The 1,147,921-nt window shown below is 47.1% G+C and overlaps 15 protein-coding genes, 11 long non-coding RNA genes, 3 other non-coding genes and 1 pseudogene across 63 annotated transcripts in view; 18 read left to right on the forward strand and 12 right to left on the reverse strand.

The window, feature by feature from the left end:
- Window positions 1-6,668: 6,668 nt before the first annotated feature.
- Window positions 6,669-52,345, reverse strand: LOC140687455 (uncharacterized). Of its 3 annotated transcripts, XR_012061801.1 has the most exons (5): window positions 52,166-52,345; window positions 50,036-50,120; window positions 47,791-47,855; window positions 40,168-40,296; window positions 6,669-6,880 (listed from the first exon to the last, which is right to left on the reverse strand). It is a non-coding gene; the product is annotated as an uncharacterized lncRNA (long non-coding RNA). The 3 variants fall into 3 exon arrangements; XR_012061800.1 differs by lacking the exon at window positions 40,168-40,296 and having other exon boundaries at window positions 52,166-52,343; XR_012061802.1 differs by lacking the exon at window positions 6,669-6,880 and having other exon boundaries at window positions 39,969-40,296; window positions 52,166-52,343.
- On the forward strand, window positions 52,317-116,120 carry SLC9A8 (solute carrier family 9 member A8). Of its 5 annotated transcripts, XM_072944372.1 has the most exons (17): window positions 52,502-52,824; window positions 54,330-54,508; window positions 59,675-59,755; window positions 71,729-71,787; window positions 75,324-75,407; window positions 79,144-79,245; window positions 80,338-80,372; window positions 85,391-85,534; window positions 90,649-90,787; window positions 92,272-92,377; window positions 99,631-99,747; window positions 101,958-102,040; window positions 104,659-104,770; window positions 107,938-108,158; window positions 110,121-110,267; window positions 111,301-111,437; window positions 111,722-116,120. In XM_072944372.1, the coding sequence occupies exons 1-16, from the start codon at window positions 52,568-52,570 to the stop codon at window positions 111,406-111,408; spliced, it is 1,974 nt and encodes a 657-aa protein (XP_072800473.1). In that variant the 5' UTR covers window positions 52,502-52,567; the 3' UTR covers window positions 111,409-111,437; window positions 111,722-116,120. The 5 variants fall into 5 exon arrangements, with proteins under 5 accessions (XP_006206727.1, XP_072800473.1, XP_031543565.1 ...); XM_006206665.4 differs by lacking the exon at window positions 52,502-52,824 and adding an exon at window positions 52,317-52,441 and having other exon boundaries at window positions 111,301-116,120; XM_031687705.2 differs by having other exon boundaries at window positions 52,505-52,824; window positions 111,301-116,120.
- Window positions 116,121-119,948: 3,828 nt separating this feature from the next.
- Window positions 119,949-120,524, forward strand: LOC102536256 (interferon lambda-1-like). Its single transcript, XM_006206664.3, has one exon. It carries the CDS (start codon window positions 119,949-119,951, stop codon window positions 120,522-120,524), a length of 576 nt encoding a protein of 191 aa, XP_006206726.1.
- A 2,402-nt stretch (window positions 120,525-122,926) lies between these two features.
- Window positions 122,927-133,216, reverse strand: SPATA2 (spermatogenesis associated 2). The gene is made up of 3 exons (XM_015241261.3): window positions 133,062-133,216; window positions 127,239-127,686; window positions 122,927-126,309 (listed from the first exon to the last, which is right to left on the reverse strand). The coding sequence occupies exons 2-3, from the start codon at window positions 127,572-127,574 to the stop codon at window positions 125,083-125,085; spliced, it is 1,563 nt and encodes a 520-aa protein (XP_015096747.1). The 5' UTR covers window positions 127,575-127,686; window positions 133,062-133,216; the 3' UTR covers window positions 122,927-125,082.
- A 79-nt stretch (window positions 133,217-133,295) lies between these two features.
- RNF114 (ring finger protein 114) lies at window positions 133,296-153,428 on the forward strand. Of its 2 annotated transcripts, none has more exons than XM_072944377.1 (6): window positions 133,296-133,606; window positions 146,433-146,583; window positions 148,678-148,784; window positions 149,148-149,262; window positions 151,762-151,869; window positions 153,120-153,428. In XM_072944377.1, exons 1-6 carry the CDS (start codon window positions 133,524-133,526, stop codon window positions 153,183-153,185), a joined length of 630 nt encoding a protein of 209 aa, XP_072800478.1. In that variant the 5' UTR covers window positions 133,296-133,523; the 3' UTR covers window positions 153,186-153,428. The 2 variants fall into 2 exon arrangements, with proteins under 2 accessions (XP_072800478.1, XP_006206724.1); XM_006206662.4 differs by lacking the exon at window positions 133,296-133,606 and adding an exon at window positions 142,056-142,234.
- LOC116284372 (small nucleolar RNA SNORA70) lies at window positions 151,001-151,133 on the forward strand. Its single transcript, XR_004194134.1, has one exon. It is a non-coding gene; the product is annotated as a small nucleolar RNA SNORA70 (small nucleolar RNA).
- Window positions 153,429-168,740: 15,312 nt separating the features above from the next.
- Window positions 168,741-174,943, forward strand: SNAI1 (snail family transcriptional repressor 1). The gene is made up of 3 exons (XM_006206661.4): window positions 168,741-168,913; window positions 169,667-170,194; window positions 173,904-174,943. The coding sequence occupies exons 1-3, from the start codon at window positions 168,832-168,834 to the stop codon at window positions 174,086-174,088; spliced, it is 795 nt and encodes a 264-aa protein (XP_006206723.1). The 5' UTR covers window positions 168,741-168,831; the 3' UTR covers window positions 174,089-174,943.
- Window positions 174,944-198,102: 23,159 nt separating this feature from the next.
- Window positions 198,103-211,684, forward strand: LOC140687309 (uncharacterized). Its single transcript, XR_012061511.1, has 4 exons — window positions 198,103-198,335; window positions 205,446-205,586; window positions 205,688-205,805; window positions 211,549-211,684. It is a non-coding gene; the product is annotated as an uncharacterized lncRNA (long non-coding RNA).
- Window positions 211,685-239,243: 27,559 nt separating this feature from the next.
- Window positions 239,244-267,558, reverse strand: UBE2V1 (ubiquitin conjugating enzyme E2 V1). The gene is made up of 4 exons (XM_072944388.1): window positions 267,479-267,558; window positions 251,980-252,128; window positions 242,529-242,654; window positions 239,244-241,016 (listed from the first exon to the last, which is right to left on the reverse strand). Exons 1-4 carry the CDS (start codon window positions 267,498-267,500, stop codon window positions 240,870-240,872), a joined length of 444 nt encoding a protein of 147 aa, XP_072800489.1. The 5' UTR covers window positions 267,501-267,558; the 3' UTR covers window positions 239,244-240,869.
- On the forward strand, window positions 241,924-241,996 carry TRNAV-AAC (transfer RNA valine (anticodon AAC)). Its single transcript has one exon. It is a non-coding gene; the product is annotated as a tRNA-Val (tRNA).
- Window positions 267,559-276,946: 9,388 nt separating the features above from the next.
- Window positions 276,947-296,804, reverse strand: PEDS1 (plasmanylethanolamine desaturase 1). Its single transcript, XM_031687969.2, has 6 exons — window positions 296,576-296,804; window positions 289,356-289,475; window positions 281,151-281,242; window positions 280,355-280,499; window positions 279,293-279,505; window positions 276,947-277,245 (listed from the first exon to the last, which is right to left on the reverse strand). The coding sequence occupies exons 1-6, from the start codon at window positions 296,697-296,699 to the stop codon at window positions 277,124-277,126; spliced, it is 816 nt and encodes a 271-aa protein (XP_031543829.2). The 5' UTR covers window positions 296,700-296,804; the 3' UTR covers window positions 276,947-277,123.
- A 124-nt stretch (window positions 296,805-296,928) lies between these two features.
- On the forward strand, window positions 296,929-581,129 carry LOC140687457 (uncharacterized). 4 transcript variants are annotated; one of them, XR_012061806.1, is made up of 6 exons: window positions 296,929-297,189; window positions 300,995-301,074; window positions 511,853-512,035; window positions 521,445-521,510; window positions 525,018-525,272; window positions 580,587-581,129. It is a non-coding gene; the product is annotated as an uncharacterized lncRNA (long non-coding RNA). The 4 variants fall into 4 exon arrangements; XR_012061807.1 differs by lacking the exons at window positions 525,018-525,272; window positions 580,587-581,129 and adding an exon at window positions 524,256-524,363; XR_012061804.1 differs by lacking the exons at window positions 511,853-512,035; window positions 521,445-521,510; window positions 525,018-525,272; window positions 580,587-581,129 and adding an exon at window positions 306,164-306,295.
- On the forward strand, window positions 322,257-324,251 carry CEBPB (CCAAT enhancer binding protein beta). The gene has a single exon (XM_072944387.1). The coding sequence runs from the start codon at window positions 322,598-322,600 to the stop codon at window positions 323,636-323,638; it is 1,041 nt and encodes a 346-aa protein (XP_072800488.1). The 5' UTR covers window positions 322,257-322,597; the 3' UTR covers window positions 323,639-324,251.
- LOC140687310 (uncharacterized) lies at window positions 537,901-538,805 on the reverse strand. Its single transcript, XR_012061512.1, has 2 exons — window positions 538,728-538,805; window positions 537,901-538,576 (listed from the first exon to the last, which is right to left on the reverse strand). It is a non-coding gene; the product is annotated as an uncharacterized lncRNA (long non-coding RNA).
- On the reverse strand, window positions 547,756-553,559 carry LOC140687311 (uncharacterized). Its single transcript, XR_012061513.1, has 3 exons — window positions 553,315-553,559; window positions 552,777-552,880; window positions 547,756-548,087 (listed from the first exon to the last, which is right to left on the reverse strand). It is a non-coding gene; the product is annotated as an uncharacterized lncRNA (long non-coding RNA).
- Window positions 581,130-581,281: 152 nt separating the features above from the next.
- LOC140687458 (uncharacterized) lies at window positions 581,282-594,531 on the reverse strand. Its single transcript, XR_012061808.1, has 2 exons — window positions 594,455-594,531; window positions 581,282-581,534 (listed from the first exon to the last, which is right to left on the reverse strand). It is a non-coding gene; the product is annotated as an uncharacterized lncRNA (long non-coding RNA).
- On the forward strand, window positions 593,988-656,752 carry PTPN1 (protein tyrosine phosphatase non-receptor type 1). 3 transcript variants are annotated; one of them, XR_012061803.1, is made up of 11 exons: window positions 593,989-594,230; window positions 635,707-635,797; window positions 638,662-638,762; window positions 641,621-641,719; window positions 646,833-646,970; window positions 649,373-649,582; window positions 650,107-650,268; window positions 650,658-650,881; window positions 653,265-653,439; window positions 654,693-654,784; window positions 655,908-656,752. XR_012061803.1 is itself a non-coding variant. In XM_072944385.1 (10 exons), the coding sequence occupies exons 1-10, from the start codon at window positions 594,168-594,170 to the stop codon at window positions 654,714-654,716; spliced, it is 1,287 nt and encodes a 428-aa protein (XP_072800486.1). In that variant the 5' UTR covers window positions 593,989-594,167; the 3' UTR covers window positions 654,717-656,752. The 3 variants fall into 3 exon arrangements, 2 of the variants coding, with proteins under 2 accessions (XP_072800487.1, XP_072800486.1); XM_072944385.1 differs by having other exon boundaries at window positions 654,693-656,752; XM_072944386.1 differs by lacking the exon at window positions 635,707-635,797 and having other exon boundaries at window positions 593,988-594,230; window positions 654,693-656,752.
- Window positions 656,753-657,831: 1,079 nt separating this feature from the next.
- RIPOR3 (RIPOR family member 3) lies at window positions 657,832-725,354 on the reverse strand. 7 transcript variants are annotated; one of them, XM_072944379.1, is made up of 23 exons: window positions 724,974-725,352; window positions 715,051-715,146; window positions 687,838-687,956; window positions 679,796-679,942; window positions 677,382-677,460; window positions 674,697-674,720; window positions 674,334-674,387; window positions 673,555-673,704; window positions 673,314-673,377; window positions 672,923-672,966; window positions 672,615-672,740; window positions 672,383-672,528; window positions 670,795-670,924; window positions 668,687-669,256; window positions 665,756-665,886; window positions 664,700-664,823; window positions 664,032-664,167; window positions 663,245-663,406; window positions 662,389-662,550; window positions 661,704-661,906; window positions 660,581-660,664; window positions 659,363-659,453; window positions 657,832-658,912 (listed from the first exon to the last, which is right to left on the reverse strand). In XM_072944379.1, exons 3-23 carry the CDS (start codon window positions 687,945-687,947, stop codon window positions 658,809-658,811), a joined length of 2,841 nt encoding a protein of 946 aa, XP_072800480.1. In that variant the 5' UTR covers window positions 687,948-687,956; window positions 715,051-715,146; window positions 724,974-725,352; the 3' UTR covers window positions 657,832-658,808. The 7 variants fall into 7 exon arrangements, with proteins under 7 accessions (XP_072800480.1, XP_072800482.1, XP_072800479.1 ...); XM_072944381.1 differs by lacking the exon at window positions 715,051-715,146 and having other exon boundaries at window positions 679,796-679,927; XM_072944378.1 differs by lacking the exon at window positions 715,051-715,146.
- On the forward strand, window positions 686,455-700,952 carry LOC140687459 (uncharacterized). Its single transcript, XR_012061809.1, has 3 exons — window positions 686,455-686,642; window positions 691,399-691,453; window positions 699,853-700,952. It is a non-coding gene; the product is annotated as an uncharacterized lncRNA (long non-coding RNA).
- Window positions 725,355-751,451: 26,097 nt separating the features above from the next.
- On the forward strand, window positions 751,452-768,207 carry PARD6B (par-6 family cell polarity regulator beta). The gene is made up of 3 exons (XM_006206656.4): window positions 751,452-751,906; window positions 756,615-756,837; window positions 765,042-768,207. Exons 1-3 carry the CDS (start codon window positions 751,841-751,843, stop codon window positions 765,869-765,871), a joined length of 1,119 nt encoding a protein of 372 aa, XP_006206718.1. The 5' UTR covers window positions 751,452-751,840; the 3' UTR covers window positions 765,872-768,207.
- Window positions 768,208-783,674: 15,467 nt separating this feature from the next.
- Window positions 783,675-785,897, forward strand: LOC140687312 (uncharacterized). Its single transcript, XR_012061514.1, has 3 exons — window positions 783,675-783,712; window positions 785,069-785,145; window positions 785,517-785,897. It is a non-coding gene; the product is annotated as an uncharacterized lncRNA (long non-coding RNA).
- A 4,559-nt stretch (window positions 785,898-790,456) lies between these two features.
- Window positions 790,457-840,925, forward strand: BCAS4 (breast carcinoma amplified sequence 4). 3 transcript variants are annotated; one of them, XR_012061515.1, is made up of 6 exons: window positions 790,458-790,737; window positions 800,489-800,560; window positions 808,228-808,329; window positions 815,194-815,328; window positions 815,423-815,613; window positions 840,376-840,496. XR_012061515.1 is itself a non-coding variant. In XM_006206655.4 (5 exons), the coding sequence occupies exons 1-5, from the start codon at window positions 790,648-790,650 to the stop codon at window positions 840,496-840,498; spliced, it is 522 nt and encodes a 173-aa protein (XP_006206717.1). In that variant the 5' UTR covers window positions 790,457-790,647; the 3' UTR covers window positions 840,499-840,925. The 3 variants fall into 3 exon arrangements, 2 of the variants coding, with proteins under 2 accessions (XP_006206717.1, XP_015096745.1); XM_006206655.4 differs by lacking the exon at window positions 815,423-815,613 and having other exon boundaries at window positions 790,457-790,737; window positions 840,376-840,925; XM_015241259.3 differs by lacking the exons at window positions 815,194-815,328; window positions 815,423-815,613 and having other exon boundaries at window positions 790,457-790,737; window positions 840,376-840,925.
- On the forward strand, window positions 828,524-828,596 carry TRNAA-AGC (transfer RNA alanine (anticodon AGC)). Its single transcript has one exon. It is a non-coding gene; the product is annotated as a tRNA-Ala (tRNA).
- A 9,592-nt stretch (window positions 840,926-850,517) lies between the features above and the next one.
- Window positions 850,518-901,868, reverse strand: ADNP (activity dependent neuroprotector homeobox). Of its 10 annotated transcripts, XM_072944389.1 has the most exons (11): window positions 901,494-901,868; window positions 898,913-899,012; window positions 895,805-895,838; window positions 894,133-894,209; window positions 894,023-894,048; window positions 891,870-891,965; window positions 888,818-888,886; window positions 885,088-885,197; window positions 858,626-858,738; window positions 856,713-856,805; window positions 850,518-854,942 (listed from the first exon to the last, which is right to left on the reverse strand). In XM_072944389.1, exons 1-11 carry the CDS (start codon window positions 901,652-901,654, stop codon window positions 851,832-851,834), a joined length of 3,990 nt encoding a protein of 1,329 aa, XP_072800490.1. In that variant the 5' UTR covers window positions 901,655-901,868; the 3' UTR covers window positions 850,518-851,831. The 10 variants fall into 10 exon arrangements, with proteins under 10 accessions (XP_072800490.1, XP_072800494.1, XP_072800491.1 ...); XM_072944397.1 differs by lacking the exons at window positions 850,518-854,942; window positions 856,713-856,805 and adding an exon at window positions 883,957-884,067 and having other exon boundaries at window positions 858,634-858,738; window positions 885,083-885,197; window positions 901,494-901,865; XM_072944398.1 differs by lacking the exons at window positions 850,518-854,942; window positions 856,713-856,805; window positions 858,626-858,738 and adding exons at window positions 882,079-882,686; window positions 883,957-884,067 and having other exon boundaries at window positions 885,083-885,197; window positions 901,494-901,865.
- LOC140687460 (uncharacterized) lies at window positions 880,148-884,933 on the forward strand. 4 transcript variants are annotated; one of them, XR_012061813.1, is made up of 3 exons: window positions 880,148-880,243; window positions 880,569-880,643; window positions 884,712-884,933. It is a non-coding gene; the product is annotated as an uncharacterized lncRNA (long non-coding RNA). The 4 variants fall into 4 exon arrangements; XR_012061812.1 differs by lacking the exon at window positions 884,712-884,933 and adding an exon at window positions 880,839-881,697; XR_012061811.1 differs by lacking the exon at window positions 880,148-880,243 and having other exon boundaries at window positions 880,425-880,643.
- Window positions 901,869-901,915: 47 nt separating the features above from the next.
- On the forward strand, window positions 901,916-904,386 carry MOCS3 (molybdenum cofactor synthesis 3). The gene has a single exon (XM_072944399.1). It carries the CDS (start codon window positions 901,978-901,980, stop codon window positions 903,343-903,345), a length of 1,368 nt encoding a protein of 455 aa, XP_072800500.1. The 5' UTR covers window positions 901,916-901,977; the 3' UTR covers window positions 903,346-904,386.
- Window positions 904,387-910,985: 6,599 nt separating this feature from the next.
- On the reverse strand, window positions 910,986-911,871 carry LOC140687314 (kxDL motif-containing protein 1 pseudogene; annotated as a pseudogene). Its single transcript, XR_012061516.1, has one exon. The product of XR_012061516.1 is annotated as a kxDL motif-containing protein 1 pseudogene (transcript).
- Window positions 911,872-939,553: 27,682 nt separating this feature from the next.
- On the reverse strand, window positions 939,554-957,717 carry KCNG1 (potassium voltage-gated channel modifier subfamily G member 1). Its single transcript, XM_006206650.4, has 3 exons — window positions 957,466-957,717; window positions 945,232-946,031; window positions 939,554-941,106 (listed from the first exon to the last, which is right to left on the reverse strand). Exons 2-3 carry the CDS (start codon window positions 946,003-946,005, stop codon window positions 940,336-940,338), a joined length of 1,545 nt encoding a protein of 514 aa, XP_006206712.1. The 5' UTR covers window positions 946,006-946,031; window positions 957,466-957,717; the 3' UTR covers window positions 939,554-940,335.
- A 94,687-nt stretch (window positions 957,718-1,052,404) lies between these two features.
- Window positions 1,052,405-1,053,429, forward strand: LOC140687315 (uncharacterized). The gene is made up of 2 exons (XR_012061517.1): window positions 1,052,405-1,052,559; window positions 1,053,142-1,053,429. It is a non-coding gene; the product is annotated as an uncharacterized lncRNA (long non-coding RNA).
- Window positions 1,053,430-1,146,026: 92,597 nt separating this feature from the next.
- Window positions 1,146,027-1,147,921, reverse strand: part of LOC140687316 (uncharacterized) — a 3,915-nt gene continuing 2,020 nt past the window's right edge. The window contains exons 2-4 of one of the 2 annotated variants that reach the window (XR_012061519.1): window positions 1,147,224-1,147,282; window positions 1,146,971-1,147,115; window positions 1,146,027-1,146,436 (exon numbers count right to left, since the gene is read on the reverse strand). This is a non-coding gene — a long non-coding RNA (uncharacterized lncRNA). Of the gene's footprint in view, window positions 1,147,116-1,147,223; window positions 1,147,283-1,147,921 lie in introns of both variants that reach the window. The other variant, XR_012061518.1, reaches the window with a different exon arrangement.

Here is a 1,147,921-nt window from a genome sequence, read left to right on the forward strand (position 1 = left end):
GGACTTTGCAGGGATTCTGTGAGAACCAACAATAATCCTGCTTTGATTCCTAAAGTGATTCATACTTTTTACAGTGTTTCTTTGACTTCAGATGAGGGTTCTAGAGCCCGACTGTCCTGGTTCCTTGACAAATGTCTGTACCATTCTTAGCTGAGTGACCTTAGGCAAATTACCTTACTTCTCTGTCTCTCAGTAAAATGGTGGATATTATTAGTAACAACTGCATCAGGTTGCTGTGAGGATTCAAGTAGTACATGCACATGGGTTCTCAGCTGACCAGCCCCCCTGGGAAATCGGATGGGAGAGAAGAGGCTTAAGAACAAAAAAGAAAAGCAAATAATTTTGACTCAGACAGATATGAGTTCAAATCCTAGCTTGGTCTCAATTGGCTTTGTGACCTTGAGCAAGTCACTTAACCCTCTAGCTTTTATTTATTACCTGTGAAATGGGTCCAGTGTTGCCTACCCCACAGGAATGTGATGTAGAGTGAGATAGCAGAGGTGAGGCCCTAGACCAGAAATCTCAAACTAGCTGGAATAATCTGATTTGCAACTACTTTTGTTTGGACCACACAAGGGCACCTCCCCACCCCTGTCTTTAGAAAATATTTTCAAACATACAGAAAATTTGGAAGACTAGTACCAGGAGCACGTGTACACTCTCCTAGATTGCTATTTTTCCAGATTTATCTATATATTCATATGTATAGATTTTTTCTGAAATATTCAAAAGTTAGTTGCTGCCTTATTGGTACTTCATGCTTCAAATACTTCCACAGAAATCCTAAGAAAAAGAACATTCTCCTACATAACCACAATAATGTTATCACACCTAAGAAAATGAATAATCACACTATAGTGTCCTATAACATCCAGTCCATTCTCAAATTTCCCCTTTGGTTTAAGGTATGTCTTTTATACCTTTTTTTTTAAAAAACAGTATCTAATCAGGCTTCACACATTGCATTTGGAATTATACCTATAGTATTTGTTTATCTACAATAGTCCCGCTACCTTTCTTTTTCCATCACCCCTCCCCCAACATTATATCTAAAACACTTTTAAACCTATTGGGAAGTTGAAAGAATGGTACAGTGAACAACCGTACACCACCATGCAATGTTTTGTCCAACTGAATTGGTGTTAGGTCAATTGGATTTCCAAAAAAAAAAGACTCATCAATCCTACTTCATACTATCTACAAAATCAATCCAAGATGGATTGTAAATCTAAATATGAACAATAAAACAAAAAAGCTTTTAGACAAAAACAGAAGAGCATCTTCCTGCCCTTGGCATAAGCAAAGATTCATAAAATAGGACACAAACACCAACCAAAAAGGAAAATTTTGATAAGTTGTGCTACATTGAAATAAGAATTTCTCTTCATCCAAAGACACTAGTAAGGGAAAGAATAGGTTGCATAGGAGGAAAAGAAATAGAAATATGCGGCTGATAAAGAACTCACACCCAGAATATTGTTTAAAACACACGCACGTGCGCACACACACACACACACACACAGAAAGATTGATAAAGACTGACAAGCCACAAGGAAAAAAAAAAGACTTCAACAGGCATTTCATAGAAGAGATCCTACTAGCCAATAAGCACATGGAAAGATGCTTGCGTTTATTTGTCTTCTGAAGAATGCAAATCAAAACCACACCTCGATACCATCTGTGGGCTGCTGGCTCAGAAGAAGAGAGGGAGCGCCTAGGGTTGAGGAAGTCCACTTTGAATAGCAGAGCAGAAAAGTGTGGCTCTGCCAAGGAGGCAGAGAGGTAGGTACTTGGGTACTCTGGAAGCCGTGGAAAGGTGCCTCTGCCCTTGTGAACAAAGCCAAGATAGTCCCCAACTGGTCTTGGATGCATCTTTTGGAACCCCTCACTCCATCATTCCACATCTGTAAATGACACTCATGAGACTGACCTCCTCAGAGTGCTGTGAGGTGGAAGGATCTCAGGGACTTGTGTACCTCTAACCCAGCTGGGACAGGGGAAAAAGAGGGTCTGGCTCCTCTGGTTGACCCAAAATGGGCTCCAATTAGGAAGGGGATGGGAGAGATAGAACTGGCTCAAAATAACAAATGTCCTCCACAGTTGGATTCCTTCACCATCCACCTCTCCCCTAGCCTAGGTGGGCAAAGAATTCCCCCGTGAAAAGAAACAGGGAGGCCTTCCCACTTCTGGACTATATACTGATGACTGGTCTCGATTCATGTCCCACATGAAAGAGCAAGGCACTGATTGGTTTTTTGTTTTTGTTTTTGTTTTGTTTTGTTTTGTTTTTTTGATGGCAGGGGAAAAAGAAGATGTCAAATTCTGTCCTCCGTACTGCCTTTCATCTCCAAGTTAGGTTTCCAACTCACTCGAGCATTCATTCATTCATTCACTCATTCACTCTTCAGTCTCTCAGTCAAACAAGCTCACTGCATTCTGGTCTCTGTTCATATGTTATCTCCTTCAAGAGATTTTTCTCTAAAATATCTTCCTCCTCCTCACCCCAGAACTCTCTATTCCCTTACTCAGGTTTATTTTCCTTCATTGTGCTTTTCATCCTTGACATCATATTATACATGAATGTGTTTATTTGTTCCTTTTCTGTCTTCCATATCGGAACATAAGCTCCATGAGATCAAGGATTTTGTTTCATTCTCTGCTGTATCCTTTCATCTAGCACAGTGCCCGGCACCCAGAAGGTGCTCAGTAATTGTTGAAGGAATGCTGAACAGATAGCAGGTGTGCACTGAGCACAGCTGGGCATGGCAGATGCAGAGGTGACTTAAGTGGAAGGAAGAACAGCCCAGGGAAGGACGGACAGGAAAGTGAGTAACTATGATACAATGCAATCAGGGTGGGACTCATGTGATCAATAGTTTGGGGAGGTGTCCTGTGAGATTCTAGATGGCCCTTGAAAGGGAATTGAGACATGCTTGCTCCAGGGGCAGTGAGAGGAGGCCAGCCTTCCTGGAGTAGCTGGTCACTCCAAGTAAAAGGAAAAGGAGCAGAATGAGACCAGGGAGGCCCTAAACTTGTGGGTCAGTAGGGGCCCCAGAGTCAGAAAGATCTTGTGACCAACCAGTCCTGCCTCTTCCTTACCCTTGCTCTGTGACCTTGGGAAGTCATTATACCTCTCTGAGCCTCCATTTCCACATCTGTAAAATGGGGGTCATAGAATTCCTTCTTCCTGAGGTTGCCATGAGGATTTGAGATACTATCTGTAAAGTGTCTGGCATGTAGCAGGTGCTCAAACAGTGGGATCTGTCCTATTCTTACACTTTTCCCTGGGGGCCATAGGGAGCCCTTGAAGGTTTTAGAGGAGAGGAATGGTCTAAACAAAGGGCGGTTCCTGGAGAAATCCCAGAAGAGGACGAGTTGGGCCTTGTGTACTTGCCAACACTCAATTACCGGCTTGCCCAAATCAAACACACAAAGGATCCAGAGCCTAAAGTAAGTTAGAAATAACACCATGCCCTCTCCATCTCCTCAAACTCTACTGTTTCAGGCACCTGCCCTGAGGAAGCCATTGCACAATCCATAAACACTAATCTCCAGCAGTGTGATAACATTACAGAGCAATGACTATCTCAGTTCAAAGTCCCAGAGGCAGTGAGCAGATAAAGATCGCTGACATGTCCGTAACTGCTTTCCAGGCCCCACGAGCCTTGGCATTGAGTACTTCCAGTGCCAGGAACACCTGCTGACCGAGCATTGACTGTGAGGTTCACCCCAGTAACCTCCAGCCAGCAGTAATTAATCAGCCCTTTCAGGAGAAACTGAGGCTCAGAGCAGAAATCACAGACATCACTTCCTGCCAGTAGCTTTAAGAGCCCATGTGTCCCTCTTGTCTCACTACCACAGTGACCATCAATATTCCACAGAGCAGCTGCCCCGCTCGCTGAGTTCCAGAGTGAAGAGAAAAGTCCTCCAACTCCATCAGGCCAGTGATGAACGTTTTGCATAAGCAAGAAATAAAACTTTGTTTTAAGCCTCTGAGATACAGAGGCTGTTTGTTGTACTATAGCGTAGTCTGGCTTATCCTAACTGATCACAAATATACTCTTCTGCAACTTGCTTTCTAACATTATTTTTATAAGACACAGCCACAATGAAACATGTACCGAGTTTATTCATTTCTTGATGATGTCTGTTTAGGTTGTTTCTAATTTTTTTCTGTTACTGGTCCATAGAGCCTTAGCCACAATTCAAAATCTAAAACATCTAAAACCTAAACGTTTTCTCATAATTTATTTGGCAGCGAGACTTGACCTGACCTGACCTGAATTTCTTTAGTGGCAAAACTTGACCTCAATAGACAGAAGGCTATCTGTAATCTTTATTACTTGGCATGAATATTCATATGTTCCAGTGAGGAGATATTTAGATTTTTGCTTACAGGATGACCCATTCCTCTCAAGGGGTGTTCTATAAATATTCATATATTCATAAATATTCATATACCATACTACCTTTCAAAATTCTGATATTTTCTAAATTTCAAACATATCTGGTCCCAAGGGGTATGGATAAGGGATGGTGGTCCAGTATAAACACTGCCACAATGAACATCTATGGCAGAATGTCATTTACAAAGATTTCCCATCCCCATGCTCTTCTGGACATTCTTTAATTCCCCTTCCTTTGAATCTGGGTGGGATTGTGAATCACTTATAGCCAATAAAAAGAAGTGGAAATGACCATGCAAAACTTCTGAGGAAATGCAACTTCTGATTTGTTGATTGGAACACCCACCTTTGGAGCCATTAGCCACCACTCTGTGAGGAAGTCCACGCCACAGGAAGAGGCCACACACAGGTGCTCTGGTCAAGGCCGCAGCAGACGTCCTAGCTGACAATCAGCACCAATCCCCAGACAGATAAGCGAGCAAACCTTTAGACAGTCCAGCCCCTAGCTGTCCAGTCATCCTCGATCTCCCATCTGAAGCCTCAGACAAGCAGTCCCCACCGTGACCTTTCCAAACCATGAGCATGATAAAATGTTTACTGTTTACGTCACCAAGTCTGGGGTGGTTTGTTATGCAGCGATAGTAACTATAACAGTGCCCTCCTGTGTGTATCCTGCACATCAGGGCAAGAGCTTCTCCAGAGCACATACATACAAGAGTGCATTTGCTGAGTAGTAGGATATGCACAGCTGCTTAACTGACTATTTCCAAGTTGTTCTCCAAAGTGGGTGTGCCAATTTACACTCCCTGCAGCGGTGGCTGACAGTTCCCATGACTACCTGCCTCACTTACAGTTGCTATGATGAGATTTTTCCCAGGCTCTGTCCCTCTGCCACGAAGCTCCTCTGAAAAAAGAAAGTAAGATATGAGGAACTGGTACCAAAAGTTAGCAAAAGTCCTCCAACAGCAATGGCTCTATGGAGGACTATGGCTTTGCAGTCAAAAGGCTGATTTATATCCCTTTTCTAAATTCTGACACTGTCTTTTCCATCCCAGACAAGAAAGTATGTATGTATGTCAAGGTATGAAAGTATATATGTCAAGAAGTATGGATAAGGGATGGTGGTCCAATACAAACACTGCCACAATGAACATCTATGGTAGAATGTCTATATGACATTCTGGTATGACAGGGTATGACAGGGTTGCTCCTGAGGAGTAGTAACTGATAGAAGTGATTCTCTCATTCAACAGGTATTTATATCAAGTACCAAACTAGGTGCTGGGCATTTTTTAGAAATGCTGAGAGAAGAAGTCTAGGTACCAGGCATTTATTGAACTTTTTTAGCCATTAACATCCATTCATTTCTGCTACAGCTCCAATTTCCTTCTCTTCTTGCTTTCAGTCTGTGGGTTTCTCTGGGGTTGCTGACTCCATTTCTGCCTCTAGACTTGTTATGTGAACCAACCTTGGTCAGTCAGAAAAACACTGTATTCCTCTGGTAATAGTAATTGTTTCAAGGTTGGGTGGATGAGTCAGAACCAATGAGACAACTCCCAGACACTTAAATTTGTGCTTTTGAAGAAGCCAACTTTCTCTTTCATGCTAGACATAAATATGAAAGGTTCTGAGGCTGGAGCAATGGCAGCCATTTTATCAGCTTGTGGAGCCTGGGGACCAAGCCAGAATATGGAGAGAAGTTGGCATAAGCAACAAAGAGAAGTTGAATCCTGATGACATAATTTGAGCTCTGAACCTATCCAGTACTGGCCTTCCATTCTTTTTGCTCAGTTTTTCTGCTGAGGTTTTTCTGTTTTGTTTTGTTTTTAACTGAAGTATAACATACATACAGAAGCAGACACCTATCACAAGTGCACAGCTCACTGAATTTTTAAAACTGAATATACCCATTTAACAAGCACTCAGATCAAGAAAAAGAATATCACTGGCACTCATTTTATACAAATAGAATCACAGTGTATGTTCTGTTATGTCTGACTTCTTTTGTTCAGCATTATGTTTGTGAGATTCAATCATATTGATGAGTGAGGCTGCAAGTCATCCACTTTAATTGCTGAATAGCATTCCATTGTGTGAATATACCACAGTTGATTAGCCAGTTAACTATTATCAGGCATTTGGGCAGTTTCTAGTTGGAGGCTGCTATGAATAATGCTGCCATAAACTCTCTAGTATAGTGGCTCTCATACTAGTAAACTACTCTCTTGACATAATGTGTTAGTCAGGACTTTCAGTTCAAACTGGCTTAAACAAAAAGGAAATTTATTGCACTAAATGACTATAATGTCTTGAAGCAGGGTTACATGGCTTCAGGCATAGCTGGACCCAGGAGCTCATGTAATATCATCAGCATTCAATTTCTCTCTATATATTAATTCTGCTTTCCTTTGGGTTGGTTTCATCAGATTCACCTGCTCCCCCTGACCGCGTGGTTCCCACAGCTACGGAATCACCTGCCAAAAAAGAGTTTTATAATCAGTTTCATTGACCTGGTTTCAGTCACATGGCCAGCCCTAAACCAATTACTGTGACTAAGGAGATGAAGTGTACTGACTGATTGGCTAGACCTAGTTACATGCCTTCCCCTGCAGCCAGGAGGCAAGCTGAGCATCATATAATCACATGACTAATAGTGGGAAAGGGTGGCTCTCCAAGGGGAAACCAAGGTGCAATTACTCCAATGGAATAGACACTGGGTAGGCAAAAGCAACAGACACCTGTGGAGCACACCAAGCTTTTTTTTAATGCCAGAAACTTAAAATCAAGAGTACAAAATGGTCACCCTGATCACTCTTCCAGCCCTCCTGGTGATTTTGCAGGCACTTAAATCTTGTATCAAATCCTTTTTTTTTCAAATTGCAATATAGTTGACTTACAATGTTGTGTTAGTTTCTGGCATACAGTATAGTGATTCAGTTATACATATATATTCTTTTTCATTATAGGTTATTACAAGTTACTGAATATAGTTCCCTGTGCTATACAGTAGGATCTATTTGTTTATCTGTTCTGTGTATAGTAGTATTTATCTGCTAATCCCAAACTCCCAATTTATCCCCCCACCATCAAATCCTTTTTTGATTAAAATACCTGGAGTGGTTTCTATTTTCTGAACTAAGTCCTGACTGATAAAATTCTCTTAAGTAGAATAACCCTAGACACCTCTATTAGAGCACAAATCGCACTGTTTTATACATACATATGTACATGTGGGTATGCTCGCCTATAAGTACATAATAAAACAAGCACACTTACTCTGCGTCAGGCACTGTTCTAAGAACTTTATAAATAGAAACTTACTTAATCCTTACAATAATCCTTGAGGTTGGTACTAGCACCACCCTTATTCACAGATGAGGAAACTGAAGTCTAGAAGGATTAAGGAACCTGCTCAAGGTCACACAGCTGGTTTCTTATAAATTATGTGACAGTTATGGCTAGATTACACATTTCCTTGAGGGCAAGAAAATGCCTTTTTTTCATCTTTGCACCCTCTGTGCCTAAATCAGGGCCTGGTACATAGTAGATCTTTAGTAAATATTAGTTAAATGAATGAATGAATAAAACTGTTTATAAATTCAACTGAGTCTGTTGTGAGAAAACCAAAAAATACTCCCAAAAAACCAATCATTAAAAAAAATTTCAGAGTATTTCTTTTCTTGCTAGAGCATGGGTAAGCAAATTTCTTTTGTAAAGGGCTGGATAGCAAATATTTTTTATTTTGCAGGCCATACAGTCTCACTCAAAACCACTTAATTCTATGGTAGCACAAAAGCATCCACAGACAAAAAAAAAAAAAGCGTTCACAGACATGTGGCTGTGTACCAATAAAACTTTATTTTCAAGCAGTGGGCCAGATTTGAACTATGAGTTGTAGTTGAATACCCGGGGAGAATGAGTCTATTTTATTAAAGTGTTTGCTACAGATCATTGCACTTAGTAAAATCAATCTGTACGTTAATTTTTAATTTGTTTTGAAAAATTATTTTTTAATCCACCACCCTTCAGTTTACCTCACTTACTCCCTTCACTATATTAAGATTCCTGGAACATAATTTTCATTCATCGTGTCACTATTCTAATTTAAAAAACTTCGGTGGCACTCTATAGCTTATAGAAGAAAGTCTAATCTTCATTTGACCTTCAAGACCGTCTGTGACCTGTCCGTGACCTGTTCATGACCCTTTACATCTCTTACATCTCTTCAACATGTAAGCAGGGATGTAAACATTTCAAGTTCTATATGGAGGAGGCTGCTTAGTAACATTCCATGATTCTACACAGAAGAAGCTAACATTCCTTGAGTCTGTACAGATGAGGAAGAACTGTAGACACTGCAAAATGATAAGCAAAGAGGTTCTGCAAACTTTCTATAAAGAGGTGGGTGTTCTGCAAACAGTCCAAGGTTCAAGCCACAAAGGGGGGCTCTGCAAACATTCTGTGATCTGTATACATGAAGACATTCCTCAATTCTATATACAGGAAGGAAAAATTGTTCAAATGCCTTAAAATTCTATATGCAGGGAGTGCTCTGTAAACATTTATGATTTTATACCTAGGAAGAAACTTTGCAACTATTACATGATTCTGCAGATAGAAAAGAGCTATGTAAATCTTCCTTGATTTTCCAATGTGTTTTTCAAACAGTTGGTGATCCTGGAGAGGGGTCTGCAACTAATTAATGATTCCACTCGGAGGAGCGTGTTCATTTCCGATTCTACCTGGAACAAGGGTGCTCTGTAAAGATTCTATGACACCAAACATAGGAAATTCTGTGTGCAGTTAATGATGTTACAGATAAAAGGGTGTTCTGTAAATATTCCTTGATTTCACACAGAGTAGGAGGGTCATGCAAACGGCCAAGATTGTACACACAAGATTGGATTCTGCAAATATCTCATGATTTTATATGTAGGAGAGGGTTCAGGACACAATCCGGGGTTTTACCCAGATGAAGGAAGTCCAGCAAACACTCCTTGATTCTGCTGAGAAGACTAAGAATCTCTGCAAATGTCCCTCAATATTACATACAGGAGGAAGATTTGGAAGCAGTTCATGATTTAATACACAGGAGAGTGCTTGGTAAGTGCTTGGGAATTCTGTGGGATGTAGTGGGCTTGGCAAATCTGGTCTTATGAAGGAAAGCTGGGGGCTGGGCAGTTTTATCAATGGACAGCATAGGCCAGACCCCAGAGTCTTAATATTTCAAGTGCACATAAATATGTTTGAGACCAATACTGACTCCAGAATATAAAAAGGAAGCTGCAAAAATTGAAATTAATCAAAGCTTAATTAAAATGTCTACAAAATGTAGTGTTAGGTCCACTAGTCAGCCGCCTCTGAACTCACATGATTACATCTAATTGTATCTACTAGGCCGTGGGGATGCATTTTGTTATGCTTAATGGGATGTGGATGGGTCCTTAAAAAGTAACAATGCCAGAGGCCTAGGAAGATCCTAAAATGGCTCTACATGGAGAAGTTGCTGGTAAGTTCCCGTGGGAAGGTCAGAGGACTCTCATTTCCAAGCCACCTGCTGCCCCTGCCAGCCCAGCTCCTGAGCAGAACGCTGACATTCCAAAGCTGGGCTCTGCCGGGGTGAGAAAATATCCCAACTCCCAAGAGATGGACAGGGCTCCAAATATCACCCACTGATTGGAGGAAAGGCCGCCCATGTCAGCAACAGGGAAAGCCAATTAGCCAAGGACATTATGTTGTGGCAGGTGTCTGGAACAACCAGATATTGTCATGGGCTCAGGAAGGAAAAACAGCTGTGTCGGCTTCTCCTCCTCCCATCCTCTGAGCCAGTAGCACTACTTTGAGCAGAGTAATGGGGGCCAGAGGGAGGAGCTGTGGCTGCAGCTAAGCTCCAGGGTCACAGGCAGGCATGAGGAGTGTTGATTAAAGGCACTGAGAGAAAATCTGAGTCTAGGGTCTTAACATCCCAGAGCCTGGCCGTAATCAATCAACCATGTGACAGCAAAGGTCGTCTTGCCCTGAACTAGAATCTACAGGACAGGCAGAGGTTAAAGCTCTGTTTCTCCATTTTCTTAAGCCAAACCCCATTTCAGCAAACATGAAAGAAAGCATCTCAGTCTCTTTTGGCATCGTTTAGATTTCAAAAAATTTTTTTTTCTTCAAGCTCTAAAGTGATTAACGGGATATATAGAAAAGTATCTTTATGACCTTGGAGACAAAGGGATTTCCTAAACCAGGCACAAAAAGCACAGACTATAAAGGAAAAGATTAATCTATTGGACTACATCAAAATTGAATATTCCTCTATGACAAAGAGGAAAAGACAAGTGACAAACCGGGAGAAGATACAACCAATATAACAAAGGGATTATACCCAGAATTTATAAAGAACTCATAGATAAATAAGGGGGGGGGGGAGACAATCAATCATCCCAATGAAAAAGGACTAAAGGGTTTTAAAAAGCATTTCTGTGAGAAGAGGTAACCCAAAGGTCCCATAAACATATGAAAAGATGCTCAGTCTCAGATTAATCAGGGAAATGCAAACTATAATCAGCATCACATACTGTTTTACATCCAGAGATTGACAGAAATTTTACTTCTAGCTCTGTGCTCCAAAGAAATTCTGGCAAGTGAGCATAAGAAGATATATACAAGCATGTTCACTGCAGCATTGGGTGTCACAGTGAAAAATGACAAGCAACCTAAATTCCATTGTTAGAGGATCACGAATAAAATGTGGTCTTATTAGTCACATGATAGCATACTATGCAGCAGTTAAAATGAATGAAGTAAAGCTTCTCTATGTATCAATAATGTGAGAAAACAGCAAGCTATAAAGTGAGACATACAGAAAAATAACATTTGACTGAATTTATAACAGTGATATAACATATAAACAGTGATACTATAAATACTAAAAGAAAGTATGAAAGAGGGCTTTCCAACTATGATGCAAAGTCCAGAAGTCCTAAAAGAAAAGATTGATCAATCTGACTACGTTAAAACAACAGCAAAAAAAAAAAACACTTATGACAAAAAGAGAGAGGAAGAAAAAAACCCATCATACGCAAAGTCAAAACACAAATGACAAACCAGGGAAAAATTCTTGCAGTTCATCCCACAAAGAGCTACTCTCCTTTGCATAAGAAGAACTCTCAGAAACAGATATGAAAAACAGACAAAGCCTAGTAGAAAAAAAAAAAAAAGATGTCAATAGACAGTTCCCAGAAAAGGAAATTCAAATGGCTGTTAAACATATGAAAAGCTGTGTGGCCTCTCTCTTTCTAAAAAATTCAAATTAAAACTACAGGAACCACTATGTTCCATCTCACATTGGCAAGGTTCTAGAAGCTTGATAACACACTGAGTGATGAGAGTTTGAGGCAACAGGAACCTTCATAATTCCTGGTGGGGTATAAGTTGGCCCAACCTCTCAGAAGGGTAATTTGGCAAAATCTATCAAAATGATAAATGCATATGCATTTTTGATCCAGCAAGTTCATTTCTGGGAATGTGTCCTACAGATAATCCTGCATATGTGTGAGATGACATTTGTATAGAATTATTTGTTAAAAACATGGGTTGTAATAATAAAAAAAATCAAAAACAACCTCATTGCCCTTTAACAGGACACTGGCAAAATAAATTGTGATCTGTCCAGTGACAGAATACTATGCAGCAGTAAAAAAAGAAAAGAAAAGAAAAAAAAAAGAATGATGAAACTCTCTATATACTGATATGGAAAAGTCTCTAAAATACATGGTTATGTGAAAAAGTAAGTGTGACAGTATCTACCTTGTATAATAACAGTGGGAAAACAAGACTGCTTGTATTTGCATATGTATTCAAAAGAAAACTCTAAATGAACATATACGAAAATAAAACAGTAGTTACCTGCTACAGGGAGAGGGAACCCTATGAATCATTACCCATTTAGGGAATAAATGTTGAAACAATGAAAGTGCACACATACACACACACACAAATCAGTTCATGCTTCTTCCTAGCATAAAAGCCTCCAAGAGCTGCCCCCTGAAATCTCAACAAAATTCAACACCGCACTGAGGCCTATGGCCCTGGAGGATCAGGTACCAGCCTTCCTCTCTCACTCCCTCTGGTCACCCTATCCTCATCTTTCTTCAACTCGTTCTCTATATATGGTCATATAGTTGTGTGACTCAAAACACAAAAGGTATACAGAGGTATGAAAAAAATGGAACCATCACGCACTGCTGGTGGGAATGCAAACTAGTGCAGCCACCTTGGAAAAAAATCAAGTAGTTCCTCAAACAGTTAAACACAGTTACCACATAACCCAGAAGTTTCACTCTGAGGTATATACCCAAAAGAACTGAAAAATACGTGTCCACACAAAAACTTGTACATGAATGGTCATAGCAGCACTAGTCATGAGAGCCCCAAAGTAGAACCCCTAAATGCAATTACTAAAAGAAAGAAACCAATCTGAAAGGGCTGCATGCTGTATGACCCCAATTATATAACATTTCCAGAAAAGGCAAAACTATGGAGACAAGATAAGGATCAGCAGCTGCCAGGGATGGGACCAGGGGAGAAGATGAACAGGCAGAGCACAGAGGATTTTTAGAGCAGTGAAAACACTCTTTATGGTATTATAATGATGGATATATGTCATTACAAATTTCTGCAAAGCCACAGAATGTACAACAGAAGTGAATGCACAAGCCTAAGGTAAACTGTAGATTTTGGGTGATTATGCTGTGTCTATGTAGGTTTATCCTTGGTTAAAACAAAAAAAGTGTTCTATTCTGGTGAGTGGTGTTGACAATGGGCATGTTGTGGGGGTATGCGGTATATGGAAATCTCTGTATCTCTCCTTCAAGTTTGTTATAAACCTAAAACTTCTCTAAAAAATTTTAAAATAAAATAAAAATGAACACCCACATAAACATATTCCTAAAGGAAAAAGACATAATTTTAAAATATATACATATATTGTTTGAGTTACTGATGGAGGTGAACAGTGAAGGTCACCTGTAGCCAAACCAGATGGCAAGTCCTGAGCAACAAAGTGCCCCCAGGAAGGACTGAGCGAGCTGGGGAAAAGCAAATTCAGATGTGTCTTTCCTTTGCTCAAACTCCTCCATAGCTCCCCACTGCCCTCAGGAGAAAATCCAAATACTGTCTTACGTTTGCCAGGACCTGCATGAACCAGTCCCTGTCCACCTCTCCCATTCCCCCTCACTGTTTTCCACTCAGTTTCTCTCTCCCTCTCTCTCTTTCTCCCTCCCTCCCTCTCTCTCTCACACACACAAACATACTCTTTTCCCTGAAAACCTCCCCTCCTCTTCCCACTCTCTGAGGCTAATATACACCTCCATACCCTGCCAGGTTCAGCTCAGACCTCACCTCCACCAGGAAGGTTCCTTGAGAGCTTACAGCTCACACAAGAGCCCAGGGGAGGGACAGGCAAGGAGGAGGCCCCTGTGGCTGGAGTGGGGTGAGGGGAGCAGGCGGACCGAGATCAGAGGTAGTGTGGGTCGGGGGGCGATCACAGAAGGCCTTGTTGATCATAGTATGGCTTTTACTCTGAATAAGGTGGGAGACATGGGAACTTTTGAGCAGACTGACAGGGTCTGATTTAGGATTCCTCTGGCTTTTGGGGAGTGGCTGGCAAGGGCAGAAGCAAGAAAACTTAACATCCTCAGTCAGAATTAATCCCCACTTGGTCTATGCCTACAGAACACATGCATGGACTGCATTCAACAAGCACACGCCTTTACTTCTTCTGTTTCATGTTGTAGTTCACCATAAGCAACAGGGGCTGAAGCATCGTGGTTAAGACCCAGGGCTCTGGAGGCTGGCCTCTGGTTTGAAGCCCAGACCTTCCAAAACTAAACTTTTATTTAGTTTGTTGAAACCTCAGTTTTTTCATCTGTAAAATGGGATTGATAAATTGTACCAACCTCCATAGAGTTGTCATTAGGATTAAATAAATTAATCCACATAGAGGGTGCCTGGAGCTTGGTCAGGGCTCAATAAATATTAGCTATTATTATTACAAAGTGTCTGTCTGCACTACCGTACTAAGAACTCCAGGTTGATTTAACCTGGGTGCAGAGGCAGCCTTCAGGCAAAGCTTGCTGGAACATCAAGCCTTGGAGAGAGGTCTCCCCACTTCCTTCTCTCTCCCTCCTCCCACTTCTCTCTTCCTTCTTCTCCTTCTCCTCCTCTTCATCCCTTCCCCCCCTCCCTCCTCCCCCTTGGTTTGCTATGAGTCTTGCAACATTCCTGCAGTCACTGCATGTTAACACTTCCAAAGGACTCCAATGATCCGTGGACTTCCTGGATAGGTGAAGAGACTCAAGGAAACATCCAACCACAGGATAGTGGGGCTGGCAGGGCCTCAGAGCCCTTTCCTAACGCACATCAAGATAAATAAATGGGGGACCAGAAAGCTTAAGCCATTACATCAGGCACAGGATGCAAGGGTTCGGGTCAGAACCTGGGCAGCAATCCAGGTTTCCTCTGCCCAGGACTAAGACACTTTTGTTTCCTTTTACAAATGTTTAATTACACAAGGAAGGCAGTCTCCTCATTTTAAAAAAATGCAGGTAAATGTTGAAAATGTCTTTAATGATCACCCTGTGCCATCTGCCAGCATTCCTTATCCACGTGCCTGCTCTATTTTTCACCAAAGCACCCGTTTCCACTTGAAATACCACCCACTGGAATGAAAACTCCCAGAGGACAGGAGTTTGTCTGTTCTACTCACAGCTGTGGTTCCACTGTGAGGACAGTGCTGGGCACAGAGCAAGTGCTCAACAAACATCTGTTAAAAGAATACATGATCCTCTGCAACCTTGCTCCCTCCATGCCAAGGTCACTGCTACTAGCAGTTTGGCTTTTTCACCCATCTAGACGAGCACCATCCAATAGCATGTTCTGCAGTGATGGAGCTAGCCTATATCTGCACTGTCCAGTACACTAGCCACTAGCGACATGTGGCTATTAAGCACTTGAAGTATGGCTGATACCACTGAGGAACTGAATTTAAAATTTTTACTTAATTTTAATGAATTTACATTTAGATGTAAATAGCTTCATGTGCCTAGTGACAGCCATGACAGTGCTGTCCCAGACATTTTTCCTGGGCATTTACATATGTATGTTAGTCACAGACTGTTTTGCGTTTTTGTGTTTTACACTCATGTCTGTGTATCCTTCTGCTTCTTGCTTTTTGTCATTGAAACACTGTATTTTGGAAGTCTTTTCATATCAGGCCAGATAGATTTGCCCCTTTCTTTTTAACTGCTACACAGAAATCCACAGTGTGGATGTACCATAATTTGTTTAGCCATTCTCTATTGAGAGATATTTAGATGGCTTTCAATCTGCCACTATTAAAAACAGTGCTGCAATGAATATTACTGTTCATATCTCCTTGGGTACAACTATGACCTTTTCTCTGGTGAATATCAATAATAATAGTTATAATTATAGTAATAATCACTTGTATTGATTGAGTCTTTATTATGTTCCAGACATTGTACTAAGCCCTTTACATGTATTAAATGATTCAATTCTTATTAGTCTAATACAGGAAGTTTTATTATTATCTCCATAGTACAGAAACAGAAACTGAGGCACAGAGATGTGCAGTAATTTGCCTAAAGTCACAGAGCCAGTAATTGGCAGAGCCAGTCAGTCAGTGGCAGAGCCAGTCAGTGGCAGAGCCAGAATTTGAACTCAGAGAGTTGCCTCCAGAGTTACATGTTCAACATCAATTTTCTAAGCTTCTGCAAAACTACCTGGCAGAGAGTAAAGGGCCTATAAGCAGTGTACACACAGACATGGGTCCACCTGCAGGGCTGAACTGCCATCCTAGGGATCTCTTTTCAGGGCTGAGAGCCTGGATTCCTAGGACTAGGGTAAGACACATCTGTGGAAACTTTGGGGCTGGGCCAAGCTGCCATTTAGGTCTATCTGGGTAGCAAAAAACTCCTGATGACACATTCTGCAACTTTTCCCCACCCCTTATGGGTCCCAGGTCTTCCTCCCTGACTGGCATTGAGCTCAGAGTGGTATAAAGGTGACAGCAAGAGAGAGAGTGAGAGCGGCAGGCGGACTTACGCAACCTGGTGGAAAGTGATACAGCCGACTTGCTGATTGGAAACAAAACAGAAAAGGAGTCAGGCAGAGCTTCCTGGAATCCAGGTCTAGGAGCTGCCAAAAATGGGCCTCCTCTCTTAGGAACAATTGAATGTCACTGGGGTAACTGAACACTGCTGGCGAGAGAGGCCTCCTGCCCACAGTCTCACAGAGCGGCCTGTGTGAGCTAGGCCGGGCTCCAGAGGAAAAAAGGGCCTGGCGAGGTGCCCCGTGAGGCCATCTGAGGAGACAGCGCAGTCTCTCACACTGGACCAGCCTCTGCTGTATCTGGGCTGCTGAGCCATAGGCTGGGGGATCCCCAGAGTGAGCCTCAGGTGCAGCTGAGGAGGAGGGCTCCAGCCCAGCGGTCAGAAGCCAGGACACCTGGGTCCCAAGGTGGCTTTTCCTGCTGCATAACATGACATAGCCTCTCATTCTTCTCCTTAGTAGAAAGGGAATAAAAATGGGATAGAAGATTAAAATGGTATTAGTACAAAGGAGATAAAACATTGTAAGACTCAGATAAGACAGAGGTCCCACAGACCTTCTAGGTAAAAGCCATTTTAGTAAATATCTTGAGCTCTGAGGGCCACACAGTCCCTCCACAGCTAACTGCTCAACTGCTGTTGGAGGCCAAGCAGCCACAGGCAAGAAGAAAACAAATGGGTATGGCTGTGTGCCAATAACATTTTATTTTTGCACTCTGAAATTTGAATTTCATATAATTTTCATGTGACACAAAATATTGCTCAGCTCTTGATTTTTTTTAACTTTTTTTTATTGAGTTATAGTCATTTTACAATGTTGTGTCAAATTCCAGTGTAGAGCACAATTTTTCAGTGTAGAGCACAATTTTTCAGTTATACATGAACACACATACATTCACTGTCACATTTTTTTCACTGTGAGCTACCACAAGATCTTGTATATATTCAGCTCTTGATTTTTTTAAACCATTTGAAAATGTTTTTAAAAAGTCTTAGCTTGAGGGGTGTACAAAAACAGGTCCACCCAAAGGATCTGGCTTTGGTGTTTAATTTATATTCAACTATCAATCTGTCACTGGAGAAACAACATATGAATCATCCATCTAGGAAAACTAACAGGCAGTGGGCTTAGCACACAGTTCAACACAGTATCTAGCACATATTTAAGTGCTTCAGAACATTAGCAATCATCATATTGAGAAGAACACACAGAACTTGTATAAAGTAGATACAGATGACCCTGTAAGACATTAGGAGGTAAAATAATAATAGCTAATATTTATTAAAAAAAATTTTTTTTTTTAGAGCAGAGAAAGGTTTACTGCAAGGGCCATGCAAGGAGAATGGATGGCTCATGCTCAAAAAGATCTGAACTCCCCGATGGTTCTGGGGGAGGAGACTTTATAGGCAAAATTTGAGGGGAGGTCTGAAGAGTGTGTGACCTTCCTCTGATTGGTTGCTGGTGAGGTAACAGGGTGGTGTTCAGGGATCTCAATCATCACCCTTCTGTTCCAACCAGTTTGGGGTCCACGTGCTTGTGCTCAGCCTGAACTTAACCTGGGTGGGGGCCTTAGTTTCTGTAGAAGTACTCAGAGATGTGTATCAGATTGTTATGCATATCCCTTGAGGAAGAACCATGACCCTGCCCCACCTTACAGCTAACATTTATTAAGTCCTTGCTATAAGCCAGGGCTTGTCCAAAGCATTTTACTTGTATATATGTGTTCACTGACCACAATAATCCTATTCTTAGGCCCTTTTTACAGATGAGGAAAGAAGAGAGATTAAGTAAACAGCAGGGCTAGAACTCTCACCCAGAGAATCCAGTTCCGGAACCCACAATTACTAACACTCAGAGATATTTCTAGGTACTCTTTGTTGTAACTCATTTAGTCTTTCCTGGGAATGCTCTGTGGTGGGGACTATTATTATAAACATTTTACAGAAGAAGAAAGTGAAGCTCATAGTGGTCAAGTAAATTGACTAAGAGCCTATGTTAGTAAACAGCAGAGTTAGAATTTGAACTCAAGACAGTCTGATTCCAGAGCCTATGACCTTAACCATAATCCTGTAATATATATAAATATAGCTTTTCCTAGCCAATTTATTATATCATACTTGATCAAATCCCCATTTGTGGACATTTAGTTTCTCACCAGTTTTAACTCTCTGTGTTGTGAAGTACATCTTTAGTTCTTGAAATAAAACTTTGACCTGGGATTTGCAGAGCAAAGAGCACAAACGTGGAGCTTTTCCACACATATCATTTTGGCAGGTGGTTGTGCATGGGTGTGTTCTTGTTGCTGAGCAGTACAGGTGATGGTTAAAGGCCAGATTTTGAAGTTATATAGTTCAGGTTCAAATCCCAGATCACCTATTTACTACAGGGTTAATTTGGGGCAAGTCACTTTACCCGTGTGAGTCTGTTTCCTCATCTGTACAGCCCTGCCTTCATGGATTCTCGCCTTGCTTGTGGCTGATTATAATCCCTTCCTCATAGACACAATTAAAATTGTAAACACTGGATGAATGGGAGTTCCCACCTTTCCTTTTCCCAGGCAGGTCCTCAAAAGAGAAAGTCTGGAAAAGGAACCATGGCCAAAACCCTGGAATCTACAGTCATTGGGAACAGAGTGGAAGCAAGGCCATCAGAACACAGGCTCAATCCTAATCCTAGTCCAACATCTTTAGATCATAAGTAACAGAACCCACTCAAACTAGATCAAGTGAAAAGAAGGAGCTTACTGTGAGGAGTATCAGTGAGGAGCATTTTGTTTGTAAATGACAGAAGAAACCAACTAAAATTGGTTTAAGCAAAAAGGGAAGTTATTTGGCCCACTTCATTGAAAAGACCAGGATGAGTTCAAGCACAGCTGGTTCTAAGACTAAAATGATGCCCCAGGTACATTCCCTCCATCTCAGCAGTGAGCCTCTCCTCCTGGGAACAAGGTGGCACCAGTGGCTCCAGCCTTTTCAGCAACTGCAAGGTCAAGAGATTCTGTCTTCTTACTGCTGTTAATGGGTTAACAGAATGTCCCAGAATGGAGCCCCATTGGTTCTAACTGGTTCATATGTCCATTAATAAACCAATCACTTATCATCCTGAGGGGATAAACTGTTGTGATTGTGCCAGATTAGAGCCAGGTGAAGACGGAATCAGCTTTGCTGAGCACCATGAACAGAAAGTAAAAGAGAGGTAAAAAATCAAGGTGCTGTTTCTGAAGAAAAGGGAATCAAGATCTGAAAAACTAAGATAATAGGTATACACTACATCACCCAGCTACCCTCATGTGAGAACCACTGTTATCATATCAAACATAAGGGCAGTGGCTTCAGACATTTCTGAAACTAGCATCCAAAAAACCACCAGGAATTGTGGCAGTCATATTCTATGTCCCTTTATCACTCCGCCCATAGATTCCTTCACCTCTGCTTCTCTTTTCTCTCTCTCTCCTCTTCTTCCCTAAACCCATGACCAAACATGGTTGTCTCAAAGCACCTGAGTGCACAACCTCTTCTTTTCAGCAACAAAAATCACTAGGTCATAATCCTAATCAGCGAGGATCTGATTGGCTCATCTAAGCAAGTGCCCATCTTTATCCAGTCAACTCTGGCCGGAAGGCAGGGTCGAGTAGTTGTAAGTATGGCTTCCTGGGGTGTCCACACCTGTTTCAAAGAGAGGGGTCACCATGGACTGGGCAGGCACCACATAATGTGACCCTGATGCTCTGTAGCCAGATAAGGTGATCTAAAAAGGGACTGACACTGACTTGGCAGAAGATGTGCTGGAAGGCAGGAATGTTTCCTTAGGACAGAACCACTCCTTGCCTCTGGGGAATGGATGAAGCTGCTTGGATGGAAAAGTGGACCCAGCTGTCAAGGTAAAGCTCTGCAGGGACCCAGGGGAGCATCTAATCAGAGCAGGACCAAGAGAGCCAGATCCCACCAGGAAGCCATGAGAGTACCTGTAGGAAATAATAACCATGGTAATAGCATAAAATAGTGCTAACTATAATCCTTATTCAGTGTTACCACAAGGCATCACTCTAGACACTTTAAATGTATAACGTTTTTAATTCTTACAACGATACAATGAGGTAGGTACTTATTTTTTTCCTCATTTACAGAGTATTTGTTGAATGAATTAGCATGAACCAATCACTTAGCTCATTTATTCATTTAGTCATTCACTTACTTTCTGAACAAATATTTAATGAATGCTAACTGTATGCCAAATATGGGTGTGCTGGGTGTTGGGACCACAGTGGAGGGCAAAAATGATCCTGCCCTCATGAAGATTATGGTCAAATATTGGAGGATCTGAAGGACAAATAGCCATTAATTAGGCAAAGAGGGAAGGGAAAAGCATTCCAGGCACAGGGAACAGCATGTGCTAAGGCCTTGTAGGAGGAGGGACCAAGAGAGCCAGATCCCACCAGGGAGCCATGAGAACACCTGCAGGAGACAATAATCATGATAATAGCATAAAATAGTGCTAACTATAATCCTTATTCAGTGTGAGACAGGAGTGATGCAGGTAGACTAACGGTGAGCCAGGTAGACAGAAAACCAAGCAATTTACATCTGCTGACTCATTAAACCCTTACAACAATCCTGTGAGATAACTACTATTTTTAATGTCATTTTGCAGATGAGGAAACTGAGGCAAGGAGAAGATTAAGCAGTGGTGGAACTGATGTTAGACTTCTTCTGCCAGAATCCCAAGCAGTTTTAATCCTTAAGTAAAGGAAGGCAGGAGAAATGCATCCACTTGGGGAAGGTCTGGGGCCTTCCAGGAGAAATGCATCCACTTGGGGAAGGTCTGGGGCCTTCCAGGATTATTTTCACTTGCATCTGTAGCCACAGGCCTTGTGGTTTCCGTAACAGAGGGGAGAAGAGGGCACACAGCCTTTCCCAGCCTCACAGGAATCCTTTCAGGCAGTTATTGATGTTCAGCCACAGGAGATGCCACAGTCAGACAGACAGAGGAGACAGCTCTGGGAGAGGCAGGGGAGAAGACCAGCATGTGCCCTGGAGGAACTCACTTCCCTTTCCATTAGGAGTGAGTCTGTTAGAACAGAAGGAGCTTGAACTCTGGGGCTAGGCCAAGCTCATTTCAAATGGCAACTCTGTCACCCACTTGCTGTGAGACCTTAGGCAAGTTACATCTGAGCCGCCATTACCTTGTTCAAGCAGAATATAAGTATCCAGGAAAAGTAAGTCTCTCATCTCTCTCCCATGCCTATCCCACTACTCCCAGACTCCCTATCCCCAGAAGTATGCATCATTACTAGGTTCATATATCACCTTCCAGGTAAATTATAGGTAAGTAGATAGACAGATGTATATATATTTAGATGTACATATGTATACTCATACATGATAAATTTATATGCACATACTTATATGTATATGCATATGTTGTATCTGTTGGGATGCTTTGGGCTGCAAGTACAAAATAATAACCTACAAATGTATGATTTACTTATCAAGAAGTCTGGAGACAATAAACGCCTGTCTCATGTGTCCAACTGTTACTTATTGACGTCTAATACAAATCTCAAACATAACATGGTCAAAATTGAACTTTTGACTTCCAACCCTCCAAAATTTATTTCTCCCTTACTAAACACCTGGTTTCTCAAGCCAAGAAGCTCTATAAAATCACTCTCAACTTCTGCCTTTTACTCACTTTTTACATCCAATCTATCATCCACCACTATCTGACTTCCCTTAAACCTAGAGATAGCTCTACCATGAAGAGAATGAAGAAAAAGTTCAGGGCTCCTCAATTGCACAGCCCTTTCAATGTGTCCACAGGACCATGCGATTCTGTAAAATCTGCAAAGGTAAGGAATTTTAACTATAATCACCAAGACCGCCGTCTCTTCAATTCCCTGAAATTCCCTGCCCTGGCATCAGGTGGCATTAGGGAACTGTGGGCACTGAGGGGATCAACTAAAGAGAATATATTGGGGAATATATTCATCTGAGGTTCAGTGGATGTGATCATGGAGCTCACAATCTCTTCTGTGCATTGTGAAAGTACTGCCTGCTGTCCTGGCATAGGAGTGGCTTCCAGAACATTCCTAACACCCTCACTCTTGACTCACCCAGTATTGAGACACAAAGGTGCAGGGCCAGAGGTCACACTGCCAAGGAGGCTGAAGCAGAAAGAGAGAAAGAACCTGGATCTTTGAATATATCCATTGATTGTATCATTGCTCCCTTAAATGAACCAACTTTGAAACTGTTCTACATCGAGACATCTTGTAAGCAGATCATGTTTGTAGGCTGGGTGTTTTGTACTTGCAGCCCAAAACATCCCAACAGATACAACAATACATGCTTGTTATGTATGTCCCAAGTTCACCTGAAAGGAGATATGTAAAACTAGTAATGGTGAATGCCTCTAGGGAGGGGGCCAGGAGGTAATGGGAAGAGGATGAGAGGGAGACTTACCTTTTCTGGATATTTTCATTCTGCTTGAATTTTGTTTGTCTTGGGTCAGCTGTCACCATTACAAAAACTAGAAAATAAAACTTCAAAAGCCAGTGGAACAGTTGTGTTTTACATTTCTTTTAAGTGCATGAAATAAATACATTTAATCTGGCAACCCTGGTCCTTGCTGAAATAATCTCAGAGAGGCTGGGAGGACAGCAAAAAAAAAATTAAAATTGACAAATTTGGTTACTAAAGGGCTGGAAGGTGATGTGCGGGACTCAGCACTGTGGAGCTCAAGGGATGTTTCGAATTTCTTCCACCTGCTTTCCTGCCACTTGAATGGCTCAGCCAGCCCGGCCTGCTGTTTCAAAGGATTTCCAGGAAACTGGCACCCTCTTGATGTTCTTTCGAACGTCTTCTTCAAATGAATTAGCCTGCCTCCTCTTCTTCAAAGACTGGGCGGGGCTGAGGGACCTCAAGATGGTTTTGTCATCTGTTTTACAAGTCAGGAAGTGGGATTTTTTCAAGGTCACACAGTCAATTGGTGACAGGGTGGAAGCTGCCACAGATTCCCCTGCCTGCCCGTGTGCACTTGGTTTGGCCCCTTTATGCGCTTGGTCAGTCCAGGTTCCTCATCTCTTCCAAAGGGACTCGCTGGTTCTCAGTGTTAACACTGGGAGAGCCCCTATGAAAAAATGACTTTGACATCCAGTCCACGAGTCTGGGGAACGCTGCATTTTATAGCCCCCCTCATGGAGATTTATAGAGCATGTTAGCAGATTAAAGCCTCTGGAGAGTCCTGCAGTAAAGGAAATTACTTTATATAAAAATTTTTTTCCAAACAGAAGCTCTGGAATCTGCCTGGGTCCAATCCTCATTCTTTCACCTCCTAGCTAGGTGGGTGGGGCAAAGCACATAATGATTCTGACCTTCAGTTTTTTCATCTATAAAATGAGGATATTAATAGTATCCACCTCACAGAGTTGTCATGAGGATTGATAGCACACGCCTACAATTTCTTATCAGAAATCAGTGTTTCAAAATTTAGAAACGTCATAAAAGTAATGTGGTTTATAAGCCATACATTTAATAGCATCCCATAATCAAACACATTGATATGAGACACATAAATATTCACAATAAGGGTGTTCAGCAAGATTGTATGTAGATAACCTCAGATCCAGTCAGGGTATGTTCCCAGATGAGTTTTGGCACCAGACTTTTGGGAAACTGTTGGTTTTCACAGCTTTTTTTTTTTTTTAAATCTTTTTTTTTAACACCTTTACTGTGGTATGGTTCTGTACAGTAAACCACACATATTTCAGATGTACAATTTGATGAATTTTGATAGATGTGTACAGCAATGAAACCACCACCACAATCAAGATAGCTAACATTTCCATCACTCCCCAAGAGGTACAAATTTCAAATTCCCAATTTATCCCTTCCCCCCCACCTTTAACCTCTGGTAACCATAAGTTTATTCTCTACATCTGTGAGCCTCTTTCTGTTTTGTAGATAAGTTCATTTGTGTCCCTTTTTTTTTTTTAAGATTCCACATATAAGCAATATCATATGGTATTTTCCTTTCTCTTTTTTGACTTTCTTCACTTAGAATGATGATCTCTAGGTCAATCCACGTTGCTGCAAATGGCATTGTTTTATTTTTTATGGCTGAGTAGTATTCCATTGTATACATATACCACAGCTTCTTTATCCCATCATGTGTTGATGGACATTTGGGTTGTTTCCATGTCTTGGCTATTGTACATAGTGCTGCTGGGAACACTGGGGTGCATATATCTTTTTGAGTTAGGGTTTTCTCTGGAAATATGCCCAGGAATGGGGTTGCTGGATCATACAGCAAGTCTATTTTTAGTTTTTTGAGGAATCTCCATACTGTCCTCTTAGTGGCTGCACCGAACTATTTTCCCACCAACAGTGTAGGAGGGCTCCTTTTCCCTGACACTGTTTCCAGCATTTATCGTCTGAGGACTTTTTAATGATGGCCATTCTGATTGGTATGAGGTGATATCTCATTGTAGTTTTGATTTGTATTTCTCTAACAGTTAGTGATGTTGAGCATCTTTTCACGTGCTGGTTGGGCAGTTGTATTTTTTTTTAATTTCAGAATTGTGGATAAAAGAATGAGGACTTGTAATAAAAATAATAGCTAATATTTATTGCTCACTTATTTGAGCCAGGCAGTGTTTCAAGCACTTCACATGGGTTAACGTCATTGAATCCACTGAACAACCCCGTGTGGTTGATACTATCCTATCTCCCCACTAGGCAGATGAGCACACTAAGGCATGGAGAGGCTAAGTAACTCATTTGAGCATCAGAGCTGGGATTAAGTGAGGTAATGAATATGAATTGTTTCTCATAGTGCCTGGCACATGATCACCATTCCATAAATGTTAGCTGTTATTATCTTATTAATATCATCCTCATCAATGGTGCAAGAATTATGATGGATTTTTTTCCCTTTTTTGTGCATATGTGCAATTTCTAATTTTACTATAATTAAAATAGTCTATGTGTGGGGAAAAAAAATGCTTTTCTAAAAATGAAACTCAGTCTCTCTGGCTCTCCAGTTTTCTCCACACCCCACACTTAACCCAATTTTCCTGGACTGGGGAAGGCCTTTATGCTGTGGGAAGCTTTGTTTGTTCTAAGGCAATTTAAAAAGTCTCCTTGGCCGCCACTCTCTGTAGAGCACATGGCACATTAATACATTTAACCTGAAGCTTCTCAGCCTCAGCACTGTTGACATTTGGGACCAGGTAATTCTCTCTAGCGGAGGCTGCACTGTGCACGGCAGGATGCTAAGCAGCATCCCTGGGCCTCTACCCACTAGATGCCAGTAGCATCCTCCTTTCTCCCCAGTTAAGACAACCAAAAATGTCTCTACACATTGTCACATGTTCCCTGGGGGACAAAATCGCCTCTGGTTGGGAACCATTGTTAACTTACACTAGAAACCACTGAGGTTGGTAATATCATCATCATTTTACAGATGAGGAAGCCAGGGTTTATGGAAGTAGGATGAATTTCGCAGATGGTAAACGGCAAAATCAGGGATTAGAATTCATCTCCAAAACCAGTGATTCCCAAATTCTTCACCTGATAAAATTCTTGTTCACAGAGGCCCCAGCTCCATCCCCACAGCATTTGGACCTGTACGGAAGGGATCAGCAGTTCTGTATTTCCCACAGGATGGCTTTCCAGACATGAGCAATTTCCAGACATCAGCAAATTTCCATATTTCACAGCCCACATCCTCTGTCCTTAGAGCTTTTTCTTCATATGCACCCCCAGTGTTTTGAGATGACCTTGCTTATTGAGCATAATGTGCTTTTAACGAGATAATTCATACATATTCCTAGTGGGACTAACAAATAGAGTTAATAAAGTAATTGTCACCTATGAAAAAAACACAGAAGTCCTCAAATAGAAAATTAAGCCACCAGTGTTTATCTAAGAACTGCTATTCTAACTCTTCTTGCTGGATGTTGGGCCCTTTGGCTGGGTGATTTTTAAGACCCACAGCAAACACTGGAATGTAAGAACTCTGCCCATTTTAAAGAAGAAACTGAGGCATAAAGAAATTAAGTGACATGCCCCAAAACCACAAAGAAAGTGAGAAGAGTGTAACTACATGCTAAATCCATTACTGGCAAGTGGATGTTAGGGCATTAACATGATTTGCTTGGATCATGTAGGATTTGTGTGTATGCATGTGAGCACTAAGACACACATGTGTCTGCACACTCACTTGGATACAGAAACACTGGGGAGGGGGAGAGACCCAACCCTCCCTGTAAACAAATGGCAACCTGATCCCCACCCCACCAGCCATCAAAGTTCTGTGAGCAAGACAGAAGGCACAGGACGGCTGCTGGACAGACAACCACCACGTCTCCACATACTGCCCTCATCTTATGGATGGGAGAGGTCCACACAAGTTAATTGGCAGGACTGGACCTTGGGCCCACTGTCTGGGCCAGCAGACTGGCTGATTGTCTACTGGGGGCTGTTTCCTGGGGAACAGCTCTCAGCCACTGGCCTCACAGCCATACAGGAGCGCCCCCCTCTCAAGTCCTCCATCATCCCAGTTCCTGGGCTGTCTAGTCTACTCAGAACCCACCTGCTTAAAGAACAGGAAGTGACCCTCTGGTCCTAGGGGACTCTGTCCACAAAAAACCCCATGAGTCATTTTATGAGTCTTCAGGGGAAAAGGACTCCTAGACAGGGGCCCAATCCAGAAAGAAATAAAACCTTGGCCCAAGGCCCAGACTTTCAGGGAAACCAGCCGGCCTGCTGGGGGGTGGGGAGGGTGGAGGAGGTCACCTTGAATTGAGGTCTCTCTGGACGGAACTGTTTTCTTACTTAATCATTCATTTATCAACTATCTATAGTTATGACATTTATTCTTTCATTCAATAAACATTTTCAGGGAGGGGCAAGGTAATGCTCACTTTTAACTATACACTTTTGAATTGTTTGCATTCGTTATTACAAAGAGCATGTGCTGCATTTGTTTGTCAAGCTTTGTTTTAAATTAAGTTTTAATAACGAGTGATGCATAAGGACATGCTCCTAGTGACCACCATGATGCAAGGTAACTTACACTATGATGCATGGGTGGTATCTTTTCAAACTTTTTTGTGCATTTCCATACAGACCTATAGAAAATTATAGAATCGTTTTGTGTATATGTGCATGTATCATGAATTAGTCTGTAATTTTTTAAAAGGGGAATAAAAATTTAATCTACTGAGGTGCTATTATGTGCTGGGAATGGCCACAGTAAACAAGGTACAACTGCTCCTTGAGTCTCATGGGGGATACAACCGAATAAAGAGATCATTATAATAAACCTAATAACTGCAGTGAAAACAGAGAAAATGGAGCTGTGTGAGGGCCCAAAAAAGGTACCCATCCCAGCTCAGGGTGCATATGGGATCAGGGAGTATTACTCAGATGTATTTATGTTGTAAGTGAAAGAACGTCCACGAAACTTGTGAAATAAATAAAGTGGGAGAGGGTGACTCCCTGAGTTACAAGAAATCATGATGTAAAACTGCCTTCAGGCATGACTGGATCCAGAAGCTTAAATAATGTCCAAAAAAAATCTCTCTCTTTTCTTTCATCTCTCTCTTTTTCTCTTCCCATCCTTCACCTCTGCTTTCCTCTGTTTTGGATTTACTTTCAAACAGGCAAAGACAGCCAGCAGCAACTCCAAGCTTGCTTTATTCTTGTATCTGGCAACCCCGGGGGAAGGGAGATCCTCTTTCCCAACAATTCCAACGAAACTCCTGGGAATGAGTTTCACTGGCCTCGCAGGAATGACATGCCCATACAGGAGCCAATCACTGTGGCCAGGGGAATGGGACCTGCTCATTGACCAGGCTCACCCATGGAGCCAGGGGCCCATATCTGAGCCCCATGGATAAGAGTAGGGGAGGGAGTGGTCCCCCAAAGGAAACCTGAGATGCTGCTTGCTGATCCAGAGAAAATAAACATCGCATAGGCAAGATGAAAGAGCTCCACTGCAGAAAGCTTCCTGGAGAGATTGACCTCCAACCTGAAAATTCAAGGATGAACTGGACTATGCCAGGTGGCAGGCAGAAAAGGAGCAGATAGGGTGCTCCTGGTAGAAGGAACAGCACGTTCAAAGGTCTGGAGCGCATTGCTTGTTCCAGAAAATGAGAGTGATTTACTCTGACTGATGGTTACTGCAGGAGCAGGGAGAGGAAGTGATGAGGTCAGAGAGAAAGGCGGGATGCCTCGAGGGAACTGTGATTTTATCCACCCAATCCTCCCCCACCTCCCTACCCTCATCCCACTCGGGGATGTGACTCAGTCATGGGGTTTTTACACTCTACTTTTTCAAGCTTGGCACAGTTTCTCTATCTCAGGGAATGTGTCATTCATCAGCAGATAGTGTCACCCCACTGACCCACTGTGTGGGTTCCTAAATGTCAGCTGATCATCTTCCAGAGTTTCTGCAGGCAAAGGAAAAATAACTTAAAAATCAAGGGAGCATTAATACACATGATACAGCCCAGTGCAAAGCAAGGCGAGTTTTGCTCAACTGGAAAGAATCACATTGTAAGTAAGCAGGTCTATAGCCACCTTTCATAGAGTGTGTCCTGTCTAGTAGCTGAGTCTCCTCTCCTTCTCATAAGAACCCAATGAAGGAAGTATTTTTGCTATCCTTATTTCACAGATCAGAACTGACGCCCAGAATTTAAGAGATTTGCCCTAAATCTCATATGCATAATCTCTTTTTAATCCTCACAATGGTGCATCCCCATTTCAAATATGGAAGACTGAGGCCCAGAGAACTGAAACATGGTCAGAGTTACACATCAAAAAAGGTGGGGAAAGGGGGCTCATCAGTGCTGGTGGGAATATAAAATAGTGCAGCCACTTTGGAAAACAGTTTGGCAGTGCCTCAAAAGGTTAAACATGGCATTACCATATCGCCCTGCAATTCCACTCCCAGGAATATACCCGAGAATGGAAAACATATGTTCACACAAAAACATGTACACATAGGTTCACAGCAGCATTATTTACTATAGACAAAAGTGGAAACAACTCAAATGTTCAACAACTGATGATAAGTAAAACGTGGTATACCCTTAACAATGGAATCTTACTCAGCATATAAAAAGGAATGAACTAGTGGCACATGCTCTGACATGGATGAACTCTGAAAACATGCTAGGTGAAAACATGCTAACTGAAAACATGCTAAGTGAAAGACCCAAAGGAGTACATACCATATCATCTCATTTCTATAAAATGCCCAGAACAGGCAGACGTATGGAAAAAGAAATTAGCTTAGTGGTTACCTAGGGCTGGGGTTGGGTCAGGGGACTGGAGGGCAATGGGGAGTGACCAATAATTGGATTGAGATTTCTTTTTAGGGTGATGAAAACGCTCTAAAGTTGTGGAGATGGCTGCATGGCTCTGACTATATGAAAACTCATTGAATTGTACTCTTTAAATAGGTGAATTACATGGTATGTGAATTATATCTCAATAAAGATGTGAAGAAAAAAGTAAGACAAAAAAAAAAAGAAAAAGAAAGAAAGAAAAAAGCAAGGGGATGGGCCTGTGATCATGACCACGACCAATGTTTGAAATCTACTCCCACTGTGTGCTTAACTAGCCTGAGCCAACAAAAGGTGGGAAGGAGGCTGGGGGGACAGAATATATTAGCTCACAAAATGGAAAAGCCCACAGGCACTCCAGGTATGGCCGGATCCAGGAGCTCAAGCAATGTCAGTGGGGCTTTGTCACGCACAGATTTGTCTGAATTGCCTTTCTTTTCAAGCAGGTGACAAAGATGGCCTCAGTAGCTCTAGGCTGCTTTGCTCTTACCATCCCAGACACCCTGGGGAGTACTTTTTTCCAGCGTAGTTTTAATAAAGGTTTGAGGGAGGGTTTTCACTGGCCTGGCTGGGGTCACTTTTGAACTAGTCATTGTGTCCAGGATAATTTGTTGCTCTGATGGGCCAGAATAGGGTGACATGACCCACCCTAGAGCCAAGAGGTGTAGTCAGCTTCACCCAAACAACGTAGTCTGAAGTGGGGGTGGGTGGGTCCCCGAAGGAAAATTGGGATTCTGTGAGTTGCAGATGTCCAGAGTATTGGGGGACTGTCAGTCCACTGCCCAAGTTTGATTTCTGCTTCCTTCATATGCCAGTTCTGTGACTTCGGCAAAGTACTTACCCTTTCCATGCCTTAATGTCTTCATCTGCAAAATGGAGATAATAATAGTATATCCCTCATAGGGACTGTTCTGAGGCTTAAATGAGATGAATTCAGTAAATTCAGACTTGGGGGTGCCTAGCACACAACAAACATTCATTATATTATCTGATACTATGACACACATACTATACAGCTATCGCCAGTTACCCATGTCACTCTGGGGACAGCAAGAAAGCAGATAATAAAAATACCAATTGCTGGCCAAATAGGAGTTTGGGTGCAACTACGAAGAAAGGGAAGACGATGGCCTGGGGACTTCTGAGTGACCAGATCAGGGTCATGTACGGTACCTCTACTTCCCCCAGCAGAGCATCTGTCACTGTGTTGTAACTGCTCAACCCCAGCTGACTGTGAGCACCCTCTTTGACTCTTACTGGTTATGTGAAGTTCATGCAATTTTAGAAGAAGAATACAAACTATAAATATGAAATAGGTAAGAAAGTATTCATAGACAAAGAAATAAATAACTCATCTCAAATTATTGAACACGTGGAGAGTCAAGACACTTTCTTCTGAAATCTCTTAAGGCAGTTTATACAGAACTGCTTCCCAATTGTCCATGGCTGCTCCTTACTCACCCTGGAACACTGTAGAATTCCTAATATGTCCCAGTACTAGCAAGTCATGGTAAATCTGCCTTTGAGCCCAATAAAGATTTTCTATAAATGTTTGTTGAATGACTAATTGGTCATTAATTAATCTTCACAATGGACAACCCACACCCACACATTAAGAGCCAAAAGTATTTTTTTTTTCCTCCTCTCCTTCAAACAATGAAGAAGGTTTTGAGAAACCTCCTCTCCTTAAAGGCAAAGATCCTGTCTAACTGATTTTGAGGACTCTGAGATGAGACTGACCTGGGTTAATTCCTGGTTGTGGTCTCTGCCTTGGGTGAGTCACCTCCCTATTTCCAGCCTAAGTTTCTTCCTCCCTGCAAGGGCATAGCTGAGAGGAATCAATGAGAATCGCCCAGAGCATGTAAGTGGTTTCACACAGGGCCTAGAATATGTGTCTAATAAATGAACTTTAGTTCTTTTTCACTTTATTTATTTGACCAGGTAATACTTCCAGAAAACACAGAAGGGTAAAAAGTGAGTCCCCTTCCTCCTGGTTCCTTTCTCTACCCCAGATGCAACCACAATTACAGGTTGCAAGATAGTTTCAAATTTATAGAAATGTTACATGAATAATTTAGAGAATTCCAGTATGCCCTTTACCCAGGTTCACCAATTTTTTAATATTTTGCCATGTTTGTTTTATCATCTTCTCATCATGTGACTGTATTATTCCTTACTAATATTTATTTTTCAGAACCATTTGAGGATAGATTACATACATCATGCCCCATTTACCCCTTAATATTTCAGCATATCTTTCCTAAGAACAGGATATTATTTTATGTAACTATAAAAGTCAAAATCCTTACCCTGGTCCCCAAGGCCCTGAAGGATCTTGTTCCCTCCAATTTCTCTGACTTCAGCCCCTCAGTCTCCTCTCTGGCTGGAATGTTCTTTCCTCACATCCTCACAAGGTCCACTCCTTCTCCTCCAAGTCTTTGCTTAAATGTCACTTTCTCAGGGAGGCATTCCCTGAACACTCCGTTAAAAATTATATTCCCTTTTGGGGGGTAGGATATAGCTCAAGTGGTAGAGAGCATGCTTAGCATGCTCAAGGTGCTGGGTTCAATCCCCAGTGCCTCTTCTAAAAATAAATAAATAAACCTAATTACCTACCCCCCCAAATATTTACACTCCCCCCTTACGTCTTAAACTCTGTATCCCCACCTCTGCTTACTTCTTCTCCACAGAATTCATTATCATCTAATATATTGTATCTTTTATTTGTTTATTGCTTATCTCCCTCCACTAATTAGTCAGCTCCAGGACAGCAGGGACCACGTCTGTTTTCTATATGGAGGCCTCCCCAGTGCCTAGCACAGTGCTTGGTAGGTGATCAACTAATATTTATTGCATTAATAGATCTTTGTACCAACCACAAACTTTATCTAGAGCTACATACATAGTGGGTGCCCCAAAAGTGTCTGGACTAATGAACTAAAGAATGAGCAGCTCTAATACCACTTGTACGATCAATGAAATGAGGCTGCTGTTTCCGGTGACTTATTGAAGTTCCCCTGTCTAAACAAGTCTCTTCCACAGTCCAGGAGCTGATAGCATGGGCAGTCAGGCTGGCTGGCACCAGACTGGACCCGGATGTGGTAATCAGGCCACATCACAGAGAGAAGGGGAACTTCGTGGCCAGAGGCTATAGGGGTAGACGCCAAGCTGAGCATTTAGAGGGGAAGTTGACTGTACTTTGAGCCAAACAGAAAGTGTGGTGGCTGGGAAGGAAGGATGCCCCCTACCTGTGCCCCTTGGCCCCCCAGCCACTGCCGGCTTCTTATAACCACAAATATTTTTTGGAGGAAACTTTTTACTGAAGTGTAACATACATATATGAAAGTGCAAATACAAGTGACAACTCAATGAATTTTCACAAAGGCAACACAGTAGGGTAAATAGCCCCCAGACCAAAGAACAGATCACTCCCACTCCCCTAGAAGCACCCTTCCAGCCTCTACTGCCATCCTGAATGGTAACCATTACACTGATTTCCAACACCAATGATTATTTTTGCCTGTTTTTGAGCTTTATGTAATAGCTTCATACAGCATCAATTCTTTCACGTACGACTTCTTTGCACAACATTGTTTGCAGCAACAGCCTTTTGATCCTGCCTTCTCCTCCACAAGCTCAATGTGCCAAAGAGGACCTAATAATAACTCACTTTGCCGCTGGCTTCCATGTGCCAGCAATTTCTTGGTGCTTGAAACCCACCCAGTGGGCTGGAACTGTTATCACTCCCATTTCACAGATAAGGGGACTGAGGCAGAGCAGTTAAACTGTTTGCCCAGCCAGGAAGTAGAAGAGTCTGCATTTGAACCTAGGTCTGTCTGATCTCCAAGCTCATGTTCTTACCTATCTTACACGTTTCTTATCAATAAACGACCATTTATTGAGCACCCTCTGAACATTGTGCTTGAGCTTTATGTTTATCGATTTTCCCAGCCCCTGCATGAACCATATGTCTTTATCCCTTTTTGACAGATGATGAAAGCAGGATTCAGAGAAGTTAAATAACTTCTCCAAGGTCACACAGCCTATGAAAGCATGGAAATAAAGACCTATACCCTACCATATTGATTCCAAATTTCAATGCAGGGTGGTATCAGTATCCAGTATTTTTATGCATCTTTCAAATATACCTACTGGGTTTTTCAAAGAAGAGACAACAACAATAGCAGTTATCTTTTGTGGAGCTTCTCTGAGCCAGAGGCTTTGGGCAAAGATTATGAATTATGCCCCCAGTATCAGTTCCTGCCTCCTCTTTCCTAGTAAGAGAACACCTGATTTTTAGCTGGATACAGAGCTTCCCACAGCTTTACCATATATCCCAGGCTTCTTTGCAGTGAGGTGAAATCATGCGATGAAGTTATAGTCAATGGAAAGCTCTTCTCCTAGTAATCTCCCAGACCCACTTCTGAGTTCTGCCCTTCACACGGAGTGGGCAATGTTCTTCCCTTCACTGTTCCCTTCCAACTGGGTGAAATGACAGGCATGGTGTTGGGGAGCCATCTGGGACCACTGGACAAGGATGCCTCTCTAGGGATAGAGGAGCAACAAGGTGGAAGGAGCCTGGGCTCCCACTCCACGGAGCCGTGCCATCCTGGCCCTGGAGCACTCACATCCACTCAGTTCCAAGATTTTGTTTTAAAGAATTAAAAAAAAAACTGCTCTCTTCACTGAATTATACATTTTTAAGTGGTTAAAATGGTGAATTTTTTGTTATGTGTATTTTATCTCAATGACAAAAACAGTAACTTTTCCTTTGCTAAGCTGTGGTTATTCTGGGTCTGTAGTTCATACTCTAATATCTAGTTCCTTATACTCATAATCTTTACTTTTCAGATCAGCCTCAAGGGAGACAGAGTATGGTCTCTCCTTTATGGTTGAGGGGCTGAGGCTCAGAGACAAAGGGATTTACTCTGGATCAGCACCCGAGCCCACCCTCTGGGATACCAAGTTTTAAGTTCTTCCATTACACCAGGGATTGACAAACTGTGACATGTTGGCCCTAGCAGCTGCAAATGGTTTTTATATTTTTAAAGGGCTGAAGAAATGAGGAAGAAGAGGTAGAGAAGAGAAAGAGAAGAAGCAGGAGAGGGATAGGTAATCGAGGCCTGAAGTGGCCAGCAAAGTCTAAAGTATTTACTATTTGACCCTTTACAGAAAAAGCTTGCCAACCCCTGAATTACACCATTTTTTTAAACTCTCAGTTTCTCTGCCTTGGAAATGGGGTTTTAAATATTTACTTAACAAAAGCAGGAAGATATGTGTTAGAGTTACATATATCATAGACTGAGAAAAGAGGCTAGGACAGGAGGACACTAAAAGGTTTGCTTTGGTTAAACCAACTCTGTTTATTAAGAGGCCACTGTGTCCTGATGGAAAGATGCTGGGTTAAGACAGGAAGCTAGGTTGCCACTGTCTAACTGAATGACCTTGGGCAAGTCCTTTCCCCTATTTGGGTGCTGGCTGTCATCTACACGTGGGGAATCTGCACTACATCTGTCCTCCTGGCTCTACCTACTCGGTATCCAATTCCCCATCCTCTGATAACAGCACTCTGATTTCCCTGGGAGCCCCCTTCTATACTCCTCTTTCATATGAGGCATATGGGGCTAATTCCATCCTTGACTCCAAGGGAGGCCAAATGTCTTAAAGCAGCCAATCAACATCTCATCTCTCTGCCCACAGGGCTGGACATGTTCAGGGATGGGCGTGCGCCCCAAGTGGACCGAAGAGTCAGCCCTTGGGTTTTTGCTGGAGTTGTTGGGAAAGCATTATTTTCTTTCTGCTGTGCCAGTCCAGTATGAAGAGAGAATGAAGCTCAAAGGTGGCCACTACTGAGAGAGTTAGAGAGAGACTGAGTCCTGAAAAGTTATGACCTTGCTGAATTTAGCTGCACGTGAAGCCAGCATCTCCCTGGCCACGTTGTTCTCCATGAGTTAATATGGGTGTTTTTGTTTTATGTTGTTTTGGCTGAAGTCACTGTAGCAGATGATGCTGATCCTCTGCCCACATTCCCTTGGCAATCACCGTTTCAATACTCAGCGACCTTATGGCTTCCAATTCCCAGCCCCTGTGCTCTCCATCCGAGGGCTTTCTCCCCAACGTGCGTTAGCACAAACAGATGGAGAACGCTAGGGGGTTTACCCACCCACTAGGAGCAGCCCTTAACCAATGACTTATGGGAGCCTTCTTAGAAAATACTTGCCTCATACTCTTTCTAACATGCTTTTTGGCCGAAAAGCAGTGCATGCACTGACCTCTGGTGGGCCCCAACAGGAGAACCGCCCCCTGGATGGCGCTGGGACAGCTCATTGATCCACCCTGCCTGCTCCCTCTCTCCCACACATCGTCCTTTTCTTGAGTCCAGTCATTCTGAGGCTCCGGCCAGCTCCCCTGCCAGCCCTAGGAGACGGCCCCAGTTCCTCCCTAGGACTCTCTTTCATCTACATGGCCTGCCAGTGATAAGACATTCCACGTCATCTTCCTGTCCCTGACCTTTGAAAGAAAGGTAACCATTTAGGGCCTGTGACATTACTACTTGGGGATAAAAGCAGTGGGAACAGGGAGGTTCCTAAGAGATCATCACTCATTCATTCATTCATTCAACCAACATTTTGTTAATGTTTACATAAATGCTATCATACTAAGAGTTTACTTCCGCAAGTTTCTTTTTTCATTTGACGTTATATTTTAAGACCTATTCAGATCTAGTTTATTTATTTTCACTGCTCACTGGCATTCCTTTATGGGGATATGTCACAGTTTACTTACCCACCCACCCACTGACACCTACCCTGTCAATTCCACTTATAGCCTATTATGGGTGAAGCTACCACACCCATCCCTACAAGTGTGAGAGCTTCTTTAGGGTGGACACCTGGAAGTGGGGTTGCTGGTCACAGGGTGTGTACATGTCCAATGCCAAACAGTAGTGTATGGGAGTTCCTGTTTCCCACTTTATCACCAATAATAAAACCACCATCACATGGGGCACTATGTGCCAAGCACCTTGCTCAGCATTTAACATGAAATAGCTCATGTAATCCTCCCAAGAAACTTTGACTTAAAGAGAACTGTCATCCCCATTTGATAGACAGAGAAATGCAGGCATGGAGAAGTGAAGTAAGTAGGTCAAATTACACAGCTAGAAATGGCAGAGCATGGTATGAACCAGAGAGGCTGCTTCCAGAGCCTGAGCTGTTAACCACTCTTCCATAATCTGATGTTTTTTGATTTTCAAATTGTTGCCAGTCCACAACTGTGAAATGTCTTTAAGTGTCTTAACCTGCATTGCTTGCTTTGGAGGGACCTTGAGGATCTTTGTTGGCTAGTTAGGTGTCCTCTTTGAAAAAATGCCTCTTTATAGATTTGGCTGCCCCTGAATTTCTGATCTTCAAAGCATATCTTCCTCGAAGGCAGAACTCCAGGGAGAACCTGGCACAGAGTGGACGCTTGGTAAAAATGCACTGGACTAACTGGCAACATCTCTTACCCGCGCTTCCTCCTGGAAGCCTGACGCTAATTAGTAAAACTTCTGCTTGCTGTACACCAGAAATTGACACAACATTGTAAATGGACTATACTTCAATAAATACATACACACAAAAAATCTTTTTAATAAAATAAAATAAAACTTCTGCTTGGATTACTGGCCGATCAGCTGTGTGCTGGGCATGGGAGCAGCTCCCTGTCCCCAAACCCATTTCCCTGTCTGTGATCTGATTCTAGCCTACCCTCCTGACCTAATCTCCTTTGACTCCCCGCTCCCTTGTTCTCATGATCCCCACTGGCCATTCTCCTATCCCTTCAGTCATTCAACTTCACTCCCACCTCAGGGCCTTTGTGCATGCTATTTCTTCTGCCTGGAACACTCTTCCCATGGTGGCTCCATCTCATCCTTCTTGCCTCAGCTCAAATGCTACCTCCTCAGAAAGGCTTTCCTGACTACTCCGTGTAGGGGAAATAGAGGCACGAAGGAATTGAGCATAATTGCCAACAATTATACAGCTGGAGTACTGGCAAGATTTTTAAATTATATTATTCTATTATGTGCCTATATTTCCAATTTTTTCCTAAAATGGTGATATATTCCCTACATGAACTTTTTTGACTCAAATGTAAAATTAGTTAAGAGCCAATCCTGAGAAAAGACAAATGAGTTTCTAAGGTAATATTTCTTAATCCTCCTGGCTCAACACTTCAGCAGGGTCGAAATAGGATCCTAGCATTTTGCAACCTTCAGGATTTCCTTACTCCCCAAGCCCACCCCCATCCCCTTCCACCTGACCATTGTCTGCTTGGCTGTGAATCAAACCTGAAAGGAAAGCCTCAGATCCAAAAGCCCCTCTGCTAAACAACCTCCCCTCCCTTATGGATGTTTCTGCAAAATGGGATAATAAAGGCACTATTTCAAGGGTAGTTATGAAGAGTCGGCGTCATGGTGCTTAAAAATTATCTAGCAGAAGGAAGGCTACCACTGTGTGGAGACAGAATTGCACAATGAGCCTGGAATCAGACGAACCCTGGATTAAAGCCTGGCTTGCTGTGTGATCTTGATCTCTCTGAGCTTCAGTTTCCCTCTCTGTGAAATAAAGATTTAAAAATCCATACTAAGTTCATTAGAAGGCCTTTTGCAAGAAAAGAGCTAATAAAAAAAAGTCAAACTGGCTTAACCAGAATAGACTATCCTGCCTCCCCCAGGGCTTCCAGGTCAAGCCAACTGTAGGACAGAGGTAGTTCTAGCAACCTAGTGATATTATCAAGGACCCAGTTTTTTTCTGTCTCTGTTCGGCTGTCCACAGTGTTGCTTTCCTCCTAAGGCTGGTTCTCCATGTGACACAAGAGCTATCAGGGCTACAGGCATTCTCTTTCATGTCCAGTAGGAAAGCAAGGTCACTTATAGACCCTCTCCTGAAAGATTGAGGAAGAACTTTACAAGAAGCCTCTGGCAAACGTCTCCTCACTTCTCATTGGCCAGACATGGGTCACATGCCCATTTCCAAACCAATCTCTGGCAAGGGGATGCAATTCCCATGACTGGCTCACACTAATCGGGCTGGGCTGCAATAGATGTTAAGGAGTCAACTACACTGTCCACTACACCTGCCTTGAAGAGTTGCGGGGCTTGGGGGGATGAAATGAGATTGTGCTTGCAAAACTTAGCGCACAGTCAGTGCTCAACAAGTAGCAGTTTTATTACTATAATTATTATCATCATCATCATTCGGGGCCTTTGGCATCAGACAGACTTTGACTATACACCAGTTCCTCCACTTCTTAGCTGTGTAGCCTTATAAAAGCTGCTGAGCTTCAAATCTGCTCTGTAAAATGGAAATGTTACGTGTTCCCATCCCATGTCATTACTGTGTGGCAAATAGTTAATGCTCAATCTGTGCTGACAGTGCATTTTTTTGGCCTCCCTGACAGCAATTTGGGTGGTCTTTTCCCCTCCTCAGTAGATGTGGTCCAGGTGAGGGAGACTCTCCCTTCTGGCTCCAAGAGTGGATACATTATCCTCCTCACCTGAATTCCTGCATCCCTCAAACCAATGTGATTGGCTCAGGGAGAGCATGTGATCTAAACTGGACCAATGACAGGCAGCTCCAGATTTCTGCGGATGTTGCCAGAGGAAAGGGTACTCCTTTCTCTCTAGGATTGCTGAGCTGTGAGGACAGAAGTTGGGAGCTGCTAGAGACATCTTGGTCACCTCATGGGAAAAGCCTGCCTGAGAGTGAAGCCAACAAAAGGGAAAGCAGAGATGAAAGGTGAAGCAAGGCAGAGGCCTATTGATACTGATGAGCTCCTGGATATAGCCATACCTGAACCAGTTATAACACTGGACTTTCCCTATGTCAGCCAACAAATTCTCCTTTAAACTTGTTTGAGGTTCTGTTACTTGCAATAATTTCAAAGTCTAGCCCAGTCTGGCTAATGTGGGGAATCAGAAAAGCAGGTAGTCCTCTGAGGGCAGGACCATGCCTGCCTGAATCAGCTTAGTGTCCCGAGAATTTTGCCCAGGCCAATGCATAGAATAGGATTCCAGAAATATCTGGAATTAATAAGTGCAAAACAGTCTGTTAAGTATCTCTCCAGACTTTTTATCTAGGCTTATAATACACAAATACACACATGGAGAAATATTTTTTACAAAAGTGAAATCACACTGTATATTTTCATTTCAAGCCCCACTTCCTTAGAGAGGCCTTCCACGACCACCCCATCTCTGTAGCTCTGACTCCATTCTACCCTCCTGCATCATAGCAATTTTCATATTACCTAAATTAACCTATTTTGTTTCCTTCTGCTCTTTCTCTTCTTCTAGAGTTGCAGCTCTACGAGGGTAGTGGTTTTCCTCTGCTCACCACTGCTGTGTCCCCAGTGCCTTGAACAAGTATTCTATATCTACTGAAAAAATAACATTCTGTAGTTGGTATGTTTGTTTTCACCGAGTGCTGTGGTCACAAACATCTTTCCAAGGTAGTAAATATGAATCTGCCTTGATCTCTGAGACGAATGTATGGAATTCTGCCTATTGGATAGACCATGTTTGTTTCCCCAACCCTGTTGAATGACTGTGGGTGAAATAAATGGCCAAACGAACCAGCAGATGCATGAGTCAGGACCTTCTCCCCTGAGACACAGGGCCAAGCAGAGGGGAGGAGAACCCATCCAGCCTTTAAGAGGCTGATTCACAGAGAGAGAACTTAAGCAAACAAGAGTGACTTCGTGTTCTAGCAAGAGTTTCCCAGGCAAAAACAGTCCTCAAACACACAAAGGTGAGGACAGGCAAATAACTCGACTGCCTCCACAGTGGAGGGTGCCCTCCTCCCCCATTCCAGCCAAATGGAATTAAATTTTTTTTCTGGTTCCAAAAGTAGTATTGGCTTATTACTATTAAATTTTTTCCAGACAATGTTAGAAAGCAATAAAGAAGAAAGTGAAAACAGTTATAATTTTAGAGCACTTTATATATTATCTCAGTTTTTTTCAATGCATAGAAATCTGTTTAAACTCTAAAGTCTACTTGTGCTATTTTTTTATTCAACAGTAATAGCTAAGGTTTATTGAGTACTTACAATGCTTATGCTAGTTGCTCCTGTCTGTTAATTCATTTTATCCTAACAACAGTTCTGTGTGATAAGCACTATTATTAACTCTAGCTTACAGATGGGGAAATAGACTCAGACAGGTTAACTGATTTAGCCAATGTCACACTGCTATAGGCAGCCAAGGTGGGATTCAGACACAGGCAGTCTGGCTTCAAGGCCCATAACCTTAACCACTATACTACATTGCCAAGGCAGAGCACAGGCCCCTTCCTAAGTCAATATCCACAGATATGAGCCATCATTTTCAATGCCTGCATTTACTCTTCTATTAATGGATAATTAGAATTAATTACTTTTCCCCTACTAGGAAACAAAGAGGAATATCCCTTTTGGTCTTTAAATGAGCTAAGAAAACTGTGCTTAGATGTCATCACCACAAGAATTTCTAACCCAGGAGAAGCAATAAAGGGGCTCAGTACCACTTGGGAGCAGTCACCCCATTAGCACACATATATTATCTGGAGGGGGCGGTACTTTTATTTGAGAAACATCCATAAAGTACTTATGTACCCAGCATGGTTCTAAGACTTCATGAATATTAGCTCATTTAATCTAAAAATAAAATTCTGAAATGTATACTGGGGAAACTGAGGCACCAGGAGGGTAACTTGCCCAAGATGACATAGGTAGTAAGTGGAAGTGCTGGGGTTTGGACCCTGGAAATTTGGCTCCAGTGTCTGGTTTCTTAACTTCTATTCTAACGGGCTCTTCAGTCAACCCCTGGCCAAAGTAAGCCATTCAGCCCTGGGGTCCTCAAAGCAAGCCTGACTTCAGCGGGGACCACAGGCAGCAAGTGAGTATCTTCCTTTTTCTCTTTTAAACCACAACCAGCTAAGAGTTATTAGGTCCTAAGTTCATGCAGGCTCTCCTGTGTTCCATGCTCAGGGTCTCACAGGCTAAAGTCAAGATGCAGCCTGTCTGTGTCCTCATCTGGAGGCTCTGGGAAGAATCTACTTCCAGGCTCATTTAGGTCATTGGCAGAATTCAGTTCCTTGCCGCTGAAGGACTGACGTCCTGATTTCCTTGTTGGTAGTGGAGGCTATTCTCTCTGCAACTAGACACCTCCTGTATTCCTTGTCCCATGGTCCCTTCCACTTTTAATTTAAGGTGAATATCTTACCTGTCCCACAGATTTGTCTTGAATAAGAATCAAGGGGACACAGAAACCCCTTAGAAACAGGTGATGAACTGGGACTTTACTTTTGTTGCAGTGTTGGTTGGGGCCCCTGTGCTGGTGTAGGGTGTCCCTTTCTAGAGAGAGTTGGATCATGTCTGCTGGGCCAAGAAAGGGGAGACTTCCCCATATCAGCCCACTAACACTTAGCCCACCACCCTCCTTGGGGGAATACGAGGGGTGACTTGAAGAACACTTAGGAGAAAATAAAGGTTAGAGTTTGTTAGTGGAGAGTTAGTGGAGAAGGTTTTTTGTGGTACTGTGTGCATAGCACATACTAGGTGCTTAATCCATATTTAATGACTTATGCTGGCACTATTGTAGGTATTAGAGCTTCTGAGAGTCTAAAGGGGATGACAGATAATATCAAAGTAAATTTTTAAAAGAAAGAATATTATGCTAAGTGAAAGAAGCCAGACACAAAATGCCACACATATGCTTCCATTTATATGAAATGTTAAGAATGGTTAATCCATGGAGAAAGAAAGTAGATTAGTTTCTACTGCCAGGGGATGGGGGCAGGGGTACAAGGTTTCTTGCTGGGGTGATGGAAACATTTGGGAATGCATGACGATGATTGATCAACATAATAAATATGTTAAAATCCATTGAATTGTATGCTTTGAATGGTGAAATTTATGTTATGTGAATTACATCTCAATAATAATTTTAAAACATTTTAGAAGGAGAAAGAAACAGGATAATTTCACATGGTCATATATGCACTGAATACAAGAAAGTCAAATGTTGGAAGAGATAGTAACTGGTTGGGACAAGTAGGCAGAGTGGTTCCCGAAGGTCCCTCTGAGGAAGTGACATTTGTGATGGGACATGAATTATGGCTAGGAGGTGCTGTATAAATATCTAGAAGATGGTAGATGAAGGATCAGCATGTGCAAAGGTCCTGATGTGAGGATGAGCTCAACATATTCAATGAGCTGGAGCCCACTGAGCTGGAATGCAGTGGGAAAGGTACAAGAAAAGGTGAGAGACCCCTGCAGGGGCAGGCAGCAGACCAAACTGGGCATCGTGGATAACTAACAGGACTCTGGGTTTTGCTCACAGCAAAATGAGAAGCCATGGAATGGTTTTGAGCAAAAGAGTAACATGATCTGATGAATGCTTAAAAAGGACCGCTTGGACTGCCATGTGAAGTAAATAGCAGGTGAGTAAGAGAAGCAGCATAAATGTTAAGTAAAGCCCTTTCACACTGCACTGTGGCTAGGAACATTCAGTAACTGCCAGTCATCTTCCATAAACTAGAAATATGCCAGCTTGTCATATTTATTTAAAAACAGGAAGTCAAGGCCATGGTTATTTGATATTTCTGTCTGTGACACTGCCCTACCTTTCTATTCTATGATACACCAAGCTCTGTTAGTTCTTCCTTCCCCCCACCCGCCTTCACCTTTGTATCCTTTTCACTGTCCCCACTTTGAGACCTGGTGACAGATGGAAACACTATAGTTTCCAGACTGCCCCTGGGCAGACCTTTTTTCTTTCTCCCTTTGAAAAAGATCTCATATTTTTCCTCATTTCTTGCCATTAGCATTCGCAGACAAAAATTATTCAAATAGTAACAAATAAGAAAAAGGGAAAAAATTACCCATGATCCACAATACAGAGACCACAATCATTACTCAAACAGCATTTTACTATGTGTTATGCCTGTCCTGTCTTATTTTTTGGTTTTAGATTTAATATGTACCAAGGGTATACATGCACATGTACTGGAGAGTCTAATTTTCTAAAAACAGAAGTCCCCACTTCACTTCCTCCTCCCATTTCCCCCTCCTCAAAGGCACAATGACTGACTACTTTTAGCTGATTTGTTTATAAATTCCATGTCTCTAAATAACATGTTTCCATTGCCACTTCTAAATTCTTCATTTTTCAGAATAATCTGCTTTCCTACTCTAGGACATGAGACTTCTGCTCCCTTTCCTTCCCTACACTTGGCCCCAGCTCAAACACATATCCTTCTCACTCTCCTGTCCTCTCATGGTAGGTACATGGTAATTTGGTGAGATCAATATTTCCTATTTACATAATTGTGACTACACCAATGCCATTCACTGCTGAGCTCCGTGGTAAACTATGACATCCTTTGCTTTCCTGCACAGCATCTTTTTTTTTTCAGTTAATAATTATCTTGTTCCCTGCTTCCACCCCAAGCTGACATATTTTTCTCAATGTCTGTTATCAGTTCAATTCCAAACTCTTCGCCAGTGTTCCAAGTATCCTCTCAACACCTTCCAATGCATCAGAGGTTCTTAAATCTCTCTGAAACCTTCAGACTTATTGGAATCTGGACTGGTTACCCATTCTGGTGCACGGCTGTCATCCTGGGATCTCCCTTCACCGTCATCTGGGGGTTCTGTCTGCTTCTCCCCTGTGCTGGGTTTGTTTCCTGGGTCCTCTGTCTTCTTCCTTGTCTAGCCACCCTCCCCACCACCCTGGGGTGTAGCACAGCCTCCAGTAACTCCCTGAGAAAGGGTATGTGGGAAAAAGAACTTTTTCAACTTTTCATATCTGAAAAACGTTTTATTCTATTGGCTCCCTTGATGATTATTTGGCTGGGTATAGAATTTTAGGTTGGAAATCATTTTCCCTCAGAATTTCAAAGGCATTAATCTTCTGCCTTCTTGCTTCCACATTTTGGTGGAGAAGTCCAAAGTTATTCTGCTCTTGCTGCTTTAAATGTGACCTATTTCCCCTTCTTCCAAGTTTGTTCTTGGTATTTTGAAATTTCACAATGACGTTCCTTGCTATGGATCTATTTTTATCCAGTGTGCTGGGCACTCAGTAAACTCTTTCAATCTGGAGACACATGTCCTTCAGTTCTGGAGAATTTTTCTGAATTATTTTATTGATGATTTTTCCCCCCTGTTCCTCTTCTTTCTTGATAAAATGCCTGTTTTTCAAATGTGGGATTTTTCAGCCTGGTCCCCTAAACAACTGATTTTTTTCTCTCCTATTTTTCATCTTTGTCTTTTTGTCCTACTTTCTGAGACAAACCCTCACATTATCTTCCATTCCTTTTATTAACTTCTAAAAATCTCTGCTTTTAATTTCTAAGAGGCCATCTTTGTTTTCAAAATACTCCTATTTTTAGTAACATCTTTTTCTTGCTTCTGGGTAGCTCTCTGAAAAGTTCTTTTGGGTTTTTTCCTAAGTTTTTTTCTTCCTCCCATGTTACCTGTTTTTTTCTAATTACTTTTATCTATTTGTTTTGGTCTCAATTTTTCATTTAAAAGAATATCCTCCGATGTCTGCTATTTCTTGATTTTCTGCTCATATTTAAGACTAGGGAATAAAGAAGGTGATCAAGGTGTATGTTGGGAAGTGGGCTGTCAACACTGAGCTCAGCCACTTGTTGGGGACCCCCTGATGTTAAAACACCTTTAGGTGATTCCTCTGAGTCTGGTCAGATTTTCTGAAGAAGACTCTTCCAGTCTCCTACCAGGAATGGAATGGCCTAGGAAAGACCACGACACATGACTTTCCTGGCCCCTAGATGTGAGAGATGGGGCCAGCCCTGCAGATGTGGCAAAGGACAGGAATAGGGTGTCTCAGCATGTAGGCCCCAAAACAGCCCCCCCAAAAGATATCCACATTAAATTCTTGGAACCTGTGAATGTTACTTTATTTGTTAAAAAAGGTCTTTGCAGCTGTGATTAAGTTAAAGCTCTTGAGATGAGGAGATAATTCTGGATTACTCTTGTGGGTCCTAAGTGCTATCACAAGTGTCCTTATAAGAGAGAGGCAGAGGGAGATCAGAAACATGGAGTAGAAGCCTGTGTGAAGATGGAGCAGAAAGAGATGCAGCCACAAGCCAACAGACACCAAGGGCTGGAAGAGACAAGGGATGGATTCTCCCCTAGTGCTTCTGGAAGGAGTGTGGCCCTGCTGACACTTTGATCTCAGACTTCTGGCCTCCAGAACTGGGAGAGAATATACTTCTATTGTTTGAAGCCACACAGAGAAATAGATACAGGTATGTTGTCTGTCAATTATATCTCAATTAAATATATATATGTTATATCTTAAAATCTGTGGTGAGCATAAACAGTCTTAATTTCAGGACTCTGAAATCAATGTAATTGTTAACCTGTTGAGAGTTTCATTTATAAACTGTATTTTAAGGTATGTATTTTTTATTAAAATATAATTAGGAAGAAAGTTATTTTTGGCATTGCCTACTATACAGAATGTTAATATTTATTAAAGATATTCTTTCATTTCTATGCATTCAAAGACTTCAACAATCAAAAAACAAGTAAAAGTGTATATGGAATTTAAATAACATAAGTTATAAGGGTTACTATGTAAACATCAATATTCATACTCTCAAAACAAAAAAATTAACTTTTCCACTTCTGCCTGTACTTCTCAAAAATTATTCATGAATTAGACAATGAAGTAAATCTCTGTAAAAACGTAAAAGTAGAAAATTTTTGGTATATATTACGTGGTAAAATATAATAAAATTAGAAACGATTAACAAAAGTTACATTAACACTCAATAAGTAGGAAATTCTAAAATACTCCTGAAGTAAGTCTTGTCCCAAAGAAGAAACTAGAATGACAGCATTAAGGGTCAATATTCATGATACATCCTCAAAGCAGGTTTTAAAAGCAAAGTTATAGTCCTGAATGTTTATATCATCCAAGAATAAATACATAAATACACACACACACACACACACACAGAGAGTGTGTATCCTCGGGGGAATTTGTTCCACGATTCCCCATGGATACCAAAATCCATAGGTGCTCAAGTCCCTTATATAAAATGGTGTAGTATTTGTATATATCCAAGCACCTTCTCTGGTATACTTCAAATCATCTCTAGATTACTTTAATACCTAATACAATGTAAATGCTGCATAAATACTTGCCAGTGCACAAAAAACTCAAGTTTTGCTTTTTGGGACTTTCTGGTTAAATCCAAGGATGTAGCACACAAGGATATGAAGGGCTGACTTTGTGTGCATGTGTGTGTGTGTGTGTGTGTGTGCTCAAGTGGGTCACCACTGTGAGCAGCTGGAGCTTAACACCCCCCTCCCCGGGGGTTCTGGGAAACTATTTAAAAATGTGACCTCAGACTTGTCCCACCCAAGGGGCAAAAGAATGGGGGTATTTATCCCTCTCTAGCCAGTCATTGGTTGAGAGCTGTTCTGAGAGCATTAACTGGCTAGCACAGCTGGCTTATGTTGGGCTGGGAGGAAGCCCTAAGGCAGCAGTAGGAGCCTCCAAGACGTTAAGAGCAGGCACCAGCAGAGTCTGGTAAGGGTGAAGGAGAGCTAAGAAGAAATTCAGACTCCCAGGCCCCATGTCCAAGATCCAGTAGGTCTGTGATAGGACTGGATTCTGTATTTTTTCCACAAACTCTCAGGTATATCTGCTGCACCAGACTCCACCGAATTCTACAGTCAACTTTTTCACTTCTGCCTAGTAATTCTAGAGCTTATTACCTAAGCGGCCACGGCAAGATTAAAACATTAATGTCAACAGGCTTTAAAAAATTACACCCAACTCTCCCCTACATCTACATTAATATGAAACAATACTACTTAGAACAAAAAATACAGGGAAAGCCAACACAGAACTTACTTTTCTCATGGTGTGGTACGCAGAACAATGCCTCCCAAAGATGGTCACGTGCTTATCCCTGGACCCTGTGAATATATTATGTCATATGACAAGTGGGTATTAAGGTTGCCAATCAGTTGACCTGGAGATGGGAAGATCCTTCTGGATTATCTGGGTGGGCTCAATGTAATCACAAGGCTTCTTACAAAGGAAAGAAGAAGGCAGGAGGTCAGGGTCAGATGATTTAATGACCAAAGCACAGATTGGAGAGATGCCATTTGAAGATACAGGGTGCTACCACAAGGCAGGAACATAGGCAGCCTCTAGCAGCTGGAAAGGAAGGAAATACATTCTCCTGCAGAGCCTCCAGAAGGAATGCAGCCCTGCTGATACCTTGAGTTTAGCCCCATGACATTCCATAGAATTGTAAGATAATATATCTATTCGCCTTGTTTCAGAAAAGTTCTTTGCAATTAATCCCTTAATAAATATCTCCTATTGGTTTTGCTTCTCTGATTGAAACTTGACTGATAACCACTTGGTGGTAACTACTTTGATTCCCTTTTTTTAAAAATGTGAAATACCAAATTTGTATAAAAGTTTTCACTGGTACCTCTGTTTTGTTGGCAGCTTCAGCATTTTCTAAACTCAGGCAACAGAATGATGAACAAGACCTCAAGTTTCCAGATGTGTGACATTGAGCTAATTAGAGTATTTAATAGGGTTTTTATAAGGATTAAATAAATTACTGAGCGTAATGCACTTGAAACAATGCCTGGAACAGAGTAGGTGTTTAAGAAATGTTAGAAGAGATAAAGGACAGAAGACAGGAGAGAGAAAGTTCTCTGCTTTCATGGAACTAATGTCCTAGAAGGAGAAATAGATGATAAGCTCAGGAAGGAAGGAAAGGAGGGTGACAGGGAAGAATGGAAAAAATATGATAGCTATAAATGTCTCAGAAATGCTTATATTTAAGACTAGACCAGGAGTGGGGAGAGTAATAGCTCAATGGTAGAGCATGCGTATACTTAGCAAGCACTGGATCCTGGGTTCAATTCCCAGAACTTCCACTTAAAAAAAAAAAAAAGACTAGACCTGGAAGACTCCAAATTCAGCCTGACACCTGTTTTTCTGTGGTCCGCGAACTAAGAATGGTTTCCACATTTTTAAGTGGCTGATAAATAAATAAAAAGAGTATTTCACGACATGTGAACATAAGAAACTCAAATTTCAATACCCACAGTCTTACTGGAACACAGCCATGCCTATTTAAATCGTCTGTGGCTGCTTTCCCACAGCAACGGCAGAGTTGAGTTGTTGCCACTGATCAGAGTGCCCACAAGCCTAAAATATTTACTGTCTGGCTTTTTAACAGAAAAAGTTTGCCGACCCCTGAGTGGTCAGGGAGGGCCTCCCTGAGGAGGTGACATTTAAGTTGAGAACTGCCTGAGTGGCAAGAAAGAGGAAGATTGGGGGTAGGAGGGCAGAGAAAACAGAGAACCAAGGCTTTCTAATGTTTTAACAGCCCCCCAAAGAGGGGCTCTGTTAAAAATTCTGATGGGGTCCTGAGGCTCTGAGAGTGCTGTGGTGCCCCTAGGTCACAGAGCCCACAGGGCCTGGTTGGTGTAGGGAGCCAGGACTGCCTGGCACCAGAGCCTGCATGCCCTGTGCCAGCCCCTTCTCAGCCTGGCATAGCACAGGAACCCAGGAACTGCATGCTGAATGGCTTTATTTGCCTTCCTAGAGGGCAATGACCGGGGATTTTAGATTTGTTCCCAGGAATAGGTGAGAAGGGCCTGGAATTGGCCCACAGTCCCGAGAGCAGGTGTTCTACTGCCTCCTGGTTGGCAGCAGGTCCATGACAGCCATAAAGCCCAGATCTGGCCCTGCTAGCAGGATCTGTGGCAAGGGCAGTGGTGGAATGGCAAATAGAATGGGGCGGCCCTCAATGAACTCAAGGTCCTACTTTCATCCTGACTGGCTGTGGCCTGATGCAAGGAAGCTGACCTCCAGTCCATGGAGGCCCAAGTCCTGCCAGGTGTGGTTTTCTGGGGCTGGAAGAAGAGTGACAACTTTACTCAGCTCTCAGTTAATAAATGCAGCTCAGAGAGAACCCAGTTCTCAGTCTTTTATGGGCCAGTTCTTCCCTTCTAGGCTCCATGCTAAGGGAGGAAAGTAGGCTGTTAGTTCTGTTTCTGAGGCAGAGAAGTTAATTAAGGCAGTGAAGAGCAACAAGGGGTATACTGGTTAAAAACAAAGACTGTACCTGCCTCCCAGCCTCAGTATTTGCCAGCTGTGTGACTTCAGACAGCTTCTCTGTGCTTCAGTTTATGGCTGGTGATAGAATCTACCTGAAAGAAATGTCAGGAATCAAGGAAACAATAGCGCAGCACCACACCCATAGGAAGGACAATAAACTTGGTCTAATCCTACGCCCATTCTCTCAGTTAGCTCTGACAACAGCCTTAAGAGGTCTTGGTGTGGCAGAGAATTCCGACTTTGAGCCAGATGTCTTCTCCACCCAGTTCCTCAAGGGCCAAGACCTTGACGTCATCCTTGACTCCTCTCTTTCTTTTACTTGCCACAGTTTATCAGCAAAACCTGCCTTCAGTACCCAACCATTCCTGCCATGTCCATGGTATCACCTTAATCCAAACTGCCATTAGCTTCTGGCTAGATTTCTGCAAAGGCCTCCTAGTTGGTCTGAGAGCTTCCATCCTTGCCCCTGCTCCCCACGCCCCTCTTCATAGCACTCCTCTTTTCAAAACCCTTCTGTTTCCTAACACTTTTAGAGTTAACTAACTTCTTTTATTCAATGATCATTTATTCTTGAGTACCTACTATGTGCCAAGTACTGTTCTAGGCACTGGAGATAAAACAGAACAAAACAAAAACCTCTGCATTCAGAAATTTACCTTCTCATGGAGGGTGAAGAACAATAAATGGATATGTAAGTAAAACATATATTATGGAGTTACAGTGTGAAGGAAAAGCCGGGTTGGGCTAACAAGCTAACTCACAAATCTAAGTGTAACAAGTGTCGGATTACTGATCTGAGTTTTGCTGGGTTAACTCGTAAATCTAAGTTAATTAGTGTTGGTTTGCTGACTCCCTGTTCATTTTTTTTTTTTTTTGCTAGCCAGCTAGATTTTCAAAGAGACATATCTGGCCTTGAAATGTTGGTTTGCTGCCTCCCTGCCTCTACTTTTGTGATAATGATGCTGCTAAAGCTGTTCCATGCCTATTGGCCGAATACCCCAAGCTTGTAATTAACCCTATAAAACCTCATGTACACGTCTTGGAGGTGCTCAGAGCATCGGAGCAGAAGCCCCTCTGAGCCCGCCGGCATAACTCAACCCTCCAAGTGGTGCTTGTTTCTTGGCTGGCCTGTCATTTCCATAACAACAGTGTTAGGGAGAAAATAATACTGAGAGGGGGAGAGGGCTCAGATTTTAGACAGGGTGGTCAGGGAAGGCATAATGGACAAGGTGAAGGTACACAAAAAGTCGGAAAATGGGAAAGGTGGGAGCCAAGGGGCAACCTAGGAGCCAAATATTCTAGAATCAGGTCTCAGCAAGAACAGAGGTGGAAGTGTTCCCAGTGTGTCTCACGCACCCTGAAGAAGCCACTGTTACCACAGTGGAAAATGTGCAGAAGGAGGAGAAGGGATTGATCTCGAGGGTAGAAAGGGCAGGGTTGAGTCCTACAGGTTCTCTAAGCACTTTTACCCTCTGATTAAGATTGGAAGCCAGGGTAGGTTTTGAGCAGTGGAGTAACTGGAGTTTCAAAGGATCACTGGGGCCGCTGTGTGGAAAAGCTTCAAGAACAATAGCAGAGACGGAGAGAGTTTTGGCAGCCATCACAGCTGTCGAGATACGATGGTTTCAACCAGGAAGGGCAGTAGCAGAGGTGGGGTCAAATCCAAAGGCCTCACAATAGGGTACCAGCCCTCCTGATGGGGTCCTTCCTACCCCTCCAGCCTCACCTTGTTCCTTCCTGTATCCCCAACTCCACAGACCACTGCTAAGCACAGACAGACAACTGATTAGTATGCGCTGACACAACGAACAAATGACTGAATAAACCACTCGTAGATAATCGTCACCTATTTTAACATAGGCATATAGTCAGAACTCAGTAAATGTTTACAGATATAATACTGCACAATTCTTCAAAACCCAGGTGGCTAGTCTTATTTACAGCTGAGGAAAACCGAGACTGGGAAGTATACCCCTCAGGTCCGTCTGCACAGCCTAAGCTGGAAGCTTCCTTCCCAATTTTAGCATAATATGGTCCTGGACACTGGGCCGAATGAGTGCTCTCAGGGTGAGTCACTGTGACCTCACAGGAGTTTCCTCAAAACTATCTCTACCCTGTAGAAAGGAAGAGCCAGAACCTCGTAGAGCCAGAAGGTCAAGAGATGCAGGACAGACACGCATCCTGAAAGTTCCCGAGGGTCCTCCCACGCGTCTCCTCCCACCTTCGGGCCATAGAGACGAAGGGACAGAAGTGCCGCCCTCGCGCAGCCGAGATCCCGCCCCTCTCCCGCTCTTCAGCCGGCCCGCGCCTCCAGCGGAAGCCGGAAGCAAAAGCGGGCCCTGCTAGCCCCGCGGCTCCGAACTCGGTGGTCTCGCAGGCTCCGCAGGAAAGGGGAGAAGATGGCGGAAGAGGAGTGAGTGGGCTTTTCCCGGGCGGCGGAGGCGGCAGGGCTGGGGCCCATCGGGTGACTGCGAGCACCTCAGACCGCCCTCCGGCCCCAGAAGGCGGAGCTCCTTGTGCCGGTTGGCCAGGACCGACCATGCTGGCGCCTGCGAGGAGGGCGGGAGGGACGGGCCTAGGCCCTGCAGCCTCCTCGAGGTTGGACCCTCAGGCTAGGGATCGGCCGCCCAGCGTAGGTCTCGAAAGCCGTTTTGCGGAAACCGCAACCCCAGATTTCACTTTCCCAGTTTTCGGTCATCTGCTGATTACGGAGCGTTCCGCCGCCTCCTCCAGGAAGTCCCCCACCCTTACCCTGTACATAGCCAGTCATCTCCTCCATTGTAACGATCATTTTCGGTATCTGTTTCCTTCACTGAGTTTCGTTTACTTATTGACTGTTGGCCATCTACTCTATTTCAGGCCTTGGTCACACAGTAGTGAAAGAGACCGACCAGGAGCCGCTCAGGGAGCTTCCATTCTAGTGGGAAAAGAAAAGCATTAACAGGATGATTTCAGTGCTCAGAAGGAAACAGAATGGTGTTAGGGTGGGGGAGGCTTCTAGAAAAAAGTGATGTGCCATATGAAACCTTAATGACCAGAAGGACGGACAGGAGAGGAAACAGCAAGTGCAAAAAGGCCAGAAGCAGGAAAGAGCTTAGTGCCTTTTTGAGGTTGAGAAAGGCAGGATGGCTGTAGTGTAGAGAGCAAGGGGCTACCTGTACAAGATGAGATGAAAGGGAGCTGTGTCTCTGTCCTCCAGGTCCTTCTGGAATAGGACCACTCTTAGTCCATCTTTATACCTGCCAGGCAGTCTGTTGCGTGTTACGGATGCCCTATCTATGTTTGTAGAATAAATATGTAAAAATTAACAAGGAACTAAGCCCGTGGTTGAAATTTGACTCCTTCATTTGACAACTTTTCATATATGTCTTTTGACCTGGTCGTTGTTTCATTTAGTCAGCTTACTTAATGAGCATCTCCTCTGTCCTAGACACTAAACTGGGCCTCAGCAGTACAAAGCAAAAAAGGTGATATGACCCAGTGATTTTAAGTTTGGTCTCAAAGTTTTATTCTGCCGCTGGCTAACTGAGATATTGGCCGTTGTGGAATCTGTCCAAGGGTTAAAAAGTGAAAGTAGTAATGCCCACCCCAGGCTTGTTATGCCTATTAAATGAGAGACTGTATGTTACCTAGTCTGCAGAATGAAGGGGTACTCAAAAAACATTAACTGTTATCACTATTACAATGATTATTATGTCAATATGGCACCAATTTACTATCCCAACACAATGTGAGGAGATAGCTGTGAGGAACACAGCCATAGGGTGGAGTGGGAGTATTACTACACAAGAGATTACATTTGGGACTTTTGAAATCAGAGAAGGATTTTGTAAAGTAGGGTAGGGCTTTCCCACCGGATCAACAATTGGCCAAATTCATCTGGCTTCTTCATTCATTGTAACTTGCAGATACAATCCAAGTAAAAGAATGTAAACTGGAGAAATAAAGGTGCTAAGTAAATAGTGTTGGACCTTGGAATGTGATGAGACTCCAGTTTGCCTCTGTTTAAATCCCGCATTAAGCCACCAAAGAGCAGGCAGCATTTTGTTTCTGCACTGGCCCTGATTTCCCTTTGTTTCTGTCCTCTATGTGGCTGTGTTCAGAGCACCTGAGGTCACTGGTACCCTGGTGCTGGGGCAGGCAGGAATTTTCCTAATAATTTTCTTTGAGACTTGCCTGTTGGTTGCAAGACGTGTGAATCCCATGAAGCTCTGTGCCGGGTTCTCTTTCTGGTTGTGTGTTGATATTTCAGGGCCATTTTTCCTTTATCTAATTCTGCTGCTTTTTATGTCCTCCAACAGGTTCCCCAATACAACTCATGAAGGTTTCAATGTCACCCTTCACACCACTCTGGTTGTCACTACGAAACTGGTGCTCCCCACCCCAGCGAAGCCCATCCTCCCGGTGCAGACTGGGGAGCAGGCTCAGCAGGAGGAGCAGTCAAGCGGCATGACCATATTCTTCAGCCTCCTCGTCCTAGGTGAATGCATGTCCTAGGTGAATGCATGTGGAAACCACCCCCTTCTGCCATTGAGTGTCGTGTATGGTTAACCCCATGTCAACCACTGTTGACTTTGTGAAGTCTTCCTCCCGTTTGGTTTTCACTTCAAACGCTGAGGGGCAATGATCAGTTAGTTCCTGACATCCTAACAGGGTGATCCTTTCTCTTTATGAAATCAGTGAGCTTAGCAATTCTGAAGAGCCCTTTATGTAATATTTTAAATGTCCTTTGAAAGAAAGAGTTAAAGAATTTTTGACCTAGAAAAAACCTTGAACATCTAGTTTAGTGTATTTCGAACTGTGCTCATGAGTGTGCGTGTGCAGGTGGTGGTGGTTGCGGGTGGGTCGGGGCCGGGGCGGGTGTCAAACGGAAGCACAGCGAGCATCATGACTTTTGCCATATCTGTACCACCTGTGCTGTTATTTACTTATGTAATATTCTTCTTTAAATGGATTCACTCTCTCAAACTTAAAAACTCATTTTATTCAACCTCCTCCTTTCACAGGTGAAGAAATTTAGGCCAAGAGAAGTTAAGTGACTGACAAACCTGGTTTTGGGGAGACTAATATTCAGGTTGCCAGAGAGAAGTTTAGATAAAAGGCAATAATTTAGTTGCATCCCAAAGACTATGGACAACAGACAACTGTTTTAGACCAAAAAATCCAGTTGAAACTGCACTATCACTTTGGATCAGCTAAGGAAGAAATAGCTCAATTTAACCCTCCAGACTCTTGTTTAAAAAGTGAAGTTGGCATATTTACATTTCTGCTCCTCTTTGATGTTACTGAGTCATTTTTCTAATTAGATCTTTCAGAAGAGTGGAAGATACAACTGGATTGAAAGGTGCAGAGTATTTCTCTGATGTCTATTAGGACTTTTTTTAAGGAAAAGTGTAACTTCTTTTGCACTTAATATCTATTCTGTTAATTAAATAATTTTAATAAGATGATTTTATTTAAAATCCCAGGACTCATCCTTGACTCTCATAGACTTTTTACAACTTTTGAGTTGGATACTGAAAGAGATCACAAACCACAAGTGTACAATGTCTATTTAGATTTAGTATGCCCAAGTAACTTTTTACTCTGTAGGTGTAATTGAATTCTATTTCCAGGGGATTACTTCCACAATCAAGGATTCCTGTTTTGTGTTTTCTTTTTTTTCTTTTTTCCTTTTGTTATGGTAGTTGAATACAATGAAGAAAAGCAGTTCTTTTCTTGATCAAGAAATCTTTAGTACCTGAACCCTTAATCCTGAAGGAGTAGTGGTTGTCTGCTTACATTGTTGTCAGCATGATATGTTAGAGAATATAAAAGGCACGCCTGGAGAAAAACTTTTGTTTTGTAATCACTTTTTTCACAGAAGGGTGAAAAGGATAAAGTTAAGACATTCAAAGTAATTTTCAGGGTATGGAACTTCTACGATTAGCCTGTGCCAGAGACCACAAAACAGATTTTTTTATATTGTAGTTTTTAATCCAGGCAAAATCCTGCCCAGTGTTAATACCTCTTTGAGGCCAAAAAAGGCTGAGCTGAGTTTTGTAGTGCTGCATTTTTCTCTTGGATTGTCTTCTCTTCAAACAGATCGTAATCCTAGACTCTAGAGTCACAGTGATGTCGGGTGGGTTCCAATTTCACCTAATCAGACTCTTGACAGAAGAGTTGATTATCACCACTTTTTATGTGTCGGTCAGCATGCACTAGCAGAATGGAATGCTTTCTAAGTAAATTTGAAGGCATTTTTCGCTGTTGTATTATTATCAACAAATTATGTATATTGTGTATTTACTCTTGATTAGATGTCCAAATAATATAAATCTGACAAAGAAAAAAAGTGGTTGTTTAATAGGTAACTTTCTAACTCACTAAATACATAAACTTCAGTAAATTGAGGGAAGTAGTTCATAGATTATCTTAGACTTTAGAAACTCCTAACCTGAAATGGATATACCACTTTTGTTTACTCTTTTAGTCCAGTCAAATGGAATTGTAACTTTTGTGTGGTAGGAAAGCCAAAACTCTAGTTACTTTTGACTTTTAGAAGCTTGAAATTGGTTGACTTACACTTAACCCTTCCTGATCTTCGACTCCACAGAAACAATGGTGATCCTAGTTATTGACTTTAACCCTAGAGTTAACAGCATTATTTGACACATACTTTTTATGGGCCATTAAATGTATTGGAGTTGTTAAAATTGACATGTCTCTGTTTCAGTATATTTTCCATAATTGTATCTTCAGACATGGAAAATTGGAAACACATTAACTTGTGGTATCCATACCCTCCATACCACACGGAAGTTTTGTCCCTTCTTGCTCTGTTTTTTTCCAAGTGTACTTGAAAATATGAAATTGTATGTGTATATACGTATATCCATTCATAAGCACATACACAAGAACACGCACATATAGTTTGGAGTTTGTTTTAATGTAAGTGGAGTCCTATAACTTGCTTTTTCATTTCCCGGAATGTCTTGGAGATCTTTTCATGTTAGTGCTTTCTGTATCTACCTCATCCTTTTTTTTGAGAAAAAGGATCTGTATGTGGTAAAATAAACATAAAATTTACCATTTTAAAGTGTATAATTTAGTGGCATTAAGCACATTCACAATGTTGTGCAACCATCACCATTATTTAGTTCCAGAACATTTTTATCACCCTGAAAGGAAATCCAGCTCCCATTTAAAATTAGTCACTCCCCATTCTCCCTCCGCCCTAGTCTGGCAAACACAGTTCTGCTTTCTCTAGAATTTGCCTACTCAGAACATTTCATACAAAGGGAACCATACAACATGTGGCCTTTTATGTCTGGCTTCTTTCACTTACCACAATGTCTTCAAAATTCATCCATGTTGTAGCATGTGTCAGGATTCCCTTTCTTTTTATGGCTGAATAATCCACATTATGTTTATCCATTCATCAGTTGATGGGCATCGGTTGTTTCTACCTTTTGGCTATTGTGAACAGTGCTGCTGTGAACATTTTTGTACAGGTTTTTATGTCAGGGTATGTTTTTATTTCTCTTGGATACGCACTTAGGAGTGGAACTGCTAGGTTAAGTGGTTAATCTATGTGTAACTTAGGAACTGCCAAACTTCCAGAGTCTGCACCATTTTACTTTCCCACTAGCAGTGCACAAGGGTTCCAGTTTCTGTGCGTCCTTGCCAACAGTTGTTATTTTCTGTTTTGTTTTGTTCTTTAATTATGGCCATCCTAGGGGGTGTGAAGTTGCATCTCGCAGTTTTCCTTTCTATTTTTCTAATTAATGAGAATGAGCATCTTTTCATGTGCTCACTGGCCATTTGCATGTCTTCTTTTAAGAAATGTCTGTTTAGTCTTTTGCCCATTTAAAAATTGTGTTCTCTTTTTGTTGTTGAGTTGTAAGAGTTCTTTATGTATTCTGGACACTAGACCCTCATCAGACATATGATTTACAAATATTTTCTCCCATTCTGTGGGTTGTCTTTGCAGATCTTTTTATAGTCAAAGGCCATTCCCTCGCATTGATTATCCTTATATGTAGCTTTCTCTGTTGATAGTTTCCTCTTTTGCTCTTTTTTTGTGTGTGGTCAGTTGATTTTTTTCTTCCTCTCTGTTTTGCTCTTAAAGCTACAAATAGTTGATTGGTTTATGAGAACAAACTTTTTAGTTTTTTCATCCAACTTGGTGCAGGGAAAGACCAGAAACTGATTCAGCTCCCTAGATCTATTTTCAGTCTACTCATGTGCTCATATGCCTGCCTTTTTAGACGGTAGCATGCTCATCGGTCACATGTTGTGCTTATGCATTGAAACTTTTTTCTTGCTCTTAGTATTGAATGTAGGATTTTTCCAACTAGGCTAAATATTTATAATAAAATAACAGCACAGATTGATAGTTTAAAGCACAGAATGAAAGGAGGACAAAGTTTCTATATTTACAGCTGTTTCCTTTCTCTGGCCACCTGGTGCTTTTTGGTGGGACTAAAGATAATCTAATTTGTCCGTGTGGGCTCTGAGGGTGGCCACTTAACAGCCATGCAGATTGTTTAAACATTTCCTTTTACCAAAAAAAAAAAAAAAAAGAACGCATTTATTTTTAGTCCTATCGAGATAATACTTTGACTGATGAGATGGTAGACCACCTAGGTGCCTAATAAAAGAAAAAGACAAGCACACTAACATTTGGGCCTTGAAATTAAATTTAGGAATTACTTTTGTGGAAGTATGATTTTTTCAAGTCCAGAAATACTTACTTCTTTCACATCATTTTACATCCTTTTGTCTCCTTTCTTTTCTTTGACGTCAGCACCTCTGTGAGGAAAGTCAGACGTTATTCTTATTTTGGTGGTTGAGGAATGAGGGCCGCCAGGAGGGAGGTGGTGGGTGCTCAGGATTGGAATCAAACTCAACCCTGCAGTGCCTGCTAGTGACATGACTCTCTAAGCCTCAGTTTTCTCATCTTTAATCAAAGGAGACAGTGGTGATAACAGCTGATTGAGAGGGGGTGTTGAGGGTCAAATGAGATAGTGTTTGGAAAGTACTCAGTGCAGTGCCCGGCTTATGGGGAGCCCTCAACCAGTGGGAGCCCCAGTACCCAGCTGGGGGGCAGGCACACCATCTTTAGGTCTTGAATGTTCTTATCACCAAACCAAAGCATTAACGTTGTCCTTTTTGTAAACCACCCTCACTCCCTTCTGTGTTAAAAGAGAATAACATGGTGGCAAAATACTTCATGCCAACATATATTCTTGCAATTATATTTGCACCAAAGTGATTAATGTCATTTACTTCTTCCTCACCATTTAGAGTTTTCCAGTTGATGATTACTTCAAAAAAGTTAAGAATCATTGCTCAGAATCAGGGAAATTTGAATAATTTTAAATGGTTGTATAAGGTTTAACAGCTTACCAAAAGGGTAGATGTCTGTTGCTCTTTCAGTAGCCAGAAGACAAAATAGTTCAGGCTTGTCAAGAAGTATGGAGAAAATGAAATAAACCCCATGCATCCAGGTTAAGAAATAGGAAATTGAAAAATACAGCTGAGGTTACTATATCATTGCCTGTTGTCCATTTCCTTGGCAACCTCCCAGCAGTAACCGTTGCCTTGAACTTGGTTTTTGTCATTCAAAGTTGGCTGTTTTAACAATGTCTTTTTTTCCCCACAGCTATCTGCATCATATTGGTGCATTTACTGATCCGATACAGATTACATTTTTTGCCAGAGAGTGTTGCTGTTGTTTCTTTAGGTAAGTGCTCATTGGTGATCCTATAATAAAAAGCAGTAACAATACCATTTTTTGAGCGCCTCCAAAGGACCAGGAAGCACAAGAGATTGTGGTACATACCTGAGCTCATTTCGTCTTCACTGCAAGCTGCCGTGAGGGGGTTATGATCCCATTTTACAGATGAAATCATGGGAGCTCCGAGTGGGGTGATGACCTCCTAAAGTTCCCATGGAAGCCCTTCTATCCAGCCTGAAAGCCCTTTCTACTTCTAGAGCTACCTTCAGAGTACATCCAAGGCTTTCATCGGTTTGTTATATTGTAGTTACTTTTACGAGTTTCCACTTGCCTACTGCTGATACTTGATTTTCCCTTATCACTGCTTTATAAGGTAATTTTACATAGTAAGTCATATATGCTTTATAAGTTAATTTTTTTTTTTGCCCTGTAGATCTGGTTTAGTATATTTAGAAGTTCTTTCCCAATATAACAATGGTTTAGGTTGGCTTTGGAAATGACCATTCACATTGTTCATTCTAAGGTCTACTAAGCTGTGCTGACACTCAACTAAGGCAAGTAATTGACACTTAATTCGTAGAATCCCTGAATTTTACAGCCGGAAGAGACTCTCACTTTGCAGTTTAGGACAGAGAAATGGCTCACTTTAATGTCAGAGTCAACTATAAAGTCTTCAGAGAGCATTCCATTCTACTTCACTTACATTTCTCTTTTGTTTCCTGTGGCAAGTAACTATTAAGATAATTAGCCTCTATTTAGATTATGTGAATCAGTGTAATAACAGGTGAGCTCACATGCAAGTTCATTGAAGTGGTTAATGAAGGAAAAAGCAGGGACTTTACTTTTAAGTAAGTATTACAATGAAGACTGAAATGTGGGTAGGGGTGCTTAAGGCATGGTGAATAAGGTTTTATTACGGTCAGCTAAGCTTTCCTCAGCTTAGAATATTGTAGTTGCTAGTTTCCACTTGCATACTGATAAAATTGAATTTTTTTTATCACCACTGATGCTCTATAAGTTAATTTTCTCTGCCTTGGAGATCTGGTTTAGTATATTTAATAATTCTTCCACAATACAACAGTGGTTCAGGTTAGCTCTGCTTGTTCTCCTTCCCTCGTCAACACCTGTTAATTGGGTTCAACCCCTCCTGTATCTTCCCGGGACTTCACTGTACTGCTGAGTGCCAGGGTCCGGCCCATGAGCTTTCACACTGCCATCTCATTTAAGCCCCAGAACCCCTAGATGATGCCATAGTTTAAGGAAGAGGCACCACTGGATAGTACTGATCTTCAGTGAAGAGCTGGAAACCAGTTTTATTCAAAGAATTCCTGTTCTCCATTGAGTGGGCTTTTCAGCTGCACATCCTGGCAGATTCTAACGAACTTAGCTTAACAGGATAGCTTTAGGGCTCTAAGAATAGGAGGATCATTCATTAACATTTCTTTCCTGATATTAGGCATGTTGCAAATAACCTGTATAGCTGACACCTGCTATTCTGGGGCATTCAGTAAAGACTTAAAAAACCACTCCAAGGAAGTCATAGTTTTGTGGTCAGCTGACACAGTTTCTTAAGAATAAAAACTATAAGCACAGGGAACTATATTCAGTTTCCTGTGATGAGCTGTAATGGAAAAGAATCTGAAAAAAAAAAACATATATGTATATGTATGACTGAATTGCTTTGCTATACACCTGAAACTAACATTGTAAATTGACTACACTTCAATAAAAAATAAGAAAAATTTTTTAAAAGAATAAGAACTATAGTTGGTGTATATTTAGGTATTGCACACGTGGAAATTAAAATGATGATTCTCACATTTGGTTGGGAATATCAAGTTCCTCTCTGTCTCGAATGTTTTGAGTTACTGCAGGTCAATAATTACCAGTGCTTGTTAGGACCTACAGCAGGCATTGTTGGGCGCCTCCCCAAGAGCCGTTTTCCCTTTCCTCCTTGAAAACAGAATCCTAGTTTTGATCCAGTGTCTTGCCATAGTGCACTTAAGGAAGGTGGGCCCCTCCAAGTCAAGACTAGTCTTCACTATCATGATAATTGCACTCGCTTTTACCAGTGATGATTTGAGAGAAGTGGAGGCAGCAAGGCAGTGTGAAACCTAGTTCTGGCCAGTGAGACTAAGAGGAAATATGCTGGGGTGGTGAGTTTTGGGAAGTGTTTTCCCCTCTGATAGAAAGAGAAATTGCCCCTTCTCTTGATGCTGTTGTATGGGGATATGATGCTTGGAGCACTGATAGCCATCTTGGAGTCACTGTGGCTCAAAGACAAAAGCCAGGATGCTAAGGCTTGCCAAGGGCACAGATGGGAAACCCGGATTCTTGCTGCACCATTGCTTTGTTGGATTGATAGCCTGGAACTACCTATCTCAGAGCTGCCTGTTTTATGAGATAATAAACATCTATGTTTAAGCCACTTGTAGTCAGGTGTTCTTTTACTTGCAGCTAAAAATAACTGATATGGGACTTTTTCCAAAATCAATTCAAAATGATTAAAAGAAAACAAATTGCAGGGTGAGGGTGGAGTTGCACATCCATTGTCTCATGGAACCAAGAAAGCTATAAGGTGGTGCTAGCTTCAGACTCAGCTGGATCAAGTCTCTCGGACTCAGTTTTTCTCCATTTCTCAACCATGCTTCCCTTTTTTTGGCTTCACTCTCAGGCAGGCTCTCTCCACTTGGTAAGCCTTTACAACTTCAGGCTTACTATCCTTACAGTAGAAGTCACAATGGGAAAGGTGGCCTCCTCTTCTCCCTGGTTCCACTAGAAGTTATAGGATGAACTGACCAAATGCCCCACCCCATCCCAGAGCTGGACGTGGAGTGGAGCAGTGCTGGGGGTCAGCCAAAGCTCTCCGTCCACAAGGTTAATTTTTTCACTGATGTTGCACAAATAACTCTAGCCTGTACAGCCAGGTCTTGGGAGGAGTAATGGAAAGTAAGTCTTGCTTTTTAGTACTTACTTGCTAACTCAGGTGATTGGAATGCTAAGAGCACTTCTATGGGGAGTGCTGGGGTCCAGAAAGTTTTTATTATATTAGAGGACATTTGGTTAGAATTTAGAAATGCTGACAAAGCTATCAAAATAGTTCTGTATTTCATAAAGCTATGTAAATTGAAGGAAAACTTTTTTCTCCTACTGGAGCAAAGTGTAACAAAATACTGAGATAGCCACCGTTTCAAGAATTTCCAACTTTTGTGCCAAAAAAGAATCTAAATGGAGCTGCCAGAGAAAATGGGGTTTTCATTCTCTCAGGGATAAGCCTTCCTAGCCTGCTTCTTCCAGCCAGAAGTTCCTTATTAGCCTGCAGTCATTTAGGGATATTACTGGCCTTTTGTGTGCTAGTTAAGCATTCAGAGTTCCTAAGAAATTATTGGTATACAGAAGGACTGTCTACTCTCTAAAAGCACATTTCCCCCTTCTATTTTATTTTCAAATGAATTTCAATACTTTAGATTCTTCATAAAAACATAGTATCAACAAGAAGTTCTAAAGATATTCCCTTGGCTCTTGTTCAGAACTTTCAGATACTTTGTGTACTTAACGGAATTCTGTAGTTTGGGCCTTTTTTAAAAAAATAAAATAAAATTTTTTACACACTTAAACAGCTACACAGAAAAAGAAAAATCCTTTTCATTGACAACCAGCTTTTTGTCTTGCTTCATTTGTTTCCAAACCATGGGTAGACACACACGTGTTGATAGGATTCCTTGACTTGGTTTGAATTTATATCATTTTTTGTGTTCTTTCCTTTTTACTATTCTTTCCAGGTATTAGTAAAGTTCACATTTATTTTTATTGCCCACATAGCACTGATTCACTATTTATATATTTTGTGCTGAAATTTATAAGGAATGAAAATAAAATACTGCCCACTGTCCTCTACTGTAGATAGCAAAAACAGGACTAGTCACACATCAAGTATGTGAAGTCTGCACACTTTATTGTAGAGACAGGAAAGTCCAGAATGGGGTTACCAATGAAAGTTTGACTACCAAGTGCCAAGGTTTAGCTTGAATACAGCTGATAGTTAGAAAAACTGTGTTTTAACTTGTAACCAGATTTGATTGAATCATCGAGTACATAAGATACGCAAATGTGCTCCTTTGTCATAACCTTAACTGTGTTCGTGCTTTTAGTTGTGTTAACTCCTTGTTTTGACTAAAGGATTGTAATTTGTTGTTGTTGTTGTTTCTAAAGAATAGAGCTGTTTTTTTTTTTTCAAGGCGGGTTTTGAGTGGAAGATGATGAAAAAAATCACTCAGTTCCTGAGTTACTGACTAAAGGTAATTCTAGAAAAAAGATACGGTAATTATATTCTAATCGTGCTAAAGTTCTAAAAAATTGTTTGTTTGTTTTTAAGGAGAATTTAAGGGAGAATCCTAACTCTGTAACAGCTTTCATTACTTTCTAGACTGTTAGAGTCTAGTGCTGATGCAGTTTAAGATGTCACATGAGTAACTCTCCCTGGATCTTAGGTGCTTTGATTTTTATTAGAGAAGAAACAAGCGTTCGTTGTTGTCACTGAGTAGCTGTCTTAGAGGCAGAGGCCAAAATTGGTTGTCAAATTGACAAAATGATCACATTAGACTCTAAGGATTTTCCAGGCTGTTGCATTCCAAGAGTGCTAGCACAGACTTTTAGCCTCTGTGTTTCTAGAAACATCGATCAGAGGTGACAATTTATTATTGGAACATCTTGTTGCTCTTTTGCGGCCTTTAGCTAAATGTGTGCTCTGTGTGTGATAATGCATGCTTTTGCCTTGAGTCTTGCTTTGACTCTCCTAGTGTTATGGTCCTGTTCTCTTGGCTCAGCACTTTATCATCTCTAAGTTGTATTTCATACTTTAATCTTCTAGATAATGCCAGTATAATGAGGTAGACTAAATTTTAAAAGAAGGCTGTTAAAGAATTGCATTCTGAAACTTGCTTTATTTGGGCTGATTTGTGTAAATTTCTTCTTTCACCCCATAAATGTTCTCAGTGGATTAGAAAGGAATAACATTCCACTGAAAAAGTAAGCTACTTTAAAAGCAAAATATACAAGCAGCGTTTCCCCAGAAAACAGACAGACAGACACCTTTGAGGAACTGATTCACATCTTCCTAGCAGGTCTTCTTTCTTTTAGAATACTATTTTTGGAGTATCTATTTTAGTATAGGAAGCAGCATCGAGGACTGGATTTTCAGAACTACCTTATTATAGCGTAGAGCTTGAACTGTAGCTGGACCTTTCTTCTGGACCTCACTCAGAACCATCAGCCTCCCACAAACCAATAAATGGGTTGAGGTGGTTTTCTCAAGGGTGGCATATATTGCCTCCAAAACCTGGAGAAGACCTACCAAGCGCTGTGCTTCTTCATCAGGGTGGACGGTGCAGGCCTTGTCCTTCACTTGGAGGGAATGTCTTGGCGTGCTTCAGACTGCCTGACCCCTGCAAGCTTCCCAGGTGGGCAGGTCCCTGCAAATTTCTATCCTCTGAAGCACTTGTGTCTTACCAAGACTCAGACTTGCCACATCATGCTTTTCATACCAGATTAGTGTGACGTCAGCAGTGGACCAGTGTGTTGTCCTGTGGAATGGCCATGTGTCCTTGGGGCAATATTATGACAGAAAGCAGGAGTTAACATAAGGCACTTCCCTCATTCCATATAATCTGAAGTCACCTGGGAGCTCTATTCCAGCAGGGAGGGGGCCCACTTCTGCAGACCTGGGAACCTGAAGGTGAAAGGTGCTCACGTACATGACACCTCATCCTGAGTCTGAGTCCCACCTCTTCCTTATCAGGACCCTGATAGGGGAAGGCACAGGAGATCTGTCTTGAGTTAACTGAACTTTGTCTGAAGATCCACCACTCCTGCGGGTGAGACCTGTGCCTGAGCCTCAGCTCCAGGAGTGAGGGTCTGTTTCAGGGCCACCCAGAGGGCCCTCTGACTCGCACCCTTTGCTTTAAGTTGGTGATTGGGCCTTCTGTTTTCTCTTTTCAGAGCATGAATGGCACTCAGCAACAAGCGCAATTCCACTTATAATTATTTCTCCCATAACCTCTCTAACACCAGAGATGCTGCATGGGCCACTGCCTCCCCTACCAGTGTCCTGACCCAGCCCCCACGAGTGAAAGTCTTAGCAATGATACTGCTACCCTAGGTGAGGGATTATCAGTATTTTACCTCCAGAGCTGGGGTCCTCCTTGCCAGGCAGTTGCTCAGTGATCCAACTTCAGAACCCCATCCTTCGAGTTTGCTTCCTTATGACCACTCCACTCCTGGAACCAGTGGTCTTTGGTTAGCTCCCCAAAAGCAGAGTCTGAGACAGGGGTTTCGGGACATGTTATTTATTGAAGGGTGCCTTGAGGAATAAATCTATAAGGAAGGGAGTAAACCAGACTAGAGAAAGAGAAAGAGGCAAACGGTGGGTGTGATTTCAGGATAAGTCTAGCGTGGTCTCGGTAGGAGGTCGCTGGGGCAAGAACTCACAACAGTGTCTATCTCTCCTTAAAGCAAAGGGGCTGGACTTCTTTAGCCCCATCGGTTAGTCATTGGCTATGAGCTGGTGTTGGACGGGCATAACTTCCATGATGAGCGTCTTGGCAGCTAAGGGCAGTTGTCTGAAGAAGGGGATAGCTGTGAGCACTTAGCAGCCAATACGCACAGCAGCTCACACAGATGGGCCCAGTCAAGGGGACTGGGCGAGCCTCACAGTGTCTGCCACAGAAGGCAGCTGATAAGCTCTTTACAAAATTAAAAATACCTGTACCCTTGACCCAGCAACCCCTCTTTTGGGAGTTTTGCCGATGGATCCTCTCACACATGTGGAATGATGAATTTATTCAGACGGGAATGGCAGTGATAGCAAAAGCCTAGAAAATACCTGAGTGCCCATTCCTAGGGGAATACACTGCAGCTGTTAACAAAACAAAACAAAAAGTGTGGGGAAGCTCTTTTATGTATTGATATGGAATAGTTTCTAAGAGATAGTGGTAAGTTAAAAAAATATATATCAGAATAGTGTAAACACTGTACTACCATTTGTCTTTAAAATTATTATATATGTACATGCATATGTATATATATGATTTTATTTATTTTACTTTTTAATTTTTATTGAAGTGTAGTCAGTTATAATGTGTCAGTTTCTGGTATACAGCATAATGTCCCTGTCATGCATATATATACATATATTCATTTTCGAATTCTTTTTCACTAAAGGTTATTACAAAATACTGAATATATGTGATTTTAAATGTAGAGACACTCTCAGCAGAAATAGATGTACCTTATAACCAAGAAACTGATAACACTGGTAGCCTCTGGGAAGGAGAAAAGTAAACGAGGGGAGGGAGGCAAGTTTGCACTGCATACTCTCTGGTACCTTTTAAATTTTGTACCATAGGCGTCTGTTACATAATTAAGTAAAAATAAAGTAATTCATTTTAAAAACAATCTTGGACATGCTATTTACCAGTTCAGTGATGCTGGTCATTAGGCTAGGCCCTTATCTGTAAAATGCAGGTGATAATGCCTTCACTTTGTAGAACTGGAAATATTAAACAGAGTAATGCATGGAAGTCACTTAGTATAATGCCTACCTGCTAAGTAATTAATAGCTGTTAGCTGCTGCTATTAATATTATCATTATTTATATTATTATGGTTTATTATCTTGTAGGGTAATTGAGAGAATGAGCTTAATAAGATATATTGTATACATTAGCACAGTGCCTGACACCACACAGTCCATGTGTTTGTGTGTTTCTTTTTAACACAATGCAAATAAATGTGTGTGTGCATATATTTTTTCTTTTACGGAAACTAGGATCATGTTCTACATACTGTTTTTGTAACCTGATTGTTAATACTGAATACTTTTTAAGCATTTTCCTGCAACGTTAATTTTCAGAAAGACTCGTATTTTACAGTGATAATGGTAGACCAGCAGTACACTCTGGGAGAAAGAGGAATGTTAGCAGTCGGAAACAGCAGTGCAGAAGGACTGCAGCAGTGCAGGCTCCCTGGGTCTCAACATCAAGAGGTGGTGGAAGGCACCCGGGAGCCAGCAGTTCACTGTCGCTTGCTGGCCTTGAGCTGTCAGAAAAGCTGTGTAACCCCTCTGAGCCTTCCTACCTGCAGCATTCTCTCGAGCATTAAGAATAATTTAAAGTGACAAATCCTGGGAGAAGGGGCACAACAAATAATTATGAATTGCTCCCAGTGTTTTGAATTAATCCAGTAGTGTCCATAATGAGGTGTGTGCACAAAGATTCGTAGAGAGTAAAAGTAAATATTACAACTAAATGTTTCTATTTAATTTGAATCTCTTTCACAATCTCTATTTTTTGTTTTATTTAAAACACATTAATTAGTACCACTTTTTAATAATAATAATAATAATAATAATAATAATAATAATAATGAAAAGTTTGTAACTTGAAGGTGCATGCTCAAATTCTTTTCACTGATAGGAATATACAAAATTGTGCCTAGGGTATTATTTCCAGCCTGTGTGGTATAAATTAATTTCTCCTATATAGTGGATTAATTTGACCTAAACTTTGAACCTCGATCTCAAAAGGTCAAGGAGTAGTTTGCCAACTTCATGTTATACCATAGTTCAGTCCTTGGACATTTCAAAAGGATTACTCAAGTAATAATAATAATAGTAATAATAATATCACATTGTATTTTACAAAGCTTTCCAGTGCTTCACAAATAATAATACAGAAACAAGCTTAGACAGGAGAATAATCACTGATTCTCAAATGTGACTGCTTCATATGTAGTTGTAAAAGTGTTAATGGTGGTATTAAAGTTTGGTGTATATTTACAAGGGAAAAAGAAAGTTGAGGTTTTCGTAGCACAGAAAAACAGTACCTTTAAAAGTGAAATCTGAAATCATGAAAAAAAATTCAACTTCCCTAGTAATCAGGAATGATTACTGACTGCAGACTGACTGCAAATGCAGATCGAAACTTAAGTACAGTTTCTTGCCCATCATATTGGCAGAAGTGTTAGAGTCCGATGATTTTCCAGGGTTGCTAAGGATGCTTTGGTGCAGTGGTGTAAATCGCCACAGCCAGTTCGGAGGACAGTTTGGCGACATTTTCGGAGATAAAAAATATTCATTCGTTGTCTCTGCATCTGCCCTAGAGAAATACTTTTACGCAAAGAGGCACATACAAGCATGTTCATTGTGGCTGTTAACAGCAGTTGGAGACAGCCTTCTTTGGGGGAACAGTAAAAAAAATTCTGATTTAAAAAAATTTTAAATATAATTCACATACTGTAAACTTTATAATTTTAAAATGTACAATTCAGTGAGTTTTAGTATATTCACAGGGTTGTGCAACCACTGTCTAATTTTAGAGCATTTTTATCACCTCGTAAAGAAAGCCTCTACTCATTAGTAGTCACTCCCATTTTCCCCTTCCCCTTTCACCTGGCAACCACTAACCTTACATTCTGCCTCTAGATTTGTCTGTTCTGGACATTTTGGATAAATGGAACCCATACAATCTGGCTTTTGGAGGCAGGGGTAACTTTTTATTGAGATATAATTCACATAACCATACAAGTTACCCATTTTAAATGTACAGTTCAGTGATTTAGTGTATTCAAAGAGTTGTACAACCACCACAACAATCAATTTTAGAACATTTCATCACCACAAAAAAAAAAAAAAAACCCATACTGTTTAGCTGTCACCCCCGAAACTCTCCTCCCCAGACCTCTGCAACCATTTCTGTCTCTCTAGATTTGCCTGTTCTGAATATTTCATATAAATGGATCATAAAAGATGTCTTTTGTGTCTGGCTTCTTTCACTTAGCATGTTTCAAGATTTAACCACACTGCAGCATATATGAGTACTTCATTCCTTTTTATTGCCAGATAATATTCCATTGTGTGGATATATCACATTTGTTTTATCCATTCATCAATTGATGGACATTTGGGTTGTTTCCACCTTTGGGCTAATACTGCTGTTATGAATGTCCGTACAAGTTTCTGTGTGAACATGTTTTCTGTTCTCTTGGATGGAATTGCTGGGTTGTATGGTGACTCTGTTTCACTTTTTGAGGAATTGCCACACCTTTCCACAACCTTTGTGCCATTTCACATTTCCACCAGCAACATATGAGAGGGTTCCAGTTTCTCTATATCCTTGCCAATACTTATTTTCCATTTTTAAAAAATTATAGCCATATTGGTGGGTGTGAACTGGTATCTCGTGGTTTTGATTTGCATTTCCCTAATGACTAATGATGTTGAGCATCTTTTCTTGTGCTTATTGGCCATTTGTATATCTTCTTTGGAGAAATATCTATTTAATCTGCTGCATCTTTTTGCTTTGCTGTAGAGCTGTTAAAAAGGTATGAGGCAGATCTGTATGTAGTAACCCCTGATCTTAACTCTGAGCAAAATAGCAAATAGTAGAAAGATACATTATAGGACCATAAACTTTGTACAAATACACAGAGATATGTCATGTGTGTACATACACACACACCTTAGTACCGTATGGTTAATATAAATAGGTGAGAGGGTAGAGAAGGGTCTGGTAGAATATTCCCCAAATGTATCAAGGTTGTTGGTTACCTTGGGGCAGGAAAAGAGAAAACCAAGATGGGAGTGGGGGCAGGATCTCAACAAAAGGGACTTTTGTCATATTAATAATATGTTACAAAGTATTCATGAACTATTTGGTTCATAAAAATTTGTATGAAAACTCCTTAACATGTGTACACAATTTAAAAAGATGAGAAAAATGAAGCAAGTAGGAAACACCAACTGGCGAGGAGTTAGAATCAGTGCTTTCATGCCACGTGGCAAGTGAATGCACAATTACTGTTCTGAAAATATGATCATCGACTCCCTTTGTAGCTCAGATCTATTTTGTCTTGTTCTTTTTTCCTCTTTATCAAACTAGTTTTATTGTTGTTTTACTAATATATAACAGTGCAAATAATGGAGGTTCATAAAGTTAAAATTACTTACCTCCTTTCTTCACCTCAAACCCCTTTGTCCCCACAGCAGTTAGTGTTGGTGCAGCTTCTTTTCCGAATAAACTTATGTGTTCTGAAATTTTCTCCTCACTGCACCCAGTAAGGTGTGTTTATTTGGCTTTCTGTTGTTGATGGGGAAAAGCTCCTTCCCCCTACAGGGGAGAGGGAAGTCTTTGTCTTCCCACGTCTGTGACAGTGGTCTTCAGCCTTAGCAGAGATTGTGATTTAGCGGGTCTGGAGTTCTGCTCAGGTGTCTTTATTTTATAAAAAGCTCCCATGGTGATTCTGATGAGTCCACAGGGCTAAGAATCATTTATCTAGTGAGTAACGGAGCAATCATAAATTGGACCCATGATGCTTCTTTGAGAATTATTTTTGGTAGGTTCTTTATGAGAGAGTAATGAGCCTGTCAGCTTTGTGGAAACATGCCTGAACTCAGATGATCTGTTTTGTTCCAGGAATCTCACGGAATTTTTACTTTAGGTTATTTTCAGCACTGGGGCTTTATCATGACTAAATACATAGAGCTGCTGTCTGAGTCTGAGAAAGTGATCTTGGATTCCTTTTTGAAAGTGGTAGGAATAAGCAGTACAGGGCAACCTTAGCTTGGAAGCTTTCTGCCATTTCACATTGACAGTGAGTGGCTGTAGCAAAAATGACAGATAGTAAATCTTCCATGCCTGGAAAAGCATCCCTGGGTCTTTTTTTGTAAAGCTTTTTCTCCCTCCACCTGCCTCCTGGTAATAGTAGACTTCCTTAGAGTATGTTTGCCTGATACGCAAGTGAGAAACTCATGTGGCTCATAAAACTCTACACAGGTTTCCATTCTTATGTTTTCAGATATAAAACTTGCAGAAATCCATAAAAACCATTCAGAGATGCAATAAGAATCAGTACCTTTAGAATAATAAGCCTGAGTAATCTTTCTCAAATCTTAAAGTTTTGTTAAACTTTACATTTTCTATTCTAGGTATTCTCATGGGAGCAGTTATAAAAATTATAGAGTTTAAAAAACTGGCAAATTGGAAGGTAGGTTTATCTAACTGTTCATTTTTTAACATAATTACAGTTTTTATTGGTTCTTAATTTTAGTATCACTGGTGGTTATGGTAGGGTTTTTTAAATATTATTTGAAGTACATATTGTCTCATTAATTTTTTTAAGATTCTGTTAGGTTGAGGGTTTATATCCTTATAAGTGAGGGTGTTTTAAATTTTTTTTAATCTGAATTTTTTGAAAAAGCATGAATCACACTGTTTCAAGTTAACATAGAAGCATTCAATGCCATGTTTTGTATGTATTTGCATTTTTATAGTCTTACCTGCTGTATAGGGAAGAAATGCTCTAATTAGCATTAAACAGTAGCAATGTTTATTGCTCCTAATTCCATTATGACAGCTGAGGATAATAAAACATTATCTGTCCAGCACTGTAGACCTTACAGAATGCCTTATATGCTGTATGTAGCTTCTGTTATCCTCATGACGACCATGGAGGTAGTTACGATCCCTGTTTTTCCTGATGAAGAAAGTGACCTTGGAGAGGTTGGGACATACCCGGCATCACAGAGCTAGACAGTGGTTGAGCTGGGTCTTGTGTCTAGGCCCTCTACTCCTGTTTGTTCTATACTTTCTCCACCACACCATGCTGTCCTCAATTCGTGGATGTTCACACCCTTATGTTTACACAGTGGTTATTAGAGCCGGAGCATCATCTTGTGGTACAAGGACTAATTGAAACTCAAGTTTCAGCTTAAACTTTGAGCATCCACATTGAGTAGGGAGCTTAGCAAGTGTGTAACAAAACTGACTTTACAGAGGGAAGTAAGGTCCATTTCAAAATATTAAGAGAATCATGGTTGAAAATGGATCACATTTGAGCCCCTCCTACTTTGATGCGGCTCCTAGGTGTGAGATTTAATTTACATGTGGAACTGTGGAGTATAAAATTTGCAAAACAAGCCTCGTAGTCTGCCCTAAAACACAGTTTGAAACTGTTACAAATAATACTCAAGATATATGTATTAAATGAATTCTCGGAATATATATTGAGCTCGGAATATTTACAGGACTCCCCTCAGTGGGGGAAGGGGCCGGGCAGGCCCCACTGGAGCACATGTGTGTGACACCCCTGCTTTCCTGCAGCTGGGTGGATGTAACCACCCTCACAGTGTCTCATTCTAGGGTAGGGAGCGCAGACTGTAAACCCTTTCTCTAATGTCAGACTGGATTATAGCCCGGTGTATAAAGACCATCTGCTGACACATTTTGTTTGATTTAAAAATCAGTTGATCAAAGTTGTAATTGATTTTAAAACAAAAAATCATTATTTTATTTTAAAATACTATTAATCTGCATAAAATTCTAAGAATTTCACATAGAAGTTTGAACTTTCAGCTTCTCTTGAAGAACACCAGGCCCACATTCCAGCCAGCGGAGATCTGAGGCACTGAGCGCATGGGCTCCCCCGGGGGGTGTGCTGTGCAGCCCTGGGAAGCCTGTGAGTTGGTGATCTCTGCTCTGAGTAGGAGGAAAGGTTATCCTTCACTTTTAGTTTTATATGCTTCAATATGACTAAATTTATTTTTCAACGGATGTTAGTTTTCAAGTTATATAATAATAATATATTTAATAGTATAGAGGAGTGAACCAAAGCTGGGTGGTGAATGTAATTAAGTACATGAAGAACCATCCAGGCAGCCAGTGCTTGGCCTGAGGAAAGGGCAAGGCTTCTAGGCTAAGACATTTGGGGCAGGCTTTTCTGGAAGAACGGGTGTTTGTGGGAAGCCAAAGCATCAAGCAAGACACCTGCTTGAAAACCCAGGGCTACAGGAAGCAACAGGATATAAGAAAAACAGTGAAGGAGTTTGGTGGGGTTTTTTCATGTAATTCTGTTTCCAAACTGTCCTGCCGGGCCTGCCTTCTACCTGTGTCCTCATATGCTTAGTATATTTCTTGAATGTGTGTCTTTTTCTGTCTCTTATAAGGACCCTTTCATTGGGTTTAGGGCCCACCCTAATCCAGTACAATCTCAGCTGGATTCTAACCTTAATTCCATCTGCAAAGACCCTCTTTCCAAATCAGGTTGCATTCTGAGGTTCCAGGTGGACATAAACTGGAGATGGAGGACACTGTGAGCCCACTGCCGTTGGGTTCCCCTTTTACTCAGGGGAAGTTTGGTTTCTGGAACTCCAAAAGAGTCTCTGCAGTGGTCCTGCTGCACAGATCCTGCAAATAGATTGCTCCACAAAACGGGGAGATTGGCCCATTTCTTTTCACATGGCCCCAGTCTGAGTCATGAGCTTGTTACACGGGCAGTTATTTTAAGACTTAATAAGGCATTTTCAGAAGTCATCATTTGCTTCTATTTTGAGCCTTTTTGAATGTTATTTTAGTCTTTATGGTAACAGCCGTACATTTGTAAGAGTACATTGTCATTCCTTTGAATAGGGATTTTGACAGGATATCAGACTGTCAAGGTTGTGGCATGGAAATTTTCATATGAAAAGGGCCTGATTTTGCAGGATTAAGTAGACTGTGTATTACATGTAGTCATTTTGGGTTTGGGAACAAGTATGTATTTTCCCCCACTTCACCAGCATTTAGAGAGCTATGTTAATATAGAAGATGAAATTATTATTCATCCCCCCAAAGCTGGCTGTATTCTAAAAATACCTTTCACAGTGGTACTTAATATTTGAATCTGAAAGCATGGCAAGGGGCTTGCTTTAGAGCCACGTCCCAAGTTGCATGGACACCAAGTGAGGACTGTTTCATCACAGTCAGATTTAGGACAATAGCATGGTTGTCTATTACCGGCAGAGAAAAGGCAGAACTGTTTTAAACATATGTAGGGTTTACTCTTTCTCCAAGTGGATTGTTTCAGGTTTTCCTTTTTCCTGGAGGAGTCCAATTTGTGGACTGTTTTTGAAAGTGTTTTATTTGAATTGAAATGTTTTCTTTGTTAAAATTAATTTTCTTTCCTTACTAAAGAGTAAAAATCATACTGCTGTGTGTTTGGAAGCAGTTTATTCCGCTATTTCTTTTGCTGGTCACCTTTTAAAACCACTTGTCCTACATTTTTAAATGCAGGTTTTGTTTTGAGGTTTTTGTTTGTTTGTTTCTGTTCCTCCTGTTTGGTTGTATTATCAGGTAGTGATTTAAATATTTACATACTGGACCAGGTTCTAAGAGAGCAATTACTTTGGCTCTTCATTGATGGATTTCTTTCTTTTTTTTAATTGTCTTTTTTTTTTAATTGAAGTTTAGTTGATTTACAGTGTTGTGTTAGTTTCTGATGTACAGCATAGTGATTCAGTTATACATGTATATATTCTTTTCCGTTATAGGTTATTACAAGATATTGAATGTAGTTCCCTGTGGTATACAGTAGGACCTTGTTGTTTATCTAGTTTATATTTAGTAATTTATATCTGCTAATCCCAAACTCCTAATTTATCCCTCTCCTTCCCTTTTCTTCTTTGGTAACCATAAGTTTGTTGTCTAGATTTATTTCTTAATTACACAAAGTCCATGCCTCTGAAAATACCCATTTTATATTTACAGGAAGAAGAAATGTTTCGTCCAAATATGTTTTTCCTCCTCTTGCTTCCACCTATTATATTTGAGTCAGGATATTCATTACACAAGGTAAGACTCAGACACATTAGTGCTTTTGGTCTGGGTGGCTTCCCACATTTATAAGGCAAGTTCCTTAAAAGCTTGGGTGTTAATTAGTAGTGGTGGGTCTGTGTGAACACCCTGGGGTGTGCGGACTATTCTACCTGACTTGTGGTCAGTGGGCTGCTTTCATGATTTCAGGCAGTGTGGCTTATTAAACTAGTGTTTTCCATAGAGGGGTACTTTGCCTAGGAAGAGACAGCCAAAGTGATTTTAATGGTACACGGATTTACACTGACTCCTCTTGGACACAGACTAGCACATGTTAAGAGGACAGGTCCTGGGATGACAGGGACAGGTGCCCCAGGCCTGCTGATTCTCAGCTCACCATATCAGGCCATCCTTGGCCCATCCATCCTTCAGTGTCTCCCCTCTCAGTGCCCTGCCCTGGTCCTCAACTCCCAGCTGATAACCCCTTTAACCCCAAGTCTCCCATTTCTTCCCACCCTCTCCCTGGCTCAGCTTCTCCTCACCAGACTGGAACCCCATCTTCCCCCCTAGTCTTCCAGCTCCTTCTGGCCCATTCACCTACTCCCACAGTTGCTCCACCCATTCTTGGCTCCCCAACCCTGGAGAGTGGCATCACTGGCTTTGCTCTGGCATTTCTGCTCTCTGTCCCCCAGCTTGCACTCGGGCTCTTTCTGCCTGGGCAAGAGCTTCTCACTTTTAAGTCAGTTTGTGTATACCTGAGTCTTTTCCTTGTCTATGAGTTTTCTTTAAATATAACTGTATTTAAGTTTTAAAATGAAAACGTGATTCAACGTAAAATATTAGTAATACAACAGTTATTTTGTAAATGTGATTTTAAAAAACTATGAAGGTTAGAAGGACTAAGGTTTGGCCTATCCTTGGAGGGAGGAGAGGGCATGGACTTGAAGCCAGAGGGACCTAGGTCTAGTCATGCGCTGCCCCCTACAGGTTCCTTTTGAGCAGAGTAGAAATTAGAAACAAAAAACACAAAGATCTCTAAAACCCTACCTCCTAGGTTGCTTTGAGATTTACATTAGATGAAAGAATGGATGGAAAGCATTTGTCATGAGAGTTTTGGTAAAAACAAAAAACATACAAATCAAGTCTTTAATTTTCTACCTAGATATTAAAGCAAAGTTATTCTAAGATGTTCAGTCCAGATTTTTAAAGTTATTTTATTGTGCATCAATCAAAAGAAAAAGTGAGAAGAAAGCTTAATGTAAAAAAAATAAATCTCACACCTTATAAACCTGATCACTGACATCAGATAATTGTTAAAAAGAAAAGCAAGAAGGAATTGAAGGTCAGTGTCTTTTCACGCTTTCATTTTGGGAACAAATCTTATAAGAATTGTAAACAGATTATGAAAATACTTCAGCAAAACAGTACTGAGGAAAATGATTTAACTTTAAACCATGACACTTTGATTATTATATTAGAGCGTGTAAAGTTTTTATTTTCTAATTTTTTAGAGGGAGAGGAAATAAACTTATTCAAAATTTGAGGAAAATAGTAGTTTGTTAAAAGAAATTTTTTTTTGAAGTTGGCTTTCCAGCAGAAAATACGACAATTTATGTGAAAGTGACCAGAGTGAGCTGGAAATGGGAACTCAGAGACTTCTGCCCACTGCCTACCCTTCCCCAGAGAAGATAGGAAGTTGACTTTGAATGTTTTATTTTAATATTGCTGCATTTGCTGATGTAGATTTGGACTTAGAATAAAAATTTCAGTAAGATTATCACCAGTTGATATGCATTAGGTAGGCAGCTATTTTGTTCTGTAAATTATTAGTATCATATGAAGAATAGAACATTAATTCTGCCAGAGAGAAGCAGAGAAATTTGCTTTATGTAGCAAAGGAAGTTTTATAGAGGAGTTACTTGATTTGGATAAATTTTCAATATACAGATTAATATTAACCAACTATGTAAATTATACCAGAATTAGATCCCTATAAACAGATCCCGATTTTGTGAAATCTATTTTTATTATTTTATTGTGTCTTTTTTTTTTTTTGGTTGGGGGGAGGTAATTGGGGTTTTTCATTTAATTAATTTATTTACTTTTAATGGAGGTACTGGAGATTGGACCCAGAACCTCGTGCATGCTAAGTGTACACTCTACCACTGAGCTATACCCTTCCCGCCTTCTGTAATCTATTTTTAAATAACAAAAGAAAGCAGCTTTTTGCAAAGAAAAACTCATAGGTGAAAGCCTTTTGTTTAGGAGAAAACCAAATCATTGTGTTTGCCTTGGTTATTTCATAGTTCTTTGTGTACAAAAGATTGATAAGCCAAATAAAGGAATTGAATGTCAGATTATGGGCAGCTAAATCAAAATTGTAACAAATGAAGCAAAGAAACTTCCTGAAGGAGAGAGGCTTAGTGGGCTGTCAGTGTTGAGCCATGACAGTCTTTTGAAGTGAGCTTTAAAGTATCAGTTCCTGTTGTCTATAATTTGACAATTTCTGACTGAAAAGATGCTCTACATCCAGGCCCACAATCATGGATCATCAAGGTTCCCTGGTGTTGTTCCCAAGCAGAGTCCAAGGATTCTAATAAATAGCTTAATTTTCTTAATTTTATGGAAATTTAAAAGATGTCACCATGCTGCTTAGACTCGAATATTTTCTCTTAAGTGCTGTAAAGTGTAGATGGGAATATATTTTATCTGTTATGTTTGATGATGATACTAATGGAGTGGAATTAAATTGTTTAAAAGACATGGACAGCAAAAAGGAGTTTCTGGTGGTATAACCTGTTATCTTGACATTCTTTGTAGTAATGTACTTTTTCTTAATTAATGGAAAAAATTTAATTATATAAACTTTGGACTTTGATCAAACATGAAACACAATTAATCCCTTTAGTACCTATTCATTTGTCATCTTCCATCTGACAGGCATCCTGCCAGGGACTGTGTTGTACAAAAGCAGACGTGGACATTGCCCCTGTTGAGCCTGCAGCCTAGTGGGAAAGACAGATATCAAATAGTACATAAATAAGTGTCAGATTTCAGCCATGGCAAGTGCAACCAGTATAGAGTCATTGTGCATTGAGAGCACAGAATAGGATCTGACTTGGCTAAGGGATCATAGAAGGCTTCTCTCAGGAAGAATCAAAATGTCCTGAGATCTTAGGATGATTAAAGTTCACCAAGCAAAGGGGAAGGAAGAGTGGTCCAAGCCCAGTGAGCACGATGCATTTGAAGAACCAAAAGAAAGCTACCAGTGTGATGGGAACCCAGAGAACAAAGGGGAGGTTAGAGGCCTTCACAGGGGTTGAAGCATCCAGGCTTTGGTTGGGTTTTAGCTGCATTTTTAGTGGAAGTCGGGGTCAGAGTGAAGGCAGCAAACTAGATTTATCTTTTGCAAAGATCATTCTGGAAGCCCTTGGAGAGCAGAGGGCAAGGGCCAGGAGTGGTTGAGACTTGCTAGAAGCTATTGCAGTGGTCTAGGGGAGAGACGATGGCAGCTTTGGTGAGGGCAGTGGAGATGGCGAAGGAGAGAAGCAGGGACTGTGAGTGCTGTGGGGCAGGCGGAAGTCACAGGGCCTGGCTCTGCATTAGCTGTGGGGGTGAGGGGAGGCTCCGAGCTTTGCACTTGACCAGCCGAGATGGGGGATGGTGCCCTTTACAGAGAATCAAGCCTGTGAGGATGGCCGGGTGTGGGGTCCATGCCTTCACTGACTGGACCAGCTTTTCTAATCATTTCTCGCATTTCTGCTCTTTCAAACAGGGTAACTTCTTTCAAAATATCGGTTCCATCACCCTATTTGCTGTTTTTGGTACAGCAATTTCTGCTTTTGTAGTAGGTGGAGGAATTTATTTTCTGGGTCAGGTAAGAAAAACATCTTTGAAAAGCTGAAAACCTTGCTCGTGCAGAGAAGTAGGGGTAGGGACACCTCATGGGGCCTGGGTTTCACCATCAAGGTAAATGCTCCTCTGGAAAGAAATCCAAATAAGGCACAGTAAAGGCATGCTAAAGCTGTTTCTAAGTCTTCCAGAAGCTTGGTGTCTGGGATTGAGTGAATCTTTTTCATAATCCCAAAAGTATTTGATCTTATTTTCAAACCAATATTATTTTAACTTGGAATACCTAAAAAGAAAGCAGAATATATACCATCAAGATCTTCAGATTGTAACAGTATCAATTATGTTATCAGACTAAATCAAGGTTAAACACTATTTTCTTAATAAAAATTTTCATTTTAAAAATCAAAGATGATTCTGAACATGTTCACTCAATTCTAAACTGTCCTCCTGTAGAATTATTTCCCCTGGATTTTCCACTATTGCTAAAACAATTCCCAGTGTCAGCAATTAAGTGTTTTGTGCTTTTGAGTTCAAATTAATTTGAATTAATTTAAAGCAGACCTACCTAGGAAGGTAGTATTTGTAGCTCTGCGTTATGCACGTCTATGCATGCCACAGTTCTTTCCCAATATGGTCAGTCGCTGAAAGTTTGTCTGCCCCAGTTCCACAAACAAAATTTGAGATTCAGGCCTTGGGGTGGCTGGCAGATTTCTTTTACATGTGTCGGATGTGTTTGCTTCTTTCAGTAGCAATCAGTTAAAGCCCATTCCATCTAATTTTCACCTTCACTGCTGCCTCAACGGCACCAGAATAAATCTGTCATGCAACCTTCTTCAGTGCTCAGCTTCTAGCATCAAATGGGAATAAATTTTAGAAAAGAAAACTTGTTAATTTGACCTGAAAAATGTAACATTCTTTTTCATACTTTTGTTGTATGACGATCAAATGCATGCTTAAACTAAAACTTTGGAGTCTTCTTTATTTTTCAAGTGGTTTGGGGACTGAAGATTAATGTCCTTATTAGTTTGTAATAAAGCACTAATGGACATTTCAATCTTCTTGGCTGTTCTCCAGGGGTTTTTTTTGTGTCTGTGTGTTTGTGTGTTTTATTTTACAGGCTGATGTAATCTCTAAACTCAACATGACAGACAGGTAAATCTTTCATACTGTAACACCCATGTGGCTACTTTTCAAACTGGAGAAAGTTTTCTCTACATTGATTCCTGGGTGTGGTACTTCTCTATTCTGTCTCTCTTTTTGTTTTGCTGATGATTTCTGCTGTAGAATCTATTCTGAATAAATTTTTGTCTCTGAAGTGAATCAAAACTTTATTCAGGAATTCTGAAGATCTCCAGTCAGAGGGTTGCTGATTGATACGATTCGTATAGTTTCAGCTTTGGAGGGAATAACTCTGGTTAGTTACTGCCCCCTCCACACACACCCCACATGCTGCACCACTGTCCTCTTATCATTAAGAATCATCTTCCGGTCATTTCTAAGGCTTTTCAACAGCCATAAGGAAAAGTTGTTTTCTTGATAGAACAGAGATGGAGTGAGGTGTGAATCTTTACTCTGGGATTCCCACCAAGGGGGTGGGGTTGGGGTGGGAGGAGCAGGCAGGGCCAGGGCTCTCTTGTGGTTATCCTCCTCGGTCTGAAGCCACTCCATGGGGCAGTCCGAGCTGCTGTCTGGGAGCCCAGTCCAGGAATTTTCATAATCAGCTTAGCAAGAAGCAACCTAGACAGCTGTCTCTTGGAAGATACCACATCTAGTGCTAAAAAAGTGCACACACGGAGTGCAGCCTGGTTTCCCCTCCCTGAGAAGTCCAGTGGGTGTGCAGCCTTGATCTGTGCTTCTCTCCCAGGAGCGGTTGGTTCTGTCCTGTCTGTGGCAGGGCTGGGGAGCTAGAAAGTGGGGCCCAGTGCTCAGCCCTGGGTCCCTTCCATTGGGCCAACCAGAGCTTACAGCCATTAGTCGCAACTTGGAGATTAGAATCTTGGGGCCCTTTTCGTGAGAAATGTGCTTCTGATAACATCAAATCCAATCTCATTTTCTCCCCAGGGACATGAATTTCAAAGCTTTTGTCGTAAGATAGTCTTGATATATAAACAAGTAGCAAAAGTCACATTCCTGTTCCACAAGGATCAGATGTAAAGCAGAATTGATGCCCTGCATTTTGTAGGGCAACAGAAAAGAAATGCTCAACATCCAGTATGTGTAAAGGAAGTTGTCACAGCATTCAATCCTTCAACCTGTTTTGGGGCAACTGGTTAGAGATACAAAAAATGCTAGATAAACCCTTGTGCAATTGAATTGAACCAATGGTTAGGATGTTCAGGAGGAAAGTAGGAACGGAAATGGCCCTTAGACATGCAGAATAAGAGTCAAGTAGAGCTTCTTTCTGTGTGTGCAGACATTTCCTTTCTTCCTAGAAAATGGCTATCCCATAGCATGGGAAGGGAGGGGTTCTCGGGGGAAGTTAACCAGCAGTCACAAACCCACATGGCTTCAGGGCCAGGCAAAGCCCCTAACAGAAGTGAAGCTGGCCAGGTGTGTGTCTGGGGTGGTGACGGTGGTGAACCAGAGAACCCACCCTGTCTGAAGGGGTTAGCCACTTTTCAGCTCCACCAAGTAATTACCACATGAGAATATGAGGCCAGGATTACCAGGTACTTAATTTTTTTTTTCAAAACAGGCCAAGTTTCTAGATTTTAATAAGGAATTTTCCTGTTTTGAAATGTTGACAAATTAATCCAAATTTTTCAAAACACCATGCAGGTCAAACATGAGACTCATGGACCAAAGACCTTTGCACTATAGAAAATAGAAAAATAACTTTGTTCCACAGAAGATTTCACTTCATTGGTGTTTTGCTGGAGAGCTCGCTCACTCATGGACACACCCTGAATTAGCTTCCTGTCTCTGTTTTCTTTTTGTTTGGTCGAATTTGCTATCTTTTGAGATGATGAAATAAAGAAAACACATTTTAAGTTGAACTTCTAGCTTCTGGCCTTTTAGAAGGCTGGGTGGTAAGGCATGAAGTGGAGCAGCTGATGGCAAGATTAAATGACCTCTTAGATTCGGGCCTCTCCATGATTCAGGCAGTTCCTATTTCAGACTTCTTGTGTTCACTGTCAGAAATACTGTGCCCCAATTTAGATTCTCAACCAAAGCTAAATGTATTATATGATTTAGGCAAAGCATTTTGTCCAACTTTTTACTATGAAAATTTCAAACACACAGAAAAAGTGAAGCACTGTACAGTGGACACCCACATGACCACTTAGATTCTACAGTGACTGTTTCACTAGATTTGCTTTAACACAGATCTTTCCATCTGTCCATCCCTCTGTCCATTCATCAGGCCGTCTTCTAGTTCCTGCTCTTCAATTTCCAATTGACATGACAATTTCTGGCATGACAGCCTTGGGGGCCCACAGTGTCAGGACTCTCTCCTCTCACTGTTAGCTCAGCTCTTCCCTGGACAGTGTCATCCCTGGGTGCTCTCACCCCACATGGCAGCACGATGGCTCTGAGCTCACTGTCACCCTCACTTCAGCCATCTCTACTGAAAAGGCCAACTTAATTCCCAGCGACCTGGTGAAATGCCTGGCAATGGCCCTTTTTGACCAAGCTTCGGTCTCCCACCTACTCCTAGGGCCCCCACACAACTACATGCATGGAGAGTGAAGAAGACGCAGCTCCTAGGGCCCCCACACAACTACATGCATGGAAAATGGGAGTGCTGGGTGCTGTCCACTCTGCACTTACTGGGGAACAGAGGGAGTGGCCAGCTGAGCCGCACAAAATCAGCACTCAGTGCACAATTCATCACAGGCCCCCAGGTCCCCACCCTCGCTTGGGGGTACACTCTTTAGACATTCCTCTTCCTTCAAGGCCCCTGTTATGTTGCTGTGGGTGATGAGAGTGGGAATAAAAGAAGGGGCAGAGAAACAAGAATCCCTGTGTCTGGTTGCAGAGCGAGGGTCTCAAGGCCAGCTGCTAACAAGTCGGGGCCTCCCTGGCTGGCAGCTGTGGGTAGAGTTACCTTTCCTTCCCTCTCTCTCTCCTGCCTGCCTGCCTGTTTGCCTGCCTTCCACAGATATTTCTGGGCCATGCTCAGTACACATCTTGGGAATACACTCATGACTAAAACACAGCACCCACCCCTGGCACTCACAGCGAAGCGAGAGGCAGGTCAAGTCACAGCTCATCATACACATGACAGTCTCTGTGAGGACAGGGAAATTCTGAGACCTGAAGTCTGAACTGAGACGTCTTTTGGGGCCTGCTCCTCAGCTTGGAACCTGGAGGCTGTCCTTGAAGTAAGCAGGCTCTCCTCCGTGAATTCACAGTAATCAAACCCACAGGGAGCTGCTATGGAAACCAGAATGCCAGATTATTGATTTATGATGAGAACTGTAACTTGTAAGGCAGCCAGGCATCCCATCCCGCCAGCACTCCTCTCCCTGAGCCCGAGTCAAATGATTATGGGTGCCTGCTGGTGATGTTAGTGGACAGAGCACACTCCGGTCCAGGCCAAGGAGCTCCTCTTCATTTCCAGACTGCAAGCTTGGTGAGGGTGGACAGTCTCTGACTTATGTCTCTACCCAGGCTGTCCCCTTGGGGCTCTGTGTTTTGCCTTGTGTTATGGTAGGGGGCAGACCTAGCCGTTCTGCTGACCAGGCTGTCCCCTTGGGGCTCTGTGTTTTGCCTTGTGTTATGGTAGGGGGCAGACCTAGCCGTTCTGCTGAGCTGGAAGGAAAGCCGTGCCAGGCACAGCTGTTGAGGGAATTGAGGGCTTGCAAGAACTCTAAGGGGAAAAAGACACATGGGCTGAAAGAATAATCATCCAGGCTCCTGAGGCAGCCCACAAGGCCCCGTGAGGTGATCCGGCCCTGCCTCCCTCCCAGCGTCCCTCCCAGCCTCTGACGTGTCTGGCCTCTAACGTCTCCGGCCACTCACTGTCACCTGCTACTGCCACGTTCCCTGTTTTGCCTCTCAGGCATCCAAGCTTGCTCCACCTCAGAGGTAGCTTGCTCTTGTCAATTCCCCCAGGTTTTGGCTTGGCCTACTTGCTTCTTGCATGTAGGTCCTTGTTTAAGTAAGTGTCATCTCTTCACAGAGGCCTTTGCTGACCACCCAGTCTAAGCGCTCCCTACACCATCCCCCGACACCACCCTGCCATGTTACTCTCTCCCGTCACCCTGACTCCCGTTGGAACACTTGCCATTTTCTAAATTGGTCTTAGTCTCTGAGTTTTGCTGTATCCAGAGTAGAGGTTAAGAACACCGGCTCTGAGGCAGATGACCTGTGTTTAGATCCTGGCTCAGAATTTCTTTCTGACCTCGAATGAGTTCCTTAACCTCATATCCCTCAGTTTTCTCCTGTGTGATCAGAGAAATACTAGTACTATTTCCTGTGGTTGCTGTGTGGATTATTGAGTTGCTGTACATAAAGTGCTTAGAACAGTGCCTCGGACGTGGTAAATGCCACATAAATGTTTGCCGTTATTATTAGCCTCAGTGCCTGAAACATACTAGGCAATTAGTGGGTATATGTTAGAGGTAATTAGACCTTCATGGGCACTATTGGTGAGAGCCTCTGGCCTGGTGAGAGCCAGCATTGGTGTTGGTGTCTGCCACCCAAGCCACCCGTCCCCTGAAGCATGCTGGATTTGCTGCTGACTTTGGCACTTTTTAGATGTTGCAAATCTGAATGGAGGCTGGGATTGTTCACAGATGGCACTTTGGTGGCCTGGTGGCCGGGGGCAAAGCAGAGGTGAGACCTGGGAGCACTTGGGCCATTTGAGGGAGGGCCTCCAAGCCATCATGGTTCTAGCTGCTCTGCCCAAGAAGGCCAAGAGGTCTGTTACATATTTAAGCAAAAATCTTCCCACCGTCATTGGTCAAAATAAAGTCTTAATACTTCCAGTGGAAAGCCAGGCCATTCCTAACCACTCCTGGTAGAGTGGGCCTTTCACTGCTCCACCACAGTGTCAATTAGCAGATACTATAAGTGGAAAAGAAGGCACCATTTTCTGTAGTTACTTCAGCTACAGTGTGTACTGTTACGTTATTACTAAGTGCAGCCTTTGACGTCAATATCTTCCTGTGTGGACCAAGTGTTAAGTGTTACAGAATTACCCCTCCCTTTTCTCTTCTTGACAGTTTCGCGTTTGGCTCCCTAATTTCTGCTGTGGATCCAGTGGCTACTATTGCTATTTTCAATGCACTTCATGTGGACCCAGTGCTCAACATGCTGGTTTTTGGGGAGAGCATTCTCAATGACGCAGTCTCCATTGTCCTGACCAAGTAAGTGTGCTTTCTTCAAGTGACGGGACTGAAGGTCCTTGTATGAGAGGATGCAGCTGCGTGTACAATTTCTTGTCCTTTGGGTGTTGGGTTCACTGTTTCTGTTTCTGTCCTGACAAGCTTTGACATGTCCCAGGAATACTGTCAAGGCCCAGGGTGTTTAGAGGAGAGTCCACCTTTTAGGACCTACTTTTAACAGTGCTTCTGAGCCCAACTTCTCATCGGCATCACCAGGGGTGCTTATTAAATGTGATACTCCCAGGCCCCATCCTCAAGGCTTCTGATTCAGGAGGTCTGGGGTGAGTCCTAAAACCTAGGTTTTTAATAAGTTCTCCAGGGGATAATGGCACAGCCAGTTGAGGGATCAGTGTTTGGGCAGCATTGTTCCAGACAAAAGTGGCTGACAGAGGCCCTTCTCTCCCACTTGGGAGCTGATGCACGTCACCTTCCTTTTTGCAGCTGTAGGATAAGGTCGTGGTACTATCAGGTACCCTAAGATGCTGTTATGTGAAAGCTCCTTTGGAAACTACAGATTTTTCAAATGTTCGTTAGTATCATTGCCCTTATTGATAGGATCTGAGAAGTTAAATTTGAATCATAAAATGTCAAGAAGTCATTGGGAAAAGGAAATGAATCTAAGATCATTTCAAATGTGTTCATCTGCCGCAGGGCTGTTTCCTTGCACTCCACGTTTTGTGGTGATCATTAGTATGTATGGGCAAGAGACCCAAGCAGTTTTACCAAAAAACAGAGAAGGCACAGACAAAGCCATTGAAGAAAAGAGCCCTCGACAGTGTATCAGAGATGAGCTAAGAGAAATTTAGGGGCCAATCTGTGTTCTGTTAAAGAATAGAATGTCCGGGGTTGAGGGGTATAGCTTAGTGGTAGAGCTCTTGCTTAGCATACACGAGGTCCTGGTTCAATCCCCAGTACTTCCATTTAAAAAAAAAAAATAGAATTTCCATTTAATTTGGACTTGTCTCCTTTGTTGTGGGATTTCTTGCAAAGCATAACCACTCTGTGGTAGTCAGCATTTTCTTAAAAGCCTTGCTGTAGACTACATTCAGAATTCTTATGTTGGAACAAAAGAATGTTTTATAATGGAAAGAGCCCAGGCTTGGGAGTCAAGCTGAGCTAGGTTCACGTCCCAATGATGGCCCCTCATTGCTGCGGTATCCTGGGTCAGCTCCTTCACCTCTTTGAGCTACTGGTTTCTCATCAGTAAAGTGACGGTGATAATGTCTCAGCCTAGGATTGGATTTGAGGATTAAATAGTTAAATAGGGGTCTATATGAAAAAGCATCTGCCACCAGTTAAGCTGAGATCAACTTCTTTCCTCTTCTGCTCCTGTCCCTTAATTATTATTTCATATGTTTGTTCTGATTTTGTCCTACTTTTGCAGGAAGAACTTACCAAATGCTGTTTATTTGAAATAAGTACTCAGCAGACCTTGAACAAAACAAATATATATATAGTATGCGTATGTGTACCTATGTGTGTGTCTGTGGGTGGGTGTGTGAATGTGTGTGTGTGTGTGTGTGTGTGTATATCCTGAAGTAATACCTATATTCTTCATATGAAATTTAGAAAACTCAGAGAAAGGGAAGGAGGGATGGAGGAAGGATTTTTAATTTAGATAGATATATACTGTATTGTAAGTTTTCCATTGAACAGATTATTTTATTGAAAAAATAATCTTCCATAACATCATTTTACTACTTACAGAGTATTCCATGTGTAGATTTACTATGATCTATTTAATCAGTTCCCCATTGTTGGCTTTTTCACATTTCTCTTGGCAAAAATTTCTATAGCTTTATTTGGAAATTATCTATATCATGATGTAAGACCTTTAAAAATTTTTGACGGCAGTATTTTTTCTGAAGATTGACTTTGAAATCTTCTTAGCTTTCTGGTTTTTACTTTTATCTTGAGTCCTGGTTACATATACTGAACATTTGTGACAAAGAATTTTGCCTGAATTAGAGGTGACATCACAAATTATTTTTATACATTAGGAGCGAAACTCATCTGTTTTGTCTCTAATTTATTTTTTGCTTTAATCTGTCAGAAATAGGATCTTTTCTAAGCTTTTCCAGGTCTCTTTGCTGCAGAAAAACCAAAGGTTAGGAGATAATTTCTTTTTAAAATGAGAAATGATGGAGTCATTGTAAGTAGCCAGAGAATCTTCCTGGAAAAGTGCTTTTGAAGGCCAAGATCACCTATGATGACAGTTCCCCAAATTGGATCTGTGGACCACATGCATATGTGGTTTCCAGCCTCCACTTCCACTGCAGCTGGTACACAGGCTGGGGTAGGTGTGACTGACCTAAGCCACATCCAGCCTCACTGATTCCCCAGACATGCTAAAGGGTGGTCGTCCACTCAGCATTTGGTGTGTGTGCCAGACCTGCTCAGAGACCAGTTGAATTTGATGAACATTGTCCAAGATGGAAGAAAGATGCTCATAGAAAAGTGAACACAGTGCATGCCTTAGCTACCACTGTGAAGGATTTTGAGAAAGGCTTCTCAGATCAGTTATCTGGGAGCCAGGTAGGCATTTTTAGGTAGAAGAGGGAGATGGGGGGAGAGAGAGGGCATGGCTGGCCTGCCTTGTTTTTATAGGACGGGAGGGAGCTGTCATCAGCTTTCCTTGGTTACAAGGTAGAATCGCATCTTGTTTTTAAGGCTATACTTCATAAATGACCATTTTCTAAGTGATCCAATGACACATTTATTTTTGTAACTGAATATGTGAATGGATTACCCCTGTTTAAATGTTTTCACTTTTATAAGTGTCAGAAAACTAAGTATCTTCTGTTTCTTCATTAATTTTAATTAAATTACTTTTAGCTTTGAATTGTTACTAATGACAATTATTCTTGTAACAATTGCTGTAGAGGAAACCTTTTGTTCTCTCTAGCTGCATTGAAAGGTCATGAAATGGATCCTGAAGCAGCATTGTTTTTTATTCTTTAAGTTGTGAGGAACATGACCTGAAAAAATAAAATGTACAAAAATTACCAGGCCAGAAAGAGTCCAGATTCTACCTTCATTTATCTTGAGTTCAGAAACCATTGACCTGAGCCCTGGGTCCGCTGTTAATCACTGGTGTGACCTCACTCGGCTAGCCACTCTCTTTGGGCCTCAGCCTCCTTTGCATGAAAAGAAAGCAGTGTTCCTAACCAGTGTTCTGCTGTGGTAATGAAATGGGGTGGGGGCAGGACGCTACGCATGTGGTTCACAGACCTATTTGGGAGCTAGACGTGACCTTAGCCTTCAAGAGCACTTTCCCAGTAAGAACCCTGTTGGCTCCCAGCATTTCCCAAGATGGGATGTTCACTTGTGATCTGCTGGCAAAGAAAGAGAATGGGGAAGCTTGTGCATTTGGGTGAGTTTGGAAAATTTTTGTGTGAAAAAAAGTTAGTTTTCTTTTTTGCAGGACTTCTCAGAACCTTTATGATGTTATATTGTGCTGTGAATCACCATGGAAAGCTGAGGTTTTCTCACGAAGCCACTCTTATCCTGCTTTAAAATTATACCAATTCATGAAACGCTGATTAATGAAGCTGAATACTGCCATTAACAATTCCTTGTTTTGTTTACTGATTCAACAAAAATTTGTTAAGTGCCTTTTCTGTGCTGGGCTCTGAACATATGGCAGTGAACAAGATGGACACAGGCTTGGTCCTCGTGGAATGATTCATGAGTTTCGCATGCTATGGAGAAGTCAGGCACCAAGAGAGCCTGTAAATGGGCTGGCCTGTGTGGAAGCAGGTGTCCCTGAGGAACAAACCCAGAGTCAGCTAGAGCCCAGGAAGGTTGACGGATGCTCTACAGGGTGGTGACAGTGGCAGTGGGGCCCAGCATGAATGAGGAGATGGGCTCGAGAGCTATGGTGGAGAGGAGTCAGGTCCTGCTTAGAAGACTGAGCTTCTTCCTAAAAGCAGCAGGAAATCGTCGACAGGCTTTGAACAGGGGAGTAACCTGTTCAGATGTGCATTTTAAGGGGATTATTCAGGCCACTGAGTGGAGAATGGGTGCTCCTAGGAAGACCAGGATGTAAAGAGAGAGACCCATGAAGCAGAAGCCCTGGGATGAGGATAGTAGGGGAGAGAGGGAGAGAAGTGGGTGGATCTGAGAGAGGGTGGAATCTGCTGGGAGGATGTTTAATGAGAAGAACTCTATTAAAATGGTTTTACCTTTAGGGATAAAAGCAACAATTGAGTTTAATGGCTTAATGGCTTCTGGCATTTTACTTTGTTCTGTTAACTGTGAAAGGAAAGGTTTTTCAGTTCTTCCTCCTGATGCCTCCCAAATCCCCCCTACTCGGCCTTACCCACTGATATTTCTTCTTTAGGGTACTCCATTCTACTCAGACTTCATGCCACAGCCTTGACTTTAGGTTTTATATCACAGGATCCCCAGTCCCCCACCCTCACCCCACATTGAAAACTTTCCCCGTGATTCCCCAGGGCCTTCAGGATGAAATACCAACTCCTTGGCTTGGTTCGTCCAAAGCCTCGCACAGGTCCTGGCGCTGCCTGCTGCTCCCGTCTTACCTCCTGGCACGTCCTCCCCACCGGCCCCTCCCCCGACGCCGTGTTCCCGTTTTACCCACAATGATCTGCGTGACTGAATGCTCCTAGGCCGTGCTGCTCATGGTCCTGGGCTCCCTGCCTCCATGCACGCTGCTCCCTCTGCCTTGGGTGCTTTCCCTCATTTCTTCACCTGGTTAACTCTTCTTTATCCTAAGTCTAAACCCAGCCCATAGGGCATGAAGAACCTTCCTTGCCCACTACCCATCCGAGTGAGATGCTCACCCTGTTTCTACACAGGGTTTTCTCGAGACCGTCCTTGTTCCAGTCTTGTTTTTGTCCCTAGTTAGACTATAGAGCCCCCTAAGGGCAGGGACTTGTTCTCATCTCTGAAGCCCCAGAAACTAACAGGGTGCCTGGAACAAAGTAGGTGAACAAATAAATGTTTGACTAGTGGTTTGCATGTTGGAATGAATAAAAGAGAATAAGCATGAAGTAAGTTTTGAGTTCTACGTTAATTTCTAAAACTTTGTCTATCATATTTTAATTTCTTTCTGTTTTTCTTTTGCTTCCTAGCACAGCTGAAGGTTTAACAAGGAAAAATGTATCAGATGTCAGTGGGTGGCAGACATTTTTACAAGCCCTTGGCTACTTCCTCAAAATGTTCTTTGGCTCAGCAGCACTCGGCACTCTCACTGGCTTAATCTCTGCATTAATATCCTTTTAATATGATGAAAACGCGTGGCTGAGAAGATTATTCTTAATTACATCCATCTCACGTCATTTTCTCCAGTTCCTTAAGGGAGCCCATTTTAGTCTAAAGTCATATTTGAAGGAGGATTTTTATGCTTAGTTTTGGTTTCAGGAACACTTTAATTTAAGCTCGAAGATTTTAAAATTTAACATGTGAAATTTAGGATGTCACTTTTCAAAGCCTGAAAAACATGTGAACTATTGGATACCAGGTCTGATTTTGAGGGCTTCTCGGTTCCCAGAGTATGCTGACCACTTTCAGATGAGTTTCATTTTCCACTGTCTCACGTTTCACATTCAGAAAATTGGAAATTAATTTCCTTTGAAAATATCAAATCGAGAAAATCTCTACCCCACTGAAACTATTTATCTGGAAGGACCGGAAAAGAGACTTTCAAAGTGAGCTCCATCTAAGTTGTCTGCACTGATTTTGTTGCTTAACAACCCATAAGCTTTTCCAGCCAGAGGAGCAAAGAGTCTTGTTAAGGCCGTTGACACCTTTATTGATGTAGAAAATTCTTCATGTTTAAAATAGGAACAGGCATCAGATCATTTCTGTGTGATCCTAAGCCTGTGTGCGTCTTGGGGAGATGGCCACCTGGCCCTCCTCCATCAGCAGTTTGTCTCACAGATGGCCAGAAAAGCCTCTGTTGCCTGAGACAGGCATGTTTGTCTGCCATCCTGTTGTGAATTTTCCCCTCAACTCCTTTGTCCAGAAGTCTAAAGGCTCTACTGAGTTGGCTGACAACTTCTCATGTTGTACCAATAAACAGAATGGAAAAGAAAACTTTTACCAGATCAGTATTTTCCTCTATATTTATCTCTTTCTTTTAAATATGGGGCGGACAACGCATCTACTGTAATGAAGCCCAGTAAGTAGTGCTGTGAGCTCCAGTACAGGCATGTGAACAACATTTGAACATGTGGAAGACTCTCCTTTTCACAGGAGTGTAAGTTTATAAATGTCCAAAAATCAGAAAGAAGGTCCTTCATTGAACCCCAGGGTTCTGGAAGCCCCATTAGTGATCTCATCTAATGTCATCAGAGGAGTGGAAGAGGGACGTGGCCCTGGAAGGGACCTTGCAGTGTGGCCTGTCCTCAGTCTGTCTGCAGCTTTGCCCCTAGCCCCCACCCCCAGCTCTCAGCCATCCAAGTCAGCATTTCCAAATGAATTGACTTAGGGTGATTTTAATTTTCTCCTACCATTTGTCTCAGAAATTTATATCTCTCCGTCTTTTGTCAGATTCCCTTTCTTCAAATAAGAGTCTCCCTGCAAAGAAAAAAATCCATAATGACAAATTTTCAGTTTACCTTGGAATGTTCCCAAATCTTTGTATCCATTGTTTGTTTATCTTTCATTTAGATTTGGAAGGCAGCAGTTCTGTGACTTCTCTAGCTCACTGTCAACTGTCCTTTGATTATTTCTCCTTGACAATTGTCATTCACGTGCTAAAGCATATTGACTTGAGGAAAACGCCTTCCTTGGAGTTTGGCATGATGATCATTTTTGCTTATCTTCCTTATGGGCTCGCAGAAGGAATTTCACTCTCGGGTAAGTGACGGAGAGCATTGAAATGCTGGGGTTGACGGTGCGCTGTCCTGCCCGGTGAAAGAGATTATGTAATTTGGGTCACTCTCAATCACAAGAGACAGTTATAACTCAGAAGAGCTTAAGCAGTAAGGGGGGGTTTACTGGCTCTCTAGGGACACATCTGGACTTAGACCTGGCTGGATCCAGAAGCTCAGTGTTGTCTCCGTCACATTTGCTCTTTATGCACCACCCTGTAGCAGAGATCAAAGTATCTCTCCCAGTGTTGCCTCTTTCTCAAAACAAGCCGTCCAAAGAGCTTTCACTCAGAGGATGCAGTCAGACTGCCAAGGGCAGTCAATCCCTCTGCCTATCCCTGGGCCCTGGGCTCTGGCACCCACTGAGTTCTTTCACTATAGTTCTGCCTTTTCCAGAATATAAATGTCATAGAAAGGAAATCATGTAGTATGTAGTCTTTTGTGACTCATTTCTTTCAATTATAGTAATATTCTTGAGACACACCATGATTTTACTGTATATCACTAGTATAAACCAGTATAAACAGCAAATTGAGCCCATTTTTTCCATTCACCATTTGAAAGACATTTGGACTTTTCCAGATTTTCTCTAGGAATATTTGTGCGTATTTTCATTTATCTTGGGATGTTGCTGGGTAAGGTTGCCAGGTCACACGGTAGGTATATATTTTACTTTATCAGAAACTGCCAAGTGTTTCATGAAACTCCGGGACCATTTTGCATTACCACCAGAATGTATGAGGGAGTTCCAGCTGCTTCATATCCTCACCAACACTTATTTTAATTTTAAAAACTTCAGCCATTTTGATAGGTGTGTCGCAATTTGATTTTGATGTGCCTCGGTTCTCTTTATAAATTATTCTTGGGATTCCTTGAGTTTCTTGGGTTAATAGTTTGTGCAAGTTTATAGCTTTCATCAAATTTGATAAATTTTTCATGTCTTGAAATATTTTTTCTGTTCCTTTCTGCTCTCCTGTTGGGACTCCAATTACAATATCCTTTGCCTTTAAAAAGAAAAAATTCTTTTTTGTGATAGTCTCTTTTTCGGCCATGCTCAATCTCCTGTTGATCCCATCCAGTGTATTTTTCATTTCAGATACTGGATTTTTCATCTACAGAAGTTCTCTTTGAGTCATTTTTATATCTTCCATTTCTCTCCACATCGTGTCCATGATTATCTCTACATTCTTGAGCATATGGAGCATATTTATTAAAGCTGTTTTAATGTCCTTGTTTGCTGTTCCATCATCTCAGTCAATTCTGGGTCTGTTTCTGTCAATTAATTTTCTTCTGTTTATAACTCACATTTTCCTACTCTTAGCTTGCCTACTCATTTTTGATTGGATGCCAGTCATTGTGAACTTTATTGCGTTGTTGAATACTGGATTTTATTGTGTTCTTTCAGAGAGGACTTTCTTCTGGCACGTATCTAAGTTCCTTGGAATCAGGTTAATCCTTTTGAGGTCTGCTTTTAAACTTTGTCAGGGCAGGTCCAGAGTAGCCCTAGGAATGAAGGCCTTGCCCTTCTAAGGACTGTACCTCATGTCTCACAGATTATGAGATTATTCCACTCTGCCTGGTGGGAGCACAAACTATTCCCAGCTCTGTGTCCACTTAAGCAATTATTCAGCCTATTCCTTTTAAAATTCTTTCCCCAACCTCTTGGAATCTCGCCCCACTCGAGTGCAGAGTGATACTGGCCCAAGATTCTAGAAGACCCGGGTGTGGCTCCCCAGAGCTTGCCCTCTGGGCAGTGCCTCCTCTCAGGTATTCTGGCTGCTTTGGCCTCCGCCGTCTCTCATCTGGCTCCTCTTCCCAGCAAGACTGAAACTGCTGGACTCAGTTTGGGGTTCCCTTCCCTCAGCCTGGAAACTCCATCCACCCAGTAAGCTGGGCTGGGGCTGAGGCTGAGGTGGCCACCTTGTTGCCTTTCTGACAGAAATCAAGCCCTACGCTGCCTCCTGTTCAACATCAGAAAACAGTTTTGCCTCATCTCTTTTATCAGGTTTGCTAGTTGTTTATGGCAGGACGGCACTTTGCGTAGCAGTTATTTCTTCATGGGCAAAGGGGAAGTCCCGGCAGTTTCTGATGACTCCGTTGGACAGAATCCTCCTTCCCGCAGGTCACTGTCTGGAGTCACACATGGGTTCTCTGTGAGCAGGTCTTGCCAAGGAGGAAGCAGAGAGGACTCTGCCCATTTTCACTGGAGAACTTTGTAAACCTCAGGGTCTTGTTTGTTTTTAATCCCGAGCCAGTTCTCTTGGATCATTTCATCGCGGTATCTGCTGACCCGTTCCCTCTCTTACGTTTCCTGAGTTTGGGCACTCGCATAAACATTACCTATGAGTCATTTGGCTCTAGCCTAGCTATTTTTACCTCTGTTTTTCTAAATTGTTCTCCATCCCTTTGAGATGAACACTAAGTACCTGTTGGCAAAGACACATATTTCATGCATCCTCCATTTGAAATTTGTGATTAAAACAAGGGAGTATTTTTCTTGTCTTTTCCTCAGAGAGGCCATGTTTTCTGTTTGTAGGGGTTTTGTTTTCTTAGGGACCTCTGCTGTACACGCTAATGGGGCCAAAGAGAGCACATGCAAGCCAAGAACACACTCATCTACCTCTGCCCTGGGGCTGTTTGGCACACAGCGTTCTCAGAGGCAGGTAGGATAGCTTCGTACTGCAGGAGAACGAACAGGAAAGGTGACAGTGCTGGCCTCTCCTTCCTCTTTGTGCTCTGCTTTTCCTGACGGTCACAAAGGACTGAGTGAGTGGTTACCAGGACCACTGAGCAGGACACTTTCCCTAGGAATCACTTGCCAAAATTTATATGTTTAGATCACAGTGGTTAAGGACACCAGACAGACCTGGGTTTGCATCCGAGCTCCACCTCTCATTAACCCTGTCACCTCAGACAGCAGACTCAGCCACTCTGAGCATCCACTTCCTCGTGTGAAGTAGACATAAGAAAAGTACCCCTGAGGCTTGTGGTGAAGATGCAGGTGAGAGTCCTGGCAGAGGCATCAGTGTGCATCATGTCAGGGTGACCATGCATCCTGGTCAGCCCTGACATTCCCAGTTCTCCCCTTTTGTTCCAACACAATAAATTAATAACACCCCCTTTTATCCTCAGAAGTGTCCTGATTTCAACAGCAAATTGAATAATCGCCCTAATCATTACTCAGTAAGCATTAGCTATTCTCAGAGTCTTTGTTCTAGTTCCGTCAGCGCTAACTAGTACTGTCATTCATTCAAGCAAGTTTGAGGGCCACTTTGCCCTCTGGCTCTAAAAATTCAAAGATGAACAGATTCCACCCTTGCCAGTCCGGCCAACTCTGGGCTGAAGGAGGGGACTTGGGTAGAGCGACTCTCTGTCAGGGTGAGTCACAGAGAATGGAACTTTGGCGGTTGAAGGATGAATTTGTAAGACTGATCAGGACATAACACTTTATGTAAAATGTTGGGAAGATGTTGGCCAAAGATGGGATGTGTTATACAACACTCATGTGCACAGGTGTGTATCCAAGGAATTCCTTTGCAGCACTGCCTATGAGAGAAAAATTGGAAGTAACTAAATGGTCATCAGTAGTGGGAAAGATTGTGTACATTTGACTCCATATTTCGTATGAAATACTATGCAGCCACTTAATGAATTTGACCAATTTGTACTGCCATGGAAAGAGCTCCAAGATATATTGTTAAATTTTAAGAAAGAAAAACCATTCATTCATCCATTCAGTGAATATTTATTAAATGCCTACGCTATGCCAAGAACTCTCCTTGGTATCAGAGCTTATAGTAAACACGACAAGACCAGGTGTTTTTCTGCAAAAGAAAGATTAAAAAAAAAAGTAAGCAAACACATAAGATAATTTCAGGTAGTGAGAAATGAGGTTAAAAAAAGAAATCAGAAAAATGTGATAGAGTAGCCCTGGGGGCAGAAGCATCATGAGATAGTGGGTCAGGAAGGTGTCCTGGAAGGGGTGGCACTGGGGCTGACTTGTGTGGTGAGAAGGAGCCGGCCAGGGGAGGATCTGGGGACTGAGTGATCGGCAGCCGAGCAGCAGGTGCTCAGGGTCTCAGGTAGGCCTGAGGGCACTTGGTACACCCCAGGAAGAGCAGGGAGACGAGTGTGGCTGGGACCGAGGGGCACAGCCCCCGCCCCGCAGGGTTCTGTAGGCCTGGAAGGAGTTAGGATTGTGTTATACATACAAATGCGAGTGTTAGAGGAGTTTTCAAAAATCTCTGTGCCAGGAATATGTGCCATAATCTATAATACGGTCCTGTTACTACTTTTTAAAAGATAGTATGAACTTCGTAATGGCGTAGTAAAAGCGCTGGCAAGCTGCACGTCGAACGGTTAATGGTAGTTACCTTTGGGCAGACGGTGTGAATAGAGTCTCTTGTTTTACTCTTTACCCCTGAGTCTGGATGTTTTATAGCAAAATATGTTTATTATTGGGCAATTCACAGAAAAAAACTGACTGTGGTTTGACTCAGCCTTTCAGAAGTGCCTCCTGTTGTACCCACGGTAAATTGCAAGTGGTAGAAATTGTGCATGATACTTTCAGCTCCTGCCTTTTGGACTTGAATCCCTCTACTCTGTTCCTTAATTGCATTTGAAACAATGGATTTAACTGAGACTAGAAGTGGATTTCCTCCCTTCTCCCTCCCTCTCTTCTCCCTCTAAGAGGCTGACCAGTTCGCTGCACTGTCATCTGCTTCCTTAAATGATTTTGCCTTCTAAAAGAAGTAAATGTGTCAGGATTCTTTCTTACAGGGCATGTTTCAAATATCCAGACATTTTATCTCCAGGCATGAACCTTTCGGCACCATTTCCCCCTTCACTGTTTTTGCAGCCTGTGCCGGTGGCAGCTGCAGTGGATGAGGGTGGCCTGGGTGGTGGAGATGTCACCTTGGCTTAGGGAGGGCACGTAAGGGAGACACTTGGGCTGTCCCTGGGGCTTTTGCACCCACTGATGACCCTGATTCTTTCCTTCAGTCCCTGGAACTTAAGAGATGCCCTGACCCCAGACCAGACTGGCATAAAGGTGGTGGCTGGCTGTTCACTCTTTCATCTGCCAGAGGGCCCGTTTAATACAGTCCACATTCAGCCCCCAGATGGGGTTTGTTTATCTGTAGAGAAAATTCTTAAACATTCGAATTAGTTGTTGTCTTTAAAAGCTGGAAGATTTCCCATAAGAAACGTTTCTATCTCTCAAAAAACAGAAGGAAGAGTGGTCAGCACTAGGTCCTTATCCACAGGGCTGCCATCAGCCCTTTGTAGTTGGGCTGGTGCCTTCTTTGTCCGTGTGCCACTCATCCACTGATCATTTTTATCTTTATTTTTATTGTCTGGCCCCTGAGGAGTTCGGGTTTCCGACCCCTGGCTAAACCGGCCAGCCAAACTGCTTCTGTCCTGAGCCCGTCTCCTTGTTGAAGAGCGCTGAGGCACGACAGGCCAAGGGGGCAGGAAAGCTCCCTTGAAGCGCTGGCAGTGGGCTCTCCTGATGTTCAATCCCAAGGGAACTTCCACCTTACTCTGTCAGATCTGACTTCCTGGAGCCTTCTAGAGTGGTTGTTTAGTGCTGGGACTCGCGCGGGCTATGACGACCTCTTTGTGTGGGTGGAAGGCCGTTCCTGGAAGGCTTCCCTGGAGTTGACTTTTCCTTCAGGGTCAGAATTTCAAAGTCTCAGCTTTGCAGTGAAGCAGGCTGGTGAAACAAAGCCCTTTGAAAGCCCAGAAACCAGCCATCTAGCATTGGACTGCACAGAAGGGAGAGCCTTAAGATCAATCCCATATGAACAGAGTGTGTCTGTGCTGTGTCCTCTTCCCTCAGTCTCCATGGTTGGGGTCAAGGTCCAGACCCAGGTTCTGGTCTCTCCCTTCCGTTTCACCTCATGCCTGTGGCATTGGTGGTTTTGTTAGAGTCAGGAAGGAGAAGCTCTCCAAGTGGTCACTTGCAGAAACTGACTGAGGGGAGCAGGTGAATTGAGGGAACAGCCTGGGGTCTTGTGTGTTTATCTAGCAGAGCAGAGGCTCAGAACAACTCTTGACTTTCAGAGTCTTCTCCCTGCCCTAAAGTAGCAAGTAAAGGAGTCTCCTGCCCTCCTTTTCCTTCTCCGAGCTTGTCAGGTGTGGCTCGTGGGCAGTGTTGCTGGGATTTCCTTGTTTAGCCTCCTTTATAGGAAAAATGAAAGAACAAAAGAATTTGCTGTTTCCTATGAGTCCTAGGAGATAAAATGTTCCAGCTACTGCTGTCTCTCTGGCCAACAAATGCCTGTTGGGCACCACAAAGAATAGGGTTTTCCTGTATTTTGTAAGGTACTGTTTATACAGCAAGCTTAGCAGTTGAAACATCTCCAGTGCAGTTCTGTGATTTTCACTCTTTTATTGGAGTTAGCCAGTGATCTGTTTCTACAAAATGGCAGAAGTGAGTTAAAATTTTGCTTATAAAGTTTGAGTTGGAATTCATGTATCTTGGCAGCTTGTTTAGTGACTTTGTAAAAGTCTCAGCTTCCTTACATGAAATAAAGACGTCTTTGCTGCTGCCCAGCCAGGGAGACACTGAGAGGCAACCCATGTGACTCGCTTCAGCAGGGATTAGGGGCAGTGGACAGAAGCTGAGACTCAAATCCCATGTATGCAACAGAAGTTGTAGACTCTCTTACAGAGAGTTTTACAGAAAAGACACATCACCTTTTTTTAAACAACACATCTCTTTTCATATTTCATAGTGATTATGGGAAAATTCGAAATTAAAGTACAAAAAAGTAAATCAAAATCCATCTGTTCTCCATACCCAAGTTCTGAAGTTCCATTTCTGACCCAAGAGTGGTTCACCTGCCCTCCTTTTGTCCGTGGATGACAGTGATGGCTCACACCTGTCCTGCCCTGGTCCTGTGATGGGCACTTTACATGATTTACCTTCATTACCCTCCTAACAGTTCCATGAGCCAGTACTGTTAGTCCCATTGTACAGATGAGAAAGCTGAGGCTTGGAGAGGGGAGGAAACTTGGCCCAAGGTCACCGAGCCAGTAATGAAGCTGCCAGAGACAAGGGCCCTTAGCATTTCTCTGCAGCCTCAGGTATTATTTTCCTCTCCTTTTTCTTAAAACACCTAACAGTATAGGCCCCAGGGACTTGTGGGAAATGTGAGGCGTTATTTGTATGTCGCACGGCAGGGGCTTTTCTGCTCTGTTCACATCTGTGCGCTTTGCCCCTTTTTCCCTCTCCAGGCATCATGGCCATCCTGTTCTCAGGTATCGTGATGTCTCACTACACACACCATAACCTGTCCCCCGTCACCCAGATCCTCATGCAGCAAACCCTCCGGACCGTGGCCTTCTTGTGCGGTAAGTTCTGCCTCTGTGTAGCCCCACGTGGGTCCGCCCGGAGCTAGCTGTTCTTCCTCGCCTGGTGCTAGGAGTCCGTTGAGATTTTCCCTGGCAGAAGAGGCAACAGAATTCCTCAGAGCCGGATACCGCACTCCCTTATCTTTCGCTTGTTACTCTGGCTTTCACATTCCAGAAAGCAAACCAAATACCTAACAAATGGAATGTTGATACCTATAATTTTAAGACCAAAAATATTGAGAACTACTAATTATGAACATTTGGGACTCATGTATTTGTAATATATTACAGTGATATTTCCAAAAATGTGTTCCTTGGAACCGATATTTATGTGAGTTAGGTGAAAAAAGACTCCATAGTCAAAAAAGAGTTTGGGAAATCCTGGGGCAAATAAAGTTTAACAAGTTTCTGAACTGTAAGGCTTCAGCTAACGTGCATGGTGAGTTTCTAAGAGAAGGATGGAGTTACAGCATTTCCCAAGCTTGTCCGCAGACCCTTTGTTCACAAGAGCATCTTGAAGGACGTGTTAGAGGTGTCGTAGTTGGGCTGGGCCACACCGTGATGGCTTTTTCTTTTAAGCAGTTTCAGTTAAGCATCACACTCTGATGAACCCATGTACCTCCTCCTTGTTTATACCTGGGGGTAAAAGAACCGCTCTCACACTGTCCCTTTACACTGGTCTCCACGTGGCTGTGCCCTGCCTGTCATCATCAGCCCCCCCTGGCATTTTCGGTGGACTGTCTCACTTCGAAGCACTCATTCCACGCTGTCATGTGCTGGGAGTCAGGGGCAGGCTGACTCATTCCACAGACAAGGAGGCTCAGGTGCCAGAAGGGCAAATGACTCGCACACGGTCCCGTGGCTAAGAAGTGAGTCTGGAAGCCGGTCTGTCTCTTTCTGGTCCAGTGGGTACTGTTCCCACAGCACCCCTCTCAGAAAGCCGTGGCTGAAGACTCTGACTCTCACAGTAAAGAAATGTGAAGCAAAACAGCCATCAAATTCCATTTTGTACCCATGAGATTTCAAGTTTGAAGGTTCCCCACTTCTCATGTGAGTGTGTGGAGCACAGGTCCTGTTGGTGGGCATGGACACAGATGCTGTCTTTTCTGGAGAGTCGTTTGCCACATCAGTCTGAATTTAAAAGACACATGCTCTTTGACCTGGCTGTTACGCACAGGATATTTGCTGTAGCTTTTGCAACATCAGACATAGAAACGGTCTCAATATCCATCAAGGAGTCGTTAAATTAACCATGACGTAGTCATATACTAGTATGTATGCTGCCAGGGAAAAGCATAACGTAGATCTGAATGAGTTCTAAATGAGCTGATTTAGAAAGAAGACAAAAATGTTTGATAACAAAAACATTCAAGGGGAGAAAGGTGAGTAAGGTATACTGTCCAGCTTGTGGGCTTGGTCTAAAAGGATAGACATTTGAAGGAAAAAAACAGTGCTGAAATGTTTTAAAACAGCCCTGCTGTTTTATGATACTTAACTGTTTTAAAATAGAGTCTTTGTCTCCCTGGCCATAAGGCTGTTCTGGGGGACATCACAGTCTAAGCAGAGAGCCTAGTGCTAGCAGTTTATAAGGTGCTTTTTCTTAGGATACACAAGCGACTGCTTGTGCAGCCAGAGTGAATATCAGGCACTTTTTGCCTCGTGGAGTGGAGCCAAGAGGAGGAAATGTATCTCTTCCTGCAAATCCTGCAGGGTGTAAGCCGTCTTCTAAACTTTGTGGCAGCATTAAATATATGAAGTCAATCTTTTGGCTTTGACCGCTCTGGCAAGGAAGTTAACAAAGGGCCCTTTCACACTAGTCACGTGACATCTGCAGTCATTTGCTCTGAATTTTTGCCACTTAGGCCGCAGTTGGGATCCTTGCTAATCACAGTGTTCAGCAAATGGACAGATTCATATATTTATCACCGTCCCTGGGAGGAAGAGTATTTATTTGCACGGGTATTTGACAGCTGGTTCATTAAATTAGGAGATTCTGAACAGCAAGCACATGCTGCTTGTGTGATAGAAAAAAATGAGAGAATCGAAGTACAAGTCTGACCGAGGTACTAGCTGCAAGATCTTCCAGAAAATAAGCAAAGTGTTATTACTGGATTCTGATTTACTTCTGAATGCCTGCTTGTATAATGATTCCGTGCTACATTGGAAGAAAGCAGTTGACGCTGAGTAATTCATTCTTTGGTTTGTTTCAGAAACGTGTGTGTTTGCATTTCTTGGCCTGTCCATTTTTAGTTTCCCCCACAAGTTTGAAATTTCCTTTGTCATCTGGTGCATAGTAAGTATTTTCCTTGTTTTTTTTTTTTTATTTAATTACTTATTTGTAGATCAGTAACCACATATTCCAGATTCATTTTTGTAACTGTTAACTTGTCAAAGTCAACAGCTACATAGACAACCTTCTGTTTAAAGTTTCTTTTGTTAAAATCGTAAACATGCAGTTACGGAGAGGGATGGAATAGAGTGAATAAATATCCCCAGAAAAGAATTTTTGCTTGGTTTTTAATTTTAAATGGCCTTGAATTGTTGTAGTCTTTTTAAAAAATGACCAGATTTTTATGTTAGGTGGTAAAAGCAGATTTCAGAATCCAACGTGTAATTGAACATAACCATGTAAAAACAGTATGCATAGAAAAAAGAGGCTATGTAAAGAAGTACAGCTAAATGTTCACAGTGGTTGTAGAACTGGGGATGATTTCTTTTTCTTTTCTACTTTTTCTGGATAATTATAATGAATATACCTGATTCTTACTGTGGTTTTCTTCAGATGTGTCCATTTATTAAGTATGACCTTGGATACTTGTTCAAAGTAGAGATTATATGGCCCTTACCTCCTCTGGAGATTTATCCAGAGGAATCATCCCAGGTGATTCTTACCATTAAGAGGCTGGGAGGAAAGTGTTATAATTGGACAGGATGGTGGCAGTAGGAGACAAATTAAAATACACCTTTAAAAAAGGAAAATAGAAATTGAATCACTTGCAGTAAAATCAGGTCTTGTGAATGGATTGGGGAATGGAGTGGGAGAAAAAAAGAAATGTTTAGCATTTAAAAGAAAGGTCCAACTCTCTCAGGCATCTGTTCAAAGTGACGTGAATGATCTGTAACATTTGGGCATTTGGCCTGGTGTTCCCAGGCCCCTCCTGTGTTCTCCTCAGTGTGAATCCATCTCCGGCAGGTCCTCCTGCTGATTCATACTCCCACCCTTAATTTGATCTCTTTGTTGTCTTTTTAGATCCTCTGTTAATTTAAGGCACTCAAGAAGCCTACCTTGTTCTTGAGTTATCATAATTCATCTTGAGTTAACATTTATTACCAATTCCACTTAATAAAACACAGCTATTGAGAGACAGACTTTTTTTTTTTTTAATCACTGTCACCTATCATGAGCAGACCAGTGAGTCCTACCTTTCTGGCATATGGAGAAACTGTGACAGACAAGATAAGGAACCCCAAGGAAAATGATGCTTCTCCTTGCAGCCTGGTGCTTCTGCCTTGGTCGGCACAAGCTCATTGCTTTTGTCTGTTATCTGTTCTCCAAACTCAGGTTTCAAGACAAGAGAACAGCAGCGAAAGTCTTTTACAGAACGTGTAACAGCCTTTAGTGTGGTCACTGGGTAAAAGGGCCCACATTTGGTCAAACTAAAACGCAACTGTAGAAATGGAAGATTGGATTTCAGTGGGTGAAGCAGGGAGGTGACTGTCTCAGCCATGCGCTGGGATGAAAAGAAAAAGGGGAAGGTGCCGGGGCTGGTAACTCAGTTTCCCCTGAGCACTGGGTCAGGCTGGCTCTGCCAGTCCTGGAGGTGGCCTGTGCTATTCAGGTGGATGACTCAGGTGGATGACTCACTCAGTGGTCAAGGGCTTGGGCTTTGGGGGCTGAACCAGGTTTGTGACTTGGCTCCATCACTTCCTGCCTGGGTCAGCTAGGACCGGTTACTTAGTACTTAACCTCTCTCTGTCTCCGTTTCCTTGTCTCATAAACAGAGACAGTAACACACCTACTTCATAAAACTTTTGGAAGGATCTAAATTTAACGAGATAATGCATATGAAATGCTTAGAGCATTGTCTGGCACACAAATGTTAGATGATTGGGAGCAATTATTGTTAACTTGATCGTCCAAGGTACACAGTCCCATGCACACTCAGTTCATGCTGGTTAAAAAATTACCGTAGAGCCTCAGAATGTCCATGTCTTACTCTAGTCGAGTAAGTTATGATGAGAACCAGGATGAAGCATGGAAGTAAATTAATAAGTAGTTTCAAGAATCCACTTAGATAAGATTTAAACTTTACATAAAGCTGTATTTCGTTAAGACCAATATGCCTTTGGAGATGGCTGGGAACCAAAAGCAAGCAACTGGCTAGGCAGAGCCTACCTAAACATTCGTTTTGCTCAGGGAGCAACATTTACGGCCATAGGTAGGCCTGTCTCAGTCTTCCGCCCTTTCCCTGAGGAGTGGGGCCCCTGAGGGAGAGGCAGGAACACCTTGTCTGTCCCTCCAGAGCTAGCCCATTGGGAGTGATTAGTGCAGGCCTGTCCCATGGTGGAGCACCTTTGGAGGAGCCAGATTACCCTTAAATTAATCTCCGGACACTTCTGCAACGTCTCTTGGCATTACTAAAGCCGTCATTGATACCTTGTTAGTCCCCTCTCTCTGACGATGGAAACATGAATGTACAAAGCTTTATCGTTTCCCAGACATGTAGAAACTGGTGTCTCTGGCAACACACCCCTCCTGGGTCTCTGCCTAGCACTGTGTTGTTCGTGCCTTTGATGGCGAGGGGATGCTGCCTTTATGATGGGCGTTACCAGGTCTGTGTGAGCCTCCACACACTTCAGCTTGAAAAACCAGTGGTTTCCATATAAGACTTAGTTTGTTGCTGTTAACAGGTACTTGTACTGTTTGGCCGAGCAGTGAACATTTTCCCTCTTTCCTACCTTCTGAATTTCTTCCGTGATCATAAAATCACACCGAAGATGATGTTCATCATGTGGTTCAGTGGTAAGTCCAATCTTGAGTGAACTGTTGGGGGAAATACCTGTTGTAAAGGCACACGCCTTGCAGAGAGATCGTGTGACTATCTGCTGGAGCCCTTTGGAAACGAGTGTGCCTCAAACCCCCGATGATACAAGTGCCCATTTAAGGGCGTCTGCTGTAATCCAGGCTGTGGGCGAGGCCCTTGCCAGGCAGTAGCCCTCCCCACAGCACTGTGAGATGGGCGGTGCGTGTCTGCTCTGCAGATGGGGACGCTCAGGCCCACGGACAAAGGACGCACTTGGGAGCGAGTGGCCACGGGAGGCAGAGCCAGGACTTGCCCTTCTCCCCTCCCCTTTTCTTCCTGGACAGACTGCAGCCCTTTCTAGGCTGAAGTAACAAGGGGCTCAAAATTAAATGGTTAATGTTTAAACTTTTTTTGTACTGCAGATAGATTTGGATTTTTTTTTCATTCAGTCACTAAGTTAAGTTGCTGTTCAATCTCATATTCCTCCACTTTTTAAGGGATAGAGATGATTTCATAAATCTTTGGCTCCTAAAAAATTGGACCCATAGACATCTTTTTATACATACATATTTGAGGTATAGTTGGTTTACAGTGTTGCGGGACCCATAGACATCTTATTAAATTTATCCATAGACATCTCATAAATTTATTTTTCAGCAATACACCCAGTTCTTTGTGTTTTCTTATTTAAATATTATAATTAAAATATTTCCTCTGGGTTGAGATATAGAAACATGCTTTGTCAGCTGTTTTCTATCCAACAGCGTACCTGTACGTTTCTCACAGATCTCTCTCGTTTTTCAAAAAGCCTCATGTGTGTGAGAGAGAGAGGTTGGTATGTAAGTATGTATAATGAGAGAAAGTTTTTTGCCAGTGAGGAAAAAAAATTGTAAAGTAATCGATCCAAGGTCTTGAAAATCTCAAAAAAATCTAAGAAACGTATCAGACATTTTACAAAGTTATGTGAGCTCTTCGGGGGTCGGGAGCATGGTAAAAGACCTCTGTGGGGAAGAGGGGCTGTTTTTCAGTGAGAGCTCTTGATTCCAGGTGTTCTCTGCCAGGCTGTCCTAGGCCTCTCTCCACTGATTCCCTCCATCTCTTCCCTGGTTCCTCAGCCTGCCTCCACTGGCTCCTCCATCATCATTTCAATAGTTGAAGATTCTCTCCTTCCAGCAAAAACCCAGCTTCAACCAAAATCCCTACCCCACATCCCTTCCAGCTACTTCCCCATCTCCTCCCATCATGGCCAGACCTCTTGAGTGGGCTGTTCTTGTCCATTTTCCCCACTTCATCATCTGTTCACAGGGCTGGACTTGGCCTTGCCTGAGTCCCCAGCGACCTCCTGCAGCCATACCTGGTGGGCAGCGGTCAGCCCTCATCCCCCGCATCTCCTTGGCTCTGGGCTCCTTCCTCCCACCCACCTGCCTTCTGACTAGAAAGAGACCCTCTTCCTCTCTTTCCTCGGCCTCCTCTAGGCCATGCTCTGGTTTCCACCCTTCCTCTTTGGGGTCTTTTCAGGCTCCTGCCTGGCTCCCCCTCTTCCTTTACTGGCACCTCAAATGTTGGCTTCCTTAGGACTTAGCCCCAGACCCACTTCACCTCTCACAAGCTCAGAAGCTCACCTGTCCTGTGGCCTCAACTTCCATCTAGTTCCCACCCTCCCAAGGCTGTTTCCTCTAACCCAGACCTTTCCCCTGAGATCCAGACTCCTGGGTCTGAATCCTCCTTGGATGTCGTGGAGACATTGTGGGTTCATTGTCTAGGACTGAACTTACCTTCCTGCCCAACCTGCTTGCTTGCCAGCATCCCTCTTCCACAGAAGACAATCATGTGTATTATAGCAGGGGTGTGGCGAACTCTTACTAAGTGTTTGCTGAGTGCACACGCTGTTCTGTGCCAAGGCACTTCATCCTCGGGCCACCAGCAAGGCAGGCTGTTTCCACTTCCGCATGAGAGATTGAATTGAGTCACTCGCCCCAGCCTGGGAGGCCCCGGAGAAAATGGGGGCCAGGGGGCGAACCCAGTGGTCAGACCTTCTTCTGACCACTCCCCACCATGCGCAGACCACTGCACAGCACAGCCCCTAGGACCTGGGTATCCTCTGGATCCATGCCTCCCTGGTCACCCCACCTGCCACTTGCCCCTTGACCTGTTGCTATCACTCCCTGAGTCTCTCTTAATTCCACTCCCTTCCCCTGTCCCCGCTGTGCCCTCATGTGGGGTCTAGGCTGCTGCCCCAGTCACCCCCATCATGCTGTGATGTGTCTGCCTCCATGTCTGGGTCAGATCCTGTCACTTATGCTCTGCCCGCCCCCTGCTTCTTCGGGCCCTCCCCATCGCACAAATCCTTGTTTGGTGTCTCTCCTCCCTCCTGCTCTTGGAGCTCCTGTTCCCCTCTCTCTGGCACCAGACAAGTCGGGAAGATTTTCAGAGAGAACGTGCTGTTTCCCAGCTCAGTCCATGCCCCTCTGTCCAGCCAGCAGCCTCCCAGGGGACCAAAACGGGAAGTGTGGGAGAGGCCCTGATGCAGCTCCCTGTGCCGCTGGCCACCACCAGAGCAGCCCCCAGCCCGTCAGAGCTGCCAGGACCTACCCAGGGGCCGTATCTTCAGATACAACAGGAATTGGGCAAATCTCATTCTGTGCTGTTGCGGGTGAAGCTGTGTGGCCCTGGAAGGACACCTCCTTGTCTCAGTCTCGGCCCCGCATCTGTTCCTGTGGTGACTAACAGGACCGGCTCTGTGAGCCTCCCATGCAGAGCAGATGAGATTGTGCCCACAGAGCACATAGCCCAGGGCCAGGCACACACAGGGAGGGCTTGGTCTGCACCAGCTGTCGTGTTTCTAAAACGTGAGCCTTGGGCGTGAGAAATCCTCACATGCACGCACCTGGTGCTTCACAGCCTGGACAGGTCAGCCCATCAGGTCTGCTCAGCGCCCTGTGAAGTGGGAACGAGGTGAGCTTCTGCTGGGTGCCCCACTCTGTGCCTGCTTTCCTTGTATCCCCGAGCCTCACAGGATGAGTTTGCATTCTCCAGGGGGGTCTGTTAGAATGTCGACCGGCCATGATGCCGGCCATGCCCAGATCCCCGAGAACCGAGTCAGCGCCAGCGCTGCCTCCTCCCTCCTCCCTCCGTCTCCTCTGACTCCCTTCACTGTGCCCCCCAGGCCTGCGGGGGGCCATCCCCTACGCCCTGAGCCTGCACCTGGACCTGGAGCCCATGGAGAAGCGGCAGCTCATCGGCACCACCACAATCATCATCGTGCTCTTCACCATCCTGCTGCTGGGCGGCAGCACCATGCCCCTCATCCGCCTCATGGACATCGAGGACGCCAAGGCGCGCCGCAGGAGCAAGAAGGACGTCAACCTCAGCAAGACCGAGAAGATGGTCAGTGCCGGTGGGCCAGGTGGAGGCAGGGTGTGGGTCCCCGCTCACGGTCAGGAAATGGGGAAATGAGATACCACTTGGGGATGCTCAGCTCCTGTGCTCACGCACCCACACACACACCAGTTCCCCAAACTGAGCGGGAGGTTGGATTCAAGTTCTGAAGCATCGCTCTTTGGGGTGGGTTGTGTGCCAGCCTCGTGAAGCCACTGACGCCTTGGAGTGGGAACATGGATCTGTACCAGACCCTCCCAGGAAGGTTCCTCTCCTGCCAGTAACCATACCAGCCCATCAGGCCCAGGACTAGAAGAAGGTTTCCAAATCACGCCATTCCCCAGCATCTGCGGAAGTCCTCCTGCAGGGGCCTGAGGAGGCTCTGAGAGCGGGTGGAGAGTGCACTCCACGGAGGACAGATGAGAGCGTGGTGTAGGGCTGGAGGGGCCCGGGCCAGCCGCAGCAAGCCTGAGGCCCCTGCCCCCGCCCACCTCTGCCTCCTCCAAGCCCTGGATCAGCTGTGGTCCCTGCCCCACGTTCGCCCTCGGGCCCGCGTGTGCTGAGCCAGGCTCTCCGCCCTGGCCTCCCATCCTGCCTTCCCGCACTGCACACTTTCCGGAAGTGCATCTTTTTCTGGTTCCCTTAGTCGAGGCCATCAGTACCTTTAACCAGTCATGGAAGGCATAGAAATCCTCAACCAGAAAATGGGGAAAGGGGATGTGGCCCTCTCTCCACACTGGAACGTCCAGGTCTGGGCAGATTTTGGTCTCCAGTCTCTGCTGGGACCTCTCAGGCCCGGGTTGTGCCGCTGCCGGGGAGCCTTCAGATGACCTCAGACTGGGCTGCTCACAGAACTTTGCTCACTCTCAGTAGCCCTGCTCCTCCCACCCCCATCCACCAGCTTTGTTTTCAACAAAAGCTCAAGTCAAGGTTCTCAGACCTTTTAGTGGGTGTCAGAATCGGTGGAGCGCTGGGGCCTCACAGGTCTGGGTGGAGCTCGAAGAATCTGCATTTCTCACCAGAGCTGCTGCTGCTGATCCTGCAGCCCTCACGTGGCAAAGCCCTGCTCTGGGAGAACCAGGAGGTTTGCTTGGAGAGGGAACAGCTGCCTTTTAGGGAACATTTTCTGTGGTGCTTGCGTGCTTCCTTGGACTGGCTCAGGTCGCCCTGATAAATTCAGGAAGGTGGTCTCATTTTCCATTTTGCAGATGAGCACACTGAGGCACAGAGAGATCAAATCACAGAGCCGAGGTTACACAGACTTAACCACCACACTCTTGTAGCATCCTCCAGGTGGGGTTCGTAGACCAGTAGCCGTCTTTGGAAACTTGTTAGAAATGCAGATTCCTGGGCCCCATTGCAGACATGCTGAATAGGGAACTGTAGGTGGGCCTGATGGGCCCAGCATTTTATGTCACAAATTCCAGGTGATTCTGATTCAGACTAGACTTTGAGAACCACTGCTCCACAGCTGGGAAATGCCCTCCCCAGCCCTCACCCCTCCTATACCTACTCGGGTCGGGGGCACAAAACCCGCCCCTGCAGCAGGTGGGTAGTCCTTCCTCTCCAGATCCTGCCAGGATTGTTCTCTCCCCCCACATCCACTTGACCAGCCAATTCACCCAGAATGGCCCACCGCAGGCAGAAAAATAGCAAAAGCTGCCCTTGTTCAGTTCAGCCTAGAACAGTTCCCAGTCCTGGCTGCACACAAGAGCCACCTGGAGCGCTCACAGCTGCAGCTCCTGCCCAGAACTTCTGACTTACTCACAATTCTGATTTTCCTGCATATCCATCATGTTCTTACACACCTTCCTGCCTCCCTTTGGGCTCCCCGGAAGCCCCCTGCTGCTGCAGTTAGGGTTGGGGACACTCGTGGCTGAGGTGAAGGGCTGTGAGGTGGGCTGGGTGGCGTGGAGGCTTTCCGAAAGGTGTCAGCTGAGGATCCCTCGGCTGCCTTCCCTCCCCCCTCAGGGCAACACCATCGAGTCGGAGCACCTGTCCGAGCTCACGGAGGAGGAGTACGAAGCCCACTACATCAAGCGGCAGGACCTGAAAGGCTTCCTGTGGCTGGACGCCAAGTACCTGAACCCCTTCTTCACGCGGAGGCTGACCCAGGAGGTGGGACATGGGCCAGGGGTCCCTTGCCTTCCTCCCTCAGGACCTGCAGTGGCCTAGAGCCGGGTGGGCAGGGAAGGGCCACGTGCCATGTTGGGTGGGGGCCCAGCCAGGCCGCCTCTTCCCACTCAGCCTTCTCTCCTTCCCCAGCCCGAGGGTTGGATATGCTTGTGGAAGTCGGCATCTGCCGTTTTTCCTTTGCTGCCATATTTAGTGCTAGTTTAATAATAGACTTGTTCACGCAGTTTAGTTTTCCTGGATGATAGACTTGGGACATTGATCAGCTACCAAATCTGAGCTGAGGAATTTCAGTCATGCCAGGGCCCTCAGGCAGTGGCTCAATGCTCAGGGCTCAAGGCTCAGGCCGGGCACCACTGGCCTCTGGGTGACAGTGACACACTCTCACAGGAACCAGCTTGGGTCTGCTTTGCTGAAACCAGCATCCTGCCTCATGCAGGGTTGGGGTGGGGTTCTCACAGCCGCTGCCCTCCTCTTTGGTGCTGAGCCCCGTTTTCCCTCCTTCCCAGTCACGATCACTGTCAGCATGTGAGTTCGTACTACGTGCCCGGCGCTGTGCCACATGTGTTCTGTGATTGCTCCCTTTCATTCTCCCAACAACCCATGCAGTAGACGCAGCTGTCACCTCACTTGACGGCCAGGGAGACTGAGGCCTGGAGGGTGAAGTAACCCTCTGAGGTCACATAAAACGATACGTAGCAAAGCTGGGAGCAGAGCCCAAATGTGTCTGATTCTGCCATGTTTTTTAACATCGTGCCATCCTGCCTCCTGCTCCTTGTTTCTGAGTGACACTGCCCTTTACCACCCCCAACTACACACACACAAAAAGAAAAACCCCAACTTGTACTCGTTCACTTAGCACTTCGAAGTTGCGTGTGGCCTTGCACCCTGTCCCCCTTCTCCCCTGACAAGGTACAGAACGGCTCTCCCTCCCTCCCTGACCCAGACCCTGACCCTGACCCTGACCCTGACCGTGACCCTAACCGCTAACAAGGGCTTGGTGTGTCTCCTGCCCCAGGACCTCCACCATGGGCGCATCCAGATGAAAACCCTCACCAACAAGTGGTACGAGGAGGTACGCCAGGGCCCCTCAGGCTCCGAGGACGACGAGCAGGAGCTGCTGTGACCAAGCAGGACGCCGTGGCTTCTGGGCAGGTGGGGCCGCAGCACTGCCGTCCAGCCTCCCCATGGCTCCCAGGACAGACACTCAGCCAGGGCCCCTGAGGAGGGTGCATCTGGCAGCTCTTCAGGGGGAATGGAAGCAGGTGAAGACTGGCCGTCTTAACCCAGAATTTCCCAGGCCTTTGGAGCCATCTGCTGCTCCCGAAGTGTCCCTCCCCACTCCTCACTGAGCCGGACCTCTGCTCTCAGGGTGGCTTCCCCGCCTGCAGATTGGAGGGACCACCTTTGCAGGTAAATGTTTCCTTCTGCTTCTGCAGCTGAGGGGACAGTCGTCTGTCCAGCCAAGGTGCCTGCAAGGAGGAATCTTGCTCTGGGCCCGCCGTCCAGGGGCCCTGCGGAGCGCGGGTGTGCAATGTCTGCCATTCCGGCCACTGCCTTCATCACAGGAGCCCTTCCCTGCTGGATGGGGGGCGGTACCATCAGGGCGAGGAACCAGCCGCTGTTTCCCTGTGTTCATCAAGGTGCCCCTGGCCTCAGCAGCAGCAGTTCTCATCTAAGTGGCAGGCGTGGGAATCTTGAGAGCCTCACACTCCCCTTTACAATGTTGCTTACACTCTCTGAGAAAGAAAAACTGAGTGACCTTTTTCTTCTTTACCTCTGATTTGTACCTCACAGGCTGTCTCCCTGGGTGGCAGGCAGCCACTGCCCTTCTCTGGGAATATTGTGAATGTTTACACTGGTACCCAGCAGAGCAGAGGGCACAGGCCCCTCTCTAGAGCCCTGTTGGAAGCTGCATCCCTGGGTTTGGGGGGCTAAGCGAGCCTAGTCTGTGGGGTCAGAGCGCCCTCTAGAGGGAAAATCTGGAGGTACAGGATTTATGCTGGCCAGCTGCTGCTGTCTTGAATTCAGTTTAAATTCATGCACTTTTACAAAGGAGTGAGAGCCTAGCAGTCACCTCCCTGACCTTACTTGATGGCCCTTGCTTGCTCAGAGGCCCCTTTTCCCAGGCTTCGTGGGATCTGCCCACCACTTATCTGCTGCACCTTCACTGCTCATCAGCATTTTTTTCCCTCTCCCAGTTCTCCACCGTCTTGGGTCCTATTTGTCCCCTGTGCCAGGGTCTCAGCTCACCAAAGCACCTGAGCAGGTGCCAGAGCAGCAGTGCCCCCTGGTCCTCCCATGCCACTCGTCCCCGTGACTCCAGCGAGCCAGATGCTCTGAGTCTCACCTGCAATCCCCAAGCAGCCACTGCTACCCTAGGGCTTGCTCACAGAGTGCCTGCACACACTCTCCATACAAACACACACCCTGCCCCGGCCCCGTGGTCCTGGCCCCGGGCCATCTCAAGGTCACGTCCAGGTGAAATGAGAGTACCAGTTCCCGCATCCGCCTCTCACCAGCCCTGTAACAAGGCTCCTGCTCGCTTGCCTTTGCTCATCACTGGCAGTTCCCACATGCGCCTCAGCGTCCCAGCTGGAGCCTTGGGACTCAGCACCCTCTGGGGTGGTTTAATTCATGTTGTTCATGTCCTTGGTTCTCTGTTGGGGACACAAGGGGCCAGCTTGGGCTGGCAGCAAGCATTTCCATCTCTTCTGCCTCAGGCAGCGTGACTCTGGATGTCAGGAAGGACTGACCCCAGGACCCTCCAGGACCCATGTGCCCAGCGCAGGAGGCCAGGCCCCTGCCCTAACCCCTTCCCTTTCCCCAGAAGTGTAAGTGTAAAGCCAGTCAGGCAGGAGGCACAGTTTCTTTTTTATGCATGAAAAGTAAATTTGTGCTTGATAGTGGTAAAATATGATCATTTTTCTTTTTGTAATCTCCTATCTTAACCCTATAATTTGAGCCAACAGGATTATTTTACTTCACCTAATATCCCCACTGGAAGATGAATGCCGTCCATAATTCTGGTCTCCGTCATTTCCTGTTTCTTTTTAGTGGAAAAGTAAGAGAAGAGGTCAAAGAGAGGGGACCTTTGTCCAGACATGGGCAGGGAGGTGGGAGGCAGGGATCAGAGACCAGATTGTTCTCTCATTCCCCAACTCATAAGTAACTTACTTTCCCCCTGAAATTCAGAGTCTGATCGCTGAGGTATAAGTTGCACTAGTCAATTCAATAGCATGCCCAGAAAAAAAAAATTTGTCTATGAGTTCATAGATTAACGAAGACAGGATCTTCTCGGTTCAAATTGCCCTTTGTCACCAGGTCCCACCTGGCTTCCCACTCTTAGCTGAGACTTGAAAATGACACTAAGTAGAGAAGCATGTGGGGGACTTGGTGGAAGGTCCCGAAGGCTTGGCTGTGGAGGTGGTGTGGGGAGAACCAGCCCTGGCCTGGATCTCTTGTGAGCCTCTTCTGCCCCCTGCTGGCCAAGTGAGGGTTTAGCAGCCTGGGAGGGCATTTCCCCCTGGGGACTGGGTGGGGGAGTAACTCATGTTCCTCAGCAGTATGTCTGTTCACCTTTGTAACGGGCAAAAGCCCATCGAGAGATATTTTTCTGGTGGACTTTTTTCAGATGTCTTTGCCTGAGAATCAAACTACTGCTGTCTACCTTCAGCATTCCTAAATAATTCTATTGTTTGGGGCAATAAATGCCTAGAAGATAAAAAAATATATATCCAGCATAACTATAACTTCCCACATACTTATTTCCTTTTAGATCTAGGCCTTAGGACAGGAGAACCACAGCGTGTAGAGAAGGTTATACTTTAGAGGGAGGTGAAGGCTACGCCAGTGACTGCCTTTGGGAAAGCTGGCAGGTTAGCCAGTGAACTCTGAAGACATGCTGTCTTGGGGAGCTGGGGAGTCATGTAGCAGTAAGCCTCACACCCCAAGGCTCCCCTGGCAGCCCCTCCACAGTAGGCCCTAGGATTTTGAACTTCTTGGAATAAATCACATGCTTTCTGCCGCCCTGTGGTGGCAGGACTCCTGGAATCGATTGTACCCTGAGGCTTGGGGTGTGCGGGCTTACAGGGAAAGGAGCCAGCTTCTCCCAGGTCCCCAGAGATCAAGTTTGGGCTGAGCTTGAGCCAGGCCGGTGGAAGGTGGCTCAGGTCCATAGTCTGGTGCTCACTCAGCCCAGGGGCTGACTGAAGGCAGCCTGCCCTCCCCGAGGCCAGCCATCTCTGTTCACAGTAGGAATACTGGCTGGGCCCTGGCTGACGTGAGGCCAAGGACCAGGGCCTGGCCCAGAGTGTTAGCAGCCCCTGGACTCCAAATCAGCCTCGGGAGGCCCTGATTTGCCTGTAGATTCCTTTGTGAGCAATGAGAAGTAGAAAGATTGGTGAGTGGGGAGCCTTCTTAAAGCCCATGTCAGAGGTGCCATCAGCAAGACTTGGCCTCATGAGGCCTCAGGTCCACACATTTGGCAGAGTCCTCAGCGGGGTAGCCACAGCCAGGATCCCCCTTCTGCTCTGGTGGGGAGAGGGAGGGAGGGGCAGGATGGTGGCTGGCTTCCGCTCCTGGTGCAGGTGTGGCTTAGGGTAGGTCTGGTCTTAGAACTGATCTGGTTCTAGTGTGAGAAGGGATCTCTCAACAGCAATGATCTGCCATGGATTAGGACTTTAAATTAAAAAAAAAAAAAAGTAAAGATCCTCTGCCACTTCCCCATTCCCTCCAGAATGCAGGCGTGTGTTTCTGCTACTGCGTAGTGGATAGGAAACCAAATCTGAAACGTTATTGTTACAGCAGCCAGGATCATGAAGAGGTTGTTCTAACAGGAGCGCAGTCTCCAAAGCCCCAGGCAATATGTTTTCAATGAAAACACCACGGTCAAGGAGGCTTAGAATAAGCAGCCCCTTCCTTCCCTGTAGTCTCCTGCCACCTCTCAGGACGGAGTTAGATATCCAGGGACTTCCACTGTCTCTGGCCATGTTATGAAAGGAAGGCTTTTAATTTTCCCCGGCCCACCCCACTTTTTCACGCTTTCCCACCCCCAGCCGACACGATCTCTAATCCCAGAGGGAAAAACATCCGTGGCCTTCCCTACCCAGGAGCTGGTCTTCTCCCAGCTGCTCTGCGTGAGTGTCCTGACCTCAGGACGCGGAAGCTCAGTACCTGTGAGCGCAGCTGCGGGACCCTGGGGCCGAGTGACTGGACGGGGAGTGTGCAGTTTGGTGGTCAGAAGAGAAAGGTCACCTGTCAGCACTGTGGACCGCTGTCCAAGGAGCCTGTCAGCCACGCAGAAGAGCTGCATCGGCGTGTTCCTGGTGCTCAGCTCTCGGATCGCAGCCCTGCTCTGAGGAGCCGCCCCGGCACAGGCCAGGGAAGGCTCCTTGCTCTCCGGGCCGCTGCGAGGTTCATGGCTCCAAAGGCTTTAATGCTTTCTCCAATACAGCTCCTGCAAAGCTTGATTTGTTCACAAGGTTACTCAGAACCTTGTTCTTTTGAGTAATTTTCTTTATAAAAATGAAGGATTTTGCGAGCATTGCTTTCTGATTTAAGGACCATTGGGAAGGTCAGGCTTGTTCTCTTGTCCTTCCCAAGTAAGCGGTGAGAGGCGTTTGTTAGGTCCTAGTTCCTGAGAATTGATTTGCTGCTTTTCCTGGGGGGCTTCGGGTTGGGGGAAGAAGGTGGGGCAGAGGTGGAGGGACCTGTAGCTGCTGGGCCGGAGCCTCTGCCCTGTCCGACAGGTCCCTTTCAAGAATTCAAAAATGGTTGGAAAACAGTAATGTCACTGGATACTTATTTAGAAATAAAAATGAATGCTGCTGAATCAGAGCCAGTTTCTGTGTTTGTGTTCCGTGGCTTTGCAAACGCATGGGCCACAAACCCCTAGACTGAGCTGTGACCGCCTGCCCGACTCTTCTGGCCAGATGCCTGGCAAAACGCAGTGGCAGGAGGCAGGAGCATGGGCTTTGGGGCGCGATTCCTGCCTCTTTGTCCCTGTTGGGCTGTACCCCGTAGACCTGCGAGCCTTGTAGCTGCCCAGCCTTGAGACTGAAGAAAGAGCGCAGAGACAGCAACAGAGACCTCAGTGGCGGTGGTGGTGGTGGTGGTGGTGTTGGTGGGGTCTTACACAAAGGGCCCCAGAGCGACACCCCTCCGCATGGGGCAAACAACACAAAGCGGCAGTCTTCGCTGCTCCCAGGAGAAGGCTGCTACCTACGGGGGGGGGGGGGATTGACATCAGCTGGGCTCATCAGTTACCAGGGACTAATTAAACCCTATGATTAAGAGGATTGGATAGTCATGTGAGTGAAGCAGGGCCTGGTGGAGCGGTGGGGGGGAGGGTTCAGAGCAAAAGAATGGCCATCTTGAATAGCCTAAGCATACAGTCCCTTAGTGAGGAGGACCTGAGACCAAACAGGGGGTCTCAGCTCAGGCCCAGCCTCCAGCCAGACCACGGCTGCTTTTCCTCACAGGTGCGGGGGGCGCACCTTCCCCAGGGCTCGCTGGCCAGCCACTCTCCTGCCACTTGGGACTGCAGACCAGCCCCTGGTGGGCTTTTGCCTGACTGAAACCAGGCTCTGAACCCGCCCAGCCGCGGGAGCCTCTGATGGGAGGTGGTGGCACTATCTGTGCGAAGTCTTCAGCCTCTGTACCCTCTTGTGCTTCCAAAAGGCATCCGAAGCTGCTTACAGTAACAGGTATAAGCAAAAAATAGACATGATATAAAGCAAAACCAGGTGGGAGATCCCGTCCTGATCCCAGGCTACTTCTGGCAGGAGGGTCAGAACTGGACCACCTGCATCCCCCACCCCCACCCCAGCCAAAGGAGGAAGGGGCGGCATGGGGAGAAAGTCACACCCTGGACCCTTCCTATACCTGGCTGCAAACCGCACACCCCCCAAAACACACCTCCTGGCATCAGGAAGAGAACCAGGTTGGGGAGCAGGACTAGTGGGAGGCACACGTGGCCCTCAGCTCCCTTCCCCCTCTGACAGGACCTGGGTTCAGAAAAGGATGCCTCCACCATAGTGAAACCGAACCAGTGTGATGACAGGTGGCACTGCAGTGATAGGGCCTCTGGCTGATACAAAGCAGACTCTTCCCAGGCCGCATGGGAGGCTGGGAAATGGAGCAGAGTGTCAGCCTGGACAAAATGGAGCCCTGGTAGTAAAGCAGAGCAGAGCCCGAGTGGCACCTGCCGCTGGGGGAGCCGGGTATTTTCAGTCACATCTCAACCTACTCAGTTCCTAGAAAAAGCACTCTGGGTAGAGAGGAGCAAGCCAAGGAGGAAGTATTTTCCTTAGAAGCCAGAAAGCTGCAGGGGAGGGTCACACAAAGCTGAAGGTCCCATGGCCCCCACTCGGCCCCCAGGGGAGCAGAGGGACGATGAGGCCATTTCTGGTCACTCCTCTCCCCTTCTCCCCTGATAATGCCGAAGAACAGGCCTGTGACTCAGTTCCGGCAGGAGAATGAAGCAACGTCTTGGGGAATTTCCAGGACTGTTTCCTCACACTCAAAAAGTCATTCATAGAAGGGAAGCACCCTCTTCCCAATGTCTGGCCTTTGCCTCCCATTATGTGAGAATGCAGTGCTTAGACCCGCGGCGATTCGGAGACCAGGGAAGACCTCACCAATGGGCTGAGCAGAAAGACGGAAGGCCCCTGAGTTCTTAACGACACTGTCGGAACAATGAAGACTAGAATTGGAACATCTCCATTTTGCAGGCTCCAATGAAATAATGGATCCAAGCACTAAGTAACAAACAGCCTTAATAGCTGTTAATATCCCAAAGGGAAAGAACTGGGCATCGTGTGCCTCCTGATGAAAGAACACAACATCCATGAAGCATTCTTATCAAGAAAAAAAACCTAACCCACATCTGAGCAAGCCTCAAAAGTCAACTACCATGTGATACACCACATTAATAGATGAAGGACAAAAACTAAATGATCAGCTCAACTAATGCAGAAAAAGCACTTGACAAAATTCAACACACTTTCATGATAAAAACACTCAAACTAAGAATAGAAGGAAACTATCTCAACATAATACAGGACACATATGAAAATACATGTGCCACAGCTAACATCATACTCAATGGTGAAAGACTGAGAGCTTTTCCTCTTAGATCAGGAACAAGGCAAGGATGCCCACTGCTGCCCCTTCTGTTAAACATGGTACTGAAGTCCTACTAAACAATTAGGCAAGAAAAAAAAATACATAAATAAAAGGCATCCAAATTGGAAAGAAAGAAGTAAAATTTTATCTGTTTTCAGATGAAATGATCGTATATGCAGAAAACCCTAAAGATCACACACACACACACACACACACACACACACCTGTCAGAACTAATAAATGAGTTCAGCCAAGTTGCAGGATATAAAATCAACACACAAAAATCAGCTGCATTTCTATACATGAACAATGAACAACCTGAATAGGAAATTACAAAAACAATTCCACTTACAATAGCATCAAAAAGAATAAAATATTTAGGAGTAAACTTAACTAAGGAGGTGAAAGACTTGTACACTAAAAACTACAAAGCACTGCTGAAAGAGATTCCAGAAGGCACAAATTAATGGAAGGACATCCTGTGTTCATGAGTTGGAAGATTTAACATTGGTAAAATGTCCATACTACCCAAAGCAATCTACTGATTCAATGTAATCCCCATCAAAATCCCAACAGCATTTCTGCACAAAAGAAAAAAAAATCCTAAAATTTATATGGGATCTGAAGGGACCCTGAATAACCAAAACAATCTTGGAAAAAGAAGAATGTCAGAGGCCTCACACTTAGTGTGATTTTGAAACATGTTATATACAAAGCTACAGTAATCAAAATAGTGTGGTACTGGCATAAGGATAGACATATAGGCCAATGGAATAGAATAGAGAGACCAGAAATAAACTCTCATGTATATGGTCAAGTGATCAACAAAGATGCCAAGGCCACCCAGTGGGGAAAGGACAGTATCTACAAATGGTACTGAGAAAACTGGATATCCAAATGCAAAAGAATTAAGTTAGACCCTCACTCCACACCATATACAAAACTTACAATGGATTAAAGGTCCAAATGGAAGACCTAAAACTATAAACTCCTAGACAAAACAGAGAGAAAAGTCTTACGACACTGAACTTGTAATAATTTCTTGGATATAATAGCAAAAGCACAGGTAACAAAAAGTAGAAAAGCGGACCACAGCAAATTTTAAAACTTCATGTTCAAAGGATGCCCCTTCTCTGCCACTCAGGCAGCTCCCCACACCCCTCAGGTCCCTGCCCCACTGTGAGAGTTCATCAGCGAGCGTCCCATCCCGCCACCTGCCTCGGCCTCAATCAGGGGCTCCCCAGAGTCAGCGAGCGGAAGGCTGCCCCCCCGGGGTCCTCAACTGGAGATTCTTCAGGCACAGGGGACTTCTCGGAAAGAAAGTTCTCTCCTGTGGCTGGATTTCAGTTTCTTTTTCCTTCCTGGCACAGGTCCAGGCTCACCTGGATCAGCGACTGACCCCGCCCACTCAGCCTTTGCCGGCGAGGTGGAATTTCCATTTCCACTTGCCTTTTCACTTTACACACATCAGCTGGGATTGCCCGGTGAGCCCAGCTAAAAGCAGAGCCATGGAGCCAGAGAAGCAATTGGGATTTAGCCATGGCTGCACCTTGGGTCCTGGTATTGTTGACCGCGATGCTGGCCTTGGCCAGAGCAGGCCCTGTCCCCACTTCCAAGCCCACCATGACTGGGAAGGGCTGCCACATGGGCTGGTTCCAACCTCTGTCGCCACGGGAGCTGGAGGGCTTCAGGAAAGCCAAGGATGCCTTGGAAGAATCGCTCTTGCTGAAGAACTGGAGCTGCAGCTCGCGCCTCTTCCCCAGGACCAGGGACCTGACGCAGCTGCAGGTGTGGGAGCGCCCTGTGGCCTTGGAGGCTGAGCTAGACCTGACGCTGAGGGTCCTGGGGGCTGCGGCGGACTCGTCCCTGGGGGTCGTCCTGGACCAGCCGCTTCGCACGCTGCGCCACATCCACTCCAAGCTCCAGGCTTGTGTCCCAGCTCAGCCCACAGCAGGACCCAGGCCCTCGGGCCGCCTCCACCACTGGCTGCACCGGCTGCAGGAGGCCACAAAGAAGGAGTCCCAACGCTGCCTTGAGGCCTCAGTCACGTTCAACCTCTTCCGCCTCCTTGTAAGGGACCTGAGAAGTGTTGCCAGTGGAGACCTGCCCACCTGAGAACCTGGACCCTCACCCCGCCTGGGCCCGGACCTTATTTATGCACTAAGCCCCAGCCCTGCCTTAACTTATTTCCTCTCACCCCTTATTTATGGAACTGCAGCCCTGACTCATACCCATAAGAAAGTTTTATTTTTTGACTTTTGTACAAAATGTGTAAATAAACATTAAGGAATTGGGGAAAAAGAAGAACCAACTACCAATTTTCAGGAGGCTGAGAGAACAGAGGAACAGGTTAAACAACAGCAAGGACTGCAATCAGCAAAACAGACTCTGGCAAGCTCTAAAGGACGAACAGTCTGACGTCTTCAACAAACACAGTTCAAGGGGGAAAAAAGAGAAAAAGAAAAACGGGGCCCCTGTACTCTATAGACACAGCCTTTAGGGTAAAGGTGATTTAAAGATCTATCCACCAACTGCAATGTGGAGGCCTTATTTGGGCCCTGATGCAGACAGTTTTAAAACTATGGATTTATAAGACAGCTGGATGTGGGAACATTGACTGGATATTTGTTGCTATTAAGGAATTGCTATAAAAATGTAGATGTGATATCGTTTTGAAAGTCCTTGTCTTACAAGATAGACATACCGAAATATCCACAAATGAAACAGATGTCTGGAATTTGCTGCAGAGTAAGTTAGGAGTGGGGAGAGTGGATGGACAAGTAGAGAAAAAATCAGTTTGGCCAGAAGTTAACTGTGGAACTGCTGAAGCTGGGTTCTGTGTACACAAGGGGGTCATTATACTGTCTCGTTTCTTTTGTAAATAAAAAGTTTTCTAAACTGAGAAAATGGAAAAAATGTGGTTTAAGCAAGATGATAGTTTATTTCTCTCATATAAAACTGAAGGTAGGTGAGGCAGGCCTTTCCAGCCACTGCCCCACCCTCATCTTCATTTGGCCTCCTCAGGTCTCACATGGCTTATCCATTCCAGCCAGCACAGCCAGGGTAGGAAGGACAAGCTCCTTTCTTTGAAGGACATGTCTTAGAAGACACATACAGCACTTTTCTATCCCAAGGAGCAGACATAGCCAATATGACCATGCCTGGCTGCAGGAGAGGCTGGGAAAGGCAGTCCTTATTCTGCATGGCCATGTCTAATATTCAGGGTTGCTATTAGCAAGGGAGAAAGGGTGCGTGGAGATCGGAGTTCCACTGGCAGTGTCTGCCACAGCTCTCATCCCTCTGAGCTTGGTAATCACGTGTGTAGGGTACCACAGATCGGTGCTCAGAGCTGGCAGCAAGGCTAATGTTGTACAGCTGGTGGGCCTGACAATGTTTAAATATGCTTGTCATTTACATACACAAATTAAGCAACCTGCTCTAAGTCTCTGCTCCGCTTTGGATACACGAGTCAGCGTCTGGCTTTCTTTGCTCTTCCAGGCTGGGTGTTCATCTCTAGGAAGCTGCTGTCCCTGGCAGCCAGGATGGCCGTGCCATTTCCTATGCTGTCACTAAAACCAAACCCAGCACCTGGACCTTCGTCTGGCCCAAGGCCTGGATATTTGTTTAGCCAGTGCACGAGATGGAGAAAACTGTCCAGTCTCTTCCCTCTTCCCCCAACCCAGCAGAGTGGTCAGCACGGTGAGCACAGACACCTGCCAGTGCATCAAGACAGGATGTCCCGAACCACAGCTGCTCTTGTATCACCCTTAAAATTTTTGCCATATATTTTGCTTTTAAGTCAACTCTACTTATTTATTGAAATACGGTTGACTTACAATGTTATATTAATTTAAGGAACCCCCATTTTTAAGACAACCTTAAATTGATTTTTAAAGAAATCTCCTGTCATTGCTGTAGATGGAAGAGCAGTGTGGCCTCCCCTTGAAGAAGGTAACTGAAAACCTAGCTAAGATTTTACCAAAGGCTCTAAGCCTGACGCCTGCTTTCTCTTTGTTAGAGACAAGCTAGCATTAAACTAACCAGGATCCTCCTTGAGGAATTTAAATGAATTGAAAAAATTTTAAATGGAATTAATCTTTTTCACAAGGTCCTTCAATGTTATTTAATGCCTGTCAGTCACCACCAATAATCATGTCTCCTGGGGTTGGCAGTCCCACTCCTGGGAAACATGGCTGAACACCTCTGTACACCTCAGTTTCCCCATCTTACAGATGGAAATCTTAACAGGATTTACGTTATCTTACAGCAGGGTTGAAACCATTATATGAAATCATGAATGTAAAGTCTCAGCATATGAAGTGCCTGGCTCACAGTATAAGCACTCAAATGCTGGCTATTAATATTTGTCAGTTTCATGGAGAAAATGTGAGTCCTGTCACTAAGGAACTAAATTTGGCTTGAGCATAAAAATAAATAAATACATAAACAACCAAGAACCCAAGTAACCCAAACTTCAAAGCAGCAGGGGGGGGGACACAGAACCCCAAACACTTCACTTAACAATGGAAGACACTTTATTATTATTTTTTAAATCATCTCTCAACATTTCAATTCTTGGTAGAAATCAAATGCAAACATCTGCATTTTTAAATGAACATATATTTAAGTATCTCAATCACAGCAACCTCACACAATAAGATACAAACCAAGAAGGAACATGGTCATAGCATTTCCTTTTCCAGTCCACGAACACAGTACTTCCGTGATGATACACATACTGGACTTTCTCTCCTAGGACAAATTAGTTACTCCTGCTTTTGTCTGCTGTGTAAGTTACGTGGCATCACGGTTGGTTAAAAGAGTTAGTGTAGTGCTAGAGCGATCTGAAAGTGGAAAACTAGAAAACTCAGGACTGGGACAAGCATTGACACTTCTGAAATGTGAAAAGGAAGAACATCAAAGGTGAATGCCCCAGAATGGGCTGGTCTTAGTAACAAAGTTGGTTGAAATTCAGCTTTATCTATACATTGAATATCTATATGTGATCTACTAGATATATTTAAAAAAAAAGAGCCAAAGAAGATTTTGAAAACCTTAAAATCACTTAACTGAGTTGGAAGAACATCAGCAAATTCACAGTGGCCTCAGGATTCAGCCAGATTTAAATTTGCTCAAGAGCTGAATACCTCCTTCTACCAGAAAACCCATTGCATGTAAATTCCGGTAACATTCTGTACATCACAAACACTTATGGCTAAAATATATTATTAGTTCACAGGAAGCGATTTTATTTTCAAATTCTTGCCCCAACTCCGCTCTGCACCCCCAAAAGGAAAATCCGGGGCAGGTAATTCACAGGAGGAGTTTAAGGGGCCTTCAGGTTTGGAAGCGCTGAGGCTCGGCTGAGAATATCCAGAGACATGTGTCTGATGGGCACACAACGGCTACTGCCCACTTTTAGTGCAAAAAGGTTGCAAATGTTGCAGAGGAGTCCTGGAAACCGGCGAAGAGACGATGACTGAGATGGAGGGGTGGTGGGAATCCCAAATGATTTTCCTTCTGAAACGAGACTCAAGAAGTCTGGAGTGCAAGGTTCATGCTCAGCAAGTGGCAAAGACCAGGCTGCAGATCCACAGGGTGAGGTTCCTGAATGGTCAGTAGGTTGTCACAGTCTGCAGGTGCACGGAGCTCTCGGCCCAGACTAACCCCCTAAGTGCGCACTGGAGGTAGGTGTTTAGAGATTTATTGTAGGGAAGACAGTGGCTCTCCACCAACTCAGGGACATCTCTCGGTTCCTCCTCTGCCCCCACACCCTCTGCTCTACCCTCGGGCTGTGGTGAGTGGAGGATACGACGGGGAAGGGCATGAGCCCCTCCCTTGGAAGACTAAAGAACCCAGGGCATTTTATAAATAGCTACATCATTAATGTTTTAACCACTTTGAAACACACGGCAAGTCGAATATTTATTTAAAAATAAATCTCAAAAATATCTATTTACAGTACAGTAAGAGGGGCATGTGCAAACAACAGAAATGGGGGATGTCAGTCCCGCTGTAGAAGGTCCACGCTTCAAAGCGCTGGAGCAAAGTTCGCAAACTTCACGGCTGAACTGAGCTGTGGTGGCAACAGGATGACATTAAACAAATCCTGGACTCAGTTCACCTTTGACATCTAGAGAGCAGAGAAGTCAGGCAGGGGGTGCAAGCGGGGATCCTCGTGTTAGGGAAGGGGTGGCTGAGGGATGAGCCAGTGGACGAGGCCCAGTGTGGCAGGAGGGCTCATTTCACAAGCCAACAGGCCTCGAGCTCGCCGCTCCAGGTGGGCATTTGGAGGGGACCTGGAGGGCCCTTCCCAGTCCAAGTTGGCTTTGTCATGGGAGTGTATGGGCAAGAGTCCCAGAGACAGAAATCTTCCTTAAAATACAAAAACAATGAAACAGAACAAGCAGTGGAGAGATTAGCAAAAATGAATCTGAACGGAAGTGCCACCCTCTCCCTTGCCAGGCGACACAGCAGCTATCAGATGAAACATATGAAACATCTGAGTCGCTAAGGGGACTCCCATGTGGTGCAGTCGGCCCCGTGATCTCCCCACAACTACATGGTCAAGTGTAGGTCTCTGCTTCTGAGATCAATGCATTAACACGTCTTCCCCGTGAAACCAGAAAGCTTAGTGGTGTAGCCCTTGTAGCAGGGAGGTGCGAGGTCGAGTCTATCTGTACACGAGATGGGAGAACTGGGTGGACTTGTAGTTCAGCTGGTTGTTGGGCATGAACTTGTGCAGTTCACTCTTTTTGCAGCAGGGGTCATAATGGTAGGCGCTGAGGCAGGTGTCGCAGGAGACTTTCGAACACTGGGTGCAGGTGTTGGTGGCACCTGGACGGTTACAGAAGCCACAGCGGGAGGCGACTGTGCTGGAGGGCTTGGATTTCGAGTGGAGGTGCAGCGGCCGGTCGAGGCCCTGCGTCTGGCCTGCGTACTTCTCCCGCAGAGATGATCCATGGGCCAGGCTGTCATGGGCAGAGGCCTTGCTGGGGAAGGTGCTGGGCTTGGAGGCCGGGGAGCAGGCGAGCAGGCTGTCACAGCGCTGGCAGAGGGAGGAGCTGCAGGACAGACCGCAGTTTTGGCACTTGGAGAGGGCGGACTCTTTGGCGGGGGGCGAGCGCTTGTGGTAGAGGGGGTGGGCGTCGTTTCTGACCACCCAGACATCTGGCCGCAGGGCGTCCTGCCTCCGGTATGTGGCCCTCGGTTCCGAGTCTGTGTACAGATCCACATCATCCTGAGTGGAGAAGTACGTGCCACGCAGCAAGCCAAGGCCATTGTTGGGAGAGGGGGGTGGCAGGTCATCTGGGCTGCTGTGTGGGGAGCTGGACATGGTCAAGAGCGAGGGAGATGGGCGGATGATCTCGTCCTTGAGGTCATCCCCCAAGTCTGCTGCCACAGGCTCCTTCCGCAGGCTCAGTGAGGCCTTCAGGGGAGGCTTCCGGCTCTCCCAGTAGCTGTCGTAGGTGTCCACAGACCTAGAAGGCTTGGTCACTCGGGGCTTGTAGTAGTCCTTGGCTGCCCGTTCACTGGCCGACTTCTGGAGCACCACGCGGGCCATGGAGGCCGTCAGATGCTCCCGGCCCTCGGCCCGCCGCCGCAGGGCGTCCGAGCAGCCACGCACGTCCTCTGCACTGCTCCTGCGCTCGCTCACCACGTCCAGCTCAGAGTAGCCCTTGTCCTTGACTTGGGAGTGGATTTCCAGCATCTGCTCACACTCTACCTTGGCCAGAAAGAGTTCAAAGGAGACCATCTTCACCTGGAGGGTTTCCACCAGCTCTCTGAGCTTGTATGCAGCCCCTAGCTCAGGCACATAGCCCATGTAATTCAGGATGGCTCGAATGTCCTCTTCCTGCAATGTCGACTTGACATAATAAACAAAGGGACCTGTGTAGGTCTAGAAGGAAGGGGGGTACAAAAAGACAGGTGGGTTTTTCTCTCTGAGACACACAACGAAGCCTGCATCAGAGGGCAGTCCATCATGACTGAACTGGACCACAGGGAGCAGGAAGGGAAGGGGATGATCTCGACAGCATCTCCCTACGGAAGGCGGAGGGTAATGCTTATCAACGGCTCAGTGCACGCGGCAAGGGAAACGACACATTGCTCCTTCCTTCAGCGTAGGGAACAAAGCCACTGGCTTTCTATATGGGGGGCAGCAGCTCTGCTCCGTGAGGAACAGGGCACACATGGGTAAGCAAAGGGGATCAGATGAGAGGTGGAAGGCCCCATGAATGATGAGAATATTCTTTTCTGGCATTTCTACAAAGGTGTGAAGAATATGTTAGATGTAAAAGCCTGACTTGGTGGAAACACTCCTGAGTCTCCCCTGCCTCCAGAATGATTCAGAACCCTTTTTAATTCATCTTCCCCCCTCCTCTCTCTTTCTCCTCTTGCCTGGGCACCTGCACAGCCTCCTAATGGTCTCCACACCTGACTCTTGCCCCTCCCCAGACAATCCCCCACAACAGCCAGGAGGATTCTTTTCCAATGTCACCCTGATCCTGGCACTGCCTGACTCCCAGCCGCCTTGGAGTAAATTCCTGCCCTCTGCCCTGGGCTTCAATGTCCTTCAGAAGCGGCTATTCCCACCTTCCCAACCTCACAGTTTCAGGGTTGGGGACCCAGTTAAGAGATGACACAAGGCCAAGAGGCCAGGTGGGGAGCCACAGGGGTAATTCCGGTTTTTCTCTCAAAAGAAGCGGGGAATCCGGGAGGGTCTGCGGGCAAAGGACAGATATAATCAGGCTGGCACAAACCCTCTCAAGATGGACTGGAAGGGGCAAGAAGGGAGACCAATGTGGAGGGCCCATCCCTAAACCTTACCTTGATGCTTCTGAATTCCTTCTTCCACGGGTAGAGGAAGAGGTTGACGCCCACCGTTTCGAGCATGCTGAAGGCGCAGTGCAGAGCCCGCAGGCTGGAGGAGCTCAGCGAGCTCAGGGAGCGCTCCACTACCTCATAGAACTGGATCAGCCGGAATCGATAAAGGGGATCCACCTTGTGCAGGCTGAGCAGGGTCGAGGCTGCCACCCGCAGGGACTCATCACTGCCAGGCTGCTGCTTGCTGGGGGTGGTGTCCACTTTGCCCTCATGGAACTGCACGTACTTCCGAAATAAGTCATCCTTATATTTTGTATCCATTGAACTGGGCTTTCCCATCCAATCTGGTCCAGGGACGGGGGCTACCTTATCTCCTCCATGGCTCCTGGGCTAGAGGCAGGGACATCACTAAAAGCACTGACATGTCACCTGCCTGGCCCAGTGAAATACTCTGGAAGCGGAAGAACAAGAAACACATCATTCCTCGAAGTGGTCCTCATACCAGCTTTTGGCTGCTGAGGCCAAGCAGAAAACAACTGGCCTGATCGACACTGGGCACCACCAGCCCTGGTCCCTTTCTGCTCATTCAACATGTTAACTGACTACATACACCATGCAAAGTTGGAGTGGAAATAGGACAGATAAGGTCCTTGACTTTGTTGAGCTCACAAATGAAAAATATGATTAGAGGCACCTAACCTGGTTTTGTGGGGATGGGAGAGGTTTAAAAAAGACCCTGAGAAAGTGATGGTCAGACCCAAAGGATGAGGCATCGGCAGGGAGAAAGGCCCTGAGCTAACACTAGCAGCACTTACTATGTGCCGGGTACTTACATGTACTAACTCATTCTGTCTTCTTAAACAACTCCAGGAGACAGGTAGTACTGTATCCCCACTTTACAGATGTGAACACTGAGGCATAGAGATGTTAAGAAATTTGCCCAAAGTTACAGGACTATTAAGAAACAGAGCTGAGATCAGAGACCAGGCAGGCTGGCTACAAAGTCCATGCCCTTAACCACCACACCCTGCTTTCCTGAGACTGGAAGGAACTTGGCATGTGAACAGAAAGAAAGCTAGTGCGGCTGAAGCAGAGAGAGGAGAGGGTAACAGGAGATGAAGCCGCCGGCATAAGCAGGATCTTGACCCCAAAGTCTCAAAGAATTGTACATTTCACTCAAAGAACCACATGAAGCCCCTGAAGATTTCAAAGCAAGGGGGAGAGGGACATGATCATCTCTGCAATTTTAAAGAGACCACTCCAGCTGCTGACCCCTGGAGAGTGCTTTTATTCACCTTTGTTTTTCACAGGCTCCTGTTGGGAGAGGATAGAACATTCTGAGCTGGGACACACAGGATTTATAAACGCTTGCTGTCTCCTTGGCCACTTGCTAATAGAACATGTACAGATCTATCAATATTCTTGGTACCACAACTCTGGGAGCAAATCTGGATTCATCAAGGGCTATGCCAGGGCCAGGGGAGGCAACACAGCACGGGGGCTACAGATTCCGAAGCTGGACTGCATGGGTGTGAACCCTGGATCTGCTTCCATGGGTTACTTGAGCAAATTACTCAACCTGGGCCTCGGTTTTCTCATCTGAAAAAGGGGGTTAACGATAGTACTTATAGTCCATAGTTGGTGGAAGGATTACAAGCAGTCAGTATAGAAAGCTCTTCAGAGTGCCAGCTCCAAGTAAGCCCTTGATACACATGAGCAGACATTTCTGGTGTATGAAGACGCTATACTCCCCAAGATGCCAAGCATCCTCAAGGAGGTAAGATCAGAGTAAGGCAAATATCTCTGACTGGGGGTTGGATGCACACTTTCACACTCACCTGTCCTGCCTTTCCTGGCCACAAGCTCCATGCAGCAGTTGTGACCGAATGACTCAGTAAGGTAATCCAAGCACAGTGCCAGGGCATGGCAGGTGCTTCATAAATGTCCACTGTCTGAGAGAAGGAGGGTCCTGCTGGCTGTGGGAGATGGTGAGGGACCGAGAAAGCTGCAGCAGGATGGGATGGATCTGCTGTAGAGTCCTTTAGCAGATATTTGTTCAGCTCAGGAAGTCCTAAAGGCCTACGTGCTTGGCCACTATCCGGAAGTCAATAAAATCACCCAAGTCTCAAGGAGCCACTCCTCTGGCTTCTCTATAGTTTTTGGGAGACACTCGGGGGTCTTAACCAAGGGGTGAAGGAAGGGTAATACACGCAGGAGAATTAGGGACACAGAGAGGCCACCTTCTCCCACTGATTGCCCTGCCAAGAAAGCCCAAGGTTTCAGGAACAAATAGAACAAATAAACCTGAGGAACACACAAGACAAACAAATCCATTTAGGATCAAATTCTACTTTCTGACCAAGGTCAAAGGCTCTCTGTGGTCCTCAGGGCAGTCTTTCCCTTCCCTCTAAGGTCCACCCACATGGACCCTTCTGTCTGCTCCTCAAACGCACCAAGCTCATTGCTGTCTCAGGATCTTTGCACATGTTGTTCCTCCTGGTAATTCTGATTCTTCTCACGGCTGGCTCTCATCATTCAGGCCTCGGCTCAAATGTCATCCCTCTGAGGCCCTCCCTGACAAGCCTGGCTCAGTAAATCCCACCTGCCCCAGCCCTCATTATCCCATTATCCTGGGGTAATCACCATTTGAAATTATCAATTTTATTCATTTATTAGCTTCCTCTTTGTCTCCCCCCAGTACCCAGTAAAATCCCCAAAGGCAAGAACCATGTCTGTTTTGTTCACCATGATGCCTAATGCAGAGTCTGGCACATAGTAGGTGTTTCATAAAACAGGTGAAACAAATGATGCAAAGCATTGAACATTCATGATGCTTTAGTTTCTCTTTTGCTCTCCCCGGAATTCGGGGAGAACAGCTGGAGCGAGAAGGAACCAACCTGGTGTTAAGCAGATCAAGGTTAGTAAAAATTGGGCCTTATGACTTGAAACCTGTGTTCCTCCCACCATTCCCATGATTCCTGAGCTCAACAAGTATTTACGCAGCAGCTACCATGTGCCAGGCCCTAGACTGGGTGCAGTGGGGAAAATTATTGCCTAGTATCAAAGTATGTTCGTTCTCTTAAAAAATAAAACTGTATTGCAACCTGAGAGAAGACACAGCTGTCCTTGCTAACAAAAGCCCATATGCATTTACCATTTTTATTTATCTAAAAGAAGCTTCCATCCAGCCTCTGGCCCCAGGGGCTGCTTTTCAGTGCATCTGAGAACAATTTAAACAGAGGGACATCAAGCCTCCTAAACGCTGCTATGATTTTTCTCCAAGGAAGTCAGACTTAAGCCCAGAGAGACTGATTTTTTTTTTTTTTTAAAGTCAGCCACCCTCAAGCTCAGCGTCTGCTGCTCTGTAATCACACCATAGTCCACACCCTTGTGTGTGGCTAGCAAACAATAAACAAGAGAAAAGGATCCAAATAACCCAGCTGGTATTCAAAGTCCTAAAGTCAAGGATAGGAAACCCACCTAAGAAGAATCTTGAACCCACCTGGGTAGGTGAGGAAACAGGTGGAAAAAAAATGACCGTGAACAGATAATTAAGGAAAGGAGAGAAAAAAAAACTAATAACGACTGAGGTCCTCCTATGTGGTAAGCATCAAGCTTTCCACTTTCACCGCTTCGTCCAGTTTAATCACTGCAACAATTCTATGAGGAAACAAACCAACACTCAGCCACTAAACAACCTGCCCAACAGAGCCTGAAAGGATCAGAGCTGGAATTTGAACCTGGGTTGGCCGGCCCTGAAGCCTGTGCTTCTTCTCATTTATCTCGCTCACTTACTGTTACCGTTAGCACCATTCACTGAGGAATTAGTACATAAGGGCCCTCTTCTAAGTGCTCCACGAAAATCAATGAAATCCACACCACAATCCCAATGTTAATGAAGAAAAAACCTGAGGCTCAGAGTGGCCAAGCCATTCGCCCTAAGTTGCAAGGCTAGGAAGAAAAGGCTCTGAGATCTGAACCTGGTCCTGATGCCAAAACCCTGACTCAAGCTCTGAGCTGCACTGCTTTTAGGCAAATCTGTCCCGCTGCTGGACAGCTCTTGAAAGGGCTGGGCTAAGTTAGAATGCCCCATGGCAGGGCGAGCAGAGTTGAGTTCCAGAAATTCACGCAGTAGCAAAATTCACATCTTCTCACACTGAACAGGGCTGGAAGAGTCATAAATCTCTTTATGATGTAAGCTCAAGGGCCAAGAAGAGAGGCTGGCCAGAGACCGGCCAGTGGTAAAGCAGCTGACATCATCCCTCCTGAATTCATTTTCTGAGAATACAGGCTGCATTGTAGCCGGCCATAGCTGGTGTCTCTTCTGAGCATAGAGCTAGCAATTTATTCCTAGCACTCTGCAAGAACAACAAAAAACACTCTCTGCAAAAAACAGCATGGTTACAGGAGACTAAGACAGCACAGTGACAGAAGCCGTTAATTTCTCCAAGCAACCCAAGGATTGGAACGCCAAGACATGCCAGTCTGGCGGACAAAAAAAAAAAAAGGCACTCTGAACATCCTTCCAGAGTCAGGCGGGTGCCTAGAGCCAACAGGCCTGGTCAGCACTTCCTGCACCTACAATCTGGGCCCCCTTTGAAAAGCAAGTCAATGAAGAGAGAGATACTGCAGTCCGGGAAGTGATGGCTTTTTAATTATTATTATTATTTTTAACACCTCAAAAAAAAAGCTGTATCTGTTTAAAACCCCACGGAACAAAACTGAAATGATTCTGGGTAGCAAAGCATGAAGCTTGGCTTTACCTCAGCTGGCCCATTCAAGCAGAAACATTCCCCAAGCAGCATTTGAAGGCGCCCCCTCCCTGCACAGGCAGAAGCTATTTTGGGCCCAGCATTGCCCCAGTCCACAGGTTTACAGATTCCTGGTCTAGCTTCAGGCGGCTCAGAGTTCCCTCAGCCTCCAAACAGCAGCAAGGAGAGCGCAGTTCAACCCCTCCACCTCTGCATCCACTCCTTTGCAATCATTCCAAACCCAAGGCCCCTGAGACACATCCCAGGCAATCTGTGAAACGCCAGAGGGTCCCCACACCCCAACCTGATTACACAGAAATTGAGCGAGAGCTTCCAAACCTCTGAAAATATCCTTATTGGTGCTGAAATTGGGCTTCCCTTGCGGCAGCTGCCACTCTCAGAGGGGATCTAAAGGAAGCAAGTTCTCCTCCCTGCAGGGAACAGAAGCTGGCGGCTGCTACTCCCAGCTGGTAATTCCTAGAGCCCCTGAGGGCCACATCAGTTGTGAAAAACACCCGTCCCAAACTCGGGCCCTCCCTACGGGTCTGTAAATGAATTAACAGCAGCTTTCGTCTATTGGATACCTGTTGTATGCCAAAGACCGTGCTTCACATGCATTATCTCATCCTCACCATGGTTTCGAGCAGGTAGGTTCACTCCCCATCTAACTAATTAGGCAACTGAAGCTCAGATGAAGTGACTTGTCCAAGGTCACATAGTGAGTACAAACCCCGGTCTGCCGCCAGAGCCTAGGCTGGGGACCACTGCGCGGCATCTGCCTCACGGTGGAATCGGGTGTCCTGCTGTGTTAATTGCCGAAGAGAGGGTGTTCCTCCTGAGCTGCCCTGAGCTACCCATGGCCAGTCCCAAGAGTCTGCGAGGCAGCCTTTGGGAAACTGGGTATCCTGAGGACAAGCTAGGCCCCCGGGGCGCTGAAAAGGCGGGCCAGCCAGTCGCCCGCCCCGGCCGCTAGGCCACCCCTCTTTCGGGCCGGCCAAGCCTCGCCGAACCCGGCGCCCCCTCCACCCGGGGAAGCCCCGGAGGCCGTTTCCGCCCGCGGCCGCCCTGGACTCACCCCGGCAGTGCCACCGAGGACGCCTCGGCCAAGGGGAGCAAGAAGAAGCCGCGGCCGCCGCCGGAGCCGGGCCGGGCTGGGCTCCCGCCGCTCCGGCCGGCTGCAGGGGACCGAGACCAGTAACCCGGGGCCGCAGCGACCCGGAAACACTCGGCCAGGAAGTGACGTACCTCAGAGGCGGCTCCAACGGGAGGCCGGGCCGCGGCTGCGCGCTGGGTCGGGGAGAAACTGATGCCCGCCGGCGGCGGAGGAAGAAGCGGGAGGCAAAAGAGCGAGCAGAGAAGCTGCGGAATCCCTCTTCGGGGCCTAAAGAGCTGCTGTGGCCGCCAGAGCTAGGACCCGGAAATAGAACGGGCCGGAAGTGACGCACGCCGCCCGCCCCAGGATGGCGGCTAGCTAGGTTGTCATGGGAACCGATCCGGAGCTGGATGGTGAAAGCTCGGAGCTGCGAGAACAGATTGAATGCCCTCTCACCCCCGCCTCCCGGACTTGCCACTTGTCGAGAGGATCCGCGAGCTGAGCTCCAGACTGTTCCTGAGCAGGAGGTGATAGTTGGATCCCTCACCCCCATTTTACAGGTGGAAATATCGAGGCTTAAAAAGAGCGCCTGAGATGCCCAGTATCACGTGAGGCTGAATTCAGCCTTGAGAGGACTGTTGATGTTACAGACTGTCTTTAAGATTGGGGGCCCCAACTTTGCTTTTGCTACTTACTAGCTGCATGACTTTCAGCTAGTTACTTAACCTCTCTGAGCCTCAGCTTTTTCACCTGTAAAATGCAGTAATAATAGTACTGCCTCCTGGGGTTCATGTGAGAATTTAAATGAGTATGGAAACCACTTATTACAGTAGTTGACTTACAGTGATGATCTTATTTAACACTTTTGTTTTTCAAATCTGATTAAGTTAAAGGAAATGACTTCTCTGTGCCCTAAACATCCCTAAATGGAAGCTAACACTTTGCCTTCTTGCCTTATGACTTTTCACCCAACAGTGACAACGTAGACTACACTGGCGTCAATCCTGGTAGCTTGTCTCTTCACTTCACTGATTTGTCCTCCACCCACCAGTTTGACCGTGAACTTGGCTTTTGTGGTTGTCCACTCACTGAATCCCTAGTGCTTGAAAAGTGCCTAACACATACACAAGACTTTGTTGAACATATTTGCAATTGAACCATTCATTCTATCTCTCTAACTTACCCCAGGTATTTATTGAAGGCTCAGGGCCCACTCCGTGCCAAGTTCTCTTTCTCCAACATGGTTTTGGTTCTCTGCACTTACCATGCTCTTCTACTCTTCTAGCCTCTGTGCCTCTATACACTGTTCCCTCAGCATGAATGTTCTTCTCTTCACCTCTTCACTTCCTTGCTTTCTTGGCTTCCAGCCCCGGCTCAGTCCTCACATCCTTTCTGAAGCTTTCCGTGATTTCTCCATGCAAAGGTGGATTTTCGCCGCCTTCCTCTGTTTCCGTACAACACTATCTTTCATAATTTTGTCTCAGCTCTTACCACAGTGGACTATATATATATATGTTTAAACCTGACACAAGACCTGGAGCTCCGTATTTATCTGTGTTTGCCGTGAGCTCTGCACATGTCTGACCAGGAGGTGCTTAACAAATGTTGCTTGATTGCAGGATTTTTTTCTCTCAGTGTTGGTGTCCCTGGCTGAAGTCAGTGGGTCTTGTCTCAGGAGTCAATGACATAATACGGTGGGGGAGCATTTGGAGAACCAGAAACCTGCTATTCAAACAGCAGCGATTACTATATTTATCTGTTGCTGTCTGAGCACCACTTAAGGTCCTTGTGTACATCAGCCTTTATCAGTTCATGTTTAAGCTCCTCTCTTAATCACCTGTAAAGTGATGATGTTTACGGGAATTCCAGCTGAGAAAAACTGCCCCACCCAACCTCTCTGCCATTACAATAACTCAAAACTGTCCTTTGGAAACTGTTACAAGACTGCATGAGACTGCTAATAAGTCCCTTCCAGCTCTGTGGTTTTGTGACAGCCAAAAAGAAAACAGACTTTTAAGAAGGCTTTACCAGTAGGAAACCCTGGTCAGTGATTCTCGGTGACATTTCATAGCAGAAAAAAATCCAATCTCTGAAGAGAGTCATGTTTCTCATTTTTTAGACAGGGCCGAAGGTCTGAGATTTCTCTGCTTGCTGATGTGGAATCATGGGAGCGTCCTTTTCAGATTTTATTACATAATGATTAGCAGATTATATAACAGTCATGTGACAATGATTAGGCACCTCTACTTTCTAAGAGCCAACAACATGAACAATCTACCTACTTCTTTCTATTTTTTAGTGTTTTTTTTTAATCCCAAAAGTAACACATGAATTCAGATGACACAGACATGTATAGAACAAAATGAGAAAGAAAAGCAACCCTATGACCCAGCAATTTGATTTCTCGGACTCTACCAGAGAAAAAGCATAAGTGTGCAAAGAGACCTGTTGGGTCATTGTTTGTTTACAAAAACGAAACCCAGGAACATTCTAAATGTCCATCAATAGGGGAATGGTATAGCCAGACTAATGACTACCATGTATCACTTTAAAAGGATGATGTAAACCTACATAACTCTGCAAGACATACTTTGGAAGGGAAAAAGAGAGACATACCCTGAATGGAAGAAAAACATCAACCAATACTATATATTTTCTGAGGGTGCAGATATATATATATGCATATGTATGAAGTCAACTGAGGACAGTAAAAATGTAGATCATTTGTTTTTTTAATCATTCAAATACATATTATATGATTTTTACTGTTGTCTTTCTCCCCTAGAAGTCAGCTCTGCGAGGGTAAAACCAGTGTATCTCTTTTGCTCACAATTATGTCACTGCTACCTGCCATACTACACTTCCCCACATGCATTAGGGAGTTCAACAGTATTTGTTTCTGATTGAAATTTTCATTGAATGCCTACAGTGTGCCAAGTTTTGTATTAGATTTAAGGGGCATAGACAGAAACAAGCAAGACAGATACAGCCCCTGCCCTCAAGGAGCATACATTCTCCTTATCAGAAAGAGAATATTTAAAAAATGAGGAGTAGGATGAGCTAAAAACCAGTAATTCAAGATAGAAGTGGCAAATGTTACAAGAGGGATAGAGAGCTGAAAGAATGGAGAAGTGATATCAGAGAGGGCAAACTAGGGACAGCCTCAAGGAGGAGGTGGCATTTGCACTGGGCTTTGAGTGAGTTGGACATGTAAGGACGTTCAGTTTTCCTTCCAGCTGGAGAGACGAAAGCAATCAAAAGTAAAGACTGGAAATTGAAACTCAACTGCATACGCCTAATAAAGGATTTGTACCCAGAATTTACAGGGTGTCCAAAAAATTGATGCAGTTTTAAACATTAAGCTTTAGATAGCTTTAAAGTATTTAAAGCTCAAAATGGCACTAAGACTTTGGGATACCTTTATAAAAAAGAACTCCTACAACTAAACAAAAAAGACAGCGCAATAAAAAATGAACAAAAGACTTGAATAGATAACTTTCCAAAGGAAAACATACGAATGGCCAATAAGCAAATGAAAAAGTGCTAATTGTGATGACTTCATTCTATCATTAGCCAATGTCCCAAGGCACAAATATATACATGGAGTGCAGTTTATTGCTGCTGATGGTGGATTTAAACCCTATTTCAGTCATTTTTGGGGGTGGGGGTAATTAGGTTTATTTCTTTATTTTCTTATTTTTTTATTTTATCTTTTGTGTGTTGTTGTTAGAGGGTAGGTAATTAGGTTTATGTATTTATTTATTTTTTAATAGAGGTATTGGGGATTGAACCCAGGACTTTGTGCATGCTAAGCACGTGCTCTACCACTAAGCTATACCCTCCCACCTCAGTCTTAATAATATCCATTCAATTATAGTTCTTGTCAAATTTTACTAGATCAGCATTGTTTTTACTTCATTACATGGCTGACCCTTAATATAACATAAACAGTAAAATGCTGTGCAAAAGCAATGAGCTGATGGAGCAACTGATGAACTGCAGTTTCCTGGAACTAGCATATTTATGTGGTTGTCCCTGTATGTTTTCCCTGTTTATATCCAAATCATTCACTGCTGTACCACTAATATCTATGAGGATACCTGACATATAGACATTATTGGTTAATTTGAAAAACCATGTGGACCCAATGTTATGGCATCACTATTTACAATAGCCAAGACATGGAAACAACCTAAATGTCCATCAACAGATGAATAGATAAAGATGTGAGATAGATATAAACACACATACACACACACACACACACACACACACATATGCATAAAATGGAATGTTACTCAGTCATAAAAAAGAATGAAATAATGCCATTTGCAGCAACATGGGTGGACCTAGAGATTATCATATTAAGTGAAAAGAGAAAGACAAATATCATATGATATAATTTATATGTGGACTCTAAAAAAATACAAATTTTATTTACAAACTAGAAATAGACACACAGACATAGAAAACAAACTACAGTTACCAAAGGGGAAAGGAGGTGGGGAGGGATAAATTAAGAGTTTGGGATTAACAGATACACATTACTATATATGAAATAGGTAAATAACAAGGACCTACTGTATAGCACAGGGAACTATATCAATTTCTTATAATAAGCTATAATGGAAAAGAATCTGAATATATATATATATATATATATGTATGTATATGTATAACTATATCACTTTGCTATACACCTGAAACTAACATTGTAAATCACTTAAAAAATAAAGTTATTGGTTAAATGGATATTTACATGCCAGGTGTCACTCATGTTAAAACTCCTTGCAATCTGAGACTATGTCCTTTTTGTTTTTTACTTCCATGCTAAGTACAGTCAGCCATAAGGGGTAGGGGCAGTAAAGTCTAAGGAGGTGGGGAGAACAAGGGAGGCTGTGTTCACCTTCTTAGGCCAGGTGAGTCTATGAGATACTCTCATGCCTCCTAGTGGCAGAGGTGGGAATTCCTCCTGGCTCCTTGTGAACAGTTTGGCAATCTTTAAGAACTGGCTGAAATCGGGATGAAATTATCTGCCCATAGATTCATAAATGTAGTAATGTATAATGGTGTAAATTCTGCCTACTTTAGATTAGAACAGTAATAAATCCTACATGTGACCTGAGGCCGCGAGATAGGGCTCTGAGGGTTACTTGATTTGAGGGCTGGGGTCATGTCTAATTCATCTCAACTATTCTCCCACAGGGTCTGATGCACCATTGTTTACTTTTCACTTAAAGAGTAATGCATGAACTTGATAGAAAAGTTAAGGCAATACAGTAGGAAAAGAAGTAAGTCTTGCTCCAGGCCCAGACCCTAGGCCCCAAGCCCTCAGTTTTTCTTCCTGATAATAGCCATTGGTACTAGAGTCCCAGGAATCCCAGGGTGATCAGTCATCCTGCTGTGCCAGGGACTTTCCCGGCTTTAGCACTGACAGCCTCTCATCCGGGGAAACCCCTCAGCCTCAGGCAAACTGGGACAGTTGGTCACCCTAACTTCCAGAGACATCTATTCATCATATGCTAACATATACACATAGTTGAATTACTCAGTATCTTGTTATTTTAATTGAAAATATATTTCAAAGATCTTTCTATATCAGCTATGTATTCATTTAACAAATACGGAGTTACCTACCACACACCAGGTACTGTTTTAAAAGCTGAATATACAGAAGTTAACAAAATACACAAAAGTCCCTCTCCTTGTGGAATGAACATACCAGTAATTTTATCTGCTGTATTTATTTAATCACTTTGCTACTGTGATCAGTGCTGTCCTGGACATCTGTGTGGTGTACACATATCTGTCTCACACGTGAGTGTGAGTAGGCCTGTAGCAGCGCCGTCCACAGAACTGTCTGTGACAATGGAAATGTTCCATATCTGCTGTGTCCAAGATGTAGCCACTAGCTACATGGGCTACTGAGCACTAGAAATATGGGCAGTGAGACTGGGGAATTTTTAGGTTGTTTTTTAACTCAAATTTTCCAATTTAAATAGCCACTGTACTAGATGACACAGGTCTATGGGATAAAGTCCTAAAAATAGAAAAGATAAATCAAAGTTCATGTGTTCTTGTCACTTGGATAATTATAGGCAAATCACCAGGAGAGAGGTTGTATTAGTTATCTGTTGCTGTTACACAAACTTAGCAGCCTAAGCACATACATTGATTATCTCACAGTTTCTGTGGTTGAATAGTGTGGGCCTGGTGTGACTTGGTCACCTCACCCTGGAACAGATCTCCCTGTGATTTTTCCCTTTTTTTTTAATTTCTTTTTTTTAAATTTTTATTGATTTTCCTTATAATCATTATTTAGTTGAATACTTTTTTTCAGTTTAATAATTTTTTAAAAGCATCTATTACCTGCCTACCTCACTGCTTATTAGAGACCATGTCTTTCTCCTTCACACCACATCCCTGCAGCACCAGGGCCCAGCACACATTAGGACCACAGGGATGGAAGGAGTTTCCCTTGGCAGTAAAAATCAAGTTTGTGAAGCCTTTGAGTAGGATCCCTTCCCTACTCCAGGCTCACATCAGAACCCCAAGAAGATCTTAGATGATGTGGGCAATCTGAGAGAGACTGTCAAAAACTAAAGGAGAGGAAGAGGCTATTGTGGGAAACATTCTCCTCAAGAACATTAAGGGAAAATGGGAGGAGAAGGGGTCACTCATCTGACACATTATTAGGCTGATTGTTGTTGAAAAATAGCAAGTAGGAGTGAGGGGATGAGGGACGGCTGGCAAAAGGGTTGCAAGCTAAGAAAGGGAGAGTGGGGACATTTTCACTGAGAATGCCTGGGAGCAACAGGAAGGGATGGAGTACATTTAGTCTAGTCTCAGCAGTGATGGGGGAGGGTGGGTGTAGATAAGGCAGGCTAGTGGTTCTCAAAGCACAGCCCCCACTCCAGCAGCAGCAGCTTCACCTGGAAAAAATGTTAGACATGCAAATCCTCAGGCCACACCCTAGATTTACTGACCTGCTGAATCAGTGACTCTGGGGGTTGGCCCAGAAACTCATGTTTTAAGAAGCCCTCTAGGTAAATCTGATGCACATTAGTTTGAGAACCACTGCCACTTGGTACCAAATACACAGGTGCCAAAGCCAAACTGCATGAGTTTGATCCTGACTCTCATTTTCCATCTGTGTTAGAAGGTAATTTAATCTCTCTGTGGTTCGATTTGCATAGTTGTAAAATGTGAATAATAATAGAATCTAAGTCATGGTTGCTGTGAGAACGCATTCATGTAAAGTGCTTAGAATAATAAGCACTGAAACAATTCACTATTAATATATTATTTCAGGGTGGTGGGGGTTGTAAGCTCAGTGGTAGAGCATGTGCTTGGCATGCACGAGGTCCTAGGTTCAACCTCCAGTGCCTCTGTTAAGGGGGAAATGTATATATGTATTTACACACACACACACACATTATTTCATTATTTCAATCCTGTCCTCTTGTCTCTGTGACTCAGTGTATAATCTCTTGGAAAGTTCAAGACCCCAAACTGGAGGCACTCAGTGGATTTGAAGCCCAGGTCTTGGACTCCCCTGCCCTCACCACCTTCCCTGCCCTCAGCACAGAAATTGGCAGCCGCCAAGTCCAAGTCCAATTCCAAGGCCAACATAAAGGTTTATAAATACCCACAACATTTCTCTGCCCCTGCTAGGGCACCCCCATGCCTGGAGGGGAGACAGGGCACTTTTGGCTGGGAAGAGATCAGATGCTCTGGAGCCTGGCATAGGACCAGGAAAAAAAAATGGGCAAGTGTAAGCACTGGCCCTCTTGCACTGCTGCCTACACGCCAAGTTATCCATTGGTGAAAAGATGCCCACAAGGCTACCTAAAAATAATCCTCCTGCTGCCAGCAGGTCAAGCAAAATCCACCCAGAGGACTGGGAATGGGACAAACGAGGCATCCATTTGCATTCAATTAAGCTGGTTTAGCAAACAGGATTTATTTGTCCTGTGCAGACTCCTCACCGTGAGGCCTTTGTGGCCTTTCAGGATGGAGTTTAATTGCTCATTGGCTCTTCTGGCTAAGAAAACCTCACAGACTTGTTAGCTGAGCCTGCCTTTTATTTTTTTATTTTATTTTTTTTATTGTATATATGTTTTTTTATTGAAGTATAGTTAGTTTACAATATTGTCTCAACTAAGCCTGCCTTTTACAAAGATGTAACTTTTGTTAAATAGACAAGTACAGGAGCCAATCTGGTGCAGTGGAAAGTGGAGAAAGTTGGGATTCAAAACATCTGGGTGCTAGGCCTGCTCCTTTCTTTTAAGACTGAGGGCTAGTGTATCTCTTCAAGCCTCAGCATCTTCATCTTATACAGAGTTAGAGTTTGACCCCATTGCCAGGAGGCGTGTGAACACAATATTAAATAATCTGACTCACTAGGGAGATAGGCCTCCTATTACTTCTGTTTTCACTAGGAAGTCTCAGTGTGGTGACAGCCTGTCTTCAACACCTCTCTAACTATGGCTAACCTCCCTTTCCAGGGTCAACAGTACCCAACATGAATTAATAAGATGGTTTTGTTTCCACTGTATTTTTACAGTGCTCTGTAGAAATAAGTGACATTGATTTTCTATTTGTAACCCAGGAGGATATCAGATCTCCCTTTAAAATTTGTTTGCTTAAGTTTTAAAGAAAGAGCAACTCGAGTTGAGGAGAAATATTAAGTGATAGTGCATAAGTAACTATTAAGTAATTGTAATAACGATTTAAATTTGGGAAGAAGTGGCTGACGCACAAACCTCTTTCCAGTTGTACCAGTCCCTGGATCTGGCCTCCGCATTTTCCAGATTCCCTCCTTCCCTCCCTCCCTCCGCTTAAAGGGGCCAGGAGGCGTGGCCCACCCACTAACCCCGCCTCCAGCCTAACGCACATTCCATAAGCCACGCCCCGACCCCCCACCGCCCTCGCCCCGCCCCGGATGGCCGCGAGCCCCGCCCCCTCGAGCTCCCCCTTCTCGGCCGCCGTTGCGCTGCCCTCGGCGGCAGCAAGATGGCGGCGCAACTGAAGGACCGTGAGGGAGGTTCGCAGCTGGCGGGGCCTGCGGCGGAGGCCGACCCCCTGAGCCGCTTTACGTGTCCCGTGTGCTTAGAGGTGTACGAAAAGCCGGTGCAGGTGCCCTGCGGACACGTGTAAGTGACGAACCGGAGCCTGGTCGTGAGGAAAATGGAGTCGAGGAGCAAGGCCGCAGCAGGGAGGGTCTTGGGGTGGGAGCGAGAGGACCGGCCTAGAGGCGCCTCTCCGCCGGGCCCCCAGCTCCCAGGGCTCCTGAAGGCCCGTAGGAGTTGGCGAGATGCTCTTCTCTTCTTCCCTGCTCACTCCCCAGTATTCCGCTTTTCTGTTGAGTGCCTGCTGTGTTACAGGCGGCCCTGCAGGCTCCTTCCCACGCGTGATGGTAGAGTCGCATGTTGCTGTGGTTGAGGTAGGGTCTAAAGCTTGCCCTTGGAGAGCCACACTTTCCCCTGAATAGTCTATACATGGCCCCGGAAGTGTATTACGCATGGCGTCATGTGTCCAGCCCTGCCAGGTAATTCTAATGTGCACCAAAGTTGGAGAAACGCTGAACTAGACAAGAACAAAAGGGAAGTCTTGATGTAGATCTGACCAGTCTGCCCTTAACTGTGAGAAGGGTGGGGAGTGGGCAGCATTCCTACTTGTGTCCGAGGTTTTGTATTTGAAATTAAGCCTCCATGTTGCATATAGACTGATTTTGATGACTAAGGGATATGCGTGTGGAAATGTCCAGTACAGGCTCTGGGGTAGGTGCTTTGAGGTTGGCAGGATTTGAATTTAAGCCTTGTTCCAACAGATACAGAGACAGCCTAAGTTGAAGGAATTGTAGAAATTGTGGCCACCTGGCTGTTAATGCTGGAAGTTGGCCTCCCTCAATGCTTATCGTGGGCACCTTGGTATTAGTCTTAGGATCCCTCTATTGGTCAGTAGGCACAATAGGCCCCTGCTGGTCCTCAGGGGCGTTCTTATTGATGCAGCAATCCTGCAGGGGAGGAAGGTTGGCATCCAGTTTGCAGGTGAAGCCACCGAGGCTCACTTAGGGCAGGCTCACTATTATCTCACTCTTCCCAGATGGTCTGCAGGTGTGTGTTTGTCAGGCCAGAGAATGGTTGGCACCTGGCAATGGCACCCCAGCCGCGCTGACTGCTTTTTGCTTCTTCAAGCTTCATCAGTCTCTAGCTTCAGGCTGTTCCTGCTTGAAGTTCAGTTACGCTGGAACTCTTCCTGCCCCATCTGCACCTGCCTATCCACTACCCCACTACCTCCTTTATCACCATCCTCATGTAAATTACCTACCCACTTCTCTTGTGACCTCCTGCTTCCTTGCAGAGAGCAAAACTTAGGGATCATGAGGGCAGTGACCATATTTGATTTGCTCCTTTTTATGTCCGGAGTGCCCAATATAGTGTCTGAGCAACTATCTTCCAGTCTTAAATTCAACTGGCTGAAATATTTATATGCCCACTATGTGCCAGATTTGGGAGCATAGTAAGAAACAAGGTGATTCTGCCCTCAGAGTTCACAGTCCAGAGAATTGATGATAAATAAGTACTAATTAGTGTTCAAACTGTTGTAAAAACTCATTGTGCAGTAGGAAGGTATTATAGGGATCAAACCTGTGTGTGGGGGTGAAGGAGTGATCAGGTGATGCACTGATGAACTAAGAAATTAGTGGTGAAAACAAACTTTGTGAGCTGAAATGGAGTCTAAGTAGCTTTTTCATTGAGTCCTCTTTTCCTTGGATCAGCCTTCATTATTTTATTTACCCAATTTGGATTAATTCAGTGGATTTCATTTAGTTAACATTTATTAAAAGGATTGACCCAGCACAACTTTACCAATTGAAGAGCAGCAAATTTGGAGTTTTCCTTCAGCCATATGAACCTTTCCTAGGTCAGAGGTCAAGGGGCAGTACTGGGAGTCAAATGTTGGCTCTTTTCTATACTTGCCATACTAGCTCGATGTATTCATCAGTTTAGTGCTGATTGAAGACAGATGGCTACACCTCTGTGAGGGCAGCCAAGTCTCCCTTAACTCTAGCCAAGTGCTTTTTGCTCTGCCTAGTTGATTTTTGCTAACTTTTGTGCTTGGAAACAAACATCACTGCAGCTCTGGCTGTGCAGGGCATTGAGTTTTTATAAAACTTTATTTCAGGCCCTGAATTTTACATCCCTTTCCAACCTAATGGAATACAGCTGGAGAAGGGCAGGTGACTGGGTGCCCAAGAGACAGGACTTTCTAAGTAGCACTGTAGCAGAAGGGTGGAGCATCTGTAAGGCTGAACTACAAAAAGGCCCTTAAGTAGGAAAAAAGAAACTAAAAGCTAGTCCAAGATACAAGGCCATTTAAAAGCACAATCATTTGTTGGGTGTGACTCAGGCACAAAGTGGCTTGGGAACGTTGATATATGAGCTGTATCTCAATGTGTGCTTGAAGAGAGGCTTTGAGCCGCTTTTATCTGCTAGCTGGGCTTGATTTCATTATGCTCTCTGGGACCCTCTGTACTCTCTTGGGTTACTCTTGTCACCTGCCTTTGAGAAGAAGTACAAGTGATGGCCATACAGCCCTGTCTGCCTCCTTAACCTCATTGCTTATCCTCTCTCCGTGGTTACCACGTCATGACCAGAGGCCTTCCTTTTTACTTTTTGGATTCCCCTTTGCACTTGGTGTCATCTCTGTGGAACTCTTTTCATCCAGGTCTTTGTGGCTCTCCATAATTTTAGGTCTCAGTTCAGCTGTACCTCCTTAGAGAAGCTTTCTGTGATTCACCCCTGCAGCTCATCTCTTTGTCTTGTTTTATTTCCTTCATATACTTAATCACTATCTGAAATTAACATTTGTGTTTTCCTCTACTCCGGAATTTGAGCATCATGAGGACAGGGACTTTCATTCACCACTGTGCCTGTGCTCTCGGTGGTGAATCAGTAGACCCCTCTGTCACCTTCTCCCAGCCCGGTCTTGAATTTTGCCTAGCAGCTTTAACATCTAGCTAAATGTCAAAAAGGAAGAAAATTTTTAGAGACAGTAAAAAATTACCAAATATGCAGACTACCTTTAATTATATATCCTGAGTTCTTCCAGGCAGATTTTGTTATCCTAACTTAAATCTGTCAGGTTGAGTATGTAGCCAGGGTATGTTCATGCCTTATTATTCATTCTTTCTGTGTGCCTTATCTAAGCATCACCACCTGCCAGAAAGTTGGTCATCTTTGACTTCCCTTCTGTTCTTGTCCAAATTCAGTAAATTACCGAGTCTTATTGATTCTACCCCTGAATCATTTCCTGAATTCTTTATTGCCTCAGTCAGGCCTTCACAGTCTCTTGCCTTTAGCCATCTGTTTCGTTTCTGCTTCAAGTCTCATCTTTCCTCATCTAAAAACATTTTTAGGAGGGAGGGGAGAGCTCAGTGGTAGAGCACATGCTTAGCATGGGAGGTCATGGTTTGATCCCCAGTACCTCTGTTAAATTAGAAAAAATAATAAATAAACCTGATTACTCCCTCCCAAAAAACCTGTTTCTGTTAAATTAGAAAAAATAATAAATAAACCTGATTACTCCCCCCCAAAAAACCTGTTTTTTAAACCAACAATTCTATTAACCATGATAGCCCCAGAATTATTTTTTTAAAACTTGGATTTGGTCTTGTTGATACTTTGCTTTAAACACCTGGGTCCCTACTGCTTATGAGGAAAAGTGTTAAACACTCATAATGCATCTAAGGAAATAAAAGTCTATGTCTAAGGGCCTGGACTATTCTTCCCCTCCTTTATCACTGAACTGTCATTTAAGGCTATTCGTGGATGCTGTCTCTGAAGTCTTACCAGCCCTGTCCTCCTTGGGTCTCAACTGTTTGCTCTTGACTTTGTGTTCCCATAGTGCTTTGCATTCACCTCTGATGATCGCTTGTTTGTGATACATTTCCTATATGCTAAGAGTCTGCTATACATATTCCATCCTCCCAACAATCCTAGAGGTAGGTACTGTGATCTCCATTTCACAGAGGAGAAACCGAAGTTCAGAAAACTCCACCAAGATCCCTGAGTGGCAGGGACTAAGATTTGAAGACTGCACCATAACGCCTTCCGCCATGTGTCATGGTAGTTTGTCTTTATTTCTGTTGTTCGATACGTGTGTTCTTTGCAAGGAACTCCCCCACCCCCCCATTTTTCTGGCCTAGAAGGACTCAGTATTCATATCAAGAGTAGGAAACAAGTGTTTTTAATCCATTATTCATTGATGATGTTTTAAAAGTTTATCCATTTTTGTTGTCTTGTCTCCATGATGCATGACGCAGGTTCTCTGTGTGTCTTGTTCTAGCTTTTGCTCTGCATGCCTGCAGGAATGTCTGAAGCCGAAGAAGCCTGTCTGTGGGGTGTGTCGCAGCACTCTGGCACCTGGCGTCCGAGCCGTGGAGCTCGAGCGGCAGATTGAGAGCACAGAGACTTCTTGCCATGGCTGCCGTAAAAATGTATGTGGAAGTAAAACAGAAGTCAGTATCTTTCTATGAAAAGATGGGTAAAATGTAGAGCTGTTGCCACGCTGTTTCTGAAGTTAGAGCATGTCTAGGTGACTAACAGCACTGGTGCATGCTGGTTATCTGTGGCAGTGGCTGTGCTGTTTCATTTTGGTAACCTTACTGGTTGTGTGTGTTTAAGAATTGGTTTGGGGGGCTAGGGTATAGCTCAAGTGGTAGAGTGCATGCTTAGCATGCATGAGGTCCTGGGTTCAATCCCCAGTACCTCCTCTAAGAATAAATAAACCTAATTACTTCCCCCACCAAAAAAAAAAGAATTGGTTTAGTGTATTACATAGTTTAGCTTTGAAAGCCATAGAAAATCAATTATCCCAGTTTTATCCTATGAAAGACTCATTTTCCCAAAGCAGCATGCACAATTTAAATTAGACTATAGTGACAGAATGATACATAATTTTTTAAAATAAGAATGAAATTAGTGCCTTAAAAAAAGTTATCTGCTGCAGTGAGTTTGAGGGGAAGTTTTAAAATCCATATTATTATGGATAGAAAACTTGTTCAGCTTTTTAGCACTAGGTAAGGAGGAATTGTGATGCAAAGGTCACTATGAAGTCATTTGATTATAATAGCAATATCTAACATTGAAATGCTCCATGCTCTTTTGTGTGACCATATTATAGTCAAGAATATTTATTTTAACATTTATTATAACTGCAAGGGAGAAATTCTCTTGTCTTATTTTCAGAGATATACCCAGCATTGATTTTTAAGTCATTATGATGTTATTAATTCCAGACAGTACAAAAATATAAACTAATGTAGGCTTGTTCTCCACTGCAGAGATTCTCTCTTTAAAAATCATGCAGTTTAGAAGGCTGCAAAACATTTTTCTGCCCTTTGATGAACACAACTGTGGGGTTTTTACAAATACAGATGTAGAATTTTCACAAAATAGGATCATGATGTATATTCCTACAATTTTTTTCACTTAAAAAATTTTTTTTTCACTTACTGGACAGCCTTGCTTATAAGTTTCATACTTCACTGCTTTAGTATGGATGGCCATAGAATGGATATACCTTACCAGTCCTTCCTTTCAGGGTGATTTGGCACTAGGGGATCACAGTGGCTGCAGGTCTGAGTAGGGCTGTTTTCCATCCCTTTTAAGTAGGAGCTCTTTGGTTGGCAGCTTGAATGAAGTTCTTTAGCTGGGGATTTGACAGAAAGAACCATCATGGGAAGCTGGAGCTGAAATGCTGAGCCATTTTTTCCCTTGCAGTTTCTTTTGATTTGAAACTTAAAATATTGAAATGTCCTGTTAACCTTCACCTTTCTTTGTGTATGCATGGTGGGTTTTTTTAACTTCTGTGTGCTTTTGATTTTCTTCATTTTAAAGATGAGTGATTGTGGTATTATACCTCCAGGTGTATTATGCCTCCAAAAATGTTTATCTCCCCTTTACCTCCTTTTCCTTCATTCCTTACACTTTTCCTTTCTTTTTAGAACACCTGTGATGAAGCATTCTTCTCTAGGTTTTCTTTTGTCTTTCCATCTTGCAAAGACTAGATTTTATAAGAGAAGTAGGATTCAGATTTTGGAGTTTTTTGTTTTTGTTTTTTAAGCTTACTTATCACAGTCTAGTGATAGGATATTAATATTTAACTAGGATTACTAGCCTTTATCCCTTTTACTTTAATGATTATTTTTCTCTGTTGCATATAATGGACTGTGGTTCTTGGCTTGCTGTAAGGAGGCTAGTTTAAGTGCTAGTGTGGAAAACTTTAAACACTTCACTGGGTTTGAAGTATCTCTGAGCAGAGAGCACATCATGAATAAAGCAAACGTGTAGGAGAATGATTTTAGAGTGAAAGCGGATGTCTTGGTTTGGGCAAGTAAAATGTTAGCCTTTAGTGTTAACAGAAACTGCAACAGTCAGAGTTTCAGCCCCATCAGCATAGCCAGGAGTCTGGTGAGATTGTTTGCCAGGGTGGTATGAGCCTAGTTTTCATCTTGCCTTTGCTTTGGGGATATGTTCGACTGGATACAAGAACCTGACTAACGTGTGGGCTCTGATTCTTCCTCTCTAAGTTCCTCCTATCCAAGATCCGGGCGCACGTGGCTACCTGTTCTAAATACCAAAATTACATCATGGAAGGTGTGAAGGCCACCACCAAGGATGCGTCCCTTCAGCCAAGGTAAATGACTCTATCACTCTCTTAGGTGGAAGTCATCTTTTGCTACAAAGACGTTGGACACTTTGCATGTTCAAGAGTTTAGTTGTATGAGTTTTGAAAAGTGGAGGTGTAGTAGTTGTATATAGGCAGCTGGCTAAAGCGTATATAAGTTTTTGTTTTGGAGAGAGGACTTTGCTGTTCACATCAAATGTTAGCTGTGCTGTTATTTTCAGAACATTTCCCCTGATGCAGAAGTGATCATCAAAATCCCTGACATAACACATTTAGTGAACTTTGCTCCTTTCTGGAGAGTACAGTGGTTCAAATTGTGTAGAAAGGTACTCACAGAGAAGTTTCTTCTTTTTTCCTGTCTTTTATCTCCAGGAACGTCCCAAACCGTTATACTTTTCCTTGTCCTTACTGTCCTGAGAAGAATTTTGATCAAGAAGGACTTGTGGAACACTGCAAGTTATCCCATAGCACGGACACCAAATCTGTGGTAAGAGTAACTCTGAGTTTTTTTGTTTTGTTTTGTGGGGTTTTGTTTTGGTTTAGTTTTTGTGGGGGAAAAAAGTCAATATCTAATCTGGAATTTATGTTTAAATGTTAACAATTGTAATGTCCTTCATGACAATTTCCTCCTGTCCCCAAATTGTAGATCTGTGTGTTACCTTTAGTTGTCATGTCTCTTTAGTCCTCAGTTTGTCTTTCATGCCCTTGACATTTTTGAAGAGGACAGGCCAGTTGTTTTGTAGAATATCCTTCAATTTGAGTTTGTCTGTTTCTTCGTGATTAGATACAGGGATGCTCCGTCCTCCAGGTGCATGTTAGGGGGTCATGTGATGTCTGTTGTTGCCATTGTTGATGAAATTAACTTGAATCCCTTGGTGTCTGCCAAGTTTTTCCATAAAGCTGCCACTTTCCTTTTGAGTAGCTTCTTCGTAGTTGTGGAGAAAGAAAATTTAGATGAAATTATTGGGGAAGTGCTTATCAGTTTCTTTGACATTTAATTTAAATATCAAGGCTGACATGTAGTTTCTTTTTTAAAAAAGAAAGTTTAGATTTGGTCCACATTTTCAGCTGCATCTTTAAGATGTTTTAGTTATGGTTCTTAGTTACTAATTGAAAGAGCAAGTGAGCAGAGACACACAAACACCTACCACCTACCCTCTCCCCCAACCCATTTTCCATTTTAAACTTAGCCAGATAAGCTCAGCTCTTTTGGAAATTATGAAAACTAAAATGTATGTTAAGTCAAATGGTAGAGATACTCTAATTCATTTCCTACCACCGTCTCCCCTGCACTCACTTCTAGAAGTGAGTAAGTGAGGAAACTGGTGTGCCACCCATGCTGAGTGGTTACCCACGTTGTAGAGCTGGTTTGTGCAGAACCAGTACTGGAACCCAGTGTCCTGGCTCCTAAACCAGTTCTCTCCCCAGCATCAGAGTCGGCCTCTGTTGGGTGCTGACTGGCATATTGAGTAGTGCTCAACAGTGTGTATGGAAAATACAGAATCATGGCATCCAAAGACATTTCTTGTTTTCGAATGTATGATTCATTTATGTGCTCCTTTTTTGTCCCCCTTTTAATGCAAATGACAGCACAGTCTACACACTGTAAGCAGTGTTGTTGGCGTCTGTTCAACATCAGTACATGTAGATCTGACTCTGTTTTATTTATTTGTTTATTTATTTATTTGTGGGGGGAGGTAATTAGGGTTATTTATTTTTAGAGGAGGTACCGAGGATTGAACCCAGGACCTCATGCATGCTAAGCATGTGCTCTACCACTTCAGCTATACCCTCCCCCCGGATCTGACTCTTTTTGAACTTCAGTTGAACTTCATTTTTCCATTACTTGTCTGTACCATGAGTTAACTGGTCCTTTGTTGATAAATGTCAAGGTTAGTTCCAGACAAAGTCAGAAAATTTGATTAAGGACTGGATGTTAAGTGCTACTAAAAAATTCTTGTTCATCAATGGGTGGGATGATGGTATTGTATTTGTAAAGGGAAACCCCTGTTGTACTGTACTGAAATAGTTAAGGGTGAATTGTTGTGTCTTATTTTTAAATGCTTTATTTATTGCTGAAGTATGTCAGACTTAAATCTAGGGGTTGGGGTTAAAGGATGGTTCATCAGATTATTATCTACTTTCCTGTAGGTCTGAAGTTTTCTATAATGAATTTTAAGCGGCTGCCATAGACTTTATGTGTTTCTATAAAATAAAGTTTTAGACTATAGCCAGCTAAACCAACTGTGCTCTTTTTCTGCATGAGGGCCTAGTGTGCAGTGGCTGCAAACAGCATTCTCGGTAGTGTGTGCAGCCTGTTGCTTGTATGAGTTGCCCTAAGGGACCTTGGAGACGGCCATTTCCGGAGGACATTCATGTTTGGCCTCAGGCTGTCCACAGCCTAGGCTCCAGAAAGGTGTACGGGGTGCCTTTGGAAAGCCCAGGGCACCGTGGCCAGGGTCCACATTGGCCAAGTCATCATGTCTATCCACACCAAGCTACAGAACAGGAGCATGTGATTGAGGCCCTATGCAGGGGCCAAGTTCAATTTCCCTGGCCTCCTACTCTTCAAATCCTAAATCAGCCTCTTCTGTGAAGACTAAGACTTTTCAGCCTGAGCCCCCTCATCACAGCATTTACTTTGTTAAAACAACACATAAGGCTGTGTTTTACTTCCTTAGGACATTGCTCGTCTGTCATTTCCTTGATTTTCTTTATGCTTTTGGATTGTTTTGTGTGCTGGGTTGGAAAACCAGAATCTAGGCCCTACTGGGCTGACACGTTGTTTTGACCTCAGTAGGGGATCAGAAATGGGTGGTATCATAGCTTAAGCCTTTACCGCCCCCCCATCCACCCTGCCTGTCATGTGACTTGAGTAGAAGATTGACAGTGTTTTCTGGGATGTGAATGTGCTCTGATATGTTCCACAGAGGGCTAATGTCAGCTCAGACATCAGGTACCTAACACTATGCTTCTCTGTTGAAAGGTTTGTCCAATATGTGCCTCGATGCCATGGGGAGACCCCAACTACCGCAGCGCCAACTTCATAGAGCACATCCAGCGCCGGCACCAGTTTTCTTATGACACTTTTGTGGTGAGTCTCGAGTCTGGGCTCTGATTCCTGCCCTGGGGGCATAGTGCAGCCCTCTCCCTTCTCTGACCTGAGAACTGTGGTGAGTTTTGTCACTAACATGAAGGGCTCCCTGAGATGACAGCTGTGTGATATTTAACATGTTGATCGCCCACTGTGGATCGGGTGACCCTGAGGAAACAGCTGTCACCCAGATTTGGGTGACATGGCAGTCAGCATGTTAAGATGAACTAGCCGGTCATCTAGATTGAGACATAGTGAATGCTTGCTTTTATTTTATCTTCTCCAAAATTTTTGTCCACTTTCTTTCGGTATGTGTAGTTTCTACCTGATATAGAGCCTGGTTTGGGATCCTTAAGCTCAGGTGCTCACGGGGACCAGGCAGGTAACGGAAGTGATTCTCATAAGGAATTGCCAGCCGGATGGTGTATGACTCCGGTTATGCTGCCATCAGCTCCAGCTGATTGTTGTGTGGAAATACAGGCACAGTATTGCCAGTCTCCTCCCCCACCCCAACCCTAAGGAGCTGGAAAGGCAGAATTTCACATGGAGCAGCCCATTTTTTTTTTTTTAAGTATTTCAGGCAGACAAAATACATCAACTAGCCAATGTGATCATCAGATTTACATCCTTTGCCTAGAGCCGAGTGGTTTTGAGGGACACACTATTTTGGCATTATAGTGACAGAAAAATCTGGCTAGCTGTTTAAACCTTTTATTTACATATGTAGTTGTCAAATTAGGATTTTAGAGCAGTAGTCAGTCTTACTGGCGGTATTTCAGGACCCAAGAAGGAAAGCATGGCTCTTCCCTAAGTTGTCATAAAGAGTATTTGTTCTTGGCCCAATAGGGTGTCTGAAACTCAGACTTCAAAATAACTGTTGTTTTGTTAAAGATGAATACGATTCCCAAGTAAAGCCCAAGTAGATACCTCTGCATCACTGAGTCAGAAAGGCTGGTCTCCCTACAGGGCCTCCCAAGTCTGAGCACTTGGCCTGTGCCAGGCTCTGTTCAGGTGCTCTCTGGTCCTCACCACCCTGTCTGTGGGAGCCGCCATTATGTTCATCCTCAGGATGAGGCAGCAGAGGCACAGAAGGGTCAAGCAATTTGCCCAGAGTCACGCAACAAACTGCGGAGCTGGGAACTGGCCTCTGGCAGCCCTCTCCGGCACCCGTCACTCAGACATTCTGCTTCTGCTGAAAGTGAGCCTTTGCTGTTGCACACGGTTGCTGAGCGTCCGTGCTTTGCCTGCAGGATTACGACGTTGATGAGGAAGACATGATGAACCAGGTTCTGCAGCGCTCCATCATCGACCAGTGAGCAGTCCCTGCTGTCACTCACGCTCCAGAGTCTCCATTATGTGTTAAGCGTGAAACATGTGACTCATCCACCTAAAATGTACGACAGACCTGGAAGGCAGCCATGGCATTAGGACAGGGTCACTTCTGACAGGGGGACTGGGCCCCGGTCAGAGCCCTCCTTTCCTTTGGGCTCTTCCCCTGCTGTTCACTGTTTGTCACATGTCTGGTCTTTCATTGTTCCTTAGCCACTTCCTGGAGCTTCTTCCTCCTCTTTCAGAAGGGAACCTGGCTTCTCCTGTCCTTGTTTCACACTTGATCCTCCTGTCCAGTGTTCATCTCTCAGGTCCTCCGAGCCAGCCAGGGCTTCTCTGGGTCATGAATAGCACAAATGAGACATGCATCTCCTCCTTGTCCCTGAGGTGTGAGAGCTCTGGCAGTAATGCATTTGATCAGTGCTGGGATTCCTCCTGTGCTCTTGAAGTTTCTGTTAGTTGGTCCTTGGCAGCAGCTACCAGAGCTGGAGTTACCTCATGGGAGACACTTACAAGTCCTTTCGGGGTGAATATTCTGAGCTTAACATGATCTGATGCTGAAAGTTTTGATTAGTGAAATTTTCCTACCATTCCTACCACCCTTAGGATTAACTGGCTCAGTCTTAAATGCCTGCATGGTGCCTTTTTAGAATAAGGTATAACCATATATTTTTAGTGAAAATAAGTGTTTCTAGGATAGGAAAGTTAAACTCCATTTATCTATAAGTGGGAAGGCGAGTCAGCTAAGTGAGGTAGGAGGGCTATCACTTTTTGGTTCTGATTTTCAAGTTGATGAGGTATTTTCAAATGATGCAGTCATGTTTGCCTCTCTATTTGGGAACCTGCTTACATTCTTGTTTTTGAAGCATGAAAAGGAGTCCTCATATGAATAAGAAGGAAGACGTTTGCGGGCTCCAGTGGATACTAGTTCTTTCATCTTTTACTTGGTAACTTAGATTAAACTGAGTGTTGCTTTTCTGTCATGAATGGTTTCCTTATAAAACTGGTTTCAACATGTAATTTGGTGTGTGAAGACCTGCCTTCTAAAGCAGAGAGGTTATGGGAAATTCGGTATCACTGCCTGCTGTCTCTTCAACAAGACATGCTGTTCAAAAGGCACAGCACACTCCTGCAAGCAATTGGTAGTAGGAACTGTCTCCTAGAAACTTGCTTTGATAACAGATCAAGAAGCTTGAAGTTCAACATTTTTCACAAATGTTAATAAATACAAGGCTAAGGGCTGTCAGTCTAATCTGTAGGCGGAGAACCTCTGATTGACCAGAAGGCATCTGGGTTTAGATTTGTTTTTTCCTATCAAACGTCTTTTCTGAATATGGAAATTTTTTTCTGGTCAGTGGCCAAGGTTGCAAATGGCAGGGGGCTTTGAGCCTGTGCGCTGCTGCCGTGGGCCGCTCCTTACCTGCCCCTGAGAGCTGCAGTCACCTAGAAACCAGCAGAGACAGGGCCCTTTCAGGGCAGAGTAATTTTTTCTAATGTGCTGTTGCTTGGGAGGGCCCGAATGTTATGGTCAGCTTCTTCACTGTAATTTCTGGGAAAAGTTCACTCAGACCTCCCTGAATTGAGATCTTCTTGGTCTAAGTTTAGAGGGAAATTGGATAAAACCTTCATTTGAGGGAACCAACGATAGTGGTCTCACTGGTGGTACCAAGAAACTGATTTCCTTGTATTAAGTGCACTTCATGTATTTCTAATGAGATGACTTTCCAGAAAGTGACATTTGTTATGTTCTGGCTTTTAAAAAGTGAAATATAAATAAATTTCATAATTTATCCAACTGGTAAGCTGTAATGCCTAGTTTCATTAACCACCGCTTGCTGAATCCTGGACCTGGAGAGCCTCTAGAAGATTGTTACTCTTTCTAAGGAAGTTCTTATCTGTCATGAGTGAGTCCCATCTGGCTCTGATCTCAGCTCTGACACTTTATCAGCTATCCTCACCAGGCCTGTCCTTTCTGGAGATTGGTGCCCCCACCCCAGTTGGGAGCTCCACTGAGGCAAGAAGTGGCCGTGTTCCAGGAAACAAAGCTTCAGATGACTTAGCAGCAACCCCGAGACATCGTAGTAGAGGGTTCTACACATAAAGATCTGAGGTCTTGGGCATGTTTCAGTTCCAGACTCTGCTACTGGCTGTGAGACATCTGGAAAATACTCCCCTTTCTTATTTAAACAGGACCCTTTTGCATGTGGAGAAGGGACTATAGTTGGGAAAGGGGAAGCAGGGACCAGGGAGGTGGCCGCTGCAGGTTCTAGGCAGGAGACAGTGGCAGCTTGGGACCGTGCAGCGGTTTCGGGGCTACTGGAGTTGTCTGATTCGGTCATGTAATTTTTGAGGATGAGGTGTGAAAGCTAGAGAGGAGTCAAAAATGACACCAGTGTTTGGGGCCTGAATGGCTGGGGTGTGGGGGTGCCCTTCTGAATTGAAGGGAAGGCTCCAATAGGAGCAGTTGTGGGGGAATCAGGGATGTTGTAGGAATGGGTACCTTGGACTTGGGATAAGGCTTCAGGTTCTAGCATCATGCACAGATACAGAGGGTGCCAGCTCTCAAGCAGCTCACGTAGAACTAGGATGTGCCTGGGACACTCGAATAACTAAAGTTACCCGAGGATGTCAGTTATTCTGATGTCAAAGATGGATGTAGATCATAGGTCAAACTATCTTAAAATGTATGACTAGACAAAATATTTCTGTATTTTAAATATAAGTAATTAAAAATAACTATGCATTTGAGTATTTCATCTTCAGTGGTAAAAGCTGTCATACTCAGTTTGGCTAAAAATTTCCTTATTGGGAAGATGGACAGTTTCCTTATATTCAGGCATATATGGTGTTTCCTAAGCACCTGTGATGTGGCAGCATTGTGCTAGCCGCTGGGAATTCACACACTAATCGGATATAAATTACAAACTGATAAGTGCTTATAGTAAGGGCTTGTATCAGCATCTAGACTTTCTATCCTTTCTCCATCTGTGCCTTCTCCCTCCCTCTCCTGTGACTTGGGTGTCCCCTACTACTGGCTCTTCCCAAACAGCATCTGAGCATGATTAGATTTCTCCTACCGTCTAATCTGGCCTGTATCTCTCCTGCAAGTTCATAGCCAAACATCTTGAGCTGGTTATTCTCACTGCCTCCATTTCTTTTATTTCCCAACTTTACTTCTCAAACTACTCCAGCCTGCCGTTTGCACCTCACCCCTCAGCACCAGAACTGATCTTGTCACCAAAGACAAAACAAGGCATGTCACTAAGCCCGGCAGATATGCTAGTCCTCCTGCTCCATCTTCAGCATAGTTAGTTCTTTTGACCATGCCTCCTGTTGGAAGCAGGTGCTTCTGTTGGCTTTCCTCCTGCGACATCATTGTGGTTTCTCTTCCTGTTTCTCCACCGTATTCCTTTCCTATTTCCTTGGCAGCCACGTCCTCCTAGTTCCCTTCCCTTTGCTGTTGGAATTCTTCAAGGCCTTGCCCTAGGCTCCTTCAACTCACCCTACACCCTCTCCCTGTGCAGACTCACCCACTCACCACTCCTCCCTTGGCTTTCATTACCATCCGTGTGCTCATAGGCCCAGATCCACAGTTCGAGACCAGACAGCTCTCTGGAGCTCCAGGCTCAAAGAACTAACTTCCTCATAGGCCTGTCTATCTGCATGACTTAAGGGCATCTTAAGTGCTGCATGCCTCAGAACTGAACTCATCCTCTGCCCTCCTACCGCGCACACCTTTCCCCACAGGTGGTAACACCTGTGCAGTTGCTCAAGAACTAACCTGAGCATCTCTTTAACACCTCTGTCTACCTTAACACTCTGTGTTACCAAATTGTATTGATTTTACCTCCAGCATAACATACTATGTTTTCTCACCATCCTACTGTCACCTGCACCCCAAATTCCACCATCATGTCACCTGAGTTACTGCCATAACTTTCCTTCTGGCCTCTTTACAGTGCCTTCTGGCCGACACCCAATCCATCCTCCACCAAACAGCCAGACGGATCATATCCTTTAAAACCCTCCAAAGCCTTCAGTTACCCTTAGATAAGCCCCAACATTTTGTCATGTCCCTCCAGATCTGTGGGCCCTGCCCACTACCTATCTCTCCAGTCTCAATTCCTAACATTCGCTTCCACACTCTTTGTGCTTCAACCACACACGCCTTCCTTTCTACACCTCAAGTGATCACTCCCAGCCTTCTCTCAGAAATATTCGGTGTCCCTTCACCCATATTTGCCTCCCATTGCAGTTTGGATGTCTGGATCAGAATTTCACACATGATGTTCCTGTAGAAACTTCTAGTACTCCTCAGGTCACTCACTGAGCTCAAGTACACATACCCCTAACTAGATTATAAATTCCCTGAGGTTAGGATTCTTGTTTACTTTGGTAACTCTGCTCAGTACTGGGGTTGTCAGATAAAACACAGGACTCCAGTCACATGTGAATTTCAAACAAGCAACGAATAACTTTTTAGTATAAGTATGTGCCAAATACTGCACTGAATTGTAATTTGCCCAAGTAGACTCGATAATACATATTCCTAGAATTGAAATGGGACTAAAGGGAGCCCTTTTACAATGGTACCTTTCTGTGGTAACCCTTCCAGCCCAGAATTAGGGGCCTGATACTGTGGTAAGAAGAGCCTGAGAGAAGCTGGCCCCGCTGTCCATCACTGTGGGGAGGTGGGTCCCCGGGCCGGAAGCACAGGGCCTGGGACTTGCCTGACAGAGGATCAAGATCAGGTGGGCAGGTAAGATGGCTGCTGCCAGCTGGGGACCTGCCCAGGCCTTTGATGTGGTCCCTGGATGCTCTCTTGCCTTCATTCCTCTCATTATCCCCTGGCCTTCTGCGGTGTCTGCTGAATGTGCCTTACGGTGTCAGCTGGGTGCTATGAATACAGGAATAACCACGGTGACGATAATCATTCTCATCCCAGGCTCCTGACGCAGTGCCCACCCTCAGATAATTTTGACTTAATCCTGCCTCCTTTAGCTGAAAGGTGACCAAAGCCAGGCATTCAGGATACTCCAGAAAAGTCAGTCCCATTGAATCCTCTTAACCATCCCTGCAGGAGGGGTACTGACCGCGTTTCCATTACACAGTGGAGGCCAGAGAGGGTGAGTAATTAGCCCAAGCCGGAACACGAAGGACTTGGTGTTACAGCACAAAGGTGTGGGTAGACGCTTGGTCTGGGACACAGTGCACAGTCCCCAGCATCTATGTGACATTAGACAGCCTACTCTAATCTTTGTGCCTTGGTTTCCTCATCCGTGAAATGGGGCTAATAATTGTGTCTTCCTCACAGAGTTGTGGGAAATCTAGTGAAATAATCCACATCAAGCATTAGAACAGGGCCTGGCACAAAATAAGTGCTTAATGAATGTGAGCTACCAATGCCACCACTGTTTGTCCCCTCCATTCCGGAGCACCCAGTGCCCAGCCTCAGCAGAGAAGCTAGCAGCTGTGGATGTTTGATGACTAAATACTACTATTAAGTGAAGTATTTCCCGAATTTGCCCTGAAGACATGAATTACCTGGCAGGCAAAATGTATCATCAGGCCCTGCCCTTGGAGATTCTGATTGGCAGGTGTGGGTGGGGCCTGGGAATCTGTATCTTTTAAAAAGAGCCTCGGGTAAAATGCATCCTCAGGCTAGTGCAGGAAATCCTTATGTAAGATGGGATAGTGTTACAACAGATCTGTTGTAGCTGGGGTGAGGCAGCTACTCAGCTACTCGGTTGACTGTTAGAGTCAGGTGGACCAGCTCAGTTCTTACTGGTTGGAAGACTTTAGTGATAACCTTTTCTGATTATAAAAATCATCTAGACTACTTATTTGGTCTCAGATGATTGCCCCGCAAATTATTTTTACAAAGGGAAAAATTGGTAAATTTGTAGTAGACAAATCTACCAGACACCTTCTTTACCAAGTGATCAGAATTAGTATCACCGATAATGGGTCAAACCATGGGTGACTTGAAGGGATGCGCTGAGGACACAACACAACTTCTGAGATTCCCCGTAGAAAAATGTTTAACCTGAGTATAACTGTGAGGAAACATCAGGCAAGTCGTCCCAATTGAGGGACATTCTACGAAACAACCCGAACAACCTGAACTTCTCCAAAATGTCAGGGTCAGATTAAAGGAGACTCAGGAGGCATTCAACCTATCGCAGTGCTGCGTGATGAGCCTGGTTGGATCCTTGACGGGGTGGGAGTTGCCCTAAACGATGTTAATGGGCCAGTCACTGACATTTGAATATGGATTGTGGAACAAATAATAGTATTTTATCAATGTTAGATTTCCTGATTTTGACAATCACACCACAGTTACATAAGAGAATGTCCTTGTTCTTAGTAGAAATGCACAAAAAGTTTAAAAGGATGTGGTATCTCCAATTTACTCTCAAATGGTTCAGAAAAAAAATAGTATATGTTCATTTATAAATATTGATAATAAATATGATACGAAAAAGCACATATGTACAGTGTTAAAAATTATAATGCTTATTTGAAAAATAACCAAAGACAGGTAGAGCAGAAAAATATAAAAGAGAAAGTGGAAGATGGGAGGGTAATAGAGTGCATGCTTAGCATACATGAGGTCCTGGGTTCAATCCCCAGTACTGCCTTTAAAAAAAGAGAGCAAGAAAGTAGAAACCACTCCTCATCTGTCTCCACAGACAACCAGCAACCATTTCTGCCCAAAGTGGAATACTTCAATGTCTTTGGGTCACCATATTTTTGGTTGAAACTTAAAATGGGCGAATGCTTTACTTCTCGCCCATAACCTCCGTTTTTCACTCCGTGATCTGTCAACATCTTTCCTGTCACTGTGTTATTTTTAATGACTGCATGATACTCCTGGTGAGGATGGACCATACTTTATCAATGGTTATTTAGGTTGTTTCCGGTTTGACTCTGTTAACCTAAAACAATAATCCAGCCAGTTATTTTACCAGCAAAACGAGTTTATTCAGGAACAGCAAAGAATTGCAACTCGGGACTTGCAACTATGGCAAACCACATGCAAGTCTGGTAAAACAAAGGAGAGGGAACTCTTTTATAGAGGCGAACAGGCTGTCTGGGGAGACAGAGAGAAATACCCGAGGAGAGTCAGTGAGAGAGAGAGAAAGAGACAGAGTCAGAAAGAGACAGGAGAGAGACGAGGAGGAAGAGAGCAAGGTGGAGGGAGAGCCAGAGGAGGGTTGCTGCTCTCCAGGAAGACGGCGCGGGAACTGATTTGAGGCACAGAGGCTCCGACAGCCTGGCCACAGGAATCCCGGCAGAGAAGTGAGTAAGCGTCTGTTAAGGACACACCCTACAGATACAATTGTAGATGAGGTCAGTGTCCTTTGTGCAAGGATTTTCATGGGGCTATTGTTCCCAGGAAGCAAAAGATGAGAAGCAACCTCATTGCCCATCAACCAGGGGCTGGTATAGATTGTTGCTCTGAGTGCTGGTAGGAGCCAGTCTCGAGGTAGGGCTGCCAGATTTAGCAAGGAGGTCCAGGTAAATTTGAATTTCAGACAAAGAGTGAGTCTGTTCCATGCAGCCTTATACTGAAGCTTATTTGTTGTTTATCTGAAATTCTAGTTTAATTGGATATCTATATTTTATCTGGTGACACTATCTCCAAGACCAATGAGAACAGCAAGGTGAAGTCAAGATAGAGTGTGTATATGTGTGTGTGTGTGTGTACACGTGCGTGCAAGGAGGGCTTTCTGAGGTGGCCTGTCCAGGTTCTAGCTCCTGACCTGGGTAGTAGTTGTGGAAAGGAAGGATTTCCAGGGTCACACCACCTGGTGGTAGGGCTAGGCAGGACCCCAGCTTTGGGCTCTGCAGTAATTTGTGTTTTTTTCCCCTTCAAGTGTTAATGTATTATATAAAAAATTTTTTTAAAAAACCCACAATTTTCTAAACTCCATTTGAAGATTTATAATTTTTAAAAAGACTGGCAATCTCAAAAACTCTGAGGGGCCTGGGACTCTCTGGGTCCTGGAGCCTCTGCCATCCAGAACTTTCAGTTCATAATCATGGTGGTTAGTGGTCACTGCTGCCTGGAATGTCTTCTCACTTCCCCCTCTTCTGCCCATCCTTGTGACCTCAGCCCAGAGTCAGTCTGGGTCTCATGCCTCTGACTCACCAGGTCCCTTGGAGCTGGCAAATTGCCTGCTAACACTCGTCCTCCCTCACCTGTGAACTCCTCGGTTGTAGGGGCTTTTTGTGTCTGACTTGTTTATTATAATATCCTAACCCACTTGGCCAGGAACATTACATTGCTCGCTGTGACTTGGGCATGTTAGCATGTCACGTCTCTGAGCCTCAGTTTCCCTATCTGTAAAATGGGGCTAATAATCTTGCCTACCACTCAGGGCTTGCTTTGGGAGTCAGTGGGCCAATATGGCAGCAACAGGAAAGGGATATAACATTAGCATGTCTGAGGTGATGTTTGAACTGAGAACAGCTCTAGGAAGACCTGGGGAAGGGTGTTCTGGGCAGAGGGAACAGCAAAGGCAGAGGCCCTGCTCTGGAAAAGAACCTGTTGTGAAGAGGAAGCAGGAAGGCCAGCAAGGCTGGAGAAGGTGAACAAGGCGAAGAGTAGAGGAGGTGAGCCCCGGGTTATGTAGTGTCTTGTGGGCCAAGAGCAGGGTTTGGATTTTATTTTGAGTCTGAAACTAAGCCAACTTTCACTTAAGGAAATGGTTTGTTCTCACTTTCCCCTTCTTGGCCATATCTCCCACACTCAGTGGTCCAGGGATGCAGGTGGGGAGAGGGGAGGCCCTGGGGCTTTTCCTGGAAGCAGATTCAGTCTTCTGCCAGGAAGGTGGAGATAACAGGGCCCGTATCAGTCTGGTCCGAGGGGTGAGTCTGCCAAGGCAAATTAGTGGGAGATAGTCTGGAAGATAATGGATATGAGCCCCTGTGGCAAGTGCATGGAGATCCGCTGGGCAAGATGCATTCTGCACCTTAGCGAGATCCCAAGGACCTGTGTCAGGCCTGGACCATCAGTGGACCTCCAGGTGCGCATGTCAGCCCTGCAGTTGTGGAGAGGTCTAGCACCAGGACCCCACTCATCCCACGCACGTCCACCCACCACCCTCAAGACCTTGGCCAATTGCCTTTAACCAGGATAATCACCTCACCCTGGTTGTCTGGGATTGTCCCAGAACTCCCTCAGTCCTGGGCAAACCAGAATGCTTGATCACCCGACTTACTACTCCCATTCAATAGACAAAGAAACCATGTCTCAGCGGCTGTCAATATTTGCCTGGGTTTTGTGGTCGGGTTTTTTTTTCATGAAAAAGTATTTTATTTGAATTGGTGACACATGCATCTGAGATAAAACATTCATACCCTTCCAAAAAAAAAAGTTTTGGAGAAAAAGAAGTCTCCTTCCCACCTCTGTCTGCTTCTCTTCCCGGAAGTGACCAGATTCTTGGGGCTGACTTCACAGTTTGGGCCCCCGTGGCGGATATTATTTATTAACGTCTGCACACAAGGTGGCCTATGAGATACTCTGTTCACATGAATTTTTTTCACTTAAAGGTATATCAGTTCATTCATCCATTCAACTAATATATACTGAACACCTACTATAAACTAGGGTCTATAAACCTGGCTTAGGTCACAGCAGTGAACTAGACAGATATTTCCTGCCCAGGTAGAGCCCCCTTTTCTCAAATGGGTTGCAAATGTTCATCTGTAAAAGCTGTGTTAGCTCAAGGGCCAAACAAAAACAAACCCAGGTTGGCTTTGGCCTGGGGGCTATAGTTTGCCAACCTCCGGTCTGAAGGGCGAACAGCAAAATAAGTAAAATACACGCTCTGCCAGATATGTGTTGAATACTGGGGAGAGATGTCAAAGAAGGAGGGAAGATAAGGAATGTGAGAGGGTGGTGGTGGTGGGGGATGAAGTGGTGCCAGAGCAGGCTTCCCTGAGGTGAGGGGATGAGCCTGGTGGCCGCCTAGGGGGAAGATACTACACAGAAAGGGAACATCACGTACAGAGTGGCTGAGGCCAGAGCATGCCTGGTGTGGTCCATTGTGGCTAGGGCCTTGTGAGGGAGGTGAGCTCAGAGGGGCCCACAAGGGTCCCTGACCCTGCAGAACCTCCTGGCATCATGAATAGTTTGCTTTTTCCTATGAGAGAAATGGGGGCAGTGGAAGGTTTATATGCACACAGACGGGATTTGACATTTCAACAGCTGCAAAATCGTCTGTTGATTGGACAGTTATATATTTAATAAGTCCTCTATGATGGACAGCCTCTGCTACCCAATTAAAAATTAATGAGGTTAATACTTGCAAATGATTAAAAAAAATTCAAGACATAGGAAAGGCCATGTGGTAAGGAACCTCCCTCCAACTCCTGCCCCACTGCCACCCAGATTCTCTCCTCAGGGACAATCCCCCGTGAGCAGCTTCTAGTGTCTCCCTCCAAAGGTGGTTTCTGTGTCTCTCAGAAATACCTGTATATTTCTGCCTCTTGATATGCTAACGGTGTCACATTGTGTATGGTGTTCGGCACCTTGCTTTTTACCGCTTAATGTCGATATGTTCCACATCCATTACATATAGAGCTTTCTCCTTTTTGACAGGTGGCTAATCTGACTGCACTGTAATGAATTAACTGGTCCCCATGTGGCCTTGGCTCCAGTGTAGGAGTGTGAAGTACCACTTTGGGATGCTAGAGGGGCACCTCTTCACAGAGCCTGGCACACAGCAGGTGTTCAGCCAATGGGAACAAAAAGCCATCTTTTCTTGAGGCCCAACTCTGGGCCACACCCAATGGGCTTGGACCCAGAAACTTGAAAGCCATTCATATCCTGGGATGATGACTTTGATTCCTTCACAGAGGGCCTTCTGGGTCAGCCCAAGGCTGAAACACTGTGTTCAGGCAAGTGGGAGACACTTGAGGTTTTGTTTTTTAAATGAAGGATAAGGGTGGAGGTTGAGCCTTGATCCATTGAACCCTCTATAGACAATGTCTTCTTCCCAGTCGAGATTAACTCCCTGAGTCTGATTGATCCACTCACCAATTAATGATCTAATCTATAGGGGCCAGTTAGCCTAATATACAAGGAAGTTTTAGCAATTAGGAAGTTCATCAACTCAGTGACCAAAGGACAGACACACTGGAATAGTTCAGAACACAGAGAAGAAATGACTTTGGAGTACGTAAAAAAATGCTCCACCCAGCTCATGTAAATGCAAATTGTGACTAGATCTCACTTTCCCTTATCAGATGGGAAAAGATAAAAGTTTGACAATACCCTGCCTCCACCAGATTTTGAGAAGGGACCATCACCTCCCTGCTGGTGAAAGTATAATTTAGTTTAACCTTGTTAGAGGACATTTGGACAAATATATCAATATTTTAAATACATTAACATTTTAAATAACATACCTTTGACCTGGAGTGCAAGGATGTATGTTCAAGACATACACTGAAATTACCAACTTGTTTGTAGCAACAAAAAATCGTACTCTAACTTAAATGTCTATCATAAGTCCCCTTGCTAGATAAATTATGTGTTTATGGTATAATCCATACAATGAAAAGGTCTGCAGTCCCACAACAGATGAAGGGAGCTACATGTAACGATATGGAACAAGTTTCAAGACACGCAGTAGGGTTACTTGGGAGGAAAAAGCAAGTAGGCTAGCAGGTAGGCTCCCATTTGTGTTATGTAAAGAAGGGGTGTACATATTAACATACACATATGTATCTATCTCCTTGTCTCTATAAAGACCACCTCTGGACAGTCATACAAGACACTGGTAAAAATAGTTGCCTTTGGAGAGGGAAATGGAGATATGGGATAGAGGGAGGCTTTCGTTTTGTGGTTGATTGGGTTATAAATCATATTTTTAGTTATTGTTTTTACTTGGAGTGGGAGATGGACACCCGTGGAAAATGCAGACCTTTATTCAAATTTATCTTCCTCTCAGAGGCCTTTTCTGGCCACATTAGATACTCCTAAACCTCTTTCCACGGCCGCAGTACGAGTTTTCGTCCGCATTAAAGGCGTGTGTAGCTAGCCCCGCGCGACAGCCAGCAGAGGGCGCCGCAGGGCCGCGCCCCGGGGCGTGGGGCGTGGGGTGTAGGGCAGGGAGGGAGGGTCTGGCTGGGCAGGTCCGCTGCCTCTCAGCTGCAGAGCCCGTCCATTTCCGGGAGGACCTGACACCACAGCATCAAAAGTGTCGTCTCGCCTTCACCTGCAAGACGGCCTGGACTGCACCTCCGGGAGCTGGCTCAGGCCCAGGGGCCTCGCCCAAAGCCCCCTCCCAGCTCGCTGTCTCCGCCGCCTCCTGGAGGGAGGGACGTGAGGGCGAGCCAGGATGAGAAACCGCCAGGACAATTCAATCAGAAGGGAAGATACTGCCCAGATCTGAGAAGGGCCCCTCCCCCACCTTACACGTCCTCCAGGGCACAGGTGCCGGGCCAACCCAAGGGAAATGGAACGCCGGAGGCCCAGGCAATGGTGTTTGGACTCTACCATCCCAGCATCTCCAGGAGACAGGACAGCCACCCTTTATAGCTGAGGAAAATGAGGCCCAGAGAGGCTGGGTAACTCGCCCTGGGTGACCCAGGAGAAGGAAGAGCCAGTAATCAGTCACTCACCAAGTGCTTGACTGAGCCTCTGCTAAGTGTTTGGAAAAAAATTGAATTGGGTAATGGAATAAAAAGTGATGTTGTGGGTGGGTAGGGTCTACTTCAGCAACATCAGGAAGTTTCCCTTGAGGAGGTGACTTGTGTTACAATATGTCATTCTTACCAAAAGTGTTTAAATTGTCTACTTACAGTTTCAAGACTAATAATAAAGAAATAGAACATTACCAAGATCTCTAGAAGCCCCTCCTCCCCCAGCTAACTACTCTCCAGAATTTTGCATTAAACATTTCCTTGCTTTTCTTTATAGTTTTACCACCTCCATATAAATTCCCAGACAATAAATAGACAATAGTTTGCCTGCTTTTGAATCTTACGTAAATCTAACTGTATGCATTTGTTTGAGTTGGTTCTTTTTGCTTAACATTGTTTTTGAGATTGAACCCTGTTGTTGCATGGAGTTGTAGTTTGTTTTATTGCTTTATAGTATTCCATTATATGTTGGTATCACAGTTTATTAATTCATTCTTCTGTTGATAAACATTCAGGTTGTTTCCAGTTTGTTGTTGTTGTTTTGGTTTTCTTTTCTTCTTCTTTTTTTTTTCTGTTAGGAACAAAAGTGCAATGAATATTCTCATTTCTTCTGGGATTAGGTCTGGGCAGCAGTTCTCAACTTTGGCTGCTCACTAGAATCACCTGGGGACTTTTTAAAAATGCTAATACCATAGGGTCCCACCCAGACTAATCAAATCAGGACCTCTGTGGGGGTGGGGCCCAGGCTAAGGTGTTTCCTGAGGGAATCTAATCTGCGGCAGGGCTGAGAATCTCCGGGACGCAGTTGACCAGAATAGAATAGAATTGCCAGGAGGAGAGTCACCTGTTATTAGCTGATGCCGAACTTTTCCAAAGTGGTTTGTAGCTATGACATTCTCACCAGTATGGAACAAAAGTCCTGCTGCCCTCACATCCTCAAGACTTGATATTGACCAGCTTTTAACTTTTTATCTTTCTGATGAATGTGAAATGATATCTTACTGTAGTTTTGATTTGTGTTTCTCTCATTACTAATGAGGCTGAGCAGTTGGCAAAGTTAAAGACTGGAAAGGAGCCAACCAGGTGAAGACATGGAGGAAGAGAGATTTAGGGGGCAGGGAGGATGAATGGCAGGTGCCAAGGCCCTGTGGTGGGCAAGGGCTGGGATGTGGAGGAACAGAAAGAAGGGGGGAATCATTAGGCAGGGGGAGGGGGAAGAGTGGCTTAAGACAAGATCAGCAGAGGTCAGATCAGCAGGACAGGGAGCCATGGTGATAGGAACATGGGAGGTTTTGAGAAGAGGGACACAGCCTTAACTCCTCCCTCTGGATGCCTGTGGAAAATCATGATTTGAACTAAATGGATGTAGGAGGGAGTATATACTTTTTAATGATTGCATATGACCTGTCTCCCCCACATCACTCTCCACTCACCAGTTAGAACAGGGTAAGGATGATTGTTTTGTTCACAGTTGTTATCCCCAGCACCTAACGACCCAAACAGATGACTTTCCCTGCCCTCATTCTAGGTGGTGAGTGGAGGGACTTAAAACAGGTTTTCATAGTCCTTGCTTCACAGGTGGAAACAAATTGGGCCAAATCTGTGGATTTAGTTCTGTTCCCCACCCCCACCCCAAGCCTGGCATGGCCCTCAAAGAGAGCTTGGGTGGGGATGAGGGTACAGCTGTCCCTCCCCTGTACCCTCCCCACATTGGATCAGTCCATGCCTCCCATGGAGCCCAGCATTAGGACATTTAGACACAGGATTGATGACTCCAGACAAGCGAGGAGACCACCTCAGCCTCACCCTTCCCTACTCCTTTCTCTCACCTGCCCAGAGTAATCTTTCTCAACTGAGCTCTAAACAGGTTTCTCCTCAGCTGAAAATTCTTCCTTGGCTCCCCAGTGCCCTTGAGGCAAAGTCCAAACTCCTCCAGGCCCTGGAGGCCCAGCAAATCTGACCCCTCGGCCCTGCCCACCCCACCCCCATCCCTAGGAGCTGCTCTCAATGGCTCTGAAATAGTTACTGATTCTTACCTCAGGCCTTTCCCCTCGGTATTAATTCACTTCCTTTGGGAAGTTGCCCCCGACCCCCTGTCAAGTGACCCGCCTCTTGACTGTCACAGTGCCCAGTCTTTTTCCCCCATCAAAGCACACTTCCCTTTGCATTCTAATTGTCTGTTTACTTCTTGTCTCCTCCAGTGAGCTATCCTTGGGTAGAAACCCGAGTGTTTTGTTCAGGGCTGTATCCCCAGCTCCGAGAACAGTGCCTGGCATGTTAGTGGGCACTCAGTAAACATCTGCTAATTTAGGGAACGAATGCACTTTTCCAGACGATGCCAAATTGCTTTGCAAAAAGGCTGTGGCCCTGGACCAGCAGCCACGTAAAGGTGTCCATTGCCTCGCTCCCTCCCCCGAACTGTGTATTGTTCTTTGTCAGTCCCACTCTCTTTACAAGGCACCCTCCGGGCGGAGAAAATTTCCGTCCCCTTCTCAAACCCGAGGCGGAGGAGGTTTCGGAACCTCAGGTGCCCAGACCCGCGGCGCGCGGCGCCAGGGGGCGCCAGAGGCGGGAGACCATGCCTCGCTGAGCTGGCGGGCGCTCGGGTCCTGAGGGGGGTCCTGCCTAGCTCGGGGTTCCCTGTGCCCCGCCTCCGGCAGCTCGCCGCGGGGCGATCCCTGCAGCGCCAGAGACCCGGCATCGGAGCGGCCCCGCCCGGCTTCCAGCGCCACGCGGCGCGAGCCCCGCCAGCCCCCGGCGCACCTGCTTGGGGCGTGGCCTCCAGGGAAGGTGCGCCTCGATTGGATCGGAGGTGACAAAGGGGCGCGGCCTCGATAGGCCCCGCCCTACTGGAGACTGGAATTATTTAAGCGAGCTGGCTTCCCGGCTCCACTCATAGCGCAGCTGCACGGCCTCGGGTTTGGAGGGCCTTTCCATTCCAGCACGACCCGGCGACCCCCTGCTGCTCCAGCCAACATGCCGCGCTCTTTCCTCGTCAGGAAGTCCGCCTGTTCTCGCCGGAGACCCAACTACAGCGAGCTACACGACTCTTCTCCAGGTGAGTGGACGGGGTGCCGGACTCTGGGGGAGTTTGCGGGAGGCAGGCGAGGGGGCTGCGTGAGGGAAACTTGAGGAGAGGGGGACTTGAGGACAAAATCGACGGGCCAGAGTCGAGTCAAAGGATATGGCTTAGGGAAATGTGGAGAGGGGTGAATAGTCCGGGGCAGGTGGATCTGGGAGGTTGGGGGAGGGCTTTTAGAGGGCAGTGGTCTTGGACTGAGGGGACTTCTTGGCCTCCGAGAGGCGGAGGAGCCCCGAGAGTATAGAAGTGAGAGGAGGAGGCTTGTGTCTGGACGACCGCCAGGGGCTGGAAAGAGTCCGGAGTCCAGAGGATTTGAGGGAGGGGTTGGGAGAAGAGATGTGTATGAGACTATGAGACGGGGAACTGGGACAGGGGTGGTGCTTCGGCAGTTGGGGAGATTAGGGCCAGGGTACTGGGGGTCTTGCGTCAGGCTGGCGACTTCAGTAACTCAGGAGGAAGGGGACCTGGCAGTGACCCCTTTGAGTTGGAGCTGGGGAAGGGGGATCCCTCCTATAAGATCTGGAGGTTGAGGTGGAAGAATCAGGTGACTTGGGTGAGGAGGGGGCTCTGCCAGGGCAGGAACCTGTGTATCCTAGTCATGATTCTTTTATTCATCTAAGAAACACTGAGTGCCGGCCCCACTCAGCTCCGAGCCCACATCAGGCTAAGATTTGCTAACTGACTGAATGATTTAATGCGTGATCTTCTCCTTTTCTCTGTCTCCGCTAGAGTTTACCTTCCAGCAGCCGTATGACCAGGCCCACCTGCTGGCAGCCATCCCGCCTCCCGAGGTCCTCAATCCCACAGCCTCACTGCCCACGCTCATCTGGGACTCTCTCCTGGCACCCCAAGCCCAGCCAATTGGCTGGGCCTCTCTTCTGTCCCAGGAGATCCCCAAGGCTGTCGAGCTGACCTCCCTGTCTGACGAGGACAGTGGGAAAGGCTCCCAGCCCCCCAGCCCACCCTCACCGGCTCCTTCGTCCTTCTCTTCCACCTCAGCCTCTTCCCTGGAGGCCGAGGGTTACACTGCCTTCCCAGGCCTGGGCCAGTTGCCCAAGCAGCTGACTGGGCTGTCTGTGGCCAAGGACCCCCAGTCTCGCAAGGCCTTCAACTGCAAATACTGCAACAAGGAGTACATCAGCCTGGGTGCCCTCAAGATGCACATTAGAAGCCACACTCTGCCCTGTGTCTGTGGCACCTGTGGGAAGGCCTTCTCCAGGCCCTGGCTGCTGCAGGGCCATGTCCGGACCCACACTGGTGAGTACCCCCGTGGGCTGGCTGCCCCTCTCACTGTCCTGCTGCTTTTTCTACCAGCTCCTGTGAGACTGGGTTTGCTGTTATTTTCAGACTGTGAAAACAGGCCCCCGGTCTCCTGACTCCTAGCACAACAGTTCAGGGGCCTGGCTCGCTGAGATGGTAGAAACATTCGTTCATTCATCAGCTAAGCAGATGGGCTGAGTAGATAACTTTACAAGTCCCTCAGCAGGCTCAGTTCCTCAGCCAAATGGGTTGGAGCTGGATATGGGAAAGGTGTAACCAACACCTTGCTGTTGGGACCAGGTGTGAAGGGGCCCACCCTGCTCCACCCTCCCCCAGCCCACCCCCACCCTAGCCAGACAGGATGTAGTCAGACTCCCCACCTGGCTCCGAATCCTGCTTTGGGATCTCCCACAAACCTTGGGCTGATGGTTCACCTCTCTGAGCCTCAGTATCCTCTTGTGTAAAATGAGCAGAACAACACCTTGTGGGGTTTTTGTGTGGAGTTAAATGAAGGAAAGCGGACAGAAAGCAGCTGGGACAGTGCTTGGTACATGATAAGTACGCACAAAAACAATAGTTGGTATTCGTTCTGCTACCAGAACAAATGTGTCTTTGAGTAAGTGAGTTAACCTCTCTGAGCCTCTCTGATTATGATAACATAATCATGTAGAGTGGGGTTGTGATAGCATTTTACAGGGGGCTATCTAGATTCAGTGGCCCTTTAATCACTTTATAATTATTATCATGATGGTTCTGAGATCTGCTCTCCCCACCCCACCCCCACAGCGGAGTAGATAAACTTAATCCTATCATGCAAACCCAGGAAGACTTTTGCTGGCAGAAAACACAATTATGTCCTGATGTTTCAAAAACCTAATACTAAATGTGTAGAAAATTGTGAAATGGAGCTTCTTTTATCCTTTAACTTTCTGGTAGTGGGGAAAAGGTAACCACTCCACCTTTTCATAACGAGAATGGTGGACGCCACCCTGCTTGGGCTGCTCTTTGGAGAGTGACTGTTGAGGGAGAAGGTTCAAGGGTCATGATTGTTGGTTTTAGGGTCAGGCTGGCCAGGCTGGAGACTCACTTCTGGCATTTCCTGACCCAGTGGCTGACCTCGAGCTGTGACGGTCAGTAGAGTGGTTTGTGAAGCTTGGCATTTTGCAGGCACTACTGGCATCATTATTACTCCTACTGAGGGACCCAGGCATCCTCCATAGCTTGCAGACTGTTATTACCCGTGTCTTATTTGGTGCACAAATAGCCCTGATTTTAACATGTTAAGGTCCAACTGCCTGACCTCTGTCCTGGGTGCCTGCCCAGCTGATGGGGGCTCTATTTGGGAGGAGTCTATTTGGAAGGTCCCCTGGGCCCCCCAGCTTCTCTCCCCTCCCTTTCGGACATTATTTTAATGTAAAGGCATGGCTCAGACACAAAAAGCCTGTTGAAATGCACCATCGCCATCCTCATTGACTCCCATTGTGTGCCTTAATGGTGGGCCCAGGGGGTGGGGGCTGGGGGGTGGAGCAGGTGCACGGGGCAGCGGTGCCCAGCACCTGTTCGGGCCGCAGCTGCTGGCCCACAGTGTGTCAGGCCCCTTTAATCCAGGGAGTATCGCATGTACAGTGCCCCCCTCGGCAGCCTTTGTCCCCGCCGGCCTGGTGCCGATTTCACACTCGCCAGGAGCACCATAAAGGGTGGGGTGGGGGGAATCTGGGCAGCCCCACGGCCACAGAAACCTCCACCCATCACATCCCATCAGGCCTGCCCCTTTGTTCAGGTTTGTGTCTGATGGGCTAACCAGACCTAACATCCAGATAACGTTCATTGAGCACTTGCTGTGTGGGAGGCGCCAAGCTTAGGGCTTCCTTAACCTGTGTCACCAACAGCCCTAGGAGGGAGATGCCATCAGAACCCTCATCTTACAGGTGGCACAGAGAAGGAAGTCATTTTCCCAAGTGACAGCTCATAGGCTGGAGCCAGGGCTCCTTCACCTGGCTAAGGCGGTGAGAGGAAGTGGGGAATACAGGACTCCGTCCCCTTTTCCAGATCTGTGTACTGTAGGCCCTGAGCTCACAAGGGAGAGTGTATGAAGGAGGAAGGACTTCACTTTGGACCTTGTCAAATGCAGTCATCAAACCCTTTAGGCCTGGTATGCAGAGGCAGTTCAACAATGGCAGAGCAAGTTACTCAGGCATCCCTTCCCAGGTCCTCTGGCTAGGTCCCCGCTGCTCTGCTGGTGGCCTGTTTCCTTGTATATCTGCCCCAGGAGGCTGAGCCCCTGAACGTGGTTCCACAGTCAGCCTCAGGCATCTGACTTCTGGACCCCGCCCTCCCGTGCTCAGTGCCCCAGGCACCTAGTAGTCTACAGGAATTCATTCATTCCCATCTCTTAATTCCAGCCCTGGGATTTAACAGGTGGGCCATGGCCTATGGGCATAAAAGGCTGGGAGTGAGAGGCTAGGAGGATGTATTTTTTGGAGAAGAATATTCAGTATGATAGACTAGTGCCTGGCATGCCGTAAAAGCTTGATTCATATTTGTTTAATGAATTACTATTATAACTATTTGGGAAAAGCTTCACCCCCAGGAAAGGAACACAACACGGCGTTTGATGTTTTTGAAATGTGAGCTGTATTCTTTTAACTGGGACATGGGTTGGGGCACAAATTATGAAGTTAGTGAATGGTGTATTCTGGTGGTGATTGAGGGGTCAGGCTCCTCTGAGGCCTAAAAAATCCAAAAAGACTTATTGTTGTACAAGCACTTATTGAGCTCTTACTGTATATCCAGCCCCTTGTGCAAGACTCTTTCCCAATCAGCCTGACCAGGCAGGTGTCATGAGGGCCGCAGGTGGGGAGCAGTTTTAAATGTCACAAGGTAAAAGGTTTCTGTAGCCTCTTGGGGGTCCCAGGGCCTTGGATTGGAGGCTTGGAATGGATACGAGGTGGGGGAGGATCCTGCCTTATGGGACTCAGTCTGATTAGGGGACAGATAGACTTGAAACTACCCTGAGTGTGGTCAGCATTGACTGGGAAGTTTGGTAAAGGAAGGGCCTAACCTGCTGGCGGTTGGGGTTGGGCTTTAAGCCTGGCTCTTGAGCTTTGTCCCCAGGGCAGGTAACTCCGGGGTGTTATAAGGAAGGCGTCCTACAGCCCCCTTTACTGAGAGGCAGTTTGTATTAGTTAAAATCAAGGGTGCTGCTTGGCTCTTGCTGGGTGACCTTGCATATGCTACTCAGCTGCCCTGTGCCTCACTTTCGCCATCTCTAAACTGAGGACAAAGGTGGGATTAAATGAGATGAGCGTAAGCTGCTTATCACTGTCCCCAGCACAAGTAAGTGTTCAGCAGACACAGTTGCCATCATTACCGGCATAGCAGGAAGAGCATTTTATTCTACCTTCTCTCAATTACCAACCCCTGTGAGTGGGAGATGAATAGCTCCATTTTACAGATGAGCAAGTGGAGGTTCAGAGAAGCCAGATGACTTGCCCAAGGCCACACAGTGGGAAACAGTAGGGTTCCCTGTCAAATCTAGGCCTTTGGACACTATATGGCCTGGCTTTCCTGGGTTATGGGAGTCCTTCAAGGTTGGTGTGAGCTGGGTTCTAAAGGCTGGGAGTTGGGGAGTGGTGTTTCAGTAAACTTCAGCTCTTCACCCAAGTGACTAAGTCTCACTCAGCTCCCTCCTGACTTCTATTCCCAGGCGAGAAGCCCTTCTCCTGCTCCCACTGCAGCCGTGCCTTTGCTGACCGCTCCAACCTGCGGGCCCATCTCCAGACCCACTCGGATGTCAAGAAGTACCAGTGCAAGACGTGCTCCAGAACCTTCTCCCGAATGTCCCTGCTCCACAAGCACCAAGAGTCGGGCTGCTCAGGGGGCCCCCGCTGACTCTTCAAGGCTCCTTCTGACTCTCAAGGCCCTCCCCCAACTGCGGCCTCCCCCAGCTCCAGAAGGAAGTTACCCTGCATCCTTCTCACTGCCACAGAATCCCCCTCTGAGCTCCGCCTTCTGGCTGTGTTGGGCCACAAAGGACTCTGAGGACCAGTTCCCAGTTGTCCGCTCTGGGTGTCTCACTGGGCTCTGAGAGAGGCCTTTCTGTGGACGGCTGATGGGAGGGTGGCCGGCAGCAGAGACCCCTCCTGGCAGTCGCCGCTCCCAAGCATTCCGGAGTTGGCCTTTCTGTGTGGGTTTGTGTATCCAAAGCTGTTTGGATACAGCTGCTTTGAGCTCCAGGACAAAAGCCGGCAGACTGATAAGAAACTACCCCTCAACTCAGGGGACCCCAGCCTCCCCCCCAGGAACCCTCAGGCCACCCCTCCAGGAGGTGTGACTGACTATGCAATCGTCCACCCCCAGGTGCACCCACAGGGCCCGCGGGGGTGGTCACTGACACCAGGACAGTGTCTAGACCCCAGGATGCCCCAGGGCCGGGGCAGCTATTTCAGCCTCCTGTTTGTCATGGTGGCACCTGTTTCACGGGCAATTTAACAACATCTCAAAAGGGACTGTGAGTAATTGCCTTCACTTGTCGGGGGCCCGAGTGGGGCGTTTCGTCCCCACCAATGTATCTCCCGGAACTATTTTCGGGGCCCGACAGGTGGGCCCAGGAGGAAGATGTTTACATTTTTAAAGGTACACTGGTATTTATATTGCAAGCAACATTTTGTACTAAGGAAGCATTTTGTATAGTTATATGTACGGTTTATTGATATTCAATAAAGCGGTTAATTTATATATAAAAAAGTCTGCTTAGTTTTATAGTGGAGTGTCTATTTTAAAGGACCTTTAGGAAGGGAAGAGGAGGCAGGGATTTGTGGACCCCAGATACTTCCGACGCAGCCTTAAATCTTGGCCTCCTAACTACCACGTGGCTTTGGACTTCTGGGTTTGTCAGGGACCTTGTTTGTGCGAATGGGTTTTCTCTGGAGCCCGATGTCCCGTCTGATGTGGAGGTTGGGAAACACTTGTGGATCAGTGAGCAGGAGGGGTGTGTATGCGGGTTGCTTAGGTGCTACACTGTGGCCCTCGCTCGCTCTCTTGTTCTGTTTTGAAGCTGACCAGGCCCAGGGGCTGAGAAGCTGGCTCCCTGGGTCTTATCAGTGGGGCAGGCTGTGGGGCTTTCCCCAGGACTGCAGGTCTTTGGGGAGGGAGTGGCTGTTTCTCCCAGATGAGAGGGTGGAACGCAGTGAGCAAGAAAGGGACAGAGGACGTCTTTCCTGTTGCCAAGGGCTCTGGATCCTGCTCCGGCCTCCCTGTCAGACCCACACCTCTGTCTGGCCGCTGGGTACCAAATGGCCTTTGATGCAAGGAAATTGGCTGGCTGGAGCCGGGAGGGTGAGAAGCCAGGCCAAAGGGTAGGGGTCATTCTGCTTCCTGCTCTAGGACAGGACGGGAAGACGGTCAGCTTGCGTCCTGGGCTGAGATAATTCACTCCCGGCTGGCTGTCATGCTGACCTCACCTCTGGGGCCCTCCTGGGGCCAGGAGAAAATGAGTGTCCTTTTTGAGCACAAAAGGTGCTGAAGGTGCCAGTTTCCTGCGGGGAGCCGAGCGGGCCTTGCAGGCGTCCCAGAGCCCCAGAGTCAGGCCGGGGGTGGGGGAGCGTCATGTTCCAAAGGAGAGATGATTCTTTCTTCTAAACAGGAAATGGTGACCCGCAGGCCGGGAGCAGCCCTTAATGACTTGCAGCTTTCCTCTCCCCAAAAAAAAAAAAAAAAAAAAGTTCTCTAACAATCGCCAAATTGTAGCCGGCCTCCCTGAAGGGAAGTTAGGGAGTTGGGGGCGGGGGGTTGGGCATCAATTTGCTGAAGGCCTACTGTGTCCCTCAGCCCTGGGCATCATTTACGTCCACCCATGGTAGGTGCTGACTTTGATGGTGAATGAATAAGTGATTTCACACACTCCAGGAGGGACGGGCCGCATGGAAACCCCTAGCCAGCATTCAGTATGGGTGCACCAGGCTCTCCTAGTCCTGGGAATCAGGCTCCCTGGCTGGCAGGGCCTGGAGCAAGGCTTTCCCCTTCTCAGACTCCCTGTTTCTGCCTCTAAAATGGGGTGATGATCGTGCCTTCCTCCCCGGAGACTGTAAAGGAATGTTCATTCCGTTGGTTTGGATGAGCGCTGCGTGTGCCAGGCCCTGTTCTAGGCCCCAGGGTTACAGCCCTGAACAGATGCACAGTCCTTGCACTTAGGGAACTTACGTTCTGGTGGGGGAGACAGAAAACAAACAAATGATTAAATAAACAAACCGCTTTCCTACAGTGATGGGCCCAGATGGAATGAAAAAGAGCCTGTGCTGGAGAGCGATGGGGTGGGGCTCCCTCCGATAAGGCAGGCGGCAGGCTGGAGAGCCCAGAGCCCTTGGAAGAGCTGACATTCCAGAGGAGACCTGAAGGAGGAGAGAGTTCCAGTCTTGGAAGGGAGCAGCAAGTATAAAGTCTTTGAGGCCCGAAGGAGCTTGCCCGGGGTGGAGAAAAACTAGGGTGGCAGAGGGGCTGGGGAGACGGAGTGGGGTGGGGGAGCCAGCCCAGATCCAGCAGAGCAAGCCCAGAGGGGTGACCACTGGGGGCTTATTTAATTAAGCAGGGGAGCCATAAGGCCTGCTCTACTAACAACTGATTTCCCGGATCCCAGTGGAGAATGGAGTCCGAGGAGGAAAGAAACTAGAGCTGGGAGCCAGTGAACCGCCCAAGGCGAGAGGGATGACATTCCGGCCTGGCCCAAAGGGGTGGAGGCCTGGTGGGGTGGACCGGATTTAAGAAGCTAGTGGGCCTGGGCGCTGGTGGGTGAGAGCTACTTGGGGCTATTAAAGGAGATGTTGGACCCAATGGTGGGGTTAGAGGTGGGGATAGAAGAATGAGAATGGTCCCTAGCTCTGAAGTGAAACAGCCCACACTGAGGCATGTTAGCTAAGTGGAAACAGTAACATGCAGAACATGCTCCTTTTTTGTGGGAAGAAGAGTGGAAGGGAGCATGTTATTCGTTTTTGTTTGTATTTGCATACAGAAATGCTGGAAGGACTTACAGTAGAACAATGAAAGCCACCTCTAGGGGGGCCGAGCAGTGGAATTGGGTGGATGGAGACCAGAGGGAGAGAGCAGGGAGACAAATTCTTTTGGTTTCTTAAAACTTTTTCCTTTTGAAATAATTTCAACCTGACAGAAAAGCTGCAAGAAAACTATGATAAACTGGAATCTTTCATTCTGATTCTTCGAAATAACATTTTACCATGTCTGTATTTTCTCTCCCCATAAATACACGTATACATACCCACTTTTTTTCCCCCCAGAACCCTTTGAAAGTAAGTTGTAGCGGGGGAGGACATAGCCCAGTTGTAGAGCATTTGCTTAGCATGGCTGAGGTGCTGGGTTCAATCTCCAGTACCTCCATTAAAAATAAGTAAACAAATAAATACAATTTTTTAAAAAAGGAAGTTGTAGACATGACATCCCCTTACCACTAAATATTTAAGCATGTATTTCTTAAAGACAAGAACATTCTTTCATATGACCACAGTTCAGTGATCAAAATCAGGAAATTTAGCACTGGGGCAATGCTGTTGCTTCATCCACAGTCATAATTAATTTCTCCAGCTGTCCCAGTGATGTCCTCCACAGCACTTTTGTGGGTGGGGGTGGGGAAAGACCCAGATCATACATTACACGTTTACTTGTCCTGTCTCTTTAATTCTGAAATAGCTCCTTTCTTAGTCTTCGGTGAGTCTGACATTTTTGAAGAGTTCAGGCCAGGTATTTTATAGAATGCCCCCAATTTGGACTTTCCTCCTGCTTCCTCGTGATTAAATCTGGGTTGTGCCCTTTTGGCAGAACCAAGGAAGAGGCTGTTTCTTTCTCAGTGCAAGGTATCGCGGGGCACATACACCAGTTTGTCCCGTCACTAGTGACGTCAACTTTGACCACTTGGTTAAGGAGGTGTCTGCCAGGTTTTGCCTGGATAAAGTTCCTCTTTTTCCCCTCTTGTACTTAATCCATATCTTGTGGGGAGACATTCCAGGACCACGTGAATATCCCGTTACTCCTCAAACTTCCACCCGCAAGTTTTAGCCCTCGTTGGTGATTTCTGCCTAAATCAATTATTACCATGGTGGTTGCCAAATGGTGATTTTCTAGCTCCATCATTCCTTCTATTTTTACTGGTTGGCTTTCTACTGACGGGAAGAATTATCCCTCCTCTGTCTGGGCAGCAGCTCAGAGCTGAGGGGTTGGGAGAGATTGACTGGGGAGCGGCAACCCGGCCATTAGCTCCTCCCCTGGGTTTTTCTTTAAAACGCGTCCAGGAAATAAACCGGCTGTAACACCAACGTCTGTGCAAGTGTCCAGGCCGGGCCAGGGCCACCTCTGGGCACATCTGAGCACCATTAGTAATCCAGTGGCTTACTCATGGATGTCCCTTGAGCTGGGCTGGAGGTACTCTGGCCAGCAGGGGTCTGGATCTCTCTTGCTCTTTTTTGCTTTCAAATTGTCAATTTCACAAATGTTACAGGATTTATCCTTTCATTAAAAAAAAAATGAAAAGATTAGATGTGAGGCTCAAGTGATGTGTGATCAACACATCCCATTCTGATGCCTTTACTGTCCCCAGCATGACATGCTGAAGCGCTTAGTTTGCATCTTTCTACATTAAATAAATAAATATATATTTACATGCACATGTGGCTCCAATCTCACTCACAGGAAAAGCCAAAGTCCTCACCTCAGCCCACAGGGGCCTGCATGATCTGGCCCCATCACCTCTGCCTCATTCTCTCCCCACTCCTTCTCACTCATTCCAGCCATAAGGGGCCCTCTACCACCTCAGGGCCTTTGCACTTGCTGTTCCTCTGCTGGGAAGACTCAGCCCCCAGAGAAAACACATGGCTGGTCTTCCCCACCATCCCTCTCCCCTTCACGTTCCAGCCCCCTCCCCTGTTTTTTTTTCTTCATTTTTTTCCTTCCTTTTTTTCTCTCCATAGCACTTGTCACCACCAGACAATCCATTTATTTCACTATCCACAGTTTTTCCATGGACTGTCTCCCCCACGAGAACGTCAGTTCCACTCAGGTGGAAATTTTTTCAGCTTCATTCACTGTCTGATCTCCTGGTGCCTCATGTCTCTCTCATAGGAGGCACACACTCAGTAAAACTTTGCTGAATGAATGATGAATGAATGTACATGTGTCCCAAGGAAATACAACATGGTCACCCCTCTTTATGTGCCAGGCCCTGTGCTGATTGCCTCACACAGAGTAACTCATTAAACCTTCACAACTGACTCAAAAAAGAGGAAACCAAGACCCAGAGAGGTTAAGGATAAGTAATTTGTCCAGAATCACACAGCAAGTAAGTGGCAGAGCTGGGATTCAAACCTTGAGTTCTTTTATTACTGTTGTCATTTTGTTCTCTCTGCCTTTGGAGTGGGTGTAATTAAAACTTTTTAAATTGAAGTAGAACAGGATCTGGGACTCTATCCATTACACTTGACTGCCTAGACTCTCTCGCATAGTGGGGCCTGTTTTAACCCTTTAAATAGTCTTCTAGAAACTCCACACATCCTTCTCCAGCCAGGTGGGCAGCCAGAGGTGTGTGTAGATAGAGGGGTGGGGTCAGACTGGGAAAGGAGAGTTCCGTCCCCAGCGGTATCTGGTGGGGTGGGGGTATCCTGTGAAGTCCCTGAGGACTAGAAATTTCTAGATTAGGAGCTCCATGAGCGCAGGACCACCCACCTGGCAAGAGCTTGTTTGGCCAGACTTCCCTCTGTACCCTGGGCCTTGGACCCACTCTGGGGGCCCTCAGCTGGGTGACAGGTTAGTTTCCTGTGGCTGCCACAAAAAATATCACAAATTGGGTGTCTTAAAACAACAGAAATTTATTCTCTCACAGTTCTGGAGGCTAGAAGTCCAAAATCAAGTGTCAGCTGGACCCTGCTCCTTCCAAAGGCTCTAGAGGGAGAAGCCTTCCTTGCCTCTTCCAGCTTCTCGTGGCTCCTGGAAATCTTGGCGCTCCTTGGCTTGTGGCTGCATTGCTTTGATCTCTGCTTCCATCTTCACGTGGCCTCCTCTGTGTCTTTGTTTCTGAGTGCGTGCCTGCTCCACTTCTTATAAGGACACCAGTCATTGCATTTAGAGCCCACCCTAATCCAGTATGACCTCATCTTAGTTTGATTACATCTACAAAGAGCCTTATTTCCAAATAAGGTCACATTTACAGGTTCTGGAGGTTGGGACTTGAACATATCTTTTTGATGGGGAACACAATTTAACCCCCTACAGGTGGCTACAGCCAAGGGTGTGGCCAGTCTCTTTCAGGGCCCAGAATGGATCTGGGAACTTTTTATTATTCACCCAACAAACCCTGAGGGAGAGTTGGGAAACTGGCCTGGGACCCTTAGGAGGAGATCTGGGGAGTTGAATTTTTGCCTCTGCAGTTCCTAGAAGAGAGATCTTTAGGCAAAAGCTCTGCTGGCCCCTGATCTCAGGAGTTGCAGTGTGAGAGGTGTGGGGAGATAGACGGAGCCAGGGGCCACTGTGTGGGGTGCAAAACCAGCAGCAGGGACCCCCTGCCCTCTCGGTGGCAGATAAGGCAGAGAGAAGGGTGTAAAGGAGAGGTATTTGGGAAGCTTGGAGACCCAGGGACATGCAGAGGGAGTGAGGAGGCAAGGACGATGCCCTGCCTGGATTTTTCGGCAACTGAGGGAAATAAAGACTCGGTGAGGCAAAGAGCAACCAGTCAGGCAAATAATAACAATAACAATGATAATAATAATGGTAAACATGCCATGACGGTTCACTATCTGTTTTGCACCGATTACCTGATTTAATCCTTACAATAACCCTAGGCCATACGGTGTAAGGTTCTGGAGCCAGACTGCCTAAATTCATAGTCTCTTCCATGACCTACCTGCTGTGTGGCCTAGAGCCAGTTGCTCAACCTCTCTGCATCCATTTCCTCATCTGAAGAGCAGCCCTTCCTTTTGGGGGTTATTGTGCAAATGAAATGAAAGAATACTTATAAATTGCTTGTCCTCACGCCTGGCATAGAGTAAAGCCTCTGTAAACATTGCTATTATTAGGCCCATTTTACAGATAGAGGAATTGAGGCTCCAAAAGAGTACAGAATTTTCCCAAGATCCCACAGGGGACCCTCCTAATGTTTCTGGTGCTTTCATGTCTCCTGGCCCTTACTGAAGTCTGAGGGCCTGAGTTGGCCGTCTGACTCCCAGGATCTGGAGTCCTGTGTATCCTGGAACCTTGAGCAGCCAGGTAGCAGGGCCTAGGGGAGCTGGAAGACTCTCCATGAAGTCTTGTATTATCAACCCTCTGTGGGTACAGGCCGGAAGGGCCTCAGGTGAGGGGAACTCGTGCTCCCAAACCCAATTGTATTTAGCTGGTGCTGTGGCCTGAAATAAACACTAGTGGGGCTGAAAAGGTGACAGCAAGGAGAAAGGACCCCATGTGTTACCCCTGGGGTGTCTGGAGAGGGAGTCCCCCAAGGAAACCCATTTTGACCTTAGGGAAATGACCTTGGGCTGGGCAGGGGGTTTCCTAAGAAACTCGTCCTTGCCTTGTGGGTCTGAGTGCCACCAATGCCTCACTCTGTGACCCTGGAGGAGTCCCTGCCTTCTCAAGCCCTGAGTTTGCACAAACATGTTCAACATTTGATCCAATCATAAAATGAAAAGTACATAAACACATTCCACCCAGCAATTTCAGAAGAACAGAACACCGTAAACAACCCAAATGCCCCAGCACAGGGGGCCTGGGTATATTAACTGGGGTCCTTGCGTGTTCTGAGAACTTGGTAGCTACTATCAATGTGAATACGATCTTTAGAATATATATCGTGTAGGCAGCACATGAACAAAGAAGGAGGAATGTCTGGCCCATGGAAAGCACTTCAAATATTTCTTGAATGATTAAATGAATGAAGGTATGAGTGGTTAGTCCTCACTGCGCATTTGTTGACAGGAAGGAGAGAAAGAAAAGGAGAGAAAAAAGAAGGATCTGTACCCACAGATGTGCACCCCCAGTTCAAAGGGGTTTTCTCTGGGGTAGGTTGAGGTGCCGGTGAAGAGAAGGGCATTTCATTTTGTATAATTGTTACCTTTTCCACTGTTGAGTTATCATTGCTTCCCTCCCGTGCTTTACAATCAATCAATCAATCAATCAATCAATCTTTTCACGGATAGACTAGAAGCTCACAAGGTGACTTGAAAAGGAGCCCGCACGTGCTGACAGGTGAACGAAGCAGCTCACAGTTCAGCCTGAAAAAAATTCATATGGTCTCATTTGTGTAAAAATGTTCCTCCGTCTTTATCATCTTTGACTTCACAGAGAGAAACGTGCGTGCCCTGCGGGGGCCAACGGTTGTTCTGTCTGGATGGTGGGGTTGCTGGGGTTTTAATTCTCTTTAATTCACAGATCTCAGAATTTTCTATAATGAGCATGTGTTTTTCTTTCTAAACAGAAACACACACACCCACACACTAAAGAACGACATTCAAGACTTGGCAACGTCCCCGGGGGAAGGAAGTCGCACTTGACGATCATGGCTACCCTGCTGCTTTTTCTAGGGCTGTGGGGTGATATCTGCGTGCCATTTGGTGACTCCCCAACACCGAGCACTGCTCGTGGGCTGAATTGATCCTTGGCCTTTGTGTCTAGGGTCAGCCCATCCTCCAGTTCCAACAGGGCCATTATTCACCAAGAGCGTGGATCATTACTGTGCAGGGCTGTTTACTGGCTGTGAGTTGGTCAATCCTCAGAGCAAGAGAGGCAGAACCTGGGCTCAGAAAGTGCCAGAGACGTTTGCAAGGACACACAGCTGTGAGGTGGCACTAGGACTTTCTTTTCAAAACGGCTTTATTGAGATTTAATTCACATCCCACGCAATTTATCCATTTAAAGGGGACAGTTCAGTGGTTTTTTAGTACATGCACAAAGTTATGCAACCATCCCCACTATCTAATTCCAGAACATTTCATCACCGGAAAAAGAAACCCCGTGTCTATTAGCAGCCACTCCTCATTTCCTCCTCCCCTGGTCCCTGGCAACCACTAATCTCTTCTCTGTCTCTGGATTGGCCGATTCTGGACATGTCATCTAAATGGATGATACAAATCAGCGTGTGTGATTTTGTGACTGGTTTCTTTCACTTGCATAGGGTTTTGTGGTTCATCCACGTTGTATTATGTGTCAGTACTTCATTCTTTGTATGGCCCAGTAATATGTTATTGATGGATGGACCACATTTTATTTATCCATTCATCAGTTGATTAACGTGTGGGTTGTTTCCACTTTTCGGCTATAAAGAAGACGTCTTCTATGAACATTCCTGGACAGGTTTGGTGTGGCCCACAGCGATCTATGGGAGAGTTCAAGCTGTACTACATCCTTGCCAGCATTTGTTATTATCAGTTTTTATTGGTTATTTTAGCCATTTTAGTACATGAGTGTCTATGTATGTATGTGTAGCAGTTTTCTCAAGATTAATTGACATACAATAAACTGCCATATATAAAGTACACGTTTTGATAAGTTATTCTTTTGAGAAACAAAGGAGTCATGTAATAACTCTGTTTAGACAACAGGATTTGAACCGAGGTCTGCACTGTCTCAAGGCCAGAGTGGTTTCTGCTGGCAGGGCCCACTGCTTTGGGAAGGATAGGCTGGGGTGCCCTCAGTGGGCTTCAGCCCTCACTCTGCCACCTGGGTCTCTTCTCTGAGCAAAGGGAGGTCTGCAGAAGGTCTGCGCTCAGTCCTGTGTGCACTCAGCACCTGTGCACCAAGCCGTTACTGTGTGCCAGGCCCTGTTCCAGGCACCCGTGATGTGCCAGAGAACAGATAGGCAAGTGTCTGTTCTCAGGGGGCTGACAGTGCAGGGAGGGGAGTGATGTTGCCTGGAAAGCATTCAGGGTACCATGGGAGAGTGGAAGGAGGGCACGGCTTAGTCAGGGGTGGGGAGTGGGTATTTAGGGAACCTTCCCAGAGATGGTGAAGGAGTAGGAGTGAGCCAGGCAAAGAGAACTTGAGTGGATAGAGGAAGTAGCAAGTAGAGGGAACAGCAAGAGCAAAGGCCCTGAGGTGGGCATGTGCTTGACGTGTTCATGATGTGGCAAGGAGGTCAATGTGGCTGGAGGGGAGATAGATGGGAGAGGGGGTAGGAGAGGTGGGCAGGGGCCGGCCCCGTGGGGCATTGTGGGCCAGGTGTTTGAATTTTATTCTAAGCTATGGGAAGCTGCCAGGGGATTTTATGCGGAGGAGCAACTTCCCTCTGGCTGTGTGTGGGAAATAGACTGAGGGGGCTGAAAGGAAGTGGGAGACAGGAAAGGAGGCACCTGCAGGCCACGGCTTCCGTCTAGAGAGTCAGCCAGAGGAAGAATGGGCAGGAGATGTGTTTGTGCGTGGGCTGGCTGGGGTCGGAGGGTGATTCAATGGGGAGACAAGCCAGAGGAGGACTTCCAGCGCTCATGGCTGGAAAAGAAGGGTGGTGGATAGTGGTGCCAACTGGCAAAACTGGGCCCACTGGAGAGAAGATGCAGGAATTCTTTAGAATTCTCTTTTCTCTGGACCTTCTCCCAGCCATCTCCACTGGAGCCTCCTCTTAAACTCTGTTTTCAGCCCAGGTCTCAGTCCTGAGTCCTGACCTCCGATGCCTCACGCTAGCCACCAAATGGACAGCCCCTACACTCTACATACCTCCCCTGGGACCCACCACCCTCCTCAGTGAGCTTCCCCCACCAGACAGCAGCACTGACAGGGCAGGAACAGCATCTGGTACAGCACCTGGCACATAGCAGACACTCAATAAATGTGTGCTGAATTAATTAAAGAAAGTTGTGGATGACCTTCGTGGAGAGTATGGTACTAGGGAGCCAGAGAGGAGTTTGGAGCAAGGGAGGGCTGAGTTCTCTCCCTCTCTCCCTCCCTCTTTACCCAGGCCTGTAGAATGGCAGAGGCTCTTGGGGATCTTGACCAAGGTGGAGCAACTGGTTCTAGAGCCCAGGAATGAAGGTTATCACAACAGCCCCTGGGAGATGCAAACACTGTTACTATCACATCTCTATTTTACAGATGAGGAGACTCGAATCCCAGGGGGAGGAGGCATTTACCGGAGGTGCCCCTCAGGTGATGATGGCTGAGCAGGGATTCGAACTTAGACCTATCTGACTACATAGTCCTTATCTAATCTTATGTTCTCGAAAAGTCTTTTCAGAAAAATAAAAATTAAAAAGTTTGGGCTCAAGAGGTGAGGAAGAATTGCTTTAGGTAGAGGCCCTTCTAGAATGGTCCAAGAATAAGTACAGACGTGTGTTAGCATCTGTGTTTGGTGGCCTCTATGGAAAAGACCTAGGGGCTGGATTACAAATGAAACTGCTACAAATATTTATGCCCAAGTCTTTGTGTGGGCATATGTTTCCATTTCTCTTGAGTAAATATATAGGAGTGTGATTGCTGGGCTGTGAGATGAGTATGTGCTTAACTTTTTAGGAAACCATCGGGGGGAGAGTACAGCTCAGTGGTAGAGCACAGGCCTAGCATGCACAAGGTCCCAGATTCAGTCCCCAGTACCGCCACCAAAAGTAATAAATAGCTAAACCTAATTACCTCCCTCTCAGAAGATTTCTAAAAAATTAAAATAAGAATAATAATAAAAAAAAAGAAATCATCAAACTGGTTTCTTTCCAAAGTGGCTGCGGCATTTTGCCTCCCGACCAGCAGGGCATGAGCGTTCTAGTTCCTCCACATTCTCATCAACACTTGGTACCGCCAGTCTTTTAGATTTTCGCCATTCTATTGGATGTTTAGCGGCTTCTCACTGTGGTTTTAGTTTGCATTTCCATAATGACTAACGATGTTGAATCTCTCTCCATGCACTTACTAACAATCCACATATCTTAATTAGTGAAGATACATAATACTCAAATCTTTTGTCCATTTTTTAAAATGGCTTCTTTTCTTATTATCAAATCTTGAGAGTTCTTTATATATTCTGGGTACAAGTTCTCTATCAGACATGTTTACAGATAGACTAAAGAGAGTTTTCACATGTAACATATGCTGGAAACACTGGCTGGCAGTTTTATCGTTAACATTTTCATCACAGTAGCGCCTAGATGTGGTTTAGAGTGCAAGTGCTGGGGTTCAAATCTCAGCTCTGCCACTACCTGGCTGCATGACCTGGGGCACGGGACTTCCGTCTCTGTCCCTGTTTCCCCATCTATAAAGTGCTTCATATGAGGGTTGAATACACGGATGCAGGTAAAACACGTGGCATGGGTAAAGGCTGAAAAAAAAGTTAGGTGTTATTATTATTTTATTTTTAAAATGAAAGTCAGACAAATTTAATGGAATCTCAGATTTTTAAAAAAAATTTTTGGGGGTAATTAGTTGTTTTGTTTTTTTTTAATGGAGGTACTGGGGATTGAACCCAGGACCTCGTGCATGCTAAGCACCTGCTCTATCACTGACCTATACCCACCCCTAAAGCAATAACTTTGGATGAAACATCATTTTTTTTCTTGAGCAAATGATTATAAATAAATAAATGGCAGCGAGTAACAGGGCAGTAGAATTAATTCTAATACTTGTACCATCATGTGGTTTGCTAGCTTTCATAACAAATAATAAAATGCATAATAAGAACATAACCTTTAAGAACGTAATATTTTTCAGTTATTTCATTTCCTCTAGGTCCCTGAGTCTTTTAGGAAAAAATCTTATTTGGGCGTATTTAGAAAATGAAGAAAGATTTAGAGAAAAATGAGTAACCCACAATGTCCTCTGTCCTCGCCAATCAAACTTCAGAACCGCGGACGGCCTGGAAGGGCTTTAGATACATACTTTCTATACTATTTCCTGTCTTCAGGCTACAATGCTGCACAAGCAACGAGCTACAGTTATTGCTACTCATGCAACCACTTCAGAAGCTGAAAAGGAAGGATGTTTTAAATTTGCCCAAATCAAGAATCCTGGGTAGAAGCTCCATCTTGCAAACATATTACTAAAAAGTGCGTCTGGGAATTCACTGGCCCTGGACCCAGAGAGCCAGCGATCTCCTTCAACGTGTCTGCTGAGAGGAGCCATCTCTTCAGCGTGGAGAGCTGGGTACCAGGAAGGGTCCCCAGGCAGCCGAGAGCGTGAGAGAATCTGATCTTCCCAGTGAGCTCAGATGTTAAAACTGACTACTAATCAGAGGAATAATAAAATGGACTGATAATTTAAAATTTTTACATTCCCTCCTCTCTTTCATATGCATTCCATGGTGGTGATACTCCGCTTCAGTCAGTGTCCAGAAAACAGAGATTTTAACCCTCAGGAATTTTAGCATTGAGCCAAAATTTATACATGGGGGTTAGGGGAGAGCCATGTAGCTGGTATGACAGATGGGGCTGAAGAGATAAGGGGACAGGGCAGAAGTCTGGCTCAGGGACAGAGAACCAAAAGGGGAGGTGGCAGTAGACATGGAATTAGTAGGGGTCTGAGCAGGGCTGGGAGCCAGAGCACACGGTGGGGAAGGACCCTCCAGGGCTGAGGCAGGGTGGGACGACTGGCTCACAAGGGGGACGAAGCTCACGGGAAAAGAGCTGATGCAGAGATGGAAATAAGGGTGGGGCTGGATAAAGGCCAAAGATGGGTGGATGGAGGACCAGGGTGAGTATAAATTTGGGATAACGAGCATAAAGATATGTATGGGTCTGGAGACAGAGCAGGGTTATGGGGTGGAGGAAGGAAATAAGATGACGAGCTTAATGGAAAGAGCATGGGGTGTGACTCAGAGAAGAGGGCTCAGAAGAACCCGGGACTGGAGGATCTGGAGTCTAGGGTAGGTGAGTGATAAATGGGGGAGAGAATTAAAGAGCAAGAGATGGAGGGAGCGAGAACGGGTAAGAGAGAGGAGGCCTTGGAAGGATGGAGGGGGGAGGGTAGACAGGAGAAAACTGATGAAGAGAGATGCTAGAAACTGAGAAAAGAGAAAAGAGAGATATGAACCCAAGACAGAGGACTCAGAGAAAGACGAATGGAGACAGTGTGTTTGGTGAGCGGCTGGGACCGGAAGGAAGAGCAGAGAGGAGATACAGACACAGAGGGAGAGAGGAAGGGAGGACAGAGAGAGGGGCACAAATAGAGAGCTCCTTTTCCGGGAAAACACAGAGGAAAGCCTGGCCCCAGGAGAGGAAGAACAAGAGCAGTGATGATGGATGACGTCAGATAGAGGCAAAGGCAGGGAGAGGGCAGAGTACAGACGAGGGGGCAGCGGCCAGACAGCGGGAAGCCAAAGGGGAGGGAAAGGTGGTTTAAAATTGTTGAGAGACATGGGGAGGCAGAGAGGTGGTGGGAAGGGAGGAGGAGGGGGATGGAAATAATGGTCTTGTTTTCTACCAATGGGTCATGTCTAAGTGAAGGGATCACTGCAGCCATGACGCAGGTACACTAGGAAGACATGTGGTCACTGTCATCTGCCGTGTCGCCCACAAGGACACAGGCAAGCTGGAGGATCACACTGGCATGGACCCTGGAAGCCAGGACATCAGCAGGCAGGAGGGTCCTGCTGCTCAGCAGAGGGACGACAAAGGCCAGGGTGGCGATGCAGGCCATTAGATGTGTCTCCTCATTGAGCAAGTATGTGACTACAGCAAGCAGAAGGACAGGGGTGTGTGTGAGGTCGGGTCCCTCTGCAGGTGGAGGTGTGGCTGTGACAGGGTCATGGAGAAACAGGCAAAACACTGGTTCATATTGGGCCAAACCTTGGCCACATCTTGGAGTAAAGGTCAATAATGGAGAGTGGCCCTGAGGCCCTGGGTGTGTCCGAGTGTGAAGGGAGATGAGCATGCAACACGGAGGATTTCTGGGAGTCACTGCGCATAGATGCGGAAGCAGAGGGAGTAACTCCCTGAGTTCTATGAGCTGACCGGTTTCCTGTGTGGTGGGCTGAAACCTGGGGATGGCTGGAGGGTGGCTGGGTGATACAGGAGGCTCTCGGAGGGCTGGGGGTGAAGAGATGGGAAGGAACCTGTTACAGTCTGTGGATTAGTAGGTGTTACTTGTGGGTGATGGGCTGACTCTAGCTTAAAGCTGGGAATGGCTGGAGGTGACATGGGTGATTCTCGGAGAACTGGAGGTGAATTCCTAGGTGATGAGAATGAAAAATATATATATGGTATATTGTTGTGACTCTGAAGAATGTCTTGGGGAAGTCCAGGTAGAGAAAATGACTCTGATGGCCATCCTGGCAGATATGGGGAGGAAAAGGGAAGTTGTGCGGTGAAGGTGATGATGGAGTTGAGGCTGGTGTCACTGGGGGAGAACGTAAAATAGACCAGGGTCCCTGGTGAAGAGTTGCTTCTTGGTTCTGAGTTGCTTGGAGAGGAGAGTGAGAAATTGGGTAAGACTGACATGTAGTTTGGGAAGTCAGGACTGGAGGATTCTTTATGGGAGCAGCCAGGTGTGACCCTTCTCCCCTCAGATGCAGACATGGTTGAGAAACCCAAAGCTCCCATTCTCTGAATTCCCTTGCAAGCTGCAGGATGCTGTAAGCACCAGGCACAGGGGGCTCAAACTCATCCAAACAATGCCTTCTTGAGACAATCTAGGTATCATTTATTGCATGCATCTTCACATGGAGATGAGCTGCCAGGGGGAATCCTACCACTAATTGGTGCAGGGCAGACATTGTTCTGCAATTCTTCCTCCCTTCTGTCCCTCCCCTAATCGCCCTGTTCAGTCCCTGTGTTAAAAGATGGGGAACTAGAGCTGGCTTTGCCCACATCACATCCGTGTACCACGTTATTATGAGTGCAAGAGACCCTGATTCAAATCTTAGTTTGGCCACTGACCAGCTGAGGGAACTTGGGTAGGCCTCTTAACCTCTCTGAGCCTCAATTTCTTTAGCTAGAAAAAGGGAATTACTTAGATTCCTGGACTGGCATCGTGGTTGAAAGGAAGGGAAAAAAATAGCACATGAGAGAAACCTATAGAAAATGATTAAGAAATGCTGGCTAAGCATACTTCTGCCTCAGGGCCTTTGCACATGCGGTTTCTCCTGCCTGGAACACCCTTCCATTAGAAGGGGCCACCCTTCCTGACCGTCCTATTATGAGCCATTTCATGCACTCCCCACCCCTCTCACAGAACCCCTCCCCATCACCTTTACTCCCCAGCCCTCCTCCTGCTTTATTTTTCCCCACACCACTCAGCACCATCTGACACTTCATTTTAGGTGTTTATTTGCCAATGTCTGGCTCCCCCACTGGAATGTCAGCCACCGGAGGATAGGGAGTTTTGTATTTTGTGTTTTGTTCACTGCCATATCCCAATCTGTAGAACAGTGCCTGGCACACAGTAGGTGCTCCATAGAAAAGGCTGAGCTGTGCTCAGATTCATTATGGCACCACACCCTCCTGTGCGGCCGTGGACAGTTCATTTCAACTCCCTGGGGTTGGTTTTCTCTCTTGCAAAACGGGATCAGCGAAGCCTTTCCACCTTGAGTTTGCTAGGAGGATCTCCTGGGACGTGCTGGTTCTGACGCTCCCTTGGTCCTGTTAGTAGTGCTCCATAAATGCCGGCTGGGTTTTTTGTTGGTGGTGTTTGGTTTTTTTTAATGGATGTTTATGAATGTGGAATTCTCGAGGCTGCGTCCCGTCCCGGGAAGGGGGCCCTTTCTGCAAGGAGCAGGCGAGGCCCCCGCGGTGCAGCCCCCGCCCTCGCCAGCCGCCGGGCGCCCCTCCAGGCCGCGGCCCCCTCCCCCGCCGGCCCCCAGCGAGACGAATGCAGCACACGGCGGCCTTTATGGGGCCCGCAGACAGCGCGTCGCCAGGCTAACCCTGCGTGGAAAATTCGGAGGTGGAAGGCAAGGCGCCTTAATGAGGGGGCCGCCAGCAGCGGCGGCGGCGAGGGGGCGGCGGGGGCGGCCGGGCCGGGCCGGAAACGTGAGCCGGGCTCTGCGGGCGCTCTCCGCCCCCGCGCATTCCCGGGCCCGCCCCGCCGGGCCCGCGCCGCCCGTGGCCGTGGCCTGCAGGTGGAGGGAACCGGGCGCGCATGCCGCTCGGCTCTGTACGTTTCCGTTTCCGCCTCAGCTGTTACTCCTTTCCAGGCGTCTTGCTGCTCTGTGCCTCGACATCCTCCCCCATAAAATGGGTCCTGTCCTCCTAGGGTGGGAGGGAGGATTCAGCGAGTTGATACATGCAATGGTGTCCAGCCCATGGGAAGCCCTAGATGAAGCTAGTAATTTATGGATACTATTAACATTATGATTTCATCAGCCACAAGTTGAGGCTGAGATAGTCAAGAGACCGCAGCACATTTGGATTTGGGGGCTGTTCTCCACTGACTGTGGTGAGACCCGAGCCAGGCTTGGAATCAGGGCAGTCCCTGAAGAAGAGGCCATCACATGAAGGTTATGGGCCCAGGACCTGGAGCTGAGTGCCCAGCCCCAGCGCTGCGGTGGGGAGGCTTGAGTCAGCCAGGATGCCGCTCTGAACCTGTCTTCTCATCTGTCAAATGGGCATCAGCCAGGCACTGTGCTGGGTGCTGGGGGAAGAGCAAGAACAGGATCCCCAGCCTCTGGACTCCTGGCTTCCACTCCAGTAGGGGTGACCAAGGGATTCTCTTGAAAGAGGAAAACAAATAGTCACACAGGTGCCTATGTAATTAACACCCTGGGCCCTTGGGGTGGGAGGAGAGAGAGGGAGGGAGGGAGGAATGGGAGGATGAATGGAGGAGGGGAAGCAGGTGACCCCAGGATGGGGGAATTGGAGAGAGTGTAAGTTCCCAAAGGCCCAATTTCAGACCTAGACTCAAAGAAACCACAAAGCAGAGCTTGGGGCAGCCAGATTGCGGGGTCTTTCATTTCCTCCTCCTTCCACCTGGAGCATGGTTCCTTACCTTGGGCATCACCACAGCTCTTACCTCCACTTCCTCCAGGTCTCTACTCAGAGGTCACATCCTTAGCAAGGCCTTCCCAGACCACTAGCTAAACATACCCCGACACCAGGCCTTTCTCTTTGCCCTGGTCCTGATTCATGTTTTGTTATTATATCATATACCTTTTTCTTTATGTGTTTTTCATGAGTTCTCCATTTGCCCATGAGCTCCACAAGGAAATGGGTTTTTTGTTCACAGCTGTAGTCTCTGCTCCCAGGCTGGCACACAGTAGGGGTTCAATAAATGACTGAGGAATGAATGAATGAATGGACAGAGCCAGGCAGTGGAGGACAAAGAAAGCTTCCTCTTTCTTTCTGGTGACTGTTTCTGGCTTGGAGCGGATAGGTTTCCTGGACTACAGGCAGGCAGACTGAGGGTCAGGTGAATAGAGAGACAGGGGACAGAGGGCTCCAGGGCCCACTGGCTGTTCCCTCCTCCTGGGGCCCTGCAAAGAGTAGCTCATTTTCAACTTGCTGCAGCAGCCCCAGCAGGACAGGTGGGCCTGGGAGTTGGGAGCCTGCTCTGCCTGTCATTGCCACTGGTGAGAAATCTCACACATTGTAAAGGTAGCTAGGCTCCCTTCTGGCTGGGGCAGCCGGCTAGATCTGCCCTGGGCTGGCCGGGATGTTCCCAGGGTCCCCAGACTGGGTGGTGTATGATGGGACCTCCTAGACCCTGGGATCTTCTTCCTGGGGGCGGGGCATGGACCTGGGTTTCCAAAGACAGGATAGCATAGAGCACAAGGTGAGCCAGCCTGCCTGGGTTCAAATCCCAGCTCAGCCATTTGAAGCTGTGTGATACTGGGCAAGTACCCAAACTCACTGTGGTCCTTACCATAAAAAGGTGTACTGATAGTAAAAATGTGAAATAATACAATTCCTGGGCTCTTAGCTGCTTTCGTGCCGTGGGCTCCCTTTATGTTTATAAATTTAGATTTAAATTTATAAACTAAAGTATGTAGGATTAAAAGAAAACTATTTTGAACTAGATTAATTAAAATATTTAATAGTCAAATGTTTGATATGGTGACAGCAGTGCTTCTTTGTTAACAAATTTAATGACAAGATCGGGCGGCGGGCCTAATAAGTATGGTAATTTTAAAGTCAAAAAGAGGATAAAAGGCTATTTCTGTGACACTGTAGAGGGACGTGGAAATGATTCCTGATGAGGTTCATTTCCCACATCCACCTGTAAGGAAATGCCAAATTTCAGTTGGTTAGTGAAAGTCAAGAGGTACCTTTCCTTCCCAGTCCAAGTTCATGGGTCCCTGAATTCCACCGTGGGGCCCTGGAGGTGGTGGTGAGTGATGAGGTCTCTCTGGGGATGGTCCAGGTGCCCAGGAAACAGGTGAGTTGGGTGGGGACAGCCTCAGGTGTCCTAGAGAAGGCACTGGATGCAGATTCCCCCGGGTCTGGGTCTGAATTTGGCGGGCTCTGGGAGATCCCCGGAGGTGAGTGCTGGGGGCCGGTCTCTGGGGCCTCCTGCTCTTGGCCGCTAGGAGGGAAGGAGGATAGGGGGAGGACAGTAAGTGTCAGATGCCCAGCACAGGAGTCTAGGGCCCTCATAGCACCTCCCAGGTTTGGGACATGCGAGGGCAGAAAGGGACTCTGAGAGAGGGGAGTGGCCATTCTCCGCCTGGTGGCCTCTCTGGAACTGAGCCTGTGTGTAAGTCACTGTTTTGTGTTGGTGTCAGCTGGGTCATGTCAGGGGTGTGTGTGCAGATGTGAGTGTGTGTGTGAGGGGGGCACACTGGGGAGGGTTTGGGTTTGTGCGTGTCAGCAGATAGGGGGTGTATGTACAGTGATTGCATGTGTCTGTGTGTGTATCTGAGTGAGTATATTGGAGGGCCTGGGCTGCTCTGGGAGTGGGCTGTTGTGTGTGTGTCAGGGTTCGCTGGGGGCTCTGGTGTGGGTTTGTGTGGGAGCTGGAGGTCTCTAGCGCCTTCAGGTTGGGGGTCTTTGCTGTTAGTCCGTGTTAGTGTGAGAACGTGTGTGTATTCGGGGGTGGATAGAAGGGTGGATTGTGTGTGTGTGCCCACATCAGGGCTGGTGGGGGCTGTCCGGTGTGTGTCTGCGTGAGCGTGTGTGGCCCTGTCACCGCCGGCTCCAGGCCCGGCCACATAAACTTCACACCCCTGCGGGCGGGCCCCGGCGGCCCCGCAGTGGCCGCGTCAGGCAATGGGAAGCAGATGGGCCGGGATGGAGGCCATATGGGGCTGGGGGCGGGGGCGCATTCCTCCCTCCCAGAGCCGCCAGGAAGCCCCCTGCCTGCCGGCCCCCCATCAGGGTGGGAGCTGGAACTGACACAGTAACAAATGTCCCGCAGCCAGCGTGGAGCCGGGGAGGCGGGGGAGGCAGCCCCTGCCCCACGGGGGAGTGTGTGTGAGTGTGTGTGTGTGTGTGTGAGAGAGTGTGTGAGTGATGGGGGGTGGTCTAGGAGATGCTGGCTGGGCGGGAATGCTGCCTCGAGAAGCTGTAGCTGACCCTAGCGCTGTGCAACCTTGGGCACCTTACAAACCCGCTCTGAGCTTCAGTTTCCCAGCAGGGTCACAAGAGGGTGGCCATTCGGGATTGGATACTGGGAAGTTCGGGCCTTTCCTTATTTCCCAAGTCAGGGTAGGACCCCTAACTCCAGAAAGCTGGGCAGATACCAACAGTAACAGCAACACTAACAGTAATGGCAGCTAGTCTTTACTGCGTGCAGGGCACTGGATGATGGTTAAGAGGGGCTCTGGAACCAGACTGGCATGGGTTCAAGTCCCCCTCTGCTTTTTTTTTTTGGCTGTGTGACTTCGGGCAAGTCACATCTCTCTGTGCCTTAGTTTCTCTGCTGTAAAAATGGAGGTAATAATAACAACACCTCCCTCCCTCCAGTGGTCACAAAGATTAATCTGGGTGAAGAGCTCTCCACAGCGGCCAGCCCCATACTGCCTAAGCCAGGCTTGGGTCCCCAGAGTCGTGTCACACGGCTTTCCAGTAACTGCTAGCTGTGAGCATCAGCTTGACAAACCCCAGGGGCTTAGGGCCATTTTGCAGGTGAGACCCAGAGAACCAAGGGGCTCACCCCACCTGGGGTCACACAAGAGTTAGGGGCAGAGCTGGGGTTAAACCCAGGCCACCTTTGAGAGGCCCGGCTTCCTCCACCATGCCCTGGCCCCCATGGGACAGTTTTGCCTCCAGGCCTGGAGTTCACTCAGGCAGCACCAGATCCAGACCCTGGCTCCCCTCTCCCTGCTGTGTGACTTTGGGCAAGGAGCTGAACCTCTTAGGGCCTCAGATGATTACCCTTCTCTCCAGGAGGTGTGGGGAGGAATAGGAAGACAGGCTCAGAGATGAGGAAATGGATGGGGCTGTTCATCTCAAGTCCTATAAGTCATCCATGTTATCTTTCCTCTCCTGGAGGTTGAAATGGGAGAGGGGCAGGTGGGGAGGGAAGGGCTCAGGACCTGAGGCGGCTCTGGGTAGCCTTGGCCCAGTCTGTTCACCTCTCCAAGCCTCCCCAAAGGGATATTTTCTGAAGAAGGAAGTTTAAGAGGATCTTGTAACTAAAGTGGTACATGCTGGGTACTCAACAACATGTGTTAAGTCCTTCTTCTCTGGAATTCTCATCCCTTATGTGCCCCTCTAGGGGAGGTCTGTGGTTGGTTTCTAACCAACACCCACTCCTCTCTGCTGATCCTCAGTCCAGAGATTTTGTGTGGAGCCAGTGTCTTCCTGGGTGGAGCATGTGACCCAGCCCTGACCAATCAGAGCACTGCATCCTCTCAACTAATGAGGGGCAGGCCTGGGATTTTTAGCTGGCCCCTAAGGAACAAAGCACTTTCTATTGGGGTTGCTGGTTGGGTGGAATCCTGGAGGGTGGAGTTCATCTTGCTTCAGTGAGCAGGGAGCTTGGATGAGAGTGGAGCCAGGAAAAATGGAGAGAAAGCACGTACTGAGGATGAAATGTGAATACCTAGATGCAGCCATGCCTGGTACCCTTATGGTTCCTGCTTTGTAGGGGAGAAACTGAGGCCAAATCCAGGGTTGCACAGCCAGGCAGGGGCAGAACAGGGATTTGAACCCAGGCCGACTGGCGCCAGCGACTGTGCCCTGAACCTCTAGACTCCACGGAGCCCTTTGGTGTAAATCCCTCCCCCTAGCCTGGAATTCTCTCACCCAGCCTAGTTTTTGAACTCAGCTATTTCTGATCATCCCAAGGGAGAATGTTTCCTGCCTCTGGCAGAAAAATCAGGGGAGAAATGAGAGGCCTGTGGTCTGGCCCCAAACTCAGTTTCGGCAAGCTTGGCCAGACAAGAATTCTTTCCTTTTCTCTTTCTTTCCATTCCTTCCCTTTTTTCTTTCTTTTCTTCTTTCTTTCCTTCTTCCTCTCTCTTCCTTGCTTCCTCCCCACCCTCTCCCTCCTGTCAGAAATAAAACACCGCTTACTCCAGCCCACCTCGCACCTGGGTCCTGCTCTCACCCTCGCCTGGATGACTTCCATCTCAGCCCTGCTCCAGGCCTAGCTGGCTACGTTAGACCCCAGTACATCAAGCACCAGCGACACTTATTAAAATGCAGACCCCAGGACCCTGCGTAGACACAGGCATGTTTGCACAGTGGGGATGGGGCCGGTGGAGATGAACACCCAGTGCAGATTCGGATGCAGGTGATTCATGGGACACTGCACAAGGGAGTCCTTGGAGGGCCTTGAAGATCAAGGTTGAAAGTTGTGCCAGGAGTGGGGCAGCGGGCGAGGGCCTGGACTCCTCTGAACGGGCGTGAACTGAGCTGGGGCCCTGAAGTAGGGACCCTCTCAGCCATTTGGCTGTTTGGATTCAAGTTCTACCTCAGCTAATTTTTCACTCTAAGCAGGTGTCACAACTTCTCTGGTTTACTCATCTGAGAAAAGGAGAGTCAGACTCAGTATGTGCTGAGCTGTTAGTGTATACCAGGCTCTGTGCTCAGCCCTTTGCATGGAGAAATGTGTTCACAACCCCATGAGGGGAGTACTGTTATTCTTGTTAACTTTTCAGAAAATGAAACTGAGGCTCAGAGTGGTCAAGTTACTTGCTCAAGTTCACACAGCTGGTAGGTGGCAGAGCTGGGACTTAAATCTAGGCATCTGGCTCCAGACCCTATGCTCTTACCAGTGTAAAGTTTTAGCTTTATGTTATTCACTGCTGTGTCCCCATTGCCTGGCACATGGCAAGTCTCACTAAATATTTGTTGAATGAATAAATGATTGCCCATTGGAGGGAGTTGACTCAACTAATAGGTACTCTGTAATTGCTTATTCTCCCTAAACGAGTGAGATATTAAAGCAAGTGCTAATCCTTGTAGGGAGCCTTGGTCCTCTCGCCCTGCTTTGAGTAACAGGGATAGTAACAGTCCTACCACTTAGGGTTGTTACAGGGTTCACACAAGATGATGTCAGGACACCTAGCTCCGTGGTACATGCTCTATGGCATTAGCTGCTTTGATCAGCTTCCTGGTCTCTTTTTCATTCTGGTTTCCTGATGTGATCCTGTCTCCCTCACCAGCCACACAGGGCTCTGGCTGGTGCCAAGCAAACAGTAGGTGTTCAGAGGAGAGGGATAAATACATGAGTGCTTGCTGTGTGTTGGGCTTTTTAAACACTCATCATCTGACCCACTTTTCCCCATAGCCAACACAAGAAAGGGGCCCAGTGCCTGGCCCGGAATAGACCCTCCATAGATGTTTGTTGAATGACTGAATGAAATGCAGAATTGGCTGCGTTGGCGGAATGTGTCTGGCACAAGCCCTGCCCGCCACCCACTGTCTGCCAGCTCAGAGCCCAGCCTGGGTTTCCACATCTGCTGGTGCTGCCAAGAGGTGAGCAGGCTCGGGGGGAGGCAGTTCCCGGCTGTGGAGCTGGGGATTTGTGGGAAGGCTGCCAGGGGGAGGAATTTCCTTCAAGAAGTTAAGTCCGGGCTGAGTAATTCCTCGTTGCGTCCTTGTTCAGCAGCGGCTGGGAGGGCAGGCATGGGGCCGTGGGACTCGCAGTGCTAGCTGAGCCTGGAGCTCTGCCAGCTGCGGCTCTTGGGCCCCAGGCTCTGCCTCAGGACTAGCATCAGCGTCCAGGAGGTGCCATGGTCGTCTTGGACGGGTCACATCGCCTCTCTGAGCCTCAGTTTCCTCATCGGCATCGTGGGAGGGCAGCTGTCCCAGCCTGGTGGTGCTGCTCTGAGATTCAGCAGGGTCATGCTTGCCAGGCTGGGGTGAGTTTTACTATCGTATGGGGGACTGGAGCTGTCTGGGGGTGCGGACGGCCCAGCCTTAGAGGTGACGGGCCTTGAGGGCCTTGGGTGAGTCACTGTGTTCTGCAAGCCCCAACTTCCCCCGACAGCTTGAGCCTGAGACAGAAGCAGGAATGTTCTCAGAGGCAGGAACTTTTGAACCATAAGTGAGAAAAAACAGTGACAGCCATGATAATAATGCCTGTACAACGGGGCTTTCACTCACTATTTTATGCTTTTGGCTAATATATTTTACCTCCATTCACTCATTCAGTGAACATTGTTGGACACATTTCATCCTGGGCTAAGGTTGCCAGATTTAGCACAAATGAAAACAAGATCCATAACAACAACAAAAAGCCTAGGATGTCCAGTTAAACCTGAATTTCAGATAGACAACAAATAATTTTTAGTATAAGTATATCCCATGCAGTATCTCTTAGTGTAAGTATATCCCATGCAGCTCTTTGGCAGGCTCTTCTTGAGGCACTTTGCTCACACTGCCCTGTTTCTGTCTCCCACAGCCCTCTGGGGCAAGAATTATCACCCAGGTTTACCCACGAGGAACTAGAGGCTCAGAGAAGTATGTTCACTTGCCCAGGGTCACTCGGGTCGGCTGTCCTGACTAAGGGCCAGGGACTCACAGGCCAGGTGGGGGCCTTCAGCAGAGCCCCACTGAGTCTCTCATCCCCTCCTCACTTCCTGGATGGCAATTTCAGGAACACAGGGCCAGCCTGGCAACTGCCTAGCACTTTCTTCCTGCCCCAGACTTCACCTGTTGGGGGAAGTCCCTGTGGGTCACCCAGGACTGGAGGCTGTCCCAGCCAGGTCACTGGGGAGCTGTGTGGGCAGAGTGGGCATCCAGAGGGAGGGAGACAGATGGGGTTGTGGTCACCACTACCCCAGTCATGGCCTTTCATCAACAAGCAGGGCCTGGCTGATGCCGGGGGTGAGGTCTGGGCCAAGACAGGGCCATGGGAGTCCCCCTGCATGCCCTTGGGGAAGTCTTGACACCTTTCTGAGCTGAGCCCCATTCTTTCTGCAAAGGGGCATTCATTCATTCACTCACTCACACATTCTGTCTCATTTATTTGCATTTCGCTTCCACAAGTATTTCTTGAGCACCTGTTATGTGCCAGGCACTGTTCTAGGCATGGGGCACAAGGGGATACACCAGAAAACAAGACACAGAAAAAGCCTTGCTGTCATGGAACTGATGGTGTAATGGGAGAGACAGATAATAGATACATAAGAACATAATTTCAGGTGGAAAAAGAACTAGGATGGAAATAAAGTAGGGGAGAGGTGATGGAAGGTGACTGCTGGGAGCCTCCTGAGACAGAGCAGCCCAGGAGGGCCTCCTTGAGGAGGTGACATTTGAGAGACCCGTATAGTGAAAAGCAGCTGGTCTGGGATAGATATGGAGAAAGTGTTCCTGGCAAAGTGATCAGCAAGTGCAAAGGCCCTGGGAACAAAGCAAGCTGGGTGACTGTGAGAGGAGGTGTTGCTGGAATGCAGTGAACCAGGGGGAGCCTGGTAGGGCTGAGGAGGTTGGGGGTGAATCATGCAGGGCTGAGCAGGTCACAGTTAGTTATTCTCTTGGCTCCCTGAGTCACCTCCCCCAAGGAGTCTTCTTTGATGACCCTGGCTACACTAGCCCCCTTTTCATTCTTCCTCATAACACTCACCACTATGTGGCATCATACTTTCTGTTTATTGGGTGTACAGGGGTGTATTTTCTTTCTTTTCCCATAATTGCAATGTCAGCTGGGCAGAGTTACCCTGAGTTACCTATTGGCTGCCACGTGGCACAGAAAATGTGGCCATAGGAGACCTGCGCATGGGTGCCATTGATGGATGACAGGGAAAACAGGTCCTGTGTTTTGTGGATTGCAGCCTTGACTTGATTTAAGCTTCACAAGCCAACTCTGGAACCTAAGTCCTGAGTACAACCAGATTTTTTTGAATTAAGATAATAATCATGACTAACTTTCATTGGATGCTTTCTGTATGCCAGGCACTGAGCTAAGCACTTTGTGTGTGTGTGTGTGTGTGTGGTAAAAGACACATAAAATTTACCATTTTAACCATTTTAAAGCATGCAGTTCAGTGGCATTTAGTACATTCACAATGTTGTGCAATCATCACCACTATCTAGTTCCAGAACATTTCCATCATTCCAAAAGGAAACTCCGTACCCATGAAACAGTCATTCCCCACCCCCCACCCCCAGCCTCTGGAAACCGCTAACCTACTTTCTGTCTCTATGGTTTTGCCTTCTCTGGATATTTCATATGAATTTACTCTTACAACATGCAGCCTTTTGTGTCTGGCCTCTTTCACATGTTCATTCGTGTTGTAGCATGTATTAGTCCTTGATTCCTTTTTATTGCTGAATAATAGTCTACTATATGGATATACTACATTTTATTTATTTATTCCTCAGCTGGTGAACATATTTCCACTTTTAGTCTATTGTGAATACTGTTACTATGAGTGTTTGTGTGCAAGTTTTTGCTTGAACATATTTTTAATTCTTTTGAGTATTTACCTAGGGGTGGAATTGCTGGCTTATACGGTAATTCTATGTTTAATTTATTGAGGAACTGCCAGCTAAGCACTTTTTAAAGTGTCCATGGCTCTGGGGAATTTTCCCAATAATCTAATGAGAGAGGCTGGGCATTGCCCCCATTCTGCAGATAAGGAAACTGAGGCTTAGAAAGTGGAATTTGTGAGCCAAGATTGCCCTGATAAGAAGTGATGAAGTTGGGCCCCTTGGATTCCAAACCACCTTGAACCCAAGCTGAAACGGGAGACAGAGGGCAAGTGAGAACAGGGATGTCTTTGGTCCATCTACAGAGGAAGCCGAGGAAAGTGGCAAAAGGCAGCGTTTTTCTATCATATTTGCTTGGATTCTAGTCCCTTGTGTCTTCCTGGCTGTGTGTTTTTGTGCAAGTTGGTTCACCTCTCTGGGCCTCCATGTCCCCATTCAGTGGTGCTAAGGAGAGAAACTCCTTCCAAGGGCAGTTATAAGGACGGAACAAGAGGCCTGCCGCTGCTGTTACCATTGTGAATATTGCCGTTCTTCCCGTCTTTTCTGACACAAGGGCAAGAGGATTCTCCAGCCCTGAGATCCATGCTTTTGGGTTGAGTGGGGCTGAGGGCAGAAGGGAGTCAGGGACTCCCAGAATCTTCTCTCCAGAGGGGTTTGAAGGGCAACAGGCCCCAGGGCTGGAAGGGCTGGGCAGCCCAGAGGTGGATACGGCACCCACCTTGAAGTCCCATGTCTGTGCCGACACTGAATGTTTCAGATGGGAAAATAGTGCACCGTTTTCCAAAAATGCTCGGACACCACCTCATCAGAAGAGAACGTAGCCTGGGTCCGTTACTTCCCCAGAACCACACTGCATCTTAGGCCAGAAATAATAACTACGGCTTGTTATGTGGACGCCAGAGAATACAAATCTAACCTGGACACGTAACTCTAACGGGAGGGAAAGGGTGACTAAGTTTCACAGACGAGCTTTCAATGCGGGTATGCGGGCACTGGGCTGGGGGTCCCCAAGCCTCTTTGCTGAACTCGGCACAGACCCAGGCTTGCAAACACAGTGAATCACAGGAACATTTACCGAGCACTCGCTGTATGCACTGATTCATTGTGCACGAAAAACAACTATCCTAAACTCCACTGGACAGATGGGGAAACTGAGGCCCAGAGAGGTACCCAGGGTTGAATAACTAAGACATAGTTAAGCTGGGGTTTAAACCCAGACAGTAAGGAACTGGAAGAAGCCTTCCTCAGGGAAGGCCGGGAAGAATGTTTTGTTTTCTGCAAAATTAAGTGACCATGTTGGGCTGAGGTCACTGGCTGATGGGTGGGAGGTTCATGATCAGGAAATGGGGGGGGGGTCAAGGGACCCCGGGAAGTGCTCAGTGTCCCCTTTGCAGGGTCTTTTCCTTCCTGGACTCTTGGCCTGGCTGTTTCTTGGTGCATGTGTGTGTGGGTTGGGGGGTTATGAGTGAAAGGAAAGCCCAGTTCTGGTGCTGGGGGGCGTTGGGATCCAAGGCCAGGTCTGCAGCCCAGGGTGCCTTCCGCCTGAGAGGTGTCTGGGGAAGTGTGTGGTCTGTCCACATTGGCCAAGGCTTGGCTCCACCCAGCCTCCTGCTCAAGACTTGCCAACTGGGCGCCGCCACTGCCAGCACTGCATCCCCGGGGTGCCAGTTCTGCTTTGTGACCTGCGCAAGTGTAACTGCCCTCTGAACCTCAGTTTCCTCCCCTGAAAAGTGGGATGACCCCCACATGCAGTCGGGAGGGTTGCATGGTTGGGGCTGCTGCCCTTTCCCGCTGCTGCTGCCGGGAAGAATCCACGTGGAGTGTCTGCCCTGCGGAGGGGAGGACACCCCGGGCCTGAGCCTGGTTGGACGTCAGGCGGGAGGGCCCTTGGTGTCGGCCAAGGCTGGCTCCTGCCCTGCCGCCTGCCCGGACGGACGCTGGGGGAGGGAGGCCCCTATCCCGCCAGACTCCTGAGTCACAGCTTCCCGTTGCTGCCAGCACCATGGGAAAGCAGGGAGGTGGGTGGAGGCGAGGGAGGGGAGGGGAGTCTGGGGAGTGGGCGGAGAGCTGAGATCCCAGTTGTGGCCCTTGATGGGCAGAACAGAGAAAAACCATCTGTTAGGAGCAAGTCAGACATGAGGATCCTGGGGTGTCCGAATGGGATCCTTGCACCCGCTGGGTTACAGGTGACAAACTCAATCCCCAATTTCCTACCCTCCACAGACACACATACTACACTCAGCTTCATGACCTGTCTATTCTTGAGTTTGGGTTTGTACATCAGGTTCCAGCCTCAGGACCTTTGCACTTGCTATTTCCTCTGCCTCAAACACTTCAAGGGACTGGCTCTTTCTCAAACCCAGGCTTCGTTTAAATGTCACCTCCTCAGAGAGGCTCTCCCTGACCACCTGAGCTTTAAAGTGTGCTCTTCCCTACCCCCCCTCCCAATTTCTCTAGCTCATCCATTCATTCATCTGCCCAAATATACTGAGCACCTACTGTGGACCAGGCCCTGCTCTGAGCATGTGAGATATAGTAATGAACAGAGCAGACAACATCCCTGCCCTCACGGGGCTGTCATTCTATCAAGGGAGGTAGGCCAGTGAATATGTAGTACAATGTGCCATGGTAAGGGTCAGGAGGGGAGAATTCAGCCCAGGTGGTGGATTCAGGACACCAGAGGGAGTGTCTTCACGTTGGGTAGGGGATGGTGAAGGAAGGTGTCTCTCAGAAAGTGATGCTGCAAAGATTTGAAGGAAGTAAGGGAGGGGGCCATGTGAGTATCTGGGGAAAGTTTCAGGCACAGAGAACAAGTGCAAAGGTCCTGGGACAGGAACATACCTGGCATGATCATGGAGCAGCAAGGAGGCCATTGTGGCTGGAGCAGAGTAGATGAGGTGGGCTGAGGTCAGTGAGGGATGGGATGGGCAGATAAGCAGGCCCTGGTGAGGATTTGGCTTTTGCTGTGAGTAAGATGGGAGCTCCTAGAGGGTCCTGAGCAGAGAGGCAACAGAGGTGGTGAGATATGGTCAGATTCCAATTAGATTTAGGAGGGGAACTGACCTGTCTCAAAGATGGATTGGGGAGAGGGCCAAGGAGAGGGAGGCACCAGGAAAACGCTTAGGTTGGAATCAGGACCTTCCAACCCTCCAGGCAGACAAGCAGGGTCCCCCTACGTCACCCCTGCTCTGACGTGAGGCCCAAGCCTTGGACCAGGACCCCAACCCACAAGTGAATTGGGGCTTCCAAGTTCAGGCTTGAACCTGTGTTGGGCCGGGGCAGCTTCTCATGGCTCAGCCTTCTCCCGTGGGGGCCTTCTTTGGGGAGGGGCTCCCCTAAGTCTTCTCTCCTCTCTCATAATCAGGAGACTAACCAGGACCTTGGTCCAGTCTGGGACGTGGCTGATGGAGGGTGCTGGGCCCTCTCAGAGCCTCGCAGGGGCGAGAGATGAAGCAGAAACCACCAGTGACGGGAGAAGCAGCCTGTGGCCAGCCTAAACCCCCACCCTCCGCCAGACACACGCACATGGACTAAGTGTCTCATCCCTCTGGCCGTGGTCCCCCGCCCCCAGCACAATCAAGCCCATGGGATCCCATCCAGAGCCATGGCCAGTGAGTCAGCAGGAATCACCCCAGACAGGAGCCAGTACCCTGGTGCCTAGACCAGAAACCACCCCTGACCTGTCCAGCTGGACAGGAACAGGGACTGAGTGGGCGGAAAAGCTCTTGGAGCAGGATAGCCGAGGGGAGGCAGTGAGGTAAGACCTCCAGTCCAAATGCAGCTCTCAGCCACCTGCCCCCAAAGATTCCCACTGGGGTCTGGATAATAGTTTTAGGAGGGGGTTCCTGGCTCTTCCATCCATCCTGTCGAGGCCTTGAAGGTCATGCTGACTGCCCTATGTTGGGTTGTCATGGCATAGTGTGTTCATTTCATTGCATTGTTTCCGTTCTACTCTGTGTTCCAGTCTGTTCCAGGGCCTTGCATTCCTTCCTATTCTATTGCTTTTGTTTATTTAGTCATGCGACAGATATTTATTGAAAACTTACTATGTTCCAGGCAGTGTTCTAGGTGCTAGAGTTACAACCTTGAATAAAGCAAGATCCTGCCCTAGGGAGTTCATAGCAACAAACAAAAGAACAGCATCAGGTAGAGGTGAGAGCAGTGGAGAAGAGTGACAGCCAAAAGACAGATCATAAAATAGAGCTAAGCAGAAAGAGGCTACTTTGGGCAGTGGGATGGAGTGGGGTCAGGACTGGCCTCACTGAGAAGGTAATGTTTGAGTAGAGACCTGAAGGAGGTGAGGGAGAGAGCCCCACAGCTATCTGAGGGTCAAGAAGAGCATTCCAGGCTGAGGGAACAGCAAATGCAAAGGCCCTGAGGCAGGAATGTGCCTGATATGTTCCAGGAACAGCCAGGAGGCCAGTGTTGCTGGAGCGGATAACCAAGAGGGGCAATAGGAGCGATGTGGGGAGAACAAGACTTCTGTGCCTTTCAAGCAATTTAAGGATTTCTAAAAATATTTTTGCCTTTCCCAACAGATTTTTAGCAGAAAACCCCACCATCTGAGATGTGTCTGCCAGTATTCTGGTCTAAGCCGTTGCTGTTTGGGGCCTGATCTTGCCAAATCATCTTCCCTTTGCCTTCCGGAGCTGGACCAGCTGCAGTGGGGCCTGGGACAGGTTCATTCCTTCCTTCATTCCTTCCTTCATGTATTCATTCATTCTACTCGCATTTACTGAGCTGGAAGAAGGAGTGAGGTAGACACAATCTCCACCCACAGGGAGCTCAGAAGTCCAGCAGGGGAAGCCCTGGTGGAGGATCCCAGAGAGCTGGGATGAAAAAGCTGGAAACACTGGCTGCCTCTGGAGAGGGAAGGAACACCCATTCCAACAATAGCAGTGAGTACCGAGAGCCCATCGCTTTCTGAGCCTTTACAGGAATCAGCTCAGTCGTTCTTATAGCAACTCTTACTGTCTCCGTTTCACAGCTGGGGAACTGAGGCACAGGATGGGCAGAACCAGGCTTTGCCCTCTAATGCTTGGTTCTAGCCCTGCCTTCTGCATGCATGCCACTGGGGCTGGTCATCAGATGTGGAGAGAGGGGACTTAGTGTCCAGTTAATCCTGTTGTTAGGTGTGAAAAAAATTTTTAATTGATAAATTATTACCAGCATAGCCTAGGTATCCACTACTGGAGGAGTGGAGGGCAGGGAAGGATGTGTGGTGATGTCAGATGTGCATGCTGGGTACTGTCCAGGGAGGCTTTCTGGAGGAGGCAGATGTCAGGCAGGAGGGAACAGGAGGGACAGAGCGCCCCATGGTGCTGGTGGAAGTGTGGGTTGGCTGGGGTGGGCTGAAATGGCAGGTGCCTATGTGAGTCCGTGTCTGTGATGTGGGTGCCTGGGGTGTGTGTCCATGTGTGGTGTTGTGTCTGTGTATTTGTGCGTGTCCATCTGTGCATCAGTGTTGTGTGTCTGACTTGGGGCTGTTTGGGCTTCTGTATTCATATGCACCTATGGGTGCGTGCAGTGTGTGTGTTGCATGTCTGGGATTTTGTGTGATTGTATATGTGCAGGTCCATGTGTGTCATATTGTCAGGTGTCAGGTGTGTGTTGAGTATTGTCTGCTGTGTATTTGGGGGTGTGTGTACGTGTGAGTGTAGTGGGAGAGTCTGAGTTCCTGTGATCATGAAATGATCTGGGTTCCTGCGGATGCAAGGCCATGGGCAGGACCCTCCCTGCAGACAGTCTCCAGAACAGCAGCAACGCCCCACGTCACGACAGACAGGTTGGGGTGGAAGGGGTGAATCTGACCGCCTGGGCAGAAGGCTGAGTCCCCCCGACAAGCCCATCCCTCCACATCGCCCAAGGAGCCCCGGAGCCGCAGGAGGAGGCCTCAGGTGCACAACAAAGGTCAGGGCTCAGCCCACCTACTGCTTCTAGGCCTTGCAGAGCCCCTGTGGGGTCAGAAGCCCCCACGGAGGAAGTGGAGGGGTGGGGGAGAGTGGATATTCACAGGCCTGGGACTGGGGGTGCTTGAGCAACGAGGGAGCCCACAGGGATCTCTGGTCTCCTTGGACCCCAAGGTAGACTTGAGTTAGTGCACACGCGCGGTGGGGGCAACTACATACACTTAGCTCATGCCAGAGCCTGGGATGAGCCAGCGTGCTCTACGGTGTGCACAGATGACAGACACATGTGAGGAGGGATAAGTGCATGCTCCAGGGTAGACACATGGGCACAGACAGGCACGAGTATGTAGGGACAAACACATGTGAAGTGTCAGGCACACATGCACACATAGACACATGAGTGCACAGGCAGGTACTTAATTGAGCAAAGGGTAAGACAGTAGGGCTTGGTGGGGACTGTGGTGGACAGGATTCATTGTCACGCAAGAGAGCAGGCCCATTGCCATGGGAAACGGGAAGTCTGGATTTTGATGGAAATCTGGGGCAAGGAATTCCAGTTGTTTCAGACCCTGTGAGAGCCGAAATGACTCCTCTGTCTCTCTGTGGGCTGGCTTGGTCTGAGGGCCTGCAGTTTATCTCTGCCTGTTGGCTGAGGCCAGAGGCTGGGAGCTTGCTAGGTGCCCTAGAGAAGTCCCAGGCCTCTCTGTGTTCAGTTTCCCCGTGGCCAGACCTAGGGGAGGGCACACATGTTAGAGGGCTGGGACTGCCCAGGCAGAGCCAGACCAGGACAACAGGGGAGGCACTGTCCTGCCTGCAAAAGTCATTTCTCACCACCACCTCCACCCCACCCGTCTCCTGGCGTCTGTCAGGGCCTTAATGGATAAAACATCCTGCCAGTGCTTAGGCCCTCCCTCCCTTCCATCCTGAGACAGGCGCCAGCTCTGGACGAATGGCTCTGGGCACCAGTGGGTGGAGGGGCCGGTGTCAGAGTTGGCCTACAGAATCCCAGAATGAGGCAGGTCCCAGAAGGCCAGGGTCATTGTGGAAGGCTTCCTGGAGGAGGCGGTGGGGCTGGAAGCAGCTCTTTGGCTGCTGGCCTGGGAGTCAGACACCTGAGCTCACACTAGACTCCCACAAGGTTGTGACTATGTCATCTTGGTCACTTCTGTGTCCCTAGCTCCCAGACCTGGTACACAGTAGGCACTAAATAAATTTTTACAAAATGGAAGTACAGAAAACAGTAGCTTTAGAGTGCATTTTCTTTATGGTAAGACCTGTGAACAACTCTATGAGGTATGTGTTATTATTATCTCCCATTTTATGCATGAGGAAACAGGCACGGAGAGGTTAAGTCATTTGCCCAAGGTCACACAGCTGACAAGTGACAACTTGGGGTTCATACCCAGGCATTTCTGCAAGCTCTTGAAGGGTTCAATGCTTCTCTCTCCCACAGGGCTGTGAAGTCAACAAAAGTGGAGCTTGTCTAACCCCTGCTCATTTATTTTGGCCTGGCATATAGTAGGTGCTCATAAATATTTGTTGAATAAATTACACAAGCCCTATTTCTGAGTCCTGCAAGTTGCTTCGCTGAGCCCGTTTCCTCATCTGTGTGATGGGCTGGATGCTGAGAATCTGGGATTACCCAGGGCTGTGTCTGGGTGGGCAGTGACTGGCCCTGGAGCCTCCCACCTCCCACTGGCTCTCAATCACAGAGGGGACCATTCTTATGGTCCCAGACCTGGCAGTTCACCCCAGCAGGCAGGTGGAGGGGCTAGCTCTCTGGGCTTGGACCAGGGCTAAGAACGTTCCAGCTAGGAGCAGGACAGGGCCTGAGCTCACAGGTGCAGCCCTAGCAGGTTTGAGCTTCCACTGAGTTAAGCAGTGCCCCACCCTACCCCTAAGGAAGGAGATCAGAACCCTGTTAAACAGCGCACCTGCTGAGCGCTGAACCCATCCTCTGAAACCTGGCCACCCTCCCTGGGAGGCGGGGAGCAGAGCTGTGCCCATTTTACAGATGAGAAAACCAAGCCCCCCCCAAGATCCCAGAACCCAGTTCCTGTAGCTCCAGACCCTTTCCTCTGCCTGACCCTTCTTCAGCTGGGGAGGAAGAGGCACAAGAAGGGTCCCCTCAGAGCAAGACGGGGTCTGATGACCCCACAGTTGCAGGAATGACAGGCTCCAACCTCTTTAAAGGCCTATCGTCTTTCTGTAACTGCAGGAGCTGCTCAACCCAGTTTTCAGATGAGAAAACGGAGGCCCATCTTGTTTTGCGTAGTGAGCACACCTTCTCCCCTCCTCTGCCTCCCAGGCCCTGGGTGACGCCTCATCTCTCAGACATCCCCCTCCTGGTACTCTGCCCCTCACTCTGCTCGATGTGCCTCAAATACACCAGGCACTCCCCCACCTCAGGGCCTTGGCATTTGTGGGTCCAGCTCCCTGGGACCCCCTTTCTTCTCTTCACTTGGCTGTTTCTTCTCCTCGTCTAGGTTTTTGCCCGAACCTTCCCTCCTCAGGGCACCATGCAGCACGACCTCACTCTGAAGTTCCTTCCATCTCATCACCTTTGTCATGTCTGAATAATCAGGTCGGTTTCTTCCCATGCTTGTTAATTCTCTGTCTTCCCACTGAAGGTCAACTCCTTGAGGGCCAGCGTGTCTGTCTCATTCTGCTCTATCTCCACACCCAGCACAGTGCGTGACAAATCCGTATCACTGAACAAGTGTTTTTGAATGAATTTAGACCTGGCTAAATGCCGAATGCATAGTAGGTTTCCAGCCAAGGCTGTAGTGACATTGTTAGCCCAAGGAGGGAGAAGTCGGAAGAACAGGAAATACACACACACTTGGGTTCCGGTCTTGTTTGCTGTGTGACTTTGGGCAAGTGCCCTGCCCTCTCTGAGTCTGGGCCTCCACTGCCCCAGCTAGAATAAGAGATGATCACACACTGCATCCAGGATTGCTGCGAAGCCAACCAAACTCTGGGAAAACCAGAACCAGCCTGCCCCCAGCAGGTGCCCATATGCCCCGCCCCCTCCTCTGCACCCTGGGGTTCCCCAGCTGGCCAGGGTGAGTGGGGAGGCTGCCTGCCAGTGCGCAAAAGGTTGGAAAACTCCTGCTTGCTGCTCCCTCCCAGGCCAGAGCAGGGGCACACGTGCCCCAGGTCACAAAGCACAGGCAGGGAGCCCAGGGGGTGGGGAGTGGGCATCCTGGGGTCTCTGAGGACAAACCATCCATTGTGGCCTTGTGGGTGTTGGGGGGCTTGAAGGGCCTGAATGAGGGTGAGGAAGCAGGGGCAGGTGTGGGAGCAGGTGTCCACTGTCATCCTCCGCATTACTCTGGGATGGGGTGGGGAGGGGAGTGCCCCCATGCATGCCCCAGAACCGGCCTGGCTGGTCGGACACCTGTTCTCTGCTTCTTTTGTCAGGAATCATCACAGACGTGAGCCAGGCCCAGGGTGAGGTGGATAGAGGGGGGATGGGAGGATGGGGAGGTGGAAGGTGGAAGGGACCAAGAAGGGGTTTGGAGGGGAGAAGGAGCTGGGGGAGGGGGATCCGGCATAGAATCCCAGCCCTGCTCCTTCAGGCTGGGGACACTGGGCAGGTCATGTCACTTCTCTGAGCCTCTGTATTCATCCATAAAGCGGGGCTGAAACTCCCCTCTGCGTGCAGCGTCTGTGCCCATGAATTTTCCAGGCACAAGTGAGGGGTCAGGGGTGGGGGGCTCTGAGAAATGCTTTGGGCCTCAAACTGCCCACAACTCACGGCTCTAAAAGAGTTTGATTCTTTCACCCATGTAACAGTTACTGGGCACCTACTGTGTGCCAGAGCCCTGCTAGGTACTGGGGACACAGGAGTGATGGGACAGATGCGGTCCCTGTCTGGGGAGAAGGCAGAAATCCACAGGAGAAGGAATGAGTGAGAAGATTCCAGACAGCAGTATAGGCGATGAAGAATTAAATTAAGGCTGTGTTAGAGGGTGAGGGGGTGGGAGCTGCTTTAGACAGGGAGGTCCAGGAGGCCTCTCTAAGGAGGTGACATGGAGGAGGAGCACGGGAGATGTTGGGGGGTGGGCTCCTGGCAGCAGCCACCACAAGGGCAGAGGCTCTGAGGACCGAGCTCCCTTTGCATCTGCAGAGGAACAGCCAGGAGGCCCCTCCATGAGGAGATCTGGCCTGAAGGGACCCTCCCGCCCTGTTCCCAGGGGCAGAGGCCAAGGGGCAGGGCAAGGGCCAGGCTGGAGGAAATGGGGCCAAGACCCCGGCTGGCAGACTCTCCAGGGACTGCTAATATCCCGAGTGCTGGTGACGAGACCCAGTCCCAGGTGGCAGGGGGTGGGGGCCTGGGCCTCCATAAACAGCCATGGCTCATAAAGCTGATCAAAGCAGCGGGCCTGTCCTAGCCCTGGCCACTTCCTGCAGGGCCCAGAGCCTCCCAGCTTGTGGGAAGCAGCCTCCTAGCCTCTTGGACTGGCCTCAGGGTCTCTGTGCGGCTCTGGGCAGGTCCCTGAGCCCATCCGGGCCTCAGTTTCCCCACTTATGTTGCAAGGTGGGCTGAATGGAACCTCTGGACAGCCTGTTTCATTCCACACTTAAAAAAATTTTATTTATTATTTTATTTGTATTCATTTATTTGGAAGGGGGAGTAATTAGGTTTATTTCTTTATTTTTAATGGAGATACTGGGCTCTACCACTGAGCTATATCCTCCCTCCCACTTCATTCTACATTTTTGACAGGAGCTCAGCTTCTGGAATCGCAGATTTGCAAGTTCAAGTCCCCGTCCTGCCTCTGTGTGAGCTCAGGCAGTGAGCCACCTCCCAACACTGTCCTCAACTTTCCAGTGGGGCTAATGATAATATCTACTTCAGTATCCTCGAGTATGGAGCTTATTCAGGTAATCTATCATGATCATTTCTTGCTTATCTAATAACGGGAACGATCCTCAGGCATCCTGCTGGAGAAGCAGCGTCCCAGGAAAGCAGGACTGAGATTTGCGGAGCAGAAGGTGAGGGTCTGCGCCCCTTAACTGCTGCTTCTGGGTAGGTCTGGCCAAGGAGAGCCCCCAGAGGCAAGGATTTCCAGTGTGTCTGGGCCACGGCCCAAGGCCCTGTGTGAAGCAGCACTTCCCAGGCCTCAGGGCCTCCTGGGGCCTGGCCTGGCTCTGGAATCTTGGGGTTCTCACCAGCTCTCTGTTTCCTCAACTGCCAAAGAGGGATGAAAATCCACCTGAGGAAGAGTTGAGAGTGAAAATGGACCCAGGATTCTACCATGTCTCCCACCTCCCCTGTTGCCCTCCTGGTCCAGCCCCCTCCTCTCCTGCCTGGACTACTGCAGCGACCTCCCCTGGGGCTCCCTGCATTCCCCTTATCCCCCTAGAGTACACTCTCGGCCACAGAACCTGAGTCATACCACATCCTTCCTCTGCTCAGAACTCTCCAGGGCGCCCACCCCACACAGAAAGCCCCTGCCACCCCAGCCCTCCTGCAGCCCACAGACCCAAAGTGGCCTCGCCCAACCCTCTCCACCCCCCCAGTCACTCTCCATGCAGCCTCACCACGTCAAGCTACCAAAATCCGTGCTCAGGTTGCCTTTCTAAGCTCTTACCAGCCTCTAACACACTGTATAAAATACTGATTCACGGCGCCTGTCTCCCCCGTGAGCATGTCTTCTCCATGAGGGCAGGGTTTTTTTGTTTTCTTGTTTTTCTGTTTTGTTCCCAGCTGTATCCCCAGTTCCTTAAGATAAATAAACAAACAAACAGAAAAACAGTTAATAAGTGTTTGTGGCATGCATGGATGGATCCTCTCTCAGCTCTGGGAGGCAGGCACTATTGTTATTTCAATTCTACTGAGGAAGAAAGTGAAGTTGAGCAAGGCAGGAAGTTGGTGAGTTGCCTAAGATCTCAGATAGCTGGAGTCAGGGCAATAATAGTAATAATAATACAGCTAAGAGATATTGAGCTCCTACTGTGTAACAGGCCCTGGAATGTTGGAATAGGAGTGGAAGAAAAGAGCCAGGCACAGAGTAAGTGCTTTCCATGGGATAACTCTTGGAGTCCTTAATGGGACTTTCTATAGAAACTGTAGGTACTGCTAAGCCCATTTTACAGATGTGGAAACCAAGGCTCAAAGGGATTAAGTAACAGATCCCTAACAATAATAGCTACAATAGCCCCAGTTTACTGATCTATGTTCGGGGCACTGGCTTCATATTCGGTATCTCTCACCTTTACTACACCTTCTATTATACTTTATAACAAACAAACAAAAAAACAGTTTCTGAAAAATGCAGTAACTTGGTGTTGGTTGTAAGACAGAATGAGGGAACTTGAGCCCATTTCCCATGAGCACCCCCCCCAACTTCTGCCCCATGACATGCTTGGCCCTGAAGATGGAGAGGCCCAAATACAGATGTCCTTTAGACATGTGGTGCCTCAAAGCCAGAGGACCCTCCCTGGTGCCTTAATTTCCCCAAGTCTCCTAAGGTCTGGAGCTCAGGTTGCCCCCTAGCATGGAACTGGCAGGTGGCTTCCTTCCTGTTCACAGCTAGGACTCCCGCTGTCTCTAGGGAGGATGAAGTGGCAGCTCTGCTATGTGAGCAAGGCAAGTGGCTGTGCCTCTCCAAGCTGCCAGCTTCAACCACCTCGGTGGAGTCACAGCTTACTGAGAAAGCTTTGGGCTGGGGTCTGGAGCCAGGGTCTGGGAAGGAGTAAGAACTACCCATCCAAGGCCTGGCACCTGGGAGCACCTACTTCCTGCCTGGAAGGACCAGGAGGAAGGAACAGAGCCACCTTCACCCCTGCCCCAGGCCTGTTTCTCTTCCCATCTTGTCCGTTATAAGTGCTCTGCAAGCTCCCAAGAGACGGGATCCAGCCCTGTCCGCCTGTCTCATCCTCCCCTTTTCTGGCTGTCCTTTCTCACTGGGAAAGAGAAGTAAATAACCAGGGAGCCACATTCTCCAGGTCCCCAAAGCCAGCATCCTTACCTCTCTTGAATTTGCTTTGTTCCACCTTCTCCTGTGGTCCCTTCTCCTGACATTCAATCCCTGCAATTCGGCCCATGTTATGGCTCTGCCTCTTTTGCAGATTGGGAAAGTGAGGTGCACCGAGGTACCCAATGTGGTCCTGAGTCTAAGGAAGCCAAGACATCCCTCCCAGAGGGCCATAGCGATCTCTCCAAAGGCCAGCCTTCCTCGTCACGCCCTTGCCTGGGGTGATACTGGCTCAGTGGATGGAGCACACTCTGTGTGCACTGTCTCATTTTACAGAAGAGGGAGCTGGGCTTCAGAGGGGTGCAGCCACCTGCCTGAGGTCACATAGCTGGGAGGTGGCAGAGCTCTGGGACTACAGAAGGGGATACTGAAGTGCCAAAAGGGGAAGGACCTTGCCCAAGGTCATGCAGGCCCTGTTAGGGTCTAGATCCCCACTGAGGCTGGGCTTGTGCTGGAAGCACTGGAATCCCAGGCAAAGCTTTCCCACGGCCCTGGGGTCGGGGTGGGGGGACTGCTTGGCATTTCCTGTTTGTTTGGGCAGGACCTGAGTGGAGACATGCGGGGAGACTTCCTGTGGCCCTTCCCCATTCTCAGGAAATAATCTGGACCCAGGGGCCAGGCCTCCAGCTTCCCCAGGATGCAGTGCAGGGCAAAGGCTGGGAGCCGGTGTCCTGGGTTCCAGGCCTCCTCTCCCTTATTGTCCTTGTGTCTTTGCTCCTGTCCCCCACCCTACCCCAAAGTCTCTGATCCTTAGGGGGGTCCCTATTCTTACCACTCAGTGAACAGACTCATCGAAAGTCAGGACTTCAGGAGAGCCCGAGGCCATGATCTTGGAGAGTCACTTCCTGCTCTGAGCCTCAGTTTCCTCCTCTGTCAAACAGAGTCATCATGAGGGTGGAACCAGAAATGCTAGCTCAGCATTTTGGGAACTCTGCTGCCGGGAGGGAGGGAGTCATCAAAGTCTTGACACTGATCTGGCGTGGGGCTTTCCAGATGGGGAACTGAGGCCATAGAGGTCAGAGGACCCACGGGAGGACACAGCCAGCTGAGGCCTCTCCACTGCTCTTTCCTGGGAGGCAGCTATGCAGTGCCAAGAAGGCACATTGTAGTGTCAGACACTCTGAGTTCAAACCCCAGGCCTGCTATTCTCTGGCTGTGTGGCTTCAGGCAGGTCACTCTAACTCTCTGAGGCTCACTTTTCTCTTCTGCAAGATGGAGAGAAAACCAACCCGATGGCAGGATTTAATGAACTAATTAAGCAGAGTCCTAAATGACCTAATGGCAAAACCTGGCACCCAGTAGGCCTTTAATTCACAGTCAGTCTTCTTCCCAGAGGGGAGGCTGTTCTAGATCACCTTGGCTCCACTGAGGGGGCACAGGGTCTCTTGGGAAAGTCAAGAGTCCAGCTGGGGTTGCTGGGAGAGTGAGGCGCGGTCGCTGACCCACAGCTCTATGTCAGCAGAACTTGGCTTCTCTGCATCTGGGCCCTCCTGGGCGCTGCTTCTGCCCCGTTTCTGCTCTCTGGTGCCTGACCACCTCCTCCGCCTCAGCCCCAGCACGCTCGCTCACTAGTGCTGTTCTGCAGCCACACCAGCCCCCTTTCTGCTCCTCCATTCTCCAACTCCCTGCAGCCTCACGGCTTTTGTACCTACAGGTCTTTCTCTCTCTCCTTGGATCACCTGTTCCCAATATTCTCCCTTCTTTAACAGAAATTTTATTTTTAGGTCTTAGTATTAGAATCTAAAACAGAACCTAAAATAGTTTAGGCAATTTAATAAATATTTGTCCCATGAATAGATGAACTCTTTGTTTTTCAATAGACCCATCAACCCATTTACATTTATATTTATAGGGATATGTTTGCTCTTGTGTCATTCTGTATTCTGTTCACTAAATGATTGAATGAATGAATGAATGAATGAAGCAGAGTAAATTCTAGCTTGCTGGTTGGGCTGGAGATTGGGGCTTCTCCAGACTTCCCTGGGCCATTCAGGGCAGGACGAACATGGAACACATGCCCATCCCTCACTCTTGCAATTATTTATTCCACTGCCCTTGGCCCCCAGATAAGGACTTGTCTTCAGTCTCTCCCAGGTGTCCCTCATCACTTGTCTCCCACCCCCACCTCAGCACAGGAAGGGCCAGATTCTGGGTTCTGGGGCCAGATCTGCATGCCATCCCAGATCCTCCACTAACAGGTGGCAAGGGTTTGACTCATCCCCTCAAATCTTCATTTCCCCACTTGTAAAATAGGGGTCATAGTATTAGCCTCCTACAGAGATGATTGTTGGAAGGATTAAATTAAATAACTTGGAGCAAAGGGCTTAGCACAGCGCCTGGCTCGGAGTAAGTGCTCAGTAAGCATTCGATTTTATTATTTTTGTTGTTGTACCTCATTTTCCTTCAATTGTAAATGAGGTGGCTTGTCATTTCCGTCTGGGCACCTCAGGATCCTGCCTGAAAGTCTGGAGCTAGAGAGCTGCTCAGTCCACTCGCTCATCTCTGTCTCCCCCAGCCCCCAGAGAGGGTCACTTTCGAGGACTCTAGGGGGTTCACAGAGGCCTGACCCACCCCCAGGAGCTGGGAGAGGAGGCAGCACAGACTGTAAAGAGAGATTCATTCCTTCGCTGTGGCCACACCAGCATTACCCCATCACACAGATGAGGAAACTGAGACTCACTGGCTACTTAATCCACAGACGAGCTCTGAGCACCTACTGTGGGCATGCTGTGCTGGGCTCTCTCCACGGAGCTCACAGCCTCCTGGGGAAGATGGGGAAAAACCAACTCACCCTGCAGGATTTAAATCAAGTGCCTTGCTCAGCCCCTAAAAGGCTCCCAGAGAATCTTCCAGCATCCCTTCTTGTATAGAGGGGTGGGGACACTGCTCCCTTTTCACAAAAGGAGAAAGCAAGGCCAGAGCGGGCATCCCGTGCAGAGCCACCAACTTCCCAGGGATGTGGCAGCCTTCCTGCTGGTGCCCCTGCCGGGAAGGGAATATTCTTACTCGCCTTTGTGAGCCAGTGCTGATCCGGCTGTGTGTTCAAGGCGTCACTTCCTCAGGGACCATTCCAGGCTGGGAGGGCAGGGTCAGCGCCCCAGGGTTTCCTCTTGTATAACGTGTGTTCTACTCACTCCCAGGGCTCTCTGAGCCTCCCAAGGAGGTGCAGGCTTTGTCCCCTGACCTGGCACTTAGTAGTTGCCGAATGAGGCGCTGCAGGGTCACCTCCTCTGGAAGAGACGCCCCCACCCAGAGGTCTAGCCGCCCTGCTGCAGGTGCACACGGCACCCGGAGCCTCTCGCCCCTGCCCTTTCTCCAGCTGTGGTTCTGCTCTTTGCAGGATGACTGTGTTGGCGACTAGCATCCTCTCTAGACCATCAGCTCTGCAAGAACAGGGAGCTTTGCCTGCTTCATTCACTGTGGTGACCCCATTGCTGAGTATAGAGCCAGGCACATAGGAGGTGCTCAATAACTATCTGTGGAAAGAAGGCTAAGGAAGGAAAGAAGAGAGAAAGGGAGGGAGGAAGGGAAGGGTTGCAATTCATTACCTAGTTTTTTATTTGTTCGTTTAGCAAGTTCTGGGGAGAGAGTGGGACACATAAAGGACTCCTGTCCTCAAGGTGCTACTTTCTGGTCACTGCAAACAGCTGTGATGCCCGCTGGTGAACAGACTGTGGGGAACAGCAGAGCCGGGAGAGGGGCTGCTGGGAGGAGGGGTCAACTGGCAGAGGCAGGGGCAGGTCCCTGTCTCCCCCGCCCCCAGCTGGCAGATGCTGGGGCTGTCGTAACTGCGGGCAGCCCGGGTTGCCAAATGCCACCACAGCTGCGTCACTGAGAGCCGGGAGGGCACAGAGGCTAAGGGGGGGCCAGGAGCAGCCCCCTCACCCAGGCTGGTTTCAGCTCCGAGTCAGACAGAGCTGGGTCAAAGGTCAGCCCCATGTCCACTGTTAGTCATGCTACGTGATGTGGCTGCGTGGCTACGTGCTGCTGTGGACAGTTTTTCACTTGCAAAAAGAGTTCAGAAATGATGGCTGAGTATCTATATTCCCACCGCCAAGAAAGAAATGAAACATGCAGAGACCATGGGGAACCCCAGTGCTTCCCCCACCTTCCCTCTAAAGGTGACTTCATCCTGAATTTGGCGTCCGTGACCATGTGCGTGATTTCACAGTGTTACCTTCCTGGGTCTACCTCTGTATGGCCTTGGGCAAATCACTTACCCTCTCTGGGCCTCAGTTTCCTCATCTGTAAGATGGAGTGATAACTTTCCCCTCTTGGAGGGTGAGAGCAGACAAGCACTGTGCAAAGTGCTCAGATGAAGGCCTGCAGTAAGCACGACCCCAGCGCTGGTCATGGTGCTTATTTTCATTGAACACCCAGAAGCGGGGACAGAGAGCCATCGCTTGGGTCAAGGTCATTCGGGGTGGTGCTATGGTTCACACCAGCGGCTGCTGGTGGAGTGGTGTCGCTCAGATGACCAGGCACTCATCCTGGTTCATTCTGTTCCACTTTCCCATCAGCTCCGAAAAACCAGAGTCAGTGTTTGGCTTGTCCCCTGCTGTTACCCTGCCCCCAGCCCAAGGTCTAGAGACTGAAGGATGGATTTGTGGAGTGAGTGAAATGGGTTCAGTTTCCTCATCTGTATGATGGGTCTTTCAGGCCAAAGGAAATCTCATTCCTGAGAGTGAGTGCCTGATGTACCTCAGGTGCTTTATAAATCCTTCCTCGTTTCCTCCTCTCCCAGCTGCACCCCACCCCTCCCCGAGGGCTAGGCCTGGACCCCGCCCACCTCGGGAGAGCCGTGTGCCAACAGATCCGGGCTCCCTGCTGACTCATTCATTCATTTATTCACACCTTCACAGATTCGACTAATTTTTTTGAGTACCTACTGAAGCTCCAGACTCTGCTCTAGGCTCCAGGGCTACCAAAATGAATCAGGCAAAAATCTCTATCTTCCTGGAGCTGATATTCTGTCAGGGGAGATGGTCATCAGAAAACCATGTGATTCAAGCTAAGATTCATGGGGACCCAGGCAGGAGGGACCAGAGGAGGCACCTGCCTACCTCAGTCTGGGAGTTTGGGGAAGGTTGTGAGCTCAGACTGGAAAGATGAGGAGAAGGTAGCCAGATGCAGGGGAGGGTGCTCCAGACGCAGGGACTGGCCCGTGCAAAGGCCTGGGGTTGCAGCGGGCATGGCAGTTTGGGGACCTGCTTGTGGCTTGGACTGGATGAAGGGGAGGGTAAAGGAGGGAAGGGGGTTAGACTTTATCCTGAGGGAGATAGGGGTTGAGCTTGGAGAGGTCTGACTTGATTTAGGTTTTAGAAGCTTTGCTCTAGTTGCAGCACAGACCTGGGACTGGCCAGTGAGGCTGGAGGGGCAAAGACCAGAGGAGAGACTGGAGTCCTGTCCACACAACAGAGGAGAATGGGAGGGTAGGCTTAGTGCAGAGAAGCCAAAATCCTGGGTGTGCTGGGCCAGGCCTGGGTTTCCCTGGAAACAGACCCAGGACGTGGCAGCTGAGGCTTCCTCCCTTCTCCCAGGGGACTGGATCAGGCGTCAGCATCACCTCCGTTCACCACAGAGGACAGTTGGGCAGTGGCCTCAGCCCTCGGACTGCTCACCCCTGTGACTGGCCAGGCCCTTCTGAGAATGGACCACTCCCCATCTCCATGTGGCATGAAATACACCAGGTTGTTCTCGCACATTTGGCACCAGCCCAAGATGGAAATAGCCCAGTGGTGCATCACCTGAGGCCTCATCAAACCCACCGGGGTCCATCCAGACAGCAGAATATTTCGGAGCCTTGGGAGAGGGTGGATGGTGCAGAGGTTCAGAGCACAGACCTGGGAGCCCGACAGCCTGGGCCTGAATCCCAGCTCTGCCAGTCACTGCTGTGTGGCACCAGGCAGGTGCCTTGCCATTCTGTGCCTCAGTGTCCCCATCTACAAAATGGAGATGATAAGAATGATACAGCTTCCTAATAGGATCACTTCACCCTTCTGAGTCATTAATTAATCCATGTAAAGCATTTAGAACTGTGCCCAGCACATAGTAAGACCTCTAGAAACCTTTGCTGCTGCTAATATTATTATTAACATTATGATTATTAGTGGTAGTCGTGGTAGAAATATGGATTCATCCAAAGGAGAAAAAAGGAAGAGGCAAGACAGGATATAAAGTCGGCTGCCAGCTGTAGGAAAAGGCAAGAATAACTGGAAAGATATGTATGTAGAGGCTCACACCATCTAAGACAGAGATCCGAGGCACTGAAAACACTGAATTTGTGCAGTGGGGAGAGTGGGGACCTGGGAGAGGAAGGGAGGGACACTGACTTTTCACTTTATGCTTTTTACACCCTCCATGCTGTTTGAGTTTTGTGTGTGTGTGTGTGTGTGTGTGTGTTTCCTCTGTGCACTTGTATGTATATTCGAAACCAAACAGGCCAGAAAGCAATTCTGCACGAGGTTTCCTCCAGGAAGGCCCCAGATCTCCCCACCCACCCCCGCATCCTGGCCTGTGTGTGGCCCAGTCTCGCCGTTGCTGGTTTTCAGAGCTTTAGGCCTTGGAGCAGGTCCGAGCTGGAGTGCCCTGCAAGAAAGGGGGCTCCTCAGGGACCCCCAGAGCTGCCTTGGCTCCGGGTGGTGTGGGGTGTGGGCGTTGTGGGGGGGTGGTCCCGACCCACTGATGAGAACTCCAAATGCTCCCCAGCCCGGGCCGCTAATCGCTTCCAGATTGGCCGGGTCAGGGCCAGGGCCGCCGCCGCCTGGCTCCATAAACAGCCCGTCGCTCCAGATGGCGGCTGGCTCCAGCCTGGCGAGCAGGTTCACGGGGGACTGGGGGGTAGCAGCAGGTGGAGGACCCCCACCCTGCCTCACTGGGGAAGGGAGCCCCCGCCAGCCGGCCTCAGCTGCCGCTCATCCCTGCTGCCCTGAGTCAGGGACACTGGGCCAGAAGGGGCTGTAGAGTTTGAACCCATTGCTCAGAGGAGAGAAACCGAGGCCCAGAAGGGGCAAGGGATGGTTCCAGGTTGGTGTTTGACAGAGATATGAGGATGGGACTCCTGAGGGTTGACACTGGGTTTGATTGTCTCTGTGAATCCAGCACACAGTGGGGATGCAGTAAAGATCCAAGGAAAGAAAGAAGGAAGGGAAGAAGGAGAAAGGGAGACATTATGGCCTCCTGGGTTCAAATTCTGACTCTGGCTTTTAGTCCCTGAGGGAATAAATGGTTTTTGCTCTCCGGGCCTCAGCTTCATCTGTAAAATGGGGATGGCTGGAGCATAGATCTTGTTGGATTGCTGGAACAATGACTGGTTCTGGTGTCCAGGCTGTGTATGTGGCAGAAGCCCAGTCCCCCTGCCCCTTCTCCCTCTCCCTGAGGCTCCTTTAATTCCTGCTTCTCCCCCCGCCCGCCAACCCCCGAGAACACAATGGCCTCCTCCAGGAAGCCGCCCTGACTTCCACTCAGATTTTTTCCTATGTGCCAGACGCTGTGCCCTTTCTGTGGCCTTTCTCATGGAGTCTCCCCAGCTCCATGGCATGACTGGTACCTGTGCTGTTGCCCTTCTGGCTGATGAGGAAATGGAGGGTTAGGAGGTAGCTGTGCTGCTGTCCTCTCCCCCTTGTCCCTGCAAATGAAGTCACGGGGTTCATGGAGGTAGCAGAACGTGGTGAGGGCCCCACTGCCGGGAAAAGGCAGAGCTAGGTATGCACTGGAGCGGCTTCACCTGGTCCAAAGTCAGGAGGCCTGGCTGCTTCTCCTGCCCCCACATACCAAACTCTTGGACAGGTGGTGAGGACCGAGGTCTACTGCCCCCAGGCTGGTACTGGGCTGTGATCCCTAGGGAAAGGGGTGTGGACCCCTGGCCTGACCATCTACTCCCACTGCAGGCTGGAGCCTAGGCTGGCCCTGAATGTCCCTTGGGTGACTAGGCTGTAGCCTCGTCCTTAGGGGAGCAGGCTGTAGGACAAGGCAGGAGCCATCTGCTCTCAGGGGTTTCCCTGTTCAGCTAAGCAGAAACAAAGCTTCCTGAAGGCTGAACCCTTGTTTTTCACCATCTTAACCCTCGTACAGCTTTGTTGAATGATTGACTTTATTGAATGGGTCATAATATCGGGCACTTATAAGCCAGGCACTCTTCTGAGCAATTTACTTACAATAACTTCTTTAAATATTCACATAACCCAATGGGGGGGGGAGTATTACAATTGTCATTTTACAGATCAGGAAACAGAGGCTCAGAGAGGTTGAGTGCCTTGCCTGAGGTCACACAGCTGGAGCTGGGATTTGAACCCAGGTCTTCTAGCTCCAGAGCACACACTTTTAACCACATGTACCCTCTCCCAGAACAGCAGTGAGCTTGAAATGAGTTCGGTGCCCAGCACATAGTAGGTGCTTTTCCACGGCCCTCCTCTCTATCACTGGTGCCTGGATTCAGATTTCAGCCCAACCTCGAGGTCAGAGGCCCGTTCTGCCCTGTGCTGGGAGGAATGTTCGTGGTGGCCTCGGCCCGGGTCCGAGAAGAAAGGCAGCCTTGTGGGCGAAAGGTGAGCCTCTGGGTGGGCGCGGGGCTGTTTACCCAGTGCCGGGCGTGCGGCTCTGGGTGGCGCCGCTGTCAGCCGCGCCGGCTGCCCCGGGCCTGTGCTGGCCTCCAGATGTGAGCTGGCTCCAGCCGGCCTGGCCCCCCCACCCTGTGCACAGAGGGGCTTTATCAAAAGCGGCTGTGAGGAGGCCCGGGAGGCCGCCTGGCTCCAGCCTGCTGGCTCCACGCCCCGGGCCTGCAGAAGCCCGGCAAGTGAGTCTGTGCTGCTGTGCCCAGGACTTCATCTGCTCCACCGCCCAACTTCTCTGCTTTCCTCAGGGCCTCTGGGGGCCCAGGCAAGGGGTGCAGCCCCCTGTTCCAGGAAACCGATTGCTCTAGAAACAATCTGGAGGAGTGACAATGCAAAAAAAATTCTTCTAAATGAATTTTCTACATCCCTGAGGGGGAAAGATAGCCCACACAGGAAAAAAAAAGTGCAACACTCAGTAAAATTCAAGGGGTTCTAAGTGAGTAGCAAAGTGAACACGCTCGTGGGAAGGATAAACTGCAGGTTCAGAATGGTGGTTCCTGCGAGTGGGGAGGCAAGAAACTGGGAGGGGTCGTGGGGCCTTGGTTTGCTCCGTATTTTCTCTCTTGGGTTGTGTGGTGGGGATGTTATTCTTTATTGGCCTGAATTATTTCGTATTCATACATAATAATAACTGAAGAAAAAGAAGAAAAAAAGTCAAGACTTCTTCCTGCTTCTGACCCACAGCCCTGCCCCTGTAGAGTGTCTTCTAGTACTTTCTAGGGATTGTCTGAGCATTCACAAACAAATCCACATCTATTCTCTTTCCTATTTTCATTTTGTTTTACAAATAGTGTCAAGATATACATTGTGAAGTGCCAGGCTGTTTTCACTTAACATTACATCCTGGTCCCTCCCTGCGTCCTCGTTCTTTTTCGCAGCTGCATAGTATTCCACCCTGCAAAGCCACTTCAGCTGACTCTCTAGGCTCCCCTTGATGAACATTTAGGTTGTTGACTACCTCAGACCACACTGAGGTGGACTCCACCCCCATATGTGTCTCTGGGGACTTAGGCAAGTATTTTCTTTTCTTTCTTTCTTTCTTTTTTTTTTTTTTTTTGGTCAAGTATTTTTTAGATGATCAGCTCTTAGAAGAATCTCAGAGGAGGCATATTTAGTCTTCTGAGAGCCACACTAATTTGCCCTCCCTGAAGTTTGTTTCCTTGTGTCAGCCCACCAGCAATGTTGCTGACAAGAAAACTGAGACCCAGAGCCAGTCAGCTGTTCTGTGGGGTGAATCTGTGACAGATTCAGATTCATACTCCTAAAAAACAAGCCCCAAACCCCCTTTCTTGGTTGTATTTCTCTCTGAATGCAAAACAGAAACGTGTTCATTGCAGAAACTTCAGAAAATTGTGAAGTTAGAAAATAAAGCTTCCCTCCCCTCAACCCCTGCTCTCATTCCCACCTAGCCCACCACCAGGGGCTGGACGCAGACCAGAGTTTGGGCCCTGGGGCGAGCTGGCTTCCTCTCATTCCCCAGGCTGAACTTGCTGTGTGACCTCAGGCAAGTCACTCAGCCTCTCTGGGCCCCTGAAACCTCATCCTAACTGGGGCTTCCAAGGGCGCCAGCCTTGAAAAACCATTGTGAAAATCAAATGAGATCACATGGGTACAGGTGGCCCAACAAAAGATGCTTCATAAGGGGAGGCTGTGGCAAGCTGTGAAAGTCCTGGATTCAGCTGCACAGGAGAGCTTGCCACAGACTTTGCCTGGCTCAGTGAGGTCTGATGTTTTATTCCTGCTCCAAGGCCCACAGCCCAGTGACTCCCAGGACCCATAAGTCCAGACCCAGCTCCACTCTCTGTGCACCTCCCACCCCCCACAGATCACATGGCTTCCCCCTCCATGGTCCCTAGACCCAGTGGCTCTGGCCAGAAACCCCCAGTCTTCTTGACTCTTCTCCTCCCCTCATTCAACCTGTCAGCACCTCCTGCCTGTTTCTGCTGCAGACTAGATTCAGAACCAACCGCTTCTCCCTACCACGCACCACCTCTCTGGCTGGACCATCGCACACTCCTCCTCGCTGGTCTCCTCGCTTCCTGCCTCGCTCCCAGTCTCTCCTTTCAGGTTAACAGACTGATTTGCCCCCGACCCCCAGGGAACATGTGGCAATGTCTGGAGGACATTTTGGCATTACAACTGGCAGAGGGGTGTGTTACTTGTGTCTAGAGGGTGGAGGCCAGGCTGCTACTGAACATCCTACGGTGCCCAGAACAGCCCCCAGAGAACGATCCGGCCCCAGTGTTCAGAGTGCTGAGACTGAGGAACCCGTGTTAGACTCAGACACGTCCGTCCTGTGCTCCCATCTCAACCAGAGAAGAGCCAGAGTCCTCACCATGGCCACAAGGCCCCATGGGACATGCTCTGTTGCCTCCACTCCCTCCCGCCCTCTTGCCTTTGGCTCCAGCCACACCAGCTCCTCCCTCTCCCTTGAACCTGAAGGCAGCCTCACACCTTTCCTCTGCTTTCCCCAAACGTTCTTTCCCAGGCATTTAACATTTCTTCTCCCCTTCTGACTCTGTCAAATGTCACCTTCTCCAGGAGGCTGCCCTTTTCTCCCTATTTAATGTCTGCCACTCCCTGAACCCTTCTGCCTTCTTTTTCTGGCCCCCACGTCTTACTGATTTGTCTGCGACTGTCACCCCACCTGGAACACAAGCTCCCGGGGGGAGGTAAAGGGCTGGTCTTATTCACAAGCGCACATATAATGCAGCCCCTGGCACACAATAGGTGCTCAATAAATGCTAATGGATCAACCAGTGCACCCTACCAGGCCAGGTCCTGATGCCTGGGCAGGGGCTGTGGACAGAAGGCTCGGATGCTGAAAGATGGCCACTGGAGTGGAGGCCCAGAGGAAATTCCCCGAGGCCACGGGCTGGAATTTCCCACATCCCTACAGCCTGGCCTGGACCTTTCCCAGCCGCTGTCCCACCAGCTTTTGGGCCCACCTCATCCAAGGTCCCGCCCTGATTGCACCAAGGGCTCCCCTCACCAGTGACAGCAGCAAAGATGGAGGGGACCTCCACAGGCAACTCGCCAGCATCATGGAACACAACTGAATGCCCCGCTCTAGCGGGGAAGCACAGGGTTGTACCTCAGTGAATTCCTGGGGGTCAGAGGTGGTGACTTAATCATCTCATGGTCTCCAGGGCCTAACACTGGCCACTCGTGTATTCAAACATTATGGAACATCTACTGTGTACCATTGACTACGCTGAGTGCATCTACCTGCCAAGGAAGGTAATTTCCAGCCAATGGACTTACAGAGGGGAGAAAGTTAATGTATTTTTCTTTTTCTTTTTCTTTTTGTTAGTGGAGGTCCTGGGGATTGAACTCAGGATCTCGTGCATGCTAAGCATGAGCTCTACCACTGAGCTATACCCACCTCCACACTGAATTTTTCTATCAAAGATTTAATTATTTTTTCTACAGAAAACATTCTTTCTGTAAATAAATAGACTTGAAGATTTCCCAACTTAAAAAAAAAACAAAAAAACCCTACCACCAACCAATGCTGGGAGAAAGTTCAGGGGCCCCATGGGAACCCAGAGGGCTCAACTGTGGGGTCAGGGAGGCTTCTAGGAGGAGGTGAGTTCTGAGCTGAGGCCCCGGGACATGTCCGGGGGACTCGGAGTGGGGAGGAAGTCACTGCACAGACCTGGGGCAGGCAGCCAGTTGGCTAGGGTGTGGGGTGGGTGCTGATGGTCTGGCTCCAGCGCAGCCAAAGGCTCCCCCTCTTGCTGTCCGTGTCCCAACTCCAGCGTTTCTTGGTGGAGTTTATTGCAGCATCATTTCTAACATTATCCATTTCTGTCTCTCTCCAGCCCACCTCTGTACTGGAACTCCGTGAGGGCTGAGCCCACCCTGTCTGGTTCACCACTCTGTCCCCAAGGCCTAGAGCACACCGTAGGCGCTCGTAGTGAGTTTAATAGTGTCCCCCCAAAATCCATGTCCACCTGGAAGCTCAGAATGTGACCATATTTGGAAACAGTATCTTTGCAGATGACATTAGTTAAGTATCTTAAGATGAGCTCATACTAGACTTGGTGGGGGTGGGGCATGAATCCAACAGCTGGTGTCCTTATGAGAAGAGGACACTGACACACAGGCCATGTGAAGATGGAGGCAGAGACTGGAGGGCTGTCTCTACAAGCCAAGGAACGCCCAGGAACACTGGGAGCCCCCAGGAGCTGGAACAGCAGGGAAGGATTCTTTCCTGAAGCCTTTAGAAGGGCATGGCCCTGCTGACACCTCGATTTTGGAATTCACTAGAACTGCGGCAGAATACATTTCTCCTGTTTCAAGCCACCAAGTTAACAGCAATTTGTTGCAGCAAGCCCAGGAAATGCAGACAGGTTCTACCCGTGTGGACGATCAGGTGAACGAAGGGATGAACCAAGGGCAGCTCGGCTCCAGTGGGCGGTCCAGGGCCAGTCGTGTGCGGCCAGGGGATTGGGTTTGCTTGGACTGTGGGGTGAAGGGAGCTGGAGGAGGTCCGGCCAGTAAGGGGGTGGTCATGAGGGGCTGTTGAAGTCGTTTGGCTGATGTGACAAGAAAATCAGGTTCTGAGGCGTCAACCCCCCCCAAACTTTCTGGCCACGTCCGCAGGCATCTTGGAACCCAGGGCTGAAGTCCCGGGGCCTCACCTCCCGCTGCTGATGCCTTCCAGAGACCCTGCATCCAGTGCTTGTCCCCATGTCATGGACACTCCTCAGAACGTCCACCCAAGGGACCCTCGTCACCTTCAGTTAGAGCCCAGAGCCCAGGACATTGGGAGGGAAGTTCTCCACCTGTCTGCCCTTAGTCCCTCTCACTGTGGCCTCTGGAGGCCAAGAGGCAATGGGCTGCAGGGGAAAGAGCCTGAAACCCAGCTCTGGGCTGAGTGATGGATGACTGGCTGCCCCTACCCGAGCCTCAGTTTCCCCATATGTAACTGGGGGAAAGTTGCCCGGTTCGTGGAAGCTGTTGTGAGGAGTGGGTGAGAGGAAACCCCTGTCCCGGGCTGCTAGAGCACCTACCTGACCCACCGGTGCTCACCAAGCGGTGTGGGCCATAGGCCCACTCTCCCAGGACACAGCCCCCAATCCTAAAGGGAGATTAGACTTTTCCTCAGATCCTTGCAAAGCCCAACCCTGCCTCAAAGCCCAGCCACTCCCCCGTGGCCCCACAAGGCCACCCTATCCCCAAGGAGCTCCATATCTTTAGAAAGACCAAGGTTTGGATTTCATGTCCATAAAATGCCTGAAATCAAAGCGAGGTTCATGACACAGAGGGGTTTCGAAGTCAGTTCAGGGCAGAAGGGGGCATGAACTTCCCAGTGGTCTTGGCTCTTCTCTTGGGAACTACCATAAAGCAGGACCGGGCAGGAGAGTAGTGGCTGGCTACAAGGGGCACCTGTCATTTTAGCAATGATCTGAATTCCAGCAAAGACTTACTCATCCCAAGTTTTAGAGAAGATAATTGGGAAAACTCAACTGGAAAAACCCCTTTACCTGATGTTAGAGGCAGTGAGAGGCCCAGTGTTTGGAGGGTGGGGGTTTGGGCTCTGAAGTGAGGGTTCCAGTCCCTCCACTGCTGCTTACTGTGTGATGTCAAGCAAGTTGCTTAACCTCTCTGTGCCTCAATTTCATCATCTGCCAAATAGAGAATAAAAACAATCCCTCCCTCAACTGATTGGATGAGGGTGACCTAAGCGACTTTATGTGACGTGCTGGCAAGTTACTATTATTTTTTGCAACAACACAAATTGAGGGTCTACTGAGCCAGCCCCTTCATAGACATCATTTCACTGTATCTTCCCACAGCCCTGAAGGCGGGCATCGTGAGCCCCCTAGGCCACAGCTGGTGATCAGGGAGGGAAGGACACTTGCCTGGGGCACACAGCTGGTAAGATGGGATGTAAACCCCAGTCCTGGCTGCACAGTACATACTCTTAATCACTTCCCTTTAGGAAATGTGAAAGGCTAAAGGGAAGAAAGACACACCTTCACAGCATGTTCGCACAGGTGAGACCAGGGTTTCTTTACCTTGGTACCACTAGCGTTGTGAACTAGTCACTCCGGCTGTGGGGACGGCCCTGCGCACCGTAGGACGGTTAGCAGCACCCCTGGTCTTTACTCGTCAGATGCCAGGAGCATCTGTGCAGTGTGACAACCAAAATATCTCCAGACTTTGCCTAGTGTCTCAGGGAGGGAGCTGCTCCTGGTTGGGAATTCGCTGAACTGAGGATATCAAAATGGAGTGTTTCCTTCTAGATTTTCTTCTTACATTCACACACACACACATACATACAAACACATGGTATTCTTGGCTGCTGCTCAGATTCAAGGACCCCTGCACCCGTCTCAGGGGCCCCCCAGGGGTCAGGACTGCAGCAGCTGCAACTGATTTGCAGCCCAGCTATGGAGCAGATAATCCTGAGTTGCTCAGATCCTCTTCAAGCCCCCATCAGCCACTTACCAGCTGTGTGTCTTGGGCCAATGGCATCCCTGAGCCTCAAGGTCCCTTCCCACCCCTTCCCCCTACACCAAGGCTGGGCGGGCTTCCAGGAACACAGGCCAGGAAGGTGCTTGGCCATACCAAGGGGGGCCGGTTTTGTGATTTATCTGAACAGAGCTGTGGTGGGTAAGGAAACTACCACATATAGCCCATGCAGATTGGGCCCTGGCTGGCCAGTAGGGGTCTGCCTCCCTGGGCCTGGCTCAGGGTCCCCCAGGATCCCTGCTCTGCCAGGCTTGAGGGCCATATAGCTATAACTGCGCAGGAAGCACTGGCCTTGGGTTAAGCTGTCACAGGACATCAGCCTAATGGATCTGGGAGTGAGCAGAGGCATTCAAGTGTCCCTTCCGGGGCTGGGATCTTGGGGTGGGGCTGGAGGGGAGCTCGGGTCTCTGGGTCATGGCCTGTGGTCAGGCTGAGGGGACGGAGGCTCAGGGGCCAGCAAATAGCCCAACGCCATCCAGCATCACCGGCTGCTCCTACCACCTCAGGGTCTTTGAGAAGGATAATGTCAGTGGAGGCACGAGGAGCTGCAGGGGCCAGTGGACTCCCTCAGACAATCATTTAGGCCTCAATTTCTTCTTCCATAAAATGGGTTTGATAAGTAGTTGCTGCCTCTAGGGCTGGGGGAAGATTTCCATGAGTGTGCCCGGCTAGCAGGAGAAGCTCGTTAAGCCTTGATGGTTATTCTTAGTCCCTGGGTCACCTCAGTGTCTGCCTGCCCAGGAGGCGCAGAGGGAAAGCTCTGGACCCAGATACTCCTGGGTTCAGATTCCAGCTCTAGTGGATTACCTTAAGCTAGTGTTTTAACCTCTCTCAGCCTCAGTGTCCTTGTCTGTAAAATGGGAGCGCCAATAACATTGCAGGATGATGGAGAGGGGAAGTGAGATTGTGGATGTGATATACTCAGCACTTTAATTTATTTAATCAGTGCTGTAAATTGACCTTGCCAGGCAGGTCAAGTAGCTGGTAGTCTTTGTGGTTGGGTCGGGGGTATTAAGGCAGTGTGACTGGTTGGAGGCCATACTGGTCAGAGTTGAATCTCACTTTGTGGCTTAGAGCTGTGTGATCTTGGGCCAGTCACTCAGCCTTTCTGGGCCTCAATTTTATCCTGTTAACATCCCAAAGGCCATGCAGGAGAGGGCTGAGTAGAAGGTGGAGTCCAGTTCTGGCTGTGTTCTATGCCCATGAGGAAAGGTGGAGAGCCAGTGACTCCCAGGTCTCCTGCCCAGGTGGGCTACCCCTGCAGGAAGGGGACCTCTTCCTAATTTGAAAGCCACGAGCAGCGGAAGGCCTCCCTTTCTCTTTCCACCGATGGTGCCCCTGGGGAGCTCAGACTCGGGCCTAAAACTCCATTTCCATGCCCCAGCCCCAGTGTGTGTCCCATCCCAGCTCTCTGTTCAGCTCTGGACCTTCTGGCCCCCTTGATCCCTCCTTCTGGGAGTCTCGTAGGCATCACAGTGTAACACTCACACCGGCACTGGATGGCCCACCACAAACTGGCTCCTCTGGAGCCTACCCTGGGACAGGAAAAGGCCAATTCCTGGGCTCAGAACAGAACTGGGGATCCCCCTGCTCCTCTCCTCTTCTTACACCCCATATCCACCTCTGTGAGCGAGTTCCATGGACTCCATTGTCTGAACATTCCGTATTTCCCTGAATGTAAGAGGCCATGGAAAATGATCTGAGAGATGTATGATGTGAAAAAACATGCATCCGCAAATCAATGACATACAGTGTCCAGCATCCACCCACTTCTTATCTGCTCTCCTGGGAACACCCGGGGCGGCTCCATCCTCTCCTTCCCATCTCCCCACCTCCGGGTCTATCTTGGTCTCTTCACTGGTCCCCTGCTTCCACCCTCACCCCATGGCCTGCTGCTAAAGGGACTCTGAAAACCTGAGTCACATCCGTTCCTCCTCTGCACAGCTCCTATCTCCCTCAGAGGAGAGGTGCATCTTTACAAGGACCTGCATGATCTGTTTGTCCCTTGTCTCCTGCACCTGATCCTCTACCTCCTCCCCTTCACTCACTCTGTTCCAGTCACATGAGCCTCCTGGCTGTTTCTCTAACAAATGAGGCACACCCCTGCCTCAGGGCCTTTGCACAGGCTGTTTCCTCTACCAGAAAGATTCTTCTCCCCCCAGGTGTCTACATGATTTACTTCCTTACCTTCTTCAAATCTGTATTCAAATGCCACCTTCTCAAATATCAGGGCTTCCCTGCCCTACTCTTTGTTTTTTTTATTTGTTGTGGGGGAGATAGTTGGGTTTCTTTAAATTTACTTTTAATGGAGGTACTGGGGATTGAACCCAGGACCTCTTGCATGCTAGTCATGCACTCTGCCACTGAGCTATACCCTGTCCCCTGCCCTACTCTTATCACCAGTACCCTCCACCCGGCTTTAGTTTCCTCCATAGCATTTATCACCAACCAATAGTCTACATACTTGAACATTCATTTGTTAATTGTTTCTCCCTTCTCCATCCATCATTACCACCCCCAAATGTCAATTTCATGAAGGGAGGTATTTCTGCCTGTTTTGTTCCCTGATGTACCCCCTGGGCCTAGGGCAGTGCCTGGCACACAGTAGGTGCTCACTAAATATTTGTTGAATGGCTGAATATGGAGGGGTGGATGCTGATGCATACCTGGGGTAACTGGGAAACTCCAAGGATCTCTATGGTTTGGAATTTCCCTGTAAACTGTAGAGTGAATGCTCCCTCGACTCCACGGCTGGGTAAGCATGTTCTCAGTTGGGATTTGTGGGAAAGAGACAGCTGAGGGTCCTGGGGGTTAACAGTCAGATTCCTAGAGCTGGGCACTGATCAGGGGCCAGGGCAAGAGGGGGAGGCACAAGGGCTCCTGAGTCTGGCTTTAGGCCTCTGACCACAGTGTCAAGTTTGTGAAGTGAAGGGTTAGGAAGGCAGTGAGAACAGTGTGGCCGGAAGTGGCCAGCCTGGTCTTCTGGCCTGAATTATCTGGGAAGCAAAATAATCACATTCCAAAGAACCCACGGCTTGAGCATTGGAGCCACTGTGGGGGCTGAGGGGGTGGGGGTGGGGGCAGGGCTGGCCTGGGCAAGTGGAGGGTGGCCCCGTCTGAGGCTCAGAGAGGACAAATCATCAAGTCAGGGTGACCCAGGAGAGCTAGGATTCAGACCAAGCTGGGGAACATGCTCCCAAACTGTGAATGGCTGGGGCATGGCAGCCAGGGCACAGCTCCTGGGGAGGGGAGACCACTCCAGGGACCCTGGAGCTAGATAAGCCACCACCTCATGGCAGGCAGTGTTCATTACTGTCCAGGCAACTGGGCCAACAGAGGGGACCGCTATACTACGAGCCACAGATAGACTCTGAAAGACCTGATGACTGTTCCTAGGATGGTCCCCAGGCCCAGATCTGTGGTGAATGACAGTGATTGATAAAAATAGTAATAATAATAGCTCACGTTTTGTCTCAGGCACTTTCCTGTACTGTCTCATTTAACCCCCACATCACCCCACGAGGAGGTCTGTCATTCTTCCCAACACAGTGGTCCTCAGGGGCCTGAGGGATCTGCCTCCATCCCATCCTCCTCACTTCTCCACCAACACCGTCACACACTCTGATCCAGCCACACTGATCTCCTTGCTGTTCCTTTATCCCACCAAGCTCATGCCTGCCTCAGGACATTTGCAGCTGCGGTTCCCTCTACCAATTCTTTCTCCAGTGAGCACTCAGCTCAGATGTCACCTACTTAGAGGTTTTCTCTGACCACCCAGGTAAAGCAGTCCCCATTCTTTCTCCTCTGTCACATCAGCCCACTGTACTGTTTTTATTGCTCTGATCCAGTTGTGAAATTCTCTTGTTTATCTATTATTTCTTTTCTCTCTGTCTCCCATGCCTGGAATGATGGCAGAGACTTTTCTGTCCTGTCCATTTCTGCATCCCCAGTGCCTGGCACAGAGGAGGGCCTCACAATATTTGCTGAATGAAGAAGAGTCAGACAGACAGGAGTATCCTCTCTCTGTGTACTATTTGTGACTGAATGTGCCTACCTGGCCATCCTTCGGGAAAAATCTCAAAGGACAAAGGAGGGTGGAGTGTCGGCTCCTGTAGCCCCAGACCCTGCCTTCTTCTGAGGAAAGGCCTAATGTCCCTGGAATCGCCTGCCCACACCACCCCACCCCCCAACCCTAAGCCCCTGGACAAGCTACGTGGACTCTGGGCCAGTTTCTAGGCCATAGAAAAAGGTGGGCTCAGGCAAGTTTGGGGCGGGGGTGTATCTGAGGCTGTGCAGGGGCCCTTCCAGCCAGAGATGGGACTGGAAAATCTCCCCAGCCAGCCTGTAGATGAGGCCAGAGTGTGTGTGGGAGAGGCCTGGGATCAAGCTAATGAAACCGGAACAAAAGCAGCTAGACTCTGGCAAACTTTGGGTCTGTTCATTCATTCATTCATTCATTCATTCATTCATACATCAGATGTCGCCTCCCTAGTGCCCGGCACAGGGCCTGGCACAGCACATCTCCTGCTATGGGCCAGGCACTGAGGACTTCTACTGTGACCATGTGACCTGAACCTTCCCACCCCAGGGCCCTTGCTCTTGCAATTCCCTTCACCTGGAACTTCACCCTGACGGGTTCTGGGCACAGCAGGTCCTCTGCACATTTGGAGTCACCTCTTCAGCAAAGCCCTCCCTGCCCAGCCCTGCCCTTCCATCCTGTTCCTTTACTTGGGTATTTTGAGTATGTGCTTAATGCTTTGAAATGACATTGTGAATTCACTTTGTCATTTGGTCTGCCCTATTCCAATGTCAGCTCAGAAGGCAGGGTTTTTGTTTTGTCCCTTGCTGTGACTTCAGCACAGAGGTCAGCACACAGAAAGCACTCAATAGATGTTTTTTGAATGAATGAATGAATGAATGACCCAATTAATGAAAGCTCCACTGGGAAAGCTCAGGAATGGGGTTTGGCTCCTAACCCAGATGGAGGAGGTGACCTGTAAACTGAGGGCTGAAGAAGGGCGACTGGGTAGGCCGGTGAAGAAAGGGAGGACATGGTTTTTTCTCAAAATGCCTTCCTCCAAGGGAGGGTTAAAAAGGTAGCTCAGAAGTGGTAACTGGTGATTAAAATAAAAAAGCCTTTAATCCACTGCCACCATAATAACCACGAACACCTGGGCTGTGTGACCTTGGGGACCCCTTCTGGGCCCTAGCTCATTCTCAGTAAAAACTGCTGGTAGCGAGGGTCCCACCGGGCAGAGGTCTTCCAGGCATGGGGTGGGGGAGTGGTGCACTTCCCTCCCCGGGTCTCTGCCAGGGTCCCCCTGCGCCAAATGCACACACCCAGAGGTCTGAGAGCCCAGCTCGGAAGTCGTCCCTCTCTGTCCAGAGGCCACATCTGTCCCCTCCTCCACCGCAGCCCTGGGGGTCAGGGCCTGCGCAGCGCTCCGCAGCACGCGAGCTCCCTCTGCCGGCCCATAGCGGGCGTGCAGCTCTGAGCCGGAACCCGGAACCCCGGCTCCCGGAGACCTGGGGAGTTTCTCTTCCGTGGAATGCGGTGATTTTGATTTAACAGTAGCTAACTAACGTTTACTAAGTGTTTGCTGTGTTCCGAGGACTGTGAGAATCTCACCACACCTAAAACCTCACGGAAGTCTTAGAGCAACCTTGTGAAGTGGATACAGAGAGGTTAAGGAACCTGCCACGCACAGCTGGTAGGCGGAGGAGCCGGCAGCCGCGCACCCGCTGTGGTCCTGCGCCGGGGTCCCGCCGGCCAGTTTACGTGAAGATCTCACCTCCGCTCGCTCACTCGTGCCTGTCCTTCCATCCTCTCACCCATTCACACCTGGAACTGCCAGACTCCTTAGCCAGTCCATCAGTCCACCCAATTAATTACCCCACTGTTTATCCATCGTTTAGTGAGTACGTGGCGCAGGCAGCGGGAGGCCTCACAGGCCACTGGGATCCTTCCCTCACCACTGCCCGTGGCAGATGAGGCAGCTGCAAGAGGCCCACTCCAGTGAGGGAAAGAGGAACAACTAAGCCAGTAAATCAGCTTGATAGATACTAATAATTGCCAGGAACAAAACACAGTCTGGTGATATGGACAGAGGGACTAGGGGCGGCTAGTTTAGATGGGGCAGAGTGACTCTCGGGAGTTGCACATCGTTGCACTGGGAGTGATGGGGTGTCAGCCACACAGAGAGGAGAGGGAAGACCCTTCCAAGCTGAGGGAAGAGATGGGGATGAGGTTGCCGATTTGTGCCTGTAGGAGATGGAGGCAGGGTTGAGAGCCCAGAGAGGTGACGGTGACTTGGGCCGAGAAGGTGGCAGTGGACCTGAGAACTGGCTTTTGGAAGCAAGTATCAACTTAGCGAGCCTGCTGGTGGGCAAGAGGTCTGCGTTTTTCAAAGCACTGCCAAGGTGTGCATCAGAGCACACACCAGCGCCACCCAGCCAGCTCTGGGTGGCGTCAGGAAACCACTCTCCTGCCGCACGCCTGTCCTCATTCACAGGACTCGGGGGTGGACAGGTTTCGAGGAGGGACTGAAAACGTCCCCAGGTGACCACAGGGAAGTTTCCAATCTGAGCTGCTTGTACCACAGGGGCCATGGTGGCTGGTGAAGGTGGCCACTCACAGGCTAACCCTGCCAAGCCACACAAGAGCCACTTGTTTATGCTTCAAACGACCGTCTCGGACAGCAAAAACTCCTTCATGTGCGGCACACTTACAAATCAGAAGGAAAAAGTAACAAAGATGACACAATTGAGAGGGAAAAAAATGCTTTCCAACTTGAGAAAAGACACTCAGCCTCGCCCATAAGAAAATGGAAGTGAAAGTATGACATAGTATGCTCAGCTCAAAGATGGGCAGGCGAAGGAGTTATGATCACAGAGAAAGGGAGGGGAGGGACCCTGTCCTATGGTGTTGGTGGGAGAGTAAGCTAATACTTCTTTGGGAGGCAACTTGAAAATGACAAAATTTAAAATGCCCATCCTTGGACAGGGAAGTCCACTTCTGGGACTTTACTCCACGGATGTAGGCACACACACACTCCCCAAGCCTGGTGAACAGCAGCAAAATGTCAGAGACGACCTCGGCGTCAGCAGTAAGGGCCTGGTCACTGGGGGTGGCACACTGTGTACTGTGTGCTCAGCAGCTGCTCAGAACTACAGGATGGTTCTCCAGGAGCTGCTTGTCAGGGAACTTGAGAAGTCCTGTTAGGGAGAAAAACGTCCAGGGGAAGAGCAAAGTGAAGGCCACATTCCCAGCTATGTTAGACCTGACTGTTAGGGGCGTGGGTGGGAAGGAGCGAGGGGAGGGAAGCATGGCTTGCACATGTGTACTTGACCTCAGAGGGGCCCACAACACATGGAGCCTTGCCTTGAGAGGCTGGCTCAGAAGCGGGAGAGAGCTTCATCTTCCATTCTATTCCCTTTCTACTGCTTGAAGTACTTTCTAGGTTCGTGAAGTCTCTATTTAGTAAAAAGAAAAACAAGGTGTCCAGGTCAGATTTCCCATCGTAGTGTAAGGGCCAGGTTAACTTTTTTTAGCAGGGGATGTGAGGTGGTCTCCGTCCTTCACTGCCGGGGTCCTCATCACAGCTGACAAGGTAACCTACTTCTCGCCAACTCTAAAATGGACACTTTCACATCCTAACATTTCTGGACTTAGGACATTCCTTACAATCAGTAGTGTTTTACCTTCATAATTGGCAGTTTTTTTCTTGATAGTACATAAAATAATGGTGCATCTCATAGCAGACAGCATCTCAGACTCACTGAAATGTGGATCTGTTTCCCGTGGCTCCTGTGGCAACTCTGTTACCTGGCGCCTTCCACCTGTGCCACAGGTGGTGTTGCCCACACTCTGAGGACCCACTGCACATCCCTGGGCAGAGCTTCCAGGACTGCAGGCCTCCCAGAGGTCAAAGGCCACTATGATGACAATCTTGGAAGAACAAGGTACAGCTGGTGACAGAGCTTTACGTTCAGAGGCTTCAACTGAGGCCTGCAAGCTGCGATGGTACTTTGTTCTACATGGGGAATGAAAAAAGTTTGTCAGTTTGACACACTAATGTTGGTAGATTTCACATAAAAATCTGCATCAGAAAGCGTACACCTGAAACTAATATAATATTGCAAATCAACTATAGTTCAATTAAAAACAGCTCCGGCATTCACTGAGCCCACGTCTCAGCACTGAGTGGCACCTTCATCAGACACACACTGGGACCCCAAAGATGTGGCCAGTGCATTCTCAGTGACAGGGCTGGCAGCAACAGGGCCGGCTCTAGCACTAAGACCTCTCCTCTTCCGACACCACCTCCAGCCAATGTGCCAATAGATCTAAAAACAGCAGGTGACTTCATGTAATCCCGGGAAAGCCTCTGAGGTATGTCTAGCTGTCAGCCCTGTGGCTCAGAGCTACGTGCAGTCCCTACGGCCATCCCCGGCATCTTCTCTCAGATGGAAAGAAGAGATTCTTTCACAAGCTGCCCTTCCTTGGAATTTTCTCCTGTGCTGAAATCCTTGATGCCACGTCCCGAGTCCTTCCTGGGGTTCTGTGATGAGGGAACCATGTGGAACAGGCATAGGGAACATGACTGAGTGTCCTCTCGCCGTGCGGGGGAAGGGCAAGAGGCCGAGCAGGGCCCAGCGGAAAGCCAGAGGAGCCGTTCATTTGACATCATCCACGTTGCTGCATCACACTACGGGCAGCAGTGCGTCAGTGGTGCCTCCACCCGAAGAGCCCAGGAACTTTCTCAGCAGAGGCAGCTCAAGGGCCCTGCCCTCACTCCAAGGTTGTGGTCAGAGGTCACCGGGCAGAGGAGACCCCTCGCTGGTGCTTCCTCCTCACCCTTGTCAGGTCGCTCTGAAGACCTCCCTGCATCCCTGCACGTCTACACAGTGAAAACTAACAGTGGAAGCAGCTTCTCTCAAGAGCAGATCTGGCAGGAGCCGGGGATCAGAGACCACTTGGCCAAAGACGTGCTCTCTGCACCTCAGACAAGTGCTTCTCTGCCCTAAGTTTAGGCCATGAACTTAAGACCACCTGAAAACCATGAGCGACAATGAAGAGCAAATCACAGTGGGACATAACTACACATCACAGATTCAGACTATAGTCACACAAGGTTCCAGCCGAGTTCCCGAAGCTCCAGGCCCAGTCCCCTGTAGCCCACTGGGAAGGTAGGAGGTGGAGTCTAGGATTTTAGACGGGCCTCGTTTCCTCTCTGGAGGTCACCGCACAGAACACCTGCCACTTTTAGATTTAGCCCTGAATATGCTTTGGGGCTTTCCAGCAGTATTTTGAAATACTTTTAGAATATCCCGTCTTCTCTCCCGTGAGAGAACTGGCTGAGGGTGAAGAGACCACAAATCGTCCCTGGCCTGATCCTCTTTCAGGGGAACTTGAAAGGCAGCAGAGGACTGACTCATAAGGCCCATTCGGCAGAAATTCAGGCAGTGCTTTCTGAAGGGTGGCCTGTTAGGAACAACCGGACTCCCTCCATGCAGCGAGGTTGACACCTGAGCTGGCCCCAACAGCCACAAGGAATGGCCTGACTCCTGCAACAGGACACCAAGATCGTGCCTGTTGGTGGCTGGGATCACAGCAGAAGTTCAAATCCCAAGCAAAAACAGCAGACGTGTTTCCACTCCTCACACAGTAACTGGGAGACAAATTGTCAGTCATCAGATCAAAATTCTTGTTTCAAACACCAGAAATTCATGGGAAAATTCTATTTGCTTTTCCTTGCAATATACTAAATCCAGCCAATAAGTAGGCACTAGTGGAGATTTTAAACAGCTTGAGTCCCACAGAGCTACTTAAATCAAAGGAAAGACTTCCACTCCCCACACCCTTTAACTCAATCTTTTAGGACAGGGGTTGGCAAACTGGTCCATGGGCCAAATCTGACCCACTGCCTGTTTCTGTATGGCTCCTCAAATGAAGAACAATTTTTATAGATGAAACACTTGCAATTGATTTGGCAACAGGGGTTACTAACTTTGAATCCCAATTAAGTAAAATGTTATCCCTGGCTCCAAAAAAGCATTCCACTCTTCTCAGATCTGTAACTTACAAAAAAACTGTACTCTATTATGTTTTTAATTTCATCAATTAAAAAAACTGTGGAAATTTATTTTTTTTCTGTTATATACTTACATAATTTCCTTGATTTTGCCTCTTGGCCAACAAAGCCTAAATATTTACTAACTTGGGCCCACTGTAGAAAAAGCTTGCCGACCCCTCCTTTAGGAGGTCAAACTGAATCCCAAAGAATCAAAGACTTTAAATTGTTCCTGAGGAAATTATATGCCAAGAGGAAGAAGAGCACAGTTTCTTAAATATTAACGCACACTTCTTTTTTATTATATTAAAATCAGGCAATGGTCTGACAATAAAAAGGCTGCTTATGGAATACTGTTATGTTAAACTTTACTTACAGGATGTTAAATCCTTAGAACTAAGGTTTTCCCCAGAAAAAGATTAATGGAAACATCAATTGCTTTTCAGACTTGATAGTTGCTGCTTCAAAAGGTGATTTTACACAAACACTAAATTAAAAAAAAAACCTTAGAATACAATGAATTGCTTTTATTTCGGTATGCATCCACATCTCAGCATTTAGTGGTCCTGAACGGAAAAGTGGAAAAACGCAGCAATTTGCCAGGAGGTCAAGCCTGCCAACTTTGGGGATCTGCCGTGCACACCGAGTTCGTTCTTAATCCCTGCTGAGGACCGTGAGAAGCAGCAGCACCAAAACCAAAGTATGCACCGAATTCAAGGTTCTTTTTGTTCCAGTTGTCAGATTCCAAACTAGACCCAAATGGACTGCAAGGATGACCAAATGAGAGCCCTGTTTTAAACTTCTTCAATTTTTAAAAGCAAAAGCAATTACAGGAAAAGAAAACAATTCATTGAGAGGGATTGTGTGTGCACACAAGTGTCTTCTGTGGCCTTTCTCCACGTTTTACCACCAAGGACTTTGAGAGCTGGCAGGTCTGAGCAGCCCTGGTGACTGCTCTTGTCACCTTATCAAAACCTGAGCTAAAAAAAAGCATCAGCTGATGATGACAGCAGAGGGGGGCAGGGCCGAGGACCCAATATATGTTTCCCAGGCTGGTGGAGAGTAAATAAATGTGGTTCCAAAACTAAATGAGGGAGGTCAGAGACTCTTTCCAACCTTACCTGATGGCTTCTGGCCAAAGCAAGGAAGTGTCATGGAAAGAATGTGTTGGGTGGTGACGGTGCAAAAAGGGACTTGAAGAGGAAGGAAAAGCAGCACCCCTCGATTAAGGTGGGGGGAGAAGATATGGGGAAAGCCCTGAATTCCTCACCAAAGGCCAATTTCAGAGGGGAGCAGAGGGGGTTACAATCTATGCTTCGGCCAAGGGTGGTAGTGGAGAGTGGGAAAGGATGATGGCTTGGAAGGGGGGCATCATTTAAGACTTAAAGAAACTAGGGGTGCAGAGCGCCCCCAAACACCCAGCAGTAGTCCCACAGGCTGTGACCTGAAACCTTCACATCTACTCTAAGAAGCCACCCCAAGCTGGAGGGCTGTTGCAGGGAGGGAGGGAAGCAGGGGGAGGGGGAGAAGGCAGAGACCCCAGGCCATGTAATCAGCAGCAAGGTGATTGTGTGATGTGTCTTTTCACAGTTGAGTTAGATGTGCCCCACCGGTTATGATGGGAATCAATTTAAATATACTTTCTTGATCCCAGAAGTTCAACTATGTGGACAGTGGTTACACTTGACAGGATGATTTGTTATAGCACAACTTATATATTTCAAATGGACAAAAAATTAGTATCATTTACAGTATCTTAAGATAAACTGCCTTTGAATGGGAGCTTCCTTTCCAGTACTTTGAGGTCTACAAGACGTATCTAGAAAATTTACTACTGTGGAAAATGAAGACTGCTTAAATCGAATGAGGGGAAGGGGAGGGCCTGTGGTTTCTCTGTGATTAATTGCTGTAACACTGTCCTTCAGGTGGCTGAGGGAGTTTCATGTTTTCTTTAGACATCATGAGGCGCCGAAGCTCCTGCAGGACGACTTTGATGCTATATGAATTCTGCCATTTTGCTAGCACTGATATGGCTCTTGGGTCCACCTACAAAAAAGCAAATAAAAAACAAATTACTGTGAGGCTCTCAAACAAAGGAAGAGCTGTATGCTGGAGTTAAGCTATAGCAGAAACATGAGTAAAATGCATTTTTCAAGTTGAACATGTTGTTCACACAATGGTTTCTGACATGCAGAATACCCACAGGATTCCCTCCCTCCAGTCAGTCTGTTTTCTTCTTTTTGTGTCCCAAACCCCCACTGTTTGGGAGAATGAAATTATGGCTAAGTCAAGTCACCTTTAGAGAAATGGCCCTGACATTTGGTGAGACTCAACCCAACTGGCTTTAGAATAAGGGCCTGACCTGCTCCTGGGCCAGCTGCTGCCCCTCCTCAGGGCCTGTCCTTTCTGGACTCTACGTCCAGGTGGCAGACGATGAAGATGTGCAGGGCAGTAGGGAGAGCACAGGTGATGGGTGGCCTGGACCCAGGCGCCAGTGACAGGGGCCTGCCTCAGAGTCACGCCCTCTCAAGTTAGTGCAGCATTTCCCAAAAGAAATTTCCCAAAGTGTGAGTTGAGTCCTGGGTTTAGGACTTCAGGTGGAACTCAGAGACAACACTAAAACACTGAACACAGTAACAAGGCTCATCTCTTCTCAATTTTCTTTCAAGTCTTCTGAATACTTCAAAACAGAAGGCTTATTATTACTAGCTCGTGTGACACTAATGTGTAGCACCCTTTCATACTTGCCCATCTCCCCTCTGAATAAGACAGCAGGCTTCAGAGGCTCAAAAGCCTTTGGCAAGCAACATATGGAGGAAGAATTTATTAACTCTGCTTTGTTTTTGTAATCTTTATTGTTGTCATTACTGCCTCCTTACAAGTGAGACTGGTTTCCATTTATGGTAGTGAAAACAGAGGTAAAATAAGTTAAAAAAGCAAGGCCAGGTGGGGAGGAGGGTATAGATCAGTGGTAGAGTGTGTGCTTAACATGCACAAGGTCCTGGGTTCAATTCCCAGTACCTCCATTAAAATAACTAACTAAATAAACAATAAACCTAATTACCTCCCTCCACCCAAAAAACAGCTTAAGAAAATAAATAATTAAAAAAGAAAGGAAGAAAGAAAGAAAGGAAGAAAGGAAGAAAGAACGAAGAAGGCCAATAAAGGAAAAAAATACTATGTACCAGTGGTCCACAAGTAAGGCCCATGAGGTAAAAGTGTGATCTTGGGCAAGATCTTTTACTTCTGTGCCTCAGTTTCCTCACCTCTACCTCATGGAGTATATCAGGAGGACGGAATAAGCTCTTTAAGCTCTTATCTCAAAGTGACCGGCACAGTGCTGAGTAATAGAGGCCAGGGTAAGTGCCATATGACTGATGGTTAAACACAATCGGGAAACAGGCTCTTGCCCCAAATCTGTACATGTTCGTACTACAATACATCTTATCATCAAATAAAAAAGGAACATATGGAATAAGGCCCAAAGTGTCCCTAATATTAAAGTACAAGGTATTTCTCAACCCTGAGGAACAAGCAGGGGCAGAAAAAACAACTTACCACTCCATTAGAACTATTAACTCCATTCATATTAATTTTTGTTACAAATCTTACAAAGGGGGGTGCTTCTGGGTATTTGGGTCCACATTCTATTTTAAGGCTGTATATTCGGTTTTCATAAATTGTCTGGAAAAAAAAGGGTAGAGATGTCAGGCAATTACATACAAAGAATTCAAAAAGGGAGAACTTCTGAAACCCCTTTATTCCCGACTGAGAATTGGTGCATCTGCTTCCATTACAAAGTCAACTGTCATTTGATAAGTTAGCAGTAACTAGTCTCTACATTAGTGTGTATGAATTCCGGCCTCAGGGGAATAAAAAGATAGAAAATTTAAGCTGGTATCACTGAAGTTTTAAGTTAGCAGTATTAAGTCCAATCAGAGGAAACTATTTTCGTGGTTATTTCTCTACACTCTGGGGAATAATGTGTAAGAGGCATTCTTTATTCTGGGAAGCCAAACTAAATGTCTACTCATACTAGGATGATCAGCCAATGCATTAAATACCACTGTGTACAAAGCACAAAACAGTTTACAGAACTTCAAAATTAAGTATGAGGTTGGGGGGGGGGACCAGATGCTTCCCTACTTCACCATCACTTTGGGGTTGTGCTCTGTGCAAGGGATCTCGACCGTTTGTACCACCTCTCCCTGCTGTCTTTATGATGACCTGAGAGATGACTGGTATCTAGTAGGGGAGCCAAGGGTGCTAGGCCTGCATAGGAAACAATAGTCCTTCAAACACCAACTGTGCCTCTGTTGAGAATCAATGGAAAAGTCCGATCCCCCATGCCAATGAACTTCTTCCCTTTAACTTCCATCCAACTAGCAGCCGACTGTCTGCCTTTGCCAGGCTGTTCCTTCTGCCTAGAGTGCTCTACCCTAACCTGAACTACCTCACAACTTTAACACCCAGTTCAAACACCATATAAAAGGCTAGTCTATAGCTTCTGTCTTATGTGAAGCTGCATTATTACCACTTGTGTATCTGAAGAACACACCAAAGGGTGACGTCTCCCCATTAGACTGGCCCCTTCAAGGGCAGGACCACCCTCCTCTGGGTTTCCCTCTTAGGCACCAGTGTCCCCTTCCTCTGCTCCTGCAGTACAAGAAATGGCTCCTGTGTGAATAGCGCCATCTAGTGGGTTTTGGAGGGGGTATAAACTAAAGAAGATGTGATTTAAATCCTTGAAAATATGTCTACACAGTGGCCAGTCCCTATTTAAAAACTGAAACATATATTTTAATATTCAGAAGGCAGTCATAATATACCGTTAGAAACCTTTCATATCCACCTAACAGGTACCCCAAACTATAACAAAATCAAAACTCAATTCTGGATTTCCACCCACCCTCAGCTTGCTCATCCTCCCCTCTCCCCTCATAAGTAGCTCCATCATCTAGCAGTTAAAGCAAAAACCTAGCAGTCAGCCATGATTCCCTTTTCCCTCACCCCTTACCTTCCAATCATCAAAAGGTCTTAGCTTTTATCCCACATTCTTCTACCACCATACCTCATCTGAATCACCCCAAGTCTCTGCCTTCTCTCTCGCTCCCCTACCATCTGCTCCCCACACAGCAGTCTGGCTGACCTTTTAAAACTGGAAACTGTCCCTGTGGCTTAACCCCTCCAATGGCTTCCTGGTGACCTGAGAAAGGAAGCCAAGTTCCTGGATCGGCCCCTGTGCACCCTTGCCTCCCTCTCCTTTTATTCTTCTCCCTCCTCGTCCAACCCCTCTGGCCTGCTTCTTTTTACTCTTCAAACACACCAGTTTCTGTCTTGAGGCCCTGATACCTCTGCATCCTCAGCTCTTCAGCTCAAGTGCACTTTCCTCTCAGAGTCTTCCTGATCCCTCATCTGAAGACTGAGGCCCAGTCTCAGACATCCCTCACTAAAACTCAAGACGTCCCTCACTGAAACTCAGAGGAAGGAGGCAGGGGCCTCAACAGAACTGGTACTCAGATGTTTGTTGAATGAATGAATGTTGCTCCTCAAGCCTTCATAAACACCTTGTTGCAATTAAGGAGTTTCATTAGAGGAAAAAAAATTCAGTAAACATAACAGGCAGGAAGCACACGGGCATGGTTTCCACACAGCTTTATGGAAAGTAGGATGAAAGGTCTAGCCTCAGCACCTAGCAGTCTCCACCAGCAACATCACACTAAGCAAGTACCTGTGAGGCGGGAAGCCCCGTAAAAAGACCAGCAGGACCCCCAAACAGGGCCACTACTCTCGTGCTGGCACCATCCGGTTCCCTGGCCCAGGAGCTGTCACTTTTTGCCTCTGAAATGGCTTACTTATCCCTAAAATTCTATTGGTTCCCTGAGCTCACTTCTGATTGGCTATTCCCCTCACTCCTGATTGGTCCATTCCCCTCACTCCTGATTGGTTACTTCTCTCACTCCTAATAGGTCCATTTCTACAAAGCTTGTTCCTGGTTGGTCAACTTCTGTTATACTTTATTTGCATATGATGTTGCAAAGTGTAAAACTGGCAGCCTATAAAGGCCTGTGTAAACCTATAGACAGGGTCCAAAGCTTGGAGTGTTAACTCCTCTGGGCCTGCTGGCATAATAAACCTGAGTTCTCCAAGTCTTTGAGTGCTGCTTGGTCTCTTGCTCGGATCCAGGTTGCTGTCACAACTGAGCTGTAACACTGAGCTATTACACCGACCTGTAACACATTTTTCTGCAACACCTGCTGACTGCATGGATCCCAAATTCATCTCTTGGTGTATTCTGCACTCATGCCCAATGGTTCTGTCACACAATTCAAAGACAAAATTTCTTACACAAAAAAGTCCCTAGGGGCTCGTGGTAAATACCAAAATCACAAAGTCGTTTGAAATATCTGATATCACCTTTTGGAGGCTCTGATGCACAAATTTATTCAGCTGCTGGAATGTTTTGTGGCTTATCAGTGTTGGTAAGAGGTCACTGACCATTCTATTAGCAATAGTGTCAATATGCTTAAGATGGTGGGCAGCTTAGCAATAGGATTCTGATTATTACATAGATTAAATCTTGACCTTACCCTTGACACTTCTGAAAGAAGTCCATTTTAAAAAAATCCATGCTATGACTAACTTCTTAGAAAAAGAGAAATATTAAATTTCTGACCACTGATGTTCAATTTCACTGGAACACAATAAAAACTGCCTCAAGTCAAGTGAGCAGAGACACCTGAAGAATCATCAAAAAGTCCAAGTAAGACTTTTAAAGAAAACAAGGTTGTTTTTCTTCCGTTTTGTTTATGAGTGCTCCAGGGATATGCTAAGTTTCCTTGAAGAAAGGAAATGTGCCTGAGGGAGAACTGCTGGAAAATTCTGTCTCTCCGAGGAACACTGCTTTTAAGATTCATTATTTGATCACAAAACTAATGATGTGGTTTGACCTTCACGGGGCAATTTGGCAGTGCTTATCAACATGTGAAACAGTCATGCTCAGACCAGCAAGACTATTTCTAGGAATTTTCTACAGATGGACTCATACTTGCACAAAAACGTGAAGCACTGTTTAGTTATTTTTGCTACTGCAGACAATCTAAATGTCCACCTGCAAAGGACTGACTAACCCAATAAAGCATATTCATATAATTGGATCTTCTGTAGCCTTTTTGAAGGCTACAGACATACAAACGCACACACCCACACATGCATGCACATATACATGTAAAGGCTGTCAAGGTATAGCCAAAGGTATAGCCAGCAAGTTGCAAATTATGTACAACCTCTAAAAGCAGACAGACACCTCTCTCCAACTCTGGGTGTATGTATGTGTACACAGGCTTTTTCATCTATCAGTCACTACACGCCCAGAGCCTAGAGATTATAAACTTTTCCTGGGCCTAAAATATGTATGTGAGATAATCCCATACTAGACATGAGGAAACATCATAGGAATTCCAACAGGGAGCCATTCTACAAAATACTTGACCAGTATTCCTCAAGACTCACAGGCAACAAAACCAAGAAAAATCTGAAACTGTTAGACACAAGAAGCCCAGGACATGATGATAAAATATGTGGTAACTTGGATAGGACTCTGGAACAGAAAGTAGACATAGGTTAAAAACTAAGAACATCTGAATAAATAATGGACTTTAGTTAATAATAATAATGCATCAATATTGGTTCACTGGTCCTGACAAATGTACTGTATGCTAATATGTTTAAATATAGGGGAAACTGGTGCGGGGGAGTGTATACGGAAACTTTCTACACCACCTTTGCAATTTTTCTGCAAAAATAAAAGTACTATAAAATGAATGAATGTTTATTTATGTTGAAGTGTAGTTGATTTACAATATTATATTAGTTTCAGGTGTACAACATAACGGTTCAATATTTTTGTAGATTATACTCCACTTTAAAGTTATTATAAAATACTGGCTACATTCCCTGTGCTACACAATATATCCTTGTAGCTTATTTATTTTATACATAGTATAGTTTGTACCTCTTAGTCCCTTACTCCTATTTTGCCTCTTCCCCCTTCCCTATCCCACCAGGTAACCACTAGTTTGTGCTCTGTATCTGTGAGTCTGCTTCTGTTTTGTTATATTTATTCATTTATTTTATTTTTTAGATTCCACATATAAGTGGTAACATACAGTATTTTTCTTTCTCTAACTAATTTCACTAAGCACAATATTCACCAGGTCCATCCATGTTGTTGCAAATGGCAAATTTCATCCTTTTAGAATGTATTTTTAAGATGTATGAGATATGAGAAAAGAAAAAAGGGATTGGCTCCAAAAATACACAAAGAAAAGCACAAAATCTAAATTAATATATACAAAAAGGTGACATTAGGTGAACTAGTCAACTGCTACTCAGTGCAAATCCTAAGTAGTTATCTAAAAAGTATGTTTAATGTACAATGTGGGTACACGCTATATTAGAACGAAGGGAGGCAGGCAGAGACCAAGAAGATCTCAGGAGCCCAGGACATGGACAGATTAGTAGATGCAGAGGAAGAGGTGTGAGAGGACATGCACCAAATTGCTGCTCATAGTTAATATGGGAAGGAAACTGGTGACTGGGCAGTTAGGGAAAAGCTGGGGAAAAAAGTCACCATATGAGGTATTTTAACAGAGAATTTAATATAGGGAATCAGTTAAACAAGTATCACTGGACTGCAAAAAGCTTTAAAAGAGGAACCTGAACTAACACAGAGGTAATAACTGCAGGGAGCAGGTACCACCCTTGTGTTAGCTCAGGCTGCTTCCCTTTATTCTCCCTTGAGACTGGGGGAACAAAGGAACAAAGCTAGAGGTGATCTGATCTAGAGGCTCAGAGGAAGGCTCCAGAATTGAACCCAGATCTCTGAGGAGGATGTGCTGTGAGGCTGATGCTGGGGGTGCCCCCAAAAGCTGAAAGCTGGAACCCACTGCTGATGCCAGGATAAAGGGCGGTTCCCACAATGGCACAGGCAAACCAAGAGGCAAACAGGAAGAAACAAGTCTCTTCTCTCTGCCTTTCAGGCTCTCTCCTGTGTCCTGACTGGTGGAACCTAACAGGAAACCAACTGACAAAGGAAAAATGTAGTTTGCAGAGTGCCAGCCCCAGGATCCAAAGCAGAGCAGGGAAAGGTGGGTTTGGAGCTTAGTAACCAGCAGCTGCACACACCCCTCCAGACAGTGACAAAACAATTTTCCTCTGCACAAGAACTCTTTCCACCAGTCAGCATATCCTTCTGAGTGAGCCATGGGACCCATCTGAAGGCGATATTAATTATTCATTTCTCTAATTCAATCCTAGTGCCACCTGAATATCTACAAACTTAAAGACCATTTTGCTGAGTTAACCACACAATCTTAACAGAAAATAAAAAGGAGAAAGGAGGTACTTGCTCCTTCCCATTTGCTTTCTGTCCACCTCCAGCTTCTGGTCTTTCAGTGCTCCTTCAGCCACCTTTGCTGGCCCCCACAGGGATTAGCAGCAGAGGGTACCTGTCTTTCAAGTGTTAGGTTCTGATGGCCTCAGCCTCCCCCACAGCCTCCCAGCCTCCAAGCAGTGGTTACTGTTTTCTGTGTTATCTTTGTGTTCCCACAGCATGCCCTTTTTGCTTTTTTCAGTTGAGCATCTATTTGATCAACTCCCTATACTAAATTCTCTCTGTTGAAATATCTAGTATGATTTCTCTTTTCCTGACTGACACAAAGAAGTAAGGGGAACAAAGTCAACCTACTCTGCATACTCTGTACTGTTTAAAAAAATCTATGAGAACATATTCATTTATCAGACATGTAACTTAAAACTTTTTAAAAAGAGGGCAATATGCACTGATATGAAAAGATGTCTACCATCTGTTATGGGAAAAAAATTAAGTTGCAAAACGTTAAGCATAGCAAGGTCTCATTTTTATTAAAAAGGATACATATTTATGTTTGTGTATCCAAAGCAAATGCCAGCAGAAACATACCATACACCAACTGACCAGTTTTCATTCTGTGGGGAATATAATGAAATGGGGAAAGGATCGCTTTCCTTTTACTTCGCACACTCCTGAAATCCTGTTTGTTATTAAGCATGCATACAGTACTTTCAGATTAGTATGTGTATAAACACACACCCAGGCTCTAGCTCACACATAAAAACACTATCTTGGAGAACCCCAGGGGTATAAGTGCTTCTCGACCAGGGCAATTTCTGTCTCCGCCTACTGAAAGACACTGAAGTGTTTCCCGATATTTTAATACTATTGAAAACACTGCATAAAATAATTTTGTACATATAGGCTTCAGAAGAACACATTCATGGCAAGCTGAGTAAATTCCTAGTAGAATTGCTGGATCATATGGTATATGCCTTGTAAATATTGGTGGATGATTTTCTTCTGAGTAATACAATAACAAAAATATAATAGGGAGATGAGATATTCAGTATTCTACTTAGATGCCTTAATATTTATGTTGATATTCCAGATGCATAGCACAAACTGTAAAACAGATTGGTTACGGGGAGCAACCAGAAGCAAACAGTTCCTTTTATGACTTTGCTTTTAACTTCGGGGAGCAGGGCAATAAATTGACAACCTCGTGCATCGCTGGTGGGAGTATAAAACGGTACAGCCACTTTGGAAAACAGTTTGGCAGTTCTTTAAAATGTTAAACAGAGTTATTGTGCAATCCAATAATTCCACTCCTATGTATACTTAAGAGAACTGAAAACTTTTATCCACATAAAAGCCTGGGCACAAATGTTCATACAAGTATTATTCATAATAGGCAAAAAGTAGAAAAGTCCAAATATCCATCAACTAATTAATGGCTAAATAAAGTATGGTATATCCAAATGTAAAAATATTATTCAGCCATAAAAAGGAATGAACTACTGATTAAATGCTATAATGTGGATGAATCTTGAAAACATTGTTAAGTAGAAGCTAGTTGCAAAAGACCACACATATTGATTTCAACTATATGAAATTCCAGAACAGGCAAATTCATAGATAAAGAAAGTAAATTAGTGATTGTCAACGGTGAGGGGTGAGGAAGTGGGGCGCAGAATGGGAGTGACAGCTGATGGGTACAGGGTTTCTTTTTGGGGTAATGAAAGTGTTCTGAAATTAGTGATAGTTGCACAATTCTTAATAATTAAGTACTGAACTGTATATTTTAAAAGCATATTCTATGGTAAGTGAACTCTATAATTTGTTAATTATATCTCAATTTTTAAAAAAAGGATGTATGGAAAGCATACATACCTTATATACTGTAGCTACTCATTAAAAGTCAGCCCCTTTTGGAAAGAGGTAAACTAAAACTCAAGATAATCTTAGGTGTCTTAGGTAGAATGGAATATTTTCAATAGAACCCAGTGGTTCATTTTATTTATTCATTTATTTAAGTGTATAATTCAGTAGTGTTTAGTTTATTACCAATGTTGTACACTGGTTCATTCTTAATTTGTTAGAATCTGAAAATCAGCCTGTTAATTAACAAATCTATTGAACAACTACCCTATTCTGAGTCATTTCTAGGTGCTCTGAAGAGTAAGGAGGAGGGAACAATAGTTTTCAACCTCAAAAAACCTAAGTTATTCTTAGGAAGAGAAGAAATGCAGTGAAGGAAGCCAGCACTATACAATGGAATTTCAGAGACAGCAAGAAATGATCTCCATGAAGAAACAAGCTTTCTAGATCAGGTTTTTCCCAATATTCAACAGATTTAGAAAATCCTGGTTTTCAGAGATTAACAAAAGATCAAGAAATGAATTAAAAACAGACTGAGTATTTTTTTGAGAAACCCAAAACAAATCTATAGGGTCACAAAAATGACTCAAAGAGTAACATTAAATGGTAAAGCCAGTGATTCAGCATGAGTGTTTATGACAGTCTAAGATGAACATTAGATTGTCCAACAGCGAGCACCACACTCTTCCTTGTTTCAGCCGGGGCCACACCCCACGTGTCTATCTTCCACAGAGCTAGTGCAGAGCCTTGTACAAGGTGAAAACAATGAATGAACATCATCATCCTTAACCACAAGCAGACACAGGAGGGGTCCCACTACATTCAGGCAGAATCTCTACTTGTCTGAAACAAGCGTCACATTATTGGAATCTTTCTCTTCACTCCTAACATCAAATTACTACTTAACACTCTAGATAACTCTATAATGTGAACGGATGAAAACTCAGAATATAAACAGCAAGGAGACAATACAACATATGGTTAAGAGCAAAGGCTTTCGGAGTCAGATCGGGTTAGGAATTATCAGCTGTGTGACTGTGAGAGTAATTTTACTTCTTTGAGTCTGTCTCCTCATCTGTAAGATGGAATGCAACGACACAACAGCAGCACCTAACAACAGGTTTTTGTGAGACTTAAGTGGCATCTCTGTGGGGCTTACTAAGTGCCATAAAAAAAGGTTAGCTGGCATTATGAAGACTGGGAACTCTCACAAATCATGAAGCTCTAAAAGAGAGGTCACATTCCTCATCCCCATTGTCTTCGTCTTCTTTGCAAAGGCCTCTTGGCCTAACAGTGCCTGGAACAGACCAGAGCAAACCAGGCGGGCAATAACCCCTTGACAAATGGCTCAGTGAATTAGGATACAGATGCATGGCCAGACTGGGAAACAATGAATAAAAACCACAACCGTGAAGGCTTTGGACATTTGTCTTCAGGAATGTTGGTCTTGTTATTTGATGAGCCCAAGAGTTTGTTCTAAACTACATCTGAGGGTATAATTACCTCAAACCTCACTGTCTACATTGTCATGTAAATTCACACTATGAGTCTAAACAGGTTTTTGCTTACCATTTAGAGGGATTAAACAGCATCAGAAGAGGTTCTAATACATAAACTGAAACTGGTCAAAAAAGAATAGCCACATTTCAGAAAATATACCAATGGTGAGCTTTTTCCATGATAAGGCTAATACTTTTTAAAGGAGGCACAGTGAATTTAAGACATTGACATTTATAGCCGTAGCTCGACGCTTACTCTTGGAGGCCCAATTATCATCCCTGTCCATCTTGTAAGTGTCATGTCTTCGTCATCTTCTAGACCCCAGCTAACTGTGCCATCTCCTACTCCTTTCTGGCCTTCTTCGAGTTCTTCCAACAGTCGGAAATTGCGAGGGACTTTTACTCCTAAAATAAATGGAAAGAAATTCAAGATACTAGCAACTCCAGGGAAACTTGTAAGCCTAGAGCTAGCTGCTCATTATCACTACCTGAGAATAAAGATGCTTACATGCAAAAAACTGCTGAAAGCTGTCATACCTCAAGCTTACTGCTTTCAAAGCGATCTGTATTGACCAGCACAACCAGAAGGAAGGACACATGGTTTGTCACAGGTGAAGTGGCGACTAAACCAGGCCCAGATGACCAAACCTAGGAAGACATCCCACCCCCATCCCCACAGTTTTGACAAACTTCATAAAGGGTTTACATGTCAAAAAGTTGATTCATTTGGGCCCACTAGTGATGGAAACCATCAATACCAAGTGCTAACAAAAGTGCCTTGGAAGAAAAGAGGCTATTTCTTTTGTTTTGTTCTTATTACACATTTCTGAGGCTAAGAGCATGCTCATTTATTGGACTGACTCCCAAAGTTCCTTAGGAGGAACAGACGCCCCTGCTGTATCACATAACAACAGTGTCCTCTTGATCAACTCAGAATCAACTGAAGGTGGCAAGGATGAAAATCTTTAAGTATTTAAGCCACAGCTTCTCTCAACTTGTGAAAAAGCTAAAAGAAGGCAACCAGTTTTCTACTGTACCTGTTCCCAAAGACCCCACAGCCTGGCAAGTAGCTCGTGGAAGCCAGCACACAAACACAGCTCACAGGTTTATGCCACCATACCCCAAGTTCAGGGAGAGGCTCGCACTGTTTCTGGGTGTCTTTCAGAAGAATCTAGGTACTGGGGCCAGACGGGAACGTTGCTCTCCCAATAGGTCCTGTCTACTTCTCCCCCAACTCCCCTCTTCTCCCAGCATTTAGACTGTTTCCTCTGGAAAACACCCAGGATCCAGGCAAGTTAAACACTGAGCCCCCAGCTGGCCAGACTCTGGGAGCCAAGCAGCACTTAACATACGACTATGAAGAAAGACCAAGTGGAGAGACTCAAGACTGTGAGAGGTGTTCCCAAAATCTCCTCATTATTTCCCAAAGTGTAGGACATATGCTACTATTAATTCAACTGGAATAAATACCTGAGCATCTACTTTATGTCAGGTACTTTTCCAGGCACTGGGAGATAAGCAGTGAACAAACCAAAAATACCTGCCCTCATAGGGCTTACATTCTAGCAGGAAACATACACAAATTATGCAAATTATGTACTACGACAGATGGTGGTGTTCTGAAGTAGAGCAATGGTGGGGGAAGTTACAATTTTAAATAGGGTGATCAAGCAAAGCTCTATTGCAAACAAATGTTATGACTAAAGATGTGAAAAAGGGGGAACATAACTTATGGTTGCTGAAGGGAGCATCTTCCAAGCAGAGGAAACAGCAAGTGCAAAGGCCCTGAAGCAGCATCTTGTCCAGAGTGTCAAAGAACAGCAAAGACATTAATCTGGTTAAAACCAAGTCAGTGAGATCAAAGTACAGTAGGCAATGTGGGGACACCAGCTATTACTGAGTGACACAAAAAGCTACTGGAGTCCTGAACAGAAGAATCACAGGATCTGACTAGTTTTTAGTAAGATTCCCCTGCCTGCTGTGTGAAGGATACAGTAAAAGCAGCTAGGGCAAAAAAAGCTACGAGGCTACTGCAATTACTCGGGCAAAAGAGCATACTGGCTCGGACCATGGTGATAGCAGTGAAGGTGGTGAGAAGCAGCATAATTTTAGAGGTCTGAGCTGGTAAGATTTGCTGTCAAGCTGCCGGTGAAAGAGAAGTCAACTATGGCTCCCAGGCATTTCATCTAAGCAACTAGAAGGATGGAGTTGCTAGTGGTGCATTAGATGATTTTAGGTGGTACATGAGTAAACACTTCATTTTACGGTCATATATTTATTTTTAAGAACAACTTACTTAGGGCAAGTAATATTATACTAATTTTCCATTTACAATGATGATAAAAGTTTCCTTTTAAAATAAATATAAGCAAAAAAGTCAGCTGATTGAAAAATGATATTAAATAGTACAGATGGTACTTGAAAGGAAAAAGAAAAAACCTGAAAGCATTCCTGAATGGTCCATTTGGAAAACACTGGCATTTTTTATCCACAGAATGGCCAACTGTATTATTCAGCTATACTGGACTGAGTCTCCTCCAGCAAACAAAAAATTGAAGGATGTTTGTGACATTATAAGCAAAAAGCCAGATAATACAATGCCTTTCATTCAGAAAGAGTTAAATCTAAATCTTTAATAATCCTAACAAATGTGGCTTAGAGGAAGGGAAAAAAACCCCACTGTGAATTACTATTGCTGTTACTATTGGTTAATTTATAAGTCTGAACTAATAAAAATGAATATCCAAAGAGCACAGAATCATACTGATAGGAAGACTGACCAACATCTGAGATACCTGTTCAAGAAGGTGTAATGGGCTGAGTTGTACCCCCTCAAGTTCCTATCTTGAAGTCCTAACTCCCAGCATCTCAGAATGTGACTGTATTTAGAAACAGAGCCTTTGCAGAGATGATTACATTAAAATGAGGCCATCAGGGTGGGCCCTAATCCAATCTGACTGGTGTCCTTACAAAGAGGAAACTCAGACGCACAAAAGAGATAGCACAGGTGCAAACATGATTGGAGTAAAGACCACGTGAGGACATGGCGAGAAAGCAGCCACTTGCAAGCCAACAGGAGAGGTCTCAAAAGAAACCAAACCTGCTGATACCTTGATCTTGGACTTCTAGCCTCCAGAACTCCAAGCAAATAAACTTTGATTGTTTAAGCCACCCAGGCTGTGGGATTTTGTTATGGCAACCCTAGTGAACTAATACGGATGCTAAGTGACATCTTAAGAAACTTGGAAAGGATAGAGATTAAGATGGTAATAGCAGTTATCTCTGGGTGCAAAGATTATGGGTGATTCCAACCCCCTTTCTATGTTTTGACTTTTTTTTTTAAACCATGATCTTGTGTTATTTGATCAACAAAACACTTTCCTTCTGCCTGGAACCCTCTTCCCCCAGGTAAGTTACATCAGTCATACTCTCACCTTCTCAGGGCTTCCGTTATATGACACCTGATTAAAGGATCAAGGATTCTCTGAGAGTGGGGATCTCACTTAATTGTATTCCTTAAGTGACTAACTTTTAAGTGGTCCATGTTTTTTAGTGTTACCAAAACTTGTTCAAGTCAAATGAACAACAGCTCCCATGGCTGAGCCCTTCTTACTGAATGAAGTTACACGTGTGACCTCTATTTCAAATTGTTCTTTTTGGAAAGATAAAAATATTGTGTGTGTGTGTGTGTGAGATCTTTAAGCCAGGCTGGATTAATTACTCCTGGTGTAACTGTTGCTTTTGTAGACTTTAGCAAAGAACATCCTTATGGCTGGAAATGTTCCCTCTTCATCTAACAAGCAGGTCTGCTTAAGAAATCTTAATCCAAATACCACAAGCTCATTGGTATTAGTTTCAAAACAGGGAGTGAATTCAAGTTACATTTTTCTGATGTTTGATTTTTTTAATTGTGAAGTAGGGAAAATATATTAGAAATGAATCCTGTACTTCCAACAGGTATTTCCATTGGATTAGACATTCAATTACTTAAAAACAAAGTGTGCAAAGCCCATATATACAACCGAACAACAAAAATGAATCAGTTAAACTTACTTTAGGTTAGTATTTAGAATAGTAACTGAGCACCAGAGAAGACACAATCAGCTTTTTGTTGTTACTTCTATACTGACCATATAGGATGATTCAATTTGATTCAATTATAAAACAGGCATCAAAACAGCTTAACAAATGAAAAACTTTGGATTGGCCATATCTATTAGGCAGTCTAGAAATATTCCAAGCAAGAGTTGGAACATACATATAACTATCAGAATAGTTGTACTATGTACTGATTAATGACAATAAGCATTTATTCCATTTGACCAGCAGTTTTCAGCTTTTTTTGGTCTCAAGACCCTTTTACACTCTTAAAAATTATTGAAGATGTCAAAGAGATTTGTTTATTGCGGGAGGTAGCTACTGATATTTACCAAATTAGAAATTAAAACTGACAAATTATAAAAATATTTCATCCATTTAAGACTAGCCACAACAAACCATTACATTTTAAGATAACGTATGTTCCGAAGAACACAGTGAGGAGAGTGGTATGGCTTTGCAAATTTCTTTAATGTCTGGTTCAAAACAACAGGCAGTTACACCAGAAACTGACACAACATTGGAAACTGACTATAACTCAATAAAACAACAACAACAACAACAACAACAACAACAACAACAACAACAACAGGGAGTGTTAAGAACCAAGGTGACCTGGAGAATACACATTCTGCCTAAAGGGAACAGTCACTCCTTTGCTGTGATCAAATGTCTATGGGTCAGATTGTGCTTATGGACCACCATTTTACAACATTTGAGGTCACCTAATTGTTCTCAAAAATCCATTTGCGCCCTAACACCCTAGGTTTAGCTCAGAGGATATTTTAAACCCTTTCTTCTGTCAGAGGGTAAGTAAAGATTGATAAACACGCTAATCTGGCATCCGACAGTAAAGCACTCTGTTCATCTTTATGTAACTAAATCTTGAAGAATAGAAGTCCACAAAGTAGATAGCTTTTAAACGGGACTTATATTTTAATTCACTTTTTCCTAAGCCATAAACTTCTATTTTCACTCAAAAATTGATTAAAAGTGAAGTATGGGGAATAATAACAGCCAGAAAAAATCAGGAACTGCAAAAATTTACAAATTGTGCAGTGATTCACTTCGCTTTTTCTGATATTTAAACAGAAGTGACTGATTAGCACCTGATTAGCTGGTATATTGAACTCTATCTGGTAAGGAGCCATCAAGGTAGGGTTCACCATGTTTCATGTGTAAAAAATTGAGCTCCTTTCACATTTACAAGCAAAAATCCACACATTTCAGGACTGCAATTTTTTAAAAAGTTAGCTAAGCTCTTTACCTGCTTGTCAAAACTTCCCTACCCGCAGATTTGTCAGTAACAAATATGTACACACATCTCCTTTCAGTATAATGATTATCAAACATTTACTCAACACCATGCTAGACCTTATAGGTGCTATGAAAAAAAACCAGGAGCCTTCCAATCAGAGTATAAAGTCTCACCCTGGAAACAAGATATACACTATACAAAGTTCAATAAAACAAAACAGTATCAAAACATATGAGAGAAATATAATCAGAGGACAATGATTCTTAATCTTTGAGGGGGGGTCACAGACCCCTCTGAATTTGATGAAAGCTAAAGAGATGCATGCTACTTAGAGGGACTGGACTTTATCTAAGACTAATTAGTGGGGAGCTGCAACAGGACAAGAGATAAGTCAAATCTACTGGGCAATGTTCAGGCTAGGCTGAAGGATTAGAGGCCAGGTTAGGATGTATTACTACCAACATCTCAGGATACAAAGCCAGAAGCATTTGCTTATAGCAAATGATGTGACGACAGAACACATTACTGAACTTCTTGTAGGCTGAGAAAGGTGGGAAATAAGGAATGCTAAGAGACTTAAGGCAGCACATATTACTTTGCACAACTGTGGTGATGGTTCCCACTTTCAGAAACATACACACACACACACGAACATGTGGCCTTTACCTGGTAGGCTTTGGATAAGTATTTGTTAAAAAATCAAAAAATTGAGCAAAGGATAAAAAGGTATGCACACTCCATTTTATGAAAGACCAAGTCAACCACACTTCCCTCGGTGTGTGCACTCACATAAATGATCTTTCGATGACACGGAAGCAGAATCAAGAATGTAAGGATACCTGGCTGACCACTCTATTTTAAAAAGGCTGGTCGGAGTAATGGCTTGGTTATCTTCCACAAATAAGAATCAGAGTACACTGTAGAGAAAATTCTGTAATTTTTTAGCAGAGGATTGAGAGCACAGACCTAGGACCAAGTCCTTGCTCCACAACTTTCCAGTAATCTAGCTGTGTGACTGTGAAAATTACCTTGAACCTCACCAAAACCACGGTCCCAACACTCCCTGCCCTTACAAGTGTCAATGAGGGAGAATAAATGAAGTGAAACTTGTAAAGCACTTTGCGTAATACCTGACACAGAGTAGTAATCACCTTCATCAGTATATCTACACTGTATATCCATCATAAAACAAATAAAAATCCCTTACTTGATCCCGTGTCTCCTCTTAGCTACCATCTCGTTTCCTTGTTGCTTTTTAGCAAAAAACCTTCAAGGGCTGTCTAGACTCCTTGTCTGTAGTTCTTCACCCTACTCACACCTACTCTAATCAGGCTTTTTCATGTAGTCTCTCACCAAAACTGCTTTTGTCAGGGGCACCAAGCAGCACCCTCTAGCCACATCCCTCATATGGTCAATTCTCAGCCTCCACCCCAAGTTCCTGGAGCTCTTGGTAGCACCCTCCTTTAACTCTTTCTTTCCTCTGCCTCAGGTTCTGTCCTCACTTCACTGTCTGATTGGCCTCACCTTCCTGACCTCCAAACACAGTTAAAACCACCCCTAACAAAACTCCCCTGCACTCTTCAAAAAACAGAAACTACCCACTCCTCAATCTCAGTATATGGCACAGGTTTCTCTGGCTAGAAATCTTGGAAGTCATGATAAGAATTCTTATCTTTCCCTTACACCCCACATCCAACTCATGTCCAAATATATCCTAAATATGATTATTTTCACCATCCCCACTGTGATCACTGTAGTCCATGCCGCCTCAGATTCCTGACCAGTTTCTTGGTCTTACCTGGTTTCCACCTACCGTCTATTCTCCAGAGCGAGCCTTTTAAAGATTAAGTTAGCTCCCATCACTCCCCTTCTCAAAGCCCTCCACTGGCTTCCCCTTACAACTAGCATCCAACCTCCTTACCTCAGTACAGAGCACCACGTGCTTCCCCAATCATTTCCTGCCACCCTTTCCCTTGCTCCCTCACCCTCCTTCAGCCATACCAGTCTTCCTGAAGTTCTTGAAAATGCAACCTGATTTTTTGCCTTCACACTTGCTGTTTCCTCACCCAGGAATTTTCTACCCTAGAGCTGGGAATGGCTGGCTGGTTTCCTTATTCTTCACCTAAGGTCTAACTTCCCATTTCTTTATCTTGCTTTATTTTTCTTCACAGCATCATTACCACTTGACATTTTAAATGTATAGTATTCATGTTCACTTTATTAGCTGTTTACTGTCTGTTCTCCCATCTGAATACAAGCTCCATGAGAGTAAAACTTCATCTGTTTTGTTCACTGCTGAATTTCCAACACCTAAAAGAGGGCTTTACCAGAGCATGCACTCAAATGCTTGCTGAATGAATGAACGGGTGGCTGGGTGTTAGCTAGGGATATTTTTTCAGAATGAATAATGCTCAAAATTCTAACTCTGGTTTATTTCTGGAAATACAGCAGGGAAACATTCACAGCACTACTAAAAGGGACTCTAATATTATAAAGATTATCAAAGGGGCTTAGCATGGATTTTAAATAGCCCAAGGAAAGTTATACATTACATTCTGAATGTGATGATCTTAAGAAAAAACACTTATCCTCAATTAGGAGCGGGGCGGTCTGCAGAGGTCCTCTCAGGATCCTCCCCCCAACAACGTTCCTTCACCTTCACATAATGTCTCCGCTGTACATTTTCTTCTTCTTTAAATTTCATTTTCTTTCTTTTTGTCTGACTCACTCTTGAAGCTTCTCAAGTTGCAGTTGTGACTCATTCAGTCCTACCTCTCCAGAATCTGGTGTGCTGCCTGGCAAGTAATAATACTTGATAAATGTTTCCTGATTGAAGAAAAGGCAGTATCTCTTCCTTTCCTACTGTAAACTCTAATATGGTCTATTGTGGCCAAAATATTGGACAGTGATACCATATAACTGAGATACCTAAGGTTTTTATTTTGAGATAATTAAGATTTGATAAGTAGTTTTATTTTTAAATGAAATGAGATTGAGACTTTTAGGGAAACTTTTTTTGTTTTTAATGAGGGACAACTGGGTTTTTTGCTCAACCCACACAAGGATTCTTCACTACAAATTAAACTTTGTTTCATAAAATATATATGAGAGAATATTACTGATACTACAAGCCATTTAGAAACTGCATACAAAATTAATACATTAATATTATCTACAAAGCAAGAGCATTTAGCTCCAAATGACCTGACCACATCCTTGCTTTAGAACTTCAGGGGCTACTCCAGTGACATAAATCTAAATATTGGTGGAATTCAGCGATCCTGTAGACCTTACGAGTGTAGCAGTCACAGTGAGAATTTCATCCCATCCCAAATGGAGAGAATAAGCTCAAAGTCATGACACATTAATTTGAACAAAAGATTTCAGTGAATGCATTAAAAAATTAAATCCATATATGTCAGAAACCATAACAGATCAGAAAAACTCAGTTATACTCTAACATGTTTTCTTCCTATGGCACTTTAATCCACTGAATCAACCTACATTTAAAGATTCCTAAAATTTCTGTGTGAACCTGACACCTAAAAGACAGCTGGAGAAACAGCTTCAAGTGACAATCCAGAGGATATAAAAATGGACTCTTGTTAATCTTAATAAACTGTAACTATTAAAAAGTTAACTATGAAAATGTTAAGATAATTTCACCAAGGTGCTAAAATATCACAGAAATCCAAGATTTTTAAAAGAAAACATTTGTTCCTGCTACTTCAGAATTCTTCTTTCCAGAAGAATTTTTCCTGGATCTGTGTCAGTATTAAAAGTCAGCCAGTTATTCTCCTAGCTAAATATAAACTGAAAAGTCAGCAGCTGTAGGATATTACAAAGAAAATACAACCACCAAGTTGAAAAAGCATGAATATTTGATAGGGTTTTACACCACGTCACAGTAAAGCATTTAATGCAGTAATTTGAAACACAGCAACATATGAAAATATTTGTGGTACAAAAGGGATTTTGAAGCCCTTTAAAACATCTTTTTGGGAAAATCATGGCCACAAAGCAGCAGCTATCATAATATGCCAATCTCTGAAAACCCTGGCCTGGCCTGGGTCCTGATTTAAAATGGCAGAGCCTCACAGGTTTTCCTGGAAAGAAAGCTGCTAGTTAAAACTGTTTTGGTTGCCCATTCAGGGAAGACATTGAACTAAGCTGGGAATCTGGTGCTGCTACCGTTCTGGAAAATAAGGAGGCCTAGAAGGTGATATACCTGATTCAGTGTTCTTGAAAAGTGGATATACAGTTAGGGGCAGTTAACTCTTATGTCTGAGCAACTGACTGGCAAGTGCAGCCTGGCTGCCTAGTTAGTGCCTGCCCAGAAGAGCATATTTCTTCTCTCCTTCTCTATAGCAGTGCTTCTCCAGGTATGGTCCCCGGAACCTGCAGCCCGCACATCACCTGGGAACTTGCTAGAAATGTAAATTCTCAGGCCACACACCAGAATACTAACTACACCATAGAACTATCAAATCTGAAACTGAGGGTGGAGCCTAGCAATCTAACGGGCCCTCCAGGTTCTGATGCACACTAACTTGAGAATCACTGCTAGGGGGAAGAAACAGTGGCAATCCATTATTCTTTACAGGCCAGACAATGTGACAACAAACAGCTGGTGACAAAATGCAAGACTCTGTATTTCTCTGCTGCTACAATGACTAAGGCCAAAGATCAAATTTTCTCTGACGGGGATGGAGTCAAAGAATAAGATATGGTAAGTGTGTCAGGACAGTTAGGGAAGGAGAGGACAGAGTTAATTCTCTGCTCAAGTCCCTCTATAAATATCAACTAATCAGGACAGGAGCTTTCCTTTTTGAAAGGCTGAACAGGCACTTTTGCTTCTGCTCTATCAGATACATTGTTTCTCCAAATATGTCAAATTTATGTATCTGGCTACATTAAGATGAGACCCTGGATGAATTCATTCCAACAGTCAATATGTATTGAGCATCTTCTATATGTCAGCAACTCTGCTGGGTGCTAGGGACATAGCAGAGAACAAGACAGAATTCTGCCCTACTGGAAAGGTACAGAAAATATGCAAGAAAACAAACAAGAAACCTTCAGACAAGGTTAAGGACTTTACTGGAGAACAGAACAGAGATGTGATAATGAGTGAGAAGACTAAATTGAAAGGGGTAGGGGCAGGGATGGCCTTTCTGGAGAGCTGAGGCCTGAAGAAGAAGCAGGCAGAGCAAGAGCAGAGGTGCATACTACAGGAGGTCTGGGGTTGGTAAGGCCAAGATCACAGAAGGCCTTGTGGGTCACAGAAAAGAGATGGATTTTATTCTAAGTGCAGTGGGAAAGGCTGTCTGCAGCGGAGTGGCAGTTTCTGTTTTCTGTCTGTAAGAGATCGTTCTGCCTCTTCTATGGAGAATGGATTGAAAAAGGGCAGGAGGCTTTGCAGCCTTCTAGGCAAGAGAAAGACAGTTACGGTAGGACAAGAATGACAAGGATGGAGATGGAGAGAAGGAGGATTTAGCATCTATTTTGGGGTTACACCTACTGGACTTGTGACGGGGTGAATGTGACTATGAAGAAAGACTCCTACCTGGCAATCATTACTAGCTACCCACAAAAGGACTAATCTGCCAAGGCAGGAATGTCAACAGACCTGCCAATGGCTGAAGGAACTTGAGATGCCTAGCTGGAGAACAGGCAGTGGGGGCTGGAAAAACGGTAATATGGCCCAGAGCCTATGTCCTGAAGCAGAACTGTGCTGGTTCTGCACCCTGGTTTGCAAGTCACTGGCTCTTAGCCTCAGGCAAGTCATTTCTCCTCTTTGGGCCTCAGTTCCCTCAGCCTTATAACAGATACCTGCTTCAAAGAGTTGCTGTCAGAAACAAGATGATGTATTTAATACAGCATCTAGCATATAGTAAGCCCAAGAAGCGCAGCTTGAAAAGAAGTCTGAAGGGGTCGCACGTAAATGAAGACAATGACTTACTTTGTACATGATATGAAGGGAGACTAAGCCCAGTGAGAGCAAGTTATGAGTATAAAGTATAAGCAAGAGCTTCCTTAGAAATGACTTCACTCTCGTAAAAGAGTGGTAGCACACTACCCAGAATGGGATAAAAAGTGGCCAGGGCTCCTATAAAGAGTTCCTTCTACAGGTGGCAGAAGCTTCTCATTAAAGCCTGTTCTCTCACCAAGATTAAACATGCCAAGACTGAGAAAGAGCATGTGCCCAAATCCATTCCCTTCCATTCCCTTTCTAAGGTACTGGAGCAGGTTGGGGAGGGAACTGGAGTCAAAAACTCCTGGGCTCTAATCTGAGTGTCACCATTCCTCAGCCAGCCACCAATGTCCCTCAGGAATACTGTGGGGCCAACGCCTCCCCTGGTTAGCTCACCAGGTTGTGAAGAGTTGGATGAGATGTCATAACAGGTAAGTCAAAATACTTGGAAAACTCTTAAGCACTATACATAATATAAAGGTAATAGTGTTAACATCTCTGCTTCACCAGATGTGCTGCTCTGTACTTCCCTGGGACCTTTCAGAATCAAAGAAGATTTCTGACTTTACATTTTCTACTCTGCTTTTATCAAACTACTGTAGAGCTACCTACCCTTCAGGTGAGACAGAGAGGGAAAGAGAGGAAAAGAACATGGTGGGAGGAAGAGGGTGGTTTTATAGATGTCATGAAGGGGAAAATCATGACCATCAAAATTAACCTTGGCAATCCCTAAGAGGAGCAAGAGGTTGTACTGGCCCAACAGAGTTTCCCCTCCATCACTGGAGCAGACTGCTGTTTCTTGAGCTGAGCATACACGAAGTTCTCTCAAATGCAGGGCTCATGTTGTATAAGAGGCACTTAGCTACAGCCAGCACAGTAGGACGCTCATACAGGGAGACCTACGGGAACAAGACCAGCTAAGACTACAGGTTCTCACCTCCCAGCTCCAGCTCCATCTTTGAGTGGAAGACTACGTAACGTCCACTGCCCATTTGGTTAAATGTTCGTAAGTGGAGTGTGTGTGTGTATACAGCACTCCCAACGCATGAAAATTTTAAATGTAAAAGGCTTACTCTTCTGGCACTCAATTTCAGGTTAATTGTCAGGAAAGCCTGTGGGATGCTGGGTGAGAGGAAAGACCTGGCAGTCAAGGGTTACTATTCAAGGTCCTGCAGTCCCGGCCAAGGCAGGAGGAAGTCACCTGTCAGAGATTGGGCAACCTGAGGATTCTGGTGGGCTTTCCACACTTTACCCTCCAAGATCTATGCACAAATCACACATTGCAGAACTAAGGGAGGTGGGAAGGTGTTGTCACCAAGTGTTGAAAGCAGTGACCACAAAAAACTAAGTTCAGCCCTTACAGGAACTCAAAGGCTTCACAGCTGTTGCCTGGCAACCAGGGCACAGACTAATCAAGAGGCTTATTCTAAACCTGACTAAGGAAGGCCTCAGGGCCCCTGACCACACCTGAAAGACTTCCCAGGGTTAGAAAGCAGAGAGGCCTGTACACTCATTTTAGTTTAACCCAAATAAGATCTTTCTGCTTCCACACTTAGCACTCTGCATGCCTCTCACTGCCTGGGAGCACAGGTCAGGTTTTGTCATTCCCCTCTTTTTAAGACTCTCATTCATTCATTCATTCATTCATTCATTCATTCATTCATCAAATACTTAACTGAATGCCTACTTTAGACCAGGTACTTGTTCAATGGCTTCCCTCCACAATGAGTAAAATGTAAAGCAGTACCTCTCTAACTCATTTATTTAACAAGCCTCCTTTGCACACCAAGGCTTTTATTTTGTTCTTCCAACATGCCAAGCTTGATCCTGCCACAGGGCCTTTGTACTCACTCCACCACCCCTTCCAGCCCCCACCTGTGACGCACACTGCATGGTTGGCTCCTTCCATCGTTTGTCTCAGTTCAAATGCTCCCTCTTGGAGAAGTCTTCCCTGACCCCCTCTCCAGACTCTATCACATCACACAATTTCCTTCAAAGCATTTACTGTTATCTCAAATCTTCTTAATTATTTTCTCTTTTAATGGACTTCTTCCTGCCTCAAACAGAAGCTCCTCCAGGACAGGGGCTATGTCCATCTTGTTCACTGTTCACAACGGGACACAGCAACCCTTAATAAATACCTGTTGAATAAACACACAAAGGAGTTCTAGGAAGCCCATTTAGGGCAACTCAAAACCAGTTCCACGTTCTCTAAACCATGCCAAATGCTCTTGTATGCCACTAGACAGCAGCTGATGATGTTTTATCTGGCCACCATGGCATCTATGAAGCACTCTTCAGTTGGCAAGGCCTCAAGAAGTTAGAATTAAGTAGCTGTTAAACCAGATTATAGGTAGCCAATCTCAAGTGATTGCCAACATGGCCGAGTTGCAATACTACCATAACACTGGCTGCTATGGGCACATTGTAACCCCCAGTTCATGGCAACCTGGCAGGGGGGTTACTCCACTCAAGAGGTTTCCCACAGCAGTCTGGCCTGACTCAGCCTCTCTCTGCTGAGAATGTCTGTGGCAGTCTCTTGGTAAGTGAATTGACTCAGCACTGCTCCAATTAGAAACAAAATCTAGGAAAAGGATGTGTGGTTTCCTGTCCTCCAGCAAGACCCCATTGCTCTGAGTGTACAAGGCAGCTTGTGGTAGGTGACTTCAGTCAGAGCTCCTACTTCCAGTTCCTTCTATTCCCACTCTAACAATCAAAGATGGCTCCTTCGGATACTAGAGGAGCAGCATCCTGGAGACTCTTCTCACCCTGTTCACTTTAGGTCACCAACCCTCTCCTAACAGAGCTGTTGCTGTGGCCTTAAATAGCCAGAGGATTTCAGTACCCCGGCGGGTGGGCCTGTTTGCTTCCTCCATCAGAGGCTACCCGTTGTCATCTCATCTGGGAGGACTTCATTGGCCAACTTTACTGCCAGGCACCTCAGGGAACAACTGCCTCACCAAGGGAGACACTCTGCACTTCAGGATCAGACTCTCTTGCCTCATCAGTCCTTTTGGGGACTTTCCCTGCCAATCCTCACCTTGCTTCCTCCAGAAGGCCATCTGTGTTCACCCCCTGATGACCAACTGCAAGTCTTAACTCTAAAACAGACCCTTCAGGATTGGATCCTCTGGCACATCTTAGGAGCACAGAACAGAGAATCCAGTCTCAAAAGAAATGTTCCTTCCCTTAACCTGCCAGAGACGAGAAGAACTCCCACTGGCCCGAAGTGTAGCCCTCTGATTCTCTCTTGCTCATTCCAGAGGAGTAGGGGTTTGCTCAGCCTTCTTCTCCAGTCACCCAAGGGTTTCCATTTTATTTGCTCCTCTCCCCATGACCATCCAGCCAATGGGGAACTTCTGAGCTGAACCCACATATCTGTTACAAATATCCAAAAGAGTGGAAGGGAATGACAGTCTCCAAAAAAGACACTCCTAGTGTATGCTTCCATCACCCAATAAAGGAGACTTTTCTTCTTGAAAAGAAACATTTCTGAAACCTGACCTTTCCACAGTCATCCGCTGCATGGGGCTTCCCTCAGCTGTCCCCCAAAAAGACACCTCCAGGGTTCCCAATACGTTTGTTCTACACCCAATATCGCAAGCTTCCAACTGCCCTACTCAGAGCTTGCCTCCTACAACTAACATCTATCTCCTCAATACGGGCCTGGTAACGACGGGGTCATTTCACTATCGGCTGCTCCAACAAAATCCCTCTGAAATCTGAGAAATCTTTTTCCCCTTCTCATGTATCCTGTGGAGATGCCCCTAATACCCTCCAAAAGCAGCCACCCCAAGACTTCCCCTTTCTAATTAACATAGAAATTTCCTCAACTAATCCCATTTCCAAAACTAACGCTGGAGCTGTTCCCTTAATCAATGGGGAATTCTCTCAGTCATCCCCCAGGATCCCATTTCCTTCTTCCATCCATCCTGAGGGGCTTCTCTTAAGTCCCCGCCAAACGGACATCCCAAGGCTCCTCCCCTCGCCCGGACACCCAGCACCCAATAAAGGACTTCCATCTGTGTTGGGGCACCTCCTTTTCCTCTAAGGGACCCCTCGATCTCCCCCAAAGAACCATCAGCCCCAGTCTCCTCGGGAATGTCTCTGGGCTCGCCCCTCGCCCGCTCCGGCAGCTCAGCAGCGCCGCAGGGCCCGGCCCTTCCTCTCAGTGGGGCCCTCATGCCGCCCGGGGGAGCCTCTGGGCCTCGCCGCGCCGCCCACAGGCCCCTCAGGCCCCCGCCCGTGCTTCCGGCCACCGCCTGCTCCTCCTCCCCACTCAGGCCGCCCGGGTCGCCGCCACGAAGCTCAGCGGACAGAGGCAGTGCAGAGGCTCTGGCCCCGCAGCAAGGGCCTTTGCGGGTCCCCGGCCCCCGGCCCAAGCCCGTGCCCCTTCGGCCGGCTGGGCCCGGCGCCCCTGCTCACCCGAGCCCGTGGTGGCTGCCATCTTGCGTCGCTGTCGCTCAAAGGCCGGCCCCTTCTTCACCCCCCGCCCGTTCCCCGGGCCTTTCTGCGCATGCGTGCGCGCACGCGCTGACGCCCGCTCCGCGGACCGCGCGACCCGTTGCCGGGAAGGTTTTTTTCTGCCCTTTTAGAAAGGAAATATTTGCTTGCGTGAGGGCCCAGCAACCTGTAAGGCCCTCCAGACTCGAGTGCAAGGGAGGTATTGAGGTGTTTGGTGAGAAGGACAAGGGTGATCAGACTTGGAAGGGTGTGACTGTGAAAGAAAAAGAAAGGAAAGCTTTAAAAAAATCTCCTATTGTAATAACCTATAATGCAATGTAATTTGAAAAAAAAAAACCAACAACAAAACTGAATCACTATGATAGACCCTGAAACTAACACAATATTGTAAATCAACTATACTTCAATTAAAAAAAATAAATAGATGCAGATTTATAATGTATTTTTAAAAAACAGCGTTTTTCACTCAGGCATTTTCCTATCTAGTTGGATCCCCACAACATTTCTGCCAGGTCGAGATTAAAGTGAAAAATGAAGCCGAGAGAGGTTAAACGATTTATCTAAACTCAGCTGTTAAGTGGCTGAGTCAGAATTTGAACCCAGGCCAGATGTACTGCTTCCAAGATCAATGCTCCCAGGCAAGAGGAGGCTTTGGTGATGTGCAACTAAATGATTTGGGGGCATTACGGTGGTAGGGAAAGCATTCACTCATTTGTTCACTTATTCACTCAATCCATTCATTCAATCAGATATTTACCAAGCAGCTACTATGTGCCAGACTCTGTGACAGGTGCTGGGGATGGATCATCCTTGAAGAAGCAAGTCCCTTTTCTCATAGGCTTACATTCTTGTCAAAGATAGAATGCAAGTAAACAAATAAGGAAGAACATAACTATGAAAGAGTAAACCAGGGAAGGGGTGGTCAGAGAGGGCCTCCTAAGGTAGTCTCATTTCAACAGAGACCTGAATGATGAGAAGGAGGTAGCAGGAACAGCATGTGCAAAGGCCCTGGGGACATATATTTGCAAATGTTAAATCCAAGAAGTGACTCCTCCTCTTCTAATGGTCTGAGAAGCCCTTATATGGATGTGGAAACTGAAGCTGAGAGAGGTCAAAGAATTGCCTCAAGGTGACACAGCTAAACACTAGCATAGAAAGGATCATGACTTTCAGCAGAGGAACAAGGGAGCTGGAAGCCTTCACCTAGTGCATCCAACTCATCACTTTGTTCTGACAGTAATGTCTCCCAAGCACCTCTCTACTCCATCCACTTCTAGGCTCCCCTTGTCTTCCACTTGGATGACCCCAGCAGCCCCCATATTCCATTCTCCACATGTCAGCCAGAGTCTGCTCAAGACACCCTCCAGCTAAAACTTCCAGTGGCTGTCCATTCCCATTGGATAAAAATACAGACTCTACAAGTTGAGTGGCCACAGAATTATTATCCAACAGCGACAATCATCAGATTGAAAGGGGGCCTAGTATAATCTTTCTGGGACAACAAGCAGAATCAGGACTCTATAGGTAGGGCAAACCAGAATCATTAGCCATCCTGCCCACAAGGCCCTGAACCTACAGCCAGGACTAGGATGCGGCTAAATTTAAGGAGGCTTTCACTCTCAGATCCTGACTCCGTGCCTGCACCACCACTCAGGGGAGTGCCTCCCTAAAATTTGCACTGGGGCACTTCACTGTCCCCCGACCCTGGCATTACCCGAAACTCTGAGACTTGCTGTACCTTTTTAGCTACACTGGTCCTTTTCAAGTCCTCTGGAACACACGTCCTCTCCTTCCTCAGGGCCTTTGCTGTACCCACTCCAGTTCTCAGATTTCCCTCAGGGAAGCTTTCCCAGATTTCTCCAACCAGGTGAAATTCAGCTTTCCAAGTGCCACATGCAACTTCTTCCTGGCCCTTGCCACACGCAAGCATCTTGATCCTGTTCTGCGTAACATGTGATTCAAGTTTACCTTGAAGAGCACAGAAATTATTTGCCCTGGACTTTGGGTCACTGCAAAATGTCAGGTAGCAAGAGGGAAGCATTTGGGCTCCTAAGGTGAACTCACCTCTGGAGTGAAACTTTCTGGGTTCGGGTCCTCCTTCACCACTCATTTTGCCATATGACTTCATGCAAGAAACTTTGAACCTTCCTGGCATCAGTTTCCCCTTTTGAAAAGGGTGTGTATGTGTGTGATAGTATCAACCTCATAGGGTTGCTGTGGAGATAAAATGCATTTACAAAGGCTTTGATACCAAGGGAGGAGGGGACACTAGAAGAGCAGGCATTTACCAAGCCATCATATCCAGCTTTTAAGCCTCAAACTCAATGAGACAACTCCTAGGAATATCCCCATTTTAGAGATGAGAAAAAAAGACTTGGAGCTAACAGGTGGAGGAGTGAGGATGAAAACACAAGCCTCTTATCTACAATGCTCACAAATGTTTACTTGCATAGATTCCTTGGTTCTCGTTGGGGATTTCTGGCAAGTAAAATTGACAATAAAGCGAATTCGTGGGCTGCGCGCTTCGCCGGAGGACTAAGGTCGACGCGAGAACCCGCGACAGGCTGGTTATTATAGTCCAGAGGCGTCGCGGAGCCTGCTGGGAGTTGTAGTCCTCCCCGCTCTGAAGCGCTCTCTCAGAGAGGCTCCGCCTCTCCCCAGAGGTCACAGCCAGTACAGAATTCCTCTGGCTCTTGCGCCGCGTCCCCTCTCTGCTCTTGAGCTGGTAGCTTCAGCTGATGCGGAAGGAGAGTCCTGTTTTATTGGATTGGTGGGAAGATTTAAATGACTAGTAGAACTAAAGAATTCAGAAGAAGTCTTGGCACAGAGCGAGGGCTGTATAAGTATTAGCTGCTGCTGCCATTATTGTTTTGACAATGCTGATGCTCTCAAAGACCCTTGCAAAGTAGCTGTTATCTCCATTTGTCAGATGTGGACACTGAGGCTCGGAGGAGTAAGATGGCTTTCCCAGGGTTTCAAAACAAGAAAGGAGTAAATCAGGTTTGGAATCTAGTTCTTTTAACTCTGGGGTACTTGCTGTTTCCTCTGTGGTGAAGGGGCTGGAGCCTGGGAGGTTTTAAGCAAAACGTGGACGGGTTTGCATTTTCACAAAGTGCAGTCTGGCTACCTGGAGGAAACTGAATTGGGCGGCAGCAAGACTGCAGGTGAGGAGTCCAGAGACGTGGTGTGTTGGGCTTCTTGAGACATGAGATAATAAGTATCTTTTTTTTTCTTTTATTGAAGTATAGTTGATTTACAATGTTGTGTTATTTTCTGGTGTACCACATAGTGATTCACTTATAAATATTCTTTTTCATATTCTTTTTCAGTATAAGTTACTATACAATAGTATACAAGCTATTGAATATAATTCCCTGTGCTATACAGTAGGATCTTTTTATATATAGTAGTATCTGCAAATCCCAAACTCCTAATTTATCCCTCCCTCCACTTTTCCCCCTTGGTAACCTGAGTCTGTTTTCTGTTTTGTAAATAAGTTCATTTGTATCATTTTTTAATATTCCACATGTAAGTAATATCATATGATATTTGTCTTTCACTGACTTACTTCACTTAGTATGATAATCTCTGGGTCCATCCATGTTGCCGCAAATGGCATTATTTCATTCTTTTTATGGCTGAGTATTTCATAATAAGTATCTTCATTGCTTAAGCTGCTCTTAAAGGTAATTTTTTTGATATCTGCAGCCGAAGAAGCTAGCACAGTGTGCCAGGAAAGAGATATATGGATTTGGACTGCTCCATAGCATTCACTCAAACACACTGTTCTCAAAAATGTGGGAAAACATCCAGGCAGTTTTGGACTTTCTGGGAGGTGAAAGGCATGAATAGTTTGAAAAAGATTTAAAATCTAAAAAATGCAATATACTGTACAAGACCTACAGTATTATTTTTTCAGAGCAATACTTCTCAAACTCTAGTGTGCACATAAATCACTAGGAATCTTGTTTAAATGCAGATTCTATTCTGTGGGGGTGAGGGGTGCTGAGATTCTGCATTTTTAACAGCCTCTTGGTGGTGCTGATGCCAATGCACAGACCACACTTTGAGTAGCAAGGTTGTGGATGACGTTATACAGTTTTATGTTTGTATTTCCAGTTTATAGTTAAGAAAAAACCCCAACCTCATGCTACAGCTTTTATAATACCAACTACAGAAAGTAAAGTGGATGAACTGTTGACAGGAAGGGTCACAGGTACCCAAAAGACAGGGAATCCCTGGGAGGGGTCTGTGGTGGATGGGGTGTGTGACACATTTGCTAGTGGCACTTCATGGCACATACAGGGAGTTATGTCCCCCTGGGGTGTGTCTGAAGTATAGCATTAAGACATTTAATGTTTGATGTAGTTGCTAAAATACACAGCCAAAAAGGGATGGGGGTGGGTGGGTAGTGGGTAATGGTACAATTCGTTTACTCCTATACTGATGGACATCTGGGTCATTTCCATTGGCTTCTTCCTATGCAATTTATAACTGTAATGTCTGCATTTTGTATCATTTGTTACTTTTGTGGTCAAGGAAAAAGGAATAAAAACCAGGGGTTTGGGGCGGGAGGAAAACGAAAAGGATGCCATTTCCATAATTTATAAAGAGCCCTTGCAACTCATTAAGAAAAAAGATCCCAAAGGAAAGATGATAACCATAGCAAACATTAGTGGAGCATTTAGTATGTTCCAGGAACATAGGGTTTTTCACATATTAATTCATTTAATCTTCACAACCACCCTATGAGGTAGGTACTCATCTTACCGATGAGGAGACTGAGACACAGAAAGATTAATTAACTTGCCCAAAGTCACATGCTTGTATGTGGCAGAGCTGGAATTTGAACCCAAAGCTCTTAACCACTACTGTCCTGTCTCCCAAGAAAAATAGGAAAAGGACCATGTACTGAGTAAGGAAATGGGATAAGATACCCAGTCTCATTCAACGTATTGTATTTCAGTGATTCTAAGATGCAAATTTTTACGTTCAAACATCTCTGAAATCAGGATGCATCCTGCAATCAATGGTATCTTAGATTCAATGAAATACAGTAAGAGAAACGCAAATTAAAACCACCTATCAGATTGGCAAAGAACAAAACACTCGATAACACTGTGTTGGCAAGAGTGGGGGAAACTGGCACTCTCAAAAGTTCTGAGAGTTTAAATGGGCACGGCCTTGGTGGAAGGCAATTTTGGCATGAGCTATCAAATGTAACACACAGACACCCCTGACCCAGCAATTCGATTCTTGGGAATTGACCCCTCAGGGCTGCTGGCCTCTATGAGTAAAGGCTTAAGTTCTCCGATGCAGTTTGTACTACCCCGAACTGAAAATGACCTCAATGTTCAGTGAGTTATAAAAGAAAGATCCATCCTAAAGTCGGAATGCTATACAGCTGTAAACGGAATAAGGAAGCATTGATATAACGCTGTCTCAGAACTGTGTATGTAATATTCTACCTGTTGTGTGAAAAGAGCAGGGACAGATATGCCTCTGTGCCTTCATCAGGGACTTGCAAGTGTCTTGTGGAAGTGATGGCCTCTGGGGAGAAGAACTGAGGGCTTGGGGGAACAAGAGTGGGGAGCAATTTACTCTTCACTGTAGACCAGGAGTTAGTAAATTTTTTCTGTGAAGGGCCAGATAGTAAATATTTTAGGTCTTGTGAGCCATTTGGTCCCTTGACTCTGCTGCTGTATTGCAAAAGCAGCCACAGACAATATGCAAATAACTGGGCGAGGCTGTGTTTCAATAAAACACGACTAACGCTGATGTTTGAATGTCATGTGTTAGGAAATACTCTTTCTTCCCCTAACCATCAAAACAAAAACCAAAAAAGAAAAAACCGCTCATGGGGGCCATAGAAAAACAGGCAGGCTGGATTTGGCTCACTGGTCCCAGTCAGCTTTCCCCTGTATTGTTTATTATCCTTTACTTTATGGATACATTGTCTACTACAAAATAATGTTTGAAAGGGTAGCTAGAAATGTTTAGATTTATCCAAGGGGTTGGGGTTAAAGTTGGGGGCAGGCGCCCTGCCCAGGACCCCTCTAAGGAGAAGTCAGCATAGAGGTGGAGCGTGACATATCCTCGTGGAAGTGGAAACCCATCTATTGCTCTGCACTGCCGCCTGCCCCACCCCACCACCAGACAGCAGCACAAATCCACCTAAAAGCAGACCATCCCCGCTCCTGTGGGAAGTTGTGGGCGGACGTCGGTCTATACACCTGTTTTATTTTGTTCATGATGTCTAAAAATCAGAGCCAGCATTTGAAAAATCTGGATATCTGGCCCCTCTTTAATTGGCTGATGTGAGTAGCAGCTGCTGTTTGGGGCCTGACGTCTCCAGGGCATCTCAGTTCTCAACATTAGCCGTGATTTCTCATCCTACTATGTTGCTACTTTCTCATTAGAGACAGGAGATGTTTCTCATCCAACACCTGCCTCCTCACCTCCCTCCCTCCACTGGGGCTGCATACAAGTGTGAAAGCTGCAAGGGCTCTGATTCCAGACACACCACCTACCAGCTATGTGACACTTGGTATGTTATTTGACCTCCGTGCCTCAGTTTCCTCATCTGCAAATGAGGCTAAGTGTACTCACCTCTCAGAGCTGCAGGGACTGCTGGATGGGACCCATGCACAGAGCTCTCCGCAGTCTGGCACGTGGTAAGTGTTCAGTAGGTATTAGCGTTTCCCACTGGCTGGCCCTCAATAGGCACTTTTTGGAACACTCCCAGACTTGACACAAAGCAGGTTTTTATTACTTTTGGAGGGGAAATAATTAGGTTTATTGTATTTAGTGGAGGTACCAGGGATTGAACCCAGGACTGAGCTATACTCTCTTCCCCCCTCTCTCTGGTTTGGAAAGTTATTTTTCCAGCCCTTGGGATTCAGGAGGCAGGGAGACAGTCTGAGTGTGAGGCCTGGCTCTGCCTTACTAGCTGTGTGACCTTGGGCGAGTCATTTCACTTCTGTGGATTCAAGCTGTTTTTTCTTGCTGGCTTCTGGGGAACTAACATGTTGGTAGGGCCTGGAAAATACCCCTAGTAGGGGCTGGGAACAGGAAAGCAACCCCTGTAGCCCCAAGGCTGCTCATCTGGTTCCTTTGAAAAGTTTGGCTGTCTGCCCCACCCGCTGTAGACTTCTTTTGGTAATACCTTAATTTTTGTTTTGGGAGCCATCTCTTCCTCCTCTCATTCAGTAGTTTGTAAGGTGTTGATTCTACTCCTGCAACTTCAGGTGGACATCTCAGCCCTGACCAATCAGAACACTTCACCATCCTCCCTCAACCCCAAGATGGTTGGTTCAGGGTAGGCACATGACCCATCCAGGCCAATAAGAGACTGCCCTCAGGCTTCTGCTGCATCTACTGAGAAGGGAGACATTTTCTACAGAGATTCTGGGCTGGTCCAATGTCAAGTCTCAACTCAAGAGTGAAACAGCTAGACAGAGACCAAGTTCTGATGAGTCATGTGAGCTCTTGGGTCCTGCCAAGTCTTAAGTCAGAAACACCTCTGAACTTTTCAGTTATATGAGCTAATAAGATTATTTTGGCTATTAATTTTTGCATAAGTTATAGTTTCTGTCACTTAGAGTTGATGAATTCTAATATCCCTTCATTTTTTGGTTTCCTCAGACAGCCACAAATCACAAGTCTAGTGGTGGGCAAATTTTAAGGAAAATGAAGTTAGGGTTCACATTAAAATATATACTTTATCTGTGACTGCTCTAAAGTCTTTTGTCACTTCTCTATCCCCAGCAGGCTTTTTGTCTTTTTCTGGCAAATACTGTAGAAACTTTCTAGCCCAGACTAGATACTGATTGTAACGCCTGTCATGACCACCACTGAATCCCAGTGCCTGGCACATAGGAGGGGCCTTATAATTATTTGTTCATGAATAAATGAACAAGAAACTAATCTATTTAAAATGTCTAGTCTCCCCACTTGCCTCCATCTGTGAGGTTCCACATAACAAGTTCAAACCTCATCTACTTTTCCTCTGCTCACTCCAGTTCATTCCAGCCTCTCTCTTAAAAACCCCAGGCTTGTTCCTACCTCAGGGCCTTTGTACTTGTCCAACCAGGAGGACTTCTGCCCTAGTTCTTTCTCCGCCTGGCTCCATCTCCTCTAGATCTCAGCCTACATGTCACCTCCTCAGAGAAGCCCTCCATGACCACCCTGCCAAAGCAGCCCCACCCTACTTTTCTGATACAGTTCCAAGCTGTTTGATTTTCTTTACAAATCACCATCTGAATGTCCATGTGCATTTATTTATGTTTATTGTCCCTCCCCAGGAGGTCCACTTCACCAGGGTAAGTCCTTGTTTGTTTGTTCATTTCTGTGTCCCAGTGTCCAGGCCAGAGCCTGGCACACACCAGCTGCCAGTAAACATTTTCTGAAGGAATTCACCAATGGGGAATCAGCCTTCATTACTCTATCACCATGATCTCCTGCATGAAGATCATTCCTTATCAAATTGTAGGTCCTCTACAAAAGTGTTTGGAGATGTCAACATTAATTCACCGTCTTAGGTGACAAAGCTCCCATCCTGAGTCCAGGGTTGTGTGGGAGCTGGGAATGGGGTAGGGGTGGGGCCTCATCCTCCAGGCTCCTTACTTCCCCGCCCCCAGCCAACCAGGAAACACGAGGCAGCCGAGGTTAAGTAGACTCTTGCTGCTTTGTTATAAATATATTATGTACATCCAAAACATGACATTAAAATATTACTCCATGTTACAGAAAAGATATTAAGGCTTTCTATTATTTACATTAAACAAGCAAGCACCTTTAAAAAAAAAACCCAAACAAAAAAGCCCCACTCTTCCTTCTTTGACATACATACCCCTGGCCAGAGGGGACACTGTCCCCTTCCAGATGACCAAGACCCTTTGCAGAGGCTGTGCCCTTTGATTAGAAATGTCAGCTCTGGCTGAATCACGTGGGCAAACGGGGGGTGGGGGGGGGGGACGGGGGTCCAGACTGGGCAGGAAATTCTGGCCTCTTCTGGCCACTGCCCCCAGACCCTTGCTGTAGTTTGCCATCCTTGGTGGACAAAGCTAGGCTGAAGGTGTGACTGGGGCTGTCTACCCATCCAGGCCTTTAGGGTCAGTTTGCAGTGCCATGGCAGGGTAATGCTCCAGGGACACTTAGGTGTGCCTGGGGGCTCCTAAGACCACTGGGGGCAAAGAGAAACAGATAAGACGACTCAGTGGCCCCAATACCAGCTATGCTGAAGGGCTCCCCAGGGGGAAAAGGGGCAGTAGGAGTGTGCAGATTGGGTGAGCTTCTCCTCAACCCAAGGGATGGCTAGGAGGGTGGGGCTCCTTTTTTTTTTTTTTTTTTTTTTTTGCAGAGTCAGGCTTGGCAGAGCAGCTCAGGTGGCTGGGGAGGGGCCAAGGAAAGAAAATGAAAAAAAGGAAATGAAAAATCAGTGGCTCAAGTATTGTGTCACAGGGGGTGGGCTGGGGGTGCCTGGGCCCAGCCCAGGAGGTGTCCTCTCCACCTGAAGGGGCCAGCACAAGGAGGCTGGAATTTGGCAGATGGCTTCGGTTTTGGGGAGCTGGGGAAGGTTGGCAATGAGGTGGCAGCTCGGAGGAGTTATTTGATCTTCTGTGCCCATTTCATGTCGTCTGCCCGAGGCTTCTCACCAGTCAGGCCCTGGATAATGTCCTCTAGGCGTCGCCAGAAACCTATCTTCTCCAGAGGGTAGTTGAGCCAGCCTGCAATGGAAATAGGGCAGCAGGGTGTGGGGAGGGGTTATATGGGACAGCAGAAGAACTGGGAGTAAGTTTGCAGAGGGGAAGGGACAAGGACTGACCAAGGAATCTGGGGACAGGTGCTTACCACCAGTGGGCTTGATCTTTGGGGCTATGCAGACACACCTTCATCTCCTCACTCACTTTCCTATTGAGTGGTTAGTACATGCCAGGCATGGAGGCAGTGTTTCTTATCAAATGACTCTAATGCCACCTCTTCCAGGAAGCCTTCTCTGATTACTGTCTAAGCAGTACTTCAGGCCTGTCATGCCACCCTTTTTAAATTTCTTTACAGCCTTTATGATAACCTGTAACTATTAACTATTCGTTAATTCACCATTTGCCTGTTTTGTGTTAGTTTCTCTCCCCAGCTCTCAACTAGAATGTCAGTTTCAAAGCAAAACCCCATGTTCTTTCACTGTTGATCCCAGTGCCTAGAATGATGCCTGGCACAAAGTAGGTGCTCAATGAATATTGCTCATAATCTTATTTAATCTGTATCACAGCCTCTCACCTGAACCATGAGGTAGGTACTATTATTAGTCTCATTTTCAACATGAGAAGACTGAGGCTTGGAGGGGAGTTTCTCAGTTAGTACATGGCTAAACCAAGATTGATCCCAGTCCTGGCTGACCATTTAAGTGATCTACTAAACAGCCTAAATTCTAACCCCTCCACCTGCCTCTAAAAAGCCTGACTTTAGGATGTAGAAAAAGTACTATTTGTGGTTCTCAGTTCTGCTTCCAGAAAGGAAAAACCAACCAAACAAAAAAACCCTGAACCCCCAAACCAGTAGCTGTAGCTTATCAAGTACCTACTATGTGCCAAGCACTTTGCATCTGCCATCTCACCATTCACACTGCAGCCCTGGGAGGCTGGTACATGAAGGAGGTGGCTGTAGCCCCATCTTGTGGATAAGAAAAATGATATTTAGGGAGGCTGTGAACCTCCGAAAGACACATGTGGAGGAGCTGATAGTTGAACCCAAGTTGGCCTGACTTGATGGCACCTGCAGTATACTTAACCTTAAAAAGACACCCAGCAGCTGGCCCCAGAAAACCTGCTCACCTTACTTCACACCTTTGGCACTAGCCCATTAACTACCTATGGCATATAGGCCTCCTTACTATTCCTTGCTCACAACAGGCATGTTCCTGCCTCAGGGCCTTTGTACTTGCTGTTCCCTCTGCCTGGACTGATCTGTCCCTATTTATCTGCAGGACCCGACCCAAACTTTTTCCAGATTTCTGACCTCCTTATATAAACAGCTGCACCTCCCTCCCCTAGTGAGTCTCTGCCCTTCATCCTACTTTGTTTCCCCCCATGACACTTCTCACACCTGGACTTTTTCACCTCTCCTAACATTCTATCCCTCACACCCCTCACTACTCCTTGCTGCTCCTCAAACCAACCAGGCATGTGTGTTTGTCTCAGGGCCTTTGCACATACTGCTGCTTCTGCCTGGAGTGTTTTTCCTCTAGATTTGCATGACTTTTTCCCTTAGTTCAGATGTCACCTTCTCAGTGAGTCCTTCCCTGACCACCGTAAGGGTGAAGCCCCTCCCATTTCCTTCTCCTACCCACTGCGTTATTTTTCCTCCATAGCAGTTAACACCATCAGATGTAGTACTTATTTTTTCAGTCTGGAACATCCCCTGTTAGAATGTGAATGCTATGAAGACAGGGATTTTTGCCTGTTTTGTTCAATGCTGTGTCCTAAGCCCAGAACAGTGCTTGGCACATAGCAGGTACTCAATAAATATTTGCTGGATGGAGGAGGTTGGAATCACAACTCTATGGAGGAGGTAAGTGTTTGTGTGTTTATCTTGTTTACTGCTGTGTCCTCATTACCAAGTGCCTGGCACATAGTAGGGGCTCAAGAAACGTGTTCTAAGAGAATGCTCCTGCAGGGCAAGGCCTGCATGACCTTTCACTGTGACCTCTGCCCTTCTGACCCTAAGGATCGAGCTACAGAGTGGCGGCGCCTATTCCATACTATCCTGTAGTCGCACCTGTGGTGATGCAGAAGTAGGTCTCGTGGGGTGAGACGTGGTGGATGCGATGGTGTTTACGAGGCAGGATGACATGCCAGTCCTGCAGAAGGGTGACCCAGCGTGGCAGCCCAAAGTATGTGTGTGACCACTTGTGGATCTGGTTGGTGAAGGTGCTGAAGATGATCAGGCAGAAGACGAAGCATTCCCAGGGATACAGCTGCTCCAGGGCTTCTGCAGGGTGGGGAGAGGGTGGGTACTCATAGGCCCCATACAGCAGTCACACAGGGTGGGGCCCACCACCAGCATGGACCTCATCACTCGCCTCTGGGCAGCTCCCTTCCCAGAACAGCACCCAAGTCTCTTTCCAACCCCCTGTATGGCCTCAGACAAGCTCAGACTCCTCTCTGGGCCTCAGTCTCTCCTTCTGCTCAGTGGGCAGATCATAGAATCAAGCATAAGCAGTAGTTAAGAATGTGGGCTCTAGAGTGAGGCAGAGCTGGGTCCCAATCCCTGCTCTGATGTTTTTTGACTATTTGAACTTTGGTCAGCGACTCTGCCTTTTAGAGTCTCAATTTCCTTATCAATAAAATGGGAATAAGTCTTTGTCCAGGTTCCCCTGAAGTAGAGCCTGAGACAAGGATTTACGTGCCGGTGATTTATCTGATGGGGGGATCCTCTCTTTTGGAGAAACATTTGAGGGAGTGAGGAAAGCAGGACTGGGCAGGGGAAGAGTGAAGCAAAAGTGGGGTGGGAGGAGTCTTGTCTCAGCCTCATCGTGGAAAGGGGGGTTGTCTGAAATGTCAATGACTCCATAGAGCTAGTCCAACTCAGAGGCAAGGGGGCTGGTCTTCTGTACGCTTTTCTTGTCACCAGCTTGAGGCTTATTCCAAGAGGAAAGACAGGCAGTTCTCAGAAGGAGCAGCTGGGAGTGCACTCACAGCATCCGGGGGAAGGGTGCACCCGACGGGGAAGAGAATATGGGCAGGGCACCACCGCACCCACAGGAGGCCCATGGGAGGGGTGTGTGTGTGCCCGGCTCCAGAGTCACCCTGGAGGCCGACCACCAGCTAGCATGCTTACCTGGGCTCTGGGTGCAGAACTTGTAGGCCATGTTTAACAGTGGCAGCAGTGTCACCAGGCAGTTGTCCCCATTGGTCTCAATGAAGTCATGCCTCGTAATGGCTGTTGGGTCGATGTGATGCTCCCGGAATGGTCGGATGAAAGCCTGGGTGGGGCAGGGGGGCGAGAAAGGGGATAAATCTGAGCACTCAGCACTGAGCTGGGAGGATGGAAGTCTCGGCAGCAAAGCCACCGTGGCCACCCTACCCGGGGAAGGCCTACATGAGAGCGGAACTGCAGAGAGGAAGGCAGACACAGGCATGGAGGACTATATGGTCTGTCCAGCCTACTGGACCCAGCCAGGCCTTAATTTGGCTCCACTTCTAAAACTTTCAGTACACGAATCAGTACCTTTCTTTGGTTAAGTTTGTACTGGACTTTCTATTCCAACCAAAAAAGTCTGAATGACACAAAATAAAGTTTAGTTCAAACAAATGAACAGTGAGGTGCAGCAGGGCAGGCAAAGAAGAACAAGACACAGTGTGGCCCCCAAATTCAAGGGGTTCCAAGAAGGTGGACACACATCAAAGTTCTCTGACTGTCCCAAGCCTGATGCTTTTGCTTCCAGAAAGATCCCAGGGGGTTCTTGTTCCAGTCCTGGAGGAGGAGCATGGAGAGCCAGCTGGAATGATGGTTCCCATCTTTCAGACAGGGAAGCAGAGGCTCAGAGAGGAAATGGGACTCACCTGAGGTCAGACCACCCGACCCCCTCCTGGAGGAGACAGGCTGGGCTTCGGGGATGGGTCTACATACGCACCTTCCCCACGATGGGCAGCTCCACGGAGCCCCAGGTGTCAGCTCCCCAGTGCACCAGGCCGGACAAGAAGTCAGCAATGAGTGCCCCTGCAACTGTGGGCAAGAGGAGGGTGAGCCAGGAGTGGGGTGACAACAGGGACATCCCCGCCCACTCCTCACCCCAAATCAGGAAGCCATTCACTCGCTTGCTTGCTCACTCACTCATCTGTTAGGGGAGAGGGTGTCCCTTTTCTACTTGGGACACTTTCTTCTCTGTGAATGGAGTCTCAGGTACAACATTCCTGGGCCTCAATCTGTCCCTTTACTTGCTCTTCCCCGCGGGAGATGCAAGCCTTCATTCGCTTGGTGAGTCTGGAGAGAATAAACCGGGCGTGCTCAGATCAGCCCAACCTTTCCCTATGAGTAGCTGCCTGTCCCCTTCTCTCTCACCCACACAGGGAAGCCCACCCTGCTCCAGTGCTGCCAGTGGGTGACTAGATGGAAATGTCCTCCTGGGGTTTGGTATCAGGAAATACCTTAGGTCCAGACAGCCTAGCTTTTATCAACAATAAATGTGACAATTTGGCCTCCATCAGCCTTTACCTTGTCTTTGTTCTGAATTTGTTCAGAACTGGAGTGGGATGCCCTCAAAGTCCCCCAAACTGTTCGCTCACTTGAGGGTTCAGTAGAATACAGAGGTTAAGTGCTGCTACATCTGGCCTCAAAATTCCAGCTGCCACTTACTAGCTGTGTGACACTGGGCATGTTACTTAACCTCTCTGTGCCCCAGTTTCTTCTAGATGGATGAGAATGATGGTGACTAAAAAACATTTATTCTCTTTCCCTTGCGCACCCTTACACACCTCTGGGTCTCGGCTTTTGCTGTTCACTGTGCCTGGAACATTCTTTCCCAAGATGTTAATACAGCTTACTCCCTCACTTCCTTCAGATCTTTACCTCAAAGGTCCTCTGGGGACACCTGATCTAAAACTGTAACCACTCCCGTCTTCCAGTATTTCCTACCTCCTGTCTTCTTCTCCAAGCACCTATCATCCTGGACTTCATTTTTATTTACTGTCTCCCCCACAAGAATGTCAGCTCTATAAAGTCAGGGATTTTAGTCTTTTGTATATGGCTGCATCCCAGTTCCTGGCACATAATATGGTTGGGTAAACATTCACTGAATTCATCAGTGGAAAGCACTAAGTACAATGCCTGCCACATAGTGAGTCTCCAACACATACTGTTGTTGTTGTTGTTGTTATTCAGTCATTTAGTCTATCAAGCAACATTCTGTGAGGACCTACTGTGTCCCAAGCTCTAGAGTCAGACATTGAGCTCATGTCTACTGGGGCAACGAGGCGGGAAAGCTGCAAACAAATGCAGAAAACAAATGAGTCCACTGGGTTATGTGACTTCAGGCAAACGCTCCCCCTCCCCAGATTTAGTTTCTCAGTGTGAACTGGTTGTCCAAGGTCCAACTGGGCCATGTAAGGGTTCTTCAAGTTTTGTAGGGGCCCTGAGCCCCTTGGTGACAGCTGACCAGGGCCCTGGGGCACTGTGGAGGCTGAGAAAAGCCTCTAGATGCCTCCCTGGAGAGCAGGACTCACGAGGAGGGGGGAAGAGTGTGTGTGTGTGTGGGGGTCACTGAACGTGTGGTTCTGGCACCTGGGGCTAAGTCATGAATAAAGGCTTTCCAGAGGTCCTGGAGCAGCCCCCCTACATACGCCAAACATGGGACAGATGGTGGGGGCAGGGGTTTACAGCTGCACACAGGCACCTACAAGTTCCTGGTGACGGGGTGGGCGGGCTGGTGGAGACAGGCAGTGGCCAAAGGACAGATCAGGAAAGGGTCTGACACTGCATGGGTGGCTGGGCTGGGAAGAGGTCAAGGCTCAGCAGGGCTCAAAGGCCAGTGTATACAGGGCCCTGCCTGGGGCTGGGCACTTGTGTTCCTTAGTGACAGTGCTGCGAGAGTGAACCTGGGCTGAGGAAGGGATCGGGGAAGACTAGGGAGACAGAAGCCTAGGGCTTTTGCATTTGCTGTTTCTTTACCTGGCACCTCACTCCCCAACTCCCCGCTGAAGATCCCTGAGTGGCTGGCTCCTCCTCAGCCTTCTAACTCAGGCAAATGTCACCCAACCCTCCTGACTAAAGCCATCCTCCCAGGCAGATGCTCTCGGTCACATCTCCCTGCTTTATTACTTTCACAGTACTTGTCACCATCTGAGATGGCCTCATTTATTTTCCCCACTCCTAGGATGAGGAGCACAGCTCAGAGAAGTTGAACCACCACCCTGATCCCACAACTTCCCCAAATTATATCTGCTTCCCATAATTATAGGTTGATTTTGCCGATTCTAGAACTTCACACAAATGGATTCTTGCTTTTTTGGGTCTAGCGTCCTTCAGTGGCATAATGCTTCTAGAGTCACCCATGTGACAGTTGTGTATCAGGAGTTTGTCCTTTTAATTGGCAAGTAGTATTCCACTGTCTGGATGTACCACAGTACGCTGATCTGTTTCACTGTTGGACAACTAGGCTGTTAACAGGCTGGGGCTGTTACGACTCAGGCTCCTGTGATCATTCATTTACAAGCCTGTGTAGAGACATAAACCCTCATCTTCTCTGGGTAAAGATGTTGGCTACTTACTTATTTTTACTTGATATTTATTGAGCACTTAGCTACCAGGCCCTGTGCCAGCACCTTAAATGTTTTATCTCTCTTAATCCCTAAACTGTACCAAGGCCAGTCCTAAGCCGGTTACACATCTTATCTCCTTAATCGTCCTAAGCATTTAATCCTTACAGATGATAACAATGATAATAAAAAACATTACAAAAACAATATTGGTGACCACAGTTAGCAGTGGAGTGCTTCCTGTGTGCTGGGTGCTTTGTTAAAGGTGTTAAAAAGCGCATTATCGGGGAGTAAAACTCCCCACACCTTAAATATGGGCTGTCCACAGTGACTTCCTTCCAAAGAGAATACAGTATGGAAGGGGGGAGGAGAGTAACTTTATAGTGGAGAAACCCGACAAACACCACTTGGGCCAGGGGGTCAAGGTCAACATCATAGTGCTAAGTCATGATGACAGCACATACCCCTGCTATACTTGATGGAAATGGCACTTGACCTCTGACCTCTTCCTCCCCAAGACATGTAACTAAGAAAAACACTAGACAAATTCCAGTAGAGGGCATCCCACAGAATACCAGCAAAACTGTCCCCAAAACTGTCAAGACCACTGAATACAAGGAAAATCTGAGAAACTGTCACAGCCAAGAGGCCTGAAGGACATGACAACTAAATGTGATTTGGAATCCTGGATGGGATCCTGGAACAGAAAAAGGACATTTGGTAAAAACTACGGACATCTGAATAAACTATGTATATGTAATATAATAATGTATCCATGCTGGTGCGTGGACTGTAACAAAGGCATGATACTAATATAAGATGTTAATAATAAGGGAAATTGGGAGTGGGGGATGTATGGGAACTCTCTGCACTATCTACTGTTTTCTATAAATCTAAAACTGTTCTAAAAAAAAGTCTGTTTTTAAAAAATGTGTATTATTTCACTTCACATCCGTTGTGAGAGGCCCCACCACACGCCACTTTCTGGAGGAGGAAGTGAGACCAGGAGGGTAAGGACTGCCCAGGGTGGAAAGCGGCTGGGGCAGTGTGGGCTGCTGGCCACCGTGACCACGGTGAGGGCTGTTCATGATGATGCTGTGCCTTCACATCCAGGTCTGGGAAATGGGGATGTGAATAGTACTTACCTGACTTAACTACAGTCAGTTGATACAATGGGTCAATAAATGCAGGTCCTTGGGACATACATAGTAAGTGTTTCTCAAATGTAGTTAGTTAGTAGTTTAAATATTACTCCCCTCTCTGAGCCTCAGCCATGTCACCCCTCAAATGACCAGCCCCTGGCCTTTTCAGGCTGCCAAGCAGGGAGAGGAGTGGGCTTTAGGCAGATGTCAGGAATTATTTTGGAGAGAAGTAGCCCTCCCCCTCCCTCTGGGAGGAAATGGCTCTTTGATCCTCTGGCCTCTATGGGCTGAGGGGGCTGGTTCTAGAGCAGCAAATCCAGGCCTGCTGGACTCCAGGCCTGCGGCCCGTGGCCTCCTTAATGGGGGTGGGGTGGCAGAGGCGAGCACACAGAAGCTTCTTTGTCCCAGTGCTTGTGGCTGGCTCACCCTGGGGGTGGGCAGCTTGGGCCTGGTTACCACACTGTCTGCAGGAAACCAGGGATGGGTGGGAGATGGTGGATGACTCACCAGGTGACTTTACACAGCCTTTGGGCCCCTTGGGGCCTCCATCTCCCCATAGGTCATCCAGCTGGGACTTCCTGGCCCCTGCCTACCTCAAGGCCTGGTGTGGAGACAGAGTGGCTGAGGCAGGAGTAGACACTGCTGAGGGCTGGTCCATACCTTCCTGAGGCCAAATGCTGTCTTTACCACCTTCTACTCAAATCCCATGGAGACTCCTGCACCTGACCCAGGGGATGGCCATCACCTAAGGCCCTGTGACTGCTGACCTCATTGCTGACCTTTCCACTCACCAGCCTGGAACACTGTCCCCTCTGTTGGCCAGAAAACTCCTACTCACTCCTTAAAGCCCCAGCTCACAAGCCCCCACACTTTCCTCCACTTTCCACAAGTGCAGCAAACATTTCAGGGCTCCCAGGGCCATTCACTTGTTACTCATTCACTGTCTTTGTCAAGGTTTCTAATGACTCCACGGTGGCCCGTCACTGCCCTGTCTTGCTGGTCTGCACGTGGCTGCTCCTAGTTGACCCCACGTCTTATGGAAACACATTCTCCTCTCAGCCTCTGCAACCACTCCGGGTTCCCCACCCGCCTCTTTGGCTGGCTCTTCCTCCTCTTCCCATCCTGGAAGCAGTGGAGGCCTTGGGCCTCTTCTCTGCTCACACTCAGTCCCTGGGGTGAGGGGTCCTCCGCCAGCATTTGGGCTTCAAACACTGCCTCTACTCCCAGGATGCACAGATTTCAAGCTCCAGCTGCCTTCCCAACTCCAGACCCAGATCTCCGATTTCCTGCTCCACACCTCCCCTTGGTCCTCAGGGAGGCAGCTCAAGCATCCTCCCTCAAGTGAGCTTCTCCAACCTCTTCCCAATCTTGTTCCTTCCATCACTCAGACCAAAAGCCTGGGAGTTGCTGCTGACTCTGCCCCTGCCCCTGCCTCCATCTCGGCAGCTCACCTCTCACAGCTCACCCAGAATTTGAAGGCTTTCACTACCTCCACTGTCCTACTGGGTCTGGGCCACCATCTTTACCTCCTCTCTGGCCCTCCCTGCCCTTATCTGCCTCCCTGCAGCATCAGATGACGTCAGCTCCCAGTGGGAAAGCCACCAATGGCTTCTCACGGCCTGTAGAATAAAACTCCAAGTCCAGACCACAGCCTTCAAGGAACTACACCTGCCCCCACTGTGTCTCTGAACTGCCACCAACTACTTTTCCTTCGGCCAACTTTTTCTAGCCACACTGGCTTCCTCTATATCCTCCAAATGCTAAGGGCACACACCAGTCTCAAGGCCTCAGCATTTGCTGTTCCCTCAGCCTGGAAGGACCGGCCCAGAGATAACTGTCTGCCCCTCCCTCACTTCCTTCAGGTCTCTGTGCAAATGTTACTTTTTCAGAGGCCTTCTTTGCCAACTCCCTTATCTTGATTTTGCTTCCCAATATTGCGTCTTCTGTTTGTGTTTATTAACTAGGCACCTGTTCATGGCTTCTGGCTCCCGTCATTTCTGGGGCCTGCCAGGGGCACCAGAACCTCTGGGGAGACAGCACTAGGCTGGGGTGGGCTCTGGAGGCTGGCATGGTGCCCTCACTTTCTGCGAGTCAACACACAAATCAGGGCAGCTACTTAAATCGATTAGGAACTGTGCAAACACCACTATCAGGGGATTGTCTGCTCTTATCAGCCCAGAGGCAAAGGTGTGGGATAGAAGAGCTGGTGCACATGTAGGTGAGAGATCTGCTCGGCACAGGGCAGGAAACTCTGGTCCTAAACAGGGAAGGGAGGTGGTGACCTGCCCGGGCTCCCCAACCCGTCCTGGCTCGCACAACACACACTGGGTTCTGGTGCTGCTGATCCTTTGCCCAAACTGGGCCCACTGCCTAGAACACCCTCTCTTCCCAGTGCCAACTGGATACCCTCGTCAGGGAGTCCATGGTTCAGTAGCCGGGCAGGTCTGGATGTGCAGTCCCAGACTCTGCTGCTGCCTGGGTGAGGGCCAATGGGCAAGTCACTGGGCCTCTCAGAGGATGGTGATCAGAATCTCCTCACTAAGTTGCCACCAAGAGTTAAAAGAGCCCAGCATGGGGCTTGGCACACGGTAGGCTCGGGAAATATCCATTGTTAAACTGACCACTGAGGCGGAAGGTCTGAGCCCTGGTGAGTGGAATGTTAGGTGGTGTCCCCTGCTCACCTCTATTTAGTCACTGGCCCTCTCAGCAGTTACACACACCTGCATTTGCCCTTGCAATGGTCCCAGGAGGGGACTGAGAGCAGTCTCACTTTACAAATATGGCAGATGAGGCTCAGAGATACGATGACACTTGCCCAAGGCCACACAACCAGGAACTGGTGAGGCTGGGACTTGAACTCAGGTCTGTAAGGTCCTGCTTGTAGCCACTCTGAGATGGGGCACTGGGGCTCACACTGTCTACACCCCTGCCAGAAGCAGAGGCTGGAGGTGCAGGTCCCTCTCACCCCTGGGCAGAGGAGGTGAGTCTGGCTCCTGTGGGCGGGGCCTTGGCTCCCCAGCACTGGATGGGTTAAACTCCGTCCCCTCCAGCTGGTCCCACCCCCTAGCCAAGGCCCCCCAGCAAATGCCCACCCCCACCCCAGACCCAGATGGCTCAATTAGCTGGCCTGAGTGCTATTGGCTTAGGCCACCAGAACGCTTTTAATGAGATTGTGGAAGCTGAACACTTAGGGCAGGCCAGGCAGCCAAGGGCACAGCTGCCCTGCTTGGGAGCCCAGGGCCAGGGAGGGCATGAGAGCCTGAGGCAGAGGGAAGAGAGGAGGGGCAGAGTGTGGAGAGGAAGGAAACTGAGTCATCCCAGGACCTGGGAGTGGGGACAGTTAATTAAGAACTATGTTGTGCTTTCTGGTCTGACATGTGACTTTGGCCAGTCCCTTCTATGAGCCTCGGTTTCCTCACCTGGAAAATGATGACAACTGCACATCACCTCCCTGCTGTGGATGGGTGACGGCTGACTGATGGGAAACACTTGGTAGGCACTACCATGCTGCAGCTTCCTCATTCATTCATTCATCCAGATTCAATATTTATCCAGCACCTACTGTGTGAGGCCTTGTGCTTGGGGCTAGGGACAAAACAGTGAACAGACAAAAATCTCTACTCTCAGGGAGCTGACATCTGAGTGAAGGGAGACAGATAATAAAGAAAGAAACAGACTGTATAACAGAGTGGGGTGAGGGATACTGGATGTCAGGGTTGCTATTTTTGAGGGAGAGCCTCCCTGAGGAGGTGACCTGGATGAGGGAGTGAAGCATGCAGGTGGCTGTGGGAAGAGAGTTTGAGGCACAGGGAAAGCATGTGCCAAGGCCCTGAGGTAGGAGTGTATCCGACAGAGCACAGAGGAGGCACAGTGAGGTGGCCAGTGTGGTCGGAGCAGGGTAAGCCAGAGGAGAGGAGGGAAATGATGCAAGGAGGAGCTGGGGCTGGGCTGTGTGGAGGAGTTGAGTTTTATTCTAAGTATGCAGGGGAGATCAGACGAGTGGTGTGACCCCAAGAGGACTTAATGGGATCCTCCCAGTTGCCTGTGGATAATGGACAGCAGGGGGCAAAGGTGGAGACCAGGGAGGAGGCTTCTGCTCCCAGGCGGGAGAGGATGGTGCTGGACTAGGGTGAGCGTAGTGGAGGTGGAGAGTGATGAATTCTGGATGCATTTTGAAAAAAGAGCCAAGAGTATTTGCAGTTTGGATGTGGAATGTGAGGGAAAGAGAAAAACTGAGGATGACGGCCCAGGCTTTTGGCCTAAGTGACAGGAAGGACACAGGTGCCACTGACTGAGATGGGAGGCAGGGTTCCCACAGCCTGTACCCGACTCGTGTGCACAGAGGCACGTGTGTAAGTCGCCATCAGAGTGGTGCAGACACTAGGTAAGTCCCTGGCCCCTGGGGGAAACCGAGGCAGGCAGCAAGGGCTTGCTGGCACTCACCGACACCCAGCATTACGAGGGGCGTGTGCTCCCAGCGGGCCAGCAGTAGGAGGTGGACCATGTTGTGAACGATGAGGCTGAAGCACAGGACCACACAGCACCACTCCTGGAAGCGCTTGCCTGCAGAGAGAGGAGGCGGGAGGTTGAGTGTGGGGCAGGTGACAAAAGGTAGAGGATCAGAGCCAGGCAGAGCTGGGCCCATGGGGACTCTTCAACTGTATTCTGTGAGTCTAAGGTGCTCCCCACAGGCTGAACTTAGAGACTGCCTGACCATTTCACAGATGTCACTGAGGCCTGGAGAAGGGGAAGGGCCCTCCCAAGGTCAGACGCTCAGGGCTGGTTGCATTAAACCAAGCGTGGGACCCTTCTGAATGCAGGCCCCTATGCACAGGCCACATGCCCGTGAAGCTGGTCTTGCACAAGCCAATTCTTTGGCAGACAGGACCAGAATGCTGGTCTCCTGGGCCCCTTTGGGCTCTCTCTGGAGACACCTAAATGAATTTAATGAGCTTCTTTTTTAAATCGTCTTCATCCCATCACCTGTCCCCTTTTGTAGGTAATTATTTGGAGGCAGAGGCTACAAAGAGCTTTTAGTTTCAGAGATTCCAGATCCCACCCAACTGATATCAAGCAGGGAGAAACAGGCCTTGGTTATACTTTCTAGGGCTCCTGCCACAGGGAAGAAGAGGCCGTGCAGGTGAGGGATCTCAAACTCTTGAAGTCTCCCGGGGCCAGGCAGGTGCTATGAAGGAGTGAGGTGGGCGGGGTGGGGACAGCAGGACACCACAGTATTGTGCCCTTCCCAGAGCAGTAGCCACTAACTGGCTGACTACTGCCAGATGGGAGTGTGGGCCCAGGGAGACCAGAGCCTCAGATTCTCAAAAGAAGCCAGAAATCAGGATGTGGGTGTGAAATCTTCTCTTTAAGTGCTGGCACATATTTTTAATAGCACGTGAGCTCGGACAAGCTGAGTCACTCACTGAAGCTTTGTTTGAGGAGTCAAAACATTGAAAATAACCATAGTGTCCACTGCTAGGGGAATCAGACAAATTAATTTGGTTCATGGCGTCTCTGGAGCCAGGGAAAGAGCCTGGGTGACTGTTCATATGTGGCTGTGGAGGGACATCCAGGATAAACTGGCAAGTGCAAATGGAAAAATGCCAAACAACAGTCATTTACATAAAAAAAGAAAAACTCTAAAGTCAAACATTCTCTTTTGAATTTAAAATTTGTGAATGTACTACTCCAGCAAAAATCTTTTTTCATAATTGTAAATTAAAATTTAAAAAAGCAAAAGGAAATAAAAACACTGCAAGGGTGACAGGGCTTCTGGGAACACTGCTTTCCCAGACAGCTGGTCCCAAGGGCAAATTTGCTCTTGCAAATCCTTTTTTTTTTTCATGAGGGGCAGGTCATTAGGTCTATTTATTTATTTATTATTGTCATATATATATATATTTTTAATGGAGGTACTGGGGATTGAACCCAGGACCTCATGCATGCTAGGCATGCGCTCTACCGTTTGAGCTACACTTTCCCCTCCTGCTCTTACAAATCTTGATCTGGAGTCTCCACCTCCAGAAAGCCATCCATGATGCCTCCTTTGACCCTTGGCCTCCCCCAACATGGGGCCCATCACGAGGGACGTTACTGCCTATATAACATCCATCTTCCCCTACCTAAATGTGAACTCAGGAGGCCTGGGACCACGCTTCGCTTGCTCACTAGGGCCTTGGCACACAGTTAGTGCTCAGTAAATGCTTGCGGAATGAATAAATTCCCAACCATGACTGTAAAGAAAAACTGCCAGGCTTTGTCTCTGGGCACCCCTTCCAGAAGCACTGTGGGAAGGTAGTTTAAGGCGTGCCATTGTTCCTGGTAGGGAAACAGGCTTGCAGAGAGAAAAGGCCTTGTCCAGGACGCATAGCAACAGACTGCACCCTGAGCCAGAATCAGAACAGCTGCCAGGGGAAAAGACCAAGGCTCAGAGCGGGGAAGGGACATGCCCAGGGTCACTGAGGCCCACAAAGGGCTAGGATCCCAACAGCATCGCTCAGCAGCGGACCCAGAAGCCCCTAACTTCCCGCTTCGCAGTCAGAGGTTATTTCCCTGGGGCCACGGGCCCTGTCATCCCAGTCGTCCCACCCGGGGTCACCGTGACCAGGACCAGAAGGGCTTTCCCTTTCGTGGTTCCTGTCTGCGGCCAGGACTGGGGCTCAGAGATCTACAGAGACAGCAATGTAATCAAGTAGAAATAACGGCTGCTAACATCCACTGAGGCCTTTTATGGGCTGGGGTCCAGGGTGCAGCCCACACCAAAGAGGTTGCAGACCTGCTCCCTCTGGCATATTTTACTCTTAGTTAAAAAACAAAATTGGCTACACTTAAAACCCAGTCCTCCTTCCTCCCTGTGGCCTCATACTGGATGAGTTTCCTTGGTGGCAGCCCTGGTCAGGTTCCTGCAACCATCCGAGTTTTTGAGCCTGAAGCATAATCCCTCATTCAAGTCTAGTCTCTCCAGGGAGGAACTGTGTGATCCCATTTCCTAGACAAGGAAAATAAGGCTCAGTGGGTAAATGAAGAGCTGGGTTTGGAGCCTAGGCTCGATTTAGGACATGTTAGCCTAGATGTTCTAGACTGTTACGATTCCAAAGATGGCCCAACTCTCTCCCCATGCCGTGGAGAATGTCCTGAAATCTGAATATTTTCCCATCTAAACTCTCTTTGGCCTCTGGAAGCTGGACCCTTCTGCAGATCAAGTGCTTCAACTATGACCCATGAAAAACACATCTATAATAAAAAGTGGCCTTCATGGAGCACCTATTATCTGCCAGGTACAGTGCCAGGGATGATGGCAACCTGCCCTTGCCACACGCTGTGGACTGAGGACCATTTACCCTTCAGAGGGAGAAACCAGGTGTGGAGAGATGAAATGACTTGCTCAAAGACACAGCATGGACAGTCAGCCTGGGAGGGCCTGCATGGTCAGGTGTTCTAAATGGTGTCACTTCACAGATGGGCAGACTGAGAACCCGGGGAGGGGAAGGACTCTGCTCAGGACAGAAGAGCTTGGGCCACCTCTGGCAGAGCACTGAGCCTTGTTTCCCTGAGCCAGTCCGGGCCTGGCCAGGGTCCATGGTCTGGGCTGAGTTACAGCAGTGCCTGCCCGTTGGCCTGGGGAGGGGGCTGGGCTTGTGGTGGCTGTGCAGGACTGGGAGGTGCAGGGGAGGCCACCTCTGCTTTCCTGAGGACAGGCTGCCGCCAAAGGCTTGGCATCAGGTTTGACAAGCCCTAGATAACCTGCACTCCTGGTGGCTCTGGGCCACTAGGAGACCCTCGGCCTTGGGGAGATGGGGGGACAGGAGGTAGGGAGAAGGCAGGGACCAGCGAGGGACAGAGAGACAGATGAGACAGAATAGGAATCAGAGACACAGAATCAGAAAGGAGAAACAGAGAGAAGGAAAGACAGACAAAGAGGAAGAAGGGAACAAGTATGACCAGAGAGAAGGAGAGACAAAGAAATGGAAAAAGAACAAGATTGAGGGAGACATAGAGAAAGCAGGGCCAGGAGTGTGGCAGGGACTAGGCCTGGTCAGGAAGGAGCCTCAGGGAGGCCTGTTTAGGGGACAGAACCTAGGCTCAGCTTTGGGACTACACGCCAGGACTCCCACCCAGCACTCCTGACACCTTCCACCTTTCCCCTGACCCCACACTAAGAGTCCCTGTGTCCCACAGGGCAGGGGCACCCGTAGTGAGCCAGCGTGGGTGAACAGCTGGCCTTAGTGACCCCTCAGGATCCACCCCCGGAGCTGAGGCACCTGAGAGGTGGGGGACACATAGCCAGATTTCAGGCACCTGTTGGGAAGCTGGACACTTGCCTCACCTCTGGGCTTGACCCTGAGGGTGGCGAAGGCCTGCCAAGAGGCCAGGCAGAGGGTGGGGTTGTGCTGAGAAACCCAAATGTGGACCCTTTATGGCTCCTGGGACCCATGGAACCAGGCCCTAACTCCTTGGCCAGACACCCGAGGCCCACAGGTTCGGGCTCTGGCTGCTTCACCCCAAGCTGCCCCGATCAGACGACTCACAGCTCTCAATCGACACTAGGCCCACCGTCTCTATGGCTGGCCCTGCACACATGCTGCCCCACTGACCTGGAGCACTGGCGCCCCTCCTGCACACCCACCCTGGGCTGGCTCACTTCCAGAGTGAAGATTCAGAACATGGAACCTAGAACGCCCTCGACCAGTGTTCTGGTTCTGGTCCTGCTAACTGTGTGATCATGGGCAGGCAGGTCACCGCTTTTGCGAAGCCTCAGGAAATGACAGGGTGCAGGCACTGCAGGCAAGCCAAAGAGATGCAGTCCCTGGCCTTGCTGACCCTCCCCTCCGGTGGGGGCAGGTGGAAGCCTAATCTCAGGCAGGACAAGCGGCAGGAAGAGCACACATGGGGGCGGAGCTCTGAGGTGGCTACGGGGTCTGTCACACGGAGTTAGCATCAGGGTGCACCCAAGACAACTGTAGTGAGGATGAAAAGAGAGCGAACGAAGGCAATGCCCAGTACACAGTGCTCAATAAAGGTCAACCATGTCAACTGTCCTATTATTGCTGCTGACTGTCACAGTGCCAACCCATCTGTAGCCCCAGGAATCTCAAGAAGTCAGTCCTGGAGCCTAGAAACTTTTCCTTCTCTCCCCTGACTCACTGTGCTCCAGCCCACAGGCCTCCCTGGTGGTCTGCAAATACTCCAGGCTTGCTCCCACCTCAGAGCCTTTGCACTTGTTGCGTCCCTGGTCTGGACCAGGTCTTCCTCAAATATCTTCATGCCTCCCTCCCTTCTGGTCTCTGTTCAAATGTCACCTGCTCAGTGAGGCCTTAACTGCCCCCTCTTTAAAATGTCATTGTCCCTAGCATTTCACTTCCCCCTTTTCTGCCAATTATTTGTTCCACAGTGCTTGCCACCATTGGGCAAGTAAGATATTTCCCTTAGTTACTGGGCTAACTAAAATGCCAGCTTCATTTTCCTGTTTGGTGCATCGCTTTGCCCCCAGGGACTGGAACAAGGATTGGGACAAGGGCACTCAATGTGTACTGAGTCTAACCCTTCATTTTCTAGGTAAGGCCCAGAGAGGTCAAGGTTCTTCTCCAAAGTCACACTGGGAAGGGACAGAGGAAGGCGGAGGGAGGCCTATGGAACCTGGAAAAACCAGTTTCTTCTCTCTTCTCTCCCACTTCCAACACCAGGGCAGGAGGAGTGAGGCTTGGCTGTAGGTTTGTGGCACCAGGAGACTGTGTGGCTGTTCTTCAGAGAGTGAGCGGCACTTAGGGAAACCGGAACTGAGCAAAGATGCAATCATGATGGAACAGGGGAGATGGAAGATGGTTGGGGAGGCTCAGAAGGCCTAGGTATGATTTGGTTGAAAGCAGGTAGAGTTTCCTCAAGTGGGCAGAGCTGGACACCAGAGGAGGCCTCTGAATCCTTACCCTTGATTCCCAAGTGGTGAGTCTGAGGACCAGAGAGGTGAGGCAGCTTACCCAAGACCCAAGATCAGATATTGGGTTAATAACAGGGATTGCCTGTTATATGCCAGACACTGAGCCAAGGTAAATAATTTCATTTCCTTTTCTCAACAGACATTAAAAAACAGATAAACTTTATCTTGTCCCCATTTTAGAGGTGAGGAAATTAAGGCTCAGAGAGGGAAAGCGGCTTATCCCAGGTCACACAGCTAAGAAGCAGAGTCAGGACACCAAGTCCAGCCTGTCCCAGGTAGCACAGGAGGTTTTAAGTCCAGAAGCTGGGTGTCTGTGGAACAGGCTGAAAAAACCATGGCAGAATGAGACAGGTGCACAAGGCAGGTACAAAAAAAATCACACCCAGAGCAGGGAATTGCAAGTCCAGAAAGGCCTCTGGGGACCTAGGACTCAACAAGAAAGCAAATGGCCCAAGGTCACACAGACAGTTATGGCAGAGATGGTATGCAAACCCAGGCCAGTCTGGGCAGGAAGCCAAAGGTGGTAGTGGACCCATTCCCACCCACCCCAGGCAAGGGCTGTACATGGCGGCTGCCTCCTGGCAAACAGAGAGATGTCAGAATGTTTGACAAACAAAGCTTGATGTGATGGTGACACCCAGGCAGAGGGGCCTCCCAGTCGCCTGACTCTTGAGTTCTCAAAAGCACTTCCTTAACCCCTGGGGATACTTGTCCCTCTCAGGGCCTGGCAGTGAGATTCTTCAGGCTCAAGTGGAAGTCAGAGAAGGGGGTAGGGGCTGGTGCTTGCCAAAGCATAAAGGGTAGGCACAGCAGGAAGAAGCCAGGAACCTTGGTCTGGCGGTAGAACTAGAGTAAGGGTCTCTAAGTTATGGTCTGGTCTGGGGACCCCCAAGTCCTAATGGAAGGGGCTAATATACATACATGGAGGAGGGGAAAGAGCTGGAGTTGAGGCTTGTATATGAGAGAAGCTTAAACTGGAGGATTTGCAGAGCCCTCACCACCTGGGATCCTGGGATTCCAAAATACAGGGTGAGAGTTAATGCTGGAGTTGGGGAGCAGGAAGGGGATGGTGGTCTGTAGGCACTGAAGCATTGAATCTAGGATGAGGCTCTGGAGGAAGGGCGTTGGGGCACGCGATAGCTGGGGGCCCCTGAGTCGGGGTTCCCAGACCAGGGGGCCTGATTGCCCAGATTTGGGGGTGAGGTCACTGTTTGCAGCCCAGGGCCCTGGCTGGGAGCAGATGGGGCCCTAGAGTGTGAATTACAGACCTGGGGAACCTGGGATAGGGTGTGACTTTTAAGGAGCCGAGGGCACTGCATGTGGCTAAGGGGCTGCCTGCAGCTTGGACTGCGTCCTGGAATGGGAGGTCCCTATGTCTAGACTAGGAGCTCTTTGCAGCCACGGGTACCCTGGGCTAGGATCCAGACCTGGCGGTGCGATGGGAGCTGTCTGTTGCCGGAGGAGCTGATATGGCAGTTCCTCCATCTGAGGACTGTCTTTGCATCCAGAAAGCTCCGGGGCAGAGATTCTGGCTTGAGCTTGGAAGGGGCACTGGGGTGGGGTCCCGGGAGTTTGGGGCGCTATTTGCAAGTTAGAAGCCGCGGCTGCAGTTCTGCATCTGGGCCTGAGGCTGGGGTTCCGATATGGGGGACCCAGGGTCTCTGTCCGCTGCCCGGGCTGGTGACTGAAGGCCCGGAGGGGAGCCTGGAGGGGGCCCCGGAGGTCCTACCTGGCGAGTAGAGCGCGGCCAGCTCGCGGGCCCCAGCATGCTGCGCGCCCCAGCGCCGGCAATACGCTGCCTCATCATCGTCGAGCTCCGGCTGCTGGCCCGGCTCGTCCTCGGCGCCCGCCATGGCCACTCGCCCTGCCCGCCGGGTGCGTTCCGCTAGCGGCGGCTGCAGCGGCAGGGCCGCGGAACCGCGGCGAGATCACGCCGCCCAATGACCGCCCAGCGCCGGGCGCGGCTGCGGCGCCGGTGGGGGCCTCGCCCGGCCGTGCGTCACAGCCAATCGGAACCCGCGCCGAGGCCGCGCCGGCCAATCAGCGGCCTCCGAGCTGCAGCCAACCGCGGCGCGCGGGAGGCAGGACCGCAGCTGGCGCAGCTGGGCGGGGAAGCGTGGGGCGGCGGCGAGTCTCTGGCCGGCACGATCCGCTCTGCCTCCGGCCACGGCCTTGGCCTCGGCGCCAACCACAGGGGAACACGGGCTGTGTCGACGCCCACCTCCGGCTCGGTTTACCGGCCTGTGCAATGGGCCGAAGTTCTTCGCCGGCGGACTCAGAAGCGGGCGTTTCTTCAGCACACACAGTCAAGAGCCTGCTGTGTGCGCGGAACTGGAGTGGAAGGTGCCTGGCCGGGGCCGGGGAGGCAGCGCTTGTTGGGCACTTTGAATAGTAGGCTGGCTTCTCGAGTCCTACCACATGTAGAGGTGTTACGAGGACCGTGCACACACCTACTGTGTGCCAGCTTGTGTTGTGCTCTCGGCGACGAGAAACGTCGAACCTGACTGACCCTCAGGAGCTCCTGCCCTCCTGAGGGAGAGGACAGTAAGCTAATAAGTCACTAAAAGATTTGGTGAGCGCTTAATTTGTTAGGCTCCGGGCCAAGAGCTAGACGGCAGCATTTTGTTTTTATCTTAATAACCAATTATGTTGCCTCCTCAGAGGCCTCTCCTGACTACGCTGAGTTGCCCCCTCCTCCAGTCACTGTGACATCACCCTGTTTTGTCTTCACAGTGCTTGTCATAGGCAGTGAACTTACAGTTATGTCTCCTTCGCCAGAGAGTAAGCTCCTGAGGGGTGGAAATTGCTCGATTCACAGCCGAACCCCCAATTCTGGAAAAGTGTAGGGCACATGATAGAATCTCAGGAAATGCTTGCCAAATGAAATAGGGCTCAAATGACTTTACGACCTCAGCAGGTAGATGACAGGCCTAACTGACTACGAAGTACACAATAATTGCTCACTTGAATTCCGTACGGTGCCACCAAATGGGAGCCGTTCTAGAGGCCAGGGAAGGGCCCAAGAGGTGCCTAAGGGGAGCAGGGAAGTGAGGTAAGATCCCTTCTAGAATGTCTTTTGGAGGCTCTATCCTCTCCTGGTTCTCTAAAGGTTAAGCCCGGATTTCTCAGCTACTAGGGAAAGCCAGCCAGCCACCCCAGGTGTGTTTCCTGGGTGTTCCCACCCTGGGTGGCCACTATCCCCATCCAGGCCCATGCTCCTTCCCTGTTTCCTTCTGTATGTCCTCCCAGAAAAGGAAAATCTGCTTCCATGGTATAGACAGGTTGCAGCCCAAATCCTAGTGAATTCTGGCAAAATTAGCCTTGTGTTTTTATTAACTTATACAGTTTGATTTTCAATCTGGATGCTTAAGGCAGCTTGTCTTTGTGGGAGCTGGATCTCAGATTTCAGGGAAACACCCTCCCAAGGTGTCTGCAAGTGTCCCAAATCTCCAAGCAGGTTGGGATGGCTGATTACTGCTAATGTCTGGGAGATCCCCTAGTGACGATCTGAGTTCATTTTTCATTCATTCTCTCAACACGTTAACATAACATTAAGCACCGACCTGGCCCAGGCTGTTATAGGGAAGCAGCAGGGAACATGACAGAGTCTCCTGGGAGGTGGGGGTGAGGGTAAAGGAAGGCCTGTTCAAGAAAGTGACACTTGAGCCAAGACCTAAAGTGGATGGAGCAAGCTATGCCAACATCTGGGGCAAATTGTTCCAAGCCAAGGGAACAGTGAGTGCAAAGGTCCTGAGGCAAAAACATGCTTGCCATGTCCAAGAACGACAAGGAGACCAGTGAGATGGGAACTAGGTGGGGGCGGGGAGGTGGGAGGAGGAGAGGTCAGAGAGGAAGGGAGAGGGGCAGATAAAGCAGGGTCTTGAAAGGATTTAGAGGGTCTTTGGTTTTTCCTAAAAATGATCTGGGAAGTCTCTTCTGTCTAGGGTTTTGAATAGAGGAATTACATGACTTGATTTATGTATATTTTTAAAATTTATTTTTAATATATAGGACATTCACATGCTTCTAAAGAAAATATATCTATATATGTATTCATATAATATAATGGAATCATACAAGACTTAGCCTTTTTTGGTCTCACTTCTTTCACTTTGCATGTTTTCAAGATACATCCGTGTTGTAGAACTTCATTCCTTTTCTATGAGAATTACCATTCTATTGTATGGATAGTCGTCATTTTGTTTACACATTCAATTGATGGAGTTTGTGTTGTTTCCACTTTTGGCAGTTATAAATAATGCTGCTATCAACACTCCTATACAACTTTTTGTGTGAACATATGTTTTCATTTCTCTTGGATATATATCTAGAAATGGAATTGCTAGGTCAAATGGTAACTTTGTTTAACTTTTTAAGGAACTGCCAAACTATTCCATGGCAGCTGCACCATTTTACATCCCCACCAGCAACGTATGAGTGTTCCAACTGTTCCACATCCTCACCAACATTTGTTATTTTGTTTTCAGTTGTAACCATCCTCATGGATGTGAACTGGTATCTCATTGTGGTTTTGATTTACATTTCCATAACGACTCGCGATGTTTAGCACCTTTCATGTGCTTCTTGGCCACATGTACATATTTTTGGAGAAATGTCTATTTAAATCCTTTGCCCATTTGAAAATTGGGTTGTCTTTTTGTTGTTGAATTGTAAAAGTTCTTGTTATATTCTGGACACTAGACCCTTATCAGATATATAGATTTCGAATATTTTCTCATTCTGTCAGTTGTCTTTTCACTTTCTTGATAGTGTCCTTTGATGCACAAACAAATCTTTTTACTTTTGTTGAAGTATAATTTAATTTTTTCTTTGTGCTTTAGGTGTCATATTTCCTCATTCGTTTTTTTTAATATAACTTCATTGTATTCCACTGTGTGACTGGACCGTAATTCATTTAACTACTTGTTTATTGATGGGCACTTGGGTTATTTCGTATCTTTAGATGTTATACTACTGGACATACTATTGATGTGAAATTACTGTGACAACTGTTAACTGTGTTGAATGACCATCATTAAAAAGTCTAGAACCAATCACTGATGGAGAGGGTGTGAAGAAAAAAGAACCCTCCTACACTGGTGGGGATGTAGTTTGGTGTAGCCATTACAGAAAACAGTATGGAGATTCTTTAAAAAACTACAAACAGACTTACCATATGATCTAGCAATCCCACTCCTGGGCATATACCCGGAGGGAACTCCAACTTGAAAAGATACATGCACCCCAGTGTTCATAGCAGCACTATTTACAATAGCCAGGACTTGCAAACAACCTAAATGTCCATTGACAGATGACTGGATAAAGCAGTTGTGGTATATGTATACAATGGAATACTACTCAGCCATAAAAATAAAAATAACGCCATTTGCAGCAACGTAGATGGGTCTGGAGATCATCATTCTATGTGAAGTAAGCCAGAAAGAGAAAGAAAAATACCATATGATACCACTTATACGTGGAATCAAAAAAAAGAAGACCCAAATGAACTTATTTATGAAAACAAACAGATTCACAGAGGAAACAATCTTATGGGGGAAGGGGGATGGGAAGGGGTAAATTGGGAATTTGAAATTTGCAGATACTGACTACTATATATAAAACAGATAAACAACAAGCTTGTACTGTATAGCACAGGAAACTATATTCAATATCTTGTAGTAACCTATAATGAAATATATCAAAAGGAGTATATGTGTATATATGGATGACTGAAACATTATGCTGTACACTGGAAACTGATACTGTAAACTGACACTGAACATTGTAAGCTGATTATACTTTAAAAAAAGTGTTAACTACTTTGTTATTTTTGTAGATATAGAGAAACCTATCAGTAGGTAGGGAGGTAGATATTGCCATTGGAATCATATACTAATTTATACTCCCATCAGCTGTGTTCAAGAGTACCTGTTTCCCACAGCCTTGCCAATAAAGTGTGGCTAATAAGTAAAACTAAAATTTCAGTCCTTCAGTTACTAAGCAAATTTCAAGTATTCAACAGTCATATGTGGCTGATGGCCAATGAATTAGACAGTGCAGATATAGAACATTTCTACCACCGCAGAAAGTTCTATTGGGCAATTCTGATAAAGGATTGTACAGTGACCTTGACTTTGCATTTTAATAGGACCCCTGGGCTACGTGTGGGAGATGGACTCAGACTGTGCAGCGGCAGGAGACCAGAGGGAGGTGACTGCAGTTGTCCAGGTAGGAGCGGATGGTCAGGCCACGGTGACTGCGGAGGTGGGAGAAATGGTGGATTTCGGATGCATTTTGAAGGTGGAGCAGCCAGGACTTGCTGTTTGATGGAATGTGGGATGAGGGAGAGAGAAGTCGAGGATGGCTCCCAGGTTTCTGGCCTGAAGCACTGGAAGGATGGAGGTGCCGTTGACTGAGCTGGGGAAGAACAAGATGGGAGCAGGTTTGGGGAGGGGGAGGCCAGGAGTTCTGTTTTGGGTCTGCTACATGTGGGATGCCAAGTAGAGATGTCAAGCGGGCTTCAAGTTTTTCTGGTGTAGAGAATGACATGTGATTTTGGTCGTCAAACCAGAGGAAAGCCAGAAAGGAGGAGGCAGAATTACACACTAAGATGGGGGTGAAGGCCAAGGGCAGCAATGGGCAGTGGAAGGAGCCTGACCTTTGATGCTTGGAGTCTCACAGCTGTGTTTCTGAGCCATTGTGGGTCTATTTTCCTTCCAGAAATGGAAAGAATGATGCTTCTTAGGCTCGCTGTCAGGTTCACAGCGAGCTCAGTGAGAGGTACAGTACCTGGCAGGCAGGAGAACCTGCAGAAATGTTTGTTATCTCCCCTGTCTGTTACACTTGACTGTGAACGTGGTGGGGTGAGATCCACATCCTTACCTGACAGTTAAGGCCCTGCTGACTCTCCAGCCTCATCTCCTGACATCTCCCACTGTCATCCTGCCAAACCTTTCCCCAAATGTACCAGCTTTCTGGTGCGCGCTCTCCCCAGAGTCAGGTGGCTGGTCTCTTCTCCTTCAATTCTCTGTTCTCTGGCTCCTCCTAGAGCTGAGACTCAGGCTGCAAAGCTGCCTGACATGGACACGCCCCAAGGTGTCAGCCACAGCGTTGGGGGACGGATCCCCCATGACTTGCTGCAAGTCATGTTGAGCTGGACTGTCCCATTCATTTATTCACCAGATCTTTACTGAGACCTGCTGTGGGCCAGATGCTGTGTAAAATGCTGGCCATAGAGTAGTGGTCCCTGCCGTCCCAATTGCAAGAGGGACCGATAATAAATAGGTAAAAAAATAATCTAACGTTAGGCTGGGACAGATGGTGTGGAGACATGAAGCAGGATGGAGACATGGGTGGAGGATGATAGGGAGTGCTTCATTGGATGGAGAAACAGGAGGGAGTGATCACCATGGGTTTGGGGCAGTAATAGGTGGTCAGCAATAAAGACCGGCATCTACTGAGCGCTTTCTGTGTACCAGGTCCTGTTATAGCCTCATTAAATCTTCACATCATTCCCCCACACAGTTGCTTAAAACAGCCGTTTTGATTTATGACTCCTTACAGCTCCGTGGATTGGCTGGTGGTTCCACTGCTGGTTTCACCTGGTCTCACTCATGCAGCGTCATTCAGCTTCCAGCTGTGCTGGAAGGTCCACAGTGACCTCATTCATACGTCCAGCAGTGGGTGCTGCTTGTTGACTGGGGCCTCTCATCTTCCAGCAGGCTAGACTGGCTTCTTTCCATGGTGTTCTTGGGGCAGTATCCAAGAGTCCCAGGGTTGGATATCTCATAAATCACTTCCTTGCATTTTATTCACTTAAACAAATAAAAAATCAGCCTGGAGCCTCCTTGTTCCTCATGGGTTCCCTTGCATCACATGCCTATTGCTGGACCAGTCACTGGCAAGGGAGATAAGATCCCCTTTAGACCCATCAGCCTTTCCAAGGATCTGGAGATGGGGGTCACTTCCCTGAGGCCCCTGGGCTACCTGGAGGAGGCGTGGCCATCTGAACAAAGCTGGGGCCCTGTAGGGGCTATTACTGACCCTGCTAATGTTGGGTGGAATTCCTTTCTGGGCATTTGACAGATGCAAATAAATGCAAAGAGAACCTTTTCTGGGATATTCTTGGGACTGGAACCTGAATGGGGCCTGGATTCTGGGCACAGGCATGCATCCTTTTTCTGGGAGCGGGTTTCAACAGATTGAAACCATGTTTTAAAAACTAGAATAAAACATAGGTGATTTAAAAAACCCTCTTAAAACAATAACGTCTAAAAAATAATTTCAAATTTACAGAAAAGTTGCAAGAATAGTACAGTAAACTTCCATATCTCCTTCACTTAGAGCCCTCCATTGTCAACACATTGCTACACTTGTCTTATCATTCCTTCTCTGTTTTTGTAATTTTTCGGAACCATTTGAGAGTCAGTTACAGACATATTTTTTTTTTTTACTTCTAATTACTTTAGTGTGCATCTTCTAAGAACAAGGACAGTCTCTTACATGAGCACTGTATATTTTTCAAAATCAGGAAATTTAAAGCTGATACAATGTTATAATATCATTCTTATTGTACATATTCAAATCCCATTGTTATTCCAATAATGACCTGAAATCCTTATTCTTAAACTAGCGACTACCAAGGTCATGGACCCCTTCCAAAGAGATAGGACATTCACCCTGCCCAAAGAGGAGAAAATCAGTAACATCCACAAATCTGCTTAAAGAATCTGTGCTTAGAAATCCTACTTGCAGGCTCTGTACACTGAGACCAGTGATTCTCAACTGGGGATGACTGTGATCCCTAGGGAACATTTGGCAATGTCTGGAGGCTTTTTCGTTATCGCAGCTGGGGGTGGTGATATGCTACTGGCATCTTGTGTGTAGAGGCCAGGGATGCTGTCAAACATTCTACCATGCACAGAACAGCTCCTGCTACAGAGAATTCTCTAGTCCAAAATATCAGTGGTGCTAAGGTTGAGAAACTGTGATCTGTAAGTAAATTGGGGAGAGACGCCTTCCTCTGTTGCAGTTGGAGCACCCTGTGGATCTACAATTCACCCCAGCAGTTCTTTATCCCCAGCTACCCTGAAAAACCCTACTCCTTTAGGCATAGGGAGGCCTGGCCAAGTCTATTTATGATTGCTTCAAACTGGAACCAGCCCCCAAGCCCCATTAGGAGGAAACTGATAAAACAGTGTAGTCATGCTGTGCTTACAGCTCTTCCTTCGACTCTGCTCCTCTGGAAGATGGGGTTAGGGAGATGGGCTTGGAAGGACGCCAGGAATCCTGGGACCAGCTGCTGCTTTATGACTTACGGGCATAACAGCTCTGACTCATGCATGATTGATGCATTGGGATTACACGTGGACATGTGTCTGGGCTTTTATTGACAGGAGGCTACCCTGGAATGTCTTTCCACTGGAATCAAGGGCAGGGCCTCTGCTGAGTCACCTCTGGCCCCTGGGAGTCTGGCTTATTTTAAAAGCAGCTATCATTTCTTTCCTTTCTTTCTTTTAAAACATATATCATTTGATGGTTTAGACCTGTGCTGTCTAGTACAGTACAAGTGGCTACTGAGCACTTGAAATGTGGCTTGTCTGCACTGAGATGTGCTGTAAGCACAAAATACACATTGGAGTTTGATGCAGCTGCCATTTCCTTAGTGCTAACTGCACACCAGTTCAGTGCTGATTCTCTATCATGACTCTCACAAGCCCCCCATGTGGGATGAGCACACTTGTTCTCCATTTTATTTTATTTTATTTTTTTAACATTTTTTATTGATTTATAAGCATTTTACAATGTTGTGTCAAATTCTAGTGTTCAGCACAATTTTTCAGTCATTCATGGACATATACACACTCATTGTCACATTTTTTTCTCTGTGATTTATCATAACATTTTGTGTATATTTCCCTGTGCTATACAGTGTAATCTTGTTTATCTATTCTACAATTTTGAAATCCCAGTCTATCCCTTCCCACCCTCTACCCCCCTGGTAACCACAAGTCTGTATTCTCTGTCCATGAGTCTATTTCTGTCCTGTATGTATGCTTTGTTTTTGTTTGTTTGTTTGTTTTTGTTTATGTTTTTTAGATTCCACATATGAGTGATCTCATATGGTATTTTTCTTTCTCTTTCTGGCTTACTTCACTTAGAATGACATTCTCTAGGAGCATCCATGTTGCTGCAAATGGTGTTATGTTGTCGGTTTTTATGGCTGAGTAGTATTCCATTGTATAAATATACCACATCTTCTTTATCCAGTCATCTGTTGATGGACATTTAGGCTGTTTCCATGTTTTGGCTATTGTAAATAGTGCTGCTATGAACATTGGTGTTCTCCATTTTATAAATGTCTCCATTTTATAAATGAGAAAACTGAGGCCCAGAGAGGTCATGATGCATGGCTAGGAGAGGCAAAATTGGGATTCAAACCCAAGATGAGTCAACTTCCAAAGCCTGTGCTATTTCCAGTTTGTTACACCTTCTCCCATACATGGTAGGTACTCAGAAAATGTATCGGTGGCAGAGAATGGACAATGTATTCGTTAGTAATAGAATCCTGAGTTTTAGAAGACCACATGGTGGTTGCACAGGTATGTTAGCTAGTGACTACTGTTCCCAGCCTCTCTTGCAGCAGTGTAGGACATGTGACTAATTCCAGCCAATAGAATGAGAGTGGAAGTGGCACAAAATATTCTGGTTTGTGCCTTTAAAGAGGCTGACCTTTACTTTCTTTTTTAAAACTTCCCACTGGCAGGAGTGTAGATGTGATGGTGGTGCTAGAGCAGCCATCTTAGACCATGAGATGGAAACTGCTGTTTGAAGATAGAAGAGTTATAAGATAGAAAGAGTCTGGATCCCTGATACCATAAAGTTACCATCCAACTCTGGATTGCTTTCATTCAGATTGATGTGAAAGGGGAAAAGAAACTATTTTCTTGTCTGGAAGACATTTATTATTTGAGTCATTCTTGCAGCATTGAGCCTATATTTCACCAACTCATTTGTTAAATGAACAAATGGATGATTGAAAAGATGAAAAGAGTAGTCAGATCCAGGCCACAAACGTAAAAATGCACGAAGATGGCATTTGAGCCTAGGTGGAAGCACCTTCCAAGTGCACTGGAAAAATTCATGGCCAGTGGAGACAGACTCAAACCTGGCCCTTGTATTAGCTTACTGTGTGCCCCTGGAGAACCCACATGCCCTCTCTGTGCCTCACATTCCTTGGTTGTAAACCAGTCTTATCAAGTTTGTGGAATCTACATAACTTAAAGTTCTTCATTGCTCTGTGCAATTCCATTTCTAGGAATCCATTCTCAGAGAAATTTTCACCTCATAGCCCATGAACACAGTTTCAAGGATGCAGCTGCAGATTGGCTTGTGGACCCAAAACTGGAAAGTATCCTTAAAGGTGATTAAATAAACTCTGGCAGGTTCATGCTCTGGAGTGCTGGACCTCCTACTGGGGCCTTGAGGAATTCTCTAGGGACACCTGCTGGCACAAAATGATACTGCAGCTCAGCTCAGTGAGGAGTTGGGAATTTCCAGAACAAGAGTTTCAGGGTAGCTGTGAAAGTAATTTGGGAGGCCACAAAGCAGGGAGAGATTTAGAAAGAAAGACAGGGCTAGGAGTTTGGCCTGGGTTCAAATTCCAGCTTCACTACCTACTAACTGGGTGAGCTTGGGCAAATTTGGGACTTTCTCTAAGCCTTAGTTTCTTCAATGAGATGAGGATCCTAGGGCCTACCGTACAGATGCCTGGTGAGGATATGATGAGAGAGTTCTTTAATTTGATTCCTTATTGAGCCAACATTAAGGACCTATGATGAATGTCATCCAGGCACTAAAATACACCAAGACCTGGGTCCTGCCCTCATAGAGTCTAGTTGGGGGAAGACTATAAAAAATAAACACACATATAGCATACTTTCAGGTATTGATAACGCTGTAAAGGAAAATAAGGCAAGGTGTGGATCTGTGTGGGTGGAGGCATTATTACAAATAAGGTGCTCTGGGGGAGCATCTCTGGGGAGGTTTGAGCAGAAGCTTGAAGGCAGTGCATCTGTGTATAGAGAGGACATACAAAATGCCAGTGGAAGAGCCTGGTCCATAATTTTTAAAAATGGAGGTGGTGGGGGTTAAACCCAGGACCCTGTGCATGCTAAGCATGTGCTCTGCCACTGAGCTGTACCCACCCGCCGAGCCTGATTCCTTATAAATGCTCCGTATGTGGTGGACTGCTGTCTTATGGCACAGAGGAAAGGAGTTGAAGGGAAGATTGGAATCCATTTCCCAGGGTCTGAGGCATTCACAGGAAGTGAGAGAATGTTCCCTGGGGCTTGGCAGGCGAAACGTCTTGGACCTGAGCTGACCCAGTTCTGGGTGGCCTTAGGGAAATCACTGTCTGGGCCTCCATTTCTTCATTTGGAAAACAGGATCGTAATGCCCACCTTGAGAGATTGGGAGTCATCATGGGCCGAAATGTGCCCCCTCACTCCCATTCATATGTTGAAGTCTTGGCCCTCAAGCATCTCAAAATGTGACTGTATTTGGAGTTGAGGTCTTTAAAGAGATGACTAAGTTAAAGTGAGGTCATCAGGACGGGTCCTAATCCAACATGACTGGTGTCCTTATGAGAAGAGAGGATCAGGGCACAGATGCACAAGGGATGAGGATGAGGACACAGGGAGAAGGCAGCCATCTACGAGTCAAGGAGAGAGGTCTTGGAAGAAACCAACCCTGTGGACACCTTAATCTCAGACTTCTAGTCTCCAGGACTGTGAGACAATAAATTTCTGTGGTTGAAACCACCCAGTCTGTGGTTCTTTGTTATGGCAGCCTGAGCAAACTAATGCAGGATGATGTGTGAATACAGACAGGCATACAGGAGGTCCTTGACAGAGGCTGATTTCCTTGGCCCAGAGCCACATGGAGCCTCGCAGCCTGACTTGTGAACCTTGGCATCTCTGTGGACCCCGCGGCCTTGGGATTGCTGCGGTTACTCTGCAGCCTGGCCCACACCGGGCCTAGGCTTGGCCCCGCCTTGGGAACTCAGCCCACTTAATTTCTGCCCTCCTCTCTGGTTCGTTAATCAGTCAATCCACAAACTTAGCACGGACCACTGTGGCCATTCTGTGAATTATGGCATCACTGTTGTGTCAGCAAAGGTCCAGTTTTGGAAAACGGAGACCATTTTAGTCATTACAAACAGAAGGAATGGAACACAGGAAATTGCCTACGCAGATGATGGAAGAGCTGAGATGCCAAAAGGGCAGGATGAGGCACCACACGATGAGCTTTAGTGGAGACTAGAGGGACAGAAGCAGGGTGTGGTATCACTAGATCCCAGAAACCAAGGCTAGAACCATGGTGGGGACTGCCTGGTGGGCACTGGGACCAGGAAGAGAGGGCCTGTTGGGGAGGGACTGGTCCTCTTTGCCCCCAGATCGCTGATCTGCCCTTCCCCTGTTCTGCTGTGCATTACAGAGGGGCTGACCTCTGCAGGCTGCATTTACCAGGCTCCAGGTCAGCTGACCTCCCATTGGCCAATAGGAGGTCCTGGTGGGAGATGGGAAGCTTGAGGAAGGGAGAAGTCAGAGTATTTTTCCTTCTCTCCTTACACCTCGGGCTGCATCTCCATCAACAACCGAGTCTCTTCCATGGCTCCAGGTCCTGTGGGACAGTCGCTGTGTTTCCAGCTTTGCTGAGTGACCACAGGCCCTGGGCTACTGTAACGATAACTCCTCCCTCTGTCTGTCAGAGGCAATGGCTTTCTGCTGCTGCTAATTCTGAGTTTCTTCACAGTCCCTTGGTTGGCTTCTGGGCTCCTCTGTCATCTTTGTAACCCATTCCTTGCTGGAAAGTCTGTTTAAATGCTCAGTGGTTTCCTTTCCTGATATGAGTGGTTTCCTTTCTTGACATGAAAGCAGACTGGCAAGTGGCCAGCCCAGCAGGCCTTTCCAGCCCTTACCCACTTCTTACAGATAAGAACCTGGCAGACTATAGATGAGAGAGGCAGCTAGGTGCTGGGGCTCAAAGGGTGGCCCTAGAGTCAGATAAGCCTTATTTCATTCTACTTCTGTCATTTGTCAGCTCTGTCAACTTTATCAAGTCACTTTCCCTCCCTGAGGCCTCAGTTTCCTCACCTATCATGTGGGGATGCGGAATGTACCCATCGACACTGGGCTGTTTTGAGGATTTGATGAGATGTGGCAGGAAAAGAACTTAGTCAGAACCTTACAAAAGAATAGTAAAGAGGAGACTTCCCCATCAGCAGCCAAAAGACATATGCTATTGTATTTAAAAACAGCGAGGGTGCTGGTGCAAGGAGAAACAGACTGACAAGGCAGAGCGGTGACAGTGGAGCGGTCTATAGGTATATGAGAACCAGAGACACAATAAAGGCAGCCTCATTGCCCAGTGGGGAAATGAGAGATTGTTCAGAAGATGGTGCTGGGAAAGTGGCCCCAAATAAAACTGGATCTTTAATTCAAACTGAAAACAAAGGTGGATTCTAGGTAGATTAAAGACTTAACATGGAGTGCAAAATTATAAAATTAGTAGAAGTTACATATATGCAATGGAATACTATTCAGCCATGAAAAGGAATGGAATTCTGACACAGGCTACAATATGGATGGACCTTGAAAACTTTATGCTGAGTGAAATAAGCCAGACAAATATTGTATGATTCCACTTATGAGGTACCTAGAATCGGCAAATTCATAGAAACAGAAAGTAGAATGGTGGTTATCAGAAGCTAGAGGGAGGTGGGATGGGGAGTTACTCTTTAATGGGTACTGAGTTTATACTGGGGATGATGCAAACTTTTGGATATAGATAGTGGTGATGGGTGTAAGGCATTGTGAATATAACACCACCAAATTGTACAAATTCCATAAAACCACTTAATTACAAACGGTTAAAATGATAAATATTATGTTATATATTTTGTACCACAAAAGGTCATACCTTCACCCCCAAAATTAGTAGGAGAAAAGTCAGGAAGTATCTTTATACCTAGAGGTGAGGAAGGACATCTTACAACAAATTACAAAAGCACAAGCATAAAAAACCCAGTTCAAAAATGGGCAGACGACTTGAATAGGCATTTCTCCAAGGAAAATTTTCAAATGGCCAAAAAGCACATGAAAAGATGCTCAATATCATTAATCATTAGGAAAATGCAAATCAAAAGCATAACAAGTTACCACTTCACAGCCATTAGGATGGCTGTTATTAAAAATACACATGCACAAACATACACATGCAACAGAAAATAACAGGTATTGGTGAGGATATGGAGAAATTGGAACCCCAGTGCATTGCTGTAGGGAATACAAAATGGTGCAGCTGATAAGGAAAACAGTTTGGCAGTTCCCCAAATAGTTAAACATAGAATTACCATATGGTCCCCAATTTCACTTCTAGCTAAATACACAAAACAATGGAAAACAGGGACTCAAATAGATACTTGTACACCCCTGTGCATGGCAGCATCTTCACAACAGCCAAAAGGTGAAAACAACCCAAACATCCATTGAAGGGTGAATGGATACCCCAAATGTGGCATATACATAGGGTAGGATATTACTCTGAACAAGGAACGAAGTTTCGACACATACAGCAGCATGGGCGGAGCTTGAAAACGTTACACTAAGGGGAATAAACCAGTCTCAAAAGGAAAAATATTGTATACTTTCACTCACACTCCTGCAAATAAGCAACAACAGAAAAGACAGCAACTCCAGTGGAAAAAGGGCAACGGATGTGAAGAGCAATTTACAGAAGAGAAAAACCACAAGCTTGGGAAGAAGGCTCAGACTCACTAGTTATAGGAAATGCAAAAGGAAGCAGCTAGGAACCATCTCTTTACAACTATTGGACTGGTAAAAATTAAAGCTGGACATAATAACCTATAGTGGAAAAGAATATGAAAAAGAATATGTATGTATAACTGAATCTCACTATGCTGTATACTGGAAACTAACACAATATTGTAAATCAACTACATGTCAATTAAAAAAAAAAAAGGTGGGCAGCATCCAGATTTTCTCTACTGAAAGGAACCAGGGCTGGGGCAAGAAAAGTAGAAATTGAGCCTGGAACATCTTGTTGTGCGAGAAAATAAGGACACGCTCCAAGAATGATGGGGACATGGTAAAAGGACACAGGAGCCAGCTGAAAGGGACCAATTTGAGCAACACGATAAATAATAGTAGTAATGGATTTATAACCCATGAAATAAAATAAAATCCACGTGTTCATATGGATATAAATGAATAAGCGAAAAAATAGGGGTATGGTGATTTTAAGATATAACCACCAAATCTTTGACACTGTTCAAGAGGTGGAATCGAATTCACTTCCTTTTGAGTAGGGGCTGACCTCGGTGATTTGATTCTGATAAATAGAATGTGGCAGAAGGGATGCTGCGTCCCCAAACTAGGTAATAAAAAGCATTGTGCTCTATCTACCCTTGCTCTCTCCCTCTCTCAGATCACTCTGTCTGGGGGAAGACACTTCCATGTCATGGAGACACTCATTAGCCCTGTGAAGAGGCCACGTGCTGGGGAGCTGAGCCCGCCCACAACAGCCATATAAGAGTGGCATCTTGGACGTAGATCCCTCAGTACTGAACTGTCAGCTGTGATACCTGCTAGCCACATAGGGCTGTTAAGCACCTGCAGTGCGGCTGGCCCAAATCGGAATGTGCTGTGTTAAACACACATTGAATTTCAAAGACAGCATGAAAAAAATGTCAAGTATCTTATGAATAATTTTTGATATTGAGAACACGTTGAAATGATAAGATTTTAGATATACTGGGTTTGATAAATTTTATTATGAAACTGAATTCCACATGTATCTTTTTCTACTTTATAAACTGCAGCTACTAGAAGATTAAACATTAAACATGTGGTTCCCATTTATGGCCCACATTCTTTCTACTGGACGTTGATGCTCCAGCCCCAGCTGGGCTTTTAGATCATTGTAGCACCAGCCAACGTCTTGATTGCAACCTTCTGAGAGATTCTAAGGCAGAACCTTCCAGTCATACTGAGGAATTCCTGACTCACAAAAAGTGAGAAAAGGAAATGATTATTTTAAATTGCTAAGTTTGGGGATCATTTATTACATGGCAATAGATTGATTGATTTAGGCAAGCATCACAAATGGAAGTTCAAATTAGTGAAATTGTGAAAAATTAGTGAAAGCTGGCAGAATAACAGGCTATTTAAGTAGTGTAAAAATATCTCCCCCATAAGATACTTATTATAAAGAGAAAATACAGTAACTTGAGTGGTGAAACCTGGCAGACACTCGACCAAGTGATCAATATTAACATCACCAGTAATGGAACAAACGGCTCTGAGGCGCCCCCTGGTGGGCAGTTCTGAGAAGGACACACCGCCACTTGGGTGGTTCCTGACAAAGGTGCACAGCCTGGGTCCAACCGCGAGGAAATTTCAGACAGAGCCACAGGAAGGACTTTCTATAAAATAACTGGTCTGTCCTTTGCAAAAGTGTCAAGATCATGAATTTTTAAAAAAGACAGATTGAGGAACTGTTCTCAATTAAAGGAGACCAAAGAGATAGGGCAACAAAATGGCAAAGTAATTTGCAGACAGCAGTTCACCTCACCTCTAAACACTTCAGCATGCACACCAGGAGATAGAGTTCAATATGTGTTTCTCTGTCTGTGAAACTGACATTTGGCGAAATGCACAAATCTTAGGTGTATTTTAGATCATTTTTGACAAGTGCGTCTACCTGTGTTATCCAAACACTTTACAAGATACAGAACATGAAGTGGGCTGAATTGTGTCCTTCCAAAAGATACCTTCAAATCCTAACCCTTGGTACTTGTGGGTGTGGCCTTATTTGGAAATAGGGTCTTGCAGGTATAACCAGGTGAAGATGAGCTCATACTGAATTAGGATGGGCTCTAAATCCATTGACTGGTGTCTTCGTAAGAGAAAGGAGATTTGGATGCAACACACCTACGGGGAAGAAGTCCACCTGAAGGCAGAGGCAGAGGCAGAGGCTGAAGTGACGCAGCTCCAAGCCAAGAAATACTACAGATTGCTGGCAACCACCAGCAGGAAGAAGCAAGGAGGGGTTCTTCCCGAGAGACTTCAGAGGGAGCATGGCCTTGATTTCAGACTTCTAGCTTCCAGAGCTGTTGGAGAATAAATGTATGTTGTTTTGAGCCACCTAGGTTGTGGTGCTTTGTTATGACAGCCCTGGGAAACTAATACAGGACATTTACCATCGCCCCAAAAGTGCCCTCATACTTTTCCACTCAACCCTGCCCACCCCCAGCTTGAGGCAACCACTGTTCTGATATTTTCCATCACAGATTATCGTTGCTCGTTCTAGGGCTTCACAGAAGTGGAACCACACAGGACATGTTCTTTTGTGTCTGGTGCCTTTCATTTGGCACAAGATGATCCAGTCAGGTTTTTGCACCTATGAATGGTTGGCATGCCTATGATTAAAGTCAGTTTGCTTGATGGGGGAGCAAACGGTGAAGTTGAAGAGGAGGGGGATGGGCCATAAGGACGGGAAATTTCTCTTCAAGGCTGGCCCTGGGGTCTCTGACGTCTCAAGTTCACCACCTACACCTGCTTTCTCAGCTCAGAGAGCAGCTCCGCAGGTTGGAGGCTGGGCTCCATCGCCACCTGGTGGTGATTCTAGACAATGCAACCAGAGGTGCCAGCACTGGGCTTGGCTGGGTGGGGAGATTGTGGATCAGGAAAAGTGTGTATTTTCCTGGATTGTGCCCCCAAATCACTGAGCACCTACTCAGCACTTGAATAATTTCTCTCCCTCTGTGTGTGTGGGGTGTGTGTGTGTGCGCGCACACGCAGAGATGACCTAGGTTGGGCTGACCTTGATGGGCTCCCAGGAGAGGGAAATGACACAAAAGTAAGTCTAGTAGGGGCAGAATATGTTCCTAGAGGCACACGGTCTAGGGAGCACAGAGGAAGCAGAGAGTAATCTGACTTGGGTGTTCAGGGGAAGTTTTTCAGGGCATTTCTCAGCTGGTGGCAGAAGGGAAGGGTGTTACAGGCAGAGGGAACAGCAGAAGCAAAGATGTGGAGGCAGGACCATGCCATGAATGGCTTTCTAAACTCAAACAAATAATAATATGGTAATAGATATCCAAGGTCAACATTTTAAAGTGGGTCTTCCTCCCACCTCCCACCTCAAGACCCCAGCCCTCCTCCCGTGATAGACTTAACTTTAGGGGCTCCCAGTGAACCACATGCTCTTGCGTAGTCCCCTGCCCTGGCATCTGGGCTGACTAGCAGAAGGAGACAGAAATGGTGATGTGCCAGTTAGGGGCTTAAGTCTAAGAAGGCGTAGCAGCTTTCACGTCCGTGCTGTTTGAGAAGCCAGCTGCTGGGTAAGGAATGCGGCTACGGTGGTGGGGAGACCGCCAGGAGAGGCCACCTGGAGAGAACACCAGCAGAGACAGCTTGGCCACATGCAGGGGCCATGGAGAGAGCCACACATCAATAACAGCACGTGCAGAGGCCACTTGAAGAGGCCACGTGTGCAGGGAGAAATTGCATAATGGAGAACCAAGAACTAACTGGCAGACACATGCTTGGGCCATTCTTGCCATTCTAGCTGAACTGCCACACACGGGAATGAAGTCCCCTCGGATGTTCCAGCCAGCAGCCAGGCCTGGAGCAAGAGACAAGCTATCCCTCTGTGCCCTGCCCAAATTCCTGACCTGCAGGATCGGGAGCAAACAAATGGCGGTTGTTTGAAGCCACTGAGTTTTGAGGTGCGTCGTTATACAATATTCACATCACCCCGGGCCCTACACTGTTGCCTGTTTCTTATGGCCCTTCCAGTGGGAGACTACACCCCAGTACAAACACATGAGTACATTTCCACGTCTTCCCTTATTTATGTAGGGCTTTGCACACCGCACATCCTGTCTTGCACTTCGCCTTTTTCTCTTAGGGATACTCCTTGGAGATGATTCTAGATATGTGCAATTCAATACAGTAGTCACTAGCCAGAGGAGGCTACTTAAATTTAATTGAAATGGAATAAAATAAAAAAATCATTTCCTCAGTCACACTAGCCACATCTCAAGGGCTCAGTGGCCACACGTGGCCGGAAGCTCCCATATGGCGCAGCACAGATGTAGAATATTCCTATAATCCCAGAAAGCTCTCTGGGACAGTGCTTGTCTAGATCCTTTCCTGGGGAGCTGCCTCATTCTTTTTTAGTAGCTGCAGAATATTTCCAGAAAATGGCAGCCACAGAGGTTATATCACAAGGGTTGCTATTACAGTGTCCATTGGTGCAGATGTGAGTGTTTCTGTAGTATAAATGCCCAGCATTTCTGGGCCCAGTGACGCTTCCCATTTTGATAGCTATGCCCTAAATACAGCTAGAGGTCGGACCACTTTGCAAAGTCACTAAAAGTGTGTAAGCATGCTTTTTCCCCCGAAACTTTCATCAACACTATGTAGAATTCAAAATTAATTTTTTTAAAGCTAATGGCAAAAATTTTCAAGACAAACGTGACTCTACTGGGAAACTGCTCTGCTACATACTTCTTTCACCTCACAGTGCCACAGGGCATCTCTCCATGCTTACGTAGGGAGAGCGACCTTGTCTTTAAAAAAAAAACAACTGTAAAATTCACATAACATAAATTTACTGTCTTAAAAAAATACTTGATTTACAATCAATTATATTGATTGTGAATACAATTACAATATTGTGTTAGTTTCAGGAGTACAGCAAAATGATTCAGTTATATGTATGTTATTTTCCATTATAGGTTATTACAAGATATCGAATATGGTTCCCTGTGCTATATAGTAAACCCTCATTTCTTATCTATTTCATGTATAATAGTTTGTATTTGTTAATCCCGTACTCTTACTTTATTCCTCCCCCTACTCTGTTTCCTCTTTGGTAACTACAAGTTTGCTTCTACGTCTATAAGTCTGTTTCTGTTTTATATAGATTTATTTGTATTATTTTTTAGATTCTGCATGTAGGTGTATAGTATTTGTCTTTCTCTGCCTCACTTACTTCACTTAGTATAATATTCTCTATGTCCATCCATGTTGCTGCAAATGGCATTATTTCATTCTTTTTTATGGCTGAGTAATATTCTGTTGTATATATGTATACCATATATTCTTAAGCCAGTCGTCTGTTGATGGGCACTTGGGTTGTTTCCATGTCTTGGAATAAATAATGCTGCTATGAACATTGGGGGTGCATGTATCTTTTTGAATTAGAGTTTTTGTCTTTTCCGGATATATACCCAAAAGTGGGATTGCTGGATCATATGGTAACCCTATAAAATTTACCATCTTTACTACGATTCAGTGGGATTAAGTACATTCACACTGTTGTGCGACCTTCACCATCATCCAACTCCAGGACTCTGTCATCTTCTCAGACTGAAATTCTGTACCCATTAAACAACTCCCCCTTCCTGTCTCACCAGCCCCTGGCAACCACCATTCTATTTTCTGTCTCTGTGAGTTTGACTGCTCTCGGTACCTCATATAAGTCTAAGCAGACATTGTTTATCCTTTTGTGTCTGGCTTATTTCACTTAGAACCTCAAGGTTCATCCATGCTGTAGCATGCATCAGAATTTCCTTCCTTTTAAAGGCCGAATAATATCCTTAGTATGTACAGACCCCATTTTGTTTACCCCTTCATACATCAATGGACACTTGGGTTGCTTCCATCTTTTGGCTATTGTGAATAATGCTGCTATGGACATGGGTGTACAAATATATCTCTAAAACCCTGCTTTTAACTCTTTTGGGTGTATACCTAGAAGTGGAATTGGTGGATCATATGGTAATTCTATTTTTAATTTTTTGAGGAACTCCCATACTGTTTCCCACAGTGGCTGTACCATTTTACATTCAAGTCAACAGTGCACAAGGGTTCCAGTTTCCTTATATTTTCACCAACACGTGTTATTTCCTGTTTCTCTTGACAGTAGCCATCACAGTGCACGTGAAGCGGTCGCTCATTGTGGCTTTGATTTGCGTTTTCCTAATGATTAGCGATGTTGAGCATCTTTCCATGTGTTTATTCGCTATTCGTATATCTTCTTTGAGGAAATGTCTAAGTCTTTTGCCTACTTTTAATTGTTTTTGTTGTTCTTGTTGTTGAGTTGTAGAAGTTCTTTATATACTCTGGATAGTAACCTCTTATCAGATATATGACTTGCAAATATTTTTCTTGAATTCCGTAGGCTGCCTTTCCACTCTGTTGATTTTATCCTTTGATGTCCAGGAGTTTTTAACTTTGATGTGTCAGATGTATCTACTTTTTTCTGTTTGTTTCTAGTGTTTTTGGTGTCATATTGCTTGTCGCTTTAAATGGCTGTGGAGTGGTCCACTGTGTGGTTGTTCTACAGCTGGATTTATCAGCAGATTCTGAAGCTTCTACCTTTAAAATAGGTTCAGAATCTGTCCACTTCTCACCACCTCCATGGCCTGGTGGAGTCCACAGGCATCTGCCTGCACAACTGCAGTTACCTCCTCCCTGGGCTCCCTCCTCTGCTCTTACCTCCAGTACAATACATCCTTCATAGGCCTCCAGAGGGATTCCTTTAGAACCTAAGTCAGATCCTGTCCCTCTGCTAAAAAGTCTCCATGGCTCCCACTAACCCAGAATGAAGGCAGTCTTTACAGTGGCCCACAAAACCTTGTGCAGTATGGCTCCCACATCTCTAGGAGATCATTTCCTGCTACTTTCCCTGTACTCCACCCACAGCAACTACATGGGGCAGGCAGGCTCCTACCTCAGGGCCTTTGCACTTGCTGTTCCCCCTGCTGCTATCTGCATGGCCCACTCCCTCATTGCTCTCATGTGTTTGCTTACCTGTCACCTCAATGAGGCCTCCCCTGACCACTTTAATCTAAGGTTAAAATCGATTCCCTGGCACTCCCTATCCCCCTCTATGCTGTATTTTTCTCCATGGTGCTTACCAGAACCTAACACATTCTATACTTTATATTCATTCATTTTGTTTATTGTTTGTCCTCCCCAAGGGGAATATCAACTTCATGAGAACAGCAATCGCTTCTGTCTTGTTCATAAATATATCTCTAGGGCATGAACCACAGTAGATGAAAGAAAAGTTGATGAATGACAACATGAAAATAAGTACCTTTTGTCTGTTTGCTGGACATTTGTATTTCTTTCAGTGGTGGCTTGCTCATGTCCTGTGAGCATCTATTATATCCATGGTGCTGACCTCTGTATCCCATAAGCAAATATCCAGTAGGTCCTCCCTCAGTCAAAAGGCTTCATTTAAATCACTCCTGCATTCCCAGAGCTGACCACATGGTGGAAGCATATACCCAGGCAAGTTTCACTAGTCAGCTCAGGGTCTCTCCCAGGACTCCAAAATTTTGGATCCCAGGACACTGAACCTGGCAGCTCTAATCTAGGCCCCATTTAGTAGATGGGGAAAGTGAGGGCTCAAAGAAGACGTGTGGTGGGAAAAATCTCGAACATAGGAATCAGGGGAATCTAGCCTTTAGGTCTGGCTCTTCTACCAGTTCACTGTGATCTGGGAGGTTGGGGGAAGCTGTAACCCACTCTGGGCTTGTTTCCCATCTGCCTGCTTTGTGAGGTTTTCATGACTCGCTGTGTTCAGGCCCTTTGTGGGGCCAAGGGGAGGTAATTCGCTCCTATGTGTCGAGGCAGGCAAGTGTGAGGGGGAACAGCAGGCCCAGAACACCCAAGAGAGAAGGGATATATTACCACCATTTAATACATCAGAGACTGAGCTCTAGAGGGGACCCCAGGGTGCCACAGCCAGGAGGGTACAGGGCAGAAACAAAAATCCAATCCCACAGTCCCCCAACTCCATATCCACTAGTGACAATCTCTCTGATGGTTCCCTCTTCAGTCGTTATTTTTTGACCTGCTGGCTGATTTCTAAGCCCCTCTGCAAACACCGTTACCACTCTCTGTCAAAGAAGCAATAATGGGACCCTTCTTGGGCAAGTCACCTCAGTTTTCTCCTCCTGGAAATGGGGCTAAGGAAAAGCTGTGGACACTGGGAAAAGGATTTCTGGAAGCAGTCTGGGGGCAGAGGAGGGAGTGTATCTGGGTAGAAAAGTGTCTGTTCCTCCACAATCCCTGCCTGGCTTCTGCCCACTACTTGTAGCCATGTGGACCCAGCCCACGGCTTCCAGTTTTAAAAGAGAAGCTGGAAATTTGAATTTTGATGTGAAGTGTCTTGGTTTTTAAATGTTGGCAATAAATTCATTTAAAAAACAAAACAGACAAAAAATCCAAAGCAAAACACCATGGGGTCAAGCCAAACACATCTGTGGGTTGGATTTGGCTGCTGGCTGCCAGTTTCAGACCCTTCCCTCTCCCCCTCACCGCGGTTCCTACAAACACCTACGCCAGACAGTAACTAGGCGAGGTCATTGTGGGTGGTGTCAGGTGGATCCTGGTTTCTGGGCCCTCGCTGCCTGTAGGGCCACTGGGGCGTGCTCCAGGCCTCTGGGCCATAGTGGTTCAGCTCACATCATCCCCCTCCTTGAGGAAAGGTTGAGCATTAATGGTGGGGCAGCAGGCAGGGCCTGTTGAGCAATGAACCTTGTAAAAACAAGGGCTTACGTCACCTGTGCACGCAGCTTCCCTGCAGGACACCTGGGGTGGCACTAGGATGGGAACTGCCACTGATTTCACCGTCAGGCCAGAATGGGGAATCCAGGGCAGGGCAGAAGCAAAAGGCTCAGTATTTGGTGGGTGAGGACAGAAAGGCAAGACCCTGATGGGGCTGAGTCTGGTACTTGGGGGCTAGTCCCTAGGGTCTGGGTTGTACCTTGACTCACTGTGTGACCCTAACCACCCTTCTCTGGGCCTCAGCTTTTCCATTCAGAAAATGGGGTTCACATCACCAGACCTGTTACGATTCATTATGAACCCAAAGTTCAGGCTAAAAGATTTTAATCCTTCCCACCCCTTGAATGTGGCCTTGAACAGGCACACTTGGCTCTGCTGGGCCTCAGTTTCCTTATTTGTAAAGAAGAGATAATAATAGAACCTCCTTCCTGCAAATTTTCCAGAGGATTAAATGAGTTAATATGTGCAAAGAGCTTAAAATGTGGTTTAGAGATAGTGAAAGATTGGCTTGAGGACCCACAGCAAATCCTCCAATTAGCTGCAGACTCCCCCAAGTCTCACTGCATCTCCCCAGAACCCTGAAGGGGGGTTGCTGAGGCCCAGAGAGGGGAGCCATCTTGTCCGAGGTCACACAGCCCAGCTAATTGTGGGGGAAGGGGAACCTCACCTTCTCCTCAGCTTTCTCTATTGAGCAACTGCTGTGTGCTGGCACTGATCTAGGCACTGGGAAACAGCAGTGAACAAAACAAAAATCCCTGCCCTGGTGAGGCTGACAATGGTAGGGGGCAGTAGGGACAGAAATCAAAATGGATAGGGGGGTAGTGTTGATTGTAATAAGGACGGTGAAGGAAATGAAGCAGGGGGATGTCCGGTTCTAGGTCCAGAGGGGGTAGCAAATGCATTCATTCACTGGTAAATTTTGAGCATGCCTGGCCCAGGGGTTCCCATATTTGAGGGCCAGTGCTCATGGAGGGGGCAGTCTGGAGGGGGACTGAGGTAGACAAGACAACTAGGATAATGGTGACTGGAGATAAGGGCTGGGAAGGAAGTTCACCAGCAGGTGGGGCAGGGAGGGCCTCTTGGAGGCAATGGCCCTCAAGCTCAGCCCTGAGTTTCCCATTTTGCAGCTTGGGAGGCCTGGATGGATGGCCCTGGGGCCTTGGATCCCTCCCCAGCCCAGAGGCTGCTGGGAAGCCTCAGAAAGCCAGCAGGCGGGGCCAGTGTTTCATCCTGTCCCTCCCTGCCCCCCCCCCCCCCCCCACCAAGGGCGCTCAGAGATGTCATTTCTCCAGCTCTCCGGGGCGGAGGTCACCCCAGCTCACCAGATAACACTGAAGGTTGAGCAATGCCCGCCTGCCCGCCAGGGCCAGGGCTAGGGTCAGTGGGCCGGGGGTCAGTATCAGGCAGGATGGGAGCTCCTGCCTGGATGGCCTGCACCGGGAGTGGCAGAGGGGTGGGTCCAAGGAGCTGCCCAAATGACCCAGGAATGGTGCCAGAGAGGGCAAGGGGCTGCTGGAGCCCACGGCAGGGGACAGGGAAGGCCTCTCAGGCCTCTGTTCAGATCTAGGTGGCCCATGAGGGCCTCTCAGGCCTCTGTTCAGATCTAGGTGGCCCATCTTGTTTCCCCATCTCTGAACCAGGGGCAACGAGGGCATCCTCCTGGCAGGGTGAAGAAGCAAACTCTTGGTCCATGCCCACCCTAAGTGCACAGTAAGGACCTGGTGAAAATAGGGGAAGTCCCTTTTTTCTCTTACATGGCTGGAACTGGGCCCACCAGCCTCAGAAACAGGTGTTTTGGCCTTATGTTGACAAATAGGTCTGCAGGTGCCTGGACAAGGGCTTTTCTTTTTAGAATAGTTGGGGACATTAGGCCATGTCACCAATCTGGGCCTCTTTGTACCCTGGGAGGAAGCCCTTCTTTCTGATGCGTGTCCCAGAGCAGAAAGCCTTATGTTTGGGAGTCTGTGGTGGAGAGAGTAATATAACTAATAATAACAGTAAGGACATCTGCACGCATTTAAGCTTGGATAAGTGAAGTGACTCGCCCAAGCTCACACAGTGGGTCAGAGCCCAGCACCCCCACCGCCCCAGGTTGAGGTGGGGTGGGGGTGGAGAAGACCCGGGTGTGGTCTGAGGGGGTGGGCAGGTGCAGAGGGCGGGGCTGGAGGAGGGGCGCGGCCGACCCCCGCAGAGGCCCCAGAGAGCTCGCCCCTGACCTGCACTCCCCAAGCACCCCGACTTTTATTATTTAAGAGGTGAAGTCACCGCAGGTGTGAAATCCCCTCCTTCCAAGAGCTGGGGATGAGGGCAAATTTAGGAGCGGGGACGGGCCCAGGGAAGGGTCGTAGAGTGTGGAGGTGGGTCACCTCTCTGCTAGCCAGAGCTGGGGGTTGGGGTCTCCAGGATCCCGCCTGGGGCGCGTCCCTTCCGTGGGGCGCTGGGACTGGGTGCTGCAGGATCCTGAAGCCATTGCCTCCTCCAGCAGGGGGCGGGCCGCTGCCGTGTTTGGGGTGGGGGAAGGCGATCGCGTTGCCCCCTCCCAGGATTCCCTCCTTCCTTCTAGTACAGCCTCCAGCCCGGAGGGGGCGGTCCGGGGGCGGGTTCGCACCTCCTTGTTCCCAATCCCAGGGCCGACGGGTGGGGGTAGGCAAGGGGCGTGAAGCCGCCCCCTCACCCCCGGGCCAGGGGACCCCCAAGGGCGCGCTCTGGGTCTCTAGTCTGGTCACTGTGCCCCACTGCCGCCCTCCTGGGGGTCTTGGGCGGCCACAGCATGTCCTCTGCGTGCCCGAGGAGGGGTGGGGCGGACGTCAGGCGTGACGCCGCCGTTGCCATGGCCCGCCTTATAAATAACCGGGCTCAGGAGAAACTTTAGCGAGTCAGAGCCGCGCACGGGACCGGGAAGGGGACCCACTAGAGGGTCCAGCCGCCAGCCCCCGCACTAGTAGCGGCCACCCCAGCGGCAGTAGCAGCGGCAGCAGCAGCAGCAACACAGCAGCGACAGTTCGGAGTCGGGAGGCCGCGCCACCTGCGGGCCGGCCGGAGCGGGCAGCCCCAGGCCCCCTCCCCGGGCACCCGCGTTCATGCAACGCCTGGTGGCCTGGGACCCAGCATGTCTCCCCCTGCCGCCGCCGCCTGCTTTTAAATCCATGGAAGTGGCCAACTTCTACTACGAGGCGGACTGCTTGGCTGCTGCGTACGGCGGCAAGGCGGCCCCAGCGGCGCCCCCCGCAGCCAGACCCGGGCCGCGCCCCCCCGCCGGCGAGCTGGGTAGCATCGGTGACCACGAGCGCGCCATCGACTTCAGCCCGTACCTGGAGCCGCTGGGCGCGCCGCAGGCCCCGGCGCCAGCCACGGCCACGGACACCTTCGAGGCGGCTCCGCCCGCGCCCGCCCCCACGCCCGCCTCCTCCGGGCAGCACCACGACTTCCTCTCCGACCTCTTCTCCGACGACTACGGGGGCAAGAACTGCAAGAAGGCAGCCGAATACGGCTACGTGAGCCTGGGGCGTCTGGGGGCCGCCAAGGGCGCGCTGCACCCGGGCTGCTTCGCGCCCCTACACCCGCCGCCCCCGCCGCCGCCGCCACAGCCGGCTGAGCTCAAGGCGGAGCCGGGCTTCGAGCCCGCGGACTGCAAGCGGAAGGAGGAGGCCGGAGCGCCGGGCGGCGGCGCCGCAGGCATGGCGGCTGGCTTCCCGTACGCGCTGCGCGCCTACCTCGGCTACCAGGCGGTGCCGAGCGGCAGTAGCGGGAGCCTGTCCACGTCCTCGTCGTCCAGCCCGCCCGGCACGCCGAGCCCCGCCGACTCCAAGCCGCCCCCGGCCGCCTGCTACGCGGGGGCGGCACCGGCGCCCTCGCAGGTCAAGAGCAAGGCCAAGAAGACCGTGGACAAGCATAGCGACGAGTACAAGATCCGGCGCGAGCGCAACAACATCGCGGTGCGCAAGAGCCGCGACAAGGCCAAGATGCGCAACCTGGAGACGCAGCACAAGGTCCTGGAGCTCACGGCCGAGAACGAGCGGCTCCAGAAGAAGGTGGAGCAGCTGTCGCGCGAGCTCAGCACCCTGCGGAACTTGTTCAAGCAGCTGCCCGAGCCCCTGCTCGCCTCCTCCGGCCACTGCTAGCGCGGCCCCCGCGCGCGTCCCCCTGCCGGCCGGCCTCTGCGCTGCCGGGCGCGCCGCGGCCGCTGAGACTCCGGGAAGCGCCCGCGCTCCCGCCCCCGCCCCTGGTGGCGCCGGCAAAACTTTGGCACTGGGGCACTTGGCAGCGCGGGGAGCTCGTCGGTAATTTTAATATTTTATTATATATATCTATATTTTTGTCCAAACCAACCGCACATACAGATGGGCCGCCCGCCCGTGGTGTTATTTAAAGAAGAAACGTTTATATGTACAGATGAATGATAAACTCTGCCTCTTCTGCCCCCCTCTCCAGGCGCCGGCGGGCGGGCCGGTTTCGAAGTTGATGCAATCGGTTTAAACATGGCTGAACGCGTGTGTACACGGGACTGACGCAACCCACGTGTAACTGTCAGCCGGGCCCTGAGTAATCGCTTAAAGATGTTCCTACGAGGTTGTTGCTGTTGTTTTTGTTTTTGTTGTTGTTTTTTTGGTCTTTTTTGTATTATAAAAAAATAATCTATTTCTATGAGAAAAGAGGCATCTGTATATTTGGGAACCTTTTCCGTTTCAAGCATTAAGAACACTTTTAATAAACTTTTTTTTTTTTTGAAAATGGTTAAAAAGCCTTTTGGGGGCAGTAGTTGGCTTTTGATTTTTTTCCCTTTATTTTGGATTTATGATTTTATATTTGCTTTTCTGGTGTGTGTAGGGTTGGGGTGTGTGTGTGTGTGTGTGTGAGCTGTTATTATTTTTGGCTTTTTAGTTGGTTGAGTGGGGGTGTTGCAGCTGTTTTTTCTCCTCTGCTACTCCCCCCCAGGGCCTGTGCTTGGAGATGGGGGGTACCAGGCCAGGGGTGGGGGAGGGGCAGAGGAGTGCTGGGTCAGGCTTTCAGGGTGACTCAGTGCCCCGGGTGTTGGGGAGGAGTGGCTGGGAAACCTGTTTGGGGAGGGGGTCCAGGGCCTCTGGCTGGTCCTGAGTGCCAGACTTGGGTTTAGAGGGGCGTGGAGGGCTGTGACTTCTGCACAATGCTTGGATATCCAACCAGCAGGCCTGTGACTCTGAAAGAGGAGTGGGTGCAGGTCTTGGTCCTGTTGAGCCCAAGTCAGGACAGATTCTTTTGGTAAATGCAGTGGGGCAGGTTGTTTAAAAAATAGTATGTGTGTGTATATGTATTTTTAAGAGACTAGCCTGGGTGTGTGGGCGGGCTTATGTTTGTGTGTCCCTGGCCAGCGAGAGGGGAGAATCTGGGCCAGGTGGGGAGGCGGAGGGAAGGGTTCCTATACTTCTACTCCTTTCCCTAGGGGTGGGAGATGTACCACTTGTCCTCTTTGCCCAGTTGTGAACACTGAGGCCCAGTCTCACCTGCTTCCTCAAGGTGGCTGAGCCCAAGCTGCCGTCCCTGATTCCCTGGGAAAGAAATGGCCCCTGGCAAGGCTTCTGCTTCCCTGCCCCCTGATACCCTCCCGCCCCTCTGCACTGCACCTCCACCCCCACTCTAGCCCTGGACGGCATTCCTGAGAGCTGAGGATGTAGACGGAGGGGTTAGTGGATACACGTACAGCGTCCCACGGTGCCTGGCACGCAGGAGGTGTTATATAAGCGTTTGCTCTTGTTATTATTTTTCACTGGGAGGCTCCTGGCATTTGGCACTTGAGTCCTTAGTGCAGCGTGAGTGTGGCCAGCACTTGCCAGGGGCTGGTGTCCAGTAAACCCTGGACTTGCCCCATCTCATTTAAACCTCACAACAACTTCTGGAGAGGCTGGTACTATTACAAGGCTTGTTTTTAGAGCCGTGGAGCAGACTTTTGGCTGTCACATCCCTAAACGTGAGAAATTGGCTTGGGGGTCCGCCTGCCCTAGGAATTCAGGGGTGGAGGTTGGAAGGGGGAGCCTCATAGATTAGCTTGTTGAGGGCATGGTGTGGCCTGGGATTTTGGGAGCAGCTGCTGTCACTGTGGTTTGAGAATGGGGAATGCTTTTTCCCTCCCTTTCCTTTTGGGGGCCTGGATGTTCTTTCCCTGTGGAACCCCAGAATGTGGTGGATAGAGACACTTAGCCCCCACCATTATGTAGCTGAGGATCAAGGCAAACACCACCTCCCTAACACTAGTGTCTCCCGTTTGTGGCCTGAGGGCTGTACAGAGCGCTGGGCAGAAATAACCTCACTTTGGCTCTGGGCCTCTGGTGTGGCCCTGGATAGGTCTTCTCGCCTGGAGTGGCCGGATGGGTGATGGGAACCTGGAGTCTCAGAGTCAGTCCAGTACCAGCGACAGCATATCGGCTCAACTGCCTCCGGGTTTTACCTGCTGAAGGTCAGGGCCTTGGGGGCTGGATCCTGGGAAGGAGGTAGCTCAGTCTTTGGGTGGGGAGAGGTGGGGTTGCAATTTAGGAACGGACCTCTTCAATCCTCACTCTCCTTCTGGCCATCGAAGATTGGCTAGTGGCTGCCCCTCACCCATTTTTGCATCACCAGAGGACACAAAGGAGGAGAGAGGGGAGCAACCTGGCCAAAGAGTGACTCCAGGCTTCCCTTTCCTGAACGATGTAGCAGAGCCAGTGTTGAGTGCAGCTCTTCACACACTCCCACCCTTCTGTAATCTACATAAGCACCCAGGGAAGTTGTTAACACCTGTTTTACAAAAGTAAACTGAGGCCCAAAACAGTGGGGTTAGTGCTCAGGTAGGACAAGAGTGGAACCAGTTAGAAAGCTAAGTCCGACTCCCAAGTCTCTGGGGAGAGCTTGGGGCTGAGAGCCTGGTTGGTAATCCCAGCCCCTCTCCCAAATTCTGAGCCCCCGCCTGGAGGACTCCTTGCCCCACCCCCAGCTCAGGCACCCCACGTGCCAGAGTTAAGTGACTTGCTGATGGTTTCAGTTTGGAAGTGACATTAAGGGGACTTGAACTTGAACCCATCTAACTACTGCTGAAGAGGTCTGGGAGAAATAGGTTAACAGGTTGAGGGCTCTGATGGTGGCCTGTGTGGCCTAGTGTGGGAGCACTGTGGACAGAAATGTGCCCAAAGGACTTGGGGAAATGTCATAGATTGGGGGAACACCCACCCTATGGCTCCACTAGGCTAGACGGTCTAAAGGCTTGTAGGGTGGAGGGACTAGTCCAATCAAAAGCTGGAAAACAAGAAAGAGAGCAGGATGGGGTGAAGCATGAGGAGGCCAGGGACATGCCTCAAGGAATAAGAATAATAGTGGATGCAAGTTCAGTGCTTACGATGTGCAAACTGCACTCCAAGACCTTGGCACAGATGGATTTGCTGGTTTCTTCCATCTGCCTGGGAAAGCTGGTCATGTTAACCACAGGCCCATTTAGTGGGGTTGACCACTGAGGCTAGCTGGGAACCCTAACCTGCTGTTTGCTCAGGACAGGAGAGTTGACAGAACACATTTACACCTCATAATCTTAGGCAATTGCCTCACAACCTAGTGACTTTACCAAGGAGAAAAGTGGGTGTCAGAAATGAAAGCTGTAGACACTGCTGGGTGATGGGCCCTGTGCTCAGGGTGTGCTGGCTCATCGGTGTCTTGGAGGCCATGGCTTTCGTTATTGGCATTTTCCTCCCAAGCAAGTGGGCTCAGAGAGGGTAAGTGGCCTGTTCAAGGTTGCACAGCTAAGAATGGTAGGAGTTGGGGTAGGAAAGAGGAGGGGAACTTCCCCATCTGAACACCTAAAGAATGTCCTCCTCCTCTAAAGTCCTGTTCAGACCTCCCTGGGACTGTTTTGTTTTTGTTTCTGAGATTGTTTATTTGTCCAGTTTTTTTTTCATTTATTTAACAAGCATTTATTGATAACCTGTTGTGTGCCAGGCCCTATGCTAGGTGTTGGGGACATGTGACCAAGATGGAGGTGACAGTTTATGGGGAGACACAGACAGTAAATATCTAGTAACTGGAACAAGATAATGACAGGTGGGGGTGAGGGCTCTGAGGCAAGGAAAGTAGGGCAGGGAGTGGTGGGGAGGTCTGGGAAGGCCTCTTCTAGGAGATGGCATCTGAGCAGAGGCCTGAGCCAGGTGAGGTGTGAGGAGGGAAGAGCGTCGGCTTCCTGAGCACTCACTCTACACCAGGCGGCATGTGTACCTTATGTGCCTTTTATCCTTGCGAGAATCCAGTGACGTGGATGCCATGTATCATTCCCTCTTCCCTAGTTGGGAAAACTGAGGCACAGAGAGGCGAAGACACTGGCCCAATGGCTGATAAGTGACCAGGGTGAGACCTCCTTCTGCCTCCTGCCCCCCAGACCTCTCATCTGTTCTGTTTTTCTGTCCTGCTCCCACCTCCTTAGTCCTTTCTCAGCCTTTCACCTACTTGGTGACTCGTGATGGAGTCCCAGTGGCCCCAGCTAGCCGGCCATGTGGCCAGACCCCACTCTTTGGGAGTTTTCAACCTTGTATTGGTTGTGGCCATGGGCAGGGAAGTGAGGGGGGCCAGGGTGGGCTGGGAAATTAGGGGCTTCAGGGGCTCCAGGCTGTCAGAGTTCGAGTCCCTTCCAGGTGCCCTCTGAGGCCAAGAGGTAGGAGTCGTGTTTCAGAGTGGAGACCTGAGACTCTGAGAAGGGACCTTACTTGCCCAGAAAGAAGAAAAATTGGGATCTGAATCCAGGTCTGTCTGAGACCCAGGCTAAGCCACTTTCCTGTCTACTAGTTACTGTACATGGGAGAACAGATGAGCAAACCTCGATTTTGCACCCTTTGACCCATCTTTGAGTAAGTTGCAGGGAAAAAAAGCTCTGAGCTTTGTCCCTTACTTGCTTGGTGACGTTGGGCAAAATGATTGACCAGTTTGGGTCTGGGCTTCAGATGACGGATTAGCAAGCTGATGTCGGACTATGATAAAGGCTTTGGGGAAGTGATAGAGGGTGACTGGGGAGAGTATTTAGAGAGCATTCCAGGCAGAAGAAGCAGCAGGTGCAAAGGCTCTGAAATAGGACCAAGCTCAGTATATCACGGAAAGAGTGAGGAGCGGTGTGGCTAGAGTAGAGGCAGCCAGGGGTGGAGTAGGGAGAGGGGGACAAGATGGTGGCAGGGTCCTTCATGCAAGGCCGTGGAGGCCAGGGGGAGGCTCAGAGAAGTTGTTTTGAGGATGGATGATTGGGTGTTCCTGCCAGGGCTTGGCACCCAGAAAGCCCTTAAGTTTGTCGATGGGATGACACAGGCCCCTTGGCCTCAGGATTAGGCAAAGTGCAATGGGTGAAGGGGGTAGGGAAGCTGCTTGCCTGGGCCCAGGAGATCTTGTGGGTGAGGAGCCTCTGACCCAGGGCCTGGAGCCACAGGCAGGAATGAGGGGAAGGGCATGCCAGGAGTCGGGTATGGGACGAGCAAAGGCTGGGAGCCAAGAGAGGGAGAGTTCTTTGGGAAGCAGTGACTGTAGGGGAGAGGGCACTGAGGAGGGAGAGAGGGGAGACTGGAGAGGGAGGCGGGGCTGGGCCTCCCTGAGGCCTCCAGGTATAGTATTAGGCTGTTATGGGGAAGGCAGGACGCTGGACCCCAGGAAGGGTGTCTTCTTTTTATTTGATTTCCTAAGTAGTACCTGATCATGGTGGGAAGGTTGGAGAACACAGAGTATCAATAAAAGAAAGGAATAAAAAGCACCCATAATTCTACTACCCAGAAGTAAACCCTGGTTAACTTTCACAGCGTGGCCTTGGGCAAGTCACTAAGTGCCTTAGTTTCCTTGTTTATAAAATGGAATAATAATAGTATCTGCCTCATAAAGTTGTTGTGAGGATTAAATGAGTTAATCCATGTAACATAGTTAGAGCAGTGCTGGCACACAGTAAGCCTTCATCATCATAATTAATAACATCATTACTATCTTGTAGGGTTAAGAGCCCAGATGCTGGCATTTAGCTGCCTGTATTCTAAATGTCCTGAGGTCACCACTTCCTGGCTGTGTGATTTGGGGCATGTGACTGTATCTCACTGGGTCTCAGTTTTCCTATCTGTAACAAGAAGAGACTAAAATTCCTTATAATGTTTTGTGAAGATTTGACAGATTAATTCATGCAGGGTGATCGTAGAGAGAGACCTCTGTGTGCAGCAGTTATTTCTTTCCAGAATTTTTGTTCCACCTGTATTTTTTCTGCATTGTAGCTAACGTTGCCTATTTGATATTCACACACCATCCCCCTTTCTTCCTTAGCAATGGGACCCCCTATAGCTGGGGCAGGTGGCAAGTGCTACACATCCCAGCTTCTCACAGCTATCGATGACCAATAATATATAAACAGAGATTATAGGTGAGGTTTCCAGGAAAGCTCTTTAAAATGGGCTGACTCAGCAGTGAGATAAATTCCCTTTTGCTTACCCTCTCTGCAATCACACTCACCCCCCTGCTTCTTTATATTTTCTGCCTGGGATTCAGATGAAGTGGCTGGAGCTTCTGGGGCCATCTTGAACATGAGGCAAATATTGACGCATGGAAGCCACTGAGAGTGGTGAAATCAAGAGATAAAAGATATTGGGTTCTTGATGGTGGTGGAACAGCCACACCAGTCCTTGTCTGCCTTGCTCTGGATTTGTTTACATGGTAGAAAAATAAATCTCTGCTTATTGAGGTCTCTGTCATTTTGGCTTCCTGTTACTGGCAGCTGAATCTATTTCTAACTGATACATTTGCCAAAACGGAATCAACCTGTGTGAGCTGTTTTATGACCTGTATTTTTTTAGTGATGCCCCAGTGCTTCCTTGTCTGAGAATGTTCTACTGACACTGTTGCATATGAACTCAGAATGAGGGGCTTGCTTAGGAAGAATAATTTCCATCAGATATGGTGGAAGGATTTCTTTTAATTCATTTTAATTACAGAAGTAATGCATGAAGACATTGTCATGAAAGTTTTCTGCCTGTTCTCACGTGTCTCCTCTGAGACTCTGAAATCTCAGTGTCTGTTAGGATAGGATTGAATCAGGCCCTTGGAATAGACGGAATCTCTTCTGCTAACCCTAGTGAGCCCAAATCCTGCTCCCACCCTCCATATGTGATCCACCAAGGAGACCCTCAGTTTGGAAACAGAGAGGATCAGCCCCTGTTGTAGCTCACAGAGTGTGTTGGCAGCTGCGCTGGGACCAGATACCCCGCACCACCCCAGATAACCCCTCTGCCCCATGCTGCCACTGCCACCACCTGCTCCACCGAGCCCTTGGCCTGCTAGGGCTGGGAGCACCTTGGCCAGCCTGCCTAGGGCCAACCCAGCTGGGATCTCTGTGAGGTGAGTCTGTAGGCCAGGGAGCTGGGCGGGTGAGCCTTTATTTTTATAGCTGTCACCAGATCCCTGCCTCACCGGCCCCAGCCCTGAAGTCCTAATGGATCGGAGGTGGCCAGGGAGGCGGAAGGCTCCTCAGAGAAACTGGTGGGTAGGGGTCAGTAGGCTGTGGAGAAAAACTGGGGTAGGAGTTGGGGCTGCCTGGGCTGCTTTACTCAAGCCTGGCCTCAATCTTCTCACGCCAACTGGGGCCAGTCATCAGGCTTACCTTGCTGATGCTCTTGGGGGTTGGTGAGGGGCAGGGATAATGGGGACCGTTTCTTTCTGTTAGTCTTGCAACTCAGGTGTAAAGTACTAGCTAATCACACTTCCCAGTTCTTCGGATAAGATTGCCATCAGTCCTTTCAGGGTCTGCATTGCATTTTGTTTTATTTTCCACCATCATCCTGGCTCTCCAATCCATTCCACCTGCTTCTCAAAGCTCCCACCCCAATGTGGCTGATGTCTGTCCTATATGCATCTCATTGGTTTGTGTCTTTTCTTCCTAGTGAAATGTACACACACACGAAAGTAATACAACATAGGTACACAGCTCACTGAATTTTCCCTGTGTGGACCCATGCCTGTAACCAGCATCCAGATCCAAAAACAGACCATTCCAGAGCCCCAGAAGCACCTTCTAGTCGCCATCCCCCCACCACCTAAGGGTAATCATTACCCTCATTTCTAATAGAAAACATTAATTTTGCCTGTTTCTTCTCTTTATATAAATGGAATCACACAGTATGCATCCTTTTGTGTCTGACTTCTTTTATTCAGTATTGTAACTGTAATGTTGATCCAAATTGCTGTGTGTATCAGGGTTTGTCCCTTTTTGATACTTAATTCCACTGCGTGGCTATATCATGATGTATTTACCCATTCTATTGCTAAGGGACATTTAGGTTGTTTCCAGCTTTCGTCTCTTTAGAACTGGGCTGTGATGAACATTGTAGAGTACATGTCTTTTGGTGAACATATGTACATGTATCAGTTGGGTATATGCCTAGGGGTGCCTTGCTGAGTCATAGGAAATGCTATGAGTATGTGTGTTAATTCCTGTTAATCACATTCAATCTTAGATTTTTTTCCATTTCTTACTTTTTTTTTTCCTGTTTTAAAAAAAACTTTCTGTCTCGGTCAGTTCGTTTGCCATAACAGCATACCACAGGCTGGGTGGCTTATAAATAACCAAAACGTATCCCTCACAGTTCTGGATGCTGAGAAGTTCAAGATCAAGTTGCCGGCAGATTTGGGCGCTGGTGCGGTCCTGCTTCCTGATTCGTAGGTGCTGTGTCCTCACATGGCAGTAGGGGCAAGGGAGCTCTATGGGGTCTCTTTTGTAAGGGCACCAGTCTCATTCCTAATGGGACCTAATCACCTCCCAAAGACCCTACCTCCAAATACCCTTGTATTGGGTTATTTCCACATGTGGATTTTGGAGAACATAAACATTCAGTCTATAGCACTTTTTATTTTGAAAAAGATCTCAAATTTATAGAAAAGTTACAAATATGGTACAAGGAACATTCCTCCCCCCCACCCCGAATTATTTGGGAATCAGTGGCTGACCTGTTGCCTGATCACCTCCTGGTACTTAGATATATAGTTCCTACAAACAGGACATTTTCTATATAACTGCTATAACCATCAAAATCAGGAAATTAACATGATACATTATGCTATCTACTCAGACCCATTCAAGTCTCACCAGTTGCCCTAATACTGATCAGTGAAAGGATCCAGTTCAGAATCACATGCTGCGTTTAGTTATCACATCTTTTTAGTCTCCTTTAATCTAAACAGCTCTTCAGTCTTTGCCTGAGTTTCATGACCTTGACACTTTTGAGGATGACAGTCCAGCTATTTTGTAGCATATCCCTCACCTTGGGTTTGTCTGTTGTTTCCTGTGGTAAGTTTCAGGTCTTGCATCTTCAGATCATGCAGATAAATCGCAAGAGTGATGGTGTGTTCTTCTCTTTGTCCTATTGTTGATGGTGTTTGCTCCCCACCCTCCAGTTCTATTGAGATATAATTGACATATAACATTGTATAAATTTAAAGTGGACAATAGAATGATTTGATATAAGTAGATATTATGAAATGATTACCACAATAAGTTTAGTTAACATCCAACACCTTACATAGTTACAAAGTTTTTTTTTTTTCCTTGTGTTGAAAATAGTGGTATTCACTTTGATTTCTGGATTGACGAGGTATCTGCCAGAATTCACATCTGTAAAGTCACTTTTTTCCCTTTTGCAATTAATAACAGTTTGAGGGGAGGTACTTTGAGGCTATGTAAATATCCTGCTTCTCATCAAACTTTCAATGATTAATTTATTTTTGTTAGCTTCTTTGCCCTTTTGACATGTCACTGTTATTCTTTGAGCACCTTCCTTACCTTCTGGCGTGAATTATTCCAGGCTCAGCTAGTGCTTTCTCTGCTCCAGCCCTGGAATCAACCATTTCTCCAAGGAGTCCTGGCTCCTTTTTGTAGAAGAGGTATTTAGAAGCCAACATCTTGGTAGGAAGTGTACTCATTGCTACTGCGGTGTCCCTACTCCTAGCTGTATGTGTATATATATGTGTATGGACATAGATATACATTTGCACCAATATTCTTTATCTATCTATCTATTCATCTACCATCTGTTTAGAGAACTATGAGTTTACAACTGATAACTCTCATTCTAGCCCAGCATATTTATTCTAATTTTCCATCTTTCTATATTTGCAACTTTCTTTTCCAGCAGTGGGAAAATTGGCTTCCATTATCCTCAATATATTTACTTATTGTACAGTCCGCTGTATGTAACCAATTTCCTGTCTCTCCACACACACACCCTCCTCCCCAGTTGGATGCCTTCCTTACCCTGCTCTGGCCCCCACACACTGTCATCTTTCTTGTGAATAATTTCAGTTCAAATTTCCCATGTCCTCTATGCATTTTAATTTTTATTTAATTTGAATATATAATGTATGCTCATTGTTTTACAAAAGTTATGAAAGGGTTTGCAGTGAAAAGTTGTTCTCCCTCCCACTTCAGCCCTCATGCTCTCAGTTCCCTTTCCCAGAGGTCACTGAATTCCCAGTAGTTTTTCTTGTTTCAGGTAGTCTGTGTGATAACATTGCGGCGCTTTCCAGAATGGTACGTACTGTGTTTTTTCCATTCAGCAGTGTATCTTGGAGGTTGCTCATATCAATACTATAGAGCTGCCTCAATCTTTTTAATGATCACACAGCATTTCATTACATGAATGTACCGTAATCATTTAACCATTCTCCTTTTGATGGACATTTAATTTGTTTCCAGCCTTTTTCTAGCTCAGACAGTATTACAGTGGACAACCGTATCCAATACTTTCCTTGAAGACTATGTTTGAGAGGTGTCTTCATCTTGCTCTGTGTCCTTCTAATTCATTGCCTTTTACTCTGATGCATAATGCTCCTCTGATGTACCTGCCACGCTTTAATGTACTGTTCCCCTGATGATGGACGCTGATGTGACGTCCAAGTCCCCATAGCCACAAACAATATAATGATGTCATTGAATGTGCAGGTTAGGTTGTCTGGAAACTGAGATGGCATTTCGGAAGACTGTGAGGTTGATTCTTCATGGTCCCCTGCCAGTGTCAGACAGTTATCCTTCATTGACCTTTTTCCCTTCACTATTTCCCTGTGGGGCTCATGAGTCAGATGGGTGTGGGTCACTAGATGTTTGTCATTTAGATGTTTGACCTGGAATAAATGAACTCCCCCTTCTAAGCCTCAGTTTTCTCATCTGTGCAATGGGTCTCTTATATTCCTGACTTGTGCAGTGTGGGGCTTGGTGCAAAATAAGTTTGTGATAAACAAATGTGTCCCAATAAATTAGAGTCCCCAGACCTTTATGGCAGAAGTGTCTACATCAGGCTCAGGTTTGGGGACACTGTCCCTTAAAGGCAGTGAGAGGGAGAGGGGCTGACCTGGAAAGGACCAGGGAGTTAGGGGGGTTGAATTGGGGTTGTTGTGCCCCAAGAAGAGTTGTAACCAGAGTTTTGATTAAGTAATGTTTGAAGGGAAAATGCTAATTTAGATGGGGACTGGTATTCATTTCATTCCTTCCTTCCTTCATTCATTCATGTCCCTCCTAACAGCTTGTGACTTTGGGCAAGTGACAACTTCTCTGTGCCTCAGTTTTCTCTTCTGCAAAACAAGGATGGCAATTATATTACCTATCTCATAGGTGTGGTGAGATTAATTGAGATGACACAAACAAAATGCTTAGAGCAATGCCTGGCACATAGTAAATGTTCAATAAAAATCAATTATTATCACAATTCATTTTTCTAACAAATAATTTACTGAGAGTCTGCTACATGCCAGCGTTTGTTGTCTCTTTCTGCCCAGAACTAGAACCACCTGGAACCTCAGAGTCTAAAATCAGAGCCCAGAAATGATGATATGATCTCAGGGTGTAACCACTCCCACCCAGCAGTCTGTCTGGCAGGCGTAGTTTAAGATCCCCTGCTTCCTGCATATCCAGGCCATGGCTTCTGACACCCCTGTAAGCTTCCATCCCCTAGCTCCCCAGAGGTTGTGACATCCTCAAACCTTCTCCAATAGCACTGATCTGAACCCTTGTGGACTCAGAGAAAAACAGACTCAGGCAGCAGAGCCCCAAGTATTTTTGGACATTGCCAACTGTCCCTTGGGGGGCAAAATCACCCTGGGTTGAAAAACCCTGGTGTGGAGGGTGCAGCAGCTGGGCTGAGCCCCTACAAGCTGAGTGCCTTAGTGTGTGACACTGGGGCAGCCCTCTGCACTCTCAGGGCCTTGGATCTCCATCACTCAGGGGACCAGACTGAGCCAGCACAGAGGGGCCTCCAGCCTGGTCTGACTAGAATTCTGGTCTCCTGTGTGTTCCTGTCTTTTTGTGCATCATGGTTGCAAGTTCTAGGAGGCAGAATGAGGATTAGGACCCAGGAGAGACAGGTCTGGGTGGGGACATCCCTATGTTTGTTCTTCTACCCCAGGCCTGGCCCTCCCTCCAAATGCAGGGGAGATAATAATTACAAAAGCAGGCCTTAAGTTGTGTCTCATTTAATACTTATAACAGCTGTATGAGGTGGGAGCTTTTATTATCCCTATTTTCCAACAATGGGACAAATCACAATTGTGTGTCACCTGACAAGACACACAGGAAGAAATCAGCATTTCTTCTATTACTTCTATTATGCCCCTGCAAAGATGCACAGTCTAAATCTAACAAGGAGGAAGCATCAGACAAGTTCAAAGTGCAGGACACTCTGCAAAATAGCTATCCTGTCACCCTCAAAAGCAGAAGAAGATCCAGGAGAGGCTGAGGAACTGTTGGAAGAGCCTACGTACAACTGAGGGAAGCTAGGTATGATCCTGGACCAGAAAAAAGTCATAAAGATCTTTATGGGGACAATTACTTAATAGTGAATATAGTGTGTGGATTCAATAGTGGTGCTGCATCAGTAAGTGTCCTGAATTTGATAATAGTACTGTGTGTGTAATGGTGGGGGGTTTAGGGATAAAAGGATATCATGTCTGCAGCTGGCTCTCAAATATTTCAGGATGAGAGAGAAATATAAATAGAGGGGAAATGATGAAGTAAGTGGGGTGAAATGTAAATGATCTGGGTGAAGGATATCCTGGAGTCCCTGTAATTCTTGCAATTGTTTCTGTAAGTTCAAAAATTACAACAAAATAAATTAAAAAACAAATCAAAACATCTGATCTTCAGTATACCCAAAAGGAATGAAAATATTTGTTCACAAAAAGACCTGTAAGCATATTCACAGCAGTTTTATTTATAATAGCTCCAAGCTGGCAACAACTCAGATGTCTTTCAGCAAGTGAGAAGATCAACAAATTGTAGTACATCTATAAATGGAATACTATTCAGCAGTAACACGGAGTAAACTATTGATTCATGCACACTATGGATGGATTTTTTTAAAAATTTTTTTATTGAGTTATAGTCTATGGATGGATCTTAAAAGCATTATACAGTGGGAAAGAAGCCAGACACAAAAGACCACATTTTGTGTGATTCCTCTGAGGTGAAGTTCAAGAACAGGTCAGACAAATCTAGAAATCACAATAGTGGTTCTTTATGGGTGGAGGAGTTATTGCCTAGGAAAGGACATGGGAGAGCCTTCTGCGCTGTTGCAAAAGTTCTATATCTTGACCTGGGTGGTGATCACATAGATTTATACATATAGAAAAAAACACTGAGATAAAAATTTGTTGAGATAGTTCCCTTTATGCACTATATCCTACATAATCAAGATCAAAGTAAAATAATAAAAAAATTAAAGATACCCATCGAAAATAGGAGAATGAGGTGGGCAGGGAGTGAGGAGTGGGGTTAAAGGGAATAAATAAATGAACCTGGAGAGGAGCCTTGCGAGGACAATGATGACAATGTCATAAATTGAGATGTCGGCTTGGATAACTTGGCCCTTCATACCTGAGGTTCAAAAGGAAAAACCAGAAAGGACACAAGAGCTCAGAGAGGGGGATTACTTTGCCTGAGGTCACACAGCTGGTGGGTAGCAGAGGCAGGATTTGAACCTGGGTCTGGGTAACCCCAGAGTGTGCTCCTTACCCAGTGCTCTGGCCTGGACTCACTGGACTGGGCAGCCCTGCTGGACTCCCAGAGGCTCCCCAGGGCCTGGCAGGGGATGATGAAACCACTGCCTGGCAAAGGCCATTCCAGCCCAGAGCTCAGGGCTCCAAGTGGGGAGGGGAGGCAGTAGGACAGAGGGCAGCCCTGCCCGCAGCTCCCATCCCTGGAGCCTCGCTCCCTGGCCTGGGGCAGCCCTGCCAATCTCAGCCCGCCTCCCGCTGGCCTTTGCCTTCTTTCCTGGGCCAGCATGTGGGCTCTGGAGCTCCACAGGCTTGGGTGCGAACCCCAGCTCTACGCTGATCTGGTTATGCAAGCTGGGCTGAGCAACTCCCAACTTTGTGCCTCAGTTTCCACTTCCAGAGCCTGTCCATGAGAGCATCTACCTAATAGCACTGATAAGCAGACTAGAGGAGTTGTGTGCAAATCTCGGCATAATGCCTGCACGTACTAAGAACTCAATAATAGTACCTGCTACTGTTGTTGTTATTACTGCTCCTTGTGGGAAGCAGGGAGCCCATGTTGCCCTTAGGCCTTATAGACACCAGCATGTTAAGACAGTTGGTGTGGAATGGAAAGTTTTGGAGAAAGGAGGTTTCAGACTGCCCGAAGTTTACTCAGAAGACTCGCTTAATTCCCACTGTGGCTTTTGAAAAAGCTCTTGGTATGCTGAGGCAAGACCAGGGCTTCGTGGGCCTGCAGCCTGGGCAGGCGCACAGGGCCCTGTGCTCAGAAGGGTCTCGTGCTTGGTTTAATGCTCTACTGTTGCATTTTGAGGTCCTTAATGATTTCAGATTGAGGGGCTGTGTGTTTTTGTGTAGCTGGTCTGGGCAGAACTGTGGCATCCAGTGAGATCACCAAGCACTTTCACTTGGGTTTCTTCTTATATGTTCAGGAACATTCTTTGAGTGTAGATGTTCCCATCACTAACCTTGCTGACCTCAGTTTCTTTACCTGGGAAGTGGGAAGAATCACTTTGTGCAAGGCCACAGGGAGACAAGAGAGGAACCTAGTCTTTTGGTTCCCAGTTCCCATCAGTGGCTGAGCTAAGGTGAAACTTGGTGAGATAAAGACTTGGTGGGCCTAACCATGTGCCCCTGGAGCACACAGTAGGTGTTCAGTAGATACAAGCTGCTCTTCGATTCTCTGACAGGCCTTTTTTTAAACCTTTTTTACTATTGAATTTTGATTTCAAATGGTGGTAGTAATACATGCATCCATTCTCTTAAAACATGAAGACATTTCTGATGAGACTGAAATTGATCTTGGACCACCTGCCCCAGGGCCAGTCCCTGCCTCACCCTCCTAGAGTGGTTTTTGGATTTGGGGGTACAGACTTCCAGATTACTTTAATCTGTGCCAATGTATCTTTTCCTTCTTTCCTTTCTTTTTTTTTTCCATTATACTTTTTAAAATGCAAACTTTTTATGGAAGTAAAACCTGGATCTGGAATAGATTTTTGCCAACTCCACCCTCCCAAAGGCCACTCAGTAAGCATGTCTTTTTCTGGCTTCACACCCCCTTCCCTGTTTTCTAGCCCATCTCTCTCCTTGTTTCTGGGTCCCTGTGTGTCAGTCCTGCCTGTCAGTGTGGCATTCCTGATACTCCATGATATCCACACGCTTGGTGCCCAGTAAGTAGAAGGCTGGTAAATGAATGAATGGAAGCAAAGAAAACAGACAGCAATGAAACCCAGTTCTGCATCACTGAGGGTTCCAAGGAGGTGGGTTTTGGTTAACTGGAGTCTCTTGTGAAACCTGTGAAAGTACAGACCATACAGTATCAGCAGTAACTGAGCACAGCATTTTCCAGAGAAGAATATTGACATTGTGGATGTCACAGTGTCCTCGGAAGCAGCCAGTGGGATGGTGCTGATGGCAGGTAGGAGGCGTAGGGGCACTGGTCTGTGGGATCAGCTACACCTCAGGCTCTGGTGTTTTTCTGAGGTCCCGCAACTGGGAAGTGGCTGCATGAGGTCCTGGACCCAGCGTGTCTGATGCCACTTTCCACAATGTTTCCAGTTTGTTCTCTGCTGTATCTGCGACCTCCAGCCTGGCACATGGAAGACTGCCGACGATGTGCTCCAGGAATGAGCACCTGCTGTGTGCCAGGCACTGGGCTAAGCCTGCGAATACAGCAGAAAATGTGACAGCCCCAAACCCTGTCTTCATGGAGTTTGTGTCCTCATGGTGGGGGATACAACCTGTCAGATGGTGAATGCTGTGGAGATAGTAAAGAAGGAGGAGGAGAGAAGGAGTGCTGGTGTGTGTGCATATGTGTGTGCACACACACGTGCATGATGTTGCATTTAATACAGAGGTCAGGGAAGGCCTCAGTGAGAGAAGGTGATATTTAAGCAAAGACCTGAAAGAGGTGGGAGAGAGCCATGAGGATATCTGGGGAACAAGGAACAGCAAGTGCAAAGGCCCTGAGGTGGGATTATGTTTCCTCTGTTCAAGGAGCAGCAGGGAGGCCAGTGTTAGGGGGACTCCCGTGAGTAAGTGGAGAGACATAGAAGAGGTATTGGAAGGTGGTGTGTGGATGTGGTCCTGGGGAGGTGGGGTTCTGAGCAGAGGAGGATATGATTTGATTTCTTCCTCCCTGGGTTATGGGGTGGTGGCAGCCAGAGAGAGAAAATGAAAGAACTGGTGGGCAGTGCTGAACCCAGGTTCTGGTACCCAGTAGGCAATCAAACAACATTGGGTTACTGCTGAGGCTATGTGGAGGCTTTGAATGATGTGACCTGCTAGCTTTAATGGGGTTCCTGGAGGACTGGGTGATGCCTGAGGGGACCCTCAGTGAAAGGCTTGGTGTGCCTGATGATCTGGGGGTTGGGGTGGGGGAAGACCCTCCTGCATTGGGGCAGAATTGGCAGGTGAGTTGGAGGAGGTGGCCAGGCCAGGGCTGGTAGGGAGCTGGGAGCTGGTGGGGGCACCAGGGAGTGTTCTGACAGGGTGGGCTGGAGGGAGAGGCAAGAAGCAGTTTTGATCCTGAGTGGGGCTTCCCAGCTTCCCAGTACCTCTCTTGTATGAGTTTCCTGGGAGCCCAATTCCTGGCTTGGTGATCTCTGCTCTGTGGCTCCTACCCTGGCCCCTCTGATCCTCTCAACACCCCACTTCTCCACCCTCCATAGCTGGGGCTCCAATCACACTCGTCCTCACTATGGCCAGTGTGTCCCTGCCCATTCCTACACCTTAACCCTCTCTTCACCCTCACCCTCCCTCCTGTCTGACTGTCCCCCATCTTTCCAACTTGCTGTTTCTCCTTCTACTCTTTCCCAGTGCTGTTCCCTCTTTAACAAATGCCCTTCCTTCTCTTCTGTTTCCCCAAGTTCATGTCTACTCATAAATTCTTAGAGGAGAGGGTCCTCACCCAAAGAGGCTTTCCCTGACCCTCCACTTGCTCCCCTCATGTACAGTGTTTACAGCCAGGACACTATTTGGGGTCTGTATGTCTGTGATTATCTGTCTATGTTCAGTGTCTCCCATAGGTGCTGAGATCCTGGGGCAGGAACATGTCTATCATGCTGATGCTGGGCTCCCAGTGCTTAGCAGGTTCTCTGAATCCTGGATAGAGAATGGAGAATGGAGGATGGGTGGTTGGATGAGTGGTTGTGTCTGTGAACAGAGACGGTTGGATGGATGGACCTGGATGGTACGGGTGGACTGGGTGATGCTGTGAGCAATGAACAGGTGGAGGAGGGATGGGCGGGTGGGTGGGAGGAGGGATGGGTGAGTGGGTGGATTAGCGATAGCTAGCTGATAGGAGACTGAACCAGGGTAGTGCGGAATGCAACAGAAAAATCCTGGCCTGAGAGTTAGGAGACCGGGGTTCAAGTTCAGCCTGGCTGCGTATCAGTACTAGGAGTCTTGGGCTTGACCTGCTGCCTCTCTTTGCCTCTGCTTCCCCGTTTACTGGTTTTTTTTTTTTAAAGCTTCATTATTGCTTATATTTCACTGCGTAGAGCCCTTTTGATTCCTCCCAGATTTTTTCCGGAGACTCACATGAACAGAACAAAAGGGAGATGTTGAGGTGTATCCCCCCACCTTGCAAGCTGGTAGCACAGCTGGAAAACCCAGCTAGACAGTCCGTCATTTGCCACAGCACCCCCACTCTGTAAATCTATCCTCTCTGGGTGGGTGTTTGCTAAAAATGCAGATTCCCTCTGCCAAGGCTTCCACTTTGGGTGCATTGGAGCAGGCCCAGAGATCTATGATTTTAACAAGGTCTACTCCATGACTCTGGGCTCATTCCTAGGTAAGACTCACTGCCACCTTCCAAGAAAACTGGATCCTACAGGTTAGCAGCCCAGTGTGTGTGTGAGCGTGTGTGTATGCACGTGTGTGTGTGTTGGGGGGTGGGGGTTGCTGTGACATTTTATATATATATATATATATATATACACACACATACACAAAAAGACTGGAGACAACCAGGTTGTCCATCAGTGGGGCCAGGTAAGCCCGTTGGGGCTGGACAACTCCCTAGAAGACCCAGCAGGCGTTAGAAATAAGGAAGAAGTCTTTGATAAGACAAGATCTCAAAGATATGGTTCAGTGAAAGAGCAGGTGCAGAACAGTGCCTGTTGTTTCACTACTTGTGTTAAAACATTCATAAAAGAAGAGAAATATGGATATGCATGGACGATTCTGGAAGGAAACACAAAAAACTGGGACCAGGGTGGCCGCTGAGGAAGGAAACTAGGGGACCAGGAGCTAGAGGGAAACCCTAGATTATGTCTGAATCCCTTCCTGAGTCCTGGGTTCAAATTTTGACCCTAATTAGCTATGTGACCCTAAGCGCTCTCTGAGCCTCAGTTTCCCTGTGTGTTAAGAGGAGTGTAAGTTTCCAACTCTGGCCTGGGCTGCCTAGAGAACCCAGGCAACTTGATCCTGCTTCTGCTTCTGTTTTCCAGGACGTTCCTGGTCAGGCTTCACCTTCTAGTAGTCCCACTTGGTCCAGGGAGGGTGGGTCTCTGGGGAGGGGATAGCCCAGTCCAGGGTGGGGCTGAGCTGGAAAAACCAGCAGGGTTGGAGCAGTTTGTGCAGGCACCATCCTCACTTTTCGCCTGGAAGCTCTCAGGGTCACTCACCCCGACCCCACGCCTCTGAGGGGCTGGGGCCAGAAGAACACCCCCAACTCATGCTTCAGGCTGGAGACCTGGGAGAAGGGGAGAATGATTGGGCGTTGAGCTGGGGTTGGGCGGCAAGGATACAGGGAGATTGGGAGAGACAGAGAGGGAAAGAGAGACAGAGAGCTGGAGAGATTCAAGGAGAGAGAGAGAAAGAGATAGGGAGAGAGAGATACAGAGACAGAGAGATGCAGAGAGACGACAGACAGACAGACAGACACACACACACACACACACAGCCAGATGCAGGCTGAGAGAGGCAAAGAACCAGAGTGGGGAGGAAAGAGACAGCGGAGCTCTCTGGGTGGGGGTGGGGCTGGCTGCTCTGGCCAGGTGCCTGGGGCTGGCCAAGGTACAAGTGTGTTTGGGGGAGGGAGGGTGTAGGGCAGGGACAGAGGATGCTGGAGTCATCCCCAGCAGGGCAGTTTCCACACCTCTAGGTTGCAGCTGCAGTTCTGAGTATTCCTAGAACCAGCTTAGGGCCCCTTACTTCTTGCCCCTCCAGCACTCCCTTGGGACCTTGTACCTGGAGGCTGACTCCCCAGGAGGCCCTCTCAGAGCAGGGCTGGGAAGGTCTGAGGTGAAACTGGGCTAATTAGTGCTCAGAACTGAGATAATCACTGCCTGGAATGTTCCCTAGGAGGTCCAGGTTGGGGCAGGCAGCCAGGGGACCATGGGATGCTTGGGATTGGCCTAGCTGCCCTCTGCCTACTCGCTGCCAGAGCCCTGAATATTGGAAAGAGGAAGACAGAGGGGGCCTGGATCCTCGGTTCCTAGAACCTGCAGCTCCTCAAGGCCCTCCAGGCCATCCTGTATAGCAGACCCACTGGACTCCAGTCTGATCACATCTACCCTAACCCCTGCTTAAAGCCTTCCATGGCTGCTGATGGCCTGTAAGCTAAAATCGGAGCTCCTCACCTTGGCCTAGGGATGCCTGCTGATCTGTTCTTGTTCCTACCTCATCACTCTGGCCCTCCCTTTCTATCCTCCTTACCCTTGAACAGTTCATGCTTGGCTTACTTCAGGACGTATGCATATGCAGCATCCCCTTCTGGCATGCTCTTCTTCCATTCCTTCCCAGAGCTCTCCCCTAAGCATCCATCAGGCCTCAGCTGAAAGTCACCTCACTTGGGAGGCCTTCCCTGCACCTCTCCTTCCTAGCACTCAGCACTCTCCTTTCTCTTAATGAGACTCCTCATTTGAGGCCTGCTTCCTTCACGCAAGTGTCAGCTTCCTGAAGACAGGCACCAGATCTGCTTGGTCACCACCATGTCCCACAGGACCTGACACAAGGCAGGTGCTCCATAAGTCAGTCAACTGACCATCAAGAAGTGGCCTGGACTTTTTTTGCTGTGTGGATTCCTCCTAGGAAGGGACCTTGCTGACTCCCGGGACTCCCTGCATCATCCACTCTGACTCCTCTGGTTCCAGCCTCAGAAGATCATGCCTCTGAGTCTTCAGAGCCATGGGGCCACCCTGGCTGTGATGTTGTAATGAATCACTGGCCAGAATCTGGTCTTGATTATCTCTAGGAAGTGCATGGCCTGCCTGACATTGTGGGGGCTGGGACCATAGGTCATCATATCAGGGGCCCCAGGTGTCCCACTGGGCCTCTTGCCTGGGGCTGCAGATAACAGCACAGGCCTTGGTGGCCTCACCTCAGCTGCAGGCACCCGTGCCAAGGATGTGTTAGGTGACCTCCAGCAAGTCCCTACATCTCTGGGTTGCCAAGTTACAGGGGATGGGGTCCTGCCCCATAGGAGAGAGCAAGGAACTGGGTGGACATGGGGTCTGTGGCTGGGAGACCTTGGATGTAATAATAACAGTGACTTTTCAAGGAGAGTGAAATGAGAAACTGGGGGTTGGGGAGAGCCCAGGGTGACTGATCAGCCCAGAGGTACCCTGGATGCCTGAGGTTTCCAAGTGCCTTCGGGCCCTTTGTGGCGGGGCAGAAAGTGCCAGCAAGTGAGGGTTTGAGGCATTTCTAGAGCATTGATCCCACCATACCTTTGTTTCCTCATTGTGAATTAGGGATAATGAGTTTCTACTTCACAGGGATGTGCTTTAATAAGATACTCTCTGTGAAGTGCTTGGAACGGTGCCTGACTCGTAGGAAGCAATCGATAACTGCCATTATTATCACCTCCTAAAGTCTTGCCTTACCCTGTCCCCACTTCTCCGTGTTTCCTACCCCAGCACCATTCACAGGCTTGGGTGATTCACCTGGATGATTACAACAGCCTCTAAATGGTCTCCTGCTCCCAGTTTCACCCCTACGTCTATTCTCCATGTGCTGCCAGATGGAGCCTTAAAAAAACCTAAGCTGGATCACCCTCCAGTTCCCTTGCTCAATAGTCTCCCATGATCCTCACTGCCCTCAGAATAAGGATTAAACTCCTAATCACAACCTTCAGGTGCCACACCATGGCTGACTATTCTCTCCCAATCCCCTGCCACTCTCCCTCTCATTCACTCTGCGAGAGTGCCTTCCTTGATCCCCCTTTCTGGTCTCATCTCATGGATCCCTCCTGGCAGCCCTCATTATGGCCATACTGTTTACAGTTGCTTAGATGATTATTCGATTGAGGTCTGTTCCCTACTCCAGAATGCAAGGCAGGAATCATGTCAACTGCTTCCTGCTGCATTCCCAGTACCCATGACAGGGCTTGACACTCAGTAGGTGCACCATAAATATTTGTTGAATGACAGTGAACAATGGTTTGGTGAGTTGGAGGTGATGGAGGTGTTGGAGGTGTTGGAGGTGTTGGAGGTTAGGGTGGGGGTGCTGGACATCATTGAGGCCTCATGTTCTTCCCACCTCGTGGTCCTGCCATCTCTTTCCAGCCTAGCTCCTCATAGCTCCATGATGGCTACCAAAGCGCCTGCCATCTCTTCCTCACATAGCCATGGCTGAGGCAGGAAAAGGCCTTCATGTGTCCACTTAAGAATGAAGAATCTATTCCCAGAAGTCCCTTGGCGACTTCCTCATCTCACTGGCCACAGATGCATTCCATGTATAGCTTCAGCCATTTACTGCAAGAGGTCAAAGAGGGCCATGTTTGGCTTGGGCCAATCAGCATTCACCCCAGGTGCCATGGGTAGAATCTGTCCTTGCACAGTGAGAGGGAGTCCAGCTAGGGCTAGGTCTGGCCTCAAGCTGTGGACCTCTGAACTGGGGGCATTTAAAGCATCCTTGAGGCTGTGGATCCCTCACCTGCCCTCCTTCCTTGGGGAACCCTTGGGTGGTGGCTGTGGGAGGAAAGGTAGGGCTGGGCGAGCGTTTCAAATAAATTAGGCAGCCAGACACCTTCACCTCAGTAAATATTTATAGAGCCAGTAATGGAGAGGAGGTGGGAAGAGGCAGCCTGGGCCAGAGATACCAAGAGACAGAAAGACACAAGGGAGAGATGGAGAGACACTAAGGGAGAGACAGAGAGGCATTGGGAAGAGACAGACACACTGAGGGAGAGACCAAGAGAGCTACAGAGGGAAAGACAGAGGCTGGGAGATAAAGAAGAGGAGAGAAACAGAGAGAAAGACTTTGCCAGGAAGGCTTTTGCATCAGCACCTTGAGCAGTTAGAGGCTCCATCACGATGGGAGCAAAGTCCCCATCCCCTTCTCTTTGGCTTGATATCCTGGCCATGTTGTGTCCCAGCCAGAGCCTTGTACCAGATGGAATAAATGACCCTCTTTCACAGGACTGTCCTGAGGGCCCAACACACTGGGATTACCATTGACCCACTGGTCTCCTTTGGCCTATAAATGGCCTGGAGTGGTGGCAGAAATTGTTGCCTCAGTGGACGGGGGAGATGTGCCCACAGTGGGAAGGCAGGAGGGGTCTGGGCTATGATTTTAAAGCCTGTGTCCTGTCTGTGCTGCGAGGAGCAGGGAAGAGGGGTATGCTGGCTGCTAGGTAGCGCTAGCCAGTAACAAAAATTCTGCTAATAATAATAATGGCTACTGTGTTTTGAGGGCTCCCCAAATGCAGACATCAACCCTTTGAGGGAGTCACTGCTTAATTCCATTCATCTTGTAATTCCAAACAGCTTCAGAGAACTGCAGCGACTTCGTAACCACAGAGTTGGGGTTTGGAATCAAACAGGCCTCGGTCTGAGTTCCTGCTCCACATCTGGCAGGCTGGGTGATGTGGGGGCAGTCACCTTCTCTCTCTCAGCCTCAGTTTACCCAATTATAAAATAGGAAAATAACAGTTTAAAGGATTTAAAGAACATGAGGATTAAATGAGATGATGGATACACAGTTAAGTGTCCAATAAATGTTAAATGATAGGTTGGGGAACAGTTTTAAAGTAATTAAAAAATGATTCCTTTAATTAATCCCCTTTTTTCAGAGGAAGAGCTGAGGTCCAGAGAGGGGAAGTGACTTGCCCAAGGTCTCCAGCCAAGTGGGGGAACTGAGATTTGAATCCAGTGGGGTCTGAGGCCAGAGCTCACCGCTGGCCTTCCATGCCACTGTGATGGCTCAGCCCTGGATGGCCTGTTGGAGACTCAATCCTTGTGGTTCAAGGAGATGCCCGTGGGCTGGCCTGATATCCCTCTGGCCTGGCATTAGCCACTATCACCCGTTGGGGTGGTTGCAAAATCCCACTCCCTTTACCAGTCGATAAAGGGTGCCCATTGCAAAACTCAGCGGCAAAATTATTAAGTGTTGTGTCATCCTGTGGCCAAGCCCTGGGTGCCCCTTTCCTGCCTGGAGGCCTGGGTGAGGCCAAGTCCACACTCTCTCCTTCCCTGGCTCTGACCCAGCAGAGGCTGGGGTTGGGGTCAGCAGGGGGCTTTCGAGGAGTGGGCAGAGGACAGACACAGGCACTGGGCCCACCCATAGTCCTCCACTCTCAGGAAATGGCAGCTCCATCCTTCTGGATGCTCAGGCTCAAACCTTGGGGGTCACTTGATTCACCTCTTGCCCCACATCCAATAATTGGTCAGGAAATCCTGTCAGCTCTACCTTTAGAATACATCCAGGACCCAACCAGCTTTTCCCCTCCACTTCCACACCTGGATTCAAAGCGCCTCCTTGCTGGTCTCGCCATTCTCCACACACCACCAAAGGGATCCTGTTAGATCTAGGTGGATCCTAAGTCAGATCTTGTCCCTCTGCTTAGAACCCCCATGGCTCATATCTTAGAGCACAAGCCAAAGACCTTACAAGGCCCACAAGGCCCAGCCTCACCTGGCCCCGTTGCCTTTCTGATCTTATCTCCACCATTCTTTCTCCCTTGCACACTTTGCCAGCCCAGTGGTCTCCTTGCTATCCCTCCAACACATCAGGCATGATCTAACCCCAGGGCCTTTGCACTTGCTGTTCCCTCTGCTGGGAATGCTCTTCCCTCAGCTCTGTCACCCAGCTGGATCCCTCACTTCATCTCATCTCAATGTCATCACCTCAGGGAAGCCTTCCCTAGTTACTCTGCTAAAGTGTCACCCCCACTGTCACCTCCAGCCCTTTCATCTTTCTTCCTGACTCGCCATCATATTATTTATTTGTTTATTTGTTCAATGGCTGTCTTCTTCCTTAGAATATCACCTTCCTTAGGGCAGGGAGTATTGTCTGTTTTGTTCACAATGCTTCCCTGGCACTCAGCCCAGGCCTGGCACACAGTAGGTGCTCCCAAAGGTTTGCTGAATCAGGGAATGGGTGAGCAGGAGGGGCCACAGCAGCCCACGTTATGCCTCAGCACACCTCACCAGCCCTCCTTTCTCTGGCCAATAGCTTGAGGATGGTGCCAAGAGCACATTTCATTCTCCTTCAAGCTTGCATTTGGAGGGGGCTTCTCTGGCCACCTTGTCAAATGGCCTCCCTGACTGCACAGCTCCCACCCAGGGCCTCTACCTAGCTCCCTGACAGCACTCACCATGAACTTGACTTGTTTTGTTTGTGTCCATATCTATTATCAGCCCTCCTCCCCTCAGATTCTGAGCTCTCTGAGGACAGAACCTCATCTGCCTTGGTTCCACTACTGTCCCCCAGTGCCCATCATGGGGTCTGGCACCCTGTGGGATGTGTCAGTGCCTGGCTGATCACAATTTGCATCACAAGCCCCAATGGCAGGGCCAGTTGTGGCCAGGAAGGAGTTAAGAGGAGATGCTGTGCCTGGACCTGCAAATCAGAGACAGAAGGGGGCCCGCTGGGGCCTTAATTATAACACATCCCATAATGACGCGGTGTTTTAATAGGCACACAAAGTGTACTAATCTGATATTATATCTGGGCTTTTTACAATAGATACAATCAACGGGCCATAGTTTGCTAACTCATTCTCGACCTATCTCCATGCTCCACCTAGATTATTATCGGCTTCCTTAATTAAGTGGAGGGCAGAGCTCTGCAGGCAATGCCCACAGCCCCAGCACCGACGAGTCCGGCCCGGCCCTCCCATAAGCTGGGATAATAGCTACTCCCACACGGGGTGAGGCTTGTGCCGCCTTCACCCCAACTCCCTGTCCCAGGCTTGGGCATGACAGGCCTGTTCAAGGCCTAGCGAGTGACAAACGCTAACCACCAAGGACTCAAACTGGCAGCCTTTAGGCCGGGTCAGCCTCGAGGTGTGTTGGGTTTGGCTGTGTGTTGCTTTTGCTGAAAGTCAAAACAAATTGCCAACACTGAAAAATTAGGACGTTGCACACAAACATGCAGATTTCTGGCATCTCTTAAGAAATGAGAAGATCCAAGAACTCTGAGGTCATAACTCTGTGTGCTGGAGCTGAGTGTCCCCACAGCCACACTCCATGGCCACAGCTGCCCCCTACCCATTTCACTTTTATGGCCCTACCTGGCTCCTGTAGGCAGCTGAGTTTGCAAGGTTAAGGTCAGTTACCCATTGGCAAGATGGGACACTGAGGCTCAGAAAAACTAAGTGACTTAACTGATATTGCACAGTAAGCCTGGAACTCAGGTCACAATCATTTAGTAAATCTTTACTGAGCATCCACTGTATGCCAGGCACTGGAGACACAGAGAGACCATGATAGATACCGTCCCGCCGTCTAGTGGGGTGACCGTCTTCTGCTCCACGGCCATACTATTATCTTTATTGCTGGGTAACAGAGTCTGTTGGAGACAGGTCCTTTCTTATCCCCTTGAGGTAGCCGGAAGTAGGTTTCCCATAGCTGCTGGGCTCCATCCTGTGACAGGGACTGGAAGCAGTCATCTTGGAAGGAAGCCCTTGGAAGAGTTCCCACAGCAAGGCTGCCCCTACTTCCAACCTGGGCTCTCAGAGAGTGGGAGGGGTGACCAGGCTCTGAGGACAGGGGTTGGGGGTAGGAGTTGGGGTGGGAGATGGGGAAGCGAGCAGACAAGGCACAGTAGTATCAGCTAGACAGAACAGGAGGACTTTCCTGTCCTGATTGAACCAAAAGTTCTCCCGCAACCCTTCCAAAGGCAAGAAGTAGAGGGACAAGTCACTGGAATACCCAAGTTCCCCATTTACTAGTCCAAGAAAAAGGCACTCACTCAGCCAGCTTGGGAGAAATTACTCCTCCCACCCCCACAGCGCCACCGGTGGTCAGGAGGAGAAACTGCAGCCTGGAACCTTCATCTGTAGTCCCTCAGACTTGGACCCACCTTGGATCCCACTGACCCCAAGGCCACCAAGGCTATTGCAGACCTGCTGTTCTCCCAGGAGCCACATCTGAAGAACATTAAGCAGACCGCATACTCTGTGGATGGCTCTCCATTGACGTGGGGGGATGAATAACAGTCCCAGCCATCATGTGCGTTTGCTAAAAATAAACTTGACATACTTTTGCATTGGGAAACAATGTGGATTCCAAACATTCTCAAAGGGCAGAGAGGGGAAAAAAGGAAGAATGGAAATCAAGTTTTTGAGCTTAGTAATTAATAAGCCTGTAAACAAATGACTCACCCTCTTTCCTGGCTGTTTTTCTTTCCATTTTGCGTGGATTTTCGTAGGGGCAAGGGGAAGGAGGCCAAGTGAGCCAAACTGATAGGCAAGACGGAGTCCAGATGTGTCTCCTTGGGGCGCAGGGTGGCAACTATCTTGAGGAAGAGTTGACCAGTTGGAGAGTGAAAGGAAGAGCTTCAGGTGGGGGGAACAGCATGTGCCACAGCTCTGAGAACTGAAAGAGCTCGGCATGTTTGAGGAATAGTGAGGAGGCCAGTGTGGCTTGAGTGGAGTGGGCAAGGGGGTGAGATTAGAGAGGTCCACAGGGGCCAGAGCACATGGTGCCCTACTGGCTGTATTAAGACATCTAGACTTAATCCTGAAGATGGTGGGAACCACAGAAGAGTTTTGAACCAAGAAGGAACATTATCTGATTCACACAATGATGTTGGTTAAAAATTAGATGATAAGAAAATAAGTTCTGAACATTCTCTGTTGTTTGGATGCTTCTGGTATTTAGATTTCCCCAATAAATAATTACCTAGTGGTTATGTTTCTTAAGGACTCATATGGTTCATGTCTGTCTCCTCTCCATAGAATATCAGCCTCATGATATCAGAAACTTTGCTGACCTTGTTTACTTCTGTGTCTCCAATGCCAAGACCTATGCTTGGCACACAGTAGGAGGCCAATAAATGTCAAGTGACCTAGCTCCTTCCACAAGGTCAGTGGTCTCTTTTCATTTGTCAGAGGAGGAGTGGAGGATAGGGAGGCCTTCACAGCCAGCCTAGGATGGTCCAAGGAAAAGCCAGGGTTTACTTAGTTCAAAATAAGAAGTTTTATGGCTGGAAAATCACTTCTGTAAGGAACTGAGCTCCCCAGCAATTCAAATAGGGCCCACACCACCAGCCCCACAATACCTCTCTCTGATTGGAGACAAACTCTGTGCTGGCTCATAGACGCCACTTGACAATTTATGAGGTTGGCATGTTGCTATGTCCATTGTGCAGATAGAGGAGCTGAGATGCAGAGAAGAGCTGACATGCCCAAGGGTACATGGTTACAAGCCAAGAAGCCCACACTGCAATGCAGGCCTGACTGTAAAGGCTTTTGCTTTTAACCCCTTTTCTGAGCCATAGACTTTGATTGAATCCCAACTCCACCACTTAGATGCTGTATGACCTGGGGCAAGTAACTTTAATTTTCTGATCTTTATTGCCTTGCTGCTTTAAATGGGGATGTGGATATTTGCGTTGCAGGGCCGCTGGGTGGAGTTGGGGAGATCTGAGTGGGTAACAGCCACACACAGATGCTCACAACATGTGTACCCCTTCTCTCTCTGCTGAGGTCCTTCTGCCTTTGGCCCCCATCCTGGGCTGTTAACCGCCTCCTAGGTCTACAGGCCCCCACCCGCCCACTTTGTGTTGATTCACCCATGCCATGAGCTTTTTGACTTCTGCTGGCATTTTCTTCCTCCTTTTCTTGGTAAACCCACACTGCCTTCTCTGATTGCCAAAGCTCCTCTCAGGGAGAGGCGGGCAGAAGGGGGAGACCCCATCATCCCACAGAATGTCTCCACTGCTTCCCCATCCTTCCCACCCTCACCACGCCCGGCTGAGGTCACTAGGCGCGAGACTTGGACCAAGAATGCAGGTCACAGTTGGGGGTTTAATTAATCATTACGGGGCAGGTGGGCTCTGGTTGGTCCAGGGAACCCTGTGGGGGGCCAGGATGGTGGGGAGCCAGAGGGGCGGGCGATGTCAGAGGAAAACTTCTAGGAAAAATGGTGCTCACAGCCCATGGCAAACAACTATGTGGAAAAGCCAAACTTAGTGGTAGGGGTGTGCAGTGATGGGGGCAGGGGTGGTAGGGGTGGGATGGGCTTGGAGACGCTTTGTGGAGGAGGTGTGTCTTGAGCCAGGTATGCAGAGGGGAAGTGAAGGGCTGGGTGCTGGAGTCAACTCGCTGGGCTTGAATCTCAGTGCTGCCCTTTTCCCATTGTGTGAATGTGGTCAAGTTCACATCTCTCTCCGAGCCTCAGTTTCCCATTTGGAAAATGAGATAATAATCATAACAACCCCCTAACAGAGTGTAGTGAGGACTAAATGAGATGATGCAGAAAGTGTCTAGAGCAGGGCCAGGCATACAGCTAGTGCTCAATATGTGACAGCAGGGGTGGAGTGTCAGGCAGCCCTGGGTCTGAGTCCCGGCTCTGCCTCTGTGGCTTATGAGGGGATTAGGACTGTAGGTATAAGGTGTCCAGTCTGATGCCTGGCACATAGTTGCTGCATGGTCAATGGGAATGCAATCAGGATTTTTGTGTGTCTGATGCCCTGTGTGAGGCCACCCTGACATCCTAGTGGGAGATGACTTCCTTCCCTTGTGAGGTGGGGATGTTTCTACCACTTTCACAATGAGAAACCTGCGGCTTAGGGAGCTGAAACCTCGGTCTGCTTGGCTCTAGAGCCTGTCTTTCTGTAAGGGGGTTTGTCACTGGGTGTGTGTATTGCTGGGGGTATGTCCCACTGGGTCCCTTATGGGTGCTAATGGGACAGCCTTTTTTTTGACTAACAGATCCTGTCTCAGGTTTATTTGTACAAATAGGGGACAGGCTTTTAATGGTTAAAAAAAAAAACAGTGAAAGCAGCAACTCTTGGCCCAGGGTTCTGGGATCCAGCAGGGTGTAATCAGGGCCCCTGTCCCGGGATGGGGACTGGGGAGTGGCTTTGTGTATATGGAGGCTGGCTTGGGGTCTTGGGATGGGGGCTGCCCCTGCCAGGCCCAGCTTGGGCCTTTCTCCTCCCACTTGACCAGCCTCACCACACTATTCATTATTTACTTTTGTTACTATTGGCACTTTGGGCCATTCTTTTCAACTGTCCAGAATCTGAATCTCCTTCTGATGTTTGAAGAATTTGATGCTGAGAGTATGAGACTAGGTTTCCAGCCTCCATTGCAGCTAGCACATAGACATGTGACTTGGCTCAGCCAATCAGACATATCATCCCAGACCTGTGGGGAGTCCATTCTGTTCCCATTCAGAGGCTCTGGTTCCATGCAGGTCCCTCCCCTGCTCAGAATTCTCCATGACTCCCCATTGCTCTTAAGACAAAACCCAGACTCCTCTCCATGTCCCACAAGGATCTCACTTCCTCCCATCTGTCTCTTCCTCACTTCTCCAGTTACATGGGCCTCCCTCAGCTAAACTCAACACGCCAAGCTCACACCTGCTTCAGGGCCTGTGTGCTTGTTTTCCCTTCTTTTACCCAGGTGAGGAGATGGGCTGAAGGGAACTGTGCAGGGTGGAAGGGGAATTGGAACTGAAGTTGACCTGTCCTCTGCCTCAGCCTTGCAGGGGTCTCAGCCCTTGTCAGAGACCCTACCTCCAGGAAGACAAGACAGATCCCCTTTGAAGAGGCAAAATTCCATTCACTTTAGCTCAGCCTAACTTACAGATCCCCAGGGCAGTGCAGTGAGTGTGGTGGGGGTAATATTGCCCCCAAGAGGGTGGAAATTTATTCTTGTGGGGTGAAAAGCACAGATATAAAAACAAAACAAAACAAAAGGTATGTAGTGTAACTGTGGCATCAAAACTTCATGGGGAGGCAATCAGGAAAAAATGTCTAAAAATACTCCTTAGGAGGTAGCCAAAAAAAAAAAAAAGAGTTGAGAAACTTTGGTTTAACCAAGTTAAACAGATCACCTAAACTTGATTTGACTCAACTCCTCAACTCAACCAAACTGAACTCATTTCAATTCAGATAAACTCACCAGTTTAATTTCAACTCTTCTCAGCTCATTTTAACTCAGTATATATACATCAGCTCTGTGTATCTCAATTCAGTATAACTCAGATCAGTTTAAAACTCACTTCAATTTGATTTAACTCAACTCATCCTAACTGAACTCACCTCACCTCAACTCAGTTCCATTTATCTCAGTTCAACTCAGTTTAATTTACCTCAACTCACCTCAGTTCCACCCACTGCAGTTTACTCAAGTCAATCCTGCCCAATTTAATGCTCAACTCAGCTCATCTTCACCTCATCTCCTCAACTTACTTCATCTAAGCTCGATATAACTCCACTCAGCTCGACTTGACTCAAGTAATCCACCTCAGCTCACCTTAAACACTTACTCCATTTACCACTCCCCCTCCCCTGACACCCTCCAGGCCTTGCAGCAGAGAGATCCCTCAGACCTCATTCCTGCCCCCAGCATGCTCCTAGTCTAGCTGGTGACTCTGACATGACCCTTCAACAGGCGCTGTGATGGGGGAAGCACTAGGTGCTAAGTGAGCAGCACATGGCAGCTCTAGGGAGCCCCAGAGGATTTCCCACAGGAAGAAGGGTTAGCTCTGGCAGAATTTTGGGAGGGAGCACATTCCAGGCAAAGAGACAGCATGTGCAAAGGGCCAGAAGCAGGATGGATGGGACACTCAGAGACTTGGAAGTCGATCAGGCTGGGGGACAGGATGGGAGGATGTGGGTGGCTGGGGCCACACACAGTCTCCTGGTGGAGACTCTAGCCTGGGGAAAGTGGGGAGCTGCTGCAGCATTGAGCGGAGGAGAAACATGATTTAAAGGATCCCTCTGGTTGCTGGGAGGAAACAGTCCAGAAGAAAGACTGGACCTGTTGGGCAGTGACTGAGATAAGCAATCCAGCATTAGGGTTTTGGTGGGGGGCAAACAGGTGGAGAGCTTAAAGAAAGAATTTAGGAAATGGATAATAAAAAATGACCAGTAATTAAGCACTTTCTTTGGACCAGGCCTTATCTATTTGCCTTATATATATTAACTAATTTAATCCTTCCAACAACCCCATGAGGTAGGTATTACTGTTAACCCTATTTTGTAGATGAGGAAATTGAGGCTCAGAGAGGCTGACATTTGCTCAAGGCATACAGCTTCTAAGGGGGCAGATCTGGGGGTCTCAGCTCAGGCACTGATGCTCCAGAGCCCTTAGGAATATCTGGGCATCCACTTCAAAATTTTCATGGCCGATCCATTCTGCAGGTTTCCATGCCGCATAATAGGTGCTCAGGAAATTCTTGCTCTGTGAGTTTATGGGGATTTAAACCATCATTGCCATTTGAGTTGGGAGTGCCTGTCCACATTTCAAAGGAAGAATCTGTTATCTTTGTTTCACAGGAGATGAAACTGAGGCCCAAGGTCACAGAGCCAGGAAGTGGTAGGGCCAAGATTTGAATCTCAAGTAGGAAAGTGTTCTACTTGAACACAGGCAAGGTAGTCATCATCAAAGTCTTCAGCCACTTGGATTTTAATTTCACAGCTTATGTGCACTGAGCAGGCCCTGAACACTGGACAGGGGAGGGGATCTCGCCCTGGTCCCTCCCTGCTTAAAATTCTCCCGTGTCTGCCCACTGTCCTGAGGATGCAGTCCAGGCTCATCCCTGCATCAGGCCCTGCCTGATCTACTCCTGACCCCACCTGCCTCTCTGACCTCACCTCCCACAACTCTCCCCTTCTTGGTCCCTGCTCCAGCCTCCTCCAACACACTGTTTCTCACCCCAGGACCTTTACACATGCACTTCCCTCTGCTTGGAACACTCTTCCCGCAGCAGCTCCATCCATCCTTCAGTTCTCAACTCTAGGGTCACCTTCTCAGAGAAGCCCTCCCTGAGCACTTGAGCTCAGGTCTCTGCCAGTTGTTCCCTATCACATCACCTGAAAGTAATATCCTGCTCCCATGATGGAATTTTCTTATTTGTTTATCATTTACCTCCTCTAGTGGACTGAGCTCTGATGGGCAGGGACCATGTCTATGTTGTTTTCTGCTATACTGCCTGGTATATAGTAGGTGCTCAGTAAACATTTATGGAATGAATGAATGAGTGAAGGAATGGATAGACATAGTTTAATAATCCCAGTGTTAAGAAGAGGAACAGAAGTCTTAGGACCTAGGCCAGGGTCCGAGACCTCTTTTCCCTGGGTCCCCCTGTCCTGGGAAGGGGCCCTCCGAGGGAAGGAGGGCAGACGTGGGGGGCAGTGGGCAGGGCTGGGCGAGGCCTCCTCATTCCTTACTGTTTTCATCCTTTCGTTAATTATGGGCTCAGACACTCCTCGATGCCTTCCCAGAATAATAGTCAGGCCTGTTATCAGCAGCATCTCTGGGACCTTTTCACAAACAGTCATTAATCAAGTCTCACCGCCACCCTGCCCTTCCTTCTGGTGGAAACCGAGGCACAGAGAGGTGAGGCTACTTTCCCAGCATCACACAGCCAATGTGGGGAGGATGGGTTGTTTTGCCCCCAGTTCTCTGGTGTGGGATGAGGGCCTCTTCTCTGTTCTACTTAGCGGGGAATCTCTGAGCCTGCCATGGCTGGGGGGCCCTTCCCCCAGTTCCCAGCCCCCAGCCTTCCTTAAAGCCCTGGGGGCCTTCCAAGGTGGCCTCTTAATCACTGCTATTTAATTAAGGAGGTTAAACAACTCTGAGGGACCCACACAGGCCTGCCTGGGGAGAAGGTGGCCTGGCCATCTTACAGCAAGGCCCTTGCTTTCCAGGCCCAGCCTGGCAGGGCACTGCACTGCCTCTGCCCGCTATGGGCCCGGGGTCTCTGGGGAAGGTGCTATAGGGCTCCATTATTGGTGTGTGCCCCCTCCCCTTCTTCAAATGGTGTGTGGGAGGCGCTGGCATCACTTAATGAGGCCTCCACAGCTGCCAAGGAGAGCTGGAGGAGTTGAAACAGGTTCTGGGTGAGGTGAGTTTCGTGGGCTGGGCAAAATCCGTGGCTCTTTGCCATGTGGGCGCTCCCTGGGGCGTTGGGGGGTGGGCGTGGGACCCCCACCTCCTCCCTGTCCTCCGTTTGCTCCCATCAGGTTGGAGCAGAGGAAGCTAGGTAGGGGACAGCGGGGATAACAGAGGATGGTGGTCAGTACTGGAGGCTCACAGTGGTAACCTCCCACCTCCAGCCACCCCAGAAGCCTGTTAGAACCACGCCAAATAGGACCACAGCAACAGGGTCTGGGGATTCCCAAGACATTGCTAATCTGTGCTCTGACACAGTCTTGGGCCTCAGTCTTCCAATCTGAGAAATGGGGGTCATTAGATGTAACGATCTCACACTCAAAGCTTTGGTTTAGGAATGATCCATCCCAGACACAGCTGTCTGACTTGTTGTGTGACTTTGGGCAAGTTGCTTCCCTCCTCTGGGCCCCTGTAGCTTGGGCTGTACCTGGTGGTGGTAAGGTGGACTGAGTGATAATGAGGGGGTCATTCCTGCTGACCCTGTGTCTCCACTGAGGCTGAGAACGCCTTGTGAGGGTCGCCCAGACTTGCTTTCTCCAGTACACACAAAGACGTTATTCAGTATGTCTTTGCTGGCCCTGGGGAGACTAAGCCCTGCACTCAGGCCAAGGAGGCTCGGGAGGAAGCTCCTAGCTGGTGCCTGGACACTCCCTGAGGCTGGGCTGCAGGTCCCAGGGCCTGGAGGGCCAGTCCCTGCATTGCTGAACCCTTGGGGTCAACAGTCGAACAGGCTCAGGCAAGGCTGGCTCAAGGCAGCACCTGCTGTGTTTCCAGAGCCCCTGTGAGTTGGGGCCCTGATGCCTCTTTGTCTTTCTCAACTTTTCTTTTTTAAAGTCACCTTTTTGGAAGTACAATTTATATACAATAAAACTCAACTCTTTTTTTTTTTTGGTGTACAGGTCTATGAATTTTGACAAACTTACACAGTTTCATGAACACCACCATGATCAAGATAAAGATCAAGACATAGATTTCCATCACTCCAGAAAGTTCCCTGCTACCCCTTTGCAGTCAGTCCCTCTCGGTATCACCAGCCACTGACAACCACTGAGCTCCCCCGACTTTTTATTTTGAAAATGTTGAAACTTACAGAAAAGTGCAAAAACCTTACAGTGAACCACTGTAGTACCTTCACCCAGATTCCCCAGCTGTCAACACTTGGCCCCATGCACACATTCTTGGTCTCTCTCTTTCTCTCCCTCTGCATGATTTTTGCTGAACTTCTTGTAAGTTGCAGACATCCTGACCCTTCACCCTAACTTCAGCAAGCACCTCTGAAGAACAAGGGCATTCTCAGACACAACCCTGATGCCATTATCACATCCAAGAAATTTAGCATTGATTCAGTCATATTACCTAATATTCAGTCTGTGTCCAAATTACTGAGATTGCTCCAAAGTGTCCTCCATAGCTCTGTGTGTGCATTTAAATTTTTCTTGTCTCGACTTTAATCAAGGATCAGGCCCTGCGTTTGATAGTGTCTCTTTGTCCTTTTATTTACAACATTCTGTCTGCCCTGGCTCGATACATAATGTACTCTTTTTAAAAACTGCCCTCATGGTTCTCCATACCTGGGGCTCTAGGGCAAGTCTCTAAGGGGAACGTGAGTACCAGGGGAGGGGGCTGCTGACGTGGGGACGTAGATGTCCTGAGAGACTTTTCTTAAAAGCTTTGTTTAAAAGGAGAGGGACATAGGACAGGAGAGAGAGAGGGAGAGACAGGCAGACAGACAGACAGATAAATGAGTTCATTGTTGTAACTTCCAACAAGGCTAAAAAATTCAAAGCAAAAAGTAAAAGTGACCCAATTTGAATTGAGAGGATCCTGAGCCTGATGGTTGTGGTTCTAATCCTGCTCTGCCTCCGCCTGGCTGTGGGACCTTTGCCAGAAGACCTCACCTCTTGGGCATCAATCTCTGCATCTATGAAATGAGGACAATGTCAGTCTGCCCACCTCCCCCCACCGTTGTTGTGAGGATTAAATGAATTAATGCATCTAGTGCATAAATAGCAGTGACTCTGTTGTTAACAGGTTGGTGACAGCCCCTCCAGACATTTCTCTCTATACCTACATGCATGGATGTATGTGAACATTATATATTGTATAAATTGGATCACCTCCTTTACTCCCTCAAGAATTCATCATAAGCACTTTCCCACATCCCCCAATGTAGCACTCTTCTATCGTTTAAACTTTTAAAGAAACATTTATTAATTTTTGCCAATAGATAATACATTCATATGGTACCAAATGCCAAAGGTACAAGAAGTGTACAGCAAAAAGTCTGTCTCCTTCCTGCCCCTGATTCCTCAGTTCCTCACTGAGATGTTTTCTTGTTTTGCTTCCCAGGAGGGTTCTATGCACAAACAGAAACGTATTTTCTCTCTTTGTGTTTACCTACAGATGTTAGAAGACTGTACACATTGTTTCTATGCCTTGTTATTTTCATGGAGCAGTACATCTTTGAGATGGTCCATATAGGTGCATAAAGACTGCCCTTTTTTATTTAAGGCTGTGTGGTAGTCCCTTGTAGAAACGGACTATTTAAAGAACCAGTTCCTTATTCGTGAATATGAAGGTGCTTGTAGGCTTTCGCCATTACAAATTGCAAAAGATAACCTTGTGCAAACATCTTTGTGCCCATGTGCTAGTCTGTAGGATGTATTCCTAGAAGTGGAATTGCAGGTCAGATGTCATGTATATTTTGAGTTTTGCTCTGCCACCGTTTTCAGTGACTGCATGAATCCCGGTGTGTTTAATAGTCCCTGATTGGTGACCATTTAGGTAGTCCCAATTTGTCTTTCTCATAAACAATGCCACAATGAATATCTTTGTGCTGCTGTCTTTGTGTATGGGAGCGGTCAGCTTACGGGGAATTCCCAAGAATCCGACAGCAGGTCAACAGGAAGTGCTGAGAAGAGAAAGAAGAAAATGGACCCAAAGGGGCCTGGGTAGCTCCTGGGCCTGTGGGATGCATGATGGTCAGAGTGGCTGCCCACTGGATCCTCAGAGTAACAGAGTCCTCTAGCCTCTCACTGCTAGAACATGGTCTGGGACTTATACCACAGGGGCTGCCTGAGAGGCTGTTAGAAATGCAGTCTTGGGCCCTGCCCCAGCCCTGTCGAATCAGGACCTGAATTAGGCTGGTTTTGAGAGGAGCTGCCCTAAAACAAATCCTGAGACTCCAAGACCCATTGCTGGAGGAAATGGTTCAGCCTTGGGTCTGGGGCAGACTTGAGGCTAAACCTGGCTTCACCATCTGCTGGCTTGCTACTGGAAGTGAGCTGGATGACCTCTCTATGCCTCAGTTTCCTCATCGGTAGACTAGGAGTGAGAGCAATACTCACCTCATAGGGTGGTTGTGAGACTCCAACATGGTAATTCAAATAGAAGCGTCTAGCTTGTGCTTGCACATAAGAAGTGCTCAATATTGTCATTTTCATTGAGGTGTGTATTGTTTAAGGAGATGTAGGAGACAGATCTCTTTGTCTTTTGATCTCCCCTCTCTGTCTCTGTCCTCATCTGTCTCTCTGTGACCACCTGTTTCTCTCTGTTCTGCCTCAGTGTCTCTCCTCCTGTTTCTGTCTCTTACTCCCCATCTGTTGGTGTCTCTCTCTGACTCTGTTTTTATCTCTAACTTGTGGGGCCATACGAGCTTTATAAGCATCTATGAAAATGCAAAGAACCTGAGACAATGGGGCTACAATGCAAAGAGGAAACTGCACACTAAAAATTAACAATAATGTAACGGCAAAATCATACCATTACACAAACTCACATATGAACAACGACAACAAAAATGTATGTTTTCAGTGGGATGTGGGGCCCTTTCAACCTGCTCGGTGGGTCGTGGTGGGGGCCTGCCAGGCCTCACAGCTTGGTCCATCGTCACCTTTCCTGCTTCTTTGGACCTACCGCATCCTTGGTCCAGGTAGAACTGAAGATGAAGGGAAAAGATTCTGGCTTTGGATGGTCACTGAATCCCTTCTCTGTCATATCCTCACTGTGTGATCCCGGGGAGGCATAATCAGTCAGTGGTTTGTGTTCTTCTGGCTCATTTACTGAGCACCTACTATGCCAGGCTCTGGTACACAACAATGAATGAGACAAATAAAAGTCCTTCCTCATGGTGCTTGTATCCTCGGGGCTGTGCACGTGGCAGGTAATGGAGAAGTGAATGAATGAATATGTGGAACAATTTTAGATAGTGCTAAGTTATGTGACTAGAATGGTTATGTGATAAAGATAGGGGTGAGGCTACTTTACACTGGGGATGAGAGTGGGGATCTGGGAAGGGTACTCTGACCTGAATTCAGAGACCAGAAGGATAAAGAGCTGAGCATAGGAATATCATTGCAGGAGTGGGAATAGCAAGTGCAAAGGCCCTGAGGCAGGAAGAAGCTTGAGGGCTGATCTTGATTGGAAGCTTTCAGAGGAGGAAAAGATCTCAGGAGCAAGACAGCCTTTGCTGAGTGTTTTAAACAAGTCACTTGCCCTCTCTGAGCCTTAGATTCCCCCTATGTAAAATGAGAATGGTAAAGACGCAAGCCTTAAGGATGAGTGAAGGTTAAATCCAGTGGTGGGCCAGAATTTTTATATTGGAGGGACTCAGGAAATGAGGGGTGGGAGAATTTGTCTTGAAACTGTGGCACAGCAGGACCACTTTTTGTGTTTGGATTATTTGGGGTTGCTTTGGAGGGTGACAATGGAGATTATTTTGGGCTGAAAACAGTGCTCCAGTCTCTTCATGCCTCAGCCCCTGATTTCAGGAGTTAATAGCTTAAAGCACTCGGCATAATGCCTGGCACAGAGCAAGTAGACAGGAATGGGGAGGGCATTCCAGGTGGGAGGAAAGGCGTGGAGATGGGAATGTTTAAGGCGTGTTAGGGGAAGAGTGAGGAGACCAGCTTGGCTGGTGGGGAGGGGTGAGAGAGGAGGCTGGAAAGACAGGTTGAGGCCCAGGATGAGACCTTGAATGGCATGCAAGAGGAGGGTGGGCCTCAGCTTGTAGGCAGTGGGGAGCCATTGTGTGTTCTGGAGCAGGAAAAGCCGAGGAAATGTTTTTCTGTTTTGGTTTGGTTTTCAAGATACTCAATATATTTTTGACATTCAGAAAGGCTTAAAGGCTAGTAAAAGAAGTTTCCATGTAGCCATCACTCAGCTTAAGAAGAAAACAGCCCAATATAAGTGATACCCTCCATATGCCCCATCCCAATTATATCTCTCCTAAAAGTTACTGCAGACCCGGATTTGGTGTTCATGATTCCACGCATATCTTTGTCCTTCTGTTGTTTGTTTGAAGGAGATATAAAGTACCCCCAGCACAATGCACAGAGCTTAATTGTACAGCTTGATGGCCCACAGGAGCACCACTCAGATCAAGTCACAGACCATTCCGAGCCTTTGGTTTTGCTATTCTTGAACTTCATATAAATGGAATCATTCTGTGTGTGCTCTCTCGTATCTGGCACTTTCACTCAACCTTTGAGATCTATCTGTGTTTGTGTCAGTGGCTCATTTCTTTTCACTGCTGTGTAGTAGTCCACTGTTTAAATAGACCACAGTTTATTTAATCACCCTACTGTATAGGGAGATGGACATTATTTCCAGTTTCCGGTATTTTGAATAGTGCTGCTATGAACATTCTCGTATATATCTTTTAACGGACATAAGAACACATTTCTTTCAGTATATGTTCAAGAGGGAGGATTGTTGGATGATGGGATATGCACATACTTCGTTTTTGTAGCTATGGCCAGTTTCCCAAAGTGGTTGTACCACATCTTTATGCCTTTATACACACCATACACACACACACATCCCTGAGAGATCTGGGGTGCTGTTTTGGTTGTGGGTGTGATTCTACAGATGGTGTCACTTGTACTTTTGCTTCTGCAACTTGCTTTTTTCCACTCAATGTTCTGTTCTCAAGATCCTTTCCCGTTGGTATAGCAGCTCGAGTGCATCTATTTATTCTCAATGTAGGATCTGTCCTGTGAACAGACCATAGCGCTCTCCTCCAAGCTCCGGCACATGGATGTTTAGCTTATTCCTGACTGGGATTCTCTTTCCAGATTTCCATAAGCATCTGTTATGTGTTGGGTGAGGCCAATGAGGATGGGGGTGGAGGGGCTGTTGCATTCATTCAAGTGGAAGATGAGGATGAGGGGCTGCTGGTAAAGATGATTTTGAGGGACATTTAGGGAACTTGGTTCAGGTGGAGGAGGAAGGAAACAAGACTTGGATTCTGGGAGCCAGGAGCCTAGGGTTGAATCCCTTCTCCCACTTTCTGGCTATGTGATCTTAGGCATGTCACTTTGCTGCTCAGAGCCTCAGTTTCCTCATTTGGGATCATTCTCCCTGCCTGGCAAGGGTTGAGTGAGCAGAGCCATTCAGTGGACTCAGCAAGATTTGGATCCATTTATTAGCTGGTTAAGTTTGGGCAAGTTGCCTCATCTGAGCCTCAGTTTCCTCATCTGTAAAATGGGAGAATAATACCTGCCTCCCAATGATTTTGCTATAAAGAAATGGGATTCCATACATAAAGTACTTATTAAATGTTCAGTAACTCATAAATACTTATTATTACTGCTGCTGCTGCTGTTGTTGTTGACTTCTCCTTTCCCACTAGATGGTGGGCGTTGAGAGGGCAGGACCTGCTCTTTTGCCCCCATCTTCCTCCCGAAGGTCATCAGAAATATTTGGAATCTAACAACATACTACTGCTGCATCCTGGGTGGGTGACCTTGGGTGAGCCCAGCCCCTTCGTAGAGTCTCCATCTTCTCCTGTAAAATGGGGCTCATGGCAGTGCCTACCTGACCAGGTGGTTTCCTGTCAGGTGGTCAGACACGTGATCTTAAAAGGAGAAAGAGTGGTTAAGGTGGGGCCCTGTGAGGGGGCAACACTTTCCTAGCAATGTTGTGGCTGATGTAACCTGGGGGGACTGTCAGAGATGGGGAGGGAAGGGTTGTCACTTCTGGCTGAGCCCCTTTGGAAAGGGAACATGGGGGCAGTAAGAAGAGAGAAGAAGGGGGATTCTGGCTCTGCCAGCCCACTGAAGACAGGTTCCAGCAGCAGGGCTATCTAAGCCCCTTGCTGCAGAGTGAGGACACTCAGGCCACAGCAAGAGGAAGGCTGGTATCCCAGGTTGCCAACCTGCCTCTGAGGCCCATATGCTGTGTGGCCCCGGATGCCTGGTGCACCTTCTCTGTGCCTTGATTTCCTCTGCTGTAATTGTCTCAAGGAGGCTTCGCTTCCTTGTCTGCTGGATTTCCCGGCCCCCGCAGACCCCCTGGCCCGGCCCCTTTGCCCGTGTTGAGGCTGAGGCCAGGGCTCAGGGCCAGGGCCGCGCACCTTGACAACCCGCCCACACTAGGCACAAAGGCCCATTGTTTGGGCCCACGTTGGCGGGGAAGCGGGCGGGGAGCAGCCGCCTTTCACCCAACCCGCTTGTGGTCGGCGGGGACTGAGGAGCAATTCACAGAGGTCCCCACCCCCTGACCAGGCACCTGGCCAGGCCGCCTCCCGGGTAGGCACCCTTGCCAAACTGGGCCAGCTCCTACCCTGAGCTGGGCCTCAGTTTCCCCAGCTGAGAGAAGGGAAGCAGAGCAGCTCAGGGACTAACTGGGAGGGCAGGGTTTGCCACTTGGCCTGGCTGCCCCTGAGATCCACGGGGTTGGGGCCTCCCCTGTCACAAAGAAACCACTCTGGTGTCCTTGAGGAGGCCATGGGCACTGGGGCTTTAGGGCCTGACAGGCCTGGGTTCTAGTTCTGGGTGGTTTGGATGCATCTCTCACCTGCATGAGCCTTATTTTCCCGATCTGTAAAAGGAAGCTTGGAATCCATGACTCTCAAGGTAAAAAGAGAGAGTGATGCCACAAGGCAGTGTTCACTTGGCCATTCATTCACTCAGAAGTCCATATGGGGTGTCAACTGTGGACAGGGCTGGTTATAGAACTTTTGGGGCCCTGTGCAAAACTAAATGCGGTGCCCCCATTCAAAATTAAGAATTTCAAGATGGTGCCAGCACTAAACCAAGCATGGAAACTTCTGAGTGTGGGGCGCCACGTGATGGCCTGGGTCACACGCCAATGAAGCCCACTCTGACTGTGTGCCGGGTGCTATTCCAGGCATGGGACATAGCTAACGAAACAGAGGAAAGCCTCTGCCTCGTAGAACCGGTAATTTGTCACGGGATCTAGGACTCCCTCAGGGTCGCCTGGTAGAACTTTCGAAGCCAGATGCCCCTAGAGGCCTGCTCCTTCTCTGCCTGCTCACCAGGCCATGCAGGGTGAACTGGGGGTACCCAAGCTTCCCTGCAAGGCTCTGGTGTCAGTGACCCCCACATGAGGCTGGGACTCCACTGTAGTAATGGCTGACATTCACTGAGTGTGGATTCTGTGATCCTGATGAATTCAGAGCATCTTTGTAGCAGCTCTGTGAGGAGGCAGGGCAGTGTGGCTATCTGCTGTACAGATGGAGAAACTGAGGCTCAAGCCAGAGAGTGGCAGAGGCAGGATTTAAACCCAGGCTGCCTGGCACCAGAGCCTTAATCTCCCCATCCCATCCTCTGCCAAAGGGGCAGTGGTGAGCCAGGTGGTGCATGCCTGAGACAGAGGTCTTGCTGGCGTTCAAGGCTGTGAAGGGTGCGGGTGTGCTGGTGGCCCGCCAGCTGCCACCTGGGTTGGCCTTGCTGTGTGGCCCTGAGTCACAGTCCTGTGTCCTGGGAAGCTGTCTGTGCCCCGGGCGCCCGTGGGGCCTGAGTCACAGTAGAGCACACCCTGCTACCCTGCCTACCTCCCGCCTGGGCCTCAGGATAGGCAGGCCCTCAGAGCAGGTCCCTAGTCAGGAACTCACATTTACGGCTGCTTTCAGGGGCAAGAGAGAGGCATCTATTTGCAGCCCAGAAGCACATTTCTGCCTTCTTTTATTGAGCCCAAACCCATCCTTCCAAGTTACCCCAGGATAGATTAGATAGCTGGTGAGTTACTGAGCTCCCCATCACTTGGAGCATTCAAGGGAGGATAACCTGTCATGGTTGCTGAGGAGTGTTCCTGCACCAGATGGGGGCTGGTGCTGGAGTATATGTCTTCCAAAGTCCTAAACTTTGTTCATGTGCTTATTTTTGGATAGCTACTGTGAACAAAGGTGCAAGCTCCAAAAACTACAAAAGGATATGGAGTGAAAAGTAAGTCTCCATCCCTCTTGACCCCTAGTCTCCAACTTCCTCCCCCAAGAAGTATCCACTATTTACCGATTTCTTTTCCCTAGAGCTAATTTTATGTACACACAAACCGATTTCTTTTCCCTAGAGCTAATTTTATATACACACAAACAAATTTTATGTCCTTTCCTCTCTTCCATATACCCACACAAATGGTAGCCAGTATATTTCATAATCCATTCTGCCCCTCACTCTATTTTTGTTTTGACAGCTTATCTTGGACACTGTTCCAGATCAGTACACACAGATCTGCTCCATTCTTCTTACCTTGCCACATGGTATTTCATTTTTTTTTCACTAATCTATAACACATTTGGTTAAAAGTCTTTTCAATCTTGAATTTAACATTTTGGGATGTTTACTGTCCTTTGCTCTGGCAGTGGCCTGAGAAATTTTTTCGAAGTTTGCCTGGAAACTAAGATTTTCCCATGTCTGTGGGGCTTTTTGAGTTTAATTTTGGTTGAAATCATAAAAGAAGTAAATGAGAGAAAGAGAGGGGGAGAGAGAGAAAGAACACCCTCCATTCATATCCCTCCATGCCAGGCACTGGTGATCTGATGGTGAACCCCCCAGGTATCAACTCATCTACCTGTAGTGTGACCAGGCTGTGGGAGGAGGCACCCATATATGGGGCCAGGGAGCCCAGAGAGGAGAGGACTTCCTGTTGTGTGTGTGTGTTGGGGGGGGTCAGAGATGGCTCCTTAGAGGAGGGACTATTTAGGTGGGTCCTTAAGGGATGCATAGGAGTTCTCATGAGACATGGAGATGGGCCTTCCAGGCAGAGGGAACAGCATTGAGTGAAACTACTTGCTAGATGCAGAAATGACTACCAGCTTCCATCTATTGAGCACCTATGTGCCAGGTACTGTGCTCAGTTCTTCATAAGTCATTGCTACATTAAAACCCCCACACTTCTAGGCTATTATCACCCCTATTTTACAGAAAGAGACCGAGGTGCAGAGCATGGTAACTTGCTCATCGCCACACAGCTATAGGTATTAGAGTTTGGATTTGAACCCAGCAGCTTGTATTCTTGGCTGTTCTAATATTCCACGAGGGTAAGAGGGATAGCAGATGAGTCCCTGAATGTTCGACTCCAACCTTCTGACCTTCCTAGCTCAGGTCCTGACCCTGCTCAGAGGCCTTCAATGGTTCCTCACGGCCCCAGAGCTCACTGTCCTGAGCCACCCTCTGTTCCTCCGGGCAGCGTGGATGCGTTGAGCAGTACCAGACCTTTCTGGGTCTGATCTTGTGTGCTGAGTGCTGCAGGCACTGCCTAGCTGTCAGGAAGAAGCCGCGAGTGCAAATAATCGAGCAAGGGAGCAACTGGGGTCGGGGGCTCGTACCCTGACCTGTCCGCGCTGGTGGATTTTGGATGTGACTAGAGGTGGACCTGGACCTCGAGGTCTTGGTGACCTCAGGCCTCGGGGCTCTGTTTCTGGTGTCACACTTTGGCCCAGCCCCCCCTGGGCTGTGAGCAGACTCTGTGAATGTGAACAGACCTTGCCCCAGAGAACCATTTGTATGCCCCTGGTGGGCACTGGGCCTGGAGCTTATTAAATCCCACTGACCCTGCAATGTGGGGATTCATCACCCAATTTTGCAGATGAGAAAATGGAGGTCCAGAAAGGGCAAGTGACTTGTCTAAGGCCACAGAGCAAGCAAAAGGCAGAGCCAGGACATGAATCCAGTCCCTGGATTTGTCTCTTAAGCACCCTACACTCCTACCCCCTGTTCAAGAGGATTTTCCAGTCTGCCCCTTGGCAGGGGCTTAATCTCTCTGTCTTACCTGGTCTTTAGGAAAGGGGCAACTAGCCCATTGCCCTGAGGAGCTTGAATGCTGTACACAGGGCATCGGGACTGAGGGGGACCTGTGGTTGGCCTGGTTGCTCCCCCACCCCCAGGATCAAGACACAGGTCCCACGTTTCCTCTCGCTTCTCCCAGAAGTGAGAGAATAATAGTCGGTTCAAATGTCAGGCCAGCTCAGCTGCCTGTGGGGAGACTGGTTGAGCAGGTCTGGGGGAGGGATGAAGAGAGGAAATTATTAATAATTGCAAAGCAACCAGCCCTGCTACAGGCCTTGAGATGTGTCTGTGTGTGTCTTTGCAAGTGTGGAGTTGGGGGTGCTTATCCTAGGGACCCCATCGAGTAGGGGGCAGCCTGGGGATCAGCTACAGCTTCCTGGGAGCCTGTGTGTAGGGGTGAGGTGGTGGGGGCACAGAGTCAGCCTCCCCAGGTTGAGACACACCTTGGCCTCCCTGCCTCCCATCAACCAAGGTGAGGAGAGATCTGCCAATATCAAGAGGAGGAAGGAAAGAGCTCACTGTGTTCCTTTGGGAGGCATCTCACCATGCACCAGATTTAATTCTCACAGCAACCATATTAGGTTGTTGTTTTTATCTGCAGTTGACAATTGGGGAAACGGAGGTACAAGGGGTTTCAGCCAGGATTTGAACTCAGGGTGTTTGATCGCAGCTCGACTTCCCTCCCTGTCTTCTCTGCTGGTGGAGGGATCCCTCTTCCCTGGAAGAGGCCCCTATCCACTCCCTCAATGTCAGCACAGTCCCCGATGCAACACCCCAGGGGATGGGTGTTGATCTGACGCATCTCTGGATCTCAGTCTCCTCATCTGTAGAATGGGCACCACAGTAACGTCCTCCAGAGTGGTGTCAGTCCACAAGGGGAGGAGGTAAGGAGACATCTTTTCTTTCCTCTTTTCTCCAGCACCCACTGCAAGGCCTGCCCAAAAGCCGCGGCCACAGGTGGATCTCCAATGGGTCTTCCTTGAACCCCTGGGTGTCTAGCAGAGCTGGTTCTCTAGCTGGGCTTTGAAAAATTCACTATGAAATTGAGTGATCAGTTTACATTTTAGCAGGAAAATGGCTTGAATGGTGGAACTCAGGGCAGAGTTTTGGGGAATGGATAGTGGGAATTCTGGAAGCCAAAATGAACCTCTAGGCCCAGGGCTGGCTGTCACCGACAGCAGAAGCATGCTCGGATGGCCTGTCACCGAGCCCCAGGACGGGTTGCGTCTGTGGGGGACCTCCAGGGCATCCCCCTCTCCGGTCTGCCCCGATGGGCCGATAAGACCCAGCCTCGGAGGAGGCTAATTACAGGCCTCAGTGGTGGCGAGCAGGCGAGTCATGAGGTGGGGGTGACTCAGAGGATTGCTCCATGAGCTGGGCGGGGGTGGGGGCCGCCCATCTGCCCATCACAGGCTGGCCTGAGGAGGGCCTGGGCATCCCAGGGAGGCCCTGCAGGGCCATTGGGTGCAGCCAGTCCAGGGTCTCACCCGTGGGCCTGTGACCTAGGCCCCTATGCCTCTTGGCACCCTTGGGGCTTGGCATTGTATCGGGAGCTGGGGCTGGCTGGGTTTTCCCCTTGCTCAGTCCCAGGCATTGGCTTCTGGGAAGTGGGAATCTGGGCTCAGAGGCACCAAACGCCTTGCAGATTTCCTGAACCACAGGGACAGGACTCCGGGAAACCCACATGAGCGAGAGGTAGAACCTCAAACATGTGTGGACTCAGAATCAGCAGATGATGGTTTCTAGAACCAAATATTCCTTCCAGGTTCAAGGAGTCATGGATTAGCAGATTTGTAGAATTACAGATTTATAAGATCAGGGAGGCGTTTACAGTTGGTTCCAGAGAATTCATACATCCACTGAGCTAGAGATAAAAAAAAACAAACATAGCGACTGAAGAATTTAGGGGTGAATTATCTTGCTGTCCTCGACTGGCTCCCAGACAGGTCAGAAAGAAAAAGTAATACAAGAAAATACAAGTATAAATATTCATTGTTCTTGTTCCTTCGAGAGGGAAAGCACACGAAGCCAAAGGTCAATGACTGGTGAACTGAGGTGTTCATTGCACCGTTTTGTTTGTTTTTTAAACTTCTTATGGGTTTGAAATTTGTCACAATGAAAATATGGGAAAAAGTAAAACAGGGAAGGAAACGCAAACATAAATCGTAGCCTGTAAGATTGTGCAGCTTGGTGACCTATGACCTGACTTCCTGACCTATGTGTCTGTTTTCTCTTGAGGCTTTTATTGTGTTTTTAACTCACACACATATGCAGAGCACCTGCTATGGGCCAGGATCTGCTCTAAAGACTCTTCAAATACAAACTCATTTAATGCTTACAACTCTGAGGGATGGGTGTTATTAAGGCGCTAATTTCACAGATGAGGAAACTGAGGCACAGAGCGGGGACTAACTTGTTCAGACTGTGCTCAGTGCACATAATTGGGCATCTGCTGTGTGCCAGGTCTAGTGCTAGACTCTGGGACAGAGCAGCCAGCAGAACAGACAATGTCCCTGCCCTGGGGGAACTTGGCAGGGGAGACAAATAATAAACAAACGAGTAAGATTGTCCCAAGTGCAAGGAGGAAAATAAGCTGCTTTGATGGAGGGCGGGGGGTGGGGGCTTCCTCCCACTGAGCGAGCAGGAGAGGAGGGCCCCTCTGAGGAGGTGGCATTTGAGCTGAGACCTAAGGGGAGGAAAGAGGCTCACCAGGCAGAACGCCTGCTGTCTGCCCAGGCTGTGCCTTCTGCCTGGAGCGCCCTTCTTTCTACTTCTCTGTGCCAAACTCCCACTCACTGTTCCAGGCCTGGCTGAGCAGGCACCTCCTCTGAGGGTAGGAGGTGGACTGGGGGACTTCCTTGACCCATGGGGGAACCTGTCCTCCCCTTTCCCCACCATCTTCTCTCTCCTCTCTGTTCTTGGTGCAGACCTTGAATACAGTGAGCCTCCATTTGAATCAGCAGCACCAACCCACCTGCCAAAGATGGAGGTCCAGAGAGGTTAAGAGACCTGCCCAAGGACACACAGCTACCAAGGGTTCAAGGAGGGATCTGCACTAGGGATTTACAGGCTGCCTTTGGCTATTGTTTACCTGCCCTCTTCACTGCCCACTTTAGGTTAGAGCCCCAGATGTTAGCTCTACCCCCAGGGAAAGACAGGTAGGTCATCTGAGTCTCTAGGGTGCCGCCCTCTGAGCCCCAGTGAACACCAGGAGCTCACTCGAGGCAAGTGGCCCACATCACCTGCCCCTGGACTGGTCCAGACTCTGCTCCCCAAGCCGGTTCCTGGCACTGACTGGCACAAGGCCAGGCTGCCCGCACACCTGCCTCCCATCCTGGTCCCAGGGGCTCCACCAGGTGGTGGGGATAGGGAGGTGCTCAGGAGGCTCTGCCTTAGACAAGGGGTGCATGTGAGGGGTGGGGCAGGGCTCAGTTCAGCTCCCCTTCCTGGGTCACCCTCACAGGAGAGCCTAGTGAGGTGGATGGAGCCCAAACACTGGAGGCCTCAGACTCAGTACAAGGCCAGCTCTTTGAGGCTCTTGAAGCCCTGGATATTTTGGTCTTCTCATCTGCAAAATGGAGACCATAAAACCACCTACCCTAGGGATAAAACAGTAGCATGGTGGCTGGCACCTAGTAGGTGCTCACTAAATGCCAGCTATTCTGGCTGCATACTTTACTGCTGAGGATTTCTATTATTCCAGTTTCATTCACTCATCATTTCACCAGTATTTACTGAGGCCCTACTACGTGTCAGGCCCTGGGCAGTTTAGGGTCGCATCACAGAACAGAACAGAACAGAGAAAATTCCCACCTTTGGACATACGCAAATAAACAAACAGCATCATTTCAGACCATGGTAAAATCTCAGGAGGCAATAAAGCAGAGAGGTGTGATGGAGAGTGACCAGGGGCTTCTTTAAATGGAGTGGCTGGAGAGTGCTTCCCTGAGAAGCTGCTCTAACCTGAAGGGATGGTGTCGATGATGAAGGGAACAGCAGAAGCAAAAGCCCTGAGGTTGGAACAAGTTAGGGGGTTCAAAGAACAGGAGGGCAGCCACTGTGGTGGGAACAGAGTGAGTGAGAGGGAGAGGGTTGAAGAGAAAGGGAGGGGGTGGGTCCTTCAAGGCCTTGAAGGTAGGGATGAGGAATTTGCATTTCATTCCTACAGTGATTATTATAAACAAAGGCCAAAGTTATGAGTGACTACAATATACAAAGTGCAAACTCATCATGATTCACTTCCAGTCCAGAGCTTGGGCTGTTTGGTTCTGGCACCTTAAAGAAAAGCATCTGCACACTCCTCCCCTGTAGCTTTGCTTTTTTAAAGAAATACAAAGGTAACAGGTCCTTGCAATCTGTTCAACGTGAATGTGAGTTTGCTAGTTGCGAATGTGGCCGTAGTCTCATCTTTGGTGCTTAGTGGGAGAGTGAGGTGGGCTGGGGAGGGAAACAGTATAACCTGCCCTGATTTCAACAGTGCTGTGCCAAAGGGGGAAGGCTTGGGAGATCAGCTGGTCCAACCCACTGACTCCTCCATGAGGAACCTGAGGTCCAGACTAGAGGAAGTGAGTGGCCAAAGGTGACACTGTGAGTCAGAGGCAGATGCAGGACTTGAACCCAGGCCCCCTGACTTTCAACCCAGACTTTCTGAGAAATGGGTGTCTTGCCATGTGCTTCCCCTTGTTCTTTCCTGCCAGACAGTGTCAGCTGCCCTTGGGGCGGGGGAGGAGACTTGGAGCAGGGGTCCAGAGGTTTGGGGCCCACCCGTACTCCACCGCAGAGTTTTCTTCAGCAGCTCTACTGGCGTTTGAACCAGATCATTCTCTGTCATGGAGGATGTCCTGTGTGGAGCCGTCAGACCACTTCTCAGATGGAAAGAGGACCACAGGGCTGCCTCTCAAGGTCAAAGAATTGGAAAAAGGGAAGGGAGAAAGCAGTTTAACTCAGAGTTACTAACGATTCCTGAGGGTTTAACCCTATAATGGCAATTGCTAGATGTTGAGGTAAACCACAGGCATCTACTGGGTGAATTAACTGAAAAACTTCTCCAGTGTCAGGAGAATGGATCCTTTGGCTCAAGACACAATTTCCGAACAGAAGAGGTTTCACATGGAGATCAACAGCCCATGATCTGGAAATGTGAGGTTTGGAACTCATAGAATGGATTCAGGACGATAAAGCTTCTGATGTCAAAGACGCATCAGCTGAGGGTTTGGAAAGAATCATTCCCTGACCTGTGAATGTGGAAGAAAGCATATTGGAAGCAGAATCTAGTTTTTAAGAATAGACTTTATTTTTTGGAACAGTTATAGAGTTACAGAAAAATGGAAAAGACAGCATCCTACACCCAGCTTCTCCTATGATTAACACTTTAACATTAATATAATGCATCAGTGTTGATGCGTTACTATTAACTAAAGTCATAATTTATTCAGATTTTTAACGTTTTTGCCTAATACCTTTTTTTTGGTTCCAGGATCCCATTTAGGATTCCACATCACATTTAGTGGTCATGTCTTTTTAGGCTCCTCTTGGCTGTGACAATTTCTCAGATTTTCCTTGGTTTTGGTGACCTTGACAGTTTTGAGGAATGCTGGTCAGGTTTTTGTAGTCTGCTCCTCTACTGGAAGAATCTGTCTGACATCTTTGTCATGGTTAGACTCGGGTCATGGGTTTTGAGGAGGAAGCTCTCAGCGGTAGAGTGCCATTTCTATCATATCACATCAAGAGTGTCAACACGATTTACCACTGTCAATGTTGACCTCGATCACCTGGCTCAGGCAGTGTTGTCAGGTTTCTCCACTCTGAAGTTACTCTTTTCCCCTCTTCCTATATTCCTCTTTGGAAGGAAGTCACTCTGTGGATCCTCCACCTAAGGAGCAGGCATTTGTGCTCTGCTGTGCAAATGATTTAGAGTTGGTTTTGTGCAGGAGAGTTGTCTGTTCTCCCTTGTTTATTTATCTGTTCAATCCATCAGTATGGACTCATGGCTATTTTATTTAGACGTTGGGTTATAATCCAAAAGTCGTTAATTTTGTTGCTCAAATTATTGCAGCTTTGACCATTGGGAGCTCTTTGGCTTGGCTGCCTTGCCCCCTGATGTACCCCTATTGATGTAGTTTTTTCTTTCTCTCTTTGCTCATTTCCTTACTTCTGGTGCTACAAGATGCTCCAGGCTCATCCTGTATATTTCTTGTCCCAGTCTTAGAATCAGCCATTTCTCCATGGAGCCCTGGTCCCTTTTATTGGAGAATGGTGTTAGAAACCAGTATCTGGGTGACAGGCATGCCCATTGCTAGTGGGGTGGTATTTCTTTTAGTCCTTCTCAGCTGACAGAAAAAAGAAATTTATGTGTGTATGTATGTGTATTTACTAACCTATGAATATGTACATATCTATAAATATTTCTAACTGCAACCATCTATATCTGTATTTTGCTAAACCTGAGTTCATACTGATCTCTCCAGAATCCATTATATTTTATAATGTGATTTGAATTAGTGGTGTGTCACTATATTGATAACCATAATTATCACTACCACTTACTGTGTGCTTATTATGTGCTAAGTACTTTCTAAGTGTTTAAGTGTTTAACAAGCATTATCTACTTTAAGCTGCATGACAGCCCCAGACCCTGGTTAGTCCCCTCAACCCCATTTTACTGATTTGGTAATAGAGGTGCAGAAAAGCTAAGTACCTTGCTCAAAGTCTCTCATCTGGTAAGTGGTGATGTTGGTGTCAAACCCTGCCTCAGTCGTGTCAGGCATTAAAATGCATCTACATCTTGCATTAAATAGAATTTATATGCAACTAAAAAAAAAGAAATGTTGCCTTACATTTGACTGGTTAATATAATATTATATTTCAAAGACATTTAACCTAAATGTCATGATTTCCTTTGAAGCCAGTACAATATTTTGGATCTTAGACATTTTCTGTCTGAGACTCTGTTGTCTCTAATGACCAATGGATGAAAGAGCTCAGGCGTGTCCACTCAGCCACCCTGCTGGGCCATTCTCAGTATCTCTCTCCCCAACTGGTCCCATGGGAAATTTGCAGGGATTTACAGAATCTTCTGGGAAACATGTCTTAGGCAGCACAGATCCCAGAGGGCCAAAGGAAGATGGAAAGGAAGCATGGGTGGAGGGAGGGGGTGGGCAGCCTTGGTGCTCTGACTCCCAGGTGTTCCTGGTGTCAGTCTGGTCTGACCTGCTGGGCATCTTCAGTGGGGAGTCTTGGATAGGAGCCTGCTCTGACCCCCAGCGTGGCCTGAGGGCAGCCCAGGTTCCCTCCTGCTTTTACTCATGTAAGCTCTCTCTTCTTAGGCTGGCCCTACCCTCCTCAGGCCCCAGACCAGCCTCATTCCACCTCCTCCAAGAAGCCTTCTCTGCCTGCCCAACCCTCAGTGATATCCATGTTCCCTGAAATCCCAAGCCTACACCAAGGGTCTCAAACTAGTGGCCCTCAGATGTGTTTTTTTTAACCTGCACAGTGTTTTCTAAAATTTTGATTTGGTAGCTAGCATTGAAGAGCAAGATATTTCATGGGAAATGTCAACACCCAGCCTCTCACAAATGTTGAAAGCTGGACAGCCCTGAGCTCACATTTCCACCAGCTGGTTTAGCCCATGCCTGGCACACAGTAGGTGCTTGGCCATTGTTGACAGCATGAACTTGCCAAACGCACTCAGCTTGGGACCCTGGCTTTGAGGGCAGACAAGACAGATTTTCAGTGCCAGCCCTGCCTTTTCCTGGCTGTAGGGCCTGGGGAAAAAAAAATGTTTCTTCTCACTCAACCTCAGTTGACTCATCTGGAGAATGGACTTAGAAAAAAACCTACTTCATGAGGTGGTTTTCAGGATGAAGTGAGCTAACGCATGGGGTGGGCTTAGGACGGGATAGGCTCTTAGGGAACCTGGATAAATATCTCCTTTTCTCCCTTGGTTTCCTCCTTTGTTTTCTTTGCTTTGCACCTCTCATTTCCTAATGACCCCACTATCCACCTGTTCATTCCACAAATGCCTAGTGTGTGCCAGACACATGTGAGAGACCCAGTTGCTACCCTCAGAGAACTCCTCTTCCTGGTCTGGCTGAGGAAAGAGACATTTTATTCACGGACACAGTCATCCACTTACTCACTCACCTGTACAACAAATGTTTACTGAACACCTACTATGTGCCAGGAATTGTTCAGAACACAGAGGATATAGCCATGAACAAAACAGACAAAAGTCCCTGCTATCATGGAGCTGGCATTCCAGTCTAGCTCTGTCTAGCCCACAGACAATGAAGCAGGTAGCACTAAGTCCAGGAGGTGCTGCTGCTTGGTCAGGGAAGGCTTCTTTGTGAACAGGGAGGGAGTGAGCCATGTGGCTGGCTCTCTGACGTGAGAGCATTCCAGGCGGAGGGAATAGCAAGTGCAAAGGCCCTGGAGCAGGCACACGCCTGGAGTGGTTGACGGGCAGTGAGAAGGCCAGTATGACTGGAGGAGAGTGAGTTACATATTTCCATAATGTAAGAATTCCTCTCCTCCCTGACTTCCCCTCTCCTTCCCCTCCTCCTTTCTCTCTCTCTCTCTTTTTTTTTTTTTACAATGAGTCTCTTAATTTTGTAATCCAAATACACAATGACAGTTTATAAAAATAGAAATAATATCTGGGAAGCCCTAGGCATGTTGGTATGCAGGAACAGTGACTGCTATTATTATCATTTCTTCTTCTCATTTCTGGTAGGAATGAATCACTTAACTTCTGAAGTTTCCTAAAGAGGCAATGGACCCTTGAGCCCTTGTCCCACTGTGGAGTGCCTTTCTTCTTCTTCTTCTTTTCTTTTTCCAGCTTCATTGAGATATAATTGATATATACATTGTGTAAATTTAAGGTGAACCACGTGTTGATGGGATACACCTATGTATCTCAACATGATTACAACCAGAGCCTCAGCTAACTCTTCCAGGGGAGTGTCTTTCTTCTACCCCATCATTCTGAGGGTTTCTGGAAGGCGAGTGTGTGGGGTGGGTATATGTGTGTCTGTGACAAGGGCAGATGCCTCTTCCTTCTTCCCGCTCCCCCTCTCTTCTTTTCTATCTGCAACCTCATCAGCAGAAAGAAGCACCCAAAAACGGGAGGTCTTGTTTCAGGGCCACTGAGAACGTGTGAATTCTCTAGAGTTAGTAATACAGGTTGGGAGAGAGCAGTCATTGTGTCAGAAAGGAGGTTCACAGAGTGCTTAAAATAGGGCCCTGCTCCCACCTGCGTTCCTCTCACTGTCTCCAGAACAGAGCTTGAGGGCTCCTCTCCATCTCCCCACCTTCCCGGATGCTACCCGGTCCACCCCCTCATCTCCCAAATTGACCATTGTGGTCACCTCTTCCCTGGGTGCCCTGCTTCTGCTCTGGGCCCCACAGTTGGTTCTCCTGCTGCTGTCTGTCCCACCGAGGAGCCTCCTCTAAGTGTGACAAACTTAGTTTGTCCAGTGGTCCTGCGAGGAGCAGGGAGGCTGGTGCCGAGCATGGAAGCTCTCAGCAACCTTCTCGTGGTGTGACTTGTCAAAGTTGATAACCTCTCTGGTCTCTGGTCCCATTTTCCTTGCCTCTCCAAAAGAGAGTGACAATTTCTGGGACTCCCTTTACTTCTCTTCCAAATCTGCTTATCATTATGTTGGCTTATGGTGACGCTTGGAGAAGTTTATGGGTGGGGGATCTTCACCAACACAACTTCCCCGACAGCAGGAGCAATCCTTTGCCAGGAGCTGACCACGTGTGGTGCCAAGCTGGGCGTGTTCCCTGGGCTCAGCACATAGGGCTCTTTTTACCCAGCCACATTGCCTTTCAGAAACTTGAATTCACTAGGCTGCCTTTAGTCTCAGGGCCTTAGCAGGTGCTGTTCTGTTTGGGATGCTCTTCCTTCTTTGGCCTAGTTAAACTCCTACTTGTTCTGATTCTGGCTCAAACACCACCTCCTCCAGGAAGCCCTCCCTGATGACACCTCCACAAGCTGGGTCACATTGTTAACCACTTTCCATCACTTAGCACAGTTGTAATTACTTTATTTATTTGCTCTCAGCCCCCACAGGGCTTCCCATCCCAACATTTGGGCTTAGATTTACCCCCCCCCCCCCCCCGCCAGAGGGAAGTTGGGAGGCCCAGGCCCATGAGTCAGCAAAGTTCTCCTTCCTCTCTTGGCACTTTCTCTGGGGAGGTTGGGAGCTGGCTTCCTCCAAGGGGGATTAAATTCAAGGGTGCATAGTTAGAGGGGAGGTGGGCGGGGGCTCTTCCCAGCCCCTGACAGCACTAGACAGCTTTTCTCCATCTCCATTTCCACCACAACCCCTCCCATCATGCGCCAACATTGACATGCTTTCCAGCTCCCTCTGCCTCACCTGGAGAAGCCAGAGGGAGCTTTTCATAACCCAAATCCAACCTCCAATCTGCCTTGCTAAAAACTCTTCTGTAACTCTCAGAATAAAGCCGAGCCTCCTCAGTTGGGCTCCAAGCCCTCTGTTGCCTGACATTACCTCTTTCCCTTCATGCCCCAGCAACACCCAGCTCCTCGTAGCTCCCTGCCTCCAGATCTTTGCACTTGCTGTTCCTTCTGCTCTGAACACTGTTCCTCCAAGTGAATGAAAGCCACAACATAAGGCTCGCTCCCTCCCTCCCCTCCTTTAGGTCTTTGCCCAAATGCCACTGCCCAGTGAGGCCTTCCCTGACTGCCCTATTTAAAACTTTAACCTCCCCACCATCCCTTGTCTCCTTCTCTCCTTTATTTCTCCCTGTAACCTGGACACCTGGGAATAGGCCACACAAGTTACTGCTTCATCTTGTTTCCAGTCTGTTTCCCCGACTAGAATGCCAGCTCCCCCAGAGCAGGTCCTCTGGTCAGTATTGCTCCCTGCTGTGTCTTCAGCAAGGAGTGGGCCCAGGACTATGTGACTCTGGGGTCAGTCAGGCCTAGTTTGGAGTTCTGGCTCAGTCACTTCCTGGCTTTCTTTTTTCTGGGCCTCAGTCTTCTCACTTGAAAAATAAGAGAAAACTTAGACTTGGAGTAAGGATGAAAAAAATTCTGTGTGTAAAAAAAAGAAGGAGGAGGGGAATAACCAAAATAAAAATTCATCATTCATCATTTGGGAGAAATGGGTGACTCCAGTCTGGTCTGGCCACACTGTGGACTACTTGTAGTTAAAAAGAATGGCTCATAGTTTTCCCAGGTGCCTTGTATGGTTAATCTTTTCTGTTTGTTTTTAAACATTCTTAATTACACAGGTATTTTTTTGTAGGGTTTATTTTTAACTAAAAATATTCAAGGGAAAATACAGTGTATTAATATTCTACCTTTGTTCTAAAAAGGAGGGATATATACATTCTTTTTTTTTTTTTTAATGGAGGGACTGGGGATTGAACCCAGGATCTTGTGCATGCTAAGCATGTGCTCTACCACTGAGCTGTACCCAGCCCCCTCACGTTTTTTACAGTTAAAAAAGAAAGGCGAAATTCACAAAATACTAAAGTAATCATTTTAATTAATCATAAAGTAGTTAATTATTCATTTAATAGTGTACAATTCAGTGACATTTAGTGCATTCACTGTGTTGTGCAGCCATCACTTCTATGTAGTTCCAAAACATTTTCATCACCCCCCAAAGGAGACCCTATTAAACAAGTCACTCCTCATCCCAGCCTCCCAGCCCCTGGCAGCCATTAATCTGCTTTCTGTCTCTATGGGTTTATCTGTTCTGGATATTACATATAAATGGAATCATACAGTGCATGACCTTTTGTGTCTGGCTTTCAATTAGCATAATATTTTCGAGGTTCATGTAGCATGTATCAGTACTTCATTCCTTTTATGGCCAAATCATGTTCTATTGTGTGGACACACCACATTATGTTTACCCATTCATCTGTTGATGGACATTTAGGTGTTTTTACCTTTTGGTAATTATGAATAACGCTGCTGTGAACACTCTAGCACAAGTTCTTGTTTTGAGTGGGTATTCTTGAAAGAGAAAAGCAAGATGCTGAAAAGGGTGTACAATGTGAGCCTGATTTGTCAAAGAAATGCTAGATAAAGAAATCCCTTGTCCAGGCAGAGTCTGCATAGGATTTTCTTGCTTACAGAAAAATATGCAAGAACCCATTCTCAACTGTCAACATGGGGAGAGAGAAGGCTTTTGCAGAAAAGGAAAAGCAAAAAAGAAAGGCCAGATGCCAAACTAAAACAGTGCACACAAAATAATTCCGTGTAGCCATATGTGACAAGTTACAGTCATTGTACATCTTGATCTTGAAACAAAAACAAAAAGCCCCCAAAACTGTTCTCTGCAAAAAGAGTTAGATGGGGCCTGGTGAGATAGAGAACTTGAGGCTGGAAGAGAAGAGGGTACTCCTAGGAGTGTGTTCTACAGAGTGTCCCCCACGCCCCTACTTCTTACCCCTACCAACTGCACAGTTCCACTGGAGCCAGATTTCCTTAGTGCTGCCCATTCTCTTGTTGAGACCCGTGGGTAGGAGCCAGACCCTCCCTTGTGAGAGGTGTGAGGGGTGCAGTGGTCCTGCCTGGGGGTCCGTCTTCAGTGATCCCCCATGTGATTCCCATTTCCTGCAGGGAGGTGCAAGTCTAGGGGAAAGTGGGAAGGGGCCCCGACGGAGAGAGAAGTGGATGAGTGTGGACCCTATGACCTCCACTGACCTCAGGGTGTGCACCCAGGATCCCGGATGGGCTGGGCCTCCCAGCTGCTGAGCTTGCTTTCTCTCTCTCATTCTTTCTTTAGAAAATATTTCAACCACCTAGAATGTTGTAAGAGATTGTATAATGAACCCCTGGTCCCCATCACTCGGCTTCATCATGTCTTAGCATTTTGCCATATTTATTTCAGATCTGTAACAATCAGGGTCTGGCAGGAAACAGATCCCTCCAAATGGAGCACGCTGGGGAGAGTTTAATAAAGGGACTCTTTTCAAAGGTGTGGGCAGGATTAAGGGAATTAGTGAGGAAAGTGAGGTGCAGAGTGGGGCTGGCCTCAGTTGGGAGCTGACGTTTGCAAGGATGGGCGGCACAGAGAGGCCCTCTGGCCTGAGCTGAGATCTTCAGGAAGGACAGCTCCAGCCTGGGGACCCATCAGGGAGGGAGCTGTCCCCCCCCACTCTCCTCTGGTCTTCGTATCTCTGGCTGTGCCTCCATCCAGCAAACCCCACAGCAAGCTGAGAGTGGGTTGGTGGCATTCACACAGGTCAGCTCCTCAGGCACAGATTAAGGCAGAGAAGGCAGGGGTCTGGAGGGAACAAAAGAGAGCATTGATTTGCAGCCTCCCTCCCTGCCAGTGGTTGGCTTGAGTCCGCGGTAACCCCTGCTGTTGCTCTGTTGTCAGTTCTGGCCCCTGGGATGTGGGTGACATGGTTGGGGGGGATCCTCACACTATCTTAGTTCCCTTTTTGCAGCTTCTATGTGCCTGCTGGTAACCTTTGTCAGTTTCAAGCTCTGGTTTTTAAGTACCTGTTAATTGAGCACTTACCACCTGCTAAGTGTTTCATACAACTGATAGCCCGAATCCTCTCCTCACCTCATTTACAGCTCAGCAAAGCAAAGTTTGGTGAGGAGCAAAGCTTTGTGCAAGACAGGGCCCAGAGCTGGACTTGAATTTGGAGCAGTTTTTGGGAAAATCCCAGCTTAGTCATGACATCCTCTCCCCCGTGGTTCAGGTGTCATCTGGCTACTCTGTGGAGTTCCCAGGAAGAGCTTCCTGATGACAGGATGTAATGTCCCCAGAAGCCTCCTGATGCCTGGCTCCAGCTGAGGTTCATGGTACCCAGGGTCCATCCTGGGAAAGGGTCCTGATTCAGCCTGTCCTGGGCTCTGCCACTTACCTGTATCAATTTGGGGGATGAGTCTACTCTCCAGGGCTCAGTCTCTCTATCTGGAAAATGGACACAGTGTAAGCCCCTCCATGTAGGGATGTTGTGAAGGTTGGTGAAGTGACACATAAGAAGCCTATGTGCACTGGGCACTCCAGTGGCCCCTGCTGGGTTTCTGATTTCCCCTGAGACGCCTCCTGGGGGCCGGATCCACAGAGGGAGGAAGGATGAGGCCCAGCCCTGGGAGCCTGGGGGGCCTGGTCCCAGGACAATGCAGAGCATTGAGTTCATGCCAGCCGGGGTTTGGGGTTAGAAAAATAGGAGAGGAATCTGGCCAGGACTCAGACAAAGGCCTGGGGGCCAGTCAGCCGAGGGGCGTCAGGTTACCCCCGACAGGCTGCAGCCACACAGGCGGCACCCCCAGTAGCTTGTGGGGGTGTTTGCTTTTCTCCAAAGATTATAATTAAATGAATGATCAGGGCCCCTGACTGAGGCCTTGGCAGGAGGGTTTCATTACAGGAAGGTTGGCAGGTACAGGGGTTCCAAGTCTGAGGGGCGTGTCGTTGTAATAGTAATAATAAGAGCAGTAATCATCTCTGCCAGCCTGCGGAGTGCTTCTGGCCGGCCGGGCCCCAGGTGAGCAAGTCTGTTGGTGCCTCGCTTCTCCTTGCAGCCCCCCTGTCATAAATGTGCAAACTGAGGCTTGGAGACACTTTGGAGCCCCCCGGGGGCAGAGTAGGGTGAGATGGTGCAGCGTCTGGAATCACACAGGCCTCCTCGCTTCCACAGCTCTGTTTTCTCTTCTGGAAAATGGGCATAACCCCAATGCTGACCTTACTGAGTTGTTATGAAAATTGAGTGGGCACGCAGTGAGGAGTCAGAAAATGCCCATCCCCTTCCTTCCTTTTTACCAGAATGAATAAGGGCCAGGCTCTGCCTTTAAGGAATTTGTACCAGAGACACTCTGTCCCTCACCCACCACCTCCTTTCTGATTATAAAGGGCTGGGCCTTCAGAGGACCTGTAGGGAGGGCAGGGGGGGGCTTCAGAAGAGGTTGTATTTGGTGTGATTTCTCCAGGGGAGATGATGAGAGTGTGGTCTGGGCAGAAGGAAGAGCCAGGTCAAAGGTCTGGAGGCTGGAGAGACTGTCTGGGGAGCAGTGCACTGAGTTAGACTGCAGGGTTTGAATTTCGGCTTCATCACATCTTTGCTGTGTGACTTCAGGCAGGCCACTGGGCCTCTCTAGTCTCAGACCTTAACTGATAGAAGAAAACCTTCCTCAGAGAGCTAGTGTAAAGAGAACTGTGCCTAGCTGTTCCACATTATGTGCTACATGAAGCTAATACCCAATAGATGTTATTTTTATTAATAACTACTGTCTCCAGGAAGCCCACCCTGACTTCCTCTGGCTTCCATGACCACATGGGCTTCCTCCATCACAGAATCTTGCCTCTTCCACATGTCAATCTCCCACTAACCACCTGAACCCTTTGACTGGGACCCCCATGAAAGCTGCATCCCTAGAGTCCAACAAGAACCCAGCACAGAGTAGCCATGGGGCCAGGTGTTGGGTGAACAACATCACTGAGCATCTATTTTGTGCCAAGTCCTTTACACATGAATCCTGCGTTTAACATCTTTCTTCTGGAATGTTGGCTTTGCCAAGACTGGCACACAGTAGGCACTCAAGAATTACATGACAGAATTGCTGAGATGAACTGGTACTCAGAGGAAAGAAGGCTTTTTGAGGATGGGGCCTTAGCAGGTTGAGCTCATGAGACAATAAGAAGAAGAAGAAAATAATGAAAATTGTTATTATTTACTATGCTCCAGGCTCCATGCTGAGTCATTTCAGTTCATCTTCCCAGCAGGTTAGTACTATTCTTGTTTCCATCTCACAGATGGGGGAACTGAGGCACAGAGAAGTTAAAGTGGCTTACCCCAAGTCACACAGCCAGTGAGCAGCAGAGTCAGTATCCAACCCAAGACTGTCCTGAGTCTGTTACAGCCTACTACCACCTAGAAGGGAAGTCCCGTTACTGTACCCATTTTGCAGATGAGGCAATTGAGGCTCTGAGTGGCAAAATGCCTGGCCATACCTGGAAGCAGAGATAGTGGCTGAGCCAGAGATTCCAGAAGGAGGGTCCCAGCCACCCAGGCTGGTACTCTGAGGAAGGGGTCGCTGTTCTCTGCCTGTTAGTGTCCCTGGCCAGTACCCTGGCCTCTATTTATACAGCTCAACAGCCAAGACATTGCCTCTTCCGCCTGCCTGGGAGTCTTGGGTGCCTTCACAATAGGATTCTCTGTTTCTGCAGCTGGTTTTCTTTCAAGCCTTTTGTGCTGAAAATAAAAAAATGAAAAGAAAACTTGGCTCCGCCCCCTCCTTTCCTGGAGAGAGAGGATCTCAGCCTCTTCTTGCCTTCATTCTGGGGCCCAGAGATGTCCACAGTCTGCCCAAGGGTCACACAGCAGGATTGGAGCCAGAATCCTGGCTTTGGACTCCTTATCCAGTGCTCTGCTCATGGCTCTGGCACCCTGGCTTCAGAGCCAGTTGCCCTCTCCTTGCCCCTGCATTTGCTCTGTCTGGCTCTGTTTTCTAGGCTTGCGGGGAGCAAAGGACGTGGGACTAATATTCTCTGAGGCTCACTCCATGCCGGGCACTCTGCCATCCCGAGATTCACAGAATCCTCACTACAGCTCTGTAAGATCCTGCCTCATTTAACAAATGAGGAAACAAGCTGAGAGAGGTGGAGTGCCTAAGGTCCCACAGCTGGGAAATGGCAGACCTGGGATTTGAACTCGTGCTCCCATGGCTGAGTTGCTGCCACATCTGGCATCCTCATTTGGGCCCCGTTGAGTCCCGGGGGTGGTGGGGGATCTGAGAGGGATGTGGGATCCTGGGCAGGGCCAGGGCCCTGGAGCTGAGCCAGACAGGAACAATAGATCCTCAGAGACGGTGGTGGCCCTGGGTAGGGTGTAAGCTGGAGCCAGGGGCCGCAGGGTGAGGCAGCAGGCGGGCCCAGGAAACTTAGCGCTCCCTCCCCTTCCTCTGGCTCCTGGATCAGGACCTAGGGTCACTCCAGGTGCCTCAGTGCCCAAACTCAGGACAGACCCAGGGCTTCAGCAGGGGGAGCCAATAATGGCTAATAACCATACTTCATGATGATTGAGTGCTACTACAGGCCAGGCGCTGTGCCAAGGGCCTTCCTGGGTCTTCACAACCAACCTAGGAGGTGGGACTGTGATTAGTGCTCTTTTTCACGTATGGAAAGTGAGGCCCAGAGAGGCCCTCTGCCCTTACCTAGGGCCACACAGGGACAAATAACTTTGGAAAGTGAGCCCCTCAAAGAATGAGCTGCCCGTCCCAGGAGGCATGCAAGCAGAGGCAGAGGGAACTCAGTGTGGTGGCAGTGGGGACATGGAGAGGAATTAGGGCTCACTGAGGGTGGTTCGCTGAACATGGGGTCAGAGAAGCTACAAGTTGGGGAGCAAATGAAGCTCTCTGGACTGTTGTGGGGATTAAGCAAGTTAACATGTGCTTTGGATTAAACGTGTGCCTGGTATAGAGTAGTTGCTCAATAAATGAGAAAACCCTTTGTGGAGCACCTCCTGTTTGCAGAAATAGTAACTCACACTTACTGAGCCTGCCAGGTACCCAGGCCCTGTGCCTGGATGTTTCTGAGCACTCACTGTCTCTCTGCCACTTTGTTGAGTGTGCACGGATTTTTGAGACTCATGACATCTCAGATGGACACCTGCTGTTCTTATCCCTCTGGCAGATGAGGACATAACATGGAAGGCAATCAGCATGGTTGGGTGAATGAGCCAGCGTTTCTTTGCTGTGTGGCTTTGGGCAGCTGCTGAGTTCCCTGGGCCTCAGTTTCACTATCTATTGTATTAGGTGTGTCTATCTATGGCATCTGAGACTTCTGGGTGAGAGTTTTTAAGTGTCTGCAAGGCTACTTTTTTTTCTCCAAGAGTTTGCTGCCTCAAATGAAATCCTCTCTAAAAACCCTTTTAAGGCCCTCTCATCCTTCCTCCTGTCTATTTTCTCCCATCTCAGAGTTCCTTCCTATTTTTCTCTTATCCCAGTTAGGCCATCTTCCATGCCTGGAACATTGAAGACATTTAATTAAATTTTACAGCAAGAGTCCGGATGTGGGGCCGTTCCAGGATCAGTTAGCTAGGCTCTAGGTTGACTTCTTTTCACTTCTCTTTTCCTCATGGGCCATAGTGGCTGCTGTGGCACCAGACATCATGTCCAATATGACCACATCCTAACCAGAAAGGGAAGTGGGTGGGCAGGAAAGGGATCTTTCTCATCAAGAATCTCACTCTTTTATCAAGCAGGAGAATATTTCCTAAATATCCCAGTAGACATCCCCTGGTGTCCCATGTGACAATGGAGTTACATATCTCCTTCAAATTAGAAAGGAATTCCCATGGCTTACTTAGACCAATTTGGACACAGCCTCTCCAGCTGCCCAAGAGAGATATGGGCTCTGAAGGTGATGGGGACTCATCTGGGCCGGCCACCAGTTTCAGTCTCACTGATATCCCACCTCTAAGCTGCACAGGTGGGCCTGGATTTGCTGGGACTTCTCCGGCTTGTCCTCTTGGCAGTGTCTGGCCCCCTGGGCCACTCCTCACTCCTTGAGCACCATCTCTCTAGGCCTCCAGAGGCTGGTTTCTCTGGATCCCCTCTTTCTCCCTGCCTGCTTTTTCTCAGGCCTCACAAATGGCCCTTGAGTTGGGATAGAGGCCTCTCTTGCCTTCATCTGACCCCAGGCCCGGCAAGCTCAGCTGCACAGGGTCCGCTGCCCTTTACGAGGGTTCCCCTGTTCCTGTCAGTGTGTCCACTGGTGTCCTACAAGCCACAGGAACTGCCTGAGCTCAGCATCTTCCTCCTCCAGGGTCTCTGTCTTGCTTAGTTCCCAAATCAGAGATGTGGGTGTCACTTAACCCTGTGTCTTCCTTTGCTCAGAAAATGGCACTGCCACCAACTCAGGGGATCAGGCCTCAGACCCTGGAGTTATTTTCAACTCCACTCTCTCTAACCCCACATCCAGCCTGTCAACAAATTCCATTGGCTTTACCTCCTGACTGTATCCAGAATCTGACCTGTTTCTCCCTCTTCTGCCTTCATCTGGTCCATTCTCCTCATTCCTGCCTCCCTGCTGCCACTATCACCAAAGGGATCCTGGTAGCACTTCAGCCAGCTGGCCCACTGTCCTGCTTGAAGCCCACCCGGGGCCCCCACCTCCTTCCCTGCCCCACAGGCCCTGCAGGATTGGCCCCTGCAGCTGCCCCTGCTCCTTCTCTCCTGCCTCCCCTCTGGCCACACTGACTGCAGCTCCTTCTTAAACAACACACCAAGCTTTTCCCTTTTGCCCATGTCATTCACTTTGCCTGTAATGCTGTGCTTCTGGATCTTTCTGTGACCTCCTCTCCTTACTCAGGCCTCTGCTCCTCAGAGAGGCCTCCCAGGCCACCTCCTGCAGTAGTCCCTCTATCATTCTTGGTCCCCAGCCCTGATTTATTTTCCTGCTGAGCACTTGTCATCCTCTCTCTCTGTCTATTTATTTATTTGTTCAGTGTTTTGTGCCCACCCTGAACCCACCCTGAAGGTGAGCTCTAGAAGCAGGAACTATGTCTTATTCACATAGGGCCTGGCACACAGTAAGTGTATAAAACACCACGTCTGGCGACACTCTTGGCAGCTCCTCCCAGGGATGCAGCTGGTGGGGACATTGTCTGGGTGCCAAGGTAACTCTCGGCTGAGAGTTAATGGGCCCCTCCCAACCCAGGGGCACTGCCTGGAACTTTGGGCGGTGGGGGAGGGCCCCAGGAGGTGGGGAGAGGATCTCTGAGCCTCCATCTTGCCCAAAGCAAAGGGCAGCCGAGCCCAGCCACATCATGGAGCCTTCGGGAATCTGGGAGGTGACACTCGACAGGAATGGAATTCAGGAATTTTCAGTCCACACTCAGCGCTCCCTTTGGGAACATCTTGTCTGATGGTTTTCATTTTTTCTTCTTTTTTCCAAGCTGTGGTGCCCATTGTTCAAAAGAAGATCCCAGTGCGGTGTCCCACATCACCCAAGGGCAAGCTCTAAATCTGGCCCATGAGGTGGAAATCGGCCACGGCCAAGTTCCCCTTGGGGATTCCACAGGAAGGACACAGCCCTCCCCAACCAAGACGGATGTACCATCTCCATAAATTCAGCCTGCGATCCCCCCAGCGTTGGGTTCCACCCATGGGGAGACCTGGCTTGTGTCTGGGGGCTGCAGTGTGGGAACAGGTCTGCGTTTGAGCAGACTCAGACTACGGGGGAACTGCTAACCCACATCTCCCCCTCCCAGCGTGTCCACCAGGCGATCAGTTGTTTTCTTTCTGAGACATTTTTATTTTTTGCTGAGCATGTGTAGTTGAATTCCTATTCAAGTGCCTAAGTTGTGACTGCCCTGAATATAACATAAGTAATGCAGGGGTTGGGGGTGGGGTCTGTTCTGGTTGATGTCGGGGATGAGGGGTCTCCTGGCCTTGACGTCTTCTTCAAGGTGATCCCAAGGCTCATCTTTAGAATATCAGGCTCAGGGGAAGGCAGTCTGAAAGCCCATGATTGAGGTCCATCCCTTTGGTTTCCATCCAGGAAAGGAAGGCTCTAAGAGATGAGGGAGGCAGTGCTTTGGGGACCAGCTGGGGGCTGGCAGAAGCAGCCATTTTGGAGAGGGGGTCTGGCAGGGCAGGGGTGGGGCTGGGCTGAAGGCCAGAGCAGGATGTAGGAGAGGAGGTCTGGAGGGTGTGACTTGCCTGTTGCTCCATTCATTCTGCATCTATCACTCATTCATTCAACAAATATTAATGAAGCGCCTTCTACCCATATGGAGCTCATAGCCCAGTGTAGGAGATAGATATTAACCAAACCACCCTCAGAAATGTCTATTTGTGACTGACAAGTATGAGGTGATTTGAGGGCCTATAATGGGGCAGGAGAGTTGACATGGTTGGGGAGGTCAGGAAGCTGGAAGAGAACTGAGAGCTGGAGAGTAAGCAGAGGCCAAGTAGTTGGGAAAGGTAGGGACAAATGTTCTAGCAAGCGAGTATAGAATGTGCAAAGGCCCTGTGGTGGGACAGAGCAGAATCAGTAAGTGAATCTAAGAGACCTTGTAGCTAGAACTGTGAGGTGAGGGGTGAGTGGGGAGTGAGGAAGCTGAAGACTAGGCCAGAACGACTCCATGGGGACAGTAGCCTAGTCTTATGCTGAGGGCAGTGGCGAGCCTTGGGAGGGTCTGAGCAGGGAGACCATATCATGAGACACCTCTGCCCACCTCTACTTTCCTATCTGACTACCTATCGTGCCCTGGCTCGGCATCTTTCATGAATTCTCTTGTTGAATCTCCATCACAGATCAACTCCTGAAGTTGCCAGGGGTTGAGCCCACTTGCCAGATGAGGAAACTGAGTCTCTGGATCATCTCATGTCCCCACCCACTTCCTCCTACCCAGAGAAAAGAGGAACAGGGAACAGACACCCTATGGTCAGCTGGGAAGAGTCTGGGCTGGGAATGGGGAGGGTGGGGCCCATGGAGGTCTCTGCCCGGGATGGGCAGGGGCCCTGCTTCCGTTTAACCACAGTCCTGTGACATGTCCCAAAAGGGAAGCAAAGTTGGCCTCTCCTCATCCCCTGTACCCTACGGAGGGGACTAGGGATGCCCTGGGGGAGGGCCGGGGCAGGAAGGAGGTCTCCCTCTCTCTCCCAAGGCTGTAAGGCTAGGTTCTTGGAGAACTTTGGGATCAGCTGAATCCAGCTGAGTGGCCTCAATCAAATCTGTCACCTTGGCTTCCTCTCCTGTAAATAAATGATCAGAACCTCTCCCCTGACTATTCTGAGGGTTGGCACATAGTGGGGCCTCGCTGACTGGCTGGCCAGCAGTTGTTGGTTAAATGAGTTAAAGGTGTTTTTCTTCCTGAAAAAAATATAGCCAATTAAACAAAGAACCCATGTATTTGACATTCAACAGATATTTATTGAGCACTGTTTTCCAGGCATTGTCCTGAATATTGGAGAGACAGCAATAAATAAATGAGACACAAGTGCCTACAGGTGCCCCACCACCCTTCCTGGTCTGTGGCAGACATCACTAATTGATCATCTTCCCACTGAAATCAGAATTTTCTACAGCACTGTGTACTATCTGGGGGCTGGCACTTAAGGGTGACCAATCTGTCACTCTCAGGGAGGGACAATGAATGGAGACTTGGAAGATCCCATTTGAGAGCCCCTTAGGTGATTTATGCTTTTTCTTCTCAGTCTATTTCAACAAATGACTATTGAGCACCTACTGTGTGCCAGGTACTAGGGACACAGCAGTGACCAGGGTGGGCACAATGCTTGCCCTTGTGAAGCTGGTGTCTGGTGAGGGAGATGGACAGACAAATAAACAAATAAGTAGATACTTCCAGACATGGATACTTACTACAAAAACATAACTGGAGGGGTGTGGTAGAGGGTGACAGGGGACTGTGGGAGGAGGTGACATTTATTGAGACCTGACTGATGAGTTGCAGCTACTGGGAAAATAAGGGGAAACAGCATTACAGGTGGAGGGAACAGCTAGGGCAAAAGCCTAGGGTAGGGAATCAGGTTGACTTACTTAAGGAATAGAAAGAAGCTGGTGTTCCTGGGGAGCATGAGTGATGGGGAGAGAAGTCAGAGATGGTATGGGAAGGGGAAGGGGAAGGGGCCAGATGTCCAGAGCTTGGAGGCCAGGGTTGGGCATCTGGATTTTATCCTAAATGTGCTGGCCAGTCACTGGAGAGTTGAAGCAGAGGAGTGACTTGGTTGAGGTTATGTTTTTGATCCCTCCAGCTGCCATGTGGAAGGTTGTGTAGGGGACAAGGGTGAAGCAAGGAGACCAGGTTGGGAACAACTGCGGATGTCCAGGCGAGCGATGGTGACTTGGATCAGAGTGATGGCAGTGAATACAGGGCTAGATGGCCAGGGCTGGCAGGAGGCCCAGGGCTCTGCATTTAGTTTCATTTTTCCTTTTTACACAATCCACCCCAGGGCTCTGGGTCACTGGATTTTCCCTAGCACTGCTGGTAGAGCCCACAGCATGCTGGTGATAATGGTCTTTCCTCCTCCTGGCTCCCTCCCTGCCCTGCCCTGGATCTTAACCCCTCCTCTCCAAGGGCAAGCCTAGCCCCAGTTGCTCTGTTACTGTCTCCCCAGTGTCCAGATTTTGCCTGTGTCCCCTCCGCCACTATGCTATTCCAGAGAGGACCTTGGGAGTCTGGACAGACGGGGTAGATGTGTTAAAGGGTCCCTGATTATAGAGAAGTACCCAAAGATAGCTTGCCAGAAGGCAGTCTCTTTCTTGGGAAAGTTTTCCTCTGATCCAAACTGTTGCTGAAATGGGGCAGCAGACACACTCTCTTTACTTATTCAGGCATCAGATGCTGAGATTGGCAGTGGCTGGAGAGCTGTGTTAAGCAGGGTTCTGAGGCTGCAGCAGGGTTCCTAGGAGGGAGAATCATGATTGATAAGTAATGCCTGTTTTGGAGGCATTACTAATCAATGCCAGGGTGGAGGATGGAGTCATGTTGGCCTCATCTTTGTGTTTCCAGCATGTAGTAGGTCCTCAAGTTGGCTGTCTCCCATTGTGACCCTAAATCTTCAAGTCTAATAGATGCTGTTTGAAAACACCCTATGGACTTGATTTCCTTGTCTGTGTAATGGAGATGACGACTACAATACCTCACAGGGGCTGGAAACAGGCACTCAGATTTGCGTTGTCCAAAGTCGTGCAGCTGGGAGATGGCAGAGCTGGGATTTGAACTCGGGGCCCCTGAGTCAGGAGGGCAGGCGGAACAGTTGGGTTTGGGAGAGGAAGATGCTCTCCGGATCTCCCTGTGACCCTGGACCCCACTTCTGCTTTCTGCCCAGTGTACTCAGCACACAGGAAGCCTGGCTGGGGCCTCCCCTGCCCATCCTGTCTGCAGCCGGGTGGACACGGGGTCCTGGCGTCACCCGCCGCCTCCCCGGGCCTCCCACTTCCTGTCTTGTGCAAGATGAGGCGTCCCCTGCATGGAATGGGCAGGCGGCTCTGGCGGATGGGTGGATGGGTAAGTGGGGGCCTCTCGGGCAGGGTCACTGCAGCAGTTACTGCTAGCAGGACTGGCCTAGCTCCCACCCCTTCCTCCTCCTCCTCCTCTGTTTCCCCAAAGCTCAGGCAGCCTTGAGCAAGAGGCTGGGGGACCCAGGAAATTTGGAGAGGCCACTCAGACAACATCTTGTCCCAACAGAGCAGGCCTGGGCTTGGGATGTTATGGAGAGGGTCCCAAGCAACCATGACAGCTGTAAAAATAATGGCTTCCGTTTGTTGAGTGCCTATGACACAGGCACCATCTCATTGAGCGGCAAATATTTATATAAGCACCTACTACAGCTTGCATGTGCTGTTTTGAGCCCTTTATATCTAGTGTCCCCCCCTTTTTTATTGTAGTATAGTCAGTTTACAATGTATCAATTTCTGGTGTACAGCATGTGTTAGTCATATATATACATGCATATATTCCTTTACATATTCTTTTTCATTATAGGTTACTGCAAGATGTTGAATATAGTTCCCTGTGCTGTACAGTAGAAACTTGTTTATCTGTTTTATATATATATTAGTATCTGCAAGTCTTGAATTCCCAATTTATCCCTTCCCACCCTCTTTCCCCCTGGTAACCATGTTTATTTTCTGTCTGATAAGTCTGTTTTTATTTTGTAAGTAAGTTCATTTGTGTCTTTTTTTTTTTTAAGATTCCACACATAAGTGATATCTTAGGGTATTTTTCTTTCTCTTTCTGGCTTACTTCACTTTGATGATTTCTAGGTCCATCCATGTTGCTGCAAATGGCATTATTTCATTCTTTTTTATGGCTGAGTAGTGTGTGTGTGTATGTATGTATGTATATATATATATGACATTTTCTTTATCTAGTCATCTGTTGATGGACATTTAGGTTGCTTCCATGTCTTGGCTATTGTAAATAGTGCTGCTATGAACATTGTGGTGCATGTATCTTTTTGAATTAGTAGGATTGCTGGATCAAATGGTAAGTCTAATTTTAGTTTTTGAGGAATCTTCATACTGTTTTCCATAATGGCTGTCTAGTAACCTTGTGAGGTAGTTTTTTTGTTTTTTAATGATCTCTTTTTTCAGATGAGGAAACTGAGGCTGTGGGAGGTAGAAGGACTTGCCCACGATCAGGCAGCTCAGCTGCATCCCACTAAAGGTCATTGTCTGTATCCTGGAGCCAGCACTGTTCTGGAAGTCGGGAGACCCAGAAGGGAGGTACATTTGGCCACTCTCTACCTGGGCAGCCCATGGCAGGTGGGTGGCCTCTGTGGGCCTCAGTTTTCCCACCTGTACCAGTTCTGGTTTCTCAGGCTTATGTTTGTTGATCAGAAATTATGGGGCAGTGCCAGGGTAGGCAGTGTAGGGGAGAGAGAGAACCAGAAGACACTTCTGGGATGGCCACGGTACCAAGTAGTCACAGTGCCCACCTTGGAGGTCACACTTGTGGCCCCTATCCTGAATCTGTCTGCCTGAGGGCTTCCTCTGGCTGCAGGAATGTGGGGCAGAATTGTGAGACCCTCACCAACAGAGGTGGGAACTCGTGTGTAAATACCCAGGCTTCCTTGCTATGGGCTGGAGCAATGCTAAGACATGTTCTACTCCTTCTTCTACAGGTTCCCACGGAGGTGACCTACTCCCCTTCCTTGTTTCACTTCCTCACTCTCTACTGATGTTTCCAGGATCTCCTCCCAAATATACGACTTGTACCCAAATCCTTGTCTTGGGTCACCTGTGCCCACTTAAGCCAGCAGCTGTACCACTCTGAAGTTAAGAGCTCTAGAATCAGACAGATATGAGTTTGAATCCTGGTAGTGCCTTTGACCTTGCCTGTGACCTTGGGAACCTGCCCCCTCTCTCAGAACCTCAGTTCCTCCATCTATGAGACGGGAACTTAGGACTGGGAAACCAAGTGATGACAAGATGGATGGGGGAGTGTGAGGTGATGGGGACCAAAGCAGAGTTCCCAGCTGCAGGGCCCACAGGTGATGCTGGGTGCCATCTCTGAAGGCCTCTGGGGTGGGATGAGCAGGAGCCAGGTGGCGAGGTAGGCAAGGGAAGAGGAAACAGGGAACAGCGTGGACAGAGTTGTGGAGGAAGATCTGGCTGTGAGTCCTCCTCAGCCCTTTTTGGCTGGCAGAGGGGGCAGATAGGTGGGAAGGACAGACAACGTTGTTCCAGTCTCTGCTTGCTGCTTTCTGGAATTCCAAGGACCTGGCAGAATGTTTAAGGCACAGCAAAGAACAGTGAGTTCGCTCACTGTTGGGTGAGAGACTGGGTAGGTCAAGGGGGCTGTATCTGCCGGGCTATCACCAGGGAGACAGCATCTCATCCCTGGGGTCACAGTTTCCAGGGCCATCTGTCCATGGGATCTCTTCCCTGATTCTGTTCTTGAGGCAGGGGTGTAGGGGACTAGGTGCCCCTCTTTTACCCTGGGGGAGGTCTCATGCCTGGAAGAACCCCTCTGTCCCCACCACAAACCTGGGGTCTACCTTGCTGCAGTGATGGCAACCCCAGCCACCTGGCTGCCCAGGCCCCAGACCTAGATTTTCCTCTCCCGCCCCGAAGGCTAGTCCATCAGTGAGCTTGTCCAAATGTCCAAGGGTCCATCTCCACTGCCAACCCTGGTCCAGCACTGCCTTCCCCTGTTGGGACCTTTGAAGTTGCCTCCTCGTTGGTCTTCCTGCCTCCACTTTTGTCTCCTAAGCTGGAGGGATTCCCTTAGAACCCAAGACAGGTCCTGTCCCTCCTCTGCTCAGAACCCTCCATGGCTTCCACTGCACTCAGAGCAGAAGCGAAAGTCTTTCCAGCATCCCACAGTGCTCTGGGGGATCGCCCCCACCCCCTGCCACCTCCCAGCCCTCTCTAACTAACTCCACTCCCTCCTCGCATCCCAGCCCACCCTCTCTCTCCCATTTTCTGCTCAGCTGTAGCCACACTGACCTCCTCTCTGTGCTACAGACATGCCAACTAGGCTGCTGCCTCAGGGCCTTTGCACTCACTCTTCCCTTTGGACTGGAGAATCCTCTTCCTTCAGTTCTCCCCATGGTGGTTTCTTCTCTGGAGTCAGGCCTCAGCTCCAAAGTCACTCCTCAGAGAGGCCCTCCCTGGCTAGCCCCTCATTTCTGTCACCTCATACTGTTTTATTTTCTTCCTAGAACTTATAGCTTTTCCTAGAAGTTTACCCTGCATGTTTATCCCATTTCTTGCCTGCCTTCTTCCATTGGAATGTCACCATCACTCAGGGAGGTAGTTTTGTCTGTAATGTTCATTGCTGTACACCCAGCCCCCTGCACAGTGCCTGTGCAGAGCAGGTGCCCAGTAGACACCTGTGAATGAATGGATGAATGAATAAATGAATGAATGAATAGTTCTTTGACAAATGATTGAGCTGAGTCCAGAGAAAGCCCCAGGGGACTTGCAGTCCAGTGTTCTTTCTTCTGACTCACCTTGGTCTCTGGAGCAATTTGTTGCCAGTGCAGCCACAAAGAAGGACTGCCAAGTTTGGGGTCCTGGGTGCAAATTTCAGCTCCTTCATGTCTTGTCCTCTGGAACTGTAGGCAAGTCAATTTCCTCATCCACAAGGCTGGTCACATAGAGGTCCCAGCAGCATGGGACTGAGGTGTCAACAGGATGGGATGGTGTGTGGTGAGGGCCTAGCACATGATAGGTGCTCAGTAAATAGAAGTGAGGTTGGCTGTGGGGGAGGCTCTGGTTTGGGTCCCCTCCCCCTCTGCTCCAGGGCCTGTAATTACCACTTACCCTGGTCAGTGGGCTTGAGAGATTCCATGTGTGGGCAGAGCTGTGGCCAGGGTGCTCACCCGGCTCCCCTACCTCGGCAGGTCCCACGGGCACTGTGTGGCCCAAGCCTCGTGGCTGATATTCCAGGCACATTTCCCAGCCCTAGGGCTGCCACTGGCCAGTACAGGCTGGGGGCTGGGGTCATAGGCTTCAGGCTGGACAAACCAGTCAGCCTCTTAGGCTGAGCCTCCTTCTCTGCCAACTTCTTGTTGGCCCTTGAGGCCCAGAGGGGCCTCCAAGTCCTTCCTTCTGCCTCCACTGCCACCATCACCACTTATCCACACTGGCGCAGAGGCCTCCATCCTAGCCCTCCAGAAATTCTGTCTCCACAGTCAGCTGGAGGGGTCCTGTGAAACTGTTAACATCCACTCATGTTACTCAGATCCTGAGTCGTATTCCCAGGGCTCTGAGAATCAACCTCGTTCTTCCCTTGGCTCACAAAGACCTGGTATCAGAGGGACCTCCTCTCCCTCACCCTCTTCCTCAGTCACTGAAACCAACCACCCCCTCCATGTCTCTGAAATGACCTCAGGACCAAAATGCTGCCTCAGGGCCTTTGCACTGGCTGTCCCTCTGTCTGGATCACTCTTACCCCAAGTGTTCATAGGCTCTGTCCCAACCTCCCCTTCCCATGTAATATTTCATGTCCCCTTCCCTGTTTTATGTTCGCCTGGGGTGCTCATCACCTGACACACTGTGGATTTTATTTATTAAGTGCAGAGATTTTTGTCTATTTTGTTCTCCGTTGTATCTCCAGTGCCCAGCACAGTGCCTGGAACATAATAGGTGCTCAACAAACATTTGTTGAATGACTGAATGAACAACTCTGTGAGTTGTTGGCAGATAAAGACACTAAGATTCCTGGAGGTAGGTAACCAGCACAAGGCCACACAGACCAAGATTAAGCCAGGAGAAGAACCCAGGTTCGTCAGATCCTGGAGTCAGTATCTTGGAAACTGCTTCAGGAGAATAACGGATGGGAATGAGACCGTAATGGTGGACTCTGATGATTCTGCTGCCCCACCAGCCCCAGGTCAGGTAGTACTTGGGCCGGTCCAGGAGTTCCAGCCTGCTGCCTGGGCATTCCAGGCTCCAACCCAGGTTCTGAGCTTTCTATTTTGAGCCTCCTAGTCCTGAGGACTGTGTGTTCCCAGCAGGCGGCGTGGGCCAGAGGCTGAGCCTGGGTGTGGCTGTCACCCTATCTGGGACCTTGTGGTGGCGGGAGCTGGAGCTGGGGCTCTGCCAGGGAGCCCAAGGACCCAGATTCCTGAGTCTAACTTGTTGGCTGCTGAGGCCTCTTGACGCAAGTCTTGTTCTCTGCCTGACTGTCCCCCATTCAAGCCCCTGCCCTGGTATCTTGCAGGGGTGGTATTGACTCATCCTTCCTTGGATTAAACCCCTCTGTTTGTCCCTAGGACTTTAGGGCCCATTTCAATTCTGGCTCTGCCCCTTTATAGCTGTGTGACCTTGGGCAAGTCACTTCACCTCTCTGAGCCTATTTACTTATCTTGGAAATGGGGGCAATAAGAGTACCTATCTCCTGGGATTGCTGAGCAGATTCAGTGTGATAAAATTGATGAAAGTGCTTTGCACTCAGGAAGTACTCAATAGCTGGCCTTCCTCAAGGCGGAGGCATTTTTTCCCCACGTGTCCTGAGTTATTTTTCCCGTTGCTTTTTTCCCTCCTGGTACTTTTTTTTATTAATTTGCTTGTTGCTTGACTATCTCCCCATCTAGAACATCAGCTCCACTGGGGCAGGAACTTTTGTTTGCCTTCTTCATTGCTGTGTACCCTGTGTCCCGCACAGTACCTGGCAAACAGTAGGTGCTCAATAAATGTTAAAAGAATGAATAAATGAATAATGACCATCAGGGAACGCAAGTCCTGAGCTCTGAAAGTGTGTCCTCACTCTGCTCCCCTGGCCCAGGGAGTGGGGCATCCAGAGTCCTCAAGTACTTGTTGGTACCAGAGGCCCTGCTCCATCTGACCCAGCAGCCAATGAGGCCATCAGAGTCAGTTACCTTCATTTTACAGATGGGGAGAATAAGGCTCAGAAAGGGGGACTCATATGTCTAATGCCACACAGTGGTCAGTGCCCAAGCCAGGATTCCAAACCAGGACTGTGTGTGGGATGGACCATTTTTTCTCTGGAAGGAGTTGTTGGTGGTGGAGAACATGGTGAGGCTGAGAGGGGGTCCCAGGGAGGGAGGGAGGGAAGGATGGGGAATGAGTCATTCCTCTTGAATTCCATCTCTCTTTGTGTCTCTCTGTTTCTCTTTTTGTCTCTCTAGATCCTTTCTGTCTCTGTCTTTGTCCTGTCTGTCTCTGTCTCTTTGTCTCTTTCCCTCTCTTATGCATCTGATCTGCCAAGGAGTGGGTGCAGGCAGCAGACTCCTGGTGTGGGGAGGATTGAGTTGAGGATCTAGAGCCAGATCCTGCTCCGGGCCCAGTGTGGGCCCCAGGGTCTTGGTCTCAGTCTCCAAATTTCATAGTACAGAGAGCCCCAGGCTCTGTTTCAGAAGACCTGGATTGGAATCCCAACTTTGCCATATCCCAGCTCCATGGTCTTGATCACTTAGCCTCAGTTTCTGTAAACTGGGACCACTGACAGCCCTATCTCATAGGGTTTTATAAGGATAGATGATGCGAGGGCTATTCCTGAAGCCCCGAGTAACAAGGGAAGCATTCAATAAATAGCTAATTGTAATGATTTTATTTTAGGAGGTGGAGAAAGTGAGACTGAGACTCATTTCACTCATTCATCAAATATTATTGAACACCTACTATGTGCCAGGTGCTCTGATTTACATTCATTGACCCAAGGGTTGGCAAATGACCACTCTCGGGTCAAATCTGCCCACAGCTTGTTTTTGTAAATAAACTTTTATTGGCATACAGCATGCCCATTCATTTACTTATCATCTATAACTGCCTTCACCCTACAACTACGGTGCTGAGTAGTTGTGAGAGAGACCATACTACCCCCAAAGGTGAAAATATTTACCATCTGATTCTTTATGGAAAAAGTTTGCTAATCTCTGGATTAACCCATCACAGCTCTGGGAGTAAAAATGGATCATAACTCTGATTTTACAGATGAGAAACTAAAGTCTTTGCCCAGTGACTCTCAGAGGGTTGGGTCTCAATAAACAGTATCTGAATCTTATTCCTCCTCCCCTGCCCCTTAGGGACCCTCCCAGCTCTTGTTCCCATCCTGCACAGATGCTGAGTGGGCAGGTTGAACACCGCGGTGAGAAGAATGCTACTTCTGAGGGTCAGGTAGATCTGAGTTTGAATGCTGTCTCAGCTCCTCTCTTTCTAGTGATCTGGGGTCTGACACCTAGAGGTGCTTAATCAATGTCACACCCCCGCTGTGAGCCTCAGTTGTCTTGCAAGGTTTTGGTGGAGAGAGCATTTTGCAAATCTCAGCCACTGGTCGGCTGGCCCCTGGCTGTCATGGCTGCCGTGAATGGTGGAGCATGAGGCATCAGAGGGAGAGCACTTATGGGCAACAGAGAGACTTCCTAGAGCTCCCTGTAAGTGGTAGGGGGGTCTCACTGCCCCCTAAGGCTGCCCTAAAGTCTTAGTCTCTCTCCCCTGACTTGAGACCTCAATCTGGTCCTTGATTGTAGCTCTCTCATCTCTCCCAAGCTCTTTTCCTAGCCTCCCTCCTGATGACTTTGGGGACCTCCAGGTTTGTCCTCAGCTGTTTCTAAGGGGACCCAGAATCACCAAGAGGCAGTCATTCCCGCTGCCTGGAGGAGGCAACTCAGGAACCTCTGGCTTCCCCCTGTCCCAGGGCCTGGCATCAAGATCAGGGGCTGCTGAGAATGGCAGTAACCCTCCCCTGACTGCCTTGCCCGCTGCCTGCCATACCTCTGTTAGAGCAGCCTTTTTGAATAAATTAATTCACTGATTTATCTCCCCAATGCTAGGTGACACCTTGGGCTAATTCTTTCATCCTTGGCTCTATAAATGGGCTCTGGTGGTACCTAACCCTTCAGGAAGTTGTGAGAATGAAATGTCAGTGAAAGGAAGTGCTTGGTATGGCCCTAAGTGTAGTGGGCACTCAATATATGTGCTCAGGGGTTTATTCAAGAGTCCCCCAGACACTCCCTGAGGCCTCCCCAAGGCCAGCCTGGTGCTGGGGTGATGGGAAGAGGGGGACAGAGTTGCCAAAGACACAGTTCTTGTCCTCATTTAAATACTGGTGATTTCCAAATGCATCTCTCCAACCTGGACACTCTCCCTGACTCCAGACCCGAGTCTCCACTCACCCCTCCTCAGTACCACTGGGATGACTGACAGGAGCCAAGCCATGACCCAGCTCCTGACTTTCCTCCAAACCATCCCCATCTCAGTTAACTGCTCCTCCATCCTCCAGGTACTCCCCCAAACCTGGAAGTTATCCTCTATCCTTTGTTCTCACTGGCCCTGGTATCTGATTGCTCACCACATCCTGTTTGCTCTGCCTTCAGAATGCATCCAGAATCAGCTTGTATCTCCCTACCTCCAGTGCCCCTCCATGGTCCATACCACTAGCATCACCTGTCTGGGGACTTTACCCTCCACAGTCTTGTTCTCCACACATAGCCAGAGGGAACCCCTTAGAACCTAAGTCAGATCCTGTCCCTACCCTGCTTGGAGACCTCCCATGGCTCCCACCTTACTCAGAGTAAAAGCTGAAGTCCTCCCCACAGCCCATAAGGCCCTGTGTGACCACCACTCCCTGCACTGACCCCAGGAAACCCTCTACCTCTCTGATGACCTAGTTTCTTCCACTTTTCCCCTTGCTTACTCCCTTCGAGCCCCATGGCCTCCTTGCTGTTCCTCTAATAAATGATGGATCTTTCTACCCCAGGGCCTTTGTACATGCTGCTCCCTTTGCCTGGAACTCTCACCCTCCATGTATTCCCGTGACTCCCTCCCACATCCTCTTCAGGTCAAAAATGTCACCTCTTGGAGCATCCTTTTCTGAGCTCCCTGCCCTTACCAGCTTAAACATTCTCCATCTCCTAAACTGTTTTTCTCTATACTCTGATGTTGCTTTAGTTTTCCTTTATGGGTAGAGGAGGTGGCACAGGGGAAAGGTACTCCCAAGAAGGGGACAGCATGTGCAAAGACCTGGAAGTATGAACAGTATGACAGGTGCAGGGTAGTGGATGAAGGGAAGATTGGTGAAGACAGTAGGGCAGGGTAAGAGGCCCAGGCAGCTGAGCTCCAGGATAAAGCATCACTCAGGCAGGAGGAAGAAGAGCTCTGGGTCAGCAGTCAGCAATCAGCAGTCCAGGGTCACCCTGGCTTGGTTACCTCCCTGGCTGTGTGACCTCAGGAAGCCATGTCTCTCTCTGGACCCAAGAATCCTCAACTGCTTTTGGAGACCACCTAAGTGGTCTCATTATTTGACAAATGGGGAAACTGAGGCTGCAAAACTGCTTCATGACCTGGTTAAGGGCCAACTCAGGGGTAGGAATAAGCCAGGGACTGCTAGCAGTCACTCACAACTTAGCCTGAGTGAATTCCCTGGATTCTTGGCTACCCAGTGCCCCTTAGACACAGTGGGCCTGGGAGGCAGGGTGAAGGTGGGGCTGAGGCTCCCTGCAGGACTCCGCCTGCACAATCACAACTTCCATGGTTATGACCAAGGCAGATGACACATGCTCTCTGGGAGTCACCATTGGACCCTGCAGCCTTGTCACACATACTCCCTGTCCCCACATGCCTGACTTGTGCCCTGCTCCCTGTGCTGCCATTTCCTGACTATGTGACTCTGGGCAAGTCACTTCCCCTCTCTGAGCCTCTATTTCCTCTTCTGTTAAGAGGAGATAATAGCAGTACCCACCCCACTGGCTCTTGGGAGGGTTTACTTTGCCTCTGCCACACTGACCCTCTTGCTGTTCCACAGACATGCCAGGCATGCTCACACCTCAGGACCTTTGCACTTGCTGTTCCCTCTGCCTGGAACACCATTCCCAAAGATGGCTTGTTCTCACTCCTTTAGGTCTCTGTTCAAATGTCATAGCTTAGTGAGGCCTTCACTGACTCCTGACACTCCCTTCCTCACTTCATTTGTCTCCATAGCTCTAACCACTTCCTGATGCATTCTGGTTTTTGTTTTTGTTTTTGTTTTTGTTTTGCTTGTCTGTCTACTCCTCCAGGATGGCAGCTCCATTTTGTCTCTCTTGCTCATTGTTATGTTCCCAGACCCCATCATGGCACTTGGTACAAGAAGATGCCCAATAAAGATTTGTAGAATGGATGAATGAAAGAATGAATGAATGTAAAGTAGTTAGCACCATGCCCTGCCCATATAAGTGCTCAATATGCAATGCCCCAATGTAGTGAATGGTATCATTTTTTGCAGCTGCTTTCCAGGACTCCTTCCCTCCTGGTCCATTAAAACCCTGTCCTCACCATCCGATGCTCCTGCTTTCTCTGCCCGGCCTAGCTCCCGGGCCCAGCTTTCTGCTGCCGGTGTAGTCTCATCCCTGGGTCAGGGCGACCTCTGGGGAATCGCAGGCCTGCAGGGAAGACTCCCTCAGATTCTGCCTCTGGCTCCTCTTACATCCCTGGGGGCAGAGGCTTCTGGGAAATGGGCAGAGCAATGCTTTGAAGCTCCCTCGGGTCAGACCCACGGAGCTCCTGGGCCTTCCTTCGTCATTGCCTAACGTGACCCCATTATTGCATAAAAGGGGGAAGTGAGGCTAGACTGGGGCTGCCATATTGGGGGGCTAGCGTTTGGGGCTCCTGAGACATCCAGGGCAGCTTCCCGGATGCTGGTTCCTTTGTCTCCCGGAACAGGACTAGGGCTCAGGAGCCTGTTTTCCTGATGGTAAGACTGAACCTCAAACAGGCTTTGGGACTCAGCTTGGATCTTAGCCTCCCACTTACTGGCTGTGTGACCTGAGGCTTGTCACTTGGTCCTCTGAACCTCAGTTCCCTTGTCTGCAGAATGGCATGCCAATGGCACCCAGCTAACAGGGGTGTTCGGGAGAACACGACCAGTCATCTCACTGGCGTTTGGGATCTCTGGGCCCTCGGGGGCCTGGCATTGTTGCCTCATTGTTGCGGTAATTGACAGCCCCAGGAGATTTATTTTTTCCCTTCTCTGACTTCTCCCCTCCTCATCCTGGCCTCCCTCCTCCAGAACCAGCTTGTTTTTGTTTTCTGTTTTTACGGCTCCATAAATGAGTCACGGGCCTGATTTGATTTAATTTCGTTGTAATTGTTATCTTTTCAAGCTTGTTTTTTTCCACTCGGTTACTCACGAGACCACAAAACCTAAACAGGACGGGGCCTTCCCTGGCCCGGCCTCCTGATTCTCTGGGGCTCGGGGCCAGGGTCATCAGCTCCTGGAGGACTGAGATGGGGTCTGCGGGGCTTCTGTGGGGAGGTGCTTAGTGTCCCAAGCAGGTCTGGGTGTCCCGAGTCAGGCTGTAACCCTGTTTTGCATGCTGTGTGACCTTGGGAGGGTTGTTTAGGCTCTCTGATTCCCCAGTGTCCTCCTTAGCAAGCTTTAGAACAGGGAGTCAAAAACTCAGACACCTTGGGGCCAAGAGGCGATGTGATGAGTGAGGTGGGATGGGTGGTGACTGCAGTGAACTGGAGAGAACTGGCCCTTCTCAGGGGATGGCTGCCTCTCAGTCGGCACGTGGCCCAGATCTTTCAATTTGTCGAGAGAAGCCAGAAATCTGAGAGGTCATATGTGGAAAGTCCTGGTTTTTAAAAGTTGGCCAACAAATCAAATGAAAAACAACACACAGAACCTAACTCTGTGGACACCTCTGGTTTGGAAGGTTCTAGAAGCTGTGGCTAGCGTTCCTCCTCCCTCCACACCTTTGCCAAAGCAGTTCCCTCCTTCTGGAGCACTGTCTCCTTTCCTCACCTCATCATTCTTGCCATTCCTTGACTGTGAGTGTGTGTGTGGCTGTCCCACAGCTCCCTGGGCACCCTGGTCACTGCAGTGCTGGGGACCAGCCTCTCAGACATTTCTTCCATAGACACTGAGCTCAGGAGGACATCGGCCTTGTCCACTTTTGTATTCCCAGCATCGGACGCCTGGTGGACACCTAACCTACTTTTGTTTTTGTTTTGCTTTCATGGTATTTTCTCCATGGAGTGTTTGTCTTATTTAGTTGAGACCACCTTCATAGTGGGAAATTTTGCCCCTTAATTGTTAAAAATCATAAAAATATGTTTCCTGGTTTGTTATTTGTTTCTAAAATGGGCCACAGTATTTCTTTAGTCATTTAAAAACTGGAGGTGCTGGGCTGGCCCTTCCTGGGGTGTGGAATGGGCTGTAGGAGTGGGGACTTGGTGGGAGGGAAGGAAGCCAGGATCCCATCAGGGGAAAGGAGGGACTGAGGTCTGCTCCTCGGAAGCTTGGGTGTGGTTACGTGACCAGTGTCCACCAATCAGGCACATCCAGGCCTGTTTCATGAATTGGACGTTGGAAACGACTGGGGGTGGGGGGCGCCTGCTCACCAATCCATTCTGTGGTAGGCGGGGCCACAGCATCCTCTACTTTTCTAAAGGCTGCTGTGAGTGGGCCAATTATGGGCCTAGAGACCAGGGCCCAGTGGTGGCAGCAGTGCAGACTAAATAACTCTCTCCATGATTATGTTGGGTGGGTCACATGCAACAAAAGGACATTATGTTGTGCTGTCAAACAGTTTTGTTTAAATATGTTTTAATATATCAGTACTCACTTCACTTTGGTCATCCTAAGAATTTGTGTAATTATATAATTGTGTTAAGTCAAAGTGAAAATCTATTTATTTTATTTTTTTTTTCCACTTTGCAAGGCAGGGTCCAATTTCTCTAAGGTTGATCTTTTTCCTGAGGTTTGGCCTTAGTTCTTGGTGAATTCACTTTAGTGGCTTTTTCCTAGAGCACATTGTCCACCTTTATCTTCTGAGCTCCTGCCTGAGGTCCCCAGATGCGACCTCCCCCACATGTTTAGGCATAGCTCTTGTTCTGGGAGGGTGACCAGGATCTCCAGTGCTGGGCAGCCTGGGGACCATCACTCATCACCACCATCAGTGGCTTTGGCCTCCTAACCTGGCCCAGCCCCTGTCTCCCCTTCTCTCTTGCACTTTAGTCTTTCTCTCTCTAAGCTCAGACCTAGGTGACCCTTTGGTAGTGCTTCGGTCTGGAATGGAGGCTCTGTGAATGCTTAAGATCATAGTCCTAGAACTGTAGACTTGTTCCCACCAGGACAAAGGAGTCACCAGCCCTCAGTCAGCAAAACCCCTGCAGTTCTAGGATCCTGGAGCCAGTCACATGCTCACTCAGTAACTATTTATTGAGCATCTGTTATGTGCCAAGCACTGGGGAGACAGCAGTGAACAAAAGGGACAAACAAGATGGACAGACTCCCTGCCTTCATGGCACTTATGTTTGAGCAGGGGAGACAGTCAAGAAACAAATGAGTAAAAGGTGGAGTATGTCAGATAGTCAAATAAACGGCAAAGTGGAGGAGTCAGGGTGTATGGGGGCTCCAGTGTCATATAGGCCATCACAGAAGGAACAGGAGGCCAGAAAGAAATGAGGGGTTGGCTCTGCAGATGTCTGGGGCAGAGTGTTCCACAAGCTGGAAACAGCAGATGCAAACGCCCTGAGGTAGGAAACATCCTGCGTTGTTGGGGAAAGATAAGGAGAACAATCTGGCTGAGTGAGCCAGTGGCGGGGGTGGCAGGGAGACAAGATCCGTGAGGCTAGCAGGGTCCAGATCCCCCAGGGCCCTGTGGGTAGCAGGAGGAGGAGTTTGGGTTTTATTGCAAGTGAGGTGGAAGCCCCTGGAGGGTTCTGAGCACAGGAGGGACAGGGCCAGACTTAGGTTTGAACACAGGGTTTCTAACTGTTGGCCCTATCAACATTTGGGCCCGGTGGTTCTCTGTTGTGGGAGCTTTCCTATGCACTGTAGGAATCTGAGCAGCACCTCTGGCTTCTCCCCACTGGATATCAGTAGCACCCCTTTCTCCTACGCAGTCATGACAACTAAAAATATCTCCAGACATTGTCAAATACACTCTGGGGCACAAAAAATTACCATTGAGTTGGAAACTACTGGTCTAACAGGATCCCTCTGGCTGTAATGGGAAGAGCAGACTGTAGGGATTCCAAGATGGGAGAGGGAGTGGAGAGGGGAGAAGTGGTTAAATTCTGGATCTATGTCGATGGCAAAGTCAGCAGGACTTGCTGGCCTGAGCAGGGGTGGGTGAAGGTGCTTTTACTGAGTGGGGGGTTGGTTTGAGGGGCTACGTCAGGAGGTTTCTCTTCCTGGATGCCAATTTAGTACATCTGGGAGAGGGCTCAACCTGGCCCTAGGTGATGCTGAGTTTTTCAAACTGGGCTTCAAAGAATTTAAGTGTCTGAAGAATTTAAGTGTCCAGAGGATGTACCTTGATGGCAGACATAGGACTGTCTCTTCTACGGGTGAGGATAAGGACAAATGGGCAGGGGGTCCCTCACTACAACCAGATCAGGAGATTCCACCTAAGAGGTTTCAAGAAGAGGTTCCGAGACTGATGGAAACTTCAGGACTTCCGCTCCAGTATAAGGATTGCAAACTCAGGTGCCTCTGGGGCTAGGAAAACAGCACACGTGGTGAGGTGGCTGGTGAGAGAGGCAGGCCCACCTAAAGCATGGGCACTACTCAGTTTCAACCCAATGCCATCATGTGGAAGACTAGGGCTTCAGTTTTTCATGAGAAACTGTAAATCTGGATTGATTTTTAAATATTGGGGCCAATCTATACAGGCCAGATTTGGCTCGAGGGCCGTGAGTTTGACACCTCTGTTCCACTCTAGCCCTCTCATTTTGCAGATGGAGAGTCAGAAGTATAGCTGCTCCAGAGATGGGTGGATTCTTCTGGGTTAGGATGGGACAGGGCACCGTGAGGGAGGTGGAGCTTGGACTCAGCTCTGAAGAAGGGTCAGATTCCGACAGAAAAAGAGGAGAGGGCATTCCAGGAGGTGGGGGAGTGTGAGCAAGGATAGGGAGGTGGGAATATGGAAGACTGTTTTTGAGGTTGAGGGAGATAAGAAGAGATGGAACCAGGAAGAAGAGAAGGAGACGTGATAAAGGAGGGCAGGGGTGGTGCTGGGAAATTTGCGAAGAGGTCAGACTGAAAGCAGGGCTGGAAAAATCACAAAAGGATTTTAATAATATTAATAATTTCACTTCCGAAATTATTTGGCAATGAACAGCTCGTTTATTTTACCACTGGCTTTGGGTTCTTGGCAATCCCCATGTACACCAGGGAGTGTTTGCTCAACAAGGAACATTCTGGTTTGCAGATTGTTTTCTAACGACATGAAAATTTTCATAAATACTGAATTAGAAATTTAATACTTAATTGTGAAGTTTGAGTGTATAAATGAAAAGATTTATTAATTTCTTTTTAGCAGGTTTCTTTAAGTATTTTAGAGGCAAGACAATTTTTTTTTCCAAATACCCCTTGCAAATTTTCCACCTCACAGCAGCCAAAATTTGAGGTGACATGTGCAAAAATAGCTGATGTGTAATGAAAGAGAGGGTAAGTGAGGCTTAGAGAGAGTCTGGGAGAGTTCACTCTCAAGGGGAGGATCAGGGCAGGCTCCCTGGAGGAGGTGGTTTTGCATCTATGTGGCAAAAAATAAGTGATATATTGATCAGGTAGATGGGTTAGGGTAAGTGAGGGTGTGCCAGGTAGAGGGCTCCATGCATGTAAACATGTGAAGATGGGAATAATGAGGTGAGAGTGTGGACTAAAGGGGTTGGGGCTGGGCTAGTGATAGTGGAGGGCACAGTAAGAACCAAAAAGCAAAGGTCAGGGGCACAGCCAGGCCTGAGGGCCCAGAGTGTGAAGGAAAATGGTGAACTGACCTCCTCTGTTCAAATTGCTTATGGGTGCAGAAGGGCAGCAGGGATTGTGGCTGCATCTTACTTCAGTCCATGGCCTAGCACCCTTCCCTCTTATCCTAGCAGAGTCATATCAGGTGAAATAAAGAGGAAGTCACCTGTGTTGAGTGTCTAAGGAATGCCCCTCCCTGCACAGAGGGCTTCTGGGGCATCAGCTCATTCATTTCTCCTGTCAATTGCATGAGGGAGGTATTATTATGATGCCTATTTTACAGAGGATATGGAGGCCCAGAGAGGTTAAGCAACATGCCTAAGATCACACAGCCAGGAAATGGCAGAGTGGGATGGGAACCTAGACCTGCTCAAGCCCAAAGACCATGCTCTACCACTGCTCCATAATGACACTCATGTGCTTTCACCAGGCCTGGCTCCCTGTGATCCAAGAACCGTAATCATCCCACTTATCTGAGGGGTAAACTGAGGCTCTGAGAGGTGGAGTCACTTGTGTGAGTTTATATAGCCAGAAGGGGCAAAGCCAAGGTTTGAATCACTGGGTCCAGTTGACTTTGGAGCCCACTTTTCTTCCACCAAATGACACAACTGCTTGTCTTCTTAGGCCTCTATTTCCTCATCTGATGAATGAGGGTGAGGGCAATGTCCACCTGATGGGGACACGTGAGGCTCAGAGGTAGTACGTATTAATCACATAGCTCAGTGCCTAGCAATTAGTAGGTGCTTTAAAAATGATGGCTATGATTATTTGTATAAAGGTGGCTGCATATTAAATGCATGAATTAATGTAAGGCACTTAAGAGCAGTGCCCAAGTAGCACTTATGTGCCTAAGGACACATAGTAGGTGCTCTAGAAATGCTAGAAGGTATTATTATTATTAGAGAACCTACCTACCACAGGGGACAGCTTGATGTCCTTCCAAACCTGCTTCCTCCCTAAATTGCCTTCTACTTGTTTTTCTCTTCAACCAGCAAATGAGCTTTACAGTCTGGGATAGGATTTAGTGGTGAGGAGGATGCAGAGCCTCCTGCCCATTAGTCAGAGAGATGCTGAGAGCACTAGATAGTGAGTCCGGAAATCTGGGTTTGAACCCTGGACCCGCTGTGTTACCTTTGGCAAGTGCCTTGCCCTCTCTGAGCCTCAAATTCACCTTTCATCTGCAGAGCCTGCCCTGGGAGCTACTAGCCTCGCACAGAGATTGGGGCAGTTCCTGTGCCCCCTTTGGCCACCAGTCCCTACCTCCTGCCTCCCGAGCTGCAGGCCCGCCCAGCTCAGCTGTGACAACCAACCAGCCAATCTGTTTACTGAACTGGCTGACCCCTTCCGGGAACTCGGCCCAAGCTTCCCAGAACTCGGGTATTAATGACCCGGAGCCACATGACAGAGCATGACACAGCACTTTTGGGCCCAAAACAGGGCCCAGAGGGGTGCGTGGGGGGCCGCAGCCCAGCCCCCTGGCCTGGCTGGCTGGTGAGTCACTCCAGCCTCCTGCAGCTTCCTGATCCTGGCCACTCTGCCGCCCTCCTCCACCCCCAGTACCTCCTCCCCGAGCTGGGACCACCCTAGGACCCCTGGACCTTTGCCCCAGTGACCTAGAAGTGGTCTTGGGTGATCAGGACTGTCCCCTGAAGTTACAAACGGGGGAAGTGAGGCCCAGAGGCCTGGAGTAAATAACAATGAGCACTTACTAAGTTCTTACCGTGTGTACTGGGCACTGGGCAAATGTCTCATCCTAGTCTCGCAGCAACCCTATGAAGTAGCATATGCTAGATGGGGAAATTAAGGCTCAAAGAGAGGACCAGAGGCATGTAGTAATGTGGGGCAGCAATGAATCCAAGCAGCTCTACTGGACGTCAGATGATCTCCTTTCAAGGGAAGGGCCAAGGGGTCTGTTTCACAGCAGGGGAAACTGAAGCGTAGAGGGGCTGGTACCCTGCTAAGATCTCAGTGCTCTTCCTCCAGGACCTGTGCTCTGAACCAGCACCTAGCACACTGCTAGCACTCATGTAATATCTGTGGACTGACCAGAGTGGGTGAGGGCACATGCAGGCTTTGGTGTCATAGGGAGCTGGGTTCAAATCCCAACTGTGCCTTTCCCTGGCAGCTGGACCTGGGGCATGTGGCTATACCCCACTGCACCTCAGTTCTCAGTTTCCTCACTGGTAAAGGGTGATTGTGGTGATCCTGACTTGGTAGAGCAGGCATAAGGACCATGGTGTTTAAATAGCACCTGGCCGCACAGAAAATACTTCGTGGGCACTGACTTCCGATTCTATATCTTCTCCCCACCCAGGTCCCTGAAGCCAGGTTGGGGTCAGCCCCTGGGGCCTGCATCTGCCTCCTTCACCCTTTGCTGCCCAAGGGCAAAGTGAAGGCTGTGGTTTTTATGGGGCTGGGAACCAGACAGGCTCTGGGGCTCTGAGGGGCACCCACCTGCAGCAGGAGTGGGGCCTCTTGGTTCCCAGTCCCTGAACTTTGGGCTGAGGGCTGGGGGTGAGCAGAGATGGGGCAGCACTTTGATGGTCTTGCCTTCATTCCATAACTGTTGCTTGAGCACCTACTGTATACCAAACTCCAGGAAAGCCAGCAGCCAACAAGGTGTCTGCCTGCATTCTGGTGGAGGAGACAGATCAGTGAGCAAACACAGGAATAGATAAGATAATTTCAGCCAAGGAGAAGCTCCATGCCAGAAATAAACAGGGGTGTTTGGGAGCTGTGTGGATCAGAGAGGGCTTCTTTGAGGAGATGACCTGGAAAGACGTCTGAAGGAGAAGGAACAGACCCTGGAGGAAGGGATTTCCAGTGGGGGAACAGAAAGGGCAAAGGCCCTGGGGTGGGTTTGGGCTTGGAATGTTCCATGAAATGCATGGAGGCCAGGTGGCCGGAGGGGAGTGAAGAAGGTGAAAGGAGATGATGTTGGAGATGTCAGCAGGGGTCAGATCATGTGGGGATTTGTGGGCTGAGTGCCACTGGTAGGATTTGAGTAGGGAAAGGACTGACATGACCCAATTTGATGGACAGCAAGCCTTCACTTACTGTGAGGTTTAATTGTTCTACCCATCTGACAGATGAGCTAACTATGGCCCAGACCAAGTTCACCCAGAAGGTCAGTGGCAGGGTGGGGATGAAAATGAGCTGGTTGGACAGCCAGTTCAGGACAACTCCCCCTAAGAAGAGGGAAGTCAGAACATGGGCTGAGGAGTAAATAGCCCATGGGTCAGCAAAGTGGGAGCCCTTGCAAAGCCCTAAGAGCTGTGAGCTTCCTGGCAGAGGAGGCGCCCTCTAAGTTGAGGATGGGGCAGAGATGCTGGAAGAGCGCTCTTGGTAGAGAGAACAGCATGTAGAGAGGCCTTGAGTTAAGGGAGAGTAGGGTATGTTTGGGAAATTCATCGTTGCTCAGGAGTCAGGAGAGGGGAGAGGTGATGGAGTGCTCTTGCCTGGATCCTGATCCTGGGAGGCCTTAGAGCCAAGGGGAGGAGCTTCAATTTCATTCTAAAGGCCTACTATGTGCCAGGCCCAGGCTGGACCCCAGGGACACCAAGACAGACACATGTTTATTCTCCTGAGCCTCAAGATCTAGAGCTTGGTGCAGCCTGGAGAGAGGTCAGGGCCACAAGGGAGCAGGAGGGCAGATGGACATGAGCTCCTACCTCTGCTTTTACAAGACACAGAGGTTCACATCTCAGTTCTGTGATGTCTTCACTGTGTGGCCTGTGGCAAGTCACTTCACCTCTCTGAGCCTTGGCTTTCTCATCTGGAAAGATATTGTCAGAACTCAGTGAGATCATTCATTTGCTCATTTATTCTTTCACTATTTTTTGAGCACCTGCTATGTGCCAGGCACTAGCAGTGACACAGCAGTGACAAATCCCCTGCTGTGTTAGAAGAGGTGGTATAGACTAGCAAGCAGTTAAGAACATGGACTCTGGAGCCAGATGGCCTGGGTTAGCTCCTGGCCTACCACTTATCAACTGTGTGACTTTGGGTGAGTTGCCTTACCTCTCTGAGCCTTATCTATAAAATGGAATAATTATAGTACCCACCTCATAGGGCTGTTTTAAGGACATATGAATTAACATGTGTTTACCACAGAGTCTGGTAGACAGTAGGTGTTCAATAAATGTTCCCCGTGCTTATACTCAAGTTGGCAAGATGGACGATAAGCAATCAGATGATGGGTAAATGGATGAGGTATTGTCTAAAGTGGGAAGTCACACAGCAGCTCTTAGCACCAAGTGGGCATGCAGTATGTAACTCAGTAAGTGTTTCTCCTTCTTTGTCTCCTTCTGAGCTAAGCTTGGGCTGTGACAGGAACATGAGGTTTGGGAGTCTGTGTGGAAGATAGGAGGCTGTCTTTGCTGATCCAGAAATCCACTTTGGGGCCAGGAAGATCAGAGGCATCCCCACCACTCTCTTGCCCCCCATGTCCCCTGAACCCCATCCCCAGCATTGTTCACAGCCTGGGTGGCTGGGGCGAGCCAGAGCCTGCCTGGCAGGTCCCTAGTAATGGCACTCATTATGCAGGTGTCTGGCAGCTCAGGGGGAGGCAAGGGCCCCGGGGGCTGCATTCACATGGCACCCAGCCAGCCCACCCCAGGCCCTTCCTCATCCTTTATGAGTCTGGTGCCCAGGGCATGCAGGCCGGGGGAGAGGAGCTGGCACAGGGCCAGCTGGAGCCTGGAGGAAAGAAGGAAAATTAAGAAGTTTGGGTGCCAAGGGCTGGTATGGAAGATGAGGCAGGGGGTGGTGGGGGTGGTGGGGGTGGTGGTGTGTGTGTGTGTGTGTGTTTGCATACATGCAGGTATGTACAGGGGCACAGCCAATCTGTATACAGGTCTAGGCATCCTTCCAGCCCACCTGTGTGGAGGTGAGAGAGTCTATGTAGGTGAAACATTGACAGCCCCCACAGTGGGCAAAACCTCCATCATCCATTTCACTTGTTCATTTAACCTACACTAATCAGCGAGTGCCAGGCTGTGCCCGGCCTGGGCCTGGTGACATTGGACCCGGCACTTGGCTGGTCTTAGGCTCTGCCGTCTAAGGCTCTAAACCCAGAGAAAGACAGCCGCGAAAGCAGGGGGACAGGATACCTCCATGAAGCCTTTGGTGGAGGAAAATAAGGCACGGTGATGAGAGAGAGCAACAGGATGGGGTCAGGGAGGGTCTCTCCAAGAAGGTGACCTTGGAGCCAAAACTTGAAGGATGAACCACCAGGGTGAGATCTGGAGGAAGAAAGTTCTGGGCAGGAGGAACAGCCAGTGCAAAGGCTGGGAAACAGCACCAGCTTGGCATGTTTGTGGAGCATCAGGGAGGCCTGGGTAGAGAAGTGATTGAAGAGAGAGGGTAGGAGGAGAGGTCAGGTGTGGGCAGGGCCAGACTTCATGGGCAAAGGTCAGGAGTGTGGATCTTTTTCTGAGTACAATGAGAAGCTTGGCACATGGTAAGCGGACAGAAGAGGGCACCCCCAGGGTGAATGGGTTTGAAGAGAGTGGAGGCCAGGCCCACTGAGTGTGGGAACCATTGGCTTTCAGAGCTACAGACAGGAACGTGGGCTGCTCAATTTGTGTTTGAACCTATTCTCCTGGGTTCAAACCCCCTGGATCCTGGAGCCTGTTATTAAGCTGGCTATACCCTGGGGCGCCTGCCTTTATCCCCAGACAGGCCTGCCTGGCCTGCCTGCCCCGAGGTCAACCCTGGCCCCCTAGATGGGGGTGGATGGGCGGGACTGGTGAACCCCGTACTTGCCCCAGCCCCCACAAGGCGCCTGAGCAGGGCCAAATCTATTTCTAAGAGCTGGAATGAGACTGTGGAGCAATGAGCATCTCCATTTACAGATGGGGAAACTGAAGCCCAGAGAAGGAAAGGGTATGTCCCAGGGCCTCATGGCAGGGAGCTGGTGGCAGCACCCAGGAAGTCTCTGTCATAACTCATATCTCTTCCCACTTCTCCCCCTGTCCACTGGGCTCCTCTCAGTGTGACCCTGGCCAGAAGAGTAGTTGATGTCTGGGTAGGGCCAGAGGGAAAAGTTAGGGCCAATTTGGGAGGCTTGTCTTAATTGAGCCCTATGGGAAGAACTACCCAACAGTTTAGATAGTGAGTTCCCCATCACTGGAGACATGCAAGCAGACCCAGATAACAGTTCTTCATCTGCTGACAAGGGTTTGGATGAATGAGAGACCACTTCCCTTCAAGCTCTGTGATTCCATAGGAACTTGGTCCAGTCCTCTGTTCAAGCCTCAGTTTCCCAGCTAATTTTTTTTTTAATGATCAGAGTGACCTTGATGAGAGGAAAGGCTTGATGATGAAACTCCACTGGTTCCATCCCTTCCTTGGCTCCTCAGTCCTCAGGAGACAGCTCCAACCCTCACCATGGCCCAGACGTCCTGCCCCTGAGGCCTCTCCCTCTCTCTCTCTGATGAAGCCACTGGGACTTCCTCACTGTTACTCAGGTTACTGTCCCTTCCTGCCTCAGGGCTTTTGCAGACACTGCGATCAGTGGATGCCAGGCCAAGTGCTTTCCATACTTTACATCTCCCACCAGCCCTGTGAGAGAAATACTCTTATGGGGTCCATTGTACAGATGGGGAAGCTGAGTCTGAGAAGTGGAGTCTTTTGCTAAAAGCCATATAGCCTGTAAGCAGAGGGGTCAGGATTTGAACTCAGACCATCTGGAACTTAGCACCGTTCTCTTCTCTTTTTTCCTAATGGAACTCATTTTCATCTTCAAAACTTTGCTCCACAGTCCCCTTCTCCAGGAAGCCTTCCCTGACTACCCTCCCAATCCTTCTCCCATGCCCTTCCTGAGTTTCTCCCTTCCTGCAGTGATCACACTGCCTCACAATTATCCCCCTTCTTAAACTACTTCATTGAGGTATATAGCAAACATGGAATAAATGTCACATCTTTGAACATTTAGAAGAGTTTTGACATATGTATACACTCATGAAGCCACCAGCACAACCAGGATGTGAAACATATCCATCACCTCCAAAGGTTTCCTTGTGTCCTTCTGTCATCCATCCTTCCCGTCCACTCCTCACCCCCATATTCCCATCGCCAGGTAACTGCCGATCAGCTAGTTGTCGCTGCAGATTAGTCTGTATTCTCTAGAATTTTCCATAAGTGGAATCATATAGTCTATTCTCCTTTGTCAGGCTCCTTTCCCTCAGCGTAATGATTTTGAGGTTCAACCATGTTATTAATGACCATTATTTTTTTAGGTATCTGCCCCTTTCCCCATCAGACTGTGAGCTCCGGTGGGGCGGACTTTGTCTTATTTATTTTTATGTCCCCAGCATCCAGCATGGGCTGGGCACACACAAAGTGCCTAATAAATGTAGAACAACTAGAAGGAGGATGAGGAAGTGCCCAAGTGGGAGAAGAGCAGGCATGGTTGCATGGCAGAGAAGAGTCCAAAGACTGAAAATATAGCCCCTGGAATGATCTGGAGGCCTCGTGGCCCCATCAGATAAACACATCCACTCATCCCTGTGGCTGTCTCCGTGGAGCAGAGATCTGAATTGCACAAGGGTTGGGCTTGGGCCGAGGAGGCACTTAGTGGCCCCTTTATCTGGTATGGGCATCCGGCTCCGTGTTCTAGAACTGCAACAGCCCACACCTCCTGGCAGGTCGCATGGCCTGGGCTCCAGTAGCAGGCCGTGGACAAGTGGGTGGTGGGAAGGGGAGGTTGCCGCCCAGCCCTCCCCAAACCAGTTGGACTCCTTTGCAGAGGTTTCTGGAGGCGCTTAAGGAGCTGAGTAAGGGAGAGCAGGAGGCTGGGGCAAAAGGAGAAGGAGGGAGGAGGAATCATTTAATTAGCGAATATTATAGGGAATTTCCAGTTCATGCCCCATCAGGCTGGGCAGGGATGCTGTGCGATTACTCAGGCAGTTTCCAGGTAGGTACCAGTCTCAGCCGTGAAGGCCAGTAAGGCCCAAAGGTCTCATCACTGGCTGGAAACTCAACTAGCCTGCGTGAGAAAGTGGCAGGGGTGGATAGAGCTACATCTTGAGACAAAGCATACAACAAAGGCTGAGTGTAAGCACATGCTTCCTGCATCAGTCCTGCTGAGATGATTTTAGTGGCCATTTCCCAGACTTAAAAACTGAGTCTTGGAGCTATGAAGTTGGCTGAGGTCACATAGGGGTCACTGGGAATGGGGAGACCTTAAGAATCGGGGGTCATTTTGGAGTGATTCTTTCAATAACAACATTCCTTTGACAAATGCTGTTGAATAGCAATCGTGTGCCAGGCACTGTGCTCAGTCTGGGGATAAAAAAAAATGAAGTCCTGGGTATATATAGTGCATTGCATTTTATCTCCTGATGGAAACAATTCTGAGGACAGAGACTGTTTTTTGAAAACTTGTTTTCTTGTTTGTGGAAATAAGGAGTTTGAACCAGACTAGCATTTTCCAAATGGGGTTCCAAAGGACACAGATTCTCTGGGATATTAATAGGCTTGACATGGAGAAAAGAGTTCCATGGTCCAATGAGTTTGAGAATTATTGTGTTTAACAATGTTAACATTTGTTGCAGGACTTTTCAGTCTTTCATGTCTTAAGCTCAGTGAGCATCTAGGTGGATGGGTATTCTGTAAGTCACCCTCTGAGATAGCTAAGGGAGCTTATTCATTGTTTCCCTGTCTTTATGAGTCCTGGTTTAGATGCCACCTCTTCCAAGGAACTTTCTCTGAATCCCCAGATAGACCTGAGTCTCCTCCTGTGAAGGCACCTGCCTGGAGTTCCCTTTAACCTCTTAATATTTTCCACCTTGAGTCGTAGCTATCTGTTCCCGTCACTAGACTGTGAGCTTCTCAAGGGAGGGACCAGCTGTGATTCATCTCTTGGTTCTGGTACAGGGAACAGAATGAGTGGATGGAGAATTTAATGGGTGGAAGGATGAGTGATGATTTGATGGATGGGTGGATAGTTGAATGGATGATTTAATGGTTGGGTACATGGGTGGATGTATGAGGGAACTGTTTATGGACAGATGAAATGGATGAAGAGATAGATAAATGAAAGAATAGATGAATCAATGAATGAAACAGTGAATAACTGAGTGGATGGATGGATGGATAGATAGATGAATAAAGAAATTCGTAGATAAATGAATAGATGGTTGATAAATTATGGATAATGATGGATGGTATAGATGACTTCACAGTTGAAAATTGAATTATTGATGGATGGATGAATGGTTAAACATATAATTAAATTCATAAATAAATTAATAAATGAAATGATGAACAAATTAATAGATGGCTAGATGAATAAACACATAAAAGGATAAATGGGTAGATGGATTGATAGTGATTTAATGAGTGAATGGATAGGCAGATTGATGGATGGTTGAATAGATGGATAGATGAGAAAGTGGATATATGGATGAGTCAGTGGTTGGATGGATGGATGAATGGTGGAAAATGGATGCATGGGTGGATGCGAAAATGGATGGATGCAGGGATGAATGGATGGATGGGTGGGAGGATAGATGTATGAATATAAATGGATGAATGGGTGCATGGGAGAGTGGATGGACAGGTAGGTGAGTGGATGGATGCACAAGTGAATGCATACAATGTCATAAGGTCTGAACTGGGGCCAAGATGGCAGAGAGAGCCCTGCATTCCTCCCTGATGTAGCAGTTTAGCAAATTTTTGGAGCTTGAGAGTTTAATGAAAGCTATGATCCATATCTCCAGAAAACTACACATAGATACAAAATGTCAGCAATTTTAAGACATCAAGCCTAGTAGCCTCCTCCAGACCCTGAGTGAGGAGTTCCAGCACAGCACAATTAGTTTCTATTTCTTGAACTCTGACCGTGGACAGGACCCCAGGCCTAGAGGGATGAAAGCAGCTAAGATGGGGACAAGGGGTGTCGCGATGGAGGGGGCACTTGTGTATTCATTTGGTCATTGCACAGCATTTCTGTGACTTTTTTGGATGCCTGGGAGAAGGTCGCTGTGAGAAGACAAAACTGCTTTTCATCATGTCAAGCATTTAAGGCTTGAAGTCAAACAAATTTCATTATTAATCTTGTCTATAATATTTACTGGCTGGGTGACCTTAGGAAAAGTACTTCACCGCTCTGGGTCTTCTCTTCATGTATAAAATAGGCTATAGCAATAATCCCTATCCTATTGGTTTGTAAATACGTAAACAAGTATATATAGCACATAGCCCAGTACTCAGGGCATGGTAAATCCTCAATAAATACTGGTGAGCCAGGGGTATCTAAACCACAGTTGTGTCCCTTGAAGTGTTCACAGTCTGGTAGGAAGGACAGACAAGTAAACACAGGCTGACTGGCACTGTGGTGGGGAATCCTGAGACATCACGTCTAGGGTCCATTGGTACTCAGCATCCATTCATCTCCTTCTATCTATAGGATGTTAATATCTCCTTCTAGCTATAGGAAGCAGAGACTGGAAATCTACAAGCCACATTTCCCAGCCTCCTTTGCAGCTAGGGTTCTGTATGCTCCTTTGCTTCTGCCAGTCACATGCTATCCTGTGAGATTCAAAAAGTAGAGGCCATCTGGTTTTTGCCTTGGCTCTCTCTGCTGATGAACTTGGTCACAAACTGCATTTTCTGGTAGCAACCTACCATGCCTGGTTACCAGTTTTGGGGGTCCAGAAGTGGTGGTGGTGGCCTCCTTATCTCTGGATGGCTGTTACAGTGGTGTGTTCTCAAAGCCAACAGTTCTTGTGATGGCCTGCTGGTTACCCCCCATCATGACTGGCTGAAGTGGCATCTCCTCCAATGGGACAGTTCTGCCATGTCATTCTGGAGCCCCTCCAGCCCCTCTAGTGATTTTGTGTGTGCCTAATCCCCAGTATTCCATCCTTTCTGTGTAAAAGAACTGGAGGGAGTTTGGTTCCTGCAGCTGCAGTCTAACTCCCACACAGGGGCTGTAGGACTCCAGGGGGTACCGAAACCAGGCTTAGGGATCAGGGAAGGTTTATGAAGCCCATGACACCTAAGCTGACCCCTGCAGGGCATTTGTAGAGTAGTCAGACAAGAGACGGGGGTGAAGAGGGAAGAACATTCCAGGCAGAGGGGAAGAGCCTGTGCAAAGCCTCAGAGATGAGAACATAACACTTTGGAAAAGTGAGAGGGGTTCAGGCTGGCTGGAATGTGTAGGGAAGGGGTGGGATCACTGGATCTAGCAGGGATTTTAAGACTGGCCAAGGTGTTTGGACTACCTTCTGAAGGTGAAGGGGAGCTACATCTGATAGCTGCAGGAAATAGTAAATGTCACCCAGCTGCTGTGGAATGCTGGATTTGGGGAAGAGGGAGTTCCTATGCAGGGCAAACAGTGAGGAGGAGAGTGCAGTCACCCAGGGAAAAGGTGACAGGCAGATGGATTTGAAGGACAAGACTCCTTGGCATTGGTGACCAGTTGGGTTGAGGGTATGGAGGGGAAGGTATAATGGATGATGCTCAGGCTTCTGGCTTTGGCCATTTGGCAGATGTTGGGGCCTTCTGTGAGAAGGAAATGGTGGCAGAGGAGCAGTTTGTGGGAACGCTGCCGAGTTCACTTTGGGTGCATTGATCTGGAGGATGCCTGGGGGCCACGCAGGTGTAGACATCTTAGAAGCAAGCAGAAATGCAGCCAGAGAAACGAGATGCTGGGGCTGAGACAGATTGGATATGGATGGGGTCCACAACTTTGGAAAAAATGAGATTCCAGGGGAATGGGTGAAATATTCATTCAACAAACACTGTCGGGAACCCTAAGACAAACCCTATCTGTTCATTTATGAGTATCTAGCATGTGGCCTTGGGCCTGGATGCTTTTTAAAATAAACCAGGAGGAAGCACTGGGGCTGAGCCTTGGGGGATGGGCTGGTTCTAGCAGGAAGAGATGCAGGAGGCTTCCATGGTCCAGTGTGTGAGGCCTGTGTCTGAGTTCAGCTCCTCTGAACTTATTGTAGGGCCCTGGGCCAGGCATTTTCCCTCCCTCTGCCTCAGTTTACTCATCTGAAAATTGATCATAAAGGGATGTGGTAAAGATTCAAAGTGATGCTTGTGGAAGCATATAGTTTGGAGCACAGCAGGTGGGGCTGGGATCCGACAGGCTGGGGAGGGCAAGGCTTTGGGGGATGACCTGGGGCACAGAGTTGCCTTCTTCCTGGGGTTGCAGGGACATGGGGGACAGGAGAGTGAAATTGGGATCTGCTTGGCAAAAACATCCACAGCTATGTCCCGTGTAGGAAAGGAGACCTCAGTCCTCATCCAGGCCCCCTTCCACCCCACAGCCAGCTGGAGCAGGCGGGTGGGCGGGGGAGGCTCATCCCAATGAGGGGGTGGAGAGGGACCAGATGACAGGACCCTTTCCCACAGTCCCTCGGAGCTGCTGGCACTAGGTTCTGGCTACCGGCCCGACCCTCAGAAACTGACTCAGGATCAGGCTGTGATCTGCTCCTTTCTCTGGCAGCTCTAGTCGGCCAAGCAGAGGTTGCAAACTGGAGGCCCAGGAGACTAAATCTGGCCCTTAAGTGGGCTATGTTTGGCCCACATAGAATTTATAATTGAATAGAGCCAACATTAAAAAATCTGTAGATAGTAGATAAAAACCTATACTTCTAATTCCCACTGGAAAATCAGAGGATCTGAATATTTGATTGCACTGGGTCCCCACTCCCAAGGGGCCACACTCAGTTTTAGACAGAGCACATGCCCCAGTCCCCACCACTCCCTTGTATCTCTCTGAAACTGAGACCAAGGAGTGATATCTATTTATCATCTTACTCTGGCTGCCTTCACTCACTTAAAATCCCTGCCTGGCACTTGGTGGCACTGAGTTTTCAGCCCCAGAGAACTGTCTTTTTTTCCTCCATAGGCCTTGGCCATGGTTCCAGTCCTGAGCCCCCTAATCTCTGCCTAACGTGAACTCTTCAGGGTCACTGTTCTTTCCCTTTGCCTCACAAGGCCCAGCACCACGCCCTGGGGGGTGGGGGATGGGCTGAGACTTGGCTGGGCTCAGCTGGACTCGTGGGAGGCAGACCCACATCTGCTCTGAGATGTGTCAGCTGGGCCTGGTCACACTCTCTGTAGCTCATCCCTGAGGCATGTGGGACCAGGCGCTGTGCTCACAGCCGGGCCAGGGTGGCGGGCGGGGCCAGGCCTGTGGATGTGGTGAATGTCCAGGCTGCATGCAGCAGGCCTGATATTTCAGCTGCAAACACAATTGGCTGAAAAGAGGAAAGGAGGAGGGGAGAGAGACAGCACTGCTTTAGTGGAAAATGCCTAAAACACAGAGGCAGAAACACCTGAATTCACACCCTTAGTTGCTGTGTGACCTTGGTCATGTCATTTCACCTCTCCGAGCCTCCAGCTTAATATGGAGCCAAGGGGAACCCCCAGCAATGGTAATGTGGTTGGTGTGGGCCTAAACCCCCAAGAGGCAGCCTGGAATGAAGAAAAAAAAGTCACAGACTTTGGGGTCAGATCGACAGGCCACTTGTGAGCTGGGTGACCTTGGGCAAGTTACTTCTCTATCTGAGCAAAGGGCACAAGCTCTGTTCCAGCTGAACCCTCAGTAAATTATTCTGAGGGAAAAAAAGAATTCATTCATTCAACAAATATTTATTGAGCACTTCCTGTATGTCAGGCAGTGGGGACACAGCAGGACACGAGACAGTCAGAGGTCTCTGCCTCCATGGAGTTCACACTTTTGTGGGGTGAGCAGACAATAAACAAGATAAATAAGTTGTATGTTATATTGGAAAATACCAGTGCTACAGAGAGAAATAAAGCAGGAAAAGGAGATGGGGTGTGCTGGGCGTTTACATAGATGGGTCAGGGCCAGCCTCACTGAGCAGGTCACATCTGAGCAACAATCTGTAGGAGGTGAGGGAGGGAGCTGTCAGGAGGAAGAGGTTTCCAGGCAGTGGGAACAACCGCTTAGTGTAAAGGCCCTGAGGTTGGGTGCAGCAAGAGAGAGACCAGTGTGTCTGGAGCAGAGGGAGGGAGGGGGAGGAGGTGAGGGCAGAGAGGGGATGGGAGCAGAAGAAGCAGTACCTTGTGGGTTGTTGTAAGGACTTTGGTCTTTTCTCTGCATGAGGTGGGAGGTGTGGAGGGTTCTGAGCAGAGGAGGGACACGGTTTGACTTGGGTTTTCCCTCTGGCTGCAAGTGGAGAAGGGACTGTAGAGGCCAGGACAAAAGCAGGAAAAACATAGGGGAGGTACTGCAATAGTGAGTCCTCTACTTAGTGATCATATTCCTTCCCGGCTCCAAAGCCATCATGGCTCCCCATTGCCCCCGGAGAAAGCCCAAACCCTTAACATGACGTTCAGGGCCCCTGTTACCCAACCTGGCCTCATTGCTCCCACCTCCAGCCCCTCATTCTCTCCACCTCAACCTAACTAGACATTCTTTCTCCACTGCTCTGTGAGCTGTGCCTTCTTTTCTTTCCTGTTCTCTCTGTCAGGAGTGCCCTTCTTATCCTTGCTTTGTGACTCAGCTCATGTGTGGCTCAGTCCCACTTGAGCTAGGAGTTAGAAAAGCAAGAAGGAGAGAGGAACCCTGTTCCCAAGGAGGGGCAGGGGAGGGCCAGACCTTGTCTCCCTCCTCAAATATACTCCAGGGCCTCGGCCAGCCAAGGGCAGGTTCAGGGGATAAAAGTGGGGCCGTAGCCTACACATACCTGCTCTGTGACCTTGAGCAAGTCACATGCCCTCTCTGAGCCTTATTTTTTCTGCTCTGTAAAGTGGGGAGAATAATGAACCTTTTCATAGGTAGTTCAGATGATGATGTCTGAATTTCGGGGCTGCTGTAACCGTGGGAGTGATGGCATCTTGGAGAAGATGTGAATGCACATCTTTTCCCAGCCATGCCAGGCTCACACAGGGTGGCCCTGAGCTGATGCCAGGAGTATCTAGGGGACGGAATCCCTTGGCAGCCCCAAGCATCTCCAACTTGGTCGTCCTGAGTTACCTAAGCACCCACTGTGTCTCCAGCCCCAGTTCTGTGCCCGGGTAGGAACAGAAGGGCCTGAGTTCAGATCCAACTCTGCTGCTTAGTAGCTGTGTTCTCTAGGTGAGTTAACCCCTCAGTTTTCTCATCTGTGAAATGGGGAGAATAATAGTATTCACCTCCTAGCGTGGTAAGAGAAGACAGTGAGGTGATGTAAATAACACACTTAGTACATGGAGTAAGCAATGTCAGTTGTTGTTGTTTTTGTTGTTGTGATGATGATGATGATAATGATGAAGATGATGATTACCACTGTTTGCCAGGTATATGGCCTCCTTGGCCTCAGTGAGATGGGTGATAGCAGTACCATCCTCACGGAGTTTCCATGAAGACTGAGCCTAATGGTGTAAATGGTGTCTGGAATAGGGTATGCATTCTGACTTTTTATAAGATTTCAAATGTAGAATTCATTTAATATAATACCATAAGTCATCACTGATTTGTGAATAGTCTTATGAAACCCTTTTGTCGTCCCTCTAGTCAAACAAATGCCCATTTGGTTTAATTGAATTTAATAAAACAAATGAGGTGAGGAAGGAAATTCCCAGCCTCCGGACATTCACTGCAGCCCAATAGGGCGATGAGAGATACACGTGCTTCTAATGAAAAGCAGAGGAAGATTACCAGGATCATACTAACATTTCAAAAAAAGAATGTGAATATATACACATATATGTATAACTGAATCACTATGCTGTACACCAGAAACTAGCACAATAGTATTAATCAAATATATTTCAATTAAAAATACCCACGTTTCAAGTAATTATGACTGTGCAGCTGGGTGATCTTGGGGAAGTTCCTTCTCTTCTCGGACCCTCGGTCTCTTCTTCTCTACAGTGAGTATGATAACTTCTTACCTGCCTTATCTAGCTTGTTATGGGATTATGGTTTGGCTCAAACCCATCACAGCTATCACTTATGAAGTGCCTCCTATATGCAAAGTAATGTTTGTCATCTTCCTCTCTCTGCCCACCCCCACCCTCCCAGGAGGGAAGGTAGATGGCTGGCTGTTTCTCAGGAGAGGACAGTGTATGTAGCTGGAGAGCTGGTTGGGGATGCAGCAGAGGGAGGGAAGGAGAGGAGGGAAGGAAGTGGGGGGCTGGGGCAAGCTGGGCTGACGCAGCTGTGATGTCAGAGACAGGCCGCAGGCGGTGGCCAGCCCAGTGCTAATGGTGTGCTCTCTGCTGGCCTGGCCCGGTGCCTCCTTGGGGGGGGCCCACTGCCCCCCTTAACCCCTTCCCGGCCTCCCTTTCCCAGACAGCCATCCCCCGGGCCTGGCCTTGCCCACAAGATTCCCAGATTTCACAACTGGGGCTGGCGCTGAATCATGTACAGTAAGTCCGGGGAGAGGAACTCCTGGCTGCCCAGCGTCCCCAGGGCAGGACAATCGCCAAGCCTGCCCTCCCTCCCGATGGGCCGAGTGGCTGCCCGGGAGCCAGGATCATTCCTCTGGGCCGCTGACCAGTTGTGTGTGTGTGTGTGTGGGGTGCATCAGGCAGGATACCCAACCTCTCTAGGCTGCACCAGGAATTAAAAGGGGTGGGGTTGTCTCTAGGGGACCTTGAAGTTGTGGAGAGCCGGGGGGTAGGGTGTGGTGGTAGCTGATGACCTGTAACAAGTTCCTTCACCTCTCTAAACTACAGTTTCCTTATCTGGAGAATGGGGATAATCATAGGACTGACCTCATGGGGTCAGTGCGAGGATTAAGTGAGATGATCTGTGTCCAGGGCTTAGCACAGTTAGCGCCTGACAAATATCATTATTGTTGTTTTGATGTCAAAGCTCCTGATGACATTCTTTAAGACTCTAGAGAAATTATTCAGTCCTTTGGACGACATGTCCCCTGGAACACCCACCCCTCTCCTCATGATATGAGTTATTCTTATTTTTGAAAATGTCTTTGTTACATCAACAAATATTCGGTGAGCACCACTATATTCTACTGGGTCCTGGAGATACAACAGTAAATAAAACAGAAAAAAACAATCCTCTGTTCTTACGGAGTCTATATTGTAGTGAGGGAATCAGATATTTGAGATCGTTTCAGAGAGTGATCAGGGCTCTGAAGGAAATAAAGCAGGAGGTATGATGGAGAAACACTGGAACGGCTCCTCTGAGGAGGTGGCATTTGAACAGAGACCTGAACAAAGAGAAGAAGCCAACGTGCAAAGGTGTTGGGGGCCAGTGCCCCAGGCAGAGGGAACTGCAGGTGCAAAGACTCAGTGATGGGAATCAAAGTATGTTGTGGGATCAGCAAGGCCAGTGTGGCGGAAGTGCGCGGAGTGAGGTAGGGGAAAAGGATACGAGGTGAACTTGGCAGGGTGGGCACAGGCCCCCTGGACCAGCTCTCTGAATCTTGGGCTCTTTCTGAAAATGGTGCTGCCTGGTGCCCAATCTGTACTGCAGGGGTAGCCACTTAGCAGGGCCTGGCTTGTTCCTACCTGGGGGCCCCATGCCCAAGAGCTGCCCACTCATGTGAAAAACCTTATCTCCAGGGTCACCACGTAGGGCCAGGCACCCATGCCGAGGCTTCATCTGGGACTCCTATTACCTCATGGGAAAGCTGAGGGCCTGGGTCAGGTCTGAATGTGAGCCTCCCTGCCTCTTCCTAGCTCAGGGCTTTGGCGCTTACAACTCAGACCCTCAGTGTCCCCACCTGTGAGATGGGCATAATGCTGCCTCGCACAGGGACATATATATAGAGGAATACTACTCTACCAAAAAAAAAGATAGAAAAGTCTTGCCATTTGCGGCTATGTGGGCGGACCTTGAGGGTATTATGCTAAGTGAAATAAATCATACGGAGAAAGACAAAGACCATATGATTTCACTCATATGTGGAATGTAAAAAACTAATAAACAAACTAAAACAAAATAAATGAACGAACCAAACCAGACTAAAACAAAATGTAGCTACAGAGAACAGAGTAGTGGTTACCAGAGGGGAAGGGGCAGCCGGGGGGAGGGCAGTGAAATGGGTAAAGGGGGTCAATTGTAGGGTGACAGGTGGAAAATAAATTTTTAGTGGTGAGCACACTGTCCAGTATATAGAAGTAGAAATATAATATAGTACACACGAAACTTATATAAGTCAATATTACCTCAATTTAAAAAATACTAAAAAATAAATAAAAGCAAGAAGAAGGGGGTTGGCTTCAGTATTTGTCCCTCCTTCCCCTCCTCCAGCCCGGGGGGGAGGAATGGGCTTCCAGGGGCAGAGGATATTTGGAGCTTGGTTCTGGGGCCCAAGGGGTGCGGGCAACATGAGGCCTGATCTGTATTCCGAAGAGTTTTAAAAATCATTTATTTGTGGAAAAATCCTTCACCATTTCCCATCAGGTCATGAAGGTCAGGATGCCTGATGGCATGGGAGTCACTTTTGCCCTAAACAGGCATCTGGAGAGATCAAATGGTCAAATTGTAGTGTCTGTGTACATGTGAGAAACAGCCACAGTCCATGTGAGATAGGCCAGTGCTTACTCCCATTGTGCAGACAAAACTGAGGCCCCGAGATGGGAAGAGCATTGCTCAGGAGGCCTCCCCACTAGGAGAGGGGCAGAGATGCAATTTCAACCCTGGCCTTTGTGGCTCCTGATCACTCACAGCCCTATCTCTGCCTGGTCCTGGGGTCTTGGGGCCAGAATGGTGGTCAAAGCCAGATGCTTATGGCATGTTAGGCCCCTACACATCTGGAAAAAAGAAACTGGCCTGAGGTTGAATCAGAACCAGGTGCGACCCCTCTTCCTCATCCCTCAGGCTGGGAGTAATTACTTGCCCCAGTTAATAGCGCCTACTTCCTGCCACCTTTCATCAAGACTCCCGGAATTGCCAGGCAGTAATTAACCCTCATAGCACCCCTCTGAAGTCAGTACTGGAGGCAGACATGTTATTAAACACATTTTTTTTACAGGTAGGTAAACTGAGGCAGGTCCCATTGCGGCCTGGGAGCTTGTTGTACCCTCATGACTCAGCAGCTAAGTCAGTCTCCACTTTCTTCCTATGGGAAGCAGAAGGCTTGCCCCGAGACGCCCCTTCCCCTGAGGGCTGAGCTGCAGGTGAGAGACCTGGCAGGTGCTGGATACTCCTTGTTCCTGCCCTCTCACCTCTCAGAAGCAAGGAGCGTGGCTAGAGACTAGATGGAAGGGGCTGGGATCTGACTGCTGTGTAACCCTGGGTGAGTCACTATCCTTCTCTGGGCCTCAGTTTCCTCCTCAGTAAAATGGGGATGATCACACCTACCTCGTGGATATGTCCTGAGCAGAAAGCACAGAGCCAATCTCTGATCCAGCTGCTTTCTCTCTCCTGGCTCTGGCCATATGGCCTCCTCGCTGTTCTTTGAACACCCAAGCCACTTCCTACCTCAGGACCTTTGCATTTGCAGTGCCGTCTGCTTGAAATGTTCTTCTTTCAGATCTCTTCCTGGCTGGCTCCTTCTCAGCATTCTCAGCTCAGATGTCACCTATTCAACCTAGAGTCCCCCCTGTTCCCACTCCAACCTCTCACTCTGTATTACAGTATTTATGAAGGTAACTCGTTATTTGCCTCGTTTACTTCCTTGTCAGCTCCACCTGGGCAGGGTATTTTAAAAATCTATTTCATTCACAATATATTCTCAGACCTCAGCTCAGAGTCAGGCACATAGTAGATGCTTAAGAAATGATTGCTTTCTCCACCTCTTTCCTTGCTAGCTTGAAGGTCAGCTACTAACTAGCTATGTGACCCTTGCAAGTACTTTCCCTCATGCCTCCTTGTCAACTAAAGATGGACTGGGCGCTATTCTCTTGGACTCAGGTAGCTTTGAAATTGCCAAGACCTCTGCCTCATCCCTCCTCAGGTAATTTGGGAGCAAGAAGGTAGGTGAGGGAAGACAAGCCCCCATTTGGTGCAGACACCCTCTTTCCTGCTGCTCCATCCCCTCCCCTGTTGCTTTGGGTTTTTGGACTTACTCCAGGCACATCCCCATGACGAGCCACCCCCTCCCTTGGCATGTCTGTCAGCACCCTTGGGGGAAGGAATTTGGAAAGGGGAGGAAGAGAAAGAAAAGAAAGCAGAGTGCGAGGGTACAGTTCCCACACCTGTGTAAATAATTTGTCATCTTAAAACTTGTCAAATATGCTCACCTTTAATGCCCAGTTCTTGGGCTTGTTTTCCTTGGCAAGGCCCCCACGGGAGTGGAATTTCGGCTGAAGGGAGCCCAATTGTCATCTTCTAAGCATGTTCCCAGGCCAGGGGGCCAGGGAGGGCTCTGGCTGACGCTCCACTTCCGTCCCCAGAAGTACCGGAACGTTCCTGGGGTTTAGGGAGCAGCCACCAGTTCTGGAAACTGTCCCGGAATTCTGGAATGTTGGAATTCAGACGGCCTCCTGCCCATTTTTCAGAGGAGGAACATGAGGCCCAGAGAGGGGAAGGGTTGGCCTGAGGCCACACTGCGTGCTGGGATGAGCTAGAGTGTGCCAGGAGAAGGTGGGATTGTATCTGTCTTCCGTTTGCAGGTCATGGCACTCCAATTTCCTACTGGAGAACCTCCTCTTCCCCCATCTCAGTCAATGAGGTTTGGTTGGGGTGCCCCAGGACCCTGTCTTGGAAGGTGGACACATGACCAAATCTGGCTCCAGTGATTAGCCCAAGGATGAACATGTGACCAAGCCTGCCCAATGAAACTCGATCCTGGGACTTTTGTTGCTGGGAATTATTTTGAAAAGACATGCAGTTTTTCCACTGGATTGAGAGTGAGCAAGTGAAAGCCTGGAGCATCAAGGGACATCATAAGGGAAAAACCTGCCTGAGAGAGATCAGTGCAGGGCTGGGCAGGGTTTGAACCCCTGGATCCAGCCATACCTGAAACTAGACACCCTTGGATGTTTTAATTTCATGAGCCACCACATTTCCCAATTTTGGCTGAAAACAGTTTGAACTGGCTTCCCATCACTTGCACATGATAGGTGCTGACTGACCCCATGGGAAGGGGGAAGGGAAGAGATTCCAGGCTGAGGAAATAGTATGCATAGTGACCCCGAAGCAGCAATGCTAAGGGATATTCAAGTAACAGTGAGAAGAAGGAGAATCATCTCCAAGGTGAGTTTAGGAGTTTGTCAGGTGGTCTCAGTGGGCAAAGGGAGTATCTCCAGCAGAGGGAACAACCAGTGTGAAAGCTTAGAGGGGTGACTAGCTAGTGAAGACTACCCATGTGCCACACTCGTGTTGGGTGCCAAGGGACATAGAGATGAAAAAGGCAAAATTGAATCCAGCTACTCCTTAACCGCTCAGCTAAAAGTGAGCTCTTCTGCTTTCGGAGCTGAGCCATCACACCTCCATGCCCTCATCCCTGCCGTGCCCGGTCCGCATGCTGTCTCTGATACTCAAGTGCTCTCCTAATTGGTGATGGGCACCACTGGGGCCACCCAACTTCATTTTATAGGGTGCACAAAGCATCAACTTGCATTGGGTCACGTAATGAGAGTTAATCCCTTTGCAAATCTTTTGCAGTCCTTCCTTTAGATCGTGGGAAGTGTCCATTTGGTACCAACCCATCTCTAACACTGATACTTGCTCATCTCTCTTTGTGAAAAAGACCAGGTCTCAGGCATCATACCTTTGACACAGTTTTATCTAGCTAGACTTTTGAAAAACTTTGTGTTGAGCTGTGGCATAAGAAGTATTTAGCTTCAATTTTCATGGCTGTGTAATTGGCACCCAAATGAGCAAATAGAACATCTCCACCCCCAAAGCCCCTCTTTTTCCTCTGTTACTTCCCTTCCTGCAGGCATTACTATCTTGACTTCTATCACCATACATCCTCTTCACTTGTTTTTGAACTTTCTGATCTGTTTTCTCTTTCTGTAAATTCGCCTTTTCCAGAATGTCGCATAAGTGGAATCCTGCAGTGCACTGCCTTTTGAAAATGGCTTTCTTACACGCAGCATAGTGCATCTGAGATGCATTGATTTCATTGTGTATTATCAGTACGTTGTTCCTTGTTGTTGCTGAATAGTATTACATCATATGGATGTAACACCGATTGTTTAACCCATTCACAAGTTGAGGGATATGTGGGCTGTTTCCAGATTTAGTGATTATATAGTAAAGCCACTATAAACATTTGCAAATAGGTTTTAATGTAAGCATAAATTTTTATTTATCTTGGGGAAATTTCTAGGAGTAGAATTTCTGGATCGTGTATGGATCATGTAAGTGTATGTCTGACTTATTCAGAAGCTGCTGAACTGTTTTCCAAAGTATCTGTACATTTTGCATTCCCACCGGCAATGCATCAAAGTTTCGGTTTCTTCCCATCCTCACCAGCTCTTGCTATTGTCAGTATTTTTTAAAAAAATTGTAGTCATTCTAATAGGTGTACACTAGTTTGTCATTGTGGTATTAATTCACCTTTCCCTAATGACTAACGATGTTGAGCATTTTTTTTAATGTGTTTATTTGCTAACTCTATTTTTTGGGGGGGTGTAGTGTCTGTTCAAACTTTTTGTCCATTTGAAAAATCAGATCGTTTTCTTATTAATGGGTTTGGAAAGTTCTTTATATATTCTGGATATGAATCTGTCCTTTGTCAGATATGTGATTTGCAAATATTTTCTCCCAGTCTATGGCTTGTCTTTTTGTTGTCTTAACAGGCAGACTTTAATAACATTGTTTTGTTTTCATTGTGGTGATTTTCCTGGTTATCTTTTATTTGTGGCCAGTGTTCTTTTTTTTCAAATCTAGTGATCATATCAAATGTTTCCTTTTAAAGCAAATTTATTTAAATAAAAAGGTAAGTCAACTTGAAGAAAAATATTAAGCAATAGTAGCAACAGTGGAAAGCAGACTGCACAAAAATCATGAAGGCAGGTGCCTGAATGACCAAAGTGTGGGCAGCTCCAATTCATTCCATCAGCAAATACTGACTGAGCACCTACTGTGTGGCAGCTCTGTCTTGGGTGGTGGGACACAGTGATGAACAAGAAGAGTTGCGGCCTTTTTGGTGATGGTCTGTCTCCAACGAGCTCTGTATCCTTCAAAAGCCAACTTGAATGAGCCTTCCTTTGTCCATGCTTCCCTGGCACACTCACCACACTGTATTGCAATTTTTTGTTTCTGTGAGCATCTTCCTGGGAAGGGGATATGTCTGGCAGCCTCTGAGCACATTGCCTAGAGCCTGGTGCATAGGTTCTCAATAAATAGCACCTCAAGAAATAGTCGCAATTATGAAATTCCAAAGACAGATTTGCTGATTTGATTGGTTGAAATCAGCCAGTTTCACCCAGGTGCAGTGGCCTAAAGCCCCTCCCCGCTGCAGTCTGGGCTGGCACCATGCAAACCAAGGTCATTCTCCTTGGCCTCCCCTTCCACTGAAAAAGACACCAAGAGAAAAACCTCCTAAACCCTGTGCCTTCAGCTCTTCCCTTTGTTCCCCATCCAGTGCCCACGGGTGCCTTCCCTGGTCCTCATTGATCCCACTTACGAGGCATCTCTTTGCTCTGACCTGGTCCTAGTGACCACTTCACCCTGACCTCCTACCACCCTTCCTCCTGCTCCTCCTCTCCAGCACAGCTGCCTGCTTCCGGTCCTCCAACACACCAAGCTCATTCCCACCCCTGGGCCTTTGCACTTGCTGTTCCTTCTATCTGGGACCCTCTGTCTCTAGCTCTTTGCATGACTGGCTTCTTCTCCATGCTCAGTTCTGAGTTTAAATGACCCCCTCCTCAGAGGCCCTCTCAGGCTGCGCTATCAAAAGCCTCCCCAGTTTCTACTTTTTATCCTATCATTCTATTTATTTTCTTTTATTTGTATGTTCACTTGTTTCTTGTCTGTGTCCCCCATTAAAGCATCAGTACCATGAGGGATTTTGATCTATTCTTCTCTGTCCTCCCAGTGTGTGGCTCAGTGCCTAGTGCATAGTACGTGTTTAATAAACATTTGTTGAAAGAATAAATGATGTCTCCCTTCTCAAGATGCACTCAAAGCAAAATGGAGCCCATGTCAGGCTAATGTCCCTCTGGGCTCCTACAGGGTAGGACCACACGTCCTCCTCCTGGCCCCCATCTGGCCCCTGTGCCCACTGCTGATTGCTGCCCAGCTTGGGGGGCATCCCACCATCCTCCGAGCTGGCTTTTTGGAATCTGTTCCTCAGGACCTCACCAGTTCTGGGCCATGGAAGGGACTGGAGACAGCTCTGTGGGCTGCAGGGACCCTGCATGGCACCCCATCCACTCACATGAAGAGAATCGTTTCAGCTCCCTTCCTCTCCTCCTGGTTCTGCCGTGGGGAAGGCAAGGCTCCACTTGAGGCCTGTGTGTCTTTATCATCTTTCTACTACCTGTTCTTTCTTTTTAAGAAACACAGACCAGACCCCAATGCCAAGCCATCAGTGGCAGTAATATCTGACTCTGTCTCACTTCTGTGTAATTTGCTGAGTATCTTCAGTTTACAGCAAGTGCCTAAGGTTGGGTTCACCTAGAAGCAGATCTCTAAGAAAATAATTCAAAGGCAAGTCGTTTCTTTGGGAGGTGACTCCAGAAACCACTGGTAGGGGTGTGGGGAAGTGAGGCTAGGAAGGGAGGGCCTCCAATGCAGAGTATTATCAAGCAAGTAACCACTGTGGGCACCTGGGGCTCATTCTGTGGCGGACCTCTGAGAAATGGTGTAGAAGGTGCACCTCTGAGTGATTCACTGGGGGTGGGGGTGGCCAGGGAGCTGAGGAATGTTTACACCCGCTCCTGCTAGTCCTTGGTTGAAGGCGGCTCCCTGGAGTGTTAATTCCCAGCACTTCTAGCCTCCCGGAGGTGGGCAGAGCCGGCAGGTAAAGAGGAGCGGGGTGTAGGCAGCTGGAATTTGGTCTGTGTTCATGAAGAGTAAGCAGGAGGGGAGATGGGCAGGGCACCTACAACAAATGCCTCACACTTGATACTCGTTTTTCATTTAAAGCAGAGATCAATGTTTCCTTTAAGATGAAGTTTAAATGAAAATTTAAAAAGCGAGTTGACTTAAAAAGAGTAAATAGTATACAGGAGAAACGTGAATGTGGTGAACGCTGCTACTTTTAAGGGAGTTCAAAGCGTTTAACAAACTGACGCATCTCCTTGGCAACCCACCAGGATGGGGATGCAGAGACCCCATTCCCTCTTCCCAGCACACCCACCCCAACTCTGCCCTGGGTTCCTGGGAATCTTAGAAATGGACCATGGTGCTTGAAGCCCTTTTGACTTGGGGTCTGTCACTCTGTCACTTAACACCTCTAGGCCTATCTGTTAAGAGGGTAGATTCTAAGTCATGTGAAAGAGTATATGTGTGAAAACAGCCAAGTCTGCAAAAGAAGAGCTAAGAGGGAGGATTTGTCTGTCCGGACATTAGAATATATGACAGAGGCATAAAAATAAAAACAGTGCAGTATTAGCATAGAAGTGGGCAAATACAAGAGAACAGAATAGAGTCCAGAAATTAGCGCAGGTGTCACCTGTCCTGCCTAATGGCTGTGAAAGGATTTAGGAAAAGGAGAGACATCAATTAACATGGAATTCTCTAGATTAGGTCTGTGCTGGGGCAGTGGCTTCCCAACAGGCTCCCCGTCTTTGGCCTTTCCCTCTGGTCCACCTGTCAAGGCACTGGGGAGACTCACCCTCATGGACCACATGCTCCCCATGTCTACCCTGGAATCTCAGAAGCCTCCAACCCCAGATTAGTTAGATAGCAGGTGGCACTGAGGAGGACGTTGCTGCCTTTGGAGTTCTCTTTCACTTTTGATTGATTAACCCACAGAGAAAGCCACATGTGGGTGCTGGTAGTCCTTTAAAATCTCTCCAAAGCTTGCTCGTCCCCGGGTGTGAGGCAGAGTAGGCCTCAGCCCAGAGCCTACTGCACTCAAAGCAAAATGGAGCCCATGTCAGGCTAATGTCCCTCTGGGCTCCTTCAGCTGGCCACAGAATCCAGCCAGAATTTAATTGTATTGTTTTGTGATCATTGTTTATTTATTCATTTTATTTGTTTATTTTCAATTGAAGTATAGTTGATTTGCAATGTTGTGTTAGTCTCTGGTGTACAGCATGGTGACTAAGTTACTTTCCATCTGTAGAAATGATGACTTGTCTTCTCTTTCTGGTAACAATATGAATTTTCCTTTAAAAATTATTTTACTGACACATGCTACAATGAGGAGAACCTCCAAAATGTTTTGCTAAGCGAAAGAACTCAGACACAGAAGGTCACCTATTGTACAATTCCATTTCTATGAAACATCCAGAAGATATAACTCCATAGAGACAGAAAGCAGATGGGTGGTTGCAGGGGGCTGGGGTTGGGGGCTAGGGAATGGGGAGCAGCTGCTTTCCGGGTATGGGGTCTCCTTTTGGGGTGAGGAAAATGTTTTGCAACAGTTAGAGGCTGTGGTTGCACAACATTGCGAATACCATTGTGAATACCAAATGCCACTGAATTGTTCACTTTAAAATGGTTAATTTGATGTTACGTGATTTTACTTCAGTAAATTATTTTTTAAAAACCAACCAAGCAAACAAAAAAAATCAATTTGCTTAATAAAAAGTATGAATAGCTTTAAAGATGACTTTTAAACAAGGTTCAGGGGACACTGGTTAAGAGAACCGGTCTCACCTCCAGGCCTTGGCTCATGCCTTGCCCTGGCCTGGAATGCCCCCTGTCTCACTGACTGAATCCTGCCCATCCGTGGGAACCAAGGCATAGTCTCAGCTCTGTGGGAAGCCCTCCCTGGTTACATAGGCCCATCGGGTGACCAGAGCGGTAGGGTGGGCGCAGACCTGCACTCTTCAGACCTGGAGGCGAATCCCAGCCCAGCTGCTTATTAGCAGGGAGGAGTCTCTTTGGACACATTGCTTAACCTCCCCAAGAGGGCCTCAGTTTCCTCATCTGTAAAATGGAGGTTCATGATTGTTCTTATCCCACAAGGTTGAGTTACTACATAAAAAGCCAGCAGACAGGGCATGGTGCAGAATGGGTGCCCTTGATTCACACCTGGCTTTGAGCACCAATCACATCATGTTGATTTATTTGCCTCTTGTTTCCTGGACTGTAAGCAAGGACTCAGCCGTCATGATCTCTGTATCCACAGTTCCCACACAGGGCTCATGCAGTAGGTCTCCAAGAAGGGCATGTTGATTGATGCCTAAAGGAATTCCTAGAATCCTACCTCCTGTCTCCACCTCTACTGCCCCCACCCTTGTCCAACCCCATTCATCTCACCTAGACCGTTGCAGGTCTCCTGGCTTCCATCCTGAACATCCCACCCCCAACCCATTCTCCACGCACAGCCAGACCTCATTAGAGCCTAAATCAGATCCTGTCCCTCCCCTGCTTGAAATCTTCCCAGGGCTTCCCCATCACTCAGAGTAAAAACTGAAGTCCTCCCATGGCCCACAAGGCCCTGAATGATCTGCCCCACCTCCCCACCCCTGCCATCACCTTTCTGCTCTCATCTATCCTCAATGTCCCCTTCTTGGCTCTAGCCATGACAGTCTCCTCCCTGTTGCTCTAAAACTTCAGGCCTCCACCTCTGGACCTTTGCACCTGCTGTTCCCTTTGGTGAGGACACTCTTCCCCAGATACCACCAAGTGCTCATTCCCTCCCTCCTCCTCCAGTCCTTGGTTCAAATATCCCCTGTTCAGGGAGGTTTTCCCTAGCTTCCCAGACCTCACTGGACTCCAAAGCTCTCTTCCTTCCCTAGGAAAGGCCCTTGGCTGGGGTCCTGGATCTCAGGCAGAGGAGAGGCTCCCAGGCCTCTCTCTAGACTTGGAGCCCGGGGTCAGCCATGGAGGCAGGCAGCGCCCAACTGTACCTGGTGCAGAGGCCTCTGCCTGCCCTCCCACCCGCCGAGGGAGGTGCCCTGCCCAGCTCATTCGGGCTTCAGGGTGCAGGTGGGAAAGTCCCATGTCCTCCTCCACTTACCTGACTTGGGCTGACTCAGACCCTCACCCCCAGCCAGAGGGAGCCGTAGCCACCCCGCCCAGCCCCTTGATGGGAAACAGCGCTGCTAGGGCCTGGCTGGGCCAAACACTGACTCACTTCACCCCGCCCAGCCTCTGCCACTGGAAGTCACACCTCCCTCTGGCCAAAGAAGCTACAGCTTTGCTCCTGGGGCATTTTCCTCTCTATGCGTTTGCCCAAGCTGTGCCTTGGCTAGCAGTGCCCTTCTGCCTGGAGGTAATAATAATAATAATAATAATAATAATAATAATAATAATTAATAATAATAATAATAATAATATAACAACAACAACAACTATTATACAATGATAATAGTAACTAGCCATGCTTACCATGTGCCGTCACTGTACTAAACACTTTATTTGTATTAATTCATTCAATCCACACAATAATCTTATGAGGTAGGGACTTTCATTTTCCCAAGGCACAGAGTGGTTAGTAACTAGCCCAAGGTTGCCAGCTGGTAAGTGGGAGAAGAGGGATTTGAATCTAGGCAGTGTGGATGTCACGCCGCCATTCTCATCTCCCAGACCTGGTGGAGGCCCCTGAGGTTGGAATCCAGGGAGAGGGAGGGAGGCGATCCAAGTTCTGATTTCTGTCTCAGTGCCTCTTCTGCACAGTGGGAACCAGCCCCTCTCTTCAGGGTACAGGCTGGTCTTTGGTCCCTCCACCAAGGTGACTCTGCAGAATGCAGGGTCTGGGCAATCCACCACTAGTTCCTGAAAGGGAATTTACACATACCGAACATGCCCATAGCCTGGACATTCAACCCATTAACCTCCCCAGAGACCCTGTGAAGTGGGGACATTTACTGTCAACCATTTTACAGAGGAGGAGACTAAGGCCCAGAGAGTAACAGAATTTGCTCAAAGTCACAGATCTAGGATATGGCAGAAGCTGAATTCAAACCTAGGATTGTTCTGACACCGTAAGGCTGGAGTCCCTTCTACTGAGTTGATAACACAGCATCTTGATGAAGAACAGGGCAGGGCCAAGATGCTGGAACGAGCCTGGAACATCTGTTCACATTGCCCTTTCCCTCCAGCATTCTACTAACCTTCACCCACCCATTCATTCTTCCATCCACCCACCCACCAGTCCTTCCGTTCACTTATCCACCCACCCACTCACCCATCCATCCACCCAGCCATCCATCTACCTACTCACCTACACACTCACTAATCTATGATCCAAACATCTAACCATCCATCCTCCCATTATCCTATCTATCCCTTCCATTCACCATCCATCCATCCACACTTCCATCCACCTGTCCTTCTATTCATGCACCTATCCATTTGTCTCTTCCACCTTCTATCTGTCCTTCCATTCATCTATCTGTCCATCAACGTAAACATTATCTATCTATCCATCACTCATACATTATTCTATACATTTATCCATCCATCCATCCACTCACCCATTCATCTATATACATCCATCTATCCATCTATATACCCATTCATCCATACCTCCCACAAATGTTTATTTAAGTGATGGCTTCTATGTCCAAGCCTTCAGATCAGTATGCCTTGAGCCAGGAGAAACATGCCTAATTAGGTTTCTGTTTATTTGTTGTTCCAGGAAGGCTAATTGTGGGGTTTGTAAACAGCCCTTTGATGGCTGGAGAGTTACTTAAGAGGACAGTTAAATAAACAAGCACTGGGTGGAAACAGTCAGTGCTGGTACACAGCGGGTCCAGAGCCATGACCTGCCTTCCACAGTGGGAGGAGGGCTGAGCTTCCGACAGTGCAGAGGCTTTGGGGTCAGAAAGGAAGTCAGAAAAAATAGGAACAGTGGCAATAATATCTACTGTGTGTGGAATGCCTACTGTGTGGCAGATGCTACGCAAAGCACAGCCCTTACAACAACTCCACGAGATAGAAACCATTATGACTCCATTTATGGATGGGGAGACTGAGCTTTGGGGAGGGGAAGTCACGTGCTCAAGGCCTCACAGCTGGGAAGTAGCACAGCCAGGACATCAATCTGTCTGTGTGCAGCAATGATGATGAAAATAGCAAATAATTATATAGAGCTCACTGTATTCTAAGGCACAGTTCTGAGAATCTTCTTTGCCTGTATTTACTCAGTAAATACTCACACAACGCTATGAGGTTGATACTATTATCATTCCCATATTACAGATTAGAAAATTGGAGTTGCGAGACCTAAAGTAACTTGCAAAGATTGCTCAGCTAGGAAGCAGCAGAATTTTTAAAAAATGAGTAAATATCTGAATCCAAAGTCCTACTCTTACATGTTATGCAGTGGATTGTACCTTCTATGAAATTAGAAAGATACAGCCACACAATTGGCCAAACATTTTTAAAAATCATCTTTTTCATTTTTATATTTTCTGAATCTAAAATACTATGAAATTATAACTTGTTATGTCTTTTTAATTACCTAGTTCAGGGGTTGGTTATCTTTTTCTATAAAGGTACCAGATAATAAATGTTTTAGACTTTGTGGCCCATATATTCTGTTGCAACTACTCAACTCTGCTGTGGTAGCTGGAAAGCAGCCATAGATAATATGAAACAAATGGGTGTGGCTGTGTGCCAATAAAACTTTATTCACAAAAACAGGTGGAGGGCCAGTTTTCACCCAAGTGCTGTAGTTTGATGACCACTGACTTTGTGCATTTTAAATGTATTTGTATTCACCAAACCACTTTTTCTTGCCTTTTTATGAACAATATAAAGGATATGCAAGGATAATTTCAACCACTGTTGAGTTTCACCTCCAGACCATTTGCTCACACATGCCCTATACGCCATTTACCCATTTGTCCACTAGTGGCAGCTTCTGAAGGAATTTGCAAACTCCTGGCATTAATTGAATTCCTTTAGTCACAAGGTCAGTAAATGAATGACACCCAGGAGAGGTGCTCAGCCTGGCTGACTACCCCCAGGGAGAGTGCTAAGGGCCCTGAGATTACTCTTCACTACACCAAGTGCTGTAGATTTCTGGCTTGAAAAAAATTTATAAAGTTAAAGTTAAGCAGTCCTATGACTGCGGCTCTAATACTATTTCCTATTGGTGACAAGAACAAGGAAATGAAAGGATGGCCGGCAGAGATATTACAAAATGTCCCCAGGGCTAGTGAGAACAAAACAGGGTAAGGTCAGAAAGATCCCCTTTCCTCTTTATCCCCACCCCCTTCCCCTCAACGTCCATTTCCCAGCCTCAGAAAAGTTGTAAGCCTGAAGGAACAGCATGTGGTCACTCCCAAGTTAAAAGGCAAATGACAACCTGGGTAAAAATATTTGCAACATAAATGTAGACAAATGATTTATTTCCATAATATCTGTAGAATCCCTGCAAAACAATAAGAAAAAAACCCCAACTTATTAGAATAATGGGGTAGTAGATAGGAACAGGCAAATTACAGAGAACAAAATACATGTGGCAAATAGACATGTAAGATGTTTAATGCCCAAGGCAATCTACAGATTTGATGCAATCCCTATGAAATTACCCAGGACATATTTCACAGAACTAGAACAAATCATAATAAAATTTATATGGAACCATCAAAGACCTAGAATTGCTAAAGCATTACTGAAGCAAAAAAAAAAGAGGCTGGAGGAATAACTTTCCCAGACTTCAGACAATACTATAGAGCTACAGTCATCAAGACAGCATGGTATTGGTACCAAAACAGACATATAGACCAATGGAACAGAATAGAGAGCCCAGAAATGAACCCACAAACTTTTGGTCAACGCATCTTCGACAAAGGAGGCAAGAATATACAATGGAATAAAGACAGTGTCTTCAGCAAATGGTGTTGGGAAAACTGGACAGCAGCATGTAAAACAGTGAAGCTAGAACACACCCTTACACCATATATATATACAAAAATCAACTCAAAATGGATTAAAGACTTAAACATAAGACAAGATACAATAAACCTCCTAGAGGAAAACATAGGCAAAACATTATCTGACATACATTTCAAAAATTTTCTCCTAGAAGAAATAAAAGCAAGAATAAACAAATGGGACCTAATGAAACTTACAAGCTTCTGCACAGCAAAGGAAACCAGAAGTAAAACAAGAAGAAAACCTACGGAATGGGAGAAAATTTTTGCAAGTGAAACCGACAAAGGCTTGATCTCCAAAATATATAAGCAGCTCATACGACTCAATAAGAAAAAAATAAACAACCCAATCCAAAAATGGGCAGAAGACCTAAACAAGCAATTCTCCAAGGAAGACATACAAATGATCAAAAAGCACATGAAAAGATGCTCAATATCACTAATTATCAGAGAAATGCAAATCAAAACTACAATGAGGTATCACCTCACACCAGTCAGAATGGCCGTCATTCAAAAATCCACAAATGACAAATGCTGGAGAGGCTGTGGAGAAAGGGGAACCCTCCTACACTGCTGGTGGGAATGCAGTTTGGTGCAGCCACTATGGAAAACAGTGTGGAGATTCCTCAAAAGACTAGGAATAGACTTACCATATGACCCAGGAATCCCACTCCTGGGCTTGTATCCAGAAGGAAATCTACTTCAGGATGACACCTGCACCCCAATGTTCATAGCAGCACTATTTACAATAGCCAAAACATGGAAACAACCTAAATGTCCATCAACAGGTGACTAGATAAAGAAGATGTGGTATATTTATACAATGGAATACTACTCAGCCATAAAAACCGACAACATAATGCCATTTGCAGCAACATGGATGCTCCTGGACAATGTCATTCTAAGTGAAGTAAGCCAGAAAGAGAAAGAGAAATACCATATGAGATCGCTCATATGTGGAATCTAAAAAACAAAAACAAAGACAAACAAACAAACAAAAACAAAGCGTAAATACAGGACAGAAATAGACTCACAGACAGAAAATACAGACTTGTGGTTACCAGGGGGGTGGAGGGTGGGAAGGGATAGACTGGGATTTCAAAATTGTAGAATAGATAAACAAGATTACACTGTATAGCACAGGGAAATATACACAAAATGTTATGATAACTCACAGAGAAAAAAATGTGACAATGAGTGTGTATATGTCCATGAATGACTGAAAAATTGTGCTGAACACTGGAATTTGACACAACACTGTAAAATGATTATAAATCAATAAAAAAATGTTAAAAAAAAAGATGTTTAACTTTGCTGGTAATCAGGCAAATGCAAACTAAAAAAAATTAGATAACATTTTCGACTCCTCTGTTTGACAAAAATTAAAGATTGATATTGTAAAATATTGATAATGTAATGTAAAGGAAACTGTGGGGAAATAGCCACACTCATATTCTGCTGGTGGGAGTATGCATTGGAATGGCCTCTCAGGAAGACAATTTTACTGTATCCAGTAAAACTGAAAATTCATATTTTCTAGAACTCAGCAATTCCATTGTTTGGTGTCTTCCTTAGAGAAGCATCAGGCACAAGGAATAAGTGCCAAGATGGTTATTGGAAACAACCTAAATACGCATCGTCTGAGGAAGGATTAAATACCTTGCAGTGATCTTGCAGTTCATCTTTTGAGGCAGAGCTTGCCCACCTCCGCTACTGATGTTGAACCTGCTAGTTGCTCACTCTTCTCAGCCTCCCTTGGGGCTAGGGGTGGTCACATGATCCAGGGTCCACCAATCAGACACACCGACCCAGACTTGGAAGCAGGATTAGTCCAGGGGCAGCAGAGATGTCTTACCTGACCCAGTCCTGTGGTGCAATTTGGAGCACTATCCCTGCTGAATTTAAAACCTGGTTCTCCAACCCTCTTGGGCTCCCCAAATTCCCTATAATGAAGTTTTAACTCAAATATAGCATACATACAGAAAGATGCACAGGTCATAAGTGATAATTTGATGAATCTTCATAAGTGAGCACACCTATGTCACTAGCCCCACACCAAGAAATGGAACATTCCAGTCCCCCAGAAGCTCCTTTTGTGCCTTCTTCCAGTCATGACTTCCCTGAAGGTAGCCAAAGGTAGTGTGTCTATTTCCAGTCCTTCACATAAATGGAATCAAATGGTATGTGTTTGTGTCTGGCTCCATCTTTTAATGTTAATGTCTTTGAGATCCATCCATGTTGTTGCATGTGATTGCACATCATTCATTCTCATCGCTGAGGAATATTCTATTGTCTGAATGTGACTCAGTTCATTCATTCACTCTCCTACTGATGGGTATGTGGGTACTTTCTTGGTAGGGGCTACTTATAAATAAGGCTGCTATGAATATTCTTGTGCATATTTTTTGGTGAACATCTATCTGCATTACTGTTGAGTATAGATCTATTGCTAGGTCATATGGTTAAGTGTATGCCTCACTTTGTTAGAAATCGCCAGTTTTCCAAAGTGTCTGCACCATTTTGTGTTCCTACTGGTCATGTATGAGTTTCTCCTGGATGTTCCACCTCCTCATCAATTCTTGGTGTTTTCCATCTTTTTCATTTTAACCACCCTAGTGGGTGTAGAGTGGTATCCTGTTGTGGTTTTAATTTGTGTTTCCCTAATGATCAATAATGTTAAGCCTCTTTGTGTGTTTATTTGTCATTTGGCATCTCCTTTTGCGAGATACCTGCTCAGATCTTTGCCCTTTTTGTCTATTGGATTGATTGTCCCTTTCTCCACAAAGTACTTTTAATAGATTGCATCTCTGTTTAAATTACTGTATCAGCCAGGGTTCTTCAGGGAGACAAAATCAATGGATTATCTGTCTGTCTGTCTGTCTGTCTATCTATCTATCTATCTATCTATCTATCTATCTATCTATCTTTTAGGAATTGGCTCATGCAATTGTGGAAGCTGGCAAGTCTGAAATTTGTAGGACAGGTTGGCAGGCTGCAAACTCAGGCAAGATTTCTATGTTACAATCTTCAGACAGAATTCCTTCTCTAGGAAACTTCAGTTTTTACTCTCAAGGCCTTCAACTGATTGGCCCACCCACATTATCAAGGATACTTCCCTTTGTTAAAGCTAACTGGGTGTAGATGTTAATCACATCTACAGAATACCTTCACAGCAACACTCAGACTAGTGTTTGACTAAACAACTGGGCACAATAGCCCAGATAAGTTGACACAGAAGATTTAACCATCCAATTACTCAGAGTCGTTTATGTTGTTTGCAACTTGGAGCCCTGTCTAATCCACCATTTACATAAACACACACACACACACGCATGCATGCACACACACAATATCAACAGCAGTGTTTTGCATTTCTATGTGTGTACGTGCACAGGAATAAGTCTAGAAGGATACAATCCAAACCTGTTACATGGCCACCTCAGGGAGTGTCCAGGGTGGAGGTCAGAGGGAATTTTAACCATAAGCTGTAACAATAAAGAACATTTTAAAGAGTGTAATAATGTGTTAATTATGTAATTAAAGTTAATTTTTAAGTGGGAAAACTTCTTTTTAAAAAATAAAGGAATCATTAAGTTCCCATTATTCCTTCATCAAATACTGACTGAGCACCTGCTATGTGCTAGTTGCTGGAGATACAGTGGGTAAGATGGTCAGACTCTATCCTTGTGAGGCTGACATCATAGTGGAGGAATCAAGCAATAAAGAAGCAAACAAAGAACTTAGCAGATAATTTCAGAGTGTTCTGAAGCTAAGCAAACCAGTGTAGAGACAAAGAATGAATGGGGGCATGGGGTTGTGTTGGATTGACTGGTCAGAGAAGGCCTCTCTGCGGTGGCATTTGAGCTGAGTTCTGAAGAAGGAGGAGAAGGTGCTGGTTTTCGGCAGGAGCATACTAGGTGGCCAATTCTGCAAATGCAAAGGCTCTGAGGCAGAAATGGATTGGATGAGGTGGGATGAGAACCCGAGCAGTGCTTTTGGAAAGCGAGGCCCAGAAAGGGAGCAGGATAGCTCGAGGCCGCAGCACTCGATGTGGTGGAGCCAGCTGGGGGCCTCTGCTGCCTGGTCCAAGATGAGTTCTGTGCTGATGCTGAGCTGCCTGTCCAGGGTGGAGGCCTCCGAGCTCCTTGAAGAACTTAATCCGCATTTCCCTCCAGCAATCCCTCTATGATTAGAGTCAACCATTGGAGACCCAGCCTCCAGGCTTGTATCAGCCTCACCCTGCCACCCAAGGCAAGCAGCACCACAGAGGGACAGCGGAGGGCTTCCTACTCTTGGCCTCTGAGTTGGAGGGTCAGCAAAGTCTACCATCACTGTCTTACATAATTATATTATAACAGTGGCCAGGGATGGTGCCCTGAATAGATGCTTTCCCTGCACCATCCTGTCGACTCCTGGTAAGATCCCTGGGGGGAGGGGGTATTATTATTCCCATTTTATGGCTGGGAACATTGAGGCTCAGAAAGATTAGATACCCTGACTCCAGGGTCTGTGTTCTTCACCCTTGCAGTCTAGACCCTGCTCTTCTAGCTCTCAGGGTAAGAGCAAGGCCATCTTTTTTTTTTTTTTTTTTAATAACAGAGCCCCAAATGGGAAAGGACAATTCCACCTGAGCTTTCATTATATAGATGGAAATTCCAGGGTTCTGGAGAGGGAAACAAACTATTCCCTGACTATACAGAGCCAGAGCTGGAGCTGGGACTCCCTGTTCCCAGGGCCCTTCCAGCTTTACCCCTCCCTTTTCATCACGGCTTGACTGGCCTCTAGACTGTTGCTCTAACGTGCCAGTCTCAATCCTGCCTCATGACTTTGCACTGACTGTTCTTCTACCAGATCTGGCCCATCACTTCTTTTTTGCCTTCCTTGACCACTCCATTGACAGTAGCCCTGCATTCACTCTTCCTATTTTGATGTATTTTTCTGCTTAGCATTTTTTACCCTCTGCTATTATATTAAATACTTACATTGTTGTTTATAGTCCATCTTCCTGTCTAGAATATCAGCCTCTCTAGGGCAGGGACTTTATTCACAACTGTTTCCCCAGTGCCCAGCCCATCACCTGGCCCCCCACTGATGCTCAGTATGTGCTTGTGGGGTGGATGGATGGATAGACGGATGAATGGGTGATGATGGATGGATGGATAGATAGATAGGTTATGAATGAATGGATGCGGGAATGGATGGATGGTTGGGGGATGGCTGGACAGCTAGGTGGGAAAGCGGATGGGTGATGGATGGATAACAGATGGATGTATAGATGGGTAATGGGTGGATGAATGGATGGGTGGACATTTCTCCCAATATCATTTCCCACCTCTGGGCTCTGCGTCTCCCACTTGACTGTTCAGACTTGCCTCCTTTGGCTCCAAGCCTGATCACGCAGCTCTGGGGGCCTCCACAGGATCAGGCAGGGCAAACAAAAGCCTTTGTTCTTCCTCACCTGCCTGGCCCCTCTGGAGCCCAGGGCAGGAAGTTGCTGGCAAGTCAGTGACTTAACTTTCCTGCAACTTAATTTTGAGGCTTAACCTGTCAAGCTGGGCCCAGGGGCTCCTGTGGTCCATCATGGAGCTAGACTTAATGGGGTTGTGAGGGGGGCACTGTGGCCAAAGCACAGAGATTATTCCTACCTGGGTGGACTCTAGAGTTTTCTGGAGAGTTTGATTTCTGCAGGTGGGTGGGGGAGCTACAAAATGAAGTTGGCTCTGAGCTCTCTATTGACAGCTTGGGACAGTGTTTCTCCTTGTCCCCCGGCGTTGCCCCAGGACAGACGGGCGAGAGAAGGGGCCCTCACTTAATGGTCCCATGCGGGTGATACCTTCATGATTCCCACTGAACAGAGGAGGAAACTGAGGCCCAGAGAGACTAGTTAGCCCTCCCGGTTGAAAGCCAAGCTTGATGGGCAGCCATTAACCAGCTGGACTGTCTCTGACAGTCAAAGACAGTGGCTTTTTGCCAGTCTCCTCCTGCCTTTTTCTGGGTCAGAATTGGATCTTACTCAAACAAACCTCAAGGCCAGTGGATCACGGAAGCAGTGATTGGGAAATCTAGTACCCTCTAGCTTCACTAGAACATCCTTGAGGAATCTGAATAATCAGCTCCGTTCCCTGCCTGCTCTGGAGCCCAGTTTACACAGCTTGAACAGAGAACGTGGGAAGAGGTCTGGGACCTTGGTGTGGCAGCTGAGGCCTACATGGCTTTTCCCTGCCTTCAGTCTCCAAATTTTACCCTGTGCATAGAGCTGTTGGGAGTTTTCTGCACGTACCATGTGATTTCCTGCCTCTGCCTTTGCCCGTGCTATCTCCTCCACTGAGAATGCTGTCTTGGTCTAAGTTGTCCCAGAAATGGACTCTGAGACAGGATTCAAGTGCAAGGAGTATATTTGGGAGGTGATGTCAGGAAGCACCCACAGCAGGGTGGGTGAGCGAGACAGGGAGGGAAGGAAGTAAAACACATGATTATCAAGCCTGTCACCACTGTAGACAACTGGATCTCAACCCACTGGGGAACTCAGAGAGCCAGTGGAGAACATGCACCCCAGGGTTATTCCAACCAAGAGGAGAGGAAACTGGCCATGTATCCTCCAACTGCCATCAGTGGTCAGCTGAGGGCAAATGCCAGGGGCATCAACTTTCTGGAACTTCTGGCTATGCACATGCCCACAGCCAGACCAAAGCTCTCGAGCAGAGATTCGTAGGTATATGCAGTAAGCAAGAGTGAGCATCTAGGGCATGTGGGTGGGCACCAGCAGCAGCTGCTACAAATGTTTACTGGTTCCTGATTTTTTTCTAGCACACTCCTATTCATCCTTTAAAACCTATCTTTCACTTCCCTAGGGAAGACTTCCCTGATCCTCTTAAATCAGCCAATCACTTTACCCCATTCCTTGAGGCATTTTTAATATTTGCATTTATCACAGTGGATTTTTTAAAAATTGAAGTATAGTATAGTTGATTTACAGTGTTGTGTTAGTTTCTGGTGTACAGCATAGTGACTCAGTTGTACATGTATATTTCTTTTCATATTCTTTTTCATTACAGGCTATTACAAGATATTGAGTATTGTTCCCCATGCTATACCATAGGACCTTATTGTTTATCCAGTTTTGTGAATATTTTTCTTATAGCTCCACTTGTACAAGATCTTCTGCCAAAGTTCAGTAGGTATTGTGTGAGAACTGTTCCACACGTAGCTGTATGTTTGATGTGTCTGTGAGAGACGCTGAGCTCCACGTCCTTCTATTCCACCGTCATGAAGGCCTTCCCTCTCTCGCAGTGGACTGTGATTACCCCCTTATACCTCTGCCTACCCCACTAGGGAGTGAGTAACTTGAGGGCAGGGGCTACTTCTTGGGATATAGAACATGCTGATTGGTGACATGAAGTCCCAAGTTCCACTCTCTTGGCCACTCTGAAGCTAACTCTGCTCATTATTCCTGCATCCCCAGGGCCTGGCGGTTTCTGGGCCCTCTGTAAATATATGGGCAAAGGGATTGAAATTACATCTTTAGCTCACTGACATTTCTTCTTTTCCCCTGAATTTTCCTGGTATTTCAGTGATGGAGCTTTTGGGTAAGCCAGTGGCTCTCAGCCATTATTCCTCCTCAGAATCACCTGAAGAGCATTTAGAAAACTTCAGGGGCTGAGGCCCAACCCCAGAGATTCAGATTCTGTTGTTGGAGCCACTGGGTTAAACTTGAATGATAATAGGGAGTCTCGGAGAAATTCTCCCCTCTACAGGGGTGTTTCAGGAGAACGTTCGTCACAATGTCAGACGTGAAGGTGGACAGGGTTGGGAGACAACCTGGAGTCTGTGCTGGTGGAGGGGCTGAGAGAACTGTGGAGGATGCAGACGTTAGGAACTAGAAGCAACGGACTAGACAACCAGGTGGCCACCTGGTTAGAGCTAAAAAACATAGTGCCAAGTGAAAAAAGGGGAAAAGGCCGACCGATGGTTTATCACTGTATGATGTACATTTACTACCCAGATCCACAATAAGACTGTGGTGGGGGTTCTCAAACCTGTCTGCTAGAACCGCCTGCTAACCTGGTGCCCACCCCACCCCCAAACCGCTGCAGTGGGATCTCTGGGGTGGGTTCCAGGAACCAATGTTTTAAAAATGTGAAGCCTAGGTGGAGAACATGGAACCCAGGAGTATGATTATCTCAACTCTTTGTCCGAAAGGGTAGTTTATCTTTATCCAGGAATGATGGAATAAGGGCATGCGTGAGTTGAGAGCTGTTGCGTGCCAGGCACTGTGCTAGGAACTTTGCATGCATTGCCTCGCTTTAATCTCAGATACCCGTAGGTGGCAGGTACTTTTATAATTCCCATTTCATAGATGGGGAAACTGAGGCACAGAGTGTTGAAGTCGATGGCTGAGGACTCATGGTTGTTTAGTGGCAAAGTAGGCTTGTACCGGCATCTATGAGTCTGACACCGGAGCCCATGCCCACCTCTCTCCTGTCTCCTTCAAAGTTGCTCTTTCTGATGCCTTTTGACCCACTTGTTCAGCAACCACAAGGAACTGACTGACTGAGTTCTGCAAGAAATTATTGTTGTTGATGTTGTTTCCCCCCATAAATCCCTCGTGGTCTTTTTTTTCCTCTTTAAGCTCAGCACACAGACAAACCCCACATCACAAAGCCCAAGCAGCTTCTGGAGGCGGGAGCTTCGTTCCATGGGTCAGAGATGCATGAGCCGTGTTTATTAGGCTTATTTTAAATTGCTTTCCCATCCCCCCATGAAAGGCGGGAAGTCTTAAAATTACTTCTCCCCAAAACCAGCCCTCAGAGGTGCCACCCTGCCCCGGAAGCTCTCTGACCTGTCTCATAAGTTATTAATTATGATTTGTTTTTATAATTGTCCACTTGGAGTTTCAGATGACACATGCTCAGATTTGTTCTTCCTTAAAAAGAAGGAATCAAAGGTTCATGGAAATCAGTTAGACTTAACTAGTGGTATTACTTGGGCTCAGCTCTGGATTTGCTCTGTGATCTTGGGCAAATCCCTTCCCTCTCTGGGCCTTTGTTTTTCTAGCTGTAAAAGGAATATGGACTAACTTCTAATATAGGGTTAGGATATATATTTCCCAAACTGTGGTTATGCCGGGTGAAATGACTTTAAATGGTACATGGATGGGCATTTTATAAGTTGTATTTTTTATTTTAACTTTTAAAATTTAACAGTGTTATAGTATTTCATTTATAAATGCAGATATTTTTGTTCATTGGGATGGCCACAGGGAGGAGGAGTGACGATTCACACAGCTGCATAGGTAGCCCAGCTGCTGGGGGTTCTGCCGTGTTCGAAGTCACCCTGGGGAGCAACATCCCATCAGAGAGAGGAGATGGTGGAGAAGGTACCCATCAGCCCGGAGTGACATACGTATACATTTCCCCCCACATTCCGTTGGCTGGAACTAGTCACCTGGTTCCACCCAGATGTAAAGGCAGTTGGAAAATGAAGTTCCCCGGTTGAACAGCTACTTCTCTACATTACAACTCTGCACTTTAGAGGAGGAGATCTTTGGCGGACCCTTGGCATTTCTGCCTCAGTATTCTCTTTTTAAATGACCAAACTGAGGAACAGAGATTTGCCACCTCATTTGTCAAGGAATTAAAATGTGATACACAATGTTCTATAAAGCGGGAGGAACCGTTCTGCCCAATATTGGGGTCTACCACACAGCTACAGTAATCAGACAGTATAGAACTGGCAGAGGGCTAGACACAGAATCGAAGGAATAGAAGAGTGGACCCAGAAATAGACCCCCACAAATACGCCCAGATGATTTTTGACAAAGGCACAAAAGTAATTTAGTGGAAAGATAACTTTTCCAATAAATAATGCTGGAGCAATCGAATACCCATAGAGACAACAAACAAACCAACCCCCACGAAACCTTGACCTTGACCCAAACCTCACACTTCTATAACAAAAATTAAATGTATCATGGACTAAAAACATAAGCCTATAAAACATTTTTTAACAGTAAGAGAAAATCAATCTTTAGGCTCTAAGGCTAGGCAAAGAATTATTATTTTTGAACACAAAAAGCACAATTCATACATTGTACCTTTTCAAAATTAAAATTTTTTGCTCTGTGAAGCGCCCTGTTAAGAGGCTGAAAAGACAAGCTGCAGACTGGGAGAAAATATTTGCAAACCATGTATCTGACAAAGGACTAGCACCTACAATGTATCAAGAGCTCTCAAAACTCAACGATGAAAAAAAATCCAATTAGAAAATGACAAAAGACAGGAACAGACATTTTATGGAGGAGGATACACAGATGCAAATAAACACATGAAAAGATGTTCAACGTCATTAGCCATTAGGGAGATGCAAAGTAAGACCACAACGAGGTATTACTACACACCCATCCAGATGACTAAGATGAAAAATTATGAGAACACTAAATGCTGGAGAGGATTGGAGAAACTGGATCACTCATACATTCCTAGTGGGAATGTAAAATGGTACAAAGTTAGGCAATTTCTTAAAAACTACCATATGACCAGCGATTGTGCTTCTGGACGTAGAAATGAAGTTATGTTTACACAAAAACCTGTATGCAAGTCTTCATAGCAGTTTGATTCATGATAGGCAAAACCTGGAAGCAACCCAGATGCTTATCAATAGTGAACAGTTAAAGAAACTGGTGCATCCATATCTTGGAACATGACTCAACATAAAAAGGATCACAATATTGATACATGCAAGAGTTTGGATGAATCTTTAGGGAATTATACTGAGTGAAAACTCAGTCCTACAGGGTTACATACCATATGATTCCATTTATGTAATATTCTTGAACTCACACAATTTAGAAATGGAGAACAGATTAGTGGATGCCAGCGGTCAAGGACCGAGTTGCGGGTGGAAGATGGGTGTGGCTATGAAAGAAAAACATGACAGATCCTTGTGGTGATGAAAATGTTCTGCATCTTGGCTGTATCACTGTCAACATCCTGGATGGGCTAATCTACTACAGTTTTAAAGATGTTATCTTTGGGGGAAACTGGGCAGAGGATACATGGGATCTCTATTTCTAACACCTGCCTGTGAACCTACAGTAATCTCAAAAGACACTTGATAAAGAATACAGATATAATTTTTTTCTACCTAGACACTTTTGAATATAATTGTATCTCCAGTAATATGGACTCACCATCAGTATCGCAAACAGTGGATGTAGTGTGGTGGTTGTGTGGTTTGACAATTGAACAGCCTGGGTTCAAATCTCAGTCTACCAGACCTCTCACCTCCTGGAGCCTCGGTTTCCACCCCTGCAAGTGATGGAGCAATGAGAGGCCCCACCTCGGGGGGTTGGTGCAGAAACTCTATGAGATGATTCATGAAACAAGCTGAGCACAGCACTCTTGTGCAGGTGGTGCTCTGTAAATTAATTGCCACTTGTCAGAGCTGTGGCAGGTGGGGGAACAAACCTTACGGCATCCTCGCTAGCTCTCCAGGTTGGGATGGTGACCTGCCATCCTGAGATCTGTTTTGACTCCTTTCTCACAGTGAGTGTGTACTGAATGGGCTGCACTGGGGTTAGCTTGGTTGGTTTTCATCCGCTCTCTGGACTTGGGTGCATACTTTTAAGGACCCTTCTCAGTGAAGGAAGGACACAGCTGGTTCCTGTGGCTGGGCTCCTCCAGGGGAACAACAGCCCAGGGGCTGGCCTCTCTGAGGCAACAAAGAGAATGAAGTAATGCGTACTGCATACCTACTGTGTGTCTGATGACTTACATGTTCCAACTCATCGAATTCTCCCAACAATCTTGCACAATACGTATTGTTATTATTCCTACTTTATATATAGGAAAAAGCTGAGGTTCAGAGAGGTGGACGAATTTGTCTAAGGTCATCCAACTAGTAGAGAGTGGAGCTGAGATTTGAGCCCTGGCCTGATTTAAATTCAGTGTCATTTTGACTGTTAATAGTAACCTGACCATTTATTAAGCATCTACTATGGCCAACTACTATGCTTAGCTTTTTATATTGGGGTATCATCACCCCTTCCCCATTTTAGAGAAGAAGAAACAAAAATTAAGAGAGATGAGTTGCCAAGATGGGCAACAGTTCTCAAAAAAACAGTCACCTGACAGCTCTTCCTCATGCCCCCCAACCCTACCCTCAACGCCAGCTCTGCACAGCCAAGACCACTCAAGCTTGGAGACGTAAATGCTGAGTAAGCAAATAGCTGGTACCTTGAGATATGATGCTGAGGCAGGCTGTGGGCATTTGAACATCATCATCAGCTGGCCAGGGCCAGCTGAGATAGCCAGAGCTTCCCTTGGGGGCTTGGTAGGGTCACGGGGCACCACGCAGAGACCCCCTCCTGCCTTGGGTCTGACAGACAGTGCTGCAGTTGGAAGAGGCTTGAGGTGGCGGTGGTGGTGACAACTTCCTTTTGAGTAATAACATTTACTGAAAAGCAATTCTGCTTTTAGCACCAAAAGTTCATCACCCTTGCAAGCAGGCGCCTAAGAATACCTCTATTCAACCACAGTTCAGAGATTCACACAGATTCCTTTCTGCGTTCCCTCCAGCAGAGTTTTGCATTTGGTGTTGAAGGGAAACCAAATACCACAATTATTGAAGGAGGCGGGAGAAGGGTGGAGAGGGGGTGATGCAAGGGGGGCCAGGTGGCATCAACCACAGCCTCCAAAGGCGTCCACAGGCGGCCTCTGAGCAGTGGCCCGGCCCCTTGCTCTTCCTTCAGTTACTGGAAAGACGTCGAAAAGCTCAGAGTGAAACTGAAGGGCTGACAATTTCTCTTCCTTTTACAAGAAAAAGAAAGTGATTGTCCTCGAAGCAAGCATGACTTTGGAGGCCAGGGACTTGCCCTGGCCACTCTGCAAATTAGAAGCAGAGCCACAGCTGACCCAGAAGCTCTCGGTCCTGGCCTATCACCCTTTGATGAGTGCTGGGGTGTTTTGAATGCCCCCTTTTGTCCATCACTGAAAAGCCAGTCTGTACCTGGGAGGGGATGGTCTTAAGTGTTAAGAGCTCACCCAGGGCCCGGGTAGCTGGAGGATGGCTGGGGTGCAGGAGAGGGTGTGAGTGAGGAGGAGATGCGGTGTCAGGCAGAGGCGGAGGCTATAAAAAGCAGCTCTAAGAAGTCCTTTCTCCCCTCTACCCCACCACACAATCTGGTCTCCTGACTCATGCCAGAACCAGAGGCAGTCAGGTAATGGAAAGACTCTGGGAGTCACATGGATAAGGATTCAAGTTTCACTTGTGCTTTTCACTGGCTGTGTGACTTGAGCAAGTGATTTCACCTCTCTGAGCCTCAGTTTCCTCATCTCTAATGTGGGGATGATAATATTAATTCAGCTCATGACTCTCCTCTGCTCAGAATCCTCACATGGTTCCCACCTCACTTGGCAGAAAAACCAGTCCTCCAGTGGCCCACCAGGCCCTACATGATCTCCCCTCTGTTCCTCCTTACAACCTCATCTGCTTCTATTGTCTCTTGTTCCCTCCCCTCCAGCCACATTGGACTCCTTGTGGTTCTACCAAAATGCTAAATACACCCCTGCCTCAGGGCCTTTGCACTTGCTGTTTCCCCAGCCTGCAACATCCTTCCTCCAGATACCTTCCTTCACCCTATTCCAGTCTCTGTTTAAATGCCCCCACCGAGACCTGCTCTGACCCCCTCTTTTAAGTTGCTCCCCATTACTCTTTATCCCTCTAGGCTGTGTTAATTTTTCCCTGCTATTCAACATGATTTGGGGAGTTTATTACTCCCCATCCTATAGACTACAAGCTCCAAGGGGGCAGAGTTCATTTATATGTTATTCTCCATTAAGTTCTCAGAGCCTGGCATGTAGCAACTGCTCACCAAATGTTTGTTGACTGAACAGGTGCAGGGTTGTGTGGTGAGGATGAAGAGTGATGCGTATAGATTGTTCAGAATAGCAGAGTACTTGCTCACTAAATGTTACTTCCTTTTCTCTCTTCCCAGCACCAAACATGCGCCACATGCTTGACTTCCTATAACACACAGATGCCTTTTTATAGATGCAGAACCAAGGCCAGAGAGCCCAAGTGATCTGCCCTCACTCAGTGGAGTGAGGCTTTGAAGTCTGGTGTGAGGGACTCTCAGCCTCCTGGACAGTGGTGGTAGTGCCTGATGTGACCTGGGCCTGGCTGGTTTAGGGTCTGGCTGAGGGAAATGGCTGGTGGGACCCTTCAGACACTTGAGAAAGCTGTGGGCAGAGGGGGAGTTGGCTCTGGCTTTGAGGGTCTCCAGCCAACATCGGGCCTTGGGACTGGGGTTCACGCCCTAGCCCTGCAGTCCCGTAGTTCCCATCAAGGGGGCCCAGAGTTTGCAGAGAGGGGCTTTCTCAGTTTTCTGTTTCTGGAAAGTTCTGTCCCAGAAAGGGCAGACGCTGGAGGAGCTGTTGGATGAGGCTGGAGCCTCAGAGACTAGGAGACCCCGAGTGTCTTCTTTCCCTGGCACCCAGCCAGTTCCCAAATTAGAGGGACTTTCCAGAGAAGTCTGCCTCCTGGCTCCCTCCGAGCCTCCCCAGGAGACTACAAGCCAAGGTCTGCATGAGGCTTGGCCCCACCTTGGTTTCCCTGTTTTTACTTCTTAGAGAGGCCAGGGAATCTGGAGGTGAACAGCCCCAACATAGGCCTGACGTGTGAGAACTTTTGAGCCACAGATTGGCCTCTCACAGTCCCTGGGATGTGACCCTCCACTCACACCTGCACCCCAGACTATGGGTTGAGCTGAGCCTACAGCCAATCTAGGGTGGGTGGAGCAGTTGCCTGTGAATCTTATCGAGTGGTGAGGGTTTTGTCTCTGCCCATCAGAGCTGCCTCAGCTGCATGAGTACCGCCTCCCACACTGCTACAGCAAAGGGGATGCAAGTAAGACCCCAGGAAGAACTGTCTTCTAACACTTTATCGTACTCAAAGGTGACTGTATCCACTAAACCCCCCAGAGCAGACCTTGCCGACCAGCTGCCCATGGGCCAAATCCAGTCCAGGCATGTTTGGTTTGGCCCCTGATGTAATTTTTAAAAATGTGACTCATTTGCCAATATTTGAAATACCAGGAGATTTTACATAAAATCTATTTCTCTGGCTTCTCTTGAAATATGGGAATCTCTCGCTATACTAGGCCCACATTCCTGCAGGGCATAGGAAGGCTAGAGCGGGTCATGGTGCCCCTTTCAGAGCAGCACATAGCAGGTATGCTCCTCTTCACCCCAGTCCCTGCTCAGCTCACTTTCTTCATATACATTGCCTAGTTGGGTCTTGAAGTATGAGTAGGAGTTTGCTAGATAAAGGGGTGGAAAAGCATTCCAGGAAAGAGAATAGCACTGTTCATGGGATTCATCTGTTCAAGATGCACTTACAAGTATGTATTGAATGCTTACTGTATACACTGGGACATACAGCAGGAAACCAAACAGATAAAAATCCCTGCCCTCCTGAAGCTCATTATCTCGGCCAGCAGTTCTCAGCTGGACACTGTTTTGTCCCCCAGGGACACTTGGCAATGCTTGAGGCATTTGTGATGTCACAACACATGTGGGTGAGGGAGGGATGCTGCTGGCATCTAGTGGGTGGAGGCCAGGGGTGCTTCTTATCATCCTGCAGTGCACAGGACAGCACTTCACAGCAAAGAATGATCTGGCCCCAAAAGTCAGGAGTGCCAGGATTGAGAAACCTGGCTTAGGGAGAGATAGTAAACTGGACAATACAATTAATGCCTAATCTGAAGGCAGATGGTGCAGAGAGTTTTCTGATGAAACTAATCAGAGTGTGGCAGTGGGGATCAGGACGTGGGTGCAGCTGCCTGGGGGAGGCTCTATTTGAGCAGAGACCTAAGGATGAGAAGAACCAGGTCCTGAACGATCAAGGTGCCCCTGGCAGGGTAGCCCCGGACCGTAATTGCTCACTTTCTGTCCTGCTTTGCTCTCACCACAGCCTGGCTTCTGGAGCCAGGATCAGCAGCCATGTTTTGATTTTACAGATGAAAGGCCCTGGCCGGACATCACAGGCCCCTAAGAAGTTGACCCAGGCTGCCTGACCACTCTGAGCTGGTGTCCTTGGGGTGCTTGGAGGTGATAATGGTCACTGAATTGCCTTCTCTCATTCATTCAGTCAACAAACATCTATCAGGGGCCCACTGTGGCCTAGTGGGATGGAGCAGCTTCAAGGTGAAGTGCTCAGCACCATTCATGGCACGTCATAGGTACACAGGAAATATTGGTTAAATGAATGAAAGGAAGGGATAAATGAATAAACAAGCCCCAGTCCATGTAAGATAATGATCATGGCCAGCAATGATTGAGTGCCTACTGTGTGCAAGACCCACCCCAAGCTGTGTGTGAGGGTTTCACAGAATGGACACCCTTTGACAGGAGGGACAATGATCATCCTTACTTCCATGGTGAGAAGACCAAAGTGGAGAAACAGGATGTCAATTGCCCAAGGCCTTGTGGCAAGGAAGTGGCAGGGCTCGCACTGGAGCCCAGGCCTCCTGGATCTCAAGCTGCACCCACTGCCTTGGCATTTTTTATGTTCTGGCTCTGTTTACCATCCCTCCAATCCTGTGATGTAGCTGGTGGCATGATCCCGTTTTTTGGAGGTGGTAACTAAGGCTCAGAGAGATGAAGTGACTTGCCTAGGGTCACACAGCATGTGTGTTTGGATCTACATTCCATGCTTTTGATCACCAAGTCCTGCCCCTTATAAACCTGACTTCCACTTGAGGAGAATTAATCAGCCCTGAAGGAGAGGTGGGCCGAGGGTTAAGCCCTTCCAGGTCTGCAGGACCAGGCAGGAGGCTCTGAAGGAGGTAGGGTCCCAGGTGGGCAGATGAGAGCAGGTGGGCCTGGGGAGCCGCCAGCCTTCTGCCCCCACACGCAGGCACAGCCTCCAGGAGGGCCTGCCCCGTGGTGTGTGCCAGCCTAACAATGGCTCCTTGTGTCTGCGCGGATGGTAGGGGAGGGAGCACTGTTCTCTGAGACACCTTCCTGCCATGGCTGTCTGCAGGCTGTCCCTGTCCCAGGACACTTGGCACAGGGCCGTTCCGGGAGCCTGAGGGAGGTGTGTGCACATGCGTGTGTGTGATGCTGAGCTGTGTGTGCGTGTATGTGTGCGTGTGTGTACAGAGGCACGTGTGTCTGACATCGTCTCTGAGTTTGCCCACCCACACCTTGCACACCACGGTGGTGTGTTTGAACAGGCTTGTGGCTTTCTGTGTCTACTGTGTCTGTCCAGGCATGCCTTCCTGGGCGTATCTGTGGCTGTTTGTGTATCTGCCTCCACGTGTGTCTCCCACTCTGTGTACCTGGTGTGTGCTCCAGTGTGCTGAATGAGCCTGCCCTCGTCTGCACATGTCAGTGTTTCTGTCTCCATCTGGGTCTGCCTGTGGAGTGTCTTGATACCAAGGGATCAACAGAGCCCTGGCTTTGAGGTAAGGGCCGAGTTCCACTTGTTGCCCATATGTGAGGAAAGGGGTTCCAGGCAGAGGGGACGGCAGGCGCACAAGCCGGGAGGCAGGACTGGGCTGAGGGACGAACAGGAGCAGGGAGGAAGACTGAGTGGCTGCAGCAGAGGAAGCAAGGGGAGAGGACATCAGGCCCACCTCCAAGCTGGAGCCTGGATTTAGAACTTCATTCTGAGTGTGATGGAGCTGATGGAGGGTTTGCATCGGGCAGTAACAAGGTCTGACCATTTTTTATGGAGATGCCTCTGGCTGCAGGTGGAGAATGTATTGCTGGGCAAGCATACAAGCTGTTGCAGTTGCAGCTTCCCATTTTGCAGAGGTGGAAACTGAGGCCCAGGGAGGAGAAATGCCTTCCAAAGCTGGAAGTTTGGGAGCTGGTCCAATGCCAAAGCTAGCTCTCAACCTCCTCACCTTGGCTGCCTGTCCCTACCCAGGTCCCTTCCTGTCCCAAGGCTATGGAGGTACCTATGCTATAGACAGAGGACCTGGCATCCTCATCCTCTCAGGAGCCAGGACTCTACCACTTAATGGCTGTGTGACCTTGGGCAAGTCACATAGCCTCTCTGAGCCCCAGTCTCCTCCTCTGTAAAATGAGGGTAATGACAATACTCACCTTTAAAGTGTAACGCTACTGATCACCCTTCCCATAACGGGATCCCCGTCTACTTAGTTTTTCTCCAAGACGCTTGTCACCTTCTAACACATGACGTGTTATATTTATTTCCTGTGACACTAGAGTGTCACTTCCAGAAAAGCAGGAAGTTGAGGGTGTTTTGCCCATTACTAATATCTGGAATAGTGTCGGTGCTCAATGAATTTTTGTTGAATGAATGAAACCAGCTAATGGATATAAAATGCTGGACAGGGCCTGACATGTAGTAAGTGGAACACGAATATTTGCTGTTATTAGCCTGAGAATGGCTTTGGAGCGGGGCATTTGGATGTACAAAAGCCTAATCAGCCCGCCCAGGAATTGGGGGTCCCATTCCCTTTTCTGCACTTTGTCCTGCACTTCTGGATCTGCTGATCCCGCTCCAGGCCCAACATCTCCTGTCTTTAGTCTCCACGGTTCAAAGACAGGTTGGCTCTGCCAGGCACTGCGTGCTGGAGGTTTTCTGCCCCTCTGAGGACTCGGTGACTCGAGGTCCCCATCCGGCTGTGGTTTATGCAGTAGCTTTAATGGTCTCTGCACCCTCAGGACTTTCCCAAATACTGGGTCCTGCCACCCCACTTCCCAGGATCCCTGTCCCTCTGTTGGCAACAACAAGCAGAACTCTCTGGGTGTGGGGGGTGGCGGTTGGCAGCTCTGGCAAAAATGTCCCACCGATGGTGGTAGTGTCACAAGGAGCCATTGGGCACATATTTGTCAAGTCCAGCATGTTTGTCCAGGAGGCAGCTTCGTGATCTTTCCATCTTCCTAAGAAAGAATGAAAGGAGAGGCCTCGACCTCAGAGACCAGTTGGGCTCGTCATTTCTGGCTCCCCTGCATCCTGTGTCCCTGTGTCCCGAAGAAGAGGGGGACCAGGCCGGGCAAAGAACAAGTCTCCTCTGTCCTCTCACTTCCTGCCTCCTTTCTCCTGACTCCCAGCCCTGGCTCAGGGCATGCGGTAGGCACTGGGGTCGGTCAGTAGAAATGATGTGGGGCTGGCCGGGGTGGCCACGGTCCCTTTCTCAGGAACCAGCTGGGGTGTTCGTTGGCCAACATAACTGGATAACCGTGGTGTCAGCCCATGGGTTCAGGCCTCTGTCTCCTAGTCCTCCATTCACCACCCCAACATTGATTAAGCACCTATTATGTGCGCCACCCCCAGGGGACAGTGAGAAGGCATTGGGAATATCTTGGCCCGTTTGCCGAACAGGGAGGAGGCCAATGTGGCTGGAGCTGAGGGAGGGAGGGGGGAGCGGAGGAGAGGAAGTCAAAGGGGTCATGGTGTCAGCTGGTGCAGGGCCTCCCGGCCAGGGAATTTTGGATTTCCTTCTAATGTGATGAAGTCCCACTGGAAGGCTCTGAACAGGACAGTGCAGGAAGTGCCTTTTTAATTCATGTTACAAAAGGGGCTTTGTGTTTCTAAAGAATCCCTCTCGCTGTTCTGGGGAGAACACACTGGGTCAGGGTGGAGGTGAGGAGTAAGTGTGGGGATGGGGCCGGGGAGGAGCAACCTGATCCAGGGTGGTGGGCATGGAGGTGTTCAGAAGTAGTAGCATTAAGGGTGTATTTTGAAAGTTGGAGCTGATCGTGTTGCCTCCTGGGAGCTGTGGCGGTCACGGATGGAAGAGGGGAGTCCAGGACAATACCAGGGTTTCTGATCCAAGTAACTGGGAGGCTGGTGAGACCATTTACTGTAATGGGGATGTGGGGGCAGATGCTGCACTTAGCTTAGGGTGCACTGAGTTGAGGTGTTTTTTGGGCAGATGAACAAAGAAAGCCATGTCCTGTCACCTCCCCAAGGCTTTTGTCCTGGTTCCGAAGCCAAGTACCTGCCTCAGGAATTAGAACAGCCAACCAGTTTTCCTCCCAGCCTCTCTCTGCTCCAGCCCTTCCTCTTCCACACCTGTTCATCTCCAGAAAGCACAACTCTAGATAGATACCCTCTCTGCTTCTGCTCCAGAACTATCAATGGCTTCCCACTGCCACCTGGATAGAGTCCAAAAGCCTCATTTGGGTTCTCCCGGCTCTGCACCGTCTGCCTTGACCTCTGCAGCCTCATCCCCCACATGGCCAACCAAGCGGATGACCCTTGGTTCCCCAAACACACCCCGTCCCTTCCTACCTCCTCAGCCTTACCTAAGCTGCTCCTGCCAGCTCAGTGCCCTTTCTCACCCCCGGGATGAGTGTAAAGGCCTTGCCTCTAACGTCTCTGGCCTTTTGTTTGTTTCTTTCTCCCAGGACATATCACACAGCGCTTTGAATTACACTTATTTTTATCTTCCCCTCCTCCCAGAGGGCCGAAAGGTGCCAGATTTATTTCTGGGCTTGATGCCAGGTTCAAAGCAGGTCCTTGTCAGATTCAGTGGGTAAACTGTTAAAGATGCTGCATTCCCAGTGGTCTGGGCCAACCCAGTGCCCAGTCTTCCTTCTTCTGGAGAATATGCTCTGATTTTCCCCTGGGTGCACGACCCCACCAGTCTCTGTGGATCAGGTGAGCTGGCCCCATCCCCTAGGGTAGACTTATGGCCCAGTCCTGGCCAATCAAAACTTCCCAGGCTCCTGGCTACATCGATTGGTTCACAGATGGTCACATGATCCAGTCAAAGCCAACAGAACTCAATTCTGTGGAACAGAAGAGATGTTGCCTTGAGGTGGCTGAGTTAGTGAGATCTTTGCCTGGAGCAGCTGTGGCCTCTGTGCCACCATGAGAACAAAGACTGCCTGAAAATACAGCCAGCACAGGGCAATGTGGAAGTGAGAGTTGAGGACAGCTGGGGTCCTAAAACATCATGAATGCTCCTAGATTCAGCCCTGAACCTCTCAGTTGCATGAGTTAATACGTTTTTCTCTCTTTTAAAACCAACTTTGGGTTGGATTTCCATTGCTTGCAGCTACAAGAATTCCTGAGAAATACGCGAGCTTTCTTCTCACTACCCATCCCTCCCCAGCCCCAGGTGAATTTCCCTCAGGAAGAACTGCCTTTATCCGTGGAGCTGATGTATCATTTGTCTTTTTTCTCTTTCCTGCGTAAAGATCCAGGCTCTAGCTGCCTCAAGCAACTTTTGGAACAAAGCAGGGGACAAATAGAATAACCTAAAGAAGTAAAAAAGGCTTAAACTCCTGAGGGCTAAGACTGGACCTCTGGCCCCACAGTGGCTCATCATGGGCCTGGGTACTCAGCAATGCTTCTTAGCCATTCTCTGCTTGGTAGTGTAAGGGATGGGCTTTCGACCTGGCCGTGATGGGCATTCTGGACTGGAACTACTGTAATAAAGAGCTCTCCCTCCAGAATTGGTTGGGAGAGGATTTCTTAGCTTTCCTACTGCTGGCACTTGGGACCAGCTCCTTCTTTGCTCCTGGGGCTGTCCTGTGTACTGTAGGATAGTTTAGTATCATCCCTTACTTCTCTACCTTCCAGATGCAAGTAGCAGTCCCCACCCCGAGCTGTGACAAGCGCAAGTGTCTTCAGACATTGCTAAATGTCCCCTGTGGGGTAAATCGCCCCTGGTGGAGGTAGAGAGCTTTGCATGGGACCTTGCACATAGCAAGTGCTCAGAAAATGCCAGCAATGAACATGTGGTAGTAACAGTGCTGTGATCATTTAGGAAACTCATGTGTCTCAGTGAGAGTTAGATCTAGCTAAGTCAAGCAGGAAGGTAATTTCCTGGAGGAACATGGTGAGCTTACGGAATTTAGGAGGAAGGGGGAGAATCATGTCAAAAGAGCACGGAAAGAGTCCTGACAGTTGAGAGTGTCCAGAGGATACAAGGCAGATGTGCTGGGAGCCGTAAGGAGCTATTCCTCATTTCAGCCATCCCCTCTCCTTCCTAACAGACCCCATTTTGCTCATTTTGCTCAGGTACTTCGCCTCATCCCTCTACCCCCCGCCAAGCCCCCCATCTCATGGACTCAGGGAAGCTCCAAGGGGTGGATCTCAATTGCTCTAAGCCAATCACACTGGCCCCTTTCCTCTGGCCAGTGACTGACTTCCGCTGCGCATGAAAAACAATTCAGGCTGATGATACATGTTGGAAAATCTACTGGGGGCTTCTAGAGAAGGGTTCCTTGATCTTCAAAAGAGACAGAGGCTTATTTCACTTAGCATAATGTGGGATTCCTTTCTTTTTTAAGGTTTAATAATATTCCATGGATGTGTACACCACATTTTCTTTATTCATTCATATATTGATGGACAATTTAGGTTGTTTTCATATTTTGGCTATTGTGAATAATGCTGCAATGAACAAAGGAGTGCAGATACCTCTTCAAGATCTTGATTGCAATTCTTTTGCATGACTCTCAGAAATAGGATTGATGTATCACATTATATGGAACTCATAGAAGCAGAGAGTAGAATGGTGGTTGGCCAGGAGCTGGAGGGAGGGGGAAGTGGGGGAGTTTCTATTCAACGAATATTAAGTCTGAGTTATGCAAGCTGAATTAAGTTCTAGAGCTCTGCTCTGCAACATGGTGTCTATAATTAACACTATTGTACACTTAAAAATTTGTTAAAAGTATAGATCTCATATTGAATGCTCTCACTACAGTGAAAAAAGAACATTTGTAAAATAACATTATGCGGCACTCCCAATCATACCAACATTTAAAATAATTAGATATGAAAGTTCTTAAAGGGGAAAAAGGGGGCACTCTTATCCCTCTAGCGATACTAGGTAGAGGTCATGATGCTTGGAGCTGTGGCAGCCATCTTGAGTAAATGGCAGAACCAGTTGGAGGGCAAAACCCAAGTCCTAGGACCTGGTCCTTGCTTATGTCACTAAGGTGCTGAATTAACCAATCCCTGATTCCCCATCGTTTCCAAACTTCTGGTCTATGAGATAATAATTTCCTTATTTTTAAAGCCTCTTTAGATTGAGTTTTTATTCCTGTAGCCAAGAACATTGGCCCAATGTGCCAAATCCCACAGATAAGCTATTGTTTCCAAATTGCCCTTGACATTTCCACCTGCCTCCTAAATAATGCAGAGGGACGCACTTTATTGTCAGAGGTGTTGGACACCTGGTCCTCAGATGGCTGCCAGACATATTCTGTGGCCTGGAGTTGTCCTCAGGGCTCAGGCAGGAGGAATTTCAGGAGACCACCTGCCAGTTCCTCCATGGACTTCAGGCTTTGCCTCTCTGAGCCTTGGTTTTCCTGTCTGAGAGATGGGGATGGTAATGGGGCCACCTATTTCACAGAGTGTTATGAGGATGGATTAAATGAGTTATTTCCTATAAAGTAACAGGCACAATGCCAGGCACATGGTAATTGCTCAACAAATGTGAGCTATCACTATTCTTGTCATTGTTATTATTACTTGGAGAGAGGGATAGAGGAACACGGGCTGACCCAATGTGGGTGGTTGGGGCAGAACTGGCAGCCTCAAGAGGTGAAACTGGGGTAGAAATAAAGGATTCAACCAAAGCAGGTCAAGAAGTTTCAAGGAGAAGCGTGAGCCCCTGAGAATCTTCCAAAGTACAGAGGAGCCACCATAGTCCCTAGATTGAGAGAAAAATACCTTTTTCCTTAAAAATGAAAGGAGAAGGGTCTCAGGAAGTTGGGAGATTGAAGAACACCCTATTATTAAGTGAGAAGCAGCCAAGGCAGCCTTCATTCCTCCTCCTTCCAAAGACCCTGAAGCATCACCACAGCTCAGGGCCAGAAGCCATGAGGATCATTCCATGTTCTCCAGCGACTCCAGGATTCAGGCCACGGGCTTCGTGCCTCACCAGTCAGACTCCCCAACTTCTCCACACTGTGCCCTGAATGCCTTCCTGGCCCCACCCTGAACCCATACCTGGCTCCCCCAGGGAATCAGAGGGTCTTGCCATCAGTGGATGGATTGAGCAACTCAGGCAAGCATGCATTTTCCAGCTCATGCTAACCACTATTCACTCACTTCCTCTCACATTCACCAACCAGTTGGTTCCTTGTCATTTCTCAGGGAACACTGTGTCCCTTTCTGTGAACCCTTTACATTGCAGCCCAGAACCTGAGTCACCCTGAGATAGCACCTTCACTCACCCTCATCCTGGAATCCCCTGGCCTGTTTCACAGATAGAAGCAGAAATGATGATGATGATGATGGTGGTGGTGATGATGATGATGATAGCAGCTCCCGGTTCTAACAGCGTCCCATGCTTACACAGACTAACTCTGGGGTAGGTACCATGCATATCCCCATTTTCTAAATGAGGAAAACAAGGCCCAGAGAGATTGAGTAATGTGCTAATAAGTGAAGGAGTCATGATTTGAACCCAAGCAGCCTGGTATGGAAATTCAATCATCTTTATTGAGACATTTAACAAAGCACTTTTGTAGAAGAAAAAGTTAGGAAGGAAAAAATTGGAAATTCTATCTTAAAATTTATCATCGGCTTGTTCATTCATCAACCAGATATTTCTATAGTAGATACAGCATATCAGCTGGTGCTTTTCATAGGGGACTTGGAAGTGGACAAACTGGGAAAGTCCCCACCCTCTGGAGCCCAGGGGTCCGGTGAATACTGTCAGTCGAGGATTTGAACATGGGAGCACAAGACTACCTGTACCTGTTAAGTCAGGACTGTACGAGACTCTGAGGTGGAAAGAATATGGCAATTCTTTTAAGAAAGAAATCTTGACCCAGGGTCTCCCCCTGTAGAGTTAGGATGTGAGGATGTGAGGAGAAAGACCGAAGGACCTCAGAAGACCTTGTGACATCACGGGAGACACAAGGCTGTGGAGTCACCCCAACCCTAGCCCTGAGCTTCACCAGCGTGTGACCCAGTGCAGGTCACATCCCCTCTCCTCTGGAAGCCTCAGTTTCCTCATCCAGAAATAGGGACAGTTAATCCTTTCAGGACCATCACAGGTATACAGTGCATCAGTGCGGAATCCTATGAATTAAAATACAATTGCAGTTCACCTCCTAATTGCCTTGAGTGAAGATGATTCCAGAAGGGCTACATGATGAAGGTTTATCGTCTTTGCAAACCTCAGTTGGACTCAGATAAGCATTACAAACCTAACTGGCAGAGGAACCTGCAGTCCTTTCAACAAGGGGGTTGGCTGCATGAGGACCGTGGTGACCTGAAGGGACGGCGGTGAGTCAGCTTCCACGGTGAATGCGTCCCAGTCATGCCAGAAATCCGTTGTCCTCAAGAGAAGCCAGAAACCCGGATCTTTTTATCAACTCTATCAATTTTTAAATGTTTCTGACTAATTAAGGAGAAGCATTGGCCTACCACTCCCACACCTAGGATGGCTGTGATCAAAAAGACAAACCATAACAAGTGTTGGCGAGGACGTGAAACAATGGGAACGCTCATCCTCTGCTGGAGGGATTGAAAAAATGGTGCAGCCACTTTGGACCACAGTCTGGTGCTTCCCCGAAAGGTTAAATGTAGAGTTACTACATGGCCTAGCAATTCCACTCCGGGTCATGTCTCCAAGAGAATTGAAAACCTGTGTCCACACACAAACTTGTACGTGAATGTTCATGACAACATTTTTCATAGTAGCAAAAAGAGGAAACAACCCAAATGTCCATCGGCTAAGGAATGGATCAACGAATATGGTTTGGCCATACAGTGGGATACTATTTATCACTAAAAATGAATGGACTAGATTCAATGTCTTGTAGTAACCTATAATGAAAAAGAATATGAAAAGGAATGTATGTATGTGTATGTATAATCAAAACATTATGCTGTACACCAGAAATTGACACAACATTGTAAACTGACTATACTTCAATAAAATTTTTTTAAAAAAGGAGTGAACTACTGATTTATGCTATAATGTGGTTGAACCTTGGAAATATGCTAAGTGAAAGAAGTCAGACACAAAGGCCATGTACTGTATGAGTCCATTTATATTAAATGTCCAGAAGAGGCAAATCTATAGAAACAGAAAGTAGATGACTAGCTGCCAGTGGCTGGGGTGAGGGGAAATGGGAAGTGACTGCTAGTGGGTTGGGGGTATTTTGGGAGGTAAAATGGATTGTCGTGACGGTTGCGCCACAATGTGAATGTCCTCAAAACCATTGAACTGCACACTTGAAATGGGTGAATTGTATGGTATGTGAATTATATCACAATAAAGCTGTTAAAATTTAAAAGCGTTTGCCTTCTAGAGTCCCTGGGTTGGTCAGAGTTGATCGCAGGCCACACTCTTCCGTTCCCTGGTTAAGGAGGTCATCCTCAGCTACCTGGATAGTCAGCTACCTGGAACGCTGGTTCCCGCAGAGCACGCGGGACTGCCCCAGAAGACAGAATTTCCCCACGGGGCTCAGCAGTCAGAGAGAGCCGCCCTGGAGTGGGGGTTGCTCCGGACACTTCCCTTTTTGCTCCTTTTAAAAATAAACAATCAAATACAAGCAGAGGAAGGTTTTGTTTGTTAACCTCTAGTCCCAAAGGAGAAGGAAACAGAGCCGGGTAAGCCTGTGGTTAAGACCAGCTCGAGTCCCACAGAACAAGACCAGCATCTTCCGCCAGGTCTATCTGTGAAGTTTCTGGAAGCTGGTGCATGTGTGTGGCAGGGTGGGGGCTGCTTTCCTGCACCCTTCCTTCTCCCTGCCTCACCTGTGGGTAAAGTGAAGAAGAGACAGAAACCTTGCGAGCACAAGAAAGATGGCAGTGACCCTAGAAGAGGAGGCTGGGCTGGGAGGCCTGTTGAGACATCGCTCTCTGACCCTGTGGACCTGGAGGGATAAAACCCATCCATAGTCAGGCCAGGACTGGGGAGTTAGGAAGGACATTGAGAGCCCCCAGGAGGAAGTTTAAACCTTTTCTGGGGGCAAGACAGGGGGCCTCAAGGTCAAGAAGGGTGCTGTGTAGAGAAGACAAGGCAAAGGCTGACCTGAATCCTGGCTGGGTTGGTGACTGGCTAATATTCCTTCACTCACAGGCCACTGGATGAGCCCCTACTATGGGCCAGGCACGGTGCTGGGTGCCAGGGGGGAGGCACGGTCTCCGCACTCATGCAGTTGAAATTCTAGTGGGAGAGGCAGGCGATGGGATATGAGCCATACACCCAGCACAGAATGCCATGGGAAGAGAATCTTGAGGACATCGAAGTTAGATGAGCAGCTGGAGCAAATCAGGGTGGTGTTTAGACGGGGTGGTCAGGGAAGGCCTCTCTGTGGAGGTGGCATTTCAGCTGAGACATGAGAGAAGTCACATCTGAGGCAGAGGAACTGCGAGTGCAAAGGCCCTGAGGCAGGAGTGCACCTGGCATGATCAAGGCCACTATAGCTGGGCCGAAAGAGGGAGATTGATGAGGTCAGAGAGGTCACCAGGGGCCAGACCAGGCAGGGCCTTGTGGGCTCTTGTGAGGACTTTGGTTTTGCTCTGAGGTGGGAGCCATGGAGCCCTGATCTGGTCTAGGTTCTGACAGGATGTCTCTGGCCCAAGGCAGAGAAAGGACTGTGAGGTGGGGAAAGAGGCAGAAGCAGGGAAGCCAGGGAGGAGGCGACTGTGGTAGTCCAGAGCGGAGGTGATGGTGGCTGGGCCAAGACAATAGTGATAGAGGTGGGAAGAGGTGGTCCCTGTTTTCTCTCACTGCACAACCTACCTGCTGCCCAGAGAGACAGGACAGGTGAAACCAAGGAGACTGCACCCACACATGCATACACACACATGTTCTATATATGTACAGATTCTATACACATATACATATATTCTACATTCATGGAGATTTTACACTTATATACACATGTATTCTACATACATACAGTCCTTTCCATATATTATATACACATATTCTATATACATATAAATTTTACATGTATATTATATACACACATACTCTACATACATAGAGACCCTTCTATATATTATACACATATTCATATATTCTATACATATATAGATTTTACACATTTATTATATACACATCATATATTCTACATACATATAGATCCTTTTGTACATTAAATACACATATATAGAGAGTCTGCACATATACACACATATATTCTACATTAACACAGTTCTACATATATACTGTATACACATATAGAGTCTACACATGTAATACACACATATAGATTCCACACTTAATAACACCTACATGTGTGTATTTTCCATACATATTGATTCAACACATGTCTTATAAGCTAAGTTGACCTTGAGTTCTAATACCCGGGGCAGTGAGCCTCATGTACTGGAAGGGGCACAGCTGTGGAATTGGGGAGTGTGGACTCTGAGGCTCAGGAGCTGTGTGACTCAGGCCTTGCTTCTCAGACCCTCATTTTCCTAGTCTTTAAAATGGGGATGACAATGCATGCCTCGAAGGGGTGTTGGGAGGGCTCGATGAGATCACCATACATGCAAAGCAGCGGCTGGCACAGGAGCCAGGCCTATTTATTAACAGTCATCACACTAATAATGAGGTCTGATTTGGGGCCAAGGAAACCCCACGGAGCTCCTTCCTGGAACAAGGCTGCACGTACACACGCGCACACCCAGTCTTCTGCTGGGTGCGTGGGAAAGGGGGCAGACTGTGGCCTCTGCATGGGCAGGATGGACCAAGAACTACAGTGGAAACCTGTGAGTCAGCGACAGGCATAAAACAGTTAATGGGCGTGCCGCCACAGCTACAGTAATGATGGAGAGATAGAAGCTTAGATAATGTCCGGAAGGCAGGTGGATTAGTCAAGGCTCTCTCGGTTCTGAGGGACAGAAACCCAACTCAAACCGGTTTAAGCAAAAGAGAATTTATTGGGTCATGTAAAAAAAGTATCCAGGGCTGTGCTTGCTTCGGATCCAGGTGCTTGAATGATGTCATCAGTTTTCCATGTCTCTTCTGGAAGATGAATTGAGCTAATTAATGTATGTGAAGCACTAAACAGTACCTAATACGCCTAATGCTCTATGTATTAGCTACCAGTTTACTACTACTACTGCTACTACTACTACTACTACTACTGCTTCTGCTATTGCTGCTGCTGCTACTACTGCTACTACTGTTACTACTACTACTACCGCTACTACTGTTACTACTACTACTAGTACTGTTACTACTAATACTGTTACTACTGTTACTACTGTTACTACTACCACTACTACTGTTACTACTGTTGTTACTACTACTACTACTACTACTACTACTACTACTACTACTACTATTATTACCTTACCAGGTCAGAAACCCAGAAAACCTGAGTGCTCTTTCTCAACTACTCCTGTAAAAGTCTCAGGACCAGTTCTCATTGGCTTAGGTTGGGTTGTGTGGCCATCTCTGGACCAAACCCTGTGGCCATGGCCAGGTTCTGTGACAAGGTTGACGTGACCATCCTTGAGGCTAGGGGAGGGGGGTCAACTCCGCTCAAACCCCATGGACTGAGAGTGGTGGAGAGGGGCTTCTCAGCAGGAAATGGGTGCTGGTCGGGCACAGCGAATCTCTGGGGGCCATGACAGAGTCATCTCCAATGCCTGCCTCCCCCTAAGGAGAGTCCCTAGACTTTAGTCATTGGTCTTCCATCTCCTGGGAGTCTTGAGACCTGGATTTTCTCCAGCATTACCTTCTTTGCCCAAGGGTAGCCCAGATAGACATGGGCTTGATACCCAGCTCTGCTGCCTAATTAGCTTCACCACCCCATGCCTCCATTTCCCCGTCTGTGAAATGGGACAATTATCGCACCCTCTTAATTCAACAAATATGGAGCACTGTATCTGACACTTATTAGGTAACTCAACACTTTGATGTATTAACTCTTCTGATCCTTCAACAATAACCCTGGAAATTAAGTATAACCATCCCATTTTTACAGGTAAGGAAACTGAGGCACAGAGAGGTAGTCACTTGCCTAAAGCCACTCAGTCAGAAAGTGGAAAAGCTGAGATCTGAACCCAGCAGCCTGCCCTTAAAGCCCCCGAACTGTGATTATGAGCTAGGGCTCAGGGGCTGTCATGTAGTAGGTGCTTTATATGTGGAGGCCATCCCTGCCAAGATGTGCCCCCTTTCACCTGCCTCAGGCTTTCTCATCTGTAAAATGGCCTCTCAGCTATAGAATAGAGAGAATGAGGTACAATAGGACAAAGTGACATGGGGGCCTTTATTTAACAAATACTTATCAAGCACCTACTGTGGTGGGGCACTGAACTAGGCACTGTGGGCACAGCAGTGGATGCGACAAACTCCCTGTCTTCTGGGTGCTGACATTCCAGTGCAGGGATGGGCGACAGATGAGTCAACACAGAGGTAAACAAGATGATTTCAGATGATGAGTGAAATGGAGAAAATGACAGGATGATGGGACAGTGACAGGCTGGTCAAGAGAAGTCTAGGAAGAGGAAGCATCTAGGCTGTGTCCTGAAGGAGGAAAAGGGCCCTTTCAGGGAGGATCTAGGTGCAGGAAACAACTTTCAGGAAGAGAGAACTGCAGTGCAAAGGTCCTGAGGTGGGCACTGACCAGACAGAACTGGTCAAGCCCTGCTCTTGATGCTCACTAGGAGCCAAGGCACAAAGAGAGGAAGGCAGACCCAAGGCATGCAGCTGGCAGAAGTGGAGCTGGCGACGTGTGGAGAAGGCACACAGGCCTCTGCAGGCTTCGTGCACCTGCTCCCCAGCCAGAATCTTGCAGGCTGCTAGAAGGCAGCCTCCCCTTCCCCAGATGTCCCAGCTGTCAGGGGTTGCTGCTGTCCTGGTTCCCCTGTTTAATTACAAAAGATGTTTTTCACCCTCACTTGATCATGCAACAGATGCCTGTGGTTCCACCATCTTGCCCCACTTCCTGGCTTGGAAGGACAGAACCCAGTGACTGTCTCTAAGGACTGAAGGGGTACCTTGGCTGGGAGGGCACCTAACTTGGCATAGCCTCGTGCTCTTAGGCCAAGCCTCTGCATCCTCTTCTGCGGTGAGGAAGACAATTGAGGGTCGGTGTGAGAGTCTATGAGACAATAGTGGCAGGTGCCTGGCACCAAGTAGCCCTCAGCTGTCAGAGGGGCCAGGATGCCATCCCTAGAAGGTTGTCACCTCCTGTGTCTCAAGAGTAGACCAGAGAGGATGCAACTGCACTTTCCAGCAACCTGTGCAGGAAGTTAGAAAGTTCCCATTTGATGGATGGGATAGATGGGAAGACGGAGGCTCTGAGAGGCTCAGGAACTTGCCCAAGGTCCCACAGCCATCTAAATGAGGGAGCAGGGATGGTGCTCAGCTCCTGCAGCGCCAAAGCCCTCCCCTGTCCATGCCAGCGTCCCGAAAATCACAACTTTTTGCAAACTGTCGATTATGACAGGAACATCCCCATGGTTTATCCTCCTTAGAGCTTCACTCTGGGCTCTATTTGTGGGCCTGTTTTGTCTCTAATATCCCCAGGTGATTTGAAGCCTAAACCAGTCCTTCCAGCTGGGGAGGGGAACCAAAACGAATTCTTTTCTGTGTACTACTACTACTACTACTACTACTACTACTACTACTACTAATAATAATAATAATAATATAGTGAAAATAATGTTAACAAGCAATTATCGAACGTTGTAACTATGTGCCAGGGACTTTCCGCTTATTATCTTAGTTTAAAATTCATACCAACCTTCCGAGGAAGCCTCTGTTATGTCTGCTTGACTGCTGAGGGGTCCGAGGCTCTGAGCAATGAGGGACCCACCCAAGGCCACACAGCTGAGTGGAGGTAGAGGCAGGATTTGAACCTGGGACTGTCAGACAGAAGGAACTCATGCTTCTGAGAAATGGCTTTGAAATTTGAGACTTTTCCCTGAGATGCTCTCTTTTCAGCCCTCAAGAGCCATGATGAGAAAAGAAACACCCATGGGGACTCATGTCCAGGCCCCTTAACATTCTAGAAGCTTCTGAGCAGCTTTCCATCACTCTGCCTCTCATCCCCCCATCAACCCTGCTGTCATACCTTCTAAACAACTTGCCCTATCTTCCTGCCTCCATCTGGGCCCAGGTCCCGTCACTGCTCACCTGGACCACTGCAGCAGGCTACCCCCTCCCCACCGTCTCCCTGCTTCTGCCCTCACCCCATGTTCCCTTCTCCATGTACAGTCAGAGGCACCCTGCTAGAATCTAAGGCAGTACACCTGTCCTTCCCACATTCCACCCTGGGACCCCTAGAGTCCAATCCACACTGTGGACTTCTGAGCCCCAAATCTGAGCAAAGTCCTCCTCTGCCTAAATCCTCTTTTTGGTTGGACCTCTCTCCCCACAACCCCTGAATGCAAATCACTGGATAAGGCTGCTGCTGCCAGAACCTCTTTCCAGCCTCCCTCTTACTGAGCTCTCTTTGCTTCCTCGTTCCAGCCGGACTCAACTTCTTGTTCCCCCAAGGGCAACCCTCTAGGCCAGGGTCACTTAACCTTGGGTGGGAACATTCTTGCTTGTAGGGGATGTTGTGTGCACTACAGGGTGTTAAGCAGCACCCCTGGCCTCCGCCACTACGCCCTTCCCCAGCTGTGACAGCCAAAAATGTCTCCAGACATTGCCGAATTCCCCAGGAGAACAAAGTCCCCCTGGGTAGGAATCACTGGGCTTGGTGTTTGTTCACACTGTTCTCTCTTTTGGGAACACTCCCTGCCAGCCCTCTGTCCTCATCCTTTCACTCCTCTCTGTACTCAGGTCCCTTTTGATGCCACCCACGAGGACGCCTTCCCAGCCCCAGGTCAGATCAGGAGTCTTCTAGGTGCTCCCACAACCCAAATCCATCATCAGGTCTGACCTGATACCATCTTAATTGTCAGGTTGCTTGTCTCCCTCCCCCCACCATCCCCACCCTACTGCGCCGGGACATCAGCTCCACAAGGACAGGCACAGTGTCTGTCTGTCAGGGGCTTAGCCTGCAGTTCACAGTGTCTCACTCTTTCTCTGTCTCTCTGTCCCCATTCATCCTGAGAGTTGGTTAGTCACTCAACAAGCATGTCCTAAGTCCACATAATGTGCAGATGCCACAGATACTGGAAAGGATCTGACGTGATTCTGGACAAAGTGTGAAGCATTAAGAAATTGCAAATTATTTCATCTAGCTGGAGCCACAGGTTGGAGGGGGCTGGTGGCAGTGTAGACAGTGGCGATAAGACAGGAGCCTGAGGCCACAATGAAGAGTTTGTATTTTTCCTGAGTGAGCTGAGAACCATGGAAGATTGTAGGCAGAGGAAGGACAGGATGTGACTTAGGTTCTGTTAGGATCCCTGTGGCTGCATCCCTGTCAGCGGGCAGGGGTGGAAGCAGGGAGCACAGAGAGGGAATGACTGCCACAGTAGCCTGGCTTGGGGAGTGGCCGTGGCGTGAGGGGATGTGGTTTGATTTGAGAGATATTTAGGGCATAAAACTGACAGTTAACGATAGTTTGAATGTGAGGGGATGAGAGGGAGGATTATCAAGGACAATGACTAACTAGCTTAGGTCAGGGGCCCATCTGGAACCTGGCCCAGAGCCCTCCCCGGGGGGCAGGTGCAGGGACCCAGCGCTGTCCCCAGGGCCTCTGTTTCCCCTCCAGGCTCTCTCAGGTGTAGCCATGGCTCTCCCACAGCTCCCTCTGTGACTCCTGGTTAATTTCTTGGCCTCTCTGGGCCTGTTTCCAGAACCTTTTTGCATCCTTCTCTCCAGGAAGAGCACGAGGGTGTGGGAAGCCACCAGCTCAGACAGAGAACCTTGAAGAACCTGTCCTGCTGGCCTCACCTGCCCCTCACAGGTACTCAGCTGGCAGAGGGGCACCTGGGGCAAGGCCTGCGCAAGAGGACCTGGCTCAGCCCCTCACACCCTCCCTCCACTAACGACCAGCCCTCTGCCCCGCTGAGGACCCTTGGGGTTCAAACCTCCGATCCCAGGGAATGTAACCCCAGGCCCAGCCTCAGACTCTGGGCCCCACACTCTGGCAGAGGCTGCCCAGGCCTTGGGGATGAACAGCCTCTCTTAGCAGTGCTTGATGGTCAGGGGCACGGGGACTGGAGCCAGGGCTTGAGTGCAGATCCCAGGGTCCCCTTCCTGCTGTGCACCGTTGGACAAGTGACTCCAACTCTCTGATGCCCAAAGAAAGAGGCTGGCTAGGAGGTCTCATTCCCACAGAAGTGGGGCTTTTACATGCCGTGGGTCTGAGTTCCAGTTCACCCACTGGAGCTGTATGGATCTCAGTTTTTTACAACTGAGCTTAATTTCCATTTTGTGTCATCATTCTGGCAATCTGGCGGAAGCCATCTGTTGGTTGATTCCCACCTTTCCCCGGACCACTTCCCCACTCTGGGTTCCCAGTCTTTTGTGCGGCCAGGGTGTTGGGGACAGAAGTGAGAGCAGGGACACGGTCTGGGATGGGCTGTTCCCCACCTGCGAGGCCCTGTAGAAGCTGTGCCTGTCTCTCCTCAATGCCTGTGTCTTGGGGTCCTTTGGCTGTTTCCTGGCCACTCCCAAGGGCTAACTGGAGGCTGCCTTTCCAGAACCCCAAAGAAGCCATTCCTACCTGGCTTCTTTGGGCTCAACTCCAGGGTGGGGGCCACCTGTGCCACTTCTCTTTCTACCTTCACCCGGGAACCCTGCCTCTGGTTCCTTATGAAGGCGGCTTTCTCTCCATAAGATGCCTTTTCACGATATGAGTTCTTCCTGCTCTTCTTGGTTTTGAAACTCCAAAGCCAGGAAGCCTCCTGGGATCCCAGTATTTGATGTCCTATCCCTTCCCAGAGGCACTGAACGCTGACTGGCCCAGGGCTGCCTTACAGAGGAGACAGGAAGAAAACCGGGGATCAGGATGAGGCAGGGCCATGGAGTCATAAAGAAGAGGGAGGAGTTATCAGTCAGGGCAGTATTCCCAAACATTTGGTCTCAGGATTTTAAAATAATTTTTAAAAATTATTGAACTATTGAAAAGTCCCCCGGGGAACTTTTGTTTATGTGGATTATATCAACTGATACTCATATTAGAAATTAAAACTAAGACATTTATAAAATATTTATTTTGTTCACTTAATAATAATAATAATAAATCCAGTACATGTTAATGTAATTAACATGTGTTTATAACAAGTAACTATATATTTCAAAACAAAAAAATGTAGTGAGAAAAGTGGCATTAGTGGCACTGTTTACATTTTTTGCTACTCTCTCAAATGGCTAACCTAATAGAAGACATCTGGATCCTCATTATCTGCTTCTGCTTTCCATCTGTTGTGATCTTTTGTTTGGTTGAAGTGTCTGAAAAAAAGCTCAGCTTTGTGAGGGCACATCTTTGGAAAGGAGGGAATATTTTAATATTGTGAATATTCTTTAATGCTACTCGGAAACTTGCTGGTGGTAGTTTCTGAAAGTAGTTGCAATGTGAAATCTAGATATATATTGATGAACTATATATTGATGAACTAAATGTATATTGATGAACTATTCAAACTTTTTATACTCCTGTGAGAATGAGAGTGAAAAAGACAAATAATCTTGTGAGCCTCATGAAAGGGTCTTGGGTACCCCCCAGGGATCCTTGGACCACAGTTTGAGAACTGATGAGTTCTCAAAGAAAAATATCCTCTCCTGGTTGATTCTCAGAAGAGACATGCCAGGGTAGGATTAAAAACATGAATTCATCCCCCATTTCCACTGCATCCTGGTTGTGTGTCCTTGGGCAGGTCACTTTGCTTCTCTATGCCTTAGTTTCCTCATCTATAAAATAGTAATAAGACCTACCTTACAGTATGATAACAGTAATGCTTGTTGCCAGGACCCATGAAAGGCACAATGTAAAGGAAAGGACTTGTTCGTATCAGCCCTTCATCCTTACACATGCCTTCCTAACACAGGACCTTTGCACAAGCTCTTCCCTCCACTCAGAACCCCTTCCTCCCTGGCTTTTCCAAAGGAATTAACTTGTTCTTACCCGTCAGCTCTCAGCTCTAGTGCTACCTCCTTCAGGAAGCCTTCCTTGACTTCCCTGGAATGTCAAACACCTCTATCAGAGGATCCCAGAGCATGGTTGAAGTTTATATTTTTAGAATCATTAGGTGATTATCTGTCTCCCACCCGGCCATGGCCCACGTTGATTGTTGCCCTCCACTGTAGTAGTGCTTGTGTGGAATGAATGTTGTGGAAAGAATATTAGTCTTAAAGTGTCATCTTTACTGATACCTGGGTTTTTCCACCGTGGAATGGAAAAGCTGGGCTTGAACAGATGCCCCCTTCCCAGCTCCCTACCTTCTCTGTCAACAACTGGATTGCATCAAGAGATAGGGGAGGCAAGGGTCTCAGCTCAATGGTGCAGAGTCCTCTCTGAGGACCCAGCCCCCGCCTGGGCCCCCTTTATGTGGGGTCTGCTGAAGTCCCCTGGGGTCATGCCTCCCTCCCCTACCAGTTCTTCCCTTTCTTCAGGTGGTTCCCAGCCCTGAACCCACAACAATCTCTCAAATGTCCAGGCTGGCAAACATGCTGCTCCCTCTGTCCAAACATCCTGCTCCCTCTCTCCATTCTCCCCTCAAGATTGGCTCAGTCAGGATTTCCTTTCCCCACCCCCAGCCTGGACTGTGTCCCTATATCCCTGTCGTCACAGCACAGATCACATTGCCTCTTTATTGTCCTCTCTCCATCCCCCTGCACCTAACCCAACCAAGCCACATGTTTGTCAGGGAAGGAATTGTGCCATCTTTGCTTTTCCAGGATCAGGCATTGGGCCTGGCATCCAGTATGTGTCTAATACATATTTGCTGAAATGACATGGAAGTAGAATTTGGTGGTGGTGCGGGGGGTGATTGGTTCTTGTCATCAAAGGAGGTTGTATTAGTTTGGGGCTATAAATAATAGAAACTTAGGAGATTAACTATAAAGGAGATTTATTGGCTTCCATAAACAAAAAACCTAGAGAAGTGTGAGCTTCAGGCTTGGTTTGATCAGGGCTCCAATCTTTTCCTCTGTGTTTCACCCAATTCTACTGCTGTGTGCTGATTTTTTCCTCTCTAGCTGGTTTTCTTCATGGTGTTAAAATGGGTATAGCAATTCCAGGCTTCAATCTATTCAGATGCAAAGGTCTCTTTGAGTGGTTTCTAAGAGTGTTGAGAATGCACCTTTTCGAGAAGCCCACAGCGTTGAGTTACTCTAGAGACTCAATGGACTGAACTGGTTACATGTCTGTCCTTAAGCCAGTAGCTACAACTGGAGGGTGAGGTTTAGAAAATTAGCTTAGGTTTGGAGTCAGCAGGAAAATCAGCCCCCCTCCAAAGGAGGGCTGCCAGAGAGAAGTGTGGCACTCCCCAAAATTGGAGCAGTCACCAAGAGAAGAGTAGGGGGGTGCAAGGGGTCCAAGAGAGTCAAAGCATCCACTCTGGGAGTTTAATTATGTTAAAATCTGGAGGGAAAAAGAAGTTGGTCTTTGAGCAAAGACCAATCCGGGGAAAACTTTGCCAAATGTCTAGATATTTCACCACAACCTTGTATCAAAGGCAAGAAGATAACAGATTTCTCTTCTCTCTGCTTGAATTCCATTGTCTGAACCCACAGCCAATTTACAAAGCCACAAATGACTTTGCTGAATATTTTTAACGTGTTTTTTTTCTGATTATGATAACAATACATGCTTGTTGTTAAAATATTTGAATAACGCAGAAAAGTCTTTAAAACAGTGGTTCTCAACCCACTATGGTTTTGTGCCCCAAGAGACATGTGGCATTGGCTGGATACAGTTTTGGTTGTTATGACTGAGGGGTCAGGGGTGCTACTGGCATCTGGTGGGTAGAGACCGGGAATGCTGCTAAACATCCTACAATGCCCAGGATAGTGCCCCCAAACAAAAAATTATCTGGCCCAAAATGTCAGTGGTGCCAAGGTCGAGAAACTAACTTAAATGAAAGTGAAAATTACTACTGAACATTTAGAAATAAACACTGCTGCCATTTTGTTAAACATCCTTTAGATTGTTGTCTTTAATATACATGAGTGTGCACATACAACTCAGTACAAATTCATAAAATGTAATAGCATTCGGCCTTAGAAAAGGAAGACAATTCTGCTATACATTAACATGGGTGAATTTCGAGGACGTTATGTTCGGTAAAATAAACCAAACACAAAAAGACAAATAATGCAGGATTCCACCTATATGAGGTACTTAGAGTAGTCAAAATCATAGAGGCAGAAAGTAGGATGGCGGTTCCCAAGGGCTGCGGAAAGGAGAGAATGGAGAATTATTGTTTAATTAGTACAGTTTCATTTTTACAAGATGAAAAGAGTTATGGGAATGGATGGTTGTGATGGCTGCATGACAATGTGAATGTATTTAATACCACTGAACTGCACACTTTAAAATGGTTAAGATGGTTATCATTTTGTTATGTGTATTTTACCACAATTTAAAAAGCTACTTAAAAAGAATTCATGGATCCGAGATTACACACTGAATGATTTTATTCATGTGACCTTCTGGAAAAGACAAAACTATAATACTGAGAACAGAGCAGTGTTTTTCAGGGCTAGGGGAGGGGAAAGGTTGTGACTACAAAGGGGTCCAGGAGGCAGTTTTTTAGGGTGATGGACTATTCTGTATGCTCATTGTGTTGGAAGTTTCAAGAACCCTGATAATGTGCTAAAATTCGCAAATTGTAAACAAAGATGCACATTTTTTATCGATGTTATATTAAAAATAAAATGAATTAATTGGCCCAATAACAACAAAAACAGCTTAGTACAAATTAGATCATGTATGTGAAACAATTTTTTTCTCTATAACATGTCATGGCATCTCTCTATATTGCCATTTTAATTAGCATTTTAATACAATTTATAATATTTATTTAACATGATTTAATTTTTAAAACAGTATTTCATTACATTTACTATGGTTTTTTTTCTTAATGAATCTTCTGCAGTTTGGCATTTCTGGATTTTTCCCCAGGTTTTCACTATAATAAACAATGCTTCAGTGAACACCCTTGTCCACAGAGAATGCTCGGCTTATTACATTCTTAGGATAAATGCCCCAAAGTTAGATTTCTGGATTGCTTTGAAATCTCTGTCCGTTGAACATCACCATGTACACTGCCATTCTATGCCAATCTGATAGGTGGAAAATGTTACATCATTGTAGCTTTTATTTGCATTTCCTTGATTACTGTCAGGGTGGATTTTGCTTCATACATATGCCTGCCTTTTGTATTTCTTTGTGAATAGTAAATTTTATAATAAGGTGTTTACCTTTTCCTATTGTTTTGCAAGAACTCTTTGTATATTAAGGACATTAACCTTTTCTAAGTGCTTCATAATTGACTTTTAGAATCCTCTTTTCTTTCTCTTTTTCTTCTTCTTTTTTTTAAGTTCTCTTGTGCTTTCGAAGGATGTGCCTAATGTTCTGACAAGCATTTCATGAATTACATTAGGAAATAACTTTTGTAACAAACCCATTTAACAACCATTCTTTGTTCCCACCTCCTGATAATGCTCAGAGCCACAGCGGCAGCCTTTGCTCAACTCCGTGTCATTAACCCTTGATCTTTTCCTGCTGAATAGCAGATTGCTTTCTGGAGCTGGGAACACAGTTTCATTTTCACCTTCCCGCTGATGGAACTGCCACTGACTCTGTGCCAGACGGCTGTTTACATAAGAAATGATTTGATTATATTGTACAACCAATGGCAGCCTTTCTCAGAATGAAGAAGCCAGAAACATATAATCAAAGCCATTAACTGTGTACAAAGAAACGCAGCCCACTCTAAATTTCCCACCAGCCATAATAACAGTTTTCCAGGGAAAAATAAGAACAAGGCTATGGTTTCCTACTAAAAACGTGTTAAGGGAGAGACTTTTAAATGGAGATTGTGGCTTTAGCCCAGTTGCACTCTCGAATCACACCAGCTCTGTAACTTCCTATCTTTGTGACCTTGGGAAAGTCACTTACCTGCCCTGAGCCTGTTTCTTCACCTGTAAAATGGCTAAAATAGTGATACCATTATGATAAATCACAGAGAAAAAAATGTGACAATGAGTGTGTATATGTCCATGAATGACTGAAAAATTGTGCTGAACACTGGAATTTGACACAACATTGTAAAATGATTATAAATCAATAAAAAATGTTAAAAAAATAGTGATACCAACCTCAAAAGGTTATTGAGAGGATTAAACAAAACAATGCATATGAAGCACTTTCTTAGAATGTGTTCAGCCACAAGGAATAGAACACGTAACTGAAGATGGAGAAAAGGGGAAATCTAATAATGGTTGTTTAACTTGAAGGCATGAAGATATAAACAAAAACTCACATTCTTTGCATCTTCCTGCTCTGCTAATCTCAGCAATTTATTGATGGCTGTCCTCATGGTTTCAAGATGGCTGCTGCAGCTCTGGGCATCACACACAGATATGACAACATCAAATAAAGAAGAAAGTCACCTCCTCCCATGTGTCCCCTTTTATGGGGGAGACAATTGTTCCCAAAAGTTCCCCTGAAGTCTTCCCATTGACCAAGATTGTAGCACATGCCTAATTCCAAACCAGTCACTGATGATGGAAATGAGAATGACCACAGTTGGCTTAGACCCATAATAACTCACTCTGAGGCTGGGGAGGGGAATGGCCACTGTCCCTGAGCACCTAGGTAGATGCAGATCCAACAAAACTGGACCCTGCCAGCCAAGAAGACATGAGAGGGAAATCACTGTGTCTATCCCAAGCATAGTTCCTGGCACACAATAGGTGCTCCAAAGGGCAGCATTTGGGGAGCTTTGGCCTGGGAGTCCATGCATGGGATGACCACAAGTACAATTGGTCAGGGAGCCCCTCTGCATGCCAGACACTCACCATCACCACTTGGAAGGTTCATAGGAACCTCAGGTCCAACATACTATATTTGAACTCAGGATCTTCACTTCCAGTTACCTCCCCATCCTCATTGCTCCTCTGTCATTGCTCACCTTGCTCAAGCCAAAAGCTGGCTGGCCCTTGAGATTCCCTGCTCTTCCTCACCATCTCTGCCTGGATTTCTCCATCTTCTTGTTTTCCCTGCTACCATCTGGGCTCCTATGCCTGTGCTGTTCCCTTGTCCTGGAATCTTTCCCACTTTTGTCCCCCCATCAGCCTTCCCAGGGAAGCTCTTCTGGCTCCCCCAAGTCAACCCCCCTTTATATTGCCTCACAGCCTCGCATACCTCCCTGCATTGGCCTTATCACGCTTCGTGTTTATTTACATGGCTATTTGACTCATGTCTCACTCCACCAGGTTGCAAATTCCATAAGGATAGGAACGAAATCTGTTTTGTTCACTGATAATCCTCAGTGCCTGGCACGTAGCACTGCCTCAGCTTTTAAAAAATAAATCAATTTCCCACCGTGTAGTCAGAGAGATCTTTGTAAGGAGCAAATCTAATCACCCCACTCTCCTGCCTCAAGCCTTCCATGACTCCCCTTTGCCCTCAGGGCAAAATTCAGAGGGCTAAACATGACTTTTCCGGGCCCTTTGAGGTAGATCTTGCCACCCATCCAGCCCCATTTTCACCTGCCCCATCACTGTCTATGATCCAACTACCCTCAGCTCTTTCAGGTGTCTTGAAAGCCCCATGTCCTCTCTCACCTCTAGATTTACTCATATGCTACACCTCTGCCTGGAAACTTTCTCTAGAGAAATCCTCCTTCTCATTGTCAAGCCTCTATCTAAAAGTTGCCTCCTCTGGGAAGTCTTCCACATCTACTCCCACCAGGCTGGGTTAAATGCCACTGAGACTCCCTCAACAACATATATTTGCTCCTCTGTATAAGTCAGACTACATCTGAGCTGCTATAACAGAGACCTACAGTGGCTCAAAGGGATAGAATTTTAATTCTAGCACAGATGTGGAAGGTCCAAGGTTGGTAGGTTGGTTTACTTCTGCAAGTTTGTTCTAGAAACACTGGTTCCTTCTATCTGGTTGCTCCGCTATCTTCATCCCACAGTTTGTAGTCAAGTCCAGAATGGCTGCTCCAGCTCCTCCATCACAACTACATTCCAGACAGCAGGAAGAGAAGAAGTGTCATTGCTTCTGGGGACATAACCCGGAAGTGTTTTTGCATCACTTCTTCTTACATCCCATTGGCCAGAACTTAGTCATATGACCACACTTAACTGCAAAGGAGGCTGGGAACTGTACTCTCCCTCTTGGCAGCATGTGCCCTGAAAACACCCCCAAATTCTCTCATTATGAGGAAAAAGATGATGGAGGTTGGTGGACACTGGTAGTCCCTCCTACCCTCATCCTCAGCACTGAGTACAGTTATCTGGTTATTCATCCATCAGCCCAGCCAGACTGCGAGCTCCTTTAGGACAGGGATCATGTTGGATGGTCACTGTTGCATCCCCTGCAACTAGCAGCGAGCCTGGCATGTGGCAAATGAATATGATGAAAATTAAGGGCAGAGGCCGGAAGTGCAAGCTGGAGAAACTGAGGCAAGCCCTAGTTCAGTTTTATACACCTTTCCTGGGTACCTATTACACGTGAGATCCTGGGGCTCACAGACCGTTAAGGTAACTAGGGGCCACTGAGGCTGGCCTGGCCCAGCCGAATCCCAACAAACACTGGGTCTGAGGCTGTAAGACCTCACCTGATGGGGGAGCAGAGGAGTCCCAAGGACTGGTTCAGATACAGGGCACAGTCCCCAGCCAGAAGGAGGAGGGCCCATTGGTGCCCACAGGTCCTGGTGAGACAGGTCCTGAGTCCTAATCCCACCTGGCCTTGGGCCCACTGCACTTTCTGCCCAGCCCCAACTTTATCTGGCCTTGTGCCCAGCTCTGAGCACTTGCCTTCCCTCCTCTCCTGAGAGAGGGATGGGGTTGGGGCTCCCTCTCCTCCTTGTGGGCAGCCCAGGAGCCTCGCTGTGAGAAAGGCCTGATAGGAGCACTGCAGACTTGAGCCCCGGCTTCAAGGGGTGTCTTAGGAAGGAAGAGAGAAAACGCTCCCCTGAACCTCCACCCTAAGGGCTGTGACCTGGGATCAAGGAGAAGCAGGCTGAGCTGAAAGAACCTTGGGTTCAAGTCCTGGCTTGATGCTTTCCAGTTGTGTGGCTTCACCTCAGCTTCTTTATCTGTGAAATGGGCACCTGCAGCCCAGGTTGGCTTCTCAGGGTGTGTTAAGACTCAGGTGGGGAAATGGATGTGAATGGGCTTTGAGGCCTTGGATCCTGTAAAGAAAAATTCGTCATTAATGTTATTAAGATCAGTTTTATCACCAGGCAGAGGCCTGGAGAAGTGAGCAAACTGTAATCCAATATACCGCAGGGTACAGTGCAGAGTGAGACCTCAGCATTTGGTGAATGGAGGAATCATGTCTCTCCCCAGCTAAAAACTGTCCAGTGGCTTCTCACAGCAAGTTAGGATAGAATAGAACTTCTATCCATGGTGGCCAAGGTCCTGTGTGGTCTGCCCCCATCTCCTTGCCTCCCTGACCTTGAGTCTCACCTCTGTCCCTCCCCCTGATCGCTCTGTCCCAGCCACCCTCACTCCTTGCTGTTCCTCCAAGATATCCAGCTGGATCTAGCTTCACCACCTTTGTACTTGCTGTTCCTTCTGCCTGAATCTCCCTTCCTTGCTGCTCCAGCTTCTCCTTCTTCTCTCCACCTAAATGGTACCTCCTGATTCTCCAAAAGAGCCACCACCCACCCAAGTGTCTGCCACATTACACCATCTGATTGACTTCCCCAGCACTGATCAGTATCATTACAGGAACATTGTTCTTTTTCATTCGTTTGTTTGCTCATTTCTTCTGTTTCCTCCAACTGAGTACATGGATCATGTCTGTCTTGTTCTCTACTATACCCAGAGTCTAGCACAGGGCCTGGCACATAGGAGATGTGCAGTATTTGTTGACTAAATGAATACATACAGAGTGAGGAAGGACAGGGGAACTAGCTTTTATTGAGCACCGACAACATGCCAGCCACATTCACTATTGCCTTCAAGTCTCACAACATCACTGCCAGGTCAGAATTACTAACCCCATTTCACAGCTGGGGAAACTGAGGTTCAGAGTAATCAAAGAATCTACTGAGGGCATTCCAACAGAAAGGGGCAGCTGCTGGATATGAAGCGAAGCCACAGACTGGGGGAAATATTTGAAACCTAAATACAAAAATCTTGAAGGTAGTCATAGGTTCTTGGGTGTACACATCTATCACAGCTCATCAACTGTTAACTTTGAATAAGAAGCTCTCAACTAGGGCGATTTTGCCCTCCAGGAGACGTTTGGAAATGTCCTGACACTTCTGTGGTTGTCATGACTGGGGGCAGTGCTACTGGCATCTAGGAGTAGAGGCCAAGGATACTGATAAACATCCTATGATGCATGGGATGATCCCCAAAGATTTATCTGACCCAAAATGTCAGTAGTGCCAAGATTGAGAAACCCTGCCTTAAATGGATGTAGCTTATTGTGGATAAATTATACCTCAATAAAATTGATTTTTAAAAAAAAAATTTGTAGCCCAAATGGAAAAGGACTTACTCTAATCAGAAAGGAAAAAAATGAACAACAAATTAGTAGAGAACACTGCCAGATAATTTAAAAAGGCAAATGAACACATCAGAAAATACAAATAGTGAATACATAAATAATAAGGGACTTCACCTCAGGGCTAGTCAGGGAAATGCAAATTACAACACAGATAATATTTTTCCCCCATCACATGGGAAAAAATATTAAGTGACAATATCCTGGCTGGTGAGTGTGAGGGAGGCAGGTCTTCTCACACATACTTGGAGGGAGTGTAAACTGGCAAAGCCCTAGTGTTGATTTGGGAACACTTCCTGACATTTTAAACAGACACACCCGTCTACCCGCAGTTTCAATTACACCATGTGTAGAAATGGACAGTGGGCACCAAGAGTGCTCAGTGAGGACGTTCACTGAGGCATTGTTTAGAAAAGTGAACATTTTGGGAGGGAAGCTAAATATCCATGAACATAGGATGAGGTAAATAAACCGTGGCACGTCCATCCCATGGAATACTAAACAGCAGATTGAAATAATGATAAGGCAAATCTAAATGCCCATTGTTGGGTGGGGAAAAAAAGCAAGCTGAAAATCTACATTGAGAATGTGTTTCTATCCAGATAGCACCAGCAAATCTGAGGCAGATACCATCATCCATCATCCATCACCCCTTCTGCTCACTAATAGGATCCCAATTTTGATGGGAGGGCAAATAAAACCATCTTGTCCCCAGCCCCATTTGTAGACACCTGGGTGCAGGGGGGTTGGTCACGTGACCCAATTCTGGTCGCTGAGATGTACCAGGTGGGGCTCTGAAAAGCCACCAAGCCTTTGATCTGAGAGAGGGACTCGGCTCACACCTTGCCCCTTCCTTGCCTTCCTGCCTGGGCTGAGCATCGGATGGCAGGCAGTGAAGCGGCCCTCTTGAGCCTTGAATTTGAAAGTCACATACCAAAGTGGGAGACTGAGAAGCTGAAGGAGTCTACCTTTGGATTTCCTTTTACACAAGAAAAATGCAGCCTCCAGCCGGCAAAGCCACTGGAGTCTGTTACTTGTTACTTGCAGCCAAACCCAATCCTAGAGATGCAGTTAACTCACCATAGGGAGTATGTTTCTTGAGTCTTTTGCAACAGAACTATATTTAGGTATTACTAAGTTAGGAGTTTTTAAAATTAAAATGTAAAACAAATGCAGCCCATCTGGCTGGAGCCTGTGACCCCTTGATGTTCCTTTTCAAAAAGTGTTTGCCTGTTGGCTCTGGTTCCTCTGACGCATGCAGAAATGCCAGGGAGGGATGGAGGGGCACCAAGAGGCTTTCCTCTGACTGCCTGAGGGAGAGGCTGGGGTGCTGGTTTCACAGAGAAAGTCCCATTTTCCTGATAAGGGGACTCAGGCTGTGTCTCTGACCCGGCAGGGAGGCCCAGGGGTCAGTCTGGACTGTCCCCACTTCATGACCAGACCCTGTGGCCCTCCAGCCCAGACATGCAACCCCTCAGGCAGTGGCCTGGCCGCCTCTCCCACTTGTTTGTCCTCCTCTTCCCAGAAGCAGGGTGCTCTCTTTATCTCAGGCCAAAGTCCCCCGGGGAAGGGGATGGAATGTCACCTGTCATCATGGGTTGATGAGTCATCTCCTACTGGTTGGAAGCCACAGCCGACCTGACCTCTCCCTTTTGCCCCCCAGCCCCCGCCAGCCTTCTCTTGCAGGTGGGGAAGGATGGGCATATTGCCTTAAAAATCATGACATCTCTGAGGTGCTGACCTAGAACCAGCTTGGGACTCCGACCCCTGGGTTCAGAGCTGGGCTCCAGCGTATCCTAACCTGGTAGCCTGGAGAAGTCAGTTAATGCCTCCTGATCCCCATTCGTGCATTCAGGAAACATTTATTGAACAGGCACTCTGCACCTGACACAGAGGTGCTGGGGATGCTGCCGTGGGCACCCCAAAATGATTGTGCTCTTGTGGGGTACAGTGGGTGGAGATATCCAAAACTAACAATGATAATAATATTAATAAAATTAAAGACTCCACATGTCAGTTGGAGATGGGTGCCATGGAGAGAAGGGGGCCAAGGAGTGCTGATAAAGGGGGGCTTGTTCATTTAATCATGGTGGTCAGGGAAGCCCGTGGATACATTCACATCTGAAAAAAGACCTGAAGGAAGTGAAAGAGGAGCTGTCTAGTTATCTCTGGGGAGAGAGGGGACGGCAAGTGCAAAGGCCCTGAGGCTGCAGTGCACTTGATGGATTCCAGGAGTAGGGAGCAGGTCAGTGTGGCTGGAGGGTAATGGTCAGAGAGGAAAGGCACAGCTGACCATGTAGGACCTATGGGCCACTGCCAGGACCTTGTCTTTTACTCTGGGTGACATGGGAGCCATAGCAGGATGTTGATCAGAGGAGAGACGTGATCTGACCTCCTTTGGGTAGGGAGAAATGGCAGAGTGGGGGAGACAGTTTGGAGGACACTGCAACAATCCAAGCAAGGGCTTTAGTGACTCACCCCAGGATGGGTCTGTGGAGGTGAGTGGGGGGCAGGGGGCAGTAATCAGATCTGGATGCTGATGGATGCAAAGCAGGGGGCAGTGGGGGTTAGAGAAAGAGAGGAGTTGATAGGTTACTAAGGTTTTTGGCCTTGGACCCTGGAAAGACAGAGGTGGCGTTTTCCCAAGTGAAGAAGACCGCAGGAGGGGCGGGGTCATGCAGGGAGGTTAGGAAGTTCAGTTTCTTACCTCGAGGCTGACTTGTCAGTCAGGCATGTGGAGTCACAGCTGGATATTCAAGCCTGAGTTCCGGTAAGACAACTGGAGAGTTTTAGCATGGTGATGGTATTTAGAGACTCAATTTCTTTGCCTGTAAAATGGGAATTAAATAGCATTTGCTTTGCAAGGTTGCTGTGAGGCTGGGTTAAGCATTGAGAGGCCCCAGGCAGGTAGCAAAATGCAGGTAAATATCTGTTCTAGTAATTCCACACCCAACTCACTGAATCCTCATGAGATCACTATCATCGTCATCATCTTTGATTTTATAGATAAGTAAATGGAAGCTCAGAGAGGTTAGGTGACCAATCCAAGGTCACACAGCCAGAAATGGCACAGCTAGAATTCAAAGACTGACTTTAGAGACTTGCTTTTGACTTTCCATCCTGCTGCCTGCATTCCTAGCACCAGGCCCTTTGATACTAAACTGACCAGATTAGGGGAGCTCCCAGTTGAGCAGGGAGATGACCATGAGTGGAAAAGCCTCTGGATAAGACAGGACCTGAGCGTGCTCCACTAGTGACCCCAACTAAATAGAAGAGGGGCTAAGACAGTGTACCTTCTGGTTAAAAGAAGCACATAATGCTAGACCACCTGAATCCAGATTCAGCTCCACCCCTCATAGCTACGTGGCCCTGGAGATTGGACTCATCCTCCTTGTGCCTTTGTTTTCCAAATCGTGAAACAGTAACAGAGGTTGTTGGGAGGACTGAATGGGTTGACTCCTGCTTTAGTAGGTGCCTAATAAATGCAGGCCACTGCTATCACTTCTGTTGCTCCAGTTCGGTTTCCCCCTGTGCTCCCATGGCTGGGACCTCTTGTCATCACCATGTCTCCATCTGCCCCTTACTTGGTGTTGCTCTCCTATCTTGGCCGCTGTGAGCTACATTTCTTTGGGTTTCTCACCTGGATCCTGCATTTCCTCCTGCCCCAGAGCTGGGACAGTGATAACTACTTTGGGTAGGGATTAATATACATGGTGCCTGCAAAGGACACTAGATTGGGACTGTGACTGGCTCAAAGTTGGTGCTCAGCTCAAGCCAGAAACTTGGACCTGGTCCCCTGGAGGCAGATAAGCCAGCCGTGGAGCCTTCTCACAGTGGGACACTTCTCAGCCATAAAGGAACCCATTGCTGATTCTTGCAACAGCACAGTGGCTCTTGCAGCTGTTAGGCTGAGTGTGAGGAGCCAGATGTGAAAGAGCACATACTGTGTGAGTATGTGCTCTATCTGCAACTCCAGATGAAACAAAACTAACCTGCAGTGTGTAACAGGGTGACCTATGATGACAGCCCAGAGACCAGTGGTTACCAGGGGCTGAAATTATGGAGGATTGTTTAGAAGGTAGCATGAGGGCACTTGGTCATAGAAATGTTTGTATTGTGTTCCTGGTGGCTGGTTCTTGAGTTCATTTGTCAGAGCTCATCAAATGGAACCCAGGAACATCTGGGCAAATTTTCTTCTGTGTTCATTATGTCCCGCTTATCTTAAAAGGTAGAAAAAGTTTATTGTCATTGTCATAAATGTACTATTATTTCTGTGTCTGTTCTGTGGCCACCAAGGCTCCTGTTAGCCCCCTTTTCCCTACCTCTGGTCCTGTTGAAGGCCTCTGGCACCTGAGGGAGATGGCCTGGCTTTGCAGAAAGGGCCCTCAGACCCAGGTTCCAACCTGGCTCTGCCTCATTCTTGCCGTCTGCCTCAAGTGGGTCATTTAAACCTCAATTTCCTCATCTGTAAGTGGGGCTAATACTGGTGCCCTGCTTGTGAGATTGTTGCCAGGATTCGGAGAGATGAGAGGTGTGGAGGCCATGGATATTGGAGGCTCACACAAACAGACAAGCACAACACAGCACAACAGAGAGAAGCTGGGAGAGGGTGGGGTGACTGAGGATGGGGGTCTGGAGCCAGACCAGGGGGCAAATCCTGCTCCCTGGGCTAGTACCCTAACCTCTCTGTGCCTCAGTTTCTTTATCTGTAAAACCAGGTTGATAATAACACCCTACCAAATAGGGCTGTGTTGAGGGCTTACTGCGATAATCCATGGGGAGCTAGGACAGTGTTTGGCACACAGTAAGTGCTCTGTGAATATCAGTCTTTGTTGTCATTATTCTCTGGGATGGAAGGAGAGGTGCTCACAACCGTGGGGGCTAATTCAGAAAGCCAAGTCCCCTGAATTGTGGCCCCACCTTGGGCCATGGTGCCCCTGTGGGTGGAGGGGTGGGCAGCCCAGCCTCAGCGGACCTCAGGGTCACGGAGCCTCCAGGCACATCCTGGGCTCCTCGGGACAGCCCCCGCTGCTGGGACAGATTACTTCCTTCCTCTGTTCTAGGTGCCAGGCAGGCCCAGAAACCGCCTGATGTCAGCAGGCTGGCCCCGCCCTCCGATGGGGAGGAAGTGGGCGGGTGCCCTGGACACAGATGAGCCAGGCAGACGTGCCCCGAAGCGGCACAGTCAGGACTGATGTGGGCATCGTGCATCCGCTGCTCACGGAGCTGGCCCTGGCCCGGTTTGCTAACGCTAGCAGCTTCGGGACTGTCTGGGGTCAGAGTGAAGTGATCCAGGGTGGCCTGGGGTCAGGGCATGTGGTCTGTCCCTGCTCCTCAAAACACAGCCAAGGAGTGGCTCCCTGGGACCTTAAGCGGCAGGAAGGGTGGGCAGTATGTCCCAGGAGGCGTGGTTTGGAGTGTCTGGGGGTCCACTGTGTGTGTATATTGTGTGTATATAAGGATGTGTGAGTGTGTGAATGCATGGCTTTAAGAAGGTGAATGAGCATGCATACGTGTGTGCACGTGTGTGGGACTGAGTGTGTGTGGGTATGAGTGAGTAGGTATCTGTGCTGTGTGTGAGGGTGCTGGGTGGAGAGCTGGATCTATTGCTGAGTGTGCAAACATGCTTGAGCATGTGAGCATGCGTCTGGGTGTGTAAATGACAAAGTGAGTGTGTGTGTCTAACTGTATGCATATGTAAGAGTGTGTCCCCAAGTCTGGATCTTGAGGTCAGGATGTGTCTGAATGTGCGTGGAAGTGTATGTATATCCCTGACTGAGTGTGTGTGTGTGTGTGTGTGTGTGTACACCCACTACTATGAAAAGTTCTGTAAGAAACTCCTTTTGTATACAGAGCTTTGCTTTCTTGCACGAGAATGTTCACGGCTGGTGGGGGAGGGGTCAGTGGGTCAGTGCATTTAGAATCTTAACTAAAGTGACCAAGGAGCTCCCAGGGAGGAGAGAGGAGGTATGATTGTCAAACTGAGCACTGATCAATCAGAGCAGGTGCCAGCTGCCAATACCTGGGCCTGCCAACTTCTGATCCCACCTGCAGTACCCAAGAAGGGCTTGACCCGGGGGCATTCTGAGGCAGGCCCCCAACCAAACTAGCCAATGATCAGCCTTTTTACCAGCCAATAATAATAGCAAACATTTACTCATTCATTCATGCACCAATATTTCCTGAGCACCTACAGTGTTCCAGGTGCAGTTCCCGGCACTGGGGATGCAGCCAAGAACAAGCTGGACAAAATTCCTTTGCTGGTGACACTAACATACTGGTGGGACCAAGCAGACAATAAAAAAATGAACAACAGATGGAGAGGGTTAATTGGTCATAAGTGCTGTGGATAAAAATAAAGTAGGAGAGGTAGATAGAGAGCAACGGATGGGTTTGCTGCTTTGTTGGTCAGCTAAGACTTCAGTGGGAAGGTGACATTTGAGTGAAGACATGAAGGAGGTGAGGGGTGAGCCATGTGAGTATAGAGGGGAAGAGGATTCCAGGCAGAGGGCACAGCAAGTGCAAAGGCCCTGGGGTGAGCGCATGTCTGACTTGTTCAAGGAAGAGAAGAGGTGCCAATGCAGATTTAATGTATGTAGGGTGAGGCGGAGGGGGTAACTGATTATAAAAGCCCAAGAGTTCCCATGGGAAGATCAAACAATAGAGAATGAATAAAAGAGAAACTGAAAATCCATAGTAACTGGAGTAGGGGGAGGAGGAGATGGAACAAGGATCAGGGTGTCTGTTGTACAGTTCACTCGATAATCAAAGCGATTTTCCATTTTGACAAGGCAGCATCAAAATTGTGCAGCTGCATCCAGATCTCTCAACCACAGCAAAATGCTGTCTTTACAGCTCTCACCCCAGCCCCGAGCCCAGCCAGGCACATAGTAGGTGCTTGCTGAAGGGAGTCTCTGCCTTCCACATCCTTCCAGTTCCCTGAGGCCTGAGGGGGAGAGGAAAGATGGGTGTAACCCCCTCCACGTGGAAACTTAGCCCCAGCTCCCGCGGGCTGCCTGCCTGGCCCCTGGTGGCCCCAGAAAGACAGCGTCGCCTCCCCCTTCTCCTGCTTTTATGAGCTGCGAAGGAGGCTTGTCCCACATTGCACAATTGCCCCTTAATTGCTATTTCCTCTCAGTTATGAATTATGTCATGGATACGGCCGCTCACGTTATTAAACTTCCACACAGGCCTTATCGTCTGGACCCCAGCCAGCAACCCGGCCTGACCTACTTTCCCACCAGATTTCAAAACCTCCTCCCTCATCCTCTTGCTGGACTTTTCCTAAGGAGAGCTCGCTGTGCCCAAAAACTCGCCTCTAAAAATAAAAACTAGACCGAGGTGGGTGGGGCAAAGCTGACCTCACGAAGGCCTGAGGCTGACAGCAGCCCCCGTGACTGTGGCCAAGCTCCTCCCCACCTAGAAGTTTCCTCAGGCGGCCTGTCCTTGGGACGCAGGCTTCCTATCAGGACAAGCTGTGACACAGACCACAGTCAAGGGTGCCCTGGCCGTTGTTTCTCAGTCGTGGTTGGGATGACTGACTTTGGAGTCAGGCATACCTGGGTTTGAATCCTGACTCGGCCTCTGACCAGCTCGTTCATTCATTCATTCATTCATTCACCCCACGAATCTTTATTGAGTATGTTATAAACTGAATGCTGGCAGTGTGCTGGGTGCTAGGGACAGATCAGAGACTACATTGGATAATATTGGAGAATTAGTTCCTGCCCTCACAGACCTTGTAACCTAGTGGGCAGAGATAGGCACAAAATAAATAATTGCATAATAAGGGCAGTGAAGATAAATGAAAATTAGACAATGTAGTGGGTTGGATAGTGATGGGAACACCCTTAGTTAAGATGGTCAAGGGGGGGTCTCTCTGAGGAGCGGGACATTTATGCCAAGACCCCAGTGATGAGAAGACCCAAGTCTGGGAAGCAGTGTCAGATGAGGGTGGGGAAGTGGGTGACCCCGGGGGCACTCAGGCTCGTTCAGGGACAGGTAAGCCCTTCAGAGTGAGTGCCTCCTGCACATTCTCCCCCTGGGCATCTCACTTGCCTCGACCTAGTCCCAGACCTGCTGGGAAGGAAAAGGATCCAAGCAGAGGAGCAAGTACAAAGGCCCTGAGGTTGGGAGTGAAACTGGTGTGATAGCGCAGAGAGGTGGGGAAGATTAGGGGTGGAAAATGAAGTTAGAGAGGTAGTGGGGGAAGATCATGGGGGGCCTGGAAGGCTGCATGGTGAGGATTCAGTGAGAGACAAACAGATTTTGAAGGTTGAGCCGGCCATACTTGAAGGTGAACTGATATTTACAGGGAGGTGGGGAAGAATCCGGACCAACTCCTGGGCCAAATGGATGGTGGTTCCTTGACTGACTTAGAGGAGACTGGCAAGTGCTTCATATCCCTGAGTTTTTTTTTTTCTTCTTCTTCATCTGAGATGTAGGGATAATAACACCAACCTCCCCAGACAGCGTATCACACTTAGCTCAGAGCCCCACACATAGTAAGTGCTTTTCTGACGGCCCATGCAAGCTCAGTGACTTACCTGGAGTCACCCGGCAAGTTAATGACACAGCCCAAACCAGAACCCAGATCCTACACTCCAGGACATGTTGCAGCAGGCAGGGCTGGGCCTTGGCACACGGCTCTCCAGATATGCAACCTCCCAGCCAAACAGGCTGAGGCTGAATTTTTTTTCCTTTCTCAATTGTGCTTGTGCGTGGGGTTGTTTATCTAACTTGGCCGAAGTTTGAGGCCTGAGCCTGTAAACATATCCTTTTAATTATTCCACAAATGGGACATGTTCATGGAATAAAAATTAGAAAATGCAAATAAGCAAAAAATAAATAAATAAAGCAAAAAGCAGAGAGAGGAAGAGAGAGAGAGGGACTGGGGAGAGAACAAACCAAGCATTTAAACTAGCACACCTGGTGCCTATAGAAGGAATTAAAGACCTTCATTGCAGGATTCTCTGACACGATAAAAGACTGGAAGCAACTTGAGTGTCCAAAATAGGAACCTTTTTTGTTTTTTTTAGTATCCCAGTTTCTTTGTTTTTTCTTTTCTTTGTTTTAAATTAAAGTATAGTTAATGTACAATATTAGATTCATTATATTAGTTTCAGCTATGCAACATATTGATTCATTATTTTTATAGATTATGCTCCATTTAAAGTTATTATAGAATATTGGCTATAATGCCTGTGCTATACAATATATCACTGTATCTTATTTATTTTACACATAGTAGTTTTTACCTCTTACTCAAGAATAGGGGCCTTTTTAGCTAAATAAATTAAATAGTATTCCAACATCATGCACCCACTGAGGTGAATTAAGTAGATCTGGAAATACTGCCAACATGTAACATTAACCGAGAAAAACAAGATGCAAAACAGTGATTATAGGATGCTAAAATTTGTGTGTGTGTGTGTGTGTGTGTGTGTGTGTATGTATGTGTGTATGTGTGTGTGTGTTGTAAGGCAAGAGGGGGCAATATGTGTACATATATACACTGGGAGATGCACAGACCATCTCTGGGAGAGACAAGTCTCCCTGTCTTTTCCGGGAGGAATGGCAAGTCAGAAATCGGAAGGAGGTGACTTTTCATTCCTTTTGCACTGTTAGAAAGCTTTTGGTTTTGGTTTTGTTTTGCTGTGTGCATGCCTGTCTTCTGTGAAACATTTTAGTAATATTTGAAAGATCAGAGACTCTCCTCTTGGACTCAGAGATTTTCCCAAAGGCCTTGGGATAATCTAGGCTAGTGTTTCCTAAAAGCCTCCCACGAGCCCAGGATTGCAGTGAGGTGCCAGTGGGCCACGGGGCTTGGGGAGGAGGCTGCAAGCCTCCTGACCCTTCTCACTCTGAGCAGTTTCTCTTTTATCTTTTTTATAGGTTGGACAACAAGTAAAAGTTCAGCTATAAAAGGATTTTGCCTACTTTGAAATGAAATGTTTGAAAACTTTGATCTTGAGTAATCTCATTCTACTGATGAGAAGACAGGGGCCCAGAAAGGAGGGGAAAAAAGGTGATCCCAGAGTCAGGCAGATCTAAGCCTTGACTGAGTGCCGTAGGTGGTAAATTTGCCTCCTTGAAACCTTAGTTTCCTCCTTCAAAAACAAACAAACAAACAAACAAACAGCAAACAACTTAATTAGTAAGAACTCTTCACAGATATCTAAAGCAGAAGTAAACCCTGAGTCCTTAGTCCTTTTGATCCCGGCGGAAAGATGCTCAGGAAATCAGAGTGCCTCTGATTCTCACCATCTGAATTTCCAGGAAGAATGAGAGTAACCCCTACCTGCCCCCCACCCCCTATTTCACTCAAGTCCAAGATCAGGCATATCCCAGTTTATCAGACGTCAACTCACCGCAAAACTCGAGACTAACTAGGATGCTTTCAACTATAAGGACAGAAAACCCAACACAAATGGCTTAATTATTAAGGAAATGTACTTTCTTATATATTCAGAAACTCAGAGGCAGTGGGGTGGCTCTGTCAGGCATGCAAGTAACACAACCTAACTGTTGGCAGGTTTCTGTTGTCTCCTGTTACTAAATCCAGGGGTAGGCCTCTTGGGCTGGTAGGATGATTCAGTGATACCACCAGGGGCCCAGGTTCTTTCTCGATTTTTGCTCAGACATCTTGAACATGTGGCTTTTGTCTTCATGGTTGGTCATGGTTGCAAGATAGCCATTCAATCTCCAGCTCGTACCCAAGTTACAGACAGGAAGAATGGGCCAGGGGTAAGCAGAATTGTTTGTCTCATTTCAGAAAGCTTTCCTGGAAGCCCTACTTGGCAATTTTTGCTTGATTTTCATTGCTTATACCTGGATCAAATGGCTACTCCTCGCTGAGAGGGAGTTTAGGAGGGTGAGTATTTTCAGCTGGCCTACTGCCATTCCAATAAAATCAGGGTTCTGTAAACAAGAAGGAAAGGAAGAGTAGGTATTGGGCAGGCACCAAGCAGTATCTGCTACAGGTAGCTCAAGGGATGTTAAATATGAAGACTCAAAGACATTCTCCAAGACATTTTTTTTTCTTTTTCTACTCTGCTATCAGCAGTGTGTGGGCTTCTGTCCTGAGACTTGATTTATCTCAGGCTGGGGAGGATGACCCCTTCCTTGAGTACATAGGTGGATGTCCCCTCAAACAAGAGAAGGTTCTCTTAGCCAACAGGAAGAGTTGACAGTGGCCGTGGTGGAGCAGTGGGCAATGTCTGCCACACCTCTATTAACCAGAACTTTTTTTTAATCCCGTCCTCTTCTCTCTTCAACTCACTGCGATCTCATTTCTGTTCTTATGATGTGTGTCAGTTATCTACAGATGCGATAATGCTGTGTAACAAACCATCCCCAAACCTTGTGTTGTCTTGGGTATGGAGTTGCTGCAGGTCAGCCAACCTGGTGTGGGCTTGGCTGGGTGACTCTGCTGATTTTGGCTGGATCCATCTGCCTGCTTGCTGTTCTGCTGGACGTTGGCTGACTTAGACTGGCCTGGTTGATGTAACTCTGCTCTGCTCCACATGTCTCTCATCTTCTTCTGGGACCCAGGGACCATACCAGGTGTGTCAGTTACAGTAGTGGCAGGAGCACAAAAGCCAGGTGGAAATATGCAAGGACTCTTAAAGCCTAGTCTCCAAATGCCACTCTGTCACTTTCATCTCATTTTATTGGCGAAAGAAGTCACATGGCTGAACTAAAGTCAAGGGAGAGGAAACATGCTCCACCCCTTTTGGGAGAAACCACAAGGTCACATGTCAAAAGACGTGGATGCAGGGAATGGTGAAGAATTCCTTAGCTTTGATATCACCTCTATTTGCTGTTATGCTACTTCATTGACTTCTCTTTTTCAGTCTCATCTATGGGTTTCTCTTCACTCTCCTCTCTCTCATCGTATTTAAGAGAATAAAAGGTTTGGGAGGTGGTTTATTACACAGCATTATGGCAGCCATAGATGGCTGATAATATGCAGTGAGAGTGGTAATGAGATTTTGGTGAATTGAGAAGAGAATGGATAAAAAATTTCTAGGCAATAGAGGTGTGATGGACCTTGCCAGTTGCCCAACCACAGCCATGCCAACTCTTCTCCCTGGCTGAGAACCCTTTTTTATTTGAGGGGCTATCAGTCCATGTGTTCAAGGAAGGGGCCCCTTCCCCAGCCTGAGTAGCTAAGTCAGATCTCAGGACGGAAGCCCTGAGCAGAAGAGGGACATTGGGAGTTGCTAAGGTTCCATCTTCACCTCTATTCCTTCTGTACATGGTCTCTGACTTAGGACCCTCCTCACATCTTCGGTCCCCATCTTTGCACTGATAATTCCCAAATCTGTAATTTCAAGCTTTATCTCTCTCCTGAGTCTACCTGCTAACTGGACATGTTCATTTAGACATCTTACTGACCCTCAACTCTTTTTTTTTCCCCTTCTCTGACCCTGGTACCCTTGGCGTCAACCACACCCCAAACTTCCTCCTGCTTTATTCTCAATCTCATGCATACACATCCATGCAGTCACTTGATCCAGGAACCTGGATGTCAGCTAATCCTCCTGTCTCCATGCTCCCCTTCGTGCTACAGCTGGTACTTATAATGGCCATTTGCTAAGCACTTACCACATGCCAAGCATGGGACTAAGTGTCATACAAATATCATCTGATTTAATCCCTGAGACATCCCCATGAGGAAGGTGCTGATATCAAGTTGTCTCATTTCCACACAACACTGTCCAGCAGGGCCCCTCTCCCCTGCCACGGTGCATGCCCCACAATTAGGGCATGTGGCCTCTCCCAGAAGCTTCAGTGATCATTCCCAAACCAACTGACCATAGAAGTCCCCACTTTAAAGTCCTTTATGATTCTTATTTTCCTGAAGACTTGCGCTAAAAACCTTTTGGTCTGAAGTAGTTGGCCCCAAGATTCTTGCATTTATTCACACAAAAGAAGAAATAATTGAGCTAACTCAACATGCCAGGGAGTTTCTAGGTACCAGAGAAACACAAAAATTCCCTGGGAACTTAGGTCCAATGACACTAAACAAAAGAATAAATATCTGACAATCACTACCATGTCAGGTAGTGACAAAGAGCTATGAAGGAAAATAAAGCTAGGGCAGGGATAGTTATTTTGGGAAAGAGACACGATTTGGGTGGGGGTCAGAGACAATATATTTCAGTGAAAGAATTAAGGGAGCAGTAGGTGCAAAGACCCTGAGGCCAAAAGAGGAACGGTGGAGGCCAGTGCAATGAGTGGGAGAGATGGTGGAGCAAGGGTGGTGGAGGAGGGGGAAGACTGGGCAGGCAGAGCCTTATAGGCCACAGCAAGGATTTGACTTTTAACCTGAGTGAAGCAGGAGCCACCGGAGGGTTCTAAGCAGTGGAGGGATGTGACCTGACTGAGGTTTTCATGGGATCCCATTGACTGCGTGTGGATAACCGTCTGCACAGGGCCAGAGCAGAAGCAGGAAGTGGGGTTTTGCAGGCCTCATGACACTTAGGTCATAGAGGGAATTCAGATGTTTGAGTAACAGTCTCAAAAAGCACAAGAGAACCAAACAGCATTTTGGGGTTAACTCAGAATCCACCAGAAGATGGAAGGGACCAGCATGCCTTAGCCTCAGGCACCCTGACGCCACCACCAGCCTTTTCTGCAGCATCCTCAGGAGATGCTGATGCTATGGTGCTGGTGTTGCCTCTGGGTTTCCCCTGTGCTTGCGGCCTGGCTGTTCTGAGCAGCACTGTGAGTGTGGCCTTGGTGACGGTGACCAGTGACCAAGCTCCCACCAAAGATGCTGACAACTCTGAACCCGAGAACAAAACCTGACGCTTCTAGTCCTGCAAAAACAAGCCGTGCCTCCTTGCACGCCGTATCCCCCCAGCGCCAAGTTCTCTTATCTCACCGCACAATCCTTCAAAGAATAACATGGCGTATTTGTGCCTGCGGTTTGGCTTCCCCAAACCTGTGACATCAGATAAGTACGATGTTCACAAAAATGAACAACATCACAGAGAGGAAAAAAACAACCGAAAAGAAGCCCCTGGTTTCAGCCTCGACTTCCTCTCTGGGGAGGAAGGGTTGCTATCTGGTTAAGGTTTCAGTGTGCAGAGGCTGGGGGCCGGGGAATGATATCCTGCCCTCACCCCAGCTGGCTCCCATCTCAGCCTTAAAATCTCCCCTGCAATATGGAAACCATGATCTCCACCTCTCAGGGCTGCTATTGAAAAGTGATTTTAAAAAAAATACCAATAATGGCTAATCTTTGAATCAGTCATGTGCCATAGGGCATTTTCTTGTGTAATCTTCACATGCACCTGTTTCACCCTCATGTGGGGTAGCTTCTGAGGTCATCTCTGGTTTACAGATGGGGCAACTGAGGCTTCAAGTAGGAAACAAAGGTGGCTACAAAACACTATGTGGCCATTTTTGTTTTTTAGAAGATGCAAATAAATAAAATAGAAATTAAAAAACTTAAAACCACGTAAATATAAAAATATAATTAGGCAAAAAAGTTTGGCAGGATATGTGCCTAAATGTCACAGTGGTTTTCCTAGGTGTCAGGATTGCTCGGGGGCCAGTGATCCCATGGCTCTCTCTCTTCCATCACTCCGGGCTTAGCAAAACGTCACCTCCGCCAAGAGGCTCTCTCCAAGCCCCTGTCTATGGTGGTCCTCTGGCCTGTCCTTATTCCATCACTTTATTTCATCTTTTCATGCACCAGTCATCACTGGAATGTACGTCAGTATTTCATGTGATTCTGAATTTATCGCCTGTGTTTCCCACTAGAGCATCAGACCCATGAAGCTGGAACCCGTTCCTGTGTGTCCCATCTGCAGCTCCCCGAGCAGTGCCTGACCCTACTGAGCCTCAGTAGATATTCCTTGACCAACTAACTGTGTTTTCTTCTATATTTTAAATTTTTTCTTTAAAAAAACAAACCATCTGAATTATTTTTAATTGCCTTTTTAAATGTTGGTCAAAAATGAGCTGGCTGGAGCCCCTGCAGGAAAGCGTTGTCTCCGCAGGCTTATCTGGCTGGAGTGAAGGAAGTGGGTACCTTGCCTTTCCACGGGTAGGTCAATCTGTGAACTTCCCAGAGTTTCTCAGCCTGGCCTGCCCTAGTTCCCTGGCGCTGGAGATCTCTCCGCCTGGGACAGGGTTATCTTTGAATGACAGCTTGATCAGCATCCCCCATCCCCGGGGTGAGGCTGCCCTGAATCTCAGGGGGCAACAGGGGACCTCAGGCCAAACGCAGCCCACAGGAGGTGTTACTGAGCCCACGCAGTTCCAACATCTTGGAATTTTGCCATCATTTAAAAATCAAGAGACTTTGGAAGGAAACTAAAATATCTTCCCAAAGGGCATAAAATAAGATGAGAATAAATAGGTGGGAAGACTTCACATACTTCAAGTGACATCTCTGCCAACATATATAAACTTAATGTAATTTCAAGTAGTGATCCACAGGATTTTTTAATTGGATAAAATCATCTTGGAGTTTACAAGGAAAAGTATGAAATAGAAGAAGGGTGGGAATGACTATGACAAAGGTGGTACTTCAGCTCACTGGGAAAATGGAATATTGAATCCAGGATGCCAGCATAACACACTATTGATTTATTTTATTTATCACTAAAATAAAAATAGGCACTCATCTTCCACCATATGAAAAAAAATAGAGAGATTTCACATAAAACCTCTGGAATTCTGGCCTGCCTGAAAACTCTGGTGACACTGGGCTCTTATTTTCCAAGGCAGCCGTGGGCTGGTGCTGAGCTGAAACAGGGGTGGGGTAGGGGGGGTGCTTTCCAATCTACCACAGTCCCCACCACTCCCTGCTGTCTCCCAGCACAGCTGCCTTCAATTATCTGTGTGTCTTGCCTGGGCACTGATATCATTGGAGTCTATAACCCCTGAACTCAGGACTAGACACAGCAGAGAGACTCAGGGAACTTTTGAGGTTGGATTCTGCTGTTAGACACTTTTTCACTCATGTCATTTTTCTTGGTGGAAACACAGATTTGGAGGAGAGATGTGGCTTGAGGAATTAGTTAAGAGCCTGGACCTGGGAGTCAGAATCTTGAGCGACCTCTGAAGAGTGACTTCCCCTCTCAGTGCCTCAGTTTCCTCCTCTGCCAAGGCGAATAATAAGAGCTGTCATTCATCCTTTACAGGAATCCAGGCTGTTGTTTTTGAAAATACTTGGCCCAGGGCTCAGTGCAGAGTCACTCCAGGGAAATGGGATGGTGATAACAAACCCTCCCTCTCAAATTTAGGGTTTTTAGTTCTCAGGCTTCTAAGGGAGGCCAGGGAAAGAGGAAGAAAAGGAAGGAGGAGCTGGGCAGAGCAGAGGATTTGCTTTGATCTCCTTTTGCCAAAAAGGAGGAAAAAGAATAAACAAACAGCACTGGCCTCCTTTGATTCCACCCTGCCCCATGCACTCTGGAGCTGATAAGAACCAGCCAAATTTGATTCGGGCAGCTCCACCCTCCTGACCAGCCTTTCCCTGGGACCCCAAAGCCTGTCCCCCCGCACCCTGCCCGCAGTGTCCACCTTTCAACCCTTTCTTGCCTTGAAGGGGAGAAAGATGGGAAGCCTTCCCCACAATAGAACCCACACCAGCGATGAGAGAAGGGGCTTGGAAAGAGGCCTCTGAACACGGTGTGAACCCAGCCCCCAGTCCCAGCAAGGAGCCCTCACAATGGGGACTAATGGGAAATGAAACTCCCAGGCATTGAGAATGAAAAGGGTGGAAGGAGGGTGAAGTTTTTGGTGAAGCGCAGTAACGTGTCCCCACCCAGCAGTTGGTGGAGAGAAACCACGTGGCACAAGGGTTCACAGTGTGGCTTTGGACGCATCCCGTTCATGGTCGTGTGACTTTGGGCAAGTGACTTCACCCCATCCAGCCTCGGTTTCCTCATCCGCCCTGGCACTTGCCTCGTGGGATTGTTAAGAGTTAAATGAGGTCCTGCCTATCAAGCGCCTGGCACACAGTAGGCATAATAACTGGACATTGTTATTGTGAAATCGCTTAGGGAGTCCCAGGACAGCCTCAGGCAGAGAGACGGAAAAATGCGCAGACCTCAAATCCAGAAAGATGAAAGAGGATCAGTTGTTTGAAATCTCTCAAGGCGCCAAGGGCCATGCAGTCAACAAGGTCAGGAACTGGGGCCTGTTTGAAGTCGGGAAGAGGTAATTCCAGACAGAGTTTAGCACAAAGAGAGGACATTTCCTCCACGTTACCTCCAAGGATGCCCTGGCTGATGGCTTGAAGAGCTTCCCCAGGGACTGATAAGTAGCTCAAGGCTAAGGCAGAGGGGCTGAGAGAATAGTCTGTGGGGTCAGAGATTCCGTCCCACCCTAGTCCCTTCCTAGCGAAGTGACCTATGTGTCCTGGTCTCAGTTCCTCCACCTGTAAAATAGGAGCCATAATAACATCGGCCTCTAGAGTTTGAGAATAGAATACACGGCATTCAGTTGGTGCTCAGCGAATGAGCAGCAGTTATGAGCCACAGCTGCATTAGGGATAGGGTGGTTAAAGCAAGGGTCAGTGGAGGGAGAGGAACTGACCGGTCTGGAGTTCTCACTTAGTAAGCCGCAATTCCACGGCAACAGCTCGCCCACAGCCATTGGGGGCAGGGCCTTGCTCTGCTTTGTGCAGTGCTGAGTCCCTGGGGCCAGAACAGTGCTTGGCATACACCAAGGATTTGTTCGTGTGTGAAACTGTACATCCTGTGAAGCGAAGTCAACCTCCACGAGAAAAAAAAAGGCACAGAGAGGCCAGGTAACTTGTCCAGGGCCTCACAGCGGCCTGCCTACCTGGAGTCACAGCTGGGACTAGGACTGAACTGATCTGGCTTCAGTCTGACCTCACCCTACTGCTTGACCTCTTAGAGGCCAGTATCCCCTTCTTGTCCACCCACTTCCAGGCTTCCCCCACCTGGCAGATCCGGCCCAGGTTGCTCCTTCAGGCTCCTGCTGCCCTCAGCAAGGACACACCTTTCCTCCTCTTCCAGGCAGGCCGACAGTCAGGAACTCACAGACCCTGGGTCTTATCTGGCCTTAGATATGTTCTGGGTGACCTCACGCACAGTGTGGTGTGTGTGTGTGTGTGTGTGTGTGTGTGTAGGGTTTATTCCCTCATAATTTTGAATAATTTGCAAACATTTAAAAACTGGAAATTTCACATAAAAATCAGGATTTCTAGCTTCTTCTGGAAAATTGGCAGCTCTGGCTCCCCAGGCCCACTTCTCTGATCAGCTGGGGTAGTGTTCTGGGCTCCTCAGGTCCCCACGTCCAAGCCCAGCCCTCCTCACTCATCCCTGGGCCTGCTCTCCTTCCCTGGGGCCTCCTCGCATGAAGTCCCCAGACTTGCCACGAGAGACCCAGGCTACCCGAGCTCCTGGCCACTATGTGGGCCTCACATTCTTGGTCTTGCAGCCTGGGATGCTCTCAGGGAAAGCCAAAGAGGCTGGACTGGACCTGGATTCCAGGTTTGTGGTAGGTAGAATGATGGCCCCTCCAAAGATGTCCACATCCTAATCCCCCGAACCTGTGGTTATGTCACCTTACCTGGCAAAAGGGACTTTGTAGATATGATAAAGTTAAGAATCTCGAGATGGGAAAATTAACCTGGATTATCCCTATGCTCAATGTAATCGCAAAGGTCCTTATAAGAGGGAGACAGGAGGATCAGAGTCAGAGAAGGAGACGTGATACTGGAGGCAGAGGTCGGAGTGATGTGAGCCCAGAAATGTAGGTGGCATCTAGAAGCTGGAATAGGAAGAAATAGAGCCTCAGAGGAAACACAACCATGTTTGAGTTCGGTCTTAGGAGACCTATGTTGGACTTTGGACCTCCAGAACCAAAAGATAATAAATGTATGTTGTTTTAAGCCGCTAAATTTGACATAATTTGCTATCATAACAATGGGAAACCGATAACTGGTTTGAATCCTGGTTTGGCTACTTGATTGCCTGTGTGCCCTTGGGCAGGTGACTTGCGATTGTGGAGTCAGGTTTTCCCCATCTGAAAAGGGGTAACAGAGGAGCTCCCTCTGGCATGTTTGTGAGAGGTAAGTCAATGACATAGGTGAAGAGTGGCACCCAGCCTTACAGCTCCTGATGCCAGATATTCTAGCATCATCCTCACACTGAAACCTCAGAGCAGGTTTAAAAATCTGCCCACTGCTACCCAGCCCTCGAGGATAAAGTCCAAATTTCTTACTTATGGCCTGGCATAACCCACCTGGCCTAATAGTAGTAACATTGTTAGTGCTTATAAAGCATTGGGCACGTGCCAGGCACGATTCTAAGCAGTAACCAAATATTAAGTTCATTTTATGTTCACAACAACCCTATCGTTTTCCCCACTTTTCAGATGGGGAAATTGAGGCCAAGGAGATTAAATCACTTGCCCAGGGTCCCTTGGAAGGTTGGTAGCTAAGCTGGTATTTGAACCCACACTGTTGGGCCCTGGGTCCTGGGTGCTAACTACTCGGCCGGGCTGCCTTTGTGTATGAATAGGCCAGGGAGTAGCACCGAAGGCCCCAGAGTGTGGCTCGAGACTCAGTGATCATGGTGTCCCCTCCACCCACCACCTGCCCCAGGGGCAATCCTGGACTAAAGGCTCTGAGGGTCATAGCTCCTCGTTCACAGCGGTACCCAAGGGTGTGTTTGTTCCACAATTTCCATTCTATGCTGGGTACCATGCCCCAGAGAAAATGCAAACGCCTCCACTGCCCCCAAGATCCTGAGGACAGATGAATATATAACTGTCACAGCCCAGCGAGAGACATCGGGAGCTGGGGGTGGGGGGAGGTCAGGGGAGGCTCCCCTGAGGAGGGGCGTACAAGGAAGTATTGACATTGGCATGGCAAAAAGACTGGGCAGAGTGCTCCAAGTGAGGGACAGCTGGGGAAGGACCTGAGGGAGAGGAGCGTGTGTTCTTAGAGAACTGTACGTGGTCCTGTGTGGCCAGAGAGCTGTAGGGAGGGGCTTGACCACTCACTGTCCTTGTGACCTTGGGCAGCCCACACCACCTCTCTGGGCCTCAGTGGCCTCATCTGTAAAATGGGTATAATGATAGTAGTAGCATCTCCTAGAGCTGTCATGTGGATTCAGCACAAAATAGCATGCAAAGACCAGTGCCTGGCATTGGGCAGGGCTGCCCAAGCGTGAAGTGGTGTTGTTACTAGAATTATTAGGCACCTGCAGCATGAGCTGCCCAACCTACTCACTTCTTCCCCTTGTGGTCAGCACCTCAGATGTAGAAGCCCTGGGGCCCCCACATTCACGTTCACAGGGATGACCCAGGAGGTAGGTGAGGAGCTGCTACCTGCCAGGATGTCACACCAAGAGGCAGGTGCTTCTAGCACCTTGGACTCAGAACTCCAGACCAGGGTCCACCCTCCCCCTGTTTCCCAGCTTCCAGCAATTTCAGCCCACCTGCCCTGCTTTGCTCCCTCCAGATCCCTCCTGTTCTTTTGTGTATAGCATTTCTCTTTCTTCCCCTTGACTCATTTTAACTTTCTCTGCATCTTGACCAATCCTGTTTGTGAGTCACATTTGATCCTTGAGTTTCTCTTTTTCAAAGGCACATTAAGACAGTGAAAATTGCTAAGAATTTTTGAGCACTTGCTATGTGCCTGGCATTTCCATTCATTCACTTATTCATTTGTTTATTCATCAATTTATTCAACAAAAGCCATGGGCACCTCCCACGGGCCTTGGGGTTCATCAGTAAACCATGGAGATTGCTGCCTGGTGGCGTTCACATTGCAGAGTCGAGGGAAGGAGAGGAACAGATAATAAATAAACCTGCAAAGTCCACAGCCTGTTCTGTGTATACACAGACTCACTGAAGCACAGCAACCACTATGTGAAATGTTTATCCCCATTTTCCAGGTGAGAAAACCAAGGCTCAGAGAGGAGAAGTCACTTGCCCAATGTCACACAGCTAGGAAATGGCCAATTTAGAGTTTGAATCCACACCAGGCAGACTCCAGCACCCAAGATCTTAACCTCCCCCAGGAGGCTGTCTACTAAGATAAAAGCCATTGACCTTGTTGGCACATTTGGGAAGCATCACAGTGTCCCAGGTTAAGGGTGTTTGTGTCCAGGGGCTCAGCTCATTGCCGTGAGTCCACAGGCAGGATGCGCTCCGCCCTCCCTTCCAGCAGCCTCCAAAGGGGAAGGCCAAGTACACAGTCACTCTCTGGCCAGAGCCGGTGGGAACAGGACGTCCTGGTCCTCTTGCCCTGGCTGGGCCCAGAGAGCTATTTTGGGGCACGTTTATTGATGGGACACGGGTGCCCAGCTAGACTCCTAATTCAAGAGGAAGGCCACAGGCTGGTCTAAGATGGCTCTGCTTCTCCATGCCCTTTGCTGCCGTGGGGCAGCCATCATCTGTGTCCTGTCCACACCCCAGGCCCAGGGTGTAGCCTGAGCTGGCTGGCTCCAAGAAAGGCAGGGGTCCCCACTGGTGTGGAGGGACACTGGGGGGTCATGTGGATTACTGTTTCCCCAAATTCTGGAGCCTGATTTGATTCACAGGAGGCAGAACCCAGAATGAATACAAGAATGAGTTGTGAGGTCAGATGCAAATTCAAATCCCAGCTGTGTCCCCCATAACATTTTTGCCTTGGGAAAGCCATGGCAACTCTCAGAGGCTCAGTTTCCACCTCTGTAAAATGGAGTCAATAATAATCCTCGCTCACAGAGAAAGAATGAGGCTTAAATGAAACAGTGCATACAGCTCAAAGCCTGGCATACAGTACGTGTTCAGTAATTAACAATAACTTCGCAAATAATGATTGACAGCTAACATTTACTGGGAGTTTGGCACAAGCCAGGCACTGGGCTAAATTATTGATCTATTTCATCCCCCAGCAATTCCAGGGGGCAGATGAGTGACACTATTACAGATGCCACTATTATCCCTTTGTACAAATAAGGAAATTGAGGTTCAGGAAGATAAGACTTGCCCAAAATCACACTGCAAATATGTGGCAGAAAAACCTGCCTTTGAACTCAGACCTGAAGAGGGGACAGGGCAGGGCCACACCCCATGTTCCCCACGCCTCTTCCTAAGAGGATGGTTACAAAAGTCCCATAAACACCCGAGTCCCTGCTGTGCCATGCTCACCCCGGTCATCCCTCAGTTCAGGGAAGTGACCTCCTGGCCCTTCCACTTGATGGAAATCCAGAAACCAAAGGTTCCAGAAGATTCCCTTGACCTTCCTTCCTCCTCTCAGGGTTATTTTGTTTTCCTGGTTTGTCAGCAGAAAATCTCCACAAAGAAATGGCTGGGTTGGCAGATGTCATGGGCTGACTTGGAGGGGCATTTTGCAGTGTACACTGCGGACAGGGTGCTGGGGGCCCTGGTGGAGGAGAGGAGGGCAGGGAGCTCCCACCCCTGTGCAAGTGCACTCCAGACTCTTTTGGCTGAAGGAAGCAGCCCTCTTGCCTCTCTAGGCTGCTCTCCCCCCCACCCCCCCCCCACACCATCCTCCAAAAGGCTGTGCTTTTCCTGCTTCCGGGCCTTTGCCCCAGCTGTGCCCTCCCCCTGGGGTGCCATCCCTCCCTTCTCCTCCTGCCAGATGTTCTTCCGTATAAGTCACAACTCCTCCCCTGGGAGGCTTTCCCAGAACGCCTCTCTTAGCTCCCCCAACAGTATTGTCCCCCAGGCTTTGGGTTGTCATAGCAACTGAGAGATACTGCTTCCAGAACCACCTTGTGCTCCAACTGGCAAGACCCTGATGTCCATCTGGAGAGTTCACACTTTCACATGGGTGTCACACAGACCCCTCAAATGTCACAAAACAGAACCTCCCATTTCCCTTCCTAAAATCCCAGCCCTGCCCACCAGTCATCTCTCAGTAAATGGTGTTACCCCTCACCCAGGTGCTCAGGAAAAAAACCTAGGAGCCATATTTGACTCCCTGTTGCCTCATCCCACACATCTTATCCATCAGAAGTCCTGTCAACTCAAATGCCAAGTACACCCCAAATCCATGTTCTTGTTGCCACCTTTGAAGCCACCACCACGGTGCAGGTGGCCACCATCCTCACCCACCTGGACTGTGACAGTTGTCTCCTCCTAGTTTCCTGGCTTCCAGCTTTGCTCCACTTTACCCATCACAGTAGTGGAAACTTTTTTTTTAAAGATAAATTAAGTCATGTCATCCCTGCTGAAAACCTTCTGGGACTCCCCATCCCTCTTAGAATAAAAATCCTCCTCCTCACCATGGCCTATAAGACCTTGTATGATCTGGCCTTTGCTCACCTCCCCAACCTTATCCTTACCCTCTTCCCTCATTCACTCTGCTCCTGCCACACTTGCCTCCTCCTGGTTCCTGAGCTCGAAAGCTTGTTCCTATCCCTAGGCAGAAATTTGCTGTTCCTGTTGCCTGCACCTTCCTCTGCCAGATAGCTGTCTGGTTCATTGTCTCACTTCATTCAGGTCTCTGCTCAAATATCATCTCCTCAGAGAAGATTTCCATGACCTACCCATATGAACTACTCCTGTCCATCACCACCTATTCCTCTACCTACTTTATTTTCCTTGTGGTTGTTACTATCTGACGTAGTACATATTATCAGTATATTTGTTTTAATTTAGTTTGCTGCTAAATGTTTAATGACTGGCTCTCGGTAATCAGCGAGCTCTGATGTTTACATCTTCCAATTTCTGTAGTGTAATTACTCCTACCGTGGCCGATTTCAAGGTCCCAACATGACTTCACTGAACGTGGAGTTGAGAAGAGCTGTTCAGTGTCATGCCATCAGATACTGTTTCTATCGTGTAGCGTGGTGTCTGATGCAATATGATTCAATAGATGTCAACAACCTCAAGAACATAGAAAACAGTAAATTAATTGGAAAGTGATGAGTTTTGAGTAGTTTTACCTTTATTTGTATTATAGTTTATTTAATTGTAAGTTTAAATAATTTAATTTTTAATGATGGCCTGCAGAATTCTGCAGCCAGTACAAGCCAGCTCCAGCACACCAATAACTATAAGAAACAGAAGGGCAGGGATATTGTCCATCTTATTTCCTGCTGTTTCCCTGGGGTCTAGAATAGTAGTAGAAGGAGCCCGTGGTAGGTGCTCAGCCTGTATTTGGTGAACATTTTATAATGTATCTGTTTGCATCAGAAAGCACAAACTGTTTGCCCCGATCAACTTGACTGTGTGGGCTGAGTCCAGCCTACAAATGGGTTTCATTTGGCTCTCAGAATGTTTTTAACATTTTAAAAAATTCATTGCCAACATTTAAAAGTCATGAGATTTTTGCATGAAATTCCACATAAACCTGGATTTTCAGCTTCTTTTGAAAATTCAGAAGCTCAGGACACACTGGGCCCGATTCCCTCATGACAACAGAGATCAGAGCTAAGGAGCAGCCACCCACTTCAGACAGGGCATGAGCTTGCCAGTTCACCGCAGTCCCCACCCCTCCCTGTCGCCTCACCCAGGGCCCACTTTATTCATTTACATAACCTGCTGGTCTTGTAGATATTCGAGTTGTAATTACGGTCTTAGCCTCCAATCTAACATTTGTCAAGGTGACCCCTCCAGACTGAGGCCACCTTGAGGACTGGCTCTGTGAGTTAGACCCCCTGGGGCTTCCATTCCTGCTACAGGGCCCGGCACACAGTAGGCCCACAGGTTCTGGAATTTGGTTAAATGTTTGTTGTCAAACGAATCCCAAACCTTCAGTTGCCCTAACTGGGGCATGCACTAAATCCAAGCCCCGACCGGAATGTGACAAGGAGGTTGGCCCAGGCCAGGGTTTAAAAATACCCCAGGGCTGGTCAGCTGTGAGCACTCAGAGGTGTTGAAACAAATGGGCAAAGTCTGGCCAGAGGCCAGCCCCCCAACTTTGCTCTGTGTGAATGTGGGCTAACGGGAGGGGCCACCAGCAGTTCCTGGTGGAGGTGGAGCAGTAGGGAGGCTGGGCTGCAGCCCCCTCCCCCAGTGCCCTGCTTGGGAAAGGTCAGCGCTAAGTTTATAAACAGCATCGGGTGACATGACATAATTTCGCATAAAGGGTTACCGGGCAGAGCATAACACAGGGCGGCCTCCCCTGATGTTTCCACGCCACGGTCTCCTGGCATCGAGAGAGCTGGGATGTTGCTCACCCTGTGGTCTTCCCGCGGCCTTCAGAGCCACTGCCCAGCCCACTGGAGCCATGGTTAAAAATAACGTTCACAGCACAGTCCCCTGGGGGACAGCCAGCGGTGGAGCTGGACCGGGGAGGCACGAGCTCTGATTGAGGGCCCACTGGGTGCCAGGCTCTTTGGAAACCTTTGCTCATTGAGCCTCTCAATGGCCTTGGGGAGGAGGGATCATTGTCCCATTCACAGATGGGGAAACTGAGGCTGGGGAACAATGCACTCACTGGTTCAAAGTTTCCTGCTCAGTTCGTGGCAGCGCTGGCATTCAGATACAAGAGGCTAAAATGTCAAGAAGTCAGGGGCTCAATGTTTCTCTTTGCTGGGTCCCGAGTCTCTGGAACAGTGTCTGGGGCCTCAGCAAGAAGTAAGAGGCAGCTCCCACTTCATATGTGCAAGACTTGCTCCTCCCACTGACATTTTGGAGTTAGGGGTGGACAAGGGGATACACATTCATAGGTAGATTAAATATATTGTGTTTCAGATGGCAAAAAGTATTAAGGAGAAAATTAAGCCAGGGAAGGAGGATGGAGTGTCTCAGAGAGTACAGATCTAAATGCAGGGGCAGGGCCACAGGAGGCCTTGCTGAGCAAATATTTGAAGACAGACTTGAAAGAGATGAGAGATTGAGCAATGGGGATATCTGGAGGAAGGACATTCTCGGCAAAGGAAACAGCAAGTGCAAAGGCCCCGAGGCTGGATTGTGCCTGGCATGTGTGAGGATAACAAGGAAGCCTGTGTGGCCAGAGCAGTGTGAATGAGGGGCAACACGTAAGGCAGAGAGAGGGGGGCAGATCATGCAGAGACTTGCACATCACAGGAAGACTCAGGCTTTTCTCTGGGGTAGAGGGGAGCCATGGAGGATCCTGAGCAGGTCAGCAAGGTCTGACCTGGGTTCTGAAAGAATCGCCTAACTGTGTGTGGAAAATGAACTGTCAGGGCTCAGGGGAAGGGAGGCAATGAGGAAGGAGGTGATTGCAATGGTTCAGGCAAAAAATGATGGTGACCTGGCCCAGGGTGGACACTGGAGGTGGAGATGTGGGGAGAAGTCCATGGCCTCATATTCTAGGTCTGTTCTAAAGGTGGGCTGGACCAGATGTGGCAGAAATCAAGAAATCAAGAAATCAGGGGTAACACCAAGGTTTCATACTGAGCACCTGGAAGGATGGAGCTTCCCCCTTAAGAAGATGCCCATGCACTATGCTGGGCTCCCAGGGGAGGACAGAAGTGGAGCAGCCCTTCCCAGGGCCATGTGGAAGCCTTCCCTCAGTATGGAGGCCTTGTTTTCTGAAATCCCCTCCAGTTCAGATCAGTATTCTTCCCCATCTCCTCCATCCCAGCCCTCATCTTAAGACCCTTGTAAATTGTGCCGAAGCCATCAGATCCTGCTCCTCCTCCATCCCTGAAGAGCAGCTAACACCTCTTATAACCCCCACCATGTACCAGGCAGGAGCCAAGCCTTTACATGTGTGCACTCACTTGATCATCACAACAAGTCAAAGAGATGGATGAAGAAACTAAGGCCCAGAAAGTTTGTCACTGAAGTCTAGGATCACACAGCTAGCAAGCGACAGAGGCAGGATTTGACCCCAGCAAGCGACAGAGCTCATGCTCTTATCCACTATACTGTCTCCTGGGAAGCTCACCATTGACCATGAAGAGCTGAACTGCACCTGAGAGACTAGAGTGAGAGGAGAGGGCTTCAGTCACCCCTCCCACATGGCAGGGACAGTTATTCTGAGCACCTGCCCCGTGCCTAGTGCTGTACCCAGGATCTCTCTATTCTACACATCAACCAAAGGGGTAGATATTATGATGATTGTGCCCATTCTTCAGATGAGGAGACTGAGGCTCAGCGAGAGGAAATGCTATGTCCAAAGTGGCACAGCTGAGGTGTGAGAACCTGGAATCTGGGGCTCTAGACCCCTTTTGTCCCCTCCTCCGCACTGCCTGTGCGTGTCACCTGCTTCTTGTCCTAGTAGTGAGGGGAATGCTCAGAGGTGTGATGACCATGTTGGGTTTCCTTCCGTCTGGTTGGCATACGATGGGGAAGCAGGCTGAGGACAGGGAAAGGTAATTCAGGGACAGCATAGCTCTTTGGGCTTGTAGATTCTGTCTGGTACAACCAACATTTTTGAGGCCTGCTCTCAGCCAAGTGCTGCTCAGGGGATACTGAGGCAGGAGCGTGTGGCTGAGTGTTTGAGAGAAGTTGAGGACTTGGTTGCCTCTGACGGCATGGAGTTGTCACTGGAGTTCAGATCAAGAGCAGCTCAGAGGAGCAGGTCCTTGTGAACTTTTTGCCTCAGGCAGACTCTTTATCGCTCCAGGCCTTAGTTTCCACTTCTGTGAAATGGATTGATAATGCTTGCACCAGAAGGCTGTAGTCAGGACTAATGTTGGGTGCCAAGGGGCCTCGCTCCACCTCCAACTGACTGCCGCTGTCTTCTAGGACAGGAAGAATGCGGGACTCAGCACATCGTAGGTGTCCTGGAGACGTGGGAACTGCTGGACACGTGGGACCTGCTGGACGCATGGGGGAAAATGAACTTTGGAGGGACACTTTCTTCGCTTGGGAAGTGAATGCTTTCCATCTACTTTACACGAACGTAGACGCTCTCCACCACCTGATGAGGTGAGTACTAAGATAATCCTCACTGAACCACTAAGAAAACTGACATCTAGTTATGTTATGAGACTCAACCAAGGTCACAGAGCTGGGAGGTGATGAAGCAGAGATTCAAAAATGACTCGCTCTGCCTCCTTAGCATTACTTCCTCCATCACAAGGCTGAAATCATAATAGCCCAGATTTTTCTTGAACACTTATTATGTGCCATTCACTACTTCAAGCACTTTACCTGTATTAACCAGTATTAATTAACCAATATATTAACCAATATTAATCTTGACCGCCAATGGATGAGACAGGTGCTACTTTCTTCCCATTTTACCCATGGTGAAAGGGGTTAAGTAACTTAACAAGGTCACAGAGCCAGTAATGAGCAAAGCCAGGATTCAAACTCAGACATTCTGGCTCCAGAGTCCATGGTCTTAGACTACAGTGCTCTTCTTGAGACGGTTAGCAATGACACATGGCCTGGTGCCAGCACACAGTAAGTGCTTAGTAAACTGTTAAACCTTTGAAAAAACATGTCGAGATAAGCAGGGCTTTCCTATTCTAAACCACACTGAGGTCTCGCTTGAGAATTCGTTGTTCCCTTATTTCCATCCCTTCCTGTTGGTCCCTCTGGCCCGAGGAGAAACTGCCCATGGGCCATTTTCCCTGTCTCCCCCTCCCTCCAGGAAAATTTTGTGCGGCATCCACGGGGTCACAGCGCTGCTGGCCAGAGGGCTGGCTAGAACCGAGCTTGGCCAGGTTATCAAGGTTCGCGGTCAGCCACCTTCGCCCCTGACCAGAGCTGTCTTTCCAAAACAGAACATTCAGTCACCGCCTGTCCCTGCGCTCAGCTGTCCCTGCGCTCCTGACCTCGCGTCCTGCCCGCCCGCCTGGGTTTTTTCCCCAGTATCCTTGTCTCTTACTGACATCTCGCGAAGATGATCAGAGCAGACAAGAGAGATGGAGAAAAAGAAGCTGAGAGGCAAAGGGAGACAGTGAGAGAAGCTGAGAGACTGTCAGGTACTGACAGAGAAAGACAAAGGCAGATAAGGAGAGACAGAAGGAGGAGGGGCAGACCGAGATGGAGAGACTGAGGGCGCCTGCAGATACCTTCTGCCCTCCTGCGTCCACAACCTTGGGTCTCCTTCCAGTGGCTCTTGACCTTCTCTCAGGCTACAGCAGCTTCTCCCACCTCTCCCCACCACCTCCGGAGCCAAGCAGGTCACCAGAGACCCTCCCCCTGCCCCTCTCCCACCCCAGGCACAATCCCTCACCTAACTCCTGCTCACCCTCTTCCTCCACGAAGCCCTCCCTCAGCCCCTGTCCGAACCCCTGCTGCACTTACCTCACTGTGCTGTTGATGTCCATTTACTGGAGTGTCACCTCCACCGAAATGTCAGCTGCTTGAGGGCACAGACTGGGCCTATCTTGCTCACCCTGCATCTCTGCACCCAGCACAGTGTCTGACCCAGTAGGTGCTCGCTGTACATTGGCTGGAAAAAGTACTAAACCAGCTCCTTATGCGTCACCCTGGAGAAGCCTTGCCTGGTAGCGTTTATCACTGTCTACGTTTCATTGTGTGATAATTTGATTTAGTGTCTGGATCCCCTCTAGTCCCAGGAAGGCAGAGTCTGGGTCTGTTATGTTCACCCTTGTTTCTCCAGTGCCTGGAACAGAGTAAGTGCTCGAATATTGGTTGAATGAATGAATGAGCAAATGAATTAATCACTAGCCATCTGGAAGTTTTGAATCTTATGCTTCAATCCATTTGAATCGAGTTCAACGTCTTCCCGTTACCATTCAGATCAAACCCCGAGACCTTTGTAAGGCCTGTGAGGCTCTGAGTGATCTGGCCCTGCCACCGTCTATCTCCAGCCTTTCTGCCTCCCCTCCCACGGGCACCTATGTCACCATTCTCTAGGGCACCATACATGGTAGACATTCTCAGCCAGCCCCTCCACACCCCACCATAAGTCATGCCAGCAGAGTGGTGGTTGTTTTTTCTGTGAACAGGGCTGCCTAGAAAAATGGAGTGCATTTGCACAAGCAACCTCAATGTCACCAGTGGACCTTGGTCACTGTGGGACAGTCTCCAAGGTTCAGCCGGCCAGCTGCCCAGAGCCTTGTCCTGAGATAGGGTTTGAGTCCTAGGCTCCAAAGGGCTGCCTGGATGGGAGGGGGTGGCCTGGGGGCCCCTGAGTCTGACTTTCCTATCCTGCAGGAAGGGAGGAAAAAGGCCCTGGGGAGCCTGGGGAGGGGGAGGGCCCCACCTCATCCCTCGGGCTCAGGCCAGGCCCCACCTCCACCAGAAAGCTCCCTTGGCCACCTTCCTTGCTTCTGTGGACCCTTGCCCTCGCCCTAACTGCAGCTCATATCACACTCTGCTGAGATTCTCTGTTGGGCTACTTCCTCCACTGGACTGTGCTCCAAGTGGTTAAGGCCAAGTCCTTTGTATGTCGGTGTCCTCAGAGCCCAGGTCCGGCACGTGGGAGTCGTCAGCAAACACATAGTGAATGAACAAATGATTACTGAACGAGCGCTTCCTGCCTTGGTTCATATTTAATTCTGTCTCGACCACTAGGATGGGAGCCCAAGACCTTGTCTCCTTTATCTTTGTTCTCCAGGGTCTAATACTGCTTGACACAGAGGAGGCAGCATGAAACACAGGTGGAAAAATGAATGAATGAGCCCTTCCTATACCATTTATTATATGTGTCTCTCCCACTGCACTGGGAGCTCTGTGCAATCAAGCACCAAGTCATACTTGCTTCCAGTGTCTCTGAGTCTAGCATAGGGCTTGGCACACAGGAGATGCTTGGTATGCGTTTGTTGGACGGACGAATGGACAGATGGAAGGATGAGTGGGTGGGCAGATGAGTAATGTTTGGATCTATGGATCAATGGAGTAGTGAGTGGAAGGTTCGATAGAGTGAGTAAATGGGACTGGTGGATAGAAGTGTGGGTGGATGGATCAGTGGATAAAGGATAGGTGGATGGATGGATAATGACTGAATTTATGGATCAGTGGAGGAATGAATGGGAGGTTGGATAGAGTGAACAGGACGGGTAGATGGAAGTGTGGATGGGTGGATTGATGGCAGGTAGATAAATGGAAAGAAGGAAGGCTGGATAGGTAAGTACTACAGTCCAGGTTCAGAATGTGGGAAATACTGCTTTTCACCCTGCCCCCCCATCCCACTCCCCGCCACACACAAAGCAGCCACCATTTTAGAACTAAGATGAGGCCAAAGAATGACTCAGCTAAAGTTTTCGTATGAGAGATATTTAGGAGGAAAAACTGTGAGAAGGAAGGGCCTTTGAGCCTCTGAAATTCTCAAGCAAACCCCTGTAAGTTGGCCATGCCTTCTTTACGTGTTATTTATTGAGGGCTTACCATATGTAGTGCCCCTGGGTTTCATCTGGAAGTAGAAAGAGGTTTTAGATGTGGACCCTGACCCCAGAGAGCTCAGAATGTGGTCAGAGAGTCAGATGTGTGCCACTGCATCTTTGACAGGTGGAAGTAGGGTCCACTCCAAAGAGCAAAGGTTTTGGATGTAAAGAATGGATTTGTACCCTGATGCCTTTTCTGTGTGACCTCAAGCAAGTTGCTTGACCTCTCTGAACCCAGATTTGCTTTTCCTACTCTGTAGGGCTGTTGTGAGCCCATGCTTATGAAGTGCAGAGCCCAGGGCTGGATTACAGTACATGATTGATACACTCTGAGTCTGGCTCAGTGTGTGACACTAGCTGAACTTCTCAACTTTCCCGCTCCTTCCTTTCAGTGCAGTGCAGCCCTTTCGCAGCGGGGGCCATAAACCAACGAAGAGCTCAAGTTGAGGAATCCAGTACACCTGGATTCAAATTCCACCTCCTCCACTCCCCCACTGCTTGGTTTCAGACAAGCCCCTTGCCCTCTCTGAACCTCAATTCCTGCATCTACCTCCCAGGCCTCCTTGCTTTTTCCCAAACACGGCTGTCATGCCTGCACCCAAGCTGCAAGAGCGACTAAGGAAGTGAGTTTTCTCGTCTGCCTTGGGAAGGCATGGGCTCCTAAGGTTGATGCCCTTCACACAGATCTGCCCGGAGACAGTACAGGGTGGAGAGGGGGTCTGGAAGGGCAAACAGAAGACATCCAGCTTCTCACCCTGTCTGGAAGAGGCGCTCCATCCCAGGCTGTTCACAGCAGTTTATGCTGCATGACTTTACATACTTACTCATTTGTTCCTGGGGGGAAGCTTTGTATCTTGATCACTTCTGAGTGCTCAGGGACTAAGGCCCAGCCAGGCACACATTTTGTGTTCAGTAAATTTGTTGAATAAATGAATGGATAGATGATTGGATGGACAGATAGATGGATGGATGGACAGATAACTAGCCAGGCACATGAGAATCAATAATGAGCTTACACACACACACACACACACACACTCACACACACACACACACACACACACATGCCTAAGCCTAAGCCCTGCTCCAAAAATAAAAATAAAAGCCAACACTTAATGAGTGCTTACTGTGTACCAAGCTCCATGCTCAGCCTGTGACATAGGGGATTTCACTGAATCCTCCCGGCCACCCTCTAAGGTAGTAACTAATGCTACTCTTTTCTTCAGAGGACAAACCTGAGGCTCCAAGAGGTAAAATCACTGGTTAAAAAAGGTCACATAACCAGTAAGTGGAGGAACCAAGACTCAAGATCTGTTTGATTCCAAAACCAAGCTTGACTTGACCAGCCCAGGGAGGTCACCTGAGAATCTGGGTTTTCAGTCCGTAGGTGACTGTGATGCACAGTCAGGCCAAGGTCACCTAAGGCCGGAGCGGCAAGGTCTAGGGAGAGCATGCTGGCTGTGGGGCCAGCTGATCTGGCTCCCGCACTGCCTCAGAGCCTGTTTCCTTTCCTCTGACGTGGAGGTGATGGCAGCGCCGACCTCCAGTGCTTTCAGGTGTGAGCTAAGCAGAGTGCCTGCGGGGTAGTAGCGCTGGAGAGATAGGGTGCAGGTGGTGCTGGTATCAGCAGCCACAGCCACGTCATCACTGGACTGGACTGGGGGCCCCCGGCCGTCCTGCTCCTCCTCAAAGCATCCCTGGGTACAGACACGTCCCCAGCCTCCTAGTTTAGAGCCTGAGACAAGATGAAGAAGACCTCTCAGGGACATTCAGGAGGCTACAGTACATACAAGCGCAGAGCAGCGATTCTCTGCCCAGAAACACATCCTGCAGAAATACACATGTCCACAGACGTGCAACCCTGCTGACCACTGCCATGCTGTTCCTGACAGCAAAACCCAGGGAACAAGCCCGATGATGGTAACAGTGGATGCTAGCAGCATCCTTCGTCTCTACCGGCTAGATACCAGTAGCTTCCCCACTCCCTCAGTCGTAAGTGTGTCCAGACATTGCCAAATGTCCCCTGGGGATCAAAGTCAGCCCCCAACCCCTACCCCCAGCTCTGAGAACCTCTGGTGGAGAGCTTGCTCTGTGCAGAGCCCTGCTGCTTACACTTTGCGGGAGTCCTTCCTCTTAGCCCTCGTCACACCCCGAGGTGGCTGCCGTTCACCCTTCCACTGCACAGATGCAGAAACAGGGAGTTTGGTGGTTTGCCAAAGGTCATGGAGCTGGAATTTCAGCACAGCTGGGACGTGAACCTGTGATAAGTCCCAGGTCCTTCTTTTTCCAGTCACTTTTTGTGGGTTCCTTGCATTTCTCTCCATTCATAATCTTATTGTCTGTGACTAGAGATGATTTCGTTTCTTCTTTTTCCATCTGGCTGCCTTGGCACAGTCAAGGGAAGAACTTGTGTGCCATGAATTATAGCTCAAGTAGATTCTATAATCTGCACAGGGATTCTTTCTTTTGGGAAGTTAAGTTTGCTCAATTATTGACATTTGGAAAATGCAGATAAAAAGAAAAAAATGACATTTCTTATTCGACTGCTCACAAAGGCCAACTCTCTAGCAGTTTTGTCCTCCGAGTAGCTTTCTCTGTTTTGAAATTTTGTTACACTGTTGAAATCACACTGTACATACAATTTCAAATTTTGCCTTTGCCTTTCCCAAACTGTACAATGATTTTTTCATGTTATTACAAAGTCTTCTTGGACATTATTTCTAATTGTTGCTTATTGTGACAGAGATCCCTGCTTCTCCCCAATCCTCTGATCTCTCCCTCTTCTTTAGTAATAGAAATCCCAAGTTTTAGCTGAGCATGTGACCACCCAGAAAAAAAAAAACTACATTACCCTGCCTCTCTTGCAGCTAGGTGTATCCATGTGACAAGTTCTGCCCAATGGGACGTAACTTCCAAGTAATGTCCTTAGCAAAAGGGTGCCAGCTCTTTTTTCTCATCTTCCTCACTGACTGGAATGCAAATGGGAGGCAGAACTGAGTGACTATCTTGGGCCATGGTAGAAACACAGAAAATGAATGCAAGTCCCTGATGAATTTATGAAGCCACCTCCTAGTCATGGACTAACACCTCCACACTTCTTTTATATAAGAAAGAAACAAATTTCTGTTTCATGTCAACCCCTCTTAATTTGAATTTCCGGCCTCTCAAAGATGTACTTACCCCTGAGTATTGCACTAATATTTTACTAGAGGAATCGTCTCTAATCTTCTTTAAGGAAGCATCCCCTTATCAACGGAACAATTCCCTGGTCATTGGGCGTTTAGGTAGTTTCTGACTCCTCACTACGCTATAAACAATTCTGTTGTGAACATCTTTGTGTATTTTCACTACTTGTGATTATTCCCTCAGTATAGAATTCCAGAAGAGGGATTTGAGGGTCAAAGAACATGAACATTTTTGATACCTGTTAATATCTGTCATCCCAGGTGGGCCATGGGGTTAGGATTGGGCCCAGGTTTTATGGTAGGGCTGTCCTAGTGAGTCTGCTTTTTCCCCAGGGACCCCTCCCACTGCATCGTCAGGGCCTGCCCATTCTCCTCCATGTCTCCTGTCCTGCCCTTCTCTTCTAATCTCTAGCAGGCAGGTCTGATGAGTGGAGCCCAAGTCCCATGTCTGCGCCAGGCTGCAAGAGAGGCTGGGAAAGAGAATTTCCTGTCGTCTTCATGGGGGAGTTGGGGCTATTAGGGTCGGTGCTTCCCTGAAGGGGTTGGGGGCTGCAAGGTGTAGGGCAGCCAGAAAGTAGGACAAAGCTTAGCTCCACAAGCAAAGACCCTGCTGGGCCTGAGGGAGGAACACAAAAAGGTTTCTGGCATCACTTTTTAATTTCTTCTCTACTTATGATGAAAAAACAGTACACAGAAGTCAAGTTGACAAGGATATTATTCCTATTCGTGTCAGCCTTGAAGTTTACCCAGCTCTGCAGGGGCTGAGTTAGAGCTGGAAACCCACATCTTCAGAATCCAAGCCCCATTCTCGCTCCACCATCTGAGGCCAGCAAGTCAACCTGGATGTCATTATCCATGTAGGTGTGTCTCCCTGACCACTGACCACATCCCTCAAGAGGAGGGCCTGTCTGTCTTACCCACTATAGTACTCTCAGCATGCCCTGGCACACAGTAGGTGCTCAATAGATAAATCTTGAATGAGTAAATGAATGAATAACGGCAGTCAGTTCTTGGCCTTGGAAGGAACCTTGGAATCCTGGAATTAACATTTATTGATTCAACCAATATTGAATTGCCCACAATGCTCCAGACCTTGTCTTAGGTGCTGGGGATACTGTAGGAAAGATAACAAGCCACATTCCTGCCCATGTAGTCAGGAGGATGGACAATAAATAAGGAAACCCCCAAATATTAATATAGTAGAACATAATATGATACCATATGACACCAGGTAAATGTTTTAGGAAGAAATGTGAAACTGGATAAATGACTTAGAGATAACTAATTTAGAAAAATGGTTGAGGAAGTCCTCTCTGAGAAGGGAACATTAAGCAGAGACCTGAAGAAGGTAAGCCAAGCAAATATCCAAGGGAAGCATATTCCAGGCAGAGGAAACAGCCAGTGCAAAGTCCCTGAGGTAGGAATGAGCTTGGTGTGTGCTGTTTGCAACAAGCATCCAGGGAGGCAAGGGTTGTACCAAGTTTCCCAACTTCAGCAAATCTACAGACTACTTAACTGACAACTGGCGGAAACAGTGGGGGAGGGAGTTGGTGGATGAGATGAGTTCTTCACTCTTAAGCTTCTCTGGAAAAACATGATGTCAGGGACAGACAGTAAATCTTGACTTGTCCCAGAACACAATGGGCCCGTGAAACCAGTGAAGTGTTAGGCTGAAAGTAAACAGCCAAGGGGCTGGGGCACGGGTGGCTCATATGGAATTCGTTAACAGATCTGTTTTTGAAAAAGAATTTCCCAGTTAGGGGCAGAAGCTTCTGGCCAGCATCAAAAAGATGTTTATTGTGGTGCCTGTGTGCAGACATAAGAAATGGAGATTTGCTGCCTAGCTAGAGATGTGGAAAGATGTACCCGAGCTGTTAAGTGAAAAAATAGGTCACAGGATAGTGTAATACAGTGTATAATCCCTTTTGGGAATTCACCCCTTCATTCATGCCTTTGGAAAATACTCATTACAGGCCTACTGTGTGTTGGCATTCTGCTGAGTGTGGGGGACATAGGCATGACCCTCCCGGTCTCCTGAAACACTGCACAGTGAGGAAGGCAGGTAATGGTTAGGTTGTCTGATCATCAAGTACAAATACATCATCACAAGCATTGATCTGCGCTAAGAAGAAAAGATCCCTGGGACTATAAGCGTGTGCACGGACATCCGGTGATGGAGAGAGCCTGTGAGGATGTACTCCCAAATGCCCAAGGAGTAGCACGATGTCAGGTGCTTCTGCTTTTTTTTGTCTTCCCCTTTCGTTTGACTGCCTGTATATCCTGATTTTTTTTTTGATAATGTCATGCTGTAAGTGAATTAAAAAGCACAAACAAAACCAAAATGAAGAGAGGGTTTGGAATTCATGTGTCCAAAGATGATTTAACCCCAGGAAAGGAAGGAAGGACACGTGAGAAACTGCTAACCATGTTGGCTTCTGGGAAGGGGAGCCAGAGGCCGGGGTTAGGAGAGAGCCTTGCAGCTCACTGGATACCCTTTAAACCCAGGCTTAAATTGAATGCCCAGGTATTAAAAAAGAAGAAGAAGAAAAAGAAGAAAATAAGCAGATATTTTTAAATGAAACTTCAAGTCAAGTTTTATTTCCATGAAAAACGAAAAAGCAGACAAGAGTTGACTCTCAGGACAAAGAAGTTAACTGAGCCAAATTTCCACAAAAATCTTTGAGTTTTTCTCTCTGGGTGACCTTCTTGTTTTCTTCTCTGTATCCCCTATATTTAAAATTAGAAAAATAAAAAGAACAAGAAAAAAGGCTACTGTCTTTTGTAAGCATTGTTTTGCTTAATCCTCACAACCACCCTAAACACGTGTATATTTATCTCCCCATTTGACAGATGAGGAAACTGAGGCTCAGTTGGTGAAGCCACTGGCCAGAGGCCACACAGCTGGATTTAACCCAGGTTTGTCTAACCCCAAAATCTGTTTTAAACCGGGATGCTCAGGTGCCCTTCAAAATGTCCTTCAAGGAAATTGCATGGCTTTGAAAATCAGAGGGGGAGAAAACCAAACAAACCAAACAAGAAATATTACATTTTTTTAACCACTTATTCAAGCTCTTATGGGGCCTGAGACCAACTGGGCTTGGGCAGGGTTTCTCGGCAGGGGCACTGTTTATATTTTGGGTGGGATGTTCCTTCATCGTGCCTGGCCATGGCCCACATGGCACGTCACTACCCTCCAAACACCAGCTAGGACCCCCAATTATGTGTCAACCAGGCATCTCCTCTTAAGGACTGCTGGATGGTACCCTTTGGTGACACTGAGCTCCCGCTGAAAGGCTGGGCACCTCTCCCACATTGCAGTCCCCCTATTAGAGTTGACCCTCCCTGCAGACCTGAGAGGCAGGTGTTTCAATGGCCTCATTTTACAGAGATGAGGCTCAGAGAGGCTGGGTGACCTGCCCAAGGTCACACAGTCTGGACTTGGCCCCACATCTTGTCCCCATGCTGTATTGTCTCGCCTTGGGGAGCAGGCAGGGCCAGGAGGTGTCTCTTATGGCCCTGGGGTCAGGGTGAAGGGGAGGGAGAGGTGAGTTATCTGCAGTCCCAGGCTCACAGGCCAGGCAGCCACCAATTGCCACTGTCCTCTCTCCAGCCATCTGAGGCCAGGTCGGGAGAACTGAAGCCCCAGCTGCAGGGCTGGGCGGGCGTTGGGGACTGGGAAAGCGTGTACTCCCTCAGTCTGCCCGGCAGCGGCCGGTGGCCGCCCGCCAGGCCCCGCCTGACGTCAGGGTCTGACCAGGGACATAATGTGCTGGCGTTCAGACAAGGGCTGGCTGCAGGGAGACAGGGCCTGGAGGCGGGGCGGTCAGAGGGAGACAGGCGAGGGGGGAGAGAAAAGGAAGGAAAGAGAAACAGACAGAGAGACAGAGAGAGACACAGAGACACAGCGAGGTGGAGAAGAGAAATACAGAAACAAAAAGAAGGAAACCAAGAGAGGGAGTGAGAGACACACAGAGCGTGAAAAGGGGAAATTGAGGTGGAAAATGAGAGGCATGGAGACACAGAAAAACACCAATAGAAAGTTGTTCAGAGAGAGAGTGAGGAGAGAGCAGAGGAGGTGGTGGAGAAGTGGGCTGGGCATGGGGTTAAGTGCAAGCTCGGGAGACCCCAGACCTGGGCTGGGATGTGGCCCTGCTCCGGTGGGCTGGTGACTCAGCGCTCCAAGCCTGTGATTCCTTACCTGGGTACTGGAACTCAAGTCACAGGCTTTGCTCATCTGGGGAGGGGACAGAGCACCCCCTCCATGATAGGGGTGGTGGGAGTCAATCTATATAAAGTGCTCTGGTAGAGCTTTTGCAGGTAGTAAGTGCTCAGTTAACTGGAGTTGACAATAAGACGGGTTTGGGCAGGGAAGGAAAGAGAGAAACGGGATGCCCAGAGCCAGAACGGAGGTGAGAGCTGACCCCGTGAAAATTAGCCCTCATTCCACAGCACCCCCTTCCCACCCCCGGCATGACTCGGACACAAGGCCACTGGCACAGACCTTGGCCTGGCCTTGCCTATCTCAGGGCCCAACCCCCTGTTTATGGGCTCAAGAAGGCCATGATCCCAGGGCCATCACGTCACCAAAGCCAAACAAGGCCAGGCCCTGCTTGCTGCTGGCCTTACAGCCTTGTCACCCCTTATCCAGCTTAATTATTAAATGGCCCAGCAGAGCTGAGGGTCTGAGCCAGCTGCCCTACCGGGTGTGGGCAGCTGTGACTGGGTGTCCCTCATTAATGCAGGGACACACATTCCAGAGACCCCAGGTTGCACTTGCAAAGTGCCCTTTCTCCCGCTCCCACTGTTCCTAGGAGCCTCCACCATCCTCGTCTTCATCCTCAGAGTTCTCATTTAGTGAGCAGTTACTGTGTACGGGGCATGATCCTTAATCCCCCTGACAGTCCCAACAGAGTGGGCGCTATTATTATTCTACTTTACAGATGAGGAAACTGAGGCTCAGAGAACTGGAGTCACTTGCCCAAGGCCACCTGCTAACTTGCTGAGTGGCAGAGCCAAGATTCCAACCCAGCCACCCTCTTGACCAGACAGCAGCTCTCATTTCCTGAGCAGCTGCTGAGTGCGAGGCTCAGGGCCAGAAGCTTTACCCACATCATCTCTTTCAACCCCCAGGATGATCCTCTGAGGCAGACATTCTCAGCCGAGGGCCATTTTCCCCCTCGGGAGCCTTTAGGCTACATCTAGGGACATTTTGGATTGTCACAACTAGGGAAATGAAACTGGCATCTAGTTGGTGGAGGCTCCCATTCAGGATCCCACAATGCACAGGACAGAGCACAGCAGAGAATAATCCAGCCCCAAATGTCAGTAGCACAGAAGCCAAGAGCCTTGCTAGGAGGTGAAGTCTGTCATGGTGTCCATTTTGCAGATGTGAAAGTAGAGGCACACAGAGAGAACACCACTGCCCGAGTACCTACTCCATGACCCTGCTCTTCCCCGTAAGACCCCACTGTCATTGCTGATGGCTCCTGTCCTTGGGAGACCCCTGCCTCTCTTCCAGGCCCTTCTCTAAGTCCTTGCTTGCCTAATGTAAACAATGCCACTTTTTAACACATGAAGACAGTGTTTTAATCAAGATCAAGCCAAAAAGTCACTAGGATGGTCAGAATGCCTTTACATGAGTTTGTATTTTATTCACAGCAGCATTGAGGGACATTGGAGATTGGCCACACAGGGATTCATGGAACAAGGATTTTCTAAGCACCTACTAGGCACCAGGCCCTGTCCTTGGTGCAGGAGATTCAGCAGAGAACCAGACAGACCAGCCCCTACTGGGGCTTTAGGAGCTGACACTCTAATGGGGACCATGGGTAATACACAAAAAACAAATAAACAAAAAACCAAATAAACAGTCAAGATAATTTCAGAGTGTGTTCAGACTATGCAGAGAGGGAAGGGCTGTTATAGGGAGGGTGGTGTCCAAGAAGGCCTTTCTGAGGAAGTAAGACCTGAAGGATGACAAGGAACTAGCTTTAGGAAGAGGCAGGATGAAAGGTTCTGGGCAGAGGGAATAGCATGTGCAAAGGCCCTGAGGCAGGAGCATGCATGGAGTGTTGAGGCACAGCAAGGAGGCCTGTGGCTGGAGAGGAAGTTAGAGAAGTAACAAGCACACAGCTGTGTAGGACTGTGTGGCCACTGTAAGGGCTTTGCATGTGCTCTGAGGGAGCTGGGGGCCATGTGACGATTTTGAACAGAAGAGGAACAGGACTGACTTGAGTTCTAATAAGATCCCTTTGGATGCTGTAGTCAGTTGAATAATGCCCCCCCTCCCCAAAGATGTCCACATCTTAATCCCCCAGAGCTTCAAATGTTACTTTATATGACAAAAGGAACTGTGCAGCTGTTAAGGATCTTGAGGTTAGAAGATTATCCTGGATTATCTAAGTGGACACAATGTAATCACAGGAGTCCTTATAAGATGGAGGCAGAAGGAGATTTGACTACGGAAAAGGAGAAGGCAGAGAGAATGACAGAAACAGACTGAAAGAATGCACGTCGAAGATGGAGGAAGGGGCCACAAGCCCGGGAATGCAGGTGATCACTAGGAGTTGAAAACGGCAAGGAAACAGCTTCTCCTCGGGAGTCTCCAGCAAGAACCAGCCCTGCCAGCACCCTGACTTTTGCCTGGAGACTGATTTCAGACTTCTGACCTCCAGAACCGTAAGTAAATAAATTCACATTGTTTTAAGCCAATAAGTTTGTGGTAATTTGCTACAGCAGTCCTGGGAAACTAATGCAGATGCGTGGGGAAGACAGACTGTAGGAGGGTGAGGTGGGAGCAGGGGGGCCAGGGAGGGGGCTACTGCAATAGTCCAGGCAGGAAATGAGAAGTGAATGGATTTGAGAGAACTTTAGGTTCCCAAAGAGGCAGCCTTGCTGATAGACTGGACGCCTAGGGCAAGCGGGCGGGGAGAGCCAGTGTCTCTGGCTCACTCAGTCATCACTGGGCTGGTGCCCGGGACACAGAGCTGGCCACCACGTGGATTCTGCTCTGAGGAAGAATTCAGCTGGAGGAGGCCCAGGGTAATGGGAGGGACCAGGCTTAGCTGCCCGAAAACCTCGCGTCTCATGCCATTCAGGTCTCTTCCCCCGACGTCACCTCCTCCGGGAGGCCTTCCTGACCACCCTGCCTCAGAGAGCCCCTCCCACCATCTCTTTCTTCCCCTGCTTTGCTTTGCTTCGTGGGTCTTACTGTTGTGCTACATGCTACATGTTTGTTTCTTTGCTGTCTGGCCCCTCCCCAACTCAGTCATCAGCCCCATGAGAAAGACTGTCTGACCTGTTTACCTCGAATCTCCAGCAACCTAGAAGTGGCCTGGCCTGGGAGGCGCTCAGCACATACGTGTTGAATGAATGAGTGAATCTCCATTTTCCTTTCAAGGACACTAAGGAAAGCCGGAACAAGGGAAGTGACTTGCACAGGATCACACGGTTGCTAAGTGTGGGGTCAGAATTTGAACCCAGAACTGGTCCTAAAGTTTGAACTAAGCAGCCACCTCCTCTTAGTGCCAGTGACACCACCTGTGCTCCAGAAACTTCCACCTTGTGGGATGGAGCACTCTATTCTTCTCGAGCTGTCAGACATTCTAAATACAGCACATCAAGGAATCTGCAGGGCACGCGACCTGCTCAGAGGCATAGTGTACAGTGAAGCTGAGGCTCGGAGAGGCTGGGGTCTTCCTTGAGGTGCACAGCTTGCCAGCAGCAGGGCTGGGATTCAACCCCCACCAGACTGCACAATCAGGGTCTTCTCTCACAACTCCAGCATGCTCTTCACCCCTGAGAAGTACGAAAGGGCCTCTTGGCCTAATGGCCTATAAGGCAGAACAGCCGTAGATCAGTCTGCCCGTTGTCCTGGCCGAGCCTGGGGGAGTCCAGCGTCACCTAAAACTGGGAGCTACTGAGAAAGAGGGTTGAGGGTTAGGATATGGCGCCCTGGGGTCAAACTCCAGCTCTGTCCCTTCCCTGCTGTGTGACCTGAGGCAAGGGGCCTCCCTTCTGTGGCCCAGGGCTCTTCTAGTAACTTGCACTGAAACTAGACAGAGTAGACAAAGCCCACTGGAGCACATGTTAAAATCAAAAGACCCAGCATATATTCTAGCTGACATGTTTCACTAGGCTGTACTGCTTAGGACATACAAATGTAGTCATAATAAAATATAATAAGCTTAATTTGAAAAAAATCAACAATAAAAAGTGGGAGTTTATTTTTCTCTCGTGTGAATGAAGTCCAGATGTAGGCAGTTCAGGGCTGGTTTGGAGATTCCATGAAGCCCTCAGTGTCCCAGGCTCCTTCCTGTTCCCTGTTCTGCCATCCCTATGGTGTGGTTCTCCTTCTAACGTGCCAACAGGGAGGCCACAGCACCAGCCTTCTCATCTGCCTTCCAGGTGGCAGGATGGAGAAGGAACGATAATGAGTAAAGGGCAAGCAAGCAGCAGCTAAATCTGTAAGAAAGACTCCAGAAACTCCAAACACACCCCCAATTACAACCCGTTGGCCAGAACTTGGTTGCATGGCTGTACCTAGCTGCAGGGGAAGCTGGGAAAAGCTGTCTTTATTCTTCACAGCCATGAAGTCTGCTTAAAGTGGATCAAATATTTGAAAATAAATAAAATAATTTCAGATAGTGATATATGCTGTGAAGGAACAAAACAGGGTGACCTGAGAGAGGAAGCCCTCTGTGAGGTGAAAGGCTGAGACATAAATTAGGAGAAGGCCTGGGACCAAGCATTCTGGGGAACAGAACATGCATGCCTGAGGCTGGAACAAGCCTGGTGTGGTGAAAAAACAGAAAGGAGGCCACTGTGGCTGGAGCTGAGATGGGGCTGGGGACACAGCTGGGACGGGGGCGAGGTTAGAGTGGTCTGCTGGGCTAGATCCCGGGGTCACCATGAGGCCTTGGGTGGAATTTGGGATTTTTTTCATAAGTACAGTGAGGAGAGTCTAAAGAGTTGAGGCTGAGGAAAAACTTGACCTGCTGTGACACCCCTTTGAGAGGACGCTGAACTCCCTAGGCCTGGGAGATTTACCTGGGACCCTTCGGAGAGCTTCATTCATTCATTCATTCATTGCACAAATGGACTATAGTAGCAGAAATGACCCTCCCGGTCCCCACCCTCAGGAGGAGGACAGACAGACTGAGCAAACATACAAGCATATCAGCACAGCTCCCAGGTAGCGGTGAGTGCTTTGAGAAGAGGAGCAGGGCTCCAAGAGGGTCTGAGAGTACCTGGGGACCAGCAGAGGCTTTTCACAGGAGGTGACTTCGAGCTGAAATTTGAACCAAAAGGAAGCATTGTCTTGGGGAGGCTTAGGGAAGAGGGAAGCAATGTGCCAGGTAGAAGGAAGAGCTTGTGCAAAGGGCTGGAGGCTCAGGAAGAGAACTGCATGTTCGAGAAACTCACCAGACTCTGGCCTGGCAAGAGGGAGGAGGGTGAGAGGGGAGCAGAGGTCAGATAGAAAGCCAGGAGGAGGGGCTCCCAGTTTCCATGTTCTGGGCAGGGTGACCTGTTAAGAGCTTTGACCTCAAATCCCTGGGATGGGCCTGTGCTCGGATCCAAGACAAGCAGGGACCTAGCTCTCCTTAGAGGGTGTTTACAGGCTCCCTGACGACACGGGCTGCTGCCTGCCTGTGGCTTGCTAGTCCCTGGGCACCGTGTGCTGGTACATTCTCCTGCTCCCATCCCTGAGAGCGCCCTCTGACTCAGCTCCTGCCCCAGCCACCCGCTCCCATCACCACCAAGGCCTCCATCCCCACCCCCATCCCTCCCTGAGAAGGCGCCACAGAACTGCATGACCCTGCCCTCATCTCCAATCAGACCTTCCCACTTCACAGAGGGAGAAACTGAGGCCCTATGGGGAAGAGACTCTTCCCCCAGTATCACCTCAAGTTTGGAGTAGAGCCAGGGCCTACTCCCAGGTCTCCTGATGCCTGGCCCTAAATCTTCACATGGTTTAATTAAAAAAAAAGAAGAAGAAGAAGTAAGAGGAGGAAGAGAAGGGGGAGAGAGGTGGGGAAGATGGAATGAGAGAAGGGAGGGAAGGAGGGAGGGAATGTATAAGTATAAATGTATAAACAATAAGAAGAAGTAAATCAAACTTCTAAGTGTGAGCCCTTCCCTGGGAGGGAAAGAAATTAGCATACACTCCCCCATGCCAGGCACCTCACCTACATCACCTTACCTACTTCAGCACCATCAGTGGAATCCTCCCAGCTGCACAGTAAGATGGATACAATTACATCTTCTGAATGGTTTGGAAAACAGACAAGCTGTGCCGCCTACTCACCACCACACAGCAGTTTCCTGGAAGAGAGGAGATTTGAACCCAGCTCTAGCTGCAGCTCCTAACTCAGCATGCTCTCTTATTGCCAAGGCTGCCTCAAGCCCAGCTTCTCTGCTCCCCTCCTTACAGAAGTTGCAGCCTCATTTTCCAAAGCTAAACAGCAGAGGTTTTTCCCTGGCTGCTCACAAGCCTGAAGATATGTTTCCTTTGGCCCATGTGGCATTTAATAGAATTTGAGCCAATGTTCACAAATCAAGAGATTTTAGATAAAAACTCAGATTTCTACCTACCTTAAAGCATTGGAAGATTGGCCTGTGCTGGGCCACGTTCCACCTGGCAACAATCAGCTGGGGGTGGGTGTGTTCGAAGGGAGTCTCCGTGCCCCACACTCCCCACCTCTCCCTACTGCCTCCCTGGCCCTGAGACTAAATGGTAGCTGCCATTTATCACAATAGATACACTGTTGTTTGTCTGAGGGCAGGGACGTTTTCTCTGTACCCATATCACTATAGAAAAGAAGAAAACAAGTCATACCTCAAGAGGGATCAGGTTTCATGAAAAATGGGAAAATGCATATTTCTTTGTGGAATTTTCTTAGTACTTATTATGCAAACGAAGTGTGGCTAAGCTCCCACACCACTGTTTAGGTTTTCTACGTGGTAACCCTAGTAGGACTGTCAAATTTAGCAAATAAAAATATAGGATGCCCAGTTAAATTTGAACTTCAGATCAACAACAAATGTTTTCATTTGTTTGTTTTAGTGTAAGTATGACCTGTGCAATATTTGGGACATATTTATACTAAAATATTTTCTTTCTTTATCCGAAATTCTAATTTAACTGAGCATCCTTTATTTTATCTGGCAACCCTACCTGAAGAGGGGTTGAGAGCAGGTCTCTTAAGGGCCTAGCATTTGAATCCAGCTTCTTCCTCTCCTGTCTGGGTGATTTAAGGAAAGTCAGTTTAAGTTCTCTGGACTTCAAATTGTTGATCATAAACAGGGATAATAACAGCATGAGGACTTGATGAGATAATATATGTAAGAGCTGAAGGCAGAACCCACCTCACTGTAATGTCAGTCGCCGGGATCCACGCCGTTGGCTGCCCCCTTCTTCTTTGCTAGCTCAACCCCGATTTGTGCCAGCCACACTGCACCCCACCCCAGGGGGGCAGTGTAATTGGTCTAGCTAATCATGTCACATCCATTCCAGTCTGCCAGTGATTGGTCCAAGGTGACCTGCTTCTGACCAATGAGACGCAATAGGAAGTTTGCAGGATGACCGCGCCAGGGAGACTTTCCTCCCACTAGGGAGGGTTGGCAGTGATGCCACTGCCTTCTCTGCTTGCCTTGGATACAGCCATGGGACATGGGGATGCTTGACCTCAGCCGCCATCCTGTGCCAATTAGGTGGCAAAAGCCAGCGTGCTGAGGATGGCAAAGGGCAAAGCCCACGCTAAATTAAAGTAAACGACAGATATTCTTATGGCTGAAGCCACTGTTAATTGGCTCTATAGAGTGGCAGCCTTAGCTTAAGAGCTTGAACTCTGGAGTCAGCTACCTGGTGTCACATTCCAGTTATGTCACTTACTAGCTCTGTGCCTCGGTTTCCCTATCTGGAGAATGGAGGGAAGATAGTATCTCCTCATGGGGTTGTAAAGAAGGAATGAGTTAGTGTAAGTGAAGTGCTAATTATTGAAGTGCCTGGCAAGCTAGACTCAGCATATAACTGTTAGTCATTGTGATTCTTCTGCATCCAAGCATTTTAATTGATAAGGGCACTTTTATTAAGTCCAAAATTCCCCAAATGCTGTGCAACCTTGAGAGTTGATAATACATTAAAGAATCTACACTCCCAAATATAAGCTAATGTTGTACCCTTTTGAGTTAATGTCAAAAGTCACCCAAGAATTATTATGTGTGTTTCTTCACACCTCATCCATCCTGCAAGGACTCAAGCAGATTCAGTAGGCTGCTCTCCACATCAGCTTCCAAGAAGGCAAAGATGGGTGTTGGCCACTCATAAAAATAAGCAATAGTCTTACCATCTGGGATTTGGGGTAGAAACTCCAGGGCCAAAATATGGTGGACTGAGCATAATTATATTAGTTAGGAATATCTTCAGCTGCAAATTTCAGAATACTCCATTAACCATGGCTTAAACAGTAAAGACATTTAATTCTTTCAGTGTGCAAAAAGTCTGGAGGTAGATGGTTTCTGGGTCAAGGCAGCATCTCAGCAGTATCATCCAGTATCTAGCCACTTTCAACCTTTCCAATCAGCCATCCTGTGTGTTGGCTTTTTGTCATTAGCCTTGCCTCATGGTCACAAGATTGTTGCCACAGCCCTTAGCATCACATCCTTAACAAAGTGCAAGACAGGAGAAAGTGTTTAGAGGAGGGCGGAATCTCCTTTCTCCTTGAGTTCTTTTAATCTGGGAAGAAAATCCTTCCAACAGTGTCCTTGGAGGGATTCCCATCACATTGAATTGGCCAGAACTGGTCTTATGTCTGTTCCATGCTGCAAGGGAGGCTGGGAAAGTGAGTTGTAGCCAAAAGGAATGGGATAATATGACTGGTTTAGCCCAACCTTAATCCCTCCCCTGGGGCTGGACCTATCACCTCCTACTCCTAAATAAAATCAGGGTTGTGTTTTTGAAGGTGAGAGGGTCTGGCTATTGAGAAGACAACAATGGTGTCACCAAAGTGTAAACCTCAGCTTCTTCCACAAATCTCACTAACACGGCAGTTAAGGGATTAAAATAGCAAAGGGAAAAAACGCGCAGGCAATGAGAAAGTGGAGGAGGAGTGATGCCTCCCAGGTTTTAGAAGCTGGAAGACTTTTTGCCATGGTTCCTCATCTGGGGTCCTAGTCCTGGCTCTGCCAGGAGCCAGCTGTGTGGCCTTGAGAAAGTCCTTTCCCCTCTCTGGACCTCAGTTTCCTTACAGTTTAGGGGAATCTTTTTGGCTAACAGCTTGCCTTAACATATCTCCAGCCTGCACAGGGAGAAAAGTAGGGGCTCTTAGTCCTTTGCTCCACTAGAGAAATGATTCTAAAAACATTTGGGTTATTTTAGGGTTGTACCTGGATTACCTAAAGGGTGTGGACTTCAAGGGCCAAAAGAAACTCATCAGTCCCAAAGGTGCAGGAAAACTTTCAGCCTCCTCCTCTAAAAGAGACCCTCGGAACTGATAAATTACAATGAATGATACTGAAAGGATGTGTGGCAAGGAAGAAGGCTGGCTTTGAGCATCTACACTTTATATCCATTTTCTTACTCTATTTCCTTATTCTCTGTGTGACCCGGGAGTAGTACTTAACCACTCTGTGCCTTAGTTTCCCTGTGTATGAAAGGGAACATACCATAGTATCCTCCCCTACTTCCATAGTAATGAACTTGTAGCTGAGCATGAGGCTGTCCCTATGAAAACTACATTTCCCAGCCTTCCTTGCAGTTCAATGTGGCATGTGACCAAGTTTTGACCAATGGGATGTGATCCTAAGCTATGCGGCCAATTTGCAGGTTGTACTTTAAAGGGGAGAGATATACCAGTCCCCCTTTCCATTTCCCACCGGCTGGAATGTGAATGTTGCCCCGTGACACCGGGGCGACTACGTAAGGAGGGGAGAGCAAGTTAGCAGCCTGGGCACGACAGTACAGGGCTTCCGTATCAGCCCCAGCCTGATAAGTCTGTTAAGACTCAGTGCACTGAGACATGTAAATCACTGAACACAGGGCTTGGAACAAAATAAACCCTTGTGTGAGTCCTTGTGGGTCTAGTGCAGTGGTTTTCATTTAAGGGGTGATTCTGTGCCCTAGAGGATATTTAGTAATGTCTGGAGATACTTTTGACTGTCATGACTGGGAATGGGGAATTGCTCCTGGCTCTTCGTGTGTAGAGGCCAGGGATGCTTCTAAACATCCTATGTGCACAGGACCCCTCACTGTAGAAAATTTAATCTCCATTCTGAGATGTCAACCTTGCTGTGGTTGAGGAACCCTGGTCTGATGGGATGATGCCCACCACTTACCTAGCGCCCAGGGCAAGTGGGAGGTCTCACCAGTTCCAGGTAATAGGCAGGACTCTTTGATTTCCTTGTCTGAAAGGTGTCTCTCTGCCCCAGTGCATCTTTATATCACTCACTCTCTCTGTCCGCACAGGCTCATTCATGGGGCGAGAGGATTTGCATCAAGGGGAAACTATAACCCCATCACGTTTCTGCAGCTCATCCCTGCCGTCTCCCACCCTTTCCAAGGCAGCAAGGGACATGTTCAAACAGCTCTGCCTTCCTCCCCACCGGCCCTGTTGCCAGCCAGGCCAGTTTCCGGGTGGTGGGCGGAGGGCACGGTGCCATCCCGATGCGGTCCAGTTTTCCCAGGCGGGGGAAGGAGGGCAGGGTTTTTTTTGGGTTTTTTTGTTTTTTGCCTCCTGGAATGCAGGGCCCACACCATCAGGGCTGCTTGTCCAAGTAAGAGAGGGCTGAATGCTGATGAAGACTTGTAGACTGTTGAGGAAACTGCTTCCTAGAGAAAAATCCAAGTTTCTCCTCTCCAGTTTCCCAGGATGTGGCAAGCACCAGCCCTCTGGGATGGCAGGACTGGCTTCCAGAACCTTCCATCCTGGCCACATGAAAACCAAGAGACTGGAGCAAAAGCTAACCCCCTAAGAAACTCCAGGTATTCACTGAGAATTCAGGAGGAAGTGATGCCCCCACTAATGTGTTTGGAGGCATTTCTCTCTCGGCCCTTCACCGGTCGGCTGTCATTCATTTACTTAAATAGAGACTGTGCCCCACAGCTCACTGTCAGTGGCTTCCAATCACCAGCATCGGCATCTCTTTGCTGAGGGCTCTCTCTGGCCACCAGAGCCCATTAAGCCTATGTAGGACAGGCCGGAAGTGCCCAAGAGTTCATGCCCTGGCAGCTGCCCTTAACCAATGATGTGGGAGGTGTGGATAAAAGCTCATTTCCTCTCCCCTCGGTGGGAACACTCTGGAGGCATGTTCTACGCTGGGTCCAGTGTTCTGCAGTGGGAGTGAGCCCCAGTTGCCCACAGCAGTCACCTGCTCCAATATGGACACTGTATTGACTGCCTTCCCTTCCCTGTCTCATGTCCCCACCTTCTTACCCTGGGATCACCTCCCAAACAAATGATTTGAATTCTTGTCTCAGTGTCTGCTTCTGGGGGCACTCAGCCTGAGACCTACACGTACTGTGAGTCAGATACACTGCTATTTGGGGATCAGAAGGGACATGGCTGCCCCCTTGGGGAACTCACAATTAAAACTGAACACCACTCCAGTAGTCATGCAAAAGCAGAATTGCAAATGGTGATGAGGGCTGAGACTGTGAAGAAACACAAAACCTTGTTGAAACCCTCTGATGGCTGCCATCTGCTCCCAGGTCAACATCCAGAGTCCTGATTGTGGCCTCAAGGCCCTGCACAACCTGCCACTGCCTTACCTCCCTGAGCTCACCTCTCCCCACTGTGCTCCAGACACAGTGGCCTCCTAGCTGTCTCTCAGTTGTGTTGGGTATGTTCTTGCCTCAGGGCCTTTGCACATGCTGCTTCCTCTCCCTGGTAGAACTTTCCCAGATCTTCCCATGGCCAGTTCCTTCTTCTTGATTCAAATCTTGATTCAAACATCGCCTCCACAAGGAGATCCCCCACCAGTCACTCTCTTACCACATCACCCTGTTTGTTTACTTCATAACACATATTAGTCTGAACTTTTCTTGTCTATTTACTTGTTTACTGAATGATCCTCAAATGTGAGCTCCAAGAAAGCAGGGGCTGTGTCCCCAGGGCCTGGAACAAATCCTAAAACAGAGTAGATGCTCTGTGGTTGTTTGCTGGATAAGTGGTTGAATGTTTAAGTGAAGGAAAACGATGAGTGAATGAGTGATGTAAGGATGTTGGCAGGGGGACTGAATCTTGTCTGGAAAATCAGGGAAGACTTCCCTGAGGAGGTGACATTGAAGCTGAGTGTGAATGGGGATGGGACATTAATTGGGCCAAAGGGGCAGAAGGGCTACCTAGACAGAGAGATAAGCAAAAGGCAAATGCCCAGAGGCGAAACCCAGAAGACACACCAGAGCTGTGTGCGGGAACAAACCAACTACAACTCAAGAGTTTTCTTTTTTGTTTGTTTTAATTAATGTATAATTGACATGTAACATTATATTTGTTTCAGGTATACAATGAAATATTTGATATTTGTGTATATTGTGAAATGATAACCACAGTAAGTCTAGTTAACATCTGTCATCATAGTTACACATATATTTTTCTTGTGATGAGAAATGTTAAGGTCTACTTTCTTAGCCACTTTCAAATATGCAGTACAGTATTATTAACTATAGTTAGCATGCTATACATTACATCCCTGTGACTTATCTATTTTATAAGTGGAAATTTGTACATTTTCCCCCCACCCCCAGCATCTCTGGCCACCACCAATCTGTTCTCTATATCAATGAGCTAAGTGGTTTTTGTTTAGATTCCATATACAAGTGAGATTATATGCTATTTCTCTTAGCATAATGCCCTCAAGTTCCATCCAAGTTGTCACAAGTAGCAAGATTTCATTCTTTTTTATGGCAAAATAATATTCAATCGTGTGTGCGCGCGTGTGTGTGTGTGTGTGTGCGTTTGTGTGTAAATACCACATTTTCTTTATCCATTCATCTGTCAGTGGACACTAACATTGTTTCCATGTCCTGACTATTGTATATAAGACTGCAGTGAACATGGGGGTGCATATATCTTTTTGAATTAGTGTTTTTTAGGTTTATTATTTTTTAAAATTTTTACTGAAATATAATTGACTTACAATATTATATTAGTTTCAGGTGTATAACATGTTGATTCGATGTTTTTATACATTACAAAATGATCACTCTGATAAGTCTAGTTACTATCTGTCATCACACCAAGGTATTACAATGTTACTGTATTCCCTGTATTGTGCATTACTTGTTTATTTTATAACTTAGAAGTTTGTACCTCAGTCTCCCTCACTTATTTCACTCATCCTCCAGCTCCTCCCTCTTGCAATCTCCAGTTTGTCCTCTGTATCTATGACTCTATTTCTATTTTATTATGTTTGTTCATTTGTTTTGTTTTTTTAGATTTCACATGTAAGTGAAATCAAGTGGTATTTGTCATTCTCTGTCTCACTTAATTCACTTAGCATAATACCTTCTAGGTCCATCCATGTTGTCACAAAAGGCAAGATTTCATTTTTTATAGCGGAATAATATTCCATTGTGTATATATCTCGTGTCTTCTTTATCCATCCATTGATGGACACATAGGTTGCTTCCATATCTTGGCCATTGTAAATAATGCTGCAGTAAATGTAGAGGGAACATACCAACAAGTGGAATTACTAGGTCGTACAGTAGTTCTATTTTCAATTTTTTGATGAACCTCTATACTCTTTTCCATAGTGGCTGCACCAATTAACATTCCCACCAACAGCGTACTGGGTTTCCCTTTTCTCCACATCCTCACCAACATTTGTTATATGTTATATTTTAGATGATAGCCATTCTGACAGGTGCGAGGTGATGTCTCATTGTGGTTTTGATTTGCCTTTCCCTGATGCTTAGTGATGTTGAGCATCTTTTCCTGTTATCTGCTGTCCATCTGCATGTCTTCTTTGGGAAAATGTCTATTCAGATCCTCTGCCCATTTTTTAATTGGATTTTTTTAAGTTGAGTTGTATGAATTCTTTGTATATTTAAGATATTAACCCCTTAGCAGATATATCACTTGCAAATATATTCTCCCATTCAGTAGGCTGCCTTTTCATTCTCTTAATGGTTTCTTTTGCTGTGCGAAAGTTTTTTAGTTGGATGTCATCCCATTTGTTTATTTTTGCCCTTGTTACCTTTGCTTTTATTTTTATTTTTTATTTTTTTTGATGTCTTATGCTTTTTATTTGACAAAACTCAACACCTTAAAATCCCTAATGAGGATGGGATGTAAACATATAATTCAGGGGAAAAAATTCAGCATGGTGTAAAGCTTGGTAGGTACAAATCTTGTCAATCTACTTCAATGGGGGTGATTGTAGGTTTTCTCTTCAGAACATTAAGATGGTGCAGAGATTTTGGAGGGGGGGAGCACAGAGTACTGATCTAGTTCTAACCATCCCACTGCCCTGCCTCTGGCTTCTGAATTTCTCTCTGTCTCTATATCCTTGGCACCGCAGATGCTGAATCTCTCCTCATGAACAACTGAAAGAGATTCAATCTAAGAAGGACTCAGTGGAAGGAATACTTGAGAGTTATTTTCCAATCAAGGTGCCACACAGAATGGAAATCCCTCCAGCCAACTCCAAATTCTCTTTCAACTCAGGTCATTAATCTCATCTACCCTCTTTTGAGTGTCATACAAAACTTAGGTAGACCAGAAAGTCTCCCTCTTTGAGCCTGGGGTCTACCTATAGAATTAAACAGCTTTCCACCTGAATTCCATCCGTGGGAAATGCTATGTGTCACGTTCCTTCCAAAATTGATGAACCATTGTTACCTTTGCTTTTAGTGTCAAATTCAAAACATTATTGCCAAGGCCAATGTCAAGGAGATTACCACCCATTTTTTCTTCTAGAATTTTTATGGTTTCAGGTTGTACATTTAAGCCTTTAATCTATTTTGAGTTAATTTTTGTGTATGGTGTACCAAGACTTTTCTTAATACTTTTGCACCTACTATGTGGTGGGCTCACAAGTACCTGGGGAACAAAGCAGCCATGTTGCAGCCCCCTGGAGGTGCCAATCTGGTGGGAGTATAGACAACTACCGAAGAGCTGGGAAGGTGTTTATTGCCAAAGACTGAGTTGCCCTACAGAGCCTCATGTTACATCACACTGTAGATGCTCATTCTAAAAACTATCCCAGTTGGATGCTGTGTAGAAACACACACACACACACACACACACAATAAATGAAGAATTCTCAGCATTGCCCATCAAAAGCAGGTGAATAGGACATTCAGTATAGTTCCTTTTTGTTTTTAATAATTTAATCATCCTCCACCGATATGATCATGATGAGCCCAGGATTGCAATTCCCTAAGTTCAAGAAAGAATGAAACAGGGCTCCCCCATTATATGACAATGGATATTTCCATACACATTCATCCCACCTTCCTCCTCTAGTTTAGCAAGAGCCAAAGCCAGGCCCAGTCACCTAATGTGTTCTGTATCGAACGCTGGGAAGGTGCCAGGTTTTATCTTCCTGTCTCCCTGTCTTTACCCTCCAGTAGTCAGAAGAAGGCTCCAGCTAGACACTCAAGCATCCCATCTCCTCTGCAGCCACAGCAGTATCTATCCCCCTCTGTAGCCCTGTGTCACCCAAGCGTCTGTTACCAGCAACCCCAGAAGGGCCTTTTCTTTCTGCTTCACCAGGACCTCCAGGCAGGTCTACCAGTTGGGGCCATAGAACTCAAAGATGCTGTCCCTTCCCTAAAGAGCTCAGCAACTGGCATGACCAGTGGACTCTGGGACCAGGGAGCCCAATGTCCTTTTGTCCCACGGAGAGTAGGAGTAATTTGCCTCCAGGCACACACTTCAACAGAAGGAGTTTAACATGGGGACTGGTTACACAAGGTGGAGAAGCTGAGAAACCACAGGAGGCTAAGGCAATCCAGTGGCAGGAAGCTGTTCCTGTGGCTGGAGGGACAAAAGATGAAGTGGCGTCACTGAAGCCCAGAAGCCAGCCAGCCAATGAGAACTAGAACCAGGGAGGGTCTGCCAGGCGAGAGGAGCATGTCCAATGCCTGAGGCACAGAGACAGGGAGAAATACCCTGGCTTTTCTCTTACCCTCCCCTCCAGTGCTGTCTCCCACAGGCCAGACCCCCGAGGAAGCCAGAGGGCAGGGAAGAGGGGAAATGCAGTTCCTGTGATGCAGAACAGTAAGGAAGGGTAGGGGCTGGATCTGAAAGCCAAGGCTGTCACTGCCCCAGACACGCCCTTAGGTCTCTAACTGTGGTCATTGTGACCCTCCTGCCACCACACCCTGGGGATCAAAAACTCAGAAGCTTTGAGGACCCTGGCAGGAGAGAAGGGAGCCAGGAGAAAGGCAAACACATGGTGCTAAACAGCAACTGACTCTTGTCTCAGGGTCAAGCAGAAAGCAGGGAGGGGTGGAGACTGAGGTAAACTGATGAGTGTATGGCTTGTCTAAAGTCACAGCTGCTGCTCATCTCCATCTGATTCCTGCTAACAAGGGACACAGGCCTAAGGCTGCCTGATTATTTCCTTTTGTTCCAGAGAAGACAGAAGTTGACTTTTATATGAAATCTCCCAATTTCTAAGGGTTGGCTATCAATTCAGTTTCTCTGTAATTATGTTTAGCAATGTGAAAATCAAAATACACACCCATAGTTGGGACTGGCAGTTTGTGACATTTACATAACAGAGCCTTGGAAAGATTGGTGCCTACCATGGCCTACTGTCCAGGTTACCCAATGAATTGATGTTTGTTGAGTGACTGAGTGACTGGCAGTGGGAACATTGAAAATCTCCAAAACATGATCATAAGTCCAACAGTCTTTGTCTCTGATTCCAATGCAATTTTATTTTTCACAATCATCCTCCCCCTCTAGTGCCTTCACATTTCCATAACCACTCATGTTAACAAGTTGTTGAACCCATTATATGCCTCCTATGTGCCAGGCTCTAGAAAACTTTTCATCTGTAAGTTGAATTATCTGGCTGCCTGCCTCCAAGTTGCTCAGAGTCTGGTGAGAGACCATTCCCATAAATAGATGATTAGATGCAGGGACTGTGTCTGCTACATTTACCATGTATCCTCTTGTGCCTAGAGCAGGGCTTAACACATAGTAGGTGCTCAATGCATTCTGTTCAACTGAATGAATAGAAGGCAATAAGAGGTATGTTCGCATACATTCTCGCAGACATTACCATGGGTTTGTGGCTCTCCAAAGGGCTGCAGTACTTAGATACACAGTTTATCTGTGTATTAAAATTTCATGGGGGGAGGGGAGTTGGCAGTTAGGAAAAAAGGTATCATAAAAGGCTCCTGGAGTGGGAGAAGGTTGAGAAACACTGATTTATTTATTTATTTATTTATTTGAGAAACACTGTTTTAGAGGGAAGATGGGACTACTTAACACATAATAGGGGCCCTTAAACCAGCCTGGGAGATCATGGAATGCTTCCTGGAGAAGGAGGCATTTCAATTCATCCTTAAAAGATATAGAAAAGTCAGCTAGATCAGGGGCCAGCAAACCTTTTCTGTACAGGGCCTGATAGTAAATATTTAGGCTCTACAGGTCTCTGCCACAACTACTCACTTCTGCTGTTGTAGATTGAAAGGAGCCATAGATAATGCTTAAACAAATAGATACAGATGTGTTCCAATAAAACTTTATTTATAAAACCAAATGATGGACCAGATTTGGCCTCTAGGCCATAGTGTACCAACCCCTGATCTAAATGATGGGAAAGGAGAGGCTACCTGAGGGAACAGCTCCAGCAAAGTTGTGGAGAAGAGAAAAAGCATGCAGAATTAGCAAAGAGCCAACATTGTGGTTTTCCTGCTCCCTGGGGCACAGAAAGAGACGTCTATGTTTACACAAAGACTTGTGCTGTCACACAGGCTGAGCACAGGATCCTCAATTAATTCACAAGTATTTATTGAGTGCCTACTACATGCCAGGCATTGTGCGAGGCACTGGGAACACAGCAGTGAGCAAGATCATTTCTGTGTCCTCAGGACTTAGATAGAACCCAGACAAGCATATAGTTTTTGTTAAATAAACGTGTTGAATAAGTGAATGGATAGATGGATGGATGGATGAGCGAGGGAGACAAACACAGAACACTCAGACAAGTAAATAAACAAATAAGCAATTGAATACAGTTTCCTCACTAGCTACGTGACCTTGAAGAAGTTATTTAACCTCTCTCTGCCCAGGAGGTTACTACAGTCAGCCCTCTATATGGCGGCCACATCTGCAGATTCAACCAACCGTGGATTGAAAATATCTGGGAAAAACAATTCCAGAAAGTTCCAAAAAACAAAACTTGAATTTGCAGTGTGTTGGCAACTATTAACATAACATTTACATTGTATTAGATATTGTAAGTAATCTAGAGATGTTTTAAAGCGGGTTGTGTGCAAATACTCTGCCATTTTACATAAGGGACTTGAGCATCCATAAATTTCGGTATCCGTGGGGATCCTGGAGCCAGTCCTCTGTGGGTACTGAGAGATGACTGTACAAGCCAAGTGCAGGACCAGCATGTAGTGTCTGCTCATAAATGTAGCTGCTGCTACTAGTTTAAGTCAATATGCAGTTAAATAAATACATGATCTTTAAAAACTGATCAGTGCTACACAGGAACAGAGCAGGTACAAATGAGAGAGAGAGGAAACTACTTTGGATCAGATAGTCGGGGTCAAGGCTGTCCTGGCCACATCCTGTGAGTATATCCTAGAATTAGTAGTGTTTCCAGCCGTGATGCCCTGCGGCCTCAGAAGAGGCAGTTAATTACAAATACAGGAAGGTGTCTTCTCTAATTAGAGTGTGAGTGTAAAGGATAAAAGGGGGAGAGAGGGTGAGGCTCTGGTCACAGAGCCAGGGTGCTCCACTGGGAACCCATCCATGAACCCCGAGAACTAGACTCAACTCTGGCAGGCCTGCCTGGAGCTGAGCCCTTCTCAGGTCCTAAGTGGAGGTTGGGGACAATGGGAAATACACCCTCTTAGGACAGGGGTAGGGTCGGGGGAGCAGGGAAAGGGTTTCGGAGCCACTCTGAAATAATGTGCTTAAAACAATGGGCCCAGCATGTGACAAGAGTGCTAAATCAGTGTTAGATGTTTCCAATCTTGTTACATTTTTGCTTTTTATTGTTGTTACCTGTTACCTGTTATTGTTAGCTGGGTGACCCTCTCTGAGCATCAGTTTTCTCTTCTTTAAAATGAGGTGATTACAGTACAGAAGTGCTAGATACAGGTAGAGCACGTGGCACAGAGCAGGGCCAGTAACATTTCTCTTGGCGGACGCTTAGGGGGCCATTACCTTGTGCGGGGCACCCACCCCTTCATGCACGATGGATGTGTTAACTCATTTAACCCTCATTTCCCAGACAAGAACCTCAGGGCCACCAGAGGCAGCCCTGTAACTGCTCAGCTCAGGGGGCACCAATCACACAGACCATAACAAGAACAGCACCCCTGAAGCTCTGGTGCACAGAGAGGTTAAGTTACTTGCTCAAGGTCACACAGCTAGTACACGGCAGAACCCAGGTTAGACCCCAGGCAGCCTGGCTCTAGAGCCTGGCTCCTAACCCTGTATCAGCATTTGCCCTTGTCATGTTGGTTGCTGTAATGCAGGGTTTCTGGGTTGCAGATAAATTGGTTTTCCCTTTGCCCAGCCATGCAGGCAACAAGTCTCCTTCCATCCATCTCTCACTTCTCTCTACCCCAAAAGCCTGAATAATTATGGGAATTTTTGATGGTTTTATTGTCTCTAAATTATACAAGAGCAATATATCTATGTTTCAGTTTGTTGTGCCTACTTCAATCTGAGGGAACGTGTGAAAATGCCTGGACATCCAACCTCAGAGATTGGCACTGGGTGGGTCCCTCTCTGCATAATCACATGCTCAAAGCCTTCACTAGACAGATGGGCTGAGCACAAAGTGACTGGCCCAGGGTCACACAGCTCGGAACTGCAGAACAAAAATAGGTCTTCTGGACTCCAGCCTCACTCTTCTTAATCCCCATGTCTGACGTCACAAACTGGTGGCCCATGAACCAAATGCAGCCTGCAGCCTGTTTGATTTGGCCTGCATGGTGTTTTCATAAAATTAGAATTTATCACCAGCATTTAAAGAGAAAGATATTTCCAGGAATGATATTCAAAACATGTAACCAGGCTGGCCTGGGCATCGACCATTCAGAGTGAACACTGGCAATCCAGCCAAAGCCATGGCTATTGCAAGAAAAAGCAATAAAAAATCAAAAAGTTTAAAAAAGGCAAAAGTATGGAGACACTAAAAAGCTTAATAGCTGCCAGGGGCTAGAGGGGAGGGAGGGATGAATCCACAGAGCACAGAGGATTTTTAGGGCAGTGAAACTACTCTATATGACATTGCAATGGTGGATACATATCATTATGCATTTGTCTAAACCCACAGAATGTACAATGCTGAGAGTGATCCCTAAAGTAAACTCTGGGCTCTGGGTGGGTCCCTAATGATGTGTCCTTTAGGTTCATTGATTGTAACAAATGTACTACTCTGGTGGGGGATATTGATATTTGGGAAGGCACTGGAGCAGGCAGAATAGGGTAAGGTAGGAGTGGAGAGGATATGGAAATTCTCTGTACTTCCCACTCAGTTTTGCTGTGAACCGCTGAAAAAGAGTCTGTTTAAAAAAAATCGGAAGATCTGGCCACACTGCTCCCACATTTTCACAGGGCCACATTGGGCTGTCGCCGAGTCCTAGGTACACCCTCAGGTTGAACGTGGGTATCCGAGTCTGCTAGGCTCCTGAGTCTGTCTCGCTCCAGGTATCCACCTGGCCAGTCCCTGTGTGTGACTCAGGCATGAAGAGGTTCTTGATGAGAAAGAGAATTGGGTGAAAGTGTGACCTGCTGGAGCCGGCCAATGAGGAGAGGAAAGAGCCCTGGTGACGCCTGCCTTTATCAGACCCTGCTCATCATCTCCCTGGGCTGGAGCCTCTTATGCCTTTTCTGTGGGGCTGAGTGAGCCACTCTTGATTCACCCGTCATGTGCCCGGGCCTGTGTGGGCGGGAGCCCACTGTGGGACACAGCCTCATGAAGCAGCCTCGCTCTGCACTGAAGCAGGCAGAATCGAAGTTCTGAAGTTTGAAATGATGCCAACCGGAAAGATTAGAATTAAAATAGGCAGGACATGGGCAATTAGAAGCTGCCTTACTCCCCCAAAAAATTATCCCTAAGGTCACACCCTTCCTGATAAATCAGATGAATTTTTCTTCTAGTAGTTTATTTGTACAATCACTCATTCATTTAACAAATGTCCAAAGGAGGCCTTAGAATAGAGACAACAGGACAGTTGAGGGGAGTGTTCAATAGCCAGCCATTGCTTGTACCTGACCACTGTCCATCCCTCCATCTTCTGGGGAACCCATTCCTTCCAAAGTATCATTCCATGTGGCTCAGGAGGAAGTGGGCTGTCTCCCCAAAAAGGGCAGTAAGTGGATCAGGCCTGCACAACGAGCATATTCCATCCCCCAGCCCCAGGGATTGGTTCTGGGATGGGCATGTGACCCAAGTCAGGCCAACATGAGTCAACCCTAGACTTACGCTGGGACTGCATAGAAAAGTCAGCTTCTGTCCACTTGGCTTGCTGACCTGGCAGAATGGAGCCCTGGGATGTGGGGGAATCATTGTCACCAATGGGGTGATCCTAACTGACACAGAAGAAAACAGAGCTGAGAGTTAGAAAGAGCATGGTTCCTAAATAACAGGTGCACATCTGGATCCAGCCATTCCTGAAGCTGAACCCATCTCAAGACTTTACATAAACCAATATATTCATACACACACGCACACATTTTTTTCTTATGCTATTTTGAGTTGGGTTTGTTTCTGTCATTTTCAGTCAAAAGACCTGGACTAGACAAGTAGATAAATAGTTATTTCTAGGCTGGAAGACAAATAGCTGTAGCAAAAGCAGACCATGAGAAATCCATACAGAGTGCTCTGAAAGCTGAAAGGAGAGAAAACCAGAACTGGCTCCAGGGAAGAGGCAAGTTTTTGTTTACACTCCACAGACATTCATTATTCATTCTGAGTTTTGATATTCTAATAACGATGACCATTTGCTGAATGATTAATAGATATCAGGTCCTGTGCTGAGTCTTTTCTCAGCCTGTTGTCCTCACAAGAGCACCATAAAGTAACTGCTCTCCTTGCTTTACATAAAACAAACTGAGGCTCAGAGAGGTGAAGTGACTTGCTCAAGATCACACAGCAATTAGACGATGAAGCGCTGACTCCAAAACCTGGGCTTTTCACCCCTAATTGGCACTGTCTCAGTCCCACATTTGCCAACATTCCCAAATTTTGCCCCAAAATGTGTTACCAAGAGATGGTAAATGGATGGTTGAAGATAAACATAAAGTGCTGGATACGGAGATGTGTCACCAGAGCCCCACCAGGAGACAGCCATGGAGGAAACAGTCCACAGACAGCTTCCAGCTCCTTTAGGGCCTGCCTCAGCTACAGGGAGCCTCTGCACCTGGGCCTCGCCCTTCCAGCGGGAACCGAGGCAGGAGGGAGAACGTAGCAGGAAATGAGGCCACAGTGGAGTGAAGAGGCGGTTCACGCAGGGCTGACAGGTCTGACAAACCGTGCAGAACCCGCTACAGGATTACCCGGATCAGGTGTAAGGTGAGAACACAGGGCCCTTATTCTGAAATTTTAAGAACTTCAAAACGGCAACAGCAGAGCATTAAACCAAGTGCAGGGCCCTTCAGAGTGTGGGGTGCTGTGTGACTACAATGGGTGCTCACCCAGCAAGCCAGCCCCGAAGCCACAGTCAGGAGTTGGATTTTATAGTCTGTCCTGTTGAGACATGCAGTCTCAGAGACGTGAAGTGACTTTCCCACAGCCCCACAGAGCGCCGGTGTTGGAGGCAGGATTCAACTTCAGGTCTTGTTCTCATAACTCCTGCTGTAGCTGGGAGAGCCACGGGACAGTAGTGACTCTGGACGCCCGAGGTCTCAGGAGCCAGGATCGGGGCTTTGCTGATCCTGTGGCCGGCAGACTCAGCACCCATTCCCTCCTCCCTCTCACTGTTCACGACGGTGACCAGACCCTCACTCTCCCAGCATCCCTTGCAGCTGGGTCAGGCACGTGGTTTGTCATGTAATCAGCTCTGCCGGAAGAGAGAGAGAGTTCTAGCGCTTTGGGGAAGGCTTTCACTTTGGGATAAAGGGGACAGATGTGGATGCCCTTCTTCCTACTGTGAGGAGCACTAAGCATGCATCCTAGAACCATGGCGGAGAAGCCAAGAGAATTGCAGAGATGCCAGCAAGAGCCCTGATTTTCTTGAGCTACTTAATCAATACCGACAACTGCCTCCCTCTGAACTTTTTATTATGTCGGGGAAATAAACCCTTGCTTGTTTGAGTCACTTGAGCAGTCATTTGGGTTTCCAGTTACTTGCAGCCAAACACATTTCCATCTATCACAGTCTCTTCTGCAGAACCATAGGTTGCTCTGGGGCTCCACTATACATCCAGAGATCCTGAGGTCAGAAATGGAGAGGAAACTTCCCCGAGTTGCCTGGTGGAGTCATGAGTTTACTGACTCACCATCCAGTGCTCCTTCTGCTCATGCTACAAATCCTGGTCTATTTCCTTTCATTTAGGCTGCTATAGACATGGCCAACAGCTGCTGTGTGAATTAAACATAAGGCAGTGATGACCTTGCCCCTGAATCTTTCCAGTCTCTTACGTAAATAGAGGCCCCAGGCCACTGCCTCCAAGCCTTTGGACCCAGGACAGCTTCCCACATCCTTTAAAAAAATGAGATGACCAAATGTAGAGTCTATGCTCCTGGAAAGTGTGAGTCACAAATCATGGAGCAGAAAGTTCACAGCCAGGAGTCTGCCTATCATACTGGCAGTCTAGTCCCCCAGGCTTACACTGAGTGTGTTTAGTGAAGCACTGACTCATCTGCAGCTTGTGGTTTGCTCTGACACTCAGATCATTTTCTGCTCTTCTTGTGCCAGGCTGGTGGTCTTGTTAGGTGCTGTCAACCTCCTGTCTCTGTCCATATTTTTAGAGGATTATATGAATACTAAAGAAATAATAACAGATACTAATACTCACAGCACTTTCATATTCTGAGTGCTTTAGGTGAATTTAAATTTTTTCTCAAAAATCATTGTCTAAGTAGTAGTACTGCTTATATTTTATGAACAGAAAAATTAAGGTCTAGAAAAGTTCAGTCACTTGCCCAGGGTAGCAGAGCTAGTAGTATTTGATGGAGCTGGAATATGACCATAAGTCTGATCCTGGAGTCCGGCTCTAAAGGACAAAGTCAATTAGATCCAATAGGATAGTTTCAGAGGCTCCACAATAGCAGTTCAGACGATAATAATGTTTATTGTTTTTTAAAAGACTTCTGGGGATTGGAGACCCTAGAGTGTATTTGGCATCTCAAGTTTGTCATAAAGGACCAAGACTCCTTGCCTTCAGTAGCAAGTCAGAACCTTGTCCTTAGGCTGGTCACCTACTGTCACAAGATGGCTGCCACAGCTCACTCATCACCTCTTCACACAAGTATGTCCAAAGCAGGAAAGGAAGAAAAGAGACAAATAGGTCTCTCTTCATGTGCTTCTTTCTTATCAGAGAGAAAATCTTTTCCCAGAAGCCCCCAGCAGATTTTCCTTTTGGCCAGAACTGGGTCATATGACCACCCCTAGACCAATCACAGGTCCAGGAGAATAAGCCATGGTTGCCTTAAATGAAATGTGGTTTATTTCCCAGGGCAGTACACATGGCCAGCAGAACAAAGTCAGAGTTCTGCCAGCAGAAAGAAAGGGGGAAATGGTAGTTGGCCTGGCAACCCCAGTGTCTGACACCCCAGCATTTTTAAACATTTAGCACAAGCACCACTACTGGTTGGCAAGATTATTGTAGTGGTACATGAAGTTGTGCTTTAAGAAAAAATTTAGTATTTATGACACATTTACATACATTTGAAAAAAAAATACATTGCTAACTCATCAGAACCATGAATTCATGAATATTATTTATCCAGATGAAACAACTGTATTTAAGGTTTTTTTTAAATAAAAAATTATATGAGTTATAGAAAAATATCAAGTAAATAATAGTTTAATCAAGATTTGGCAATTGTAAGGATAGGAAATTCTGTTCTATGCTACCCTGCTTGGCATTTTTTTCCAGCTTCTCAAAGGCATTCTGCCTTCAACCTCCCTCTTGAGGAAGACAAACATCCACAAAGATTTTTGCATCATCTGCAAATATGATTCAAATAAAGCCTCGAGCTCAAATATAATCCAGGCTTTCTCAGCCGGGAGGGGCAGGCATCTTGACTCCAATCCTTTCCTGGTATTTCACCTCTGTCTTAGTGGTTTTATGGTTTTACTGGGTCTGCGCCTCCTGTTGTAAGCTGCCACAAATCCTATTTCTGAAAGAACAAGATATAAATAATAAACAGAGTGACCACTTGAGATTTCTTGTCCTTGTCAGGAATTTTCAAACTTTCCTAAGGCATGAACTCTTTTCCTTTAAACAAGGGGTCCATCCTAAGAACTGGATAAATAAATTATGGCCCAGTGACACAATGAAATATGCTAGAGCCTTTGTTAAAAAGAATGAGGTCTTCCTCGACTTACACGGGGGTTACATCCCAATAAACCCATCATAAGTTGAAAATATTGTTAAGTTGAAAATGCATGTAATACACCTAACCCCACCAAACATCATAGCTTAGCCTCGCCTACCTTGAATGTGCTCAGAACACTTATAGTAGCCTAGAGTTGGGCAAAATCAACTAACACAAAGCCTATTTTATAACAGAGTGTTGAATATCTCATGTCATCCATTGATGCTTTGCTGAAGGTGAAGAACAGAATGGTTGTCTAAGTACAGGTTGGTTGTAAGTGTATTGGTTGTTCGCCCTCGTGATCGTAGGGCTGACTGGGAGCTGTGGCTCACTGCCCTGCCCAGCATCACAAGAGAGGACTGGACCACATGTCGCTGGCCTGGAAAAAGACCAAAATTTAAAATCTGAATTATAGTTCCTACTGAACACATACGCTTTCATACTATTGTAAAGTCGAATAATTGTGAAGTTGAACCGTCGTTAAGTTGGGGACCCTCTGTAAGTGTTGATATCAAGAGATGCCCAGGATGTATAGTTATGTGGAAGAAGCAAACAATGGGTACAGTGTAAACCAGGGGTCAACATTTTCTGTAAAGGGCCACATAGTAAATACTTTGGGCTTTGCAGGCTGTACAGTCCCTGTTGCAAGTCCTCAAGTGTGCTGTCGGGGCACAGAGGCAGCCACAGAAAGCACATAAACACATGGACAGTACTGTGCTCTAATAAAACTTTATTTATGGACACTGAGAGTTTAATCTCATATAATTTTCATGAATCACAAAATATTATCTTTTGGTTTTTTTCCAAACATTTAAAATGTAAGAAAATGTAAAAACCATTCTTAGCTTGCAGGCTATACAAAAACAGGCAGCAGGATAGATTTGTCCTGAGGACCATAGTTTGCTGATTCCTTGTATAAACCATTGATGCAAAAAGAAATGATAGAGAAACACAGGAAACAGGGAGATTACATTACATATATGGATGGGTGTGTGTGTGTGTGTGTGATATACTACATATTTGGAGAGAGAGAAAATGGGAGAGATTTGTATAGATAGCTAAAAGGACGCACAAGAAACCAACAACAGTTGGTGCTTCTGGAGACGGGAACTGGGAAAGATCAGATGAAGGCAGAAGGGAGACAGTTTCCCACACAGCCTTCTTATACTGTTTGAATTTTTCTCCATGTGCCTGTGTTGCTTTTACAAAGCAGAAGACATTCGCCGAAGCAAAAAGGATTTCTGTACCACGGTGTAGAATGAGATGATCTGAATCAACCTGGTTGATTGCCTGGTTGCATGTAGGCAACCATGGCAGAACTCCAGGGGGCGCTGTCCATGGGGTTATTTATAGCATGGATCCTCTGGCATTGTGCAGGCCCTACCCTGTGTGGCTGGCAACAAAATTAGCACCAAGACTTTGTATGACGTGAAATTAATAAGTAAATATTGAGGGAGTCCGGTTGGGGTGGAAGTCGTGGGAGGAACAATAAAATCTCGCTATTTCCGTTTTATGCTGTTCCTTATCTGGGTCACAGTAAAACCGATGTTCTGCCAATATTTACTTTTGATCTTTGCTCCAGAGTGAAGGAAAGATGCCCAGGCCCAGCATAAATGTGAGGGTGGAATTGAGAGTTATGAGAAGAGAAAGGAACTCACCCTGAAATAAAATCATCTCAAGAACCTAAATAAGAAAATGCCATTCGTTTCACAGAAACACTTAAAGGCCAAGTTTACTTATTCTGCTCCCACTCTTGGAACTCCAGTCAGCTTTCCCAGAAATTCGGGGTTCAATGAAACCCATTTGGAAGCATTTTTGACCTAGGTCAGAGGTCACAAATGGCAGCTTCCCACCTAGGTAGACAGATGGGGATTTTTGATCAGCAATGGTTTAATGGTTTCAAAATCAAGACATTTCACATAAATGTAGAAGTTTCTGGCTTCCTTTAGAACACTTGGAACTTGGCCATATTGGGCCCATGATCCCACATGGAAACTTTAGGTTGTAAGGTAGCCAAGTGGTACCTGCACCTTTCAGGTGGGACAAAGGTTACCAGTTTGCCACAGTCCCCACCCCTCCCTGTTACCTTCCAGCAAAACTGCTTCACTCATTTCTTTTTCCATTTATACTTCAGTCACTCAAACAATATTTATTAAGCACTTCCTATGTGCCAGGCACTGAGGTTATAGCTGTGAAAAAAACAGAAAAATATTCCTCACTTCATAGAACTTACGTTCCAGTTGGGAAGACAGACAATCAATTAAAAAAAGAAGGAAAAAAAAAAACATAAAATGCCAGATAGTGAGAAGTTCTATGGAGAAAAATAATGCAGCAAAAGTGGAGAGGGACTGTTAGGTGTGGTCAAGGAAGGCCTTACTGAGAAAGTTATTTGAGCAAATGCCTGAAGCAGGTGAGGAAGCAAGCCTTGAGGATATCCATGGGAAGAATACTCCAGTCAGAAAGAATAGCAAGTGCAAAGGCCCTGAGGCAGGCCTGTTCCTTTTGTGTCTGAGGAGCAGTGAGGCAGCCAGTGCATCTAGAGAGAAGTGAGTGAGGAGGAGAGGGAGAAAGATGAAGTCAGGGAGGTGCCAGGTGTACAAATCTTGGCGGGGCTCGTAGGGATCTTTGGCTTTTACTCTACACGGGGTGGGAACCATGGAGGGTTCTGAGCAGAGGAGGGATGTGGTTGGAATTAGGTTTTGATAGACTCTCTTTGGCTGTGTGAGGTGAATGCACTGTGTGCATGTGTGTGTGTAGAGAGTGGGACTGGGAACAGGAGTGGAAGCAAGGAGACCAGTGAGACCCTACTGCAGTCATTGTCCGGGCATAAGATGATGGTGGCCAGATCAGGTGGTGGCCATAGAGATGGGAGAAGAGTTTGGATTTTGGGCATATTTACTGTGCTTCCTACCTGGCTCTTTCTGGCACTTATGAGAAACTTCCTTCATTCACTCTGATCCAGCCACATTGTCCTTGCATATTCAGCCTCATGGCTGTATCTTTTAATCCCCCAAAGATTTTATGTGTTCATTTGATTTTTAAACAGCCCCATTTCACAGATGAGGAAACTGAGGCATAGGAAGATGAGCTCCTGTTTACTCAATGTATTTTCTAAAGAGGCTCAAATCAGTATGTCCCATCTCTTATGATTTTTCTCTATCTTCAAAAAAAACAGCTTTTTTGAGGTATAATTCACATGCCACAAAATTCACGTTTTTAAAATGTGCAATCCAGTGGGTTTTGTTATATTCACAGTGTTGTGCAACCATCACCACTATCTAATTTAGAAATTGTCATCGCCCCGCAAAGAAACTCTGTACCCATTAGCAGTCACTCCCCATTCCTCCCTTCCCAGACTCTGGCAACCAGTAATCTACTTTGTGTCTTTGTCAATTTGCGCCTTCTGGACATTTCAGATAAATGGAATCATACAATATATGCCTTCTGTGACTGGCTTCTTCCACTTAGCATGTCTTTGAGGTTGATCCATGCCATAGCCTGTATAACTATTGCATTCCTCTTATGGCTGAATAATACTCTGTTGAATGGATTTGTCACACTTTGTTTATGTTGATGGACATTTGTTTTTGTGTGACGTATGCCTTCACTGCTCTTGGGTGCCTTGATACCTAGTAATGGAATTGCTGGTTAAACTCTATGTATAACCTTTTGAGGAACCATGTTTTCCAAATGGTTTTCCAAAGTTCTACACCATTCTAAAATCTCCCCAGCCAATGTGTGAGGTTCTAGGTTCTGTACATCCTCCTCATATAAAGTGACTCTTCTTATAAAGTTACTTTGACAATCCTCCCATTGAGTGGTAAGGTCTCTCCATTCTCTCCTGTCCCTTCCCCTTGAACCCTGCATGACCTTTACAACTGCATCAACCAACAGAGGACAGTGGAAATGATCCTGTGTAACTTCCAAGCCCAGATCCTAAAAACGCCCCACGCTTCCAGCTTGTTCTCTCGGAATGCTTGCTCTGGGAACCCAGCCGCCGTGTTGCGAGGAAGCCCAAATAGCCCAAGTGAAGCGCCCACGTGGAGAAGTCACGTGTAGGGTGTCCTACTGCCATCCCAGCCGAGAAGCCAGCGGCCAGCCATACAAGTGACGACTCTCCACATGATAGCAGTGACCCCCCCCAGGCACCAAGTCACCCCCTATTCTTCCAGTCACCCCGGCTGAGACTGCCAACATCATGGAACAGAGACGATATAGATCTCTGTGCCTTATCCGAATTCCTGACCCACAGGATCCAAGAGATAGAAATTCAAAAGGATAGAATGGCTGTTTTATGCCACTCAGTTCTGGCATGTTTGTTGCGCAGCAGTAGTAACCAAAACGCACAGCTAGCAAGGGCCAAGGTCAGAATTCGGACCCTAGTCTGTCTGGCCTCAGGGCCATCCCTTTATGATCCCATGGGCCTGTCCCACACCTCAGGCCATGAGGATGGGAGTTGATGCTCCCTTCCCTGTCCCATTTGACACTGACCTTCTGGCAGCAACATAAACCTTTGACCACCGACGGAAATTCCTTCCTTTTGTCAGCTTGTTGCTGCTCCACAGTTGTTTAATGCACGAGAACTTTTACGCTTTCTACAAAAACCAGAATAAATAAATAAGGAAAAATAAAATCCACCTGTCATCCCCAGCATGCAGGGAGAATCTCTGTGAAACACTTGACTCTGGGGTTAAATCGCAGGATACAGGCATGATTTCACCATGTACGTGTACATGGCGCCAAAAGGGGACGGCGGGGCAGGGGGAGAGAAATGACCTAAATAGTCCAGGTGAGTCTGGCTGGCAGAGCCTGTCTTTTGTTCAGCATGTCCCTAAACACAAGGCAGCCCCTCCATCCAGGGGCTATTTTGAATTACAAAGAGTTCCTCGTGCATGGTTGAGAGAAAATTTAACTTATTTTCTAGGATCATTTTGACTCTACTTAAAAGGAGAACTTTTTCCCCCCAGCAAAAAGACGGATTGCTTTACACGTATGGTTTTGCACTTGCCTTTTTCACAGAACAACATACCTTGAACTGCTTCTGTGTAAGCTACTTCCTAGTGGCCCTCTTTGTAGGAGAGAAGCTTTTCCGTGACACACAAGATATCTGGGTCTGGGCTGTAACACAGTAAAATCTACTGAAACACCATGAATCTTCCGGTCGTAATGCTGAGTGAAAGAATCCAGACGGGGAAGAGCCCATACAGTGTGATTCCATTTATATAAAGTCCAAAAGCAATAAAGTTAAGCTATGGGGTTAGAACTCAGGACAGTGGTTAGTTAACCTGGAGGTGGGGGCGGGGTGACTGGGAGGGGACATGAAGGGGGCTTCTAGAATGTTCTGTTTCATTCTGGAACGTTCATCTGGATGCTAATTAGACCAGTTTGTCCACTTGGTGAGAATTCACTATGATGTATGCACTTTTCTGTGCAAGAAAACAACCAAAAAAACCCAGTGTTTTCAGAATGTGGGCTGTACTGTATGAAAATACATGTTTTATATGTTTGTAGACATATGTGAGTATTTAGAGGACTGGATACAGAGTTGGGAAAGCTGGGTCTGAATCTTTATAATTTTATCCTGACACTGATAAATCTGTCACCTTGGGCAAATTACTTACCTTCCCTGAGCCTCAGTTTCTTCACCTGGACTCTTTACCAGGCCCACAAGCCTCACAGGATCAACCCTGCCACTCTCTCCAACTGGATCTACCAACCGTCTTTGGCTCTCTTTCTCAGCCCCAGCCACACTGGTTGCCATTCTGTTCCTCTCACAAGCAAAGCTTAGTGTAGCCTCGGGGCCTTTGCACTGGCTACTAGTTCCTGCTACCTGGAACTGTCCTCTCCCTGCTTTTCTTGGATTGGTCCTATTTTCTTCATTCATGTCTCAGTCCAAGTGTCACCTCCTCAGAGAGCCGCTCAGTGACCACTCCCCACACAAACCAACATCGATTACATTCCCTGGTCTCATTTTCTTCCCAGTGCCTCTCTCTGAAATTGTCATACTTGTTTTCTTGTGTTGCCGTTGTTTACTTGGCACTTGCTCAGCATTCCCTGTGTACCTACAGGCTCCATGAGATCAGGGATCTTGATAGTCTTGTTCATTGCTACATCCTCATCATCTCAAACAGTAACTATTTGTTGAATGAATTAATCAATCTACACAGTGATTTGATTCTACTTTATAGAATCCTCAAGAGGGTCAATGAGATGATGTCTTGAAAGCACATTTTAAGCATCCAGATTTATGAAACACAAGAGAACTCTGAAAGCCTCGTTTGAATGTGGCTCACTGCTAAACAGGCTTAGGTTTCCTCTTGAGCTAGACCTTTGATAATCTGATTCCTTGTAAAAGTCACTGTTCCTTCTGTAGCTATTTCCCCCCTCATCTTTTGTTCTATTGGCCATCTGCCTGAAACAAAATCACTAATACTCTTGTTTAGTTTATTTCTTTCTTTAATCTTACTTTAACATGATATTGAGTCACTTAAAAGGTACAAAGAGTGCATAATGAGGAGTCTGTCTGCTTCTGATTCTTGACCCAGAAGCAGCTAACATTTCCAGATACCTGGAAGATGATTCCAGAAATTTTCTACACATAAACAGGCATGTAGCGATAAATAGCCCCACCTTTTCTAGTTACACAAAAAGGATCTGATTATATGCAGATCTGCTTTATATCTTTGCCTTTTCTTTTTTTCCACTTTACAATCTATTTCCATTTCACTACCCATGAAGTGGCTTTGCTCTTTTTAGCGGCTGTATGGTACATCGTGAGTTACCTGTTCCCCTGCTGACGGACTCAGGGTAAACCCAGTCTTTTGCTACTACGAACAGTGCCTTTCCTCAAACATAACATCTTGGGGCCCAGGAAAGTCACTGGAGGCCGTCTGAGTCTGTTAAAGGAACCCCAGATCTCACCCTTCCCCAACATCATCTCCACCCGCCTCCAAATAACCTCCTCGGTGTTTGTATTTTGGCCTTTGAAAGACTTTTTCAGAGTTGACTTTGGCTTCTTGGCCTGAACTCTGAAGTGTTTGAGCTGATAAGACAGTGGGCTTGGCTGAGAGGGGGTAGTAAATAGTTACCTTGGAGGCCCTCAGCCCGAGCAGGAGTGGGGGCCGCAGCCCACCTCCAGCCGCGGGCTGTATGGACGGGAGAGGGTGAAGCGGTGCTGGGGCCCGACAGCCTGGGGAAGGGCGGGGGGTGGGGGGAGGCGGCTGCACGCAGGCCTGCTCCTCACCAATTCCTTGTGACCTTCAAGAACAGCCTGGACAGGGCTAAGCAAGTGTTGGCTTATTTACTGGAGCCTCTCTGAAACCAAACGGGACACTGTGGGCAAGTTAGAGCAAAGCCCTGGCAAACCTCAAGGCTCGGACATACCTCAAGAGGCCTTGTACCCTGAGGAGCCTGAGAAGCCACAGAAGGGCCCTGTTTCTGTGGCTGCGGCAGACACGTTGGCACAGTTGTGACACTGTCTCACCACATGCTGTCCACTGTTCTCTCATTCCAGGGGTTTTACCTGCCTGGCACTGACCTAGGTCCCAGGCCACAGAAGGAAACATAGTTCGTCCCCATTCCCACCTTCCAGAGCTTTTGTCAGTCTAGAATGACAAAGGTGACAAACAGACAAGGAGTTCCCAGGGTGCTATGACGGGGACAGACAGGCTGTAGGGGCCAGAGCAAGGGCACTGCCTGGCCTAGAGTAGGAGAGGGCCTCCCCAGTCATGACACATCCCAGCTGAACACTCCCCAGGGATCCCCAGGAATCCCCCAAATTCCCAGAGCCCACGGCCCCTGCGTGATCTGGCCCTGCCCACCTCTCCAACCTGGGTCAGCTTGTCAACACTCCAGCTTGTCAACACTCTATAGTGGCTCCTGCCTCAGGTCCTTATAGTGCTCTCCCTCTGCCTACAGCATCCTTACCTCCCACCTCCTTAGCCAAGATGTCACCTCCTCCTCCAAGAAGCCTTCCCTGGTGCCCAGGATGGGTCTGGATCCCCCTCAGGGCTATCTCGTGCGCCTGTACATTCCCTGTCCCAGCTCCGACTATTCTGGATTGGGGTCACCTGTCTGTAGGTGGCCAAAGTAGCCCAGCATGGCCAGAATCCAGGCTCCATGGCTGGCCTGCCTAGATTCAGATGTTGGCTCCCCTTCTTATAACCTTGGGCCGCAGTTTTCTCATCTAGAAAGTGGGCATTATGATGGCACCTACCCCACAGGATGGTTGTGAGGAAGAAGTGATTTAATTTAAGTGCTTAGAGCAGCGTCTGGCATAGAATTTGTGCTCCGTATTATTACATCCGTCTCTCTTCCTCCCACAAGGTTCTCACTTAACATTTGCTGGATAAATTAATACAGCCCTTCAAATACACTGGTGAAGATGAGCAGTGGGGAGAAATGCTTGTGATATAATGGAAATGTTTTTAAAAACACAACACTAAGTAGTAGAGCAGTATGATTTACAACTATGCAAACACACACACACACACACAGTACTCTAGCTTAGGAGAAAGAAAAAAAACCAGAATGTTTGGTGTGGTTGCATTAGAAGAATGGGACAAAGAATAATTTTTCTTCTTTCTTGTTTGATGTGTTTTTTTTCTAATCTTCTTTAATAAGCATGGCTTCAATTTAAGTGAGAAAAAATAACAACAAATCTAGAGAAGGGGCAGCCCGCAAGCCCTTTCTGTTCCATACAGTTTTCCCACAAACTAGGGTAGGGTGGGGCAGGGTGGAGTGGTCAGAGAAAAAGCTGCTCTTTAGAAGTGAAGCAAGAGTGGGAAAACCAGCGTGCTCTGGGTTGGGGGAAGGTGTCAGCCGACCAGGGGGAAGTTGTGCCCAATAATGACAAAGCGTGCCCTCTCCCAACACAGGGCGTGCTGGACATTATGGGTGCTGCCACTCCCCAAAGCCTCCCCAGACCCCTAGAGGAGGGGTGGCGACCTCACCTAACACCATAGCCCCCATGTTTCCCTGTAGCTTCACAGGTATCACACCACCGTGTTTGTGACCCTCTTCACGTACATGACCTAACGTAACCTGATCCTGATAACCTGCCTGCAAGCAAGCCGTAGGTCACTATGGTAGGTACGGTATGCTCATTTCACAGAGGGGGAAACTGAGGCTCGAAAAGTTTAATGATTTGTCCAAGGTTGCCTAGCTGGTAAATGGCAGTCTAAATTTAACACCATCTGGCTCTATCCTTGTCTGTGATTGGCCTCCTTCTTCTAATTTCTACTAAACCAAATGGTGAGTTTCTAGAGGAAAGAGGTGGGTTCATAGGCTTCATTGTGTCCCCAGGGTCTGGCATCATTACGCAATAATGATTGAGTAAATGAACTAACAAATGGGGGTTGGATGGATGGATGGATGAGTAGATGGGTAGATGGATGGATGGACTGAGTAGGCAGATGGTTGAAATGCATGAATGAAAGGATGGATGGATGGATGGATAGATGGGTGGGTGGATGGACTGATGGATGAGTGGGTGGGTAGAATGCATATATGGAATGAATACATGGCTGAATATGTAAAATAATTAATTGAATAAATGATTGTGAAAGGCAGAGGGCACTAAGAAGAGGAATGTTTGTTCCTGAACCTTGAATGTGCCCTTCAGGAAGATTGTAAAACAGCAGCTCTCAGGTAAAACCAGGCTTCAGGTTTGTTTTGTTTGGTTGTCAAAAGTGTTCTTAATTTTTTGAATTAATTGCCATGATTTAAACATGAAGTTTCACATTAAAAATCTAAATGGCTGGCTTCTCTTGCAAAACTGGGATAGTGCACATGCCAGGAAACAGTATACCAGGACTGACAGGGCAGAGCCGTCTGGGACACCACAGTCCCCGCCACTGCCCAAGGCATCCTCGATGTTGAGACTGGGTGTCGGCTGCCATTTATCATGGCACTTTGGGCGGGTGGTTTTCTCATCGTATAATTATAATGAAAATGAAAAATCTCTTGTACCCGACTCTCCATCAAAAGTTGGGAAATGAGAATACATAAAAAGAAAACCTGGAATGAAGATATTTCTTTGTGGACGAAGAGACTTTTCCTGGAATCTGATGCCCGAACAATGCATGCTTTCCTGAGGGACAGCAGAGTCCAGTGGGTAAGGGCACAGGTGCTGGAGCCTGACAACCCGGGTTCAAGCCCCAGCTCTGCTATATATTGGCTGTGTGGCCTTCGGCAAGTCACTGAACCTCTCTGGGCCTCAGTTTCCTCATCTCTAAGGCAGAGATGGTGTCAGTCCCCACTTCCAGAGTGTTAATGATCAAGTTCCTTTATGTGAAGCTCTCTGCATGTGAGCCATTCTTACCTTAGGTAGCAGTAACTTCGGTCACTTTGTGTGACCTGCCTGGGCTCTGTGGGCTCACAGCAGGGGTTCTAAGCCTAGGACCATTTGGCAATGTCTAGATTTGGCAACGCCTAAAGACATTTCAGGCTGTCACAATGTCCCATTTCAGGATGTGGCCGGTTAGGCAAGGGATGTGTCCCTAGCGCCTCCCAGTGGCCTCACCCTTAAACTGCCTGAAACTCCCCAACCTGGGGTGGTAATGAGGAAGATGGGGGCTTACCCCAGGACCATCTTCATCCAGACTAGCTGGGGATGTGGGGATTTAAGGGAATGAAAGTTGGTAGCAAAGCTTGGGAGACAAAATGACATGGGTTTGGATCCCAGCTCTTCCACAGTCCAGAAGGGAGACCTTGGACAAATCCTATGACCCCTCTGGACCTCAGTTTCCTCATCTGTAAAATGGTGATGATGTTACTTCACACTGTTGCTGGTAGGATTAGATTAAGCAATATACATAAAGAGATGGCACTCATTGGATACTTCATAATCCTTCTCTCTGACACTGGTATTCACCTAAATCCATAGCCATTTGCATTTGATGAACTTCCAGTATGCCCAAAGTGACTTTTAAATAAGTATTAAATAAACAATTTTGTTGCAAAGGCATATTTACTGATATGGAATGGGATCCACAATATATTACCAAATCATCTCAGGCCTCAACTACATTGTCCGCAGTGGGATCCCATTTTTGTTTGACATACGTGTATTTTAAAATACGTACATTTGTAATATATGTGAGAAACAAAGACCTAACTTTCTTAGTATATAAAGAGCTCTTGCAGATGAAAAAAGAGACGATTATCCAATAGAAAAATAGGCAAAGGACATGATTGCCTTGCTACCAGAAGAGAAATACAAATGGCCTTTAGATATATTTTTAAATTACCAACCTGACATAAAAGGAAAGACTATGCAGATTACAACTGTGGTGAACACCTTCTTCCCCCAGTCAGCAAGGCAAAGATGGAGGAGCCGGATAATAGTTGGCATTGGCTAAAGTGTGGGGAAACGATTGCTCACGTAAGTTGTTGGTCTGAATGTCAATTGGTAGGAACGACCTTAGAAAGCATTTAGACAATAAGTGTTAAAATTTAAAAATGCACCTGCCCTGTGACTGGGCAGTTCAGCTGCTAAGAATTTATCCCTACAGAAATAGATACACACACGGAAAGACTCCTGTGAAAGGAATACTAATTGCAGCATTGTTTGCTGCAGCAAAGGACTGGAATCACCTACATGACTATCACCAGGGGCTGGTTAGATAAATTATTATATTCAGACAATGGAATGTGTGAAGAATGCTCTCCTGGTGCTGATCGGGAAAGATCTCCAAGGTACATTGTTAAGTAAAAAACAAAACAAAACCAAACAAAACCAATGCAGAACAGGGCGTGTAGAATGCTTCCATTCAGAGAAACAACCTCAGGAATTCACGTACATGTTTGCTTATCTACACTCTGGGTATCTCTGTAATGATCCCCAGGAAACAATAACCAGGATGGCTTCCGGAAAGGGAAGCTTGGAAATTTGGAGCCGGGGGGCAGGGGTTAAGGACTGGAGATAGAATATCCACTGTACATCTTTTGGTATTTTTTCAGTGATTTTTCACGTGAATATGTTTCCTTATTAATTTTTTAAGAAAATTTTTAATGCACTGATAGATGAGAGAGAGAGAGAAAAACGCCCACAAGGATGTGCTCCAAAGTGTCAGCAGCACTTATCTCTGGGTGGCTGATGTGAATCTGCAGTGACTTTTATTTTCTTCTTTTTACTTAGATGGATTTTCTAGTTTTTAAAAATAATTGTCAAGGAATATTTGATAGTTAAAAAAAATTCTTTGAAAGTAGACCCTTTCTGTTTTCTTGGTAGTCAGAAGAAAACTAACCTCTACACCAAAAACAACAGAAAACACACACTCCCCTTAATAGGCAAATTATTTTCATTGCCAAGAACATTATGGAGTCTGAGATTGGGTGGCTGGAAGTACATTCCACGAAAAAGTGAGAATTAATGCAATCGTTTTACCGTGCATTGCTGGGCATCCAAACTCTAAGCTTCATATGACTGAATGATTATGCTGTACACCAGAAATTGACACAACTCAATTTAAAAATTAAAATAAAATTTTAAAAATAGAAAATAAAAAACTCTAAGCTTCCAACTCAGATCTGGGCTCAAATCAGGTTCTAATGGGCTACTCATCAGTTGAGCATGTTGTTCCAACCCTCTTGGCCTCAGTTTCCTCGTCCATAATATGGGAAGACCATAGCACTGCTGGGAGACTTGTGTGAGATGATGCCTGTAGAGCGCTTAGCTCAGAGTGGACATGGTGCGGGATCCAGTTCTTATTCTAAGCACGATGGGAAAACACGGAACAGGCAGGAATTCTGCACACCCAAGGGAAGGACAGGATAAGGGGCCCTCTTCCTTCTTCAGGATTAGTTTGCAAGTAGCTCTGCCAGGTCCTCAGCACTCCGCCCAACTCCTCTGGGCAGTCTTCCGACGGTTTGGAGAGAGTGACACCAAGTGACCAAGGCTGAAACTACACCTTCTAGCCTCAGGTTTGGCGCGAGCCTGGGATCATCTCCTGGTCCCCTCCACCTGCGGTCTTGAGCAAGACGCTGAACCTCTCTGGATCTCATTTTTCTCAGTTGTAAAGTGGAGATGGTGCTGCCTGCCTGGTAGGGCAGAGGTGAGCCTCTGTAGCCTATGGACATCATCTCCAGGCCGCTGTGTTATACAGCAAACACCTGCAGGCACATGGCTCTCATTATCATTGCCCCTTCAAACTTCTGTATTCCTTCCATCCTCCCCAAGAGTGACTCTAAATCAGGGTCTCCAAAAGTATAGACCAAGTACCCATAGTGCTTCATGGGAAGATTTTAGTGGGTTCAGGGCTGCACCATCAAATAACATTCCAGTTTCTTTCAATCCTGATTACATCGAGGCAACAGCTTGATACTAATGTGTCTTTAATGCCCTTCTAACTCTTACCCATCTTTTGAACAAAAAGAGAGTGGGCCTCAGACTTAGAGCCTTCAGAAGGCAAGGTTATTGGGCCACAATTTTATAAATTTAAATGTTTTCTTATTCTTTTTTTGTGGTCACTTTCTGTTGAGGGCAAGTGGTGCTGGTTTTCTATTTACAGTGGATGTGGTAGATGGTGTTATTGTCAATGTTTATCAGTCCTTCCTGCTGGCAGTTCCCTGGTAACTCTCTCTGATGTCAGGCTTGGCTGTGTGACTTCCTTTGACCAAGAGAATGTGAGCTAAGCTTCCAAGCACAAGCTTTGAAAGCCAGCGTGTGGTTCTGCCACTGGCTCTTTTCTCTCTGCTGTGAGTTGGGCAGAGGATGGGCCAGGCTTGGGCTACTTCTTCAGCCTTAACTCCAGAGCAAAGAGAACATGTGGACTAGAGCTGCAGCCAACCTGCAACCAATATGAAATATTAATGACAAACAAACCTTTGTTGTTGACAGCCCACTGAGATTCTGGGGTAAGTTGTTACTTCAGAGAAACTCAGCCTGAGATGACTGATACAGTGGAGATAAAAGTTTTCCTTTAAAAACAAATACACTTAGGTAAAATGAATGTGTTTGTTTAAAGAAAAATATTAAGTAGATAATGTGCAGGCAGCAGGGGACAGACATACTGAAGGTAGTAGTTGGATGACTGAAGTTCAGGAAACACTGGTGTAGAGTTTTAAATGTGAAAACTGTTGCTCCAGGTTGCAGGTACTCATCTCAGAGCCTCCCAGACACTCCCCAGTTTGCATTTCAAACTCTCCAGTCTACCTCCCCACCATGTAGCCAGAGTGAGTTTTCTAAAGTGCAGATTTGATCAGGTTCCTCCCCTGCTCTAACCCCTTTGATGGCTACGTTGTGCCCTCAGGATAAAGTCCTCAATCTTCATCATGGACTCCAGACCTGTCATAGGCTGTCCCCTCACCTCCACCTCCACTCCCTCTCGTGCTCTCTGCTCTGTCCACGCTGATTTCTTTGTTTCTCTTCAAAAGCGGCAAGCATGCTCTTGTCTCAGAGCCTCAGAATCTGAAATTCTCTTCACCTGCAATGCCCTTCCCAAAGAGAAATACGTGGCAGTTCCCATACTCCCTGAGGTCTCTGCTTAAACATTGCTTCCTCAAAGAGTTCTTCCCAGACCATCCTACATAAAACAGCAACCCTCCGCTCTTCTGTCCCCTTTTCTGGTTTTTTTTTTTTTTGCTCCATGTCACCATTACCCTCCGGCCATATTACATATTTGCTTACAGTCTTTCCCCCCCATTAGAATGTTGGCTCCTTGAAGGCAAGGTTTTTGTCTGTTTCTTCACTGCTTTAGCCCCAATGCCTAGAACACTAGCTGGCACATAGTAGGTGCTCAGTAAGTATTTGCTGAATAAAGGCATGAATAAAAGATGGCAGAGGTAAACCCCAGCAGTTTTAGGCCCAGGACATCGTACTGTCTTCACATCCAGCTGATAAAGAATTTCTCTTTCCTAATAGTTCAGATCACATGAGTCTCACTGGCTACCTGAGATCGCATGTCTCTCTGTGAACCTCTGTGAATCACTGTGGCCAGGAGAGTGGGATACACTGATTTCCTAGGTCATGTACCCTTATTTAAGTCCAGGAGTAGACTCAGCCCCACCTGGGCCACGTGGACCGTGAGACAGAGTGTGCTGTAAGAAGACTGTGATGCTGTTATCAGAGAAAGAGGAAGTGGCTGCCAGGTGGGCAAACCCCAAAAGGTAAATTATTCACCTAGCTGAGTGCCCAGGACTTAGCATGGGTTCTATGAATGAGGAACCGTGTTTGGAATCAAGTTGTATTCAGGTGGAAGGTGAGGTAGGGGGAGCTCTGTCAATACCGGAGAGGGAGCAAGAATAAGGAGCAGATGATTTGGGCAGTCCCTAGACACCAATATATCCATGGCATTAAAACACTGCTGAAAGAAATTTGAAGTCTAGGGGCAAAAGAAATCTTCATTTTCTACATGCAACTTCTTACATAATCAGCAAAAGATAAATTAATCTCTCTTTGAACACTGAGAATGACACAAGAAGAAATTTTAAAATAAACGTTGTTGGCTCTAATCTATTACTGTTGATTAGATCGAGGACCCACATGTGCTTATTGCATGACACAGCCATAAGGCATACCACAGACCCCAAGGGCCGGCCAAGTGGGGCCTCCTGAAATTGGCAGTCACGGTCAGCTGAAATTCGGAAACCATATGGCGTGGTGCTGTTACTGGGAATGAGTAATCTATTTTGTTCAGAATCTAATAATCTTTAATAATGCCTCTAGTGGTAGGGCCTGACAGTTGTCCCCCAATATTGGTTTTCCCTTTCCTATAATGACAGAAGCTCTGTAGAAGCACATGGCTATTCAGAATAAAGACATTTCCCAGCCTCTTTTGCACCGGGGAGTGGCCATGGGACTGAGGGATGGCAAATGGGATGTGAACAGAACATGGGAAAGCAAACATGACGGTCAGCCATATGGATGGACTCTGGGAGGGGACCAGTGTGCTGATGGCATTGGGGCCCAAGCCCCTGACAACTTCACCATGTAGAGTCACCACCCCAACTCAGGCTTTTGTGAGGAAAAGAAACTTTTATTGTATTTCTGTCTCTTATGTCTCTGGACCCCACAGATGAAATTAGATTCAAAATAATACACCTCTAAAGAAGTGAGTCTGACTTGGAAAATTGCATAAAATATATACATGGAGTAAATCCTTTTTTTAAAAAAAACAGAAGTACACAGTTTTGATTCATTTTTATCAGTTTATTCCTGTTCAAAAAATACTGAAGACTCCAGATGCCTCACTCACACCTAACTGTCCTCACCTAACAAACACTCTTAAACTTTAAGATTTCTTTTCTCCTGCAAATTTTGGACCAAAGTTTTGTTTTTGTTTTTGGTTGTCTTTAATACTGGGGCCCCAGGAGGTGGGACAGCCGCCCCTTGGTCTTAAACACTTCGTCCTGCACTCACGAGTCCAAGGGGCTCCCCGACATGTAGACCCCATGCTGGCCAGCCCTCCGTTGGGACCTGGACCCTGAGTTTCCATGTCGGGGTGGAGCAAGGGTATAAATATTTATAACTTTTTATACCTGTTGTAAATTATGAGGGGCAACAAATGCAGCTTTTTATGGTGACACAGATGTGTGTTTTGATACAGAAAGACACCCTGCCCAAGGTACCCCTATATTTCAGCTGCTCTGACAAAACCCCTCTTTGGCACCTTTAGCTTAAGTCCCCCAGGCTCCTGCTTCCCAAACCTGGCTGACTATCAGTAGCGTATGGGGAGTCTTTTGAAAATACAGATTGGTGCGCCTTGGCCAGTTCACTTGAAGGAGTAGGACATTAGGAACTTACAATTTTACAAACACTCCCCGCCTTACCAGCTATGTGACCTTGGGCAAGTTACTTAGCTTCCTTCTTCCAAAAGATGAGGACAGCATAGCACCTGGCACAACAGGGCTGTTGCGAGGGTGAGTTTGTTCCACACATACAGAGCACCCAGCCTGGTGCCCGGAACAGAGCGAGATCTTGTGTGTTAGTTATCATTGCGCCTGTTGGTGGGAGTATAAGTTCATCCTCTCAGGAGGACAGTTTGCGCTGTCTACTCTCTACCAAGATGTTAAATATATCCTCTTTGACCCAGCATGGCAGCTAAAAGTTTGTCTAAAATTGCTCTCACTTGTCCAGCTCCGGGCACAAGAACATTTTTTGCAGCATACACTTTATTCAACAAGCGTTTACTGAGCACCTACACTCTGGTCAGGATGAAACAAGCTGTGCTGCATAACAACCTCCCAAATCACAGTGACTTAATACAGCAAAGATTTATTTCATACTTTCGCAGCACAGTGCAGACTGAGCACCCTTCTGCATCTTGTTGCTGTGCCGTCTGGAACAGGTAGTCTTGGAGGTGGACACAACAGGCAAAGAGACAAATTTGAAGGTCACGTGGGATTATTTTTAGAGCTGGGCTGGGCGTGGCTTCCATCTCTTTTGCAGATCCCATTGGGCAGAAATGAGCCACATACTTCTTTTTTATAATTGAAGTATAGTCAGTTTACAATGTTGTGTCAATTTCTGGTGTACAGCACAGTGCTTCAGTCATATAGGCACATACATATATTCATTTTCATATTCTTTTTCACCGTAAGTTACTGAGCCACACATACTTCTGATCTGATTGCAAGAGAGGGTGGGAAAGGCAGAAGAGGGAATGGATATTGAGTGAGCGCTGTCTCTGTGGTATCTGCTATGTTCAAGGGACTGTTCTGGGAGCTGGGGACCCAGAGGTGAGCAAGACCAACAAGGTCCTGCCCTCACCAAGCTTCTCTGATAATGAACTTCTATTTGAAACATGACCCCAAGAGTATGCTATTTTATACTTGAGCAAGAATGTCTGAAGTTATTCATTTTCAGACGTTAGAGCCATCGTCTCAAAGGGTACATGCATTTGTCACTTTGATAGATACGGTCAAATTGCCCTCGAAAGGACTGTGCCAATATTCACTTCCACCAGCAAGGTACAAGAGCGCTCCTTTCCCTGCAGATCTGCCAGTACATAGTGTTATCAGACTTTGGATTTTTGCCAATCTGATAGATGAGAAATGCTGTCTCTGTGTACTTTTAATTTGCATTTTTTTTATTACAAAGGAGGTTGAACATCCTTTCATATATTTATGAGCTAGTTGTATTTCCTTTTCTGAGAACTGTGTGTTCCTATCCCTTCTCCATCTTTCTACTGACGTTATTAAATGAAAAATGAAGGGGCAGAACAGAATGCATATGGCATTCACTTTTGTAAATTAAAAGCAAAACAATATTTTGGCATATACATGTAAGTATTCCTGTATATGTATAAAAGTTTTCTACAAGCAACCACAAGAAACTGTTGATAGGAGGATAGACTTGGTGCCACTTTTTTGTCTGTGACCAAAAAAAAAAAAAAGTTAATTATTTTAATTCCCTGAATGTGGGGGGGGGGGTTGTTCTACCTGCACACCATTTTTTTTGAGCCTTTCTGAATGACCTCACTTTTCTAACCACATACAAGTTTTACTTGCATTATTTATTTTTCTGATGTCAGTAAGGGTTATTTGGGCTTTCCGCACCCCCACCCCCATTTTTTTGTATTTTAAAAACTCTAATATTATGTTACTTTAATTCAAAAAAATTAGAAGCATGCTATTATCTGCCAAAAAAAAATCAGCATTAAAAATTGAGGCCAGCCCCCAAATTCAGCTCAAGCCTTACACACTTTATAAATGCTCAAGAAATATTTGTTGGGTTGAAAGAAATGAAAGCTTCTCTTTGAGAGAATCACCAAAGACCCCAGGTGAGGAATTAAATAATACTCGTTTGTTTTCAAGATCAGCAAGAGAGACACCAAATCTGCCTTGCTAGGACTTTATTTTTTTTTCTTTTTGTTGAGAAGGCTGATGCCTTTTTGCCATAAAGTCTAAGGCCAAGGAGAACACTGGAAGGGCTCTCCAGTGAGGATGTCCCCCTCTCAGTAATGCCTATCAGTCCTGAGTTTGTATCTCATTCGTTCAGTTTAGGTCATGTGCCCATCTCAGCCAATCACTGTTGCCAGGGGGTGGACCACAGATTGGTCAGGCCCCAGTCCTGAAGCCAGGGGTGGAGTCTACACTACCTAAACTATGTGGACCAGCAGTCACCGAAGTGTGGTTTTGCTCAAAGGAAAATTGGAGTGCCAGTAACAGAAGAAGGAACGACAGATGCTGGAAGGCAGAAGCAACATCGTATGTCCTCCACAAACACCTGCTGTGTACAAGGCACTGTGCAAGCTGCTGGGGATGTGATAGTGAACAAGACAGACGCTGTTCCAGCCTCCAGGAGCTAACATCTTAGTGGGAGAGACCAAAAAAGCAAACAAAGGTTTTTAAAGTTACAGATTGCAGTAAGTTCTATGAAAGACACAGACAATGGACTGAGATAGGAAATACTTCGAGTAGGATGGTCAGAGGAGAGGTGACATTTAAAGTGAGACAAGATGAGAAGGAGCAACCAGGTAGTCACTGGGGGAAAAAAAATCAGGTTGGATCCCTACTTCACACCTAACCAGGATAAATTCCAAATAGATCATAGATTTAAAGATAGAAAGTGAAACCACAAATGTAGTAAAAACAGAATGGGTAAAGGTCTTTTATAACTTCAGATTGTAAAAGACCTTTTTAATAATGACGCAAAACTGAAATGTCCTAAAATGATAGATAAATAAATTTGACGACATAAAAGTATTTAAAACAATCTTTATGGCTAAAAATAACTTTACTAAATTAAATACCAAAAGTCAGATTGGGCTAATTTGGGCTAATCACAAAAGACTAATTTACCTAATATACAGAGTGTTCCAGCAGATCAATAAGAAAAGAATGAACAATTCAGTAGGAAATGGGCAAAGAAGTTCACAGAGAAGGAAAGACAAGTGACTTTTAAGCACATAAAAAGACGGTCAATTTCACACATAATAAGAGAAATGAAATATCATCCCTTCCCCCATCAGATTAACAAAAATCCCAGTTTGGTACCAGAGAATGGGGACTGTCATACACTGTTAGTGTTAAAAAAAAAAAAGTGGTAAATTCCAAGAACTAGGAGTATGCCTGGGAAAGATGACATGTGACAGGTGGTAGCCAGATGCTACAGAGCCTTGTAAACCACCATGTAAGAGTCTAGTCTTGAATACAAATGCAGTGGGAAGACATTCAAAAGAAGAAAATGATCCAATTCACATTTGAAGAGCATCTTGCTGCCACTGGAGAAATTACTGGAGGAAAGCAAGATGGAACAAGGAGACCGATTAGGAGTCTGGACAGTTGTCTAAGGGAGAGATGAGGTGGGCTGGACCTGGAGGAGGTAGTGGAGATGGTGAAGAGTGGATGGATGTAAAAGAAAGTTTGAAGTTGGAATCCATGGGTTGATGTGGCACCGGAAAGGGCAGTGAAGCGAAGGAAAGACTGGAGGCTGACTTCTGGCTCAGGTACGACATGGGTGGCAACAGTGTTGACTGAGCTGGGAAGACTAGGGAGAGGGGACTAGGGCTGGCTTGGAATGGGGGTGTGCTCCTCGGTAGGGCATGTTCAGGTCAAGAGGTCAGTAAAAGACCTAACTGCAACATCAGATAGGCAGTTGGGTGCTTGAGACTGCAGGGGAGGGAGCCTATAAGAACTGAGACAACGAAGACAGAGTAACAAGGACAGAGCCTTGTGGATTCCAAACTGGGGCCTCATGCCCACCCAAGAGGAGTGGGGATGTATGTCCACCGAAAGTCATGTTCAAGAATGTTTGGAGCAGCTTTTTTCATAATAGCCAAAACCTGGAAATGGCTATTCAACAGCAGGTGGATAAATAGATTGTGATAGATAGACAGAGACAAATAGAAGGTATCTGCTAAAATAATGAAAAAGAGTGAAGTAATGGTATGCACAACATGAATGAATCTCACAGACGTTGTACTGAGTCAACGAAACCAGACACCAAGGAGTACATACTGTGCAATTCCATTTATATACGGTTCTAGAATCAGCAAAACTAATCTGTAGTGATAAAAGTCACAATAGAAGTTACCTCGGATCAGGGGGAGGGAGGGAACAGACTGGGGAGGGAACAGGAGAATTTGGGGGAGGGGGTGGAAGTGTTTTATACACAGATCTGGGTGGGATTACCTAGGTATGAACATACGTGAAAAGCATTTTAGCGACTACACTATGCGTACGTTATACTTCAATTTTAAAATGTTGTTAAAGAATAAATGGACTAACTTCATCATCATAGCAAAAATCAACATATTCATTTAAAAACTGAAATAACAAAAAAAAATGCTCCAAGGATCTTAGTATTTTCATAATCATTTTTCTTAACTTCAGGGAAAAATTCCAAATAAACTAATGTTTTTAGGGGTATAACTTTTTTTTACTTGAAATTTGAAAATTCCTTTAGTTTCATTTTCATTTTTTTTCTCCTGTAAAATGAAACAAATATTTTATTCAATAAGTCATGTCTACAATTTAAAATTTTTTCTTGATAGAGCCAGATGCCTCTGAAGGTGGGAGAGCGGGGCGGGGCTGAGCAGAGCGGCTTTGGCTAGAAGCTGATAAGAAGGTGCTCAGTCCCCTCTGCCAGCCTGTGTAGCCAGGGAACTGCACCCCCCGCAACTTGACAGGGGTCCGGGGGTTACTTTCTAGAGACACTGGGACAGAGAGGAGATGGGCATTAAGGATATCAGAGGATTGCAGAGGCTGGAGATATAGCAAAGAGCTAAAAACAAAACGGTCAGACCCAGCTCTCTTCCCTACCTTGGCTTCCAGGACACATGTAGCCTGGCTCAGGCAGGACCCCTGGGCAGGACCCTTGCAGAGTCCTCCATGGAGAAGTGGAAGTGAACCTCTTCAGCAAAAAGACTGACTGATAGTGACATTTGGGTCCCAGAATGAAAAAGCTGGCTCACTGCCCAGCCACATTACAGAGAAACACATGGAGCTTCCAAATAGTTGTTTAGTGCCCCCCTCTCAAATATGAATAGAGGTCCCAAGAGCCCCTGACAATTGAGAGACACTTCCAACATGAAAGACAGAGACCAGCATCAGCAAATAGTGAAAAGGATCCGGGAAGAAACCAAGATATTGCAGGGAGCAGATGGAAAGGCAGCCAAGTAGGAGACAGGAGACCCAAATCTGCATCCCAATTCTGTCACTAGCAGGGCTGCCACATACCGTTGTGCAAGCTGTGGACTGCCCAACTCTAGGAGGCACCCTTCATATTAAGGTCTGTGTAGATGATGCCCTTGGGGTTGTACAGTGCATCACCATGTATGGGACCCTGGCCCGCTGCTTGCCCCTTGAAAGTAGTAATACCAGAACCTCACACTGGGGGGCTCCTGGAGGGCAGACGACTGTCTTGGTGGTTTTCATAGGCCCCAAGTCTAACATAAGCCTATGAGTTGGTTCTCAGTAAATGCTGACTACATAAATGAATTAATGAGTGAATGAGTAAGTGAGGGAGACAGTAACTCTGTAGCCAGTGATTTACAGTGCCTGTGGCACTTCCACACACCCCCTCCACAAGATCACAGTAAAGCAGGTGGCTTAATGTAGTGGCTATGAGTCCAGGCTCTGGAGGCAGACTGCCTACTTCAAATCCCAGTCACTTAATCCCTTTGAGCCTCTGCTCCCTCATCTATAAAATAGAAGTGATAATGATGGTGCCTGCCTAAAAGGGTTGCTGTGAGGATTAACTGAGGTGCATAATAAGCACTTAACATGGGCCTGGCCAAGTCTTGTCAGATAGAATTAGACTTGGCCAAATAAAACAGAAAGCCCAAATAAGTGACTTAAACAAGATAGAGCTCTCACTCTTTCTCCCCCCCCGATCCTCTTTTCCCTGCACACACTTAAGAAATTAAGAGGTGTGGCATCCAGGGTTAGAATGACAAATAGACAATCATCAGCGCCCTAGACTTTTATCTTTTTGCTCCACCATCCTCAAGATTGCCTCAAGGACCGAAATAGTTGCCAGAGTGCCAGTCATCATGTCCATATTATAGGCAGGAAGAAGGTGGAAGTGAGGAAGAGCAAAAGGTGTGTACCTGCCAACTAACACCTCCACCCAACAACTTCTGCTTGCTTCTCCCCTAGCTACAGGGGAGGCACATTGCTGCCCAGAACAAAATCAGGGTCGGCTAGTAAGGAATAGATGTTGGGAGAGTAGCCAGTCACCTCTGCCACATGAGGACTCAGTAAATACCAGCTGTTGTTATTATTGTTGCCAACCCAGTTTTAGGGAGGGGAAAAGTGAAGCTCAGAAAAATTGGGCAGTTTGCCTCAGATCTTTATTCAATTTATTTAACAAGTCTTCACAATATGCCTAGCATACAAATGCTGAATAAAACATGGGCTCTGCTCTCAAAGACATGGAATCAAGTTATTGCAAAGGGCATGGCAGGAACACTAAGTCCAATGGCTCCAAGGACAGAGCATTCAGCCTTGGGTGAGGGTGTGGGGCTGGTGTCAGGGAGGGCTTCCTGGAAGAGGTGGAATCCTTTCCATGTGGATAATAACTGTACGTATTTCATAGGGCTGTGGAGAGGGTTAAATGAGATATGTTAGTGACAAGCTTGGCACAATTCTGGGCACCTGGTGAATGTTCAAATCGAGGCAGCTCTCAGGTTACTATTATCATTACATCATCATCATTATTATTATCTTGCTCACCTTGCAAAAATAAAAATGGCAACTTCTCAACTTTAGAATATTTTGCAAATGAAATTATCTTCAACCGGGGCCAAACTCCAATATGTATTTTAAAAGCAGAACAACAGGAAACAAAAATTCCTCATTTTCCGTTGACTCTAAGCCAGAAACTTGACCTTGGGAATGATAAATTTGTATCCTCTCAGGAAGAACTGGATTTTAAAAGCTGGCATCTTAAATTTTTACCTCAAGCACTTAGCTGCTGCCCTCTCTACTCAGTCATAGGAAAGAAACAGCAAGGGATTAAGAAAAAAAAATTTTTTTTAAACATCGGAGAGTTTGGTTCTCCTGAAGAGGTCAGAAGTACTGAAGCTAATATACATTTTACTCAAGCGACCCCAAGAGAAATCAAGTTTCCTGGAAGACCAAGAGGCAAGGTAGGATCTGTTTAAAAGCAAGCTCAGAGTGCAATCAGATTGTCGGGGGGACACAAGGTAGCCACTAAGCTGAACCTCCAAAATAGCATCTGGATATTTTGGGAGTGTCCTTGGCAGAGCGCGGCAGGAACCAGGGGCCTGTCTGGACACCTCCTCCTCGGGCGCACCTAAAGAATGCATCACCCGGCCTCCCCTTGACCCAGGCCCCACCCGGGCCCCAGAGCTGTGTCAGCAGCAGTATAAATGTTACAGAGATAAAGGGAGATATTTAAACACCCAGAAATCATCTTCTAATTTAGGAACCAAGCTGCAAAATATCTTTCTCTCTTAATGGCTTGAACTGGGAGTTTAAATTCTGAACCTCTTCTCTTGCCAGGCCACCAAAACATCTTCATGTATTAATAGAAGTCGAGTGTGAGGCTCCAGGGACAGGAGGGCTGTGGGTCTTAGATTGTCTGGAATCAGATGTTAAGACCATCAGAGCACTTTCTGGGACTCTGTTTACTCTCTGCTTCCGCTGGGGCTTTTAATCGCCTCATCATTGCTGCTATTGCTGCAGTAATTATTAAGCACTTGCATACTTGCACAAGGAGTGTGCAATCCTTTAATTACATTACTTCCTGCATCATTGTTGGAGTCAAGTTGGAATTGTTCTCCCTGTTTTGCACAAAAGAAAACGAAGGCCTGGGTGAGTGAACAAGTTCAGGGTCAAAAATTAGTCAGCATGAGGGAGATGCTGGATGTAGGTGGATACAGGCAGGCACTAGTTCCGGGCCAGTTTAAAATGCTTGCAGGTCTGAATTCAAGATGTGTGGTTTTTTTCTTGAAGAAGTGGCTGAGGAGTGTATGAGTGTCTGTGTGCTGAATGTCCGTGTGTGGTGTTTTATGAGTTGGTCTGTATATTTGTGTCTGGGTGCGTTCCTGTGTTTGTGTGTTTGTCTATGTGCTTCCGTGTGCATATCTGTATATCTGTCTGTCTGTCTATAAGTGTAAAAGGGGGGACAGAGGTGAGAGAGGGAGGGTGATCAGGAGACAAGGAGAAAAATCAGTCAATAAAGCGCAGAATGGCAAAGCTGGACACACCTTTAAAAATCATCTGGTCCATACTAAGCTCTCAGTGTTAACTTTGGTAGGTGTGATAATAGCATGATGACTTCTTTTTTTTAAGTGATTATCAAGTATTTACTGGTGAAATGACAAGAGGCTTGCAATTTGATTTAAAATACTCTGGCAAAGAAAGAGTAAGTTGAAGGGAGATAATAAAGTGAGATTGGCAAAACGTGGATAATTGTTGAAGATGGAGATCAAGGTATTTATTATATGTTTCTCTCTATTTTTGTATATGTTTAAAAGTAAATTTTTTAAAAATCCTGTGTATCAGTGCTGCAAACTAGCATCCTGTGGGTCAAACATTACTCATAAAGATGTTTATAAAAATTGAACTAGTTGCCAATATTTACAAGTAGGAGATTGCATATTAAAATCTTGATGTCCAGCTTTTCTTGAAAAATCAGAAACTCTAGTAACTCTGGTCCCACAATCCTTTTGGGTAACAAAGCTGGGAAGCAGCTGGAGAGCACCCCCTTTTGATAGGGCCTCAGTTTGCCAAAGTCCCCACCATCCTCATTCCTCCTGACACTGAGACTGTGTACCATCCCTCTTAGGTCAGTTTCTCTTTCAGTAGAAAAAGAAGTGAAAGAGTTCTCTTGGAGCAAAGACTGTTATTTGCCACCCAAAGGTCTCATTTTTTACTTCTTTCTTACTAATTGAACTTCCTACACTATTGGGGGTGGAAATATACTTTAAAAATCATATTTCTTAGCTTCTCTTGAATCTAAGAGTGCCCTAATGATTTTGTCCCCCAGAGGACATTTGGCAATGCCTGGAGATGTTTTTGGCTGTCACAACTAGAGAGGGTGAATACTAGTGACATCTAGTGGACAGAGGCAGGGATGCTGCTACCCACAACAACTGTGCAGTCCCAAATCTCAACAGTGCTGAGGTGGGGTGGCCAATGCATCGCAAATGAAAGTTGATGGTGGGGCTTCCAAGAAAGCTTTTTGGTACCCGTCATTCTCCTTCATTTTCTCTGCAATGCAAACATGATGGCTGGAGCTTAAGTAGCTATTTTGTGACCTTGGAGAGAGACATTCTTTGCTAAAGATGGAAGGAAATGGAATCCCTGACAACATGATGGAGTTACCATTCCTGCCCCTTGGAATGCTGACCTCCAGACTGATTTTATGTGAAAGAAATAAATCTCTAATTTGTTTAAACTGTTGCAGTGAAGTAGCTGTTACTGTCAGCCAAGTGCAGTTTGTAAATGATTTATCTCATAGTTCTTTATGCTAGTGGGTAAAGGAAAGATAGACAAGAGGGCCAAATCTTAAAAGTAAAACAGGAAACACGTATTTCTTTGTGGCAATGACCCAGTCCACATCCCTTGTACATGGCACTTTTTGGCCTTTGTGGGCATTTGAGTTTGTAACTCTTGGACTGGTCCAACCCCTTCACCCAAAATATGAGGAACTGAGGCCCTCAACAGGTTAACGATGACCTGAGGGGTAATCCACAACATAGTCTTTCTCCCCTCACATTTCCAAGAAGCCAAGGCCCATGTAGTGTTAAAGAATGTGGTCTCTGGAGCAGGCCTGCCTTGGTTCAAACACTGATGCCACCGTTTACTAGCTCTGTGACTTTAGGCAAGTCACTAACTCTCTCTGTCCCTCAGTTTCTCATCTATAAAATAGAGATGATGCTAAAGGCATCTATTGCCTTCAACTGTTAGGTGGAGTCACATCAATCAGGGGCCCAGCAGGAGTAGAGTTTTATGAATGGACTGTTTAAAAAGGTGTGGGCAGAGTGTAGAACCCACAGATGCTACAACACCCCAAGGCTAGTAACAGAGGGGGTGTTACCACTAGGTTGCAGTAACAGAGGGGGCATTCCAACCCCTAGACAGTAAGAATGGAGGCGTTATCACCCTAAGCCTAAAATAGCAAAGACGAAAATGGTTGCCAGACTTGGGAGCCCTACAAAGAGGCTGTCTGAAGGAGCTGTGACCTTCAGTCTAGGGACATAGTGGCCCAGGGTCCCAACAGGAGAGCTGGGGGAATAAATACCTAGACCCACTCTGTTCCCTTTCTCCCATCTCCTGCCGATGTCTCTCATTGGTCAAACCCAATCAGAAGCCAGAGGGCAAGAGAGCCCTTTGATGCTGTCCATATATGTCACAGAGCAGAGTGAAGACTGGAGGAAAAAGGAGGAGGCTGGAGACCAGGGCTTGCATCCCTGGCTCATGACAACAAACTTCCGGACTATACCACGGGAAAGAACAGAAGGGTCCTCTCCCTCCTCCTTTCCTCTTCTCACTGGCAGGAAGGAATATGGTAGGAGCTAAAACAGCCTTTTTAGACCACAGAGTGGAAGCCAGAGGTTAGGGGTGCCAAGCAATGAGGTAGTACAAGTTTGAATCCCAGGTAAGTTGGAATCACCATCATCAACTGTTAACCTTTGGGACTGTTCCAGGAGAGAATTAAAGTTATTTTTTCAAGCCAGTTATTTTGGCTTTTATTATCGCCATTGAACTGATACCCTGACCAATACAAGATTTAAGGGATTGGGGGTATAGTTCAGTGGTTACAGGGCATGCTTAGTATGCATGAAGTCCTAGGTTCAATCCCCAGTACTTCCATCAAAAAAAACAAAACAAACAAAAAATCCCTTAACAAAAAAAAAAAGATTTAAATCAGGTATTTGCTCAGACCTTGTAACTATTTTAGGCTGAGCTTTTAAACCAAGCAAACATGACTGGAAAGTTACAGACTCTGCTCAAAAATACTGGTGAGGGTTCTGCTCTCCAGGGAGATTCAGCATAATACAATAGGGAGCAGTGTTTGGTGGAAAAAAAATTTTTTTTAACATCTAAAATTCCTGTGGAATTAAGATGTTCAGTAAGCCAAGTTCATTTGTCAGCAACCCAACCACTCTAAGCTCATAGGGGGCCCACTTCCTAGTTGCTACCGAACAAATCCTGAGATGAGCTCTGATTGGACTAATCTGTACCACATGCTCATTCCTGAACCAATCATGGTGGTCATTGTAGTTCAATTGTTCTGATTGGCTGGAGCTGAGTCACGTGCTTTTTGTCGGCTGCAGTATCCGGGAACCTCCTGCAGTGAACTTGTGGAAGGAGTGGTTCCAATGGAAACGCAAGGTGCTTGGTACAGAAGAGAATGCAAAAAGATGCGGGAGGAACCCAAATTAACTAACATCCTTTTCTACTCACCAGTATGAAAAGAAAAAATTTAGAAAATAACATTAAGTATCATGGCCCCGGTTGCCGTGGGATTTCAGATCAGCCTCTCTGCAAGATTTCTTTTTGGCAAACAGAAGTACTGAGACAGACTAACTGTTCCCTGCCTACATTCAACGTGTGTGGTGTGACTATCTCCAGAAAATAACTAAATAAATAGGAGCAAGAGATGCCCCCAGCTGGAGACCTGAGGGACCTTTACAAAGCTACCAACAGAGCATCCTCTATGTTTCAGTAACTACGTGAAAGACAAAAAGGAATTCATGTGAAATACAGGGGGCGATTATGTACCAAAGGGTAGGGTGTGAGGCTTATTAATGCCAACGGGAAAGATGAGGTCCTTCCACCCAGTGAATAGGAGTCATCTGCTTCGTTCCGAATGGAATTATTATAGAACTGTTGTTTAATTGGATAATAGCATGTTCCACTCTGTTGTTAGGGGAAGATTTAAAGCAAGACTGCAAGTGGATCTAATTGATATCTTAGTCTGGGTTTCCCCAGAGGCAGACCCTGAGACAAAGATTCAAGGACAAATGACTTATTTGGAAGCCAAAAGACACACCAGTAGGAAAGAGTAAAGTGAGGAAGGGAAGGGAGAACAACCAAAATTGAGCAAGTTATCAAGACAGTTACTACGGGGGTAACTGGAACTTAACCTCACTGTTGTAGAATACGTGTCCCAGAGTTACCCTACCTGAGGGACTAGGGAGCTGGGGTACTTATACACCACTGCTTTCTATGCAGGGGTTGATGGCTGCTGGGCGGAAGGGAGAGAGCATTAATTCTTCAGCACTTCTAGCCTGCTTGACTACAACAGCTGAGGAAAAAACAAACTCATGCAAAAAGATGAAGATACTAGCAGCTAGAAGTTGGGTGGATGAAGTTGGGCAAATGGTAAAATTTGAGGCTCACAGACAGCAACTTCTACTCCCTAGGTGCAAGTAGTTTCTTTGGGAGACAACCTCAGGAAGAACAATGAGGGAAAATGAGGTAGGGAAGGGAGGAGTGGTTCCAATGTGTCAATGAGTTGGTTACCTTTATGGGCAACTGGGACTCAGTCCCAGTAGGGACCTCTGGAAGATGTTTTAGAGTACACTTCAGAATTGTCCTGTGAAGGGGTGAGAAAGCTGGGGTATTTATCCATAATGCCCGTCTCTCAGTAGTGGAAGATACTGCCTAGGGCACTTCCCTTGTGACCTGCTGTGTACATGCCAAGCACATGGGCCCTGGGGAGTGATGCAGATGCTGGAAGTTGGAAGCCATAGGCATGTACAAAACCATCCACCAAGCTGCAGGCAGTCCTCCAGGGTGGCCTGAAGGGGATGACCGTGGGCACCAATGCTGGCCAGAAAACTCAAGAGACAGAGGAAACAGAGAAGAAGATACAAAACCAGCATTTACAAATTGCAGGGCATTTGACCTCCATTAGTACACTTAATCTTGTTTTTATAATTCCCATTTTACTGATGAGAAAACTGGGGTTTCGGACAGGGAATGTGACTTGTTCTTGGTAACATGTAAGTTAAGTGGCAGTGCTGGAATTCCAGCTCAGATTTAATCTACAAAGACAATGTTCTCTGTCTGTCTCTGTCTGTCTGTCTGTCTCTCTCTCCTCTCTCTCTCTCTCACACACATACATTTATTTTTTCCCAAATGATGTTTAGAAAGTTATCAAGACTGAAGTTAAGAGAAGCCTTCTGGTGTCCTCAAATTTTAAAGATACTTTATGAAAGATAGTTTTCATTTGCACTGTTCATTCATTCAGCACATTTATTAAGCAATTACTGTATGGTGAGAACAAGACAGACAAAATCCTTGCCCCTTAGGGCCAGCAGGGAAAAGAGACATTAAACAACTAAATACACATACATGTGGGAGGCAATTGAAGTATAGATCTTAGAGTGCAGAAGTGGGAAGGGCAAGGGGAAGTAAAGGGCACCAATAAAGGGAAATTACTTGATCACTGCTGTGATACAGGGTCTCAACCTCAGCACGACTGATACTTTGAGCTAGATTGTTTTGTTGTTGGGGACTGTCTTGTGCATTGTGGGATGTTTAATTTTGCAGAACTGGACCATAAATAGGGTAAATCTTACTGTAGATAGAGTATGTCTTTTTTGTATAATTTTTTTTTATTGAAGTATAGTCAGTTTACAATGTTGTATCAATTTTTCATATACAGCATAATGCTTCAGTCACACATGAACATACATATAGTAGTTTTCATATTCTTTTTCACCGTAAGTTACTACAAGATATTGACTATAGTTCCTGGTGCTATACAGTATAAACTTGTTGTTTATCTATTTTATATATATTAGTATCTTCAAATCTCAAACTCCCAATTTATCCCTTCCCACCCTCTTTCCCCCCAACCATGTTTGTTTTCTATGCCTGTGAGTCTGTTTCTGTTTTGTAAGTAAGTTTGTTTGTCTTTTTTTTTAAGATTCCACATATAAGTGATATCACATGGCATTTTTCTTTCTCTTTCTGGCTTACTGCACTTAGAATGCCAATCTCCATGTCCATCCATGTTGCTGCAAATGGCATTTTTTATTATTTTTATGGCTGAGTAATATTCCATTGTATAAATATACAACAGCTTCTTTATCCAGTCATCTATTGATGGGCATTTAATTTGTTTCCATGTCTTGGCTATTGTAAATAGTGCTGCTGTGAACATTGGGGTGCATGTATCTTTTTGAATTAAGGTTCCCTCTGGATATATGCCCAGGAGTGGGATAGATAGATTATGTCTTAATAAAAAAAGTAAAAAATAATTATTTCAGAAGACTTTACAATAGGACTATAAATTGTACATTTGGAGGGAAATCAAGCTTGGTGAGAATACTGAAGCAAATCTTGACTCCAGTGGGGGAACTGTGTCAGCGGGAGTGAGAGTCCAGGACCATTCGGACCACACTTACATGTAAGCAACTGGGAGAACTTTATGGAAATGCAGGCGTTTGATGTTGGATGTGAGGAATGACTGTTTTCCACACATAAGAAAAAGATGGTTCCAAACAGGTTAATGCAAAAGCACTCTGGGGAGAACTACTGGATTTCACACCAGTCTTTGTGAGCTTAGCTCATGGGTCAACCAGCCTTGCTGAAAGAGGGGGAAACTCCGCTGAGTAGAAAAGAATCTTGTTTGCTCAAACTTGTGGCTGTCTTCAGATTATACACTCATTTAGGGCCCATTTAAGAGATCTTGTAGAGCTTCTTTAAATGGCATTAAAACTTAGTCTCAAAAGCAGGAGATCGACATAACATTTAAGATTTAGGCAACTTTCAAAATTATATCTGGTTCGTCCAAACCCCAAAGTGAATTGGGATTTTGTCTTTTTAAATGACACACTTTAGTGCCAATAACAATAGAGACCAATGAGTCAATGGCCCATGCAATTTCAAAACTGCGGTTTTCATCTTATGGCTGGTGGGGACTTCCACAAAAGTCACAATGTTAATACAGGAACAATGAAAAAAAAGATGGAAACATGACAGAGGCGTAGACCAATGTCTGTATGTTTACACAAGTCCAACTAAACCCTCCGCTAGTGGTATTTATAAGTATAACCATAAATGGCAGGGCCCGCATATGTCCCTGGCTCTGCCATTTAGTAGCTCTGTGGCCTGAGGAAGTCCCTTCATCCCTCTGAGCACCAGCTTCCTCATTTCTAAACTGCAGATAGTGATAGGACTTGCCTCATAGGGTTGCTGTGAGAACAAAATAAGACACTGTGTGTTAAGTAAGATGATGTATTAGTTTCCTATGGCTGCTGTAACAAATTATCACAAACTTAGTGGCTTAAAGCAACACAAAGTTATTATCTTCTAGTTCTGAGGTCAGAAGTCGAAAATGGATTGTATGGAGCTAAAAACCAGGTGTTGGCAGAGCTGTGTTCCTTCTTAGAGGCTCCAGCGGGGAATCTATTTCCTTGCCTTTTCCAGCTTCTAGGGGCCTGCCGAATTCCTTGGCTTGTGGAACATCCTCCATCTTCAAAGCAAACAGCATGGCATCTTCTGATCACTCTCCTGGACCCTTCTTCCTTACTCACATCATCCTCTGACTTTGATCCTCCCTTTTATAAGCACCCTTGTGGTTACACTAGGGCCACCAAAGTAATCCAGGATATTCTCCTCATCTCAAAATCCTTCGCCTAATAAGCCCTGCAGAGTCCCTTTTGCCACATGAAGTAACACATTCACAGGTTTAGGGGATTAGGGCATGGACATCTTTAGGGGGCTCATTATTCTGTCTACTGTAAATGGCTGTTAATAGTGTTATCTGTATAGTTTGCTGGTTACAAAATCTCTATAGTAATGTAGAAATACTGATAGTGACATATTGGTAAAGGGGGGAAAAAGATGTTCTCAAACTGCTGTATGAAAATCTTCCATAGGAAAGAAGACTGGGAGAATACACACCAGAATGCTAACAGTGGTGATTAGGGTTAAATTGGTGTAACTAGGAGTGATGTTGCTTTTCTCTGTTTTTTGGTAGCACTTTTATATTACCTTTACAATAAAAATATTTTAATGAAAATCTTAGTGAATCTGAAAATTGAAATATCTTAATTATACATGTATATTATTTTTATATATTGTTCTGGCTATCAACTGATGCATGACAGATCACCCCTAAATTTAGTGGCTGAAAAACAACAGTTTATTATTCTCATTCACAGTTCTGTGGGTTGACTGGACTCAGCTGAGTGGTTCTCACTTGGGTTCTCTCAGGCCGTGGCAAGCAGATGGCTACTGGGGTTGATGTTATCTTGACTTGGGCTGGACGTCTCAGGGTCCTCCCACTGGAGTAGCCTGGATTTATTCCATGGTGGCTCGGGGCTACACAGGTCAGGAGGCTCAGAACTGGCCCAGCATCACTTTCACCATGTTCTGTTGGTCAAAACAGATACAAGGTCAAGGCCAGTCTAGATTCAAGGGGGTGGAAGAGTAGACCCCGTATCTCAAGGGAAAGAATGTTTGACAGCCATCTTTGAAGTTAAGTTAACATGCATCTGACTCTTTCTCTGCCGACTCCTCCCACATATCATCCTGGGATGTTACATGCTTTCCTCCTCCCCAACTTCATTCTGGTTTGTCTCCCTCTTCTTCTTTGAGGGGAGTATCATTGCGGAAGCACATCAAAGTTTTGTGGGTTTTCAGTTAAGACATGAAACTTGTCCCCTCCAGCAGCATCAAGAGCTTAAGCTTCTTAGAGAAGATGAGGTGAGCTTTTTTGTTTTGTTCTGCTTGTTTAACATCCCTTCCCACTTCCTGGGCCAGGATCCCAAGCTTTCTGTGGGGGAACTCTGGTCAACCACAGTGCCTCACACTCTATTAGCCTATAAGTGGCCAAGTGACCTGGGCCAAGCCAAACCAACCCTCTCTGAAATTTGAATCTCCAACAGTGACAAACAAAGTCTGAAAAGAAGTTTACAGTGGACACTGTATGAGACTCCTCACAGACTATACATCCCAGGTGCAGGGAGAGCCTGATTAGGCTAAACCAGGGTTTTTCAGCCTTTGTACTGTTGATGTTTCAGAATAGATAATTTTCTGTAGTGTGTGAAGGAGGAAGGCACTGTCCTGGGCATTGTAGGATATTTAGCTGCATCTCTGATTTCTACCCATGAGACGCCACTAACACCCCTCTAGTCATGATACCCTCAGATGTCTCCCAGCATTGCCAAATATCCTCTGGGGGCCAAAATCACCCCCTGTACCTCTTGCCGATGATGGGTTTGGGGTGAACAGACCCAAGCCAGTTGAGCCAATGAGACACCAGGAGAGATTTCCTGGGGACTTCCGGCAACAACACTTCTGGCAGCAACACTTCCATACTCTTAAGAGAGAGCCAGGAAAAGCTACTCTTTCTTCCCTACTGGATGTTAACAGTTTTATAGCCTGATTACTCCTGGCTACCACTTTGCATCCACAGAAGGACCCAGCTTTCAGTGGAAGCCAATATGTGGATGGTAGAGGGAAGAGAGAGAGAACCATGTTCTCAAATACATCCTTGAACCTCTGAGTCAATTTTAGAGTTGCCCTGCCTACCAACTCCCTTACTGCTTAAGCCAATTTGAGTTGTCCTTCTCTGTTACTTGCAGCCATAGCGTCCTAAGTGCCACATTGTCAGAGCTGAAGAGGACACTTGCCAGCTAATGCAATCAAGATCCCCCCGGGCATGCTGTTTCTAGTCCTTTTCAAACTTGCTTCTGGAACTTTCTCTCTCCATTTCTATACAGTGCCTTGCATCCATCTCACAAATTCCCCTCTGTTCTTATTGGCCAGAACCAATGTCATGATTTGCAGGAGGGGAATTCTGTTACCTCAGCTGACTAATTTCAGCCCCATAAAAACCAACATTTCCAGCCACCATACCACTTCCATGGGGCTACCTTAGAACCTGTTTGCTGACTCACCTGCTATTTCACAAAGTGCTGCTTATGAGGCGTGCAAGAAAGACTGAACCTCATGTGAACAGGTCGATGAGAAGATCAATATAGAAAACATTCCGGTAAGTTCTAAAGGCAGTACCACACAGGGTGGGTCATGCCCAGGGCAGACGAGTGGAGTTACCCGGTGCACCCCGAGGACTGCCAGATCTATTAGGAGATGAGAAGTAGGTAAAAGGGCAAAGAGAAAGGCAGGATTTAATGGTCATAGAGGCCCTGGCTTCATCACCAGCTTGCTCTGGGACCCCAAGGGAGCTGCTTCTCCCTCATCCGTCAAATGAGCTTCTGATCATACTCACTTCTCAGGGCTGGTGTGCGCTGTGCCTGAGGCACACGCCTAACCGGTTTAGGGATATGTCTCAACTAGCTGAGGTGTAACCATGAAATCGTTTTATTTTTATAATTACTACTACCAAATACTCTCTGTTGAAACTTCCCATTTCCCTCTGGGTGACATTAAAAATACTAGCATAGAAGGAGTATGCATAGTAGAGGCAGCAGCCAGCTCTCACGGCCCTCCCCACGTGCCAGGCGCTGCTCTGAGCACCTCGCAGACATTAGTTCGCCGAGGCCTCACAATGACCTCATGAAGGAGGAACCCCGTGTTATAGACGCAGAGAAACAAGAAGTTCAGCAATTTGCCCAAAGTCATGCAGCTCTTAAGGGGCGGGCTTCCTCCACCTTCCCCCTTCCAGTCCCACCACTTGTCAGGCTCTTTTGGTTACCAGAGCTGTCTCCTTTCAGCTCTTAAAATGAACTCAAAATTCCTCAGATTAAAATCTCAGTCTCAAGCAGTGAGCCACAGTTAGACCCAGCGTGGAGGAGTCTCCTGGCCATAATGCCGACCAGAGAAGGCAGACATGAAAGAGCACCCACTGTGTGATTCCATTTATGCAAAATTCAAAACCAGGCAAAACTAATCCAGGCTGTTCAGGGTCAGGATGCTGGTAGTCCTTGAGGAGGGCATGTGACTAGTAAGGGCACAAAGGTGGCTCTCCGGGGAAGCCGGTAGAGTTCTGTATATTGATCTGGATGCTGTCTATATGAGTGTGTTCCATTGGTGGAAATTCTTTAAACTGTGTACTTATATATTTTTTTCTGCATGGGTGTTATATTTCAGTAAAAATTTACTTGAGAAAACTTCAATCTAGAATTCGATTCATCATTCTGCACCCTTCCCCATTCCATCACCCAGTTCGAGAAAGACATGGCTGTAAGGGCTTGGGGGGCAGGTAGGTGTTGAAGTGGGGGGCCATTCCACCGAAATGGTTTCACAGGGAGCCCTGAAGCGAGATGGCTGTCCTCAGCTGCTAGATGACCTCTGAATTTAGACTGAGTGACTTAGAGGGCCCCGAGGGCCCTTTCATCATTTTATTGTATATGTAAAATGCCTGGGGCAAAGCATATGTAATAGGGGGGATCCCAGGATGGAAACTCAACATTTTCAATATCTTGAGGACTAGAAGTTGGGATGGCATCATCTTTTAAAGATGCCAGAAGTTTGTGGAGTCACAGTTGGTCGAAGACAGACAACACTTCTCCTTGCAGCCTTTTAGACAGACAGAAGGAAAAGCCAAAGTCCGCTGTCTTAGGCCGAGTTCCTCCAGAAGCCACCTGCTGAGGCAAGGACTTGAATGCGAGTAAGTGATGTGAGAGGAGATGGCAGGGAACAGCAGTCCCAGAGTGGGGGAAGGAGGCAGGAACAGGAAGGGAAGGGCGCTCAGGAGCAGATTGCCACCGTGGGCCTGGGCCCAGGGGGCTCAGTCCCGCTGGGAACCTCTGAGTTGCACGACCTGCGGAGCAAGGAGCTGAGGTTCTTATCCACTAATTCCACTTGTCATTGGTTGAGGGCTGCTTCTGAAGACATGTTCTTCCTGGCCAGACCCTGCCGGGAGCTGAGCCCGCTCTGGTGGCCAGAGAAAGCTTTCAGCCAGAGAGCTGCAGGTGTGAACGCCGTGGGTGGAGGGGATGTGTGCAGGCCATCAGCATGACGGGCACACCTGTCCCCAGACATCTTGTTCTCTGATCTGCGTACATGTGGTCAGCTTAAGTGTTACTTAGAGACAAAAGCGTTCCCAGCTGATACGGGAAGATCAAGGGAGGCTGGAAAGTAGACTGAAGTAACCATTAAGAGCAAGAAGAGACAAGTGATAACCAGAGTTCAAGGAAAAGGTATTCAGATTTCTCAGAAAGTGTTGTGGAGGCGAAGGGACTTGATTTCCTGCTGCATCATGAGATGGGAATTAGATCTCACTGATTGTTTATTAAAGGAGGGGATGACCCCCTCTGGAGCGTGAAGAACTTGAAAACATTTAAGTTTGATAAAGAGAAGGAGAGAGACAGACCGGAAAGAGAGAGTGAGAGATATAAGAGGGGAAGACGTACAGGGGAAGAGGGAGATGGAGAGGAGACAGAGACAGCCAAAGAAATGTGGAAACACACATACCAAAGTGGTAAGTCACTGTCTTAAGCGGTGAGGCTAAAGCAATAAGTTTTCTCTCTTTCGTATGTGCTTTTAAAGATTTCTTCATTAAACCTGTATTGCTTTTGTGATTAGACAAAGAATTGAGAAAAAAAAAGTTCCCACCTGCAATGCTAGAATTTACAACTGAGGTGAGGGAGTGCTCACCTTGAATCGCTTCTCTCTTTAGTTCTTTCACATTTCTTGAAATGATTTAAATTCAAACACAGTTTCCTTCCTTCTTCCTTTGTTTGGGGAAGATATGGGTCAGAGTCGGCTCAGTGCTCAACCAGAGCTGCGGCTGACAGTGGGTGGATTAAAGGTAGTTTAAGGAGAAAAGAATTAGAAGCTGCTTTGGAACTGAGAAGTGGATTAACTTCTTCCTGGCTCTACCTCTGCAAGAACTGTCTTGTCCCAGGATAGTATTGGAGGGCAGTAGGGAGGGAAATGTTTAGGGAGGTGATAGAATTGGGTTTAGATGATTCACTCTTTCATATACTCATTCAACAAATATTCAGGGAGCACCTCTTGTTGCCCAGGTCCTGAGCTACCCTGGGGATAGACCAAGATAAATACTACACAGACCATGCATGGGAGGAGCTCACGGTCAGCTGAGAGAGACACACGTCTGGACTGATAAGACCAATACTAGAGGATCGATCTGTGCCAAAGTAGAGGTTTGCACAAAGGCAGAAGTTCTGCTTTCGCCTCACCCAGATACAGATCTCGGTCCTGAAATGCAGAAGTAAAAATTGATGAGGGAGATTCTTATTTAGAAGAACAGTGGTGACAAGCTGACGCAGGTGGTTTCCGAAAGATCTTGACTTCCAAAGCCACTGGTGCTTTGTGGAAAGAATGAAGCTAAGCTTGAGACCCAAAGGGCTGGAGGAAGGTAGAGATGGAAGGCAGACAGTGTATCAGCATGCTTTTGGCTGCAATAACAAAAAGACCAACACAAAGTGGCTTCAATGATTAAAAAAAAGTTTGGGATCTTTACAAAGAAGTCCAGATTGAGGTGGTTCGCAGAACATTTCAGTGACTCGGTGACTTTGCCAACAACTCAGGTGCTCTCTATGTCTGTGCTCCCTGAGCCTCAGCTTGTGGAAGAAGAGGCACAATTGCTCCCACGTGTCTCTCTTCCAAAAGGGAGAAACCTTTCCCAGAAGCTCCCGGGCAGACTTTGCCTTGCATCCCATTTGCTGAGCTTGAGTTATATGTCAATGTCTAACTGCAGAGGTGGCTTGGAAAAGGTATAGCTCAGTTTTTCAGCCTCTGTTATAATGGGTGGGCTCGGTCAGCCAAGAAAAAAGGGGGAAAGGAATGATGGGTAAATAGGCAACCAAAAGTATCTGCCTCAGAAGGGAATTAACATTCTCTGGGCACTATTTGTAACCCTAGCTGTCCCCAAAATTTCCAGCTTCCCCTTTAATATATAAGTAACACAAGGAACCCATGACTCGAAGAAGACCAAACTTTTTTATCAGGTTCTTTCTGCAGGATATTACTCAGAATCTCTGGGGGATATTCACATGTCCCATGGACCATCCCTCTGGCTGCTTAGCAACCACAGTGAGCTGTCTCTCCCAGGACTTCTACTGCCCTTGTTTGCCTTCTCTTAACTGCCTGTGTCGGGATGCTGCTCCTGTCCCCAACACCATCTTGATCTGGAGGTGGTACACTGCCCTCTTCCTTAACAGCCCCCAAAACATGGCTGGGTTAATTAGAATATAGATTCAATGGCTATAACTAAGAGTCCCACTAATGGTGGCTTGAACAGAGCAGAAGTTAATTTTTAACAATAAGAATGAAGTCTGTAAGCAACCTCCCATGGAGGGAGGCTTCCTCATCCTTTCTCTCTAGAATTTAGAGCCCTACTCTTCCTTGCCTACCCCAGACATGGGCAGTGGGACTACCCAGTTCCTTCAGGGGAAAGCTCCACCTACTGTGTGGTTCCCCGTGGCCCTGATGAGGGCACCGTGAGAGGTAAGTACATTCCCCTGAGTCTGGATCCCTCTGCTTTCAGTCAGTCCCAATGTGGGTCCTCTTCATAGGTCTCCTTCCAGCACAAGGAGAGGAAAAGTTCAGGCCAGCCCCGCTCTGTCTGCACAGTCAGGTCTGAAATGGAAGACCATTTTCATCTTCAAATACGAAAACTATTGGAGCAAATACTTGATTAAAAAGACACACACCTTCCCCAAGCACTTCAGGAACACTTCTAACTAAGTGTAAGCTGAGAAGTTAATTCTTTTTCTCTAAAAGGCGGCCATCCTGCTACAGACCCCACTCAACTCATAGACATTATGTCCATGCTGCTTTGTGACAGGGGACAAGTTACGTAGCCACTGTTTCCTCATCTGTGAAATGAGGTTAATAACAGACCCTGTCAGAGAGTTTTTGGGAAGTTGTAGAGAGATGATGGAGGTAAAGTGCTAGCTTAGCACAGAGCCTGGCCCAGAGTTAACACCCAATACAGGTAGCAATTGTAATTACTATTACTAAACAATAGTAAACAACTCAACATGGGGGGTCTGTATCTGAATAATGTCACTGTTTTAAGGCTTCCCCCAAGAGCAGTGGTTCCTCCCAGAGTAAAGCGGGGAAACCATTTCCATTTTCAAAGACAGAAACTGCTTCTAACCTACTTCAAGAATTCGAAAATCTAGTCTCATTTCCAGGATTGGCTATATAATTTGCAAGACCCTATGCAAAATGAATATGCAGAGCCCCTTGTTCAAAAATTATTAAGAATTTGAAGACTGTGGCAGCAGAAAATTAAACCAAGCACAGGGCCCTTCTGAGCCCAGGGTCCTGTGTGGCTGTTCAGATTACAAACACAGCCAGCCAAGCTGGCCCTGCTCACCTCCACCAACACAGCAAAACTCAGAGATGTAAAACAGGACGTTGCAACATATACTATGAAAATATCTGGGGGCAGATGGTAGCCTGCTTTTCCCCCTCAGCAACCTGTACAATCGCAATAACAACAGCTACATTTATTAAGTCCTTGCCCTGGGCTAGTGACGAGGCTCAGACACCATCTCATTCAGCCATCACATCCCCATCTTAATATAAAAGATAGAAAACTGACGTCAGAGAGGGTAAGGAACCTGTCCAGGGGCATGCAAGCCCAAGCCAGCCAGTTGGCAGAATCTGCAAAGTGTGTGCTACCAAAGTGTCCCACAGCCCCCACCCCTCCAAACTGGAGGGTGGAGGAAGCTGCAGTGGCCTCCGGAAACCCTCCCAGACTCCTCCTTTGCTGAAAGTGTGGGTCCAGGTCTAGTTTCCATGCTTGGGTCAAACTTCCCTGCTCGAACCTTCCCCCATGCCTCTGACCCTCCTTTCTCAGAACTCACATGATTCCTTCTAGTTCCCCTGAGTGCCTGCTTCTCCCGACGCTGGGCAGTCACCCTGTAGGACAGGCAGCTCCATATTAGATTTATTTATTTCTGTTTTTATTTTTAATGGCTTGGAGTAAAATCTGAAATGTTTTCAGGGGCAGTGGGGGAGGCAGGGAGAGTCTTCATAGGATGTGGAAGGACTCAGTAACAATGTGAATGAGGAGCTTCTGGGCTGCTGACCTTCCTCTAAGTTCTGAAACAATGCAGAACTCACATGTATTAATAGAATTTCAGAACTGGAGGCAGCACCTAGAGCTAAACTGGGTTCAAATCTTGGCTCCACTAGGATTTCTTAGCTGTGTGACCACGGGCAAGTTGCTAAACCTTTCTGTGTTTCAGTTCAAATGGGAGATAATAACAGTAGTGGCTTCACCGTTTTGTTGTAAGTGGTGATTATTATCACTACTATCATGTCTTCATTATAATTATTATTTGTTTAGAGCTCATGAGAGTTCTTGAAGAGACTGTGTAGCATTATGACACAGATGCTGAAACCAGACTGCCTATATCTAAATCCTACTTCCATATTTATAGCTGTGTGACTTTAGTTAAGAAATTGACCTCTCTGGGCCTCGTTTCTTCATTTGCCAGTACTTCCCTTGGACAAAGAGACTGGCTTAGGGATAACATGTGAGACTCAATTGGACCAATGTGATTCAAGGCCAGGACTTGTGCTGGGCCCACAGTGGGAAAGAAGCATTTTTTCCATCTGAGTTGCTGAGCTGGCAGGATGTGGGCCTGGAGCTGCTGGGTCCATCCTAGTTACCTGAGGAAAGCCTGTCTGAGACTAAAGCTAACACAGGGGGCAACAGGAAGAGAGCTGGAGTGAGAACGAGTCATGATGATATTGTTTGAGCCCTCGGATGCTCAGTGTCTGAAGCAAGCCACCTTTGGACTTCCCAGTTTCATGAGCCAGTGAATTCCCCATTTTGCGAAAGCTACTTTCAGTTGAGTTTTTCTCACTGGAAAGCATCCAGGCTGACACTAAGAGGTTAAGTCACTTGCCCAAGGTCTGAAAACCAGTAAGTGGCAGACCCAGGATTTAGAAGCTTCTAACCCGCTGTGCCCAGATCAGCATTCTGTATTTGGGTGTTCATTGATTTTACCTCTTTCCCCATTTTCTCATCTGCAAAATGGGATTATAATACCAGGCTTGGAGGACTGCTGGGATATATAAAATGTGAAGTCACACTTAGCACTCTCTGTGGCTGGAGGCTGAAGCTCTGTGCATCCAGTTTCCAGTGCTGCAGGCCTGGGTTTTGCCCCTGGTTAGATGTTCCATCTCAGGGATGTCTTTGGGTGACCCCAAATCAGCCAACCAGTCAAGGTACCCAAACTATGTTAGCATTTCAGCGGGAAGGGCCTCTTCCTCTCCTGGCTGTGTCCTCACTGGTAGACAGAGGGAGCTGGATGACCCTGAGGACCCTCGAGGTCCTATGCTATGAGGTAGAAAGAAGCTCTGTCATCTTGGTTTCTGGAACCTTCCAAGAACTTGTGGGCCAACCTGGGAATGACCTGTAGCTCAGGAAGACAGCACTGAACCAAATCGACTTAGTCACTTGCCTTGATGAAGTTTACGTTTTGTGGTCGAGATGGATGATAACACATAAGCATGTGGCATAATACCACGTGGTTAACCAACAGTAGGGAGAAAATACGTCCCCAAATGCCTGGTACGTGCCGACAGGGAAAAGGGACAGAGACTGGGGGAGCTGTTTATTAGGGGCATCAGAAGGGGCCTCTCCAAGGAGGTGACATCTCATCAGAGACTAGTTTGGTCTCCCTCTGAATCCCAAGCTCTCAACACTGTGCTACCTCCCAGAAAAAAAGACCAGGACAGATTTTTTTACCAGGAAATTTGCTGACACTGCTAAGTTAGGAGTTGATGATCCATCGGAGGCTTGGTAAACAGCCATCCTTCTATATTGACAACTCTTTAGGACATTTTTAAAAGTTTAATGGGTCATTGATTTCCTCCATTAGTTAAATCTGTGAAGGAAAGGCCTGAGAAACCACGTGAGACCATTCTTCAGGCAAGCCTGCCAGGAAAAGGTTTTAGCTATCATGACACATGGTCATTTGTTTATCTTCTAACCAGTCATCGCTGAAAGATTCCCAATCATCACCATCACATCTCTGGGGGATACCAGGGCCTGGCTGGTTCTAGGCCAGACCTTGGCAGGGAACCGGCAGAGCTTTACAGATGAAAGTCAAGCCTCAGAGAGCCACAGAAGATTCCAGTGCCTCAGGTCCCTCCTCTCAACCCAATATCAGCAGGACACGGACAAGAAGTCAAAGTCCCTACCCTCATGGAACATCATAGTTGGGGGCAGCAGAAGGAAGCAAGCCAATAAATAAATAAAGGGGAGGATTTTAGAGATGGGTGCTGTGATGCAAAAAAAATAAGGTCACTGGTAGGGAGTGACTGGTGGCTATTTTAGAGACCATGGTCAGAAACCTTCTGCAGAGGTGACATTTGACCTGAGACTTGAAGGGTGAGAAGATCTGCAGGAAGAGTGTCCCTGCATCAGGGATAGCTGGTGCAAAGGTCCTGAGGCAGAAACTCATTCAATGTATTAGAGGAGTGGACTAGGGTAAGGAACAGGAAAAGGAGAGGGGTTGGGGAGGTGGGCCAGGGTTAGGACTTATTTGGGTTTCATTCTAAGAAGGATGGAAACTATTGGAGAGTTTTACATAGAATTGTTTCATGATCCAAACATTAAAAGGGCTCTCTGCCTGCTGGTGTGTGAATGGATGTAATGGTGATTAGCTGATACCTGAAATTAGGGGTTTCATTCAGGACCAGTATTTCTGACAAAGTCTTACCCTCTGCTACTTTAGGAGGTTGAGTGGGGGGCCCTCAAAAATATATGTCCAAGTCCTAACCCCCAGTATGTGGAATATAACCTTATTCAGAAAAAGGGTCTTTGCAGGTGTAATTTATCTTGGATGACTCAGAGAAGAAAACTGTATAACGACAGAGGCAGAGACTGGTTTATGCTGCCACGAACTGAGGAATGAAGAGGCAAGGAAGGACTCTCCCCTAGAGACTTCAGAAGGAGTGTGGCCCTGTCAGTATGTTGATTTCAGACTTCTGGCCTCCAGAACTGTTCAAAAATAAATTTCTGTTTCTTTAAGCCACCAAATTTGTGTTGATTTGTTACAGCCACCCTAGGTAACTAATACATCCACTAAACACACGTGGACTCTGCTCTAGCCTCCTGTACCACCCCCTACACTCCTCCGCCAAGATCCTGTGTATAGCTTTGGCCCCACTCAAAGGCGGCTCCAGTCACTGGGTGGCACTCCCTGCAGGCCTGAGGGCCACTTGGGCTCCAGATGGGCATCTGATTTATTTACTTACTTAGCTCAGCCCATGGGGAGAGGAATGAACCAGCCCTGTTCTCTGTTTCCCCCAAGGAGCTCTCAGTTATGTGAGTTCCAGAGAAACTCGCACTCAAAGAAATAAGGGCAGGAAGAATATACGAACCTGGAGTCACTTAAACAGCTAAGACTTAAATTAGGCAGCTTCCAAGTGTAAGGTTCCCAAACTTTTCACCTGAATGGGCATCTTTTGCTAATTTCCCCCTCCATGGAATACTCAGTTTCTAAAGACATTGCCTGTCAAACCAATTGCATTTGTTCAATAAGAATTTACTTCCTACCTGTTATTATTTGAAAGTATATAGTAATGAGGGCTCATATTTATTGATCCACTCACTATACTAAAAGCATTATATATACTCTTTCAATCTTCACACCACCCTGTTTATTATCTTCATTTTACAAAGAAGGGAACAGAGGCAGAGAGGGGTTACGTAATTTGCCCAAGGTGGCACAGCTAGCATTTAGTAGAGCTGGAATTTGGATTCAGGCAGCCTGGCTTCAAGTGAGCACTCCCCTGGAGACTGGGTTAGAATCCTGGCTTTGATACCAATATGCAAAGCTACTCTGGGCAATCAATTTTGCCTCTCTGCACTTCAGTTTCCTCATCTACAAAATGAGAATGATAAAAGTGCCTATATTGTCGGGTTGTTGTAGAGATTAAATGAGAAATGTACTTGGAATGCCAGGCACAGTGCCCGCCACAAGCACTCAAGGGCTGAGCTGGAATTCAACACAGCTGCTCTGGGGAGGCTGAGATGGGAACAGTGAACACAGATGATTCCATCCTGTAGGTTCTCTGACCCCAGGGAGTTCACAATCTCCATGTAATGTGCCAGGCCCAAAGCTGGCTGGCTTAAAGTAAACCTGCAGGAAGGCAACCTGACCAGCCCTTCTCATATGTGCTTCAAGGACCACAGGTGTAGAATTAGCTGGCGTTGCTGGTGAAAAATAGATTCCTGTACCCGAATCCTTTGGAAGTGAGCCCAGAAATATGCTATTATTCAACACACTAATGCACCATGGAATCTGTGCTCCATTGAGTCCACTCTGAGCAGGATTTCCTTGCTAGTTTGGGAAATACTGAAAATCATTCCAAGACGCCCAAACCCATTCATTCCTGCAGTGCCCAGGATAGGAGACCCCAAACAGAAATCTTGAGTTTCAGACAAGGACAGTACATTCAGAGAGAAGTGGGCCTTCCCCAGCAGCCAGGTGAACCATTAAGAGCTAAGTTTCATGAAAAAAAGGGCGGAAATCTGGCCAGAGGCAGGATCTTGGAAGGGGGGCATGTAGCCCCTCACCCATACTCCAGCTTGGAGCATTGAGGCCTGGGTCCTGGCGCTGCAGGAAAGATGCTTCAAGGTCACTCTGACTCAACGGACCTCGTCAAGACTTGGACTCAAGATCCGCAGGGGGCCTCGCAAACCCCGCGTCGTGGGAGGAGCGCACGGGGGTCGCCTAGGCAACGGGGGCGCGCCACGCCCAAGCTCGGAGCCGGGGAGGGAAGGAGGGAGCGCACGCTGCAGGATGTCTCGCGGGGCTGAGGCCGCTTCCCCCAGCACCTCCCCCGGCTCCGCCCCGCGGAAGTGCTTGCCGACATTCCAAAGCGATGATTGGTCCTTCTGCTTGGGGGGCGGAGCCCGTGGCAGCGCGGTGCGTACTTCCGGCTGCCGGGTTGACATGAAGAAGCAGCGGCAGCTAGGGCGGCGGTAGCGGCAGAAGTCGAGGCTTGCAGCGGGACTCGGGGCGGAGAGCGCGACGCGGCCTAGAGCGGCAGAAGGCGCAGTGGGCCGAGGAGGAGGCGCAGCAGCCGCCCTGGCCCGTCATGGAGATGGAGAAGGAGTTCGAGCAGATCGACAAGGCCGGGAGCTGGGCGGCCATTTACCAGGTGCGGGACCGCCCGGGAGCGCGGCAGGCCGTTCGCTTAGGCCTCGTGAACCTTCCGCTCAGACCCCCAGACCCCGTTCTCCCTCCGGGTCCCGCCCTCCATCTCGGCCCTGCTGCTTGAGGATTCGACCCGACGGCGGCAGAGGCCGGCGCCCTCTCTCTTTGTCCCCGGGGTGGGCCTGCCCCTCTCCCCGGTCTCATAGTCTCCTTTGATCCCCCACCTACCTCACATCCTCCAGCTCGGATGACCTCTCAAGCTTGGAAGCCGCTCGCCTCTGCTCTCAGCGCGAACCCTCGCACCCCGACCCCGCCCCCCTGCCTGTCCACTCTTTGTCCCCCTGGGGTTGCTAGAACACCCCCCTCCCCACGACTTCCTTTTCTAGACTGGACCACCTCAGACTCTCTTCCTTTGTCTCCCTGGGGAAAGGGTTACTCTCCCCTCCCTCCCTTACGTTTCCTTTCCCCTAGTCTCGGTGTGCGTTGAGTCCCAAGGATGACAGTCCCTTCCCCCTTCCTGTTCATTCATTTAATGGATCTGAATCGGCGTGCCTCTTCCGTGCTAGGCACTGCCTAGGCGCAGGAGGTAGTGTTTGCTGAACAAGACAGACAAGATCCTATCCTCCATGGAGCTTAGAGTCGAATAGGGCAGTCAAACACATGAAGAGATAATTTCAGATGGTGATAAGTGCTATGAAGAAAACAAAACATAGTAGGGTAGAGAGCGGCTTCAGGGAAGGTGGGCTCCCTCAGAGAAGGGAGTCAGAGAAGATCTGTTAGAGGAAGAAACTTTTGCTCTATTAGCTAAGCCCTGAGAGTATCAGGCCAAAGAGCCTTCCAGAAGTCCCGTAGTACCTACTTTACTGAGGCCGGAATATTACCTTGTGTCAGGCAGGCAAGGGAGAAAGTTAACGTTTTTACCCTCTCAAAAACAGCATCTTTTGCCGATGAGCATCTTATTCTTTGGTCATGTTTGAGATGATAGTGTCTTTGCAGTCCTCGTCTCCTTGTGGGTTATAGTGGTTCTTAAATTAAAAGTTAGGAAGATAGGGTTTCTGACAGATCTCTGCATCATCAGATTGAAAACGCGGAGAGGTCTACTTTCACAAGCAGTTAAATCCTCGGAAGAAAATATGTGCTCCCGATTAAATGTCATTGCGGGGGTTGTGGAGATTAACCAAAACCACACTGGGTATTTTAAATACGTGATGTACAGAATGGAGAGATGATGTTACTTGTGTAAAGGGAGAAGGCAGATTATTCTGTTTTCAGTTTATGGGCTCAAAAGGCAAATTGTGAGGTCCATCAGCTGGTAGTATTAAAAATCTATTTTGAGCTCCACTTAAAAAGGAAAAAAGCTTTAAGCAGTTCTTTGGTATGCTTGACTAACAAAAGCCTTTTTTTTTTGGCAGGCTTGGTTTCATGTGGATTTGCATCAAGCTTACTTGACAGGGTTCTTTTTACTTGTCCTGTGATGTATATTAGCTTCTGATAGACTAATATTTATAACCACTGTAATCTGTATAAGTATGACTGATCAATATATAAAATCTGTATTCCACGTCTAGTCTCTCTGAGTTAATTGAATGAATTCCACTAGTGACTTTGAGAACGTGCACATTTTCTACATTGAATTTTATACAGTAGAGTCTAAAATGGTTTTAAATGAAAAAATTCTTGATCTGAAGTGTTGGAGTTGGTTATGATGTACCCCATCACAAGTGGGGGTGGCCTCCAGGAGGCACTGGGAAAAATCTTTTATACCAAAACTGACTCAGTTGACAACAACAAATTCATATTATAAAAAGTTCTTGGTTGAATTTGATTCCTTTCGGTTTTAGGGCAGAGTGGGAGACCTGTCACCCAAGCATTGTTAGAACTGTGTTAAGCATGTCACTTAGCTTGGAGCATGGTCATCTGTTCATTTTCTTCATTGTTCTAATGTGTGTCTACCACCTTGGGACCCCAGGAGTTAGTAGAGATTGCTGTACATTGAGATTTCTCTAGACTCTGAACCGATTGCCACATTCTTGGAGGTGGTTTCTTTTATTTTAGAGAATTATCCACTATGAGCTTTCTCACCTCTATAGTACAGATATTTTTCTTTCACAAAATTGAAGTCAGAAGCTCTTTTCCTTCTTGACGTTGAAAGTGGCTCTTTATTGGCCAGCTGTGACATTTTTAAAAATGTAGTGTTCACTTGAGTCTAAAGTGGCAAATTTTCCAAAGCGTGCGTCAATTTACCAAAACCATTATTTTTCAAGAATTCAAAGAAATGTGTTTCTGATTGGTAGAAAATGGAAGTTAAAAAAAATCTATTTTACAGCATGTCACAATGAGGGCGGCTTTATACAAAGTCATTTTGAGCTTGCTTAGTCTGTTGTGATTTCACAAAAATAATGTGTCACAAATGACACAAAAATAATGTCATTTTTGCTTAACATTTTGTAAACATGGCATTGCAGTTACTTCTCACTATGCTAACTTCTAACTAGAACAAAAGATGTAAAAACTTGGAAACAATTGGGTAAAGAACAAAGGATGAAGTAGATTTTTGAGCACTGAGGAATGTGATAGTTTAGAAAACAAATGTTTCAGGCAAGGATATCTGCTGGCTCAGTTTGATAAAACAAGCATAACTGTTTTTAATTGTTAACGCTAATAAATAGCATAGATACTAATAAGCATCGAGGTCTATGAAAAGTCAACTTTGATAGCATATTTAAATGACTTTAAAAATTGTCTTCTATCATTTAAATGATTGTAGGTCTGGTTTGAAAAGTGGAAGTATTTAATATATAGCAAGCCTGGAGTGTCCAGAAGAGAAGAGAGAACACAGACAGGGAAAAGGGATTGGGTTTTGGAGCAAGAATGAGAGAAGGGAGGGCTTGAATGAATGAAAAATAGGATAAGCTACCCTCCATTTGTATTTAAGGTTTGAGTCAGGTATTTTGCTCTTTCTCGCATCTCTAAGTCTTTGATTCTCTGACACTGTTCACTACTTTTCAGTATGAATGATTTGATTGTTTCAGATAAAGGAGAGTGCAACAATAGCTTGTGACTTGAAGGCAAGATTTATTCTATGTTAGAGGCAGGCTTTGTAAAAGGGGCCACTCTTCCAATTGACATTTGTTTTTATAGCGGCTTTCATCATGAAATACGATCTAATGCCTGACTAGATTAAAACCGTGTTGTAACAGAAGCTCAGTAAAACTCCTTACTGCTATACAGCTTATGTTGGTATAGTTCGAGATGAATATTTAAATTTCCCAGTAATTTTTATTTAAATATGATTCTCTTCAGAGGAAAACTGTGTTTTGTGCAGAGGAGAAAGATCTATACACTATGACTCATTTCACTTAAGAAAAAAAGACAAACGGAAATGACATGGGGAGACTGGGAAGTTCTAGTCATCTTGAGTGACCCATTAGATCTAAATGTTCATGTGTGGCCCTGGTTTGGGTGAACTAAATATAGGTGTCTGATCACCACTTTGGAAATGGCGCAAAGATGTTTGTAATTGTCTGGACTCAGATTAACTGGGGGCACAAGTAGAAATAGTGGAGGGAAGAATTATTTTGCTGTCATTATTTGTTTGACATCACTGGCATATTTATAGGAATACTCTGGTACTTTTGGAAGTACATAGTAAACCATGTCGGTTGGTTCTGAGAAGTCAGCTGGTGGGTAATGGTAATGCAAATGATTTTCAGTCACCAGTTACCTACCATTGGGCTCCATGGCCACTCTGCTGCATTTTGCATTTAAGCATGAACAGCTCCCCTAAACCTATAAAAAATGCCTGGTATTGAGTAATGTAACTTAATGTGTACTGAATTTCATAATAGAAATAAATTTTAGAATTTCCTCTAGAGGTTTTTCAGACTATAAACTGCTGAAATAACTGTGTCTTTTGTTTTTCTTTTTCACATTCTTTTTTTGAACTGTTTTCTGATCTTTCAGATTGCAGAATCCTTTTGGCAGTTTTGTCCTATGCTGTGCTCTTAACTGCAAGTACTTTTTCATAAGCCTGCCTGAGCACATATATATTTTGTACAAGCTGGCATCCCTCCTGCAGTGTTTGTGTTAATCCCTTCATGATAACCAATTAACACTGACTACAAATGGGCTGAGCATGTTTCTTTATACTGCCTGTGTTCAGGAAAATGGGAAGTCTCTCTGGGTCATTGTTTCCAGGACAGAGTAGTTGGGTACCAGTCACTTGGTGTGCGTGTTTTGAGTAGCCAGGAGTGCTGAGGACTACGGAATGGTCCTTGACTCCCTCTACCACATCTCATTGATTGGTCACCGTGGTGGCCTTTCTACCATCCCAGTAGTCTAGGTTTGCAAATTCTGCCTGTAATACTGCTGTCATTTCTAGTTTCACACTACAGAAATGCATGAATCCTCAGCAGTCTCTCAGCATCTCCCCCCGCCCCACCGTGTATATTCTTCACATTATCACTGGAGTAATTGTGTTGAAAACAGACCTCAGCCTGTCACTGCTCTGTTTAACTACTTCTGTGCTTCCATTTATCTGTAAGGTCCAAGCTCCTTAGTGTGGCAGCCAGGTTCCAGCCATCCCCTCGCTGTACCTTTTCTTCTCGCCACACCAGAAGGTGCATCGTTATCCATACTCATCCTTATCTTTCACTCCTCTGTACGTGGCTCAGCACTTTGTCTCGGCTGCCTTTCCCGCTCACTCTGGCTCGTGCCTCCCAGCTCAGATGTGTGCCCCATCGAGCTTGATTTTGGTGCTCTCACCCGTGTGCGTCCACACCCCTTTGTACCTGTCTCCTTGAAAGTCCTGCTCTCCCAGGAGCTGTTCCTTTCTGTCTGGGGTCAGCTCCTTTAGAGTCCAAGCTATGGAGGTCAGCTGTTGAATCTTTCTCATTCATTCTGGTGTCCTCTGCACTGGGCACAAAGTGCCTAAGAGGTGTTAGAGTTGAATGAATTGTCAGCACTTTGCCCCAGGCCATTACATTGTAAAGACGAACAAGTCATGGTTCCCACTTCCCGTGTGGGGGAGGAGGAATGATACACACAGTGGGATTAGCCCGCATTAGTACTAACAGCAGAGGCCACTCTCAGGAAAACAGCATGGTTTGAGCTGTGGCTTGATGAGGCGATTTGGAGTTGCATGCTGTGGTGGCTGGAAGAAAAGCTTGGGTTCTTACCCAGTAGGAGTTAATACCACCAGTTTGTTTCACAGGAACTTTAAATTTAACATCAAATTTGTACTTGGCCTGAGGCAAACTTAATAGGAAACTTGAAGGTGATATATCTGTCTCTCTAAGAACTATTGAATTACTCTGTCCTCATCACTCTTGACTTGTTCTCACATGCCTTCTTAAAGGGCTTTGCATGTAATTATAGTAGGTTTGTGAAATGTTTTTTGATTGGGATAAAAATAGGGTTCTCTGTAAAGTAACAACCCTTATAAAATCTGTGATTTTTTTTTTTTAATGTACAAGTGGTAAAGGAAAACATTTTTGGCCTTTGATCAGACCACCCTTCTGGCCAAAAGAATAGTTTAATCTTTTGCTTTTTTCTCTAGTCTCAGCTCTAACACTAACTACACTGAACGGGTCCCTTCCTTTCTTGAAGCTTCAGTCCCTTCCTTTGTAAAAATGGGCCTTGACTAACTGATGGGTAAATTCACATTAAGTAATAAAAGTCTGTAATGTACTCACAGAGAGAATTTAATGTTCCTGAGGTAATCCTTGTAAACACTGCAGTGGTAACTCAGTTTTGTAAGGTGTGTGGGTGTCGGTGGGTCCAGTTAGGCTCAAAAGTATATAGGAGTTTTGTGAGTTTGAAGATTCAAAAGAATTGAGTCTTTTTTTCCCAAGAAGTATTGAACATTTTTAATAAGTAGGGTTGGTTTGACACAGTGGGAAAGTGAGTGGCACTGACATGAGTTATGCTTGCACTTTTTCTCTAAGTAGCATTGGGTGGTTTTTCCTGTAAAGATAGAGGAACTGATTCTTGAGAATTTACGAAAGATTCAACCCCAGTTAGGTACATGAAGAGTAGCTGCCCTTTATGTTGTAATTTTAGAAAGAAACCTACATTTGGTCTAAACTTCATCTGGAGAGGACAACAGTTTACACAGCTGCCATGTTTGAGAAGAAAGTCCCTAGGGTGGCAGCATTTTAGAAATAATGCTTCACTGTGTAGATGCGGCTGCATCGTTTCCTGGCTCCTGACCTCTCCTTTTTCAAGGCAGCTCGGCTTAATCACAAGTATCTTACCAACAGTTTATAAATGTTGAATGTCTGAGGACTAGAAATGAGACCATTTCCCATGGAAGATTTTTTTTTTCCCCCTAAATAAATAGGCAAAGGAAAGTCAAGCCCCTCCTTAATCAGTCGATCTTAGGGGTGCAGTGCAAGTCACACTGCAGACAGAAATAACTACTGATAAATGATTTTAAGTTTGTTTGTTTGCTTTAACTTATGACCTGATTCGGTTTGCAGTTCTGAATGCTTATGATTCTACAAAGACAGTAGAGGTTTACGGATACTCCATGTTAATCAGATCGAGTTGGTGCTTCGAGAAGGTCTATAACATGGACTCACAGTCAACATGCCTTTTTAGCAAAGGGACACTTAAGGTCTGTATTTTCTCTGGAAGATACAGATATCCCACACTCCTCTTAGTCTAGTACTGTGCCAGGAAATTCCAAAACCTTCTTGAGGGTTAACTGTTGTTGAAGTAGACCTTTGGGCCCAAGTGAACTTGTGTCCTGGGCTCCTTTCTCTTTTTCTTGCAGAGCTTTCTTCCCGAAGACTGAGTAAGGCATGTTTTCTTTTACAGACAAAGAAGGAAAATCCTCGGCTGTGTTTGTGGCTTTTGTGGGCAGGCGACACCACTTGCAAAGATAAGATGAGCACAGCAAAACTAGGTTTCCAAAGCCGTGGTTTAAAATTTATTAGTTAGCGATTAGAGAAGGAAAATGCTCCCTTATCTCCACTACTCTCTTATGAAACATTCCCCCCCCCGACTTTTTTTCCTTACCTAATGGCTCTGTAATTGGTGCATCTCTTCCTTTTGAAGACTCATTTTAAAATTGTCACACTAAGTTCCAAGGAGCAGCTTAGCTAGTTTTTTATTCTCATGAGTACTGATTACTCAGAGAATATACACTGTTTTGAATTAGTTACAGGAAAGTGAACATCAAGTAATTACTCCAAATTGTTGGAGTTCTCTTAAAAACAGGGCTGCTTAAAGACGTCTGCGCATGAAATCACTTCTGAGTGTAACTTCACTCAAGAGAACAAATAGGCAAGCTGCATTTAGCATAATATGGTGAGTTAGCTTTAAATTCCCTTGATGATTAAACTTTTGTCGCTGTTATATTTATCTCTTAGATTTTTGTATTGCTTCACTATTCAAATAGTCAGAGCTTGGTTTGCTTCTACAAGAATAAAGGCAAAGTGTGCCTCATTGGGTCATAAATATTTGTGTGGCTCACTTTTGCACAGAGAGAAGAGGCCTCTAAGAAGATATTCAGTGGTCTTTTGGAGGGAGGATATTCTGTTTTGTATTTTTTGTTGTTCTCGTCATTGTTTTGCTTTGTTTTTTACCATGATTTGAACTGTATTTTTAACAGCATCTTAGAGTTAAGAGCATTGCTGTTATTGTACTCTGCTACCTGGATACCACCTCCCCGTTGCCGGGGTCTTTCGGATCATCCTGGGAGGTGGGGGGAAGGGGTGAGGCAGAGTGTGCAAGATCAGGAAGTTGTGTTAAGCCAATCAGGTTGACAGGCACAAAGCCACATTTCTGGAGCAATCCGCAGTACATGATTTGGTCATGCTTGAGGATCAGCTGGTCCACATCTCTCACGAACGTTCCTTGCGAATCCACATCCCCGTGATGTGCTGTGTTTTAATGGGTCCTTTATGTACCTATCGTGGCACCATTTCTAAGGATACTTAACTATTCCTTTGTGTGCCACGTACACTTTTTCTTAATATTTCCTAGGAATATTCGTATCATTCGCAGTATTTTATTCCATCTCTTCTCACCAGAGTACCCAGGTCTGCCACTTTTCCTTGTTTTTCTTTTGAGAGTTTGAGTAATAGTATTGAGGAGTGCACAGTAGCCGTTGGTAGGTTCTATACTCACCTTTACTTAACCACTTGTTTCCATCCTTTGTAAGCTTGAGCTTTTCCGAGAAAACTTACTAAAATGTAGTCATTATGCAGAGAGAATCACTGTAAAACTAGTTGAAGTTTAGCAAACTAGGACTCTTTTTTCATCAATGCATATTTGCCAACTAAGCTTCCTTTTGCAACTTGTTCCACTGTTTGATGACAACAAATTTTGTGTTTCCCAACAGACTTTGTTCACAAGAAGATGTTGCTTCTGAAAGTAGGAAATAACTGGCTTGAGGAGATGCAGGCAAGCTTTGGTTTGAAGTGGGAGTCTGGTATGTCCCTAGCTCTCTGTGTAAAGCGCAGCTGGAGATGGGTGTGGTCCATCATCTGAAATTTCCTATCTTCAGTTTGAGGAGGTGGTTACGATTCTAACCACTTAAGAACTGCGCGGTACATGCTATTTTATTTACAGGGCAAAACTTAGCTCTGATGCTTTCCCTTGTACTTGCCTTCAAGTTAATAAAATGTCATTCTTTGGTAATGTTTATGCCAGGTCCCTTTTAGAAGGAAGAAAGGATATAGCTGAAGTTAAAGGATTAAGTTGGCATCGCACCGTTAAGTTTTATAAATGCCTTCAGTGTTTGATTTTTGTAGGTTGATCATAAGGAAGTGATAAGTATGTTAGGTTATTTGTGGTTTGAGCTAATTTTAGTCTCCTGTTCACAGCTTGCTTTATATCCTTTGACATTAAAACATGCTTTCTAGAAAGATACATTTTGAATGTAGGCCCCAGTCTATATTGTACACTTGGCTACATTTCAAAAAAGTATTTTCTCAGTAGTTGGACAGTTTGAAGCCTAGTAACATTCTTTTAAAATCACTGATTCCTTTGCTTAGTGATGGCTCTACTTTTCCAGCAAGTAAATTAGATTCTTTCATAGAGGCTTACTTAAAACTCTTATGCCAAGCCAGCGGCTAAAAGGGCATGGTTGATATTAGAGGATTTTTAAAAGAGTATGACTGACCCTGAGATGTACTGAAGCAAGGCTTTGATTGACTGTGTATAGGAAACCTTCCCCACGCTGTCCCTTTGGTTGATGGAGTGTTTTGCCTCTAAAGCCTAGGCCTTTGTCTGTTTCCAGTACTGGTTCATTTCCCACAGAACAGTTTTGTTTCAAAGCTTTAGTCCCAGGCTGCCCTGCTACCCACCCTTCCCCAACCACCCTGAACATACATCCCCCCAGGGACTTATGAGGTGATGGAAGGAGAGGATGGGGTTTGGGTTCTGAGTCTGTCTTCGACTGTTGTGGGACCTTGAGGGAGTTAAGAAGAAGGATCTGTAAAATGTGCTGATGAGACCAGATAGCCTTACAGCAGGACAGGAATCTGACGTTCTACAGTGTGGTCACATCAGGAGCCAGGAGAGTGGGGCAGCTTTTCTGGAAAAAATTGGGGCTTCATGTCCTCCTCATCCTAGATTTCATAGCCCTCTATGTTCCATGAGACAGAACTTTAAACTTTCATGTTTACTCAAATCAAAACTTTAAAAATCCATTATGTCCTTAAAAATAATGAAACACCCTGTGAGGGCAAAAACCAATTCTTTTGTAAAATTTACTGAATGCCACATTGATGAATGCAGTGTCCTTTGAAATGTTTCTCATTTCTAAAGAGGATTATTGCGTTTTGTAATTGGACTGAAATCTCCCATTCAAGGGAGAAACACACAGTCTGATCCACATTCTACCCTCATTCATAATAAAACCCAATAACAGTTAACATTTATTGAATTCTGTTATGTGCCTCAGGCCCTGTACAAAGTGCTTTACATGCAGTACCATTTATTACACACCACAAATTGGTCTTTAATAGCAGGAAATATTTTAGGAGGACAATTAAGTGCCAGAGCCTCGACATTCTTCTCGGCCTGAGGTCTCCCATGTCCCGTATCCAGCTTTACAGCGACACCGTGGCCATACTCGGTGATGCGGGGAGTATGCAAAGAGAGATGGAATTGTGCTGTGCCTCCCGATTGGTTAGGGCTTGGGAAGAGAGAGTTTGTAGATTGTGACATTACCCATATTTCTGACCTCTTACCTAGATGTCACAAATGGGTCACCCAGTTATATTTTGCTTGGTCCACACAGTGCTTTTAAAAAAGAGGAGTTTAAACTTTTGTCATTATATATGAATCAGGAGAAATCACATACAAATCCGGATTTGTACAAATTTGTGAACAATCCGAAGATCACGCCGTCTGAGCGCGCCTCTGCAGTGAGCTGAGGGTGCGGCTCCTGCTGGACCGTCGTGTGTGTGGGTCCTTCAGTCTGACAACAGCTCGTAGCAGAACCCGCTGTCCTCACTCATGTGAATGACCCAACCCTTGGATGCACTTGAGTTTTTAGCTTCTACTCCAGACTGGGTGTTTTCCTGGAGTTTGTTATTAGCATTAGAATTAAGATGATTTTAAAAAGGTGTTTAGCCTTGTAAGTAGTTGGTGTACTATCATTAGATAAAATCAAAGCAGGGGAAGTCAGAGTTTGGCTGGTGTGACAATGCCTGAGGGAGTGCCCTTGACGGTAAAATCCTTAGCCAGATGCTTCTTTCCTTCCTGCCCTCCCCCTTCCCTCTTCATCCTTAGCCCCTTCTTTTTTGAGGAAGTTGGGAGCTGCCACCATTTTTTTCCACCTCAAGCAACTGAGTGTGACTGTATTTTTGTCCCATGTTCAGTTATTTCCACGAACTATTTTTCATGACCAGCTTGGAAATTAAATTGGGTGGTTCCTATAGTACTTGATAAGGAGAATGTCTGGCCCAAATATGCTTACACAGAGAAATCTAGGAAGTAGTGTTTTTAATGACTCAGTTTGTGACCTGGTTAGGAATGATACCATTTGTTGTGATCTGTATTAGTGATTAGATTGTTTCTCTACCTTATCCTCTTTCTCAAGGGATAAAATAAATGATAGCCATGATTTAAAAAATGTATATAGGTTACATAGAAAATGTGTGAAAGGTCTCTCTCCCTGTTTAGCTACAGGTTCATATATTGAAAGAGATGCTATTTCTTTGATCCCTGTTGACCATCTCTTATTCCGTAGAGGTATGTTGTCTGTGATAAATCAGAACAAGCAATAGATAAAGAAGATCCTTTACCAGTATAAAACAGATCTTTGTTCTAAGTTTTGTACCTTTTCCCCTCCAAAGCTAAATCTCAGGAGGACAAAACCAGCTCACTGTTCTAGCACTCCTGACTCATGTGACATGATGGCATTAGCCATTTAATATTTTTTTGTATTTGTGAAATTAAAATCAAAAACTGAAGATCCGTTTCTCCATGAAGCCCTTCACCTACCCTTTATTTCCTCCTCTATTCTAGGTTGTGTGCTCCTTTCAGGCAGAGTCCATTTGTTCACTCATTCAGGTCCATGAGCAGCTACTCGGTGCCAGGCTCTATGCCAGGTGGTGAGGAAGAAAGATGCCATTAGTCCTTACCCTTAAGAAGTTCAGTAGTCCAGCCAGCAAAGGGGCTGAGCAGAGACATCCCTGTTCAGAGTGATGAGCTCTCATGTAGGCTTGGGTGCTTAGAGACACTCAGGAAGAGGCAGTTGGGAGAAGGAAAAGCAGAGGAGCTGTCAGGTAAAGACAGTCTATAAAACTAATACCTAAGTGGAGATTCCAAGGGCAGGCAGGAGGGAGCCCAGTATGTTCTCCAGGTTCACTCCTTGCCCTGTTCATTTGGTCTTAAGCCTCCTCTTCCCATCTCTCTACACACACACACACACACACACACACACACACACACACACACACACACACACACACACACACACACACCACACACACACACACACACACACACACACACACACACACACACACACACACACACACACACACACACACACACACACACACGTATATATATTTCTTATCTCCCTTCGTTTCTATTTCCTCTGCCCTTACTTCTTACCTTGACTGTGATAATGGCCTCAAAACCCTTCTAATAGGGTTACGTAGTGAAGGCTACATCATGCCATTGACTTCATGCCACTGTGTAGTGAAGTCATCTGTGTAGGCGTCTTCTCTGGGAAGATGATGTTTGTGTCATCGTCAATGTTATAGTCCTAGAGCACCGACCACGGTGCATTGTGCTCAGTAGGCAGGTAGTACAGTGTTCATTGCAATGAAGTGGTAGCTTTTATATAAAGAGTTACATTTTTCTTATTTAACTATGTATGCAGATACTCTTCAGTCTGTACAAAAGGCAGAATTATATTTTAATATGTAAACTAAAGATTTTTTTTAAGAATCTGTAAGTATAAGCCTGACTCAGTAAGAATAAATTGAAAATATGTGGCTAGCCCCCTGATTTGCAGATGACACTATGAGAATAAAGGTCTCATTTATTCATTGTGAATTCTGAAGGATATTTTTAATAATGTTGGCTGGCTTATCCCATTATGTGGTCTGTTCATAAGCCGTTCTCGATACACAGGTGGCTTTGTTTGAGTGATTCTTTCAAGTCAACTACCTTGTAAAATAACTTAAGTTTACTGATAATTATCCTGCTTTTTAATGGCTAAGTGGTAGTAGGCTTTAATTTTCAGGCATTTTAACATTTTGGATATGATTACAAATTCTGAGACTTTATGATTACTTAAACACAAAAATTTATCTTCTTGAGTAATTCTGAATGATTTACTGATTGCTGCCTATTTTCCATTCACATGCTTAGTAAACTCTTTCCTTGCTATGGAAGAAGCAGACGGAATTAGGTATCTGCAAACCATTAACATTGTGAAACATCGTCCCTTTATTTCTTTTTCTAATTCTAGCTCTGAAGATCATGTATGAAGTAGTCCTAGATTCGATTTGTTAAAGAATAATTGTTACTATTCATTACAGATTTGGAAACGGGAGAGTTTTTTGGTCAATGGATGACAAAGTAGAGTAAAAGAAGTTTTGACTATTTTTCTTTTACTGGTGAGGGAGAATGTTGAAGTGTGGTTTTGGTTTTTGTTTTTCCTTTTCCTTCTTCTGGTTTTATTTTGGAGTCATTTGCATGTCACTGAGTGGACACCATAGGGCATCCATAGCAGTAGATGTGCAGAGTAGAAAAACAGTAGTTCACAGGCCTCTCAAAGGAATCACTAAACATAGCCATTAAATGGCCAGAATATTGCAGTGGGGGAGCAACTGTTTTTAAGATGAAAATGAATAAAAAAGCATTATAAAAAGAAGTCCAAACTCTGGATAAGACTCCTGATCATTGATTATGCTGATTATGTCTTCAGATTTGCTGAAGAAAGTGAGAACACTGCGGCTGGAAGGGAGATGTAGCTATGTGTGTGGGGAGGGGGCAGCGTGTGTATCGTAGAGAGGATTCCAGCAAGCATTCCTAGTCAATAAATTGCCATATTGAGGAATTGTTTAATTACTTGCCTATATTATGCTAGTTATATTTTAAGTGGGCCCCTCCACCTCCCTCCCTTTCCCCTTCCTTTACCTGGCTTACAACATGTTTTCTGTTCTACAGCTGCGGTCACCCCTGGGCCACGTCGGTGTTCATTTGGGCCATCCATCTGACATCCTCACCTCACCTCTGGGAAATTTCGTGTCCCTCTCCTTCCACCGTCTCCCTCCCGTTGGCAGGCCATGGCCATTGGGACCTTTTCTGTCTTTGACGTCTCATTAGACTGAGACCTTCCACTCTCTGATCACAGCGTCCAGTGCCTCAGCGCTCCCTCACTCAGTTATTTCCCCTCCTCTGCGTTGACTCATTCAGCCGGATTTCCAGCTGCTCCTCTCCAACCCGAGTCCTCGCTTTGCTCCGTAGGCAGCTGGCCGGTCCCTTGCAGTGCTGCCTTTCCCACATTCGCACCTGGCCCTTTTGCCCGTCTTGCCATCAGCATACCCATCCAGCCCTGGCCCTGGCCCAGGCCAGCGCCTGCCTTTCTCTCCCTGGGCCAGGCTCCTCGGTGCTACTGGAGAAAATCTCCCAGTTTTGCAAATTGAGCCACTAGGAATCTGGTCTTTAACCTCCGATCTGTCTCCCTCGGCTCTTGGTGGTCAGATCTGAAGCTTGCCTGTCATCCTCATTTCTCTCACAAGGAAAAAGGAGCCTTTGTTCCTAAGGCAACCCTTATACCTGTGCCAGATCTTGATACCTTCCCATCCTACCTGTTGGAGACATCTTGCTCTAAGAGTTTAGTGATTCTTATAGGTATGCGTCCTTACCCCTCCCTCTGTGTTACCATCTTACTTGAACCACTTCAGCATTTTCAGGCTTCCTGTGACTCCCCCTCTAGCCACTGCTCTGAAGTTTCCTTCTCCAGTTGAAATGTTTGAATAAATAGGTCACTTTGTCCATTGTTCCTCTCGCAGTCACTCCTTGACCCAGGGAAGTTAGGCTCCACCCCAGCAAGCCACTGAAATAATTCTGACAAGGTCACCGTTAGCTTCCTTGTTGCTAAGACAGTGGATTCTCTGCATCCTTATCATAGCACCATTTAACATGGTCGACTTCTGTTTGCCGCTTGAATATTCTCTAACCCCAGTTTCCATAACTCTCTCTTTTTTTCTTTTTCTTTCCTTTTATATCTCCTTCTCTAGCTAGTCCCAGCTCTCACTCATTCTGGGCTTCTTCGCTGCTCCTCTGCCGGGGGAGCTTCCCGAGGCTCTGCACGCTGCGCCTTTCTTCTGACTCTGTTCTTCCTGGGCTGCCTCAGTTTTTTGCCCCAGGAAACACTGCTGAGTTCAGGGCGTGCTCGTATACAGTCTTGCATTCTGGGACAGCTTTCCAAACACTCTTCGGTCCTGGAATGGTGAGGCTCTCTGTCTCTCACAGAGCGTTTGCTTATATATTTCCTCTGCCTGGAACATTCTCCCTCACTAATTCTTGTTCTTCCTTCCAGTCCCATCTTAGGAGTCCCCTTGTAAGATGCTTTCTCAGATTTCCCCTTTCCCCAGGTCCAAGTTAGGTGCCTTTTACAGGTCTTTGCATGGCCCCTATGTTTCGGCTTTCATAGCGCCTCATGTGGTTATACTGGGCTGTGGTTCTGTAATTGCCTGTTCACTCACCTATTGCCAAGTAACCCGTTGAGTCTTAAAAGGGGCAGGACTGCTTTTGTTTGTGTCATTTCTACCTTTTAGTACCCAGTATAGTGCCTGGAATATAAAAGTATCTGGTAAGTAGTTTCTGAATAAATAGATGAGCTGAGCTGTTTAGGTTTGTGAATTAGAAACTGGTTCATAGGGAGGCATCGTTTTGTGCAAACCATGTTGTTACTGACGCACCACTGATTTAGCACACGCTTTGTTTTCTCTGTTACCCTGTAATTTTCTGTATATGGAATAAACCCCTCCCCTGTTGAAATTAGAAGCCCCTTCTGATTGAGAACTGTGTGTAATTCTTGGCATCTCCCTCACAGTGCCTTGCACGTAGCTGGACTTCATTTCGATGAGCCTCATCCCAGATAGATAGACGTGTACACTTGGTGGAACTGGGTCTGGTCTGTACCACGTCCTTGTCTTCCTCAGCTGGTCCTGCTTCTGCTGTGCACAGTGCATGCCACTCTGGAGGGGCAGTTTCCCTGTAGTGGATTAGCTCTTGGGTTCCAGCGTGCTGGCCAAGTTTGAGAGATGTCAGTCATATGAGAATCTCCCTCATTCAAACCATAGGTTTGGTAGCTGGGACTGACCAAGGCTGACAGGAAATAGAGGCATTTATTCAAGCCAGTGTTGTCAGCTTGCAGGAAGCAGAGCTCTCGTTAGCATATGATTTTGTGGTTGGTTCCATGCTCCTCTATAAAAGTAAAGAACTGGACAAAAATGGGAGGAGCGTGCTTGGGTCTCTAAAGTTAGATCTTTTTTCCTAAGTAATTTGCCTTTGGAGTTTTCATTTGTTTGGAATTTCCTGAGATTTTGATCTTGCCAGAAGGTTCCCAGCAGAAAAAAAAAAAAGAAGAAAAAAAATTCTGGGCAGGTGAAGTATTTGCATGTGAAATGAAATCATTGTTTTTGTTTTTAACTCTTTTCTTAATGTATTATCCTTGGTTCAGCCATGAAGATTATTTTATTATTTGTAGATCTCAATTTTTCCCTCATCTTCTGGCTCTTACGAAATGAGTGTTATTGTTTGAATGGAGAAGAGAGAGGAGAGGAATAAAAATAAATGTAAAAGCCTTGTTCCTGCCTAGGCAGGCTTGGCTTTATATATGGCTTGGAGCAGAAGGACATGTCTGGTCTGGTGATGAAGGGATATTTCAGGTTGGTTTGGCTTCTTGTTGTATTTGATTTTTTTTTAAGGTTTGTCTTTTAAACTGAAATTTTTATGTGAATGTAATCAAATTTAGATAAAGGCACTTAGTTTCACAATTTGCAGAGCACATTTCTGTTACCTGTTTTAAACACAAGTCATTGTGGTGAATGACTTGGGGCAAGGGTTGTTTCTCAAATGAACTGAGGTCTGGCATGTGGTCACGAGCAGACCTGTGACCCAAAGGGAATTCTTTTCTTGCTGGTCCAGTGTCCTTTCCTCCAGACGTGGAGCCCCAGGAATGTCTTTCATCAGGGTAACTGGGTTTAAACAGAATAGAGGTTTCCTGTTGGACTGCAGTGCTCACTCGCCTGCCTGTGTTCTGTTCATCTCAGAGCAGGGCTTCTGAATCCTCAGTGTTGTTGGCTGAGTTTTTTTAAGCATAAAAATGCCTTTTCATAAGTTTGAAGCTCATAGGTAAGAGCTGAGAACAAAGTAGAAATAGTGTTAAAGACGGAGTGTTGGCAGGAGTCTTATAAAACATGTTGAAGCTGGTGTGGGAAGTGGTAAGTGTTTGTATTTTAGAGTGTTGGGTTCAGACCTACCTATTCGGTCCCTGTGTTGTAGTCTGTATGTTACTGAGTCCCCATCCACAGTCATCCTCTCTGTCTCGTTTTCCCCTTCCTTGCTTCCGCTCCTCACCACCCTCTCCCCCCATGGCCGCCACAACCACCACTAGCAATTACCGACATGTTGGATCTTGGGCTGCTTCCCTATAAGGATATGGGGCAAGTGGTGTTGGCTGTAGACGTGGTAACCAAGCTCTGCGGGTTCTCACTACGTTCCTCGTGACGTTGGGCTGGCTGCAAACTAGCAATAAACTGCTTCTTCTGCTCTCTCATCTGTGTGTAGTTGCTTTTTATCTGTATTTAAGGACACATCTACAATCTATCAATGCCAGGTGAAGAGGATGGATGATAGAAGCAAGCCTATGCTTAAAAGTTGGGAGAGATGTTAATAAATAGCCACAAAATCAACTAGAACAGCCTATAAAGTAGTTCAAGCTCAGTCTGTGGCCGCATTTTGTGTTCATATGTTTTGGGTTTGGTTTTTGTTTGTTTGTTTGTTTTTGTTTTTGTTTTAATCTTGTTTAGTCTTTTTTAAGTCGACAGGCTTTAGATGGAAGGCTGTGGCCAGTCTTGCATGATCATGAAGTACCTGGCTGTGAGGCTCAGTTTTTCCAGAGTGTCCCCTTAAATCTTGTTTGGGTCAGTTCACAGGAACACTGCTCAGATGGACTTTTCTGGCTGGCATAGAGTCAAATGGTAGCCAACCATGAAAGTACAGACAGTCCCTGATACATAAGTGTGTCTGCTTCAAAAGGTTGAAAGTTAGTTGTCTGGGACTCGGAACATATTTTCTATAGAATCAGTGCTATGAATGTTGGTTAAGTTCCAGGCTTACCCATGGTTTCTATTTAATCTGCAGCACACCTAAAGTGTTCTTACAATGTGTAATTTCCCCATAGAATGCTTATTTATGATAATGATTACTTATATAATATTTAATTTTACACATAATAGTGATTCTATGAGTAGAAATCATTCTGGGTTCCATCCGGGGTAGTGTACGGGGTAGGGTGGGTGTATATTAACACATACCCTTCTTATGCAGCCTTGGTGCTGCAAGTGTGTTTTCTCATCTCCAGATCACTATGGACTCCCATGGATTTTGGAGGAGAGGCAGGATTCAAGGGTGCAGGATTTAGGTTAGAGCCAAGAGCAATAGATTAGGCTGGCATTTCTGGGACTGGGAAGCAGTGACAGCTCTCATCCTCTGCTTAGGCCTGGCTGTCTCTTCGTTACCCCCTTTTGTTTTCTTCTGGGGGCCCCAGGCATTGACCTTTAACCCCTTGGTTACCATTTTTGGGGAGCTTTGACCAGAGCTTTATCCTGTCAGATGATAAATGAAATTCTATCAGAATCTCCTGTTTTTGAAATAAATATATAGTCTTTTTGAGGTTTTCTAAGTTAAATGTTGTGGCAGAGTTATCACATGTTAATTTTGCTCTGGGAAATTAAAGAATCGCAGGTGACTAATCTTTATAAACTGTACGTGTAGTTCAGTTTCATTCCCCCTGTTTATATCACATTGCAAAAAATAATAGCTTTTGTAACTAACACTGCCTGCCTTGATTGCTTTTCTTATTTAAGATTTGTTTTCAGATAAGACCTTTTCACAATAGTGCATGAAACTGAATAGTGCACCTCCTACTTAAACCCTGTGAAACTGGCCATGGCAGTATTTCAGGGTCCAAGATGACTCCTGTCAAGAGACTGGATAAACCTGTGGGTAGGTCATCCCTGTGGTCTCTTATGGCTTGATTTGTGCCTCACCTGGTACATGTTTTAGGGCAAGAACGGGCAGCAGATGGGACCCAGGAGAGCATCTGAATGGCCCAGTAGGGCCTGGTCCTGGCAGCCTCGTGAGAAAAGGGTTTGCCTCCAGGGCCATCATCTCCCATAAATATCACATCCTCCTCTCTGAATCCACTGGCACTTGACTTGGACCTCATTTTGGTCCTCAACCAAGCACTGCTGAAATGCTTGGACATTGGGCACTTAGCTGATAGAAGTAGCCGGCCTGGGTGTTTCCATTTAGCAGTTTGCACTTCCATTTAGCAGTTGCACTGGCTTGTGGAGAGCTGCCGAGCTGGATGCTCCCTGCTAGTTCATGTGCAGCTTTTTGTCTGACATCACTGTAAACAAAAATATGGTCAGGTGAGGCTGGAGGTGGAATGTGGCTGCTCCCCAGAACTACAGATTGTTCTACAAGTGCATTCTGGCATAGTGTGATGGAAGTTTCTGGCATTTTATTCCCTTAAATAACAGGGTGGGAGGGTGAGGTGGTCTGTCCATAGAAGCTGTCATATTAAACAGCATATTCTGCTTTTAGCAAATTTTGTCCAAATGATACTTTAGATTTTTCTCTGTCTAATTTACTGGCAGTTCTTCTGAAAATGTCTAATTATTTTGCTAAAAAAAATCACTCAAGTACTTAAGCTCTTTTTACCTGTGCAAATATATTACTTTCTTTTAAAATATATCAGACATGGGATACCCATAAGATTTTATGTATTTTCTAGGGCATTCTTTTTATATTAGTTTTCTTTAGACTTTCTCAAACTTTTGTTTAGAGGATGTATTTTGTAGTGTAGAACACTGCTTTGTCTTGTTTTGTAAGCTTGATTTTTTTTAACCACTAAGCATTTTTTTGTAGTATGAAATCCATTGAGTAATTATAAAATTAGTAGATACTTATGTTTCTAAGGTAATATATGTATCTAGCCTTAGTTGTACTAACTTAAAACCTAAAGTAACCTTCAACTTTTCGTTTACCCTTTCATCTAATTGATTGCCAAGTCAAGTCCTCCAACCTCATTCTTGAAATGTGCGTCTGAACCTCTTTCCTTCTCTCCTCACCCTCTTCCCTTGCCTCTATTCAGGCCCTCCTCATCTCTTGCCTTTTATGGTCACCTTCAGCAGCTCTTTCGTTGGACTAGAAGTGATGTCACTGTCCTACTTGAAAAATTCCAATGGCTCCCCATTGCTGGGAGTGAAGTCTCCAGATTGCTTGGCCTCACCTATCCCAGATACTCAAAGCAGATCTGGATAGAGGTGTTGGCCCAGCTGTCCAGGCCCAGCTCTGCTGGTCGGTTTCCCCCCAGCCCCAGTCCTTCCCCTGCACATTCCAAACTGGGTCCTGATCGCTGCTGTATCTTCCACTGCTGACTGCTGAACCACCACCGTTCACCCTCCTTTCAGCTCAGAGGCACTGCCTCACTGGAGCTCATCCTCCCGCACCCAACCCTGAGCTGACTTTTCTATTAAGTTTCCTTTTTTGATATGGTAGAAAATGTTATTAGTATGCTTTCTCTGTTACCTCTGTGAATACTAACTTCATCCTAATCCACCTGAGGACTCCATCTCTCTAGGGATAAATTAGGATTTGGTTCTAGGAAGAAAGTCACTAGAAAGAACACATACCAAATAGCATTTTTGCAGCATGGTATTTCTTTTTAACACCTAATAACATTTTATATGAATTAATATTTTTATTCTGCTTATATATTATTTTCTTCTTAGGTAGAATGTGAACCCTCTAAAAATAGGGCATCCTATCTTTCAGGTCTTTGTATCCTCAGCAGCTAGTATACTGTAGTGTCTGGCTTAGTGTCACTTTGTGGACTTGTATCATACACACATTTAACTTGGTTAAATTATACACACTGCCACGAAAAGAAAAGAGAAATTGCTTTAAATGCTACATTGTCCTATCAGACCACACCTTGATATCCTCTGTAGGGAAAGGCAAAAAGAAACAAAAGTGAACAAACAAGTGAACAAGAAACAAAAGAGGTTAAGATCTGGGCTTTAAAATATTGAAGGCTTTGATGCTGGCAATTTAAGGTATTTTTCCCAAGGTTTTAATCTTAATTGCATGCAATTTTTGCTTCATGGCTAATGATAGAATTTAATTGCCATATAAGATAGAGTACCTCTGTAAATCCTTCAGAAATGTTTGTGGAATTAAATAAACCATATTAAGGACTCGGTGCTTAAGAGCAATCCACCTAACAATTATTGACCAGAAGAGTCCTAATTTGCCCAATAAACCAATATGATGGTCGTCTATAAATTCCTATAAACTATGCTGGCACTTAATTCGTTACAACTTTATTGGGTGCCTGCAGCTGCCAGGCAGTGTGCTAGGCAGTGGCAAGTTCAGGAGTGAGGCTTATCCAGAGCACACACCTCTGTTCTCTTTTATAGTCATGGGAGAGAGGTGACAGGAAACAGTCACACGAACGATTCATTTTCATTGTGGAGGAAGTGCCTTGAAAGAAAAAAGGTGAAAGGAGAATGTTGAAGAAGGGGCTTTAAGCTGGTGTGAAGGGGTCAGGGAATGCTTGAGGGAGGCCTACGAGATGGGAGGGGGGTGGCGAGCCTTGCAGTTAGAAGGGGCTTAGCAGTTTTCAAGAACACAGGGAAGGCAGGTGTGGCCCAAGCATTGGTCTCCAGGATATGTCACCTCCTGAGATGACTCCCGGAAGTTAGTTATTCACTGGTAGAGTGTAGTACTTCCTCTTTGTTTATACAATTTTTTTTTAATTAGGGATTTGTCTTAACATAGAATCCCATAACTTGTTAAATAGTTCTATGTTCACTTTACTCATGTTCCTTGAGATTTTATAAAACGTATTTTAAATACCGAAAAGTCTTGATTATAGCCTTTCAGTCATTGCTGAGAACTCTTATTTTTCAGAGGGGAGGGTATAACTTGGTGGTAGAGTACCTGCTTAGCATGGATGTGATCCTGCATTCAATCCCCAGTACCTCTGTTGAAAAATAAATAAACCTAATTACCCACCTTATTTTTCTAATTTATACTGTATTTCATTCTAAAGTGATATATTTCCATAGAAAACAAATAAACAAACAAAATTTCTTTATCCCTGTCACTACAAAATGTAAGTACTATAAACATTTTGTCTTTATTATGTTAATCATATTTTAAGTCAAGTTTTTATTGAGATAATTGTAGATTCATGTGCAGTTGTAAGAAATAATACAGAGCACTCCCTTGTACCCCTTGCCCAGTTTCCTCCACCATAACATTATGCAAAACTCTAGTACAATAAATATCATAACCAGGATATTGACACTGATGCAGTTTGTCCATCTTTAGATTTCCTCGGTTTTACTTGTGGTCATTTGTGTGTGCATTGTTTTCCGTAGATTCTTGTATTAGTAATGCTATTTTTGATGTAATTTAATTCTATTTTTTTTTCCTTTTCTGCCCTCAAAAAGCACCCCCTCACCTGTCATATATCCCTCTCGTGGCCCTGTGTGTTTTCCCTAAACTTGTTTTAAAAAGCAGCTACCTGTAAGAGAAATAAATAGATTGAGAACAGCACGGTCAGTCTCATTGTACTTTATCAGCTTACTGATTGTTTATAGACAGTTTAGCCAGCTTATAGTTTCTGGACTGGCTGCTGAAAGATACTCTGGGTGGTTTCTAACCATTTAGTGCCATTCAAAATGGACCGAAGTATCAGCAGTGTCTGAAAAAGGTCTGGCAGTGATGTAAATGTCAAGTTGCCTATAATTTAAGCAGAACAGAGTAAGTAGAAGAATAAACATACAGGGAAAGTATAGGTAACAAAGGAGGCTTTGAGATCTTTGCTCTTATTTCTTGAGTGGATATTCTTCTCAAGGGGTAACAGATGGTCTTGACTATCTACTGACTCCCCCTCAGTGGGACAAATAACCAAAAAGATATTCATTATTTGGTTCGTGCATGTTTGGTCAGTTGATTTTCAGTGGTCATAACAATCTTCATGTGTGGTATTGTTTTCAGTGGAAATTGAAAAAAATTGAAGAAATTCAGTGGTTTTGAGTTTTCTCAGTGGAAATATATTATTTTTATAATCAGAAAATACCCCCAGTTTTCAACTTTAGAGTAAACAGGAGAGAAACAATAAACATATGAAAAGTAAAAGGGAAACTGTTTTAAAGTAACTGAGCTCAGAAAGCATGAGTAGAGGAAGAGAGAAGCCAGGATGATTGATGTTGGCCATCAAGTTTCACGGGGTAGCTAAAAGCACATCGACCAGACAGTCAGCTTGAAAAAATTTAAAAGCAGGAGGTAACTGCCAAGGGACTCTGTCCAAGCAAATGGAAAGGACTCGAGAAGGGAAACTAGTTAGGCATGATTGTCAGGTTAGAGTTTGGGTAATGAAAGAAGGGTGCTCTTTCTGTCCAGAATAGGATCTCTCAGAGGAGGTTAGGTGCTCATTAGGAAAAATAGCTATTGAGTTCTGCCTGGCCTTATTCAGCTACTCTTAATTAAAATTTAATAACATAAGAATAGATGGAACTACTTAAACAAGAGAACCTGTTTGTCAAACCTAACTGTTAAAATCCTGAAGTTATTTTTAACTTAATCTAGCTTTTATTGAACATTGTTTTGGACATTCTAGATAAAGTAATAAGATAAGAAAATCAAATTATTGCTCAACAGTTGGGAGAGACATTTATTCTGTTTGCCAATGTGATTCATACACCTAGAAAATCCAGTTTAAAAAAGCTACATGAGTAAGCAAAAGTAGGTTAGATGGCTGGATAGAAAGATTATATATAGAATAATCTGTATAGTGTGAGCCTATCTGTGTAAAAACAAGTAGCAAGAATTTGTTATTTATGTTTGCATGTGCTTAGAGTAAAGTTTGGAAGAGTAGATGCTACTAGACTGTTAACATTGGTCAAGTTTTTTCGTTGTATCTTTGTATTGTATACACTGCACATGTTTTTATATTTTTTGAGGAGGAATTTTATAAATGATTAGGTCTTTCAGTATTTAAGAATGTTTGTAGTTTCTAATGATTCCTTCTATACTCGTATCTTTTTTATATACCTTTATAGTGCTTTCAGTGCCCTCATAGGTAATCAGCTGTTCTCCTTCCCTCCTTTCTCCCCCGGGATCTGATTTGAAGTATCCTCAGATGATATTTGAGGAGTCTCCCTTGGTATCCACAGAGCTGATCAGCAAGATTATTCTCCTTTTCAATAACTCTGTCCTGCCTCCCACACTCCCTTTGGTAGTTGTTCTCTCCTCTGTATGGTACATTGTCTCCCTTACAGCAGTCTTTTCTCCTTAGACCCGCTAGTAAATATGAATGCTCACTATCAGTTCTTCACTAAACCTCTAGTCATTTTGGTTGCCTGACACTCATTCTCTATTAGATTCCTCAGGAATGGCTTACAGAAACAGTATTCCATAAATTAACAATGCATGTTCATAGCATTTTGTCTGTAGCCTTTATATTTGGAGGCCATTTTCTCTCCATATAAAAATCTTTGGATCACATTTTATTTCCTTAAGAAATTAAAATATGTTATTCCATTGACTTCTGATATAAAGCGTTATAAAGCATTGCTGTGGATGTTTGGCGGTCCAATTTTTCACCCTTAAAAGTGGCTTGGTCTTTTCCCTAGATTCCCAAAGGATTTTTTTAACCCTTTGTTTCAAAAATAATCATTTATTAAACCACATCTTGGTGTTAGCCATTTTGGGTCATTGTTCCCCCAAATCAATGTGTTCTTTCAATATACAGTTTCAAACCTTTTCTTTTTTTTAATTTCAGCAGAGTTTAAATTCGAATTTTCAGTAGTTCTTTTCTTACATTGCTTTGATTTCCTTGTCAGAGACTTAGCCTGTTGTGTGTATGTTTGATCTTCTTTGGCTATCATCTGTTTCTTTTACTTCCTCTCAAAAAGTTTTAAATCTTTCTAAATTTACTTAAAAGTAAATGAAAATTATATTAAATAAAATTTAAATCTAATTTGAAACCTGCAGAACAATTATAATAGTACAAGGAACCAATTTCTATTTGGTTATTTCACCTTGAATTTTTTAGAAACTCCTTATTCTGTATCTTTTAAGGCATTAAATGGATTTATTTGTGCTCTCTTTTTTTTTGTTTAATTGAAGTTTAGTTGATTCACAATGATGTGTCAGTTTCTGGTGTACAGCATAGTGATTCAGTTTTACATATATTATTTTTCATATTCTTTTTCATTATAGGCTACTACAAGATATTGAATATAGTTCCCGTGCTGTACAGTATAAATTTACTATTTATCTATTTTATTATAGTAGTTAGTATCTGTAAATCTTGAAGTCCTAATTTACCCCTTCCCATCCCCTTTCCCCCGATAACCAAAAGTTTGTTTTCTATGTCTGGAGTCTGTTTCTGTTTTTTGAATAAGTTCATTTGTCTTTTTTTTAGATTCCATATATAAGTGATATCATATGATATTTGTCTTTCTCTGTCTAACTGACTTCACTTAGTATGATCATCCCTAGGTCCATCCATGTCACTGCAAGTGACATGATTTCTTTATTTTTTTGGCTGATGTTTGTTTGCTTTCTTGTTCCTCCTTGTTTTGTCTTCATTTCTGAAAAAAAAAAAATATATATATATATATTTAATTCTTTCCTGATTTCTTTCACTTCTCTTTTCAAATCATCCTTTTTTTCCAGTTAACTTGTTTCTTGAGTTCTCATTCTTATTTGTTGTCCTTCTATAGCTTCTACAATTTTCTTAATTTCTTTTAGCTTGTTAGATTAGTTTCCCCCTTGTGGCTGTCTTTCTAGCTTCCGTTTATTTTCTGTAGAAATATTGTTTGTCCCTTATTCTCTTTCATAAATTAAAGCTGTGTGGGACTCAACTCTTCTTGTCTACTGATCGTTTTTAAGAAAACGTTTCCTGTAGGTTTAGGAAGGAAGGGGTGGGTCAGATACTCTAGGTCAGGTCTCTCAGGCTCCCTCTTCAGTTGACTTTGTGAAGTGATTTTAAAAACCGCCTTGTGCTTTCTAAGATCTGCTTCCCCTACTCTCATCTTACAGCTGTTACCTCAACCTTCTCTTTCTTTTGCCCCTTTTGTCTGTATCTTGCTCAGTTTGTTCTACTCCTGGAAGCTTCTCCTCCGTGCAGGCTTTGTCTGAGAAGAGCATTTCGTTGTTTACTTTTGAGGGTCTGCAGGGCCTGGGCTGCCCAGCACCTGAGGAGGGCGACCTGGCACTGCCTGCGAGCCGGAGTCTGCAGAACCTGCTGCAGCTTGGCTGCTCACACGGATTGGTCTGTCACACTTCCAGGCAGACCTGATGGTGACTTGGGGTTTCCTGATCTCAGCCATCAGGATTTGAGTCTCCTTCCTCACACAAAAGTGCTGGTACCACATGGATCTTAATAACTGTCTTGGCCCCGACTTACTTGTATTTTCAGTCATAAAGGTGCTTTATCCCTGATCTTGTTTTAGTTGTTGTCTGTGTTGGTTTTGCTGTCCTGTTGCTCTGTTTATTTTTATGGAGGGTTTGGGGAGAGTGAAAAATGGTGCTGCTGCTGCCCCCTCCCAGAATCACAAAGCCAGAGTAATCTCTCAAAAGCATATATCCAATTATATCATTCTCCCTACTTTAAAAAAATTGAGTTTTAAGACTCCTTAATGAAAACTTTCAAACATACAGAAATAGATTAGCATAATGAATCCCTGTATATGTCACTCAGTTTTGATAATTATAAACTCATGGCTCATCTTCTTTCATTGCCACTCACTACCCATTAGCCCCTCCTAGCTCTGATTTATTTTGAAGTAAATCTAAGCATCATAACAGATATTTTTTAAAAAAATCCAACATTCAGGGATCAGAGGAACCAGAGCCACATCTACTTTGGGCCTGCAGAGGAAGGTGAAATGTCAGGGAAAACTGATGATGCAACCCCAGCCCTGGGCTGAAGTACCGCCTGCCTGGAAGTGCCTTCCGAGGGTGGCCTCTAGGGAGCTAATCAGCGTGGCGAGCCCTGCCAGGCACAAGGAGCTAGTAAGACAGCACTTGCCATTCCTGCCTGACTCTTGCCGCAGCGGTGGGGGCCCCAGTCGGCCTTGATTTGGGAGTGCTTCGTGCTGCATGGACTCCCTCCTCAGGTTGGCTTCAGGGCTCCGTGTCAAAGCCTTCTTAATGTTCTAGCCATCAACCTGCTCCTCCCCCTGTTTGTAGAGACGATGTAGGGAGCCTTGATTTCATTTCAGATGGAATGTGGCCTTCTGCAGGAGTGTATCACATCAGAAAACCATGCTGCCTGCAGGAGAGGTAGAGCGGAAGAGGCACATCCTTCCAAGAAATGTTTCTCACACCCAGCCGTTCCCTGGGTGTCGTAGCAGGAAATTACTCATTACTGGAAAATCACCCTTGAGCTTTGTGTTGAGGAGGTCAGAGAGAGAGCAGAGTTCCCAAAGTTAGTTGGGTCACTGGTGCTTTCTTCTTGCATACATTATTTTGTTTTTCACTGCCATCCTCATGCTATCTCTGTTTTCTTAATTCCAAATTCATATTTCTCACCTTGGTTCTTTCTGACCTGCTTAGCCCACTTATTCAGTAAAAATCCTTATTGAGGGCCCTCTGTCTGCAGGAATCATGCTCTGCTGATGAACAGGCTAGACCTGGAGTCTCTGCTCCTTTGAGCCAGGGAGGCTCATACAGCAGTCTCTCTTGGAAAGCCTCTCCAGGCATATTGAGCGGAGGCAAGTTTCGGAAGTTGTACATGTGCCCCGTGCACCCCAAGGTGTCTGCGCACGCAGACCTGGGTCATGGGCCACTATAGTTGGGTGTAGGCCCACTCCCTCCTCTCTGACCTGTGGTGTGATGGCAGGGACTTGGAGAGTGACACAGGTAGCAGGCTTCTGGGGATGCTCCAGTTGAGAATGGCCATCCTTTGTCCACTCCAGCCTTCATTGCTAAGGTTTCCTTTCAAGCAACAATGCCAGGACAGACTAGGCCAAACAGCTTGGACATAGCTGTATGATTGATTTTCTGCCATGAATGCCAATCAAAGCCTGCAAGGCGAGGCAGCAGGTCAGCAGTGCTAGGAAGATCTCTCTTTCCTCTGCTCCAGATATGGCCACTCTTCAGTTACTCCTGAATTTACTGTTCTCATTTTTATTAGCTCATCTTGATGCCTTTCCCTTCTTCCTGTAGAATAGATTTTCCCTCTGAGCAGTACTTTCTACTCAGCATTTGTGGCCACTGGTGGTCTTCCCCTGCTGAGTGAGAGCTCATTGAGGACAGGGACCATGATGTAACTACCTGCCCCATCAACACTTGGCACAACATGAAATGCAAGGACAAAAATTGGCTGCAAGTACAACGATATATTGTGGTCTTGATTCTGAAGGTGATCTGCAAAACTTGACTTTGGCATCATTATGTAAGAGTTTGCTATAAAAAATATACTTAGTGGTAAAACCAATTACCTTTAAGAGAATTTTTACAATTGTGGCTTTTTAACTGTCCTGTTCTCTAATGAACACATCTCATTGAAATTTTACACTGTTTGCTCTGAATAATCTTAATAAAGATTGCTTTTCAGCACAGTAGGAAAACATTCTAGTGGTGAGTTTTTTTGAGTTTGTGCATTGCTGTTACAGGAAAATGTCACTAGGTTTAACTTTATTTAAAACTGATTTTTGCAAAATGTTTGATTTATTGGAACCTAGGGACTTATTTTCCTGATAACTCAACTTAGGTGTCGTCATTTTGTGAGCCTTGGGAAGAGGAGTGTCTAGCTATTATAATATCATTAAAGGATGTTACTCTACAGTAGCTTCAGTTATTTATGTGATAATGGTGACCCCAGGTCTGTATCTAGCAATATGTCTATAGATTTTGGTTCCTATATAGTTTTTTAGTTGCAGCATTGAGATATTGAGCAGATCCTCTTGAGGAAGGATTTGGCATCCGTCAGCCTTCAAAAGCTTCTAAAAATTGATCATATGTTATTAGCAAAGTTTTACTGCCTCCTTCCACTGTAAAGAAAATGTATTTTTTATGTATCCAGTTCTAAGAAGACAGATGACCAAAAGATATGCAGCTGTTGCCCAAAGCTTATGACTGAAGAGGAGGAAGGGATAGAGCCCTTGTAAACAGTTTCATCTCCCTAAATATGTTAAGAGGGTGGGAAGAGGGACTAATTTAATTTGTTGAGATACAGCTATTCTCGGCTGGATATTATTTGAAGTAGTTACTCTGAAAGTTGCTTTTTAATTAAATATACTTAATAAAGTAAAATTTGCTTTGACTGAAGATATAAAGTCAGAAGTCAGGAGTCTGACATGGAGAACTATGCTTTTTTAAAAATGAGCTGCTTATGAACATGGTGAACAGAAACATTTAATGTTTTTAATTTTTTCTTGTATTTCACTACTAGTTTATACGCATAGTAATACATACCAGATAAATATGGGGGAAATTTTTGTGCCAGAAACTTCCTGGCCACTCTTTCCTTACAGAAGGACAGAGTAACTGTATTCATTTTAACTACAAAAACACTATTGTGGGTTTTTAAAATTCCCTATATTTTAATCTCCTGTGTTTCCCTTGATCTTTAATTTGCTAAACACTTGCAAAGGATGAATCTACCCTGCATTCATCTTCATTGTAATGGTTCATCTTTCTCTGAAAAACAGTGAGTTGTTCATTCTGAAATCTGAATTATCAGATGCAGCTGCATTTAGTTACTACTTGAATTTAGAGAGAGGGAGGAGGAGCTCTCTGTAATATACAATTTAAGCTACTGTAACATACAAAGATTAGCATAGTGGAACTGTTAAGCTGACTGAACCAGAAGGAACATCTGTTCCTAGCATAATTTGAGATTTAAAGGCAGTATAACGGGCATAGTTGAAAATTGTAGGAGGAAAATAAACTTCAGATGGATTAAGATTAATTTTTTTTCTGAAGTGTTTTCACCATACTGAGGAAGAAGCCTTTCTACCGTTAGAAGCAGTAAAGGAAATTGCAGAGGAAAAAGTCAATAGATTTGAATACTTAAAATTCTAAAACTATTTTTAAACTTTTTCTACAGTGCATATGCTGTATAGAAAAAAATTGGGGGAACAATAGGAAATAAAAATCACTCACAAAATACTGCCAAGTAGCAGCTCTGTTTCTGTATGGACAGTTTTATGATCATCCTCCCATACTTAAAATTTTTGGGTATAGGGGAAGTTAAATATACAAATAAATAAATTGGAAAAGTGATTTCCAAAGAATTGATGGCTTTGAAATATGAAAATAGCTTACAGCTTAGAAGAGTAAGAAAAACATTAATATTTCCCAAGACTAATGGGCAAAGGACAGAGACAAATCACTCTGTGCATCATCCAGCAGATGTTGAATGCCTGCTAGTCACATTAAAGCAGTGCTTACCATGCACAAAACAGCTGTTAGAAGGGTCAGACATGTCATCTTGTGTCTGCATGTTTTATTCCAACATTTTGGGGCATAATCTAGATGTAAATGAAATGTATGGAAAGCATTTTTTTTCTTTAGTGGAACTTTCAAAACTAATGTAGGAGAGTATATTTATGGATTTGAGATGGGCAACTGTTTTTTAAACAAGATACCCCTCAGAACTATAAAGGGACAGATGGATAAATTGAACTCTGTTGGCATTAAGAACATCCGTTCATCAAAAGACACCATTAACTTTGGGTTGTTTACAGAGTGGCCCCCAAATCCTCCCACCCTTGCCTACATGCCCTTCTGTGACTCTCATTGGAGAATCACTTGGCAATTCGTGCTTGGCCACGTGAGTTGCTTTGGCCAATAGTGACAGTAGTAGAGGCCTAAAAAAAACGGGATACCTCATTTGACTACATTTTGCTGTGTGCCCCCCCCAACAAATTAAAGGTTTTTGGCAACGCTGCATTAAGCAAGTCTGTCGGCACCATTTTTCCAACATTTGCTCACTTTGTGTCAGTATGTCACATATTGGTAATTCTTGGAATATTTCAAACTTCTTCATTATTATTATATTTATTGTAGTGATCTGTAATCAGTAATCTTTGTTACTATTGCAAAAAGATTACAACTCACTGAAGGCTTAGGTGATGGTTAGCATTTTTTAGCAATAAAGTATTTTTTAATTAAGGTATGTACAATTGTTCTTTTCAGACATAATGCTATTGCACACTAAATAGACTATAGTATAGTGTAAACGTAACTTTTATACGCACTGGGAAACCAGAAATTCGTGTGACTCACTTTATTGCGATATTTGCTCTGTTGTGGTCTGGAACTGAACCCACAGTATCTCTATACTTGCACATTGGGCCTTGCCCTCCCTTGCTGCTTTTGAAAATTCTGCAGTCGCTACAGTGTGAACAAGCCCAGGCTGTCCCAGGTGAATGACATGTGGCCTGATTCCTGCCATTACCCTTGTCAACGTGAATCCAAGATCAGGTTTGTGAGGGAGACCATTGGGCCACCGGTGATCGCAAATGCACATGGCGAGCCCAGCCAGCAGCACGTGGAACAGAGATAAGCCATCCCAGCCAAGCCCAGCTCAAGTGGCCAACCTGTAGAATCATGAGCAAGTAAGTGGTTTTGTCAGCCCTGTGTTTTGGCATGGTTAGACACACAGCAAAAGCCAGCTGATACAGAGAAAGATATTTGCAGTGTGTATGAGCACCAGAAAACTAGTGCCCAGAATACATAAAGAACACCACATGAGTATCATTAAGAAAAACACAGCAACCTAATAGAAAAAAGTAGACAAAGAGTACATATGCTGTCATTGCAGCTATATGACATTTCTGGAAAAAGCAAAACTATGGAAACAGTGACAGGATCAGTGGTTGCCAGGGGTGTGGGGGGAGAGAGGGAAGGATGACTAGGTAGAGCACAGGGGGATTTTAGGCCAGTGCAAATACTGTGTTTAATACTGTAGTGGAGGATGCATGTCATTATACATTTGTCAAAACCCACAGAACATACAAAACAAAGAGTGAACCTTCCTCCGAAACACAAGGGCTCCTGTGGCTTGTAGCAGTAGTGCTTGCTCTAATGTTGCCACTTTTCCAGATGTCTTATAAGCAGGTGTGACATGTGCCACCAGTTAACGATTTTTCAGTGCTGATGTTATGAATAAGTTATTTTTAAAAAATAGAGTGGTTGTACAGTCATTCCCATATGTTACTTTCACTTGCTGCATTCAGATATGTTTTCTTAAGTAGGAATTTCAAGTAACCCTGAGTATTGCATGACTTCTTAGTGGAGAAAACAGAAAGCCACAGGCTATGGGCTCACATGGGTTTTTATCTCTTGTAACCTCGTGATGAGACTAACATATCTTGGCATGGTAAATAGTAAGCATTTACTAAACTGATGATTTTAGTTTTTGTTAATGATTGCTCTCTTACCAAACTGGCCCAAAGAGAGTTTTCTCCTGAAGCCCTAAAGTTTTTAAGACCTTGGCTGTTTGTTCAGCAACATCTTAAATTAGCTTTATATCAGTAGAGTTGCGTCTCACTCATGGATCCGGGTCTAAAAAAAGTTGAGAAATCTGTGAATAGACCAGGTTATCCTTAATTTACGCATAATGTATGGTTTTATGCGTACAGCCTGGCACCATTGTTCTTAGGCATATTTCAATGCTAGAACCCTTAATTTAATCCACAAGAGGAAGCAGAAGGAAATGCAGGTGCAGACAGAAGTTGGGGCTTCTGAACCACTCATTCTGCCTTTCCGAGAATTATCAGATCGTTGAGGGCAGAGAGGGGGTGTAGGTAGAGTGTCCATTTGCTCAGGGATTTAATCTTTTTGTTTACTGTTAATCTTCTGTAAGATTGATAAATGGTCATGAGTTTGTTTGTATGAGTTAACATGCAGCAAGCAATACCTGGCTCAGAACCTAGCATCTATTTATCTGTCTGTCTTCCCCACTGGAACACAAGGTCCGCAATGCAGGATTTTGCCTCTTGTTCATTTCCATATCCTTAGTGCCTGCCACATAGTCAGTGCTTAGTAAATATTTGGGTGAACTGAAGGGACTCAAACATTGAATCTAAACCTTGCTCCTTTAATCCCCATACACAGAGTTCTTTGGAAAGCCAGGCGGAAGAGTTTGGTCACACGCTTCCTCTTTTCCCCAGATTGTCATCTTATTTTTGTGGCATCACTGAAGAATCTCACTTCGTAATGCTTTTGGGCAATGGTCATGTCTTCCTTTGTCATCCCTAATCGCCCAAATGGTGTGTAGAAAAGTACATTTACATCTAGACAGTGTGTAGAAACTCATTTGGTTGGAAACAATAATGCAAAAGCAAATTTTCCTTGATTATATTAACAAATTGTTATACTGTTCTTGGAATATTAAAGAAATTCTTCACCAAAGTTACTTTCGTTTTGACATTCTGTTTTCCTCCCATTCACACTTCCAAATTATGCATAGTCTCATCAGTTTCTCAAGTACGGTTCTCAGTTTTTTCAGAGTAGGAATATCTTGTGGGTTCCTGAGGACCCTCCCTGTGACTGCGGAGCTTGGGGAAATTAGCCATGAAGGGAGGAGGCTGATGGTTGGCAGCCTGGTTCCCCGTAAAGGAAGGTATAAACCTTCCACTTTCAGATGTCTACCAACTGCTTGTGTCCTTAGTCACTGTACCACTGTCCTCGGCACAGTGCCAGAACCCCAGGGCCTGAGCACTTCATCTGTCCTTGTGGAAAGCAGAAGGTAAACAGAACAGAAGTGAAAGTGGATTCAGTTTTTTAGACTGTTCTCTTACAGGAATGGTTTTGCGGTTCTCAGCACTTAAAAAAACACTGGTTCCAATATGTTTCATTGACATCAATTACTGTAAGTCTGATTCATTTTCTGCTTATTGATTTCTGCCCAAGGTGAAATTCATGACATTTAACAGAAAACATAAGTGATTAAAAGAGAAAACACAATACTTTAAGGATTGTAAAAGTAAGGTTTAAAGTCAGTTGCTTTAGCACTTGAAAACGCAGTTTTTGTATTTCTTTGTTAACCGTTCAGCTGTCTAACTGTTGTTGTTAAAAATAAGTAAATGACAATGTTAAAGTTCTGTCAAGCTTCCAAAAAGATTACAGTTTACTTTGAAGAGTCTTTATCCCTAATATTCCGCAACTTTGTACCCTAACCCCAATGTGTCTGGGTACTTACTTTCTTCTTCAGGGGTGTGCTGGGGGGGCCTCTGCATCCTGTGTCTCCTGTTAGTCCATGCTGCAGCCCTCTGAACTAGCTTCCAATTTACTCGTCCTTTGTGTTCACTGTAGCATTTACTCTCGTCTGTTAAGTGTTATTGTTGTTGTTTTAAATACCAGTGATTATCAATTTCATTTCCAAGATTTCTCATTTGTTCTTTCCCATCTACTAATTCTGGCCTCATTCCTCCCTGTTTTTATCTATAACATCTTTTTTATACATGATTCCTTTATTTACTCCTGATCTCAAATATATTTATCTTTAAAGTACTTGACAGGCTAACCCTACATTTTATGTGGAATAGCTTTACATCTCTAGTTGACGTGTTGGATGCTTTTTCAGAACTAGTCACCTTCTGGTTTTTGGTACGGGGCTTGCAGATCATTTTGAGTCGGAGGCCTGTTTTCATTTGTTCTCATTCTGTTTTTGAGCCTCGCTGTACTTTGTACTTTTCTCTATGTGTAATTGACCATCACTTTGTGTTCAGAGCAGAGGGTGTACATCAGAGAGCGAAATTGGTCCCACTGTCTCTACCAGATGTTCCCCTGGCCGACTTCATGAAGGGCACCCCACACTTCCCATTCCTGCCCTCATCCTCTCATTTGTGGGGAATTTGTAAAGCAATGTGATTATGCTTTTTTCCATGTCCTTTTCCAAATGTGCATAATTGTTCTGTTAGTGGTTTTTAACTCCATTATCTTTTAACCTCACCCCCGACCAGTGTACAAGATGACCCAACACTTCCTCAGGCTCTGGCACAGATAATTATTGTGCATCCTGCTGCCTTTTAAATTCTGACCAGCTTTGTTCCTTCCTCCCTCTTTGCTTTCTCTTTCAGCTATCACATAAGATTCTTAGGTCCTTGGTTCACTGTTCAGCATCTTTTTCTATTCAGTACATAATCATTTTAAATTTTAAACCAAACAAGCTTGGTATTGGTTAGCTAAATTTTAAGCCTTACCTTTATTGTCTAGGCAGTGTGGTTTGTCTTAAAACTTAACAGTACTGAGTATATGACTTATGGCATATTGTTTATATAAATGGATAAATATAATAAAAGTATATATATCCCTAAGGTTTTTGTAGTAAAGTATATTAACTTCTGTAGATAAAGAATATAGCATTCTTTCAACTTGAAAGACACTGAACTTCTGACTTTGAGAATTTGTGTATTTCTTGGAGTATACTTTGTTATACAGAAATTTTATGTTCTCATTTATAGTGAGATTTATGATTGAAAAATTGTTCAACACACGTTACTTTGAAGATTCGGTTTGTAAAATTTTAGCCCAGCCACCCCTCCTCTATTTCTGTGTATATCTCTCTATTCAGTGGTGACTATTGCAAGAGTTCCAGGAAATATACATCCTGTATGTTCACTTACTGCATTTTAAATTATTGCCTTTACTGTACCTCTGCATTTCCCTTCAGTGTAGCTCTGTCTATTTCTGAGAGCCAGTAGCTTCCATAAAGTACTAGGTAATGACTGGAACAATCAAATTAGGCAGCTGTTTGTAAATTGGGGAGGCGGAGAGCATAGAAGAGGTTGAAGGTCCTATGGGATCTTGTAGCTGATGGCAGTTCTAGCAAATAGAAGGTACCACTGGAGTTCTTTCTTCCTTCAGACTTTTAAAACAGGTCTCTGTCAGAACCATCTAACAATAACCCTTTTTGCTTTGAATCCATGCTTTAGTAACTATTTTGGTACTGTCTTGTCAGGAGGCTGTATGACCTAGTTGCAAAGCAAAAATAATAATAATAATAGAAATTATTGGAAAGCAGGATTGGATCAGATATTTGCATAAACGTATTCCCGTTTGAAAACATTTCTGTTCCATAAAATGAAGCATATTGGTATAGAGTTAAGGGCTCTTTGAGCTTTGGGGGCCTTTAGAATTATTCCTTAATTCAGTCAGCAGAATTAGGCTGAGGACCTACTCCGGGCCTTGGCCTATGCCCAGAGGAGTGAGAGAGGTGAGAGTGGAGCCCTTCCTCGCAGACTCCCGGCTGTTAACACAATGCTGTCTAGACCACCTCATCATTTGTCCGATAGTTTTAAGAGAAATAATGCATTTTACCGTGGAGCCAATAAGAGACATTCACCCTGTTATGGAACTGAAGAGAAAGGGGTGTTAAAACCAAAATCGTGAAGTTTAACTTAACAAAGTGAAGACTATAAACATGAAAATATTTCTGCAAGGCTAGACTTGCTTTTATGCCTATGTGTTTTCAAAAAGAGGAATCTCAAGTAAGAAAATTATCATCTTTTCATCCAGATTTGACTTTTTCCTTAATTGGATTTGGGAGGTATTTGAATAGTGGATAATGAACTTTCCTGTAAATAGAGAAATTGATTCACTCTGTGCCCTACTTCATTCTGTTCCCTGAGCTCTGTAAGTATATGATGCCTTCGTACTCGCTGGGAGATCATCTGTCATCTTGTTACATGGGTGTGGGAGGATGGGAAATCAAGCACCAGCGTTAGAAATGATTCAGGTGATATGGGTTTCTGCCCTGCTGACTTCCTTGCCTCGTAAGCTTTCCAGTTCAGATGTTTTGTTTAAACTTTACCAAGCATTTGTAGCCCAGCTTTCTAGCCCAGCTAAATCATAATTTTGGAAGAACTTTCTTTCTCTCATGAAAATGATTCATTATAGAGACGATTCATTGGTGCCCAAATGCCTATATAAAATGATACACAGAGTAATTTAAGCCATTAACCTGTAGGCATTGACCATACTTGAGCCTCACCTCGGTAGCACATTATCAGATTTATTCTCTAGGAGAGCATGACTGTTACATCTATTACATATGATGTTTTATTCTATCACATTTCTGAAACCTACACTAAGGATAGGAAGTAGGCTCTTAAAAAGCCAATGAAGAACTGTCTAGGGGAAGGAGGGGGATAGGTTATCTATTTGTTGGTATATTTAATTTCACACCCGTAAAATTTCTCATTTAGTGTGATCCCATCCCTGAAATGCTGAGGTACACTTTGAATGATTCTTGAAATGTTCAGTGGGGTTTTTTTTAATAGGGGATACTTCTGGGAATCTGTTTCATGGAAAGTTTATTATTTCCTTTTTGGCTTGGCTCCTAAATTTACCCAGCGTTCATCTTCTCATCATCAGCTTTAAGGCCTTTATTTTATTTTTTGTATCTGTGTGGAAGTTTACATAATTTGGTGGATTATGTAATCTTTGATCCGAGTAATAAAAAATTTTCTAGGGATAGTTTAGGCCTGTGTGGACGTCTTCCTAAACTTGCTCATTAGCCAGTGATCTGTCTTTTCTACACCTGTTAGAAAGTTAGCACACCTTTGATACAGTTTCAGAATACAGAAGACTTGTTTTGCTATAGTTATATAGCAAATTGTACGACTTTCTTCTAAACCACTATTGGTAGGTATCTTTAATTTTAAAAGTACTTTATCACTCCTTACTTTTAAGACTATAATCCTGACATTTTTAATAAGTGAAATGTAAACATTTGTCTTCAAAGCATGTGTGTATTTCCCATATGCCATTCTAAAGTAGGGAAATGCTTAAACTGGGTATATTTTATTATTTGTAAATTATACCTTTAAGTTGATTGAGAAAAACTAATTGAACTACACACTTTAGATCTGTCTATTTTACTCCATGAGTATACCTTAATTTTAGAATCTTTTTTTAAGAATTGTGTGAATAAATTCTATTTTCCCAGTATTTTTATTAAAATCTCCAGGTTTTGCTGTGTCTCCTTGCCCTCCCCCCCTTACCAAAAAAGTGAAGATTAATAAATCCTTTGGCTGAATAAAATCACTTGTGCAGTGTTGGTATTTTGGTCCTTATTTCTGCAGGATGAGTATTTGTTAGTTCAGTGATTTATCTCTGTCAATTATTTCTTCCATTTTCATCCAGTCACACCAGCTGGATTGATCAGATTGTTTCACCTCACAAGGCAGAATTCGAATTTACTGACAAATGCTTCCAAATATAAGTAGGACAACAAATTTAAAGCCTAGATTTTATTCCTTTAAGTCATTTTTCTGTGCCGTGTAGCTTTTCCCTGAAAGCTTAATCTCATCCATAAATGATGTGATGGGAATGTTCCTGTGGACTAACTTGTTTAATCCCAAATAGGTTTGTAATCCATGATCATGCTTTCAAGTGATTAGCTGGTTTAAGTCAAAAATTCCTCCTTGCCATTTTGTAGTGTTATTAATAAGTAGAGTAGCAGAATGTAGGCATTCTTTTTTTAAAATGTCCAAGTTGAATGTATACATGGTTTAAGAAGTAAATAGTACCGTGATACAGCTTTACAATAAAATCCACCTCCTTGCTGCCCACACCCCAGCCCGTTCCCCAGTCTTCCTCTTCATGGATGACCATTTTCAACTTCTGAAGCTGCTGATTCCAGCTTGTGTTTATTTCCATATTTCTAAGGAAAATGTTTCTCTTTTGATTCATTAATGTAGATCTTTACTAAGGCATAGGATTTCATTTTCTTAAACAGCTATTCCTTCTTTCTCTCCCCTTTGCTTCCCCTCCCCCATTCTCCCAATATGTTACAGTTTTTGGTTAAAACAGTATTCATTGTTCGCATTATTTGCCTGTGTACGTAGTCACATGTAGTGTTGTACCCCACTGTTTCCTTTTTAGTACATTTTCCTTTTGTCAATAATTGCCTTGTGTTTTTCATTTGCAGTTTTCTTTCTACCTGTTGCTAATTCTTCCTAACCTAGTAGCCTCTCAAAACTTCCCACAAAATCAGTCAGTGCTATCCAATGGAAATAGAGTGCAACCCATATATATATTTCTGCTTTTTCTAATAGCTACAGTAAAAAAGGTAAAAGGAAGCAGATGAAATTAATAGTTTAGCTTGTTTAACCCAGTGTGTTCAAAATGTTATTTCAACCAGTAGTCAATATTTCAAATATTTGAGATATTTTATTTTCTTTTTTTAGCACTATGTCATCAAAGTCTGATGAGTATTTTTACTCTTAAATGTATTTTTACGACATCTCTTTTCAAATTGGCCACACCTCAAGTGCTCTCTGTAGCCACACGTGGCTGGTGGCTGCTGTATTGGACAGAGTAGTTTCAGGTGATTCCTGAGCTTCAGCCTTGATCTCGTAGACATTCTCCTCCTCTCGGCTGTTGGCCTGTAGGCTGCCACATACAGCTGCCATCTTGAGACTTCCTTTGCCTTGCTTCTCAGTTGGAGTCCCTGTTTTTCTGGACTTCGGGTGTTCTCCTCACTTCTCTCTAGTGGTTTCATGTGGTCTGTGCAGTGGATGAAGGCATGTTGCTGACAGGTCCATCTCTTGAGTCACTCTGCTCTAATCTGCCTGCTTGCCTCTTTGGGCTGGTGCACAATTGTCATGCTGGGAGCGCCCCCATCACAGATTTTGTGGAAATTTCATGTGCCTTTGCTTGTGTGTTGGATCCTTCCCTGCAACCAGCCGCCAGCCCCGTGTATCTTACATCTTTCTCTTGGTTTATTTCTTCCTTCAGGTGGGAGGCATGCTCCAGTGGATTGCTGAGAGAAGGGAGCAGGGTGGTGAAGTTTTTGAGACATTGCATATGTGGAAGTTTTTCTTGTCCCTTCTTACTTGACAATTATTGGACTGTATATGGAATTCTAGATTGGACATCATTTTTCTTCAGAATTTTGAAGGCATTGCCCCATTGCCATCCAGCTTTTTCAGTTTTTTCTTGCAAAATTTGAAGGCATTCTGATCACCTTATCTTTTCAAAGTGAACTATTTTTTTTCTTCCTGGAAATTTACAGGATATTCTCTTTGTCCGCAGGATTCTGAAATTGCACATCAATGTGTGTCAGTATGGGTCTGGTTTTATCATTATGATGAGTGCTTGGTGTGTCTGGGAGATTTCCTTGAACTATTTTTTAATGTTTTCTTTCCTTGTATTTTGTTTAACTTAATTTTCTATTTTTAAAATTTATTCACTTATTTATTTAGGCTTTATCTTCTGGAAGGATTTCTTCTACCTTTATCTTCTGAATCCTCAGTTAAGCTCTTATCTTTCTGAGTATGTTAAAAATATATATATTATAAGCTTTGTGTCCCTGCAGTTTATTTTCTCCAAGGGGCTTCCCCCCCTCCCGTTTTTTCTTTTAAATCTCTTTTGCATTGGAGGCTTTCTTTCCTCTGACATCTTGTAATCATTAGTCTGTACATGAGGAAGAGGAGGAGCTCACAGGGCAGAAGGCAGGTTCGGAGCAGGGGTAAGGGGCTTGTCAGCACAGATCTGGCTCGGCCCCGGCTCGGCCCCTAGGTAGGGGTGGGCTGTTAGTCACATACCGTTGTGATGGCACATTTTGGTCTTTCCTCTTGTCTGCTCAGATCATCTAGAGAGCACTCTATCCCCTGACTTACATTTTCCAGAAAATAAATCTCCATATTTCTGCAGAGGTGTGAGTCAGTAGTCACCCCGCAACAGGGAAGTGGGCGCTGGGGGAGTGGAGGTGAAGATCCAGTTCCCCTGCAGTAAATCCCACCCCTCCTTCCAAAGAAGCAAACTTCCTGAGCCTTTGAGGGGTTCTGTGGTGGAAATCTGGACGGTTCTCTTCTGCTTTCCCTGCTGCTGGCTATTCATTGAGCTTTCTCAGGCCTGTCAGCTACTAATCGGTGTGATTTCCAGCTTCCAAAGTTGTGTTGCTGTTGTCTGCTCTCCTGTTCTCTTTGTGGGTTTGTCTTTTTTTTGTTGTTGTTGTTGTTTAAAATATACATAGCATAAAATTTACCGTTGTAATCATTTTTAAGTGTACAATTTAGTGCATTAAGTACATTCATATTGTTGTACGAGCTTATCTTTATAATAGTAAAGTACAAACTTAAAGGAAAAGATTTTTTACGTGAGATTACGGTAGAGGTGATTTAGGAGAGAAAAATTAGATGTGTGTGATCAGCCTAGCCGTAGACATAATGGGGTCTTCTGGTACTTGCTCTTTCTGGCAGTTTGGTATAATGGGAATTGTTTATCATCTCCTAGGAAAACATTTGGATAGTTTGTTGGCATAAAAGTGCATTTTATCTGCTCTTGATAACTATAGCTTTACAAAAGGTTACATATGGAACTCCCAGTCCTGACTCTCCAAGATCTGCTCCCCAACTCCGCCCCCCGCCCCATGCCCACTCACTGTTCCCGCATAAGTGTGAATTCCAGCCCCCGCGCCTCAGCTGTGCTGCGTGTTCCAGAGATGCGCACGCCCCCTCTCCCGCTCCCTGTCCTCTTCAGCATCTTTCCAGCCCCGTGCCACCCCAGGCATGTGGTTGTTGCTGTCCTGTTTTCCTCCTATGACCGTGTACATGCCTCTGAATTAGCACCTTGCGTTCCCCACACTGCCTGGCTCCCTTTGTTGTCCATTTCTGCCCTGGGTCTTCCTCGGTGCCTGGCATAGGGCCCACGCTCAGTTATCTTGATGAATTCCTGAAGCCAGAGACTTCAAGAGTGCACTCTTTATCCTTCTTTTGTAGGATATCCGGCACGAAGCCAGTGATTTCCCATGTAGAGTGGCCAAGCTTCCTAAAAACAAAAACCGAAACAGGTACAGAGATGTCAGTCCCTGTAAGTATTCACATCGCCATTACCCTGCTTCCATCGCGTCGGCTCTTCCTCAGGCTCTTCCTGAGCTGCACGGCCTCTCAGTCCAGACTCCTTTAGCCCCGGAGTTTGGTGATAAATCGATAGCAGCAACGGTTTATGACTTGATTGTTTCCTACAATAAAAGCATTAGAGACTTATAGTAATGGTGCATTTTTCCGCCCTTGTAGACGGGGTAAGGTTTCAGTTTCTGGAAAATTCAGCTAAGTTCAAAGCACTTTTTTAGCCTTGACTACTTTAATGATGAATCATTTTCCTGCCAGCTGAAGCAGAGTATCGCAAGCATAATATAACCCCTTCTGGATGAGTCAGCAACAGTATTATTAGGCCCCGAGCATTGTATTCTCAAGTGTAACGACGCCCTGCAGAGGCATGAAGGGGTGGGAGTGGTTCACCCCCTCAACCAAAGACAGGCAGGCTCTGCTGGCTGACCCCACCCGCACCCCCTCCGGCATCATTATTTTCTAGCTCTTTCCTGCCATTAGGTCTCAGTGTGCCTGTGGCAGCCTCCTCTGCCTTCTGAGTAATTGGCTCTCAATCCACTGATATCACGAAAGTGAATTAACTAAATACGTTAGAATTTGTCAAAAGTAAGAAAAACTGGAGCTGAGTAAAGGCTATGAACTTTGCCACCTCCTCCAGGCCACAGACTCATCTCCATGTGGCCACTGTCAGTCAATGAGGGCTGGAGCCACCGACAGCCCCCAGGCCAGTGTTCTCTGCTAGGAGCATCGGAGGTGCAGGCAGGCCTGCTGCGGCTGGCTGCGCTCTCTGAGTGGCGGCTCTCGGTGCCTCCTGCCCTGACCTGTGCAGCGCTCAGGTCCCTGGGAGGGGATTGAAGTCAGACCTGGTTGCACAGAGCAGACTGCCTCCGACTGCTGCCGTGGGTCCCTCCCTGCCTGGTGCAGGGTCTCCCCCTGCCCCTCAGAGCTGGGTGGCCCTCTCCTCTCATCTTCAGTCAAACAAGTGTCCCACCGATCTCAGGATTTGTGCAAAGATGAAATAAAGTAACATAAGCCGCCTGGCCTAGGGTCTGGCTCAGTCATTAACTGAAGATGTGCGCCAGGAACTTCCGGAGCGCAGTTCTAGGTCCAGTGACACAGGATCTTGCCCCAGTGCTAGATACTCTTTATTTAGGACATCTAGGCTATGGCATCTCACAGGTTTTATTTTAAAAATAATCATAATAACCTCTCTTCAGGTGATTCTGCCGGGAGGCCCTGGCCAGCCTCTCTGAGCTTGAGGCAGCCATCACTGCTCGAGTTTTCACATGGTGCCAGGGTACCCTTGGGCTCTGGCTTTTGCTGTACTTGCTCTGAATTCGGCAGTAATGTTGTCTTTAATACTCTTTTTCTACGTTTTTGATCAGTGGTCACCTAAATGGTCCTATAAACCAGTTTTACAGAGAAAAAAACCCAGCATTTAAAATATTGTTCCAGAGATGTAATTTCCAAACTTCTTCACCCCTACCCTGTCTCACTCCTTATATTTTTCTTTTTCTCCCCTACCTCCACTCCAGTAGAAAAGATAATTTGCTGTCCAGGTTATGGAGGAAATGGGGAGACTGTTTCAAGGTAGAGGGTGATCTTGTATCTTCCATTAGGCAGGTGAACAGCCCAGCATTCAGAGGATAAGTTGTTTGCCCGAGGTCACCTCCCAGTGCTGTTTGAATCCACTCACATAATCACCAATGCCAGGCATAGTTTTTGTTGAGGTCTTTTATCTCCAAGACCCACTTAAGTATTACCCAAGTATTTCAGTTCATATTAAACCTCTGCAATGAGAAACGTTAGTCTAAACAGTGGCTAATTTCAAAAAACGTCTCTTTGGAATTCTTTAGCAAAGAAAGCCCCAAACCACTGATCCCCATTAACTCTTCCTTTCCCACTGGGCAAGGGGAGGACTGTTTATGGGTGGTCACCTGAGTTCATTGTCCCTTGTGTTGTATCAGAAATAAAAATACCCACCTGTTCTTGTTGGCTGCACTAGCAGGATATGGAAAGTAGCCCTCGGGGAACCATTGCTTTTGTGACAAAGTTATGATAAAGGGGAAAAAAGTAACTATGCTTTTTCAGTAACCTGGGGCAGACCTTCTAAATTCAAGTTTATTTCTAAAAACTATTCTGAAAGTTACAATTAATATACTTTCAGTGTTTTGGAGTCAGAGTTTATTTTTAATAATTCAATTCTCGTTTAAGTATCTTTGATCTTGACATTTAGCTGATACTTGAACTTTAAAAAAAACTTTGTATCAAGGAATTCAAGGTACAACTTTTCACACTGCTGTATACTTAGGCCGTTTAGTCTCCAGACCATTAGGCAGAGGTTAGGTCACGGCGGGGGCATAAAACTTACCTGCTTTGCTCATGGTGCCAACTAGAGCTCGGGGACTAGGGGGAGTGTTTGGTGTGTTTGTTCCCTTTCAGAGATTGAACCCACTGTATTTTTTTACCCCATAGAAGTATCTGTTAGGCATCAGGGAACAGATCTCTTGACATCCTCTCCCCTGAGCCTTCCACATTGTGGGGACAGTAATATCATAGGAAGATGTGACCTAAAAACAGACTTCCCAAATAGGACATAATCTATGTTTTCGTGTAGTTTGTTGCTGTTTGGTGTTAAGTTTCAAACACTTCCAAAAACCTTTCTGAAAATACTAGTCATTCCTATATTGATGACTGATCTCAATTAAAACAGCACGACCTCAACCAATATGAACACCCTCAGAGCCACCACCGCACCACTTTCGCTTTCCCCATGGGGCACGCTGCCTGTGCGGACACTTGGGTCCTCCGGGATTAACCTCTGAGTTCTGGTTTGTCTTTCAGTTGACCATAGTCGGATTAAACTCCATCAAGAAGACAATGACTACATCAATGCTAGTTTGATAAAAATGGAAGAAGCCCAAAGAAGTTACATTCTTACCCAGGTAAACAGATCATCCACATTTTTCTTCGATGTTTTTGGCTTACTCGATGTCATCTTAAGAGTTGCAGAGCGTGCTGTTATCTTCACCTCAAATAAAACCTGCCACCTCCTTGAGAAGATCAGCTAGGTTTTAAACAACCCAAAAAAGCAACAAAGAAAGAAAAGCCTTCCTTCAGAGATTCAGCTTGGTTGAGGCATGAATCTTTTCTGGGAAGTATGATGTTGCTGGATTTTTAGAAAACAGCAGTAAAATACCAGAGTTGCCTGCGGTCTGTTGATGGAGACAGCAGAGCCGTGGCCAGAGGAGAGCCTGTGCCTGAGATGAGTCCATAAGCGTTCTACCCAGGGCACCCAGTGCTGCTCGGGGAGACCTAAGGGGGTTAGCGTACACCAGAATTCTCTGCGCGGTCCTCCTTCTGCCTGGGATTGCGGGGGAGGGCATGATGAGGTTATATGAATAGCATATGAGATCACTTGAAATTCCCATTGGCTTTTGGCATCTTTATGGGGAAAAAAAAATCATAAAAGTGGTTTAATAACTTACCTTTTTGTGAAGCACTTACTGGTATATGACTGGTATCTGGGAAAGGGGATAAATGAGTTTCTTTTTAATTAATTTTCTCAAGTCTTTATCTAATCAGTCTGGGTTTCTCTCTCTTTTTTTAACATGATTTTCATTTTCTCATTTCATTATCAGTTTATCAGTCTCATGGTTGGGTTATAGGGTAATTGTGAACATCATAATTCTGCTTAATATTTGGAGGCTAAAATGACGGTGAGGCCAGAAAGCAGTGAACAGACTGCTTGGGAGCAGAGCGTATCCCCCGTGACCCCTCTTCACTGCCTCTTTTGTCCTGCCCCAGTTCCTCTCCTCGCATGACCAGAATCCACCCTGACGCCCCCCAGTCAGTGTAGGGAGCATCAGCCACGCTGTGTTCAGCTCTGGGGGCCTATGAGTAAGTCCCCAGAGGGAGACTGGTGGTGGCAAGTTGATGGGAAGAGGATGAGGCAAAAGTGGCTTCTTGGGAACTTCTCTTTTTAGAAGAAGTCAAGTTTCTTACTTCCTAATTTCAGCCATTCAACTTTGGTATGGGGTCAGGAAGCCCAAAACAAAGATAGGGGATATAAAGTCAGTCACTGGAGCCTAGGAAGACGTCATAGAAACTTTTACCCCTTTGTCCGCCCTTGTGCCCGAGCAGCTACTTGGCGCATCTGAAGTTCTGGCTGTTTTATCAGGTTGTACCATGGATGTATCTCGATACATGTGGTCTCCTTTGCCCTGAGATTTATAAAAGGGATCAAAGCAGTCTGACCCCGAAGTTGTACCCATAGACAGTATAACAGAAACATTTTCTAAGCCACAAAACCAAGAAAACCCTGCCCATTTTTTATTTTCAGTGTTGTTCACTCTGCAGATAATGCAAGTCTATAGTCTCATTTTTTAAAACAAAGATACAGAAGTGTAGAGAACAGTATCACAGGTGCCAGCCTTCACATCCATCGCCAAGTGTTGGCTCCATTCGGTGTGTGTCCTTTCAGATCTTATCCTGATTTTTAACCCCTCAGATCCATTCTGAACTGGGCGATGTTGACAGGTAGGGAAATAACTGATGAGAGCCGCAGCTGTGGGGGCCCGGCCGCTGGGTCTTTGTGCCCAAGTCTGAAGATGAACGGTCCAGGCCGCCAGCCAGGGGGCCCCGTGATTCCTGCCCCCGCCCCTGGAGCTGGCTTCCTGTCAGTTACCTGGAAAGGGTTCCTGGTGGAATCCGCTGTTGTCTGAAACTGTGTGGAGCACAGATTTGTCAGGTTCAGGTAGCACATCTCAGATAAATTCAGGAAAGAAAGCAAGAGGGCACTGAGGGTTCACGTGGCCGAGGAAAGTATGGTGAGACTTAAAGGGAAAAGCTGTAATTACAGAATAAGGAAAATCTGAATGAAAATAGGTGAGAATGGAAACCATTCTTAAAGAAGTGGTGCTGGCCAGAGGAGGTGACATGCTCTGTTGTGCAGGTGATAGGTGACACGGCTCTTCCGGGCGACACCAAAAATGGAGACATACTCGAAGCATTCGTACCCTCGATCCAGTGAACATCTGTGCCCGTTGCCAAGTGGGCTAGAGTGAGAAACAGGCCAGCTGCTTGGCAGGCACCCCCTCACCAGTGCCCCAGTGACAACACACCCCTTGGGCCACCTGCCTGACATTTTGTGTGGCCACATCTCTTACGTTCCTTGGTCCAAGGAGGAAGGCTGTCTCTGGTCAGGTTAGCATTATTGATAGTAATAATAATAGCTAACATTTTATTGGGTGTTTCCTGTGTTCCAGGTGCTATGGTAAGGTCTTCATATGTATACGAACATAGTTCATCTTCACAACCTAGGGAATGGGTGCTGTGGTTAGTCGGTGAAGCAGGTGGAGAAGCTGAGGCGAGGAGAGGGGAAATGACTTGTCCGAGGTCACATAGGTGGCAGGTGCTTGGAGCTGGGACTCAGGCCATCAGGAGCATCTCTGTTGATCCCTCCCCTCGCTGCCTCTGACCTGCACCCAGTAGTTTCCCATGTTCCACCTGCCCAAAGGCATGTGTCTCTGTGGCACCCCTCAGCCGGCCAGCAGAAGCCAGAGTCAGCGTTCTCTCCTCTGTGGCTCTGAACCAGCCCTGGGATGCAGAAATGACCTTTTCACCACGTGGTAGAAAATAGAATAGCAGTTACACTAGGCCGGGAGAGGCGGGTCCCTGTCCCAGCCATGGTCACCACGCTGCCTGAGGGCGCTGTCGTCCACTAACCGCCCACAGGGAGCTTGCACTGGAGCGTGTGTATTACGTGTAAAATACATACACTCTCTGAATTGTGTGTTTGCAGGGCCCTTTGCCCAATACCTGCGGTCACTTCTGGGAGATGGTGTGGGAGCAGAAAAGCAGGGGCGTTGTCATGCTCAACAGAGTGATGGAGAAAGGATCGGTGAGTCAGAGATTTAGCTGCTGTTTACGTGACTGTCCGTGTGGATGCCAGTCCATAAAGTTGACTTTTTTGTGTGCATTTATTTCCTTGAATTGCTTTTATATTTCTTTTACATATGGTCCTTTTTATTAGAAAAATAAAAAGAAGCAATATATAAATACCTGTTTATTGTAAACAAGTCAGGTAAGTAGGTGAATTGAAGAGAGGTGGAAAAAAGTCAAATTGCCCGGGACCTGTTCTCCACCCCCAACCCGTCAGTCTCTCTCCGGGGTGATGCGTGTGTTCTGCTTTCCTCTCACCTGTGCTTCCTGTGCCACTGTGCTTGGGTTACAGAGCTGTGTAAGCAGTTTTATTTGGAAAAGGCAAGTTCCTACTGTATCTTCATGTCTGCTTTTCTGGCTGGTAAAAGTGTGCCTCCCCTCAACTGAGCTGTGGGAACAGCTGGACCCTGGATTCGCCTCTGTAAAATCCCCAGACATGTGGCTCCTGGCCACAGCTCTTTAACATGGGCATTGTCCTCCTGTGCTTCACTTCAGGATGTGTGTCATCCTTTCTTCCAAGTTCTTTGCAGCGTGGACTAGAGGTGTGTGGTGTTCAGACTACCCTCGCCTCTCGACTCGCTCTCCGCTGTCTCTTCTGCACCCTGCACCCAGACTGATCTTCCTAAACCGAGTTTCACCACTCTTCTTCCCAGCTGAAACCCTCTGGGGCCCCACACTGCCTCCCAGCATATACTGAAGGTGGCTTCAGGACCAGGTGTGGTTGGGCCCTCTTTAGCCTGGACCCCACTCCCCTCCTCCAGTCCAGACTCCAGCCAGAACAAACTTCTTTTTGTTTTAGTTTCATGCCAGTTCTCTGGCCTAATAAGCCGAATCGCAGTGCCCTCCCTCAGCCCACTTCCAGGCATCCCATGGTGCTTCCCTTGGGTCCCCCGTGGCCTTGCCTCCCTTCCCACACAGCGTGGCCTTCAGCCTGGTGCACAGATGCTGTGGCCTCGCTACCTTGGGTCTTTCCTCTCCCTCTGACACTCACTGCCGGCACAGCCGGGCTCGGCAGCCTCAGGTGGAGGCCCCAGGAGGGAGGTGAGCTGGCGTTCGTGGAGACCCATAGCAACGTGTGGTCCAGGACCAGAGAACTGGGTGTGCCCGGGGCACTGCCCTCACAGCTGTCCTGGCTGTGTCAGGACTCGGACCTGGCCTGCCAGGGGAACGTGAAGGCTCCGGAGCGGCCATTCCTCCAAAGAAAGCGCAGTCACAGCCCCGAAGGGAAAGTACAAGTTCGGAGAAGGAACGCATCAATGGAAACTCACAGTGGAAACCTAAAGCACTCGCCGCAAAGCCTCCTCCCTCCCCGACACAGAAGGAAACGGCCCTGGTTCCAGCAGAGAGTCTCCTTATGACAGCACGTGTTTAAAATTGTATTTTTGCCTCTGCCTCCTTTTCTTAAAAGTATTTATTTGCTCCGTAGTAACAGAGAGCTTACCTGAGTGTTCAGGTGATGCAATAATGCTTCTTGTCTTAGAAAAAAATGTTTTCAGTAAAAGTGGTTTTCAGTTTTCTCTGCAGTGGCTTCATTAGTAAAACGTGAAGTTGCAAATGTGAGGCGGATCCCCACCTGTCACCACTCATCAGCAATTTTGAATAAAGAAACAAAACATTAGGTTCCCACAGCAAATGTGCTTTGCAAGGGAAAGTGAAACGTGGCGGCGGCTGCAGGTGCTCAGCTCAGAGTAGCCTTAGGGTCTTCCAGCCTCAGCACCACTGACGTTTGACCCAATGGCTCTCTGTTGTCGGGGCCCACCTGTGTATCGGAGGGGGTTTAGCAGCATCCCTGGCCTCCACTCACTGGGTGCTAGTAGCACCCCTGCCCCCAATTGAGGCCATCAAAAATGTCTCCAGACCTTGTCCAGTGTCCCTTGGGAAACAGAATTGCCCCCAGGTGAGAACTAGTCTTTCTAGTGGTATTGAAGGTTGAGAATTTTAAATCAAGACTTATTTATTCAAAAACCATAAATATGGTAGCATTTGCCTTTTATTTGTTTGTTACTGAAAGTTCAGGTAAAACCTCTTTGCTATTTGCACATGATCTGCTTTAGTTACTGTTGTCACAGTCCAACAAGGAGCGGTGTCCAGATACTGCTGCTGTGTGTTCATCACCGGGCCCGGCTCTTGGCTGTGTCCCATCGCAGATGGACCACAAATCCACCGTGACCACCTTTCTTGTTTGATTGCTTTGTTGGCCATTAAAAAAAAAGAAGAAGACTAGTTGGTTGTTACTGTAGTTGACTGTGGTGATGTGACATTAGTCCCTGGTTTCCTTTGTAGCTATTCTTCTCACTCTGGGCCATTTGGGCATGTAAATTGGCATGGAAAGCAGCAAAGTTTCCTCACAATAAACATTTGCAGTTTGGCATCAATGTTATCACCCCTATAAGGACTGACTGGAGGAAATTACAAGAAATTACAGTGTCTTGTTTGCTCAGCTAATCTAATTATGAATTCACACAGCCCGTGGTGAAAACCAGCTTGCAGAGCGTTCTCATGTAATGCTTATTTGTTTTCTGGTTTCCTTCTTTTGCCAAATAGTATAGGATGTTCCCCTTCTTATTTTTGGCAAACCTTGCCTGTTACCCTTTTGGGACCCCGTGCTTCCTGGAAAACAGTTGTGCAGAAAATGATTGTGTGTGTTAGACCGAGGTCATCCAAATGGCCAGAGTTCTTGTGTGTGCAATTTAAAAACTTGAGTTTAGACATGACAGCGCAGAGTGCATGTGTGTAAGGGCCGGGCTTGTTGTCTGGGCAGGGGGCGTAATAAGCAAGACCACGTTCAGCCAGAAGCGTCGCCCGTTCTCTCTCCTGAGCTCCCTACCGAAAATGCCGTTGGATTTCAAGTGCTTTCACGCCCCAGATGCTGGGCTTTGTATCGTATGTACTTTATTTAGGCTTTGCCCGTCTCTCTCACCCTCTGCTTTTAGTTCTCAGTGTTCATCATTCTTTCAGCCAAATCACCAGTCACTGGGTCACCCAAGATGACTTTTCATGGAGTTTCCTCAAGATGGCCTGTTTGTTCTAGAAGCACCCAAGGACTCTCACATCTGCATTTATGATGGCAATGACAGCCACGACAGATGCCAGCACATTGTCACTGCCATGTGGCTCTTTGGTGCCAACCCAAGACAAGCCTCAATTTTAACCCTGATGAAAGACTGCTTTCTAATAAAATAAATCTCCTTTTCCGGTCACTGTGTATCAGTTTAATGGGATAACAGGAAGTAGGGATCTTGTGCTTATTTTTGTTTGTTTGTTTGATTTTGTGTGTTTACAACAAGAATTTCTACAGGAAATGACTGTAGAGAGCAGAGCATGGCATGTCGCTGTAGATGCCTTAGAGTTACTTAAGAACTATTTTTAAATAAGTGTCAGTTGATTGACACTTACTATGTGCCAGAACTCCTCAGTTGTAGAGTTCCATAGTCTTGGTCTTTATCCAGATGACAGAGATTTGTAAGGCTTTATGTTCAGTTTTAAAAGTGAGTGCTTGCTATGTGGAGGTGAGATTTAAGACTCATCTTCACTGCTCAGGAGACGTGAACATATTGGCCTCTACTCTGGTAGCAGTGGCCAACCTCTGTTTCTCCTGCTTGGCGTCAGTCTTTGTCCGCTCACTGCGTTGAGTTCCCTTCCAGCATGTGTGGTTTTGAACCTATAAGGGCAGCCTCTGTGTTTCTGGGGTCTCAAGGCATCACACAGGTCTGATGACTTGAAGTGTGGGAATAAATGCATTCTTTAAACATCTTCTGAAGCCTTGCTGTCAGCTGCCTCACCCACTTTGGCTGAGTGTGGGGTTGCACCCTGCAGTTAGTGTTTCCCTGTCCGGAGTGGCTGGCAGATGGGCACCTGGGTGAAGGTGGCCAAGACTTCCAAACAGGCCCCTGTCCAGGCTCTTTGGGAAGCCCTATTGGCCTCCTGTGTTGAGACTGTAAAGTCTGATGCTGTGTTGGCATCACAACCTGGTGTTTCTTGATTTGTTTCTTTCCTTTCTCCTGTTGTTTTTTGGTTTTCCATTAGAGCGGGACTGATGGGCATTTGTGGTTCTGTCTTCATCCTCTTCGAGAGCCTCCTGGCTCCTCATCGGCCCAGGTGACGCTGCAGGTTCCCAGGCCTGCCGCCAGCGTTCCTGCAGCCCTGTCCTCCCTCGGGCTCATCTCCCACTGCTCTTCTGAGACTGGCTTTGCAGTCACTGCCTAGAAAATGCTAGTCATCCTTCAGAACACGCCCCATCAGAAGCCACTTCTTCTACAGGGTTTTCTTTGATCTCTAGTTCCCTTAACCTCGGCCGACCTGAAACATTTACCTCTTCTCAGTTCCCGTGGCACATCCACAGCATTACCTCTCGGCAGTTCCCCCAGGTTTGTCACCTTGTCGTGAACAGGTGAACATGTCACCTGGCCATGAACAGTCTCTCCCTACAGAGGGTGGCCCTGGAGGGGTCCTTCCACCTACTGTGTGTTTCAGACACAATCATCCTTTGCCTCAGAGGAGGTATTAAGTGGGTCAGTGAATGTGGAATTACAAGTATCTTGAACTTGTACCAATTCCCAAAGAGCTGTGTAGACACACTGATATTTCATTTGATGGAAGTCATACCGCCTTTGAGGATCCCTGTGTAGGCACACATCAGTCCTTCTGGCTTGTAGACCTGGCAGCTGTTTTTGTCCAGAACAGTCTTCAGCAACCAGAAATGTCTGGTGTAGAAACTAGCTCAAACAAAGTGTGCCACTAAATTTGAAATGGCTGCAAAAAGTAGTTTGTGAGAGTCTAGACCCTTTGCACAGTCTGACTTCCCTCACAGGTGACAGTGGGAGATCAGACCCCCTGAACTCTTCATCATGTGGATAACTGGGCAGCTGGGTTTGGAAGTGCAGGTCCCATCTGCCCAACTAGCCCTGGTCTAGGTCTTCACAGGTCCCTCCCCAGGAGGCAGGCGGATTACATTGATGGTGACTTCCAAAGTCAGAACACCCTGAGTATTTGGCTTATCATAAAGCTGGTTCAAACCCCTGTAGGGAAATAGTCAGTTGCTCCCAATAATTCAGTGTTATTTTCTCCCCTAGTTAAAATGTGCACAGTACTGGCCACAAAAAGAAGAAAAAGAAATGATCTTTGAAGACACAAATTTGAAATTGACATTGATCTCTGAAGATATTAAGTCATATTACACAGTACGACAGCTAGAATTGGAAAACCTCACAGTGAGTATGGTCTGCACTTTAGTGCTTCAGACGGTTCCTGGTTGAGATGTCTTCTCACTTGGGTTAGCAGGTCCTGTGGGGTTGAAGTGGCCTGGGACTACCCGGGGGCAGTGCAGATGGACAGTCTGAAGTGAAGGCAGGGGCAGTGGAAACTGGGATTGGGCTGGCGGGGCTGCTCCGAGAGGAAGGATCTGTTCCTGAGTCACATTCACATCTTAATTTTCAACTTACTGCTGTATAGTCACCACGACTCTTGGTGTGCAATTCATAGTCGGAGAAAGATGGAGAACTTAGCACAGGTGACCATGAAGTGGAGAAGAGGTTCAGATTGTGTGGCTCCTGAGGAGTATAGCGGTGTGGTCTGTCCCCAGCTCCCTTGTGTGACAGCCCTGGAGCCACCAGCCCAGCCACAGTCCCACACGGGCTCTCGGGACATGATTTATGGAGGGTTTGATGGAGGATTTTCAGGAATAATGTTGGCAGCGTGTTGGAATGTGCCAGGGAGGATTATGTGGTAGACTTCTTTTTAATGCTTTTCAGCATTTGCAAGCCTGACATTACGAGAGACTTCTAGACTCTTGAGAGTATTTCTCCTGCTTGTTGGGGGAAACGGAGGTCAGACAGAGCAGAAGAGGTGTATGCTGTTTGCGTGGCAGAGCGGATGCAGCAGCTTGGGGGTTCAGTGTTGAGAAAATCTGCTCTAACAGACGTGGTTTTGAAAAAGTCTTTTCTCAGACACTGATTTGTTCAAGCACAAGTCTAGAATGAATTCCTTGAGAAAGAGGTGGGCAGGCATGTGAGGGAGGGAGTAAACTGGAAATAACCCACACCTTTTTGAGAATTAAAAGAAGGAACTGGCTTTTGGCATTTTTTTTTTTTTACTGTTTTTTAAATCTATTTTTAAGTGCTTTTCTTTTCCAAAAAAGAAGATGCATTTCTCTTTTAAGCTGTTAAAGTATATAAGATCACTTTGTAGGGAGGAAGGTGTGGAATTGTTTGCTGTGGTTCTATGAATTGTCCTTACGTCATATGCAGATTTCTTCCAGTTCTGCAGAAAGGTGCAGCATGTATTATAGCTGGTGCAGGGTGACACCTGTGCGTTCTTTGCTGATGTTAGGTCCTTATCGTTGGTCCTTTCACGTTTTCATCACACTAGGGTCAGGGAAGGTTGTTAGAACTAAGCTGTGAGCTCTGGGAGGGCATGGGCTGAGTCTTTACCTCATTGTGCCTGGCACATGGGAGGCATGTTATGGACATTTTGCGAAATGAAGGGAGATATCGTTGCTCAGCACTTCACCTTCAGCTGCTCTCCAGGTGATCCAGGCGCTTACTTGGCCCTTGGTGCCGTGCAGCTGGTGTGGTTCTGTCTGCAGGCCCTACCTTGTGCCTGGCTCCTGTTACTGTGCGTTCTTAGCTTAGTAACATCTGGAGCGCCCTCCTCAGTGAGATCTACATTCTGATCATTGCTGCTGGGGACCAGCTGCCCCCCCCACTCCCCCGCTGGGAGTGGACTCTCATAGGCTCAGAGGAAGGAGCAGAGCTGGAAACAGCACCAGAGGCCATTCTTCTTTCTGTTCCACTGGGGCAGATCGGGCCAGGGGAGAAGCTCTTGGGGACAAGGATATGCCTTTCAAGAGTTCCTGTGACAGGCTCTGAACATGGGCTCTGGAGTTGGCAAGCTTAGATTTAAACTCCTGCTCCCTACTTAATGGAGGGTTGGCTGCTGAGTCTCAGTCTCCTAGTCTGGGAAGTGGAAATAACGGGACTCCCCGCCTCGAGGGATTGCTGTGAGCACTCGGTGAGCTTGTGGGGCCCGTGTAGCCGGTCAGGTCATCCTCCTCTGCCTGGACCGTCTGCTCAGCTGGATATTGAGCCACACGTGGCAGCCTCCAGTCTTTGGAGTTGGTTACTTTTTCTCTGTATAATGACAATCCTCTAAGATATCCAAACCGTCTTGTAAAGCCCTGAGTGGCCCAGACCTGGCATCCCACACATGCAGTTACATTTCCACATCCATGTGAAACCCTGAGGTGACGAGGACAGGATTGTTGCGGGTGGCAGTGCAGCATCCTTTTGACTTGTGGAGCAGGGAGAAATCAATTCGAACCACGAAGACAGCACAAGTGGGAGGAACGGCAGAGACGGGAGCTCTGTGGGCAGAACTGTCCATCCGAAAGGCGAGGTTGAAGCGGGAGCAACCTGGGGTCCAGTGTCGAGCACAGGATCCGGCACCTCGGGGACTGATATCTGTTGACTGGGTGCATGGATTCGGGAAGAAAAAATGAGAATTAAAACTGCTCTTAGAGTTAGGTGGATGGGAAGGCACTTCCTGCTTACCTGGAGTTAGCGATTTCTGTACAGGTGAGTCTCCTAGAATCATCATGAGTATATTTCTCTTTCAGTCTCAAGAAACTCGAGAGATCTTACATTTCCACTATACCACATGGCCTGACTTTGGAGTCCCCGAATCGCCAGCCTCCTTCCTGAACTTTCTTTTCAAAGTCCGCGAGTCGGGGTCCCTCAGCCTGGAGCACGGCCCCATCGTGGTGCACTGCAGCGCGGGCATCGGCAGGTCGGGGACCTTCTGTCTGGCTGACACTTGCCTCTTGCTGGTAAGAAGGCCCTTGAAGACCTGGGAGGAGAAGGGAGCACAAGGGAGCACATTTTAACCTCCACGTTGGCCTGGCTGTAGCGTCACTGTTATTGTCTCTGCAGTAAACTAGCTTTGATCTTCACTTTTTTTTAATTGTTTTTCTTTGTGTGTGTGTGTGTATATATATATATTTTTTTTTATTCAGATAGAGTCAGTTTAATGTTACGTCGGTTGATTTTCACTTTTTAACAGCTTCCCTCCCATGAAAGGAGCTTTACCCTAAATAGCTTTGTTTGAAGAGATGCTCTTAATTTTAACATGGAAGCCAGGAAGAGCCAAAGAATCCCCTTCCCTCTCGTTTTTCTCTCTGTGCTCAGATGGTCCCGATTTTGCTACATGTTCTAGACTCCGCCTCCCTCGCTGGGATCTTTCCTGAGTAAGACCTGAACCACTCCTCCAGCACAGGCTTGTTGTAAACGTGTAAAGCCATGTTGTGCTTGACGCCTGGACCTCACTGAAGTGTATCTCCTGTCTGGCTTTCAGATGGACAAGAGGAAAGACCCTTCTTCTGTTGATATCAAGAAAGTTCTGTTAGAAATGCGGAAGTTTCGAATGGGGCTGATCCAGACGGCAGACCAGCTGCGTTTCTCCTACCTGGCTGTGATCGAAGGTGCCAAATACATCATGGGGGACTCTTCGGTACAGGTCAGCATTGCTTTTGCTTTCATCCAGGTGTGTTGGTTTTAAAATTTTGGCCTCTGAAGAAGGAGGCTGTTAGTTGTAAAACTTGTAAAAGTTCAAACCAGTATCACGTGTCAGAAGAAACAGCTATCCTTCATGTTTAAATAGCTAGAAAGTTGTGGACATTTCCACTGTGTTTCAATTTCTGCCTTTTAAGTGCTCACGTAGGGAGCATTAATAGGGAAGATAGACTTTATTTTTACAAGATCTCATCTTCCAAGGACATGACTGGAGACTTGAGAAGAGGGCCCCTCACCCAGCCCTCACCTCTGCTCACTTCAAGGGGAGCAGATTTCCTGACAAGTCAGCCAAACATGAACTTTCATGGGACTGCCTCTTGCTGATTTTTCAAGGAGCAATGGAAGGAGCTCTCCCACGAGGACCTGGAGCCCCCTCCTGAGCACGTGCCCCCACCTCCCCGGCCTCCCAAACGAATCCTGGAGCCGCACAACGGGAAGTGCAAGGAATTCTTCCCAAACCACCAGTGGGTAAAGGATGAGCCTGAGGAGGATAAAGAAGATGGCCCCATCAAGGAAGAAACCAGAACCCCCTTAAACGTCCCCTGCAGCGTGGAAAGGTAATGTGAGCAGGTCCTGGCTTCCTGGGGGCGAGAGGAAGTGACTTTCTGTTCTAGAAATACATGCTGACATTGAAACCCGTGGACAGAGCCTCCTCTTAGCCAACAGCCCTTCTGTGTCCTTAGGGAATGGGGCTCCTGGACCATCGCAGCTCCTCCTCTGGCTGGAGGAGCCTCAGGGCTGAGCCACAGGTTGGCTGGGTGCCTGACTTTAGTGGGGGTGTAGCACCACCTGGTGGTGCTTGTTGGAATCAGGGCTCTGGTGCAGCTGAGTCAGGTCTTCCTGCCTAGTGGTGACAGTGACAGAAGACAGACGCCTCCCTAAGACTTCAGGCTAGTCCTAAAATTAATATCTAGGCCTGACCATGTACCTTCAGCCCCCAGAATGGTTTCTGGGAACTTAACCTTTTCATGTAGTCTTGGTTGAATTGATTGCTATTTTGCTTGCCTGAAGTTTGACAGATTACTGAGCACCTACTGACGTGCGTGAAACACTGAGATAACTAGACCATAGCCCCTGCTCTGTATTCTAGACCATCTTTTTGGGAAGTGGGCAGTAGACTGTGGTGGGGGCCCACAGACAGTGACGTGATGGTGGTCAGCCTTAGAGAAGAGACACTCAGCCTTCCCTGGGTGATCAAGGAAGGCTGCCTGCAGGAGGTAGCATCACGCAGAAGCTTGAAGGGTGAATGGGAGTTAGCCCAAGCCTGAGACTGTGGAGGCAGTGGCTTGGTGCCTGCTTTCTTGGAGGGCAGTTTAAGGTTAGTGCATCCTTTGACCCCACATTTGTTTACATCTAGAAATTCAGCCTGCAGCAGTTCTCAAGCAAGTGTACAAAGATGTACAGGTAGAGGTGTTCGTGGGGGCAGCATTTGTAATGGTGAAAAACTAGAGATGAGCTTATTATGTATCCTGGGAGTAGATACATTGTGCTCTCTCCCGTGTTGGATAGTCTACAACTATTAAAGAATGGAATCAGGGTGTATCGTTGGGACCAGGTGTTGGAGCCGTTGTGGGTGAGAGAGCAGGTTACATGTGATGTGTGCCCCATGGGTCCTCTGGCTCAACTGATCATCAGAATCTCACCAAGGCACTTTGCTAAATGCTGGTTGCCAGGTCCCAGTTCTGACCCATGAACGTGGGTCCCCAGGGCCTTTCAGGTAACTAGTCCTTATCACAGAGACACTGGATCCAGTTCTGTCCAGTGGGCCTCCCAGAGCAGCAGCTTGGTGGCTGTGCCCTGATTCCCAGGGCCTCTGTTGACATTCTCAGGCTGGGCCGCTGTGCTCCAACTGAGGGCTCGCCAAGGGCCGAGGGTAAGAGAGACGGGAGCTGGCCTGTGACTTGTGTCAGATTTGTTTCGTGTGCCCTGTTTCATTAAGACAGTGAAGAGAGAGGTGCCTTTCACACTCTGGGGGGGAAGGTGGTGAGCAGAGAAGTGTGGATTTGGGAAACTAAAAGCCAGAGAGTTCCAGGGGAAAAGGGAGTTGTACCAAGAACAGAAGTGTCTCTGGGCACTGGTGGCAGCCCACATGCACACGGGCCTCCGCCCTACAGCCAGGGCCTCACAGGGCAGGCACCGGGAAGCAGGTACCTCATGCAGCCTCCCGTCTCCTGGGGAGGTGGCACCTCCACACGGTCCTGCCAGTCTCACAGGATGCTGCTGGGGCAGGAAGGCCATGGAGATGCGCATGTGAGGCAGGACTTCCTCAGTGGACGCAAGTATGGGAAGGGAAAGGCCTAGGAGAGGTGGGGAGGGAAGAGGCAGCACCTGGCTCCTCACCAGCCCATGAGCCTCTGCTGGCCTCTCGAGACAACCCTGTGGCCGGAACAGTGCATGCCATCCCCACGCATTGCTCTGGCAAGTGCACACAGGACACCTGGGAAATGGTTTTGCTGCAGGATGGGATGGGGCTGAGGACTCGGGCCCGCAGCGGCATGGGCACCAGGTCAGCACTGGGAATGCCTGATGTCCGCACGTCAGCAGCCACAAAGACCTCTGGGTATCAGTGTCTGCTGGGTCCCCAGGGAGGGAGTGGAAGACTGTGGGCCACCCCATTGCCTGCCCTGACCTGATCTGAAGCAGAACATTCTACCAGCAGCCCCAGGGCAAAGTTGGCATCTGTCTTTGCACCAGTGGCTGTATTTCTCCTCAGACCCTTATCCATCCCGAATTACCAAGGAGTCCTCGCATCTTCAGAACCCTTCTGTGGCCCTACCGTAGGGCCCCGGGAAGGAGGTGGTGACAGGTGGGCTTCCGGCATCAGCATCGCCAGGCTGTTTATATGCAGCTCATTGTTTCCTAGAATCCCTCCCGTAATGAGCGCCTCCTGGCCATTTTCTCCAGAGTAAGTAACCCAGCTCTGCCCCCCTTGTTCCTCAGCATGAGTCAAGACACTGAAGTCGTCAGAAGGCGGGTCATGGGGGCAGATCCTGCCCAGAGGGAGCCACCACCGCTCAAGGAGGAGCAGGACCGGGCGCTGACTCACTGGAAGCCCTTCCTGGTCAACATGTGCATGGCCACGGTCCTCACGGCCGGCGCGTACCTCTGCTACAGGGTATGTTTTCACTGACGGACGTGCTGGTGAGACCACGTGTACAGAAAGCACTGGCCACCAGCCTGGCGTTAACATCCAGTGCCGCGGAAGGCTCTGAGCCAGTCTCAGAAGAAACGAGCGAAGGTTTTTAAAGTCTGGAACTGTGAAGGGCTAACGAGAGAATTGAGGATTTGATGCACTGGGGTTTTAAGGAGCCCTGTGGTCCCAAGAATATAAGAGTCTAATCTCAGGGCCTTAACCTATTCAGGAGTAAGTAGAGAAAATGCCAAATACGTCTCTCTCTCTCTCTTTTTTTTTTTTCTTTTTTTGTTCATTTGTTTTAAAAGGAAATAATAGAATTACAACACATTGTTGTTTTTAACCTTTATAAAAAGCAGCTTTTTGTTATTTCTGGAAAAAAAAAAAGACTAGGCACTTACGAAACTTTGTTGTACCCTTAGGTGGTGTAACCAGATACACAATTTTTATTTGATTTCCCAGGGAAAGGCTCCCCAATTCTATGAATGTAAACTCCTTTGGAGAAGACGGTTTAAAGGTTTAGGACACTGTCATGCTCAGGCACTTCCTCAGCTGTGCGCACGCTGAGCTGGGACAGTGCCTGCGAGCTTTCCCTTTTTAAAAAGAAAAACAACAAAAGGCCGCCTCTAGAAAATAAAACCCGGCTTCTGCTTTTGCTCAGGGTGTCCCGCTGGTTTCCCATTGTTCATCTCTCCATCCATCCCTTCTTGTTACAGCCACCTTGCACGTGGCCCGCCCTCATCACTCCATCCCCAGAAACAGGGTTCCTCAGGGCCCCTGCCTCAGGGTCAGAGGTCACCGAAGGGTGGCCCCTGGCTTTTCATCCTGCCATTGAGATCCAGAAGGAGCAGTTTCCACTTCGCTTGGAGGATAATTACCATTTCAGTAGAAACCCACACATTAGAACGTGTCACTGTTAAAGTTAAGGAGAAGAGGGAGGATTCGCCTCAAAACTCATCATGGAAGTCGCCTCCCAGGGTTGTTTTGGTTTTTTTTTTAAACCTCTTTCTAAGCAACCATCTTTGAGTGCATCAGGTGGTTTAGCAACATGCAGACAATTTTTTCCTTAGGGGTGATTTTTGGGAAGGGGGAGCTATTGCGGGAGGGGAAAAAAATCAACCCCCCCTTCCTGGGAGGCTACAGCGGCCGGGGGCCGGGCGGCCGGGGTTGGGCATGAGTCTGCAGCTCTGCAGGGTGGGTCCAGGCTCATCTGAAAATGTTTGGTTTCATTCCAGTTCCTGTTCAACAGCAACACATAATCTGACCCACCTCCACCCACTGTCCGCCTCTGCCCGCAGAGCCCGCACCCAGCTAGCAGGCAGCCGAGGTAGGTCAGGGCCGCCGGACAGCGTAGCCAGCCGTGCCCCAACGGACGTTTGTTCTGCACTAAGGCTCCCCTCCCCGGGCTGTGGGTCTTACCTCCGTCCTTTTACTTTTCTGCCCTCCCCTTCCTTCGAGTACCGGGTCCACGTCCCATTTTTTGAGGAGGACACAGGAGAGCGCCATGCTGGGGGCTCCGAGGAAGGCAGCCTGAGCCAGCAGAGGGGCGAGCCTCCAGCGATGGCCCCTGGGCTCGTCCCCCGCGGCTGGCAGCCAACGCCCCCCTCAGCCCTGCACGGAGATGCGTGCAGTCAGCCTCTCCACTCCATATTTATTTTTTAAGTTTTTTCCCCCAAAGGTGTCCATAGTGCACTAGCAGTTTCTTAAACCAATATGTATTAAAGTTTTTTGATGTCAGCCTTGCATTAAGGGCTTTATCAAGAAGTACAATAATAAACCCTCAGGTAGCGCTGAGAACGTAGGATTCTGCCTGCGAGCCGCCGCGTCAGACCAGTACTAGGAAGGAGGACGGTTTTAAGCAGTCGCTATCATGACATTGGGGGTAACATGGGAAGAGGTTTGCATATGTTTATAGAACAATGGGCTAATATATAATGAACACTTGGATATTTAAGACACATGGCGTGAGATTACTTTGTCCCGGTTACTCCCCCCCGGTTATCTGCTAGAACCTTGGTCTCAGTCACCGCTCTCCCTGTGTGTTTTAGGATGCATGTATGGTCTTTTTGTGTCCCGACCAAATACCATGTGCTTGAAATACTTAGATCTCTGCTTACTAATGTGCCCCGTGTCCAAGTCCAGTTACCTTTGCATGATCTGATCATTACGTGGCTGTGGTTCCTAAGACCGTTGCTGAAATAATCGCCATTCAGCAATGGAGTGATGTTTTCCAGGAGGAGATATTTGCCTAATTCCTGGCATGACACTCTGGTGACTTCCTAGTGAGGCCTCGCCTGTCCTGGTCCAGCTGGGCCCCACTGTAACTCAGACATTCCAAGGGTATGGGAAGCCATAGTCGCGTTCTGGACGTTTAGACAAGCAGGGCCGTCCCCGTTCCCCCCCTTTGAGCTCAGCCTCCGCTATCCCGGGTTCACACTCTTCTTGAGCAGACCGTGATTTGGAACCAAGGCAACTGTTGGAAACCACGCTTCTCGAGACAACCTGGACGACGGTCCCTTCGAGTCAGCCTGCTGCCCTTCAGGTCCGGGGGCCTTGCTGACAGAGGCGTCTGCCCCGCCCTTGAACCCTGGGGACTGATGGTGCTCACGACTCTTCCTGCGAGGGGAACTTAAAACCTCCACGTTAAGTGGCTTTTTTAACAAGAAAAAAAAAAGGCAGCTGTAGCTCACGAGCTGCTCTTTTGCCAGCATTTTCACATTTTGCCTTTCACGTGTTAGAAGCTCGTGCAGAGAAAGTCTGTGGTGGGAACATTTGAGGCATCGCCCCGCAGAACCTTGGTGAGGTGTGAAGGCTGAGGTGCCAGGCTGTAAGCAGTTTTGAGTTGGGCTTGTTCGTCTGTTTTGTAAGTCCTGTATGTGTATGTAGTAGTTTGGGTGTGTATATATAGTAGCATTTCCAAATGGATGTACTGGTTTAACCTCCTATCCTTGGAAGACAGATGGCTCTCCATCTTGTTACACGTATGTTAGAGAAGTAGCGAGCTGCTCTGCTATATGCCTTAAACCAATATTTACTTGTCAGGTCATTATTTTTTACGATGGCCATAGAATAAACCATTTTTACAAAAATAAAAACAAACAAAAAAAAGTGAGGTGTTTTGGTATAATACCTTTCCAGGTGTGTGTGTCCGTGGATGCATGATGGGGTGGGGGGGCGCATCTCAGGGTCTTCTGTGACCTCACAGAACTGTCAAACTGTACAGTTTTCCAACTTGCCATATAAATGATGGGTTTGCATTTTAGTTGCAACAATAAAAGTTTTTTTTCCTAAAGAACACGGATTTGGGGTGCAACTCTTGTTTCTTTCCATCCAGGCGGATGTGAAACAGATGTTGTCAGGAGGGTTTATAGTTTTTCCACATCTGGGGATTACAATGGCCTCGATGGCCTCCTGTGGTCATGGGTGCCTCTGGGCTGGGGGAACTTTCCCTGCCTGGTGCGTTTACTCCACACTTCAGGCCTCAATGCGTTTCCTTTCCTTCAACAACAAAACTCACCTTTTGAATGTATTAGGGCTCTTGGATAACTTAATAAACGTATACAAGTTGTTTGAAGAACTGCTCAAACCTTAAGAACGTGTGCCTTAGCCAGCTGCCCGTAAAACACAGCGGTGGCCACATCTCAGCACCTCGGCTGAGTCACGTTTGATGTGGAATTGACGGAGAAATAACAATGAAATAGAAAAAATTCGTGGTCTTCCTTTCTTGTACAAAATGAAACGTAAATCTCCCCTAAAGTGATTTTTTGACTTTTCTTTCTGAAATAATTTCAGACTTGCAAAATGTTGAAAAAACAGAACAGAGAATTCCCTTCTATCTGTCAAGGTTCTCTGACTGTCTCAAACTGGCTGCTGGATAGACTGCTTACGTTGTGGCCTCCCAGCAGGATGCAGGGAACTGGGAAATAGAGACTGTCTGTGGTCATGTGACCACACAACGCCCAGTGAGGACACTGGGGCCCAGATGGTGGTGTCACACCCACAGCCACTTCAATCTCTTTCAGATACCAAAAAAAAAGGCATCTCAGCTTTCATGATGAGGTGGAATGCCAGTGTGGGAAAAAATAACTAAATTTGTAACTTCGGAGCAGAAATCTGATGTGGCCCGAGGGCAGAGAAGAGCCAGGCTGCTTGCTGTCTGTAGGAGAGGCCTGCGGGGCCTTCAGAGCGCACGTGCAGAGTCCAAGGGGGGGCACTGCCCCGAGGTCGCCCCCTTTACCGCTGCTGCTGGGTGAGAACCCACTTCACAGTGTTGCCCGGGGGAGTGATTGGTGAGAGGCTGGAGGGGCGGCTGCTCCCCTCAGGGTATGTGGGGAAACAGCCACTACCTTCCACTTTTTTTCAAGTAGAGTGAAATACCAATAAAAAGTTATTTTAATTGAAATTTCAGAAAACAACATATAGACAAGGCAAATAAATACCAAGTTAAACCAACAAGCACAGAGTATACACAGGAAATTAAATGAGCACGTTTAAGTTACAGCTGCTCGGTGCCATTGCCGACGGCCACCGTCAGACCCGGCTTGTCTCTACATTATTAACACAGAAAGCTCAGGACACACTGGAGTTTTTGTTTTAATAGACTTAAACAGGAAACTAACTTTCTTTCCTTCAACATGATCTTCAGTGAAATCTTTCTTCAAACCAGCTATGGTTCCTGAAGCAATTTACTCAATAAGCCCTAAATTGACTTCCTTTGAAAACTGGATTCCATTTTGCTTCGTGAGGTCAAAGCAAATGCTTTCACTGACGTGACACTCCAGGTTACTTGGCTGATGGCATGTCCTCCTTTCCTTTGTGCTCTTGAACCACAGTAAAAGGTCGGTGGTCAGCAGGCCGCCACCAGTCTCCACTGTGGCACGTGGGCTGCAGCTCGGGTTAAGGGAGTGAATCGTAGAAACCTTGGCTCTGCCTCCCGCCCCTGCCAGCTCGCCTTGGTGACAGCTTGCTGCCATTGAAATGACTTGACCTCCTCTCTCCTTAGCATGGTGAGCCGCCCGTCAGTCCCAGTCTTTATTGAACCGGAAATGGTGGCCTCCTTGTGGCTGGCACTGACCCAGCTCTGCCTCCTGGGGAAGATCAAGACAGATTCCCGAAGCCAAAAGCCGGCTGAAGTGCAGTCTTCAGAGTGCTGTGCGTCAGCTCATGTGCCCCTGTACAAAAGTCCCACTTGTGCCCTGGCTTTGTAACTGGCCCGGAGACTCAGAGCAGCTTGGCCAGCTCATGCTTCTTGGGGAGCGCACAGCGTACCCCCACCCAAAGCTCAGTCCCCATGTCACGGCTGGGCAGCAGCAAAAACAGATGCCAGATTTGAGCTCATCGGCTAAGGCTTTTTAAAATACTGTGATTTCAACATCTGCCTCCTGGCCAAAGGCTTCTTGTCTTTGTTCTGAGTAAAGTTTGTCCATCTTCTCAAAAGCTAAACGTCCTTTTTCACCTGAAAGATTAAGGTCATCTGTCACTGGATTGTCCCCCTCCCTGTTTTCTACTCTGCTGAGCCAAGGTGGCCTAGTACTTACAGACACCTAGGTCTCCAGTGCCCCTGTAAAGGGCAGGGGCGGGGCGTATTGGGGGCCAACTCTTACGGACCCGGTGCCTTGCCCCTCTACATCTAAGACAGAGTCTGCTGAAATTTATTCCTGCCTCGCATCTGGCTTTCATTCCCAAGGATCGTAAACTGAAGCTTTAGAGCTTAATAAAGCACTCCTTATCACTTCAACTATAAAGGAAACCTGCTTTGGCCAAGTGCAAACAGGTCACTGACAGTGCCCATCTCGTGTGCTACTGTGCCTTGTTTTCCAGCGCTGGCCGTGGCCTCTCTAGCACAGCCTTTCTAGGGGACCCGGGAACCCCACTGCACTGCACGATGTTTGATGTTGAACTTTACCAAACGACAGCGTGGTTTCCCTGGCTGCCGCGCGCACGGCCTCCAGGTCAGACTGGCATAGGCTGGCAATCTGATCAATGCTTTCGATGCCCTGTTGAGTTTAGGAGGAAAAGGGTTCATTAGAGGACATTTTAAGTAACAGGTATCCACTTTTATAAACCCCGCAGGACCAGCGTGTTCTGTGGGGCCTCAGCCCTTTCTCTGAAGGCTTCTGGGTTCCTCATGTGGCCTCAGGTTCATCAAAGTACCATTGGAGGCATCTCATCTCTTCAATCCTGACACCCTCTAGCAAGTTAGATCATTAGCTGAACTTTATGGACACTTTCTGAAAGGCCCATCTTGAAAATGAGAAGGCATTCTTTCCTCTGGACCGTCCTACCTCCTTTGCTTCTCCCAACCTGGCCCTCCAGGTTAGACCAGGAGAGGAGTAACCCTGGCCCTGGGTCAGGCACAGCTGATGGCAGCTGCCCTCTTCCGGGGTCCAGGACCAGAGTGCACTTCAGCTCCCTCTAGTGGGCACCCTCACCCTCTCCCTGGTTATTCAGTTATAACCAGATGGTCCTTGTAGATTTCCTGTCAGTTGGTTCCAGGATGAATGGGTAAGTGATAGTCTGCTGGACCATTTTTCACCTAGCAACTAGGCAAAGATTTTTTTAAATGAGAGTTTCAGATGCAGGTGAGGTTGAGGTAAAATGGGCACCCCTCACATCTGCTTTCAGGGGTGTGAATGGGTCTCAAAAACATTTATCATCTCTGGCCCTGGGGTAACGCTTAATCTACCCTAAGGAAGTCATTCAAAACTTGTAAATTTTATGTAAATTTTGAAAGCCTTATGCACAAAGATGCTCAAGTATTAGGGTAATGGGTAACTTTTGCATTTCTGTATTTTACACTTTTTTTCCCTACAACAAGTTTATTGTGCTTTTAGACATTTTTAAATTGAGGGTATTAAGCCATATAGTCCAAGAGCTCAGAAGTGAATCCCTGGGGCCACCTGCTTATTCACACGGAGCCAGAGCGAATGTTCACTATCATTGAGGGAGCTCTGCTGGTGGAGCTGACGGCCACTCCTCTACCACAAGCTCTTTACGGTGCTTTTTTTTTTGTACTGGTGAGGATCTTTTTTTGGTCCCAGTAAGGTCATTTTGAAATGAACTAACTTCAGCATTAACCACAAGCGGGCTTCTCCCCACAGCAGCGAGGACTGGCTAAACTCACCCTGAGATGTTTTAGTGCCACGCATGCGGCTTGCTGGAGTTTTGTGTCGTTCTCAGTCAGGGCGTTGGTGTAGAAGAGCAAAGCCTAGGAAATACAGTTGCTGTGAATGAGGGGCCAGTGAGAGCGAAGTCCCGGGTGCCCACCGCCCACCCTCCAAATGCTGACAGCACGTGTGCAGTGTTGACTGTAGGCTGCGGTATTCAGTTTATCTAGAAACGCTGGTCCCTGGGCTGAGGGTAATCAATTAAGAAAACTCTTCATCTAATAACGTTTACAAAAGGCATTCCAAAACTGTTGTCTACATAAAATGCTAAATCAGAGCAACCCGCTGTCCAGCAGGAACAGCAGAAGAACGGAACACACAGAGGGCCACGGCAAGGCTGCTGCCTCAGCCAGAGGAAAAGCATCTTTTCCCTTCGTCAGTCGTTTCCAGTCACAGCTCTGACCCTGCCCCACTGGCCACATGACCGTGGATGGCCACGTCACTTCAGCTGGAAAATGCAGCTGGCACTTGCTTTGCAAAATTGTTGTAAGGACTTACAGGAAACATGAGAGGGGGGCGGGCGAGGATGTGCCTGGCACTTGGGTGAGCCCAAGACCACAGTAAGGCCCCGCTGTTGCCCTTCTCCTGCCTCAGGGGCTGGTACCCTAAACCTGGAATAGTCCAGGAACCTAAAAGGCAGAGCAGTCCAATCTTGGTTTTCAAATGGACTGAACACAATGAACCATCTAGCCATACATATTAATTGAAAGTAAATGAGGATGACTGTCAGAATTCTAAGAAAGAGACATTCTACATGCAAGTGACATCTCAGAGACTGCATAGATGAGGTGCTTTAGGAACACTGAGATTAACGAGGTGGTAAGCTTGTGGCATGTGGTCTTGTGGGTTCCTCAGGTGATGCCCGGCCACCCCAGCTCCCTCCCCGGGGCTGGTGCTGCCAGTGGTGAGGGCATGAGGAAGGCTGTATTCCTGTTCGGACCATCTCTAAATCAATACCTGGCAGCGAATGCAGCCCTCCAGTCCCTCTCTCTGTGTTTTTCCAAGAGAAAGCCCCCCTCCCTCCAGCTCCCCACAACCCACACACCTGCAGCCAGGGGGCTGCCGCCTCCCACACCGTACCTTTTCCCGAAAGCTCTTGTTCCTGGCTGCGCTGGCCAGGCGAGCGCTGGCCACCCTGCACACCCGTGGGGTCCCGTCCAGCTGGAGCAGCGCCCAGGCCCTCAGTGTCTGAGGCAGGGGCTGAAGCTGGCCCAGCCGCTTCCCCTGTAGCTTCCTGACTGTCTTGGCACGGCCCACGCACTGCAGCTCCTCAACGAGTGTTACTGGAAGAGACAGAAGAAGGATGCCCAGGGCCCCTCTGACTGCGGCCGGGCTGCAGGTCGTCCATGAGCCGTGCAGAAGCAAATCCCAGGACAAGCCCATGTGATCACTGAGGCCCAGTCTGGATGGGTTTCAAAGGAGCCTCCTGGAATCTCTAGGAAGGCTTTCTAGCAGCGACTCAGATACACCCTGAAAGTTAATAAACCCCCAGCCCACACTTCAGGGACTCCAGCCAGCCCAGCGTCACCCTCGCATCTAGTTCTGGTCTCTGCTCTGAGGTTTGTGCCCTTGGAGCTCATTTCTACATGGGCTGAGTGTGGAATCTAATTAAATCTGTTCTCGGAAGAGCAGCTGGAGGGGAAAGAAAGAGGCAGTGATTCTGGAAAACCAGCCTCCCAGAGCTGGGACAGAGGGCTCCGTGATGGCTGTTCCTTTGTTGTTCCTGTGTTGCTCTGAGGCCACCTGCCCCCCTGCCCCTGCCTACCTTCCTTGCTGAGCTGGGCAAAGTGCTTCTCCAGGTCGGAGACACTCTGCCTCTGCAGGTAGCTGTGAAACTGGAACCAGGTGACGGTCTGTTCCTCGGGGAGCCCGGCTCGGGGCAGCAGCCCGCTGCAGCTGACCACCTGCTCCAGGAGCCTGCGGCAGGCTGGGGACACATGGGCGAAGGCGTGAGGGGAAACCGAGACCTCACCCCCTCGGCGCCTCTCAGCCGAACACGGCCAGGTCAGCGCACAGGCTCTCTGATGGCGCGTGGGCGGGTGTCTCTCTGTGTGCCCCCGTGCCCGCGAGAAGCCTGCTCCCGCTGAGGCCACAGGCCTGAGTTGGGGGTCTTGCAGGGCTTCCGCCAGCCTTGAGCCCCACCTGCCCCTGAATGTGAATCCCAGAGCCGGGGCCTGGGATAGGCAGGTGGTTAGAATTGCTGAAGTTTCAGAGCCACTGCCTGGAGTATGACTGTCACCGTTCAGTTGTCAACAGAGAAAAATGAGACAGCTCTGCATTCTGGGGAGGGGTCCCGCCAACATTCGAGACACCCGCCTTTATGGGGCAGATAAAGTCCTGCCACAAAGGTTCCTTCTCAACCCCTTCAAGATTCTGGTGGAAGCTATGGAATCTGTCCCCAGAAAAACACACCAGCACACTCTTGTCTCCAGCTTCAGGTATCACAGACCCCACCCTCCTCCCCCGGAAAAGGAGATGCCTTGCAGTTAAGCTGAGAAACTCCTCCATTTGATGCCACGAAGACTTGTGCAGCGATGAAGATGGGGCTAAGATGGGGCCTGCTGTGACGACACTGAAGGGCCCGGAGACTCCACCCGGCGGGGGAGGCGGGGCGGGGTTACCTAGTTCCAGTTGCCCTGGGTGTTTCCCTCCGACTCTGTGCAGGAACGTCTTCTTGAGCTGGTTCAGCAGCGCTGTGCCGGGGCAGGACAGGACCCCGCCGGGCTCTGTGCACCCTCTCCACACCTTCAGGCACCCCTTCCTCCGGGAAGCCTGCGGGACGACTGAAAGCCCGGGCTCAGAACCTGACTGGCGGTGGGGAGGAGCAGGCAACGAGGAGGCCCAGGGTGCCCTTCCACTGGGACCGGAGAGGTCAGGGAGGTGAGGGACTGCCTGACCTTCTGCAGAGTCCCCTTCCCACGCTGAGATGTGACACTCAGAGGACAAGCAGCTTCGCTGCAAGCACCTCATCTGGGCCACCACCTGCAGCTCCCACAACACCCCTGGGGCTGTGGTCACCAGCCTCTCCTTGTGGACAAGGGGAAGTCCTATGGGGGCAGAGGCAGAACTGGGGTCACAGCTACTGTTGAGTGCACGCCGTATGCCTTGACTGGGGGATTCCTTCATGACACCTACCCAGTGGCCTCCCCATTATACAGACGGCGAAGCTGAGGCTCAAGAGGTGTCTCGTTTGCCCAGAGTCACACAGCTGACTGAGACTACCTGGCCTCCCTTCCCTCCCAGCAGTGTGTGTCTGATCCCAGCCCAGCCACTGCCTCAACTTGAGCCTCCTGGGCTCCATTTAACCTCGAGTGTCAGGAAGGGAGACGAGCCCCGCCCCCATGCTTTCATCCTCATCACTTCACACCATTCACACAAGCAGCCCGTGGATGAAGGGCAGACACTTACTCTCTTCAACAGATGTTGCCTTGCTGACCTTCTCAAAATCAAGCACAGAAAGCATCTCCAGAACTTGCTTCTGCTGTGCGGCTTCTTCCAGAAGGCAGTCCTGGACCATCCTCGACAAATTAGGAAAGTCCAGTTTCTAGGAAGCAGCCCATGATGCTCCAGGTTAGCACACGACATGCCCTCTGAGGTCAGCCACTGTGACTGTGGCTTCCATCTGCCCTGTGCCCATCCTTTCTATCCCAGTGGTAGCTCCCTGTCATCTGGGGTGTCCATTCCTCCTTCACCAAGGTGGCTGAGATAATAGGATGCAGGCTGGAGTTGCCAGGAGCCACCTTTGCCGCTAGGAGCCAGCCTGCCAGGAAGTGAAGCCAACCAACACAGGAAAGCGGTGCTGAGAGAAGGAGAAACCCAGTCATGACGGCATTTGAAACCCTGGATCCAGCTGGGCCTGAAGCCCATCTCTGGGCTTTCCAATTCTATGAGCCAAAAAAATCTTCTTTTGGTTGAGCCAGTGTTGATTAGAGTTCTGGCATCTGCGAAAGAGTTGCAATCACCACCTTCAGCTTAGATCTTGGGCTGCATAAGGACCACATGACTATTCACCCCGACTTGAACCTTCCACCCCACCTCACCCCCTGCCCTCAGGCCCTCCTCAGTTCCTCACCCACCTGCAGCAGCGCTTTGCAGATTTGGAGGTGAACCGCGAGCAGCATGTCCAGCTCCGGAGCCCCAGCCGTGAGCTCCTTGGATGACGCTTTCAGCGATGGCGGTAGAGGTGGGGTCCTGTCCGATCTGAGTTGAATTGAGAACTGAGTGACCATTCAGTTAGCAGCTCCACTGCCTCCAAGGGGAGAGGAAGCCCTCCCTCCCTGGAGAGCTCTGATCAGGGAGGCCAATTCCAGGTCCCAGGGAGATGGAGTTAAACTGAGGATAAAACTAAGAGAAAAGGAGAAGCAGCAAAAGGTGGTAACAACTCAAAACGGGTGCTGGGATGGTGTGGGCCCCTCAGCCTTCCAGGGTGTGCGATGTGCAGCAGAAGCCTAAGGTGCAAACTAATTCCTAGCTCTATGACTCTGGACAAGCCTGCCTCCCCTGGCCTCAGTTCACTCATCTGTAAAGTGGGGACAGGAATCCCAAGCTCAGGGCCACGGTAGGTGAGCAAGACACAAGTGTACCCAGCACCATGTCCGCTCTGTGGCAGGGGCTGAACCTGAGCCCTGGGAGGGTGGCAGTAACACCATAATGCTGGGTGGAAATGCACACCCTCCCCAGGGCATCGTGAGAGGAGAGAAGTGTAGCCTGTTTATGCGCTTCTGTGCTGCGGAGATCTGGGTGCAGGGGAAGCACTTGAGGGGCTCAAGTGGACAGGTGGGGGCTGCTTCACCGAGAAGGAAGTTGTCCCAGATGAAGATGGACGGTTGTGCAATGGGAACGGGGAGCGGGGTCACTACTGCGCGACTGTTCTGTAGAGGGCAGAGGCTGCACTGCATGCAGTGTTGTTATCTTTTAAGATTAAAAAGAAGCCCCTCGGTCAGAGCAGAAGGCTCAGGGCCAGGCTGAGGCATCTTCATTTGCTCAGTGGTCACTGAGGAGCTGCTCTGGGCCAGGCGGGGCTGGGACATGCACATCAGGGCCTGGGCCATGGGAGACACAGGCCGGGAGGCTGGCAAACAGTGTGGCTCTGAGGCTGGTCACTGGGGCAGCACGGGGAGGGCTACACTCACCGGGGGTCCTGGGAGCCCCCAAACAGGGCCAGCTCGTGCGGGGTGATGTGGGCGTTGAGGAAGGAGAAACTCTCCAGGATGCACTCCATCAGGCTGTCGGTGGAGGCATGCTCCTGGCGGGCTCCACGGGGCTGTGGACAGACAGATGGCCAGACCTCAGGGCAGCCCGCTCACCTGCCCAGCACACCGACCTTCACAGCGTCACTGTCCCTCAGCAGGGCTTCAGTCCCCCAAGTCAAAGATGGGCAGGGGGGGCGCGTCTCCAAGGTCCCTCCCTAGTGGCTTGTGACAGGTCTGGCAGAACAGCTGGAGGGAGACAGATCTGAAAAACCTCACCAGTCACAAACACCCCCAGGGACAGGACAAGTGACAGGAGTGAGCAGGAGAGCAGGGCCCTCCCCCAAGAGATCTGCTCTGCCGCCACCGACACCTGCCACCTGGAGTGTGGGGCCATGGCTGTCAGATCGCTCAGTTTTCTAAGAAAAGCTGGAAACCTAGATTTTTATGGGGAGCTGCCCAGTTTCTAAATATTGACAACTAATTCCAAATTATTTTTAAAATACGGCATGGGTGGGGGAGGGTATAACTCAAGCGGCAGAGTGTGTGCTTAGCAATCCCCAGTACCTCCGTTAAAAAAAAATAATTAAATAAACAAAGCTAATGACTTCCCCCACAAAAAGAAACTTAAAAAAAACAAAAACAAAAAATGGTGTGGGTCAGGCCAAACAGCTCTTCAGGAGGCTCACAGGCTCCAGCTGAGCCTCTGGATTCCAGGTGTCTCTTCTCCCGGGGAGACGTGGAAGGAGGGGGTTTTGCCAACGGGCGCGGGGGCAGGAGAGAGGGCAGGAGCCACCGCTTCTCCACCAGTCAGGTCATCACAGCCTCCTGGTGGCGGGTCCCCGATGAATCGGGGACTCCGGGGCTGATTCCCATCCCCACGCCTGGCTCCCCAGGGCCTTGTCCCACACAAAGTGCACCCAAGACCCAGCCTGAGCAGATGCCGCCCTGCAAGCCAAAACTGGGCTGACCAAAGTTGAGCCCAAAAAGAAAACCTTGAGCAACAAGAGAAGAATAAGGCTAGTTGCAGAGATTTCCTTGCCTGATAGAAAAAAAAATGTGTATCTGCAGATATGTGTGTGCCCATGTGCACGTGCACACACACGCACCCACACACACACACACAATCAGTTCTTGTTACTGCCGGTAGTTATGGTGTATACAGCTGCCGTGACCACTGACTTTGCACACTGAGCCCTTGTTCCCCGGAGAAGTGCAGAGACCGTGAGCTTCGGGTCACATTTTCATCAACCGATCAAGATGAAACCTTGTCTTACGTGTGTCTGTTTAAAGACATCTTATTTAATACAGACTGTATCTTTGCGTCGTTAACACTGAACTCAAGGTCAACAACATTTTAACTCACGCCTGAACAGAGCTTTGCTCACACACAGATTTTCTCCATAAAGCACTTTAGGAATGCTAGCCAGCGCCTCAGCTCGGCACCCGGGGGCTGTTTCAAACCATGAAATCGGCAGAAATCAGCGCAGGAATGTGGACAACACAGCACCAGGTGGACGTGAAAGGACACTTGGTACAGGGTGAGCCAAGACAAGAAAGAAGAGCGGCGCCTGCTTCAGCCTCAGCCGAGACCCTGAACATCAGGTGACTCAGATTTTTGCCCCTCTGCACGCACCCCAGAACGACCTGGGAAATGTCACGAGCAAGTTTCAGCCGGTGGGTGAATTCACAAAAACAGAACCCATGAGTGTGAGAACCAGCTCCGCGCGCGCGCGCGCGCGCGTGTGTGTGTATTTAAACATGCATATTTATACACACACAAAATTAAATCCTCATTAAATCCTCACAGATACACACACATATAAATATGTGTATTTATACACATATACATGTTTGTACAATTTCTCTTGAAAAAACTCAAATTAAAAACCACAGCCTATAATCATTTTTTTGTTCTGACTTGCTTGACCCCAAAAAGAAAAGTTCCTCAAAGATGTTTAAAATTACTGTCTTGTGGTCTTATTTTTAAGATGTTTAGGTAAAGTTTGTATAATTTTTCAAAATACAGGTATGTGACAGACTGCTGTGTGCATGCTGACTCAAACGGTTCTACATAAAAAAGCTGTGAAGAAATTCAAAAAAGGTGATGTTATTTCTTAAATTTTTTTCTTGACATTTTCTGGCACGTCCTTTAAAAGCACAGTAGCAGCGACAAACGGTGAACCCATGGTTACTAGATACAAAAAATTAAGCTTTGTTCCACCTGTGCTGGATTGTAACCTTGAGGGGCTTAGGGATAAAACAACCAAAACTAAGTTTTGGAGAAAGCTGTTTAACTATTTCAGTGCCAGTGTTTGTCCTGCACAAAAGACAGTGGTTCCATAAATTAATTAATGTATCAGTAGGTGCTGGTTTTACACATTTTATTTTATGTACATCTAATGTTATGTAAGCCAAATATGTATATACATATATGATCATCTGCTTCTGAGAACCACCCAAGAACAGCCCCTGGCGTGGGCCTTGTTGAGAAGTTTCAGTGTGGGGTGTGTGGCTGTGAGGGCCTTCCTCTGTACCAGCTCTGTCCCTGAGAACACCCCAAATTTGGGATTTTAATGCCAAGCCACAGCCCCACCTGCCAGGGTCAGAAGATGCAAGATGGGGCTGGGTTCTGGCCGGACTTGGAGTAAGTTATCCACTCTGAGCCCCGACTTCCTCTTATTACCCTGCTCCCAGCCCAATAAGGGCCACTTGACAGATGAGCAGACTGAGGCCCAGAGAGGAGACATCGCCCACCCGGGTCACACGGGGTGAGGCCAGGGTGCTGGCCCAGGCTGGCCGCCCCAGGAACCCACTCCATGTCGTTGCACCATCAGCGAAGCAGGGCTTCTGCCCAGCGAAGAGTGGACATACCTTCAGCCGGTCCCTGAAGCCGAGGACCTGGTACTCCAGCTCCCGGAGCTGGGGCGGGGCAGGGTCTCTGGACCGCAGTAAATCCAGGACCTCCTGCAGGGGCCTCTCAAGGGGCACCCGGGGCCCATCTACATCCTCAGTTTCTCCTTCATCGTGGCCCTCCTGGCTCCCCGGGATCCTGTGGTCGTGGAACGGGGAGCCCTGTGGCAGGTCCAGGCTTTCCACTCCAAAATTTCTCCAGCCAGGCTGCTCCACAAATGCACCCTCTGCCAGGTGGAACATCTCTGGCAGGAGGCCCAGGGGTGGGGGGTCCTCCTGGGCCTCCTCTTCAATAGAGATGTTGGGGCCGATGGCCAAGGGCAGGAACCCTACATCCGAGGTAGACACTGACGTGCTGGTCTCAGTGTCTCGGGGGTCCTCGGAGCTGAAGGAGTCCATCTCAGGCAGCTCCTGACTCTGGCTCCGCAGGCTGGGGCCCCGAATGTCACCGTCAGACAGGCAGCTGAGGATAGAGGTGGCCCTCGGCTGGTCCAGCAGCAAGGCCTGCTGTGCTGGCTGCTGCAGGACAGACTGGAGAGAGGGACACAGGACCAGCCTCAGCAGCCACCCCGGGGACCACAGCAAGGCCCCCAGACAGCCCTCCCCTCACAGACGCCTGCTCTGCACACCCACGTTCTCAGGATGACTGACGGCCACTGAGATGACTGGCAGCCCGGAAGTGCTGCTAAGAGCCTGGAACCTCTCGGCCATTTCCCTCATCACCCTCCATCTCACTTCTTTCCAGCTCCAGCCAGTTCTAAGAGCCTCTCCACAACTCCCTGAGGGTGGCATTGTTATAACTTCAGAGGGGCTGGGCACCGGCTGAAACTCAGGCTGCAGGAATGAGGACTGAAGTGCAAGAATCTTAATCCAGGGGTGCTGACATGAACCCTAACCCCCTCTGCTGCACCCTGACCAACCAGACCAATAATAAAGGTTAATGTTCCTACAGCACCGTCTGCTTTTGCCAGGCATTCCTGAAAGCACTTCTCATTTACTCATTTAACCCTCACAAAACCCCATCAGCGTGGTGCTGTTATTCTCATTTCTCTGATACAGAAATTGAAGTCCAAAGAGGTTGAGTGACTTGCCCAAAGTCACACAGCAGATGAAAGGCAAAGAATTTGAACCCTGGGCCATCTGGCTCCAGTCTCCATGCTCTTGACCACAGATGATTTTTTTAACCAAGGTACACTGGGACCACCATGGCCAGACAAGGAAGTTTCCTCCAAACGCACAGGCTGCCGGGATCATTTAAAGCCACCCTCCCTGACTAAGCGCCATAAGCGTGTAGCAGGTTGGTCCAGCTCAGCATCACCCTCTGGGCTTGACAGAATGTCCTGGTTTTTGTCTCTGTTCCTGGACCCTCACTAGGGCATCTGTTTTGGGAAGATACTTGACCACACTTAGATGATGTGTGTATCAGGTTATTCCTGCCCTGTCATTGGTAACAGCAAGGAACTGAAACAACCTCAATATCTTATTAAATAAAGTGCAATTTTTTAGCCAAAATGTGGAAGTCTGCATGGTGCAAAGAAAGAGCGAGGCGTGTTCTTGGGAACAACAGCGAAGACTCCAGCATGTGACTGTGTTAAACGCCGCTGTGGGATAAAGATGCATCGGCCCCCAGATGGCACAGAGTATCTCTGGAGGAATGTGGAGGAAGGTGACAACAGTAGCCTGTGCTAAGGAGGGGACCCAGGAGGTCGCAGGAAAGAGGTGCTTTACAATACACGGTGTCAAGGTGTTACCTACTGGAAACATACTGAAGTGTAAAACAGTTTGGAGACCAAGGCCACGGCTAGAGTGGCAGAACCATCCAGAGAACCCCATCCCAGGCATCCAAGAGAGCCAGCCAAGCCCAGAACCAAGTCCAGAGGCCCCAGAATGGAGGGTCTGGCAGCAAGGAAGAAAAAATACAGATAAAACACCCAGGGTAACTCCAAAACAAGGGAGGCTGAGCCCAAAGCGTGCTACATCCAGAGGTGCCAGGCTGCTGAGCCCAGCCCCACGTGCTGGCCCCAGTCCCAGCGTGACCACGGCATCCCTGCCGGGTGAGGCTGACTCACCACGTAGTACCTCTCCCGGAAGCTGGGGGTGCTCGGGGGTGTCCAGTTGTACAAGGAGCCCTTCCTGCTGCCCATGGAGAATTTGCCCACGGGGCTGGGCGACACCAGGAAGCTCTCAGTGTCAAACGGGCTGGAGGAGAGCAGAGACCAGGGTGTCATGGATGGCTGGAGGACGCTGGCCGGAAACAGGCCCCAGGGACTTAAGAGGTGGAGGTTCAGGGAGGGGCAGGCACAGCCGAGGGACTCCAGCTTCACATTCTCAACCCTCTTGGAAACGTCTCTCAGACGCCCACCGCCCTGGGGGCCCGTAGCCAGATGGCGAGGGGCAACGAAAGGCCACCACACATGTGAATGACACCCCCCTTTAGAGGCCCTTTGAGAAGCTCAGGAGACCAGTGGTGGACACTCAGCTCTGCCATTTTCTGGGTAAACCATGTTACTGCCCCCCTCAGATTCCTCATCAGTCGAGGGGCACCAGTCACAGGGAAGGTTGCAGATCCACAGTGAAATAACAGGGGTGACACTCCAGCCCAGCCCTCACCGAGCCTGCCCTTGGAAGAAGGAGGTCTGGTCAGCCCTCCCTGCCTCGTGGAAACCTGCTTGCTTGTTTGCACACAGGCCTGGCTCGCAGCATCTGGGCCCAGCCCAGCCACGGGGGCCTGAGGCTCAGCGGCAGCTCCTGGAAGCCTTCCCTGCCTGCCCAGGGCAGCTGCGGGCTAGCAGGACGCCCAGGGCCTTGTACTTGGCGCTGGCCAAGGGTTTCAGGGCACTGGGCAGCCCCCTGCCCTGAACACTTGAGAGGGGTGCTCGGCCTCGCTAGACAAATGAGGACACTGAGGCTGGGGTGTCACCTGTTTGAATTCACCCAGCTCACCAGGAAGAGGACAGCAGCTCCAGTGTCCCCAGCTCGGACCCCACCCCAGGGAGAAAGGAGAGACTGGCCCCAACTGGTCAGAAGAAGCACCAGAGCAGAGGACATGCATCTCAGCCCCTTTGCTCCTGCAGCACCTGCCCTGGGGAATAAGGAGAAAGGAATTCCCTCGAAACACAGGATTTCATTTGGGAAAAAAAGCTCTGCTACCCAAGAACAAAACCTGTGGAAATGACCAGCGATCGCTGGGCAGGGGTTGCTCTCATGAGAGTCGTCCATCCATGGGGCTGTGGTGACCATCCACGAGGGGACTCAAGGTGACCGCTCAGCCTGTGCCTGGCGATCAGCGGGGTCAACGGGAAATGAGGTGGTGGGAGCAGTAAGGTGAGTCCTCCTGGGCAGAGGCAGGCTTCTCCCAGGAACCAAGTCCAGGTGGCTGCTCTAAAGTGTCCTGGCCAGCCCAGGTCTTTAACAGTCACTTGTTCAAAAGTGAGAAGGGAATTAAAACTCAGAGGGCGGCGGCCGGTGAGGTGGGGGCAGGACTGCCGAGAAGGGTCTGGGCCCCAGCCGGTCTGCGGGGCAGGGTGCTAGGGCGCAGTCCGGCCACCAGAGGGAGCCAGAGAGGCCTCTCCTCTTCTCTCTGGGTGGGAGTTTGGGGCTGACCTGGGGGCGGGGCAGCAGGCCCGGGGCAGGGGGGAGGCGGCTACCCCGACTCACTTCCAAAGCACCTCCAGCTGCAGCTTGATGGTGCCCAGCTCTGTGATGTCCACCACGATGACCTGCGGTCGGGTGGTGAAGAAGTCGGTGATATCACACGTGACTGCGCCCACCGCCAGCGAGCTCAGGCCGCGAAGCTCTGTCACCTGGGAGGCGGGGGTGGTTTGCGGAGTTGTGGGTGGTGTCTGAGCCGAGCCCCTGGCGCCCTGGCCCCGCCCATGACCCCACCCACCTTGATTTCGAAGTTCTCGTGCAGGGTAGGGATGAAGGCCTTCTCCTCCTCATCCCAGGTCTGGCTGTCGTCAGACTCGATCCGGCCCCTCAGCTTCCAGCGCTGGCGGCCCAGGCGCATGAGCACCTGAGGGCCAGACCCAAGAAGGGAGGAGTCAGCTGCCCCCCATACCGCCTGCCTAGGGGCCCTCCTGCCAGCCAGGTGGAGGTGGGGATAGAAACCCAGCTGGGACCCTGGTTCCTAGCAGCTCCCAACCCCCAAAGGCCTGGTGGGGAGTCCTGGGGACTGGCCCCAGAGGGTGGCCATACCTCGTACTGGTCTCCGGGACAGAGGCGTGCGTAGCCCACCAAGCCTGGAACATAGAGACTCGCTAATCTCTTCACTCTCTTCTGTCCCTGCCCTGGGGATCACGGGACCTCACACGGGGAGCCCCAACCACAGTGTGAGTATCAGCTTCAGGGAGGGGTGAGCCATCATGATGACAAAGGACAGGCCTGGGTCCACACTTTCAACCCAGAGGGGGAACTGGACTTGCAAGTCACAGGTCACAAGTCACAGGAGTGGAAACCAGGGCTGGGCCTGGACCCCCGTGATTCTGACCGACCCCCACCCTCAGCAGAGGCTCCAGGGACCCGGAGAAGGCCTGACCCTACACCCAAACTGGCACCTGCCCACCCACTCCCAGCCCTGTTCTGTTACCTTTCATCCTGATGTGGAACTCGCCCAGATGAACCTCCAGGGCCCCCTCGATGAGCCACATGTCCTGCAAAGCCCCACACAATGTGGCTCACTGCTTGTCCCGGGGCTAGGCCACCGGTGACGCACAGATCCTGCCAGACAGAGGCCCCGGGGCGGAGAGAGACGCTCCCTCAGGGCCCAGGAAACCTCCGAGACTGGGCCCGCCGTTCTCCGCGCTCCCCGCCCCGCCACTGCCACCCACCTCGGTGCACTCCTGCAGGCTGCGGCCCAGCTCCTGCAGGCTCTCTCGGGAGGCGCGGCTCGGCGGGCACCTGGAGAAGGCCCGCTGCATGTTGGAGGCGCCGTCGCGCAGGCGGCACTGGATGCAGTAGCCCTCGTAGAGCTCGTCCACCTGCGGGGGCACTGGCCAGTGGGCGCTGCCCACGCCGAGGGGCGGGGCCCCGATCTGCCTGTCACTCACCCCTGAGCTCTGACCCGACCCCAGCCCCGGCCCCATTTCACACCCTGCTCCACTGTGGGCAGCGCTGCGCCCGCTGGTGGTAAATGGGAGCCCACGGCCCGGTGCGGAAACTGCCTCTGTCTCATCCACATCGTATCCCCAGCACCCGGCAGCGGCTGGCGCGCAGCTAGTGCACAACAGAACTAGTGAACTGGGTGGCTGAGTACATCCTTTACCCTCTCCCTGTCCAATTTCTCTATTGGGAAGTAGAAGAGGTGGATTTGTGATTTTTCTGCCAACCCACTGGGCTACTGGGAAGAATTTGAGAATATAAAGCTTGAGGGACTTGCTGTGCGACCTTGGGCCAAACCTGGTCCCTCTCTGGGCCTCTACTCTCCTATCTGTACAATGGTGTGGCTGGACTCAGGATTCCCAAGCCTTAACCCAGCCCTCTGATCCCCACCTCAGGGCTGAGCCCCTGTCGTTTCTCTAGCTGCCTGGCACCCAGAGAATCTTCCCCTGCTAACCCAGCAGAGGCCCAGCAAGCTGAGAGACTGGGCCACCCCAGAAGCCAGGCTGACCTTGCTGATGTGAAACTCCATCTTCCGAATGTGCCTTTCCACAGAGCGTGTTTGCTTCTCCCAGAAAAAGAGAAGATGCTTTAAAAGTAGCCTGAGCCACCCTCCAGCCCCCCAGCCCCCTGCCACCCTCCTCCAGGTCCTAACACAGAGAACTGGGCTAGAAGCCAGGCCAGTGCCTCAGCATCCCTGAGGAAGGCTCATCATGGACCTCAGGTTCCCCACTTGTAAAGTGGGGAGGAAGCCCAGGGGTTCCTCCTCTGGACAGCCAGGAGGATGGGATGTGAGCAAAGAGTTTATTCTCCTCCAGCTGGGCCCAGGCACCGCCCAGCTTGCTTACCAAGTGCAGACAGATGTTTCACTCACCTTGTCCAGGTCATAATAGAAAGCCTATGGGGAAGGAAAGGAGAGAGGGAGGAGGTATCAGGGCTCCGGTGCTCCTCCAAGACCCATGAGGCTACATCCCAGGGGCACCTGAGCTCAGAGGACAAAATGCCAGTGGCCACTTCATCCTCTGAGGCCTGTAGTCAGCAAGCTATTGTCCAGGTAGAGGGGGAAGAATGATTAAATACATTTGCTTTGGGTGAGGCAGCTCTAGGCCTGACTCTGTTTCCCAGCTGTGTGTCCCAGGCAAGTTACTCAACCTCTCTGAGCCTCCATTGCCCTATATAAAATGTGGTAGGCCATAGAACCTACACTATAGGGTTGTTCTGAAGAGTAAAGGACAGTGTAAACACTCAACAAGAGAAGGACCACTGTGATTTGATTGTTTAAAGAGTGACTTCAGTCATGACCAGAGAATTTGAGAATGGGAGAGGCAGCTGGCACCTCCCAGGAGTTCAGGCTTCAGGAAGCTGCAGATCTAGACTGGTTCATCCCCACTCAGGGCCATGGTGTGGCCAGCAAAAGGAATATATTGTCGGGGTGGGTGAATCTTTGTATAGAGGATCAAATAGTAAAATTTTCAGGCTTTACAGACCATATGGTTCCATCCCTTGGTGCAGGAAAGCAGCCATAGACAATATATAAGTGATGAGTATGGCTGTGTTCATATAAACTTTAATTCCAGAACAGGCCCTGCTTTGCCCATGTGGGTTAGACTCACTGTATCTGAGCCTGGAAGAATTTCCATGGGTTGGAGATCCACTAAGAAGAAAAAGCAAGATGTGGCAGAGAATGTAAGTTGTGATTTCATTTTTATAAGACAACTGTTGACCAAAACCCTCTCTACACACTGTCTGTCTATTTACATGATTATGTGACCGGGGAGAAAAATGTGGAATGATAAATACTAGATTGTCCTCAGGGGTTAAACAGGGTGGGACAGAGAAGGTTGGAGTGGGTGGGGGTTCAAGCAAGAAGGAAAAGATGGATTAAACCCCCTGGAGTCTTTTTTCCCATTTGTGTGACATGCACGTGTGGGATTATGAAATTAACACTCCATATAAGAAATTAAGAAATTGGAAAGTTCCCAAGGTTTCGGAGAAAAAGTAACTACACAGCAATTTCTTGGAAGCTGCGAACCAGACCCCACATGCACCAGCCGCCTAGGAGGCCCTAGTGCAGTCACTGCCCCTTCCCTGCCTCAGTGTGCCCACCTATGAAATGGGAACAGCTAAAACACACAGACCTTTGCACAGAACTCACCTCCCTTAGAGTTGCTTTTGTTGCTGAGAGAGAGAGACCCCGGGGACATAAGAACAGACATACCCACGACGGGTGGGCGGTGCAGCAAGTGCTAGGAGGGGCTGGGAACCAGGGATGGGATCATGGCAGCGCCTTCTGTTTCTACGCTGACCTGCCTGCCCACCAAGGGCATGTGACTGAGCCCTTTCCTTCCCCTAGTGGGCCAGCACACTCGTGAGGCTGGGGGCCCTGCTCCCTGCCGACCTCTGAGGTCTTCTCCTCTGGGGCCAGGATACAGAGGTGGCTGGATACTATTTTGATAAGATTCATTTCCCACTCCCTGTTTTTGCAGTCCCCCCATCAGGTGGCCTATTCTATGCTTTGGCGCTTTGGAGGAGCGATGCTGGAATAAGCTGGAGAAAGCCACAGGCAGCCAGGCCTCCTGCTTTCTGTTTCCAGAAATCTAATCCCATTAAGGATGAGAGGGGTTTCACAAGGCAGCAGCCAAATAGAGGAGGCTGGGAGGGACTCTCCGAGACCAGAAAGAAAGAGCCCCTCACTGGAGAGACGGAGGTACCTGAGCAGCAGTGTCCTAGCTGGGCAGGCAGGTAAAATACAGGACACCCAGTCACATTTAAATTTCCAATAAACAATAAATAGATTTCTTTTTTAGTATAAGTATGTCCCAAAGATTACATGGGACATACTTGTACTGAAAATGATTTATTTCTCTGAAAATCAAATTTAACTGGGCACCCTATTTTTTGTTTGTTTTTGGCCTTGGGTTTTTGGGGTTTGTGGGGTTTGTTTTTGTTTGTTTTTTCCCTAAATCTGGCTCTTCTCAGGAGATGGCAAAAGCCCAGAGCAAGTGAGTCTTGGGCTAAATGGGTCCCAGGGTAGCCTCAAAGATGCGCCCCGGATGACAGCAAAACTGCAGAGCTGCTGGACATTGCGGGAGCATGCAGGGTTGATAAAGGACAGTGTGAGGGGCCACTGTGACACACCCTGGATCCGATGCCTGACCCAATTTCCTGCCATCACATAGGCCACACCGAATGCACGGGGCCTGGTTAGCCAAGACCTACAAAATAGGGCCATCTGATGTATACACACCTCTGTACACCTGCCCACCTTAAAGTTACTTCTAGAACTAAAGAGAGGATGGAGGCGGCCGTAAGATGTGTGAACTGCTGCTCCACGTGAGGGGTGGGGGCAGTGGGGGCGGCTTCCCACCAGCCTGTGAGGTTGAATTCATCAGGGTCCGAGTGAGGTTCATTCATCACAAAATAAAGAAGGCCCATTCCTCCAGCCTCTGATTTCGGAGACTGAGACTCACACCCGTGATGCAGGCAAGGGGTGAAGGGGGGTCCGCCTTTGAACCCCAGCCGAGGCTGCTCGGTGGGAAGGGCCTGGGAGGGGTCTCACCAGCCTGGAGTTCCTGCGCGTGTCCTTGTGGCGTCCTGACAGGTAGTCCAGCTCGGCCTGCTGGACGCACAGATACTCCCTGTGAGCAGAACAAGGGAAAGGAGTTTGAGAAGCAGTAGAGGAGGAAAGAAACTGGCGGGTGAGCGGTGTACGGGGCCGGAGGCAGCCTCAGTTGCCGGCACGGAGGGCGGCTGCGGTTCTCAGAGCGCAGAGCCAGCCCAGCACCCTGGAGCCGGGCCCCCGCTCGCTCGGCCTCCGGGTCCCACACGCCGAGCGAGGGCTGTCTGCTCAGCGCTGTGCACAATGGGGACTCTCTCAGGCGAATCCCCACACAGCTCTACAAATGGGGTCTACTGTTACTATACCGATTTCAGAGATGGGCAAACTGACTCTCAAGCAACTCAGCACAGAGTTTCACAGCAGGGAAGAGGCTGAACCCAGGTCTGAAACCAGGCAGTGGCCTCCAGAGGCCACTGTCTTCTCCCCAGCCCACGGGGAGGTCAGCGAGATCACGCCTCCTTCACAGACAAAGGCAGGCCCAGCACCAAGGACCAGAGAGAGGCCTGACGAACCCATTCTGAAGGCACAGAAAACAGTGGGTCAGAGGGGACTGATCATGTTGTGTTTTCCAGCCAAAGAGACTTGGACATAAACCCCGAGGTCTGGACTTGGAGGCCAGGTGGGGGCCCCATATTACTCCGTTGTAGATTTGCTGTAGGTGACTCACCCTCTCTGGGCCCACTTGTCCCACCTTCTGCTAGGCCACAGCTCGCTCAGGGGGTGGGCTCCCCAGGAAGAAGGAGCCACGGACCCCAGATAAGTCTCGTGCGGCCCTCATGGGAATCCCCACACTGTCCTGGGAGAGGAGCATGTTGGAGACAGGCCTCCACCCTCGGGGCACAACCCCCGTTCTCACTCGGCACCAGCACTGGGTGCACCGTGGGAGGAGGGTGAGAGATGCCCCCTGCGTGGGGAGCCAGGCCCCAGCCCGGGAGGAGGGAACATTCACGCTGAGCCCAGCGGGTAGTGGGGCAGGCAGCCCTGGCCCTGGAGCCCCACTCCCTGCTTCCTGGCTGGGGTCCTGGATGAGCTGCTTCCCGTTTTGGGGGCTCAGTTTCCTCTCCTGGAAAAGGAGGCTCAGAAATTCTCTCACAGCGTTCTCCGGGCATAAAGGACCCGATGTATATGAGGCACCAAACATGTCATAGCTGCTCTGCTGCTGCTTTCGTTATTATTATTATTATTATTATTATTATTATTATTATTATTAATTAGTGTGGGATGAAGAGCAGGAACACAAGAGGTAGAGGGCAGGGCAGGGCCTCCCAGGAGGAAGGAACGGATTCAATTTGGCAAGTGCATACGGTGGACCAGAGTCCTGCGGTGCCGCAGCCTCCCCTGACTCTCCACTGCCCCGGAGCTGTTTAGCAGGAGCCAAGGCACAAACACACGAAGAGGGTGGCACAGGGAGTGAATAATGAAAGGAAAGTCTAGAAAGGTTGACGGTCACAAAGGTCCCTGCACGCCCTCCCAAGGGCAGTAGGGAGCCACAGAAGAGACTGGAGTAGAGGAGAGAGTGGCAGGATAGAGAAGGGGTGGGGCAGAGGCAGTGAGCGCTGCAAGGAGGGTGCTGCTCCAATCGTGTTCCTGCCCCAGGGCCTTTGCATGTGTGGCTACCTTGGCCTGGAATGCTCTTCTCCCATTATCTGCAGGACTCACCCCTGTACTCCTTCAGGTTTTTGTTCAAATGTCACCTTCCTTGAACATCTTATTTTAAATCAGTCCCACACCATCTACCCTGATTTGTTTTTCCCCATAGCACTCACACCCTGTGACATACTCTGTATTCTACTTTTCTATACTTTTTATTGTCTATCGCCCACTTGGATGGCAGCTCCATGGGGCAGGGATCATTGTGTTTTGTTCATTTCTGTACCCTACGCCTAGCACTTCACAAGCCCTCAGAAAAAATATGGGGAATAAGGGAATGAATCTGCCTGTTCTGGCCTCTTCTCAGTGAATCAGTCAGTCTCTCCTTCACTCGAATCCAGCCACCTTGACCTCCAGCTGTTATTCAAGCTCCTACCTCAGGGCCTTTGCCTGTGCTGTTCCCTCTGCCCAGGAGGCTTGTCCCCCAGAGACCACTCCTTCTCAGACCATTCAGGTCTCAGAAACCATCAGAACCCCCTCAGAGAGTCTCTCCAGACCACCCTGTATGACAGGCCTTCCACACGTGATCTCTTCATCACCTTCATCACTGGAAGTTATGGCACTGATCACGTTACTTCTTTATTGCCATCCCCCCTCTACACTGTGAGCTCCACAAGACCAGGGTCCTCCTGCTGTATTCACTGTGTCCCCAGCGCCCAAGGATGGGGCCGAGCACATGGTTGCAACAAATAGCCCATCCTTACTTGAGGCCTCTCTTCAGTGCTTCGAAGATCTTCTTCACTTGTTGTGGCTTCGGGTCCGAGCAGACAGATCCCTTCCTCAGCGTGCCGTACATCTTGGAGGATTTTGCAGGCATTCGAGGTCTCACTGAGTTCCTGTGGATGGACTTTCTGTGAGAAGGGATGGAGGGGTCAGAGCAGAGGTCTGGATAAAGCCCTTCCTGGGGGCAGGCACTTTGGGAACTGTGGCCAGAACCCCAGACAGTCAGGAGACCTGGCCAAGTCCCATCTCACTGCCACCAAGCTTGCCAAGGTTGCCAAGACTCTCTGGGCCTCAGTTTTCTCATCTGTAAAATGAGGGCTTGGATTTGAGGATTAAAAGTATAACACTAACTTGATTTGAGAAATTAACTTATAGTATAGCAGCCCGTGTGCCAGTGCTGTCTGTCTGTGCTCTTCAGCAAGCTCTGTCTGTGCAGGCAGAGCAGCATGGGAAGCCAAATCATAGTCCTGTGGTGTACCCAGAGGCTGGGCACCTGCTGGCTTTGCCTGCCTGGCATCCATTCCTCTCCCTCTGTTAATAGTAGCTCAGTTTTCCTTTGGGGGGCATCTCCACAACCCTGCTCTTTATACATGAGTATTGGAGGGAGGTGGCCTGACAGATCACCATTCACGCACACGCACACACATACACACATGCACACACATGCACACATGGGCATTCTGAGGCAAACCCATGTCCCACGCCTGGGTTAGTCAACATATTTCACTCCCCTGGAAGAGAACCTTTCTCTCCCATTTCTCCCCCTTCCCTCCTCATCTTCCTCATGTACACTGGGGAGCCAGCTTCAACCATGCGCACTGTGCCCCCCACAGGGATGTCTGAGCAACAGGAGAGAAGGAACAGGCCCTGGACAGCCTGACCACTCATTGGCTGTACACTGTTATGAGAAAGAGGGAGGAATAACTGATTTGATTTAAGCCCTTTTATTTTAGAGGGCTTCTTTGTCGAAGCTACTTCACTTCTGCACTAATACACTACCCAGGTTTCCATTTTTCTATCTGTAAAATGGGAAAACAGCAGTCTGAGTCAGAGGGTGGTGCTCAGAATTCTGTCAGATACCAGGTCAAACGTCTGGTACAATGGGGGCACTTAGTGGATGCTTAATAAATGTCCATTATTATAATAATCACATCCTCTGTATCTCTCCCCATACCCACAGCCTGGAAAACAGTCAGTGCTCAGTAAAGACTGAGCTAAACTGAACGAGAGGAAACAGCATGTCAAGGGAGATCCTGGGGCCCAAGGCCCTGGGCTGGACCCTGAAAGAACAGGACAAAAGGTACCCCCAGGAAAGATGTTCCAAGTCAGGGGACAGAGTGAGCAAGGGTGGAGGGGAGGAGCTAGTGGAGTCGAGTGTGATGGGAGTGGGTGGACGGCGGGGGCAAGGCTTGGCTGAAGCAGAGGTGGGGCACTGCCAGAGAGGCTGGACAAGGGGCCCTTCCCACCTTTGGGACCCTAGGTTGGGGACCATGGGGAACGTCAGGTCCCAGGGAAAATCCAGCTTCAAGGACCTTGGCAACGACAACTAAGATGTCTACAGAGCGGACAAACAAAACTCCAGCCACAGCTCCTGGGCTGCTGGCTCCACCAGCACCGCCTGCCCACCCGTGGGCCCTGGGAGCGGACTGTTGCCACAGTAACGGAAGGCACGCAGAGTGCCTGCTGGGGCCTGGCGCTTGCTGAGAGCTTTTTGTAAATATCAACTTTCACAACCACCCAAAGAGGCAAGTATTATATTTAACCTCATTGCAAGATAGGGAAACTGAGGCTAAGATAAATGACTTGCCCCAGATCATGTAGGCAGCAGAGCTGGGGCCCAAACCCACATGTACGCAGGGCCTCAGCCTGGGATCTACCCGCCAATCCTGGAGCAGGGTGCAGGATTCTCTCACGGTCCCCAGAATCACCTGGAGGACTTGCTGGACTAAGATTGATGACCTCCTCCGACCTCCTCCCCACCAACGTTTCAGGTTTCACAGGTCTGGGAGGGCCTGAGAATCTGCATTTCTTACGTGACCTCTGACCACAGTAGGACCACTTTCTTAGGGGTTCACCATCTCTGCTTTACTTGGGAGGCATCCTCCTGCTGGAAACCCAGCTCCAAGTGTCCCTAGGAGCCCTTCACCGTCTGCTGCCCTTTGGAGTTTAAAATCAAGGTGACAGGACTCATTCATATATTCAAACACTCACGGGGTGGGGCTTTCTCTGAGTCAGGAGCTGTTCTGGGAGCCAAGGGGCCAGAATCCCACCCTGGAGGGCTCACAGTCCACAGGGAGATGGGGAGGATTGTGACCTGGAGAGCCAGGCAGGGGGCAGGCAGGACACAGCTCTAGCTCCTTTGCCAAGCCTGGGAGAAGGGCCACCGGCCACCACCACGCCGTGGTCCCAGAGAGGCCCACAGGCACAGGTGGCCAGGCTGTATTTCTAGCCCAGCCAGATGCTGCACATTCCAGGCACAGTCACAGGCACCTGCAATGACTCAGTAGAGCTGTCCTGTCCACCCCTGCTGATGGGGACCAAGCCCCAGGGCCCGAGGTTCCCCACCAGGTTTGCACAGTTGCATTAAAAACCAACATGCAGGAAATGCAGATCCCAGGCCTTGCCCGGCACTGAGAACTGGGTCCCAAGGATGCTGCACCAAGGAAGGCTCTGGAACCCCGCCCTGGACCCTCAAGGGCCTCTCCAAGCTGGGAACTCAAATCAGCTCATGGGACACAAGCCCCAGGTCGGCCGCCCATGGTCAAATCCTAGCCCGAGAGGTCAGAGGCACGTAGTCTACTTGAGCCTCAGTTTCCTCACCTGTAAAAGGGGGATAATAAGTGTGCCTGCCCCTCAACGTTGTCATTCATTCAACAGCTATTTCCTGAATACCTACTGTGCACCAGACACCATTCTAGGAGCCAAGGACGGAAAAGTAGCCAAGGCCCTGCCCTCGTGGGCGGCATCCCAGCTGGGGGAGTCCCGGGGAAGTGACAGCAAGCACAGATTCCAGAGCCAGACGCTAGCGTCTCTATCCGGCTCCCTCACTCACAAGCTGTGTGATCTGGGGTAGATTATTGAATCTCTCTGTGCCTCAGTTTTCTCATCTATAATATGGGAGCCAGAGAAAGGGTTGCTGTAAGGGTTACATGAGTTAAAAAACATAAAGGGCTTTGAACAGTGGCCCACAAAAAGTAAATGCCATATAAGGTTTGGAGTTAAATAAGGTAATTTCTTTTTAATTATATGTCAGATAGTACCTAGTGCCAAGGCGGGAAAGGGGTCAGGGTAATGAATTTAAATAGATTAAACAGGGAAGGCTCCTCCAATCAGGTGATGTCTGAGTAAAGGTAATGTGCACAGAACTCCGGGCACAAAGCTGCCACCTCGGTAGTGCTCACCATGCACCTGCCGTTATCCATATAGTACACATCAAATAAATACTTGCACTTTGCAAAGCCCAAGAAGGGGCTGTGCTCCCTCCCCCACCCCTCCCTGAGGCCACATCACCCACCTCTTGGAGCACACCCTCCATACGGTTGCCATCTCCAGGCAGGCAGGGACAGGCAGGGCTGAAGCCTCGAGAGGAGCAGGTTTCGGACAGGCTACCATCCCCGGCAGGTGGGCAGGCAGCTTGGAGATGGGGCTGCAGGAAGCCCGCTCACCTGCCAGTACCCAGGAGCCCACGTTCCCCTGCAGGTGCACAGCCTCAGCTGGGCCCCCCTTCCATCAACCTGGAGACTTCCTCACCCTTGCTGCTGCAGCTGTGCCTGACAGCACTGGCTCCTGGGGCAGCTCTGAGCCCAGTGCTCTGTCTGAGGTTCAGCGGGGCAGGTGTGGTGGCCACTCTGAGGGCTGGCCCCGCCAGGGACGGAGATGTATGTGCAGCCTCCAGATGGCGAAATCAGGTTGCATGTCTGGCCCGGTGTCACAGCTGCCAGGGCAGGGAGCAGCCTCCGGGGCGGATGTTACACCAGCTCTGGGAGGACTCAGTAAATATTAAACATCCCCCGGCATGCCAGACAAGCCTCCCGCTGGGCACGTGCGACCCACTGGCCCCAGCCATCACGTGGGGACACCGGGCTGTCCTTCTACCTGGTGTAACTGGGAAACGCTATCGGAGGCCCTGGCATGGCTGCTGCAGGTGCGGGATCTGGAGGCAGGCGGGCTGGGGATGGGCGCGGGGCGGTAAGTAACAGGACTGACTGAACCCGCTTCAGGTGAGGACTCAAAGCTTGGTATCAGCTCACCTTCTCTCCTGTGTCTGCTGGTGCTAGATGCACAGGGATGATGACAAACAAGCACACGGCGTGTGCAAAGGGTGCGTCGCGTGTACCAGCCCATCTCTCTGACACCTGCCTCTGGGGTCTAGCCCTTCGCTATGACCTCTTTCTCTAGCCTCCACTCCTTGAAAATCAAGGACTTCTGTTTAGTTTTCACACCTACACTTCCCAGCTGTCCCAGCAGAGGCATTCCCAAGGCGGTGAGGACATCACAGCGGCTCCTGGCTCAGGAGGGTACCTGCCTGACAGCCTGGGAGGCAGTGTGGGGGGAAGGGGAGGCCTGGCCAAGGAGTGGCAGGAAGGGGTTAGGAGCAGCTGTGCCTGTCAGTCAGGGCAGAATGAGACAGTGTCAGGACCTGGTCCTCTTCTTCATCCCCTACCTTTGTTATATTGGTATATATTTATTAGTATATATATATTAGTATATATATATTAGTATATTATTACATATGGTTTTATTATAGCAGTCATTCACACCTTAGTTTAAAATTCCCCCTCCAGATTATTTCCCCAAGTGAATTATTTGATTATGCAATAAAAAAACACTGTCCAGAGTCAAAGGGGTTTCAGATGCCAGGGCAGGGATGAGAGTTGGGGACAACTAAGTGGTGCCCTGCTCTCCTGCTCTCTTGTCTAAGGTTAATTTGCCTGACCCACTCCCACTGCTGAGTGCCTTGGCAATGTGGCCATGTTTCAGCCTGGTTGGATTACCTGGAAATAAGACCAGAAAGTGAGGCTTGAAACCCAATCCAGACCATCCAGCCCCAGAGTCCAGACCCCTGAGAATTAGACAGAGACAGGAAGTTAAAAATAGATGTGCTGCTTCTCTGCCATTATGGGCTGCTTCTTCCTCAGCCTGGACAGGTGGACTGCGGAGGCTGAGACCAGACGGTGCCACCCAGGAACCTCAGAACCCGCTCGGGCCAGGCATCCTCCAGAATCCCCTGGCAGGAGGCAGGACAAGGAGCCCCAGGAGGGGTCCAGGACACCAGTGTCGTCTTTCTCAGACTAGGACACAGGATTTGCAGGACATGACTGTTACCCTTGCTGATGACCAATGAGCTCTGGTGTCACAGGTCGGGCTCCTTCTGTTCTCTTTCCACCCAGAGTGTGACCCCAGGAATTCAGGGCAGCAGCAAGAGGCTGGGGGCCCACTTGGCTCACTGTTTGGGCAAAACTACCAGCTGGGGCCTAGGGGGACATTTCCCAGGGATGTGTGAAGTCCAGAGGCCCCCAGAAGCCTGGCAGGAGGAGAGCTGCAGGCAGGACAGGCTACAGACTTCGTGAGGCAGGACCCTTTGTTCAAAACTGATAAAGAATTTGAGATATGGACAGCAGAGTGTTCATTCTTAAGCGCAGGGCCCTGTGTGAGTACACGCCCAGGCAGCCGGCTTTGGCTGCAGGGTGTGTGGACCCCTCCCCTGCTGCCAGACCGCAGGGACCATGTCCTCGTAGTGCCTCTCGCGAGAAAGGTGCCCTGTGGGACGCCCAGCTCCACACCAAGGCGCTCAGCCTCGGGCGTCACATGGGCTGGACGCCCCCTTGGCCAGGGGACATTCACAGCTGTCCTTAGCAGCCCTAATTACAGACCCCATGGCATGGGGGCCCCGATGAAGCCCAGGAAGAGGCAGAGATAGTTCAGCTGAGGAACAGTATCACTCTCTGGCCAGGTTATACTAGCCCCTCTCAGCAGCATTCATGGAGTGCCTACTGTGTGCCTTCCTCCCAGTGGCATCCACACTCTTTTCATTTTTGGGGTGGTTGGGTAATTAGGTTTATTTATTAATTCTTTTTTTAATGGAGGTACTGGGGAATGAACACAGGGCCTCGTGCATGCTAAGCATGTGCTCTACCAGTGGGCTATACCCTCCTTAGCATCCACACTTTCACTTCTTGGAAGCTCGGAGAGGCCCAAGGTGTTCACTCCCTCTGGGGCTTCGGCCAAATTTCCTCCTGTCTTGGAGCCTTAGTTTCCTCTGCTTCAGCCCTCCAGTGGGTCCCTTCATACTGCTAATGTCCTCACGGGGCCCACAAGTCCCCCCGGAGTCCCCCTCCCTCTCTCACCACTGTCCCACAAGCCGACCACACACCCACTTTCTGTCCCTCAAAGCTCATTCCCAACTCAGGGCCTTTGCACGTGCTGTTGCCTCTCCTTGGAAGGCTTCCCCATTCCCACACCCTGTCTGCATGTGATCAACCCCCCTCTTCTCTCCCACCTGTGCTTAACCACGCCCCTGCCTCACTGAGGGCTTCTCCACGCCCGCTGCTGCCCTCCTGCATGCGCCAGGTTTTTAAAAATTTCTTCACAGGACCTGCCACCAGCTGGATCCACCTTGATTATCATTGCTTTGTTTTGCGCCCTGACAGAGGGCAGGGCCTGGTCTGTCTCCAGATTCCGGGGCAGGGTCTGACCAGAGTCAGAACTCCATAAATAGTTGTAGAATGACTTTGGGATTCCTAAGCGTGCTTCCAGGATTTCAACCCTGAGTTGCCACTCCTCCCAGTCACACCTCGGAACCTCGGAACTGAGCCACCCAGAGACAAGGTAAGTGAGCAGGGAGGCCCTGACCGTGGGGCCAGGCATCACGGGTGAAGGCGGGAGGAGGGGATGTGTCTAATGTGCAGCTGGTGAGCCCTGGGGAAAGAGCGAGAGGAGGGCCTGTCTGGGACTTCTGTGGTCCTCCCCAGGACCTGTCATTGAAGCCAAGGCCTGAAGAAAACTGAGCAGGAGCGAGCCAGGTGAAGAGAAGTCAGGGGAGTTCCCGGTGGGGGACACAGCCTGTGCACAGGCCTGGAGGGCAGCGAGGTCAATGTGGCTGAAGCACAGGGCTCAGAAGAAGGCTGGCCGGCCAGACCCCAGCCTCGAGGGGCCTGGATGGTATCTTAGGTGGGATGGGAACCTCTGGAGTTTTCGAGCAAGGAAGTGCCAGGATGAGAGTTGGTTGTTGACTGGCTCACTGATCAATCAGGTTCTGTGCCCTGCTCTGGCTGGGGGTCCTGCCTGTCCACCACATCTGCTCAGACCGGCAGATGTTTGGGCCTCACAGGATGCCTGGAGCCCAAGACCTAGCTGGCCTGGGCAGAGACGGCCCTTCCTCCTGGGGATCACCTGCAGCTAGAGGAGACACCCGGCAGAGCAGCCATGAGCTTGTGCCCGGATGCTCAGTGTCGACCGGGCTGCTCCTTGTCCTTTGAAACTCCCCACAGGCACCTACTGTGTGCCAGCTGCTTGTCAGGTGTCATCTCATTGTGCCTTCATGACAAGCCTGTGAGGGTGGGACATTTGTGATTCCCATTTTGCAGATGAGGAAACCAGACGCAGGTGAAGTCATTGGCCCCAGGTCACAGGTGGCCCTATTTCTCATTCTGTTAAACAGGAAGAACATTCCATACTAGCCCTGCCCCTAGGAGACTAAGTTCTAACTCTGAACCAGTCTTGCTGTGTGACCTTGGGTAAGCGGTGCCACCTCTCTGAGCCTCAGTTTTCTGATCTGCCAGGTGGGCCTGATAAACTCAGACAGATCAAATTCTGGGATCAACTGCCAGGAACATGATGATACCTGTCCAGATCAGAAGCAAATTACAGGATTCTCCCAACACCAAGACTCACACACACACTGTCCTGGGCTGCAGGCTTGGCATGAGAGCGAGCCTCAGGGTCATTGGCAGCGGAGGAGGCTGTCCCTGCCCACCCCTACCACCCACCCTTGGCCCTCAAACAAGGCCCAGGCAGAACTTACGTGATCCTCCGGCTCTGGGCACTGCTGAAGCCTGCAAAGGAGGCGCTCCGGCCCATGACCCCCACGGCCCCTGTGTCCCCGGAGGACAGGAACCGCACCCTCACTGACATGGCCGTCACCTGCAGGGGGAGGACAGGACAGTCAGCCTCACACTGCCACCTGGTGAGTGCTGACCGCAGGCCAGCCACCCTCCACCGTGGCCCCCAAAGACCTTACAACAGCCCCCAGAGATGGGTGGCCGGTACTGTCCCCAGATCACAGATGAGAAAACTGGGGCTTGATTAGGTTAGGGAGCCTGCTTGGGGCAAGCGGCAGGAGCAAGATTCAAACCCAAGTCTCTGTATCCTGTCTGCACTTGGGTCCTTAATGCCTGAGCAAAGCTGAGTCCTCGCACAGGGGGAGCCAGCAACTGCTGAATCAGCTCTTCTCCCCTCCCCTCAGCCACTCCTCTCTGCCAGTGACCCTGACCCCCCTCCACAAACTGAGCACTCACTGTGTGCCAGACACGGTGCTGGAGACACATTGAGTGAGACAGGCAAAGTCCTTGCCACCACCCCTCAGGGCTCCGGGTCCAGCAGGGAGGCTGATGAACCCCAGTTACCATGTGGAGCCCATAGTGAAATGACTGGGGATCTGTCCCAGCCATGGAGAAGGCAACCAAGAGCTGAGAAGGAAAGGCTAAGGAGGGAAGAAGGGGAAGGGGAGGGAGGGAAGGGTATCTGAAGTAGAGGGAACAGCATGAGCAAAGGCCTGGAAGTGCAGAGGACAGGGTAGAGTCCAGAAACAGAAAGAAATTCAGTGGGTTGGGGTGTGGCTCCAGGTGAGGTTGGAGAGGCCAGCAGAGTGCAGGTCAGGGGGCCTTGGTGGCCCCAGGGAGGACTTTGGCCTTGCAATTGGGTGAGGGTAACTGGGAGCCATAGGAGGCTTTGAGCAGGGGGTGATGAAGCCCAATTCACATGAGGCATCAAAGACTTCCAGAAGCTGTAATCCATTGCCCCGTCTCTGAGTCAGGCTGCAGTGAGGCCAGCCTAGAACCTGGCTGGCTTTTCTTTTTTCCAATCTACCTCAAGATTGGAAAAATGCACCATAGCCCTTGGGAGTATTGCCCAGTGTCTTCCAGTACCATTGGAAAGTTCTCCTCCATATCTAACCTAAATCTCTGCTGCTACAGTTTCATACCTTGCGCCTCAGCCAGGGTAGGGCCAGTGCAAAGATGCCAGGGACCTCACTGCCCTGGGAAAGCTCCTCTCCACCAACTCCCTTGTATCCCCACTCGGTAAGGCCCCTGCCTTCCCACGTCCCTCCACCCAGCGGCTGAGTCCAGACTCCACACCTTTGCCCACATTGGGGCCTCTGCATGGAATAATGTTCTCTTTGGGGTCACCTCTGCCCAGCGTCTAGTCCTGCATTTTGTTTGTAGTCGGTCCCTCCATGGTCTCCAGAACCCTCACTCTGAACCCCCAGCAGATCTGTGCAGCCCCCACAAGCCTTCTCCTCCAACATCCCCCACAACCAACAGCCCCACGTGTGCTGTGCATAGGTGAGCACCGGAAACAAAAAAGCCAGACCTGGGCTCAGTCCCTATCTGTAGCTGTGCCACTCATCGGCTCTGGGCCTTGGTGATCCCACCTGTAAGGTGGAAATCCAGAAAAGGACCAAAGAAACATGTGCTGACAGCACACAAAGTGAAACAGACACTGGGAAGAGCAGGTTGTCTCTGTGCCATCGGGTGACTGAGACCCCAGGTGCCGGGGCAGATGAGCCGATGAGTGACATCTAGCCCTGGCGGGGGAAGCTGGCGAGCGTTGCTGAGCACCCACAGTGTGGCAAGCCCCAGTGCCAGGGACTGTCCTGAGCTGCAGACCCGTGAACAGCGGCACAGGGTCCTGATGGGGAAGGTGAGGGAGCCTGGCAGTGGAGGTATCATTTACTGAGTGCTCGTAATTAAGCCAGCCATGCACTAAATGCCTGTGTGAATTCTCTTATTAGATACACACAACCCTCGACACATAGGATCTATTGCAAACCTACTCCGATAGATGAGGAGACTGAGGCTCAGAGAGGTAACAAGCCAAGCCAAGGGACCCAGCTAGGAAGCAGTAGAGCCGGGCTTAGAACCTGAGTGTGACCCATGCTGACACCAGCACTTCTCATTGTAGGTGGTCAGGAGGCATCCTGCACCCCAGGGGTCTGCCCCCACCCCACAGGGAGGACCCCCACGGCCCCTACCTGTGCTGTTCTGCTGCTAGTTTGGACCAGCTCACAAGAGTCGACTGTTAAAATTTTCAGCAATGTTGGTAGCTTGAAATCAGCCACAATAGGATTATGTACAGCGTGGAAATTGGCAAGTGCTACAAATTAGGCTTGGGTTTTGTTTCATTTTTTTTCTACTGGTTGTTAAACATTTATCAGCACACTGCTGCCCCCACCCCTATCAGCACAAGCTCCGAATGGCACTAGAACCTTCTCAAACTGCTTAACAGCAAGCTGGGCAAGGAAACGAGGAGGGAGCAGGCAGGGAGATCCCCAAGGTCAGTGGTTGGGACCAGGGCTCTGGCGCCAGCCCCAGGGAGTTGGGACCGGAACTCCCTCCCTCCACATCTCCACCACCCTCCCACCCACGCCTTCTGGGTCATTCCTTCAGCCTCCCCCAGGTCCTTCAGGATAAGAGAGAAAGACAATTGCTAAATAGTTCTCTGTGTGCAGTTCGCCAGAACAAACCCCACCATCTTCCTGCCCAGCATTAGGAAAGGAGGATGGAGGAAGGGAGTGTTAGTGCAGACTTACGCAGTGGGCCAGCACCTGGCTGTGGATTTATTACTCACGACAGGTCCATGAGTTTCAGTGACCCCAACTTTTCATATGAGGAAAGAGGCTCTAAGAGGTGAAAAGTCTGGCTCAGGGACCTGCCACATAGTGACTGGCCTCTTAGCTACCCCTTCCTCTTCTAGGCCAAACGTCACCTCTGCCAGGAAGCCTTCCTGGATCTCCCCCCAGTCCGCAGCTCCCTGTAGTTACACTGGACTGAATGGTGATGACTTGTCTGTCTCCCCCACTAGACGGAGAGTTCCCTGCAGGCAGGACTAGGGGTGTTCTCTGGGGCTTGGAAGAGTCACAGCACATAGTTATGGGACCACAGGACAAGGACTGAAAAGCTGACTCTGCTTCCCCCACTTCGGCAGGCTGTGTGGCCCAAGGCTTAGGCAGAGGGAGAACAAAGATAAGGATAAGTCCACCATGTGCCGGACTCCAACGCAGGGGTTAACAAATGTTCTCTGTAAAGGACCGGAGAGTAATATTCTGGGCTTTGCAGGCCATATAGTCTCTGTCACAACTACATAACTCTGCCGTTTTAGAGCAGAAGCAGCCACAGACAAAGTGCAAATGAATGAGCCTGGCTAAGTTCCAATAAAACATTATTGACAAACGCAGTGGCCAGTGATGCATGACCCCTGGGTAGCCAGCACTCTGCCTGCCACCTGCTCTAAGGGCTTAAAATCTCATTTAATTCTCCCAATACTATATGAGGCAAATACTATTATCATCATTCCCATTTTGCAGATAAGGAAACCGAGGCTCAGAGAGGTGAGGAAATGGCTCATCCAAGGCCACACAGGTAGGCACTGCCGGAGCTCAGATTTGAACCTGGGCATGATGGGCTCCAAAGCGTGGCCACTTTGTGCCAGGCTGCACCTGCTTCCCCGGGGCTGTGCTGAAGACACATACCCTCTCTCCTCTCCCATGAGCCTGGTGGGGAGAGAAGAGGGGCCTCAGCATGGAAGCAGGTCCATGAAGAGGGCCTGCCAAGCTAGAAGTGTAGCCCTGAGGGTGGCTTAGGAAAATCAAGCTCCTTCCCCTGCAGGCTTCGGGGTGTGGGAGCCCAGGTCCCTGTGGACTCCTTTGGACCTGTGTCCATCCTAGACGAGCCCTGGTGAGGAGGATCCCTTGTAGTTGACCCTTGTGGCTGCAAAATTGTGCCCCCTCTGGTGGACCGGGCTGAGACCCCTGGAATGGGATGGCCGGGCTGAGACCCCTGGAATCCCAGGAGCCTTCAGTGGGCTCCTGACATATCCCAATGGATGTTTGTCACCTTTGACCAACGGTGATACTCCTAATGTTAAATCGACACAACAGGGAACTGACCACTCAGAACAGAAGCTGGAGACCCTGCTCCTCCCCCAGACCCTCCTCCCTCCCCTCCCCCCGCTGGCATTACCCTTTAGCTGCTGGATTGTGGGCAGATCTGGAAAGTGCCTAGGGAGGGACACTTGGTGGCTCAGGGCAGCCCCTGGCAGCCAGCACTCTGCGGGGCATGCAAGACTGCCCGGGGCCTCGCTGGGGCCCTGGGCAGAGGAGAGGGGCACAGAAGTCATGCAGGTCCCAAACCTTTGGTGGCAGACAGGACTGCCTCTTCCCCACGTGTCCCTCGCGGCCTCTGTCTGGCCTGGCACCCGGGCAGCACCTGATGCGTGGACCCAGCTGGTGAGCACGAGGAGGGCAGGCCGGCCGAAGGGGCTCCTCACCCAGCCAGCTGCTCCCCGGACACTGACGGAACCGTCCCGGGCCTCTTCCCCAAGGTGCAGATGGGGGGAACCGGAACCACTCCGCTAAATCTGTCCTGCTCACTGCTGCCCAGAGCTGCCCGCCGGCCAGAGGAACCTGCAATTTCACCTCATTTGGAGGTAACGCTTCTAAATTTAACAGCATGGGCTCTCAGGGCTGGACAGCTTTTGCCTGAGTCCCTCACTTAGGGCTCTTTTATATCCGCTCAAATGCCAGCCAGGGATTAGTTTGCTTATAGGAGTGTCCAAAATAGCCCTTTGGTTTAGCATGAAAGGAAATGGCAAAATAGCCCCGGATGAGGAATGTGGGTTTATGCACGAGAGGGATGGGCGTCCTGAGGAGGCTGCTCTGGGAACCAGACTGTCTGTATGAGGTGGAGTCCAACTCCCTCATTTTACCGGTGGCCAGATGAACTACCCGGATCACCCAGAGGTGAACGGAAGAGCCAGAAGAATCCAAACTCCTCCTCCCTGCCAAACCCCAGTCCCCTGCTCCTACCCTGGAGCCCACCTCCAGGCCTTTGCACTGGCTGTGTCCTTGACCACCACACCCTTACCCTGGGTCTTCCACACTGCCTCCTCCCAACCTTCAGGGCTGAGCGCCAAGGTCACCTCCTCAGGGAGGCCCTCCCTGATTGCCCTGGCTACAGCAGCCTCCCCCCTCACCCTGTTTCAAATCCTTGAGAAAGTGTATCACTATCCCAAATGGTCTTGGTGGTTGTGAGTCCCTCACAAGAGTATGAGCGCCATGGGGCAGGGACTTCTGTCTTGTTCACTGCTGTGCCCAGAGCCCCATCAAGTAGTAGGCCCTCAGCAAACATTGTTTGAATAGGTGATTGCTTAAATAAATGAATGATTGAAGGACATCTCTTCAGAATTATGGAGTTCCCTCACTCAGTTTGTTCACTCAACACACATGTATTGAGTGCCTACTGAATGCAGGCACTGGGCATACAGCTGTGAACTGGGCCAGTGGGAAACGGGCATTAGGACACGAGGTGATGAGGCTGTACTGTGATGGGGCCAAGCTGAGGCCCGGGGAGCAGGCAAGAACCCCACGCCCAGCCCAAGAGGAGTGACCCCTGGGGGAGTGACATTGTATGTTGAAATCTAAAGGAAGAGGAGGTATTGGCTGGGCAGAGAGAGAGGGTGGGATGGAAGTGTGCCAGGTGTTAGGAACAGCGTGTGCAAACGCTCAGAGGCAAGAGAGAGGATCAGTTAGAGGCCCATAGGCTTGTTAAGGACCAGCCACAGGAGTAGACGGGCAGGCCATCTCACTGGACTTCACAGCGCACTTGTGTCCATTTCACAGATAAGAACACTGGGGTGCAGCCACAAATGGCCCAGTGTAGAGGATAGGTTAGATAAACCATATGAAGGAAATTTGTGTGGCCATTCAGAATATGATTTTTGAGATATAATGATATGGGGAAATGTTTGAAATAAGGTGCTGGGTGAACCAGAGCAAGATGTAAACTCTATACAGCGTGTTCTGTTTTATTTTTGAAACAATACCTTACGAATGTGCTGCAATGGACATGTATTCCTTCATAATTTGAAACAAAATGTTAATTTGGAGAAAATCGAGAGATTGACTAAACTGTCCCCAGTTGTGCAGTAGTTAGGCTGCCAAGCTGACTGCGTGTCTTCCAACCTAGAGAAAATTGCTTTTCAGGATGAACTTGGAATCAAAGGAGGAACTTTCCTCTTAAAAAAAAAATTTTTTTTTCACAAATATCATCTACACTAGCAGCTAACTCCACTGGGGTTTTACGAGGTAAAGATGACTCATGAATTTCTGTGAAGTATCCAGAGGGTGTTTTAATTTAAATGGCCCATGATCACCATCAACACAATTCCATCACGGGGCTGCCGGGGATCACGTGGAAGGGACAGCAACTCTTGGGAGAAGGAGCCTCCTGAGGCTGCCACAGGGCTCGGAGCGTGTACGGGTCCAGGGGCCAGAGCCTGGGGCTGCCCAGAGGTAGTGTGTGATGAAACTGAGCCTGCGGAAAGCACCCAGAGAGGCAGCTGGATCCCCTCTCAAAGACACCCCCACCCTGGTCTGCTTGGGACCAGGAGTACAAATGGGGCAAGTGGCAGCATTGTCTTCAGTAATCTACTTTATAATGCTCGCGGATGGCCCACGTGTGTGTGCACCTAACCCACATCCTGGGAGTGAGGAGGTATCACGGAAGGGCCCTAATTAGGATCCTCACCCCAGAAATGGGAGGGTCTCTCCCTCAGCACCACTGACATGTGGAGCAGGATCAGTCTTTGCCGGGAAGGGGGGTTGCCCTGTGTACTTAGCAGCACCCCGTCGATGCCGGGAGCTCTCTGCCCTCCAGCTGTGACAACCAAGACTGCACATGTGTCCCCGGTGGGGAGAATCCGGACCGATGGGAACCAGGGGTTAAAGGCAGCTGGTCAGATCCGCACTAGGGGGCTCAGGAATTAGTGTGGTGGGTGTTGGGAACGACTTCTCGCGGGTCAGAGGTGGCGTATTGTAGAGGCTGTATCTGGTTGGCCGCAAATATTGTTCAGGCTTCTTCTCACATGAATAGGGTGTGGGAATTTGGGGGGCCCTGGCAGCCTGACATCTTCAGAAGGGGCCCTGGGCTCATAGCTCCCACTGGGCCTCTGCTACCCCCACCCTTCTCTCTCTCACACACACACACACACACACACACACACTGGTTTGGAGCAGCTCAGCACACACACACACACACACACATTGGTTTGGAGCAGCTCAACACAGGCAGTGTTTGGATTCAAACCCAGGCCGGCAGCACTCTGCCGGCCACGTGGGCCAACCACTCCGCCCTGGATGAACCACCCGGAATTCTCTGTAATCCCAGGGACACAGACCCTCTCCCTAGCACACAGCTGGACATCAGAGCCAAGAAGTCTCTCTACAAACCACGAGAGGACTGGGAAAGAATTCTTTTCCCGACCATTGTCTGTAGAAAAACAGGGCCAACTTCTCCACCAGGAACAGGGGCACAGTGCACAGGCCCCATGAAAATGTGAGGATTGCTTTTAAAATCAGAAGACTGAAAAATGAACTTTTAGGTCAAAGAGAATGTTTAATTATATCATAAAATTATATTGTTTGTATATATTAATAGAATGATTTTTATTATAGAATACATCTATCTTCATACCAACACAGTCATAACATACTATAGGATTTCATATTTTTTATGGAGGAATTGACCCTGGAAGGCCAAGGTGCTGGGAGGGGGGGCACGAAAGTCTTCACGTGGCCCTGCTCCTGGCCCTCCCCAGCCCTCCCTCCAATCTGCCTCCAGCCCTTCCCCACCCAAGTCATTATTATGCAAATCCAATTCAACCTTCCTAACTGTCTCCCCCCCTTCTCAGTTTTATCTCCCACCCTCCTCTCCCTCTCCCAATTCCACCGGGCCTGGCTCCCCACCTCACTTACCTTTCACCTTGTTTAACTTAATGGGGTGTGCGTGTGTGCATGTATGTGCGTGCATGTGTGTGTAACTGAAGCTTCAAATATTTATGTGACCGGATCTGTCAACATTCCTTTATTTTTTAGAGTTTGGAACATGCTTTCTCTACCTCTAAAATGGAACTTCGAATCTGTTGACCACTGAAGTCTAGTTCCCTGGGTGAGACTTTCGTCTTCCTGGCCAGGCTATACAGCACGCAGGGGCATCTGTCTCCTCCATAGACAGCCTTGGTCAAGAGATTTCACTTGGCACTTCTCAGAGACACCCTGAATCTGTCCCCTCCTTCTGCCCCCAACCTCACCCCAGGACCAAGCCCCCATCACTGGCCTCCCCGCCTCCACTTGCCCTCAGCCCCCACCTGAAAACCAGAGTGAGCTTTTCAAACTGTCCATCCGTTTTTTTTATACCCTACTCCAGGCTTGGGGCTTCTGGGAACTCAGGATTAAAATCTCACCCGTGCACCTCACCCCACTCACAAGGCTCTCTGAAGGAGGTGGTACCTAAGGATGGAACCCGGACAGGGATGCCAGGCGCTCCCTCCCCACTGGCCAGGAAGGCAAGAGCCCCACTATGTCTCTTTCCCGCCCCTCAAACTTTAATCACAATTGGCTTTTGTCATGTAAAAGCGTGGGGGACTTGCCAAATCTAGACAGAGTTCATCCTATTTCCACCTCATGAGGCAGTCCCCCACCTTATTTACAGCTGAAGTACCTACCCCTCCGCACCTCATGGGGAGTCATGCATGGCCCAGCGGTGCTGAGTCAACCTCCTGGAATGCTGGGGGCTCCCCTAGCCAGGAGGCCCCGGGGCTCTTGCACACACAAGCACGTGGGCCGTTGGAAGAGGACTGTTTGCTAATAGAAGCTGTTAACAGCACAAGAAATGGCCAAGGGTTCAGTGAGAGATGAGCCATCTGGTCATCCCGAGGTAAACAGTTTACAAGAGACAAGTCAAGCCAGCCTGCTGAGCTGGTTTTCCTTTAGACAGCGCGGAGGTGCGGTTTCCTTTCCCTCTTGGTGCTGGTTGGAAAGAGACTGTCCCAGGCACCCTGGCCTCAGCTTCAGTGCCTCCCTGGGGACCGGAAGGCAGGAAGTGTATTATTTTCACATCTTTTCTTGCCCAATCTCAGGACTGGGTGACTTTATGCAGCCGGTTAACCCACATTATAAAGAGAATAGATTTCCTCCCAAAGAAACAGACTTACTTTCTAGAACCCAAAGCCTTGAACTTCAAGAAGCTCCAGCCTAAAATTTATTTCCTGTTGGAAGAAGACCCCCTACTGGTCTCTCCAGGTATTGCAGTCCTGCTCTACCAACCACTACAAATGCCCACCCAAAAGTGAGAGAGGGTCTCCGTGCTACATGTTCAGAGTGAAACCAGTGGATTCCCAAGTATGCGGATATGCATGTGGCTTAACAGCATGAAGTAAACAGATTGTGCTGAAATCGTAACCCTGGAGTTTCCAAAAGTGTTGCAAAACATTCCAGGCAGACACTGAAGTTAGTGTACTACAAGCTGTTTATCAATTAATTCTTTCTTTGCCAAACATTCTTACTTGGGCCTACTGGGAGATGATTTCGGTGGGAATGCAGCTCCAATTTTGTAATGAAAATCACCAGGGAAAGAGGGCTCGCTTTACAGAGGCTCATATTACAGTAAATGCAGCTGGAACAGGTAGTTCCCATAAGGACAAGGCTTGTACTCAGTTTTTAGCTCGTGTAAGAAAGAACCCGTGACATCTGGAGACTAGGATTTGGGGATCTTGCAATACCCTGTGAGATACATGGCCACACATTCAAAAGGAGGGTGACGAGTGTAAGTCTTGAGGCCAAAAACCTCAAGTTCAAATCTGGCCTTTGCCTCCTTCTAACCATGTGACTTGAACAAGTCACAAACTCGGGACCTCAGTTTCCTTGTCTGTAAAATAGAAACCACTGAAATGACCTTCCAGTTATCCTAATTCACAGTTTCGAGGATGTGCTTTTGTTCTCCTCATTAAAAGGACATACTCTGTGCTGTAAGGTTAGAGACTGGAGGTAGCATATTAGTTTCTGTGGCTGCTGTAACTGCACCATAAACTGGGCGGCTTAAAACAACAGAAATGTATTGTCTAACAGTTCTGGAGGCTTGAAGTCCAAAGTCAAGGTGTCAGCGGGGCCATTTCCCTCTAAAGCCTCTAGGAAAGAGTCCTTCCTCGCCTCTTCCAGCTCCTGGTGGTGGCCATCAATCCTTGGTGTCCCTCGGCTTTAGCTGCACCACTCCGGTCTCTGCCTCTGGTGTCACATGGCCTTCTCCCGTGTGTCTGTCTTCACAAAGCGTCTCCCTCTGGCTGTAAGGACACTGTCCATTGGATCAAGGCCCACCCTAATGACCTCACGGGAACTTGATTACATCTGCACAGACCGTTTCCAAATAAGGTCACATTCAGAAGTACAAAGGAGTAGGTCGTCAATATATTTTTTGGGTGGGACACAGTCCAACCCGTAACAGGTCAAAAACGCTTTTGTTTAGCCCAGTAGTTTAATGAGGTTTTGGATGTGCTAAGATGGGCTCCAAGCATTGGTGGGGTGGGGGAAGAGATGCTGGACGGTTCCATGGAAGAAAGCACCGAAGGATGCCTGGTGATGATTGACAGCTGGAGATGGGGCAGGCTTTGGGGGTGGGGAGTGAAGGGCAAAACACGTGAAATTTTCCAGGCGATGGAATTTTAGGATGGGGATTCCAGACTTCACTTCCAAGTGTGCCAGCCCTGGGTTCCCCTTACCCCAGATTCTGTGGACCTTCTCTTCCTGACGGCCCCCTGTTTTCTTTTTCTTGCCCACTCTGCTGTCAGCCTGCTGGGATTGACCCAGAGCCCACCATCCCCTCAACCAGGGAGAGGCACGGGAGGCATGCCAGGCTAAGCAGACACGGACTGCCTGGGGAAGGAAACCAGAGCAGGAGGACAGGAGATGGAACATGCTGGATTTCATTCATCCTAGCTCTGGAGAGGCCCTGACTGCATGTCTGCTGTGAGCCCAGCTTGGGTTCCTGGGCCCATGGTTCAGGCCATTTCCAGTTTGCTTTCCTGGACCTATTCAGTGAAGTCCCCTCCCTGCGCCCCGCCCCAGCCCAGCCACCTTCCAGGAGACCCTCCTCAGCTTAAAATTAGCCCGATTCTTTTGCACTGGCTCACAACAGATATCTCCAAAGTCTACTTCCCCAGCAGCCTTGTATCAATGAAACTTTAGGAAAAAATGAAAGAATTGGCGCAGCATCCAGTATGGGAGAAAAGACAGCAATTTTCGAATTGACGAATCAGCACAAAAGTACCTAGAAGAAATGTTAAGACCCTGGAGACTCCCTGGGGATAGTGTGTGGGGGGTGGGGGGCAGGGATTTCTCACTGGGGTCTCAGGCCCTTCTTAAGTATTCCAGGGAGCGGTACCCTACCAGAAGCCTGAAAGATGAAGGCACCCAGGGGCTGCCGCTGGGGCATCCGTGTGAGTCCCGAATAGAGTACCTGGGGCATAGAGATGAGGAGAAGTGGTGACCTCTGGACAGCATGGCCCCCTGGCTTCCAGCCAGTGCACCGTGGCCTCGGCCGGATGCCCTCCCCCACTGTGGGGTTCCTCCTACACACATGCTGTTTTGATTCTGCACCCCCTCAGCCTTGACTCGTTCTCCTGCCTAATGAGGTGGGCTTCACAGCCCAGTGGCTGTTCCTGTAAAAGCTGGAGTTTCGATGACCCAGTGTGGTGAGTTTATAGGGAAGTGCTCCCTGAGGGCTGGGCTGGCTGGAAACAGATGCCTCGTCCTTTCCAAGGACAGTAATGAGGTCTGAGGGTTCCATGGCAGGCGAGGTGCTGTGGGCGCCAAGAGCCCTGGGCTGGCTGGGGGTCAGAAGATCTGGGCTCCCGCCCCAGACATGCTAACCAGGCGTTCGTCTCTCTCTCCCGGGTAAAATGGGGGCAATGCACGTACCTCTCCTCTCAGCATGGCTGCTGGGCTCCAACTGGATTACAGATGTGGAATCAGCCTGAAAATCACGATGCTCTAAGCAAGTAAGAGACGTACCAGTGTTGCCGCAGCTGTCATCATCACTACTGCTAGAACCTAAGACCTTCTGTGGCAGGCAGAGCATACGGTGACCCCCGGGGACCTTTGACCTTGAATGAAATCCTCTCCCCTTTGAGTGTGGATGGAACATGTTGAATGTTGTGTGACTCCTGTGATTCAGTCACCTTCTGTGGCAAAAGGGAGCTACTCCCGGGCAGGCCTGACCCACTCGGGTGAGCCCTCAAACAGGACTGGCTCTTCCGAGCAAAAGAGGTTTCAGGGTTTGGTGTGAGGGAGTCTCCCCTGCTGGCTTTGAAGATGGGGGGCCACGTGGGAAGGAAAATGGGAGGCCTCTGAAACTAAAAGTGGCCCCAGCTGACAGCTAGTAAGACCGTGGGGGCTTCAGTCCTAGAACCACGTGGAGCTGAATGGCACTAAGAAGGCTGCTCTTGGAAGTGGATTTGTCCCCAGACTCTCCAAACAGGAACTCAGTCTGACCAACGTCTTGACCTCTGCCCTCCAGAACTGGGAGCTCACACGTGTGATTGTGTTGAGGTGCTGGGTTTCTGGCAGTTTGTTGCATAGCAGTAGAAAACCCACTCGCCCCCTGGGAAGGCAGCCTGGAAGTAGAAAGCTCCTGCACCTTCTCTGCTCCCAGGGTAGCCTGGTGGGTAGAGATGAGGTTCAACGCCTGACTGTCCTGCTCGCCGGCTGTGCGTGTGCATGTGCGTGTGCGTGTGTGTGTGTGTGTGTTGCAGGGGGGCAGTGAGCCAGCACGACCTCTCTCACCACCCGGAACCTCAGTTTGCTCATCTGTGGAATGGGGATGGAAATTAAATGTGCGTAAAGCATCAGAGCAGAGAACATTGTAAGGACACACAGTAAATGCTCAAGAAACAGGAACATTGTCCATATTAATGACTAGAAGTCAGGTGACAGCTAACAACAGGGTCCTGTGTCAGTCACAGCCCTGCCCCCCACACAGAGGGCACAGGAATGAGTCCTAGCCAGTGTCCTGGAAGTCAGGACCCTGAAAGACACAGCTTTGGAGACGGTGGTGCCACGTGCCTGACATTGTTAGCTGGCAAAGAGCTCTCAGCCCTTTCCGGCCTGGGGGGTTTCCTCCTCAAGGACCCCTTTGCTCCGGCCTCCCTGAGGAGGGATTCTGCTGCTTCCGCCCGCCTCCATCTCACTGAAGCCTGAGGCCAAGGCCTGTCCCTGTGAGGAAGAGGCTGACCCTGGACCCAGGAGGGGAGGTGGGTGCAGTCTCCCTGTTCTGTATCTGGCCCATGTGCTTGCTGGCGCCATCACACCCCAAAGTCTCCAGGCGCCAAATCCCGTGGCCCCTTCCACAGCCGCTGAGCCCTGCCCACCGCCCCTCCAGGCCCCGCCTCAATAAATCCTCCCGCTCCTGTTCCTGCCACGTGACCGGCAGCTTAGGCTGCAAAGACCAGAAGTTTCCAACTACACAAAACTTGGCTGCTGGGGACGCCAGTCAAATCCAAAACGAGATACCACTTCACACCCACTAGGATGGCTGTCAACAAAGAGACGGACAGATACAATTGTTGGCAGGGACGTGGAGAAGTCGGAACCCTCGGACTCTGCTGGGGGGCCTGCGAGAAAGGGCAGCCGCTTAGGAAGACAGCTTGGCGCTTCCCCCGAAAGTTCAGCCCAGAGTTGCCATGGACCCAGCAATTCCACTCCCAGGACTCTCCCCAGAGGAATGATAACATACATCCACATGAAGCCTGCCCACAAATATTCATAACAGCATTATTCGTAACGGCCAAGAAGTAAAAACTACCCAAATGTTCATCAGCTGATGGATAAATAAAATGTGGTACATTCATACAATGCGATCTTATTCAGCCATATAAAGGAGTGAAGGACTGATATATTTACAATATAGAGGAATCTAGAAAACAATATGTTGAGTGAAAGAAGCCAGACACAAAAGGCCACATATTATATGATTCCATGTATATGAAATGTCCAGAACAGTCCAATCCATAGACAAACTAGATTAGCGGCTGCCGGGGCAGGGAGCAGAGGAGAGTGGAAGTGACTGCTTAACACGTACGGGGTCTCTTTCTAGGGCAATGAAAACATTCTGGAATTAGATGGTGGCGATGGTTGCACAACTTTGTGAAAAGGCTAAAAGCCACTTTAACAGGGTGAGTTTTATGATATGTGAATTATATCTGAATTTTTTTAAATAGATTTTTTTCTCAAAGTGCTGACTGCTACTTACTAGCTGCCTGACCTTGCTCAGGTGACCTGGCCTGAGCCCATGATCCCCTGTCTGTAGAACAGGACGGTGACCACATTGCTCGCTTGTGAGGCTGCTGGATCACAGACGAAAATGCAGGAAAGCTGTGCTCATTGAATGGAATGCGTGTTAGGATGAGTCCCGGGAGGTCTCCTGAGGGTCTGCCCTCCCCAGCAACTCTGCTCGCTTACACACATGCTGCCTGGCTGACTTTCCTCATCTTTCTACCCCCTCTGCCTGGGCTTTGTGATTCCCTCTGTCTGGAATGCCCTGCTTGTCCTCCCTGGGCAGGTCCAGACTTGCCCTTGCCTTCAAGGGGCCCCCAGCAGCTCTCCCTCGGAGCAGCTTCCCCGACCCATCAGAACCTCGGGGAACACGGCCCCTTCCAGGAGGCCCTTAAAGGGAGTTGCTGGTGGCAGGCTGCCACACCAAGTACATTTACCTCCTGAGCCAGACTCTGGGCAACTTGAAGAGAAAGGTCATGTCTGATTTTATTATGTCTCAAATTTCATTCATTTATCACCTTTACAATTTTCCCCATATTTGAGTACCACCTGTATTATAAGTTACTTAATACCTTTTAAAATCAGCTCACTTTTCTAAAAGAAAATGTGTATTTTAGAAGGATGCTTCTCATAACTGTAAATGAAGAGGAATGTCATTTGCCATTAACGATCACATGAACAGTAACCACAAATTATTCACACTGAACACAAAGCCAAGTTCAAAGGCCGGTAGGCACACTTGCCTGCTAAGCCTCTGTGCTTTCAAGGGGGGAGATTAGTAGGTCTTAGCGAGGCATCAAAGACATATTAACAAACAGAGACTTTCTCATTGGCATAATCAGGACTGAAAGATAATTGAAAAGGAACTTCCACGTGATCTGTGAGTCACTGTTATTTAATATCTGTGCCTCCTAAACCATCTTCCCTCATCTCTTGCAAGTTGAGACTTAATTTAACACCTCCTTCCCTGGCCCTTCATCTAAGGGAGATCACCCTGTCCCCCATTTCCTAATCCCCCATCCCCACTTTACTTTCCTCCTTAGCATTTAATACCGTCTGATATCCTATCTGCTCCATTTTCTTTGTCTGTCACCCCAGCTAGAATACAGGCACTAAGAAGTGATTTTACCAGCACCCCCAGAAAGTGCCCGGCATCTAGGAGGCCTTCAGCGAATAGATGTTGAATGAATGGATGGACGGATGGATGGATGAATCTTGAATCTCCAGTGGCTTTGTACTGTCTTGCACTAGCTTTGTATCAAATCCTATCCATAGGAGATGGCCCAATAAATAATTGTTGAGTGAGCAAGTGAGTGAATGAATTAATTAATCAGTACATTTTTGCCTGGGTAATGACACTCTCATTTTTTTTTCTGTTTTTTTTAATTGCAGTATAGTCAGTTTACAATGTCTTGTCAATTTCTGATGTACCCCACAATGCTTTAGTCATACATATGCATACATATATTCTTTTTCATTATAGGTTACTACAAGACATTGAATATAGTTCCCTCTGCTATACAGAAAAAAACTCGTTTCTCTGTTTTATATACAGTAGTGTCTTCAAATCTTGAACTCCCAATTTATCCCTTCCCAGTCCCCTTTTCCCCTTGGTAACCATAGTTTGTTTTCTATGTCTATGAGTCTGTTTCTGTTTTGTAAATAAGTTCTTTTTTTTTAGATTCCATGTATGAGTGATATCATATGGTATTTTTCTTTCTCTTTCTGGCTTGTTTCACTTAAAATGACGATCTCTGGGTCCATCCATGTTGCTGCAAATGACATTATTTTATTCTTTTTTATGGCTGAGTAGCATTCTATTTTATAAATAAACAGTAACTTCTTCATCCAGTCACCTGTTGATGGACATTTAGGTTGTTTCTATGTCTTGGCTATTGTATATAGTGCTGCTATGAACCCAGGGGGGCATGTGTCTTTTCGAACTAGAGTTCCCTCCTGATATATGCCCAGGAGTGGGATTGCTGGATCATATGGTAAGTCTATTTTTAGTTTTTTGAGGGATCTCCATACCATTTTCCATAATGGCTGCACCAAACTACATTCCCACCAGCAGTGTTCCCTTTTCTCCACACCCTCTCCAGCATTTATCTTTTGTAGACTCTTGAATGATGGCCATTCTGACCGGTGTGAGGCGATACCTCATCGCAGTTTTGATTTGCATTTCTGATAATTAGCGATATTGAACGCTCTCCATTTTTTGAGATAACCCAGACTTCTTCGTGTGGACATGTTTTCAGTCCTTGATTCTAAATTCTTCCCGCAGACTGTCTCTAGGACCAAAGGAATATAGTCTTTGCCAAGAAAAGAGCTTGAATTCTCAGGCCTCCAGTTTAAATTAAATAGTGATGGTTTACCAGGAAAAGAAAATTGAGGACCCCAAGAAGTTGTGGGGAGCTCGAGCAGTGTGGAGAACGTTCCCCAGGGCCAGACTCCTCCTGGCCCTCCTGCCCAGCGCCCCGGCACAGTGCCGAGCCAGAGGAGCCAGCCAGACACACAGGCACTGCAGTTACTAAGGGATCCTAAGTACATCAAGATGGATGCACTGACGCCAGCTGCCCTGAGAGGATCTGGAATGAATTGGGGGGTTGTTAAGATCGCCGACTTAAGCCTCTTCTCACAGGAAAAATATTTATTTCACTGAGCTCTGCTTTTTGGAGAGCTTGCCTGTAACAGTCTGCATCGATCTAGCAGAGTCTTGGCTGCTGCTGGGTTTTGTCTCCTCTTTTGTCGTGTGTGTGTGTGTGTGTGTGTTTGTCCACGATTATTAAGCAATCAGCCAGAAAACAGTCAGGACGCTCTGCTCTACTTTAACCAGAAAAAAAAAAAAGAAAAGGACACAAACTGAGTTCGTGGCATGCAATAGAAGACCTGGTGGTTTTACCTTCAAAGCTGCCTATGTGCAAGAGGGAATTGCTTCTTTCCTTCCGCTCATACCTAATATGCTCTTCCTCCCCACCCATTGTTTGTGGGCGGAAAGTACAACAAGCATTGGTAGAAAGTGTCAGTAACTCACTCCTACTCTTACAAGGAGCCACGACTTTCCCTCAGTGCACCGTGTTCTTCCCATTCCTCTCTACTCTTTGGAACCGAGGGGTCTGGGTTGGAATCCCAGCTCTGCCACTTGCTGGCTATTGTGACCCTGAGGGTCACCTCACCACTTGTAACCTCTGTTTCCTCATCTGTAAAATGGAGTAATAATAGTGCCCATCTTTTGGGGTTGTTGCAAGGAGTAAACAAGAAGGTTCCTTAGGAACTTAGCAGTGTTTCTGGCACAAAGTACATGCTCAATAAATAGTAGTTATTTTTATAGGATCAATATATACAGTGTTTATACCTTCTTTTCCATGAAAGAGTAGAGCACGTTTGGTTTTCTCAGTTCACTGTTCTCATAAGCATTTTTTATGACTATAAAATGGTCCGTTGCAGGGCTGTACTAGCATTATTCTGTTCACTGTTCCCTATGGATAGAAACAGAGATTGCGTCCACAATGTTACAAAAATTGCTTTGACAAACTTCTCCAGGGTTAAACCTTGATCCGCATTTGAGGTTCTTTAGGATGAATTCTCAGAAGTGGAATTATTGGATCAAACGGTTTGAACACTTCCAAGAACCTTAATATGTCATGTTTAGCACTGCAAGTTGTTTCCAGGATTACCCATAGTCATCTCACTGTGTCCCAGCTGCATTGAGGATTATTACCTTTTAGTTGTTGTTAATTTGACAGGCCAAATATGTCATCTCATTCTTTAATTTGCATTTTTAGTATTTCACCCACTATGTTTCTATTACTGATTTTATGCACGGGCTAAGTAAGGGCCCTCCATAAAATATCTTATTCACATTCTGGGTAAGAAGTGAGAGCAGGCACTTGGACAGATATCTGTACACCTGTGTTCATAGCAGCATGGTTCACAGCAGCCAAAAGGTGGACGAAACCCAAGCGTCCATTGACAGATGAATGGGTAAACAAAATGTAGTCTATCCATACAATAGAATATTCTTCATCTTTAAAAAGGAAAGCAACTCTGACGTACGCTCCAAGATGGAGGAACCCTGAAGACATTATGCTGAGTGAAAGAAACCAGTCACAAATGGACAACATTCCTGGAGTCACACAGCTTGTGAAGTAGTAGAGACAGGCTTAGACTCCAGGTTGTGCCCTGAAAGACTACGTTTTCCTGCAAGAATTCTGTGGACTCAGAGTCAGAGGGAAAAATCAACCAAACCCAAGATAGAAGGTGGAGTTAGCAAGCACCCAGTGCCAGACGGAGCTGCTGCCGCTCAAGGCTCAGAGTTCAGTTCTATATTTATTCTCTGACCTTCTTGTGGGTTCTAAATTTGGCCAAACAAGTTCTTCCAGCCTAATCAATGACATAAGTGCATTGTTTTGAAGATCAAACCTTTTTCCTGGTATGAAAGTAATAATGCACAGTTTGTTTGGAGAAGCAGCCCAGCTGCCTGCCAACAGCCACCTGAGACTAATCCTGGGCTTACTGACGGTGGACCTGTGATTACAAACCGATTTCCCAGGAACAGTGATTAAAACTATTTCCTGAACTAACTGATTTCTCCTCCCTAATGGGCTAAAATCAATGAGGGAGATGAAACAGTTCTGAAGATGCATGGTCATGCCATGAGACATAGCTAGGGGGAAAAAAACCACTTCTAACCAGAACCAATCTTACAATTTTCCTAAAATTACTAATTAGAACAAAATAAGAGTCTTCAGATAGTCTCTCTCAGGCAGGAGGAATCACAGAGTCTTTGGGGACTCATAGACCCCAGCCCATGAGTCCCCACTTCACCGGGAAGGTATTACAGTGGCTGACTGGTCCATGACCCCTTCTCAGACATCCTACTTCCCCTGGGTTGGCACAAGCCTGTGACCCACGTGGTCTGGCCATTGATGATCGAACAAGCATTGGACACGGGACCCAGAAGAGAAGATCCACTCACTGGCCAGAAACATACAATTTCTGGTGCTTGGCCTGAAAGCATGAGCCTGGACCTCCGACTCCCTCCCTCAAAAATACAAATGAAGAGACAGGGAGGGACATTTTTGTTTGGTGCAGATACTTGGGTTGAAGGATCATGGATATTTGGAGTTGGAATGGCCGTTCTGGGGGCACTTGCACACAGGTGTATATGGAAAAGGGACAGGTGCTGTGGCAGTCTGGAGTGTTGAGCGTCTGGATCACACTTCAGCTGAAACACACCCTACCACTGGAAATTTTCCACTATATAAGCCAACAAATCTTTCTTCAGATTAGTTTTATTAGGCTTTCTGGGTTTTGGTGTTTGCTTGCTTGTTTCGTATAGCCAAAAGGAACATCTCTATAACCTCCCAAGGCATCCCCTTTTTACCTGGAATTGTTACCTGATTTATGATCCATAGAACCCAAATACACCACATTAAAGCAGGTAGAAGCCCTTTGTGAGAGCTAGGGTTCAAAGCTATGTCCCAAATGGCAAGTTCCCCTTTTCTGGTCTGAAGCACTTGGAGGAGGGGGAAGGAGGTTAGGACTTTGCTGCAGGAACACGCTGTCCTCACAACGACCCCTTCTCGGCCTCGGAACTGCTGTTATCAGAATCTCCCTGGAGGTCCTGGACAAAGGGTGAAGCCAGGAACTCCTGAGGCGGAAGGGCAGGTCAGGGGCCTGAGAGAGAAGGGGCAGAAATATGTCTTCCATTTCCCTTGGGCCCCCGCAGCACAGCTGTTGTCCACAGCGAGTTCAGCTGACAATGGGGATGAACAGCATTCACTCAGCAGGCAGTGACCCAGCGCTCAGGGCACTCCTGGGGGTAAACCGAGTCTCATCCAGGCAAAGTGGCTGTGCGGTGAGTGCTGGTTCTGGGGTGAGAACCTGCATCTGTTGGGCTCCAGGTGTGGCACCTTTCCCAGTTCACTGCAGTGAAGCTCTGCCGACGGCAGGCCTTTTGCTGTGGCCACATCTGCCCTCGCATTTCCCTTCCAGCTGGTTCCGCAATCAGCAGCCCCCCTAGAGGCTCCAAGGAGCTGACTGCTGATGAGGAAAAGGATTAGCCGCAAACTTGCTTCTTCCCCCAGCCTCTGCCAGACCCACCGGAGACGTAGGTGTGTCCAGCCTACCTGGGAGCATCTGCTTCTGTCATCAGTCAGGGCTGCCTTGATTAGGGCCAGACCCCCTGAGGATGGGGAAAGCCAAAACGAATTAAAAGTAAATTTCCAAAGGAAATAAAGAAGCAATAATAATTGGCCACATCTGTGAAATTGGGTGCTTGTTAAGAGCCAGGGCCCGGGCCTGGGTTTGAGCCCAGGGGGCGAACGTCATAGATGCTGCTGTAATCACTGCAGGCCCACCCCCGGGGGGTGTTGTAGGCGGGGAGCCTCAACACCGCTAGATGTTTCTCCATCCGGGGTTCCCCTGGGACCCTCCTCTCGGAAGCTCCATCACTGCCCTTCCACCATTTGGTACCTCCCGTTTCTCATGGGCCCCCAGGGGAGTCAGCTGAACCAGGACCCGGAGACGGATTCAAGTCCTAGCCCCACTGCTCACGGCCGTGCAACTTGGGGGAAGTCAGTTCTCCTTCCTGAGCCTCAATGTTCTCACCTGTACAATGGGGGGCTTGTTCCAGGCCAGAAGTTTTCAAACAGACTGCACCTCTCTGTGGGCCATGAGCTTAAATGAGGGAGTCACGATGGGCATTTATGCACGTTATTCAGCCTCCCTGGTGACATTTTCCCAATGCACACTTTCTGGAAACAACGCTGCTGGCACCTGGCATGCTGCTGCTGGGCCAGCAGGCTTAATGGCTCTCAAATGGCTCGTGTATTCTGTTCTGTTTCTCTTCACACCGAGTGTGGCTCAGTCAGAACTAGGGCCAGGCAGGCCTGACTCAGAGCCCGGCTCTGCTCTCACTCGAGGGTGGCCGTGGGCAGCACATCTCCCTCTCTCCAAGCCTGCAGTTAGCGTCTGTTCGTAGGGAAAACCCACCTCCTTCTCGGGGTTGTCTTGTGGATCTGAATTAAGATAATGTATGCAAAGCTCTTGGCTTTGTGAGAGGCACATGGCGGGCGCCATGTCAGCCCGCTAAAATTATTAAGTTCATATCCCATATATCACAAGAGGCTCCTTGAGGTCAGCACGTCAGCGGACTCAGCGCTCTCCGACAGCCAAATAATCAGCTGGCTGTTTGGCATGTATTTGCTTCCTCTGATCGGGTAAGGCTGAGCCGGGAGAACGATAACTATGTCAGGGCTTCCTCTCCACTTTGCGGCTTCCTGATACTGGTTGCCAGCCATTCCTCCCTCGCTCTAAGACAGCCTTGACCCCCATCCCCAGGAGGGGTAACTTCAGCATCCTCCCCACTGAAAATGCGTGTCTAGTAGAGCGCGTTACCGGGTGTTATTCTGTTTAAGGTAGGGCGCCATAAAGCTGGCTGAGATCTCTGCGGGGGGACAGATGGTTTGACTGGTGGGTTCCCCACGATTCGTCCCGCACCCCCGCCTGCCGCGCTGCACTCAGCTCCAGGCCGTGTTCTCAGCAAGAGCCAGGCCTGCAGCCGAGCTTGCTGGCTTTCCTCTGACCTGGGATCACTTCTCTCCCTCGTGTAGCAGCTGTCTGGAGTGGAAATCTGCACTGAGGGACGGACCTCCTCTCAATCAATGCTCAAATCAGGCCGAATCCCACAGGAAAGGAGGCTGGCCGGGAGTCAGGAGGGTTCGCTCCCTGAGTTCGTGCATGACACGGGGCAGAGCACTCCAAATCTCAGTGCTTTGGTTTCCTTGTCTCCATCGGCCTAGAACAGAAATTGCAAATCGTTTGGGCTCCTGTTCTGACACCAACTGGGGGATACGGGTTGCTTCCAATGCAGTATTGAGATGGATCCTGAGGCTCCCTAGGAAAGGGGGCTGTGATCCATTATCAGTGTCTGCCATGAATTGAAGGACGGGGAAGAATGGTATTTTGGCAACACACATTTGCCAGCCCAACCCAAATGCCCTATAAGTTTCCTTGATGCTGGGAATGGCTCAGAGTCTTAAGAGCTCATTGGATCACACAGAACCTAAGAAGATCTCTCTGTTAAATCTGACTTTTCTTCTAATAGCAGCAAGGGTTTCTTATGAACAATCCCTTACCACTTTTCAGTGCACAGCATCGAGGCCCATTCAGACCACCACATCCTTACAGCCACCATGGCTGGTTTAGTCAAGGAAATCTCCAGGCCAGGTCACTGAATATCAGATTCCCCACTGCTATCCATCCCACTGGATCCAGCCATACCCGAAGCTATGCTTAATCCTAAACTTTTCAATTATGTGAGCCAATACATTCTCTTTTTTGCTTGAGTCGGTATGAATCGGGGTTTCGTCACATGTAACTCAGAGTCCTAACGCACAGATTCTTTTTCCCAGCCAGGCCCCAGAATGGGGACTGAGAAAAGGCTTTGGCTAATATGACAGTGGGAACATCTGGGCGTTTGTTTTTGTTTTTTCCCTTTGATCCAGCCAAGACAAGAGGCCTAGAATGCAGAGACAGGACACCAATTTCTTCAGATGTTGGTGCCTGGAAGACCCCTCCTGAGGGGTCTTTGTGATAAGATGGCCTCTGATTTGGATGAGGAGAGTCCAAAAGGAGGCAAATTGTCTGGAATATCCTTTTATCCCCCCCAAACAAAGTTTTTCTGAATGCCATCTCCTTAGCTTCCTGAGCCTAGCTTGGTTGAATTTTGTTTAAAAACATAAGCATAAATCATAAATACCCTTGGGAGAGAAAATTTATCATCAACTAGCAAAGTTAACATCCCTCCACCCCCGTTGCCACCAGTTAAATGGACTGAAACCTCCACCCCAGTCCCAAAGGACACTTCCCTGCCTTGTCCTAGAACATTTCAAAACTGGGTTTCTGCTTTAAGTTCTTTACGTATCCTCCCCGCAGCTCAGCTCACGGGCCTGGCTCCTTCACAGTGCCGGGAGGGCATGGAGCATGACACAGAACTAACAGCTCTGGGAGTTTCTGGAGTCCAGCTCTTAAAATTTTTTCTGGGGCAAATTCTTTTTCCCCCACCCCCGAACCCCCATCCAGGAGCCTGCATGGTACGGCGGCAATGGGAGGATAGCAGAGGCTTTGGAGTCAGACAGACCTGGGGACAAATCCAAGCCGGCCACATTCTCACTATGTCAACATGGGCAAGTTGCTTGACCTCTCTGAGCCTCAGTTTTCCTCTCTGTAAAATGGGGGTAATAATACTATTCACTGTGTAAGACTGTCTCTGAGAATTCGATGTTATACATTTACCCAATGGCTGACACAGGAAGTGGACATTAGAGTATTAGTATTCATGTCATTCTCATTTAGATCGGCTCAGATAGGGGTGGGAAGGAAGGAGGATGGAGAAGAGAGAGGAGTGTGTTTGGGATGCCTGCATCATTCCACCTGGATGGTCCTGACCTGCTCTCCCTGGCCACCCTAGTTTGAGATGTGCCTTTTTCAGCATCCAGGGTCAGCCCCTGGAGAACTGTCTGCTCCAACCTTTCAGAGGTGACAGATTGATCTTTTTCTTCCCAGGTGGGGAACCTGAGGCCGGGCCTCTGCTGGGTGGCAGAGTCTGTGGACAGGGATGTGCTGTGGCCATGGCTCTGACCACCTGGTCTCTGGTACCTTGTCACGCGCCTGAACTGGCTGAGACAGCTGTTACACACCCCGTGGCTCCGCGTGTGTCTCTGGCAGCACGTTCACCGCAGCCGTGACTAATTCAGTGTGGGATCATTCCTGTCACAGGTAACAGTTTGAAAAATATTACTGTGCTTTCCTCTCTGCCTTTCTGGGGAAACAGCCCTCCCCCTCCTGATCCTCGGACATCTGTCTGCCCGGGGAAGATGTGGATTCGTGCAGAGGAATGAAGAGCAGGACCATGACCAGTACTCAGTTCCTCACCACTAAGGCAGATTTTGCCACGAGACGGTAGACTGAAAAACCTCCATTGTGAGAAAACATTTTTTAAAAGTCCCTTAGTTCCCAGTGAACACAGCAAAGGCATAGAGATTTCCCAAATTGTTGAGAAAGTAGAGAAGGTCTCCCTTCACCTGTGACCCCAGGCTTGCTAACCACAGCTGGAGGAGCCCCTGTAGAGGAAGCGAGGGCAGCTGCCTGCCCCTCTTCTCCCAGCCCAGAGAGGACAGGGGATGGAGGAGGGTAGCAGTGAAGAGGATGGACTCGGGGGCTCCCGGGTTCACATGCTGGGCTCCAAGGGACATGTGCTCAGAGCTGCCTACGGCAGGGCGCCCAGCATCCCTTGCCCTCCCCCCACTGCCCTCCTGCTGGATTCTGCCGTCTCTCCTTCAGGGGTTATGTTCTCCCCGGGGCTGCTGTTGCCCAAAAGCTAGCCAGGCTCGGCGCCGTGGAGATACACAAGCTGACAGCCACAGCATCTGACAGCTCCAGAAACTGGCCTTCGTGTAAGAGTGGCAGCCAGCTGGCACGACTGCCACAGCCTGGCCCCAGCCGCTGGACAGTCAGACCAGGGGGCGACGGGGACCAGAGGGGAGGGGTCAGGCCTCAGTCTTACCGAGTAACAGATGCCTGACTCCAGGTCAGGAGAGCAGACTTTCAGCCTGGAGGTCCCTCACAGGAACTGGGAGCCTGTGTGAGCATGATGTCCGACGCTCCTCACCCCAAGTCTGTGTGACCCCACCCCTGAACCAGAGCTGGCCTCAGATCTGACACTTTCCCACCCCCACCCCCTCCCCTACCCGAGGCTGACTGCGCATAGAGATGCATGTCTGTCCCCCCAGCTCATCTGGGATTGGAGCCACCTGACCAGAAGGGCCACAGGGGCCACGTGGCCATTGTCTGTCCTTCCCTCACCCCTATATTGGGGGTGTGAATCAGACCTTTGATGTCCACGGCGTGGATATGCCGCCAGCCCACGGGCAACTCACCTGAGTCAGATAATGGTCCGCCCACTACCTACCCGGCTCTCCTCCTGGGTCCTCCCCACTCCAGCTGACCCCACAGCTTCTTAGATGCTGTGTATGTAGCCCACCCAAGCTGGGTGACAACCAACATCAGCACTGGTCTCCCAGTTGCCTGAGGGGCAGGTACTAGCGGAAGGCTCCTGCCCAGTGTCCAGCGGGCAGTGAGGAGCCCGGCCCTAGAGCTGCAGCGCGAAGGCCATGGCGCTGCTTCTCTCTTGTCCTGGCCTGGGCTGTTCTCCACACGCAGCCAGCCCCGCACCACTCCTGGTCCTGACAGCGGTGGTTAGCATTAATGAGAACTCGCTCTCTGCATTAGCACAGGGAATCCCTGCAAGCCCCCAGGGTAGATTGTGTGACGTTTCTATCTTACAGCAGGGCTGCCTAAGGAGGAGGTAGGATCTAAACCCAGGAGTCTGCAATGCATCTGACCCCTAAACACTCACCAGCCCTTGCCAATCACCCCTCGCTAAGTGCTGCAGGCTGGCTTTGTCTTTCAGGGGGTGGAGGGGCCCTGATCTCCCCAGGGGCTCCAACCCTCTCACTGTCTCCATGCTGACAGAGCGACTGTGTCCTGGCTCCAAAGCCCCATTTGTTGGAAATTACAATTTTTCTTTCCCGACTCCTAACTGCACACATCTTCCGTTAGCCAAAGCAAGTTCTTTTCCATGGCCGTGGCACAGGCGTGACAAAAGGTACGTCATCTGACCGCATGCTCCCTTGTCTCCCCTAGGCCCCAGCCCAGCCCCACCAGGCCCCCATCTCCCCTCACCATCAAAGAAACAGCCTCACCGACGCTGCGAGGCGGTGGCCGGACCTGGCCGAGAAGTCGTGGCTTGTTGACCCAACAGAGTGAATCACTTTGCAAGCATTTAATAGCATCGTCTCGATGACGAATAAATCACACCTTAATGGACCATTTTTCAATTTTTCACCCCCAGTCAAGACTCCTAAAATGTTCCCAGATGTCAGGGATGACATGTGTGCCTCTGAAACGCTCTTACATGCACGGGGGACATGCCAGCTTCCTACCCACAGGAGACCCGGGCACCAGAGACCCGAGGCAGAGCACAATTTGCCACAGTAAAGACAGGATTTCCCTCCCCACCCTTTTTATAGGCTCTCTCAGGGAGATGTGTCTGGAGAGAGGAGAGGGCAGGGAGCAAGCCTATCTCTGATGGCTGGGATTTGGGGACGGAAAATACCATGACCCCAAAGTCTCGGGGTGGGATTAGAGGGTCTCCAAACCTTCCCAGCTTTGGAGTCAGAAAGAAAAGGTTCTGAAGCCCAGCTTCGCTATTTACCAGCTGTGTGACCTGGGGCAAGCCAGTTCACCTCTCTGGGCCTGAAACAGAGATAATCATAGAACAGCTTCACAAGGCTGCGGAGAGGGCCGAACAGGGGAAGGAATCAAAGAAGCTCAGAGAACCACCTGGCACATAGTAGGTACATGGTGGGCAGGGTGTTCATAATGGCCAATAGGTGGGGTCGTGTGTTGAATGGTGTTCCCCACCAAAGTCATGTCTACCCAGACACTTAGAATATGACCTTATTTGAAAATAGTCTTTGCAGATGTAATTAGCTAAGATGAGGTCATACTGGGTTAGGGTGGCCCTAAAACCAGTGACTGGTGTCCTTCCCAGAGGAGAGGACACACAGAAGAAGGCCACGTAAGGGAAGTCTCTTGTTCAGGCTAGGTCCGACAGCAAACCGGGCAGGCTTCCAGGGCCAGCCTCCACGGTGCAGGGGCCCCTCTGGCCCACCAGATACCCGTAATTCTTAAGGTCATCTCTGGATTTACCCTACCTGGACTTTCTACCATCACTGCTGCTAAGCAGTCAGGTACCCAGGATGGGGGAAGTACAGGCGAAACCACACTTACAGTCCAATCCAGCAGCCAAGATCCCTCACCCCGGGTCAGGAGTGTTTGTCCACAAGGAAACAGGGACAGTTCATCTGAGTTTCTTCACCCTTTGTCCTACGATGCAAAAATGTCAGAAATGTACAAGGGCTCTGGCCACAAGGGACACTGTATCTACCCCCACTGTCCATTTCCTGTACAGGGCTGAGGGTCAGGGTGAAGCCCACTGCCCTGAGAGTCAGGAGAAGTGCATTGGCTCCTGCTGTGCTGTGTGGTGGCCATGGGTGCGGGGTGAGGCTCTCCCCTCTCTGGGTCCCAGTTTTCTTATCTATAAAGTGGGGGTGGTAATGCCTGGCCCAGCATCCCACAGAGTTAGCCACCAGCAGATGGCATAACCCCAGGTCAGGTCATATTAGCCTGTTTTCCTCTATTTTCTCTAAGGGGGTCAACGACATGATCAATGGGTCTTTCCATCAGTGCCTCCCCCAGACCCCACTTTATAACAAGCGGGCTTGGCCCTGTCAGTCAATCCATTTGATTTGCTAAGTACCAACTGCATGCACAATGTTGTGACAGTTTCTGGGGGGGATATTTGCAACTGTTAACACTGAAGATTAATGATGCCAGCAATCAGCAGCGTTTACTGAGCATTTGCTAGGGGGAAGGAAAAGTATATATGCTTTGCCTCATTTAATTCTTAACAAACAACAAGATAGGTATCAGAACACCAGTGTTCGAGAGAAAACTCAGCCCAGAGGGAGCACGACTTGCTCAAGGACACTCTGTTCTGTTGGACTCCCTTCATACTCGATTCCAGATCAGCCACTGCTGCCCGCAAGTCCCCAAGGCCCAGCGGGGGAGGTGAACCTAGACCCTCCCGTAGATGTGCCATTCCTTTCACGAGCTGGTGTTTCTTGTGCCTGACACAGGGTCAAACACTCCACACGTGTTAGGTCACTGAGACCTCCCAAGGCGTTCCTGAGATGTTGTTATGATTATTTTTATCATTCTGCTCAGACAGATGAGGACATGGAGGTCCAGGGGTTACGTGGGTAGGAGGGCTAAGAAGTCAGGACCAAAATCCAACCCTCTGGACTCCTCATCTTAAGGTTTTGTGCTCCACCCCACCAAAAGGAGATCTGGACATTCATGGTGCTAAATCCATGCAGAGACAGCCAACAGAGATCCTAGGGGGCTTCCTGGAGGAAGAGGATCATAAAGGATGGGCAGAACCTGCGTGGCACAGATTTTTCTCTTTTCAGACCACCTTGGGCATTCGCCAGGAACCTGGAGGCCTCACTCCCCTGAGGGACTCAGGAGGAATCTGTCCTGCCTGGCTGGGGAGGGCCTGACCCTGCCCTGCCCTGCCCTACAGGCCTGTCCGCATGCCAGCCTGGGGCCAGCCCTTTGCCCACACACCTCTCCTTATTCTGCAGGCCCCAGGGAGGAAAATCCAGAGCCAAGGTTATCACAGGGTTCACATACCTTAGGGGAGGGCTGGGTACACAAAGCTACAGGTTATTCAATGCAGCATAATTTGTAATCACAAAAGATTGGAATGATCTCACATCCATCAACAGAGGACTGGGTTAAAATACTTTGGCACAACCACATATGACTCAAGTGTCAGTGGAGGAAGAGTGGGAGGGTCCTGAGTAAATAATAAAAACTGACATTTATGAAAGACTTTGCACGTGGTCAGGGCCTCTTCCAAGTGTATGCAATCATTTGGTCCTTACAGCAATAGGAGGAGGGACCATGACCATCACTTTAAATGAGGAAAGTGAGGCACCGAGCTTTAAGTCCCAGGTCCACGGCTCGTGCCTGCGAACAGTGGAGCTGGGATTTGGTGCAGGCAGTGGGCGTCAGAGGCCCGCTCGAAACCAGTCTGCACACAGCCTTACAGCTTCTCCATCTTGCCAGGAGTCCCACCTCCAGGAGCTCCCTGGAACCTGGGAAGAAAGAGAGACATGCCGACAACCTTCAGCATTTTCCACCCCGCACCGGGCCTGGGGGAGCAGGTGCAGTTAGAAGAGGCTTAACCGAGCCCTCCTCCTCTGAAGCGGATTCTGATCACTCGGACGCTGCGGTAGCCAACTTCCCCCTACAGCCAATTACGGCCAGCAGGGCTGCTGCGGATTTTTATAGCCTTTCCTGGAGTCATGACAAGGAAAACTAAATGATCCCCAGGACCCCTTTCATCACTAACAACTGGCTATCACGGTCGGGGGTGGAGGAAGGAAAGAAAAATCACTTTTTTCCCCCCACTTTGAGCTAATCAACAAAACTCGAGCCTGGGCAGCCAACATGTTGATGTTGAGAAAAGCTGTTCTCAAGCAGAGCTAATTGGCAACAGAAATGGAATTTTTCACCCCCAAAAACGTATAAACATGCTTCATCCCTGGGAATCACCCTTCAGAATAGGTATTCCAGACGTGTTGTATACAACGGCCCGAGCCTCACACAGATGAGGCCAGGGGTGGCCTGGCTCTGTGACCACACAGCCAGGTTGGCCTTTCTTGCAATAAGATGGTCACCAAGGTCAATGGCCAAACCAGCCCAGCCTGGAGACGTGCACCCCTGTTGCCCTGCACAGCTTCCCTCCTTCCAACAACAGCAGTTGGCTTTGGGGCGCCCTGGGCCTTGATTTGCTGACACCAGTTTGGGTGGAATTGACTCCCCCTCAGCTCCAAGGATGAGCCTGGGCAGTTGCTTAAGCCAATGAGCATATTCCAGGGGTATTTCCAGAATGGGTGTCCAGCCTGACAAGAAACAATGAGGCCCTAAAAAGAAACATTGAATACGGCTTCTGGAAAAGAGAGCTCTTGCCATTTTAGAGATGCAGAGAGGTGAAGTCATTTGCCCAGAGTCACACAGCATATGGGTAGGGGATCCAGGATTTGAATCCAGGTCTGTAGGACTGAAGAGTTTGTGACTCGTAACAGCTAGGCACTACCAAGAGGGGGCATAAAGTCCAGAAGAAGCCAGAGCAGCTGGATCCAAACCCAGCTTTGCCATTTACTACCTGTGTGATTACAGGCAAGTTCCTAAACCTCTCTGTTCTTCAGTTCCCAGATCTGTGAAGTGGGGTTTATAAGAGCACCTCCAATTGCTGGATCTGGAGGTTGAGTGAATTAACGGAAATAACTGTAAAGTGTGTGGAATAGGGCCCGTCATGGAGCGAAGATTTTCCCTACCCCCACCACACTATCTCCCACACGTGGTGAGAATCAGACTAAATAAAGGCTGGTGGAGGGGAGGAAAGAGAGGCTGATGCCATCAGGGCAAGGTCTATAATCCCTACCCCATATTTTCCTTCCTGCAGCACAGCTGTCGGGCCTGGTTCTCCTCCACGAGCAGCCATACCAGGAAGTTGTGGCACATCACAAACCCACAGCCCACTTGAGGCTTTGGGGTATTCTCAGACCTGGAGAGACTGTCAACGGCAGCCCGGCCTGTCCATGTGGTGGCGGTGACAGAGACCCAGGGGAAATTCCACTCATTTGAGTGGCAAAACGTAAGACATCTGACAGATGCTACGTGGTGGGGGGTGAGTGTGAATTGGTATAGCCACATTGGAAAACAGTATATTATTTCATATTCCCTCCGACTTAGCAGTTCTCCTCCTGGGTACACATCTGAGACACACACCAGCATGAATGTACTAGGACAAGATTGCTCAAAGCTCTATTCTTTATCACAGCAAAGAAACAGACAGGTGCAAGCAACCCAAGTGCCAACAGACATAGAAAACAAATTCTGGGATATCACAAAATAGTATACAGCAGTGAAAGTGAATCAGCAGTAGCAGTGTGCAGCCATATGGATGAATTTTAGTGATAAAATGCTTTCAGAAAATAGAAGTGCCAGAAGACAACAGAATTTTTTATAAAGTTCAAAAATAAGTAAAAGTAAATAATATATTATTTTGGCATCACTATGTGAGTGATAATACTATTTTTTTTAAACAAGGGAAATCGGGAGAATTAAACAGTTCTGGTGATGGATGGTGGTAATGGCCGCACACTATTGGGAGTGTACTAAATGCCACTGAATTGTATTCTTGAAAATGGTTACCATGGTAAATGTTATATTCTGGATATCTTACTACTTTTTTAAAAAAAAAAAACAAGGGAAAGGCCAACACAAAATTCAAGATAGTTGCTACCGCAGTGGGAAGGAGCACATAGTTATAAATAATCATCGAAGTCTCGTTCGGGGGTTGAGTGGTGGGTGTGCAGGTGTGTTTTATTTTACAAATAGCTATAGTGAGACTTTTAGATGAAACAGTAAGTGGGGCCACAGGCGTGTCTTTTACCTGGGTTGTGATTAATTCAATCCTGCTGGAGGTCCATTTTTTTTTTAAAAGACTTGAGGAAAGCTCTCTGGACCTGGATTTGGGGACCAGGGATTTAATGGGGGCCACTGGGCAAATGAGAAAAGACGTTAGGCCGTTTCTGCTGCTGTCAACCAGGTCTAAGCTGATTTGGTCTCTGGTGAGTGGGGGCATCCAATAGTTTGGAGGGACCACTTAAGCCCACCTCCTCTTGGCTCCACCTGCAGGGTCTTCCCCTCCCCTTGCTCATTCTCCCCCGTGGATTGAGTTTGGCTGCTCAGCGGAGGGCTACCAGCGGAGCTAGGGGGTGGTGTTGGGGATTCAACTCAAGGGACAACACGGTAACAGCCACCACGTTCTAGTAACAGAATCCACATCACATCATCTGCCTGACTCCCGGATTCATCTGTACTCAGGTAAGAAAGAGGGGGTTGTTTACAGGGTCCTCCAAGCCCACCTGAGACAGACAAGAAGGGTGACTGCTGGGGCCACATGAAACACCTGGAACCTGGGCTTGGGTGAGTCTGACAGGCACATCTGAGGATGCCTGATTCCACAGATGCTCATTGTTATGCAGATGAGTGGTCATTGGGTGCATTAGCACAGGCTTTTAAAATGTGGTATTCATAAATGAAATGTGTGTGGCTAGAGGTTCCTGGTGACCCTAATTCAGTCTGACTGCCTTGTCACCCCTTGGCAACTTAGCAAAACAAATGTTTCCCTAAGTCTTAATTGAGTGCCTGCCATGGGATACAGAACTGAACAAAACAGACCCCCGTCCCAAAAATAAAAATCCTGCCTTCAGGAAACTCATATTCTAGTAGAGAATAGTTCTTAAAAGAAAAATTATATATAGTATGTTAGATGATAAGTGGTAGAGAGTGAGCCACTTGGAGAATGTCCCAGGCAGAGGGGAAAGCAAGTGCAAAGGTCCTGAGGCAGTACTGTACCCAGCACAGTTGAGAACAGCAAGTGCAACGAAGGGGAGAGAAGGGAGATGAAATCCGGATTCTGTGGGGCTTTGCGGCTATGGTTAGGACTTTGCCTTTTACAGGGGGTGATGAGGGAGCCAGGACTACAGGGAGAAGGGAGTCCAGAGCAGATGAGGAGAAGAATCCAATTTCCTTTTAACAGGACCCCGCTGGCTACAGGTGTAGACCAGACCATTGGAGAGGCAGGAGGAAAAGCAGAGACATCAGTGAGGAGAGATGACAGCCACTTGGACCAGGGTGGGGCAGTGGAGGTGATGTGAAGCAGTCAGCTTCCAGATACAGGTTGAGGGTGGAGCCAATAGGTCTTTTTTACTGAAAAGTGGAAGCAGCTGGGCTCTACTCATGGTTTTGGGGGGGGGGGGGGCGGTGGGGAGGGAGGTAATTAGGTTTATTTATTTTTAGAGGAGGTACTGGGGATTGAACCCAGGACCTTGTGCATGCTAAGCATGTGCTCTACCACTTGAGCTATACCCTTCCCCCTTTACTCATGTGTTTTGCAGTCAAGAAAGTTTGAGACCTGGTGAGAAAGTAGAGATGTGGTTATCGAAATGGATCCCTTCTCACAACCTCCTGGGACTTCTGTTGTGCAGGCATTGAAAGAAATGGCCAGGGGCATCCCGTGCTAACATGGAAAGACACCCGGGTATATGATCAAGTGAAAAAAGGAAGATGAGGAATAGAATATAAGAATGACCTCATTCTTGAAAATTAAAATGATGTATATGACTGAATGAACAGTCTAGAAGAATAGGTTACCTGCAGTAGGACCCACTGAAATTTAAACTCAGAGCTGCCCTTCCTACCTTGCAAAAGAAAAGAGAAAAAAATATATTTAAAAAACCCTGTTTAGTTCGTTTTAAAATTGCTGTGGATAGGGTTCGCTTCCTGCCACCCCAGCCTCACTTCTCCTAGGCAGCCAGTGTCCCCACCTGGGCCTCCTCCTTGGCCGGGACTGTAAGAAGGCGGAACTGCGGAATGAGAAATACTTTCCTCTCGTGCTTGCCGGCCTGGGAGACTGGAAAGGGCCCACCTGGCTCCTAGGCTTTCTAAAAATAGAAAGTTGTCTGAACTTTCCTATAGGTTTGGCTTGGCTGGTCCTCCTCCATGTTCCAAGACGCCGTTTCGATTAGAGAAACATGCAATTGTACATGAAAATCAAGGATCGCAGGAGCGGGACCCAAAATGGGATGAAATTAACAGGCAGCTGCCCCTGATGGGACACCAGAAACACCCCACAAATGTGTGTGGGGGGGAGTCTGGAATATGGGAGAGGGGGAGCCGTGAATGCAGGGGCTGCGAATGCAGGGCCCAGGGCCTTTGGGCTGCCTGAGCTGGGGACTGGGATGCAACTGGTGCAGATAACATCTGCCCCACCCAGTCTGCATCCACTCCAGTGCGCAGGGCAGGAGAGAGGGGTTTGGCTGTTGGTTTGTTTTAGGCGAGAGGAGGAAGTTGAGGGATTGTATCTAAGACCCAGTGCCTAGAGTGTGAATCCCTTTGGATAAGAGCTGAGAATGGACCATGGCAGGATTCCTGAGACCCTGGGCACAAGCATACATGCCGTGGAGCCAGTGGTGTGCTGGTAAAGGTTTAACAACCAGCTTCTCCAGGGGAAAGTGTGTGTGCATGCGTGCATGTACAAATATATGCACTTACACACTCATGCATGCAGACATACACATATATATTCAGGTTTACTATAAAGTGTATTGACATAAAAGATGTGTGGTACACAACTTACAAATAAACATAAAATGCACAATACTCTTTTTTTGTAAATTTCATATACTCAGTTGATTCACATAGAACATTTTTGTTGATTTTTTTGCCCCCAACTCTTGTATCTAAGCCAACTATGGTTATAGTGGATGAGAGACTGTAGTTCTTTCCAGAATGTTGACTGATATCTGTCTCTAAGGACTAAGACAAAAGTGATCCAACAAAGAACAGGTTGGAACTTCCCTGGTTTGTCAATGAAGTGAGCAACTTCCTTGATATTTTGGTGCTATTCCCACTGCAACAAGCAGAGAGATACACGTTCATGTTTCATCTGCATCAAATTTTTCTCCCTTCCTTTCTTTGTCCACATCACTTAGTCTGTTGATCTAGACAATCAACAAAACAATAAATCAAGCCCTGAGCCTACTGCTGGCCAATTCCCACAGTGTAATTACTCCCACCGTGGCCAACTTCAGGCTACCAACTTGAAGTCGCTAAAAAAGAGACTCACAATAGCACACTGTTCCAGGGTGTTTCCACCAGACAGAAACAACAGACGTGAATAACCCCAGGAGCACAGGTAATAGTAACATGTACTTTAAAAAAATGGAAAGTTGACTTCTGAGTACTTAACGACCTTTGTCTTTAATATAATTTATTCAATTATAAATTTATGAAGTTTAATTTTTAATAATGGCTCTGTTTAACAACGAGTTCACCAAATTCCTGAAAATCTGGCACTCAGCTTCTGCAAGCCAGTACAAACTGGCTCTAGCACACCACCGTGCCAGGACCACATGGCAGAGAGTGTCATGGGCTGGGGAGGAAGCCACTCCCTCCATCTCTGCCCAGAACCCAGAGCAGCTTGGACACTATGGGCAGGGAGTTTGGCCCCACCAGATGGGTATCGGCAATAGAGAAGCTTCTCCAAGTGGCCTTGGGGGCAGAGGCAAGGGGAAGCAGGAGAGGACGAGTCAGACGAGAGACCAGTTTGCGAGCACGTGTGAGACATCCCTTTGGAGCTCCCCAGAAAGAACTGGGGGACCCTGGGGGTGCCAAGGTTCCGATATGAGTAGGTGAGGGTTCTGTAACCAGCACACATCTGGGTTAAATCACTCTGTGCAAAAATTAAGCTGCAGACCCAGCCCAGGTTTGAGCAATTCATGAAGCTTTCAGAAGCTTGCGGGGCCATAGGACTGTCCTCAATGCCAGCAGCCACGTCTTCCAGCCCGTCTTAATTCCAGCCTCCTGCAGTGCCTTCCCTGATGCGCAGGGGGATTCATGGGGATTCTTTAAGCTTGTGTCTCACCCGTGTTTGGAGCTTAAGTGCTCTCCAACCAGAGTCATGGCATTTTAGAGTTGCAAAGAGATTTCAGAGATTTCCTAAAATAATCCCTTCGTTTTATAGATGAGAGAAGGGGAGTGTCTTGCTCAAGGTTACAAAGAAAGAAAAAAAAAATCAAGGGGAGAACTGGACAGGGTGACCAACCATCCTGGCTTGCCCGGCACAAAGCGGGTCTCCTGAGACAAGTTGGTCTCCCTGGAGCTAAAACCACAACTCAGCTCTCAACTCAAGCCCAAGGCAGAGGACCTGGGCCGGTCCCAGAAAGAACAGGAGGCCTGAGTCAGTTCAAAACTACAACAGGATGGAATTTTCCAAGGGAAGAGAAAAGAAGAGGCCACATCTGGGTGCTAAGACTTCAAGCTCTGCCCAGATACCTGGCACCCAAGGGACTTCCCACCTGCCACAAGCCTGCCATGGATTTCCCAGCCCTGGATGTGACATGTGTCCTCCTTGTCGGGGCCAGGGAGACACTAGTGGACGAGCTACATCTTATCTCTTGGCAGCTGTCACCACAGCTGCAGGGATGCATATGCAAATAACCTACGATATTAATATGTGATTCCCCCAGGGGAGGCATGTGGAAAGCACTGTATGTTTCACAATTGTTTCGTCCAGAGGAGCAGTGGGGGCCCAGAATGATTCGAAACAGATTTTTGAAAAGGCAAAATAAAGTTGGAACAAAACCTAGTAGAGGCATGTGCCACTCTCCCCACCCCCAGTTCTCTCCACCCCTGCCTAATATTAACCCTCTTCTCTTGCGCCCCAGGAGCCTCCTATGACAGGGCAGCAAATACAGCAAGTGGCCACAGGCCCTCTCCATTCAAGCCGGGAGCCCCTGCCCATCCCACACGGTGCACCCCGGCCCTGGGCTGCTGACATCCCATCCAAACAGTTGGAGGGCTCGGCCTGCTGCTGCATCTGTCCTACCTCTCTGCCTCCCTCCTACAGGTAATGCTCACCGGACACCCCCTTCTCCTTCACCTCTGCTTCCTTGGGTAATCAATCTGAGAACACGGCATACGAAAGTCCCAACTAGTCCTGGAGGTGGAGAGTTTAGCAAAAGTAAAATCAGAAAACCGAGATCCCATTCTCCTCTCTGCCGCCGACCAGCTATGTGACCTTGGGCAAGTCACTTCATTTCTCTGAGCTTCCATTTGCTCAGTGTACAATGAGGATAGCAATAATAACCCCTACCCCTTGGGGGCTGGTGGAGATTCTCTGAGCTAAAGCCTCATCAATGCCTGGCACAGTGCCTGGAGAAAGCAGACCCACAAAACATAGCAGTCATCATAAAAGCCCCTTAAAGTCCACCTCGTTCAGCTACCCCACTTTAGGGATGGACAAAAGGAGGCTCAGGGAGGGGAAAGAACTCGCCCAGGGCCACACAGCGAGATACTGCGATCTCATCTCTGCCTCAGGGCAGCCTCCCTGCTCTGGCTCTGGGAGCTACAGGTTGGATGTGAGAATGGACATGCTGCCCTCCTCACAGCTCGCCTCCCTCTAGAGTCAGGGCCACACGCCAGCCGCGCACGAGCAGCCGCTGGGCACTCACCGTCCAGCGGGTCTGGACATTCAGGACCGTGTCACGCCGTCCTCCTGCAGGCAGCCCGGCTCTCCCTATTGCTGAAGCAAGCGTCGGCTCCCATCCGCTGTGGGACTCAGGACACACTGGTCCCCGGGTCTTCCTCGTGGGGACCGCGCCACCGGGCTCTGATAAAGCAGCCGGCTCTTATCAGGCCTGTGTCAGGGTGCAGGCGGCCGCAGAGCCAGGGCTCCAGGAAGCCCGCCTGGGGCCCCCGGGCCGGCCACGTTCCCCCCGGATGCTGCGTGCTGCTCTGGCCGCGGCCGATTGCCCATCAGTGTCACTCTGCGCTCTGCCAGGGAGAATTCCATGCTGGCCCCCAGCAGGCGGGGCCCCCACCCCTTCACGTCCCACCCCCAACTCCCATCTTGGCAAGGGGACCGGGGAAGGCAGCTAATTTCAAGTCCGCACGGCGTTTGTGGTCGTGTCCTGAACTCTCCAAGATTAATCACGGAGCATCTGATTTCTGCTTTGCCTCAGAGGGGGGTGTGGGGACGCCTGGAAGTTTCTGTTTACTCCATCCCGCGCAGGGTTTGTGCTAATCACAAACAGACAGGACACAGACTCCCCCTCCCTCCCCAGCCCTCTCCTCACTCTTCTTACCTTGCCACTTTCGGGTCCTCCTCCTCACTCTTTCTCCTCGTCCTCCCTTCTTCCCTCTTTCCCATCTGCCCCCCTCCTCCTCCCCGATCCTACACACATCCCTTCCTCTTGTCCTGGTTCCCCCCAAGCCCCGTTGTCCCCTCTGTACCTCCCACTTCTAGGATGCAAATTAGCTTGGCCTTTTCCCTTTACATCGTCACAGTTAGTGGTCAGCCTCTTTCACAGCCCCTTTTCTTTTTTTACAACCTAATTATTTCAGGGTTTGCCCCACCTTCCCCCCACCACCCCTGTTACATGTGTGTATGTAAAACTCCTATGCACTTGAAGGTCCCCATCACAAGGAAAAGGGTAGGGGTCCAGGCACGATGCACTGCTCTTTTTGACATGTTGTCATGTCCCAGCTTTTGGATTCTGCTCAGGGATGGACCGAGGAACAAAGCCCCCATTGACTGCCACCATGGAGAACACTGCCTCCCCACCCACCCACCCCCGGCCACCCCACGCGCTGCCTCCAAGCCTGAAACACCTAGAGATGAATTTCTCTCTGCCGCCCCTTGGCTCCCTGCCACCCTGCAGCCACTGCAGATGAGAAACCAGGAATAAACAGCCCCAAAGAAGAGAAACTGACCCCCTCCCCACAGCCCCACACACACATACTCTGAAGGATAATTTCGCAAGACCTTTGAAAACCAGGAATGAGCACAGGCTGCCCCACAGAACATCACTCACACATGTCCCTAAGGAGGCGTGCACGTAGAGGTTTGCTTAAAAAAAAAAAAAAGGCTTATCATAAGAAACAGTGGAAATAAATATCCACCAAATAATGGCTGGCTAAATAGAATGGAAAAGAACCATACTATCCCAGGTAGGGACTGAAAGGGTGAGCTGCGTCTGTATGTAAAAACGGAGATGGGTTTCCAAGACGTTATTACTGAGTGAAAAAGAAAGGTCAGAATGATGCATTCAGTATAATCCTGATTGTGTGACCCTCCCCTCTTACACACATATAAAATGAAATGCTATGGAAACACATATAAAGCCAGGAAAATAGTCTGTAAGAATATAAACCAAACTGAGTCATTACCTCTGGGAAAGGAGGGAGGCAAAAAAGGTTTAAGGGTGGTGCTCTTACCTGTAGGAGCTTCATTTCGAAAAGTGAAAATGGACTTACCCATTACCCATGCCCAACCAGCTTCCTTCACTAGGGGCACCCCATACCTGGAGGAAATTTCATCCACCCGCTTGCCTCCTTGGACAAACTCAAAGAATTCTGCAATCTATTGGCTGAGAACTGAACGGCAGTCCTGAGGAGTGAATCCAGAAATTCTGCAAACACTCCAGTTTGATCACCTCCAGTTAGTGTCGGGACCCACAGCCAACAGGGACTTATCACTGAGTGAAATTCCTTGAGAGCCAGCGAGCTGTCCGAGTTGCTCCGTCGTGGGCTTAGGTCTCCTGGAAGTGAAGCCAGCAGATCTAAATTTGACAGCTAAGTATGAGAAAGTGATGACTTGGTTTCGGGAAACAGTGCCACCTTCTCCAACTTATAAAACATGAAAACAGTTTTGAAACATTTTAAAGGAATGAACGTGAACAAGTTCAGACATTCTGCTGAGGAAAGGGCTGGGGAGAAAGCCCAGCTTCAGGGCAGCTGTTTCTCTCCTGCTCACTGGCTGCGCCCACGGCCACATCTCACAGACACGACAGGCAAGTGGGCCTGGTGCTTCCTACGTACTGAGATGGAATTCTCCAGAATGCACTCTGTTCACTTGTCAGACACCTACCGGCTTTGGGAATTCGGGGTTTGGGGGTGGGGGTGAGGGAGTTACTGTAGAGAAGACAAAGGACATTCTCCGCGGCCCCGAGGCAGTGGGGGTACCAGCGCCTCTACCTTGTCCTCCAGGGCTGGAGGCAGTCCCCCGTTTGGAGCCCAGCAGTCTCAAACTTGGGGTTCCCAGCCACGTGAGGGTGTGGCTGAGTGAGGCCATGCAATTCCCAAAGCTGGGCTCCCCTAGGGGCGGTGCCCAAGATGACTTTGGGTGACACACAGACTGGGCACTGAGCAGCCTGGAACTCCTAGTGGGATAGTTACTTTGCTCCTGTAGCAGTCCTCTTCCCAGCCCATTTGGCCTGGGAGAGAGTCTCAGCTTCGTGCTAATCCGTCTTTAACACGTCTACCCTCTACTAATCTCCCTCTTGGACAAAGAGAAACAGGCCTCAGGCTTAGGTCAGCCGGCAGCCAACAGCATCCAGCTAGAATCCTGTTTGGCAAGTGATCATGGTTTTCCATTGACTTCCACTTTCCTATTTTTAAATTTTTTAAGTTTAAAAGGGAGTCCATGAGATAAGGGAAAAACTAACAAAAGCCAAATAAAACACAGAGTTTTGTTAATAATGGTATATCAATACCGGTTCATTCATTGTAACAAATGTACCATAGCGAGGTAAGATGTCAAGGAGGGAGACAATTAGAAATCGGGTGCAGGGTAGAGAAGAGTTCTCTGTTCCCTCTTGGCAACTTTGCTGTACATCTCAGACGATTCTGAGATTGAAAGTTTAGTGGTGATCATTTAGTAATGTATAGAAATAGCGAACCACTATGTCGTGTACCAGGAAGTAAGAGTGTTGTAGATCAATTACATATTTCAACAAACAAACAAACAAACTCATAGGAAAAGAGATCAGATTTGTGCTTAGCAGAGGTATTGGAGGGAGGAACTGAATAAAGATGGCCAAAAGGTACAAATGTCAGGTTATAAGGTGAATAAGTACTAGGGATGTAATGTACAACATGATAAATATAATCAAGTTGTACAATATCTGTGAAAGTTAAGAGTGAATCTGAAAGGTCCCCATCACAAGGAAAAAAACCTTTTTTTTCTTTTTCTTTTTCTTTTATTTTGCATCTATGTGAGGTGATGGATGCTCACTGAACTTATGTTGCTAATTATTCCATGATGGATGTAAGTCAAATCAGTATATTGTCACCTTAAACTTATTCAATCCATTATATCTCTGTAAAAATGGAAGAAAAATAAATAAAATTCAAAGTTTATTTACATATGTTTAACGGACCCAGAAAAAAAAATCCATGGGTTTTTTTGTTTGTTTTTTGTTTTAATTAAAGTATAGTTGATTTACAATATAAGTTTCAGGTGTATAACATAGTGATTCAATTTTATAGATTATACTCTATTGAAAGTTGTTATAAAATACTGGCTACATTCCCTGTGCTCTACAACATATCTTGGTTGCTTTCCTTTTTTTTTTTACATAGTAGTTTGTATTTCTTAATCTCATACCCTTATTTTGCCCCTCCCCGCTTCTCTCTCCCTACTGGTAACCACTAGTTTGTTTTCTGTATCTGTGAGTCTGTTGCGCTATTTGCATCCATTTGTTTTAATTTTTAGATTCCACATGTAAGTGATAACGTGGAGTATTTATCTTTCTCGGACTTATTTCACTAAGCATAATATTCTCTAGGTCCATCCACATTGTTGCAAATGGCAGAATTTCATCCTTTTGTTATAATATTCCATTGTATATATACACCACATCTTTATCCATTCATCTGTTGATGGACACTTAGGTTGCTTCCATATCTTGGCTATTGTAAATGGTGCTGCTATGAACGTGGGGGATGCATGTATCTTTTTAAACTAGTGTTTTCATTTTCTTTGAATATATACCCAGGACTGGGATTGCTAGATCATACGGTAGTTCTATTTTTAGTTTTTTGAGAACCCCCCATCCTGTTTCCCATAGTAGCTGCATCAATTTACATTCCCACCAACAGGGTACAAGGATTCCATTTTCTCCACATCCTCACCAACATTTGTTATTTGTTGTTGCATGTTGTTTTTTTAAATGTATGTACGGAGAGAAACAGAGACAGCAAATGTGGCAAAGTGTTGACAGCTGGTGAATCTGGGTGAGAGGCATACAGGGATTTTGGGGGCTATTCTCTCAATTTTGCTGCAGGTTTGAAATTTGTTGAAACAAAAAGTTAGGGGAGAAAGTATATCAATGTAAAGAAAAATATTTAGTACCTAAGAGCCCAGGTGGTATATGAATGTGGCCAGAGTTGTCAAGGTGGTGCTGAGTTGCTGGCATTTGGGGGAAACCAGGTTAAGAGGTATCCTGGCAGGGAAATCTGCAATGACTCCTGAGGACCCTCTCAAGTCCTTTAGAGACCACACTCACTCCCCGTTGCCCCAGAACCTTCTCTGCAGCCCCCACAGGCACACACCTTCCAGTAGTACAGCATTCCTAATGCTTTCAAACAGTTTCCGCATCTCTACCCCTTACGGCATCCTCATGACGTCAGCAGGGCAGGTGTCATCATCTCACGTGCCAGACTGGGGATTTCAGGGATAGAGATGCAAGAGGAAATGTTCTAGAGGGAGGCAGGCATGTAAACAGAAACCTATGATGCTAATTTTAGCCCAGGGAGTAAGTGCCAGGTGGGCAGGACAGTGAGGGAGGGGGACCCCCCAACCCGGAGAATGAAGGGATTGCCCCAGGGAAGTGTGTCACCAGGGAAGGAGGAGTAAACAGAAAGGTTACGTGATACTTCTAGAGAACCTCTGTTCTCTGGCCCCGGGAGGCGGCCAAACCTGTAGCCTTCAGAGCCCTGCAGAACCTTGGACTCTGCCCCTCTCCTGCTTGGCCCCTTGTCCTTCCAATGTACTGAGCTCTCTCCTGTGGTTCCTCCAGCAGAACTCTCTCCCCTCGACCATCTCCCACTGCCCTCTCAGCTTTCACCTGGTTAATACCTTAACCCTTAACCAGCTGGAACCACTAAGGAGCCACATTCTCTCAAAGCTTTCTCCAAGCCCCCACTCTGGGTGTGGAGCCCCTCACCTGGGCATCCTCACTGCCTCATCACGGCAGATTTGTGTAAGCACACAGCATCCAGCCATGGCTCCTCTCCTTCCCAGCTGTATGACTCTGGACAAGTCACCTGACCTCTCTGTTTCCTCATCTGTAAAATGAGAATAACTGTAGTGCCTCCTTGGGCTGCCGTGTAGATTAGATGAAGTAATACCTCGCTACTCAACGTGCAGTCCACGGACCAGCAGATGGGGCATCACCTGGGAGCTTATTAATATAGAGTCCCAAGCCTCACCCCAACCTCCTGAACCAGATTCTGCCTATTCACAGGATCCCAAAGTAATTCACATGCACGTTAAATTTGAGAAGCCCTGAAATACTATATATGTAAATTATATATGGCTGGCACACCGCCAGCTCCTGTTAAGCAGATGTGGTTGTCATCGTCGTCATCATCATTGTCCCACGAGATTATCTGTTTTCTCATCCTTGTCCACCTGAAAGGAAAGACCACAACTGTAGTGAACACCACTGCCTACTTAGTACCCAGAGAAGAGCAGGTGCTTAATAAATGATCACTGAATTATTTGTCTAATTTTCATAGAAAAGCTGGACTGGAACCCTGTGGCCTCACTCCTGGCTTTCCTCTCTTGAGTGCATCACTTTCCCAAACCCCTAGCCTCCTGCAGTTATGAGGGACAAAGTCTGGGATGGCCAAGGGGTCTCCCGTTTGGGAAGGCATGGGAGTGAGCTTGACAGGAGGCAACACCCCCCTTGGTGAACTCCGTCACTCTCCTGCAGGTAGTGGCATCAAACTCTCCTTCATTATCAGCCCTTCAGCACTGAAGGGAACATCGAGTTTCTGGATTCTTCCTGGAGATAAATATCCTGATCCATCACTGCCAGGCTTCTCCTCCACTCCCGTCTTGACCCAGAGTCCCACTCCTGACACCTCTGCTCTGCAGTGACCAACAACTGACTCATCAGATAGAGACTGGCTCTGTTGCTGGAGGAGCATTTGAAATGAAATGACAGGTTCTCCCTTTTACCTCAGGGCCAGAAACCTTGGTTCAGCAGAGGAATGAATCTGCCCTGAAATCTGGAAGCCTTATCAGTTGGGGAGGTTAGCAAAGGCCAAGTCCTGACCTGAAGGAAAATCCCAGGCACCCTCCACACTCCCTTAGGGACCCTCCAGAGTCAAATATTTTCAGAACCAGCTCCAGTTAAGTAAACAGTGCTCTGCACGTGAGTGCCCACAGGGTTTCTCGGAGGACCTGACATTCTCCACTTGGTGACTGTCATTTCCTTACAAACACAACATTGAAAGCGATCTTTGCATTCCCAGAATGACTTCCCCGGCTGAGGAATTCTGCATTTCTCCTTGAGTTCAGGGTAGTTGCTTTATTTTGTGTTTTTATAACAACATCCTCTAAACGCATCTTGTACAATTTGATATAAGAACCCTCTCCCTGATAAGAAAGACCCCAATGCGTGTCTTTCTTTGCCACAGATTTCAAGTAAACACTTCAAAAATGCGCAGCCTAAATTGAACCCTGATGTTCGGAGCACTAATGGGGCGCCTCCTTCAAAGCAAGTCTTTATAACCCAACAGTTTACATGTTGCTGGGAACAATGGACTTAAGCACACAAGTTATTTGGATTGGCTGGTTTCGTGCTGGTTGGAATCTGCTTTGGGGGGGAAAACAAGCCCTGCATGTGTTTAGATTTATAATTTATACTGAAAGCACAAATACCTCACTGTAATAGGGCTACAGGGAGACACACTTGTGAGCAAGAATAAGCACACGTGGAGGCCCTGTTGTTCTATGGATATACTAAGAGATTACAAACTGCTGTTTTAGTGAAGCCACCTTCTCCTTTCCCACCCCCACCCCCGAGAGAAACACCTATGGCAGAAACCCTAGACCATCTGCCTGACCGGCATGCAAATGCCCTGACTCGGCTCTTTCCCAGCTGCCCTGAGACGGTGACTGTTCTGTGCCCCGCTCTGAGTGATGTGACTACCTCACTCCATCCTCACAACTACCTAGGCATCATGTCCTAGGTATCGTGATCCCCGGGTTAAAAGGAGGAAACTGAGGCACAGGAAGGTGAAGTCACTTTCCCAAGGTCCCACAGCAAGTGGTTGGCAGAGCTAGGATTCTAAATCAAGGACTCTTGTTTAAGAATCGGCGTTTTCAACCCTAAGGTCCTTTTGTAATAAAATCTGCAGAACTAGCCAGAATGCTCCGTTAACTCAACTTTTTATTACAGTCAAGTTGGAATAGAAATAAGACAAATGGCAGGAAAATAAAATGAGATCATGACTTGACCAAAGCAAAACTGAGACCTGGCTCCCCAAATGAAACCAAACAAAATTTGGCAAAGAACAAATTCAACCTAATCTCCTCCACCGTCTCCACCTCCATCTCCAGGCCAAAGAGATGCCGCGTTTGGAGGGGACACTACATCCATAAGAAAGACCCAGAGCTGCACTTTGGATTCCAGAACAAGGAACTAAAAAAGAGAATGCTCTCCTCTAGAGAGACTGCTGCAGTGGATTATTGGAATAAGTGTCCCAGTGCATGTGCCTCCTGGATGCACTGCCCTCTTCAAGGAGCTGATGCTGCATGATTCTGCGCAATTCCCCACCCACGTGATCTGCTTTGATCAGCAGATTGAGGCAGAAGTGATGGTCTTCCGGCTTTAGAACCAGGTCTTCACCTGGCTCTGTCTTTGCTTTCACTTTTTTGGAACCTCAAAACAATACACGGTCAAGACGCCTGGGCTAGCCTCCTGGAAGATGGAAATCCATGTGGATGGGAACTATGGCTTCTGAGCTGACAGCCAGACCACTGCCGTGTGTGTGAGTCTGGCCACTTGGACCCTCCAGCCCCCCGTCAAGTTGTCAGATGACTGTGGTCACACGAACGAGCCCAAGGGATGTTAGCAGAACTACCCAGATCGCCAACCCACAGAATCATAAGACAACCAGCTTGCCGTTACAGGAAGCCACTGAGGTTTGGGGAGGTTTGTTACACAGCAGTTAGAGCTCACATAGTGTGAGCATAGTTAAAGCGAAGGTTCTCTATTGAAACCGCAGCTATAAAGAGAATTCCAGTGTGACCCAGTATGACCACAGTTTCTGGAGGATTTACTAAAACACCTCTTACTGTGTCCTTAGCTCATTCATTAGGACATTGGGAGCCCAATCACGCTTTGGCTTTTATTTGCTCCTTAAATGTTTGACCACTGCTTTCCATATAAAAGAAAGAACTATCTTTAGCACTGGGGACACAGATAAATTTGGCACAATAAGGTCTTCTAAGAACTCCCAGAACAACAAAGGAGGTAGACAAGAACGCTATTGTGTTCGTTCAGCAAATATTTGAGTACCAGGCACTGTGTCAAGGACTGGGAATACAATGTTAGGAAAGTCACAAACCCAGACTTCGAGGGGTCAGAGTCTAGCGGGGAATGTGGATGTTAATAAAAAGAAAACACATAAATGTATGATTGCAAACGGTGTTAACTGCTGTCAAGAAGCAGCCTGGAGGGCTCTGGAAGAGAGTCAGTGCAGTGAGAGGAGCCCAGGAAGGTTTACTGGAGGAAGTGCCTTTCAATTGGAAACTTGAAAGAGCAGGCAAAGTGCTGGCCAAGGAGGAGGGAAAGAATGTTCTAGGTCGAGGGAAGAGCATTTGGTGGTGGTTCTCACCAGGTTTAGGTTAATCTAGAACCCAACTCTATGTTATGTATCAACCCAGAGCGGTTTTTGCATGGTTTTAATAGATACTGAATTTTCCTGGAGTGCAATGACCATGTAAATTGCGAGAAGACTGAACTGTACTTTGCCTGGGAATTTCCAGTGGTTGCTCTTCTGGAGGAACAGCCCTGGCAGCAAATCCGCTCAGTGAGCGTGAGTGGCCAACATCCCACACCTCGATCTACCTCCATTTGTCGCTGTCACCTTCACAGAATTGCCACCTGTTCAGTTCAAGCACCTGGCTACATCATTAGGACTTCCAGCATTACAGTACATATGATTTTATTATAAATTACTTTTCACATATTCTCCTTCATTTTATAGTTTGAGAATTGAATATGCATGTCTTCAATATATGAGTAGGTAGGTTGTATTATTTGTGAATTTCATGTCAGAGCAGACAAAGAGGCACTGAATCTGATACGGTTAGAATCACGCATCCCTCCTTTTGCTGTGGGACAGGGAATCGGAACTCACAGGAGGTCTGGGGCGAGAGTGCAGAGACCCAGGAGCAGTGTGGTACAAGATGAGGCTAGAGGAGGATGTGGGGAAATCAGAACCCTCACACACAGCTGGAGGGGACGTGAGATGATACAGTCTGGTGGTTCCTCAAAGGTGAAACATGGAATATTACCTGAACCAGCAATTCCACTCCTAGGCATGTACCCAAGAGAAATGAAAATATATGTTCACAGAAAGTAGATTGGTGGTTGCCAGAGGCTGGGGCTGGGAAGGTAATGGAAAGTGACTGCTGATGCGTCTGGGGTTTCCTTGGAAGGTGATGAAAATATTCTGAAATTAAACAGTGGTGCTAATTCTACAGCTCTGTTAATATAGTTTTTAAAAACGACTGAACTATACACTTTAACGGGGTGGATTTTTATGGCATTTGAATTATGTCTCAAAACAAAACAAAAAAAATGAAGCTGAGGAGATAAGAGTCACCCCATTCAAGGCACTGTGGCCCCAGGTTAGAAGTTTTATCTTCAAACTCAGACCAACGGGAGCCACTGAAGGTCTGAGGCATGCCAATGACCCCATAGGCTTGCCTTTGAGAAAGATCTCTGTGGAGAGTGGACTGGAGATGGGCAACAATGGGCAGCTTTGAAGGTGATTGAAGAACAGCCAGGTATCTGGAGCCACACCCGGCTTCAGGCTTGAGCAAGCCGAGAGGGGTGCCACCTGTGGGGATGCTGGAAGACCCCTACATCGACAGCCACCTTTGAGAAGAGCCATCACAGAGGTACAATCATGCCTGAGGGGACAAGACCTGGGAGAAATTGCTTCTGACTCATGGCATCTAGAAAGACGTTTTGGAAAAGGCAGCATTTGAGCAGGACTTTGCAGTTGGTTTAGGGCAGGCAAAGATTCTAAGGGCCAGCGAGGAAGAAGGGATCACATGAGCAAATGTATAGAGGCCAGGAGTGCCCAGGTTTAACGGGCTTCTGTTTGGCCCGGTCAGAAGGGAAACAAAAATTATGGTAATGCATTAGGCAGTGTTCTCCAGAGAAACAGAGCAATAGGCTATATAGAGATACATGTATATACAAAAGGAGATTTATTACAGGAATTGGCTTATGCAATTATGGAGACCAGGAAGCCCCCCACCTGTCCCCTGTAAGCTGAAGAACCAGGAAAGCTGGTGGTGTAATTCGGTCTGAGTGTGAAGGCCTGAGGAGCAGGGACACTGATGGTGTAAGTCTCGATCCAAGTCTGAAGGCCAGAGAACCAGGAATCCCAATGACCAAGGACGAGAGGAGACTGGTGTTCCAGCTCCAACAAAGAGGACAGATTGGCTCTCCCTCTGCCTTAGTGTTCTAGTCAGGCCTCAACAGATTGGAGAATCCCCATTAGCACTGGCAAGGGTGATCTTTATCTTTCCTCAGACTACTGATTCATAGGCTAATCTCTTCCAGAAACACCCTCAAAGTCACACCCAGAAATAATGCTTTATCGGCTATCTGGGCATTCTGCAGTGCTAATGGATACATCGGGCTGATCCATCAAGCTTACCTTCACGAGTCTACTCCTTGTCAACTTGACACCGGTATGCATCTCCCTAAACTGTACTCCATCTCCTAATAGGGACAATAACTGGGTCATAATTCTGCCTAACATGATACAGCTATCCTGCATCCAACCAAAACCACGTTCATTCTGGCCAGCAGAGTGTGTCCTCCGGTTTCTCACAACTTCCCTGTGAGACTTTAGCCCCTCTTCACAGGAGACAGGTTCAAAGAAATCTAAGGAACTTATCCTTAAAGTCCCACAGCTACGAAAGGCCTGGGTGGTTTTTAATCTCAGGTCTATTTGGAAAAAAAAAAGTGATGTACAAGGTGGGTTGAGGCCAACTTGTAGCATGTGGACTTTATTTTATAGTCAATAAAGTCATTCCTTCTCTTCCTGCGCCATAAAACTCATTCTTCCCTGCACGCCTGTTTTGTATTACACATTCCAATCCCTCGAATCTTTCGATAACAAGCTTCCTTAAGGGAGAAATTGTGCTCATTGTTTGGAAAATGTAATCCACTATAGCACAGGAGATGACTGAGGACTCTTGACACCTATACATAGGGAGGTAGAGTGTGTATATTTCAGTGCCAGAGAAACCGTGACCTGTGAACGCTCTATCAATGGGGTGATGACAGCTGCCTAATATTAAATAGGAGACGTGTGTTCTTTCCGCCACTCTTTCCGCCACTCCCTGGCCTTGCTCTGAGCCATAAGTAACAAAAACAAATAGCTATTTGCTGAATTTTTGTTTCATTCTGTTTGGATTCCAATTGTTCGGCTATAATCATTTCTTTTATGTAATGCATTTTTTAAAATCTACTTGAATCTTTGCCTTATGGTTTTTTTTTTTTAACAGCCTTGGAAAAAGTCTTGAAATATTTTTAAACGGAAAGAAGTGGGGCAGGAGGGAGGTGACAGGGCTATGAGATACAGTGATCAGAATTTAAGAACCAGTGCAAACAAACCTCGTTGGAGAGAGATGGGACTTCTGAAAGGGGGCAAAATGAATGAGGACAAATGCCCAGCTTAGCTACTAGCTTGCTTTCCACCTGAGTATTTATGGAATCTGGGACAACCAGAGGGAGCCTGACTGAGGGGCAGAAGTAACCCTAGGACTTCCGGGATCCTTCTGGCTTGGTAAGGGCAGACACGGAGAAACCAGATTGGAATCTACTGTAACAGTCCAAGCAAGAGATGATGGTGACTTGGTTCAGGGTGGAAGGCATGCAGGTGGTGAGAAGCAGCTGGATCCTGGGTATATTTTGGAGATCAAGATACTGGAACTGGATACGAGGTGTGAGAGAAGCAGAGGCATCAAGGAAAACACCAGTTATAGTCATCTAGAAGACCGAAGGTCAAGGATGGAGTTGCCATCTGCCGAGATGGATGGGAAGGCGAGTGGAGAGCCCAAGAGTTCCGTTTGGACCATGTTAGTTTGAGATGCCAAGTAGATATAAATAATGGAGGAGCCAAGTAGGCAACTAAATACGTATACAAGGAGTTCACGGGACAGTCTGGGGCAGGAGATATCCACATGAGGGCCATCAGCCCGTAGCGGGTAGTTGGAGCCATGACACTGGATGAGATCACCTGGAGGAGTCATAGAAGAGAGAGGTCCAAGGACAGAGTAGAAATGGGTGTCAATCAAAACTTCCACCCCCCACAAATGAGGAATCTAAACCTTGCTTAATTTAGTCACCCACCTCTGGACCTCCTTCAGCCTGCTGAGAGTGGAGGATAGTGGGAAAAGAACTGGATTTAGACTGACGCCACCAGGCCCCTCCCCCTCACTGCGGGACTTTGGGCTCAGCTTTTCACCTCTTCCACCGCCTCTGAAAAGCGGGGGAATACTACTTCCTGCACAGGGGATTGGAAGGATCAAAGGAGACCAAGATGAGAGTGTCACAAACGAGAAAGAGCAGAAAATCTCAGTCATCGTTCAATTCTTCCTAAAGGGACCACGTTTGGAAATTCACATTTCATCTTGGGTGCAACCATGTCATGGACATTCATTCATCCAACAGACATTTCCAGATGCTCTCCCGTGTGCCAGGAACTGGTCTCCTGGCTGTAAAAGACACGTACCTGACTTCATGAAGCTTATTTTCTAGTAAAAGGACCAGGGTCCTAATAGCCACCTTTTACTGAATCTTACCTCTCCTGAAATTCTTGCATTTTGTGTTTTTTAAAGTTTATTTCCTTTTAAAACTTCTTGTGTTTGTTACTAAGAGGTGAGGCGAGATCATCTCGGGTTTTTATTTGTAAGCACTGCTCCACCACTAAGAAGGTACAGATGTGTGGAGAATCATTACTGTATTTTTCTTTTTAATGTTGATTTTTCAGTTACATGAGCTCATCATTTATTTGTCAGATTACAATAGCAGTGTCCCACTATGGTATCGATGAAGCAATGTAGTCTAAGAATTAAAGCAATTTAGTACCATATGACTGCACAACCCTCAAAAAGTGTCACTGAAACCAAGCAAACGGCCAAGCCACGCTCAATTCTTATTTTTTCTGGATTCACTGGGCAAGCAGAACTCCTACACTGCCAGACGTTTTAAGGGGAATTTTAAAAATAATTATCCATCTTTTTAAAGTAGAAATTAGACAGGCACCACTGCCATTTCTGACATTTCAAGGGATGCTTCAAACCCCAGCATCACCACTTCCTGGCTATGTGACCTTAAGGGAGTCATTCTGCTGGCTCTTAGTTTCCTCGTCCATAAACAAGGAATAATAATATAATGATATCTTGAGAATTAAGTGACACCATGCCTACAAAGGTGGAGGGTTGGGGCCAGGCCACGCAAAGCCCTGAGTGTTATGCTAACGGAGGGGGAGGGGAGTCCCCAGCCAGCCTGGGCTCCAGAGGGGGATCAGATGGCTCTGGCTGCAGCGCTCAGACTGGGGCTTCCCAGACCCGTCTGGATGTGGTGTCTGGTTCTGGCAGGAGGTCACCACGGTCTGCCCCAGGGGTGCTGCTGCCTGGCAACGGGGAAGGACCAGCGTATTAGGTATTTTGAGTCAGGCAGCTACGTGGATGTAGGCAGTGACGGAGACAGAGCGTCCAAAATAAAGTTATGGTCCTGGATGGCCCAAGAGATAGTGATGCCATTAACAGAGATGGATTACACGGAAGACAGAGAAGCGAAGACAGATGCTGAGATTTAGGAGAGTTCAGAGAGGGACTAGACTGAAGGGAGCGTCCGTGGAATTTGGGGATGTGGCCACTTCTTGTCCTTAAATAACCTCCTCAGAGCAACTTGCCAGTGATAAGTAAAAATGACTCTGACCTTAATTAAATCTAAACTCTGGGAATAAATTAGCACCACTGGAGCCTTTAACTAATGCTCCTGTCTGTGTTCAGAAGAATCCCACTTCCAGCTCAGACAGTGCCCTCTGTTGGATGCCTGGACCGCAAATCCTGATCCTTTTAAACTTTATAGCAGAAAAAATCACTTTCCTGGAGTCTCCCCACAAGCCTTTTCCATACATTATTCTCTCTTTTTTTTTTTTCATGATTACTCTGTGAGAGGGTTACTCCTTCCAAGACAGGGAAACTGAGGCACAGAGCAGCCATGCCCCAAATCACAAAGTCAGAGCAGAGCTAAGCTTGGAGGCCAAGTTCTGGACCTCACTCACGATACTCAGCTGTCCCTGTACATGACAAGGGTGATTTGGTCAAATGGCAATCTGATGTTCCTCCTACAAGTCACAGTCTCTGTCTTAAGGAACTTAGGACACACGAGGTTCAAATTTCACATGAATATAATTATTCAAGGCTTTCATTCCTGATTCTGTGCAGGGCCCCGTACCACTCAGGGTAAATGGCCATCAGGCTCTTAGAGGTTGATAAGAACCCTGGAACCTCACTGGAAACAGAGTCAGGAAGCTGTGTTCTTTGTTCTGTCTTGAAGTCACACATGACCTCCATCAAGCTCTTCCCCTTTTCAGTCTCTCAGTCAGCAAAAGGAGGGGTGAGTTCAACAGCACGTTTTTCAACTTTAAAATCTGTTGATGACGGGTGCTATCTTTCAGGAGGACAATCTTGGCAGAACCTAGGACTTTAATTTTAAATGTGCACACCCACTGATAGATTCGTTGGAATCTATCCTTGAGAAATACACACATCAGTGCACACAGGACATACGCACAGGATGTTCACTGCAACACTCTGAGAAATAATGACCTAAATGCCCACCATGGCAAGACTGCCTAGATAAAGCATGGCGTACCTACAGCTTGGAAGGCAGCACTGCCAGGAAAAAAAGCATGAGGAAGGTATGTAAGTAGTAAGTGGAAATATCACCATGACATGCTGTTGAGCGAAACAAGCAAGATTATATATGGATGGTCTAAACCCAGTGCTACATTTGTGTGTATGTAATGAAAGACCTAGAAGGAAGGGTAGAAAGGAGACTTTTTCTTCTACAAAATGCATGACTTTTATGATAGGAATTATTTTAAAGCATTCTGATTTGCAGAATGCTATATAAGTCTACGTGGAGTTTGAGGTCTTGGACTGAAGACGAGAGATGTGCACAATATTCCTCAAATTCCGGCGCATCTAGTCCTTCATGCTTTAGCGACGCCCAGCAATCTGGTGGAGTGGACTATTCGACAGGTGGGGAAATTGAGGCTGGAGACCCTGACATTCAAGGATCTATTATACATATGATTGAACCCTTTGGGTCCAAAATGATTTATGTTCTGATCTTTTGGGCTCTCATACCCATGAAGGCATTTGTCACACTGTATTGTGACTGTGCCCTCAAGTACAATTCTACTGAAAATTTGGCCTATTGAATCTACTGAAAATGTGATCTGTTGAATTCTGCTGAGAATGTGGACCCCCCTACACTAAAAATTGGAGCTTCTATTTTGTACGTCTTCGGTGTTTTTCAATTTCATTTTTTCTGGTAGCTCATTTTTACCATATTTTACAAAAGTGTCCATCCATGCCAACTGCAAAATTTTTTAAAAACATGTCCTTCAGCGCTCCTGTTTGAGAAGCACTGGGTTCCTGGCAAGAAGACAGTTGTCTAACCTGGCAGGCTCTCCAAGTTTGGTGCCTGAATGAGCACATCACCGAATAACGGACTGTAGGGATGACTGGGGGAAGCCACAGGAAGCCAAATGCCAGGATGGCGATGTCTCATTTAGGGCTCTGCAAAGCGTGAGATGAGAGCTCAGGATTTCAGGTTCACGGCCAGACTCGAGATGAGCATCACTAAGCGTGGACTCTTCCTGATTTTTAAAGGTGGAGCTGGGAGACCTTCTCCCCCCAAGTCATGGAACTGACCAACCAGCGAGGACCATGTACAAATAAAAAGTTAACAGTCGCTGTTCATGACTACGAAAGTCAGACAGGGTTAGTAGACTAAGATAAACATCTCCTTACCATCCTGAAAGAGTAACAGGAAACACAGGCCACATGCACAGAACCCTATTTTAAGGATCTAAATGGAGGCCTTGGGGTCCATTCACCTGGGGGCGATGAAACTGGGGAGCAGGCCAGGTTGATTCCTGGGGCACAAGGTCAAGTCTGCCTTAAACTCTTCAGCTGTGTGGGGAACACCTAGAGCTTGAAATTTTTGCCTCTGAACATAAGCAAAAACTCCCCAGTCTGGAAGGCTGCCAGGCACACCTTGCTCCTTTTAAAAACTCCCCACTGGCACTTTCCGGAAACAAATTTTTTTTATATACTTAAAGAGACCTGGAACTAGAAAAATGACGAGGACTCCGACTCCCCCCCCTCCCCTCCCTTCTTCTTCTTCTTCTTTTTTTGGTAAGTTTCCCTGTAAAGTTGTGTAGATAGAAAGCAGAGTCAGAGGAGACCTAGAGGGGAGTTTTTTTAAAAAAAAAAAGAAAGAAAGAGAAAAAAAGAATAGACCTAATCCCCTCATCTCTGTGTAAATCTTTCAGGCAAACCATTTATCCTCCCCTCTTCACCTCAGTCTCCACATCTGCAAACGGAAGAATAGTAACAGAACCTGAGTTAACGTGAGGATTAAATATCAGAATGTGTGTGGCAGCCTGAGCCCAGGCCTGACACGGCATGAGCCTTCAAACACCGGCTGGGGGCTCTCTCTCATCACAGACCAAGGTGTGAACCCAAAAGGGTCCTGAGCAGTAAGAGGTACCATTTATCCAACACCTTACCATGTACCGGAAATGGTGTTAAGTGACATCTTCATAATCTGGTGGAATTCTTAACACACACACACCCCCCACCGAGGTAGCTACTGCGGATCCCCTTTATGGAGATGAGGCTCAGGGGCGAGGTCCCCCGTCTCACTCAGCTCAGCCACTCGGGGACTTCAAACACCAGGCCTTGAACCAGGCTCCCCAGCTGTGCTCCTGGCCGCCCCGTTCTCACGCTCTTGGCTTCCTGGTTCTTGTTTTCCTCTGTGTTTCCCAAGAGCCTAAGACTGTGGGCATCAATTTTGGCTGGCTTTGTTGTTGTTCTTTCATCATTGGTATAATTTTACATAAACGTGGCATTCTTTTAAATTAACAAAAAAAAAAGTTCAGTTCTTAAATGTCTCCTGAGGGAGAACAAGATTTCTATAAATGACTTAGTTCTCTTCTCCTTAACATTGAACTTCATCAGGCTAAGTCACTGGGTCTCCGTTCACAAGTTGGGTTATTTGCTGGTTTGTTTTCATTTTGGAAACTTCTCTCCACAGTGAACCACTCTCCCTCCCCCTGAAAAAAATCCCATGAGGAATTCTGATCAGATGCTGGGGCTGTGGGCAGGTCCCCTGGAGGCTATCGGGTTTCTGGAAGGCTGGTAGAAGGCAACAAGTCTTGCAACCTGACCTTTAACTGACTTTTCACCTGTAGGACTGTCTCGGGGTCGGGGAGAAGGACACAGGCAGGCTCTCTGCTTCTGAACAAAATGACGTATTACGTGAAGGAAGAAAGATTTTTAAACCCGTCATTGAAATTCCCTTGACCCTATAAAAGGCAACCTAGTAGGTTCTGGAATCCAACAATTTGAGTACCAGCACTGCCAATTATCTGTGTGACCCCGGGCAAGTTACTTAACTTTTCTGTGCTTTAGTTTCCTTTATCTGTAATGCAAAGGTGATAATAGTAACTAATCATATATGTTTGTGAAGATGAAATAGGGCTTGCCAGGGACTGAGGGGTTTTCAGGGACCCTCATGGTTAAAACTGGGAAAGTCCTGGGCAAACCAGGATGAGCTGATCACAGGAAATGAGATGAGAGTAGACTTGTACACACATGACACACCTGCATATTCTAATACTCAGCCGTCTCAGCTGTTGTTATTCATGGCCGCCTCCGGCAACCGTCTTATTCCGAACCATTTGTGGCCATGATCCTCTTTCCCCCAATATCCACCTGCAGGGGCCTCCAATGTGCTTTCTGCAGACATTAGAGACATTATATGTGCTCTCTACAGACATTATATATATTATATATCCCAAAGTCCCCAACAAATGTCTCTGCATTCCCAGGAGCAGCATCGAGAGAATTTATTATGTGCCGAGTAAGCAGCTTTTCAACAAATCCTGTCCTCTTTGCCCTCTCTCCATCTTCCTCAACTTTCAGGCAACACCTAACTTAAAGGTGGAAAGGAGGCAGAGGCAGGAGCGATGGGCCTGCATGCCCAGGACCACCAGGGACCACCGCCCACGGCCAGAAGCCAGCAGAGGGGCCCGGAACAGACTCTCCCTCAGAGTCTCCGCAAGGAGCCGACCCTGCTGACGCTTTGATTTTGGACTTCTAGCCTCCGGACCTGGGAGAGAATACATTTCTCTTGCTTTAAGCCACCCAGTTTGTGGTTCTCTGTTATCATAGCCCTAGAAAGCTACTACAGTGCCCTTACACAAACCAAGTCCAGACATTCAAGACTTGCATCCTGACAGATGCAAAGGCCTCTTCACTGGTCCTCCTGCCTGCAAGCTCTCTTTCCTCAACCCCATCTTAAAACACCAGTCCCTGTCTCCCAGATCAGAAACCTGCAGTGACACCTGAGTGCCTGCATCAGCATTTCCCAAACTTGCCTGAGAGGAAGAATCCCCATGGTTAAAGTTGTAGGTTCTCTGGGCCCCATTCCAGACCTCCAGAGAAGGGATCACAGAAGGGGGCCTTGGAATCTGCATTTTACATAATCAGCTAAGATCATTTTTATCCTCAGGCATGTTTGGGATGCTCTGGCTTACCAGATAAAATCCAGAAGAGACCAAAGATCTACGTTCAAAGATAAAATGGGGCCAAACTCCCTGTTCAGATGTCACCTCCCAAGGTTTCCCAGGGTCTTGCATTTCATCCCAGTGCTCTGCCTGCCTCGCTCTCCTTCACCTTGACCATCCTCTACTCAAGGATGATCATGAGGCAAGCACACACACTGTTCTGGCCACTCTCCTCCTCAGCATCACTGCCCCCTCCCCAACCTAGATCTGGAGTCAGATGCCACAGAACTGAAAACTACTTCTAACAGTTCAGAGATGGCTTTTCAGTGAACCTGAAATAGAATCCAAAGTCATCATGGCCCGAAAGACACTGAATGACCCACCCTGCCCCTCTCTCACCCGCGGTCTCCTTTCCAGCCCTTCTTCTCCCTCAGGTCTCAAGCTCCTGCATGGCTTCCTCTTCATTCCTCAAGCACACCAACCTTTCCCCTGCCTGTATTCTTGGCATGTGCTCATCCTTCTTGCCCAGCCAGCACCTTATTCTACTTAAATGTCACCTCCTCAGAGCTTTTCCCACAATCCATCCTAAGCAGAACACACACACACACACACACTCACTCCACTTATCCTCAGTCACACTACACTCTGATCAGTTGCCAACATTTAAAAACCAGGAAGTTTCACATAAAAACGTCCAACGTCTCTTAAAGAACCAGAAGACCCACCACTATGAAGCCCAGCTTCCTGCGCAGCCACACGGGCTAGGCTGGCGGGAGCTCCCTCCTCCGCAGTCCCTGCCCGGCCTCTGCCCTCCTTGCAGTCTCCTGCCTGGGCCATGAAGCAATCCTGTTTGTGCGCCCCCAACCCCCCAAATTGGGTCCACTTGCTTATTATCTGTCTCCCTTGTGCGAAGAGATGGTCTTATCCCCAGAGCAGCCCCAGCATCCAGCCCGTGCCTGGCACACAGCTGGACCTCAAGAAAGAGGTGCTGAATAAATGAATAAATGATGGATGGATGGCCTGCCTCCTCCCTAAGTCCCACAGGCCACGTCACTCATTCTGCCATTTAATCACACCCGTCCCAGCAAGACTCATTAATTTGCTGCCCTCAGTGCCTACCTCCTCCAGAGATCTTATTAAAACACAAATCTGTTTCTTTCATTGCCCAGTTTTAAAGATTCCAGGAGTCTCCCAGCACCAACTGGAGAAAGCATAAACTCCCCACCGTGGCCTTTACGGCCCATCTCATCTGATTCCCACCTACGCCTCCAGCCCCCACCACCACGCTGGCCCCCACCCAGCACACACCCACAATGGCCGGGTAACACACCATGTTCTTTCCCCGCCCCCACACCTCTGCTTCGAAGCTCCCTCTCCCTGGAATGCCTCTTCCCCCGCCCTATACCCTCCCCTCCAACCCCCGTGCCTGCTGCAAACTCCTACTCATTCTTCTGCCCTGGTTCTAACCAAAGTCATTTCACCCATGAAACACTGCAGACCCCCGCCCCAGCCGACTTAGTCATTCTCTCTTCTCTGCTCCCACCCCCTCTTTCCTACCTTGGCCTTAGCACTGAGTAATGGCTCAAAATAGCAGCTGGTGTCTTCTGAGAACTTGCTGTGTGCCAGGCACAGAGCGAGCTTTATCTCCTTTAATCATCACACCCTGGAAGGCTCCCCCGCCCTTCCCTGCCCGCGGCCCCCCTACCAGCCAGAGAAGCAAGAGGATCACTTTCTCACCTCTAGCATCCCTGACAGGCTCCCCCACCCTGCCATTTGAAATTTTCTTTTTTCTTCCACACCTTATCCCATCCGCAAGCTCCCCAGCCTCCCCATCCCCCTTCTCTGCTTTATTTTTCTCCAGAGCACTTATCACTGATACACTATCTGTTGTAATTAATTAACTTGTGTCTTCTGGCTCTCTCCTCCCCTGGAATGTCAGTTCCAGGAGGGCAAGGATTTTGTCATGTCTTCCCTACCTCTGTACCCTTAACCATCTAGAATAGTGCCTGGCACATAACAGACAATCAATAAGTATTTGCTAATTTAAAGAAAGTAGATAGTATCATTATCTTCATTTTACTCCTGAGCAAAGTGCTCATTAGAGAGATCAAGATGTGTGTCCAGAGTTCCACAGCTGGAACCAGCGGGGAGACAGATGTGAACTCTTGGATGGTCAACTCCAGCAAACCTCCCCGCTCTGAACTACCCACACACCACTTCCAGAAGACATCTCTCCGTAGTCTGACTTCTCGGCTAGAGGTGAGTTCCATGGAGGCAAGAACTCCATCCTATTCAAACTCTATACAAAGCATAGTCTCCTTGCCAGATCCTCAGTAGATGTTTAAGGAGACTTGCTGAGCCAATGAACGCGTGAACTGTGAAGCTCTGGATGGTAGAAATCATATCTTCATTCTTTTTTTTATTGTTATTCTATATCTCCATGCCAAGGACTGTATTGTGTATACAGCTGAAGTTTAATAAAGTTTAATACTTAATATAAGCTTAATACTTATTATACATTAATGAATTCTATTATGGTAGTAGGTAATAAAAATAATTAGACAGCTACAATGACAATAATAGGTAACATTTAAGGAGTCCTTACTCTGTGCTGGGTCCTATCCTAAGTGCTTTGTACATGAATGAAGACAATGAATGCTCTTATTATCCTCATTTTACAGATGAGAAAACTGAGGCTCAGAGAGCTTAAGAACTTGCCCAAGGTCACACAGCTAGGAAATGCAGAGGCAGGATCTGAATGTAGGCATCTGGAGGTCACCTTCTTAACTCCAGGCTGCCTCTCGGCCTCTCTAAGAGATGTCGACTAAAAGGTCGCCCTATGTGAAAAACAAGAACGGTTTATTACACATTTCTGTTTTATTTCAAAGACGTTCTTGAAATTCTACCAGAGGCTTTGGTAGACAATATTATGTGCTAAATAATAGCTACTAATGTTTTCACCGAACCTGATGGTTTGCAGAGCAGTTTCATGGTAGTTTCTCATCTGAGGCTCTGAGTAGTTAAGCAAAATGAGTCAAGGTTACCCAGCCAGCATGGAGCAGAGCAAGGGGTCAAAATAACACTTACCACTTCAAAACAAAAAAAGATTAAGATCTCAGTGCCTCCAAATATAAAGCTCTTTCATACTACTTAAAAATAAATAAGATAGTTCATGGGAAAGCACTTAGCACAGTTCCCGGCACCAGGTAAGACCCTCATAAATGTTAGTTACCAGCATCGTCACCAACACCTCCTAGGAAGTGGAATATTTTAGTTGATGACTGTTGCCTGCCTGTTGAGCCTGATAGAAAGATTACCCTTCTCATTCTAGTTCACCCCTGGTAATGCTGAAGTAATGATCAATCTCCTTTATCCCCAGGGTACCATAGAAGGTTAAGAGATGGAAGGGATTGTGAAGATGAGCTCATCGGTCGCCTGCATTTACAGATGGAGAAATTAAGCCCCAGAGAGGGGACCAGTCAGAAAGCAAACTCCTCCAGGGTAGGGTGCGTGCATAGTGCCTGGCACATGCTGCCTCCCATGAAGATGGGTGTGTGTGTGTGTGTGTGTGTGTGTGTGTGTCTGTGTGTGTGTGTCTGTGTGTGTGTGTGTGTGTGTGTTTTAACCTAAAATGGCATTTAGTTTCTTAAAGGCACAGGAGATAATTCATTCGTTTCTTGAGCTGTGTTATAAGCTATTAACCAGAGAACAGATCATGTGGCTTAACTCCACCTCTGCTAAAGGGCTTAAAATGCTTTGGTGGGTAGTCTGAGATTCATAAATGTACACTTCTGCTCTCGCTTAAAGAATTATTAACCAGCTCCATCAAAACTGGCACTTGAGCAATCAAGGAGAAAAAGAGCTAGCAAGAGAAACTTTTTTTAAGTTTATAATTTCTTTTTTTGGCCGGGGGTGGGAAGGTAGCTAGGTTTGTTTATTTTTTTTTTCTTTAAGTGGAGTTACTGAGGACTGAACCCAGGACCTCGTGCATGATAAGCATTCACTCTACCACTGAGCTATACCCTCCCCACAGTAGAAACCTCTTGAAAAAAAAATCTCACCATCATTATATATAACTTGTGGCGCCTCTTTTTTTTTTCCTCGAAGAGAAAAAGTATCATTATGCAAGACATAACTCAATAAAATGAATCGTGGAAAATTACAGACTCTCTCCACCTCACAAGGTAAATTCCCAACACAACATTTGTGTTAAGTTGTAGAAGAACTAAAGAAAGAAAGCACTGAAAAGAGAGAGAAAGCAGAAATGGTACTCACTAGCTTCTTTCAGAGGGTGGAGGGGGGCTGGAGAGATCTGACAGAGCGTGGGTGTGTTAATCATCCCCAACTAATGGTGTTGTGAACCTGTAATTTATAGAGTCTGTGTCATCCACTCACCTTGCTTATCTCCCTAACTCACTGAGTATTAATTCTCCCAGGCCTGGGACAAAGCTTTTCCTTCTCCACATAGGTCTTGATCAGCTTTAGCTTGAGGATTTGGGGGTGGGGAGGAAGGATGGAGAGAAATGAGATTAGGGTTCAGTCTTCAGACCAAAGAAACAGGACTATAAACCCTTCCCTGTTTCTGCTGTTTCTCTGGGCTTTCTGCTTCTGGAGAAAGGCTGGCTTTCAGCCCCTGAGAACAAACTTGTGCCTGGAACGGCGTGCTCGGAATGAAAGGGCTCCCCTCCTCCACAACACCTTTATCAAATTCAAACTATTTTCCACATTCCTTCTTTACACAGCCCAGGCGCACTTGTGACGCAGGCCTCAAAGCAAATTCTGCTTAGGAGATCCAGAAAGCTCAGGCCTGGCCCTTCCTTCTAGAAAGGAAAGTCCAAGAGGGATGCCACACCCCGGGGAGGCCAGAGAGGATGTGACAACGTCTCCAGGAATGCAGGGCCCACGCAGGTGTGTTGGAACCCACGAACTTCCTTTTGTAAAGGGCTTGATAAATCAGTACCGATAACAGTAATAAAGCTCAACCACCCAACAGTCACTCACAGAGAACTGGGACCCAGCACTTGGCCCTGGCAACTGGGGAGAGGAGGGTGACAGCTGAGAACAGAGATCCCTAGAGGTGGTGACATGTGTTCTCCTAGCGATCGCTGGGCGTCCCTGGGACTTTTCAGGAGATTCTCAACGCCACAACTATTTTCACAATACTAAGACGTCACTTGCTCTTCTCACCCTCCTTGTCACACAGGTATACAATGGAATTTTCCAGAAGGGACAGGACATGTGATGGTATCATCACCCTGATGACTACTAGAATGTGTGCTTGTGTATTCTTGTGTTTTAAACACTTCTCGGTTTTGATTTTAACACAATGAATGTTGAGAGACTTATCACACACAAACAAAATATTTGGAGGGCCTCCATAATTTTTAAGTATTTAAGTGCTCTTGAAACCAAACTTCTCCACAGCCCCGTCCCAGCACCACACTTCATTTCCAGTTTAGCTTGAGTAGGTGCTTTTGAACAGGGGGTAGAGAAGGCAGCTTTATTATTATTCAACTTGGGATGGTACCCTTTCCATCTGGACTTCCATTCAAAATGGCCAGAAAAATCTTAAATTTCCCCACGAACATTTGGTAAACTGAAACCATCGGGGGAAAGATGGGTTTCTCACCTTTGAACCCAGGTGGGGCAAAATTAGTGCAAAGACACCACCCTCCTCAGCTCCAGGACCCAGCAGAGTCAGATCTGAGTACCTGCTCAAAATCAGGTACAGGCTCAACACTGAGCAAAGCAGACAGGTCCCTGCCTTCTCAGGGCGTTCATTCTGGAGCAGAGGCAGATCACTCACAAAACAACTGGGGAAACTGGAACTTCGCACAAGCGTGGGAAGGAGGTGAGCAATGTGTTAGGAGAGATTTAAGGCAGGAGATAAGGGGAGGAAGGCCCTGAGGATTCAGGTGGAATGAAGCATCCTAACCAGCTCTTCTGGGCCGTTTCAGGTTAGAAACCTCGCCTGCAGGCCCAGGTCCAGTTCACAGAAGGGTGCGACAGCTCTTTGATGAGCAGCAGGACCAAGCTGAGTCCCTCTGCAGGTGGGTGGGGGAAACTGGGGATCTCTTCCTCACCTCCCCAGCATAGACAGTGCTGAACAGGGTCGCAATGAGGAGAAACCAGGCTCTGAGGCGTTTAGAGAAAAGGATTCAGTCTTTGTTATCAGGGACACAGCTCTGTCATTCCACTGGGGGAGGGGGACGAACACAACCCGGAGGTTGTCATTGGTGGACACAGTGAACAGCCCAGAAATGGCTGGAGGGAGAGGAAAACTTCAAAAGAATTAAAAAGAAAAGGAAAAAAGAAGAAAGTCCTGGAGGGCCAGACTATAAGTACCGGGGAAGCCAGACCTTCGAGGAGCCATCCCGGGCCTCAGCCCACTTTCCCTCCCTCCCAGCGCCCACTCGACCCCTTGGGACCTGACAGACTGCAGAGTCTCTACCAACAAAACTAAGCCAGGAGAGCCCTGAGATTCTACCCCAGTAACTGTGGCAGACGCGGGAAAACTTAAATTTTGCTATCAGAGTTACAGCCAGACGCCTAAACGACGCAAATGGGTGGTGGAGGGGCGTTGTTGCAGGCTGCAGCATCCCAAAGTGGAAGGGGGGCTGGGCGGCAGAAACCTGGCAGCCCCACAGTGCCTCTGCAACCAGCCTGGCCACGCGCTCCGTTCCCCAACAGAGCGCGAGCTCCCGCCGGGTCCCGGGCAACCAGGCGCGCGCCTGCGCCTGCGCAAATGGTCCACCAGCAGTAGCTAGTCTCCAGGTGCGCTCGCGCTTCCGGCTAGCCTTCCCGGGGCGGAAACTCCAGGGCCTGCGCATGCGCTTTCCGCTCTCCTGCTCAGTCCGGAGAAGAGGCCCACGGCTTCAGGTGATCCCGCCCCTCCCTCGCAGAGCAGGACCAATCGCACGGAGGTGGGCGGGATTTTCAAGAAGGCGTCCCGCCCACGCGCTGCGCGAGACGTGTATCGATTGGTTGGCGCTGAGGGCGCAGGTGCGCGCTTCCCATTGGGTGTGGGCGGAGCGCGAGCTGCCGAGCCTTCTACGGAGGCTGCAGGTGAGCGCGCGCACGTGCCGCGGCTCCCGCCCGGCTCGGGTGCGCGCGCGCGGGCTCGCTGGGGAGGCGGCCCAGAGCGAGGCTGCGGCGCCTGTCGCTTCTGCTCCGCCCTCTCCTCCTCCTCCTCTGCCGTCGCGGCCGCCGCCGAGGCTCGTAAGGAGGGAGCGGCGTCCCCGCCCGCTGAGCCGCCAGTCCGACCCTCGGTCCTGCCGCGTGAGGAGCCAGCCAAGCGGAGCTCTACGCTGAGACCCGAACCGCGGCCGCTCCTCTGCAGGTGCTTGTGAGGAGGCGCCAGGGCCGCAGCTGCGAACCGAGCCCGCCGGCCGCGCACTCGCTCCCCGCGCTCCGAGGGGCCGTCCGGCTGGAGGAGGCCTCTGCGGGGCTCGGCCTCAGGATGAACCGCAGCAACAGGCACGGGACGGGCAGCGGCTGCCTGGGCACCATGGAGGTGAAGAGCAAGGTGCGCGGGGCCCGGCCTGGGCGGAGCGGCCGGCTAGATGGGGACCGGGGCCTGCGAGAGGCCAGGGACGGCCTTGGGAGCTGCCCGGTTGTCTGGGACCGTATTGGGGAGGGGGGAGCGCGATAGTGGGATCTGGAGGCAGGAGATAGTGGATAATAAACTTATTGAGAAGGGGCGAGGGTGGGGGCGTTGTGTCTGCTCTTGCCCCAGGTAGGAAGACCAGCGGAGCGCGTAATCTCCCCTAAAATACCATTCCTGTCCGAGGATGGGAGTAAGGGCCAAAGTATACCCGAGGATGAGAGACGTTTGAGCCCAGCGGAGTACTAAGAAGGTTTGGGGGGATTCTACACCCTGGCCTGTGAGTCAAGGGTTTTTTTTTTTAATACTCATGGTCACAAAATGTTACCCCTTTCAGTGATTCAAGGGAGCATCCAGTGGTGAAGGAGGGAGCCTAGGGAACTAAAGAGCCCTTTTAAAGTTAGCTTTGCTTCCCGCTAGGGATTTTTCTGGCTCTTTGGTATGCATTTGATCTATAAAATTAACACTATCAACTTTCGTTTGAATAGCACTTGACAATTTGAGTCTAGTTGCTCTTTTCATTCCATCCTGCTACCTTTTCACATCAAGTGTTTTCACTCTTGACCAGCACTATGCCAATCTGCTAATAATTACGTCAGTATCTACTGAATTCCTAAATTGCAAGGCTCCCTGAGCAGGATTGTCTATAGGGATTAGTTAGGGAATGCTTTCCAAAGAGGGGTTTGAGCTGGAATTTGAAGGTGATCAGCAGCCACAGAAACATTTTCAGCAAGCATTTCATGAATTGAAGAGCCCAGAGGAACTTAGATAATCTAATCTGATTCTCCAAGAAGACCGAGGGCTCAGAAAGGTTATGACTCTGATAAGCTCTGCTCTTTCATGACGAAACCTTAAAGCCATTTTGCAGTGTAAGTTTTAGGCTTTATAGAATACAAGAGATGGGAGACGGGCTGGGCCCTGAGAACATCTGAAATACGGTTGGGAAGATCAAAACGCATGAAAGAATATGAGAAAAGCAAAAGCATATCAACTTCAACATCATTGAATGTAAGACTATGGAGGGAGAATGCAAAATCAAGGAGTGATTTTCAGTGAAACCAAGTAAGGAAGGCTCCCTGGAGCCTGTGGGTAGAATGCTTTTTATTATCTAGAGTTGATAAGCAAAGTTCTGTAAGTTGCTGTAGCTGAGATCATCACATCAAGAATATCTGCATTCATTTTTCACATTATTTTAAAATGTTATATTCAACCTAACTTATGTATCAGAATGGGCACTAGTTTCAGAAACCATTCTATTTAATAAGAATAGAAGTGTAATCATAGCAACTTAAGGAACATGCTCTTTCCTGTGTCCTCTGTGGGACTGCCGTAGCAAATTGGCGTGACATGCTTGCACTGTGGGTTAAGATAACTCAAAATATGTAGAGCTTTTCCTCTTACGGTGGTGGTCGTGGTTCTGTGCCCAGTGGTTGAATCTTCTCATGGCATTTCTGGTATAAATCTAGTTCGGGTTTGTGGGCGTTGAGATTAAGAGAAGAAAAACACTTAACGATATTGCATAATGTTAAAATTCAGTTTGTGTTCTTAATCTTGGTAGCAAGTCTTTAATTTTTTTTCATAGGAAAAAAGGAGTAGGGATTCTAGGTGCACTGATATAGTCAAATGTTAATTTATCTTTCAGACGGGGAAACCTTGAGCACTTGGGTTTAGACTAGAATTTCAGGCTTTCTGCCCTTCTCTCCTGTCAGCTGATTTGTGAATCTTTCCCATACTACTCTTTATATATTAGACCTGCCGTTCTGTACTTCTAGTGAACTTCTTAAATAGAATCAAGGCATACTGAGAGCCTGCATCTTATGAAGTGTGGTCCTACTAGTGTGCTGGCTGTTGACAAATAGGCACAGTGTAGGTGCCGTTTCTAGTGCGTCTGTGACACCTGGTGTTTTAAATATAGATTTATTTTTAATGGATTAAATTTTATAAAACACCTGGCATCGTTACCATTTAAAAAATATTTGGACAGACATGGTGAAACAATACTTCCTTTTTCATTGGTTTAGTGATACCACAGCTTTTTACAAAGTTGGTCGCTAAGGGATTGTAACCACAACTGGGTGATGTGCAGTCCGTGTCTCTGGAACTCTTTTTCTTCTGCACATAAAGCAGTGTCAACTTTATTAGCTTTGGTCATGGAAGGGGAAATGGTACAAATAAAGTAGTGGATAATGCAAACATAACTATAGTTAAGTTGTGGTACCAGTTACCATGTGACTTTGGTAACTGATTTATCCTCTTGTTTCTCCAGAGTTGGGAAAGTTCTTAATCAGTAATCAAGGTGATGTCCCTTAATAACCTTGAAATAGTCTTTGAGCTGTACATTTCCTAATGATTTTTCATGGATAAACAATCTTAAAGTTAAGGTTGCATTTCTAGAATGTGCCAAAAGATGCTGGGAGACGGATTTCCATACACATTCTGAGTGTCCAGGACAAACTAGACCAGGCTGAGAAAAGTTGTAAATGACTCACATAGTGAATAGTTGTTGATTGGATCTTAATTTTGTCTCTTTACTATTTTTCTTCATGTAGTAAAAAGTTCTTTTAACCCTATTGTTTTGCTGCAAGAAACATAACAATTTCTCTCTCTTTTTTTTTCTGCTGACATTGCAAAAGAGCACATCTACTGTGAAACCATACAGTTTTCCATTATTCTTATTATAACATTTAAGCAAGAAGAAAAACTGTTGAGCAAAGAATTTTCAAAAGCTTTAGCAAAAATATTGAAGCCCTAAAATGCTGTTATTAGATGTTACTGCCATTCATGTATCAGGGGCAGTAATAAACCCTGGGATGAATTGGAGAGCAATGGGATGTTATGATATCAGAATAAAGAAAATGGTGGAGAAACTATGACTTTTGATAACATCATAAGACTGACTCTGATATGAAGGGTGTTCCCAAGTTTTTATTTACTTTGAAACGTGAACGTGTGACTAAACTTTTTGCGAGCTTTGGGTGTGAGTCACCTTATTTTCTTGACAAATGTTAGTGTTTATGTTTCAGGAATGTATTTTGGAAACTTTTAATTACTTATTAGAGGTAAGAGGTGGTTTTAGTGAGTTTTTATTTTAATTTAAAATGAGTGAGTAGTGTGGATATAAGCAAGGCAGATGAACTTCTTAGATACAGCAAGAGTTGTGAATCAGAGATCCCACAGGATCTTTGGGTAAGTGAATTGATGCATTTGTAACCTACTCAGAGTATTCTGATAGGATTTCCTCTGCATGCGGCTTAAGGCCGTCTTAGTGGTACTTTAGTATTTCTTGCCAATGGCAGATATTTAGAGGAAAAACGAGTTCAATGGTCAAACACATTTGGCAAACATTTGTTTTAAAAAAAAAAAGTAGTGTTTTGGGGGAGGGTATAGCTCAGTGGTAGAGTGCATGCCTAGCATGCATGAGGTCCTGGGTTCAATCCCCAGTTTCTCCATTAAAAATAAATAAATGAACCTAATTGCCTCCCCAAAATTAAAAAAAAAAAAAGTAGTGTTTTAATCAACCACAGGACTTAACCGAGCCTTTAATATCTGGCCTCCACAGTGATTCCTAAGAGGGTGATTACAGTTACATAGTATTCCCCAAACTTGTGTGGCTGGGACACTTTCTGAGGAAGGCTGACTAACCTGTCTTAGGTTTCCGCATTTGAAGAAATACCATGCTAGTCCCATAGTAAGTCACAGATCTTGTTTATCATGGACCAGATGAAGGCAGTCCTCGCACTGAATAAGAATCGCTTAAATAATTTGGCATCTGGAGAGCAGAGGTGTGATTCTGGAGTCAGGAAGCAGACCAGAGAATCAAAACTGTGAAGATAAATATTGGGCATAATGTTGTCCTCCCTGTGTGTGTGATCCCTCTTAATACCTCTCATATAATTATTCTCTTTACTCACTAATTGGTGAGCTCTGGTGCAGGCCTGAGCCTTTCATCCTCTAGAGCCTTAGCCCTGTGCCGAGCACATAAACGCTCTCCGGCGTTAATTGGATAGTTGGAGGACATGTATTTAATGTATTAACAAAGCTTTTTATTTTAGCATTGACATAGGGAAGATGCTTCTTATCTCTAGGTCTTCTTTTATATGATGTACCTCTATTTGTATTGTACTTTAATGCCAAGAAGCTCAAAGTCCTTTTTGTATATGTTGCTGTTAATTCTTGCCACTTCCTGGGAAGTTGTAATTACTTTTATGGGGGAGGAGACTTAGATGCTTTGGTAACAAAATAAAAGACTTAGGCACAGCTTTGTCACCCCATCCATGGCCTGAGTGAGGAGATACTGTTGTCAGGGTCTGGGCTCCAGTCAGGGTTTGTTTGAGCTGAGTCACTCTGCAGGACAGTCCCCAGTGAGGCCTGGGAACCCCAGGGATTAAGTTGAGCCTGCATCTCTTAAAGGGAATGCCCTTCAGAGATGCAGCAGTGAGAAGACACATTCCTGTGCCTTTCTTATGTTGTTTTATCTCCAGATAAATGAGGTTTCTGATAATAGACTGTGTCAATGGAACTGTCGTCTTTATTAGGGGAAATACTATGCCTGTGAATTTTTCTGTGTCATGCATTTTAAAATTGGGTCCTGTTACCTTTTTTAAAATTAATATGTTTATTATACTTATAGTTTGGAGCTGAATTTCGTCGGTTTTCACTGGAAAGGTCAAAACCTGGAAAGTTTGAGGAGTTCTATGGATTACTGCAGCATGTTCATAAGATCCCCAATGTTGACGTTCTGGTCGGCTACGCAGACATCCACGGAGATCTGCTGCCTATAAATAATGATGATAATTATCACAAAGCTGTTTCAACGGCCAATCCACTGCTTAGGATTTTTATACAAAAAAAGGGTAAGTACCACCGTTTAGGAAAATTGTTTTAGAAATAGAAGTTATTTTCCTCATTGATGGGATACACAGAGTTTGCCAGAAACTTAGTGAGTAGACATTTTGTGTGAATCTTCTTACTGTATTAACTCACAACGTATTAAGACATCTGTGATACTGTTAGTTTAATTAACATCTTTACATGTCACTAACTGAACTTTAGAAAATTTGTGGTTTTAATTACTTTATAACCTCTTAGGTTTTTTTAAAAATAGAAATTAGGAATTTATTGAATCTTCACTTTGTTGAATGGATTTTTTTCCATTCAGAAAGATGTGATAGAAAGAGTATGACTTTGGAGTCAGAGAAACATTCTACTTTTTTGGTGGCAACTAACTTTCAAACGCTGTATTTACTACTTAATAGGTACTTAAAGGAAAGTTATTTATTCTTCCTGGGTCTCAATGTTTTTAATCTATTGAATGAAAACACTATCTTATGGGATTACTAAGAAGTTTAAATGAGTTAAGTGCGGCGTCCTGGCATATAGTAGGCTCTGGTGAATGGTTTCTTTCCTTTTGGGATATTTTTCACAGAAATAAAATTAGTTAATTATCTGGAAAATTAGAGCAAGTCATTACTTTGGAGGAGTGTAAACATTGATGTTAGTCTTGCAAAAAAAATGTGAAATATCCATTCTATATGGCAAACATTCAAATGCATTTTGAGTCCTAACACTTTTTTTTTTTTTCACTTTGTGACCTCCTCTTTTGTGCATTTCTGTCTGCAGATGTGTGTAAATAAATGATGTGTGCTGTTTGTTCCTTTGTCTTTGGTAAATGAAGAGGTTTGGAAAGGCAGCTTGAGAGCAACAAGCCCAGTATTGGTAGGATAATTAAAGCCTTCCTGTGTTTGTAAACCAACACAGAAAGCAGTTTGAGAGAATGGGTAGGGATTACCCTTGAAGGTGAAGCTTTATTTCCAGTCAGTTGATAAGCATTGGACCACTCCCAGGACTTTGAAATTCCGTTGATTGTATGTCTTTGCTTTTCTGGGTTTGGAGGAGCTAAAGTCTACCATACAAAAGAACCTTCAGAGGGTAGGGTAACATATGTCTGTATCACTCAACTACTTACAAAATACTTAGAAACACTTGCATTCACTTTCCCAAAGACCCTGGAGATAGATTTCGCAGATATGTAACAGGGGTGTGGTATGTTTAGGGAATTGCTTCAGGAAGATTCATTTGGCTATTCAGGATGAGTTGGAGTAAGCAGCAGTCTTAGAGGAGAGAGCACGGAGCAGGCGGGGTAGAGACACTGGGAAGCTGCCCCAGCGGGGAAGAGGGCAGTGAGGAAGATAAAAGGCAGTGTTTGGGAGTCACTGCGCTCCCCTCTGGATGGCATGGAGTTGAAGAGGAGGCCAGCAGAAAATAGCTTTCTGGATTTGAGCCTGGTGGCTGGGACAGTGCCATAAAACAGGCACAATTTGGAAGAGAGATTGACTTAGAAAATTGGTTTGGTTTTAGAACACAAAAGCTTATCTGGCTGGTGAGCTTCAACACGGTCATGGTAGGAAATCAGAAATGGTGTACTGGAGCTTAGGATGGAAATCAAGAAGCTAATCAGAGACTTGAAAGTCTGCAGAAAAGTTGAGGATTTTGTGGGGTGGACGTAAGGGCTAGTTGAGATGAAGACCAGGGATAGTTCTTCGAAAGCTGTAAGGGTGTAAAATGTTGGAGAAGGAAGGACTGACTGCAGTAGAAGAGAGGAGGACAAAACATTTGAGTGGATTTTGTCTTTGTCATTTTAAGCAGAATGATTTAAATCATTATTGTTGAATAGGAGGGCTTTCTTGATCTAATTTTCATCACAATCTAATTGCTGTTTAGAATGTGTATTTAAATGTAGAATGACTATTTTTAAACTGCTGCCCATCTGACAAACTTGTTGGATTATCCTCTTTGTTAGAAAGATTATAGGCATTGGATTATACCACCACATGTTTTTGTTACTGGAATTGTAACACTTAGGTGATCATAGGATTAATCCTTACATCTTTTGAAGGTAGTTATCTTCTGCTCTTTCCTTTTTAAATATGTTTATATGTGAACAAAAGTTTTCAATGCTGTAGAGGTTAATGTCCAATACAATGAGTAGCCTTTAGAATTTGATTTAGAAACAGGTAGTCCATTCAGTAGAAAATTTCTGTTGTTAAAAATATAAATTTAATACAGATACGGCTTAAGCAAAGAATGAAAGTCAGTTCGTTGATTCATTCCCACTTAACGCCCTCTGCCGATGACCTCCACTGCATCCAGAGTGAAGTCCTTCCTGATTTGGACTCCACAGCTCATCTTCCTCATCTCCTACCTCCACGTCACAGCAGCCACACTGGTTTTCTTTCTGTCCCTCAGAGCTTGTTGCTGTGTCTGCGCTTCTGTACTTGCTGTTTCTTCTGTAAAGGATGCTCTTCCTGCAGCTTGTCCCATGGCTGCTTCCTCATCCTTCGGGTCTTAGCTCGGATAACTTGCTCAGAGGGCTCTCTTCTGATCACCCCACCCTCCCACCTTTACCAGATTACCCTCTGGAGACGTGGAGTTTACCTTGTTTAAGCAGAGTTAGTATGTGTACTTACTGTCTGTCTCCCAGAGTTACACAGCGCCCTGTGGTTTGTGGTGATACATTTTTTCTTTTAAACAAAGCTCAACAGATGCTTAAGCAGAGCACTGATTTTACATGAACTTTGATGGACGTTAAATTCAGGAAACTAATACACAGAATATGACGTAAAGTATAGTTACACTTTTCTGCTTAATTACAACACGTTTTCTCTTTTCTTTGCCTTTTGATTCCAATTTAGGAATCAGCAGGGCAGACCGGACACTTGATAAGGCACCAAGTGATTAAAAAAAAAATTGGAAAACCATTTAAAACTTTAAAACCATGTGACCTTTAAAAATCTGACACACTCTACCAAATAAGGTTCCTTTAAAGTGAAAGCTCATGATTGAAAGCATAAACCACTTCATAGCCTAACTCAGAGGTAGTGTTGTTGCATATCTTGAAAAGTGTCATGTTTTACAACAATTTATTGTTAGAGGAAAAACCCCAGACTCTATTTCCAGGGGTGTTATCGTGGAAGCAAAAACAAAACAAAAAACCTGGTATCTTAAAAGTTGTTTTCAGAGAGGATTCCCAGGTCTTTTGCCAGCCCCCATCCCCTGGAGTTTAGAGTATCCTCGTTTATTTGAGGGAAGAAGAGAAGGTACACAGTAGAGTCCTCCTTCTCTTGTCGTTTAAGTTATTACTGTGCAGAAAATATTTAAAGATCGTACCTTTAAAAAAAAAATACTCAGATCATTCTTGAAGGTTTGGGATACAGTTAGGGAAATGTGTATTTAAAAAAAAAAAAAAAAAAAAAACCTCCCAGCCAGTCCTGATGATCAGCCAAGTCTCAGGCCTGTTGATATGCAGGGACCCCTGGCCAGATCTGATCAGAATATCTGCACCACAAGTTCTTGCCAAACTGCCATCTGTTTCAGTGTGCCATCAGACAAGCACCTGGGTTTATTCAAAGCAGTATGTTGGAAACACCAGAAGGGCCTTGCTTGAAACATCATCTCCCTTAGGATGTGGACTTGTGGCCCAGACACCTGTAAGTGGGCAGTCACTTCAATCATCTTTTAGACCCTTACTGTGCAGTGGATGATATCTGGGAGATGTACTTTAAGTTTATATTTTAACCAGTCAGGGTTTGCTTTAGAAATAGCCTAAGGGATATACATTTAAATAAATTGTAAATTGTAAGAATAATAATAATAATAATAATAATGTCACCAAGCCTGTTAAAACTGTTTTTCTAATGGTTTCAAACATATTTCCCCATCTCTGCTGCCTCTGCTCCAGGCCAGGTACTGTCCTAAATTACTGCAGTAGCCTCCTGTCTTCCTCTGCAGGGGGGAAGCTGTTCTCCAGCTTACAGCCAGGGTGAGCTTTACAGAGAAACCAGAGCCCTTGGTTTTCTCGCCTTTGCCCTTACGCTGAAGTCCGTCATCCTCCACACTTTGCTGGAGGCCCTGTTTGTCTGCAGGGCCCGGGCTGCCTCTTGCCCCTCTACCTCTCCCCTCTCCCACACTGTGTTCTTACTGCCTCAAACTCTGAACTCCCCTGTCTACTCCATCTTCCCCCTGTCTCTGTGTTGTATCTGCGCCTGAAAGTTCTTCCCTCCCTTCTACTGGTTTCTTTAGCTCCTGGTTTCTTTTCCATCTCAATAGAAACCTCATTTCCCTGGAGAAGCCTTGCCTTACCCTGCAGACCCCGCTAGGTTCCTGCTGACATCCTCCCTCAGCCCAGGATACTTCCCGGGTCTTGGCACCTTTGTAATAATTTAATTCTTCCAGTTTCTTTGTTAATCGCCGTCTCTTCTAGTCTGTAAACACCATGAAAGCAAGCACTTTAGCTGTTCTGTTTACTGGATCTGCAGCACAGAGCATAGTGGTAGGTGCTTCTTAAATATCTGGTGATTAATTTTTCTTATATTAGGAAGTGAAGGGATCTGCAGAATTTGAATATTGCCTTAAGTGATGTTTAATCCTTTTAAAGTTGCCACATCTATTTCATTTAACCATTTTGGATAAAAACAAAGGTTGGTAAACTCAGGCTTGCTGGCTGTTTTTATAAATAAAGTTTTCATGGAACACAGCCATGTTCTCTCCTTTCTGTATTGCCTGCGGCTGTTTTTGCAACAAAAACCATATGACCTGCAATACTTAAAATATATACTATACAACTCTTTACAGAAAAAGGTTGTCCACCCCTTGATTAGAAGAGTTTCAAAAATCATTTCATTCTTCCCTGCCTTCCCACTGAACTTCAAATTGGCCATAATCTTGAACTTTCCTGATGACTACCATGGACTGTTACTGTTTTGTTACTGTACAGGGCTGCTGATAGAATTTATATAAAGCTTTGTTTCATTTGTTTTCAGGTTTGCTATTTTACTCACTGTAGGCTTTTATTTTTTGTATCTGTGCCGGGCACTCACGTGTGGACCCTCACCTCTGACTCTGTGACTTATATATGACTCTGAGCTAAAGAATGAGGTAACCAGGGTTTTCAGAATTAACGTTTAAAGAGTAAGAGGTTCAAAGGGAGGGCCTGCAGGGCTCCCTTCCTCTGTGAGTAAAGCACAGGTGCTTTTGTGCGTAAGGAAGTGAGCCGTCAGTTTGGCTGTTCGGCGGCATTCCAGGTACGGATCCGTGTGTGCCCCAGCTAGCTGAGAGTGTTGGGCCCGGGGTGGATGAGGTCGCACCGGACGAGTCCGCACTGCATGCCGCTGCGGCAGCCTGAGCTTACCCAAGTGAAAGCTCGCCATGAGCCAGGTTTCCAGCTTCCCATCTCAGTCTGAGCTCTGTACTTTGACAGACGAGCTCAGGTGGAACGTCAGCCCCGTTGCCTGTGGAGGTTCACCTTTACACTTTAAACCGACACCCTGCACCCTGGCTGGCTGCCAAAATATTTCTTTTCCCAGTGGCTGGAAACTGATTAGCTAGATGGGAGAACAAAGGTGCCTTTGTGCTGGGGCATATTGCTTTTGAGAATTTAGCAGAGAGCATTCAAACAGAGTCTGGATGCGATGCCAAATTATGCAGATTTGGGGGTTTTTTGGTCAGGTTTCCATGAATAGGTATGTAGGCAACTTAGTTTTGTTCTCTGTATGGTCTGGAATTTCCCTTATGAAAATTGTGTGGGCTTTCTTAATTGATTGTAGAATGCAAATATATAATTTTGAATAAACACATTCAGTAGAAGACAATTGTTGATAGATTTTTGGCCACATTTTTTACTAAAAAGTCTTTCGTCAGTGGATTTACTTCCCAAGCCAGATCATAAATTTCTGTCTTTGTAAGAAACACACTTCTCCGTAAATGAAGACAAAATTATCCCCCAGGGTTGGGGGAGGGGAGAATGCCAAAAAATAAGTATCTCTAGTCTTATACATTTATTGGAAACTGGGTTTTGAAGCGTGTTCAAGCAGCGTGAGAAAAGAATACTGCGTTCTCCACTCTGACAAACAGGGACACCTTACATTTGCTGTGTGAACTGAATGTGTAAGGTACTGGCCTAGTAAGAAAACCTGGGTCCAGTCTTTTGTCTGTAACTATAGTTTGTACCCTGAATTTCCTGATCTATAAAGTAAAGGTGATAATACTTATCAGTGAGGGTGCTGAGAGGCAGGGGACGAGAGACTGCAGTCGGAAGCCCTGTGCAAACACAGTCTGGTGATACTGCTGTTTTCTGTAACGGTGATTGAGACGAGGAGTTTAAACTAGTTCTTATGGGGGTGGACTTTCGCCCCGTTATATTTATTAAATACTTGTTTATCCTTGGAGATTCAGACTCTTTAGTTTATCCCATTCCAGTTATTTTTGAAACATGATTTTACCTTTCGTGCCTGCAGTTCATTCCGTTTCCTTTCCTTCTTCTCATTCTCTGATGAGATGTGCTGTTTGTTGATGGTCTACCTCCAGCAGTGTGACTAAAGAAATAACCTGGTTTTTGGCGTCCTGTTTTCCCTAGTTTACATCAGAGATTATAAATTGCTGGCTTGAAGAATGCCAGGTGTTATTTGGCTCAAACAGGTTTTTGTTATTGAATTAGATGTCACAATTTTAAAACAGGATTTTTTTTTTTAACCTAAAAAACCAGGAGACTCTGGCAAATTGGATGGGCCACACAAATTGCTATAGTCCATAAAGAGAAGCTGCCTGGAGCGAGAGCAGCTGTGCCACTAAGTGGCAGGAGCGTTGCACTTTGCTAGAGTCCTTACCGCTCCCTGTTGTCTCTGTCACCAGCACTGAGACAAAATGTCATTGGCACTTGATTGTTTTTCACACTGAAGGAAAAAGTTTAAACTCTTATACCTCATCCTCTTTCAAAAGTGAGAAAATGAAAGATTAAGAACTCCCCCAGAAAATGGAGGGAGAGTGTATTTGCAGAACAAAATTCCTGTGTTTAAAATGCATTCATTTAATTCCATTATCATTTCATGTGTATTATCTACTTCGTTTAACAAACAGACCTCGGAGATACTGTGGGTTTAGTTCAGTTCAGGCTTCCCATGAATAGGTATGCAGGCAACTTAGTTTTGTTCTCCATTTGTATGATCTGGAATTTGTATGGTCTGCCACAATAAAGCTAATATTGCAATAAAGCCAGTCATTAGAATTTTTGCACAAATTAGGTGTGCAATATCGGTATGTCAAAAAAAAGTACTTAACAATTTTTAACAATTTTGAAGTACTTTTTGCTAAAAAAAAAAAAAAGGCTAGACATCATCTGAGCCTTCAGCAAGTCACAATCTTTTTGCAATAGTAACTTCAAAGACCAGTGATCAGAGAGCATCATAGCAAGTGTAATAATTTAAAAGTTTGAAATGTTGCAAGAATTAACAGAATGTGACCCCAAAACATGAAGTGAGCAAATGCTGTTGGAAAAATGGCGCCCACTTGCTCAATGAAGGATTGCCACAAACCTTCAGTTTGTTAAAAACGCTATCATCCATGAAACACAATAAAAAGAGATATGCCTGTCCACTGTCTGCCCAGCCTCTAACATAGGTGTTGGAACTTCAGAAGTATAAGATTTCATTTCATTGAGTCGAATATCATAAACATGCAAATTGGAGGGTTTTAAACAAACACAGGGAAAATGCATTGTAAATATCTTGTTTTAAATTGTTTTTAAGAATGTGCTTGTGAGATTTATCAGAATGTCATTTGCCATACTGAATGTTGTTTAAGTCATTGAGCTTTATCAAATTTAACCTCAACTCTTGGTAGTTTTATGGTGTATGCTTGAGAGGGCCACCTAGTGGTTGTTTCCTGGTATAGCATGTCTTACTACTGTACTACATTAAAAAATTTTTTTTATTTATTTTAATTAATCTTTTGGGGGGTGAGGTAATTAGATTTATTCATCTATTTCTCTAACAGAGGTACTGGGGCTTGAACCCAGGACCTTGTGCATGCTAGGCATGCACTCTACCACTGAGCTATACCCTCCTCTGCCTGTACTACATTTTGATCTGATTAGAATAAGCTAATATTCAACAGGTTTGCTTATGTACTAAATATGTTTGAGCTATCCTTTCTGTACAGATTCTGCTGTAGGTAAATGGGCGTTTTTACAACATTTCTGTAATTTTTTTATTTTATTTTTAAACAGAAGAAGCAGACTACAGTGCCTTTGGTACAGACACACTCACAAGGAAGAAGAATGTTTTAACCAATGTGTTGCGTCCTGACAACCATAGGAAAAAGCCACATATAGTCATTAGTATGCCCCAGGACTTCAGACCTGTGTCTTCTATCATAGACGTGGATATTCTCCCAGAAACACATCGTAGGGTCCGTCTTTACAAATACGGCACTGAGAAACCCCTAGGATTCTACATTCGGGATGGCTCCAGTGTCAGGGTAACACCTCACGGCTTAGAGAAGGTCCCAGGGATCTTTATATCCAGACTGGTCCCAGGAGGTCTGGCCCAAAGCACAGGACTATTAGCCGTTAATGATGAAGTTTTAGAAGTTAATGGCATAGAAGTTTCAGGGAAGAGTCTTGATCAAGTAACAGACATGATGATTGCAAACAGCCGCAACCTCATTATAACAGTGAGACCAGCAAACCAGAGGAATAATGTCATTAGGAACAGTCGGACTTCCGGCAGCTCCGGCCAGTCTACTGATAACAGCCTTCTTGGCTATCCGCAGCAGATCGAAGCAAGCTTTGAGCCAGAGGATGAAGACAGCGATGAAGATGACATTATTATTGAAGACAGTGGCGTGCCACAGCAGATCCCGAAAGCTGTTCCTAACACTGAGAGCCTAGAATCATTGACACAAATAGAACTCAGCTTTGAGTCTGGACAGAATGGTTTTATTCCTTCTAACGAAGTGAGCTTAGCGCCCGTAGCAAGTGGCACAAATACAGCATTTGAAACACGTGCTCCAGATCAAAAACTCTTAGAAGAAGATGGAACAATCATAACGCTATGAAACTGCTGTTTGAATGTCTTCTGAGTGAGAATGCCGTGAAGACTTGTAAATTTGGCTAGTTTAATGCATATATACCTCTGAACCAGTGCTCTGGGATAGGCATGGAAAAAAAACAATATTGCAAGCTTAAAATGTTATTAAAATAGTAGTTTGATAATTAATATAAACTGATGAGTCAGAGGTGGATTTAAGTCTAAAACAAAGGGGCCTTTGCTAATGAAATTATGTGCTTTTTGCTATTTTGTCTGTAGAGAACTGGACAGTAGAGCACATTCCCAGAACTACACGAGAGGACTGGGTCATTTCCGTTCCAAGTGGTTGCATATTTAACCTGCTGTGCAGAGCCCAGTTAATTTTTCCTTTAACTATATATTTTTTTAATTCTAATGTGAAGAAGTCTGAATATATCTTTTGGTACTTCGGGGACCTCAGCTCCTATGTTCCCCATTTTTATTTTGATTTTTTAATATTGTTCCTCTGTTGCTAATTATAATAAGTAATTTTTTCAAATGCTTTTTTTTCCCTAATTTCTAAGAAATCAAACCAACTGACTGTTTTTAGGAGTTCCTTCCTATGTTGTAAAGCGTTGAAGCTGTGTTCCTGAATGAAGAAACTCTAACCGTTGTTCAGACCCGTGTTTGTCCATTGTATAGCCTCCATATTTGCCAACTCATTCCATTTGAGTATAACTTACGTTGTAAAAGGCAATTCCATTGACTCTGGTAATATGGGAGACTCTCTCCCTTAACCTTTTCTTGTCCTCTTTCCGAATCTCGTTTGAAGTCATTCCTTTTGTTGTTTGTGTGTGTGTGTGTTGTTGGTCTGCTTTTATATATACTCTTTTAATGTATTTGAGTAGTGTGAATTATTTTTGTTTTTTAAAAAAATGCACCCAAATTAAGAGATTTTTACACACAGGACAACCTTGTGCACTTTTTATATGAAAAATTGGGGTTTTCCTTAATGGGATTCTAGGAACACTGCCTACACTTTATGAAAAGTATGTAGTATTCACCTTTGACAGGTAGAGTGTATCTCAGTTAATTTTATGAGGCTATTTATTACTTTCCAGTGCATCCACTTAGAACAAGGTAAGAGTAAGGCTGCTAACTTCCATTCCTTGCCTGATTTCATCTGTGGTGTGCACAGGCACCACAGGACGCTGTATATAGAGACAAGATAGCGTGGACTGCATAAGTTCCCTGTGGCTTATGACTATTCCTCTCAGAGTTATTTATTGATTAATTTTATGGTAGGGCTAGAATGGATACCTTAATAACAATTGTGTGCTATTAAAACAATGAAGAATCAAATGACTCCGATTTGAAGGATATTTTCTTTATATGGTAACAATAGATAAAGAAGTAAAGTCTTGATTAAATGAAGATCACTTGACTTGGAATACTTCCATGTATTTTGTTCACATTAACCACTAAACATATTATCACTGAACTATTAACTGCACAACATTATTTAATACAATGTACTTTTTGTTGAATTCATTGAAGTTCTTCCACTTATATAACCACTGTTTCTTAATGGCATTCCAGGTTTAACATTCTGTAAGTTTTATATATTTGACTCTTGAAGGCAAATGTTAATATGTAGAAGGTTAAATTTCATTTATAATTATAAGTGGTGCAGGGGTTCAACATTTTAAGTAAAAATACTTTCACATACTACCTCTCCTTCTCTCTCTCTCTTTTTTTTTTTTTTTTTTAGCAAAGTTTTAACATCAGAACTTTCTCTTAGGGGAAGAAATACTTCAGGGCTTGACTTTTTGTACAACTTTTAACTGTTAAATACAGATTTGTCTTGTGTGTATTCATGAAAATGGAAATCAAAGCTGCTAATGCTTTTTATTTTAATCATCCTTTTAAGGGTATATGTCAGCAGTCTTTTCAACCAGATCTCTTATTTAAATTATTGGTGAAATAATTGGTTACTAGGTTTATTGTATAACCAGTAGATCTTGGTTATACAATAAAATGTCGATTGGTAGTCTGAATTATTTCAAGTGTACTTTATTAACAAAAATGTCAGTGGATTCAGCATAAAGTTTTATAGTACTAAATGTCAAGCTAACTGTGAATTTTGTTTTCTATCTTAAGTACATTTATAATAATGTCCTCATGAGCTATCAACAAAATATATGTACTTTTGTGAACTATGGATTTTCTAATTAAATTTTACATGCAACATGATTTTTACATGAATGATACTTTGTTTAAACTATCAAATGTCAGTATTTTACTACAGTTTTATTATAAAATGTACATTATCACTAAATGAACTTTGATTTTAAAAATCAAATTAGCTTTAGTTGTATATTATTTTTTACAAATAAAGATAGACTTGTATAAAGGCTACTTGCTTGTTTGCAAATATATGAAAAGTCACCCAAGAACTATTTACCAAGCACCCCTTAATAGAAGATGGGTAAGGAGAAAATACTAAGTTATAACAGGATCCTGGCTTCCTTAACTTAATCTTTTAAAAGACCAGCATCAAATTTTATGCATGTTTACTGCAACTATGAGCATATGGCTGTGGACTAGAAGCTAGCATTTAAAATGCAGTTAAATTTTGATAATGTAAGAGGTTATGCGTGGTATCCATCCAGAATTATCACTTACATTGTTTAAGATTATTTGAAACAAGACAAAGGTAGTTTGTAAAGTGATAGTTTATCTTACGGAATTCAAATTCACTTACACTTTTTATTGTCACTCTAGGTATAGGTATTGCCTATGTGGACTGAATTCAGCTTATACTGAACAATGGGAAAGGCCTGAGATAAAACAGACTTTCCTCCTGAGCCATTTCTAATCCCAAATTAGTCACCCTGTCATTGGCTGAATTGATCTCTGCATTAACCCTTCTGCCAACCACTGCAGGATAATAATTAATTCCTTCCCCAGTTTAAAACAGATTGAAAGTCCTCTGAGTAAGAATTCAGTATCATGTGCACAGAACCCTTCACATCCGCGATTGGTACAGATTGGGTTGCATTCATCTCGGTTTCAGGGCCTCTGAAACAACAGTGTGGAACTAAAACATCCCTTTCATCCCCAAATATGACCCCAGTGCTGTTTGTATCTTGAATTCCTTGTTTCAAGTTTCCAGTCTGGCTAAAGAATTACATTTGATTTTGAGGAAACATCGTAGAAGTCATAGAAACGTACAAAGAAAAGCCAGCCCTCCTGTGCTGGTTGTATGCCTTCAGGTGCGCAAGTTAATGGTCGGCAGCAACTGGTCTGTATTTGCTCGGAGTTTCCCATCTTTTAGGTTGTTGAAAGGTTTAATTGTAGGTGACGAAGCTTTAAGAGTTGTGTGTGTCAGTGACTTTGGCAGCTGAGCTCTTAACAGATTGGGGAGCCCCTTAAAAGACACAGAAAGTCTTGATGTTATTATTTGCGACAATTTATCATTTGGTGATGGTGGCTGTTAACTGGAAGGTAAAGGACAAATTAGCCGTGCTTCCTAGTTATATTACACGCTACTCAAGTGCTGCAGTTAGGTGGGCGTCTGACTAGCTATTACAAGGTAAATGGAAAGGAAATTATTCTGTTAGATTTTAAAAGCCCTTAGTGGGTAGTAGTCTGCCAAGATTTAGGTAGCTTATATTTTTTTCCATTTTTTTTTAATATTTTTACTGAAGTACAGTCAGTTTACAAGGTTGTGTCAGCTTCTGGTGTACAGCACAGTACTTCAGTTATATAGGAACATACTTACATTCGTTTTCATGTTTTTTCACCATAGGTGACCACAGGAGATTGACTGTAGTTCCCTGTGCTATACAGTATGAACTTGTTTATCTAAATCTCGAATTCTCAATTTATCCCTTCCCACCCCCTTTCCCCACTGGTAACCATGTTTGTTTTCTATGTCTGTGAGTCTTCCTGTTTTGTAAACAAGTTTGTTTGTCTTTTTTTTTTTTTAGATTACATATATAAGTGATACCATATGATATTTTTCATTCTGTTTCTGGCTTCATTTAGAATGACATTCTCCAGGTCCATTGATGCTGCTGCCAATGGTTTAAAAGCTAATGTGTTTATCCAGTTACTTTACAACATTTGATGTGTATTTTATAAATTAATTTTATTTACAAGCTGTATTTAGGTGTTTTCCCATTTTAAAAAGCTATCTTTTGGAAAGTTCTCCGTGTAATAGAAAATCATTTTTTTTCTAGTTCACCATAATTATATAGTTCATCATAATTCTAAGGGATGGATAACGAAGTTACTTAATACAGTGTAAGTAAAGATAAGTCAAACTTTTTTTTTCAGTGATACAAAAAATGTGTAAATTCGTTCTTCTTATCTAAAAAAAGGCTAAAGTCATTTTTTTAGCCACTAAGCATACTTATTCATACTGTACTTTATTATAAAAGGAAACTAAAGTGACTGAAAATAAAAATGACTATAATTTATAATTCAAATTGGGACACTTTTGAGAGTGAATGGGTTTGCTGTTAATTTGTGGGGGCACAAACCAGGTGTTTCAGGTAAATTATAATGTGAGTCACTATATTGAAGAGACTGCAGTATAGTGGCTTTCAAGCATTGTTTAAAAACTGCACCCCACAGTAAGATATGCCTTGAACATTGTGGTCCAGCACACAGATGTGTGTGTGTGTGTGTGCATGTGTATAATACATACCGATATAAGGAACATTTCACAAAATGAAACTTGTTACATGAAAAATGCTGATTTTCTATTCCATTTTTTCAGATGTTTATTGGGCCATCCCAAGACAACTTCAGGATGTACTGTTTGGTTTTTTGATTTGATTTGTTTTGTCTGTTTGTTTGTTTGTTTGTTCCCCTTAACAGAGGCATTGGGGATTGAACCCAGGACTTCATGCTTGCCGAGCACTTGCTCTGCCCCTGAGCTCTGCCCTCCCCCAGGCTGTACTGTTTGAAAAACACTTGCAAAGCACTTTGTTTCCCGCTTGAGAAATTTGCCGTGGAAAATCCTAGTGTTTTTTTTCCTAAGGGGGGAAAAGGCACTGTATTGCTTGCTTGCTTTTCTGTTCTGAAATAATTTCAAAACTAAAACAAAAAGAGTTGCATGAAAAGCACAGTGTATATCCTTCACCCAGATTATACCCACATCTGCTTTCTTTCTCTCTCCTTTTTCCTGAAACATTTGAGAACTGGTTGCAGAGACCACAACCCCTTAAGCCCCTAAAAACAAGCGTATATCTCCCTGAGAACAAGGACACACATTCCTTCAGACAACCACAGTTCAGCTCTCAAATTCAAAACCTTTAACATCGATGCAATAATACCTATTATGCAGAAACCGTACTAGAATCTCACCAACTGCCCCCACAGTGTCCTTTACAGGAAAATTTTCCCTCCATCCAGGGGCTAATCCAGGATCATCATTCAGGTGTCACATCTCCTTTAATCTGGAACAGTTCCTCAGCTTTTGTCTTTCATAATATTGACATTTTTAAAAAGTAAGGTAAATTGCTTCGTAGACTGCCCTTCGATTTGGATTTGTCTGTTTCCTCATAATTAGATTCAAGTTATTCATTTTTGGCAAGAGCACTGTGTACAGGACATTACATCCTCACTGTGCCATGTCAGGAGGCACATCTCGTCGTTTTACTTCAGTATTGTTAATGTTAAAACATTTCCAGTGGGGGGAATGTTGTCCTTGTATTCTTATGTGTTGTGCATTATTCTGAGTATTCTTATGCTGACCAACATTAACAAGGACTTACAAAGGCATCTGTTTTCAACATCCATTTATTCTATGTCTTGTTTTCTAATTGAAGAAACAATAGAAAATGGTGATACGGCAAGAATATTCTTGAGTGTCGTTTGCTTAAGTCCACTTGTGGACCCAGTGATTATTTCTTCCAGCACTGACCTGACTGGAAGGAACCCACCCCGAGGAAACTAACATCTTGCGCGTGGTCATGCTCTTGAGAGCGCTAGTTGGAGGCTTCTGCCTCTGGATTCTTTGGATTATGAATAAACCCAACTCAGCTTGCTTAGCTAAGAAGAGATGCACTGGCTCACGCAGCTGAGCCACCGGGACCAGCACTTCAGCACAGGTATCACCCAGCAGGGCTGCTGGTGGGACTTCCTGCAGTGAGGGGAATGTCCTGGTTCTGCTCAGTCCAAGAGGGAGTCACCAGGCCATCTGTGGATACTGCGTATTTGAGATGTGGCTCGTGCAACTGAGAAACTGAAGTTTTAGCTCTATGTAGTTTTAATTAATTTAAATTTAAATAGCCACGCGGAGCTAGTGCCTGCTGTGTCTTACAGCACAGGCTAGAATCTCCATTTCTTGCTGTGCTTCCGTCTGGGCAGGGTCAGTGAGGGGCGGTTCCTCAAAGAAGAATCAGGCAATCAGGGGGCTGTCACCTCATGAAGGAAGGACCCCACGGAAGGGAAGTGAACACAGTGGCTCCACTTGCAGCTTTGTGAGTATTTGGGTATACATTTTTCATAAAGGAGAGAGTTAAAAGCATAAAGTGCTGCGCAGATGGGAAATAGGGACAGAGAGCAGTCCTTCAGCAAAAGAAAGTGGTAAAGGCGGAAACGGAATTTGGGGTCTGGTGGCAGTGTTCTGCATTTGAAGGGAAATTTTAAATCTCATAACAATGACAACGTTTGGTTTTGTGCTTTCAGGCATTATTGTTTATTTTGATTGTATTTACAAATTTAATATATAAAGTACATAAATCCAACAGAAACTTTGATCTGAAATGGCAGAAAATTCCAATTTTATTACTTTTTAAAGAGAAATGAGAGAATCATGACCTTAGAGCAATGCGTTAAGTGCGATGTCCCAGGGGCTGGCGTGGGGCAGGGTGGGCAGGACTGCTGAGTCTTGCTACACACAAACACACACACACACACACACACACACACACACCACGGCATTGTTGCCGCTTGGGTATGTGTGGAACTAGTATTACCAACTTTTAGGAAGATATTAGAAATCCAGAATTTCACATGAAACATCCTGATTTTTAAAACAACTGGTGAGACAGACCAAACAGGCCCAGGGCCTGCAGGCTGCCAGCTTGCCACCACTGTCTCAGAAGCTCAGAACCATGGACTATCAGTGGCTCTCATTCCTTTGCTGTGAAACCACCTCCTCAAAGGCGAGGACTGAACCAGGTGATGTGTACTGAGGGTTGAGGACGATGCCTGAGTGTTAATAGGCACTCAGTGAATGTCAGCTGTTCTGTCCATTTATCAGGGAGATGGCTGAGGCCCAGAGGGATTCAGCGACCAGCCCAAGGCAGCCCTCCAGCCTTGTGACTCCATAGTGTGGTCCCCAGACAGCAACGTCAGCAGCACCTGGACCTGTGTTAGAAAGGCAGGAGCTCAGGCTGAACAGACTTCAGCTGGTGGGGCCCAGAGATCTGCATTTTAACAAGCTTTCCCCAGGTGCTTCCTGTGCACGTGACAGTTTGAGAAGTTCTGACATCCATCTGTCTCTCTCCATCACTCATAGCAGAACTGCTTTAATGAGCATGGCTTATAAATTCTTCTAAAATCCATAAAGATGTACGGAAAGACTTCATCTACTCAGCTTGCGTACACTGTACTCTTAACTCCCTTGGCAAAAGGAAGCTTCAGTCTCCAGCCGCCTGTGCAAGGGATCCCACTTCCTTAAATTCATATAATCTGACTTTCCAGAATTGCAGTTTTGATCAAAGACAGTAACTCCCCACACAGATCATTAGTGGTGTGCAGAAAATAAGCCTGTGAAAACTCCAGGTTGGATTTTTGTGCTGGTTTATCCACCAACAGAGAAAAGGCTAGAATTTGACTAGCAGTACAACCCACAGATTGTATCAGTACTGCATTCCTTTTCCATCCAGTCTCCTAGCAGTGCCTGAAACGACAGGGAAATAGCATTCATGGCATTGTTCCACCAGGACCTGGAGCAGGTTCCGCTCAGATGAAACGGAGTGCTGTTCTTATAGAACATAAGAGTTCTGTTCCCAGGCTTTCTGCCCCGCCAGCGTGCGCTAGCTTTAAATCTAAAAGTCAGTTGCAAATCAGGTTTCCCTCAGCATTCCCAGAGGCCTTCAGCTGTTGTCTCAGGTATGTGCCCGGGGTGACTCAGGCAAAAATCTGTATGCTTAGTGACTCAGAAACTAAATCATTAACTTGGTAAATACCTGCCAAGCACAAGTAAAGGAAGCTTGAAGGAGAGAATGTGGGCCTTCCAATAATGCCGGGATGATGATGCCATGGGAACAGCAATTCTGATCAGTATTTCTTCTCGAGTGACTCAGTGACTAACCCCAGAGTCATCTGGAGTCAGAAAGAATCTCCCATCAGTCACTGTCCGGAGCAACAACCCACACTTGGTAATTTACCAAGAATGTAGATTTCATTTGTTTGAATCTTTCTTTACCTGGTAAAGCAGAAAAAATGCGGAAAAGGATTCTTGGCTTAAAAACACACATACAGACAACTTTTGACTAGTTGATTTTAAATCCGGTACATGCATTTACACAGACACACACACACAAATCTAGTCTGCCAGAATGTGAAATTAATGTTAACATGATGTATGCTTCGGCACTTACCTACACAAAATGCCAGACAATACTTGAAAAATGATTCCCAACACATCTCACCCCAAAACGGCTATCATAATACTTTTTCGGTCCCCAGTGGAAAGCAACAGTAAAACCTTTGCAATAAAACCTTTACAAATCAATTGCAACCCGCGAGGGCTTTTCTAGTGAGCTGGCCTCGGTGTCCTCCCTCCACCCCCATGGGGCCTTGGCTGGTGCTCACAGGGCCCGTGCCCAGTGGGGCTGGCATGTGCCTCCATCAGCCACGCAGACAGGGGAGAGGGAGGATGTACACAGTAAAGGGAGGGAGCCAGGAGAGGAGGCAGAGTGGCTGGGAAGCTCGCCAAATGGCAAAGGGCTGAATGGGCTCCATCAGCTCCCGACAGCTCCTCAAATATCCTTGCTGTCCTTTCCCGCTTACTTCATGGATACCGGGGGAACACAAAACTCCTTTTCCCTGGACGCCTCCGAGAATGCATAAAGATTCATTTTAAAGACAGTATGTTAAGCCGAGTAAAATGTTTATGATTTTGAGGGATGAAAAGCTGGATGCAGAAGGTGAGGTCACCTTAATATCCCTTAATCAAGTCATGAATTTCAAGTTCAGCCTGCTAGTTGATCAGTTACCTTAATCATGGTTAGAGTTTTTCCTCGTTGACAGGGTTTGTGCTTGGATGTCAAAGGTTTCTAGGATGGAGGAGAGATGACAAGCCTGATGATGCTTACAATGTGGGTATTTTCTTTGAGTTTCCTCTTTTAGCCCTGCAAAGACAAATAACAGTTAAGGATGGATAAAATATTTAACAGTGGCCATGCATAATTTATTCCGGAGTTGATGCTCATTTCCAGCCCAACAGTTTGCTCTCAATTGAGACTTCTCAGAACCACAGCGTCTCCTTGGCAAATTGACATTGTGATTACTTTTACTCTTTTCTTCCTAAGACTAATTGTTTTTGCATTTTGTTATTGAAGTACTCATTCCTAGATGTTGTTTTTATCAATAACAAAAGTCAAGTTGGAGGCAAGTTTTTTTAATATTCATTTCTGGGCCTTACAGTATACTCAGAGCTTCAGAGACATACCTGGGAAAGAGAAAAATACATTTGTATAGATAACTGTTGCTTACGAAAACCAGACTGGCTAAGAAATCTGTGTGACCACTGAAGTAACATATGATTTCAGGAGAAATTTTAGAAAAAAATTTATAAAAATTCAACCCCCCTCAAAAAAATCACTACTCAGAGATAACCACTCTTTAGTTTTTTAGGGCATATGCATATCAATTTATATTACCTAATATGTACTTTGACAGAAAGAGGATTGTACATACATATAAATTATTCTGTAGTTTGCTTTCTTCAGAGGACAATAGATTGTGAATGTCTTCGCTCTGTCAGTGTAGCTCTGCATCATTTATAATGGCTTCATCGTATTTCATTGTATGGATGAACCATCCTTTTGTAAAACCAGTTCCCTATCATTAGCTGTTTCCATTTTTTTCACAATTATAAATAGTGCTGTGGTGAACAGCTTTGTAAATACCTTTTTGTTCTTTGTTCAGTTAGTTCCTTAGGATAAATTCCTAGAAGAGGAATCATTAGGTCAATGCATACAATTTTTTTTGGAAAAGGAAAGGGTGTTGGTTCATGAATATATCCAATTTCCTTCTGGAAAGGTTGTTCTAATTTACATCCTCACTAGGGGTATGTGAGTCTTTTTCCCCTCCAAAACACCAGAGTTATTTTTTTATGCTCTTTCTATTTAGTAGGGGAAGAAAGCATCTCATTATTTTACTTTGCATATTTTTAATTATTAGTTCAAAGGGCTTTTAAAAATTATTTGTATTTCTTCTTTTATTAGCTTCTCTATTTCGGTCTTTTGCATAACATTTTAAAAATTAAGGTATCAGTCTTTTCTTAATATATAGAAGTGTTTTGTAGATGAAGGAAGTCAACCTTTTGGCTATCATTTCTTCCTAATTAGTCATTTGCTTCATACTACATTTATCATTGGCTTTTGTATTTATTCTGCAGGAATTTCTTATCCTGTAGTAAAATCCTTTCTTCTTCTCTCTAGTAGGTTCCCTCTCAAATTAGATAAGTGTTCACCCAGATTTTATCCTAAGTACTTTATTTCTGTGATTTTTTTACATTTAAATATTTAATCCATCTGATAATTATTTGGCCATTAGACGAAAGGAAGAGATCTGTGACTTTTTAAAATTTAATTAATTAATCCATTAATTCTTCTAACACAATTATTGAATAAGACACTACTTTCTCACTGAATTGAAATTTCACCTTTATCGTTTTCTAATTACTTAGATGTTCCTGGTTTTGTTTTGACCAAATCATTTTGATTTGTTCATCTATTGTCTGCTTTGGAAAAATTTTATACTGTTTTGATTACTGAAGCTTTAAAATACATTTTAGTATCTAATTGCTCTTTAATTTTTAAAAAATTTAGTTGTTCAAATGGTAAGTTCACGTGGCTCAAACAACAAAAAAAAAGTTTTTTAAAGTACACAGCGAAAACACTTCTGCCTTTTTTTGTTTCCAATTCACCCAACTGTTATTTCCTTCCTTCAAGTAATAATTATGATTCAGTTGTTACTTGTCTCTTCATAGTTTTTTGATGTAAATCAGACAATATGAAACTATATTATGTCCCCCGTCTTGTTATATAAAAATGGCATTTTCTACCCTTCACTTTCCTCTTTTGATATATCTTGGTAATCTTTCCTTATCAGATAAACAAATTTCTTCCCATTCATTTTATTTCCATTCCTTTCTTAAAATACAAACTTTCAATTTTGGAATTATTTTAGATTTACAGGAAAGTTGCTCCGATAGTGCAGCATCACCCAGCTTCCTCTGGTGCTAACATCTTACATAACAGGAGTACTTTTGCGAAACTAAGAAATTAACATTGGTAGGTGTCTTTGTTGGCTCATGCTGCCATAACAAAACACCACAAACTGGGCGGCTTAAACGCAAAAATTTATTTTTTCATGGTTTGGGAGTCTGGAAGTCCAAGATCAAGGTGCTGGCATAGTTGATTTCTAGAGAGGGCTGTCTTCTCCTCTATGCAAGAGAAAGGGAGGGAGGGAGGGAGAGATCTCTGGTTCCTCTTCTTATAAGGATACTAAAGGTACAAATCTTATGGGATCAGGGCCACACCCTTAGACCTTATTTAACCCTAATTAATTCCTCAGAGGCCCCATCTCCAAATACAGCCACATTGGGGTTAGGGCTTCAAAATATGAATGGGAGAGGTGGCAGGGGACACAAACATTCAGTCCATAACAGTATGTTACTATTGACTGAACTTTAGATTTTATTTGGATTTCACCAGTTTTCCACTAATGTCTTCTTTCTGTTCCAGGATCTAATCCAGGATACTACATTGCATTTAATCCCCACTCACTTTTGCAGCTCTCATAATCACAACTAATTCAATATATTAAATAATCCCCCATTGATGGACCTTTAGTTTGTATCGATTCTTTTGCCATTGCAGCTCTCTTGGCAATCAGTAATTGTATTCGTAAGTCATTCTGCACATGCAGAAGTACAATTGTAAGGTAAACACCTAGAAAAGGGATTACGGACCCAAAAGCACATGCATTTGTGATTTTGATAGAGACTGCTGGTTTGTCCTCCTTGGGGCTGCATCAATTTATATAATCCAGCCAGCAAACACTCTTGCCGATCCTGTGAATTTTCCCCCATCTGATGGCTGAGGAATGTATCTTATAATGAGGGAGATCGAACCTCTTTTCATATGATTATAATTTTCTTGAATTAATTTTTCTTCCGACTATTTTTGCATATTCTTTGCTCATTTGATGTTATTCTTATCAATTTCCAGAAGTCCTTCATAGACGATTACCCTTTGACTATGATATGTATTGGCAAATATATTTTCCAAGCCTGTCACATTGTTTTCCCTAACAATCAACTTCATTGAGGTATAACTTATTCTAACACAATGTGCTTTGAACGTATCGTTCAATGAATTTTGATAAATATAATACACCCATGCAGTCACTACCACACTCAAGATATAGAACGCTTCTACGACCCTTCGATTATTTTGGAATGTGCTGACAGTAGCGTTTGCCCTGGGGATCTTTCCATTTTTCCATAGCTGAAATTAGTTTTACGGCTTCTGCATTTTACGTCATAATAAGAGATGCTTTTGCACTCTGAGGTTAAGTAACTATTTGTTCTTTACTTCTGATACATTTGCGCCTTAATTTTTTACATTTTGATCTTTGATATATTTGCAGAAGAGCCTAAGGTAGGTGTGAACTGTGCATCTCACGGCCTTTTCCAGAGCATCTAGTTAGTCGTCCTGGCCCTGTATGAACAGTAGGCTGTCTTCCTCCGTCTCACACAGGTCACACTTGTCATAGACAGAAGGCCTGCATCTTTGACGCTATCTCTGGACTTTGTGTTCTGCTCTTTTGTTCCATCTGTCTCTTCAGTCATTTCCATACTGTTTTAATTGTTGAGGACTTCTAGCAAGCTTTAATACTTGGTAGGCTCATTCTCCTGCATTAATTTCCTATTGCTTCTCTAACAAATGACCACAAATTTGGTGGCTTAAAACAACACAGATTTATTATCTTACCATTTTGAGGTCAAAAGTTCGAAATGGGTCTCATGGGGCTAAAATCGAGGTGGTCAGCTGGGCTGTGTTCCTTTCTGGAGACTCTAGGGGAGAATCTGTTTTCTTGCCTTGTCCAGCTTCTGGAGGCTGCCCGCATCCCTTGGCTCACGGCCTCTTCCTCCATCTTCAAAGCCAGCAACGGCAGGTTGACTCTACCTAACCCTGACTCCCCTGCCTCCCTCTTCCACTTCTAAGGACCCTTGTGCTTATCTGGTCCTACCAGATAATCCAGGATCGTCTCCCTATATCCACGTCAACTGATTAGCAACCTACACTTCCTCGGCAACCTTAATTCCCCCTTGTCATGTAATGAAATATCGTCACAGGTTCTGAGAATTAGGATGTGGACATCTTTGGGGGGTCCTTATCTGCCTACCACGTCTCCTGCATTGTTTTTCTTTTTTCAGGATTTTCCTATTTTCACTCATTAGATTTTCTTTCATATGAATGTCAGAATCACTTTCTAGTTAAAAGCAGAAACAAAAAAGCTGTAGACATGTCCATTGGGGTCACATGAACTCTAATTAGGGAATTTAGGGAGACTGGCATCTTCGTGATCCCGAGTTGTCCAGTCCCAGACCGGACAGCATTTGCATTTGTACAGACTCCTGTCCTCCGGGGTGTTTACCGTCTTCCCCCTGTCAGTCTTGCGCCTCCCCGGTTAGGTTCATTCCTGGGTATGTCGTCTCACACTCTGTGTCTTTTCTTCCATTCTGTCTCCTGTTGGGCTGCTGTTTGTATATAAGGAAACGATTTCTGGAAATGAGAGAAAACGAATGGAGGTATAGGCGAAACAAGCCTGACCGTGAATTAACAATTCTTGGAGGGTTTAACTTAAGTTGAAAATGCATTTTCTTACGTTTGAAATTGTCCATAATAAAAAATTCATAGAAATCCATTAATTCCTACTATAGTGTGTGTGTCTTTGGGTCTTTGGAGTGTGTTTTTGATTAATTGACACAGAGTCAACTTACAATGTTGTGTTTGGAGTGTGTTTTCCTCAAACAAGAATGCTAAATCTTGTCAAGTGCCTTTTCTGCATTAAAAGAATCATGTGATTTTTCTCGTGGATCTATTAATAGGATGAATTCTTTTAACAGATTTTCTAGCATTGAACGAGTCTTCCTGGAATAAACCTCATTTGGTTATGATATAGTATTATTTTTTAATGTCCTACTAGATTCTACTTCTTCATATAAGATTTTTGCATAAATATTCACAAGAGGAATTTTTTGTTTTCCTTTTTGTATCATTTTTATCAGGCTTTGGCATCAGTGTGGCACCTACTTTTGAAGATAATTCAGAAGCTTTTCTTTCTATATGCTCTCTGTTTAAATAATAGTGGAATTTTTCATTCTTTAAATATTTTATAAGATTCCCTTGTGAAACCACTCGTACCGGGTGTTTTGGGGGCCTAGATCATTGACAACTTTCTCTATTGCTCCTGGGGAAATGAGACTGTTTAGATTTTTCACGTTTTCCCAAATTATATTTTCCTGGGACATTGTCCCTTGCTCCCAGGTTTACAAATTTCAAATTTAAGCCAAATATTTTTAGAGTTCCGATCTTTACATTCTTCTGCATTCTTACTTATTTCCAGTCCACTTGCTCTGTCATGGGATAAAGGGGACAGTTATTATAATTTTGTGATTTCAGTTACTCTCATTCAAAACCTTGCTGGTCAATCTTGATACCTGACTTCCTTATGTCTCAGGTGCCCCTTGATCTCAAAACTGTTAAGACGTGGAAAGAAAAGTGTGTTTTAGCGATAGTAAAACACCGCATGTTTATTCTAGTGAATGAATTGTGGGGTGCTTCTGCTAAAGTTCAAAAGAAAAACCCCACTGCAGGTCTAGATAGGGATTTTGTCAAATCTGTGGATTATCTGGAGGGAGAATGGCTTTATGATGTGGATTCTTCTCTTCATTGAATATGGTTTCTCACCACTTATTTTTTCTTCTTTTATATTCCTTAAGAGTTTTCTAGCTTTTTTCTTCAGGCTCCTGCACATTTTCTGATATTCCTGGGTGTAGTTCTTTGTTCTATTACGAGGAAGTTATTTTAACCATTCTATTCTCTAAAGGGTTATTACTGGTTAATAAAAAAACCTCCTTCCTTTTTTTTTCTTGGTACAAAGTTAATTAGTAAACCGTTTCCTCACTATTTCTAATGGGATAATACTTTCAGAAGGATAATGACAACAAAGGATGCTTCCTTTTAGAAAAGTGTCACCAGTATTTCATGGTTACAAGTAACTTTTAAAAAGTTGTTTTAATTTATTTTTATTTTAAAAATAAAACATTTCTCTCATTGCAAAAGAAGCAAATGTTCACTGCAGGCATTTAAAAAATTTGGAAGAAAGTGAAAATCACTGAATTACTATTACTTGGAAATAGCCACTGATAGCACTTTGTTGTGTGTGCAGAGTTTCCCTTCTTATAAAAAGAAGATCAGACTGTACAGTCACAAAACTTGCTTTTTTCATTTAACATATTGTGAACATTTACTTCGATTCATTCAATATTCTTCCACAATTCCTCTTTTATGGCTACAGAAGTCCGTAGTACATGAAAGTTCCCTGACATTCTATCAGCTATTGTTAGCTACTTAAGCTCTTTCTAATTTTTTACTATTTCAACTCTGCAAGGATTTGCACAAAATCATGATGATTTTCTTTGGAAGGTTCTTAGAATTGGAATTTCTGGATCTAGGTTTGTGCAAAATTCGAACATCTGTGATACATATCACCAGAAACCCCTCCGAAAAGTTGTTCTGAGTTTATATTCTGCTCGGTGGCCCAGGTACTTCTCCATATTCTGGTCAACACACGACAGCATCCTTTTAAAATCTTTCGTAAGTTGGTGTGTGACAGGCTGTTTAAAGCTCTTTTAATATGTTGAATTTTTGATGAGCAGCAGATAAACAAATGGTGAGAATGAAAACAAACATCAACCTAAGGACAATCTACTAACAGGTAATCATCAGTGGCCATTAAAGAGTGATTCACAACCAGCCCGTGTGTCCATCAACTCAGGAATGTGGTACACACATACAGTGGAATGTTTGGGGGCCACAAAATAGAATTAAGTACTGATATGTGCCACAACACGGATGAACCTTGAAGACTATGGTGAAAGAACTCAAGCACAAAAGATCACATAATCTATGGCTGCACTTATATGAAATATTCAGAATAGATAAATCCATAAAGACAGAAATTAGATTAGTGGTGGCCCACGGCCGGGGGTGGAAGGAGATGGGAGGACTGGGGCGTGATGGCTAAGGAGTGTAGAGTTTCTCTTCTGGGTGATGAAAACGTTCTGAAATGAATTGTGGTGATGGCTGCACAAGTCTGGAGATACACTTCTATACCACTGACAAAACACTTTAAACAGAGGAATTGTATGGTATGTGAACTGTAGCTTAATAAAGCTGTTAAAAAATGATTCACAAACCTCATATCCAAACTATATCAACCGTCTGCCACATGGACTTTGTGGCAGATGGTGGGGTCACAGCATTGAACAAGAAGATGAAATTCTGTCCTCATGGAGCTCATATCTAGTCTACGTAAGGTCACACTACCTCTTGAAACAAAATATTTCTGGGACCATCAGAAATTCTTTTGGCTTTGAATTCACATTTCTTGAAGAATAGCAGTTTCAAGTGACTGGACAGACCAGCTGAATCAGAATCTGCATTTTACCAAAATTTCCAGGTAACACGTCATTCATGTGGTGAATTCAAGTACATTCAAGTTTAGGAAGCAGTGCTCTGGAGGTGAACTTTTTATCCAAAGCAGAAACCCCATCTGTACTGTCCCTGACGGTCCGGAACAGTCTGGGAGATGGCAGACTGATTCTGCTGTAACTGCCCCATCCTGGGGTCTCATCCGTTGGAGACCCCATCTGTTTACTCAAGTTCACCTTACTTTTAGAAACTTTCCCCTTCACTTCAAGGTGAAGTCTACTTCCCTTTAGTAATACCTGTGTATTTGTTTTCTTTTGCTACGTAACAAATTCCCACAAACTTAGAGGCTTAAAACAACACACGTTTGTTATCTCCATTTCTCTGGGTCAGGAGTCTGGATACAGCTACCCGGGTCCATGGCTCAGGGTCTCACAAGACTACAACGGAAGTGCTGGCTGGGGCTGTCTGAGGCTCAGGTCTGAATCCAATTCCAAAGACATTCAGTCATTGGGAGAGTTTAGTTCCTGCAGGTGTAGGACGAAGCCCTGGGCTCCTAGAGGCATCGGCTGTTCCCTGTCTCCCAGGGCTGCTTGCTTTCCTCCAGACTAGCAGGAGTGTGCTCCCCTGACTTCTTCCACCTCCGACCTCGAAACCCTCTTTAAGGGCTTGTCTGATTAGGTCAGGCCCACCCAAGATAATTGCCCTTTTGATGCACTCCACGTCAACTAACTTCATCACGGGGATGATATCCCATCATATCCTCTGATTCTCCCAATACTTGGGGATTATTCTGTGTACACCGGTAGGCTGGAATCTTAGAATTCCACAGAATTCCAGGGGCGCCATTCACACTGTTGTCGATACGAGTGGTGTTCTGGAGTCTGCAATGACTGGCCTGCCCAGCCAAGCAGGTGGGGTTTCCCTGGCTTCCAGCATCCCTGGCTCACTTGTAGTTCTTGTTTTAGCAGCCCCCATAGAATGCACCGACCCCTTCTGCGTGATCTTCCTTTAGATAATCCAAGCCTTCTCCAGGCTAAACAGCTCCAGCACCTTCAAACTGTCCTCACATGACAAGACTTTATATTCATTTTGTCTCAACAGACATTTTTCAAATGCATTCTTGGTGGTCAATATCGTGCCACCACCAGCTGTACTATTTATCTGGTCATCTTCTTTGTCCTCCCTTGAAAACACTCTAGTTTGTCAATATTCCACTCATCATGTGGTATTTATTGAGCATTTACTCTATGCCAGACAGCATTTAAAGCAGTTTACATAGATTGTCTCGTTGAATCTTTTCAGCAATGCTATGAAGTTGTACTTTTCTGATTTTACTGATGTTCATTTTACTGACGAGGAAACTCGAGCACAGAGAAGTTAAGTAGCTCCACTAAGGTCACACAGCTTTTAGGTGGCTGGAACCCAGACCGTCTGACCCTAGGGCCCGTGCAGTTAGTCACTGGGCATTGCTCTCTCCCAAAGCTACCCTCTGTCCCCAGCAGGGGTCCTCCAGGGGCCAGAAGACGTTCCACTTTTAGCTCTTTCTACTGCATTCTGTATTTTTTAGTTAAAGCATCTTCATCCTCATTTGCGTTTTAGCAGTTGTGTTACTTCACTGTCGTAAGTTAAAATCAATTTAAAAATTCTGTGTTTGTCATGTGAACTGCGAAGACAAGGTCTCCCACAACCTCAACGAAGTAACTGCTTTGGTTCTTTTGCTAAATTTCACTGTGTTTGCTTTTGGGCATTGTTACATCCAGAGGCCCCGCTCAGCTTATTGTTTGTTGCTGACATACCTACAGGTTTTGTAGAGAGCAGGGCCTCATTTATGTAGCGCCTACTGTGTACACAGTGCCACATCATGTACTCCAAAGACAGAAAAGGGCCTTTGAATCCCAGGGATCAGAGCTATAGGTTCCTGGAGCAAGAAAACAAACAGATTCAAATGTTCCTGAAAGTCTAAGAACTCTGTTTTACCAGGGTGCTGAACTATTTTTTTTTAACATCTTCTGACATGTTCTGATCCATCTCAATGTGACAGAACAGAAAGAGCCCATGGGCTCAAAACCCAGGTCCACTTAGTGATGTACCTGGGCTGAGCCACAGCTCCCTGAGCCTCCATTTCCTCAGCTGCAAAAAAAAAAAAAAAGTCCTCAGTTTCCCCAGCTGCGAAACAGAAAAGCAAGTCCACAATTCCCCTCCCCCCCCTTTTTTTTTGAATTTTGAAACCCAGGAAGCTAAAAACCATTTGCTTTTTTCTCCATCAGGTCAGCAGCAATGCATCGGCCAGCATGAGCCAAGCCGACATGAGGTTTACTTCAGAACCTCACTTAGCTCATTCAAGGTGAAGGGTCGCACGTTTGGCTGAGAAATACTAAGTTTGATAACAGGGTGCTGCTCGCGCTCGCCCTGGAGTTGTCACCTCTGGTGTCGCATGGGCTGGGCATTAGCATTCTAAAACCAGGAGTTCTGACCCTGAAACACGTCTGGCCCCAAAGGTCTTGTATAAGGGGTGGTGGGCCCGTGATGCCTAGCGGGGCTGCGAGCACCTTGAGAGCCGTGAGAATTTACAGAAAGCACTAAGCTCATGCCGCCATCACCTAAGTCCTGGGGCCTCTTCCCTCCGGTGCCTGTTCAGATGGACCCACGTTTCAGTAGCTGGAGGGGAACAAACCCCTCTTTCCTCTGAATGTGATTCTCCCCTCACCTCCCAAGACCAGGCAGCCGCAGCTGTAAAGCCAAACAGTGACCTGTAGGGGGCACTTTGAACCTTGATCCTTGGCCTCTGGCCTCCAAAGCTGTGTGACCCTCTGTGGAGCTCTGCTGTGGAAAGGAAAGGAGCTGAGAAAGCCGGATCAGATTCCTGAGGAGCATGGGGAGCCTCCCGGCACCGGGTAAGAGCGGGATGTGCTGTCTCCTCCTCCCACAGAGCAAGTGTTTCAAACAAGCGATGAGGAAGTGCTCTGAAAGCCTGGGTTTTCACCATGTTTCTATCAAGATGGGTGCTGTTTGAAATTATTTTGCTGGTGGGGAAACAGAGGTGCTAACCTGGAGAGTGACTTCAAACTTTAGATATACATTTTATTTACAAATTTAGTGTTTATTGAGGACTGACTTCTGTGTGCAAAGGCAGCTGCTGGATTCTTACAGCAAATCCCCCCAAAATGCCCAAGACGTGTTCTGTGTCCCCCAGGAATTTTCCGTCTGGTGCTGGCCTCACAACCCAGCAGAAGGTGGAAGGTGTCAGCAAGTAAGTCTAAAGGGCACATCTGTCAGATGTCAGAGGTCAGAAAAAGGGCCATGGAAGAGAGACCCTGAAGGCTGAGGGGAGGGCAGGCAGGGCGGTTGGTCCAGGAGCAGCCGGGGCAGCCCAGATGGAAACACTGGATGTCAGCGTGAAGCCCGGCAGACTTGGGCAGGTTCAGGGGACCTCGGAGGCAGAACCGAGACACCTTCAGGGACCAAGAAATCAGTGAGAGCCTGAGGCCAGGTGGGGAGGACTGTGTAAACTGGGGCAGCTCCTTAACTGCCGTGCCATCGTGCAGGCCCACGGTTTCCTCATCTTTCCTTTCTCTTCGAGAGAAGTCACAAGTCTGAATAGCCACCTGTGCTGTAAAAGGCTATCATATTAAATGATGTGCATATTTAAACATGGTGTTGTTCAAATCAAACACACCTGCAGGTGCCTTAGTTTGGGCCGCTGTAACAAAACACCATCGCCTGTGTGGCTTATAAACAGCAGATCTCTCACAGATCAGGAGGTTTTAAGCCCAAGATCAGGGTGTCAGCAGGGTCAGGTTCTGGTGAAGGCCCACTTCCAGGCTGCAGGCTGCCCACATCTCACTGTGTCCTCATGCGGTGGAAAGGACAGAGGTCTTTACATTTTATTTTTTTAGTAAGTATTTTTTTTTTCAACAGAGCCCCTGTCTTGGAGTTAACCTCATGTAGGTGATGGGGGGTGTGCAGATCTTCCAGTGGACTTGACACCCTAGCCTGGTCTTCTTGGGTCACTTCTGGAAGGGCACTAATCCCATTCCCAAGGGCACCACCCTTGTGATCTAGTCACCTCCACAAAGTCCCACCTCCTGAGACCATCACCTTGGGGGGTTAGGGCTTTAATGTATGAGTTGGGGAGGGGGCGGCACAAACAGTCTATAGCAGCAGGCTCGCAGACAGAGCCAGGACTCAGGTGAGGCAGCTGAGATCCCCAGGGCACACAATGAAAGGAGACCCTTAATCCCTGTGGGGGCCAACCGTGACCATGAGGCCCCTTAATGGTTTGTACTCCAAGCCTCTCTTGACTCATACAGGTCCTGGCCATGCTCTGTGGGCTCCTATTTGCAACTTAGGGTTCAAACAGTAAAAGACAGATTGGGAGGGCTGGAGATGTGGTCTTTGAACTTCACCTGGTGGGCACTGAGGAATTATGAGCAAGAAGAGAGATGGCTAGACAGTGCTTTGGGAGGACAGTGAAAAGGGTGGGCTAGCACAGAGCAGGGCAGCCTTGAGCTTTCCCAGTAGGCCAGGCTTGCCTGGGGCAGCAGCCACGGGATCAAAAAAAGGGTTATCATGTCAGAGGCAGTATGGCCTGAGTAGCAGGTAAAGACTTGGGTTCTGGAATCGGATTGTCCAAGTTCAAATCCTGACTCTTCCATTTACTAATTATAATCCCTGCAAGTGACAACCTCTCCATGTCTCGGTTTCTTCATCTCTGAAATGGGCATCATAGCAAAGCCTCCCTGCCTCATAGGGTGTGGTGGAGACTCAAGGAGGACCCCTACGGGAAGAATTTAGAACAGTGCCTTGCACAGAGTAAATTTTCAGGTCCCAAGGAGACCGAGGGACCTTAGGAAGGGCTGCTGCAGGTCAGGGGGCCTACAGTTACACACAAGCCTTGGAGCTGTAGACAGGAGAACCACCTGGGGGATCCTTTAACCCTCCCCAAACCGAGGCCACACCCAGGACCAATTAAATCACAGTCTCTGAGGAGTGGGTTGGGCATCACTTTCTGAAAGTTTCCGGGACTCTCCAATGTGCAGCTGAGCTCGGGAACCGTTGTTAATCTAGAACCTTGTGTGCCTGAGGCCTGAGCTGGCAGAGGTGACCTTGAAAAGACACAGACAGGCAACCATTGTGTAGCTGGAGGTGAAGCCAGATGGGGTGGGGATGGAAGGCGGTGTGACCTTGGGGCCCAGCGTGGGGGCTACTACGGCTCGTGGGGCCCTTCGGGGCCTGGCACCCACGGGCACCCCCACCCCCAGGCTGGGAGGGGGCCCGCTGCCTGCCCGAGCCCGAGGCCGGAGCAGCCGCTCTGAGCCCGGCTTGGGCGCCAGAGGGAGCTCGCGGGGACGCGCCACGGCTCCATCCCCGCAGCTGGTTCAAACTGGTTTGGGCAGGGTGCGGCCCAGGCGGGCTGCATTCCAGGCCTCAGGCTGCCGCCTGCCCCAGGTCACCCCAAGCGCCACTGAGAGGCCGGGGAGATTTTTTTCTTCTTAATTCAACCTTCTTTGTTTAAAATAATTAATTTGGCCTCCCACGAGGGCGCCTGGCTAAACCTGGGTAGGGGTCATTCCCAGGCTGCGGCGGGCATCGCAAGCAAGGGCAGAGCTTTAAAAACAAATGCACAGGCCCAGCTCCCGCCTCCCCAAAGAGTCTGATTCAGAACGCTGGGGTAGGGCTCCGGGCACCTGTATTTTAAGCAAAATGTTTCTAAGGCGTAATTACATTTGGGGGGGGGGAAGACTAGAAACAAAATGACTGTTGCCCAGCCAACTTGGCCCTGGGTGTGAATCGTTGAGATGCTTTGGAAGAAAGATCTTTTCCCCAGATACCCCATCTCTAGGGAAAGGGGGGGGGGGGTCTGGATAAGCAACACTTTTAGCTAACAACCCAGGGTTTGGTTTGGTTTGGTTTTTTTCAATGAGTCATGCTGGACAATCAAAAAGTTTAAATATTATTTATACAAACACCAGCAGAAGAAATAGTGTTACAAATGTAACTAAAACCCTTCTACCCCTCCCCAACTTCCCCCCACCACCCCAAAGTAACTGCTTTCCTGGATGTGGTGTGCATCTCTCCCATGCACAGCTTTGTACTTCTTACTCCATATGTCTGTAGCCATAAACAGTATATAGTGCGGTTTCACATGTTTTTAAAACTTTATGTTAATGGCAGCGTGCCCTACAGAGCCTTCTGCGACTTATCTTTTTTTTTCCCCCTTAGCATTATGTTTTTGAGATTCATCCATCAGGGGGAAGTTTGCCATGCTCAGGCCTCTTAGAAGCTAGTTTTGGGTTTTTCCGAGGGAGGACCCCAGCCAGCCAGCGGGGGTGAGGGTAAGAGCTGGGTTCCTGTGTGTGTGTGTGTGTGTGTGTGTGTGTGTGTGTGTGTGTGACAGGAAGGACTCTGAGCATCAGACCCTCCATGACAGTAATGAATGACGAAGTGCGGGTTCAGTGAATTCCTATCAAACCCTTTTCCTAAGCACCTGAGGCCCAGTCATTTTCCAGAAAATGACTCTGGCCTGAAGTCCTGTTTGGGTGGCGATGTCGAGAAATTAGCAGTGGGCAGATGTGGAAGTGGAACTGTACAGTGATGGATTACCCAAAAGGCAGATTAAACATGTGTTCAGGCCCCCTACCTAAGGTTGTCAGATAACATGTAAACTTGGATTTAACAGGAGGGAGCTGAGGGGCATCCTGCATATTTGCAATCCTAAACCTATACCGATTTTTGAAAACGAATTTCACATTTTAAAAGAAATCAGGAAAAATCAGAACTCGAGGCTTCCGTGTACCTCATTATCTCCCCCGACCCCAGGGCAAAGCGCTGACACAGTCCCCCTACCACAAATTATGCAGTCGAGTTTCCCACAGTTGGGGAAATTGTGATGGAAAAGTCTCATCTTCATGATCATGGTATCTCTCCTGCCAAGTTATCTTTTTCAGTGCTTTCCTTATTAGCATTACTTTGGGGAATGCACCCCACCATCTTCAGCCTCTGAAGGATCTAGACCAGTCCCCCTGGAGGGGGTGGGAGGGTCAAATTTAGTGCACTTAAGAATTCCCTGGGGAGCTTATTTTATTTAAAAGCTGCCTCTGGGAGGAAGAGGACCCACCTGGCTTCCCTAACTTCCAAGACTGTCCGCCCGGCGTAGACAAGATGCTTCAGGACAGGCCTGGGAGGGAGCGGGGGTGGGGCGGGATGGAGGGGATTTGGTCTTTAAGTGAAAGGCGCCTCTAAGATACGGCTTCTCTATCCTGGATGCATGATGGAATCAGCCAGGGAGCTTTACAAACTACTGATGCCCAAGCCCCACCCCTAAGGATTCTGGCTGAATCGGCCTAGGGTGAGGACTGACTTCCCGGCTTTTTGAAGTTCCGCAGGGACTTCTAATAGTGCTGTGGGAGCGGCTCCTCCCCTGGATTTCAATGAAAAGGGGTGGGCTACACTGATGGTGGTCAAACTTGGCGTTATGTTAGAATCACCTGGTGAGCTTCAGAAAATGGCGATCCCAGGTCCCAACCCCAGAGACTGTGTGTGGCTCGGATTTCAGAGGTTTTAACAGAACCCCAGGTAATTGTGATCTGAATGCGAGTTCGAGAATCTCAGGTTTACCAGGTGGTGCGGGGGCCAGGTGCAGTGAGTACTGCATGCCACTGGGTGGCGCTGCCCGCTCGGTCCCGTGCTCTGGGAGGCGCGGCCCGCGGCCACTGGGTGCGCACCTGCCCCGCCTCCGCCAGGCGGGCCGCCAGGCCTGAAGCCGGCTGGGGGCGGGGCTCCGAGGCCAGGACGCGGCGACTGGTTCCCGAGTAGTCTCCGCCAGCTGTACCTTGCCGCGTTCCTGATGCTGCTCGTGGATGCAGATCGGCCGGAGCCCGTGCGCAGCGGGGCGCGCGAGCTCGCGCTCTTCCTGACCCCCGAGCCCGGGGCAGAGGTAGGGGACGGAGTTAGAAGTGGGGGAGGAGGGCCTCGGGGTTGGGGTGGGGGTCCGCGCCCCGGGGGAGGAGTGGACGGATGCGGACCCTAAGAGTGCTGGACCCGCACCCGGACCCTCGGTTTCCACGGAGCATCCTTTCTTACCTAGCCCCAAGGCTCCGAACCCGCACTGGGGGCCGAAGGGCCTCTCCTTTGCCGAGAAGTGGTTGCCTGGCGTCACTCGGAGATGCGCGTCAGGTCGCGCCCGCTCCCTCCTCCAGCCGCACGCCCCCCGGGGGCCCCGCCTCCCATCCCCGCCCGAGACCCTCCAGCATCCGCCGGGACGCCAGTCCGGGGCGCACTCGGAGCTGCTGCCCTCTGCCAGGCTGTGCCCCGAGGGAGGCTGGCCCCTGGTCCTGGTCCTGCCCCTGCCCGGATGCTCGGCCTGCTCTGCTCGGAGCTGTATGCCAGATGCCGGGAGGAGGCGGGCAGGCTGCGTCTGTGCCGGGAAGCGCCCGGCCTCGGTCCGCTTCTGTTGCTAGGAGGGAAAATACCTCGTCTCTGGTTGTACTTGCTATTTTAAAAGCATAGAATAAAAAGTAGATCTAAAAGTAGACATTTTATCTTCCAGCTGAAGCCAGTCTGTTGACAGAGCCGTGAAAAAGTTATTTACCCAAGTTCACCAGGAGTTATTTAAGGCCAGAAATTCAACCCATTCTCTTTTTAAATCTCAAAAGCAGTACAGACAGAAGTATTTAAAATAAGGGATAAGCACCATCTCCTTTTTCTCTCCCACCCCATTTCTAGTTCCCAGAGAGAACCGCCATGAACAGTTTGGTGTATGTCATTCCAAACATATTAGCGATACATTTACAAAGATAGCTCTGCATATATACCACAAATAATACATATTAGTTTTTACCCAAAAAACCCACTTGATACAATATATAATACTGTTCTGTCACTTGCTTTTCTTTCTTCGAAATAGCATGGACGGGGAGTAGGGGAGGGTACAGCTCAGTGATAGCGTGCCTCGCACACACGATCTCCTGGGTTCAATCCCCAGCACCTCCATTAAAGTAAAATAAATAAACCTGATTACCTCCCCCACCAAAATAAATTAAAAATAAATAAATTTTAAAAAGAAGTAGCGTGGACAAATGGGGAATGAGTTGTAAGGTACAGGACTTCTTTTCAGGGTGACAAAAATGTTCTGGAATTAGTTCTGATGTTTGCACAACTTTGTAAAATGCACTGAAAACCATGGAATTGTACCCTTGAAAAGGGTAAGTTTTATGGTATGTGAATTATATCTCAATATTAAAAATAGTGTGGACATGTTTCCATGTCAGAATGCTGTCCAGCAGAAATATAATTTGAGCCATCCGTGTAAGACGTCTATGTAATTCCAAATGTTCCAGGAGCCACATAGAAAAAGGAAAAAGAAACAGATGAAATTAGTTTCAGTACGTTTATTTTTTCAATTTTGAGACATAGGTAACACACAACACTATAAGATTAAGACGTACAAGTTTCAATGTATTTAAAATAAGTGAATCCAAAATATCAGTTGAACATGTCATCAAGGTAAAAAAGTTTAATGAAATTTTTACGTTCTTTTCTTTGAACAAAGTTTTCAAAACTGGGCTTGGAATGTTGAACTTACAACACACCTCAGTGTGGACCAGCCACATTTTAAGCACTTAATGGTCACAGGAGGCTGTGGGCTTCCGTATTGGAGAACGTCGGTCTTCATCACTCTGGCTGCCAAGTATCCTGCAATTACATAGCATTTCTTCTGTTTCCCGAGCTCATACTATGTGCCAGCAGCTGCTGCTCTCTGTTCTTGGGTTATGTCATGGCATCCTGGTGGTGACCCAGGGGTTAGGATGTTATTATGTTGATTTTATAGCTGTGAAAACTAAGGCCCTCACCATGTAAGTGATATCCGAAGGATGTCCTGTAATTTATGAACCATACCTGCAGGGATGGGCATTTAGGGTGTCTACCTACATAACGGTTTAAGGAACCTGAGCGTCTCTCTCGTTCTTTCTCTTCCTTGCTCTCAGCAGCAAGATGTCATTGTGCTCAGTGGCTCAACCTCAGCTTCATTTTGTCTCGATTAAGGACAGCCTTTCAGAGAAACTGCACATATGAACTTCATTTGCTCACTCAGGGCTCTCTTTAACTCAGGCACAGGCTGGCTCATGCTCATTTGTAAGGGCTGTAATGAAGAGCTGAATTCCCTGTAGCTCCACGTGGCAATAAACCCACTTAGAGATCTTGCTGAAGTTTATTTACCCAAAGAAGCAAAAACTGCCAGAGTGGAGTCATTTGGAGCCTCTACTTAAAGCTTAATTCATTAGCAGTTCCCTGTGCTGAAGCTGTTTGCAGATGGGCAAATGAGCTGGAAAAGGGAAGCCTGGTTTGGTACCAGCCCATGTCCTAGGGCCACTTCTGCCATCTAAATGAAGCTGTAGGAGTCTCAGACCAGCCAGCTCTGGTCCTAGGGGGTGTCTTGCGGTTCCTAGAGAAGTGGCCCTGCTTCATTCAATACCTCGAACCCCTACTGTGTGATAACCCCTAGGAGTGTACAGGGAAGGGAAGAGATTCAGGAGGGTGAATGGCAGAGGGACCCAACTTTGTCTGGGAGTGGTCGGGTGGGGGGGCTTCCCTGAGGCAGCATCATTTTAGACTGAGCTCTGAAGCATGAATAGGAATTGGCCAGGCTGAGAGGGAGGGGAAAAAATATCCCAGGCAGGGGAACCAGAACTGGCAAAGGCCCTGGGGTGGGATGAAGCAGGGTGATCCTCAGGATAGAAGAGCAGCAGGTAGAAGGGGAAACAGTGGGAGGTGGGGCTTGTGAGGGGGCAGACAACATGTGGGGGCTTTGCACTGTCTCCCCGATCAGGAGCTGCTGGAGGGCGGTGTGTTGAGATTGGTTGGCAGGGAAGTGTTTTACTATTTCTAGTGCCTTTGGGGTTTTCTGTCCAATCAGCTTTTTTGTGTGTGATTTTCTCTCTTTTTCTGGTTTGAACTTCCTCTTTTGGGGGAAGTTTCAGGCAGGTTCTCCGGAAGCAGCTTCAAGATGGCAGGGGGAGAGAGATGTTTGCCTCTTGGTGGCCCTGTGATTTAGGAGGGAGGGGAGCTCTGGGTCCTCCCAAATGGCTGAGCACTGATAGCCACCAAGGTTGAATTCCTGACCAGACTTTTTGAGAATTCCATTTGGCTCCTGTGCTGAGACACAGGACAGGTTTGGCCCGCAGGTGGGGTCTATGGCCTACATGGAAAGAAGTAAGAAAGCCAGCACTTTCTCACGTCCAGGGTCTTTGCTTGAGTGCACAGAGGATAATGTCGGAGAAAGCACCTGGGTCTTTTAACCACACGTGGATGAGATCAGGGGTTGCAAACTGGTGGCCCAGAGGCTGAATCCAGCACTCTGATGTGATTGGTTCAATTCACTTAGGGGTTTTTAAATGGAGAATTTTCACTAAAAAAATCTGAGTTTCTTGTTTATCTAAAATAATGGACAGTCTGGTAATCCTAGGTCCATGTCTCCTAGTTGTGGTCCCCTGTTTGTCACAGTCCCCACTCCTCCTTATTGTCTCCCTCATACTGAAGCTGGTGTTGTTACCATTTACCTTTGTGCTTGAACTTTCGAATTTTTTGTAGTCAAAAGAGGAAAGGGAACTGTTTCTCCAAACCATGTGTCTGGACTGAAATAGGAAAACATAAATTAGCCAGAGATGCCCTTGGGTTTCAACCAAAAAGAAAATGTAGAAGAGGCTGCTTCTTTGTGGAAGCAAAGACTATTCTATTGTGTCCAGCCTATAAAAACCATGTGCCTGTGGGAACCTGTCCCCTCTCTCCCTGCCCCCAGCATGTGTCTCCCCCTTGTGACCTGCTAGTCCCCTTTCAGCATTCAGGTTTTGGATGTTTGGCTTAGAAGTCTGTGGATGGGTGCCAAGGCACAGTCTACTCAGTCTCAAGATGTAGTTCTGTAGTCATTTATTCCTCAGATCTTTACGACAGACCTGCTGTGGGTCAGGCACTGTGCTGGGCACTTGGGAGGGGCCAGCGAGACAGCTGCGGTAGCTGCCCTCAAGGACCAGCGTTGCCGTTGGGAAGATGAGCAGACTAATGGTGATCTAACAGAGGAGCTAAGGGTGATAAATGCCATGAAGCAGGCACCTGAGGGACTATGGGAGGGACACAGGAAAGATTGGAAGGAACTGCCAGCTGAAGATCTGGCAGCGTGTGTGTGGCCCGAGGCAGGGAAAGATGTGGAGTCAGGAGGTGCCCTGGTGGGCGGACCTCAGTGATCAAGGAGAGAGTGGGCAGGGCCAGACCAGGGTCAAGGGGAGGAGTCTGAATTTGATTCTAGGGCATCATGGGTAGAAGTTGTGAGCAGGGGCCAGCTGGGTGTGAGCAGAAGGATGTGGTCAGACTTGTCGGCTTTGGGCTGCAGAGCCAGGAATGTGTGGGCAGGGCTAGGGTGGCAGCAGAGGGACCACAGATGCTGGCATCCAGGTGGATGTGGACCCACCTGGCCAGGCTCCCTGAATCAGAACCTTCGGGGTGTGAGAACCAAAGCCAAGATGGGTGCTTGGAGAGGGGCGATGTTTCTCAGAAGAAAGCTCCTATCTTTCTCCCCGCAGAACTGCCCAGCCATGAAGGACCCGTCCTTGGCTCTGAACAATCTCCTGTCACAGGACATCTGGGCTTTGGGGGTGGGTCAGCTTGGAGCCTTGGCTAAAGGTTCCCAGTCTGGCTGACTGTCCCTCAGCACCAACCAAGAAGCTTGGAAACGGGTTCCCAAAGGTTGGAGGTGACCCCAGGGCCCACCAGACCGGCTGGTCACATAGCGATGCTTCTGTGCAGCGGGTGGTTCGCGGCTGAAACCTGAGTCAGCACCGAATGCGCCGTTCTGACACCAGGGGAGAAAAGCAAGATGCACAGAGCTGTACGTGGTGCAAATAAAATCTTTAAAGGCAAAAAACAAAAAAACAAAAAAAAAAACACCTATTTAGGGAATTAAATGAGATTGTTCACTGGGACTAGGGTGGGGTTGATGGATATAGCCAAAGTCAGATCATGATTCCCAAACTTTGCCAAACATTGGCTTCAGCTGGGATCTTCAGAAATTACTGATGCCTGGCTCCCAGCCCTGGATACTCTGATGTCTTGGGTGTGGGTGCCATCTGGGCACTGGGAGGCTGAAAGCTCTCCAGCAGTGTTGTGAGCCTGGGGTGCCCTGGCTTGTGGAGTGACTGGCCTGTTGGAGAATCACTGTGACTGCTGACTGGTAGGGACACCCATGGGGCAGCCCAGGCCTGGGGATCTGGACTGGTAAGCACCCTTCTGGAGATTCTGATGGCCAGCCCGGTGGGGACCACACAGCTCCCATCAGTGCAAGTGGGACCTGCCCCACATCCAGGAATGCCCCGTTTCCAGCGGTCCTTCCCTCTGCTCTGTCCACAGCACCTGCTACTGAGTGACTGTATCCGTTGAAGCAGCATCCTTTACGATGTGTGCACCCTCTACCCCCTCCTGCTCCTGGTCGGGCTGAGTGGTGGGAGGTAGGGCTTTGGAGCCACATGGCCCAGGTTCAGATCTCCGCCCTGCACGTGGGCCCCTCTCTGCCTTGTCCCCTCCTTCATACGGCGGCTGTGGGGTGAACTAGGTGACCCACGGGAAGCACTTGGCTCAGGGTCCGGCCTGGAGTAAGCAGTCTGGACACACGAGGTACGACGCCTCGTCTACTGGTTCTGCAGCTGTGTACTGAGTAGGTAGTAGGCGCAGACACTGTGCCAGGCGCCGGGTCGTACGGCTGCATGAGAGGCATGCCTGCCCTTAGGGCTCTTGGAGCAGGTGGGAAGGTGGGTGTGACACGTGCTGATTGTTCTGCATGCTGTTTGCAAGAGGAGATTTCAGCCCTTCACTTGCGCTGAAGATTGCGAATTTCCTCTAACACGGCCTAGGCCGTGTGGGCCTGGAAGCCCGGTGTTAACTTTCTGCGTCTGTGGACGCAAGACCAACCAAAGATTCCGATTTTTGGTTTGCAAATCATAGTTGCTACGCGCACAACCCAGACGGACCCCGGTTCTCTTCAGCTGTTCTTGGGGTCTGAATTTATTTGGTGCAGCTGTGTTGGAAATTTGGCCTGTGAGTTCTTTTAAGTGAATTGGAGTTAAATTTGCTTTTAAAAGAAGTTTCATTTAAAAAATTTTAAACGTATGCACATGTGACAAAATCCAAAGGTCCCTCCTGGTGGCCATTGCCGAAGGGTGAGGCCCGGCCCCGCCCGCGTCCGCAGCCCCCTGCTGCTCTGCATTGGCCGCTGCTGTTCGCACCTGTGTCCCCTCCACCCGCCTCTCCTGCATCATACTTTTTCCACTCAATACGTCTTAGACAGCTTTCCATATGAGTGCACAGAGAGCTGGCCAATTATTTTTAGCTGCCAAACAGTCTCGTTGTCGGTCTGAACTATAACTGAAGTAGCCGTCCCTCCATTGATGGGCATTGAGTTTAGGTGGATGCTTTTGCTGTCACAAGTCTGTTGCAATGAGTATCCATCTCTGTACGTATGTCATTTCGCGTTGGTGCAAGTGTGTCTGGAGGATAAATACCTCATGGGGGAATTACTGGGTCTAAGGATACCTGCTGTTAAAATTGTAGCTGCTGTTCCCACATTAGCCTTCTTACAAGTCAGGGTCAGGGCGAGTGTAGACTGGTCAGTCCTCGCTTGTCACTCAGACCTCAAGGTCAGGGGTCCCTCTGGGGCCAGGCTGGGAACTCTTTTTTTTTTTTTTTTTTCCTTCAGCCTGCTGTAAGATTTGTTTGGCCATCATAGGGGTTGTTTGTTTGGGTTTTTGGCATGCGCAGCCAGGCAGCTTGGATTGGCATTTTGGGAGAAAGCAGGGGCTGTGGAAGAAGGTGGTGAAGGCCATGATTCCTGCGTGATAAAAAATGCCACCTGCCATCCCCACCGGCCATGCCCTGAATACCACTTAAAGTGAGTCATTTGTTGCCTTGCCCTGGGAGTGGGACAGGTTCTGTCCCGGGAGTTGCAAAGGATGCTGAGGGCCCTCATTTTCCTTAGGGGCTGGTTAAAAAGGCATGTAGGCTGCAGCCTAGAGGACTCTCATTTCTGAGGCCACTTAGGGGATTATCTTGAGAGAAAAGTGTCCTGTGTATGATTTGTGGGCAGAGTGAGGTGGCTCACCCTTCCTGGTGGTTCACCCTTCCTGGTGGTTTTGGGAAAATCTTGGGACTTGTTCTTCGCTTAGCTTTTCAGTCAGCAAATACTTTCTTTGCTCCCTGCTGGCTTTGGGGCACCACCTTGGGTACCAGGAAGAGCTGGTGGTGGGGAGACCATAGTCGATAGGCAGCAATAAAGGGGGCATATTTCCCCCTTCCCCAAAGAGCATCTTGGTGTTTACAAACTTCTGAAGTCAGAGAGGTCAAATTTTGGCTTCAGTATTTATTAGCTGTGTGACCTTGGGCAAGTGACTTAAGCTCTCTGGTTGTCTGTTCCTCAATCCATACATAGAAAGGGGGAAATTATAGCACCTACAGTATAGAGTTCTTGTGAGAATCAAGTGAGATAATCCATGTAGAGCGCTTAACCATAGTTTCTATGATTTAGTGACAGAGATACATATAGCGACCATTTATCTGTGCCTCCCATGTGGCGGCACTCTATTAAATGACTCAGCCATGTCTGTCATGTGAGGTTACCCTAACAACTCTGCCAGGTGGGAGTGGCCATTCCTGTCACAGGTGAGTCAACCCAGATGCCCAAGTCAAGCCACTGGGTTAAGGTTACACAGCGGGCCAAGGAGAAGATGAGATTCGAAGTCAGGACTAACTTCTTTGGTGAACATGCCAGGATAGGTCGAGAGGCTCTTCCTGTGAGCAAAGAGCTTCATGTATGTCTTGGGACAGAGGTAGCCTAGCCGGCTGGGGCGTGGTCCCTCATGTCCCTCTGCCGGGTTTTGTCTTCCTAAGCTGGTTTGGGCTGGGGTCTAGATTGTCTACACCTTTGCTCCATCAGCCATCTGTGCCCTTTCGCAGCTCTCTCGCTTTCCTCTGGATCAGGAGAAAGGACCAACCTCCCCCTCCCACCTCAGTGGCTTCTCGGCAACGTCTTTCTCCCTTAGTGCATTAAGGACATATTTCGGCCACAATTTTACTTTTGGGGGGTGGGAGGGGGCCTTCCTGTGTGTTTCCAGTCCTCCCTCCACTGTGGTCCCCTTCGTCTGACAAGCCTCCCCCGGTCAGGCACAGAAATAGTCCCAGCTGTGAGTGAAGGTTCCAGCGTTTAAAATTGCAACTTGGTCCTATTTATACTCCAGCCGGAAAGACCTTTTTTTTGTGCAGCCGTTTATTTTGTTGTGGTAGCGACGGCTAGGGCTGCAGGCCGCCCGCTTCTGCACTGTGTAAACATGCCTCCAGAACAAGTGGGTGGTGAGGGCGGCCTTCAGGTGTCGGGGGCAGGTAGCACGTCTGCCCAGAACGTCTAGGAACACCTCCCCGGAGCAGAACAACTTGGCCTGGTGAGTCAGAGAAGGTGGTCCATGTTCCAGGCAGACTTTCTTCCTACATGCTTGGTAATTAGGAAAAAAAAAAAATACAGGTGTTTTATAAGTCATGAAAATAATATATGCTTGAGCTGGGGAAGGGTCCAAACTCATTTTTACACAAGTGCTTATAGCAGGCAGACCCTTCATGTTCTGTTTTGCTTGACCCATGGAGTATTAAAAAAAAATTTTTTTTAATTTGTTCCACTATTTAGAAATGGGGCCATTTTCCATAAAGCTAGAATTTCTGGCTTCTCTTGAAAATGGAAGGTTCTGGCAACCCTGGGCTTCCCTTGCCTGCTGGCTGCTAGTGACCGCTCTAGAGCTGGGCAGGCACTCTGCAGGTCACCTCAAGCCTCAGTGGCCTGCTTCGTTCATTTACCTGACAGCCTGGCCTTGATAACTTTTGAGTTTGGGATCCTTCACATAATTAAAACATCCGAGGCTCCCTTGTCAGACCACGGTCCCCAGTTCCTGTGCCCCAGGGCTACGGAAGCGTGATTGACAGGGTTTTCCAGGTAAACTACAGGACCCCTAGCCAAATTTGAATTTCAGATAAACAACAAATATGTTTTTAGTGTAAGTATAGCCCCTAAGCGCCAGCAGTTCGGCACGTATCCTCCCCGCCTTTCTCTGTCAAAGCTCGCACATTTCTCAGTCCTGTCACCAGAGTGGTTTTTTATTCTACATCTTCTACAGTTTGCTTTTTCTCTCTGGGGTGTTTCTCAGGAGGCACTTCTTAGTGTTTGTAAGAGCAGACTTTGAGGTTGTAGACTCAAACCGATGTGGGAATCTAGGCCCCAACACTTGTTAGCTGTGTGACCCTGAGCAGGTTACCTTACCTCTCTGAGTCTCAGTTTCCTCATCTGCACGATAGGGGTGAGAAGGGTAGCTTTGTTATTTCCTGTTAGTATTTATTTATCTCATCTCTTTCAAGAGCTGCCTAGAGTGGCTGGTCCACGGCGGCTTCAACCAGGGAGGTTAAACAGAGGTGCCCACAGGCATCACGATTGCCACCAGCATATATCGCCATTTCAAATGAGGCTACAAGAGGTTTGGAAAAGGGAAAGTCGGTCTGGAGGGAACTGGGCAGATAATCCTAAGATTTAGTTTGCTTAAAAAAAAAAATGAAGGACGTTTGTCTCCCTGGAAACCACTTGCTAATCTCCAGGATTTGTCTCTTTTCAGGCGAAGGAGGTGGAGGAGACCATCGAGGGGTTGCTCCTCAGGCTGGAAGAGTTTTGCAGCCTGACTGACATGGTGAGTGTCTACCCGGGAGGCGTGGGCTGAGGCCCAGGCCGGGCTACAGGGTCCTCCTGGGCTCTCCTGGGAAGCCACCTTGGTGGTGGTTGAGAAGCGGGAGGAGTGGGGCAGCGGCCGGCCGTGAGGGCGAAGCCAGGCTCCCTCTCCCTCTCCACACCAAGGCTCCCTGAGGCGGCCATCTTGGTGACGCCCTTCCCCCGAGATGTTCTGATTCCACAGAGGAGCCAGGAGTGGGCCACCAGGTGGCACTCTCGGGCACCGATGCGGGGAGCCGTTCAGCGGGGATGCTAAGACTATATTTAACTTTCCTCACTCTGCGCAGTTCGCCAGGCAAACATGGAGACGGCCAGGAAATGGCTTCAGACCTGGGAGGCCTAGGAGGAGCCTCTTGGCCAGGCCCCAGCCTGTGGCGGGGTTGGGCATGGAGTGCCTTCCCGAAGCCTTTTGCTCTCCCTTCTCTGGCCTCCCATCCTGTTCTGCTGGATCGGATCCTCTTGGCTGGGTGGGGAGGAACGTGGAAGATGGTGCCTTGGGTCTGGAAGACAAGGTCTCCACTCCAGATTCTCTAGAAATCTCCCTGGATCCATGTGTCTCCAGGATTAAGACAGGAGTAGGGCCCCAGGGAGCCCCTGATAGAATTTTCTGGAAGGTCCAAGCTTATGAAAGGCAAACCAGCCACCAGGGTTGGTGGCTTCTGGAGGCCCAAAGGGTAGACAGAGCTGCCTACTGGGACCAGGCCCTGCCTCTCCTCGGAGCACAGGAAGCCCAGCTGGACCGAGCAGTGCAGATTTGTGCCAAGTGTCTGGAGAGATGTTTGTGAGAGCCCCAGGGAGTAACGTTTATTGAACATCTACTTCTAACAGACACGGGGCAAAGTGTTTCCCAGTCCTCTCATTGCACTTCAGAGCAGCCCGACACAGTGGGCATGACTTTATCCCTGTACACTCCACAGACATCTGAGCATCTGCCTGTGCCAGCCCCCAGGACACTGCAGGGAACAGGACACAGCCGTTCCCACAAGGACCTGTGTGTGTTTTTCTCTTGAGAGCCAATTTTTTAGTTCAGATGTGGGTCCAGGTGGGAGCCAGGTGACAAGACTGACTTTGAACAGCCTGAATTGGCCTTTCTTCATCACCAAGCATCAGGCATCTCCTCTGACTGGTCCCTTGGTGAGCCCGAGGCTGCAGAGAGAGATTCATGTGTCTCCATCCCCCTGAGCCCCCAGGCTGTCCAGAAAGCCCGATCTGTGTACCAGCCCGTCATCCAGGGTCAAAGTGTTGTCCTCGAGGGGAGCTCCAGGTGGAAAGCAGGGCTGCAGAGTTTCTGAAAGAAGAAGAAACTGGGCACATAATCCTAAGACTCAGTTTGCTTTAAAAAAAAAAAAAGGAAAGAAGTGAAGAGCAGAGATGTTCAGTTCTGTCTGGGAAATCAGGAAGGCTTTGCAGAATAGGTGGTGATTCATTTGGGATTTGAAGGACGAACAGGAAGAATTCAACTGCTGGGGAGGGCGGGCTTCCAGGCAGAGGGACTGCCCTGCAGGTGTGGCATGTTAGGCACAGGGTGACAGTGAGGACCCATGGCAGGGGGCTGATTGGGAAGATGACATGGCCTGGTGACCCTGGGACATCTGTGTTCTCAGGTCCCAGCCCATCCTCCTCCTCCATCCATCTACCCAAGAGGAGCACTTGGGGCAGGAGTCAGCTTGGGTAGACAGAGAGAGGCCCAGGCCCCACTTGCCTTAAAAACTGTCCAGGCTTCCCATGGTGGGCAGTGTGTGTGTGTGTGTGTGTGTGTGGCCAGGAAGCCCAAGACTGCAGGCAGCATCGAGAAGGTCCTCCCCAAACTCCAAGCCTGGAGATGCATTTATGCAAAGATTTTAATACTGAGGTCACAAGATGACCCACGGGCCCAATCCTGCCTACAGACACGTTGGATGTTTCTAGGAAAAAAAAAAAAATGAAATGAGCTGCTGACATTTATAGAATGTCATGCAAAAAAAAAAAAAAAAAAACCTGGATTTCTGGCTGCTCATGGAAAAGCAAAGATCTGTCCCCCACCCCACTCCTGCCTTGGGTGCTCATTCTCCCCTGGCCAGCATCAGCCAGGGCTGCACAGTGGCCACCCCCTGTGGAGAGCATACGGGCTCTCCAGCTCGTCACCCTCCCCACTGTTTCACACGGGAACCTGCCTGACTCCCTGGCCGCCCGCCAGGTGTATCCCTCAGGCGCGTGCGTTTTGTGCTAGAGTATGTTTCTCTGTACGTTGGGCCCTACTGGAGGCAGGCAAATATGAACCAGACTGAGAGGGTCCCCTGTTTTAAGAAATGGAAGAGAGTGCACTTCCATGGAAGTGAAGACGCTTTCTATGTATTTATATGCAAATGAGCGTGTCTGCATCAGCCTTGGCATGCACCTAGGGCCATGCTTGTGGCCCCTGGAGGCGTTTTGAGTTTGCAGTCGCTCCAGTGAGGCCCTGTGCTAATACCATTTAGATTACGGCAATCCTCTCGGCCCCAACAGCTGGCGCCTAGCCTACCCAGTGTGTCTGCGCCCAGGTGCCGTGGACCGCATGGCACAGAGAGAGCTGTCCAGCTGTTGGCCCTGGCTTGGGACCTCCTTTTGTCTTTTGATCCAAGCTCTGGATGAGTGGGGACGTCTGGGAGGCAAGTGATGTTACACCATGGACCACTGTCCCCGGGGCCCTGATTTGGCCTTTGGAAACACTGATCAGGTTAGAGGTCTGAGAGAAGCCAGGCTCCCTGGTGCACAGTCTGGAGAGAACACTTCATTTATGATAAAATCAGGCTCTTAGAAATGAGACTCTAGCATCCGGTCTGATGTATCAGCTCCTCTGCCAGTCTGTCCTGGGTCACTCTGTGTGACCAGCATTCATCACCCTGTGCTCGTGACCTGTTCTGACCTCAGACATAAGGCCACTTGCCATCACTTCAAGCTCTGACTCTTCCCAGTGTGGGGCCTTGGGCCCAGCAGTTCACCTCTCTGTTCCTTTATTTTCTTCATAAAACAGAGATAATGGTTCTGATTATCTATTGCAGCATTAAACTACCCCAAAACTTAGTGGCATAAAACAACCACCGGTTTATTATGTGGGTCAGGAGAGGGCGCAGAGCGCACAGCTCATCTGAGCTACATGGCACCTGCCGGGATGGGGATGGCCAAGGTAGTTCCTTCCCTCATTTGTCTGCTGTCTGGGCTGGGCAGGCTGGAGAGCTGGGGACTGGCTGGCATCTCTCCTTCCTGCAGCCTCTCCTTGTGGCCATCTTGGGCTCCTTCATGGCATGGCGGCCTGGCCTCCCACAGCAAGCGTTCCAGAAGACAGGAAGTGGGAGTCTCTGGGGGCTTGGGTCTGGCAGTTGACCCAGTGTCATCGCTGTTGTCATTTTACTGCTCAAAGCAGCCACACAGCCCACCCAGATCCAAGGGGAGAGGACATAGACCCCCACCTCTTCATGGAAGGAGTGTAGACAATTTGTGACCGTCTTTCATCCACTGCGAATGGTACCCATCTCCAAAGACTTATCATGAGGAATAGACGAGGCTGGGATGTACCCTTTACATCCACTAGAATGGCCAAAGTGAAAAAGACAGACAACAGCAAGTGTGGGCAGAGATGTGGGGCAACTGAAACTCTCCCTCATGGGCCAGCGGAGATGCAGACGGGATGGCCACTTCGGGAACCATGGCAGTTTCTTGTAAAGCCAAACACACGCTTAACCTACATCCCAGCAATTCTAATTCTAGATAATTGCCCAAGAGAAATGAAAACAAGCAGCCACAGAGACTCGCACACAAATGTTCGCGGCAGCTTTGTTCACGATGCCCCAGACCAGAAACAATCTCGGTGTCCGTCAGCCGTAGACGTGGGTGAACGCACTGTTGTTTAGTCACCCCCTGGAGTGCACAGCGATGGAAAAGCTTCATCTGTACACAACAACGTGTGTGAGTCTCACAGACGTGCTGCAGAGGGAGGGAAGCCAGACACAGGAATGCTCCCTGAGTGCAGCATAGTCACGTGAAGTTCTAACAAAGGCAGAACCAGGCCGTGGTGATGGAAGTCAGGTAGCGTTTAGCTCTGGGAGGGTGGTCATGACAGGGAGGAGGCCTGAGGGAGCCTTACGGGGTGAGGGGACAGTCCATACAGTGGTCCGGGGGGTGTGTTCCATAGATGGAAACACACGTACCAGCTCATCAAGCTGTCCACTGAGGCCTGGGCTCTCTACTGTGTGTCATTTACACTCAGTTAAAAATAATTGCTTAGCACAGTGCCTGCTATGTATTAAGTGACCCATAAACAGTCGCTCCTGAGGCCATCAGCATCAATGTCACAGCACGGAGGGCTGTGCCACCGATGAGGTTATCCACCGAGACTGGATCATAAGGCCTTCCCGCTCCGTGCCCTCTGGGGTTGGGCAGCTTGTCTGGGCCCTCAGACACCAAGTGGCCTCAGGCCCACCTCCTGGCAGGGAGCGGACTCTTCCCTCGCTCACATAAATGGAGAAAATTTCCTGTTGGCCTCAGCCCAGCAGTTGCATTTGGCATCGGAGTGTGTTCTTGGGTCAAGTGCATTTGGCTCTCCTTCCTGGGGGCCCTGCATCATCCTGGACAGTCTTTGCTCTGTGATAACCCTGTGTCCACTGCCCAGACTTCTGGGCTCCAGGGACGAGCGCTGGGAAGCGGGGAGAACAGGCTGGGGAAGGGTCTGCCCGGCCCCCAGGCCGATAACCCTGGCTGGAGGTCCATCCTGGTTGAGGTTCAGAAAGCATTGATTCCTCACCTTTTTGCTCCTCTCAGTAGCATGCAAAAGCACAAACTCAGATGCCTGTGATGTGATGATGTAAAGCAGTTTGGGTGTGAGAAAAGCAATGTGTCACTTTCCTAAGAATCTCTTGTAAAAGTGCACAGGGTGCATGGACGCCATGTTGGGGAGACTACGGAGGGGTGGGGACTATGGTTAACCAAAGTGAACAGCTGTCACCCAGCTCCAGCTGATCATTGCCACGTGGAACATGGGCTCAGTGTGGTTGGGTCTTCTGATTTTTCACAAGAAGCCAGAAATCTGGGTTCCTAAAGGAAATATCCTTAATTTTAGATCTTGGCACCTAGCTTGGTTATACTTTGGGGTTTCTTAGACATGATGCAGGCTGGCTCTGCTCGGGCCCGATAAAACGTGTCTGCCGACCTCTGGTGTTAGCGGGTGGCCTGAGACCCACCCGGATTGGAATCCTCCATCTTCCACTTTGAAGCTTTGCGACCTTAGCTAGCTCATTCAGTTTTTCTCAGTTTCATCACCTATAAAATGAGGTTGAAGATAAATTAGTTCCCGCACCACAGGGTCTGTTCCCGGCGCATGACGAACACCCATGGGGTGTTGGCGCCCTGCCCCTCCTCAGCCGACCCATGTGAAATACCCTGACCTTTGCCTTGCGGTTCCCAGCTCACGGGGGAGCCAAGAGGAAGGTTTGGGGGGGGGTTCAGACCCTAAGAACTACCACCCTTCTATTTACCACCCCCACCCCCGCCCAGGTACCTGGAGGCTGCCTTCTGGGCAGGAGAAGCCTCTGCAGAGAGGGGCTTTCTGGCTCCGCCCACAGACCCTCTGATCCTCCAGTTCCTTCGGATTTGGAGGGAGGCGGGGAGCGTTCTGTGAATCTCCTCTTGACAATGTTCCCTTCACCCCTGTGGGTTGCTAAGGCCAGTCCCTCCTGATTCTCCCTTGTTCTCCCCTATTTGTTTCTTTAGAAATGAACAGAAGGAAAAGTTCTACATCTGCTGTACTGTGTTCTGACCTTGCCACAAATTTCTGTTCTTCGTTGCATCACAGCAATTCCTGAGTTTAGCCTTGTTGAGTGATAGGCTTCTCTAGAAATTTGGCCTGGGGGGAAGCCGTGGAGGAGACTGCGCACTGTTCCCTCTCCCAGCGGACAAATGCAGGTGCCTGCGGGAGCCAGGCAGGGTATGGACATGAGTGAAGGGGGCGTGGGTGAGGCACCAGGGGCGGGTGGTGACTGTGCAAACCACAGTGCTCACGCCCCAGCGGGGAGGAGCAGCTGCTGCTCAGCCCGGCCTGCGGTGCCTGGGAAGACATGGGCCCAGCTGGATGAAGCTGCTGACTTTTAAGAGAAATTATAAGTCTGTACTCAATCACTTTAATATTTTAGAACTGTATTTATGTATTTTATTTTGGTATAGTTTTAGAGTTACAGAAAATTTGCAAAGATAGTGCAGAAAGTTCCTGTACACCCTTCATTCAGTTTCCCCTGTGGCTGACATCGTACATCCCCTTGGCACCTTTGTCAAAACTAAGGAACCAACATTGGCACGTGGCTACTCACCAAACTCCACACTCAATTTTGATTTCTCCAGCTTCCCATGAACATCCTCTGATCCAGGATCCCATCAAAGACACCTTGTTGCCTTAAGTCATGTCTCCTTAGGCCCCTCTAGTCTGTGACAGTTTCCTTCTTTCCTGACGTTTCATGTCTCTGGCAGTCGTGAGGGGTATTTGCCTGGTGTTTTGTAGAAGACCCCTCGATTTGAGTTTGTCTGATGCATTTCTAGTGGGTACATGGGGTTACGTGTTTCTGGAGAGAATGCCCGGAGGTGAAGTGCCTTCTGATCACAGCATCTCAGGGGCACATGACACCCCCATGGCATCACAGGGTTGGTGGCCTTGCGTCAGGGTGGCATCACCGTCTCCCCCGTCTAGAGCCCGTTCAGTCACTTGCTCCTGTCACACTCATGTACTTTTATTTCACACTCGGGGTTATAGTCCAGTGTTACATTGTTTTATTATTCAAATTGTCCTCGTTTTGACCATTTGACTTTTTCAAGTTGGCTTTTGTGTTCCTTTGACATGCCTCATCCTTCATTGTTGTTATTTTATTTATTTATTTATTTATTTATTTTAGCATTTTCTTACTTTCTGGCACTACAAGATGCTCCAGGCTTTTATATTTTCCCTGTCCCAGCCCTAGAATCAGCCATTTCTCCTCAGAGCCCCTCTTGAATTTTGAAGTTGGAAATTAAGTCAAATTTAAAAACTTAAACACCTTGGGGGCCACATGCAGACACAAGTGATCTTTTTAACTCCCTGAAACATTCTTTCAGGAGAAGCACTTGTCTGATCCCCATTTTACAGATGAGGAAACTGAGGCCCAGATAGGTCACAAACTGAGGCCAGGTGGCCTGTTGCCAATGCTGCCTTCTCAGGGCTGCCCTGTGACACCATGAGGTCAGGGCACGGGAAGGGAGTGTAGCTCGGGACAGCGGGCTTGGAACCACTGCCCAGGGAGATGGCAGTGCCCTGACCAGGGGAGGTGAACCAGAAGGGGAAGAGTTCGGCTTTAGACATGCAGGCAGTGGGGTGGCTTCTGGGAAATCCTGCCCCCCAGATATTTAGTTTGGAGCTGGTGTTGTCAGCTGTTTGAGGGGAGCAACTAATTTGTGGTTCAGTAAATAATACTTAGGTGGGTCTGGGTCCCGACAGACGGTGAGGTTGTCCCCACCTGGGGCTCTGGGTCATCCCTGGGTCATTCTGGGTCTCAGCCATCAGTGGGGTCTCTGCAGAGCCTGGCCAACCCTGGGGCAGGCCAGAGCATGTGATGACAGGGCAGAGGGCCTGATGAACTGCCTTGTGCCTTGCAGATCAGGAGCGACACTTCACAGATCTTGGAGGAAAACATCCCACTCCTTAAGGCCAAGGTGACAGAAATGCGTGGCATCTATGCCAAAGTGGACCAGCTAGAGGTGAGTTCAGGAGAATGAGCTCTCTTTGTGACATTCATGGACTTATTCTGGCTCTTTCATCCTCTCTTGCAAGATGCTGATCTGGCCTTGATAGTGTCAGGCCTGAGACCCAAAGGAGGGGGTTGGTGGCCAAAAGGGACCTATATGGTATTTTAAAAATATGACAAATGTGAATTAATATAACATATCTCATTTAAAACTCTGGGTACTTTATGTAAAACTGAATTGTAAGCTCCTTTTGGAAATTCAGAAGCTTTCATAATCCTGGGCCCATTTTTCTTTATATGTTTTAATCTGTTTATTTTTTAAGGTATAAATACATCATGTGCACACATCATAAGTGTACAATTCAGTGAATTTTTACGTATATAAACTCCCAATGTGAAAATGACCCCAAATGAGAAATAGGACATTTCTCCCCCTGGGCTGTGTTGTGGTAGAGCTGGCGGCAGCTGCTCCTCAGGCAAGGCACGTGCTCTCCAGTTCACCACAGTCCCCACCGTGTCCTATTGCCTCACTGCCGACATGTTTCATCTGCCTTTTACCTGAGTGGGCACCAGGCTGAGATGCATGGCATCTCGTTTCCTCTGCTGCACGGCCAAGTTGGCACCATCACCGTCCGGTCTCCCAGAGCAGGAGCATAAACTCTGAGAGGTGAGCCCCATCCCCAGGGTCACACAGCTAATTCCATGAAGCTGGGACTTCAATTCACATGCACCGGAGCCCAAGCTCTTAATCAAGCTGGGTTTCCTTAATCAAGCTCCTCCACCTGAAGGACCAGGAGCCTGGAAGGAGCCTGGGGTTTAATAGCGGTCACCTGGCCAGAGGGGACATGCGCCCCTCCGAGCTGTGGGGGCAGGGAGCACCGCAGTGGGCGCTGGAGCTGGCAGAGAATTAACATTCTTGTCAGCAGAGAATGAGGCAGGAATCTAATTAAAACTTTGCCCTTGGAATAGCTGATTCATTTGAATTTTATTCCACACGTTTGAAAGAGGAAAGAAAATGTGAAGATTTGTAGCCCTCGTTCTTGCCTTGCTTCTGTTGGCCCCACTCAAGCCGTTTTTTTCTTTAGCATTCAGCCCAGTACATCCAGTAACGTTTACTGAGGGCCTACTGTGCGCCTGTGCGGGGCTCTCCCGGTGAGAGAGTCCGTGGCCTCAGTCCAGCCGGGAGAGACAAGCCACAGCGCATTCCCATGGTCGTCTCCCGTGGCGGCTCGGACCAGTCGCCACAAACCTAGCGGCTAAGACAACACGGATTTATCACCTTACAGGGCTTGAGGTCAGAAGTCCAGAATGTGTCAGCGGGGCTGGTTCCTTCTGGAGGCTCCCAGGGGGAATTCGTGTCCTGGCCTTTCGCGTCTTCTGGAGGCTGCCTGCCTCTGTCAGCTCACGGCCCCTCCCTGCATCTTCACAGCTCACAGCAGAGCGGCTTCCAGGCTCTGTCCACCCTGACACCCCTCCCTCCATCTTGTCAGGGTCCCTGTGATGACACTGGGCCCACCTGGACAGTCCAGGACAGTCTCCTCAGCTCAAGATCCTTAATCCCACCTGCAGAGACACTGTAGGCCATGGAAGGGAACGTATTCACAGGTTGTGGGAATGAGAATGTGGGTGTTTGAGGGGGAGCACTGTTCTGCTGACCCCAGTCACCATGGGTGGTTTAAAGTGAGGCAAGTGCCCTGGAGGGAAGTAGACTGAGGAGTGCAGCCTACAGGCCCTGGGAGGGAGAGCGGGAGGGGTGCGTGGGGGCGGCTCGGGCAGAGGCTCAGAGGTGGGAGGGATCTCGGCTCTGGGGTTGGAGGGAGGAGGTGAGGACCCTGAAGGACCTGGGATGACCAGATTATAGGGACAAGGGGGCCATGACCCAAGCAGGGCTGGAGGAATTGGGCAGAGGTGTCCTGTGGTCTAGGCCTTTTCCCTGAGGAGTAGGAAGCCACTGAACAGACCAGATGGCCCAGGGGTTGGGAGCTGGAGCCCAAGAGCAGGCCATCTCAGTGCTGCTGGCACTCTGGGCCTGAACTTCTCTGTGGTGGGCCTGGCCTGTGCATCATAGGATGTTTAGCAACATCTCTGGCCTCCACGCACAAGATGCCGGTAGCACCCACCCCCTTCCCCCGCGTTGTGACACCAAAATGTCTCTAGATGTTGTCAAATTGCCCCTGGTTGGAAACCTTAGGTGTAGAGTCCTGCTCCCTGGGCCCAAACCCTGACGTGCCCTCTTCCTAGTGTGTGACCTCCGACAAATTCTGAGCCTCAGTTTCCCTATAAAGTAGATTAACAATTGTGAGGTTCTTGAACCCAAATTTCATCAATATTTATTCGACGGACATCTACTGCATACTTTCTATGGGTTGCCCTCAGGTGGGTGCTGGGAACACAGCTGGGGCAGGACTCCTGGTCCCCTGCTGGTGGCCTGCAGGGGACGCTGGACAAGGAGGCACCCACAAAGCAGCAAGGACCTGACCAGACCTAGAACAGAGGCAGCTTCTTGCAGGCAGGACCTTCATACTAAGGCCTGGAAGATGGAGCCGTCAGCCTGGGAGGGAACAGCTTGTGCAAAGGCCCGAGGGCCAGAAAGAGCCAGGCCTCTCAGGCAGTTGTGGGTGGGTGTAGAGTGCAGGGTCAGGCCCGAGACTGGAGGTGGGTAGAGGCTGACAGTGTAGGGCCGAGTTGTGAAGGTTGAAGCCTGCTTTTAGAACGACAGAACCAATCAAAGGGAGATAGTTACTATATTTTTTTCACTCCTAAGAAAGTCCAAAATGATTAATTTTGATGTGTGTCATTCAGAGGTTTTTAGTACATGGACAGGGTTGTACAGTCATCACCACTATCTAATTCCAGAACATTTTCATCACCCCCAAAAGAAACTCCATTTCCATTAGCAATCATCACTGGCCATCACTAATCTGCTCTCTGACTCTGAGTTTGCCTTTTCTGGACATTCCATTTATAAATGGGATCGTGTAATATGTGGCCTATGGTGTCCGGCTTAATTTACTTTACATAATGCTTCCAAGGTTCATCCAGGTTGCAGCATGTGCCGGAAGTTCTTTCCTTTTTAGGGATGTAGGGATGGCCATACCTTATTTTGTTTGTCTGTTCATCAGTTGATGGACACTTGGGTTTGTTTCCACTTTGGGGCTATTATGAATAATGCTGCTATGAAAATTAATGTTCAAGTTTTTGTATAGATACATGTTTTCATTTCTCTTGAGTAAATACCTAGTCTGGAGTTGCTAAGTCACATGGCAACTCTTTTTAGGAATGGCCGAACTATTTTCCAAAGTGTAGACTGCATTTTGGTCTCCCACCAGCAACTGCTATAGGTTTTAAATAGGGATTGCAGACTCAGATGCCAACAAGATCCAGGACTGTACTGGGCAGCCAGGTATTAGAAGACCAACCCCAAGCTATCCCCCCGTACTTTTGGGAGCAGCCAGAGCCGAGCAGCAGCTACCCTCTTCAGGGGGGTATGACTCTCTGGGCTGCCACAGTCACCATTCTGCCCTAGAGTCTCTCCAACCTTGAGGCTAAGTGGCATTTGCCTCTTATCAACCCTCTGGGCTGTTGCTTTCCTTAAAGTAGAGAGAGATTTCTCTGTAGCTGGGTCTCTATTAAAAGGAAGATAAACTAAGCTAGTCCAAGAGGGTCATGGATTTCAAGGCAAATGGGAGAAGGCGTATTTCCCACTAAGCTGTGTGTGACCTTAGAGCAATAAGTCTGAGGGCCCAGTCAGAATGTGACGTTGTACTGAGGCAGGTGGATCCCAGAGACAGACCACCTGGGCCTCAGGTCTGCCCCTTGGGCAGCCCCCTCACCCTCCAGAGCCAGTTTCCTCCTCTGCACTTTGGGAATATGTGGCCCTGAGGGTGTTAGGCCAGTGCCCGGCGTTTCTAGGTGCGCAGTGAGGACGGGCTATTACTGGGGGGCTGGTTGTTGCCCTCAGGCTGAGAGAGGCAGAGTCTGGGATGCGTGCTCGCTCTCCCCCCAGCTGACCGGGGGCTCCAGGCTCTAGTGTCAGGGGCTTCCTGGGAGCCCACGACTACTCTGCTCTCAAATCAGTGTGTCCCGCTGTAGGGGTGGCTTGGGGACCACGGGGATGATCTCCCAGACCAGGAAAAAATGAACATTTATTGAGCACCTGCTATGATCCCAGGACTTGAGGTGCTTCACTTGGAAGAACTTGCTTCACCCTCACAGCAGCCCCGGGAGGAAGGTCCCATTATTAGTCCTATTTTATAGAGAAAGGGGCTGAGGCACAGAGAGGTGAAGTGATTTGCCAAAGATCACACAGCTAAGAGGCATTGGAGCTGAAATTGTGAACGTCTGTGCTCCCAACTCCTCAGTGCTGGACGCCGGCGCCCTTTCTGGACCGGGCCCTACTTTGAAGCCAGGGAACTTTGCCAGAAGTGTTCAGATGCATCAGAACTCAGTTATATTTTAAAATAATGCAACTTTCCCTTCTCTCTCCTTCCTGCCCTCCTTCCTTCCCTTCCTCTTAATCATAAAAGTAGTTCATTTTCATTGTAGGGAAAATTACACAGAAGTCACCCACACTCCCAGGGATGGTCACGATTAGCTGTCGCCCTCTTTCTGTCCCTCTGCTCCCCTGTCTGTGCAGATGCACATCTGTGTCCTCCCCCATTTCCCCGAAGCAGGTTTCCTGGCCAGGTTTCGGCCTCTCCATGGCTGTGGCCTGGCTGGGCTGCCCTCTCTGGCAGGCGAGTAGGAGGGGGGTCAGACCTCGTGAGCGCGCATTCCTCAGCGTTGCCTCACACCCCCCACCAGATTGGCATTAACGCAGGGAGAGTAAAATTGGAATCGGCTGGAGGAAGGGCCTGCAGGACTTTCTTCTGTCTTACAACCAGATGTGGGGCCAAGCAGGACCAAGGGAAGGTTTCAGGCCCATGGCTCCTTGTCCTCCCCATCCCCCTCCAACATACACACACACGTGCGCGCGCACACACACACACCCCTGATGTGGCTTATTCAGAGTCATTCAGCTCTGCTCCTGCCAGAACCACAGGGCGGCAGCAGCTCAACAATGCCACCATCTTGGGTTCCTTAATGTCTTTTTGCTAAGGATGCATTCATTCATTCATGTATTCATGAGTTGCATTCATTCACTCGTACATGCATAGATTATATGTGTGTGCATCTGTGTGTGTGCTTTCATGCATGCCTCCATCCGTGTGTGTGTGCGTTCATGCCTCCACCATCCAGCTGAACAGGCCCAGGTCTTGGCCTTGTGAACCACCCTGACTCAGCACCTGCTCTTTCAGAACTCACATTCTAGAGGGAGACGGACCGTGAACAAGCAGACAAGACGTTCAGAAGGAGAGGAGGGCTGAGGAGACAGGGAACCTGGTGGCTCCGCTGGCACAGGGGCTGTGTTAGATTAGGTGGTCGGGGGAGGTCTCTCTGTTGGGGGACAGCCGCTGGAGGCTGAGAGACAAGCAGGGTTCAGCCCATCGAGAACAGAGAAGGATGCCGCTGGCTCGGAGCGACCTGGTGCCGAGGCCCTGTGCAGAGTGAGGCCTGGCGCCTTCAAGGAACCGAAAGGTGGCCTGTGCACTGTGTGGGCCAGTGGGCAAGGGCAGGGCTAGAAGCGGTGGGCCTTGCTGGATACGGGGGACCAGGACTTCCCCTCTAGTGACGGCGGGCTCCCTCGTGGGGCCCCGCACTGAGAGGTTTCCTTCCTCTCCCTGGTGCAAGATCTCTTGCATTTTACTGTTGGAACAAGGGAGGCCCGCTGAGGGGGCTTGTCTGAGATGGCACTGGAGTCACCAACTTTGGCGGCCCTCCCAGGTGTGCATGCAGTATGCGCACACACACAAACACATGCACACAACACACAGACACGTGCACACAAACACAGGCATACACAACACACAGGCACAAACACACACAGACACGTGCGCATACGCATGCAAACACACAGGCACACCAGAAGTCACAAACAAGTGCGCTGAGTTTCACTGGGCCTGCACAGTATTTAAAATTGTGGATTTATGGCTAACATTGTTAAAAGCTGGACATTTTTCATAAAATCTAAATGTCTTTTTCTTTTCTTTTTGAAATGATACTATCTGACATTTGTTACGCTCTTAATATGCCCCAGGGACTTAACTGCTGAGCAAGGTTGATATTGTTGTTATTCCCATTTTACAGATAAGAAAACTGAGGATAATAGAAATGAAGTAACTTGCTGAAAGGCACACAACTCGTCAGTGGTAGAACCTGGATTCTAGTCCAGGGAGGCTGATCTCAGCGTTCTCTTTTCTTTTTTCTTTTGAAATTGGAGGTTCTGCACTAGAGGCTGGGAGCTGAGTGAGCCCTGTGGGCCAGGACCCGGCATTCTGGTTCACCCAGCCCCCACTCAGCCTACTTCATCTGCTTGTCACCTGCCTGCCCCTTGGCTTCTAAGTTTAAGACTCCCCAATATCCATCAGCTGTGAAAGAGATCGATTTCTAAAAAGTCCACTTTCCGTGAAGAAGGCTGTTCGACCTGAGTTCCCTCTCGCCACTTCCTGGCTGTGTGACTCTGGGTAGATGGTCCAACCTCTCTGAGCCTCAGTCGCCCTCTTCTGTAAAATAGAGGCTAAACACAGGGCCACTCTGGGGAGAAGGTGAGAGAATATGAGTAGAGGTTGGGCCAGGCCAGGCCGCCATGAGGAGCTGTCAACTGTTAATGTCAGTGTTTCTGAAGGTGCCCACCCAGCTAAGCAGGCCCTGCCTGGACTCGCCAGGACCCCTGGGGCCAGGTGTGAGGGAGGCTTGAGGCAGTGACTGAGGGAGGGCAGCCAGGAGCACAACCCAGTCTGAGCAGATGTAGCATCACCACCGTCCCCTCTCCCACCAGGCCTTTGTCAAGATGGTGGGGCACCACGTCTCCTTCCTGGAAGCCCGTGTGCTTCAGGCCGAGCGGGACCACGGGGCCTTCTCACAGGCCCTGCGGAAGTGGCTGGGCTCCTCGGGGCTCCCCGCCTTCAGGAACGTGAGTATCCCCCCACTCCCTGCCCCCCCAGGCCCTGGAGTGGGGAGAGGGGCTCAGGAAACAGGAGTTCAAAGGGCATGGCTGGCTTCTGCAGACAGGAAGTGGTGTCTGGCTGGCCGGTGGAAGGCTGGCCCAGGTGGCTGGGGCGTCGCAGTCCCTCCCTCCCTCCTTCGCCTCCGCTTGCCCCGAGCTGAGGACCTCGGTACTGTGACTGCCTGCCTGCTCATCCACGTTTATTAAGTGCCTGCTGTTTGCTGAACACTGTGGTCCATCTGGGGGCACCATGTGAGTAGAAAACAGCCCTTGCCCTTCTGTCCTGTCCTTCCATCCCTAAGGACATGCTCAGGGTGACTTCCAGAATTCAGACAGGGCCCCACTTCCTAAGGCAGGAGTCAGCCTCCAGCAGAGCAGGGTGGTGGGGGATGGATGGTGGAGGGGAACCCAGCCTGCAGCCTGTAAAAGCCTCTCCCTCCCACGTCCCTGGTTTCCTGGGATCCTCCCTACATCCCCATAAGAAAGAAAGGATAATTGTGTCACTTTTACTGATAGAAATACTGAGGCCAGACTGATCCTGTGATGGGGACCCTCGATGTTTAAGACGCCTCTGTCTTTCCAGCTTACTATCTATTGATTCCCTGCTGAGGGGGCTTTGGGCAGTACCTGGAGATATTTTGATGGTCACAACTGGAGTCAAGTGGGTAGAAACCAAGGGTGCTATTAAACATCCTGCAGTGTACAGGACAGCCCCCCACAATAGAGAATTATCTAGCCCTGTGTGTCTGTAGTCCTGAGTTTGGGGAACCCTGCCCTAAACGGGATTTGATCATTGTAATGGTTTATGTCAGGTCTGTTCGCAGTGCTTTATGTGTTGTTGTATGTGGCATCTAATTCTCACGCCAGTCCTTGGAGGAAGGTACGTTATTATCACCCCATTTTACAGACAGGAAACTGAGGTTCAGGATGGTCAAGGGGCTTGTCGAGGCCATGCAGCCTGGAGTGACAGGATCAGGTGGGAGCCCTGGTTGACCTATCTCCTGGGACTTGGCCTTCACAGGAAAGAGATCTTGTCCAGCAGCTGCTCTGTCCTGCCCCCCAGCAGGGTCTCTCACTGTCCCCTGGGCTCTGCCTGTGGGTCCCCTTCTTCTCCTCTGTTTTCTCTGTCCCTCCTGCCTGCCCCCCTCCCCACCTCAACGTCTCCACTTAGTGTTATCACAGAGGCTCATTTACTGAGTGTTCACAGTGTTCCAGGCACTGCTGAGGCATTGCATGTGCATCGATTCATTCACCTCTCCCAGCTGTCGTGTGCACTCAGTATGACCCTTCTCCCCACTGGCAGATGAGGAAGTAGAAGGAGTTGTATGTAGTCTTGCCACTTTGGCCCCGTGTGAATTTATTCTGTTTGGCCAGGGATGCCTGACTGGACATCACTCTCCAGTCCCTGCCAGGACCCCACTGCTCCATCTTCTCTCACACCTTCCTGAGGCATGCACTACTTATCTGCTTGCCTCCAGGTGAGTGACTTGCCCAAGGCCAGAAACAGCTAGACGTGGCCTCACAGATCCCACGGTCTGGGAACTCCTATTGATCCTTTAGAGTACAAGTTAATGCCCCCTCCTTTGAGAAGCCCTCCCAGATTGCCCCCTTCTGCAAACAAATGCAATCTCTCCTGCCTGCCTTCCAAGAACAGTGAAGTCAGGAGCTGCCTCCATGGTTCCTCAAGTTATGGTGACTGTTCTGGGTGACCAGAAGCCCCCAGTCACACTGTGTTTTGCCTACTGATGGCTTAGAAGCACCATGGGGGAGGAAGGACAGAGGACTTCACTTGCCCATGGTCAACAAGTTTCCTAACAGTGGGGTCTGGTGGGTCCTTGGTCTCTGCACTTTACAGTCTTTTCCTATAATCTGCACAATTGTCCCCTTGTGGTTGGCACTAGTGTCCCCATTTAATTGGCAGAGACCAAAGCTTGGAGGGGAGACTCATGCATCCAAGGTCAGTGCTGGGGTTGGAACTCAGGCTGTGAACTGGGGCTCCCCCGCCCACTTCTGCTGCAGGATCCCACTGGGGTGTGGCCGGGCTTGCTGGGACCTGCACCCTTGTCTCTACCAGACTTGGGGCCCCCCAGGCCTACCTGCGGTGACTTGTTCCAGGAAACGCGTCCCAGCCAGGGTGGTGAGTCATTCAGCAACCCCAGCATGTTGATCTTGGCCCCAGGAGGGCTTTGTCTGGAGCAGGCGATGGAGGCAAGTGTGCACACACACATGTGCAGACCCAAGGGGTTCCAGGGTCGCACCTGCACCCAGGGTGCAAGCTGGAGTGGGGGGCTTCTAGAATAATGGTCATCACAGCTTGTGTTGGGGCCCTGACTCGGCAGGCACCTCATACCTTGTGAGGTAGGTTGAGTCACTGCCCCTATTTTACAGGTAAGAAAACTGAGGCACCAAAGGGTTGAACTGCTTACCACCAGTGGTGGAGCTGGGATTTGAACCTGTGAGGCCCGGGCTCAGCGCTGGGCACCACTTGGCCCTGCTGGGTCTTTCTGGGCCTGGTTCTGACCCCTGGAGCTGAGATCTGGGCAGAGGGGCGGGGAGGTCTTTGCAGAGTACCCGGATGGTTCACTGTTTCTTCCATCTGGATTTCCCGCCAAGCCAGGATTTCAGTCTCCAGTTGGTTCCCCTCAGTGCCCATCCGAGGGGGACTTTGCTTCATTGACCACTGCGGTCACCCTCCGGGAGCCCACACCAGGTACCCGCAGCAGTGAGAAGCCCTCCACACAAGCCCAGATTCTGCTGCCTTGCCCCACCTCGCCCCACTCTGTCTCCAGGAGCTGGCGTGGGGCAGGGGTTCTTGAGCCAAGGGGTCCCCACTCCCTTGGAAGCCCATCCCCCAAAGGAAATAGGCCACTCATTGCTGCCCCCCAGGCCCTCCCAGAGTCGGGGGGTTGGTGGGAACTCCCTCATGGGGCCTAGGAGGGGAGGCCTGCAGCCTTCAACCCTGCAGCTTCACCCCGGAGAGGTCTGTAGGGGTCTGTTTCCACCTTCCCCCTTCCACCAGCCAGAACAGGAGTTTCTGGAGGGGCGGGCAAGGTGGGGAAAAAGTTGGTTCTTGTTTTCTCTGACTGCTATCCCATCTCCCCTTCTGGCCTGCATTCTGCCTCTCTCCTCTTCCTCACTTTGCAGATGCAGTGGGGAGGGCACGGGGCACTTGGGGTGGGTCTCCCAGCCCACCCACTCCACCCCCCCAAGACCTGCCCCTGCCTGTGCAGCTTGGTGCTGGCTGAGGCCTGGGCCGGCCTGAAGTGTCCCTCCTCGGGACGACCTCCCCTTGAAGGCCAGGCCATTTGCCTCTGACTTGAACTCCTGGAGAATCACACAGTCAGTGTCCGGACTGAAATGAGGGCTGGCCTGGTATCCTGAGCCCTCGGTGCCCAGATCCCAAAACGTATACATTTCGTGCTGCAGTGTGAGTGCTTATGCACCTGCTTTCAGAGGGCGACGGCCCGCGGTTCCGTGCTGCGCTACGTCAGCATTTTCACTTACACTTTTACATCGACTCTTAAAGCGTCCCAGGACTGTAACTCTGTTTCACTGTGGCGTTTTTCAGCTGTGTGACCGTGGGTGAGTCTCTTAGCCTCGGAGGCCTTCGACAGCTTAACTGTCAGCCCACATGGCCTTGATCATGAAAGGCTTTTCTTGCTAGAAAACTGGTTTCGATTTGATGCAAAATGATGAGGGCCTCCTCCGTTAAAGTAGTGGGAAGGGAAAGAGGAGAAAGACCCCAGAACTCTCAGAGGGGAGGTTCTGAGCGTTGGTGGGTCTGAAAAGCCAGGTTTGCCTTTATTTTATTTTTTAATGGTGGTACTGGGGATTGAACCCAGGACCTCATTCATGTCAAGCATACACTCTGTTACCCAGCTGTAATCCTCCTCCAGGTCTGCCTTTAAGTAATGATTTGGGACAGACTCAGCAGTGAACAGGTATCCTGGCAGTGGTGACAGAGCCAGCCAGGCACTGTTCTCAACTCTCAGCAACCCCTGGGGGAGGTGCTAGTTTTATCCCTATTTTACAGGTGAAGGAACTGAGGCACAGAGAGGTTTAGTAACTTACCTGAGGCCACACAGCTGGGCATTAGGATATGAACTCCCGTTCTTAACCCTCTCCAATATTGGGAGATCACAGCCTTGGGACAGAGCTGTGAACTTTACTTCAGGAAGCTTGGATCCAGTGGGAAAATAGAGACAGTAACCAAATCCTACAAAAATCCAGTAGTCCATCATTTCTAAAGGGGACTCCCTGGCTTGCTCTGAGGGAGTTAGGGAGGGCCTCCGAGAAAGGGCCACGTACGCCAAGACCTTCATGGTGAGTGTCATCTGAGGTTAGAAGAAAGGGTGCTCCCAGCAGTGGGGACTGCAAACTCAAAGGCTCTGTGGTGGGACTGAGCTTGGTGCTGGAGGGATTGTGGAAGTCTGGCTTGGGGAGTGAGCTGGGGAGTGTGTGGGAGATGAGGGCAGGGCCAGATTGGGTGGGTGGGGTCTCAGGCCACACAGACGAACTTAGCACTATGTGAAGGGTAATGGGGAGCAATGGAGGGGTTCGTAGCACGGGAGTGACTTGGTAAATTCACTTTGCTTAGAGAATTGCCTCTCTCCTGAGCTAAGGCTGGCATTCAGGGTCAGCGATGTCTTGTTTAGACTTGACCGTGAGAGCGGAGCAAGGCGTGTGGGTGCCCTCCAAGCTTCAGAGTTCAGCTGTTAGGAGTGCATTTCCTGGAAACATCTCATGCTGTACCTTGGGCTCACTGGAATCCTCGCCTCACTGGGTCTCAGGGCCTTCATCAACTGGAAGAGAGGGAAGAGGCTCCAACTGGGGCGTCCAGGTCTCTTGGCGCATGTCTGGGTCCCAGAGACCCTGCCTGAGGAGGCGGCTCCGTGTCTGCACGCAGAGGGCCCCTCACATCTGGAGGTCATTTCAGGCAGCTGTGGAAGTGAAAGTGCGATCGAGCTGGAGCCACAGGGCCACAGGCCTTGGAAGGGCTGGAGCCCACAGCAGGTGTCACTGTGTCCCCTTGGTCCAGACCCCATTACGGCCTGGTGGCTGCCACGGGTGTCCTGCTGACCACGCCAGGCCCTCCGCCCCTTGTCTGTGCCCAGAGGCACAGAACAGCCTCGCTAATTTGTTGTAAACCACGATTTGTTTTCCGCTGAGCCAAAACATCTTGTTCACGAGGTGTCATTTTGATTAATTTTCCGATGGATGAGAGTGTGGTGCTTTCCAAAGAAGGCTCTTTGGCTAATAGCAAAAACACTCAGGGCCAAGTCCTGACACCACACGGGGCCAGGCTGCCAGGGTGGATTGTGGCCTGGTCTGGACTTGCGCCTGTCCAGCCCACCTGTTCATACTACGCAGGCCCACGGGGCAATCTGGTAACAAATGAGTCCGTCTGCCTGGTGGGGAACAGTAGGGAGGGGTGGGGACTGTGGCGAATTGCAGACCCTGTGCCTTATCTGGAGGGGTGGAAATTTCCAGAAGCAGTCTTGCAGAAATAGGGGTGCAGGATGGCCAGGTTTTCCTGTTTGGGGGAGAAAGCTGGATATGTGGAGTTTCACATGACTCTTCTGATGTCTAAAAGTCAACCACTAATTTTTTTAAATGTTAAATGTTTTGGGAAAAAATCTCTTGCACATCCAGCACACTCCTCAGCTCCAGATTTTAGGCTGGCGGCCTGGACCCCACGGGCCCCACCCCTTCAGAGGCATTTGGGAGCAGGGAGGAGTAGACAGCCCACGGTGCCTTTCACTTCTTGGCACCAGTCCCAGCAGTGGCACGAGTAACAGCCGGCAGTCTTATTGAGCATCTACCATTGCACCAACTACTGTAGTTGTACTGAGTATGTACACGAAGGATTTTCTGTGCCATGTCTCAACTCCCATAACAACCCCAGAGGTAAATGGTATATCATTCCAGTTCACAAAGAAGGGACTTGAGGCTCAGGGAGGGCTAGTCACTTGCCCAGGGTCACACAGCACAAGCAGCAGAGCCAGGGTTTGATCCGGCTTTGTCCTTGTTCAGTGTGTCTCTCCCCTGCCTCTGTGATCTTCCCGAGAGCAGGAACCACAGCCTAGATGGTGGAGGTTGCAAACTGGAGATTCTTGGGTCCAGTCTGCCCACCAGCATATGTTCTTTGGCCAGCTTGGTGTACGTATATATGTAACGTGAATGAGTTGCCAGCATTTTAAAAAGCAAATTTCACGAAAGAATGTCCACCTCTGGCTTCTTTTGGAAAAGCAGAGGTCTGGGCCCCTGAGCAGCATTCCTGCTGAGCCACCATCTGGCCCAAGTCACCCATTGTCATTACCTGCCTTTGGGTATTTGCCTTCCTGCCTGTGTTGAGCACATAGTAGGTGTTCAGTAAATATGTATCAAAGGATGCTCTTGAGGCTTCCATGGCCCTTGGAAGACCCCTCCCCCTAGATTTCTCCGGAGTCGGTTTCCAGGCCCTGGAGAGCTGACTTAAGCTTCCAAGCCTGCCTCTCTTCCCAGCGGCTTGAGGCCGCCTCGTGGGCTTTCCCGGAGGTAATGGAGGCTGTGGGCGGGGCTGCCCTGCCCGGGCTGGCCTGTAGGAGTCGTCGGTGCCAGGCTTGGCGCCTCCTCCCCTCCCCACTTCATCCCCCCCCCAGCTCCCTCCTCTCCCCTTCCAGCCCAGCCCAGCAAGGGAGGGAGGCTCTGCCTGGCGGGGGCTGCCTCCCCTCCCCCTCCCTCTCCCTCTGCCCAGTCCCCCTGCAGGGGTGACTCCCGGAAAGAGGCACAGCTTGCCTGGGGCTTTATCTCAGTTGTGGAGACCCAGCCAGGAACTGACACAAAGAAGGCAGAGGAGAGCCCATGGCGTCTTCCCCCGGCCCAGTCCTGGCCTCTCGTTCTCCTGCCCCCATCATCCCTTGCAGTAAAAATGCAACATGAGCAGATGGCAAATATTAACGCAGCAATGGAGGGCTGAGTGGTGCCTGGTCCCCAGCCCCGCTGATCCCCCACCAGACTGGCTCTCAGGGAGTCACTCAGCACTCACACGTTAACGGATTTGTTTGACTCCAGATATGTTGTGGCACGCGTGCAGGGGAGGGACGCAGGGCTCCTGGCAGGCTGATTTGGGAATCAGATTTGGGTTTTTTTAAGCATTGCATTTTTGATAAGATTTTGAGGCTGAGTGGGGAGGAAGTTCCTTTCCACAAGGAGGGTTTTTTTATTTTGGGGGCACTGTTGAGGCCTCCATGGGAGCACCCCAGTTTCTCCCCAGCAGTGAGACACACTCAATGCACTGTCTCCAAGCACCACCACCCCTGTAAGCATCCCTGGGCACAGCCCTGCCATCCCTGGGTCTGGTGGACACTGTGGCCTTTGCACATGCTGGTCCCCCGCCTGGAAAACCCTTCCTGCTCCCTGCCTGGCAGTGTTTATTCATTGTTCAAGGCTAAGTTGAATGTTGCCGCCTTTGGATTCCCCCAGGCAGCGTTCCTCTGGGCTCGCCAGTCCCCTTTTCTGTTCACTCCCCTGTTGGCGCAGCATCTTGGGGAGGCACTTGTGTTTTCACCAGTTGTTCCCCAAGACCAAGAGTTTCTCAAGGGTAGGGACTGCCTTACCTTGACTGAGTACTAGTGGTCATGACGATGTTGGTGCCAGCAGCCAGAGTTCTGGGCTCTTCTTTGGGTCAGCGCAGGCGAGCACTACCCGCCTCGCTTGGTTCATCCTCATACCCACCTGTTTCATTACCATTCCCACTTTGCAGATGAAGAAACTGAGTCCCAGAGAAGTTAGAACATTTTAATTTAGCCTAGTGTTGGCCTGTTTGACTGATACTCTTCATGCCCCAGGGGTCAACCTTCAAACACTGGGATCAGGTGGGGCCCTGGGTGAGGGAAAGGGGCTGGTGGGGACGGTGGCCAATGGAAGAGGCAGGTGCCCTCAACTCCAGCCAGGAACAAAGGCTCAGAGCGGCCTGACCTTGCCCTTTCTTAAGGAAGAGAGGTTGGGGAATGCAGAGTTTTACATGAAATCAGTTGATTTTGAAAACAAATCTGAGCAGCTCAAAGAAATCTCAGGGGCCTGTTGGCTCCCAGGCCTCCATCTATGTCACGGCAAAGATCGAGGGTAAATTGGTGCCTACTGTAGAGTCTGGTGGGCTCACTGCCATTTTACTGGGGGAGGGAGAGAGGGGCCAGCATCCCAGCAGCAGGGACTGCCCCGGAGAACTGGGGGCTGTGCTGAGCAGGCAGGGTCGGACCTACCGAGCAAGCGATGGATCCTGGCGGCATTGGCCACGCCTGCAGTCCTGTGGCTCCAAATCCTCCCTGGCCTTTGCCCCCAGCACCTCGGCAGCTGCTCTGGGCCCACCGGGGGGTTCACTGGGACTGGTTTACCCGGGCTGCCGGGCCAGCTTGCTCTGGCCAGGTGGGCCCCCGTCTCCAGTGCCTGTGTGATGGCAGCTGGGTCCCTGCAGGTCCCAGGATGTGAACCACGTGGGTGGGGCACCCGTCCTTCCCTGCCAGCCTGGCCATTTGCGTCTCCTAGGTGGGGGATGGGGAGGCATCACCTGGGGTATGAGGGCCGTTGGCTCTCTCCTCAGAAAGGGTCCTCCCTGAATGCATTGCCAGCAGAGGTGGTCGATGGAGGTCTTTTCCTCTTCAGAGATATTCATCAGGCACCTATACTTTCTGAGCTGGACATTTGATGTTTCCTCAGTCTTATGTGATGTGTCGACAAATGCAGCTCCCAATACCCACTTTCCTAACCAAAGCATCACCCTCAGTCTGCCCTCCCTGCTCGCCATACACTGCAGCCCCCCTCCCCTTCTTCACGAACGCATAGACCAAACCCCTGCAGCGCTTGGAGTCGGGGTGGCTGAGAGCATGGACTCAAACCAGGGTTTCGCAGCCTCAGCACTGCCAACATCTGGGGCCAGGTCACTGTCGGGGGCCATCCTGTGCACGGCAGGATGTTTAACAGCATCCCTGGTCTCCGCGCACTAGATGCTGGTAGCACCTCCCCTCGATTGTGACACCCAAAAAGGTGTCTAGAAATTGCCGAATGTCCCCTGGGGGCCAAGGTGCCCCAGGTTGGGAACCACTGGCCCAGCTGAATGACAGTCTTCAAAAGGAGGCGGCAGTGGTACGTGGGGCTCATCATAGCCCCTTGTCAGCTTTTGCTCATTTCCTATAAATATAGAAATTGTCCAGAATAAAACATTGAAAAACAAGTGAAAGCACCGGTTCTGGAGCCCGACAGCCCTAGGTCTGTACCTTGACGCTTCCATCTGTGAGCAGTGCTCTGAGCTCATGAGAGGAGGTTGCGGGTTTAGACGTGCGTGCTTCCCTCTCTGTTCGGGGAACTTAGGTCCGGCACCTCCTCTGCCCCGGGCCCTGTCCCAGGTGCGAGGCTGGCAGATCACAGGAGGGGGATCCAGGTGCAATGAGGACGTCCACGCCGCAGATGCCGTGTTGAGGGCTCTGGGCTGACCTCACTCATCACTCAGTTCCCGCTGGCTGTAGTGAGGTGGGCTGCCGTCACTGGCTCCATTTTCTAGAATAGCATCTGAGGCAGGGAGAGGCGGAGTCAGTTGCCCAGTCAGCTGGAGGAGGGAAAGGGAGAGCTGGAGGTGGCCCCGGCTGCGTGGCCCAGAGCCCGCCTCCCCGAGCTCCCCGCGCTCTGTGCCAGAGGCTGCTGGAGTTCTTTTGGTAGAAAGCTCCCTTTGGAGGTGCGGATTGTTCCACCCCCATGAGTTTGTGCAGATCCTGCCAGTGGAGGCTGAATTGGACAGTTCTCTCTCCCCCGAGCCCCCATCCCACCTGGGCCAGCCTCCCCTGCTGCTCACGCCAGGACCATGGTGGTTGAGGTGATGGCATAGGAGTGGGGCTTCTCAGCAGGGGCCCAGCTCGAGGACATGTCCCGGGTGATGCTGGGTCTTAAGGGGACAGTGAGCACCCCAGGGTCCCCCCTGAGCCCACCTCTGCTACTTCCTCCCTGCCACGGGCCTCGTGTTCATTTGACACACGAGGGGCCTGGACTATGGTTCCTGCTATGTGGAGGTCTCAGCCCCTGGTTGGCTCTGTCTGTCTGGTCCCCTGCCTTTGACTCGTTCACCTGCCTGTCTCTGCCTCTCTGCCTGTGTGTTTCCTTGTGTCTCGCACACAACCCCAAACCCTCGCTATGCCCCCAGTCCCTTTGCCCCTCCCCCGCCCTGCCTCTCCCCGGCTCCCCTTCGGGCTCACTGGGACCGCCCGCCTCAGATGGAAAGAGAAAGGCTGTGGGCCTGAGTGGGTCACCCCCTGTGGGGAGTGGAGGGGCAGACCAGGTCTGAGTCCAGTCTGTGTCTGCTGTTGGGTGGCACCGAGGACACCCACTGCCCTGCTTGGAGCTCTGGTGTCCTTATTGGACCTAAGTGTGCCCACGGTTGGGGTAGGGGGCACGGGGACATGCTTAGCATGCAGTGGACATGGTATGTGGAAACTGTTAGTAATAACAGCTGTGACTTGAGCACCAAGAGATGAAGAAGTAATGAAACTGGGTTCCTGCTTGAGCTCAAAGTCACCCTGGAAAGTAAACTCAGAGGCAGGTGTTATTAGCAGATAATTATGAGGTGGGCTGCATGCTTCTGACTCCTGTGCATGACAGAAAAGGGGAGAAGAGGCCAGGAGAGGACTGTGGGAGGGGACAGTGCGGCCTGATGTGTGGCGCTGGCTGGCACTGGGTCACACAGAGATCTTGAGCGAGGCTGGACCGCACAGAGGATGATTGCAGGTTCCTGGGCGACATGATGAGCAGGGAGGTGAGTTTCTCGTTAACGCAGGAACCTGTGTGATGCCTGCAGCTGGACTAGGACATCTGGAGAAAGTGTGATCCTTTTGATGCGTAAGGAGCCTGGAAAGTTCTTGAACTTGGCTCCATTCGTGGTCAGCTTTCTGCTGGGAAAATTAACCACATCTCATTAAGCAGTAAATTCATCCAGGTGCCTGTTCCGGCTGATACCATCACACCTTGTCACGTTGCCAGACTTAATGTCAAGGCCAAATTTCCCGTTACTTGGAGAGTCCTACTAATTAACCTGGGAAATTCAGTCGGAGAGGGGGAAATCTTGGCTTTTAAATGGTGAGAAGCCGGAGCAGGGAGGTGGCTGTTTCAGGGACATACATCACTGAACACCTGCTGGGAGGTGCCGGGGGTGACATGGGTTGGGGATCTCAGCATTGTGGCCCCAGCATTGCCTCCTTCCCTCCTGTGTCTGGCAGCTCTTTGCTGGCGTGGCCCTGGCTCCAGAGGCTACTGGCAGTGCCCCCAGGAGTGTGTGTGTTGAGGGTGGCGTGGGCAGGAGGGCAGCAGTCATCACCGGGAGAGAAATCGGAGGCCACAGGCCAAGGGGCCGCTTGCAGTTCTGGTTGCCAGCACATTTGTGCCCAATGTGGCCCCATAATCTGTCACTATCTGGCCAGTGGGCATTACTGAGCCCTTGTGGAGCCTGGCCCCCTGATGGATGAGGGGCCACGCCTCTTAGGGGCTGAAAGGTGTTCTGGATCATTTTTGAGGCTCCTTGCAAATTAAAACTCAACGATGGACTAAGAACTGGCCTCCACAATTGTGATTTAGTTTAAATGTTCATGATTTGAAACTGAATGCATTTAATACTAAAAACGCAGTGTTATTAAATTGTCCATTGGGCTGTTCACAAGCTAATGACAGCACTTGGGAAGAATGTGAATTCAGGGGGCCATAATAATAATGAAATTGGTCAGCATTCATTGAACACTTACTGTTTTCTAAGCACTTCGCGGTTATTTGGGCAAAATACCCTATGAGATAGAAACTATTATTAGTCCCGTGTCTGATTGAGAAAAACAAGGCACAGAGAGGTTAAGTAACTTGGCCAAGATCACACAGTTAGGCAGAGGGACCAGTGCCATCTGAGGAATTTGGAAATGGGACATCATTTACTGTGCTGGAGGAAGGGATCCTGCCCTCAGCGCTGGTGGCTCCATGTGGGCCTTTGGAGGGGATGTTAAGGGTACACATCCGGGGTCCTCTGTGATCCCTGCCTCCACTCCCACCCTCATTCCCATAAGCAGCTTGTGCCACTTCAGAGGGAATGGGCAGATGGTGGGAAGCCTCTAAGGCTTGGCCCCTGGGCCCCCGGGGAGGCCCAGAAAGTGAGCCCAACCTCCACCCCAACCCCTGCTTCTGGTTCTCTTGAGAGCCTGTGGGGTGGGGATGGGGGGTGGACAGTGTGGCCGGACCTGCGGGGTATTTTCTCATCTTCTGTCCCTGCATAACTTGGGCTTTTGCTCCTGGAGACCTTGGGATCTGGTGCCTGGAGGACAGCACCCCCCACCTCCCGTGCTGCGCACACCCGCCTCTCCCTCCCCTGTTCCCCTTAAGTCCTTCCTGGCCGCTCCAGGAGCTGCCACGTGTGCAACCCTTTACCCCTTCCCTCCCCAGCCCCTGGGCCAGGCCGGGCTTAATTCTTTTGATGCTGAATCTCTACCCACCACGCCCCTTTAAGTTTATTCATTTGTTCAGTCATTTATTCAACAAATACTTTTCATCCACCCCCGATATGAGCCAGGTGCTGTTTCAGATGCTCGGAACCTAAGGAGGACAGAGAATGTTCTGGCCTTCCAGCAGCCAGTGGTCTAGTGTAATATGTAATGTGCCCCAGGGGAGAGAGAAAAGTGAAGGAGGGCAGGGAGATGTGTGCCAGGGGACAGGAGGTGGTGAGGGAAGGCCTCACTGAGAAGGTGAAATGGAGCAGGTCCAGGTGGCTGGTGTCTGGAGGAGGACGGGAAGGGAGCGTACACCTGTACACTCTGGGCAGCTCAGGGAGCTGGTGAGGCCTGAGCAGGCAGCGTCTTAGAGCCAGAGGTGAAGGTGAGCAGAGCAGACGGAACAGGTCGTGGGGCCCATACCAGGACTCCGCCCTGGAGGGTTTTGCAACATGGAGGAAGATGCTGGGAGTGCAAGGGTGGATGGAGGTAGGGAGGTGGGAGCTAGCTGCTGGGATGGTCCAGAGGGAGATGCTGGTGGCCTGGACTCGGGGCCAGGGCAGAGGTGAGTTAGCATGGTCTATTCTGTGTGTGTGTGTGTGTGTGTGTTTAATTGAAATTGTTTATTGAGACAACTATAGATTCACATGCTGTTAAAAGGAGTAACACAGAAGTGGGGAGGGTATAGCTCAGTGGTAGAGCACATGCCTAGCATGCATGAGGTCCTGGGTTCAATCCCCAGTACCTCCATTAAATAAATAAGCCTAACTACCTCCCCCACCGAAAAAAAAGAAGAAAAGTTCTTTTTAAATGAAGTAGCAGAGAGAGCCCTTATACACTTTGCTCAGTTTTCTCCAATTGTAACATTTTACAAAACTGTGATAACAATGTCACATCCCGGATGTCAACCTTGATACAATCTGTTGCTCTTATTCAGATCTCCTGTTTCCCCTGTACTCACTTGTGTGTGTGCTGAGTTCTATACAGTTGTGTCTCTTCTGTACGGTTTGAGTTTATTTAGATTCCTGTCTTCTCCACCAGAGTCAAGACTCTGACAGTCCCAGCCCTGAAGGGATTTCTCACGTCCTTTTATGACCATCTTCACCTTTCTTCCCCCACCCCTCGTCTAGCCCCTGGCAGCCACAAATCTGTCCTTCATTTCTAAAATTTTGCTATTTCAAAAATGTTCTATAAATGGAATCATACAGCATGTAACCTTTCAGGATTGGCTCTTCTTGCTCAGCATAATTCCCCGGGGATTCATCCAAGTTGCCGTGTGAATCAAGAGTCTGTCTGGATGCGTTTGCAGGTGGAGCCTCGGCTGGAGATACAAGTGTGGGGTTCAGGGCTGGAGGCGCCCTGCGTTGACCCTAAGGCTCTAGCCCTGAGGCTGAATGAGGTGGCCCAGGGAGGCAGGAGATTAAGCATCTCCTGTGTACCAGGCGCTGTTCTAGGCACAGGGGATGCAGCCGTGACCAGACAGAGGAGATCCCCGCGAGGGCGTGGGCTGATGTGGGGCTGGAGAGCTGGACTGGGCGTGGGTCAGGATCTTTCTTCCTCAGTACCTTTGGCTTTGCAGCCGAGAACGGCTGGACCCTGGTGAAGCCAAGAGCTCCACCCTGGGGTGGAGGGGGTAGACCAGAGGTTTCCAGGAGTCCTGAGTAAAATAAGAAAAGGGCGAAGTGCTGTCCCTCAGGCCAGATGGAGCCCATTCAACAGAGGCTGACCTGTCTTCTGAGACAGCTTTGTCCTTCAGAATATTATTCTTTCTTTGACAAAAGGATGGGGTTTAGGGTGGGGTCAGGGTGGGGAGTTTTTTGTGTCTCTGCCAGGCACATGGACTGGCTTTGGATTTGGGAGGCCTTGAATCTGCGGGCCGACCCCCCAGCTCCCATCAGTTTCCCCCACCCTCCCCCTCCTGGTACCCCCCGCACCCCTCCCCCCACCCCCTCCTGCCTCCTGGCCACTCACTTTTCTCTCAGGGCCACTCAGTGCTTCCCTCTCCTTTTCTCTCTCATTTCCCCCTCTACCCTTTTTCCTCTTTCTTCTATTTCCTCTTTCCGAACCTCCACCCCCAGTCTGGTTTCTGCATCTTCTCACCCTTGGTTCTGGCTCCATCTCTCTCCCTGCTTTATACTTTTTTCCCTATCTGTTTGCTTCCATCTCTAATGACCTTCATCTCTGCTTCCCCCGAGTTCTCGGTCTCTGCCCCTATTCATTTCTCTCATGCTCAGATGTTCTTTCCCACACTTGGGAAGCCATCCTTTTTCATGCTCAGGGGCCCCAATGGATAAACTGTCTTAATCCAATCAGGACAGCAACCTGAGGTGAGTTCTTACAAAAGGGCTTCGTGAGACCCGTGCCTGGGACTCTGGGGCCGTGGGGATGGGATCGATGTGGTGACAGTGACCATTCAAGGCCACAGGCCAAGGGCTAAGACTCGAGGGCCAGACTGGAGCTGTGAGGGCATCGTGTCTAAGGAAAGGGCAGATTGAGAAGAAGCTCCCGAGGCCGCTGGATGCCTGGAATGGGGGAGAAGGGGCACTGGTGACAGTCCAGGCCTTGCTTCAGAAGCTGGTTCCTTCCGCTGCCGGGAGGGGGCTGCTCAGTCCTGGGTGAAGTCTTTCTGGGCAGGGGCACGGGCGGGCGGCCTCTTAACACCTGCTGGCTCTGGTGAGCGCCTCTGGTTTTGCCCTAACGGCCTGTTTATTTAGTGGAGAACAGCTGCCCACGATGGGGACCCCAACAAACACAACAGTCGATTGTGCCTGTGTTTGCTTTCTGCCTCCCAGAGCTGATCGGTGCTGTTCCCAGCATCCTTTTGTGGAGTCAGCCACCTTTTAGGTCAGCCAGCAAAGCCTCTGGAGGTTCTATTGATAATCAGCGTCAGAGTGAGACGCGTCCGGCTCTGAAGTGACCGTCGCCCACTGCTGGGCCTTGGCCAGCTGTCTGTATGGACTCTTGGATGTGAAGAATCTCAGTTTGACAGGGAGGCCACCGGGTTTATTGCCTTGGCCTGGAAAAGAATCTTCCTTCCCCTGCTCTGTGCCAAGAGTGGGACAGTCCCAGCTCCCACCAAATCCAACAACGGCTCTCCCCCAAATCCCACCCCTGGCTGCCGCGGCCACCTCTTGCCCCAGGATGTTTTCTCAGCCAGGAGTGCTGGCCCAATGCCGTGCACCCGGCTGACCATGAGTGACCTTTCTGAGCTCACTCAGAAAGGCCCAGGGTGGAGAACACAGATCCCAGTTTCAAATCCAGCTCTGTCACCACAGCCCACGACAGAACTGGCTGGACCCAGTGCAAAATGATAATCCAGGACCCTCTTTTGTCAAATGTGATAAGAATTTCAGGCCAGTGGCAGCAGAACGTCAGACCGAGGACGAGGCCGGCCCTGCCTGTCACTTGCAAACACTGCGCTTTGAGTGAATTCTTAAACTTGCCGAGTCAGCCCCACGTCTGCAAGACGGGATTTACAGGCCTGTCCTCCACATGGGCTGTCATGAGCCACGATGGAGATGCTGGAAGGTTTAGCCGCCCATAGTTATCATTGTTGGTGACGTTGATACCGTTACTGTTTAACAGCTCATTATCTGTGTTGTTCCGCGCGTGCTGCCAGGGATGCGCTTTAATTATTTATTTTTAAATGACCTTTCTCTTTTGGATAATTTTAGATTTGCAGAAAACTTGTGAAGACAGTACTACTGAGAGTTTCCGTGCGCCCCTTGCTCCATCTCCCCCACTTGCTGCCATGCCATCACCATGGTTGTTGTCAAAACCAAGACACCCACCTTGGTCCAGTACTATTCACTGAACCCCAGACTTAGGGCTTCATCAGATTTTTTCTTTCACATCGGTTTTCTGTCCCAGGCTCCCATCCAGCGCAGTGCATTGCTTTTACTGTGTGCTTTAGTTTTAAAGTGACCTCGGGTCTTCCACAGTGGGTCACAGACCTGGCCAGGGCAGGGCCATCAGTCTTGAGCCGCCCAGAGACTCCAGAGCAGGGCCCCTACCGGCGTCCTCACCTGAGGAATGGTTCTCATAGCTGGTCTTGGGCTTCTGGGCCCTGACTTGGCGAAAGGCCAGCCTCTAGGCCCTTCCTGCTCTGCCTCGGGTGGTGAGCAGATTCAAGGTCCTTCATTTCTCGTTGTTGGAGTGTCTCCTGTGCACCAGGCTCTGGCTGCTGCGGGGACTGTGACCCTACAGACTGGCTTGGTCCCCATCCTGGGGGCGCTCGGCCTGGTGGAGAGCGGGCTGGTGACCGAGGAAGGAGGTCAGTGGGATACATTGCCACAGCACAGCCACGAAGGAGAGAAGGGGACACAGGTGAACCTGGGGGTTCCCTAGGAGGCTCTAAAGGAAGGAAGGAACCAGCATGAGACCCGGTGGAAAAGTCTGGTGGCGGAGGGGTGGAGGACAGCAGGTCAAAGGTCTCCCAACAGGCAGACCCCGGTGAGGTCCGAGAGCAGAGAGAAGGCCCCAGGCTGGAGGGTTGTGAGTGATGGGAGATGACAGACTTGAGTTTAGAGAGTCAGGCTGTATTGTGTGGATCTGGGATCAACCCACCCCGACCCCGCTCCAAGGGGCAGGCAGCTGGCAGAAATGAGTGGTATGTCCCGGGGACCATGAAGGTAAGAGCATACTTCTCCCGGGAAGGGGAGTCCACTGCTCGGTGGGCCAGAGCTTTGGACATTTTTCAAGGGAAGCTTGAAATCTTTTTTAAAAAGAAAAATGTCATTTCATTCAAAAATATGAAAACAAGCAACCAAACAAACAAAAGCAACAATATTAGTAAAGAAACTCAGCCCAGTGGAAGCCAAAGCGGGACATGCCTGGGGTCTCGGTTTGGCCCAAGGGCTGCCCGTTGGGGACCAAGGTGACAGGCTCTGAAGACCACATGGAGGAGTTAGATTTTATTCTAAGTACAAAGAGGGACTTACTGGAGATCAGACTTTTTTTTAAGACACTCCCTTAGCCTGCCGTATAGAGCTGAGGGCGAGAGCAGAGGCTGGGAGACAGGGTGGCAGTGGCAAAGGGGAGAGGGTTTGGGGAAGAATCAGCAGAGGGGACTGAGGAACGGGTTGGATGCAAAGTGAGGAGTCAGGTACCCAAACCAGCTTCCCGTTTGGGCAACCTGGACTGATAGAGGTTCTGGTTAGTGGGAGGGCCCGCAAGGAGTCGCTTGACCACTGAAAGCTTCAGTTTCCTCATTTGTAAAAGGCCTTTGTGATACTTCTGCAGATTTGGGTCCCTGGAATGTAGCAGGTGCCCAGTTAAAAATACACATTCAAGTGCGTGGTAATCGGGCAGCTACACTCAGCGGCCAAGTGGTGAGAAGCAAAGTCCAGGTCAGACCCTCCGCTCCCTCCCGGAGACGGTGGTGGGAGGGCAGGGGGCCAAGGTCAGAGAGCTCAGGTGCTGGGTCAGGAGCTGGGGCCCCCAGAGAGACTTCGTTCTGGAGGGGCCGTAACATGACTCCACCTACCTGGCTGTCCGGTCTTTCCTCCCAGACCCCACGTGTGGATTTAGGGGCCAGTCTCTCGGCCGAACTTCTGGGGCTCCTCCTCTGCTGGTTTCCATGTTAACGCTTTTCCTCCAGCTAAAGGCAGAATCCACAGGGATCTGGAAACCTTCTAGAGCTGCTGCCAGGGTCACCGCCTCTAACGAGATTATACCAGCTTGTCCCTGCTGCTAGGGTCCCCCTGCCTGATCTGAGAGCCCCCAGCCCTGCTTTTCTGCCACCAAGGCCTCAGTAGCCTCCCAGGACCGCAGCGGCTGTGGGGAGCGGGCTGGCAGGGGCTGGGGGCCGGGCCGGCAGGAGGCTCCGAGGGGAAGGGGGCCCACTCCGGTGCGGACACCCTGCGGTGGCCAGCCCCGCCCTCCGGGCAGGATTGGACGGGCTGGGGCTGCTTCGGAGAAATGGGAGGGGCTCTGCTCACAGCTGTCAGAGCCTTCTGGAAGTCTGGGGGCCCGGAGCAGACGCAGACATAGGAGGCAGGACAGCCGGGCGTGGTCTGAGGAGCAGAACGCCGTGAGGCCGGGACCAGGAGTGAAGGGCGTGCGGCTGGCGTGGGGCAGGGCCATTGCCCGCGGCTCAGAAGAGCCCGTTTGACTCCGAGCTCGGCCTTCCTCTGGCTCTGTGACCGTGGGCGCCTGACCTACCCTGTCCTCTCCCAGCCTGCTTTCTCCTCCACAAAACGAGCACCAAGGGGGACCGCGGTAACGGGCAGCAGCCACGGGGCTTGGCAGTGGCCAGGCTGGCAGTTCGCACCCCGTGGGGCCCAGGGCACGGGACTGGAGCAAAGCCTTCCATCCAGCTCCTCCACAGCCCACAGAGACTTGTCTGAGCAACGTGATGTGAGCCTGGAGCCACTGCTCTGATGCCCACAGGGCTCGGCAGCTCCTGTGAGTCAGGCCAGACGGGGACAGTGGCAAACGGGACATCACATGCCTTGTCTAGAGGGGCCGGCTCGCCGCACCCCGCAGGAATATGGGCCCAGTGAGGCCAGTGAGCGGTGTTGTTCAAGGGAAATAGGAACTCGGTATTTGTTTAAACTATTCCTAGTTCTTCCATGTTGGCAGGCAACTCACTTTTTTTTTTTTATTTCTTTTGAACTCACTTTTAAATTTGCACACACCATGTGTGAAGGCCAGAAGCAGTCCAAAGGCCACCGTTTGCTATCCCTAAGGAGGCTCGCAGAGGGCACTCCTGAGGGTCCCGAGGTTGGAAAGCAGCTGCTGGTGGGACGCCCCAGGTCCTGGGCGGGAGCTCGGCCCCTCTTGGCCCCACGGCCACGTGTGTCCTGGCTCAGTGCTGGGGCAGGGCAGGCCTGGGTTTGAATTCAGCTCTGCCAATTCCCAGTTAGGTGATCTTGGACAAGTGTCTCTCTGAGCCTCAGTTTCCCTTTCTAGAAAATGGGAGTAGGGACACAGGCTTCTCTCAGCGGCTGAGAGGAGGAGGGCCATGAGCTGTGGGGCCCATGCTCCCTGCTTGGTCACTGTGGTTGAAATGAGCAAGGCAGGGGCTTTGTCTGTGCTGAGAGGCAGAGATGCTTCTTCTGTCTGCTCCACCCCACTGTTACAATGTTTTACTTGAGAACTAGAGGCAAGTTGCTATGAAAATACAGAGCGTTTTCCATATACCCCTCACCCAGTTTCCGTATTGTTAACATCTTGTTTTACTGTGGTGCATTGTCACAGCTAAGGGGACCCACTCTCATACGCCACCTCCACAGGTGATTCCGATTTTACTAGTTTTCCCCTACCGACCTTTTCTGCTCCGTTTCATATAGTCATCGCGTCTCCTTAGCCACTTCTGGTTTATGACAGCTTCTCTGACTCTCCCTGTTTTTGATTACCTTGACGTTTTGAGGATTATCGGTTAGGTGTTTTGTACAGCATCCCTCAATTAGGGCTGATCTGATGTTCTTCTCGTGGTTACACTGGGGTTATGGGTTGGGGGAGGGAGATCACGGAGGTGAAGTGCCTTTCTCATCACATCGGATCCAGGTGACATGCCGTCAACATGACGTAGCACTGGTGATGCTGGCCTTGACCTTCTGGCCGAGGCAGTGTTTGCCAGGTTTCTCCACCGGGCAGTTACTTCCCCCCTTTCCCTACTCTGCTCTGGGAAGCAAGTTACCACATACAGCCCCCGCTCAAGGAGGGCTGGAGCTCCTAGAGAGGGCAATGTGTACATCAATTATTTGAAATTCCTTTTTACCCTTGGCATTATTTTGAGATCTAGAAGTTTTCACTTTTTTGGAGATCATTCCATCATTCAGACAACCTGGGTTGACTCCTGGCTCTACCCATTTACTATCTGTGTGACCTTAGGCAACTTACTATTAACTGGAGTGATGGTTAAGAGTAATAGCATGTGTCTGTCAGGCTGGGTTCAGCTACATAACAGAAACCAGACTTAAGTGGTTTAACCAAATAGAGTTTGTGGTTTTTCTTTATGTGATGAGAAGTCCTGAGCAGCCAGTTGATTCTCCTGGCTGCTGCTCTGCCATCCTTAGTACATGACTTTTGTCCTCATGGTCCCAAGGTGGCTGCACTATCTCCAGCATGAAGTTGATGGCATTATCCTTATTTTATAGAAAGGAAAGTGAGGCTCAAGAGGATTAGCAACTTCTACCTTGAAGGAGTGCCTGGGGCACAGGAGTAATTGTTTTCCTAGTAGGATGGGCCTCTCCCAAGCCCCCTTAGGCTGGGATGCCTGGGGGATGAGGGTGAGCCACTGTCTACCTGCGCTTCCACACGCGGTCAGCCTGAGACCTCAGCCTCCCAGAGGTTGACTCACACTTGGAACCTCAAAAACCAGCCCATGCGTGGGCTGGTGGTGTGGCCTGCTTCCCTTGGGGCGGAGGGTGCTTAGTGAAGCAGGACAGGCTGGAGTTGCAGGGATGACCCAAGAGTAGCCGACCAAACAGCACTCAGGCCTGGGGACAGTCAGCAAGTGGGGTTGGCCCTAAGTCCTGCAGCCTGTGTCGGGTGACCTATTACCTGATTCCCACTCGAGTGAGAGATATAGAAAGAGGCTTGTTATTCCTGTCCTGTTTAGGAAGATAGATTTAATTCAGGGGAAAAGTATGGCCTTGGGACCAAAGCTGGCCTTCACCCATCTTGGCCAATAAAGTTTTATTGGCACACAGCCATGCCGTTACTTTACACGCTGCCCATGACTGCCTTTGTGCTGCAAGGGCAGAGCTGAGTAGTTGTCACAGAGACCATGTAGCTTGCAAATATTTACGGTCTGGCCCTTTGCAGAACAAGTGTGCGGACCCTGGCCTGAACAGAAAGCAGTCCAGGACCAGGTATATGCAGCTGGGGCTTCCAAGAGGAAGATACAAGGTGGCCAGGACTTACGAGGGGCTGTGGGGATTTCTGGGAACAGGAGTGAGTGGATGGCACCCTGGGGTGGGTGGGCTGGGCTTTAGCAGTGATCTGACTTGGGGGTTTCAGAAGAGAGGCCCCTGGACCCGAGCTGGCCCAAGGCTTCACCTTGCCACATGCTGCAATGGCATCTGGGTCTTTGTCACGAAAGGAGCTGCTTGGTGGTGCAGGTTGCCCGAGGGGCCAACTCTGAGGCACCTGCTGCCAGAAGCAGTGGGTTCCAGAAGGGCATGGGGTCTGGGGCCCTCAGTGGGGCACCCACTGCTCAGCCCAGCCCCCAGGGGCCACGAGGGGCTGTGGGCCCGCAGATTCCAAATTATCTGATTTTCCAAGAGAAGCTAGCAGACTGCCTGGTTTTCCTGAGAAATGTCCTCATTTTTCACATGTTTGCAATTAATTCCCGCTTTTAAAAATCATGACACTGACCAAGCACACATGTGCGTCTGGTGTGTGGGCTGCGGGCTGGAGAAGTCGGGTGTCAGGAGTGGAAGTGAGGGAGACGTGGGAGGGTGTGTGGACCTGGAGAGCACGCCAGGCCCTGCTCTCCAGCTCCAGAGGTTTTCCCTCCTCCAGGCTGGTGTGGGCTGTGGGAGGGAGGGGTGAGGCAGAGCTCTGGACCTATGGTGTCAGGTTTCCCTGTCTCCCTTCCTACCCCAGGCTGGTGGAACATTCAGCTGGGCTGGGCAGGGCTGGAGGAGCAAGAGCAAGGAGTTGGACACTCCTCCTTGCCTACCTGGCTGCCTCTGGAGAAGAATCTTCGTAGCAGCTGTAGGCGAGGGGTGGGAGGTGTAGCTCTCCGAAGCCTCCTCTGAGATTCTCCAGGATTTGTGTTCCAGGCCAGAGCCCTGTGGGGTGATGGGCAGGGGCTGGACTTAGAGCCGGAGAGGCCTGAGTGGACTCCACTCAGGACCCAGCACTATGGTTCCCTGCCTTCTGTGACCTCTGAGATGGAGACCACCCCTTTTGTTGCAGGTCGTCCTGAGAATCCAAGGGAAAACAGGCGTGGAAGGGCTGGGTTTCCTGGCCTCCTGGGGGGCCTGTGATTGAGGTCCTACTCACCTGACAACATCTGGGCTTCTGGCTATTTTCAGCCTCACACACCAACCCTCTCCTGCTGACTCAGCTGGTTTCCAAGCTCTCGCCAGCACTACTGTGGGTTTATTATTTGCTTTAGGCAGGATGCTTGGTTGCAAGTGACAACAACCCAGGTCAACTCTGCTTAAGCAAAGAAGAGAATCTGTGGTCTCATAAACAGGAAAAGTCCCGAGGTCACACTGACCTCGGGCAAAATCTGATTCAGGTGCTTGAATGACCCTGTCAGAACGCAGTCTTGCCTCATCTCCCAACCCTGCTTCCCTGGGCTGGTTTCATTCTCAGGCAGGCCCCTCAGTGTGGTGACAGACGTGACCCTCAGGCTCATGGCCCATCCTCCTAGGAACTTGGGAAGGGGGAATGCGGCAGGAAGCAGCCCTGTCCCAAGAGCATGAGTCCCAAGGCTGTTTCTCATTGGACCAGCTTGGGTCACCTGCTCACCCCTGGACCAATCCCAGCTCAGGTGGGTCGGGCCTCCTCTCACCCCTCCTTCAGCTGCGGGGGTAGGGAGAGCAGCGCTGATGGAAGCTGGCACCAGTGATCCCACAGGACAACCAAGATGCCAACAGCAGAATGGGAAATGAAGGCTGGACAGGCCAGAACAGCACATGTCCTGCCCATACCTACCTGCTCTCCAAGGGCAGCATTTGGGGCTGAAGAGGCCACATTCAGAGCCCCCTGGCTCAGCTCAGGCCACCCCTTCCTAGCTGACCTCAGGCCCAGATCTCCAGCCAACTGTGAGTCACTATCCCACAAATTTTCCACGTGCCCCAAGATGTTGTCAGGGGCTTGGTCCAGGGCCAATGTGGAGCTGCACCAGCCTCCTTGGCCTTTCTTGCCATCTTCCAGGCTGGGGGCCCTTTTGAAAAGGGAGGCAAACTTGTTTGTAGTGGCTTGTTCTTGAGCCCCTGTGGGGTCCTAGTGAGCAGCTTCCTTTTCCCAGCGCGCACACACAGCCGCTCTTTAATAATCCACGGTGCTGTCTGGCTGGGCGCGGACGGACTGCTCACCTCCCCTGGCACACCCCGTCCCCGCTTTCCAGATGCAGGAAGGGCGTTTCCCCTCCCTCGCCAGGAAAGATGCTACCATTTCTTGTGTTAGGTCTTGCTGAAACTAAAGATACGATTGCATCTAAAGCTGCTAGGAGTCTCTTAGGAGTTCTTCTCCTTGGCTCCTTTGTAATTATATTGAATTTGCTTCTTTTTTGGAAGTCTGTCTACCTGAGGGAGACAGGCAGCCCTGTGATGACCGAGGCTGCGTCTTGTTCACAACTGTGCCCTCAGTGTGCAAACAGGACCTGGCTGGGCGCGGGCACACAGTAAGGGAGTGGTTGAGGGGGTGGATGCTGGGAGGATGTGCCTGAGGTTGGTCTCCCACCTCCACGATGGGGAGGATGGTCTCGGTGTTGCTGCAGGAAGCAAGTCTAGGGGATGGGGAAGTACACACGCAGCGCAGTGCGGTCGTGCTGGGCTTGTGGGGAGCTGTAATTAACCGTGGGCTGAAGCCCCACATCCTTGCCCTGGCACCTGTGACTGCAACTGAAGGCTGGGACAGACCAAGGTCTCAGCCAGAGCAGGCAGGGGTGGCCTGTAGATCAAACAGTAGAGAGGGCGCTGGTGGGGAAGGGCAGCGAAAGGGACCCCAGGTGGGGATGGGCCTCCTCCCTCTGCACCCCTGGAGCTGCGCATTCCTGCCCATCACTCTGCTGGGTCCACCAGGGAGCCTTGCAGACACTCCCTCCTCTGAGCAGGTCACAGCCACTGGGATCAGCCCTGGATCTATGCAAGAATCACCTAAGAGCTCTGAGATAGTCCGATGCCCAGGCCACACCCCGGACCAATGACATCAGACTCGTGGAGTAGGGCCTGGGCATAAGCATTCCATAACTCCCCTGGGGCGTTCCGTGTGCAGGCGTGCTTGAGAAGTACTGGTGAGGTGGTCCTTTGTAAAAGTGGCTTGTCACCAAGATGCACATGTAACCCGTAGGGTTTGTGGAGAGTTGCTTTATGGAAAATCTCTCCCCAACCTCACTGCAACAAAAATCTACACCAGAAATAAGTAGGTACTTCTTATAATGGTTTAATTTAAAAAAAAAAAAAAAGGCAGTAACACATGCATGTAGCAGAGCCTTTGGGAGGTGCAGGTGGGAGCAAAGAACCATCAGCTGGACCCCGCTCTCCCAGCGGCCGCCCCGCTGCAGCTGTAAGCGCCCCTTTCCTCGCACGTGGTGGCCTGAGGTCCCCCTTGCTCTCTGGGTCGTCCCCTCTCAGCGTGTGGCTCCGCGGGTTCTCTCTGGTGCTGCAGAGCGGCTGAGTGCCCCGTCGTGGACTGGGGCCCAGCACTGCTGGCCCAGCTCCCCGTCCGGTGTCAGGTGGGCGGCTTTGGCTGTCACAGGCCGTGTCACCCAAGAATCACGGGATCTTTGGTCACATGGGCCACTCTCCCAGCAGGATAGACTCCTCCTGCATCTGGAGTTCCCGGGTCTCAGAACAGGTGGCTTCACATGGCTGAAGGGGCACCTCGTTTTCTGTCATTCCAGAAACGGTGGATGCCGGTGGCCCCGACGTACGAGCTGCCCACGTTGTACAGGACCGAGGACTACTTTCCTGTGGACGCTGGGGAGGCAGCACCCCGGACTCCCAGCTGCCAAAGGCGTCTGTGAGCCCTGCGTTCCTGCCGTCAGGGGTGTCAGAAAGGGAAGTCTGGGTGCAGGGCCAATTTTTTTTCCTTTTTTTTTTTTTTGTTGTGGATTCGTTTTCTGAATTTCCCCCCTTGTTTCATGTGGGCCCATGGGGTTTGGAGAAGCAGTTGGGACCCACGGGCGGCAGTGCCTCAGAGATGAGCTGGAGAAGGCCTTTTCCACCAGCGTTTGGCCTGTCTGGTGTCGTGGATGAGGCGGTCACCCCAGGTGATGGGCTGTGGAGACTCAGATTTCCCTTTCCCTTGAAGGGCTTTGCATGGGAATCGGGAAGGGCTTGCGGGGTGCCACCAGGGTGCACGGGTCCAGGTCCGTCCGTGTTGGCTGGTGTGTCTGAACCCCAGCGCCCACTGGCCCTGTGAACTGTCTCAATAAAGGTGTCAAGAGGTCACGTGTGGTCTGGGTGTAAATGTTTCCTCAAAGGGTGCTCCTGCCACCTGATCAAGCCAGAGCCTCAGAATCTGTTTATAAAGCCCCTCACCTGACGGGAGGGTAAAGCTCCTGCCTTCAGATTCCCAGTGCTAATGCAGAGGTCTTTAGCATTTTCTGGAGCCTTTTAAGGTGTGTTTGCCTTAATTTCTTCTCATGCAGATGAGTTTCCTGCTATTGGCCTGAAATGCTAGATTCCTCGCTTTGGTGATGGATATTTCTAGTTTCTGGGGTCCTTCCCAGAGCCAAGAACACACACACAGAGACACATACACAGGCACGCACACACACACCTGCACTGCAGACCAGCATTTGGATTTCAGGGAAATCTGACATCATGAATCAGGCAAGATAGCAGTAGGCGAGCAAGAAAAAAGTTGAGTCTTGCAAATTTTAGGACAGTTTTTGGAACTAAAAGATAAAGATGGACCCCTTGGTTTAAGCAGTGCCAGCATTTGTCTGTGGGGATAATTTTTGTAAACATGATTTTTATTTAAAAATATCTCTAAGTTATTTTAAATTATTGATGTATAGTTTACAGATAGAAAGGTGCCCCTAAGTGTAGGGTTCACTGAATTTTCACACACTGAACAGCGCATCTGTTTAACCCTTACCCAGATGGAGAAACACACAAACTGGCAGCGTCAACACCCGGAAGCCCCCTCAAGCTCCTTCCAACCGGTGCCCTCCCCCCCACCCCGCCCCGCCCGAGCTAACACCATCCTGCCTTCTAGCAGCATCGACAGGGGTGCGATCCGTCCTCTGTAACTGGAGGAGGAGAGGCATGAACACTCAGTGTGCACTCAGTGGGCTGGCTTTGTGCCGGCTGCCCCGGCGCCCCTGGGAGGCTGATCCTTCATTCTTACGGCTGGGTTGTATGGACCAGGACTGTTTTTAATGAAGGAAGCTTAGGTAGTCCCTGTGCCCCAGTCTGCTCAGGGAGAGCAGAGAGTCAATGGAACGTTCATTTTTCAGACAAGTGGTGATGACGCCAGTTTCCGGAAAGCTGAGTATATGTTGATCGCTGGAGACGCCCAGGCTTCTTTCTCTTTCCAGAGCCCGAACCAAGGGCCCTGGAGAGGGGAAAGGGAAAGTCATGTGATCAAGCCACAGCAACTGAAGTGTCCCAAAATAGAGGCCCACAGGACGGTGGCTGAGAGCGTATAGGCTCTGAGGTTAGCCTGCCTGGGTGGCACCATCTCTTGCATATCTCAGCTGTGTGACCCTGGGCTAGTCACTTACCCTCTCTGAGCCCAGTAAGATGCAGAGAATAATGGCACCTGCCTATTGGGGTGTTGTGAGGAGGAAGCGAGATGACCTGTGTCCCTGTCGGCAATGGGCTCTTGGGAATGGGTGGCTGGGATGGTGACTGGGCTGGGTAGGGGAAGCACCGACTGTTCTGTGTTTCTCAGTTGACTCGTGGCATCCAAGAGCCTCAGCAGTGAGTGGCTTAGGAACTGCCCTTAAATTTCACGGTAAGAACAAGTCACGGGAGCGTGAGAGCTGCCAGAGCCCAACTGCGCTCTCTGGTTTTGCTGTCCTGCGATTCTTTAGGGGACATCGCCACCCTCCCCGCTGCCAAGTCAGTGAGGAGGGGTGAGGTTGCATGGCAGCATCGATGGGGAAAAGGTGACTAATGGGCTAGAATCGGCCATTCCAAGCTTCCGGGAGTTGCAGAGCCAAACAGTGAACTTTTAGGGACACTTGGAGACACTTAGGGGGAGGCAAGGCCAGGACACGGGGCCTGCCAGGAATTCCTGACCTCAGTCCTTTGAGCTGCTGGTGCTCTGTCCTGGTGCCAAGTGACCTGATGGGCGTCCCCTTTAAAGCAAGTGTCTGATGTGTCTCCTAGCAAGTCAGTGAAAGCTTGACTGCTGACTCGAGTGGGTCCTACATGAAGCCCATGGCAAAGGTCACTTTGCAACCTAGAAACGGATAATCATTTTCTCTTTTTCTTTCTTTTGTGGCTGTGGTTGGACAGGGACGCCAGTACGTAGACCATTGCAAGTATTCGTAAGAGCAAGGCCCTTTGGTCAACCATCCCTCCTTTCCCCGTGGATGTGAACTTCATGTCTGTCAAAGTAAGAGGTTTCAAGACGGTGGCCCACATGCTGGCAGAAATGTGGTTTGCCCTGAACTGTTTTAAAATTGTTTTCATGTTGAGACAGCTGGGTAACCATCTGGAAAAAATAAAGTGAGTTCCATACCTCACTCTGTACACCAGGAACACTTCCAAAATTCCAAATGGATTAAGGAGGAGTTAAATGTGTAAAATGAATTTATAGAAGGAGGCAGAAACATTGGAGAATCACAAAAAAATCCAGAAGTCATAAAAGGTAAGTTGGATTATATTTTAAAAGTTTAAAGCCTCTGCATGGCAAAAACAAACAGAAAATTCAACCAAAAAAAATAAAATAAAATAAAAAATCTCAAAACAAAACAACAAAATCCTAAGCAAATTCAAAAGACAAAGGACCAAAAAGACAAATGACAAACTGGGAAAATATATTTGCAGCTCGTATTACAAAGGGATAATGTCCCTAATACATAAAAGTGCCTACAAATAAATAAGAGAAGAAATTTTTAAATGTGAAAAGGATATAAACAGGCATTTCACAGAAAAGAAAATGCAAAAAGCATTTTAAAGGTATGAAAAGATACTCAACCTCAATCTGTAAGTAGAAAAGAATATTGAAATCATTCAGTTTTCACTCATCATGCTGACAAAAATAAATTTTTGATGACACTGTTGGTGAAATTTTGAAGAAACGTGCATTCTCACGTATCAGTGGTGGGACACCATTCTCATGGAGGTCCGTGGGCAGTCCCCATCAAAATTAGAAATGTCTGTCCCCTTGGGTCCCTAGGACCCAGTTCCACTCTGAGGGGTCTAGCCTCCCAATATACACACACAAGAGAAACAATAAATGTAAACGTTTATTCATTGCACATTGAAATAGCAAAAGATTAGAAAGAACCTAAGTGTCTTATCAACTAGGGATTGGTTCAGTTACAGTATCCCCACACTCGCATGGGTGGATGGAACCCTATGAAGTGATAAAAATGGATTAGGAGTTCTTTATGAATTAGTATGGAGAGATCATCGAAGCCAAAGTGGAGGGAAAGGACATGATATGCTGCTATTTGTGTAAGAAAGAAAAGCATTAAAGTTCTCTGGGAGGAGAAACAAACATTTGAAAACGGTGAGTATCTGTTCTGGGTGAGAAATGGACTTTCCACTTTATGTTTATACTTTTTTGATATGTTGGGGTTTACCTATTCAAAAATTCAATCAAAATCAGTTGCCAGCAATTCAAAGTCAGGATAGTTCACGTAAAGAACCGGATTTCCAGCTTCTCTACAAAAACTAAAATATCTAGCAATACTGGGCTCTTCCTTCTGCAATACAACAATGACCTAAAGCTGATTCCCTGCAGAGGGGCTGTGCCTCCAGGTTTCTCTTGTATCCAAATTATTTCTCTGATTTCTTAACCTGCCTGGCCCTGTGGGTGTTTGCATTCAAGACACTTAGAGCCAAAGGTCCCTAGACCATGGAGAGTTTATTCCAAGGACACAGGGTATGTGAAGACATGCAGTGGGGTGGAGGGTGCAGCTGCGTAGTCACTGCAAGACAAAGCCCCCCGCCCCCCAGCAGGCAAGCGAGCATCTCTGTGCCCCAGTTCCAGGGGGCGGGGCCTCACTATAGAAGTATGTGCTTTCAGGGCTCCTCCTTTTGGGAGTGACTGATACCAAGTCAAATACATCATAAGAAAACTAGAACAATAGTCTTCATGAATATAGATGCAGAAGTCCTTAACAAAATATTAGCTGACTGAATCCAGCAACATATAAAGAGGATTATACACCATGGCCAAGTGGGCTCTCTCCTAGGAATGCAAGAGTCATTTAACACCTGAAAATCAATCAATGCAACACACTTGCATTAATAAAAGTAAAAAACCACATGATCATCTCAGTAGATGTTGGATTTTGTCAAACGCTTTTTTCCTACATCCATTCATGATAAAAGCTCCCTTTCTTGGGGTGGAAGGGGGAGTGCTCAGAGAAGAGGTTAGAAGCTAGGCAGACACCCCCAAATGTGTCTACTTCCAGGATTACTAACTGTCTTGAGATGATTTGTTGACCAAGGCACCTGGAGGCATCAAGGCATTTCCCTTCCCATCTTAAAGCAAAATCCCACTTTGCCTTCTGGTCGAGAGCACAACTCTCCTTGGGTTTGGAAGTATTCAAAGTATTTCTGACTCCAGTCGCCCCAGGAGTTCCTCTGTGAGTCCTATGGACTCACCGTGGACTCAAAAGCATCAACATTCTTATCTGTAAGCACCAGCTGGATGCACTTCAGGCTTGCAAGCAGCGGGGAAGTGGCAGTGGTCTGAAGCTTGTTTCTGTGCCTACTGGGCCTTCTGGCAGGTGGGAATTGCTGGCTACCCATGATGCTCTGTTTGAGGAAGGAGTCAGGGAGACACTGCAGTGGGCAGTGAAACCTGGCATTCCTGCAAAGAACCAAACCAGCCAAGCCTGACTGCTGGGGGTCAGCCCTTCAACCAGCAGGACTTTCTCATTGCATCTCCCAGGGAGCTGCTCCATTATAAATGTCACATTCACAGTTTTGCCAGCACGGCTCTTCTGGGGCTGCCACGCCCGAGGCCTAGAAGAGGAGAGAGACATGGAGGAACGCCCTCGACAATGAGGTTTGTGCTTTTCTTCTGCTTGCACCAGAGCTGGGAATGTCTGCGGCGGTGACGCCAGCGGGGAGGAAGGGTGATCTGTGCAGGCCCCTGGTCTTCTCATGTCTCGCCTGGAAACCGAGGAGACACCAGGGCGTTAACTTGCACACATACAATTGCTTTTTGCATACAAGTTGCATCACTGGGTGGAGAGATGTGGATTCTCAGGCTGCCTGGCAGGTGGGTGTGTGTTGACGGAGAGTAGATGGTCTCACACAGGAAACCACTGGTAGCAAATGTATGAATCAGGAAGGCTCAGGCTGTAGCCTTGCTCTCTGGTCTTTAGAGCTAGTGGTTCTCAGTCTTGACTGTGCACTGGAATCAGCTGGGCCACAGCCCAGGCCAACTGCATCAACATCTCTGGGGGAGGGTCCTCGGCATCTCCAAGTGTTAAAACTCCCCAGGTGATTTCAAGATGCAGCTGGGACTGGGAATCCATGCTTTCCAAGAATAGCAGGTAAGAGATTTTTTTCAGGAGGCTTCATTTGAAGACTGTGAGGCCTCAACATCCGTCTCATACCCTCCTGAGTATAGTGGGTGGAACTGGGTTTGTGTTGGTTTCTGGTTTGGGTTGAATTGATTCCACCCCAGCTCCAGAGATTGGTGCTGCCTGATAAGCCAGTCGAGGTAATCCTAGCTCACAGTGACTCACTGAGATCTGGCCTAAGCCCACCAGCCACTGAAACTGGTTCTAGAATGGCCCAGTTGGGTCCAAGCTCAGGATTCTTGCTCAGTAGTGAGGGAGGGGAAAACTTTTCTCAGAGCAGGTGAATGGGAAGTTACTGCAAACACCAGGGTGCCTGCTTAGGGTGAGGGTGACCGTGTGGGCGGCAGGAAGGAAGGACAGAGGACCTGAGCCCTTGCCAACATAACTGAGCGACCCACCCTACTGGGGCACAGCTGTTACCTGGGTGTCCCCTTTATTAAGCTTGATCCGAGTTGGAGCTCCCGTAACCTGCCAGTGAGTGTACTATTGCATTTAAAAAGGAGTCAGTCTAAAACCAGGGAAGGTGAGTTGGGTAATCACTGATGGGCAGACTTCCCTGGAAGCACTCTGAACCAGAACCATGTCTTGGTGCCACCTGGCACAGAGACATATCAATTCTTCCAATCTTGCCTGGGCCGAGGAAAAAGTCGCATTTTGGTTCTAGTGTGCCCCGAGTCCCTCTGATTTTCCTTTTTAACAAACAGAGCAAGTCTCAGGCTCAAAGCCCTCAGCAAGCAAGGACAGGTGGCAGATTTTTAGTCTAATGTTTCGTTTTGTCTGTTTTTATGGATGCCTTCATTAACAGCAAATTAGGCTGGTTGTCTCTTGTAGAGACATGGTTTTCTTCTTTGTAAAGGGGAGCTGAAACATTGTAAGTACATAAGGCAGCTGTCAGGCAGATGTGGTAAAAATAACGAAGGTGGCAATGTGAATGAGTGTAGTTTGGGAAACACTGTGCCAGGGAAAGTATGATGTGTTGGTTTAGAAACCGGGGCTCACATGTCTTTGCATTCATAGCAAAGAAAGCCTTTCTTAAGAGACTAGCCTTTAGCCAAGATCAAGGCTGGATGGTGGGGCTGGGAATTCCAGGGGCTGTGGACTCATATCCTGGGTCCCAGTCGGCATCTCCCTGCTGCCAGCTGGAATCTTTGGGGCAAGTTGGCTTCTCTGAAACTTCATGTTCTGAAACCTGGGGGATACTCCCTTTACAGGACTTTTTGTGTGTGTTTGTGAGGTGCTGTGGGGCAGGGGCTGTTTAGGGAACTGGGGCAGGGTTGTTTTGAGGTTTCAAATTATCTTGGAAACTAGTGTCCTACAACTAGTCCCAGGGACACTTCTGTCATGTTCGGATGTTTACTCGTTGAGTAAATATGCAATCAGGATGTGTGCTGAGCTCTGGACATTTTTAGGAACAGTGTTGAGCTCCTAGGAAAGGTGTAATCACATCCCTGGCCTGGAGGTCCCCTCCTTGGAGGACTCTGTGTTTAAGCCTCTCTCCGCGTCCTCTTTCTGGGGAAGCCCATAGAGCCGTTCCAGCAGATGCAGCCACTGGCAATTCACACAGTGATCTTTTTGCCAGTGGTCTCCCAGGAGTGGTCTTTAATTTCTAGATTCCCAGATGGCTGCTCCACGTACATAGCTGCCATATTCTACTCTAGTCTAGAAGGCTGCCAGAACAGCGCTTACATCAAATGCATTGGGAGAGCCCTTTTATTTCTAGCCTCTTGCTTTATGTTTCCTAAAGGTGAACAATTTGCTTATTAGAGTATCCATCTTGCTTCACTTAGTGGTAAGACATTAATAAAGGTACAGCAAAGTTTTTATTGCAATCAACAGTTCAGTTTTAAATGGCTCTACACCTTTCTAGGGTGCACTGGGGTGTGGGGTGGGATTGGTTTGCATCACGGTTGTACAAACATTGTATGTATGCTGAAGAACACACACCTCTGACAGCTCATTCACACAGCATCCAAGAGTGTGCCCTTTATTCCAGTCCTAGAGCATGTGTCCTGGAAATGACTATCGCCCTTCCCTCCTATGTTCTTAGTTGGAGCTCTTTAAAATCTTGACTTAAGAGTTTCCGGATATATACAGCTTTTGTTTTAAATGCTGATTTTTTTTTTTTAACACAACCCATACTAAATTGCAAATCCACTGGGATTGAAGTTACAGTGAATGTTAAGTTATTTAATGCAGAGTAAGCAGGATGCAAAGAATTAACCAAATGGTGACCCTCCTTTGCTTCAAGTTTGGATGCATTTTCAAGCTAAACTTCTATTAGTAGTTGGAAGAAAACACCTTATTTTCTAACTTGACGTCTAGTTTATCTGAGTCTTTTTCTAGACCATGTCATGGTGGCCAATTAGTAACTGGTACGTTGGAATGCATTTCAGAATGGTAGGAGCAGTCTCTTTTCAGTCTTCTGGGGGTTTAGAAACTTGAGATTTTCCTACACATTTTGGTGAAACATGCCTGCAGTTGGTACCAACCCAATGAACAGGGTAGATTAGAAATCAGGGTCACAATGGGTAGAAAAGATCATTACCTATGCGGTGGCAGAAGGCTGACTGGCTGCTGTGTGAAATCCACATACTCAGTATGTTCTACCTTATCTTGTTGGGAAGAAACAGATTTTTCCTTCACTCCAAGTGGTCCTCAAGCTTCAGTGGCATAGAAACACCGAGAGATGATCTGGGAGCCCCATTTTGAGGGGTAGGTGCCTGTAGTCCACAGTAGGGAAACCATCCCTCTCTACGGCAATACTCACTTGGCAAAAGCAGGCCCAATGGCTTCTAGAAAATATTTCAGGTGGGGCATCCCCCAGTCTTTGACGTGATTTTCAAATCTGGCATTTATCTTGTTCTCCGCTGAAGTAGTGTGTGTCTTTACAGGCAGGCAGGCATTTGGACCAGACATACAACTAGAGGGAAAAAAGGGGGCAGATCTTTTTCTGCTCAGATCTTAAGAGGGGACAAAGAACAGTCTGAAGCAGACCCTTTACTGCTCAATGACAGGGAACCAAAGTTAGGACAAGAAAATGTTTCAATGTGCTGAAAAGGGAGAGAAATCTTAAAGTGTTTACCCAGGCTCTGTGACTCATGGCCACAAGGAAATGTGAAGGGCAAAAAGAAAAGTTCTCTGAAGTATGTTTTTCCTATTTAAAATCTACAGAATTGTTCAGTCTACAGTTATAGACCTTCTCTAATCAGAAGATGGCAGATTGGCAGCTTTTATTTCCATATTATTCCGAAAACAAACAGGAGCAACAACGTTCTTTTAAAATGGCTTTTATTGAGACACTTTCAGGGCTTCTGCAACATCTCTAGTTGGGGATCTTCCTCATTTCCAGTTCTCGGGGGCTAACGTCTTCTGAATGCCAACAAGGCCCACTCCCACCATCTCAGCAAGGAAGCACGCTCATCTGTCTTTGCTCGAATGTCCAACTAGAAACGCCCCCCCCCCAATTATTTTGCACAAGTTTCATTAGTACTCCACGAAGGACTCATAAGCCCAGGCTAAGTTCTTCCTACTTGTTAATTAGGGAGGGTAATTTCAAAACAAATATGCGATGGCTTAATTTCAGCTGGTATTACTGTTCTCAAGTAAGAGAAACAGACTTTCTCAATGCCAGGTTTTCTAACTTAGTAATTTGTAACATCTTAATTTGGGGACATCCCATTCTAAATGTTAGCTGGTGTCCACAGAATTCACAATCTACCTCTAAAACAGACTTAAAATAGCTCCACACTAGCCCCAAATGCACAACTTACCCTTTTAGGGGCAGGTTTGGTCAAACCTCAGGTAAAGCAGCATCAACAAGATGAAATCTTCTAGAAAGTCTTAGAGGTTACAGAAACCAACCACTTTAGGAACTCTTTAGGCCAGTGTCCCTGAGAGGCAGTGACCTCTGCGTGGACTGGAGCATCTCATCATCGTTATAATTGCCAAAACCGCTGGCCTAATTCTGCCTTCTTACAACTTTCCAGTCTCTTGGTTCAAGTTGCTCTTGGGAATCTATGCACAGTAAACACACCACACCAGCTCCTTGCAGCTGGACAGCCCTCCAAACGTGATCTCCAAAGCCTTTTTCTTAACAGCAAGATGGTCGAACAGTTTTAACAAAAGCAGAGTAGTTGCCTGTTTAGTACACTCGCTCCCATTATAAGGTGAAAACTAACATTTACTTCATTCAGAAGAAAGAACACCAGGGCATTAAGATTCTGCTTGCAAATTAACGCTAATTTATGTTTACACCCCTTTATCACCGAGACATTTACATATACAAGCAGGCTCTGGTCCTTAACAAAAGGGGAACTGAAAAAAATTCAAGGATGTTTATTTTAGCAGTTTAAAAGGAAAAAGACAAAACAAAACCAAAGGTTTTATAACAGGTGCCTTGAGAGGAAGCATTCCTTCTGCCAATGGCACATCTTGATCTTCCACGAGTTTCCTCAGCGGCTGTGGCCTCCATCTCTGATGGAAGAGCCACGGCATCAACTCGCACAAGACGTAATGGACAGAGGACTGTAATGTGTAATAAAGCAAATATTTACATTAAGCACAATACAGCAATTTATTTAGATGCTTAAAATGAATACAAAGGGAAATAAAGACCACAAAATTATACATACTACAACAGTGTGTCATATATTAGATGGTATAAATGAAGACACCAGGGCGGTGTTTAACTAAAGATAAAACTAAATATCCAAAAGGCAGCACTCCTTGGTTTGCTGCTTCAACACAACACACTTTCATACAGATCTAAAAGGTGTCAAAATTAGTAGCTGCAAAGTCAATTCTTGCATGTGATTTTAGCTTAAAAGATTTCAGAAAACATCTGAAATACCAGTTTTTGTTTTTGTCAGCTGTAATGTCAAGGATATTCAGAACAAGAAAAATTCTATAATACAAGAGAGTCCAGATATATATCTTATGTGGCTGGCCTCTGTTGTGAGATTGTACAAGGTTATGTGCAAAAACTAAGTCTGTCCCGAAGTCCACACTAGGGTAGTTTCAGGCTTTTGCTAGGTCAACTAGATACAGCGTTTATTACACAGCAAGGGCAACACTAAAAAAACAAACAAAAAAACCCCAAAAAAACAAATCTATGATGGGTACACAATAACAATATCATAAGCATCACTTGAATAGGTCTAAAAGACTGTACAAATATACATTTCAACTATTCAGAATGAATACATGAAAAAAATCAATTTCCCCAAAGTCTACTATACACATTGGACTGGTAGCTTGTATGTTGGCGTAACACTACCATGTGAATTGAGAACGCTTCCCAAGGACATCCAACCATTTTACAGAGGGAAAGAAATGCTGAGAAGGCAGATAAAATAAACCTCTGCTTTTCCTCCTGTGTGTTCATGAGCCACCAAGTTACTGGTTTTTCACATTTAGTTACTGTGTTGTCACAGCACGTTCTAAAGCAAGATCAGCCAATCACGTGTCACAGACTTAGAAATAACCACTGGGATCACAGTGGCCACATGTCCCCACAGCCTGATGACCCAGCACTCAAAAGGCAGTACCAGTCAGAATACAGCTTTGCAGTCATTCTGAAGGAGAACAGAGTTCCAGGCTGCAGCGTTTGTCACTGATTTCGGAGAACCTGGCACTCAGGCCTGTTGGCTGCTCAGTTTAACTCCGGTTAAGCTGCCGTGCATGGGCTCAGCTACTCCATCAGTCATGTTGTCAAACTGCTCCCCGTCCTCACTGTCAATTGTGCTATTCTGCCACTCAATCTGTGGGTTGGATAAGCGCTCATCATTTTCAGTTGCATTCTTCCACTGTGACTGGTCCTTGGACCAAAACCCTTCAACTTTTCCATAGGAACTATTCTTCCATTTCAACTGCTCTCTGTCACCTTGCATGGTAGCCTTTTTTTTGGCAGCTGGCTTACTGCTCCTTGCATCTTCACTCTGGGAAGACTCATCGGACCAGGTTCCTGGTTTCATTTCACATGGGTTGTCCTCGAAGTCCGACACTTGTTGGGAACCAGGGCCGCTCTCAGACGGAGAAGCACCATCTTTCCACTCAACGACATCGTCTTGGTCAACCTCACTATCAGAGGCATCAGGCATTAGTTTGGTTGGTTCCTCAGTCAAATGAATAGTTTCATATTTTGAACCATCCTCCTCTTTTTGGTCTAGCTTCTCCTCAGATTCTAAAGCATCCTCAGAAATTACCTTCGGTATGTGTTCCTCTGGGTTATCATTGGGGATTTTAGGCTCAACTTCAAAAACAGGATCAAAAGGGCTACCACTTCCATTGGATTCTTCTTCCAAATTTTCGAAACTGTCAGAGGAACTGTCATCTTCCTTCCCAAGGTTGAGCTTTTTGTCAGCAGTTTTACTAGCATTGACTCTGGAATCCTTCTCATCATGATTTTCAAATAGCCACTCAGCATCAAAATCCATCTCATGCTTAACCTTGTTTAATTCTTTCATGTTGAAGCCCAGTAACACGCCAGGCTTGTATTTTTCACAGTCTCGGACACACTTCTTCCTCTTGTTACTAAAATGGGAAGCAATGTCACTCTTCCACAACCATAAACTGGCCGCCAGCTTCTCAATCTCTCTCCTGGTGGGATATGGTTGTTTGTTGAAGTATTTTGTTAGGAAGCTTTTCCTGGCTTCATAGGAATCATCTTCATGACCCTTGGGGTCTAAAGCTAAAACAACAGGCTCCTCAGGCTTCTCTTCAAAGAAGCTGGGTGAATCACTATCATCATCTAACTTTCGCTTTTTCAGCAAGGGAAATTCCATTTGCTCGTAAGTGCGCTTCACAGGTGCCAGGCCTGGTGACTGGTTAAGCCGAGAGGGTGCATTCGTCTTATCTTGGCCATTCTGGGTCTTTCCAACACCCCTGCAGTGAACTAGATGCAGAGTGATCGTCGAGGCGGTCATATTGCTGGTATACACACCAAGGCAGTGGATACATTTGTAGGTGAGCTTTTTCTCCACTGGGTGAACCGTCTGAATGACTTGGTGCCTCTCTCGTAAGTGATGTGCAAGTGCATCAGATATGGGTCCTTTCAGGATTGAGAAGCAAAGAGGGCAAAGGGTTTTCCCGACATCTTTTTTATAGGGCACTGCAGCTTGAGGTGAACTTTTAACAGGGATATCTGCCTTTTCCTGAACTTTTGGTTGTGGCTTTGGGGGGACTGGAGGGTTATTCTGGGCATGGTAAGCAACAGATTCGGCAGGGGCATCCCTCAGGTTGTATGTGGTTACAAGGAGATGGATATTAGTGTGACTACCCTGCTGCAATGTCAAATCAAAACTCAGAGTAGAATCTGTTTTAGGTCCCATCTCTTCATCAATGTGAACCATCCGCATGTGTGCCGCCATCTTTTCCACATCATTGAAGGTTGAACGGCAATATGGACAAGACAGACCATGAATTAACATATGGTTGAGCAGAGTATCTGTGGGCAAATAGCGATTACAGTAGAGGCATTTGCTAGTGAAGTTGTGTATTTTCATGATGTAGTTGGCTACTGCTGGGACTTTCTCAGCTTTATGTTCTTTTTCGAAGTGCACGCTATAGACATTTTCAGGAAAAAGCTCATTACAGATTGTACATATTTTCCACTTCTGAGTTGAAGAAGTATTGGGCGGGGGAGGGCCAGTGGCAGCTGCAGTAGGTTTGGAACTGGACTGACCTAATACTCTGGATGCCTGTGACTGGGAGAGGGAAGGAGACTTTAACTGGCTCGATGAGAGAGAAGAGGCATTTGCAGGCTGCAGGGAGTATCTTGCTGGTGCCTGGGACCTCTGCTCTGACCCAAGCCCGTAAGATCTTCCGTTTCCACTTGGAAGTAACTGCTTCACAGACTGAGACTGTTGAGGGATGGAAACTGGAGCATTGCCACTGAGACCCAGTCTCATTGACTGACCAACGCCATAGCCCTGGCCTACAGATTTGACCCCATAGTTGTTCTGCTGTAGGTGAACATTAGACATCATGTTCACTCCTGTAGAATTTAAGTTAGGCTTTGGTATTGAGAGTCGATTCACCATCTGCTGTGACGGCAAAGACCGGACGTTTCCAGAAGCAAGGGAACCAATTCTTGATTGGAGTCCCATGCCTTTCTTCTCTTGAGGTTTGGGAGCAATCAGCATCAAGGGTTTGGATCGGGGAACCACCACATTTGTGTGCCCAATCATGGCAGTGACCTGATAGCCTATGCGTTCGTGGTCTTCAATGACATGTTGAACCAAAGCTTCATAGGACTTTGGCATGAAAAGGCATCGCTTGCAGTGAATACTACCCTCTTCCCGGGCATTTGAGCCTAAGGGGACTGCACCATTGAGTGATTTTTCGCCTGCCTTTGCTATGTAAGGTGCTGCCACATGTTGAAAATGTTCCCTGTAAATGTGCTTCCTAACTATTTCGTAAAGAGGGTCTCGGTAAGTGCACTTCTTACAGTAATAAACAGCTTGCTCTACACTGTCAGCCTGCTTAGGTTTAAGGCCATCAGTTTTGCTTTTATCTTTGAAAGTGCTGAGGCTGCTACTTGGTGCGCTGGCGTTTGGAGCATGAAATATTTTAATGTGTGTTTCCAGAGTCTTTTTGTCTGCATTGAAGGTACAGTAGGGGCAATTAAGGAGAATCCTATTTTCAAAGTCTTCACTATGGACATTCCGGAAATGACTTTTGTATGCAGAAAAGAATTTTGAAGAAAATGGACAAGCACTGCAGCAAAAAGGTTTTGTCCGATAGTCCTAAAGAAAAGATAAAAACTGGAATCAGAATGCCACTTCAGACAGGCAGTAACAGGTTCTAGGTTTTTCCCCAGTCTCAATTTTAGAGACACAATGCTATTTTTAGAACCAAAACTCTGTGTTGCACTGATTTGAGTATAACTTTTTTCCTTTTGCAAAATAAATTTATGGTCCATAAACTCAAATGAGAAAGCTGTTTTAAACTACTTTTTTGGTATCACACTGTGTTATAAATAAAAACTCAATTCTAAGTTCTCCCTCCAAGTTTTTAGAAAAGATAAACAAAAGACAAAGACAAACATTTTATAGTTAGAAAAGACATGAATAAGCCAGGTGAAATCATCTTCACTCCATGACTCAGTAAACTGCTGAGGGCTTCAGATTTACTATATGGTAAAATTCAGGGCCCAGAGTGTTACAATGCACTTAAGGCAACAAATACACCTTTGATCCTCCCCATCATGGAAAAATTTTCATAGAAAAAAGGAACAACTTCAAAAATCTCAAACATTTCCCCCTCTGATCGAAGTAGAGTGCAGTATTCAGATTATACTGCAGATCAAAAAAATTACTGATTTGAAAAGTCAGCTTTTTTCTACAAGCCATGCTGTTCCTTCTTCTCAAGCAAGAGCAGCTTCAAAAGAAGTAATGAAGTGATAGCTGCTTTGATTCAAATTAAGAAGTTAAATAAAAATTTCCTATAGACTGTGAGGAGTGCAAGGTGTTAAAAAGCCTATAAAGTAAAGCACTGCAGAATATACTGATATCAAAGAGCAACTGCCAGAACCATGCTCATTAACACTTGTGCAGTCCGTCCTTTGAAGAAAGTGAAACACAAACTTGGCAAGAGGTTAGCTCTTTTCCCTAAAAACTTACCTTGTTTCAGATACTGGTCTGAACCAAAACGAAATACTTCGCTTTTCCTTTAGTATTTGTAAAACTGAATTAACTAAATGGTGTGTCCCACTGGAAAGCTTTCATATTTTAAGACTGCTGGTTAATCCCCTTCCCTGGGTATCAACAAAAAAGAACCAGATCACTGCATTATCGAATTTCTGAGGCGGAGTTTGAAAGTACCGATTCCCTGCCAAGTATGTTCTGACAGATGAACAGACCAATACTCCAGAATCACAATCACTGCTGAAACAGGGGGTGGTATGTAGTTCGCAGACAAGGAGGCACCACCTGTGACTCCCTTTGCTTTTGTTGTGTTGTCACCTATTGCTGTTTGGTGGCATGGCTGGTGCCCTGGACTATCTAGCACTGCTTTTAACTCCAAAAAATTGAAGCTCTGCCACCCATTCCAGCCCCCGTGTGCTAGCTGAGGCCGCCCCACAGAGTCTGCGTAACAACACAGATGAGTAAGAAAATGCAATGGAAGAAAGAGTCCTGTCTTCCCCTCTCTAGAAGAAACAAGGACTGATGGATACCCTAGGTGAACAGGATGCTGGAGGGAACACTTCAGAATCAGAAGAGCCAAAATACTTTTGGCAGGGAGGTGGGAGGGGGACTAGAGGGGAATGCTGGTATACAGTGGGCTTCACAACCTTTAAGTAACAAAACTTTCTCTTCTTACACTTGAAGTTTCAGCACAATGACAGACAAGAACAAAAGTTCTTCCTAGTTTTCCCTACCTCTTAGGAAAATGTGAAATCAATTTTGACACTTCTCACGAAAGGATGCTGCCTCTAAATAATACATCACTATGAAAGCTTTAGAACAGAAAACAGAAGGATGCAGCCTTTTGGGGAAGTCTCCCATGTAACTTACCTGGTTTTTTGTAAGTGAAGGGTCCCATAGTCCTACATCCTCCCATGTAGTGTTTTTCAAATAAAAGTCATTAGGTTCAAACTGTTTAAAGTCCTAGAAAACAGTGAAAGAAGTTTACAAAAACACATGGTATCAACTCTAGCCCAAGTTTACATACAAATTCTATTTCTTAACTAGGACTGGGCAGATGCACAGGAAAATCAACTCCACAGAGAATTAAAACTAGGAGTGATAAAGCCCTTAGTAAATTCAAAGAAAGGCATACGATGTAACATTGAATGTTTTATATCAACCAAATAGTCCCCAAATGATCAGCCAAGTTTTCAAAGAAGTGGCTGGAAGTTGTAACTAATTAAAAAAAAAATTCCGCCACATATTAATACCAAAGCACCCTTCATAAGAGTATTGTAACTCATCAGTTATAGTACTGGAATGGAGTATATAAGATATCAACGTTCACTTACAGTACTACAGATGTGATATTCTGGTTCTGTGCAAAAAAAAAAAAAAAAAAAAAAAGTCTTTCGTGATGGGGTTTGGGAGGGGTGGAATTGGACTCGGAAGAAAACTCAGGATTTCTGAACCCCCAAAGGAGGAAATCTATTCAAAGAAAGCAACTAGTATAATATTAAATTTTTACTCTTTGTAAAAATTTGAACTCCCCAAGCCTGAGATAGGAACATAAAAAGTTTTATGGTAAAATTCCTCTTGTTCCTAAAAGGTTCACAGTTCAGTATGGGGAAAATCAAGTACACATCAATTCCAGAGTACGTAGTGGATGCAATAATGGGAGAAACAAATCAAATGCAGAATAGAAAAGGTACCTCTAACATTTGCATTGTTTATTCTTGTGAAGACTACTCCACTGCATATTGAAGTAAATGGACTGCTGCATCAGGCAGATCTACCTGACAGGACTTGAGGGGCTGGAGAACGAGTGGACACACCAGGGACAACATAACTAAAGAAACCTCTGAGAAGCTTCCATCTTCATGACATACCCCTAGAGTAGGATTAGTGGGAATCAGGAAAAGAAAACTTGTTGCATGAAGGAAACTGCTTTTTTTTTTTTTTAACTTTCGATTCCATCCAAACATTTACTGAGTGCCTATTATGTGCCCAGCACTATGCTAGGTGCTAAGGAGACACAGATGGACAATGTAGTTACGGTCCCTGGCCAGCTGGAATTTAAAAGGCTAATGGGGAAAACAGCTTTAACATTTCTTTTTAATCAGAGCTTTTTGGTCAACAACCACAAGACTGGAGTAATGAGATCTGGAAAAGGAGACCACTGCACTGGCTATCCCACAGGGCTATTATAAAGCACACAGAATAAAAAGGCTAGAAAAACAGTTTGTGAAGTCCAAACTGTTACACAGGGGAAGATAATAGTCTATGATGGGTCAAAAGGGCCAACAAATGCTCAAATCCCAAGGAAAGACAACAAGCACCCAAATCACCATGCCTCAGCAATCAGAAGATCAACCAGAACATTCAGGCGTATCAGAGCGAGAACAGGCTCTGGAGTCCCACAGACAGACCCTGCCACATGCTTAGCTATGAGGTGGACCTGTTTACTGGTTCTTCATCTGTAAACTGGAGATAAGAATTCCTATGCCCCCCTGGGGTTGTTTTAAGGATTTGCATTTAGAGATCATTTTAAAGCACCTAGTAAAAAATATCTGACATGGTACGTCCTCAACGGTAGCTGCTTTTGCTTCAGGATGCAAAGATGAAAAAGCCCGTTTTAGGGAGAAGGGAACAAGTTAGGCTAATTGAGAAAGCTCTGGCAAAGCTAATGCTGCAGTTAAAATTCAGAATCACATCTAAGAATTAACGATCCTGGCCACTAATACAAAGTAATGGATCAGAAGCTGAGTCATGTGAAAATTAAAAAATGACATGCTACTTACTTCTATGTGTTCTTTACAGTATTCCAACCCAATGTCACTAAGTATTTTTTTCACAGTTTTCCGGGCTTTTCTTAAACTGCCAAGATTGTTGACAGGAAGTTGGAACATAGTTTCTATTGGAAAAAAAAATTTAAGTCAAGTCAAAACATGTACAACTTGTAATATTTACTAATTCCGCTGATGGTAGGATCACAAACCCTGGCCCAGTCTGACAAAAAAGCTGAGTAGATACTCTTATCTAGAATGTTCTGCATACTTAACGCAGGCAGGCAAAATAAGTGCTCTCTGATCTTTTCTATTTTTAACAGGACATTCTATGTTACAGATAACATGAATTTAATGTGGCACAATTCTGATTAAAAACTAGTTTGGTGATGAACTTATTTAAAGTTGAGAATTAGGTTAATAATACCAACCGATTATTTTAAAATCAAGTGTCGAGTGCTTTTTCTCCTTGTGATGTTGAACCTCTGAAAACAGAAAAACGTTCACCATTTCAGCATCATTACCACATAATTTTGAGTGCCAGGGAAAAGAAGTTTTTGTTGTCTGGGTACTATCCTGCACATTGCTATAGTATCCTTAAAAGTTTATACTTCTGTATGACCCAAACTAAAGACACAAATGGTTGTGTAACTTGCCTGCCAGCCAGCACCACACCTGGGCAAAGGCACTCACTTATGGTCACAGAATGAATGCTGAGATGGGGAAAGCTGGGGACTCAGCATCACAGCAAGTAATAACTCTTACTGACTTTAGGGGATCTTTTTGAAAAATGAAAAACCTATATGGGTGTGTGAGGGAACTGAAAAATTACTTAAATGACCTAATACATTAAAGTAGAAATTTAGGCCTACTTTCCCAAGTTCCTTAAAAACAAAGGTTAAGAAAATAAAGTTAGTAAAACTTGGGCAGTTGAGAATTATAATGTGACTATAAATGTCTCTTAAAAGATAGGGTAAGAATTTATCATCGACTTCAGAATCCAAATAAATTCTGCAGGACATAAAGTAGTTCTAAAAATCAAAAACACACAGAAACAAAAGCCAATGCACCAGGAATTAAAATTTAGTACATGCCAAGTCTGGTTTTCTAATTAATAAAGGCTGTTAATCTATGATATCACTACCATTTGTAAACCACAATCATGAAGTAAACCAATCCAAATGTAGTATCTGTTACCTCATTTATATTCTAATCCAAAAATCAATATTAACTATAAAAAAAAAAAGAGAATGAAGCCTACCAACCTCCCCCCAACTCCCAGCAACTTCTATAAACCCTAAATCTGGATATGTTACCAAAACTTAGAAGTCTCAAAATATTCTGTATGAAGTACCAATGTGTACTTAAAGCCAAAAGAGGAATGCATTTCACTGAAACACACTTATCCTTAAGCTGGAACTCCTCCTAGCTATGAAGCATGACTATGGTGTCCTCTGCACTCTCCATTATTCCTTGAGGAAATGTTATTGCTAAACCCTTTTGATGGTTCAAAACAAATTTTTTAAACAATTTTTTTTATCAGTTGCTTAATAAACTGATTTTAAAAAAAACTCTCCTAGGCTCCCATAAACTAGGTCACTCAAAGAGAACCACCTGATAGAAAAATGTTTCAGAAATACAGTGTCACAGGCTAATTCTGAAGAGACCAGGCATAAAAATGAACGCCCATAGATACCCAATTCTGAGAAGAGACATTTTGTTTCTCCATTCATTTCATAAATGCTCCATGAGCCAAAATCCAGTTCTTTTGGAACTTCCTACGTTAATCCTTCACTTCAGAGCAAAGACGGCAACAGGCAGCCATTACTGGTTCTCCCTGCCTCCTGGATAAGCAGCTCAACGTCTCAGCAAAACAAATACAGATTTGGAAATGTCGCCACCACTCTACACAGAAAATATCCAAGGGAGTCAAACTGCAGCTTAGGATAAAGGAAAACACCCTCATACAGAAAATCTGCCCGCAGCTAAGTTGTTTCAAGACCTCCAAGCGAAAGACCCTCACTGCTTCACTATACCCAATTTAGCCACCTGCAGTTCTGAAAAAGTAATAAGCTCCTAAGGGAGCTTAGTTATAAAAAACTAGTAATTCATAAAAGGTATTTGATACATAGAATAAATCTTGAGTTTACTCATTTGAGCTGAATTAAACAGGCTTATAAGTAAGCGACACTGCTTACTGGAAAATGCTGTACAAAAAAATGGTTATGTGTTTCATGATTAACTTGGGTTCCTCCTAGCTACTGTGTACTTCGAAAGATGTAGAATATTTTGGGTTAAAATTATAATTGTCTTCATAAGCAGAATTCTGATATTTCTTATGGTCTTGGGGAAGTTTATCATCTGTCACCTGCCCCAGGTGGAAGTACCCTCCAGGGAGGCCATGTCCAAGATTTTGTCCACCTGAGTAAGAATAACACATTCGTATGTGTTAGCATCCTCAAACGCATTTAAATTCTTCCGGCTTTTTGCTTATTAAATAAAATATTTTTCTCGGTATACAAAACAGGTACCTAGTATTAGGAATATAATAAGCAAAGAAGGCTTCCTCTTACTTCTGACCCTCCATTTCTTGTGTATACTTCTTGAGCTTTTCTATGTCTGTAACAAGCCAAGGTTCCTTGAAAGTCTCCAACAAACTCTATCAGTTAATGTCAGAACTATTATAGATAATAAGAACTCAAGGGCCCTATGTTTCCCCCTCCCCCCAGCCCACTGCTTGCTGTTAAGAAACAACTTCAAATCAACAGCTGCTTCCAGGATTCACTGATATTATCTATTTGATTCTTGTTTAAAAACACTCACAAGAATTCCTTCTGGCTTCCTCCTCACCTCTCAAAAGTCCTTTGAACTAGAAATCTGGACAAGGGGCCTAATACCTCAAGTGAATAACTGAGGGATAGAAACAGATTAAATAGGAAGTTGACTGCCTGAGATTAAGGGCACTTTTGAATAGAAAGAAAGCTAAAAACAAAATAATTTACAATCATTTTTCTTAGGAAGGAAGATGCTTTACAATAATGTCAAAATTTGTCTAGAGATGGGTATTGAAAAAGAATGCAGAGTACCCCTCTTATTTTCTCTCCAGATTTGTCCCCAGTGGCTAAACCTTTCTTTCTCCTGAGCCTCCTTGGCTATTAGGATGGCCATTCTCACCAGGTCAGCACCACTATCCCAATACCAAGAAGAACTCCCTTTAGCCAAACCATAGATTTCTCAGTTAATGGCATAAAAAAGGGGGAAATATCCAACTGACCGAATGAAACCACTGTTCATCAATCATTTTTGAAGCATCTACAGTTTGCCCATTAATGTGCTCAAAACAAAGTTGAGCAGGACAGTTTCTCCCCTTCAGCAGTCCATCACTTATAGGGTACACAGCAGGCACTGGGTCACTGGAGTAACAAAGATGCGTGCTTCTCTCTGCCCAACTTCCCCTCGGAACCACGCCTGCCACAACTCTTGTGCTATCAGTTAGGAGGCCTTTCCACCATCAGAGCTGAGTACACATGATTTAGGTTAACCAATTGGTGTGTTCTATCTCTGCAGACACTGATTAATACAGACTTGGACATATGCCCCAAACAAGGCTGATAGTGATGATGAAAAGAATCAGGACCTGCCACTACATGGAGAAAAGCATAGAAAGACAGAAAGGGAAATACTCCTGTTGACACTGTTTAGGGTCCTCAATCCAGCTATGCCTGAAAGACAGCCCCCTTCATGCACCCCTCCCCCAAACTTTTCCTAAACAAGAACATACAATCAGTTCTGCAACCAGAAATTCTGGTAGACTCACGGGGCGGTGGGACACAGAGAAGGAAATGAGTAAGAGGGAAGATGGGGAATTTTGCGCAAAATAATTATACTTGTGAGTTGGGTCTAGCAGGAAGAATAGGAATTTGTCAGGAAGGTATAGTTATTCTGAAAGAGGCTTTGGACCTTGGTTTCATCAAACAAAAACAAAAACATTGCATGGAAAGAATTAAACATTTTCTAAATCTAAAAGATTTTGGGGAAAGCTCAAACCCATTAATAATGTTTCCAAGTGTTTTATTAACAACTGAAGTTAAGTAGCTTTTGGTTAAATTAAGCATATGCCATCTGATGAACTAGACTTAAAGCATCAATTTTTGAGAATGATTTAAATTCATTGTTGAATGATTCAGCCATATTCCTTCCTATCAGTCTTCACAAATTATACCCACACCTACTGATTAGGGCCAAAACATTAAAGTTTTACTAATCCTGGCCAAAATCCTACTCATGCACTTTCCTTAGAAAGCAAGAGTCAGATGGAAGAAATGAAAATCTGAAATTGGTAGCCAGAGGCTACAGATGAATTAAAACTATATAATTACATGTAAGACTGATCAAATACATGTACCTCTTTCCTTTCCAAATACCAAAAGCAAAAACACTCCTTTACTCTGGTAAATAAAGGCAGAGAGAGCCTATCTCATGAGGAAATATCTGTAGGCTGAATCTGTAAGGGGAAGGATGATGATACAACATCAATGACTGTGAACTTTATTTAGGCAAAGAGATTGTTAACTGAGAAACACAATTATAATCATTTATGAAACAGCTCTGCCAAAAGGCTTGTGTGTAGTTAGGGACTGTACTTAGTTTCATCTGGGTCAGGAAGATGGAGACGGAACCCAGCAGATGACAGTGCTATTTTAGCAGGCTTAAGGCAAGGTCTGCAGGACCTGAGGTACCAATAATCAATGGGGCTTATCTGTGTATGGCGGTTCCTCTGCAAAGCCACCATATCAAGGACGGCATCATTCAGTCCCTGTTTTTAGGAAAAGCAGAAAGGCTTTATTATAACCATGCCATCAGGAAATAAAAACAAAAACAACAAAAAAAACTGTAAAACCCAATCCTAAACCTTTGACCAGGGCACAGATAATCGAGCCAGGAGGAAAAAAGAAAAAGAAAAAGAAAAAGAAAAAAAAAAAAAAAGAGAAAGAAAAAAGCCTCCAAATCAAACTTCTACAGATTATATTTTAAACTACCGTTGAGTATGGATCTAGAGTGATATTTTCCAAGTATGCAAATTCTTCATATTTTTATGTGCATTCTTTTATGATATTTCAAGTTCCTAATAAGAACATATGGTGCTAATTTAACATGCCAGAAAATACAGAAGTAAATATGATGGTGTGTCCTAGTTTCTATCACCTGCAGGCATAACTCTGCTACCTTTTAATATTTGGGAACCGAAATCTGAACATATATCAGAGTGACAACTGATGCATCAGTTATACTAGTGAATGCAAACCAATAATTTGCATTAAAAAAAACATGTCCAACACTGCATTGAGCTAGACAGATACTTCTTTCTGGTAAACCTGGAACATAAGTTAATCTGAATAGTGGTTTCCAATCCCCCCCTCTCCTTAAAGGAGTGAAACCCTTGTTTCTAAAGAAATCTTACTTGAAATATAAAAAAGATAAAAAATGGAGGGGAGAGGCTCAGGTTAATGGAAAGAGGAAGAAGGAAAAGTTCTCTGTTTCCAAGTATCTCTTTGAAATAGTTGCTTGTCTAAACTAAGCTCATACATAATGCAAATTTACAACAAGATGGCAGACTACTGAAACATAGAATCTGGACCGAGTGGACAATCAACCAAAGCAGGAAGTTTGATGGCTATTTACAGCAGAATTTCAACAGTTCACCGAAAACTACCCCTGAATATAGTTAGTCTGATCAGAATAAGGTGATAGGAAGCCCACAGTAAGCCTAAGGATTAGAACATAATTTATACTCTCTTCTTTTTAAACATTCCTACATTAACGCTGTTAAGAAAAATACAGTCTCTCTGGAAGTATCTTTCTGGTAAGGGATGAAGGAGGGCATCAGGTTGGAAATGATGCCATTACTCATGTAAACGAAAAATACTGCAAACCACATCAGTAAATAAAGAATGCTGAAGCCATCAAGTCATCAGCCCCCAATGAAGACAAGCCTGCAGCCCAGCCCCTGCAGCCACTCACAATGGTGTACTCTGAGGGGACTTAGAATAATAAAGGACAAGATACTGGCCATAGATAGCTAGGTGCTTGTCAAAGTAATGAATTCAATGAACCGAAATGTTTGCTTCCTCCCATACACATAAAAGCACTGAATTCTTTAACTTGAGATGCCTGTTTTTCTTTAGATAACAAGTAATCTTTTACAGTCCCAACTACCTGGTCTTTGTTGTAAAGCTCCTATATATCCCAGCTCCTCCCAGCAGTCCCTCAGAGCGATCTGAGAGGCTGTCATCATGGATAGAGTCCTCCAGCCAAATAAAACGTAACTCTCAACTTTTACACTGCGCCATTTATTTCAGTCGACACTCATGAAGAAAAAAGGCAACATATTTTCTAAGTTAATAAAAAATTAGGAAGACATTGAAACTATTACAATATAAAGAAATTCATTTCTGGCACATCATCAATTCAAATTAATATGTAAGAGATTCAGACCCTTGATACTTAAAGTATCCCAATTAATGCTGGTAAAGTATTTATATAAAGCTCTTATAATCTACACCGGCGTTTAAGAGCCAGATATTTGAAGGTTTACGTTTTGCTATTTTCTGAGAGTTGCAGGCATTTTAAGAAGATTCTCAAAACGAGAATCAAAGCATCAGTTATTTCACTGCAACCCATAATGGCACTTTAAAGAAAAAAATTTTGTGATGTCTCTGTGGAAACACTTTGGACCTGTTAAGATAAAAGGCAGAAAGAAAACACCATTCCCAGATTTCTGCACTCTCTTTTCCTTCTGCTACCCCCTCAGCAACATATTCAGTGCCTGTCAATATCACTCATTGAGTAAAAGTGTGGTCACTGTAAAGCACTTTCTTTTTATAACCAATAACTGTTTATCTTTCCTGATTATCCTGAGATCCAAAGTGATGAACAGACACCTTATTTGCTTTTCAGGATGTCACTAGCCCCACATTTAAATTAAACCAGTTGTAAGAAGGTTTATGTACCTATTTTTAAAAAAATGAACCTTGGAAAGCCTTTCTAGAACAGCCCTCTCATGAGCGAGCACATCGAGAGCCTGGAGCTTGCATTCAGTCTGGAAGCAATCACCCTACTCAATCTTTTCTAAAACACAGTCCTGAACAGAAGCAGCTTATCTTTCAATTTCCTATAAGCCTGGACAAAAGACCTTCCAGATGCCACAGGCTTTTCACAGAAAGGCAGCTCGGTCTCCTCCTTTTCCTCAATCCCAGATACCAGAGAACAAGCAATTGTCTGACTAGCCAGCGGCAGAATGCTCTTACGGATTACCAGATAAAACTGTGCAGCATGACAGAGGTAAGAAAAGAAAGTTTAGTCTCCTCTCTGTCTTACCAGAAAATCTGCAGTAGTGTTGAGGCTAAAAAGGGGAGTATTTGGAAAGCCCAGGAGGTTTAGAAAAAGAAACTTTACCAATGAAGACATATTTGTACCAAGAACTAAATCTGAATAATGAACATTATGCTGCTTAGGATAATCACAGAAGAACACTGTTAAGAAAGCCAAGAAGCAGGCAGGAAATGTAACCAACTTCTCTTTTCTTCTGTTCTTAAACTACTAACTGCATTTTTACTATTCTTTCAGTTTGATAATAAAAGAAACCCAATTGATTGAGTAAAGTGTTAAATATAAAACTGAAAAAAGAACTTTCAGAAAAAACTTTTTTCCAAGTTTTTAACCAAATCAACTATTAAATCCCTTATAATTAAGTTTTCATAACTATTTGCCAGATAGACTGTATTTATGCAGGGCAAGATGAGCATTTACCTAAATACAGCATCCTGTAAAAAAAGTTTTTTATCACAGGAATACTTTTGGCCACTTTCAATGAACGACGTGCGAATCCCTTCCACAAACAACCTGGCTCTTAAAGACTTGTGTGAGGGAAGCACAAACCCCACCAGGCAGTTCGTCCCACACTGGACAGCTCTGTTCACAAGTTTACTTTTTACAATGCTCTGTAACCTGCCCATAGCTCTCAGTTCAGCTACAGAAGTCTAATTACTTAGCCACATTAACAACCTTTCAAGTTTTAAAGACATGTCCTCTTTCCCTCCCAAGTTTTCCTTCTTCTCCCCGTTAAACATGCCCAGTGCTTTTCACCATTCCTTCTGTTCCTGCACAAGCCAATCTCCAATGAATGGGCTCCAGTGTGACAATCTCTTTGGGGCCTGAATAAACTATTATTCCAGATGTAACATAATCAAGTCAAGTGGGACACTTTTCTAATTCTGGATATTACTTTTAAATTAATGCTCCTGCAAGGTGCATTTGTGTTGGTGGCAGCCACTTAAATACGACTACAATCAACTTTTTTTTGCACGTGTGTTGCCTTTTTCAATATTAGCTGGTTTAGTTGGTGAGAAAAAGATACTCTATTCTGAATCTATGTCTGGTTAGAAAAGAACTATCAACAATCTTTAAGTATCTCCTCAACTGAAGGGGCATGAGCATTATGATTCCAAAATGAAAAACAAAAGTACAGGCCTTAGGAAAGACAAGAGATTGCGATTCCCATTCCAAATCAAAATGTCAATTAAAATCAGTCTTGAAAAGCAGCACTTCGAATCACTGAAAAGAACCTGGCGTTTGCCTAATTTAAACTCTTCTCATTTTACAGATCAGCCACTGAGGTGAAGCAACGAGCCTAAGGGTGATGGATGAGCTTGTCAGTGACAGAGCTGGGTCTCAAGGTCATCTCCAGATCTAGGATGCAGTGTTCTTCCCATTGCCCATGCAGATGAAGCTCTGATCGCTGACATTAATTAAAAGTAAACAACAGCACGTTATGTTACATACATACATCTGAAAGTGCCAGAACTTCAATACCCAAGGTTAAAATAACCATAAATGATTCAGCCAAACCAGCTCAAGTGGTGATAGGGAGATTAAGAATATGCACACATCTCAGGTCAGATGTTCTCATCATATCCAGAAAAGAACTGAAACAAGAGCGCAGCTGTGAGACCACTTGCCCTGAAGTGTTAACATCATCGTGGATGCCAACAGTCACTAGATGGTCATGTCTGAAGGGGATCTTTCTATCCAAATTGTAATGGTATTATCTTGCAAAATGAAGACTACAATCTTAGTATCCTTAAATAAAACAACAGCTTTTCAAAAAACCGATGTAGTTTTCCATTATCAATACTCAAAGCATGTTCTTCTGAAAACTGCTTGGATAAACTAGAGGCTTTGGTGATTTTTTTTTCCTAAAGGGCAGGGGTAGGCAGGAGACTAATCTGCTCTCAATTATCCCTCAGGCTCCCCCACCTCAAATTCCGACCATTCTTGTTACAAAACCAACTGAGAAATGAAAACATACACCCACAGAAAAACGTGCACATGAATGTTCTCAGCAGTATTCATAATATCCAAAAAGGAAAAATAACCCAAATCTCCACCAACTATAAATGGATACATAAAACATGGTACATCCATACAATGGAATAATGATTCAGCCATAAAAATAAAATACTGATATATGTTCCAACATGATAACCCCTGAAAATACTGTGCTAAGTGAAAAATGTCAGTCACAAATGACCACTTATTATATGACTTCATTTACATGAAATGTCTATAACAGGCAAATCTCAGAGACAGAAAGGAGATTGAAGTTGCCTAGGGCTGGAAAAGTTAGAAAGTAAAGGGTGACTGCTAATGGGTACTGGATTCTTTGTGGGGTGATGAAAATATTCTAAAATTAATTGTGATGATAGTTGCACAACTGTAAATATACTAGAAAACACTGAATTATACACTTTAAATGGGTAAACTGTATGGCATGTGAATATCTCAAGCTGTTAAAAAAAAGCAATTAGGTCTAGCGCAAGATTACAAAATACAAATCAAGGCGAAGAACACAAATAATTCTACAAGACAACAGTAAATGCTGGGGTAAATTTATCCTTCCAGATTTTTATCCACACACAATTTTTAAAAAATGGAATCTATGTATTTTAGCATTTAGTCATGTAGCAAGAAAACCAATGTTGTTTGAAAATTTTATAAATTATTTTTATTTTAAGAACTATGATTTCCTGACTGGGACATTGTGCTGTACACCAGAAACTGATACACTGTAACTGATGGTACTTTAGTTAAAAAAAAAAAAAAAAAGAAAAAAGAACCATGCTTTCCAATATGGCACAACTAGCCACAAATGGCTGTTAGGTACTTAAAATGTGGCTACTCTGAACTGAACTGAAATATGCTTAAAAATTTAAGATTGATTGATATAAAATATACACAACATAAAATTTACCATCTTAAACATTTTGTGTAAAGTTCAGGGTATTAATGACTTATATTACCATGCTACCATCAACACTACCCGTTTCCAGAACTCTTTCCACCTCGCAAAACTGAAATTCGATCCCCTTTAAACAATAACTTCTCATTTTCCCCCTCCCATCTGTACCTGGCAACCACCATTATACTTTGCCTCTATGATTCTGACTACTTTTCAATACTTTACGTAAATGGAATCATAAGGTATTTGTGTTTTTGTGACTATTTTACATTCCCAACAGTGCAGTGTTCCAATTTCTTCACATCCTCACCAACACTTGTTTTATTGGCCATCTTCTTTGTAGAAATGCCTATTCAAGTCCTTTGCTCATTTAAGACATGCTTTTAAGCATAAAATATACTTGGGATTTCCAAGACTTGGTATGAAAAAATACAAAATATCTCATAAATACTATTTCAAAATTAAACCCCTTGAAATGATGTACTGGATTCAAAAGTTATTAAAATTAATTTCACTTTTTATTTTTAGAATGTGGCTACTGGGACAGATGAATCTCAAAAATATTACACTAAGTGAAATAAGCTAGTCACAAAAGGAGAAATATAACATGATTCCACTCAAACAAGATACTAAGGGTAGTGAAATTCATAGATAGAAAGTAGAAGGGTGGCTGCCAAGGGCTGGGTGGGGGGAGAGGAGGGGAGAATGGGGATTTACTGTTTAACAAAGATAGGGTTTCAGTTTTGCAAGATGAAAAAAGTTCTGGAGACGGATAGTGGTAATGGCTGCACAACAATGTGAGTGTACTTAATGTTACGGAACTGTATACTTAAAAGTGGTTAGTTAACATGATAAATTAATTGCTATATATATTTTACCACAATCAAAAATAAAGTAAGAAAAAAGTGGCTACGGGAAAATTTAAGACAACAGTACTGAATATGGAACCAGATAAGGCTGCTTGTAATTTTATCAGCATGGCAGTCTGGGTTCAAAATCAGAGGCATTTATCACTGATGGGTCTCTCTGCCAAAGCTATCAATATTAAGCACCTGTTAAGATTCCTTTGAACAGGACAGAGCCTCTAGAAAGTTCTGGATATAACAGAGTAACTTGAAAGCCTTTACAAATTTCCAGACCAGTTTGGACAGTATTAAATGAGTGACTCTATAATAATATATTCATGGCTCCCACACCGTTAAGTACCTAAAAAAAAGAATTAGTAAGTAGAGTTCACTTTCCTGGCAAATCTGCTCCACTCCCAGAGGCCAGGAACAGAGGAATATACCACCTTTGTCAACGTTAAGGCCCCAGTTCACTCTGCCTTAATAGTTTAATACAGCTTGGGTTACTTTAATGAGAAGCTCAGTTATTTTTTTGTTTCACAAAATTGAAATGATTCCAGAGCATGTAACAGCAGTACAGAAATGATTTTCACAGAATTTTTATGTATTAAATTTTAGGTTTCTTTCAAAATAGTTACAGGATAGAACTGTAAAAGGGAGAGGTCTTGCGAAAAATAAAATAAGAAGCCTTTTCAAAGGTATCAGAATGGTGAAAATTGTAATTTTAGCACTTTAAGTTTTGGCTTTTTTCATGTTGGTGATACCAAACCAAGAATCTAATGGGAAATTAGCTTTGTTTACCACAGTATCAATCACCAAAATGATAATCACAATGTGACTGAAAAGCTTCAATTTACTTTAAATGCTCATCACAGGTGATCTCAAGAGATTTAGTAAAATACGACCTGAAATTGTAATTGATACAACTGGTAAAGAGGTATTTATGTCTGTAAGTTACAATCACTATGGATCATTTTTCAGCAGAGATTAATTTTCCTGATCTCAACTGACAGGCTAAACAGAATCCTTAAAATATGAAAGAGGACAAGGATGCCACCTTACTAGTCAAAGCAAAGAAGGTCCATTAAAAGGGCCCTGTTTTTTCCCGCTGCTTTATCTCTAGCATCTTCATCCACTGCTGGCACATAGCAGGCACTCAATAAATGAAGAATGAAATGAACAGTCCCTGCCTACAAAGGGCTTACAGAGATGATACCTCACAAATGTATACAGGAAAAGAGGCAATGTGTCACAAACTAAATGCTCTAAGGCTTCATAAGAAAGACGAAGCAGGGGCTGTCAGGAGAGGGTGGAAGTAGCTGTCGCACTGGGGCCACTAAGTTAGGTGAAGAATCGGCATTCACTGCAAAAACAAACAAACAAAAACCAAAAAAACACCTTGCTGGCAGTTTCAGAGATGGGAAAGCAAGGAGTTTTAGGGACTACTGCAGAGTCAGAATGGCTGCTATGTCAAGTTTCCAAGTAATGACAAGGCTGGAAAGGCAGGCTCAGGATAGGGCAGAGGCCACCAGTGTGAAGCCAGTCTACTGCGATGTCTGGTGACACCGAGGAGATACTGCAGATACTGAGGGAGAGCAGTGACAGAATTTTAATGGCACTCTGAGAGAATTAACCTGGTGTTACTTGGCAGGTTCCATTAAAAAAGGTCTAGAGGAAATAGAATAAAAGTAGAAGAGTGGATACCATGCCTAGCCACTTGTCAGAATCACCTGAGAGAGCTTTATCCATTCCAGACCAACCTACTTAATCTGAAAGGTCTGGAAATCAACCAGAGCCTTAGGTATAAGGTAACAAGATACCAAAGTGACAGCAAAAGGAAGGGGGAAAAAAAGCTCAAGCAGAAGCCTATAGTCAACATCAAAGTTTGTGTTTTCCAGTAGGACTATACTGTTTCATGGACAAAAACATCTATCAGCCACATGTAAAAATTTTCACCCTCGTAACTTCAAACCTCTGTAACAAGAAGTAGGGTGACATAGACAGTAGAGCTTTCCCTTGCTAGAAAAGACGGTATGATGTGGTGATAAAGAATACAGCTCTAGAGCTGCATAGATCTGTGTTTAAATCCTAGAACTGCTCTGTGACTCTACAAATGTTACTTAAGCTCTGGAGGTCTGTTTCATATGGTACAACCAGAAGGACATCATTCCACTGTTCAAATGTCAAAAGGATTAAATAAGATGATGCCAATTAACACTTAAAGCAATTATTATTACCTTAAACCAGATCAGATCCTGGAACAATTACTTACAATGAAAATTATGAGTTCATACCAGGATATATTTTTAAAAGCACAAACTATTGTTATTCCTGAGCTTTGACTGCCATACATCTTCTCCTGTACACAATATAATGTGATTTCATACTTAAACATAGTAGTATTTTTTACACAATACTGTATGTTTGTGTGAGACATTCATGTTAGAGTTGGCATATTCTTAACTTTACAAATTCTGTGGCACTTACAACTGTTATACAATAGAACATTTGCAAGTACCCAAAATAAACCTAGGTGGCTTAGAAATGTTTAGGTATGATCCAGATTTTGAGTATTAAAAATGTATTATATATAATATTTGGCTTACTCCTCTTTTAAGAAGACTTTCAGACTAAAAGCCTAAAGCAGGAACTGTTATGGTTGCTGCTTATCCTGTTACTTTTTGAGTATTTAGATTTCAGACAATAATCCTAGCTGTGACCACCAAAATTCTAGAACACTAATGGAACAAATGATTTTCAGGACGTACTTCTCTGAGTGTTCTGAGACTGTAAGATGTATACAGATGGCGGGAAAGATGACACTTGAGGGATAACATGAAAGCTGACCCTTTATCAACTTTACAAACTAGAGTTCACACAAAATTTCATTTGGAAAGGGAAAGATGCCTCATTGGTTAAAAAAGTAAAAATGATTGAGAATGCCTCTAACACCTCAATCTAGCTTTAGGGAGTGTGAGATGGGTAGCATTTCCCATTTACTCCATTTTAAATAGGCATTTCAGCAAAGCAGGGACACACTGTGGGGAGTGATTCCAACACTACGCTGCCTACAGAAGAACTCCACAGGCTTAGGGCTGCTTGCTGTCAATATAGGTAGACAATCTAGCTTAAGAGAAATGTGAAAAAGGGAAATCAATTAATTAACAAGCAGGCCTAAGAGGACATTCAGATATGTCCATTTATAATCATTCCAGAAGCATGCTACTGGTCTTCACATCTAAATGAACTAAGATAAAATAATTTCCCCATAGTAAAGGGAAATGTTTTCTCACCATTCCTGAATAACAGAACATGTAATTTATTTGAATAATCTTTGCAAGTTTTTCTAAGCTATCTCCTAGAGTTAAGGCTTGGCAAAAGCATTATTCTTACGGCAAGTTTCATCACTTGATGGCTCAATCCTTACACTTTCTACAGAGGTTTTATTTATATTTTTCTTGTCCTTCTTAAGTATAATTGATCACAAACCAGGATTCTAAGCACTCCCTGCATTAGGACACACCCAGTCTCAGTTCATCTCTTTCACAAGAGCAAGAATTCTCAATTGTTGACTTCAACTTACAATACCAATTTAAAATTCTACTAATTCCACTGTATTTCCACTAGACAGAAATACTTCAGATACACCAGTTTCAAAAGAGGCCACTCATATGGGTTCTCAACTGCTGCCAGCTCCCATCAGAAAAGGAAAGATTTATAGATTTTCAAAGGAAGCACAGGTTTCTACAAGCTCTTAAAAAAAGCATAGAGGGTTCAGGAAAAGACAGAAAAGGCAGAAGAGCAAAAGCCAGCAATTATCTAAGCCAAAGTACCTGCTTAGAGGAGAGAAGGAACAAGACTGCCCTAAACCAAAACACTGGGAGAAGCAATGGGCCATAAACAAACTTTCTTTTTTAGATCCTTATACAGGCAACTCCAAACTTTATACAGTTGCTACTTCAACTAACTACCACCAGCACAATTTTCACCCATAAAGAAGCTAGTTAGCTTCTTTTACTGCAGAGCCTACTTGGGATCCTTGGGTGTTAGCTGACACACAAGCACAAAATATCACTATGAAGTTATGAAGCACTCATTTGAGCCCTTATTAGCCAAACAGCTCACAGGAGCAATATAAAAGTCTGTGTTCCAAACAGAGACCTAGGAACCAGCCCAGACATCTCCCATGGCTCACGTCACCACTGCAAGTGGTAGTGTCTTGATTTCCCCACTTGTGAAACAAAGACAGTCCTGAGAGAATTGAGAATGGTTTATAAAGTGCTTAGAAAATAAAACAGACACACCATCCATATTATTTTATAATACCATAAAAGTCTGCAAGAGGGCCTTTATGCTTATAGCTCATCCTTATTAAAGGCATCAACCAAGTCATATGAGAAGTGACACATAAACACAAGCCAAAGCGAAGTAACTCAATTACAAATCTGTACCCTAACTGGAGAGGAATTAGGATGTGGAAGGATTTACTTTTTAAGGGCTCGTCAAACAAAGCAGGAGTCTCTTGCAGACTATGTGCATGTTTTAGAGTCATAAACTCAGTCTTAAACTGTGGCATATGTTCAGGGCACTCTTCCCTTGGTAAATCTGTCAGAAGTCTTTTATGCTCTTCTCTTAATTTCCAAACCTTTACTTCTAGAACAGTGCTAAAATTCTTAAGATATCAGGATTTCTCTAGCTGCTGTCTTGGAACTAAGCTAGGAATCAATAAAACCAAGGGGGCTTTAGAGTGCATCTCAAAGAACTAAAGGCAGAGGACAGGAATGCATACATGGAGATGAGAGAACCTAGAACTGAACTAGTGAAAAAAATTGCATTTTACACTTATTAGAATAGAAATGTGAGCTTCTCAAACAAAACTCACTTTACATAGTTGTCTCACATTTTATCTGCAACTTCTTGTATGTGTGTGTGTGTATACACACATACACACACACACACATATCCCCATATAATCAAGTTGAGATACACACACACACACACACACACACCCAAATTTGAGAAGCCTGGTAATATGCAGAGAGCCTTCTCCTTCCAGTGAAGCAGAATACGGATTCTCATTTAAGCTGACCCCCAAACTGGAAGACATCAAAGGTCGGTCATGACCAAAATAAAGATATAAAGGGTTCTAAGACACTAAGAGACTGAGGGAGCACAATTATCCTTTCCCTCACTTTCAAATTAACAGGATCAAGCAAACAAACATTAAAAAAATCATGAAGTCACATGGAACTGTGGCCACTCATGCTGGGCAAAATATGGGTGGCTTCTCTTACAAAGTGTCTCAATGATCAAGGTGGAAAGTGCCAACATGTAAACATGAAACAGCTTCTCCATTGAAAATATCAATTCAGTTAATTAGTGTGGGGCTTTGGTTTATACCAGTTTCAAATGCCAAGTTTCCAAACCAACAACATAAAATGGACAGCAGTGATATATACACATCAAGAAATACGGCATTTGCTCCAAACTTACTACACAAGTTCTTATGAAACTAGGGGAGGAACAACTTTGCAAGTTTATGTGATACTAATAACACATCAAGCTCTGTGAATCTAACTATAATTACATTATTTATATAAAAAAGAAACATTTTTCTTAATGTTCATGCCTCTTAGGCAAGTAAATGAGTTAAACTCCTGTGGAAAGTGTTTTACATTCTGAAACACACAACAGACTTCATGACATGCTTTTAAGTGGAAGTCATTTGGAAGTCTGGGTTGAACAACTAGCTTATTAAAACAACAGAATTGGGCACCTTGGTGTAAACTACAAATCAGCTTCTAATCTTACAAAATAAGAATTTTTTGTACTTTCACATCATTTTTAAAAAGTTTATCAAGATTTAAACAGGTCATTAAAAAAAACCTCAAAAAGCCTGTTTAATTCTGATTGTTTTTCCTGCATTAAAATGTGCTGTTCCCACACTTAATCTACAATATTTGGACTTTGTATTTAACCTATCATTTTTAACTCTAAAAAAGTGGACTGTATTTTATATGTATATACCCATCTGCCCACCTATTAATGAAATCAACCTGCCAAGGTCTATTACAACTTATGCAATTTTGTTATTTATGCATGGTTCTCAAAAGAAAAAAAAATTACTTATATTCTGAAGTTTTTCTTATCTCTTCTCTACCCAAGTATTGACCCCTACTTGCTCCTTTATAACAGAATAGCTCTATCTTCCTTATTAAACTGTAATTTTCACAATTAAATGTGTAGTCAGAATGCGTATATTATCTTAAACATCAGCAGACTGCAAAATACTTAAATTTTCAAAACACTAAGAATTATTTTTAATATTTCCCATGATGTATAAATATGTGGTTACAATTTAACATACAGTGAACCTAAATTATGTTTTTAGCAATCAAATATAAATAATAAATAAATATATGCATGTATGTTACAAATGAAAATCAAGATCCATTTTTACTCGATAAAGTCTACTGGTTTATTTGGGAGCAAGTACATGTTCATGGAAAGGTGTGTTCTGATCAGAGAATCTTCAAGATTTTTAGAAGCTTAGCACTCTTGAGATTAGGTCATCAAAATAATAGTAATCAAAAACTTACTTGACACTTAAAAGTCTGTTGAAAATGGTGACACTTTATTTTTAACATAAATAGTACTAGAACTTTTCCTGCACTCTAGTTTAAGGAAAAAAAGAGAGACTTGAGCCAAACAAATCCACATTCACATTTGGGTATGATTAAAACCAATGACTTTCAGAATCAGCTGGACCAGGGATCATTAGAGATTCACAGCCCAATCTCTATTTTCCATAGAGAAAGAACCAAAAAGCAAAGACTTAGTTCAAAGCATAGCAGCCTCTAGTGAGGTAGTGTTAAGAAATTTTCAATAAGGGCCAAGACAAAGAGGGAATTTATACTTAAAGTTCAATTAAACAGGATACCCATTTCCCACCCTCCAGTTAATTGAGGCTTTTTAATCATACTTTAATGAACCCTCACAATTTACCTAAATTCCAGCCTTCAGGCCCAATTGTTTCACCTTTTTTTTTTTTTGAATGCCAAAATCAGGAAACCTTTGAAACTGCAGAATATATGCTTTCTAAGAGCTCACAGCAAGTTTTCCTGTAGGGGGAAAATGGCTATTACCACTAAGGACATCAGTTAACATTGTATTTTATGTATAATTTTGCTAAATCAAACAAAAACAACTTTATAAACTTTACCTCAAACATATCCTCATGAGAAGTTGTATTCAAATCATTTAAAAATTCATATAGCTCTGTATCAAATACAGGTCAAAATTATAACTTTAAGAAATACTAAACAGTACTTAAAAATTACAAATACCAGTTAGATTAAATATCTGATTCTTATAATTACTAAAAAATTGTAAAAGCAACATAGTTAAGCCTCTAATGGAATTCCTGAACCAAGCTGCCTCCTTTTCACTCACCAAAATGTTACTTGGTAGCAAATGTCCAATGTAAATTCTCCCTTAAGCACCAACTGGTTAACTATGTATCAAAGAATCCACCCATTCATTTTCCCATAAATTTACCTTGGTGTATCTTTATAAAGTTTGCAACAAAGTCTTCAAAGTATCCTTGAGTATCAAAAACCACTGTCAATCTTTGGTAGCAAGTACGTGTTTATGCAAAGACCTGTTCTGATCAGAGAATTCTCAAGGTTTTTAAAACCTTAGCAACTCTTGAGATTGGGGTCATCAAAGTAACAGTAACTGAATACTTAACACATTTTATATACAAGAGTGCAGAGTGCAAATGATTAAAACAGTTATTAGCAACTTTAAAATTTTCTCTTGAGTAAGTCCTAAGTCCTTTCTCTGTTCAGAACCCATGTCTACAACCAGCTCTAACCAATCAGCTCTAACCGGTTCCTTGAGGAATGTGGCTAGGCTGAAATTTTGGAAGTGTTGGCTTTGGTGGTGACCAAGGAGGAAGAAGTCTCTGGCTTCCCTGTTGCTGAAGTTCCCACCCTCCAAAATGAATATACCCACCGGTGTGAATTGACAATGTGGTCCAAAGAGCAAGGCAGGAACGGAGTCCAGATCCTCAAAATGGTAGTACAGGGCATAACCACTAGGCCACCTATCAGTTCAGTACAAAAAGTACAACCCTGTGCATCATGGTGCAAAAGCTGGGGCCTAGGTTTCGCATTGTGCATCTCACACCTATGGAAATAACAAGAGGAGTAAAATCTATAGAAATCAACACACCCTAAGAAGGTGGGTGTTCACAGAAGACCGGTGTCAACACTTTTGCAAAGGCAGTTGGCTACTGAGATAATGAATGGCAATTTCAAGTCCAAAGCTGGAAAATAACAAAATTTTCCAATCAACTCTGTTGAGTTTGACAATGAAGAACTCAACACGGGCTTAATGTTTACCAACAAGGCTTTGCAAATCATGACACCCATCTGCATGCTTATAAAAATACTACCCCACTAAAATCTAATATCCCTCAAGGAAGATTTTTTAACTCTCAAAGAGTTGAAAAGATTGGGGTCATGAAGAAGGGATGTAAATCAGCAATACCCCCAAATCCGTTACTCTCAGGTTTTAAACTTTCCCCTTTACCATCTGATCTTGGAAAGATATGGTGACAAGTTCAAAGCTTAAGGTGGAAGAATTCCAGAGAAAGGGAAATCTTGTGTACCAACGATGTGACAAGGTGATTCTTCAAGAACAAATGTGGATTGTCTAAGGGTCAACAGTTTTGAAAAAGTAAAAAGAGAGAACTTCTAAAATGCAGGGTGAATTCTTTAAAAGAAAATCACTGCTCTTGACTCATTTAATCCTTCACCATGTTGCTGTCAGCTCACCAACTAAGAGTGTGTCTTGCTGGGTCCATTTTCCCATGGTCTGTAGAAGGCGCTGTGAAGCACATCCTGTTCTAGCTCTGGGGCCCTTCCCCCCTCTGCAGCCTTACCCAGTGCAGGGAATGCGCCCCCTACTGACTCCAACACTCATCGCCTTTAGCCGACTTGGCTGCGGTGCATTTTGGGTGGGGGCTGGTATTTTCTTCATGGCCATAAACCAGAAGCAACAATGCAGATTTATAAAGAAACTGTATCAAGCTACCCAGGAGATTTTTTTCTTTTTCATTTTGAAGGTTCAAGACCCTGGCACAAGAAGCATCAGGGAAAGGACTGGCTGTGTAGGGATGGACAGCATTAAAAAGGCAAACACAGGAACCAGTTTGATTCTTTTTCCCTTCTAAGCCTTTGTCTGAGAAATGGGGTTATGGCAAGAACTATCCAGAGGAATTGAGGAATGCAAGAACATCCAGAGGACTTAGTGTGGGCGTGTGTGTGGCTAAAAAGAATATTAGACCTTAGCGCCTGATCTTGGGCAGAAGAGGAAGAGAAGCAATCGCGCCTTTTCCAGCAGACAGGCATCCAGGTTGGGGGGGGAGGGGAAGGCAGGCTGGCAGCCCAGAGAAAAGAAGAGGTGAATAAAAGGGTGCTCAAAGAACTACTCCCCATTCATTGCACTAAAAAAAAAAAAAAATCTTTCGCAGCTTTCTGGATTTCCATTTTTTACCATCATACTGCAAAGTTGAGGCTCAGAATGCACCTAAGAGGTCGTGCTGACCAGGCAGCTGCGATTGAGAAAAAGGGGTGGTGGAAGAATCCGTGGTCAGGTCAGGAGGGGAGCTGGCATGTTGGGGAGGAAGGATTGCACAGGGGAGGCAAAGACTTTCACTCCATGCTATGCATGCTCCCCGCCCCCCAAAACTGTCCCCCCTCCCCCAGCTAAAGGTGGGTAGACCAGACAGAAGGCTCGTCCCAGGCACTGAGGTGTGCGTGGGGGGCTCGTTTGGGGGGCGAGGAAGGGATTAATTCCAAGGATGGGAGAAGCTCGGTTCTTGCTGGGGACGGGGTGGAGAGAGATGCCACTAGCGGCAAAGCTCGGGTGGCAAGGCTGGCTGCTGGCCTCCGCGGGCTCGCGGGGCGGGGAAGGGGGGTCGGGCTGCAGGAGGAGGCGCCCGAACCCCGGAGCAGAGCCCGGGTAGCGGTCCGCGCCTGGGCGGGCGGTCCGTCAGCATCGGAGTATGCAAAGGAGAGTGTGCGGTCGGAGGGCTGGCAATCTCAACAACAATGCGCCCGCGGGGCAGGCCGGCCAGAGCCGCGCGGGCCGAGGGTCAGGAGCAGGACCGGGCCGCGGGTCCGCGCGCGGCGGCCGCCGGGCTTACCTTGACTCGGCCTCGAGGCGCGCGCGGGGCCGGCGTGCTCGGGGGCCGGGCGGCGGCGGCGGCGGCGGGCGGATGGCGGCGGCACGGCGGTGGCGGCGGCGAGGGCGCGCCCGGGGCCTCGTCGCGCTCCGGCTCGGGGGCCTCGGCGGGCTCCGGCTCGCGCCGCGGCCGCGGCTGCTGCCGGGGGGCGCGGCGGGCGCAGCAGAGCGGCGGGCGGCGGCGGCGCGAGCGGCTCCCTCCAGTCCCCGCGCGGGCGGCGGCGGCAGCGTCGTCGAGCGGTGCAGACAAAGGAGGGGCGGAGGGAGGAGACGGAGGGTGTGGGAGAGGCGGCTTCACCGGCGCGGGCAGGCGGGCGGCGGCGGCCGCGCTCCTCTCGCTCCTCAGCAGCAGGGACCGAGAGAGGGAGCTGTATCTGAGGAGACGCCAAAATCCCCCTTAGCGCTGCCCGCGGGAGGGGGAGGGGGCACAAGATGGCGGCGGCCGGGGGGGGGGCGGGAGTTCAGTTCATAGATCCCGGCGGGCGGCGGAGGGGAGACCGGGCCGGCGGAGGCGGTGGCGGCAACGGGCGGGGGAGGGGGCTGATCCCGCGTCTCCCCTCGGCAGACAATACAAGCGCCTCGGAGCGAGTCCCCGAACCTGCCCTAGCCAAAATGGCGGCCGAGAAAGAGCGGAAGTGACGTAAGTACATCATTAGCATAAGAGGACTCATTGTCCAGCTAAGTGGGGGGGCAGTGGGGGGACAGTACCCCTGTCCCCCATATCCCCCAGAGACAACTCTTACTCCCACCTGTACTTGCACCTAACTTTTTCTGAGGGAGGGTGGCACCAGTAACCCCATCCCTGCCTAAGAGAAATTATATAATCCCCACTCAGGGGGAGTTCTCGCGAGAACCAAGATGATTTGCCATTGACCCACTAGGAGGCGCCGCGAATAATGGCCGCAGTGCGCTTCCATGGCCCGTGTGCAGGGCGGGCGCCTTCCTCTGGCCGCAGCGCCGGCGGCGGAGGCACAAGTAGCGGGCCGTAGCACACCCTGCACTCAGTCAGGTGGCCGTGCTGGGGATCCCTGCGCAGACCCAGCTGGGCCTGGACTACATCTGGCGGGAGGGGGCGTGCGGACAGCCCCGCGGCTCCACGTGCAGGGAAGCCCGCGCTCTCAAGGGCTGCGTAACAGCGGGAAGGGCTAGAACACCTGGCCGGTCATTCCTGAAGCCTCCTGCCCTAAATGAGGTGTGAGGGCCTCGTGCTTAACACACCGACTTGAGATGATGCTCGACCCCTTCCTGGTGGGGTGGGCTATTCAGTGGACAAGCCTGTGTTTTAGAGAATGCTGGCTGTTGCCCTGCGGCTGGACCTACTTCCAAGTCAATGATGGACACTTCTCTTTGGCCTGAAGAAAAACAAATGGGATCCCTAGCGTTTTGAGGCCATTGGCCTGGTGAAGCCGAAGGATGAGAAATGATGCTACCAAATGGGTCTCCATAAGAGCCTTAAAAACCACACTTAGACTATAGTCCCAACGACAGTCACTCTTAGTGCCCTCACAATTGGGACAGCCTAAGATAGCACGTGGACAGTTTACCTTTGTAAATTTAGGTCAACCTCAACCGACACATAATCTTCTCAACATTCTTGAATCCACCTTTTATAGTTCAGTGCATTTGAGTGTCTATCACTGGCCAAACATACTGGAAAGTAATAAATGTCAATTGTGAAGGATTAACCAAACCTATTAAGATGTGCTCTGTAAATACACTTATCTTTTGCTGTTTCTCTTAACTTTCAAGTTAAAATAGTCAAGCCATTCCTAACATCCCAAAAGAATTTCCAACTCAATTGAAAATACAAATTGAGGTCACATATAGCTCAATGTCTGATTCAGTTAGCAGGTATAACAAGCTGTTTTCTTTCATTCAACACAGTATTCCATTAATTTCTGAAATTGTGATTAAAATATATCTTTAAAAGTCAAAGCAGCATTTCAAGGGAAAACAATAGCTGGAAAAAGTTTAAAAGGGTGGTGCTGGGGAGGGGTACCCAAAACATTTGACTTAGAGAAACAAAGATGAATCTAATTACATGCTGCAGAAGACAAACAAGAACTAATACGAAATAAGCAAAATAATTTTATCTTAAGTTTAGTTTTCCTTAGATAGCTTAGATTTCATACAATGATAATACAAATACCAAGGGGAAACATCTGGATTTCATCCTTGGCCCCATTTACAAAGTAAAAAGGGATGCTGGATTCACATGTAAATATTTTTAAAAATTTTACAGTGTTTAAGTCACCACATTTACTAAAAAAAATGCATCTAAATTGTCCAGATTCGTTTCTAAATAACTTCCAAATGGTGAAAGTTTTCATTGCTCAAGTACTTTACAGTAAATGCTAATAGTGATAGTGTTGTAATGATTGTGGAAATAAGAACAAAAAAAGATTTAAAAAGCAACAAAAAGTATCTAGTGAGGTCTGGGAAAGCAATACTTCACACATGATTCTTTGAGGTACTTAATCTCTGCTCCACAGAGTTAACAATGAAAATTAAACTTTGGATTTAGATGAAAAATAATAGGATCTAAACACTCCAAAAAAGTATTGTATTTCTATTACGTTAGCATAAAACTAATTTTACATCAGTGGTGATGAATTTTCTGGTTCTTGATGAGAGAAGTCACTTCCCTCAGGAAGGTGGTCTGTGCTGGGTCAGCTGTATAGCTCTGCATGAAACAGAACAGAGGTCCTTACTGTGATGTGTCCTTTGGATTCAACTATGAGACTAGGCAATGGTCAAAATGACACCAAAGGTTTTATACTCTGGTATTCATTTTTGGTAGAATCTGTTAGAAATGCAAATGGAAATATCAGACTTTACATTTCTTTAGCAGTCAAATTAAGCCAGGAAAATGTAGTACTAGTAATACTGTTCACTGAGTAACTTAGAGATGCCTCTTTCTTTTACTTACAAAGGAAAGTCAACTTGATAGTCAGCTTATTTGCTCAAAGTGTATCTTACTCAAAAATAAAAGATATGCATGATCTAAAAGCTATGCTATAGTTAGAAACTGATCTTTTTTGAAATACCTACTTAGAGAAGGTAGGTAAACAGTATTTGTGCTGGCTTTATTGAACAACATAACCTGCATTTTAACTGGCAGAAGGGTTTTCTGAACAAACAGAAGAGCTATAAGGCGGGGATTTTTGTCATATTAGTAAAGATGTATGCTTTCCTGAAATAATATGAAAACAAATTATTTTGAGGCAAAAAAAATCTTTATATAGTTAAGATGTTTAAAAATTACCAGGCAGCTAACTTTATGCCTTAATGTCATCAGTATTTTTCTTACTGAAAGTTGTTACTGCTCAGAAGAGAAAAAAACAGCTATGCAATCAACTGCCGTTAAGTTGTTGCCAATTCACAATATGTATTTTATATACACTTGCCCTGACAGATGAAATGCTTCACCAACTCAACAGTTGCAAAAAAACCAAACTCTAAAACTGTGCTCTAAATGTATTATCTGGTTTAAGAAATTTTAGAAACACTTTTTAAAAAACGGGCAGAGGTGTGTATTTCTTTTTCAGTTCATAGTCATATATTTAATGAATATAATTAGCACTTCTCTTACTTCTGACATTAGGTATGAATCCAGAGCTACGAATCCAGTTTCTATAAAGAATATTTAAAAAATCTTTCCCATGTAAGGAATCCTGCATTCACATACTCTAATTAAAGCAGCAATATTTTATGCAAAAATCCCATATACATTTATTTATAGGTCTTAATACAGCAAAATATAAATAAAAACTGAGAACATTGCTCACTTTTCTAATTTAATTCGACAAAAGGAGTTTCTCTGGAAAAAAGATTTGCATGAAATCTACCTTACCTTATGATTTATGATCTAAGAGTACATTTTAGAAAAATCAGCAACCAGGCTTCTTTTATGTTTAAATTGAAATGAACATGATTAAGTGTAAATGAATAACCTTCTTTTATGTAGTAGCAAAGAGTGTCAATAATCCTTTCAAGAAAGAGACTATTTCATTTCCTCCCAACTTGGATTCACCATAAACTCGGTCCACAAATGATATTGGAACCTAGTTAAAAAAATATATGTTAAGTCAGTCTCCAAAAACCAGTAGAAAGGAAACACAGCAGGTATACAACAATTACTAACATAAGGGAAACAAGATTAGTCCTCTGTTAGCAAGTCCTCCCAGGTAATTCGAAACTAGGGAATTGTTACAGTAATTGTGTGCACCTCCCAAGTTTTAAAAATCGACTGGGACATGGTGCTGTACACCACAGAGTGACACACTGTAACTGACTGTACTTCAATTTAAAAAAATAAATAAATAATAAAAAAGTATACATGCATTTTATTTTCTGTAAATAGGTCCTATGAACCAAATCTACAACTGTTTCGAAAAGCATTGATCCTGAATATTGGGTTGCTTTAATCAAGCTTCAAGGAGAAAGTATACTCAAAAAGTAAAATGGCCTTACACCAATTTTTTTCAGTAGTCCGTCAAATTGAGCTGTCACTGTTTTAAAAATCTTGTAACATCCACGAGAGAAGTAGCATCCTACTTAGCTATTTCTTGCTCTGAATCAGACTATCGGTGTTAAAAAAGGATAGTCTGTTAAATAAGGAGAGTCTTCCCTAAGAGCTTACTAGCTAGCTGTAAATATTAACAAACCTCCTCTGCTCCCCTAATTCCTGCCTTTTTCATTTACTCAGAGGCAACTGGCAGATGAGAGGAGTCATCATTCTTTTTTAAGTAGAGTGGCTGCTGGCTGAGGCAAGGGGAAAAGCAGCAGATTGACTCATCTCATAATGCGGAGTGGTCAGAATAAAGGGCAAGGATGAAGAGGACACCACTAACTTTTATTTATTTAAAAGGGAATGCTGCCTTCTGTTAATGTTTTAAATCTTAAGTCAAATATATTAATTTGAAAGGAATGTGAACTTTCATCCTTTTGCATGGACATTCTAAACACCGGGAAGCCTTCCACACTTACTTAGTAGTTAATGAAAGTTAACCCTTTTATTATAAATAGCCTAAACCTTATTGTTTCTTTACGAGGAATACAACATACTATTTACCATACCTCACCAATAGTATAATTCAGCTGTCTTGCCCGAACAATCATCTCCATCTGGAAGACGTAGCCTTTAGAAACACATTTTTCTATTAATTTCTGTAAAACTTCTTTCCGGTATAACCTATAAGAAATTAAAATATATATGAACACCTGGATAAATACACTTGCCTACATGTTTCCTGACCTTTCAAAAAGTTCCCTAGTATTTGTAAAATCTAAAACTTTCACTAGCCTTTTGCATACTAAAAAGTTCTCCCAGTTAATGATTATGATATATTTGTCCTGAACTGGAAAGGTCATAAAAATATTCAGTAAATAATTTACAATAATTTTGAAAATGAATTACTAGTATCTTTTAGAGAATAATTTTCCTATCATACTATCAGAAATTATAAAAATATGGTAAGGTAAATCATGTGAAGCAAAACCTCCTGTTGTTGGTAGTTTAAAATTTTTTCTCAAATTTATTTTTAAAGTGGAAAAAGGAGAAACTGTTTCAAATACTGGAATAGCAGAGTTGACAGATGATGCAGCAACAATATAAACTAGGTAACAAGAAAGATGTAATTAACTGGTAATTCCTCAAAAATGTCTATGAAGAGTTTCTATTTCCTGAAATCTACTAAATAAATTCCTCAGGATAAACTAAGTAGGATAATAAACTAAGTCCTTCCAGGATGAACCCTGGTAAGCTAGGTTAAGACAGGAACTAGGCACTACAGGATCGAGACCACGCTGGTGGGAATCAGCTTTTACCAACTGAGGTCACAGTTAGACACTCAGGATGGGCGAATGCACATCTAACTTCAGATGGATTGCAGGCCAAAGGCAGAGCTCGTCAGATTTACAAAGAGAGACAGGAGCTGGGAAGTCCTGTGGGTGAACCCAATCACTTTCTTCAGGAGCTCCCCGTTTTCAAAATTACTGAGGTTAAAAAAACAGAAGTCTCAGTGAGTAGGAAGGGAGCAATTTCTAACTCTTTTTTGTTGCTGTCTTTATTTCTGAGAAAGCTAGGAGAGGCAGTTCAGCATAACTTTGCTCTTCTGGCAACTAGGGCCACCTGGATCTACAATGCCAGAGGGCTTTATACCTGGAACCCACATTTTTCCCCTCAGGCTTCCTTTAAGGTTACCCCACCTTTTGGTTTTTCAAGCTTTTAAGTGGATATAAGATGACAGAAAGCACAATCCTTGGAGGAACCCGAGAGGAATTAGTTTATGCCCTCTTCTACCCACACAGTTGCCATAAGAATTCAAAGAAAAAGTATGGAATAAGTCTGAAGCAAGGAGAATTTGGTGGTAGTAACATTCATTCAATAACAAGTATGTATTGAGCAATCTACTGTGTTTCAGGCACCTTTTTATGTTTTCAAGTTTTATCAGTAGACACTAAATAAAGATGTATGCCAATGATGCCAAATTAATGCAGTGTTCTGGGATTATGGGAAGGACTATGACTGTGGTAGGATGATGTTTCAGCGATACCTCTTAAACTGGGATTAGGATGTGGATTCTTCCCCTTTAAGAGTCACTTTATTCCTTTAAGAGTTGTTTTGTAATACATTTCTCTTCATTGCTAACCCATCTCCTTCACCACAATATCTTTAAAACTATGCCTAATGATCAAAAATTATATACAAGAAGCTGTATGAGCAAATAAATAGGATACCTAGGATCCAAGTGGTCTTTGCGATTAAATGGCTTTACATCAGAAACTGCAGTCTTTTGGGGATTCCTTTTATTCTGTAAAAGGCACATGCCTCCTAAATCTAGGGATCTAATGACAATGAAATTAATCTATTGAGAAGTTGAACTTTAATGCGTGTGTTTAATAAATCACTACTCTTATGAAGAGACGATGAGTTTTAACTATTTAAAAAACAGTGGAATCCAGAGTCTCACTTTCATGTGTGGCTGCTCTGTTATTTTCACAGAATATTCCCAATCACTGATCTCACTACATGAAATCAGAGCTCCCGGGCCATCCTCCATCCTCTAATCTCTACATGGTTCTAGTGGCAGTGAAGCACCTCCACCCCATCACAGTCCCTACGTGTTCTTTCCCACAGCACAATCCCTACGTGATGCTGCATATATTTTATGTAGTTGTCTCATGTCATTAGATGTGTAAATCCATGAGGACAGAGACTCTGACTCTTGTTCAATGCTTGGCACACAGTAGGCACTCAATAAATACTGGATGAATGTAAGACCAACCACCTTGCTCACTTACCACAGATGCTCAAACCTTGCCCTCACAGATGTGGATAGGATGCAGCTTCCAAAAGGTGAAGGGGCCCTGTTGCGAAGTAACTAGGGGAACCAGGCCCAAAGCAAAGCCCCTGTCCCCACAGCCCACGGAGCTACCCGGGATTTTCACTCAGAATCATCACACCTATGGCCTGTGATGTCCACAGTGGCCTCTCTCTCTGCACAGATACTCTGTGAGGGCCACTATTCTTCATATTGTTGCGTCATGGAAGTCAGAGATCTTTATCAGACAACACGATTCGTTCGCCTTCAAGTGTGGAACTGAAGGGATGTATTTCTGGATCTTTTGTATATTAAATTCTAGTTTTGAAACAATTTACATTTTAATTCTAGAGAGGCTTCATTTTCATTATCTGACCTCTAATTTGTGATGGCTCCTCTCTTCACTTTCGACTGTCTCTGAACTGCTTTTTAGCAGCTGCACTAAAGGTACTAGGTTAGTTCAACAGCCAGCTCCTAATTTGTATGTTAGTGTGTTCTAGTGAAGGATGAAGAGTCAACATTATTTAATGGATAGAAGCAAATATCAAGTAATATAAAGTACTAACTAATACATGGGGTCTGGGCCTTAAAGTAAATGAACAGACATTTTACAATTTCAGAGATAAAAAATCTGGCAGTCACTTGGCATGGCCAAACAACAGTTCATCTACTATAGCAAGTCTAAAATTATACACATATATACACCTGGAAGCAAAAAAACCCCCGGGACCAAGCAGGAGGCTTCGCTCCAATTAAACAAGATATTCTTTATATTAAAAAAATATGGATTACCAGGGGGGTAGAGGGTGGGAAGGGATAGACTGGGATTTCAAAAGTGTAGAATAGATAAACAAGATTACACTGTATAGCATAGGGAAATATACACAAAATGTTATGATAAATCACAGAGAAAAAAATGTGACAATGAGTGTGTATATGTCCATGAATGACTGAAAAATTGTGCTGAACACTGGAATTTGACACAACATTGTAAAATGATTATAAATCAATAAAAAATGTTAAAAAATATGGAGAATAAGGTAACTGAAAAAGCTGTACATAAATATTAAAGATTTTAAGCTTTTCTGTGGACAATGCTATTATAAATATTCATATAAACCACAATTACTGAAAGAGGTGCTGTTTTGGGAGCACGTTACCAGTGACAGCAATGTTCTGAATGAGCAGTTAGGGGTCACCCTGGGCCCGGGCGCCCCAGGGGCTGGGCAGTAATACTAACATTAATACCAATGTTGACAAGCACACTAACCTGTCTTCAAGGCTCTTTAAAAAAGTACACTATTTTTCCTTAAGAAGATGCTTAAGCATCATTAATAGCTAAGGAACTTCAGTCTGCCTTTTAGTGTTCCAGAACAAAAACGGTAGAAATGAAAAGTACTTCTTTAAGATAAGACAGTATAAACAGCAAAAAATTTAGGCAAGAAGTTGTTAAGTATACAAAATATAAAATTACAAGTTTTCATTGTACCTGAAACTTCCTGTTAAATCAGATGCTCCTGGTCTCAGCAAAACCTGAGTTATAAAATTGGCCCCACGGCTGTCAAATAAAACAGATTTTCTCTATAAAATATGATTTATAAACAAGAGAAATACATCTAAGAGCAGAGTGCTAAAAATGCTACATTAATTTTATAAATGCAACACCATTTCACAGAAATGTTAATTCTGTGCAACAAAGATTTTTTAGTCAGTGAAAGGAGATCTGATAGTATTCATTTTTCAGAAAATAAAGATTTTTACTCTTTGAATGTGACATTTAGAGGTGACCTATAAAGCAATCATTCATCCAGACTTCAGGTTAAAATGATAATAGATGTTTAACTTGCATATTTGCTAAGTCAAGATTTAGAATCACAGACATCTGTCAGACAGCAAAAGCGGTCTATCAGGGATATGGAGTTTTCTTTTCAGATTCTAATCAACAAGGGATGGCAGTCTCCAACAGGTCAATTTGCATAAAAATGGCAGCTTTTTTTTTTTTTAAGGAGTGCAAGTGGGAGAGGGTTTTGGTTTTTGGCAATCTCTGGAAATTGATCAAAGTTTCCATTCCAAGTCCGTCTTAGTTGGTTTGGGCTGCTATAACAAAATAACCATAAACTGTATGGCTTAACCAACAGATACTTAATTCCCACAATTCTAGAGGCTGAAAAGTCCATCATCAAGGTGCTGCAGCCTTGGTTCCTTGTGAGGACCCTATTCTTGGCTGTGTGCTCACAAGGAGGGGTGGAGAGGATGGGGGTAGGAAGAGAAAGGCCAAGCTGGGGTTTCTTTTTGAAAGGGCACTAATTCCACCATGAGTCCCCCACATTAAGGAACCCCTCTAAACCTAATTACCTCCCAAAGACCCCACTTCCAAATACCAACACTCTGGGGGTAGGGTACTTTAACACATTAGCAGAAATATTCAGTCCATAACAATGACTTTAGGGTTTGTGCTTCAAACACAAGGAAGTATCAATCAATTACAGACTATTACTGACTAATAGGTATTACTACATTTCAAAAAGATGTGAAATACACTTGGAAAAAGAGACTTTGACACTGCAGCTGTTTTAGTGTGCTCGGATTCAGGAAAAAAAAAATAGTTTTTTGGGGGGTGGGTGGGAGCAGCCTGGAGAGAACAGATTCTTTCCAAAGTCAGGATGACCATCCCTAGAAGAGATTATTTTTATACAAATAACCTGGTGAGAGATAACAGCTGGGATTAATGGCTAACAAAAACAATTCAATTTGTTTCTAATAGCTACAAAAAATTCCACAATATACTTTACCCCCAAAATGGGTTCAATCAAAGGAATGCTGAATGTGTGTGTGTGTGTGTGTATATATATATGTATATGTATATATGTGTGTGTGTATATGTGTGTGTGTGTGTGTACATCTATTCAAGGTAATGCATTTTTAAATTGGGGTCTATGACACAAACAATTCAATATACCTAAATGATCCAACTAAAAGTTGTAAACTGCACAAGAAAGGAAGGGCAAATAGGGAGAAGTTGTGGATAATTTTCTGCCTACATGACTCCAATGTTTAGCAGGACTGAAAACTACTGTTTTAACCTTCATTTCACTGAAGACTGAGGCTCTTACAGGTTTTAAATGACTTGCCCAAGGTTTCACAGTTAAGAGGCAAAAACTGATATTAACAAAACCTTCAACAGGAATGAAGTGGGTGATAAAAATACTACTAGTAAACGTTTGTATAAAGTGATGTTGTTACACAAAAAGCAGCAAGCTATATAGACCCTTTAGTGATGAAAACATATCTTCCTAAACCTTGAAAAGATGGCACAGATTAATGGTCAAAAGCTCTGCAGGTCTTCCCATCACAGGTTTCTATTTCCCCGCTCCTCAACGACGGGCTTGCTTTGACCGAAAGCTAGTGCTGGGTTAGCCCCAGAGCCTAGAGCTCAAGAGGCCTTGCCCCTGTAGCCTTGGCACTGCTGGGTGCTGCCCTCATAAGAGGCTATGTAAGGAAGCTGATCTAGCTTCCCAGGTGAGCAGCTACACGCAGGAGAACTGAGATGGCCCAGCCAACAACCAGCACCAAGTGCTGAATGTATAATTGAGGCCATCTTGGAGCTCCCCACACAGCTGACTCTCCAGCTGAAGAACACTGCATAAATGAGTCTGGGGGACATCAGCAGAGGAACCACTAGCCAAATAAAAGAAATGTAAGAAATAATAAATTGTTTTAAGTCACTCAGCTTTGGGATGGCCTATTATATCATCAATAGAAAACTGAAACAGTTTGTTTCTGTTTTTTGGGGGTAATTAGATTTGTTTGTTTATTTTTAGAGGAGATACTGGGGACTGAACCCAGGACCTTGTGCATGCTAGGCATGTGCTCCAGCGCTTGAGCTATATCCTCCCCACTCCCTGAAACAGTCTGTTTTATTCCCATTTTCTCATGAGGAAAACAAAGCGTAGAAAAGGTGAAATATGCAAGGTGACACAGGTAATTAAATGACATGGTCAGGATTTTAATCCAGGTCTGACTCCAAAGCCCCACTACTTATACTGCTCAGTAAAAGCTGAAATCATGAAGATTCCTACTTATTAAAAATACATATGGAAGGTGGGTGAGGGGTACAGCTCAGCAGCAGAGTGTGCTCGGCACGCATGAGGTCCTGGGGACGATTCCTAGTGCCTCCATTAAGGAAAAAATAATGTATACGTATATATGGAAAGAATTATTTATTTAGTCCAAAAGTATAGATGAATAGTTCACTTAAATCAACGTTGAAAGTCCAGTAGAATAAATTTTGCTGAAATAGACCATTGCTACCAAAGACTCAAAGGTTTCTGCAGATTCTTTCTAAGTGAAAAATACCCAAAGTAAAGCACTCTGATCACAGGGAAACTGTAGGTGAGAGGCCATCTGGGAACATTCATTGGCAGTTTCAATCTGATCCCACAAATCGCAAGACAGCATGGTAATTTACCCCAAATACCTGTTATAAACATACTTCTAGTAGCTATGTCAAAAAGAGAGAAATCATAAGCACGTATATATACCTGATTATCTTTCTTTTCAAATCCCAGCCATATACACCTCCATTGCCTTTGTAGCGAGTTCCAGAGACAATGTCAAAATTACCCTCCTTTTGCTTCCTATGGAAAAAAATTAGCTGTCAATTAGGAAAACTACTGAGCTTTAATAGTTATTCCCATGAGCTACAAAAACAGAACTTTTAAGACTTGCACAGAAAAAACAATGCCAAGAAAATAGATGAGCCATACTGCTGAGAAATATTTCAAAGTGTAAGGTTTTCAAATTTGATTCTTTTTTTCCTTCATTCTTAAAACTACAAAATAGTACCATCTGCTGACCGTATCACGTGAAACCATCCTAAAACGTAATAAAATGATAAATTTTCCCAATCCCCCCTCGACTCTCTTTTCTTGGCCCCCTGAGTAAACAATGCTAAACAGCCTGGTACCCTCCAGACCTTTCTCTGTGTTTACTAAAAGGGTAACTCAAAGCCATATACGTTCCAGAGTTTTTGACTGTTTTTACAAAACTGGAATTTAAAAAACTATACTTTGCAACTTTATTTTTATCAGTTAACACTACCCATCATGGAATCATGGATACCTCTACAGGTCAACAGAGAATTTTCCCGTTCTTCTTAATAGGTGCAAAAACTTTCCATAGAATATTGAACCCACCTATCCTAATGCTGTTTCCATGGTGAGCGTCCCCACTCTCAACAACCTAACCACAATGAATGGTGCTACAACGTTCTGAGAGATGTGTATTCTGGCGCTTACACTACCCAAGTGGAGCGTAACAGAATTGCCAAAACAAAACTTATGAGTATTTTTAATTCTAATAGATATCACCAGAAATTACTTTCCAAATAGGCTGTAACAACGTCTACTTCCTCCAGCAATATTTCAGTGTGTCCTTTTCCTATCACCTTATTGGACCTACATGTATTGCTCAATAGATTTTTAAGTTTGAAAAACTAGTGGATAGTAAAATAGTAACATGTGGTCATTTTAATTTCATTTTCTTGATTATATCCCAGGGTGAATATCTTCTCTTAGGTTTATTAGCCATTTGGATTTTTGTACATATGGCCTGTTTGTATCTTTCACCCATTTTCTACTCAACTGGTTCCACTGCTTTATCAGGTCAAGGGGGCTTTTGTGTACTGGAGATATAAACAGAGAAGGTATCCCTGAGGTAACTATGCAGAGATCAAAGGATGAGAAATGGCCATTAAGGAGCAGTGAAAGAGCACTTCAGACAAAGGGGAGAGGCACAAGATGAGCTCAGAATGGGAGGGGTCACTGCACAGAATGGTTTGGAAAGGAATATGGATTTTTCCCCATGTGTTAATAGGAATAATTGAGTGACATGATTTGACTTTGTCTCTGTGTATTTAGCTTTATGTACATTCAGAACAGCTTCCAAATTCTTACTCTGAGAAGTCTCATGGTCTCTTGGGTTTTCTAAATACACAATTACATCACCTGCAAATAAATATAATTTTGAATCCTTTACCAATATTTATACCAAATTCTTGTATTACAACATTACTTAAAATCTCCAAGTTTAATGACAGCTAGTATGCCTATACTGATGAGTTTATTGGAAATGATTCCACATTTTATCATTTAATAAGATCTCTGTGTTAGGACTGAATTGTCTTTATTATGTTTAAGTGGTTTCTTTCTATTTCTACATTAAAATGTTTATTAAAAATGGCTAGTGTATTTTATCAAGTATCTTTTAGCATCTATAGACTTAATCACACTACTTTCTCTGTTAATGTGATAAGTAAGTTCTTTGGATGGATTCCTAACAAATCATTCTGGTATTCCTGGAACAAACCCCCTCTGTTCATGGTGTTTTACCCTTATGATGCAGCGCTTAATTCCATTTAACAGGGAAGTTGCCTTCCATCTTTTGCAGTAGTCTAGAAGAATTTAGATAACAAAGGAATTATCCACTGATTAGTTCCCTCGGGGCTCCTAAAAGACATCATTTAGTTACAAATATTCACAAATCTCAAATCCATGTTGGTTTTACTTTTGAAAGAAACTTAAAATACCATGTGCACTTTAAAGGAATAATAAAAAATGAAAATAAATCCAAAATCAATATAAGATATAAGACAAAGATTTGAATCATAGTTCTTTCAAATATTAGAAATACCTACCTAATGAATTCAGGAATAAATTTTGGCTGAAATTTAGAAAGAATAAACAGTAGGTCAGTAAAACAGGCTAAGACTATAATAAATAGCTAATAAAGAAATATACCACTTACATGGTGTGAGAGATCAGCATCCATAATAATTATGTAGTTTCCTGTGGCATGTTTCATTCCATGAATATATGCAGTTCCTAAAAATGAAAATATGTATATCCATTAAAGAAAGTTACCAGAAATACTTAGATATACATCTGAACGGGCAAGAAATGGCTAAGCATTTCTGAAAAGCATACATTAGTCCTCTAAAGTTGATACTGAACTATTAACTAAATGCTGTTTATTCTCCATCAAAAACATTTCTCAATTTCATTCTTTCATTCAGTCTCCAACTTCACCTTAGTCCCGGGCACCATCTTCTGATACTTGGATCCCTACTTAACCAGTCTCCCTGCTTCTGCTCCTCCCATCACTCTTGTCCACAAAAGCTACCCAGTGAGGATCTCCTACACTGTAAGTCTAGTACACTAGAGTCCTGTTCTGGTATCTGGGGCCAAAGGCGCAGCTAGCAATTACTCAGCCACCCTTGTAACTAAAAGTTCCTCAGGGACTTGGCAGTTAAGGGTCACTGGTCAGGAGCAGGATACAGGGATCCCTGTGTTCTCTAGCCCCAAACCACTACACTATCTTATTAGCAAAGCTGAACTCTTCTAACTTCTTTTGTTAAGAAGTGACCATCCTCACCTTTTTAGATTTCCACTGACAGGTCAGTAATTCTTGGTGGCTTTCATGGCAGTTCAAGATTATTTCAACCCCAAAGAACATTCTGGATTCAGATATTCAGAACATTTGATCATGCCATGAAACTGAGGGTCTTCAGGACAGCAGGTAATCAATTTTTAACTACTGTGCTTCCTCCATGCCCCCTAACTTTTCAGTAAAATTATACCACTTTTCAACATAAAGCAACTGTGAACAATAAAAATAAAAGCATTCAAGATTTTCATCTCAGAATGACTAAGCTTATCTGTGATTTTCTATAGCTCTTTACATTTAAAAGCTGAAGAAGCTTCCTTCTTTAAAAAAGTTTTAAACCTTTTAAACCTTTTAAAAACTTACAACTTAAAGAAATGTTCAAAAGCTTATGCTGAGGCAGTGTGCTGGTCCAAGACGTTTGCCCTTAGATCCCTTCTCTGCTCTATACCAAGGGTACTATATTTCCCAGGTTCTCTTGTCAACTGGTTTCCAAACAGCTTTGGGGGGCACAAGGGGAAGGAAGATTTCGAGCAGAGAGAAGGGGAAAAGTTTAAGTGTCCTCCCTTTCTCACTCTGCCTCCCAGCATTGACTGGATTTCCTCCATGGCTCCCGCTTCTGACAGGTATCCCTGACTTCATCATCCTAGCTCTTCTGGGCAGTCCAGGTTCCCGGCTCAAAAAAACACCATATGCTTTGTTGCTCTAGCCCATGAGTAGTAGTGACCTCTAGCTTCTACTAATCTCTGAGTAGCCTCACTGTTTCATTTGGCTTCTCAGCAACTCCTTCACCTATGTAACCAGATTCTCTGTATTAAATTCCCTATACTGAAAGACTTACAGTGGTTTCTGTTTTCCAAAGTGGGCCTTGACTGATACAGGCAACTCAAGTTAAACCATTTGAATGTTATTAAGATCATTAAAAACCATCACAAGAGGTCACCGTATTCTGGGCCTGTCCCAAACTGGGAAAATATACACTGGATAATCTTATCCAGGCAAGGAGCAGGTATGAGGGTTGAGAAGTTCTACTTACCTAGTCCCAACTTTTTCTCCCGTGGTCTTAGAAGCTATAAGAATAAGAAATGGCATTTTAACACAAATAATCAAAAATCTGACTAATAAAAACTCTTTTCTAATAAGTGCCCACTTATTTTAACATAAATACAGTTGTATTTATTAGAACTTAAAGCAGAGTACATTTAATATTTTTTGCCAAAGTAAAAAAAGTTCAGTAACAAATCAAATAATTTAATAGCTTTTAAGGAAAATTGATACTCTTTCACTCAAACCCCAAAAAACTTTTGTTTCCTGGTGCTACCCACCAGAAAATAGGATGTTTTTATGTTTATTTACTTGATTTATCATTTTAAGCAGTATCTATTGATTCCTTCCTAGGAAAACTGAGGATTTAACTCACTTACTCTATACCTTTTGGAATATTTGATAGCCATGCTTGTTTTCTCAAGTCCCTCTGTGACTTTAAATGTTGGTATCATTCCATCCACTTATCTTGACTTTATGTTTGGATGACCTCATCCTACTCTCTACTGGCCCAATGATATGACTTCAGGGTTATATTCCTAGTATGATTAAATTATCTTTCCTTACAGTTTGTCGATTAGTCTTTCTACACTTTTTGCTTCATATATAAACCCTCATTTAGTTTAGTTTTTTCCTTTTTCCTGTACATTTTTGGAAAAGAAGAATGCCAAGGTTTTGACTCTTAAGTTTCTGAGGTACAGGGCTCAGGCAGACTCATTACCAAGCATTTCTTGACCCCCTTCTGCACTTGCCAGCATGTAAGCAGGTTACTTCAGACTGCAAATCTCTATACAAAGCATTTTCAGTTTAATTTAAGCAGGACAGATTTTTTTTTAACTACATGCAAGCTGCTGTAGATCTAGGGGAAGACCAAGATGGTAAAATACATTCCTACTCAATGAGCTCTTATATAGAGAACTAGACAATCAATCATCTATAATAATTACAATTCACTGAACAAAATCAAACAAGATATGTCAGGTTTTATTCAATTTTGGGCTTGACAGTTACTGACAAAATACTGACCTCATCTGGTATCTGCCCCCCAAAAGCAAATCCTTTAAAATTCATCTTAGATTTTCTATAACCCTACTTTCAGACAAAAATTTTTTCCAAACAAGACAATTTTGTTATTTATAATTTTCAGAATATTCAAAACATAAACCACGTTACACAGATAACTATGGGGCCGTTAAAAGAATAAGGTTATTTGGTGGCAAGTTATCTTCCTTAGCTTTTTTCTGAAATATTCCTTTCAGCCAGTTTGAAAGGCTAGCTAACAATGCATCTGTGCTGAATATTTTATCTGAGGTATTATAAGATGATTCCTAAATTTTCTTCAACCTTTTCCCCAACTAAACATACGTTTGTCAACTAAAATGCAAGTAAGTGCCATCTCTGGCATAGCTTGTTACTAAGGGAAAAAAAGTAATTTTCTAGTTTAAATGATCTAAAAGCGATACAATAATGAATAGGGAAATTCCCCGGTACTACACAGAAATCATGACAGTGAATGCTATTTTTTTCCCCTCATTATTTTAAATTTTATTGGATTGATGGGAAAAATGGAACTCTCAGTTGAGGTTGTTTTATAATTTGACAAGGTCAATTCAGTAGGTATTTCTAAAGATCAATCAATCAGTCACACCTTAAGGCTGAGGTTCTATGACAAAAGTCTTCAAAATATTGTCAGGTTGATATTCCCAGATTAAATGAAAGTGCATAATGAGAGTATTCTATACATAATAAATGTGAATCAGTGGCATTGGCCCAGAACTTCTAAAAGAAAAACTGAGGAAAAACTGAGAAAAACTGAGTGTTAGCCAAAACCTAGCATTATTGGAAGCCACTGCTAGAAGGATAAAAATCTAAGTTTTTACCACCTCTTGTACACCTGGATTGGAGGTGTGATAGTTATGAGACAGACAGAAAGAACCTCTAGTACAGAATAGATTTACTGTGTATATAAGAGTAACACATTTCCTTTAAACACTTCCCACCAACTAAGATCTCCTCCAACTGCATAGAAAATTATTTCATTATTGGGATTAATCAAGACCCAGAGACTATATTTTACGATGCTTAACTGCCGTTCCTTGAAATGCAAATATCAATAAAGGTTCTCCAAGAGACTTCTTTATACCAGTAACAGATGGCTCTCCATTGGGAGGAGAGGATAATTTTGCCCACAAAGGGATATTTGATGATATCCAGAGATTTTTCTGGTTGCCACACTGGGGAAGGGGGTTGCTACTGCATCTCACTGGTAGAGTCAAGGGATGTTGCAAAATATCCTGTAACATACACGACAGTCCCCCACAGCAAGGACTTATCAGGTCCCAATGTCAGTAATGCTAAGATTGAGAAATTCTGGTCTATACAAATTACAAAATACCAAATGTCTGGAATATGTTTTCTACTTAAATTTGGACTTAATTGTATGTTTTTGACACAAGAATTAACTAAAGTTGAGCTCACAAGTATGCTCAAATTATTTATAAAGCCAAACCAGTGATCAAAAATAAAAATTATGAAGCCATTATAAAATGAACTCCACATCTGCCTAAGTTACTCCTGTAGAAGAACAACAGGCTTTAAGGTACAGTGGGAAAATCTAAAGTTTAAGGCTCAGAAGGTCGATCTATTTCCACAAGACTGTTGTACAGAAAAGTAAAAATGCCAAGTGCTCTCAGTCACCTTTTCCAGCTACAAGCTGTTAGCTGCAGGTCGTATTCACTACTAAAAGTAGGAAAATGCCTAGAGAAAGGGGGCAAGAAAGATCAAGACACACTAATTGCAACCTAGTGAATTGACAAGGAATATTATAGGACCATCACGCTTTAATTTTGCCCTTCAAGAAAACTGATGTGCAGAGTCAGACATAAAGTTCATCCAAAGGCTATTTTGCTGTAAACTTACCATTGACACATCATATTAAAGATATGTAAAACCTCAAGCACTATGAAAATGCATCTAAATCCCAACCTGTACATTCCTCTTTATCCTTCCAGTTTCTAGACAAAGAAGAATTTGCGCATTGTTTATTCATCATCTCTCCCCTATATAAACAGAACTGATACGATGGAGAAAAATGACTTACAATTTTGTCTGACCCATAGATCTTCTCCAGTTGTTCAGCAACATCCCTTGTTCCATCTGGACTTCCATCATCTATGATTATAATTTCATAGTTGATGCCACTAAAATAAAAAAAAATTAAATCTGTATTGCTTGGAGACAGTATTCTCAAATTAGAAAATAATTTTAAAATCACTATCCGTTCCCCAACATAAGTGGAAATGTATTGTCATATTAATCACCAAGGAAAACTTCAATTACCAAATGAAATAAATGTCAGATATTTAGTATGCCACCTCTAAACTCAGCATGTTGCTAGGATTAGGTGAGATGTTAAAAAAAGTTCTCACACAGAAAACACACTCTTTAGTTTAAAAAAAAGTCTATGATTCTATGATAGGATATCATATGAAACGTTATTTACCCACTTGGGAAATGGAATTGTGCAACCTTAATATCAAATCTTAGTTACAAAAAATTATTTCAAAAGTATATTTAAAAGACATCAAGTCAACTAAGTAGCTCTGGGTGATTATTCTTTCTAATTTAATCCAAATAGATTTAAATAATATAATTAGAATCAATCTGATTTAATCTCACCCTTAAAAAACCCATTTTAGAATGGTGACAATCTTTTACACCACTATTTCTCCCCCCACATCCTCTTAAAGAGGACAATCTTTCAGTTAACTTTATTGGGAAACTTAAGGGAAGAGAAAAGGAGGTACAGCCGAATCCCCATAACACAACATTCTGTTTCCTCTTGGTCCAGCTTTAAGTAACATTTGAAAGGAAATCCACCAGGAAACGCATTCCAGTACTAAAGGCTTAAAAAAGTCAGCTCCAGCAAACCTGAAAGCAAAACCTAGCCTATCTATTCTCTAAGAGTAGACAGACAGACAGACAGACAGACAGACACACACACACACACACACACACACACACACACACACACAGTAGAAACAAAGACTTCAGCTTCCCAGAGTGCCGTAAATTTGGGCATGTTTTTACAAGCCAAAACAAGTTAAGATGTTGATTCCAGGTGATGTGCTGAGACATACTTCATAAACAAAGAGTCACTGATAAGTAAAATTACCCCCCTCTCCTACTTCAAAGCACCCACACCACCTGAGGGTGAGGTAGCTTAAAGGAATCAAGCTGACCTGACTTTAGACAATTGGAGTGCATCCGAAAATAAAATAGTGGTTTCCTTCATTATACTTCATTTTGATTAAAAAATATTCACCTAGAAACCACTGAAAGATAAACTGCACTACATTAAAAAAAATTGAATAGAGCAAAAAACACTGTATAATCAGAAGACAAACTCAAGCAAAATCAGCTACACGATAATTTCTCTAATTTGGGAAAAGCCCATAGAAGTCAAAATATAACTTAAAAAAAGAGGGAAAAAAGATGCATTAAAAAACTTCGAGGAACCATGTAGTGAAGATAATTATTTCATTCAAAGTATTATAATTAAAACAGCAATGTTTCCCACCAATTAGCATTTCCAACGATGTAAGTTTAATAAAACTCAGACTGGCTGGTTCGTGGAGAAACAGGCACTATCTGATGAATGCTGGAGAGTCCTAAGCCGGTATAATCTTTTGATAGCAATTTGGCAATAACTATAAATTTTAAGCACATCTCTGTCGACTCAGCAATTCCACCACAAAGACTCTATCCTAGTAAAACTATCACTGTGTTTGTTACAACAGTTATCTAACGAAGGACTACTTACTATGTGTCACACACTTTTCTAAATGCTGGAAAATACGCTGTGTTTGAACAAAGTCCCCGTTCTCATTTGAAAAGTCAAAAAATAAAAATTTTAAAAACTGGAAATAATCTGTGTTCACTGATATGACCCGGTTGGATAAATTATAACACAGCCATATGATATTACTAATTTTCAAAATAATTTGCGAAGCTTGTATGTGCTGATATGGAAAGATCTTCAAAGATTTACACATGATCCCATTGGTGTAACTGTAAAACAAGTTACATCGTACTCATGCCAAGATTTTCTGAAGTTTTTTTTAAAGTGGGTAACACTTCCAAATTCAAACTCCAAAACCTCCCAGTTTCTAACAATCACATCAAACATCCAACAGCAAATCTACCCTCTGCCCTGTCCGGAAAGGTTGTCCAGTCCAACAGTAGCTCCCTAATCAACAGAATCCAAACCTCATGCTTACATAAGCCCTCGACATGGGGGCGGGAGTAAGCCTGTTCGCGTAGAGCTCCGGCTCCTGCCGCAGATCCTGACCACCTAGAGGGAGGAATGAGGTCAGGCTGTCAGCCTCGCCCGAAGTAAAAGGGCGTCCAACCCTTCTAAGAAAAAGGCGGGGGGAGGAGTATCGGGGACTGCATAGCAAAGATAAAGGACTGTGTCACAAAGCCCAAGGGAAGGAATAAGACCCGAGAACCCCATAAGTATCCGCCTCTGCTTTCTTCGCAGGATGGCTTCCTCCCCAAGGATTCCGGCCGGAGGCGAAAAGAGAGGCCAGGCACGGCCAACTCGCGCAACCAACTGCCGACACCCAGGCCGGGGAAGCCAGCTCATCTCATTCCTCGGGGAGGGCGGCCAGGCGCGCTACCTCTCGGAGAAGCTCTTCACCAGCAGCCACACGATGAGCGGTAGGTTCTCGCGCTCGTTGTAGGTGGGCAAAAGCACCGAATACTTGTCCTGTCTCGCGGTACGCCCCTCCGGCTCCCGCCGAGACCTAGGAGAAGTACGACTTGCTTCCTTGGAGGCCATGGCGGAACTGCGCGAGACGCCGGAACCGGAATGACGTCAGTGCGGCGCGGGAAGGGGACGGGGCGGACTGTACCAAATCCGGGAGGAGCGGGATGGTCTGTCTGTTTGAGTTCTAGTCCTCCTAAGGCCCTCCGCATGGTGCCATTGGGAATAGTTAGGAGTTGTGTATCATTCAAGGTGAATCGGAGGGTTGCTTCGGAAATACATATCTATCAATCACCTTTTCCCAAGCTCCATAAAGTGTTTTAGTTTATCCCAGTCTCTAGAAGAGGAAAAGCCGGAAGCGGAAGTGCCTTTCATGACAACGTCCGGAAGAGGGTGCCATGGCTGTCAGGGAGGAGGTGCTTTCCTTGCAGGCAGAAGTTGCGCAGCGGGAGGAGGAGCTGAGTTCCCTGAAGCAGAGGCTGGCGGCGGCTCTTGTGGCGGAGCAGGAGTCAGAGCGATTGATTCCGGTGTCACCCCTGCCGCCGAAGGCTGCCCTGTCCCGCGATGAGATTCTGCGCTATAGCCGGCAGCTCGTACTGCCTGAGCTAGGTGTGCAGGGACAGCTGCGCCTGGCGACCGCGTCCGTGCTGGTCGTGGGCTGCGGGGGGCTCGGCTGTCCACTAGCACAGTACCTGGCGGCAGCCGGCATCGGCCGCCTGGGCCTCGTGGACTATGACGTAGTAGAAGTGAGCAACCTGGCCCGCCAAGTGCTTCATGGCGAGGCACTGGCTGGCCAGGCCAAGGTCTTTTCGGCCGCCGCCTCACTGCGCCGTCTCAATTCGGCAGTGGAGTGCGTGCCCTACGCCCAGGCGCTTACGCCAGCCACGGCGCTAGATCTCGTCCGCCGCTATGACGTGGTGGCTGACTGCTCCGACAACGTGCCTACTCGGTACCTGGTTAACGATGCATGTGTGCTAGCCGGCCGGCCTCTGGTGTCGGCCAGCGCTCTGCGCTTCGAGGGCCAAATCACAGTCTACCATTATGGTGGTGGGCCTTGCTATCGCTGCATATTCCCCCAACCGCCTCCAGCGGAGACGGTCACCAACTGCGCGGATGGCGGGGTGCTTGGTGTGGTGACTGGGGTCCTGGGCTGCCTGCAGGCGTTGGAAGTGTTGAAGATCGCTGCAGGTCTGGGCCCCTCGTACAGTGGCAGCCTGCTACTCTTCGATGCCCTCAGAGGACATTTCCGCTGTATTCAGCTCCGGAGACGCAGGCCGGACTGTGCAGCTTGCGGGGAGCGGCCCACTGTGACTGATCTGCAGGACTATGAAGACTTCTGTGGCTCCTCAGCCACAGATAAGTGCCGCTCCCTGCAATTGCTGACCCCAGAGGAGCGAGTTTCTGTCATCGACTATAAGCGACTTCTGGATTCTGGGTCACCCCATCTGTTGCTGGATGTCAGGCCTCAAGTGGAAGTGGACATCTGTCGTTTGCCTCACGCCCTGCACATCCCTTTGAAATATTTGGAACGGAGGGATGTGGAGAGCCTGAAACTCTTAGGAGAAGCAATCCAGGTAGGGAAGCAGGGCACCCAGGAAGGGGCCTCTCTTCCCATTTATGTGATTTGCAAACTGGGCAATGACTCGCAGAAAGCCGTGAAGATCCTGCAGTCCTTAACAGACTTAAACTCTGTAACAGTTCAGGATGTTGTGGGGGGCCTCATGGCCTGGGCTGCCAAAATCGATGGAACATTTCCACAGTACTGAGGTGGCTGGTAGAGTTAGACATGGGACAGAGTCAGTGAAAGATTGCCATGGCTTTTTTGTTTGTTTTGCATTTTCTTCAGTAATGTATGGGAGAGCCTGGGATTCTGCAGTATCTGTGAATACGTGAACTTATTTCTATAACGGGCTTTTAAGTTGTAATTTCTTGAATGGTGTAGTTATTAATGAGTTATAATACTGTTCCTGAGAACTGTCCTGTGTTTTCAGCACTTGGATGGTGTCCTGAAGAGGTGAGAAATAATGTCACAGGACTTTGTGTTTTGAACTGCAGATCATTTGCCTCTCCTGCTGTAATGTGTTTTTTTTCTGACCTCTCCCATGTAAAGGGCTCTTTAAATTGTCCATTTAATTCTTGGAAAGGTGTAGTAAACTTACTGATGTTACAGAATCCAAGCTCATACTGCTCGCTGCAGGACAAGCCAGTAAGTCTAGAGATGAGTTGTTGGGGCAAGGAATAATGACAATTTGGAAAGCCAGCAGACTGAAAAGTTTCCCAAAGAACTGTCTTACTTGTGTTAGAATTCAGGCTTCTGTATTAAAAGGGGAGGGGATATGATTGGTTGTTGCAAAGTTCTTGGTGTCAGGAATCCTTTGTTCTTTCAGCTGTCCTGTAGGTCAGGTCAGGATGTTCCTGTAAACCTTCAACAAGACAAACCTTATTCTCTGTTCTGAGACTTCTTCTCTCTATAGGAATGGGAAAATGTTACACCTTTATAGGTCAGAGCCTTGAGAATGGGTTGTCATGTATATTTCAGGCTACTGGCAACATTCTTAACTGGTAGCAAAAGCAATAGAATCCAAAGGTTAAAGTATCTAATGTGGAGTCAGATTTGCTCTTCTCTGGTACACCGAATTGATCATAGGTGGTTATACTTAAGATCAGTTTATTGTTTACTAAGACATTCTTTGGATATTCTTCAGATGATAGACTTATGTCCTAGAGAAATCAGTGTTTAAAATGTATGTTGTTAAAACATTAAAATTATCTGGGAAGTGGTCATTCTATTAAACATTTTGAATTAATATCCAAGTGAGGTATTTGCAGTCTACCAAGATAGAAATCACCTTTGTAGCCTGTCAGTTTCTTTTATAAATTGCTGGGTTTTTTTCTTATTAGCTTCAGAGTCCACCTTACATTATACACACATAAAAATTTCTAAACTGTACACTGTGGTTTGGCTTGTGTTGGAATCTTCAAGTCCAAGTCCCAACTTTCTGCCCTCCCCTGTCCTTTTTTCCCTATCCAGTTTGTTTTTGTTTTTTGTTTTTTTGTTTTTTTTTTTGGCTTTACTACAGTAAAGCCTACATTTGGCCAGGATGCCAAATGCAATATTGAATTGAAGTGCAATAGTGAACATTCTTCTCTCCTTCATGATTTCAGGTGAAAAACTTTGAATATTTGACCAATATTACTTGTTACTGCTTTACTGTAGATAAATATCCTGTATCAGACTCAATAAGTTTCTGTTTATAGTTTGATAAGAGTTTTCATTGAATTCATCAAATGCTTTTTCTGCACTTTTATATACTCTTATCTCCTGTTAATGTTGTGAATACATTGTTTTTTTTTTTTTTTTTACTGTGGCAAAAAAACACATGACATAAAATTCACCTTCCCAGTAGTCTCCATGTATATAATACTGTCAGCTACATGCACGTGCTGGGCAACAAATTCCAGAACACCCCATCCTGCATGACTGAGACTTTACACCCACCAAACAGCTCCCAACTCTCCCCTTTAAGTTGCTTTTGTTATTTGGATTTAATCTCTTCCAGCATTTTATAATAGTATAAAATGTAGATTTTTAAATGTTTATTTTCTTATTAAACAGCACTTTCATGAAATGGTAGTTATACTGCCCTACTTCCAACATATACAACAAAATTAAAAGCAACATTTTGGTATATGACTATATGTTAGTGGCAAATTGACAATCCATGCCATGTCAAAAGGGGGCCTCTATTGTCCAGCTGAGTGTTGTATGCAGCCCCATAATCGTCAGAAACCACAGATGTAAATGTGGAATCTTTGTATGTCTGACTACAGATTTTTTTTAAAGTTTAAAAGCATTGTGAGCCAGACAAAACCCTTTGCAGGTCAGAATCTGTCATTAGTTTGCAGTCTGATACTCTCGTTTTATTAGAAAAGGATAGTACAGTCAAACTGGGAATTAGGGTAGTCATCGCCTTTTGACAACATTGTAGCTCATTTCTGAATAACCGTGCTTATTGTGTCATAGGCCTTTCTCTGTTATAAAGGTGGAACAGGTCCCTTATGACGGTTTCTCCCAAGGAGAGTTGGAAGTAAGTGACAGACCTGGGGAGGAGAACAAACATGGCAGGCCTCCGCCTCACTTTTTATTCCTGGGACAAAAGCTGATTCTCACACATACCAACGGACATAGGAACTATTTCATACTGTAAAGGCTGATGTCCTGAAGTTAGGCGGTTTTTGTATTCCTACAAACCTGGTTGTCACTGGGACAGGCAACAGAAGCTGACCGTGACTGGTTAAGTGGGAAAAGGGCTTATTAAGGTGATATGAGGTGCTTTTGAGAATTTGGGGGACAAACTCAAAAGCTATCCTTCCAAGGAACGATGCCCCAGACCATGTACGGAACTGACGTGAGAACGCTGTCTATGCTCTGCTGCCCCATCGAGTACTAGAGGAAGCTGCCAGCATAGCCTCCCCCATAGCCTCCCCACCCCACTTCTCTCCAGAAAGCCCAGCAGTTCAGCCACAGCTCGGGGCAGAGAGCAGAGTTGCTTTACATTGGTCTTTTCTGAGTCAGTCTTACGAGGGTGTGTCTAGTAGGTAGACCATCGCGTGCCTTCATCCTAGCTACAAGAGTAGCTGGGAATTTGAGTTATGATGTCTACAAGAGGGAGCCAGAACTCATAATCTGGGATTTTTCTCCACTTAGTGGAAGATTTTTATTCTTTGAAATTTTGTTTTCTATGGCTAGGTTTTTACAGTCAGATGGGATTTGAACTTGATCACTTTTTTCCTTTTCATTTAACAAACATCAAGTATACTAGTTACCATTCTCAGCTCTGGGATAAAGATGAATAAGAGATATCCTACAGCTATGGAATTTACACCTAAATAGGAGTAGACAAGTCAACAAGTAAATTAGTGATAAATGCCACAAAAGAAACGAAACTGATGTAATGGGGTGGGGAAGGAGGAGCCATTTTGGGTAGATTAATTAGGAGAAACCTACGGAGCAAAGTTGACATTAAACCCCAAACCTGAATGGGGAAAAGAAGCCAATCAGATCTGGAAGAACATCTGATACTGGAAGAAAAACAGTGGGAAGACCCTAAGACAAACTTGTCATGCTCAGGAAACTGAAGAGGCAGGTTGGGTTGTGAACCACTGGGGGCAGTAGAACAAGGTGAAGTTTAGGGAGACAGGGAACATACCATGTAGGGTGTAGAATGTAATAGGAGTTTTTTATTCTAAGTAAAATAACAACTAACAATTGAGCAGTCCTGGTGATTTGCGATTCAAACCCAGGTGGTTTGGCTGAAGACCCATACTGCCCTAAGCAGTACGCTATGCTGTGTTCTCAGTGAGAGCTTTGTGACTGTGTATGTTTTCATTTTTGAAAAGCAGTCTCTGCCCTGATAACCATGGAATGGAAAAGCTTGTATTTCAGAAGCAATAGGAACGAACTGATGCATTTGGTTTACAGATCTCTCTCTAGGGAAGGAACCCTAGACCGAAATCCTTGGGAGCCCTCTGACACCAGTGTGTCATGTGGGCAATGTCCAGTTAACCCAGAGTCACTTTGATTAGGGAAAGTGAGAAAGTCTCAATGTCAGGGGCCACAGCTCGTAAATGAAATGGTGCCAAGGGGAGGGGGGCTAAACAAGGGCAGTGAGTCTCCTGAGAGTGTTCCCATGGGAGAGGAGGGCTTTTTTTTTCAAGCTTGTTTATTTTTAATTAGCTGTTCCCTCGCACAGCAGCAGAGGGTCCCCCCTCAGAGCCTGAGGTCAGGTACATGGCCCAGTTTGCTCTACCCAGGAGAAGATTACTTTCATAGGTTTTATTTTCTCAGGGTTCCATAGGTAACATGAGGTAGCCCTATCCAGGTAAAAGTAAAATCTCATCACTTGAAATCATGCATCTGCCTTAAGATTCAGGATAATTCTGGAGTCGGTTGGGAATATTAGGAAAACTAGCATAGTGCAGGAGTGGGAAGGGTTTTTGGAAATAAAATGGTAAAAGGGGTTAATTCATGCCTTTGATTTCTGAAGCACTCAAGATGTGAGAGAAAAGCTAATTAAACCAGCCCAGAATTTGGGTGATAAATAAGATACATACAGTTTACTGTAATTTACTATGAGATCCTACATATTGACACTGATTCTGGCTTCTAATCTTTAGTCCAATTATTCAGAATTTAAAAGACAACAAATTGTGATTTATCCAGCTGTTTCGTTCCTGACTTTTAATGCCATTTGTTGGACAGGTTGCTGAAGATAAAGAAAAAGGCTTATATCTTAGAATTTCCCTTCTTGGTGGCACCTTGGTTAAAAAGGTGCCAGAGTAGGGTGACATTGATGGAAGATGTTTTGGGCATAATTTTGTTTTTTGTTCTCTTGTTTTATTTTTTGATAGGGGGAGATAATTAGGTTTATTTACTTTAATGGCAGTACTGGGGATTGAACCCAGGACCCTGTACATGCAAGAAATCTACTCTACCACTGAGCTATAACCTCCCTGAGCATTTTTAATTAGTATTTTCCTTACCCAGTGCTTCCAGATGAGGGAGTACTGAAACGAATTGGAATTTAGCAGACCAAAGTTCAGGTGGGTTGAAGCAGTTGACTCTCAAGTACGAGAAAACCCCCAGGCAAGCCTGCTATGTGTAAGAGCCAAGAGAAGCAGTGCTCTTACAATCTTGATTTAGTCACCCTGGGTAAACTTGAGGTTGTTTACCCGAAAGCTCCCCACTCCCACCTTCCTCCCTGCTGGTAGGGCTGAACGTGGCAGAGTCCTTTCCTAGCCTCCCCTACAGTTTTTGAGGAACCTGTGCTTCTAAACAATTTCTTCCATCAAATACAGTTCAAATCCATCTCCTTCTCACTATCTCCACTGCTGCTCCCCTAATCAAGCCATCTCTCCATCAGAGGTATGGCTTTTAAGGAACACACACACACCGTCAATCACACCACTGAGTACCAAAAGTACGACTGCTCTTAAGTCTTGAGATAGAAGAGGTACCTGTGTACAGCAGGGACCGGACTACCAGCCTCGTGATATTTTTGTTAAGTATAGATGTCCTTTTGGTAGTCTTGAAATCTGTGAAGGAAAATAGGACTTTTAGATCACGTTTCTCTTACTGATGTAGTGAACAATAGTTATCTATTTTGCCCAGAGCGGAAAGGGATTTGCAGACTCAAAAACTCCAGGGGCTAAGCAAATGAGAAATGAGTAAAGGTGCTCGCTAGAATTGTGATGAAGTGGGAGTACCTGGCTCACTGAAATCTACTGCACAGCTGGCTCGCTTTGTCAGGCAGGAATGTGGGTACAGTGTTGACAGACCTATCAGTGTTTTAAGAAAATAGGAACATTTGAAGTTTTCTCTGAAATCTCCTAATTTTCAATGTCAAAAAAAATTTTTTAATTCTGAAACTGTTTACCAGTTGAAATAAACCCACAGGAGGCTGGATAAAGTCTTTAGGCTTAAACAGGAAAAACCAAACAAAAGAACCCAAAACACGTGGTTTGAGTTATTATCTTTGCACTTCAAAATTACATAAAAATAAAAAGTTTGAAAACAAAGCAAAAAAAAAATAGTGTATAAAGAAAGTGCAGGCGGGAGGGTAGAGCTCAGTGGTAGAGCACATGCTTAGCATGCAGGAGGTCCTGGGTTCAATCCCCAGTACCTCCTCCAAGAATAAATAAATAAATAAACCTAATTACCACCCCCCCAAAAAAACCAAAAAAAAATTTAAAAATGAAAATGCAATTCTTCCTTTCCATTACTAACTCTCATCCCTTCATTTCCCTCCCTACAGGTAATCTCTTGTAACCAGCCTTACACATGCATTTTGATACTTACACCTTTTGAAGACACATACCTGTATTTTTTTAAGTAGTCTATATTGCTGTTTCAGTTGCTCTCAGTTCACATAGCTCAGCCTCGATCTTTTAAATCAACATTTAGAATGCCATACACACGCTCTAAGTTTTCTTTAACCAGTTCCCCCACTGAAGGACGTTTAGGATTTTTACAGTCTTTTGCTGTTAGTAATAGTGCTTCAAAGAATGTTTTGATATTTATATCTTCATACAAATACATTCAACAGTAATGATAAAGTGCTTACTATGTCCCCAACATAGTTCTAGAGCCACCTGTCAGAGTGTACCTATAGGATGAATTCCTGAAAATGGAATTGTGTCAAAGACTGTATCTGCTCTAATTTTGAGTAAGCAGTGCCAAATCCCCTTTCTGAGGGGCTGTGTTCATGTATACTAACATGCCTGGGAAAGGCCGCTTCCCACCACCCTTGCCAGCGCTGTCTTTTCAAACTTTTAGATCTTTGCCAATCTGATGGGTTTTAGACTCTGCGTTATTTTACATTTTTTAGTACAAGTTTGAGCCATTTTTCATGTTTAAAGGTCTTTTCAAATAAAAAATTCTGTTTATTCTTTGCTTACTTTTTCTACTGAGCTGTGTACTCTTATTGATATGTATGATTAAGAAAGACCACTTAGGGTAAGCCAGTAAGAGAAAGAAAAATACCACGTGATATCACTCATATGTGGAATCTAAAAAAAAAAAAAGGACATCATGAAGTCATCTATAAAACAGAAACAGACTCACAGACATAGTAAACAATCTGATGGTTACCTGGGAAAGGGGGCGGGAAGGGATAAATTTGGGAATTTGAGATTTATAAATGTTAACCACTATATATAAAATAGATTTTAAAAAGTTTCTGTTGTATAGCACAGGGAACTATGTTCAATATCTTGTGATAATCTTTAATGAAAAAATATGAAAATGAACACATGTATGTATATGCATGACTGGGACACCATGCTGTACCCCAGAAATTGACACATAGTAATTGATGGTACTTCAATTAAAAAAAAAAAAAAGAACCACTTAGGGGAAAAAAATCTGTATTCTTTAGCAAAAGAGTTTGTTTTTTTGTTTGTTTGTTTATTTTTTAGTAACAGAGTCTTTTTATTGATAACTTCCCAACAGCATCTGTAAACATCAGGCACAAAAATATTGCACTGAACTCTGTTTTCCAAGGTGGCTCGGCTTGCTCCACGAAGGCCCCAGGAGAGGCCTGCTGGGCCCTCAGGGTACACACCTCTGGTCAGAGAAACGTGGGCCTTACCTCAGGCTCAGGGCTGAGTGGCTGGCTAAGCTGTCTTGAGCCTTCTACGACTATCTGAGAAACCTTGAGACTGGGGAAAGTATTTCATACTTTCACTGCAGGAAGGGGCAAGGAGACCAGAATTAGTGGGTAGAGCGGTGGACTGGGGTGAACTCAGACAGGACAACGCTTGTCCACCTTGAAGAAGTCCTGGCCAGGGTGTTGGGGCAGGGGGCAACTGGCTCCGGTCTCTGGGAACCTTTAAGTGTTGTTCAGAGCAGACCTCAGGCCTGGCTCTGGAAAAGCTCCCTTGTGCCCAACCCAGTGACTCCAGCTGGGCTGGACTCCCTGACTTGGCAGAGGGGTCGAGGAGAGATGTTCTTACAATGGGAATGCTAGATCCCAGGAATTCCATACCCCAGCAAGGGAGCCTTGTTCCCCAGGGAGCTCCAAATGACAAAACGGGGTGGCAAAGCTGACTGTCTCAAGGCAGAGTTACCTGCTGCCACCTCAGACATCTGGGGAGTGGTGCTGCTGCTGCCCTGAGACCCCACCAAGCTCCTGGGAGCAGGGCTACTCACCCGGCGTCTCCTCGTCATCTGTATGGCTGCAGACATTGATGGCAGGGGAGCTGGACCAGATATGGAACAGGTCCTCGAAGCCGGGGCTGAGGGAGGGTGAGACAGTGTTGGGGCTGGTGTCGCACGAGCCTGTGCTCTGTTCCGAGGTGGTAATTGTTGTTGTGGTGCTAAGTGGGATGGGGTCTTCATCCTCATCCTCCAGGAGGGACGCTTCTGGGATGTGGCTGAAGGCCTCCAGGTGCTGCCTGGCCAGCTTCCCTTTCAGTGTCCTGATCCTGTGGAAGATGCTCTTCAGGTCCCGTTTCATCTCCACCAGGGTCCTCGTGTGGTGCAGGAAGCGCTCACTCATCTGCTGCAGGCGGGCACTCAACAGGTTGTTGAAGTTCAGCAGTATCTCATTGGTCTTCTCAAAGCGGTCCAGCATGCTCTTCTGGGCCAGGATGATGGTGTTGACATCGTCTGCATCCACCATGCTCAGGATGCAGCTGCAGAAGACCCTCGAGGCCGAGTCCAGGGGGTCCATCTCTTCCTCCTCCTCCGTTGCCTGCACATCTGGTGGCCTTGCTCGTGCTTCCAGGATGGCAAAAGAGTTTTGAATTAATTCACTCTGCAGACATTTATTGAATGCCTACTGTGTTTCAGACACTGGCCAACTTCTATGGATACAAGATAATTAGGATATAGGGTTTGCCTACTAGGTGTTCCTATCTCAACTTCTTTCATGTAATTTACAGAGCCCTTGCTCACCTACATTATTTCATTTAATTCGTCAACAACTGAGATAAAGGTAACTATCTCTTGTCCATAGGTTCCTCTTATATGTTTGTTTGGTTTTTTTTTTGTCACCAACAATAGATTTCCCTGAAATAACTTAGTTGGCAGGGAGACTTGTTCTCAAAGTGGAATCCTTCTGTCACTAATGAGATCAGGCTCTCTGGTCCCTGTAGAGCATTTTAGAAAAGATTCTATTGCAGACTAGATGAATTTTTCAGCTGTTCCCAAGTATTTTACGTGTCTTGGTCATCATCAGAAACTTGGAGCCGTGGTGGGACATTGTGAGTGCAGTGAATTGCCACTATGAAGCTTGGATCCTGATGGGGTCAGACTCAGTTCAGTGCAGACTTTGGTCTATTTTTCAGAGTAGATGGTTGGAGTCAGGGCACTTGACACCTAGACCATTAGCTAAGCACAGATATTTCTGACACACATTCCTTATTCTCAATGCATGGGTTGCATAGACTGTTTCATGTAAGATTCTCTGTGTACATGTTTGTGGTACAATTTCACACTTGAGTTTCCTGATTTGAAAACAAGCATTTCATGTGAACTTGGCTTTCCTTGGTTGAATTTCTGAAAGCCAAATATACAGGGATAATGGCTTCAGCACTTAACACTTTTCCAGGTCCAAGGCAATTTTGCAGTTTCCGTATTAGAAGCTCCCACATGTAATAAGATGATATAAAAAGGAAAGTTGAACACAGCACTCAGGATATAATGACCTTGGCTGGGAGGAGAGAGGGGAAGGGAGAATAATGCGGTCAGACCCACAGTATTATCAAAGTCCTAGCTTTTGTTCAGTGGTGTGTTTGTGGCTAATAGTGCATTATTTAAAATAACTCACTAAATAAATAAAGCAGATCATGCACCACCAATAATAAGACTATATCACAAACCGATGATTGTAATTAATCCAGTTATGTGCACCTGAAATCCAAAGAAAAAGAGAAAAAAAGAAAGAAATGTCTGTTGAATTTGACCACCTTGAAAAATTAATCTATTGGGCTAAGATCACAAATCTGACATTATTAGCCTGCTAATAATAGGCTGCTTAACGGATGGTGCCCTAGTCTCTTTCACACTGTCACACTTCTCTTCATTGTTTTCAGTGAAAAGGAAGGCAGGCAGCATTCCTCCCTCCAGAAGTTGGCCTTTATTTTTGCTCCGTCTTCCAAAGAGCGACGTAAAAAGTTCTTTGGAGCATTTAATGGAAACAGCTTTATAGAAAATCTCTTAGGACCATTTAATTAATCAGCAGCCACTCTATGTTTTATCCTCATGGGCCCATTTCTTCTGTAGAGAAACATCTGCGCCTGTCTGGAGGCCTGGTAACCCTAACCCAGCACAAAGGCTCACGTTTCCAGTCTGCTTGCATCTACGCTGTTAGAGCTAGAACCTGAGACAACATGCAACAGGGAAGTCACTGAGGCCATGGCAGAGTAACACAACTGATTCATTCAGGAAATAGCTGATGGGCATTAGGAACAGGCAGGTGATGGGGCCTGGAACACAGCTGTGAACAAGACAGGCTCTGGTCCTGTCCAAACAAACTCACGTTCTAGTGGAGAAGAGAGATGACGTGTAATCAGATACACAGCCAGAAAACGTGATTCTGTGAAAAGGAGTAATGGCTGGGGTGGTGGCCAGAGAAGACCTCCAGTAAGGGGCCATTTAAGGTGAGAGGGCTGAAAGGGGAGCTGGGGAAAGAACATTCCAGGCAGTGGGAATGGCCAGTGCAAAGGCCCTGAGGCTGGAAAGATCATCCTGAGTTGGAAGAGCCAACAGGAGCCAGGTAGGGTTGGAGCAGAGTGAATGAGAGAGAAAGAGAGAGGTAGGCAGGGGTCAGATCGTTCAAGACATGGTGGGCTGTGGCAAAGAGTCTGGTTCTTATTCTAGGGGTGATGGAAAACCGTGGTCCTTGAGTTGTGCTTGTGTGCAGAGCTGAACAGGGATGCAGCAAGTTAATGCTGGGAGAGCAGCTCCCAGCCATCATTGGATGGATACATTCCCCCATCTTCTAGCCCCTGGCGTGAGACAACTCTGAGGTGTGTTTAGTCTCCCAAAGGGAAGACCCCAGCGGGTTCAAGCTCCGGCTGCCCACAGTGGCAACCTGCCCATAATATCTCCTTTCCCCTTCCCTGTCTCATTCCTTCAATCCTTTACCAGAGATTCCTAGGGTCACCTCCCAAACCATTGACTTGCACTCAGATTCTTGCACTCCCCCCGCCCCAAACTCTCCCTAGGACATGACACTCAGCAAGTCCCCAGGGAGCGTTTAAACAAACACCTCTGGCAGCTCAAACATAGGGAGAAAGACTGCCAGGGATGTTTGGGATTTCATTTCTTGTTTTTGTTTTTAAAAAAGGAGACGTAAAAAATATAAAGCATGTATTTGTCTTTGTGCAAGTGGGATTTTATCCGTTTGGACTGCACTATATTTTGTGCACTCCACAAATGCTGCAGTTCCTTGTACGTGCCAGATGCTGAAACGTTTTCTCCTCTGGAACTTCATTCTCGTGGCCCTTAGCACACAGAAGACACTTCCGCTGGGGCTCCTCCCCCGCCGAGTCTGGGCCCCCCAGCCACAAGTTTGCTTAGGAAGGCAGGAGCTGTCCTAACACTAACTTTCCCAGAAGCGAAATGGCCAGGCAGAAATAAATGCCCCTTCCTGCCCACTGCTGCTCTAGGCTGGATGCTGGAGACATCTGACAGTCAGCTAAAGACCAACCAATGACAGCCACCCAGAGAGGCAGATCGGCAACTCTCATAGGAGATGCGGGGTTTCACGTGGCTAACAAAAACGATGCTGGAAAACCACTTGAAACGCCGAAAGGTACTACATGAGGATTTGGCAGACAAAGAGAACAACGAGAAGATCCCCCTGGATGATGTGTCCAGAAGCACTTCTTTAGGAGAACAATGTGAAAACAATTAAGAGAGTTCTTTAGAAAAGTCGATGAGCCTTCATGTGGTTTCCAGAAGTGTCCAGAAATTATACTCCAGAAATTATATTTCCAGAAATGATCATCCTTCTATTTGGGCAAGAAAGTGAAATGAATGTTTCTTGGGCTAGGGAATCTTTTGTTGAAAATTTAGCCAAAAAAAAAAATCTATTCTTGAATTCTTGATCTGTTCCTTGTTCTAAGAATGAGGTCATGGTTTGCAATAACCTAACTTCCATTAAATAACATAATTTAAAAATTTATTTTGGAGTGGTTGTAGATGCACAGGAAGTCGCAAAAACATAACGTACAGGAACTCCACATACCCTCCCCCAGTTTCCCAAGTTTCTATCTTGCGTTACTAAAGCCACAATATCAAAACTAGGGAAATCACATCAATGCAATCTACGGTTTATTCACATTTCACCAGTTACACGTGCATTTGTGTGTGTGTGTGTGTAGCTCTATGCAGTTTCATCAAGTGTAGAGTCAGAGAACCACAGTCAAGATACAGAGCTATTCCATCACTACAAGGCTCCTTCCAGCCATGCTTTCATTACCACCTCCACCTCTCCCCATCTCTAATCCCGGCAACCACTAATAATTTTATTATTTTAAGAATGTTATGTAAATGGAATTATACAGTATATAACCTTTAGCAGTTGGCTCCTTTTTAGTCAAAATAATTCCCTTGAGCTCTGTAGTGGATTGAACAGTGTTTCCCCAAAAGGTAAATCTAAGTCCTGATCCTCAGAACCTGTGAATGGGGCCTTGTATGGAAATAGGGTCTTTGCAGATGGAATCAATTTAAGGATCTTGGGATGAGGTTATCCCGGACATGGGGTGGACCCTCAATCCTAGGACAGGAGTTCTTAGAAAAGAGATGGAGACTTGGAGTGCAGAGAGCCACAGAGGGGACGTCTACTTGAAGACAGGCAGAGACTGGAGGGGTGCAGCCGCAAGCCAAGAACTGCTGGCCAAGGACTTCCACCAGAGAGGCATGGGAGGATTCTCCCTCAGAGCTTCCAGAAGGATCCAAGCCTTCCAACGTCTTGTAGCAGATTTCTGGCCTCCAGAACCATGAGAATACATTTCTGCTTTTTTAAGCCACTAAACTCATGGTAATTGGTTACGGCCGTCCTGGGAAACCAGCACAAGGTCCATCCCAGTTGTTGCCTGTGTGTGTCAACAGTCCGTTCCTTTGTATTGCTGAGTGTTGTCCATGGTGTGGACTGCACTGCAGGGTTCCATTCATCTGGGCTATTGGGGCCATTATGAAAAAAGTTGCTGTGAATATAGACTTAGGTTTATAAATTTTACTTCCGTTTTTCAAGGTAAAGCCCGAAGCTATGCAGTCTGAAATTTCCCCCTTCGCTATTGACTTTGAAATTGGGCCCCCATTGTAAGCAGACTTAGCCTTTTTCTAGTGCTGGCTGTACTCGCTTCACTAGGGCCTGTTGCCCTCAGCTCATATGGCGATAAGATTGGCAGCCAGGTCGACTCAGCTTTTCGGATGGGAGCACAAGCTAAACTGGCCCGAATTAATGCAAAATGAAGGCCTGCCATGAATGGGTGGGGCTCAGAAACGCAGTGTGAAGGCCCTCACCCCGGCCCTCACCTTCTTACATCTGGGCTCACTGCTCCGTCCAGCTGACACGGCATATGGAGGGCCCAGAGAAAGGCCCACAGACCACACAGGGCACACTTGCTGCTTGACACACTTGAGGAGTTTGGAAGAATGTGCCGGCAGCCTCGGGAAGGCAGGCTATTGTATCCAGCGCTTACACAGGTCAGCTGAGGTTATAGTTCCTTCTATTCCTCAGCCCCCAGGGAGCCGCAGGCCCTCCATCCAGCTCCCTCCTTGCTCCTTGTCTTCCTCAAATACTTTTTGATCACCCTCTGTGCCAGCACTGGGGGTGCCGCCGTGAACGAGGTACACCCACGCTTTGCTCCCAAAGCCCATGTTGTCGTGGGAGAGACGCACTAAAAAACCAAGGCGCACAACCAGAGCCAGCCGCATCGTCTGCAGGGCTCCTGGTTCAAACACTGTGAAGAATTTCATGACGGAGGCAGCAGAACGTTAAACCATGTGTGGGAGATTTGGCAACGTCTGGACACATTTTGATTGTCACATCTGGGGATGAGCAGGGGAGTGGGTGGGTGGTATCTAGTGGGTACAGGTCGAGGATGCTGTTAGACATCCTATGATGCGCGGGAAAGACTCACAGCAAAGATTTATCAGACCCCAAATTTCAGTTGTGTCCAGGTTGAGAAATCCTGCTTCAGTCAATGACAACTTTGATACTGGCCAGAAAGAAAAAAAATGCAGAGGGGTTTATGTAAACATAACAGCCAGGGGATCTGCCTTGGTCTGGGGAAAGCATCTTGGAGGAAAGGCCCTTTGAGCTAAAACATGAATACTGCATATGAATTAGCCAAGCCCTGGAGGAGAAAAGGAGATGGCAGATGTTGGGGTCTTAGCGGGGAGTGGGGGGGGGTCAATTCTTAACATCCTTTTCTTCCCTAAGGAGATTCAAAACCAAGTGAGAACATTGTAAACTGACTATACTTCAATTAAAAAAAAAACAAACCCAAAACAACCAAATGAGATAGAGACATGTGATTTAGGGAAAAGAAGGTGAAAATTCTACGTTTATAACTAACAAAGCTACTTAGGGACTGTACTTAGGTTCCGCCAACCTTGCTAAATGTGCCATCCTTGTCCCCAACCCCACTCCACCCCCACCTTGCGCTTACTGCCCCAGCCCGAAGGCCCACCCCGAGGGGCAAAGATGCTCTACTGCTCACTAGAGTACGCCCCCCACAACCAATCTCAAAAAGAGACGGGAAGGGGCCAAGGGACATATGCCCTGTTCCTTCTCCCCAGTTCACCAGCTGCATGAATCAGTCATCCTCCCCGTGAGAGGAGAGGGTGCGTGAGGCTTAAGAGAAGCCACTATTGATGGGGACAAGCATTGCTAATTTTTTAAAGCTCACTCTCCCAGGGTCATCAGATTAAACTACAGGATGTCCAAGTAATTTTGTATTTCAGACTCATAACAAATAGATTTTTTTAGTTCAAGTATGTTCCAAAGATTGCACGGGGCTTACTTCCATTACAAGAGTATTTGTTGTTTATCTGAAATGCAGAGTTACCTGGGGGCATCTTGTATTTTTATTTGCTGCATCTGGCAGCCCTGTGCTCCCACGTGATTCCCACTGACAGCCTAGGTTGAAGACCGCTGACCCAAGGAAACAGCAGGTGTGGGAAATAGGTGTCCTCTTCCCACTTTTGGTTCTTTCGACCCTGAAGCGTAACTATTAAGCCGGTGGACAACCGGGAGTAGCTGTCCCCAGGAGGGGATAACAGTCTTTCAGATCAGTCCTGGGCCTGCCTTCTGGAACCCAGGATCAGCCCGTGCTTCTGGTGGCTCCTCCTGGAATGAGTGGCTCAGCAGTGCGCTGGGAAAACCGCGTTCTTTAAGGCGACACAAAGTGGCTCGGTACTCCCCACTGGGAACGAACTATTTCTCTTCCCATCTCAAATTACATCCAGCTTTGAGATCCAACATGGCTTATCAGAGGTTCAGTAATAAGATTACATACACTCCCAGAATAAAAGCCAACAGTGCATTCCCTCATATTTGAATATAAAGTCTTTCTCTGATTCTCTGGGACAAATTCATGTCCACAGAGTCCTTGTAACTGAAAGAGCAAGTAAAAGTGAAGTCGAAAAGAATTCAAGCTGAGCTCAAAGGCACTTGCCCTTAATGAGTTGTAAGACCAAAGCCTTTAGGGTTCAGATTCATCTGCCCTAGGTTCTTATTCCGCTCAGACTCAGCTGGGAGGGGTCTTGTGATGATACCAGGTGGAGTAGAGGGGGTCCCTCTGCAGCCGTAGTCTGGGCTGTTTCCATCTGAACAGGGGCAGTTCCTTCAGGACCTCAGAGGCTGGATTTGTCTCCCGGGACCCTGTTTAAAGGACTAAAGAGGGCAGATGAAACGAAGGGATGGCAGCACCAGCCCTTGTCCACCACATCTTCTAAGGAAGCCACTTCCAGCCCTGAGTCCCCCCAAAGCAAAATCATACTCCCACAGCCACGTCCTGGTATAATCCTGGCCCGCATCATTGTTGCAAAGACAGCAGAGCGTAACACTGGTACCAGCTTCACCGGGACGCAAGGTAGTCGTGTGGGATGGCCACATGTCACAGCCAGGGAACATAAGCCCAGTCGGAACAGAAAGCTTGTCTGTAAAGGGCCAGAAAGTAAATTTTTCCAGCTTTGTGAGAACTATCTGTCTCCCTTGCGACTACTCAACTCGGCCACTGTAGCGTGAAAGCAGCTGCGGACCATACACAGTTCACCAAAGGGCGTGACTGTGTTGCCATAACACTTTATTTACAAAAACGGATGGGGGGGCTGTAATTGGCTGGTCCTTTAATAGGGAGAAATACCTCACCAAAAGGTTACTTTTGGCGCTAGCCATTTTTCGTATTTAGAGGGAAAATCCACTCGTGCCTATGTCTCCTTCCTCTGAGAGGAGCCTTTGAGATGTTCCTTTTTTTTTTTTTTTTGCCAAGTTGTAAAATGTAGGACCCTTATTTGAGGTCCTTTCCCTCCTACTCAGGATAATAATTATATATATATATATATATAGTATTTATAATTATATATATTATATACAATACTATATTATTATATCATATTATATTATATATTATACAATATATAAAAATACATATTATATAATTATATAATAGGATATTATTATATAAGCATCAGGGTCCCCAGGACTGGGTGCATCCTGTACCTAGCCTTTCAACTCCTTCCTCAATTCTAACCATGCTTTGACCCACCAGGCTCTACAAATCCATGGTCCTACAGCCTTCTCACTGCACTCCCTCACTCCCCTCTATATGTCCACTTCCCTGTAACCCATTTTAGAGCCTACTGTCCATTGCTATCATCACTCCACACCCTTACCCCTCTTGCTCTATACTCTACTGGCCAAATCCCAGCCCTCATTAAATCCAGCCTACTGGCCTACTCCTACACCTGTGCATCTCAGCGTAGCTGGAGAAAACATCACCGTGCTGACTAGCGTTGCTGTTCAGTCAAGTGGGTTATTGGGCTGCCCCCTGGGGAAAGCCTGCTTGAGAATTGAGCCGAAAGAGCAAAGCAGAGATGAGACATCATCCTCTGAACCACTCTTTCCCAACCGTTCTAACTAAAATCTCAGGACTGACTCTTATCGGACATTTAACTATGGCCAGCAGGGATGGGATACCCTGATGGGCCAGGTCTGGGTCACACACCCACCCCTGGAATTGGGCTAGGGCTAGGGTAAATTTCATCCAGCTCCATGGATTGCAAGTAGGGGACAGGTGGGTTTTGTTTTAAAATGCAGGTTTTATTGTTGTCCAGGAATGGCGAGGCCAACAAACCAGGAGATGACTGCCATTGAAAAGATGGTTTTATACCCACAGATTCCAACAGGAGGGGGTGTGCCGCAGGGGAACCATGTGGGGAAGCACTGGGGTTGGTCAAGGTCAGGGGGTGGGGGAAGCGTGGACAAGCGCCTTCATTATGGTCTCCACGAGAAGGAACAACGCAGGGCAAGCAGCCTTAGGACTGGCTAACCTGGATAATTTCTGTGGGCGCTGGGGCATGAGGGGTGCCCCTGGTTGCTTGGTCCCTGGCCCTGGAGTGACAAGGGCAGGTGGATGATGGCCTGAGGTGGGAGAGCCAGTAGCAGAGATGGTGGAGTGTGGCTCTGAATTGGTTGGTTTGCATATGAAAAGCCATCTCCAGGGCGCATTGTTTACGCCTCTAGGAATTGACTAACTCTGGGAGGGGCTGTCCCTCCAGGGTCTGCAAGGCCCCCAAGTGTCAAAGCATCAAAAATACATAATAAAAAAGATGTGATTAATACAGTTCTCCAAATAAATGTCCAGTTTCTGTGCCCAGAGTGAAGACAGGTGCTGGGCAGGCAGAAACAAAAGACCCACTGCAGAAATACAACTCCAGCCGTTCCCACTGCAAATTAGGACTCTGCTTACCTTGTCAATTTTTTTTAATCCTTGTTCTCCCAGAGGGACCCTCTTTCTTTGTCAGTGGCATTGACTGCACCCTCGGGCCTTCTGGTTAGTCCCATCCTGGGATCCCAGACAAAGTGTCTACATCTTGTCCAGTCTTCTCGGCCCCAGGTCACCGGGTCCTCGGGCCACATCTGCTGCTGCCATTCATTCCGAATCACCCGATTGCCGTGGGGACAGGCTGACAGCTCTCACTTCCCCTGGAACCCAGGCCCTCTTGTTTTATTTAAAACCACCCAGAAACTGTGCCTGCTGTCACCAGGAGCAGGGGGTGATCTGAGCCACGTAAGGTGTTTGTCTTCGGGCGGTAACAGGACTGTCAGTCACCTCGGAGGCTCGAGAGCATCAGGCAAAGTGAGAGACGCACCATCAGGGCAGCTGCCATTAGGACAGTTTCTACTGAGAACAGCCTGTCAGGTTTTGAGATGCTTTGGGCTGTTGAAGGGACTTGGCCCTTTTTTGTCGCCACCTCCTTCTGTGTTGAGATCTTTCCCAAGGGAGCTGGGCGTTCATTAGAAGCTGCAGACTAGAAAGTGCCTCCTTTGTGGTTTTGAGGTGGAACTGTATCAGAAGCAGGAGCTGATGAACCAAGATGGCCTTGAGTCCGGGTCCTGAGTTCTGTGCGAGGGCGGGGGCAGGGGGCTCAGGTGCACCATGTTCCTCCAGCAGGAGGCTTTTGTTCTTGGCAATCATCCTTCTCTCTTCTCCAGCAGCCGGTTTCATCTTATCTTTCAGAGGGAGCGTCTCAACCTCCAATCAACAGTTTTCTCTGCTGCTTGTAAATTGCTCGAACTGAGCCATTTGCCTGGCGCTGGACTGGTGTTCGGGTTTTTGCGAGCTATTGTTTTGGGGTCATCTTGATCTATACGAGCCCAGATGAATTTGGTTTAACTACACCAATCTTCTCCTAAACCTGCCTTCCCAAGCGCCCTCTTCCTACAGCAGAATCGCTAGCTCTGAACGTGGCACCATCCATCCAGGTGCTTGTAATCATGCTGCCCTCCTCTCTTTCTCTTATTCTCACATCCCACTTGCCGTCAAACCCTGTTGTCTCTACCTGCAAAACACACCCAGGATCTGCCCGTTTCTCACTCCCTCCCTTGGTCCAAGCACCATCACTTCTAGCCTAAACCAGCTTATCCCTGGTCTCTTTTCCCACCTTGCCTTCCTTAATCCGTTTTCCCAAAGCATCCAAAGAGAATCTGTTAACACCTGGGCGGTGTCCTGCGACACCTGTGCTCACATGCCTCCCCTGGCTCCCATCTCACTCAGAGTAAAAGCCACATTGCCCAGGGGATGCCATCTGCCCTGTCACCTCTATGGTCTGGTCTCCCATGCTCTCTCCTGCTCACTCTGCCTCAGCCACACCACCTCATGGCTGTGCCACCAACACACTGGGCCTGTGCCTCAGGGCCTTTGCTTCTGCTTTGCCCAAATGTCACTTTCTCAGGGAGGCCTTAATTTCCTTAATTAAACTGAATAATTCAAAAATTTAAATGCAGTTTTAAATCGCTTCTCCTCTTGGACGTCCATGCTTTGTTCTTCTCCATGGCATGTCATCCTTTGACAGACTATATGTTTCCTTGTTTAGTTGCTTACTGTCTGTCTTCGTCATTTGAACATCAGCTCTACAAGGGCAGGGACTTGCGACTGTTTTGTTCCCTGCCGTAACCCAGTGCCTGTAACATGGTAGTGCTCAATAAATATTTGGTCAAATGATTGATTGAATCACTCTGGTAACCATCTTATGAATGAGGGTTTGAAATTCTTGGTGACTGTTAAAAAAGAAATCTGCATGCTGTGTCTGTTTTGAGGATGCATGAGGGTGCCCCTTTGTCCACAGCTCTCAGAGGCAGTTCAATTGTCAATTTGGTGGCCGAGGGAATGAGTAAACCGATTACTCTTCCCTGTGAATTAAAAGTTCCACTGATTCTGTGTCTACACATTCTTTGAAAATGTCAGTGGGGGTGAGTCATGGGCTGAAGGATTGCTCCACGGAGCTGGTCCCTGAGCCAGCTTGATGACTAAATCTCCCCCATGTGATGTCACTAGAGTCAGAATGACCCCTGACCCTCACCAAAAGGGAAAAGCATTTTCACTGGGGATGCCTGACCTGACTGGGGTGGAGCCAGGCTGGACCTGGGTAGTGTGGCATAGGTCAAAAGCATGACCTCCAGGGACACTTCTAGTGGTCTGACAAGTCCCTCCTCTTCTCTGAGTGTCCTTGTATGTAAAGTGAGGATACTGTTCATTCATTCAATTTACTGAACACTGAATAGGGGCTGGAGATGTTGAGTGAGACAGACAGACAGGTACCTGTTTTCTAGGAGCTCACAGTTGGTGAGAGAAATAAATGACAAATGAGAAAGGAAAAGAGGACAAGACTTGCTCTGTTGAGAATGTCGTGAAGGAAATGAAACAGGATGGGGGCAGAGAGAGCTGGAGGGCCAGCCGTGTTGGGGACCAGGGTCAGTCAGCAGGACAGCTGGGAGCTGCCATCAGGCAGAGACCTAATGGTGAGGAACAAGCCAGGTGAAAATCTTGGTGGGGGGGAACCAGCAGGGACAAAGCCTCTAGGGCAAGAAACAGCTCTGCGCATTTGAGGACAGAGGCCGGGGTGGCTGGAGGTGGGGGTGGGGGAGGGGGAGGGGGAGACAGGATAAGTTCAGGGGTGGAGGATGTGGGCACTGGGAGGGCACAGTGAAAAATTTGGGTCGTATTCTGTGGACCTACCAAGTACTAAATGCCATGATGTATAAAGAGCACAAAGGCAGGAAAGGTGAGTCCTTCCTTCTGATGAGTCTTGGCTGATGGGGCTCAGAGCACTGCTGGAGTGGGAAGGCCCTCTGGTTGACTTTCCCTGAGCTGCCTTGAGCCTGCAGACATTCCCAGGAGAAAATCAGGCAGTCTAGGGCAGTGCCATACTGGGCAACCAGAGACAGAACCTGGAGTGGATGCAGGGTGGCTGACTGAGCCCGGGTCACCTCCAGCCTGGGCCACACTGAACCCTTCGTTACCATTGAACAACAGTCTCTGAAGAAAGCTGACATTCTCCGCCTTTCTGATTTTCTGTTTCACAGAGGATCTGCCCGATGCTGCTGTTCCAGTACCAGGAGAGGGCGCTAGATTGCCTTGGAAAAATCTTTTATCATTATGTACACTTGTACTTTTAAAAAAAAGGAACATTCTTTAAATCAACTTTGTAAAAATTAAAAACATACTTTAGTCTCATTTAAGCAATTATATCCATGAAGTCAAAGCAATTATATCCATGAAGTCATAGGTTTGCTGTACTGGTTTAATCTTTTCCCTAACATACATGAAAATAAATGCATCTCAGCCATTACAACAGTAGCAATCCTTTATCAGTCACTTCCTGTGCTTATAAACGTGGCTTCATTTAATTCACACAATCTACAAGGTAAGTCCCCTTAGTATCCCTGCTTTACAGATGAGGAAACTGAGCCAGAGGCTACCTGACTTGCTCTGGATCCCACTGTGACTTTCAGGTTTATACAAGGTAACTGGGGTAGTTAAACTCATAGGAACAGAAGGTTGAATGCTGGTTATCAGGGCTGGGGGTGGGCTGGGGCACAACTGGGGAGCTGTTCTTCACTGGGTACAGACTTTCAGTTTTGCAAGATGCAAAAGCTCTGAAGATCTGTTGCACAACAATGTGAATATACTTAATGTGAATAAACTGTGTACATAAAAACAGCTCAGATGGTAAATTTTATGGTATGTGGCTTTTTAAAACCGCAATTACAATTTTTTTTAAAAAGTGGACAGGATATAATTTTTTCTTATTCAAGGTCCAGCCACTTAGATATTTACTCCAACACAAAATAAATGTTCAAGGACAGTGGGAAGAAAGGTGTGTGTGGTGGACCCCCTCAGCACAGTGTCCCAGGGAAAGCACAGAGACTGAGGGCCTCTCTGTCGACCTTGCGACAGCTTTGGTCCCCTGGTGTCACTCCAAAGGCCCTTTACTGAAAGAGGATTCTGAGTAGGGCGGACCATGAACTTCACCTAGTATGGCTTTTTTTTTTTTTTTGAAGTAAGGATATAGTCACTTTATCTTTATTGATTTATTTATCTTTTCCAAACAAATGTAATGAGACTCTACTAAATGTTGTGGCTTCAAGGATTAAGCCTCAGATTTATTTAAACTGTCCAAATGTGAACTTCTGAAAAAGAGATGTTTGCAATGTTTTTTTTTTAATCCAAACAGTACAAAAAGATGAAGAGTAAAATATAAGTATCCTTCCTACCCCAACTCTCAGACCCCCAGTTCCCTTGCCTAGAGCATCCATGGTTATCAGCGTCCTGTCCAGCATCTTCTTCCGAGATGGTACGTGTGCGAACAGGCGGTGACAGAAAAACACCCTTCTCTTAAATACTCGTGTGACCATAATACACACCCTTTTCACACAGTGCTTTTTTTACTCAACAGTGTCCTTTTGAGAGTGTTCTAGATGGGTATGTGTAGATAGCCTAGTTCTTTTAAACAGCTCGATTACTGTTCTATGCTATGCATGTATCGCAATCGAATCAACCAGTCTCCTTGGATGAAGAGGCTCTTCATCTTTTTTTGTGCCATACTTCCCTTTGGTTTCCATTGATAAAGTCAATGGACATCTCAGAAAAAGTGTTTTTATGTGCATAAATTAAAATACATAGAAACACAAGGGAAATGAATTATGTGGAAATATGTATCTATCCATGGACACTCAAGGAGTCTGTGGACCCTGGGATAAAGACCCCTAACTGGTTTCTAGTCTTTTTTTGTTTTGTTTTTTCTACTGCAAACTGCTTCAGTGAACATCTAGGTACATATACCTACTTATTTCTGTAAAAGAACTTTCTAGAAGTGGAATTGCTGGGGAAAAGATCTCAGTCTTCCATGAAAAGTACTGTCTTTATATTAAAAAAGAGTATTTATAAGAGTAACACTAGTCCCAAAGGGTGGTAGTGAGGGTCAAATTGTTACTGAGTCCAAGCTCGTACTGCTCACCGCACGACAGGTGAGCAAATCAAGAGAGGAGTTGTTGGGGCAGGAAGTAGTGACTTTATTCCAAAAGCCTTCCTTATGATGTGACACGGAGGAACCAGGTGGGAAGGTGGGGGATGGCTTCTTTAAAAAGGGTGGCCAGGGCAAACCTACACAGGGGGTAGTGTTTGAGTTTAAGGACTGAAGAATGAGAAGTAGCCAGACATGTGAAGATCGGGGGAAAGACTGTACTTTTCTAATGATTACATTATCCAGGTTTTGTGGACTAACTTCTAATCTGGGGTTGAAACCATGAAACTATTGTGGAGAGAGCCCACCAAATGCCTACACGACTTGGAGCTCGTTAGAGACACCCTGAATGATTTCCTCCTGCCAGTATGGAAGGGCCTAGGAGAACATGGGAAAGAAAGGGGAGCCTTGGAGAGAACTCTTTCCAGATGCAGAGATATTTTAGGTATTTTAGATATCTTACCTCCTTTATGGAACTTTACAGACCTGGGTATTCCAAGCTGGGTCAGTGTGAAGAGCCGTCTTGACTTCAGGTTGTAGTTCTTAGAAAGGCCAGCAGGTGGGGGTGAAGGACAAGGAACAGACAGCACTTTGCAGCATCCAGACCATTGAAACTCAGGTTGAGCCAATCACCCCGAGTCTAGCTCTGGAGTACAGAGTATAGGGATGCCAGCTTCGGATACATTAATATGTCTGAGTACATGGGAGCTCCAAAGGAGGGAAATACATTTATGTAGCACCTGTTATGGGCCAAGGAAACTCAAAGTTCATTTGCAGGCAAACCCTTCCTCCCACCCTCCTTCCTACTGCTATGTGAATCAGGGGTCACGCAGGGAACAGTAATATGAGTGGAAAAGGTCTGGGGCGTGAGAAAGACATGCCCTTTCATAATGTTTTCCATCTCCCCACTTTGGGTAGGCATCATAAGCACAGAGAAACATTTTTCCATTATAAGAAACATTACAGCCCCAAGGAACAGTGACAGACACTCTGGCTGGAGGTCAGGCTGTGACTGGTTTGCCTGCTGTTGGTGGGGACTCTGAGCCAAAGGACAGCACACCCCCATCTAAAGGGGATGGCTGTTACTCAGCTGCACCAGAGGTTCAAATCTTGGTGAGAAGCCAGAAATCTAGATTTTTAATGTAAAAGCTCCAGGTTTTAAAATGTTGACACATAATACAACAGGTGGTCTAAACAAAATGCTTCTGTGGGCTAACTGCAGTCTCCAAGCTACCAGTTTTCCTCCTCTGGAAAAAGTTGCTCTGCCCTCTTCAGAAGTCAGTGACCAGGAAATTGGGAAATCACTCTCTCAAAACTGGTCTGTCATAGCAGCCCTGTTGACAATAGCCGAAGGGTGGAAACCACCCTAATGTCCATCAGCTGATAAAAGATAAATAATTGGGTCTCTCCACACAATGGAATATTACCCGGCCATGAAAGAACGGAGAACTGACACAGGCTACACCAGGAAGACATTATGTCACATGAAAGAAGCCAGACGCAAAAGATGAAATATTGCATGATTCCATTTATGTGGAACGTCCGGAGCTGGCAAACCCATGGAGCTAGAAAGCAGATTAGTGGTTGCCAGGGGCTGGGAGGAGGGGGAACGGGGAGTGACCGCTCAGTGAGTACGGGGTTTCTGTTTGGGGGGGTGAAAATGTTCCAGAACCAGATAGCGGTAACAATGGTTGCGCAACACTGTGAATGAACTAAATGTCACTAATGGTAAATCTTATGTATATTTTACCACAATAAAAAGAGAGAGAAGTCATTGAGGATGGGGGAATCTGTCTGTGGGCCTCCTCCCCTCTCTCCTCGCGTATTGAGATGGCCTCCGTTCCAGGCTCAGTTCTACATTCTCTCCAGGCATGAGCTTCTTGAAGCGCGGTTGCACAGCCATGAAGCGTAGATGATGCGTCTCAAAGTTTACCGTGCACACCAATCACCCGGAGCTCTTATGAAAATGCAGCTTTTGATGCGGTTGGTCTGAGTAGGGCCTGAGAGTCTGCGTTTCAACAGGCTCCCAGGTGAGGCTGATGCTGTAGGTCCTTGGAACTGAGGGTTCATTAAGAATGGGTAAGGTAGGCACAGAGAGCTTAAGGACCTTGGCTACGTCCTCCACCTCATAAGTGGCCAAGCTGACTTTTTTTTTAACTCACTCAGGTCAACTACACCTTATGAGAGGTGGGGGGGCCAGTAATGGATGCTGAGGGCTTAGCTAATTGTTGTCTTACTTTGTTTTGAGTCAAGTGTTTTTTCCTGAGGGTGCAGTTAGCATTCAGATAAGAAAAAAATAATCCGTCTTTATTGCACTAACCTCTAACTGAAGCTTAGCATTTTCTCCCACCGTGAGTGTAGCAACAGACCTCCATAGTGTTAGCTCTGCCCGTGACCTAGGATGGAGTTCAGGACACATGAAGGAATTCAAGACATGCCACCTCCAAATGTGCTGCTTTGTCATATTGGTTATTTTGAGCGTAAAAAATAGCAAGTGCAAAAAGGTCTCTCTGACCTTCACTTTTTGCCCTGAAAGCAGGAGATGGACTCCTGTGTGAAAGATGCCCTCTCCGTACCAGGAGGAAAGAAACAGTCTTATCACCAGAGTTGGGGAGCTAAGGTCGAGAAAAAATTTGTACAAACAGACCTTGATAAGATAACTCACCTTCCTTCAGTCTTCCCAGACTTTTAGTTACTTTTTCATGATTACTACTCTTCGTCCAACCTAGTATATAAGCACTCAGGCCTAGTCACTTCTTTGGGTCTCCATTTCCTTAGGAGGAAATGTCACAATAAACTTTATTAAATACATTTTTATGCTTTTCTCTTCTTGATCAGCTGAGATCCTAGAATGGTAGCAGGAAAAAGCTTTTTTTCCCCCCTTCCTACGACTACATCACTGATAAAATCCCAGATGTTTCCACATGACATTGCACTTTCTGCAGGGATCTTGAAATACTGTTTATGCTTCTCAGTATCTCCAGATTGTGGCAATTGTTAGAACCACTGCTATATCTTATTAATTAATGGATTAATAAAGAAGCTTACTTATTACTGAACCACCTATTTGTTTTAAAGAATATTTTGATAACTGTATGTCAGTCTGATAAGTTTCCGTTGCAATCCTGTACATTTTATTTTATGCGCTGAAAACCATTGTTCTGAGCAGATACCCATGGCCCCTGTTTTACATGTTCTGTCTTATTTAACTTTCAAAACAGTTTTTTTGAGGTTGATGCTGTTATTAGCACCCCTTTATTTGTAGAGGAGGATACTGAGTCTCAGATAGTATCAAGGTCAAGGTCACCCATCTAGAAAGTTAGAGCTTGGATTTGAACGAGGCCATGGAAGTGCTGGTGTTAATGGCTGAACCTGTTTAGAAGGATTCTCCTAAGGCAGCACCCAGGCACGGAGCAGGCACCTGGAGGAATTCTGAGCAGTCCCTGCCTCTTCCTGGCCTTCTCTGGGCAGCTGCATCTATTGGAGGATCGTTGTCACGTGCCTGTGCCCTGGCTGCAAGGGAGGCTGGGAAAGTGAGTCCAACAGTGGGAGGCTGGCTCTGTACCATAAAGTTGGGGATTCCTCAAAGCTGGAAGGAAGCTCAAAAGACAAAAACAAAACAAAATCTACTTCACTGCAAACCCTAGCTATAAATCTGGCAGCCCAGAGACTGCAAACTTTTGGCAGCCCACAGGCTATGAGCTGTGGTTGGCAGATAATAGTAATTACAGCAATACTAATTGAATGTTTAACATGAGCAAAGCAAGATTCCAAACGCTTTACATGCAGTAACTTATTTTATCCTCACGACTATCCTGAGAGATAGGTATTATCATTAGCATACCCATTTTACAGAGGAGGAAACTGAGGCTCAGAAAGGGGGAAGCTGCTCCCTCTGAATCACCTGTAATGCCATCCACTGACTGTGCCTTCATTTTCAGTGGGTCATGTATTCTCCAAGCCCTGTCACCCTCTGTTATCTGATACTGTTCCTAGTTTCTACATGCAGGCTACAGGGCTGGTTTTACATTTCCGTTTTCCCAGCCCTGCCCTATTCTCTGACATTTTGGGGCTAGAGATGAGGGGAGAAGTGTCTTTCAGATTCAACTGAGTGGTTCTTGGCCAGACTCTCTGGTATTGGGCCCACGAAACTGTAATTTTTAAAAGCTCCCAGAAGATTCTAGGGTGAGCAGGGCTGAGAGCCTCTGGATAGCTTAAGAAAGAATCTTAGGGCAGCTGGGTGTGATGAGTCCTGGTTACACTCTGTCCATTCACTGGAGTGGCTGTGCCTCTTTGCAAATGTGTACTGAGTAGGGGTCAAGGTAGGCGCTGGGATGTAGCAGTGAAGGGGAGCAGCGGCAGCAGCTCACAGGGAAATGCAGACTCTGATTCCACAGGTCTGAGCGGGGCCTGAGAATCCGCATTTCTAACAGGCTTCCAGGGGACACGGGTGCCACTGGTCCACGGACCACCATTTGAGTAGCAAGTGTTGAGAACACGATCTGGCTCACTGTAAACCAGCTACTTTGGACCACAATTAGGAGAGAGGCTACAATCACCCAAAAAGCACGTCTGTATTTCCCGAGGCAAAGGCAATCCAGTCCCCTCTCTACTGGATTGTCCAGGCCCCAGGTTTGTAGCAAAAACTAGCTGCTGAGTATTTTTGTTTGTTTCTTTAAAATCCAACCCACACCTCTCGCAGACAGCACCCATCACAGGCACTGTCTATTTGGTTGGCTTTCCAATTATTTGGTCCCTCCTGCTTGGGTGCAGTGGGGTCGCATTTTGCGTCATTCTTTCCCCACTTCCTCCTTTTTTCTCTCCTACTCTTCACTCCACAGCAGCCCGGGTCAGTATGCAAATAAAAGCAGTCCCCTGGAAGACGAGAACTCTTGCTGGGCAGCCTGTTGGGAAGATTAAAATAAAGATTTTTTTCTCTCTTCGTTTCCTGAGCAAGTAAAGGCAAGTTTGTTGAAATTGCTGGCAGGGACAACGTTGACCTTTGAACTTCCAGGAATGCTTTTTTGAAGAGCAAGACTCTCTGGTACGGCACCCCCATTGCCTCTGCTCCCTCTTGCCGCTGCTCCGGTAGAATGGCTCTGGGGCTGGGCAGTTCAGCGTGGTGGGGCCTGGGTGCTGGTAACTCTGGCCAGTTTCTCATCCTGGCTGTAGAACGGGGTTAGTGACTGTGCCTGCTGAGCTGCTGGCCCTGGGAGGCTGACTGTGAGGGACAGCATCCTTTGGGCATCTTGTCTTCGGGCTTCAGGTTGAGTTTGCAAGGGGAGGTACCAGCAGAAGAGAGACGGTGAGGGATTTATGACCTGTTCCCTCCTCATCTGGGCGGCAGGTGTGCATTTCTCTCTGATCACAGCTCCTTCCAGGCAGATGCCTCTACAGCTCCAGGCCTGGGATGTTTGCCAATGACAAACTTATGGCTTCTCAGCTGCAAATTCACCCTTCAATACCTGCTCTGCCATGACGGAGAGTTCCTTTTAAGCACCTCTCCTTTGTGGTGAGTGCAATGTTCATCCTTCTCCGTAGAGGACAGTAGAGGGACACTGCTGGCTCTGCTTCCGTTTCATCCCTCATTTGCTTTCAGCTCAGGAGATGGGGCACTTCTCCAGGACCCAGCCAATCAAAGCAGGGCCTCCTCATGGCCTCGCTGATGGACTCGGGGATGGGCACGTGGCCTAGGCTACCAATCACAGTGAACCTCAGGACCGATGGCAGGAACTACTGCAATGATACCTTGCTCTTTCCTGTTGGGCTTGAACTTGAGAAGACGCAAGGCGCTGGGCTGCTGCAGCCATGTTGTCACCAGGAAGGGAGAGTCTTGGACTGCCAGGTAGAACAGCAGAGGGTTCACCACAAGGAACATGAGAATGAAGATGACAAGGTGGAGACTGTAAGGTGGGGGAGAAGCAGGCTCCTCATGACATTGAGCTGTGCTGTGACCTTGGGACTCTTCAGTAATGTAAGCCTATAAATGTCCTCTCTCCACATTCCTTCCTCCCCCTCCTTAAGCCAGTTTGAGTTGGATTTTCTGCTATTTAGAAACATAGTAATTCTGTCTGATATAATATCCGTTTCAATGTTCACAAAATGGAAAGAAAAATTCCTAGATACCTGCTCTTTGCCAGGCACTTTACTGCATGATATTCAATCCTCCACCCCAGCCCCTCCCAGCCCTTGCTGTGAAGGAAGGAAGGTGTTATCATTATCCCCATTTTTCCAGATGATGAGAACAGTGCTCAGAGAAGGTAGGTAACTAGCTCAAGGCCACCCAGCCTGTCAGTGATGGAGGCAGGTGATGGACCCAGCACAGTGGAAGCCACTCGTCCACCTTCTCAAGTGGTCAGAGCCGTGCGTCGAAGCAGAGGGATACACACTGGCCGAGGAGGAGGACAGGGGCGAAATCCGGATCCCTGTGTAACTGTATGACAGTGCAGCTCCCCCACATTCATTCCCTAACTGTTAATGAAGAGCTCTCCAAACTGCAGTTCTGCCAAGTCTGTTGGAACAGAGCAGGAACTTGCATTTGTCATTAGCAGCCGCCGCTGTGCAGGCAAACGAGAAATGTGTGAAAGTTCCTTGAAATGTTATAAAAAAAATCAGGCAAAAGCATACTTCCATTATCTTGTGTGTGGCATTAATTTATCAGACCGTTTTCATCGTTGCTGGTTGAGTTTTGGGGGAATCATTAACTATTTACTGAGCCCCGACTATGGACCAGATTCTGTTCTTGGTGTTTTGTATTATTATTTCATTTAATCCTCATGTCATCCAGGTATGGTGGGTGTTGCTGCTCCTTTTTTTTTTTTTTCCACAGAGGATGAACTAGATGTCCAGAAACTTGCCCAGGAACACAGAGCAAGGCAGTGGCTTGTTAGGGAATCAAACTCAAGATTCTCTAGCTCCAGTACCCAAATTCCTTCTGTTTGTCCTGGGACTTGCAACACTTCCTGCTACTTGAGGTTGTCCCACTTACGTAATCGTATGTGTCTATTTGGTGTGGTTCAGATTAAGAGACCTGTGGACTGATCCCTCTGAAGACTGGTGTGCCTGGCTGGCTAGTGTGCTGCATGCAACTTTAAGATGCTCTTATCATTAAAGGTGACTTGATAGATGCTAAACTTCACAGGACCCTTCCTGGGCTTCTAATTCAAGTTCAGCTATGTATCAGTCAGTTAAAATAACAGAAACACTGCTGGAGCACATGAACTGGAAGTCCAGGGGAAGGGTGAGTTCAGCAGCTTGACGATTCTCTGTGCATCTTTCAGATCCACCCTCCTTGGAACACTGGGTTTCCTTCTTCCAACTTGCCGTTCCCTGGTTCCCGGGTCATGAGTCCCGCTGCCCGGCTTCAGCACCTGCTGTCTGGTGTTGGGCCCCCTAGAAGCAGGGGGTGGAGATGGGGGCTGAGGTGCATGTAATTTATTGAGCTGCGGTCTCAGGAAGAGGAAAGCCGAACTGGGTACAGGGTGGAGGAAAAGGTAAGCAAAGATGTGGTTTTGGCGGGAGTTTATTTCTGCCTGATCCCCCAGGGAGCTTTGAGGCATGAATAGCATCACAGAACAAGTTCCACCTTGAGGCAAGGGGCTGAGGAAGACTTGACCCCTGTGTCAGCTCGACAGGGGCTGTGAGCTGGCTTGGTCGGGGAGGGGTGTAACTGCACGGGAATCTCCAGGTTCCCTGGAGAGGGGGCTGCTGCGAGTTACGACATCACAAGCAACTGGGGGCTGGGTGCACGGGGCAGGACACCGACAGCGTCTTCTACCCAGGTCCTCACGCAACAGCATTCAGGGCAGAAAGGAGGAAAGGGGAGAAAAGGGCTTTCTTTTATCAGAAGGAAAATGTCCCCGGCAACCTCGGACAGACATCCTCTGGGGTCTCGCTGGTCAGCCCTGGGTCATGCACCCACCTCTGCTGACTCATCGGCAAAGGGTGATGGAAGTACCGTGGTTGGCGTAAACCCTGGGACTGGGCAAACTGCCGGTGGGGAGGATGGGGAATGGCTTTCACGTGGGCAACCAGCACGTCTGCTCCCCAGCTCCAGGGCCACTGTGAAGTCCAAATGCAGATCACAACTTTGCAGCCACAAGTGGTTGTTACTCGTTTCCCTTCTGGATCTTTCCTCAGTCCCTGCAGGCAAGTACGTTAGGTCTCCTGAACGGAGGTGAGGCCACCTTCCCAGGCCCTGTGCTGAAATTCTGGGCAAATGCGGGCTCTGCCCTTGGGGTGCGGAAGGGGCTGGAGGGCCCGCTCCAAGTCTTTGCTGGAGCCCGTAAATCCTTGAGTTTGGGATGTGCTTCCAGCGGGGCCTTCCACTTTATTCTCTCTGAAAGCAAAGCACAGCCCGGCAGCCCCGGGTAGGGTGAGACTGAGAGGCTGAAGGCTGCAGAATGAAGGGGTTGCTTGGCTCCTGCCAGGTCCTCTCCCTTCCCCCTCAGCTGTCCCCGGAAACCTTGGCTGACTCTCACTGCTGAGTAATTTTTATGCCTGCTTCAAAAGGCCCCTGAGATTTTAAAGTGAGGCATTTCCCATTTAATCATCTTTAGGGAGAAAGGCTTCTGTCTACTTAGCAACGATTTCGCTAAATGGGGTCAGGTACCCACCTCCGTCGGCTTGTTGTTATTAAATGGACTTGTCATTTACGGAATGATTCTCAGGCCTTCTTTTCTGGGCCCTGTGTATATGTAATAATGAACGAGGTAGAACGCCAAGGGGTACCAAGTACCCCAGACCTGGGATGAGGTTCTTTTAGCTCCTCCTTTCCCTGACTATTTTTAAAGGCAAGGCCAGTTGGTGGCTTTACACTTACTACAACAAATTTATTTCTTTGGCCTTTTACAGGTCATTTGAGTAAGTGGCATGTTCTTTTCAGAAAATGAAGTGAAAGAAATATTTCGGGCTCTTTCACGTTTTCAAACAAAGTCCCACAGTACCTTTTCATACATTTAATTAAGAAATACATGTTAAACAATAAGGTCCTACTGTGTAGCACAGGGCACTATATTCTACATCTTATAATAGCCTTAATGAAAAAGAATACGAAAAGGAATATACATATATATATAACTGATTCACTATGCTGTACACCAGAAATTAATACAACATTGTAAACTGACTATACTTCAATAAAAAAAAAGATGTTAAAAAGTCAGTGCTCACTTTTTTGTATTTAAACATTAGAAATGATTCCAGCCAAAATGAAAACCAAATACATGGTTGGAAGCCTGAACTCACATGGCAGAGGTGGTTTCTAAGCAGAAGTCATCAAGTGACCAGGGCGGGGGGAGGGGCGGGTTATTTACCTGCCATAATTGTGGTGTCAGTATATAGGAATGGATTTTAACGAGAGTCATGCCACTGCCTTACGAACAAACAGGGCTGGTGTGTGTATGTGTTTTGTAGGACTCTGTATAGAAGTAAGGGATTCACAGATCTGTTGATTTGGCAAATATTAACTGAGCACCTCTATGTGCCAGGTGCTGTTGTAGCTGGAGACGCAGCTGTGCAGGTCCCTGCCCTCATGGAGCTGACCATCTAGCGGAGAGAGGAAGCCCATGAGCATTAAATACATAATGTGTCAGGTGATCATAAGGGTCTGAGAGAAGGATGAAGCACGTTAAGGGGCTGGGGCTCCTAAAATACAGAATTTATTATTATGCAGGTGTGGCGAGGCCAACAGATCAGGAGACAACTGCTCCTGGAAAGACAGTTTGTTATACTCACAGCTCCCATGAGGAGGGGGCACGTGGGGAAGAACCAGGGTGGGTCAGGGACAGGGGACTGTGAGCAAGAGCCTTTATTGTGGTTTTCGAGGGAGGAGTGGGTAAGGCAGGCTAAGCAGGCTTAGGATTGGCTAGTTTGAAAAATTTCAGGGGGCTCTGGGGCACTGGGCTGTCCCTGGTTATCTGACATGCCCTGGGGTGATTAGGGCAGGTGGACAGGGGCCTGGTGTGTGAGAGTCTGAAGAAGGAGGTAGAAGATGGTGGGTGTGGAGGGTGTGGGGTCTGCATGGGTTGGCTTGTATTTGAAAAGCATGCTTGTGGGTGAGTTGTTTACCATCCCTAGGAACTGGCCCTCCCTGGGAGGGACAGTCCCTCCAAGGTCTGCAGGCCCCAGATATCAAAGCATCAGAACACAGAAAACAAAAGCCATGGTTAACATACTGGGGGCACGCTGGGAGTGTGGTCCGTATGCAGGCTGCGGGGAGTAGGGCAGATTTGGCCTCTCTGTTTACATGACATTTGGGTAAAGACCCTAATGAAGGGTCTTTACCTAATTAGCATAAAGACCCTGATGCTAATGAAGAGAGGGAGCAAGTGGATGTATCTTAGGGAAGAGTCTTCCGGGCAGAGGAAACATCAAGTGCAAAGGCCCTGTGGTGGGACTGTATTTGGTCTGTTCATTGAATACAGAGGTTGGCCTAGCTGAAAGGAGAGATGAAGAGGAGACAAGGAGACCAGGTCAGGGAGACGGGGCCAGGAGAGACTCTGGCTTTGACCGAGGGGGATGGAACATCACCAGGTTGGGGGAGGGGCACTCTGAGCTGAGGATGAATGTGATCTGACTTGTGTTCCAAGATGGTCCCTCTGCTGCTGTGCCGAGGACAGATGGGAGGGGAGGCAGGAGAGCAGGGAAGCCAAGGAGGAGGCTCCAGCAACAGTCCACATTGGAGAGGATGAGGGCTGGACCACTGGAGGAGGTTAAGTGGTCAGAGCCTCGATATAAGCTAGCAGGACTGGGTGGAGAGCAGTTTGAGAAAGAGAGGGAGAGTTAGGCAAACTGGTGCTACGAGGAAGACTATTTATTTTTTCTGGAGGAACACATATATGAAGCCATTTTAGCAAACGCAGATCAGAGTGAACATTTTGTTTTCTTTTGCTGATGTCTTCCTCGATTCTCCGACGGCCCCCTGGGCCTGCACCCCCATCATCCCACGTGGGCAGAAATATTTAGTCGCACGTCTATTTCTCCATTAAGTAATCAGTACCTCTGGGGCAGGGACTGAGTCCAGTTCTGTTGTTTCCTTTGTTTGTTGTGCCCCCAGCTGCTCTGAGAGGGCCTGGTTCAGAGCAAGGTCTCTGGAAATGTTTGCTCAAAGAGTGTCTACTTTGCAGACCTCAGTTTTCTCCCTGGGCGGAAGGATGCTCCTCAAGGGGACACGCTTCTGAGCCCACAGGCTCCCTCCACAGTTTGAGGAACATCTGGGTCTTCCCTGCTCTGGGCTTCGCACTGGCTGTCCCCTCTGCTTGGAGGGCCCCCTCCCCCTCCTCCAGGCCCCCATTTAAATGTCACCTCCTCAGAAAGCCCTTCCCTGACTCTCTTCAGTGCCTGCACTCCACTGCGCCCTCTGGACTTCCCAAACCCCCAGTGTAAGTCTTAGGGAAGCGCTGAGATCACCGGAGACGGGGGACGACCACGTGCCCTAAAAAATAAAACAAACTTGGGAAAGGTCTGCTTTGCTGTTTCCCCTAGAGCAATGCTTTTCACTCACCATCCCGGGCTATGAGGAGTCAGCTGCCTGTAGCAGGGTCAACGGGGAGGCCCCACGGGTGCAGGGGGAGGAATGGTGCCCTCACACTTCAATCAGAACGGCCTTGATGTGATCCGATGTATAGCTGGGCTTCTGCATCAGACTTCATATTGCTTAAAAAACAGTGGAAATGCCACAATGGTCAAGTTGAAGACGGACCTCGTGCATGCTAAGCATGCGCTCTACCACTCAGCTATACCCTCCCTTCTCAAGGGAGCTCTTGAGAGGTGCCCACATCTGGGCCCCCACCTTGGCAACAAGTGGTGACCAGAATCTGGACAAGACGCCATAAACTTGGACCCTCAGTGACCCCAGCTCCTTCTCTGCCTTCAGTGTGGTGGGGCGGGGCTCCCCTCCCAGCACAGCCCTGTTCGGGGCTCCCTCCTCCACCCCAAAGGGTATTTGCCTTCCACTTCCTTGAGTTTTAAAGGCTCCATTAGAAACTTCTTTGTGTGTCACATTTCTGTCCGTTTATCATTTTCAATTGCCTCTTGTCTCTCTTAGCCACTCGGAAGGGGAGAAAAGGGCATTCCATAAATCTAAGGTATTATTATCATGACGGCTCTGACACCCACCGGGCTGGGGAGCGGAGAGCCAATTAGTCGGAGAACTTACTTTTCAGGCATGAGTCACTGGAAACAGGTGTCAGGGGAGCCTTTAATGAGGCCCTCGTGACTCTGATGCTATTTCCACTCTGCATCGCCTCGTGTATCCTGTACGCAGGGGGCCCCGCCTCCCCCCAGAGAGAAATGGAAAGAGAAAGGTACTTGGAAGCCCTGGTGCCCCAAGTTAAAAGCAAAAGCCTTTCTACTTTCTGGTCCTTTTACTTGTTTCCCTTTGTTCTTTCACTCATCCCACCAAGGTTTGAGTACCTACTGGGTGCCAGGCACTGAGCTAGGTGCTGGGAGTCAGCCGTGAGCTGTGTGGCCGAGCCCCTGCCAGGACAGCATGGAGCTCCTTGGGCAGGAGATGGACCACGAGCCAGTAGCAGAGAAATAAAAAAGGCAATTTCAGGGCTCATCAGTGGATGGAGAAGACAAGCTGGGACAGAGAGAGAGCGGTGGTGGGGGTGCTGGAGCGGATCCTATACAGAGGTGGTCACGAGGGGATGGGAAGGAGCCCGCCACGCTGGGTTCTGTGGGAAGGGTGTTCCCGGCAGGCGGATCTGACTGTGTGACGCCCCGGGGTGGGAATGGGCTGGGTGCCTCAGAAGGGCAGTTCGGAGGTCAGCGTGGCTGCGTGGAGTGAGCAAGAGAGAGACAGGTGGGAGATGGGGCTGGAGAAGGGGCAGGCCCAGGCCATGCTGGGCATTTGGGTTTTATTCTCAGTGTGACGGATGCCACTGTGGGCTTAGGCAGGGCCGAGAGGGGGTCAGATTTGTTTTACAGCTTGCTTTGTGCAGCCGGCTGAGAGGAGGGGCCTGGGCCGGGGCGGAGACAGCAGGGGGCTGGGATGAAGAAGAAAGCGTGCTGCTGTATCTGAGGGTGAGGATGGGCATGGGGGTGAGGCAAGCTCCCCAGACCGGCACAGAGGGGTTCTGATCCCTGCGAGCTGAGTAAATCTGGTGGGCTGGCCTGGGGTTCCCTCTCTACCACACTTTACCCACACTACACGAGGTCTGGTGGTGCTCCTGGCCGGAAGGGTGCTCTGGAGGTCTTTGGGCGGCGCAGGGAGGCCTTTGGGGGCTTCAGACTGTGCTCTCCGATGGCCCAGAGCACTGTGGTCCACCCTCCCAAAGCATCAACCTAATGTAATCTAGGTTTACATTTAGGTGAATGTAAATGGTAAATGGTTTCAAGCATTTTTTTCCCCAAATATTAAAATGAATGTGGAGTAGAATAAAAAAATCCACACTACTCTTTTTTTTTTTTTTAAAGATAAAGTTAACTGATTTCACCTTTGAGTCAGCAATGCTGACTTGGTGTCCACTTGGCTGTTAGGGGTGCCTTGGGGGAAAAGTTTGAGATACAGGCCTTAAGGTGCAAAGGAGGACAGCGGATGGGAGAGACGGGACGGGGCTAAAGAGAGGCCCAGAGGCGAGAGGAATCAGAGAAAGAAGAACGAGGGACTGCAGTATTTAGCAGTAATTTCCCCAAAGGTCTCTGCCCTCTCTCTTCTCCTCCATCCCCATCAGGCGTGAAGGACCCAAGGAAACAGGCCCTTTTACTTCTGGTACCCACACTGGCTGGCCTTGCAGGGAAGTGCAGTTTCCTCTCCTAAGAGAGCCCCATGGAAGGCTTTTTCTTTCTGTTTCACCAGCTTTCTTTAATTGCACGTGGTCCACACTCAAGACAGACATGCAGCTGCTGACGTTGTGTTTTCTCTCCAGGCAGCCCCATGGAGCAAGTCTCTGCTGGGCAAGTTATTTACACGGCGGGAAGAACAAGCCATCTCCTTATAAGGGAAACAGGTATGGGGGCTGGGGCGGGCAGAGGGGCCATCAGGGCCGTGTGCTGGGCTTCACTTCTGGGCACGGAGGACCAGGGACCCCCTGTGGATGGTGGAGCATCCTCCCTGGGGTGTGGCTCAGTCCCTCCTATGCCAGGGCTGTGCTCCGAAGCAGCACGTGCCTTTGAAGGCTTCGGTAGTGATGGCGATGGCTTCAGGCCACGGAGGACGGGCAGGGCTGGGGGGCGTCCTGGTGGTGGTGGTGGGGGGTGTCGTCTGGGCTCAGTTGTTGTCTCTGGTGTCCGAGGAGGCACTTCCAAACAAGATGTCACTGTCGTGGGACATGCTGCTCAGCTGCGACTTGGTTTTGATGAGGAACTGGGTCCTCCGGAACATCACCCTCTCTTGCTCCTGCTTGAGCTCCAGGTAGGAGCGGGAGAAGGTGTGGAAGATGGAGGTCACGGGGAAGGCCATGAGGAGGATGCCGCTGAGGATGCTGCTGAGCGCCACCACCTGGCCGGGCGTGCTCCGGGGTACCATGTCTCCATAGCCCACAGTTGTCATGGTGATGACGGCCCACCAGTAGCAGGCAGGGATGCTGGTGAACTCGGGGCTATCGGCCATCTCGTTCTCGATGACGTAGAGGAGCGGGGCAAAGAGGGCGATGGCCACGCAGAGGAAGAGCAGCAGGAGCCCAAACTCGCGGGTGCAGCGGCGGGCTGTGAGCCCCAGAGTCTGCAGCCCCAGGGAGTGGCGGGCCAGGCGCATGACATACAGGATGCGCAGCGCCCGCAGGACCCGCAGCACCAGCCCCACCTTGTCCAGGTAGCTGTTGCCCGTGCCGGGCTTGCGGCGGCCCGCGGCGGCGCCGTCCACCAGCAGCGTGATGTAGTAGGGCAGGATGGCCACCATGTCGATCAGCGTCAGCGGGCTCCGCAGGAAGGCGAACTTGCTGGGCGCCTGGATGAGCCGCAGGAGGAACTCGAGGGAGAACCAGCCTACGCACACGGACTCCACGATGAAGATGTTGTGGCACATCTGGGAGCACTGGCCCTGGGACAGAGGGGAGAGGTCACGGGAGAGGTCAGCACGGAGCTCTGTCCTGAGTGGGGTGCTGGGCTACCTCGGTGAAAGGTGGTCTGGGCACGATGCCTGTCTCGGCCTGTCCCTGCCCAGCAGCCATGGGTCCTCTCTCTCTAGTTATGCTTGCTCCCTGGGTGATCCTGTCCAGCCCAGGGCTTGAAGCACCATCTTGACACTGACCACTTCTAACCTCTCTCCAGCCCAGACCTCGACCCTGAACCCCACACCCCAGACAGGCTGCCTCCGGGGGTGTCTGATAGGTATCTCAGACTCATCGTGTCCCCAAAATGGCTCCTGATTTCTTTCTGTTTAACATTAATTTTTATTGAGATGTGATTGACATATAACACAGTGTACAAATTTAAGGCATACAACTAGTTGATTTGATACATTTATATATTCCAACATGATTATCACATAGCGTTAGTGATGCCTCTATCACATCACATGATTATCATTTTGTGTGTGTGTGTTGGAGAACATTTACCATCTAGTCTCTTTGGGCTCCTGGTTGCCTGCACACCCACTCACCTGTGGGTTCCTTTTTTAGCGATCAGCAATCCCATTTTTCTGGTTGCTCAGGACAGACCTGGCCTCATCCTGACACCTCTCATATAATCCTCACAAAATCCCATTCACTCTTCATTTAAAATGATTCCAGAATCAAACTATTTCTCACTACGTCCACTGGCCCAACCTTGATCCAGCCACCATCCTCTCTGCAACTGGCACCTCCTCCCTGGGTGCCCTGGTCCCTTTGGTCTCTTTTGCACACACAGCCAGAGGGACTCAGAACAAGAATCAGATCCTGCCCCTCCTTGCTGAGCATCCTCCATGGCTCAGGGAGGTAGCTCAAGCCCCACCTGGGGCTCATCTGGCCAGGGCACCACCTCTCCCACTTTCTCGCCCCCTGCCTGCCTAGCTCACCTGCTCCAGCCCCCGGGGCCTCCTCACTGTCCCTCCAATACCCTGGGCTCACCCTCCAGCTCGGCCTTGACTTTCTGCTTCCCTGTAGGATTCCCCTTCCCCTAGACATCCCGTCACTCTGCCCTCCCTTCCTCCAGCTCTTTGCTTCCCTGTCGCCTTCCCAGGGTGGCCCTGTGTGACCTGCTGTTTAAAAACTCCCCTCTTCCTTTGTTCAGTAACCTGATTCCCTGTATCCTGCTCTGCTTGTTCATAATGCTCATCATCTTTTAATACGCTTTATAAGTTACTTATTTTTCATGTTTATTGTCTATCTCAGCCCCATCCCACTTCCTGCCCCCCTGCCCCAGAAAACTGTAGCCCTACAGGGCAGGACAGTCTGTGTACTGTTTGCTCTAGGGAACCCAGTGCCTGGAAAGGCCCGGCACGTGGCAGGTGATCAATTCATATTTGTTACCAGGATGGATGGAAGAGCCCTAGACTCGTGCTTAGACGGGATGCTGAGTCAAGGCCAGGCAGGCAAAGGGAAAAATGGGAGAGGTGGGCCAGGTCGGGTGGAGGCGGTGTCCTCCTGCTCAGCGCCCCCTGATGGCTGCCCCAGGTGAATCCAATCTTGTGGTTGGAAGTTTTCAGAGAGGCTGCAGTTTTATATGAAATCTCCTGAGTTTTACATGTTTTGATAATTCAATACAAAGAAACCACTCTAGGGGCCACTCAAACACATTTGTGTGCCCCATTTGCCACACAGGCTGCCAGCTTGTCGCTCTAGTCTGCAATATATCTGGACGGTGGACTGTCCCCAGTGGGTTTGGACCTCAACCTCAAGAGGACCTTTGGCAGAGAGGGAAGGCAGAAACGGTTCTGGCCTTGGGCATCTTGCCGGTTCCTGGGCACAGCTGGCTTCTACCAGACCTGCTATAAGAGCTTTTCTCTAGGAATATGTTAGAGTCTGGAAAGATGAACTAATAATGGGTGAGGTTTGAGGCCTCAGACTTCTTGGACAGGAAGCCCCCTCCTCTGGGAAGCCTTCCTGGAATGCGTCCCCTACGGGTATCCTCAGCACAGTTTGTTGGCCTCTCACAAGAGCCCCTCGGCTTGTGTCTCATACTTATAGTCACTGGAGTGTCACTGTCCTCTTCTCCATCCCCCAAATAGACTTGAGGCTCCTTGAAGCTGGAAGACTCATTCTGGTCACCCTGTCTGCCCTCTGGTGCTTAAATACAGAAGGTACTCAACTATGTGCTCAACTGAAAGTGAATTCCAGTGGTCTCTCAAATGAAGTCAAAGAATGGCATTTTCACTGAATCCTGAACAAGGCTGGGTATTTTTTAAAGCAAATATCAGAAGTTGAATAAAACTGGCCGTATCATTATTTTCCTGATAAAATTAGGATGGCATATGTTGGCGCTAACAGGATATCTACACTAAATACAGGTACTTCCAGACAGGTGTCAAATGACAAGCTTCTTCCCTCTCTTCGTTTGGCAGGCACATAGCATCCTTACAGTTAGCGCTTCCTGCTTGCGTATTGCCAGGCATTATCCACTCACTTCCCATAGACTCACTCATCGAATCCTCACACCACTGTGCAGTGAGCCTGTTCACAGCCCCTTGGACGCACTGGGAAACTGAGGCACAGAGCGGTTAAGTAACTTGCCTACAGATACACAGCCAGATGAAGTACGATTCAAATTCAGGCCATCTGGCTCTAGCCCTGCCCCCATCATCACTACCCTATATGCTTCTCAAAAGTTCATTTTACTGGTTGAGAGCTGTTTTCTCAATGCTGGTTTTAAAAATTCAATGTATTTTTTAAAAAGCACCAGAGACTCCCTGTGAGTTATAAATGCAACACTATTGCTACTTTTCCATAATATATGTGTGCAGAAAAACCCTCACGTGGTGAGCTGTTCCAATGTTAGATCCGAGAGTTCATGTAAAGTGCTTAGCACATGCAGGGTACACAGCCAGTGCTCAATAAATGCTGGCTGGCATGACATTTATGTTGAGTTCATATTGCCATACCTATTTCTCCTGTTGGTACCTGTCTGAACCTTTCTGCCTGTCTTGAGACTTCCAGATTCCCCCACGTTGGGGGGAAAGGGTCCCAACTCAAAGGCTAGAGGGTCTCATACACAAGGAGGCTGAACCGGGGAACACACATCTCGTGGACTCAGCTCCCACCAAGAGCTGCCGTGCTGGACTGGGGGCCTGACTGTATAAATGTTAAGAGAAGCTGAGGGTTTGAATTTTTAAATGAAAAAAACATTACTTTTAAACGTTGGCAACCAAATCAAAATTTGTGGGAGCACAGCGTGGACAAATCACACCCTTCTGCGGGGCTATGCGAGGTCCCTGGCTACCACATGGGACCCATACTTCCATGTTTAAGAAGCTAGAGTTTGGACTCGGTCAGACCTGGGTCTGGGCCAGCTGCTTTGCCTCAGCGTTCTCATCTGTCAAGTGGGTGTGTGAACACCTCCCATACCAGGGTGTGGGAAGACTCACTGAGGAGGTAAGATGCAGGCTGAGCAGCCGCCCAGCTCCTGGCTCCTATTAACTGTGTGCTAATTGAGCACACACTCTGGCAGGCCCTGGAGGAACTGCTTTACCAGTATTCTCTTATTTAACAGAAAAAATTGCTATTTGAGTGCACACACATACTTACCATTAAAAATTATATTCAGGACCCAGAAAATGTTTCTGGGATATTTTTATACAAAGGAATCAGGAAAGTTGAGCTGAGAAAGGATGGAAGAGAGTGAAATTAATTTTGATGGTATCTGGTTTATGTCATGTGCTTGGGGCCAGTCATATCATAAATCACATTGTCTGTTCACTCATTCATTCAGCAGAGAGTGGCCCATTGCCTCCTCCATGCTGGACAATGCTGGGGTGAGGGGGGACGGGGCACAGCATAGACCTGAATGAGCAGGCCGTTCAAGTTTGAATGTGGAGATGGACAACACCCACGTAAACACAATGTCAGGAGGGACCAGGATGCTACTCAGCCGGTGCAGTCAGGGAAGGCCTCCTGGAGGAGGTGGCAGTGCAGGTGAGAAGGATGTGGACTTCTGGGATGAGAGTGATCCTGCAGACTGTTTAGTTTCTGTCCTCGGAGACCTTCCCTGGCTGCAGCCAGCCTCCCCGCACACAGCTGCGGGCTCTTACCTGCTCCTCCTCCTCCCTCAGGCTGGGCAAGGTGCTGATGGAGAGGTTGACGGCGGTGACGGTGACAAAGAGCACCGACAGGCAGGCGAACACTTTCCCGGGCAGCCCCGAGTGCGGCCTCTCCACCATGTCGCGCAGTCTCCGCATGCAGCGGCCCAGGCGGCCCTCGCCCTCCGCCGGGCCCTCGCTGTCGGGGTCCTCGCTGTCCAGCGCGTCCTCCTCGTCCTCCCGCTCCACCATCTCCGCGAACTCCTCGATCTTCTGCAGGTAGCGGCGCTTGCAGCAGCCGTCCAGGTGGTCCTCGGCGATGCCCCAGTAGAGCAGCTCCTCCTGGAAGGACAGGGCGCACATCTCCCGCAGCAGCCGCAGCTTGCCCGCGCGCAGGAAGGTCAGGATGGTGCCAAACGCCCCCGGGTTGCGGTCGAAGAAGAACTCGTTGCAGGTGACGTCGTAGTCATCGCACACGTTGAGGATGTCGTCGAAGTTGGTGCAGGCCTTGAGCTGGCCCAGCCGTGTCAGCGGGAACTCCTCCAGCGTGGTCCAGGGCAGCGAGTACTTGATGCCACCCACGTTGATGATGATCTGCCGCCTGCGGTCCTCGGGCTGGCCGCCCTGGCGGGGCTCGTCCTGCGGCCGCAGCCGCTGGGCCCGGCGGTAGAAGACGCCCTTGAGCGACTGGCTCTGCGGGAAGAAGGCCGGGTGGAAGGAGGCGTCGGAGGCGCAGCTCAGCGCGCTGTAGTCGTAGTCAGAGTTGTCTCCCGGTAAGAGGGTCATTTTGGGCCTTCACATCCCTCTCAGGCCTGGCGGGGAGAAGAGGGGAAAGACCCTCAGTGATTCCCGACTCTCAGCGGACAGTGCTGCCTCTGCAGGCATTTGCTGCGACAGGCTCAATTGCATTCCCCCCAATTCACAGGGGGAAGCCCTGACCTCCAATGGGATGCTATTAAGAGGTGGGGCCATTGGAGATTAGGTTTCCACGAAGTCATGAAGGTGGCGCCGCATGGTGGCATTAGTGCCCTTATAAGGAGCAGAAGAGACATGGAGCTCGCTCTCTCTCCACCACATGAGGGCACAGTGAGAATGTGGCCGTCCGCAAGCCAGGAAGAGAGCCCTCATCGGAACTGACCACATGGCGCCCTTATCCGGGACTCCCAGCCTCCAGGGCTGTGAGCAGTAAATGCCTGCTGCAGAAGTGACCCAGCCCAGGAGTTTTGTTACAGCAGCTCGAGCTAAGACATTCACTGAAGAGTGAAGACAGCAACACTGTCATTCAGCATCTCCTAAACGTCACGGTTCCTCCACATCACTTACACCACACCCCTCACGCCACAGAAATATACTGGGTGCTACTGGGGGCCAGGCATTGAGCACTGGGGGTTCACAGACATGTACAGAAGCAGACGTGGTCTCTGACCCCACAGAGCTGACAACCTAGTGGACCGTCATGCAATATCTGTACTGTTATCTACTTAGCACTTTGTTTGCCTAACGTTTTTGGTATTTATTTAGTTTTGAAAGCAGTTTAGTGTAGACCAGTAGTTCTTAGCCAGGGCTGATTGTCTCCTGGGGGACGTGTGGCAATGTCTAGGGGCATTTTTGGTTGTCATGACTGGTAGATGCTACTGGCATTGAGCAGACAGGGGCTGAAGCTGCTGCTAAAAATGCTATGATGCACATGACAGACTCAGGCCCCCGGTGTCCAAAGTGCCAAGGCGGAGAAGCTCTGGTGTTGTGGTTACACATGCAGACTTCGGATCCATGTGGCTTGGTTAAGTTACTCAACCTTAATGTGTTTCAATGTCCTCATCTGTAATACGGGTATAACCACATGACCTACTTCACAGGATTACTGAGAGGACTCACTGAATTATGTACATAAGACCACTTAATACACTGGCTGGGCCATGGGAGATACTCAATATTTGCTGTCTACTGTTACTAATAGTATTTAACACAAAGGGACACCTTGCATTCCTTCCATATGTGGAAAACTGGTATCACTTGCCATAAATAAGAGACAGTGTCCAAAAAACGGCACAGTGATCACAACAGTGCTGTGTTTGCTCATATCTCAGCAAACATCATCCTAAGGCTACAGGAGTGAACTGGGCAGGCACGCTCACTCCTCCAGGAAGCCTTCCTTGGCTCTTCCAGCTAAATCAAGAGTTATCCCCACCCCTATTTATCTTCACTCTACTTGCCACCCTGTTTCAGAATTGTCTGTGTGCCAGCCAGGCTCCTTCAGGAGACTGCTGGCTCCCTGGGGGAGGAAAGTGCTTTTCTCATCTCTCAGTCCCTGTGCCCAGCAGCAGAAAAGCGCCAAGTGCTCGACAAATGAGTCCATTTCCTGTCGGGGAGGCCAACACGGTGAGGGCACTTCTGAGAAACCGAGGTCAAAATATCAGCTTACACAGACTTCTTCCTTCCCAATCCTCAAAGCTAAGGGTTTGTGCTACTAGGATGAGACGGCTTATTCATTCATAGTTTGTGGGCTGCATTTGGTTCACAAATATTTTGCCCAGCTTGGAGAAGATTCTGAAAATGGAGAAATTTCATGTAAAAATTCATGTATCTTGGTTTCTCTTGAGAAATCAGATGATCTGGTAATTTGGCTTAAATTCCAGCTGAGAACTGAGTTCCCCTTTTAGGCTGGGCATGCCTGCTGCAACCTGCCACAGTTCCCACCCTGCCTTGGTGTCTTTCCAACATCCCCCTCTATGTATGTTCTCGTGTATGTTTCCTTTCTGGCTCCTGGAGGCATTTGAGTTTGAGACCCCCAGACTACAGCAACAGAACTCTCCAGAATTAAGATGATCCACAGAAAAGGACCCTAATACTTTGCTTTAAAAAAATTCACCATCCATCCCCCATGGATGCAAGTGGTACCGGCAAAGTCTATCAATTCCAAATGGAAACCCTGAGTGTCCATCTGTGCTATGGACATGTCCGGGGGAAACACACGCACGCACACATACACACACACACACACACCCTTGCGTGGATGAGAAACAGTGTTTAACAGGAGCCACAGAGATTTCCAAATTCCAAAGGGGCTCCTTCCTAACAGAAATTCTTTTACAAAAGCAAATCATCCCTCCACTTGTTCAGCTTTGGGGAAAGCTACAGTTTCACAGATCAGGTTTTGGAAAACTAGGGTACACCTGTGTTTGAAGAAAGATGATTTGATTTTAAAGCTTTAAGAGGGTTTTTTAACTTCACCTAAAATTGGAACTCATCTCCTCAGGCAAAGCCTGCCAGAATCCCTCGGAGAAGGATCGCTTTTAGGCACTTCATGTTAATGCTACTGCTTTTGAGCTTTGCTGCTTTATCTTTGCCACCAAAGACAAGAGATAAAAAAAAAAAAAACCAAACCAAAAAAAAAAAATTCGACATTCTGTTTGGCAAGAATGATGATGGAGGCAGACACACTCCTCTCATCCTGCAAGCCCCGGGGCACTCTGGTGAACCCCCTCCGCCTGTAATCACCTCTTTCCTTGCAGAATTTTCTCCTTTCAACCCTCCTTGCTTTCCGCTGGAGGGATTAATGACTCCTCATTTATTTCTCTTGTGACCTATGTGAGTTAAAGCCTCGGCCTCCTGCTTGGAAAGTTCTGTCTCAGGAGACTGGTAAGGAGAGGAGAGGAAAAGCATGCTTTGTTCAGGCTGCTTGTACACGGGGGGCCAGAGGTCCCTGGGGAGGGAGGCCCAGAGGCTGGAGTTTACTAAACGAAGGGTGGGCATACTTCTCCTGAGCTGGTCTAGGGGTTGCCCAGTTTGACGGGTGTGGGGCGAAGGCTCTGCATGCTCAGGTGAGGTTCACAGATCAGGCAGGCTCCGGAGTCCTGCTTCTGGAAAATAATGCTACTTTTCACCTAGCCTGACACCCTCACAAAAAGGCTGATCTTTTTAATTTTCTCTGTAGTGTTAGGTCCGTCAGTTCTACAGCGTGGTGGAATTAAGTGATTTTGCCTCTGAGGGTCTGTATGTCTGCTGGGGACAAGGAAGCCATTGGAGAAAGGGGCTGTGATGGTGGGGATGAGGAAGAGGAGTCCTGAGGGAGCTGTCATTCATTCATTCAACACTTACCACGTGTCGGACTGGGCTAGGTCTGGAGGCACAGTAGAGGACGAGACAGACCCAGCCCCTGTCCTCACAGGTGTGACCTTCTCCTGGGGGAGACAGTCTCCAAATAAGTACACAGATCATTTCACGCTGTAGGCAGTGTTGTGAAAGCAACAGAACAAGGTGACAGATGGGAAATGACTGGGGGTCAGTGTTAGCTGGAGAGGCCCAGGAGGGCTTCTCAGAGGAGGGGACCCTGGGGTAGAGCCAGCCCTGGGAGGACCTTGGGGAGTGTGTCTCAGGTGGAGGGAGTGGGAAGAGCTTGCTCCCCAGTCTGGGGATGGGCTTGGATGGTCAAAGACCAAAGGGAAGGCCAAGTGGCCAGGATGAGTGGGTGAGGGGAGGGTGGGAGAAGATGAGCGTGGGGAGGTTGGCACGAGCCAGATGGGGCTGGGTTTATTCTACGTGGGTGAAGCATCCTTGGGAGAAGAGTCAGAGTAGGCTGGGGAGACCAGGCTGGAAGCCCCTGTAGTCATTCTGGAAAGAGACCATCGAGATTTAGACCAGTGGAGGGGTCTGGAGAATTGGGTGGATTCAGGATGGACTTCGAAGGAAGAGCTGATAGGACTTGCCGCAGGACTGGAGTGTGGTGGGTGAGGGGGAAAGGCAAGGATGCTAGGATTCCAGTGGTGCCATTCACCCAGCTGGCGATAGGTGGCGCCATGATGAGGCCTGAGCTAGAGGCAGCCTTTCCAGGTGGTGGGATGATGGACAGGAGAGGGTGGGGGCAAATCTCAGAGAGAGAGCAGGGATGGGGGCCTCGCACATGGATGGACGGATAGATGGTGCCTGACCACCACAGCTGACCTGGTGACTGTGTGTGTTGGAGGGGATGAGGTGGCATTAGCTGGTGGCTTTGACCTGGCTGAGCTGGAGAAGGCAGGAGGGCCAGGCTAGCAGAGATGTGGTGAAACCCAGAGGCCAGTGTCCCCCGTGCCCAGTGCCCACTTCCCCGCTGAAGCTGCCCTCCACCCCAGGCCCAAGTGGTGGGTGCAGGTAGACACTACTAGGGGGTATGGTCAGCAGAGTAATGCCTCCCCCCCCCACCCCAACCCCGGCCAAAAGATGTCCATGTCCTGACCCTAATCCTTGGAACCTGTGAATATGTTAGATTATGTGACAGGGAGGAATCAAGGTTACAGACGAAAGTAAGGTTGCTACTCAGCTTCTTTGGAGGTGGGGAGATTTTCCTGGATTCTCTGGAGGCCTATATCACAACAAGGGTCCCTAAAAGATGGAGGAGAGAGGCAGGAGAGTGTGCCAGAGTGATGCAGTGCTCCGAGAAAGGCCCGACTGGCCAATGCCGGCTTTGAAGATGGAAGGGGCCTCGAGCCAAGGAAAGCCAGCAGCCTCAAGACGCGGAGACAGGCAAAGAATGGACTCTCTCTGAGACCCTCCAGAAAAGAACACAGCCTGCCCACACCTTTATTTTAGCCCTGTGAGCCCCCTTCGAGACCTCTGTTCTCCAGAAGTGTGAGGTAGTAAGCTTGTGTTGGTTTAATCCACTCCGTCTGTGGTGATCTGCTACAGGGGGTGTTGAGAAAAAGCTGGTTGTCCTCCAGCTTGGGGGGCAGCTTACTGATGACCCCATGCTGGAGAAGCAGAAGGGCCCCTGGTTCTGAAATCAGGAGACCAGGGTCCAAGGCCAGTTACTCTGTGACTTTGGACAAGTCCTGTCCAGTCTCTGAGATGCAGTTTCCTTGTCTGTAAAATGGGGATATGAATGTCTCTTACCTCCTTGAGTCACGGTGAGGACTAAAGCAGCTGACACGGGTGATGGGCTCGGCCCAATGCTTGCCACACAGTGGACCCTCCACGGGCCTGCTCTGTTATTATTAGCTATGGTGGGCAGTCTATCATTCCCCTCTACCAGCCAAGGGTGACTCCTTTCTTGACCTGATCCAGCGGGACTGGAACACAGCACTGTCTGACCCTTAGAGCCCGGTGCTGGAGGGAGTGCAGTCTGCTGTGGCCTCCAGGAAAGCCATCAGGAATACTGAGGGGAACGAAGGATATTGGTGCCTTAAGACCCAGGAACCCCACTCCTATATTCCCCAGACCCGGGTCTGCAGGGGTTGTGATAGACATGGTCCATAATATGTTATTGGCACTTGGATCCTTGACTCAGGATTTGCTTCTGGAGACTCAGGTCCAAGCAAGGAACAAGGTACAAGAACGTGCATCCTGTGTTGCTTTGGTGCTAGCAGGTCCCCTAGTGTCCAGCCCAGGGGGACATGAACAGGAGAGCTGCAGCAGATGCAGATGGCAGACTCCTGTAGGCTGCGCAGGAATTAGAAGCAATGGACTAGATGTAGGTTTAGCAACACATTTAGATCTTAGAAGCATGGTGCCGAGTGGAAAACGAAACAGAAGTTTATAGCACTATGCTATTTATGTAAATGAACACACACACAACATGACATATTTTACAAAGACTCAAGCACGTGTAAGGATCTGTATCAACCACAGGGAGGGTGCCTGGGGGGGGTGCGGGGAAGGGGAATAAGCTCGGGGACCGGAATGCAAGGGGACAATGAATAAGACGGCCTGGCACAGGCCAGTGATGAAGAGTGGTAGGTAGGAAGTACAGAATGTGGTTAGCACCACTCTGGGTTTTAGTCCAGGTTTTAAAAAAAAGAAAAAGAAGAGCATGGAAACAATCAAGCCACCAGGTTCTGAATCTCCCTGGATTCCGTAGAGATACAGATTCCCAGGCTCCTTCCCAGACCATCTCAATCAGAATCCCTAAGGGGGGGCCCCAGGAACTGGCATGTTTGAAGGCTCCCCGAGAGCCTGCTGAAGTGTGAGCGAGAGGGGAGGGAGGGGGCCAGGAATGCCTGCAGACCACCTTCGGCCTGGGGCTGAAGGAGCTTCTCTGGGCTTTGGTGGGGAGCCCCCGGCCCAACTTCTAAATCTCCTTGGGGTTCTGGGAGGCTCCACGCTAGGGGAACTTCACTGGAGAAGCGGAAACCCTCTGCTTGGAGAGAAAAACCTGCACTGGGCCTGCCTGGATCAAATGCCCCTTCGTGAGCCCACCAACCTGTTGACACTCCCCGTGCAATTTCTTCTCCTTTCTCCTGGGGGAGAGGTGATGTTCAGAAGCTATGACGGAGGCTGAGTACACATTTCCAGAGAGCATTTAAACCAGGAGTTCTGAGGGGCAGGTCCCCCTGCCCCTCAAGGAGGCTGCTCTGTGTCAGCATCTGACTTTGAGGGCGGGGTGCAGGGCCTGGGGGGCAGGACTCAGGCGTGGGGAGCAGGGTGGGAGAAGGTCTAAGTGAGGCTTGCCTGGCCATCACTGCTGCCGCTGCTAATAACCCTTCAGCCTGATACGACCATCTGCATCCACTAGTCGCCGGCCCTCTTCTGAGCCTGTTTCCTCCCTCTAAAGCGGGGTAAGTGGCCTGTTCTGAGGATCTGGTGAGCGGAGGTTTGTTGCAGGTATGATCACCATCACCTGATTGCTCATCACCATGACCACATCCCACCAAGGACATATAGGGTCCCACAAACTGTTATGTGCTGATCCCAACTGCTGAAACACCTCTTGGGTCTCTCTGGGGTTTTAACAAACTGCTGTCCTCTCTCAACTTCACTCTTCCAGTCCTATGCCCGTCCCTTAGGACAGAGCTCTCGGTCTTTCTTCTGAGTGGGAGGGGGGAATGCAGAGAGCGCTCGAACCACTCCCAGTGCTGTGACACCACCCATCCCAGCCTCCCTTAATTACACACTAAGTGGCAGGCACTGTGGAAGAGCCTTAACTGCACGAGCCCACGTCCTTCCCTAAGAGGCAGGTGTTACTATTAACACCCCCATTTTACAGATGAGGCAATTGAGGCTTTGAGAAGCGAAAACTCCTGACTCCGGATAAGTGACGAAGCCAGACTCCATCGAGGTCTGTGGGACTCCAGGCAAACCTCTTTGACTGTGCATCTTAATGCCTCCTTGCATCATGGGATCCTGGGGGCGGGGAGGCGGGGGCCCACCAGCAGCAGCAAGCCAGAGACTAGGTCTCTCATCTCTATTTTCTCTGGACGGCCTTTTGAAAAGTCTTTGGGGAGCGGGGAGAAGCAGGCAATTGCCCACAGCTGGGGAAACTTCTTTACGCCTACTGTGCACCTGCACAAGAAGAGAGTTAAGAAAACAAAACTCCTGGTTTTGTCAAGTTCCGGATTGCCATTTTGATCTCTGGGCAGAACTCTCCTGTGGTGCAGACAGGCACCAGCGAGGGTGAGGGTGTGGTCCCCTGGACCAGGCTGCCTGGTTCAGCATTTACTAGCTGTGCAGCCTTATGCAAATAAAATAACTTCACCTCTCTGTGCCTGGATATCCTCAGCTGTGAACTGGGGTCATCACTGCACTGGCCTCCTAAGCGCTTGGAACTGTGCCCGGCACGTCAGAAGGGCTCTGTTTGCTAGAATGGCTTCTGTGCAGCAAGCTAGGCACCTCCCCTGCTCACCCCTCCCCTTGCATTTCCTTTCTTAGAGGAGGAATGTGAAGCAGACAACACCTTCCAGACGGCTAGACCTCAGTGCTGGCTCTCCCTCTCACTTGGCACTGAAGCCAAGTCACTCACTCGGTTGGGCCTCAGTTTCCTCATCAATAACATACACTGAGGAGGCGTGCTCTTCTGGTCGCAGAATAATTTCTCAAAGATATCCACGTTCTAATCTAACCCATGAATATGTTACCTTCCACGGCGAAAGAGATTTTGCTGGTGTGATTAAATCAAGGATTCTGAGATGGGGAGATGACCCGGGATTGTCTGGTGGGCTCAAACACAAGGATTCATATAAGAAGGAGGCAGGAGGATCAGAGTCAGAGAAAGAGACGTGATGACAGAAGCAGAGGTTGGAGTGACGTGAAGCCAGGAGACAAGTATGCAGGAAAAGGCAAAGAAACGGACGCTCCCCCAGAAGGAACACAGCCCTGCCGACCCCTTGATGAGACCCATTTGGACTTCCATTCCCCCAAACTGAAGGTAATACATTTGTGTTGCTTTACGCCACTAAACTGGTGGTAACATGTGGCGGCAGGAAACTAATCATGTGCAATGCAACTTTCTTAAGAAGAAAAAAAGGCATTTCTCTCCTGAGCTCCATGAGCTTTGGCTCCTTTCTCTCCCACCGCACTGGCCAACCTGTCATTCCCTGACTCCGAGCGGGTGTCGTGGGGACCCATCACCTCTCTGTGCAGCCCTTTCCCTGTCTGTGCAGCTTCATCCGTCAGGGCCAGGGCTCCTTGGCTGGGCTGACTCAGAGGCGGGTCATGCCGCATTAATCCTCAATTAAAACGTTAATCAAAACGGATCCAGCCATTAGGCTGGCCCAGGTCCTGGCATGCTGGCTCTCTGTGAGATGCTGTGCCCGGGTGCAGAATCTGTCTTTCCTGACTACCTCCTGTCCACCCTGGTTACAGTCCAGCCATGCTGGACCTCAGTCCTCCTTCCTGTGAGCTGGGGCGCCAGTCACTGGGTAAGGGGAATATATTTGCTGGGAGCTGGGTTCTTTCCTCCTTCCCCCACCTGCTCCCAAAGAGAGAACATGCCAGAGTCCCCCCGCCCCCATAAAGAAGACAGAGGCAGCCTGGGGAGCCTCCCTGCTCTGTTCCTGGCAAGATAACACCACGTGCACGTTTGCCTTCCACCAGGAGGTGCTTTGGGGTGGGAGCCAGAAGGTCCCTTTCAGTTTGCCTCCTTGCAGCCCCCAATTTGAGAACAGGCTTGGGGAGCAGTGAGGACCCTGGGGGAGCAGGAAGGGGACACCTGCTTAAACAGTCCCTCGTTTCTTTTTCCTTAGGAAGTGTTAAGGCTGCAGTGTCTGTGCTGAGCAGGGCGGGAAGGGAGGCGGGAAGGAAGGAGAGCGGGGTTGTGCCCCCTGCCCTGGGAGGCAGGTGTGAGGAAGTCCCCACAGAGCAGGGGAGAAGCCGAGGCACCAGTCAGCTCCTCTCTGTAGCGCAGTCACCGTAGGCTCTGATTTTGTTAGACTTCTGCTCTAGGACAAAAGTGGCCAATGGTGGTTGAGTGCTTGCAGCTAGACTTGCCTTTCCCTTTTTATTAATTCTATTTAGAGTGGCTTCTCCAAGCCGCCATTTTCCACCCTGGGGCTCCATCTCTGGGTTTAATGAGTCAACCAAGAGTAGATTCCCAGACCTCTATATCTTTGGCAACCGGAAATGTCTCTTCCTCACATTTGGAAAGGGGATGTGGAGAAAGGACAGCCCAGTCAAGACACCTTTTAGGGGTCTCGGGGGTTAATTCCTCAGTCCCAGCTTGAGTCTCTTAGCCCTGCACCCAGGACACATCTCTCTGCTCTTTTGTTCCCTGGGGCAACCCCCTCACCTCTTGCCAGAGCCCAGCTGTGTGTCTGGTGCAGAGAATTCAAAATGGCAGTGGGACGGGACCCTAGCCCCCAGATCTGCCCCATTCAGAGTCCAGGACTCCCCCAGCCTGGGTTCTCAGTCAAGCCTTGGTACATAATCAAGGCTGTCTTTTTCCAGTACACTCACGGTCCCCTGTGGGTTTGGAGTGTGTCCCAAGACAGACATCTTTCCACTGGAATGGGCTGGCTTAGGGCGTGAGTGATGAGGGCAACCCCCAGGGGCCATCCTCACCTGTCTTCAAGCACACCTTCCCTCCCTCCCTGCTCAGCAGGTGCCTCTGAGCTCCAAGACAGAGAACTTGCAGGTCAGGCTTAGATCTGACAGGTCCTGAGAAGTCTACTCAAGAAAGCTGGCATGCCTTGGCCCCTCCCTTGGCTCCAGCACTGGGTCCGAATCTCCAGCAGAACCAAACTTTCCTTGCTCTGGTGAGGCTCCCCAAAGTGTCTCTGATTGCAGTCATGTGTGTGTGGGTATTAAACACACCCTAGCGACTAAACCTCTGCTTAGATTCACAGAATCAGGAGCAGCCCCCCCTCCTGTCCAACACACACAATGAATCAGAGCAGTTCCTGCTCCCTCCTCTCACCTCCCCTGCATTGATCTCAAGGTGTCAGCCAAGGGGGTCTCTGCATCTCTCTCATTCACCTTGGTGACTTTGGTGCCAGGCACCCTTTCTGAGCTTAAGAATAGCATAAGTAAATGCCTGCTGAATGGACAACTTAACTAATACACCCCATTGGTGGGAGCCTGCCCTCATTAGAAAGATCAGTGTTTCTCAATGCCTTCCCCATTATTGCCCACCCCTAAGGAGTTTTCTAAAGACCTTTTCTTCTTATCTAACAACCTATTCCAGCCTCCCCCCTCCCCTTGAGAATGAATGCAGTAGATGAACCAAGGGAAGGCCATTCTGCAACCTGTCCAGTGACCTGCTTATGCACATGGGGGCTGTTCTCCAAGCTGCAAGCCAGCTTTCATCCTATCCCGCCCCCAACCCATCCCTCTCTTTCACAATTCTCTCCCCAGCACAGGGCCTCAATAACTGTTCAATGAACGAAATAATGAACGCTGGGCACTTGGTGTGGTGAGCTGCACATAGTAGGTGCTCAACCAATCTTTATCCAATCCATGAATGAATGGATGAATGAATGAATGAACTTCTCTTTTCCTTCCTCACCCAAAGATTCCAGTCTATCCAGGCTGAGCCCTTTGGGGTAGGGAAGCCCTGAAGGCTGAGGAGGCGACCTTCCCCTCCGTGAACAGAGCTTTCTCGGAGTCCCCAGCGCCTAGCACACAGTAGGCGCTCAATAAAAGTTTGTGGCAGTAATGAGTGACTCAATAAAGCCCACTGATGGGATGCTCCATCATGTGCCTAAGGAGTGAATGAACCAGTGACAGACGCCCCTCTACCACCTCCTCCCAACACTCCCTCCTCCCAGGATCCTCCCGCGAGGCCGTGAGAAACGTCCGCCACGGCCAGGAGGTGACCTCCTCCCGCCCTGTCACTTCGTACCCCGGGGACCCCCGGGAAGCACCGTGACCATGGCGAACGCGCTCCACGCCGCAGCCCACAGCTGCTGCCGGGTCCTCGGTGGCCTCAGCCGCTGCCCTCATCGGCTTTCGGGGTCCCCCCGGGGAAGCCGGGGCCACGGACACGTGCAACCCCCCCCCCCCCGAGCCAGAGTCCGCCCGCCCGGCGGCACCCGGCGAGGCTGCAGCGCGCCAAGTTCCCACCTCAAGTTCGCGACACGGCGTCCCCTCAGCCGAGTTGGCCGGGCCGCGGCTCCCGTCCCCCGGCTGCCGGCGGGTCCCGGTGAAGTCGCAGTCAGGGGCTGGAAGCCGGCCGCGCCGCCTCCCGGAGCCGCCGGCAAACTTCGGCCCCCGGGCCCCGTTCAGCGCCGGCACTCGGCCCCGCGGCCACCTGCCTCTGCCTCCCGGTCCCCGCCGGGCTCCGAGTGCGCGGGGAGCGCCGCGCCGCCGCCGCCGCCGCGGAGGGAGGGAGGGAGCGGGGCGGGAGGCGGGCCGGAGGGAGGGGCGGCGAGCGGGGCGGGGAGCGCGGGCGGCGGCGGCGGCGGCGGCGGCGGGGGGCGCGGGGCGCCGCGCGGAGCGGGCCCGGGGCGTCCGGGCGGCCCAGCGCCGGGCCCGGCACCTCGAATGCGCGGTGTTCCGCCAGGCGCGTCGCCGAGCCCCGGCCTGGCGCCTCCGCCGCTCTCCTCTCCCCCTTGCCCCGCCCGCCCTCGCCCTCGTGCTCCCCGTGCTCCGCTGCCCTCGGGCTGCACGCGCCCCGCCGCGCGCCGGCCTCCTGGGGTCGCGCGCCGTGTCACGTGCTTCCCTCGGCGGCTCAAGTGCCCCGCGGGTTCCGGACCCCTGGCGCCACTGCCCCGCGCTCCAACATGCCACGTAAAGTCCCCACGCTCCGCTGCCCCGGGGCCTCGCGCGCCACGCGCTTCGACATTACGGGGCCCACGCGCCCAGTTCAGTGCTTTTGCCTGGAGGTCCAAGTGCGCCTTTGCCCTTGGCCTCCTCCTGCCACTGAGGGCCAGGGACTGCACAGCCCTTGCAGCGTCAACTTCTTAGGGACAGCACGTGCAGCACCAGGCGCCTTTCCCTTCAGGCTCCTGAGCGCCACCGCCCCGGAGTCCCGGTGGCTCAAGTGCCCGCACCCCACCGACGCAGGGCACTCGGACCGGGTTCTGGGGTCCCCGCGTTCGGCACAGGCCGCCGGCTGGGAGCGACGCCTCGCCTCGGAATTGGTAGGAGCGGCGCTTTTTCTGGGGTTTGGGTTGGAGGGCACCGCCCGGGAGAGGGCGCCGCCGCAGAGCCGGCTTTTTAGGGTCGCTGGCCTCCGACCCTCCTTTCCTCTTTTCCTTCCAGTCTCTACCGCCGTTTCTTACCATCACAGAACCAAGCAAGGTCGGGACGAAACCCTGCTGGGGGCCCAGCCTGTGGCCTTTTCCTTAAGGGTGGGGAGCAGGCTCCGGAGTTGGGAGCGCCCACGCTGTAGAGGACTTATGAAAAGGAATAGGGTTAGGGAGTCATTCATTCGACAGACGTTGGCCCTCTGGTGCTGTGGAGGCCACCACTACAGGGACTTGGCCCCAAGAACTTACTTTCTGCTGGGAGAGGCAGAACCAGGAAAATCGCTGAGGCCTCCGAATGGAGCCTGTTAGAAGGGCGGGGAAGGACCCAGAGTAGGGCGCTGGGAGTGCAGACCAAGGGAGACCACTTTACACAGACCTCAGAGGAGGTGACATTTGCATACAGCCCTGAACAAGGACAAGGAGCCCATCTTTGGAAGATCAGGGAAGAGCGCTTTCCTGGTGGCTGGAACAGCAAAGGCAATGACCCTGCAGCAGGAGGGAGGGAGGTGTGTTTGAGGAACAGCAGAGACAGCAGAGAGGGCGTTGGGGAGAGTGCGTAGGAAGGGAGGTCCGCCTGGCTGTGTGGGCTTTGTGGTCAGGTGGCCCCTGGAGTGCACTTGGAGGAACACAGCTCTCTGTGGTGGGTCAGGCCCTGCCTTCCTCTCCCTTCTGAAAATTAGCATTTGTATCCTTTTTCCCTGCTTATTATCTGTCTGGCCACCAGACATCAAGCTCCATCAGGGCCAGGACTATGTGCTATCAGCATCTCCCACACTGCCTAGCACAGACAGACCATGCTTCTGCGCTGGTTTTTGGAGGAATGCTCAGGACAATTCTATGGGACAGATTCAATCGTCCCTGTGAGACAGGACTTCCCAAACACCACAAGATAAAGGTGTAGAGCAGGAGTTCTCAAACTTCTTATGCATCCGAATTCTCTGGAAGGCTTTTTAAAACCCAGATGGTTGGCCCCACCTCCTAAATTTCTGTTTCAGGGGGTATTGGCTGGGGCCCTTCAAACAAGTTCCCTGCTGATGCTGCTGGTCTGGGCATCATCACATTGACAACGGCTGATGTTGAAGACTTGAGACTCAACCCCGCCGGGTCTGACTTCAAAGTTCACGTGAGCTGCTGCCAGATCCACGGGGGTGGGACTCAAGCCTTGCTTCCTATTGTGTTGGGTCAGCTGGACCTTATGAGCACCCCTGGGAGGGGCTGTCCCAGGGGGATGGGCATAGCAGAACACTGTGTGCCTGAGTCAAATGTCAGGGTGACCTGTGGACAGAGGACCCCGAAACACTGGTGGAGATCTCAGTCGAGACAATTCCTCTCACCCCCCACCCACCCCACATACACAGACTCGCTTGCTGTGTCCAGGAGTTAAATCACTGCCTGATCTTATCCCTGACTTGTGCTAAACTATGTCCAATAAAATTCTTTTAAATCCTTTTAAGGAATTCCCTCTGCAGTTCCTCCCTCCCTTTAGAGCCTTCCAGATTTTCAGCTCGTCTCTTCTTATCTCCATTTTCCTCCTGAGAAGCCTTCCTTCTCAAGCTGTTGTGTGGAAATGGATGTTGCTGAAGCCCATGAGGGTTTCCTGAAAAGATGGAAACAGTCTGTTTGCTGCGCACCTACTAGGTGCCAGGCAGGTTGCCGGGTGATGTGTAGACGTCAGAGGCACCAAATGGGCCAGTTGGCAGGCTCTGGCTCACCAAGCTCTTTTATTTGACTCTGCTGGGTTAAAATTTTTTAAAAAAATTTTGAAAGAGTTGGCCAACTTTTAAAATTTGGGGAATTTCACATACATTTTTTTCTTTGGAAACACCAGGAGACTGACTGACACCCCTCACAGGGGCGGTGTGCTGATGCTAGGTTGTGTCTCCCCCTTTGTCTGTGGTTTGCCCTTCAGCCCCCCATCACGTCATGTAAGTTACCGTCGTACTTCCGGAAGCGTGAGCTGCTGACTTCTCGTCTCGGTAAATTTTCTTGGGCCACACAGTAAATGGCAAAGCTGAATCTGAATCCAGGCCTGGCTGACCTCAAAGCCAAGCCTGTCACAGAAAAACAAGCTGCTAATAGTATTTGGGGGCAGGAGGAAGACGTGGTGTCACTGGCCCCAAGGAAATCCCTTAAAAGGGATTTACTGTCAGGGGTTTAAGAATATGCCTTACTTTCCATTCATAACCCACTGTCAGTAAGTCATAAAAGTTCTGGGTTGTTTTTCCATGGTCCCAAGGGTTATCCAGAGCTGTCCAAACTTTTAAATCCATCCTGCCCCTTGAGATGAAAGGCTTAGATTTGCAAGACAACTGATTAGAGTTAGGATGGGGGCGGCGGGGGGCCCTTGCAGGGGGTGGGGTCTTCTCCCTTAGCTGTCCTGGCAGGGCGTCCAGCTGGGGTGTCCCCGGTGCATGGCTTGTTGTAGGAAAAGTACTACTTCAAGAGTCAGGATGGTGACGGGGGGGACGTTCACCTGTCACCTCCTCCAGCACTCTTTCTTCTGTGCCTCAGACGCCCCCAAGCAAGCCGCCTCCCTCTTCCGGGAGGGATCTTCCCATAAATTTCCACACAAGTGTTCCTTCGTGTCTCAGTCAGCTGTCACTTCGGGACTCCTAGTGCAGAGGGGGAGGTTGAGGCATGCAAGGGTACAACTTAAGTCCTTTTTTTTTTAAGTTGCTATTTTGCTTATCATGGATTTGTTTTGCACTCATTTTGATTCTTAAAAAAATGTTGCCTCAAAACATTATTTATCTTGATGACTGAGCTGTTTTGGCACCTCCCTAAATTTTGCACCCCAGGGGAGTGCCCCACCTGCCTCACCCAGGTCCCAGGTGTGTTCCTAGTCTGGAGTGCTCTGGAACAGGAGTCAGGAGACCTGGGTTCTGGGCCAGCCTGTGCCACTAGACTAGCCACGTGACTGGATGCCAGGCCCCCCTGGTCCTTCACCATCTATCTGGGGAAGGGATGAAAACGACAAGTTAGTATTTTAATTTGATGTTCTAGAATGACCCAAGACACCCACTAGAGCTTGGCTAGGTCATGCATTGTGTCCATCTCCTGGGGCTTTGCGGTGTTTTAAGCCTCACTGACTGGTCATCATGGGATGTCACTGTCCTTTTCCTGACACCCCATATGAGGTGTCTCTCTGTGCAAAGACCAGATCTGCATGGCTGCGGCGTGCACTGAGCACTGATGCCTTTGCTCACTTTCCCCGAGGGAGTTGTTCAGTTCTGGAAGAGTGGGCGTGCACCCTATTCTTTGACGTCTTGCTTCTTATTCTTTGGTTTCATTCATTGGATCATGCGACACACATTCATTAAGGGCCTTCTCTTTGCCAAGCACTGAGCAAGCACTCGGGATACGAAAGACACATTTCCAGCTTTAGAAGAGCTTCTGTTCGAGTGAAGGATCCTGCACGTGAGCACATCCACGTGGAGCACATCCACGTGGAGCAAAGTCTGTGTGGGATAGAGGCTTCCAGCTAAGGCCGTTCTGGGCACCGTTCTTTTTCCTGGGAGGACCCTGCCCCTCCCACCCCCCCTCCCGGTGCTACCTCAAGTGCCAGCAGCCAGAGCAGTGTACGGTCCCCTTCCTAATAGGTCCTCTCAAGGGAGTGCTGCAGGGTTAGTTTTGCATCCACACTTGAATGGGCAAAGCTCTGAGTTAGAGCTTTCTGTTCCTTCTGACTCCTCATCTCCTCCGTCCCTCCTCTGGATTGTGGTTTGTTCTTCAGTTTTTCTTGGCCTCACAGCTTCCAAAGCCTTTATCAACTAATAGGCACTCCGCTTGGAGCTTAATTAAGATCTGTCTCCAGTTCCTTGGTTGCTTTAGCCGGCCAGAATGTTCCGATTCTTGCAGGGAGAGGGCACTAGCCTGGCAGTCAGGAACAGCTGGGAGGGCTCTGCCCTGCAACACAGTGGGTGCAAACAGATGTATCTTGCCAGGACTTCCATGTTTTAAAAAGGATGAATTATGTGCCAATATTTGAAAATCAGATCTCCCATAAAAATTTGGGTTTCTGGATTCCCTTGAAAACTAAAAGATGTGCCAATCCTGGATCTACCTTCCTCCCTGGCAGAAACTGACTAGAGCTGGTAGCCGTTTCTTCCTCTAGATGGGATGTGGGTTCTCTAGTTTGCTGCAGTCCTCACTCCTCCTTGATGTCTAACACGGGGCGCCCTTTACTCATCTGCTTTTCCTTCTGGGCATTTGAGATTTTAACCTTTGTTTTCAACTATTTTTCTCTAAGAGGAGAGACAGCTCATCAGAGCGCTATGCCCTGGCAGAGGCTTAGCAAGGCTCGCAGGGAGGCTGGGTGTCATTGCTAAAGATTGTGGGGGAGATGGGGGGGGATAGTCAGGAGATTGTTGACTATGATCCCAGTTGGTAGAGTCTTAGCATCAATTAACTTAGATGGTACTAGTACATATAGGGACATATTTAATATGACTATAAAATAATTAAAAAATTAAAATAAACTAACTTATGGAGAGCACTCACAAAGTGCCAGAAACTGTTCCCAGATTTTTACACTTAATTCTCACAGTAACCCTGTGTGGTCAGTACTATTGTGTCCTCTGTTTTAGAGACAAGGGACCTGAGACCCAGGTTAGTGACTTCTCAGCCAGGAAACAAGAAGCTGCGACCGTGGTACTGGGCAGAATGATCCCGGAACCTCGAGCTTAGCAGGACTGGAGGTGCCGGCAGATGATGGGTTTTTTCTTATGTCGTTGTCTTCTCTGTGTTGTCTCACTTCCTGGGATTGGAGCCTGCTGCTCTCCTGCTCAAAGTCTGTCAGCTTTGAGGCTGTCTTTCCCTGGCACAGGGTTGGAGTTAGCCAGCCTCGCAGGCCTGTGGCTGTGGCCGTTTGATCTGGAGACACGCAGGAATATCAGACTTTAGCAGGAGGGGGACGGGGTGGGGGTGGGGCAAGAAGGCAGTGGCCCTGCCAGCCTAGACCAGGTCCCCTCAGATGGCCCACAGATCCCAGGAACGCAGGCCCCACCTGCCAGCCCCTGGGCATGAGCTCATTCCCCCAGTGTCCCCACATCTGAGGTCACCACCCTCAGCATCCGTCTTGCTGCAGTGGAAGATTTTCGTACCCTTGTCGTTACTTTGCATTGCTTCTGGGCTGTGTTCCCTCTTATTTCATTTTCATCTGAAATCCTGAGCTCACCCTCGGAGCTGACGGGGACCATTTATTTCCAAGGCTACAGCCAGTCGGAGGGTGGCCGACAGCTAAGCGGAGTACCCTGGGTTTTTGCCACCATGTTTTGTTCCTGTAGACAGTGACGGGAGACAGGAGAACATCTTCATTTTGCAACAGCAAATCTGTCAGAGCCTTAGAACCTTGACTCTTATCCCCTCTCCCCAAGAGGACACTGCGCTGGAGGACGCTGTCCCTCCATCTTTTGTCTTGGACCCAAAGCCTTGGAGAGCGCAGTGTGTGCTTTGCAAGTGTCCTGTCAAGTGCCCCTGGAGCGTCCTAGTTGGCTCCAAGAGATGGTGTTGTCAGACCTTCTCTCATTGTTCGGATAATGAAACAAAGCCCAGAGAGGGCAAGAGATTTGTGGGGGGTTGCACAGCAAGTGAGTGGCTGAGCAAGGCTGACAGGCTCCAGCTCTTTTATATTAAACCAGCCACCCTCTTTGGAATCTCAGAAGGACGAGCCTCAAGAGATCCCTTCCCTATGCACCAACCATCTGGAAGGCTCTACAGGCAGCCCTTCACGAGCCTGCTCCTCCTCTGTCGTTTTTTAGCTCAGTTGTTTCCTCCTCAGAGAAGCCGCCTCTGATGTCTTCTTTTAAAGGAATCCCTCTGTCCCCATCTCATCCTTTCACATCCTCTATTTTCTGCTCCTCAGAGCTCTGATCAGTACCCCAGATGACCTATCAGAGCTTCATTTACATTTGTATTGTCCTTCCCCCAGAATGCAAGCTCCCTGGGGGCAGGGACCAAGCCTAGTGTCTGTTTTATTGACGTGCTCTCTCAAGCACCTGGCACACATACGTCTATCTAGAAGGAAGAAATAAACCTATCCAGGTGGATTTCTGGGACTTCAAATGATCCTTAGGCAAAGAAGCAGTTTTTGGTAAACAATGAAAATTTGAACGTCTGTGAAATCGCTTTCATTTGCTTTAGGTAAGATTTTATTTGTGGAAACAAAGCCCACTCCTAAAAATGCTTTGCGGTCATACGGTGCCTCTAGCCGCACTTTGACTGGTTCCTCTGACACTGTCTGCTGAGCTCCGGATCAGTGCCACGCCCTGTGGAAGGTTCTGGGTGTGCAGAGGTGAGGAGAAGCCTGGGTTCTCCAGGATTCTTCTCAAATTGGTTTCACCACAAAGGAGAAGCTATTGATTTCCTTGGTTGAAAAGGCAAGGGTTTGGTCTGCCTGACTCCAAAGCCCATGTTCTTTAAAACCCACTTAAAAAATTATGGTGTAATTTACATACAGTGAAATGTGAAGATGGTTAACGTGTGGTGTGATCCGTTTTGACCAATGCGTGTACCTGTATAACTCCTGCACCTGTCAAGGTACAGAGCCCTTCCATGACCCCAGGAAGTTCCCTCCTAGCCCTGCAACCTCAGGGGCAACCGTTGTTTCAAGTTCTTTTGCCACATTAGCTTTGCGTCTCCTGGAATTTCCTGTGCGTGGAATCTTATCCAGTGGACTCTTTTGGGTCTGCCTTCTTTGGCTCAGCGGAAAGTTCAGTGCTCAGCTTTGAACTTTGCGTGTTGTTGCAAATATCAATAGTTTGTTCCTTTTCATTGCTGAATCGTGTTCCATTGTGTGACTATGCCACATTTTGTTTCTCCACTCGTCTGGCCCATTGATGGGTGTTCGGGTGTTTCTAGTTATGGACTTCTGTAATACAGTGCTGAGAGCACTTCAAGGGGGAGAGAAGTCCCCCTTCTGTTGCTCTGCCAGATGTTTGCTTGTGGTGGTCAAATATCACGCTCTCTACGTCACAGAGGAGGAAACAGAGGCTTACCGAAGTGAAGGTCTCATGTAACCTCTGCCCTGGGCTTGGCATTTGCTGTCCAGTCTCAGATGAGTCCAGGTGCATCCTCAGACTACCAGCAGCTTTTGGGGATGTCAGGAGGGTGGGAGCGGTTGGAAATTAGAAGGACCTCGGTTGGACTGTGGCCAGGAGAGTTGACCCACGGTAGTTCCATCAGCGCTGAGCAGAGTCCTGGCTTGAGGGGGCATCATCCCGCTGGCTGACCCTTGGGGGTCCCTGAGCAGCTGCCAGTGGGAGGCCCTCGTCTGGCTCTGGACAACCCAGGGGGTTACTTGCTTGGCGGTGGCTGGTCTGCAGGGGTGGGCTTGGCTTTCGCAGCTCTCTTGATGCTGACTCAAATTCTATTCTTGGTCCCCTCAAGTCTGGTCCCTCAGTCTGCTGGTGTAGTTGCGTCCCCTCCAGCCACCCCTGGGATCAAGGTCTCTGGCAACTTCTCTGTCCTCTTTTCATACCATTATTACAGCATCTGCCTAATGCTTTTTTCCCTTTGGGGCCTCCCATTTGTTTTCAAGAGATTCCTTTTGAAGTAAGGAAAAAAAAAAAGCACCTTATCAATTTCTCCTTTCATTTCTGCTGAAACAGTTTTAATTCTCTTTCACACAACGTGGATCCTTCTGACTTATCGGGGCAGTCTTGTACGGGAAGGGTGGGCCGAGAAGGCAACGAAAACGTAAAGACTCCTGTTTCAAGATAGTATATATGGTGGCATTTAGAAGTTGTGGGATAGGCTTGGGGAAGAACTGGGGTCCCCAGGTTCACGCTCTCCTCAGTCAAGTCACTGAATATTTATTAAGCACCTACTATGTGCGAAATGCTTTGTTGACCCCCGGACCCTGAATGCTTAAAGGATATACTCTCTTCTCAGTGGTAAGGTGGTAGCTCTCGCCTTTACTTCCACAGGGGCTAGAATGAAAAATCTTTTGGGGAAAAGAAAAAAAAAACGAGCTCTCAACAGTAGCAGTAGTTTGTGCATTCCTTGGTCCACCCATTTATTCATTTTTAAACAAACATTTTTTGAGCACCTGCTATGAGCCAAGCCTTCTCCTGGATCTTGGGGACTTGGCTTCGGCCCTGACAGGTCAGGTCTCTGTATTCATATGCTTTGAATACTTATGTCTGAGGGAGGCAGTCAATGAGTAAACAGATACACGTGTAATGACAGATGATGATCGACGAAGCTGGGCAGAGTAAAGCAGTGAGGGTTTGAGAACAATGGGGCAGCTCTGGGGAATGATGTGATGTCTGGGGATGAGAACACTCAGCTCCCTCAGTCATCCCTTGTGGAAGCGCGTGGAGCTGAGTCGCAGATCCTTTCTCCGTGCAGCCTGGCCCTTGTGTTCATTTTCTACCAGTTATCATCACCCTCACCCTGTTCTCTTTGGCTCCCGCCCCACCTGCAGTCTCCTAAATCCAGCCCATCACCTGGGGCTGTCAACTCGCTCGTGCCCTGGGCCACCCCTTTCTCATCTGCTCCAGCTGCCCTTGCTCCAACACACCAGGGGTCTGGAAATTCTTCCCCAAGATATCTGCAAGACTTAATCACTTACTCGTTTATATATCTTTGCTCAAATATCACCTTCATGGTGAAGTCTTTGCTGGTCATCCAATTTATAGTTACAACCACCCCATCCTCACCCCGAGACCTTTCCATCCTCCATCCCATTTTCTTTTTCTTCTTAGCAAATTTTTATCATCATTTGACATACTGTATATTTTGATTAGCTGGGACGAGGGGAGGGAGCGCTATGGGGTCAGAGAGCTGTCTTGCAAGAACCCATGACCTTCAGTTGAGGGACCAGGCAGCCTGATGAACTCATCCTCTCCTCTGGTCCTGCTGAGGCTCCCCATTGGCCAGGCCCAATCAGAAGACGGAGGCAGGTACTTGGCCTCTACGTGGGGATAAGGGTGGAGAAAGTGATCTGGAGAGGGGAATGGCCTTCAAACTCTTGTTTGGAACTGTAGGGTTTTACTAAAGAGGTTTGGTGCTCTCACAGTGGACAAGGGGTGATCCAGTGGGCTGGACCTTGATCAGGCCAGCAACATTCCCACGAGTACATGTGTGGTGGAGAGAAGGTGAAGAATTACAAGACCTGACTTTGAACTTCAGCTCTGTCACCGACCAGGGTGACTTTGGACAAATCACCGTGCCTTCTGAGCCCAGAGACTCGTCTGTTAAATGCAGCTAAAAATGCCTGCTCAGCATCCCGCTCCAGATGGTTGTGAAGTTTCAGTGAGGTGATGGATGGATGTGGAAGTGCTTTGCAAATGGCAGTCTCGGACAAAATTGGTTGCTTTAATTTCAGCTGCCAGCACATTGCCTTTGTTGACTCGGGAATTCCAAGTCTAGATGCAAAATGGGTTTACTGGTCATCGTGAGGATCTGGGAACGACAGATGTTTTCAGCCCCACTGAGTCACTTGAATTGGTTTCTGATGGAAAGATTTGCAAAATTTGTAAGCTCCCAGGTGTGGGCAGTTCTGTTACCCATCAGTATGCAGGATCCCTGGTTTTTGCTGGAGGCTTGTAGACAAGATCTTGATTCCAGCTTTTAATAAAAACTTCAAGCAGTGATCAGATATTTTCCCCTCCTCTCTCCCTCCGTCCCTCCAGCCAGATGGAGCACGTCTCCTGGGGTGAGGGAGGATGACAGGGTGGTGGACAGAGCTGCAGGAAGAGTGTGGGGCAAGCTGCCCTCCATCTTTTTTTGTTCCGGGGCTCACATGCTGTCTGCAGCCGGTAGGAGACCCCCCACGGCCAGAGCCCTGTGGTCCCCGCTCCAAGGAGAGCAGAGAACATTGCTGTGGTTGCCAAGGCGTTTAGCTACAGAGGGCACGGGTCTTTAGAAATCTGGGCCACTGGCCCGGTGTGAAGTCGGCTGGTGGGCACGACGCGGCTAACTGCTGGGATTTGGCATCGGTGCTGGGTACAGGCATTGTACCAAGTGCCAGGGTTAGGGCGGCTCTCAGCCAGCCGCCGCCGCCTGCTGCCAGTCCCCGGCTTTGATAACGATAATCGTGTCTGTTCTTGGGGGTGGCGAAAGAGGCCTCCTTTTTCTCTGCGTGGCAGCTTACTGAATCTCTCCTCATTTCCAGCGATGGGGTCTTGTGGTCCAGCGGCTTGAACTGTAGCCTGGGCAGAGGCAATCTGAGTGTTAGTCTCAGCTCTGCCACTCCCTCATTCTGTGTCTTTGTACAAGTTGCTTTCTTCTCTGGGGCTCCGTTTACACCTTGGTAAAATGGGGAAGTTGTGCTGTGACATGTGAGGCTTCTTCCAATTTGAATACCTTGTGTTTCTAGGCAGGGTTTCTTAGCCTGGGTGCTACAGGAGACCTCGTTTTAACTGTGCTCTGCTTAGTGCACTTCACAGATTTTTTTTTTTTAACAAATTGAATGTTTGTAGTAACCCTGCATTGAGCAAGTCTGTTGGTGCTATTTCTCCAACAGCATCTGCTCACTTCGTGTCTCTGTGTCCTGTTTTGCTAATTCTTGCAGTATTTCAGCCTGTTTCATTATCGTTGTATTTGTCATGGTGATTGTGATCAGTAATCTTTGATGTTACTGCTGAGGTACTGGGGCACCACAGACCGTGGCCGTGTAAGATGAGGCACTTAACTGATAGATGCTGCGTGTGTTCCGACTGCTCCGCTCCCCCAGCTCTCTCCCTCTCCCCTGGGACACAGCAACGCTGAAATTAGGCCGATTAAGAATCCAGCAACGGCCTCTGAGTGTTCAAGTGAAAGGAAGAGTTGCATGTGCCTTGGTTTAAATCAAAAGCTAGACGTGATGAAGCTTCGTGAGGAAGGCGTGCTAAGAGCTGAGACAGGCTGAAAGGTAGCCAGGTTGTGAAGGCAAAGTTCTCAAAGGAAATGAAAAGCGCTGCTCCAGTGAACACACGGATGATAAAAGCGCAAAAGCCTGGTTGCTTTTGGGGAGAGAGTTGCAGTGGTCTGGATAGAAGATCAAACCAGCCACAACTTCCCTTGGGCCAAAGCCTCATCCAGAGCAAGGCCCTAACTCTCTTCAGTTCGATGAAGGCTGAGAGAGGGGAGGAAGTTACGGAAGGAAACTTTGTAGCTAGCAGAGGTTGGTAAAGGAGGTTTAAGGAAAGAAGCCGTTTCCAGGACATCAAAGTGCAGGGGGAAGCAGCCAGTGCTGATGTGGGAGCTGCAGCCAGTTACCCGGGAGATCCAGCCGAGATTGTTCATGAAGGTGGCTACACAGAACAACAGATTTTCGGTGTAGGCAGAACAGCCTTCTTTCGGAAGAAGATGCCATCTAGGACTTCCATAGCTCAGAGGAGAAGTCAATGCCTGGCTTCAAAGCATGAAAGGACAGGCTGACCTTCCTGTGCGGGGCAAATGCAGCTGGTGACTTTAAGTTGAAGCCAGTGCTCATTTACTATTCTGAAAAATCCTAGGGCCCTTAAGAATGATGCTAACTCTGTTCTGCCTGTGCCCTAGAAATGGAAGAATAAAGCCTGAGTGACTGCACATCTGTTTGCAACATGGTTTACTGAATATTTTAAGCCCACTGTTGAGGCTTACTGCTCAGAAAAAAGAGATCCCTTTCAAAAATGCTACTGCTCATTGGTGATGCACTTGGTGTTCCAAGAGCTCCGAAGATGCACGACCAGATTAATATTGTTTTCTTGTCTGCTAACGCAACAGCCATTCTGCAGCCCTTGGAACGAGGAGTAATTTTGACTTTCAAGTCTTATTCTTTAAGAAATACATTTCATCAGGCTATAGCTGCCACAGAGAGTGAGGCTTCTGATAGATCTGGGCAGAGGAAATCAAAATCCTTCTGGAAAGGACTCTCCATTCTAGATGCTATGAAGAACAAGAGGTCAAAATACCGACTGTAACAGAGTTTGGAAGAAGCTGATTCCAACCCTTACGGATGACTTTGAGGGGTTCAGGATATCAGTGGAGGAAGTCACTGCAGATGTGGTGGAATCAGCGAGAGAACTAGGATGAGAAGTGGGGCCTGAAGACGTGACTGAACAGCTTCAGTCTCATGATCAAACTTTCCTGAACGAGAAGTTGCTTCTTGTGGATGAGCAGAGAAAGTGGTTTCTTGAGATGGAATCTGCTCTTGGTGAAGATGCTGTGAAATTGTTGGAATCACAACAAAGGATTTCGAATCTGACATACACGTAGTTGATAAAGCAGCCGCAAAGTTGGAGAGGATTGACTCCAACTTTGAAAGTTCTACCGTGGGTAAAATGGTACCAGATAACGCGGCTACAGAGAAAGGAGACTCATCAGTGTGGCAGACTTCATGGTTGTCTTCTTTTAAGAAATTGCTGCAGCCGCCCCTTCAGCTACCACCACCCTGATCAGTCAGCAGCCACCAACATCGAGGCAAGACCCTCCCCCAGCAAAAAGGTCACAAGTTGCTGAAGGCTCAGGAGAAGGTTAGCTTTTTTTTTTTTTTTTTTTAAGCAATACAGTATTTTTCAGTTAAGGTATATGCGTTGCCCTTTTAGGCATACTTCTGTCACACACTTAATAAGCTACAGGACAGTGTAAACATAACTTTTATATGCACTGGGAAACCAGAAAATTCATGTGACTCACTTTATTGCCTTTTTGCTTTATTGTGGTGATCTGGAACTGAACCCACAACATTCCAAAGTTTGCCTGTATTGACCTTTGGGGCAGGGTGTTCCTGGTTGTGAGGGGCCGTCCTGTGCATTGTCAGGGCTTCAGCAGCATCTCTGGTCTCTACCCACTGTGTGCAAGTAACACCCGCCCTGAAGGTCATGACAAACAAAAATGACTCCAATAAAAAATAATGGCAGACATCCCTGGAGAGCAAAATTGTGCCCAGTTAGGTTAAGAACTACTGATTTTGGGTGCAGGCTGAACGTTGTGCAGGTTGTGGGAAATGTTCCCCTGGGTATTACTCTGGAGGATAAATTATTGCGATGTTGTCATTGTTATTAATCATTTCTCTCTCTCAGTGTATATAGAAGACCATGTACTATGGTGCTGGACACCGGGAGTATAAACTTGAAGCAGACAGACCTGTCCCTACTCACACGAAGCCCATGTTCTAGAGGCGGCTTGGGGACAAGGAGACAACATTCGTGTAACCACATAAGTGAGAAGGCAGTTTGAAATCTCACCTTTAAAAAGGCGATGTGGTGGAGTGCTTCATGGTGCCTAATTAATTTTCTTATTTAACAATGTTGAAATTTAACACACTAAGTATCAAGTCATTAAGTAATCTGTCCAGAGCATATTAAGCATTAGGTAACATATCCAGAAATAGGACTCAAAAATATATATTTTTCAGTTTCAGAATAAATAAATGCTAGGCAGGAGAAAGTCCTCTGAATTCCTAAGCTTTGTAAAATTTATTGAGGAATAAGTAATCTTATTCAAAGTCCGGATTAGTTTCTTGAGGCCATGATAACAAAGTACCACAAACCAGGTGGCATAAAACAACAGAAATGTATTCTCTCGTCATTCTGGGGGCCAGAGCCTGAAGTCAGTGTATCAGCAGGGCCACAGTCCCTCCAGAGTCTCGAGGGGAGAGTTCTTCCTTCAGTTTCCAGCACCTGGAGGCTCCTTGGCCTGTGGGAGCATCGCTTGAGTCTCTGCCTCTGTCCTCACATGGCCTCTTCGCTCTTGTACCTCTGCATCCAAATCTCTCTCTTTCCCTTATACTGATGCTAGACTTAGGGCCCCCTGTAATCTAGTGTGACCTCATCTTAACTTGGTTACGTCTGCAAAGACCGTATTTCCAACTAAGGTTACATTCACAGGCACCGGGGATTGCTCTTGAACATGTCTTTTCGAGGGGACACAGTTCAGCCCAGTGCAAAGGCCAAGACTGATTCGTCAGTCATGGCCAAGGAAAAGTGAAATCGTGTCCTGCTGCTCTGTGTCTTGGAGATAAGCCGACGAGAATCAAGCCCAGTTTCTGGTGTAACAACACCAAGAGGAGCAGGCCCGTCTTCAATTCCAGCTCTGTGGTTACAGGTACTCTGTGTCCACAGCTCTCCTGTCCCTCCCCCTCTGTCGAGTTCTTCCAGCAAAACCCAGATCCTGATTCCATCCAGCCGTCCCCAGCTGCACCCACACTGAACAGTGCCTGGACAAAGACACACAGCTGTACCACTTACAATAGCCAAGACATGGGAGCAACCTAAATGTCTATAGACAGATGAATGGATAAAGAAGATGTGATATATATATATATATATATATATATATATATATATATATATATGTAGAAAGGAATATTACTCAGCCATAAAAAAGAATAAAATAATGCCATTTGCAGCAACATAGATGGACCTAGAGATGACCTAGCAAATCATACAGAGAGCAAATATTATATGATATCACTTATATGTGGAATCTAAAAAAATGATACAGATGAACTTCTTTATAAAACAGAAATAGAGTCATAGACATAGAAAGCAAACTTGTGGTTACCAAAGGGGGAAGAGGGAGGAGAGGGATAAATTAGGAGTTTGGGATTAACAGATACACATTACTCTATAAAAAATTGATGAACAACAAGAACCTACTGTATTAGCAAAGGGAACTGTAGTCAATATCTTGCAGTAACCTATAATGGAAAGAATCTGAGACAGAATATTTATGAATGTATATATGTGTGTGTATATATATATATATACATATAAATAAATATATAAATAAAATTAAGTCACTTTGCTCTATGCCAGAAACTAACAAAACATTGTAAATCAACTCTACTTCAATAAAAATTAAAACGACATACACACAGCTGTGCCGAGAGTCTTTTAAAATTTACACGTACAAGCCTTCAGTGGACCCTCAGCAATGCCAGTCCCACCCCACTTCCTCGGTGCGTTTATCCGCCTTCTACTCAGGATTAATTACTATTTTGCATCTTCCCCTCCGTCCTCAATCTTTCATATGCTCGCACACTTCTTACTCTCCGCTGACAACGTGGCGTCTTACTTTCCCGAGAGAATAGGAGCGATCAGAAAGAACTGCCCTCAGCACACCTGCACCTGTGGCCACACACGCCACCTTTTCTCCCTCCTGCACCGTCACCGAACTTCACTTGTGCCCTGGAACCCACCCCCTTTTGTTGAGCACTTTATTCCCGCATTTATCTCCCTCCACCTCCTGTATTCTCTCCCCACACCCTTCACTTTTGCCTGCATCCCTTGCCCTCTCTAATCACCCTTCCAGTTTCCTCCTTCTCTTGACAGCGACACCCTTGAGGTGTACTTACCTGTGTCTCCAGTTCTTTCCCCGCCCATGGTCTTTTGAAACACTCCATCTGCTCAGGAGAATCACAGACTCTCAGCAGCATTTGACACAGGTGATCTTGGCCTTGAACTACATTCTTCTCTGCTTTGGGGACCTTAGGTGATCCTGGCTTCCCACCAAACCTCCCCGACGGCTCTTCCCCAGCCTTCTTTGCTGGCTCCTTCTCTTCCTCCTGATTTCTGAATACTGGAGTAAGTCCCAACTTAGTGTTTGTCTCTCTCCCGTCCCCCAGCCACATACAGAAGTATATGATACCTGGGAGCGATGGTTACGCCAGGAAGCGCTAGCAATGATTGCGTGCGCAGTATAAGCGAGGCGGTGCTTGGTGTTCTTCTGTATCATCGTGTGGATTCCTCAGGGTAAGCCAGCGAGGGAATCGGGGTACCCCCCTGCTTACTCAAATGAGAAAACTGAGGGGCAGAGTTTAGTTGTGGCCCAAGGTCTCAGGGCTACTGAGAGGCAGGGGCAGAAAATGAATCCATGTAAGTCACCTCCAAATTAAGGGGCTTACCTGCCTTGCTTTCTCACAACCAGGCCTCACCTGGAGGCCAGCGAACCAGACTGGGTCACCCTGTGGTGGGTCATCTTCCGGACTGGCTATAGCGTTTATTGATCTAGTGCAAAATGGAAAGGGGAGTGGTTTTACTTTTAAAATATTAAGAATTTTAAGATGGCAGCAGCAGAGCATTCGCCCAAGCACACAGGGCCCTTCTGAACAGGGGCCCACAGGTCACACGCCCATGAAGCTGGCCCTGGTGGCTTTGACGGGGCTGTGCCTCCTGGCAGATATAGGTCTGGCCAGGTGCACCTTGCCTGCCCCCGAGACCCCTCTGAATGTCTTGCCAGCCTCCTAACTTCCCTGACAACCTGAAGCGGCCCCCAACACACTCTGAAAATCTTCCTGGCTGCCCTTAGCACCACAAAGAGCATCATCAGGTCCTCATGAAGCCGCTGCCCATAGCTCAGGCTGCCTGTGAACCCCAGTGTGCCCAGATGAGATCAGGAAACGCTCCCCGGGCAGGATCTCACATTTCCTCTCCAGCATTACATCATAAGAAATTATAATAATAACGTCATCAGTTCTTACAGTATTAGTAATAATAACAATAACATGACTTTCAACAGTAATTAGTAATTTACTTTGCGTTCAGCTTGCACATTTACTTAACTTTCGCAGGTGGCAGACTTTCTGAAATACCAGTGTTCCTGAACCAACCTGTGTATGTTCAACGTTATAAACAGTTTTCTCTTTCTTGTTCTAAAAAACTAAATGCTGCAGCTGCCTACAAAATTCAGTGCAAGAGTTCAACACTTTAAAATCATCAACAAAAAGGAAGCGCACCCTTCTCATCCCCCACCCAGGACACACGTACATTAATTCATTGTGTTATTATAAACGTAAATGCTGCAGCAGGAGGTTCCCAGCCCAGACGTGTCCTCACACAGGCCTCAATCTGGCCATGCTGCCTGCACCTGGATTCCTAATTTGGGTCCCAGGCACTGGCCCATGTCATCTGAGAAAGAGCTGCTTTGGCCAATGTCATAGGCAGGGGGAACAACCATGTGACCGCTTGCAGACGGGAGAGCTGTGGTGGGTGGCGGGAGGGATGTAGACAGCCTGGCTGGGGAACATTGAGTCATTTGAGTGGGATATTGTGCCCCTGGCGGTGCCAGAGCAGCAGGAAAGCCCTGGCTTCTGACCCACACTGGGGTGCAGGTATCTTCGCTGTGGCTGGGATTGTGCTGTATCATCCTGGGATGGTCGTCTTCAGCTGGGTCAATTTTGCTCCCCTCTTCCCAATCACTGGGGATGTTTTTCTGGAGATGTTTTTGATTGTCACAACTGGCACCTGGTGGGTAGGGGCAACACGTGCTGCTAAATACTCTGCAATGCTCAGGGCAGCTTCCTCCCCACAAAACAAAGAGTAACCCTGCCCCCAGTAGTGCTGACCTTGAGAAATCCTGCTTTAGAGGTTCACAGGCCTCTATTTTCCCAGCTTTCTGACTTCTGACCACTTCATAGTCTGGGGATCTTTTTCTTTCTCTTCCTGTTGTTGTGGATGTAACTTCCTTCTCTGTTATCTTCTAAGGTACTTCACTCTTTAGAGAGCTGAGTCTTTCATCAGCCTCAGAGATGAACTGTGACAGGTCTAAGCCAATCGTGCACAGCCCAGTGCTAGATACATCTTGCTTCTCTTTCAGTTAGAGGTTGTCATGTGACATATTTCTGGCCAGTGAGATGTAAGGGGAAATGTGCTGAGGGATTCTGGGAAAGAGATTGCTCCTTTCATGAGGTGTTCTGGAGAGGAGAGCTGTCTAGTGTCAGCCCCCGTAGCTTCCTTGCTTGGAGCACCCATGCGGGTATGTGGTGTATAGGGCTACAGCAGCCATTTTGTGACCATGAGGAAAGTCAGGAGAATGACAGAGATGTCTTGACTTTGGTGAGCCACTGCATAAATCCTGGAAACATCCACTTCTAGGCCTCTTGTTAAATATCCTTAGAGTTTAGACCATACTTGCCACAACTTGGGCAAGTGACTATCTCTCTCTTACTCTTGTGTACGAAGGGAAGAATAAATACTGCATAAAGTTGTAGAGATCTGAGAAGATGATATATGTAAAACAGATGCCTAAGTGCCTGGAATATAATAAATATTCAGTGTATTGTAAGTGCTTTTGTTACTGTCACTATTAACTGAATTAATCAGGGATGATATTGTGGGTCTTACAGTAAGATTCTTTTATTAATTAATCATTCACTTATCCAACAAATATGTATCAGAAGCTGCCATGCTAAGATACTGGAAATGATAGGAAATATTTAAAAAATACAATTAGAGGAAAACAGTACCCAGTAAGTTGTATATTAGACCTCATCAGAATTCCCTTCTATTTAAGAGCAGTATTTTGTCAACTTTAGTTTTCTGCATTCCTTGTATTTGTCATATCCATTTACCATGTCCTTGCCAGAGAACAATACCTGTGCTGCACCTGACAAGGTGTTTCTTTAAACCAATGCACCTCTTTTGGTTAATTTGGATTTATTTTAAAAAAGAAGCATTGTATCATCACTGTGATAAATGGAAAACCGACATCAATTGACATGTATGAAAAATAACCAAAATATAAATGCAGTGAGACTCCCTAATGTCATTAAATTAAAACAAAATACTCATTTGTGTGCTACCTATGATTTCATTTTGTGCACCACGGTTGTACCTATACTGCATTAGCAAAACATTGCAGGGAATAATCATACTTAGTGAAAACATTTTAAAGTTTAAGAATCGCCTGAGATTCATACATGCTGCAGTGGTTCTGGATATAGAAGTTAGACATAAATAATGTGATTATTATGCCTAATTATTCCTCGGCACTTCATCATACTTAGAGGAAAGTTACTATGAAATACAGTGTGACTTTCTGGTTAGCAGTATTTTTCCCTCCTTATTAGGCTTATGAAACATTTCTCTATCACAGTCCCCGAGACACCGCATGTGAATGTAGGGACCCAGTACTCCCTTTCACCAGGAATTTACTCTGCATTCAGCATGCACGTTTACTTAACTTTTGCAGGTTATGGAGTTTCTGAAAAATCAGTTACTGAACCAGCCTGTTTATGTCCAACGTTACCAACTGTTTTTTTCTTTTTTGTTCTGGAAGACTTTTCATGTTGCAGTTTCCTGTAAAATTCAGTGTAAGATTCCAACACCTTTCAAATTGTTGACAAAAAGGTCACCCCCTCCCCCCGCTGCCCTCCCTCTGCCCTGGGATTTGGGGGTGTATGTCTCTATATAGGTCCCCAAACATTCAGGCCCCCAGAACTTGTTTCTGAATTATTCCAGTTGCTTCTCTGTTGCTGCCTCCCACCTGAACCAAACACATTTCTCACGATACGTTCAGATTCTTGTCCTGAACTGTGTTACCCTCTCTCTCCCTTTGAAAAAAACAGTCGGAACTCAGTTAAGCATTCAGGGTTCACAGTGTGATTCTAACCTGCCTCCCTAACCTTGACCCCCTCATGTTTCTCACGTGGCCGTCGACTGAACGTGGACACTGTTCTCTGCACACAGCCCACGCTCTTGTGCTTGTGGTCCTTGTCACTGCTTCCTCTTGGACCCTCCTCTCTCAATCTTATCCATCCTTCCAAGTTGAGTTTAATAGGCACCTCTGGCAGAAAGGCTCCTGGACTGTCAATCCACTGCTGTTGATCCATCTCGCTACCTGCTACGCTGTACGTTATCATTGTGTACCTCTCGGGGTTTCTCCAGCCAGTTTCCATGCTTCCTGGGTAAGGAAGCACTTGTGATTCATTTCTCTATCTGGTCGTGATTCCTGCGGTGGCCCACTGGGATGACAACAGGGAAAAGGCAGTAATGTGCATGGATAAGGATCTGACTGGGATTCAAGGGGGCTCCGGGTAGCTAGAGACGGCTTGCCCCTGGTCGGAGGACAGCATTCAGCTAATTGTTGCCGCAAGATAATACAGCCCGGCACTGCTGGAGCCTGTTTTTCCAAGAGGAGCCTGAAATCTGGAGTTTTATGAGAAACCTTGTCTAATGGGCCATGCAGCATGGAGTCTCTGGTTTCACACTGTTGATATTCCGGCCTGATACCCATCTGCAGTGTACGTTACTGAATGTGTGGACAATGCCACCTGCCATTTCAGGAAACAAAGACTGTTGCGAAGGGGAGGGTAGAGCTTAGTGGTAGAGCACATGCTTAGCATGCACAAGGTTGTGGGTTCAATCCCCAGTACCGCCACTAAAATAAATAAATAAAAACCGAATCACCCCTCTACTCCCAAAACAGGATGTTGCAGCCATAAAGCCATCAGCCACTGCAGCCACCCCTGACAGTGCACCCGGGGGGGATTTCAGGGTGGAGAGATAGGGATGCTGGCCTCAGCTAGTTGAGATGCATATCAAAAAGATACCTTCCACGAGCCCAGACTTTTGCATCTTCCCATGCATGGAAAAGCACTAAAGTCATTAACTTGAGGCGTCTGGTTTTATGATTAGCAGTGATTTTTTGATGTTCGATTGCATGTTTTGTTATTGTTTTTCAGCAAAAATGTCTATATATCCTGGCTCCTCTGTTACCTTTTTGGAGCAGTCCCTGAGAGCTGTCTGAGAGGCTGCTATTCCGGGCTGTAGTCCTCAGTAAGGCTGTCAGATAACACATAATTCTCAACATTTACATCGTGCATTTTTTTTCAGTCGACAAATGAACAACTGTATATTGAATAATGTAGAAATGGAAACCAGCTCGCCCCACTAACGATTTTATTTGTCCTGTATTTGAAACCACTTGTTTGCTGGTGGGGTTTCTCCCCCCAGTGACTGAATTTGGCAGGGATGTAGCTGGAATTTATGGGGTGCTTACTCTGGGCAGGCCTGGCTCTGGGTCCTGGAGGAGAGTGTGCTCATTTTATCATCCTGATGGCCATGAAGTAGCCACTGTTATTACGCCCAGAAAGATGAAGCGAGCTGCCAGGTGGCAGAAGGGCTCGCGTGGGGCTGGGGTGAGATTTGAACCTGAGGCATCATGTCGGAGCTGGGGCTGAGCCACGAGGCATCAAGAGTCAAACCCCAGGTGACACTGCTAGTCATGAGCCAAGGGCACAGAGCAGAAAGCATCCTTGCTCCACAGTGCCTGTAATTGTGTTGATTTAGCTCCATTTTGGCCCCTCTTTCTGGGTCCAGTGCTTCCCAGAGTGACTAAGCCCATCCGGATTAAACATTCCGGGAGGCGAGGGGTCTTGCTGAGGAGGCTGGGGGAAGGCAGGGTGAGCATGATTAAGCACCATTAGAACGTCTGGAAGGGTGATGCAGTGAAAGTGAAGACAGAATAAATAATTCGGTTGGAGGGGAAGACCGTGGACCGTGAGATTGCTGCTGTCCCACAGCCGAAAACGGTCTGTGAGATGAATTACAAATAGCACCTGCCTGGACTTTGTGTCCGGGAGGAATGGCTCCCTCTGCAAGCCTGGCGTTTGGGGACCCATGTTACCTGCCCCTGTTCCAAGCAAACCTTATCTCCTGCAACACCTGTCTTTATTTCTCCCAACTACTTGGACTCAGGCTAATAATAGTAGTAGTAGTAGTAGTAGTAGTAATAATAATAGTAATAATAATAATAATAATAATAATAATAATAATAGCAGCCAGATTCATTAAGAGAGTATGTGCCTGGCACTACTTCAAGGGCTTTACATGCTTTAATCCATCTAACAATCCTAGCAACTTATGAGGTAGGTCTGGTATTAGTCCCTTTTTTATAGATGGAGAAACGAGGCATCAAGAGGTGAAGGTTACTCAGAGGGATTTGAATCTACATGGTGTGGCTTGAAAGCCTGTGCTGTTAATTCCTGGCCATAGAGAGCGGCCCCTCGGCTCGCTGGGCCCCCTGCCCACCCCTGCCCATCAGTGGTGGTCTCTTCCCCCAAGGTCATGACCGTTGTCAGAGCCCCTCTTGTTCCTGGGCCCTTTATCTGTATTTACAACATCATTCGCTACTTATTCCTCTCTAATCTCCTTCGTAAAGTAAATTTACATGTTAATACCCGCAGATCCATTTCATTCTTTTTTGTGGCAGCAGTGGTGGGAAAATATATACAACATAAAATTTGCTATTTTAACCATTTTTCAGCACACAGTTTGGTGGCGTTATGTTCATATTGTTGCACAACCAAACCATCATCACCATCCATTTCCAGAACATCTTCATCACCTTTAACTGAAATTCTATACCCATTAAACACTAATTCCCCACTCTCCCTCACCCAGCCCCTGGCAACCACTATTCCACTAAGTTTCTACACATTTGACTATTCTAAGTACCTCATATGGTTGGAATCAAAAGCTCTTAGTCCTTTTGTGTCTGGCTTATCTCCCTTAGCATCATGTCTTCAGGGTTCATCCATGTTACTAGCATGTGTCTGAATTTCTTTCCTTTTTAAGGCTGAATAATATTCCATTGTATGGATAGACCACATCTTGTTTACCTACTTGTCTGTTGATGGACACTTGTGTTGCTTCCACCTTTTGGCTGTTGGGAATAATGCTGCTGTAAATGTGGGTGTACAAATATCTGTTTGAGTCCTTGCTTTCAGTTCTTGGGGGTATATGTCTGGAAGTACAATTGCTGCATCATATGGCAGATCTGGGTTTAATTTGTTGGGGACCTGCCATACTGTTTTCCTCATTTCATTCTTTTTATGCTGCCATATGGCATTCTATTCCATTTGGCTTCACTTTATAATCAACGCTGCAGTGGCCATCTTTGGACATGTCTCCATGTGCACTCAGGAATGTTTATCTAAGATAGATACTGATCAAATCAATGCTGTTGGGTTGAGGATAGTTTTGACTAACATGTTTAATTTCACTGGACTAGGGATTTAGTCTCCCGTGTCAAACCCATGATCTTGCATGATCTCACTCATCTTCCGTCGCTCAAGCTGTGCCCAGTGACTCCCCAAAGAACATGGCAGAACCACCAGCCACTCCCACCTCAGCCCGGGGGAGCTGGCCTTCAGCTTCCTTTGTCTGTCCCAAGGCTGTGTCTCAATAGTAACCCTCAAGCTCTACCGTCTGTGTCTCTTAAAAAGTTCCCTCCTTTAGTCGTGAATACCAGCACCCCAATGGCCGTCCTTCCATTCAGGTTGTACAGTATCTTCTCCCAGAATTATCACCCTCACTAGTTTCTGCTTAATTAATGCCATCCCTTTAGTTATTCCTACCTCAGTTCCACCTCTTCCAGGAAGCCTTCCCTGCTTACTCCCATTCATCATTATATTTCTTTTCTGAACTTGATAATAATTATAAATGATAGTTTCAGGTGCTGTACATGTATTGCCTTTGAAAAATCCTTGCACAAGCTCTATAGGGCGTAAACTATATTTACGTTTTAAGAGGAAGAACAGGCACAGAGAGGTGAAGCAACTTGCTCCAAGTTACCACGCTGTCCCGTAGCAGAGCTGGTGCCAAGCTGAAGCAGTTGGGCTTCAGAGCCTTGAAATTCATGGTGTGAATTTCTCTTGCTTTTGCTACGTTGCTGTCTGAACTCTTCACTTTGTCACATCATCATAAACCACCTGCCATTGCCCCTAACGCACAATAAGGTTGATGCCCTTCTCAAGGAGGCTGTGTCTTTTCCTTCCCTAGTCTTCTAGGCACACAGTAGGTTCTTGGTGAATGTTTCTTGTCTTTGTCTCATTACCATCTGTGAGTCAGCCTGCAGGCTGTTTTCCAGGAAAGAAGGTAAGTAATTTCCTGTCATCAGTGGAGGCAGGCTGATGGTAAAGGATTCTTAAAAAGACAGTCTTTCTGTTTGTGAAAAAGAGGAAAGGAGATGCAGCTAACTCAAGAAGCAGAGTGAGTCACTGACCCTGACTTCCAAAGCGGAGTGACGATCAACATTAACTTATCTGAAGTGTATTACACCTGTAGGTATCAGACCCCAAAACAGGCAAACTAAAACAGTTCCTGACTTCGGGGGCTCACAGTGGGCAAGACTGGGAGGTAAAGATGCAATGACAAGAAAAGGTGGTAAATTCTAAGAACAAGTCATTGCAGAGAAGGGATGCCTTATGCTCACAAGGTGTGTGAGTGTACGTGGTTGTATGTGTGCGAGCGCGTGTGTAAATACGTAGGCATTCACAGAGATGAGGGAGTCCACGGGAGTTTGTGAGTGTGTGAGAAAGCCTGAGGAGGCGTGCATGTGTGAGTATGTGTGTGTGTTTAAATGAGCGTGCGCTTGCTTGTGTGTGTCTCTGGCTAAGCGGGAGGTAAGTCTTCCTGAAGGAGCTGATTTTATTCATTATCTGTTGCTGTGTAACAAATGACAAAACCTAGTGGCTTAAAACGGCAAACGTTTGCCCACAGTTTCGTGGGTCAGAAATCAGGGCTTAGTTGGGTGCCCCGCCTCATCTTTCACGGGCTGCTGTCAAGGTGGGGGTCTCATCTAAAGGCTCAGCTGGGGAGGGAGCTCCCTCCCATGGCTGTGGTCAGGACTCAGTTCCTCGTGGGCCACAGGACTGAGTCCACCCTCGGTTCCTCGTCAAGTGAGCCTCTCCATGGGACATCTTACAACGTGGCAGCTGGCTTCCAACAGAGCAAGTGAGGTAGCGAGGGTGACAGAGGGCAAGATAGTGACCAGAGTCTTTTTGTCACCTAGTTTCAAAAGTAGCAGTCCACCACTTTTGCCATATTCTGTTTGTTAGAAGTGTCAGAGGGTCCGGCCCACACTCAAGGGGAGGAGGTTACACAAGGATGTGAACACTTGGAGGTGGGACTCACCGAGAAGCATCTTAGAGACTGCCTGGCCTCTTTAGCTGAACCTTTAAGATGAGCAGGAGTTAATCAGGTGAGTAACAGTCAGAAGGGTGTTCTAGGCAGAGAGAGCTGGTGAGCAGAAGTACAGACATAGAAGACGGCGCACGGCGTCGGGGAAAGGCAGTGTCCCGTGTGGCTGGCAGGAGGTTGAGCACATGCACGCACACAGCTGTGGTTACGGGGAGGCATGAGAAAAGAGAGGTGAATTCAGAGAATGTATTTGTCACAGAGGCGATATCACCAACAGGGAAAAAAATTAGTTTTTGCCAGGAGTGAGAAATTTTAGCTATTACAATGATAAATGTTCCTCCAGAACTCAGCCCTCTACAGTATATCTAAGGTATTAAATTTCATGAGGACTAGAGGGTCAATTAGGAAAACACTGTCCAAAAGAATCTTTGGAGTGGGAGTGGCAATGGAAAAAAAGGTCAAGAAACTCTGATCTGAAAAGGTCAGAGAACCATTTACTGAGTACTTGCGATCTGTCAGACATTGTGTTAAGGGCTTCCTATACATTATGTAATTCAACAACCCTGTATCATCTGCATTTTAGGGGGAAGAAAACTGGGGTAGGTGGCTTCTGACATGGCCCCCAGTGATCCCCACCTTCTGGTGTTCATGCCTCTGTGTAATCTTCTCCCCTTTACTGTGGGCTGGACCTAGTAACTGGCTGCTAACAAACAGAATCTAGTGGAAGGTGTAAGATGTCATAGCTGTGATTGGGTTATAAAGATGGGTTTCTTTTATGACCTAATCATGTCAGTAACTCTCTCTTCTGGCACTTTCTCTCTTCTGGCTCTTCTTATGTGGCTGCTCTGATGAAGTGATCAGGACACACCCAGGCGGCAAGGAGCTGAGGGCACCTCCTGCCAGCTGTCAGCAAGGAAGTGAGGTTCTTACTCTATAAGCTCCCAAATGATTGAATGCTTCAAACACCACAGGAGTGAGCTTGGGATTGTATTCTTCCCCAGTTGAACCTTCAGATAGGATCACAGCCCCAGCTGACGCCTTGACTGCAGAGGACCCAGTGGAGCCACCTCTCAATTCCTGACCCCTAGGAATTGTGAGGTAACAAATGTGTGTTGTTTTAAGCCTCTAACTTTTGGGATAATCAAAAAATGTACCAAAATATAACTGATATAGAAACAGACAGGCTCAGAGACGTGAAGATACTTGTCCAAGGTCACACAGCTAAGCTCCCGGTATACTACTTCTCAGCTCAACTCTCCTTATCACCACCTCTGTGCCTCTAGAGTCTAGATCATAATGGCCTTAAATGCGTGGTGCAGGAGTGAGGTCCTTTTCATGAAGGTAACGGGAAGCTGCTAAAGGTTTTTGGGGGCGACATGGGGTATGGCAAAGCTTGTGTCTTCTTGAATCAAATGTCCAGATTTCAGCTGGCAATGGCTAGTCTGGGAGCCAGGGACAGTTGGATCATGCTGGCCAAACCTTGGAGTGTCCTCAGGAGTTAAGCGGAGGGGCAGATGCAGAAAAATAAGTACCCCCTTATTCTCCTTGCCACCACGGTTTCCTGAGGCTGCATGCATGTTCAGAGGGAGGGCAAGGAGAAATCCAGGGCTGACACAAAAGCACAGGCACTGTTTTCTGTGACGGTCACAGAGATATGAGGGTGATATTATCTGAGTTTGGGCAGTCACTGCAGCAGGCCCCATCATGACACTCAGCCCACTCTCCCCACGGGCAGCGTATCTGCAACCACCCGTGGCCCCAGATGAGAACCGCGGGGCAGGCTGACGCCTTTCATTTCCTTGTGACAATAGTGCCGGAAAATAGCTTTCTGGACATGGCCCCAAACTGATAATTAAAGGAACACTTTATCGCCAGCAAGGGCAGAAGCATCCACCAATGGCCTTCCAGAAAAAGGAAAAAAATAACTAAAAAATAGCTTTTCTCCCTTCAGTCTCTTTGTGTTTGTGTGGAAATAGCTGACAGGTTTGCCAGCAGCCTCAGCTCTGTTATCTCCCCTCCATGTTTCTGCCAGGGATGCAAAGGCCACACTTCGCAGGCCAAGAGTTTCAGTTCAGTTTCACATTTCTGCTCGGACCCAGTACTCCGCTCTGGTGTCTCCATCTCTGTGGCTTCCCAGGCCCCTGTTGTTAGAAAACGCCTTGAGGTCGGCTGCAGGGGGACTCCAGACCTAGGCAAGGCCCAGGCATCAGAAGTAGGGTGGAAAGTGGGGGCTCTGGACTCAGGTGGCCTCGGGTGTCAGCCCGGGTCCTGAAGTTTTCTAGCTGTGTGAACCTGGATCAGTTACTTGACTTTTCTGTGCCTCAGCTTTCTGACCTGTCAACGGTAGTACCTACCACGCAGGGGATTGGAAGGATTAAAAAGGAAGATGCAGGCAAAGCACTTGGCCTAGGGCCTGGCATCCACGAAGCAACCCCAAAATCTTAGCAAAATATTGATGCTAGTCGGGGTTGGGGTGGGGGGTGTTGGGGAGGGTGGGATGGAACAAGCCCGTCACCCACTAAGGTCACAGCGTGGATCTTGCGCTGCTGGGTTGAAAGGCTCGATGTCCTCCCACAATCACCAGCTCTGGGGCCTCCCTAAAAATCGGAGCTTGTAGTCCTGCTTGTTCTCCACGAGGGGCAGTAGCAATTGCTGGTATCAGTTATTAAAATGTGCACCGTGGCCCAGGGTCCAGGTCATGGAATCCATGTTTGGGAGTGAGGAAACTACAGACTGACTTGTACTTGTCTTGGGTTGTTTGAAATGAAAAATCCAACTTGATTTATTTGTGTGTGTGTGTCTGTGTGTGTGTGTGTATGTCTGTGTGTGTGAACATGAGATTTTTGCTTTGTTTTATGCTTAAAGAGAGAGATTAGCCTGATTTAGAGGCTAAAACTTGTGACGTGACGGAAGGAGCACTGTAGTGGGAGTCTGGACACCTGGCCGGAGGCTGGCAAATGTTTCATTGTTTCCCCAAACGTGACAGGAGCAGCGGGCATCTCTAGCCCCTTTCCAGCCCCGGCAGGTGCGTTGGTTCCACCACCAGTGGCTGTTTGCCTTCAGGCAGGCGGGTGCACCTCTCTCAGCCTTTGTGTCATCATCTGTAAAACAGGGCTAATAGCCATCCCATCCCTAATGCTCCTCACTTCAGCAGGGGGTCAGGTACATGATGGGAGCTCAACAAACAACAAGGATGCTGCTGGTGGAGGAGAACATGGCCTCTTAGAGGAGCTCCCTGAAGACAGAGCCTGAGGGGGCAGTGCGGTGCCTGTGACATATTGAGGGCCAGCCCCCACGGCAGAGGGAACCAGGTGAGGCTGAGCCTGATCCCCCTGGTGGGTGGGCGACGGGGGCCCTGGCATGTGAACTGAACAGAATTGGGCCCACCTTGAGGCGAGGGGCTAGACTTTGTGACCCTGTGTTAGCCAGTAGTTGATCCTGGGCTGCCTCCTGGGGTGGAGGTGGGGGCTTCCTTGTGCAAGAAGGTAATTGCAGGATTAGGGGGCACCTCGGAGCTGTTAGAAGCCAATCGTTACCCATCCATGGCACGGAGGGATGCGTGCCTGCCTGGTAAAGGGGGTCAGGGTGGCCACCAACGGGACCCTCTGCACCTCTCCTTCATTCCTGAAAGACTGAGGCGTGGTGGTCCTTGCTGTTTCTGTGCAAACTCTCATGGGGTCACGGCCTGTGACGGGGAGCAATAGCTGGCATATTGAGCGACTCAGCCTTCCAAGTGGCATCGTCTACCTGGAGTTGATGTGTCTTCATTCAGTGGAAGTGAGAAGGTGGCTCAGCCCTTTGCACAGCCCTTCTTACCCCTTGCTGGAAAGGAAAGCAGCCAGGAATATTATCCACACAGAGGCCGGAGAGATGAGATCCTGGGGGCTGCTTGATGTGAGAGAAATCGCTGTAAAAAGCACATTACCTCGGAGACAGAGGAAAGGATGTTACCAGGCAGTCCTCAGGGAAGCGTGGGACCTTGGCAGGTCATCGGAAGGCTTCCCAGGGGTGTGAACAGAAATCTTCTCCGTGTTAGAGGTTGAGCAATTCCAGTCCATGAGATTTGTTGCAATTCGGTTCTGTCCTTGCAAATAAAAGAGACGGATGTTAGAATCTGACAGATGAAGTCCTCTTGGCTAGGAATGTAACTGCACTGGGCTAGAAGAAAGTGTCTCAGGGCTCTAGGGGGCTGGGGGAGAGCCCTTGGAATCAGGAGAGATGCAGGGCTGAGAGAAGCTGTGTCTCATAAACTAAAGACCCAAGCAGGGCACAGAGTCAGCAATCCTCAAATCAGGGATTGGCCTGGGAGCAGCCCATCCTTGCAATTGGGGCGTGGAGGAGGGGAGGTATTGAGCAGCAAATGTCTGGGAGTTGTGCATAAACTCGTTGTTATGTCCATCCATCCATCCTCCTATCCATTATCCATCCATCATCCATCCGTCCATCCATCCGTCCGCTCACTCTCCACCCACACACCCGCTCATCCACCGATTATCCATCCATTCATCCTCCCATCCATTTCTCACCATTAATTTTTTTTTAAAAAATTGGAATAGTTAATACATTTATATGGAAAAATTTCAAATAGACCAAAGAATAAAAGGTAAGCCCAGCATCTTGATCTTCCTCCCTGGAGAAAAAAGTTACTAGTTTCTTTTAGTTCCTTCCAGAAATACTTTGGTGCACATAAATGTATCTGTATGTACAAACGGCAGCAAACTCTTTATTTTGTGCCTCAGTCTTTGAGCATATCTTAAGGACACAGATGGCAACTGTGTCAGCTGGGGCAAGTTTTGGATGCCATACATGTTTCAAGAACCAGGGTGAGTGCAGATAACTGCAGACGCGGGCTTTGGAAAGTCCTGCCAAGTGGCTTTGCAGAAATCAAACATCAGTAAGATTTAATTTTTCACTTTCTGTCTGAGTTGAGACACTGGAGTTTCATTCATCTGCAGCATTTGGTTTTAAATTGTTTTCTTTCTTGCTTCTCCAATCGCCCACATAAATGAACAGGGCGTTTTATACAGTGTTACTGAGTAACCAGTTTTTCATAACAAAGCCAGTAACAACTTACCTGTTGTTTTTCTAACCACGTTCACAACTATTGCTGAAAGAGGGCTCCCTTTATCGGCACACGTGATCGTGTTTTCATGCCCAGTTCTTCATTTCCCCCAACTTTTGTTTTGAAACTTTTCAAATCTACAGAAAAGATAAAAGAATAGTATAATAACCATCCTTGTGCCCTTCATTTAGACTCACCAGTTGTTTGCATTTGACATTTCGGCCACGGTTTTCATTGTTTCCCAGACTGTTTGAAATTAGATTGCAGACATTAAGACCCTTCATCTCTTAGCCTGCATTTCCTAAGAACCAGGACATTCTCCTACATAACCACAATACTGTGATCATGCTCAAACATTTAATAATTGGTCTAAGAATTTTATTAGTATAAAGTCTGTATTCAGCTTTTCCCAATTATCTTCTTACCATTCTTTGAAGCTGTTTGTTTGTTTTTTTTCCTTTCTTTCTTGATCCAGGAGCCAGTCAAGGATCACGCATTGCATTCAGTTGTCATGTGTCTTGGGTTCTTTAGTTTAGAACGTTCCCCACATCCCCCTCCTGAGCCTTTGTTCTTTCTGTCCATCATGACATTGGCATTTTTGAAGAACCAGCCCATTGTCTTCTAGAATGCCCAGTAACGTGGATACGTCTGATTACTTCCTTATGGTTAGATTTAGGATAAACTTTTTGGCATATGTAAAGCCCAGGGAACATTTTTCACTTTCCACTGGGTCCCGCTGGGAGGCACATCATGGAGTCAATAGCCATTCTTGGTAACGCTACCTTTGGGCCCTGTTCAAGGTGGCATCTGCTAGCAAAGGTACTTCCTTCCTTTTCTAATTAACAGTTGAGGCCTAGTGACCATTCTGTTCCAAACAGCCTTTCCTCGATGGTTTTAGCATCTACTGATGATCCTTGCCTGAATCAGTTATATTGTCAGTGACAATCTAATTCTGTCATTCATTTTACATTTATTGTCTGGTACTCTGGTGTAAAGAAGTGCTTCATCCACCTGTTTCTCCTCTTTACTTTCTAGTTTCTTATTTTCAATATCACTGTGGTCTTCTGTGTTCTCTCTTCTCCCTGCAAGATTTGACCAGTGGGAGTCCCTTCCAACTGGCTTCTTTGACTTGGCAACAAGACTCATCAGTTTTGAGCACTTCCTTTCCCTGCAACACAACAAAATGTTGCCCCAGAAATGGAATCAGTATTTCTCCTTTCAATAGGGGCATGGTGTTTAGAAGCCGAGATCTGGGTGTGTTCTTGATACTGGAGTGTTATTACTTCTAGATCTTTTGAGTGGAGAGCTAAGATATGTATATATTCACATCATGAGTTCATAGTGATACCACCAACTTTTCCTCATCTCCCCCTCATTCCGTATTTATATCTTCAGCCTCCCATAGTGAGAACCCTAATATTCAAAAATATTTAATGTATTTACCCATTCAATCTATCGTACAACACACACAGAGTACTTTCAGAATTATTATACTGTTACCACAAATCAATTAAATCAAGCTCAGGATTTCTTTGCAGTTCTTTCTGTCCCACCCACTAAAGGTATCCAGTTAGAATATGTCTAAAAGTTACCTGAATCAGTGATTTTCTCTGTGGGTTACATTATTTATTTGCTGTTAAGTTAGAGTTGTCTCTGCTTGTATTCAATTTCAAAGTTTGCTTCTCTCCACCCTTTTTCTTTTAACTTGTGTGATTCCAAAGCAAAACTATGTAAGGAGTTATACTAAAAGCAATATCCCTGCCATCTCTAGCTTTGACCCCATTCTCATCTACACACTATAGCAAATAATTTTCATTAATTTCTGGATTTTTTTCTTCCCATGCTTTGTTTTGCAGAAACCATCCCCCCCACCCATCCCACTACGGTTTTGCAACTTGCTTTCTTTTCCTTGACAGTATATCCTGGAAATAATTCCATATCAGCTCACAGGCTGATTCTTTTTTTTTTTTTTTTTTTTACAGTTTCATAGTATCCCACTGTTAGTGGGACCATATTTTATTCAATCACTCTCCCATCAATTGGCATTTAAATTTAGATTATTTCCTATATTTTGCTATGGCTAATAATGCTGCAGTGAATGGTCTTGTGCATATTTTTTCATTTTCATGGAATTATATCTGCAGGATAAATTCCTAAGAGTGGGATTTGGTGGGTCAAAGAATAAATGCACATGTAAATTTGTTAGATATTCTCAAATTTCCCTCCCTAGTGATTGTTCCATTATGCACTCCTACCAGCAGCGTGTGAAGTGCCTATTTCCCCACAGTCTCGCCTGCAGAATTCGATGTTCAGCTTTTTAATTTGCCAGTTTGATAGGGGGAAAATGATATCTCATGGAGCTTTAATTTGCATTTCTTTTATTGAATAAAGTTGAGCATCTTTCTTATGTTTAAGTCTCATTATATTTATTTTTGGTTAACTGTTCATGTCCTTTGCCAATTTTCCTAACAGGCTTTTGGTCTTTTCTTCTCCCTCTATTTTTAAGTGTTCTTAATATAATTGAGAGATTAGCCCTTTAAAAATATGTATGTATATATATTTCTATAATATACCTGTAATACATTATTAGCTGAAAAATTAGTTGCAAATATTCTCTTGGTTTCTCAGTTGTCTTTTTAGTTTGCTTATTTAAAAAAATGCAGTCATAATTCCTCACTTTAATTCATGCTTTTGTAGTCTCATAACTCTAGGGTAATTTTGAGATTTCTTTTTCTTTGGCATGTCTTTATTCAACTCATTACCAAGACTTGATGTTTCTTTTTTCCTGATATTTCTTGAATTTGGTATTTCCTTTCTACACACCCATGACTAACATCCTAGTCATTGGGTCCACATGGCTGTGAGATCCAATCTCCTAGATCCAGATTTTTTGATCCTAGGCTGCCTGAATGATCTTCTTAGATCTCTTAATATTGTTCTGAAAGTATCAGAGTTCTATTAATTTTTTTAGAAAATCTTTTTTTTCCATTTGTTCTTCAGATTGGATAATTTCTATTGACCTGTATTCAAGGTGAGCAACTCTGTCATTTCCATTCTGCCATTAAATTTGTCCACTGAGTTTTTTTTATTTCATATACTTTCAGTTCTAGAATTTCTATTTGGTTTCTTTTTGCATTTTCTTTTCCTGCTGAGGTTTCATATCTTTTTATTCATCATGATGTATTTTCCTTTACATCTTTGAGCAGTTGTAATTGCTCCTGAGAATGGGCTACATTTTCCTATTTCTTTGTATGATGAGTAATTTTATTTTATATCTTGGACATTGTGAATATTATACCATGGAGACTGAAGATTGTTTTACTTTTCCAAAGAGTGTTGGTTTTTTATTTTTTCAGCTAATTAATTTGGTTGAACTAAAATTGTAAAATCTATCTCTTGAGTGGCAGCTAGTACTTTAGGGTCCCCCCCCCCCTTATCTAGGCTTCTTGGAGTCTTCTCCATGCTATTCAGGGGTTAGATGGAGATTTCTGCAAAGTTTATATATGTAATTCTGGGGTTTTTCCTCTCTGCATCTCTCCCTTTTAGGATTCCCCACACCCCCACTTTCCAGTGACTATAATTGCTTTGAACTCTGCCTTTCAGTTATTCAGGCCAGAAAGATTGTGGGTTTTCTACATTTTAGCTTCCCATGTAGCACTGACCGTGGCCTGACCTCAGGCTAAAAAGCATAGCAAGTCATGAGGCCCACCTCCTGCCGTTCCTTTCTTCCAGTGTCACCTCCTCTCTCAGATCTGCCTGCTTTGGTTGACTTTCCAGTGCCTTTATGTAGTTTGTGTGCTCTGCCCCTTGAACTTGTAGTTATTTATAGGAAAGTCCGTCCAATAGGAGCTTACTCAGCAATAAGCAGAAGTCTGATTAATTTTTTAAAAACTTTTTCAGCTTTTCCCTCTTTTTCAAGAACTAGGTCCTCTTTTACTTGTCATATGATGTAGGTCAAGATGCACATGGCAAGCCCTTCAGAATACTTGCAGTTCAAGTTGCTGTCTCTGATCCATGGTGTCTTTACTGTGAGGGTGGATCCAGCCACAGAGTCTTTATTTAACTGTGGAGAATGAAAATATCAATGTGCTGTTTGAAAATAAAGATAATATTTAGAAGAATAACAAGCTTGTCTAATTATTTCTAATGATTAGCCTTTATACTTACTCAGTGGAGGATATAATTAAGAGCATGTTCTAAAGAAATACAAACCCCTCAATACAATTAAGTATCATCTTATCATCTGGCATTCTTTATTACCCATGGTTGTTAAAATTAATTCTGATTTTTCTTATTTTGCTTGAAGAAGTACCCTTTTACCTACCTATACCCTAGCTTTAGGCTTGCTCATGGGTTTCCTAGCAACTGGGCTAATGAATGCAGTAATCTTTTTTTTTTTTTTTTTTGTATTCCCGTATACTATGCTATTTTTAAATACTGTCTGTAAAAAAATGTAATACTGTTATTTTGGTATTTTAAGACATCTGAAAGTTGAATCATTTACATCTTGAGATTTCAAGACAGCTTTATGCTGCATTAAAAATTCTGATTGAACAAAAGACCACTTTTTAAGAAAATATCTTTCTCATCTTCATTATCCTCAAGAGAAGGAAAATATAGATACCTGATGAAGGAAAGCTTGTGTTGCAAAGATACTACTAATAAAAATTCTCCACGTGAGTGGGGTACAAACATGACAGTTTTGAAATGGATGCAGGTAACTCTGCAGCAACTGCTGAATCAAATGATACTGTAACTGTAGATGAAGATATGAAAGCACTTGAAGGTGAAATGGTAACAATTTCCTTAAAACTCCAAGCTCCAATCAATAAAAAGTTATTCCAAAGAATCTAAAGTTATTCCAAAGGATCTCAAAGTTAGTTGAATATGCACATGTCAGAGGGAAATATTTGGATGAACTAACTCTCCTCTCCATTCCTGTAAGTCTTGTGGCAAAACATTTTTTAACAACTGGAATGATTTTCATGACAAAATGCTTGGGACTCAACTGTGGCATCACTGAAACACTCTTCTATCTTTAATGATTGCATTTAAAGAATCCAGTAATATTTTATTTTAAAATTTTCCAATGGCTTAAAATTGCTTTTATTTTTATTCAACATTGACTATGCTGTTTTTTTATAATACTTTATTAAATTTTCTCTGCTAATAACTTGTATTAAGTGTATAATAGGGACCACTTATATTTTCTTTGCTCATTGTAGTGCTTACCGTTTTGTAACGTTTATACATTTATGTATTCAAAACATATTGGAGGATTCATTTCGGTGGTTTAAAATAATTGTGTTAATTCCATCCGGTTTTTGGTAAAACAGCCGTATTAAATATAAAATGCAAATTTAGACATTTTCCTCTGGCACCTGTACTCATTTATCTGGCCACTAGTAGTGCTGTGTCTGCTGCTGGTGTTAAATTCCTAATAGGAGATTCTTATCTGTGCTCTGTTAATCCCAGGAAGGCAGGCTGGCAGAGGACACAGTGCTCAGATCATGTCCTAAGAGGCCGTCTGGCGAAGGAGAAAGAGAATGGATTCAGGTGTAAGACAGAGTGCAACCCTGTATTTATACCCCAGTTAAAGGATTCACTCTGCTGAGCCTCAGTTTCCATGTCTGTTAAAAAAGGAGTGATTTTGTCTACCTTGTGGGGTTACTGTGGTTATGAAATGAGCATATCTGCCGATGTGGCTGTCTCCTCGGAGACACTCACCCTGTGCGAGTCTTCACTCTCCCTCCATCCCTGAAAGAGACTTTTTCTGTGCTAGAAGGCACCTGTCAACAGAAGAGGATTCTGGGCACCGTTGCTAGACTGAGGGTATTATATGTCTGTTGAGGCGGAAGCAAGGGTCTTTGACAGCCCAGAACGAGCTCACTACAGTGGGGTCAGGGGAGGTGAAACTGACCCAGGAAAACTGCATGAGGAATCTGGAGTCAGAAAGCAACTACCTGGATTCACATTTAGTTGTAATTTTCTCCTCTGAATGCATCTCAACCAGAGGAGTCAATTGAAACAGTGGGAATTGCGCTGTGGGAGCCTCTTCGTTTGTTTTCGGAGGTGCTGTGAGGCTACCTAGCAGGAACCAATGAGGCCGTGAGCAGGTGTTTGTTTAGAAGCACATTTCGGGAGAGTGGAGGGAGGGGTGGAGAGGTGGCATTTCTGCTGTTCCTTTAGAACTGAGTTAGACCTCGCAAGTGGCTCCGGGATACCTCCTGTTAGCTACTTCCCAGTGACACCATAACACGCTGTACCATCTCTCTCCTTGCTAAATCATTCAGAGGTCTGCAAACTCAGCGGGCTTGACGAGTGTGCAGTGGCCATTATTTTCTGTGATTCCAAATTTATCAGACGTTTACAAACCTTGGTCTGTTTATTTGATTCCATGACATAAATCTTATCGGTTTGAAAATTTCAGCTGACAAACCCCATCTCGCTCAGAGGCCGCCCAGGCTGTGATGAGCTCTGTCTACAATCTGCCATACATCACTTCACCAAGTCAGTTTTAAAATACCAGTGACATTGTTTGCTTAATTCAAGCTTTGGGCCTGGGCTGGTTAAACAGACTTCTACAGGATGGAGACGTGGATTAAGGAGCTTTCACCCCTCGTTGTCATGTCCATCTATCTGTTCCATTGATTCGAAAGAGGAACTTTCTCCCTGAACCATGAGCACCATGCCGGGCACGTGGTGGGACTGGTGAATCTCTTTTCCTCAAGATCCCTGAGAGGCTGATCATATCCAGATGTTTATGGCAGATTCTCTGTGGACAGTCTGTTCATTCGTTCAAATCAGGGCTCAATTTGATAGATATTTAATGAGTTCCTCTGGGGAGTTACCCAGTCCTAGGAGGGCTGCTGTTCCTGCCCAGTGGCAGTGGTCCCCTGGTCAGCGGTGTTGGTCCCATTTTGAATGGGCCAGTCGTCTCGTAGGGCTTGGACTGAACATCCCTCTTTCCAGCGAAGTCCTCTTTCCTTGTCAGCAGAATCCCAGAAGCTGGAATCGGAAGGGATCTAGGTGGTCTGCTAAGTCAATGGTTCACAATCTCTTTGGGGGCACAGGTCTCTCTGAGAACCTGATGAAACCCTCCATCCAGAAAAATGCACATGTGCCTAGATTTACCTTTCATTCCAACATGCATACTGAGCCCTCGCAATGTCCCATACCCTGTCCCAAATGCTGAGATACGGCAGAGGACAAACGTGATGAAAATCCCTGAACTTAACCTTCTGGGTTTAGGGGTGGGAAGGATAGATGAAAACAGTAATTAATAAACATACATATTGTATCCCGGAGTGTGACAAATGCTGGGGAGACAGCCAGGGACAGAGGCAGACACATTGGTGGAGGAGGGCAGAGAAGGTACCATGTTCTGCTGGCTCCATGGACTGACCCAGAGCCTGACAGATGAGTACAGGGAGGCGGGCCACTGTCTGCAGGTCAGGAAAGCTGATTAAAACCTGGCCAGTGGCGGGGTGGCATGGATAGGTCATAGTGACCGCAGGACTTTCCACCCCTGAAGACTTCCTGGCAGGGCAGGGCAGGCCTGGGGAGGAGGAGGTGGTGGCTAAGAAGTGTGGAGTCCACCTGGGAGTCCATGCTCTCAGGTCTTTACCTGCTCTATTTCTCCTCCTCTTTCTCTGGCTAATGCTTATTCGTTCTGTACATTCTAGTTTAAACAGCACCTCCTCAGGGTCGGGGGCTGGCTGCTCCCCAGACTAGATTGAGACCCTCCTGCCAGGCTTTTCCATCATCACCACGTACCCTAGTGACTTTTTGGTACACCTGTCTTTTCTGACAGTCTCCAGCAGCTGGACCTTGGCTCCATGGCACGGGGGCTGGCTTTTCTTGTTCTCTGACCTCAGGGTCTTGCTCTGTGCCTGGAACATGGCAGAGGCTCAATAAATCTTAAAAGAAAGTAAGAATGAATAGTCACAAAGCACAGCGGAAATGCAGAGGGAGTGGCTGACGTCGGGGCGGTGAGCAAAGTTTCACACGGGGACTTGATGTGAGCTACGTATTAAAGGATGAGTAGGCATTTTCCAGCTGGAGAACGAGGGTAGGTATTTCAGGAGAGAGAAGAGCAGGTGCAAATGCACGAAGGTGTGGAATTGCACAATATGCTCACTGAGTAATTTGTGCAGCAAGTCTGGGGAAAGATGTCAGGGGAATGGGCAGGGAATAGATGTCAACTAGTCCAAGGTAGTTGGCAGAGATCAGAGTACAAAAGACTTCGTGAGCTGTGTTTGGTTTGGGGCTTTACCCTGAAGGTCACTGGAAGCTACTGGATGTTTGTGAGCAGGTGGATGAGATGGTGAAATCTGTTGTAGTAGAAGGATGACAGGGTAGTGGACTGGAAAGATACTAATGTTCATTGTGTTACGCCTGGAAGAAAATTCCTATTCTTTCCCCAGCTCCTTGGACAGAACACTGGACAGTGGCTCCCTCCATTGCATGAGACCTTTCTCCATCATGAGGGGCAGCACGAGGAAGGGGAGCCAGTGTCAGCATGGATCAGTGAAAGGGCTTCCCCGTCACCCTGGTTGTCATCCAGGGGGCTGGAAGGGGGCTCATTTGGGGAAATCTCCCCTACTCCCAGCAGGTATGGGGGCTGATCCTGACCAAGCCTCTGCTCCCCTGTCCAGCTTCCAAGACTGGTTGAGCCAGCTCAGAATCTGGATTGGAGGCAGGAAGGGCAATCAGTAGAGTTGATTAAGCATTCAGAATAGGTTGGGACTCCTTGGGGGAATCAACGGCTAATTGTGGTATCTGCAAAATCCACAGGAAGCAGCCTCCTGGCCACTTGTGTCTGGAGAGCAAGTTTTCAAGTAGAGCCAAACTCAAAGGTAGACAGAGTCCTGGACCCACCATTTCTTGAGGCTCTTGAGTTGTTGTCCCATTTCCTCCTCATACAACCCTCTCAGAGTTGCATTATTACTCCGATTTTCCAAAGAAGCAGCTGAAGCACAGAGAGGTTAAGGACCTTGCCTAAAGTCACACAGCAGATTCCTAGTGCAACAGGCAAAGCCTGTACTGGTTCTCCTGGACCAGCTGCAACTTTTTCTGATTCTGTCCCAGATGTGTTATCACTGCTCAGGCTATTCCCTCTGCAAGTGAAATAGCCAGTGCGTATTAAACACCCTTACCTGCTAGGCACTGTTCATTATGTTATTTTGACTCCTTGCAACATTCACAGTGAAGGTATTTATCCCCATTTCACAGACGGAGAGTTGGTCAAGGTCACAGCTGCTAGGCAGTGAGAGGTTTGAATCCAGGCAGGCAGCCCTCAGTGTGGGAGCCTGTCTCACTTCCTCTTTCTCCCTCTGTGGCTCTCCCAGCAGACAGCACCTCTTCCCATCCTAGTCTTTCCCCAGCCCCCTCTTCCTCCCCACTCCTCCCAAGCAGAATCTCCACCCTGGCACTTATGCTCAGACCTGTCTGTTAAGGAGCAAAGAGTGTGAGCACGTGTGTGTGTTAAAATGAGTCAGCAGGTTGTCCGAGCAGAAGTCTCTAGACAGCAGCGGGTGATGCCGTTGACAGAGTCAATTACTGTAGCCCCAGGGAAGGGTTGTTTAGCATCTTGAAAGAATTAACCAACCAGTGCATAATTACTGCAAATGAACCACCTCTTAATTATATCCGTGTTTCCATTAGACACCCTGGTGTGCTCCAGCCCTTGCCATCCCCGGCCCAGGTTTATTAAATCCCCTTGTCCCCAGCCAACTTCTCAGAGAGGACGGCGGCACTGTGTGTGTGGGAACAGCTACTCTACAGTTCGAACCATCAACGTAAAGGTCATGTCTTTGCTTGTGGACATTTCTGCCAGAAACATAGGAAAAGAACAAACTTGTTTCAACAGGTTCAAGCCTTTCTGTGCTCGTGTGGAGTTGTCTCCTGCCAGATTCAATTCAGTTTGATAGTAACAGCTACTTTGCCGGCATCTCTCCCTTATGTCAGGCACGTTCATAATTCTCACCTGCATGGTAGGTGTTGTTATGTTCCATTTTACAGATGGGGAAACTGAGGCTTGAAGGTCATGGGACTTGCCCAAGGTCATCTATTTGGTAAATTGCAACCCAGGGTCTACCTAGAATCTGAGTCTGTGCCTTGTGTGGTCAATCACGCCACCTCCACCCTTGAGCCAACCCAGCGTGTGTTCCACATAACTCAGGTTGTGTCTGTGTCTGTGGTGTCCCCACCCCTTAAGGTCTAGTTAGAGTCGGCCTCAAACCCCACTGTATGCAAATGTAAGTTTGATGCTAGGCCCCCCGTTGCCAAGAAGTATCTGGAGGCCTTCATTCCTGTTGTGTTGGGTTGGTTATGGTCCTTGTGGCTAATTTTCTCCTGCTGCCCCTGTTCCACCCCATCCAGTGTTGACTCAGAGGGGACAGTCAGTCTTTCTCTCCGCTTCCCACAGAACAACCCCATTCACACCAGACATTTTTGCATGAAACAGGCTTTAGAGAAAATTTGGGGGAAATAAGGCGGTGGTTTATGGGGCTGAAATTCCAACAATTTTCAACTGAATATTAGGTATTCTGTTGTTGTATGTAAACTTTTTATTCAAGTACACACAGAAAGTAAGTCATAAATGTATAGCTTAATGGGTTTTCATAAAGTGAACATACTCATGTAACCTGTGCCCAGACCAAGAAGCAGAGTATTCGAGCCGCCCGTAAGCCATCTCCCACCCTGCCAAACTTCTTCCCAGTGCTTCCCCTCTCTGTGCACTTGACATTAAGCACACAGCTAACGTTGGGAGAACATGAACTGTGTTTTACATGCTTTACGTGCATCATCTCATTTAATCTTCCCATTTACTCTAAGAGAAAGGTACTTTTATTATCCCCATTTTACAGATGAAGAAATTGAGACTTAGGTTAATTTGCCTCAGTTTTTTCCTGCAGGTCAGTGGTGAAGGCAGGATTTGAACCTGGAGCTGCTTGGCTCCCGCATCCCAATTCTTAACCTCTCGTCTGGGAAAGTATCATCCTGCACTCGTTCCTCAGTGCATGTTCCAAGCCCTCACTGAATGCCAACTCCACCTGCAAATGTGTGGTCTTTGGCGTCTGAAATAGTGCAGTGCATTCAGAAGGTGTTTGATAAATGCTAGGTGGATGAACGACTAAACAAAATGCAGTTGTTTAGGCATAAGTTGTCTACTCAGATCCTGGCTGGGAGAGAAAATGCTACCTAAAAGGTAATAGTTTGGAGGTCTTTTCCAGAAGCCAGCCACTTGCTTCCTTCTCCCTGGGAGGCAGTGAACTGCAAGGCTAAACAAACCTTTGGTCTTGTTTCATCAACATTTCCTTGTCTTTTAATTTGTGGTAAGAGGGCATGAAAAGAAATAAACAGAGTGGTGAGGTGGGGAAAGACTTCTTTTTGGCTCCTTTAGCAGGAGTCACATAAGATGGATTGAGCGCTCTGCCATCCTCTCAAAGTTCACACTGTTTTTATTCCAAAGTTGTTTCCCTGCGTGATTTATTGTCCTCTCTGGAAAATCAATTTTTCCTTCTCGAGACCACAGAAGAGCCTCCGTGTTTCAAAACACATTTGTGCCCTTAAAACTAACATATTCAGTCTTATTGCCTCTGGTATCTATAACAGGCCCATTCTGTGCTATTTTTAGGGTCATTTCCAGAAAAATAATTTACTTTTCATTGTGGAGTCTGTCAAGCTAAGTGGAGTTATTTTCTCTGTGCAGTTGGATGAGTAAATCCAGTCCTCAAAGATGGGATATAAAACATTTCCTGCAGAGATGGGGCTCATCGCTGGGTTTATCTTGTGGATTAAAATAAAAAGGAGCTACCAGGAGGTCAGTGTGTTTGTTCGGCTTTGTTACCATCTAGTAGGTCTTTTTTTCTTAAGAAGTCGGAGCTGTTTGTGTTAATAATGGTAATGGCTCCATCAGCGTTTGACTTTATGTACTAAAAATAGCTCCTTTTCTAGGATTGAAAGCTAAGAGCTTAGACTTTGGAGTTGGGTGGACCAGGATTCAAATCTGGGCAAATTAACCTAACCTCTCAGGCTTCAGTTTCCTGATGTGAAAAACAGGGAGAATAATAGTACCTACTCCATCCAGTTCCGTCGGGGGTAAAGCAAGATAAGGCGTGAAGATCAGGATGGATGTCACCATTAGGTGACAGAAGGTGAAAAATTAAGACTTACTGCTGTTTGATTTCTGCAAAGCCACTTACGGCCTGGAGGTCACAGTTGGAACTTTGGTTTGTAGTCTGAAGGGCCAGAGGAGAGGCGTGATTTGGCTTTTGTTTTAAAAGGATTTCTCTGGCTGTGAGTTGAGGGTGGACTCAGCAGAGTGGGAGTGGAAACAGGGAGGTGAATGAAAACACTACTGCCTTACGAAGGTTAATTTTGTGTCAACCTGACTGGGCAAAGGGGATGCCCAGATGGCTGGTCAAACATTATTTCTGAGTATGTCTGCGAGGGCGTCTCTGGATGAGATCAGCGTTTGAGTTGTAGACTGAGAAGGGAAATCACCCTCACCAAGGCAGGTGGGCGTCACCCAAGCCTTTGAGGGCCTGAACAGAACAAAAAGGCAGAGGAAGGGCGAATTTGCTCTCTCTGCTTGAGCTGGAACATCCATCTCCTCTGCCCTTGGGCAATGATACTTCTGGATTTTGGCCCTTTGGACTTGAATGGGGACTTACTCCATTGGTTCCCTACTTCTTGGACTTCAGGTTTGGATTGGAAGTACACTGCCAGCTCTCCCGATGGCAGGACTCAGCCCCCACCATCATGTGAGCCAATCGCTCATAACAGAGCTCTTTCTCTCTGTTTCTGTGTATATGTATCCTATTGGTTCTGTTTCTCTGAAGAACCCTGACTAAAAGTGTGCCTCATCCAGGGGAAAGGTGACCATAGCTTGCACCAGGGTAGAGGCAGAGAGGGACGTGAGACGTTGCAGTCCAGTTTGACATGACAGACTTTCCCCTTCTCTTCCTGAACACTTTCTTAGTGGTGCCACGGATCCCTTCCCCACCTCCCCTGACAATCAAGTTTCCACAGGAGAGGTTCTGTTCCTTTAGAGGCAGGGTATATCTGTGTTCACCCTCCATGTGGACAAGCCCCAGTCCCCACAGTTCTCCGTGGACGCAGACATAGGGGTTTCAGATGGTAGGATCCAAGGGGAATTTAGCCTGCAGACAAGCTGTTGAACATATTTGAACTTCCTTTATAGGAGTGTGCTGCTGTCTGCTTTTGCCACAGGCCCCACTGCTCTCTATTGCCTTTCACACCCTGTCAGTTTCACTCTCTTACATTATCTGTCTGGTTTCTGAAGAAGACACAGGAGGTTCACGTGCAGTAGTGTTGCTAACTCTATTCTGTACCAGCTGGGACTCCTATTATACAAATAGGGATCTTGTTAATCCCATTTTAGAGGTGGGGGAAAGTCAACTGGTTCAGAGCCACAAAATGAATCACCCCAGGCCATGTGGTTCTTACCTGCTGATTACAAGTCTTGGCTTCAAATCGTTCTCTACGCCTGTCTACCGGCTTTGTCATTAGCGAGAGTTGAGAGAGAATTCTCCCAACGCCAGACAGATGTCATACCCTACTTGTAAGTAGATGATTCCAGAAATTGAGTCATAGACAAGGGGCTTTGTTTGTGTTCTCTTCCCACTCTCCAGGTAAGAAAGGAAAACATTCACCTGTGGGCTTGAAATTTGCACTACAAGACCCGGGCAGCACGCTGCATGGTCCTGCTGCGTACAGCACAGCTTTCATAAAACGTGTGCCCTTCTGTTTCCCCAGATGAAGGGCTTCTCTCCAAAAGACCGTGTCTGTAGCACATGTGTGGTGGTCACTTATAATTACATTTTTTTACATCCATAGCCCTGTACCTTCTTATTCCACGTTCCTGCCTATCCCTGGTCCTTGAAAGCAATCTTTAGAAGGTGGTTCTTAGTAAAACTTGTCACATTCAGGATTAAGTTTCAGTGACTTGATGAAACCCTTGCTGGGGAACCAGAATGCAGCAGAGTTGGAATTATATTCTCAGGAGTTCCCAGAGCCTGCCCCAAGTACCAAGACATTCAGAAATGAAAAGGCGTTTGCCCTCTGTGGGTTTCCAGGAAAAGAAAAGACATTGAGCAGTCATTTACTTTTTTCTACATTTTCCTGATTTTCTCAGTCTGTTCCTATAGCAACTCTAATAGGGATTAGGTTGCTAGAAAAGCATTCGTTTCTATAGAAACAATTTGTTCTATAAGAGAAAAAGTTTACTTGGTAGCACATGAAATCTAATATTAGGTTTTTGGTTTTGTTGGTGGGTTTTTTTTTTTTTTTTGTCAGCCAGAAGACTATTTCCCAAGCCACCTACAGACGTATGTTGCATCTTTAAGCTCAAAATTTCATCTCATAGTGTGTTCTAATATGGGGTCAGGAAAGAGGTTGCAGAGTCTTAGTGCCTGTGGCTCTTTACTAAGAATATGGAATAAAATAAAATAATTTAGAGCACTTGCATCTTCATTTACAAGGGTATAGACTACATGATCTCCTGAAGTTGTATGTGTGTGTGTGTGTGTGTATGTGTGTGTAGGAATTTGCTATTTCTCTTGACTTTATTGTGAAAAAACTAAGGAATTTTTACTAGAATCAGATAGGTGGTTTTGGTTTTAAGCGACAAAAATCTAACTCAAAACTGGTTAAGTGAAAAGCAAAAAAAGTAGGGGGAGGAGATATATTAGTTCTCATATTTTAGTACTCAGGAGGCTTCAGGTTCAGCTGGATCCAGGGCTCACTAAGCCTAGTTGCTTTCCCTCACTCAGCTCTGCCTTCCACTGTGTTGGCTTCATTCTCAGGCAGGCGTTCCTTGTGAGGTTCCAGCAGCTCCAGCTGTAACCTCTGCAGCTTGCAGTTAAGTGGCAAGAAAGTACTGCTTTTCCAGTCGTTCCTGGAAAAGCCCTGGCAATGACTCTTAGGTCATATGCCCACCCCTGAACCAATCACTGGGGACCTGGGGAAATGAAATGAGCTGATTGGCCAGGCCTGAGTCAGGTGCATGCCTGTAGTGTCAGAGGTGAGGTCAGCACCTCCCAGCCCCCACAGACTGAGAGAGGGCATCAATCTTCTATAAAGGAAAATCAGGAGGCAGAGCTAGAAGAAAGGAGGGTGGATATGATCCAGGCTCAGTCAGTCACTCCAGTGGGTGATTCCAATTTGTCAGAGAGGAGCCATTTCACCACATTCTGAAATTAGAGGGCTGGACCTTAACAGCTCACTTCTCGGCTTGGACAAGAGAGAGAGATCCAGCTAGGTTTTCCCTTTCCCAATCACGTCATTTTTCTAATTAATCTGCTACTAGCTTCACCTTGAGAATATCTTTCAAACAAGATTTTTTTTTCCCCTTCTGACGGGAGTTGGAAAAAGTCAGAATACATTTGCATGTTACCTAAAACATTCTAAACCTGAGTCTTATCTTTGTCACCGCACAGGGTTTTCGTTTCAGTGCTGCTAGCTGTATAATTAAGTTACCTTCAGTCTCACTAATTCCTTTTTGAAAAGGTTATTGTGAACAGGGGACAAAAAATCATTTGGAAACACAGCCTAGGTCTGTTTTTCAATTGTCTTTTCATCCCAAAGTTCAGAGATTTCTAGAAAATCATATGTCAGCAGAAGCAGTACGTAAAATCTCATCTAGTGTTTTTGGAGGGGGGGAATATTCCCTGAGATGACTGAAGGTGTGAATTGTTTCAGGGAGGATGTTGGTGTGTGGCCAGTAATTTAAGAGCTTAAAATAGGATTGTTAAAATTCAGAGAGTGTTTTAGTTGGAATTTCATTTCTGTTATAGGGGTTCTTTCGTTTTAAAAATGCTTTGTTTTCATTGTCATTAGCTTGCAAAGATATTTAAGGGTTTAAAATATCTTTAGGATTTCTTTCCCTTGTTAATAAACTGGGTTAATGATTTCCATGGAGATTGCTTCCAACAAAGCTCGTGTATTATAGGCAAGGAGTTCTCCTGTTGGGGCCAGAAGCGAATTGTTTGAAACCTTTAATCTCAAGGCAATAATAAGTGTTTCTTGTGAATGAATCCCTGGGTCTCACTGGGACGTTTGAAAGGCACTTCAAGACAGAAAGCCTCATGCTTCAGAAGAGGAAAACTTTCAAGTAGGGCTCACAAGTGAGGGACTTGGACAAGCCTGGTCGTGGACATGTGCGTGTGTGCATGTGTGCACATACATGCACGGGAGGTTGGAGGAATTTGTGTTCTGTTAGGCAAAGTGTCCTTTGTAATACCGGGAATGAAGGCTGATTTTCAGGTTGAAATCCCCCAATGGGGCCACTCCAGAGGCCTTGATGTCAGGGGACATCCAGAGGCACATAGAGAAACAGGGACCAGTGCTTATGCAGAGCAGCACGTCCCAAACCTGAATCCACAGCCGCCTCACCTGGCCATCTTGTTCAAATGCACATTGTTCCAACACAGCAGGTCTGAGGTAGGGCCTGGAGTTCTGCGTTTGTAATGAACTCCCAGGTGATCCCTGTGCTGCTGGTCTGTGGACTCCACTCTGAGTAGGGAGATTGTAGATTGTTTCTTCATTTTGCCTCGATTGGGAAAGAGTCTGCAAATCATATTTTGGATTCTACCAGACCTTGATCTGGCTGATCTGGTGTATCTGTATGTCTCTTGGGACTTTTATGTCATAGCAGGAAAAGGAATCCCATACAAAGGGTAAGGCCCAAGCACCATCTAAATCAGAGGTGCTCGATGATGTCTTCATCCTGGCAGAGAATCGGGCTGCAAAATAGAGAGAGGACAGCTCAGCAGTGATTCAGACAAAACTCATCGTTCAAAGCAGGAATGGAAATGAAGCCTCTTGTTCCTTCAGAATTTTTTAAGGCTCTTTCTCAGCTGTGGGGACTGTATTCCCGAGGGAGTGGTGATGTTCTGTAATGTCTTTGGTCATTTAGCTGGTGGCAGATTTCTCTGTTCTTCCTGGGGATGATCTTGTACCTGACTCTTTGGATGAGAAGACACTACAGTGAAGCATTTTGTCAGAATTCCTGATGAAGTGGCAGATGTGAAGGGGAGAAAGCAGCAGGCACCTCTGAGCTTTTTGGAGAATCTCAAAGCAGGCAGCCTGTATCAGGTAGCTACTGCCATGTAACAAACCATCCCTAAACTTAACAGCAACTCTTTATTATTTCTCATGAGTTTAAGGGTAAGCCAGGCAGCAGTGCTGATCTCAGCTGGTCCTGCCAATGTGTCTTGGTCAGCAGGTAGGTCGGCTGGGAGCTGGTGGTCTAGCATGGCCTTGGCTGGGCTGACAGCTTACTCCACGTATCTCCACATTCCCACAGTTTGGGCATGTTGTCACAGTGCTGGCAGTGATCCAAGAGAAAGCTAGGATCCCAGTCATGGCAGAGGACAAGCGGCAGTACCCATGTGCTTTTCAGGCCCTACTTCCATCACATTTATTAATATATCCCACTGGTCGAAGTCAATCACATGCCCAAACCCAGCATCAGAGAGGGAGGGACAACAAAGTTGGGGGCAAAGAGTATGGATGCATGGAGGCCTTTAATTGGGGATATTGGTAAAATTAATCAACAGCACAGCCTTGATTGAAAGCTTGAGGTTGCATGTATAAATCTCAGAGGATAGGCAGGACTATTCCATTCATTCAGTCATTCCCTCATCCATTCAAACATTTGTTTTGTTTCTCTTATGCAAAGCACCAGGCTCTGTCAAACTTAGCTTGGAAGTTTCACTTGCTCCAAGATCCACACCCACTTAAATTCCACCTCCCAATATTCTTCATGTGGAAACTGTGAAAAGCTTTTGCTCACTCTGCTGGGGAGCTGTGGGGCCTGTGGACTCATAGTCTGTGGAATGTGGGTGAGTGTCTTCTTCCCAAAGTCAACAGGGGCAGCAATTGCTTATTGCCATGGAGATGCTTGGTAGCTTTAAACAGACCCTACCTACTGTGCACTCCTGGGGCTGCTGCCTTGCAGGATAGAAGGGCTTGGTTAGAACTCAGGAAGTCTGTGGTCCACTTAGGCCTTGGGTTCATCACCTCTTGGAGCCTGTTTTTATCATCATCGATGCAAATATTCTTATTTCACAGTTGTGTTTGTTTGGTTTTGATGAATTTAAAAGCATTGTGAACCCTAAAGTGTCATGAAAAGGTAAAGATTTCATATCATTTCATGTAGAAGGGAGTGCCCAGTATACCCTCCTAGTTTGGTAGTTAAAGATGTGATGTCAGACTGGCTGTGGATGGGGCTGGGGCAAGTTGTGGGCGGGGGAGAAAGAGCCCAGATTTGTAACAATTGCAGATCTCCTTGGTGTAAATACTCACATCATGGCTGATTTCTACCAGGGTTGCCACCAATGATTTTATAACCTGTTTGTAAAATTCTTGTGTAGTGATTAGTATTCCTGGATATTTAACAATTTGGCTTCTCAAGCTGATAAGAGCTAGCTCCAGCTCACCCTGGTCCATCTTGGTACCAGGTGACCTGGATTGGAAACAGCTCTGCCCCTTATTCTGTGACTTTGTCTAAGCGATTGTGTTGCAGAAAAATGTATTACAGCTTGGTGTTACAGCTTGGTGTTACAGCTCATTTGTGGCAGCAACCTGGATCCAGGCAAGAGACCAAGCAACACTCAGAGAGTTGGAGAACTCAGGTTTATTACGCCAGCGGGCCCAGAGGAGTTAACACTCCAAGCTCTGGCCCCCGTCTGTAGGCTTACACAGGCTTTTATAGGCTGCCAGTTTACACTTTGCAACATTATATGCAAATAAGGTATAACAAAAGTTGACTAATTAGCAACAAACTTTGTAGAAATGGAGCGATCTGGTGAGAGAGAAATAACCAATCAGGAGTGAGCTCCATGCAAATAAAGTACTACAAATGGACCAATCAGGAGTTAGCTCAGGAAACCAATAGAATTTTAGTGGTATGTACCACTTTCCTAGATGTAAGCCATTTCAGAGGCAAAGAGTGAAATAAAGCCACTGGGCCAGGGAACCGGATGGTGCTGGCAGGAGACTAGTGGCCCTGCCCTGGGGTCCTGCCGGTCTTTTTTAATGGAGCTTCCCACCTCAGTTGAACTGTGTTTCATTTCCTCATCTGTAAAATGGGGATGTGGCAGTACCGGTCTCCTTGAGTTGAAATAAAGATTAAACGAGATAATGCGTATGAGGTGTTTCCCACATTGTAAGTGCTCAGTAAAAGGCAGCGATTTTTTTTTCATTCTTTTTTTAATTGAAATATAGTCAGTTTACAATGTTGTGTCAATTTCTGGTGTGCAGCATAAGTTTCAGTCATACATATACATAACATATATTTGTTTTCATATTCTTTTTGTTTATAGGTTACTACAAGGTATTGAATAGAGTTTCCTGTGCTATACAGTAGAAATTTGTTGTTTCTCTGTTTTATATATAGCAGTTAGTATCTGCAAATCTCTAACTCTCAATTTATCCCTTCCCACCCCCTTTCCCCTCTGGTAACCATAAGTTTGTTCTCTATGTTTGTGAATCTGTTTCTGTTTTGTAAGTAAGTTCAGTTGTGTCTTTTTTTTAGATTCCACATACAAGTGATGTCATATGATATTTTTCTTTCTCTTTCTGGCTTTCTTCACTTAGAATGACAATCTCCAGATCCATCCATGTTGCTGCAAATCACGTTATTTAAATATGTGTGTGTGTGTGTGTGTGTGTGTGTGTGTGTGTGTGTGTGTATACCACAACTTCTTTATCCAGTCATCTGCCGATGGACATCTGGATTGTTTCCATGTCTTGGCTATTGTAAATAGTGCTACTGTGAATACTGGGGTACATGTGTCTTTTTGAATTCTATTTTTCTCTAGATATATGCCCAGGAATGGGATTGCTGGATCATATGGTAAGTTTATTTTCAGTTTTTTAAGGAACCTCCATACTGTCCTCCATAGTGGCTGCACCAGTTTTTATTCCCACCAACAGTGTAGGAGGGTTCAGAAGGCAGGGATTATTATCTGTGCTACGTCCCTTGGTCCACTGATGGTGCCAAGGTCTGGGTGGACATACTCCAGGGCCAGATTACTCGATCCCATCATCTGAAAGTTATGGGCTCCCCCTATTTCCTGCCCAGCCCATTCTAAGCATCCAGCCTCTTAAAAATCATTCATTCACCTTGTCCCACAGCGCTCGAAGCACTCCCCTGGGGTCAGGCTTTTTAAGAACAGCATCTCACTTAGTCCCTAAAGCAGCCCTATAAAGGAAATGCCCTTTCAATATTCCCATTTTACAGACGGTACAGTTGAGATTCATGGAGGCTGAATAAGTCTTAACAGCTATTAGTAAGGAGAGGCAGGATTTCACTCTAGAGTCCTTGGGTCTAAACCCCATCCCTACTTTTTAAAAGGGGAAAAAACTTCTTTGCAGTAACTTCCTGATTTTCTCTATTCTTTCTTTTTTAGAGCAGCTTGGTTGAAATTTAATTGACATACATAAAAGTTACCTTTCAAAGTACACAGCTAGATTTTTAACATATTCACCGAGTTGTGCAACCATCACGATGATCTAATTTTAGAACATTTCCATCACCCTGGAAAGAAAACCCAGACACCCCCTCTTCTCCCCAAAGAAACTAACAGACACTGGACATATCTCTTGGCTTCCATAGAAACCACCCTCCATTCAGCCAGCGGGGCCCACAGGTATGTGGGGGGTCGGCAGGGGTGGGACTTAAACAGAAGCATTCTGCTCGCATCCCAGGCCCCAGAAAGCTCACCTGATGATGCTGAGTGCCCCCTCCCTCCCAATGTGAATGGGGAGCATTTAATTATTTCCAGGGCCACAGGCCACTCTCATTTTATTGTCTTGTCAGCCCCTCCCACGCTCATCTCCCTGAATCCCCAGTCGTTCTTGGCTTGGGGAGACAGCAGCCAAGTGGAGGGCTCTAGTCCCTCTCTGCCTCTGAGGAGAAGCCTCTTTTGTTGAAGGTTTTGCTCTCCTCCCTTATTCCTTCTGCCTCCTTTCAGCTCCTTCCCCTCCTCAAGGATCATCTGATTTTAGGCACGGGGGATGAAGGAGCCAGTGATTGGGACCCCCTAGTGTGTCAATCAAAAGCAGAAATTAAAGAGTGGTTTTTGCAGACAAACCTGGAGGCAGCTGTTTGGTACTTAAAAATCAGTGGGTCTAATCACTGGGGGTAGAATATGTATCCGTATTGTCTACAGGTCCCTTTGAATTTGTAAATGACAGGTGGCAGGGGTATTTTTAGCTACTGTTATTTAGAAGCCGAATCCCTCGCTCCCCTCTCCCCTCTGCCGATTACACTTCTCACTGATAATCCCCCCCGACGCCCCCCCCCCCCCCCCCCGTTCTGTTAGTTTCACCTTCCTTGGGGCTGTTAAGTATGCAAATTGCGTTCATCTTCCTCACCTTCCAGACTTTTCCTTTGTTCCGTGGCAGTGGGTGTAAAGGAAAAAAAGGTGGTTGAGCAAAATAATTTATCTTTGGTTATTCTTGAGGCTTGAGATTCTTCGATTTGTAAGCAGCGCCTTGTGGGTGTGCTTGTGTTCCTGGATGCTTTGCGAGTCCCGTTGGTATTTAGGAAGAAAGAATTTCAGCAACATTCCAGTCGATCCCACCGCCAGAGAAAGACCCCGTGGAAGGCCCATCTCATGACAGGTCTTCTGGGACCCTCATCCCTGGTGCCCTTGACTAATATTTCCTGGGTTGTTTGTACATTTAGACTTTAAGGCCAGTACCTGACCTTGTCCACAAGACAAGACATTTCTGTCCTCTGTGGGCTGCAGGCCCTTTCCTATGGAAGGAAGTCAATGACTACTTAGTAAGTGAATAAACTTCAGAACCAAAGTGCATGGAATACTCCAAGTGCTGTTTCTTCTTCCTTATTGTAAGTAACCGGGGCTTCCCAGTTGCAGTACTGCTGTGAGCAACATTGACCCACATGATCATAGCTGACTGCATGGCAGGCACTCTTCCACGTGCTTTACGTGCATAAACTCCTTTTATCTTTTTATCTTCCTGGGATAGCAGGTTTCTCACCCTCAGCACTGTTGACATGTGGGGTGGGATAATTCTCGGTTGCAAGGGGCCGTCCTGGGTACCGTAAAGTGTTGACTGCCTCCTTGGCCTCTACCCATTAGCACCTCCTTCCAGCATGACAACCCCAAATTCTTCAGACATCACCAAATGTCCAGTTGAGAACCACTGGAGTGTTTGAGAGGACAAGCTAAAAAAAAAAAAGGTAGAAGGAAAATAGTAGGGGAAGGAGAAATAGGGAAACAGGAGCAAAACTAGCACAGAGGAAAGGCGAAGTGTGAGCACAGAGGGAGAACGCTGTTCAGACCTGAGATCAGAAGGCCTGGCCTGGGCTCTTGGCACCGTGACTGAATTGGCTGCGGGCAGTCTGGGCAAGTCTTCAGCTTTCCCATGCTTCGGTTTTCTCATCTGTAAAGTGGGCATGTGCCGCACAAGATTAGTTGTGAAGAGCAGGCGAACTGCCCGTTGTGAAAGTACGACGCAGATCCGAGCCGTTCTCATCGCTGCTGCGTGTGCTGACGGCAGGTCTGTACGCTCAGAGCAGTTTGCCTCTTTGTCAGAGTCAGCTGGCCTATGAAAAGAGGCTGCTCCTGAATTTACTGTCCACCCTGTGACGATCAGTAGCCCAGCTTTGCCTTCTCATTTATGGCCGGAGGATGGTTTGATTTAAAGCACATTTGGACAGGGAACAAGGCAAAACACTTGGTGGGGCCAGCCCGAGGTGGAGGAGTTTTGTGGAAGGGAACATAGATTTGGGATTTCCAGGTCTAGATGGTCCCTTACTTCTTTCTAATCTTCTCCGCGGAATTCAGCCGCAGGAGCTTTCAAGTTTGGGAAATTCAGCAATGAGCATTACACGTAGCAAGTCAGGCTCTCTGTTCACGCACTTGAGGCGAGAAATAGAGCATTTCTTTATTTCTTAAAAATTGATTTCAAACCCACCTGGCTTGTACTTGGGGCTTCTTGCGCCACCCCCACCCCTAAGGATGGAGAAAGCTTTGGGGACCTTACGTAGCCCTGAAGCCCTGGCCAGGCCCTGGTGGTCATCTGTCCACACAGTTAGCCCAGCAGATCCCATGTCTGCTCTTTCCTTCTGGCCACTCTTGGTCAGATTAAATCCTGTGACCATTCCTTTCCAAGGACACGGCACTCTCTCACCCACTTGCCTTCCTCAGGGGCACTTGTGTCCTCTTCTAATTTTGCAGGTCACATGGCTGAATCCCGTCCACAAGCTATTTGTCCTTTACAAGCAAAGCCAGTGGTGAGATCGTGTTGCAGACCCTCCAGCTTTGACCCCCCTGCAAACTCCCCCTCCTCCCTACGCCCTGCAGCCCCGACTAGCAAACAGAGAACTGGCCTTGCTAGAATAGGGGACAGGAAAGTGAACGCACCGGGAGAAACCCAGACGTCAACATTTCCAAAAACGGCCCTGCATTTTATTTGTCATGTCCTGAATTGTTGGCCCAGATGGCCAAGATTCCAAAGCATGGAGGACCATCCAAGACTAGAGCCAGGAGGTATGGACGGTGCTGGCACTTAGTAGGTGCTCAGTGCATATTTAATGAGTGAGAGAAAGAATGGGGCTTTTGTCCCTAAGTCAGAAGGGTCTGCAGCCCCAGTCTCCCATGTTCCATGCCCTCAAATGGAAATTCACCCAGTGGGTGAGCTGCTAAAGGGAGATGTGGGTTTTGACATTCCCCGCAGCTGCCTTCTTCCTGGAACAAAGAGGCATTTTTTGTTCCCTGCTCTGCTGCTTGGTACAAGTTGGGGAAACTACTCGGCCATGCCAAAGGGGCTTTTTCTGCTTTAACATAGCATTGCTGCCCTGACATTTCCCCAACTCTCCGTCCCCCTCCATCTTCCTGGTTGTCAAGGAAACAGTTTCCTGGACAACCTGTTGACTTATTTGGTTGCCGAGTTTGTATTATCCAGTGTGGGGAGCTGTAGTGGAGGATTTTTTTTTTTAATGTCACCACGGTAACCGGCAGCAGCCGCTTAATTATAGTTTTAGGTAAAGATGAATTCTCTTTTGCAAATGCTAGTGTATTTTTGGGTTGGGAATAGGGGGTGGGGGTGGAAAACCACCCAGAGATTAGCATTCTCTAATTACATGCTTTCAGTTGTGGACAATTCAGTTTTATTTGCAACTAAACTTGGTTTCATTCAGAATTAATTTTTTCCTCTAAAAAAATAAGGAAAACAAATAGAATAATGAAGACAGGGAGGAAAAGGGAATCAGTTTGGGAGGAAGTAGGCACAGTGTGTAGGGAGACGGCGGAGATGTGGGCACTGTTGAAGTGAGGTTAACTGGGGGCTGTTTCCTGAAATGTGAATTTGTTCACAGCTCTGAGAGTCAGTGTGGTATAGTGGTTATGCACTGGGCTCTGGAGCCAGGCTGCCTGGGCTCAAATCCCATCTTTGCAGCTTATTAACTGTTTGACCTCAGGCAAGTGACTTAGTTCCTACAGCGGCAAATCGGGAGGTGGGAGGGAGTTCATCTTTGCTATAAGTGCACCGTGAGGGTTCGGATATATTTATTGGGCCCTTGGAAAAATACCTGGCGTGGCACAGACTTGACAGGACCCGCCATCATCACAAAGCCAGGGCCTCCTACTAAACCACACTTTGCACATCATGGGCTACAGAGGAAGGAAAGGATACTGTTTTTAAAACTGAAAGATCAACCTTTTAGAGAAGTGATGAGTAGCCTTCTTTGAGTTGTGTGTAACTGTTTTACGTTCCCTCCTGGGTGGCACAGTATTGATCAAACCAGGAGTCCAGGCGGAGCCTTTTGGAGTTACCCCACATGCCGAGAGTGGGGGTTTGGTCCAGGGAAGCTATTTGGGAGACTGTGGATAGATAATGGCAGGTTTCTTGGACCCTGCCTGATGCACGATTGCTGGGATGTGCAGGAAGTCCCCTGCCCTGCTCAGCCTTCTGCACCCAGGCCCTCCGCCAGGTCGGGGGGCAGGCAGGCTGCAGAACCACAGTGCTGAGGAGGACGGGGCCACACTGGGGGTCGGGATGATCCTCTCGGTCAACCCCCAGACAGGTGAGCCGGAGATGATGGTGATGGCCCGGTTCAGCCCAGAGCAGGGCATCAGAGGTCCAGCTGTGTGAGCCCAGGCTGGGCTTCTCTTATGCTCCTGATTTCCATACCTATGAAATAAAGGAGTTTAAATAGATGGTCTCTGGTGGTTTTTCAAAGGTTAAAATTCTGTGATTCTCTAGGGGCAAAAAGGCCACAGATCCGGCATTTGTACCCAGGTCGGTCTGACTTTGAAGTGTGTACTTTCAGCCACAGCATTCAACGCCTGCTGTCCTGATAGTCAGAGAAACTGTGGGCCCTGGAGCCAGAGTCCTTGGGTAAGAACCTGCCACTTTCTGGTGGAGCAACCGGGCCAGGCATGTGCCTGTCTGTGCCTCAGTTTCCTCCTTGGCCAAATAGAGACAATGATAGTGACTACCTCTCAGGGCTGTTGGAAGAAGAAATGAAGTAGAAGCTCATAAAATGCTCCTATTGGTGTATTTATCAATAAATGCTACATATGTTCTAATGACTGTGTCACACTGGAAGAAGAGTAACCGCTGGTCCTAGCTAGCTGGGGGCACAGTGATGGCTGAAATAGTTAACACACAGCCGGGGGGATGCGCAGTGTGGTTTGAACACTTTCTCACTTCATCCTCACCATCACTATACGATGCTTCCAGAACAGAATTCCTCCATGGGTTTATATATTATTAATCTTGTTGTTTTTGTAACTTCCACTGTGTAGGCAGGTTTCTCTCTCTTTATAAATCTCCCATTGGGGCCCTTTTTTTAAAAAAAAAAACCTCCTTCATTTGAGATTCAGCTGCCTGGGCCAGCCCCCATCAGATCTGCAGGCGAAGACCGCTGGGGGGCATTTGTTTTGTGTGGTTTTTCCCCTCTTCCTGTGGATTATGGATACTTTAATCATTTTAGAATGAAGGCCTGAACAGCAATGAGCTCACTGGTCGAGAGAAGCTGGAACAGTTGAGTTTGGCATCAAATGCCCTGTATCACCGGGATGGGTGAATTCAGGTCATCGAGGCTGCTTCTTAGACCCGTGGCTCCGAGCAGGTGAAAAGCGAGCAGTTACCTGGCTCCATCTGTCTACACCCTACCCTGCCCCTTGCCTCCTGTTTTTCATTCATTATAGTCTTTCACGAGACACCGTAATCAGGAGCAGCACAAACACGATGCCCATCTCTGCTTACTCTCCCGTCCGGGGACCACTTAAGGTTCCTTCTGGACATTGAAAGTTCAGCTCACCCATTCCCCATCCTATTGTTTGAAAAGCCTCAATGTTAGACCGAAAAGCACATACTCCACTAGCATGATTGAAGAAAGGTAATTATGCATTATTAAATGCAGAAAAAGAAAGAAAAGGGAAAAACGGTTCTTTGCAGAACCTTTGGCTTGGCAGAAATGAAAAGCAGCAAAATGCTTAAATGGTTTTCCTGCCAGTGAGATGAACGGACGCCTGTGCTTTGGATCTGCGGTCCTCAGCCACAGGGGCTGTGCTCAGCATGACTGGGGACCCTGAGGGTGGGGGATGGATGGCTCCCTCACGGGGGCCTTTGTGGGGACTTGGGCTGTGGAAGGGAGAGAGGATGGAGTTTACAGAGGAACTGCCTTCTTGTGCTTCTCTTGGCTCAGAAGGCAGGAAGTCTCTGTGTCTTTGGACAAGTCACAGACCCTTTCTGTGTAAGGCAGGGATAATAAGACCTGATAATCCAAGTCATTTTAGAGCTGCTTTGGTGCAGAGTGGAAGTAAGCTTGGGCAGAAGGGCCAAAGTGCCTGGGTTAGAGTCACAGCTCTGCCACTTAATCAGCTGTGTGACCTTGGGCAAGTTACTTAATCTCTCTGGGCCCCCACTTCCCATCTGAAAACCGAGGATGATCATGATATATACCTACCTCATAATTGTTGCAAAATGACTTGATGCTTGTACAGCAATAGCACAGTGCCTCCTAAGCACTCTCTTAAATGGTTATTATTATTACATTTCTCCCCATCACCAACATCCAAATAGATGAAGTCAGAGAAACTGGCTCAGTTTCATCACAGAACTGCTCAGTGGAAAAAACCAGGATTTCAACTCAGGCCTTCGGACTTGAAATCTTGTTGAATTTTCTATATGCCCTACAGTTTCCTCCTGAGGGGTGTTTTTTTAATTAAAAAAAAAAAAGTTCCAGCACTGGTTATAGCTTGGTAACCAGATCTAAACACAAAGTTACACACGGTTAGATGACTGCAGATTGAACTTGCAGAGCCCACCTCCCTGGTCCCCTGCGTTTCTCTGCAAAATGGACTTCGGGATGACGATCAGGACACAGCATGGCTCAGGGCGGAAACTCAGTTACAAACACCACCAAAACCACGAGCCACGGAGAGGTAGGAATCAACCAGGCCACCCTCCCTGGAAGGTCAGAGGGTTTTCAACAGGCAGTGACCTCCCACCCGGTGTCTTCCAATAAGAAGCTGGCAGGTGCAGTTTGGTTTCTAGAGCTTTCAGGTTCTCTGGGGCATTCTCCTTCTTGACTTTGGAAAAGGAAGCCAGCTCAGACTCTTCCAAGAGGGCTTCCTCTTCTCAGCTAAATTCACAAAGTGCAACTGCTGGGTGTCTCCGTCCTCTAGAACTCAGAAGAAGGCAGCAGCCTCTGCTTTCAAACAGCTTCAAGGAGGGGGCCCCGCATGGCCTTTTGATGAGTCCCAGGCTGGGGTCAAGGACAAGGACAACCAATGAAGCTGGAAATCCGCCTCCTTGGGTGACTGTGAGCTGCAAAGAAGGGGAGGCAGCCAGGTCGTTTATTCTGGAGTTTACCTCTGTAATTGCATGGTCCCAGGAAGCTTATGTATCGACAAGTGTAAATGCTTTCCTTGGGCCATATGAGTCAGTTCCCACGGGCGTGGATACTCGGCACAGCTCAGGAGACCAGCTCCAGGGAAACAAGACTGCTGTGGCCCTGGAGAGCTGCCCCACCCCTATTCTGCTTGGAGTTGTTTGGGGTATGGATGACGGGAATATGGAAGGAACCTGCCTCTTGTCTGCTCCATACATACTGATGAGATGCGGGTGAGAAAACTGCTGCCATCTGGGGGGAGTTCCCTTCGTGGTAAATGCTTTATTCGTATAACAAACAGTGGAGAGTGCTGCTGGAATGCTGTTTGCTTCCCAACTTCCATCCTTTCCTTCCTTGCTAAACAAAATGGATTTTATGCTGTGTGGCAACAAGCCCAGCTCTGGGTGAATCATGATTGGTTTAAGGCTTAAACTTCAACAATTTTGTTTCTCATTTTTCCATCTTTCTATGAAGCTGTGGATGGCTGTGCAGCCCATTTTTGACTGATGAAAACTATGCGGATGTCTGTTCTGGTGGCTCATGAGAAAGCTTCCTTTTTCTTAGATAAAAGAAGTAGATATGGGTGGTGTAGACCTCTGTCATGCCCCTTTGTGCCTTGCCTGCAAATGTGATGGCTGGAGCTGGAGCAGCCATTCTGTAGCCATGAGAGAAAGGCCAGTGTCTTGTTACTCAAAGTGTGCTCTGAGGGCCAGATTGTTAGAAATACAGACTCTTAAACTCCACTCCAGATCTCCGGAATCAAAATCTGCATTTTAACAGACTCTCTAGGTGACCTGTGTGCATATTAGAGTTTGAGAAGTCCTGCCTGGAGAACCACAGAGATCTCTGTCTTGCTGTTGTTGAGCTGCTGAACCATTGCTAGTAAGAACCGATCTCTGGGTTTTTGGTCATAGGTTTTCTGTTCTGGCAGCCAAGAGCATTCTTGGCTGATACCAGCATTTAGAAGCCTTATGTGAAAAACCACCCTAATTTACCCAGGAGCTCTATGAAGAAAGGACTAATACTATACCCATTTTACAGACCAGGAAACAATCCCCACTCTATTTGCCAGTGTTAAGACAGCAGGTGAGCTTGGTGAACCCAGGTCCACCTGGCCCCTGTACCTGGGCACTGAAGCACCATGCTGTGCCACCTCTTCAGCTGTAGCTCTGATGGAGGCACATCCTCTAAGCCAGCTGCGCAGAGCATCACTGCCATGCACATGGGCCTATCCATCCTTCCACTTGCCCTGAGCACAGACCTCTGCTCAGCTGTACCCCGTTTGTTTTGCTCTGTATCACTGGCCTCTCTTTCTCTTTACTCGTAATCCTTCCTTTAGGCTGTTGCTTCCCAAGGGCTTCCTCTTGATGCACCATTAGTTTCAGAATTCAGGGCACCCTCTGATCCCCTTTGCCCAAGGCGTATAAGCCTTTCTCATTTATTATCTTCAGATTTTAAAGTTGGAGACCACCCTTTAAATAGGTGCATAAGAATCACCTGGGCGAGGAAGTGGACACTTTTAAAATCCAGATTCCAGGGCCATAATGCCTGGAGGGTCTGTTCTGTCAAGGGCTCACTGTTTGAAGGCAGTCCATTTAAACTGCTCTTTAGAAAGCAAAGAATCCAGCACTCCCTCCCTCCAGTTTATCATTTGTGTATAAGGATTTCATGTTTCAACCTTCGCATTGGCCAGGTCTGTGAAGTGTCTCAGAGGACCTGAGAAGCCACCTCAGAATCAGAATCTGACATCACCAAAGCTGGGGGCCCAGTTCCTCTCTCTGAAACCCCGAGTCACGTGGCCTTCCTTGCACAGGGGGTGTCAGTCTGCAGGGCTTGGAAACTGCTCTCAAGATATGACTTGCTGATAATGTTCAGGGAGACGGAATGAGACAGATGAAGAAATATCCTGTCTGAGGCTCTCAGAGTAACTTTGACAGTGGGCAGGCTGGAGCGGAAGTAGAATTTATTGAGATTGTTTCAAGCCAGACAATGAGCTAGGTGTTTATTTTTAAAATTATATTTACTCTTTAAGTAAGTAATACATGCCCAGGGCACAAAAGTCATAGAAGGATGTAAATACGGAGCATCTCCCTCCCACGTCTCGTCCACCTTGCCCATTTCCCTCCCATGAGGGGACCACCAGCACATCTTCTTGTGCCCCTTTAATGATGTCCTGCACACATATAAGCAAAGATGCCAGTAAGGTGAACACAGAGTTTAGCTCACTACACATACTGTTCTGCCTCTTGGCCTTTTCACTTGAAGACTGTTCTGTGTCCGTTCATACAGGGCCAACTTACTTTTTTTCACCTGCTGCATAAATTTCACCAGATGGATGTGCCGTGATTCATTGATCTTCTCTGAATAGGATTTTAAATTGTTTTAAAAATTTCTCTTAAAATCTTTGTACGCTAGGTCAGTGGTTCTCAACTCGGGGTGATGTGGCAATGTTTGGAGAGATTTTCAGTTGTTACAACTGGTGTGGGTGATGTTACTGGCTTTTAGTGGACAGAGGCCAGGGGTGCTGGTAGGCATCCTATGATGCTCAGGACAGCTGCCCACAGCAGAGAATGATCCAACCAAGAAAGCCAGTAACGCTGATGCTGAGCTGTCCCGGGCTGGGTAGAATCTCCAGTGCATAGGTTGCTGGGCTTGGGGAGACAGGAGAGAGTGAAGTGTCAAGTTCAAAGTCACAGGACTGGAGCAAACTCACGCCACGAGAATGCATCCCTTTCTGGAAGGAGGAAGGGAAAGCTCCCAAGTTTATACTCCCTCGGAGTCCGGAGGAGCCGTGTCTAGAAGGGACCACTGCCCTGAGTGGTGGAGGGGGAAGGGTGCCTCTTGTCCCTCTTGTACCATTTACTCCCCACTAGATCCTGCCTGGGAACCCAGAAGAGTGGGTAGAAGATGCAATTATCCTCAACAAACCAAACATAGTCATTAAACAGAATCTTGACGCTTTTAATTACGAGCATATTAGCATACTCCGAATGGGGAAGCAGCGCTTTGTATATCATAGCAGAGGCATTGGGAAGAAATGCCTATTTTTACCACTAATTAAGAGGATATTATGGAACAGTTAGAGAATGAATTGTACTCCAGTACGTCTTTATAAGGAAGATAATTGGATAAAGATGGTTTCTTCCTTCCCACATCACAATATTTGCAGGCAGATGGCATTGTTCTGGCGGAGACTGTGTGGTGTATCAACACACCGTCTCCTCCCGCCGAAGTACTTAGTACATTAACGGGCCTCCTCTTTGCAGGATATTATGATGATTGTTTACATCTGTGCAGCAGTTTATAGTTTTCAAACACATCCATGTACACTATCATGTGGCATGATATGGGGTGGCCAAGAGATTACTGTCGCCTCTGGACAGGTGATAAAAAGCTTGGAGGGGACTGATGTGACTTGCCAAAGGCCAGCAGCTCAAAACGGGTGCAGCCGGGATCTGAACGTGGGCCCCGCCACTGAGATGTCCACTTCTGGACTGTGGGTGACTCCTCATTTTCTATGTAACCCGGATGGTCCAGTGTCTGCCCCAGTGGATGCGTGCAGAACGTTCGGCTGGGGAGGGGGTGACATAATGAGGGCATGGAGCAGCACCTGTGTGATCCAGAAGACCCAGGTTCAAACCCCAGCGCTGTCGCTTCTGGTTGTTTGACTTTGGGCAAGTGGATTAATCTCTTTGAACCTCAATGTCTTCATCTGTAAAAGATGGATCATGATTCTCACCTCGTGGGGCTGCTGTCAGGGTTCAAGGAAATGGTGCAAGGAAAAGGTGCTCAGTGTGGCTCCTGGGACGATGCAGGTCACGGCCATCAGTGTTATTCCAGCCTGAATTTGCCGGTTCACCACACGCTCCTGATTGTATCTGGGCTTCACATGTGCATACACGGCAGTCCCCCCGTGTGCGTGGCTTCCGTGGCCAGGGTTTTTGATGCATCCTTTGGGTTGCTACTTGCCTTTAAGTCTTGCTGGTCCTGCCCATGCCGGGGAGCACGTCCCTTTGGTCTCTCTGGCCACCAGAGTTTCCCATTCTCCTGGTAACTGGTCAGCTCAGCAGCCAAGGAGGGGGTGGCACCTGCCCTTGGGGTGTGCGCTAGTGTGGAGCACCACAGTGGGCTGGCCACGGGGCCCCGATGTGGCACTGTGCTGGGGGAGACAGCTGTCCACGTTGTACCCACAGCCTGTTCCTCCTCAGGGTTAGCCTGTTACCCAGCAAGGGCTCACTGCCAGATGCGCGTGGAAGCCAATACTGTGGCACTGGCTTCTGAGAAAAGAAAGAGCTATCTCGAAGTCGACCAGCCAGGAGACCAGAGGCAGGGCTCAAACTTGTCTCCTGGATCCAAAGTTCAGGACAAAAATTTAAGTGTTTAGGGACAAAGATTCAACCTTGGAAGTGGATTAGCTAGTCTCGAATCAATCCATATAAGCTACTAGTGCTTCTGGAAGCCAGGTTTTTCTTACTGAAGGATTTCCTGCTTTGTAAAGGGTTCAGGTGGCAATATTTCTATTCTTTGAGTTCCGTAGACTGAAGATTCTTGGTTCCCGGGTCATCCTGGAGAAACACGTTACGTCTTGCACACGTGCAGTGCTGTCTCTGTAAGATAACTCAGGGTTTGACTAATCAGGAACCTATTTAAGGAGGCAAAGCCAGTTTAAGCAGGTCAGTGTTTTAAGTGCTATTTCAAGCCCACGTGGTCAAGGCCACCTGACTAAAGGGTCAAATTCTAGACCCCATGCTGTGCTGAGACTCTCCTTCCCTTTGAATCCCAGGCTCCTGCTGCCAAGATAGAGTCTTTCCCGGAGATAAACTCTCTCAGGATCCAATCCTAGATGGCGGTGGTTCTGGTCTGCCCTTCATCTTATTTTAGTAACTGAACCTCACTTTTACTTTGCGGAACTACCTGCTCTCCATTCTCAGTCTCTGTGGTTCGAGGGGGGCCGACTCCTGGGCGGTCCAGGTTGAAAATGGCAGCAGCGTCTGGGTCCTCCCCGTCCAGGCCATGAGAAGTGACAAAATCTTCCTGAATTCCAAGAATGGGCTGACATCAAGGACTTTTCACAGGCAGCCAAGACAATAAGTACCTTCAAGAGGAGGATGCAGAGAGAGGGGGAAGGAAAACCAGTCTCCTAGCTTTCCACGCTGAGCCCGTCCAGTGTGGCCAAGACACCATTTTACATCCTATTAGGCTTCTTTTCCCCATTTATTTTCCAAGACCATCTTTGAAACTGGCCATTTTCAAGCGGAAATAACCTGGATGATTTTTTCATGATGGCTGCCCTTTCGTGACCTGGCCGATGTTTAATTAAAATCTTTATTACCTCCTAGAGTTAACATAGAAATTCATCTATTATGGCAGCGTGAAGACCCATCTTTGAAACTCCTCTTTTATACCCTAATTGAGAAAACTGTCATCAGCCAGTTTCTCCTCCTTCAGCATCTCTAAACCGTGCGGGTGACATTTGTGCAGCTGAACTTCACCTTAGACACAAACTCCTTTATGTCACATCTCTTGAACTCCGCCACCCCCAACCCCCAGCACGTCTTCCTTTTTGTGTCCTTGTTCCCTGCCCTGAGCCCTCTCTCAGCATGCGGCACACTACGCTCTGACGTGCTTACTTACCTGTCTCCCTTTCTAAACTCCTTGAGGACAGTGATTCTGACTTCATACTGGAGTGTATGGGTGCTTTGGTCTGGTTTCTGTTCATTGGCTCTCTCCTCTTGGCTTGGAACAGTACCTGGGACCTAGTCTGTGCTCAGTAAATGCTCACTGCATTCACTTCCGCATCCCTCATGCACTGCAGAGGGCTCAGGACAGTGGAGGGTCCCGGGACCTGTAAGAAGGAAGGGAGGGGGAAGTTGTTTCTAGGGTCCCCAGTACCATTGTTCTCCAGGTCCTGCCCATTGTGGGCACTTCTCCCTCCTTCCATCCAATCATGCACCAACTGCCTTTCTTTTCATGCATTCATTTCATGTATTTCCCAAACACGTACTGTTGCCTTTGCTGTGTCAGGTGTAAATGGATGAATATGTGCCCGAGAGTCTGCACGAGCTCACTCCGCACTGACCGCAGTGCTGTGAGGAAGGCACGTGGTTCTTATTTTACAATGTGGGGTCTAAGATTCTGAGATGTCAAAGAGCCAGAGATCACCAGGTTTAAGTGGTAGATCTTGGATGAACCCTCTTTTGCTTTTTCTCTAATGGTCTTACAGAGGCATCGTATCTACCACCTACTGTAGCGGTTTCTGGAAAAGCAGGATTGGTGTCTTCTGTTTTGAAGGAAAGACTATTGATGCACCCAGTAGGCTGTCAGTAACAGACAGCGAAAACCTCATTGCATGTGTTGCTCTGCTTTTTCTCCCTACAGGGGGGACCCCATCATCTCACCTTTCCTGGGAAGCATAAATCCTTCTGTGTTTCCTGCTGGACCTGACTCTGAACCCTCTGGGCCCCTAGCAAACACCATTAGCTGTTCCTGACTTCAGGATGGATGGAGTAGCTGATGCCAGAGACAAGGGAGTCTGCCACACTACCTAGAATGAAGCCACTTTTAACAAGAGTTAATGTGAGTGTAACTTACCGGTATCGCACGTACCTAACTGTGCATGGCAGTGCTAAATTATTCAGAGAGGAAGTTGGCAGCTCAGTGCCTTTTAATAGTAAATAATTCAGGTATTCTTTACATCTCCCCCGCCCGTAGATCGGCCTGTCTGCCTGCTGTGGAGAGAGAAGCAGGAGCCAGAGGATAAAGAATGCAAGGGCCATGGTGACTGGAACACTCTCCCCCACGTACGCTTACATAGTGTGGTGGGCAAGACAATGTGCACTTGCCCTTTGATTTAGAGGCGCAGCAGATCAGACCTTCAGCAGGCTGGCTCTTGCGACATATTTTAAAAAGCAGGGGAAAGAAACAAGGAAACAATTTCCCCAGACACCTACTCTGATTAAAGACTTTCAAGTGGGCTATTGTGTACGCCTGCCTTTGTTAGCGATGTAAGTCCCTCTCGGCCAACTGTTCAAAGTGAGTTAGAGGCTGGAGAGCTGTGGGTGTCTTGAGCAGAGCAGCATCCTGGTACGTAACTCAGGAGTCTGGGCAGGTGATGAAGCTTTCTCGTGCCTCAGTGTCCTCTTCTATATAGTGGGGTTGATAATAGTGACCGACCTCATGGGATTATCATGAAATGCTTATCATAGAACATGGGTGGGCCTGGAGGGTATTACGCTTAATGACCTAAGTCAGAGGAAGACAAATACTGTATGTTTTCACTTATATGTGGAAAATAAAAAATAAAAAATAAATGAACAAATACAACAAAAGAGAAACAGACTCACAGATACACAAGGTAGAAGTTACCAGAGGGACAGTGTGCCCTGGGGGGCTGGGATGTAGTGAAGAGACTTCTTGTAGCTAAATAATTCTTTGGAGTATTAAGTTTTATCATACAGAATTTGCATTTCTCTATGTTTTAGGATAAAATAACATTAATTCCTTTTACCGTATTATATACAAAGGAGTGGTTATGCTGGAATGCAACCGGCTGTCAATCAGTTCTTGTAAAATAAAACGAAATTGGCTTTACATATTGTAGTTTATAATATGTTAACCAACATGATCTCATTTAATCTTCAGTACAACAGTGGGAGGGAAGTATTGCTATTGCCCCCATTTTACTGATGAGCAAACTGAGGCTCTGAGAAGTTAAGTCATTTATCTGGCACCTGACAGAGTGGGAAATGGATAGGTCGGAAGCCCAGCCTATTCCCGAGGCTGGAGGTAGGGCATAGGGAGCAGGAAGCAGAGAGATTTGGGCTGGGAGAATGGATGTGAGAAGGAGGCAGGGACGGATGCTGGACAGGTGGAAACAGCTGATGTCTCCACACCTCATGCCTCCTTCGTGTGGCATCACAGCATCATTGGTGGGGATTGGTTTGTTACAGCCTCAACACTGAGCACTTGAATGAGACAAATTAGCTGAGTTTGTAAAATGTCAACAGGTTAAGCGGCACTGTGAGTGAGTTGATGGCTAAGCGGAATCTTATCTAACTCCTGGCTTTGAAATAACCTGCAGGAAGGGAAGCAAGCTCCTACTATGTGCATTTATACACAGGCACTGCCCTCCTACCCCGCCCAGGCCCCAGGTAGGGGTTAGCATCAGGCAGCCTCCCCCTGGGGCGGGGGAGTTTCTCGGCTGCTCAGGGCCAGCGGAGAGAAGGGGTAAGGTGCTTGTCACAGGGGTTAGCCCAGGCAGGAGGGACGTCACATGCCACCTGGGGCTGGCCGGGCCACACGAGCTTTCAGCCAGTCTTATTCCGCCTCTGGAGCTTGAGATCCTTTTAGGCCCTGGCAGCTGGGCATCGCCCTGTGGGACCAGTTAACCCCTCAGGTAGACACCCGCTGGGTGGATGCCTCCAAAAGCTGTGCTGGTTGGGACCCCACCCAGGGTATATTTTGTGCCCTTAGGGACACCGTAGTAAAGTAAGGATGCCTAAGACGGATTGGAACTGTCTGATGTTCTGGAAGAAATTCAATCTCACTGGTAATAAAAGATAAGCACATTCAAACGAGGTGCAGTTTTATTATTTTTCCCCTGGCCAGAAAGATTGGCCAAGATTAAAAAATGATACCATCCCATGTGGGTTGCACGGGGAGGCGAGCCCACTCCCACACTGCTAGGAGGGGGGCCAGGATTAGCATCAGCGCTTTCAGGGGCATCACCTGTGACCCCCGACAATTTTCCTCATAGGCTGTGACCTAAGAAATAAAAAGAAGTATGTGTAAGGATGTGTTGAAGGGTTTATATTTGGAGAGTATTAATGTCCAACACGAGATGACTAGTTAAAAGCATTTTGGTACATTCGTCTGACAAAATTCCAGGCAGTCATAAACTGATGCACAGCTTTATGTGTGGCTATGGAAAGATACTCCAGCTATAGCACTGGGTAGAAAATCCAGCTTACAAAATAACATGCATAGTATCGTCACCGTTTTGTAAAAAAACAAAACCATCTATCTGCATACAGATTATACATGTATATATGAAAAATGTATAGATTTGAATGTATCGATGTACATATGTGTACATTTATATATGTGTATATATACTATATATGTGAAAAATATTAACAGTCATCATCTGTGTGTGGTGGGATTATGGGTGAATCCTGTGCTTAACAAACATTGTTTAAAGGCAAAGGGATTACTTGACTAACACAAATGGAATGTCTTTAGAGGCAAAGGACCAAGCTGTCAGGCCTGTGAGGGTGTAGGGGTGTGTAGGGGCTGAGAGCAGGGCTGCCAGGGTCATCTTGGAAAACCCTCCGGACGACTTGAAGATGGTCGGGAGTTGTCCAGGCTGTGCTGGAAGGATGTGGCAAGGTGAATGTGGGTATCTCACCACTTCCCAGCGCTCTGCTCCTGCCCCCATGTAATGGGAGTAATGGGGCTCGGAACCTGCAGGCAGCCTGCTTCCGAGGGACCCACTCCCATATGCAATTTATAGATAATTAAACATCATCAATTATTTAATTACATAACAAACAATAATAGACATAGTTCATAATTTATCAATTATAATAATTTATAATTATATAATTATTTAATGCTTTACAATATGGTATATATTTTATCATCATGTTTAGTATAATGATAATTAATACATACTAATTATTAATATATATTAAAGGTGGCTATTTAGCCATTTTTTTAAAACTGAGGGATATATAATTTTAAAAGTTCCAATTTCCACATCCATAAGGAAGATTTATGGGGACCACCCTGTTCATTCGTTTGCTTACCACCTACAGCCGCCTGTGCCCTCCAACAGCAGAGTTTAGTTGCCAACAGAGACGGCAGTCTAAATGATTTTCTCTCTGGCCTTTTGCTGAAAGCATTTGCTGACTTCTTGGTCTACAAAGAAAGGAACACAATGTTTTGCTTTTAAATTCTAGTGGGAAACTATTGACATGGAGCCTAAGGTCTTATGGTTCCAGTGGAAGCATTAAAGAACTAAACAGACTCTCTGAGGTACAATGGAAAGAACTGACAGCAAGGAGTACCTTTCTTCACTTTCTTCATAGGTGGATTCAGTGTAACTGATTGCTGGGCTCTCTTACTCTTAAAAAGTCTCCTGGTCCACTTTTTAGAGAACCCTTGATGCTGTAGGCAATGTCTAAAATCTCCTCTAGCTCAAAAAGTCTATATTCCTGAAAGCTGGGTCATAATTTCTCCCACGAATCCCTGGCAATAAAGTGCTTCAAGACCCTGGCTAAAATCTCCCCTCTGCCTAGTCCTGCAGCTCCATTTCCCTACTTGGGTTGATATGATCTGTGAGCTCTTCAGCGTGGCCAGGAAATAGCACCTTTGGTGCAACCGGTTGAGTCTGCCCAGCTGCGGCACACGTTAAAAGGAATCCCCATCCCCGAAAATCCAATTTTACTTCTCAAAATCTTCGCTGGAAATATTGAGCTGGAGCAGAGAATTAAATTTACTCGGGTTCAAATGTGGTTTGCTGTCATTCAAACAAAATGGATCTCTCTCCCCTGAATTTGTACAACTTCCTGTTGGTCATTTTGGTGAGCTTGCCTGAAGAAAATGACAATTTGCTCGACTCAAAGTGTGATAAAAACAGCCTTCGTTTGCTAGTAAGTTGATGCAGGTGGAACTAACATTTAAATCCAGAAGCTAAGATGAAACCATAGACTTTGGTTCTCCAACTTGGCTGCTCTGATGGAAGACTTTAGAGAAAAGGGGACAAGATCTTTGTTGGTGATCTTTCTCCTCTTCGTCTTTCAAACAAGGACACATCAAACCTGGCCTCTCTGTTACTTGGTTCTCCTCACATGGCCCTCAGGACACTGAAAAGCTAGCCTGCCCTCCTTTTCAGCCCCAGAGAGGTTTAGCCACTTGCCTGAGGTCACTCAGCAGGTAGGTGGAGAACACAAGTCCAGCCTGTGCTCACTCCATCTGGTAAAACCTGAAAACACTGATGAGAGCTGAGACCTAGGCCGGGGGCTGCTTGCTTTCTGATTCTTTTCTGCGTCCCACCTGTCTGGGAGATGGTGAGAGGGTCAGGGCCTGGAGGAATTGGGGGCAGTGGATGCTGCTGGTTAAGGAGCAGGAGGAACAGTCCTCCCTTGCCCAACCACCCCTTCTTTCCTTCACATGAATATTTATTGATGTCCTTTCACACACAGTGACTCTGCTGGGCTCTGTGGATACGTGGTGAACAAAACAGACTCAATTTCCTGCCCTCGTGGAGCTCACATTCCAGTGGGAGGTGATAAACACGCTGCAGAGCCAGCAGGTAAGAGCTCCCGTGATGTCGGATGGTGGCAGTGCTGTGGGGACAGCCTGAGCAGGGAAGGAGGGTTGAGAGTGTCAGGAGGGGGACATGCAATTAAAACAGGGTGGTCAGGCTTGGTCTCGATGAAAAGGTGATCGCCGAGCAGCAGTGAAGGAGTTGAGGGGTGTGTGATGCGGGTCTGGAGGAGGACTGACCCAGGGAGAGGAAATGTGCACACACAGCCCCCCAGGGGCTGGTCAGCCTGGTGTGTTTGGGGAACAGCAGTGGGTGAGCGAGTGAGTGGGAGGGGCTAGAGGTGAGCAGCGAGGAGGGGGCAGGTCAGGGAAAGGTTGCTGAACTCTATTCTGAGTAAAGCGGGATCCACTAGGAGTCCTTGCAGGGGAGAAGCAGGACCCGTCTGGCTGCGGTATTGAAAACAAGGACAGAGGCCAGGAGGCCAGGGAGGAGACAGAGTCACTGTTCAGGTGAGAGGTGACGGTGACAGGGTCCAGGGAGCTGCCATGCAGGTGAGCAGAAGCGGATGGATTCATGAACTCTTCAGAAGGGAGACGGGTGTGTTCTGGCTTTGGTGCTTGATTGGACGTGGGGGAGGCACTGAGCCCAGTGACAAGGAATCCCAGGTATCCTGGGCGCTGCATCGAAGCCAGTGCAGGTCATTTCAGCAGCAGCCAGGTTCCCAGGCCCTCAGCCCATCCCATCCCAGGTGCAACCTGAATGATCTTTCTTAAATAGGGATCATTTTGGTTCCCCACCAGAAGCAGACCTTGTGACAAGGGTTTGAGTGCACAGCCATCCCTGCTAATACCGTGGGGAGTGGGGGCCTGGGGGAGGACATGAGAGGGTCAGCTGTCGGGGCAGTTACCACGTGGGCTCCCAGAGCTTAGTCCTGCTGGGAGCACAGGGCACAGGGGGCTTCTGTCTACCACCTCTGTCTGATGTTGGTTGAAGGCTGCAGCCTGGTGGGGAGGGGCTTATTATTTTGAAGTAGGCAGTAAAGACCCCTAGGCCCTTCGGGCTGGCCCTGCTCGCTGGCAGAACAGGCTGGCCATGCCAGAAACACCGCTCAGGTGGACTCACGGGTGTTTGCACTAAAGCGGCCTTATCCAGGTGGAATGAGTGACCTGGGAGGGATGGGGCATGGACAGCATCTGCTGTAGCAGCCACTCTGCTGCCTCCTCCAAACTCTTCAGGGGCTCCCTCCTAACTTCGGGGTGAAGTCCAAACTCCTGAGCAGTCTCCTTCAGTGGGTTTTCCTTCTACGGCTTCTGCAAGGCTCAGCAAACATTTTTAGGCTTTGCTGGCCACATAAGGTCTCAACTCTGTGGTGTCACATGAAAGCAGTGGTAGGCAATATGTAAATGAGCCCACATGGCTGTGTTCCAGAACTGTGTTCACGAAAACAAGCATCACCTGGATTGGGCGGGTGGCGAGGGCCGGGGGGCCCTTATAGGATGGATGGGAATTGATCAAGTAAGGAGGAACGTGGGTTTTATGAGAATGCCGCTAATAATAATTACATATAATTACCATCAAACAAAAGAGCTCTTACACATGCTCCGGGGAAGGGCAAGAGCCCACCTGAACTCTCATTACATGACACACACATCAGCTCCAGCTGCATTTCTGGAGCATTCTGTTTTCCTTCCGAAAATCTCAAAGCAGCATTTATACCAGAGGAAATTTAATTAAAGCCACAAAGAGATCTGTGCTTATACAACTAACTGTCTGATGTGGCCCACGGTTAATTGAAGTCATCAGAGAATCGTTTGAAAGTAGATTTTGTTCCTCTCCGGTCGGGGGCCCACGACCCTATTCCCGTCAGTGTAATCAAGTCCTGTGGTTCTCTGGCTTCAGAGACCATCTGGCAGTAGCTGAGTGGGTATTTAATTCCGTTTGTCATTTGGCGATAACTTTCTTGATACGCTGAGATCAGCTATTTCATCACAAAGGGTAGTGGTCTTTAATCAGAGGTCTCGGTAAAAAGCATTTAGCCTGCCACTCAGAAGGCAGCTTTGCTTTTCTGTATCACTAGGATCCCAAATATGGATAAAAATTCTCGGTTTTTCGTGGTCTTTATTATCTACTTCAAAGTAATATTCTCCTCTAGAATAAGTTTTGGATTTGGACGAATCTGGGTTTAAATTCAAATTAAGTTATTTGCTTGCTATTTGGGTGCCTTGAGAAAAATCTCGAAGTTTTAGGTTCCTTTCCTGCAAAGTGGGAACACAAGTGCCTAAATTTCTCTCACTCTCTCCACTTTCCACCCCATAACAGAGATAATCACAGATATTTATAGAGCATTTCTATGTGCCAGGCCCTTCGTTGAAAACATTACAATCATTTTATTAAATCATCACAATGACCTTATGAGGTTGAAATTATTGTTATTAATCTCCATTTTAAAGATGGGGAAACTGAGGCACGAAAGGGTGAAGCATCTTGTTAAAGTCACAGAGCTACTGAATGTCAAAGCCAGGACCTGAGGACACTGTGATGGGGGAGGTGCTTTGAAGAGACATAAAGGGACCATAAATGGGACAATTCTTGGTCTTTAGTAGAAACTCAACATGCTACTTATTGAGTGAATGGGGAACATGTTCCTTCTCTTAAATTGGCTCTCTTCTACATGGTGAGCTTTTAGCTTATCAGCCAATTGATCTCTCTCTCTCTCTCTCTCTCTGTTTTCTTCAATGTGGCTGGTATGGTGAAATAGGTCTGGGGGCGCCCCATGCTTAAGAGGTACCCCTAAACCTTGGAAATCCATACAAGGTCATGGCAGGGCACAGAGAGAAAAAAAAATAGGGAGCAGGCTGCTCTAGACTTCATGGGAAAAGCAAAGGTGTTCTCGAGGGTTCCATAGTATATTAGTTAAGATATATTCAGTTGCAGGTAACAGCGTAATGAACTCACAGGGTCAATACATAAAGGAATCTGGAAGTGGGTCACTCCATGAGTGGTCTGATGGCTGGACTACCCTTTTCCACCAACCTGAATCTGTTGACTTTCCATCCTTAGGCTTGTCTCTTAGTCACAAAACAGCTGCCACAGCTCCAAGTATTTCATCTTCACACAATCTCATTAAGGTAGTAAATAGGAGGGAGACTTCTTCTTGTAACTACTTTTATCAGGGAACAAAAACCTCACCATTATCTCTTCTTGAGCCTCATTCTTTAGAACTGCTCTCAGCCAATCAAACCAGGAAAAGGGGAGTGAAATGACCATGTTGGGGACCATAGGTTCATCCTCTCGGATTGGGGGAGGGCATTGCTTTCCCTGAACGTGTTTGGCCTTCACAAAATTGAGGTTCTGTAGTCAAAGCTAGAAGGGGAGGGACCAGCTGTTGGGTGGGCAAGGAGCACGTCTGCTGCAAAGGGAGCCATGGGGGCAAGTGGGAAAGAAGCTGGTCCTGTGCTCTCCTCCTCCTCCATCAGCCTAAAGTCAGGGGCCTGGGCTCGCCTGGATCAGAGACCCCACTCAGGGAATGGGACTGAAGTCCCAGCTCATGGTAGTCTGTATGACTTCAGCTGTCTGTGCCTTAGTACCTGCCTCATAGGATTGTTGTGAGGATTAAGTATGTGAATCTGGTTAAAATGCTTAAAACTAGGCTCAGCATGTAGCACAAACTATGTCAGTATTATCTGCCAAGTTTCTTGGGACCAGGCAGGTATCTAAGACGGCCAGTTGTCTTGGTTTGTCCAGAATTGTATGGGTTCCTAGGACATGGGACTTTCAATTTTAAGACCAGACCATCTGGGGCAACCCGAGGGGAGCTGATCACTCAGTAGGGGGCACTAATGAGAGAGGTGGGCTGGGAGGGGCAGAGGCAAACTGGAGAGCGAGTACCTCGGCTGTTTCACTCTGACGAGTAGTTGCCATCTTTCCTTCCAGGGTGGTCAAGAGCTGATTTTTCAGGAAAAGCCAGACAGCTGCATTTTTATTTTAAATCTCTTGAGTTTTTACATATTTTAAACATTAAAAAAAAACCCCAAAAAACTAACCACGCTGCTTGTTCCAAGCCAAACACATTTGCCGACCACACTGGGCTCTTGGGCTGTTTCTCGTCTTCCTCCTTTCTTTTCAGCCTCCACCTTTTACGACAGGATGTTTCCTGGTTCTGAAACGTGCATATTTTATTTTCTGTCTTCCCAGAGAGGCTCCTTAACTCATTCTTATTTATTTCTGCAGGAAGCGCAAGACAGAAATTGAAGAAGAAAAATGTTCCATAGGTTTAGTGGCTACATCAGTAAAAAGATTTCCCTGATAAATCTCTCTCCCCATCATTCATTTGTGAAGGCTACATGATTGGAAATTAAACTGGGAATGGGTGCTGTGGGTGATTCTGTAACTGTCACGGTGCGTCTGGGGGAAATAAAAGTCGTTCATCTCAGGCCAACGTGATAGGCAGGACCACTGGCTTTCTCTGCCCCCTCATGGCTGCAGCCTCTGCAGACCTTGCTTTTTTGTAATGGAAGTATAGTTGATTTACAATATTATGTTAGTTTCAGGGGTATAGCATAGTGATTCAGTATTTTTGTAGATTATACTCCATTATAGGTCATTACAAGGTAACGGCTATAATTCCCTAGGCTATATCTTGTTACTTACCTGTTTTATATATAGTATATATATATATAGCAGTTTGTGTCTGTTAACCCCATACCCCTAATTTGTGCCTCCCCTTCCCTCTCCCATTTGATAACCATAAGTTTGTTTTCTACATCTGAGTCTGTTTTGCATATATATTCCTTTGCATTATTTTTTGATTCCACATATAAGCACTATCATATAGTATTTGTCTTTCTCTCTGACTTATTTCACTAAGCATAATATTCTGTAGGTCTCTCCATGTTGCTGCAAATGGCAGAATTTCATTCTTTTTTATGGCTGAGTAGTATTCCATTGTGTATATTATATAATGTGTTTCTTCTTTATCCAATCATCTATTGGTGGGCACTTAGGTTGCTTCCATGTCTTGGCTATTGTATATAGTGCTGCTATGCACATTGGGGTGCATGTATCTTTTCAAATTAGTATTTTCTTTTTTTTTTCCTTTCAGCTATATACACAGGAGTGGAATAGACTCTGCATTTTTTTGCAGTTAATTTGTTCTGATCCAATCAGTGGACTTCATTTCAGGAACTCAGGAAGCTTCTGGAAGTGGGAGTATTTGCCCCATTGTTGGTGAATATTAGGCCCGCCTTTGTGAAGGTTCAAGGGCCAATAGAAAATGTTTTGTGAATGCTTATGAAGAAGGCACCTGAATCCTTCTCCAAAATTCTTCCTATATCTCTCAAGTCCCAGGCACCCACATGAAAGTTCTCACTTCCCCTACCTCCCTGTTCTGATGCGCATACTTGTCTATGTTCAGTCTTAGGGGGCAGACAGGCATCAGGGGTGCTAGTGAGGATGCTTGATTCCTCAAAGAGTGTTTGTATTTGAAATAGGATCACTGGGAAATGGGTCACTGTAACCCAAAGGAACACAACCCAGTGGAGGCACTTCAGGCAGCGTGATCATCTGGTCCCCTTACCTTGGTTCCTCCCTGCTTAGGTGATAAGCCCTAGAGGGCCAGGCCCTTGGCTTTGGGTCTTTTGTGATCTGGATTCCCCATGTCACAGCTTTTATTCTCCTTACGCTCTGTTCCCAATGAAGGAGCGCTCCTTAAGTGCACTGTTCCTCAAATTTCACTTCTTTGCACACAACCTTCATGAGTTTTGCCATGTTTACGTATGATTCAGGCCACTGCTAACTTCATATTTTTGTTTACGTAAACTCACATGAGTTTACTCAAAAGGAGACATGTCACTACTGTAAACAGAAAGCCCAGATCATGTTCTATAAATAGGCTTTAGCAGGAGATGTAACTACAATGGAAGTAATTTGATTATAGACCAGCTAGATACTGTTGTCTAAGAAGGCACTTACCCGAGATCGGCCCTCCTCTTGTTGAAAGGGAAAGCGACAGGTATTAGAGGACTGTTAAGGACATCCGAGCACCGTCCTGAGCCTTTCTCCTGAAGGATGACAGAGAAGGGGCCACTCACTCTCTGGTTCAATGCTATCTAAAGTGGTGCCCCCCAGCTCCATCCAAAGTCATCTGTTTGTAGGTTGTTCATTCAAAACACGTCTACTGAGTATGTGCTAAGTGCCAGGCATCTTGCCAGACCTGGCGGGGGGGATCCTGCAAAGTGGGGGCAGTGACAAAGGAGGAGACCATCCTTTAATGGATGCAGAGCTCAAACTTGACTTTTGAGATGATTCTACTCTTTGAGGCTGTTTTGAACACATCAAAGTGCACGTTCACCTCCGTACCATTTTCACGAGCAACTGGATGTCCTGCTTCTGCAATGGCAGTCTAGCTTGTCTTGGACCAATCTTCCTGCTGAGGACGAATGGAAAACCCAAACCAAAAAGAAAAAAAAAAAATCCCTTTGAAGGCTTTAGAAAGGTGCTAAGGCAGCCAGGATTAGAGGGGCCAAGATCCATCCCAGAAAGAAGAGAGGCTCCCAGCGTTGGACCTGATGTTTCAACAGTTTTTCCTCTGAGGCATTTACTGGTTTGGAAGCAGAGGCTGAGGCTGATGGGCTGAGCAGTATTTTTGGCAGATCTGTAGAGCTAGGGCAACAAACGTTGGCATTCAGGGCCTGCCAAGGGAGGGGGGCCCTACACAGCCTCGGACTTGAGTTAGAGCCCTGGAGAGCTGCTCCTTGTTGCAAGGATGAACCAGAAACAGATCCTCTTCTCTCAGGAAGACCGAAGCTCAGCTCTAAGTCATCTCAACCTCTGATTGGATTAAGTTGATCTTTTCCTATCTAGCTGTCTGCCAGAAGCAAAAGCAAATTTTTGGAGAGAAAGTGGAACATTTATTTGTCCTTCCTCGCATCCTACTGGCCCGTGTTTCATTCCAGCCACAGCTGCCAGAACCAGCTTTGTGCAGGCGTCACTGAACAACACTGCCTCAGTCTCTGCGGCTCTCCAGCTGCCCAGGCCAGGGGTTCCCTGTGCTCTGCCTGTGGGAACCGGCCTTTCATTCATGCACATGCAACCTGGAAGGGAAAGGGACTTAAACATTCACAGAGTAACCCTTGATCGACCACAGATGTGAGCTGGGAAGTAAGTGCTTCTACCTTCCATTCTTCAGGAGGAAAATTTTGAGATACATTTACATACTTTTAAATGGTCTTGGCAGGATTAGTCACCATCTCCCAAGGTAATGACGAGTTCAAGGATGTCCCCATAAATTGGCCTTTTCTCTTTTCCTTTATAATTTACTCAGAACCCCACTCCTGGGCACTTGGCTTACCACCCCAAGTGAACTATCTGTATACAGGTCAAGGTCTCAGCTTCTGCTTCCTGGGAGGATTCAGGCTAAGAAAATATGATGCAGAGGTTAAAACCCTCTACATTTTCCACCCACAATGTCTAGCATGCAACGAAAAATAAGCTAGAATACAAAAACAAACAAACATACCAGGATTAGAACGAAAACCAAGAGAAGATACAGCCAACAGAGATAGGACCACAGAAATTCACATGTAGTGGTATCTGACAGGGACTTTAAAATAATAATTATTAAAATGTTCAGAGCACTAAATGACAAGATGAGGAAATTTGGCAGAGGACAAGAAACTGTAAAAAAGAATCAAATGAAATTTCTATAACTGAAAAAATAAAACAAAGCTGGAATAGTTTTGCTAATACCAGGCAAAGTATACTTTAAGGTAAAAATACTACTAGAGGTAAAGAAGGACATTCCGTAATGATAAAAAAAAAATACATTCCATAAGGAAGCTGTGGCAATTCTAAAATTGCTTGTATCTGATAACATAGCCTCAAAGGCAATAAAATAAAGAGGAGAAACAGACAAATCCCAATCATATTGAGTGATTTTAATATGCTTCTACCAGTAACTGATAGAAAAAACGAGATAAAAACAGGTAAAGATTTAGAATATTCAATCAACATTATTAAGTTGACCTCATTGCCATATATAGAACATTGCAGCCCAGAACGACAGAGTGCACATTCTTGTCAAGAGCTCATGGAACATTTAACCAAATAGACCACACGTTGGGCCATAAGGCAAGTCTCAACAAATTTGAAAGGACTGAAATCACACAAAGCATGTTTTCAGACTACAGTAGAATTAAGCTAGAAATTGATCCAAAGATAACTAGAAAACTCCCATATGTTTGGCAAGTAAGCAGTCCACTTTTAAATACCTGACATGTCAAAGAAAAAATTACAATGGAGATTAGAAAATATTTTCAACTGAATGATAATGAAGAGATTAAGTATCAAAACTTGTGGAGATTTTTACTCAAACCAAGATGAAGGAACAGGGGCTGGATTTACCCTTCTGCCTTAAATTAACTCAAAAATTAGGGGAAAAAAGAAAATATGTATCATATGGCCGTACATAACAGTGAGAGCAGTTATCTCTGACAGAAAGGAATCAATCTGTGATTGTCTTGGCTTATTGCCCAAAGAAAATTTTCACACTGCAGAACAAATTGATAAATTGGAATTCACCAAAATTAAGAGCATTGCTCTTTGAAAGATGCTATTAAGAGGAGGAAAAGACAAGTCATAGACTGGGAGAAAATATTGGTAAATAATTATCTGAGAAAGGACTTGCATACAGAATATGTAAGAACTCTGAAGCTCAAAAGATTTGAAAAGATACTTTAAGAAGATATACAGATGGCAAATAAGCACATGAAAAGACGTTCCACCTGTTTTGCCTGAGGGAAATGCAAATAAAATCACAATGAAATACCACTGAACACTTATTCTAATGGCTTACATGAAAGAAACTGACAGTCCCAAGTGTTGACAAAAAGATAGAGCAACTGAAACTCTCACACATTGGTGGTGAGATTATGAGGTGGTAAAGCTACTTTTGAAAACAGTTTGGCAGTCTCTTTGTGAACTGAATATACAGTTAGCCCATAACTCAACAAACGTCAATTTTAGATATTTACCCAAGTGAAATGAAAGCTTGTATTCACAGAAAAACCTGTGCTGTAAGGTTTGCAGCAGCTTTGTTTTGTAATCACCCCAGTCTGTACACTGCTGACATGCACACTTTTCTATACGTGTGTTACGCCTCAGTAAAAAGTGAAAAATTGTCAACTAGGGATAAGAAGTATTTGAGAAAGTAATTTCATTTAACAGATAATTTTTGGGGTGCCTCTTATGTGCCAAGCACTGTGCTGAGGGAACAGTGAACAAGTTAGTCAAGTTCCCTTCCCATAAAGTGCTTACTCTGTGCGTGTGTATGTGTGTGTGTGTTTTATGGCAAATAAAGAATTACAGTTTGCTCATGATTGGCAAAGAGCAGGGTGCTGTGGGAGCCTGCAGGCGGGGAAACGAACATTTCTGCAGGCGGTGGTCTCTCTGCTGAGAATTGGGCTGGCTAGGGCTTAAGCAGGTGAAGGAAGGGAGAGTCGTGTTGCAGGCACAGGAAACAGTGCATGTAAGGGCTCCAGAGAGGTGAGAGAGCTGAGCACATCCGAGAAACCCAAAGTTCATTGTGACAGAGTGACAGTAAAGGAGTTAGACAGTGGCCGAGTCATGCAAGGAGCCTCGACTTTATTCTGAGGGCAATAGGGAGCAATGGAAGGATGTTAATGGGGGATTGAAGGGGCTACTAGGGCCGTATTTGCTTCTTGAAGAGGTAACAGTGGCTTCTGAATGGCAAGGGTGGATGTACAGAGATCACTGAGAAGGATGCTACAGTCAGTCAGTGGTGAAACAGGGGAAAAGATGGGTGAGAAAAGGGTGGAGTTTGAGGAAGATTTAGGAGGGAGAATGGATAGGATCAGGTGCTGAGTTGGCTTGGCAGGTGGTGGGGCTGATGGATGACACCTAGACAGTAGTAACTCATTTGCAACAGGTGCTGGTGGAGGGGAGCAGGTGGTGGAGGTGATGGAGGTGCACCAGCAGAGAGGGACACTCAAGCTTCATCCCGCTGTCTCTGCACAGCTGCTTCCCTGATTCACTACTGCAGTTCTGCTGCTCCTGGCTCATCTGCAGCCAACCTTCTGTTTACAACCAAGCCCTGGGGAGGCTGCGGGGGGAAAGCAGAGCCTGGCACTAGAGAAGCTTCCTGACAAAATAATTACAGTGTCAGCAAGACAGCAGTGAGTTGCTGATAAAACTTTAATGACCCGAGTCCCACATTCAAACTGAGGAGCGAATTCAACTCCTCTGTGCCTCATTTAGGGTCTTTGAATCACTTTCTGACCTGGACCCTCCTTCCAGATTGGGGGTTGAGTGGTAGGTAGTGCTCTGGGTTATTTGGGATCACCAGGAAACTGATGGTCTGATACTTGACAGCATGCCAACTCAGTTCCCGGGACCTCCTGCTGATGTCTGTGATGACCATCTGCTGTTTTGGCCAGCCTAGCCCACATTCCCTCTTCTTCTGGAAACAGCATCTCGATTTCCTTGTGGGAAACTTCCCCTCCCCTACTTCCAGTCCACTTGCTTTGGTTGGATCTGACCCCACCCCCTTTTCATAAAGGTCCTGCTGGGATTGGATTGGTCCTTTTCAGATCATGTGCTCATCCATGGCCCAATCACTGTGGGAGGGCGGATGGGGCACTCTGATTGGATGGACTTGGATCACATGCCACCTCCCTGGTGAATCAGGGTTGCACTACCTCAGAGATGGGCTCCCCCTCAGAAATAATGGGGGATGGACGGTGGTCACCTCCATCCCTGTCTCAGTTCACAGCTGCCTATGAGGAAGGCACCAATGCCATGTCCTGTCACAATACAGAGAGAGAGGGGATGCTCAGAGTAGATTTGTCACTTGTCCCAGGTCACAGCAGGAAGTGACAGACTCTTAATGGGAGAGGAAGAGAGTCGGAAGGGGGCAACTCAGTATCAGGCTACGTAAGTCTCTCTGTCCTGTTTCATGAACCTCTCTTCCCCTGTGTTTCTTGGGATTCCTCTCCGGGTGAGAAGTGTGGCTCCCCGAGTGGGAGCAGGTGCTTGGGTTCTGGTCCTACGTGTTAAAGATGGTGGAAAGAGCCCTGATTGTGGAGTCAGAAGCCTGTGCTCTTTATTCTGCAATAGTCCTGTGTGCTGCTAAGGGAAGAGCTCCTGGTACAGCGGGGAGTGCATTGGGCAGGGGCCTTTCTTGATCCTGAAACAATCAAAATAGGTGCCTTCCCCCATTTCCTGCTCATGGGTTCCTCCCATATCTTGGAGGGAACTTGGGATGCGCCTGGGGGGAATATGAAGAGAGATGGGAAAGTCCTCGGGGCCTGATAGCATAAGTACACAGCACAAGTGGTTCAGCCAGTCAGTAGGCATTTATGAAACACCATTCATTCATTCACTCATTCACACGCGGGAGCCATTGTTCTAGGGTCTGCACGGCAGGGAAGGGACTACAGTGCACGTTCCTTACTGAGTGGGAATCTGACGTTTCTGATGAAGCACCGGGTGCTCTTGGAGGACCCCGCCCACTCCTGACTTCTGTTCAGGGGGTCGGGTGCGGGGCTGAGCGCTGGGTCTTCTGGCCGCACTTAGCTGTTCGGAGGTGGGTCACCCTGGCTCTTGGGGGCGCTTCCTTCCCTCTGGGCTTGTGAAGGTGGCTGGGCCTGGGCCTGGAGATGCTGAGGGCTGTCCTGCCACCTCGTGGGGAGACCCCACCCACCAGCCAGCGTGGCGGATAGCAGAGCCAGGAGATGGGGTATCCAGAAGAGGGATGTCTTAATATACCGGGTCCAGGTGGGTGTGTCTCCGGACTTTTCGATTACGTGAGGCCTTAAGCCTTTTAAATAACCAAGCACTTTAAGTAGGGTTTCCGCCTAATGTCACTTGAGCACAAGCTCTTTGTGATCTCATTTCAAAGCCAAGAAGGGACACCCTTCTACTTTATTGTAATACTTGCATGTACATGTAGGTATTGGTGCCTGGTTTATGTTTAAGAGGTTTTTCCGTACCCAGGGGGGCCTGGGTTTTAGTTCTGGCTTTGTTGCTAAGTCATAGCATAAGCACGGGCCAACTCCACCTCCTCTCTGGGCCTCAGTCTCCCATCTGTAAAATGAATGCCCTTGCCCACTGTCCTCTAAAGTCCCTTCCACTCTTACTTTCTATGAATGTAAGATTGGCATTTGTGCAGTGAGACAAAATAATGAACAAATGAAGTAAACACGGGTGTGTCAGCTGCTGGGCTCAGGGTTCTGCCTGTTGAGGCAGAAAGGAGAGGGATGGAGGGCCTGATTGGCTGGGGGAACAGGGATGTGTATGCAGGAGGCCACGGCGGTCTGGACATGGGCCTGGCTGCCTCCCGCAGATGCAGAAAGCATAGATAATGATTAAGCCTGCCTGTAAAGCCCCTTCACAGATGGCCGTGGGGCTGAATGCTGGGCTCCGGGAAGGAGATGTGAGACACGAGAGCGGTTGGCATCAGATCAGCCTCAGATCCAGGCATGGGGCTGTGAAGTTTTAAACACAGACCTTGAAGGCCCATGACCTGCAGGAACAGAGGCCAACATTCCAAACTAAGGAGATGCAAAAATGCCAGCTCCAGCTTCTCCGCCTGTCAGATTCCAGACACATCCAAGGTGGATATGACAATTAGTCTACAGAGACAACTGGCTTTTTTTTCGTGAGTCATCGGGGGGGGGGCCATCCTCCTGGGCCGAGATCACCATTGACACTATTGACAGATCGCATTTGTGAAGGAGAAAAGCGTATTTGTGAGGGCGTGTTAGGCTGTCGGTGGCAAAGACCCTGATCACAGGAGCTAAAAGGATGAGAATATTTGTCTTTTAACAAGAGGCCTGGAGAACAGAAGGATTTCATATCATAGGAGAGTCACTAGGGACCCAGGCCTTTCCAGATTGACCTTTTGCCCTCAGATTTGTCATCTCAGAGTCATGAGACGGTGACAAACCTTCAGACATATGTCCTTACCTTCTTCTGGAGGGACCTAGGTCATGGGCAAGAGGCTCTTTGTCAGCTGATGTCTTTTGATTTGAGAAGATGCACTTTCTAGCAACCTTTGAGAGACCTGCTCATACAGCTCACTGGCCAGGATGAGGGTACATCCCACCCCAGACTGCAAAGGAGCCTCAGAAAAACCCCAGTGCAGAAGGCAGAGGGGAGAGGGGCTGACCAGGGGGCTGCGGTCCACCAGTGGTGGCACAGTGAGAACACAAGCCCTGATGGTCCTCCCGTCGCTCCTCGGGGAGCTGAGTCGAGGCTGCCTTGGAGATGGTCCAGCCCCCTTGGTCTTCTTTCGGTCCCACCACTTACTTTCCCTGTGACCGCAAAGTACAAGACAGCGATTTCAGCCTGTGGAACGGAGACTGGAATAGCAATCCAACGGGCATGAACTCATTGCAGACGCTCATGCTCACTCCAAACCTAAATATTTCTGATCCAACTTTAATTTGATACCTACTAAGCCTGTACAACCAGAGCGTCTCCCCAGCCGTGAGTCACCACGTGTGTCTCGTTCTCCACCTCCTCACGTGGCCCCAGCCAGCTGCCAGGGGCTGGGAAATGTGGGCAGGGAGGGGGAGCCCTGGATCAGCAGGGGGCAGTAAGGGTGTCTCTGTACTTGCCTTCCGTGGCGTCCCACTGCCCTCAGGCTCAAGTCCTCATCCTGACCGCCCCGCTGCACAGTCCCTGCTTCAGGGATGCTGAGGTTTCTGGTCCTCAGGGCGGGCTTTCCTTAAACTTTCTTCTTGCCTTTTGCACATACTGTTCTCTGTCCTCACCCCCACTTCTCCCGGCTGATTCCTACTCATCCTTCATGCCTCATGGTAGGTTTTGCTTTCTACAGGTGGGACAGGGTGCCATCCGTGGGGTCCTGTAACTCCCTGCGCACAGACCAGTGGTGCATCACAGCACAGCCCAGTAGTTCATTCTCCTGTCTCCTTGACTCTCCCCCTGCACTAGGCCATGAGCTGTGTCCTGGTCCTGATTACCTGTGCCCAACATCCAGCACAGGGGTTCACTGGCCAACAGTTAATGGAGAAAAAAAAAACAACTGATGGACTTTTATTTCAGTTGATTGGGTCCTTGTCTGGGGAAGTGTGGAAAGAATGGAGGTAAATCAGTTTTGTTAGAGAGCATTCCGGTACAAAATTCAGCTGCCTGATGCTACACGGCTGTCTCTGGGGACAGAGAGGAAAGCTGTGTGGCTGCCTCTCCCTCGGGGAGTTAGCTTCTCAGCACAAATAGAAACAGCAGGGCAACCTCACCTCACTGAGGACTGCCTGGTACAGAATTTTGTTTGCAGAAGTTTGCCACATCTCTTGTTACTAGATGGAAGCCCTTGTTTCAAGGGGCAGTGAAATCAGGGTGGTGGGCGTGGGGGTTAGAAGCACAGGACAGCGCTCGGATCCCAGTTCTGTCACCAGACAGACCTGGTGAAAGAAGCTCCGTGTGGCCCCAGCAGGATGCGTGGGAGAGGGAGGGATGGAGGGAGGAAGGAGCAACGAGGCTGGAGATAGTGGGGCCAGTCTCCTGGAAAGGCGCATCTCTTCACTCTGCCAGTGGTCCCTGCACCCTTCGGTGTCTGGTCCCCGGGCGTGCAGCAGTGCAGAGAACAGACTTGGTCAGAGTTTAGCCTTTAGCTTTGGCTAGTGGGGAGCCAAGGGAGGATACTGGGCAGGGAAAGGAAGTAAACAAATGTGCCTTTGGGAAAGATGCAGAGGCTGAGCCAGGGAGGGTTCAGCCCCCAGCATAAATACGAGAGGGATTGCCATGACCCCGTCCAAATAGAGTCGTCAGGATAAGGGCCAGCGCCGTAGTCCTTGGCCCTTGTCCTCCACGTAGGGATGCTGCATAAGATATGGGGTGCCCAGTAAAATTTGAACTTCAAATAGACAACGAATAATTTCTAAAGTATAAGTATGCATGGGACATACTTACACTAAAACATCTACTAACTCTGCCCGCCCTGTCTTCGCGGGGTCACAGCCTGGAGCTGCCTGGCAGCATCTGGTGGAGCACCAGGTGCTCAAGGGCTCATCTGAGCTCAGCCCTCAGCCTGATGAGGGCAGGGTAACATCTTCACGGGAAGGAGCACAATGGAGGCGGAGAGAAGACAGAGGAGCTGCACCCGACCTCCTCGGAGCCTCAACATTGGCTTTTTTCCTGTTTCCCAGTCGGCTGCCCCCCCACCCCACTCTGATGGTCTGACCCAGCCTGGGAAGGTTAGGGAAGGCAGCTTCCTGCGTCATTCCCAGGTGGGTTACTGAGCTGGTTTGTCCCACATCCCCTTGGGCCTGAAGGATGGAGCAAGATGGACACAACACAGCCCTCTGTGCTCAAGGCGTGCCGGGATACCAGCTGCACACGGAGCTGGCCAAGTGCCTCCGTGAGCAGAAGCAGCAGAAGTGCTGCCGCTTGAGTCCCTAACTTGCTGGCTGGTGTGGAGCCAGGAGGTGGGGTGGTGCAGAGTGGACATCAAGAACAGGCCTGCAGGAGCCCAGCGTTTCGGTTTGAGTCTCCGTTTTACCAGCATCCTGTGCAAGCCACTTCTTCTTCCTGAGGCTCAGTGTCCAATCTCATGAGCTTGTGGGGAGTTAACTGAGGGAATGTGTGTGAAATGCTCAACTCCCAGCGCCCGGCACCTGGCCTGGCCGGGCGTCCAGAGGGACCACCGGGGCACCTTCCCAGAGGTTATCATCTCCATGTCACTGACGAGGAAACAGGCTCCGAGAGGCCAAGTCTCGGGCTGAGCGTCTGCTAAGGGGCAGAGCCAGACGACCCTGACTCATCTTCCTGAAACTCAGCATCAGGGGACGAAATGGCAGCCCAGAAGGGTTCTCCGACTTGGAGCCCGTGGGCTTTTTTACACAGCTGAAATTCATTTGGTTACAAGACTAATGCATATTCATCAAAGATAATTTAGAAAATGCAGTTTTGCCAAAAGAAGAAAATAAAACTCACCAGCGTTCCCACCACCCAGAGATAGCCAGTCGACGTGCCGAGGCATGATTTTAAGATGTTGGGAGCGTTTTTTAAAAACCTAAACCGGAGATTCCCTGCACTGCTCTTACTCATTGCTTAGGGTTGGGGCGGGGTTCTCAACCTAGCATCGCTGACATTCGGAGCTGCAGAGGTCCTTGTGGGGAGCTATCCTGTGCATGGCAGGATGTTTAGCAGCAACCCTGATCTTTACTCACAGATGCCGGTAGCATTCCCCTTAAGTCCAGACAACCAAAAACATCTCTAGATATTGCCAAGCATCCTGGGGGGCAAAAGAGGCCCCAGCTGAGAATTGCTGGGTTTGATGGTAGAGATTCTAAATCAGCTACACCCGGGTTTCAGTCAGCTCATGCAAGTTAGCCAATGACTCAGAGCCCCCACTGTCCTCATCTGTGAAATGGGCAGTATCTACCCACCTGGCAGAATTGTGAGGATTGAAAGAGGTGGTTCCTGGGACACGGGAAGCGTTCAGAACAAGGGAGCTGCCATTGGCATCGGCGTCCTTGTAGCGGCTCGAGGCCTGACATCACAAAGACCTCGAACAAATCATCAACAAAACCCTCTCCTGGGTTTGGCAGGCCCTTCCCTCCTCAGTGAGAGGCACGGCTTCTCTTAGGTTAGTGACAGGAGTTATGATTAAGAATATGGCCCATGGCCAGCTGGTCGGTTTTTGCATCCTATCTCTGTCTCCAACTGCTGGTAAAACCTCAGGCGCACAGCTGAACATTTTCGTGCCTCAGTTTCCTCATCTGTAAGATGAAGGCAATGGTACCCACCTCATGGGCTCATGAGGATTAAATGAATCCACCCAGTAAGTGGCTGTATTAAGAAATATTATTACATGTGCCTGGTCTTGGGGAGACAGTGTGGGAGGGAAGGGGCACATTGGAAGCCACCAAAAGGGAACCCTGGCTTAGAGACGCCCCGAGTGAGGGAGGGGCTCTAGATCAAGGAAATGACCTCATATGACCCTGGCAGAGTCACTGTTCCTACTGCCTGAAGGCTTCTGAATGACGTCTCGCTACCCTTGAGGTCTGGGACACGGGAGACCACCCTCCATGCATATTTCAGTCCAAAAGATTCATTGTGTCCCGTGGGCTCCTAAGTGTTTTTCTTAAGTTTTTTTTTAATTATGGTAAAATATACAGAACATAAAACTTACCATTTTAACCATTGTAAGTGCACTGCATTAAGCGCAGTCATGCTGGTATGCTACCTTCACTACCATCCGTCTCTGGAACCTTGTCATCATCCCAAACTGAAACTCTGCACCCAGGAAACCACGCATACCCATTGTCCCCTCCCCCTGCCTCTGGTAACCTGTATTCAACATTCTGTCTCCGTGAAATTGACCACTCTGGGTACCCCATGTTAGTGGAATCATACACCTATTTGTCCTTTTGTGTCTGGCTTGTTTCACTTAGTATAATGTCTTCAAGGTTTATCCATGTAGTAAGTAGATTGTGTCAGAATTTCCCTCCATTTTAAGGCTGACTAATATCCCATTGCATGAATACGCCACATTGGGTCTATCCATTCATCTGCTGATGGACATTTGGGTTGGTTCTGCCTTTTGGCTGTTGTGAATAGTGCTGCTGTGAACATAGGTGTACAAATACATGTTTGAATCCTTGCTTTCAATTCTTTTGGGTCTATACCCAGAAGTGGGATTGCTGGATCATATGGTAATTCTATTTTTAAATTTTGTTGGAACCACCATTCTGTTTTCCACAGCAGCTGCGCCATTTTACATTCCCACCAGCAAAGCACAAGGGTTCCAATTTCTCCACCTTCTTGCCAATCCTAAGTGTTTTAAACCCAGCCTCCCTTTGGATTTTTACACCCTGAAAATAGTGGAGTATGTGTAAGAGAAGGACCTTTCTACACAATAATTCTTTGTTTTTTTAAAGAGCCTCAAGCATTTCCAATGAGCAGTTGCAGGTTTGCTCCACCCAGTGCACAGCACGGGAGGCAAGGCTGAGACCACCCTTGTTCTCGCAATCAGTCTCTCCCTTTTGATTTACTTTGAACTTAGGGAGGGGCTGAAGAACCGTCTCAGGGAGTCTAGAAGATTCCAGAACTCAGGTCTCCTGAATCCTTCGGGACTTTTCCTCTAGAACAAGCAGTTGACGTCTTATCGGTTCCCTGTTCATAGTGCACTGCCTTGGGCTTGAAAGACTTTCAATCTGCTTGCAGGCACAGAGGCAGTAAGAGCCCGTGAAACTTCCTATGCCAGCCTCACCCCCACTGCTCAGGGGCTGTGGACGGGCCGGGTGGGTCTTCCGTAGGGATCAGAAAGTGAAGGGAGAAGAAAGGTCCCTCTTGGGGTTCGCCCACCTGTCCTCGGAGAGCCCCTGCATTCACAGATGTTAGAGAGGGTTAAACCTCTACTTACTGTCTGCAGGACAAGATCTCACACATACGCCTTCCTCATCAGGCTGCTCTTTCACGTCTTTGATGAGATAATGTCAGCAGGACTGTTCAGGACTCACATTATACCACTTATGGTGATCTGCATTCCTTGCTGTAGTGGTGAGTTGTGGTGTCATTTCCCTTCCGCATGAAACACTTTCTACGGCAGTTCTTATAATACGAGTTTACTGGTGATCAATTCTCTCAGTCTCCGTTTATTTGAAAGGTCTTTATTTTGCTTTCATCTGAAGAATAATTAGTGTCCCTAACAAAGAACTGTGGGTTGATGGATTTTTTTCTTCTTGCCTCATGAAGGTGCTATTCCATTCTCCTTTGGCCTGTATTATTTCTAATGAGAAGGCAGCTATCATTCATAGGATTATTTTTCTGTATGTAAAATGGTGGTTTTCTCTGGCTGCTTTCAAGACTTTCTCTTTATATTTGAATTTCGGGAATGTGATTGTCATGTGCCCAGGTGTGATTTTCACGGTGATTTATCTTGTTTGGGGTATGCTGATCTTCCTGGACTTGTAAGTTAATGTCTTTCACCAAATGTGGGCAGTTTGGGGCTTATTTCTTCAAAGATTTATTTATTTTTTTGATTTTTTGTTTGTTTGTTTGTTTTTTGCCCATGACACCTCAAGCCATGGCTACATCTGAGCTGCTGGCAGATTGGTGAGTGCCTTCAGGCAAAAAGCCTTAAATGTGCAAATCCCCCACATTCAATTCCTGTTTTTAAAAGCAGAGTCTCCTATACTTTTGACTTCTGGTTGCTCTCCAGAGCCTTCAGGTAGTTATTTTTAAAGCACTTTGCTTAGCGGGGAGGGTAGAGCTCAGAGGTAGAGTGTGTGCTTAGCATGCATGAGGTCCTGGGTTCAATCCCCAGCCCTTCCATTAAAAATTAAAAAGGAAAGAAAATTGTTAAACCCTAATTACCTCCCCCTGCAAAACAAACCAAATGAAAAAATTACGTGAAAAACAAGTAAAGTACATTGTTTAGATTTTATAATTATGTGTGGGAGGGTTATTCCAACCAAGCTGTACTCCTATTCATACAGCACTGAGTAACAATGACAACAACTTGGAATTTGATACTATCAGAAAAAGTTGGGCTATTTCACAGAAATCTGGCTTGAAGGCTGTACTCCTATGTGGCAAAAATTGGCTGGCATTGACCCTGGTCTCCCCTCCGCCATGACTCCCTTTGAAGAGGACATGGTTTTCCAGTTGGCTGTTGTCCCCACCACTTCCTCTTGTCTCCCCTGGACTAGGGCCAGCTGTCAATGTTGTTATCTTCCATGTGGTCATGTGGGCCTTTGTTTCCAATCATTCTGTTTCAGAGTTGTTTCTTGTAACTGCTCCCAAGCCTGGGCCCATGGCTTAGTCCTTAACCTGCTTGCCTAGCCCTCCTCTCCTCTGTGACACGGCGCTCACAGCAGCTTTTTCTCCGAGCAGTGCTCCATGCTACTGAATATTCCCTCCTTCCCCCCACCCCCTCCTTTCTTCCTTCCCTTCTCTGATATTATCTGAGCGTTGGCTCTGTGCTCAGCACTGTTCTAGGAGCTGGGGATATAGCAGTGAAGAAATCAGAAAAAAAGTCTCTGCCTTCATGGAACTGACATTCAGGATGTGACCATGAACATGTCATGACATAGTGATAAGTGTGTGGAGAAAGATAAAGCTGAGCTGGTGGTGGGAATGAATAAATGTGTTAGTGTCTCCGCCCCCTGTTTATCTGTACTCGTTCAAGATTTTCACCCTTGCAGTGATAGAAAGTGCTTTGTGTCGGGTCAGTCCTAGCTCTGGCCACTTCTTAGCTGTGCGACTTTGCAAAACCTCCCCACCGCTATGCCTCATTTGCTTACCAGAGACATGAAGATGAGAACAGTACCTACCTCGTAGGGTTTTTGAGAGGATCAAATGAGCTAATACACGAGAAAATGTGTCACATAATGACTGGTATATAGTAGATACTCCATAAACATCAGCCATCGTTACTGAACTAAAGATGTAAATCACCCAGCACGATGCCTGACACATTGTAGGCAATAAATAAACACTAGTCATAGTTACCATTATTTCTCCATTTCTGGATACTGACTTTCAATTAATTGTTTTTCCTTCCAGTGGGCCAGCAATATCTTGTCTCCCTTGTTGGAGCTAATGGAAAAGGGGCAGTAAAAACCAGTAATCCAGAAATTGCACATTGGCAGCACAGCTGGATACCACTTGGGGAGAATCCAGTGGGGAGTTAGGGCTGGAGGCAGCTGCCACTGGGAAGGATTCCACCTCCAGCTGTCACTGATGTGTGAAATAATAATTCGGGAAGTGGGAAAATGTCGTGGCAGAATTCCAGGGGCTGGACCAGCATTATAGACCCAGTAGAGTTGCGTCAACACTGGAGATGCTGTAAGACATGACAGTTCTTTCTTTCCTCTGCCCAACAATACCTTCGGTGCTTGTCCAGTATGTTTCTGCCAAAATCCTACTCCTCCTTTCCCTGCCATCTCTGCGTGGGCATTATTTAGCTTGGGCTCATTTTCCCCTCAACCCCAGTGAGGTTTTGATTCCCCTTTCTTACCGTCATCTGCCGTTTCCCACATTCTCGAAAGAGCTCGGGGAAGAAGGTGTCACTTTTGCCAGCCTGGTTGGCTTTGATCTGGTATTTGTCAGTGCCTGGCATACTCGGTGGGGCTGCTTTGATTTTGTTTTTTTAATTGCTGGTGAGGAGCTGGCTTACAGGAAACACATCATTAAGTGGAGCTGTCAGAAGGGATGGATTTGCAGCGCCAGATGGCTTGTAGGTGGCAGGTACTGAGATTGGGTTCAGGCTCCACCTAAGTGGATGAGCATTTACAGGGAACCACCCGTGGGCCTTGACTTAGTACCTCCCTTGCTGCCACAGCCCCACTGTGGACCAGGTGTTGTGTTTCCAAGAAAACAGGACCTGATCTGTAAAATGGGGACATTGAAACCTTGGCGTTTCCCTTCCTTGCTGTGACTTATTATGAAAAGATTCAGCTGTGAGTAACTTAGACCTACATAACAGTGGCTTAAACAAGGTAAAGGTTCATTTCTCTCCCATGTAACAGTCCAGAGGGAAGGTAGGGTTGGTAGGGCAGTTTGGCTCCAAAAAATCCCCAGGGACTGAAGATCTGTCTAGCTTGTGGCTTCACTGTGCATGGCATCTATTTCCCCCATTTCCCAAGGTCACCTCATTGTCCAGGAGGGTTGTTGAAGCTCCTGCCACCATGGCTGCATTCCAGTCAATTGGAAGGAGAAAGAGCAAAATCTGATATACCCACTTTCTTGAAGGACTCCTCCTGGGGGTCACACACATCTCTTCCATTCGCATCTCAATTGGCTAGTGTCAGGTGGCCACTCCTAGCTGCAAGGAAAGCTGGGAAATACAGTCTTTATTCCTGGTAGCCATGTGCTCAGCTACAAAATCTGTGAGCTCTATTACCAAGAGAGAAAGGAAAACGGCCACTAGAGGAGAACTAGTAAGTTGTGTAGGAAAGAGTGATGATGCCTTGGAAAACATCTCTGAATGCATCAGAGGACCGACATTTACACTTGTCTGTCCTATCACTTCCCTGAATCTCAGTTTCCTCGCCTGCATAGTGGGGATGATGGGAGCTACCTCAGCGTTTGTGAAGGGTGAATGAAATATTGTACTGGAAGATACTTTTTAAGGTTCTCAAAACATCTCTGAACACTCTAGGACATGCTGTGGAAATTCATTTCTGGGGCTGATGTGTGTATCCAATTCATGGAGGCTTCTGTATGGAAAAGCATGCCCTGTCTCCAGGCCTGCGCTTGCCTGGGTCTGGCAGCCTGGACTCAGTAGCTTCGCTGCGGCTGGTCAGCAAGAGAAGTCAGCTGTAAGTGTAAGGACCTGTTAGTGCTGGTTGAGGTGTCAAGAAGTCCACTTGTGGTCCAGTGAGAAGTTCTAAAGTGTGATGTGGGTACAACTGGTGCACAGATGATTTTAGATGGGACCCTTACAACTTTTAAAAAATAATGATGTTTATTTTAATGTATCATTAGGAAAAAAGAACTTGACCATCGAACGGACTCCTATTGACATTATTGCTTAGGACAGACTGAGCTTTTATAAAATGAGTTTACCTAAAGAAAAACTAAGTAAATAATATTCTAATTGGCATTTGGCTTTGGCAGAAACTCAGGTGAGAATTACAGCTCCAGCCACACTTTGATTTCAGCCTGGGGAGACCCCGAGCAGAGGACCGAGTCAGTCCTTTCCTGGACTCCAGACACAGGGATGGAAACTGAGAAATCATAAATTTTTATTGTTTTAAGCCATTAAGTTTGTGATAATTTGTTACACAGGGATAGAAAATTAATACCCATGGTTAGAGGTGAAGACTTAAGGAATGTCATTCACCAGGGCAAGTTTCATCATTTGTAACATAGTGACAGAAATGCCTACTTAGAGGGTTTCTGTAGGAACAAGCAGAGGAACTAAATGTAAGTGCCTGCCTAAGGTGAGGGAAATAGTAAGCTTAGTAACTGTTCACTAGACAGGCTATGAGATCAGTCCCCACAAGGACCACACTCGCCCATTCCATGATGGACAAACACTGGCAAATTCCAGTAAAGCTTTAGATCACGTGATTCAGCAGAACTGTACATCCTAGTCATTTGGTTTCCTGACTCTTAATTCTCTCCAACCATTGCAGAAGGGTCTGAACTTGGACCTAAGCCTGGTGAGACATTTGAGCATGGAAAATTCTGGGCAACAGACCATCTTGACAAAGGATAAATCCGAGGCTGATACTTTGGGGTGTGGGGTCAGAAACTAGGACACTTAAGGGACAAGGCCTCCCTTGAGCTTCCTGTGGATTCTTTCTACTGGGGTCTGGGGGAGAAGTGCTCTGCCCAGAAGTTGGATGGGACAGTGACTCACTGGATCCCAGATCAAAGTCTTTTCAAAATGCATGGAAAATGATTTCTTAACAAGATAACGGTGCCAGTGAGAACAGTGTCTCCATCCAATTCGAGTTTTGCCAATTAGGAAGACTTAGTTGATATTCTAAGGTAATGTCATTGTAGGCAAGAAATCACCTGGGTCACTTGTTTAAAAAAATTTCCAGGAAAAAAAATTCAAGTCCCACACTCAGAGAGTTGGTTCAGGAAGTTTTAAATAGTCTCCAGCTGTCTGTATTTTTTTTTTTAAATCAAGGCCCCCCAGGGGATTATGGTGCAGGCAGGTATTGGAGGACTGCAGGTTCACTGGCAAATATTTAACAGCGAGTTTTCTGGGAAAGTGAAGCTTGCTTTGTAAGATTTGCAGATTTTAGAAGTGTAAGTATTCCTGCCACGACTGATATCACTGAACATTGGGAAGAAATACACAGTAGCACACTATGACAGAGTACTTCCACTGTACAGGTACAACAGATGTAACCTCAAGAGCATAGAAGTCGTTAAGTGTTATAAAATAATGATAAAGTGATGTCTTGAGTAGTTATTATCTTTGCTTTTAATATAATGTATTTAATTTGAAGTTTATATAATTTAATGGTTAACAGTGGCTCCGTTTACCAACCGGCTCATAAAATTCCTGAAAACTTAACAACAGACTTTTGCAAACCAGTGCACGTCAGCTTCAATAAATCATTGACCTGAGGGGGCACTGATACGATTCTAGGCCAGTCGCATGATTCCTGGGGGCAGGGCCCAGGCAGCTTAGCTCTAAAAGCTCCCCAGGTGACTCTGATGTTTACCCAGGGCTGAGAATCACTGACCTAGACGCTTGGTACTCCACGCGTGGTTTGCAGACCTGCAGACCTGCAGACCTGTCAGCATCGCCTGGGAGATGGTTAGACCTGGAGACTCTCAGGCCCTGCCCCAAACGTGCAGATTCCGATCAGAACCTGCTTTCTGTAAGATTTCAGGTGATTCCTGTGCACAAGCTTAGGTAACACGAATAAAGGTAAAAGATTCAGGGCTTCCCAGATATGCTGGCTATGACAGTGTCGCAGATGCAAATGCGGATTCCTGGGCCCATGACCAGAGGTCGCCGCTCAGTAGGTCTGGAGCTCCAGGGACCCCTCCTGGGGTGGGAGGACCTCCTTGAGTGACCCTCATGTCTGGGAATGGGCTGGAGATGATTCGCTCCAGATATAGTTCCACAGGGTGGAAGGGAAAACCTAACCAGAGGAAGAGAAATGCTTCCATCTGTACCTAGTAAATGTCACTAGGTAAAGAATGAGAACAAAAAGGACACCGTGGAGAACACATGATTGAGGAGGCCAGGAGGCGATGCTGTTAATGAGGTCGTGTGCCTGGCACACAAGATGCGCTTTCCGTGGTTGCTCCCCACGTGCGGAACGGCGCGCGGTGTAGAGAGCATGGACTTTGGGGTTTGAGCCCCCGTCACTCACAAGGAACCATCACTTCCTAGCTTTGTTTTGTGCCTCCGTTGGGTCTTCTGTGACGTAATTCCTCCTCACAGGGTTAAATGACACGATGTGTGCAGAGGGCCAGGGAACCACTCTGCACGACAGCGGCGGCCGACACAAAACCTCCTGCGCGTGCCCGCATTCGGGCGCGTGCGTCTTGCGGGTGTGCGGTCCCCAGGCTGGGTGCGCAGGAAGACAAGCGGGAGGGTAGCAAGGTGCCCACGCTGGCTAACCCCAGAGCTTGATGCTGAGTTCAAGGGCAAACTGGCACGCCAGGGGAAGCGGAAGGGAGCCTGGCTAATTAGAAAGGCGCAGAACAAAATAGCACCGCTGTGGGAGCATGAGATTAAAAAGGCCACAGCCTCAGTTTGTAAAGGACAGAAAGCATACAGAGCACACGGCTGCTGGGCAGTGCTGGCTGAGAGAACGAGGGGGCGGAGGAAACCACAACGTGAAGAGGCTGGGCCCGGACTCTTCAGTCTTCCCAGTGAAGGGAAGCCACAAACAGCTTCCTAGCTAGAGAGCCAACTGATAACTGGGGCCGTAGATAGAAACGCAGACGGCTGAAGGTGTGACACCCCTGGGTCCTCTGCAGGTTCCTCGATGAACTTGGCAGGTATCACCGTGCAGCTTTTAGCCATTACTTTTGGAAAATGCACAGGAACCACCCCTGTCTAAAAGGTGCAGATGTGAAGCAGTTTGCTAGAGGGATGCGTCTGAGAATAGGAGGCAGGTAAAGGGCCCAGGCACAGGGAATCTAAAGGATGCAGGCCAGTCTAGGTGGTACCCTAGTGGAAGGTGTTCCTTCCAAGTCCCGGAGCCCTGTAAGTGGCTCCCATTTGCCTACAGGAATTTGTAAGAAGAATGGCAACGGTGGGAGAGGCTGTTGTTAGAGAGGATCCGGCCACATGCAGATTGGTGCACAGGCAGTAGGAGTGGAGCTGGGTTCATGGTCATGCATCTCAGAGGGATGCTGGAAGAGCACAGGTACCCCCAACCTGTGCCAGCTACTCCCAACGCAGCGCTTTCTCAGCATTCTACATAATTCGCTGGATCCAACGTGAAATAAAAAATGTAAGGCCCTGGTTCTAAAGGCGGGAAACAAGTGGCATTAAAGGTACTAAAATATAAAACTCGTTCCTTTTTCCCATGGTCTCTCTTTCTTGACTTGTCACACTTGCTTCCTACTTGCTATTGAATATTGTTCTAAGTAAAGCAAAATTAAATTTTGAGTTATTGCCGTGGGTTTTATTGTTCGTCTTTACATCATGCAAAATGTTTAGAATGCAAATATAAGCATTTAACTCGTATGTGGAATCACTAAAATTGCACAATCTGTATTTCATAGCTTATGCGTGGATAGATATTTCCTTCTTACCAGAAGAGTAAACACAACTGAATCAGCTGCTTTTAGTTCACTTCTGGATATGTGTACATCCTACCAACACTCTCTGCTTTTGTTTTACTGATGAGTAAGGAAGGACTGAAAGGAAGAGGAACTATCGTTTGTCCTTATCTTTCCCTTTCCTTTGGTGACGTCGTTTTTAGTGAACAGTTGGCTAATACGTTACAATTTCCCCACATTCGTTAAGAAAAGACATGATAGGGTTCCTTGGCTGTTGATGTTTCTTAAAATGTCACTGCCTTCTTTTTGTGTCTGAAGCAAGTCCCCTGCATGCCTGTCTCAGCTTCACTGAGGTGTAATTGACAAATGAAACTGTATATTTAAAGTGTGCAGCGCGATGGGTTGATGTATGGATACGCTGTGAAATGATTGCTGTAATCAGTAACACATCTGTCACCTCACATGGTTACCTTCTTTCTTTTTTTGGTGGGAACACTTAAGATCGACTCTCTTAGTAAATTTCAAGTACACAACACACCATTAACTAAAGTCACCATGAAGCAGTGGGGCAATTTGTGCCTGTGGGACAGTTGGAATCCTCTGTGCGTGGTGTGGGGGGCATACAGACTGCGACATCTCCTCTGCCCATGTCCCATCAGGCTCCTTACAAATCCTAAGGCCAAAGATAAAATTATTAAGAACATTCTGGGGGTGACAGTAAGTTCATCTAAGTGCCGGGTCCTTTTTCTAAAGCACAGGACTGGAGACGAAACAAAAGCTATAGGTATGATCGGTCCTGACTTGGGTCAGCACTTAACTAACAGGGAAAGTCCACGTCCTTGTCCTTTAACAAACATCCTTGAACTCTCTGACCTGCCTTGTGCCTTTTGTACCCTGAGAACCCAGCATAGCATCCTGAATGTAACAGCCACTGCATTCAACAAATGTTGGTGGCTGACTGGGTTTGAGGTCCAAATGAATCCTTTAAGAAAAGAATTCAAGTTTTATAGGCAGGTTCAAGTTATGTTGGTATGTTTTGCTTGTGACACCTGACTCATGAAGTATCTAGGTGCCAAATTATTGTAGGTAAGATTTGCATAATAAGGAGCAAAATGTGGGTTTAGGATTGTCTGCAGAATACAGCCTGGGTAGATGCAATCCTGGCATTCGACCAAGTCCAGGGCAGAACGGAACCATTCATTCAGCAAATACTTATTGATCAGTTGACCTCAGGCTCTGTTCTGGGCTCTGAAGATAGAGCAGAGAGCAGGAAAGATAAACATCCCTTCCCTCAAGGAGTCTTCCTTCTAGCTGGGGCAGTGGATGAAAACAGGCCAAATGAATGCCTTATTTCTTGAACTCTAAATGCAGCCCCTCCCCGTGTTAGTATCTGGTGCTGGGGTACATTTTGCAGCTGATGGAGCTGCCATCCTACGCGTGCTCTTGGGGAGGCAGTCGCCACGATGTGATTGTCTTTGCGTGTTCCTGTGTAAACATCATTAGAGCTAATCATACAGCTGTCACTTCTGCTGAGTTATGTGCATGGTTGGAGCCACACGTGTTGAGTTTAATTTCTCTTTTAAATGTCTTAACACTACACTCTGTCAGCTTCAGCATTGCCATTATGTGTGCAAAAGGGGATGAGACTAGAACCACAGAGCATTTTTGATGTTAGTGAAGTGAACGTTTATCATCGGAGTATCATGATAATTCCATTTTTTAATTGTAAAGCAGCACTCACATATTTAATCAGCCCTCCGCAAGGAACATGCAATTGTATTGTGTTTGGTTACTGAAATAATTACAGAAGGAACCCCTACCAGAAGCCCATCAGCACCAGTACGAGCAAGAGAAATGGCCAAACCTCCTTGGAAAGATGAAAAATTTTAAAACATTGAGAGGTTGGTGTCACTGATTTTTGTAATGGATTCAGGACTGTCGTTAAGGTATCATGTCATTTAATTGGTAACCTTTATTTTTCTTTTTAATGATACATAAACTAATGGTGTGTCTCACAGCAAGAGGCATCTTAGATGCCCTGAGAGATGGTGGTGTGACGGGTGGTGTTAAGTGTTATGGGGATGCAGTACAGCCCCTTGTGTAAGGGGTTAGGGGTTGGGGGTACTGTGATTTTAAAAGCGTGACCGGAGAAAACCTCATTATCATCATAACTGGTGGTCTTGTCATTATGACAGTATTAAGGCCAAGGACTATGTCTTATAGAGAACCTTGCTACTCAAATTGTGGTCTGTGAAACTAGCCATTATAATTTTAGAGACAGCTGAAACTGACTTTGAATGTAATAAATCCAAGTAGAAGGTCTTTGGAAGGCTGAAGAATGCTTCTGTGTGCTTCAGGGAACTTAGCCTGAGACGGAAGATGTCTTTGCTCTATGTTTTATTAAACGGATACATTAGGTCTCAGTTCAGCCCACCTAAACAGCTGAAGATCTCACCAAAGTTTCATCCACCACACAGTATTTACATCACATTGGGTTTTATATTTTTAATGTTTATAAAGGCATTTATTTATGTTATGTATTTTATTTTATATTTTCATGGTCTGCCTATGACATTTTGGCCTTTGGATTTCACTTTTGACCATTGTCTTATGATTGGGGTTGCCTGTAAACATACCAAATAGATAATGCCATAGCCTTAACAGTATTTTTTCCATGTTTACAAAAATATGTAACAATGACTGCCTAACACCACATCAAACAGCCAAGTCGTAGTGTACTAGTATGATATTCAGAGGGCTCATCGTTGTTGTAATGTTACAGTCAGTGTTTTCCCTTGTCACTTTCATTGGCTCCGTGGGCAAGTGTGGTTCTAGCTGGGCTGCTCTGCTCAATTTGACTGTGAGATTCTCAGCTGAGGGCAACTCCTGACACATCCAGCACAAGTGTAGTAAGTGGTCAGTAACTATTGCAATGTGATGCGTAGGTGAGTGAACAAGTGGTTTGAGAGTCTCAACCAGACAGTAAATGACTCTCCAACCCCCCCTGGGAGTTGTCCTACATACTGTCTTTGTTGACAGCCTGGGTGACAGATCTGAGACTATTCTCACCAAATGTCTAGATAATATATTCGAGGAGGGTTAATGTCCTAGAAGAGAGAATTCAAAGGGCTCTGAACAACTGGAGAAAATGGTGTTCAAAAAACAGAGTGAAATTAACTTACACTGTTTTTATGAACAAAAACAATAGTTTCTACATGGGAAGGACATGGGTTTTGGAGTCAGAGAAATGTGGGTCCAGATTCTGGCCCTGTGACTCCCAGGCTGTATGCACAGCTCTCTGAGCCTCAGTTTCTTCATCTCTTAAATAAAGATGACATTACCTCTCATGGTGTTGTGGCTCAAAGGACTAAATCAGTTAATTCAGGTGAAGAGTCTGGCTCGGTTCCTGGCACATAGTAGGTCCTCAGTAAATGCTCCATGCTTTAAATAATATCCCCAAGCCCCCAGAAAAGAGCCCTCACAAAACCCATGCAGACCATCTAGAGGCAGAATAAGGAAGTGTAGATCAGACATAATCCCCCCACTTGAAGGAGGGGTGGTGGTCCTGGTGACTGCACCCGAGGTGAGTCAGCATGATTCTGGGAAAGCCAGGAACAGCTCCTGTATTCTGCATCCGCAGGCCTTTATTGGAATTCCGAGCCCAGCTTTGGGCAGGCATTCCAGAAAGAACATAGGGATACTGGAAGGAGTCCAGGGAGGTGTGGCCAAGATGATGAAAGGGGTGGAAAATGGGCCCCGTGGAAGGAGTCTGAAGTCAGAGCAACTCAATTACTGAAGCCAATTTGAAGAACATTTAAATGTGATGCTAATGTACATTTAATTTCATTTACTCTTTTACCTCCGGGGCAGGCAGCTCAGGTAATCTTATTCACAGCATGCCGTGTTAGTTACGTGTTGCTGTGTCACAAATGACCACAGATTTAGCTTAATTTACTACAATTTCACGAGCTCACAATTTGTGTAGGGTCAGGAGTCTGGCACAGCTTCTCTGGGTCCTCTGCTAAGTGAGTCCCAGGCTGCGATCAGCGTCCGCAGGGGGACATGGCTTTCTGGAGCTTGGGGCTCTCTTCCACACGCAGGTGGCTGTTGGCAGAACTCAGTTCCTTAAGTTTATAGGACTGAAGCGCCATTTTCTTGGTGTCAAGAGATCACCCTCAGTTCCTAGAGCCGCGTGGCCCTCTCATGACATGTGGCGGGGCTGTCACCACATGACAGCTTACGTCTTCAAAAGCCAGCAGGGGAGTCTCTCACTCCAGTCTGCTAAGAGGGCATCTTCTATCTCACACCATCAGCAGGGAGCTGGGTATCCGTCATCTTTGCCGTACAATGTGTTCTAATTAGGGGAGATACTCTCCCGTCACCTTTGCCACTTACTGTTGGCTGGAGGTAAGTCACAGGTCATGCTTGCACTCAAGGGGCAGGGATCACAGCGCAAAGGCACGACTCACTGGGGCTCCCCTAAAATTCCACCAACCACACAGACTGCCATCATTTGCTATGCAAAGCCCCTTCACTTTAATTTTTTAAATTTATGTTTCCTACTTCAGTCCTGACCCCCACACATTCCCTGCTCACTGCCACCTCCCCCCCTGCCGCGGATCTCATAGGGGTGATTTATGTACTTGGAGGTGTATCTATACTGTAAAACATTTAGCATAGTTTGAGTGTGCTTTTAATTTAGAGGGATGACTTTGTTACAAATCTCATTCTGTTTCTTTCTTTTTCACTTGACATTGGATTTCAAGACTTATTTGAATTGCCATATGTAGTTCATTGCTTTACATACATTTTCAAGGGTGAGAGTGGGATCATACTGTGTGTACAGATTAATAACTTGCTTTTCACTTTTACTATGCCTTTGACATCTTCCGTGTCAGTTCACATTGACTGTCCTTATTCACTTTAAACACTGCATAATTTTTCCACTTAAGGGATTTATTTAATTCCTGGCTTCTCATGCCTGAAAGGTGTTTTGAAGACCTTGGTGGGACCGATTGAATGAGACAGAGGGACAGTCCTAGGGATCACCAGATTCCCATCCCAGGACTGGAGGTCCCTCTCTGCCCGGGAGTCACGTGGTTGCCCACCTGTGCTGTGAACCAAACGTGTGCTCCTCTCTCTGCCTTGGTTCCCCAGACTGTGGGGAAGCCCAGGGCCAAGTCTAGTCACCTCGACCCAGTGCCCACCCGGGTCTCATCCATCCATTGTCCTAATCTCATGAAGAACCCTAGAAACTTCTCCCCAACTTTGCATAATATTATTTCGTCAAGCAAAGACGGTATCATGTTTCTTTTGCCCTGATGGGCTCCTGCTGAGTGTCCAGTAGAACAAAACATACAGCTTTTGAAAGATTGAGGAGAGAGGCGGAAACTCTCCTTCCTGGCAGTCAGCAGAGCTGATAATCTGATTCTTCTCTTCAAGTTCCTTTCTGCTCCTGTTTGATTATCCTACCTAGTTTGATTATGGATGTCCTTTATGAAGGGCGTCGTGGCCTGCTCTGGCAATCTGGGAGGGGCTGGCACATTTGAACCAGAACCCAGAGCAGGTTTGGAATTTGGGGGCTAGCAGACACCCCATTAATCTGGCTTTGGAAATGTTTGTTCACTTCCCAGCACATGCTCTGATGAGCATCACTTAGCCGTTCTGAGTCTTGGTTTTCTCTCTGGTGGTGTAGTCATCATCATTCATTCGGTAGATTCTCGCCAGCACTTATCGTGGGCCAGGTACCACTGTAGCCACGGTGAACTAAACAGAGATCCCAGCCCCCCTGCAGCTTAGCTTCTGGGGTGGGGACGGGGAGGGCAGTAAATATGATACATAAGGAAACTGTAGTATGTTTGCAAGTGAAAGCAGTTAGAACCAAGGCGCGGAGGTGGGACTGTGTCTGATGTGTTGGAGGAGAGGAGTGCTTGGAGGAGAGGGTGACGGGGACTACCATAGAGAGAAGGACGTGCTGGCTCTGATGAGGCCAATGGCTTTTGCTTTGTTTAGAATGAGAAGCTGTTTGAGGCTTTTGTGCTAAAGAATGACGTCTTTTTTATGTTATAAAAAGATAGTTCAACAAATAGACTATGCATGGGGCATCTGCAGGAGATGCTTACGGGGCCAGGATGTAGCAGTGCGGTGGGGAGGCGGGCAGGTTCTGACTGGATAGTGCAGGTAGAGGTGATGGGTTTGGACGGGGGGTGGGGGGGGGGTGGGCAGGTGTTGAGGATAACAGAGGATGACTTCAAGTGTTTTGACCTGAGCCATGGAGCTGCCATTTTCTGAGATAAGAAACTCATCAGGATCCAGGCTGGGGAGGAGGTAGGTTGAGAGCCTGGTTTCAGACATGCTCTGTTTGAAATCCTTTTAGACATCTAAGTGGGGATGTTCAAGGAGCAGTTAGATTTCTGGGAATGGAATTCAGGGGAGAACTGGCTTGGAAGTAGACATTTGCAGGGCAGAAGCTGCAATGTAAAGAGCTAGTGCTGGTGGAGATTTCCTAGGAAGAGGTCTGAGGACTTGGCCCTGGAACCCTCTTGGTGTTTAGATGTTGGAGGGAGAAGAAAGAGCCAGCAAAGGGGATTGAGCAGGAGTGGCCAGGGGGGTCAGAAGAGAGAGAGTGGTCCAGGGGGAGGAGGAAGCATGTCCTGCAAGCCAAGTGCAGCCAGGATTCCAAAATAGTCAGGCATCCAGTTGTGCCAATGTGCTGATGGAGCAGAACTGAAAGTGAGAATTAACCACTGGACTGGTGACACGGAGGCCACCGTGACCTTCACAGAAGCTGCCTCTTAGATGACAGGGAAGAGCACCCGATTGGAGTGGGCTCAAGAGATGGGGGAGGGGGAAGGGGAAGTGGCAAGGAGAGTCACCTTTGTAAGGGTGTTTATCTGCAAAGGGGAGCAGAGAAATCAGATGCAGCTGGAGCAGGAGGTGGGTCTAAAAGGGGAGCAGGGCCGTCAGCTGAGCGTGAGGATGGGAGGAAAAGGGAGGGAGGAGGAGGCATGAAATAGCCCCTGAGCCGCCCCTCCGCATCCTGAGGAGGAGAGGATGCAGGCTGCAGAGGAGTCTCGCGTCATTTTACTTGGTCAAACGTTTTACTTGGAGAAAGAAAATGCCTAGTATATTGATAAACATTTCCATCCAGCCTTCTCCTGTCACCAAAGGACGCTTTCAAATAATTGAGAGATTAAAAAAAAATCTTTATTTCATCCCAATGTGCCCCATGTTTCCTGAGCATATGGGTGAGTATATGTGTTTTGTTAGCAAAAGGAGTTGTGAGATTCTGTTTCCGGATGTGTTTGAGTCTGTCCCCCATGCCCTCCCCAGGCATCTGGGACCTTCCCCTCTGTTGTGTAATCAAATCTCAGCCCCCCTCCGCCCCTGCTTCGGTTCCTCCCAGTTTCTTAATGCACTTCTATCCTAATGCTTTGCTCCCTCACTCATCTTCCATCCCGCCTGCCGCCTCCCCCTCTACCCCAACCAGGTTTCCATCAATTCATAGTTGATCTAATAGAAGCCTCTTCCCCGCCTCCCTGACTCCGGTCTCTCCCTGTCCCTATTCATCCTGCCTCAGAAATATTGAAATGCCACATTCTTCATGCTACTAAGATACAGTGATGTCTTTGGTTCTGTAGTGTAAAATAGAAATTACCTGGCCTGAGTTCACCTCATTTCCCAGTTCACTCCCCAAGATACTTCTGTACTCATAGAGAAGGCAGATCTCAATCTCACTGTCATTCTGAACACCCCAAGTTCTTTTGACTCTTTCCTGCTTTCCCACTGCTCTTAGGATAAAACCGAGCTCCTCATTATGCCCTTCAAAGCTGTATGCCATCTGTACTTTGCTCACTTCTCCAACACCAAACCACCACTGCCCCCAACAAAGTAGCATATTCCCACCCCAGGACCTTTGCACTTGCTGTTTCTTCAGCCCAGAATTCTCTATGTCATCCCTTCCCACACCCACATCTTATTTACTCTTCAGCCTTTGGAAAGACCTCTCAACCTTCCTGTCAAAAATATCCCACCCCTCCACCTCTCCAGCTTATTTCCTATGGTGTCACTTTATTTATTTGCTTCAGAGACATGGCCACAATTTGAGTTGATCTTACTGATTGACTTATCATCTGTCCACCCATTGAAATGTCAGCTCTACAGGGCAGAAGTTCTTCCCATTCCCGGTCCCCTGTGCTTGGGGTACATACGGTGCTTAGCAAATAGTTCTTAAAAGACTGATTGAATTTGACGTCACGTTCACTCTCCCTTCACCCAGGAATTCAGCCCTGACCATCTTATGTGTTGCTCCTTTCCCTGTTGTGTTCATCAGCAAATGTGGCTCCTGCCTACACTTTGTTACCCTGGGATACCCCCAAAGAGCTCACTCCCTGATGTCATCTACATTCACAAACTGGGCTGAGGGAGGCGCTATCAGCTCCATTTTACAGATGAGGAAGAGCAAGAGTAGAGAATCTGTATCTTGCTTCCAGCCCCATTACTGCTAAGCGATGGAGCTGTTAATTGATGGAGGCTGATGGGTGTGATGGGGCATAATGGGGTGTGATGGGGCATGATGGAGTGTGATGGAGTGTGATGGAGCATGATGGAGTGTGATGGGGTATGATGGAGTGTGATGGAGCCTGATGGAGTATGATGGGGTGTGATGGGGTATGATGGAGTGTGATGGAGCCTGATGGAGTGTGATGGAGCCTGATGGAGTGTGATGGGGCATGATGGAGTGTGATGGGGTATGATGGAGTGTGATGGAGCCTGATGGAGTGTGATGGGGCATGATGGGGCATGATGGGGTGTGATGGACCAGGATGGTCCGTGATAGGGTATCATGTGACTGTGTTAATTATCCAAGCATCATGTGGGCATGTTTTCAACTGTCAGACTCAATACCCTCTTTTGATAACAACTATTTTGTAACATCCCCTTTGCCATCCTAAACAATATTCGTAGATAACCTAACTTACACATACACATATTTAAAAACAAAAGTACCACATCATAACACAAAAGAAATAAATAAAAGGAAAATTACTTATATAATATTGTGTATTTAAGTGACTATTCTATGCCTAAGAAAAGCATAATGAAGTCGTCAAAAGAATATTCATCTGGGCGTCTTTGGAACCTTTATTCTGTGGAGAAATGAGACTCATTGTGTGACTGTGACAGCCACAAACGGAGCCCAGTGCAGGCGTGTTATACTGGGGCTCAGACACCACAGGTGACATTTCCTGAGGGACACGGGGCAAGTCTTTCTCCTGCAGGAGTATCCGGTGCATGGCAGGGCAGTCAGCCTCCTTGGCCCTCACCCTCTAAATGCCAGTGGTGCTCCTAAGTGCCCCTGTGAATTTCCAAAATGCCCTCTTGGGGGGTAGTTCCTTCTCCATGGAGACTCCCAGGTGTGAAGGAGGGGCTGGCCTTAGTTAGAACCCTACTCAGGTGCAAGGATTCCCTGTGGGGTCCCTGAGCAAGTCACTGAGCCTCTTTTTAATAAAATGGGGGATAATAAATCTTCCCTCTGCAAAGTGAAATGACCAGATGTGTGTGCTGCCCCTGACACAGTAATTCCACACACAGCAGGCCCTCAACACCTGCTCCGTTCTTTTCTCTGTACCTGGGCAAACTTGTTCTATGAGGGGCTAGATAACAAATATTTTCGGCTTTGCAGGCCAGATGGTCTCTGTTGCAACTCCTCAGCTCTGCCCTTGCAGCAGGGAAACAGCCAGAGATGACACAGAAGCAAATGGGCGTGGCTGTGTTCCAATAAAACTTTATTTACGCAACCAGGTGGGGGGCGGGGTTTGCTCTGTGGGCCGAGCCCCGCCCATCCCTGGTCTATCCACCCGGAATGGTGGGACGCCGCATCATCTGTCTGCAAAACTGGATTGAGATCCCCCAGGAGTCCTTGCTTCTAAGTTTTATCATAAATCAGGAAGGAGAGTGTTATCCATCGGGCTGGAGCAGGCAGGCCCCAGAGGCAGTTGCCAGGGATTATGAAGTATCTACAGAGCGGAACAACCTTTCATCTCCGGCCAGCTGCCTTCACGGACCCATGTGGGTAGAGAGAAGCAGGGCTGCTAATGACCATGCTCAGTGAAGATGGAATCTCAGGATGAGGAGAGAACGCCGGTGAGGCGAGACCCCGATGCGGGGGACCAAGCTTGGAGTGGAGCAGGAGCGCTGTCCCCAGGTTCTGAGGGTCCCCAGCATTTCAGAAGGAAATCCCCCTTTCTCCTGTGCATGTGTTTTCTAAAATTCCTGTGTCCATCCAACACAAGAGAATAAAGTTTACAAGGGTCCAGAGATCACCCGGCAAGCTGATTGGAACCCTGGAGAGTTGTTGATCTCAAAGAAAGTGTTATCTGCCTTAACCCCGCTCCTGCCGCCTGTTGTAGAATTTCCATTTAAAATGCTGTTGGTGGGCCTGGAGAGAGGAAGCGGGAGAGGGAAAATCAGACGCTTTAGAGGCAGCAAACAGGACAGCTTCTGCCTGAGGACAAGCTTGTGATATTCACTAGCGGGGTCTGCCTGCCTAAAAGAAAATTAGGTTCCCTTGCAAAAATCCATCTTTTCAGCTTCTCCTGAAAAATTAGGAGCTCCGGGACTCTGGGGCTGTTTTCCACCCAGCAACAACCGATGGATGGGCAGGGGCTGGGGTGGCTGCCGCTCGTGGTGAGGTTATGTGCTGTCAGTTGCTAATCCCACCGCCCACCCCCCTGCCCCGCCCCGCCCCACCTTGTCCCACACCCGCCCCTGCTTCCTCTACCGGAGCCTCGACAGGAATTTGGATTTGAGACTCCAGCAAACCAGATCTTCCATTATCTGCACACTGCGTGGAAGGTGAGGGGCAGCCTGGCTGAGGCCGCAGTGGGCTCCCTGCCGCTGATTCTCCCTGGAACAGATGGCAGAATGAGTCTAAGACACCCAGCTAGTCTGCTGCCGCGGGGCTTCCCTCCCCTCGGGGGCTTCCCACGGCCTTTTGGACCAAGACTCAAGCTCTTAACGGGCCTGCAGGGTCTTGTCCCCGCCCCCCTCCCTGCTGCCTTCCTCCCCCAGTGCTCCCTCCTTGGCCCTTTCAAAGGCCACATTCCAGACATGTTGCGCTTCTTCCAACTCCTTAAACAGCTTGTTGAGCCCTTTCAGGCCTTTGTAAACCTAGTTTTTAAATGCACAACTTTGCTGAGACACTCTCATTTCAGTGAAGACTGGGTTTGGGTTGAAGCTGACAGAACTTGCTTAACACAAGCAAGAGAAACGCTTGTTTCTCCCATGCAGCGATCCGGGTGTAGCTGCCCAGGGCTGGGAGGCCTGGCAGCTGTGTCGGTGTTTACATGCCCTCCTGGTGCTCTCTGCGTGTGGCCCCGTGACCCAGTAGGGCGGCACACAAATTCCAGCCATAGATGGAGGAAGGACAAAGGGAGCGAGGGGGTATGAACACCATGTGCTAAGGAGGCTCCTGGAAGAGGCGTCACAGGTCTGCACTTCTCACCACCTTCTGGCCAGTGGGATGGCACAAGGCACCCGGAGCTGCAAGGAAACTGGGAAATGTGATCTCTCTTCCAGGAAGCCATGTGCCCCTGGGAGAAGGCATAGCTACCACCTACCTGCAAGGGCCTCCAGCTGTCCCCAGTAGTCTTTCTGTTCTTTGCCACCACCGTTGTTAGAAGCAGGGTCTGCCCCCCAAACTGTGCTAGTAACTGTTTTCCTGCCTTGCGTCCTGACAAAAAGCACACACAGTCAGCATCTAATTCGTGCTCATAGAGTCATGAGGTGTAGATTTTGGGCTTGGGGGCTCTTGGGAAGCAGTGGTCTGGGTATGCGGGCTGCTTCTGTAATCTTCTTAGCGGAGGATGCTGGGTGATTCTTGGAATTTATAAAATCTTAAAACTGGAGAGAATGGCTCTTCTTTTAAAATTTAATCGACTCAATTGGATTTGATTTACACACCATAAAATACACACATCTTAAGCATGCCATTTGAGGGGTTCGGACAAATGTAAACTCGTGTAATAATTGCTTCAATCAAGGTATAGAACATTTCCATCACTTCAGAAAGCTCACTTTGTGTCCCTTTGTAGGCGGCCCCCAACTCCCACCCGCCTCCAGGCAATCACCGCTGCATTGTCTATCATTATATATTAGCTTTGCCTGTTCTCAAACTTCCCATAAATAGAATCACATTGTTTGGACTCTTTTATGTCTGGTGTCTTTAGCTCTGCATTTTGTTTTTCATGTCATTACTTAACACCATTAGTTTATTCCTATTCATTCCTAAGTACTGTTCCATTGTGTGAGTTACCATTTACTTGATTGACATTTGAGTGGTTTCCAGTTATTGGCTATTATGAGTAAAGCCACTATGAACATTCATGTACAAGTCTTTTAGTTTTTATTTTCTTGCATAAATAAATATTTGAGTAGAATTGCTTAGCCATATGATAGGCATATGTTTACCTTTGTAATAAACTGCCAAACTGTTTTCCAAAGTGGATTTACCATCTTACATTTTCACCAGCAGTGTGTGAGAGCTCCAGTTGCTCCACACCTCCACCAGCACCTGGCACCATCAGGTGGTTTGATTTTTTAACCTGCCCTATTCTAATGGATTTGCATAATATTTCGTTGTGGCTTTAGTTTGCATTTCCCCGATCACTAAAGATGTTGAGCATCTTTTCACGTCTTTACTCACTGTTTCTATATCTTCCTTTTTGAAGTGGGTTTCAATCTTTTGTTCATTTTGTTATTGGGTTTTTGTCTTTTTATTGTTTTGCAAGAGTTCATTATGTATCTAAGTCCTTTGTCAGATATGTGTATTTTGAATTATTTCCTTCCAGTTTGTGGCTTGCCTTTTTATTTTCTTCATGGGGTCTTTTGATGAGCAGAAGTTCCTAATTTTGATGAATTTATCCAATTTTTCTTTCATGGTTGAGGCTTTTGTAAAACATGCTACATGCCTGCTGTGTAGATAATCAGGAAATGTTTGCTCATACGGTTGAGTTCTTTCAGAGCAGGAGTGGCTTGCAAATCCGTGAAGATGTGAATTCCCTGGGCTCTGTCTGGTTTGCGGGGTCTGGGTTGGAAGGCTGCTGCCCACTCTGAGCTTCTAACACCCTAGGGGGTGAGGCTAAAATCAGCGAGTGTGTGTGTGTGTGTGTGTGTGTACACCGAAAACAAGCGAACAGTTTTCATATTTGCCGGCTGAGGTTTTTTTCCAGGCGCCTTCTTGGCCTGATATTCTCAGGAACCGTTGCTTCATAAATACTGAATTCTATCGTTACCTTCTGTGCATGCTGCCGGCGACTGCTTCCTAGAAATGGATTTGGAGTCTTGCTGTAATTACCCCTGGAAGTGTTCATTCAAGTCTGAGAGCAGATTAAATAATGAATAGGAATGTCATTTCTTCGTTCCAATTTAGAACCCTTGTCTCATTATTTTTCTGGATGAAATTGAATGTCAAGAGGGGGAGAAAACTTGAGGGAAGGGGAGAAGTGGGGCTGGAACATGAGGAGGGTGTGCTGGCGCACTGCGTGATGCTGGAGAGGGAGGTGCTGGGGAGGGGAGTCCCCGGGGCCCCCTGCCGCCCCCCCGAGGTCTGGGCCGAGTAGCAAGGCTTTGGGGGCCTAGAGGGTACGTAGGCAGACTTAGGGACATGCTCATAGGTGCCGATGTCCTTGTTCTGGGACTATCACCACTTCTCACCCCTTTGACATTCTTCCCTTAGAGAAAACTGTAAAGGGCAGAAAAGCGATAAAGGGGAAAAAAATTCATCCATTGTCCCGCCACCCAAAGGCAACCACTGTTAGCATTTTGGAGCATTTCTTTCCCCAGCCTTTTTTCATGGCTGAGTTTTTTTTTTTTTAACTTAACTTGAGATAATGTAAACACAATCACATCTCCTGCTGTGAGTGTGGGCTCACCTTTAAGATGGGAGCATTTTGAATAGGATCGCACACACTTTATGAACTGTAATTTCGGTAGGCTCTGGGATCCCTGTCTTTTCCCACCCCTGCATCCCCAGCCACGCACCTGGCCCATTCAGCAAGCAATGTGTTGGAAGGATGGGTCACTTTTAGTGCTGGGTATCCTTCCTTAATAATAGCAGCCAATAGCCTAGGCTGCTTGTGGTGCGCCAGACACATGCTAAGACCTTTACAGAGTTTATTTCGTTTACTGTACACATCACCCTCCTAAGAGACTATTCTTTCCGTGGCTGAGAGCTCAGACCCTGGAGCACATCTGGCAGTGCGTGTCATGCTTGAGAACCCATGCTGTGGAGCTGAACTATCGGAGTTTGTATCCCAGATCTATGGCTTTTTAGCTGTGTGACCTAGGATAAACCACTTAACCTCTCTGAGCCTCAGTTTCTTCAGGTATAAAAAGACTCTAATAATAAAATCTGCTTTGTAGAATTGTCAAAAGGATACAGTAAAATAATTCAGAGCCTGGCAAAAAGAAAGTGGTTTGACTGTTAGTTATAATTACTATGATTCTTTTTTTATGTATTGTTATTTTTTTCTTTTTTTTAATTAAGTATAGTCAGTTTACAATGTTGTATCAATTTCTGGTGTACCGCATAATGTTTCAGTTGTACATATATATACATATATTCCTTTTCATATTCTTTTTCATTATAGATTACTGTAAGATTTTGAATAGAGTTCCCTGTACTGTACAGTATAAACTTGTTGTTTGTCTGTTTTATATTTAGCAGTTAGTATCTGCACGTCTCGAACTCCCAGTTTATCCATCCCCACCCCCTTTCCCCTCTGGCAACCATAAGTCTGTTTTCTATGTCTATGAGTCTGTTCCTGTTTTGTAAATATGTTCATTTGTGTCTTTTTTTTTTTTTTAGATTTCACATATAAGTGATATCATATGGTATTTTTCTTTCTCTTCCTGGGTTACTTCACTTAGAAGGACTATCTCCAGGTCCACTCATGTTGCTGTAAATGGCATTACTTTATTTTTTTATGGTGGTGTAGTATTTCATTGAATTAGTATGATTCTTATCTGGGTGACCTTGAGCAAATCATTATAACTCTGAGACTTAGGTTCCTTATCTGGAAGATGGAGAAAGTGGTTGTGATCGTTGAAATGAGATAAGACATGTGAAAAACTGAGCCCAGACTCTGGTTCTTAGTTGGAGCTCAGTACAGACCAGTTATTAACATATATTAAAAATCAAGAATATATGGAGCTCCTACCCCTCCTTCCAAACTCATCCCAAGGGTCACCTCCTCCAGCTGTCTTTCCTGATTTCTCTTCTTTTCCCCCATGCCTCCTCTCTATTCCTCCAGTTCTCTGTTCTACCTCTATCATAGCACTTCCATGCTGTCCTGTAATGTCAGTTTTAACTTCTCTGGGTCCCCATCAGACCCTACACCCATTATTCACCACAGCATCCCCAGACTCCAGTGTCTGGCACACAGCAGGTACCCTACAAAGAGCATTTGGAGGGTGGAACCATGGTGGAAGCTGTCGTGAAGACCGTGGGGGCAGCCAGACGGAGGGCGAGAGCTTCCACTGAGTCATCTCAGAGGGGAAAGGAAAAATCAGCTGCTTGCCATAAATTCCAACTCTGTTTGGTAATGTTTGGCCAATCTGTCTTTTCTTGACAATTCAAAATTGGATGGGAGGGAAAGGAATTTGTCTGAATAGCTCCGGGTTAACAAGCTGTAATGATGCGTTGGGAACGGTGTGGCTTGGAGTCATCTGTTTGTCGGGAGAGAAGGGGGAGATGGATAAGTAACTACTGGATGTTGGGCAGAGCAGAAAGGACTCTGGGTTTCTTCAGTGCTTCTAAGCTCTGGATGCCTTATATTACTCATCTTTTAAATAAACTTTATGGGGTATAATTTATATACAATACAATACACCCATTTTATCTGTACAGTTTGAGTTTGGACAAATGCATACACCCATGTAACCACAATTACTATCAAGATACAGAGATTTTTATCACTCCAGGAAGTGTCCTCGTGCCCTTCTTGAGTCAGTCCCCCACCTCCCGCCCCCGCTCCTGCCCTTAGAAATGCCTGATCCTCTTTCTGTCCCTGTGGATTGGTTTTGCCTGTTTTAGAATTTCATACAAATGGAATCACGCGGAGTAGACTCTTTTGCACCTGGTTTCTTTTATTCAGCCTATTACAGTCAAGATCCATAGTCTGCTTTTTAAGATAAGATTTAATTCTGCTCCTCAGATAATTCAGCTCAGCGGGTATGTTACTTGTGGGTACACTGTGCCCCGGATTCTTTATTGTCAGCTTACGTGCCCTCCCCTCCAAGACTCCTTCCCTGACTTTTCCCCAGCAGTGCTGGCCCCGGGTGATGGCAATGCCGATCTTAATTGCCATTTAATAAGTCTCAACCAAGCGTAATAGCCTTTGCTTTACAAAGGTTCTTCTGTTATCACAACCCTCATCTGAGTTAGGCATTATTGTCCCCATTTCACAGAAAAGGAAATTAAGGGTCAGAGAGGTTGAGCAACTGAGCTAACATCACACAGCTAAATAGTAGCAGAGCCAGTGTTTGATCCAGGACTGGGACCCCATCCATGATCATGCCCTCCTATAGTGCCTCACAGGTAGACTGTTTTCTTTATCTATAGACTATCTCCTTACAGCCCCTGTCACACGCTTTCATAGTTGGCTCTTTTATTGTCTTTTCTTCCCTATCAGCCTGAGTTTTTAGTTGCAAATGACAGAATCCACTCTAGCATTTAAATAGATAGAAAATTTATTAAAGGAGATGAGGTAGTTTAGAGAATCTCCACGAGGGCCAGAGACAGCTTGAAGGCTATGCAGTCAGGAATAAAGCTAAAATCTCACTGAAATATCACAGCCCCTGGTGCCTCCAAAAGCCAGACATCCTTCTCAGAACCAGATTCTTTGGGCATCTGGGTTCACTGTGTTCACTTCTGAATTGCATATCACAGGATGCTGTCTGATTGGTGGAGCCTGTGTCACATGACGATGCCCTGGGTGAAAGGGATGCTGGGAGAGTGAGTCTCTGGCTTCTGCCATTGAAAGGCAGAAATTCCTTCCAACATGGGAAGGGGATGAAGAAGGAGCTGGGCAGCTGGAAACATGACATGTGTCCATTAAAGTTCCTCCCAGACCATGACTTCCTCCAAGGCAGAGAAGGCCTTTGATTTATTTCTGCATCCCCAGGACCTAGAACACGGCAGGTGTAGTGTAATTACCAAGGAAGCAGATATTTAGCAAACGAATGAACAACGGGGTGAATGAATGAGTATGGGTTTAACCTGGGGAAGCCGTCCTGAACAGGGAAGACCTCTAAGGCATCCTAAAGGAGGAGGTATTGAGTCGTTTTGAGAAATAGTTTCTTGGCTTCAGATGTCAGTCATTCCTTCAAGAGCTGAGTATGATTCAAGCCTGGGGCCATTTCTGGATCCTCAGACCCAGGCCTTGAAGCCCCTTCTCTGAATAGGCAGCTCCACGTTCTGATCGAGGCACAGATCAGGGAAGCCACCGCTATTTACCCAGACAAGGTGTCTTCTTCTCTGGAAGCAGCATGTCGGCCACAAGCAGAGGGACAGTCTGCTGGGAGCCGTGCCCAGTGACAGGCATGAGGGGTGAGGAGAAGGTGGGACTAACATTGATTGAACACCTACTATGTCCCAGGCACTCTGGAGTCTTTTATGTAAGTTGTACATCAAGCCTTTGAAGTAAGAACTTACATTCCCATTTTATAGATGAGAAAACTGAGTCTCAGAGAGACAGATTAACTTGCTGGAAACCAAATGGCTACTTTGGTTTTGACTTCTGTCTCTGCTGCTAGACTTTTTGACTGAAATCTGGCTCTGCCACATACTAACTGAATGACTTCAGGCAAATACGTAGCCTCAGTGTCCATATCTAAGCACTGGAAATAATAATACTAAGTTCATGGTGTTTTATACAGACCAAATATGATTATGCATAGAAAACGCTTAATATGGTGCTTCACTTACAGTAAGGGCTCACTATGGATGTCCATCCAATTGTTTCAGCACAATTTGTGTAAAAGACTATCCTTTCTCTGCTGAATTGCCTTTGCATCTTTGTCAAAATCAGTTGACTATATTTGTGTGGATCAATTTCTGGGCCCTCTATTCTTTTCCGTTGGTCTATGTATCTGTCCTTTCACCAAAACCATATAATCTTATTTACTGTAGCTTTATAGTAAGTTTTGAAGCCAAGCAGTGAGATTCCTCCAACTTCATTCTCCTTTTTCAGAATTGTTTTGGCTCTTCTAGGTCTTTTGCCTTTCTGTATAAATTTTGGAACCAGCTTGTCAATATCTACAAAAGAGTTTGCTGGGATTTGATTTGGATTGCATTGAATCTGTATATCAAATTGTAGTGAATTAGCATCTTAACAATATTGAGTCTTTCAACTCCTGAACACAATATTGTCTCTCCCTTTATTTAGAACTTCTTTGATTTCTTTCATCAGTGCTTTACAGTTTTTGGCATATAGATCCTTCACATGTTCTGTTAGATTTATACCTAAAAATTCCATTTATTAGGTGCTATTGTAAATAGTATTTTTGAAATTTCAAATTCCAGTTGTTCACTACAGGTCTATGATTTACTTGTGCGTATTGACTTTGTTGAACTCACTGATTAGTTGCAGGAGCTTTTTATGGATTTCATCAGGTTTTCTGCATAGATGGTTGTGTTGTGTATAAATAGGAACATTTTCCAGTCTACGTGACTTTTATTTCTTTTTCTGTCTCATTGGGTTTGTTAGGACTTCCAGCATGATGTTAAGCAATTGATGTGTCTGCACAGGGTCATGCTCAATGCAGGATGGGGATTTGGAACGGGAGCCCCAGTGGTGCCCAGCACCATCGGTAGAGCAGGCACTTACAGCCCTGTGTCTGTGGTTCCATTTCTCAGGGAGAGAGAGGCTCAGTGGGAGGCCGCCACGGCTTCCCAGGCTCCTCTGTCTTGGGAGTTTAATCATGCTGCATTGCTAACCTCTCTTCACAGTCGGGAGCACTTGATACCCCGCCAGGAACTCAACTTTCAGAATGACACTTGGTGTGCACACTGGAGGGAAGGTAGAGGGATTGGCTGGAAGTATCATTTTTATTAAAAAAAAAAAAAAAGCTCGTTCATAAAAATTGCATTGCTGGGTAATTGCAAAGTGGGCCTTGAGGGGAAAGGGAAGCTTTCCGAGGTTCATCAGGAAACACAGGAAAGACTGACAGGGATGAAAGGGACCAAGGTCAGGCCTGGGACAGTCAAGGTGAATTCTGCCCCTGGGTCTCGGCCAGTTCCCGGCTATTGGTATTCGCTCAGAGCTTTAGCCTCAGCGAGAGCGGAGAGGGCGGCAGGGAGGGGACGGGATGTATCTACCATCCTCATCTATATTCGTCACCAAGAATAGCTTTCCGATTGTAATTGAGTGTAATTGGAGACAGAGGGCTGGCTGGAAGCTAGCTAATTGTCTACCTGCAGAGCCAGGGGCTGGGGAGGGGGGTGACAGGGTAGAGAAGGAAGGCCTCGTCGGCTCCAGCTCTGCTCGCTCTATCCCTGACTGTGTTGGCAGCAAGACTAGAGTCAGGCAGGCCTGTGTTTGGGCTGCCTACTAGCTGGGCAACTTCGTTGTTCTCTGCCTCAGTTTCCCTATCTGTAGGATGAGAATAATAACATACACTGAGAGCCTGGTTGTGAGGATGAAGTGAGATAATCTGTGTAAGTTCTCTCTCTTCTGTCCTTGTTTCTCACGCTTCTCAAAGTCTGGTGTGCAAAGTCGGGCAGCACTGGCTTTCCTTCCTTGGGAACTAGGTGGCCCCGCCCAGTGTCTGCATTTTAGCAAGATCGCAGGTGATCCCAGAGCACGCTGAGGTTAAACCGTGCTGCCTTTATGCCGTCTTCCTCCTACGTTGAACCCTTTACATTTTTAGGGTCCTGGGTTTTCTGTGGTCCCTGCCCTCTGTTCTCTAAGGGTTTCCCCTCCCCCCCCCCACAAAACAATACTCCAACAGGAGCGTCTGAAGACGGCAGTTTCCAGTTGCTCAGAGGGGCCCTGACTTCTGTTAAGGTTGAATTCTCTCCTTCCATCTGGACCCACCTACCCGCAAACCAACAAGTCATCAGCACTTCGTGCATCTATTGACATTTAGTAACTTTTGTGAATACATAGCCTTTCTGCAACTTAGATTCCGTTTTTCAAATGTACCTAAGGGAGCCCACCACTTAAAGGAACCCCACAGTGAATGCTTCTGCAAAGCAAATAATTGCCAACTAATTCACCCATTTTACAAAGCTGTATTTTTGCATATTATGATTTTGAAACAGGGCAGGCTGAGCTGTTGGACGCTTTAGCTCTTAATTAGCAATATTCAGGATAAAAATTTCTTTTGGCGTGGGTGAAATAAGTCTCTTTGGCCAATCTCAGTGGGGCCTCAGAATCACCTGTGGAGCTTTGTATTTTAACATTTTTTTAAGTACGTAAATCTTAAGGGCATGGCTTGATGACATTTATATATGTATATACCTGTGTAGATGAGATATAGAACGTTTCAGCATCCACCCCAAAACCTCCATCTGTCCCTTCCTCATCAATAGTACCTCCCCAGAGGCTAGCCTTTCTCTGATTTCTACTGCATAGATTCATTTTTCCTGTTTTTGAATTTCATATAAAGGACTCATATAGCAACTATTCTTTCATATCTAGCCAGAATCTTGGCTTCAATCAAGGAAAAATGGAAAGTCAAACAGAGCTACATTTTCCCTCGACCAGTGGTTCTCAGACTTTGGCCTTCATCAGAATCTCCCTTGTTCCAACACAGGACATGTCAAGGCACAGCTTGCTGGCCCCTCCCCCGGAGTATCTGACTCAGTAGGTCTGGGATGGGGCCCAAGAATCTGCATTTCTAACAAGTTCCCAGGCGATGCTAATGCTTTTGATTCAGGGACCACATTTTGAAAATCAGTGCCCCAGAGAAATAGCCAGTCTTTGGGCAAAGCTGCACAGGAATGATTCTGAAAGAGTATGCAGTAATCCTTCTGCCTAAGTTGTCACTAATTTTTCTATATACCTTCCTTCATATACCTGCATATGCCTCCTCTGTATACCTGCAGCTCACTGTTTTGCTTGATTGGGGGAAGATGGGAGCCACTGATCCCAGCCATCCCCATGCTCACATTTCCTTGACAGTCTTGGATAAGGGGATAATTAATTGAGACATTTCTGTTTTCAGTGTATTTTTTATTAAAACAAAACACCTTGTTTCTTCAGACAGAAGTCCTGAGGCAAAAGAAAAAAAGGAACATTTCTAAGCCTCTGAATGGGCTTCACTGTTAAACTTCCTCCGTGAACCACAGGCTCCCAGCTCTCCACAAACCCCCATGGAGGTCGCCTCCAGGCTACCCTGACTCAATAATGAAACAGAAAAAAATAGTTTTGTTCCTTTGTTCCTCCTTCACAGCCCAGGGAGAAGTGGGCAGGGAGGAGACCCCGAGCAGACCTCCAGGCTATGCCTTGGGGGCCCCTGAAATCCCCCCGAAGCCGCCTGGGATTGTTAACTCTCCTTTGAAGGGGAAGATGAGAACCCAAGTCTGCTGGCTTTGAAGGAAGTTTTTTCTTTCTAATTTTTTTGAACAAAAATCATTTCAACATCTAAAGTTTTTTTTTTAGCTATTCCCCATTTCTTTATTTTCAAATGCCTTCTGGCTGCAAGCTATCTGTTAGTTTTTCACAGTGGGTTTTCTCCCCGTAACTCAGGAGCCCACATCCGCCCCCTCCACCCCACCCCAGATCTATTTTGAGATATTTTCCACTAAATTAATGGTTTCTCATCCTAGCAGATTCAATAATTCCCTTTATAACATGTTTTGTAGTGTCTCTCTTAGCATCATGAAATAAAATCAATGGATATACAACCTATCTGTACAATTTTAAGTAAGTATGTGTGTGTTGCCCTAAGTGTAATTTAGTATAGGAGAAATAAAATGAAATGAATTTCTAGTAAAATGTTATATATGTCAGCAAACAAATGCTCCTGTATAACTGCTAGAAGGTAAAATGAAGTACAGATGATAGAGGAAAAATGGGGCGCGAGAGGATGGCCACGTCCCAGGTCCCAGGCGAGTCCCTGGGATGTGCCCCATCAAGTGAGGGCCCTTGGCTTCATGCAGGAAAGAGTTTAAGAGCAAGCTATAGATGAGTCAAAGTAGATTTATTCAGAGAGTTGCACACCCCATAGTTCAAATATAGGCCATCTCAGAAGGCCAGAGAGACCACAAGGCATGGGAGGTGGTTAAAGCAAAAGTAGATTTACACACTCAGAGTGCAGTCCATCTCACTCAGAAGGGAGAGTGGCCATGAGGAGCGGGGTTGTTAGTTTTTATGGGCTTGGTAACAAATGGAAGATTATTCCAACTACTTTGGGGAAGGGGCGGGGATTCCCAGGAATTGGGCCACCGCCCACTTTTTGACCCTTTATGGTCCACCTCAGAACTGTCATGGCGCCTGTGATACTAATATATCACAATGAGCATATAATGAAGCTCAAGGTCTACTGAAAGTCAAATCTCCTGCCATCTTGGACCTCGAGGTCTATTGGGAGTTGACTTTCCTGCCATCTTGGTGCTAATTGCTGTGTCATTCCTTTAATGGCTGTGCCCTGCCCCCTTTCCTCCTGTCTCCCTTAAGTGCTGACTCCCATACATAGCACTAGAAAAACAACAGACCACAGCTATAAATGCAGAATGATCCAGAGGTGTTACAACAGTCACCCAGGTAACATGATTGGCATTTCTGTAGGTGATGTAATTTTCCAAAATGGCAAAAAACTCTTTTTAAAAGCTTAAAATAGAGAGAGGTACAGTCTCCTCTCAATTTATATTCACATGATAGTTGCATTCCCAGATAATCCAGGATTTGTCCAAGTCATGCCAAAAAAATCCTTTTTCATCTGTGACTAGGAGTTAATTTCAAACAAGTTTTTTCTGTGATGTGAAAGTTAGGTGGGACATGCTGAAATTGTGGGGGTTGAGACACTTCTTTTCATGGGGTTGTCTCCCATATTACAAGTCATCCAGCATCCCTGCCTTTGCATCTCAGTCACTGACGGAGCACCCCCATCTCTGTGTCAACCCATACCTCCCCACATTTCCAAAGTGCTCCCTCAGGCTGTGGGTGGCGATGGAGTAGAAGTGAGAAAGCTGTTGAGATGGCTTTGTCTTCATCAAGGCGAGATGTCCTGATGGCCTGGATGAGGTGGTAACCATGGAGATGGAGAGGGAAGTGGACGGGTTCTAGAAGTAGCATCTATAGGACTTTGATCAGATTTCGGGTATATAGGTGGATGAAAGGGAGATGCCAAGGAAAACTTGGAGGTTTCTGCCTGGAAAAACTGGGTGGTCCCTTTACTGTGACAGAAAAGATGGGGAAAGTCAGGGATGGGCAGAAAGATCATCAAGTCCACCTTGGAAATATTAAGTGTGAGATGCTGTGAGGGATCAGAGTGGGCATGTCCAATATGTGCTCGATTTGTTGAGTCTAGGCTCAGCTACTAGACACAGGCATAGAGACCCAGTTTGAAGCCCTGGGGACGTTTCCTGGAAAGAGGGTCCAGAGGGCTAGTTGAAGAAGGCAGTGCCTGGGCCCAGTGAACCCTGACATCCAGAGCTAAGGCAGGGGAGGGAGCCCCCAGGTCCTCCATCTGCCATTTGTCTAAGTCAAATCTCCCTGACGCTGTGCTGAGGCCTTTGATGTCGGCCTGCGATGAACACATCACTGCACCTTGTCAGGCACCCAGCACATTCTCCCTGAAGCTGAGGAGGGCTCCGGGTGTACTGGCTGATGGGCTGTCGAGAGGCACATATTGATCACATGATATCCAGCCCATTTAGCATTTTCCTATTGTATTTGAAAACATGACAAAACCAACCTGTGTGGGCCATTGGTTTCCCCAACCCTGTTGACATTCAGAATTCCCGAGTAAGCTGACTGACTGGGGCTGAGCTGGTGGCGTTCCAAACTAAAGCAGCAGCAGCCAGGGGGCCGTGAGCTCTGACCGAAAGGCCCATAATTAACCTGTTTCACTTCTTACCTCGTGGAGGGGAAATGCTGTTCATTTTAATTACATGCGCCTGCAACATTGTGGAGTCTTAAAAAGGACAAGAGATCTTTTGTTTTGGGGTCCTGAAAGTCCTGGCCACCAACTCAGTGGGGAGTATTAAGAGCTTCTATGATAGAAAATGCATCAGTCACCTAAGGCCATAACACTACCACATAACAAACCATTCCCAAATTCTATGGCTGATAAGAATGATTCTTCCTTCTTGCTCATGCGTCTGTTGGGTTGGCTGACCAAGGCTGGCTTCTTTTGGGCTTGTCTCCAGACTTTATTGTTTTTGGAGCCTGTACTTCTCACGACAATGGCAGAGGTCAGGAGCATAAACCTAACTGCACATAAGCCTGTGGTTTGTGTCACATCTGCCCAAGTCCCACTAGCCAAACAAGTCAGACCCCTGAGCCAGAGGTCGAAGGTGAGGAAGAACACTACACATCTATTCAGGGGAACAGCAAAGTCATATGGGCAGAGGGAGTGATACAAACTGGGGACCCTAATGTAATCTACAAGAGAAGGCTTGATGAAGTCCCATGCCTACCAGGACCAGGCAAGGCAATACGAACAAGTAAAGATGCTGGGCACCGTTGATGCAGGGGTATGTTCCGTCAGCAAAGATTTGGCTGTGTACATCACATCCACAAATGTATATGATCTATCTCATATTTTCTGGGACCATTTGGCCATGAATCTTACATTTCCCCACTTCTGATAGAAATATGGGTACAGAGGATGACTTTCCTACCTTAAGAATGCTAAGAGCATTGAAAATGGGCAGTGCTAGAGAGGCAATAAGGACTAGGAGGGACTGTGGCAAAGCGGAAAGCCTATGCTTTGTCTAAAGGAGGCAGCTGTCACTTGCTTTCAGCCCATTGTTGTCAGATGGGAACACAGGCTCAGCATGGCCTGGTTGCTGAGATGTCAAGAGAAGCTGAAAATCCAGATTTTAATGTGAAATTTCTACACGTTAAAGTGTTGACCAAACAGAATCCACTGAAAAGTAGGAAATAGGCTTGAAACCACCATCTGATAACTTCTGTTCTCCAAGTTTGGGTTTACGAAGTTGATGAGAGCCGTGGCAGGATTTTCATTTGTTATTTTCCTGTTCCAAGGGGGCCACCAAAAGAGCAGTGATTTCTGGACACATCTTTGAGGTCCTAACAGCCAGTTTCCCTGTTTGGAGTGAGGTCAGTGAGTTCAAAGATGCTATAATTCTTTCCTCCTAATTCTCTTGTTCCCATAAAATTTCAATTCCACTTAAACTGTAAAGCACAGACAGTTCTAATTACTATATTCATAAAATTATATACAATTAGACGGGGGTTTCAGAAACCAGGCCATTTCTCTCCCAGAACGTACATTGAAAAGCACATTGAAAAGGACAAAAGATGCTTTGGGCAGAGTTGTTAATGTGACCTCTCCCAGGGCCATCTGGGTCACCTGTTTTTAGGGGCAGAATATAGCTTCTACCTGGGCTCTTTGCTCTAGAAGTTGGACCCAAACCACTCTAAGAACATCCAGATCTCTTTTTGGAGATTATGTTGTAAGATGATTGTATTTCCTGAGTCAGAGTCAGGACACGTGCTTAGGTGAGGAGCGTCCTACAGTTTACACATCTGAAAGGTCGACAGAGACAGATTGGAAATCAGAGGGAGACCAAAGTGATGCTTGGTGATAGGATAGCCAGGTGACCCTGGTGTCCCCAGACCCTCTCCAGCCAGGCCTGAGACTTCCCGAGAGAGGCATGGGGCAAAGCCCAACTAAGGGAGGAGTCCTCCTCTGATGACTGAGGCTGGTCCATGTGAGACCCTTTCCTCAAACCCAGATCTCAGGGCTCACTAATTTTCCATGCAAGGCAGAACCCATAGAACCTTCCCCCGTGCCAGAGAACCAGAGCCAGAGAGTACATCTCCCCTGAAGCCAAGCATGCTTGAAGCTTCACACGAGACCCTGCCTGCACCCGCAGTGCATCTCACCTCTCCACCAGGCCCCGGCAATCCGGCACTCCGGTCGGCTTGCAATTCCCTGAACACACTCTGGCCTCTCATCCTTCTGGGCCTCTGCGTGGTTTGTGTCCTCTGCTGGGGCCACCACCACTTCCTCTGCCCATTTGTCAAGACCCCGTCACCGTGGTCTGATCAGGGCGTTCTCTCTGGTGCCCACCCCCTACAGAATCCAGGGCCCCTCCTGAGCTCACTTCTCACCAGATGCTGCAGTTGCTTCTTGGAGGTTAGTCGGCTGTACCAGAGGCCAAAGTAGCTATGGCTTGAACTAGGTGTGTTCATTTTCTCCTCTTGCTCTTACAATATTACAGGTGTAAGCAGTGCAAGGCTGATGTGTGCTTGTTGGTACAGGGAGCCCGGTGCCTGCGTCCCATGGCCCCACCATTCCGGGGGGGGGGTGTCTTCATCTGTGAAGACCAGATACTCACCATTACTGGGTCAGAGTTCCAGCCAGGGGGAAGGGAAAAGAGGGGAGAAGGGGCGCCCTCTTCCCTTCAGGGCTCAACTAGAATCTGCACTCATTCATTCATTTATTTAACATACATGTAATACTTATCTTTCACATGCTAGAAACTGTTTCAGATATTGGGGGTCAGCAATGAACAAGACTAAAAAAGTAGTGCTTTTGCCCTGCTAGTACGGAGCGTCCACCCAAATCAGTGGGAGAGAGAGATTCATAGAATGAAATATAACATATATGCTAAGTAGTGTGAAAACTACCAGAAAGAGGAAACTTACTTCTTAGGGAGCTTCCAGTGCAAGGAGGGTGCCTGGGCTGCGGTCAGAGACTGTATTTAATAACAGACGGATGGATTGCTCATTGGTGGTTCCCAGATTGTATGTTCTGATGACCCAGGAGCGTGGCGCTCCGTCCTGCAGGTGGCGCCCCTGAGCTAGTGCGGGGCAACCTGCCTCCGTGAAGGTGAGGGATGCTACCAGGTCAAGGCGACCCGGCTTGGACTCTGAAAACCCACTTCCCTGCTCCCCTTGGAGACCTCCTCTCATATCTTATCCAGAGCCCGGATGATTCCTGGAGGCGGTGCATTTTGTCTTCAACGAAGGAGAATCCATTTCCCCCAAAGTCTCGTTTCATTCATTTTTCAGGAGCAGAGGCTCATTTCTCTTTGCTTGGATTTGAGCCACTCTTGTCACTTCTTTTTTATTTCCTCATTTGAAATAGCAGGCTGTTCCAACTTTTAATTTTTCTTTGGTTCCCAGGTTTGACAGAGAGCTATTTGGCGGCATTACAAATCTCTTCTGGCTTCTTTTCTTCCTGCCTCCAGCCCTGCAGCCGCTGTGCTGCGTCCCCTCAGATAAAACACAGCAATGATACCTACCTTGTGACGCTTCAGTGAAATAATATGTAAAGTAGGGTTGCCAGATTCAGCAAATAAAAATGCAGGACACCTGTGCCTAATGTGTTTGATAAACAATTTTTTTCAACTATAAGCATCTCCCAAATATTGCATGGGACATATTTATACTAAAAATATTATAATTTTTTATATAAAATTCAAATTTGTCTGAATACCCTGCGTTTAATCTGGCAACTCTGATATCAGGAGCTTAACAGAGGGCTTGGAGTGTAGTCAGGGTAAGTGATGAGGACAATGAGGGTGATGATGACTGTTATGTATTCTGATAAATGCCTCCCCCCACGATGGGGGTGGGGCTGGTGTTTGTAAGAGGGGACTCTGAGAACAACTGAGACTTGTACCTCATCTTAAAAGTTTCCGTTTATTCAACAAATATTTATTGAGCATTTATTATGTACCAGATTTTGCTCTAGGTGCTAGGGATATGGCAGTGAACAAAACAGATAAAACACAGCCCCCATGGACTTAAAGTATTAGTGGGGAAGACAGTCAGTAAAGAAGGTAAGTAAAATGTCTATCATGCTGGAGAAATGCTAAGGAGAAGGAATAAGGCAAAAATGGGGGACAGAACGTGTTGGCATGAGTTGAAGTTTTGGAATGAGTGAAAAGAAAGATCTTACTGAAAAGTCGACTTTAAGGAAAGATGTGAAGGAAGTGAGGAAATGATCTATGCAGATGTTTAGAGAAAGATCATTCCAGAAAAGGGAAACAGCAAGCACAAAGGTCCTGAGGCTGGAGTGGGCCAGATACGCCCCAGAAACAGTGAGGAGCCGGTGTGGCAGGTGCAGAGTGAGTGAGGAAGTGAGAGGAGAAATGTGGGGCTGGATCATGAAGGATTTGGGGGGACACTTGGCTTTTCTCTGAGTGGGATGGAGCTACCACAAGAGCTTTGAATGGCACAACCTAACCTACCCTCAAACAGATCCTCTGGCTGCTTGTGGAGGATGAACTGTGGGGCAGAAGCAGGAAGACCAGTGAGGAAGTGATTGCAGTGGTCCAGGTGAGAGAGGATGGTGGTTTGGTCCCGAGTGGAAAGTTGTTGATACATTTTGAAGGGAAGGCTAATAGGATTCGCTGACGGTTCCACTTTGGAAAGAGAGGCTGAGGACAATATGGGTCTGAATTGAAAGACTGGCAATATGGAGAAAGGGGAATGATGGAATGGTTGAGGGGATCTTTGCCCAGTAAGCTGAGAGCTTGTCAGCAGAGCCAGGGACCAGGAAGTTTCTTGGAGCAAGGACGCAACTTCTCGTGCATGTGGGACAACCTGTTTCTTCCCCCTCCAACCTGTCTCCTTCTGACGGCAGTGCAGTGGAGACATCTGCTGTGCATCTTGCCGCCTGGACCACTGTCCAGCTGTGGTCTGAGATTCCTCCATGGGAGGAATGCACTTTGCTGCTCCAGATGTTTGCAGCCGACGGACTGTGTTGAGAGAGATGTTTCAGAGCAGTGGGCAGGCTCCTCGCCCTGGGCAGAGTGGTCGCCTCCCCGACATGAAGCCAATGAAGATTTCCGGGCTGCCTGGGTCTAGCCGCTGCTCCAGTTGCCTGCGACTCATCAACAAACCCCCAAACTCAGTGGCTTGAACAACAACAATCGTTTGTCTGTCTCATGAATCAGCTGCTTGGGCAAAGTCTGTGTGAAAGGCTCGTCTCTGGCTCAGTCGGCATCAGCCAGGGAGGCTCTTGGGGCTTCTGGAATCTGGCTGCTAGGCTGGTGCTGGCCACTGCTGGGGGCTCCTGGGGGCCACGAGCCTTAGGTCCTCTGCACACAGCCTCTCCATGTGGGCTTCCTTCCAGCATGCAGGCTGGGATCCAAGGAGGTGTGGGGTGAGCCAGGCAGAGGCTGTCTTGCCTGTTATAACTTTGCCACATTGTCATGTGGTGCCACTCCAGCAACGCTATTGCTGGAAGCAGTCACGACGCCTCACCCAGTTTCCAGGGGGAGGGAGGGGCATGGGCTCCACGTCCTCTTAGGAGATAAGAGCACGTGGGTGGGGAATAGTGGTTTTGGAAAATATGATCTTCCACAGCCACCGGCTTGGAAACTTCTTGGGAGCAAAGACTCTGCCTGAATCCCAGGCTAAGATCCTTCTCAAAAGAGACGAGTGTAGACTCACCCAAAGGGGGAGTCCACTCATTTACGGGGCCCTACACTACTCCGAAGTGCCGAGTGAAGGGCTCAGCAGACGGGATTGGTGCAACCCAGGAGGGCTTCCAAAAGGAAAGGAGTTCAAATGAGGATTTAAATTTTAATACATCATCATACTCATCAGCATAGCTCTGTACCAGACCTTCTGGAAAGTATTTTACAAGAATTAAACCATTTAACTCTTACAATCTGCTTTTGAGGTAAGGACTGTTGTCATCTCTGTTCAGATAAGGAAACAGAGGCACAGAGAGGTTGAGTCACTTGCCCAAGGTTACACAGCTAATGAGCTAATAACAGTTGGACTGGGATGTGAACCCAGCTTGGGCAATTACCCACTATGCTATACTCTCTCCAGCAGTGCATGTGAGTGTGTGTGTGTGTGTGTGTGTATGTGTGTGTGTGTGTTCAGAGACTTATGTCACAGCAGATGAGATTAGATTTCTTGGACCCTCAACCCCCAGTCCTGGTCCTCTCCTTAAAGGCAACCATTGTTACTAGTTTGAAGTGTATGTACCCAGTTCTCCACCTTACCCTGACTCCCAGGCTAACGGCTGCTCTCTATTCGCTCCATTAAACTCATGCCCCAATCCCATTGTGGGTGGGATGCTTGCAGCTAACGGGCAGCTCCGACAGGCCGGGCCGCTTCTCCCACCAGCAGAATCATCTGTGCACCGAGGATCAGCCAGGGTTGGTCCCAAACCTGTTTACTCCAGCTGTGCTGCTCATTTCAAGTACGTTTTTAAATCTAATATCATGTAAACTGGTATAAAATGTGAATAGGAAAGAGTTGTTCCTATGAATACTAAAGTGACTGGGAAAATTCAAGGAAGTTGAATTCCTGAATAAATTGCTGTTGAATTATGTGAAGATGAAACGACTACGAAAGATTGGAGGGGAAATAATACAACGCTAGAAAGATTCTGCCCTTAAGTTTCTAAATTACTGTATTTAAGCTTTCATTCTCCCTGAAACTAACTGTAGCTTGAAATCACAGATCTGCCTTAATGAATGAATTTGTGCGGGAAAGATGGCCTGGCCCAGGAATTGGCTGACACAAATGCTGAGGAAAGGCCTTGGCCCTGCGGAGGATGGTGGGTGAAGGATGCAAAATCGATAACTTTACAAATAGAATGTTTAAAGTAGGTTGTAGCACTAAAATGTTGTTCTCCTGCTTTGAGCAGTGTTGCAGCTTTTCAGTCTTACCGGATAAGAAGACTCCTATATGCACCCATGAAAAATATGTCATATCTTGGTGGGGTTCCATTCTCCATGAATGCTATCATGCTCTGCTATGGCCTTGTCAGAATCAGGGGTGTCTCCAAAGGCCTAATTCTGGTTATTTTTTAAATAAGTGGTGCACAGAGGCTCAAGACATAGAAAGACGCCATAACAAAGCCATTAAGGGTTTTCAATGGTCCCTCGCCCCCAGACCAGTTTTCAGCATGACCCAAAAATGACCCACAAGGACTTCAGCCCCTGCCAGTGAGGTTGCAGGTCTTTTTTCAAATGTCTGAGATTCTGAACGTCCAGCCTTCAGCCGGGGAGACAGTCCCTCCTTTTGAAGAAGTCCGCTGGGCGGACACGGGAGTGGCAGTAACGGGCAGTCACACTATGTTAGTAACCAAGTCGAGGCAGATTCCAGGGGCAGCTGGCTCTCTCTCTCTAAGTGACATTGAACAGCAAGCTGCTACAGTCTCTGGGGAGAGAGAGAGACTCCTCAGAGAAACTATGAGAGCATTTCATGCTCCACACGTGCAATGTGTGGAAATGCCACTTGGAAAATATTGAGTGATCATGAATTATTTAAGGATAATACACAGTGTGGGTTAACCCTACTTGTTTCCCATCCGAGAAGAAAAACCACTTAATGCTGTATGCAAATCAGGAGACTTATATCCCATGATGGGGAGGGTTTTTCCCCAAACACTGTCTCTAACACTGTGTATGGAGAACTTTCCTTATCAGCTTGCAGGAAACTACCGTATGTTTTTTAATGACTGCATTGTACTCCGCATTTTGGTGAGAGCATATTTTATCTGACTGGTATTAACATACATTTAGGTTTTTAGAGAGACAGGAAGGAGACTTTGAGAGACAGGAAGGAGCCTTTCAACTAAGGCCCTTTGGTTTCAAGTCCAAGCCCCAGCATATATGAGCTGTGTGATCTTAGACAAATCACTCAATGTCTCTGTGCTTCAGTTCCCTCACCTGCAAATGGGGATAGTCATCACATTTATCTCATAGGGGATTAAAAGAGGTAATACATGCAAAGGATGCAGATCAGCATCTGGAACTTAGTTAACACTCAGTAAATATTAGTTAAGAGGATTAGTACTGTGAATTTATTACCGTAAAAAGGAAACATTCACAATGGAGCAATTTAACAATTGTTGCACACTTCCTTGTCTTTATGTCTCCATGAGTAGGGTCTGAAAGCAGGTTTTTAGAAACTAGCTAACTAGTAAAACTAGCTAATTTCTGGTAATAATAGCTATTTGAGAAATAAAAAGAAGAAAATTAGCCCATAATTACTTTTACTGTCGTTGAACTATCTATTTCCAGTGGTGATTCTTTCTCTCCCTCTCTCTCCCTCTCTTTTTTTTTGAGGCTAAGTTCCGTCAACCTTTATTTCTATGCATATATGAGGGTCATACCAAATTGAGTTTGCATCCTAATCTTTTTCTTTTTCTTTCTTCTTCTTCATCTTTTTTTTTTTTAGTTTTCTCAGCTTTATTGAGGTAGGATCCACAAATAAAAATTGAATACATTTAAGATGCACAACGTGATGTAGACATGTACATTGGGAAATGATAACACAGTCAAGTGAACAAATTCCACCATCACCTGCAGAGTTACCACTTGTGGGTGTGCGGGGAGAACTACATTCTTAGCAAATTCCAAGTAGACATGATGTTATCTTTATCTATAATCATTATGCTGAATCTTGGTCTCCAGAACTTATTTATCTTATAGCAGAAAGGTTTGACCAACATCTCTTATGTTTTCACTTGACTCCCCCCATTTTAGAGCAGACTTAGGACCATAAGGAAGAGGAGGGGACAAGTGAAGGAGCAGGTGCAGCACAGGCAGAAACAGACATTTCAGTCCCCGGGAAACAGAGACCACTTGTCTTCAGGTTTGCAATTAGTCCCATCCTCTCCCAGGTTAGAGTGACCGTCACCCGAGGGGCCCCCATGATTCTGGGGTCACCCTTCCCCATCACGGATTTTGTGTGTGTCCAGAGTAGGGGGGGGTGCCTGTGGACGTTAAATGTCCCACATCTGTCACTCAGGAGCTTCGTCCAACACCCGAGAAACTCTCCGGGTTCAGAGGCAGGCGTTGATTCCTGAGAGCACATTCAGGAGCTGTTTTCGATAGAAGAGTGATTTTCAGCTGCTGAATAAGAAATGGTCCTCATCCATAATGCATGGCCCTTTAGGAGACAGAGAGAAGAGGAAGTCTAAATCCAGCCTCGGCTGGAAAAAGACGGCGAGTGATTGAGAATACCGCTTGGAATGGGCTGGGTGCTTTTCTCAGCTAATTCTTGCCCCCCCACCACTTGCAGAGAAAGCCCCCAAATGGGGGCTCGCCTGGGGGAGGGTGTGGGTGTCAGGAAGAGCTGCGAGGGAAACTCATAGGTGGTGAGGGAGAGGTAACAAAAGGCTCAGAGAGACCAGACGCCTATGGGGGATGTTTTCCAATTCAAATGTTCTAGATCCTACAGAGGTTCTTATTTTGGGATCCCCGTCTTGGCTGCAGTTTCCCCCAAGTGAAATATAACCACAGAACCCAGGGGAGGGGAGCATATGGGCTGGGGGGACCTTGACTGAATTCCGTTCCCACGGGCCTAAATATACCACCCAGACGCAGGGAGGAGCCGGTGTGACATGCTAAGCGGCATTTCTAGAGCCTGGTGCTGTCCCTTCGCTGTTACTCCTTGTTAATTCCATCATGGTGACAGTGGGGGGCTTCTGAGGGCCCTCCGCTGCTAGAAAAGGTGGGAGTTTTGGAAGCATTGTGGGAGTATGTGGGAGAGGTCCAGGTCCTAAGCCCCGGTCCCCGTGAGTGTAAGCTTCATGGAGACAGGGTCTTTGCAGGTGTCATTGAGTTAAGGACTGGATAGGACTCTAAGTCCAGTGACTGGTGTCCTTACAGGAACAGACGAGGACACAGGGAGAAGGTGGACATGTGAAGACAGAGGCGATGTGGCCACAAGCCAAGGACTGCTGGGGCCCCCAGAATCGGGAAGAGGCAAGGAAAGCTGCTCCCTAGAGCCTGCGGAGGGGGCGTGGCTCTGGCGGCACCTAGATTTCCAGCCTGGCCCCCAGCACCGTGGGAGAGAGCATCCCTGTTGTTTTCAGCCCCAGAGGTTGTGGTGACTTGTTGCAGTGGCCATGGGAAATTCATCCAGTGTTCCAGGCTCATTTTGTCCCACTCTCCTGCCCCTTTTATGATGAAGCCATGTGGGCTTTCTCGCAATTTCCAGTTCTTTCCCATTTCCTTTCCCTCCAGTGCCTTCACTCAAGCTGCTGCCCTGGCTACTTGCTTCTACCACTGACACCCCCGCTCACCTTTCAGAATTAAGCTCTCCTTATCAGAAAGGCCTTTCCAGACACCACCCTCACCCCAGAGTATATTCCAGCTCAAAATTGTCCCATGGACTTCCCAGAATGATAGTTTATCCCAACAGGCCGTACGATCCATTTACTCAACAAGTATTTATTGAACATACCATTATGCAGGCACTAGTCTAGGCAGGGGTGATAGGGAAGTGAACATCACCTGAGAAATTTTCTTTTTAAAAAAATACTGTGTTCTAATAGATATTAACAGACTGTAACTTACATGCTGGCTTTAGGAGTTAGATGCAATATTCATAGAAGCACTATTTACAATTCCCAACATATAGAGGCAACCTAATTGTCCATTAACAGACGAATAAAGAAAATGTGTTGTACACACACACACACACACACAGGAATATTACTCAGCCATAAAAAGAATGAAAAATGCCATTTGCAACAACATGGGTAGATTTGGAGGGCATTATGCTAAGTGAAATAAGTCAGACAGAGGAAGACAAACACTGTAGGCTATCACTTATATGTAGAATATAAAAAATACAACAAACTAGTGAATACCACAAAAAAAGAAGCAGATTAATAGATATAGAGAACAAACTAGTGGTTACCAGTGGCTGTGCAGTGGCTCCCAGGGCACCGAGCTCCATGCCTGAGCTCAGGAATCTTTGCTGAGGGCAGAGGGCTGGTGAGAAGCATCATATCTTATTTGTCCCAGGACACTTAGGTGGTCTCAGTGCTTCTCCTCCCAGGCCTCCAACCCCAGCCTCAGTCACTCTGCAACCCCAAGGGTACAGAGAAAAGGAGCATGTTTGCTTATGGCCTGGCTCACAGCCCCTGGAAGGCCAGCACCTGCCAAACGCCTGGGTTGTGGCTGCCGCACGGTGCTGGGGGTTGGAATGGCATGGAGGGTGCCTGAATTTCCCGTGGCTGCTGTAACCAATTGCCACAAATGGGGGTGGGGAGGCTTGAAACAACAGAAATTCGTTCTCCCCCAGTTCTGGAGGCCAGAAATCTGAAATCAGGGTGTTGGCAGGGCTGCTTTCCCTCCAGAAGTCTCTAGAAGGGAATCCATTCCTCACTTCTTCCAGCTCTGGGGACTCCTGGCATTCCTTGGTTGTGTCCACCCCAGCCCAGTCTCTGTCTCTGTCTTCACATGGCTCCTTCTTTCGGTATGTTCTGTGTGTGTGTGTCTCTCAAGACTCCCCCTGCCTCTCTCCCATAACAGTGCATGTGATTACATTCAGGGCCCGCCCAGACCATCCGTGATAGGTGCCTCCCCGACAGATCCTTAATTTCAGCACACCCTTTGCCTTATCAGGTAATTTTCACTCTGGTACCACAGAAGGCAATCTTCACAAATTTTAGGGATGAGGATGTGGGCGTGTCTTGAGGAGGGGGCACCATTTGGCCACGTAAAGGGGGAAGGGCAAGGCCTCTGGGCATAGCTGGAGTCAAATCCAGGTTCTGATGATTCCTCGTTGTGTGACTTTGAGCAAATTACTTGACCCTTTTAAGTCTCTGTCTCCCTCTCATCAAAATGGGATGAAGAATCCAGTTCATAGAGTTGTGGCGATGATTCATCCAGCTAACGTGTGGAAGGCAGACAGCATGGCGCCTGGCACTTAGCAAGCACTGGGTCCATACGGACAGAGAGCAACGTGCAGATGTCAGCTGTTGCACATTCTCTTAAAGGATTTGGGATGTGTTAAGCTTCTGCCTTGTATGTAAAATAAGTTGTGTGTCTGCTGCCTTCCCAGGATGAGCGTGTTTCCTCCTTTCTTAGGGGAATCAGTGAGAACAGGCGGGGAAATAAACACATGAGCTTCTCCTCCCTGCCGTCTTCCCTGCATGCGGTGCTGCTCGGATGTGCTCCTGAGTTTTATTGCTGCTCTGGCTTTTCACAGCTGTTTGGCTGCACCTGTTTTTCTGGACTGGGTACAGAGGTGCAGGGAGGTGAGCTGGCTGGCCCTATCTCACACCTAGTTAGTGGGGAAGCCAGGAAGGGACCTACTCCCTCCATCGCTGGACCCGGAACCCCCAGCGATGTTTGCATTCAGCACGTAGCAGCAGAGGTTGTTTCCATCTCCTCCCGTTATTTCACAAGCAATTTGGGGAGAGTGAACTGAGTCTAAAACTTTGCCTGCCTCCTGATCGTAATGAAGCTGGTTGGAGAGAGGCTCACCTGATGTTTGGAGTCCCCTGGGCACATTAAACCACATTCTTGCTAATAGAAACCAGCACCCCATTGAAACACCAATGGAACATTTACTCCCCTGAGTGCACCTGAGCAAGTCTGGAGGGTGGGGCTGCCACTGTTGGCTTCTGGTAGCTGAGGAATTGGGCTCAATCAGGCCTCAGGTCTCTTTAGGAATGTGATCTACCTAATCCTCCCAGTGTGAGGGATGGACGAGGGTGTGTTGGCCAAAGACTGCCAGGGAAATCTTCCCTGGACCTTCGATTTTTTTTTTAAATAAGACTGAAATGTTTCTAAACAGGGGGAAGGAGACTTGACATATCAAACAGGGTCTGTGGGCTGTAAGCAACAGAGTGACTATGCATAAGAAATTAGTACATTATGGAGGTGCTCAGAATGCAGGGAACGATTGGAACATGAGGTTTGGGAAAAAACAGAGTCTTGTGGGTCCAGGAGGGTCTTGGTAGCAGAACTGGCCTGATGGTCTTGTCTGAGAACCAGCCTTGAAATGAACTACCTCTGTCTTCCACCTGAGTCCTTTTTTATATGATGTCATCATTTTGGAACACTTCCTCACTTTCTGCACAGCAGGGTGTTTCAGGCTCACCTTGTCAGTTTCCTGCTCTGGCCCAGGACTCAGCCATTTCTCAAGAAGCCCTGGTTCCTTTTAGTGGGGAATGGTGTTTAGAAACCCAGACGGTGTTCTCAGTACACGCATTGCTGCCAGGATGTCACAGGCTTCTTGGCCTCTCAGTGGACAGAACGCTGTGTGCGTGTGCGTGTCTATGTATAATCTGAGTTTATATCAACATATTTCATTCCAGCCTGAGGCAGGGCTTTCTTTTGCCTTTTTGCCTTCCACTTTGGGTCTCCCTTCTCCTGCAGCGGGAACCTGGGCTTTCAGCACAGCCAAGATGTTCACTCATTTATGTAGGCAAAATAATTTCAGAATTGTTGTATGCAAACCACAGCAACGACGTGACTACGAAATAGAGTTCAAGACGCATTTGAGTCCTTTTTGGTCATCAGACTGAGGGTTGGTAGCCCAGATATTAGATTCAGAAGTTCCTTGGGTTGGCAACCTCTGTGTGATTGCGTGACTCACTTGAAATACAGCTCTCTCCTTTGTTTTCATTTTCATTCAATGTTAGGAGTCTTCCCTTTTCTTGCTGATATCATTTATCTTAAAAATGTCTGAGACATGAACAAGATTCCCCAAGTCGGAACTATGTGAAGCAGTGTACTCAGTAAAGCGTCACCCCCGTCCTGTCCTCTCTACCACGTCCCCACCACCCCCTGCGCTTTGCTCAGTCTGCGGTTTTCAGACCTGCACTTCTTTTTTCAAAAATGAGCAAATACACATAAAGCAGTAACAATGAGTATCCAAGGAGGAGGGAAGAAACGGAAAGTTCTACGACTTTAAAGGAGAATAGATGCATGTAGCAGGTAGTTAAGTGCTAATTAAAATAAAATGGAGAAGAGGAGGTGGGTGTGGGCTAGACTTCCTCCAGACTTTCCTCCAGCTCTGAGACCGTCCCTAAAGCAGGAGGGCCAGCCCCCCTTCGGAAGTCCCATGCTTGCTGGTCCCCACTGCCTTTCCTCACTCCATCCCACCCCGTGGGAGTTTGGGGAGCCCCACAGATACCTGGCAAGCCCTCAGGTACCCTCCACCCCTCCCTCTGAGGTCATTACAGCTCAGACCAGCGCCATCCCTGCAGCCCTCGGACTCTCCTTTCCCACCCTTCGAAATCTGTCTCTGGTCCTCAGGACAGGTGATGTTAGAAATACCTGTGAGTGTCCTCGTTCGCAGACCCCGGTTCCTGGAGGCCCTGGGGCCTTCTGCCGCAGTGACTCACCAGCTGATCTTGGGAGACAGGATTGTCTGGATGAATTTAGTTTGCAGCAGGGTTGATAGATTCTAAGTGAAGCATGCTATAAGTGGATTCCAGGGTATATACCTTCTTAGAGGCATCCGGGAAATATTCCATAGAGGAGGCTTTACATTCAGCGATGTCCGAGGCACCGTCACGAGAGTGGGGAGGGGAGCTGACTGCCCTGCAAATATGCCGAGGTCTGACCCCGTCTCCCGGCACCTCCTCTCCCACTCCGGCCCCTCCTTCGCGCTGAGCCCTCTCTCCGCCTGTTCGCCGCTCAGGCCTCAGTGCTTGCTGTTTCCTGTACCTGGAATTACCTCCCCAGAGATTTCCATGAGGTGGATCATTCTTATCATTCAATTCCAATGTCACCACCTTGAAAGGCCTTCCTGACTGTAACAGCTCAGGCTGCCATAACGCAGGCTGGGGGCCTTGAACAACAGAAGTTATTGTCTCACGACTTTGGGTGCTGGAAGTCCAAGATCAAGGTGTCGGCAGGACTGGTTTCTTCTGAGGCCTCTTGCCCTGGCTTGCAGATGGCCATCTTCTCCCTGTGTCCTCACCTGGTCGTCCCTCTGTGTGTGTCTGTGTCCTCATCTCCTCTTCTTCTAAGGACATCATCGTATTGGACTAGGGCCACTCAAGTGACCTCCTTCTAATTGAATGATCGCTTTAAAGACTCCAAATATCTGACTCCAAATACAGTCGCATTCTGAGGAACTAGAGGTTAGGACTTCAACACATGAATTGTGGGGGGACACCATTCAGCCCAGAACACTGAGCATTCTATTTAAGGTGCCCCACTCTTTCTCCCAAATCCTATTGTGTCTTCTTCAGAGCATTTATCACTTTCAGAAATTACCTTAACCCACTGTTTGATTACTTATTTATGGTCTGTCAGTTACTCTGCATCAGTGTGGTCATGCGGGGGTGTCATACAAGTGCAAAAGGGCCCAAATATATAATTTTAAATCTTCTTGTTAACACACTGAAAAAAGTTAAACAAAAAACAACAACAATGGGTGGAATGAATCTTATTAATATATTTTATGACTCCCCTATTATCTTTTCAACAGATAATCAATAGGAACACTATTAGCGAGATAATTTACAGTTTATTGTACCAAGTCTTTGAAATCTGTTGTGTATTTTATACTTAAAAGCACATCTCAGTTTGGCCCAGTCACACTTCAAGTGCTCAGGAGCCACATGGGGCTCGTGGTTCCAGGTTGGGCAAAACAGCTTTAGGATATAAATTCCAGGAGAGCAGACCCTTTTATCTGTGGTTTGGCACTGTCTCCCGTCACAGAGTAGATATTCAATATTCGCTGATTGACTGAGTGGATAGAAAATATATTATGCACACGATTTGCTTCCCTTCTCATACCCAAAGCGGACTTTTTTCTTCATCAGACTGGTCTCTCCTAAGAGTTGGGGGACGATCCTAACATCTTGCAGTAGTACTTCCAAGAGATTGGAATTGTCACGCAAGTTGACCCTATTTGCCACATCTGATCTAATCCATGCCCAGTCTGCACGCCCTTGTTTAGTGCCGATTCTTTTTGGTTGCTAGATGTGCAGCTTTGTTGCACGTCTGGGGCGTATGCATTACCAGCTTGGAACTGAGACCAGGACCCGCATGTCCTCAGGTGACCGCTGGCCAGGAAGGGTGCTGGGCAGCAGGACAGAGCTCATTTTGTAAGGCTGGTAGAAAGCTTGACTTTGGGTGACTTTCTTGCTTCTGGCATCAGAAACGATTGCCAATGTATTTATTTATTTTCCTTGGAGATTCTACCATACTTCATTTTGCTTGATTTCTTATTCCTCCCGTTACAGTGTTGTTGTACTTGAATCATGAATCAGCTCCTAACCATGCTTCTAAAATCCTACTCCCAGCCCAGTACAAGCAGACCCAAACTGACACATTATTTATAAGTTGAATTTAGCTCATTGGTAGGGAAGCATTTCTGCTGGAGTCTGCAAGCCAGGGTGGTTTGTTGGAGGCTGTTTGCACACAGAATTGTTCACATGTTTGATGGCTTGGAGAATGCGCACAGCTGTAGCAGCCCCTGCCCACGCTGCTTCGCAGGCCCCACCTGTCCTGGGTTCCGTGGGAGCCCTGGAGAGGCAGCAGGGCCAGGCCGAGAAAGGCCTTGTAGGCCCCAGCAAGGAGTTGGGTTCTACTCCAAGTGTGCTGGGAAGTCATGGGAGAGGTCCGAGCAGAGGAGGGACATGATGTGACTCAAGTTCTATGGGGTCGTTCTGGCTGTGAGAAGATGGGAGCAGAGTGGGCGGGGAGCAGGGGGGCTCTGGCAACCCTCCAGGTGGGAGAAGATGGAGGCCTGGCCAGGATGGAGGTCTGGCGGCTTCTTTCCATCACCTTCCCCTGGAGCGGGGAGGAGGAACTGAGTGCATCACTGCGATGCTAGGATCTCCTTGAGGAGTTTGGGGCGACTGCCTGCCAGATTCTTTCTGGAACATGCATAAGGTTGAATGAAATGCCTGCTTGGCAGTTGGGAACGTCTCTTGGAAGGGGGTTCTTGTCTACTGATCTGTAATTTGTGGAGAATATGAAATTATTTGAACCTAAAAAAAAATCTAAGGATTACGATTATCCTCCAAAGAAGGAGTGTGTAGTCAGGCTGCAGGAGTAGAGGAATGTTCCAGAATCCTTCAAGTTCCAAGTTGGTGTCCCACTGCTACCTGAAATGTCGCCATCAGACCCCTTGGGGCCAAGCAGTGGGCTGGTCCTTCCCCCTCCTCTCCCCCTCCCCCCTAGTTTTTCCACACAGACCCTGCTGGGCATATGATTGCGTTGTCTACTTCCCCCCAGTCCTAATGACGTGAAAGCAGCCAGACCAGGGCGGGGGGAGTCCCTGAGTGAGAGGGCAGGGGCTGGGGGAGACTCCTGGGATTCTTCAAAGTCACCCTGAAGTGGCCCATGGCGGTCATTGTGAGCGTTGAAATGGCATTTGAAAGCTGGAGTCTCTTAGATTCTCAGAGAAACATCCATGAACCACCCCCCTTTCCCCAAACCTCTGACAACTCCCTCTTGTCCAGGAGTGACCCTCAGTTGACAGGTCCGAGATGCCCTCATGGTTAGTGAGGTGCTAGAGCTCTGGGTTGCTGCGGAAATGGATTTGTTTAAAAATTTTTTATCTGACATTTGTTAGAAGAAACCAGGTGGTGTTTATTGGGGAGGGCGGGTTGCAGGCCACGCTGAGCTAAGCTACCTTCCCTTAGAACTCCTGGGCTTGGTCTCCTGTCTCTGGAACATCAGGACAGGAAGCAACAGCTGTTCTGGGGAACAGTGGGGGACCGCGACCGAGGCAGTGTCGTGCAGGAGTTTCAAATCCAGACTCTGAGATCCCGCCTCCGAAGTCCAGCCCTGTTACTCGGCAGTCCAAGCCCAGGGCTTCTGCAACAAGGCTCTGCCTCCCAGAGCTCACATCTCTCCACCACCACCCTTGTGCCATAGCAGCTTTCTGGAAGAGCCGGTTGGGTGACAGAAAGCTGACCCATGGTCACCATCTGAGGACTCTCGGGGGCTCTTACAGGACAGGAAGTGTGAGTGACTCTGTCCACTGACCTGGGCACACAGCAGAGCGGGGCAGCCTCCCCATGCAGGCAGTGGCCTTTCAGGGTCACTCCTGCGAGTCTCCTTCTCACCCATCCCCCACCCTCACCCGCCCCCAGCAAGAACCGTGGGGAAACACTTCTGAGGCTGAGCAGCACGACACTCAAGCTTAGAAATGCAGTGGGTCATTTTTTTTTTTTCCAGCTTCTGACGTTTGGGAAGCTGTTTTTATCACCTCTGAGTCCCTTTTCAGAGCCTCCAGCAAAGCTTGCTTTGTTTTGGGAGATGGTGTTTTCTCCGGGGAAATTTGTTTTGCCACCTCTGTGATGTGCGATCTTGGGTCAGAAAAGAACTCACATCTGGAAGTGCCATGCCTAGTCCCTTGGCCTGTTCACGTGCACCGTCCTGAGGAGCAGGCAGCGTGGTGTGTCTGATTGATCCATCTTATAGATGACTAAGCTGAGGTTGGGAGAGGAGGAATTTACAGATGAGTCATTTTTGCAGGGCTTATGTTCAGTATTCCACAACAGTCAGCTGTGGGGTTGGAGTGAGCCCAGAGGCCCCAGTTATGCCAGGCACTGGCCATCTACCTACAGGATCACAGGAAAGTCTGGGGGTACCAGGGGCAGGTCTAGGGTGACAGGAGGGCATTGATATCTCAGGGCAGGAATTACTTACTGAGTGATACACATTATTCACAACTGGTGCCAGCACATTGCATTCAGGATTCTTGGGCTGCAAGCAACAGAAACGACCTCTGGCGAACGGAAGCATTAAGGGGCTGCCTTAGTCTGTTCAGGCCGCTGTAACAAGTAACCATGCCCCCTGCCTGGCAGAGTACACCTCACACAGAAACACTAGTTGCTGAACGAATAAAGACATGCAGCTGGTTTTCTGCCTTCAGGTCCCGTGATCCTGAAGGCACAGCACTCAGCTCTGGCCATTGGAGGGCGTTCACCCCTCGGGAGCTGCTCCTTCCTGTGTTGGTGACAAGGTCTCTCTTTCCCTGCCAGCTGTCACAGCTCACAAGCTCTGGGAATGAGGCCACATTTTCACTTTCTATGACTTTCAGATCTTGACACAACTGTCAAAGCCAAATGTCATAACTATAATTTCGAAGGTTCACTGACACCATTTCCAAGCTTTGTCCTTCCAACGGGACTTGTCAATCAAACGGGAATCAGCTTCACCTTTTATGCTGTGGCTATATTTTCACAGCAAGCTTACGGGGCTCTTTATGTTTATGATGCTGTTGAACTGTCCCAGCTGCTCTGCATATTCCTTAAATATTGAGCATGCTGAAGGCAGACACGACTTCCTCCTGGCTTTTGCAGCAAACGTCACCACCCCGTGCCATCCTCATTGTCACCATGCTGCTCATCCATGAAACTATATTTTTAGAGTCTTTTCACACATACAATCACATTTGATCCCCATAATAAATCCTGAAACATGAGCAGAGCAGTGAACACCCTCCCTTCGCTAGGGAGGAAATGGAGACTCAGCCACAGGACAGTGCTGGCTGCTGGCAGAACCAAGTCTCACCTGCCTGCCCAAATTCGGGTACTCCTGTAGAGTCCAATTTTTCTAACTATGAATTCAGATGTGCAAAAAAATTTGCATTTTTCCCCCTACAGTTGACACCAAACTCTCATTCTGCCCGATGATGGAAATTGTAATCAAGTCAAGGAGTCATTTCCAGGGTTCTTTTGTTCTTGCTGTTGTTATTGTTGTTCATCATTTCAGGTTTAGATTCAGCTGTTTCAGGGTTCCCGCACCCCCACCCCCAGGGTGGCACGTGTGTTTGGAGGGGCTTGTGTTGGGTCACGATGAGGAGAGAATATCTGCTTTTCCACCATCAGCATCCCTCTGTGCTGGCCTCAGCCGCTGATATCTGAGTTCTCACTGGTCTCCAGCTGATGGACCAATGCCAACCTTCTCCCACCAAGAGCCCTATGCTGTCCAGTGACTCCCTCTCTACCACTTCCTTGCTTTCCTCAAGGGCTTGGGAAACTTCCAGATGCCCCGAGTTCTCCGGAGCCACAGGGGATGGGAGCTTGCACATTCTCTCCTGCCACCATGTTGGTGGGGGAGGGGAATCTGCAGGCTCCTCCTGGTCACTTCCCTTCGTGTCCCTAAACTTATCAGGTGGTGTTGCTCTCTATCCCATTGCAGGTCTTGACGGAGAGAGGGGAGGGGAGGGTCCCTTTAAGTGATAAACTAGTTCTTCTCTCTGAACCTCCCCTTATCCACTGAGCCTATGGAATCATGTTATTTTAAAGACATTCAACTCCATCACACGTGTCTTAGAAGGTTTTTTTCCCCCTCTATTGAAATGTACTGACTCTTAAATCATCATTCTTTCTTATTTATGCTTATATATTGTTTAGGTTTGTGACGCGTTAGGTCATAAATCATTGGCGTTTGCTTTCTTTCTCCTGACCTGTGATCTCTGCTGGGATGCTGAGACCTGCACGTTGAGACACTCAGCCCGAGACAGTTTCCTTTTCACTTCCACGGTTGTTGCTCTGGACTCTCCCACCCAAGGCAGCAAGTTCAGCTTGTGCCCCAAACGTGGGGGAGGGTGATGTCTCCAGGCAAAAGTGACAAGGGAATTGAAAAATCATAGGCATTGATAGCCACACATCACCTGCCCACAGTAACCATGCTGAGTAAAAGGTTAACGGGCATTTACCGGCCGTGAAATAGAATATGATTTCAGAGAAGGCTACCCCTTCAGGTTAATTTTGGGAGGGCTGCACGAGCTTTGAGAAACCCTCAGTGTCCCATCTCGTGTTGAACATAACCGTAGGAACAGTGAATGGAAACGTCACCCTGTTACTCTTCCTGCGTCTGTGCTGAGCGCTCTTCCATAATCACGTGATCTTCTTGTGCCGAGACAGAACTGCTATCACTCCTGTTTTCCAGGTGAACGGAAGGGACTGGATCAAGTTCCCACAGAGAGGAAGCAGCAGAGTCACGATTCAGCCCATCTGTCCGACCCACGCTGCTCCCTGACTCAGATTTGGGGCCGCCCTCCTTGAAGTTCCAAGATGCACGGACCCCAGGACCCTTTCCAATTCCCTCCCTGTCACTAGGAGGTAAGCATTTTCACTCACTTTTACCGTAACTGCTTAAAGTATCACACTTTCAAGGTGCAATGCCATTCGTGGGCAGTGTGGTTTTAGCACCACTTTTTGTTTGTTTGTTTTGTTTTACTTAATCGTTCTCAAAAAAGTAAAGTGAGGGATGTGCAGGGAGCTGGCTTCTTACTGCAGTGACCACCTCGCACCCCTTCATCCCAGGGGCTGCCTCTGGTTGGAAGTGTTAAGAGAGACTTGGAAAATGGGAAAGAAGGAGCTGGCTGTGCAGTTCCCGATCCTGTGGTCAGGACCCCAAGAGGTTCTCTATGTTAGTGAATTTTAGTACCACGCGGAGAGTTTGCAGAAAATGACAGGACTTGGTTCTCAGCCCACAGCTTTCAATTCCATAGCTCAGCAGTAGGTCTAGAAGTTAGGTTTTTCATAAGCTCCCCACTGGCACTTCAGTGCAGGAGGTGGGCAGAGCTTGTTTTGTGGAATTCAACATCAAACCTTCCATCCCCGCCAGTAACAGCTCCGAGGCCCATCTCAAGGGGACTCTGGACTTTGAACTAGCTTCAAAGCAGCTTGGTGTCGCAGGATTTCAGCAGACCTGGAGCCAAATTCCAGCCTCATCTTAAGCAAGTCACTGCAGCTTCTCTGAGCCTCAGCTTTATCACTCAGAAAACAGGGACTCACCCATTCATTCCCACAATCAGCCCCCCGCCCTGTGCCACCACCAAGGAGCTCACTGATGGAGGTCGGGGGACAGACAAGCAGGGGAGGAGGGGGAGCTGGGAGAGTCCTGAGGAAACTGGGAAATCAGGAAAGGCTTCCCTAAATACCCACAGCTGGAGCTGAAGCCTGAAAGCACTCCAGGCAGGGGGAGAGCCAGTGTGCTGGGCAGAGGAGCAGCCAGTGTGAGCACCTGAGCGGAATGAAATCTTGGGAGAAATTTTGCCTGGTTCATCGTGGCTGGAACAGAGCGGGCAGAGATCGACATGAGAGGTGGGCGGGGCCCTTATCAGCCTCGAGACGTTTAGGCTTCTTGCCCTTTAATGGGGCGCCCTGAGAAGATCCGGATCAAGGAACGGGAAGACAGGTCGAGAGGCTGCTGCAAGAGAGCAGCAAGGACAGGCGGTGGCCTGTCCCACACAGGCAGCCCCGCGGGTGGAGAGAAGCAGGCTGGAGAGAGGTGAAGTCAAGGAGACTGATGTAAGTGGGACAGCAATGTAGGAACAGTCTGGTACCCTCCATGCTTAACTTCCAAAGCAGTACCTGACACACGGTAGACACTCAAAGATCATTACTGGGTGAATGAAAAATTGAGTGAAATATCTTAGTTCCCACCCCTGTCTGGTTATGAAGAACAGATCAGATCTTCATATGAAAGCACTAGAAACATACAAATTGAGAAAGTGGTTCAGCTACTGAAATTGAGTCCCAAAACGGCAATGGCTGTAACATAGTAGAAGTTTATCTTTCTCTTTCATGCAACAGTCTGTGTAAACATGTGGGTCCAGAAGGGCAGCTTCACAATCATTTGAAACCCGGAGTCCTTCTGTCTTGTTCTTCCATTTTCCATGCATGGTTTCTATCTTATGGTCCAACATGGCTGCCCTAGCTCCTGCTACCGCATCAGCCTTCCAACCATTTCCATTCTATCTGTGTGCCAGCTAGTGATAAAGGGAGAAGGGCATGCACTTCCTTTAAGGACACGACCCACAGTTGTACCCAAAGTTGTAAAGTAATCTACTTTAGCCAAAACTCAGTTCTATGACCACACTCAGCGGCAAGAGAGGCTGGGATTTGCAGTCTTACTCCAGCAGTCATAGTCCCAGCTGAAGTATGAGGGTTCTATTTCTAAAGGGAGAGAGGAAAATGAATTTTGGAAGACAAATAGTTTGTCACAGTACTCGTCATTTGAAACCCATTTAGAAAATTCTAGCACTTGCTAAATCTGGATGGTGTACAGATGGAGTTGATTAGATTATTATTCTCTGTACTTTTCTATATGTTTGAAACACGTGATAATGACAAAAAGTGCTACATGGAAGTGAGCATCTCCACTGTTTATCTCCATTTTCTCTGTCTTGGCCAGTTACTGTGATTTGCTATTTGAGGCTGCAAATAACAGAATATCTGATTAAATAAGAGGAGTTTGGTTTTGTTACTTAAGAAGCCTGCTTCCCGTGTTCCATCAGCAGCTCATTTGTGTCAGGACCCTGCTCAACTCAGTGATTCTCTAAACCTTTCCTCATGGGGGCAAAACAGTTGCCAAGTCCAGATGTCATCTATTCACACAACTGCATCAGGGCAGTTCTCTCAACCTTGGCACTGTTGACATTTGGGGCAGATTAGTCTTTGTTGTGACAGCTGTAGGACGTGGCCTCTACCCACTGGATGCCAGTAGCACCACCCCCTTAGTTGTGACAGACAATGTCTCTAGACATTGCCAGATGCCCCTTTGGGAACAAAATTGCCCCCAGGCGAGAATAACTGGTCCAAACTAGGAAAGAAGGGAAAGAAAATGTGCTCTTGATGCAGCTTATTCTGTCTTCAGTGAGAAAAACATCTCCCAGAAGCCCCTCCCCTTTAATTTCCATTGGCCGGGGGGGCGGGGTCACAGGCCCACGCTTTACTGCAAGAGACCCTGGAAGGGAGCCTCTGCCGTTTTCTGCTTTTCTGGGAGGAAGCAACTCTGCCAGGGGAGGCGGAGGGTGGAGAGATGGCTGTCGTGTATATCCAACAGCGTCCGCAGGATGGGCCTTCGCGGGAGAGTCCGTGTGTCTTTCCAGAGGTCTTTAAAAACGCGTGGTTAGGACTGTCCATGGGGACGGGCTGGCTTGAAGGATGCTGCTACCCTCTGACATTAGCGGGGAGTTCACCAGGTGAGAGGCACCGCGTTAAGTGCTTTGCACTATGGACGTGGTGAATTGTCGCCTCACCTCTGTGGGGAGAGACTGTTTTTATCCCTCTGACGGAGATGAAGAAATGGGGCTGAAAAAGATTAAGCCACCTGCCACGGGTCCTGCAGGTCCTGAACGGGGGAGCTGGGTACTGTGTCCATCTGACTCCAAAGCCCACGTGTGTCGCAGAGTCCTGTCAGGGGACAGAAACCACACCCCCTCTTTTCACAGGGAGAACTAACATAGAGATCTGTTAACTCAGTGTTAAAGAACCGAAGAGGCAACAAGAGAACATGAAGGTATCGCAGAGGAAACAAATTTCTGGGAGCAGCTGCCACGCCAGGGCAGAGGGGAGAAGGGAAGGAGCTGGAATTGTTCAGACTTAGGAGCTGTCAGGAGGCCACCAAGGGGCTCGGCCCCCGGCCTCTGAAGTGGGCACTGGCCGGCAGGCGCTGGTGTCCCTGAGAGACACCATGATCCTGGTTCTGGGACCCTCGGGAAAACTACAACCCGGAACAGACTGCCCCGGGACCAGGAAACAGACAGGAGAGAGAGTGTGCTTCCTCCATCCTTCAACCCCACCAGCCAGTGGAGAAGGCAAGTGGTTTGCAGAGTCCCAGCCCAGCACCACAGGACAGAGCACAGGGAGCAGGTTAGGCGCTCAGGGACAGTCCTTCATAATCGACACACCTGCCAGCTTTCTTCCCTCCTGCCTGATGCTGGAAACCAGGGGGGCTTCCCAGACGGCTGGTTATTTCTAGAGTTGGCCCAGGAGGTCAGCTAGATGCTGTCAGCACCCTTCAGTACTCGGAGGGTCGGCTTGAGAGGAGATGCTGTGGGGCCACAAATGAACCCAGCTGCTCCCCAAGACTGGCCGCTAGGTTTCCAGACTATCCAGTGCCTTGCCTGATGTCAGATTGGTCTCAGCTCCCATCATCCTGTTGAACCTCCTACTCTTCCTGTCCTGCAGACACTAGCAAGCAAAAGAAGCCACTTCCCTAATTTCTTTGCACCTGGGGTGTGCAAAGGGTGCAATTCTGCTCCTCCAGCCGAGATTTGAAGGGTGGTGAGGCCAAGGCCCACGTCCTGCTGCCGTGCGTTTTCTGGAAACATCCAGTTTTTCCTTAACTGCATTTCAGCGACCCAGTCGCCAACTCTGTGCAGGGTTTAGCAGGTCTTTGCAGAGGTGAAGGCTTCTTGTTTCCAGGGTCACGGTTTCTGCTGCGTGCTCCTGAAGCTAGCATTTCTGGGTCTGCATTTTCCTGAGGGAGGCAGACGCCCAGCTTCCGTGGTAGGCCACTTCTGCTGTGTTTTTCTTGGAAAGCCAGCCCAGAGACTGCTCCTTGTGAAATTTCAGTGGTTTCTGTAAGCGCCTAATACCTTCCAGGAATTTCTTTTATTCCCAAGTCGGTAGAGTGGCTCTTTGTTTCTGCAGTTGAACCCTGATGATTTCAATCATGCCTATAACCTTCACAACATCAGTTCCATCTTACAGAAGTGAAAACTGAGGCCCACAGTAGTTCAGCATCTGACCTGAGGTCACACTAATTAGTATCAGAAGCCAGGTCTTCTGCCCCCTAGTGCTGTGCCTTCCCACATAATCTCAGGAGGGTGTGATTTTTAAACTGCAGTGAGAGTGTGGTCTGGAGCTGTATTTGACTTGCAAATCACAAAACGTGTTCCACTTTCGTACTGAATTAATCTGAGCCTGATTCTTGTTTGTTTCAATTGCATGATTAAAAATGAATAATGATTCTTCTCTGGAAAATAATGATTTCTCCTATCAGGTCAAGTGGCTGTGATTGGCAGGCCCTGCACACACACAGTAGCTGCAGCAGATGGCAGCTGCAGATGGGTGCCCTGTGCTCTTGACCTTGTTCCCAGCCCCCGGCGTGAGTGTAGGACCAGACGGAACAGAGGGATTCACCATTTACTGGGCACCCACTAAGTACCAGGTGATATACCTGATCCTTGCACATCCCTGTGCAGTGGGGACAGCCACACCCTTGTACAGATCAGAAAACACCGTTCTTTAAGGTCACAGTAATAAGTAGTGGAGTGGGGGCTGTAGTTTTGACCTGCTCGGCATCCTGTCCTCCCCCTGCTGGTAACAGGATAACAGCACCTTTCTTTTCCTTCGAAGGGTCCTGCCTGTCCCTCCCCACCCTCAGGCCATAAGAGGTTTGATTGGCACTGACTCTTCCTCGTTGCCCGCTTCAGGGGGAACGCCTGACTCAGGTCTGGAAAAGTACCACATTCCACCCCTGAGTTATAAGGATTCAGTCAGCGGTTAGCACCCAGTCCGAATGAGCCAAAGGAGACTTGGTTCTTTGACTTCTCTAGAATTATTGGGAAAGAGAAAGCAATTCTGTTGGAATTAAAGATGCAAGTATGGATCTGCTGGGGTGACCACAGGCTGACAACTTGTCAAAGGGTGAAACCTGGAAGGGGCAGTGGTGGGGACAAAAGAGAAAGAGAGGAGACAGATTCTGGGTGCCATCATTTACAACACTGGATCCAGCCCTACCTGAAACCATCTCCTCCCACCATAGGTTTCTTGATTATGCAAGACAGTGAATTCCTCACTTTGCTTAAGCCAGTTCGAGTTGGCCTCTTAGCTACTTGCATTTCACTGTGTCCTGACTGCTACACAGATCTTTTTTCCAGTGGTGTTCCATGTTCTTGCCACCAAACCAACTAGCCCTGCCCCCCACACCATCCCAGGTGGGTTAAGCTTGGATTGGTCGAAACTACAAACTATGAAATTTCTCCAGGATTGCAAACCTGGCTTCTCATGTGACAAACACTCCAGAATCAACCTGTTGTACCATTTCTCCAATTAACTGAAGATTGGCTTCAGAGGCCACCTACCAAATTGCCCTGAAATCAGTGCCCTCCTCTTAGGGCTCTCTCTCTGCTTCCCTGCATTGTCTGTGAGCCCATGGACATGGTGAGAAGGCATCCTGAAGGACAGCTGAACTGAGTTTGGAAGAATGAGTTTGCATAATTATATTAAAGAGCAGGAGGCGTGCCCTTCAGGGAACCAGCAACCCGGGTGAAGGCAGATGACTGCAGGGAGAATGCTTGGAGCTTTTTGGGCCATTTAATCTCTGTCGCAACTGCTACCCAGTGAAAGGTGCCACAGACTGTTTAAACCAATGGACGAAGCTGTGTGCCAATAAAACTTGATTTACAAAAAACAGGCAGCCTGGATTATAAACACAGGGCCATAGTTTTCCAACCCTGCTATGGAATATTCCATTGAGTGTATATGCCACAACTTATTCATCTATTCTGTTGATGAGCTTTTGGAGTAGGTTTTAGTTTGAGACCATTTATGAACAGTGCTGCTATGAACATTCTTGTACCTGTGTTTGGTGAACATATGCTCGTATTTCTGTTGGGTACGTTCCAAGGAGTGGAATTGCTGGGTCAAAAGTTACATGTACATTCAGCTTTAAAAGCTACTGCCCAGTGGCTTTGCAAAGTGGTTGTACCAGTTTATTCACCTCCTACCTACAACCACCCATGTCTGGGCATCCCAGTTGCTTCACTTCTTTGCCAGTGCTTGGCATTTGCACATCAACATGTCAGGTGGGCGTATCCTGGATCGCTTTACGGTCTCAATTTGCATTTTCCCGACAAGTAATAAAGTTCAGCACCTTTTCATATGTTTATAGCCATGTTGGATATCTCCTTTGTGAAGTATCTCTTCCAATAACATTTTCTACTTTTTATTTGCGTAAATTACCTTCTGCCTCAACAGTAAATCTCCTTTGGTTTTTCTTTCTTCGCTAAACCCAGGAATCTTCAGGGGCTCATATTATACATACGTTACTAAGATATCTTTAATTCCAGAATCTGCTGTAAGATGTTTGCCCTCTAAGGCTCTGCTTCAGGTTCTTTGCACTTAAGAAATTTTGATCTTGTACCATGCACGTGTAAGTTCTTCCCAATTCCTCTTCCTTCAATACACAATAGCTACCACAAAGTTATTTTCTCCCACCAACCACGTTTAAACAAAATGAAGCAACACAAACAGAATGATCTCAAACTCAGCCTGCATGGGCCCTTTGATTTGGATCCCTCTCCCTGTTTCCCAAACCCAACCCTGTCTCGCCCTTGTAGTTCTCTCCTTTCTTGCTGGAATTCCCACCAGCCCCTCCTCGCCTTGTCTCTCCTACTGATTATTGAAATCAATTAAGAAAAAGCCCAGTAGCTAATCAGACAGTCTTCCTCCTGGAGGGTGCAGGAAGAGTGCAAAGGCAAAGCTGATAGAATCTTCGTTAGAACTGGAGACTAAAGAGGCTGTGAATACTCTCATGACTTCATCTCTTTGTCTTTGCCACACGTAGGTTCTGAGTCCATGCCAACAAATACCTTCTTGAACTTTTTTTGAAAAGGGAAACAAGTTACTTTTCGAGGAGAGGGGTCTCTCTTTTTTGATTCTTGTGAGTGAGAACTTGAGCCCAAGACTACCATGGGGCTTATATTCGAGGCCTTCACTTCCTGAGGACTGACCATGGGGCAGGCACGATGTGTAAGGGGTGTCCCTAAGAGCATCCCTGGGTCTGATGATTTGCTAAAGGGACTCAGCCTATGGTTGTCCTCATGGCCATGACTTACTATGGCAAGAGGATACAGAGCAAAATTCATAGAAGGAAAGGCACACGCGGCCAAGTCTGGAGGAAACCCGGCCCAAACGTGCAGAGCCCTCTCCCAGCGGAGTCACAGCATAACTTCTCCAGCAACGAGTTGTTTGACAACACACGGAGAATGTGACCTGCCAGGGAGGCTCATCAGAGACTCAGCACCCCAGGTCTGCATTGTGGCTGGTCACACAGGCACTCTCTGCCCGGCACGTACCAAGTTTCCCCAAAGGGAGCAGGTGTTCAGCAGAAACCATACTGTGTGGGCAGTTTAGCCAGTCTTATCAGGGAATGATAGGAACCTCCCTGAAATCTGCCTTCCCAGATGCTGGCCAAGGGCCAACCTTGTAAGAAGACCTTTCAAGGCTTTGACAGCAGCCACTCCTGTGGTGCTAACTGGTTTCTGCAGAGTGAGGCATTTAAAATTAACAAATCTTCCCAGCAACCCTACAAAGCTGTACAACCGTTATCCCCCTTTGGAGGAGAAGCTGAGGCTCAGGGTGGAGAACTTCTCTACTAAGAGCTAATAAGTGGTAACATTTGGACGTGGGCTAAGTGAAATTACAGACCACATTGTTCTCACCGTGCCTCACTGACCCTCAATTATTTAATTTCAATATTTCAGTTCTTCATAGCCAACACTGACTGAGTCTTTCCTATAGGCCAGTCGCTGTGCTAAGTGTTTGTCCTACATTTAAGCCTCTTGAGAGCTTATGTTATTATTGTTCCCATTTGACACATGAGGAAACTGAGGCACAGAGATACTGAAAACTGAACATCAGGTCATAATAATTGTGACTATGTGTTGGGTGCTTATGAGGTCCAGACACCGATGCAGCTCTAGAATTGGGGGTGGGAGGGAGTCAGGGGTGGCAGTCTGGCTGGAAGGGGGCTTGAGGTTTATATATCCCTTTACCTAAGCCTGAGGAAATTCGATTGTCTATGTCAGAGAGGGGAGGGTTGCACTTCCAGGGAGTAGGCACCAGTTTTGTTCTCAATCCTGGGATGAGGCTCAGGAGTTGGAAGTAACAGGCTGAAGCCACACAACTCCTGTGGGGCCCCGATTCCAGTGCCCCGAGGCATGTTCCTGCTGCAGGGATCTGCTGACTTTGTAGAGCTGCTCCTCCTGGGTGAACATACAGCGAAGATGAACTGGGGATGAATCTCAGTGGAGCAAAGCTAGTCTGAGGAGAGAATCCAAAGTTCCAGAAGCAAGGCTGATGGAGGGCTCCAGCAGGTCAGAGGAATCTGGGGAAGATGCTTCCAGCAGAAGTGCGAGGTGACTCATTCACGCAGTCAGGGAGGAGGGGAGCAAGCAGAAACTTCCAGCCTCCAGGCTTCGATGAGCTTCCAGTGCATAGTGCCCTGTCCTGGAAGTGGAAACAGGCCCCCTGTGACTTCTTCCTCATCCTCTCCCACATCTACTCTTGCCCTGCCCTGGCCCCCACCCATCAGAGGAAGAGACTTCTTTGTGTCAGGGAAGGGCTCCTTGGAATCCTTGCTCCCAGAGGGGAAGCTATGGGCCTAGTTGAGGCAGAGGAGCTGAGAACTCATCCAAGCCCAGAATGCTATCCCGTGCCTCTCACGTACATGGGAGAGAGGCCGATGACCTGGGAGACACAGGGGTTCCCTCTGGCTCTATTGAGTCACTGCCATTGTTCCGCCCTTCTGCCTGCTGTGCCCTAAGCACCCTTGTCCTAAAATGACACAGTTGGTGAAACAGCCCCCCACTTCCCATCCCCAAAGAAAGCTGACAATCAGTGTTGATGTTGCAGATTCTAGAAAATAGTGGCTAATGTTATCGTACTAATAACGCAGTGTAGTGTGGTGTTGAGTTTATCTTTGTGGCAGAATTCACTTTAATGTAGAGCATCATGAGGCCTGGAGGGAACACTTTCATGACACTTTCCTGCAGTTTGCAGAGAAATGAAATAAGGCATCAGGGATTGCTCAGCGGAGACAGGACTTCCATTTTCTACCTGTGACGGCCCATCCCCCCAAGCCAAGCACCCAGCACGTGGGGTTGACAACGCTTCTCCCACTAGGGAACTGAGGACAGCACGGTGCCTCCTTGACTTTTCAGTTGAGATCAACAACTTTGGGCAGATCACTTCGGCTCTCCAGGCCTGTTTCCTAATCTGCAAAATGGAAATAACCATCCTTCCTAAGGCTGTGGTTAAATGAGATAATGAACAGCGAATGTGGGGCATCGTAGTACCTGGCGCTGCTTGTGAAGCGGTTCACAAACCTCAGGAGGGGCTTCTGCAGCTAATGCTATAGTGACGACAGAGCGATACTGAGAGCACTTTGCAAGCGCAGCCCAGTGATGGAGGCAGGAGGAAAAGCTTCCGTATCAGCTCAGGGGAGTCCTGTCTCTGAGAGCAGGCAGTGGGTGCTTACTACCAACCCTCCCGTCCCTTCACCTTCCTCAAACTTCCGGAATTTCCTTCGGGTTAATACCCCGCCCCCATGTAGCCAGCACGTGGGGAAAGCTGACTCCACCCCCTTGCTCCAGCAGTGGCCCCTGATTGGCTTACAGGGATCGGCCGTCCATTTCCTGCCCAATTGTTGGTTTGCAAGCAAGCATGTGACATAGGGGATCCAATCAGAGTGCAGCTTGTTTGGACGCGTGCTCACCACCCTGGATGTGATTGTGGAAAGGTGTACGCGGTGCGATCCCGGGGGCCTTGCTGAGGGTGCTTCTGAGATGGAAGAGCTGAGAAATTGAAATCACCTGGGTCACGGGTAGCGTTGTTAAACCTTGGGAATCATCCAGTCCGGAAGCTTGATCTTACCTGCACTTTTATATTTGCGCGAAACGTGTCTCCTCGATTGCGCCAGCCAGTGCAAGTTGGCTTTTCTCGGTTACTTGCAGCTAGAAACTTCCTGTAGTGATGCGGTTTTGTAGGTACAGTTGTCCTGTCACATTTGCCTTGGAGAAATCAGTGACCTTTTCATTATGCTCTGTGTCCGCAGCTTCTTGCCAGTGAATAGGATACCTCAGGCGCTTCATCATCGTTTGTTGAATTCATAGGGCATGACTTACCTCATGGAACTTGCAGTCTCATTGAAAAATGAGACACATGGGTCTGAATCTAAAAAAGATGTGGGACACGCTGGGACCTTACGATGCTGTTGTGAGTGACAAGGGCTAACAACAGATGACAAAGTCACCCATGCAGACCAACTGGTCTTGGGGAAAGACTCGTGGAGAGGAGGGGAGTTTTTCTCCTTAAAAGGTAAGTTGGAATTGTTATTGAAAGTAGGAGACAGGCCCCATACAAAGTTTCCATTAGAACACTTTTGGCTCAAGTGGGGCAGAAAAATTGGTCTCAAAATGGCTTAAGCAAAAAAAGAGAAAGAGGGAGAAAAAATGTGTTGGTGTGTGAAAGAAAACTCCATGGGTAGCTCCATCTCCAGGGACAGAAATGTGAGCAGAGTCTTAGTTCTTCCCTGTCACTCCCGTCTACCTTCCTCCGTGTTGGCTTCAGTCTTTCGCCCTGCCTGGGAGCAGGATGGTGCCAGCAACTGCCGCCGGTATATCCTCATGGGCTCCCAGTAAGTGGGACAGAACTGGGGTCTCCTTCTACCTCACTGGCCCAAGGACCTGTCCCAGCACCAGTCACTGTGGCCAGGGTGGGTGGGTGAGGGTTATGCTTTGACTAATTGAGGCTTTGGTCACATGCTTCGCCTCTTTGATAGAGTCCCATTGGCCGGTGCCTAAGACATTAGGGCACCATTAGGCCAGGCGAAGGTTGAGGAGTCCTGGGGACAAAAGCAAAACGGCAGTGAACAGAAAGAGTGGGACAAATAAATGCCCTCATTCTCACAGCACACACTGTAGAAGTCCTGCCATTCCTCAGACCCTACGCTGGGAGTAAGGGGACAAATGAGGGACAGGGCCTGGCTTTGAGGAGCTCACAGCCCGGAGGACAGGTGAGAGTTTATTCCTTTCTGGCTTAGAATAAGGACAAGCGAGTCACAGAGCAGGGCAGACCCTCCGGTGCCTCCCAGCTCCTTACCCCTCTCTTTCCGTTGGAGGATGGAAGTCCTTACATCCCTTATCATGGTGTCTCAAGCTCCGGCAAGCTTCTTGTCCTCTCTGCCTCGGTTTCTGCATCTTTAACATCAGAGTCATAGCAGCACGCGTGTCCCAGGGCCGGAGGAAGGGAGAGGAGACATCTCACCGGGCAGCACTGAGCAAGGGCTCCATGAGTGTGGACGCTGCTGTGTTTTGCTGGGATGAGGTTGGCGGTATTGGGACGAGTCTGCCTGTAATGCGTTTCTCTACACGGTTGGCGGAGGATGGCTGGAGAAGGGGTTGGAGTTAGACTGCCTGGTTTTGCATTTGTCTTAGTTTGCGTGGGTTGTGGTAAGAGAATGCCACAGCCTGGGCGGCTGGAACAACAGACATTTATTTTCTCACAGTTCTGGAAGCTGGCAGTCTGAGATCAGGGTGCCAGTGTGATTGGGTTCTGGTGAGAGCTCTCTTCCTGACCTACAGGTGGCCACCATCTTGCTGTGTCCTCACGTGGCAGGGATTGAAAGGGGGAGGGACAGAGAGAGACAGAGATCTCTTCCTATTTTATAAGGTCACAGTTCTCTCAGCTTGGGACCCCGCCCTTATTATTTCATTTAACCTCAATTACCTCCTCAAGATCTTACCTCCAAATATAGTCACTTTAGGGGCTTAGGGATTTAACATATGAACTTTTGGGAGACAAAATTCAGTCTGTAGTAAACAACCTAACCTCCCTGGACCTCAGTTTGCGCATCTGTGCAATGAGGGTATTTATAGAGCACATCTCACCGGCCTATTCTGTGTGTATAGAAGGTACTCAGGATCTCGTCACTGCTGTGCTCTCCTTATTCACTGGCAACCGAGGACTTTGATTTCTCTCAGTAGCTCCCCACAGCATCTGGCTCCACCACCAGCACGCAGTACGTATTCAGGGAATCTTGGCTTAATGAGTCCATAAGATACTGCACAGTGCAGTGTTCACTAGGGAGATGGCAAAGTATCAGGTCACTTTGTGTGATACTTAGGTTAGCTAAGATTTAAATTCAGCTATTGTTACAAATAAACCAAAATAACAGTAGCTGAATCAAGGTGGTTTATTTCTCCATCACATAACAGTCTGGATGAGGCAATCCAGACCTGGGACAGTGGCTTAATGGCCTTGGGGACCCAGGCACCTTCCCCATTGTGGCTCCGTGGTGCCTCGGGTGTTCCTCTCATTTGAATAACCCACAATGGCTTCCTCTCACCTGCATGGTCCCTGTTCCAGGTGACAAGGGGGAGAAGGAGATGAAGGGAGAGAGCGCCACTTCCCTCCAAAGGCTTCCCTTGGCCAGAGCTTGGTCGTGCACCATGCCTGGCAAGGGAGACTGGCTCGTGTGGTTTCTAGTCAGGTGTCCGTGTGTTCCATCAGGAAGCAGGGACACTGCTGCTAGCAGAGACAAGTGGGGAATGGGTACTGGGGCACAATTGGCAGCCTCTGCCCAAGACTTCTGCTCTAGGGACAAGGGCAAGAACTCTGCCTTGGGGATGAAAAAGAGCCCAGGTGGGAGGTAAACCGGGATTTGTCCAAAGTGTGATGTCCTGTAGGAAGATAAAGGTGATGGACAAGGTCTTCTTCACAAGCCAGTACAGGCTCTTTGGTCCCTGGGAGCCAGGACCCCTCCCTTCACAACCCCCAGCTCCAGGCCCCTGCGAAGGCCCTGCCCTGGTAAAAGGAGCCAGTTTCATTCTGTGTCAGATCCCCTGGTTCCATCAAGGAGATGAAGGGGCTGTAGGCCTTGCCTGGAGGGCTCTGGGGGGACCCAAGGTGAATTGTACCCCTGTCTCCCTCTGAGTGGGAGATGTGGCTTCAAGGTCAGGGAGAAATTTAGAAGCTGAGAGAAACTAGTTTTTTTTTTAAAGGCAGAGCTTACTTCCTACTCCTGGGCAGCCTTAGTGTTGCATGAGGCCTGACACATAGTAGGCGTGCTGTTAAACAAATAATTTCTTATGTTTTTTCCTTTACTTCTTTAGACTTCAAAGACTTGATCTCAGGGTGTGAATATTGCCTTACGATTTCTTTTGTTCACTCAGCAACGTGAAGCCCAGTGCCTGGCACATAGTAGGTGCTCAGCTGTATGGCTTTTCAGTGCCCCTATAAATACATCATGTATCATCAGGCCTTCGGAAATGGAGGGTCACTGTCCTTACAAAGTCCTTGTTACAGAGTCAGGGCTGATCGATTCTTAAACCTGCAGAAAGGGAGAGCAGTGATGATGGCTTTCATGATAGTGGTCACCATCTGAGCACCTACTGTGTGCTAGGCTCTAAGCCAGGTGCTAGGCAATTCTTTCAAATCCTCCCCTACCATTTCCATGTGAAGATTCTTATCTCTGTTTTCTAGATGAAGCAACTGAGGTGTGGAGACGCCAAGAAATGAGCCCATCCCTTTAGAGCTGGGATTGGCAAACTATGGCCCACGGGTCAGATCCGGCCCATCACCTGTTTCTGTAAATAAAGTGTTATGGGCCCAGGGCGACAGCCACTCATTTACATAACTCCCGCAGCTGCTTTCGCACTACAGCGGCAAGTCCTTGCAACAGAGACCATATGTCCCACAAAGCCTAAAATATTTACTATCTGGCCCTTTCCTGAAAAAGTTTGCCTCGTTTAGAGGAAACATGTGAATACTTTCTGTTTGCCAGGCGGGAATGCAGATCAGGAAAAGCTTTGTAAGCTGTGGTGAGGAATTGAGCCTTGTTGGGCTGGCAAAGGAGCGCCCCTGCAGGGGTTTGAGCTTCGATTTGAATTGGTTTCAGGACAAGCAGTCTGGTGGCAGAGTGGAGAACTGCTGGCAGCGAGCAAGGGAAACCTGTGAGGATCTAGGGAAATAAGGCTGCGAGAGAAGGCTGGGCTCTCCGGCCGGCGGGTGAGGGGTTTGGGAGGGCGAAGCCACAGGACTGGCGACTGAGTATCTGGAGCTGAGGAGGGGAGAGAAGAAGCAGGGGAGGACCTCAGGTTGCGGAGGGGTTAGACGTGGCCTGGAAGCACATTCCGGAGCAGGACGAGGGGCAGCTGGTGGGGGGAGCGGGGACAGGAGTTTGGCAGGTGTTGAGTTGAGGTGTCTGTCGGATGTCTCCGATGTCCAGCTGGAAAGTGGCCCTGTGGGGCTGGAGCTCGGGAGGGAGGGCCAAGTGTGCACTGGAAGGAGAGATTTCAGGGTCTCCAGCAGAGAGATGTCCGTGGCATAAAGAAGGGACTGAACAGTGGGGTGAGGTTCAAGATCCCTGCAGCTCTAGCTCCGCACCTTTCGTCACGTCCTCCTGACACTGTCCCTTGAGCATCATCAGGTGGAGCTGCAGCCAAGAAGGGCATCTGGAACCAAACAGGACCCAGCCCATCCCCCCAAGAGCCAGGCCCTGCTCCTGGCCTCAGAAGCGGGGAGAGAACTGTCCATCTCCCTGGAGTCAGAGGTTCCCGGAGGGCTAGCGGCTGTCACTTTTCCTCAGAACTTGACACCTGTCACACTGACATGGCCTTTTCTGGTGCCTCGCACCCCCGGCTGTGTTTCTGCCCTGAAGCGAGGCTCTGGGAGCTGGGCTGCTCTGGAGTTTTCTCCCCTGTGGGCTCAGGTGAGCGCTTGCCTGTTGGAGAGAGCAGGAAGATGCCCCAGCTAGCCCCCCGGTACCATTCTGAGTGTGCACGGCACCCGGGATGCCTGTGTGATGCGGGCCTGGGAAAGGGTGGCAAGTGGGAGGCTTCCTGCCTGCTGGAAAATGCTTTTGCACCTTAAAGAAGGCCGAGGAAGCCTTTTTCCTCCAAAGATATGACTACTACCTCAGCTTTATTTTTTGCCTTGAGAGATTTCAGGGCTGCCTGATTCTGGTGGTGAGAAGCAGGGCCCTCCATGTGGACGGGGCACCTCCTGCAGAGAGCAGCTCAGGAGCTAGGAAGATGCTGGGTTTCCCATCAAAGCCCTGACTGACTTCTGGTCTAATCTGCCCTGGAGTTTTGTTCTCCTTCTCCCCTATCTAGTGGAGGATGTTGTCCTCTGTCCCCCTGGCTGTCTCCTCACATGTCTTGGCTAGTCTGCAGCTGACTAATGCTTGCTCTATGAGTCAGAACCATTTTGGTGGTGACAAATTCACGTCTAATTGGCTTAAGCACAAAAGGGAATTTATTGGCTTGGGGCACTGAAATTTTCAAGGGTGGCATCTACTTCAGGTAAAGCTGGATCCAGGTGCTCAAATGATATTATCAGAATTTCTCTGTCTCTGGGCTCTGCTGCTCTCTATGCTGGCTTTATTCTCAGTCAGGCTGTGCCCACATGGTGGGAAGGTGGCTGTCAGCTCTAGACTTATCTACCTGGTTTGGCCTTCCCAACAGAAAGACAGTGTGTCTGCTGATTAACATGCAGGGAAAGTCCTGGATTCAATGTCAGTGGCCCCAGCTGGAGTCATATGACCATCACTAGCCGATCACTGTGGCCAGGAAAATACTGTGTTCTCATTGGCCAGGCCTGGGTCACATGGCCTGCTCTAGACCTGGGGATCAGGTCTCCATCAGAGCTACTGGGGCTGTAGTTGGGGGAGGGGTGGTTCTCCAGAAGTGACATCAGGTTCTATTCCTAGAAGAGGGTGTGCAGGAGACAGGCAGGAATGACAGATGAATGTTTTGCTACCTCTGGGATCAGTGGTGTGGAAATGTTATCTGTGAATTGGGCTGGCCCTCATGACACAAGAGAAGGGAATATTAAATGGTGTGATGTTATATACAAAGCAGCCATCTACACAGAGGTAGATCAGGCATTGGAGCCCAGTGGGGGTTGTGTGTGTAAAGGCGCTGGGGGCGGCAGAGGGGGGACCCAAGACCTGGGGATGTGAGGAACAGAGGCTCTAGGATGGTGTAGGGGAGACAGATCTAACTTCCTCCCTTCTCCCTCCTTCCCTTTTTTCCTTTCTCCCTCCCTCCCTCCCCAAATGTTTGAGTCCCCACTCTGTGCCAGACATGCCCTTGGGCACTGGGAACACAGAGATGAACAAGATGGAAATGTTCCCTGCCTTTTCATGTGTATCTTCTCCTGGGGGGAGAGATAAACAGATAAATAAATGAGATCGTTTTTTGAGAGATAAGCTAGCAAGTGACTGAAGCCGCTTTCTCCAGAGTAGTCAGGGAGGGCTTCTTGGAGGCAGTGATATTTGGGCTGAGGCCGAATGATGAGAAAGAGCCAGCCCTAGGAAAAGTAGAGGTGAGAGAGGGAGGGACAAGGAGCACTGTGGCCTTCAGGTAGCAAAGAGCCCCAGGTACTGCAGAACAGGCAGCGGCCCACATCGGGGGAGCCTAGGGATGGAGGCCACAGTAGGACTAGGCCAGAGCAGAAGGGGCAGGTGTGGGAAGCTGAAGGAATTTGAATCTCAGGGCCACTGGTTGGGAATAGAGCACTGCTGCCTGCTGGTCTAGATGGTGGGGAGTGACGGCGACATAGACACGTGTGGCTGGGGCCCAGCCTTATGGGAAGAGAAGGAGAAGGATCAGCATCCTTCAGTGCCAGCTCTGGACCAGCTGCCAAGAACCTGTGTCCCTTCAGGATGACCCTGTGAAAGGCACGATGCCCATTCTAACAGATGAGGAAACTGAGGCTCGGAGAGCGTGAGCGGCCCCAGGCCGCCTGCCAGCCTGTAGTGGAGCTATATTTGAACTCAGGTCTTTTCAACTCCCCAACTCTTCCTCCTACACGGATCTGCCTCTCACCACACGGCATGCATGAGAATGAGGCCACGGTCCAAAAGTGATTCATCGCTTTTCTTTCCTTTCCACCGCCCCGCGTTTCCTTTCTTAATTTCCACATTTCTGAGCTGAAACAGGCTGGTATTTCAATTTGCCAGTTGCGGAGTGGCAGATGGAGGTGGGGGTGGGGCAGCACTGGCCCCTCAGAGCACGAAGGATGGAGGCTGAACCGCACCTGGCTGCTGAGGCTGGCAGGACCCCTCCCCGCAAGGCCAGATTCTCCCACAGCCTAAAAGATGGTGCGGGTGGCAGGCACCAATGTCCCCCCTTCCCCAGCTCCTGAAATGGCTTTGGAGTAGGAAAGAAAATATGCTTCTCCTAGTCCATAAATGTCACTTTACTTCATGCCTTCCTTTTTTATCAGTGCAATTGGAAAGTAGCTGCTATCTCCAAAGGAACGGTGTTGGTTTCATCTTCTAAATGCCACCACAGTTGGGACAGCGCAGGGCTTAATAGCGGCTTATTTTTACAGCTTGTGCTTTCCTGTGTCTTTGGATTCTGATAGCATCTTAGCCAGACACCTGAGAGGGCAAGTGGAGGATTGCCATATAAATGACCCCTGTGTCCTGCATTATGGCAACTTTTAGGGCCCCTTTACGAGAATCCTGGATGCTGGGCTTCTGGGGTCCCTCACGCAGGCTCAGTCTTGAGAAATCTGCTGCAGAAGAGAGAACTCCTGTTTCACCTAGGCATTTGGTGGGAGATGTCTGTTGATTTTTTTCTGCTCAGTCACTTCTGAAAATAGGCCCTTGAATCCCTGGGGGCCTGCACCAACTCTACCCTTGGTTCCTGCATTTTGGGTGGGGATGAACTCCACCGCTGTTACCTCCCACACATTTTAGGAATGGCCAAATTACCCAGCCTGGCCAGTGGATATATGGTCTCTCTGATCCACCTTGATGATTCAGACATGAACAGGAAACCCAAGCCAGGCCAACAAGATTTGGATTGCCGACTTAGAGTGACAAGGAAATAGAGGTCCTACTAAGAATTGGCTGAATGGGTAACAGGCAAACCAGGAGCTGAAAACCAAGAGCTGAGAGAGTCTTTATGATAATGAGAACAATATAGGGGAGAGCAGAGCTAAAACTTGGGGAAAGACAGGGGAAGATCGAGTTCTGATGGCATCACTTGAACACCTGGATCCAGCCATTCCTGAAGCTACTTAATTTTGAACTTGGTAATTATATGAGTTCATAAAGTCAGTTTGATGGCAAGAGTACTGACTAATACCTATTGGTATGATCCTGGCCACATAAAGCAACTTTATCTCTGAGTTCCCCTATGATCACAGGTTGCTGCAAAGGTAGAGCTCATAGCAGGAAGGCAGGGTAGAAGCAGAGCATAGACAGCACCCCTTCCCGCCCATGCAAACCCCATGGGGGCCATCTCTTCAAGGTTCAGCTACTCCCAAGACAATGCTGACAGTTGTAGGGAAGGGGCAGGATTCTGGGGACCACAGAGTGAAGAGGCCTCTCATGGCCCCCACCTTGCTTTAACCCAGAGGCCTCAGTGCTCCCAGGTTGCACTCAGCAGGAAGTTCTTACAAGGACCTTCAGTCTACTTACTCACTCCGAGAATTTCTCTTCAGTTCAGCAGATGTTGACTCAGGACCATGCCAGGACCAGGGGCTGACGGGCTTGGGTCTGGGTTCCTTAGCATCTTTGTCCCTTAGTGATGACTGAGTGATACTGACAGGGTCTCTAACCTCGCAGAGCTTCCAAGTCCTTATCTGTGGAACAGGAGTAAGAATATCAGCTGCTTCAAAGGATTATTAAGAGGACTCAATGTCCTGGGTCTGGCACACAGTAAACAACCGATAAGCATTTGCCAGCATTACTGTTCCAAAAATGATTACATCCTGGTTCCTGTGTGTGTGTGTGTGTGTGTGTGTTTGTGTGTGTCTGTGTGTGTGCTGGGTTTGGGAGGAGGATGGGGATGGCTCAGGTTTTAAAGAGAGAGCTATATAAATGGATTATTTCTATGTTGTATACTTGATGGTAAGATGGGCACAAGCCAGAAGTACAAACAGTTGCAGGATCCCAGAAGGAGAGGTGTCCGACCTATAGGTGGGATTCAGAGAAGGCTTCCTGGAGGAGGTGAATGCTGAGCTGAGTCTTGAGGATTGAGTAGAAGCTGAACCAGAGAATAGCAGGGGCAGATGGTTAGAGGTGTGGCATGAGCAGGAAGTGTGCCCAATGCTGTGTTACTAGACCGTGGGGTAGGATGGAAGGTGAGTGTCAGTGGGTGAACTCAGAAAGGCCAGCGGGGAAGGGTGATGGCAAAGGTGCAAGGAGCCTGGGGGCAACGGTAAGTCCTCGCAGGATTTTCTAATGAGGGAGCAGAATGATCAGGTTTGAGTTTTAGGGGGCCTACCCCATCCTCTGTGCGGTGGGAAGATGAGAGGGAGAGGCGCCCTTTGAGGGAAGAGGTTGTTGGTGGCATCTGGACAAAAACCAGGACCAGGCAGAGGTGATGGTCTGGAGGTAAGGGACAGAGCTGAGCACGTATGGGAGGGAGAGGACTCAGCTGGACTAGAGCACGCAGTTTCCCTCTGGTCCTTGGTTTCCTTTGACCGTGATTTGAAAGCACGTCATGTTTGCCTTATAGAAGGATGGATTGTTTATCAGGATTTCTAAACGCTGACGTCATCTCTCCCCAAATTAGCCTCGTATTTCTCAGCCCGTCTGCCATATCTGAGCATATTTTGCCTTGATCAACACTTGTCTTCTTTTCTTTTTTTTTTTCTTCTATCCCCACATACTGATTCCAGCTCTTAGCTATAGCTCTGCTTTTTCCCATTCTTTTTATGTGCATGGCCCTGGACCACTTATCAAACGCTCTCCCGTGTATTATCCCAGTTTGTTTCCACAGAAACCCCAGGTAGTGTCTTGGATGGATATCATAATGTCCATTTCAGAGAGAAAAGAACAGAGGAGCTGGGAATTTAAAGGACTTGCCCAAGATCGTGCAATAAATACCTGAAATAGGTATTCAAATCTTAGTTTTTTAAAAAACTTTTTACTTTGGGATATAAATCTTTCACCACTGACCAGTATTCTATTATTAAACTATATAAAATTTTGATATATATAAACTATATAAAATTTATAAAACTGTATTAAAGATCACATTTAGGCTTATTCTTTCAACTTGGAGACCGATTAGGGAGTTTATTGACACTATTTATAGTTTCTGGCAATTTTTAAAAATTTGAGGTGAGGTTTTCAAGTATCAGATCTATCTTAATTTGGAGTTTTATGGGGTTTTGTGTGTTTTCTGTGCTGGATGCTTGAGCATTAAATAAAATTTTAGAAGATTTCTGAAATACAGTGAGGCCCCTCTTTTGCCAGGGCTAGCAGGACAAGGCAGCGTGGGAGATGCAGGGAACTGGTATTCGAAATTCCACCTTCCCTCTAGGCTGTTCCCTGTATGTAGAGGCAAAAAAGCTACCAGCTGCATTTCCCAGAGTCCCTTGCAGCTAGAGTTGTAGATGTCATTTGGGTTGGGCCAGTCAGATGCACACACATATTTGTTCCTCCCTTCAGGTAGTTATTGTGTTCTCTTTTAATATTAAGCTTCTGTGGCCTAGCTTGTGTTCACAGATGTGTTTCTGGGACAGACTAAAGGATGTATTGAGTCTTGTTGTGTAAGAGGATTGGTTTTGAAAGTTAGCTCACATGTTAAATGCACACTAAATGCTTATGCAGATGTGTTTTCATTGATTAATGACCAGAAACTCTTATCCCCAAACAAAAACTGCCCAATATACACAGTGCAGGAATCTGAAAACTAGCTGTATTGGTTAGAACAGTGTTTGACTGCACATAGCGGGAACCTGACCATCAGTGGCTTAAACAAATAGGTGTATGTATGTGGGGTGGGATTTGTTCTTTCACACAAGATGTTCAGAGGTAGGTAATTATTGAAATTGATTCAGTTGCTCAAAAGTGATGTGAGGAACCTGAGCTTTTTCTTTTTTATGTCTTTCTACTTTGCTTTCCTTAGTGTTTTGGGGTTTTGTTTTTTTTTTTTTGCTTCATGGTCACAAGATGGCTCCCGCAGCTCCAGGCATCACATCTATGCTCAAGGCAAGAAGGAAAAAAGGTTAGCCTTAGCACATCAATCTTTTTTAATCAAAAGGGCAAAACTTTTCCCAGAAAGCTCTACGTCAGACAGCCTTTAAGGTCTTATTAGCCAGAAGTAAGTCATGGGACCACCCCCAGCTGCAAGGAAATCTGGGAAATTTGGGGGCATGATTATTACAACTGCTGTAAGTCAATCAGTCATAGCCTGTTGTTGTTAAGCACATTTCCTCCCTGACAAAATGAGGTTCTGTGAGCCAGCAAAAAAGGGTTCCCCTGGCTGGTGGCATGCAAACCAAAGCTAATAGTCCTAGGAGCTATGGCTACCTCATTGTGGATGTTACATTCCCAAAAGGAGAGTCAGACAATAAACCAATAAACAAATTAATACATAATGTGATGTCAAGAGGTAAAAGAAAAGAAACTTAAAGAGCAAAGGATGGCTGGAGTGGAGCTGTTTGGATATGGTGGGCAACTTTCTGCTTACCATCCTTAGTATGTGACCCTTTTCCTCATGCTTCAAAATAACTGCTGGAGATCTAGCCATCACATATGTGTTCTTCTATGCAGGGTCCCTGTAATCTGCATAAATTTGTATATGGAAGCAGAAGTTACCATAACACAAACATAGTCTCAAATGGACTATGCATTTATAAATTGGCTCCTAATTAACCATTCCTCCTTGTTTCACACCAGCTGTCTGTCCCTGTCTCTTCAAATTTGTTAGTCAAGCTTTTCCTCAGTGTTGGGTGTTGCAAACACCAGACAATTACAAAGTAAAATTGGAAGTATTGCAAAAAAAAAAAATACAGGATTCCATGAAATTGATGAAAGTAATGTTGGAAAACAGCTTAGTTTCTAGCCAAAGACATTAACAAGACAGAATCTGGTGGAGTTGGTCCATTTAAAAATCAGAGGAGAGAAAACTAGATCAAGATAATAACAGGATTAGCTGCTTCAAACAAGAACTGCCAAAGGTGAAGAGTGTCCTTTGGAAAAATCAATCCAGCCTTGAAATGACCCTTTCCATAACATGATTTAAAAGTTACATCTTGAGTAGAGGATGTTGTTTGTGTTGTGCTATCAAAAATTTTGTTTCTTAGGAAATTACTCCAGATGAAAATACTGAATTTATTCATTCTGTTGTTCACTCTAAGAATTTAGCACAAAACTTTAATTATAACTTCAAATTTTAGGTTTTTAAATAGTTTTTAAAATGTTATATCGCATATTTCAACATAAAGCCTAGCATTTGTTGTTGTTACAATAAAATTTAGATCCCAGTTTTAAGTGGACGCCTTAAAAAAAACTACTTTTTTTGAAGTATAATTTAACTTGCAATAAACCACACATTTGTAATGTGCAGTTTAATGAATTTTTACAAATGTACCCACCACCCCCAATCAAGACAAAGAACATTTCCATCACTGAAAAATTTCCCTCATGTCCCTTTGCAATCATTCTCCCATCCCCTTCCCCACCTTAGACCGCTACTGGCCTGATTTCCATCACTATGGGTTGATTTTGCCCATCCTAAATCTTCGTGTAAGTGGAAACATAATGGTGGGTAATCTTTTGTGCCTGGTTCCTTTCACTCAACCTATTTTTGAGATTCATCCGTGTTGTTGCTTCAATCATGATTTCCCTTGGTTTTATCACTAGGCAATATTTCATTCGTATGAACAGTGACGTTACCAAGTGTTAGGGAGGCTGTGGGGCAGTCGAAACTGTCATACACTCTCCTGGGGAGTGTAAAATGGTACAAAGACTCTGAAAAACTTTTTGGCAGTTTCTCATGAAGTTAAACTTAGACACTCCGTGCTGCAGCAATTCAACTCCTTGGCGTTTACCCAAGAGAAATGAAAATATACATCCACACAGACTTGTATCAAATGCTTATAACAGCTTTATTCATAATAGCCCCCAAATGGAAACAACCTGTGGCTGTCAGGGGACAGAAGCCACACCAGTAATCTGAGCATCCACTAGGCAGTTAACTACTGAAGGGGTAAAAGAGAGCTTTAAAGGATACAGAAATGGTGAATCCAGAAAGCAGCAAGTAGGGCCGAGGGAGAATGAACAAGGAAAGAAGCAGGAAGGCAGCAGAGGCTCCCGCACCCCCAGAGGAGAGTCAGACCTCTCCTAGGACTGAACGTGTGGCTGCCTCTGGGACCGCGCAGCCACCAGAGGGCGCAGGTGAGATGGTCCTACTGGGTGGTCTGGAAACTTGCTGCAGGAGGCGTGGGCTGGACCTGGTCCTGGAGGGCTGTTAGGTGGGTGCAACTGATGTGCACAGGAACCTGTGGGCATCCAGGCCACAAAAACATCACCCGGCCTGGAACCAGGAAGAGCAGTCCCTCTCTTAACTCTGGATCGTGGTGCCCCTCCAGCTCCCTGTGCTGTCGAAGCCTAACATCAAGCCGGAAGTGTTTCCAGCGCCCACCTCTGGTGTCCTGAAGCAGGACAAAGAGGAGTAGATTTGGTGCTGAGAAGCAATAAATTGATAGCCCGTAGCCCCAGCTGGTGAACAGATAAAAACCCTATGCGGTGTGTGTCTGTGTAGTTGATTCACTTTTGTGCCTTTGCGCTCACCTGTGCCACTACCCTCGTGTAGTAGTAAGAATTGCTTTGAGTCTTCAGAGGTGGAGATGGAGAGGAGGTAAGTAGCTCTGCCGGTGGGGAGTGATGGGGCTTAGATGGTGGAGGCGGGAGGTCGGCTGTGTTGGTAAAGTGGCACCGGAGGCATAGTGCTTAACCCTGGGGGCTCTGGAGACAGACAATGCTGGGTCCCCATCCTGCCCTTGTATCTACAAGCTGTGTGGCCTTGGGAAAGTCACCCAACCTCTCTGAGACAATGTTACCACGTTTTAAAGTGGGGATGATAATAGTCCTTGCTCACCGTGGGGTATTGTAAGGACTAAATGATAAAAAGCAGAAATCAAGAAACCACAGCCTGCAGACCAACTCTGCCCACCTGCTCATTGCTGTTTCTAAGGCCCATGATCTGAGAATGTTTGGTTCACCCTCATTTTGGTTTTATTTTATTTTATTTTTAAATTGAAGTAGAGTTGATTTACAATGTGTTCGTTTCAGGTGTACAGCAAAGGAATTCAGTTATACATATATATAAATCTCTTCTTTTTCAGATTCTTTTCATTATAGGTCATTACAAGATACTGAATATAGTTCCCTGTGCTGTACAGTGGGCCCTTGTATGTTCACCCTCATTTTTAAATGGTTACATTTTAAATGGTGATGTAAGTGCCTACATAGTGGCCTCAGTTTTGCCTCTAGCCTGCAAAGCCAAAGTGATTTACTGTCTAGCCCTTTAAGGGAAAGTTTTCAACCCTTGATATAAAGCATGTGGGCAGAGACAAAGTGCTCACGAGAGGTTAGCTGGTGCTGCTTGAGTTCTCAGGGATCTTAGGTATCCCCAACGCCCTTCGCTCCCCTGTAGCCCTCGAGAAAGGCAAGCAAACTTTAAAAACAACCACGGGTAACAAAAGCTTAGATGTCACCCACTGTGTTCCAAGCATTCTCCTAAGACCTGTGTATATAGCAACTCACTTCATCCTTAAAACAACCCATGAGGTAGGTACTCTTACTATCCTCATTTTAAAGGTGAAGAAACAGAGGCACAGAGAGGGTAGGGGGCTCCCTAGGGTCACACAGCTGAGAGTGATGGAGCTAGCATTCGGCTCTTGTAGCTACGATTTCTGTTGCACTTGGCAAGGCTGTGTCCAGCCCCTAGAGGGTGCTCATGAGACATCTGTTAGACGTGTGGGGTCTGATAGCAGAAAGCAAGCCAGTGTGCTGCTGAGCTCATAGAGAGGGGTGTCCTCTCTTCCAGGTGTCTTCTCTTACTAGGTGTCCATCCGAGCCTGGGTGCCCGGCAGTGACAGCTGGGAAAATTCCACACGGCCACACGGGCTCCTGCTCTGACAGCCTAGCCTCTTCTGACCTCCATGAAAGACAACATTCGTTGCATTCAAGATGCACCCACATTACACCTGGAATCTTATTATCTCCTCTGCGAGTCCATCAGGTACCTCCAATTGTTATGTCCACTTACAGACGAGGCACAGAGAAGTTAAGTGATCAGCCAGGTATCACACAGCTAACACATGGTCATACAGGTTGCCACACCCAGGTCCATCTGACCACAGCGCCAGGCTGCTTAGACACAGCACAGGGCACAGAGATGGTGGCTGGCTGCTCAGGCTCAGCGTCATTCCTGAATGCGATGGCCAGCATGGATTTTCACAGAAACCCCAAATGAGCAAATTCTGAATTCACACCATGGCGTGATGGGGGCCGTGATTCACATTTCCTCTGAGAGCCTTCCCTTTTAAAAGCACACCCTTTGATGCATCTCAGCACGGGGCTCTGCAGAAGTTCACCGTTCACACACTCTTCCAGAAGCCATCGGCTGGGGAATCAGGGTTCACCTGTGAGCTGAGGGGGCACCGTGGGCGGCCACCCCTTCATCCATTTTGATAAACATCCGATGCTGACTCTCGCAGCCTAATTCAATAGAAGGTCCCTCCCTGGGAGGGAAGCGTTAATGCCAGGAGTGACACCCAGATGAAAGGTGAATGGGTGCTGCCTGAGGGGAGGTGGGGTGGGATGTGTGTTGGAGGGAGGAGGAGAGGTTGGGAAGGAGAGAGGTGGGCCCTCAGTTTGCAGCTACCAGAGCAGCATTTGTTTGGTGGCTGGTTTTCAGTTAATTTTTCTGTCCCATTACCTCGGTTGAGAATTTTATCATTGCGAAGAGCAGAAACCTACTCAAAGGAGGCCGGGCCAACAGAAACCATGTTCTTTCACTTATCAGGTGTCACTCGAGTCCCTGCTCTGTGCCGCACACAGTGTCCTCCGGGTTCTCATCAGGAGGAAGGTCAGGGATCAGGTACCGGGTAAATAAACAAGGCGATTGCAGATGCTACTACTGCTCTCTGAAGAGCTTGGACAAGGCAGGTGGTGGAGCAGGGGATCAGGGACAGTGCCTCTGAGGAGGGAACCTCTGAGCTGAGCCACTACTAGTGACAGCCAGCTGTTGGCAGTTTTGGGGAAGAGTTTTCCAGATGGCGGGATTAGCAAGTGCAAAGGCCCTGAGGCAGGAATGGAATTTGTATTGCAGAACAACAGAATAGAAGGCTGGTGTGGCAAGATGCCGGGAAGGAAGGGAGGTTCAGGAGACCAGGTTGGAGTCTGGCCTTAGAGGCCTCAGTTTGGAATCTGTCCTCAAAGCAACAGACAACAGACGGCCTTGGGAAGGTCGAAAGGGCCAATGGGTATTAGAACCTCTCCAGGAGGCACAGGAAGTCCCAAAGGGGGTCCAGGCTGTCTTTCTGCTCAGTCATCTGACATGGTCACCGTGCTGCCAGCATCCGAGGCCGGAAAAATGCCTGAAAAGCAAACAGGAAATAGAGTCTTTCCCAGAAGCCCCAGCAAGCTCCCACTTTCCTGCCCTTGACCAGGGCCGGGTCAGGCGTGCACCCCCGCTGGGAGATGAAGCATCCAGTGAGGAAAGTGGCCCCAGCCGGTCGGGATTTATGGCACAGTCTGGGCATGTGGAGCCACCGTGACTGACTAGGATGCCAAGGGCAAGAAGCAAGAGAGGATAAGCCTTTGAATCTAGTGGAGAGGAAGGCTCAGGCCGACACACTCAGCTGTAAATTAGAGGCCTGCCCAAAGTGCAGGGAAAGCAGCCGGGAGTGGGGCACCCCACTACGGCCCCTGCTGCCACCCCATCCTGTGCTGTTGTTGGGCCGGAAAGTTCCGGGTCGAGCTCCAGTGTTAGGGAGTCAGGGGTCTGCACCGTCCTAGGTGGGAGGCCGGGCAGGAGCGAGGCCTCTGTGTTAGGAACGGCAAGTGGTCCCTTTAGTGGCTGCACAGAGGTGAGCCCAGCATCCTCCCAAGGGAACGGGAGCTCGGGCCCTCATTGGGCTTGATCCCTGGGCTCCCAGACCCTGGAAGAGGAAGGGGACCAAGGATGCTGGTAAGCGTGAACATTGATGAGGTACTTAGGGTATGCCCTCCACGCACCTTACGAACATCAACTCGCTCCTCTTGACAGCTCTGTGAGGTTGGTCCCATTCTTGTTTCCATTTGAATGATGGTGTCATCTGCCCAATATCACAGGAACAGGAGTAGGACCCATGTGGGTCTCACAGAGTGGCTGGGCTCCCAGCCAGTGGATTTAGGGCCTATAGAATACACCCCAAATGTTACCCCTAGGGGACAATCACATGGGTCATGAATTACATTTCTTTATTATTTTTAACTTGTCTATTAACCAAATCTTTTCTGAGGTTTCTCGGGGACACACGTGGTCCATGGATGGGGTGTGGAATCCCTGGGATTGGATGTGAAGTGCCACGTGCATCTCTGTACATATCCCTGGAGGGGTGCCCAGAGCAGCTGTGAGACAGGCAAAGGGGTTGAGACCCAAAGAAGTCACAGAGCCTCTGTTTCATATTATTTTGATGTCGTGTTTACTCTCTTGAGACTTTTGGAGGCGGGTAGGGATGGAACTGATTAGCAAACGTTTGTCACAAAAGCTTGTCTGCACCCTAATTGACTTGTGATGAGCTTAGATCTTGCACAAACCCGCTTTGGTTTAGCTCTGGAAACATCTTGATTTTGACACCTGATCAGGGCCTCTCAGAGATTCGGGAAGGCAAAAGCCATTTAAAATTTAAAAAAAAAAAAAAGGAGTAAAGCTAAAAGGGTTGTAAAGATTGTGGTAGATTTTAAGTTTCCGTGTTTAATTAAGTCACTTCTCACGTAAAGTTCAATGGTTACTCATGGAAGTTCATTTAGAGCTGATGTCAGAAATCAGTGTTGGAGGATTCTATGAATAAATGGCCCAGACCGAGCTGCGCTCCTGCCCCTCTCCCCGCTCTAGAAAGGACACCAATTAGCTGAATTGTATCCACCCGGGTGCTGGATTCCAGCAGAGATAACAAGGCATCCGCTATCTTCAGTTCCTGGAGCAGCAAGGCCACCTCCCTTCAGACAGGAAGCCCCTCTGGGTGGGGGCATCCTGGGGCCGGGGGAGGGGGGGCGAGGGCGTATGAGCATAAGAAACCTCTCACCTCCCCAAGTTGAATTCTCGACCACCTGGCCGCAGAGCTCAGATTGAGATTAACCCCGAGCCCCCAGCCCTCCTTCCAAGGATGTACCAAAGCTCATTCCAAAGACAGAAGAAATAAGGGCATTGGTGGTTCAGTGCTGAGCATAGCTGCCTTCCAAAGACAGAGGAAATGATGTTGCATTTCTGCCTGTTTGGGAAATAACAGGAGCAGTTTGGACTTTGGATTTGGTTTCCATCTCTGCCGCTCTGGGGCTGTGTGACTCTGGGTTAAGCTCTTTGAGCTTCTGATTCTTTACCTTGGTGGTCGGGTTGACGAGGACCCCTCCCCAGGCAGCTGCAGGAGAGAGTGGGGAACATGGGCAGGGCTGCCAACCCCAGCACCCGTGGCTCAGGGAGAGGTTGCGGGGAACACTGCTAGTCCAGTGAGAACAAGAGTCCCCAGCCTGCGGAGGGCAGTTTCCGAAGGCCAGTTCATCTTTGTCACAGTCCCGAGATTTCGGTGAGGTTATCCTCACTTCATAGGAAACCGAGGCACACGCTAGCTCAGGGCCTGCCGGAGGCCGTGTTGGCAGCAGAGTGGGCTCTCCATCTCCCTGCCTGATCCCAGACCCCCAGGACTGTCAGAGCAGGAAAAGACCCCATAGATGGGGCCAGAAAGGGAGGGTGGGGAAAGCGTGGCCATCCTAAGAGACGTTTTTAGGGAGAAGCAATGGTCATAAACAGGGATAAATTCACTGAGGTTTGTACAGCTGAGCTCACTCTTAACAGGGTCTAGAAAGCCTGTTTCGGAGCCAGCTCCACAGCTGTGGGACGTCCCCTTGCCTGCTTCCACGGGTGCCCGCTCCCTGGGCTTCGGGGCTCCCGGGCGCCTCCACACCCACACTCTTGCCTCACTGCCGGGCCCCACCTTCCTGCTCCTCGTGCTGCCCTTCCAGGTCACATCAGCTGCAGAGAATACCCAACTCTTGGTTAACTGTCACACACACACACACCCCCACTCCCCAAAGGCGGTTGGGAGCAGAGCAGGAGGTTGGGAGCAGCAGCAGGACTCACATCTCAGGAACCAATGACAGCTTACAGACTTTAGTGCCAGACATCCATCCCTCATCTTAAAAAGGCTCTCCGCCACTTTCCCGGTTCTGACTCCGGTCTCCAGCTGTACTGCCCAGCTCATCTGCCCTCTCTCCTCCCTTCTCATTCCTTCTCCTTCCCTTCTCCTCTTTTTGCAACTTTCGCTTTCTTCTGAATTCCTCTCTGCTCTAGCACAAAGCAGTTTTGCACTGTCTGCTGGTCTGACTTCCAGAGTCCCCCCAACAGCTGGGAAAACGCAGTCCCAGGTGGCACTCATTACATGGTGGTCCCCATCAGGGGTCTGCAAACTAGAGCCCAAGGATCAAATCGGGCCCCCTGCCTGTTTTTGTAAATTAAGTTTTATTGCGTTGCAGCCACACCCATTAATCATTGTGAGCTGAGGCTACGTTCACAATTCAACTGCAGAGTTGAATAATTATGATGGAGACAATATGACCCGCAAATCTAAAATGTTTACTCTCTGTATCTTTGCAATTCGATATTTTCATTAAGTTCCTAGAACAGGGCGAGGGGCTGGTTAAGGGTCATTGTCCTGTCCCTTCCAGTAGCCTAACAGCTGATGCAGTAACACGTGGCCTAACTCCTGCTCCGACCAGGCTATCAGCCGGATGCTGTAGGCACAGAGATGACCAGTAACATCTGCCTATTCTGCAGAAGTTTGAAATCGAGTAGAAGAGGCTGCCATGCACTGTGCATGAGGCACAGAGGGAGGTTATCCAGGGGAGGGCTGACCCCTCCAGGCTTCTGTAGCGGCTGGGTTTGGCTAGTGGGAGGCCCTGCAGGAAGGAGAGAGAACAGGGGTATTTCTCCCCTTCCTTTCTGCCTCAAGAAGCACCTCTGTAGCCCTCTGGGCCCAGAATTGCCAAGCTTTCCATCTTTTCACAAAAAGCTGTGAATTTAGATTTTGTGCGAAGTCTTCCACTTGGGAATTTTAGCACTAATTCAAATATTATGCAGACTTTTCCAGCCCCATAGGCTGACAGTTTGAGACTTTTGGACAGAAGGCAGGTGACACTCTCCCCAGTTTAAAATTTCTATGACTCTAATATTACCCCCATGGAGAATAAACTTGTACACACATGTATCCTGTGAAACACCAGCTCCACCCCTACGGACGCTGGAAAAACTCACTCCCATGTATAGAAGCCACACTCGGATGTTCTTCTCAGCATTGCGTGTACACATGTGTAATAGAGAAATGTAGGGAGCTATCCAGGTGTCCATCAACAGGCGGATGAGAAATGCCTTGGGACATACTTGCAGTGAAAGTGAACTACAGCTACATTTATTAACATGGACAAATCTCAAATCATCATTTTAGAATGAGAAAAGCATAGTATTTTATTTATGTATATAAAGTTTATTCATACGAAGTTTTAAGCATGAAAAGCAATAATTTGTATCATTTACAAATATGAGCATGTGTTCTATGAATGTAAAGGCAACTGTGGGATTGATGGTTATGATTCAGGATGCTTTGCTGGCATCTAGTGGCTGGAGGCCAGGGATGCAGCTAAACATCCTACAGTGCACAGGACAGCCTCCCAGCCAAGCATGATCTGGTCCAAATGCCAGGAGTGCTGAAGCTGGGGCCCTTGACGGGACAGGGTGGTGGGGAGGGATTAGAAACCACTTGGAAAAGCTGACCTCTCCTATAGGCTGTGAGAATGGGCTGTCCTGGGTTGGAAGATCTTCTGGAGGCCAGGTCCCCTGTGGTTCTGTCTGCAGAGAGACCCTGGCCCAGCCCCGCTGCTATCAGGGCTGCCGCCGTGTGATGCAGCCTCTCACTCAGCCTGACTGGCTGCCACAGGGTCACAGCTGGTCATGGGGGCCACTCTGGAGCCCTTACAGGGACTTATTGGGACAAATTCCAGCATTGGCTTTCTCACCCACCTGAGGACTGATTCCACACTTTAGTAAGAAATCGCATGTTAGACACCCGTAGCAGTCACTGGCTGGGGTGAGTGTTATCATCACTGTGTGACAGATGGGGAAGCTGGGGCTCAGACGGGTGAGGCTACTGGTGCAGGACACACCACTAATAAGAAGCTTGAACTCGGGCCTGAGATTCTGGAATTCAGAGCCATCCCTGCAGACACCATCCCTCAGGCCCAAAGTCTCTGGGATCTGGATGCTGGGCAACGTGCTCTGAGCCATGAGTTAGAGGAGGCAGGAGCAGAATCAAGATTTTCTGCGAATGAGCTGATGCATCATACTCTTAACGCTGTGCTTTACTGAATCCGTCTATACACCGGGCAGTATTCAGTCCTCCCAGAAACACATGTGTAAAGCTAAACATTGTTATCTCCATTTTCCAGAAGGAAATAAGATGGAACCTGCCCAGCGTGACCTGAATAGAAAGGGGCAAGGGCAGGATTTGAACTCAGTCCTCTGGTCCGTAACCAGGCGCTGACCTGCTGCGTGGTGCTGCCTTCAGTGCTGAACTGCTTGGGTCACTCTCATCACCCCTGGGCCAGTCAGGGCATCAAAACCTTCGCTAATTCATGTCATATCTTAGGAAATGGAAATGGCCAGGAAATAGACTTGAAGACTTCAGACTTTTAGCTCTGTGTCTCTGCTGAAAGCATTTCAGAAAGGTTTCAGAGGAACTGGCTCTGTGTGTGTGTGTTTAAAGAACAGAGCTGAAACACTGTTTGCTCAGAGGGGTGTGGAAATTTTTCCGGCGTTTCCTTGGTTACATGCCCTTCTAGGGTGCTAGCCATGGCTCCACCAAATCATTTTAGACATATTTTATAAATTTGTACATCTTTAACCTTAAACCCCCTCCACTCAAAAATCCATAGAATTGGAAATTGATCTTTGTTTACGGCAAGTCCATTAACAGCTAATTCTTTTCACAACCACCAAATCCATCCTTGCTTGATGCCAGAAACGGAAGTGTCGGGGGTTTGGTGGGCAGACGGCGGGGAACCTCCCCCGGACGCGCCGGGCCCGGCCTCCTTGGGGGTTGCCCTCACGTCATGTCTCGGACCCAAGCCGCAGTGATGTCACCGATGCCACGGCGCGGAACTCCCCTCCGTGGTGTCTGTGGTCAGTCCAGGGCCCAGAAGTGTCTCCCTTCCTGGGCTTCAGTGTCCCGATGAAGTCAGATTTCCTGGGCTGTGGATTCGGTTACCGATAATTGCCTTGTGAACTGGCAGATGCAAAAATAAACATTTCTAGAGCCTGAAGCACACGGAGCTCTGGGGGTGGCCCACCCAGAGGGGCCGGGAGAGAGAGCTGCCAGGGAAGCCATCTGGGCGATGTCAGGGTGGCGTTTCTCGAGGCCTCCTGCTCTGGGTCTAGAATGCACACCAGGTGAGGAAACCAGGCCCAGGTGGAGGGTGGTGGGCCCGGCTCTCTGACTGCCAGCCTGTGGGGAAGGGAAGGATGAGGCGTCTGGTGGCGGGGGGGCAGGCCTGGGGCCCTGGGGGAGTGCAGGTTTTCCACAGCCGAGCAGAAAGCAGATACGGCCGTGGGAGGGGCCCCTGCCAGGACCAGCAGTGAGTCATTTTTTCCACCGCCTCCTGTCCCTCCTCCAAGTCTGCTGTCTCACGCTGTGGTTGCTCTGTGGGGTGAGAGCAGAGCCTGCCCTTGGGACAAAGGCAGATCCTGAGCCCGGGTTAAAGGGACCTGTGTCCTTCCCACTGGCCAGTGTGAGGAAAGGAGCGAGACCTCCCATCTCCTCAAACAAAAACAAAACACCACCATTGCATCAGAGCGGGCCTCCCTGCACAAAGAGGGTAAGGCCCAAACTCCCACCAGGCCCTAAGTAGTGCAGGCCCTCCGGCCACTCCCCTGCCTGCCTTTTGGCACCTCAGCCCTAATGTCCACCCTGTACTGTTTCTCAGATTCCCCAGGCTCCTTCCCACTGTCTGACCTCAGGGTGTTGCACTGGCTCTGCCCTCTGCCTGAAAAGTTGGTCTCAGGTCTCTCTGCCCAGTTGTCACTGCCTCAAGGAAGCCCTCCATGATCACTCTATCTAAAATACCATCCCCAGAATTTTATTTCATCCCTTTTACTCTGCTCTTCCCCACATAGCCTTTGTAATTATCTGGTGTGATGTCACGTATCTGGCTATTTACTGATGGTCTGTCTTCCCCACTAAAACGTCAGCTCTGTGAAGGCAGGGATTTTTGACTGACTTGTTCACTAGCATGTCCTCACACCTGGAACAGAGCTGACTTAGTAGATCTGCCATAATGAGAGGACAGGTGTGTGAGTGAGTGTGGAACATGTAACACGGAGAAGAAATCATGGAGCTGTGAGCTGGACTCGGGATCCTGGTTAGAAACAGGCTTCAGGGGCAGATACAGCTGTGCCCACCTTGGATTGGGGAAACCCGGAGGGGAGGGATGCCATGAAGAACCTGGAATAACTGTTTTGCCTCCCAGGGGAAGTGGTATATTACGAAACTTACCTGTGCAGGAGAGACATGTGAAGAGGGAAGGCTTTGAAATCTGACTGCTTAGGCTTAAATCCCAGCCTCACTCCTTCCCTGCTGTGTGAGCCTGAGCAAGTCAGACAGCCTCTCTGGGTCTGTTTCTGCATCTGAACACTGGAACTCACCATAGGCCCTTAAAAGAGATTTGGAGTGGATCTAATGAGACAGGACCGCAAATGCATTTGCCCCCTGCCTGGCCCATGGTATGCCTGCAAAAAATATTGGCTTTAAAAACATCCAGTCGTCTGAGGGGCTGACTGTCTCAGTCCATTTGGGTGGCAATAACAAAATACCATAGACTTACAAATAACAGAAAGTCATTTCTCACAGTTCCGGAGGTTGGGAAGCCCAAGATCAAGGCACTGGCAGATTTGGTGTCTAGTGAGGGCTGCTTCCTGGTTCATAGACACCATCTTCTCCTTGTAATGGGAAGGGAAGGGGCCTCTTCTGGGGCCTCTTTTATAAATGCACTAATCCCATCAGGAGGGCTCCACCTTCCTGACCTAATCACCGCCCAGAGGTCCCACCTCCTAATTCCATCACATAGGGGTTAGGGTTTCAACATCTAAATTTTGGGGAGACACACTATTTACTGAAAACATGAAAGCAATAGGGAAGTATTTGGGTACCACATTGGTCACAAAGATTATAGAATAAACCAGAGATCAGCAAACTTTTATTAAAAGACCATATAATAAATATTTTAGCTTGAGGGTCTTAGGTCTCTGTCCCAACCAGTGAACTCTGCTCTTGTAACATGAGAGTAGCCAAAGAGAGTAAGTTAAAGAATGAGCATGGTTCTGTTTCAATAAAACTTTATTTATAAAAACAGCCAGCCAACCCATAGCTCCCTGACCCCTGGGATAAACAGTTGAGGTGAGTCTTTCCACCATTATAAAACAGACTAAATAAAAATTTTTAAATTATTTAATTACATTTAATAAATAAATGAACATTTTTGTAAAATGTTCCTTCCTCCTCTCGGTAAATGAGGTTGCATCCATTCATGGATTTGCTAATTATCCTTTTTTCCTTTAACTAAAATAGAGGCTCATCACACTTTTTCAAGTGGCTATTTCTTTTTTTGTATAAATGGGGAGTTATTAATTATTATTTTCTCCTGCAGGCTGATGGAAGCTCAATCATGAATGAGATGAAAGATGGGCTTTCGTCTTCCATGAGCTACACAGTTCAGTCATTTTCATGCACATATGTACACACACACACGTACGAGCTTAGGAATGTACTATTTGTGGTTGTAAAAAAAGAAGTTGCTCATCTTCTGCTCTGAGCGTCTGGAAAAGTTTATGAATATCAAATAGTGCCCGCTGGCATTGTCCAGGAAGACACATCACTTCCCACTGAGCGGGCACTTCCCTCCAGTCTAGCCGCATGCTTACAATACAGGCTCAAGCTGGCATCAGGATTTTCCACTAGACGGTCCGTGTGCTCTAGCAGCCAACTCGGAGGTGTTCCTGCCCTCAAAGCCATGGCCAAGTCCAGGGCCCTGGGGAAAAACCACCTAGTGAACTGGGAGGACCCAGGAGTCTAGGCTGAAGGCAAAAGGACTCCCTCCCCCACCTCTGCTTCTCTCCAGACAGCCCTGGTGTTCACCTTGAGTGTATTCCTTAGACTCTTCAAGCAGAGCTTTTAACCATGATGTGTAGCACATGTAGGTGTTCCTTACATGCTCATAGATTTGGGGTATAGGTATTTGAAAACAGTGGAGCTATGGAAATAGGCTTAGATTATCCTATTTTAAAGTACATGAAATGAAAATTCGCCTCCAATTATTGTATAAAGCTTTGATCAGAGAAGGAAAATCAACCAGAGGGATTTAGCCTCGGAATCTGACCTCATGCCAATGTGGGAGCTGGTTCCATAGCATATATGAGCCTGTTTCTTTGAACGTGGTGCTGTGTGTCAGCAGGGTGGCCGCCACAAAGGAAGGATGAACGAGAAGTGGGAACAGGTGAGGATGAGCCAGGGAAGTTACAAGGACAGACCTGCCGAAGTGACCTTCAGGAGAAGGCGGTGTCACTCATCACAGAACAGGCACTTGCCCAGGATTCGGAGAAGCTGAAAGCAGATGCACAGGAGCTAGAGGCTGCAGGCTCGCTGTTGCCCCACACCAGCCAGGTGAGTCCGCGGAAGAGCATCCATGTGGGCGAGCCACGACGGTGCCCCAGTACCCATCTCCAAGCATCAAATCTGTATATCTGCTTCTCCACTTCTCCCTTCCAAGTCTCGCCTAAAATGTCTCTTGTGGCCCATGCTAACCAGAAACTCTGCAGGGAAAGGAATTCTGGGAATTCCAACTTTGCTGAGTTGACACAATCCAAGCCCACCACAAGTATTACATTAAAAAGTAAGTAGCAGTAAATGAATTGATTTGGGCTTTTATTAGAAATGTCTCTCTCAGCTGTCAGTTTAAATGTAGACATTTAGAACATACATATGAAAAAATTCTGGTGTAGTAAGAAAGGCTCAGGGGTCAGAAAAATCTAGCTTCTGTTTTTTAAAATTACTAGCTGTGTGACCTGGAAAAAATTGCTTAACTTCTCTGAAACTGCATTGCTTCACTTGTAAAATGGGGATTAAATATACCTACTGCGTATAGATGATATAATACAAGATTTAGCACCGTGATTGCATATAACAGGTGCCGAATTCATCAAGGCACGTAACAACGGTCTGTCAAACCGTGTGATGCTGTTTCCAGAATGTACCAGTCCATCTGAGTCTCTCACTAAACTGTGAATCCATGAGCCAAGGGTTATGGTGAAGTGACCAACGTAAATGAATGAAAGAACTCTATGCCTGGGTACTAGGCAGAGTAGGCGTGGTTGCTCCCATTTAAAGAGTAACAAACTACACTTTAGTCGTTTGTCAATTAAGTGGCTGAGCCAGGACTCGTTGCCTGGCCTTCTGATATCTAACCTGGTGCCCTTTACAGCACAGCCTCGTAGCACCCCTGCATGTTGGAACATTCTGGAAGTACTATGAGGTAGTGGCTTTGTGTTCAGGAGCTGTTGTTTTTCCTCCCCCCTCCTCCCCGTTATTCCAAAATTGTAGCAGATGATGAGAGTCCTTCACAGACTGCCCAGGAGAAAGAGTTGCTGTGGAGGCCAGGCTCCATCTCCTCCGAGAAGTGTGCATGTTCTGCTTGGGCTAGGTGCCACCTGGTCCTGTTCATTTGTTCATTCAGTCAATCATCCAACAAAACAGATTAAGAATCTATTCTGTGCCAAGCATTGTTCTAGACACTGAAAACACAGCAGTGAACAAAACAGACATGGTCCTGCTCTCATGGTATTTATGTGCTTCTAAGCTGTGGTAGCCAGCCTCCAAGATGGCCCCAGTGATCCTTGCCTCCTGGTGTTCACACCCTTGTGTGGTCTCCTCCCACAGTGAGTAGGGTGGCTTATGTCTCACACACACACACACACACACACACACACACACAAATACAAAGGAATGATGGAGGTGACTTGGCTGAGGTTAGGTTGTAAAGACATCATGCCTTCCATCCTGCTCTCTCCTGAATCCTTCACTCTGAGGGAATCCAGTCATGGTGTGAGGACATGGCAGGGTCCGCATGGTGATGAACTGAGGCCTCCCACCCACAGCCAGGTGAGACAGCCGTCTTGGAAACAGACCATCAGCCCCAGTCAAGCCTTTGAATGAGACCACAGCCCCAGCAACATCTTGACTGCAACCTTAGGAGAGACCCTGAGCCAGAACCACTCAGCTAAGATGCTCCCATTTTCCTGACCCACAAACACTGTAAGATAATCAGTGTTTATTTTTTTAAGCCCTTAAGTTTTGGAGTAATTTGTTGGGCAGCAATAGATAACTAATACATGGGGAGAGACAGACAGTGCCCAAAATAATGCCGGATGAAGTTTAAGTGCTAAGGAGAAAAATAAAGCAGGGAAGGGGACTGGTGAGGTGGAGGGAATTACAAATTTAAATAAGGTAGGCAGGGAGGTCCTCACTAAGAAGGTGAGAGTTGACTAAGGACTAAAAGGAGATGGATTTAACTGTGTGGAGGAGTTTTCCAGGTAGAGAGATCAGCAGGTACAAAGGCCCTGGGGCAGGAGCTTGAGGGTGTCAAAGGTACAGCAAAGAGGCTGAAGCGGCTGGACCAGGTGAAGGGGGGAGATGGTAAAGGTGAGGTTGGAGAGATGATAAGGGGCTCGACTGAGGCATGGGAAGCTCTGTGATTAGTTGATGGTCATAGTGGCTCGTGACCTGGGTGCATCTCAGTGTCCGGCATGGGCCTTCCTATGCGTTGGCCTCCTTCAGTCCTCACCAAATGGGACCATCCCCATTTGTCAGATGAAGAAACTGAGCCCCAAAATTTATATTACTTAGCTAAGGCCACACAATCAAGATGCGACAGAGCCAGGATTCAAATCCAGGTCCTCAAACACGTGGTCTTAATAACCAGCTGGATTTTGGGGTGGGGGCCGGGGGAGGGGAAGAAGGGGCTGCGTCTGCTTCCCTAAGGATCACTACACTTTGTGATGCTCTTTGCCTGAATTGGGGCCTGTGGAATCGGTGTCATGGAGGTTAAGTGTGCATGTTTCAGACCCCAGCTGGAGCACAGGCCATCAGTGACCCACAGGGGTGGAATTCGGGCTGGGCCCAAGGTTCTGAGGCTCAGCAGAGAAGCTTGGAGGCCCTCCAGCCCCAGGGGAAGCAGGACCAGCCGAGGCCCACTTGGCAGCAGGGCGCGCCGGCTTCGGGGCTGGCTCCCCACAGACATGCATGAATCACCGCGGGGCAGCACCACGCGGTCTACCCGGGACGCACTGTTCCACGGGGACCACAGCTCCCACTGTGAGCCGGGGCCAAACGGGCAGAGTCCATGGAAAAATGCTGCGGTGGGGTACACCCTGGCACTCGGCAGTGTTCTGTGCTGCCCCAGATTCGCCCGGGGCCTCCTGCCAAGCAAGTGGGATTCAGTACATTGGTTTTTTAAAAAAGCCAGTAGAGCACTTTTTGGGAAGGCCGAGGCCCAGATGTAGGGCTTTGCCACTTTCTCTCTCCAGGTTGTAACAACAACGTTGTGTGGGCGAGTGCCAGGTCCTGTACCAACATTTAGTCCCCATCCCAGTCTCATGCGGGTGTGCCTTTATCACTCTTATTTTCCAGGGGATGAAATGGAGGTCCCGAGAGGTGCAAAGACCTGACCAAGGTTAAGAGGGAGTTTTCATAGTGTTTGCTGTGGCCCTCCGAGGGACCTCTCAGGTAATTCAAGGTCACTGTGAGGGGCACGGAGGGAGCTGAAGGCACCCACCCCTCCCCACTTCAGTCTGAGCACGCAGTGCCTGTATGTGGGGCTTCTGGTTAACAGTATTAGTATAAATAAACAAGCATCTCCTTGTCTACTTATACTAATAATGTAAGGTATGCAAGACAGTCCTCTTAGTTGCCTAGTCAATATTCATTCTTCCCTTCTTCACTAATAAAACCCTAGTTTCAGTCAGTGTGGCACTGTGTCTAGCTAAAAGACTCCAATCCTAGCCCTGCTTACAGCTGGAGGTAGCCAGTGAGATACAAGCTGAAATCACCAGATAGGGCTTCTTCAAAAGGCTCTTAATAAAGAGTTTATTCACTCACTGGAAGGTGAGCCCTTTTGGTCCTTCCTCCCTTTGTCTCCTTTTTCCTGTTTGGAACTTCAGTGGAATGGCTGGAGCTCTGGCAGCCACCTTGGACCATGATTCATCATTAAACATATGAGATGATTAAGCAGGAGCCTGGGGTATTAATGGCATTATGGCAGTGATGTGCTAGCCCTGTACTGCCCTCACCATGAAAGGGAATGAAGCTCACATTTTAAAAGCTGTATTTGGGTTTCTGTTATATTCAGCTGAAGTTAAACTTCCATTAGCGGTATTTATTGGTATTAGCCTTATGCTGGTCACTGAGCTACAACTGTGTGTACATAATCTCATTTAAGCCTTAAAATAACTTGATGAGTTAGGTGGGCTCTGGGATGGGAATTTGAATCTACGTAGGATTCTGTTACAATATAAAATAAATCAGATGTTATTAGATCATCTGTAAGGATTATTCTTATCTTAAATTCTGTATAGTCTAATGTTATCTGCATTTATGAAACAATGCATATGAACTAGTATTTGTCACTGCTTTTCAACTAGTGAAGAAACATTTGGTTTAAAAAACACTGAGCCCAGCTGTGTGCCCACAGCAGATGGGGGCTGGAAATACAGCAAAGAATAAACTAGTAAGACAGAGTTTCTGTCCTTTGGGACCCCCCAGTTTGGTGAGGTAACGGGGCTCATCAGCAGGGCTCATGCACAGTAATGTGTTACACATCGTGCAGGGGTCCCTGAGCTGTGTGTGCTCAGGGAAGGAGCTCCTAACCCAGGAGTCAGGGAAGGCTTCCTGGAGAAAGAGGCACTGACACTGAATGCTGAAAGAAGGTGTGGGGTGCTGCTTCTGCCATGGCCCCTGGTCATCCCTGCCCACCTCTTGTATTCATATCTTGTGTCACCCACTCCTCATATGTGGACCAAACCTGGTGGCTTGCTTCCAGAGAAGAAAATATGGCAAAATGAATGGATGTTACTTCCAAGATTAGGTTGAGAAGTTCTGTGACTTCCATCCTGCTGGCATTCCCTCTTGCCTGCTCACTCTGCCAGCTGCCATGTTGTTACATGCACTGTGGAGAGGCCCACGTGGTGAGGAACTGAGGAAGACTTCCGGTCAATAGCTTGGGAAGAAGGGAGGCTGTCAGCCCAACACCCCATGAGGAACTGAGTCCTGTCACAGCCACTTCAGGGAGCAAGGGGCCTTCTCAGTTGAGCCTTGGGATGACCCAGAGCCAGAGGACCCAGCTCAGCATGTTTGATTGCTGGCCCAGAGAAATCGTGAGATTAAAAAATGTTGTTTTAAGCTACTGTGTTTTGGGGAAATTTGTTACACAGCAACAGATGACCTATACAGAATGGTCAGAATTAGCCACGTGTCAGAAGGGAAGAGAGGCAGGGCAGGAGGCCATTCAGACATGGGGACCAGCCATGCGGGGGCCTTGAAGGAAGTGAGAATGGTGCTCTTGCAGAACCACAGGGATCTGGTTGGGTCTGAGAGCAGGCAGCACATGTCCAACCACGAGGTCAGAGACCTCACCTCTTCACCCACTACTGTGTCCCCAGTGCCTGGAATATGAAGAGCGGGTGTGTAGTAGGTGCTCTATAAATGTGTGGGTGGTGTGGTCAAGGGGCGTGAATGCAAAGGAGAATCTTGAGAGGAGAGCTCAGGGCACATGGCTGAGGCCCACTGGCCTCCTCTCTGAGCCTAGGCTGGTCTGTGGGCCCGTGGGGGCCTCCGCTGGCTCTTCAGGGGATGACGTCCGCTCGGTGAGAATGGCCTGGACAGAGGGACCAAAGACAAGAAGCCGGAACAGAGAAGGAGGCTGACACAGGCCTGCAGGCCAGAGATGGCCTGGCCCGGGCTGGCCATCAGGGAAGGGGAGACACGTGACTAGACCTGGGACATCTGTTGGAAGGAGAGCCCACAGGACCTGCTCGTGGAGCGGGTGAGTGGGCAGAGGGACTGGGTGGGTGGCGGTGCAGCTTTTGGTGATAGAAAACATGCAGGCGTGACCTTGGGCGGGTCACTTAGCCTCTTTGTGCCTTAGTCTTAGTCGTCTTAGAGTTTGTAAATCCTACCTAGTAGGGCTGTTGCAAAATTAAATGAGATAATTGCTGAAGACACCTGGGAAAAACAAGAGAAAAGCCAGATTTACACACATATACATGGAATTTGTGTGAAACACGTGATTTACATATTACATACGTAGCTTTTTCAAGCATAGTTGACTTACGTTCTGTTAGTTTCAGGTATACAACATAGTGATATTGATATTTTTATAGCTCATATTCCATTGAAAGTTATCATAAAACCCTGACTCCATTCCCTGGGCTGTATGTGACATCCTTGTGTCTCACTTATTTTATATTATGTCAGAACACTAGAGAAGGAGCAGTTTCGGCTGCTACAGGGGCACCAAGAGAGAAGTTTGCGTTTGGAATTTTTTTTTCCATCTCTGTCCCTGGGAAGAAACAAGCCACTCAAAGGAAATAAGAACCCACTCGATGAAAGCTCACTTTTGCCAGTTGTGGCAAAAGCAAATTACATTCTGTTTTTGCTGCCATCTGCAAACGGCACCCTCCTGAGCAATGGCCTCCCCTCAAACCAGCGGAACCTCTGAAATCGGATGCTTCTTGGAACGATTAAGTTCAGGCCCCCTTGCATCCTGACATCATTCAGGGTCTAAGTGTTTTGTCTCGCCACTACAGATGTATAGATTTCAGGGTTTCGAGGGCTAACGGGGAATTGTGACATGCTTGCGGGCTCAAGTCACTTCTTAGCTTTCAGGCCCAATCGTGCCTGCTCACATAACGGCTGGTTCGGGAGCTTGACGTAGGTACCAACTGTCCTGTGTCAAATATGTGTTATGTCAGTGCCTCCGATGTTTCCGAGTTCCTGAGTCTTGGGTGATTATGCCTGTCATCTGTGCAGTCATTCTAACACTCTAGATCAAGAATTTTGTCTCCCTTGGAACATTTGGCGATGTCCAGAGACATTTTGGGTTGTCGTGACCCTGGGGGATGGAGTGGAGAGGGGTGTTCTGTCATCCAGAGGGTGGAGACCCAGGATGCAGCTAAACAGCCTAAAAGGCACAGAACGGCCCCACAGCAGAGACTGGCCCAGCCCCAAATGTCAGTAGTGGGGAGGTGGAAAACTGCTCTTCGCTGGACAAATTCTGAGTGCCTACTGTATGCCAAGTCCTGTTCCGCCCTGCAGGAAAGACTGAGATCAGGGAGGTTCCTCCCCTCATGGAACTAGCATTCTGGTGCAGAAGACAGATAAGAACCCGGTACACAAATTAGCATATTTCCTAAGATAACTTCAGATAATGAAAACCGCTCTGAGAACAGGGTCTACGCGGGCGTTCACACACAGCTGCGTTAGGCCTGGCACAGTGCTTGGTGTGGCGTAGGGCTCAGTGGGTTTTCAGTGATTTCGCAGCAGTTAAGACTCTGCTGTTGGTTAACTATGTGCCCTTGGGCAAGGTCATCTCTCTGTGCCTCAGTTTCTTCTTCTGTGAAATGAGGATTACCCTAGGACCCACCTAGGGGATATAGAGAGAGAGAGGAGCTGGAACATTTCTTGGCCTGCAGTAAGTCCTCAATAAATGTGAGTGACATTCATTCATTCCTTCACTCCTTCATCCCTCCAACCTTGCCAGGGGTCAGCAGGAACAATCTCTGCTCTGACTCCTTGGTTCCATCTCTGCCCTTCACCTTTGGCAGCTGGCTCTGGTTACAAGTGCCCAGCACAGTGTAGTCAACCTCCCAGCTGGTCTGAGAAGGATGGTGACCAAAGGGCTAGGCGAGGAAGTGGGCATGATAGAGGGTAGTCGCTGCCACCAGTGGGGAGGGCACAGATGACCGTGTCCACAGAGGGCCCTTCGGGGCACCATGATGAACGGGAGTGGGGAGCCTTTTTCATGTCCTGGCTACCTGGTAGCTTACACCAGTCCCCAATGGGCTTCTGACCTCCTAGTAAGGTTTCTTTTCTTCTGTTACCAACAACTTCTTCTTATTATCTGTGGCCAGATCCCAAGGGGGAACTATGGTCTAAGGTCCCAGTTCTCCACCTGGCTGAGTCAAGAGCCTTTTGGTCACAAGTCAGAGGAAATCAGTTGAAATGGACTTAAGCCAAAAAAGGAAATGCATCAGCTCGTGTAACAGAAAAGTCAGGGCATGGCAGGATTCAGGATGCAGTGTTTGCAGGAACCCCTCTCCTTTGATCTCGTTTCCTCTACCTTGGCTATATTCTCAGGCAAATTCTTCCCAAACACTGCCTAAGCCTCCCCACCCCAACCCCACCCACAACTCTGGACTCACAAGATGAAGAACCTCAGCTGAAAGAGAGCATCTTTTTCCCAATAGTTCCAGCAAAAGTCCTGGGGTCAGTTGTGATTGGCCCAACTTGGGTCATGTGTCTATTCCTGAGCCAGTCACTGTAGCTGTGGGGGTATGATGTTTTGATTGGCCAGGCCTAGGTCACATGCCTGCCCTCTGGTCTAGACTAGGGGCGAATCCACCCATATAACCTTGATTGAGAGAAGAGGAGACGTGTTCCCACCAAAAACAAGTCAGGGAGCTGGTGCAGAAAGTAACAGCCCAAATGACAGATGCTGTCTGTACTGTCTCATTGGGCATAAAACCTGAAGGCTGAAGTGCCCAATTCTTCCTGCCTTAACCAAATGTTGGGTTGACACTATCAGCCGGCTTTCTTTTTCGGTGAGCAGGTATCAGCACAGCAGGCATTCCCACGAAAGACAGAAGGCTTCGGGAAGGGTTGGAGCCCAGCAAACTCCCCAGTGCCAGCTGCTTCCTGATGGGGAGCAGACACCTCCCCCCACCCCACCACCTCTTCCCGGATAGGACCCCTTGGCCTTTCTGTAGAGCAGAAGTTCCACGGATCCCACTTTTTCCACGTAAAATTCACCAAAATTTGGAAACAAACTCATGAGACCAATTTAATAATAAAACATACTCCAGGTGAAACCTGACCATAGACAGCCTGTTTGTTTTTTCAGCAAGATCTGGACAGGCCTGCAGCTATTGTGCTGAGTGGCTTTAGAATTTTAAATCCATTTAAATGTGACGTTTTTAAACATCTTTCAGAGTTAGCTGCTTTAAAATAAGAACAAGAGGTAGAAGTGACTCTATGAACTTCCTCCTTGTCCAGCTATTAATGGAATAAATATAGTAAAAGCATATAAAATAAACACCAACAATAAAAAACCCAGCTCTTTTGAGGACGAATGAATAGAAACCTTGGAATGATAGTACTGGTTCATGTACGTTGCATGTCTCCAATGAACCAGGCATTGTTCTGAGCACTTCATCAGTGTGAGCTACTGCTAAGATTGCCCCCATTTTATTGATGAGGCACAGAGAGGTGAAGGGACTTGGCTAGGGTGACGATGGCTGGTAAATGACACAGCGGGAATTTGAAGCTAGCTGATCTAGCTCCACTGGCCCATAGGCCTAGGACAGCCTGGTTTCCAGCCGCCACATCCTAAGACGACTTCACTCTTCGTAGATGGCTGAAAGAGAGATCACCCCACTTGAACTTGTTTTCAGGTTCATTCAGCAAAGGCTGCATTGCATGACTGCTGGACTTCTTTGTAGTTAAGGCTGAGAACCCATACTAGTAAGTGGGCTCTCAAAATTTCTTCTTCTGCCAAAGTTCTGTTCGCCTGCAATCCTCAAAGGCACTTCGTATATACAGACTTCAAAGTCAATTACATCCAGCCTGATGTGACCAGAGGGTGCCTCCCAGGGCCCTGGCAGAGACGACAATTGGCAACAGAACTGTTTTTAATGATGTTTCATTTTGATCAAACCAGAAAAAATGTGCAAATGCTCAAAAGGCCATTGACAAACGCCAGCCGCAGCCACTGACCTGCATCTAATTCTGCTACTCACGTAAACACAAGTTTTATCCCCACCTGTGGACAACATTCCCAGCTCATCCCACCCCGCCTCCTCCCATTCCCATCCCCACTCCCAGCCGAGAAATCGCTTTTGTTTGTCACTTACAATTGCTGTATTTAGGACTGTCTACACAGCGATAGCAGGCCTGTTCCTTTTCTTGCTCCTTGTCCCAAGATGTGCCATTAAACAGAGAGCTTTGAGTTTTTATAAAGTCTAAACAATCCCAAATGTGTAGGGCTTGCATTTGTAAAAAAAAAAAATTTCGAGGATGAGTCCAACTTCAGATTTCCATCTATAACCAATTATATCTGTTAGGATTAGGTTTCACTAAATATAACAGGAACCCCCCCCAAATATGTGATGCCTTAAATAAGATCAAAGTTTATTATTCTCTCATAAAAATATCAGAGACCCAGATGACTATCTTCCTGTTCTGCCATCTTCAGCATGTGGCCTCCAGCCTCAAGGTCATCTTGTAATTCAAAGTGGCTGCTTCAGTTCCAGTCATCACATCTACCTTCTAGAACAGCAGCCAGAAGAAACTGGGGAGCCAGAGGGCCCTGACACCCTTCCTTGTACAGAGCCTTCCTGGCAGTAACCCCACCCAGGTTCCTCTTATGGGCCAAACCATGGTCGTATGGTCTTATCAAGCTGCAAGGGATGCTGAGAAATGTAGTCTTTGGACACTGGCTGACAGTCAGCAGTCTCTTACCGTCAGAGATACTGTATGACCAGGTCTGCCCAGAAGAAGTGGCGTTCTGACCACCCATAACAGGGACCAAGGGACCACGGAGTCTCCTGGTGGTGGTTCCATCACTCACTGACCCTGAGTCTTCTTTGCTTGGGACAGACTCCCTTCTTCCAGAGGAACTGTGATCCGGGGATGGAAGTGGCTTACTGGTTCTTGATAAATCTGGCTCCTTGTGTTCTCAGGAGGGTACCTCCACGCTCCGCCCCGAGGCAGCCATGATCTCACGGCAGCAAATCTGTCTCCCTCATTCATAGCTGTCTGCCTCCACCCCGCCTACCTCAACAGAAAAGCACTTCGAGGCTTTGCTTTGGCTTCCTTTGTCTCCTGCATGGTGACATTGCCAACATCCTGGCTCTTCTGCCATCTGCTTTATTTACCTCCTTCTCGTATCTTATTCTTAATCCTCCATCATCTCTTTCTAGAATGCTACAGGCTGGCTGTAGACTAGGGGGCTCAGAAGAAGTGGGGGCTCCTTCAACAGGAGCCCAGTGTGATGGCCGTGGTGGGGCAGGGTAGGCAGTGGAGCCTATCAGGAGTCACCAGGGCCAGAGACTAGAGGAGAGAACTTGGGTTAAAGCAGAGCTTCTCCCCCAGGGTGCTTTTGCTGCCCAGAGGAGGTTTGGCATTATCTAGAGACATTTTTGGTTGTCGCAGGAGTGGAGGGTGTTCCTGGCATCTAACACGTAGAAGCCAGGGATGTCGTTAAACACTCCACAGTGAAGAGCGCAGCCCCCCCCCCGCCCCCAACAAAGCATTACCTAGCCCGGCACGTTGGGGGCGCTGAGACTGGGATATCCCGGCTTAAAGGGAACAGAGATAAGGTAGCTTAATAGTTAAGAGCATGTGCTCTGGCGTCAGAAGCTTTAGCTCAAATCCCAGCTCTGCCACACGGCCACTTTGTGACTTTGGACAGGCCCCCTAACCTCTCCAGCCGCTCTGCACATCTGCAGTATTTGGACTACCTCTGGGGCTTTCTGAAAGTTGAATGAGAGAATTCCCAGAAAGTGTGTTGCACGGTACCTGGCGCCTAGACCTCCCCCAAGTTTGCAGAGTGAGCCTGGGTGAAATGCTTACAGATACATTGGGGTTTTCCCTCTGCGGTTTTATTGTAACACTTAGTATCTTGTCCGGCAACTCAAAAGAATGTAGAAGGTTGATTCTGAAGTCAGAAAACAGGAAACAGAAATCTAATGTGATTATGCCAGTACTGTTCTGTGCTGAACCAAGAGGAGAGGAGGAAACGTCTCTCCACGCCGCTGACCCCGACTGCGCGGAGGAGGATTGTGGGGACAGCTGGCCACCCGACCCTCGTCTCCTACACTCCCCTGTACACAGCATTGCTTCACGTTAGTGTTTGAGATGTGGACTGGGCCTTCCCCTGTCCAGATCTCTTGTTTGATTTGGTCTCACGGAGATGGGGCTGTTTAAGCAAAGACTTGACGCGGATGGGAGACGGAGTGCTTCCAGAAAGGGCGATCCAGGCAGAGGGAACTGCAAGAAGAAAGGCCCTGAGCAGCAGCAGAGCAGGTATTCAGGAGCAGCTGGGGGGCCAGCGGGGCTGGAGCAGGGTGAGGAGGAGGAGGAGTGATGGGGAGAGGCCTGGGCCTTCAGGAACGTCACTGGGACTTTCGTTCAGCTCCTGTTTAGATAAGAAGCTACTGCAGAGCTTGGAGCAGAGAAGGAACTTGATTTGCTTGGTTTGAACAGAGCCCTTCTGCTGTTATGTTATGAATGAACTGTGGGGCATCATGCAGGAGGCAGGGAGGCTGGAGGAGGTGGTCACAAGAGTCCAGGTGGGAGGGGATGGGAAGAAAGGAGGAGGAGTAAGGAAGATATTCAGGTTATATTTTGAAGCTGGAACCAGTGGGATCTGCTGATGGATTGGAGGTGGGCTATAAGAGAGAGTCATCATCGAGGGTGACCCCAGATATTTTGAGCTGAGAAACTGTGTAATGGATTCAATAGTGGGGCCCCACCCCAAAAGATGTGCCCAAGTTCCAACCCCCTGGAACCAGTGAAAGTGACCTTATTTGGAAAAGAGTCTTGCAGATGTAATTGAGTTAAGGATCTCAAGATCAGATGCTCCTGGTCTTCGAGCTGGCTCTAAATCCAGTGACAGCTGTCTTTAGAAGAGAAGGAGAGGACACAGAGCCACCCAGGGGAGAAGGGCCTGTGGAGAAGGGGGCAGAGACTGTAGGAATGCGGCTCCAAGTCCAGGAGCGCCAAGGACTGCCGGGCACCCCCGGAAGCTAGGGTGAGCCGCACGGAATGCACTCACCTTAGGGCCCCCAGAAGGAACCAATCCTATGGACACCTTGATGTCGGACTTCCAGCCTCCTAAATTGGGAGAGAATAAATTTTAGTTGTTTTGCCCCCTAGGTTGTGGTACCTTGTTTTAGCCACCCGGGGAACTCATACCAACTGGAAAGATGGAGTTGCCACTGATTGAGATGGAGACTCTAGAAGGAGGTTTGTGTAAAAGCAGGTGGAGGGCAGAGACCCTGATAAATCCTATGCAGGGAAGCTGTGAACATCAAATGGGGTGATGTACATCAAATGTCCAGCGTGCCTGACCCTTCTCCCCTGACCTTTCTCACGCCTGGCCTCACAGCTCAGGTCTCTGCCCAGTGCCCCCCACCTTGTCCCGGAAAGGCCTTCTCCCCAGCTGTCTGAAGTGGCCCCTACCTCCCGCTGGGCCCCGTCGCCCTGTCTCAGTTCCCTCCCAGCGCTTTATGCTCTGAAATAATCTTTTTTAACATTTTTTATTGATTTATAATCATTTTACAATGTTGTGTCAAATTCCAGTGTTCAGCACAATTTTTCAGTCATTCATGGACATATACACACTCATTGTCACATTTTTTTCTCTGTGATTTATCATAACGTTTTGTGTATATTTCCCTGTGCTATACAGTGTAATCTTGTTTATCTATTCTACAATTTTGAAATCCCAGTCTATCCCTTCCCACCCTCCAC

This window comes from Vicugna pacos, chromosome 19 (assembly GCF_048564905.1).
Source record: "Vicugna pacos chromosome 19, VicPac4, whole genome shotgun sequence".
Lineage (NCBI taxonomy): Eukaryota > Metazoa > Chordata > Mammalia > Artiodactyla > Camelidae > Vicugna > Vicugna pacos.

Excerpts from the sequence above, each read along its gene's own strand:
- SLC9A8 (XM_072944372.1), top strand. The coding sequence starts at position 52,568 with ATGCTGGCGCCTGCGAGGAGGGCGGGAGGGACGGGCCTAGGCCCTGCA. Across the intron at positions 80,373-85,390 it reads AAACTCAACATGACAGACAG|TTTCGCGTTTGGCTCCCTAA; the intron begins GTAAATCTTTCA and ends TCTTCTTGACAG. Across the intron at positions 102,041-104,658 it reads CCTTTGTCATCTGGTGCATA|GTACTTGTACTGTTTGGCCG; the intron begins GTAAGTATTTTC and ends TGCTGTTAACAG.
- LOC102536256 (XM_006206664.3), top strand. The coding sequence starts at position 119,949 with ATGGCTGCACCTTGGGTCCTGGTATTGTTGACCGCGATGCTGGCCTTG.
- SPATA2 (XM_015241261.3), bottom strand. The coding sequence starts at position 127,574 with ATGGGAAAGCCCAGTTCAATGGATACAAAATATAAGGATGACTTATTT. Across the intron at positions 126,310-127,238 it reads AGGAATTCAGAAGCATCAAG|ACCTACACAGGTCCCTTTGT; the intron begins GTAAGGTTTAGG and ends CCTTCCTTCTAG.
- RNF114 (XM_006206662.4), top strand. The coding sequence starts at position 142,095 with ATGGCGGCGCAACTGAAGGACCGTGAGGGAGGTTCGCAGCTGGCGGGG. Across the intron at positions 149,263-151,761 it reads GCACGGACACCAAATCTGTG|GTTTGTCCAATATGTGCCTC; the intron begins GTAAGAGTAACT and ends CTCTGTTGAAAG. Across the intron at positions 151,870-153,119 it reads TTTCTTATGACACTTTTGTG|GATTACGACGTTGATGAGGA; the intron begins GTGAGTCTCGAG and ends CTTTGCCTGCAG.
- SNAI1 (XM_006206661.4), top strand. The coding sequence starts at position 168,832 with ATGCCGCGCTCTTTCCTCGTCAGGAAGTCCGCCTGTTCTCGCCGGAGA. Across the intron at positions 168,914-169,666 it reads GCTACACGACTCTTCTCCAG|AGTTTACCTTCCAGCAGCCG; the intron begins GTGAGTGGACGG and ends TGTCTCCGCTAG. Across the intron at positions 170,195-173,903 it reads CCATGTCCGGACCCACACTG|GCGAGAAGCCCTTCTCCTGC; the intron begins GTGAGTACCCCC and ends TTCTATTCCCAG.
- UBE2V1 (XM_072944388.1), bottom strand. The coding sequence starts at position 267,500 with ATGGCAGCCACCACGGGCTCGG. Across the intron at positions 252,129-267,478 it reads GGCAGCCACCACGGGCTCGG|GAGTAAAAGTCCCTCGCAAT; the intron begins GTGAGCAGGGGC and ends CATTTATTTTAG. Across the intron at positions 241,017-242,528 it reads TTAATAGTTCTAATGGAGTG|GTGGACCCAAGAGCCATATC; the intron begins GTAAGTTGTTTT and ends GCTTTTTTGTAG.
- PEDS1 (XM_031687969.2), bottom strand. The coding sequence starts at position 296,699 with ATGGCGGGCGCCGAGGACGAGCCGGGCCAGCAGCCGGAGCTCGACGAT. Across the intron at positions 279,506-280,354 it reads GTTCTGCACCCAGAGCCCAG|AAGCCCTGGAGCAGCTGTAT; the intron begins GTAAGCATGCTA and ends CCCACCCTGCAG. Across the intron at positions 277,246-279,292 it reads CTACTTCTGCATCACCACAG|GCTGGCTCAACTACCCTCTG; the intron begins GTGCGACTACAG and ends TTTCCATTGCAG.
- CEBPB (XM_072944387.1), top strand. The coding sequence starts at position 322,598 with ATGCAACGCCTGGTGGCCTGGGACCCAGCATGTCTCCCCCTGCCGCCG.
- PTPN1 (XM_072944385.1), top strand. The coding sequence starts at position 594,168 with ATGGAGATGGAGAAGGAGTTCGAGCAGATCGACAAGGCCGGGAGCTGG. Across the intron at positions 641,720-646,832 it reads GAGTGATGGAGAAAGGATCG|TTAAAATGTGCACAGTACTG; the intron begins GTGAGTCAGAGA and ends TTTCTCCCCTAG. Across the intron at positions 646,971-649,372 it reads TAGAATTGGAAAACCTCACA|TCTCAAGAAACTCGAGAGAT; the intron begins GTGAGTATGGTC and ends TTTCTCTTTCAG.
- RIPOR3 (XM_072944378.1), bottom strand. The coding sequence starts at position 687,947 with ATGTCAGTGAGGGTGCGGTTCCTGTCCTCCGGGGACACAGGGGCCGTG. Across the intron at positions 672,741-672,922 it reads GTCCCGGAGACCAGTACGAG|GTGCTCATGCGCCTGGGCCG; the intron begins GTATGGCCACCC and ends TCTGGCCCTCAG. Across the intron at positions 658,913-659,362 it reads GGAAACCACGCTGTCGTTTG|GTGAAAAAGGACGTTTAGCT; the intron begins GTAAAGTTCAAC and ends TTAATCTTTCAG.
- PARD6B (XM_006206656.4), top strand. The coding sequence starts at position 751,841 with ATGAACCGCAGCAACAGGCACGGGACGGGCAGCGGCTGCCTGGGCACC. Across the intron at positions 751,907-756,614 it reads CCATGGAGGTGAAGAGCAAG|TTTGGAGCTGAATTTCGTCG; the intron begins GTGCGCGGGGCC and ends TTATACTTATAG. Across the intron at positions 756,838-765,041 it reads GATTTTTATACAAAAAAAGG|AAGAAGCAGACTACAGTGCC; the intron begins GTAAGTACCACC and ends ATTTTTAAACAG.
- BCAS4 (XM_006206655.4), top strand. The coding sequence starts at position 790,648 with ATGCTGCTCGTGGATGCAGATCGGCCGGAGCCCGTGCGCAGCGGGGCG. Across the intron at positions 800,561-808,227 it reads TTTGCAGCCTGACTGACATG|ATCAGGAGCGACACTTCACA; the intron begins GTGAGTGTCTAC and ends TGTGCCTTGCAG. Across the intron at positions 808,330-815,193 it reads CCAAAGTGGACCAGCTAGAG|GCCTTTGTCAAGATGGTGGG; the intron begins GTGAGTTCAGGA and ends CTCTCCCACCAG.
- ADNP (XM_072944389.1), bottom strand. The coding sequence starts at position 901,654 with ATGGCCTCCAAGGAAGCAAGTCGTACTTCTCCTAGGTCTCGGCGGGAG. Across the intron at positions 899,013-901,493 it reads GTGAAGAGCTTCTCCGAGAG|TGGCATCAACTATGAAATTA; the intron begins GTAGCGCGCCTG and ends TTTTTATTTTAG. Across the intron at positions 891,966-894,022 it reads TTTATTCCTGAATTCATTAG|GAAGCAAAAGGAGGGTAATT; the intron begins GTAGGTATTTCT and ends TTTTTTCCATAG.
- MOCS3 (XM_072944399.1), top strand. The coding sequence starts at position 901,978 with ATGGCTGTCAGGGAGGAGGTGCTTTCCTTGCAGGCAGAAGTTGCGCAG.
- KCNG1 (XM_006206650.4), bottom strand. The coding sequence starts at position 946,005 with ATGACCCTCTTACCGGGAGACAACTCTGACTACGACTACAGCGCGCTG. Across the intron at positions 941,107-945,231 it reads TGAGGGAGGAGGAGGAGCAG|GGCCAGTGCTCCCAGATGTG; the intron begins GTAAGAGCCCGC and ends CCTCTGTCCCAG.